General features: G+C 42.4%; 2 protein-coding genes across 2 annotated transcripts; one reads left to right on the top strand and one right to left on the bottom strand.

The window, feature by feature from the left end:
• Positions 1 to 262539: 262539 nt before the first annotated feature.
• LOC115129597 (protein diaphanous homolog 2-like) lies at positions 262540 to 868558 on the bottom strand. Its single transcript, XM_065018694.1, is given in 33 exon segments — positions 262540 to 263926; positions 326469 to 326519; positions 328095 to 328193; positions 349100 to 349235; positions 374061 to 374225; positions 429338 to 429462; positions 483442 to 483571; positions 516093 to 516332; positions 519496 to 519597; positions 540466 to 540560; positions 557489 to 557587; positions 651180 to 651294; positions 661315 to 661509; positions 661512 to 661606; positions 661609 to 661678; positions 666947 to 667009; positions 672379 to 672483; positions 673687 to 673751; positions 674816 to 674934; positions 682832 to 682948; positions 686449 to 686561; positions 688639 to 688749; positions 691762 to 691870; positions 695628 to 695764; positions 696711 to 696780; positions 696873 to 696947; positions 714627 to 714766; positions 827145 to 827165; positions 832240 to 832344; positions 844327 to 844503; positions 845948 to 845980; positions 867446 to 867833; positions 868495 to 868558. Coding segments are annotated over 32 exon segments (3426 nt in total). The 5' UTR covers positions 867530 to 867833; positions 868495 to 868558; the 3' UTR covers positions 262540 to 263861.
• Positions 868559 to 1045049: 176491 nt separating this feature from the next.
• On the top strand, positions 1045050 to 1151493 carry LOC115129167 (glycine receptor subunit alpha-4-like). The gene is given in 12 exon segments (XM_065018235.1): positions 1045050 to 1045117; positions 1123146 to 1123279; positions 1123840 to 1123907; positions 1127552 to 1127775; positions 1129075 to 1129157; positions 1143141 to 1143278; positions 1143672 to 1143886; positions 1144750 to 1144899; positions 1145001 to 1145054; positions 1145056 to 1145085; positions 1147748 to 1147876; positions 1151206 to 1151493. Coding segments are annotated over 12 exon segments (1581 nt in total).
• Positions 1151494 to 1153433: the final 1940 nt, after the last annotated feature.

Below are 1153433 nucleotides of genomic sequence, written 5' to 3'. Positions count from 1 at the left end.
TTCAAGTTCTGTCAAATTGGTTGATCATTGCTAGATAACCATTTCTAGGTCATGCCATACATTTCAGTCAAAGCTTTAACTCGGCCACTCAGGAACACTCACGGCCTTCTTTCTAAGCAACCCAAGTGTACACTTGGTCTCGTATTTTAGGTTATTGTCCTGCTGAAAGATGAATTAATCTCCAATGTCTGGTGGAATTTAGACTGAACAAGGTTTTCCTCTAGGATTTTGCCTGTATAGCTCACTTCCATACTTTTTTATCCTGGAAAACTCCCCAGTATTTTTAGCATACCCATAACGTGATGCATTCAAATATTTGATTGGATTTGCCCCAAATTAATTTTTATTTTTAGGAAGAAAAGTGATTTGCTTTGCCACATTTTTTGCAGTATTACTTTAGGATGCATGTTTTGGAATAATTGTATTCTGTTCTCATTTTCACTCTGTCATTTAGGTTGGTATTGTGGAGTAACAACTTTTTTGTTGATCCATCTACCAATAGGTACCCTTCTTTGTGAGGCATTGAAAAACATCCCTGGTCTTTGTGGTTGAATCTGTGTTTGAAATTCACTGCTCGACTGAGGGACTTTCTTACAAATGATTGTATGTGTGGGGTACAGAGTTGAGGTAGTCATCCTGAGTATTCTGACCTCACAACGGCAGTCAAGCACCCAAGCTAACTGGCTAACATTGGCTATATTGCTAGCTACTTTCAGACACAAATGAGAGAAGACTTCACTCTGACCATTTTACTCGTCCTAGCAGAGCTGGGTAGACTGTTCATGTTATCCAGAGTGTTTGTGACTGTAACTGTGTTTCTAGCAACAATTGAATTACGCTTTTTTTGCCAACATTTACTGACACCGGCCTTATTCAACAGGTATTGCGAGTTCCTAAATTCTTCAATTATTCTGTGCTCTGGCATACTCAGGGTGCATTCGTAAATTGTCTCCAGTGTGTCCGAGTGCACGCTGGGTTGTTTGTAAATTCAGAGCACTGTTAATTAAGTTGTCTGTTTTATTTTGAGAGCGTTTCATTCTGCTAACTGGCTAATGTTGGCTAGCTTGCTTGCTACTTCCAGACACAAATGAGAGAACACCTCACTTTGACCATTTTACTCGCCCTAGAAGAGTTGGTTAGCCTGTTTTCATGTTAACCAGAGTGTTGGTGACTAACTGTGCTTCTGGAAACAACTTCCTAATGCGTTTTTACAATGCCGACGTTTATTGACACCAGCCATATTCAACGGTTGTTCAGCATTCATAAATTCATCAGTTATTCGGTACTTTGGCACACTCAGACGAGAGTGCTCTGAAATCAGAGTAGATAGCCAGAGTGAATATACAAATGCACCCTACATTAAACAAATCTACTTTCAAACAACAGTATACACCTCACACGTTGTTATAGGCAAAAAAATAAGACACCAGTACCATGTCAGATATAGATTTGAAATGCATTACATTTTGTGTTTGCATCCAAATATTACAATTTATATACATCAAAGAAGACCGAAATATAACAAAACTGTTTGAAAATAATAATAATTGGCCTCCCCGAGTGTTGCAGAGGTCTAAGGTACTGCAGTGCTAGAGTCATCACTACAGACCCGGGTTCAATCCTGGGCCGTATCACAATTGGCCGTGATCGAGTGTCCCATAGGGCGGTGCACAATTAGACCAACGTTGTTGGGGGAGTGTTTGGCCGGGGGGGCTTTACTTGGCTCATCGTGCTCTAGCGACTCCTTGTTGTAAATTGGGCTCCTGCAGGCTGACCTGCAGGCTGACCTGAATTTAGTTGAACGTTGTTTCCTCTGATGCATTGGGGAGGCTAGCTTCCAGGTTAAGTGGGCATGTGTTAAGAAGCGTGGTTTGGCGGGTCATGTTTCAGAGGACGCATGACTTGATCTTCACCTCCCGAGCCCGTGCAGCAATGAGACAAGATTGAAATTGGGGAGAAAAAGGAGGTAGAAAAAATGTGTATGTATATGTATTTATGCATATATTTATGCATATATATGCATAATTGTTGATTAATTCTGAAAAATGTTAATAACTTTCCACCCATGAGGCCACTAGGTCATTTGACTGCAGGAAAAGGGTATACGGACTGGGTCTGTAGCAATATGACCAAAATAAATAACAAACATATCTTTGTCTTCTGGTGGAAGAATGAAATTGTATGACAATATGCACATCATTGTTATTTAAATTATTTTGGTAACAGTTTTGTAAAGGAACATTAAACACACATTCCAAATGTGCATCTATAAACTGTAGGATTTCGCTATTTTTACACTTTTTGTTAGAGTTATATCTAACTAGCACTCTTAATGACATGGAACAAAGACAACGATCATCTACAAATGATTGTGAGCATCCATGCATTCAAAATGCTGGCATCTGGTTAATGCATAAATATGAATATCGGTGCTTTGAAATATGACAGAGGGAGCGAGTGAGAGATTGCGGCAAAAAGAGACATGAGGCATCAACCCAAGCCGTGTCATTAGTCCCACATTTGCCCAGATTCCCCTTGCATGGGGTATCTCTGCTACAGTATCGCATCGGGCTGAATAAGGCTAGTGTGCCTTATTTAAGTGATAATGCCAGAGAAGCCAGTGTTTGGAGGATACTGTATATTGGCACAGGTGTTGTTAGGCCCAAGACGAAGTTGAGTACTGAGATGAGGTTGTCATTTAGAAATCATGTTAAAAAATATATTTGCACACAGTGAGTCCATGCAACTTATTATGTCCATGTTAACTCCTGAACTTATTTAGGATTTCCATAACAAAGGGGTTGAATGTTTATTGACTCGAGACAGCTTTTCATTTTCACTAATTTGAAAACATTTCAAAGATAATTCCACTTTGACATGATGGGTATTGTTTGTAGGCCACTGACAAATAAAATCTCAATTTAATCCATTTTAAATTCAGGGTGTAACACAACCAAATCTGGAAAAAGGAATACTTTCTGAATGCACTGTAAATTATTGTCACGAGTGCTCCCTCTCCTGCCCCTAGGTCACCAGGCTGCTCGTTATGGCGCACACCTGTCACCATCGTTACGCGCACCTGCGTGTCATCAGATTCACCTTCTTTATTACCTGCCCTATATATGCCACTCCCTTTGGTTCCTTCCCCAGGCATCATTGTTTCTGTTCCTCTGTTATGTCTGTGTTGTTTTGTTTTTCTTATTTTGTTTTATGGTGTGTATTTATTTATTAAAACACTCACTCCCTGAACTTGCTTGCTGACTCTCATCGCACATCGTTATAATTATAAGAAAATAATATGTACTTTTCTGTATATCAAAAAAACACAATTTTATACAGAAACTAAATATGCATCTCTGCATCACTGCTAAAATCTGGATAAAATATTGAAAGGAATGTGCATCTTAATCAGTACATTTAGTTCTAAAGTCTACCAACCTTATCAGCTGGCATGCCAACTATAGTTAGATAAGCAAGCTACACTAACTTGATTGATAGCCTGAAATGGCTTCTTGATTGCTAAGTATGATGTTGGGAGATGCCCCTGTGCCAACTATCGGCATGACACCTCTTCCCTGGCCCCACAGTCGGTGAGAAGGGCATTGTCTGATCTGATATCATGCTGCAAATTACCCTCCACCCTAACTATGGCGAGCCGGCTAAATAAAACTCAATGGAAAATACAGACACTTGCAGAAGGGAAGTATGGGGCACGCATCACATCTAACAAACTAAATTAGAGTAGGGGCAACATTATGTCTCTTAGAAAACAAGACAAAAAGTAAGCTCAGCACAGAACATCAGATATATTCTGAGAGTCACAGGCACTCAAAACAAGTGTTTAAATCATTCAAATTTCATCTGCTCCTTTAATTTATTGTATTTGATTGTTTTAGACTTCCTCAAGGATTTAGTAACCTACGGCTGCTAACCTGAGGTCATCTGGTGAAGCTAAACTCGAGGAGTACCGAAATTAGATATCCCTAGGATTATGGTTTCTGTGTGCACAGGCTGCAGGTTTAAACTTTGTCCCTCTTCATCTAATCACACCTCTTATCTGTATCCCTCCACTTTACTGGCCCTCCTGTATGAGCACTACACTGAATACAAATAGGTTAGGTCCTCAAGGTAACACCAGTCCGCTAAACTTGGCACAGACAGACTGTCAATTTGATACAGTAAATGTCTAAATATTTATCTTGTTGTAGACAGTGGATTATCTGGCCATCGTTTTTTTGCCATAACTCACATAACTCATTATTAGGTCTATTTCTATTTTGCCCTGTTTTTCAAAAGTGTTGGGAAAAAATTCAATAATTACCTGACTGGCTTTCTTGATGTCCATAGTATTCTCTCTGGTATGCAATCTGGTTTCCGCTCAGGTTATGGATGTGTCACTGCAACCTTAAAGGTCCTCAGTGATGTCACCATTGCCCTTGATTCTAAGCAATGTTGTGCTGCTATTTTTATTGACTTGGCCAAAGCTTTTGATACAGTAGACCATTCCATTCTTGTGGGCCGGCTAAGGAGTATTGGTGTCTCTGAGGGGTCTCTCTCAAAGAGTGCAGTGTATAAAGTCAGAATATCTGCTGTCTCAGCCATTGTCTGTCACCAAGGGAGTATCCCAAGGCTTGATCCTAGGCCCCACATTCTTCTCAATTTACATCAACAACATATGGCAAGATGGTTACGACAGAGATGGTCGCCTCGCTTCGAGTCCTTAGGAAAATATGCAGTATTTTTTAAATTTTATGTATTATTTCTTACATCGTTACCCCAGGAAATCTTAAGTCTTATTACATACAGCCGGGAAGAACTATTGTATATAAGAGCAACGTCAACTTACCAACATTACGACCAGGAATACGACTTTCCAGAAGTGGATCCTCTGTTTGGACCACCACCCAGGACAATGGATCTAATGCCAGAAGCCGACCCAAAACAACAGAGCCTGAGAAGGGGCAGATAGAGTTGCCTCCTTGTCAGACTCCGTAGACGTGCACATTGCCCACCGCTCCCGAGTATACTACTCGCCAATGTCCAGTCTCTTGACAACAAGGTAGACAAAATTCGAGCAAAAGGTTGCCTTCCAGAGAGATATCAGAGATTGTAACATTCTTTGTTTCACGGAAACATGGCTCTCTCGGGATATGTTGTCGGAATCGGTTGAGTCACCGGGCTTCTCCATGCATTGCGCAGACAGAGATTGACACCTCTCTGTGAAGAGCAGGGGAGGGGGTGTATGTTTCATGATTAACGACCTAGAATTCCTTACAATCAGATGCCGGCCATATTACCTCCCAAGAGAATTCTCGTCAGTTATCGTCACAGCTGTGTACATTCCCCCTCAAGCAGACACCAAGACGGCCCTCAAGGAACTTCACTGGACTCTATGTAAACTGTAAACCTTATATCCTGAGGCTGCATTTATTGTAGCTGGGTATTTTAACAAAGCACATGTTAGAACAAGGCTACCTAAATTATATCAGCATATTGATTGCTCTATGCATGGGGTTAATACACTCGATCACTGCTACTGTAACTTCCAAGACGCATACAAAGCCCCCCCTCCCTTCGGCAAATCCGCCCACGACGCCATCTTGCTCCTAACGTCTTTTAGGCAGAAACTCAAACAGGATGTGCCAGTATCTAAAACCATTCAACGCTGGTCTGAGCAATCGGAATCCACGCTTCAATATTTGTTTTGATCACTCGTACTGGGATATGTTAGAGTCAGCCCCAGAGAACAACATTGATCTATACACTGATTCGGTGAGTGAGTTTATAAGGAAGTGCATTGGAGATGTTGTACCCACTGTGACTATTAAAACCTACCCTAACTAGAAACCATGTATAGATGGCGTCATTGGCGCAAAACTGAAAGTGCAAACCACCGCATTTAACCATGGAAAGAAGTCTGGGAATATGACTGAATATAAGCAGTGTAGTTATTCCCTCAGCAAGGCAATCAAACAAGTGAAATGCCGGTACAGGGACAAAGTGGAGTCGCAATTCAATGGCTCAGACACAAGATGTATGTGTCAGGGTCTACAGGAAATCATGGACTACAAAAAGAAAACCAGCCACATCACGGACACAGACGTCACGCTTCCAGACAAACTAAACACCTTCTTTGCCCACTTTGAGAATAATACAGCCACTGTCATGGCCCGCTAACAAGGACTGTGCCCCCACCTTCTCCATGGCTGACATTAAAACGTAAAACATTCAAACGTTGTTAACCTTTTTGGGATAGGGGGCAGCATTTTCACTTTTGGATGAATAGCGTTCCCAGAGTGAACTGCCTTCTACTCTGTACCAGATGCTAATAAGTATTGGATAGGAAACACTCTGAAGTTTGAATGATGTCTGTGAGTATAACAGAACTCATATGGCAGGCGAAAACCTGAGAAAAATCCAACCAGGAAGTGGGATATCTGAGGTTTGTAGTTTTTCAAAGCTTGGCCTACCGAATATACAGTGTCTATGGAGTCAAGTTGCACTTCCTACGGCTTCCACCAGATGTCAACCGTCTTTAATAACTGGTTTGAGGATTCTACTATAAAGCAGGGGCTCATGAGACCTGTTTGAATCAGTGGTCTGGCAGAGTGTCTCAGGCTCGTGAAGTGCACTCCCGACAGAGTTAGCTCTCGTTCCATAGCTTTTCTTCAGACATAGGAATTCTCCGGTTGGAACGTTATTGATGTTTTATGTTAAAAACATCCTAAAGATTGATTCCATACATCGTTTGACTTGTTTCTACGACCTGTAATGGAACTTTTCGAGTTTTTGTCTGGATGAAGTGCTCGCGCCTCATGGAAATGGATTACTGGGCTGAAGTGGCTATTTGGACATAAATTATGAACTTTATGGAACAAATCAGTCATTTATTGTCGAACTGGGATTCTGGGAGTGCTTTCTGATGAAGATCATCAAAGGTAAGTGAATATTTATAGTGTTATTTTTAACTTAGTTAAATAAAACTGACTCCAGCATGTTCATCCCAGACTGTCATTGGTCGCAAAGATGGCGCAAATCTCACACTTTGTATTTCACATGTACTGAGAAATAGCGAAGTGAGTATGGAAAACTGTAAAACGAGTTATGTGAGTTGAGGGGACAACACCATACAGACACAACATGAGAAAGAAGAACTAGCACAACAATGTGTCCCAAATGGCACCCTATTCCCTATATAGTGCACAAAGTTTGAACAATGAGCCCTGGTCAAAAGGAACGCAATATAAAAGGTAATAGGGTGCCATTTGGAACGCAGGCCAAGGATGTTACAGAGGAAACTTTACCAGTGGACCACTAACCAACAGGACCAGAATGAAACGTTGCCGGAGCAAATAATAATAAACAAAGTGCATTATCAGGCGGGAGACAAAACGAGAAACAAAGAGGGGAAGCCAATGATATATTTTTTTTTAGTGAGGGAGGGCCATTTAAATTCCATTTGAAGCATAGCGGTCTGGAGTAAAAATAATATATAAAGTAGTAAAAAAATAAGGGTAACAAACGCAGGGCTGATGCTTGGGACTGGGTGGGTCGATCATTGCCTGAATTCCTAAGTGAAGCCTCCTTGTAATCAGCCAGCCCATGGCGAAACTGGCATGGCTCAGCCTGTGTGTGTGTGAGAGAGAGAGAGTGAAAGTGTGTGCGCGTGTACTTGTGAGAGAGTAACAGTGTGTGTGCGTGCATGCGTCCTTTGTGGTGTATCTGTGCCCATGTGTGTGTGCCCGAACTGTGCTGGCTGGGCCCTGTCCACCATGATACAAAACCTCCTTTTAACCAAGCAGCTGTGTGCTGCAGGACAGATATCATATTTAATGTATTAATGGCACAGAGTAGAAAATGCCACAGTTAAGGAGTGTACCTTTCATGTGAGGGTAATCTGGGAAAATATGGGACTAATAGACATGGCTTGGCTTGATGCCTCATGTCTCTTTTTGCCTCAATTGCTATCACTTGCTCCCTCACTCTCTTGCTGTCATTTCAAACCACGGATACTGTATTCATATTTATGCATCAACCAGATGCCAGCATGTTGAATGCATGTATTTCCACAATAATTTGTAGACAATACTTCTCTTTGTTCCATGGAATTGAGTGTTAATAGCAACATCATACAGTTTATTAATGCACCTACGGAATTGGTGGTTAATGTTCTTGTTTCTAGACTGGAGATGAGCTGTGAGAGGATTGGCTATTTGGGGTTCCATCATAACCGAAAAACTTTTGAAGTTGAAATGGATGCTCTGGCTCCTTGCATGCTTCTGTGTGATATATGCCTTCGATGTCACGATACTCATCACTTCTGCTTGCTCACTGCACCGTTTGCCAAGAAGTACATACGTATATCACGGGCCTCCAGAAAATATCTATCACCTATAGCTCATCTGTTAAACAAACTATCCCAAGCTATTCATTCTTACCTGTAGTTTCACAGCGGATTCATCTGTTCTGTCAGGGGATACTGACAGCCCATAAACTCCCCTTATCTAGCTGCACAACCTTGTACCTCGAGCTCTCCACACAACATCTCGACAGAACAATCAGGTAAAAACAATACAAAGCCTAAAGCACCCAAAGACTGAAGCAACAAAATTAAAAGTACATATTTATTTCACTGCCCTTACAAAAAAAAACATGTACATTTGCAGTTTCACATGTGAAAATCGCGTTTAATGGCAAGTTCACGTGAAAGTGAGATTTTCATGTCTAAAAGTTTTTGTTCACATGTTAACACCATCTTTTCATGTGAGGTTAATAAAATGTTTTCACATGTGAAGTTTCTGGTTTCAAATGTTTCAAAAATCTCACTTTCAAGTGTAGAATTGCAAGAATGCAGAGTTCATCTTAGCCTATGCTGCCCTTCAGGCCCTAGATTGTTTTGGCCCTTACGGAGACATGGATCATCCCAGAGAACATGCCAGCTGCTCTTTCTTCATCTGACTACATTTTCTCATAGTCAGAGAGCATCTGGTCGTTGCGGTTGTGGCACAGGTCTACTCATTTTGCCTAAGTGAAGATTCTCTTTTCTCTCTCTCTCAACTGTCCATCTCTTCATTTCAATTCCATGCTGTGACTTGTCAACTCAAGCTTAATTATCATTATCGCCAACCAGGTGCCCTTGCTGTTCCTCAAAGCTAATTTCCTGACTATGGCTTGCCGATTGTACTTGGCGACTTCAGCCTCCCGACACCTGCCTTCGATTAATTTCTCTCCAATTCTCTCTTTTCCCTCCTTGCCTCTTTTGACCTCACCATTTTCCCAATCCCCTCGAACTCAATACGCTTGGTATCATCTTTCGTAAAGGCTCCTCGACTACTAATCTCACTGCAGCCCACCCCCAGGTCTATGATCACTTTGTTTCCTTTTCTGTCTCCCTTTCCTCCAACCCTAACAACTCAGCCTCTACCCAGTTGGTCATGCGCTGTCGCAATCTTTGCTTTTTCTATCCTGTCACCTCTTCCTTCTGTTAAATCCTTCTCCCTCCTGTCTCCTGATTCTGCCTCTTCGACCATACTCTCCTTCCTCCCAAGCATCAAAGCAGAGACTCACTCTTGCAGGTTCATGCTTTGCAACATCCATAAAGTACAACCCTACCTCACTCAGGAAGCCATGTAGGTCCTAATCCAGGCACTTGTCCTCTCCCGTCTGGACTACTGCAACTTGCTGTTGGCTAGGCTCCCCGCCTGTGCCATCAAACCTCTGAAACTTATCCAGAATGCTTTCAACCTTCCCAAGTTCTTTCAGTTGAAGCTTGCATCCAGTACAAGACCATGGTGCTTACCTACAGAACAGCAAGAGGAACTGTTCCTCCCTACCTTCAAACCCTACAACCCAACCCGAGCACTCTGTTCTGCCAACTCAGGTCTCTTAGCCCTCCTACACCTACAGCAGGGCAGCACCCACTCAGCCCTGTCCAAACTCTTCTCTGTCCTGGAACCCAATGGTACAACCAGTCTTGCACTGAATCTAGGACAGCAGAGTCCCTGACCATCTTCCGAAAACATCTGAAACCAGCATTCAAACAGCATCTTAAATATTCTTCCTCCTCACCTCAACCCTGAATCAGAACTTGCACTAGACACAACTGTAAGTTGCTCTGGAAAAGAGTGTCTGCTGAATGATTCAAATGTAAAATGAAAGTCAATCACGTGATAATGTAATTTGCATGTTCACATGTAAACTAATCTGACTTTCACATATGGAATTGCCAGTTCCCATGTGAAACACAATCAACATGTGAAAATCTAATTTGGAGTTTTGCATGTAAGAAAACCAACTGGGAAAATCTCATCTTTGCAGAGTTACAGTTGAAGTCAGAAGTTTACATACACTTAGGTTGGAGTCATTAAAACTTGTTTTTCAACCACTATAAAACTATAGTTTTGGGAAGTCGGTTAGAACATCTACTTTGTGCATGACACATCATTTTTCCAACAATTGTTTACAGACAGATTATTTCACTTGTATCATAATTCCAGTGGATCAGAAGTTTACATACACTAAGTTGACTGTGCCTTTAAACTGCTTGGAAAATTCCAGAAAATGATGTCATGGCTTCTGATAGGCAAAAGAACACCATCCCAACCGTGAAGCATGGGGATGGCAGCATCATGTTGGGGGTGCTTTGCTGCAGGAGGGACTGGTGCACTTCAAAATAGATGGCATCATGAGGGAAAATAGGGCTACTTAATGTTAGATCGCTCACTTCAAAGGCAGTTATTGTCAATGAACTAATCACTGATCATAATCTTGATGTGATTGGCCTGACTGAAACATGGCTTAAGCCTGATAAATTTACTATGTTAAATGAGGCCTCACCTCCTGGTTACACTAGTGACCATATCCCCCTGTGCATCCCGCAAAGGCGGAGGTGTTGCTAACATTTACGATAGCAAATTTCAATTTACAAAAAAAAAAAAAAAAACGTCTTTTGAGCTTCTAGTCATGAAATCTATGCAGCCAACCCAATAATTTTTATAGCTATTGTTTACAGGCCTCCTGGGCCATATACAGCGTTCCTCACTGAGTTCCCTGAATTCCTATTGGACCTTGTAGTCATAGCAGATGATATTCTAATTTTTGGTGACTTTAATATTCACATGGAAAAGTCCACAGACCCACTCCAAAAGGCTTTCAGAGCCATAATCGACTCATTGGGTGTTGTCCAACATGTCTCTGGACCTACTCACTGCCACAGTCATACTCTGGACCTAGTTTTGTCCCATGGAATAAATGTTGTGGATCTTAATGTTTTTCCTCATAACCCTGGACTATCGGACCACCATTTCATTACTTTTGCAATCGCAACAAATAATCTGCTCAGACCCCAACCAAGGAGCATCAGAAGTCGTGCTATAAATTCTCAGACAACCCAAAGATTCCTTGATGCCATTCCAGATTCCCTCTGCCTACCAAAGAATGTCAGAGGACAAACATCAGTTAATTACCTAACTGAGAAAATGTTGCGCAATACCCTAGATGCAGTTGCACCCGTAAAAACTAAAAACATTTGTCAAAAGAAACTAGATCCCTGGTATACAGAAAAAAACCAAGCTCTGAAGCAAGCTTCCAGAACATTGGAACGGAAATGGTGCCACACCAAACTAGAAGTCTTCCGACTAGCTTGGAAAGACAGTACCGTACCATGCAGTATCTAAGAGCCCTCACTGCTGCTCGATCATCCTATTTTTCCGACTTAATTGAGGAAAATAAGAACAAAATAAGAACAAAATAAGACATTTATTTATGATACTCCTGCAAAGCTAATTAAAAAGAATCATTCCCCATGAGAGAATGGCTTTCACTTCAGCAGTAATAAATGCATGAACTTCTTTGAGGAAAAGATCATGATCATTAGAAAGCAAATTACAGACTCCTCTTAAAACTTATTCGGGATAAGGGGCAGCATTGTCACTTTTTGATGAACAGGATGCCCAAATTCAACTGCCTACTACTCATTCCCAGAATATAAGATATGCATATTATTAGTTGATGTGGGTAGAAAACACTCTGAAGTTTCTAAAACTGTTTGAATCATGTCTGTGAGTATAACAAAACGAATGTAGCAGGACAAACCATTCAGACTTTTTTTTGAGGTCACTGTCTTTAAGCTTTCATTGGGAAACCAGATTTCTAAGGGATTTGCTTGCTGTTCCTACCACTTCCACTGGATGTCACCGGTCTTTAGAAATTGGTTGAGGTTTTTCCTTTGTGTAATGAAGAGGTACGGCCATCTTGAATGAGAGTCACTTGAAGTGGACTGAATGAGAGAGGCTCGTGACTAGAAAAGTAGCGTCAGTTTGTTTTCTTTTTGTATTGAACACAGATCACCCCGTCTTCAATTTTATCGATTATTTACGTTTAAAAATACCTAAAGTTGTATTACAAAAGTAGTTTGAAATGTTTTGGCAAAATTTACAGGTAACTTTTGAGATATTTTGTAGTGACGTTGGTCATGTTGGAACCAGTGTTTTTCTGGATCAAACGCGCCAAATAAATGGATATTTTAGATATATATGGACGGAATTAATCGAACAAAAGGACCATTTGTGATGTTTATGGGACATATTGGAGTGCCAACAAAAGAAGCTTGTCAAAGGTAAGGCATGATTTGTATTTTATTTCTGCGTTTTTTGTCGCGCCTGCAGGGTTGAAATATGCTACTCTCTCATTGTTTACTGTTGTGCTATCATCAAATAATAGCATCTTATGCTTTCACCGAAAAGCCTTTTTGAAATCTGACATGTTGGCTGGATTCACAACGAGTGTAGCTTTAATTGTGGGTACAGGCTATTTATTAAATGTGATTTTATAGTAATTTATTTGAATTTGGCGCTCTGCATTTTGCCTGGCTTTTGGCAAGCATCCCGCCTATCCCAGAGAGGTTTTAATAGAGTAGTGTTATTATATGGTGCAATTCTCTAGTGAGTTACTTTTCTGTCATTAATATCTTCCCCAGCTTCTGAAGTCGATAACAAAAATCATAGTATTGGAAACAAAATAATGATATTGAAAGCAAAATAAAATATCGCAAGGAAATACTTTTGAAATGCGACAACGAATGAATTGTATATTGATTCATGTTTTTATGATAACACAATGAATTCAATTTTCCCTATTGCAAAGCTGGGTCGGTCCTGGTTAGTCCTTAGATAGGAAACCAGATTTAGCTGGAAGTGGTGAAAAATAAACTAACTGAAAGTCGCTCTGGATAAGAGGGTCTGCTAAATGACTAAAATGTAAACGTGAAAAGAAAGTGTCAAATAAAGAAAGTAACGTGTCTGAAAACCATGTGTTTTTTCACATGATTTTTTCCAGATTTTTTTTGCCAGGGTGACCTCAACCTCTTGAAATGATCAATTTCAGATATTCCTCCGGAAATGAATACGGTGTGATGTGCCGGCATCACACCTTATCTGAGGAGCACAGATTACCAGCGATTTATACATTTAATAAATAGCCCGTACCCACATCAAGTTTGCTTAATAACAGATAGATGGTGTTGCCTAGCAACTGCAGACCCCTGCCACAATCAACACTGGTACCTGCTCCTGAAGGCAGACTGCATCCTTCTGATTGGCCAGTTGAGTAAAGAGTGTGATCCTGTGCATATCCGCCTCCCCGGTTGCTGCATCCAAGGTCCTGAAGAATTGACATTAGCATTTTAGCATTGCGACAGTGTTGTGTAGCACACAAATTACAGTATGAAATGTGCATGACAATGTTTCTCCCAGAGCTGAGAAGGGATCATAAATTCACAGCCCAAAAGTATCACGGATCAACGATACATCAACATACTGTGGAGTGCTGTCCCTCAGTTAGCAATCAATTAAGAATTAGAAATTAGTCACAAGGTAAATAGCATGGAATGTCAGACGCTTGTGGCAACTTTGCGCCCCTGTCAAATTCCACAGGCTGTTAGGGTTGAAAATGAACAGATAACGGAATCTGAGGAGGGCACTAGTTCACAGCCCTGTTCTTCTTTTCAAAGATCTATGGCATAGGAGTGCTAATGTGGCAAACCATTTTTGATATTTTTTTTATATTGAGACAAATTGGAAACTATTTGGTACAATATTTGCTTTTAATAATCTCATTTCTGGAACAGTGCCGTGATTCATGCATTTGTATTATTTCTTGTCGATTACCCTGTGTTGAGAAAGTTGAAATATTTATAGTGGATGAGCCAGGCCTAATATGTCCACCCACCTCCCATATCTGTTGGCACTTTGTCTCCATCTTATTTACATTATTCAATACATCATTTATGTGACGTAACATGTGCACAACCTATGATTCAAACATATTAAATTGTCAACCTCCCCCTTCTGACAGATACCAAACTACTAAGTGCACGGTGTCCATATTAGGAAACCTCAATCTACAAGTGACAGTTTCAAGCCTAAAGATGTAATCTCACTTGTGTTCTCAATGTTTCTGAAGTCAATTTATTCCAATTTTGAAATCTCGTGAGGACTCTACGGAGCTATTGCACATGGGTGTTGTGATTCCTTCTGTGACCTCTTTGAAGGAGTGTGCCACCTTGGTACTCATCAATAGTCACATGCCAGGATAATGACACACAATTAGTCTCATACGAGCCACAAATAGAAGGGAAAAGAAGGGGTAGTTATCTTTCACTTCAACACGTTTTTAACGACTGAGGAAACACAATTAATTATCCGCCGCTAAAAATACCTCGATCAAGATGTTTTTGATGAAATAAGAACCAAAGTAATCTACTCGCTCATGAATTGTGGCTGTCCAGTGGCGTAGGGAACCGCGCGCGAGGCCATATTGACGCGAGCAGCCGCACATTCCTTTAATCTAACTGAACTCTGAAAGCTAATTCAAAGTAAATTTTTAATATGAAACTCTCCCATCATAATATTACCCTCTTGCTCCATACGCTTGTGTAATTAATAATTAATCGCCATGAGAACTAGAGTATGTTCATAGAGGAGTGACAGGTCCTCGTTGTGAGATGCCACTGGTTATTTGTGGAAATGAACAAGCCTAGAATTTGCCTGTGGTTTCACAGGTTTCCAGTCAAATCCCATATCAATTACATACTATGCGGTGCGACTGCTCCGATGATAGAAGTTCCCTCTACTAAATACCCACAGAGTATGGAGGTTGCATCTTGATTACCCTATACTGTCATGCCCTGACCTTAGAGAGCCTTTTTATTTCTCTAGTTAGTTAGGTCAGGGTGTGATTTGGGTGGGCATTCTATGTTTTCTATTTCTTAGTTAGTGAAAGCACCAATTTGTAAGTCGCTCTGGATAAGAGCGTCTGCTAAATGACTTAAATGTAAATGTAAATGTAGTTTTTTGCCGGGTATGGTTCCCAATCAGAGGCAGCTGTCTATTGTTGTCTCTGATTGGGAATCATACTTAGGTAGCCTTTTTCCCACCTGTGTTGGTGGGTAATTATTTATTTTCTGTGTGTGTTTGTGTGTGCCACGGTTGCGTCACGTTCGGTTTCTGTGTACCTGTTTTTTGTGAAAGTTTCACTTTATTAAAGATGTGGAATTACATGCACACTGCGCCTTGGCTCATCTATGACAGGGAGTTTGAAGACAGTGAACGTGATATATACTAGTTAAACAAAACAGGCTTAAAGGGAAGACTGCAGAATTAGATTGCTGTTTAAACATTCTGATTTGTTGTCATCCTTTCACCTAAAAGTCCCAATATGACATATTACTTTGCATTGGGTATTTTGGGAGAAATTGATATTTTATCAGAATTCCATGTTGACAAAGCATTCAGGAATGTGAACTAAAGAGGAGCAGTTTGTTATTATTTATTTATTCTATATCAGCAAAAAAAAATTGTATCACTCACAGCTTGCAGGCTTTTAGCATAGCCCATTTCACATCCCTGGTTTACCCCTACTAGTTCATCTCTAGCAGCCTTGAAAAACAACACTTATTAGTAGTTAAGCACATCAGCATTTCTCATAATGTTGCACAAAATCTAGATAAACCTTTATCATCATAGTAGACGTTGAATGTCTATAACCAAACTGGCTAAAACTCTAACTCTGCTACAACTATAGTTAGCCAGGTGCTATCAGCAGTAAATCCAGGTATAATGGTTAACACAAACATTGGCTGTCCTACAAGTTATATCGCCCAATAAAGATCAGGCAGTTCAGAAAAAGAAAGCTATATCAGGAAATAAACATAACCAATAGCGAAATAAACAATACCGATTGGTCTTTGACTCTTTCTGCTTAACATGCGGTATTCTGTTGGAGTTGTAACTTGCTTGCTACCTAGTTATCTTATTCCAACCCAAACACAATGATAGATCCGTGTGAGTGGGCAAGATCGTTTTGATTTGCTCGGTGTACTTAGATACACTACATAGCCAAAAGGCACCTGCTCGTCATGGGCATTAATATAGAGTTTGTCCCACCTTTGCTGCTATAACAGCCTCCACTAGATGTTGGAAATTTGCTGCTTTGCTGCTTGCTTCCATTCAGACTCAAGAATTTGTGAGGTGGGGCACTGATGTTGGGCGATTACGCCTGGCTCGCAGTTCCAATTCCTCCCAAAAGTGTTCAACGGAGTTGAGGTCAGGGCTCTGTGCCGGCCAGTCAAGTTCTTCCACAATGGTCTCGACAAACCATTTCTGTATGGACCTTGCATTGTGCAGAGTGGCATTTCCACAAAGTTGGAAGCACAGAATGTCATTGTATGCTATAGCATTAAGGTTTCCCTTCACTGGAACTAAGGGGCCAAGCCCGAACCATGAAAATCAACCACAGACCATTTTTCCTCATTCACCAAACTTTACAGTTGGCACCATGCATTCGGGCAGGTAGCATTTTGGTATTTGTTGGCATTTGTCCGATGGACTGCCAGATGGTGAAGCATGATTCAGCACTCCAGAGAATGCATTTCCACTGCCCAAACTCCAATGGTGGTGGGCTTTACTCCATTTCAGCCAATGCTTGACATTGTGCATAGTGATCTTCGACTTGTGTGCGACTGCTCAGCCATGAAACCCCATTTCATGAAGCTCCCAACAAACAATTATTGTACTGACGTTGCTTCCAGAGGCAGTTTGGAACTCAGTAGTGAGTGTTGCAACTTGTGTGGTCTACCACTTCACGGCTGAGCCGTTGCTGCTCCTAGACATTTCCACTTCACAATAACATCACTTACAGTTGTCAAAGGAATCTCTAGCAGGGCAGAAATTTTATGAACTGACTTGTTGAAAAGGTGCAGTAGCAACCCATTATTCAGGGCAGAGTGTATCGGTGCTCACCGGCCATCAACATTACACAAGTTGGAAATCGCTAATTCAACAATGAATGGTTTGGAATGAATTAGTGGCTAACTGAAAGCATTACAAATCAATCACTAGCCGGCTAGTGGAGTGGTTCCAAGTCTGGGTTTAAGGGTCTCTTTTCCAAGCTTAAAATAACAAACATTCAACATCGGACATGTCAATCCAGCATGTCTTCTAAACGAGCACAAAACAACTGTAAATTCAGAACAGGGAATGGAAAAAAACTAGCTCTGTTTTGAACGATCATCCGACATGAAATTGCCGTTGGGAACTCGGGCCTCATTCTACAACTCCGACCTGAAGATCTGACGTCTTCATTCTTCAACCTTGTTCCCAGTTGTCTTGAAAGCACCATAAATCCAGAGAATGCTAGATTTTGATGACAAAACTTGCCCACAACGGACCATCGCGCCACCTTCCTGTTCAAGTGAGCCCAGCACAAGAAGGTGAATCCAAAAATGCATTGTATGCTACTGAATAAGTTATGTAATATGCCAAATATACTGTAGCTGATAAAGTAATACTAAGTATATTGTTGTGTAGTAAGCTATTAGTAGCCCATGTGCCTCACCCTAATAATTTGGTCCCTTTTCCCCCTCTTAATTTCATCTACTGTTCTGACTTGGGCTACACATGTAGCCTATAGCCTGTTTTAGAGAAATGTTATCATCAAATATTGTAAGAGCTTTCATTGTCTGCTTATATGCCCCCTTTATTTATCCTATGTTTCTGACTTGGTTTACAGGGAGAATACACTAAGAACAGCCCATGTTCTGAATTATTTTTCTGTACATTTCAAAAGTGCTGAACAAATAGTTATATTGACTACGTCCGTCCTAGCTCGCTCATTGTCATAATCAAAATGACGGATCACATCTTATCCGCTCGTTTTCCCCTTATGCCATAGTTTGTAAACCACATTTGTTTAAGCAAGTCAGCCATGTTTGAGGATGCATTAACTGTTTCGCTGCCAGACAAGGCTCCACTGATAGCCAGGTGTAACAGTGGTAAGGGGTTGGTACTGCTGTTGGGACAGCTTTATGTAGGCCCTAACAGTTTGTGTGCACCGTTTGTCTCCATGATAGTGCAATTAATGTATTGTTTACTGTTGTGTTGTGTAGTGGCTTTGCTATGATCCAAAAAACTAAAAAGTTTGCCCCACCAAGGTTGACATGCTAAAATGGCATCCTATGACAGTGGCACGTTAAGTCACTGAGCGCTTCAGTACGGGCCATTCTGCTGTCTACTGGGATGTCTACTCGATTTTTACACCTGTCAGCAACGGGTGTGACTGAAAAAGCAGAATCCAATAATTTGAAGTCGTGTCCACATACCTTTGACCATGTAGTGTAGGTGGCTATCTTCATTTTTTATTATCTACTAGCAACATAACATGACAATACTCTTTAGGTGCTTTCATCGCCATGGGATGTCAAAACTTTCCTACTTACCCGATTCACCTCCATCACGCCGTTGTGCTGTAGTAACGCCACTAGGGTCAGTGAACTTGGAGCCTACATTGACTGTGCCCTTACAAAAAATAACTGTTTTAAAATGTTGACCTTACATTTCACGTGAAACCATATTTTCACGTGTATTAGATTTAGAGTTCAGATGTTAACACCACCTTTTTAAGAAGAAAAACATATTTTCACCTCACAGTTGAATATGTTACAAACTTTCAAGTGAAAATCGGAAATGCAGTTACATGTGAAACTTTCTATGTACTTTGCTCCGTTCATCATTCCCTCGATCCTGACTAGTCTCCAAGTCCCTGCCCCTGAAAAACATCCCAACATGATGCTGCCACCACCATGCTTCACCGTAGGGATGGTGCCAGGTTTCCTCCAGACGTGATGCTTGGCATTCAGGCCACAGAGTTCAATCTTGGTTTCATCAGACCAGAGAATCATGTTTCTCATGGTCTTAGAGTCCTTTAGGCACCTTTTGGCAAACTCCAAGCGGCTGTCATGTGCCCTTTTACTGAGGAGTGGTTTCTGTCTGGCGACTCTACCATAAAGGCCTGATTGGTGGAGTGCTGCAGAGATGGTTGTCCATCTGGAATGTTCTCCCATCTCCACAAAGGAATGCTGGAGCTCTGTCAGAAAGACCATCGGGTTCTTGGTCACCTCCCTGACCAAGGCCCTTCCCTGATTGCTCAGTTTGGCCGGGAGACTCCCAGCTCTAAGAAGACTCTTGGTGGTTTCAAACTTATTTAATTGAATAACTATGGAGGCCACTGTGTTCTTGAGGACCTTCAATGCTGCAGACATTTTTTGGTACCCTTCCCCAGATCTGTTTTTGGTACCCTTCCCCAGTAATCCAAATGATCTGCCAACTTCTGTCTGTAGTGTCCGAACATTTTGAGCTACACACTAATATGACCCTTCTGTGATAAGGTGAGACTCTCACAAACATGTACATGTTTTGCTCTAGGACCGCCACAGGCCTCACAAGAACCGTCCAAAGGTCCTGCGGTACCAATTGAAAAAATGTATTGAAGTATACAGTATACGTATGAAGTCTGTTTAATGCCAAAAACGTGTGGTTAAATAAGTGTCAGAAAAACTAAGAAATGTTTCCTGATCTTATATCACACAGATATAGGAGAGACACTAAATAACAAACTTCCTTTTGATAGTCCCCAAAAATTGTTCAATGTGTTTGTATCGGCTAATGGCAGTAAGGCCCCCTCAAAAAATTCATCAAATATATATATATTTCTTTATGCTTCAAGGGGTCTTAATTCATATCAAATTTCTAAATGATCCTTGGTATGACCTTTTAAAAGAAAAAAAGCCATATGGTTTGGTATAACCCCCATCCCCGGATTAGACAGGGCTTAGATTGCATTCATTTTACTGAAGAAAAGACAGATGACTGGTCGGGATGTGTGAATATCTCTAACAAGGCCTTGCTAACACATGTCATAGTGCATTTCTTTGCCCATCAACTACCCTTATGTAACACTGTACCTCAACACCAAGGATGGGTTTCAAGGCTGAGACTACCCTTGGCCAAGTCTCTTGTTACCATCTTACCCAAACACTTGAACGAGGATGTTAGACCGTTCTTCATTGGTGTATCAATCGCAGTATGGAAGGAAATGACAGACATACATGTCTATGTGGGAGTTGGCACCATCTCCAGAGACATGAGGTGTCGAAGGGGGGGTAAATTCATTTGGAAGTGTGTGCTACAATAGCAAGGGTCATCTGTAGCTCCATAGTGGCAGACAGTCCCTCCAGGGGAAAGGGGGGATGGGGAAGGAGGCATGGGGTGCATTCCCATTCATTCCCCTCTCACACACTGAGCCCTGGGGCAAGGGGGAAAAGGAGGGGGGAGGAGAGAAAAGGCAGTGGCCGCTGATTTAAAATAAAAACTCAGTTGACAACACTAAGGAGCCTAATCGCCAAAAACAGCCTAAAGATTGAGGCTGATCCTAGAGGACAAATAATGGGGAGGGGGGAATTTCTGTTCTGGACCCCCACGTTAATGGCTTTTTATTTATTTAGTACCCCCTTGACACATCTCAAAAGAGATTAGTATCCGATTCAATTAACTTTTAAAGTATATATTTTTTAAATAAGAGGAAGAAGAGGAGGAGAAGAAAATAGCCAGTGTCATGTGTACTTCCACTCCGACGCTCGACGTTGCCAGATTATTACGCACACCTACCACCATTGTTACGCGCACCTGTGACTCATGAGATTCACCTGGACTCCATCACCTTCCTGATTACCTCTCCTTTACCTGGCACTCCCCTTGGTTCTTTCCTGAGACGTTATTGTTTCTGTTTCATGTCTACGCTATTCATGTTTAGTTTTTGTTCCATATTTTATTTATTATTAAATTTGCACTCGCTTCCCGACTCCCAGGGTACACGTTACAGTCAGGCAATAACCTGAGCGAACAGGGACTTGGATCATGCTTGTGGTGGTTGAGAGGAATGTTGAGAGTTGCAACATGGCCGTGTTCCTGCTGTTGCAACAAAGTGAATTTACAACACAAATTGAATCCAGACGGATATGATTTCCTTCCCCATTTTGATGCATTCCTTCTGGAGTTGTTTGCCTCTGCTGACAAGTCTTGGCTGATCAGATTTGCCTTGAAATGATCAGCAACCTGATCTCCTTTTCGTGTCCACCAGTTGAAGATGAGACTGATTTAAAATGGAGAGTGTGCTATACATCACTGTAGTGAGTCCCTCTTGCAAATAAAAATAATTGCGATTGCAGAATCCTGGAGGAACTGTGTAGTGTAGTCATAGCTATACATTGAAAGTGTAGTGTGCGGGGGAAAAAACATGCATTTCCTGCTGACACAGTTAGAGATTCACTCTGTTAGAATTGTGTTTCCTAAAGTTGAGGGAAAATATCATAATGACAAGGATATGAACAAATAATATTAAAGTAAAATAAATTAGAATAAATGAATGGCTTATTTGGCTTGCTTAGGGCTCCAACTTGTATTATTTGTTAAAACAGTGGCTACAAAGTACACTTTGTAATCGTAGTCTTATTCCCTATTTATTGTGTTGTTACCTTCTCAAGGTTATGGTAAGTGCTTACATCAGTGATCAAGATTTATTTAGTGTTTTTATTTCTCTAGCAATTTAGTTACATAGCATTCAGATAATTCTGGGAGAATAAAACACGTGACAGACCACACCCCATGTTACTTTCCAAAACATGACAAATGGGAATTGTGTTAGTTCTAATTATAGCGGCACAACAACAGAGTGGCAACAAACTAAATACCACATCTGTTTAACCTCGAGAATATGACATAACTGTCACTTTCCATGGATGATGAGTTTATTGAACCAGTCAAGGTGAACGGAAGCAACACTGATCTTCCACGACACAAAGGAAATATGGAGAAAACAAAACCTGCATGAAATGAGAAAAATGCAAAAATAACATTGCCACCAAGAGCTATGTCAACTTCAATAATGTCTGAAGGCTACAAATGTCTCGAAGGGAGATAGAAGACTATAGAAATATGGAAGATACAACAGGTTTTATTGTCTATTCAAATGGAACAGTAGAAGAAGTAGGAATGTAGACTCCAATACATGCGTTGGGGCATGTAAGGTAATTATGCTTAAGGCATTGAACCGTAAGTGTGTTCATTCACTGCACACACACACATTTACTGTAGAAAACACTCCATATAGAGTCGTCAACCAAGGCAATCAGAAGATAATGCAATATTACTACGCCAAAGGAAGTCCCTCTGGGTATATGTTCTTGTGCACGGAATTGCAGACTCAAGTGTTTTTAATTAGATGCTCACTGTGGGCTGAATTTTCCCTCTCTGTGGGCTGAGGGTTGGAATAATGTTTAAATTCTTCAGACGTGAAACACAGTGTTAAGACAGTCTTGCAAGGTAGAATATCGCACTGTGCACGGTGAAGTTTTCAGTGTAGTAACTGCATGATGTGCCTTTAGGTTGTGCATCACTTTAGAGGAGTCTATTTGGGAGAATTTGGCTTGGTAATCGGTCAGCCTGACTCCAGGGGCACTGCATGCTCTCATATTGACACATTAGTAATTTTGTCAAGCAACAACAGTATCTCCAACACACTAGTCAAAAACAACTAGGAACTCTCTCAGATCTCTGGTCACTCTGGGCGTACACATTATATTGTCTTCCCTGACATTGCTGCACTACGACAGGTTGTCAATTAAAGTCAGGATCATCTCTCCCGTCATACGTGTGCCAGCTTCATTACATCTCCTGGCAGTGCTGTGGCACTTTTGTACATATTTAATCGCGTTGCTCTTTTTGAAAAGGATGGCATGCGGCATGACACAGAGATACATAGACACTTCTTTGTATGACGGCTGACGGGGCACTTTGAATGGCTCGTTTAGCAGTGGCTGTGGCATCCTGTTTTGACCAAGACGTTCATTACGGCCAGATGTGTCCATCCGATCATCAGAGGTGTCATGCCCTGATCTGTTTCACCTGTTCCTGTGATTGTCTCCACCCCCTCCAGGTGTCGCTTATTTTCCCCCAGTGTATTTATCCCTGTGTTTCCTGTCTCTCTGTGCCAGTTTTTCTTGTAGGTTAGTCACGTCAACCAGCGTGTTTTTCCCGTACTCCTTTTGCTATTCTCCTTTTTCTAGTTCTCCCGGTTTTGACCCTTGCCTGTTTCTGGACTCTCTACCCTGCTGCCCCACCACAAGCCTGTCTGACACTCTGTACCTCCTGGACTCTGATCTGGTTTTGACCTTTTTGCCTGTCCACGACCATTCTCTTGCCTACCCCTTTGGATTATTAAACATTGTAAGACTCCAACCATCTGCCTCCTGTGTCTGCATCTGGGTCTCGACTTGTGCCTTGATAAAATGCTTCTCCTCATTTTATGCCAGGGTCTCCTGAGGGGGAAGAGGCGCTGTTGTGCGAATGTGTGTGGACCATGTTAAGTCCTTAGTAACGTGGACGCTAAGGAACTTGATGCTCTTGACCCGCTTCAGTACAGCCCCGTCGATGTGGAAACGGGTGTGCTCTCCCCTCTTTCTACTGACATTAAAGGAGAGGATGTTGTCCTGGCACCACACCGCCAAGTCTCATCACCGTCGGTGTGAACACTCGTTTCTCATCACCGTCGGTGTGAACACACGTTTCTCATCACTGTCGGTGTGAACACACGTATCTCATCACTGTCGGTGTGAACACTCGTTTCTCATCACCGTCGGTGTGAACACACGTTTCTCATCACCGTCGGTGTGAACACACGTTTCTCATCACCGTCGGTGTGAACACTCGTTTCTCATCACCGTCGGTGTGAACACACGTTTCTCATCACTGTCGGTGTGAACACTCGTTTCTCATCACCGTCGGTGTGAACACACGTTTCTCATTACCTGCACGCAGAGGAAATGTTAGAATGAATCATACATCGGAAACATTGCCATATGGACATGAAATGGCATTAAGTCATAACTATTTTGACCATGTGAACATGAGGTAACTCACTGAAGTCTCAGTAATGTAAGGAGATGCAGTAGTTTATTTGATTGTACAGTGGACCCCAGGAAGCCTAGCGGTCGCTAAGGTGTCAGCTGATGTCGATCCAAATAACAAATCAATAATAGTGGCCTGAAAAGGTGTATTGGGTTTCTGTGTGGCATAAAACATGCTTGACCCGTTAAATTCCTAGTTTAGACACTGATTGAGTTCACTGACAAGGATAAATGGTGCCGACTGCAACCAGCCACTAACCGAAGAAGTAGGCAGCCAGAGATGTAACTTCCGAAGTGTCCCCATTTCGTAGCAAAATGATAGCCCGGAGTAGCGCGTGATTGGCACTTAATGAGTAAATGTCTGAGTGACAATGAGCTTTAGCCCAGGGGGGGCAACAACAGCACAGGCTGACACGAGGTCATGAATCTACAAAATAATTAACAGTAAATGGTCTCCCTCACCGTTATTGATTTGGCTATGCCTCACTCTGTTTTATGCCCTATGCTAATCAACGGATATTGTTCTCACTTTACACATAAAACAAGCGGGACAATGTGCTGCTATGCCTTGGTCAGTACAGTACTGCTTCGTCTGTAAAGGAGTATGGTGTCCATATTAGAACACAAGATGCACAAGCAAGACTGTCCTAGTATGGACACCATACCAGAATGTTTGTCATATTAGAACACATGTGGCACACTTGTGACTGTCCTAATATGGACACTGCACTAGAAGAATGGACACAGCGGGAAACCCACTTAATTAGCACCACTCATTACCCCTTAAAGCCCTGTCTCTAAAATGCCAACACGGCTTGTCTCAGCCAACCCCTACAAATCAGAATATCTGGTTACAATATGGGAAAGGCTGTCTCGTCCATTTCATAAACTGTAGGGCCCAGCACTTCCCAGGTCCTTGGCCTCTTCTTCTGTCATCAGAAAAAAAGGAAACTGCTTGGCAGAAATAGGCCAAGCGTGCATGGCACATGTGTCTCTCGCACTTGACTCCGGTTCTGCCCGCTCCGTCTTATCAAATCCTTAATTAGCATTCCGGCGCAGCAACTCTCTCCATAAATGCAGCCGGTAATTCATAGGGGGCCTCCTGCTGAGATTCTCTTCCTCCCCTGCCATTATCAGATTCCTCATGCTTGTGTAGACCTAGGGGGTGCCACGATTTGCAGCCTGCAGCTACACTGCCAGACTGAGTGCTCTGATGCCACCTCCATCCACTCCTCTGATCAATCAATCTGTCTTCATCAGTTACAACAACTGTGCATCAGAATGTATTGGGAGAACAAATGGGACCATGTTGGGATGTTCAGCTGGTGTAAAAGACCAAACTGTGTGCTGTGTGGTCTTCTGCAAGGCCTTCCCATGAGGTGACGTGATACTCTCAACAGTAATGTGTGAATCATTAGCAGGCTTTGAAGGGGTCACTAAATGACTAGAGAAAACAGACTTCCTGCTGATTACAGGAAGACATTAGATTGTTGAGTCCAGAATGGCACCCTAATCTCTGTATAGTGAACTACTTTTGACCTGAGCCCTATGGGCTACATAAGAATAAGACACCATTTGAGACTCAACCTATAAGAGCAATACATTTTCTTGGGTCTAATAGCGAGGTCTTTTTGAAACTACATAACATTCCTGAGAGGGGCAGAAAATAAACGCAATGACGACTGTGTGTAATTTAGCTTGTCTGTTGTGTTGGAGATTAGATCTGTTGGTATTTGTTATAAAGAAAGAGTAAGTTGATTTTGAGTCAAATAAATGAAAATCACAGTTGAACCATTGCTTTCTTTATACCCCCATATGTTACTGGAAGCCATGTAATTTCAGAATGCATACATTACTATCACATTTCAGGTAAGAACCAGATGCAGACAACGTTGAAGTAACAACAGTTTATTAATCCAACGGGCACGCAAAAGACAGGTCAAGGGCAGGCATGGGTCAGTGATTTTTTATTTTATCTTTATTTGTCTAGGCAAGTCAGTAAAGAACAAATTCTTATTTTCAATGACGGCCAAGGAACAGTGGGTTATGTGCCTTCATCAGGGGCAAAACAACAGATTTTTTACTTTGTCAGCTCGAGGATTCGATTTTGCAACCTTTCGGTTACTAGTCCAATGCTCTTACCACAAGGCTACCTGCCACCCCAGTAATCCAGACAGGTGGGGCAAAGGTAAAGGACGGCAGGCAGGATCAGGGTAGGCAGAGGTCGTAATCCAGACAGGTGGGGCAAAGGTAAAGGACGGCAGGCAGGATCAGGGTAGGCAGAGGTCGTAATCCAGACAGGTGGGGCAAAGGTATAGGACGGCAGGCAGGATCAGGGTAGGCAGAGGTCGTAATCCAGACAGGTGGGGCAAAGGTAAAGGACGGCAGGCAGGATCAGGGTAGGCAGAGGTCGTAATCCAGACAGGTGGGGCAAAGGTATAGGACGGCAGGCAGGATCAGGGTAGGCAGAGGTCGTAATCCAGACAGGTGGGGCAAAGGTAAAGGACGGCAGGCAGGCAGGATCAGGGTAGGCAGAGGTCATGATCCAGACAGGTGCGGCAAAGATAAACAAGACAACGGGATCAATCGACAGACAGGAACAGAGGGAAAAACACTGGTAGGCTTGACGAAACAAAATGAACGGGCAACAGACAGAGAACACATATATAAATACACAGGGGATAATGGAGCAAATGGGCGACACCTGGAGCAGGGTGGAGACAATCACAAAGATGGGTGAAACAGATCAGGGTGTGACAGTACCACCCGTCCTCTAGTGGTGCGACTTGGCATACTACCTGGGAGCATTCCTGGTTGACCGGGGTGTCGGTGTGTTGGAAATCCGCGATGTTGGAAATCCACGATGAGTCCTTGGTCTAGGATGTCCCTGGCGGGGACCCAGCACCTCTCCTCCGGGCTATAACTCTCCTAGTCAACCAGGTACTGGAACTCCCTGCCCGAGGTCGAACCTTCAGGAGACGCCTCACTGTGTATGCCAGTTGGCCTTCGATGATACGGGGGAGAGGGGTGGGCCTGGAAACAAGAGACAAAGGGCTGTGAGACATGGGTTTAACTCTGTACACATGAAAGTTGGGATGTATATGAAGGGTATAGGGCAGCAGAAGACGAACAGCGGAGGGGCTAATCATGTTGGAGATGGGAAATGGGCTGATTAACCGGGGGGGAGAGTTTGCGGGATTCCACCCGGAGGGGCAGATCCCGGGTAGATAGCCATACCTTCTGCCCAAGATGATACCTGGGAGCCGGAGTCCAATGTCAATCTGCCTGTCATCGATACCTGGAGGTGGCCTTGATGGCCAACCAGGCTCTCTCTGTTCAACCTTCCCAAGTTCTCTCACGTCACCCCGCTCCTCCGCTCTCTCCACTGGCTTCCAGTTGAAGCTCGCATCCGCTACAAGACCATAGTGCTTGCCTACGGAGCTGTGAGGGGAACGGCACCTCAGTACCTCCAGGCTCTGATCAGGCCCTACACCCAAACAAGGGCACTGCGTTCATCCACCTCTGGCCTGCTCGCCTCCCTACCACTGAGGAAGTACAGTTCCCGCGCAGCCCAGTCAAAACTGTTCGCTGCTCTGGCCCCCCAATGGTGGAACAAACTCCCTCACGACGCCAGGACAGCGGAGTCAATCACCACCTTCCGGAGACACCTGAAACCCCACCTCTTTCAGGAATACCTAGGATAGGATAAAGTAATCCTTCTCACCCCCCCCCTTAAAAGATTTAGATGCACTATTGTAAAGTGGCTGTTCCACTGGATGTCTTAAGGTGAACGCACCAATTTGTAAGTCGCTCTGGATAAGAGCGTCTGCTAAATGACTTAAATGTAAATGTAAATATACAGTGGGGCAAAAAAGTATTTAGTCAGCCACCAATTGTGCAAGTTCTCCCACTTAAAAAGATGAGAGAGGCCTGTAATTTTCATCATAGGTACACTTCAACTATGACAGACAAAATGAGAAAAAAATCCAGAAAATCACATTGTAGGAATTTTAATGAATTTATTTGCAAATTATGGTGGAAAATAAGTATTTGGTCACATTCAAACAAGCAAGATTTCTGGCTCTCACAGACCTGTAACTTCTTCTTTAAGAGGCTTCTCTGTCCTCCACTCGTTACCTGTATTAATGGCACCTGTTTGAACTTGTTATCAGTATAAAATACACCTGTCCACAACCTCAAACAGTCACACTCCAAACTCCACAATGGCCAAGACCAAAGAGCTGTCAAAGGACACCAGAAACAAAATTGTAGACCTGCACCAGGCTGGGAAGACTGAATCTGCAATAGGTAAGCAGCTTGGTTTGAAGAAATCAACTGTGGGAGCAATTATTAGGAAATGGAAGACATACAAGACCACTGATAATCTCCCTCGATCTGGGGCTCCATGCAAGATCTCACCCCGTGGGGTCAAAATGATCACAACAACGGTGTGCAAAAATCCCAGAAAAACACGGGGGGACCTAGTGAATGACCTGCAGAGAGCTGGGACCAAAGTAACAAAGCCTACCATCAGTAACACACTACGCCGCCAGGGACTCAAATCCTGCAGTGCTAGACGTGTCCCCCTGCTTAAGCCAGTACATGTCCAGGCCTGTCTGAAGTTTGCTAGAGAGCATTTGGATGATCCAGAAGAAGATTGGGAGAATGTCATATGGTCAGATGAAACCAAAATAGAACATTTTGGTAAAAACTCAACTCGTCGTGTTTGGAGGACAAAGAATGCTGAGTTGCATCCAAAGAACACCATACCTACTGTGAAGCATGGATGTGGAAACATCATCAAGTTTTCAGGGGTGTGGAGGTTTCGATATGCGGAGAGTGTCACCGTAAGAGACAGATGCCGGGGGATGGTTTTTGGGTGCTATTTTCCTTTAAGCGTGCAAAACTACATTATCATTATGAATGCAACTATAGTATGAACTACAATGTCTATTTGCTGTGTATATACTTGTTAACCAACAAGAGTCAGCAATAAAACATGTATGAAAATAATTATATTCACACGCACATACATTAAATCGTGCACATGCCCATCTAAATGCACTCACACACACACACACGCACATACAAATTACGTTGTTTTCCTGAGTGCCAGGAAGCGTGAATGAAGCATGGATGCAGTGGGCCATGAGGTCTGGGTAATGGAGGATAGACAGTGTGTGTCCTGGGATCATAGCGAATCCTCCATTGCGAGGGTGATGAAACCTGAAGGGCAACAGGGAGAAAGAAGGCATTGGGGGAGAGAGAGCAGCAGCTGGAGAGAGAGAAACTTAAGCGGTGGGCTGGGGTATTTCTGTGTCTGGAAATAAACTTTAATCCAAAAGGCAAAAAATAATTGTTTTAGATGTGCTCAAACTCTTAGAACCCCTGTTCAGAGCCAGTCAAAAATATTTGGCAATGATTCTGGCCTGTTCTGGCATTCAACAGCTCACTCCACAGCTCAAGAAGAATTCAGAAAATATTATCTTTTTTCAATTACACTTCCTCAGAAGTAAATCAAATGGGCTCTAGTATGGACTACTGTATGTACACTACGTGTTGCGCCCTGACCTTAGAGCTTTTTAGTGTCTATTTTGGTTTGGTCAGGGTGTGATTTGGGTGGGCATTCTATGTTTTTTTATTTCTTTGTTTTGGCCAGGTATGGTTCTCAATCAGGGACAGCTGTCTATCGTTGTCTCTGATTGGGAACCATACTTAGGTAGCTTTTTCCCATGGGGTTTTTGTGGGTAGTTCTTCAGACGACGAATATTGTTACACTACGGTTCAAAAGTTTGGGGTCACTTAGAAAAGTTTGTTTTTGAAAGAAAATCACTTTTTTGTGACATTGTTAATGTTGTAAATGACTATTGGAGTTGGAAACGACAGATTTTTTACGGAATATCTACACAGGTGTACAGAGGCCCATTATCAGCAACCATCCCTATTGTGTTCACTATTCCAAGTTTATAATTTTAAAAGGCTAATTGATCATTAGAAAACCCTTTTGCAATTATGTTAGCACAGCTGAAAAACAATTGTTCTGATTAAAGAAGCAATAAAACTGTCCTTCTTTAGACTAGTTGAGTATCTGGAGCATCAGCATTTGTGGGCCAAAAACAAAGACCTTTTTTCTGAAACTCGTCAGTCTATTCTTGTTCTGAGAAATGAAGGCTATTCAATGCAAGACATTGCCAAGAAACTGAAGAGCTCGTACAACGCTGTGTTCTACTCCCTTCACAGAACATCGCAAACGGGCTCAAACCAGAATAGAAAGAGGAGTGGAAGGCCCCAGTGCACAACTGAGCAAGAGGACAAATTCATTAGAGTGCCTAGTTTGAGAAACAGACGCCTAACAAGTTCTCAACTGATAGTACCCGCAAAACACCAGTCTCAACATCAACAGTGAAGATGCAACTCCGGGATACTGGCCTTCTAGGCAGAGTTCCTCTGTCCAGTGTCTGTGTTATTTTGCCCATCTTAATCTTTTCTTTTTATTGGACAGTCTGAGATATGTTTTTTTCTTTGCAACTCTGCCTAGAAGGCCAGCTTCCGGAATTGCCTCTTCACGTTAAGACTGGTGTTTTGCGGGGTACTATTTAATGACGCTGCCAGTTGAGGACTTGTGAGGTGTCTGTTTCTCAAACTAGGCACTCTAATGTATTTTTCCTCTTGCTCAGTTTTGCACCATTGGAACACAGTAGTGATGGTTGCTGATAATGGGCCTCTGTACGCCTATGTACATATTCCATAAAAAATTCTGCCGTTTCCAGCTACGATAGTCATTTACAACATTAAGAATGTTACTGTATTTCTGATCAATTTGATGTTATTTTAACGGACAAAAATGTGCTTCGCTTTCAAAAACAAGGACATTTCTAGTGACCCCAAAGCTTTGAACGGCAGTGTAGTTACAAACTGAAAATCTACATTGGAAGTTGTGCTGTATTTGCAGCTAGAATTTGGGTTCGTCTTAGTCAACTTTATATTCACTCGAGGTAAATTTATTTCATGGGAAAATATCCTTTGATCTTCAAGTCTAGGATAATTACAAAAGTGCTGAGATTCATGGTTTTCATTTACTTGCGTTTTGAGGGCAGAGAGTATTTCAAACTACGTACCTACATTATTGTGGTGATATTAGCATATCACAGACCTAATTGGATCAAAGTCTGCCATAGCAACACTACTTGAAATTATTCAACCAAGCTGGTGTAGATATTTTAATGAGCAACAACACCACCCCTCCCCGCCAAAATATTGTTGCCTGAATAACTATTTAAACAATGTTATTTCTGTCCCATGCGAAAAGCACAAAAACTATCTACAAACGGGGACCCCTATATTAATAAGAACATTTAGGTTACATGACTACTGAATTTGTGCATTATTTTGTTTTGTTTTTCACATTGCAGATGTAGTACATGTGTCTGAACCATGTTATTACAGCTGCATTTAATTAAATTCCATTTCATCTATTTGTGGTATGAAGGTAATTTTGATCAACATTTTTTCAGACAAAATTGTGTTACATCATTAATTATGAGTTTAATTGAGGACCAACCTCTGAATATGTTGGTATTTTGTTTTATAGATGTGAACTCATGAATATTTCAGGCCTCACTGACACCTAGTAGGCTACGGTAGAACATTTGACATGAAGGTAAAGGTAGTGTAGCTGAATTAATGAATTGGCAGAGTTTTTGCATTTTGGTTACGTAATGGCGGAACACATAGACAGGTATCAGGGATCAAGGTAAGACCCAGATGCAGATTGTCGAAGTAACACTATTTATTGTAGCAAACGGGCAGGCAAAGACAGGTCAAGGCAGGCAGGGGTCGAAAATCCAGGGTAAGGCAAAGGTGCAGGACGGCAGGCGGACTCAGGGACAGGCAGGGTTCAGTAATCCAGAGGTGGAGCAAAGGTACAGGATGGCAGGCAGGCACAGGGTCAGGACAGGCAAAGGTCAAAACCGGGAAGACTAGCAAAGAGAGGCTGGGAAGCGATAGATGCTGACAGGAAAACCGCTGGTAAGCTTGAACGAACAAGACAAGCTGGCAACAAACAAACTGTGAACACAGGTATAAACACATGGGATAATAGGGAAGACGGGCGACACCTGGAGGGGGGTGGAGACAAGCACAAGGGCAGGTGAAACAGAACAGGGCGTGACAGACAGAGGTGCATGACCTGTTCAAGTGTGAGCAATGAAGCAGAAGTACACCTTGTTTACAACGTGCAATATATTCCTGAATCATTTGGATCCCCTCCATTGTGCAAATCTGCGAATTGAAACATTTTCAGGTTAAAAAACAAAGGGTCTTTTTTAGCACTTTCATATTCCTTTTTTAGCACTTTCATTTTCCTCCTATTCACAACCACAGAGAAGACAAACATACAAGTACATACAATTCCTTAGAGAAACAAGACAATAAGAATAGTTTTGCATTGCTTTTAGCATCTGACATGTGTTCTCCATTGTACTAGTTAGTTTTGGCAGTGCACTAATGACTACACTTGCTTAAAAACGGCTCTACAAAAAGAAGACTGAGATCTGTGTTATGACTCCTTCTGCTCTAAAACACATGTTATATTTAGCTTATTATGACTACTAAAACCCCAACAATCCCCACCAGAACATCCACAACAATCGCTACCGGTTCCCAATTACTGCTATCTTTGTCAGACACATTTAATACTTTATAACTGCATGACATACTGTCCAAATCAAATAAAAACGGAGTCTGCTAAGGAAATAACTTGTAAGGCTTTGAACCCAAGTGACTGATAGCAATGGAACAAAAGTATTGTGCTCAACAAAGGAGAGACCATTTCCTGATTGATTGCAGGTTCTAACATTTTGCAGGATGAAAATTATTCTGAGCCAGAAGGGTGCGAACAGTTAATACAACCTTTACCAAAATCTGTATCAACAAAATCATAAAAAGCACACATCACCTATAACCAACCGTTAGTTAAAAATCTGCAGTGACCTTCCATATCAACTTCATTATAGACATTCTGTTTATCTGTATAAAAAAAACATCAAAAGCAATCAACTACAGGTATATAAATACGGAAACATACATCCATAGAATGTTGCCTTGAACTTCCCTATTGTCTCTCTCCCTGTTCGGGCGGCGCTCGGCGGTCGTCGTCGCCGGTCGTCGTCGCCGGTCTACTAGCTGCCACCGATCCTTTTTCCTTTTCTTTTGGTTATGTCTGTTTTGTGTTTCACCTGGTTTCATTTTGGTTAATTAGGGGGGGGGGGGTATTTACCTCAACATTTCCTTTGTGTTTTTGTGCGGGATTGTTTTCGTTTGACTGTCAGTTAGTTTTAGGTTGCGTTTTCTTTAGTTCATTTTTAACAGGTGGTTTTTCCCTGGACTGTGTCTGAGTGGGGTTTTGTGGCTACTGTTGTAGCCTGGTGTCCTGTTATTTTTGAGCTTGTTGAATAAAACAACCATTTTCCTTCGGAACTTGTGTCTCCTGCTCCTGACTCCCCACCCACATCTCCTTGCTTGGGGAGATCTGACACCTGTAGACTTCATTAAGAGAGTTTCTCATGCTCATATACACTGGTGGGACCTGGATTCATTGAGAGGAGACAAAGGGAAAGCATGTTAGGGAACAAGACAGAGCCCAATACGACACCAATGCACTTCATGCAATATAAAAGCCCTAAACTACTAAGGGAAACTTGGAGAGATAAGGCTGGAGAGAGCAGATGCATTTCAGCATGATATTAGGTTAGAGTTAGGAGTTTGCCTGACCAGTTCCGGCACAGTACACCTTTATTTTCAGGACAATTCCTGCCCTCTGTGCTCAGTGAAGGCAGTAGTGCATTGATGTGTGCAATTCAAATACACTCATTGTATTTCTGCAGATTCAATATATTTGAAGGTCACGGATAGTCACCTGTAATTGATTATTACAAGCATTCAGCACAAGCTTGATAAGCCCCTTTCACCACCTTAGTGCTGAGCCTATCTGACAAAGACTGTATTCATGTCTACTGTTGACAGTCGACAAAGGATTTTAACCCGTTTATAGCATTTGGTCTAGGAAAAGTATCTGTCACGCATGAATAATCTCAGTAAAAGTGCAACGGATGAGATGCTACGAAATTTTCCGATTTTATGTTATTGTAACAGCCTTACACTTCAAACAGTAACACTTTATTTTGAAGGGTACATATAACACAAATAATCCATACATAGAGCATTTATAAGCAGTTCACACATGCATTATGTTGATTATGTACTGCTTAAAAATGTTATACTCCCTTCAAATACAGGGTTACCATTCAAACAAGGTTAACAATGTGTGAAAAAGTCAGTCTAGCAACAATAAGACACAACACATTAGAAATTACATATGTGGAATAACTTTCAGCAAGTGGATGTGTAATTGCAGTCCTTGTTTCAATTGTGTAAAAACAGATACCTCTAAATCCAATTACCATGTAATTACATAGCAATGCCTTCATAGCTACTATGTTACTATAGTTATTACTATGTACTTACAGAACATAAGTATTAGGGGCAACTTCATGTAAAGTGTTACCATATTGGCTGTAGCAGAGGTGGGCGCAGGCAGCCAAGCTTTCCAACTCAGTGTATGAGAGCGAAAATCTAATACCCAATGAAGGCTGCAGAGGTTCTCCAGGTACTTTGTTTGAACTGTGTAATATTGCAGGGTAGCCTTGCGAGATGAGCCATCTTGAAATTCAAAGGGACGGCATTGAGTTAGGTGGTGGCAGTATAGGTGCTATACCGTCATCGAGCAGTGCAGTGAAAGATAATATATATTTTTTTCTGTGAGCTTTGATTAAAATTCTCTGTTTGTGTCTCGCACAGGGAAGTATATGGCTTGGCACCGGTGTTGAAGTCTCACTTGGACACATGGCCGAAGAAAGGGCTTGCAGGTGATTAGCCGTCAGGTTCACTTTGGGAGGTAAGATGACGTGTGAATTGGGGAATTCTTGGGTTTTCAAGGGCACAGTATGTGAATTTGATTGCCAATGCCAGTGGTTCCCCTCACAACTCCATTAAACTCTTGTCAGATCTGAATACATACCTGCTGAGTTCTCAGGGAACAGTAGATGATAAAAAATATGAAGGTGATTTCTTCGATTATTGCACTTCTATTAAAACATGGGTCTGTTGATTTAAGGGACAGATCACAATTTACTGGAGGGGAGGGGTGGTACAAAAAACCCCCCACATCTTTGGGGATAATTCTGTGTTTTTTTTTATTGGGGACGTTCTCTCTTTTGCAGGTTTTACTATATAATTTCTTCCATCCTAGCCACATTTCCTCATCTGCATGCATACACCTCCCCATATATCAAGCTGTTTTGGTATTTCCCTTATACACTTTGCTTTTCTGTATGCACTTGCCTTTGTTGGTAATTGCTACAATATAGCCTGTTCATAACTTTGGTGAAGGTTTTTAAGGAGAGAGGCCAGCTGAGCGCATGGTGAGTGTTGCGCAAGAGACAGGTAATGCAATTTGAACGGAATTGATGGAGAGAGAGAAAGGCTATGATAGAGTGTTCGGGTGCACAAAGTGTTAAACCTCTGGAGTTGAAGAAAAATCTTTACAATTCAAAAATAAGCTGACCCTCGAAAGACAGATGGAGATGTGGAAATGTGACCCACCTCCTTGATTCAGTCCTATCTAGCAACATTTGAAATTGTGTTTTTTACATTGGCTGAAAATGGTATTTCATCCTTTGAGAGTTGATGAACTTTTGAGAAAATGGCCTGTGACTGTTTTGGTACATACTGGAGAGCTGATCTTTGTCTACTGTCACATTCTGATCTGTTTCACCTGTCCTTGTGATTGTCTCAACCCCCTTCCAGGTGTTGCCCATCTTCCCCCTTATCCCCTGTGTATTTATACCTGTGTTCTCTGTTTGTCCGTTGCCAGTTCATCTTGTTTGTCAAGTGAACCAGCGTTTTTGTTCTCAGCTCCTGCTTTTTCCAGTCTCTCCTTTTCTTACCCTCCTGGTTTGGACCCTTGCCTGCCCTGACTCTGAGCCCACCTGCCTGACCACTCTACCTGCCCCTAACCCTGAGCCTGCCTGCCGACCTGTACCTTTGCCCCACCTCTGGATTTTTGACCTCTGCTGCCGTCCGGTTCCATTGTCCAACCTCTGGTTTACTGACCCCTGCCTGCCTTGACCTGTCTATTGCCTGCCCCTGTTGGAACCATGAAACCATTGTCAATTCGACGCGTCTGCATCTGGATCTTACCTTGATTCCTGATTTTCTACACCCATTCAACATCGTTCACACCCTCTTAAGCCTTAGCCCCACCCATCTCTTTAACTTCTTCGAGATAGGGGGCGCTCTTTTAATTTTTGGATAAAAAACGTTCCCGTTTTAAACAAGATATTTTGTCACGAAAAGATGCTCGACTATGCATGTAATTGACAGCTTTGGAAAGAAAAAACTCTGACGTTTCCAAAACTGCAAAGATATTATCTGTGAGTACCCCAGAACTAATGCTACAGGCAAAACCAAGATGAAATTTCATACAGGAAATGGTCCAGATTTTGAATGCCCTGTGTTCCAATGTCTCCTTATATGGCTATGAATGCGCCAGGAATGAGCCTGCACTTTCTGTCGTGTCACAAAGGTGTCTGCAGCATTGTGACGTATTTGTAGGCATATCATTGGAAGATTGACCATAAGAGACTACATTTACCAGGTGTCCGCCCGGTGTCCTCCGTCGAAATTATTGTGTAATCTCCAGGTCCATGCGCGTTCCATTTTCTTCAGAGGAGAAACCAAACTGCCACGAATGATTTATCATCGATAGGTATGTGAAAAACACCTTGAGGTTTGATTCTAAACAACGTTTGCCATGTTTCTGTCGATATTATGGAGTTAATTTGGAAAAAAGTTTGCGTTGTAATGACTTAATTTTCGGGTTTTTTCTTACCCAAACGTGATGAACAAAATGGAGCGATTTGTCCTACACAAATAATCTTTTTGGAAAAACTGAACATTTGCTATCTAACTGAGAGTCTCCTCATTGAAAACATCTGAAGTTCTTCAAAGGTAAATGATTTTATTTGAATGCTTTTCTTGTTTTTGTGAAAATGTTGCATGCTGAATGCTAGGCTTAATGCTATGCTAGGCTATCAATACTCTTACACAAATGCTTGTTTAGCTATGGTTCAAAAGCATATTTTGAAAATCTGAGATGACAGTGTTCTTAACAAAAGGCTAAGCTTGAGAGCAAATATATTTATTTCATTTCATTTGCGATTTTCATGAATAGTTAACGTTGCGTTATGGTAATGAGCTTGAGGCTATAAATAGAATCCCGGATACGGGATTGCTCGTCGCAACAGGTTAAGGATGCACATGTGCTGGACAGAGTGAGTAAGTACTGTAGTAAACAATCAAAGATTAAGACAAAAAATGGTGAAAGTAGTAGTAAAAATGAACTAGTCCTTGGCCTATATCCTAATCTAACTTTGGTGCAGCTAAAGTTGTCCTTCACATTAACGTCTCTGGCAATCACACACTATATCAAATACATTTTTATTTGGTACACGCATAGGATACCGCAGGTGTAAACAGTACAGTGAAATAGTTTTTTGTTTAGGCCCATAATCCTAACCCATACAACTATGCACCATGAATTAATCAATGTTAGCTAGCTAGCAAATTAAATTAAATCGCTAACATTAGCTAGCGAGCCAGCACGCTTTCATCGAATGAAAACAACTTTCTGACAAAATTAGAAATGTATAATATCTGAAATGTAGCAAGACTCTTACCAGTATACGTGGATGAACACTTCTCCCTCGTTGTCAAGGATGCCATGGTTGCCCTTAGCTAACCAACTAGGCTCAATGTTAGCTAGCTAGCTGACATTAGGCTATAACACAAATGGGTTTCTGAGATACCAATAATATTACTTCACAGCTGAAACACGTAATGTTAGCTAGTGAGCCAGAAAGCTACTGTCAGCTAACTAACGGTGCACTTTACCTTGCAATAAAAATGTCTTTGACAAAATTTCAAAAATATAATTTCTGCTAATGTAGCTACCCGTATACATGAATGAAAGCTTCTCCCTCTCTGTCATGGACTCCATTGTTGCCCTTAGTTTGAAGATGTAATCTGGAGACAGGTGTTTTATTCGACTCCCAGCGCATTTGCAATCATACTCTGCTTCCACCGGGCATTCAACTGCTTCCGTGAAAACAACATTGTTTATCTACGTTTCTTCATGATCACTGTCATCAGAAGACTACAATGTCTGGTTCAATGAAAATGTTTTCCTCATCATCTGAATCATTTTCAGAGTCAGAGAGAGTCAGCATAGCATGATCATCCTTCAAAAAGTATTCCATCACAACTTTTTATGACTGATCTTCGTTGATAGGGCTTCTTAAAATCAGAGCAGCAATGTTGGGAGCAGTAGCATCACTTTTTGCGGTTCTTCATGGCGTCTTTCAAAAAAGCCACAGTAGAGAGTATTATCAGCTCATGTTATAGACAGAAGCATGCTACATGCACACCAATCTGAACTCATCTCTCGGCATGTCCAGCCAATCATGGCTAGCGGGAAGGTTTCAGTGGCTAAACCAACTAGGCTCGTAATTTAACAAGTGTATTTACAAATGGCATACAAGTTTGTTATTAAGGAACATGAAAGTTCACATCATCCAGAAGAAATTTCGGCCCATGAACAAATGTACCTTCAAATGCCGCTTTTGTGAAGTAGTGATGTGCGACTAGCTTCCTGGAACGAGTCACAAATTAGACACCATTTAGTCCTTAGCATATGTTGCAGCAAGTGTCGGGACCACAATGGAAATAAGTCCCCATCTTTATTGTGCAGTACGCTCACGTTTAACATTTGTGCATATATGTATTTGTTTTTACCCGCAAATAAAATCAATCAATCCAAACTGTGCAATGGCGAATGGAAAGAGACATCTGTTACATGACATTCAGAGATTTTGGGTAAGCCTACAAGGTAGGGAGGGATGTGTTTTCTGTTTGTCCAGATTGACGTGGTCTATTTATTGTGGTGTCGAAAAAGTAAATCATGATATTGAAGTGCCTAAAGTCAGTATGTTTTGTTTATTGGTTGTGTGGTGCATTAGCACAGAAACCTGTTGGTGGAGAAATTGTTGCAAGTATTTTATGTCATTATAAATAAGACATCAAAATGTTGATAATCGGATTCCCCTAGCTGATCATCATCTGCAACCGGCTCTGATCGTGATGTACTGAAACACGCAGGGAGAGTGAGCTAGTCTGTGATGGTCGGCGAACCCTCAACCTTCTGTCCTGAGGCCTTGTGTGGCATCAACTGTGTCACAAAAGCATGCCGACGTGTGGAAGTCAATATCCACATGTATAAAAGCAGAGTGGCTACAGTTATTTGTGAGTATAAACATTATTTTGAGTTAATTTTATGAAGGGGGAAGGTGTTCAATTAATTTTACAGTACAAAGGGAGAGCCAAGTAAAAATATTTTGAACTTTGGGGACAGAAGTGCACTTTTTTATTACCCCCCGACTTCAGAAGTGGGAAAATGAGATATAATGTGGTGTACTACATCACACCTTGATTCTGCATTAACCTCCGGAACATACTGTCACGTTCTGACCATCGTTCGTGTGTTTTCCTCGTTTTAATGTTGGTCAGGACGTGAGCTGGGTGGGCATTCTATGTTGTGTGTCTGGTTTGTCTATTTCTATGTTTGGCCTGATATGGTTCTCAATCAGAGGCAGGTGTTAGTCATTGTCTCTGATTGGGAACCATATTTAGGTAGCCTGTTTTGTGTTGGGTTTTGTGGGTGATTGTTCCTGTCTTTGTGTTTGTGGCACCAGATAGGACTGTTTTGTTTTTTTCACGTTTCTTGTTTTGTAGATTGTTGTATTTTCATCTTTATTAAAGATGGACAAAACTAACCACGCTGCATTTTGGTCCGCCTCTCTTTCCCCAGAAGAAAACCGTTACAGAATCACCCACCAACCAAGGACCAAGCGGCGTGGTAAACAGAGGCAGCAGCAACAGCAGCAGCAGGAGAAGCAAAATCAGCAGCAGGAGAAGCAGCAGTGGGAGAGGCTGCACTATTTGGAGAAATGGACTTGGGAGGAGATCCTTGACGGGAAAGGACCCTGGGCAGAGCCAGGGGAATATTGCCGCCCCAAAGCCGAGCTGGAGGCAGCGAAAGAAGAGAGGCGGCATTATGAGGAGCTAGCACGGCAGAGCGGCTGGAAGCCCGAGAGGCACCCCCAAAAATGTATTGGGGGGGCACAGGGAGAGTGTGGCAGAGTCAGGAGCCAGACCTGAGCCAACTCCCCCTGTTTACCATAAGGAGCCATGGATGTTATCGGAGCTATCGGCGAAGCTGAGGGCTGAGGCTGAGAGGGTTATTGGACAGGATGGAGGAGAGTGAACGGATGGGAGATGAGGAGACACTCGAGGAGGTGTTAATAGAATTGGGGGAGTGTGAAGAAAGAGAGCAATTGATTTGGCGTAGTATGCAAGGCATTCGCCCTGAGGTGCGTGTCCCCAGCCCGGTACCACCAGTGCCGGCACCCCGCACAAGGCTGTCTCTCCGTCCCATCAACACAGGGGTTCGCGCCTGTCCGGCGCTACCAGAGTTTCCGCCCCTCAGTCCAGAGGCGCCAGCGCTCCTCAGTCCAGAGGCGCCAGCGCCAGTCAGCCAGGAGCCGCCAGTGCCGCCAGTCAGCCAGGAGCCGCCAGTGTCGCCAGTCTACCCAGCGCCGCCTGAGCTACCCGTCTGCCCAGTGCCACCAGTCTGCCCGGCACCGCCAGTGCCGCCAGTCTGCCCGGTGCCGCCAGTCTGCCCGGAGCCGCCAATCAGCCAGGAGCCGCCAGTCAGCCAGGAGCTGCCAGTGCCGCCAGTCAGCCAAGAGCCGCCAGTGCCGCCAGTCAATCAGGAGCCGCCTGTGCCGCCAGTCAGCCAGGAACCGCCAGTGCCGCCAGTCAGCCAGGAGCCGCCAGTCAGCCAGGATCCGCCAGAGACGCCAGTCTGCCAGAGCCGCCAGTCTGCCAGGATCAGTTAGATCCGCCATTCAGCCAGGATCCGCCAGAACTGCCAGTCTGCCAGGATCAGTTAGATCCGCCATTCAGCCAGGATCCGCCAGAACTGCCAGTCAGCCAGGATCTGCCAGAACTGCCAGTCAGCCAGGATCTGCCAGATCCGCCATTCAGCCAGGACCCGCCATTCAGCCAGGATCCGCCAGTCAACCATGATCTGCCAGAACTGCCAGTCAGCCAGGATCTGCCATAACTGCCAGTCAGCCAGGATCCGCCAGATCCGCCATTCAGCCAGGATCCGCCATTCAGCCAGGATCCGCCAGTCAGCCAGGATCTGCCAGAGCTGCCAGTCAGCCAGGATCTGCCGGAACCGCCAGTCAGCCAGGATCTGCCAGAACTGCCAGTCAGCCAGGATCTGCCAGAACTGCTAGTCAGCCAGGATCTGCCGGAACCGCCAGTCAGCCAGGATCTGTCAGAACCACCAGCCAGCCAGGATCTGCTAGATCCATCAACCTGCCTGAGCTTCCTCTCAGTCCCGAGCTTCCCCTCAGTCCCGAGCTTCCCCTCAGTCCCGAGCTTCCCCTCAGTCCCGAGCTGCCCCTCAGTCCGTAGCTGCCCCTCAGTCCGGAGCTGCCCCACAGTCCAGTGGGGCCCGTTGTTAGGGTTCCTAGGCCAAGGTTAGCGGCGAGGGTCTCCACTCAAGAGACGTTAAGGAGGTGGACTAAGACAATTATGGAGTGGGGTCCACGTCCAATGCCAGAGCCGCCACCGCGGACAGATGCCCACCCAGACCCTCCCCTATAGGTTTAGGTTGTGCGTTCGGAGTCCGCACCTTGGGGGGGTACTGTCACCTTCTGACCATCGTTCGTGTGTGTTTTCCTTGTTTTAGTGTTGGTCAGGACGTGAGCTGGGTGGGCATTCTATGTTGTGTGTCTGGTTTGTCTGGTTCTATGTTTGGCCTGATATGGTTCTCAATCAGAGGCAATTGTCTCTTATTGGGAACCATATTTAGGTAGCCTGTTTTGTGTTGGGTTTTGTGGGTGATTGTTCCTGTCTTTGTGTTTGTGGCACCAGATAGGACTGTTTCGTTTTTTTCACGTTTCTTGTTTTGTAGATTGTTGTATTTTCATCTTTGTTAAAGATGGACAAAACTAACCACGCTGCATTTTGGTCCGCCTCTCTTTCCCCAGAAGAAAACCGTTACACCTACGCCACACACTGGGATTTGGGGCCAATGTCATTGACTGTTAAAGTGATGCAAGTAGTTTTGGTATGGTTTCCGAGCAACACAAGCAACTTGGTTATTTATTGAATAAAATAAAGTGTGTGCGTGACAGAGTATGTACGTGTGTTTGTCGTTCAGAAAGTCTATTATTCATGCAAATTAGTATTTTGGCAGGGATTTCTCTCTTGAGGACATCTTAAAGGCCATTAAATAGGAGATATCTTGTCCTTATAAACCTGATGAGATGAGGGGCTCAAGGCCAGATTGAGGTACGTTATCAGGACACTAGCTACAGTGGTTTGCGAAAGTATTCACCCCCCTTGGCATTTTTCCTATTTTGTTGCCTTATAACCTGGAATTAAAATGGATTTTTTGGGGGTTGTATAATTTGATTTATACAACATGCCTACCACTTTGAAGATGCAAAATATTTTTATGTGAAATAAACAAGAAATTAGACCCCAAAAAAAGAACTTGCATAACTATTCACACCCCAACCCCCCCAAAAAATACTTTGCAGAGACACCTTTTGCAGCAATTACAGGTGCAGGTCTCTTTGGGTATGTCTTTGTAAGCTTGGCACATCTAGCCACTAGGATTTTTGCCCATTTTTCAAGGCAAAACTGCTCCAGCTCCTTCAAGTTGGATGGGTTCCCCTGGTGTACAGCAATCTTTAAGTCATACCACAGATTCTCAATTGGATTGAGGTCTTGGCTTTGACTAGGCCATTCCAAGACATTCAAATGTTTCCCCTTAAACCACTCGAGTGTTGCTTTAGCAGTATGCTTAGGGTTATTATCCTGCTGGAATGTGAATCTCCGTCCCAGCCGCAAATCTCTGGAAGACTGAAACAGGTTTCCCTCAAGAATTTCCCTGTATTTAGCGCCATCCATCATTCCTTCAATTCTGACCAGTTTCCCAGTCCCTGCCGATGAAAAACATCCCCACAGCATGATGCTGTCACCACCATGCTTCACTGTAGGGATGGTGTTCTCGTGGTGATGAGAGGTGTTGGGTTTGCCTCAGACATAACATTTTCCTTGATGGCCAAAAAGCTCAAGTTTAGTGTCATCTGACCAGAGTATCTTCTTCCATTTGTTTGGGGAGTCTTCCACACGAAACGTGTTTGCTTATTTCTTTAATGTGAGCTTTGCAGCTCCTTCAGGGTTACCTTTGCTCACTTTGTTGCCTCTCTGGGCGGCCGGTTGGCAGGTTTGTTGTGGTGCCGTGTTCTTTCCATTTTTTAATAATGAATTTAATGGTGCTCCGTGGGATGTTCAAAGTTTTTTTTTTATGACCCATCACTGATCTGTACTTCTCCACAAATTTGTCCCTGGCTGTTTGGAGAGCTCCTTGGTCTTCATGGTGCCACTTGCTTGGTGGTGCCCCTTGCTTAGTGGTGTTGCAGACTCTGGGGCCTTTCAGAACAGGTGCTGACATCATGTGACAGATCATGGTGACACTTTATTTAACTAATTATGTGACTTCTGAAGGTAATTGCTTGCACCAGATCCTATTTAGAAGCTTCATGGCACAAGGCGTGAATACATATGCACGCACCCCTTTCAGTTTTTGAATTTCAAATGTTTAGAACTTCATCAATTTGGACTATTTTGTGTATGTCCATTACATTGAATCCAAATAAAAATCATTTTAAATTACAGGTTGTAATGCAACAAAATAGGAAAAACACCAAGGGGGATGAATACATTTCCAAGGCACTGTAAATAAGGGCTGTAAATTACAGGCTTGTTTATGAACACCATTGAGACTTCATGTACAATGGGCATCCAAAGCCTTTCAGACAATAGCGAATATCGAACAGCTGAGCTCCAGTGTGTGGCAGAGTTTGTGTGTGTGTGTGTGTGTGTGTGTGTGTGTTAGTGTATTAAAAACAGAGGAGAGGAAGGATTAGTGTTTCCATCAAGGATGCTGGTCTCATAAATGTCTGTGTGTGTGTGCACGTATTTAACTATCTTTCTATTCCGGTGTCAGATCTGGAGAAAAAAGGCAGCTGTTAATACAATTTGGGAAATGAGCTGTTGCCTGTATGTCACTGTAGTGCATGGAAGGGACAAGGATAAAAATCCCTCTCCTATACCGTGACAAAAAAGTTGCACACTTTATATACAGTGTATGCTTCCATTAAATTGTTATGTCATTTTTCTTGGTGGTGACACATTCTAAATCGCATTCATCACATGTCCTAAGTACCCTGCACACACAGCGATCCGTTTAACTCAAATATAGGTAATCACATACAATCCTCCCCCCTTCTTCTCCCCCAGCTTCAATCCAACTGAGGTAAAGAACTCTCAGGCTCCTTGGCTAATCCCCAGTCATACCGAGTTTCAAATTCAATCTCATTTTTCTCATTACATGTTGGGGGGAGATACCGGGACCCCATATTGGTCCAGAAATAGTTGGCCCTGCTAATCTGATCGGTTGCCACGTTAAGACCAGGGACGGTTGATGATGATCCTGGTGGAGGGATTGATACCGACAGGGCAGAGCAGGATGGCTGAAAGAAAGAAGAACTTTCAAGGGAAAAAAACAGGAGGCTACTATATTGAGGCCAAGTGTAGTGGACCTCAGTGTTATGTACTGTATTTACTTGGATGCTTCGATAAGCAAAGGGCAACTCCCTTGTGGGTTGAGGTAAGCGACAGTATACAGGACATAAAATATGAAAAACCTGTCTGTAACTGGCATAATAATGTGGGTTTATTAACTCAGGGCTTTTGCCATGAAGCAAGGACAACTACTACCAGGATGAATTAATAAATAGCCCTCACTCACACGCAAACAACTCTGAACATAAACTTACAAACATACACTATGTATTATCACTGTACGGCAGTGGCACCAACCGGTCGATCTTCAAGGCATTCCTATTCGATCCCCAAACATTTCTGTAGAAAAGCCAACGATAAAAGCGTGCGCTCCTTCTTTTCCTTGTGTGTGTTGGCAGTTGGTGCATCAGAAGCCCTGCGTGCCGTGTAAGGGAATTCTTCCCATTTTGAACCATTTAATTTGCCTAAAAAGACAATCTCTGCCGACCCAGCGGACCGGAAGATCTCTGGGTGCACCTACTGCGCTGGCCAAACAGACGGCTGAAATCACTGTGTCTACAGAGCTTCCACGACCCATCAGATGCATGTACCATCAGTCTAATAAAATAAAACAGCTAATTATTTGCAAATTGTTTTAATTTATGCTCGGCTGATCTATTTCGTTTCAAAAGCTTGAGTTTTGAAATATATAGCCAATATGTCATGATAATGTTTTATGCTTACCCAACGTTCCTGCAGAACTGTTTTTATTAGGTTAATGTTAAATTTTTGAAGTCATGTTTAAAAACAAAAAATCTGAGCGGTAGATTTCGTCATTCTTTTTGAATGCAAAAGTGATCTTGACTCAGAAAAGGTTGGTGACCACTGCTGTAGGGTTTGCCGCTGTCTGGGTCATTCCACAAAATAAGTCGCTTTTGCATCACTTTGATATTTTAAGTAGAAATTGAGCACCAATATATCCTTTTAATAATATAGACCACATGGAAGATTCAATAAATATGATTTCTATATGAATAAAGACTTACTAAAGTACCAAAATGCAGCAGTTGACATGTCCCTCTGTGACTTCTAGGAAGGTATAAACACACTTAACTGCAACATTTCTACAAGCTTTCGCCATCATTGTAAAGTCCTAGGGCTCTATTCAATCAGCATCGCGGAAATTTACTTTACAGCGCGATTGAAATGTAGTAAAGACACTGTTGCCGCTTTAACAGAGACTGCATTCAAGTTAAACGCTGCTTATTGTTTTATTTCACCTTTATTTAACCAGGTAGGCTAGTTGAGAACAAGTTCTCATTTGCAACTGCGACCTGACCAAGATAAAGCAAAGAGTTACACATGGAGTAATGTCAGCATGTCAGCTATATCAGAAATGATCTTAATCAAATCAAATGTATTTGTCACATACACATACACAGCAGATGGTAATGTGAGTGTAGCGAAATGCTTGTACTTCTAGTTCCGACAATGCAGTAATAACCAATGAGTAATCTAACCTAACAATTCCAAAACTACTACATTATACACACAGTGTGAAGGGATAAAGAATATGTACATAAAGATATATGAATGAGTGATGGTACAGAACGGCATAGGCAAGATGCAGTAGATGGTATCGAGTACAGTATATACATATGAGATGAGTAATGTAGGGTATGTAAACAAAGTGGCATAGTTTAAAGTGGCTAGTGATACATGTATTACATAAAGATGATATAGAGTATGGTATATACATATACATATGAGATGAGTAATGTAGGGTGTGTAAACATTATATTAAGTAGCATTGTTTAAAGTGGCTAGTGATATATTTTCCATCAATTCCCATTTATTAAAGTGGCTGGCGTTGAGTCAGTGTGTTGGCAGCAGCCACTCAATGTTAGTGGAGGCTGTTTAACAGTCTGATGGCCTTGAGATGGAAGCTGTTTTTCAGTTTCTCGGTCCCTGCTTTGATGCACCTGTACATCTGCTTTTTTTTGTTGCAAACTATTACTAAAATCTCAACTGATATGCAATGTTTTTTATTGATGTCAGAGTGGCGTCAACATTTGTCCCGGGGAGATTTTTTCGCCTTGCTGACTCTGCGATTCGAACAAGCAACCTTTCGGTTACTGTCCCAAAGCTCTACTCGCTAGGCTACCTGCTGTCCTGTACATTATGCACATAACATTATTAAGTTATGTACGTTCCGCATAGCTATTACATTATTGGCAGTCATTACATTATCTGTTGCAACAAAGTAAAAAAACCTGTCACTCATTTAAAGGTCAACCCTGTTACGTGAACTGAACTATCGGTTTAATATGGTAAAACTATTGCTTTTTAAATATTATTTTTCTAAAGAAACAATCATAGTGTAAAATCAGGTAGGCTGGTTTTACTCTTTTTGGCCATTTTCAGGTGTTTGCGGTGGAAAACTGATGGGGTCGAAAATAACATCAAGCCAGAAATGTTTTAACAATGTCAATTGTTTTGTGAAGCTTACATTCAATTGGACCTATCACAAGAGTGATTTATGGCTGATTTAAGATGAATTTGTCATCCTGTTACAGTCAACCCTCTTACAAACAAGTTTTTAAGAAAGATATTCTCTGGTACTTGTGAATACTTTTTAGCCAGTAGTTCTGAAAGTACCACCGAAGAGCCAAAAATAGCACCCTATGTCACAAATGTGCAGATACAGTTGGAGTCATTAAAACTCGTTTTTCATCCACTCCACAAAATTCTTGTTAACAAAATATAGTTTTGGCAAGTCGGTTAGGACATCTACTTTGTGCATGTCACAAGTCATTTTACCAACCAATGTTTACAGACTGATTATTTCACTTATAATTCCAGTTCCAGTGGGTCATAAATTGACTGTGCCTTTAAACAGCTTGGAAAATTCCAGAAAATTATGTAATGGCTTTAGAAGCTTCTGATTGACACAATTTGAATCAATTGGAGGTGTACCTGTGGATGTATTTCAAGGCCTACCTTCAAATGCAGTGCCTCTTTGCTTGACATCATGGGAAAACCAAAAGAATTGTAAAAGAAAATGTAGACCTCCACAAGTCTGAATCATCCTTGGGAGCAATTTCCAAATGCCTAAAAGTACCACGTTCATCTGTACAAACAATAGTACGCAAGTATAAACACCATGGGACCACGCAGCCGTCATACTGCTCAGGAAGGAGACCCGTTCTGTCTCCTAGAGATGAGCGTACTTTGGTGTGAAAATTGCAAATCAATCCCTGAACAACAGCAAAGGACCTTGTGAAGATGCTGGAGGAAGCACGTACAAAAGTATATATATCCACATAACCTGAAAGGCCGCTCAGCAAGGAAGAAGCCACTGCTCCAAAGCCGCCATAAAAATCCAGATTATGGTTTGCAACTGCACATAGGGACAAAGATCGTACTTTTTGGAGAAATGTCCTCTGGTCTGGTGAAACACCAATAGAACTGTTTGGCCATAATGACCATCTTTATGTTTGGAGGAAAAATGGGGAGGCTTGCAAGCCGAAGAACACCATCCCAACCGTGAAGCACGGGGTGCTTTGCTGCAGGACGGACTGGTGCACATCACTAAATAGATGGCTTCATGAGGAAGGAAAATTATGTGGATATATTGAAGCAACATCTCAAGACATCAGTAAGGAAGTTAAAGCTTGGTCGCAAATGGGTCTTCCAAATGGACAATGACCCCAAGCATACTTCCAAAGTTGTGGCAAAATGGCTTAAGGACAACAAAGTCAAGGTATTGGAGTGGCCATCACAAAGCCCTGACCTCAATCCTATAGAAAATGTGTGGGCAGAACTGAAAAAGCGTGTGCAAGCAAGGAGGCCTACAAACCTGACTCAGTTACACCAGCTCTGTCAGGAGGAATGGGCCAAAATTCACCCAACTTATTGTGGGAAGCTTGTGGAAGGTTACCCAAAACGTTTGACCCAAGTTAACTTCTTGCCGGTATCCGGTATCGTGACTACAGCCTCAAGCTCATTGCCATAACGCAACGTTAACTATTCATGAAAATCGCAAATGAAATGAAATGAATCTATTTGCTCTCAAGCTTAGCCTTTTGTTAACAACACTGTCATCTCAGATTTTCAAAATATGCTTCTCAACCATTGCAAAACAAGCATTTGTGTAACAGTATTGATAGCTAGCATAGCATTTAGCGTTAGCATTCAGCAGGCAACATTTTCACAAAAACCAGAAAAGCATTCAAATAAAATAATTTAGCTTTGAAGAACTTCGGATGTTTTCAATGAGGAGACTCTCATTTAGATCGCAAATGTTCCGTTTTTACAAAAAATATTATTTGTGTCGACTAATCGCTCCGTTTTGTTCATCACGTTTGGGTAATAATTATTTATTTTTTTATAAAAAAATATTAAGTCATTAAAACGCAAACTTTTTTCAAAATTAACTCCATAATATCGACAGAAACATGGCAAACCGATGTTTAGAATCAATCCTCAAGGTGTTTTTCACATATCTATCGACGATAAATTCTTCGTGGCAGTTGACTTTCTCTCTCCTGAAGAAATGGAACGCGCATGGACCTACAGATTACGCAATAATTTCGACACAGGACACCGGGCGGGACACCAGGTAGATGTAGTCTCTTATGGTCAATCTTCCAATGATATGCCTACAAACACATCACAATGCTGCAGACATCTTGGACGAACGGCAGAGCGCATAAGCTCGTTCACAGCATATTCACAGCCTTATAAGGAGACGATAGTAAAACAGAGCGTCAAAAATCCTGCTCATTTCCTGTTTGAAGATTCATCTTGGTTTCGCCTGTAAGATCAGTTCTGGGGCACTCACATATAATATCTTTGCAGTTTTGAAAACGTCAGAGTGTTTTCTTTCCAAATCTGTCAATTATATGCATAGTCGAGCATCTTTTCGAGACAAAATATTGCGCTTAAAACGGGCACGTTTTTTATCCAATAATGACATAGCGCCCCCATAGGTTGAAGAGGTTAAACCATTTAAAGGCAAAGCTACCCAATACTAATTTAGTTTATGTAAAATTCTAACCAGCTGGGAATGTGATGAAATAAATCATTCTCTCTACTATTATTCTGACATTTCACATTCTTAAAATAAAGTGGTGATCCTAACCGACCTAAAACAAGGACATTTTACTAGGATTAAATGTCAGGAATTATGACAAACTGAGTTTAAATGTATTTGCACCACGTCATTGCTCTCTCTCTCGCTATATTGTGTGTTCTTCTTGCTCGCTGTCACTCAAATAGCGAGGGGCTGAAGCTCATTAAATGAACCTCGAATTGCCAGGTAGCTGGCCCACATGGCGGTAAATGTAGGGAAAGTGGCGCCGCACAGCTTCCAGAAAAGTCACTTTCAAACTAGGGATTTCGTGGCTGATTGAGGTAAAACGTTTTTTCTGTTTATAGATCATGCATGTTTGAACTTCACATTGACATATCCAGCCCAAAGCGAGAGGTTTAAAAAAATACTTAGTAGTCGCCAAAGTACCAGAGCATGTCTTTAAGTTGAACATGTGCTCTTCATGACAAAATGTTAAAATTAGGTGATTTTTTTTTTTATCACCAAAAAGGACTCATTTCGTGGAATGACCCGTTTCATGTCATTTTGATTAAGTCCACTCCTTTCTCCGTGCCTTCCCCTGACAATAATACTAATGTGCTGGATTCATTCTAACAAAACAACACTAAATGTTTGGGAAAAGTCAGAGCAAATGTCTGTTGTGACAAGAAACTCCTCAAGAAAAGCTCCTCATTGTGGTAAGCAGTTAATCAATACTGTTGACGCACTGGAAAATGAGTCAGGATGTGTGAGCCAAAACAGCAGCAATGGGGAATGGTGTGTTTCCCAAATTGCACCCCATTCCTATTTAGTGCACTACTTTTATGGGAACCCAGAAATTGAGTATCCAGCATACCACCAGCAGCATCTTATCATACTAAACAGCCCTCGCAACAGAACAGGAGTCAAAATAAAGCCTTGGCGTACCTCTGACAAGAGACAGTGACTAATGCAATTGTAATTCACCCTAAAGGGGGGCTGGAGTGAGACGGTTGAGACAAACACATTCCACAGCGAGTGCTATCTATCTGCAATATGTGTTAACTAAACCTCCATCCATCCTGTTTATTCCCTGAGTCAGGCCAGCTAAACAACCACGTCTGTGTTTCTAAGGCTGACAGTTGCGACACAAAAGTACTGAATGTTTCCCAAGGGTTACAGGAGTATTGGCCCCAGAACAACTCAACAGCTTTGACTTAGGTAACTATTTGACTACTTCATCACAACAAAATGTTACTCAGACATCCACTGTTGGATATAGGATGTTTGATGGGAGGCACATGCAGCATTTTAGGATGTTTAGAGAACTGTCCAAATGCACTCGTCTTATCCAGAGCTGTATTAAAATAGTGTTTTCTTTCAAATATTTTAGCGGTACGGAACACAAGTGCAGTATACTCCAGACAGGCTAAATCAATTGTTAAATGGATCTTTAATGTTTTTGTTCTGTGTTAAGACCAGTCTGTCTTATGTAATTGGCCTTCCACTGAGACTCTCCTCTCTTTTCCAGCTCAATATGAGGGCCCTCTCCTGCAGAGCCCTGAAACATATAGGCAATCTTTGAATAAGGTCAAATTAGGAGGAGTTATGATGCACATCAGTAGGACTTTCGGGCGCTGGCTGACAAGACACATTTTCAAAACAGAAAATAGAACAAAATGACGAGCAAAAGAAATCTAGTTCTCAACTGGGGGTGATTTGTGTTATGTCCTGGGTAAAGAAGACTGGGCAGGGAGGAGTGTGAAGAGGAGAGAAGAGTGGTTGCCCACTACTGTACCACATGGCTGGCGGGTACTATATTTTGCTGTGGTGAACCTTGGTAGGATATTGCTATAGGCTCTTAGTGGTGGTCTGGTCTGTTGGTGGAGGGAATAACATTGCAGAAGTCACCAAAGTCAAAGCAAGTGCACCAACTGCTCAATTTCTTTTTATCTACGTATGTAAAGCACGTATGTTTTGGGTATATTTGATGAGCAAACTTGTATTCACTCCTCAAATGGACTATACTCACTTTTACAATGTAATAAATGACACATAATACAGAAAAAGTCGCTTGTTCGTCTACTTTAAACAGGACCGTCTTCATTCTAACTCAAGTCAATCTCCTCATAAGATGCTTAAGTCTTCATACGCGGGCCCTGACCTATTTGGGATGGTGCCGAGTGACGTTAGCGTCACCAGAGTCCCTCCTTAATCCCCCCGAGAGGACGACTGGCTGATTTTAAAGACGGCTTTCCAAAACAATCCTTTGCTGACATTCACCTGTATTGGAGGGGCTAATACTGTGTCTATTATCTCCTGACGGCCAGGTGGTCCTGATTAGCAGAGCAAACATGTGAGCGTGCAAGCATGCATGCACACACAAACACAGGTAATTAGTCCATCAGTCCCCCATAACCATGCATGCAAACACACACACCCACACACACACACACACACACACACACACACACACACACACACACACACACACACACACACGATTAGTCCATCAAAGTTAAAGATCACTCCCCCATAACAAGACACACACACACGGCGGCAGCAGCAAATAGGATACAGTAAAAACATTTACTTCTGTAGTGAGCACATTAAGCAGAACTCTGCATAACGGGATTATGCCTGACACTAACTGAACAACTGCTATATTGTAGTGGTTACAACATAGCAGCCCAAATGGGCTGTGAGGATGGCAGAGTCACATTGGTAACACTTTTACATGAAGTTCATCTTACTCGTATGTGTTCGAGGAGTCATTATGGGAAAGGAAGACATTTCGAGCATAGTCTCTTTATAGGCATCTGGCCTCGGTGGATCTCAGTTGTTTTTCCTCAATGACTGTGTAAAAGGGAAAACCATACCAAGACTGTCACTGAAGCACCTTTTCTATTCTGAACTGAATCTCTGAATTGGGTGGTGGGGATAAAATAATCTTGACTAAGCATTGAATAACCCACCAGGCCAGTAAGCTAGGTACGCTCAAGTGCGCCGGCTATGGATTAGCGGTTAGTCCAGCACGTCCCTACACATGTTGATTATAGACCCTATGGGTGACAAAACTCTCATTATAATCGACCTCCTGTTAAAGGCAGGCAATTATGCATTTCACATAATGGCTCCCTCTGAATAAACCTTTAGCTTCTTTACCTGACGCATGACCAATTGGTTGTCCCAAATGGCACCCTATTCTCTACATAGTGCACTACTTTTGACCTGAATCCAGGGCTCATGTCAAACAGAGTGCACTATGTAGGGAAAATGGTGCCATTTGGGACGTTTAGCACCATTTTCCCTACATAGTGCACTACTTTTGAACTGAATCCAGGGCTCATGTCAAAAGTAGCGCACTATGTAGGGAAAATGGTGCCATTTGGGACGCTTGGCGAAGTAACATGACAACTGGTTGATGGGTTCACTATTTAATTAATTAGTGGACTGTGGCAGACCACTATTCCAACTCAAATGACCATAATAGTGAAATGTAAATTGTTAAATACTGAATAGATATAGGTTATAGTAGACCTTATTGATTATGTGATATGGTAGTTACATTGTAGTTACAGCACATGGCATTTACACAATATTCGTCATAATATTTATTTGCAGGGTTTTGAATCAACCTGTGTCAAACTAATTGTTTTGCAACATACAATTACTCTAAAAACATTGTCAGAAGAACTAAATCTTCCCAGAAACACTTCAAGCAGATAAACTTCTTTCCCATCATGCCAAACCAAATGCCCAAAGTGGATTCTTGGCCATCATACAGAAGCGTCCCACTCGTCCACAGTGCTCATCTGTATGATTGATGACGGGAGCCTGCTCTTTGTGCTCTACGACCCGGTCTCCGTGGACATATACCCAGAGTTGGCCCACTGAGGTGTGACAAGCATCCCAGTGAGGTGTGCAGGCACTGGCCAAGGTGAAAGCAGGACAGATGGGAAGCCCCTCTCCGTTGTATCAACCACAAAGCGGAACCAACAATCGGCTAAAAGATTCACTCTGAATCCCCCTCCTATCATTGGCAATAGATTTCTCGTATCTATCACTGCCGACTCTTTGGATGATTTCCCCTTTGCCGGTCCCTCTCACTTAAGCTTTGACATCGATGCTCTTCATGGTCACGCGCAACTCTGGGTCCCCAGGTCTCCCGCGTTAATCGGTCTGGTGGGTGTGTTCGAGGAGGTTATTCGCTTCCGTAATTCCAGGGAAATGACCATAGATCATTGGAGGGATGGGAGAGAAAGTAGGGCCTCGCTCCGATAATCCAGGTCATGGACTTATAATGCATTTCCAGCCCCGGACAACTCACTCCTGTGATTTGCTGTCAAACTTTCAATCAAGGTGGCTGCTGGCAGAACACATGTGAGGCATCTGACAGGTGGAAATTGGCATGTGGCACCATGCCTCCTCTTCTTCACCCCTGAGCAGCATCCTAAACATGGCCACACTCACCTTGTGCTATGCCATAAAACAGCTGTAGGAATTCTCACGCGTTTAATACAATTTCCTGTCATTCCTTTCTATAGAAAATAAGTCCTTTCTATAGAAAGTCCCATATCGTGACCACAAGACGTGGTTCCATTTGTTTTCAACAAGTGACTTGTGACAGGTTGAGTGAGTCTTTGATTTAGGTTATTCAGCTTTCCCATTGTAGAGCTTGTGTAAATTTTGTTTTCAATTATGTTTTTTCTCCAAATACATTATCAAATGGATGACGAGCAACGGACCAGGTCTCAAGCGATATCCGTAGTGCCTCATTGCAGCTTTGCTAGAATTGACTTGGAAGAGTAGTGAAGGAGGAAGGTGGGAGCTGTGTTTTGATATCGCTCAATGTTCACCCGCGACTGTTCCGAGCAATTACAATACTGTCATTGTTAAAATGAAGTGTCAGAATTCAAATCACTAAAGAGAATGCAATTACAGCCGAACCTGACAGGAATAAGAATACAGTCCATTGTTCAGAGGGAGTTTGACTTTTGCATTATACATCGTTCGTATCACAAATTGAGCAGAAAAAAAAACTGACAGGAGCTATGCCGAAGTAGAATAGCTGCTGTACTTTCAAAAACACCTTTGGCTAGTTAGCGAACACATTCTGCTCTTTTCAAATTGAAATGAGCAATTTCCCTAACGGAGCATTTTTTTGGTTTTAGAATATTGGTTGTTTTTAATAATTGTGTAACAGTTCATCTTAGACATGTTTTGTTAGAGATGCTCTTCTCTGCTCTGACGTTTCCGACAGCATCCTGTAAGGTGGTTACAAGAAAGATATGAGCAATCCACATGCAATTTGGAACCATTGTTTCTTCAGATGTTTGCCCCTCTCTCCTCGGTCCCACCGGATAACAGGGGATGAGGATGGATGTGGAAAAGCTCTCACCATTGGCTTATTCTTATCTCCATTGAAGGATCATCATCCTTTTTACCACTGGCCCCCAACCATTATAAATTATAATGAACCTTGACTGCTATTGACAACATTTCCAACATACAGATAGCAAGCAAAGCAGGACTGTGGTATATAATAAGGGTCTCTTTAAGAACATATGAGCTACTGTATAATATCATATTATTACTGTTATAATATTATAATAAGTGAGTGGGAAAGAAGTGAACGGCTTGCTCCTTCAGAATGAAATACAGCGGCTGCCTCCATGTAGGTTAACGCCACCTGCAAATCACACAGCTGGCACAGGAGGGGGATAATTAACTAATGAGATGCTAACGGTTTATATTCTTGACCCCCGACCTTTACACTGCTGGTGTATTCAGGTGTGGTAATGGCAACCAGCCAAAAGCACAGTAGAAAATGTTAAAATGGCCTCCCACTCACACACAGCTCTCCTCCCTGCTAGGCTGGACCCAATTGAAATGTGCTGCACGCAAGCTCGGTAGGTAATATTGCAGAGGATTTGACGTGATGGATGTGGCGTTGGTTCAATAAATAAGACATCAGAGGCTGAACTTTTACGGGTGCGAGACATCCCGAATCGGCAGGATTGAGATAGCCTGGCCTTGGATGGAGTCATGGAATCTTGTGTCCAGAGAAGGTGTTGTGTTTTTACTGAGGGCTTATTTTCTTGTATGTAGCTTGTGTGTCTGTTTGTATGTGTGCGTGCATGCATGCGTGTGAGTATGTATGTGTGAGAGAGTGTGTTTGTGTGTACGTGTGTGTGAGTGCATGTGGCTATCGATTTGTGTGTGTGCGTTTGTGTTTGAGAGAGAGAGGCTTATCACCCTTCCAGGTGCCATAAAATGGACCAATGGCTCTACACAATGGCATGGCACCAGTTTCATGATGCTCTCCAATGCTCATTGACTCTGCCTTCTCATTGTTCTCCACCATTGTGCCGCTTTTATGTGACCAGCTGCCACCTGTCCACCATAACATCCAGCATGTTCACACCATCCATGGGAATGGCATTTACTACCGAATTACAAAAGCTCTGTTTCTGGAAGGAAGACTGACAAACATTTGATGAGATAGAGCTAGTCTGGAATCCTAACAGATATGCTGTTGTTTCACTTCACAATATAAAAAACTATAGTGAAATGTAGCATAACAGTTTGGATTCCAGGCTAAAATTCAGCCTCCAGCAGGGAACCATTTAACACAACGAATTCCATGCAGAATCAAATCAGACATTTACAGTGAAGGCCTGGGACATTCTTATTAATGACTAATTGACTGCATTTTTTTTTTTACATTGAACACAACACCTTTCCGATCAATAGCCCTGGTTCAGCAAGATTAAAATCACTTATCTGTGATAAATTATAAAACACATGCATTTCTATTCTTTGCACAGCTCCAGGATCAATAAAGAGGTAAGTCCAGCACCATTGGATTCCGTATTGATATTAAGAGGAGGAAGGAGAGCTTTGCGGCACATCTTTTATTATTATTTATTGCTATTATTACATCTGGCTCCTGGGGGCTGATCGAATACAAAGTTGCTTAGACGTTGCATCGGCCCTATTTCCTCATGGTGGATGCTGAAAAGAGGAGCAGAAAAAGTCCTTGTAACGGTCGTCGGCGGAAGAAGGTGAATACCAAAGCGCAGTGTGGTACTTGTTCATGTTATTTATTTAAACTGAACAACATCAAACAAAAAAGCACAACAGAAACAGCTCCTTCAGGTGGAAAACACACCAAACAGAAAGTTTAATCACCCACAATTCAAGGGTGATAACAGGCTGCCTAAGTATGGTTCTCAATCAGGGACAACGATTGACAGTTGCCTCTGATTGAGAACCATACCAGGCCAAACACAGAAATACCAAATCATAGAAGAAAAGAACATAGACAACCCACCCAACTCACACCCTGACCATACTAAAACAAAAGAACTAAGGTCAGAACGTGACAGTAACCCCCCCCCCCCCCCAGGTGCGGACTCCGGCCGCAAAACTTGAACCTTTAGGGGAGGGTCTGGGTGGGTGTCTGTCCGCGGTGGCAGATCTGGCGCGGGACGTGGATCCCACTCCACCATAGTCTTTCTCTGCCCCTTAACCCGCCTCCGTGGCGCCTTTCGAGCGGCAATCCTTGCCGCCGACCTCGGACTGGGGACCCTAGCAACGGGTCCCGAATGGACGGGAGACTCCGGCAGCTCCGGAGTGAAAGGCGATTCCGGCAGAGCCGGAGTAACAGGCGGCTCTGGCAGCTCCTGACTGACAGGCGGCTCTGGCAGCTCCTGACTGACCGGTGGGCTCTGGCAGCTCCTGACTGACCGGTGGGCTCTGGCAGCTCCTGACTGACAGGCGGGAGACTCTGGCAGCGCTGTACAGGCGGGAGCACCTGTAGGGAGGAGACGGAGAGACAGCCTGGTGCGGGGGGCTGCCACCGGAGGCCTGGTGTATGGAGGAGGCACCAGATAGACCAGACCGTGGAGGCGCACTGGATGTCTCGAGCACTGAGCCTGCACAACCCTACCTGGCTGGATACTCCCAGTAGCCAGGCCAGTGTGGCGAGGTGGAATAGACCGCACTGGGCTGTGTTGGCGAACCGGGGACACCATGTGTAGGGCTGGTGCCATGTACCCCGGCCCGAGGAGATGCATTGGTGACCAGATGCGCTGAGCCGGCTTCATAGCACCTGGCTCGATGCCCACTCTAGCCCGGCCGATACGAGGCGCTGCAATGCACCGGGCTATGCCTGCGCACCGGGGACACCGTGCGCCTCACGGTAAGCACGGGGAGTTGGCTCATGTCTCCTACCTGACATAGCCACGCTCCCTGTGTGCCGCCCCCTCCCAAGACATTTTTGGGGCTGCCTCTTGTCCCAGCCGCGCTGCCGTGCTGCCTCCTCATGCTTTCGCTGCCTCCAGCTCTGCTTTGGGGTGGCGATATTTCCCAGCCTGTGCCCAGGGTCCCTTGCCGCCCAGAATCTCCTCCCATGTCCATGAGTCCCGAGATTGTTGCCGACACCGTGGTGGGTGATTCTGTAATGGTCGTCGGAGGAAGAAGGTGAGGACCAAAGCGCAGCGTGGTCCTTGTTCATGTTATTTATTTAAGCGGAACAACATCCAACATGGAAACAAAAAAGCACAACCGAAACAGCTCCTTCAGGTGCAAAACACACTAAACAGCAAGTATAATCACCCACAACTCAAGGGTGAAAACAGGCTGCCTAAGTATGGTTCTCAATCAGGGACAACGATTGACATCTGCCTCTGATTGAGAACCATACCAGGCCAAACACAGAAATACCAAATCATAGAAAAAATAACATAGACTACCCACCCAACTCACGCCCTGACCATACTAAAACAAAGACATAACAAAATAACTAAGGTCAGAACGTGACAGTCCTCCTGGATTCATGCACTTGCAATTAATGTTAACAAGAACTGTTTTTTAAACAATTTACCTAAGTATTCAGACCCTTTACTTAGTACTTTTTTGAAGCACCTTTGACAGAGATTACAGCCTCGAGTCCTCTTGGGTATGACCCTACAAGCTTGGTACACCTGTATTTAAGGAGTTTCTCCCACCTCTCTCTGCAGAACCTCTCAAGCTTTGTCAGGTTGGATGGGGAGCGTTGCTGCACAGCTATTTTCGGGTCTCTCCAGAGATATTCGATTGGGTTCAAGTCCGGGCTCTGGCTGGGCCACTCAAGGACTTTCAGAGATTTGTCCCCGAAGCAACTCCTGCGTTGTCTTGGCTGTGTGGTTAGGGTTGTTTGAAGGTGAACCTTCGCCCAGTCTGAGGTTTTGAGCGTTCTGGAGCAGGTTTTCATCAGGTATCTCTCTGTACTTTGCTCTGTTGATCTTTGCCTTATTCCTGACTAATCTACCAGTCTAATCTACCAGTCCCTGCTGCTGAAAAACTTCACCACAGCATGATGCTGCCACCCATGCTTCTCCATAAGGATGTTGCCAGCTTTCCTCCAGACTTGATGCTTGGCATTCAGGCCAAATAGTTCAATCTTGTTTTCATCAGACCAGAGAATATTGTTTCTCATGGTCTGAGAGTCTTTAAATGCATTTTAGCAAACTCCAAGCGGGCTGTCATGTGCCTTTTGCTGAGGAGTGGATTCCGTTTGGCCTCTCTACCATAAAATCCTAATTGGTGGATTGCTGCAAAGATGGCTGTCCTTCTGGAAGGTTCTCCTATTTCCACAAAGGAACTCTAGAGCTCTGTCAGAGTGGCTATCGGGTTATTGGTCACCTCCCTGACCAAGACCCTTCGCCCCTGATTGCTCAGTTTGGTTGGGCGGACAGCTCTAGGAAGAGTCTTGGTGGTTCCTAATTTCTTCCATTTAAGAATTGGCCAATGTGTTCTTGGGGACCTTCAATGCAGCAAAAAAAATGTTGGTACCATCCCCCAGATCTGTGCCTCGACACAATCCTGTCTTGGAGCTCTACGAACAATTCCTTCAACCTCAAGGCTTGGTTTTTGCTCTGACATGCACTGTCAATTGTGGGACCTTATATAGACGGGTATGTGCCTTTCCAAATCATGTCCAATAAATTGAATTTATCACAGATGGAACCCAATCAAGTTGTGGAAACATCTCAAGGATGATCAATGGAAACAGGATGCACCTGAGCTCAATTTATTTCTAGTCTCATAGCAAAGGGTCTAAATACTGATGTAAGTAAAGTATTTCTGTTTTACATTTTTACAAACATTTCTAAACTTGTTTTCATTTTGTCATTATGGGGTATTGTGTGTAGATTGCTTTTTATTTAATCTATTTTAGAATAAGGCTGTAACATAACATGTGGACCCAGCCGCTACTCTTCTTGGATCCACACAAAATAAGAATACACACTTTCATAATCTAAATTCTAACATTACACATAAGCCACACATATTGCAAATCTTGCAGAATAATGGTAATCTTGGTGGACGGCTCCAATCACACCAGATTCCCATACAGTATGTATGTCACCTCAGCAACCATGACAGCCTTGACTTTTCATTATATGTTAGTCAGCACCTGTCAGAGCGGGTTGTCTTACAGTGAAGTATAACTTCGGCCTCGATTCAATCAGATCAAGCAGCCGTCACCCACATAGCTGATGTTTTGGTGTTGTCGGAGGAGTAGCTGCATTGGAGCTGTCAAATCAGTGAGTCGCGGCTTCTTTTATTAAAATCAAATCATATTTTGTTGTTCACATACACATATTTAGCAGATGTTACTGTGGGTGTAGCGAAATGCTTGTAAATTCTTGATCATTGTCACAAAGCCACACGCGTCCCACTTGCGTTAGAAGTTCAGAACGAGAGCGTGTAGGCTATATAGAAATAATGACGCTCAAATTGAAAATCGTTCAACTAAGTAATGCAGATTTCCTTCAGCAAAATCAACGTGTAGAGTGCATCTCACATTCCAGTGTTCGAATTTGTAAACAGGGCTGCATGGGATTTATCGTAATGCGACTCAGTGTAGCCAATGGCAATGTCCACTTTAGGTATAATGCCAGGAGCCGACTGGGGATTTGACAGCTCTAACACAGTTCCACCTCTGACATCACCAAAACAACCGGTATGCGGATATTGGCTAAAGCGGATCTGATTGAATAGCGCACTTAGTGGAGCTGAACTATCACACCAGGGCGGAGCCAGTCATGAAATGAACAGGGACCAATAAATAAAATACTTGACTTTTGTTATAAAGTTGAAGTCGGGAGTTTACATACATTTAGGTTGGAGTCATTAAAACTCATTTTTCAACCACTCCACAAATGTCTTGTTAACAAACTATATTTTTGGCAAGTCTGTTAGGACATCTACTTTGTGCATGACACAATACATTTTTCCAACAGTTGTTTACAGACAGATTATTTCACTGTATCACAATTCCAGTGGGTTAGAAGTTTACATACACTAAATTGACTATGCCTTTAAACAGCTTGGAAAATTCCCAAAAATTGTCATGGCTTTAGAAGCTTCTGATAGACTTGACATCCATCATTTGAGTCAATTGGAGGTGTACTTGTGGATGTATTTCAAGGCCTACCTTCAAACTCAGTTCCTCTTTGCTTGACATCATGGGAAAATCAAAAGAAATCAGCCAAGACCTCAGCTAAGACCTCAGAAAAAAAAGACCTCCACAAGTCTGGTTCATCCTTGGGAGCAATTTCCAAACGCTTGAAGGTACCACGTTCATCTGTACAAACAATAGTACGCAGGTATAAACACCATGGGACCACGCAGTCGTCATACCGCTCAGGAAGAAGACCCATTCTGTCTCCTAGAGATGAACGTACTTTGGTGCGAAACGTGCAAATCAATCACTGAACAACAGCAAAGGACCTTGAAGATACTGGAGGAAATAGGTACAAAATGATCTATATCCATAGTAAAACGAGTCCTATATCGACATACTGTAAACTGAAAGGCCTCTCAATAAGGAAGAAGCCACTGCTCCAAAACGCCAAAACATCCAGACTATGTTTTGCAACTGCACATGGGGACAAAGTTCGTACTTTTTGGAGAAATGTCCTCTGGTATGATGAAACAAAAATAGAACTGTTTGGCCATAATGACTATCGTTATGTTTGGAGGAAAGATGGGGACGCTTGCAAGCCGAAGAACAGCATCCCAACAGTGAAGCACGGGCAGCATCATGTTGTGGGGGTGCTTTGCTGCAGGAGGGACTGTTGCACTTCACAAAATAGGTAGGAGGTAGGAATATTATGTAGATATATTGAAGCAACATCTCAAGACATCAGTCAGGAAGTTTGATCACAAATGGGTCTTCCAAATGGACAATGACCACAAGCATTACTTCCGAAGTTGTGACAAAATGGCTTAAGGACAACAAAGTCAAGGTATTGGAGTGGCAATCACAAGACCCTGAACTCAATCCTATAGAAAATGTGTGGGCAGAACTGAAAAAGCATGTGCGAGCAAGGAGGCCTTACAAATCTGACTCAGTTACACCAGCTCTGTCAGGAGGAATGGGCCAAAATTCACCCAACTTATTGTGGGAAGGTTGACCCAAGTTAAACAAGGCAATGCTACCAAATACTACTTGAGTGTATGTAAACTTCTGACCCACTGGGAATGTGAAATAAATCATTCTCTCTACTATTATTCTGACATTTCACATTCTTAAAATAAAGTGGTTATCCTAACTGACCTAAGACAGGTCATTTTTCCAAGGAGTGAATGTCAGGAATTGTGAAACTGAGTTTTCAATGTATTTGGCGTAAGGTGTAAGTAAACTTCCGACTTCAACTGTATGTTAGTCACCACCAGACATAATGAGTTCTCTTACGGTGAAGCGTAACTTGGTTGATCTGCATAAAAAATTAACAGTCACACTGGATTTTCAGATTGGAAATGATCTTCCAGTCTCACTTCACCTACTCTAATTTCACCCTGCTCACCCTTAAGGTATCTGCTTGCACACCTCCTCCGTGACATTTAATTTTCACTCAAAACTTAAACGTCTCTCACATCCATCTACTACGTTCTCTGTATAGCCATACAGCCAGTTTCTAATGTATTCACAGTTCAACACAAAACCTAAAGCAGATAAATAAGTGTGCCAACATCGAAAATTACAACGAAAACATCAACCGCAACATGAGATGTCTGAGAGAACAGATTGCCATGCCACAGATGTCCTGTTAGGACGGAAGTTTCTACCTCATGCAGTACCCCAAAGCTGTTCCACTCAGACCTCGGTAGGCCTGTTAGCTTGTTCAGATGACTGGTTCCGTGAAATGACCCGAATTAGGCCGTTAAAAAAATGCCTTTTTCGGTGCCAAAGTGCCTCCAACAGAGACGAATGGATGAATGCTAGGCACAGCTTTCAAGCTGGGCCCACTGCAAATATTCCAATATATCAGCTGGCCTATTAGCTGTGCCAAGGGCTCTGTGAGGTCTGCATGATGGCCTCTCGGTAGAAGGCAAAATGTGTCCAGACCAATATCACATAAAACCGCAATCAAGTTTGGCTTGGCAATGCCACCATGTCCAATGTATGCTATTTACTTTTGGAAACCAGGATTAGCTGTTCCCAATATCTGCTGATAAATCCCTTTTATTACTGAGATTCAAATAGTCTCCAGTACCCTGGTTTCGGTGCCATCATAAGAGTCAAATTCAAGGCACAAAACTTTTTTTTGTCTCCATTGTCTTTGTAATTACATTTTTGATAGTGGAAATCCCTTATGTTTCACCTTGGCCTGGCTCAAACCATTTAAAAAATGTTTAATTAATTGTGTCAATCCAACTACAATGATTGACTCCTATAATCTGTACCACAGCCTTCGGAGAACATCAAAGATCTGAACAATGTCAAATTAAAGCCGTATTGGAAAAAGAAGACAGACATTCTCCATTCGAACTGAAGTACAGTAATTATGCGAGGGTTCAAGATAGCATGTCCGGTATCAGTGTAATTGCATATGTTTCAAGGAAATAGGTTGAATATAGAGTGTAATCAATCTGCCAATTACATTTCCCTCTATCACATTACAACTAGTCATTTGTAAAGTAACTTGGTAGTGTATCGTGTTACTTTACACGGCTCACTCCTTTTGGTAGTAGATCAACAACTGCTGACAGTGCATCAGCAGCAAGCAGAAAAGAACCATGGTCCTTAAAGAGCCATCAAGCAGAACATTATAATTAATTAATCATGCAGTGCAAGGCAGGCTTCTTCTCCATTAGCCCTTTGCTAATTAATTCCCCCTGGTCGAGTGGCCCCGATGCTAACCATAGAGTAGGTGCCTCCTCACCCTCCTCCAATAGGACCCGGTTCAGCACCCCTGGTTACTGCAAAAACAGCTGGTGTCCGGGACGTACAAAACCCCCACATCATTAAAAGAACCCCCCCAGTGTAAGTGGCTGCCACTATTTCAACTTAATTCCTTTCCTAGGAGGAAATGCGTGTTTAGGTTCCACCTCCGAAGAATGACAAAGGCTGCTTATTCACGAATTGGGTGTGGGAATTTCCATGTGGAGTTGATGAACATCAACAAATAGGGCACTTGCTAGCTAACTCTATTTTTAATTACACTGTATTCAAAAAATTGCTGGATTTGTCATAAACATTCATTTAGGGAAAACTTTGCCACAGATGGAAACCACTGGCCAACAGTATCTTTGACATCTATTGGCATCTTCCATATATTATAGGCTACAATGACTTTGCTCATGATCATGCATGCTGCTAATGACAGGTTCCTTAGGTTTTATTTTGCGGGTGCCTTTTCATTATCTGGTTCAGAGATGGGCAACTCCAGTCCTCAGGGGCCAGAGTTGTGTCACACTTTATCCCCATCCCTAGCAAACACAGCGGACTAAAGTCATTCTAAACTGCAGATCATGATTAGTTGATTATTGGAGTCAGGTGTGTTAGCTGGGGCTGGGGCAAAAGTGTGAAACCAATCAGGCCCTCGAGGACAGGAGTTGCCCATCCCTGATCTGGATAGAGACTTGTGGTTTCAAATAAACGTTACACCAATCAAAGGAGTGGAGCACAACTATGGAAAGGGGAGACTTTCACAAACACAATGGTGTCACAGGACTCGTCTGAAGGTAACCCATACAAACGAATGGAAGTAGATTTGTGGCAACAAAAATAAGGGGTTAAATATGCTTGAAAATCATTCAGATAGTATTCAGACCCCTTGACTTTTTCCACATTTTGTTAGGTTACAGCCTTATTCTAAAATTGATTAAATGTATTTTTTTCCTCAGCAATCTACACACAATATCCCATAATGACAAAGTAATGAGATGCTTTTGCTAATCTAAAATGAAACTGAAATATAACATTTACATAAGTATTCAGACCCTTTACTCCATACTTTGTTGAAGCACCCGTGGCAGCGATTACAGCCTTGAGTCTTCTTGGGGATGACGCTACAAGCTTGGCACACCTGTATTTGGGGAGTTCTCCGATTTCCTCAAGCTCTGTCAGGTTGGATAGGGAGCATTGCTTCACAGCTATTTTCAGGTCTCTCCAGAAATGTTCGACCGGGTTCAAGTCAGGAATCTGGCTGGGCCACTCAAGGACATTGAGACTTTGTCCCGAAGCCACTAATGCATTGCCTTGGCTGTGTGCTTAGCTCCATTCATCTTTCCTTCGATCCTGACTAGTGTCCCAGTCCCTGCCACTGAAAACTTCCCCACAGCATGATGCTACCACCACTATGCTTCAACTTAGGGATGGTGCCAGGTTTCCTCCAGACATGACACATGGCATTCCGGCCAAAGAGTTCAATCTTAGTTTGATCAGACCAGAGAATCGTGTTTCTCATGTTCTAAGAGTCTTTAGCTAAACTCCAAGCGGGCTGTCATGTGCCTTTTACTGAGGGGTGGCTTTCGTCTGGACACTCCCATAAAGGCCTGATTGGTGGAGTGCTGCAGAGATGGTTGTACTTCTGGAATGGTTGTACTTCCCTGACCAAGGCCTTGCTCCACTGATTTCTCAGTTTGGCTCGGCGGCCAGCTCTAGGACGAGTCTTGGTGTTTCCAAATTCCTTCCATTTAAGGATGATTGAGACCACTGTGTTCGTGAGGACCTTAGATGCTGCAGAAATGTTTTGGTACCCTTCCCCAGATCTGTGCCTCAACACAATTCTGTCTCGGAGATCTACAGACAATTCCATCGACCTCATGGCTTGGTTTTTGCTCTAACGCAATGTCAACTGTGGGACCTTATATAGACAGGTGTGTGCCATTCCAAATCATGTCTAATTAATTGAATTTACTACAGGTGGACTCCAAGTTGTGGAAACAGGATGCACCAGAACTTAATTCCGAGTTCATAGCAATGGATACTTATGTAAATAAACTTTTTTTTAAACCTGGTTTCGCTTTTATCATTATAGGTTATTGTGTGTAGATTGCTGCGGAAATTGTTTTATTTAATCCATTTTAGAATAAGGCTGAAACTAACACGTGGAAAAAGTCAGGGGGCCTGAATAATTTCCGAAGGCACAGTGTGTGTGTATATATATACAGTATATACAGTACCAGTCAAAAGTTTGGACCTACTCATGCAAGGGTTTTTCTTTATTTTAACTATTTTCTACATTGTAGAATAATAGTGAAGACATCAAAACTAGATATTTGTTTCTGGCCATTTTGAGGCTGTAATTGAACCCACAAATGCTGATGCTCCAGATACTAGTCTAAAGAAGGCCAGTTTTATTTCTTCTCTAATCAGTACAGCAGTTTTCAGCTCATTGCTAACATAATTGCAAAAGGGTTTTCTAATGATCAATTAGCCTTTTAAAATGATCAACTTGGATTAGCTAACACAACGTGCCATTGGAACACAGAAGTGACGGTTGCTGATAATGGGCCTCTGTACGTCTAGGTAGATATTCCATACAAAATCTGCCGTTTCCAGCTACAATAGTCATTTACAACATTAACAATGTCTACAATGTATTTCTGATCCATTTGATGCTATTTTAATGGAAGTCGAAAGTTTACAGTCGTAGCAAAAGGTTTGGGCACCCCTCTGAGGCTGCATAATAATTTACTCTGTCGTCACAGAAAATGATCACAGTGGCATGCCATTCATTTTCTAATAAAAGCTTAGTACTGGGGTATTGTCCAGACAAAAATATTTTTAGTATAGCAATATTAAGTTGAATGAAATTAAATTAAATGTGAAAAATAGGCTATGCAAAAACTGTGGGCACCCTTGTCATTCTGTTGATTTGAATACCTGTAACTACTTAGCACTGATTAATTGGAACATACAATTGGTTTGGTGAGCTCATTAAGCCTTGAACTTCATAGACAAGTACATCCAATCATGAGAAAAGGTATTTAAGGTGGCCAAATGCAAGTTGTTGGTGTCTTTGACTCTCCTCTGAAGAGGGGCAACATGGGGGCCTCAAAACAACTCTCAAATGATCTGAAGACAAAGATGGTTCAACATTATGGTTTAGAGGAAGGCTACAAAAGGCTATCGCTGAGATTTAAGCTGTCAGTGTCCACTGTGAGGAACATAGTGAGGAGGTGGAAGACCACAGGCACAGTTCTTGTTAAGGCCTGAAGTGGCAGGCCAAGTAAAATATCGGAGAGGCAAAGGCGAAGGATGGTGACAACGGTCAAAAACAGCCCACAGACCACCTCCAAAGATCTACAACATCATCTTGCTGCAGATGGTGTCACTGTGCATCGTTCAACAATTCAGCGCACAAAATATGATCTTTGTCCCCATGATGCGGAAGAAGCCTTTTCTGCACACAAACCACAAACAGAGTCGCTTGATGTATGCAAACGCACAAAAACTATACAAAACAGCAAAACGAACATGCGGCTAATACAACGAGTGCTGACATGCAAATACACATAGACAATAACCCACAAAATACCCAAGTAATATGGCTACCTAAATATGGTCCCCAATCAGAGACAACGATAAACAGCTGCCTCTGATTGAGAACCAATCTAGGCAACCAAAGACATAAAAACACCTAGAATTAGAAAAAAACATAAACATACAAAACAAAAACCCTAGACAGGTCAAAACACATATATCACCTTCATCACACCCTGACCTAACCAAAATAACAAAGAATACTAAGGTCAGGGCGTGACAGTGAAATTGAAATTCAGCAAATCTTGATTTATTGTCCAGCACCCCTCTCCTGTCAACCCCCCTGCTTTAAACAAAAACGTTTAGTTTATCGATGTAGAGGAATATATCATAGTTTTTGCCACAAAAAAATTATTGTGGTCCATATCTTAAAATGTTACAGCCAGATTTAATGATCTCGGTTTCTAAAACCAAATTCAGGCACATTATCTACTGTAAGACTGAATAATACAATTACTTACAATATTATGACCCAAAAGGGATAAAGAGGATCAAGGAATTAAGCGAGAGCAATAAAAAGCATGGATTTCATGCTTTTATATGGCCAATACCCACAAGCATAACTAATTCCACCACCACCAAGTTCAGCACTTTCACAACAAACCCACTCTAAGTGCGGGTAAGGCTAGCTCAACTTCGATGTTCTCGAACAATCCTCAGATTAGTCGCGATCGTGTTTCTAACGTACATGATGAAAGCCCTCAAATAAATGATGAACAACTTCACAAAGTGTAATTATGGAGTCTAACCAAATAGTATCAAATATCGGCGGTTAAAAATACATAAGCAGCATGTTTTTATTATTAAGATGAGCCGATTTGGGGCTACAACAGTCACCGGTTTCAAGTCATCACAAGCCTGACACCACCCAGCCTCACCAGCCTGACACCAGCCTGACACCAGCCAGACTACGTAAACACTCAGAAATTGATTTCTAACCATGCGAAATAGACTGTATGGCATAGCGGCCACGGTGTACCGCACAAGCCATAACTCATTGTCGGAATTAGGTATGCAAAGGAATTCCTGCACAATTACAGAGCAGGTCCAGATAAATAAATCACTGAATGTGTGTTAAATCGTGAGTGAATGCATCAAGTACCATCCAGGCTCCGTTGCAGTGGATGCCTTGACTGTAAAAGGAACTGGAATATTGTAGTTGAGTGTGACAACAGATAATCATCTCCCCCTGTGGAAAAAAAAGGAAGACAATGCTTTAGTGGAGCAGAAGCAGTAGTACACTGATGCTGTGTGGTTGTACAGTACAGACAGTATCCTCTGACACTGCCTGTGTACCAGTGCACCAAGTCTGGAACAAACAGGACCCTTAACAGCTTCTACCCCCCAAGCCATAACACTGCTAAACAAGACTGCTAAATAGCTCATAAAATGGCTGTCTGGATTAACAGCATCGTCCTTTTTTTGCACTAACTCTATGCGCACACACTGGACTCTATCCACACACTCACACATACTTACACTGACAACCAAAAACACACACACACACACACACACACACACACACACACACACACACACACACACCAACACACACACTCCCACACACAACATACTCCCACACACACAAAAGATGTGCACATGAATACTGACGTCCCACACACTCATACACACACACTTGCACACTCACCACATACACTACTGCTACTGTCTGTTATCTATCCTGTTGCCTAGTCACTTTACCCATACCTATATGTACAAAGCTACCTCAATTACCTCGTACCCCTGCACATGGACTCGGTACTGGTAATCCCTCTATATAGCCATGTTACTTTTACTCGTTATTCCTGTATTTATTCCTCGTGTCACTATTTCTATTTTTCTTTTTTCATCTTTAACTGTGCGTTGTTGGAAAAATGCTGCAGTACATAGAGAAAGGATGGGAGCAAGTCAGCAGTCACTTGTTTGATTCCGGTACATTCTGTCACTTGCGATTTTCAATATTTTGTGCATGCTTTTCCCTGTGAAATCTGTTCTGTATCAACTGTGTTGAAGGCCAAAATGGGGAATTAAAAACACAGCTAAAAATGTAGTTACTTCTTCCCACCTACTTATGTTCACAGTTATGTAATCCATTTCCTGGGTGACTGTGTACACTTCTATAGAATATTCCATTCTTACAAATGTGGGCAGCCACACATTCTTAGTACTGGATGTTCTGAATGCTTGAGTATAATGATTGAGTGACAGTTACTGACTGTCATCTTGACTAATTTATTTATAGACACGTTTCAGGTGATGATAACCCTGCAGTGGATATCACATTTCTGTCTGAGAGAAAGAAGGAAAGAAAACAGGAGAAATCGTAGAGCAGAAATGAGATAGAGACTTGTGTCGAGCCTCCTGGGGGGACAGGGGAATGTGATTGGCACAATAAGGCATACAGAAAGGCACAGGTGGTGCCCAAGCAGAGCCAGGAGAGAGTCCCCAAAGACTAGATAAAAGCAGTGACAGGCAACTAGCCACTCGCCGTCTGATATGCGTTTGATTAAAATTTTAACATGGACATAACATCACGCGGACTGACGAAAATGTGCAGGAGATGCCAGTGCTCCCAGTACCTTTAACTTTCTCTGCCAGTTTTCTCTAATTCGTACGTCATTTCTCTTCTCTCCTCTCTTATCTTTATCTAGGTCAAGTGGAATTCATTGGATATTCACAATTAAAATAATGTGGACTTTAATATAGTGGAAAGACAAACACTTTTCATTGTAAAGTAACTTATGAAAGCATATGAAGAAGGGAAAACATGAGTGCAACATGTACAGTAACAGTTTATAATGTCAAGAAAACTCTTCAAGACCATGATTTTCTACTTTCAGTGAAGGAAAACAGATAGAGAAATATGATTTGCTCATATATAAGATACTGTTTTTCGGGCTGAGAATCCCTGGGGTTGTATAAATTCTGATGTGGAATATCTTGATATAGAGTGGATTTTAGCAGACGAGGGCTCAAATACTATTGCTGGGCTTGATTCAGCTTGCCTAGAGCAATGGAAGAGCCGTAAATCCTGGTACTCCAGGCAGGCTAAAGAAAATATTTAATGTATAAAAGATTTCAAATAGTATTTGAACCCAAGTATGGAATCTATATCGACTGGTGGTCTCGCAAGGACAGAACAATTAGCCTCATCCCTATTCGTTAAACTCATTCTTATTCTTCTGAGCAGCGTTGGTGGGAGAACTATATATCACCACAGCCCCAAAATTATGAATTGGTAATCAGTTAGGAGCTGTCAAGAAAACCCCAGGAATGTTTAATTTACACTTGTTTGCCCTTCCATGAACCATTTGTAATCAAATCACTTGGCTCGGTCCGACGTATTTTTTGACTCCTCGTTGCCATGTGCAGGCAGAGAGAGACAAGGAGATGGAGCCATTTCTTACTCGGATCAGAATCAAACTATGAGGAAAGACGACATGCTACTAGCCTTGGCTGTAATTTCAAATAACTAAGAGCCCAACTCAGCTTGCAAGGTGATTCATTTTTTATTACCCCTTTAAATCATTCATTATTTCCTTTCATATAAAAAATAAATAAAGACGTAACAAATCAATATGTTTAGCCACTCTAATAGAAATAAAAATAAGAGTAAGCTGCCATTGTCAGACTGGGTTCAAAACGCCTATATTTCAAAAGTACACTGACAAAGCATTTTTCCAATTATCTCAATGAACTCAACTCTTTGTGTGCACACCTTGTCCTTTATATGAGAAATGAGGATTGAAAATGGGTACAGTCTGGGTAGAGTTCTGGCACCCAATTTCACTGGCCCTGGAGGGTGAGACCTTGAAGCGAAGTAAAGTCGATACTGTGACAGCCATGCTCCCAAAAACCCAGCTTGTATCCTTCCTAATAAGAGATCAATGTGTACGAATGGTTGCTGTCCCTAATTGCACTTTAAACTTACTTCAGGAACGTGTTCCTCACTCAGAGATGCTCTGGCAAAAGCCAGCCAATGGGGTTGCCTCTACCAACCTACTGTTAATGACCCATGATTTTAAAGTTAATGAGAGAGCAAGATAGTTATAGGCAGTTAAAAGCAGCACTCGCCAAAGGCACAGTAAAAGCTAAGCTAGAAATGTGGATTAACTTTTCATTACCCCTTCATTAGGTGAGCCTGAGGGATTAAATTAAAAGACCCCTGTAAGAAACGTAGCATGAACATACCAGGATAGGGGGCTTCTTAAGCCAGAGCTAGAAGTGGAGGTAAGTATGAGGGAGTTAAGGAAAGTGATAAAGCTATTAGCCTTCATACTCTGTTTCTCAACATGCCCCACACTGCAGGGTTAAATGGAACCATTAGCCAACCATGAGGCGAGGTTGTACTGGTAGGGTAGGGGCTTGCAAGACTGGTAAGACTACCTTTCCTGAGGAATTTGACCTTGAGATCTCAATTGGGTCATTAAAAGTAGAATACGGAGGTCATTATAATTCTCTGCACCGAGTTTCTCTCCATTTATTTGCATTGTGGGGTCCCTTGGTGCTATAGTTAAATGTCACTCGCCTGCTTTAATGAGAGCGAAGTTAGATACTATGGCCAGAACTGATTAGACTGGTTGCTACAGCAACTTATCTCACTCTGTTCTGTCCCGAATGTATCAACACCTCACAGACAGAGACTAGGCAACCACGTCTGTGTTTTTACTTGCAAACTGTTACTGGTTCACTCTATTGTCCACACTCAATGAGGTACAGTACCAGTCAAAAGTTTGGACACTTCCTCATTCAAGGGTTTTTGTTTATTTTTTTTACTATTTCCTATATCGTTTAATAATAGTGAAGACCTCCAAACTATGAAATAACACACATGGAATCATGTAGTAAACAAAAAAGTGTTAAAACCTCGACAGGATCTGTGCCCCCCCACAGGACGGTTAAGATAACGTAGACTAGAGTGATTAGCATGAGGTTTTAAGTAAGAGTGCAAAATTATGAACTTGAAAATGTATTAATAAACCAGTTAGGCACATTTGGGCAGTCTTGATACAACATTTTGAGCAGATATGCAATGATTCATTGGATCAATCTAAAATGTTGCACATACTATGCTGCCATCTAGTAAATTGCGCCTGGGCTGGAATAATACCTTATGCCTTTCTCTTGCATTTCAAAGATGGTACAAATAAAAATATTTAAATGCATTTTTTACTTTGTATTACATTAATTTTATATTTCCCAAAAAAGTGTTTCCTTTCAAATGGTATAAAGAATATGCATATCCTTGCTCCAGGTTCTGAGCTACATGCAGTTAGATTTGGGTATATCATTTTAGGCAAAAATTGAGAAAAAGGGACAGATCCTTAAGAGGGTGGTCAGTAAAGGTCAGTCAATGTGTAAAATGTCAAGAACTTTGACCGTTTTTTCACGTGAATTTGCAAAAAAAACATGAAGCACTATGAATGAACTGGCTGTCATGAGGACCGCCACAGGAAAGGAAGACCCAGAGTTACTTCTGCTGCAAAGAATAAGATCATTACAGTTTCCAGCCTCAGAAATTGCAGCACAAATAAATGCTTCACAGACATGAACATTTCAAGAGTTCAAGTAGCAGACAAATCTCAACATCAACTGGTCAGAAGGAGACTGCGTGGATCAGGCCTTCATGGTTGAATTGCTGCAAAGAAACCACTACTAAAGGACATCAATAAGAAGAATAGACTTGCTTGAGCCAAGAAATTGACATTAGACCAGTGGAAATCTGTCATTTAGTCTGTTGAGTTCAAAATTGAGATTTTTGGTTCCTGTCTTTTTGTGAAACGCATGGTTGGTGAACGGATGATCTCCGCATGTGTGGTCCCCACAGTGAAGCATGGAGGAGGAGGGGTGATGGTGTGGGGATGTTTTGCTGGTGACACTGTCAGTGATTTTTTTTGAATTCAAGGCACACTTAACCACCATGGCTACCATAGCATTCTGCAGCTATACGACATCCCATCTAGTTTGTGCTTAGTGGGACCATCATTTGTTTTTCAACAGGACAAGGCTGTGTAAGGGCTATTTGACCAAGAAGGAGAGTGGTTGAGTGCTGCATCAGATGACCTGGCCTCCATAATCACCCAATCTCAAACCAATTGAGATTGTTGGGAAGAGTTGGACCACAGACTGAAGAAAAAGCAGCCAACAAGTGCTCAGCATACGTGGGAACTTCTTCAATACTGTTGGAAAAGCATTCCTTATGAAGCTAGTTGAGAGAATGCCAAGAGTGTGCAAAGCTGTCATCAAAGCAAAGGCTGGCTATTATGAAGAAACTAACATATAATTTGTGTTATTTAATAGCTTTGATGTCTTCACTATTATTCTGCAATGTAGAAAATAGTCTAAATAAACAAAAACCCTCGAATGAGTAGGTGTGTCCAAACTTTTGACTGGTACTGTGTATAATTGCTCTGTCTGTCGGTCGGTTGGTCTGTCATGTACAACTTGACTTACACTTTTCAGTTGATATCATCTCCCGTGTGGTTATGACATTTCTGCCACCTTACTCAAATTCTGCCCTAAACTCAAAGAAAGGAGAGATGCTTTTGTTGAGATGGCATAATGAAAGTTATCCTAACAAATTGTGGATCTGTCCATAGAGCTGAAAAGTGATCCTAACAGCAAAATTATGCAGTCAGTCCCAAGATGATATACTGTAGATCTACATAATAAGGTCTTACATTTAATAAAAACGTCTCTTCAGGTCATATCTCTCTAAGAATAGCATTTATAGGAAAACTATACCTAAATTAAGAATTTTGACTATTAGGCAGAGGATATTGAAAACAGAGACATGCGATTCATTGTTACTTGACAATTGTTTGCATTCACTTGGGTCATCCATTAGCTCATTTTAGTACATGCTATGTGTGAGTTCAGTAAAAACGTGTGAATGGTCCATAGCAACACATTATTGGCAATAAGTTCTTACTTATTCGTTTTTTGTCAAGACTTAACAACCAGCCAGTCAATCATCATTATCCGGCATGACCCCATGAATTATGGTAAAAAAAACAGTGTGTGTAGCAACCTCCACACAACAGATCATAGCCAACAGGAAATAACCTCAAGAACACAGTATTTTTTGTTATTTCTGAGAGCGTTCTCCGTTTGTCAGTTAAAAAAACTCAACATGATATAGTTAGCAACTTGAGCGATATTTTCATACCACCATGTAATCAATTCCTTATTGTTGCATCCCAAATGACACCTTATTTCCAATTAATGCACTACTTTTGACAGGCTCTGGCCAAAGATAGTGCACTACATAGGTAATTTGGTGTCATTTGGGACACAACTATGTGTTCGGTTTGTGTCTGTCCTGTCTGTTCATTAAATGATTAAATGAACAGCCAGGACAGACACAAACAGACCACATAGTTTGAGGAGACGGGAGGTCGAGGATGGCAGGGGAGGAGAAATGAACCTGTGAACAACACCCCTGAGAGGTGTGAATTTAATATGAATTAATGAGGTCACTTCATAGGAGAAGTCAAGTCTGAAGTGATCGGGGGTGAATTCACACCATTCGGATAATTAAAGCAGCTTATTTTGACATTCAACATTCATTATTCTGGCTATATAGTAATGATGTCTGATGCGGAGGCTTTAAGGCACCACTGGGAAATTACAATAAAACAAACTGTTTAGAAGTCACACCGACACCACACAATTATCCTTTGTATTCAGTCACCTCATGGGAGGTGTGCAAGGTCAGGTCGTCCTTGTAAATAAGAATTTGTTCTTAAACCGACTTGTCAGGTTAACTAAATAAGTGTGAAGGTTTGATGATAAGAGCTGACCTGAGAGCAGTGAGTTGTGTGACTAGTATTCAGCCTTCCCTGTCAGTACCATTTGCTTTACTGGGGCATCTCTCTCCTGTAAGAGACTATAGAGGTTGCTGCTGCTGCTTCTTCTGCATGTTGTTAATGTCGGCCCCCTGACAAGTTCCCCCAAACACTTTCTCATTCGGGATAGCTTCCCATTCTCTGTGACACCATTTCAATGGCTGATTTCCCTGGCTGGCCAATTAGACGAAACACAAAGGAAGGTAGTTATGGCCTCACTCCTTCCCCTCTCCTTCTCTCCAAGTAAAATGAGAGAATCACTCCAAGACCTGGGAGACCAAACCAAGAACTATATGAAATGCTACCACCTCCGAGATAGGCTTTTGCGTGACCCACTTTGAACTCATCGTGAAAATGAACATACAACATAAACACAACTACAATGGCAATTTGCATGCGTGTAAGTACACAGGGACGAGCCAACCGAGCCACCCGAGAAAAAACACGGCTCCACACACAACAGATTGATCCATAACGGAAGGTGGGTATTCACAATTAGGCAGAGAGAGATTAAAACCACTGTACAGCCAGCCGATGAGTACACAGAAGTCCCCAACAAAATAACCTTGAGTTAATATTCTAAGGCGAGAATGCCAATTATCAATCTTTATACATGCGGTCAGGAGGCAGTTATTCATCATGTGTTTTAAACCCCCTGGTCATCAAACACGAGTGCAATGCTTATGAAGGTAATTATCAGTTGATTTTGCCGGTGCAGTCAATCATTCTATTAGATGGGCTTCCAGGGAACTTTGCATATGAGGAGGAGGCCAGTGTTTGTGCACAGCCACGGGCTACCATAACTAATTAAAAAGTAAGCCCAGTCTAATACCACCATTCCTCCATCCCACCTTTCCTCCTCCAACCCCAACCCCATCCCATTTTGTAGCTGTTTTTTCCTCACCATTTTTCGGCATTATTCCTGCAACACCTGTATGTGTGTGTTTCTTTTAATTCCCCCACCTCCATCTCTCCAGGAATTCTATTTTCTACGGAGTCAATATGAAGATTGCAGTCTCCAACAGGGAGGAGAGACGAGTTTTGCAGAATTCTTACAGAATTCTCTCCTGGGTTAGAAATGAAAGGGTGAAACAAACCATTTATTTCCCAAACATTTCTGAAAAGTTCCACTGCTATTGAAAATGCTTTAAAGCTGCTTTTGAAACAAATAACACAATGCAGGAAGACATATCACTGTGATATATTGTAAAGTAGTTGCGTAAGGTACTTAAGGAAAAAAACTATAAAATACTACTTAAGTCGTTTTTTGGGATATCTGTACTTTACCATTTATATTTTTGTCAACTTTATCTTTTGCCACATTCCTAAAGAAAATAATGTACTTTTTACTAAAAACATTTTCCATTTTCTCATTACATTTTAAATGCAGGACAGGAAAATTATCAAATTCTGATTCCTACTGCCTCTGATCTGGAGGACTCACGAAACACAAATGCTTAGTTTGTAAATATGTCTACGTAGGTGTGTTCCCCTGGCTATCTGTAAAATAATAATAATAATTGAGCTTTTGATAATTACAGTACCAGTCAAAAGTTTGGACACACCTACTAATTCAAGGGTTTTTCTTTCTTTTTACTATTTTGTACATTGTAGAATAATAGTGAAGAAATCAAAACTATGAAATAACACGTGTAGTAACCCAAAAAGTTTTTTTTAAATCCCAATATATTTGAGATTCTTCAAAGTAGCCACCCTTTGCCTTGATTACAGCGTTGCACACACTTGGCATTCTCTCAACCAGCTTCATGAGCAATGCTTTTCGAACAGTTTTGAAGGAGTTCCCACATATGCTGAGCAACTCTTGGCTGCTTTCTCTTCACTCTGAATTCCAACTCATCCCAAACCATCTCAATTGGTTTGAGGTTGGGTGATTGTGGAGGCCAGGTCATCTGATGCAGCACTCAATCACTCTCCTTGATCAAATAGCCCTTACACAGCCTGGAGGTGTGTTGGGTCATTGTCCTGTTAAAAAACAAATGATAGTCCCACTGAATGCAAACCAGATGGGATGACATATCTCTGCAGAATGCTATGGTAGCCATGGTGATTAAGTGTGCCTTGAATTCTAAATAAATCACTAACCGTGCCACAAGCAAATAAAAACACACCATCACCCCTCCTCCTCCATGCTTCATGATGGGAACCACACATGCGGAGATCATCCGTTCACCGACTGTGAGTCTCACAAAAAGACAGCAGGTTGGAACCAAAAACCTCAAATTTGAACTCATCAGACCAAAGGACAGATTTCCACCTGTCTAATGTCAATTTCTTGGCCCAAGCAAGTCTCTTCTTATTATTGGTGTCCTTTAGTAGTGTTTTCTCTGCAGCAATTTGACCATGAAGGCCTGATTCACGCAGTCAGTTTAGGTTTGAGTCGAGACAGCAAAGCACCAATTTAGCACTGTCTTCCAATTAGCCGGTGAAACATTCAACCACTTACTTGATGCTCACTCGCTCAAACTGAATATCCAGTATAAAGGCTCTCTAGCTTTTCCATGGAAACACGTTCAATGATTTCAACATGCACAACTATAATAGAAGACAGGAGAATACATTCTCTCTCTTCCAAGATGGCGTAGTAGTCGGACGTGTGTTTGTCTTGTCCCGTGTTAGTTAGTCTGTAAACAGTAGGTTTTTCCATTTTTTCCTATATATTTTAATCTCACTTTCCATCTACGAACTAAACATACTTTCCTGCAACCCGATCTGCTATTTATTTATACCTTATATCTGGAACTTCCATCAGAAGCTAGACAGCAAACTAGTTACTAGTCATTGTTTGCCACTGCTAGCGGTCTTCACCTTTAGCTCGGACACTAGCCAGCTTAAGCACGGACAATTATCAGCCAGTTTGCACAGCGCGATATATACCCAGAGCATATCGGACTGATTTTCTCCACCACATCACCGGATTCCTGCCGCAAGCTCTGGACGATTACACCGGATCATCGCAGCTAGCTAGCTGCAACCAAGTGGCTACTGTTGGCTAATGCCTCTGTCCTGAAGCAAGCAGCAGTTAACCTTGAGCTTGCCTCGAGCTAGGCCCATCTCCCCTTTATCCGACAGAGTTTACCAGCTAATTCTTGGGCTACAACACATATTTTGTCAATTAGCCTGGACCCTTTATTGTCGACATGGAGCCCTGCCGATCCATCATGACTGGTCTGCCCACGTAATCGTCCAATGTGGTTTCAACAGGCTTTTCCGTTGTGATGTCGCCAAAGACCCATCTGCTTGCGCCGGCCCGCTAGCTTTTGGAACGCTGTGTCTCCCATTCGCCTAGCATAGTAGCAATTACCAAACGGCTCCCTGACTCACCTATTGCTGCTCATTGGACCCTGATGATCACCCGGCTACACAGCTGATGCCTGCTGGTCTGTTCATTAACACTGTACCTCATTTTGTTTATCTGTCGGCCCCAGCCTCAAACTCAGGTCCTGTGTATACCTAACTGACACTCTCTTCCCATTCATCGCCATTTACCCGTTTTTGTATTAGCTCTCCCGACCAACACCTGTGATTGCTTTATGCCTATCTCATGTCAATATGCCTTTTCTATTGCTGTTTCGGTTAGTTATTATTGTATTTCACTGTAGAGCCCCCAGTCCTTCTCAGCATGCCTTAGATAGCTCATTTGTCCCACCCCCCATTCACGCAGAGACCTCACCTGGCTTAACTGGTGCCTCCAGAGATGCAACCTCTCTCATTGTCACTCAATGCCTAGGTTTAACTCCACTGTACTCACATCTTACCCTTGTCTGTACATTATGCCCTGAATCTATTCTACCACGCCCAGAAATCTGCTCCTTTATTCTCTGTTCACAATGCACTAGACAACCAGTTCGTATAGCCTTTAGCTGTACCCTTATCCTACTCCTCCGTTCCTCTGGTTATGTAGAGGTTAACCCAGGCCCTGTAGCCCCCAGTACTACACCTATTCCCCAGGTGCTCTCATTTGTTAACTTCTGTAACCATAAAAGCCTTGGTTTCATGCATGTTAACATCATTAGCCTCCTCCCTAAATTTGTTTTATTCACTGCTTTAGCACACTCCCTCAAATCTGTGTCAAAGCTGTGTCTAAATCCTGGCTTAGGAAGGCCACCAAAAATTCAGAAATGTCCATCCCCAACTACAACATTTTCCGTCAAGATAGAACTGTCAAAGGGGGTGGAGTTGCAATCTACCGCAGAGATAGCCTGCAGAGTTCTGTCTTACTATCCAGGTCTATGCACAAACAGTTTGAGATTCTACTTTAAAAAATCCAAGTCTTTCACTGTTGCCGCTTGTTATATACCCCCCCCCAAGCTGTGCCCTAGACACCATGTGTGAATTGATTACCCCCATCAATCTTCAAAGTTTGTACTGTTAGGTGATCTAAACTGGGATATGTTTAGCACCCCAGCCGTCCTACAATTTAAGCTAGATGCCCTCAATCTCACACAAATTATCAAGGAACCTACCAGGTACAACCCTAAATCTGTAAACATGGGCAAGCTCAAAGTTATTATCCTGACCAACTTGCCCTCCAAATACACCTCTGCTGTCTTCAACCAGGATCTCAGCAATAACTGCCTCATTGCCTGTGTCCGTAATGGGCCCGCGGTCAAACGACCAACCCTCATCACTGTGAAATGCTCCCTAAAATACTCCAGCGAGCAGGCCAATATTTTTCCGGGTATCCTGGAAGGATATTGACCTCATCCCGTCAGTAGAGGATGCCTGGTTATTCTTTAAAAGTGCATCCTCACCATCTTAAATAAGCATGCCCCATTCAAAAAAATGTATCAAACCAGCACAAACACATCCTGTGGCGTACTGTATTAGCATCGAATAGTATTTAGTCAGCCACCAATGATGTACCTATGATGAAAATTACAGGCCTCTCTCATCTTTTTAAGTGGGAGAACTTGCACAATTGGTGGCTGACTAAATGCTTTTTTGCCCCACTGTATATTACAGGTTGTAAAGCAACAGAATAGGAAAAATGCCAAGGGGAATGAATACTTTTGCAAGGCACAGTAATTAAAACAAGGATTGCCCAGCAAACGTACAGTAGGTCTATAATAATAGACTGGGAACGGTTTTCAGAACTATTAAACACATTTTGCACTGTTTTCATCTGAAATGATTTAGAGTAAATCAACAAAATTCATATAATCAGCTATATTCATAAAAAGTGATATAAACTCAGAATGCAACAATTTCAGTTCACATAGTTCATATACGAAAATCAGTCAATTGAAATACAATACATACAAAGACTTATGAACCAGTTCATGATCGCTATGGCTTCTCCTACATGTGGCCAGTCTTTAGGCATTGTTTCAGGCTTATACTCTGAGTGGACAGTTGAAATTTCCAGACATGAGTCCAGCGCGTGACCGGGAGTGCGCATTTCTCACATATCTTTTTCTTTCTTTTCTATTGATGAAGCTTTTGTCCAGTTGAAATATGATCGATTACTTATGACAAAAACAACCTCAGGATAGATTATAAATATCGTTTGACATGTTTCTACAAACTTTTATGGTACTTTTTAGATTTTTCGTCAGTCTGTTGTGACCGTGCTTTGTTCCAATGGGTTACTGAACTAAACGCACCAACAAAACAAACATTTATTGTGTAACATGGAGTCTTGGGAGTGCAATCATAAGAAGATCATCAAAGGTAAGTGATACATTTTAACGCTATTTCTGACTTGTGTTACTCCTCTTCTTGGCTGTTAACTGTTTGCAATGTTTGTCTGCTGGGCGCTGTTCTCAGATAATCGCATGGTTTGCTTTCGCCGTAAAGCCTTTTTGAAATCTGACACAGCTGTTGGATTAGCAAGAAGTTTAATATTTGTATATTTTATGTATGTTTATTGTGAGAATTTCTGTTTTGTTGAGTTTCATGCTCTGCAATTTTACCGGATATTGTTTGAGACAGTTTTACTGAACAAAACTGTTTTTTTTTCGATATAAAGATGGACTTGATCGAACAAAACAAACATTTATTGGGTAACTGGGAGTTTTGTGAGTGTAACCATATGAAGATCATCAAAGGTAAGTTATTAATTTTATTGCTATTTCTGACTTTTGTTACTCATCTACTTGGCTGGTTACTGTTTGTAAAGATTTGTCTGTTGGGTGCTGTTCTCAGATTATCGCATGGTATGCTTTCGCCTTAAAGTATTTTCGAAATCTGACACCGTGGTTGGATTAACAAGAAGTTTATCTTTAAAAATATGTTTCATGAATGTTTTTATTGAGTATTTCTGGTTTTGAATTTGGCGCGCTGCAATTTCACTGGATGTTGGCCAGGTGGGATGGTAGTGTCCCACACCCCCTAGAGAGGTTAAAATAATGTCTGCGAGTATAACAGAACTGATATGGCCGGGGAAAACCAGAGGAAAATCCATCCGGAAAATTTGTTGTTGAGGTCACAGACCATTTCAGTGCTAGCCTATGGGAAAAAAAGATAGAAAAATAGATAGGACCCAGATTGCAGTTCCTATGTCCTCCACTAGATGTCAACAGTCTTTATAAAGTGTTTCAGGCTTGTTTTTTGAAAAATTACCAGGTAGTTGTAGTTTTTCCAAGGTGTCCCTCATTAGAAAAGTGAATGAGGTGCACGCTGTTCGTTATTTAACTTCCCTATTGAACATACTATTCTCCGTCTTAAATTTGATAATTTATTTAGATATTAGAGTACCTGAGGATTAATTAGAAATGTCGTTTGACTTGTTTGGACAAACTTTACCGTTAAGTTTTTGGATTCGTTTGTATGCATGTTGAACGAGTGGATTACTGAAATCAATGTTGCCAAATTTAACAAACTTTTTTGGATATAAAGAGGGACTTTATCGAACAAAACGACAATTCATTGTGTAGCTGGGACCCTTGGGATTGCAATCAGAGGAAGATCTTCAAAGGTAAGTAATTTATTTTATCGCTATTTGGGATTTTGTGACGCCTGTGCTGGTTTGAAAAATAATTTTTATGTGGGGCGCTGTCCTCAGATAATCGCATGGTATGCCTTTTTGAAATCTGACAACTCGGTTGGATTAACAAGAACAAGAAGTTGAGCTTTTAAATGATGTAAGACCTTTGTATTTTCATGAATGTTTAATATTACAATTTTTTGATTTGCACGCTCTGCAATTTCACCGGATGTTGTCGTAGTGGAATGCTAGCGGGACACCAATCCCAATTAATCAATTCTAGAATAAGACTGTAAAGTAACAAAATGTGGAAAAAGTAAAGGAGTCTGAATACTTTCCGTTGGCACTGTATGTCACCATTACACATGCATCCAGAGAATTCAGTGTTTCAATGTGCTTCATCTTTGGGTGTATTGTTTAGTTGGGGAGTAATCCCTAACTAAACAAATCATTTGATTGCTCCTGTCGGACTACAACTCATAATTGAAATAGGAAGTCAGACAGACATATCTACTCATTACTCTCCCCTCCTGTAATACTAGTTGGGAATAACGTCTTGTTTTGGAAGGAGGTAGAGGGAATCCTTCTAAACATCTGTCATCACAGCTGGTTTCTTCATTGGGGGCCTCGTGTGATGAGCAATTCATATGGGACCCCAGTCTAAGGAGATGCATTGTTAGGTAGAAAGGATGTTGATGTTGGCACAATATCCAGACAGACACGTTATATCTTGTGCCATCCCATCAGTCAAGTGGCCAGGACCATGAGCTCGACAATGATCTCTTTATTCAAATAATGTTTACTACATTACCCGAAAATGAGGAGGAGTTACAAATCATGCTGAGTTGAAATCATACAACTAAATCTATCTGAACACCAGCCATCTATCATAACATGATTTTGTTGCTGGAATCTGGTCTTGTAGTAGCACAGCCAACTCCAGACTAGATATGCACCTTGCGGCGGGGGCTCAAGCCCTGTCTCGGGCACTCTGTCTGTAACCACACTACCGAAGGGCCACAGCTGTCTATTCCCACTCTCCTATCATAAACAATAACATTCAAAATGATCCAGTCTCATATGTTGATTATACTAGGATTAAATCAACATCTTCAGGTTGGTGGTATATTCTGAGTTCAGTTCTCAATCCTGAGGGGACAGTACACGGCATAGTGTGTGACCTCAAGTTTATGGGGTTTGCTGTAAGTTTCCAAGATGTATTTTCCTCAAAGGCACTGAACTGTCATTAAAATGAGCCGTTCCCCATATAATTCAGGAACATTGTAGCAGTGAGTATATGATACATGGATTTTAGACACACACCATCTCGGTTGAACACCAATAAAATAATTCATGAAGTGAATTAACAGTTATTTCAATCTCTGATCCAGGTCAGAATTTATAACCGAAAGGCAAGGGAAAGATTAAAATTTAAACAATTCCAGATTCTTATATGCTTAAACCCAGTAAACTGATATGTTCAGGACTTACAATATGCCTGTTATTCAAGCTACTTTGTTTCTACTGCATTGAATTACACTTCTACATGTATTGCACGTTGTCCTGCGCCTTCATATGCATGAAAGGTACATTCTATTCTATTGTAGTGTGCAAGGCTGTGTATACAGGGCTGTGATTGAAGACATTGTTCTGCGTAGGGTGCTGTCTTTCAGATTGGACATTATAAATGGTTTCCTGACTCTGTGGTCACTAAAGATCCCATGGTACTTATTGTAAGAGTAAGGGTGTTAACCCCAGTGTCCTGGCTAAATTCCAAATCTGGCCACCTAATCATCCCCAGCTTCCAATTTGCTCATTCATCTCCACTGTAACTATTCCCCAGATCATTGCTGTAAATGAGAATGTGTTCTCAGTCAACTTACCTAATAAAATAAGTGTTAAATAAAAATCTACACAGCATTACAACCTCAGAGCCACCCATCCACCAGGGTCTAACCCTGAATGCTGATTGGTTAAAACCGCATTCCAGCCAGTGTCTATTGCACAAGTTACCACCGGCTAAGTCTGTGATGTTCTGTGATGTTCTGTAAATATATAAATATGCATCTTTAAAATCCCTCCTTAAAGCTTTAATTAGATGGATGAGGAAGGCAAGGAGGCAAAATAGTCACAGGTGGGGTTTGAACCCATAACCATCACAGTGGCAAATGTGTGCATACTGCTGTTAGTGTTACCACTGAATATTCCTTGAGCCTCAAAACAATGCAATACTTCAACTTGACTGAGTGAAGGGACATCATAGTGCCGAGGTAGTATTTCTAAATATCACCTACATCGTATAAATGGCTCATTGTTAGTCCAAATTATTTAATTGGTTCATAACAGGATAACTCATACATTTTGAAATAAATGGTCAGATGATTCATATCTCGCCACGTCTCACAAGTATTATAACTTGTCTTTGACCTGCTGGCCTATATTATGAGGCATTTCTGCTGTGAAAGGCAATAGAATAGCAACTGAGTCACATTTTTGTTTTCAATTACACAGTTGAAGTCAGAAGTTTACATACACTTAGGTTGGAGTCATTAAAACTTGTTTTTCAACCACTCCACAAATTTCTTTCAACAAACTATAGTTTTGGCAAGTCAGTTAGGATATCTACTTTGTGCATGACACAATACATTTTTCCAACAATTGTTTACAGACATATTATTTCACTTATAATTCACTGTGTCACAACTCCAGTGGGTCAGAAGTTTACACACATTAAGTTGACTGTGCCTATAAACAGTTTGGAAAATTCCAGAAAATGATGTCATGGCTTTAGAAGCTTCTGATAGGCTAATTGTTTTCTTGGCTGTGTGCTTAGGCTCGTTGTCCTGTTGGAAGGTTCGCCCCTGTCTGAGGCCCTGAGTGATCTGGAGCAGGTTTTCATCAAGGATCTCTCTGTACTGCTCCATTCATCTTTCCCTCAAGGATCTCTCTGTACTGCTCCATTCATCTTTCCCTCGATTCTGACTGGTCTACCTGTCCCTGACGCTGAAAAACATCCCCATGGCATGATGCTGCCACCACCATGCACCGTAGGGATGTTGCCAGGTTTCCTACAGACATGACGCTTGGTATTCAGGCCAAAGAGTTCAATCTTGGTTTAATCAGACCAGAGAATCTTCTTTCTCATGGTCTGAATCCTTTCAGTGCTTTTTGGCAAACTCCAAGTGGGCTGTCATATTCCTTTTCCTGAAGAGTGACTTCAGTCTGGCCACTCTACCATAAAAGCCTGATTAGTGGAGTGTTGCAGAGATCATTGTCCTTGTGGTGGAATTATTGTAATCAAAATGAGAGACTTAGATTTCTTCAAAACGATGAAACATTATTTAATTACTGCAGTAACGGAGCTGGTTGGTAACCACCCCTGGAGGTGATCACTGAGAACTCAATGAGCTGGTTTGAGCCACAGCATTTTATAGCAAAGTCCATCCTCCTTCAGTCTACATAACACAACATATGTATGGAATGGGTCACAAGGTTAAGATTTGTATGAAAGATACTTCTAATTCACATCAGACAGTATCTGCTGTTTCAACAGTTTTCATTGTGTAGAGACCGGTGTCTGGCCGCCCAACTCCATACTGGAGCCATGTCTCCCTGGTACCACATAGAACAGAAACATTAACTCATGCTCTGGACTGCGGTATCCCCAAAGACATCGTAAATCTCCTGTCAGTGTTATCTCCCAGAGACCCACTTTCATTTCACACAGGCACAATAGAGTTATAAGAACCATATATTATGTTGCATAAAACAAACATTTGATGCAAGAGAAGTATTATAACATAGGCTTGTAATTTCCACCATCCTCCCCCATTTTGAGAATTCTCTCAATTTAAGAACATTAACTCACGTTGAAAATGGATACGTTCTTCATAAAACAAGAAGCATAAAAGCAATAACTCATTGCATGGGTTCCTGCACGTAACCGGCTGCTATAGAACTGTCTCCCTTTTCTAAGCATTCTAGCAATTTGTCTCGGGAGGTCTTAATACACAGTCACCTGCACAAACCCATGAAGAAAAACAGAAGATGCATACAGTTTATGTTTATTCAAAGCTATATCTTCATTAGACAGTGAAAAGCACATATGTAATGCATAATGCAGTGCATGCAACAATGGAGTTTAATCAAATAAGCTTTAGTTATCTATCACACTCCAATGGATCAGCATGGTGGAAATAACTATTTCCATCCCAGAAACTAACATTAGCATATCTTGTTGGACAAATCCAGGTAGTGACTCCTGTTTTAAGTCAAATGTATTCCGTTGGTGCCTAATTAATATGGCCCAAGACAAACATCATGATTCCACTATTTATAAGGCAATGCCTATAGATCAAATAGGTTAGGATCAGTTTCACTCTCTGGATCAGAGTTCATCCTTTCCATTCAGCAGGGCATGCTGAGAATAGTGTCAACATCTTTAGATCATAACTACAATCAAAACAATCAATCCATAATACATGAATTACTTCACTCATATAGTTATTAATATACTAAACTCAAATCAATCCGTCAGTTTCCATAATCAAAAACCCAATTAAATATCCAACCAAAAGAATGAAGTTGCTCAGTGATTCAAATTTGTCCTATCACTCAAAGTAGAAACTAAATTTAACACACATCAACATTGGCAGAATGTACATTTATATTAACATCCATATAAATATCACCAAATTCTACTATTACCTTTCTTATCACGATTATACAGGTCAGTATCTTAAGGCATTCTCAATCTAAATTACTACAATTGTATATAGTGTGTAGACCTTTTACAATCAACCTGATACCCCAAAAGTCTATATCAATTTTGGACACAGTTGACCAACCCCACCTTCAGGCACTCAATATTCTAGTGTGTTCTTCATTGTCTTCTTCAGATAGCTTTACAGTTCAAAGTGGATGGCCCATGATAATGTCCCAATTTCAAAGTCTCACCTGAGCCGCCATCACCTTTTACCACCCATTATGTCTTGTCCATTCGTCAACCAGTATACCAGCAACATGAGAGAAGTTTGGAATAGATTTCTCCCCATGCTCACTCCACGTGGACTCCTGTTACACTTCTGAGAGAAAAGACACGATAGCGCCGATCAGGTGCTGTACACTGGTTGCTGGCTCAGGACTCATGTCTCTTGGTAGAAGTGATGCGGACTGGGGCGTATTGAACGCCTTTGTCACTCTTCTTCAACCAATTAGAGGGGGTGTTGAGGTACACACTGTTCGGTCCAATTATCTCTTCCATGCATTATGAAACCGACTGACGTCACCTTTCACGATAACCTTGAGAGGACAGATAAGAACAACAGTTCAGTTAAGTTCAATTTTGATTCAGGAAATCCAGACAAGCATTAACTATATGATTATTACTTTGACCAATTATTCTTAATACCAATGTCTAAACATCTGTCCAAGAGAATAACAATACATTCTATTGAAACAATTTTTTTCAAATTGGCTTATACTCCCCATTACACTGTCAACTTCCTCACAGAGCCACAGGGTCAGGAAGTTAGACCTATAACCCACCGGGAGAAATCCCAACAATCCAGCGAACCTAATCTGGTGAGATACAGTATGTATCAAAACAGAACAGAGCAAACACAAAAATACACTTCTTCACATATACAATACAGTCCTATATGTCAATCAAGGTGTGTAAACTTCAATCCAAAATCTCAGAGGACTGTTATCTCCCCCATTTGACAAATAACTCCCCGTGTGAGTAATGCTTAAAAAAAACAATAAAAATAAAACAAAATTGAATTAAAATCACTAACCTTAAGAACTCCATAAAGAAAAATAATTGTACCCATACTGTTATAGGAAAATAGACTTTGGCAAATAGACCGTTAGTCTCCTTCTTCACATTGGTCCAAATCACAAATATGGCTAAGAACTATAAACTGCATCATCATTATCAACATTACAAATGACCTTCAAATCAGTATAACAAATGACCTTAAATTCATTTTCCAAATGGCTTTCCAATGAGGGTGATCAAACCACACTGACAGAGGTCAGAGGTCATACATACCCTTCAAATAAGTTTTTCTTACTATATTAGACAAAGTAATGAAACACATTCAAACATTTCATACATGTTGTGTTCCTGGTTTCCAGGACATTTCTTTATAAAATAAATTCACGTGTTTAATTAAAACTTCCCAAAATTCAGTGTGTGTGTGCCCCTTTAAGATACCTGGGCTCTAAGACATATGGTAAAAACACACAAAAATGTCCAGGCCTTATTTCATTTGGTAGTTTACGGCCTCAATCTCACTCACTGCTCTCCCCAAGACCATAGCCCCAGGAAACATTTCAAAGAGAGATAATGAAACACAAAACTTTTCGTTAGCTTTCACTATACTACACCGATTCAGCAACCCAAAAGTTTTAACTACAAACAAAATCTGATGATAAGTCCACTGTACTCCCTCAAATCATTAGTTTGTTTTAACCTACCTCAATGTTTATGTGCGCTTAATATAGCATGTGCTACCCCTAGAAACAGCTAAATGTATTTCGCCCCCGAGTCTAACAATTCACTCCCATGTTATATTATATGACTGGTTTCTCTTTTCATAACCAGATAAAATTATCCTGGTATCGTTACTAGACCAGTGTGCAACAAATATGTGATAGCTGTTTCTCCTTAAATTATTCCTGTTACTAAATGTAATACTTTTTTCTGTCGCAAATATAGTACATTTCTCAGCGTTAGGAATCAGTGATATTTGATCCCAGGCATTTAATAAAAAGTTGTTTTAGACGAAATCTCCTACTTCTCCCTTAACATACATACATACATACTGTAGGGGACTTCCATCCCTCCCGGAAGGAAGAATCCTACTCAAAACACATCAGATAATACAGTGTTTATGTGAAATCGACACCTAAAATAAACAATAAACAAACCCATAACCCCTTTCCAGTAATGTAGTAATTTCAACCTGTTGCATTCATTTAGTCAAAATATAAACCTGTTGTAAACTTCTTCGGGGTAGGAGCAGTATTTGGAAGTTTGGATGACTGAGGTGCCCAAAGTAAACTGCCGGTTACTTATGCCCAGAAGCTAGGATATGCATGTAATTGGTAGTATTGGATAGAAAACACTCTGCTTACTCAGGCCAAACCCAGTTGACGCTGGGCCTTTGTGCGCCGTCCCCTATGGGATCCACAATCACGCCTGGATGCGATTCAGCCTTAATATTCAATACTCATTTCAATCTACTTCAAACATATTGTAATTTAAGAATACATTAACTTCCTGCTCACAAATTCACTGAACTATAAAACCAAGCAACAATAATCAGCAACTGTCAAAGAATGTTTCTCATACCTCTACTTCAATCTCCCACTGCCTGCTCGCTTTCAACCACAGCTAATCTTTTTTACAATCTCAAGGCTCAATCCCTCTACTCATCATTTAACCTTGTATTGAAACCTCAGCTTTTCATATTACTAAAATATCGCATCATTAGAGTGCTATAAAAAAAGCATGAATAACATATTACCATTCACAGACTGTCAAGACTCATTAAGTTCACATCAACCTTCTTAACAATATGACTCTATTTTTTATCACTAACCACTGCTTCACACTCATTAAACATCTGTTATTTTAAGATGAACCTGTAATGCACTAAATGTAGAAAATACGTCAGCCAATTCTTAATCAATCCAAACAATTCAAATTTGAAATTCTTACTTTCTAATTAACTTACTCTCCTTTGTCATCTTCACTTGTCTACATATTTTCCATTCCCTCTAGAATCTCTACTCTCTGTCTTTCCGTCTAATGTTATGTTAACAGGTGAATATTTAATTATAGTTGTAATGGTTTTCTGGGGAAAGAGAGGCGGACCAAAATGCAGCGTGGTTAGTTTTGTGCATCTTTAATAAAGATGAAAGTACAACAATCTACAAAACAAGAAACGTGAAAAAACCAACAGTCCTATCTGGTGCCACAAACACAGGAACAATCACCCACAAAACCAAACACAAAACAGGCTACCTAAATATGGTTCCCAATCAGAGATAATGACTAACACCTGCCTCTGATTGAGAACCATATCAGGCCAAACATAGAACCAGACAAACCAGACACACAACATAGAATGCCCACCCAGCTCACGTCCTGACCAACACTAAAACAAGGAAAACACACACGAACGATGATCAGAACGTGACAGTAAACACCCCCCCCCCCCCAAGGTGCGGACTCCCAACCTAAACCTATAGGGGAGGGTCTGGGTGGGCATCTGTCCACGGTGGCAGCTCTGGCGCTGGACGTGGACCCCACTCCATAATTGTCTTAGTCCACCTCCTTAGCGTCCCTTGAGTGGCGACCCTCACTGCTAACCTTGGCCTAGGAACCCTAACAACGGGCCCCACTGGACTGAGGGGCAGCTCGGGACTGAGGGGCAGCTCGGGACTGAGGGGCAGCTCGGGACTGAGGGGCAGCTCGGGACTGAGGGGCAGCTCGGGACTGAGAGGAAGCTAGCAGATCCTGGCTGCTGGTGGTTCCGGCAGATCCTGGCTGACTGGCGGTTCCGGCAGATTCTGGCTGACTGGCGGATCCTGGCAGACTGGCGGATCCTGGCAGACTGGCGGATCCTGGCAGATCCTGGCGGATCCTGGCAGATCCTGGCGGTTCTGGCAGATCCTGGCGGTTCTGGCCGTTCTGGCAGATTCTGGCTGACTGGCCGTTCTGGCAGATTCTGGCTGACTGGCCGTTCTGGCAGATTCTGGCTGACTGGCCGTTCTGGCAGATTCTGGCAGATCCTGGCTGACTGGCCGTTCTGGCAGATCCTGGCTGACTGGCGGTTCTGGCAGATCCTGGCTGACTGGCGAATCCTGGCTGACTGGCGGATCTGGAAGATCCTGGCTGACTGGCGGATCCTGGCTGACTGGCGGCTCTGGCGGCGCTGGGCAGACTGGCGGCACTGGCGGCGTTGGGCAGACTGGCGGCGCTGGGCAGACTGGCGGCGCTGGCGGCTCCTGGCAGACTGGCGGCGCTGGCGGCGCTGGGCAGACTGGCGGCGCTGGGCATACTGGCGGCACTGGCGGCGCTGGGCAGACGGGCGGCACTGGCGGCGCTGGGCGGCACTGGCGGCGCTGGGCAGACGGTTAGCTCAGACGGCGCTGGAGAGGAAGGCTCTGGCAGTGCTGGACTGAGGAGCTCTGGCGCCTCTGGAATGAGGGGCTCTGGCGCCTCTGGAATGAGGGGCGGGAGCTCTGGCAGCGCTGGACAGGCGGGAGACTCCGGCTGCGCTGGAGAGGAGGAAGGCTCTGGCCGCGCTGAACAGAGAAGCTCTGGCGCCTCTGGACTGAGGAGCGCTGGTGCCTCTGGACTGAGGAGCGGGAGCTCTGGCAGCGCCGGACAGAGAAGCTCTGGCGCCTCTGGACTGGGGGGCTCTGGCGCCTCTGGACTGGGGGGCTCTGGCGCCTCTGGACTGGGGGGCTCTGGCGCCTCTGGACTGGGGGGCGGAAACTCTGGTAGCGCCGGACAGGCGGGAGCACCTGTGTTGATGGGACGGAGAGACAGCCTGGTGCGGGGTGCCGGCACTGGTGGTACCGGGCTGGGGACACACACACCTCAGGGCGAATCAACTGCTCTCTCTCTTCACACTCCCCCAATTCTATTAACACCTCCTCGAGTGTCTCCTCATCTCCCATCCGTTCACTCTCCTCCATTCTGTCCAATAACTCCTCGACCCTCTCAGACTCAGCCCTCAGCTTCGCCGATAGCTCCGATAACATCCATGGCTCCTTACGGTAAACAGGGGGAGTTGGCTCAGGTCTGGCTCCTGACTCTGCCACACTCTCCCTGTGCCCCCCCAATACATTTTTGGGGGTGCCTCTCGGGCTTCCAGCCGCTCTGCCGTGCTAGCTCCTCATAATGCCGCCTCTCTGCCTCGGCTTAGGGGCGGCAATATTCCCCTGGCTCTGCCCAGGGTCCTTTCCCGTCAAGGATCTCCTCCCAAGTCCATTTCTCCAAATAGTGCAGCCTCTCCCACTGCTGCTGCTGCCTCTGTTGCTTCTCCTGCTGCTGCTGTTGCTGCTGCCTCTGTTTACCACGCCGCTTGGTCCTTGGTTGGTGGGTGATTCTGTAATGGTTTTCTTCTGGGGAAAGAGAGGCGGACCAAAATGCAGCGTGGTTAGTTTTGTGCATCTTTAATAAAGATGAAAGTACAACAATCTACAAAACAAGAAACGTGAAAAAACCAAAACAGTACTATCTGGTGCCACAAACACAAAGACGGGAACAATCACCCACAAAACCCAACACAAAACAGGCTACCTAAATATGGTTCCCAATCAGAGACAATGACTAACACCTGCCTCTGATTGAGAACCATATCAGGCCAAACATAGAACCAGACAAACCAGACACACAACATAGAATGCCCACCCAGCTCACGTCCTGACCAACACTAAAACAAGGAAAACACACACGAACGATGGTCAGAACGTGACAATAGTAAAAACAAACATAACTTCTACTATTTATAATGCCACTTTAACAATTCTGTTATCTCTTCCTCCCTTTCTTCAATTCAATAAATCTATTAAACAAAATAAAGTCCCACGAGTTTTAAGCTACTGGTTTTCCTGTGCCGAATTGTTTTCGAAACCCCAAAATATGTTCTCATGTTTCGCCAGTTGTACTTTATCAAAGCTATAATTCCTTGTGACCCTGCTCTATCACATAGTTTACTAATGTGGCAATGTTTGGTATTTGAGGTTCTTCGTCTTTTCACGCCAATATCAAATTCACTGACTTACATATTGTATCAACACAGAACCCCCAAATCTACACGCTCACCAGTGTGATACAATGTTTTAATATTTGTAAAAAATAATTTGTGAGTACTTTGTGTGCATTAATAGTGTTTAGCATGATTTTTGAATGACTACCTTGTCAGATTCAACCACAAAGACCAAGGAGGTTTTCGAATTCCACCCTCTGGAGAGCCCTGCAGTTGCGGGGGTATAAATTGCTGTACCAGGCGGTGATAGAGCCCAACAGGATGCATCTGTAGAAGTTTGTGAGGGTCATAGGGGCCAAGCCACATTTCTTCAGCCTCCTGAGGTTGAAGAGGCGCTGTTGCGAGGAACTTGAAGATTTTGAACCTCTCCACTGCGGCGCCTTTGATGTGGATGGGGGCGTGCTCTCCCTGCTGTCTTCTGTAATCCACGATCAGCTCTTTCATTTTGTTGACGTTGAGGGAGAGGTCATTTTCCTGGCATCACTCCACCAGATGTTTCACCTCCTCCCTGTAGGCCGTCTTATGGTTGTTGATAATCAGGCCTACCACTGTTGTGTCATAAGCAAACTTGATGATTGACTTGGATATGTGCATGGCCACAGAGTCAAGGGTGAACAGGGAGGACAGGAGGAGGCTGAGCACGTACCCCTGTGGTACCCCTGTGTTTAGAATCAGCATGGAGGAGTTATTGTTGCCCACCTTCCCCACTTGTGGTCAGCCCATCAGGAAGTCCAGGACCAAGTTGCACAGGGAGGGATTCAGACCCAGGGCCTTGGTGATGAGCTGTAGTCAACTGGAAGTCTGAGCTGTAGTCAATGAACAACATTCTTACATACATTTCTCTTGTCCAAGTAAAATTGGATGCAGCACACACTCTGAAACTGACAGAGGTAACTTTGCACTTTAACTTGCATTATTGGGTCCCATCCTCAATATTAAATCAATTTACCTATTTTTCTCACATTTACCAAATTCCCCCTGTTTGTTTTGTATTAGCGTAAATATGAAATCATATTTGAAAATGTCCATTTATAAATGTCCTATATCTCTATTTCAGGGCATCAAATACCGTTTTGGAATTGGGAAAAATCTTCACATGAAACTAACAAGACTAGGAATATGAATAAACTTCATGGTTAGTCTGAAAAAACTATCCAACGGTAATTGGGAAGTTGGACAATTATCTAGAATTCCTTGTGTCATTGGTCAGTAGTTAGGTTAGGCAATGCTGGATACATTTCGCCTTACACACACCAAGTGGGCACTAATGACTCCACAAAATGTCATCTAATTGAGCAGGGGAAACGAGGACAGTTTGAAGCAGCTTAGACGGATGGCGCTGATTCTCTAATATCTTCATTCATTAGTTCGTCAGGGACATTATTCACCCCTTTATAAGAGGTTACATAGTTATGAGAAATTTCTCATGTGATTAAACTTTCCATTATGCACGAGACAGAGTCTCTTTTCTTATAGAAATTCCCAAATATACCCTATCACCCGCCGGTTCATATGAAATTTCCAACAAAATGGCAGCAGCCTCCATTAAAACTTTGTTTGATTAGACAAGAGTGTAATCTTGGCGCAAGGTAAAGAGAAGATCCACTTCATTCCGTCTGAGCACACTGTAATTCTTCACAAAACCACGCCATTCTACAGGAGAATAAGGATGAGGGGTAGAAGAAGAGGATGAGAAGAAGAGGGAGAAGGATGAGAGGGAAAACACAGAGTGCAGACGAACCCGAAACATGGCAGCTTCCACTGATAAATCCTATGACATATTTCCCCAGCACATTTGAAAAAGTGTATGATATGATGTCTTGCCCACTACACATCTCAGAAGGGAAAGAGAGAGGGGGGGATTAAGAGAGAGAGGGAGAGAGATATTTTGAGAGAGGGAGATGAAGAAAAAGAGAGAGGGATAGAGAGAGAGAGAGAGATGGGGGGATGAAGAGAAGGCGGGAGAGGAGAAATACGAAGAAAGAGAGAGAGAAAGAAAAAGAGAGCGGGAGAGAGAGAGAGGGAGAGAAGAAGAGGGAGAGGAGAGAGAGAGATGGAGAGGGAGAGAGAAAGAAAAAGAGAGGGATATATAGAGAGAAAGAGATAGGGCGATGGAGAGAGAAAGGAAGAGGGATAGAGGGAAAGAGAGAGAGGGAGAGGAGAGAGTGATATGGAGAGAGTGAGAGAGAAAGAAAAAGATAGCGGGAGAGAGAGATACAGAGCGTAAGAGACTACACAGGTCAGCAAACCCTGCAGCAACATCCAGGCAGACCTAATGGAGATAGCATGTAGAGCACCAATCCATCCAAACAGCAACACTTGCATACTTGATTGGCCTAATCCAGTATCCGGTGAAATATTGCATGCCTTTTTATCTCCTTGGGCTTGGGCTGTTGAAAATCGATGTGAAAGGCACTACGCAGATAGACGCTTCCTGCCTGTAATCACTTCCAAATGCTTGAGAGCCTCTGTATTAATTCTCTGACCATTAGAACTGGGTTTAAATAGTATTCTTTCGAATACTTTGAACGTTGGATTGAGCATAATTGAAGTACCAGGTGGGCGGGGCTTGCACTTTTGGGACTATTCCATTGGTTCCATTGCACGAGGCAAGCTCAGTCAAGCACGGCTAAAGTATTTGAAAGGACACAGAAACACTCTTTTAACCCAGGTCTGGTGGCCATGTAGTATCCCTTTCCTCACCATCTAGTGGCCTCATGGGTGGAATGTTATTCATATTTTTCATAGTTTCATAATCAATAATATTATTATTTTTTTACTTCTGAAAATCTGCTGTTTCTACTGCTGTTTCAAGCAGTTTTGCTATATTTCAGTCTTCTGTGATGTATATAAAGTCTAATATTGGGGTGTAAATGCAAAATTGAATACATTTCAACTCTATATTTGAGCATGGTATAGGTCTCTTACTTGATTGAGCCCATGATCATGTGTGTGAGGTCTACACTTTTGTTTCAAAGCAGATTTGTTTAAGACTACCAAGAAACACTCTACTGTATGTGACACTGATTTAGCCCACTGCAATACAAGGTTGTTTAAGGCTACAAAGATCCCTCTAGAAAATGTTTTTTCCTTATTCAAGGTATCTTGGTGGTTTAAAATTGCTTCTCCTGGTGCAATGACTCAGATTTAAAGGAGAGTAAACCACAGTGTGCAGGATGGATTCAGGAAAAGGTTGTTAGTTTTCTGAGCAGTCGTCAGTGGCCTGGGGGGATAATGCAATTTCAGCTAAATGGGGAAAACAGAGTTTTACTCTGCCACTCTGACCTTCCCATACTCTCACTGACAAACAAACAAAGCATTTTGACAGCCTCCATCCAAATGACAAGCTCTCGCTCTTAATGTCGAGCGATGCACTTTGAAATTCTGGGCACAGCACATTAACGGATAAATACCTTTATAAAACAAGCCATCAACGACGTCAGCATCCCAATGCTCAATGAATGAGTCATTTTAGGAAAGGCTCCTTTTATATTTTTCTCAGCAAGTAGCAAGTCAAAGTGTGTAAATAGTATTTTTGTTGTCTCTTGGTGTCTTTCCTATAAACAGTATAACTCTTATTTTTATTTTGAATTTAATGTAATATTTTATGTTGTTACTGTCTATTATTGTTCTGTACTTTTGTCATATATTGTAAAAAAATATATAAAAAAATATGGATGAGGATGAGTAGTTGCTGCATGTGCAGTAGCTAATGGGGATCTTAATAAACTAAAATAAAGTTATTTCTTCTCAAATCTCCCTTTAACTTGTGTGATCATACATCAGACAATAGATGGACCCACCTTTCCAACAGTAAAGCTGATCAGAGTTGGCATCGTGAAGAGGGCAGCTGGTACGACTGGGTGTGACTGCCAACGATGCCCACTGAGCACAAGTGACACTGGCACAACCTGGGGAGCAGATGCGCGATGCCAACCGATGCCACCCCGATGCCAACCAATGCCACCCTGATGCCAACCAATGCCAAACTGACACGTGTCAAGAAATCTTTTCAAAACGCCTCTTTCTACAGTTTGCACTTCTTCAGCAAAACATAGCATAATATTGATTATTTAACTTGTTTTCTCAAGCTTTGCTTCAACCTAATCTAAAGCATGGCTAAATTGTGAATTATATAAGTAAATCCATATATTTCACTATGGCGTATGAAAAATATAAATCTTGCTGCTCTTCAGTCAACATATTTTGCAAGATAAGCAAGTCCGTGCCTTGAAGAATCTCTGAGTGTTTTGTCAGCGATATGGCAATTAATCTGCATGACTCTGGGCGCAGCAATTTTTCTACATCACATCACCACCAGAGTCATCAATTCTTTTTATATTTGATTATTCAACAGTGGAGAACATTTGATTGAGTAAATAAAGCAAATAAATATGTTGAATAGACAAACTGAATAGGGAAGGAAGAAAGTTGTCGAATATCAACTATTTGATGGTACATATTCAAAAACCATATCGTCTTTGATATTTACAGTATTTCCAAAACATGCATCACGCTATCTATATGCAATTTAACTCAATAATCAAGAGAATAAACACTTGTGTTGAAGAGATTATGAATATATGAATCGGAAATCCACTATGATTGCTCAATACAGTTAACAAATATATAAGCGGGGGTCATCACTGATCTATGGAGGAGTTGTAACACATTTAGCACAACATGTTTTATGCATCAATTACACACTAAATATCAGTGTCGCTCCCAAGACAAATGCCCTCAAGAACCGAAGAAATTACAGATAAATAAATGCTTGAAGCAAAACTGAGGTCAGAATAAAGCTGTCAGAATAAAGAAAACTATCATTATAAAAAGGCAGAAAGGTACAGGAAATGCCCATTAACCATGGAAAGGGACGAGGGACTACAAAACGTAGGTTATTTATTTGCTAGTACACCCAAATATTTGTCCTATTGTCTGTCAATTATTCTTCCAATGTTCTGTACTTCTGCATTAACAACTTTTAAAAAGTGTACTTCAAAGCGGGTTAAATGTCTTAGTTCCATTTATTATTCATTTTTTTCTTCAAATGTACTGTTAAGGAACACTACAGTTCATAAAAGCAAAGTATAACTTGGCTTTGAAATTCCACTTGTACTGTCCCTTTAAATATACAGTACCAGTCAATTGTTTGGACACACCTACTCATTCAAGGGTTTATTTTTTATATTTTCTACATTGTAGAATAATAGTGAAGACATCAAAACTATGAAATCATGAAGTAACCAAAAAAAGTGTTAAACAAATCAAAATATTTGTTATATTTTGGATTCTTCAAAGTAGCCACCCTCTACCTTGATGACAGCTTTACACACTCTTGGCATTCTTTCAAGGAGTTCCCACATATGCTGATCACTTGTTGGCTGCTTTCCCTTCATTTCCTGTTGACAAACAAATGAAAGTCCATCTAAGTACAAACCAGATGGGATGGCATATCGCTGCAGAATGCTGAGGTAGCCATGCTAGTTACAGTAAGTGTGCCTTGAATTCTAAAGAAATCACAGACGGTGTCATGAGCAAAGCACCTACACACCATCACACCTCCTCCTCCATGCTTCACGGTCGGAACCACACTTGTGGAGATCATCCGTTCACCTACTCTGCGTCTCACAAAGGCATGGCGGTTGAAACCAACATCTCAAATTTGGACTCATCACACCAAAGGACAGATTTCCACTGGTCTAATGTCCATTGCTCATGTTTCTTGGCCCAAGCAAGTATCTTCTTCGTATTGCTGTCCTTTAGTAGTATTTTCTTTGCAGCAATTTGACCATGAAGACCTGATTCACGCAGTCTCCTCTGAACAGTTGGGGTTGAAATGTGTCTGTTACTTGAACTATGTGAAGCATTTATTTGGGCTGCAATTTCTATGGCTCTAATGAACTTAACCTCTGCAGCAGAGGTAACTCTCCGTCTTCCTTTCCTGTGGCGGTCCTCATGAGAGCCAGTTTCAAGATAGCGCGTGATGGTTTTTGCAACTGCAATTGAAGAAACTTTCAAAGTTCTTGAAATTGTCCAGATTGACTGACTTTAATGCCTTAAAGTTACGATGGACTGTCGTTTCTCTTTGCTCATTTGATCTGTACATGCCATAATATGGAATTGGTATACCACCCCTACCTTGTCACAACACAAATGATTGGCTAAAAACGCATCAACACGGAACCCAAACCGGCTGCGTGCGTGCGCTATCGTGCATAAATGTATTTTGTCCCCCTACACCAAACGCGATCACAACAAGCAGATTAAAATATCAAAACATACTCTGAATCAATTACATTAATTTGGGGACAGGTCGAAAAGCATTAAATATGTATGGCAATTTAGTTAGCTTTTAGTTAGTTAATTTAGTTAGTTAGTTAGCTTGCACTTGCTAGTTAATTTGTCCTATTTAGCTAGCTTGCTGTTGCTAGGTAATTTGTCATGGGATATAAACATTGAGTTGTTATTTTACCTGAAATGCACAAGGACCTCTACTCCGACAATTAATCCACACATAAAACGGCCAAACGAATCGTTTCTAGTCATCTCTCCTCCTTCCAGGCTTTTTCATCTTTGAACTTATATGGTGATCGCATCTAAACCTTCATAGTATTACCATGACAACCTGCAACAAAGTTCATCTTTCAATCACACATGTGGGTATAACCAATGAGGAGATGGCACGTGGGTACCTGCTTCTATAAACCAATGAGGAGATGGGAGAGGCAGGACTTGCAGTGCGATCGAGGTCAGAAATAGGAATGACTTCTATTTTAGCCCCTGGCGTCGCAGACGCTCGTTGGCGCGCGCGAGCAGTGTGGGTGCAATAATTGAATAACATGGATTTCTACATTTATTTTGCGACGCTCGCGCACGCGATGTGTCCGGTCTGGTCAGCATGTAAGAAAGAAAGATATTCCACAAATTAACTTCTTACAAGTCACACCTGTTAATTAAAATGCATGAGGCTGGTTGAGAGAATTCCAAGAGTGTGCAAAGCTGTCATCAAGGCAAAGGGTGGCTACTTTGAAGAATCTCAAATATAAAATATATTTTTATATTCCATATGTGTTATTTCATAGTGTTGAAGTCTTGTCTATGTCAAAAATAGTACAAATAAAGAAAAACCCTTGAATAAGTAGGTGTGTCCAAACTTTTGACTGATACCGTACAGTAGGGTCCCATCACAGTGCCTATGGGACAAGTTAAATGCCCCGGTTTCATTCCTTTCCGGCCTTACTTCTCATTTGAACTGGCCATTATGGAAAAATGTCACAGACCCTCTGAAATTACTGAAATACATGGACGCTTTAATAAGTGTTTATATCCTTAAACCTACACTGAGTGTACCTGCTCTTTCCATGACATCAGGTTAATCCAGTTGAAAGCTACAGTATGATCCCTTATTTATGTCACTTGTTAAATCCACTTCAACCAGTGTAGATGAAGAGAAGGAGACAAGTTAAAGAATAATTTTTATGCCTTGAGACAATTGAGATATTGTGTATGTGTGCCATTCAGAGGGTGAATGGGCAAGACAAACGATTTAAGTGCCTTTGAATGGGGAATGGTAGTCGGTGCCAGGCGTACCAGTTTGATTGAGTCAAGAACTGCAACGTTGCTGGGTTTTTCTCATGTTCAACATTTCCTGTGTGTATCAAGAATGGTCCACCACCCAAAGGACATCCAGCCAAATTGACACAACTGGGGGACTCAACATTGACCAGCATCCCTGTGGAACGCTTTCAACACATTGTAGTCCATTACCCAACCAAATGAGCCTGTACTGAGGGAAAAAAAGGGGTCCCACTCAATATTAGGAAGGTGGTCCTAATGTTTTGTACAGTCAGTGTATTGCCATCCGAAACCTCTGAATATTTAATTTTATAAATATTGTATTTGGTGTTTTATCAATTATTAATGACCAGGAAAATGAATAAGTCTTACGGCCATGCGGACCATGTGATCGTATTAAATATAGGCAAATGTTCAATTAGGTACCTTATTATGCAAATAGTGTTGTATTAAGCCACATCAATTTTACTATCAAAGTTGAACAAGCTCCTTTAGTGAGCGTCTGTTTTCGCATGCAGGTATAACAAGATATTTTAATAAAATGTTAATGAGAAGAAAATGGCATAAGCAATTTCTGCCAATTTCCCACCAGTTTCGTAAAACATATTTGCCTGTCAGTAACCAGTTTTCTATCCAACCTTTTTATGCAAGTAAAGTATATGTCGGATAAAAAATGTCATGAGAGGCCTGATGGAAACAGAACATTTTTCAGTAAACTTTCAAAAGGTCGACAAAACTAATAAGCTAGACAAGTTGGGATCTTTTTATGTTGGAAATATATGTGTAAGAAATGTCGCTAGAAACCCTTTTATGCGCAATTATTGATATAATAACCATCATATCGAAGTAAACTTGCAGAATCTATCAAATTGACTTGTTGCAGGTAAAAGGTAGTGAGTGAGGAAATAGTGCACGTAAAAATCCTTACTGAATGAAAAATACAAATGAAATGGGTTTCCATCGCACCTTCACCACCCTGTGAAGTTCATCATAACTTACTTAACCAGAAAATGCTATGGAAACCCCTTTAACTTCAATTTTATATTCAGAATTTACATTTACATTTACATTTAAGTCATTTAGCAGACGCTCTTATCCAGAGCGACTTACAAATTGGTGCGTTCACCTTAAGACATCCAGTGGAACAGCCACTTTACAATAGTGCATCTAAATCTTTTAAGGGGGGTGAGAAGGATTACTTTATCCTATCCTAGGTATTCCTGAAAGAGGTGGGGTTTCAGGTGTCTCCGGAAGGTGGTGATTGACTCCGCTGTCCTGGCGTCGTGAGGGAGTTTGTTCCACCATTGGGGGGCCAGAGCAGCGTACAGTTTTGACTGGGCTGCGCGGGAACTGTACTTCCTCAGTGGTAGGGAGGCGAGCAGGCCAGAGGTGGATGAACGCAGTGCCCTTGTTTGGGTGTAGGGCCTGATCAGAGCCTGGAGGTACTGAGGTGCCGTTCCCCTCACAGCTCCGTAGGCAAGCACCATGGTCTTGTAGCGGATGCGAGCTTCAACTGGAAGCCAGTGGAGAGAGCGGAGGAGCGGGGTGACGTGAGAGAACTTGGGAAGGTTGAACACCAGACGGGCTGCGGCGTTCTGGATGAGTTGTAGGGGTTTAATGGCACAGGCAGGGAGCCCAGCCAACAGCGAGTTGCAGTAATCCAGACGGGAGATGACAAGTGCCTGGATTAGGACCTGCGCCGCTTCCTGTGTGAGGCAGGGTCGTACTCTGCGGATGTTGTAGAGCATGAACCTACAGGAACGGGCCACGCCTTGATGTTAGTTGAGAACGACAGGGTGTTGTCCAGGATCACGCCAAGGTTCTTAGCGCTCTGGGAGGAGGACACAGTGGAGTTGTCAACCGTGATGGCGAGATCATGGAACGGGCAGTCCTTCCCGGGAGGAAGAGCAGCTCCGTCTTGCCGAGGTTCAGCTGGAGGTGGTGATCCGTCATCCACACTGATATGTCTGCCAGACATGCAGAGATGCGATTCGCCACCTGGTCATCAGAAGGGGGAAAGGAGAAGATTAATTGTGTGTCGTCTGCATAGCAATGATAGGAGAGACCATGTGAGGTTATGACAGAGCCAAGTGACTTGGTGTATAGCGAGAATAGGAGAGGGCCTAGAACAGAGCCCTGGGGGACGCCAGTGGTGAGAGCGCGTGGTGAGGAGACAGATTCTCGCCACGCCACCTGGTAGGAGCGACCTGTCAGGTAGGACGCAATCCAAGCGTGGGCCGCGCCGGAGATGCCCAACTCGGAGAGGGTGGAGAGGAGGATCTGATGGTTCACAGTATCGAAGGCAGCCGATAGGTCTAGAAGGATGAGAGCAGAGGAGAGAGAGTTAGCTTTAGCAGTGCGGAGGGCCTCCGTGATACAGAGAAGAGCAGTCTCAGTTGAATGACTAGTCTTGAAACCTGACTGATTTGGATCAAGAAGGTCATTCTGAGAGAGATAGCGGGAGAGCTGGCCAAGGACGGCACGTTCAAGAGTTTTGGAGAGAAAAGAAAGAAGGGATACTGGTCTGTAGTTGTTGACATCGGAGGGATCGAGTGTAGGTTTTTTCAGAAGGGGTGCAACTCTCGCTCTCTTGAAGACAGAAGGGATGTAGCCAGCGGTCAGGGATGAGTTGATGAGCGAGGTGAGGTAAGGGAGAAGGTCTCCGGAAATGGTCTGGAGAAGAGAGGAGGGAATAGGGTCAAGCGGGCAGGTTGTTGGGCGGCCGGCCGTCACAAGACGCGAGATTTCATCTGGAGAGAGAGGGGAGAAAGAGGTCAGAGCACAGGGTAGGGCAGTGTGAGCAGAACCAGCGGTGCCGTTTGACTTAGCAAACGAGGATCGGATGTCGTCGACCTTCTTTTCAAAATGGTTGACGAAGTCATCTGCAGAGAGGGAGGAGGGGGGGGGAGGAAATTTAACCACAAATGTATTTTTAACGGCGCTAAGTCATCACGCACAGCCTTTTATCTGTAACAAGTCAATTTGGTGGGCAAATTGTTTTAATACGGATTTTTGAATATTCGCACGCAAATCTGTTGCCAATTGGATGGAAACCTAGCTACAGGTACATTCAAATGTCCCTGACATTAGTCTAGGAACTAATTTACACATCTATTGGAAAGCTGACAGGCCTCCCTTTCCTTCACTTCCAGGTGACTGCTCTGTGCCACTCCATACTCAATGTGCACGCACCCACACACACACAAGCACGCACCCACACACACACAGGCACACACACAATATACTTTTTTGTGAACACACACAACTCACTTATATAGCTCCACTATTTTCTCTGCTCTGTGTGATAACTGCTAATGCCTTGACATTGGCTGCCGCCTCCCAGGTTCATAGGCACTCTCTGGCTTTTCCGAGGAATCGCCAACAGCATATCAGAAAGTATACTGTACATTTTCATCAACTGAACCATCTCCCATTGCGTCCAATTCAACTGCTTTGTGTCAATGGCCTTTCAAGACCTATCGAGGTTGAACAATGGTCATTTGTTGTCAATACGTCTCTTAAGACTAGTAGCAAGGTCATGTCGTTATAAGTGTGCCACTGCTGCTCAAAGAACAGTGACACTGCTGAACCATTTGCCTTTATGTACTCCATGTTCTAGTATAAAACAAACCTTTACCCTAAGCATTATGGCAATGATGACATCACTTCCTCATCTCAGAGTTCAAATGTTTGCTATTGTTCAGTCACATCTACCATTGCTGCATTGAGTTGATAGCCAATAGGGTTATGCCAGGATGGGCCATGAGGCCTTATCTTTTATTTTCCCTTGCTGTACTTCATATCTATAAAGATTGAACAGCATGTTCTGACCAAGCATTTTATACTGACCGTGCAGTACAATTCACAGTGTTTGAGGTCTAGGTCGGATTAGTGTTAAACACTTAGTGGCCAATGTTCTTGGGTAGGAAACGAGCTACTCTACCATAGACACATTTGATTTGTTTGATCCATTACTGAAAATACGCATTTGTTTCCACCGTGGGTTTTGCTGTGACCATGCCAAGTGGCCCTGAAACCAGTTTGATTGTGAAGTCTGAGCTCCGATAACTAAGCACGAGAATGTAGGTGTCTTTCCATGTTTCTAATCAATCAGGTAGCTGCTCCAGAAAGCTGTGATCACATCAGCCATGGCACAACCCCTTTGGGATCTGCCGCTTTTCAAACATCTTCTCTGTTGATTTCAACTACAGTCGTTCTGATGGATTCAATCCAAATGTTTACAGATGTCGACCCGAATAACATCGAGCCTGGTCAACAAGTGGTCAACAAGAAGAGTAAATCTCAGTTCAACATACTGTGGAGGCTAGGACGAGGCTATTAAGGAGATTGCGTTTCTTTCACATTCAAAATCCGTCGCAAGATATTAGGAGATCACAAACAAAGCTAAAAGTGTTTGTATTACAGCAGCTGTACTAAATTGGCCACATAGCAAAGGGAGGTAGTGGGATTATTAAAGTCTATCACTGGCAGAAGGCTCTTTAGCTTTCGCCAAATTAGCGATCACCACGACAAGCAAGCTCGTCTCTCTCTCTCAACACAGGGCTCTAATGAGTAATCATCTCCAACGTTAAGACTTCACTCTCACGCACTGAAGGCGGAGGTTGAAAGGGGAGTGTTTTTTACTCCTTTTTCCCCTTTCACTGTGAGGCAAGGAACTTCATTGTACCATAACAGCAGGAACAAGTGCTCTGTGAAGTGCTATGCTTTGCTAGATGAAAATAAACTTCATCAGGCGAGAGAGGGACAGCGGCAATTAACCTTTTGAAAGAAGCCCGCATCGAGGCCATTCTAATAATAAAAAGCTGGGGTGGTTCTTGCTTTGCAGGGATAGCCATGTGGAAAAGGGTCTGTGTAAATGGAGGGGCCAGATGCAATGAGAGGGAAAATTGGGACAATATATATAGCCAGGTACTTAGTCCCTCTGACACACACAGTCTACTAGCCATCTCATTAGCAGCAATTAACATTGATACGAAGGCCAACAGAAACACACACACACAATTAGACACTATTGCAAACACACGTTCACACACAAACAAACACGTCAATAGATACAAGCAAACATATATTCACCAAGGCACACACACCAAACACACACACATTCAAGCTTTATAAAAAATTAAGTAGATCCCCTTACTAATTATGAATATTGTTTATTATGGGAGTGAATCAGGCTGCGATGACCCGGACTCTCTCTTTTGGCCTCCAATCATACTGCAAATGAGGCAGAAGGAACAGGGCCTGATCCCAGTAATGGAAGGAAAGTCTCTCAACTCATGAAACCTACAGCTCCACAGAACATCTATTACTGCCTCGGGTGTCATCACATTCGCAGAGCCGTCTGCCGGCTGCCCTTATGACACAAAAACTAGAGAATGGGATCGCAATATCTCATCAACTATGCTTAGGCAATTGGCATCATTTGTAATGATACTATGTTGAATGAATGTTGATGTCTTCAGATTTAAGTGGAGTTTTACAAATGCATATTTGAAACTGTTGAGGGGACAAAATGCATGATACTAAGATGAGGTATAATTACAGTGGAGAACATAACACACTGGAAGACACTACTGCAGCAGGGGGGTCAGCTAAAATTAGACTCCAGGTTGAGTTAGGTGGCTTGACATGTGAGAACATCTGAAAATCTAAATCTATTTTGCCTGGAGATCTTTTTATTTACCACTGTGGGGCTCTGGTGACATCGATAGGTCTGCCGAGTGTCGTAAGACGTGTTGTCTCTCTAAGACTTGTATACTGTCGTGGTAAAAAGTTTTGAGAATGACACAAATATTGATTTTCACTAAGTCTGCTGCCTCAGTCTGTATGATGGCAATATGCATATACTGCAGAATGTTATGAAGAGTGATCAGATGAATTGCAAAGTCCCCCCCCAAAAAAACATTTCCACTGGATTTCAGCCCTGCCACAAAAGAACCAGCTGACATCATGTCAGTGATTCTCTCGTTAACACGGACAAGGCTGGAGATCACTCTGTGATGCTGATTGAGTTCAAAAAACAGACTGGAAGCTTCAAAAGGAGGGTGGTGCTTGGAATCATTGTTCTTCCTCTGTCAGCCATGGTTACCTGCAAGGAAACATGTGCTGTCATAATTTCTTTGCACAAAAAGGGCGTCACAGGCAAGGATATTCCTGCCAGTAAGATTGCACCTAAATCAACCATTTATCTTATCATCAAGAACTTCAAGGAGAGCGGTTCAATTGTTGTGAAGAAGGCTTCAGGGCACCCAAGAAAGTCCAGCAAGCGCCAGGACCGTCTCCTAAAGTTGATTCAGCTGCGGGTTCGGGGTACCCCCAGTACAGAGCTTGCTCAGGAATGGCAGCAGGCAGAAGTGAGTGCATCTGCACGTACAGTGAGGTGAAGAATTTTGGAGGATGGTCTGGTGTCAAGAAGGGCAGCAAAGAAGCCACTTCTCTCCAGGAAAAACATCAGGGACAGACTGATATTCTGCCAAAGGTACAGGGTTTGGACTGCTGAGGACTGGGGTAATTTTCATTTTCTCTGATGAATCCCCTTTCCGATTGATTGGGGGATCCGGAAAAATGCTTGTCTGGAGAAGACAAAGTGAGCGCTACCATCAGTCCTGTGTCATGCCAACAGTAAAGCATCCTGAGACCATTCATGTGTGGGGTTGCTTCTCAGCCAAGGGAGTGGGCTCACTCACAATTTTGCCTAAGAACAGAGCCATGAATAAAGAATGGTACCAACACATCCTCCAAGAGCAACTTTTCCCAACCATCCAGGAACAGTTTGGTGACGAACAATGCCTTTTCCAGTATGATTGAGCATTTTCCCATAAGGCAAAAGTGATAACCTCTTTCAGGAATACCTAGGATAGGATAAAGTAATCCTTCTCACCCCCCCCCCTTAAAAGATTTAGATGCACTATTGTAAAGTGGCTGTTCCACTGGATGTCTTAAGGTGAACGCACCAATTTGTAAGTCGCTCTGGATAAGAGCGTCTGCTAAATGACTTAAATGTAAATGTAAATAACTAAGTGGCTCGGGGAACAAAACATCAATATTTTGGATCCATGGCCAGGAAACTCCCCAGATCTTAATCCCATTGTAAACCTGTGGTCAATCCTCAAGAGGCGGGTGGACAAACAAAAAGCCACAAAGTCTGACAAACTCAAGCATTGATTATGCAAGATTGGGCTGCCATCAGTCTGGATGTGGCCCAGAAGTTAATTGACAGCATGCCAGGGCGGATTGCATAGATCTTGAAAAAGAAGGGTCAACACTGCAAATATTAACTCTTTGCATCAACTTCAGGTAATTGTCAATAAAAGCCTTTGACACTTATGAAATGCTTTTACTTCAGTATTCCATAGTAACATCTGACAAAAACATCTAAAGACACTGAGGCAGCAAACTTTGTGAAAATTAATATTTGTACAATGGCGCCGACAGAGAGGGCTGCCTCGCTTCTAGTCCTTAGGAAACGTTGGAGTATTTTCTTTTTTATGTATTATTTATTACATTGTTAGCCCAGAAAATCGTAAGCGTTATTACATCCGGCCTTGGAAGAACAATAAGAGAGATGTGAACTTACCAGCACTACGACCTGGAATACAACTTTCCTGAAGCGGATGCTTTGTCCGCACCACCCAGGCCATTTGAACTGATTCCAGAGGCTGACGCAAAACAATGCCGCCGGAGTAGAGCGAGTCGGCTCGGTCTTCTAGTCAGACTTCGGGGAACTGCACACCACCCACCGCTTCTGAGTATTTTTATCGCTAATATCCAGTCCCTAGATAACAAAATTGACAAAATCAGGGCAAAGGTTGCTTTCCAGAGAGACATCAGGGATCGTAACATACTTTGTTTCACGGAAACATGGCTCTCTCGGGATATGCTATCGGAGTCGGAACAACCAGCTGGATTCTCAGTGCATCGCACCGGCAGGAAAAAACATCTCACCTGGAAGAAGAAGGGCGTTTCATGTATGTTTCATGATTAACGACATACAGGAACTTTTGTTCAGATGATCAAGAATTCCTCACAATCAAATGCCGACCGTATTATCTCCCAAGAGAATTCTCTTTGGTTATGTCACAGCTGTGTATATCCCCCCTCAAGCCGATACCATGACGGCCCTCAAGGAATTTCGCTGGACTTTATGCTAACTGGAAACCATATATCCTGAGACCGCAATTATTTTAACTGGGGATTTTAACAAAGTAATTTAAGTAGAAGGATGCATAAATTCTATCAGCATATCGACTGCAGCACTCGTGTTGGAAAAACACTGGACCATTGTTACTCTAACTTCCGCGATGCATACAAGGCCCTCCGCCACCCTCCTTTCGGAAAATCTGACCACAGCTTAATTTTGCTCTTTCCTTCCTATAGGCAAAACTCAAACAGAAAGTACCTATTAGTCAACGCTGGTCTGACCAATCAGAATCTACAATTCAAGAATTGTTTTATCATGCGGACTGAGATATGTTCCAGGTAGCCTCAGAGAATAATATTGACGTATACGCTGATTTGGTATGTAAGTTTATAAGGAAGTGTATAAGAGATGTTGTACCCACTATGACTATTAAAACCTACCCTAACCAGAAAGCGCGTACCACCGCATTTAACCATGGCAAGGCGATTGGGAATATGGCAGAATACAAACAGAGTAGTCATTCCCTCCAGAAGGCAATCAAATAAGGAAAATATCAGCACAGAGACAAAGTGGCGTCACATTTCAACGGCTCAGACACGAGATGTAAGTGGCAAGGTCTACAGACAATCATGGACTACAAAAGGAAAACCAGCCACGTCACGGACACTGACGTCTTGTTCCAGACAAATTAAACACCTTCTTTGCCCGCTTTGAGGATAAGACAGTGCCACCAATGCAGCCCGCTACACGGGACAGTAGGCTCTCCTTCTCTGTGGCATACGTAAGTAAGACATTTAAACGTGTTAACCCTCGCAAAGCTGCCGGCCCAGATGGCATCCCTAGCCGCATACTCAGAACATGCACAGACCAGCTGGCTGGTGTGTTTACGAACATATTCAACCTCTCCCTATCCCAGTCTGCTGTCCCCACATGCTTCAAGATGGCCACCATTGTTCCAGTACCCAAGAATGCAAAGGTAACTGAACTAAATGACTATTACCCCATAGCACTCACTTCTGTCATCATTGAAGTGCTATGATCAGACTAGTCAAGGATCATATCACCTCCACCTTACCTGTCAACCTAAACCCACTTCAATTTGCTTACCGCCCCAATAAATCCACACACGATGCAATCGCCATCACACTGCCCTATTTCATCTGGTCAAGAGGAATACCTATGTAAGAATGCTGTTCATTGTCTATAGCTCAGCATTCAACACCATAGTACCCTCCAAGTTCATCATTAAGCTTGAGGCCCTGGGTCTCAACCCCGCCCTGTGCAATTGGGTTCTGGACTTCCTGACGGGTTGCCCCCAGGTGGTGAAAGTAGGAAACAACATCTCCACTTTGCTAATCCTCAACACTGGGGCCCCACAAGGGTGCATGCTCAGTCCCCTCTTGTATTCCCTGTTCACCCATGACTGCATGGCCATGCATGCCTCCAGACATATCAACTGTAGTAGGCTTGATTACCAACAATGTCAAGACAGCCTACAGGGAGGAGTTGAGGGCTCGCGGAGTGTGGTGTCGGGAAAACCTCTCACTCAACTTCAACAAAACAAAGGAGATGATCCTCCGGAAACAACAGAGGGCGCTGCCCTATCCACATCGATGGGACAGCAGTGGAGAAGGTGGAAGGTTTTAAGTTCCTCGTTGCACATACAGTGGTTCCTCCATTAAAAGTTGCGGCAAAATAACATGCATTGCGGGCTGCCGCAGAATTCTATGGCACGTTTTTAATTGTCAGCCATTGTTACCATTAATGCTAGTTTGACCACCAGAGGGCATCTTTGAGAAGCATTTGATAGTGGCTATACTAGAGAATTTAATACCTTTTCTGTAAGAACATAATATATGGGATTGATTTTAAGAAATGTTGCTTAATTAATTAGATTAATATTATGATGTTTCTATCCCAAGAAAAATTTAATCCTCAGGGTTTCCGTTGGGATGGAATGGAAAATATGGCGCTTTACAACGTGACAGTTGGGAGTAGGCTACAATACTAAGAGCATAACATTTCCACACCCTAATTGTAGTCTAACTAATACCCAAATGGAGATTCAGTAATAAAATAAAAAATCTTATTGATTTATCAAGACCAGTCCCCATGCTTGTCTAAGAGCAGCGCGAAACGGTCCTGAAATAGTTTACCACAGTGGGTAGGCTATTGCTTCTAACTTCAATATGGTTTTTAAATAAATAAGACCTACACCACTTTTAACAGCACATTACTCAACAATAGTGAGACTCATTTCATATATGGTAGGCCTACAGTATATTGGAAAAATTGCTTTTCAAGAACTTGACTCTCTGCCAATAATTAGATTTAGTCATTAATATCTAAGGGTAATTTTTCATTAGGGCAAATCTGATCTGTGAGAATATCTAAGGGGATTTTATATAATTATAAAATGAATTGATAATAATAATAAAAATTGCTTTGTTTAAAAAATTATATTTTGGAGATGATTTCATGATGTTTTCATTTAACCTAGAGTGAGCGAGAAAAAGGCCATTCTTGAACATGTTGGCCAGTTTGTTATTTAGAATTATTTATTTCTGTTTTTAGAGGGAGCAGCATCTGTAGAAAAACTGTTTGCACTGCGCAACAGTGTCTACGACCGCTGCGCCATTCGGGAAGCCCATCCACAAATATTTTAATGCTGATTAATTGCCTTGTGCCAAGCATCAAACTTTAGAGAATTGGGTCTTACTACAGTAAGAGCAAAATAATCCTGACATTTCCACACCCTAATTGTAGTCTAAGTTTCTCTTAGTTTATAAACCTTACTGTAACAACAGTTTTAGCAAGTAATACTGAAGTCATGCACAATTATCAGTTCCTATTTGGTTTATGTCGCCTATTAATTGTCAGCTAGAGACACAGTAACGCCTTGGGACCCAAAAGCATAATCTGTGCTCTAAATCCCCCTTGCGCTGGTCTGGAGCAATGAAGTAGTGACGCAGGGTACCGTACTAAACCACAAATTACCACAGACAGTGTGGTGAAGAAGGCCCAACAGCTCCTCTTCAACCTCAGGAGGCTGAAGAAATTGGACTTGTCACCTAAAACTCTCACAAACTTTTACAGATGCACAATTGAGAGCATCCTGTCGGGCTGTATCACCGCCTGGTATGGCAACTGCACCACCCACAACCGCAGGGCTCTCTAGAGGATGATGTGGTCTTCACAACGCATCACCGGGGGCAAACAACCTGCTCTCCTGGACACCTACAGCACCCGATGTCACAGAAAAGCCAAAAAGATAATCATGGATAACCCTAGCCACTGCCTGTTCACCCCGGTACCATCCAGAAGGCGAGCTCAGTACAGGTGCATCAAATCTGGGACCTAGAGACTGAAAAACAGCTTCTATCTCAAGGTCATCAGACTGTTAAACAGCCATCACCAGCACAGAGAGGCTGCTGCCTACATACAGACTTGAAATCATTGGCCACTTTAATAAATGGAACACTAGTCACTTTAATAATTCCATTTAAAAAATGTTTACATATCTTGCATTACTCATCTCATATGTACTGTTTTCTATACTATTTATTGCATCTTAGCCTATGCCGATCTGACATTGCTCATCCATATATTTTATATTTGTATGTTCTTATTCCATTCCTTACTTCGATTCGTGTGTATTAGATATCTCTTGTGGAATTGTTAGATATTACTTGTTAGATATTGCTGAACTGTCAGGACTAGAAGCACAAGCATTTCTCTACACTCACAATAACATATGCTAACCATGTGTATGTGACAATACAATTTGATTTGATTTGATTTTTGACTGAGACAGCACTTTGGATTAGGATCACTGCTATACAACGCCCATGTCTGTTCGGGGTACATATGTGTGTGTCTGTTTCGTTGTGGCTATGTGTGTGTGTGTCACTATGTATGTCTGTCTGCTTGCCTGCCCGCCTGTCTGAGCATGGTAAAAGACCACTGATGACATGGGTCATGTGGTGCTCTCCCAGTCCAGACGTCTGACACCTGTGATACTGTACATGTCTTTTCAAATAAACTTTATCCTTTTTTCCCCCATTGTCATTTCCTTTGCTTTTGGAGAGAGGATGGAGACATACATCCCAGAAGGACATAGGTCTGGGCAGAGGAGGCTCCTACAAGGAGGAAGAGAAGAATATCCCACACAAAAATGTGTTTTACTATATAATAGCAATCCTCCCAATCCTTTTACATCACCAACCACCACATGCACCTGTAAAGCACTAGTAGAATGAACGCTACACAAACCATTGTTTCACATGAGCGCTGCATTCCGTCTGGTTTAACCATGCTAGTAATAGAAAGGAGCTGTCAAGGCTTCCACATATACAGTTACCATCGCTATCTGCTACTGCTGTACTGTGACAAGGGAACCATCTTTTATATATAAAATCCCTCTTGGCCATATTATGACAGCTAATTAAGTCCTTAATGAGAACGACATTGCTCTGTTGTGGCAAGGCCCCCCTCTTACGATGAAACATTAACGAATGAGGGAATATCGTTTCTATTAATATTTTGGAGTATTATCTCTGCTCACCTTACTCTACTTTAACAGTTAATTTTATAATGTAAGTGCACAAAGTAAACACGTACATGCTGGTATGCCTACAATATACTATAACTGCACATGCTTTTGATTATGTTTTGATCATATAGTGATGCTTAATTCCATTAAAGTACTTTTGAAAATAGTCTTTATGCAACAATATTATGCAATGGTTGTCACCAATGGCCACATTATTCTCTATTTTCATTAAAACTACTTTAAAAGCACATCAGCTGTCAGGAAGGAAGACGTAAAAATCGCTCTTCTGTCATTGTGTGAGAGCTCTCGGTCTCTGCGGAAGATTTTCAATCTGAATGCAATTCCTGACAGAAGCCATGTTAATTTTTCGGTGTTTTTAGCCTTTATCGCTTTTTGTTAGTCAAACTTACATACCAAATCGTGGGATGGACAGAGGGACGAATATACTTCAAGACTTGAGTGCCCACCACAGCTAAACCCCCTCTTTTTCTCCCTTTATTTCTAAATCTCTATCTCTTCAGTGCTTTACACTGACATTTCTTCTCTTTTTGTACTTTTTCCTTTTTTTGTTAAGTGCCGAGGTGGAACTTTCCTACTGCAGGAATTAATACCATTTACAGTATGTTTAAGTGGGTGTGCGTTTTGAGTTTGTGGTTTTTAATTCTCTTTTTTATTGTGTGACTATAGTTTTCTGGCCTAGGAGACGTTGGGACATTTTAAGGCTTTTTTTTGTTTTGTCTGTACACACACACATTCATTCACCCTACAGTGGAGGCTGGTGACTTGCAAAATTGAGCAGGATAGGAGACCCGCAGTATAGCCGCAGACTGCACGGAGATGACAAAGCGTATATTGTCAAAGACCAATTATTTTAAGCTAAAGCATTTAATCAAATATTATAGGGAATGGGAATGAGAAGGATACTTACACAGTGTTGGGTAGGGATCACAGCAGTGATTGAATGAGGGTATGAGGTATGAGTTGAGGTGTTCAGAAGATTGACTTCAGTGCAGGACAGAGGTTGAGGTGGTCATAGACTTCAGTGCAGGACAGGGGTTGAGGTGTTCATAGGCTTCAGTGCAGGACAGAGGTTGAGGTTTTCATAGGCTTCAGTGCAGGACAGAGGTTGAGTTCAGAAGATTGACTTGAGTGCAGGACAGAGGTTGAGGTGTTCAGAAGATTGACTTCAGTGCAGGACAGAGGTTGAGGTATCCATAGGCTTCAGTGCAGGACAGAGGTTGAGGTATTCATAGGCTTCAGTGCAGGACAGAGGTTGAGGTATTCATAGGCTTCAGTGCAGGACAGGCTCATCATTGATGGATAGTGTTGGAGAAGAGCTCAACTCTTCCACTGAGGGCAGGACAATAACACAACACACTACACAGTTATACAAAAGAGCTAAGAATGAGTTAGACCAAGCAAGGAGTTAATCATTGATGTGTAATAATGTGATTGTGTGTGATTGACTTTACATACAGTAATGAGAGAAAATGGACAGGTCTTCTCACAGTGCTTGGAGATGAAACATGCAATGTGCCAGTGGATGAGAGGGCACATGAGAAGTGGCTTCAGTTCATGTCAGGAGAGAGTTGACAATGGTAGTAGAGTGGTGCGAGCAGACTGGTAGAACCATAGATCACAGAGAGGTGGGGCAATTTTTTTCATCCCAGGGCCCATAGTTTTTATCTGGTAACCTAACCAGGAAATGTCTGGACCCTATAGGGTATGCCAGTGATTAATTAGTTGTAAAAAAAAAAGGTTATATATGGGCCATGATGGTACCAGTTTTTCCTAATCAGGTCACATGGTTTTAAAAAAACTTGTGGGGAGTATGAAAACCCTGTCAAACTGCAACAACCTTATACTTGTGAATATTAATTATATTTAGACTAGACTATGTGGGGGTGTTTCTCTACCCAGACACAGAGACAACAACTCCCAGGGCTGAGCTTGGTTTATGCATGTTTGCATCATGCACGCCTATGCAACTGTAGGCCTAATAAAACATTTACTCACAGTCTGTCATCACTATTAGGTTGATTGATTAATTCCAGTTAATAATTTGGGATTTAAAAAGGTAGGCAGTTTAGCCAGCCCAAGGTTGAATATAAAACAAATTTGATCACATTCACATTTCCTCCTGACAAACAAATGGACTATAAATACATAATGTTACCAAATCTTTTACCCTGCCCAAATAGACAGGGCGCATAGGAGGCACAGCGGTCAAAGGCACTGCATCTCAGTGCTAGAGGTGTCACTACAGACCCTGGTTCGATTCCAGGCTGTATTACGACTGGCCGTGATTGGGAGTCCCATAGGGCGGCGCACAATCAGCCAAGCATGGGTTGGCCCGGGTAGGCCGTCATTTTAAATAAGTATTTGTTCTTAACTGACTTTCCTAGTTAAATAGGCTGTATGCAGCTGCTTTTATAAGTAGCCTACAGTTGATCAGACTGAAAAATAGTCTTGTTTTCATCCCATACAGCATGTCAGATCTCTAATGTTTAGGTGTAGCCTTGGCTGCTATTCCATTTATGTAATACGTTTCTGCTTGTGTCTGTCCGGAGTGATTATGTGTTATCACCTTTGTTAAATAAATAATGTTGGAAAGTCAAAAGCCTACTTGAGCGCGAGTGAAAAAATTACCTGCATCAATTTCTCTTTTTAATCTCACTTGTAATGGATGATGCAATGGGAGCAATCAAATCATTCTGAAGTGATTTTTGACATCCCAGAGAAGACAACAGAAACTTCCATATGCTCAGCAAGTAAAGCATCATAACGTGCAATTACCTCTGCAAGCTCTTTGTAGTTTCCAATGTTAGCTGAACTTTCCCTCTCATCATGCCCCTAAGTAAAAGCAAACTCTTGCCACCTAGCTGCTTGTGACTCTGTTTCTTCTTACCATCTCGTGCTGTGCAGTTTGAATACGCAGACGTTCGTCCGTTATATAATAGATGCTGATTTTTCCAAAATGCTTGAATCAGTGAGCAATGAATGGGGTTCTTCAACAAAAAATCTACTACATTAGCTAGACATTCTGGTGGAGAAAACTGCACTCTGGTAGCTAGCTAACGTTAGCACTTGCGACTAAAGTTAGCAAGGCAAATTTAACTCCACACAAAAATAAAGTTCTAAAACCAAGAAAACAATATATAACCTACCGCCTCTATCTACTGAAGTTTGAAGAAACTACACTGGACAGAAATATAAATGCAACACATAAAGTGGTCCCATGTTTAATGAGCTCAAATAAAAGTTCCCAGAAGTTTTCCATGCGCACAAAAGCATATTTCTCTTTTAATTTTGCACACAAATTTCTTCACATCCCTGTTAGTGACCATTTCTCCTTTGCCAATATAATCCATCCACCTGACAAATGTGGCATATTAAGAAGCTGATGAAACAGCATGAGCATTACATAGGTGCACCTTGTACTGGGGACAACAAAAGGCCCCTCTAAAATGTGCAGTTTTGTCACACAACACAAAGCCACAGAAGTCTCAAGTTTTGAGGGAGCATGCGATTGGCATGCTGACTGCAGTAATTCCACCTGAGCTGTTGCCAGATAATTGAATGTTCATTTCTCTACCAAAAGCTGCCTCCAACGTTGTTTTAGAGTATTTGGCAGTACGTCCAACCGGCCTTACAACCACAGACCACCTGTATTGCGTATTGTGGGAGAGTGGTTTGCTGATGTCAACGTTGTGAACAAAGTGCCCCATGGTGGCGATGTGGTTATGGTATGGAAAGGCATAAGCTATGGACAACGAACACAACAGCATTATATTGATAGCAATTTGAATACACAGAGATACCGTGGCAAGATCCTGAGGCCCATTGTCATGCCATTCATCCGCCTCCATCACCTCAAGTTTCAGCATGATAATGCACGGCCCCATGTCATAAGGATCTGTACACAATTCCTGGAATCTAAAAATGTCCCAGTTCTTCCATGGCCTGCATACTCACCAGACATGTCACTCATTGAAGCATAGAAGGGATGCTCTGGGTCGACGTGTACGACAGCGTGTTCCAGTTCCCGCCAATATCCAGCAACTTCGTACAGCCATTGAAGAGGAGTGGTACAAGATTCCACAGGCCACAATCAACAAGCTGATCAACTCTTGGCGAAGGAGATGTGTCATGATGTATGATCCATACCCATACAACAAAAAAAAATATTGTGACCAACAGATGCATACCTGTATTCGCAGTCATGTGAAATCCAGATTAGGGCCTAATTAATGTATTACTTATATGAACTGTAACTCAGTAAAATCTTTGAATTTGTTGAATGTTGTGTTTATATTTTTGTTCAGTTTAATTTGAATAGAAATATCCTAAAAATGCTCAACTATCACTCTCAATCTCTATCCAATATGTCACCAACTCACCAAGCTGCTCAACACATAGAACCCCCATAATGCTCTGTGGCACAACCCCAAAACACCACACTAGGTTTGTTCTCTGATCCTAATCCTATGAAAGCTTTGATTGGTTGGAGGACGTCCTCTGGAAGTGGTCATAATTACCCTGTAGGTCTTTTGAAGGGGTTAAGGCCTATGAACCTCCTAGGTTTTGTATTGAAGTCAATGTAGCCAGAGGAGGACGGGAAATAGCTATCCTCTGGCTACACCATGGTGCTAGCCTAGAGCGTGTTGTTAAGACTACTGTATACCTTCATTGCAAATCTGTGTGTTTTAATCAGGTATTTGGTGGCGTGAATATATTTAGTAAAGTTTTATCTAAAAAGGATAACTTTTGAAATGTTTCAATCTTTTTAATTTGTCTGGAATTCACTGAGTAGAATGGTCATTCTCTTCAGAGGAGCCTCCACTGGTTGCCAATGAGTTGCTCTAATCCTTATTATTGTATGAGGTATTATTGGTTGGATTGCTGTGACTTGTGTTTATATGGTGTGTCTTATCCTTTCTCTCCATTAGCTATCTGGCAAACAGGCTACACTCTAGGCAGTCTCTTCTGCTGATGTGTGTGTATCTGGTAGTGGTACTCTCTCTATCCTACTCCTTTCCTATCAACAGGGTTAATACCTGGCTGGCTCCCCAACAAAAATCTTTATGTTTATCCCTCTATAACAATACCGCTACAACAGTTTGAGTCTTAACAGTAAAGACAGACGAATGGGACATGACATGTTATTCATGATACACATTTCTGATGACTGGAGGAAGGATGATAACTTTGTGGGTGTAAATCAAAAGTATTGACTGTCTGCAAAATATACAAGAAAAAGCATGATTGGTTGAGTTTACTACTATATCACTCCAAGACTCTCTCTGCAGACTTAATGAAAAAATAGATTGTTATTGTGCTTTTTGATGTGTACTTCCCTGTTTTTATTTACACTCGTATATAGCATGTTGGTATATCGACATTCAAATTATTTCAGTGCTATGGAGAGCGCACCATTGTATTTTGAAAAAGTTTATTACTCATAATGAAGTTGAATTCCTTTGCAATCAAATTTTTGCACCCCGCTATTGTGGTTTTAAAAAGCATTTTTGCTTTTGGAAATAAGCCTAGCACACCTGTGCAGACTGTGGCACAGAGCTATACAGTATATGATCAATGGACGACATAATACAATTCATACAGCAGATAAACAGATCAAAGAAAATAACAGTGGGTAACTTTGTAACGGATGCTACTGCATCATAATGATACATGTGACATTCTCCATTGAACAAATTCACCCCACACGCAGACTGGCACTTCAAAAAGGGAGGGGGAAATGAAATTCAGTTAAACCTCACATGGATAGTGGCTGATTGATGACTTTGTGGTAGTTCTCTGTCGCGTGCAATTACACTGGCAATCAGATAGGCAATAGCTCTCACCATGTTCTACAGGCCAAGCTTGCGAAAAAAACATGTCACTGCGGTAGACGCAACAGCAGGAATTTGCTCTCAAATTAGATGTAGTCGGGGTCACACGGCATCTGTGGAGCCGCAGATGGAGAGGCCATTATTGAGGAAATATTCATCTTGGAGTCACTTTCCCTCGCCAATAACACACAAAACCTACCCCAAATTGGCTTTATCTTAATCTGACAATCTTATTCAGAGTGAATATGATAGAACAGAGAGGAAGAGAATAAACACATCTGTGGCGCACCACTGAATTTAATTATTGTCTGCCATTTTGAACTACCTGGTCCCATAAGGCTCTTTCTAAGCTTGACATCTCCCCCCTCTTTCAAATGAAACCTGTTGACAGCTTGTCAATAGCTATGGGATATCACCATCAATTGCTTCAGAGTACTTTGGATCATATCAATAGTTGTGATAATCTTCCATGGTGCATTTAACCAATTCACATTTCCTTTGGATGAGATTCAATTTAAATACAAAGTTAAACAGTTGTAGTATACCATTGAGCACATTAATATGAATGTGTCATTTACAGAGGCTATTCATTTTGGTTAAAATAATGTTTGCTTCCATATCCCTGGGCTAACCTTTTGGTACACTAGACCTGTAAGCAGGGACTGTGCAATGACAATCCACCAACCCTCTGAGTGGAACTTTGAAAGTCACTTTCAGTCAATGCTACCTCCAAATGGCACTCTGGGTTGGCAGTGTTGTTTCTGACAGGTTGTGCCCCCTCTGCCCTCCTAGCCTGGCCTGCTCTCAGCAGCGAGAGCCCTGTTCAGCACTGGCATTTGTCTGGAGAGGTAGGGGGCTCTTGGCCCAACCCCATTAAACAGCAGCTGCTTCTTGTTCCCCCTCAAACAGTTCCCGTCTGCTTCTAACACCTTCGCCCCCCTTTCTTCTGTCATGATTGACAGGCAGGTGAGATTGTCATTGTAAGGTGTTAAGATCATGTTCCAATACAAAATGGTTACCTGCGTGATATCTACCTGAGGGATTTCACCAAGGGGACTTGTGAAAGACAAGTGACATCTATTATGCTGTGAGTAGGCTACCGCAAAGTTTAAAATAAAGTAAAATCCTTTATGATATTTATGCTGTGAGGTCGTGAGCAACTGTGCTCATTGCTTTCTCTGACATAAGACGAGGTGTTGATGCCAGGAAATTCCCATTCTATTTGAAGCACATTACGTTTAGATGAACATTGCACCACGTACTTAAGAAACCTTTAGCTACCAACATGAATTATTCATAACGTAGGTCTATAAAACCTGCTTTTGAGTGTTTAAAATGATGTGGCTTAATGACATGCTGTTTGAAATGCTAGAATAGCTAGAGAGAGGTAGAAAAAGCAAAAGGGGGGTGACAATTCCTTTTACGGGGATGACAATGTAGAAAGCTTTTGAAGCAAACAAAACCGAATACCTCAGCGGTGTATCATTGGTCTTAAGTAGTTGACAAGTCAAAACCTTCCTACCTGTTGCTATGGTAATGCTGGTTGCTTTAGAATATGCTCATGACTATCAAAACCAACTAAATGACATGGAAGCTCTTAAAGATACTCACCAATAAATCATATGAACTGCAGCTTGTTCACTTTTTTAGTAACAGTTTATATTAAGGGTTAATAATAAAACATTTATAAGGCATTTATATACAAAATATTTTAATTTGATTGAGTATTAAAACATGCAATTTACCGCTCAATATTTACATTACACATTCAGTCATCTAGCAGACACTCCCATCCAGAGCAACACACAGGAGGGTCAAAGGTCAAGCACCTCGCCAAGCGGCATGTCGAGCAGATCTCCCTCCAAGTCAAATCAGGGAGCCGGAACAGCAACCTTACGGCCGCTGGCCCAAGCTCCCAACCGCCAGGCCACCAACCATCCAAGATCCCCAACAGTTCCACAGTCCGTGTGTGTACAAATGTGTGCGTTTGAATCCGAGTTTGTGTGTATGCATGTGTACACGCGTACAGGCACATGCGTGGCATCAGCCTCAGGCAAACCAGTATTTGATGTAACAGCGTTCCCCCTCAGTGTCGTTCAAAACCAATTTTTTGGGGAGGTTTATTTAGACTTTTTACTCTTATCTTTGACCGTCATTCTATCCCCCGCCCAGCAACTCCTTATCCACTTGTCTCCAGTTCCACATCTCAGCCTTCAGTTTCCCTCAGTCCATCCCAACTATCTCTGCTCTCCACCCTCTTCGGATTTCTACGAGCCATATATCTTTCAACTATGCTGTGATGTTTAATATACAATTTGAACCTATATAATCAAAAATAATCCACAGATTACGAATTGAAGATAAATACTTTTACGAAGAGTATTAGTATATTAGTTATTGACTGACCATGTCCCTCCAGATCTCCCAACAATGATATTTCTATTGTCAATTTTAGATTGATGTTATGCTTTTTCCGCCATTCCTGAACCTGGGACCAGAAACGGGCTACCTGAGGGCAATATCAGAACATAATAGTCTTTGACAGTGCATCCTCACAAAATAATCTGAAGAGCTGAGATGGTTGTTTTACCTTTATTTAACCAGGTAGGTTAGTTGAGAAAAAGTTCTCATTTACAACTGCGACCTGGACAAGATAAAGCAAAGCAGTGCGACACAAACAACAGAGTTACACATGGAATCGTACAGTCACTAACACAATAGAAAAGTCTATATACAGTGTGTGCAAATTAAGTCAGATTAGGAAGGTAAGGCAGTAAATAGGCCATATTGGCAAAATAATTACAATTTAGCAATTAAACACTGAAGCGATAGAGGTGCAGATGATGAACGTGCAAGTAGAGATACTGGGGTGCAAAGGACCAAAAAAATAAATAACAATATGGGGATGTGGTGGTTGGGTAGGCTATTTACAGATGGGCTATGTACAGATGCAATGATCTGTAAGCTGCTCTGACAGCTGATGCTTAAAGTTAGTGAGGGCAATTCATTCCAATCATTGGCAGCAGAGAACTGGAAGGAAAGGCGGCCACCGTAGGAGTTGGCTTTGGGGGTGACCAGTGAAATATACCTGTTGGAGCGCTTGCTATGGGTGGGTGCTGCTATGGTGACCAGTGAGCTGAGATAAGGCGGGGCTTTACCTAGCAAAGACTTTTAGATAACCTGGAGCCAGTGGGTTTGGCGACAAATATGAAGCGAGGGCCAGCCGACGAGAGCATACAGGTCGCAGTGGTGGGTAGTATATGGGGCTTTGGTGAGAAAACGGATGGCACTGTGATAGACTGCATTCAATTTGCAGTAGAGACTATTTTGTAAATGACATCATGAAAGTCAATGATCGGTAGGATAGTCAGTTTTACGAGGGTATGTTTGGCAGCATGAGGGAAGGATGCTTTGTTTGCGAAATAGGAAACTGACTCTAGATTTAATTTTGGATTGGAAATGCTTAATGTGAGTCTGGAAGGAGAGTTTACAGTCTAACCAGGCACCTAGGTATACCCTAAATACTCAAAATGTTGTTGGTGACAAGAATTCTGTGCAATAATGTTAGCTGAAAGAGGAAAGTATTGAATCTCAATTTATATATATTTTTTTGTATTTAACCTTAATTTAACTAGGCAAGTCAGTTAAGATCAAATTCTTATTTACAATGGTGGCCTATCCCGGGCAAACCCTAACCCAGACAACACTGGGCCAATTGTACCAGGGTCTGCAGTGACGCCTCTAGCACTGAGATGCAGTGCCTTAGACCGCTGTGCCACTCGTACACCCTGTGCCATGGAATCGGTATATCAAAAATCTCTTCACAGCTATTTTGCAATTTGTATGGAACAGCTGTCAACATTCTGGTCCTCAAATTAAACTGGTATACTTTCCTATTTATGCTATTTTTATTCCTCCACCAGTCTTGATCCTTTATTTCGGGCAGGCAGACAAGTTCACCTGCTGCCACCTGCCTCCTCCATTTTTGGGGTAATGCGGTAAATCAATTGGTTGTAATCTTGGATTGAGCAGACATTCCCTTAAAATCCCAAAAGCTCCATGAAACACATAACTCTTCCATTCCAATGTACAATTTTCCGTTTCCATTAATACAGGTATTTTATCAACCAGCACATTTGAGTTCAACCATAATATTTGTTCTATCTTTTCTGGGGGATGAAATAAAAGAGAGATTCTTTGAACAAGGTTTCATGTTCAATGAATCAAAATGAGACCTGGCAATCTGCACAAAGGCCAATAGTCAATTTTTAAATGATGGATGAGCTTTTCTTAGTAATCATCTTGAGAAACATTTTGGGTTCAAGAAAAACTTTTGTATAAGTATATATAACTTTGACAGAGGTTTAGTGCTTTTATATTTAATAATCTCAACCCACACAGTTCATATTCATTATATAGATAGGCACACTTTATCTTGTCTGGTTTAGCATCCAAGATAAGGCAAAATATGTTTTGCTGATATGATTTGAAAAATGAATCATTAGGAGTAAACTGAGATATAACTAAGGAGTTAATCGGTGTAATTTTTCCATATATATACAGGTATATACCTTTCCATGGTTGCAGGATCTTGTCTATTTTTACTAGTTTTCTATTGTAATTCATTGCAGAGAGCTAATTAATACTGTATCTTTTGTGAAATGAATACCAAGTATGTCTACTTCACCGTCAGCCCATTTTATAGGTAAACTGCAGGGTAAAGATTAAAGATCCAATACGACATATGGTACACTTATCATAATTCGGCTTTAGTACATAAAAGTTATCTAGATCGTCAATAAGATATTACAGGGATCTAGCTTGCGGACTTAAAACTTTAATTGTCGACTTACATGGACACCTCTGTTTTTAAGCCTTGGATTTATAATCATTTTACTTATTTGATCAGACTTTAATAGCTAGTACTTTGATGGCCATAATGAATAGATATGGTGACAGCAGACATCCTTGGTTAACTCCTCTTCACAGTTCAAAACTCTCTGGGGTTGCTATACATTACGTCCTCCTCTCTTCTCCAGACCATTTCCGGAGACCTTCTCCCTTACCTCACCTCGCTCATCAACTCATCCCTGACCGCTGGCTACGTCCCTTCTGTCTTCAAGAGAGCGAGAGTTGCACCCCTTCTGAAAAAACCTACACTCGATCCCTCCGATGTCAACAACTACAGACCAGTATCCCTTCTTTCTTTTCTCTCCAAAACTCTCGAACGTGCCGTCCTTGGCCAGCTCTCCCGCTATCTCTCTCAGAATGACCTTCTTGATCCAAATCAGTCAGGTTTCAAGACTAGTCATTCAACTGAGACTGCTCTTCTCTGTATCACGGAGGCCCTCCGCACTGCTAAAGCTAACTCTCTCTCCTCTGCTCTCATCCTTCTAGACCTATCGGCTGCCTTCGATACTGTGAACCATCAGATCCTCCTCTCCACCCTCTCCGAGTTGGGCATCTCCGGCGCGGCCCACGCTTGGATTGCGTCCTACCTGACAGGTCGCTCCTACCAGGTGGCGTGGCGAGAATCTGTCTCCTCACCACGCGCTCACCACTGGCGTCCCCCAGGGCTCTGTTCTAGGCCCTCTCCTATTCTCGCTATACACCAAGTCACTTGGCTCTGTCATAACCTCACATGGTCTCTCCTATCATTGCTATGCAGACGACACACAATTAATCTTCTCCTTTCCCCCTTCTGATGACCAGGTGGCGAATCGCATCTCTGCATGTCTGGCAGACATATCAGTGTGGATGACGGATCACCACCTCAAGCTGAACCTCGGCAAGACGGAGCTGCTCTTCCTCCCGGGAAGGACTGCCCATTCCATGATCTCGCCATCACGGTTGACAACTCCATTGTGTCCTCCTCCCAGAGCGCTAAGAACCTTGGCGTGATCCTGGACAACACCCTGTCGTTCTCAACTAACATCAAGGCGGTGGCCCGTTCTTGTAGGTTCATGCTCTACAACATCCGCAGAGTACGACCCTGCCTCACACAGGAAGCAGCGCAGGTCCTAATCCAGGCACTTGTCATCTCCCGTCTGGATTACTGCAACTCGCTGTTGGCTGGGCTCCCTGCCTGTGCCATTAAACCCCTACAACTCATCCAGAACGCCGCAGCCCGTCTGGTGTTCAACCTTCCCAAGTTCTCTCACGTCACCCCGCTCCTCCGCTCTCTCCACTGGCTTCCAGTTGAAGCTCGCATCCGCTACAAGACCATGGTGCTTGCCTACGGAGCTGTGAGGGGAACGGCACCTCAGTACCTCCAGGCTCTGATCAGGCCCTACACCCAAACAAGGGCACTGCGTTCATCCACCTCTGGCCTGCTCGCCTCCCTACCACTGAGGAAGTACAGTTCCCGCGCAGCCCAGTCAAAACTGTTCGCTGCTCTGGCCCCCCAATGGTGGAACAAACTCCCTCACGACGCCAGGACAGCGGAGTCAATCACCACCTTCCGGAGACACCTGAAACCCCGCCTCTTTCAGGAATACCTAGGATAGGATAAAGTAATCCTTCTCACCCCCCTTAAAAGATTTAGATGCACTATTGTAAAGTGGCTGTTCCACTGGATGTCTTAAGGTGAACGCACCAATTTGTAAGTCGCTCTGGATAAGAGCGTCTGCTAAATGACTTAAATGTAAATGTAAATGTCTACCAATTGAATAAGCGTCTCACCGTAATTGAAATAATCCATATATTTATCAAATCCAGTCTTACTTTATCAAAGGCCTTTTCAAAATCCGGTATGAATACCAGGCCTGGCTTCTTAGATGTTTCAATTATTTCTAGTAGTTGTCATAAAATATCAGTTTGATCAGGATGAACAATACCTGGTAAAAAACCTATTTAATTTTGAGTACTATTAATTTCGCTAGTATTTATGCATCTCAACATCAAAGTGTAAAAGTCCTCCAGTTTTTTAGATAGACTGGTACTTTATATTTGCCATCTTGTTTTAATAATAGTGAAATCAGACATTCCACCACTTCTATGGGAGTTGTTAATAATGGAGATTTAAGTAAATAAAAAGGCTTGATATACCTCTACCTGTATGCAATGAAGCCCTGGCGGTTTTTCCAGACAAAGGATTTAATAGCCTCAACATTTTCTTCCTCTGTAATCTGGCCTTCACACTGATTTTGTTGTGCATTTGTTAATTGTCAATGTTTTTTATTACTTGGAAATAATTCCTTACAGCAATCGTCATTGAGAGTTAGGATGAGATGGAAAAGAAAACATCTGCTTAAATATTTAGCTTTGTCTTTAAAAAATGTATTCTGAGAATCATGGATGACTCCGTCTTAAGAAATGACTTTCTACAAATTCCTTTTGGTAGCGTTCCTGTGTGGGAGATTGAGTAAGAATTTGGTGCGTTTTTCGCCATGTTCCATCCAGTTTGCTTTATTTGTGTAATAGATTACATTAGATTTTTTTTGAATAAGTTCCTCCAGTCATTTTGTTTTTTTTCTCTAAGTTGTTTTGTATCTCTGTAGTATCGTTTCTATTGCTATACACCTGTATTTCCCTTGTAAGTCTTTTCTTTGCAATGAATATTGAATTGAATGACCTCTGAAGGTAAATTTAAAGGTATCCCAAACAATAAGGGGAATTGCTGAACCTATTTTGTACTGGGAAAAATGTCAGTTATAAATTGTCCTCCATTAGACTTTGATAAAATGTTCAATATCCCCATCCACTTGGAAATTCTGTAAGAGTCATGTGAAGGCCAATTAGATGATAGAAAGAAAGAAAGTAGTCAAAACAGCTAGCTTGTTTAAGTCTCCTCCAAGTCAGGGTTGTTTTGTCTTCAAATGTCCACTATTTATAATGTGTCCATAATATTTGTGATCTCTTTAAGGGCACAGTGATGATAGTTTGTAAAGCGATTTCCTTTACGGTCCATCGAGGTTCTTAACACTGTGTTAAAGTCTCCCAACATAATGATTTGAGCGGTTGTTGCTTGTAAGTTGGTATAAAATTGGTATAAATATTTTCCAAGAAGTACGGATGCTCCTGATTTGGACCCTATACCTGTAGATTAATGAGCCAAATCTGTTTTTCATCCACTGTCATAATCAAAATGGTCCAACTTCCTTCATCATTGCTGACCATTTGGAATATTTTTCGGTGTTGTCGTGACAGCAATTTCGGGCGATTTCTCAGCCAAACGTGAAGAACAAACGGAGCTATTTCGCCTACAAAAATAATATTTTGGGGAAAAATGAACTTGACTGTCTACCTGGGAGTCTCGTGAGTGAAAACATCCAAAGTTCATCAAAGGTAAACGATTTAATTTGATTGCTTTTCTGATTTCCGTGACAAGGTTGCCCGCTGCTAGCAAGGCATAATGCTATGCTAGGCTATGATAAACTTACACAAATGCTTGTCTAGCGTTGGCTGTAAAGAATATTTTGAAAATCTGAGATGACAGGGTGATTAGAAAAAGGCTAAGCTGTGTTCCAATATATTTCACTTGTGATTTTCATGAATAGGAATATTTTCTAGGAAGATATATGTCCGTTGCGTTATGCTCATTAGTGTCAGACGATGACAACGGTCCCGTTCACGGGATGGGGTGTCACTACAGGTTAAACAGCTTGGAAAATTACAGAAGATGATGTCATGGCTTTAGAAGCTTCTGATAGGCTAATTGACATAATTTGAGTCAATTGGAGGTGTACCTGTGGATGTATTTCAAGGCCTACTTTCAAACACAGTGCCTCTTTGCTTGACATCATGGAAAAATAAAAAATAAATCAGCCAAGACCTCAGAAAAATAATTGTAGACCTTCACAAGTCTGGTTCATCCTTGGGAGCAATTTCCAAATGCCTGAAGGTACCACAATCATCTGTACAAAGAATAGTTCGCAAATATAAACACCATGGGACCACGCAGCCGTCATACTGCTCAGGAAGGAGACGCGTTCTGTCTCCTAGAGATGAACCTACTTTGGTGCGAAAAGTGAAAATCAATCCCAGAACAACAGCAAAGGACCTTGTGAAGATGCTGGAGGAAACAGGTACAAAAGTATCTATATCCAAAGTAAAATGAGTCGTATATCGACAAAACCTGAAGGCCACTCAGCAAGGAAGAAGCCACTGCTCCGAGACCGCCATAAAAAAACAGACTATTGGTTTCAACTGCACATGGGGACAACGATCGTACTTTTTGGAGAAATTTCCATAGAATTGTTTGGCCATAATGACCATCGTTATGTTTGGAGGATAAAGGGGAGGCTTGCAAGCTGAAGACACCATCCCAAGCGTGAAGCACAGTGGTGGCAGCATCATGTTGTGGGGGTTGCTTTGCTGCAGGAGGGACTGGTGCACAACTCAAAATAGATGGCATCATGAGACGGGAAAATCATGTGGAAAAATTGAAGGAACATCTCAAGACATCAGACAGGAAGTTAAAGCTTGAACGCAAATGGGTCTTCAAAATGACAATGACCGCAAGCATACTTCCAAAGTTGTGGCAAAATGGCTTATGGACTACAAAGTCAGGGTATTGGAGTGGCCTTCACAAAGCCCTGATCACAATCCCATAGAAAATTTGTGGGCAGAACTGAAAAAGTGTGTGTGAGCAAGGAGGCCTACACCAGCTCTGTCAGGAGGAATGGGTCAAAATTCACCAAACTTATTGTGGGAAGCTTGTGGAAGGCTACCGGAAACGTTTGACCCAAGTTAAACAATTTAAAGGAAATGCTACCAAATACTAATTGAGTGTATGAAAACTGCTGACCCAATGGGAATGTGATGAAATAAATAAAAGCTGAAATAAATCATTCTCTCTACTATTATTCTATTATTTCACATTCTTAAAATAAAGTGGTAGATCCTTCAATTGTAGGTACCTACACTCCCAAAGTAGGTTATCCAACCTGATGGCCATTATGCTGATTTCGATCTCCTTGCACAGTCCTCTTCGGAATAGCTAACGGAGCGCTAGCTCATTCAATCTGCTGGATGCTGCTACTGTCCGGAAGGTGAGCGTGTACTAGGCAGCAGTCTGGTCATCCTGCCGTAGTTGGTGTAGGCCCTCATCCCCCTCTCTTCCCTCCGATGGATAATGAAAAATACCTCTGAACAGCGCCATGAACCCCTCATACCCCTTGTATACGGTCTTTCATTTGTTTTGGTGTGATGTATACCGTGATGATGTATGTAGTTAGTGTAGTTGAGGACTTATTAAGATTTTATATGCTTTATGGTTTTGTGGTAAAATAATTGTTATTTTGATTGTATGATTGACACTGGGTTTACGCTACACTTGTATGAACGGACAAACATTGCGTGACTAAGGTCACTTGAGTTCCCTGAACCCCTTTACTGGGCTGGACTCTTTTAGGCCCGAAGTACAGGACTTTTCTGGAGGAACCAGAACTCATTAGTTATATTATTATGTGTGTGTGATCTTTTCCGTGGGTTGTTTTGCCAACATAAATGAATACAGTTGTTTTTCCAATGTTTTAAGGGTTTATGAAGTGTATGTCCATCCTGACTTTTACATGAGTCCTTTGTATTGGTGAAAACTTGACGGACCAGATGGGACTTATTCCCTCCCAAACCGAAAGGAGAAATCAATACTTTCTCTGGTAGGTACAACCTACCTGGCACCCCTATAAACAATAACCTCAAGTCAAAACCATTACAATGTAGGCAAACAGGAAGGTTAATCAAAACTAGGACTGAAGGCTACAACTGGTTCTCACAAAGAAGCTAGGAAAAGGCTTAGTAGAGTAAAAATGAACAATACCTCACAAAGGCACAAACAGAACTAAATAAGGAGCTGATGAGACCAGGTGAGTAACTAACATAGGTGAAATCAATGAACAAAAATGAAGACAGGGCTACGTTCAAGAACACAACGAAACAGAAGGTTGACTAGGAAAATAAATACAGACGCTTAGACCGTGGAGGGGCATACGCCTTATTTTGTGCCTACTCAACATTCATAAATGAGGCCCCAGGTGAGCCTAGTCACGAGGAGCAGATGTGCATAATGATTGATTCCAGGTGAGCGTAATGATGGTTGCCAGGACCAGTGGTTAGTAAACCGGTGATGTCGAACACAGGAGGGAAGGAGCGGCAGTAGATGTGACAATATGTTATATTAGCCAGGTAAAGACTGATCATATTTTCTTATAATCTGCTGAAGCTTTAAAATTATAACTGGCTATACTTATTTCTTTTACCATAACTAGGTACTATTCTCAGTCTACATTTACCATAGTTAGTGCTTGTAAAGCTACTGCCATAAAATGTATAATGAAGGTCAAAAATAGAGATTACAAATGTCTAATGTTTAGAATTCAAGAAGCAGGTTTTAGCAATATGCAGGTGAAGAAGCCAGATGTGGAGGTCTTGGCTGGAATGGTTACACGTGGTGTGCGTTTATGAGGCCATTTGGAAGTAATACCAAATTCTCTAATATGATTTTGGAGGTAGCTTATGGTAGAGAAATGAACATGAAATTCTCTGGCAACAGCTCTGGTGGACATTCCAGCAGTCAGCATGCCAATTGAACACTCCCTCAACTTAAGACATCTGTGGCATTGTGCTGTGTGACAAAACTGCAAATTTTAAAGTGTCCTTTTATTTTCCCCAGCACAAGGTGCACCTGTGTAACGATCATACTGTTTAATCAGTTTCTTGATATGCCACACTTGTCAGGTGGATGGATTATCTTGGCTAAGGAGAAATGCTCACAAACAGGGATGTAAACAAGTTGTGTAAAACATTTGAAAGAAATAAGCTTTTTGTTGCGTACAATATGGAAAATTTCTGGGATTTTTTATTTCAGCTCATGAAACATGGAACCAACACTTTACATGTTGCGTTTATGTTTTTGTTCAGTGTGTTCATCATGTATTAATCATTACTCCCACATTTATGAACCTACTAATCATTAGTAAAGTATTTTTGCGGTCCCTAATCTAAAGTGAGTGCTATTAATCTTTTATACTTTAAGTGACCAATGTAATTTCTCACAAAAAGATAAGCATTCCATTGGTAGACATTCCAGTAGTGCCTGATGTTCCATAAATTCTGAAAATGTCTTATCAACATATCAATGGTGAAATAAACACACAACACAGGAAATCTCTGGAAAATGTGGTGTTTATAAAGACATAACTGATAATGTCATAATGATCTATTATGGGCAGCATCAACAGCACTATGAAATAGTTGAACTTGAGAAATAATGTCACTCAAGGATATGCCATTGAGTTCCAAAACACAGGTGTATCGAATACCTCAAGTAAACACTGAAAAGGACCCTGAAACCATCTTTCAGTGTTGACAATGCATGCGGTGAAAGATCTAATGCTAGTCCCCAGCTGCCTTCATAGTCTACGCAGAACAAAAATGCAACCACTGTCTGCACTATAAGTCAAATCAATAATAAAAGTAATGTTATAGCTTGTTGCAGTTTTTGTCATTGGAAAGAGTTTCACTTGAGAAATGTAATTGCATGTACTTGCATTTGAAGTCTACACCCAGATCTCCCGAAGTGTACTACTAACCAACCTACACCCTGCTCAGACTTCACCTTCACTGTATGTTGAGGGAGAGTGGGAAACAATTTCAATGATAAACACCTTAGCACATTGAAAGCTTTGCCTTTCACCTCCAAAGCTTCTCAACTAGCACTTTTCCAAGCCTCTAACGGAAACAAGTTCACATCCATGCAAGCACGTAATTATAAGTGCTTTACATTTTGAATAACCTTTTATTCTCTCCCTCGAGATGGCCATCTATAAGTCCAAGGAAGAGTGATCAATCATAATGTCTGTACAAGTCATATATGGGTAAATCCATTTGAATTCAATCACTTTTTGACAGCACCCCGTTTGATTTGACTGAAACGCTTCATACATATTTGTCCATTGTCGAAGTGTTCAGAAAGTGACTTTTTGGACCTGAAAAACAAAACATTCAAGAGAGAAAGGTGCTCAGTGTTTACCAAATTTGCATCATCATCAGACACCCATGTCCTCATCAATGGAAAAGATAAACGGTTGATTTATATAATTTTAAATTTTACAAACAGGGTTGTCAAACTAAATTCAGCAAAAAAAGAAACGTCCCTTTTTCAGAACCCCGTCTTTCAAAGATAATTCGTGAAAATCCAAATAACTTCACAGATCTTCATTGTAAAGGGTTTTAACACTGTTTCCCATGCTTGTTCAATGAACCATAAAGAATTAATGAACATTCACCTGTGGAACGATCATTAACACACTAACAGCTTACAGACGGAAGGCAATTAAGGTCACAGTTATGAAAACTTAGAACACTAAAGAAACCTTCTACTGACTCTGAAAAACATACAAAAAAAGATGCCCAGGGTCCCTGCTGATCTGCGTGAACGTGCCTTAGACATGCTGCAAGGAGGCATAAGGACTGCAGATGTGGCCAGGGCAATAAATTGCAATGTTCATACTGTGAGACGCCTAAGACAGGGAGACAGGACGGACAGGTGATCGTCCTCGCAGTGGTTAAACCACGTATAACAACACCTGCACAGGATCGGTACATCCAAACATCACACCCGCGGGACAGGTACAGGATGGCAACAATAACTGCCTGAGTTACACCAGGAATGCACTCTCTCTCCATCAGTGCTCAGACTGTCCGCAATAGTCTGAGAGAGGCTGGACTGAGGGCTTGTAGGCCTGTTGTGAAGCAGTTACTCACCAGACATCACTGGCAACAACGTCACCTATGGGCACAAACCTACAGTCGCTGAACCAGACAAAAAGTGCTTTTCACTGACAAATCACGGTTTTGTCTCAGCAGGGGTGATGGACGAATTCACGTCTATCGTCGAAGGAATGAGCGTTACACCGAGGCCTGTACTCTGGAGCGGGATTGATTTGGAGGTGGAGAGTCCGTCATGGTCTGGGGCGGTGTGTCACATCATCGGACTGAGCTTGCTGTCATTGCAGGCAATCTCAACACTGTACGTTACAGGGATGACATCCTCCTCCCTCATGTGGAACCCTTCCTGCAGGCTCATCCTGACGTGACCCTCCAGCATGTCAATGCCTCCAGCCATACTGCTTGTTCTGTGCGTGATTTCCTGCAAGACTGGAATGCCAGTGTTCTGCCATGGCCAGCGAAGAGCCCGGATCTCAATCCCATTGAGCACGTCTGGGACCTGTTGGATCGGAGGGTGAGGGCTAGGGCCATTCACCCCCAGAAATGTCCGGAAACTTGCAGGTGCCTTGGTGGAAGAGGGGGGTAACATATCACAGCTAATTATAAGTGCGGAGGAGATGCACTGCAGTACTTAACACAGCTGGTGGCCACACCAGATACGGACTGTTACACCCCCTTGTTCAGGGACACATTATTCCATTTCTGTTAGTCAACAGGTCTGTGGAACTTGTTCAGTTTATGTTTAAGTTATTAAATGTTCATAAAAATATTTACACAAAAACAAATCATATCAGCATATGCTGTAGCTTAGACCCTGTTATATATCATCTGAGTATTTTGTGTTGTGCCTGTCATCGGTTGAGACACAACATGCCCTTGAATACAGAGTGGTTATCATGTTTTGGTTGATACATTTACTAAAATGGCAATAGCATTTTTATTTCAACTTTCAAATGGTTGGAGGTCCACACACCAGAGAATTTCTGAATTGGAATACCTGTTATAAATTACACTGTCAATCTTCCACAGAAAATCTATTGAAATTATAGAATAATAGATTATAAAACAGACATGAACATTTAAGACGATATTTGATGGTGGGGAGACTGGGGCCATCTTTGTGGTACTAAAACAATTCAATTCAAATTCTTATAACATTTCATGATTAGGATCTTGTCTCATCGCTGCAACGGCTCGGGAGAGGCGAAGGTGGAGTCATGCTTCCTCCGGAACATGGCCCACCAAACTGTGCTTCTTTACACCCACTCACTTAACCCGGAAGCCTGCTGCACCAATGTGTCAGAGGAAACACCGGTCAACTGATGACTGAAGTCAGCCTGCAGGTGCCAGGCCCGCCACAAGGAGTTGCTAGAGTGCGAGGAGCTAAGTAAAGACCACCCCCCCCCAGCCAAACCCTCCCCTAACCCGGACGATGCAGGGCCAATTGTGTGCCGCCTCATGGGACTCCCGGTCACGGCCTCAATTAAAATGTCAGTGGTGTACCAGCTAAATTGCAGTGGTCTGAAGGGATAGGTCAATTCTATATATTGTTTTACATTTCCAAGAAATTAGTAAATATTTTGACATACAAATAAGGAACAACAATTGAACCCATGCTAAAAGATGGCAATGCATTATAATAGCTTCATGAATAGCTACCTTCTACAATCATATACTGACAAATTGTATCCACTAAGGCTTGATTTTCTATGATCTATGAGAAATCACTGTGCCTATTCACATAACTAAATAAGAACAATGAAATACAATTGTCATGTGTAGAAGGAATTTGGACACACACTCACTAACTCACACACAATGACACTTACAGTACACTCGTGTGCACACACACAGACACACACGGAACACCTGCTGAGAATATCTGTGGGTCGTGGATGTGACCCTGTAAGAAGGCTTCAGGAGATTAATTTCCCCAGTCTGTTTTCATAGATAACAATTCAGACGGAGCCGAGGAAATCTGAGCGGTAAGGAACCAATCTGGAATTGATATACCTATCTGGTGGGATTAAGTAAATCAGCACATTTTTTCCCTCCTTCCCTTCATTCGTCCTTTGTCTATATCCATAATTTCTTCAAGAAAAATATACATTTATTTTTTGGCATCATTTCCACAAAATGGGCCTTTATGGTACCTGGGCTGTGGTATCAGGGATTCTATTCCTTTGACATTACGCAAGCCACATGAACCCGGGCCTCATTCTAAAATAACCAGCCCGGAGAAAAAAATATATAAAATATAAAAAATGGCCTCCTGGGTAATTTATCCTCCTAAGTAATTTCGGTATTTATGGGATTCACCTTCAGAATGTAATGTGGCATGTAGGTCTGGGTAGAGAGGAAAGAAAAAAGAGAGAGGGAGGAAATGAGAAACCCAGAGAGAGGAAAGAGAGACAGAGAGAGGTCCAGAGGTGTGTCGTAAACCAAGTCATCTCTCCAGGTCGGTCGCCATGTCATCCAGACAGGTAGGCTGTAACCTCCTACGGGACAAGCCTATGAAACCTTCACATTTTCCAAAGTATGGAGGAAACTGTTGTTGTGACTTGACTTTTAACATTAATCTGAAGACTGTTATTTATCTAATTAACCAACTATATTTAATTGTTACCCGATTTAAATTACTCATGTAACAATTAACTCATTAGGATCTGGGGCACCACGAGAGCTCTTCTTGAAAGAGTTACCATCTCCCAAATGAAACTCTAAAAGGTATTTACCTATCACATCTATAAACAGTAAACTTATTAATCATAACCTCGTATCATATCACCATTCTGAAGTCGTAACCTCCTTGCATCTGCAAAAGCCCGAGCCTTACTTATGATTCAGTACTACACAAAGTGATTTATTTATTTACTAGCTAATTAAATGGGAATACACGATAAACACACACACTCTGCACCTGTTATTGACTGGAGGCGGAATACGCTGAAAACAGGTCCCTCGCGGAATGACAACAACATGGATGCTTGTTAAAGAAGAGATGGAGAGGGACAGAGACTTGACATTGCCACATTCAGAAAATACTCTCACCAACAATAACCATACACTGTGCACACTTTGAGCAACACATCCGGAATGTATGTACGTGAAATGCCTGGGTTCGCTAGGGATCTCTCATGAACAGGGCAGCATTGGAAAGGGGGTTGGGTCTTTTCACGACACACTTGTAAGGCTCTGATTGTCTGAAATGGTTCCAACTGTTGTCCTTCTTCGTAGTTGTCCGGTATCCTGTGACTTGTCGTGTAGTCCTGAACAGACCTACAAAGTTGATTTTCCTTCCATTCAATCTTGTAGATACTTATTGGAAGATGGGATAGCCAGTCGTATCTGGTGGTGGGGTAATGAGAGCAGCGTAATACGATGGTTTGAGCAGAGTAAAAAAAAATTGCTTTCGAAGATACTTTATTTAGGACAGCTAATCAGCCGTACCAGTGATTGTCCGGGAGGCGAGTTTATCGTCACCACCTCGTGTTAATATTCAAAGTTCAAACCAGTTGAAAGTGTAGCTGCCGATTCACGCTTTTTCTGGTTCAATGTGTTTTTTTCTTAACCCATCATTTAAACCTTTTGCTCTAAAGGGGCGGTTCTGGCAGGCTGGCACGCTCCCTGACCTCACTCTGGGGCAGTGATTATTCACTGCGCAAAGTTATGGAAAACAATTATCTCTGACAACCTCTCAAATCACATCCCTATCTTAACAAAAACACATCCATTTCCCATATTACATTATTAAGTTTCCATAGCATGGAAAATACGCACACCTGCCACCATCGTTATGCGCACCTGTGCCTTATGACGCTCACCTGTACTCCATCACCTTACTGATTACCTCCCCTATATCTGTCACTCCCCTTGGTTCTTTCCTCAGGCATTATTGACTCTGTTTCATGTCTGTACTCGTTACGTGATTCTTGTTTTGTACAATGTTCTATTTATTATTACATTTGCACTCCCTGTACTTGCTTCCCGACTCCCAGCGTACACGTTGTGGTACAGTAATGTAGCAGGCAAAGAAAGAGGCTTTGTCTGGGTTGCGAGCAGGCTGATATCTACCTGCAAGGTATCTTGGTCTGGCTTAGAACGCTTACAGAGTTACAATGAGCTTTGAAGTATTTCAAAAAGAGGGAAGGAGACAGCAGGGTACATAATCATGATATTTCATATAGACTTCTAGTTGGTATTTACCCCAACAAGCACCATTTTCCTACAACCTTTTGTAGTGCTGGCATACCTTTATGTGCATTGGGCATTCTAGAGAATGACTGAGGGGGTGTAATGCTTGTCAGGTAGAAGAGATGTGATTTTCCACATGTCAAAACAGTACATTGTGGTGAAGGTGTGGATTCCTGTCAGTTGGCAGATGATATGTCTCGCTCTAAATGAGACTGAGGCGGTCTTTAGGAATATTGGTTTGACTTATGGATTGAATGTTATACACGCTGCAAACCTCTGAAAAAGTAGGGGGGATCCAAAGCATCAAGGTTTGCCAAATAAACAGTAGGTGAAGTAGAATATAGTCTAGAGAAAGACAAGAGCAGAGAAAAAAATCACAATGGCCACCATAACAGGTACAACGGAATGGGAAATCTCCTGATGGTAGATTTCCCTACAGGTGAAAAATAGAAGAATCCACATGGAATCAGACGGTCAAAAATTTGACAACAAAATTGGATACACAACATTTTCAATCGGCAATACTTAATTGAAACATTGACAAAGTGTTTTCCCTGACACAGTTTCAGTAAAAAGCTGAGGGATGGGGCTAGAGAAATGCAACCACTCTCAGAATCCATAGACTAGGCAATGAATGAAAGTACTAACCATCCATGTTAACAACATTGTAGTTTTAACCATGTTTTAGTGTTTTTAGTGGTTGTTTACATTTACTTTGTTTACAAACATTGGAATTAAACAAGCTTATATTTTGGGTTCTGATATGGTACGACAATTGAACTGAGCTCATCAGTAAAAAATGTATATTCTTAATTAGTTAATGATATGTACCCATTGATTGTCGAAGTTCAAAAATAGATGTAACAAAGGATTGCCCCTTTAAAGTCAGAAAGTACATTTTCACAGACTTCACAATTGTGTGAAGCTATTACTTGAAAAGCACCAGGAGCTCTTTCTTCTCTCATCGCATTCACAGATGATCCGAATTCTTGGCTCGCTTCACTGTTGCTTAAAACCTTCTATTTAGGGATCTCACCCCCTCGGAGCTATTGTACCAATGTCACTGTGCTAATCAATCACAGAATACACAGTTTGTGTGAGAGGGTGTCTTTTTCAACCATTCGCCAAGCTTCATTCCACAGGCTTGTGGGGCATTAACATCAAGACCATTGCCAAATTGCCCTCAACAAGGAAATATGTTGTTAGCCGAGATAATGCACCACCATTATTATAGGCTATGGTACGATGCCAGTGCTGGATTTTTTGGATCTTGCAGGCCAGCACTAGCTGTATGTTTGTAGATATTCAGAGGGGAACACCAGACCTGTTCCACCATTTTGGTGCCAACCCACAAGACATGGAAGATAAATTGCAGGTTATACCAAAAAGCAAGACGGAATTATGTCTTACTGACCCATGCACCAATGGGTGTGTATCATAGCTTGCTTTTTTTGTGTTGATTAAGTGTTCACTCTAGGCTGGGATATATAGCGAAGAAAGTGCGTAGGAAGGAAATTCAAATAATAGATGATATACTTTAATTATATTACTAGAGCAAAAGGCATGATGATACTATATTTTATTGGCTACATTGTTTTGAATCTATGAATCAAATCTTTATTGATACATCTGACTGAGAAACAAAATGCAGAGAAAAAACATTCACCTTCTTATAAACTCTTAAGAGTCTAAGCCCTGTCTAATATGCGGGAGGAGGGTACTACTAAACTATATGGAATTGTTTTAAGGTCATACCAAGGATAATTATTCTATTTGATATATTCGTTTAAGACCGCTTGAAGAATATAAAAAATATATAAAAACAGCCTCCCGGGTGGCACAGTGGTTATGAGCGCTGTACTGCAGCGCCAGCTGTGCAATCAGAGTCCCTGGGTTCGCGCCCAGGCTCTGTCGTAATCGGCCGTGACCGGGAGGTCCGTGGGGCGACGCACAATTGGCCTAGCGTCGCCCGGGTTAGGGAGGGCCTGGTCCGTAGGGGTGTCCATGTCGCATCGCGCACCAGCGACTCCTGTGGCGGGCTGGGCGCAGTGTGCGCTAGCCAAGGTGGCCGGGTGCACGGTGTTTCCTCCGGCGCATTGGTGCGGCTGGCTTCCGGGTTGGATGCGCACTGTGTTAAGAAGCAGTGCGGCTTGGTTGGGTTGTGTATCGGAGGACGCATGACTTTCAACCTTCGTCTCTCCCGAGCCCGTACGGGAGTTGTAGCGATGAGACAAGATAGTAGTAGCTACTACAACAATTGGGGAGAAAAAGAGGTAAAATTAAAAAATAAAATATATATATTTAAAAACAATTTTATGAATAATAATTTTTGGCCTTACTGCTATTAGCCCACACAAACGCATTGAATAACAGATTCACTACATTATTTTTGCCACTAAACAGTCTCCACATATACTGTACTTACATATTTTTTCAACTGGTACTGGGACCAGACAAGTCTTGTAAGGCCTGTGGGCCTCCTAGAGCAAAACAACCGACATGTACAGTACCAGTCAAAAAGAGTTTGGACACACCTATTCATTCGTGGGTTTTTCTTTCTTTTTTATCTATTTTCTACATTGTAGAATAATAGTGAAGACATCAAACCTATGAAATAACACATATGGAATCATGTAGTAACCAAATAAGTGTTAAACAAATCAATATATGATCAATATATTTTATATTCTTCAAAGTAGCCACCCTTTGCCTTGATGACAACTTTGCACACTCTTGGAATTCTTGAATGAGAAGGTGTGTCCAAACATTTGACTGGTACTGTACGTGTTTGGAGAGTCTCACCTTTACATAGATGGGTCAAATTAGTGTCTAGCACAAACTGTTCGAACACTACAAACAGAAGTTGGCAGATTGGCTCTACCAACTTCAAACGAGTCCCAAGATGCTTGTGGGGCTTGTAGAAAAAAATGGAGAAGACAAACGTGTTTGTGAGAGTCTCATCTTACCATAGAGGGGTCAGGATTTTGTCAGAAGACCAATTTTCGGGATGTCTCATGGTCTGACAAACACCACTTTTCACTTGTCACCTTTCACCACAGATGCGGAAGTGTTGCGGATGCGGTGGATCGAGACACAGCCAATGCAAAAAAATGCTAAAATATCTCAAGCTTAAACTGACAGATTTTGATGGGGATTTCTTTTCTATGCTAATTAGATTCCAACTGGGGTTGTGTGGACATCGATCTTAGGAGGATAATGACTCTAACCCCCAACCTCTCTATATACACAGATATAGACAACAAGAGAAACCTTGTTCATTTATCAAGAGTATAGGCACGATCGATTACGTTTGCCTGGCTCAATGGGACCGATAGAATAGTCCCAAAACTTCACATACAAGCCCTGGCTGTCTGGCCCTCTGTGCTGGCTCAATCAGACATTCAAGAGTTTTTGAAGTTAATCATACTATTTGAACTCAGGTCTGGTACTGTAGATGCCACAATGAGAAGAATCATAACAGTAGCCCCTATTGTGCATCACGTGTATGATGCACGTATAACATACACTACCGTTCAAAAGTTTGGGGTCACTTAGAAATGTCCTTGTTTTTGAAAGAGAAGCACATTTATTAAAATAACATCAAATTGATCAGAAATACAGTGTAGACATTGTTAATGTTGTAAATGACTATTGCAGCTGGAAACGGCAGATTATTTTATGGAATATCTACATAGGCATACAGAGGCCCATGATCAGCAACCATCACTCCTGTGTTCCAATGGCACGTTGTGTTAGCTAATCCCCCCAAAAAAGCCATGTCTCAGACTGTCCAATAAAAAGAAAAGGTTAAGATGGGCAAAAGAACAGACACTGGAGAGAGATATGGGTTTTCTTTGCACCTCTGCTTAGAAGGCCAGCATCGCTGAGTCACCTCACTGTTGACGTTGATACTGGAGTTTTGTGGATACTATTGAACTTTTTGGGGATAGGGGGCAGTATTCGGAAGTTTGGATGACTGAGGTGCCCAAAGTTAACTGCCTGCTACTCAGGCCTAGAAGCTAGGATATGCATATAATTGGTAGATTTGAATAGAAAATACTTGAACGTTTCCAAAACTGTTAAAATAATGTCTGTGAGTATAACAGAACTGATATGGCAGGTGAAAACCTGAGGAAAATCCATCCAGGAAGTGCTATTATTTTGAAATGCCTGTTTTTCCATTGAAAGCCTATCCACCATACAAAGACTGACGCAGTTCACGATCCCTATGTCTTCCACTACATGTGTCCAGTCTTTAGGCATTGTTTCAGGCTTTTACTATGAAAAATGAGGGAGAAACACCACTTTCAATGAGAGGCCAGTGGAAATTTCCAGAGATGTGTCCTACGCGATCCTGAGAGTGCGCCTTTCTTGTTTTTCCTTATTTATTGATGAAGCTATTGTCCGGTTGAAATATGATTATTTATGACAAAAACAACCCGAGGATTGATTATAAACATCGTTTGACATGTTTCTATGAACCTTTGTGGTACTTTTTTATTTTTCGTCTGCCTGCTGTGACCGCGCTTTGTGCCAATGGATTATTGAACAAATCGCACCAACAAAAGGAGGTTTTCGGACATAAACAGGGACTTTATCAAACAAAACAAACAGTTATTGTGTAACATGGAGTCTTGTGAGTGCAACCATACGAAGATCATCAAAGGTAAGTGATAAATTCTATCGGTATTCTTACTTTTGTTACTCCTCTGCTTGGCTGGTTACTGTTTGTAATGATTTGTCTGCTGGGCGCTGTTCTCAGATAATCGCATGGTTTGCTTTCACCGTAAAGCCTTTTTGAAATCTGACACAGCGGTTCGATTAACAAGAAGTTTGTCTTTAAGCTGATGTATAACACTTGTATGTTTTAGGAATTTTTATTATGAACATTTCTGTTTTTGAATTTGGTGCTCTGCAATTTCACTCGCTGTTGTCGAGGTGGGATGCTACCGTCCCACCTATCCCAAAGAAGTTAATGAAGCTGTCAGTTGAGGACTTGTGAGGCGTCTGTTTCTCAAACTAGACACTCTAATTTACTTGTCCTCTTGCTCCGTTGTGCAGCTGGGCCTCCCACTCCTCGTTCTATTCTGGTTAGGGACAGTTTGCACTGTTCTGTGAAGGGAGTGGTCACAGTGTTGTACGAAATCTTCATTTTCTTGTCAATTTCTCACATGGAATAGCCTTCATTTCACAGAACAAGAATAGACTAGCAAGTAGTAACTTGGTGTCGACAGAGATTTCACCTTTATTGAACCAGGTAGGCTAGTTGAGAACAAGTTCTCATTTACAACTGCGACCTGGCCAAGATAAAGCATAGCAGTGTGAACAGACAACAACACAGGGTTATACATGGAGTAAACAATAAACAAGTAAATAACACAGTAAAAAAAGAGTCTATATACATTGTGTGCAAAAGGCATGAGGAGGTAGGCGAATAATTACTATTTTGCAGATTAACACTGGAGTGATAAATGATCAGATGGTCATGTGCAGGTAGAGATACTGGTGTAAATAAATAAAAACAGTATGGGGATGAGGTAGGTAAATTGGGTGGGCTATTTACCGATGGACTATGTACAGCAACGTCAACTTACCAACATTACGACCAGGAATATGACTTTCCCGAAACGGATCCTCTGGTTGGACCACCACCCAGGACAATGGATCGGATTCCAGTGGGTCACCCAAAACAATGGCACCGCAGAAGGGGCAGACAGAGCGGCCTTCTGGTCAGGCTCCGTAGACGGGCTCACCGCTCCCGAGTATACTACTCGCCAATGTCCAGTCTCTTGACAACAAAGTAGACTAAATTCGAGCAAGGGTTGCCTTCCAGAGAGACATCAGAGATTGTAACATTCTCTGTTTCACAGAAACATGGCTCACTCGGGATACGTTATCAGAGTCGATACAGCCACCCGGTTTCTTCATGCATCGCCCCGACAGAAACAAACATATCTCTGGTATGACGAAGGGCGGGGGTGTGTGCCTTTATGATTAACGAGTCGTGGTGTGATCATAACATACAGGAACTCAAGTCCTTTTGTTCACCTGACCTAGAATCCTTACAATCAAATGCCGACCGCATTATCTACCAAGAGAATTCTCTTCGATTATAATCACAGCCATGTTTAGCCTCCCCCAAGCAGACACCTCGACGGCCCTGAAAGAACTTCACTGGACTCTATGTAAACTGGAAACCATATATCCTGAGGCTGCATTTATTTATAGTAGCTGGGGATTTTAATAAAGCTAATCTGAAAAAGAGGTTCTCTAAATTTTATCAACATATCGAATGTGCAACCCCGACTCGATCTGGCAGCATTCTGGATCATTGCTACTCTAACTTCTGCGACGCATACAAAGCCCTCCCTCACCCTCCTTTTGGCAAATCTGACCACGACTCCATTTTGTTGCTCCCAGCCTATAGACAGAAACTAAAACAGGAAACGCCCGTGCTCAGGTCTGTTCAACATTGGTCCGACCAATCTGATTCCATGCTTCAAGATTGCATCGATCAAGTGGACTGGGATAAGTTCCGGATCTCCTCAGACAACAACATTGATGTATACGCTGCTTCGGTGAGAGAGTTTATGAGCAAGTGCATCAGTGATGTTGTACGGTGACTATTAAAACCTTCCCCAACCAGAAACCGTGTATTGATGGCATCATTCACGCAAAACTGAAAGCGCGATCCACTGCTTTTAATCATGGCAAGGCGACCGGAAACATGACCGAATACAAACAGTGTAGCTAGTCCCTTTGCAAGTCCATCAAACAAGCTAAGTGTCAGTATAGAGACAAAGTAGAGTCGCAATTCAACGGCTCAGACAAGAAACGTATGTGGCAGGGTCTACCGTCAATCACGGATTACAAAAAGAAAACCAGCCCTGTCGCGGACACCAATGTCTTGCCAGACAAACAAAACAACTTCTTTGCTCGCTTTGAGGACAATACAGTGCCACTGAAACGGCCCTCTACCAAAACCTGCGGGCTCTCCTTCACCACAGCCAACATGAGTAAAACATTTAAACGTGTTAACCCTCGCAAGGTTGCCAGCCCAGACTGCATCCCTAGCCAGGTCCTCAGAGCATGCACAGACCAGCTGGCTGGTGTGTTTACGGACATATTCAATCCCTATCCTAGTCTGCTGGGTTACATGCTTCAAGAGGGCCAACATTGTTCCTGTTCCCAAGAAAGCTAAGGTAACTGAGCTAAACGACTATCACCCCGTAGCACTAAATTCCGTCATCATGAAGTGCTTTGAGAGACCTCCACCCTACCGGACACCCGAGACCCACTCCAATTTGCTACCGCCCCAATAGATCCACAGACGATGCAATCACACGGCACACTGCCCTAACCCATCTCGACAAGTGGAGTACCTATGTAAGAATGCTGTTCATCAATTACAGCTCAGCATTTAACACCATAGTACTGTCCAAACTCGTCATTAATCTCGAGACCCTGGGTCTCAACCCCACCCTGTGCAACTGGGTCCTGGACATTTTGACGGGCCACTCCCAGGTGGTGAGGGTAGGAAACAACACCTCCATCCCGCTGATCCTCAACACTGGGGCCCCGTAAGGGTGCGTTCTCAGCCCTCTCCTGTACTCCCTTTTCACTCCAACTCAATCATCAAGTTTGCAGACGACACTACAGTGGTAGGCTTGATTACCAACAACGACGAGACGGCCTACAGTAGGGAGGTGAGGGCCCCAAGATGTCACAGGAAGGCCAAAAAGATCATCAAGGACAACAACCACCTGAGCCACCGCCTGTTCACCCTGCTATCATCCAGAAGGTGAGGTCGGTACAGGTGCATCAAAGCTGGGACCGAGAGACTGAAAAACAGCTTCTACCTCGAGGCCATCAGACTGTTAAACATCCATCACTAACATTGAGTGGTTGTTGCCAACATACTGACTCAAATCTCTAGCCACTTTAATAATAAAAAATTGGATCTAATAAATGTATCACTAGTCACTTTAAACAATGCCACTTTATATAATGTTTACATACCCTACATTACTCATCTCATATCTCAAATATGTGGGAAAAGATATGATTGTTACCAACGTCATTAAATGTTTTGATAACGATAACAGAGAAAGGGCATGTTCGGATGCAGTATAGGATTGTACAAAATGAGCTAGGCTTTACTTCACAGTACTTTACATACTATACACAAATCATCACTACTATGAGTTAATGACAGTTTATTCTATCTAATCTCACTTGTGGCAGCTGTGGAGGAAGTTGAACTACATAGACCAGGGGTTCACAAACATTTTCACTCAGGCCCCCCTTCCAGCATTGGGGAATATCATGTGCTCTTCCACGGGCCTATCACCTTTTGAGTGTTCCCTGGGGTATCAGTCACCGCTCTTCCCTGAGCAGGAAGAAGAGTTTGGCATATATTCTGCCCAGATGTTTGACCACGCTGTCATCGTACTTGAAGACCACCTACAGGTATCGATGACAAGTAGATCGCCACTGGACCCCGTATCAGCTAGGAGAGAAGGTATGGCTGTGCACGTGGGATCTGCCCCTCCGGATGGAATCCCGCAAACTCTCCACCCGGTTTATCAGCCCGTTTCCCATCTCCAAAGTCATTAGCCCCTCTGCTGTTTGTCTTCTGTTGCCCCATACGCTTCGTATACATCCTAACCTTCATGTGTCCAGAGTTAAACCCATGTCTCACAGCCCTTTGTCTCCTGTTTCCAGGCCCACCCCTCTCCCCCGTCTCATCGACGGCCAACTGGCGTACACTGTGAGGCATCTCCCTCGGGCAGGGGATTCCAGTACCTGGATGACTGGGAGCGTTATGGCCCGGAGGAGAGGTGCTGTGTCCCCGCCAGGGACATCCTGGCATCATTGTGGATTTCCAACGCCAGCACCCCGGTCAACCAGGTATGCACCCAGGTAAGACGCCAGGTGTGGGGGGAGGGGGGGTACTGTTACACCCTGATCTCTTTCACCTGTCTTTGTGATTGTCTCCACCCCCCTCCAGGTGTCGCCCATCTTCCCCTGTGTTCTCTGTTCTCAGTTTTGTTTCGTCAAGCCTACCATCATTTTCCCCTCTGCTCCTGTTTCCTAGTGTTCCCATTGTTGACCATTCTGCCTGCCCTGACCCTGCCTGCCTTGACCTGCCTTTCTGCCTGCCCCTGTTTGATTAATAAACTGTTGCTACTTCGACATTGTATACATCTGGGTCTTAACCGATAAAACGTGATAGACTTGACAAGAGGAAAACTAATAATGCACTACCCAATTTCAAAACTGCAGCTTGTCCATTCTACTATTAAAACTTTCAAGAGTAAGTTGATAGCCGGACTGAGTTCCTTTAAAAAAAGGAACCCATACAAACCCCTGCCGAACTCTCAGTTTGGGAACCACTGATATAGACGATCAGTGGTGGGAAAAGTATTCAATTGTCATACTTGAGTAAAAGTAAAGATACCTTAATAGAACGTGACTCAAGTAAAAGTCTGAGTATAAAAAGTAAATGGAATTGCTAAAATGCACTTGAGTATCAAAAGTATAAGTATAAACCAGTTAAAATTCCTTATATTAAGCAAACCAGACAGCACCATTTTATTTTTCATTGACCGATAGCCAGGGGCACACTCCAACACTCAGACATAATTTACAAACAAAGCATTTGTGTTTAGTGAGTCCGCAAGATTAAAGGCAGTAGGGATGACAAGGAATGTTCTCTTGTTAAGTGTGTGAATTGGACCATTTTCCTGTCAAAATGTAATAAGCATTTTTGGGTGTGAAACCTGATGTGAAACTGTTCCCCTAGCCAGATTGTGTATGTATAAATGTAGAGCCAGACTCTTAAATCTTGGACTACTGCCGGTGGAGAGAGGGGGCCGAGATGAAAAGAAGAAGAGGACAAGGATCCATCTTTTTCCCTTCTGTGTGTGGCTTTGATTCGTGACTGAGCTAAAGTAGTGGTGGAGTGCATTTAAAATGTGTGTAGGGAAGAATGTGTTTATATGTTTGTGTGGTGTGTGTGTATATGTGTGAGTGTGTGTTAAGCTGGAAGCCGGTAGATGTAGCAATTAAGGAAGTCTGTGTTTTCCTCGAGACTGTAACAGAAATCTCAGATAGATGACAATACATAAATGAAAACACAGCAGCTGAGACCAAGCAACGCACCAGTAGCTTTTCATAGGGAAGTCTCAGGGAGCATCTCCCAAGTAGTGCACTATAATAGGGAATAGGGTGACATTTGGGAAGCAGTATAAGGTCTCTGTGCCCGGAAGACTACCACAACAGATGCCAGAGCTAGTCCAACCCGCCCCACATATACAAAAAGGAACTGCATTTAATCAGTGACCCTCTGGCTTTAGAAAGATAAAACGAGAGCGAAAAATAACAAAAGAAAGAAAGATAAAGAATTGAAACACAACTGTTTTGCATCTGTGGAGCTTGCTAGCTTTTCCCATCTACTGTAGCTTTAATTTCATAATCCTTATGTATCAAAATGACCAAAGGGATTAAAGGCAGATGAAGCCCTAATCGCTTTAAATTAATCCTGAAAATGTCTATTTAATCTGCCTGAGAAAAGGACCACTGTGTGTCCATTAAATGCCTTTTATTTTGTTTTCTACTCATGGGCTGCGTCCCCGTCCCCACTTATTGCAGCCAATAACCAAGGTGGTGTGGGAGTGCATTCCAAATGACACCCTGTTCCTTACAAAGTGCACTTATTTTGACTAGAGCCGTGCACTTTGCAGGGAATAGGGTGTCATTTGGGACTCACACTGGTGTGGAGTGGAAGACTATCTCATCCATCATGATCAATGTCTCCATGTGACCATCATATCAGTGCAAAACAGAAGGCTATTCATGGCTACTCGCAACACCCAATGAAGCTTAAAAACGAGTCTAAACGTGATCGAATTTAGGGCAAAAACAATGGCTGTCAACAACATTGCAAGCAAATCTAATTGTATATAATTTCCATTTCTATTATTTGCTGGAGGGATGTTAGTGACTGGTGAGTGGCGTGTTTCTGTTCAGTAAAATGCAACTTAGAGATAATTTTTTAATCATTACATGGCTATCTAAAATGATTGATTGATTTATAGTCTTGTTCAATGTTTGTTTCGGAGAAGACCTTTTCCTGTTTTTAGTCAATATAAAATGGATTCCTCTGTCAAAAAGACCATCTGAAACCGATATGGTGATTTTAACATTTGTACAGTTATCCTGGTTTTAAATAGTATTTGTATTCTTTAGCTGCAATTGGGTGAGCTTGTCTAGCACAATGAAACCATTGGAATGGTCCCAAAAGTGAAAAATGTATAATAAAAACCATTACTCAAGGCATTTGAAATAAAACAAATACTGTACTTTTATAACTCAGGTCTACAGTAAGTGTCCCGAAGAAACAAATGCCTTAGATCTACGGGAAAAGCTCAAACAAGAATGAACAAAACACTTTCGCCAAAACATGAATGTACAGAATATTAAACACAGTCCCTTGAATGAGGTTGAGTATATTCATATGGAGATCAATCAGATCATAACATACAGAGAGGGTATTGAGGATTGTGTCATCAGAAGAGAGCATGAAGAAGCAACTCTCGCAAATAAGCCTATACAATAATCTCCAGCGAAGTTGCTCTTAAAAAGAATGCGACAGCATTAGTCACACAATCACTTTGTTCAGCTGTCGCAGAGAGAAACTTAAGCTTAGACAAATGTTCCAGTTGGACATTACGTGCCTGGGTAATAATTATGATATGAGCACCAGAACACTGCACAGTCCATCGCAGCTTTCTCGACACACACACAATGAATGCGCGTACACACATCTATACAGTACATTCGGAAAGTATTCAGACCCCTTCACTTTTTCAACATTTTTACCTTACAGCCTTATTCTAAAATAAATTTAATATTTTTTTCCCTCTTACTCCATGATGACAAAGTGAAAACTGTTTTTAGAAAATGTTGCTAATTTATAAAAAAAATATGAAACCGTATTTAGACCCTTTGCGAGACTCGAAATTGAGCACAGGTGCATCCTCTTTCCATTGATCATCCTTCAGATGTTTCTTCAACTTGATTGGAGTCCACCTGTGGCAAATTCAATTGATTGGACATGATTTGTAAAGGCACACATCTGTCTTTATAATGTCCCACAGTTGACAGTGCGTGTCAGAGCAAAAACCAAGTCATGAGGTCGAAGGAATTGTCCGTTGAGCTCAGAGACAGGATTGTGCCGAGGCACAGACCTGGGGAAGGGTACCAAAAAATGTCTGCAGCATTGAAGGTCCCAAGAAAACAGTGGCCTCCATCATTCTTAAATAGAAAAAGTTTGGAACCACCAAGACTCTTCCTAGAGCTGGCAGACCGGCCAAACTGAGCAATTGGGGAAGAAGAGCCTTGGACAGGGAGGTGACCAAAAACCAGGGTCACTTTGACAGAGCTCCAGAGTTCCTCCGTGGAGATGAGAGAACCTTCCAGAACGATACCAATCAGGCCTTTATGGTAGAGTGGCCAGACGGAAACCACTCCTCAGTAAAAGGTTCACCTTCCCAGACAGCCCGCTTGGAGTTTGTCAAAAGGCACCTAAAGACTCGCAGACCATAAGAAACAAGATTCTCTTGTCTGATGAAACCAAGATTGAACTCTTTGGCCTGAATTCCAAGCGTCACGTCTGGAGGAAACCTGGCACCATCCCTACAGTGAAGCATGGTGGTGGCAGCATCATGCTGTGGGGATGTTTTTCAGCGGCAAGGACTGGGAGACTAGTCAGGATCGAGGGAAAGATGAACGGAGCAAAGTACAGAGAGATCCTTGATGAAAACCTACTCCAGGGCTCTCAGGACCTCAGACTGGGGTGAAGGTTCATCTTCCCAGACTTTGAACCATCGAACATCTCTGGAGAGATCTGAAAATAGCTGTGCAGCGATGCTCCCCATCCAACCTTACAGAGCTTGAGAGGATCTGCAAGCTTGTAGCATCATACCCAAGAAGACTTGAGGCTGTAATTGCTGCCAAAGGTGCTTCAACAACGTACTGAGTAAAGGGTTTGAATACCATTTTTTCTATGACATTATAGGGTATAGTATGTAGATTGTTGAGGAAAAATATAAAATAATACATTTTAGAATAAGTCTGTAACGTAACATAAATTGTGGAAAAAGTCAAGGGTTCTGAATACTGAATGCACTGTATTTGACACGTGCACACACGCACATGTACTTCAACTCCACTCTTTTTTTGTTATGACAAAACTTTACGACCTAATGGTGTAAGTTAGATGCATTTGATACCTGTGTGTACATATCCATCCAACTGGCCATTTACTTAAAGTTTACAGCATATGGGAGTCATTCAACCTCAAGGAGAAATCCCCATTTAAAAAAACAACTCCCTCTTGAACTGTGGGAAGATCGAATTTCGAATTTGGGCTCATAATCTTACCACCCAATGGGAGTATGTACAACATTCTCCCTTTACATTTGTCTGTCTACTATTTTTATGTAGCACTTACTCAAACAGGGCTAGTAAAACCAGCCCTGACAGATTTAGAGCATACTCTATGTCCTCTGTGTCACAGGGTGCACCTGCCACTCAAAAAGTGATTGAGAAGGGATGGGATTGCAAAATGAAAGAGAAGATTTGGTCTTTTTAGCTTCTGAATGCCGTCAAGGCGTCAACTGGTCAGCTTAACACCCTGGGTTAAGCTGCACAATGTGTTTTCAATGTCAGGTATTGTAATTAATAAAAATCACTTGTCATATTTTGAATATGACAGGTAAAAGTGCCGTATGTTTTCAAAGTTGAAAGATTATGACAGGCACTGCATGTTGCGCTATGCTTGAAAGAAACAAAGTTAAGGGACTCCAACAAAACTTACACTCATATCCCTAATAACTGTTAATTTACTGTACTCGAGTAAAATAGTAAATACAGTACAATTAGCTTTTTTACTTACAAAACACAATACACATATCTATGAAACATCTAACCTACTGCAGGATCATTTAGTTCAGAGGGCCACATTCAGTCTTAAACAACGTCCGGAGGGCCACACCGAAAGTGTTATATTTTCTCACCAGTAAAATGTGCAAATAATAGTCCTCTAATTTCCAATGATTAGCGAGCTGTACAGTCAAGAAACTGTATGAATGTAGGTCCATTATCATCAGAACATGGTGCCGACAGACATGGCAGCTCTGCTTCTAGCTCCTAAGCAACTTTGCGCCATTACTAGCCGGCCTCCACCCAATACCCTACCCGTAACTTAGTCAATGTCACCAGCCGGCTACTCAACGCTGCACCTTAGAGGCTGCTGCCCTGTGTACATAGATGTGAAATCACGAGTCATTTTAATCATGTTTACTTACTGATTTACTCATTTCATATGCACTGTATATATGGAATTCTAGTCAATGCCACTCTAACATTGCTCGTCCTAATATTTATATATTTCTTAATTCCATTCTTTTACTTTTAGATTTGTGTGCATTGTTGTAAATTGTTACATACTAATGCACTGTTGGAGCATTTCACTACACCAGCAATAACCTCTGCTAAATATGTGTATGCGACCGATAAAATTGTATTTTATTTCTACAGTTTCAATTTGGTTTCATTCATTTTAAAATATTGAGTTTGTTTCCCCTGCAAAACATTATCACAAAATAAATATGTATATTTATTTATTTTACTGAAACCACCCATGGGCGGGTTTGGACCCCCTCTTGGCTGTATGTTTGACACCCCTGATTTAGTTGTAGTGGTAGACACACTTGGGAAATAACTGGTGTGCTGGAGTTCTGGGCTAGCTGACCAATTGGCCGTGGAAGGGAGCATGACACAGCCGTATTGATTCTGTTCCCTTAAAAAATATTAGCACCATTCTAAAACCTCAATGTTACCCCAATACATCAGACATGTAAGGCAACACAAGACATCCTGAATTGAAATTGTGGATATATACAGTATCCATATCTACTGGATTTCTATCCATACATTGGCGGTGTTCAGACAGGCAGCCCAATTCTGGTATTTTTTCCACTATTTTGTATTTAGTGGTATGGAATGCACCATATTTGCATACACACACACACACACACACACACACACACACACACACACACACACACACACCACTCCAGTGGGTCATGGATTGTTTGGCCAACCGTGGTCAAACAATCCATTTTACAATTGGCACTTTGCATTTGGGCCTGTAGCATTCTCCTGGCAGATTCGTCCATTGGACTGCCAGATGGAGAAGCATGATTTATCACTCCAGAGAACACGTTTCCACTGCTCTAGAGTCCTACGACGGCAAGCTTTATACCACTCCAGCCGACGCTTGGCATTGAGCATGGTGATCTTAGGCTTGTGTGCGGTTGCTCGGCCATGAAAACCCATTTCATGAAGCTCCCGTCAAACAGTTCATGTGCTGAAGTTGCTTCCAGAGGCAGTTTGGAAGTTAGTAGTGAGTGTTGCAACTGAGGACAGGCAATTATTACGCGCTACACGCTTCAGCTCTTGGCGGGCCCTTTCTGTGAGCTTTAGTGGACTACCACTTCGAGGCTGAGCCGTTGTTGCTCCTAGACATTTTCACTTCACAATACTGCACTTACAGTTGACCGGGGTAGCTCTAGCAGAGCAGACGAACTGACTTGTTGGAAAGGTGGCACCCAATAGCGGTGCCACATTAAAAGTCACTGAGCTATCAGTAAGGCCATGCTACTGCCAATATTTCTCTATGGAGATTACATGGCTGTGTGCTCGATTTGATACACCTGTCAGCAACAGGTGTGGCTGAAATAGCCGAATCTACAAATGTTTTCCTCCAACGCATCTGTGCAGTGCTTTCCTGCAAGCCATGGATCAAGCTGGAACCTAGTTTGCAGCAGAGTTATCTTCACTCGTGTGTGTGTGTGTGTGTGTGTGTGTGTGTGTGTGTGTGTGTGTGTGTGTGTGTGTGTGTGTGTGTGTGTGTGTGTGTGTGTGTGTGTGTGTGTGGGAGAGAGAGATTCATCCATGCAAATACACTCTACCTGTACTCTCAACATGAGACCAGAACAGACAGTACACCGGCGAAGTGTCTCAAAATCAAAACACTTCAAACAAAGCACGCGGCCGCAAACCCGATCTCTTGATCTGGGCGTAGGGAAATTAACCTACAGTGCATTCAAACACCTTCGTGATTAAATCCCCCCGTAATCCTCTATGCTTATCGGTGCGGAAGGCCAGGGTGAGCATAAGAGTGGCCTGCTGTTCCTTATCCCCTCCCAGCGTGGGCCTCGATGCTGATCAGAGGAGAGGGGGACACAGGTGGAGACCTGGAACAGTGTCATCATGGCTCCTCAGACAGAAGAAAAACAGTCTGGCTTTGACGACGGGGGCCGGATTTAGCAGGCCTTTGGAAATGCCAGCCAAATGCCTTTTTCTCTCGTCTCTCCGATGCATCCTCTCAAAACAATATCATTGTAGAACGAGGACATTAGTGGAGACTGGAGAGAGGGTTGAATATTGAACTGGGGTGAATCTGATCGGAGCTAAAATCCCTCAGGAACAAAAGAGAAGATTAAAACTGAAGAGAACTGAAGCAATGGTGGGACAGCAAAAGGCCTACTGCCTGAAAGAAATTGCACAGACCCTTTGTAAGCATTAATGGAATAAGGCATAGTAGAACTAGGTGTACAAATTGTGTGAATTTCTTTGACGGGACTAACTGAAATGTTTCCAACAGTTGAAATATAGAAAGCACGGTTGCAATTGAAAGAGAAAACTGGAGATTATCAGAACAAAAGGTGAGGACACATCAGTTCACCTGACAAAGATTAAATTGCAAATTTTATGTGTATTTTACATTTACTGTACTTTTCACAGCATTTGTCAATAATAACATTGGAAAATACTCTGGATACATTCAGTAACATAATAAGAATAGTCATTTCAATTTGGGGGTAGGTAAAACATAAGAAACAATTATTGCAAGGGTTTGAATGAGAGGCGTAACTGGTGTCTTCAAGTGAACACAAACACCTCTCCAAACTGTGCACAGTTCTCAAGGAAAGAGCCTTCAACAATAAGGTGCTTTTTTGAGCTCTCCTAGCTTTGCTGTTAAGGAACTAAAGCAAGCACACTTTTTTTGTTTGGAACACAGCCCTGCATCCACACCATCACACAATTGCGGTTATTGTTTATGCAATGAAAATAAGATATATTTGCAATTTGGGTCAGGTGGGCATCATTAGAATTTTTATTCCACTGCCAACATGACTACCTGAGGCACTTCAGACAAACATATTGTAACTGTGGTGCGTATAGAATGAAGTCATGAGTGCATTCAAGTGCATGTTCCACAGCTCATTTTCTTAACAAAATGACAAACATAGGCTCACCCTGTTCAGGACAACTCATGAGTTTTCAAATATGGAAGTCTGAAGTGCACATTTGTACTGGGTGTATGGTTTGCTTGTATGACATCAACGCAGTATTTTATCATAGTCCTCAAAGTCTCATCTGTCAGAACACATCGATTCCTCTCGATCGACAGCAACATTTGTTTGCGCGTAGTACACACGTTTAGAACGGCTGTCAGTTGAATCCCATACAACACTGTAAAAGTGAAGAGCTCTGACATCATATATATTACGTTACTGTACAGCCACTGAGTTCCAATTATGGTGCTTATCAGTGATCAAATCTGCCATTTTCAACCTTTATATGGGATGACAGGGGCTGTGATTGTAAAGGGATACAATGACTAGCTTTCCGATACGTTTATATTAAAAACCTGCTGTTAAAGGTCTTGATAGAACTGGAGACTGAGGAGAGGCTAACACTCAGATAAAGGATTGGAATCTGCAATAAGCCCGTATCAGGCCACAACAAATCTTGGCATCACCAGTCAACGTCATTAAATAACTAACCTCCCACTGGGCACACACTGGTTGAATCAACTTTGTTTCCACGTCATTTCAATGAAAGTATTTTGAACCAACATGGAATAGATATTGAATTGATGTCTTTTCCCAGTGGCCTATAGACAAAATGTTACTTTCCTCTACTCCTTTTTTTAAGACAAAAAAAAGTGAAGTCCAGTAAGAATACCGTATTCTACAGTAAATGTTGAATCTATAACTCTTCACTTCATTAAAAGGTGAACTAGCTTCCCTCCAAAAGCTTACAGTTCTGTCATCCTATCCCATTTCTTCCAGGACATATCCCCAACCTCTCAGTAGCTCATAATTCCTTTACACTGCCACAGTGTATAAAATTACGGGGCATGCATGCACAGACCTTCCTCACACAGCCCCTCTGCTCCATGTTAACACCCATCATTATTAATCTAATCAATTACAGAATCATTTGACGAGCTAAAGACTAAGCAAATGTTATAGAGAGTATGCCTGCACTACACATCACGCTTCCCAATTAGAAATTGACAAATTATCCTTCTGTCAGGACCATTTGAATTCTGGTGAGCACGATGATGTAAAATTATTGAGCATTCAATAGGACAAAACTATGTTCAGTAACTAGGCTTAATTATGGTTTTCTGATACAACAGGGTTCGGATCCCTCAGGAGCGAACTGCCCTGTCTTGACGTCTTCTACATGGAGAAAATGCTAAATCCTTCGCCATAATCGCTGAGCTTTGATTGCATTTCACCCCAGCCTGGTCTCATAGACTAGAAGTAACTTATGGCTTGGGGGTAGAGTCTGTCAAGAAGTCTTTTGGAACTTGACTTGGTGCTCTGGTACCGCTTGCCCTCCGGTAGCAGAGAGAAGAGTCTATAACTAGGGTGGCTGGAGTCTTCAACAATTTTTATGGCCTTCCTCTGGCACCGCCTGGTATAGAGGTCGGGGATGGCAGGAAGTTTGGCCCAAGGAAAACAGTCGATTGAAATAAATTAAATGACTGGGAACACAGATATGCATCTGTTGGTCTCAGATACCTTAGGGGAGTGGTTCAGAAAACTAGTCAGTATCTGGAATCACCATAATCTCCTTTGCATAGAGTTTATCAGGCTGTTGATTGTGACCTGTGGAATGTTGTCCCACTCCTCTTCAATGGCTGTGCGAAGTTGATGGATATTGGCTGGAATTGGAACACGTTCTCGTACACGTTGATCCATTGCATCCCAAACCATGCTCAATGGGTGACATGTCTGGTGAGTATGCAGGCCATGGAAGAACTGAGACATTTTCATCTTCCAGGAATTGTGTACAGATCCTTGGCATATGGGGTTGTGCAGTATCATGCTGAAGCATGAGCTGATGGCGATGAATGAATGGTATGACAATGGGGCTCAGGATCTCGTCACGGTGACTCTGTGCATTCAAATTGCTATTGATAAAATGCAATTCTGTTCTTTGTCCATAGCTTATTCCTACCCATACCATAACCGCACCGCCACCATGGGGCACTATGTTCACAATGTTGACATCAGCAAACTGCTCAACCACACAACGCTATCTGCCAGGTACAGTTGTAACCAGGATTAAATTCTTTGGTACTGGGGGGGCAGTATTGAGTGGCTTGTATAAAAAGGTGCCCAGAGTAAACTACCTGATCCTCAGTCCCAGTTGCTAATATATATATATTTTTTTGCGAATTGGATTGATCCCCCCTACCACACGGAACCCCACTAATCCTACCGACGGAAACGCACGAGGTGGCTAAAAACAGACCTCCATCCTATGCTAGCTTGCTAGCCGATGGCCCGGCTAGCTGTCTGAATCGCCGTGACCCTAACCAACCTCACTACTCACTGGACCCTTTTGATCACTCGACTAAGCATGCCTCTCCTTAAGCTATTTGAATTTTTGGGTGAAAAACGTTCCCGTTTTAAACAAGATATTTTGTCATGAAAAGATGCTCGACTATGCATATCATTGACAGCTTTGGAAAGAAGACACTCTGACGTTTCCAAAACTGCAAATATATTGTCTGTGAGTGCCACAGAACTGATGTTACAGGCGAAACTCAGATAAAAATCCAACCAGGAAGTGCCACATTTTTTGAACCCGCCTCATGCCAATGACTCTTTAAATGGCTGTGAATGAGCTACGAATGAGCTTACGTTTTCCACGTTTTCCCCGAGGTTTCTACAGCATTGTGACGTCTTTTTAGGCATTTCCCTTGAATAATGGCTGTAAGAGACCATATATGGCATGTGGTCACATGGTGTCTCCCGCAGAAAACCTTGCGTAAAATACTGACGTAGCCATTTTTCCAATCGCCTCGACGGATATATTATCGAATATATTTGTTAAAAACACCTTGATGATGGATCCTAAACAACGTTTGCCGTGTTTCTGTCGATATTATGGAGCAAATTTTGAAAAAAGTTTGGCGTTATAGTTGTAGCATTTTTTGGTCGATTTCTCAGCCAAGCATGGTGAAGAAACGGGAGCTTTTTCGCCTACAAAAATAATATTTTTGGAAAAAAGGAACATTTGCTATCTAACTGGGAGACTCCTGAGTGAAAGCATCCGAAGTTCTTAGAAGGTAAATGATTTAATTTGGTTGCTTTTCTTATTTTCTAGGAAAATGTTGCCAGCAGAGCCTAGCATAGCATTATGCCATGATAAACTTACACAAATGCTTGTCTAGCGTTGGCTGTAACGCATATTTTGAAAATCTGAGATGACAGTATTGTTAACAAAAGGCTAAGCTTGTGTTTGAATATATTTATTTCATTTCATTTGTGATTTTCATGAATAGGAAAAGTTTCTAGGGGTATTTATGTCCGTTGCGTTATGCTACTGCATTTGAGGCTATGATTACGCTCCCGGATACGGGTTTGCTCGTCGCAACTGGTTAATGTCAATATGCCTTGTCCATTGCTGTTCTGATTAGTGTTTATTGGCTTATTTCACTGTAGAGCCTCTAGTGCTGCTCACTTTACCTTATCCAACCTATTTGTTCCACCACCCACACATTACATTTACATTTAAGTCATTTAGCAGACGCTCTTATCCAGAGCGACTTACAAATTGGTGCATTCACCTTATGACCTCCAGTGGAACAGTAGTGCATCTAAATCTTTTCAGGGGGAGGGGGGGTGAGAGGGATTACTTTATCCTATCCTAGGTATTCCTTAAAGAGGTGGGGTTTCAGGTGTCTCCGGAAGGTGGTGATTGACTCCGCTGTCCTGGCGTCGTGAGGGAGTTTGTTCCACCATTGGGGGGCCAGAGCAGCGAACAGTTTTGACTGGGCTGAGCGGGAACTGTACTTCCTCAGTGGTAGGGAGGCGAGCAGGCCAGAGGTGGATGAACGCAGTGCCCTTGTTTGGGTGTAGGGCCTGATCAGAGCCTGGAGGTACTGAGGTGCCGTTCCCCTCACAGCTCCGTAGGCAAGCACCATGGTCTTGTAGCGGATGCGAGCTTCAACTGGAAGCCAGTGGAGGGAGCGGAGGAGCGGGTGACGTGAGAGAACTTGGGAAGGTTGAACACCAGACGGGCTGCATTCTGGATGAGTTGTAGGGGTTTAATGGCACAGGCAGGGAGCCCAGCCAACAGCGAGTTGCAGTAATCCAGACGGGAGATGACAAGTGCCTGGATTAGGACCTGCGCCGCTTCCTGTGTGAGGCAGGGTCTACTCTGCGGATGTTGTAGAGCATGAACCTACAGGAACGGGCCACCGCCTTGATGTTAGTTGAGAACGACAGGGTGTTGTCCAGGATCACGCCAAGGTTCTTAGTGCTCTGGGAGGAGGACACAATGGAGTTGTCAACCGTGATGGCGAGATCATGGAACGGGCAGTCCTTCCCGGGAGGAAGAGCAGCTCCGTCTTGCCGAGGTTCAGCTTGAGGTGGTGATCCGTCATCCACACGGATATGTCTGCCAGACATGCAGAGATGCGATTCGCCACCTGGTCATCAGAAGGGGAAAGGAGAAGATTAATTGTGTGTCGTCTGCATAGCAATGATAGGAGAGACCATGTGAGGTTATGACAGAGCCAAGTGACTTGGTGTATAGCGAGAATAGGAGAGGGCCTAGAACAGAGCCCTGGGGGACACCAGTGGTGAGAGCACGTGGTGTGGAGACGGATTCTCGCCACGCCACCTGGTAGGAGCGACCTGTCAGGTAGGACGCAATCAAGCGTGGGCCGCGCCGGAGATGCCCAACTCGGAGAGGGTGGAGAGGAGGATCTGATGGTTCACAGTATCGAAGGCAGCCGATAGGTCTAGAAGGATGAGAGCAGAGGAGAGAGAGTTAGCTTTAGCAGTGCGGAGCGCCTCCGTGATACAGAGAAGAGCAGTCTCAGTTGAATGACTAGTCTTGAAACCTGACTGATTTGGATCAAGAAGGTCATTCTGAGAGAGATAGCGGGAGAGCTGGCCAAGGACGGCACGTTCAAGAGTTTTGGAGAGAAAAGAAAGAAGGGATACTGGTCTGTAGTTGTTGACATCGGAGGGATCGAGTGTAGGTTTTTTCAGAAGGGGTGCAACTCTCGCTCTCTTGAAGACGGAAGGGACGTAGCCAGCGGTCAGGGATGAGTTGATGAGCGAGGTGAGGTAAGGGAGGAGGTCTCCGGAAATGGTCTGGAGAAGAGAGGAGGGGATAGGGTCAAGCGGGCAGGTTGTAGGGCGGCCGGCCGTCACAAGACGCGAGATTTCATCTGGAGAGAGGGGAGAAAGAGGTCAGAGCACAGGGTAGGGCAGTGTGAGCAGAACCAGCGGTGTCGTTTGACTTAGCAAACGAGGATCGGATGTCGTCGACCTTCTTTTCAAAATGGTTGACGAAGTCATCTGCAGAGAGGGGGAGGAGGGGGGGGAGGAGGATTCAGGAGGGAGGAGAAGGTTGCAAAGAGCTTCCTAGGGTTAGAGGCAGATGCTTGGAATTTAGAGTGGTAGAAAGTGGCTTTAGCAGCAGAGAGAGAAGAGGAAAATGTAGAGAGGAGGGAGTGAAAGGATGTCAGGTCCGCAGGGAGGCGAGTTTTCCTCCATTTCCGCTCGGCTGCCCGGAGCCCTGTTCTGTGAGCTCGCAATGAGTCGTCGAGCCACGGAGCGGGAGGGGAGGACCGAGCCGGCCTGGAGGATAGGGGACATAGAGAGTCAAAGGATGCAGAAAGGGAGGAGAGGAGGGTTGAGGAGGCAGAATCAGGAGATAGGTTGGAGAAGGTTTGAGCAGAGGGAAGAGATGATAGGATGGAAGAGGAGAGAGTAGCGGGGGAGAGAGAGCGAAGGTTGGGACGGCGCGATACCATCCGAGTAGGGGCAGTGTGGGAAGTGTTGGATGAGAGCGAGAGGGAAAAGGATACAAGGTAGTGGTCGGAGACTTGGAGGGGAGTTGCAACGAGGTTAGTGGAAGAACAGCATCTAGTAAAGATGAGGTCGAGCGTATTTCCTGCCTTGTGAGTAGGGGGGGAAGGTGAGAGGGTGAGGTCAAAAGAGGAGAGGAGTGGAAAGAAGGAGGCAGAGAGGAATGAGTCAAAGGTAGGCGTGGGGAGGTTAAAGTCGCCCAGAACTGTGAGAGGTGAGCCGTCCTCAGGAAAGGAGCTTATCAAGGCACACACATGCGATGACATCTCCTCGTTTCAATGATGTTTCTAGAGACAATATCTCTCTCATCATCACTCAATACCTAGGTTTACCTCCACTGTATTCACATCCTACCATACCTTTGTCTGTACATTATACCTTGATGGTATTTTATCGCCCCCAGAAACCTCCTTTTACTTTCTGTTCCAGACGTTCTAGACGACCAATTCTTATTGTTTTTAGCCGTACCCTTATCCTACTCCTCCTCTGTTCCTCTGGCGATGTAGAGGTGAATCCAGGCTCTCCTATTCCCCAGGCGCTCTCTTTTGATGACTTCTGTAACCGTAATAGCCTTGGTTTCATGCATGTTAACATTAGAAGCCTCCTCCCTAAGTTTGTTTTATTCACTGCTTTAGCACACTCTGCCAACCCGGATGTTCTAGCTGTGTCTGAATCCTGGCTTAGGAAGACCACCAAAAATTCTGAAATTTTCATCCCAAACTACAACATTTTCAGACAAGATAAAACTGCCAAAGGGGGCGGTGTTGCAATCTACTGCAAAGATAGCCTGCAGAGTTCTGTCCTACTATCCAGGTCTGTACCCAAACAATTTGAACTTCTACTTTTAAAAATCCACCTCTCTAAAAACAAGACTCTCACCGTTGCCGCCTGCTATAGACCACCCTCTGCCCCCAGCTGTGCTCTGGACACCATATGTGAACTGATTGCTCCCCATCTATCTTCAGAGCTCGTGCTGCTAGGCGAAATAAACTGGAACATGCTTAACACCCCAGTCATCCTACAATCTAAGCTTGATGCCCTCAATCTCACACAAATTATCAATGAACCTACCAGGTACCTCCCCAAAGCCTTTAACACGGGCACCCTCATAGATATCATCCTAACCAACTTGCCCTCTAAATACACCTCTGCTGTCTTCAACCAAGATCTCAGCGATCACTGCCTCATTGCCTGCATCCGTAATGGGTCAGCGGTCAAACGACCTCCACTAATCACTGTCAAACGCTCCCTGAAACACTTCAGCGAGCAGGCCTTTCTAATCGACCTGGCCGGGGTATCCTGGAAGGATATTGATCTCATCCCGTCAGTAGAGGATGCCTGGTTATTTTTTTCTTTTTCTTTTTTTTATTATATATATATATATATATATTTTTTTAATGCTTTCCTAACCATCTTAAATAAGCATGCCCCATTCAAGAAATTTAGAACCAGGAACAGATATAGCCCTTGGTTCTCCCTAGACCTGACTGCCCTTAACCAACACAAAAACATCCTATGGCGTTCTGCATTAGCATCGAACAGCCCCCGTGATATGCAGCTGTTCAGGGAAGCTAGAAACCATTATACACAGGCAGTGAGAAAAGCCAAGGCTAGCTTTTTCAAGCAGAAATTTGCTTCCTGCAACACTAACTCAAAAATGTTCTGGGACACTGTAAAGTCCATGGAGAATAAGAACACCTCCTCCCAGCTGCCCACTGCACTGAAGATAGGAAATACTGTCACCACTGATAAATCCACTATAATTGAGAATTTCAATAAGCATTTTTCTACGGCTGGCCATGCTTTCCAACGGGTTACTCCTACCCCGATCAACAGCACTGCACCCCCCACAGCAACTCGCCAAAGCCTTCCCCATTTCTCCTTCTCCCAAATCCAGTCAGCTGATGTTCTGAAAGAGCTGCAAAATCTGGACCCTACAAATCAACCGGGCTAGACAATCTGGACCCCTTCTTTCTAAAATGATCTGCCGAAATTTGTGCCACTCCTATTACTAGCCTGTTCAACCTCTTTCGTGTCGTCTGAGATTCCCAAAGATTGGAAAGCAGCTGTGGTCATCCCCCTCTTCAAAGGGGAGGACACTCTTGACCCAAACTGCTACAGACCTATTTCTAAGGTCTTCGAAAGCCAAGTCAACAAACAGATTACCGACCATTTCGAATCTCACCATACCTTCTCTGCTATGCAAACTGGTTTCAGAGCTGGTCATGGGTGCACCTCAGCCACGCTCAAGGTCCTAAACGATATCTTAACCACCATCGATAAAAAACATTACTGTGCAGCCGTATTCTTTGATCTGGCCAAGGCTTTCGACTCTGTCAATCACCACATCCTCATCAGCAGACTCGACAGCCTTGGTTTCTCAAATGATTGCCTCGCCTGGTTCATCAACTACTTCTCTGATAGAGTTCAGTGTGTCAAATCGGAGGGTCTGCTGTCCGGACCTCTGGCAGTCTCTATGGGGGTGCCACAGGGTTCAATTCTTGGACCGACTCTCTTCTCTGTATACATCAATGATGTCTCTGATCCACCTCTACGCAGACGACACCATTCTGTATACTTCTGGCCCTTCTTTGGACACTGTGTTAACAACCCTCCAGGCAAGCTTCAATGCCATACAACTCTCCTTCCATGGCCTCCAATTGCTCTTAACCTCTTCAACCTATGGGGGCGCTATGTCATTATTGGATAAAAAAACGTGCCCGTTTTAAGCGCAATATTTTGTCACGAAAAGATGCTCGACTATGCATATAATTGCCAGCTTTGGAAAGAAAACACTCTGACGTTTTCAAAACGGCAAAGATATTATCTGTGAGTGCCCCAGAACTGATTTTACAGGCGAAACCAAGATGAAACTTCAAACAGGAAATGAGCAGGATTTCTGACGCTCTGTTCTACTCTGGTCTCCTTATATGGCTGTGAATATGCTGTGAACAAGCTTATGCGCTCTGCCGTTCGTCCAAGACGTCTGCAGCATTGTGACGTATTTGTAGGCATATCATTGGAAGATTGGCCATAAGAGACTACATTTGCCAGGGGGCCGTCCGGTGTCCTTTGTCTAAATTGGTGCGTAATTCCCAGTGGCAATTATTTTACCATGCGATACAGAAGGAGACTCATACTTCCAGGAACGATACATCATTGAAGAGATATGTGAAAAACACCTTGAGGATTGGTTCTAAACAACGTTTGCCATGTTTCAGTTGATATTATGGAGTTAATTTGGAAAAAAGTTTGGCATTTGGATAACTGAATTTTCATTTTTTTTTGGTTAGCCAAACGTGACGCACCAAACGGACCGATTTCTCCTGCACAAAAAATCTTTCAGGAAAAACTGAACATTTGCTATCTAACTGAGAGTCTCCTCATTGAAAACATCCGAAGTTCTTCAAAGGTAAATGATTTATTGAATGTTTTTGCTGGTTTTTGTGAAAATGTTGCCTGGTGATGCTAATGCTAAATGCTAATGCTAGTTTTGCTATGGTAGAGAAGCATATTTTTGAAAATCTGAGATGACATTGTTGTTAACAAAAGGCTAAGCTTGAGAGCTAGCATATTAATTTCATTTCATTTGCGATTTTCATGAATAGTTAACGTTGCGTTATGTTATTGAGCTTGAGGCTATGATTACGCTACCGGATCCGGCATGGCTCGACGCAAGAAGTTAAATACAATTAAAACTAAATGCATGCTCTTCAACCGATCACTGCCTGCACCTGCCCGCCTGTCCAACATCACTACTCTGGACGGCTCTGACTTAGAATACGTGGACAACTACAAATACCTAAATACCCACATCAAACATTTCCAATCCAAAGTTAAATCTAGAATTGGCTTCCTATTTCGCAACAAAGCATCCTTCACTCATGCTGCCAAACATACCCTTGTAAAACTGACCATCCTACCAATCCTCGACTTCTGCGATGTCATTTACAAAATAGCCTCCAATACCCTACTCAACAAATTGGATGCAGTCTATCACAGTGCAATCCGTTTTGACACCAAAGCACCATATACTATCCACCATTGCGACCTGTATGCTCTTGTTGGCTGGCCCTCGCTTCATACTCGCCAAACCCACTGGCTCCATGTCATCTACAAGATCCTGCTAGATAAAGTCCCCCCTTATCTCAGCTCGCTGGTCACCATAGCATCACCCACCTGTAGCACGTGCTCCAGCAGGTATATCTCTCTGTCACCCCCAAAACCAATTCTTTCTTTGGCCGCCTCTCCTTCCAGTTCTCTGCTGCCAATGACTGGAACGAACTACAAAAATCTCTGAAACTTGAAACACTTATCTCCCTCACTAGCTTTAAGCACCAACTGTCAGAGCAGCTCACAGATTACTGCACCTGTACATAGCCCACCTATAATTTAGCCCAAACAACTACCTCTCCCTACTGTATTTATTTTATTTATTTATTTATTTTGCTCCTTTGCACCCCATTATTTCTTATTTCTACTTTGCACATTCTTCCACTGCAAATCTACCATTCCAGTGTTTTACTTGCTATATTGTATTTACTTTGCCACCATGGCCTTTTTTGCCTTTACCTCCCTTATCTCACCTCATTTTCTCACATCGTATATAGACTTGTTTATACTGTATTATTGACTGTATGTTTGTTTTACTCCATGTGTAACTATGTGTCGTTGTATGTGTGGAACTGCTTTGCTTTATCTTGGCCAGGTCGCAATTGTAAATGAGAACTTGTTCTCAACTTGCCTACCTGGTTAAATAAAGGTGAAATAAAACAAAAATAAAAACAAGCAGATTATTATTAGTATCTTATAGAAAACACTCTTACGTTTCTAAAACTGTTTGAATGATGTCTGTGAGTATAACAGAACTCATATGGCAGGCAAAACAGTTTTTTTTTGTAGGTTTTCAAGTCATTGCCTATCAAATATTCAGTGTCTATGGGGTCATATTGCACTTCCTAAGGCTTCCACTAGATGTCAACAGTCATTAGAACTTTGTTTGAGGCTTCTACTATGAAGGGGGAGAGAAAGAGAGCTATTTCAACCAGGTGTCTGGCATGAGCTGATCACGCGCTCTCCCGTGAGAGGTCCATTGCATTTCTAAAGACCAAGGATTTCTCCGGTTGGAACATTATTGAAGATTGATTCTATACATCGTTTGACATGTTTCTACGAACTGTAATGGAACTTTTTGACTTTTCATCTGGACCTAGTGCTCGCGCCTCATGAATTTGGATTACTGGACTAAACATGACAACAAAAAGAAGGTATTTGGACATAAATGATGGACTTTATCGAACAAAACAAACATTTATTGTGGAACTGGGATTCCTGGGAGTGCATTCTGATGAAGATCATCAAAGGTAAGTGAATATTTATAATGCTACTTCTGTTGACTCCACAACATGGCAGGTATCTGTATGGCTTGTTTTTGTGGCTTAGCTTGTGGCTTAGCTTACTCAGATTATTGCATGGTGTGCTTTTTCCATAAAGTTTTTTTGAAATCTGACACAGCGGTTGCATTAATGAGAAGTTGATCTAAAATCCCATGCATAACAGTTGTATCTTTTAGCAAGGTTTATTATGAGTATTTCTGTAAATTGATGTGGCTCTCTGCAAAATCACCAGATGTTTTGGAACTACTGAACATAACTCGCCAATGTAAACTGAGATTTTTGCATATAAATATGAACTTTATCGAACAAAACATACATGTATTGTGTAACATGAAGTCCTATGAGTTTCATCTGATGAAGATCATCAAAGGTTAGTGATTAACTTTATCTCTATTTTTAATTTTTGTTACTCCTCTCTTTGGCTGTAAAAATGGCTGTGTTTTTCTGTGACTAGGTGCTGACCTAACATAATCGTTTGGTGTGCTTTTGTCGTAAAGCCTTTTTGAAATCGGACACTGTGGCTGGATTTACAACAAGTTTATCTTTAAAATGGTGTGAAATACTTGTATGTTTGAGGAATTTTAATTATTGGATTTCTGTTGTTTTGAATTTGGCGCCCTGCAATTTCACTGGCTGTTGGCGAGGTAGGATGCTACTGTCCCACATATCCCAGAGAGGTTAATCCGTGAAGGGCACAATTCAAGAACTGAGTCAGGTCAAGATCCTGGTGAAGACAACGAGCATGCAGATGAGCTTCCCTGAGACAGTTTCTGACAGTTCATGCCGAAATTCTTCGGTTGTGCAAATCCACAGATTCATCAGCTATCCGAGTGACTGGTCTCAGACGATCCCGCAGGTGAAGAAGCCAGATGTGGAGGTCCTGGGCTGGCGTGGTTATACGTGGTCTGCGGTTAAGAGGCCGGTTAGATGTACTGCCAAATTCTATAAAACGCTTATGGTAGCGAAACAAACATTCAATTCTTTGACAACAGCTCTGGTGGAAATTCCTGCACATCTGCGGCATTGTGACAAAACTGCAGATTTTAGAGAGGCCTTTTATTGTTGTAATGATAATGCTGTTTAATCAGTTACTTGATATGACACACCTGTCAGGGGGATGGATTTTGACAAAAGAGAAATGCTCACTAACAGTGATATATATAAAAAATATATATATATATATTTCAGCTCATGAAACATGGGACCAAAACTTTACCCAGACTAAAACAGACCCAGACTATTTGCATTGCCTCCCTCCTCTTTTACACTGCTGCTACTCTCTGTTATTGTCTATGCATAATCACTTTAACTCTACCTACATGTACATATTACCTTAATTACCTTGACTAACCGGTGCCCCCGCACATTGACTCTGTACCGGTACCCCTTGTATATAGTCTCGCTATTGTTATTTTACTGCTGCTCTTTTATTATTTTTTTACTTAACACATATTTTTCTTTGCATAGTTGGTTAAGGGCTTGTAAGTAAGCATTACACCTGTTGAATTCGGCGCATGTGCCAAATAAAATTTGATATATGTTTTTGGTCAGTATACTTTTTTGCTACTTTGCAACTACTTAGCATGTTAGCTAACCCTTCCCCTGAACTTAACCCTCTCCCCCTAACATCATTTGTTTTGCTAATTTGTAACACATAATACAAATTGTATTCCATAACATAGTATACACGAATTAGTGACGGACATCCACAAATGAATACATACCATATGAGAAGTAACTTATCATATTAAAAAGAGTGTCTCGGATTTGCGTACAGAATAATACGAAATGCTCTGAGACGAGGTTGTTCACTAGACGTCCCCAGCTACTTCGTCTAATAGAAAGGACACCGTGCTCTATCTCCAACTCTATGCTAACCTAAGAGTAAAGATAATTAGCAATGATAATAACAAGGAGGGGAAGATGCAGATTCGATTTTCCATGGCATAGTTCAATTATATAATTTTATAATGAGGGATGCGTGGAGAAAATCAAATCTCTCTGAAATGAAAATGATTGGCCCTCCCTTCAGTAAAATATATTTTTACTGACCCTCCCTGAACTTTTGAAAAAAAACTATTAACCATCCTCTATACCCAAAATAATAATTAAAACATAAAGTGGATATGTTTTTGCCATGTAATGCTTGATTTTGCAAGAGTTACATGGAAAAGTAGCCAGACGGTTGTGGATTCACAGGCCACCGTGGACAAGGATGAAATATATCCATTATAATAAAAGCACTGCTGAATCTATCATGTTATTTAGCCTTTTATGAACCCATTTCATGCAATTCTATGTAATTTTACATGACTGGAGACAAGCAGAATATTTTTCATTACAACAGAGCATGACAACGAATGAGCACATGCTGTAGTACCAAAAACATTTTGATTTCTATACAGGCTATTGTTAAAAATGAGGATAGTCTAAATTTGGAACAGTGCTAAAGTTGTCTATCAACTGTAAAAAAAAATATTATAACAAAAATAAAAAAGAACCAGTTGCAACTGAAGTATCTGATCATCAATGAATTTGACAAAAAGCCATTCATTGGTTAACTTTGGGATCGGTAGGCTAACACAGGCTAATGCGATTAGCATGAGGTTGTAAGAAACAAGAACATTTCCCAGGACATACACATATCTGATATTGGCAGAAAGATGAACACGGATTAACTCGAAACTAACTGCACTATCCAATTTACAGCAGCTACTACAGTGAAATAATACCATGCTATTGTTTGAGGAGAGTGCACAATTTTGAATATGACAAGTTATTAATAAACAAATTAGGCACATTTGGGCAGTCTTGATACAACATTTTGAACAGAAATACAATGGTTCATTGGATCAGTCTGAAACTTTGCACATACACTGATGCCATCTAGTGGCCAAAATCTAAATTGCACCTGGGCTGGAATAATACATTATGGTCTTTCTCTTGCATTTCAAAGATGATGGTACAAAAAAATACAAACAACAGTAAGTTTTTTCTTTGTATTATATTTTACCAGATCTATTGTGTTATATTCTACTACATTCCTTTCACATTTCCACAAACTTAAAAGTGTTTCCTTTCAAATGGTAACAAGAATATGCATATCCTTGCTTCAGGGCCTGAGCAGTTAGATTTGGGTATGTCGTTTCAGGCGAAAGTTGAAAAAAATGTGCTAATCCCATTACATCAGGGATGTACTTGTAACTTTTTTTCATTTAGGAAACTGTCATTTTCAAATGTATTCTATATTATTCGATGATATTATTGTTAAAAAATAGATTTGTGTTGACTGTGATTAGGGCATGGGAATATAAGAGCATATGCTAGGCTAAATTAACAAACAAGACATGCACAGTTCACCACATGATCCTTAAACCAAAAACTGGCCAAATTTGTGTTTCTAAAAGTGAATTCAAAGGCACCGTATAGCCTAATAAGGCTTTTTCCCCCCCATTATTATTTAAGAAGTGCATGGTGACTGAAGGAATTGGCGGACAAAATCTATGGATAGGAGACTATAATTTTGTCTGTCACAAGGTAGGCCCACCTTTAATTTATTGAATAGGAAAAAATAGGCTCCAACACAAAGCCCTCTTGTTGTTAGTAGCCTAGAGTCAAATTAAAATGATACTTTAAATGAATTAGGTCTTCTCGAATTAGCCTAGCTAATAGCAATGTATGTAAAGTACTCAAATATGGTTATTGTGAGATCAATAACTTTCCCCAGCTGTCATTCTTGGCAGATCTGTGATGAGGAACATCTTGGTTCCCAGTGCAAAAACCCTGTGCATGATATTACAAGGTTGCTTCAGACCGTTCTGCGACAGATGCCAGGAGCTGAAGCTGTCTTAGTCCATGTGGGGTTAAACGTCATCAAAAGGGCTGGCTTGGAACCTCTGAAAATGTATTTTAAAGAACTGATTCTAGCACTGAAAGATTCCAAAAAGTGGCCAATCATTTCAGGTTGGTTACCATCGTTGGGCCGGGTGTGAAAGAGTCAGCAGGCTACTGGCATTACACACCTGGCTAAAAGACTACTGTAGCCCTGTTGGAATCACTTTTATAGATACGTTTGACACCTTCTGGAAACAGAAGATACTCTACAGGAATGACAGAGTTCATCCAAATCATTGTGGCTCCTGGATTTATCAATGACCCCAAGACCAACTCAGTTAATCCCTACCATTGTGACACTAAATTGTCATAACACTGCATAGAAAGTACATTATCCCAGGGGGGTTGGCAGACACAATGTAAGTAACTTAATTTATGTCCCCCTAACTGCTCTGAATACCTCTGTTGATCCTACAGCTATTGTATTCTGTAATCACGTGCCTATGAGTTACACTGTTAGCACTGAGGCGGTGTAGGAAGTCCACTGTGTGCAGCTCACTGTGCAGCTCCACTTTAAATAAGCTTCCCAGTAAATATTTCCCAGTCGTCCAGGTTTGTTCTTAACTGACTTGCCGAATTAAATACAGGTTAAATAAATAAATAATGCGTTAAAAATAATCAAGCAACCCAGAAAGAGGTAGGTTAATATAGTCAATAACGTGCTTGTAACAGATTACATTCATATTCTGATTATCTCTGAAACTCACTTGATGATACATTGGTAGTTGTACATAATGTAGCTATCACATCTACCAAAAATAAATACCAACGGAGGATCTCATGTTAAATCATGTTGAAGTAATATGGCTACAGGTTAAAACTGCCTCACCTAAAGCCCACCCATGAAGGAAAGCTACTATAGACAACTTGTTACATCTGCTCCTGCCACGCCCTCTACTGCTCATCCTGTGTCTCATTGACCTGCCGCCACTCCCCCAGTCTCTCCCTCTCTCTCTCTGTTTGTGATTGTGTGGGCGGATACATGTGTGCTGGAGTCAGTCGTAGTCTCTGCACAGATCATATTCAGTGTATGTTTCTAGCCATGTGTTACTATTTCGATCCTCTTGTGCCTGTTTTCTTGCCTGACACAGTTTTCCTCTCTGCTACAGTTCTGCCTGCTCTGACTCTGGTCTCTCCAGTCCCACGTCTCCCCATCCTGCTACTCTGCCCTGGATTCCCCACTTTACTGCTCCCTTGGATTCCCCTCCGGACCTGCTTACCCTGTCTCAACCCCTCTCGCTCCAGCCTCAGCCTCCTCACCTGGTTACCCTGTCTCAACCCCTCTCGCTCCAGCCTCAGCCTCCGCACCTGGTTTCCTGCAACCCGCCCAAGCTTCCTCTGGCCTGCACTCCATCTTCCCTGCGTTTCAACAAATACCTTGGTTACTTCCTCCCAGTCTCCTCGTCTGAGTCTGCTCTTGAATTTCCCTGTTCCACTCTGCGTAACACAACCAAGTGCTAACAGTCAGTATCTGGATGATATGTGTGAAATGCTTGTGATATCAACAGAGAAGTATATTTTCTGGGTGATTTAAATATTAACTGGGTTTCATCAAGCTGCCCACTCAAGAAACGTCAAACTGTAACCTAAATATTTCCAATATGCTGTAATAGAAATGAGGCCATGCTCATTTTAAACGGCATTGACCACCAATGGTTTAGTAGTGTGGTCAGGTGCCACAAAGAGGGACTTAGGAAAATTACAATTGGCTCAGAACAGGGCAGCACGGCTGGCACTTAAAAGTACACAGGGAACTAACATTAATGATATGCATGTCAACCTCTCATGGCTCAAAGTAGAAGAGAGATTGACCACATCACTACTTGTTTTTGTAAGAAGTGTTGACAAGCTGAATGTCCCGAGCTGTCTGTTTAAACTACTAGCACACAGCTTGGACACCCATGGATACCCCACATGACACGCCACAAGAGGTCGCTTCACAATCCCCAAGTCCAGAACAGACTATGGGAGGCGCACAGTACTACATAGAGCCATCAAATTGTATTTGTCACATGCGCCAAAAATAAGAGGTGTAGTAGACCTTACCATGAAATGCTTACTTACAAACCCTTAGCCAACAATGCAGTTCAAGAAAATATTTACTAAAAAATAAAGAAACACAAAATAACAATAGGGGGTACTGCTACCGAGTCAATGTGCGGGGGTACAGACTAGTCGAGGTATTGTGTACGTGTAGGTAAGGGTAAAGTGACTATGCATAGATAATAAACAGTGAGTAGCAGCAGTGTAAAAACAAAAAGGGGGAGAGTTTCTATTGGACAAGTTCAGGTCTTTATCCCCTTTTTTTCATCAGAATCAGGTATGATTACACCCCTGATCACAAGTAAACACAGTTCACTTTGATAGCAGCCACGTTGTATTCCTTCTCTCATCTATGCGCTCTACTCCTCTCACCTTGTCCCTTCTCTTGTGGACCTCAACAAAGGGGGGGAGGGGGGATTAATGTAAATAGTCCGGGTGGCCATTTGATTAATTGTTCAGCAGTCATATGGCTTGGGGATAAAAGCTGTTAAGGAGCCTTTTGGACCTAGACTTCAGTAACGCTTGCCATGCGGTAGCAGGGAGAGCAGTCTATAAATTGGGTGATTGGAGTCTTTGGCAATTTTTGAGGATCTGGGGACTCATGCCAAATCTTTTCAGTCTCCTGAGTGGGAAAAGGTGTTGTCATGCCCTCTTCACAACTGTCTTGGTGTGTTTGGACCATGATAGGTTTTGTTGGTGATGTGGACACCATGGAACTTGAAACTCTACCTGCTCCACCACAGCCCAGTTGATGTAAATGGGATCTCTGACCTCCTCCCTATAGGCTGTCCTATCATTGTCTGTGATCAGGCCTACCACTGTTGTGTTGTTACCAAGCTTAATGATGGTGTTGGAGTCGTGCTTGGCCACGCAGTCGTGGGTGAACAGGGAGTACAGGAGGGGACTAAGCACGCACCCCTTAGGGGCCCTCGTGTTGAGGATCAGCATGGCAGATGTGTTGTTGTGAGCCATGACCAGCCTTTCAAAGTACTTCATGGCTACACACTTGAGTGCTACGGGCAGCAGTCATTTAGGCAGGTTACCTTTGCTTTCTTAGGCACAGGGACAATGGTGGTCTGCTTGAAACACGTTGGTATAACAGACTCGGTCAAGGAGAGATTGAAAATGTCAGTGAAGACACGTGTGCATGCTCTGAGTACACATCCTGGTAATCCGTCTGAACCTGTGACCTTGTGAATGTTGACCTGTGTCATGACGTGGCCCTTTCTGGATGTAGCTTGTAGCTCTGCAACCCCCCACACCCACCCCCCCCTTTCACTCTCTCTCCTAAACAAGGTTTATTACCTCAGGTCATAAATACCATGCAATCTGGAGGTAGAGAGCCTAGAGAGAACAAAGAAAGACTTGGCCAAACTCCTAAATCCCAAAAATGTGAGAATTAAAACAATATTTCTACTTTTGAGAATGTGGGAATGGTCCATGGGAACTTAAGGGACAGTCATGTTGAGTGTTTCATTTGGTGATCTCATGAAGGACAGGAAACACACAACTGTTCCTCTTAAAGTGTACATTTTCCAGCTGTCAGGTTTACATTTAAATATTGTGAAACGTATGTTTCTGTACTACCTGTGAAAAGATGTAATGTGATGTTAACCTTCTCAATGAGAGTCTGGACATTCATATAAAGATTGACTGGTCAGTGGCCACACCCACGTGAGCCCAGACATCACATTAGGCATCATGGACCGGGCTTTTCTCTGAAATGTATAAAACCACCCGTGATGTCTCACATGGTTAAGACCACGCAAACCATCACATAATAATTAAACCTAGAGAACTGAATTGATATAAATAAGTCTTCACATGTAATGATAGTCCAGAAACGAAGGTCTTGCTTCAAAGGTCTTTAAAGGTCTTGCTCACATCGGCAACAGACTGCGTGATCACACAGTCAACCAGGAACAGCTGGTAGGCTTGTGTCACTGGGCAGTCCGCGGATGGGTTTCCCTTTGTAGTCCGAAATAGTTTGCAAACCCTGTCACATCCGAAGAGCGTCAGAGCCGGTGTAGTAGGACTCAATCTTCGTCCTGTGTTGACGCTTTGCCTGTTTGATGGTTCGTCTGAGGGCATAGCGGGATTTCTCATAAGCGTCCGGATTAGTGTTCCGTTCCTTGAAAGCGGCAGCTCTAGTCTTTAGCTCAGTGGGGATGTTGCCTGTAATCCATGGCTTCGGGTTGGAATATCTACTTACGGTCACTGTGGGGACAACGTCGTCGTCGATGCACTTATTGATGAAGCTGGCGACTGAGGTGGTATACTCCTCAATGCCATTGGCAGATACCCGGGAACATTCCAGTCTGTGCTAGCAAAACAGTCCTGTAGAGTAGCATTCGCGTCATCTGACCACTTTTGTATTGAGCAAGTCACTGGTACTTAGTTTTTGCTTGTAAACAGGAATCAGGAGGATAGATTTATGGTCAGATTTACCAAATGGACGGTGAGGGAGAGCTCTGTGAAGAGTAAATGTGGTCTAGATTTTTTCCCCCTCTGATTGCACATGTGACATGCTGGTAGAAATTAGTTCAAATTGATTTCAGTTTGACTGCATTAAAGTCCCCGGCCAATAGGAGCAACGCTTGTGGTGAGCATTTTGTTTGCTTATGGCTTTAAACAGCTTGTTGAGTACAGTCTTAGTGCCAGCATCAGTTTGTTGTGGTAAATAGAAGGCTACAAAATATATAGATGAAAACTATCTTGGTAGATAGTGTGGTCTACAGCTTATCATTAGGTACTCTACCTCAGGCGAGCAGTACCTCGAGACATTGCGCACCCGCTGTTTTTTTACCCTCTCCCCGACTAATTATCACCCTGAGGCACCCTGATCTCTGCCCCCTGTATTTCCGTCTTTTCTTCACACGTATTTGGGACTCGTCTCGGAGAGGCAGTATATCCTTTGCGTCGGACTCGTTAAAGAAAAAATCTTTGTCCAGTTTGAGGTGTTCTGCTGTCCAGAAGCTATTTTCGGTAATAAGAGACAGTAGCAGCAACATTATGTAAAAAATAAGTTACAAACAATGCGAAAAAAAGACACAAAATAGCACAATTGGTTAGGAGCCCTTAAAACAGCAGCCATCCCCTCCGGCACCATTCTCACACCTCTATTCCACATCAGGTAACTGATGCAAAGCTGTATAAAAAGCTTTACAAAATACTCCTTATGGAACAGCAGGGACTGTGAAGAGACATGCATACGTACACAAGCGCTAGCACACACACTCTAAACACATGCACATTGTAATATTGTTGTATGGTGGTATTATACATTGTGTTGTAGATATGTAGTGGTGTAATAATGATATATGATGTACAGTTTTATCTGCAATGTAAGTGCCTTAACGTGTATGGACCCAAGGAAGAGTACGTAGCTGCTGCCATGGAAGCAGCGAATGGGGATCCTTAATAAGTACAAAATACAATTACAAACTCTGATAAAAAGCTTCATTATGGGCAACTAAATATTTTGTTTTTTATTCAAATCAATTATAGCAATAGCAAGCATACATCCGGCCCTCCATCTCATCTTCGCACTCTCCCTCTCAAGCTGAACAGGACATCAGTAGGCATAGTCACACAGATACAGCATTTTTAGGACAAATTGACTCGCCTCCTGAAGTGCCACCATACACAGCACAGTCATTGGTTAGGCAGCACAAAAAATGTTTACATCAGCAAGAGCAGGCCAGGCCTCATGATTGGGAACACCTCTCCATTGCAGTGTGTAACGCGGTGTAGCCTAGTTTTATATACACCATCAAGGAAGTAAAATTGCTTTTCTAGTATGCTCTTTGTATAGCCTAGACCTATAGCCTATATTATAGGCCAGCCTTTGTCAAACTTGTTTTGTGCCAGGGACACTCCAGAGGTGTCAACAGCCAGTCTGTTGCAATATTGACATGTTGTTGCACCAAAGGAATGAGAAGCTGGTCTCAAAAAAATAGGTAAAATGAAAGGGAATTACCATATTCAAATCAAATGTTATTTGTCTGGTGCGCCAAATACAATGTGTAGACCTTACAGTGAAATGCTTACTTACAGGTTCTTACCAACCGTGCAAAAAAAGGTATTAGGTGAACAATAGGTAGGTAAAGAAATAAAACAACAGTAAAAAGACAGGCTATATACAGTAGTGAGGCTACATACAGACACCGGTTAGTCAGGCTGATTGAGGTAGTATGTACATGTAGATATGGTTAAAGTGACTATGCATATATGATGAACAGAGTAGCAGTAGCGTAAAAGAGGGGGTGGCAGGTGGTACACAATGCAGATAGCCCGGTTAGCCAATGTGCGGGAGCATTGGTTGGTCGGCCCAATGGAGGTAGATGTACATGAATGTATAGTTAAAGTGACTATGCATATATTATAAACAGAGAGAGGTTGGGGTGCCACACAATGCAAATAGTCCAGGTAGCCATTTGATGACCTGTTCAGGAGTCTTATGGCTTGGGGTTAAAAACTGTTGAGAAGGCTTTTTGTCCTAGACTTGGCACTCCGGTACCGCTTACAATGCGGTAGTAGAGAGAACAGTCTATGACTGGGGTGGCTGGGGTCTTTGACAATTGTTAGGGCCTTCCTCTGACACTGCCTGGTGTAGAGGTCCTGGATGGCAGGCAGCTTAGCCCCAGTGATGTACTGGGTCGTACGCACTACCCTCTGTCGTGCCTTGTGGTCAGAGGCCGAGCAATTGCCGTACCAGGCAGGGATGCAACCAGTCAGGATGTGCTCGATGTTGCAGCTGTAGAAAATTTAGAGGATCTCATGACCCATGCCAAATCTGTTGAGTCTCCTGAGGGGGAATAGGCTTTGTTGTGCCCTCTTCATGAATGTCTTGGTGTGTTTGGACCATTCTAGTTTGTTGTTGATGTGGACACCAAGGAACTTGAAGCTCTCAACCTGCTCCACTACAGCCCTGTCGATGAGAACGGGGGCGTGCTCAGTCCTCCTTTTCCTGTGGTCCACAATCATCTCCTTAGTCTTGGTTACGTTGAGGGATAGGTTGTTATTCTGGAACCTCCTGGCCAGGTCTCTGACCTCCTCCCTATAGGCTGTCTCGTCGTTGTCGGTGATCAGGCCCACCACTGTTGTGTCATCTGCAAACTTAATGATAGTGTTGGAGTCGTGCCTGGCTAGGGAGTACTGGAGGGGAATGAGCGTGCACCCCTGGGGAGCGCCAGTGTTGAGGATCAGCGTGGCGGATGTGTTGCTACCTACCCTCACCACCTGGGGGTGGCCCTTCAGGAAGTCCAGGATCCAGTTGCAGAAGGAGGTGTTAAATCCCAGGATCCTTGGCTTAGTGATGAGCTTTGAGGGTACTATGGTTTTGAACGCTGAGCTGTAGTCAATGAATAGCATTCTTACATAAGTGTCCCTTTTGTCCAGGTGGGAAAGGGCAGTTTGGAGTGCAATAGAGATTGCATCATCTGTGAATCTGTTTGGCGGTATGCAAATTGGAGTGGGTCTAGGGTTTCTGTGATACTGGTGTTGATGTGAGCCATTACCAACCTTTCAAAGCACTTCATGGCTACAAACGTGAGTACTACGGGTCTGTAGTCATTTAGGCAGGTTGCCTTTGTGTTCTTGGGCACAGGGACTATGGTGGTCTGCTTGAAACATGCTGGTATTACAGACTCAATAAGGGACATGTTGAAAATGTCAGTGAAGACACCTGCCAGTTGGTCAGCACAAGCCCGGAGAACACGTCCTGGTAATCCGCCTGGCCCCGCAGCCTTGTGTATCTTGACCTGTTTAAAGGTCTTACTCACGTCGGCTACAGAGAACGTGATCACACAGTCATCAGGACCAGCTGATGCTCTCATGCATGCCTCAGTGTTGCTTGCCTCGAAGCGAGCATAGAAGTGATTTAGCTCATCTGGTAGGCTCGTGTCACTGGGCAGCTCGCGGCTGTGCTTCCCTTTGCAGTCACTGCCATCTTGCAGTGTTTTGGGTCTTCTCATTAAAAAAAGTATTCAGGTCTTGGTCACAGGACAGCTCCAATAGTCTATCATCAAGAACTGGTGACAAACTGTGAGTCTCTTCAGCTCTGGTGAACAGATTACCCATCCACTGCTTTCCCGTGCGTGCAGCAGATGTGACCCCATCAATTTGTGAATGTGATCCATGTCTACATAACCTACGTCAGCCAGAGTTGAGAATAGGATGAACATAGCGAAAATGCCTCGATCCTCGGTCTCTCCAGACGCCTAGCTTATTCTTGAAATCGGCAATTTTATCGTTTGCTTGGAAAATGTCACTTACGTGACCCTGCATGGATAGGTTGAGCAGCAGTCTCGTCAGTAGGCCTACAGATCCCAATATAACGGTCCCATCATAATCCACGTCCAGTTATGTACTTGTTCATAACATGACATATTTCACCTGCAGTTGTATTCTGAGCCAATTCTTTGCAACAAATACATATTCATATGCTGTATTTAGTGAATATATACAAGAAGTGTTGATTCGAAATGTCAGTTGTCTAATCTAATTGGATAGCAAACCAATTTGATGTGCGGGCTGTCTAAAACCTGCATGTGATTGAATATCATCTGCCATATCCTGGATTCTGGGTGTGACAGTGTCATTGGAAAGTGGGATTTCATTCATCTTCAATTATTGCACCCACACTGCTCGTGTGTGTCAACAAGCATCTGCGTTGCCAAGGGCTAAAATAGAACTCCTTTCAACAACAGCAAGCTAGCTAAATAGGACAAATTAGCTAGCAAGTGCAAGCTAACTAGCTAAATTTCCATAAATATTTAATGCTTTTCGACCTGTCCCCAAATCAATGTAATTAATTCAGAGTTTGCTTTGATATTTTAACCTGCATGTCGTGATCGCGTTTAGTGTAAGGGACAACATAAATTTGTGCACGATGGCGCACACGCGTAGCAGGTTTGGGTTCCGTATGGCGGTTTTATTACATTTACATTTACATTTAAGTCATTTAGCAGACGCTCTTATCCAGAGCGACTTACAAATTATTAAACTCTCGTTGTCTGAGAAATTATTGTGCAGCATTTTTTGGTGGTTGGTGAAGTTGTCTGGTTTATCCTTGAGATGTGGATGCTTTGTTTCTAAAAGTCTGTGCAATTTGCGCAAGTAGGCCTACCACAAGTATCAACTATTTATTCAAGACAAATATGCAGCAGACCGGTAGGCATTCTTCCACTGACCGTTGCATTTTATTGAGACCACACTAGGTGTCACGCCCTGACCATACAGAGCATTATATGTCTCTATTTTGGTTTGGTCAGGGTGTGATTTGGGTGGGCAGTCTATGTTCTATGATTTTCTATTTTTCTGTTTGGCCGGGTATGGTTCTCAATCAGAGGCAGCTGTCTATCGTTGTCTCTGATTGAGAACCATTACTTAGGTACCCTTTTCCCCCACCTGTTTTGTGGGAAGTTAACTTTGTCTTTGTTCAGAGCACATAGGCCAACGCTTCACGGTGTGGTTTTTGTTCTTCGTTTTGTCTGCGTCATTTTTGAGTAAAGAGAAAATGTACGCTTACCATGCTGCCCTTTGGTCCAGTCCTTCAGCCAGGCGTGACACTAGGCACACTTGATATTGCTCAACCAGCAGAGAATCAGGAATGAAGAGCATCATCGAGCACACATGAAATACTATAGCAAGCAACTAATTCGCAAACCCTGAGCAATATGACATTTAATTGTTTAAAAAATACATGACCCTCCCCTGGACTACATTTAAAAAAATACTAAACCATCCCCCTGACTGAAATTGAAAAAGAATGTCCCTCCCCCATTTTCCTCCAGTTATTAACTATTGTGTACAACTCAAACTCTCCCTAAATGTAGCAGGCAGATATTGTGGGCTATGACCAGAGGCGTTGAGGTGACATTTCCACTGGCAAATTGAGGTGTAATCCTTTGAAAATAGAATGTCAATATATGCTATTCAAAAACTGGAATCCTTAATTTAGCTGCAGAAACTGAATGTATCACAGACACCACTAAACTGTACTTCTTCTAATAAGTGGGAAAAGTAACAGAGACTACAACAATGCCACTGTATAATGGATTAGCAGCAGAGCTGAATCCAGACTGAATTTAAAGCAGGTCTCTGTAACTCTTAGGCACACCTGAATTCTGTTACAACTGAGTTGTTGGGATGGGAATAAGATGCTAGTTAGAACGCCCACACTGACAGTACTGTTGACACGGAAGATATAGATAAATGAAGCATGCTAATGTGCTTTCCAGGGGCTCAATGCTCCAGATAATCCAAGGACCTGTCATTGCTCGGATTAACTCATAATATGAATATGAGGATTAGGCAGAGAATATTATAAAAGGTGAATATGGGCTACCAGTCTGAATAAAAATATTTATACAACTTAATACTACAGAAAGTTATTATTCAAAACAAGGTACTGTGTCAATGCTCATAGATCATAAATGAAACCTTGTGTGAAATATAGAACACACAGTGAAAATGTGGGTTACGACACATACAATATAAATATCTATATTAAAATGCAATATAATGTAGATTATATAATTTTTTTACACTCTAAAGCCCTACAAAGTTAAATTGGGAAGCTGATAAGGTGAAGTTGAGAAGTTTGGGGGGCATTCGTGATGACTGGTGCCCAAGATGTTTCGAAAGAATGAGCAGATGTTGAATGGGTGGAAGATGTCAGAGTGAAATGTAGCTGCAGCAGGTGCCAAGATACACCCTGCATCAGAAATAGAAACAGGTAGACACCAGGCGCCAGCCACAAGTTACTGGCACATGGTGAAGTGGACTTGGCACCGGCAGCTAGCGAACAGATGTTAGATCCAGGACAGATAATTACATCAGTGAGCGAGCAGACATTTTTCCACTTAATTTCAGTCTTTTAAAAGTGTGACTAGTCCCAGAGGCCCTCGGCTAGCGAGATGCCCCCGGACCCTTTCCTGGTAGGGTGCCCAAGGCATTGCACGGCGCCCAGTAGGGTTGCTGATCGGTGGGCCTTCAACATGGCCTAGGCCTCGTGGGGGGGGGGTCAGTCCTGGCGGTAGAAGAAAGTGGTAGGGAGTGGGGAGGGAGGGGAGTGTGTGGGGTGGGGGGGTGGCAGCAAAAGCAAAATTAATCTCTTTTGTTGGGTTGAATGAGGATACACCCGGGCTAATTAAATAGTGCTCAGATGACACATGCATTGTTGATTAAATAACAAATAGGCTTTTGATTGGCAATTTCACCCTTCATCAAGTGCCAACTTGACATCAACGGTAGAGTGGAACCTTCAAAAAACCTGAAAAGGTAAAGGAAAATGTATTTGATGTGTCAAAAAGCAAAGAAAAAGGTTGCCTAGATAAGCCAGGCTATTTTGTTAATGGAAGTAGCATTGGGTAATTCTGTATTGCATGTCCATCAAAAAAATGACCCCATCCTCCAGTCAGCCTTAAAAAAATAACGTTTCTACTTCATTTTCTGCCTAGTTTATGAGGGTACACTTATGACCAGATTTTCTCTTACAGGTGTATATCATGGCTCTTGCTCTGTTCTCTATCCGACATCTCGGTTACATTTGGTACCAGGAAAATAACTTTGGTGTGCTCCTCCCGCTCAGCGTCCAATGATTCTTCATTAATGTCTATCGGGGAAGATAGTTAATAGGTTAGTGGGAACGGGACAATTTCTAAGCAGATCTTAGTTGCAATTTAGCGACCCAGATCCACAATGCCATGCCGGGATTGAGCTCCAGGACAATGGTTCTCCCTGACCCAGGCCCACAAAAAATCTCACCTTAAAAGGTAGTTAACTTGTTCTACTACATTGCTTAATGAACTGAACTAGTAAACAGTGCGGTGTTACTTTCTCTGATTGATCGGTGACAGCGTCTTTATGGCCGTCAGGTGAAACTCGAAGGGACAGCACTGGGGGCCTCGTGGCAGCCACTTTCACCACATCCCTCCTCAGTAACAAATGTGTTGAGGAAACAAACACACCAACACTCAATAAAATAAAAGGGAGTAGGTAGTCCTCCAATGAGGTGACTTCACAGCTTTTATGATTGTGTGGGGGCTGGGTGGGTGGAGGGGAAGGCGGCTGAACTGCATTAGGGAAATTTACAGTCCAAAAGACATTAGATAATTCACGGCGTGAAACAGTGTAATAAATAATGGGCGCGGGCAAATAGGCTGCCGCATTGACTATCACCGAGCGACAAAGGCCTTTGTTGCCCTTCCCGGTGCAAGTGGGCACCAATAACCCCCCTCCTGACAGCAACCTGTCTGAAATACAAGTGCCCTTCACCCAACCTATGAGAGACGCTCTACGGGATAAATATGGAAGGTTGATATAGCACTTTATTATGAATAATGAGTACATTTGCATAATATTGAACAGCTTCTTGATATTGTATATAGAGACAGTACATCCTCTAAGATGAATTTCTTCATAAAGTGTATGACTCCAACTAATTTCTGAATGTAAAATATCAAAGTAATGGTTCTTGTTTGACATTAAATGAGAGACACTTCCACCCTTTATTAAACCTCCATTTCCATTGATTGACATTGGTTCTGATCTTCCTCCCCGGATCCCAATAGGCCTACACATCCACAGACTGTCATGGGAATAGACATTGCAGCTATGCACTTAAGTGCTCCCTCTGATTATAATCCACCACTCACACCCTTATTTAACCTACAAAGAAGTAGGAATTAGTTCGGAAACTCAAAAGGGGTGATGATATTAATTTAACAATACTTTTGATCCGAATGTGCAAATTGTTCAAATCAGATAAACAAGGTAGATGGATTCTTTTAAATATGTTATTGGAACATAAAGAGATTTGGCTCAATCTATATGGTCCAAATAATGATGATCCATGCTTCTTTGAAAATAGATATAGTAATTTATCAAGCCTACAAGAAATACAAGACTATTATTTTGGTGGGAGCTTTTAATTACCTCGATGGACCGTACACGAAATCACACTATAAACTAATCACCCTTATGCACTTCATGAAAACACAAATATCGTGGATATATGGAAACTTAAATATACTGAACTAGTGAGATCGGACCATCAAATAATTGGCATATACAGTGCATTTGGAATGTATTCAAACCCCTTGACTTTTCAACATTTTGTTACATTACATCTTTATTCTAAAATGGAATAAATTCCACACAATACCAATAATGTTTTTTAAAGATTTTAACAAAAATAAATAACTTATTTTCATAAGTATTCAGACCTTTTGCTATGAGACTCGAAATTGAGCTCAGGTGCATCCTGTTTCCATTGATCATCCTTGTTTCTACAACTTGATTAGAGTCCACCTGTGGTATATTAAATTGATTGGACATGATTTGGAAAGGCACACACCTGTCTATATAAGTTCCCACAGTTGACAGTGCATGTCAGAGCAAAAAACAAACCATGAGGTTGAAGGAATTGTCCGTTGAGCTCCGAAACAAGATTGTGTCGAGGCTCAGATCTCGGGAAGGGTACCAAAACATTTCTGCAGCATTGAAGGTCCCCAAGAACACAGTGGCGTACATCATTCTTAAATGGAAGATGCTTGGAACCACCAAGACTCTTCCTAGAGCTGGCTGCCCGGCCAAACTGAGCAATCTGGGGAGAAGGGCCTTTGTGAGGGAGAATACCAAGAACCCAATGGTCACTCTGACAGAGCTCCAGAGTTCCTCTGTGGAGATGGCTCTCCAGCACTCCACCAATCAGGCCTGAAGCCACTCCTCAGTAAAAAGGCACATGACAGCCCGCTTGTAGTTGTCAAAAGGCACCTAAAGACTCTCAGACGATGAGAAACAAGATTATCTGGTTTGAATAAACTAAGATTGAACTCTTTGGCCTGAATGCCAAACATCACGTCTGGTGGAAACCTGGCACCATCCCTACATTGAAGCATGGTGGTGGCAGCATCATGCTGTGGTGATGTTTTTCAGCGTCAGGGACTGGGAGACTAGTTAGGATCGAGGAAAAGATGAACAGAGCAAAGTACAGAGAGATCTTGATGAAAACCTTCTCCAGAGTGCTCAGGACCTCAGACTGGGGCGAACGTACAGCGTTCAACAGGACAACGACCCTAAGCACACAGCCAGGGCAAAGCACTAGTGGCTTCGGTCTCTGAATGTCCTTGAGTGGCCCAGCCAAAGCCCGGACATGAACCCGATCGAACATCTCTGCAGAGATCTTAAAATAGCTGTGCAGCGATGCTCCCCATCCAACCTGACAGAACTTGAGAGGAGCAGCAGAGAAGAATGGGAGAAACTCCCCAAATACAGATGTGCCAAGCTTGTAGGGTCATACCCAAGAAGACTTGAGGCTGTAATCGCTGCCAGACGTGCTTCAACAAAGTACTCAGTAAAGGTTCTGAATACTTATGGAAATGTGATATTTCGTTTTTTTTTTTTAAACCTGCTCTTGCTTTGTCATTATGGGGTATTGTGTGTAGATTGATGAAGGACGTTTGGAAAAAAAATATATATATGTTAGAGTAAGGATGTTATGTAACAAAATGTGGAAAAAGTCAAGGGTTCTAAATACTTTCTGAAGGCACTGTACATTACTCTTACATAATTTCCACTTGGGCGAGGATATTGGACAATTAATCAAAGCCTATTGGATGACAACTTGTTTAACCAGGACAGAATCATTTATAACGGACTTTTTCCGACATGACATACAGTGCCTTGCAAAAGTATTCATCCCACTTGGTGTTTTTTCTATTTTGTTGCATTACAACCTGTCATTTAAATATACTTTTATTTGGATTTCATGTAATGGACATACACAAAATAGTCCAAATTGGTGAAGTGAAATGTAAAAAAAATAATAATAATTAAAACGGAAAAGTGGTGCATGCATGTGTATTCACCCCTTTTGCTATGAAGACCCTAATACGATCTGGTGTAACCAATTACCTTCAGAAGTCACATAATTACTCCTGTTCTGAAAGGCCCCAGAATCTGCAACACCACTAAGAAAGGGGCACCACCAAGAAAGCGGCACCATGAAGACCAAGGAGCTCTACATACAGGTCAGGGATGAAGTTGAGGAGAAGTACAGATCAGGGTTGGGTTATAAAACAATATCTGAAACTTTGAACATCCCATGGAGCACCATTAAATCAAAAAAAAAATTAAATGGAAAGAATATGGCACCACAACAAACCTGCCAAGAGAGGGCCACCCACCAATACTCACGGACCAGGCAAGAAGGGCATTAATCAGAGAGGCAACAAAGAGACCAAAGATGACCCTGAAGCAGCTGCAAATCTCCACAGCGGAGATTGGAGTATCTGTCCATAGGACCACTTTAAGCCATACACTCCACAGACCTGGGCTTTATGGAAGAGTGGCCAATAAAAAGCCACTGCTTTAAAGAAAAACATGAGCAAACACGTTTGGTGTTGGCCAAAAGTTAGAGAATAGAAGAATAGAAATGTTTTAGAAATAATAGAATAGAAACGTTTTTGAAATCACAGCACAGTTGAAAAATATATGGCAAATAGACATCAATACTGGATGGTGTTCAGTGATAGATGGGAGTGGTTGAGTGGAGTTGAAGGTTGGGACTAAAAACCACAAAAGATAACTATTTAAAATATGCTGTGTCCGTAAAATGTATATAGTATGTATAAGCGGGAAGTAGAAGCCTAAGAGTTGTTGTCCATTAGTTTACTCCATTTAGGGGAGGGATGGTAGGATTAGAGGAAAATAATAAAGTAACATTTCTTAAACCATTTCTATATATATCTTATATATACATAATTACAAAAAAAACATGGGGGATTGGAAATGATGCAGACAATTACATTTATGGAAGCATGACAGGCGGACGTGTCATACAAGGAGCAGCATGATGCCTGACATTCCAGGCCCTCTGTGGTGTGATACTGTAAAAAAAAAGATAATGCCAAGAGTGTGCAAGCTGTCATCCAGGCAAAGGGTGGCTTTTGAAGAATCTCAAATCTCAAATCTATTTTAATTTGTTTAACACTATTTTGGTTACTACATGATTCCATATGTGTTATTTCATAGTTTATGTCTTCACTAACCTTTTTTAAATAGTAAAAATAAAGAAAAAACCCTTGAATGAGTAGGTGTTCTAAAACTTTTGACCGGTAGTGTACATTTTTTAAAATGGGGTGCAGATGTGGCCTGGGCGATTGAGAGCGCTCCCCCTGGCTGGCAAAATCTCATTGGAAATGGCAATAGGGTGGTCCAAATGTGTTTAATTACTGGGCTAGCCATAGACCTGGCACATTGCATAAAGGGTTAAACCGATCCAGGTCTAACACAGACAGGAGATAGTAACGTGGAGGAGTGAGTGAGTGAGTGAGTGAGTGAGGGGGGGGGGGGGGGGGTGCAAAAGATTGTGACTCTCTCTCCCCTGGGTCAGGTCTGTGTTTCTCTGTCCTCTCCTCTGTCTTTCCCAGGAGTCATCTCATCCACAATATGGCTAAATTATGACAGCCTGCTCCTCTCCTGTGGTGTGCTAGGCAAGAATTAGAAGGGTGTAATGTGGGAGGAATCAGAGACCCGGAAGCATTGACCTAATAGGGTGACTTTCTCAGCGTCTCTGGATTAGAACACTCTTCTGTTCTGGAAGAGTAGTCAGATAGGCGGCAAAGTTATTAGAAATTGTTTACTCAGCTCTATTGTAAAGTGCCTCAAAGGAAATTATACTAGTTTGTACAACAAGATCATGATATGATATATTTCTGTCTCTGAAAACTTAAAGAAACAGAGGTGGAGAAAATAGAGACAGATGCTGTTGTTGAAATAGATACAGTTTGAGGACACTTGCTCGTCGAATATCTCGTTCAGAAATCATGGGCATTAATATGGAGTTGGTTCCCCTTTTCCTCCTATAAAAGCCTCCACTCTTCTGGGAAGGCTTTCCACTAGATGTTGGAACATTGCTGAGGGGACTTGTTTCCATTCAGCCACAAGAGTGTTAGTGAAGTCAGGCACTGATGTTGGGCGATTAGGCATGGCTCACAGTCAGCGTTCCAAATCATCCCAAAGGTGTTTTATGGGGTTGAGGTCATGGCTCTGTGCAGGCCAGTTAAAATCTTCCACACCAATCTTGACAAACCATTTCTGTATGGACCTCACTTTGTGCACAGGGGCATTGTCATGCTGAAACAGGAAAGAGCCTTCCCCAAATTGTTCCCCAGATTTCACTTCACTGGAACTAACGGGCCAAGCTCGAACCATGAAAAACATCCCAGACTGTTATTCCTCATCCACCATACTTTACAGTTGGCACTATGCATTGGGGCAGGTAGTGTTCTCCTTGCATCCCACAAACCCAGATCCGTCTATCGGATTTCCAGATGGTTAATCGTGATTCATCACTCCGGAGAAAGTGTTTCCATTCCAGCCGACGCTTGGCATTGTGCATGGTGATCTTAGGCTGTTCTGCCGTGGAAATCTATTTCATGAAGTTCCCATTGAACAGTTATTGTGCTGACGTCAGTTTGGAACTCGGTAGTGAATGTAGTGAATATTTAGTCATGTTTATTGCTTGTTATCTGACATTATCTGTCGGAGCTATCATCATTTCTCCTGACATTTGAGTAGCATGTTTTTTTTTTAAATGTTGTCAACCGAGATTTATGGATATTATATAGCATATTATTGAAAAAAAATTAAATGTACTGTGTAACATGTAATATTACTGTCATCTGATGAAGATTTTCAAAAGGTTAGTGAATTATTTATTTTTTAATCCTACTTTTAAATTTGATTTTTTTCTGGGACAAAATGGCCGCCGCTTGCCTTTTATTTCGGTGGTGATCTAATATAAATATGTGCTATGTTTTCGCCGTAAAACATTTTAGAAATCTGACTTGCTGGGTAGATAAACAACTTGTTTATCTTTCATTTGAGCTATTTTACTTGTTAATGTGTGGAGGTTAAATATTTTTAGGAATATTTTTTCGCATTGTGCGTTATGCTAATGAGCTTGAGCCCTAGTCACGAACCCGCATACGGTATTGGTGGACTATGAGGTTAAAGAGATGGTTGAGGCTATGGGTGTGAACAATGCTTAAGGGGCGTAGACAAAGAGGAGCTTTCCAGTAGGTGTACCAAAATGTTCGAGGGCCATTTTCTCAAAAGTGGGGTAATCAACTTTTGCCCATTCTGTCAGGACCCAGTTACGAACCTGGGTCTCCGGTGTGAGAAACAGTCACTTAGCAAACTGAGCCACGAATAGTCGGCAGAACCCAGAAGATGAGGCGGAAAAATATAAATCCACAACGTCAAAAGTAATTCCAAGAGAACAAAGGTAATCCTCCAAGTCAAAAAGGTAAATCCACAAGGTGGTAGGTACAGCAGAAAAAAGCCTCAAAAGATAATCAAAAAATAAATAAACAAGAACAAAAACAGAGTACCACAAGAGAGTCCAACTGGAGCAACAAATGTTCACAGCATCACTGGGGCTGGGTGCTAACATTCAAACACAGAGCAATGAACTGAGGAAAACTAAGGGTTTAAATACAATCAAGGGAAACGAGGAACAGGTGCAAATAATAACTGGGAACAAGGGAAAACAAAAGGGTCAAAAAGCACAATGGGGGCATCTAGTGACCAAAACCGGAACAACCCTGGCACAATCCTAACACATTCTTCAAGGCAAAACTGTTCCAGCTCCTTTAAGTTGGATGGGTTCTGCTGGTGTACTGCAATCTTTAAGTCATACTACAGATTCTCAATTGGATTGAGGTCTGGGCTTTGACTAGGCCATTCCAAGACATTCAAATGTTTCCCCTTAAACCACTCGAGTGTTGATTTAGCAGTATGCTTCGGATCATTGTCCTGCTGGAATGTGAACCTCCATCCCAGTCTCAAATCTCTGGAAGACAGAAACTGGTTTCCGTCAATAATTTCCCTGTATTTGGCACCATCCATCATTCCTTCAATTCTGACCAGTTTCCCAATCCCTGCCAATGAAAAACATACCCACAGGGATGGTGGGCCAACACCAAACATTTTTCTTATTTTTTTCTTTAAGCAATGGATTTTGTCTGGCCACACTTCCATCAAGACCAGCTCTGTGGAGTGTACGACTTAAAGTGGTCCTATGGACAGATACTTCACTCTCCGCTGTGGAGATTTGCAGCTACTTCAGGGTTATCTTTGGTCTCTTTGTTGCCTCTCTGATTAATGCCCTCCTTGCCTGGTTCATGAGTTTTGGTGGGTGGCCCTCTCTTGGCAGGTTTGTTGTGGTGCCATATTCTTTCAATTTTTTATTATGGATATAATGGTGCTCCATGGGATGTTCAAAGTTTCTGATTTTTTTTATAACCCAACCCTGATCTGTACTTCTCCACAACTTTGTCCCTGACCTGTTCGGAGAGCTCCTTGATCGTCATGGTGCTGCTTGCTTGGTGGTGCCCTTTTCTTAGTGGTGTTGCAGACTCTGGGGCCTTTCAGAATGGGTGTATATATACTGAAATCATGTGACACATCGATTGCACACAGGGGAACTTTATTTAACTAATTATGTGACTTCTGAGTGTAATTGGTTGCACCAGATCTTAGGAACTTCATAGTAAAGGGGGTAAATACATATGCACGCACCACTTTTCAGTTTTTTTATTTTTTAGAATTTTTAAAATTCCACTTCACCAATTTGGACTATTTTGTGTAAGTCCATTACATGAAATCCAAATAAAAATCTATTTAAATTACAGGTTGTAATGCAACAAAATAGGAAAAACGCAAAGTGGGATGAATACTTTTGCAAGGCACTCTAGTGTACATAAGTACCGAGATAGGAATTCCATTAAGCCTTTCGCATACTTCTAGTTTTCATGCACATTTTTTTCGCTTGAGAAAAATACTGCACCCAACATCTTAGTTTGTAAAATTGTGCAACTAAGACCTCCTTGGTAAAAACTATATACAGATTTCTTGATCTGTCTGATAAATTCAGACTATTTTGAGGAAGTGTATACTGAATATGTTGTTGCTATGGCGTCTCAAGAGGAACAAACAGTAATTTGGACGCGTTTTTCTTGTTTTTCAAGCGAAAGGTAGTGTGCCAGGCACAGACTTTCATTTCACCTAGCTGAGCATGCAGGCGCCTTTACATTACACATCTGTGGCATTGACTCCATCTCTAAGCAACTGGAGGTGATATTTCATCGCAAACTCATAATTTCAGAGACCAGAGGCAGGTGTCCATTCCTTCACAATTCAATGTGACACTGACACTAATATCCAAAGCAACACCATTAGTCAGGTATGTAACATTGTGGGAAAATATTAATTGCTCATTGTTTGGTGGAATACATATACCCAAGTCAAATAACACATAAAGAGTGGGTCTGCATTCATAGAAAACACATGTAAAATGGCAAACACATATCACTGCATTAACAGTACATACATGTCAACTCTGAGTGTGGCATTCTCCCCCACTGTTTGCTCCCAAACAAATCAATATGGCCTCATTAATAATAACTACATAATGCAAATGAGCCAAGGGCACCATTGTTGTGGAAGGGGGCCTGTCATTCCCAACAGTTAAATGCAAATCAAATGCTATCGCCCCGCACACTCTAACAGTGAGGTCGGCCTGATGCCTTTTGTGCTCCCATTGCACCAGCAGGAGGTACATGGCCTTTGATGACATGGTAAAGCACTCCTGACTGAAAGGGACTTGTCAATCACATCAGAGAACCACACAATACCCACTCTGTCTGTAATTATGGGCTTCATTACACTGCTGTATACCTACTGTCACACACAAACACACACACACCCACACACACCCACACCCACACCCACACACACACACACACACACACAGCTAACAGAAATATGAAATCCCTCCTACTTTTCTGTAATCTTCTTAAGGAAATTTGCACATCATAATGTGCTAAATTCTCTGGCTTGGCTGTTTGAACACAACAGTTTGGAGATGGTGCTGCAGAGGGCACAAAGGCAGCGCAGTCGCTAAATGTCAAAGGAGATTTTACTCACAGATTGTAATGTAAAACATTTTCGGTTTTCTCTAATGAACAGAATGTTGCTGTGGTATTATAGAGTCTCATGGAGTGATAGTTTGGGATATGTTCTTTTTCAACCAAGCGGTTGATGGGAAAAGTCCCAGGCAGCAGCCTCTCTGTGCTAGTGATGGCTGTTTAACAGTCGGATGGCCTTGAGATAGAAGCTGTATTCAGTCCCAGCTATGATGCACTTGTACTGACCTCACCTTCTGGATCGTAGCGGGGTGGTTGTTGTCCTTGATGATTGCTTTGGCCTTCCTGTAACATCGGGTGCTGTAGGTGTCCTGGAGCGCAGTTTGTTTGCCCTCGGTGATGCATTGTGCAGATCGCACCACCATCTGGAGAGTCCTGCGGTTATGGGTGGAGCAGTTTCCGTGCCAGGCGTTGATACAGCCTGACAGGATGCTCTCAATTGTGCATCTGTAAAATATTGAGGTTTTTAGGTGACACATTTCTTCAGCCTCCTGAGGTTGAAGAGGTGCTGTTGAGCCTTCTTCACCACATTGTCTGTGTGGGTAGACCATTTCAGTTTGTCAGCTTTCCACCTTTTCATTTTACATTTACATTTAAGTCATTTAGCAGACGCTCTTATCCAGAGCGACTTACAAATTGGTGCGTTCACCTTAAGACATCCAGTGGAACAGCCACTTTACAATAGTGCATCTAAATCTTTTAAGGGGGGTGAGAAGGATTACTTTATCCTATCCTAGGTATTCCTGAAAGAGGTGGGGTTTCAGGTGTTTCCGGAAGGTGGTGATTGACTCCGCTGTCCTGGCGTCGTGAGGGAGTTTGTTCCACCATTGGGGGGCCAGAGCAGCGAACAGTTTTGACTGGGCTGCGCGGGAACTGTACTTCCTCAGTGGTAGGGAGGCGATCAGGCCAGAGGTGGATGAACGCAGTGCCCTTGTTTGGGTGTAGGGCCTGATCAGAGCCTGGAGGTACTGAGGTGCCGTTCCCCTCACAGCTCCGTAGGCAAGCACCATGGTCTTGTAGCGGATGCGAGCTTCAACTGGAAGCCAGTGGAGAGAGCGGAGGAGCGGGGTGACGTGAGAGAACTTGGGAAGGTTGAACACCAGACGGGCTGCGGCGTTCTGGATGAGTTGTAGGGGTTTAATGGCACAGGCAGGGAGCCCAGCCAACAGCGAGTTGCAGTAATCCAGACGGGAGATGACAAGTGCCTGGATTAGGACCTGCGCTGCTTCCTGTGTGAGGCAGGGTCGTACTCTGCGGATGTTGTAGAGCATGAACCTACAAGAACGGGCCACCGCCTTGATGTTAGTTGAGAACGACAGGGTGTTGTCCAGGATCACGCCAAGGTTCTTAGCGCTCTGGGAGGAGGACACAATGGAGTTGTCAACCGTGATGGCGAGATCATGGAACGGGCAGTCCTTCCCCGGGAGGAAGAGCAGCTCCGTCTTGCCGAGGTTCAGCTTGAGGTGGTGATCCGTCATCCACACTGATATGTTTGCCAGACATGCAGAGATGCGATTCGCCACCTGGTCATCAGAAGGGGGAAAGGAGAAGATTAATTGTGTGTCGTCTGCATAGCAATGATAGGAGAGACCATGTGAGGTTATGACAGAGCCAAGTGACTTGGTGTATAGCGAGAATAGGAGAGGGCCTAGAACAGAGCCCTGGGGGACGCCAGTGGTGAGAGCGCGTGGTGAGGAGACAGATTCTCGCCACGCCACCTGGTAGGAGCGACCTGTCAGGTAGGACGCAATCCAAGCGTGGGCCGCGCCGGAGATGCCCAACTCGGAGAGGGTGGAGAGGAGGATCTGATGGTTCACAGTATCGAAGGCAGCCGATAGGTCTAGAAGGATGAGAGCAGAGGAGAGAGAGTTAGCTTTAGCAGTGCGGAGGGCCTCCGTGATACAGAGAAGAGCAGTCTCAGTTGAATGACTAGTCTTGAAACCTGACTGATTTGGATCAAGAAGGTCATTCTGAGAGAGATAGCGGGAGAGCTGGCCAAGGACGGCACGTTCGAGAGTTTTGGAGAGAAAAGAAAGAAGGGATACTGGTCTGTAGTTGTTGACATCGGAGGGATCGAGTGTAGGTTTTTTCAGAAGGGGTGCAACTCTCGCTCTCTTGAAGACAGAAGGGACGTAGCCAGCGGTCAGGGATGAGTTGATGAGCGAGGTGAGGTAAGGGAGAAGGTCTCCGGAAATGGTCTGGAGAAGAGAGGAGGGAATAGGGTCAAGCGGGCAGGTTGTTGGGCGGCCGGCCGTCACAAGACGCGAGATTTCATCTGGAGAGAGAGGGGAGAAAGAGGTCAGAGCACAGGGTAGGGCAGTGTGAGCAGAACCAGCGGTGTCGTTTGACTTAGCAAACGAGGATCGGATGTCGTCGACCTTCTTTTCAAAATGGTTGACGAAGTCATCTGCAGAGAGGGAGGAGTACTGTCCCATCAATGTGGATAGGGGGGTGCTCCTTCTGCTGTTTCCTGAAGTCCACGATCATCTCCTTTATTTTGTTGACGTTTAGTAAGAGGTTATTTTCCTGACACCACACTCAGAGTGCCCTCAACTCCTCCTTGTAGGCTGTCTCGTCGTTGTTGCTAATCAAGCCCACTACTGTTGTGTCGTCTGCAAACTTGATGATCGAGTTGGAGGCATGCATGGCCACGCAGTCATGGGTGAACAGGGAGTACAGGAGGGGGCTGAGCACGCAGCCTTGTGGGTCCCAGTGTTGAGGATCAGCTAAGTGGAGATGTTGTTTCCTACCTTCATGAAGTCCAGGACCCAATTGCACAGGGTGGGGTTGAGACCCAGGTCCTCAAGCTTAATGATAAGCTTGGAGGGTACCATGGTGTTTAATGCCGAGCTGTTGTCAATGAAGTGCATTCTTACATACGTTTTCCTCTTGTCCAGATGGGATAGGGCTGTGTGCAGTGTAATGGCAGTTTGCATCGTCTGTGGACCTATTGGGGCGGTAAGCAAATTCAAGTGGGTCTAGGGTGACAGGTAATGTGGAGGTTATATGATCCTCTAGTCTCTCAAAGCACTTCATGATGACAGAAGTGAGTGCTATGGGGCATTAGTCATTTCGTTCAGTTACCTTTGCATTCTTGGGTACAAAAACAAGGGTGGCCATCTTGAAGCATGTGGGGACAGCAGACTGGGATAGGGAGAGATTTAATATGTTCGTAAACACACCAGCCAGCTGGTCTGTCCATGCTCTGAGGATGGATCTAGGGATGCCGTCTGGGCCGGCAGCCTTGCGAGGGTTAACAGGATTGCGAACTACTTTCCTAATGAGGCTCTCCTTGGATAAAATAACATTTACTTGCTTGTCTTTCAATAAACAAACCTGAAACCTTGTATAAAGACTGTTTACATCTAGTGGAAGCCATAGGTACTGGAATCTTGGAGTTATTTTTTTTTGTATAGCCCAGAGGCTTGCATTGGAAAGGCCTGTGACCTACAAAACATATAATTTTCTGGATGGATTTTTCTCAGATTTCCGCCTGCCATATCAGTTCTGTTATACTCACAGACATTATTTTAACAGTTTTAAAAGCTTCAGTGTTTTCTATCCAATGCTACCAATTATATACATATTCTAGCTTCTGGGCCTGAGTAACAGGCAGTTTACTTTGGGCACGTCAGACAGGAGGAAATTCAGGATACTGCCCCCTAGCCCTAAGTAGATGTCTTACTCACGTCGGCCACGGAGAAGGAGAGCCCACAGTCCTTGGTAGCGGGCCTCGTCGGTGGCACAGTATTATCCTCAAAGCGGGCAAAGAAGGTATTTAGTTTGTCTGGAAACAAGACGTGGGTGTCCGTGACGTGGCTGGTTTTCCTTTTGAAGACCGTGATTGTCTATAGACCCTGTCACATACTTCTCGTGTCTGAGCCCTTGAATTGTGACACCACTTTGTCTCTATACTGACATTTTGCTTGTGTGATTGCCTTATGGAGGGAACCTTCACTGATTCAACTGCACCCAACTCACCCATCCTGAAACCACAAATGGATCCAACAAAAGACAAGGGTCCACTTTCTCCATAAATGTCACTCCTACTGGATGAAATTCTTCTTTATCATGTCCATCGATACCAGGCTTGGGCTCTGAACTCTTCACCACACCTTCCACCTCACTTAACTCACCCTAATTACCTTCCATTTAACCTCCAGAACTCAGTCTGGCGCATGGTTCACTCTGTTTGCCCAATCTTCTTCAACACCCCATTTCCATTTTCATCACGATCTTCCTCAAATTCAATTTGTCCTAGTAGCATCCCGACTTAACTCCATCTTATAATCGTCCTGCTCACATAAGAAATGTGTCTTCTCCAGGCGCCGACATTTTGAATGCATGAGCAGTGGCACAACCGTTCTCCTTTCAAATCATTCTTGGCCTAATTCAAGATGGTTTGGCCTAATTCGAGATGGCTATGTTTTGGGCCACACCACCAACCACACCTACAGATTTAAAGGCCTATGCTTCAGGGGTGAATATAATCAATAAACCAGTCTTTTTTTTCAATGTAATTCAATGACTGAGTTAACATTAGCCTTGGCCAACAATACTGTGTATGCCATGTCAAAAACAATCCCACCACCTGTCAGAGGACCTTGTTATGGTCCCATTCATCCATCAGCTCACCACCCCATCAAATTGTATAATAATGATGAGACCCTTCAGTCTTTTAACCCCCCTCTATGCAGACAATAATGCTGGGGGCGAACATTGAGAGTTAATGAATTGGTGTAATGGGAAGTCTGAAGTAATAACACAAATGAAGTCTTTCAGGGGCTTTTTATGGATCTATGGCTAATTAATGAAAAATGGAGGGCACCTATTGTCTCCCAGAAAATCCAATCCCCTTTTATTTGCCAATCACCCTTATGCGCTTCAGCCTAACGTTTTAATCACTGCAACTCCAGTACACCAGGCCAGTCCCCTAGTTGATTATTGCAATTCAATTTAGCATATTAATTATAGCTGCAGCCGAAGGGGATGTACTTTCTACTCCGCCGTGAACCTGGACCTTTCTTCTATATTATTTTCTCCCCCAACCATGTTTACTTATCTTTCCCCTTTTTTAGGCCCGTGTTTGTATTGCATTGTACTATGGGATGGAGGTTATCTTCACAGTATGGTAATTTGCAGCCTACTGCCCCAGGACATTGGCTTTAATGAGCGGACATCTCTCTGTGGGGAGGTTTCCCCTGGTAATCCCTGTATAAAAAGGAAAATAAGATCACTGATGCCCCCATGGGCGGGGACATACTCCATCCTCTGGCTGAGAGGCTGTGGCAGGTGTGGTCAAACACTGCCTGTAGGACCCCTGTAGGACTGTGTGTGTGTGTGTGTGTGTGTGTGTGTGTGTGTGTGTGTGTGTGTGTGTCAGACAGGGCCACTACTCCTCTCCCTGTGTCTGGTCCTGTAATGTGTAAAAAGCAGTAGAATACTGGACAGGTGCAAAGGGCTGAGAGAATGGATTAACCTTTCATGGTTGTTGAAGAATGATGGAGTGAGAGAGACGGAGAATATGTAGCACATTAATATTAGCTTTTGGCTGGAGACAGGAAATTCCGAAGATAATTTGTGACCCAGCAGAATTTGAAATTGTGTTTTTACAATGGACAAAAATAGAAACTCAGAGCTAGAAAATGCTATATTATACACTGCAGTTGAGGAACAATGGAAAAGTAATTTCTCTTTGAAAGTTAATAAACTTGTAACCCCACTTTTGAGAAAATGGCCCCTGAATGTTTTGGTACACCCAGAGTAAGGTAGTGTAGGTAACAACCAAAGATTAAGACTAAAAGTGGTGAAAGTAGTAGCAAAAAGTAATAGTAAAAATACACTTTATCTAGTCCTTGAACTATATCCTAATCTGACTTTGATGCAGGTCATGTTGTTCTTCACATTAACGTCTCTGGTAAACACACACTATATCAATTACAATCTAAGTTCATTTGTCACCTGCACAGGATACAGAAGGTGGAAACGGTACAGTGAAATGGTTAATTGCATAGTGGAGTCTTTTGTTAGACTGATAATTCCAAACCATACTAGCATACATCATGCATGAATCTGCAGGTAGCTAAAGCTAACCAACTAGGTTCAATGTTAGCTAGCTAGCTAACATTAGGCTATAACTAGTGATGCAAATGGTTTTCTGTGATATGCGTAATATTACAACACAGCTCATACACGTAACATCAGCTAGCGAGCCAGCCAGCCAGCCAGCCAGCTAACATTAGCTAGCTAGGTAACAGTACGCTTGCAATGAAAATGACTTTCTGACTAAATTAAAAACATATAATATCTGAAAATGTAGCTAGACTCTTACCCGTATACATGCATGAATGGTTCTCCCTCTCTGTCATGGATGCCATGGTTGCCCTTAGCTAACCAACTAGGTTCAATGTTAGGTTGATAGCAATAAAAAATATTTTCTGAGATACAAATAATATTAGTACACAGCTCATACATGTAACGTTAGCTAGCGAGCAAGCCGCAAATGTGTGCTAGCTAGCTAGCTAACAATACACTTTACATGGATGAACGCTTCTCATTCTCTGTAATGGATGCCATGGTTGCCCTTAGTTTGAAGATGTAATCTTTTTTACAACAGCCTTCTGTGTTCAAATATTGATTCATTTGAGAGTGGTAGCATTTCTTCACCCGCAGAAATGGGTGACGGCTTTGTTGTTGTTTGAACTGCAGAATCAATGGGTAAAAGAACCAATTTGAGCCCCTTTACAAACCAATAAATATATATTAACATTAGGAACATTGAACAGATTCCCAGATGGCATGTGTCTTACATAAAAAAAAACATGTTTACATTATATAGTACATGAATGAGGTAAACCTACTCTAGGAGTATGTATTAGGCTGTTTGAGAGAAGGTTTGAAAATGTTTAAACCGATGTGAGTACATACACTACATGACCAAAAGTATGTGGATACCTGCTTGTCGAACATCTCATTCCAAAGCCATGGGCATTAATATAGAGTTGGTCCTTCCTTTGCCGCTATGACAACCTCCACTCACCTGGGAAGGCTTTCCACTAGATGTTGGAACATTGCAGAGGGGACTTGCTTCCATTAAGCCACAAGAGCATTAGTGAGGTCGAGCACTGATGTTGGGCGATTAGGCATGGCTCGCAGTCAGCGTTCCAATTCATCCCAAAGGCGTTCGGTGGGGTTGAGGTCAAGGCTCAGTGCAGGCCAGTCAAGTTCTTCCACACCGATCTGGAGAAATAATTACTGTATGGACATAGTTTTGTGGATGGGGGAATTGTCATGCTGGTCCACAAAGTTAGAAACACAGAATCTTCTAGAATGTCATTGTATGCAATAGTGTTATGATTTCCCTTCACCGGAACTAAGGGGCCTAGCCCGAACCATGATAAACAGCACCAGACCATTATTCCTTCTCCACCAAAACTTTACAGTTGGCATCAGGCATTGGGCAGGTACCGTTCTCCTGGCATCTGCCAAACCTAGATTAGTCTGTTGGACTGCCAGATGGTGAAGTGCGATTCATCACTCCAGAGAACGCGTTTCACTGCGCCAGAGTCCAATGACGGCGAGCTTTACACCACTCCAGCCGACGCTTGGCATTTTGCATGGTGATCTTAGGCTTGTGTGTGGCTGCTCGGCCATGGAAACCCATTTCATGAAACTCTCAACGAACAGTTATTGTGCTGACGTTGCTTCCACAGGCAGTTTGGAACTCAGTCATGAGTGTTTCAACCGAGTACAGATGATTTATAAGCGCTACTCGCTTCAGCAATCAGCGGTCCCGTTCTGTGGTCTTGTGTGGCCTACCACTTATCGGATGAGCCGTTGTTGCTCCTAGATGCTTTCACTTCACCATAACAGCACTTACAGTTGACTGGGGCAGCTCTTGCAGGGCAGAAATTTGATGAACTGACTTGTTGGAAAGGTGGCATACGATGACAGTGCCATGTTGAAGGTCACTGGGCTCTTCAGTAAGGCCATTCTACAGCCAATGTGTGTCTATGGAGATTGCATGGCTGTGTGCCATGGGTTTACACATACTTTTGTGTATATAATGTATGTTGTTAAAGTACAGTATAACAATAAAGCTACAGTACTCTAGCAGTAGTCAAGCTGCTTATGCTGAAAAGCTTTTTTAGTGCATATAATGTTTTTACCTTTATTTAACTAGGCAAGTCAGTTAAGAACAAATTCTTATTTTCAATGACGACCTAGGAACAGTGGGTTAACTGCCTTGTTCAGAGGCAGAACGAGACACGACAGATTTTTACCTTGTCAGCTCTGGGATTTGATCGAGCAATCTTTCGGTTACTGGCCCAACGCTCTAACTACTAGGCTACCTGCCACCCCAATATGTCAATTAGCTTATGGATTTCTTATAATTTTCGGCTTCAGCCTTATTTCACTTAAAAATTCGTTTTTTGTATTCATTTCCAGGTTTTTTCCCAGAGGGTCTGATCATAGCACTAGTCCTGCCATCAAACATTATTACTGTATTATTCCGTAACAACAACATGGGTGTCAATGACAGCCTAAAGTGTTTGGTTTTCAAAATGGTACAGCTCTGTAGCAGTTTAAGTTACAGAGACTACTAGACCAACAAACTGTAAAAAGATCTTACAATTACATAAATAGTTTATGAACTATGCAATGAAAATATGCTCACATTTGCATAAAAGGGATACATTTACCACAGTACATAACCACCCCCATTATGCTATTATTATTATTTTTAAGCAGTTAAACTGGCCACAGGACCATTCTTTACAAAACTTGATATACAGCATCCACCATGGACCAGAATTTCAATCTCCAATGGTCTATCAATTGTAGGAGTGTAGCTCAAACAAGATGGTCACTCTGAACCAATTAATTTTTATAAGGTTTGCGGCCTGTCAAATAAATCCTTATAAATTGTAAACGAATTGGTGGATCACCACATAACTTCGTATTTAATGTGTCAATCCCTAATAGCCTTACCAATATCCACCACATGATTGTACTGTTATTAGTATATGTCTGTCTCTTAACCTGTTCACTCAGGGTTAAGAAAGTTGGCACATAGTCAGTGTTCCAAGAAAAGGTACTAAAGGTAGCCTATAGAATATGGTTCTGTTTGTCAGAGGACGGGGAGCCAGGAAAATGTGTGGTTAATTAAAAGTTTGGTTAATAATGCAACACATCAATCTAATTCCTATTATGAACCAAAAATGATGTCTGAAAAATCTGAGGATGAACTGCTTGGTGTAGTTTCATTGTCAGAGAGAAGTCGCAAGGGAGCGAGTGATTTCTTTCTGTCTTTTGCTTAGAAAACGCTCTTAGAAAACCCTCTTTTTTTTGCCCTATCCAACAATCTCAAAGTTAAAGAATAGAATTAAGAAATGTATAGGACGAGCAATGTCGGAGTAGCGTTGACTAGAATACAGTAGAATACAGTATACATATGAAAAACAGTATGTAAACATTATTAAAGTGCCCAATGTTTCCATGTCTATGTACACAGGGCAACAGCCTCTAAAGTGCAGGGTTGAGTAACCGTGTGGTAGCCTGCTAGTGACAGTGATGAAGTTAAGGGAAGGGTACTGGGTGGAGGCCGGCTATTGATGGCTATTTAACAGTCTGATGGCTTTGAGATGGAAGCTGTTTTTCAGTCTCCCGGTCCCAGCTTTGATTCACCTGTACTGACCTCGCCTTCTGGATGATAGCGGAGTGAACAGGCGTCACTGCCACATACGCCTCGTGTCTGAGCCATTGAATTGCAACTCCACTTTGACTCTGTACTGACGTTTAGCCTGTTTGATTGCCTTACGGAGGGCATAACAACACTGTTTGTATTCAACCATATTCCCAGTCATCTTGCCGTGGTTAAATGCGGTGAACTCAGCTGGCTGTTGTAATATTTGTGTTGTGGAGAAATGACCAGGCAGGAGACGGGAGTACAGTTAGTTGTTGTTTAGTCAAAAAACCCTCGTGCTCTACAGTTCCCGGCATTCCAGTGCGCATGTGCATTTCCTATTAGGTGTAGTAACGTAACACTGCCGTAATGCATTACTGCTTAGTAACAGCACAGTAACTAATATAAACAGATGTAGATCCCAGATACTACAGCTGTATGGACGGGGACTGTATATCCACAGAGAGCTCTGATTCCGTGAAACAGAGTATGTTACAGTCCCTGATGTCTCTCTGGAAGGAGATCCTCGCCCTGAGCTCATCTACTTTATTGTCCAGGGACTGAACATTAGCAAGTAATATACTCAGAAGCGGCAGATGGTGTGCGCGCTTCCTGAGTCGGAATAGAAGTCCACTCCGAATACCTCTTCTCCGCTGTTGGCGTCTTGGAGCAGCCTCTGGGACAAGTTCAATTGCCTTGAGGGGTAAGAACAAAGGATCCAATTATGGAAAGTCGTATTTCTGGTTGTATGCTGGTGAGTTACCGCCACTCTGATATCCAAAAGTTATTTCCGACAGTATGTAATAACACAAAAAAACAGTAGTACAGGATAAGGTAGTAATTAGTTTTTCTTAATGTTTGTTTCTTTATTCATATAGTCCGTAATCCGAAAGCTGTGAATGACTATAAACTCCAGTAACATAGATGGCGACATCTACCTCTAATTGTTGTTTGCAGACTGCCATAATGTCACGTTCTGACCTTTATTTCCTTTGTTTTGTATTTATTTAGTATGGTCAGGGCGTGAGTTGGGTGGGCAGTCTATGTTTGATTTTCTATGATTTGGGATTTCTATGTTTCGACCTAGTATGGTTCTCAATCAGAGGCAGGTGTCATTAGTTGTCTCTGATTGAGAATCATACTTAGGTAGCCTGGGTTGCACTGTTTGTTTGTGGGTGATTGTCTATGTTAGTGGCTTGTGTCAGCACAGGTCTTATTTGTAGCTTCACGGTCGTCATTGGTTTATTGTTTTTTGTTACTCTTTTGTATAGTGTTGCAGTGTTCTCTTTATTAAAATTCACTATGAACACATACCACTCCGCATATTGGTCCTCTGAACCTTCTCCTTCAGATGAAGAGGAGGAAGACCGTGACACATAATACCATAAAAGAAGAACACTGGGAGTGGTTTTTGCATAGACAAGTGAATACCATACTGTAACATTAGGGCATTGTCGTAAGAGATTGGTTCCGTACCATTGTTGAATGTTTAAACTGAAATGGCTAACTATGTTAAGGTAATAATTATTTAAATGATAAAGTTGTTGCTTTGTTTTCTGAAACTGTCGTTGGGCAGTGATGGTTGTTAACATTAGCTAGCTTGCCAATGTTAGTTGAAACAGACCAAAGGGGGTTAGTTAGCTAATAAACCTTGGTTGCATTTTTCTGCATATCATTCTATGCATCGTTCTGTTTGTGTCTAGATAACAACGTTAGACGTTGAATATAGGAACTAGCTAGCGTTAGCTAGGTTTAGGTAACGTTTGAACATTGACCCCCCCCCCCCCCTCCTCAACAAGATACACAGTAAGCTAGATTGGTAGGGCCTTCGGTCATTGTAATTAAATAAGTCATCGTATTCCCTTTTAATCTACTTTAACATTGTAGCTAGCAATATAACGTTAGTCACGTTAGCGAACGGTGCCATTGTGCCGCCGATATAAGTGGATGCTATTTAGCTAACGTTAACTAGCTAGCAAAATATCTAGCTAGCTAAGTTATCTCTACCTGGCTAGCTACAGACTTGCGACCTTCGACAACAAGCTACAGCCTTGCTACATTCCTCCTGTGAGTAGTTTTGGTCATTCCTGCATGTGGACAAAAAAGCTAGGACTTAAGCTAGGACTCCAGTACAGTAGGTGGCGGTAATGCACCATTACGTTGTATGCCAACTACTGAAGAAGAGGCGGGGGAGACAACGCCTGTAGTTAACTAGCTAGAACAATAGTAGACAGTGTCCTTTGCTGTCTTTCCCACAATTCTGTTAACGGAGTTGGGGACAGGTGTTTCGGCAAGTGGGAGCGAAGGACACGGTGTTCTAGCTAGTTAGGCTGTAAACTCTCCTTCCAGACTCACATTAAGCATCTCCAATCCAAAATGAAATCTAGAATCGGCTTCATATTTCGCAACAAAGCATCCTTCACTCATGCTGCCAAACATACCCTCGTAAAACTGACTATCCTACCGATCCTTGACTTCGGAGATTTCAGTTACAAAATAGCCTCCAACATTCTACTCAGCAAATTGGATGCAGTGTATCACAGTGCCATCTGTTTTTTCACCAAAGCCCCATATACTACCCACCACTGCGACCTGTATGCTCTCATTGGCTGGCCCTCACTTCATATTCGTCGTATATAATCAATAGATGGCGCTTCCCATTCAAGTCAAGACTGGCAGCCATTGTTAGTGTACCCAACAGTGTGTGATTCCTTCACCATTACATCATCATTTAAAATAAAGTGAATAACCTCTATTATATCGTCTTGTTCGTTTTGCCAGGGAGGTCCAGAAGATTAATATGAATAGTACTGATTACTTTATTACAATCATGTTCGTAAGGTTGACTTCAGTGAAATATGGTTATGCTTTTAATGTTTTGGTATTGTAATACTTTCTGTAACTGGTCTCATCACCCGATGCTTGCATTTCAATAACTACGTTGTTTATGAATTACACAATTGCCAGAACGTGAGGATAAATCAGGCTAAGATGCTACAACATCGTTCAACAGCCATCTTATTGCAGAACAACATTGCCTGGACACTTATGTATGATTTTGTGATGAGACTCAAAATAATATTGGAGATGACCAAAGATTAGCTAATCCTGACGATCAAGGTAAGTATAACGTTCTACTTCTGTTTGATGAAACTGTTGCAGCATTATGCTATTGTGCAGTCTGTAATTTGAGCATTAGTTTGATTAGCTAACATAGCTAACTAGCTAGCTACGGTGAAGAGGTCAATTTGATGCAACAAAGTTTGTAGCCGAACTGAGCTGATGCCAATTAGATAGTTCATCTACCTTGGATTTAATTGTGAATATGGCTGAGATTGAACGCAAGTAGTACTGTATGTTGAGGGTCAATGTTGTCAAGGTACAACAATTTAGCTAGCCAGCTAGCCCACTTGTGCCATAGCTGGGCTGCTCGGATGAGTCGTGAACCTGGGAGCCTGGCTAGAAAGCTAGCTAGCAAATATCGTTTCAACGTCAACACATTTCAATGATGTAGGCTATCTGGCTTGAATTACAATTTAAATATGGCATTGATATGGCGGTGAACAAAAATGTTGAGCATCAGCTAGCTAGCTAAAAACTTGTGCAGCTAGCTATCTACTGTTGCAAAGATAGGAGTGGCTAGGTTTCAGTTTTGCATCACAGCTTGGTACATATACCATGTAGATCTCCAATGAGGATATGCTGCATTTCTCACTTCGAATTAAAATTACAGAGCATACAATCTCATTAAAAAAATGTTTGGTTTCTCCTTCAACAAAAATTAAATATGTGCCTGTTATCCCCCATGTAATTAGTTAGCTCTCCTTCATGATTTGCTGTAAAATATCTATCCATCCTTCTAGCAAGAAAACTAGCGAGCGGATCGCGGCGTCGTCTGCTGACCATATCGGGAATTGAGTTCTCAACCAGTGTGCCAATGTGTGTGCCGTCCCGTAATATGGAGTATTGACGAAGAAATTACAAAGGGAAAAAACACTAACCTGTATTGCTGGCTCAAAATGGATATAGATTAACCTGTGTAAATGTCATACAGAGTTCACATTGTTTTGAAATATTAGCGTATCACTCATAGAAAAGAAACATGGTATGCACAGGTAACCTCAGAGATCATGCGCTCCGCCTCCATTTCACTTGTTTCACTTGCTTCTACAGAGGACTTCCTCTGTCCCTTCCTCCCTCTTTTTCTACCACACTGCTTTCTCCTGGCACTCCTAGCATGGCCTGTCACTATCCCAGCACACACGGACAGATGGGGCCTGCTTTTTATGTACTAATCAAGGAGGAATTTGCTCCCTCACAGACACGTCACCCTCCTGACCCCTGCGTCTAGCCACATGAATTATTCATCCTCAGCGAGGTGAGAGCTGCTTCCGTGGATGGACGGGATGGGAGAAGACGGAGGGGGGTGGGGGGAGGATAGGGGCGGAGGGACGGATATAGTTCCGGCGCCAGCTCACCTCTTGGTGTTCACAATGCGTTCCCTCTCCACCCCACAGGAGGTTTGCTTGGAACATCTGGGTCAGACCCCTTGCGCTGTCCCCTTCGCTCTCATCCCTCCATTCTATCATCCTTCCTCCCTCCATCCCTCTCTCTAGAGATGCCTGAGGGACACTCCATCAGGCCATTGACATCAGGAGGAGAGCAGAGTGACTAAGTGAGCAATAGGGGGTACGGTGGAGGAGAAGGAACAAACATTCATGGATTGCTAAGGTCAGATGAAAGTCATATTTTAGTTTTGTTTGGTGGAACTGTTAAACTGTTCCTCTGAATTCATATAGCCACATTTTCAAACTTCAAACAATTGATTGATAATGACAAAATTAACAGGAGGATACTTTGTAAAAGCTACACAGAAAGGTGAGCAGCGACAAACATGCTTTCACCTACCATCTCATAAAACCTGGAGCACCTCAAGTTAAACACTCTCTAATTATGTCACTTCATATCTATTCACTCCAAAAAGGGGATACAATTGGAGAGAGTGAGACCTTTAATTTGGTGGTGGAACCGCTGATCTTGTGACCTCTTGGAGAGGAAGTTGTGTGCGTGACGGCCCGAATCAGTGACAACATTTACAGAGGTAATCACAGGAAAAAGCCATATGAGCTACCTGTATAGGTTGCTAAATGCTAGAAGCATGATTCGGTCAGGACGGGAAAATTACACATTACACAAGATCTTTAATATAGGCCTTTATCAACCATTTGCTAATTATTAGTTTAGTCTTTTTCCCTGGACTCATCGAAAGCGTGGGCTATTTATACTTTATAAATTCTTTATAAATGTGTCCAGTGTCATTTCTCACAAAAATATGGACATGCCATTGGTAAAAATTACAGCAGTACCTGATGCTCCTTAAGGTCTCAAAATGGCCAAGAACATATCGATGGTTTAACAATAAGCAAAACAGTCACACTGTGATGTAACTTAAGACAAACTCCATCCTGTGTAAAGGATGGAGTCTGAAAATGCTTTGGTGGAAAATGACTTTTCCACCAAAACCAAGGTGTGGATTGCAGCACCAAAACCAAGGTGTGGATTGCAGCAGTCACTCCTTAGACCAGTCTAGTCTTGGTTAACCCAGATCTAAAATCTTGCATACTGTGATTCAGTTCTGGGTCCATACATTTTAGAAATAGGGTGTTCTGGTTTGCAGACTCCAACCTCTAATAAGGAAACTCTCATGCCTTTTAGGGAATGATAATTGTATAATTGGCAAAAGCTAAATCGGATTTAGAAATTAAAATTAAAGAAAAATAAATCACTATTTTAGAAAAAGCCCAACAAATATTTTAACTTAAGCAGGAACAAGATATTTTACTTTTGAAGATAGCTACTGGCTAAACCAAATAAAGCATACTACTTAATGGCAAATAAACCTGCCTGCAGCTTTCACAAAATGAATACATGCTTAACCAGTTATAATTTTCAAAGATAAAGATGCAACAGCGGCGATGAGAAACAACAATGTGATTAATGACAATTAATGAGAGTGAAGGAGTGCTGCATCAGGTGACCTGGCCTCCACAATTGAGATGGTTTTGGATGAGTTGGTCCACTGAGTGAAGGAAAAGCAGCCAACAAGTGCTCAGCATATTTGGGAACTCCTTCAAGACTGTTGGAAAATCATTCCTCATGAAGCTGGTTGAGAGAATGCCAAGAGTGTGCAAAGCTGTCATCAAGGCAAAGGGTGACTACCTTGAATCTCAAATATAAAATATATTTTGATTTTAACACTTTTTGGGGTTACTACATGATTCCATATGTGTTATTTCATAGTTTTGATGTCTTCACTATTATTATACAATGTAGAAAATAATTCAAATAAAGCAAAACCCTGGAATGAGTAGGTGTGTCCAAACATTTGACTGGTACTGTATATATAGATTCCCCCCACCCCAGAATCTTTTAACGTGTATATTTTCAAAGGATAAAGCTAAGAACATTAACAACTTCATAGTTCAGAACATTTATCAATATGGACGAAAATGAAATGTATTCTACAAGAACCAATATCAATCCCTAAAAACACAATCTTATTGAACAATCCTTGGATAGCTTTTCACAATTCACAGATAAAATGGTCATCATGGAACACTAAAGGCATAGAAACCGTAAATGACTTGGTAACAGGAAATACATGTATTTCCATGACAGAATTAAAAAGTAATTTTGGACAGACCAATGTAAATAGTTTCAAATACATGCAATTTAAAAGTTACATCATGAAATTTCGAATTGAAATCTTTTGGAAATAAGAGCAACTTTGAGGAAATCTTATTTGAGTCAGAAAATAATGTTCATATAATAGATAAGATACTGTATATTTTTAAAAGTTGGAGCATAACTCATGAAATTACAGTTAACAAAAATGTATGTTTAATCGAATATCAATTTATGTATAGAATTTATTATGGAAGAGACACAATTCACAAATTCTACAGCACAACGGCAGAGGCATGTCTTAAGTGGAAAACTAACAATGATTCAACAACCCATGCTTTCTGGGAATGCTATGAAGTCCAAAGGTTATGGGCGTAGCTAGAAAGTTGGCTGTCAGAAAGCATTACAATGTAAACTTACTTTTAATCCGTCTGTCTGCATATTTCAAGACATGGCATATGGAGTTGTAGTGAGATACCCAATGGGCTGGAAGATTCTCTTCTCACTCATCTTGAAAAAACATATACTGTATTAAAACGTGGAAATCAATTAATCTGGCCTTCATTAACGCAATGGAAAAATTATTGAAATATGGATATAGCATGGGCGACCGGGATAGATACATTGGTACAGTTTAAGGCCATTGTGGCAAACAATAATGCAGGCACTAGGGATGAATGCGTGAGCATGCAGGTCTGAGCAGAGACCCAATTGTTATTTGTGTTTGTCTGGAAGTTGTTGTTCATATGTGTATTTTTGTATTTGGAGGACAAATACTATATATAAAAAAAGGAACGTCTACCAGTGGCATGTCCATCTTTTTTTATTACACTGGTCACTCAAAACATGTATCATTATATTTATAAAGTGTAAATAGCCGACACTTTAGTTGAGGTCACAAAAAAACGTAACTAATGATTATTAAATGGTTTAAAAGGACATACAGTGCATTTGGAAAATATTCGGACCCCTTGATTCCACATTTTGTTACGTTACAGCCTTATTCAAAAAATTCTCATCAATCTCCACACTATACTCCATAATAACAAAGGGGGAAAAAAATATTTTATTTTTTATTGAGCTCATCAGGTTTCCATTGATCATCTATGAGTTGTTTCTACAAGTTAATTGGAATACACCTGTGGTAAATTCAATTGATTGGACCTGATTCGGAAAGGCACACACCTGTCTATATAAGGTCCCACAGTTGACAGTGCATGTCAGAGCAAAAACCAAGCCACGAGGTCGAAGGAATTGTCCGTTGAGCTCCGAGACAGGATTGTGTTGAGGCAAAGATCTGGGGAAGGGTATCAAAATACATTTGCAGCATTGAAGGTCCCCAAGAACACAGTGGCCTCCATCATTCTTAAATGGAAGAAGTTTGAAACCACCAAGACTCTTCCTAGAGCTGTCTGTCCGGCCAAACCGAGCAATCGGGGAGAAGGGCCTTGGTCAGGGAGTTGACCAAGAACCCGATGGTCACTCCGACAGAGCTCCAGAGTTCCTCTGTGGAGATGGGAGAACCTTCCAGAAGGACAACCATCTCCGGAAAACTCCACCAGTCAGGCATTTATGGTAGAGTGGGCAGACGGAAGTAAAAGGCACGTGACCACACACTTGGTGTTTGCCAAAAGGCACCAAAAGGACTCAGACCATGAGAAACAAGATTCTCTGGTCTGATGAAACCAAGATTGAACACTTTGGCCTGAATGCCAAGCATACCATCTGGAGGAAACCTGGCACCATCCATACAGTGAAGCTTGGTGGTAGCCGCTTCATGCCATGGTAATGTTTTTCAACGGCAAGGACCGTTGAAAAACCGAGAGAAACTTCCCAAATACAGGTGTGCAGAGTTTGTAGTGCCATACCCAAGAAGACTTGAGGCTGTAATCGCTGCCAAATGTGCTTCAACAAAGTACAGAGTAAAGGGTCTGAATGCATTTGAATAGTTTTTTTTTTTTTACATAAATTTGCAAAAACATCTAAAAACCTGTTTTTGCTTTGTCATTATGTGTAGATTGATGAGCGGGGGAAAACTATTTAATACATTTAAAAATAAGGTTGTAACTTAACATATTGTGGAAAAAGTCAAGGGATCTGAGTACTCTCCGAATGCCCTGTATATTAAACATCTTGTGCTTAGAGTAATGATTCATAAATAATAAATAAACTATTTACTAATCCATTACAAATACTTTATTACATGGAGTTATTATATAAATTGATACCCATTATACTCATTTTAGCGAGGGTAAACCATTTACATTCACCCATCAAGCTCACTCAGATCATTAGAAGGCTATTTCCATATTGCCCATTAGTTGCTTGAGCAACATTTGACTCGAAATAGAGGCACAGATTGTCTCTAGGCAGAACAATAACAAGTGGATGGGAATGACATGCAAATGCATCCTTAGATCTAAAAAATACATTGTCTGTCAGATCCACCAATGACAGGGAGTTCCCAAAGGCATCAAGCAGATATAATGGCCTGCTTAGACACCCTCTCCAACTTTGTCAGAGTTTCGAAATCTGTCATATTTACTGCTCTTCAATGTTCCTTTGAATAAATCATACCCATTGATGCTGAAACATAGATTCAGTATTGTGGCTTTCATGTGTTTATCGGGGCCTTTCGGACGTCCATCTTAATAGATGGAAATAGGAGAGTACGGCACGCTCCGCCGAGAATCCATCCATGAAGCGATGACTTTCAGCTACCTTCCACAAGGTGGGCAAACCAGTGGGGAGCAAGCAGCCATTATGGGCAATGTTGTGGTTCATTTGGTTGCCGTGCACTGTGCAGGAAAACATGATCTTTCCCAGTGGCCAGAGGATTCAGCACAGCAGGGGCGCTGGAGAGGAGTCGCCTGTAAATTACAGACTAATTACAGCTTGTATTGAGCTGGAATCCAGCCTGAGCCCAACCCACCACTATTCTCCTCTGCGAAAAGACATGGGAGGACTTTACACTTCACTTAAGCACAGCGGTCATATGCAGCACAGTAGAGCATTAGAGATGCAGCTCAATGGATTTCGAGCTGTAGTGAAGCATCAGCCTTTAATGCTAAAAAAAGACATGCTCTACAGAGTACACATACAGTTGAAGTCAGAAGTTTATATACTCCTTTGTCAAATACATTTAAACTCAGTTTTTCACCATTTCTGACCTTTAATCCAACTAAAAAGTACCTGTCTTAGGTCAGTTAGGATCACCACTTTATTTTATGAATGTGATAATAATAGTAGAGAATGAGTGATTTTTTACTTCAGGTTTTATTTCTTTCATCACATTCCCAGTGGGTCAGAAGTTTACATACACTCAATTAGTATTTGGTTACATTGCCTTTAAATTATTTAACTTGGTTCAAATGCTTCGGGTAGCCTTCCAAAAGCTTCTCACAATAAGTTGGGTGAATTTTGGCCCATTCCTCCTGACAGAGCTGGTGTAACTGAGTCAGGTTGTTATGCCTCCATGCTCGCACAAGCTTTTTCAGTTCTGCCCACATTCTCTATAGGATTGAGCTCAGGGCTTTGTGATGGCCAATCCAATACCCTGACTTTGTTGTCCTAAAGCCATTTTTCCACAACTCTGGAAATATGCTTGGGGTCAATGTTCATTTGGAAGACCCATTTGCAACCAAGCTTTAACTTCATGACTGATGTCTTGAGATGTTGCATCAATATATCCACAATTTTCCTACCTCATGATGCCACCTATTTTGTGAAGTGCACCAGTCCCTCCCGCAGCAAAGCACCCCAACAACATGAGTTCTATTATTGTTTCATCAGACCAGAGGAAATTTCTCCAAAACGTACGATCTTTGTCCCCATGTGTAGTTGCAAACCGTAGTCTGGCTTTTTTATAGCGGTTTTGGAGCAGTGGCTTCTTCCTTGCTGAGCTCCCTTTCAGGTTATGTCGATATAGGACTCGTTTTACTGTGGATATAGATACTTTTGTACCTGTTCCCTCCAGCATCTTCACAAGCTCCTTTGCTGTTGTTCTGGGATTGATTTGCACTTTTCGCACCAAAGTATGTTCATGTCTAGGACACGGTGCTTCTCCTTCCTGAGTGGTATGACTGCTGCGTAGTCTCATGGTGTCTATCCTTTTGTACTATTGTTTGTATAGATGGACGTGGTACGTTCAGGCGTTTGGAAATTGCTCCCAAGGATGAACCAGAGTTGTGGAGGTCTACAATTTTTTTTCTGAGGTCTTGGCTGATTTATTTTTATTTTCCCATGATGTCAAGCAGAGGCACTGAGTTGGAAGGCAGGCCTTGAAATACATCCACAGGTACACCTCTAATTTACTCAAATTATGTCAATTAGCCTATCAGAAGCTTCTAAAGCCATGACATCATTTTCTGGAATTTTCCAACCTGTTTAAAGGCACAGTCAACTTAGTGTATGTAAACTTCTGACCCACTGGAATTGTGATAAAGTGAATTATAAGTGAAATAATCTGTCTGCAAACAATTGTTGGAAAAATTGCTTGTGTCATGCATTAAGTAGATGTCCTAACCAACTTGCCGAAACTATAGTTTGTTAACAAGAATTTGGTGGAGTGGTTGAAAAACAATTTTTAATGACTCCAGCCTAAGTGAATGTAAACTTCAGGCTTCAACTGTATCTAAGTACGTTTATCTCTAGGACACACGGGATAGACATAGGCATAGGATAGATGTACTACATATTTCCATGAATAATGAGTGACTCACTAACAAGACTTAAATAATACATTCCATTGGTCATAATCAAAAAGGGGTCCTATTATTGGGAACATAACTGTGAGGTAGTCTTTTAACTTCTTTGGGATAGGGGGCAGCATTTTCACTTTTGGATGAATAGCGTTCCCAGAGTAAACTGCCTCCTACTCAGTCCCAGATGCTAATATATGCATATTATTATTAGTATTCGATAGAAAAACTCTGAAGTTTCTAAAATTGTTTGAATGATGTCTGTGAGTATAACAGATCTCATATGGCAGGCAAAAACCTGAGAAAAAATCCAAACAGGAAGTGGGAAATCTGAGGTTTGTAGTTTTTGAACTCGGCCCCTATCAAATACACAGTGGGATATGGGTTATTTTGCACTTCCTAAGGCTTCCACTAGATGTCAACTGTCTTTAGAACGTTGTTTCAGGCTTCTACTGTGAAGGGGGGCCGGATGAGAGGTGATTGAGTCAGAGGTCTGGCAGCAGCCTCGATCTCAGTCATGCGCATTTCACATGAGAGGTAGCTCTCATTGCATTTCTTTTCTACAGACAATGGAATTCTCCGGTTGGAACATCATTGAACATTTATGATAAAAACATCCTAAATATTGATTCTATACTTAGTTGGCTGTTTTGGGCTCTGAGCGCCGTACTCAGATTATGCTTTTTCCCTAAATTTAAAAATAATTCAGACACAGCGGTTGCATTAAGGAGAAGTTTATCTATATTTCCATTTATAACACATGTATTTTCATCAACATTTATAATGAGTATTTCTGTAAATTGATGTTGCTCTCCGCATTTTATGGAACTACTTACTGAACATAACACGCCAACGTAAAATGAGATTTAAAATTAACTTTACCGAAAAAACGTACATGTAGTGTGTAACATGAAGTCCTATGAGTGTCATCTGACGAAGATGACACTCATAAGACACTCATAGGATGAATTTTATCTCTATTTGTGCTTTTTGTGACTCCTCTCTATGGCTGGAAAAATGCCTGGGTTTTTCTGTGACTTGGTGATGACCTAACATAATCGTTTGTGGAGCTTTCGATGTAAAGCATTTTTGAAATCAGACACTGTGGCTCGATTAACGAGAATTTTATCTTTAAAATGGTGCCTAATACTTGTATGTTTGAGAAATTTGATTCATGAAATTTCTGTTGATTTGTATTTGGCGCCCTCCAATTTCATTGGCTGTTGGCGAGGGGTTGCCTCTCCAACAGCCAATGAGGGGTTCCTAATGATCAATTAGCCTTTTAAAATGATAAACTTGGATTAGCTAACACAACGTGTTCATTGGAACACAGGAGTGATAGTTGCTGATAATGGGCCTCTGTTCCATTAAAAATCTGCCGTTTCCAGCAACAATGTCTACACTGTATTTCAGGTCAATTTTATGTTTGTTTTTTTTTTACAAAAAAAATGTGCTTTTCTTTCAAAAACAAGGACATTTCTAAGTGACCCCAAACTTTTGAAAGTTGTGTATATACTCACCAAAATATTATAAAGCATGCTCAACTTTGGATATTTGGGGGGGATAAGTGGTGAGGGTGAAGGAATAGTGGTGGGTGGATGGAGACGTTGGATGGGTGTGGTTGGGGGAATGGGATGGGAGGTTGCGATTGATTCAATATTTTGTGTTTATGTGCCTTTGTTCTATGTTGTTTTTGTGTTGTTCTTGAGGGCAGGCCACAGACTGTGTGTATTGTGCCTCCTCTTCCGGAAGGAGAAAATTACAAAATGAATAAAAATGTGGTCAGACGAAAAGAGAAACAGCAAGAAGAACCTGTACCTTATGTAATCTGTACCTTGTGTCACCTTGTGTGACTCTGGCATTGCTCCTTCTGATATTGCCCGTTCTGATATGTTTCTTTTTTGGGGGGTTGTATATTAGTATGGTACTCTTAAACATTTAGTGCACTCACTGCTGGAGCTAGAAACGTAAGCATTTTGCAGCACCTGCTTTAACATCTGCTAATCTGTGTATGCAACAAATACACTTTGATTTGATTTGGAAATCCCTGAGCAGAAGACCTTGTCTTTTATTTGTGCTTCTCATGCACAACACCCGGGTCTTTATCTTCCTCAAAAAATAATGTATAATACACACAAGGCAATCGAGGGCCCACGAGAGACAAACCCTCTCAATGGTGTTTACAAGCATCTCTCCACCAAGAGTGAGAAAGAAGCCCACAAGCAATCTGCACTGAGATAATAGAGAAATAAAAAGAGAAAGAGAGAGAAAGAGAAAAGAGGAGGAGTGGCAGAGAGAGAGGAATGCATTAAGAGAGAAAGGAGGGATGGAGAGGGAAAGGCAGAGATAGATAAATTAAGAAAGAGAGAGTGAAAGGGAGTTAGAGGGAGAAGAAAAAATATGGGCATGTATGTCCAGTCCAGTCCCGGGGATCTGTTATGGTTCTCTTGCTCTACAGGAAAATTGTTTGTGATGACTGGAGGGAGATGAGTCTGAGCTTCAAGATCTGAGACCCTGTATCAAAGCTAGCCACACCCCACCATGGGTATTCACCCTCTCTCCCTGCCATCCCCAGCCTGAGCAGCAGCTCTCTGTCAAATCATTCACAGCTTGGTTACCATGGGCACTGTGCCTAGCTTCACGAGTTCCTATTTCTTTGTGTTTTCTTGTCTATTCTTGTCTGTTCTTCTTCTTTCCTCTCTTCTCTACTCCCGTTCCTTCTTACTTTCTCTTACCATTCCATACAGTAGCTGCTAAAACCAGAAGCAGTATATTGACAGGCCCCATATTACTCTGGCCCCAGTAAAAACAACTCAGGCTCTCTCTCCACCCAGAATTTGTCTTTCAGGAGGGCCCAGGGGACATAGCTGCAGGAAGTAGGGGTGCTGAGAGTGCTGCACCCTCCCCCCACGCCTCCAGAGAATGGGGATGGAGGTATTGAAAGTAGTGAGGCCCGTGACCAATCTCCACAGTGAGAATGGTAGAGAGGGCAACCGATTAGCACCTGGGAGGCTGGTAGATTGCAGCTTTGGTAAAGCCTCTTAGCCCAGGTCCGTGCCACTATGGCATGGCGGTGTGGCACAGGTTCAAGTGATATTTACACACTGTTTGCCGCTGTATTACAGTGGGGGCCCACAGTAGATGCCACACCTGCAATGCCAAGGTGAGGCGGGCACAGTGCCCACCTGTGTCATTCCAGCCTGGGTAAGTGTTAGTTTGGGTAGAGGGAGAGGGTAATTATCTAATTTCCTACTGGTGTGTGTAACAAAGAAAGGAGGGAGTGGGGGGGACAAAGTCACAACACTGCATTTATTTAAGTGCAAATGACCTTATTGTGGCTTTGGAGCGGCTGTGATTTTGAAGAGTGCTTTTGAAGTAGGTATCATGGAATCTTCAGATATCATGAATAAATCTGTACCTGAATCATTCGCCGCCTGATTCAACGAGAAAGTGCTCGTGAAGGAAAATGGACAATGTTATTAAACACAAGTCATTCCAGGGAAATATAACAGGTCTCTGTGCTGACATTGATGACTCGCACCATTGTAATGTCACGATGGTCTTGTCAGACACAGCTGTGATGTAAATTAGCTCAACCTTTGGGTAAAGAAATGACAATGCTATTCCAACAACAACACACCACACATTCCCTCTTCCCTACATTTTGATTTCCTGGCCAACTCCTTGCACTGTTTTATGACAGCTGGATTGCCTTCAATGATCGAAAGAAGAAAAAAACGAATCGGAAAGCAACAGCTGGTAGATACGGCTAAGGATAACAGATAGCAGGATTTCATCACAATAAAAAGTATATCATATGTACAGGCGGATGCTGCTATGAGGCCTGACGAAGGGTTAAATGGTGGTGTCCCTGCAGTGTACTAACAGTCAACCAAATATAGGGGAGGATTGGTGGAAAGAGAGAGTGAGAGTAATAGGTTGTTGGAGGAGTGGAGGGCAGTTGTGGCGGACACATTTGTGCCTCTGAAGAAGTCAGAGCAGCTGCATAGAGCACACAAAGAAACAGCCGCTGTATTGAGGGGTTCAGAGGGAGGAAGACGCATCAGACCGAAGTGCAATTATTATTATTATTTTCGTAATTTAGCAGATGCTCTTATACAGAGCAACTTACAATTACTGCATTCATCTTAAGATAATATAACTAGGAGACAACAACACAATCGTATCAAGTACATTGTTAACTCCATTGTGTCCTCCTCCCAGAGCGCTAAGAACCTTGGCGTGATCCTGGACAACACCCTGTCGTTCTCAACTAACATCAAGGCGGTGGCCCGTTCTTGTAGGTTCATGCTCTACAACATCCGCAGAGTACGACCCTGCCTCACACAGGAAGCAGCGCAGGTCCTAATCCAGGCACTTGTCATCTCCCGTCTGGATTACTGCAACTCGCTGTTGGCTGGGCTCCCTGCCTGTGCCATTAAACCCCTACAACTCATCCAGAACGCCGCAGCCCGTCTGGTGTTCAACCTTCCCAAGTTCTCTCACGTCACCCCGCTCCTCCGCTCTCTCCACTGGCTTCCAGTTGAAGCTCGCATCCGCTACAAGACCATGGTGCTTGCCTACGGAGCTGTGAGGGGAACGGCACCTCAGTACCTCCAGGCTCTGATCAGGCCCTACACCCAAACAAGGGCACTGCGTTCATCCACCTCTGGCCTGCTTGCCTCCCTACCACTGAGGAAGTACAGTTCCCGCGCAGCCCAGTCAAAACTGTTCGCTGCTCTGGCCCCCCAATGGTGGAACAAACTCCCTCACGACGCCAGGACAGCGGAGTCAATCACCACCTTCCGGAGACACCTGAAACCCCACCTCTTTCAGGAATACCTAGGATAGGATAAAGTAATCCTTCTCACCCCCTCCCCCCTTAAAAGATTTAGATGCACTATTGTAAAGTGGCTGTTCCACTGGATGTCTTAAGGTGAACGCACCAATTTGTAAGTCGCTCTGGATAAGAGCGTCTGCTAAATGACTTAAATGTAAATGTAAATGTACATTTTCCCTCAACAAAGTATTTATCAGCAAAGGCAGTGCTAGTAGGAAAAGATAAGTGCCTTTTTTTCATTTTGTGGGATTTATTTAAGATACTCTTCAAGAAGTAGGGTTTCAGACATTTTTGGAAGATGGGCTGGGACTCCACTGTCCTGACTTTAGGGGGAGGCTTGTTCCACAATTGGAGTGCCAGGATAGAGAAGGGCTTTGACTAGTCTGAGTGGGAGCTGCCCTCTTGCAGGGGTGGGAGGGCCAGAAGACCAGAGGTGGCGGAACGGAGTACTCTGGTTGGGGTGTAGGGTTTGAGCATAGCCCGAAGCTAAGGAGGGGCAGTTGAAGATGATGCAAGCTTCGACTGGAATCCAGTGGACTGTTTAGAGGAGCGGAGTGATTCTGTAGTGGAGCAGGTTGAGAGCTTCAAGTTCCTTGGTGTCCACATCAACAACAAACTAGAATGGTCCAAACACACCAAGACAGTTGTGAAGAGGGCACGACAAAGCCTATTCTCCCTCAGGAAACTAAAAAGATTTGGCATTGGTCTTGAGATCCTCAAAAGGTTCTACAACTGCAACGTCGAGAGCATCCTGACTTGAATGCATCACTGCCTGGTACGGCAACTGCTCGGCCTCTGACCGCAATGCACTACAGAGGGTAGTGAGTATGGCCCAGTACATCACCGGGGCTAAGCTGCCTGCCATCCAGGACCTCTACACCAGGCGGGGTCAGAGGAAGGCCCTAAAAATTGTCAAAGACCCCAGCCACCCAGTCATAGACTGTTCTCTCTACTACTGCATGGCAAGCGGTACCAGAGTGCCAAGGCTAGGGCAAAAAGGCTTCTCAACAGTTTTTATCCCCAAGCCATAAGACTCCTGAACAGGTAATCAAATGGCTACCTGGACTATTTGCATTCTGTGCACCCCCAACCCCTCTTTGTACGCTGCTGCTACTCTCTGTTTATCATATATGCATAGTCACTTTAACTATACATTCATGTGAATACTACCTCATTTGGGCTGACCAGCCAGTGCTCCCGCACATTGGCTAACCGGGCTATCTGCATTGTGTACCACCCACCAACCGCCAACCCCTCTTTTATGCTACTGCTACTCTCTGTTCATCATATATGCATAGTCACTTTAACCATATCTACATGTACATACTACCTAAATCAGCCTGACTAACCTGTGTCTGTATGTAGCCTCGCTACTTTTAAAGCCTTGCTACTGTACTGTCATGGCCAAATGTTTTTGAGAATGACACAAATATTAATTCTCACAAAGTCTGCTGCCTCAGTTTGTATGATGGCAATTTGCATATACTCCAGAATGTTATGAAGAGAGATCAGATGAATTGCAATTAATTGCAAAGTCCCTCTTTGCCATGCAAATGAACTGAATCCCCCAAAACCATTTCCACTGCATTTTAGCCCTGCCACAAAAGGACCAGGTGACATCATGTCAGTGATTCTCTTGTTAACACAGGTGTGAGTGTTGACAAGGACAAGGCTGGAGATCACTCTGTCATGCTGATTGAGTTTGAATAACAGACTGGAAGCTTCAAAAGGAGGATGGTGATTGGAATCATTGTTCTTCCTCTGTCAACCATGGTTACCTGCTAGGAAACACGTGCTGTCATCATTGCTTTGCACAAAAAGGGCTTCACAGGCAAGGATATTGTTGACAGTAAGATTGCATCTAAATCAACCATATATCGGATCATCAAGAACTTCAAGGAGAGCGGTTCGATTGTTGTGAAGAAGGCTCCAGGGTGCCCAAGAAAGTCTTGCAAGCGCCAGGACCGTTACAGAGCTTGCTCAGTAATGGCAGCAGGCAGGTGTGAGTGCATCTGCACGCACAGTGAGGCGAAGACTTTTGGAGGATAGCCTGGTGTCAAGAAGGGCAGCAAAGAAGCCACTTCTCTCCAGGAAAAACATCAGGGACAGACTGGTATTCTGCAAATGGTACAGGGATTGGACTTCTGGGGACTGGGGTAAAGTCATTTTCTCTGATGATCCCCTTTCCGATTGTTTGGGGCATCCGGAAAAAAATCTTGTCCGGAGAAGACAAGGTGAGTGCTTCCATCAGTCCTGTGTCATGCCAACAGTAAGGCATCCTGAGACCATTCATGTGTGGGGTTGCCTCTCATCCAAGGGAGTGGGCTCACTCACAATTTTGCCTAAGAACACAGCCATAAGATGCCCAACCCTGAGAGGGTGGAGAGAAGAATCTGATGGTTCACTGTGTCAAAGGCAGGGGATCGATCTTGGACAGTGGTTCTCAATCCTGGTCCTGGGGACCCAAAGGGGTGCACATTTTGTGCACATTTTTGTTTTTGCCCTAGTACTACACACCTGATTCAAATCATCAAAGCCTGTTGATGAGTTGATCATTTGAATCAGCTACGGCAACAACAAAAAATGTGCACCCCTTTGGGTCCCCAGGACCAGGATTGAGAACCAGTGATCTAGGAGAGTGAGAACAGAGGAGAGAGAGTCAGCTTTGGAACAGTGGAGAGCCTCTCTGACACAGAGGAGAGCGGTCTCAGTTGAATGAGCCATCTTGAAGCCTGACTGGTTAGGGTCAAGAAGATCGCTCTGAGAGAGATAACGAGAAAGTTATTCAGAGACTGCATGCTCAAGTGTTTTGGAAAGAAAAGAAAGAAGGGATACCGGTCAGTAGTTTTTGACGTCAAAGAGGTCGAATAACCCCATTCTAGTAGCCCTGTCCTCTGCTTGTTCTTAGGTCTTCTCTCCTAGAGAGGAAATTATCATTACAATCATAACATTTTATTGACAGGCGGCCACGGCCAGGCACGTGCTGATATTCTGACCGATATCTGTGGGATTAAAGCAGGCCCAGAGTCCTTGTGGGTAATTCTTCAAGACAAATAGCAGGGCTCCCCAGACACAGCCCCCTGTGAGGCGGCAGGCAGCCGGTGCATATTAGCAAGGGAGGTGTGAAGGAGAAATCATTACTTTATATCCAAACTCCTGCAGGCCCTACATCCCCTTACACACACACACACGGCGTTCAACGACGACTCACAAACCCCTTCCTCCCTCCAGCACAGGAAGGGAAGTTCAGGAAGCGGGGGGTTGAGGTGTGGGTTGAGGTATGTGGGTGTGTGTGCGTACGTGTTTGTGTGTTGGGCATGCAAAATAATGATTTCTCTTTCAGGTGGAAGGAAAGAATGATAGAGATATCACATGAGTGTGAAGGAGGAGAACATTTGGTGGCAGGTATCCTAGTGGTTAAGAGCGTTGGGCCAGTAACCGAAAGGTCGTTGGTTCAAATCCACGAGCCGACAAGGTGAAAAATCGGTCTGTGCTCTTGAGCAAGGCACTTAACCTTAATTGCTCCTGTAAGTCACTCTGGATAAGAGCGTCTGCTAAATCAGTGGGTCCCAAACTTTTGTTCGGGACACACTTGAACTAGAAGGAGGAGCTTCCGATAACTCCAATAGCACGTGAATGTAGCACTAGTTACAATGTTTGAGCATAAGAACACACAATTGAGATGTTTTTAAGTACATTTCCTGCAATTATTATCTCAGCTCCATGACAAAATGTATAGAATTGCAGAAAATGTGGCTTTAAAACTGCAACATTTTATTTCAGCTCCATGGCAATATGTTTAGAATTACAGGAAATTAAAACTACAAAAATGTCTCTCCACTTCCAAGATTATATATTTTTCTTGAGAAGGGCATGACGAGACGATTGATGATGGAGGGAGTGAGAATGAGAGAGGAAAGACATCCCACTCTGGGAAATGGAGGGTGGAGGCAGACGGGAGGGGGTACATGCTATGAGCTTTGCACCCAGCAGAGGCCATCACTCCCTGGGTGTAATTGCGGCGGGATGGGCCCATGATTGATGACGGGGTAGCCCGCCGAACCTCTAACCCACCTCTGGTGCTATGCAGTAGGGGCCTGTATGGCTCAGGTGTTGGCACCCCTCCCATGGTCCCCTCCACCAGCTTGGGCCACATATTTCAGGCAGTCATGATTCATGAGCACCAGTGCTTTCCTCCGACCCCGGCAGGCCTGCAGCACATATCATCAGGTAAAACTCAAAACAGTCGTGCCCTTCCACGATTAATGAACCCCAGACTGGCAGAGCTCTCGCCCTCATTCCGTTAAGCTCCCTCCATGTTACAGCCACCATGTCCACCATGCCACCCACACAACCTCAACAGTGTTAGATCCCATGGTGGCCCAACACCTTATTAAGACCCTTTATGTTGGTGTTTCCTTTATTTTGGCAGTTACCTTTGTGTGCTTGTGTTAAAACTTAATCCACAGTTATTTTTTTGAAACTATTCACCCTCTGTGGCTAAATTATGCTATTTTATGTATTTTGAACATTGAGAGTGGGCTCCTGTAGTTTAAAAATGTGTCCCTGATTAACAGGAGGCACGGTTCAAGGAGTAAAAAACATATGGGCATATCATGATCCAAGTAAATGCGTCCCCCCGTTCATGTACGGACACAAATCGCCACAGGCATACATTGCATATTCTAACTAGTTATGGTTATCTGGTTTAGTGTAAACGCTGCAAGTAAATGATGCCTCGTTCCCCGCCGGGACTCGGGAAACATCCGACTGCCATTGCTCCGAGAGCATTGTGAATATTTCGACATCGCTCAGTTTTGCGTGCATGGTTTTAAAACGTATGTGATTTTTATTTCATGGGGACAGAATGTGTTAAGAGCCGAGAAGCTAGAGACCTGTTGCATTTCTCTCCCTTTCAGTGGTGCACTTATACCGAGTGGCACTTACCAACACAATGCACTTTAGCTGTTTGCTCTCTCCATACAGTTAACATGCCTTTTCGTGTCTGGAAATCTGGGGGACAATGAGTGGAAAAGGAAGAAACAGAGACATTGAAACTTTCGCTGTTAGTCAGTGAAAGGACACACCGACTGTAAACAGAGACATGTATGTACAACCGGCCTGGGTTCAAATAGTATTTGTCTTCTTTCAAATACTTTAACTATGCTTCTTTGAACAGGTCCGCCATAATTGAACCAATGGAATAGTCCCTACAGTGAAAACACCGCCGGTCTGGCACTCAAGGCTCAATCAAACACTATTTGAACCCAGGTCTGCTGTACAGTACAACCATCATACATTACCACCTTAAACTTGTAGTACAGGACCTGCAGAAGCAAATACTCTTACATTAGTGGAAGAAAACAAAAAGACTCTGAAAATACCCTTAAGTCAGACTTGAACCAGGTTGCAAAAACGAACGCCAGCGAGGGTGAAGGAGGGCATTTGAGGCAAGCTGGCGTATAATCTGTCCCCGAAAAAAAAGCACTTTCAGCACGTATTCATAAAGGTTCTCTAAGTGCCTCCAGTGGGACTCCGACGGGGCCCTCCCTGCAGACTGAGACATTTCACAGGCCCACAGGCAGAGCGAGCCGAGAGCAGAGTGGGCAGAGAGAGAATGTCTTCATCATGAGCAGAATAGGAATGACACCCCACTGGGGTCTATTAGGGATCCTTTACATACAATGGCAGCCTTTTCCGACGCAAGAAGCAAAGGAAAAACAACGTAAAGCCCCAGCCTACCACTGCAGGGGGATTGAGGTCAGTGCAGTGACAAAACAGAATGTGATAAAAAAATGTCATAAAAAGACATGCAGTGAAATGTGTTGTTGTACATGGTCAGCCACAGTAGTATGGCACCCCTCCAGAAAATTACATTTAAGTTCCATGTTCAAGGGCACATCGCCATATTTTCATCTTGTCGGCTCAGATTTTATTTTATTCGAACCAGCAACCTTTCTGTTACTGGCCCAACGCTCTGATCAATAGGCTACCTGCCACCCTCAATAATAACAATTATAATAATCATAATATATAAAGTGTATACAGGGCCTATTATATATTGTAAGGTGTTTCGTGTGGCCAAAGGGAGGGTAAACTGACCAAAACTGATCAAATATATCATCAAATTATCTGGAAATAAAAGTCTACGAAAGTAATATGGCAGAAAAAGTACTTGGTCCAGATTGGCACCAACTTGGACAATTAGGCTGGTGAGCAATAGCTGCACATTGGCCAGACGTTACAGAGTGGTCAGTTCTCATTTGAACTGCACTTAGTACTTTTACTACCCGTATCACCGATGAATAAGATGGCATCCATTATCAGCTCTCAGCTGAAGGAATTCTCAGCTCGACATGGCGCTCATTAAAATTGTATTGGCAGGGTGCCATTTTCACTTATTCGCTTAATTGCCTGGTTATGTAGATGGGAGAGATGACATTGAAGGTGTCTGTGCCAAAGGACGTGTACAATCGCTCTAGTCAGGCCTGCTGTTTGAAAGAACCCCATCACTTGCTAGACACAGAGCCCCCGAGTTAGGCCACAGACAAATTATGGCAGGAGGAGGTGATATATTAATGTCCTACTAGTCATCAATCACCCAGGAGTGGAACTCTTTGTGTTGCTCCGTGTACAGTAGCTACGTTACTAGCAGCGTGTGGCTCTCATGTTTGACTCCCTGCTCACCTCATTCATTTCCCCTCGAACTGCGGGACGAACGAGAGGTGTCACAACGGCGCTGGCTAGCTAGCACAGAACTAACTTAAGAGTTAACAGCCTCAGTGCTAACCTTAGTGGTAGCTCAATGCTAACATCAGTGCTAGCTCAGTGCAAACCTGTGTTAGCTCAATAATAATAATAATAATAATAATAACAATATTACCTTACATTTGTACTTTTATTTTAATCGAAAAACAATTTCAAAGTGCTACAGCTCATTGCTAACTGTTTCAGGGCAAATTTCAGCGCTATCTAAGTGCTAACACAGATTTAAAAAAAGGTTAGTTATCATAATCTTTGTTTGCTGAACAGTGCTAGTAGACTCAGTGCTAACCTCTGTGCTAGCTCAGTGCTAATGTTAACATCAGTGCTAACCTCAGTGCCATCTGTCTCAGTGCTAGCTAAGGGGTTACTGTCTCAGTACTAACCCCGGAGCTAGCTCAGTGCTAACTTCAGAGCTAACTGTCACAGTGTTAACCCAGTGCTCACCTCAGTTGTGTTTCCTCACTGTGGCTGATGACAGGCACATGAATGCAGCTCCCCTGGTGATAGGCACATCAAACGAGTTCGATGCCTGTGAGTCATCGATGGCAACCCATCAAACAGTTCTAGTTGACAGGTGTGCTTGAGTACATGTTTAAATATGTCCATGTGCGTGTGGGTGTTTGGGAATGTGTCACTGTGTGACAGTGTATGTGAATGTGTGTGACAGGATGTGTCTCTGTCTATGTCTGTGTACGTGCATGTCTGTAAATGTTTGTGAAACATTTATTGTCTACATCTTGAGTCAATTCTTACAGCATGACCATGTGTATTAATGTGTATCAATGTCTGTGCGCTTGTCCGAATACCCATACTTGCATCCTAAATAGTAAGCCGTTTGAGTATGTGGGAAAAAATAACGTTTTATAGTATGTGACATTTCGAAAATAGAGTATACTTTAAATGGCCAGATGTCATTGACAACTGCTAATAATCAGATTTGTGGATGTGCTACCGAAATTAACCAATAACGTGAAACAACTTAATCGGGCGTTCTCAGTATGTGAAAATAGAAAGATTTATAGTATGTGCATTCTCTAAATCGAGTGTGGTTTAAATGCCAGGATGTTGTACTAATATTGACTCTTCATCTAGTAGAATTCGATGAACACTTTTCCACAATGCAATTGTAACCGATGTGAAATGGCTAGCTAGTTAGTGGTGGTGCGCGCTAATAGCGCTTCAATGAGTGATGTCACTTGCTCTGAGACCTTGAAGTAGTGGTTCCCCTTGCAGAGTGAGGGTCGTGGCTTTTGTGGAGCAATGGGTAACGATGCTTCGTGGGTGTCAGTTGTTGATGTGTGCAGAGGGTCCCTGGTTCGAGCCCGGGTATGGGCGAGTGGACGGACTAAAGTTATACTGTTACATTGATGCTGTTGACCCGGATCACTGGTTGCTGCGGAAAAAGAGGAGGTCAAAAGGGGGGTGAGTGTAACCGATGTGAAATGGCTAGCTAGGTAGCAGTGGTGCACGCTAATAGTGTTTCAATCGGTGGCATCACTTGCTCTGAGATCTTGAAGTAGTGGTTCCCCTTGCTCTGCAAGGGCCCCGGCTTTTGTGGAGCAATGGGTAACGATGCTTTGTGGGTGTCAGTTACATTTACATTTACATTTAAGTCATTTAGCAGACGCTCTTATCCAGAGCGACTTACAAATTGGTGCGTTCACCTTAAGACATCCAGTGGAACAGCCACTTTACAATAGTGCATCTAAATCTTTTAAGGGGGGAGGGGGTGAGAAGGATTACTTTATCCTATCCTAGGTATTCCTGAAAGAGGTGGGGTTTCAGGTGTCTCCGGAAGGTGGTGATTGACTCCGCTGTCCTGGCGTCGTGAGGGAGTTTGTTCCACCATTGGGGGAATGGTGTTTTTCAGGTGCAGGAACTGGGAGACTAGTCAGTATTGAGGGAAAGATGAACGGAGCAAAGTACAGAGAGATCCTTGATGAAAACCTGCTCCAGAGCACTCAGGACCTCAGACTGGGGCAAAGGTTCACCTTCCAACAGGGCAACAACCCTAAGCACACAGCCAAGACAACACATGAGTGGCATTGGGACAAGTCTCTGAATGTCCTTGAGTGGCCCAGCCAGATCTCGGACTTGAACCCGTTCAAACATGTCTGAAGAAACCTGAAAATAGCTGTGCAGTCACACTCCGCATCCAAACTTACAGAACTTGAGAGGATCTGCAGAGAAGAATGGGAGAAACTCCCCAAATACAGGTGTACCAAGCTTTTAGCGTCATACCGAACAAGACTCGATTCTGTAATCGTTGCCAAAAGTACTGAGTAAAAATACTTTAAAGTACTACTTACAACTTTTTTTGTATCTATACTTTTCCATTTATTTATTTTTTGACACGTTTTACTTCACCACATTCCTAAAGAAAATAATATACTTTTTATTCCATATATTTTCCCTTAGCTGGACAGGAAAATGGTTAAATTTACACACTTATTAAGAGAACATCCCTGGTAATCTCTACTGCTTCTGATCTGTCGGACTCACTAAACACAAATGCTTCATTTGTAAATTATGTCTGAGTGTTGAAGTGTGCCCCTGGCTATCCATAAATAAAAAGAAAAAAAAAGAAAATTCCGCCGTCTGGTTTGCTTAATATAAGTAATTTGAAATTACTTATACTTTTGATACTTATGTATATTTAAAACCAAATACTTTTAGCCTTTTACTAAAGTAGTATTTTATTGGGTGACTCACTTTTACTTCAGTAATTTTCTATTAATGTATCTTTACTTTTACTCATTATGACAATTGGGTGCTTTTTCCAACACTGGATATTTGTAATTTTTTAAAACTTTTGCAAATATATATTTTTTTTGTTGTCATTATTGGCTATTGTGTGTAGATTGACGAGGGGGTAAAAAACGAAGTAACCAATTTTAGAATAACCTAAATCCAATGACGTGAGGTTTTTTGTTGATTTCACGTGAGTTGACTAGTAAATCAAAACTAGACGTCGAAATGATGTCTGTGCCCAGTGGGAGGGGTGAATACACAGAGCCTCATTAGTAATTTCCTCTCTCTCATCGGTGATCATCCCGGCTCTCCACCTTATCCTCAAGGTCTGTTTGATTGGTACATTACATGTGTGGGAGTCCCAGTGCATCTTACCCGCTCTCACTATAATGAGAAAAATGACACTTTCACTCATTTCAACATCTTACAAATGCTTTGCCAACACAAACCTCCTGGTGTAAGAGATATTACGGAGACATTTTTTTCCCCCTCTAAAAAAAAGGTAGGTCTAACCATGGCTCTCGGAAATGTTGTGATTGCCTCTCAACCACTGATACAATTTTGTTTTGTTCTCACTCAAGGTTTACGAATTGCAAAAGCTCCATTACTCACCAGCAGTATATGAGCAATGTATTTTCAAACATTACCCTCCTCCACCCCCATGATAAATAATAGTCATTCAATGTATGTTCAATTTATTTTCATTAATTGATGGATTCTGCAAGTGAATGTGTTCACTTTAATGTTGTAGCTACTCAATACTTAGTCAAGTCTCTTGATGGAACTATTTGGTTCACCCCACGTCAATTAAAAACACAAAACAGCTGTCAAAATAGAGGCCTATCCATCAGCTCAATTTCAAGTCTCTTTTAGCATTTAAGTATGTCTTATTCATCATATTGATTTGGATCATTAAAACCCATGTCTACTGTATGGTGCAGTAAAGCCTTCACAGACTATTAATCATACAGCAATCAACACCCACACTGACATGAACACAGGCAATCAATCATGAAAATTACCTTGATTCATCCAACATCTGAAACCGATGCAAAAATGATCAGAGGAACACAAATCAGTGTATTCTATTATGGCAATTCCATTAGAAGCAACAAGACCCTACTATAGTCTTCTATTGGCAATGATTGACATCCTCTTGGAATGCTTAGGTGCAGGTTAATCTTGTGAGATCATATTGCTGCTCTCAGCCAATCCTTTTAATGTGACCCTGTGAAGAACATCAAGGTGATACATGGCACGTTCGCACACACACATATTACATTTACATTGTACACTACCGTTCAAAAGTTTGGGGTCACTTAGAAATGTCCTTGTTTTTTAAAAGAAAAAAACATTAAAATAACATCAGATTGATCAGAAATACAGTGTAGACATTGTTAATGTTGTAAATGACTATTGTAGCTGGAAACGGCTGATGTTTTTATGGAATATCTACATAGGCGTACAGAGGCCCATTATCAGCAACCATCACTCTTGTGTTCCAATGGCATGTTGTGTTAGCTAATCCAAGTTTATCATTGTAAAAGGCTAATTGATCATTAGAAAACCCTTTTTCAATTATGTTAGCACAGCTGAAAACTGTTGTTCTGATTAAAGAAGCAATAAAACTGTCCTTCTTTAGACTAGTTGAGTATCTGGAGCATCAGCATTTGTGGGTTTGATTACAGGCTCAAAATGGCCAGAAACAAAGAACTAGGCTATTCCATGCAGGCAATTGCCAAGAAACTGAAGATCTCGTACAAAGCTGTGTACTACTCCCTTCACAGAACAGTGCAAACTGTCTCTAACCAGAATTGAAAGAGGAGTGGGAGACCCCGGTGCACAACTGAGCAAGAGGATAAGTACATTAGAGTGTATAGTTTGAGAAACAGATGCCCCACAAGTCCTCAACTGGCAGCTTCATTAAATAGTACCTGCAAAACACCAGTCTCAAAGTCAACAGTGAAGAGGCGACTCCGGAATGCTGGCCTTCTAGGCACTAGACAAAGTTTTTGATAGAGAAGTTTAATTAATCAAATATGTGTATCTGTTAGAGGACGGATGAGTGGATGCAGAAGAGGAACATCTTTCCAGAGTGGAATGTGTCATCGTTTACTGTGTCATTTCAATGAGAAACAACAGTTCTGGTAAAAAAATAGAGTAGCTTATCATTGAGACAACAAAATGTCCTATCACATGCTACAATGACCAATGATTAGTCAAACAATCCAAGACAATCCCCCAAAATAAAACAAAACAGGTTTCAGCTTGACATTTGGCATAATCCGCCAACCACTCCAACCACTCTCCATGCACTCTTAACACCACACAATTGGCTTGACAACAAAAAAATAGTTCTCAGGTGAACAGCAGGACAGTGGAATATTTGGCTGGGAGAGAAAAGAAAAGAAGGCACAGCTGGCTTTTAAGTGGAAGCACTCCCTGGGAGCCTGTGAGAGGTCACAGCTAGATAGGCCACGAAGCACTGCTCGGCAGAAGCCCTGTGTAAAGGCAGAAGGCCTGTGCCACTGTGTGCAGACGTTCCTGTGCTCCGATGGCTCTGGATCCACACAGACACAGACAGCACACACAACACACAGTACTGTACACACATACCATACATATGTGAGCAAACACACAAGACATACTATGAATTCAAACAAACATAGACACACATAATCGCATCTCTCCTCTCCATAGACACACCACTGACTCTTTCCCCTCCAGTCCATGGCAACAGGCTCCACATAATCCACAGGGCTGTTACAAGATGGTGGTGGGTTTAAATGACCTCTTCAAGGTCTAGGATACTTTAGTGAATGCAGGCAGGTGGGTGCCCCTCAAACAGCAACAACAAAAACAGAATTTTCTCTATTCTCCATCAGCCTCCATTCAATGCCCACGAGTACACCTTCAGTAACTACAAACACAAAGAAGTACAACATGAACACTCCGACCTTCACAAAGTGTGACTTATTATGCATGTATTGCACAGTTGGGCACATTTAAATAGCAGGGTTCTATACAAACAATCGATAGAACAAGAAACAATGTGCTCCTGTTAAGTCCTCGGCTATATGCATTTTTCAACCTCAGTGAACGCTTGAACTCCAGGTGCATTATGGAGGTGTGGGTTAAGGGGCATTCGAGCCAAAGGTACGCAGCCCACCTAACAAAGAAGATGCAGCGGACATGCCTAGTGAATGGCTATGCATTGTGAGAAAAGGTTATGTTGAAGTTGCGTAGGGGTAATGAACGCTGTGAGGCCCAGGCACCAGAAGACCAGGGGACCAGACCACTGCCGTCAAAATCCCAGTGTCAGCAGTCCGCCGACCGTGACGAATAGAAACAAAGACAGCTTTGAGTGGCAGACAGCAGAGTGGGACTGTGCCACGCAATCCGCACCGTCTGTCCACCAACGACCGGATCCCACCGCTGCCACCAGTGGACACATGCATCTGGTGACCGGGGCTCTCTGTGACCACACCAATCAGTTGCTTAATATTCTCACCGAGTTCCCTTCTCTATGTCCCACAGTGATTCAGATGTCAGTGGAGAGCAACCTTTCAACAGGAAATGAAATATTAATGGTCACTTATAACAGTGGCTTATAAAAGTAATGTCGCCGTAATGGCAGGCTGACATTGAGATCCAATCAGTCAAAAAGCACATATAAAAAGGATGAAATATGTCACTTATTGGATTGTGAATTGGGACAGAGCACACATGGATTCTGAATAGCCTATGTCTTCTTGAACCAGCATTTTGTGCAGTTTAGTTCCAAAAGAGTACTTTGTCTTGTAACGTCCTCATTGACAGTTGGTCAGTGAGCTACAAGATAAAATGAATAATGTTGTTTGTCATGTTAAATCCTGAGTAAATATGACAATAGAAGTTGTATTAATATCTATTTTTATTGTCACCTCTTCATTAATTATGTGACTGGCCAAAGCCTATACTGTTGACTACGGAGAGAAATGTTATATTGATAAATCTCCAGTTTTCACCCACAGATTGCATTGTGTTAACAAAATAATTTTGGGTTGCAAAACAATTTTGCATTTAATAAATGATCAAAAGGGGAGAGGCTATTATCATTCAATATCGGCATCCCACTTTTGAAATCAAAGATCATGTCCTTTTCACTGACAATACATTCAAAAACTGTGTCGTGTCTTTGGCTGTGCCGGATTAAGTGATATGACATGCTAGTCTATAAAATCCTTTCTCCGTAATTAATATTACCTGATTGAGCTCATCATGTAAATGTAATTAACTAGAAAGTCGGGGCACCACAAAATAATATTTATCTTCCGAATAAACTCTTAAAGACCTAGTAATATTTTACATCAATAGCAGTCAATATTAATCGTCACCTTAATTCAGTCTCATCTAAAAGTTGTAAATTCTTGGTTATCTTCACAAACTAACAAGTTGAATCAGCATTACCAAATTGGGTTTAATTATTTATTTACTAAATACCTAAGTAATCACACAGAATTACATATACACAGAATGAATTATACCTTGATTACAAATTACGTCACTTCTGTAGTGAATAAGAGTTCAAAGTTCATACCATTCGCAACCAAAGCTCACACTGAGATTGGCCTAGTTCTGTAGTTGACATGTTAGTCCTTTTAACAAAGAGTCTGCAGACCTCACGTACTTGGAACAGGGGGTTACATTTTCGTCAAGGCTTTATGTTGTGGAGCGAGAAGGGTGTGTCTGAAAAGTTTTATAACCCATGTCTCTTCACAGGGGCGGGCCACTAATTGAGCAGAGCCCAAACCCAAATCTCTCAATTTGGAAGCTAAAATTACATTTCATCTCTTCACCAATAATTTTATATTCAAACATTTCAATTGAGCAACAATTCCATGTGACTCCGATAACTACAATGTGCAGACTTTCCACTGTAGAGTTTATGTCATCCTGTCATTAAGTACCACCGCATATGTTCAATTGGTCAGATTACCAGAATATAGTTAATTTCCCCCCACCTTCTGATGTTCCCAGAATCTCTATGTTAGCCAAGGGATTTTCAAATGTCACATCAGTAGGGGGGAAGAGGTATTTATGACTGTCATAAACCTACCCCCAGGCCAACATCATGACAACTGTGTCCTCTTCAATACATTATTTAAACAAATATTCTGCAAGGTTGTTTTATATGTGGGCACAGGGACTGATTTCTAACATGTATGGAACTAACCTGAAGTCTGTCTCTTTGTAAAGTCATTTATATTCCATAATAATTCAGTAAGTGCCTGCCAGGTCTAATCATACTTCTAGATAGTCTGAATAGTCTGATACACAACATCACAATCTCAAAGGTACTGTCATTTTGATTTAAGGCCGGGTACCACAGGCTAAAATGACCTTTTTGCATGTACTAATCAAGTTTTAGATTTCGGGGGTATTTTGGTCCATTAGTATTACTATATTCAACAACAAAAAATGACAAAGTTGATTAATATGTATGTTTTCATTCGTTTATCATACTACCGTCATCAAAATATCATGACTTATAACCATTTTTAAAAGGACATACATCCATTTCAAAGCTCACTGTAAAGCTTACTTTGGATCACACAATTTAAAATCCCATTTCTTAGAGAATGTTACAAATTGGACTATATTTAGTAACTTACTTCGAAGAGATGCTGATTGGGTCTAAATAGGCGTTTGGCGTTTGGTAGTCGAAATTCAATGTCCTTCTCTAACTGCATTTCCCGAAAGTCACTCTTCCCACACGGCAACAAATTCTTCCTGTTTTCTCAGCGTCAGAAGCATCTGCAATCACCAAATGTTGTGTGGTTATCCTTTAGTATTTTACAGATAGAAAGATGAAAAAAGTATCTATCCACAATCGGCTATGTGTGAGTCCGGTCCGGGAGTGTCTTAAAATGACACAGAGATACTGTATGGCAACACCCTGTCATCTTTACATCTGTACCCTCACCATCCTGGGTGCCCTGCTTATATGCCAGCCTGCCATTGGCACACTTCCCACACGTGCCCACTCACCTGTCTGCAGGTTCATCACCATCACGGCATGGCATAATGTGTGCAGCCATTTTCTCTGTCCTTCTATGCAGGGACTGGCACAAGATGACCGTTGATATTAGGGGTAGCTTTTCCACGCTGGGGCGGCTTCCTCATTGGTATTTCATGTACAGCCTTGGCACATTCGTCACATTTCATAAACTTCCTTATTATTCACTGGCGGTGAGAGTAATGCAGCTCTGCCACTTGCAGTTGAGAGCAAGAGAGAGGGAGAGATCTTTCGCTCTCGTTAACCCTCTTACCAAACCCTAGCTGTGACTTCCGCCTCTCTGCTCCACTCGCAGGTCCCATTCACCAGAAGAGCAAGTGCTGGAGAGGGCATGCGGTGGTGGGCTCCCAAATTCAGTAACTCCTCCTTCCTATTCGGCCGGGTAGCCTAGTGGTTAGAGCGTTGGACTAGTAACCGGAAGGTTGCGAGTTCAAACCCCCGAGCTGACAAGGTACAAATCTGTCGTTCTGCCCCTGAACAGGCAGTTAACCCACTGTTCCCAGGCCGTCATTGAAAATAAGAATGTGTTCTTAACTGACTTGCCTGGTTAAATAAAGGTAAAATAAAAAATTCACATACACATACATTCCACAGCAATGTATCTCCCGTGGGGAGTGAAGTAATCACTGTGTGGTGTGTGCATCCCTAGTAGGTTAGGCAAACAGAGATATCTAGAAGTGAAAGACCCCATTATGGGAGGAAGTGAGGGGTATAGGAGCAGTTGCAGCAACAGAGAAAGATATCCATCAGCTGGGCTCTGAAACAAGCAAGGCCCGGTCCCCTGGTCCTTCTTAGTCGCCCTGGAGCCAAGAAGCTGTTAGAAGCCAGATGAATGTGACCCAGGATCGGTGCAAATGCAGCCAGTCAGGCATTTTGGATCTGTCGACTTCTGTCTGCACCGCCCTTGTATATCTTCGTTGGTCGCTGAGTGTGCCCATAAAGGCAGGCGGGCAGTGGGGGTTTATACACTGAGCAGGTGGCCATGTTTTAAGGGCCAGAAAGCATAAAAAACACAACCTGCCCCCAGCATCTGTGTGGCTATAAAACACATTTATGTCATGATGTCCATTGGTTGTCCCTGAAGTGTGATTCAGGCTATGGTGAATTTGGGGCAGAGAGGGAGAAACAGGACTGACTGTTTTTTTTGTGTTGTACTCTGAGTGGAGCTGTGTAAAGTCTGCGGCAATAACCTTTGACCCCCTTACAAAACCATTTCATTGTGTATGTCGGGCTGCGGTGAAGGTCGGAATAGTATGGGGGCTCCTTTCTCTCTTTAGAGGTATTTGAGTTCTAGGAAATGTGAAAACAACCAAAGTCAGATAAAAAGGGACATTTTTCCTTTCCTGCGCAGCCCGCATTTTCCTTTTGAGTTTGTTCTATGTGCTGTTTCCAGTCCTCCTCCTCTACCTTTACTTCCGTGGCTGTTCCAAAGAAGAGTGCCTGCCTGCGAAGTCGTCCCGATGGGCAGCGTCAGCGGTGGCAGTGCGCGCACTGGAGCGTAAAGTATGCCACAAGGTGGACCCGCGTATTAATGGGCTCCGATGAGAGCAGCTGACCTGTGAAGCAGCGTAGACAGCGGTGAGGTGAGCAGCTCTCCCTATCCATAAATCCAGCCAACAGCCGTCCCCTCGTTCACCTCCACATCAGCTCCCCCTTCCCCTAGGGCCCCATTAATGGAATGTCAAATCATGCTTCATTACCGATGGGTGACAGAGTAGTCAATAAGGGTTTGGATGTTCCATCTGGTTAAGGTCGTAACTGGCCCCTGTTTGTGCTCTTGATTCAACCCCCCATAACAAATAAAGAGTAATTTACAGTCTTCTGGGCCACAGTCATAGTCCCAAGTCGAGTAAAGGATGCAGCCTGCGTACATTTATGGCGGAAGCAAATGTGTAATGTTATAACACCATTCCGAAATGTTAGGATATTTTTGGTGTCCCTAATTTGTCCCAAATTAGCATATGCTCTAATTTGCTCTTCCGGTGAATCGGTACCTGCGAGTGGAGGTCAAAGCCAGTGTTTGGTAAGAGGGTTAACGAGAGCGAAAGATCTCTCCCTCTCTCTTGCTCTCAACTGCAAGTGGCAGAGCTGCATTACTCTCACCGCCAGTGAATAATAAGGAAGTTTATGAAATGTGACGAATGTGCCAAGGCTGTACATGAAATACCAATAAGGAAGCCGCCCCAGCGTGGAAAAGCTACCCCTAATATCAACAGTCACCTTCTGCCAGTCCCTGCACGGAAGGACAAAAAAAGAGAAAATGTCTACACACATTACGCCATGCCGTGATGGAGACTGTTGCCGTGATGAACCTACACTCTTATAAACAAGGGTTCCTAAAGGTTGCTGGTTGTCCCCTTGGTTGTCCCCATAGGATAACCCTTTTTGGTTCCAGGTAGAACTCTTTTGGGTTCCATGTAGAACGATTCCACCTTGAACCAAAAACGTTTTTTTTTCAAAGGGTTCTCCTATGGGGTCTGCCGAATAACCCTTTTTTTAGCTACTTTTTTTTCTTAGAGTGTCCATGGTAAGCTGGCACATTTGCAGGGAACACAGAAGGATGAAGGTACAGACGTGGAGACGACAGGATGTTGTGACACGGAGATCATTGCTGGCAGCCCAGCTAACAACAAACTTTCCAACAACGTTAGAGAACGTTCCCTTAAGAGTCTCCTTAGGTCATTTTCACAGGAATGTTCCAGTGATGTGCAAGGACTGGTTCCAAGAGACCACTCCCTTAATGTCAACTTAGAACATGGTTACCATGTTCTCAGAATATTAAATATAAATGTTTCATTGGAACGTTGCAAGAATATTCCAGTGTCCAGTTTTCTGAGGGTTAGGAGAATATTCCATCAATGTCCAACCAAACATACACAGAAAACAAGATATTAATGTTCTAGACACGTTTCATGATAACATTGCAAGAACATTTGTGTCCAAAGAAAAATGTATTACACATCACGTCTTGTTACTGTTGTCAAGCCAATCAAGGCCCTGATTGGCGAACCACTGATTCAATTATAGCTCTTTGTCTGTTGACAGAGTTAGGGACAGTGCTTTTAACATAGTGTTTTACAGTACATTGTGCATGTTAATTTATACAGTGAGTATTATTCAACTTTTGATCACAAAGGCACAAAGCTGGTAGCCAAAGTTCCATAAATGAGTGAAAGAGGAGTAATCCATACACATTATGATAATAAACAAAGATGTATAAATAATATTTCCACGTTTTCTCTAGTAATTTCCTAAAAAACAATCGAAATATCTGATAAATGCAATTCAAAACGGTAAGAATGACATTAACATACACTACACAACCAAAAGTATGTAGACAACTGCTCGTTGATTCCAAAATCATGGGTATTAATATGGAGTTGTTCCCCTCTTTTCTGCTATAACAGCCTCTACTCTTCTGGGAAGGCTTTCCACTAGATGTTGGAATATTTCTGCAGGGACTTGCTTCCATTCAGCCACAAGAGCATTAGTGAGGTCGGGCACTGATGTTGGGCACGCCTGGGTCGCAGTCGGCATTCCAATTCTTCCCAAAGGTGTTCGATGAGGTCAGGGCTCTGTGCAGGCCAGTCAAGTTATTCCACACTGATCTGGACAAACCATTTCTGTATGGACCTCGCTTTGTGCACGGTGGCATTGTTATGCTGAAACAGGAAAGGGCCTTCCACAAACTGTTGCCACAAAGTTGGAAGCACAGAATCTTCTAAAATGTCATTGTATACTATAGCGTTAAGATTTCCTAGCCCGAACCATGAAAAACAGCCCCAGACCATTATTCCTCCTCCACCAAACTGTACATTTGGCACTTTGCATTAGGGCAGGTAGCGTTCTCCTGCCATCCACCAAACCCAGATTCGTCCTTTGGACTGCCAGATGGTGAAGAGTGATTCTTCACTCCAGAGAACGCTTTTCCACTTCTCCAGAGTCCAATGGTGGCGAGCTTTACACCACTCCAGCCGACACTTGGCATTGCAAGTTTTTTTTTTTACGCCTTTTTCTCCCCAATTTCGTGGTATCCAATTGTTAGTAATTACTATCTTGTCCCATCGCTACAACTCCCGTACGGGCTCGGGAGAGACGAAGGTCGAAAGCCATGCATCCTCCGAAACACAACCCAACCAACATTTATTGTGCTGATGTTGCTTCCAGAGGCAGTTTAGAACTCGGTAGTGAGTGTTGCAATCGAGGATATACGATTTTTACGCACTACACGTTTCAGCACTCGGCAGTCTCGTTCTGTGAGCTTGTGTGGCCTACCACTTCACGCTTGAGCTGTTGTTGCTCCTAGACGTTTCCATTTCGCGATAACAGCACTTACAGTTGACAATTGCAGATCAAGCAGGGCAGAAATTTTCTGAACTGAATTGTTGTGAAGGTGGCATCTGATGACTGTGCCATGTTGAAAGTCACTGAGCTCTTCAGTAAGGCTGACAAATCAATTAAAATCAAATTTTATTGGTCACATACACATGGTTAGCAGATGTTATTGCGAGTGTAGCAAAAAGCTTGTGGTTCTAGTTCCGACTTAAAATTCCACAACAACTACTTAACACACATAAATCAAAGTAAATGGGTGGAATAAGAATATGTACATACACTGCTCAAAAAAATAAAGGGAACACTAAAATAACACATCCTAGATCTGAATGAATGAAATATTCTTATTAAATACTTTTTTCTTTACATAGTTGAATGTGCTGACAACAAAATCAAACAAAAATTATCAATGGAAATCAAATTTATCAACCCATGGAGGTCTGAATTTGGAGTCACACTCAAAATTAAAGTGGAAAACCACACTACAGGCTGATCCAACTTTGATGGAATGTCCTTAAAACAAGTCAAAATGAGGCTCAGTAGTGTGTGCCTGTATGACCTCCCTACAACGCCTGGGCATGCTCCTGATGAGGTGGCGGATGGTCTCCTGAGGGATCTCCTCCCAGACCTGGACTAAAGCATCCGCCAACTCCTGGACAATCTGTGGTGCAACGTGGTGTTGGTGGATGGAGCGAGACATGATGTCCCAGATGTGCTCAATTGGATTCAGGTCTGGGGAACGGGCGGGCCAGTCCATAGCATCAATGCCTTCCTCTTGCAGGAACTGCTGACACACTCCAACCCCATGAGGTCTAGCGTTGTCTTGCATTAGGAGGTACCCAGGGCCAACCGCACCAGCATATGGTCTCACAAGGGGTCTGGGGATCTCATCTCGGTACCTAATGGCAGTCAGGCTACCTCTGGCGAGCACATGGAGGGCTGTGCGGCCCCCCAAAGAAATGCCACCCCACACCATGACTGTCATGTCTGTCATATGTGCTCAGTGTGAACCTGCTTTCATCTGTGAAGAGCACAGGGCGCCAGTGGCGAATTTGCCAATCTTGGTGTTCTCTGGCAAATGCCAAACATCCTGCACGGTGTTGGGCTGTAAGCACAACCCCCACCTGTGGACGTCGGGCCCTCATACCACCCTCATGGAGTGTGTTTCTGACCGTTTGAGCAAACACATGCACATTTGTGGCCTGCTGGAGGTCATTTTTCAGTGCTCTGGCAGTGCTCCTCCTTGCACAAAGGCGGAGGTAGCGGTCCTGCTGCTGGGTTGTTGCCCTCCTACGGCCTCCTCCACGTCTCCTGATGTACTGGCCTGTCTCCTTGTAGCGCCTCCATGCTCTGGACACTACGCTGACAGACACAGCAAACCTTCTTGTCACAGCTCGCATTGATGTGTCATCCTGGATGAGCTGCACTACCTGAGCCACTTGTGTGGGTTGTAGACTCCGTCTCATGCTACCACTAGAGTGAAAGCACCGCCAGCATTCAAAAGTGACCAAAACATCAGTCAGGAAGCATAGGAACTGAGAAGTCGTCTGTGGTTATCACCTGCAGAACCAGTCCTTTATTGGGGAGGGGGTCTTGCTAATTGCCTATAATTTCCACCTGTTGTCTATTCCATTTGCACAACAGCATGTGAAATGTATTGTCAATCAGTGTTGCTTCCTAAGTGGACAGTTTGATTTCACAGAAGTGTGATTGACTTGGAGTTACATTGTGTTGTTTAAGTGTTCCCTTTATTCTTTTGAGCAGTGTATAAATATATGAATGAGCAATGACCGAGCGGCATAGGCGAGAGATGCAATAGATGGTATAAAATGCAGTATATACATATGGAATGAGTAATGCAAGATATGTAAACATCATTATTAAAGTGGCATTAATAAAGTGACTTTTGTTAGAGTGGCCAAGGATTTCTAGTCTGTATGTAGGCAGCAGCCTCTCTGTCTTAGTGATGGCTATCTAACAGTCTGATGGCCTTCAGATAGAACCTATTTTTCAGTCTCCTGGTCCCAGCGTTGATGCACCTGTACTGAACTCGCTTTCTGGATGGTAGCGGGGTGAACAGATAGTGGCTTGGGTGGTTGTTGTCCTTGTTGAACTTTTTGGCCTTCCTGTGACATCGAGTGCTGTAGGTGTCCTGGAAAGCAGGTAGTTTGCCCCCGGTGATGCGTTGTGCAGACAGCACCATCATCTAGAGATCCCTGTGGTTGTGGGCGGTGCAGCTGCCATATCAGGCGGTGATACAGCCCGACAGGATGCTCTCAATTATGCATCTGTAAAAGTTGCTGAGGGTTTTAGGTGCCAAGCCAAATTTCTTCAGCCTCCTGAGCTTGAAGAGGCGCTATTCTTCACCACACTGTCTGTGTGGATGGACCATTTCAGTTTGACAGTGATGTGTGTACGCCGAGGAACTGCAAATTGCAGCGGGTCTAGTGTGGAGGTGGAGGTGATATGATCCTTGACTAGTCTCTCAAAGCACTTCATGATGATAGTCGTTCAGTTCAGTTACCTTTGCCTTCTTGGGTACAGGAACAATGGTGGCTATCTTGAAGCATGTGGGATAGGGATTTGATTGCCTTGAAGAGGGAATAACTACACTGTTTGTATTCGGACATATTCCTGGTCATCTTTCCATGGTTAAATGCAGTGGTTCGCGCTTTCAGTTTTGCGTGAATGCCGCCATCTATCCACAGTTTCTGGTTAGTGTAGGTTTTAATAGTCACAGTTGGTACATCTCCTATGCACTTCCTTATAAATTCACTCACCGAATCAGCGTATAAATCTATATTATTCTCTGAGGCTACCCAGAACATGTCCCAGTCCGCATGATCAAAACAATCTTGAAGCGTGGATTCCGATTGGTCAGATCAGCGTTGAATGGTCCTTGTCACGGATACATCCTGTTTGAGTTTCTGCCTATAGGAGGAGATAAGCAAAAAGGAGTCATGGTCAGATTTGCCGAACGGAGTAAGGGGGAGGGCCTTGTCTGTATCAGTGATCCAGTGTTTTGCCAGCCCGGGTACTACAATCAATATGCTGATAGAATTTAGGCAGCCTTGTTCTCAAATTTGTTTTGTCAAAATCCCTAGCTACAATAAATGCAGCCTCCGGATATATGGTTTCCAGTTTGCATAGAGTCCAGTGGAGTTCCTTGAGGACCGTTGTCGTATCGGCTTTAGGGGGGATATACACTGCTGTGACAATAACCAACGAGAATTATCTTGGGAGATAATACGGATGGCAATGTTTGTCTATGGAGATAGTGTGGCTGTGTGCCTGATTTTATACACCTGTCAGCAATGGATGTGGCTGAAATAGCCAAATCCACTATATTGAAAGGGTGTCCGCATACCTTTGTATAAATAGTGTAGGTTGCTAAGAAGATTAGAGTAGGGTGACTCCTGTAGCGGGTCTCAAACCCAGGTCACCAGCAAAAATGACAAATACCCTAACCACTGACCCAATAAGGGATACCTCTAGGGCATGTGTTTATTGGGCTTGTATAGTTAGGCCCTGTCCAGAAGAAACCCTAACCCCTCTTCCTTAGGCACTTGTGTAGATCTGAAACAACTTGATAGGTGTAAGCAATAGGGTAAACGCACTTTGAAGTATACAGTGCATTCGGAAAATATTCAGACCACTTTAGTTTTTTCACATTTTCCTCATCAATCTACACACAATACCCCATAATGACAAAGTGAAAACAGGTTAAAAAAAATGTTGGTAAATTTAAAAATGAAAAAACAGAAATACCCTACTTACATAAGTATTCAGACCCTTTGCTATGAGACTCAAAAATTGAGCTCCGGTGCATCCTATTTCCATTGATCATCCTTGATGTTTCTTCAACTTGATTGGAGTCCACCTGTGATAAATTAAATTGATTGGACATGATTTGGAAAGGCACATACCTGTTTATATAACGTCCCACACTTGACAGTGCATGTCAGAGCAAAAACCAAGCCATGAGGTCGAAGGAATTGTTCGTAGACAGGCTTGTGTCGAGGCACAGATCTAGGAAAGGGTACCAAAAAATGTCTGCAGCATTGAAGGTCCCCAAGAACACAGTGGCGTACATCATTCTTAAATGGAAAAAGTTTGGAACCACCAAGACTCTTCCTAGAGCTTGCCACCCGGCCAAACTGAACAATCGGGTGAGAAGGGCCTTGGTCAGGGAGTTGACCAAGAACCCGATGGTCACTCTGACAGAGCTCCAGAGTTCCTCTGTGGAGATGGGATAACCTCCCAGATGGACAAACATCTCTGCAGCACTCCACCAATCGGGCCTGAAGCCACTCCTCAGTAAAAGGCACATGACAACACGCTTGGAGTTAGCCAAAAGGCACCTAAAGACTCTCAGAGCATGAGAAACACGATTCTCTGGTCTGATGAAACCAAGAACCTTTTGGCCTGAATGCCAAGCTTCATGTCTGATGGAAACCTGCCACCATTCCTACTGTGAAGCATGGTGGTGGCAGCATCATGCTGTGTGGAAGTTTTTCAGCGGCAGGGACTGGAAGACTAGTCAGGGTCAAGGGAAATATGAAAGGAGCAAAGTACAGAGAGATCCTTGATGAAAACCTGCTCCAGAGTACTCAGGAACTCAGACTGGGGTGAAGGTTCGCCTTCCAACGACCCTAACCACACAGCCAAGACAACGCAGGAGTGGCATTGAGACAAGTCTCTGAATGTCCTAGAGAGCCTGGACTTGAACCCAATCTAACATCTCTGGAGAGACCGGAAAATAGCTGTTTAGCGAAGCTCCCCATCTAACCTGCCAGAGCTTGAGAGGATCTGCAGAGGAGAATGGGAGAAACTCCCAAATACAGGTGTGCCAAGCTTGTAGCGTCATACCCAAGAAGACTCGAGGCTGTAACCGCTGCTAAAATGTACTTCAACAAAGTACTGTGAAATGGGTCTGAATACTTAGTAAATGTGATGTGTCAGTTTAAAATAAATTATCGATTTGCAAACATTTCTAAAAACCTATTTTTGTTTTGTCAATATGGGGTATTGTGTGTAGATTGATGAGGGGGAAGAAAAAGCTATTTAATCCATTTAAGAATAGGGCTGTTAACGTAACAAAATTTGGAAAAAGTGAAGTGGTCTGAATTCTTTCCGAATGCACTCTGTTAAAAGTACACTCAAGAAAACCTTGTATTGATCTTAGTGATTCAGGAGTATCAATAAAACAGGTTAATATGCCCCATTCAACATTAGAGAACTACACAGAAATAAGTAAATCAAAGATGAGAGAATAGTCAAATGAACTTATAACTGACACAGACATGATGACATTGCAGGATCTCAATGCCGTGAACCAAGAGCTTGTGAGTTCATATCCCAGGTGAGGACATGTTGAATAATAATTACTGTATAAAAATGAACATGCACAATGTAACCATGTATGTTAAAGTGAGTCAAATGTATAATTTGAAAACACTATGTTAAAAGCACTGTGTTTGTGAGTATCCCGAACCTTGCAAACAGTACAAAAAGAGCTGTGAATGGATCAATGGTTCACCAATCAGGGCCTTGATAACAGTAAAAGGGTGTGTGTGATGTGTAATGAAACATTTTTTGACAAAACTGTTTCTTTGGGACCATCAGGCGACGTCCTGACAACTGATACACTGAAATTTTCTTTCAACGTTCCCATGAAATGTGTCTAGAACATTAATACAGTATATTCTGAGAACATGGCAACCATGTTCTGTGTATTTTGGTAGAACGTTAATGGAATATTGTCATAACCCTCAGATAACTGCACACATAAATGTTCTTGGAGTGTCCCATAAAATGTGACTATAACATTAATGTTGTATATGTTGGTGTTAAAGTTAATGTTGTAACTTTAACACCAAAACATGCAATAAAAGGTTATTTGAAGGTTTTTGCTAACATAGATAGAATGTTACAATAACTAACGGAAAACTGGACACTCAAACACTAGGGAAACATTACGGGTAACATTACAAAAACGTTCTCTCTCTCCTTCTCTCTCTCTCCCTAGAAATGTTTGCTGGGATCGTGTTCTTTTATTGAAGTCCTGCAGTACGTGACCTTATTATTCTGACTACACTTGCGTTCTACGACTAAAAGAAACACTCAATGCCAAACAAGTCACTGGAAGAAAGTGAATCTAACAAAAGACATTCAGAAATGAGGGGCTCTTTTTGGTGTAATACCTTTTTTAATGTGATGTCAATCACATTCCATCAATATCTTAATGAAACAAACGTTTTTGTTGTGGTATTTCTTTCTATTAGGCTTAAACTATCGTAATCTCACTCATCTTTCTATGAGCTTATCCAGTCTCTCTATCCTTTGATAGCCAGACCTTGTAGTCTATTTACATAGCAGAGCTATGAAAGCCTCTTTTGACTGAAGTCGACTGTCTGCATCTCTTCCTCTTTATCTCTGCTGGCTATGCCACTGCAGGTCAGTCCTTGCTGCTAGGGAGAAGAGAAACAGGGAGAGATAAAAGCATACTTTGCGCGCATGTTTGTTTACTTGCTTGCACACTTTGAACCTTTCAGTGCAAACTAAGTCCTGTTCTGTTTAAACTGAGGCATTATTAATGAATCTGGGGTTAAGACGCTATGGCTCCAAAATGATAGCAGGCCTGAATAGAATGACCGCTTTATTTTTTCATGAATGTGTGTGTAAGTGTGTATGCATGTGTGTTTTCAGAGAGAGAGAGTGTGTGTGAGTGCTCTTGTCGTCTCTTGTCGTCAAGGCTTTTACCCCGGTAATTTGGAGTGTGTGTTTGCTTGCGTACATGCGGGTGAGCATGTTTTTGCACATTCTCCGCTGGGACTACTTCAGCTAAGAAGCAAAAACAAAGTAAAACTTTGGGAAGGGCTTTTATGTACTTCGGAGTGAACCTGATCTTCAGAAAGCCTTTTCATTAAAACATATTTTTTTCAGGATCCACTCTCAAACGGGCACTCAATTACCAAGCTCCCTCCCTCCATCCATCCACCCCTCCTTCCCTATTCTTGGTTCTGCATTATGGATGCTTGTTCATGCATCACCACTGCCTAAGAGCATGGGTCGCATAGTGGAGCAATGTGGGGCAGATCAGTGAGTATTCAGGGAGTCAGCCTTTTACAACTAATATTGTGTTGCTGGGACCAATGGCGAACCTGACCCCCTGCAGCCCCCGCAAGGTGCGGGGGGGGGGCACGAGCTCTGGGGGCCAATTCACCTGTCATCGATGTAATTGTTTTTACCAAAAGCCCTTCATAAGTCTTTTTTCATTTCCATATGTAGTAGGGAGCTATGTGTTTGTTTCTTGGGCTTCAGGAATGTGACTGAAAAAGTGCCTTAGGCCTTGAAAAAGTAAAAAAAATGTACTGAGTGAAAGTAAGGGGATATCACTGAACAAATGCCATGCTCAAGGTTACGACGGCGCCAGTGCAATGAGTGGAGCGTACTCTTAGATAGTTTGTTCGGAGTTCTAGTTCAGAAAATGATCTCTCTGCAGAAGTGACAGTTACAGGGATTGTAAAAACTGCTTGATTACTGTAGCAACATCAGGGAAACTGGACAGAAGGAAGTGATGCTTCAAATACAGCCGTGTGTAACATCGTTATTTGAGTCTCTCATTTTCCTTAGTTACTGGCTTCAACATGTTATGGAAAGAGATTAACTGTGTAGGAAGCTCTGGCAACAGGTCGCCTGGATACTAGACAGCAAATAATTTGGCAGATGCAAACAGATTATCATCTTTAGGAGACAACAGTTCTTGAGGGCTTGAACAAAACAAGCGGTTTATGATTTCGCTCATACTGGTGAACCGGCATTTGAGTTTTGTGGTTGCAATATCAACAGTCCCTTACCTCTGTTATATCTTGGCATGCATCATTCAAAACTAAGTTTAAATTATGTGCAGCGCAATGGACATATAATGCATAATGACTGTCTGGAGTGTCAATACTCAATATAGAAAAGAGTCGGGCCTGCAAACTGGACCTACAGGCTGTGGGGAAAACATTTGAAAACATTTGCACACGAAAATGCAAGGCAACGCAGGCGCATACTGTAGCAACTACAGGCCTCTATGTAGTAAACAAAAGAGAGAAGTACAGACACAGAGATACTTTTTTCTGAAAGAAAGAGAAAAAGAGACAGAGAGAGAATCAGCAAGGAGGACTTCAGGAGACCAGGGGAGTCTCTCAAGTTGGTTTTAATTTTATTTGATTTAATTTACTGTGAATATTGCAGCCTATTTGTGTTTGCTATTAGCCAGACAAAATCTGCAGAATTCAACAATAAATAGTAGCTGAATTTATCCTAAAGCCGACTACTTTTGTGTGTAATTTGAAGTGTAATTTATATGAACAGTTTATAAATAGCAGCTAAATCAGGTATATTATAGACATGACAATAGTCTCGTTTTGATTGGCCAGGGCATGTTAAAGTGAGTTTTTCCCTTCCTAAAAATAAAGAAACAGATACCAAACATCCCTTTGAGCATGGTGAAGATATCAATTACGCTTTGGATGGTGTATCAATACACCCGGTAACGACAAAGATACAGGCGTGCTTCCTAACTCAGTTGCTGGCAAGGAAGGAAGCCGCTCAGGGATTTCACCATTAGGCAAATTGGTGATTTTAATGGTTGTGATAGGTCAAAACTGAGGATAGATCAACAACATTGTACAACACACACACACACACAAAGAGAGGCAGAGGAGACTTAACACTAACACTTTCTACAAACAATTAACAACCAATTAGTAATTAGGAATTGATGATGCATCATAATGAGATGGTGAGTACTGAACGACTCAAACTACTTAAGGTCTTTGTAGACTGTACGACTATAGCCCTCTTATGCCACGATTTTGCCATCACAGACACCATTTTGAAGTTGGGCAAATTCTTGCTAGCAACAATGACAAGACGGGTCTTTTTTCAGCTAATTGTCTCTTGTTATTGATACAATGTCTTGTTTTGACTGATGTCATGTCTATGCTAATATGGCAAAAAAATTGCTAGCTTGCTAATCAACAACTGTAACAATGTATTTGAAAAACAACAAATGCTCATTGTACAAATGTATTTATGTTTTCAATAAACATTTGGAGACTAAATATAGTTTACATGTTGTCAACAGTCTAAGCCAACCCCGTCTGTTTTGCCTCATAGTGGCACACATAAAAATGTAAAAATGTTTGTGGCAGGACTTGTGCTGTTATCAGACCTTCCGGGAAATTTTTTTACAAAAAAATGTCATTTTAAGTGAAATATTAGCTTTTGTGTGAAGGAAATGTTAAAGCTAATTTGATCTATGCACTAACAAGGTTTGTCAGCATGAGCAGCTTGACTACTGCTAGAGTACTGTACCTTTATTGATCTACTGTACTTCAACAACAGATGTACTCACATTAGATGGGTTCATTAGGATTCACACCTTCTCTCAGACAGCCTATTATCTCGTCAAGCCTACCAGCATTTTTCCCGTAATCCTGTTTTTTTCTCTAGTCCCTGTTTTCTAGTTTTCACGGTTTTGACCATTCTGCCTACCCTGACCCTGCCTGCCGTTCTGTACCTTGTGACACTGACATCTGCCTGCCTTGACCCTGAGCCTGCCTGCGGTTCTGTACCTTGTGACACTGACCTCTGCCTGCCTTGACCCTGAGCCTGCCTGCCGTTCTGTACCTTGTGACACTGACCTCTGCCTGCCTTGACCCTGAGCCTGCCTGCCGTTCTGTACCTTGTGACACTGACCTCTGCCTACACTGACCCTGACTGCCGTTCTGTACCTTGTGACACTGACCTCTGCCTACCCTGACCCTGCCTGCCGTTCTGTACCTTGTGACACTGACCTCTGCCTACCCTGACCCTGCCTGCCGTTCTGTACCTTGTGACACTGACCTCTGCCTACCCTGACCCTGACTGCCGTTCTGTACCTTGTGACACTGACCTCTGCCTGCCCTGACCCTGCCTGCTGTTCTGTACCTTTCGGACTCTGCTCTGGATTACTGACCTGATGTTTGCCTGCCCTCTTTTATTTTGTAATAACCGTTTGTTACTTCGAACTGCCTGCATCTGGGTCTTCTCCTGAGCCGTGATATGTTCACAATGTGTATTTTTGACTGTTGTTTGTATGATATTGTGTAGCCCATTTGTGTGTTATACTTGATGTGCTTGCTCTGTGACAGGTCGTCATTGTAAATAAGAATTTGTTCTTAATTGACATACGTGTATAAATAAAGGTTAAAAAAATATATTTAACAACTGAACAATGATATTTTGGTGACTACCCTACTCCAGCAACAATCTATGCAAAATATACATAATATACTTACTTGCAACATGGTTTTTGGTACTTTGTATTTATTTAACCTTTATTTAACTAGACTAAGAACAGGTTGGGCGAATTGTGCGCCTCCCTATGGGACTCCCGATCACGGCCGGTTGTGATACAGCCCGGTATCGAACCCGGGTCTGTAGTAACGCCTCTAGCACTGCAATGTGCTTTAGACCGCTGCACAACTTGGTACTGTATAACTGAAGGCTGTTCTGAGGGCAAAAGGGTGTGAAACTCAATATTAGGAAGATGTTCCTAATGTTTTGTACACTCAGTGTACATCTATCTGGTTCTGTGAATACACTTCTGAAGGTGTGCCTCGTTTAGGTCTGGCCAGTGCATATGGTCTATTTCTGTGTTTGAATTAAATCCTTAAGATCACCCGTGCGTCAACAATAACTTTGGAAAGAGGAGATTCTCTCAAACACGACGGTGTTCTCCCTTTTCCACAATGACACACAAGTGTCACGTAGTCGTCTGAAGGTAACCGGTACTAGTTATTAAACAATTTATGGATGTATGGAGGTAGTTTGTGTCATAAAAAAAGGGATTAAATAGGAAATAGGGAAAACACTTCAAAACCTTATTGCTTATGATACATTTTTTTTTTTTAGCTTACCCCCCCCATACAGATAAAACAAGCAAGGTACATTCTAACTATCAAGTATTTTATAACTCACCAACCCTTCCTTCATTCCACTGACACTCAGCACTTTGACCAAAGACCTCACAAGTTTGACAGATAAAAGTGCTCGCACTTCAGTCCTGCTAGATGGTTATACATGTCCCCCAAAAATATTTCTCCCTCTTTCCTCTCTCACCTTAATCTCTATCTGAGCTGCTCTTGAAAGGGTCACTGTTTGTCCGTCCGCCAGACGGTCTGTCTGCCTAATGGAACTTCTGCCTCAGTGATTTACATTTACATTTTACATTTAAGTCATTTAGCAGACGCTCTTATCCAGAGCGACTTACAAATTGGTGCGTTCACCTTAAGATTTGAAGACGGCCAGGGATTTTTTTTTATTAGGATCCCCATTAGCCGACAGGTAGTCTTCCTGGGGTCCGATACATAATGGAAAAGACATTACAGACAGAAAAATACTTCACAATTGACATTTCTATTTGACATTTTTTTGTCATTTAGCAGATGCTCTTTTTCAGAGCAACTTACAGCAGTGGATGCATACATTTTCTTGTACTGGTCCCCCGTGGGAATCAAATTGTCACACAGTATAATGATAGGAGACAAGCGCAGGAATAAGTAATAGAGGGTTCTTATTTTCTCCACCCAAACAAAAGCGCGAGGTGTAAACCTATAAATAAAACACGGGTTAAGGCCCGTAAAGCAAGTGCACGACAACACGTAGCAAGGAAGCCGATACAACAGCACAGGTCCTCACAACACCAACGGACATGGTAACAATAACCGACAAGGACAATGGGGAACAGTGGGCACATATATACTAATCGGGGGGAGTGGGAACCAGGTGTGCGTAATGAGACAAGACAGTCCAGGGTTGGCGGTAATGAATCCAGTTCAGTGACGCCCAGAAGGCCGGTGACATAGACCTCCGGAACTGGTAAACGGAATGAGCAGCAGTACCGGGGGGATCCGTGACACAAATCCACAACGCTGGCATTGCATGCACCATTACTCTAGCAACTATGCCACACAGAACCCTACATACATTTAAAACATTAACATAGACATTACATACAGACTATTTAGAGATTTCAACACATTCACATTTCTCACAAAAACAAGAATTGATGGAGTCAATCTCTCCTCTACTTTGAGCCAAGAAAGACCAACATGCATACGGTTGACATTAGCCCTCTTTGTACATTGTAGGGCAAGATGTGCTGCTCTGTTCTGCTCCAGCTTTTCTAGTTCCTCCTTTGCAGCATTTGACCATATCAGCGAGAAATAGTCAACATTGGATAAAACTAGAGCCTGCAGGACCTCTTTGGGCGACTGTGGTGTTAAAAACGCTGAGCATCTCTTTATCACAGACAGACCTTTCCCCATCTTTACAACAATTGAATCAATATGCCTTGACCACTACAATTTGCAGTCTAAGGTGACACCAAGAAATGAAGTTTCCTCATCTTGCTCAACAGCCACATCATTCATTACCAGATATAGCTGAGGGGTAGAACTTAGGGAATGATTTGTACCAAATACAATGCTTTTAGTTTTAGATATGCTCTTATACACTACTTTAGGCCAAGCCTTTGGACCTTTGCCTCTTCTGGACATAGCCGCTGTTACGAATTGGCTCGTAGCCCGTAACAAAGAGGGAGACAACGTGGAGATAAAGGAATAACAAAAATATATTTATTCAATAAAGTAAACTATATTACAAGTAACAATAGTGTGTGTAGTCAGTTGTCAGTAGTGCAAGTGAGTGGATGTGTGTATAGATGGTGATAATGAGGGGTGCCAAAACAAACTAACAAAAAGAAGCCACAAAATGCCACAACAAAAAAACTGAGAGAGTCTCCTCGATGTACGGGGGAAATGTGTATTTATCTCCGGGACACACCCGGGCTCAGGTGTGTCCATTTTGCTGAAGACCCTCCCAGCTCCGCCCACCGCCATCCTATTAAGGAAAACAAGAGCAGAGAGAGAATATGGCCGACAGAGTGGGAGGGTCACTACATCCAATGGGTATGGATACAGCGTTAGAACAAAGTTCCGCAGCATTGGTAAAAATGTGATCAATACATGTGGATGATGTAGTTCCTGTACTATTTGCAAACACTTCTGTAGGTTGATCAATAACCTGAGCCAGATTACAGAAACTGGTTCCAGTATGAAGCTTCCTCTTGAGCAGACAGCTTGATGAAAACCAGTCTCTGATTCAGGTCACCCAGAAATTTGACCTCTCTGTTAGCATCACACACATTATCAAGCGTTGCGCAGATAGTATCCAGATGCTGGCTGTTAGCACTTGGGGACAAAAGCAACACCCCAAAAGAAGAGACTTTAGATGAGGCAGGTCAACTTCCAACCACAACAACATTAGACATAAGCGTAACAGGAATATGGCTCTGAACATATACAGCAACACCTCTAAAGGCATTCCTGTAGTACTGAGCGATAACTGTTTTTTGATGTGTTTCAATTTCGGTTCAATTGTTAAAAAATGTTTTCAAAAATTATTCCGGTTTTGCTAATTATTTTAATTAAATAAACGATGCATTATGTAGGTTGAATGCTGTAACAACCCAGTATAAAACAATTAATAAAAGTCCCATGATGGTAGTGACTGACCATTACCGCTCATCACTCATTAACCATCATTTATTCACATTTATATGTTATATTATTCACGTTTATATTTCAGTTGTTTTGTATATTATATTTGTTTTATTTGATTACTTTATTATTTCATTTCAAGTCATCATCTCATCTCTATAGCGCTGTTGCCTATGTTGTCTGACATAATCTGAATTTTTGTAGTTTCTTAAAGTAAATAAGGCATTAGTTTATAACTGTGGAATACCAACTATCAATCCCTTAGATCATGTACACTACCGGTAAAAAGTTGAAGAACAAATACTCAGTCAAGGGTTTTTATGAATTTTTTATATTTTCTGTGTTGTAGAATAATAGTGAAGACATCAAAACTATGAAATAGCACATATGGAATCATTGGAAAAGCATTCCAGGTGAAGCTGGTTGAGAGAATGCCAAGAGTGTGCAAAGCTGTCATCAAGGCAAAGGGTGGCTATTTATATTTTTTGTTTAACACTTTTTTGGTTACTACATGACTCCATAGTTTTTATGTCTTCATTATTATTCTACAATGTAGAAAATAGTAAAAATAAAGAAACCCATGAATGAGTAGGTGTTCTAAAAATCTTCGACCAGTAATGTATTTTCAAAGCAACGTCTCTCTATCCGTCTCCATCGCATGTTCTTATCTCTCCTCTCTCTCCATGTTTGGCCCACACTAGCCTAACATAGCAGGCAAAAAAACCCCACACAGACCAGACAAGTAACACGCAATGGATTGAGGTCACTGTAGTTAATTACCATGTTTTCTGTGCTCAACTATGTGGAATGTTGGCCTATTGGAAACTACAACACCCTACTCCATCGCACGGCTTGAACTTATTTTTCTCTAGAGAAGCTCACAGAAAGAAAAAAAAAAAAAAATGAAATGGAAACCAAATAATTTAACATTTTGGTTAATTGCGCAGCACTACATTCCTGTCTCTTCTGTAGATGTTATATCCTTGTATTTCTACTGAAATTGCTACTCCACATACAGGAAGGAGGGAGGATGGGAGAGAGGGGATGGATACGACTGGAAGGTGTGTGTGAATGGGAGATAGAAAGATGGGTGCCGTGGAGGGAGGCAGAAAGAGAGGGAGGGAGATGGAGAGGAGAGACAGGGGTATGTGGATAGGAGACATGAACATATTCTGACAGGTTGTAGCCTCTCCTATGACAACCCCTCCCGGCTGGCAAGTGACTACTCCTCCTGGATCGGGTTTCTGGTTGGATGCGGTTCGGGTGAGATAGAGATGGAGAAGGATGGGGGAGTTAGGGGATACAGGACCATGTTGGGAGCAGCAGTGAGCTCCACAGCCCCAGGGCAGACAGGAGAAAAGATGCCAACTCGCTGCCCGTCTGCTAGGGAGGGGAGAGGGAGTTGAGAGCTTATGACAGGCAGGCGGAGACTCACATCCAGGTTCCTGAGAGCCAGCCTCAGCAGACATTTTGGCTCTGCAGTGATCTAAAGAATGAAACGACCATGTATGGGGTAGTAGACACAAACAACACCTAGTCCCTAATCAGGCATTTGTTTAAATGGGGTGGCTGGGTAGCCTAGTGGTTAGAGCGTTGGACTAGTAATCGGAAGGTTGCAAGTTCAAATCCCTGAGCTCACAAGATACAAATCTGTTGTTCTGCCCCTGAACAGGCAGTTAACCCACTGTTCCTAGGCTGTCATTGGGGTGCCAGGACAGAGCAGAGCTTGGATTGTGCTGAGCGGGGGCTGCCCGCCCGTAGGGGTGGGGGGGCTGCCCGCCCGTAGGGGCGGGGGGGCTGCCCGCCCGTAGGGGTGGGAGGGCCAAGAGACCAGAGGTGGCAGAACTCAATGCTTGGGTTGGGGGTGTAGGATTTGAACATAGCTTGAAGGTAGGGAGGGGCAGTTCCTCTTGACGCTCCATAGGCAAGTACCATGGTCTTGTAATGGATGTGAGCTTCGACTGGAAGCCAGTGGGCTGCAGCGTTCTGGATAAGTCGCAGTGGTTTGATGGCACGAGCGGGGAGCCCAGCCAACATAGAGTTGCAGTAGTCCAGACAGTAAGATGACAAATGCCTGGATTAGGACCTGCGCCGCTTCCTGTGTGAAGTAGGTTCGGTACTCTATGGATGTTTTAGAGAATGAACCCGCAGGAGCGAGTCGCTGCTTTGATGTTTGCAGAGAATGACAGGGTGTTGTCCAGGTTCAGTTTTTTGCACTCTGTGAGGGGGACATCGGGAAGTTGTCAACTGTGATGGAAAGGTCTTGGACAGGGCAGGCCTTCACCGGGAGGAAGAGCAGCTCCGTCTTCCTGAGCTTGAGGTGGTGGGCCGACATCCAAGCTGAAATATCTGCCAGGCATCACTCCGGTGCTATCTCATTTTTATCTTGGCTGGATGTAATAATCTAAACGCCACACTGTTTCAAATGGGCACTCTTTTCTAACATCACATTGGGTTTAACGGGGCTGATCAAATTCACTGCAGGTTCCATTTCCGCATGTCTTTGTGATGATCATCCGGTGATCAGTGGGCTGTCGTTAGAGCTGTGTAACCCTGGAGAACGTCAGGAAACAATATATCATTGTGTCTCCCACAGACAGACACCTGATGACACGCGCGCGCGCACACACACACACACACACACACACACACACACACACACACACACGCTGCTCAACAAAAGGTTCCTCCAACTCTGAGACAGAATCAGCTCAGGTAAGTAGGGAGTCGTTACTTTCTCCCTACTTCGCCTCGCCTTGCAACACGCTTTTATATTCCTGGAAGTTTGGGAAACAAACACGCAACATGTTATGTTGTACTATTGTTGACAGCTGATCTGTCAGCGGAGAGCGTGTGGACTCTGCTCATCTTTCACACACTGAAAGGGCTAGTTTACCTGGGGTGTCAAAATAACAAAATCCCATTGCCGAATACCATATATACTGCTGCACTGCTAAGCTCATTACCTGTACAGGGCCACCCATGCCTCATCCCAGTTAGTAGCTCAACATTATCCCTCACCTTCGTAAGAAGTACAATTTCAACAGACCAGACAAATACGGCAAGAGGAGCATAATCTTTCTGAATCACCTCGAAAAGACAAAAGTGGAACACCTTCCCTGTAGCTATTGTTGTAATCATCAGTCAAAGCTGTAAACTTGTCGTGTTACATTCTAGGAGGAGCATAATCTTTCTGAATCACCCCAAAGACTTATGGAGGCAAAAACAGACCCACTTCGCTGTTGTTGTCATCATCAGACAAAGCTGTAGGCATTTGTATTACATTCTAAGGAAGAAGAGCAGAGTGAGGTTCTGTGCAAAAGCTAGTAGCCGTAGGTAGCAAGTGTGTAAAAACAAGCTAAGAGTAAAGTAAACCTCAAACTGGCTGATCTCGGTCTCCTGAGGCTGACGTAAGTAACAGTCATAAGGCCGCTGAGCCAGACGGAATACTATGGAGCTTCCTCAGAGCATACGCAGACCAGCTGGCAGGCGTCTTTACGGACATTTTCAACCTTTCTCTGTCCCATTCTGTAATCCCCACATGCCTCAAGCTAACCGTCATTGTTCCTGTTCCCAAGAACAGTAAGGTAACCTGCCAGAATGACTACTGCCCAATAACATTCACATCTGTAATAATGAAGTGCTAAGAAAGACTGGTCATGGCACACATCAACTCCATCCCCCCTGACACCCTAGACCCACGCAAGTTTGCTTACCGCCCCAAAAGATCCACAGAAAATACAAACTCGATAGCACTCCACACTGCTCTCTCCCACCTAGACAAGAGGGGAAGTACAGTGCATTCAGAAAGTATTCAGACCACTTGACTTTCTCCACATTTTGTTACGTTACAGCCTTATTCTAAAACTGATTAAATATGTTTTTTTCGTCCTCATCAACTACAGTACACAAATACCCCATAATGACAAAGAAATAATAGGTTATGTGAATTTTTTGCAAATGTATAAAAATACAAAACTGATTTAGATTAGTATTCAGACCCTTTATGTGTGAGACTCAACATTGAGCTCAGGTGCATCCTATTTCCATGGATAATCCCTGGGATCTTTGTACAACTTGATTGGAGTCCACCTGTGGTAAATTTAAATGATTGGACTAAAAAAGGTCCCATAGTTGACAGTGCATGTTAGAGCAAAAACCAATCCATGAGGTCGAATGAATTGTCCGTAGAGCTCTGAAACAGAATTTTGTCGAGGCACAGATCTGAGGAAGGGTACCAAAACATGTCTGCAGTCTTGAAGGTACCCAAAAACACAATGGCCTCCATCATTTTTAAATGGAAGACGTTTGGAACCACCAAGACTTCTTAGAATTATCTGCCCGGCCAAACTGAGCAATCAGGAGAGAAGGGCCTTGGTCAGGGGGGTGAACTCTGTGGAGATGGGAGAACTTTCCTAAGGACAATCATCTCTGCATCACTCCACTAATGAGGCCTTGATAGAGAGGACAGACGGAAGCCACTCCTCAGTAAAAGACCCATGACAGCCCACTTGGAGTTTGGTAAAAGGCACCTAAAGGACTCTCAAGCCATGAGAAAAAAGATTCTCTGGTCTGATGAAACCGAGATTAAAATCTTTGGCATGAATGCCAAGCATCACATCTGGAGGAAACCTGGCACCATCCCTACAGTGAAGCATGGTGGTGGCAGAATCACACTGTGGGGATTTTTCAGTGGCAGGGACTGAGAGACTTGTCAGGATTGAGGGAAAGAAAAACAGAGCAAAGTACAGAGAGATCCTTGATCAAAACCTTCTCCAGAACGCTCAGGACCTCAGACCGGGGCGAAGGTTCACCTTCCAACAGAACAATGACCCTAAGTTCACAGACAAGACAACACAGAAGTGGCTTCAGGACAGGTCTCTGAATGTCCTTGTGTGGCCCAGCAGAGCCCAGGCTTGAACCCAAGTCTCTCTCTGGAGAGACCCGAAAATAGCTGTGCAGCAGCGCTCCCCATCCAACCTGACAGAGCTTGAGAGGATCTGCAGAGAAGAATGGGAGAAACTCCCCAAATACAGGTGTGCCAAGCTTGTATCATCATACCCAAGAAGACTGTGTGCAGATTGATGAGGAAAGACATGTATTTAAGCCTTTTTAGAATAAGTCTGTAACTTAACAAAATGTGGAAAAAGACAAAGGGTCTGAATACTTTCCGATAGCACTGTACCTATGTGAGAATGCTGTTCATTGACTACACCGTATTCCCCTCCAAGCCTGTCACCAAGCTTGGGAATCAACACCTCCCTCTGCAACTGGATCCTGGCACACCTGTTAATTGAAATTAATTCCATGCCTCATGAAGCTGATTGAGAGAATAGCAAGAGTGTGCAAAGCTGTCATCAAGGGAAATGGTGGTTACTTTGAAGAATCTCAAATGTAAAATTTGTTTAACGCTTTTTTGGTTACTACATGATTCCATGTGTTATTTCATAGTTTTGATGTCTTCCTTATGATAAAATGTAGAAAATTATCAAAATAAAGAAAAACCCTTGAATGAGTAGGTGTGTTCAAACGTTTGACTGGTACTGTATATAACTATACTTTCACTATCCTTCTCTATCTAGTTTAAATACATTTCAGGTGTTTTGTCAAAGTACTACAAAATGTTACTTGCTAACAAAATCAGAAATATAGCACAACATTTTCTACATGTCAAATAGCCACTCTTCAAAATCGTCAGCACAAAATAAATAGCCTAAGCTGTGTACATTTGAGGACAAGGGGAGCAATATCGACAACCTGCCCAAAAATTCTCCAACTTACTTCAACGCAAGGAAATCTTGGATTTACGTCTGGAGTGGGAGAAATAAGTAAAACAATTACTTATTTATCACTCTCCAGACAAAAATGCCATGATTCCCCTGCATTGAAGTATGTGGGAGGATTTTTTTTTGCAAGTAGAAGAGATTGCTTCTGTTGTTTGTCTCAACTTCATGGGTTGATGGTCATTTCCGTAAGCTACAGTTAGTGCTGACAGTGTTATCTTCTTGCCTTTGACACAGCGCAAGATAAAGGGCTGGGGCGGTGAAGCTCCAAATATGTTGCCTTTCTAGGTATGACTGGAGCGGTCCCATTTATCATGCGCTTACACCACTAGCACTCAGTAGTCTCTGTCCATAAGTCAGCCAGGAACAGGCATCATCTGCTCGGTCATTGTAGGGAGACTGTAATGGAAGAAAGTGAGGGAAGCTGTACTCTACTTACAGGCTGTAGGTATAATGCATTATGATGAAGCTATAATGCATTGTAATAGCCTATTATCATCTGCTTTGCCATCAGGAGGAAATGATCCTAACCAAAAAAAACAACAAACATTTTAAGTCAGATAAAAATAGACAGCGACATAATAAATCATTATACCTGTCAGCTAAAGTGTTACTTACAAGAATAACAGGCGATACTCAGTGATTAGATCAGGAAAATAGACATTTAAACAGGGGTTGATAAAAAAACCACCGTTTCTACTTAGGAGACACAAGTCAATGGTAAAGATGACACTTCTTTCAGAAATCAATTTATATAACAAAGTGGTTATTATTTAGTATGATATTCCGTTACATACTTCACGCAGGAACAGTGTGCCTAACAATTGTCTTCCTTATGGATACAAATAAATGTAAAGATATTACAAATATAAATTGTTTTTACGAAAAAAAGATAGAAAAAAGTAAATGTGAACAAAGCCGAGGGCAGGCAGGGCTATGGTAGCATACATCATGTCAACATTGTTACTTTATCTTTTCTTTATTCATCATATCATAATGTTTCATTGACAAATTACAATATAAAGGACTAACAAATTGGGAACAATAAGGAAATGTGGCCCGCAATGAACTATTTGCTTAAAATAACATTTTCACCAAGTAGTTAACTTGGTATCTGTGGCAATGTAGCAATCATGAAGTTGAAGTGCACCGTCAATGAGTTTGAACGTCGATCCAAAATGTTGCTACTAATCAGAATACACCAAATGATGGCACCTAATAGTTTCACATACAACTGCCTCCTCATTGACACACATCACTCTTATGGTCAGTTTCTCAGTTAGGGCAGTATTCTGACTTGAGATCCACTTGCCCAATTCAGACTTTCATGTAAATCATTTATTGATGTCAATAAGAGACTTGGGTGAACATTTGAGTTAAGCGGGTCGTCCTTAGTATGGTCACCTCACAGCAGATCTCCAGTAAGAATAATGCCTTTAGTGGCAAACACGGGGTGAGCATGAAATGATTTGGCCCAATCAGAGGGACCATGTAACACTACTGTGGTGGTTCAGTCCATTGACAGGTACTGTTGCCACCTGCAACACTGCTACTAGTATCTGCGTATACACAGCACACATTTATCACTCCACAGCACAAGTTGAATAGCCTGGTCATAGATCTGTTTGTGCTGCATAGGCGACAGTTGGCTATACAGCACAAAACAGATATGGGACCAGCCTACAGGGGAAAATACAACAATCACAAATGGGGAAGGTAGCTTTCGTCTCTGATTTCATTGTACCAGGAAATCAAGAATGAGAGATCAATCTGGAATTTAAAAAAAAAAGTCAAATTCAGTCAAAATATTCTGTATTAAATTCCAAAAGATATTATTTGATGATATTTGCATGAATTGTGTTCCATTATGTGCGATCACATCACAATTTCATATTTTCAATGTATCACTGTTTAACTGCTTAAATGTGTACTATGGACTTGTTTAAAGAGTTGGCAACCAGGTTCAAAATCTAGATTTGATTCTGTACAAGCTAAACTATAATTTCACTTGACTAGGAGAGATATTTGATCCCTTTTGATAAATACAAAAACCAAACATTACAACTGAGGATCCAGTCACCCTTCTGTAACAGTTTTTCATGTTTTGAATACTTGGCACAAAAAAAAACACATTTGATGAAAGTAGAATAAAACAACAATTTGTCTGTCTAATTATTCAAAGAAATGAAATGAAATTTTAAAAAACGAACCAATTGAAGCTAGGAGCATTCTGAAGATCGCAGACTCACACGTAGAGTAACTTATGGAATTGGAATATGTTACAAATCAAACACCTTTGGGTGTGGGTTCACAACGTTCATAGTGTTGTATGATGGGTGGGAGTTCAAGAAATGGAGTGTTAAGAAAACAGTATGTACTGTTTGATGGTAAAATAGAACAAAAGGGTGCTTTTTAATGAGAAAAAGCAAATCAATGCCTTTGGCAGTGCTGGATCTTCCACAACGGGTCTCTCTAGTGTATATGACACATTGTGTGAAGCCAAAGCTATGGCAAATACACTCCTTCACTTCTTTCTCTGGCTGCATCCCAAATAGAACCAGATTCCCTATGTAGTGGAATAATTTTGACCAGGGCCCATAGGGCTCCAGTTAAAAACACTATGTGGGGAATGGTGTGCCATTTGGGATGAAGCTTCTCTGTAACTGTACACCCCCATCTCAACAGAACATGACTCATCGCCTTCCTGGACTATGCCACACTTCTCTCAGGTAACTCTCATGCACCTTGAACCTGAAGGAATAGAATATTATGGAGATCGAATTGATGAAACTTGGCCAGTGAGGCTTCTAAGACAAGGAGTGCAACAAACCGTCTCATCACACACCTCGCTGGCAGACTGTTTAAACAGCAACATTGCTTTTCTCCCAAGCTTCTGTTCCGATCACGGGGAAGGCTTGATTTTCTGCCAGCAGCTTTTCCAGCAGTGTTATGGTAATTACCTCACATTATGGCAAGCGGTTACTCACGCCATAAGCAGTAGGGCAAGGGAGGGTGTGTGGAGGCTTCCCTTACTGAGATAGCCACCATGTTGTCTGCATCAACCCTCAATGTATTCCTCTGGCTACGGTTGCCTTTTGGGGGAAAGCGACCGTTTCTCTAGCATCTGCTTACTGCTCAGACATGGAAGGGACAAGCGTGCTCGAGGCCCTCTTTGTGAATATGGTAATAAATATGTGTGAAAAAAGGGGTAAAAATCTCAAATGGCTCCTTACTGTTAGCACAATACTTCGAGATTTGAACTGAATTCTCAAACTAGTTTTTATGCATTTCATTATTTTTTTTATTTGGCAATTTTGTTACGTACGACATCTTGTCAAATGAATGTTAAGTCTGGGCAGGTTATGCTACGGTTAGAAGGAAATTGATAGTAACGGGAAAGCTCTTAGCACTGACATTAAGAAATGGGGAAATCCCTATCTGACAAGCTAATGGCTTAGCATGCTAATGCTAGTAAGCCATTTAGAAGCCTGACTGGAGCAGACAAGCTAATGCTTTAGCATGCTAACGCTAGTTAACAATTCAGAAGCTCGACTGGCTTGTGTGGTCGAGCGCTCAGTAAAAGCAGCCTTTCGCTGAGGCTTGTATGTTCATTTATATTTCAGATTTCTGCGTGAACAGCTAGCGTGCAAAACCTCTCAAGACCTAAGGCATTTGACATTTAAGGGAGAAAAAAACACAAAACAATAAATACAATCCACAATATATGGAGAATTCAGTCAAGGATCAGTGATGCACATTTACAGGGTGCAGTTCTGTGTCGTTGCTGTGAGATACGTTATTCATAATATGATCTGGTTTCATGCCAGAGAAAATAATATTTGACAGAAAAAGGGTTTCACCCCTGTGGCCACAGTCAATTGCTGGATGTGTTGAATACAAGCAGAAAAGAAAAGGAAAGCTTTGTTGGATGTGGTTAGTCAAATCTTCTTGCTGAAAAGCATACAATATAGTGCAGTCCTCACTGACTATTCTCTAGCTACTTCACTACTCACATTTCTCAAGCAATACTGCACCCAATCGGAATATTATGACCAGAGATGAGAGGACAAGTGGACCTATATGACAATTTGAGAGACCATGTATGATGTGTCCAGTCAAAAAAGCAAAAACAACAATGAAAAAAAAAGCTTTTTCAAAACATCCAAAGCTTTAAACAGTCATGTACAGGCAGAGCCATGAGAAAGTAGTGAATAAATATGTAAGGCGGTCAGACCAACAGTATGACTATTGAATGTTCTGTGAGTGAAAATGTACTGTTCTTGTTTTGTCAGTTCCTCAGTTCAGCATAGCCTCTCTATGGGTCTTTTTTTTCTTCAGGACCTGGCAGTATGTGTGTGTGTGTGTGTGTGTGTGTGTGTGTGTGTGTGTGTGTGTGTGTGTGTGTGTGTAATATATACAGTTGAAGTCGGAGGTTTACATACACCTTAGCCAAATACATTTACACTCAGTATTTCACAATTCCTGACATTTAATCCTAGTAAAAAGTCCCTGTCTAAGGTCAGTTAGGATCACCACTTTATTTTAAGAATGTGAAATGTCAGAATAAGTAGAGAGAATGATTTATTTCAGCTTTTATTTCTTTCATCACATTCCCAGTGGGTCAGAAGTTTTCGTACACTCAATCAGTATTTGGTAGCATTGCCTTTACATTGTTTAACTTGGGTCAAACATTTCAGGTAGACTTCCACAAACTTTCCACAATAAGTTGGGTTAATTTTGGCTCATTCCTCCTGACAGAGCTGGTGTAACTGAGTCAGGTTTGTAGGCCCCCATGCTCGCACAAGCTTTTTCTGTTCTGCCCACACATTTTCCATGGGATTGAGGTCAGGGCTTTGTGATGGCCACTCTCTAATACTTTGACTTTGTTGTCCTTAAGCCATTTTGCCACAACTTTGGAAGTATGGTCATTGTCCATTTGGAACCAAGCTTTATCTTCCTGACTGATGTCTTGAGATGTTGCTTCAATATATCCACATAATTTCCCAACCTCATGATGCCATCTATTTTGTGAAGTGCACCATTCCCTCCTGCAGCAAAGCACCCCCACAACATGATGCTGCCATCCCTGTGCTTCACAGTTGGGATGATGTTCTTTGGCTTGCAAGCATCCCCATTTTCCCTCCAAACATAACAATGGGCATTATAGCCAAACAATTATATTTTTGTTTCATCAGACCAGAGGACATTTCTCCAAAAAGTATGATCTTTGTTCCCATGTGCAGTTGCAAACCAGTCTGGCTTTTTTATGGTGGTTTTGGAGCAGTGGCTTCTTCCTTGCTGAGCGGCCTTTCAGGTTATGTCGACATAGGACTCATTTTACTGTGGATATAGATTCTTTTGTACCTGTTTCCTCCAGCATCTTCACAAGGTCCTTTGCTGTTGTTCTGGGATTGATTGGCACTTTTCGCACCAAAGTACGTTCATTGCTAGGAGACAGAATGCGTCTCCTTCCTGAGTGGTATGATGCCTGCCTGGTCCCATGGTGTTTATACTTGCGTACTATTGTTTGTACAGATGAACGTGGTACCTTCAGGAGTTTGGAAATTGTTCCCAAAGATGAACCAGACTTGTGGAGGTCCACAATTTCTTTTGATTTTCCAATGATATCAAGCAAAGAGGTACTGAGTTTGAAAGTAGGCCTTGAAATACATCCACAGGTACACCTCCAATTGACTCAAATTATGTCAATTAGCCTACCAGAAGCTTCTAAAGCCATGACATACTTTTCTGGCATTTTCCATGCTGTTTAATGGCACGGTCAACTTCGTGTATGTAAACTTCTGACCCACTGGAATTGTGGTACAGTGAATTATAAGTAAAATAATATGTCTGGAAACAATTGTTGGAAAAATTACTTGCGTCATGCACACAGAAGATGTCCTAACCGACTTGCCAAAACTATAGTTTGTAAACAAGACATTTGTGGAGTGGTTGAAAAACGAGTTTTAATGACTCCAACCTAAGTGGATGTAAGCTTCCGGCTTCAACTGTGTGTGTGTGTGTAAATATATATATATATATATATATATATATATATATATATATATAAATATAAATATATATATATATATAAATATATATATATATAAATATATATATATAAATACTATATGACCAAAAGTATGTGGACACTTGCTCGTCGAACATCTCATTCCAAAGTCATGGGTATTAGTATGGAGTTTGGTCCCGCATTTGCTGCTATAACAGCCTCCACTCTTCTGGGAAGGCGTTCCACAAGAATTTGGAACATTGCTGCGGGGACTTACTTCCATTCAGCCACAAGAGCATTCGTGAGGTTGGGCGATTAGGCCTGGCTCACAGTCGGCGTTCCAATTCATTCATACCAAAGGTGGTAGATGAGATTGAGGTCAGGGCTCTGTGCCGGCCAGTCAAGTTCTTCCACATCGATCTCTACAAACCATTTCTGTATAGACCGTGATTTGTGCACGGGGGCACTGTAATGCTGAAACAGGAAAGGGCCTTCCCCAAACTGCCACAAAGTTGGAAGCACATAATAGTCTAGAATGTCATTGTCACTGTAGCTTTAAGATTCTCTTCACTGGAACTAAGGGGCCTAGCCCGAACTATGAAAAACCGACCCAGACCATTATTTCTCCTCCACCAAACTTTACAGCTGGCACTATGCATTAGGGCAGGGAGCAATCTCCTGGCATCTACCAAACCCAGAGTCGTCCTTTGGACTGCCAGATGATGAAGCGTGATTCCACTGCCCCAGAGTCCAATGGTGGCTAGCTTTACACCACTCCAGCCGAAGCTTGGCATTGCGCACGGTGATATTAGGCTTGTGTGCGGCTGCTCGGCCATGGAAATCCATTTCATGAAGCTCCCAACGAACAGTTATTGTGCTGACGTTGCTTCCAGAGGCAGTTTGAAAGTCGGTAGTGAGTGTTGCGACATCAGCACTCAGAGGTCCTGTTCTGTGAGCTTGTGTGGCCTACCAGTTCACGGCTGAGCCGTCGTTGCTCCTAGATATTTCCATGTCACAATAACAGCACTTACAGTTGACCAGGCAGCTCTAGCAGGGCAGAAATTTGACTAACTGACTTGTTGGAAAGGTGGCATCCTATGACGGTGCCACGTTGAAAGTCACTAAGCTCTTTAGAATGGGCCATTCTACTGCCAATGTTTGTCTATGGAGACTGCATGACTGTGTGCTCGATTATATACACCTGTCAGCAACTGGTGTGGCTGAAATTACCAAATGCACAAATTTTAAGGGGTGTCCACATACTTTTGTATATATAGTGTATGTGTGTGTTCATGTGTTGGTGTGTTTTTTTTATGTGTCTGTGAGTGTTTAAGTGTGTGTGTGTGCCACATGGCTGGGGTCCATCTCTCCTACTATACGTCCTCAGATTCTCCTCGCAGGCCTCTTTGGCACTTGTCTAACGTCTTCTGGTAGGCGCGGGCCATCATCGAGCCTGGGGGTTTGCGTTGTGGCGTGATCGAGACCTTTCCAGGACCGCACGGCGGTTGTCTGAAGAGAGAGAGAGAGAGAAAAAAATAGAAAGAGAACAGGAAAGTGTTGTTAGAGTCATAGTAACACACAGATGGTACCTCAAATAAAAAAAGGGGTTGTGAGGGGAAGGAGAGAAGGAGGGAGGGAAAACATCAACAACATAACCCAAGCTGATTAATAAGAAAGCATCAGGGTTGAGAGGAAGAGACAAGAGGGGCTGGAGTGGTGGTGCTTGCGTCTGGTGTCATAGTAACTCCATTGAGCTCGGGATCTGGCCTCCCACTCAAGAGCCCTTCCACCTATTCTCACATCACAGGGAGCATGTCAACTTTATATTTCCTTATCAACTTTATATTCATCATATCCAACACCACCCCAATGTCAACATAATTGCGTGTTTCTGCGTTTTGTGGAAAACAATATATAGTGGGAGATATGACATCGGCGTGCCTCGTGTGATTTGAACCATTTATGAGTAGGCATTGTCTACTTCAGGCACAGTGCTACACCGGGGCTATGGGGGGCTATAGACACGTCGCAAATCGGCATAGCCCCAGTTAAGCCCCCTCAAGCATTTTAGTATTTTTTAAATTTTTACTATATTTTTAAAGTTAATAACCAGCCATTCTGTTCTCAATCCGATCCCTGGCTGCGTGCTCGTGCCGCGCGTGTACCATATGACGTGTGTGTGTGTCTGGTGTGTGTGCTCGCGCACCGTTAGGCTACGTTATGTGAGCTAACTTCTAGCTAGCTAGTCGCCCATCTCACCCCGTTGCGATGGACCGTTTTCTGATCAAGAGAAGAGTACGGGTAGAAAATACAAATCCAGACCCAGACCCTGTCTCTGAGGGGACCAAGGAAGAAAAAGGAGATAAGAAAGATGAGTCGGAGAGAGAAACTCGTGAGCCACGACCTGAGGGAGCACCAGAGCAGTTTGTCGCTGCTAGCTGCTCCACAGCCACCGTTAGCTGCACTGTTAGCACAGCCACCGCTCCCTCTGATTTAAGCCTGTCACCTGTTGAAGAACCAAGGCGCCCTCTTCTTCGGCGTTATCCAGCCACAAAAGTTGGACAGCAGGATCACTACTTCAATTGTAGATGGTGTGAGGATTGCAAATGGCTGGAATAATCTGTCAAAGACCGTGCTTTCTGCTTTGCATGCCGCCACTTTCAACGTCCAGGAAACCATGGTGGAGAGAAGGGGGCATTTACCCACAATGGCTACCAGAACTGGAAGAACAAGTTTGTTCAAGACACACAATGCTAGTGTGGAGCATAAATATGCAATGACAGCGTGGAATGAGTGGACTATTCAGAAAGAGTCTGGCTCAACAATATGCAATGCTCTAAGTGATGAACATTCAAAAATAGTCCGAGAGAACAGAGAGTATATGAGATCCGTCGTGGAGTCATTGCGTTACACTGCATACCAGGGACTTTCACAGAGAGGAGACATAGAAAACGACATGGCTGTCAAACCAGGGAAACTTCCTTGAACTTTTACAGGTCATAGGAAAATTCGGCAAAACAGTTGCACAGGAAAATCTCGAAGTACACGCGTCATGATATACAGAATGAAATACTGGGCAAACCCTCGACTCAGCAACCTTGCCTGCCTGTCCATGCACACAGAAAGAACCAGGGCCCTGGATGTCCAGAAGATTATAGACTTATTTGCACTGAACCACAACGGACGTATCGTCCTTCCATAAAACAATACTTGGTGAGTATCTGAAAGGCCTTTTATTTATTGACAGAGCGCGCCTTTCCGGTGGTGGGAACATGATTCAATCGCGCTGATCTCGACCTGGACGGAACAAGAAGACGCCAGTCGGCCTACAAGTATTTTTGCAATATAACCCCTAAGAAAAATGATAGCTCGTTTTTTCACCACGTGTACACAGTTGACAGGCATAGGGTAAATTCACTTCTTGTTGTGGCTGCACTGTGGATATAATCATTTCTGATGTTGTGATGGACATTTAATCCGTAACATTATTATCAATGCAGAGCAGGATGCATGTATATTGTCAGCCTACAAGTTATTTTGGTTTGCAATATAAATATAATCACTACGATTGTGATGATAGCCAGTTCGTTTTACAAGTGTGTGCACAGTTAACAGGCATAGGCTAAATGCATTGCACTTCTCATTGTTGTTGCACTTTGGATATTATTAATGTCATTTCTGACGTTGTGATAGCCATTTCATTTCAAACATGATCACCAATGCACAGTTGTCTGATTATACATATGGAATAAATGAACTTAAATGTCATGAAAATCAACTATTTTCTTAGCACCCCCACGTATTGGTCAAAAATCCTGGCGCCGTGCCTGGTCTACTAATCAGTTGATGATGTCATCGGAAACGCTTATCTTCCTCTATCTTTTTTGCTACAAAACATTGAAATGCACCGTTTTCACATATGTTGATGTTGGGGTGGTGCTGGAGATGAGCAATATGAAGTTGCACAATTTAGAAATGTCCCTTTAATGCAGGCCAAACTTAATGCAGAGACACACACCGCACAACGCTAAAGATCAAGGGTGCCAGGCAAGTACACAAACACAGCACACTACAAACACAGCACTCTCTCTCTCAGAGAGAGAGATAGAGAGAGAGAGTCTTGTCTTTGGTTAGTTTCAAAGGGGATTTGTTGTAAGGCAAGGTGTTCCGAATTTCTATTAGGACTTCCAATATTTATGCAACAGGTTTCACTCTGGCTGCTCCTGCGAGCTCACCTTTGGGTTGACTGCGTCGGCCCACGCCTCCCAAGTCCATAAGAGAATTACAAGCAATCCCTCCCTCCCTCTCCAACAAGCCAACCATGGCTGCCCATGGCTACCCATGGCACGGCCCCGCCATGCCAGGTGGCAGGAGGGTTGGGCGGCACTGGGCGGCCAGGAAGCAAGATATCAACGGAAACAAGGTAGCTAGCTAAGCCCATGCAGGCCTCCCCTGGCACTGCCATGGTGGAGCCCATTACTCAGTGCCAGCTGTGGAGTGCCAGGTGTCCCGGGCTGGGCGTTGTTTAATGCGACAGAGTGACTGTGACGGCAGTGGGGTGCACACATCTCCACTACCAAGACTACCAACACAGACGCCTCAGATTGAGAGAGAGCATGCAGATGGCGCACAGAAGGAGAGGGGGGGAGTAGGATGGAGGAGAGAAAGCCGGGGGGGGGTAACAGATAGGGAGGGAGATTGAAAAGAAGAGGGGGAGAAGGACAGACAGAAAGAAGAAATCAAGGCAGATATCAAAAAGGGAGTGAGGAATCTAGAGAGAGAGAGAGAGAGAGAGAGCCTGAGTGAGAAAAAGAAAGAGGCAGAGAAAGCCGGAGAGATATATATGCATAGAGAGAGACAGATGTGCTATATGCTTCCCGCTGACTTGAGTTGCTGAAAGTTACAGCCTGCGACCTTCTGAACTTCACATGCTCCATATTGCAGAGCACATCTGAGAGACTTTCCACGTTCACCCTCCCTTTCATCTTCAAAAACGCTTCCAAGGGTTTCTCGTGCCTACGGGGCAAGCTCGAACAACTTCGCGGGCGCCAAATGTTCCATGCAGACCACCACCAATGGTAAACAATAAACTTTAAAACAAGAGACCAAGGAACCAACTTTAAAACAAATCCAGTGCCAGAAAACGGCCATGTCCGATTCCTCGCCTTTTGCAATTCCAATCAAGGTGACCTCATTTCGGGACGAGCACTCGCCTCTGACCTTGAGCCCATTAGAACAGCATATAACGGAGGCACTTGGAGGATACAGTCCTCCTCTCTTTAATACCGGGTTTAGAACTGGCTGTATCTATTACCAGACGTGGGAGGGAGAAAAGAAGGAGGAGAGAGGACAGATGAAAGAGAGAAAGGAGAGGGACTGGGTATGGCCAAGAAATGAAGTGTAGGGATGGAGCGAGAAAACACAAACACTTCAACACTTCCAGGAAATAATTATCGCCGTCTGTTTGGAATCACTTTGAAGATTTGAAGTTGCACACATTATGCGCTAAGGTCGGCATGAAGACACTCGATCAACTTCTTGAACTTGTTCGGCGCAGTGAAGACCCAGCCATTGTGTGTAGAAGGTTGGAAATGGTTCACACCGTTCCCATCTCTACAAGTTCCCCAGCGAAGATTGCCTTTCCATTCAGGTGACCGGACAACAGTTTAAAAATGACATGGGTAATTGCATCAAGCCTACTGTTGAAGGTATGGGTAAGCTTTTACATAGACTTGGTGAGAGGAAGGAAGAGGGAAGGTGGCCGGTAAAATCAAATGCATCTCCCATTGGAGGATACTTCAGAGTGGAAACATTTGCTTCTAATAGTCCTTCCAGTTCGCATCGTCAGGTATAAAAGCCCATATTTCCTCCCCACATCAATCTAGCGCCAACAACTGCACAAACAGCGGCTCATTTCTATTGGTAAACTAAACGTTACATCCTCTACAGGGATGAAAACACTTAAACACCCATAGAAACACACACACACACGCATACTATACAAGGAAAACCACACACCAAACAACTTCAAGGGTATTTCTAGCACTGATCACAAATCTGTCTGCTGCCATCGGTTTTTGATGGCTCCCTTTACCTGCTTCTCCCCGAGGCGACATCTTTTAGTGTTAGCGAAGTCACAGAAGCACAAGAGAGGGAGAAAGGGGGAATTGACAAAATAATAAGAGCATTCCTGGTTACAGTGGGGACTAAGCTCTCACAGAGCTTAATTAAATGCAAACGACCAGCATTCTTTCTTGTTCCTCGAGTGGTAAAGCAGCGCACCAAGGGGGGGGGGGGGGAGTGGCAAATCACCACACAACACACTCTAAAGGGGTGTATAACAATGCATCCCAGTGATCCATGCCACAGGGAGACGCGGTCTGTATAGGCCAAAGGTAATATGAAGGGAGGATACCAAAATGTCAAAATGATAACCAACCATATGAAGGCAGGACGCCAAAATGATAACCAACCAGGAGGCCTCCTTCGCACTTGCACGAACACACACACACAGAGAGAGCTCTTGTCTGATTTACTGGAAAGCGTCCAGTAAAATGCCATTTCATGTTGTGATGGAGCGATGGGGAGCTCCAGCATCTCTGGTCCCTCCAAAGAGATGAAAACCCATAATGGGTTTTGTGTTACTTTCATCCTTTATTAATTACACAGTATTACATCATCAGCGGGGCCTGTGATCCGAACGCAAAGAGAAAGCCTGCTAGTAATCTATCAAAGCATTCCCAGTCAGATCTTCCAGGGGTTCCTGGAAAACCGGTAAACTGAGCAGGGATTAAATACAGTATGTTAAAGTTCATTAACATCTGGGTAAGCTGCTGGTTTAGCAACTGCATAAACACACTGTATCCATTAGGGTTAAGGTAACAGTGGTAAAGGTAAGCATAATCACCATCATCATCCTTCTCCTTTTAGGATAATTACACACACGGCCAAACACACACACATCACTTTATAATTCAATGAGACAAAATGCAATATGGGGTGATTCAATATTTTTCTGCGTCACACGACACACCGCCATTACTCCCAGTTCTCTGAGAGCTGTGCTATCCGCTGCAACTTCTATCTTTCCCTCACATCTTCTCCCTGTCCTCAGCCAGGGCTAGTGGCTGCAGAGTAATGGAGCTCCAGGAAGCACCAGAAGCAAGATATATAAATGGGATGCAGGGGGCAGAGCAGACATTTTTCCGGCTTTAATTTATAGGGTTGCAGAAGCAAAACTACAGTTTGCGCCATAACAGAGGCTTGTTCAAAGATGAGAGTAATTGCTTTGAATGGGGGAAACTGGAGTCCAACTGAAGGGTTCTGGAGAAGGGTAGGAGGGTGAGATGGAGAGAGAGAGAAAGATAAATAGCAGAGAGAGAGAGAGGGGGAGAGGAGAGGGGGAGAGCAAGACAAGTAAGGAGGGATTAGGGTCGAAGAACATGATAACCAACCATATGAAGGGAGGACGCCAAAATGAAGGTGGGGAGGACGCCAAACTGAAGGTAGGGAGGACGCCAAACTGATGGTAGGGAGGACGCCAAACTGAAGGTAGGGAGGACGCCAAAATGATAACCAACCAGGAGGCCTCCTTCGCACTTTTAGCCATAGACTGATCTCAGATCAGTCTATGGGTAATTTATCAGTTGGGGTTGAAATCTATAGTCAACAACACAGAATTAATTTAGGGGATTACTAGGAGCAACTGCCTGCTTTTCTTCACATTTGTCTGATCAGTTTCTGTGATAGGGATCTGTTATATGTGTTATAAGTCCACTGCACTGGCTGTGTGACAGTGTCGGAGAAAAGACAAAAGATTGATTGGCGTGAAGGGATAATCAACAACACAATAACACCATTTTGACAGTGTAAAGAATATTATAACACTGTCAGATTGTGTTTGACTTAAGTAGACCCCCTCTAAACATTGCTATATACTGTATTTCCTAACAGAATTTAACAAAAAAGACTGCAAGAGCTCACTGAAATCTTGGTTTATTTACTCAAACTTTTATAGCTATACAACTGCAAAGCAAGTCAATGGCTCGGCAATGTCTCGTGTCTGGTATCTTGTGAAGGCCTTAGGTCTTCAGTAATGTCAGCTAAATGAGTGTACGGGGTGTCAGGAAATTTTATGGGGTGTGTTCTTCACGGGGCCCGTATCAGATGGAAAAAGGGATCAGAGTGGTGTGACAGAGGAAACACAGAAGGCGGGCCTGGATATGCTGAGGCAAGATGCTGAAATTATCCTCCCTCTTTCTCTCGCCCGTTCTCTCTCTCTCTCTCTTGCCCGTTCTCTCTATCTTTCTCACTCACTTTCTCCCCCCTTCACTCCTCTCCCACTCTTTCCTGTCCACCTCTTTCACTCTCCCTACATCTCAGGATCCCATGCAAGCATGGCCGGATTTACAGATGTTTACATGAAATCAAGGGTTAGTTGTCAAATGCCCAAATCCCCAGGAACTACCAAAAAGCAACCCCAAACAACAAAATATTCCAATCTCCTGCTTGAAATTCAAGGAGAATGCAGATAAGCTTAAGGTATGGTGTGCATGGCGTGTATGTATACCCAGCTATAATCCTGTGGAGGGAAAAGTGAATCTGAAGTGAGCCTAGTTTGACAGTTTGTTGAGACAAAGGATAACAAAATGTTAATGGAATATAAAAGCGGCGTCAGTCCAAACACAACTGATGCGTATCTCTCTCATGTCCATATTTTGGATTTCAATCACGCATGGGGTCGCCTGTGATGTAGCACGCTGCTCACCAGTTACGCACACACTGGTGAATGACCCAGATACTCAATACAACCTATTCTCTCGACCAATAAAAATGCCTCTTTCTCGCAAATCTACCTTAAGGACTGCATTAAAGTTCTGACCAACCGGGCACTTTATAGCCCCCTATTTGAAAGGAAGCAGCATCTTAACTGATTTTGCTACAGGCCTTGCGTCTTCCTTTGCCCACTGCTGTGCCCCTCCACACCAGTCCCTCCTCCCCCCCACACTTCTCCATTGTCCGCTGCCCCCTCTCTTTCTCTCTCTCTCTCCCCTGCTCGCTGTTGCTGAAAGGGGAGTAGGGACTGAGAGTAATGTCTCTTGACAGCTCGGAACACAATACGGCGCAGGAGACCTGGAAATCACTACACATGTCCATAAACAAATATTTTTTGTTTAGAGGGGAGATAGAGTACTAGGTTACCTCCTCGGCGGGACGGCTTTGACAGGTTTGTACCAGTGACAAACAGTGTGACGGGAAGAGAGAGAAAAACTGTGTGTGTGTGTATGTGTCAATCTCACGATCAAAAATAGAAAAAGTCTTAACTTCTTCCTCTGCAGCCTAGCGTGTGCTCAGTCTTTTAGGCCTCTATCTTTGATTGAAAACAACAAGCTTGACAGGCCGCTAGTACTTGTGATTTCTCATTGGGCCCTCTTCCCTTCTGATATCTGGACTGGAGGTTTCTTTTGCTACGGAACAATACTTCCTAGCATTCTCCAGGCAGTCGAGGCAATGCACAAACGCACCAAACAGGCAAAAGATGAAAACCTTCTTGCAATCGATCAAGCGCCAGAGGCAAAACTCCCATTCATGATCATCAGCTCAGCAGTAGATTTCAGGAAGCAGGCTTCAGAAAAAAAAAAATCAATTTCAACTGTGCATTCACTCCTCAAATCGTTAGGGTGCCTGCTCAATGCCTGTTTGAGATTCATTGCTAGGCTAGCTGTCCATATTGGCAAAAGGCTAGCACTGGGGTATATAAGGCTGTGGGGAAAATAGCATTGACAGTAAGCCTCTGAGTGGGGGGTTCATTACTGACCTAAGCCTGTAGCCCGCGGGGCAGGCTGGAGCTGGAGTCAGCAATGAACACAGATGGGGTCTGTGGCATCTAGTGCAGCTAGGGCCCATGCTTTTCCTAGTCCTGAGCCAGGATAGCGGGTAATCCATCAGGTCCAGGCACAGGGCCGCCCGAGGGGGGGCAATCGCTGATCCTCCAAAACTGATAGGGGGCTCGGCGGGAGGCCAGGGTGGGCCTTGGGGCACTAGCAGCTCCAGAGGCCAGAGCTGGGGTGAGCTGGACCAAATGGAGTCAGTGCACTGGCCTGGTTCAGCACAGCTTGACTTGTCTCCGCAACCGCCAACCGCTTGTCCTCCGTACCAGTGTAGTAAAGTGGCTGCGGCCAAAAACACACACCGTGAACCATACCGTATCATTCAATGATACCATAGGCCAACATCAATCAAAGCACATACAAAACTGTCAGCATCATTCACCTTTGCAAAAAACACATCACTGTCTCTGTGTCACGTAGCACTTATGACGCCTACAACAACCTAGAATCACTCACCATCCAATTCAACCAAATGTCAACACAGAAAGAGCTGTGAATTGCCTGTAATTATATGTGGGACCCGTATGCATGTACTGTATAATCCGGCAGAGAGGACAGGGAGTCCGGAGGAGCCTAATTGTGCTGCAGCCGGAACCACTTAAACAAGGGTCTAATGGTGTGGCCTGCAGGAGAAGAAACACAGGAGGAAAGAGAGCAACTCCGCCCTGACACAGCACTGCTTTGATTGAGAGAGTTAGACAAATGGATGCTAAGATATAGTTTGACAGACAGATGGGAGCGTAAATGGATGATTTGGCAGCGTGATAAAGTAAATAGACTGACGGACCACCAAACAAATACAGGAAGAAAATGTGCCAGGTTGTGGACACAAAAGCCTCTGTGATGATGGGAACGCTAGATAGCCTGGTAAACACAGATGGACCATGTTGATACGAGGCAGGATAGACGGTTTCATTCTATTTGTTTGCCCAAACCGATATTTGATATTGGATGTAGTTCGCATCGAGAATCATTTCAAGGAAGAATGTCTTGATGTGAATGTTATGGAGGAGGCGTCAAGAGGAAGTGACAGACGCATCTCTACAGTATCTGTTCTGAGGTGCAAGGGTGCGTGTTGTCCCCACTCTGAATGGCATAGGGGAGGGGTTCTATGTATAAATCCAACCTTAGAAACCCCCCCGGTGAGGGAGGACTGACACATAGGCATACACATCCACAACATGACAGTGGGGGTGTGAGGAACCAACACTTAAGCCAGTGTACATCACCGGGGGAGGTGACAAAGCCATTACAATGCGTTAACCCTTGACCTTAGGAAAGGAGCTATGGGCTGGGGGGGTTGGTGGTAGGATGAGAGAGGGAGTGGAGTAAAATAATAAAACCAGGGATTTGTGTAGGAGTGTAAACACACGGAAATGCTGTTAGCGCACCTTTTTTATTTAGAGAATAGGCACCTTTCATGCAAAACTTTGGCATTAGCGTTCATATTACTGCATGTCAAGTCATTTTCCATCCATCTTTTTCTTTACCAAACATCCCTGAATAAAACCACACAACCTCATACAGTACTGAGCTAAGCTGATGGCCGCTCTGACAACTCAGTGCCTCATTACTGTCAGATGCTGTTGATGATGTCACAATTAGAGTTTGGAGGGTTTGAAAGGGGCCGTCTCCTACTCGGAGAAGCAGCCTCTCTCTACTGTTCCTTCAGGGACCTGAGGGGGCCCGAGGGGGCAACGCGAGACAGCCCTGAGAAGTGTTGCAGGGTTGTTAATAGACAGCGGGGCCCCAAAATCATGGCCTTTAGAGGTGCTTCATCTCTCACTGTCTGACAGCCTACAGTGGCTTTGGCTCCCGCAATGACCCTTTCAGAGTGCACTCCCAACACCAACACACTCACAGGTGCATATGCTCAAATACACAGAGGAGGCAGGCATGAAAACACACACAGGCAGGGACACAGGGCACACACACACACGTGATGAGACAAAGACACACACACACTAACCTATTCACAAACCAGAAATAACACAATAGGCTGCTGGAATTCCACTTGAGACTGCAATCACCTCAGGAGGGGTGAAATGAAAAGTAAGATGTGCTGTTGCCATAGTGAAATACAACAATTTACTCCTATAAAAGAACAACATGCTAAAATATCCAGGGTGAAAAACGGGCGAAGAAGGGCTAGTATGACCATTGTCCACTAATATAGGTCTAGATACAGTGGGGAGAATGAGTATTTGATACACTGCCAATTTTGCAGGTTTTCCTACTTACAAAGCATGTAGAGGTCTGTAATTTTTATTTAGGTACACTTCAACAGTGAGAGACGGAATCTAAAACAATCACATTGTATGATTTTTAAGTAATTCATTTGCATTTTATTGCATGACATGAGTATTTGATACATCAGAAAAGCAGAACTTAATATTTGGTACAGAAACCTTTGTTTGCAATTACAGAGATCATACGTTTCCTGTAGTTCTTGACCAGGTTTGCACACACTGCAGCAGGGATTTTGGCTCACTCCTCCATACAGACCTTCTCCAGATCCTTCGGGTTTTGGGGCTGTCGCTGGGCAATACGGACTTTCAGCTCCCTCCAAAGATTTTCTATTGGGTTCAGGTCTGGAGACTGGCTAGGCCACTCCAGGACCTTGAGATTCTTCTTACAGAGCCACTCCTTAGTTGCTCTGGCTGTGTGTTTCGGGTCCTTGTCATGCTGGAAGACCCATCTTCAATGCTCTTACTGAGGGAAGGAGGTTGTTGGCCAAGATCTAGCGATACATGGCCCCATCCATCCTCCCCTCAATACGGTGCAGTCGTCATGTCCCCTTTGCAGAAAAGCATCCCCAAAGAATGATGTTTCCACCTCCATGCTTCACGGTTGGGATGGTGTTCTTGGGGTTGTACTTCTTCTTCCTCCAAACACGGCGAGTGGAGTTTAGACCAAAAAGCTCTATTTTTGTCTCATCAGACCACATGACCTTCTCCCATTCCTCCTCTGGATCATCCAGATGGTCATTGGCAAATGTCAGACGGGCCTGGATATGCGCTGGCTTGAGCAGGGGGACCTTGCGTGCGCTGCAGGATTTTAATCCATGACGGCGTAGAGTGTTACTAATGGTTTTCTTTGAGACTGTGGTCCCAGCTCTCTTCAGGTCATTGACCAGGTCCTGCCGTGTAGTTCTGGGCTGATCCCTCACCTTCCTCATGATCATTGATGCCCCACGAGGTGAGATCTTGCATGGAGCCCCAGACCGAGGGTGATTGACCGTCATCTTGAACTTCTTCCATTTTCTAATAATTGAGCCAACAGTTGTTGCCTTCTCACCAAGCTGCTTGCCTATTGTCCTGTAGCCCATCTCAGCCTTGTGCAGGGCTACAAATTTATCCCTGATGTCCTTACACAGCTCTCTGGTCATGGCCATTGTGGAGAGGTTGGAGTCTGTTTGATTGAGTGTGTGGACAGGTGTCTTTTACACAGGTAACGAGTTCAAACAGGTGCAGTTAATACAGGTAATGAGTGGAGAACAGGAGGGCTTCTTAAAGAAAAACTAACAGGTCTGTGAGAGCCGGAATTCTTACTGGTTGGTAGGTGATCAAATACTTATGTCATGCAATATAATGCAAATTAATTACTTAAAAATCATTCAATGTGATTTTCTGGATTTTTGTTTTAGATTCCATCGTTGAAGTGTACCTATGATAAAAACTACAGACCTCTACATGCTTTGTAAGTGGGAAAACCTGCAAAATCGGCAGTGTATCAAATACTTGTTCTCCCCACTGTATATGGAAAAAAATGTGTGTACCCTAGATACTCCGCAGGTACTCTGCACACCGAAACAGGTGTTTCGTAGCTAACACTCAGAGGTCCCTTGTTTCTCCTCACAAACCCTCAAACTATTAGTTTGCAATGGTTCTACCCTTGGAAAGTTCTCCTCCACACCAAATATGCCCTGTGGCCTTTTCAAACCCGACTGCTTTCAGAACTCACCAGGACTCCTCTCCAATCCTCTCCTCGCCCTATAGAGATAAATAAAACATGCTGTTGTTGATTATTTATTTACCAATTGGTCTTTTGATGTGTTCCAGTGCACAAAAAGAGCTGAGAGAGATCATGGGAGTGCAGTGAGGGTTTAAAAGGGTCTCTTTCCTCAACAACATCAGGCCCATTTGGTGAAGATGATGCAGAAGATGCCGTGTTTCCTGTTGCTTGGCATTAAAGACAGAGTGAGTTCTAGTCTCCTCTCTCCACTCTGAATCATTCATCGGTCGGCTCTCCCGGATGTACAAAAATCACCCGCGATGGGCCGCACCTCGCTGCACTTCACATTCCCTGCATGTTTTGCACCGAGAAGTCTACACTTCGACATATCTGATGCCATCTCAGCTAAGGGAAGGGAGGCAAAGGAGGTGCCACGTTATTGCATCATAGTCATTCTAAAAGGACAAGGTGAGATGTGCAGTTCCCTCCTAAATACCATGCAGGAAATGGTTCTAGAACAGTTCATGCTCAAACCTTAATTTGACTCCCTGACTGAATAGACAGAGAAGGAGATACAAGAGCATATAACTAAATCACTGCAATCAACTGACAGTGAAACTCATTCAGTACGACTGGATGTCTAAGTAAAGGCCGTAGATGTCCCAGTGCAAACAGCTTGCTCTGTTGCCTTTCACTGTGGGAGGTAAAAGGTGTAGGGCTATGCATGCATCTTCCTTAACCAGGGCTGCCACTCACTCTGTGCAGCACAGCGAGGGGTACACCACAGACCTGGTACGTGTTTGTGTGTTAGGTTGTTTTCCACCACCCACACGCATCTTACCAACACGTCCCGGGCAACAATGGATCTTCGCAGGGATAAAAAATGTATCCGCACTCCCTTCACTTATTTATCGAAAAAAGGAAGAAGATGTTCTGCAGCGAAGCCCCCCGAGAGATGTTCACATGTCAGCTCCGGTGCCACTTTACCCGCAAGGTTTTCAATAAAACAAGCAAACAACAAGATTCCGACACCTTTAAATAAGTGATCGTTCCGGAATAAAGTGGTGTACACAGGTCCTCTCAACAAGGCTCCTCATCACTCTTTTATGGGGCCTTGCTCGGGACAAAGCCTCTTCGGAGGAGCGGGGGGAGCAAAGGAGAGAGGCGAATGGTAAACAAGGGAAACAGGGACGTGGTTGGAGGAGGTGGCTCCTGTTCAAGACGCCAATCTGGTGGCACAACATTGGTTAGGATCCCACAATGTTGTTTGAAGAATTTACGAGTGCAAACCGCAACACAGGAGGAGGCTGTCACCTGCCTCTCTAGCTTTTCTCTCTTCCCTCTGCTTTTCTCGCTGTACCTTTCTTTCCCCCTCTCTCCGTGACTCTTTCTCTCTGTACATCTGCATCGCGATAAAATGCTGTAAAAGCCCCACCCTCCAAGTTGTGTTTGTTTACTCTTTTACTTCCCTGTTTTTCTTTATCTCTCGTCCAATCGCAGCGACAGGGTGTGCAATAAGCGGTGTGAAAGTTCTGAGTGGCTGGCTTGCCAGATGCTCGGGCGTCTGTCATGGCGAGCTATTGTTAGCTCGTTTTTGATGAGGTTTACATGCGGAAAAGCCATCAACTATGAGATAAATGAAAATAGGAGACAGGATCAGTTGTAATCCCTACACCTGGCTGTTATAAGTGGTGAGAACCTCCAGGTAAAAACACAAATGTACAACCAGCTGTGAAAACTGATTTTGGTCAGTGAATTAGCAAATCTACAGTACTATTTTGGCACCGTTTTCCAGCAGATCTAAGTCAGCTTACAAAACAGACACACATGTGCACGCACACATCTACCCCCCCCCCCCCCCACACACACACCATATAACCCACATACACACACCACAACCAACCCCCACCTCCCCCTGTGCTAGCTTAAAAAAGGAAAATAGGTCATTCTCCATCCCTCCCTCTCCCTCCCAGCGGGCACTCTGTGCCATGCCACAGTCCTGTACCCCAACGGTCCACACTGTTACCCAGCCCTCCCCGCCTTTCCGTGGCAGGCCCTATGGCAACACACCTGTGTCAACATTCCTTCCCGGCCTTCCTTGGGATCAATTAGCATTAAAGTTTCAGGTCCCTGTCTGGTCTACCACTGTCTAGTCCTGATGGTACTATAGCAGTGTCCCAAATGGAACCCTGTTCCCTTTATAGTGCCCTTCATTTGAACAGGGCCCCGGTCAAAAGTACTGCACTATATAAAGAATATGGTGCAATTTGGGCATGGTGGCATAGGACTGTACATTGGAGGGGCCAGGGTGGGAAACCCGTCAGGGAACCACAGACAGCTACACGCACCAGCCTTGTCAACCTATCCATCAAAGCAGGTGCATACAGGAGGATGCAAAGAGGCACAGGCCTCAATGCCGTCCTGATTTTAACTGTTCAACCTTCTCTTCCTCAGTTCAACCAAATTAGTCCGAACACGACTTTGCTAATGCCTTTTTCTCTCCGGTGGTTAAAAGACTGTATCACAACCGGCCGTGATTGGGAGTCCCATATGGCGGCGCACAATTGGCCCAGCGTCGTCCGGGTATGGCCGGGGTAGGCCGTCATTGTAAATAGGAATTTGTTCTTAAATGACTTGCCTAGTTAAATAAAGGTTACATAAAATGTAAATAAAAAAAGAGCTGATTGAACTTCAGATTGTATCATTCACTCCTAGAAAGAGTTTCAGGAGATGGATGCAGAAACATGAGAGGGGAATAGTAAATAGGCAAATCAGCTGGAGTGAATGACAGTGAGGAGACAAAATTAAGTCTCCAAGTAGTTCAATCAATTTCCATGTATTCCTATGATGCATTCTTTGCATCCTGACCTAACATAAAAAATACGTCCTCTTCCGAAGGATAACTAAATAAAGAAATATAAGTCTTGAAAAACAAGCCTCACATAGGCTGCGACTGATGACATGGTAAGGACAAGAAGATCAACAAGACATGAATGCCCCTTGTGGGATTACATCAAGTATTTTTATTTGAATTGAAGAAGAGATCAACAGGTTTTGGGCAAGGCTGAGAAGGTATATTTTGAGGCCTACTCACCAGCAAATATGCCCACAGTCAGGACACAGGAAGTGGGTGTGCTGGGTCACAGAAAATGTGTATGTGATTGGTCACAGGAAGTGTGTGTATCATGCAGCCACTCTTTGGCAAAGGGAAAAGAGGGAGAGCACAGAGGGCAGCTGTACCTGCGGCCATCTCTTCTGACAGCGCCCTTCATGTCATAGCACGGGACCCGACATCAGATCTGACAGAAGTGCCCTCTACGCCACATCACCCCACACACACATCGGCTCAAACCCGCGCACATACACATTCATGAACACACACACACACACTGGCTCAAATGCATGTGCGCGCAGACTTGTTTAAACATGCACAGTCACACTCATGCACATACACGCTTGCAAACACAAACACACAGGCACACACACACAGACACAACACCACACACACATAGAACACACCCACTCGCTGCTGCCCAGCAACCCAGTGTGACAACTATCAATAGGGAGTCTCTGCCAGACAGCAAAGTAAACAAAGAGGGGACACAAAAAGAGCTGGAATCAAAGGCTGCGCAGGGACCCTATTATTCCCAAGAGCAGGAAATCATTTGTTAGCAATTTGTGACTCATTTTAGGACCTTTTTATGCAGGGCGGTAGTTGTGTGTATGTAGGCTGGGGGCTTGGAGGGGAGTGTGGGAGGAGTGGGTGCTTAACTTGGCCTCATATATTTATACTGTCAAATAGTTTGTTCTTTAAAATGTTGCAATCCCAAGAACTTGTTGGCTAATCAGCACATTTGTTTTTTTCTTTTATTTCTGGCTGTGCAAAATGAAAAGTCCTGAGCCAAGACGTGAATTGATGGATTTCAACCGTGGGCACAATTCAATTTGATTGATCGTGTGTGGAAGGAAGAAGTGGAGGCCTAGTTTCTATTCAACCCCTTTCAGAAAGTATTACACAATGTATTTCTGCAATCACACAGTAGTGTGTGTTCCACATTAATTTCTGATAGGGATTTTATATGGCCTCTTCGACTGTCTTAATCGTTGCCAATCAATAGCCAATTACAAATCACATGAACCATTAGACTCTGCTAATTAGCCATACGTTAACACAAGTTATTGCCTTCTACAGCTAGCTACCTTTCCTATACTCGCTAGGGGCCTATCGGGTTGCTTTAATACTGTAACGAGAAACACTGTACTGCAAAACAAGTTACCAAGCTGTTAGGCTGGACTTCTATGAAGAGGATAGAGTGGAATAGGAGGATATTTCAAAACATTGTATTTCATACAGTTATTCATCATGGTTCTCCATCGTATTTATTAGTCAATATTCATTAGGCATGGCTTGCGTGAGAGTGTGGTTGTCCTATGGTAATTTTGCATACAACCTTCCCACAACGTTCTGGGAATGGTGCAGATTACCCAGCTAGCATATAATGTTCTGGAACCATATGTTTCTCAGGAAAGAATTTCAGTACTTCAGCATAACGTTTCCTACAGGTTTCGTCATGGTTCTAAAGTAATGTTCGCAAATTGTTCAAGGGAAGTTTCAGTATTTCATGATAATGATTTCTACAGGTTTGAAATCGTGTCGTCGTTTCTACTGTAGCATGGAGTCATTAAAATTCGTTTTTTAACCACTCCACAAATTTCTTGTTAACAAACTTTAGTTTTGACAAGTCAGTTAGGACATCTATTTTGTGCATGACACGTGTCATTTTTGTTTACAATTGTTTACAGACAGATTATTTCACTTATAATTCACTGTATCACAATTTCAGTGGGTCAGAAGTTTACATACACTGAGTTGATTGTGCCTTTAAAGAGGTTAGAAAATTCCAGAAAATTATATCATGGCTTTAGAAGCTTCTGATAGGCTAATTGGCATTATTTGAGTCAATTGTAGGTGTACCTGTGGATGTACTTCAAGGCCTACCTTCAAACTCAGTGCCTCTATGCTTGACATCATGGGAAATCAAAAGAAATCAGGCAAGACCTTAGAAACCTTGGGAACAATTTCCAAACACCTGAAGGTACCACATTCATCTGTATAAACACCATGGGACTACGCAGCCCTAATACCGCTCAGGAAGGAGACATGTTCTTTGGTGCAAATCAATCCGAGAACAACAGCAAAGGACCTTGTGAAGATGCTGGAGGAAACACGTACAAAAGTATCTATATCCACAGTAAATCGAGTCCTATATCGACATAACCTGAAAGGCCGATCAGCAAGGAAGAAGCCACTGCTCCAAAACCACCATAAAAAAAGCCAGACTACGGTTTGCAACTGCACATGGGGATAAAGATCGTAGTTTTTGGAGAAATGTCTTCTGGTCTGATGAAACAAAAATAGAACTGTTTGGCCATAATGACTATCGTTATGTTTGGAGGAAAAAGGGTGACGCTTGCAAGCCGAAAAACACCATCCCATCCGTGAAGCACGGGGTTGGCAGCATCATGTTGTGGGGGCGCTTTGCTGCAGGAGGTACTGGTGCACAAAATAGATGGCATCATGAGGATTGGAAAATTATGTGGATACATTGAAGCAACATCTCAAGACATCAGTCAGGAAGTTAAAGCTTGGTCGCAAATGGGTCTTCCAAATGGACAATGACCCCAAGCATACTTCCAAAGTTGTGGCAAAATGGCTTAAGGACAACAAAGTTAAAGTATTGGAGTGGCCATCACAAAGCCCTGACCTCAATCCTATAGAAAAGTTGTGGGCAGAACTGAAAAAGTGTGTGCGAGCAAGGAGGCCTACAAACCCGACTCAGTTACACCAGCTCTGTCAGGAGGAATGGGCCAAAATTCACCCAACTTATTGTGGGAAGCTTGTGGAAGGCTACCAAACATTTGACCCAAGTTAAACAAATTAAAGGCAATGCTAACAAATGTTAATTGAGTGTATGTACACTTCTAAACCACTGGGAATGTGATGAAAGAAATTAAAGCTGAAATAAATAATTATCTCTACTATTTGTTTGTACATGTGAAAAGGTTAAGAAATATCAGAAGGAGGAACTTAATTCTGGAATTTAATTCTGGAACCCTCAAAAAGCAAGCAATGCAGGTTTAGGAAAAACTCCCTAGAAAGGCCGGAAACTAGGAAGAAACCTAGAGAGCTTGGCACACCTGTATTTGGGGAGTTTCTCCCATTCTTCTCTGCAGATCCTCTCACGCTCTGTCAGGCTGGATGGGAAAAGTCTCTGCACAGCTATTTTCAGGTTTTCACAGAGATGTTCAATTGGGTTCAAGTCCGGGCTTTGGTTGGGTAGCTCAAGCGTTGTGTGCTTAGGGTTGTTGTCCTGTTGGAAGGTGAACCTTCGCCCCTCTCTGAGTTTCTGAGCGCTCTTGAGCAAGTTTTCATCAAGGATCTCTATGTACATTGCTCCGTTCATCTTTGCCTCAATCCCGACTAGTCTCCCAGTCCCTGCACCTGAAAAACATCCCCACAGCATGATGCTGCCACCACCATGCTTCACAGTAGGGATGGTGCTGGTTTTCCTCCAGATGTGACCATTGGCATCCAGGCCAAAGAGTTTAATCTTGATTTCATCATATCAGAGAATCTTGTTTCTCATGGTCTGAGAGTCCTAAACTCCAAACGGGCTGTCATACAGAGGAGTGGCTTCCGTCTGGCCATTCTACCATAAAGGCCTGATTGGTAGAGTGCTGCAGAGATGGTTTTCCTTCTGGAAGGTTCTCCCATCTCCACAGAGGAACTGGAGCTCTGTCAGAGTGAACATAGGGTTCTTGATCACCTCCCCGACGAAGGCCCTACTCCCCCAATTGCTTAGCTCTAGGAATAGTTTTGGTGGTTCCAAACTTCCTCCATTTAAATATGATGTAGGCCATTGTGTTCTTGGGGACCTTCAACGCTGCAGATTTGTTTTGGTACCCTTCCCCAGATCTGAGCCTGGGCACAATCCTTTGACCTCATGGCTTGGTTTTTGACATGCACAGTGGGACCTTATATGGAGACGTGTGTGCCTTTCCAAATCATGTCCAATCAATTTAATTTACCACAGGTGGACTCCAATCAAGTCGTAGAAACATCTCATGGATGATCAATAGAAAAATAATGGACGTGAACTAAATTTAGAGTCTCATAGCAAAGGGTCTGAATACTTATGTAAATAAGGTATTTCTGGATTTTATTTTTAATAAATGTATGAGAAAAAAATGAACAACCTATTTTTGCTTGATCATTTTGGGTATTTGGTGTAGATTGATGAGGAAACTTTTTTTATTTAATCATTTTTAGAACAAGGCTGTAACGTAACAAAATGTGGAAAAAGTCAAGAGTTCTGAATCATTTACGAATGCATTGTATTGACAGTAGAGACAGTATATGAACAGAAAAGGTTTGTACAGCAGTAGTTATATAGGATGAGCCATGACTAGAATACAGTACATAAACAAAGTTGGTGAAAAAGTATTTTAACATTATTAAAGTGACCAGTGTTCAATGACTATATTGTATGTACATAGGGAAGGGTAGAGGGTAGAGTATCGCAGGGTAGAGTACCAGGTGGTAGCCAGCTAGTAACAGTGACTAAGGTTCAGGGCAGGGTACTGGGCGGAGGCTGGCTAGTGGTGACTGTTTACCTAGTCTGATGGCCTGGAAATATATGTTATTTATCAGTCTCTCAGTCCCAGCTTTGATGCACTTGTACTGTAGATGGTAGCAGGTTGAACAGGCCGTAGTTCAGGTGGCTGAGGTCCTTGATGATCTTCTTGGCCTTCCTGTGACAACGGGTGCTGTAAATGTCCTGGAGGGCAGGGAGTGGGCCCCTGATGATGCGTTGGGCTGACCTCACCACCCTCTGGATAGCCGTCTAATTGTGTGCTTGTGTGTGTGTGCGTAGTAGGTGTTTGCATTAGGTGAGTATGAGTCAAGGACAGGGCATTTGGAGTGTGTGTGTGTGTGTGTGTGTGTGTGTGTGTGTGTGTGTGTTGTGTGTGTGTGTGTGTGTGTGTGTGTGTGTGTGCGCTGCAGGATGAAGACTAAAGGTCCTCCTGTGACAAGTCTACAGGGACCAGAAACATCTGGTGGACCGGCTGCTCCTCTGGTTAACATGCTCTTCCAATCTGCACCAGATGCTCTTCTGTGAAAATGTAAACCTGTTTATTATTACTTGAAGAAAATGCAATGTTGTTGGCACCAGAGAGCCTCCATCCTCCTCGTCCACTCCAACAATCCCCTCCTTGTGTGTAGCTCTTTGCGGATTGAATGCTGGCTAATTCCCATACCCGTGCTGTCATCTAACTTCTGAGAGACAGGCGTGCTGTATTCCCACACACAGGCCCTAAACAAGTAAGAACGGGCAAATCGCAGCCACGCTCATCCTGTCAGAATAAGGAGATCTCAAGGAAGTAGTACTCGTCGGAGCGGGCGCTGTGTGGCACCTTCTCACCTTTTTATTTATTTCACCTTTATTTAACCAGGTAGGCAAGTTGAGAACAAGTTCTCATTTACAATTGCGACCTGGCCAAGATAAAGCAAAGCAGTTCGACACATACAACTACACAGAGTTACACATGGAGTAAAACAAACATACAGTCAATAATACAGTATAAACAAGTCTATATACGATGTGAGCAAATGAGGTGAGATAAGGGAGGTTAAAGGCAAAAAAAGGCCATGGTGGTGAAGTAAATACAATGTAGCAAGTAAAACACTGGAATGGTAGATTTGCAGTGGAAGAATGTGCAAAGTAGAGATAGAAATAATGGGGTGCAAAGGAGCAAAATAAATAAATAAATACAGTAGGGAAAGTTAGTTGTTTGGGCTAAATTATAGGTGGGCTATGTACAGGTGCAGTAATCTGTGAGCTGCTCTGACAGTTGGTTCTTAAAGCTAGTGAAGGAGATAAGTGTATCCAGTTTCAGAGATTTTTGTAGTTCGTTCCAGTCATTGGCAGCAGAGAACTGAAAGGAGAGGCGGTCAAAGAAAGAATTGGTTTTGGAGGTGACCAGAGAGATATACCTGCTGGAGCGCGTGCTACAGGTGGGTGATGCTATGGTGACCAGCGAGCTGAGATAAGGGGGGACTTTACCTAGCAGGGTCTTGTAGATGACATGGAGCCAGTGGATTTGGCGACGAGTATGAAGCGAGGGCCAGCCAACGAGAGCGTATAGGTCGCAATGGTGGCTAGTATATAAGGCTTTGGTGACAAAAAGGATTGCACTGTGATAGACTGCGTCCAATTTGTTGAGTAGGGTTACCTTGCGTAATTAATGTTTTATTTATTTAACTTGGCAAGTCAGTTAAGATCAAATTCTTATTTTCAATGATGGCCTAGGAACAGTGGGTTAACTGCCTTGTTCAGGGGCAGAACAACAGATTTGTACCTTGTCAGCTCAGGGACTCAATCTTGTAACCTTTCAGTTACTAGCCCAACGCTCTAACCACGAGGTAAGGAAACAGGGTGAGATGGGTATGTGGGATCCCTTGTGTCTGGTGTCTGGGTTAATGTAAACAGGTAATATGACAGGCATGGCAGGCCTTGGTGGGGTTTCTTTGCCAGAGCCCATCTTGTTCTCCATTGAAAGCTGGTTTTGTGCCAGTGAGGCATAAATGCAATGAGCTGAACAGAGATGCCAGTCTTACTTAAACAACCACTCTCCACCTGTCTAACCTCAACCCAACACAACCAACCACCATAGCCCTTTAGGACATCACAACCAGGCAGTTCAGTTCGCAACCAGGCAGCCTCTCTCTGGATAATGATGGTGCCACTGACGTCTGGGCTAGCGAGGGAATAGAGTAATCTCATCACTGGCCATGGAGGAGGAGATGTGGAGAGGTGGAGGAGGAGGGAAGAGCTAGCATGGCTAGCACTAGGGCTACTAGCAGTTACTAGTAGTAATAGCAGTGGCTCTGTGTAATGGCTTGATGGCCAGGCTATGAGCACTAGAAGAGCTAGCACAGCTAACATGGCTAGCGGTATCTGCTACTAGCTACTAGCAGTACTACCAGTGGCTCTGTGAAATCATGTGGCTGATGATGGCATGGATACAAGCGCTAAGAGAGCCAACAGGGCTAGTGCTAAGCTACCTGCTACTCCGGTCGATTAGGCCCAAACTTCTGTGTCAGCCACACCGATGCCTACCAGCTCCTTCAGTGACGTGACAAAGGTAGATCATTTGTTTTCTAGCACAAACACACGAAAACAAGGCCGGGTAGAGATCAGAACACAAATTCCTCTCTCAGTCAGCTCTCACCACTCTCTAGAGAGAAAAAAATATCTATAGATTTTTTTCTCAGATAAATAATACTTTAGAGAAGAGGAACATAAATAAAACCCAGAAAACAATAAGAGAGTCGGAGGGCGAGATGGTAGGGGGGTGTAACGGCTCTCGTCGAAAGGAGTGGACCAAAGCGCAGCATGGAAAGTGTTCATTAAAACACTCAAACAAAATAACAAACATGAAAACGAAAGCGCACAGTTCTGTCAGGTACAGACACTAAACAGAAAACAAGATCCCACAAAACCCAAAAGGAAAATGACAAGTTATATGTGATCCCCAATCAGAGACAACGATAGACAGCTGCCTCTGACTGGGAACCACACACACACACGGCCAAAAACAAAGAAATAGAAAACATAAGACTTTCCCACCCGAGTGACACCCTGACCTAACCAAACATAGAGAATAAAAAGGATCTCTAAGGTCAGGGCGTGACAGGGAGAGGAGAATGGACAACAAACATGAAAAAGCCTTTCTTGTGTTATTGGTAAGCACCAGTGAATGGAATACTGAGAAGAAGGAGGGCAGAGACCAGCTCTCTACAGTATGAGTTGTGCATGATTGAACCTGCTGGATATGCATAGATCTTTCCCTGATATTGAACCACATAACCAGCACCTAAGTACCTCCAGAGCGACCGGCCGTCTCTGACCATCACACACTCCAGCCCCAAATGTATGAATCTTACCGGGCTCTCCTGCACTTTATCCCTCTGTCATCAATCATTTCCGCCAAGGCATAGAACCTCTTTGTGTGTCATCATCAGGAATAGAACGCACATGAGAATGAGGGAGAGGCATAGAAGAGATAGACACGAGTGGTTAGAGAGAGAATACATGTGTAAGTGTTAGAGGGAGGGAGGGAGATATGAATGAATAGAAAGAGATGGATAAAAAGAGATACAGCGAGAAAACGTGAGAGGGATAGAAAGCATTTCTACGTTTTCAACGATTCACCGATACAGGGCCAGCTCTGCCTGATGAACAATAGAAATGCAGTCTGGAGTAAATATCTAAACTAAATAAGTGAAGGCGACCGGACGAACAAGTGGCCGAGGCTAATTTGATTTGGATCCACTCTGACAGAAAATGAACTTTTAATGAAGAGCCATGTGCCGGGAGAAATTAGCCATTACCCCTGCAAAGTTGATATAAAAAGTTGTATAAATTACAGTGGTGTTGGCGGTGATCGCGGAGAAAAGGTTGAGTCGGCGGAGCATCCGGGACCGTTTAACTGTACGCCGGGCAGACACTGAAGGCTGAAGGGAGCCTGGCCTCAGCCTGAATTCCTTCTCTTCCTTCCAGCAGTCAACAAGCCGAGGAGTTAAAAAGCCCCAGCGTCTGCTCTTTGCTTGCTGGACAGGAAGTGGGCGACTGACAGCGCTGAGCTGGCATGTGACAAGCGCGGCAGAACAAACCTGTTGTGACGCGGCGGCTCCCTCGTTCGCTGCCTGTGATCAGATACGGTGGGACAAGGGACCATATGGGGTGGCAGAGCTTGTTCATCCAATCACGAGGCTTGCATATGGGGCTAGCGGTGGAGGAGGTGGGGGGAGGCGGAGTAGGAGAAGGGGAGAAGACTCTTGAGGTTTCCAGGTTGTCATAGGTAATGACAGAGGAAGAGAGGAAGAAGGGAAGAGAACCAGTGAAGCCAACAGGAATGTGGCTAATCTACTGAAAGCTGGAGAATGTGCAAAGAATGGAGTGGGGGAGGGTGACATGTTCTGACATGCCCTTTGAACCATGACCTTTGACCCTAGCCCAGCCACAACACCAGTTCATTGGTAACTAACAGCTTTAGGTAATACAGAATAGCTACTTTTTTATTGGTTCTCCAGTTATTTGCTCATCCCATTGCAGAAAAAAGGTAACCACTGACTCTGTCGTCTTCCAAATGACACATTAAAAGGGAGTCAAGTAACACATGATTAAATAATCACGGCTGTCATTCCCGAGTCTCATTCAAATACAGAGTAAGGCAACTCCACCGCCCACAACCACAGGGCTCTCCAGAGGGTGGTGCGGTCTGCACAACGCATCACCGGCGGGAAACTACCTGCCCTCCAGGACATCTACAGCACCCGATGTCACAGGATGGCCAAAAAGATCATCAAGGACAACAACGACCAGAACAGGTGCATCAAAGATGGAACCGAGAGACTGAAAAACAGCGTCTATCTCAAGGCCATCAGACTGTTAAATAGCCATCACTAGCACAGAGAGGTTGCTGCCTTCATACAGACATGAAATCATTGGCCACTTTAATAAATGGAACACCAGTCACTTTAATAATGTTTACAGTCTTGCATTCTCATCTCATCTCATATGTATATACTGTATTTTATTCTGTACAAACAATAGTACGCAAGTATAAACACCAGGGGACCACGAAGCCGTCATACCGCTCAGGAAGAAGACGCGTTCTGTCTCCTAGAGATGAACGTACTTTGGTGCGAAAAATGCAAATCAATCCCAGAACAGCAGCAAAGGACCTTGTGAAGATGTTGAAAAAAACAACAACTTCAACTGTATTTTACACACATCATTACAATCTACGCAATAATCAAAATGCATTTATTTGTCAGCAACTCTTGAAAACGTGAATAAAATGGTAAAGGGCTTTGTGATGGCACCCCCACAAAGCACCCCCACAACATGATACTGCCACCCCTGTGCTTCACAGTTGGGATGCTGTTCTTCGGCTTGCAAGCTTCCCGCTTTCTCCTCCAAACATAACCATGGTCATTATGGCCAAACAGACTATTTTCGTTTCATCAGAGCAGAGGAATTTTCTCCAAAAAGTACGATTTTTGTCCCCATGCGCAGTTGCAAACCGTAGTCTGGCTTTTTTAAAGGCTTCTTCCTTGCTGAGCGGCCTTTCAGGTTATGTTGAGGATTGATTTGCACTTTTCGCACTTAAATATGTTTATCTCTAGGAGATAGAACGCGTCTCTTTCAAGAGCAGTATGATGGCTGCGTGGTCCCATGGTGTTTATACTTGTGTACTATTGTTTGTACAGATGAACATGGTACTTTCAGGCATTTGGAAATTGCTCCCAAGGATGAACCAGAATTGTGGAGGTCTACAGTTTGTTTTCTGAGGTCTTGGCTGATTTCTTTTGATTTTACCATGATGTCAAACAAAGAGGCACTGAGTTTGAAAGAAGGCCTTGAAATACATCCACAGGTACACCTCCAATTGACTCAAATTATGTCAATTAACCAGAAGCTTCTAAAGCCATGACATCATTTTCTGGAATTTTCCAAGCTGTATAAAGGCACAGTCAACTCAGTGTATGTAAACTTCTGACCCACTGGAATTGTGATACAGTGAATTCTAAGTGAAATAATCTGTCTGTAAACAATTGTTGGAAAAATTACTTGTGTCATGCACAAAGTAGATGTCCTACTTGCCAAAACTATAGTTTGTTAACAAGACATTTGTGGAGTGGTTGAAAAATGAGTTTTAATGACTCCAACCGAAGTGTATGTAAATTCCGACTTCAACTGTATTCTTATTCCCTTCCGTTAAAGTTGTGTTTATTAGGTATTTGTTGTGAAATTGTTAGATATTACTTGTTAGATATTGCTGTACTGTCGGAGCTAGAAGCACAAGCATTTCGCTACACTCACAATAACATCTGCAAACACGTGTATGTGACCATTACAATTTGATTTGATTTGATTATGGCTAAACTTTCAGAGGTGAAAGGGCTGAAAATGTAAGCCTATAGCACATGGCGCCCTGTAATGGAAATAAACATAATCTCACTAAAGACAGATTTTTTGGGATGAGAAAAAGAACATGTCGACTCGGCTGCCAAGAGGCTATATAAACCCTTTATAAGGTACCCGAATAACATTACACACCGCCACCCCGATAAAAGTGTTTGGCACTCGACGGCGGGAAAAGCAAATGTTATCCAGTTTGTTACTTGCCGCCACCTTGCCGGCTCATTCAATTTTTGCTCGTCAGATACTCATGAACATGGGTATAATTTAGGATTAGTTTGCGGCTGTTTTTGAATCAAGTGTACCCTGACAGAGTAAAGATGTTTGCCTGCACTGAATACTAAATAACACGTCTATCGTAGTCAGCAGATTTTCCCGGGATATCTGCTAATTTTGTTATTTGAAGGCTGTTAAAGAGAGCAATGCAGTAGATCGAAAGTATGGATTTCATGGATGTCAGTGTCCTTCAACTCAGTAAAACCAGAGAAACCTTGTTCATTCAAGCCTCAATATCATTGATAACTCCTTTCAAAATTGAGTTATAATACAATATCGGTGACTTTTTTATACTCAGTAAACTACTGCCCAGTGAAATAGGCCTATGTACTGTGACCTGGAAGGTATCCAAAATAGACTGTGATTTTGAGGTAAATACAGAGCGTACTTTGTGGTTAACATGCTAAAAAAAAAACAACGCAAAATGAGGACGAGATGAATCCAGCGGGAATACGGCAACTAGCATTAGCAACATAGACACACATCCTCCCAAGAGGTTACCTGGTCTCACTCGCACCCTTTCCTCCTGCTTTCCCTAGCCCCATTAGCAACATAGACACACATCCTCCCAAGAGGTTACCTGGTCTCACTCGCACCCTTTCCTCCTGCTTTCCCTAGCCCCATTAGCAACATAGACACACATCCTCCCAAGAGGTTACCTGGTCTCACTCGCACCCTTTCCTCCTGCTTTCCCTAGCCCCATTAGCAACATAGACACACATCCTCCCAAGAGGTTACCTGGTCTCACTCGCACCCTTTCCTCCTGCTTTCCCTAGCCCCATTAGCAACATAGACACACATCCTCCCAAGAGGTTACCTGGTCTCACTCGCACCCTTTCCTCCTGCTTTCCCTAGCCCCATTAGCAACATAGACACACATCCTCCCAAGAGGTTACCTGGTCTCACTCGCACCCTTTCCTCCTGCTTTCCCTAGCCCCATTAGCAACATAGACACACATCCTCCCAAGAGGTTACCTGGTCTCACTCGCACCCTTTCCTCCTGCCTTCCCTAGCCCCATTAGCAACATAGACACACATCCTCCCAAGAGGTTACCTGGTCTCACTCGCACCCTTTCCTCCTGCTTTCCCTAGCCCCATTAGCAACAAAGACACACATCCTCCCAAGAGGTTACCTGGTCTCACTCGCACCCTTTCCTCCTGCTTTCCCTAGCCCCATTAGCAACAAAGACACACATCCTCCCAAGAGGTTACCTGGTCTCACTCGCACCCTTTCCTCCTGCTTTCCCTAGCACCATTAGCAACAAAGACACACATCCTCCCAAGAGGTTACCTGGTCTCACTCGCACCCTTTCCTCCTGCTTTCCCTAGCACCATTAGCAACAAAGACACACATCCTCCCAAGAGGTTACCTGGTCTCACTCGCACCCTTTCCTCCTGCTTTCCCTAGCCCCATTTGCCCTCTGCCATGCGCTCTCCTCTATTCTTCGTTCCTTCCTCAAAACTGTACCACGTTTCCACTCGCCGCCGACAAAACACATTTCATCTCAAAAGAGAGAGGATCCCAATGACTTGTGGAGAATAAGCAAAAAGGCGGTCACGACGTGTACACGTAGAGTCAAGGTTTGAGGAGAGCTATATAAAGTTGTTCTTTCCGGGTATTACGAGGGAAATCCAAGACCTATGAGGTCAGGGAGACCACGAATAGGGCCTTGCTAATAGTGAGAGATGGGAGTGCCAAGGGAATGCAACGAGAAGAACATTGGCTACTGATGCTCCTAACCTCGTGGACACTTACACCACACAAGAGTGTGTACCATACTGCAACATTAAGGGCCTACGTGAGGTGTTTGATTGGGAAAACAAGGTTGTAATCATGGCATGCACTGTATCTGGTCTACACACAGTTTCAGAGGGGCCTTAGCTACCTCTGACTATCCAGCCACACATTTGGCTAAAAGTGGGGACACTCGCACTCCCTTTCACCAGAGTGATGCTTATTTGATGAGCTTGGGCATTCATAAAGGACTCGTCCTCGTCCAATAAAATGGTCATATTCTGACTACAGATAATAGATGTAGCCATTCTAAGCAAATAATAGTGTCTATAATGAAATCAGTGGAGCAGAAAAGAGGCGCTCTTTCATTTCCTCCTGGTGGGACGCGCGTTTTGTACATCCCATTATTCATGAGGTCCACTGCTGATAACAGGGACATTTGCATCTGATTCAAAAATGCTTTATGACCTCTCACCAATGCAAATTACTTGACCTAAAAAAGGGAAAGTCTTACATTCAATTAGTCAAGACAAACTTTGTTGTGTCTTTGGGGCCAGGAAAGTGTGTCCATGGGTAGCATCGTGAGGTGAGGTCGTTCGCTATCCTCAGGTAAGGTTGCTATCTGGCTATCAAGATCATTCTTCTCGACAATAACAATGGGAGTTCGTCTGTCATTTCAATAGTTAGCATTAAAAGCAAAAATCATGCTAGTATTGCTGTATTCCAGGCCAGGTAACTACAACAGGCATGCATATATGCTGTTGCTCATATTTTTTCCTGAACTGCCCTGGTTTAAAAAAGTAAAATAAAAACACAGAGGAAATGACGAATAAACTCTGCTTCTGTCTACAGAAAATATTTGACTTAACCATGTTCAAAACCGAAAACCTTTCCATATGAAATCTTTTCAGCAAAGTCAGGAACAGAACATCCTGTGTAATATTTGTGATAAATCATGGGTGCAGAGGGAGATTGTGCTGCCTCAAATAATAAAAAAAGATGCTATCGAGAGATAGGGATGGAGAGAGAGAAAGAGAGAGAGAGAAAAGCACAACGCTTTTGTAAAAATGTGCTGTGGCATTTCCACCCGGGCTTGCATGTGCTACAACACACACTTCACTGGCAGAGTGATAAGAGTATGGCATCACATGATCTTCTGACATCCAAGACAAGGCTGAATGTCATTTTCAGAACAGCTAACGGCAAGAGCATGGAACAGGTGTGTGTGTGTGTGTGTGTGTGTGTGTGTGTGTGTGTGTGTGTGTGTGTGTGTAGGCCTGGTTTCCTAACTGATCCTGTAAACCCAATTTCACATGCAAGACACACCCTGACTCTAATTCAGACCAGTTCAATTTGATCCATGACAGATGTAAGCTGATTGAAATGGTGGTGGTGAAATGGTGGTGCTGGACAGAGGGGTTGAATAAATATGTGGCTGGACATGTTATTGAGCAACGGGAGAGTCTGTGAGTGGCGAGGTGAGCTAGCCTCTACTGCTGCTTCTCTCTCGCTCTCCCTCCCTCTTTCACTACTGCAGCCATGACCTTTCTGCTTCACATGATGCATATACTCTTCTCCCTCCCTCCCTCTCTCTCCTTCCCGCCCTGAGGCTCTGAGGCATACTGTTGCTGATGACTGACTCGGATATGCTCTTATCACAGATGCTCGGCTCACTTCTACATCTAAAATATGCCACATAACCATGCTCTCATGGTACGACTCTAGCAGTGAGGCTAGCCCTGGCTCAACATTAGACAGCTGTGGCTTTTCAAGAGCCTGTACACAGAAAGAGAAACCATAATAACAAATGTTCTGAGTATGTTCTCTGAATGTTGCTGGGTTTTGCTGTGTCTTTTCCACTTGCGGTTGTAGAGATAGAAATGTGTCAGGGAAGTACACTGAGCTGGGCATATTGGGAGCATGGTGACCGTAAAATAATTTCATATCACTGAATGGTGGAAAGAACAACTGTATTATGAAAGAGGGAGATTAATTATGATTGGAGGGATTGGGGGAAACTAGGCCTCAGACAGTTACCTGAAACACACAGTTGGTTGTTTTCCATGGCTAAAGAGTCAGCTAGCGCACACAGCTAGCGCACCAATCTGACTCCTCATTACGCAACAAGCTGGAAAGCTAGTCCTAATTGGCTAGTCTGCATGACTAATGTTGCTTATGTGGTCTGTCTATGTTGAGTGCAAATCTTAACATATTCAATGTGATTTATCTGTATGTAAGCCATCACTGGTTTGATTGTGCTCTCCTTAACACGAGTTGACATGGAACTCTTGTGCGCTTGTCGACAATAAACCAGCAAAACTATTTGTAAAGAAGGGAAAAAACAATGATCACAACTCAACCCTTATGGGTAGATGTCGAATTTACAGGCAAGATGGGCATAAGAGGCATTCATAAAATGAGGAACTAGGGCCTTGATCTTGGGTTCTGTCGAAGCTTAGCTTTGAAAGGAAAATATCAGCATACAATTTCTCACTGCTTTTTTCTAAGTCTTTTTTACCAGTTAAACCTTGACGGGGAGTTCTCTTTCCTCAAACCTCAAAATGATTCATACAAATATATATCCTCCTCATCACTACCCGCAAAAGTCATATTTGTTATCGGCCTGACTTCAATAAATTGAGTTTTTTTGCATTTATCTGGCCCACTGATTCCATTTCCCCCTTTTCCAAAAAGGCCGAATGAACGGAGGCCTGCACCTGCACTTCCAAAGAAATGTAATGCCCTGTCAACCACGCACAAAAAAAATCACTCCCCAGAAAAGAGGCAAAAAGGCTAAGCCGTGATCTAAACTCTAGAGAACAGGGGCTAAGGGTTAGTAGGACATTGGGCCCAGGCCTGGAACTAAAGAGGGGCATGCCTCCCCTTTCATTCTATTGCCTGTGAAAAAATTGGGGTCTGTGGGAAAATAATGGTCTCTGGACTAGATGCCATCCATATTTTGGGGTCTGGGCCACTTCCAGGGCCCAGTGCTTTGTATGAGGGACAGGACAGCTACCTACTGTGGAGCAAGCAACTGTGATGAAGAGGTAATGTGCACAACTATTATAGAGTCCCTCTATTTTTCTCTCTACTCCAAACACCAGTCTCTTCCTTTCAAACTACCAAACCACCCATGCACCCAAACCTCCCACCAATATAAAGGTGGGTTTATAAGGGTTACCAATACAATCTGACCTCTGAAACAACAAGTGTATGGTACATTACGGAAAAAATGGGTTTCGTAGAGAAAGTCCATTTAAAAAACATAAAAGGGAGGACAATTGGATATGGAAGTGCTCTCTTTCTCTTTACCAGTTAAAGCATACTCTTATTCTCCAAGTCACCCTCAGATCTGTCTAGCACACAAGATCACAATGAAGACTCATGTGTTCATAGTTTTCACGAGCGGAGACGAGAAAATTGCCTTTGTTGAATGTTTTACAATGGTGGAATCATATAACGGTTGGCAATGAGGACCTCTTGAGATCATATTGCTCATATTGTTCACTAACTACAAAGTTCTATGTCTAACACCAACAGATTCTAGGGTAGTTGTTCTACGTCTAACATCAACAGATTCTAGGGTAGTTGTTCTGTCTAACATCAACATTTTGTAGAGTAGTTGTTCTATGTCTAATATCAACAGATTGTAGAGTAGTTGTTCTATGTCTAATATCAACATATTGTAGAGTAGTTGTTCTATGTCTAACATCAACAGATTGTAGAGTAGTTGTTCTACGTCTAACATCAACATATTGTAGAGTAGTTGTTCTATGTCTAACACCAACAGATTCTAGGGTAGTTGTTCTACGTCTAACATCAACAGATTCTAGGGTAGTTGTTCTGTCTAACATCAACATTTTGTAGAGTAGTTGTTCTATGTCTAATATCAACAGATTGTAGAGTAGTTGTTCTATGTCTAACATCAACAGATTGTAGAGTAGTTGTTCTATGTCTAACATCAACATATTGTAGAGTAGTTGTTCTATGTCTAACATCAACATATTGTAGAGTAGTTGTTCTATGTCTAACATCAACATATTGTAGAGTAGTTGTTCTATGTCTAACATCAACATATTGTAGAGTAGTTGTTCTATGTCTAACATCAACATATTGTAGAGTAGTTGTTCTATGTCTAACATCAACATATTGTAGAGTAGTTGTTCTATGTCTAACATCAACATATTTTAGAGTAGTTGTTCTACGTCTAACATCAACATATTGTAGAGTAGTTGTTCTATGTCTAACACCAACAGATTCTAGGGTAGTTGTTCTACGTCTAACATCAACATATTGTAGAGTAGTTGTTCTATGTCTAACATCAACATATTGTAGAGTAGTTGTTCTATGTCTAACACCAACAGATTCTAGGGTAGTTGTTCTACGTCTAACATCAACATATTGTAGAGTAGTTGTTCTATGTCTAACATCAACAGATTGTAGAGTAGTTGTTCTACGTCTAACATCAACATATTGTAGAGTAGTTGTTCTATGTCTAACACCAACAGATTCTAGGGTAGTTGTTCTACGTCTAACATCAACATATTGTAGAGTAGTTGTTCTATGTCTAATATCAACAGATTGTAGAGTAGTTGTTCTATGTCTAATATCAACATATTGTAGAGTAGTTGTTCTATGTCTAACACCAACAGATTCTAGGGTAGTTGTTCTACGTCTAAAATCAACAGATTGTAGAGTAGTTGTTCTATGTCTAACATCAACATATTGTAGAGTAGTTGTTCTATGTCTAATATCAACATATTGTAGAGTAGTTGTTCTATGTCTAACATCAACAGATTGTAGAGTAGTTGTTCTATGTCTAATATCAACATATTGTAGAGTAGTTGTTCTATGTCTAACATCAACATATTGTAGAGTAGTTGTTCTATGTCTAATATCAACATATTGTAGAGTAGTTGTTCTATGTCTAATATCAACATATTGTAGAGTAGTTGTTCTATGTCTAACATCAACATATTGTAGAGTAGTTGTTCTATGTCTAATATCAACATATTGTAGAGTAGTTGTTCTATGTCTAACATCAACATATTGTAGAGTAGTTGTTCTACGTCTAACATCAACAGATTGTAGAGTAGTTGTTCTATGTCTAATATCAACATATTGTAGAGTAGTTGTTCTATGTCTAATATCAACATATTGTAGAGTAGTTGTTCTATGTCTAATATCAACATATTGTAGAGTAGTTGTTCTATGTCTAACATCAACATATTGTAGAGTAGTTGTTCTATGTCTAACATCAACATATTGTAGAGTAGTTGTTCTATGTCTAACATCAACATATTGTAGAGTAGTTGTTCTATGTCTAACATCAACATATTGTAGAGTAGTTGTTCTATGTCTAACAGCAACATATTGTAGAGTAATTGTTCTATGTCTAACATCAACATATTTTAGAGTAGTTGTTCTACGTCTAACATCAACATATTGTAGAGTAGTTGTTCTATGTCTAACACCAACAGATTCTAGGGTAGTTGTTCTACGTCTAACATCAACATATTGTAGAGTAGTTGTTCTATGTCTAACATCAACATATTGTAGAGTAGTTGTTCTATGTCTAACACCAACAGATTCTAGGGTAGTTGTTCTACGTCTAACATCAACAGATTGTAGAGTAGTTGTTCTATGTCTAACACCAACAGATTCTAGGGTAGTTGTTCTACGTCTAACATCAACATATTGTAGAGTAGTTGTTCTATGTCTAACATCAACATATTGTAGAGTAGTTGTTCTATGTCTAACATCAACATATTGTAGAGTAGTTGTTCTATGTCTAACACCAACAGATTCTAGGGTAGTTGTTCTACGTCTAACATCAACATATTGTAGAGTAGTTGTTCTATGTCTAATATCAACAGATTGTAGAGTAGTTGTTCTATGTCTAATATCAACATATTGTAGAGTAGTTGTTCTATGTCTAACATCAACAGATTGTAGAGTAGTTGTTCTATGTCTAATATCAACATATTGTAGAGTAGTTGTTCTATGTCTAACATCAACATATTTTAGAGTAGTTGTCCTATGTCTAACACCAACAGATTCTAGGTAGTTGTTCTATGTCTAATATCAACATATTGTAGAGTAGTTGTTCTATGTCTAATATCAACAGAATGTAGAGTAGTTGTTCTATGTCTAATATCAACAGAATGTAGAGTAGTTGTTCTATGTCTAATATCAACATATTGTAGAGTAGTTGTTTTATGTCTAATATCAACATATTGTAGAGTAGTTGTTCTATGTCTAACACCAACAGATTCTAGGGTAGTTGTTCTATGTCTAATATCAACATATTGTAGAGTAGTTGTTCTATGTCTAACATCAACATATTGTAGAGTAGTTGTTCTATGTCTAATATCAACATATTGTAGAGTAGTTGTTCTATGTCTAACATCAACATATTGTAGAGTAGTTGTTCTATGTCTAACATCAACAGATTGTAGAGTAGTTGTTCTATGTCTAAACATATTGTAAGTTGTTCTATGTCTAATATCAACATATTGTAGAGTAGTTGTTCTATGTCTAATATCAACATATTGTAGAGTAGTTGTTCTATGTCTAACATCAACATATTGTAGAGTAGTTGTTCTATGTCTAACATCAACATATTGTAGAGTAGTTGTTCTATGTCTAACATCAACATATTGTAGAGTAGTTGTTCTATGTCTAACATCAACATATTGTAGAGTAGTTGTTCTATGTCTAACAGCAACATATTGTAGAGTTTGTTCTATGTCTAACATCAACATATTTTAGAGTAGTTGTTCTAAACATCAACATATTGTAGAGTAGTTGTTCTATGTCTAACACCAACAGATTCTAGGGTAGTTGTTCTACGTCTAACATCAACATATTGTAGAGTAGTTGTTCTATGTCTAACATCAACATATTGTAGAGTAGTTGTTCTATGTCTAACACCAACAGATTCTAGGGTAGTTGTTCTACGTCTAACATCAACAGATTGTAGAGTAGTTGTTCTATGTCTAACACCAACAGATTCTAGGGTAGTTGTTCTACGTCTAACATCAACATATTGTAGAGTAGTTGTTCTATGTCTAACATCAACATATTGTAGAGTAGTTGTTCTATGTCTAACATCAACATATTGTAGAGTAGTTGTTCTATGTCTAACACCAACAGATTCTAGGGTAGTTGTTCTACGTCTAACATCAACATATTGTAGAGTAGTTGTTCTATGTCTAATATCAACAGATTGTAGAGTAGTTGTTCTATGTCTAATATCAACATATTGTAGAGTAGTTGTTCTATGTCTAACATCAACAGATTGTAGAGTAGTTGTTCTATGTCTAATATCAACATATTGTAGAGTAGTTGTTCTATGTCTAACATCAACATATTTTAGAGTAGTTGTCCTATGTCTAACACCAACAGATTCTAGGGTAGTTGTTCTATGTCTAATATCAACATATTGTAGAGTAGTTGTTCTATGTCTAATATCAACAGAATGTAGAGTAGTTGTTCTATGTCTAATATCAACAGAATGTAGAGTAGTTGTTCTATGTCTAATATCAACATATTGTAGAGTAGTTGTTTTATGTCTAATATCAACATATTGTAGAGTAGTTGTTCTATGTCTAACACCAACAGATTCTAGGGTAGTTGTTCTATGTCTAATATCAACATATTGTAGAGTAGTTGTTCTATGTCTAACATCAACATATTTTAGAGTAGTTGTTCTATGTCTAACACCAACAGATTCTAGGGTAGTTGTTCTATGTCTAATATCAACATATTGTAGAGTAGTTGTTCTATGTCTAATATCAACAGAATGTAGAGTAGTTGTTCTATGTCTAATATCAACATATTTTAGAGTAGTTGTTCTATGTCTAACACCAACAGATTCTAGGGTAGTTGTTCTATGTCTAATATCAACATATTGTAGAGTAGTTGTTCTATGTCTAATATCAACAGAATGTAGAGTAGTTGTTCTATGTCTAATATCAACAGAATGTAGAGTAGTTGTTCTATGTCTAATATCAACATATTGTAGAGTAGTTGTTCTATGTCTAATATCAACATATTGTAGAGTAGTTGTTCTATGTCTAACACCAACAGATTCTAGGGTAGTTGTTCTATGTCTAATATCAACATATTGTAGAGTAGTTGTTCTATGTCTAACATCAACATATTTTAGAGTAGTTGTTCTATGTCTAACACCAACAGATTCTAGGGTAGTTGTTCTATGTCTAATATCAGCATATTGTAGAGTAGTTGTTCTATGTCTAATATCAACATATTGTAGAGTAGTTGTTCTATGTCTAATATCAACATATTGTAGAGTAGTTGTTCTATGTCTAACACCAACAGATTCTAGGGTAGTTGTTCTACGTCTAACATCAACAGATTCTAGGGTAGTTGTTCTACGTCTAACATCAACAGATTCTAGGGTAGTTGTTCTACGTCTAACATCAACAGATTCTAGGGTAGTTGTTCTACGTCTAACATCAACAGATTCTAGAGTAGTTACATTTTTTCTGCTGGAGTGACCCTATCTCCAGTCTCACCTTGAGAAACAGTGCATCTAGTTAGTGATTGGTCCTGGGTCTGAGGGCATGTGAGGGTAAGGGCGGCATTGTCACTCCCAGCAGTGGCTCAATAGAGTTGGGCTAATCCCAGGCCGAGGCCTGACTGACGGGCTCCTACTATAGCCAGAGTTGGCCCTGGGCTTTGCACTAGGCTCCATTCACAAGCCCTCTGAAACATTCAAAGCCTTTCCTTCTAAAGGGCCAAACTTTTGTTCCTTTCACAATGGGCCGACCAGAGGTACTGCCATAGATCGGAGGGCTGTTCAAAATCAGATTATTTCCACCGAAATCACCCTTTCTCCATCTGCCAGTTAACTATGTCCCCACCATTGTCTTCGACCTGAATAAGCCATTTTAGGCATGATGGAGACTGGATGTGTATTGCTGCATTTATTGCTACATTTATTCTAAAAGCAAAGAAAAGAGGGTTTTTTCCCCCGTCCTTTCCCTATATTTTTCTATGAAGAAGAAATCTGGGCCACATGCCCCCGAGGAACGCAAAGTGCATGAATTCTTTTCCACCTTTTCTCTCAGGCGGATTTTTTTCGGGCTGGACCATCAAAGCAATTATTATAACCAGCCTGCTTTTCTATTATGAGGGGAATATGACTGACAACAGCGTGATGAGGGGGTGGCACTTGGCTACAATTTATTCTATCTGAAAGCCTTTTTCTTTGCCCACCGCGTCACGTAAACAAACCGGTCACATTCAAATAAAAACGATTAAAATATAAGACCTCTGCAAATGTTTCAGAACGTGCTGCTGCCTGCCTCTGCCGTTCTACCTTGTGTGATCGAGAGCGATAATTCCGCCTAGAATGACAAACGATTAGTGCGAGGGATGGATTGATGGAGAGGAAGTGAGAAAAGGAAACAAAAGAAAAGCAGAGCACAGTGTCGGGAAGAGGAGGGTAAAATGGAAGGTTGATAAAGGACTGGGGAAGGAGGTACGGGGGGATGACAAGAAAGAGAGCGATAGCACGTCAGCTAATAAGTCTCCCGGCATTTTATTTCTCCGATGCCATATCTGTACAGTACCTGCGCCCCAAATGCCACCCTGTTCCCTTTATAGTGTACTACTTTTAACCAGGGCCCATAGCTCTGGTCAAAAGCAGTGCATTACAAAGTGGAATAGTGTGCAATTTGTGACACATCCAGTGCCGTTGAGGGCCCCTAGCCTCCCATCAAAGCTCCATCCTTCTGCCCTCTCTCCCATTGACTGATTCCCCTCGTCAATTATTCAGCCTTTATAAGCAGCCACCATCTATTCTGTTAGTAACAGATCTCTAAGCCTTATGTGCTGTCATAAAACTTTTGCAATAGGCAAAAGAAGATCCATCAATCACACGGTTACCGACCACTGTAAACAGATACATGAAAAGATACAGAGTGAGAGAAGACAGAAGAGTGATCTGCTGTGAAGCGGAGTATTTTACAACACTGTGATTTTTACATGCTTCTTCCGTTACGCGATGATATGTTAATCAAACTGAATATTGTCCTGGCATGGTGTATAGTGTGTATAATCACAGGACAGTATGGACCTGTACCCGTCTGTCGATCTGGTGCCGTATGCATCAAAAGTCTCAAAAGATGAGAGCTGATCCACGATCAGTTTTGACTTTCAGGTTTTAATTATTTGAATAATAAGGACAAGTAAGACCTGATCCTAGATCAGCACCCCTACTTTGAGAGGCTTTGTGAATACAGGCCCTGGATGAGGATGAGGCTTCTGAGCATTGATTAAGAGCATAGTCACCAACCCGACTTCTTCCGTGCTGTCCTCCAGTATAATCTACAACTCCTGAATCATAATCTACCGCCTGAATCATTCCCCGGACAGCCAGTGTAGCCCAGGCTCCAGCGCGCGCACACACACACACACACTCACTCCTAGTGACTCCCAGTGCCAAAACCCACCACAGCCCCATCCATATAACAGCAGTCTGCCGCAGGGCAACACTGACCTAACCCACTGGAAAGGAAGTCATCTGCAGGAGAGAGAGAGAGAGAGCAAAACAACTGCTCCCTAGTTGAGGTAACGCAGTGAGTCGCCAGCCTCATCCTTTACATAGCGCTCTCCCCCTCAGGGCGCCGAGGTCACTTGGCAAACTCCACTAGCCTCCTCGCTGATGAACACTTCCTGTCCTTTCTGCGCCACGCACTCCACCGGCCCATTGGTTTGTGTTTCAGCCCATCGAATTCAAACAGCCACAGATTAGCACCACACTGATGATCCTAGCTGAAAGTCCTAGAAAACAATAAAGAAAGTGCCACACTCCCAGTCTGTGCCACACACACTCAGTGTGCGTTGGGTGTGGGTCTCCAACTCGAGACCCTAATATAGCTGAACCCCCAAACATTCAGCCATTTTTTCTCTTGATGTTCTGCATATGAAAGGAAAATGTTTGTGAAGTTATGGAACACGGCCTATTTTTAAACAATTATATTAGTCATCTGTTAGAAGGTATTGCAAATGATGGAATTCATGAATACCAAGTAATTTTTGCTTCTCAGCACGGGAAGAATTTGGGATTATTTCAAATAAAGTCCTAAAGCTAGCTGGGTAGTTTGGTTGAACCCAGCTGGTTCTGAGATTCTGAACATCACGGGAGACGGATGCTAATGAACTACTAGTAATTTAGGATTTTTTAAAATGTATTTAACTAGAAAGGTCAGTTAAGAACAAATTCTTACTTACAATGACAGTCTACCGGGGAACAGTGGGTTAACTGCCTTGTTCAGGGGCTGAATGACAGATTTTCACCTTACCAGTTTAGGGATTCGATCCAGCAACCTTTCAGTTACTGGCCCAATGCTCTAACCACTAGGCCACCTGCCACTAGGCTACGTGGGGTAAATGAGTGGGAGATTCGAGAGGGGTGGGATTACCCCATCAGTGTAATGTCAAAATCTGCTCCACCATTTAGCATGTGGGTGCTAGCACAGACAATATCTGAGGCTTGCTATCCTATGGCAGAGATACTGTAGAGAAAAACTAAATAATTGTGGGAGATCAAGTAGTTACCCAACCTTTAGCATGTAGCCATCACACAGAATAGCTAGCATCTCCTTGGGCAGACCTTTGTCTAGAATATTGGCAAACAGGATAACGACCTCAATTGGTACACTGGTGGGTAATTAGGCATGGCCGTTCCCCAGTCTCTGGGAAGAGTAAATATGTCAATATGTAAATATGGGAGAATAAACAACCATTAAGGGTTACACAAGTTGCCCGCTAATTGCATCATCATCACCATAGAGAGCCATTGCAAAAAAAGCTAAGGGGACATTTCATGATCCACACAGTCACAGATGATATCAAAGGCGCTTTTAAATCACTGGTGGAAAAAGTACCCAATTTTCATACTTGAGTAAAAGTAAAGATACCTTAATAGTGAAAATCAACCAGTAAAATCCTACTTGAGTAAAAGTCTAAAAGTTTTGGTTTTAAACATACTTGAATATCAAATGTAATTGCTAAAATATATTTAAGTATCAAAAGTAAAAGTATAAATAATTTCAAATTCCTTACATTAAGCAAACCGGACGGCACCATTATCTTGTTTTTACTTTATTAACGGACAGCCTGGAGCACACTCCAACACTCAGACAGAATTTACAAACAATGCATGTTTAGTGTACAGATTAAAAAAATAAATTAAAAAAAGTACTTTACACCACTGCTTTTAATTTAAACATCAATGATTATAAGTTTAAAATCGATGTGGACAAACTCCCCCTGACAATGGACCAAAATATCATGCCTGCAGTTTTAAGAAGTCATGGCTGTATTGCAGCCATCTTGCACTGTTCACGAGTCTTGCTGCACACAGTCGATGTGGAAGTCTGTGTTTAAAAAAAGCCCTCTAAAAATAACCCAAACCTATGAGGAGGTCTCACGCTGCTCAAATCAATCCAGAAACCACCCAACTATAAGTCAGAAGAAAAAAATAGGAAAGAAAGAAAAAAGAGAGGAGAAAGAAAGAGAAAGCAAGAGAGAGAAAGGAGCCACTAAACCAGTGGGATTAGTGCTAAGTAACTAAATGGGTCATATCAGTTTTCCATTAACAGGAGAGAGGGATAGCCATTTGGACTGCTGGAATCTAAATGGTGAACCTGCTCTCCCTCCTCCGACAGACGGGGCCATTCATTCGAGTGTAAATGTTGCACACACTTAGGCACACTCTCTTTCTCCCACTTTCTCTCGTTCCTTCTTTCACTGCACAAATGGAAATTTGCCGTCACATCCTCGAGCCCCGTCCATAAATAACCTTGACACAAATAAACGGATAAATAAATAAATAAATAAATGCGTGCAGACTCGCAAATGGGCATCCGTCAGCATTAGTGACGGAGCGATATCAGGCACAATGACGCTTGGAGTGCCTGGGTGGGCACAGAGATTCTTGCCGATGGCTCTCTGCCGAACAAACCGACGCGAGGGCTCTCCACATTAAGGCAGACTTCACTGCTGACTTGTTTTTACTCTCCCCTCACTATCGCTGTTGCTCTCTCTCTCTCTTGCTTGGTTTAACTCTGTTTCTCTCTGTCCGTCTTTCTCTCCTCCTCTGCCAACCGATCTCCATCTCCATCTTGAACCCTAAGCACTCATTCCCTCTCTCTCTCTTTCCCTCTCACTCAATTCTCTCTTACCCTCTCCTCCCCTCCCCTCCTCTCTCTCTAGGTCACCCTCTCTCTTACTCTTTCCTCCCTTCCACCCATCCCTTCTCTAGCTCTCTCTCTTACCCTCTCCTCCCCTCCCCTCCTCTCTCTCTAGGTCACCCTCTCTCTTACCCTCTCCTTCCCTCCTCTCTATCTCTCTCTAGGTCACCCTCTCTCTTACTCTTTCCTCCCTTCCACCCATCCCTTCTCTAGCTCTCTCTCTTACCCTCTCCTCCCCTCCCCTCCTCTCTCTCTAGGTCACCCTCTCTCTTACCCTCTCCTCCCCTCCCCTCCTCTCTCTCTAGGTCACCCTCTCTCTTACTCTTTCCTCCCTTCCACCCATCCCTTCTCTAGCTCTCTCTCTTACCCTCTCCTCCCCTCCCCTCCTCTCTCTCTAGGTCACCCTCTCTCTTACCCTCTCCTCCCCTCCTCTCTCTCTCTAGGTCACCCTCTCTCTTACTCTTTCCTCCCTTCCACCCATCCCTTCTCTAGCTCTCTCTCTTACTCTCCTCACCCGCAAACCCTCAACTCCCACTAGCTCTCTCCCTTCTTTTTTCCTCCCTCCTCTCTCTCTCTCTTCATCTTTTCTCCCTGCCTGTCTAAACAGAAGTGCTACTGCACGCGGGAAGTGACGTTAATGTTCTTTCTCTGTGTCATTGGGTTTGTACAGTTGCCAGGCCGTTGAAAGCCAGTGGTCTGTCTCTTGTCGCACACAAACACATACACCAGACAGCTGACTGTATCCCAGTTGTGACCTTGAAACACCTCATGAATTTTTATCATTGCACAATTTCATTGAACTTTTAAAGACTCAATTAAAAGGCTACACTTGATAAATAGTGCAAACATCCCCCTAGTAGCTGAGACATATTTCACATCTGTTTGTAAATATGATACACTTAACAGCTCAACATCTGTTTTGTTACTTGTGATGTGAATTGAGGCAAAATAAATTAAGTAAATTAGGGGATCCTCTAGGGGAGATCTACTGCTCGGTGCTCAGTCTAATGTATCGCTACCCTTATCTACAACCAACAATGCTATTTTAATGCCACAGGTCAGATATAAAGTTGCCCCTATTAGAACATTAAAACTAAATTCCTAATACTCACTGATAGCATGGTCCCAGATCTCTTTTGTGCAGTATAGCCAATTTCTACAGCTGTATGGCAAGACAGAACAAACATATCTGGGACCAGGATAACTAACTGACTCTCCAGTGTAAACAATCTGTCCAGATTGCCTGTGCTTACTGCACTGTGGGGAGCAGACAGGAGTTGTGTTCACATTGTCAGGAGTTATTATACCTTTCAGACGTGAGCATTAAGAGGCCCAGGTGGTTCACTTAATTACATGTAATTAACAGCCATATTGCAGGGCATCATTCAAAGAACAACACGAGTCAAATAATAGGCTTGTAATCAATATGCTGATAGATGTTTCGTAACCAAAGAAAAATGGGAGATGGTATTTGGGGAGTTTCTCCCCTTTTTCTCCGCAGATCCTCTCAAGCTCTGTCTGTTTGGATGGGGATCGTCGCTGTACACCTATTTTCAGATCTCTCCAGAGTTGTTTGATCGGTATCAAGCAACAGACGCCTCAACTCACAGCTTCATCAAATAGTACCCGCAAAACACCAGCCTCAACGTCAACAGTGAAGAGGCAACTCCGAGATGCTGACCTTCTAGATAGATTTGCAAAGAAAAAGCCATATCTCAGACTGGCCAATAAAAAGAAAAGATTAAGATGGGCAAAAGAATACAGACACTGGACGTTGAGACTGGTGTTTTGCGGGTACTATTTAATGAAGCTGCCAGTTGAGGACTTGTGAGGCGTCTGTTTCTCAAACTAGACACTCTAATGTACTTATCCTCTTCCTCAGTTGTGCACCGGGGCCTCCCACCCTCTTTCTATTCTGGTTAGAGACAGTTTGTAAGTCGCTCTGGATAAGAGCGTCTGCTAAATGACTTAAATGTAAATGTAAATGTAGTTTGCACTGATTCTGTGAAGGGAGTAGTATACAGCGTTGTACCAGATCTTCAGTTTCTTGGCAATTTCTCGCATGGAATAGCCTTCATTTCTCAGAACAAGGATAGACAGACGAGTTTCAGAAGAAAGGTTTTTGTTTCTGGACATTTTGAGTCTGTAATCGAACCCACAAATGCTTCAATGGCGGTGTATTTCAGTTTTTTTTTATTTTAATACAATTGCAAAAATGTCTAAAATCTATTCTCATTTTTGTCATTTTTGGGTATTGTGTGTAGATTGATGAGGATACAAATGTTTTTTGAATAAAGCTGTAACGTAACAAAATGTGGAAAAAGTAAAGGGGTCTGAATTATTTTCGTATGCACTGTATATATGACATTAACCTATACCTTTTGACTTTACTATGGCTGTCGTCGGGTTTGTTGCTTAGGAATATCTACACAGATATGCCACAAAGTTCTTTAAAGAATGAATATGAATTCCGAGGGCAGAAATGCTATTAAAGCATTAGATAGATCTCTCACTAGAGGCTTCAGTTATGCAAAAGCTTTACTTAAGTCCGAATTGGTTCTCGAGCAGATTAGCAAGAATGGCCTTTTTCCCTTTATTCATATTGCAATCTTTCCCTTTCAGGTTATTTGAAAATGTAAAGATCAAGTTTAATCTACCAGAAAATACAGACAAATAATACAACAAATATTATGGTTAAACTCAATTATAATTGATGAAAAAAACATTGTTTTTTAATAAAGAAAAACAAGTGGTATAATCTTTGTAAATTATATCATAAGTAGGACTGGTAGTGTTATGTCACACATGCAGCTAACAAAAATATATGGACATTTCTGCTCTATCCAAAATTACAACTAACTTTGTAGCATTACCGCAAAAAAATGGAAGAGGCAATGGGAATGGTCTGTGGCCCTGCATTTAAAGACCAAAATTGGTAAAAATAAAAAAAATAGATAAATAAAAAGGGATACCGGTTTCATTTAACTATCTAAAAATGTACAGCTGTGCCACACAGATTGCAAAATAGTTGGGAAGAGATTTTTCGAAACGTAGAGTTTTTCAATAAATTGTTAGATAAAATTCTTGCAGCCAACAGAATGTTATAATGTAGGGTATATGGGGGATACAACCATCCCAGCTCTGCAGATATTGCTGCAAGAGACAGAATCATCAGATCATTTGTAGCTTGTTTTTGGTCGCAGGTTCAGGAATGGCTGAAGATTTGCAACATTTACATGGAACTAACTCCAAGAGTGTAAAGCTGTCATCAAGACAAAGGGTGGCTACTTTGAAAAATCTCAAATATAAAATCTATTTTGGTTTGTTTAATACTTTTTTGGCTACTACACGACTCCATATGTGTTATTACATCATTTTGATGTCTTCACTATTATTCTACAATGTAGAAAATAGTAAAAACTAAGAAAAACCATGGAATGAGTAGGTGTGTCCAGACTTTTGACCTTTACTGTATTTGGCAAATATAAATCAATGGTGTTCAGAGATACAGTGGGGAGAACAATTATTTGATACACTGCCGATTTTGCAGGTTTTCCTACTTACCAAGCATGTAGAGGTCTGTAATTTTTTATCATAGGTACACTTCAACAGTGAGAGACGGAATCTAAAACAAAAATCCAGAAAATCACATTGTATGATTTTTAAGTAATTAATTTGCATTTTATTGCATGACATAAGTATTTGACACATCAGAAAAGCAGAACGTAATATTTGGTACAGAAACCTTTGTTTGCAATTAGAGAGATCATACGTTTCCTGTAGTTCTTGACCAGGTTTGCACACATTGCAGCAGGGATTTTGGCCCACTCCTTCATACAGACCTCCAGATCCTTCAGGTTTCGGGGTTGTCGCTGGGCAATACGGACTTTCAGCTCCCTCCAAAGATTTTATATTGGGTTCAGGTCTGGAGACTGGCTAGGCCACTCCAGGACCTTGAGATGCTTCTTACGGAGCCACTCCTTAGTTGCCCTGGCTGTGTGTTTCGGGACGTTGTCATGCTGGAAGACCCAGCCACGACCCATCTTCAATGCTCTTACTGATGGAAGGAGGTTGTTGGCCAAGATCTCAGGATACACGGCCCCATCCATCCTCCCCTCAATACGGTACAGTCGTCCTGTCCCCTTTGCAGAAAAGCATCCCCAAAGAATGACGTTTCCACCTCCATGCTTCACGGTTGGGATGGTGTTCTTGGGGTTGTACTCATCCTTCTTCTTCCTCCAAACACAGCGAGTGGAGTTTAGACCAAAAAGCTCTATTTTTGTCTCATCAGACCACATGACATTATCCCATTCCTCCTCTGGATCATCCAGATGGTCATTGGCAAACTTCAGACGGGCCTGGACATGCGCTGGCTTGAGCAGGGGGACCTTGCATGCGCTGCAGGATTTTAATCCATGACGGCGTAGTGTGTTACTAATGGTTTTCTTTGAGACTGTGGTCCCAGCTCTCTTCAGGTCATTGACCAGGTCCTGCCGTGTAGTTCTGGGCTGATCCCTCACCTTCCTCATGATCATTGACGCCCCACGAGGTGAGATCTTGCATGGAGCCCCAGACCGAGGGTGATTGACCGTCATCTTGAACTTCTTCCATTTTCTAATAATTGCGCCAACAGTTGTTGCCTTCTCACCAAGCTGCTTGCCTATTGTCCTGTAGCCCATCCCAGGCTTGTGCAGGTCTACAATTTTATCACTGATGTCCTTACACAGCTATCTGGTCTTGGCCATTGTGGAGAGGTTGGAATCTGTCTGATTGAGTGTGTGGACAGGTGTCTTTTATACAGGTAACGCGTTCAAACAGGTGCAGTTAATACAGGTAATGAGTGGAGAACAGGAGGGTTTCTTAAGAAAAACGAACAGGTCTGCGAAAGCCGGAATTCTTACTGGTCGGTAGGTGATCAAATACTTATGTCATGCAATAAAATGCAAAATAATTACATAAAAGTCATACCAGGACTTTTTTTTAGACCTCTACATGCTTTGTAAGTAGGAAAACCTGCAAAATCGGCAGTGTATCAAATACTTGTTCTCCCCACTGTAGATGGGAAGGGTTGAGTGTAGCTGAAGGATGGGACAAAAAAAAGAAGATAAGTCATTTAAAATATACTGTGTAAGTAAAATGTATATAGTATGAATACGCTGGAAGTAGAAGCCTAATTGTTGCTTTCCATTAGTTTACTCCCATTAGGGGAGGGGTGATGGGGAAAGGAAAATATATAAAAAAAAAAAAACATATATATTTAAAATGATGGTCATTAATATGGAGTTGGTCCCACCTTTGCTGCTATAACAGCCTCCACTCTTCTGGGAAAGCTTTCCTCTAATGTTGGAACATTACTGCGGGGAATTGCTTCCATTCAGCCACAAGAGCATTAGTGAGGTCGAACACTGATGTTGGGCGACTAGGCCTGGCTCGCAGTCGACATTTCATTTCATCCCAAAGGGCTTTGATAGGGTTGAGTTCAGGGCTCTGTGCAGGCCAGTCAAGTTCTTCCACATTGATCTCAAAAAACATTTCTGTATGGACCTCGCTTTGTGCATGGGGGCATTGTCCTGCTGAAACAGGAAAAGGCCTTCCCCAAACTGTTGCCACAAAGTTGGAAGCACAGAATCATGTTGAATGCCATTGGATGCTGTAGCATTAAGATTTCCCTTCACTGGAACTAAGGGGCCTTGCCCGAACCATGAAAAACAGACCCAGATCATTACTCCTCTTTCACCAAACCTCACAGTTGGCACTATGCATTGGGGCAGGTAGCGTTCTCCTGGCATCCGCCAAACCCAGATTCGTCCGTCGGACTGCCAGATGGTGAAGCGTGATACATCACTCCAGAGAACGCGTTTCCAATGGCGGCGAGCTTCACACAACTCCAGCCGATGCTTGGCATTGCACATGTTGATCTTAGGCTTGTGTGAGGCTGCTTGAACATGGAAACCCATTTCATGAAGCTCCCGACGAACAGTACTTGTGCGGAGTTTGCTTCCAGAGACAGTTTGGAATTCGGTACTGAGTGTTGCAAACCAAGGATAGACGATTTTAACGCGTCACGCGCTTCAGCACTCGGTGGTCCAGATCTGTGAGCTTGTGTGTCCTACCACTTCAAGGCTGAGCCGTTGTTGCTCCCAGACATTTCCACTTCACAATAACAGCACTTACAGTTAACCAGGGCAGCTCTAGCAGGGCAGAAATTCAACGAACTGCCTTGTTGGAGAGGTAACATTCTATGAAGGTGCCACATTGAAAGTCAATGAGCTCATCAGTAAGGCCATTCTACTGCCAATGTTTGTCTATGGCGATTGCATGGCTTTGTGCTCGATTTTATACACCTGTCAGCAACGGGTGTGGCTGAAAGGCCCATATACTTTTGTATATATAATACAAAAATATACATGGGGGATTGGAAATGATGCAGACAATTACACAGCTAGAAGCCACAATCTATTTGCAATATTAAAGCTGACCCCCCCCACCTAAAAAAAAGTTAGTCAGAGAAAATAGATACAAAATTATAATTGATTGTTTTAGCTTGACCTTTCATTTACCTCATGTTGTCATTATAGCTTTGGTAAGTGTGACTTCTGCCAATTAGAGCTTTGGAACAAACTACATTTGAAAATCACCTAATATGTAACGGTACAATCCTATGAACTGCTAATCAAACGAATCTGCCGATCAAGACACAATTGCAAAACATAGCATTTTGCAGCTCGCGAACAACCTCAGATATGTAACAAAATGTCTGAATTTTCTACCCCCCCCCCCATGCTTCCTTATTACACGCCATCCAGCCCGCCAAATGGAAAACTAAAATATTAATTCTGCGCTATGGCGCCTGACAGATCATGGATAATGGCTGACACTCCAATGCAAACACCACCCAGATGCTATTTGTCTGTGGGTGAATGGCCACCTCGCCATTTGGAGATAAGAAAAAAATATATATTGGGGAAATGACCGTGGGAAATAGCATTAAAAGGGTGCAATCACCTCTCATCGTCACGGAACATAACTACATCTCATTGTGGAGAGCCTTTATTTATTCTACTGACAAATATTATTAGAACCTCTTCACTCTCTTTCGGCTTTAATAGGCGATGAGTAAGGTTTAATTTGTCCAAGGGAACTGTCCATCCTTCAAAAGGCTAAGTATGATAGCTGCGGAGATTCCATTGGAATATTATGAGGCCGATTTTTCAGCCCTGAGGACAGTCAGTCGGTTGGTTCATACGCCTCTCTATGCCGTCTCTGTTTTCTCTCTCTCTCCAAGTGATTCCCCCTTTGCTTTTAGCAGCTGAGAGTTATAGGTCTATTAGGAATTCATCACACATTGAGTGAAATCAATCCTATTGTGCGAATGTGCCAGCGTAAAAAATAAGATAAAACCTTCAATTATGGGGGCTCAGAAGAATATTTGCCCTCCCAAATTGATCCGATATTGACAATTTACACTTCAGATGACCTTTTCCAAGATCTGCCCACATATTTGAGGACCAGAGCTGTATTGGGAGTATTTGGAGAGTGGATAGAGAAGTGGGAAATGCTGTTGTATTGCAATGCTTTAGATAAAAAAAAAAAATAGGAGATGGGGTATAAACCGCATTTCACAGAAAACTGAAAGGGTATTCACGAAACACACAGGCGAGGAGTAAGGCCTGCCATTGTAAGTGTACACACAGATGGGTCTGCGTCATATGGACACAGTATGAGAGGAGGCGGGCACCTAGATGGGACCCTTAACGAAGGTCAAAAGCCTCTTGTAAGGAACCATATAATGCATGGCTGGAGATGTGGTCGTCTTCGGCTTGCCATTCAGAAAGTCCAACCTTTTATTGAAATTTGATTTATCCTCAAAAAATGGATCTTGTGTCACACTCGACTCATTTTAACTGTCCACTCCAGCTCGACTGGCGGAGTAAAACGGTAGATCAGTTATGCGGCGGGGGTACTCAAACGGCACATAAAATCCTCATCTATATTTCCATGATGGTATTCCGCTAGGCCTGTCAAACTGATTTTTTTCTGGGCGGAAGGTCCTTTGGGTCTGTGAGAAGAACAGAGGGGGACAATAGAAGTGAAGCACATCCACCCTCGGACATCAAACCGACGGTTTGTCGGGCCTCCGATTCTTCAGTCTCTCCTCTATCTAGCCTCTTCCTTTTGGCTGTTGATAAGTATCCTTTATCTATCACGAGCAGGTGATCGGGTTCAAGTGGCCGTCTTCACAGAGCCTTCTCTTCCCCTCTATTGATATCTAGGATCTACTAAGCCATACCCAGTCCATAGCCAAGCGCACATTCCAGGTCCCCTCGGCTCTAGCAAGTCACGTTAGCTCCACTACCTTTAGCAGTGGCCCCGGGGGCCACAACCGAATTAATAACTTCTATCAACATCCTGAAGTGGAGGGGCAGAGGCAGGGGCTTTAGTCTGACAACAGCGAGGTGCTAAATAGCCACAGCCCCAATATGATAGTGTGTGTATACATGTGTATGTGTGTGTGTGTGTGTGTGTGGGGGGGGGGTTATTCTATCCTTGTGTTGACCTAAAATCACCTAAATTCCCACAAGGATAGTAAAACAAGGAAAATTCTCCCTTGTGGGGACATTTCTCACATCCCCATCAGGACAAAGGCTATTTTAAGCTTAGGGATTAGGTTTAGGGTTACAACTAGGGTTCAAATCAAATCAAATGTATTTATATAGCCCTTCGTACATCAGCTGATATCTCAAAGTGCTGTACAGAAATCCAGCCTAAAACCCCAAACAGCAAGCAATGCAGGTGTAGAAGCACAGTATACACAGGCACAGGTTACAATTAGGGTTAGGGTAAGGGGTTAGTGGTTAGGGTTAGGAGTTAGGTTTATTGTTAGGGTTAAGGTAAGGGTAGGGGTAGGGGTTAGGGGAAATAGGATTTCGAATGGAAATACATTTTAGGTCCCCACGAGGATAGAAGAACATAACGTGTGTGTGTGAGCGTGTGTGCGTTTACAGTACATGCACCTGTGTACATGTCTATGCGTGTACATGTGTCTGAGACCGTGAGGGAGCACAAGCCAGAGAGTGGAAGACATAATGAAAGACAGGAAGAGCCATACACCAGAACATATATGTGAGAGGAAATGACTTGCTAAAGGAATTGCGAACACCATCACATCCACGTGATATAATAGCGTTTATTAATTTAAGTAACAAACTGTGTAATTCTCCCCAGATCACATGCAGGATGAAGAAATGGCTCACTAGCTCAAAAAAAAACATAGCCATCCAGTACACAGGCCCATTAGTAGGGACAACCGAAGGCATTTGGTATTGAGAGATCATTTACAACACGATGATGTGAATAATAAAAGAGGAGAGCGGTGTCAGGCTTTCTCTTCCCGCTGCTCTTTCTCTTTCATTTGCTTCATTGCAGATTCATCCCTTTCTCTCCTTAAAAATGTCATGACTGAAAATAGGTAATTTAATCTTCATTACATTTACAGGGGGCCAGCTCTCCCCTCTTGCCTGGGTGAATTAACGGCTAGACCAGTGAGATTAGGCAGTTGGGTCCTGAAATCCCATAACTGTGACAAGCGTTATATCACAGCATCTCTTCTGGTTTTTAATGGAGGAAAGATGATCTCTATCCATTCAATGTCAAAGAGGCCCTTATGAGGCTAGTGGAAGGACACACACACACACACACACACACACACACGCTCATATATGCACACACTCTCACACACACACACACACTTTTGATGGGCAACACAGTGAAGGTGAATCCAGAGAGTCAGAGAGGAGGGGATAGTACTGGTTAGGGACATCGTAATGACTTTGAAAATAGGCAGTAAATAAATACCGATTGGCTCCCATCCTCTTTTGAAATCTGATTGATGTGCCTTTTGGGAGATGCCCGTATAAAAGAGCTACTGAGTCTGTGGCTTTCATCACAGACCAATCGATGGTGAGAGGATGTATGAGCCGGCTCCATGCCTCTCTCTTACCAACCAATCTCTTGGGTTATATACAGGGTATCAACACACCAGAGTGGGGGGAAAGAGGGGGCTTTTGTGAACAAAACTCCCCATGCTCTTATTTGCCCATATTCGTGTGAACATCAGTGTTGAGATTTGATGAGCTCTTGTATGCAACAGGGTTTAATTCAGTCCATTCAGGAAGTGAACTGAAATTCGAATTGTTTAAGTGGAATTTCAGTTTACATCTTGAATTGACTGAATTTAACCTTTTGAAGCTAGGGGGCACTATTTTTACGTTTAGAAAAATAACGTTCCCAAAGTAAACGTCCTATTTCTCAGGACCAGATGCTAGAATATGCAAATAATTGACAGATTAGGATAGAAAACACTCTAAAGTTTACAAAACTGTCAAAATATTGTGAGTATAACAGAACTGATATTGCAGGCAAAACCATGAGAAAAATCAAACCAGGAATTGCCTCCCATTGCTCCATTTAAAGTGATATCAACCAGATTCCTTTTCCTATCATTTCCTCAAGGTGTCAACAGTCTTCAGACATAGTTTCATGCTTTTATTTAAAAAAATGAGCCAGAACGATAACATCGCGTCAAGTGGTCACATGAGTTTTACTCGCGCAACAGAATTTGGACAGCTATTGATTTTCCCTCTCCTACTGTGAAAGACATTTGCGGTTGATATATTATCGATTATATATTTTAAAAACAACCTGAGGATTGATTATTAAAAACGTTTGACATGTTTCTGTGGACATTACGGATATTATTTGGAATTTGTCTGCGTTGTCGTGACCGCTCTTTCCTGTGGATTTCTGAACATAATGCGCCAAACAAACGGAGGTATTTTGGATATAAAAAATAATCTTTATGGAACAAAAGGAACTGGGAGTCTCGTGAGTGAAAACATCCGAAGATCATCAAAGGTAAACGATTCATTTGATTGCTTTTCTGATTTTCGTGACCAAGCTACCTGATGCTAAGTGTACTTAATGTTTTGTCATGCGATCGATAAACTTACACAAACGCTTGGATTGCTTTTCGCTGTAAAGCATAATTGCAAAATCGGAGACGACAGGTGGATTAACAAAAGGCTAAATTGTGTTTTGCAATATTGCACTTGTAATTTCATGAATATGAATATTTTTTGTAATATTATTTGACTGAGGCGCTATGCTATTTAGCGGTTGCTGATGACAATTATCCCGTTTAAGGGATGGGTAGCGTCAAGAAGTTAACAATCTCTCCTGTTCTATATGTTGTTGTTGGTTATGTAGGTTATCTGTAGTTCATTCGGAAAGTATTCAGACCCCTTGGCTTTTTCCACATTTTGTTACAGCCTTATTTAAAACAGATAAAAAAAAAAAAATATTCCTCATCAATCTAAACCTCATAATGACAAAGCAAAAACAGGTTTTTAAAAAAATGTGCTAATTTATAAAAAATGTAAACGGAAAAAACTTATTTACGTAAGTATTCAGACCCTTTGCTATGAGACTCGAAATTGAGCTCAGGTGCATCGTGTTTACATTGCTCACCCTTGAAATGTTTCTACAACTTGATTGGAGTCCACCTGTGGTAATTTCAATTGATTGGACATTATTTGGAAAGATGAAATCAAGATTAAACTCTTTGGCCTGAATGCCAAGCGTCACATCTAGAGGAAACCTGGCACCATCCCTACGGTGAAGCATGGTGGCATGATCATGCTGTGGGGATGTTTTTCAGTGGCAGGGAAAGGGCGACTAGTCAGGATTGAGGGAAAGATGAATGGAGCAAAGGACAGAGATCCTTTATCAAAACCTGTTCCAGAGTTCTCAGGAACTCAAACTGGGGCTAAGGTACACCTTCCAATGGGACAACTACTCTAAGCACACGGCCAAGACAATGCAGACTTCGGGATAAATCTCTCTGAATGTCCTTGAGTGGCCCAGCCAGAGCCCAGAGTTGAACCCGATCGAACATCTCTTGAGAGACCTCAAAAACACTATGCAGCAACGCTCCCCATCCAACCTGACAGAGTTTGAGAGGATCTGCAGAGAAGAATGGGAGAAACTCCCCAAAAACAGGTGTTCCAAGCTTGTAGCATCATAACCAAGAAGACTCGAGGATGTAATCGCTGCCAAAGGTGCTTCAACAAAGTACTGAGTTAAGGGTCTGAATACTTATGTAAATGTCATATTTCAGTTCATTTTTTATAAATTTACAACATTTTACACATTGTTTTTACTTTGTCATTATGGGGTATTGTGTGTAGACTGATGAGGGGAAACAAACAATGTAATCCATTTTAGAATAAGGCTGTAATTTAACAAAATGTGCGCACTGTATGAGCACCGAATGCACTGTATATACCAATGTATGTTGTTGGTTATGTAAGCTATATACCATGAGTGCACAACACATTAGGAGCACCCTCAGAACAGCCTCAATTCATCAGGCTATGGACTCTACAAGGGATGCTGGCACACGTTAAGTCCAATGCTTCCCACAGTTGTGTCAATTGGCTGGATGTCCTTTGGGTGGAGGACCATTCTTGATACACATGGGGAACTGTTGAGCATGAAAAACCCAGCAGCGTTGCAGTCCTTGACACACTCAAACCGGTACGCATGGCACCTACTACCTTACCCCATTCAAAGGCACTTAAATCTTTTGTCTTACCCATTCGCCCTCTGAATTGCACACATACACAATCCATGTCTCAATTGTCTCAAAGCTTAGAAATCCTTCTTTAACCTGTCTCCTCCCCTTCATCGACACTGATTAAAGTGGATTTAATAAGAGAAATCATAGCTTTCACCTTAAGTCTAGTCAGGCAGACATGGAAAGAGCAATGTGTTCTATACTTAGTATATATACCGTTGTTTGTTGTTGGTTATGTTGCCTTTCTACAGTGGGGTCCGGAATTATTGACACCCTTGATAAAGTTGAGCAAAAATTACCGCATAAAATAAATCATTCAAATTCTGAGCTACAGTGTACGCTCAAAAAAATACTGATAAAATTGATTTACACCCATTTTCAATCTCCTTTAATACCCAACCTTGCTTGAATAAACGGCACTAAGACTTTTTCAACAACAAAACAAGATGAGTTGAGGAACACATTGGGAGGGATCTTAGACCATTCCTCTATAGAGAATCCTTCCAGCCACAAGTTTTCAAGTCGAGAGATTATTGTTGATTTTGTAAATAATTTCTTTGTGAAGCAACTTACAGTAGAGAGTGCATACATTTTTTATACTCTTTAATACAGGTCCGCCATGGAAATTGAACCCACATCCCTGGTGTTGCAGGTGCCATGCTCTACCAACGGAGCCACACGGGACTCAGTTGAGGTTATTATCTTGCTGGAAGATCCACTCACAGCCAAGTTTCTGGCAGACGCAATAAGGTTTTGGGCTAAAATGTCCTGGTACTGGGTAAAGTTCATGATGCAGTTGACCTTAACAAGGGCACCAGGATCAGTGGAAGCAAAATAGCCCCATAACATCAAGGATCCACCACCGTACTTCACAGTAGGTATGGGGTTATTTTCTGCTCATGCATTCTTATTTCGACACCAAACCCACCACTGGTGTGCGTGGCCAAAGAGCTCTATTTTCATGTCATCCAATAAATGTAAACGCCTGTAGTTTGCTAAACGACATTGGCACTTGGATTGAAACCGGTGCTTTGGTCAGATAACATGAAAATAGAGCTATTTGGCCACACACAGCAGTGTTGGCTTTAGTATCAAAAATAGAAAGCATAAGCGGTGCCTGCACTACCGTTTTCAGCCTAGTAATATTAAGCCCCTTGAGAATAAATAGAGTTTTCTGAATTGAATTGAGACGTGTGCAGCCTTTCTAATTTGAAGGAAAAAATACACTTCCTGGAAATCATGTATGCCCGAGTTGACCCAAATATCATGCCAATAACATGCATTGTCTGGTTGAGGAGAATGAGAACTCAAAAACCCACACAACAGAATGCCTGGTTCTAGCCTCTGTCAATTAGGACTGGCTTCTGTAATTGCATCAAGTAGGTTATGATGACTTCACAGGGTTTAGTTACGTTCCACACAACTGGAGAGGCGGAGATGTTGGAAATGTTCTGGAAATTGGCTTGAACCCTAAAAGTACCGATCAAAAATGTCAATTGTCAACGTTTTGTTCTGAAATTGTAAGACTTTGTCAAACAACCAGTTACTGACAAAAAAAAAACACATTTTACCATGGTTTCTGTGTTAATATGGAGGACTGAAAAAATAATATTTCTTTTGTATACTAGTGGTGGGTGGCTAAGCTGAAAATGTGGACACAATAGTAGACTTTGTGATAAAAGCACAACATTTGGCACAGAGGTAGATGTACGGTGTACAGAAAGTATTAGTACCCCTTGAGCTATTCCAAATTTTACAGCCTGAATTCAAAATTGATTAAATATATTATTATTTTTCTCACCCATTTACACAAAATACCCCATAGTGAAAACATGTTTTAATGTTTTATTTATTAAAAATGAAATACAGAAATATCTAATTGACAAGAGTATTCACACCCCTGAGTCAATAGAAGTTAGTACCACCTTTGGCAGTGATTACTGCTGTGAGTCTTTCAGTGAAAATCTCTAAGAGCTTTCCACACCTGGATTGTACAACATATTATTATTTTTCTAAGTTCTTCAAGCTCTGTCAAATTAGTTGTTGATCATTGCTAGACTACCAAGTCTTGCCATATATTTTCAAGCAGCTTTACGTAAAAACTGTTACTCAACCATTCAAGAATGTTCACTGTCGTCTTGGTAAACTCCAGTGTAGATTTTGCCTTGTGTTTTAGGTTATTGTCCTGCTGAAAGGTGAATGAATCTCCTAGTGTCTGGTGGAAAGCAGACTGAACCAGGTTTTACTCTAGGATTTTGCCTGTGCTTAAGTCCATTCCATTTATTTTTTATCCAGAAAATCACCTGAGTCCTTAATTATTACAAGCATACCCATACCATGATGCAGCCACCACTATGCTTGAAAATATGGAGAGCTCTACTCAGTAATGTGTTGTATTGTATTCAGAACAAAAACAAAACGTTTTTTTTTTGCAGTATTAATTTAGTGCCTTGTTGCAAACAGGATGCATGTTTTGAAAAATATTTATATGTACAGGTTTCCTTCGTTTCACTCTGTCAATTAGGATAGTAATTGTGGAGTAACTATAGTGCTGTAAACACTAACTGTTTCATGATGAAATCCCTGAGTGGTTTCCTTCCTCTCCTGCAACTGAGTTAGGAAGGACGCCTGTATCTTTGTATTGACTGGGTGTATCGATACACCCTCCAAAGTGTAATTAATAACTTCACCATGCTCAAAGGGATATTCAATATCAGTTTTTTACCTATCTACCAATAGGTCCCCTTCTTTGCGAGGCATTGGAAAACCTCCCTGTTCTTTGTGGTTAAATCTGTGTTTGAAATTCACTGCTTGACTGAGGGACCTTATAGATAATTGTATGTGTGGGGGTACAGAGATGTGGTAGTCATTCAAAAATCATGTTATTGCACGCAGAGTGAGTCCATGCAATTTTTTATGTGACTTATAAATATTTACTCCTGAACTTTTTAGGTTTGCCACAACAAAACATAATTCCACTTTGACATTATGGGGTACTGTGTGTAGGTCAGTGACCAAAAGTGTTATCCATTTTAAATTCAAGCTGTAACAACACAACAAAATGTGGAAAAAATAATGGGGTGTGAATACTTTCTGAAGGCACTGTATGTACCCTGAAAATATATAGATATGGATTCACCCATATATTTGGCCCCTGGTGGTGTGCCACTATAACTAAAAAATAACTTTAAAATTTGTAAATACATATTTAGCTTCCAGTCAATGTCTCTATACCAAACCGAGAGTCATCTTGAAGAGGCAATTGGAACTGAGTTGATAGCCCGTAGTGTTCCAAAGTTAGAGCTAAAAGTCTGATGGCACCGGCGCCCATATCACCCATATCACTGGACATCATATGTCCTACGGATATGCCAGATTAGCTCAATCGACAATTTCTCAGCCTCTGAGTATCACAGAATCATAGCAATGTGAATGAATAACAGACATACTGTTTTCATAACAAATGACTATGGATGAAATTGATACTGTTAATACCTGTTCAAAACATGAAAAACATAGTCATTTTTTAAATCAAATTTGACTATACCTTTTTTTATTTCAAAAGGGTCATAAAATAAAAAGTGTTACTAATTGAAAGACAGTGTCTCTGCAATCATTACCAATTTGGTGTAAAAATGACCCCTTTTTTAAGCAAAACATATTTTGGCACTTTTAGGGTTAATTGTGATTGGTGCCTCCTGGTAATGTACGAGTCTCTACGTAATGTACCTACAGACTTTTGAGGAAATGTGAGGGAGAGCAGTTCCATCTTGACAATATTAAGGAAAGACAAGCTGCTTTCAACTGAACTCCTCCAATGTAAACAAACTCCTCTTGTATATGATGCTCGTTTGTAGGATGACAAAAGGTTAATCACACTTTGAAACTGTAAGATTACAACAGACATGACTAAGCAGGAGTAGATTCTGTGGACTTCATGAAATTATCGCAAATGCTATTGTCTCTGAGAGGGATGGATTTCTGGGCTAAGTTCTTATCAAGTTCAGAGTCAGTTCTGTGTCGTAATGGGATGAATAAGAAAAGAAAACGATGAGAAAAGGAAAATCACAGACGAATATTACAGATGTTGTTCTGACCTAGAAATCATTTTCGAAAAGCTGACACTCAAATGTCGACAATTTTCCTCCTCTGTTGTCGCCAAAATAGCAACAACCTCCTCCAAAAGACAGCTAATCAGCGATTCGGGAGAAGGAGCCTTTAATCGTCTATTCAACCGTCGGTAGCAGGGGGAGCTTAATTGTTTATTTTCACAGCTGGTGCATTTCTGATTGCGTCCCAAATGGAGCCATATTCCCTATGTAGTGCATTAATGTTGACCAGGGCCCTAGTAGTATGCTATATAGGGAATATGGTTCCATTTGGGGATTTTCCTCAAAGTGCGCCTAAAGATTGGCGCTCTAACCGCTCGCAACATACACATTTGATCCAAATTTCCTTTAAAGCATGGTGCTTTGATTTCAGAACCTATTTGCCACACAATCCTTGGGAGCCTGCACATGTCAAGAGGATTCTCTGCTACACCATACCTCTCATAACCTAATGGGGTTACAATCCACACAGCTGCTTATCAAATCATATACAGGCCTCTATCTTGACAATAGAAAGACATGCACACAGATACACACTGCACACGTATCAGAATACAATAATGCATTGCCAATTCGAGGAGCAGTGGGGTTGTATATATCTCATATGATTTGTGAGGACCGTAGTGTGAGGACTCAGCAGTGCCATGCAGTGAGAAGCGAAGAGAATACGTACAGAAACTATTGGCCCATTGGGTTGTGTACGGCTTATCATAACTATGCAGGGTAGAAGGTCAAATGCATATACAAATCAGGAGTGCTACTAAGGACAATAACACAAACACAGAAATACATAGACCAGTGGTCACCAACCGGTCGATCGACTAGGCATTCCTAGTCGATCACCAAACATTTCTGCAGAAAAGCCGCAGGCCAATCGGATAGCTCAGATCACCGTGCCTATAGCTTCTAGGACCCCACAGCAAAGTTTGATACTAGCGTGACATTTCATAACTTTTAAAACCACGACCAGAGAGAGATGTTCAAAGAATACTGTAAAGAGCTGCTGTTTTTATGAGTGAGTTCATGTTCGACTTTCTATTCAGCATCTCTTTTTACAAAAGATGAAATGTGTTTTTTCCCCTACTTCCACTCACGCTGCAGCTGCAAAGAATGAGTAGCCAAGTGTTTCAACAGCCCTGCGTTTAAAAAATAAATAAATTAGCAGCTCGTCGCGTCTATTTTAATATCAAGAAATATTTCACTTTCTCTGGTCATAGGAACAGCATGAATTTGTGCACGAGGCAGAAATAATGCCGTTGCGACTCGAGTTCCTCCATCAGGTGGAAGACGGTGTCTCTGGTCAGCCTCACCGGAGGAAAGGAGAGAGCAGGGACCATGAGAGGCAGACCTTCCGCTGCTCTCTCTCTCCCTCCTCTGAGACTGACAGTCAGACGAATGAAGCAGTAAAATAAAGAGGCTAATGATTCGCTAATCATTTCAATTCATGCTCAGCCGTGCCTCGCGAGTGATACAACAACTGATCTATTTTGTTATCGAAGCTCGAATTTTGAAATATAATATGGTCTGAGAAGTGCAATATTTGCAGGGTGAACATTTGGCCAATACGCTGTGATAATGTATGAGGACTGCACAAACCTCACTCCTACATAACGTTTATTAGGTTACAGTTGCATAGAAGTACATTTTTATGTACTAAAAAAATGTCATAAAAAAAATTACTAGATTTCGGCTTGCTTTTTAACTGTGAAAGTGATAGACACACACAAACAAAGACAATACACACACACACACTTGAAGAGACACAGGCAGAGACAAAGGCAAAGACAGTCAACAGCGTAACATGCACCCCACAGAGATGTACCAGACTGGAGAGGTAGGTGGTGAGAGGTAGGTGGTGGGAGGAAGAAATCACAACATTCCACCACAGACATTTGTTTCAAAGTAGGCCAGGGCACACAAAGGCAAGAATACATTGAAGGGGAGTATTTGTTGGTGTTTGCTCATTGTGCAACGGTTTACATTTACCAGACGAAAGCCCTGGCTGGAAAAAAAGACCGAGGGATTGAGCATGCCGAAAAAAATCAGTTTGTGGCGAGTGACGAAAGCCAACTATTATTCCTTGTGTTGCTAACAAAGCGCTTCATAAAAAGTGCCACGAGACAGGATGTGAAGTCATGCTCTATCAGCATAGATCTACAATAAAAGTGCTGGTCTACTTAACAGAAACCAGAGTGACCTTGAGTCACTTAGTTAACAAAGGCGGTGCATCCAAAATTCAACCCTATCACCTAGAGCACTACATTTGGCCAGATCTCTACGAGGCCTACAGTTGAAGTCAGAAGTTTACATACACTTAGGTTGGAGTCATTAAAACTAGTTTTTCAACCACTCTACAAATTTCTTGTTAACAAACTATAGTTTTGGCAAGTCGGTTAGGACATCTACTTTGTGCATGACACAAGTAATTTTTCCAACAATTGTATACCGACAGATAATTTCACTTATAATCCACTGTATCACAATTCCAGCGGGTCAGACGTTTACATACACTGAGTTGACTGTGACTTTAAACAGCTTGGAAAATTCCAGGAAATTATGTCATGGCTTTAGAAGCTTCTGATTGGCTAATTGACATCATTTGAGTCAATTGGAGGTGTACCTGTGGATGTATTTCAAGGCCTACCTTCAAACTTTGCTTGACATCTTGGGAAAATCAAAAGAAATCAGCGAAGTCCTCAGAATGTTTTTTTGTAGACCTCCACAAGTCTGGTTCATCCTTGGGAACGATTTCCAAACGCCTAAATGTACCACGTTCATCTGTACAAACAATTGTACGCAAGTGTAAACACCATGGGGACAACGTAGTCGTCATACCTCTCAGGAAGGAGACACGTTTTGTCCCCTAGAGATGAACGTACTTTGGTGAGAAAAGTGCAAATCAATCCCAGAACAACAGCAAAGGACTTGTGAAGATGCTGGAGGAAACAGGTACAAAAGTATAAAAATCCACAGTAAAACGAGTCCTACATTGATGTAACTTGAAAGTCCACTCTGCAAGGAAGAAGACACTGCTCCAAAACCACCATAAAAAGCCAGACTACGGTTTGCAACTGCACATGGGGACAAAGATCGTACTTTTTGGAGAAATGTCCTCTGGTCTGATGAAACAAAAATAGAAGTGCTTGGCCCGTAATGACCATCGTTGTGTTTGGAGGGAAAAGGGGGAGGCTTGCAAGCCGAAGAACACCATCCCAACCATGAAGCACGGGTTGGCAGCATCATGTTGTGGGGTGCTTTGCTGCAGGAGGGACTGGTGCCCAAAATAGATGGCAACATGAGGAAGGACAATTATGTGGATATATTGAAGCAACATCTCAAGACATCAGTCAGGAAGTTAAAGCTTGGTCGCAAATGGGTCTTCCAAATGGGCAATCACCCCAAACATACTTTCAAAGTTGTGGCAAAATGGCTTAAGAACAACAAAGTCAAGGTATTGGAGTGGCCATCACAAAGCCCTACAAACCTTTCTCAGTTACACCAGCTCTGTCAGGAGGAATGGGCCAAAATTCACCGAAGCTTGTGGAAGGCTAATTAAACAATTTAAAGGCAATGCTACTAAATACTCATTGAGTGTATGTCAACTTCTGACCCACTGGGAATATGATGAAATAAAACAAATCTGAAATAAATCATTTTCTCTACTATTATTCTGACATTTCACAATCTTAAAATAAAGTTGTTAAACCTAACTGACCTAAAAACAGGGATTTTTTTGACTAGGATTAAATGCCAGGAATTGTGAAAAACTGAGTTTAAATCTTTTGGCGATGGTGTATGTAAACTTCTGACTTCAACTGTATATTCATTCCTGTTATTCAATCTTCTATATGTAACCTAATCAAACCATTCAAATCAATCTAATCAGTCTGTAACCATGTCAAGTTGATATCACCACTGATTTGAGGGTGTAGAACTAAGCCTATATCAGACCGAAACAAGATAATACTATGTAACCTAATTGACTGTCGCCACAGAAATAATCAGAGAAGTTATGGATCAGTGTAGGAGTGTGTCAGAGAGTGCACCACCTCTGGTTCAGTAGGAGAGAGAAGAAGCCATATGAGTTACACAGCCAGGAGTAGAGGTGGTGCAGTACAGTGCAGCATAGAAGCAGGTTCAGGGTTAAACTACAGACACACAGATTGGTTGTGTTACCATGGTTAGCACCTGGCCACCGAGAGGCAGGACTGGATGGACTTTGATCACCTGCAACATTGACGAAATAAACAGAAGAAAAAGAAAGGGAGGACAAGGAGAGGGGGAAGAGAAAGAGAGAAATATATCAGACACCAATTATCCACTCTGAAAAGTTTTGGTGTTGGCACAAACAGTACAAACTGCCTCATTCACACAGAAAAAAGACACTTGAGAAGGAAAATAGATTGGGTTGGTTTGGAATCATGTCATGTGTATCTCCCATGTTGTCAGTCTGGGTGAACCATGTTAGAGTAGGAGAGATATTGTAGATGAAGGGCAGGTGAATCAGAAGAGTGCGTGTGTGTGTGTGTGTGGGGCTATGCATACAGTAGTGTGTGTGCATGCCTTTGTGTTTGTGTATTGTGTGTGTGTGTGTGTGTTTTTCTCCATATGGCTGCCTGGCTGCCAGCAAGCTCAAAATGCAGGCCAAGCTACGAAGAGCAAGACTCAGGAGTGTGAGTTGTGTCACCCTGTTTCATTAACCTGGTCTTATTGGACAAACCTTGACATGGGACCTAGTAGGGAGATGTGATTGGCCAAGATAAGCAAGAGGAGAGACAAAGTGGGAAATGAACAGGTCATTTCACATAGTGACAGTTAATTTAGGACAATTATTTTGATCACAGTGTGCATATGCTGGTTTATTTGTTGTTGAGGTTGTTGGTATGACACTGAATGAGTGCTCCATAAGAGCTTTGACAACATATGCTTGTATGAAATAGGCTTTTTACTATAGGCCCTTCTATAATCAACTCCTAACTCCACACCACCAAGGCACTTGTATAGATTTGAGAGGACTGTATAGATGTGAGCAATGTGGTGAAAATTACACCCAGCCTATCGGAGGGAAAGGGGGAGCTACTACCATATTCAGTGCCAAGGTCCAGGGCCCTGAAACCTCTGTGCATACTCACTCGACTCTGTTCATACTAAGCTATGTTAACCGAAGCCTAATGACGCCCAATAAACACCCGATATAACAGTTAAGTGATTAGCATGGAGCAGGGAGTGCACCAGGAATATCGCAGCACCTGTGGATCCTCCAGCTCCTCCAATACAGACAGGGCTCTGTCTCTCCACCTGCATATCAATGTAACCTGGCACCTCTACCAGGTGGCACCTTACCTACCATCCCCCTGGATACAGGCTATTCATCATGGCAGGATGGAATATCTTAACATTAGGATTATGTTAACTCCGTTCTAGCCCATAGCCCCCACTCGCATCTCATTTCTATTGTGATCTGTACCTTACGAATGACAATGTGACGATGAATGTGTAATGAAGTGCACGGGGATAGCACACGTGTGTGTGTAGTGAGTGTGTGTGTTGGGGAAGGCCGCAACCCCGCACACACAGAGAAGCACATGAGCGTACAGACATGTGTCCGCCCTTGGTATATACCGACTTGGTCCCGCAAACACTCCTTTCATATTAAGGACAATGGACGAGACTGAGTGTGTTGATGGAATCAGGTTATACATAACGTTTAAAGAGGTAAGGCAGTTACTCTGTGACCGTGCAGGACACAGATGGTTGCCAGCGAGGTAGGAAGTAACCTCGCCAGAGGTGGGGGGTCCTTACCGTTGCGCGGGGTTCGTTTTCGGCGGTCGCGGAAGGCCGCTCCGGATTGCAGGGCTTCCATTAAGCTGTCCATCACACCTGTCTCATTCTCTCCTCCCTCTGTAGGACAGGACAGACAGAGAATATGGTTAGAGGATATATACCCACACTGAAGAAAAAAAATCACAGATACACTAAAATACACACACACATGTACGACTCGTCAAGCCAGACTTCTCTCTCCTATTGGTTTGGATATGTAATTGGGAGCCAGTATCCATGCACGTTTTGGATCCACAATGCATGTATTTGAATGTGTAAGTGTTTGTGTGTACCTGCAAGTGCATTTACATGCATACCGTATGAAATGTCAGAGGCCCGGAGCAGTCAAGTGTCTCAGAAGGAGTTTTACGACCCTGTGCCTTGCCCCGCTCCACTAGTCCTCTCAACGACCTACTCCTCCAGATGCCCTACAGCTATACACACAGGCCTACTTCACTGTGGTCTACCCTGTCCTCAACCCTCCCCTCTCCTCTCCTTCCTTTCCCTATGGTGACACTTTACTTGTATCTCTCCTCTCCTTCCATCTTCTCCCAGGGATATAGGACATACACGCACACACGCACACAGCCAGGTACTGTACATTGTTGGGGAGAGGGAAACTAATCATGATGTGTGAAGTTAGAAAATCCGTCAGAGAGCCGGGGCCTCGTTATCCCCTAATTAAAACATGTGATAGTGAACCCTAGTAAATACATCACAGAGACAGAGAGAGGGCTCACTGTTACATTTGGCAAGATCCCCAGGGCCCAGGTGGCACCTGATACCCAGGGACAGAGGAAGGGATGAGGTGAGGGAGGGAGGACAGGTACAATGGCTTGATGAGGTGCTACATTGCTGGGAAGAGTTTTGTCGATTTCTTCGGTTTTAGCCCATCTTAACCCATTTTGGAAAGAACATTTCCTGCGAGCGGGGTATCACTTATTCTCAAGACAGACCCTCCTGCATAAAGGTTAGCTTTCCTGTAATTCCCTGCCTCGCAATCGACGAGACTCGCTAATTCAGAAAACGGCAGAATATATTTGCCCTGGGTTTTAACAGCTCAAAATCAGAGAGGCGGCGCGAGAACAAGAACACGGTAAACAACAGTCGTATTCTAAGTGGGCTATGTGTCAGATCAAGAGAAGTTTGCTGTGGGGATTTAGACATCATTCTCAAATCATCCAAAATGCATGAGTTTTTTTACTTTAATTTCTGTTGAAGCATTTTATTTAGTGTGTCGAGGGGAAGCGTTTGGACACAGTTGGGGATGTTAAGAGATTCTCAGAAGCCAGGGCCTCATCTTTGAGCTATGAGCTTCCGGCATTAGAGCTGAGGTCTTGCCGGCTGTGGTGGAACGTCGGGTCCAATAGGACATTGTTAATGGAGCGCTGGAAGGTCACCGGGGAGCATGTTTCCCATTTTAGTCATTTTGCTTCTTTGTGTCTGTGATCCTCCGTCTTGAACTCAGTCTACCCAGCCTAGCTCCCAAGCCTTGGTCATTACAAATGATGAATTGGGCTACAGTTAAGCGAGAACTAGGACAAATTGATCAAAGTTGTCAGGGGCCCCGTGTGATGTCTAGTTCTCTGAGAAGAATGAAACTGAAGCAAGCGCTGTCTAAAAGTTTTCCAGGAGCCAAGGTGCAGTAGATAAATGTTTACCTGCCCGGACTTAACACGTTGCATTCATGTCGAGGTCCTGGTTCGCCTAGATACGGAAAAACATGAACAAAGTGGGAGCCGGTGCTGTTCTCAGTGTCATAGCTGTTAGATACAGATTGGCAAACTTGTTTATACAGGGCAAAGCAGGTGAAATGCATGTCCCGCTTTAAACCAATTAGCAAGGCTATCAAAGTGTAGCCGAGCCAATTTGAAGATAAGCACTAGCTACTTGGACTTTGCTTTGTTCTGTTTCAAGATGGTCTAATTAAGCTTGATTTAATCTAGGTGGCTTTTAAACAAAGCACATAGAAAGAGAGATCATACACTTTGGTTTTCAAAGTAGCCCTTGGGAAGGGCCTCAGGAAGAGGGAATGAGACGAGCAAATCAAGAAAATAAATTAGTGCAAATAACGCGTTTGTGGCTAATTAACATAAGATGAGTTTCTATTCTTTTCTTTTTTTTTTGATGCGTTTCTATTCTTGGGTACATCTTTTTTTCTGTAAATCATTTATCATTGGGAGGTTGGGTTGCTTGGATAATGCAACAAAAATAATACTGTGCGTCTAGCTTCTCTATGGTAATAGTGGAATATGTGGCATTTCCTCAAATTAATTATGTCCCAGTGTCAACTTCTTCGATTCCTAAATTAAATTCGCAATGGAAAAACAAAAGATTGATCAACGCTCACTGAAAGTGCTGCTGAAAGTCCATCCTCAGACTCTGGCTGGCACAAACGTTTCTTCTCTGCCATGATGCCCAGAAGCGAAATAAGAAGCCCCGGCCTTTCTCGCCGTAAACATTACCCACAAGTTAGTTCAGCCATGTATGCAAACGATGGATGGCATAGTAACCTTAATGATCCCAATTTAAAATAGTGTCTGTTCTGGACCACAATGATGAACAGAGGGCCCACTGACTCATTAGTATGGGGGTAAAGATAGATGACCCAGATATAGGACCAAATGCTTCGTCTTCTCTGAATCCTTCCATCTGAGCCATGTGGTGTACCATGCTGTACGCATGGCAATGCACTGCACACACTGTGCTAATACGTGTAGAGACAGAGACAGTGGCCTATCCCAAAACTCCCTCTCCTCTTCCCCTCCTGTGGTAGCACAGTGGGGCCATGGATGTACTAAGCCGTTTGGCGGTTGGAATGTTTTCCAAAGGCAGAGCCCGGTGTCATCGACGGAACAATGATGGAGCGGCCCAGTATTGACCGGCTCCACACTAAATCTTGGTAAAGAGCACTTAGCTCCCCTGCGTAAGCCACAGAAATAATATGTTTCAATGGTCATCAGTGGAGGCTTTCATCCACAGCCGTCCTCTGCCTGCATTAGCCGCTGAAGTGACTCTGGTTATGTCTTAAATGGCAACCTATTCCTTACATAGTGCACTACTTTTAGTACACTACTTAAAAAGGGCATATATGGCTATAATCAAAAGTAGTTAATTATATAGGCAATAGGGTGTCATTTGGGACTTACACTCTGTGCTTTGGGGATTCCCCCCACCCCGTCCGAAGCTGGAGACAGGGGAGACGTGACGTGACAGGCCCCGGGTCTAATGCACTGTTTAATAGTTCCATCTACCTTATGTGTCTTGATCAGGGGAGAGTCTCCCATTGGAGTGATGCAAGGCGGTTGTTAAAATGCTGCCTGTGTAGAGGGAGAGGGCGTTCTGGTGCTTACACAGTGGAAAATTCAATTCACACAACTGTGTGCGTGTGTTAGTGTGCATGTGTCTTTGTGCCTATGTTGGGTGTGTGTGTCCTTGCGTGGTGTGCATATGTGCGTGTTATGTGTGTGTGTGTGCTCCAGCACAGACTGGTGTCAGCCATGGAGTGCGACCTATAGCGGTGGCTGCTCTGGGCCAGTTCAGAGAGAGGATGAAGTAGAGAGCCAGACAGACCCCTCTAATAGCTACAGTGGCTTGCGAAATAATTCAATATTTTTTATTATGAGAAAAATATATATATTCAAACACCCCCAAAGTCAATACTTTGTAGAACCACCTTTTGCAGCAATTGCAGCTGCAAGTCTCTTGGGGTATGTCTCTATAAGCTTAGCACATCCAGCCACTGGGATTTTTTCCCATTCTTCAAGGCAAAGCTGTTCCAGCTCCTTCAAGTTGGATGGGTTCTGCTGGTGTACAGCAATCTTTAAGTCATACCACAGCTTCTCAATTGGATTGAGGTCTGGGCTTTGACTAGGCCACTGCAATACATTTAAATGTTTCCCCTTAAACCACTCGAGTGTAGCTTTAGCAGTATGCTTCGGGTCATTGTCCTGCTGGAAGGTGAACCTCCATCCCGGTCTCAAATCTCTGGAAGACTGAAACAGGTTTCCCTCAAGAATTTCCCTGTATCCTTCAGTTTCCAGTTTCCAGTCCCTGTCGATGAAACACACGGTGTTCTCAGGGTGATGTGAGGTGTTGGGTTTGCGCCAGACATAGCGTTTTCCTTGATGGCCAAAAAGCAACATTTTAGTCTTATCTGACCAGAGTACCTTTTTCCATATGTTTTGGGAGTCTCCCACATACCTTTTGGCGAACACCAAACGTGTTTGCTTATTTTGTTCTTTAAGCAATGGCTTTTTGCTGGCCACTCTTCTGTAAAAACTAGCTCTGTGGAGTGTACGGCTTAAAGTGGTCCTATGGACAGATACTCCAAACTCCGCTCTGGAGCTTTGCAGATTCTGCAGGGTTATCTTTTGTCTCTTTGTTGCCTCTCTGATTAATGCCCTCCTTGCCTGGTCTGTGAGTTTTGTTGGGCGGCACTCTCTTGGCAGGTTTGTTGTGGTCCCATAGTCTTTAAAAATTTTAATAACACATTTAATGGTGCTCTGTAGGATGTTCAAAGTTTCTTATGTTTTTTTATAACCCAACCCTGATCTGTACTTCTCCACAACTTTGTCCCTGACCTGTTTGGAGAGCCCCTTGGTCTTCATGGTGCCTCTTGCTTAGAGGTGTTGCAGACTCTGTGGCCTTTCAGGACAGGTGTAGATATACTGAGATCATGTGACAGATCATGTGACACTTATATTCCACACAGGTGGACTTTATTCAACTTATTATGTGACTTCTGAAGGTAATTGGTTGCACTAGATCTTATTTAGGGGCTTCATAGCAAAGGGGGTGAATACATATGCACGCACCACTTTTCATTATTTTTAATTTTTTAAAATTTCTCGAAAGAAGTTACTTTTTTTTCATTTCACTTCACCAATTTTGACTATTTTTTGTATGTCCATTACATGAAATCCAAATAAAAATCCATTTAAATTACAGGTTGTAATGCAACAAAATAGGAAAAGCGCCAAGGGGGATGAATACTTTTGCAAGGCACTGTAACACATCATCAAAAACCTCCACAGTGTAGCTCTATACTACTTCATTTACTGTCAGTATACTTCTATTAAATACAAATATAAGATTTTACTGTGTACCAATACACATCTTCAGGTAGCATAAATACAATGATTTGCATGTGGATGTAAGACAAAAATAAAATGCAGATATGTTAACTTCCTCTGAATCCCAAATGGCAACATATTCCCCACTTATGGAGGCTTTGGTAAAAAAAATAATAATAATAATTAAAACACCACTTAAGGAATATGGTGCCTATTGAGAAGCAGACTGTCATCCTCTTCCCATCCTCCGAAGAAAAACGGACGGACTTTGGTTTCAATCTGTATTCGTCGCCATGCTTTCCTTCTTAAGCACCAAAGGGATGGCATTCTTATCATTATGCAGCAGTGTCAACACAGGCTGTTCATAAATTCAATTTGCTATCTGTCATCTCCCTCCATGTTGGGGGGAAGAAATACAGAGGGATCGATGGAGAACTACATTTCTGATGGCTCGCATACAGTCGCCGACAGCTCTGGAGGGAAGGGACCAAAACTGACGAAAACAAGCAGAATTAAAGCAGAGAGTCGCGGTACATAATACAAATAGGGTGCGAAATGGCACCCTATTCCCTATTTAGTGCACTACTTTTGAACCAGAGCCCATATTCTGCAATAAATAACAAGATTTATATTGGTAGCCGTTGCAGCGGCAAACATCACTAATGCTAATTCAACATATATCAATAATAATTATATGTCGTACAATAATATGAAATAATAACATTAGGTTAGTGTTTATGAAATCATTACCAGCAACAGCATGGTGTTAGCGAACACACCGGTAATCTCCTAGTTAAACCGATAAGAGTGTGTAAAGACAAATAAGGGAACTACATCAGTAGGAAAACGTGCATTGTGTGTTTTTTTGCATCGTCTGTGTGTCTGTCTCTGTTTGCGTGTTTATGTATTGCTTGTGTGTCTCTGACAGTATTTGTGTGTGTGTGTGTGTGTTTATGATTTGCCTCTGTTCGTCTGTCTCTCTGTCGGTGTTTGTGTATCACCTGTGTGTGTATTGTGTGCGTGCGTGTCTGTATCTGTGTCGCTGCCGTCTCCAGCCTCCCCTGCTCCAGCTTTCCCAGTGACAGATCCCCTACTCTCATTTGCACTGTAATGAGCTCTAATAAGTGCTTGCAGCCCTGTGCTTGATGTGCTGAGACCACTCTGAAGGGAGAATGCTGCTGCTCCTACTGGAGATGCGCTCCCTATCACCCTTGCCATTCACTCTCTCATTCGCACTCTCCCTTGCTTTTCTCCCACTTTATTTTTCTCTCTCTCCCCTTTAACTCTCTTGATGGAAAACAAGAAGTAGAAGAAGTTTTCTTTTCTTCCCGGGAATTGTTTTTAAACACATTTTAGCTCATCTGAAGGGCTGCAGTCATCTGTGCAATTAACCTGGTGCATTAGCTGTGAACAAAGTTTTTGTGTGGAGGCCAGGTGTACAGGCGGTGCCTCCCCCCAGTCCCTGTGGCTCCAAAGGCACCAGACAGTCAGCCAGGCAGATAGAGCCAAAAAGTCAGACATCACTGCCATGGAGGGAGGGCTGGGAGGACAGACACAAGCCACACCCCTCTCTCTCCTCTCTACTCTCGCCTAGCTTTCAACCACACATACACAGATGACTGATTCACGCTATAGAGCCAAACCGAGCAACACCGAAACGTAAGCTGAAAGGTTTGTTTATCCCTCAAATAAGACATTGCAGACATCTGAGTGCTCCCTCTTCTATTTCTTTTCGTGGGATAGTCAGGTGAAGTATCCTGGGGTAAGATTACATTTTAGCTTCCTGTTCTGTGTCTTTTTGTACTACGTTTGAGCAGAAAATATAGGACCCTCTCCAGTGGAGGGGTGGTGGGTGGGCTCTTCTGCCTAATGAGGAAGATGGATCCACAAGCAGATTATTCTTGACTGTTTGACTGTAACAGCTTGATGTGCAAACCCACTCATGTCCTCCGTAATAGAATTATGGATGCTCCCACATCCCCCCTGGTCCGATGGGAATAGGAGAGCAAGGCTGGCAAGCCCCAGGATGGCGCCAAAGGGTCGGGCGCCCGGGGAGGAGGGTAGAGGAGGGTGGAGTGGGTCAGGACAAAGACCAGGGAGGCACAAAATGAGGATGAGGGCCCTAGTGAGGTCTCTACTGGTTTTGACACAAGATGAAGAGGGTGGTGTGCTACAAAGATTAAAGTAAGATCCCGGTCGCTCCCATCACTCTGTTTTGGCCCACAGAACCAGAGAGAGAAGGATGAGAAAGAGACAGTGGTAGCGAGAGAAAGAGATGAAAGTGGATTAGCCAGCGTGGCGATTTGAGTTTGTGGCGTGGAGACGAAAGCCCCAGTGATGCCCCGAATAGCTGGATGCATGAATAAGTGAATAAACAAAAACAAAAGTAAACTCTTTCCATCTGGATTAGTAGGCGGTAGCAGCAGCGAGGCCACATGTGAGGCTGGGGTGGGAGAGAAAGAGTAAAGCTACATGTAACAAAGGAGACAGACAGGCACCACTACTACTTCTACTACTACCGCCTCTAACTCTCTTTACAAGGAGTAATATTCTTTAGGGAAAAATATAGAAAAAGTTTTAAAACATTTTTGCATTTCCTTTTGGGCAAGGCCAGCTGGTGCCTGCCTGTTTCAGTCTGTTTTTTTCTGTTTGGTGCCTAATGAACATGACCCAGCATGCTAGTCCACAGGGGTAGCTCCAGCCTAGACAAGGCAGCCAGCCTGACTGGCTAATTGACAGAGGTAGAGTTGACACACTTTAGGAGGACCACATGGAGTCACCATGTCACTGAGCCAAGTAAGGCCGTACAGAGGCAAGGGCTACATACAGTAGTTGAGTAGTCCCAATGGATCAGTGGGTTAGAGTATTATGCTGGCCAAACCAGGGCTGTGGGTTATATTCCTGCATAGGCAACTTTAACTGGATATATGTGTCTCTGCCAATGTCAGCAGTTCTGTTCAGTAAGCTGCTTTGAATAAAGATGAATGCTATATGACCATATTATCAGCGCTGGCATAATCAAATTCATTTTTTTGGTAGTATAATTTTATTTTTTTAGGAACTCAGTCTTACACCAGGTGCAGTTTTGAAATTTGATTTTTCCTCAGCAGTTTTTCTCTTATGTAAGTCAATGACATTCATTCAATTAGCCATGTCAACATTTTTTTAAATGGATTGGTAGTTATTCTAGCCAGCTATCTAAACTTGTAGTAATCACGAATACCGACCAGGCACGCACGGCACGTGCCCAGGGGCCCTGACATCCAGGGGTCAACCATTGATTTTGTTAGTCATTCTCACTCGAATATGAGTGATGGCAAAATGTGTAGAATTGCAGAAAATTAGCTTTCAAACAGCAAAGATGTCGCTCCAACTTTCCCATGGCAAAATGGGTAGAATTGAGTGGCATTTGCTATAAAACTGCACATTTTTTCTCTTTGCCCCATTGCACAATGAGAATAATTGCATGAAATTGCCAATTTTTTGCTCCAGCCCATGGATTGTTTTGAATTGCAGAAAATGTATTTGATTTATTTTACCATAGTATAGTATGGTACTAGTTACAGAGGAGAGGAGACGAATGGGCCAATTGGAAGCCAATTAATGAATGAGCCAATTAAAACTTGTTTTAAAACCGCAACATTTTCTCTACACCTGTTTGCAAAATGTGTAGGATTGCAGGAAATTAACTTTAAAACCCCAAAAATGTCTCTTCGTCATTAAGAGTTGGCCAACCAAATCTCACTTAGGGTCCCCAAAAGGCTAGGGCATATTATACCATTATAGTTCCTGCATCCACTAGCTCACAGTAGACGAGGACGACAGTGTGAGCAGTGCGAAGAGGTCCAGTGGTCTAGGGAAGTTTGCGAGACAGGGGGACTCTCAAGCATACGAATTAAATCTGTACAACTTCCATACCAGTCTGCCATCCATCCAGATTACATCTCCCTGTCCTCAGTCTCTCTCAAAGTGGCACACTTAACATCCTCTGCCTTCCATTTCTCCCAGATGAGGTATCATCTTCTCCGACTCCCAATCCCGTTTTTTTGCAGCCGGCCGTCTTGGTAAACAGATTTGACAATGCAATTTGTATGGGCTTTGTAGTGAGTATAACTATGTTTGATTGACTGTAAAGTGACTCCAGACGTCCAGATCGTGAAGTCTCTTGAATTGATCTGGGAGACGTCGGGCAAGACCACCCATAACTGCATGAGGAAATGTAAGGATTGAATGAGATTCAACTTAATGAGATTGAACCTTTTTTTCTTCCTAAGGGAGGCGGCGTCATACGTTTAGGCAAGGAAGGAGGATTGGAGGGACAATGTCACCAATGAGGAATCATAGACACACACACACTGATGTATTGTATCTTCTCATTTAGATCTGCCTTCCTGACCTGAGGGGAAAGCAGACCAAATGATGTCAAACAGATTTAAAGTGGTTAGACACTTCAAGTACCACTCCTAGTTAGGCCTCTCTCTCCACACAGACCACATTTTTTTTTAAATGTAAAAATACTATTTGATACAACAGACGGCGACATAAAAACTCCCAGAGAGGAGAATAAGAGAGAGTTTCCTGGGGTAACAATAATTGGCGATGAAAAAATGATCGTTGGATAATTGAAGGGTTTCCAAGATCTTCACAACGTGGATGGCACATTGTCCGGAAAATGATTTTGATAAAAATGCATCGAAAACAATGTCTGGGTAGGAAATGGACAAACGCAGACTTTCCCAAACTCAGTCCTCGGGACCCTAAGGGCCCTAGCATTACTCAACTGATTTTACCTTTATTTAACCAGGCAAGTCAGTTAAGAACAAATTCTTATTTTCAATGACAGCCTAGCATTACTAGGGTTTAACTGCCTGTTCAGGGGCAGAATGACAGATTTGTACCTTGTCAGCTCAGGGACCTTTCGGTTACTAGTCCAACACCCTAACCACTAGGCTACCCTGCCGCCCCGGGTATGAACACAAAGCCCTGGGGTCCAGAGTTTGGGAAATGCTGGACAAGGGACTGGCTTATTGTATCACCTTAAAATACAGACAGACACATTCTCTATATAGAGAATAGGGTGCCATTTGGGACGCAACAGTCACACACACACACACACACACACACACACACACACACACACACACACACACACACACACACATCAGCGCCTTGGGGCACAGTCAGATCCTCCAAGATGATACGAACGCAATCTAATATGGCGTTATTTATTAGAGTTGATGGACTACAGCAGATAAAACCCGATGAAGCCCAATGCCCTTGTTGCACCTTCCAAGGTAATGACAGAAATCTCAAATTCACAATGGCTACACCCTAAATGGAACTCTACTCCCTATACAGCGCACTATTTTTTTTACCAGAGCCCTATGGGGGAAATTGGGGTGCCATTTGGGATGCAGGCAATGCCGTCCACCACGTGCAGGAGGAATTTTCCCGTGCGCTCATTTGGTTTGCTTCCTAGCAGCGCCTGTGCCCCGGATCCCTGCGGCATTGAAAGGTAACGTATCGTTATTTAAAAGAGGATGCTGCCATGCTGACAGCCGGCGTAAATAACACATGCAAAAGTGACAGGTCAGCAGTGGCCGTCGTATGCAGATGTGGTGGTCGAGGATCCTTTCTACACACGTCGCCAATGAGGAATAACACACGTACACACACCACCGAGACATACACACACACACACACACACACACAGACACACAAGCCATCAAGATAATCTGAAAAGAAAATGAGCTCATGGAATAAACATGCAGAAGCGGGAATGTCAGGGCCCGACACCAAACATCCTAATCATGTCGATGAATCTGTCCGTGTCTCACCAGTGTCTGTATCAAACATGAAGATCAATATTATCCCACAAATACTAGACTCATTTAAAAGCTAAGCTAAAGGAATACTATGATGTCTGTTCCAATATGCACACTAGCCTACTGCTTACAGTAGTGTGAGTCAATGCATTGGGTACGCAATTCTGAGTGGAATTTTATTGGAGCAAAACCAGTCTCTGCAAAAACACTCCTTTTCCCCATAGGTCTCATCTTCCAGCTGTAATATATACTATATCGCTAAGCTCATCCTGTGACAATGTTGTCCCCTGCCCTTTTATACAGAGAAGAACATTATGGGGACATTGTGCGACCACGAGGACACAACCTTTTCTCAGCGTCAGCCTCCTGTCATCGCCTCTCTATAATCACCTGCCTGACAAAGTCCCCACGCAGGTACACACACACACACACACACACCTCCCCCATACACACAGGCACGCTTTCTCCGGCCCATATGTGTGCTGGCTGTCACTGTCAAACACCACCATCAATCTCCGTCCCCTTCATACTGCCCCTGTCACCCCAGTTACCGTCGGCCCCAGGCAACGGCAAAAACATCTCAGGCTCCCCCGAGCATAGCATGCATTGCGCACACATTTCTGATGGAGATCGGCATATATGCACAATCTGCATTTAAGATGCCACAAGCCTGACCTTGTTAGCTAGGTATAGAGATTGAGAATGACATGGTTGAGGTATACTACTGTATTGTAAAATGTGGATAAACAGGATGTATACATTGATAAAAATGCCTACCAAAGCCACTGGTGGTTCTTTGCTGTCTTTTCCATACCCTTTTACTGTAAGACCCGCTTGCTGTAGCGTGTACTTTGTGTGAAAAGCGTGACACCCACTAGTTTTTTTCCCTTCGTTTTTCAAGGAGATATGTAGTCTCTTCAAGTTGCAAAGCCGCCAGCGAGAATGCATGAATAGTTGTTAGAGGCCATCATTGTCAACGTTGTTCTCTCTCTGAAAGCCATAAGGCATGCCAACTCTCCTTCCGTGGCCTCCAATTGCTCTTAAATACAAGTAAAACTAAATGCATGCTCTTCAACCGATCGCTACCTGCACCTACCCGCCTGTCCAACATCACTACTCTGGACGGCTCTGACTTAGAATACGTGGACAACTACAAATACTTAGGTGTCTGGTTAGACTGTAAACTCTCCTTCCAGACCCATATCAAACATCTCCAATCCAAAGTTAAATCTAGAATTGGCTTCCTATTTCGCAACAAAGCATCCTTCACTCATGCTGCCAAACATACCCTTGTAAAATTGACCATCCTACCAATCCTCGACTTTGGCGATGTCATTTACAAAATAGCCTCCAATACCCTACTCAACAAATTGGATGCAGTCTATCACAGTGCTATCCGTTTTGTCACCAAAGCCCCATATACTACCCACCATTGCGACCTGTACGCTCTCGTTGGCTGGCCCTCGCTTCATACTCGTCGCCAAACCCACTGGCTCCATGTCATCTACAAGACCCTGCTAGGTAAAGTCCCCCTTATCTCAGCTCGCTGGTCACCATAGCATCTCCCACCTGTAGCACACGCTCCAGCAGGTATATCTCTAGTCACCCCCAAAACCAATTCTTTCTTTGGCCGCCTCCCTTCCAGTTCTCTGCTGCCAATGACTGGAACGAACTACAAAAATCTCTTAAATTGGAAACACTTATCTCCCTCACTAGCTTTAAACACCAACTGTCAGAGCATCTTACAGATTACTGCACCTGTACATAGCCCACCTATAATTTAGCCCAAACAACTACCTCTTTCCTAACTGTATTTAATTTATTTATTTATTTTGCTCCTTTGCACCCCATTATTTTTATTTCTACTTTGCACATTCTTCCATTGCAATACTACCATTCCAGTGTTTTACTTGCTATATTGTATTTACTTTGCCACCATGGCCTTTTTTGCCTTTACCTCCCTTCTCACCTAATTTGCTCACATTGTATATAGACTTGTTTTTTTTTACTGTATTATTGACTGTATGTTTGTTTTACCCCATGTGTAACTCTGTGTCGTTGTATGTGTCGAACTGCTTTGCTTTATCTTGGCCAGGTCGCAATTGTAAATGAGAACTTGTTCTCAACTTGCTTACCTGGTTAAATAAAGGTGAAATAAAATAAAATGCCAACCTTATTCTAATAGGCCTGGTGAACTGGGCAAGAGTAGTAGATCTTCAGCCAAATGGATGCTTTTTAAACGGTTGCACTCAGTCACTCTTGAAGAGTGCCTTTTAATAATAAAAGGCGCAGGACAAATTAAAAGCTAATTATATAAATCGGCTTTATGGATAACCTGTGAAAAGACCTCCTTATTTTCACACTTATTTAGTCCATGACAATATGTTAAGGCTGTGTCCGCACCAGTTAGAGAGATTACGAAGATTGCTACCTTGTTTTTAGTAATAGTCTCAGAGCAATTTTAATTAAATGGTGTGCTTTTATTTCAAGGCGAGCAGACGTTCATCTTATTTTGAACTCTGAATCAGAGTGGTTTGATTCGACATAACTTGAGTTTTCACACAGTAAACATTGATGTCAGTGAATAGCCTACACCAACTTAGCTAAAGGCCAAAGCCTCCGTCTCGATTGTTGATAATATTCCCCCATAGCAGAGAATTGTATGAAACTGAATTCTGTCAGTGCCTGCAAGCTGCTGGAAAAATGGACTGGAGTGGATCTGCAGATTTGAATTCGCACTGTGAAGAATGATCACATGCAGGTAAAAGTGAATTAGGAAAAAAGCATCTGTGAGCCTCCAACTACATGAGTACTTTATAAGATTGCTGGAATAGTTTGGGAACTATTGGTTTTGTGATTTACAAATATTCCATAAAGAATACAACAATTAGGGTTAACAATTACTGTGTGTTAGGAAGCTAGGCACAAATGGGTCTATGTAATACAGGACACAATGCACAGCCATTGTTATCGTAGCAAGTCGCAACCAGACAGCTTTTCAGCTCAGAATCTTAAATTCAATAATTCACCTCATACGTCTTCAAAATGATGTACTGTTTATCTATTTACCAACAATAAAGCTATCAATGCCCCTTGTCATAATACTATATAGGCTCTAAAAAACAGACCAAACCAAACAGGTGAACGAAAACATCAAATTAACTTAGTAATTATTTGAATGAATCATTTTTAATGATCGAGTGTGTTGTGATTCATGTGAAATGCACTTTAAATACACTTGACTTTGTATTTACCGTGTTGTTCTAACTTACCTGGATTATTACTATAAGAAATGTTCAAAGGACTTTTTAACTTGTTGTTGAATTGTTCCAATGTGTCCCCTATGCCATGTCACATTGTGCTCAAATCAGCGTAATACTTGCTTTCAGGCCCCATTCAGACCTAAGTGGATTTGACTGTGGGGACGCTGTCCACGTGCGGGCAGCGACACTGACTGAGACCTGGGCACTGACCCTGTCTGATGCCAGCCGGGTATGGGTGGCACCAGTGCCCACTTGTCCACCCCCCTACTCCCTCTGATGGCTGAAACATCAATGACGTCAACTTGTAAACTAAGGATGTTTTCCCCCATTAGAATGTCAAGTCCAGTATTTCCTATAGTTATCCCTCCCTCCCTCTCCCGGCTGTCGACACACTCTCTGTGACATTGTTTCATATCTGCAAGCATAATAAATACCCTGTTGGGATGAAATATCTCATTAGAGACGGAAGGATTAGGGTGGATTTAGGCGGTATTTTACAGCAGCGTTGGCTCGCCTGTTCACTTGTAGCCGAGGTAAAGCAATTTGGGTTAATACTGAACATCTGGTCAGTCCAAGAGAATATGGTAATCCACTTAGGGGAAATTAAAACAAATGGAGAGAAGTACGTAATGATTTCATAAGCAATTTCCCATATTAGTATTTCCAATACTTCACAACGAAAACTGATTTAGCCCGACCCTGGTCAAGGGCATCAATGACAGGCGTTCAAGGAAGTACTCGCTGACTGAAAAGAGTACATTCTCAAGTTTCACTCCTGGGCAATGGAGGGGACTTTTTTGTGTGCCAATTCCTAAAAGCATTTGTCCATCAGCCCCACCCGACCACCACCACCCAACGCCATCCTCTTAAAGCTCAATGAATTAAATTCTCATTAAATATGCATTTCATTGTTAATCATTTGCATGTGAAGCGGATTAGTTATCAATTTGCTAAATGACTTAAAATCTATCTCTTTACCAAAATAGCCCCTTGAAATTGCATTAAACACCATAGTATGATCCATCAAACAGACCTCACACGTTGGAATGAATTAATGCATGAAACCGTAGAAAAGTCACATTTAAATGCACAGGTAACTAACAAAATAAAGGAAACACTTGAGTAAATGAGGAATACAACGTCTATTGAAAGCAGGTGCATGCACACATCTGTTGTTCCTGAGTTAATTAAGCCATGTATAAAAATGCCCAGTTTCCCAATATTCTGGCCACCATGGCTAGAATAAGATATCTCATTGTCTTTGAAAGAGGGGTCTCAAAGGAGCATAGGGTATGTGTGTGTGTGTCTCATTCACTAGATCTCAACCCAACTGAACACTTACGGGAGATTCTGGAGCAGAGCCTGAAACGGCGTTTTCCACCACCACCAACAAAACACTAAATTACCGAATTTCTCATGAAAAAATTTGTGCATCCCTCCAATTGCGTTCCAGACACTTGTCGAATCTAGGAGCATTGAAGCTGTTCTGGCGGCTCAGGTTAGCCCAACACCCTATTAAGACACTATATGTTGGTGTTTCCTTTATTTTGGTTGTTACCTGTATGTCATTCCAGGAAAATATTGGACATACGTTTTATCCCAGCTGGCTGTGAGAAGATATTTGGATACACCGAAGGTGATGATAGTGTACATTTGTTATACATGTATTATATTGAAGCAAGCATTGTAACCAGATATACATATATTCTGGGATAGGGGAGCCTAGTTTTGAAGGGGGGCTGAACTTCCAGATTCAGCCTCAGTTTCATTTCTCCTCATTAGGAAATGTGACTGTGAACAAGATGTGGGTCTTGAAGGCGTGCTTTGATATGGATGTCTCTTGTGTCTGGAAGTAGTCTAGACTAGCTGGCAAGCTAGCCAACTTCTTTCACCAATTAGCTTCAGCCGGCCAGTTTGCGACTGTGGCAAAGTTAGTTTAACTTTGGATAACCAGCCTCTAGGCTCTAGTTAGGGACCATCATTAAATTAGACGATGTAAATGGGACAGTGGTCTCATTAAAAGCTCATTCAATTTCTACAATTTATAGTTGGATAGAGGTTAAGTCATTGAAATTTGGAGCTACTAATATTTAAAAATATTGTCTCATGTACATTTACTGATGGTCCATAACTAGCCCTATAGGGATTTTGAATGTCAAACCAAATTGACCATGGGAATTCTGATTGGTTCACGTGCAGCTGCGCCCCGAATTGATTACTTGGGTGCTGCAGGTTATAGGCAACTCATGGAAAACTGTTACGTTACCCTTCATTCCACTCCATTTCCCCCCCCTAATTATCTCGACAAATGTCCTTTTTGGATGAGACTGACTTGATGACAAACATGATCCTATTTACACTTTGTAGTCAATTTAGACACTCAAATACATTTTTCTGACTAATATCGATGCCACATAGGCCGTTTTGTACCAGAGAAGTTGTTTATTGCCTTCAGTTGGTCTTTGCATTAATTTCCAAGAAAATGTATGTTACATCAAGCCAAGAGATCTATTTTTGACCGACCGCCTTGATTGGGTCTTATGTAGCAAAATTAGAAATTGTGTTTTTTACATTGGATAAAAACAGATACACAAGAGCTACAAAATTGTATATCATACACTGCATTTGAGGAACAATGGGAAAGTAATTATGCTTTGAAAGTTGATCAACTTGTAACCTCACATTTGAGAAAATTACCGTAGAACATTTTGGTACCTACTGGAGAGCTCTTCTTTGTCTGTACCCATTCAGAATCATTCACACCCTCTTAAGCTTTAGCCCCCACCCAAACTCGGACCATTTTACTCGCCCTAGCAGAGGTGGTTAGGCTGTTTTCATGTTATCCGGAGCGTTGGTGACTGTAACTGTGCTGCTGGCAACAATTTAATTACGCTTTTGTGCCGACGTTTACTGACACCGGCCATATTCAACGGGTGTTGAGCGTTCATAAATTCATCAGTTATTCTGCACTCTGGTACACTCAGACGAGAGTACCCCGAAATCGAAGTAGATGGACAGACTGAATTTACGAACACACCCAAAATGGTTACTTGCATAGTGGAGTCTTTTGTTAAGACATGTAGCTAGCAAGCTAAACAATGAACCATAATCCCAACTCATGACGTTACTACCCTGGCTTACTCAGTAAACTGTTGATGCCTAATGGTGATTAGTGTGTCTAGTGAGGCTCTCGAGGAGCCTCTCACACCCAAAGCTGTCATCTGTAGGAGAAGAAGGCTGATACTATTGAGCAGGGTAGAATAAAATAATAATGGATACAATGGAAAAAATACTAGATAGACTGACATCTGTGTTCTGAACAGAGCACTAAATAGAACACCTAACCTTGTACCCCCTTTTAAGTTGAATTACAGCAAGTTCACCATTCGCAGGCCCATTTAGACAGGATAAGAAAATAAAAAATCATCCAACTGTCATTCCCCTTCCAGTTCTTCACAAAAAGGACCTAGTTAGGGTACAGAATGTGCCGGAAAAAAACGATCTAAGTGGGACGAGTCGACTTTGATTTAATCGTATTGGCTTATTGGTTTCAGAACCACCAACCGCCTACGATATCAAGCTGCTAGGTATCGTCGTCCTTGAAACATGAAAGGCTCGGGATTCAGAATTACAACGTCTGGATGATCAGACACTAAGTCGAGAGAGACCAGGAGTCTGGGTAACGGGGATGGCAGAGTTTCCATGCTATCTCCTAGGCTCCAGGCTACCTGTCCGTGTCCTTGTCATGTTTTCTTAATTCCTCAACGTATTATGTCTTCCGACTGAAACAGATATCAAAATCTGCTCGGGCAGAAATCTTTAATATCACACCTGTTTCCCTCTATCTGCTTAGAAATAGAGGGGGAGGGATAGGGAGAGGGATGGTGGGAGGAAGACCAAGAGAAACCGAGAGGAACACAGAGAGAGAGAGAGAGAGAGAGAGAGAGAGAGAGAGAGGAGAGAGAATGAGAATGAAAGTGAGAGAGTAGAGAGAGAGAGAGACAGGCTTCCAAGGCATCTTCAGAAGACAGCGATTCTGGATTATTAAAAGTGAAGCTTTCAAAGAGGTCACCGTTTGAAATACTTGCATGCATCAATTATCTCACAGAGAGTAACAGCAGCAGTGTGTGATGGAGAGTGACTTGGAGCGGCTTGTCACATTGCTGAATGCGGCAGAGCTACAGAAAGGTCCTCGGCTAGCTGTGACATTTGAAACTGGTGGATTGTAAAAAATACCAGTGTGTTTGTCAGAAAATAACAAAAAGAGACCACACTGACTGGTTCCCAGCCCCCCAAAGGCCTCTAGGCACAACATTCTGCCTGTCTCAATGTCATCTCAGTAATAGGGAACTGAGATTCACGGATCTCTATTGCTATTTTGCCATGTCTGAATAACTGTGCTGTCTGAAATAATCAATAGCGTTTTCACCACCATTACTTTTTTTATGAGAAAGATAAAGGCAGTCGTTCAAAACGATAAACTACTGTATAAATGACCTGGCTGGGACAGAGTCAAAATGTCCAAATCAAAACCAGGAAGTTGGGAAAAATAATTTCCTACAAATCTCTCTAAAACTTACTGTTAACTGTAATAAATTAAGTTTTAATGTTGTGAACATTTTTACAATTATTTCCCACTCATTTCTCTTACACGTCTATGGTTAAAAAAAGTAATAATAAGAAGAAGGGCTATCTGTGCTATTTCCATGCTTAGCATTCTTAAGTTTAGTTTTTGCATCTTTGACTTTCAGTTTTGTACACCAGCTTCAAACAGCTAAAAAACTACATTTTTGGTTATTGTGAAGATACAGTATTTCACAGTGGTTAACATGGTGCAATGATTCTCTGCACTGCTTGTTTCATCACACACACTGAAATTAGACAACTATTTCTAATTTTAGAAACCAGGAAATGGCAGAGCGATTTCTACCTTTTGCACCTTGAAATGTTTTAATAGCAAAAAAAGGGCGGTGTTATTCTGTGTGATGTGCCAGCCTTATTAACTATCTGCTCTACAAAGCCAGCGGACCTGATATCCCATCTTTACATTTGACCTACATCCACCATGACACTGGAGGCCGACAGCCTGCTCTCTGCTTGTCACCCCGCAGAGCTGAGCTGGGCTACACCCAACAGCCAACACAGTGACGAACACAGGGACATAATAGGGATTCACAATGGAACTGCTAGGCTTTGTTGTCACTGTCACTATTTCTAATTGCTACTACTGCTACTATACTGACTACAACTACTATGTAGGACAACTATAAGTACTGTCTTCTAATACAGTACCTAGGTTCAAATATATGACTTTTAAGTAGCTATTTGAATATATACTCTTATGTACGACAAAGTCTAACACTGTAGTAATACTACTGTGACTATTAGCCTACCCCTATGACTAATATTAGATAATATTGATACATTGTTTGGAGTTTGGAGGATATTGGCACGGTTCGTCTCGAACAACACCCGTGCCAATATATCTTCAAAACACCGGCTTCTCGGCATTATCTATTTTACGGCATATTTTCATTGAAACAGTTATTTTGATTCATTTATTCATACTATTTCATCCTTCCACAAGATATAGTCCCCACACAAATCTAGGGTTCTATCGGTTCGGTTGCCAGAGACACGACCCAGTCGTTCAGTCTTTTCGTTCTGTATCTATGGATGCAACCCAGTCGTTCGTTCTAGCTAGCCAACTACGACTAACTTACAGTCGCGACAAATAGTGCAGCCAGAATAACAACAGTAGCTGCATTGGCATTTGTTTAAGCTGTTTTTCTAGAGACATTTGTTTGGACACATCCATAACAAAGAGCTAATGAGGCGCGATTTCACCTGGCATAGAAAATGTAATATCTCGTCAGGACACAATCACTTCAAATTGAAGTTGGAAATGACGGCAAACTAGCTGCACTTCGTTTCCTTTTACCTTTTACATTTCTTTGTATATATCCATTAAAATTATGCCAGCTGATTCATGTTTTCGACTGGCTGAGAAACGCTGCTTATTTTCTCATCCCAACTCAAGACACATCCATTACTATGGGACGGCCGGAGATCGAATTTGAATATTGAAATAATGTTGCAAATGTTATAGAGAGACAGCAAGGTTTATAAGAAACTCTGCTGTTGAAAACTAAATGTTAGTCTAAAAGAAATGTCAGATAATGTCTAGATGCTTTATATAGTGGAGATCAAGTTAATAAAATTGTCTGACTGAGCTGAGACAGTGGATTGCGCAGTCAGATGGAACAGAGTAAATAGGCATTTCAAAGTCAGAGCTTTAGCCGGTGGTAACTTGTGGAATAGACACCGGCTGGAATGCGGTTTTAACCAATCAGCATTCAGGATTAAAACCACCAGTTGTATCATTATTAGCAATCATCATCAGAACGATATCAATAATACATATATGAATATTGAACAAAACATATGAATATGGTAACTATACCAAACTGTTGTTCACTATTAAATAGAGACAGGATAAAACACATCCTAACATTAGGGTGTGTTTTTTGTAGATCTGAGTGTGCAAAGTGTGTGATTTCTTCTCAGTGATTAAGATGCCTCTCCTCCCCTCTGCAGAGTTCAGCTCAGTGTGAAGTACCATTCAGTGCTGCATCCCTTACTCAAGCTATGCACCCCTCAACACACCTCTCTCTCAGACACTCTCAAACACACACAAACACATAAATACACCAACACAGCCTCCCTCCCATACACACAGACCCCTCCCCCTCAACACACACACACACACACTCTCAAACTCTCTCTCTCTCTCTCTAGAAGTGACAGAAGAAGTGGCGTACCTTTGTTCATGTCAATCAGCTGCTTCTTCTTTTGCTGGCGCTCCTGCTTCTCGCGCTCTGCTTTCTCCTTGGCCAGTCTGGCTCTCTTGATCTTCTCCTCCATCTCCCTCTTCTTGTGGTTCTCTTTCACCGCCTCCTGGAGAGGGAAAGGGAAGACACACACAGGCATGAGGATCCAGGCACACACACGCAGGCACACAAACGCACGCACACACGCAGGCACACACACGCGCACACACACACACACACACACACACACACACACACACACACACACACACAGGCAGTTAAAATTCAGTTCCTGACGCCACTATACTTCTCCAAAAGCTCAGTACTGGAGGATCCCGTCATCAAATGTATAGTTTCATAGGAAATGGAATGAACAATGCAATTGAAAAGCACAAATATATTTATTTCTTATGTGGCCATCTTTGCATCAACACAAATATTGAAATGCGATGGCACATTTCAATAATACATCAATCAACATTATACATAATAAAGATAACACTGCATCACACACACAGTACAGTACAGTAACAGGATGGTGCATTCCACTGCAGTAAGACCAGACATTCTCTTTGGAAATATGTCAAAAACATCAATATTTATAGAATATCTTTGTTATTCCACATCAATTATTTGTGTTTTCATATAGAGGTTCACTGCATGTGTGTGTGTTGTGTTGAGACTCTCTATGTATTGCTTCAAGCTTGTCTTGTTTTTATGCCTGACTAAGGTCGATGACCTAAGAGTGTATTTTGCATCTAGAGTGTGCAGTGTATCGTCAGTCTTTCTAAGTCTTTACCTTACAAAGATGGCGGGGAACCATAACATAAGAGGGTGACACTATAGTGAACCAGTCTCCCAAGCAGGAGAGAGAGAGAGAGAGGAGAAAGACGACAGATATCACCCTCTGCCCTCTTCACTGGCTTAAATGTCACCGAGCTGTCAGGGAAGGAGCTTGAGGAGAAAACAGAGAAAACAGCAGGGGGCTCTCCGCTCGCACAAAATGTTCTGACGCCAGGTGAAAGAGAGGGGGGAAGGAGACACTACCACGCAACCTTTGGAGCCCACAAAGGTTCTCTCACCCCGGGCCTGTGGCGCATGCATGACAGACCTCATCTTAGAGTGTGTATGTGTGTGTGTTCATGCATCCATGTGTGTGTGACTGTGCGTGCATGTGCAACTGTGCATGTATCTGACTTTTCCGACATATGTGTATTTGAAAGTGTGTGTGCGTGTGTGTGTATATTTGTAAGTGTGCATACGTTTAACTATATTTGTTTATTTGTTTTACTATACTATAAGTCCAAACTAGAATAGTAAACAAAAACATATTTTACCAACGGACATTTTGTTAGTCCCCACAAGGTCAAATGCTATTTCTAGGGGTTTTAGGGTTAAGGTTAGAATTGGTGTTAAAGTTAGAATTAGGTTTAGGGTTAGGAACTAGGGTTCGTTTTAGGGTTAGGGTAAAGAGCTACGGTTAAGGTTCGGTTTTGGGGTTAGGGTAAGAGTCAGGATTAGAGGTTAGGGAAAATAGGACTTTGAATGGGACTGGATTGTGTTAGTTATACAAGACTGTGTGTGTGTTTGTGTGTGTGTATCTTGGCACGCCCTGCTCCTTCCTGCTCCCTCTTTCTCCTCCAAGGTCTGATATAATGAGTGTCGACAGTCAGACACCCCCCTCAAAATCCCCCCATGGTTTCCTGACGTGTGTCGTGTTGGCGGCTAAGACACAGGGATTACGGAGATCGTGTGGAAGGAGCAAGGAAACAAGCAGCTCATCATGCCAGTCAATAGTGAAGCCTCAGCTCCCAAGGACGAGAGCACTCATTGTCACTGTCTCCTTGTGAGATGACAAGGACAAAGGGAGAGAGAGAGAGAGAGGCCGAGAGAAAGCCACACACAGACAAAGATAGAGAGAGACATAGGGAGAAGGAATAACGCAGAGAGAGGGAGAGAGAGGGAGGGAGAGAGAGAGAGAGAGAGAGAGAGAGAGAGAGAGAGAGAGAGAGAAACAGAGAAACAGAGGAAAAGTGAAATAGATAAAGGAATATCATGCTCCACATGTCTAACGTTATTTAGACCTGGGAGCAGCATTCACATATTCACTCATTCCTTTGTGTGCCTGTGCATTGAATCGAGGATACTGGATTCACTGGTGATATAGATACCCATGGTGTGTTTAAAAACATGTTGACTGTGTGCACTTTACATAATTATCGAATAGAGGGTAAGTGATGATGCATTGCCTCCCCTCCCTATTCAGTAATGAATCCACTATTGTGTTTTAGCACATTGTTGTAGAGCCCTACAGGCTATATTGGTCTACATCTGCAGTTGATCAAATCCATTGTCATCCTAGTTCGATAAGACAATTCAATTCATTTGAGGAAGATATTATAAACCAGCTTCTAGTTGAGTGCTAGATTACATATAAAATGATTTGACAAAAAAAAAGACCCCAAAAATTACTCTAAATAAACAAGCAATTCTGACCGTAAACACAATTACACAGCGTAATTGCTAGAACTGATCAAACATGCTCTACCCGCTAATTGCCATAGCAATAAATATGTTTTTGTTTGTTTTTCCCCTTCTCTATATGCTGTTCCTTGCTTTGTGCCAATGGCAACGTATATGTATCCGTTTGATCTGTTTCCTTATTTGTCCTCTTGTAAGAAGACTTATGGGAGATAAACTGTACCCAAGGGAAGGTTTTTCCAGTGTAATCTTCAGAGCAGGATTCAAACTTTGACATGATTGAGAGTGTAGGGCAATGACACACATGTTGCTTTCAAGGATAAGGACAACATACAAGACCTCTGATAATAATACACAGTTGAAGTCGGAAGTATACGAACACATTGGCCAAATATATTTAAACTCAGTTTTTCGCAATTCCTGTAATTTAATCCCAGTAAAAATTCCCTGTTTTAGGTCAGTTAGGATCACCACTTTATTTTAAGAATGTGAAATGTCAGAATAATAGTAGAGACAATTATTTCTTTCAGCTTTTATTTCTTTCATCACATTTCCAGTGTGTCAATAGTTTACATACACTCAATTAGTATTTGGTAGCATTGCCTTTAAATTGTTCAACTTGGGTCAAACGTTTTGGGTCACCTTCCATAAGCTTCCCAGAATAAGTTGGGTGAATTTTGGTCCATTCCTCCTGACAGAGCTGGTGTAACAGAGTCAGGTTTGTAGGCCTCCTTGCTAGAACACACTTTTTATGTTCTACCCACACATTTTCTATAGGATTGAGGTCAGGGCTTTGTGATGGCCACTCCAATACCTTGACTTTGTTGTCCTTAAGCCATTTTGTCACAACTTTGGAAGTATGCTTGGGGTCATTGTCCATTTGGAAGACCCATTTGCGACCAAGCTTTATCTTCCTAACTGATGTCTTGAGATGTTGCTTCAATATATCCACATAATTGTCCTCCCTCATAATGCCATCTATTTTGTGAAGTGCATCAGTCCCTCCTGCAGCAAAGCACCCCCACAATGTGATGCTGCTACCCCCGTGCTTCAAAGTTGGGATGGTGTTCTTCGGCTTGCAAGCCGCCGCCCCCTTTTTCCTCCAAACATAATGATGGGCATTATGTTTCATCAGACCAGAGGACATATCTCCAAAAAGTACGATCTTTGTCCCCATGTGCAGTTGCAAACCGTAGTCTGGCTTTTTTATGGAGGTTTTGGGGCAGTGGCTTCTGCCTTGCAGAGTGGCCTTTCAGGTTATGTCAATATCGGACTCGTTTTACTGTGAATATAGATACTTTTGTACCTGTTTCCTCCAGCATCTTCACAAGGTCCTTTGCTGTTGTTCTGGGATTAATTTACACTTTTCGCACCATAGTACGTTCATCTCTAGGAGACAGAGCGCGTCTCCTTCCTGAGCGGTATGATGGCTGCGTGGTCCCATGGTGTTTATACTTGCATACTATTGCTTGTACAGATGAACGTGGTACCTTCAGGCGTTTGGAAATTGCAAGGATTGCAAGGATGAACCAGACTTGTGGAGGTTATTTTTCTGATGTCTTCCCTGATTTCTTTTGATTTTCCCATGATGTCAAGCAAAGAGGAGTTTGAAGGTATGATTTGAAATACATCCACATGTACACCTCCAATAGATTCAAATGATGTCAATTAGCTTATCAGAAGCTTCTAAAGCCATGGCATCATTTTCTGGAATTTTCCAAGATGTTTAAAGGCACAGTCAACTTAGTATGTAAACTTCTGACCCACTGGAATTGTGATACAGTGAATTATAAGTGAAATAATATATGTCTGTAAATAATTGTTGGAACAATTACTTGTGTCATGCACAAAGTAGAAGTCCTAACTGACTTGCCAAAACTATAGTTTGTTAACAAGAAATTTGGGGAGTGGTTGAAAAACTAGTTTTAATGACCCCAACCTAAGTGTACGTAAACTTCCGACTTCAACTGTACAACTCAGACATAACATGAATTCTAGATATTACCTTTGACATAAGACCTATTTGCTGTTGATAAGATGGGAGATTCAAAAGGTTAGTTTTGAACTAATGCATGATTTTTGAACGTACTTTTTCTCAGAATAATGGAGATTGTTATGTAAATGCTTTTCAGTTGAACATTCATAACAAACTACCTGTCTCCCTGCATCAAGCTTATCTCCATGGTTACACAGCATATCCTTAAACTTATCGATTATACCCACAGCGATGTTCACTGACATTTAAAACATTTTTTGACAGCTAATGGCAGAACTTAAACAAGAAAACTTTGTTTATTTTTTTTAATTTTTTGTGTTATTGTCTGTGTGTTGAATGTCATCGGAAAATGAATGGCGAGACAGGAAAAGAGATAGTAAAGACTGAACACAGTAGGAAGTCTTCAGGTATTCAGCGGTGGTCACCAATCGATACGTTAAGGTAAATTAGAAAGGGGGATTGGGTTTCCACATTAAATAATCCAAAAGTCATTACCAAAGCTGATTATGAGAGAGAAAAAAGCCTCACTTAAAACTATTTCGTTAATTGGAACAACTCTAGGTGGGGTATTTAAAAACCGAGCTGGAAGATGGAGGGATGGAGATAGAAAATGAAAGGAGATTAAAGGATGAATGAACTGCGGATGTTACACAAAATCACAGATGGGTGGTTTCTGCAGTTAAATAAAACAAACTAGCCATTACAGTACATAAACTACAGTGGCTATCACGTAAACCGTGATGTACAATATATTCTAAATTGTTGAAATTAGACTCTCACTATCCAAAAGATAATTACCAAGCTACAGGTAACTGTGAAAAATAAAGGAAAAACTTAAGTAAATAAGGGTTACCAATTGTATTGAAAGCAGGTCATTCCACACAGGTCTGGTTCCTGAGTTAATTAAGCAAAAAAAACATTCCTTCGTGCTTAGGGTCATGTATTAAAATGCCCAGTTGCCTATTATTTTGGCTACCATGTCTAGATACCTCAGTGACTTTGAAAGAGGGGTCTCAAAGGAGCATAGGGTGGTTTACAGTGCATTCAGAAAGTATTCAGACCCCTTCACTTTTTGCACATTTTGTTACAGCCTGATTCTAAAATTGATTAACATTTGAGTTTTTTTCACTCAACAATCTACACACAATACCCCATAATGACAAAGCAAAAACAGGTTTTTAGAAATGTTTGCAAATATATTAAAAATAAAAAACTGAACTATCACATTTACATAAGTATTCAGACCCTTTACGCAGTACTTTGTTGAAGTACATTTGGCATTGATTACAGCCTTGAATCTTCTTGGGTATGATGCTACAAGCTTGGCACAACAGTATTTGGAGAGTTTCTCCCATTCATCTCTGCAGATCCTCAAGCTGTCAGGTTGGATGGGGAGTGTTGCTGCACAGCTATTTTCAGGTCTCTCCATAGATGTTCGATCAGATTCAAGTCCGGGGTCTGGCTAGTGTCGTGACGTGTCTACCATTAATGTGATGACGGCTATTCATTGAATAATTACCTCAGACGTTTAAACATTATCCGATTACATTAATTATGTAACAATTAACTCATTAGGAATCTGGGGCACCATGGGAAAAGTTTGTTTAACTTCTTGGATATAGGGGGCGCTATTTAAATTTTTGGATGAAAAACGTTCCCGTTTTAAACAAGATATTTTGTCACGAAAAGATGCTCGACTATGCATATAATTGACAGCTTTGGAAAGAAAACACTGACGTTTCCAAAACTGCACAGATATTGTCTGTGAGTGCCACAGAACTGATGTTACAGAAAAAAACAAGATCAAAATCCAATCAGGAAGTGCCGCATTTTTTTAAACCGCCTCATGCCAATGACTCCTTATATGGCTGTGAATGGGCCACGAATGAGCTTAGGCTTTCTGTCGCTTCCCCAAGGTGTCGACAGCATTGTGACGTATTTGTAGGCATATCATTGGAAGATTGACCATAAGAGACTACATCTACCAGGTGGTCGCTTGGTGTCCTCCGTCGCAATTATTGCGTAATCTCCAGCTACAGTATTTTTCCGTTTGATTCTGATGAGAAGCCAACTGCCACCACTGATAGATTATCGAATAGATATGTGAAAAACACCTTGAGGATTTATTCTAAACAACGTTTGCCATGTTTCTGTCGATATTATGGAGCTAATTTGGAAAAAAGTTTGGCGTTGTAAGTGACTGCATTTTCCGGTCTTTTTCTTAGCCAAACGTGATGAACAAAACGGAGCTATTTCATCTACACAAATCATCTTTTTGGAAAAAATGAGTACTATTTGCTATCTAACTAAGAGTCTCGTCATTGAAAACATCCAAAGTTCTTCAAAGGTAAATGATTCTATTTGAATGCTTTTCTTGTTTTTGTGAAAATGTTGCCTGCTGAATGCTAGGCTTAATGCTATGCTAGGCTATCAATACTCTTACACAAATGCTTGTGTAGCTTTGGTTGAAAAGCATATTTTGAAAATCTGAGATGACAGTGTTGTTAACAAAAGGCTAAGCTTGTGTTTGAATATATTTATTTCATTTCATTTGCGATTTTCATGAATTGGAAACGTTGCGTTATGGTAATGAGCTTGAGGCTATGATTACGCTCCCGGATACGGGATTGCTCGTCGCTAGAGGTTAATGAGTTTCCTGAATTAACTCAATAATTTATCAGAATATATCGTTATCATCCCAGCCACCAATTTATAATTGTCTCATTATGAACATCGTTGACCTCGTAAATCTGCACGAACCCTAGCCTAAAAGTGATGATTCAGCGATACATAAATTGTCTTAATCATTTATTTACTAACTAAATAATCACACAGAAATACATAAAACACACACACGTTGTAGGTTATTGATTACTAACATATTGCAATGAAAAGTCCCTAGTGGACTAACCCGATATGATGGCTTGTTACACAATGGAAAGGGAGCGGCATGTAAGGAGAGGGAGACACAAAGAGAGTGGGCTGGTACATACATGTGGAAGCTATGCTCAAGAAAATGAATATTTTACACATGAACGACCGCTCATTCAGAAAAGAAATGCAACACATGTGTGTATGTCTTTGTCGTCTCTTTGTTGAAATCACCAGGTCCGTCTATGGGGAGTAGTTCGACAGAAGTCTCTGATTTGTCCACCAGAGGACACAATGTCCTTTGTAGTTGTAGTTTCTTTGTTCTAGAGTGTTTGTTAGAATGTATCCATCAGAGATGTATCACACAGTGGTGATAGGGAAATATGATTATTTTCTCGTCTTCGGTCGAGTTTCCTAAACTATTTAACATGTACAGCTGCAGACTGTTAATGTGTCGTTCTTCACTCATCGAGAGTTTCAGAGGGTCTTACAATTTTCTGGTTTTGTAGTTTTAATTCATTTGTCAGCCATGTAGCCACTGCTCCACACTGTCTGGTCAGTTTAATTTAAATTGCAACCATTTCAACGTGTGGACTGCGTCCTCATGTTTTCTGGTCTAGTATGTTAATTCTTCAGCGAGTCCTTTAAGTACTCGCCTTGGAGGATGGTTCCATCATGTTGACACAATGTCTGTGCTCACATGGGCGTGGTTACTGACTTGGCAAAATATTCTCTGAAAATGAATTATCTCATTTAGAATGCTAAAGTCACATTGCTATCTTTTCACAAATAGTTTCATATTTCATCATCTAAGTTTTACAACATTTAGATGCAAACCTAGCAACTCGGACGTGTCTACTTTCAGAGTGACATGTATTGTGTTATACCATCCGTAATGACGTCAAAAATTGCTAAATGATATGACATGATTATTGTTTGGATCCCCAAAAATAATTTCCCACATTCTTTATGTTAGAAATATTGTTTCATTATTCACTTTTGGAGTTCTGGCAAAGTCTCCCTTTGATTCCAACCAAGGAGAGACTCATGCCACAGGGCCACTCAAGGACATTCAGAGACTTGTCCCGAAGCCACTCCTGCATTGTCTTGGCTGTGTGATTAGGGTAGTTGTCCTGTTGGAAGGTGAACCTTCACCCCATTATGAGGTCCTGAGTGCTCTGAAACAGGTTTTCATCAAGGATCTCTATGTACTTTGCTCCGTTCATCCTTCCCTAGATCCTGACTAATCTCACAGTCCTTGCCGCTGAAAAACAGGCCAAAGAGTTCAATCTTGGTTTCATCTGACCAGAGAATCTTGTTTCTCATGGTCTGAGAGTCCTTTAGATGCCTTTTGGCAAACTCCAAGCGGGCTGTCATGTGCCTTTTACTGAGGAGTGGCTTCCGTCTGGCCACTCTACCATTAAGGCCTGATTGGTGGAGTACTGCAGAGATGGTTGTCCTTCTGGAAGGTTCTCCCATCTACACAGAGGAACTCTGGAGCTCTGTCAGAGTGACCATTCGGTTCTTGGTCACCTCCCTGACCTAGGACCTTCTCTTCCGACTGCTCAGTTTGGCCTGGACGGCCAGCTCTAAGTCTTGGTGGTTCCAAATTTATTCCATTTAAGAATGATGGAGGCCACAGACCTTCAATGCTGTAGACATTTTTTGGTACCCTTCCTCAGATATGTGCCTCGACACAATCCTGTTTCAATTTCGAGTCTCATAGCAAAGGGTCTGAATAGTTATGTAAGTAAAGTATTTATGTTTTTTTTATTTTTCTATTTTCATTATGGGGTATTGTGTGTAGATTGAGTACTTAAAAAAAATCTATTTTAGAAGAAAGCTGTAACGTAAAACACAATTCTGAAAAAGTGAAGGGGTCTCAATACTTTCTGAATGCACTGTATATGGTGTGTGAGTGTGTGTGTGTCAGTCACCAGATCTCAACCCAATTGAACATGGGAGATGAGAGATACTATAAATAGAAGTGCACTATACAGTATATGGAATAAGGTGCTATTTGGGATGCAAACCACAATATCTTCAATATGGAGCCATAGCAGGAGCAGAATACCTTTTACTAGGAATTTAGTAGTCAATATGAAGTCAATATATATAAAAGAATATTGAAAAAAATAAAAAGAGTTCTTAACAGGGCGTGTTTTGTTTTTACCCTCGCAGGTGTCGTCTCCTTCAGACATGAGCTCGTCGTCAGAGCAGATGTTGAGCACGTAACACTGAGGCCTCCACTCTGCCCTCTGTTGTGGAGAGCTTGAGCTTTTTGAGTCATTTCCTGAACATTCCAAATCTCATGCATACCCTATACTGAACATGGGGCACTACACTGCAAACTGTGAAATCGAAGCAAGCCTAAATATCTGATATTGAGTGACTTAAAATGTGAGTTTTATTTTGTGTGTTTGATTCTCCATGCTAGCATAGTAAATATAATGTCCAATAGATTGCTTCACACGTAGCGGTATAGAATAGAATGGAATAGAGCTATTTTAATTGCACTGTTCTGTTGCACCATTGATTTCACACACACACACACACACAAACACACACACACACACACACAGAAATATATATTGTAGATTTTGTATCTCATTTAAATGTTAACACTAACACTGTCACTGTAGCACAACAGAACTTTGGGCAGCCTATGTGTTAATCCACCATCTGTTTCAGTATGTGCCAGCTTCTAATGGAATGGTGTCAGGAACTTATGGGGTACAAGTACACTAACTTGTTAGTCTTTGAGGCGCATTGTTATTATTTTTTCCTTACTGAGGAAATTACAATTCAGATTCAATGAAATCTGGTGACTTGTTAAGACTGAGTAGTGCCTACAGTGTGAATATCAGTGACTTAATCATTGAGAGCCAGTATCCATAGCAATATGTTTGTGTGTCTGTGTACAGTACGTTTGTGTTAGAAGAGTGCAGCAGCTGCGGAGGATGATGCAGCAGTCACAGGGGCGTGGCAGGAGAAGCATCATATTACCGGCCCCATCATTATTATCATTATTAGCATACTTTTGAGATCGAGCCAATAGCCCTGAAAAGATGGGACACACACACCCACCCGGTCATGCACGCACGCACACGCACACACACACACATACACACACACACACACACACACACACCTACCAGCCAACATAATTTGATCTCTAAGCTTATGCGATGATGCTTGCAACCCCACACCCATTAGTCTTGCTTTATTGGTCTTATTAGTAAGTCACTCAATTAATGACTAAGACTGTTAGCTCGTCCTCCATCTGCCCGGGCTTTGATAACTCATTAATGTAGAGATCCTCATCCTCCTCTCTGCCCCTGGTCAGGATTACACACAGGGAGCCGACTGATTGCATTTCACTTCGACTCCATCCACTCCATATTCAAATATGGCCGTCTATATTAAAATAGCAAATTGTCAGGGCATTTCTATATATGTGGACTTTATGCACAAAATTTAAAGATTTGTATTAGTTTCGCTGTCAGTAGAAAAGAACCCATAGCTAATGGATTATGTTATCTGTTGTAGTCAGCTCTATGAGGTCTATGTACTTAAATGCCTCATGACAGTCGGTGTTGCATTAAGCCAAGTCTTTTTAGTCAAAGCAATTTAGAGGAAAGTAGTATTCCAATTGAGTTCTTCATCGTCTGGGATGGCCCTGTGTGTAATGAATGCATTACATAGGCCAAACAACACTGTGTGATGCCGGCATATAAATGTTTAGCCTCAAATTACTCAAAGCCCATATGATGAACTGTAAAGAACCATACATTTACTGTGCATGTTGAATGGGTGTCAGAGTGAAATCAATTGGAAAATTAAATGAGGTCTCCGTCGTGAATATGAATTTCTTTAATGACCCCAACTGCCGACCAGTCACAATATCCATTTGCTGTATCACTATAGCTGTATCAGCATTATATACAGTATACCCTAAGGGCCTGTAGTTTAAGTGATGGGTGATGCAAGGACGTACCGCTAGCATAGCCAAAGCATAAATACTCTCCCCAAGACAGATCCACAATAGCTGGCTAGGCTGCTACTGGCTAACCAAGCTTAGCATGGTGCAAAGGGGAAGGGCTGTTCAGCTAGCATCTATAGCTGCAAAGAAAACGGTTCAATTATTTCTGTTTTACATGGGGAAAAACAAACAACCAAAATGAAATATACATTGAACACCAAACATTCCTCGAAAGTTAGAAGCATCTGTCAACTGGGGCTCCCAACGAGTAAGGAAAACCAGATTAAATATTGGGAATATAGTTGCTATTCATCGAAGGATTGTTTACTTTATACACTAAGAACAACCCCACTCTCTATCCCAACCCTCACCTCAACCGCCCACTTCCCCAGGCCACTCCTACTCCTTGGCATTGAAGTCATAATCAGTAATAACTTATTCATAAAGACCTATTTGCTTGAGAGAAGAATGTACTTCTTAGCGGTCACCTCCTTTAGGAGGCCGTGCAACGGCAAATCCTTGGGGAGCGCCGTGTCGTACGCTGGTACACTTTGATCACCGGAATGAAAGTTTGTTTTAGATATGGGAAGGAGAGAGAGAAGAGAGAGAAGATTCTCAGACAAGGGGACCGTGCCATTCACATTAATAGGTTTGGAAAACGTTGCACTTTCTGGACATCGTGTGATCATCCTGACACATTCAAAACAAATTGGGCACCGGAAGGAGAGGGAGAGATGGAGGAGGGAGTTAAATAAATGTTTAAAAGACTTCTACCCGGGAGGTAGGGTCTCTGCTTTGTTCTCCACCGTTTGAGTTGGGACAAATATCCCTAGTTTAAGACCAAAATGTCCCTGCACCTAACAACCCCCTCTTGAGCATTCTGTATATTTTCATGAGCGTGTTTTTCCGACATTTTATTTTCAGACTCACCTCACGTTCAGTCCAATCAATGTTATATTTGTGTTTTTTAATCAACTGGAAATGTGTTGCTGTTTGTATAATTGGCCCTGTACTATTTTCCTGGATATTCAGAGGTTTGTGTTGAAATACTGACGTCAATTGATCATGGTGTAGTTTCACCACCTTGATAATCTAAATATATCCATAGCAATTTGTTTCTGTCAGTGGCGTGTATTCATGGACAAGGCACAACAAACAGGTGAAGAAAAACAGAGACAGTCTGAAGAAGCTGGTCATCGCAGTAATGTACTTGGGGCGGCAGGGGCAAAGCCTTCAGGGAGCACGACGAGTCAGCAACAATTTTGCGGTATCAGTGTTCGACACTGCCATGGTGTCATCCTCATAGCAGCCAGGAGGATGACACCACAGACATGTCCTGCAAATGTCACTTGACAATCGTAGCACGCTATTTAAATGACAAATAAGGGTGTAATATGCTAGAGACTCCTGGGGTTTTCAGTTGTGAGTGCAGAGAGAAATGCAGAGGCCATCACTGCTGTTGTAATGCAAACGCAACCAAGCAGCCAAACTCATTTGCCAGAATTACAACGGGGCAAGCTGCAAGAGAGGGCAGCAAGGTGGGGTTCAGGAGCGCGTGAAAAGCCACTGTCAATATTTTATTTACCTTTATTTAACTAGGCAAGTCAGTTATTCTTATTTTCAATGATGGCCTAGGAACAGTGGGTTAACTGCCTGTTCAGGGGCAGAACGACAGATTTTGTACCTTGTCAGCTCAGGGATTTGAACTTGCAACCTTTCGGTTACTAGTCCAATGCTCTAACCACTAGGCTACGCTGCCGCCCTGTTATGCCCACAAAGTACATTTAGTTTTATGACAGGGGACAAGCAATATATATATTTTTTTGCATCCATAACTTTTTTACCCGGTCATGCAAAAAGACAAGCATGCTTACTGAGGTTGACGATAACATTCAGGTACAGGGAGGTTGTGCCACTCCTTGGAACTTCAAAAGTAGAGCAGTGCATGCTGTGCACGAAGGCCAGAGATCATTGGACATGGTTTTTGATCAGATCAATATTGAGCCAGACTGGGATAAATATTAAATCTTCCAGAGCAGTGCTCTGAAACAGAAACTGAAGGAGTTCATGTTACAAGTACATCAGCTGAAAGGTCATTTTCCTGTCTGAAAATGATTAAAACCTACATACACAATCGTTGTGGACAAGAGAGACAAAAACATTTAAATGGAAGAGGGTGTACTGTATGAACTTAAGTCCAGCGGAGGAGGCTACTGTATTACAGAGTCATTGACCCTTTTTCAGCATGAAAGAGAAGAGGATGGTATTCTTCTGCAAGTAGGGTAAATCAACATGTTTTTTTTTCTCTTTTCTCTTGCGTGCACACGCACACACACACACTGATTGATTGGACTGAATTGCTTTTGGTGTTTTTAAATTGCTAATGTCCTAGACTAGGTATATTGTTGATGTTGTTGAAAAATGAAGTTGAAACGGTTTGTGTTGTCATCTTCGCCGTAAGATGATGAGTAGCTAGGATTCCATCCAATTGGCGACACATTTACATTTACGTCATTTAGCAGACGCTCTTATCCAGAGCGACTTACAAATTGGTGCATTCACCTTATGACATCCAGTGGAACAGTAGTGCATCTAAATCTTTTAAGGGGGGGGGTGAGAGGGATTACTTTATCCTATCCTAGGTATTCCTTAAAGAGGTGGGGTTTCAGGTGTCTCCGGAAGGTGGTGATTGACTCCGCTGTCCTGGCGTCGTGAGGGAGTTTGTTCCACCATTGGGGGGCCAGAGCAGCGAACAGTTTTGACTGGGCTGAGCGGGAACTGTACTTCCTCAGTGGTAGGGAGGCGAGCAGGCCAGAGGTGGATGAACGCAGTGCCCTTGTTTGGGTGTAGGGCCTGATCAGAGCCTGGAGGTACTGAGGTGCCGTTCCCCTCACAGCTCCGTAGGCAAGCACCATGGTCTTGTAGCGGATGCGAGCTTCAACTGGAAGCCAGTGGAGAGAGCGGAGGAGCGGGGTGACGTGAGAGAACTTGGGAAGGTTGAACACCAGACGGGCTGCGGCGTTCTGGATGAGTTGTAGGGGTTTAATGGCACAGGCAGGGAGCCCAGCCAACAGCGAGTTGCAGTAATCCAGACGGGAGATGACAAGTGCCTGGATTAGGACCTGCGCCGTTTCCTGTGTGAGGCAGGGTCGTACTCTGCGGATGTTGTAGAGCATGAACCTACAGGAACGGGCCACCGCATTGATGTTAGTTGAGAACGACAGGGTGTTGTCCAGGATCACGCCAAGGTTCTTAGCGCTCTGGGAGGAGGACACAATGGAGTTGTCAACCGTGATGGCGAGATCATGGAACGGGCAGTCCTTCCCCGGGAGGAAGAGCAGCTCCGTCTTGCCGAGGTTCAGCTTGAGGTGGTGATCCGTCATCCACACTGATATGTCTGCCAGACATGCAGAGATGCGATTCGCCACCTGGTCATCAGAAGGGGGAAAGGAGAAGATTAATTGTGTGTCGTCTGCATAGCAATGATAGGAGAGACCATGTGAGGTTATGACAGAGCCAAGTGACTTGGTGTATAGCGAGAATAGGAGAGGGCCTAGAACAGAGCCCTGGGGAACACCAGTGGTGAGAGCACGTGGTCTGGAGAAGAGAGGAGGGGATAGGGTCAAGCGGGCAGGTTGTTGGGCGGCCGACCGTCACAAGACGCGAGATTTCATCTGGAGAGAGAGGGGAGAAAGAGGTCAGAGCACAGGGTAGGGCAGTGTGAGCAGAACCAGCGGTGTCGTTTGACTTAGCAAACGAGGATCGGATGTCGTCGACCTTCTTTTCAAAATGGTTGACGAAGTCATCTGCAGAGAGGGAGGGGGAGGGGGAGGAGGATTCAGGAGGGAGGAGAAGGTTGCAAAGAGCTTCCTAGGGTTAGAGGCAGATGCTTGGAATTTAGAGTGGTAGAAAGTGGCTTTAGCAGCAGAGAGAGAAGAGGAAAATGTAGAGAGGAGGGAGTGAAAGGATGTCAGGTCCGCAGGGAGGCGAGTTTTCCTCCATTTCCGCTCGGCTGCCCGGAGCCCTGTTCTGTGAGCTCGCAATGAGTCGTCGAGCCACGGAGCGGGAGGGGAGGACCGAGCCGGCCTGGAGGATAGGGGACATAGAGAGTCAAAGGATGCAGAAAGGGAGGAGAGGAGGGTTGAGGAGGCAGAATCAGGAGATAGGTTGGAGAAGGTTTGAGCAGAGGGAAGAGATGATAGGATGGAAGAGGAGAGAGTAGCGGGGAGAGAGAGCAAAGGTTGGGACGGCGCGATACCATCCGAGTAGGGGCAGTGTGGGAAGTGTTGGATGAGAGCGAGAGGGAAAAGGATGCAAGGTAGTGGTCGGAGACTTGGAGGGGAGTTGCAATGAGGTTAGTGGAAGAACAGCATCTAGTAAAGATGAGGTCGAGCGTATTTCCTGCCTTGTGAGTAGGGGGAGGTGAGAGGGTGAGGTCAAAAGAGGAGAGGAGTGGAAAGAAGGAGGCAGAGAGGAATGAGTCAAAGGTAGACGTGGGGAGGTTAAAGTCGCCCAGAACTGTGAGAGGTGAGCCGTCCTCAGGAAAGGAGCTTATCAAGGCATCAAGCTCATTGATGAACTCTCCGAGGAACCTGGAGGGCGATAAATGATAAGGATGTTAAGCTTGAAAGGGCTGGTAACTGTGACAGCATGGAATTCAAAGGAGGCGATAGACAGATGGGTAAGGGGAGAAAGAGAGAATGACCACTTGGGAGAGATGAGGATCCCGGTGCCACCACCTCGCTGACCAGAAGCTCTCGGGGTGTGCGAGAACACGTGGGCAGACGAAGAGAGAGCAGTAGGAGTAGCAGTGTTGTCTGTGGTGATCCATGTTTCCGTCAGTGCCAAGAAGTCGAGGGACTGGAGGGAGGCATAGGCTGAGATGAACTCTGCCTTGTTGGCCGCAGATCGGCAGTTCCAGAGGCTACCGGAGACCTGGAACTCCACGTGGGTCGTGCGCGCTGGGACCACCAGATTAGGGTGGCCGCGGCCACGCGGTGTGGAGCGTTTGTATGGTCTGTGCAGAGAGGAGAGAACAGGGATAGACAGACACATAGTTGACAGGCTACACAAGAGGCTACGCTAATGCAAAGGAGATTGGAATGACAAGTGGACTACACGTCTCGAGTGTTCAGAAAGTTAAGCTTACGTAGCAAGAATCTTATTGACTAAAATGATTAAAATGATACAGTACTGCTGAAGTAGGCTAGCTGGCAGAGGCTGCGTTGTTGACTATGTAGGCTAGCTGGCATTGGCTGCGTTGAATGTAAATATTCTAAAACGCAAATTTTCCCACCAGTGGTGTGTTTCCACAAAACGGACTTGTTGCGGATAAAAGTCAGTGCACACAAAATATCATTTTTCAGGTACCTAATAAAAACCGAAAGTTTCCATCGTATTTTCTACTCTATTAATAGTTTTGTCACATGTGCTCTAGCCAAAGGCTCACGAATACAGGGCGGGTAGGCTGCGCGGGTAGGCTAGCCTACATGATAAGAATATTATGGATAAGAGTGAGAATATTTCTTCAAGCATTAATCGTCATGTCATAAGAATAAGACCTTGGATATTTATTGAAAAGGAGCATCAAGATCAATGTACATCTTCACAACTCTGTGAAGTGCAGGTGGATAGATGGCAGCATTCGCGCAAAACTAAAAGCACGAAGCACCGCATTTAACCACAGCAAGGTATGGCAGGATACAAACACGGTAGTCATTCCCTGCACAAGGCAATCAAACAGCCAAAACGTCAATATCGAGACAAAGTGAATTTGCAATTCAACGGCTCAGACACAAGACGTAGAGTGGTTGCTCCACTAACAGTTTTGTGATTATGCTGCGGTACTTAGAGGTAATTTGTGGGTCAGTACAGTACCCTGCGTCACCACTTCATTGCGCCAGACCAGCGCAACAAGGGGGAGTTAGAGCACTGATTATGCTTTTGGGTCCTACTGTGTCTCTAACTGACAATGAATGGGTGACATAAACCTAAATAGAGAAGGATAACTGTGTACAACTTCAGGGTTACATACTAAAACTGTTGTTACAATAAGATTTGTATTAATTTGTTTTGTTAGGATTATTTTGCTCTTACTGTAGTACTGTAGTCCACTCCAGACCGGTCATGTCGTACAGCGCCTGAGTGGTGCAAAGTATAAGACACTGCATAGCAGTGCAAGCTGTGTTGCTACAAATGCTGGTTCAATACTCATGCCATCCTTGACAGGGAGACCCATGAGATGACTGTAGGTTTTTGGTTTCTCTCCTACTAAAAAAATAAAAAAATAATTCTAATTAACAAACTGGCTTTATTTACAAATGAGTAACAATGTCTCACCCCATATTCAAGAATGGCCTTTTTCTCACTCATTTTATGTTATTTGAAAATAACAAAATCATCTCCAAAATATTGTTATTTTTTAAACAAAGCGATTATCATTATTATTAATTTAGAATTATACAAAAGCCCCTTGGATATTCTCAATGCTATATTATATCTGGAGGACAATATACATTGGTCATGGCTCTCGAGTGGCGCACAATGGGATTGCCTTGCAGTTCTCCAGCTGTATCCACTGCAACACTTTTAGGGGCATTGCATGGCGCTGACTAGGGAAACATTCCCGCTGTTCTAGCAGGTATCTGGACAAAATACTTGCCTAGATGGAGGTCAGGGGGAAAATTCTATCATCAAATGTATTTCTAAGTTAGGCTCTAAGTTAAGTATTATTATTATGTATCACATGCAACCGTGATTGGGAGTCCCATATGCAGGCACACAATTGGCCCAGTGTTTCTCTCCCTCTAAAAACAGAAATGTTTTTGCCTGTACAAATATTATTTTGGCCTTTATTCAGATTACAAACGCTCACCTAATTCTTTTTAAAAACCTCCAAAATAACTTCAAATATCGTTATACAGTATCAAGTTGATGGCATAGTCAAATAGCCGGCACCTACATAAAGCTGAGTGACTCACTCATTCATGGCTTTGGATCAAAATAAATCAGTACCAACATTCTTTCTGGTAGTCTTTAATAAATAAATGTTTTGGTCAACCTGACCTGAACACCATGTACAGTTTTATAATATGGGCTATTAGCAGGATAATATACCTATACCAACACATCTCAGTATTTTTGATACTTTGTGGATGGGGCCTCCCCTGTGGCGCAGCTGTCTAAGTCACCGTATCGCAATGCAAACTGTGTTGCTACAGATACCCGTGTTGGGAGACCCATGAGGCGGCTTTTGGTTTTAATTTAGAAACTTCCAATCCTCTATGTAATTATTGGTGGAGAGTCACGTCATATTTTTCGATATATACTGTAGGCCTATCGTAAGCGACATGAGTCTCACTATTGTTGAGTAATGTGCTATTAAAAGTGGTGTATGTCTTATTTATTTAAAGAGCATATTGAAGTTAGAAGCAATAGGATTTGAAGCATTAGCCTACAACTATTTTAGCACCGTTTCGTGCTGCTCTGAGACAAGCATGGGGACTGGTCTTGTTAAATCAATTAGATTTTGACTGAATCTCCGCTTGGGTATTGGTTAGACTAAAAATATGATATAGAAATGTTATGCTCTTAGTGTAACCTTTATTTAACTAGGCAAGTCAGTTAATTATTATTTACAAGGACAGCCTACTCCTTCCTCCCCGTCGAGGAATTGAACCCTGGTCTCCCACGTGCCAGCACATGACACAGGGATTCTTTAGCTAAATAGCCCAGTACTGTGTAGCCTACTCCCGACCGCCACAATGTACAGCGCAATTCCATCCAAACGGAAACCCAAAGGTTTTTCTGTTTTTCTTGGAATATAAACACAATAGTATTAATCAAATATGAAGCAAATTAACCAAACTCTAAAAGTAATTGGAAAGGTACAAAGATACAAATGATTTGTGACATTGTGGTTACAATAAAGAATGTAAACAAGATGCTGTGTTTTTATTTACAGTAGTTATGGAAAACAGGTTTTCAAACACTTGTAGCCTGATTATCAGGACAATAGACTCTTTATAGCCCAGCTACCGTAGGTGTGAACATCCCCTTACCTGCAATGTATTCAATGGTTCAGAGTACTCCCGAATATCGTGGTATCCAATTGTTAGTAGTTACTGTCTTGTCTCATCGCTACAACTCCCGTACGGACTCGGAAGAGACAAAGGTTGAGAGCCATCTGTCCTCCGAAACACAACCCAACCAAGCCGCACTGCTTCTTAAGCGGGCATTCAACCCGGAAGCCAGCCGCACCAATGTGTTGGAGGAAACACCGTACACCTAGCGACCTGGTCAGCGTGCACTGCACCCAGCCCGCCACAGGAGTCACTAAAGATTTTCTATTGGGTTCAGGTCTGGAGACTGGCTAGGCCACTCCAGGACCTTGAGATGCTTCTTACAGAGCCACTCCTTAGTTGCCCTGGCTGTGTGTTTTGGGTCATTGTCATGCTGGAAGACACAGCCATGACCCATCTTCAATGCTCTTACTGAGGGAAGGAGGTTGTTGGCCAAGATCTCGCAATACACGGCCCCATCCATCCTCCCCTCAATACGGTGCAGTCGTCATGTCCCCTTTGCAGAAAACCATCCCCAAAGAATGATGTTTCCACCTCCATGCTTCACGGTTGGGATGGTGTTCTTGGGGTTGTACTCATCCTTCTTCTTCCTCCAAACACGGCGAGTGGAGTTTAGACCAAAAAGCTCTATTTTTGTCTCATCAGACCACATGACCTTCTCCCATTACTCCTCTGGATCATCCAGATGGTCATTGGCAAACTTCAGATGGGCCTGGACATGCGCTGGCTTGAGCAGGGGGACCTTGCGTGCGCTGCAGGATTTTAATCTATGACGGCGTAGTGTGTTACTAATGGTTTTCTTTGAGACTGTGGTCCCAGCTCTCTTCAGGTCATTGACCAGGTCCTGTCGTGTAGTTTTGGACTGATCCCTCACCTTCCTCATGATCATTGATGCCCCACGAGGTGAGATCTTGCATGGAGCCCCAGATCTAGGGTGATTGACCATCATCTTGAACTTCTTCCTTTTTCCAATAATTGCGCCAACAGTTGTTGCCTTCTCACCAAGCTGCTTGCCTATTGTCCTGTAACCCATCCCAGCCTTGTGCAGGTCTACAATTTTATCCCTGATGTCCTTACACAGCTATCTGGTCTTGGACATTGTGGAGAATTTGGAGTCTTTTTGATTGAGTGTGTGGACAGGTGTCTTTTATACAGGTAACAAGTTCAAACAGGTGCAGTTAATACAGGTAATGAGTGGAGAACAGGTGGACTTCTTAAAGAAAAACAGGTCTATGAGAGCTGGATTTCTTACTGGTTGGTAGGTGATCAAATACTTATGTCATGCAAAAAAATGCAAATTAATTACTTACAAATCATACAATGTGATTTTTTGGAATTTGTTTTAGATTCCGTCTCTCACAGTTGAAGTGTACCTATGATAAAAATTACAGACCTCTACATGCTTTGTAAGTAGGAAAACCTGCAAAATCGGCAGTGTATCAAATACTTGTTCTCCCCACTGTTTATATATATATATATATATATATATATATATATATATATATATACATGTACACACTGCTCAAAACAATATAGGGAACACTAAAATAACACATCCTAGATCTGAATGAAAGAAATATTATTATTAAATATTTTTTTCTTTACATAGTTGAATGTGCTGACAACAAAATCACACAAAAATGATCAATGGAAATCAAATTTATCAACCCATGGAGGTCTGGATTTGGAGTGACACTCAAAATTAAAGTGGAAAACCACACTACAGGCTGATCCAACTTTGATGTAATGTCCTTAAAACAAGTCAAAATGAGGCTAAGTAGTGTGTGTGGCCTCCACGTTCCTGTATGACCTCCCTACAACGCCTGGGCATGCTCCTGATGAGGTGGCGGATGGTCTCCTGAGGGATCTCCTCCCAGACCTGGGCTAAAGCATCTGCCAACTCCTGGACAGTCTGTGGTGCAACCACGATATTCAGGAGTACTCTGTTGGTGGATGGAGCGAGACATGATGTCCCAGATGTGCTCAATTGGATTCAGGTCTGGGGAATGGGCGGGCCAGTCCATAGCATCAATGCCTTCCTCTTGCAGGAACTGCTGACACTCCAGCCACATGAGGTCTAGCATTGTCTTGCATTAGGAGCTACCCAGGGCCAACCGCACCAGCATATGGTCTCACAAGGGGTCTGAGGATCTCATCTTGGTAACTAATGGCTGTCAGGCTACCTCTGGCGAGCACATGGAGGGCTGTGCGGCCCCCCAAAGAAATGCCACCCCACACCATGACTGACCCACCGCCAAACTGGTCATGCTGGAGGATGTTGCAGGCAGCAGAACGTTCTCCACGGCGTCTCCAGACTCTGTCACGTCTGTCACGTGCTCAGTGTGAACCTGCTTTCAGCTGTGAAGAGCACAGGGCGCCAGTGGCGAATTTGCCAATCTTGGTGTTCTCTGGCAAATGCCAAACATCCTGCACAGTGTTGGGCTGTAAGCACAACCCCCACCTGTGGACGTCGTGCCCTCATACCACCCTCATGGAGTCTGTTTCTGACCGTTTGAGCAGACACATGCACATTTGTGGCCTGCTGGAGGTCATTTTGCAGGGCTCTGGCAGTGCTCCTCCTGCTCCTCCTTGCACAAAGGCGGCGGTAGCGGTCCTGCTGCTGGGTTGTTGCCCTCCTACGGCCTCCTCCATGTCTCCTGATGTACTGGCCTGTCTCCTGGTAGCGCCTCCATGCTCTGGACACTACGCTGACAGACACAGCAAACCTTCTTGCCACAGCTCGCATTGATGTTCCATCCTGGATGAGCTGCACTACCTGAGCCACTTGTGTGGGTTGTAGACTCCGTCTCATGCTACCACTAGAGTGAAAGCACCGCCAGCATTCAAAACTGACCAAAACATCAGGCAGGAAGCATAGGAACTGAGAAGTTGTCTGTGGTCCCCACCTGCAGAACCACTCCTTTATTGGGGGTGTCTTGCTAATTGCCTATAATTTCCACCTGTTGTCTATTCCATTTGCACAACAGCATGTGCAATGTATTGTCAATCAGTGTTGCTTCCTAAGTGGACAGTTTGATTTCACAGAAGTGTGATTGACTTGGAGTTACATTGTGTTGTTTAAGTGTTCCCTTTATTTTTTTGAGCAGTGTATATATGGTTTCCAGTTTACATATAGTCCAGTGAAGTACCTTGAGGGCCATCATGGTGTCTGCTTGAGGGGGTATATACACTGGTAAAAGCAAATTGCTATGAAATGATCCTTAGTCATTGTATTCAGTTCAATCCAAACACAACTAACTAGCTATTTTAAAATGGTGGGAGGTAATAGCTTAAAATACAGCGGACTTATGTCGAAATAATGTTTACAATAAAATACAATATATCAGAGTAATACAATACATCATATGCTACGATATCATTCTTAGTCATTGTATTCCTTGAAATGGTGGGAGGTAAGCTAATAAGTCTAATACATATTTATTTTTTTACAATGGAATACAATATACTAGAATAGAAAGAGTCACCCTCCACGGTTCCAAGCTCTTCAGAGTTTTAATAAGCGCAGGCCTCAACAGACTTACCACACCCCTCTACCTGTGTAAGACCTGCTTGACTGTTTGACGCACTGAAGGCGGAGGCACTTTCATTTTCTTTCTGACAAGTACACTGGCACGCTAATGAAAGTACATTTAAAGGGGATAAGAAGCTTCCAAAGTCTCTTTACTCAGTGTGGAACTTACACTCTTCCGTGATACATTATACATTCCGTTCTCAGGCTTAGGCTGTGTCCCAAATGGCACCCTATTCCCTACAAAGTTCTCCCTTTTTTGGTCAAAAGTAGTGCACTATGTAGGGACTAGGGTGCTATTTGGGAAGTACCTACAGTTTATGTACGGCTTAATCTGTCCTATAAACCCGCCCCTCCATCGCCAGGCTCCCAGGTCTGTAAAGGCAAATTTCTTTATCTGCTCTTAAGACGGTGCCAACTTTCTTAAATCTGAGACAGCTGCTCTTGCTCTTGGTTTAACACACCGAAAGTAAAATGGCATCAGCCATGGATTTCACTAATGGTTTGAGATAGATGTGTTCGTGAATTGAAAGTAGCTTTCCTTTCTAATTTTTTTTTTCAGTTATCGTGTTCCCACTGCTGTTGGAATGGTTCACATTTGTGTTCTCTCACGAGGAATGGAGAAACATGTGTTTTTGTTACCTCATGAGTTTTGAAGTACACTCTAAGAAAAAAAAAAGTGCTATCTAGAACCTAAAAGGGTTCTTCGGCTGTCCCCATAGAATTCCAGGTATAACCCTTTTGGGTGCCATGTATAACCCTTTCCACAGGGGATTCTATATGGGACCCAAAAGGGTTCTACCTGGAGCAAAAAATTGTTATCCTATGGGGACAGCCGACGAACCCATTTGGAACTATATTTTCTAAGTGTACAGTAGAACTACACTTTACTAAAGTCAATGGACACTAATGTACCTCAGCATTTCTCATCCATGATTTCTTCAACATAGCAATAATACAACTCAGGCAGAAATTACTTTTGGGTCGTTCCACGAAATGGATGCCTTTTGAATGTGCAAACTTCTAAGAAATTATCTTTAAAATATCTCTTCTTTCAACATTCAATTTCACGAAGGATATATTTAGCCTACAGAAGAAACATTTTTTCCCCTCCCATCTCAAGCATTAAAATCCTATGAACTAAGAGCATTTTATCTGCATTTTTAGCACACCATCTGTAACTGCCTAACTATTATTTAAAAGCATGTTTGAGATAAATCCCACATTTTCTCATTGATCAAGTATAAAAAAAAAGTCACCTATCAAACTGATAAAGTTACCATTGGGTCTTTAACAGGGTTGACAATAAAAGGGTTGAGGTTTTTAGGTGAAGATCGGCCATTACTCCTCATGTGGTGAAGAGCATGGGACGACATGGCAAGGTTGATGTGTTGAGTTCAACCACCTCAGTCAAAGATGATAAAACAATTATAAATAGACAAAAAAGTGTAATTTTTTTCTCTCACCATGCTGTTCGGAAGACCCAAACGATGTCACCTGCTGTGAATAATTTAACTTGGTGGAATGGTTGATTTTTTAAAATTGTTTTAAAATGAGGGACATACGTGAATGCATACCGAATCACACGAATATAAATAATCATCTTCAGCCATGACTTTGTCAAAGCAGCAAAATGACTAGGCCTTTACAATGCTGGTGAAACTTGGGATACATTTCAGGATTAAGTGTGTTGAAATCTTCCTAGCATTTTGGCACTTTAGCAAGCCTTTATTCATATAAAAACATATGATGTATTGAATTCTCCATGTGGTCTATATTAAAGTACACTCCATTTAATATAACAAGCTAATAACATTCAATATCGGTGCATCATTTCCACTTCAAACTTCAAAGGGAAGCAAACTACACCCATTTTCGTGGAACGATCCCCCCCCTTACTGATGACAAATTGAGTGTGTTTGTATGTGTGTGTGTGTATGTCATGGCCGTACAGGTAAGATATATTTTCCATCTTTTCCAAAGAGAACAACTTGTATATGTGCTGTACTCACCACAAAGAGGGTGCGGAAGGAGGCCAGGTCACCGAAGAAGTCTTCGACGCTGAGGACGTGGGGGTCGAAGGCGTAGTAGCTGCCCAGGCTCTCGTATAGCTTCTGCATGTTCTTGTGCATGGTGGAAAGCTTCTCGTATTGCTCCCGCGAATGCTTGGAGAAGCCGTGAAGGGAGGTACAGTCAAGGAAAGTAAACATGTTTTTTTGGTCAATAGTACTTGTCAAACCATTTGAAAAATCGATTCAAATACTTTAATTGTGCCTGATTGATCTTGCCTCGCTCAATAAACCAATAGAAAGGTCCCCAAACGTTAAACCCCACACATCTGGCACTCCAGGTGACTGGCACTCCAGACAGACTCATGGAAACGCTCAAAGTATGTGAACCCAGGTCTAGTACTGGGTACAACAACACAGAAATGGTACTTCATAACACTTTGTCACCATGATGTGTGATGTCACACAACAATAAACAGTCATCATTAAGCAAATGAAAGAAAACTATAACTTCGCATCATTCACTCGCTTGCAGGGGAAAGAATAGCGGCGCAAAAGCCAGTGCTTTCCAGACAGGAGAGGTCAGAGAACGTGTGTTGTCATACCAACAATAGAAAACCATCCCTGAGCTAGTTATCAAACCACCACCATTCACTCGTTTGTAAACCCACCCACACAAAAAAATGCTAAAAGAAAACATTGCATTTCACACAGGGAGAGGTCAGAGAAACTATTGTGTGTGTTTCAATAACCTCTCCATCTCACTTTGGAGTCTTTGGCACCATGGGCTAATAGCATGCGGGCCAGGAGTAATAGGAATGTATTTTGTAGTAGGCCGCAACACAAATGGCTGTTGGAATAGCTGATTTCAGTCATTGTTCCATTGTTTCTCCCTACAAGAGAGGGGTTGGGTCGTCTTGAACCGCGGCCCATGCCGCACTGTGTAATTTACAGGGCAGATGAAGCACTTTCTACCGGGTGAATGGCTATTAACAGCTGCTCCTGTCAGTGCGGCATTATCCCAGCGGCCTCCGAAGGAATGGAGACCAGACTCCATGGAAAAACACACAGTGTGACAGTGTGTGAGATGAGGTGAAAAGCACACCTCTATTGCACGCATTTTGCAAAACAACTTTCAGAAGGCAAGGTAGCAGGCATGGATACACACACAGCAGTGTGACTGGACACACACGCACACAACCACTACGGAGCTCTCACTGTCAGCAACACACAACAACACTGAGGATTGTTAGACACAACACGGCATCCAACACCGCCACTGTTCTATCAATCACTTACGTAATCCTTCATCTATCTACCTGTATCTCCTGATCTATGCATTAGTGCATCTGTCCCAGGCTGTCTAAAGCTGATCTACAGGCCTATTGGCTGGGCTGTGGATCTATGGATGGGGGATGGTGTGTATGGGATCTATCAGGGGTTCTATGGGGGATCCTATGGGGGTGTGATGGCTGATCGGGGGCCTTGCTGCAGCCGTGCCCTCGCCGACGTTGAATCAAGCTGAGCAGGGATGAAAGCAGGGACGGCGGGAGGCGAGACAAGCTGGATTAGCTCTCAGCGGGTCAGTGTTTACTGGACCTCAACAGCAGCACTGGCAATGACCAACGCTACAGCCCACACAGCCTGGCGATGATAGATTTATCTGGCTGATAGATGTGTCTATCTCTCTCTTCATCTCCCTTTCACTTTTTCTGTCACACTGTCTATCTCGCTTACGCTCCCTTTCTCTCGCTCTCTCTCTGTCACTTTCTCGATTTCTCTCTGTGTTCCTCTATCTTTCTTTTATATATATTGTTTCTCTCTCTTTCTCCCTCTCTCATCAGCTCCCTTTAAAGATCAAAAGAGCTGGATGGAAGAGTGTTTACATCAAACCTTGTTTCCACACATCCAATCTCTCAAAGATGCCAACTTTCAACAAAGTTGTACAGTAGTTCTAGCCCATTAAGTTCTGGCTAAACCACAATATGGTCCTGCTTAACCAATGTTCCTGACTATTTTTCTCTCCCCTTCACCAGCTGTAAGCAGCACTTTTAGTGTCATGTGATAATGAGCCCAAAAATGTCATCAAATCCACTAATGGTGCAAGGTTTGAGTGTTTGCTCCCACTCACTTTGTCATATGATTCTAGCTTAAACACTAGAACCAATAAAGCAGTCAATTTGACTGCTCACGAAGTCATTTACATTTACATTTAAGTCATTTAGCAGACGCTCTTATCCAGAGCGACTTACAAATTGGTGCGTTCACCTTAAGACATCCGGTGGAACAGCCACTTTACAATAGTGCATCTAAATCTTTTAAGGGGGGTGAGAAGGATTACTTTATCCTATCCTAGGTATTCCTGAAAGAGGTGGGGTTTCAGGTGTCTCCGGAAGGTGGTGATTGACTCCGCTGTCCTGGCGTCGTGAGGGAGTTTGTTCCACCATTGGGGGGCCAGAGCAGCGAACAGTTTTGACTGGGCTGCGCGGGAACTGTACTTCCTCAGTGGTAGGGAGGCGAGCAGGCCAGAGGTGGATGAACGCAGTGCCCTTGTTTGGGTGTAGGGCCTGATCAGAGCCTGGAGGTACTGAGGTGCCGTTCCCCTCACAGCTCCGTAGGCAAGCACCATGGTCTTGTAGCGGATGCGAGCTTCAACTGGAAGCCAGTGGAGAGAGCGGAGGAGCGGGGTGACGTGAGAGAACTTGGGAAGGTTGAACACCAGACGGGCAGCGGCGTTCTGGATGAGTTGTAGTCATGCTCCCTCCATTCTTGACTTTTCCTAAATAAGTCTATACAACAAACTGTCGGTGTTTGAATCTTAATATCACAAATAGAACTGGAGTTATAACCAGTTATAAGAGGACATGTCATTTTTTAATGGGTTTTCCCCCATTACTCCTTCTCCCAACAGTTGTAAATACCTAGCTGATAATTGCTTCGAAACTAAACCTAAAATACACCAAAACTAATTTCACAAAAATAACAACAGATTCTATAAATTAAGTAAAGTATGATGATGAGAAAGGGGGTGAATGGGTGAGTTGATGAGCTCCCGAGTGGCGCAGCGGTCTATGGCACTGTATCTCAGTGCATGAGGCGTCACTGCAGACACCCTGGTTTCGAATTCAGGCTGTATCACAACCGAAAGTGATTGGGAGTCCCATAGGGACAATTGGCCCAGTGTCCTCTAGGTTTGGCTGGTGTAGGCCATCATTGTAAATAAGAATTTGTTCTTAACTGACTTGCCAAGTTAATAAGGGTAAAAAAAGAATAATCTATGAGCGAGGGGAAGTGCATAATTCTGTAGAGGCATAATTCTGCAATTACCAATAGTGAATGAAGAACAGGGCAGGTTCATTTTATTGTATTGATCCATTCTAATTATAATCTTAAAATGGTATGTACCCTATATCAGTCCAATGAATCCAAGCAGTCTGATCAGTCTACTCTAGCCTTGTTTTTTGGTGCTTTTTACCCCTTTTCTCCACAATTTCGTGTTATCCAATTGGTAGATACAGTCTTGTCCCATCGCTGCAACTCACATACGGACTCGGGAGAGGCGAAGGTCGAGAGCCATGCGTCCTCCGAAACTCGACCCTACCATGCCACATTGCTTCTTGACACACTGCTCGCTTAACCCGGAAGTCAGCCGCACCAATGTATCGGAGGAAACACCATACAACTGGTGACCGTGTCACCATGCATGCGCCCGGATCACCACAGAAGTTGGAGGCCAAACCCTCCCCTAACCCGGATGATGCTGGGCCAATTGTGCATTGCCTCATCGGTCTCCCGGTCATGGCTGGCTGCTACACAGCCCGGGATCGAACCCGGATCTGTGGTAACGCCTCAAGCACTGAGTGTGCGTAATTGTACATGCTGAACGGCTTCCAATATCTGGGAAAAAAATACACATCGGGCAGCAGGAGAGAGTGTCGGCGAATGTGGTGATGAGGCTTGTGGAACCTTGCGTTGGCAAGCGGAAAAATGTATTTCTTCACTTCACTGTCATTGGCCGGCACCGCAAAATAAGGCACCTGCACAGCCGTTGCACAGTACTCCACAATGGTGCTGAAGAATGACAAGATAACGGGAGAGAACCGGAGACTATTACACACTACAAGCAAACAAAGGTATGTCAAAGTGTGTCAAGCAAGGGAAAGTTACGAAGATGTCTGTCAACTGTTAGGACAACGAATAACAGCTCAATTAAATTCAACCAATGCCATTGCGTGAAGACGCACAAAATGTAAACATGAGCTGACAGTAATTGACTATTTTTGATTGCTGCTATATCAACGCTTATATTAATTATAATGCCAGTATTGCTTTTGTGCTGATTTTTACTATTTATCAAGGCCACTTGGTGCTTAAAATGATGTTTAGGCTACTGATGTTTTCATCATTTGACCACGCGTATGGCTGACAATCAGTCTTGGTGGTTGGAGTATTTAGTTTATTTTGTCATTAGAAGAATAAGCTGTTACCGTGTTCCAACACATTATGCCTTCCGTTTCATAGTTGTAACAAAGGCACTTCAAAAATAAAATGCATAGAACACTTGAATTTGTGTTTTTGTAGCCAGCCTACAGTAACGTAAACTAATGAAAATGCTTTAGTGTTATTTTAAATATTATTTTTTTAAAGAATTCTAATGTTACCCAAGCCTTCATAAACACAACACAATTATTATTTTTACGCTAGCATATATGAAATGTATTAATTACACTGTTAGAATGTTGCAGTCAGAATGACTGCTCATTAGCTTGAAGGTGGTCCCTTTGAGGCCCACCGATTCAAGTGTTCATGTTCAACCTAATAGTGCGTATATAGAATTCAGGTTATGCAAGTTTGGTTCCAAATATAACTAAGGGATATTACTATTATTACAACATTATTATGATATATTTCAAGCAAACGGTGAGAATAGAGGACATAGTGTGATGGTGAGGAGTCGTCGATGGCCTATGCTCGCTAGGGAGAGGCAGGCTGAAGTAAGTAAACCGTGAGGATGAGAAGTGTTCATAACAGGTGAATGGATGAATCAAGCAGGTGAGAAAGTTCAGGTAACTGTGCTTGAGCTGTTCACGTGGCTGTGCTATGGTGTGGCATGCATTGATTGCTGGGCCACTTGTTGTTCAGCATGAGTGAGGTATCTACACCAGAGCAGTGAAGGGTTGCTGTCCGTCTATCTGGATGCCTGTCCATCTACCTGGCTGCTTGTCCCCCTGTCCCCCTGTCTGTCTGTCCCCCTGTCTGTCTGTCCGCCTGTCTGTCTGTCTGTCTGTCTGTCTGTCTGTCTGTCTGTCTGTCTGTCTGTCTGTCTGTCTGTCTGTCTGTCTGTGTCTGTCTGTCTGTGTCTGTCTGTCTGTCGCTGGGGACTGGTGTTAGGCTCAATGGGATTCAGCGACTGTTCTTTCCACATCAAAGACATGTCATACTGACAGTATCTGACACCTGACTGTCCTACAGCAGTGCCAGCATGCAGCCTTCTCAAACAAAATCTCTCAATTTCTCATACAGTCTCTCTCTGTTACTCTGCTATTCTCGTGCTTTCTCTCTGCTGGTCTCTCTCTCTCTCTTCCATTGTCCTGCTATCTTTTTCCTCTTTCTTATTTTCTTGCTTCCTTGCTATTTCCCCATTCTCTCCATCTCAAAATCACACACACTCACATACAGACACATTGTTTTCTCTCAGTATTTCTTCCCTCTCTCCCTCCTCATTCCTCCCTGTCCTCCCATATTCAGAGAGAGAGGAAACTTTCAGAAGTGCTCTCAGCACTCACTGTGCCTGTTTCCTGTGTCACCTGGGCTTCAAAAAGCTCTGAGCGGAGAGGGGTCTCAAGGTAAAGCATAACGCAGCCTCCTCTGGCAGCCAGGCTCTGCCTGTTTGTCAGTCTCCTCTCATCTCCCCGTCTCTCTCTCCACCAGCTGTCCTCAAAGGAGGAAAGGAAAGGCTGCATTACCTCTGCACTGCGCCTTACATCACTGACGCAGAGCAAGATTCATTGTTAGGGAGTTGTAGTGGGCTGATAAAAGGGATGTACTCGAGATATATATATGGATTAATGGACTGGCTACTAGACTGTCCAATACTCAGAATATTACATCACTTTCTTGATTCCTAGAACAATATACTAGTTCTTTATCAACTCTGCCTGCAATTTGCTATGTTGCTATGTTGTCCCTTACTTTTCCTTTTGCATATCATCTGGACAATCCTAGATGATCTTAACTGAGCTATCAAAATTCAAGAGGCTAGTCAGCTATTTAAAAAGAAAAATTGAATCATTATTGGATTCTTAAGGACATTTAGCCCAGTAGAGAACTGTGTTCTGTCATAGTCAGTCTGAGCCCACCATTCTTCCACTCTCAGCCCACTAATGCCTCTACGTCTGTCCCTGTCTAATGCCTCTCTCTCCCTCCTCCTCACTCCACCTCAGCACCACCAGGTCACATCCAATCCCATGAGTTGGCCGGGGAAATAAGGCCCTGTGAAACCCTCCGCGGTCTCTGCCACGGCCCGTCACAGGGGGTTGTCAATCTGCACCAGCTGACGTGTGGCCTCCAATTCTGTCCTGTACACAACACAATACAACAGGCTGGTACTGGTTGGCACCGGCGCCATCATGGCCATACCTGGCTCACCCCAATGTTGCTGTCCAAGGGACATGTCCTGAAATGTGGGGCCATGTCAATGGTGTTGGGCATGGCTTATGGTGCTGCCCACATGGTCTCCTCCCTCTCTCCCATCACTCTCTCTCACTCTGCTTCCTGGTTGGATAGACTGTGTCCAGTCTACTGGGCAGCCACAGTGTAATTTGGCTCAAAGGGACACAGGGGATAAAGAAGCCTGAGAGCCTGGGTAGGAAAAGCTCAGGTTTAGCGTCGGGCCTCCAGAGTACCAGGGTCCAAAAAACACATAGGAAAAAGCATTAAATAAACATTAATGGAACTGGGTTAGAGGAGATTTATTAAGAGAGCTTTTTGGCCGTGCACCATTTGAATAACTCTTACATGCACACAGGTAAACAAACAAGTCAATTTATGTGGCCATTTTGAAAATAAATGTTTCAGCTGTTTTTCCAGGGGAAGTGTGTGTGTGTTTTTATTTTGGAATGGTTTACGACAAAACCGAGAAGTTGAACAAGGTCGAATCCCCCAAAAAACACTTGGCTTTCAGGCTACAGTAAGTCTGACTTGGTGTCACGTTGCCGTGTGCTAAAAACAAGGCCTTAATCGTGGCTTAGTGATGATGAAAATACCCTTTGCCAATGGTAAATACACTGATAAAGAGTGACTGATTAAACAATACACACAGTAATGAGAACAACTTTGTTTCATAAGCTCAGAGTTTGTGACAGCATACCAGTAGATTAAAAGTGGAAGAAGAGTTAGGTCATATACAGATCGACTCCCAGAATTGTTTCCTCATTTTGAAAACTTTGTGGACCCAATGTTCTGACAGATATGTCTGACTGACTCTAGCACTGCAGAACTGTATCAAGAATGTGGTAGGTGAGAAAAATATGTGATAGTCAGTTTTAAAATATACTCTATAGGCTGGCTTTTGTCCCTAAAAACATTTCTCACAAACTGCTTTACATTACCCCTACCTACACCTCCAAAGAGGAAGCAGCAGCACAGTGGCAAAAAACCCCAGGAAAAGCTTATTAAGAAACCTAGAGCACAACCAGACTCAGGTGTGCCTACAACTGTCTGAACTCAGAATTCTAGTCAATAACAACCAGAATACTTCTCCAACTCCCTAGAACTCCATTTGAATGCAGGAAAAAGGTTTGTTGTGCCCATGAAAAGAACACAAAAGTTGGGTTCATTTCACACAGTGAAAATAATTAAAATTGTACCAAATTGAAATCCACAGCACTGTAAAACTCATTGAAAACTGCTGGGGGTTATCCAAAGTAATTAACAAAACACCTTGGACATGCCATAGACAACACCCCCCCCCCCCCCCCCATTCTCATTCATATTGCTGTCCGGTCTTCCTATCTCTTTCATTCTCGCCTTTTCTTTCTTCTCTCTCTCCCTCTCTCTTTCTCTCCCTCCCTCTCTAGCTCTCTCTCTCCCCCTCTGTCCTTCACTTCCAACAAGGTGAGAATTGTCTGATAGTGTCACTCCTGCCACTCCTCCATGTGTAATTACGTTTCATTGTACGGCTGCACGAGCAATCAGAGCACATCCTCATTTAGCGGTGACCCCCGGTGAAAAAGGATGGAAATGGAGCACAACCGAGGGAGTGGTCAGATGACTGAAGAGGTACTCGTTTACTCCAATGTATATTGACGAGGATAGTTTGGCTGAGGAGAAACCTTTTATCGGCATCCCAAATGGCACCCTATTCTCTTTAAAGTACATTACGTTTGACCGGGCCCATAGGCCTATGGTCAAAAGTAGTGCACTATGAAGGAAAGTGGGTGCTATTTGGGACAAAGCCTGGAGATTGTTGTTAGAAATCAGAGAAAAAGAGACAAAAACGCTCCTGGATCAATCATAATGCCAGTATGTTCATTCAGTGAATTAAATAAATGAAGACTATGATAGAATTGCTTATGAAATCATGCACATTTAGAACTTGACTGAGAGAGATGCAGGCTTAGCATCAATTAGCTACCCGGAGATGTTAAATAACAAGACGGTACAGAACACACAAAGGAGTATAAAAGGTGTATATCGCCGGAGCTGGATCTGTCAACTACAAGAGTAGTACACCCATGCACGTACACAAGCATAGAACTAATGGAAATGAGGCTTTTAACTTCTCCACGTACATTGGGTCTCTCCTTAATGTCCCTTATCTCTGAGTAAGGCTGGCAGCTGAGAGTCAAATCTGATTCCAGATCAGTGTCTCTGTCAATGTCCCAAGTGCATACACAGACTTACAAGTAAAGATACAGACACAGTCAGAAACACAATACCATTAAAAGTACACATGCACAGCCTTTCACACTTAAGATCAGAAACACACACACACACACACACACACAAACACATTTTATGATTTCAGATGTACTGCTAGGGTTGCAAAGCGTCGGAGCATTTCTGGTAAATTTCCAGAATTTTTCTGGAAATTTTCATGGGAAGGTAAGCCCATGAAATTGGGGAATTTTGCTTAAATTCATCAAAAAAGTTAGCTTACAACAGTGAACCTTTGTTGTGGGATACACATAAGGGAATTCTAGGTCCTGTGGCATATTTTGGTTAAACTATCCCCAATTCAGTGGAATTGCAACCCCCTGCATTCTTCCATCACATGTGCAGTGCACTATTCCATCACATGTACAGCTGTTCTCAAGATCTTGCACACTAATGAGATGCTATTGAGCCCACACTACTACACTGTCTGAGCCAAGGACTACATGCTTTCTGGTAAGTTTTGATTACAATACTGGGTGGGGTGAATATATTTGATATGACATACAGTAGTAGTAAAGAGTAGCCTACAACAAAGTGTGTTTAAATAATTTCTTCTAGTTAGTTTTTGCTACCATGTGGGTTTTAGCTTGCTTGAGCCTGCTAACCGAGCAATGTTAATTCATCTGTTTCCATACGTTTCATTCAAAAAATATATATCTTACAAAGGGGTTGTTTAATCTAACAGCATAACTATTTATGTATTCATGGAATTGTATTTGTTCTTTTACAAATTTTTCATAATCTTTACAGGAAAAGGCTGCGGGCTCTTACGATCGTTTAAAGATGGATTGGACCAAGGTGCAGCGTGGTAGGCGAACAACTTACTTCATTTAAAATGAACACCGAAAAACAACAAAATACAAAACGAACGTAATGTTCTGCAGGCTACACAGCACCTATACAAAATCAAGATCCCACAAACTAAGGTGGAAAACTGGCTGCCTATGTATGATCCCCAATCAGAGACAACGGTAGACAGCTGCCTCTGATTGGGAACCATACCCGGCCAACAAAGAAATAGAACACATAGATTTTCCCATTCAAGTCACACCCTGACCTAACCAAATAGAGAATAAAAAAGGCTCTCGAAGGGCACTATCTGATGTGTGGAGACATTTCACTGCTGCTAGTATAGAAGGAAAAGCTGTGTACATTTGCAAATACTGTGCCAAATCATATGTGAGGAATGCAACAAAGATGCAGAATCATCTGGCCAAGTGCATAAAGTTCCCTCAGCGCTCACAACAAGCAACCTCTGACAAAAGTCCCTATACTTCTATATTCCAGGTGAAAATTATGAATCAGAATCATCGATAGCAACAGCTCATGGTCCTCCTGGAATCAGGAACGTAGTCAGAGGAATGCTGATGAATGTCTTGTTCAAGCTGTGTATGCAACTGGTTCACCTCTGCTGCTCACAGTCAATGTGTATTGGAAGATATTTCTGAATGTTCTTCGCCCAGCATACACCCCTCCAACCAGACATGCTTTATCTACTAATTTGTTGGATGCAGAGTTCAACAGAGTTCAAGTGAAGGTCAAGCAAATCATAGAGAAAGCAGACTGTATTGCAATCACCTCTGATGGGTGGTCGGATGTTTGTGGGCAAGGAATAATTAACTACATCATCTCCACCCCTCAACTAGTATTCTACAAGAGAACAGACACAAGTGACAACAGGCACACTGGTCTCTACATTGCAGATGAGCTGAAGGTGGTCATTAATGACCTTGGACCACAGAAGGTATTTGCACTGGTGACAGACAATGCTGCGAACATGAAGGCTGCTTGGTCTAAAGTGGAGGAGTCCTTCCTTCACATCACAGCCATTGGCTGTGCTGCTCATACATTGAATCTGCTCCTCAAGGACATCATGGCAGTGAAAACAATGGACACACTCTACAAAAGAGCCAAGGAAATGGTTAGGTATGTGAAGGGTCATCAAGTTATAGCAGAAATCTACCAAGCAAAGTGAGAAGAATAAGAGCACAACTTTGAAGCTGCCCAGCAACACCCGTTGGGGTCTCTCCAAGAAATGGCCATATCACAGTCTGCCGAGACAAGAGGATCCTCCTGGATGATGTATTTTAGGCGAGAGTGGTGACCAGCCTGAAAATCCAGTAGTAGCCATTGCACGGATTGCGGTAGACAATGCCATCCTGTCTGATGTTCAGACTCTGCTTGCTGATGTAAGAGAATAAATCCGTACTGCCTTGTCCACTTCACTGTTCTGAAATACATCAAAAAGCGTGAAGACTTCTGCCTGAAGCCCATACACGCCACAGCGTACATGTTGGACCACAAGTATGCAGGCAAGAGCATCCTGTCTGGCGCAGAGATCAACAAGGCCTATGGTGTCATTCCTACCGTGTCTCGCCACCTTGGCCTGGATGAGGGCAAGGTTATTGGCAGTCTAGCGAACTACACTTGCAAGCAGGGGCTCTGAGATGGAGATACAATATGGCAGTCGTGCCACCATATCTCATCAGTCACCTGGTGGAAGGGACTTTGTGGATCTGAGGCTCTTTCCCCTGTTGTTTTCATCATCCTTCAAATCCCACCAACATCAGCCGCTTCAGAGCGCAACTGGTCCTTGTTTGGGAACACACACACTAAAGCACGCAACAGGCTGACCAATACAAGTGTTGAAAAAATGGTGTCCATCCGTGCAAATTTTAGGCTCTTTGAGCCTGACAACGAGCCATCCTCAACAAGGTTGGAAAGTGACAGTGAAGATGAGGCCTTAGCGTCTGATGTTCAAGAGGTGGACATTGAGGAGGTCCAGGGAGAAGACATGGAAGCCTAAGTGGGAGACAACCAAAGCTTTAGTTTCTACACTATCATTTTACAGATGTTTGTTGAAAACAATTTTGGGAGATGCGATGGATCATTGGGGATCATTCAATATTCCCTTTATTTTATTGTTCAGTGAAACCGTCCCATGTGCAGAGTCAACTCATTTAAATAAAGATTACTTTGTAACTAAATCATTTTTTTATTTCTATTTTAATGATTTAATCATTTGCAATTATGTCTACTTATGATACGGTTAAAGGTTTATGTTTCTGTCTCTAAATGATATGGTAAATATATCCAATGCAAAAAACATCTACATTTAAATGGTATTAATATGAAATTGCATATATTTCCGTTAATTCCCATATATTCCCGTTAATTCCAAAGAAAGTTTCCACCTCTGAATATTCCCCAAAATGTGTAACCCTAGGTACTGCTCATGACCATACAAGCACATCCTGCCGCGAAGAATGCGTATGCATGCATGCACACACGAACACACAGACACGTCAACGCACATACACACACTAATGAAAGGGTCGGGCTGTGAAGTGTTGTGTCAGTGGTTAGATGAATCTCTACTTCCCCATAGAGACCACTTTCCCTCTCCTCCCTCCCTCCTCAGCATTTGAAAAATTAAAAGGAAGATTCAGTGTCAATTTTACTGTCGATTTATTTTGCTATGCTCGCCGCTGAAATATTAATGTGCGTCGAGAGGAAGGGCAAGTTAGCCTCACTTGAGTATTCACAGCTCCGTGCTTGCACCCAGCTGCTGTTGCAACAACTCAATGAGTGGAGGGATCACAACGTGCAGATGGTGTAATGACCACCTCTGAAATGGATTGCAACTGGATAGTGAACAATCAGACATAAGGTGTTAGGTCAGTGTGGGTTAAGTATTGAATGATTGATTTGTAGAGTCAGCAGAAGAAATGGTGCCATTCACTGACATCCAAGATTCATCCTAGCGAGCTGTGTGTAGAGCATACACAGACAGGGACATTGGCTCATGCATATATATAAGACACACACAAGCATACAAACAAATATGTACAGTATATCACGTATCAAAAAACATGTCATCATCTCTACCTATTTCCAGTGTTAAATTCAGATACCAAAACATATATACATGTATATATATCATAAAGCACGTGTCATCTTGTTAACTACGTTTATTTCTAGTGCGGTTCCCAATGTCACCCTGCTCCTCCCACAGCGTGGTTTTTGTATAATTTAGCATCAGTGAAAACATGACAATGCAGATCTGCCATGTTTACCAGACTCTGGCTTCATCTTGTCAACTCGTAAAAGGTCAAACATCCCGCTTCCCCAAACGGTTGATCTAATCGGTAAACATCAATTCATACCTCTCCGCATTGCAACCGTAACTCAAAATAGCTCCGTGAAGTGTATCACGGATAGACATGAAGATGAAGTCTGGCACTAGAGTTAATGTATCGTCTCCTCGATGCTAATTGTTTATCACAGATATACACGAAGGTGGACTTCTCCTCAGAGCGCTAATGGTCCTGTATCATCTCCTCAATGATGCTAAGCTAATGTAATTAGGATAACAACTAGATTGTATCTGTAAACATCATCTTCTCCGTATTACAACTATGACTCAAAATAGCTCTATAGTGTATCATATACAGTGGGGCAAAAAAGTATTTAGTCAGCCACCAATTGTGCAAGTTCTCCCACTTAAAACAGGTGTCTTTTATACTGATAACAAGTTCAAACAGGTGCCATTAATACAGGTAACGAGTGGAGGACAGAGGAGCCTCTTAAAGAAGAAGTTACAGGTCTGTGAGAGCCAGAAATCTTGTTTGTTTGTAGGTGACCAAATACTTATTTTCCACCATAATTTGCAAATAAATTCATAAAAAATCCTACAATGTGATTTTCTGGATTTTTTTTCTCATTTTGTCTGTCATAGTTGAAGTGTACCTATGATGAAAATTACAGGCCTCTCATCTTTTTAAGTGGGAGAACTTGCACAATTGGTGGCTGACTAAATACTTTTTTTGCCCCACTATATAGGCTATACACAACTTCTCCTCAGAGCATTCCCGTATCATCTTGTCAATGATGCTAAAGTAATCTAGTTGAGATAACAATTGGGCGCAGTAGATAAGAACCAGATGTAATTGTATGGAAGGTGGATCTGTGGGGCTCTCTGCCTGGCATAGAGAGGGTCCTTGCTTATAATACAATTTTTGGGTTCTGCAGGGGGGCATATGAAGGAATCTCATGCTGGATATCTCTCCTTTCTCTATTTCTCCATCTCTTTATCTCACACACACACACACACACACACACACACACACACACACACACACACACACACACACACACACACACACACACACACACACACACACACACACACACACACACACTCGTTGCTCAGAATGCTTTCACCTGATGGTAATTAAGTTTATCGCGCTGTGATTACATCAATTACACAATTGGATCCACTGATTGTATCTCGGGTGCTGATGAAATGGGAACAATTGCAGGTTTGCCATTTTTAATTGAAAACTACTGCAGCATAGAGCCCAACATTCTGAGAAGATGGGAAAGATGTGGGGGAAATTAATCAAATAACCCCCAGATCTGGAGCAAACAAAGGGGGAAGGAACAAAGGTTAACAAAACAATGAACAAAGGTTAACAAAGCCACAATTTGAATTTTCCCAGCTTCAGTTTGAGGTTACTCCTAATAAGTCAGCCTCTTAGTCACAAGAAGTTGTCCTAATATGGACACCCTAGTTGCAAGGTAACAATATGCTGTGTTCTTCCTACCTGACCACAACAACTCACAAATCTGCTAAACGGTGGCTCTCAGGAGGCCAGTTAATATATGCATCATCAACCTGCACACGCCAGTAATCAAGACGAGTCTGTGTTTTTTCAAACGGGATGCCCTGCTGGGATAGGCTTTCATGTCCTCCTCCAGACGACAGCAGAGTGTTTTAAATGTCAATACAGTATCAAAATTCCACACGACGAGCCGCTCTAAGCACATAAATGCTTTTAGCTCCGTACAAATTGGATCGATCGTTGTCACTTTTGCAGCAAAATAAACAGTTGTATTTTTTACGGTGGGTGTGTGGGTGGCTATTATTCTAATAAGGACTCACTCACATGTTCAGAATCATTTCTCCAAATCAATTACACAAAAATATTATAATAATAATGAAGAGAGCTAATTTCATTCCGCTTGCCAACTTGTTTACGGGACATTCCAGCTAGTCAGGCGAATCTGGATAGAGTCCGATGAGGAAAGCAAAAGCAATCGACAGAAGGAGGGAGTGTAGGTTAAGTTATGGGCAAGAAAGTAGTATTAGTAGGAGTGGTGGTAGTAATAGTAGTGGACTTAAATAACTGTCTGATGAAGAATTCAACAGCAATCAACAAAAGTAGGGAGTGCAGGTTAAGTTATGGGCAAGAAAGTAGTAGTAGTAGTAGTGGTACTATTTGTAGTTGTTGTGGTAGTAGTGGTAGTAGTAATAGAATAAAATAAGTGTCTGGTGAGTAAAGCATAAGCAATCAACAAAAGGAGGTAGGTTAAGTTATGGGCAAGAAAGTAGTAGTAGTTTTAGTGGTGGTAGTAGTGGTAGAAAAGGAGTACTGGTAGATTTAGTAGTACATTTCCATTTTAGTCATTTAGCAGACACTCTAATCCAGAGCGATGTATAGGAGCAATTACGATTAACTGCATTGCTTAAGGGCATATCGACACATTTTTCACCTACTCGGCTCAGTGATTCGAACCAGTGAGCACTACTAGTGCAGTAGTTGTAGCCTTCGAAAAAAAGTTGCATTGCATTTTACATACCATGAAACTACTTTTTGCATTTGCATGCTGTATGGTTCTATGGTAAATGTACAGGTGTGGCTACGGTTGAGTAGGTTACTTTCTAAATGTAATCCATTATAGTTACTGATTACCTGTCCAAAATGTTATCAGTAACGTAACTTTTGAAATACCGAAACTCAGTAACATAATCTGATTCCTTTTCCATTAAAATAAAATTCCACCCCAAAAGTATATTGTGGTATTTGTTTCATTCGTCCATTGTTGATATAGTCCCAAAATGTTTTGTATGTCAACAATCAGGTTTTCATGATACAGAAATACAGCCAGTATGAAAATGAATATTACCAATTGATAAATCAATGTTAAAGTTTAGATAGGTGGCCATAAATTGTTGTAGCGTTTTACTTTATGGGTTGGTTACAGCGCATTCGTAAACAATTCAGAACCCTTACAGCTATTTTCAGGTCTCTCCAGAGATGTTCAATCTTCAAGTTCGGGGTCTGGCTGGGCCACTCAAGGACATCTGGTTTGAGTCGCGCTGTGCAGACTGGCGAGTGTTGTCCGTGCTGATGGTAGCTGATGACCGCTAGCAGTGGCTAGCTGGCTACTAGCTAGTGGCTAGCTTCTGTTGGGTTTCCGGTTCAGAAGTAAAGAAATAGCAGATTGATACCACATTGGGTGAGGCGGATTGCAGGAGAGTATGTTGAAGTTGAGGTTAAGAAAAATATAAACAATTATTTTTGTCAAACAAAAAATATATACAAATATATATACATAGGACACGACAAGGACGAGGACAAAAAGACGTTTGAGCTTGTGTCCGTTACGCCTAAGAGAAGAAAAAAAAACGACACCACCGCTGTCGTCCTTATCTCCAAGCATTTATTCAAACTGGATCCTCTTTGGGTGCCAACAGTAGTCACACCATTGGAAGACATAGCTTGGACTGTAGCCTAAAACAGACTATTCCTGCTCTTTTCCATCGATCCATCAAATGCATTTAGTGTGTCATCATAGTGGTCTCTGTCTTGTGGTCAGACTCGATCAGGTCGGAACGAACTTGTGCCTTTTTTCAATGCTGATTTGAATGTCATTGAGACAACAGAAAGGTGTAAAAGTAATCCTAGAAGTAATCATCTAGTTTTTCAAAAGTATCTGTAATCTCATTACAATATTTTTACCGGTAACATAGCGGATTACAGTTATTTTCTTTTGTAACCCGTTACTCTCCAACCCTGGGTATGGCATCATGTGCACTGGGGGTAATCTAATTGTTATGCAGAATGTACAACAGCTGCATTTTTCAATAATAGAAGACTAGCATAATGTGCTAGTGGGTACACAATAATTAGTACAATCCATTGAACATGAGACGATCTGAACAATCAATCAATGCTAAATGAGGTGTTTTGAATATTTAAGATTAAACCAGATACATAATATGTACAGGACATGCTCATAAATTTAGCAATGATTGGATGTCAAGGCTAGAGGGGGCGTGAGGTGGGTTGAAGGGGTAGTGGGTGGGTGGGCTCGAGTGGTAGAGTGGAAAAACGAATGGAGCCGTCTCCTTTGGCGAGAAGGAGGAGGCACGAGGAGAGAGACCTATTTTTAGCAAATTAATGTAAGGCTCTAAATAATTAACTGATAATGATCTGACAATCAGAAGTAAGATAAAATGATCTCCCCAAGATTTTTTCCCCCGTTAGCGCGGGGTGGCTAAGGAGCGTTATAGATATGATGTGGGTCCCCAGTTAATAAAGCCACTGGTACTATGCCTACTGCTATGCAGCAAAAAGGTCATTGATAGGGGGAATGAGATGCGTGTGCTGGAGGCGAGTGGATTTGACCATGATTAGTGTCTAATGACTGACAGAACACTGGCAACCACACTCTGTTTGTGACATAGTAGACCGGTGAATATAGTCTTTCCACATGCAGGGCCTGATTCTGATACACATCTCCCCAGTGCTGTACTAGCTGCTGCACTGCCGGCAGCAGACAATTGCATGCAAAATACTGTCTCTGTGTGTAAACAGCCCTGTGGCAAGGCAATCACAGATTCCAAAAAAAATCAATGACATGAAATTGCACCCACACACAGAAAGCTGGAAACGACGGGGTGGCTGGTGGTTGGAGATGCTTGGTGGAGACAAAAACAATGATGATGTCAACAATGATTCATATTCAAATTGTTCAATGTATATTTCTCACCTTTTTCTTCAAGACCAAGTCCTGAATTGCAGTCCTACTCTTCTGAAAAACACCACTGCATAGCATAGTTTTTTATAGAGAACGATTGTGACATAAGTAGGCTATATAGTTTGAAAACACTACCAGGGACACTGCATTCAAACCTTGCAAAGAACATAGAATGAACACAGTCAACACTGGACATATGATGAGATAGAAACTGTTTTCTTTACTTCTTCTCCAGAAATATTAACCTAGAGCCATTTTAAAGAGATGAACTCAGATAAACTTATCCAGCTAGGCCATCACTGTTCCATTCAACCGTATGTCTAAGAAATTGAGTGCTGTCTGAAAGCTAGTCTTTCCTGCCTGTTGGTTGTGTGTTTAGTGTGTGGATTCCTGCCCAAGATATCTCTCCTCCTGAGAGGGCACCTCCTGGAAAAAGAGAGAAGAAGAAAGAGAGGAAGAGGGGAGAGAGAACATTGACAGGGGAGTTGATGAATAGCCCCGAGCTGTGTGTTTGTGCTCCAACTACTGAAAATCAAGGTGCTAACGGTTTCTCTCCCCGCAGCTCTCCTACCTGCCTTGCTTCTTTCTCTTCTTCCCTCCATCTAGTTCTCCTTCTCTCCCCCTCCCTCTCCCCCCTCTATTTAAACATTGTTCCATCTGCATATTCATGTCGAACCATCTGTCAAGCTAAGTATATCAATCCGTCAATCCCTCTATCTCTCTGTCACTCTTTTTTTCCTTTCCCTCCATTCCACGGCTGTCACCGCCGCGGCTGATATCTCATTTTCAAACACTGTACCACCTCCCCGGCTAAGAGAGTGGGAGAGAAAAACAAGAACAAATGGAAATGCGGAATTGTAACTGAGCCTCATGCATCTGACAGGAGCTTTCGATATAAATAAAAAAAAGCTTTTCACGAGAACCAAAAATTGTTTACACACATGTAACAATTTAGTTTCTTAAATCGATGTGGGAAGAAAGCGGACCCTTTATTCTAACAAAATTACAAATCATAACACTCAAAGCACAAGGAGACAGTTTATTAGCTACACAACCCCATTCACAACAATTGATCGATTCTACAGACACTGAGTCACGTGGCTATGGCCTGCTATATAAGAGCAGGCAGACAGGCATCGAGCCATTCAGTTATTGTCGATTGAACTTTAGAATGGGAAAAACTAGTGGCCCAAGCGACTTTGACCGGGGTATGATCGTCGGAGCCAGTATCTCAGAAACGTCTGCCCTCCTGTGCTTTTCCCGCGCGACAGTGTCTAAGGTTTACCCGAGAATGGTACAACAAACTAAAAACATCAAGTCAGCAGCAGTCCTGTGGGCAAAAAACAGCTTGTTGATGAGGGAGGTCAATGGAGAATGGCAAGAATTGTGCAAGCTAACAGGCAGGCCACAAACAATTAACGCAGCACAACAGTGGTGTCCAGAACGGCATTTCGGGAACGCACAACTCAGCGATTCTTCTCACGGATGGGCTACTGCAGCAGAAGACCACACCATGTTCCATTCCTATCAGCTAAAAACAAAAAGAAGTGGTGGCTCCAGCGGGCATGTGATCACCAACACTGGGCAATTGAGGAGTGAAAAAACATCACCTGGTCTGACGAATCCAGGTCCCTGTTGTGTCATACCGATGGCAACCTTTTATAAAATCAATAGCACCGCTAAACACAGTTCTTCTCCAAACTGTCTGACCCCATCACAGCCCCATATCAATCCACCCAGGCAGAGGAAAACAACAGGCAAACAAATAAATTAGAGCCTCTCTGCCCTCCTCTCTTCCAAAAGGCAGTCTAACATTGCAACCAGACAACATAACGTTCACTATATGACCACATCCATAGTCCCCCCTGACAGTGACTGTCTCTAATATTAAATTATATCAAATAAAATAAAAATGGTCGCATACACATACTTAGCATATGTTATTGCGGGTGTAGCGATATGCTTGTTTTTGAAAGAAAAAAGCACATATTTTGTCCATTAAAATAACAAATTGATCAGAAATACAGTGTAGACCTTGTTACTATTGTAACCTGAAACAGACAATGTGTACAGAGGCCAATTATCAGCAACCATCACTCCTGTGTTACAATGACACATTGTGTTAGCTAATCCAAGTGTATCATTTTAAAAGGCTAATTGATCATTAGAAAAACATTTTGCAATTATGTTAGCACAAAAAACTGTTAGCTGAAAACTGTTGTCTGATTAAAGAAGCAATAAAACTGGCCTTCTTTAGAATAGTTGAGTATCTAGAGCATCAGCATTTGTGGGTTCGATTACAGGCAAAAAATGGCCAGAAACAAAAAAACTTTTTCTGAAACTCGTCAGTCTATTTTTGTTCTGAGAAATGAAGGCTATTCAATGTGAGAAATTGCCAAGAAACTGAAGATCTCGTACAACGCTGTGGAATACTTCCTTCACAGAACAGCGCAAACTGGCCCTAACCAGGATAGAAAGAGGAGTGGGAGGGCCCAGTGCACAAGTGAGCAAGAGGACAAGCACATTAGAGTGTCTAGTTTGAGAAACAGACGCATCACAAGTCCTCAACTGGCAGCCTTATTAAATAGTACCCGGAAAATACCAGTCTCAACATCAACAGTGAAGAGGCGACTCCGGGATGCTGGCCTTCTAGGCAGAGTTGTAAAGAAAAAGCCATATCTCAGACTGGCCAATTAAAATACAATATTAAGATGAGCAAAATAACACTGGACAGAGGAACTCTGCCTAGAAGGCCAGCATCCGGTATTCGCCTCTTCATTGTTGACTTTGAGACTGGTGTTTTGCGGGTACTATTTAATGAAGCTGCCAGTTGGGACTTGAGGCATCTGGTGCATCATTCTTACATATGTACTCCTCTTGTCCAGATGGGATAGGGCAGTGTCCAGTGCGATGGCGTCATCTGTGGATCTATTGGGGCGGTAGGCAAATTGCAGTGGGTCTAGGGTGTCGGGTGAGATGGAGGTGATATGATCCTTTAATAGCCTCTCAAAGCACTTCATGAGTGCCTCTCAAAGCACCACGGGGTGATAGTAATTTAGTTCAGTTACTGTCACTTTCTTGGGTACAGGAACAATGGTGGACATCTTGAAGCAAATGGTGCAACAGACTGGGATAGGGGGAGATTGACTATGTTCGTAAATACACCAGGGAGCTGGTCTGCGCATGCTCTGAGGACGCAGCTAGGGATGCCATCTGGGCCAGCAGCCTTGCGAGGGTTAACGTGCTTAAATGTCTTACTCACGTCGGCCACGGAGAACGAGTCCATAGTCCACGGGAGCGGTGGTGGCCCGCATCGCCGGCACTGTGTTTTCCTTGAAGCGGGAGAAGAAGATGTTTAGCTTGTCCGGGAGCAAGACGTTGGTGTTCAACGTGGTTGGTTTTCCCTTTATAATCCATGATTGTCTGAAATTGTGACTCCACTATCTCTGCACTGACGTTTTGCATGTTTGATTGCCTTACGAAGGGCATAACTGTACTATTTGTACAAAACCATATTCTCAGTCACCTTGCCGTGGTTATTAAAGTTCCCAGCTACAATAAATGCAGCCTAAGGATATGCGGTTTCCAGAATGACCACGTCTATAGAACCTCAGCTACCACCAACAGTCACCTTGACTGTGACTGTCACTAATATGACCACATCCATAGATTTATTTATTTATTTTTTATTGAACCTTTATTTAACTAGGCAAGTCAGTTAAAGAACAAATTCATATTTACAATGACGGCCTACCAAAAGCCAAAAGGCCTCCTGCGGGGAAGGGGGCTGGGATTAAAAATAAAATCTAAATATAGGACAAAACACACATCACGACAAGAGAGACAACACTACATAAAGAGAGACCTAAGACAACAACATATCATTTCACCAACACATGACAACACAGCACGGTAGCAACACAACATGACAACAACATGGTCGCAACACAACATGGCAGCAGCACAACATGGTACAAACATTATTGGGCACAGACAACAGTACAAAGGGCAAGAAGGTAGAGACAACAATACATCACATGAAAGCAGCCACAACTGTCAGTAAGAGTCTTTGTATGAAGAGTTTGAGATAAAAATGTCCAGTTTGAGTGTTTTTTGCAGCTCGCTGCAGCTAACTGAAAAGAGGAGCGACCCAGGGATGTGTGTGCTTTGGGGAACTTTAACATAATGTGACTGGCAGAACGGGTGTTGTATGTGGAGGATGAGGGCTGCAGTTGGTATCTCTGATAGGGGGGAGTGAAGCCTAAGAGAGTTTTATAAATAAGCCTCAACCACTGTGTCTTGCAACGGGTATATAGAGATGACCAGTTTACAGAGGAATATAGAGTGCAGTGACGTGTCCTATAAGGAGCATTGGTGGCAAATCTGAATTGGGCGAATGGTAAAGACCATCTAGCCGCTCGAGAGTACCCTTACCTGCTGATCTATAAATTATGTCTCTGTTACATAGCATGGGTAGGATGGTCATCTGAATCAGGGTTAGTTTGGAAGCTGGGGTGAAAGAGGAGCGATGACGATAGAGGAAATCAAGTCTAGATGTAACCTTAGTCTGCAGCTTTGATTTGTACTGAGAAAAGGACAGTGTATCGTTTAGCCATACTCCCAAGTACTAGTACTTCAGCTACTGCCAACAGTCACTCTATATTTAATCATCATTTTATTTGGCCATTTATTCTTGACTCGCTATGGTTCCATTTTAGAGGAACCGTGTTATTTTCTTGACTGGGGGCTCTTTTTTACAATCCTAACACAAAAATGTTAGCACTGGCGGTAGTTAGTGTTGGGGAGTAGTGAACTACATGTACAGTAGTTAACTGGTAATTCAACTACATTTTGCACTGGTAGTTGAACTAATTTCAAATCTTGGTAGTGTTTTTCAATAGTTAATAACTTTTTTTTTGCCATGAAGCGGTGTAGCTAACTACTGGAACTACAGACTACTTTTTTTGCAAAAAGAAATACAATATGGGTGAAGTAGGCAATCATATAATTTCTACTTCGGGCATCAGACCATCCTAATTGTTACTTGAAACATATTTGTTGTGTTTAATAGGTTAACTTACACATGATGTTAACATCTGACTACAGAGTGATCTGTTCCTGCAATTTGTGCTCTATAACATTTCAGATTTAGATATCATGTTTCACAACGTAGCTTGGTTGTAGTGAACTACTTTTCCAAAGGAGCTTTAGTTAAGAAAACTATATTTTTCTTAAGGTTAGCTTTAGTGTAGTTTACTTTCTTCCAGTGTAAAGTCATTTGTAATTTGGTAAACTATGATTTCAGAGTACCTTCCCCAACACTGCGGTAGCGCTATAGGCTCGGGGGTGTGTCAGAAATATTTGCTTTATTAATTAAACATGTTGAATGTGTTTGCAGTCCACATTGTAAGAAGCCTAACTGCATGGCTTCTATACGGAAATATATTGCTAAACAGCATTCACTGATATAGGGGCTAGGCCTACTGTAAATTGCATTACGTCTGCTATGTCTGAGCCATGGACATACATGCAAAACTTTGTCAATAAATAAGATTCAATACACTATTGATATTGGTTAAAAAGAGAGTGAATAATTTGAATCGAAATGAAACAACTTGTTTTAAATGTACTGTCTAAATACAGTTACAGGCAACATAATTGCTCCCCGTGGGCAATAAAATAATATGGTAGACTATGGAGGCTTTTAAGCACATCCAAAACAATAACAGGAGGAGGCTAAATAATGATAAAAAGGGGATGTCCGCTCCCTGTTCTGCTGCTCCCAAACTTGATCTTTTAATAAAGCCTTGGTGAAGAATATTTATTTCAAATCAGTATCACGAGCCAAACCCTTTATTGATAGGCTGCTATTTGGCGAACACATTGGGCAGGACAAAAAAACTGCCTTCATTGAGGGGAGAGGAAGCTATGCTTGGTTTTTAATCAAATGAAACTAAAAACAAGCTATCTGTTTTTTAAAAGAACAATAATATTTCTAGTTAGGATGGGGTTGCACAAAGACTTTAATGTCTCTACGCATCAAATGTGCACATCTATACAAAATTCTAGGATCCTGCCAATTGTGTCATTGCCTGTATGCGAGGGATAATCAACAACAACAAACATGACGTTGTTATGGCATTATAAGAGGAATGAATAGTCTAGAGGAGCGCATCTTTGGTAATTGGAAGAGGGGCACTTTTTGAAAATGGGGATGGATAGCCTCCCTGAACATCCAAAATTAAGTACGCAGTTATTTGAAAAAGGGGGTAAAAACCTCGTAAAAAAATGTTAAGGCAGTCTCAGTAGACCATTTCAAATCCTTTTATTCATAGGTTACTTGGCTAATGCATGGCCAGGAAAAAAAGACGCACCTTTGCGAAGCTGCTAAACCAGAGGTTTTGCTTGGTTTTATTAAAATGTAACTTTAATGGGGGAGAACCATCTTTTTTTAAATGTTTCTAAATACGAGATTCATCGTCACAAAAGGCACATCTCTCGTTCCACGGGCACTTCGTCACTGCAGTGTGCGCTTCCGCTCTCAAAATCCATGCTGTTACCAACTGCTTTACCGTTAAAGCCTGCTTTCGGTGGGTCTTAACACTTTCCTTTAGCGCTGCATGACATTGTCCCTTTTGCGCTTGTTTTTAAGGACACATCTCACATATTGGCACCCCTGTCACCTCAGTGTAAATTGCTGAACCTGGCATAAGGGGTGGGAAATGCCAGTGCCCCTGTTTTTACATGACGAAATGGCAAACTAACGTGCGTTTGATACTTGCGCCTCCTTATCACCAGCCGAAAATAGAGACCTGGGTGTCACATAAAGAATTTTGCCAAGGAGGCCTAATCAGACTGCTGAGGCTCCATAGTGAGTGGAGATGTCTGTACTCTATCATTACAGTCAAGCAGTCTTCTCTGAAAAGAGAAACCATCTCCCTCTCACCTGGAATCATCTCCACGGTGCTAAAATTCAACAATTCCATGACACGTTTTGAAGCCCCGTGTTTTGATTTGGGGTGGTGGAAAGTGAGAGAAATCCATACAAATATCAACACATCTCAAGGAGAGACTAAAGAAGAACTACGGGTATGCAGTGGGTGAAAAGCTGGGTAAACAGAGGTGACACGGCTTGTCTTACAACTCAAGAAAAGAGCTCTCACAGAGCTATTTGTCTGAGTTCACATTCTGAGAGCCGCGTCAAGCTCTCGTAAAAGATATATAGCTCAATGAGGGGAACTTGAACGCCAAACACCTATGCAAACAAAACATGCACTCAATAGTATGCGTCTGAGTCATTGAGAGCAGACGGAATATAGAGATAGTGAAAACAAGGTAGATATTCACCGTGATAAGGTCTTGTAAGAATTCTAGAAAAGCATAAATTATTGGTTACATTTACAGCCTAGAAGTACTCTATATGCTTGGCATGGAGTGTGGCAATTTGTCTGCCTCTCTTGGGTTAATTTGCATGGAGTTGGGTTTCATATCCACATAGGTATGCTAGCCTAAATGTGTGCCATCACCCTCGGCAGGTCGCAGGGCAGAACAATTTGATATGGGGGAATAAAACAAAATGTTTGTCTTTCAAAGAGCTTCCATTTCATCTGATCTTGATTGCTGCCTCTCTTGCTCTCTTCATGCCGCATCTCTTGCCATCAACAGCTCTCGTCATTAACATTAACTGCCACTGTTCGCTGGTGAGGCCACAGTAACTCACTTATTTTTTAAATTACCATTTCTTATTCTCCATCGACAACCCTGAGCCTAGGACAGCCCAAAGGACACCCTGCTTCTGCTTCCCAAATGAAGAGACTCATTGAATGACTAAATGCATTCTGGTTGTCAATTGCAATGCATGGGGTACAATAAAAACATTGGCCAGGTAATATAAGATGTGTTTTCTCCTTTTTTGTCTTCATTTTTTTCTTATATGTGGGCTAACGGCAGAATATCGAGCAGTGACACAATCTATATCAACCATTAAGATGCAAATGTATTTATCAAGTGTCACTTTGATGCTACAGTAATAACAAGCAGTGGAGAACAATTGTGCCTCAAATGTGCTGCACCGTGACTTGTTTAACAAAGCCTAGTCGCTGGTAATGAAACAAGCATAAATGAAAAGTGTGGTTTTGACTGTCAATGGAAAACAGCAAACATATCAGAAAAGCTATACAGTACGAAATGTTGTCCTGGGGCCCTCCCTTTTGTTTTTAGCCCTAGCACTACACAGCTGATTCAAATAACCAAATCATCATCCAGCTTTGATTATTTGAATCATCTGGACCGACTTTGAATCAGCTGGAACGTCTAGAATAGGCATATAAGTGCGATGTATCGCAAGGCCTGGAATACATGGTCGATTGCATTCATGCTCTTGTACTGTAATATTGATAGACTGTCTTCTAACTACTAGATAAATAAACATAGCTGAACATACTGCTTCCTGTTCGTTGGCGTATAACAGTCTCACACGGCTAGTTGTGTATCTGCAGGAAGTGTTGAGTAGGCTCCCTTTATTGCTTGCGTCTGATAAAAGCATATTATTAGCATATAATTTTTTACTTTTTTGTAAGATTTTATTTTATATTTTATAAACAACATCACACAAACATCAGCTACATCTCCTGCGCCCGCATCACTTGGCCACATGGCCCGAAAACACTATCAATATTGAAATAACACATCTTTAGATTTTTCCATTGTGTTAATGATGGCGGATCAATTGATTTCTACGTTTTTAATGTACATTTTTTAAAGATAGCAGACAAGATGGCACATATATATATATATATTTTTTCCTTCCTTCAAGGCAATTCCAAAGGTAGTGTTAGCACTGGGCTAGCCTAATCACGTGCTTCATCCCTGGGCGGGTTTCCAGAGTCGGGAGACGAAATAAGGCTCCTCGTGAGCCACTGCCCAGCGGTGTCTTCAGCTTGGTAGGAAGACAAGCCAAGACCCAGCTTTTGGAGTGCTATGTACCTTCCAAGCCTGGGTAGAATGCCAAAACACTCATTTACACTATCAATGGCATTTATGATAGGGAGGGGAAAGAGGAAAAGGCAGATTTGTTTGCCATCTCTCAATAGCCACTCAATTGATGGTGACATTTTTGTCTTCCTCTGTGATAGTGATCTGTGAACACGTGAGGGATCTATCGAGCAGCTTTCCTGGACATAAATAAATCAACACAGGGAACGCCATGGAAAAATAAATGGAATAATGGGATTCATTGAAAACCCACCTTCCACTGAGGACAATTAAAATAAACTCTGTTTCGATTGAAAAGCAGACATCAAAAGAACAATAGTAGTACAATATTACACACTGTAGGAATTATAGCTCTATCAAATATTCATAGGCTGAGTAACTCGTGAGTGTGATCATCACAGCGTGTAGTTTTCACACTGAGCATCACTGAGACGAAGCAACAAGCCGAGACCTCCCACCTCGTGTCTGTTGGTTTAACCTAAAATAACCTGTTTATGCAGCCATTGCTGAAGTGTAAACGTGCTCTACACTGAGCTGAGCCACACAGAGATAGTATAGAACCCTGCAGCTTCTGACAATATCAATAGTTTGTTCATTAGTGACCTGACATAACCGCCAGGCAATCTGACCCATCCAACGTACTTCCTCGACGTGATTGACTAGTCTCCATACAAATCGGTGTACTGCAAGGGCAAGAGGGAACAACCAACACGTCATTGAAGACCACACAAATGGCAGCTGAAATATTCAAGCACATGACATTTCATAGAATACAATTACCTATCATATTTGATGATAATCATAGAATACAATTACCTATCATATTTGATGATAATCATAGAATACAATTACCTATCATATTTGATGATATCATAGAATTTTCAATTAAGGAATTAACATGGATAACATAATTTAGTAATTTATTCATGGTGCATCCGACAATTAAATACCATATTGAAGGCAATAATTAAATAATACGGCCCAATCAAGCATCTTAAAGCCATAAATTCAAATTCTGGATACAATAATAAAAAGTGTTGCACAGAAATACCAGCATATATTAAGCAAGTAAATATATTTCTATTGGCCAATAAAAAATATATATTTCCCTATCATCAGCCAGAGGAGCAGAGAATAACTGAGGAGAATAACTGTGGTAATCTCCAGAGAGAATAGATTTGGGGAAGAAATGAAGTGTGCTGGAAACTCTTTGAACAGCAGAGTGAATTGGTGGGGTGGTACATCAACAGAAGGGTCAATGTATGGAGAATACCAACTCAGTCACTCACCAACTCAATTACTCACTTCCTGACTGAAATCAGAAAAAGAGTTAACAACCCCCTTCAGGGCTTAGCCAAATGGCGTGAGACAGAGACAGGGACAGAGAGAAAGATAGAGAGCGAGAGAGAGAATGGGGAGCCTTGCTCATCTTTGCAGATCGCTCCATCTCCGTGAAAGAGGACTGAGAGACAGAGAGGAGTATTAACGCTAATCTCACCGGCGCACCTTGAAAAGGAGTCTGACTTTCATTTTCCACCGACAAGCTTCCGCTTGTGATCTCCCTGAACGACAAATGCGCCCTGCGAATAGATTACATATCGCCTTTAGTTCGCTGCCTTTTATTGTCACATATGGTAAATCTACCTTCAAAGAACACAAATTGTTAACGGCAGAAACGGTTGTGTTCCCTCGTGCAGTTTAATTGAGCTCATTATAACCTACAATAAAGACAATAATGAAGTACAAATGTAATAATGAAGTACAAATGAATTGCATAAAGGTTCAAGGCCGCTGTATAGAAAAGTCAGAGTAAACCTTCATCTTAAAGCCATACTAATGAGTGTAATTAACTTGAGATATTGAGGGTTTTGACATTGTCTCTTGTGACCAATAACAACTGACAAGCTTACAAGTGTATATACATCCCCCATTTCTAAGAAAATAGTGTTGTAGATGCAGTTTACTTGTAATAGGATAAGCAGATATTGTTCAGGGATTAAGCGTATCTCTCTGGAGATCTATTAGGAGCTAAATCCTCCTGGCTCTCTTATTAATCACAATCTGTCCCGTGTTACAATCTTATCCGCAATGTTTTCACCAACCCTGAGCTCCCTCTAGCTTCCCACCTCCCATACATGCACACACACACGCTAGCCTCACCCCTTACCACCGCCCCCACCCACCACCACCACCACCACCACACGCACACCACTGACAAACACGCCACATAAAAGCCCAATACACATCAAGGACACCTTAACCCACCACTCTAAAAGCCATTAATAGCGAGTGTTGCAGGAGACCCAGCTGGTAACCACTGGATTGCAGACCTGTGTACCTGGCACAGCAGGCCATTCCTTCACCCAACGTGGGATAATAACAAACAAGGTAGGAACAGATGCTAAATATGTACTTCCGCGGGGGTAATTCACATATAATGGCTAAAGTGAAATTAAAGAACATGGAGGAGTGGGGGGGGGGGGGAGAAGAGAAAAATAAAAAAAACTTCCCAGTTAAATAGGCTCTGACAGAGGAGCATGTTGGGTGTTTAGTGAAGGATAGGTCCTAATGGGGTTGATTCTATAGCATGACACATGCTGTACAAAGACAGGTGCAATTGAATTCACTACTACCAAATATCCTAGACAACTACTACAGTATGTTTTACATTTACATTTAAGTCATTTAGCAGACGCTCTTATCCAGAGCGACTTACAAGTATGTTCTATATGTAATTGTATGTTCACTACTACAAAGTGCTTAGCATTGGACAATGATGTGTGATGGTATGAACCAATCTGTCCAAGACACATCATTAACTATTTAGTCCATATAGGATCATTTATAATAGATCATGGTCTTTAAACAGTCACCAGTGCCAGGATTTAAGAGAGACAAAAGGCGTGGAAATGCTGAAACAAACTAAATTAAGATGCTGAAACAATTATTTTTTATAATTATATATCAGTTTTTGAGGTTAATTCTGTCTGGCATGCGAGGGGATCAATGAAGATCCAAGATGGTGGTCCCAGAGGAAGTGGGATGAGTCTTTCTCTGGTTACAAGCACGTTTGGAATTTGGGAATTTAGTTCTGCTGATTGGCTAAAGGACAATGAGGAGGAATGGAACATGACCCGTCAGTCAAATCAACACGTTAGAAAATCGGCCGGCCACACATATCCATTTTAAACACGCACTCGCACACACATACACTCAATAATCTTAATGTGCTTTGTCAGTGGTTTCTGTGGACAAAAGATTAGAGGGTAACTTTATTAGATACATTCTATAGTAGGCCTATGGGATACGTATGTCACTACAGGAGGTGATGGGTCTGAAATCACAACACTATCTCCAACTGAGGCTTGATGTTGTGCTGTTGAAACTTTGAGCTAGACTCTTTGAGACAGAGTTACACTAAAAAGACACTTGCGGGAAGAAGGAAGAGGCTCTAAAACAAAAGTGTAATCGTATCCCCCCAAAACAAAGTCCACGTACGACGCTGTCTAATTTGATCGAAGCTGAACCCGCCTGAAAGTGGAGCAGCCATTTCTTATCAGAAGCGACACAGAAGATAACAAAAAAAGAGAGAGGGTAAAAAACGAATGGAGGAGCTCAGAAGCAAGACAACGCAGACACCCACGACACCTGTCAGCCCATGCATCATTCCACACACTGCCACCCACTCTCCTCTCCTCACAGAAGTGTAATTAAACATAACTCATTTAACAGATGAGACAATTAAAATGATTCAAGTCCAGACTTTTCACACGCTACGTTGCCAAAGAAACTCCCATAGACTATAGCGGTGGGGTAATGGTTCCCAGGTAAAAATAAATAAATAAAAAGGAGAAAATAGGGAAAAGAGAAAAACACACACAACTATTTACAGTTTCCCATTGTTGAAGAAGGTCAAATTAACATCTAGAAGGGAAAAGTTTTTTTTTGCTGACGGTTTAGAATCAACTCAAAAGACGAGTCCCATTTCACAGCCTGCTCCAGATCTGTTGCCCCCCACACACACACACACACACACACTCTCATCACCTTGCTCTGAAATGAATTAGATCGACACGGTCCTCAATCATTTTAATCACTCTATTGGAAAATGCCTTGTTACTGGCTATCATTCTACACGGACTCTAGGCTATTGTGCACACACGCACTAACACCCACCACCCGGTTCTCTGAAATGCCTGAGATATGGGAGAAACGGATAACAGATGGCTGATGATTTGCGGGAGCGTTCCTAATTTTCACTCCTGTGCTCTTTCTGAGAGTGAGCCTACTTTGGAATTTAGGTTTAGCATCTGCTTTCTAATGCAATGGGGAAACACACAGTTGTTTACCGCTCTCAGCTAGGTGCAGCATGACACAATCAGGGGCTAAAATCAGAACTACCTGCACTAGTGAAGGTATAGCCTTAATTAAGGATCGGACCCTTTTTTACCATTTTCGCCTAAAATGACATACCCAAATCTAACTGCCTGTAGCTCAGGACCTGAAGCAAGGATATGCATATTCTGGATACCATTTGAAAGGAAACACTTTGGAAATGTAAAATGAAGGTAGGAGATTGTAACACATTAGATCTGGTGAAAGATAATACAAAGAAAAAAACATTCATAATCTCTATATATTTTTGGGGAATAGGGTGACATTTGGAACACAGTCTAGGACATATGTCGCTCAATCCGGAGGCATCCTTTACCACCCCAAACCTGAATCCCAAAAATAATGACATAGCATGTGCCCACAGATGACAAAATATCACAACCACACACCATCTGCAGAGTCCCCGGGGACTGCACTAACAACAACCTGCATGGTGGTACGAATGCCCAGAATGTGGCTTTATTGAATGCTGCTGTGTGTAAAGGCACTTTGCTGGAGCATCAAGCACTGGAGTGACAGTGAGAGCCGCCACATCTCTTTGGTCACACACGTGTCCCTGCCTCGCAGTCGCAAGCCTGAATGTGATGCATTTCGCACCTGTGTCTGCTCTGTGGCATGTGACATCAGGCCGCAGCCGGCCGGCGTGCCCTCTCTGTCAACCTCCTTGTTGACTGCTAATTAAAGCGGAAGTGTGAGTAAGCGAACAATGTTTTGAAGGGAATCGGATTTGAACCCGGTCTTCTAAGATCGCTGCCGCTCGTTGACAGGCCTGTTGGAGGAACGTAGCACCGTAGATGTGTGAGAAATTAGGTGTGTGAGTTAAGAGAATGAAAGAGGGGAGGTAGAGATAGAGAGAGAGAAATAGAGAGAGAAAGAGAGAGAGAGAAAGAGAAAGAGAGAGAGATAATAAAAGGAAACACTAATCGTGTGGTAGAAGGTGGTAGACAAAAACAAACTAATTTAATTTCTCACACATCTGCTCTGTTAGTACATACTCCTCTCTTTCTCTCACAATACCCTGGACATAAACATTTCACCAAAAAACCTGAGGTTCTCAGCAATGCTCCTACACACCAGTTATAAGGAAGGAAGAGGGAAGCAGAAGCCAGGGGGATCAATTCTCCATCACCAGAAAGTCAATTCAATGTCAGTGTTTGCCAAGTCTCACACATTCCCTGTTCCTGTCAAATGACAGGGCTTACGTCCTGTCAGCTAAGGACAGGTGTGCTGTTGCTGCGAGCTGCAGCCGCCGCTCCTGGAGCTCGCGGCCATCTCAACACTGGCTCGGCGTTATAGACAGGCCTCAGGGGAACTGGCCTGCCCTAACGTACCTCCTTGCCCGTTCAAATAATGATAATTTATTTGACATAGATGCGCGCCGACAGAAAGATGAATCAATCTCAAATAAAGCATCCGAGTGATCGAAACAAAGCCTCTCTGTCTCAGTATGTGTAGACCATGTATCTGATGCTGTCTGGACAATAAGAGTATGGCATGTCATGCTATTTCTGTCCAGACAGCATCTTATACACTAAATATACTAAATGATGTGGACACCCCTTCAAATTAGTCAATTCGGATATTTCAGCCACATCCGTTGCCGACAGATGTATGAAACTGAGCACACAGCCATGCAATCTCCATAGACACACATTGGCAGCAGAATGGCATTACTGAAGAGCTCAGTGACTTTCAGCGTGGCACCGTCATAGGATGCCACGTTTCCAACAAGTTAGTTAGTCAAATTTCTGACCTGCTAGAGCTGCCAAGTGAACTGTAAGTCCTAGTATTGTGAAGTGGAAATGTCTAGGAGCAACAACAGCTCAGCCGGGAAGTGGTAGGCCGCACAAGCTCACAGAGCGGGCACGGCGATTGCTGAAGCATGTAATGCGTAAAAATTGCCTGTCCTCTGTTGCAACACTCACTATCGAGTTCCAAACTGCCTCTCAAAGCAACATCAGTACAATAACTGTTCGTCGGGAGCTTCATGAAATGGGTTTCCATGGCCGAGCAGCCTTAAGATCACCATGCGCAATGCCAAGCGTCGGCTGGAGGTTTGTGAAGCTCGCTGCCATTGGACTCTGGAGCAGTGAATACGTGTTCTCTAGAGTAATGAGTCACGCCTCACCATCTAGCAGTCTGATGGACAAATCTGGGTTTGACAAATGCCCAGGAGAACGCTGCCAGCCAAAATGCATAGTGCCACGTGTAAAGTTTGGTGGAGGAGGAATAATGGTCTGGGGCTGTTTTCATGGTTTGGGCTAGGCCCCTTAGTTCCAGTGAAGGGAAATCTTAATGATATAGCATACAATGACATTCTAGACGATTCTGTGGCAACAGTTTGGGGTGCGCTCCAGAATGCGCTCAGCTGTCTGCTGCCAATTCTTGCACATTCATTGTGTGAATTGTTTGCCCTTTGATTGTTTATTTTGATCAGTTCTCCATTACATAAACCTACTCATTCAAGGGTTTTTTCTTTATTTTTTACTATTTTCTACATTGTAGAACAAGAGTGAAGACATCAAAACTATTTCACCAGTAGGCCTAGTAAATGTATCATTAATCCCATGAATCATTCATTTCTAATAATGCAGTTATTAATTACAGTAATTTACTGTTCACGTTCTCTTTGCAGTGTACACAACCTAATACAATTGCGAAAACCAGGTTTTGGTTGATTTCTTAACCATAACTTACGAATTTTGTCAATTTCTTCATTGTCTATCCTTTGTAGTGCTCTTTGTGAGCAATGGACACTTGAATCGTTTCTCTGTCCTGATAATGTCGAGGGAGCGTGCGCGCCTTAGAATACATAGAAGTACCTAGCCTGCTGCACGCAAATGTAGGAAAATACCCATTCAATTGTCATACTTGAGTAAAAGTAAAGATACCTTAAAAGTGAAAGTCACCCAGTAAATATACTTAAGGACCAAAAGTAAATGGAATCAAAAAGTGAACGTACAAACATAAACCATTTCAAATTCCTTATATTAAGCAAACCAGACAGCACAATGTTTTTTAAATTATTATTGACGGATAGCCAGGGTCACACTCCAACACGCAGCTTATTAACGAAGCATTTGTGTTTAGTGAGTCCTTCAGATCAGAGGCAGTAGGGACGACCAGAGATGTTCTCTTGGTAAGTGAGTTGGACCATTTTCCTGTCAAAATGTAACGAGTACTTTTGGGTGTCAGGGAAAATGTACGGAGTAAAATTTATATTATTTTCTTTAGGAATGTAGTGAAGTAAAAGTAAAAGTTGGCAAAAATATAAATAGTAAAGAAGAGTACAGGTACCCCAAAAAACTACTTAGGCAGTACTTTAAAGTATTTTTTACTAAAGTACTTTACACCACTGGATTTCTATTGTCTTAACTCACCACGTCCACCATTAACCAGCTGAGCGTCTCAATCATTTTTCTTCTTGAAACAGTAAGTCAACAAAGTCAAGTTTTTTTTAACATCAATTGTGAACGATAATAGTTCTTCACAGTAGTCTATTTGAAAAATATTTCCAACACTCTCCCGGCCTTGATAGCCTCGGTGTGAAAAATATCATAATCTGATGATCCCATATGTGATTCGTTTCAGGAAACTAGGCGTGTGTCATGGGTCACTACTTCACAGGAGAACCATTTGAACCGCGCAAACTGTCTCTAACCAGAATAGAAAGAGGACTGGGAGGCCCAAGTGCACAACTGAGCAAGAGGATAAGTACATTAGTGTCAGACACCTTAAAAATCCTCATGTCCTCAGTTTCCCGGAGTCACCTCTTCATTGTTGATGTTGAGACGTTTTGTTTTGCGGGTACTATTTAATGAAACTGCCAGTTGAGGACTTGTGAGGCATCTGTTTCTCAAACTAGACACTCTAATGTACTTGACCTCTTGCTCAGTTGTGTTCCCGGGCCTCCAACTCCTCTTTCTATTCTGGTTAGAGCCAGTTTGCGCTGTTCTATGAAGGGAGTAGTACACAGCATTGTACGAGATCTTCAGTTTCTTGGCAATTTCTCAGATGGAATAGCCTTAATTTCTCAGAACAAAAATAGACTGACGAGTTTCAGAAGAAAGGTCTTTGTTTCTGGCCATTTTGGGCCTGTAATGGAACCCACAAATGCAGATGCTCCAGATAAACAACTAGTCTAAAGAAGGACAGTTTTATTGCTTCTTAAATCAGAACAACAGTTTTCAGCTGTGCTAACATAATTGCAAAAGGTTTTTTCGGATGATCAGTTAGCCTTTTAAAATTATCAACTTGGATTAGCTAACAGAATGTGCCATTGGAACACAGGAGTGATGGTAGCTGATTATGGGCCTCTGTAAGGCTATGTAGATATTCCATAAAGAAATCTGTTGTTTCCAGCTACAATAGTGATTTACAACATTAACAATGTCTACACTGTATTTCTGATCAATTTTAAAAATGTGCTTTTCTTTCTATAACAAGGACATTTATAAGTGACCCCAAACTTTTGAACGGTAGTGTATATAGTGTTGTAGAACTGCATAAGTGTTGCTTAAAAAAATAAGAAAATGGTTCTGTCTGGTTTGCTTAATATAAAGAATTGTAAATGATTTACACTTTTAAAATCCAAGTAGGATTTTATTGTAGGACTTTCACTTTTACTCATGAATGACAATTGAGTACTTTTTCCAACGCTACTAGCAAGCTAGCCAACGTTAGCCAGAGTGCTTGGATCAAATTTTAAAGAAATGGGTGGGGCTAAAGCTTAAGAGGGTGTGAACAATGTTTAATGGGTGTAGACAAAGAAGAGCTCTCCAGTAGGTACCAAAACATTCCATGTCCATTTTCTCAAAAGTTGATCGACTTTCAAAGGAGAATTACTTTCCCATTGCTCCTCAAATGCAGTGTAAGACATACCATTTGTAGCCCTGTGTCTCTGCTTTTATCCAAAGTAAAAAAAAATAACCGATTTCAAACTTTAATACAGAAGACTGGATCAAGACAGTCGTCACATATATCCAGTGGAAACGTCATAAAAAACAGCTCTCCCCGGGAATACAATGTTGATACAATGTTGCAAGTTCGCTAGCAACAGCTTCCAGCAGACCCAAGTTGATTGATTTGATACAATGTTTCTCTTCACTAGCTATAGCTCAAGTCAATACAGATAGAAAATAAGTCAGACAAGCGGAGTAGAGAGATGACTGTGATTGAAATAACATTCATTTTCATCAGAATATTTTCAAGTTTTAATTTGACGGCTTTTGGCCTATGTATTTTACTGAGGTGACGATGGAAGTTATAGGCCTATTGCTGCATTGGCCTATAGGCTCTCTGTGTTCCATGTGCTCATTTCTTTAGCCACCAATGGATCACGGCTTATCAATTTCTCTACAGTATATGCCAAAGGCTGGTGCTCTCGCATACATTTTATTTTAACTGACAGATTTTTATTCAGATTTTTACGAGTAACCACGTGACAATGATTGTAAAAGAAATGAAAATGTTTTTATTGAAATTAAACTGTTCCACAAAAAAGCACAAAATAAGCATAGCTGGCACTTAGATCAGTAGAAATAGATAGGATAAATTGTAAGCTTCCCCAAATTTTAAACTTCACATGCCACCTATGGTCTTTACTATAACAACCATTCCAAAAATATGTGCAGGCTCAAGCGTGTGCACGTGAGGTCCCGTGATTGTTTTACCTTCCCCTCTATGGAAATCAAATGCACGTCCAACTGATTCGTTCTGGCGCCAGCTCCGTCTCCGTCTCCACAGCCGAAGCCAAACTCTACTCATCTCTTATAATCATGTTTATGGATGATCCTGAATCAACACAGCACCACGAGCCCATCTGGAGGTCACGATGCTTCACCACTGCCTTTAATTGAGGGTTAATCATCAATTAAATTCAGCCCGGAAGACTATAGCTTTGACTTGTAGATCACTATTATACTGTATTTCAATGCTGTGAATCTGACACCAGGTTTCTGTTATAACAGAGGTTTCATTCTCAAAGCATTACCTGGATGAATAAAGGCTAGCTAAAACAACACAACATGAGAAGACAACCACTTTTACAGTCAATGTTGATCTGATTGTAGCTGTGATTACACTGTTGAAGGAGAGAATGACCACCACCCATGCAAGTCAGTCTTGCCCGCTTGAGACTGTGCAAGAAGTAACTACAAGAACAGCCGTGTTGACGCCTGTGTAGAATGCAATATAAAGCAATAACTCATTTGAGGCGAGCAGTTACTGTGATTGAAGTAAACCAATCGAGCGACATGGGGGAACAGGATCAGTTGCAATGATCGCAGACTATTGATGAAGCAGTCAATTATTTTTTTATTTAACTAGGCAAGTCAGTTAAGAACAAATTCTTATTTTCAATGACGGCCTAGGAACAGTGGGTTAAGTGCCTGTTCAGAATGACAGATTTGAACCTTGTCAGCTCGGGGATATGAAGTTGCAACCTTTCGGTTACAAGTCCAACATTCTAACCACTAGGCTACCCTGCCGCAGCTTATTTATAGACCCGGGAAGCGGTTCAGAGCGACACACCATAAGGTGCCCTCCTGCTCCTGTTTGTTTGGCCAGTTCATTTCAATCACCATACTTAAAGTCAAAGTGTTCACAAGAGAAAGGCCTCCGAACCAAAGGGGTAGGGAAATGTCACAATGCAGGGCCAATGAGTCAACTAGCTAACCTTCCTAAGTTTTCTAAAATAACTTTGTATTACACAGTTCATGATGAACAATAGTTTTGAAATGGGCACGGTGCAACTGACTCAATACTCCTCATTTTTAATATTCAAGTTTAACTTTTGTAATCAATCAGGCAATCAAGAGCAAGGCCTATTAGCGGAGTATTTATTAAAGTTATCTTGCTAACTGATTGATTCCGATATGTGATGAATCCCTCTGGAACGGTGAGCTGAAAGTTAAGATGTGTCTCTCTACTCTGGGGTGATCATATACAACGCTGTGCCAGGTGTTTGCGGTTTGTGACAACAAATAAGACAACAGACCGTACAGAGATTTAAATGATGTTGTGATGTTATAAGCAATTCCTATTAACATGTATAACATCCAATCAACACTGTCTAGACATCACAAATGAGGCCAAGGGTACCTCTGCACAACACGTGTCACTGTGTAAAATTATCATATTTTTTCCCATCACATGATATACCGCGTCGGTACTGACAACCTATACCATTTGAAATGAGCAGGCAAGAAAACAAAGGCTGTCAGAGTGAGTCAGAGAGAGCACTATTGAGAGCAGGAGGGGGGCTGGAGGAGAGGGGGAGGAAAAGGTTTTCCCTCTCTCCATGTCTCTGTCCTCGAGACGCACCATCACGCTGCCTCCCCCCGCGGCGGCCCACTCTGACAGGATATGGTGGCGGGGACCGTCTCCTGCCGCCACCTTCCCCCCTCTGCGTGATTTATGAGCCTCATTTTGTCAATTAATGGAAGAAACCCCTGTTGATTACCATCAGATTGCCATTTGTAACTGTTAGTGTTCCTGGCTGTCAAGGATTGATTTGAATTAGAAGCTACATTTTGATCCTACTTCTTTTTTTTTTTGTCATCTCTTGCATCCAAGCCGGAGCTCTGAACGTATTGTAACCTGGGTGGCGTTCAGCAGGGTTCAACGATGTGAAAGATGCTGTTAGAAAAGTCATGAATAGAGAGAGAGCTCTTGTGATTCCTTGACTCTAAATGTCAGAGAGCGGTGTCTGTTGTAGCTAGTTATATCTGATAGTTCCACAACATGCGCTAATGAACACAGGAGTGGCTTGACTTGGCTTGGCTTGGGCTCTGTTGTCTCTCTGCTCTTTCATAACTGCATCCAAAGGCACACTAAGACGGTTGAAGGCCAAATCCAGTCTTAGTAGTCAAGTCTGATGTTGACAACATCATACACAATCAATTAGTAACACGGTAGCAATTAGTATACTTTTTTCATACTGAATATATTCATAGGTTTAAAGCGTGCAAATAGAGTCAATGGATCCGGCTAATAGTATCTCAGTGCATGTGAATTCACATGACGGGAGATGACAGCCCTGGAGCCATATGTGGATGGTGGAAAAACTGATACCACAGCGTTGTCAGGATACGAGGACGGATAGCCACAGATAGTGGAGGAGCACTAGGCTAAAACGGAGCCAAGGCAGAAAGCAGAAAACGCTAGTATTCCCTAGGCGATGTCAGCTGTAAAATAATAGCATATATATATATATATAAGTATGTGGACATCCCTTCAAATTAGTGGACTTGGCAATTTCAGCCACAACCCGTTGCTGACAGGTGAATAAATTGAGCACACAGCCATGCAATCTCCATAGACAAACATTGGCAGTAGAACGGCTTTACTGAAGAGCTCAGTGACTTTCATATCAGCACCGTCATAGAATACCACCTTTCCAACAAGCCAGTTCGTCAAATTTCTTCCCTGCTAGAGCTTCCCCGGTCAACTGTAAGTGATGTTATTGCGAAGTGGAAACGTCTAGGAGCAATAACGGCTTAGCCGCAAAGTGGTAGGCAGCACAAGCTCACAGAACGGGTCCGCAGAGTGCTGAAGCGTGTAGCGAGTATCGTCTGTCCTCTGGAAGCAACTGCCTCTGGATGCAACGTCAGCAGAAGAACTGTTAGTCGGGAGCTCATGAAATGGTTTTCCATGGCCGAGCAGCCATACACAAGCCTAAAATCACCATGCACCAAGCGTTGGCTAGAGTGATGAAAAGCTCTCTACCATTGGACTCTGGAGCAGTGGAAATGCGTTCACTGGAGTGATGAATTACGCTTCACCATCTGGCAATCCAAAAGACAAATCTGGGTTTGGCGGATGCCAGTAGAACCCTACCTGCCCCAATTTCATGGTGCCAACTGTAAAGTTTTGTGGAGGAGAAATAACGGTCTGGAGCTATTTTCATGGTTCAGACTAGGTCCTTTGGTTTCAGTGAAGGGAAATCTTATCGCTACAGCATACATTCTAGACGGTTCTGTGGCAACAGTTTGGGGAAGGCCATTTCCTGTTTCCTGTTGCCCCAGGCACAAAGCAAGGTCCATAAAGACATGGTTTGTCGAGATCGGTGTGGAAGAACTTGACTGGCCTGCACAGAGCCCTGACCTCAACCACATCCAATACCTTTGGGGATGAATTAGAATGCTTTCTGCGAGCCATGCCTAATTGCCCCACATTAGTGCCCGACCTCATTAATACTCTTATGGATGAACGAAGTCCCGCAGCAATGTTCCAACATCTAGTGGAAAGCCTTCCCAGAAGAGTGGGCTGTTATAGCAGCAAATGGGGGACGAACTCCATATTAATGCCCATGATTTTGGAATGAGACGTTAGATGAGCAGGTGTCCACATACTTTTGGCCATGTAGTGTATGTGAGGAAATGTTTGGGAATTCATTTGATCTACATTTTACAGCAGTCTTTCATCTCGGCAGCTACAGCTAATGATACACATGGCTTTTTCATCAAGGAGCTCATCCCAGTGGTTTAGGGCCTGCCCAGTGGTTCTTATTTGCAATAAAGCACAATAAATGGTGAATATATTGCTGTCTGCAGTGGAATAAATGTCCAGCCATTCCCTCTCACCCACCAGCATTAATTACACTTCCACTTCCACTTCCCATTTTACAAAAAACCTGTGCATCAGCAGAGGTAATAGCTTATCGTCATTTCCGGGACCGAGTTGTAACAATGCATAATGACATGTTACAATTACACTGCAATTCAACGTGCCATTTATTTATAGTCGGTTTCCTGAGACGCAATCCCAACCGTTAAACCAAACATATGTCTCCAATTCTCAACTGATGAGGTGTCGTGCTGAAACAAACAGTAAACCACAACATCTCACTTCAAGAAGACAAACCCTCCAATCGCGGTTTTCCCTCACCATTTTGCATTTGATAGAATAAATTGCAGACAATGGTTCCAATTCAACAGAGAGGGGGGTACGGGATTTCATTAAAACATCAAATGAAAGTGAAATCATGAGGCATGACGGTGAGAGAGTAGGAAGGCTGAGAGCTAAAGAGAGAGAGAGTTAGAGAGAGAGAGAGCGAGACAAGTCTGTGTCTCTACAGCAGGATTAGAGCTGCAGCAACAAGTGCTGAGGGGCTTTGCATCAAACCCATGAGCCCATGACAAATGAGTCTGACTGTGTTCTGTCTATTACCCAGCACTAAACCCGAGCCTATTGGGGGATTGGGGGGGTGCATATTGGAGCTGCCTGGCTCCGAAAGGGAGTCACAAGTTACTTTAGAAGTAGGGAGTGAGTAGGAGGAATCATCTGTATGGAGGCAGGCCCAACTCTATTCATGGGTTGCATGTTACGCACAATATTGTTTTGAGCGTTTGTTTTGGACTGATGCATTCTACTCAATAGATCCACATTGGGCACTGATGAAGATTTGGTCTAAAGTGCATTACAGTGGCTTGGAAATACAATGACATTCAAAAGGAGGCAAATAATTAGTAGGAAAACCTTTAGTCATCAGATTGACTTCAGATTCAGTATAAAGTTAGCTAGCTACCTAAGATTGAGGGGAGGCCATCGGATTTAAGCTAGTTTATTTTTGACAAACTTTGCTAGCTAATGACAACATTGCCATCTGTCTAAAGTCAATTTGACGACATGATCATGTGAGAAAAGTTGTTTCCTACTAAATATTTTTCTACTTTAGCAATGTCATCCTATTTACAGGTAGTACAGTCTAACAGTTGTTAGCCTTCATCCAGAATGACTTGGCTTATCACCCCTTTAGGGCACCACTATGATGCCACCGATAGAGGGCTGCTTGAGAACCTTCATAACAATGGCATGGCACAACCGAGTGACGGATGTGCAACCTACATGAATAGGCGCTATATAGAGTAGCCAATCTCACTAAGATAACTTTGTATATCCATGCAGTCCATCACCAAAAGCTACTTGGTATCAGTGTACTTGGTATCAGGTAATCTGCAAATACAACTCTCGACCCTGTAGGCCAGCCATGCCTTTCTAATCACTCTCTCCAGAGAGGTGCAAGGGCATCCAGTTGTTAATGTAAGGGCATCCTAGGACACAGTAGGGTCATTGGGGATGGGATACCTCTGGAGAAGCGCCAGGCTTGGAGGTCTATCCCTCTGAGGCCCCTGACTGGCAGGCAAGGCACTGAGGCTTGATAATGGGAACATGACAGGGGAGTCACCCAGGATGAAGTAGAGGTTAGGCCTGGGCCAGTCTACTGGAGCCTTACACCCCCTCCCCTGCCCCTTTTCCCTGGCTCTCCATCCACCCCCTGGGAGCCAGAAGGCCAGGCAGCCTGTCAGCTAACTCTACTGGCTAATGGACCTGCCACATCAGGCCTGGTGTCGCAGCCTAACAAGAGACTGATTGGAGAATTTCTGGGGAATTCACTCGCATAATGACACAGCACATTGAGACATTGAGACGTCCTAGCATCTTCGGCCGTATAGGCAGACAGCAGCACTAACACAGAGACTCAACTAAGGAGTGACAAAATAGTTTTGGCTGTTGACAACAAACGAAACATGTGTTCTCTCAGTGAGTCAGTTCGGTTGGAGTGGAATACACTGTGGAAGTGTGTGTCTTAGCTTGCGGGGGTTCAAAAGTGTATGGCAGAAATGACTGGCTAGTTGACAACTTCACCCATCTACATATGGAACCTAAGAAAATAACTTATTAGAAAAACAATTCTTAGAAAAGCATAGGAAGTATCAGTTTGATATCTTGCTCTTACATATATCTGAGTAGAACTTTCTGTAACGCTGAGATTAATTGCATTGATCATGACAATGAAACAGTGACATTGTTTTAGGGGTCTGGGCAGTATGATAGCTACAAGTGCATTTGTGATTCGTGTAGAATTCATGTCCAGGTGTCAATTAAACTCAATGTTTGGTTGAGTTCAGCTCCCACTAAACCCCTCCCACCACTTAAACAATCAATACGCCATTACCTTCATCATCAATGGGTATTGAAGTTGTGTTGAATACCACCCTAATCACTACAATACAAATACAGCAGTCGTCTCACCAAAGCATGGGCGTTTGTTGTTGGGTGGCATTATCAGTCAAATTTGAAGAGGCAGTCATCGAGCTTCCCTCCCCTCATTCAGATACGCATCCTCCATCAGGCCACATATCAAGGCAATCAAAGATAATTCGAATATTAGCTCTACGCAAAATGCTATCACACAAAACACACGGCTTTGAATGCCATTTCCCATTAAACACGGATCTGGTGGAAGACAGCAACATAATTACACACGCAAGCTTTTCCCTTTTGTGTTTTCCTGCCCCCGCCCTCTTTATGACTATCATCATTAGAATGGCAATTATTATTGTCATTTTTGGCAGATGTTGTTAATTCCGGATCGACACCTATTAAAATTGGTTAATTAAAATCTTATGGTCTCCTGTGACAACAGTGAATGAAACGTGTCTATTGTTTTGGCAAGCTGACTGTTTCTATAGCTTCTACCTTTTATAGACATCCATGTTGAGACAATACGAAGATAGGACAGTACCAGAAACTGGGATAGCCACCAAGGGGTACCGAGATACGGTCACAAATGCACCACTCAGGGAAATAAACAGTTATTTTTTATTCCTCTCCTATATTTATTTACCAGGTTTACGTTTGTGAATGTCTGCTTAATTAAAAAGCTCCTGGGCTTATCTGTGCTGCCAATATGAATTATTTAGCCACAAAATGTACAATGAATTTCATTAAAAAAGGAGGGCGCTTACAAAAAGAGCGTGTTGACGAGGTAAACATTGTACTGTTGACCTGGTTTACTACTACGAGTAAGTACAAACGTAAACAAATTAGACGAATTATAACGGGCATACATTTGAAGTAATGAAACATGTCAGATCTACAGTAATTATCATTCATAATGGCGAAGGTATATTTGTCGAGTTTTCATCTCGACAGTGTAGCTAAATCTTTACAGGTGGTTTACCTATGCATGTGGTAATTAAATACCAGTCATCCTTTGTTAAGGAATTAGTAAGAATCTTTCAGTTTTCTTATCCTGTTCTCAGTTAAGCAAAAGCACCTTTAGTTATAAAGGGGGATGTCGCTAGCAGAGGTACATTAGTTAAACTGTAAGTGTCAAACGTCAACACAGGAAACACAGAATGAGCGCTCATACTGGCTATTCTGAAATACACACAAGACTAGTCATTTGGCATGACCTCCAAAATACAAACACATAACTTCCTTTGAAGTATCAAACTGATGGATCGGTTTACAACAGAAGGTGCTACCTGCATAAATGTCATACGGGTGGTATTACAGTGTAGTGTGTGTGTGTGTGCATGTGTGTGAGGGATGAGTCTGTCTGGGTGTACCGAGTTACCGTTACACAGTCACACAGTGAGGTGTGTGTGTGTGTGTGTGGGCCTTGCAGTAGCGCAGGCCTGGAAGCTACAGTATACCACGTTCTGAAGTAGGAATGTTTTATTCACTACTTACATTTGGGTCCATAATTATTGACACCCTTGATAAAGATGAGCAAAAATGGCTGTATAATATAAATCATTAAAATACTGACCTTTATTGTATGCCCCCCCCAACACCACCAATATTGTGAAATTATACTGTTAATACTTAAAACATTTTGTTTAAATGCACACAACGGCAAAAATCAACTTTTGTTGTTGAAAGACCATGCCCAGAGCTTACCCATGATGTCGCACAACGATTTACAAACAATACCCCATAATTAAAAAGTGAAAATATATTTTTATACATTTTGCAAATGTGTTGAAAATGAAATATAGACATATACAATACCCCTGAATCAATATTTTGCAGAAGCACCTTTGTGTAGGTCTCTAATAGCTTTGCATACTTGGATTGTGTAACATTTGCCCATTATTATTTTCAAACATTCTTCAAGCTCTGTCAAATTGGTTGTTGATCATTGCTAGACAACCATTTACAGGTCTTGCAATATATTTTTCAAGTAGATTTAAGTAAAAATTGTAACTAGGCCACTCAGGCACATTCACAGTCTTCTTGGTAAGCAACTCCAGAGTATATTTTGCACTGAGTTTTAGGTTATTGTCCTGCTGAAAGGTGAATTAATCTCCAAGTGTATGGTTGAAAGCAGACTGAACCAGGTTTTGCTCTATGATTTTGCCTGTGCTTAGCTCGATTTCTTTAAGTTTTCATCCTGAAAAACTCCCCAGTCCTTAACGATTACAAGCATACCCATAACATGATGCAGCCAACACTATGCTTGAAAATATAGAGTGGAATTCAGTAAGGTGTTGTACTGGATTTGCCCCAAACATAACACTTTGTATTCAGGACAAAAAGTCAATTGCTTTGCCACATTTCTTGCAATGAATTTCTTTCGTAGTGGCAGTTAGTGCCTTTTTCTATTACAGCATATTGAATGACAATCATTCATATTCCATTCACCCAGTTCAATGTAACATCAATAGGTTTAGGCTACTACAAGATACTTCAATATTCCCTGTACCCATCATAAGGTTCTTACACACTTGCCTATAAATTAGACTTTACAAAGTAGGTGCACAGGTCAAGAACATTTTGAGTGATCAAGGTGATATACAGTGACACACTTAATACCATGTTGCACACTCTGGTCTGTATCTAGCTGATATAGGGTGTAATCACTAGTCCAACAGTTTCAGAAAAATAGCGTCCATTGGACAAATTCAGGTACACCATAGCCAAGCACATTTAAACTCTGTTTTTCACAATTCTTGACATTTATTCCAAGTAAAGATTCCTTGTAATAGGTCAGTTAGGATCACCAAATTATTTTAAGAATGTGAAATGCAAGAATAATACTAGAGAGAATGATTTATTTCAGATTTTATTTCTTTCATCACATCCCCAGTGGATCAGAAGTTTACATACACTCAATTAGTATTTGGTTGCATTGCCTTTAAATTGTTTAACTTGGGTCAAATGTTTCGGGTAGCCTTCCACAAGCTTCCCACAATAGGTTGGGTGAATTTTGGCGCATTCCTCCTGACAGAGCTGGTGTAACTGAGTCAGGTTTGTAGGCCTCCTTGCTCGCACAAGCTTTTTCAGTTCTGACCACAAATTGTCTGTAGGATTAAGGTCAGGGCTTTGTGATGGCCACTCCAATACCTTGACTTTGTTGTCCTTAAGCCATTTTGCAACAACTTTGGAAGTATGCTTGGGGTCATTGTCCATTTGGAAGACCCATTTGGGACAAAGCTTTAACTTCTTGACTGATGTCTTGAGATGTTGCTTCAATATATCCACATAATTTTCCACCCTCATGATGCCATCTATTTTGTGAAGTGCACCAATCCCTCCTGCAGCAAAGCACCCCACAACATGATGCTGCCACCCCCGTGCCTCACGGTTGGGATGTTGTTCTTCGGCTTGCAAGCCCCCCCCCCCCTTTTCCTCAAAACATAACGATGTTATGGCCAAACAGTTCTATTTTTGTTTTATCATACCAGAGGTCATTTCAACAAAAAGTACGATCTTTGTCCCCATTTTTTATTGCGGTTTAGGAGCAGTGTCTTCTTCCTTGCTGAGTGGCCTTTCAGGTTATGTCGATATATAGGACTTGTTTTACTGTGGATATACAATGGGGCAACATTTTTTATTTAGTCAGCCACCAATTGTGCAAGTTCTCCCACTTAAAAAGATGAGAGAGGCCTGTCATTTTCATCATAGGTACACTTCAACTATGACAGACAAAATGAGAGAGAAAAAATCCAGAAAATCACATTGTAGGATTTTTTATGAATTTATTTGCAAATTATTGTGGAAAATAAGTATTTGGTCACCTAAAAACATGCAAGATTTCTGGCTCTCACAGACCTGTAACTTCTTCTTTAAGAGGCTCCTCTGTCTTCCACTCGTTACCTGTATTAATGGCACCTGTTTGAACTTGTTATCAGTATAAAAGAGACCTGTCCACAACCTCAAACAGTCACACTCCAAACTCCACTATGGCCAAGACCAAAGAGCTGTCAAAGGACACAATAAACAACATTGTAGACCTGCACCAGGCTGGGAAGACTGAATCTGCAATAGGTAAGCAGCTTGGTTTGAAGAAATCAACTGTGGGAGCAATTATTAGGAAATGGAAGATCTCACCCCGTGGGGTCGAAATGATCACAAGAACGGTGAGCAAAAATCCCAGAACCAAACGGGGGGACCTAGTGAATGACCTGCAGAGAGCTGGGACCAAAGTAACAAAGCCTACCATCAGTAACACACTACGCCGCCAGTGACTCAAATCCTGCAGTGCCAAACATGTCCCCCTGCTTAAGCCAGTACATGTCCAGGTCCATCTGAAGTTTGCTAGAGAGCATTTGGATGATCCAGAAGAAGATTGGGAGAATGTCATATGGTCAGATGAAACCAAAATATAACGTTTTGGTAAAAACTCAACTCGTCGTGTTTGGAGGACAAAGAATGCTGAGTTGCATCCAAAGAACACCATACCTACTGTGAAGCATGGGGGTGGAAACATCATGCTTTGGGGCTGTTTTTCTGCAAAGGGACCAGGACGACTGATCCGTGTAAAGGAAAGAATGAATGGGGCCATGTATCGTGAGATTTTGAGTGAAAATCTCCTTCCAGCAAGGGCATTGAAGATGAAACGTGGCTGGGTCTTTCAGCATGACAATGATCCCAAACACACTGCCTGGGCAACGAAGGAGTGGCTTTGTTGAAGCATTTCAAGGTCCTGGAGTGGCCTAGCCAGTCTCCAGATCTCAACTCCATAGAAAATCTTTGGAGGGAGTTGAAAGTCTGTGTTGCCCAGCAACAGCCCTAAAACATCACTGCTCTAGAGGAGATCTGCATGGAGGAATGGGCCAAAATACCAGCAACAGTGTGTGAAAACCTTGTGAAGACTTACAGAAAACGTTTGACCTCTGTCATTGCCAACAAAGGGTATATAACAAAGTATTGAGATAAACTTTTGTTATTGACCAAATACTTTTTCCACCATAAGTCGCAAATAAATTCATTCATCCTACAATGTGATTTTCTGGATTGTTTTCTCATTTTGTCTGTCATTTATGATGAAAATTACAGGCCTCTCTCATCTTTTTAAGTGGGAGAACTTTCACAATTGGTGGCTGACTAAATACTTTTTCCCCCCACTGTAGATACTTTTGTACCTGTTTCCTCCAGCATCTTCACAAGGTCCTTTACTGTTGTTCTGGGATTGATTGGCACTTTTCACACCAAAGTACATTCATCTCTAGGAGACAGAATGTGTCTCCTTCCAGAGTGGTATGACAGCTGTGTGGTCCCATGGTGTTTATACATGTGTGCTATTGTTTGTACAGATGAATGTGGTACCTTCAGGCGTTTGGAAATTGCTCCCAAGGACGAACCAGACTTGAGGAGGTCTTGGCTGACTTCTTTTGATTTTCCCATGATGTCAAGCAAAGAGGCACTGAGTTTGAAGTTAGACCTTTAAATACATCCACGGTTACACCTCAAATTGACCCAAATTATGTCAATTATGACACAATTTTCTGGAATTTTCCAAGCATTTTAAAGGCACAGTCAACTTAGTGTATGTAAACTTCTGACCCACTGGAATTGTGATACAGTGAATTATAAGTGAAATAATATGTCTGTAAACAATTGTTGGAAAGGTTACTTGTGTCATGCACAAAGTAGATGTCTTAACCGACTTGCCAAAACTACAGTTTGTTAACAATACATTTGTGGAGTGATTGAAAGCAAGATTTAATGACTCCACCCTAAGTGTATGTAAGCTTCTGATTTCAACTGTATGTTTATCCCTGTTTCGTTCCATTTGCTTCCATTTAAAAAACATTTTTAAACAGAATCAGCACAATGAATACACCCCTGATCACACCCAAACACTTATTGTATGTATAATTATTTCTTGCATCTATCTACGTGCTCTCCTCCTCTCACCTTTTACCTTAGCTTGTGGACTTCAGTGCAGAACACATCTGCTGTCTGATGAGGCAAAAAAACATTTCCATACCAAACCTCTAACCGCTACACACCACCTACATCATTGTGACGTCACAGTCAACATAGCTACTAGAACTAACGCGTTAGTAGACCCGCTACAATCATGCAATCGAGTGTACAGTCGCCAGCAAGCAGTTTAGCAGTTACACCGGTGACCACGATGGGAATAAATTAATAAAACCAAAAGCTTACCTTCACTTAGAAGAGTTCCAGTATTGGATAGCCATAGTCAGCTAACTAACATAGCATCCCTCTCTGTTTGAGCCAAGTGTTTGATTAGGCTAAACTAGCTAGATGCATTCGATGCTAGCTAAATAAGTGAAAGTGAAAAATATATATACTATGACATATCTCTCTCTTTTCTCCTTAATTTAAACATATTCGCTTCTCCAAAACTGTTCAACTATTGTCTCTCTTTGAGTCAACTACATGTTATGCACTGCAATGATAGCTAACTGTAGCTAGCTATGGATGGGGAGGGAGAACAATGAGCCTCCTAAGTTTTGTATTGAAGTCAATGTACCCAGAAGAGGACAGAAGCTACACTGAATCTCTGTTTGGTTATTGGTTAGACTACAATTACACAATTAGGGTGTAGAAATGTTATGCTCTTGTAACATTTATTTAACTAGGCCAGTCAGTTAAGAACAAATTCTTATTCAGAAGGACAGCCTACTCCTTTCCCATCGGTAATTGAACCCCGGTCTCCAGCGTCCCCACACGACAAGGTAATTATTTATCTAAATATCCAAGTACTGTAGCCTACTCCCAACCATCACGTTGTACAGAGCCATATTTTCAGTTCCATCCTAACGGAAACCCAGAGGTTTTTCATTTTTCTTGGAATAGAAACACCATAATATTAATAAAAATGTATTAACTTCATTGGGATAGGGGGCAGCATTTTCACTTTTGGATGAAAAGCGTGCCCAGAGTAAACTGCCTGCTACTCAGTATTAGTAGAATTGGATAGAAAATACTCTGACGTTTCTAGAACTGTTTGAATGATGTCTGTGAGTATAACATAACTCATATGGCAGGCAAAAACCTGAGAAAAAATCCAACCAGGAAGTGGGAAATCTGAGGTTTGTAGTTTTTCAACTCAGTCCCTATTGAAGATACAGTGGGATATTGGTCATCTTGCACTTCCTAGGACGTCCACTAGATGTCAACAGTCTTTAGAACATTGTCTCAGGCTTCTACTGTGAAGGGGGGCCGAATGAGAGGGGAATGAGTCAGAGGTCTGGCAGAGAGGCACGAGCTCGTGATGCGCGGACATGTGAGAGTTACCTCGCGTTCCATTGCTTTTCTACAGACAAAGGAATTCTCCAGTTGGGACATTATTGAAGATCTATGTTAAAAACATCCTAAAGATTGATTCTATACTTCGTTTGATATGTTTCTACGACCAGTAATATAACTTTTTGGACATTTCGTCCAACCTTTCCACTGGACTTGCACGCGCGTTTGGAATTGTTTACTAAACGCCTTAACAAAAGGAGGTATATGGACATTATTGTGGAACTGCAATTCCTGGGAGTGCATTCTGATTAAGATCAAATGCAAGTGAATATTTCTAATGCTATTTCTGACTTCTGTTGACTACACAACATGGCAGATATTTCTTTGGCTGGTTTGGGATCTGAGCGCCGTACTCATAATATTGCATGGTATGCTTTTTCCCTAAAGTTAAAAAAAAATCTGACACAGCGGTTGCATTAAGGAGAGGTTTATCTAAAGTTCCATGTCTAATAGTTGTATCTATTATCAATGTTTATTATGAGTATTTCTGTAAATTGATGTGGCTCTCTCCAAAATCACTGCATGTTTTGGAACTACTGAACATTACACGCCAATGTAAAATGAGATTTTTGGATATAAATGTGCACTTTATCGAACAAAACATACATGTATTGTGTAACATGAAGTCCTATGAGTGTCATCTGATGAAGATCAAAGGTTAGTGATGAATTTAATCTATATTTCTGCTTTTTGTGACTCCTCTCTTTGGCTGGAAAAGTTGCTCTTTTTCTGTGACTTGGTGGTGACCTAACATAATGGTTTGTGGAGCTTTCGCTGTAATTCCTTTTTGAAACCAGACACTGGCTGGATTAACAAGAATGTTATCTTTAAAATGGTGCCTAATAGTTGTATGTTTGATCAATTTGATTTATGAGATTTCTGTGTTTTGAATTTGGTGCCCTGCAATTTCACTGGCTGTTGGCGAGGGGTTCCGCTAGTGGAACAAGGTTCTGCCCAGACAGGTTAAGAAACATTTCTTAAAATCAGTCCCATATACTATGTTCTTATAAAAACAGGTTTTACATGTTCTAATACAGCCACTATTGAAGGCTATCAAATGCTTCTCAAAGATGCCCTCTTATGGTCAAACTAGCACTAATTAGCATTAATGGTACCAGTGGTTGAAGAATTCTGCGGCACCATGCAAGCTGTGCTGCAGTACGCTGCAACTTTAAAAGGACAAATCACTGTACAATAAGGGGGAACTTGGGGTGAGTGGCAATCCATTCATTAATTTCCTGTCCTTTTGTCTTTATACTGTTCCAAGATAACAAGTATGTATGGGAAGACAATGCAAATCATCTGTTTGTATGTTCTTCTATTTTAATCAATTTTATTAAACACATTATAGAATGCATTGTACCTGGGAGGAGTTACCTCAGATAAGAAGTGATGCTTTTAGCTGTATACTTATTTCAATACGCCACACAGCGAATGCAGTGAGCTATAGCCCCACATGACCAAAGCACAGCTACAGGTCTTAATGTGTCAGGGGAGGGGTTCACAATTACACAAGCTGAATTCGACTTCTCAGGTCCCTTAGGGGCTGAAAGGTTAAGCTAAATAACAGCGGGCTGAACTATGGCATTGAGTACCGCAGGGGCCAACCATCCATCAATGCTCAGTCCTGCTTCTCATTGCCACGGCGACCCACGACACTCCCATTAGCAACCCAGCATGTTATCCACAGTCCCTATAGTCTGTCCCTCCCTCAGAGTCCTACTCCTTCATATCCACTAGTTATAGATCTGTAAAAGGGGGGGGGGGGGGCTGGGATCAACCAAGCCACTCAAGCCTCTCCAGTGAATTAGTAGCCCCCAGGGGCCAATGCCTCAATTCCCAGCCTTTGTGGGCTACCATTAAATCTGATAGATAGATATCACTAAACTGCTGAACAAACACCCCATTCAGTACTTTGCATACATTACGGTAGTGGAGGGAGGAAAAAAAATCCGGAAAGCTAAATGAAATACCTCCGCTTGGCTGTGTGTGAGGACAGAAAGTACTAGGAGTTGGGTTCAGGCTGTCTTGTTCAGTAGATAACAACTGCAGATATGAACTGGTAAATGCAGCCATTTGAAAGTATATGAGTTATTCACCATTTTCTGGTGTGGATATTCTAATTGAACTCAAGCTGAGTTCTAACTCATAATCTCTAAGCCAGTTGAATCAATTAGAAACATTTAACAGATTCATATTCATTATAAAAACAATAATAACCTCAAGAGGTGAATTAAAGTTGTGCTGCTTTGATACATTCATTGTTACCTTTCAAAACCTCAATTGGCAACTGCTGCAAGTCTTAGAAAAAAGGCCAAAAGGGACTCTGTCAAACACAAGCACACACACACACACACACACACACACACACACACACACATACGCAGACAAACTCTACCATACACACTTCCTCATTTATCACTGCTCTACAGTCAAGATGATATAAGCAACTTTTTCAGGGTTGCTCAACCATCAAATGAATGACCTTTTCTGTTGTTGTTGTTGTTTCATCGGTCATGTTTCAAGGCATCAGCGGCCTTCTTTAATCCCAGTAAGAAGTTTAAAAAAGGTATGTTGGCGTTTGACTTGGCTGGTTTATCTTTACAAAAACCGCAAACAATGTGGCTAGGAATTTCAAACTGTCAGTTTCACACACCCTACACAATGTGTTAAATGGATTATGGTTATCTAAGCCAAAGTCAAAATAAAATATAGCACATCAAATCTGGGAAAAATCAAGCATTGTCTTTCCATCTCTTTATCTCACACATATGGTTTCACTTCCCTCTCTTACCTAGGGGCACAACTGTAGATCTGATATCTTAGCAAGCATTTTTTTTTTTTAAACACACAATGTTCTGCATGTGAAAACCTTTCACAACACTATTGTTTATGTTCACTTCAATGTTCAAGGAGAAAATAAGAAGAGAGTAGGATGATTCAAAGCAAAGCCGATTGTCATCCTTTTTGACAGTTCCAACATCATGAATTGTAAGGAAAAAACTGAAGGGGCGTGAAACATTCAACACACCTGGAGAAGTGTGTTCAGGATCCTACAGTACAAAGAAATGCACCTTCGATCACACATCTATTATTTAGAAACCTTGCGAATTACCCTTGATGCCTAATCATGTGAACTGATTTGTTTAGTTGCGGTTGAGCAATGTTATTTTGACTAGCATATTAACTTTATCACTTCATTACCTGAAAAAAAAGGTCACATCCATGTCAAACTCTAGAGGTGAAAGAGTGAGGTGTTTGCTAACAGGGAGAGACAGAGAGCAGAACGGAGGACTGATACACACCGATATGCTCTCCTCCTTGCCATTTGAGTCACCTCGACTCCCAACGTCGATTGTGGATGACACAAAGGAAAAAGCAAAACAGCTTTCTGGCTTTCTTTATCAAGGATAACAATGCCTACTCTGTCATGCGCAAAGGCGTGAGCGTAGCTTGGTTACAATCCCCTGTCATTCACCCTCAATCTGGCTGAACACAGAGAAAGAGGGTAGGTGGGAACGCTACAAAATGGAGCTAAGAAAACAACACATTTCAATATTTCCTCTATAGCTATTTTCACAATGAGGCAGTCACTAAAATGTGTTCGGCAAATGCAACTGAGGCTCCATGTTGGTTCTAATGCCAGATCAGGTGAGGGAGGAGGTGGGAGGAAGTGGGGCGTTTCCAGGCAGCTTCTCTCCCTCTCTCTGGGGACACGATCCAGACAGTGAGGGAAAGCACTGCTGCAGTATATCTGCAGTTCTCCATTTCATCTCACTCATGCTCACATTCTACAAGAAGCCCCGGAATCGATACTGACATCAGGGGCCTTGAGCTGCCTTTTCTGCCTGTTTGGTACAGAGCTGCAAGGGAGGTCTTAGCCGGAGCCTCTGTTTTTTAATTACACAGATTTTTTTTGACTGGGAACAGATTGCTAATGCATGAGTTGGCTATTACTTTTATGCCAGCCAAAGTGCAAAGCAAGCTTGAATAAATCTCCACTTTGACTACACTAAGAAATAACTCAAATTAAGGTTAAACACCATCTTAAGTGTGAGCATTGAACATATGGAATGCCTCCTGAATTGATGAATTACCCTTGAATTGATGATTCTTGCACTCCCTTAATAAATGTGGTAACTCATATCGAGAGACAGAGGATACAGGAATTCCGTCTGTTTTACTGCAGACAGCGATAGGAGGTATCATAGCCCCAATGAGACCCTATATTGTGTGTATAAGTGCCATATATCTAGACAAACCTATTCTGCCGAGGCGCCGTCCTCCTTAAAATGGACACTGAGAAGTGCTCAGGCATCACTAATTTGATTTGAGAGCCGAACCGCTTGAGTTTAAGTGAAAGCACTCTGTTATCGAAAATAGAGAAGGGCCATGAGAGGTGATAGCCCACAGAAGGTCTGTGTGGAGAGGGCTGTGGCCGGTCGGGAGATGAAATCAGGAGGTGGCAATAAGTCAGCGTGGGGGAACGATCCCCCATTAGAGTCCCGGAGGGTAGGCAGTGGTGGAGTGGTGGTAAAAATAGCTCCAGGCCTGAACTCTCTCTGGGGAGAGGAGGAGGAGATTTGATAAACATCTCACTAGTGGCAAGGCAGCCATATCCATTCCTTTAAGCCCCTGGGTACCACTAGTCACACGTATGGCCCTTAACTACTCTTTCCTGCCAGGGAGAACACAAGCACAGAACAGTCTCTCTGGTGGCGAATCCACAGGCGCCCAATGGCCAAACCATGTCTAGCATGGCTTTCTACTTCAGCAACAGTTGCAGATAAGACAAGGGGAGGAATTAATGAAATACATGAAAAGGATATGGACAATTTTTCCACAAACTTATCTTTTTTGTCGTCTGTCTTGGGGAAATTCTCAATGTCGTTTTCTAGCCTCTGGATGTGTCGCTCCATGGTGCTGAGACTGCTTTTCAGGATCTCGGCAGAAACTGGAGAAAGATGGAGAAAATACTTATATCATTAATATACTGTATTATAAAAGTTCAATACATGGCAGACGAACTGCATATCTATAAATATGAATGTCTTTGATGTAGATTGTTCCAATCAGCGTTGTTTGCTGAGGTTAGGCTGAGTTGGTTCACTCCAGAATCTGCCTCAGCACAACATTCTGCGTGGCCTGAAAAGCGAGTGTGCGTGCGTCAGTGTGTGCCCGGTAGAGTGGCTCGAGCTCATTAATCAGTCTGTAATCACTGTTTACAGAGTTCCTTTGGACTGCTCACTCTCACTATTCAGATCAACCCTTTCAAGTGAGGACTTCAAAGACTTGTGAATGTCTTAGGGGATCAGACAGGACAGGAGTGTAGTTACTGGTGCCATGTATAGGCTTTAGTGTTAGTAATTAGGGATGCACATTTCCGTCAATTTTGCTCCCGACTAACTGACCCTCATTAATCGGTCAACCAGCGGTTTGATTGTTTTCAAACAGTAACATGACATGACCAACAGAAAATAGTATGCAAGCTTTCAAGGAAAGGACATTTTTCGTTAAGAGCTTAATGGCAACATGCAACAATAGCAAGCCTATCGTCTTACAGTCAAAAGGTTATAGACTATTATTGAACATGCAACTCCTGTAATGAAGCTGCTGATAAAATATAATTTTCAAACTTTTGCCAAAATGGAATTTGTGGGAAAACACAGTTCTAAACAGTACACCTAATGTGAGAGGTTCCATACAGGGGGGCAAACAAGTATTTAGTCAGTCACCAATTGTGCAAGTTCTCCCACTTAAAAAGATGAGAGGCCTGTAATTTTCATCATAGGTACACTTCAACTATGACAGACAAAATGAGAAAAAAAAATCCAGAAAATCACATTGTAATGATTTTTTATGAATTTATTTGCAAATTATGGTGGAAAATAAGTATTTGGTCAATAACAAAAGTTTATCTCAATAGTTTGTTATATACCCTTTGTTGGCAATGACAAAGGTCAAACGTTTTCTGTAAGTCTTCACAAGATTTTCACACACTGTTGCTGGTATTTTGGCCCATTCCTCCATGCAGATCTCCTCTAGAGCAGTGATGTTTTGGGGCTGTTGCTGGGCAACACAGACTTTCAACTCCCTCCAAATATTTTCTATGGGGTTGAGATCTGGAGACTGGCTAGGCCACTCCAGGACCTTGAAGTGCTTATTACAAAGCCACTCCTTCGTTGCCCGGGCGGTGTGTTTGGGATCATTGTCATGCTGAAAGACCCAGCCACGTTTCATCTTCAATGCCCTTGCTGATGGAAGGAGGTTTTCACTCAAAATCTCACGATACATGGCCCCATTCATTCTTTCCTTTACACGGATCAGTCGTCCTGGTCCCTCTTGCGTGGAGCCCCAGATCGAGGGAGATTATCAGTGGTCTTGTATGTCTTCCATTTCCTAATAATTGCTCCCATAGTTGATTTCTTCAAACCAAGATGCTTATCTATTGCAGATTCAGTCTTCCCAGCCTGGTGCAGGTCTACAATTTTGTTTCTGGTGTCCTTTGACAGCTCTTTGGTCTTGGCCATAGTGGAGTTTGGAGTGTGACTGTTTGAGGTTGTGGACAGGTGTCTTTTATACTGATAACAAGTTCAAACAGATGCCATTAATACAGGTAACGAGTGGAGGACAGAGGAGCCTCTTAAAGAAGAAGTTACAGGTCTGTGAGAGCCAGAAATCTTGCTTGTTTGTAGGTGACCAAATACTTATTTTCCACAATAATTTGCAAATAAATTCATTAACAATCTTACAATGTGATTTTCTGGATTTGTTTTTCTGATTTTGTCTGTCATAAGTGTACCTATGATGAAAATTACAGGCCTCTCTCATCTTTTTAAGTGGGAGAACTTGCACAATTGGTGACTGACTAAATACTATTTTGCCCCACTGTATATGACAGAGATAAAACTTGGATGGAAAACTAATAACAACAACTAGGATGGGTTGCTGATATTAATAGGATTGTGCCTTTGGCTTCTGGACAATAAATAAAGTTAATATGATAATCAATAGAACAGGAGCAAAAAAAAGCTGGTTAATAATGGCTTGAGGAAGTCTTTATAAAACAACTGTGGCTGACAGCGCCAGGCTATCAATTACGAGTTGAGATCGAGAAATAAAAATATTAGCTTGTTTTAATCGTGGCCATCAATACAGTTTCTAGCATGCATTTGCTTTTAGAATTGTTATTTGTTGCGCAATGACTGGACACATATTTCACTCTAGTAACAGCTTTTTTAAGAACCTGCTCTCGCGCTGCCTGACAGGAAATAGGCTATCCCACTCCTCAAACTGGGCTCTGTATGCCAATTTAATTACCCCAAATTATGGAAATGAACCTACAGACTGATAAGCATGACCGGTCAAATGTATTTTCGGTGGCTTCAACTGGCTTCCAGTTGAAGCTCGCATCCGCTACAAGACCATGGTGCTTGCCTACGGAGCTGTGAGGGGAACGGCACCTCAGTACCTCCAGTACCACCTCTGATCAGGCCCTACACCCAAACAAGGGCACTGCGTTCATCCACCTCTGGCCTGCTCGCCTCCCTACCACTGAGGAAGTACAGTTCCCGCGCAGCCCAGTCAAAACTGTTCGCTGCTCTGGCCCCCCAATGGTGGAACAAACTCCCTCACGACGCCAGGACAGCGGAGTCAATCACCACCTTCCGGAGACACCTGAAACCCCACCTCTTTCAGGAATACCTAGGATAGGATAAAGTAATCCTTCTCACCCCCCCTTAAAAGATTTAGATGCACTATTGTAAAGTGGCTGTTCCACTGGATGTCTTAAGGTGAACGCACCAATTTGTAAGTCGCTCTGGATAAGAGCGTCTGCTAAATGACTTAAATGTAAATGTAAATGTAAACGATTTACGGTTCACATCCCTATTACTAATACACAGACACTTCCGACTATGACTACACGGTGTGTGAAGTGGTCACAGGCAAATATATGGGTCAATGATGTTTTGCCTGGGTCTGCGTCACAGAGTGGACACCAAGAGGTTACAGCGCAAACGTTTACAGACTTTTTAAGATACATATTTTTGACTTGTACTTGTCTTTATCAAGAGTCCTCCACTAGACTGAACATATTCATTCAATAATAGTGACATATAGTTAAACAATAAGACTTCTATGGAGTTACAGTGGACTGTGGGCAGTGGCTGTGGTAAGCCTCAGCATGCAAATGGAAAATAATATCAAAGTATAGGATGTTAAAAGTATCCTCCTTAATAAAAGTGCTCCCATCTTGACTAGTTCAAAGCCATCCCATGCTATTTAGATAAACCTTCACATGGAAATGTCAAATCAACCCTCAGTGTTTAATTGAACTTGCCTATCTTTACTCAAATATTCAGTAATAAAAACCTACTTCAAAGCATGTCTCCACAATGCACCTGTCTTGCAATGTTCGCGCGCCACATGTGGTATTCAATTGCTTTTTGAGCCTACCATGTCTAGCCTATATGATGCCCTTGTATCGTGTGAAATAAAAATCTTGTCTCTCATTGCATCTTCTACATTTATTGCAGCGAGTCATACATGATGGGAGGGCAGGCAAACAACATGTCAGGACTCACCACTATGCTTGCCACCAGGCCCAGCGTCCTTTATGTTTCCCAACCCATCCAACGAGCTGTGTGGAAGCTATTAAGAAAGGGGTATTCTCCTTGACACCAGGGAAGCCTATTATTTCTTTACAGCCATCATACAGCTCCCATCTGGTTTTATTTTGTATTTTCTAACAATCCCACTGCCCAGTGAGTGCGTGGACGAAACACTTACAGTACACAGAGACATACACAGTTACACCGGGGCCACAAATCAATCTAGCGACGGTAGCAACGATGCAGAGGATGAGCGAGGGTGAGGTCATTAGTGGGATGCTTGGAGGGATCTGGTGACTGGGGATATAGTGTCCCCCCCACCATTCAAGGCCCACAAAACCGAGGGCTATGTCTTACTCCTGGGGACACTAGGGGATGGGGCGGGGCGGCATGCCCGCAGTCAACACAGCACCACAGCCCAACTCCAGCACTGATAGGGCCATAGAGAGCACCCAAACTGTTATTAGTGTGATCTGAGCCAGCACTGATAGCAGGGGGAAATGAAGAGCTAGAGAGGTGGGCACACAGACAGGCAGAGATGGATAGATTAGATACACACAGATGCATCATACCTGGGAACCGTTCATCATTTGCCAACGAAACTCAGGGAACTCAGGTAAACTCAAAGGGGTCTGTGTCTGAATGACAGCAGTACAGGCTGGGCTAATAACAAAGTTGAGGTAGCTGATCTTTATTGGCTTCAGTAGCCATCACACTGAGACACAGGGGGTTAGCTAACAGATTCTCCAGAAGACTCATTTACAGCACTATGATGAAGCCTAACTGCAAAATGTCAACGAACTGGAGAGAGCATACCCTGCAAACAATAATGAGTCGTTAGCACGTCCCTGGGACTTCACAAAATGGTTGCCTAAAGTCGTCAGGATGTTGTGTCATGGTCCCCTGGACATTTTATCAAGTTCCTGGTTGGTCCTGGGGATGTCCCGAAGGACATTTTTTTAGGACGTTGTCTCATTGTCACCTGGAGGTCTTGTCAAGTTCCAAGTTTGTCCTGAGGACGTCAACTGATGGTCGCACAGAAACATCCCACCCACAAATGATTTTTATATTTCACCCAGGGTACGTACACCTCAGTTTCATTACACATCATCCTTTTTTAATGTTGCCAAAGCTATCAAGGCCATAAATGGTGAACCACTGATCCAGTCATAACTCTTCATGTTTTGGAAATGCTAGGGACAACCAGACACATGAACAATTCATACAGTCATTATTATTATGTCCTCCCCTGGGATTTGAACTCACAATCTCTTGGTTCACGACATTTTGATCTTATTGCCACGCCACCATGTCTGTGCCAATGACACATTTCACCTGTAGGCCTATTCCTACACTTTGCACAAAGTAAATCTCAGCTCTGTTAAAAATACACTGAAGAAAAACAAATATATTTATCATAGTGATTCAGGGGTAACATTAAACAGAATAATATGCCCCACCAACATAAAACAACTATTCTGAAAACCGAAACCAAATTTCTGAAATAAGTTCATGAAATCAATGAGAAAATAGTCTGATTAACTGATGACTAAAATACCAGTGCGGATGGCATTATTTTGCTAAGTGCAGAAATGTGTCATAGATAATGAATATGTAGACAGCCTATAGGGAGGAGGTCAGAGACTTGTCGGTGTGGTGCCAGGACAACAACCTCTCCCTCAATGTGAGCAAGATAAAGGAGCTAATCATGGACAATAGGAAAAGGAAGACCGGACAGGCATTAACATCGACAGGGCGTGGGCCAAGATTTTTAAGTTCCTTGGTGTCTACCAACGAAGTGTCATGGTCCAAACACACCAAGACACTTGTGAAGAGGGCACAGCAACACCTTTTCCCCCTCAGGTGACTGAAAAAATGTGGCATGGGTCCCCACATCCTCATAAAGTTCTGGAGGCACCATCGAGAGCATCCAGACTGGTTGCATCACCACCTGGTTTGGGAACTGCTTGACATCTGACCATAAGGCGCTACAGAGGGTAGTGCGTACGGCCCAGTACATCATTGGGGCCAAGCTTCCTGACATGCAGGACCTCTATACCAGGCTGTGTTAGAAGAAGGCCCAAAAAATGGTCAAAGACTCCAGTCACCCAGGTCATAGACTGTTCTCTCTGCTACCGCACGGCAAGCGGTACCAGAGCGCCAAGTCTAGGACCAAAAGGCTCCTTAACAGCTTCTACCCCCAAGCCATAAGACTGCTGAACAATTAATCAAATGGACACCCAGACTATTTTTACACTGCTGCTACTCGCTGTTTAGTATCTATGCATAGTCACTTTACAAATTAACTCGACCAACCTGTACCCCCACACAGAGACTCATTCGGGACTTCTCCTTAGATGGGGGACTGGTTTTGTGGCTGTTGGTCTTCCTGAGCCAACACTCACAGCGAGTCAAAATAAGTCCCTATATGTCGGATATACGCAATACCAACACAGGCTCTCCTCAGGGATGTGTTTTGTCCCCACTCCTATACATCTTGTACACAAATAGTTCAACTAGTTCCCATACTGACAGACACCTCATTAAGTTTGCTGATGACACTGCCTTGATCTGCATGTTGTATGATGACGAGGACCATTATGGCCAAGTCCTAGATTACTTTGATTGGTGTGAAGAATCACACTTGGTCCTCAATACCAACAAGACCAAAGAGATGTGCATAGACTTCAGGAAGCGTACAACACCTACCTCTGCAACATCCATCAGAGGTCAGAATATAGAAATTGTAGAGGAATACAAATATCTGGGTGTCCTTTTGGACAAACAGCTTTAGTGGAGTAAAAGCTGGGATCTTCTAATATAGACTACTATACTGACTCTGTTTTACAAATATTTTATTGAGAGTATTTTAACTTTTTGTATTGTGTGTTGGTTTGACAATGCCACTGTCAGTCAGAGAAATATGTTGAGAAGGATTATTACCACAGCAAGCACAGTGCTTGGAGTCAAACAGTCAGGCCTGGATGAGATCTTTAAGGTCAGGGCCCTCCGTAAGGCTCACAAAATAATTTTAGACCCAAGCCACCCCCTCTACCTGGACTTTGAACTACTCCCCTCTGGGCGCAGGTATAGGGCACCCCTCAGCAGGAAAAACAGAACTAGACAATCATTTGTGCCAGGTGTGATATCCCTCCTAAATAGCTCGGGCTAATGTACATATTGACTCTGTAAGGCCAGCGGGCTAGTCTTGATTTTGTTTATTTATTAAAATTATGATAATTTATTTGATTTTATTGTTATCTAACTGTTATGAAAGTTGTGTTGTCAATTTTGTTTTGTATTTAAACACCACTTTAAATGTGTACATGACACTGCAACAACATTTCCCCATGGGGACAATAAAGTCAGTAAGTACCGGTACCTCCTGTATATAGCCCAATTATTGTGATGTTATTTTCTTCTGTTACATTTTGATTATTATATATATTTTTTCACTATATTTTATTCAGTAAATATATTCTTAACTCTATTTCTCCAATGGCATTGAGCTAAGGGCTTGTAATCATTTCATGGTAAAGTCTACACCTGTTGTATTCGGCGCATGTGACAAATAACATTTGATTTGATCATGTCAAATATAATCATATTGTCATTGATGAAAGACTCTTGCACTATTTTAACTGAACAACTTACCTACAAAAGAAATTCCATTATATGACTCTACTTATAATGGTTTGGGACACTTGTGCCCATCATCTGACAAAAACCTCCAGGGGACCATGACACAACGTCCCAAGAAAGATCAGGGGACCATGACACGATGTCCCAAGAACATCCTAAAAACGTCCCCGGTCAAACCAGGAACTATAAAAATGTATCCCAGAGAACAATCCCTTGGGACCATCATGCGCAGTCTTAAGAACTAGTAAAATGAACGGGAACTAAACAAAACCTGCAGGGAACAATGACACAACGTCCCAAGAACATTCAGGGGACCATGACACAACATCCCAAGAGCGCAATCCTAAGGACTAGTAAAATGTCCTAAAAAGTTCCTGAAATGGTCCTCTGTGATGTCCCAGGAGCATACAGGAAACTAGACAAAGGTCATACCGAGAACGGCAGTGAGATAATGTCGCGCCAAAACCCTTAAGGGACCTAATTGGCACATCGCCAAATGTCCTCAGGACGTCCCGTTTGTTGGGATATTAGATGTTTTTTTATGTAGTGAGAACGCTTGGAAGCATGCAGTGTTGGAAGGTAATCTTTCTACATGTTGTATCTTTCGTAAATTTAGTTTTATAACTGACAAAAAACAAGCAGACAAACTAAAGAATTGCATTTTAAAACATTTTGCTGTTAGCCAATTGGGTAACTAATGTAACAACGATTGCTTTCCCCACGAGTGGGCGGGCCGCAACGTTCTATTAAATACCGACTGGGACTTACTGTGCAATATAATAATAATGATAATAATAACAAGAAGGAAATAATGCACACTCTAGAATGCCCTCCAAGCCAATCAGAAACCAGTATTCAACAATGCCATGGTTAAAAGTAATGTATTGTGTCTACTAAAACCAACATTTATAATTCAGCACATTCAAATGATGCACTGGGAGCCTATAATTTAACATTTTGGATGAGAGTTAGGGAATGGGCCAAGAAAGTAACATTTTGGATGAGAGTTAGGGAATGGGCCAAGAAAGTAACATTTTGGATGAGAGTTAGGGAATGGGCCAAGAAAGTAACATTTTGGATGAGAGTTAGGGAATGGGCCAAGAAAGTAACATTTTGGATGAGAGTTAGGGAATGGGCCAAGAAAGTAACATTTTGGATGAGAGTTAGGGAATGGGCCAAGAAAGTAACATTTTCTAATTAAGCGGTGTTAATGAGTGTTTTCAGGGTAAACTTTATCGCAGCTTCAGAAGCAAAATCATATTGCTTGTCGCTATGCAAAGTGCAATATAAACAACAAAGGCCTCCCAAAAAATATATGGAAATTTCTCTTTTGAAGTCACTTTAAAAAGGAAGGGCCTGTTATGGGTCAGTTCGTGCTTTTTAGAAAATAAATCTACATAAGACTACCATTCCTCTCTGTCTAATATAAGGCGCTGCAGGAAGCATGTTCAGCACGAAGTAGGGATCCTTTTGGGATATCATTAGTAAAATGAACACCAAAATAATACTGTTTTCAGGGACAACTTTCAACAAACCACTGGTATCTACAGAATGCACATTTCCTATGGACAAGGAGAGGGAGAAAAACCACAAGCACTATGCCTATGTACACTTCTTCACGTAGAAAATTATTTCTGGCTGGTGAATTATCCTAATGACCACTGTCAGCAAGACCTGCTAGTGGTCTTTACAAAAAACGTGCATTGAATATATCCGTCTCTGTGTTTCTAAGCTGTATGAGCGCGCACATTTTTACCCCCAGGTAACCCCTTACACATGCAAAACCATGTCAATCATTTTTACCCCCAGGTAACCCCTTACACATGCAAAACCATGTCAATCATTTTTACCCCCAGGTAACCCCTTACACATGCAAAACCATGTCAATCATTTTTACCCCCAGGTAACCCCGTACACATGCAAAACCATGTCAATCATTTTTACCCCCAGGTAACCCCTTACACATGCAAAACCATGTCAATCATTTTTACCCCCAGGTAACCCCTTACACATGCAAAACCATGTCAATCATTTTTACCCCCAGGTAACCCCTTACACATGCAAAACCATGTCAATCATTTTACCCCCAGGTAACCCCTTACACATGCAAAACCATGTCAATAATTTTACCCCCAGGTAACCCCTTACACATGCAAAACCATGTCAATCATTTTTACCCCCAGGTAACCCCTTAAACATGCAAAACCATGTAAATTCTTTCAATAATCTACACTTTAGTCTGCAGCCATGCTTCAGCCATTGCTGTCAAGACATTTCTGGGTGTAAGAAATGCTATTTGTACATGCTTAACGAGAAGAAAGTGAGAGTGTGACTGGGAGGGAGAGAGAGAGAGAGAGAGAAAGAGAGAGAGAGAGAGAGAAAGAGAGAGAGAGAGAGAGAGAGAGAGAGAGATAACATGAAAGGGAGGAATAAAATCAGAGAGTAGGAGACAGAGAAATAGAGAACAGGATTTGAGAAGCAAGAGGTAGATGAGAGAGAGCGAGAACAATAAATAACAACCAAGAGAGAGAAAGAGAGAGAGGAAGCCCCTTTCTGTACTGACAGAGTTACACAATAAGACAAACTCCTCTGTGGTGAACACCTTTCAGATTTACAGCATCGTTACCGTGCTATTGCCCTATGCTATCGGCCCTCTGTGGACTAGTCACTTCCATATGGAAAGGACAGACAATAAAGGTAACATAAAACCAAATGAGGTCATGCACAAATTAATTCCACTTAACACAAAAGTACAGTATGTGTGTGGGATTGTGTATGGTTTTGATTTGTGTGTGTGTGTGTGTGCGCGTGCGTGCGTGCGTGTGCGTGTTTGTGTGTTTGTGTGTGTGTTTGGTTGACAAATTAGGATTCAGATGTATGGTTCTAACATTCACACGTCTAAACCACATTCATTTCAGATGACATAATTAAGATGTGTTTTTATGATTCAGAGCCCCAGCTATCCACTTGACAAATTAAGACTTACACCGTGGTGAAGAGAGAGGAGCAAAAAATATTAACCGACATTACAAGGCGCACCCACTGCCATTAGTAAAGGTTCATTAGCTCGCCCATAGAACGAAGTTCACTATATTCTTCCCCTGATAAATGAAGGCGGTTTGGGGTGTGAGAGGGAGAGTGTATGGGGCCACAGCAGCAGTATCAGCCCTTCAATCAGATGTAAAATGAGTTTCAAGCTCCAGAGACCCTAAAAGTGAAGACCTTTCAGCGTGCCACACAATTCACCCTGGCCCCAGCTTATTAACTCGACACTTCAAAATCTTAATGATTCCAATTCACCTCCCCTGCATGTAGAAATATGAAGTGGAAATAGAGAACAACCTTGAAACGACCCCTTTTCAACACATGACCAAAACAGACACATGACCTAAACAGACACATGACCTAAACAGTTCATTCAACAATTGCGAGTCTTCTTCATTTTATGCTGAAATTGACGACTGATCAGTGACTTTACGAGAAGAAGAAACCCAATGAATTGTTATGCTGTAAAACCGTTGGTGAGATTATTATTTTAAGGCATTGCCATTTTGTTATTGTGCTCCCATTTTGTACCTGTGTTCATTGCTCACACAACCGCCTTGACTGACATGGTACCTATTTGCAGTTACACAGAAAACGTGCTTTGAGTTTTACATTTACCTGGTGGCAACCTGAAAGTGAATATGACATGAAGTGGGAGAGACGCAGACAAGAGATGCAGCAGCATACTGTTGTTTGAGTGCGAGACAAAAGGATCAACACAACTCAGCGTGTTCCCCTTTCAGCGGGAATCAAAGTGGTTCCAGTTGCAGGAGCGAAAGTGATACTGTTGCAGTGACAAAGCAGTCAAATTGTTCCTTGTGATTACCCGAGGTTCTTGTGACGTTGAAACACGAGTCGGCAAGAGAAGGGGATATTTAAGTCGGCACGGAGCGATGAACAAATGAGGCAATTTACATGTACAGTAAAACAGAGGATTAGGGAAGTTCAGAGCATGTTATTAACTCTGGCCAGATATACTTTTGTTTTGAGTGATCGACTTGCAATTCAAAGAGCTTTATATGGGATGACTTTCAATGGTGCTACTCAAGGAGAAAATTCACAAGTTTATCAATGTACAGAGAGATGATGAATAGTTTCGAAATTATACTCAGTTATAAATAAGTCAATAAATCGGCTATTGCATACAGTACAACTGTGGAAATTGTATTATCAACTGAGTACCAGAAAACAAACAGAACAGTTTGCACACAATTCAATTAATTTCACTTGGGGGGATGGTGTGTAAATCCATACTGTACACAGCCGCGCAGAATTACAAATCCCCATCAATGGTGTGGAAATAATTCCTTTTTACTTTCACTCCACTTACTTTAATTTGTATTTTCTCTCAAATCCCCAACTTAACAAAGTGTTCTCATAATTCAGTATTTATTTATCGATTTTAATGAAGAAAATATTTTGTGTGGAACAAAACCATAATATGCTGCCGAAATTAACTTCGGGTAAGGGTAAGCCATTGACATTTGTTAAATCCTCACTGATGGAATGAAAACACACTCCAATCATTTTAAGGTAGGCTAGAAAACAGTCTTGGTCATTGTAATCAGACAAAGAATACATGGATTAACATCTGAAATATTAATGAGCAGATGGGAAATAGTCTGCACCTAGTTTGAAGCGGTTTATTCAATTGATTGAGTGACAAAGTGACATTTTAGAATATTACGAAGACATCCATTGCAACTCCCACCTTACACAGTGTATTGACTATATCCTTACTCCTTATCTAAGATGACTCATTGAGAGAAGAACATATGGTGCCTTCGGAAAGTATTCACACCTCTTTATTTTTTCCAAATTTTCTCGTGTTACAGCGTGCATTTCAAATGGATTCAAGTGAGATTTTGTTTCACTGGCCTACACATAATAACCCATAATGTCAAAGTACAATTGTGTTTTTAGACATTTTTGCAAATCAATTAAAAAAGTCAAAGCAGAAATGTCTTGAGTCAATAAGTATTCAACATCTTTGTTATGGCAAGCCTAAATAAGTTCAGGAGTAAAAACAAGTCATATAATAATAAGTTGCATGGACTCGCTCTGTGAGCGATAATAGTGTTTAGCATGATTTTTTTCATCTCTGTACCCCACTCATACAAGTCTATGTAAGGTCCCTCAGTTGCACAGTGAACTTCAAACACAGGCTAAACTACAAAGACCGGGGACGTTTTCCAATGCCTCGCAAAGGGCGGCACCTTTTGGTAGGTGGGTAAAAAGCACGGTGCATGGTGAAGTTATTAATGAGTTATTAATTACACTTTGAATGGTGCATCAATACACCCAGTCACTACAAAGAGACATGCATCCTTCCTAACTCAGTTGCCGGAGAGGAAGTCAACCTATCAGGGATTCAACATGAGGCCAATGGTGACTTTAAAACAGTTAAAGAGTTTAATGGCTATGATAGGACAAAACTGAGGATGGATCAACAACATTGTAGTTACTTCACAACACTAACCTAAATGATAGAGTGGATAGAGGAAGCCTGTAAAAAACAAAACATACTCCAAAACATGCATCCTGTTTGCAATAAGGCACTAAAAGTAAAACTGCAAACAATCAGGTTTTCCTCTAAGGTTTTGCCAGTGCTTAGCTCTATTCTGTTCTCTTTTATCCCCCCCAAAAATCTCTAGTTCTTGCTGACAGCAAGCATACCCATAACATGATGCAGCCACCAACATGCTTGAAAATATGAAGAGTGGTACTCAGTGATGTGTTGTGTTAGATTTTCCACTAACATAACACTTTGTATTCAGGAGATAAAGGTAATTTCTTTGTCAAATTCTTAATGCAACCATGTTTTGGAATATTTTTTATTCTGTATAGGCTTCCTTCTTTTTACTTAAGTTAGTATTGTGAAGTAACTACAATGTTGTTGATCCATCCTCAGCTTTGTCCTATCACAGCCATTCAACTCTGTAACTGTTTTTAAGTCACCATTGCCCTCATGGTGAAATCCCTGAGCGCTGTCATTCCTCTGCGGCAACTGAGTTAGGAAGGACACCTGTATCTTTGTAGTGACTGGGTCTGTTGATGCACCCTCTAAAGTGTAATTAATAACTTCACCATGCTCAGAGGGATGCCTGCTTTTTTACAATTTCTACCCATCTACCAATAGGTGCCCTTCTTTGCGAGACATTGGAAATCCTCCCTGTTCTTTGTGGTTGAATCTGTGTTTGAAAATCCCTGCTCGACTGAGGGACCTTACAGATAATTGTATGTGTGGGGTACAGAGGTAAGGTAGTCATTCAATATGGTTAAACACTATTATTGCACACAGAGTGAGTCCATACAATTGAAGACATTTCAGCTTTTCATTTTTATACATTTGTACAAATGTATAAAAACATAATTCCACTTTGACATCATGGGCCATTGTGTGTATGCTAGTCACACAAAATCTCAATTTAATACATGTTAAATTCAGGCTGTAACACAATAAAATGTGAAAAAAGTCAAGGGGTGTGAATACTTTCTGAAGGCACCGTATCTGAGGAGAAATAACTTCTCGTTTGGAAGGAGAGTCATGCCTCTGAAATGTTATTGCTTTTGGCAGCCATCAGAGCTGCAGCCAGTGCCAGATCTCAAGAGGAATCACAAATGGAGTCAATTACAATATATTTTGATGCATGGGAAAGTTGTCCCGGAGTGACGACAATTGGGAAGTTGTGTGGAAATCAGTCGGGGAGAGATGCAGAGACGCTATGTACATAAGCTGTATAGATCTCTGCCCCCTGGAACAAGGAATAAACAAATATATTTAAAAAAAAACAGCCACACAAAATGAATGACCTCCCTTCCAGGCGATAAATGTGCCAATATACAAACTGAGTCACCTTTCAAGGAGTAGCTCATAGCAGATGGTCACTTCACTTTGTGGAAACAGGTTTTTAATTTGATACATCATTGGAAGGCCTCAAAATCTGTCTCTCGATTAGGTACAATTCGATTCTGGGGATAATGAAGACAGCAGGAAAGCGACGTGACAAGACGTGTCTTTACAAAGAAGCACGATGTGGAAGTGCTTGGATAGGCGGGATGCTGACCATAGCCTGAGGTGGCTACTGTGTATGTGTGTCTGTGTGCGTGTGCAGGTGGTGGGTGGGCCATTGGAACGAGTGAGGCCTACCACCGAAACAGATGGCTAAAGCCGTGGGATATTTACAGGTTAACACACACCTTTTGTCCTCGGCATAGAATCTCTTCCACTGCCCCGGGGCAAGGGGTTTAGTGTCCAAGTGTCTCCACCAATACCAATAACATTCCAGATCACTAAAAAACATCCCTCCCCCTTTCTGAAAACTGTACTTTGGTTCAATGCACTACATTATCAATAATCCCCTGTACTGACCATTAAGTGCCCATACAGTATATTTCCTTATCCGCCATTTGCCAGTATTAAATCATTGTGCTCTGTCATTTATCATAGCATATAATGACAAAAAAAGACTCCTTCATTCAGTCATTTAATATTTTATTTCTGCTCATTATTAGTTAAAAAAAATAAAAAATCAAACAAAAACATGATAGTCTATGTGAGACACATTGGTGACACCTTTCCCACGAGCGGAGAAGACGAGAGTAAACACAGGCAGCTCAAGGGGCAAGCTGAGATGGAGGGGCAGGCGAAAGCAGCCTGGAGAGGTTGACTCATGTCTTTACACTCATTCACCATTGCCGTTTCACCTCACACCCCCATGGAACAGACACACTTCACTGATGGCCTGACATTTCCGGAGTGAAGAGACACCCGGCGAAAAGTTAGTTGAACGCTTCACTCTATTTGGGTAAGAAGTCAACAGACAGGAAGAGCACATGCAAATTTAAATGACAATCGGAGAGTGAAGTGACAGACGAGAGAGAAGATATGTTCCACTGTCATTGAAAAAGTACAGACACATTTGTGTTTTGTACCCTAAGGCATCCTTCACCTTGTGGTGACTCTGGGTGTGACTGTATCCCCCCTGCAAACACTGAATTACATTTCTTTACAGATAAATCAACTTTCCACAGTCTCAGTTGAAACCGGGTGGCAGTTATCCCTCAACAATACTCCAAGGTCAGGTGGCTAGTCAGTGAGCAAGGAGTCTCATTTAAATGAGCCTCTCTATCACTCTTTCTCACTCACTCACTTTCTCTCATTCTCTCTCACTCCTTTACTCAATCTCTCTCTCCCCCTCCTACTCTTTTCCTCTCTCTGTCCCTGTCTCTCTCGTCTATTGGCATTCACTCAATGTCCCCATTCGTAGCTCAACAGCTCCCTCTGTGAGAGAGAGACAACTGCTAGAGTCAGGAACTCTCCTTATATGGGCATGTTTACACAAAACCTTCCAAAGTTAATTGACTAACCTTTTACACTGAGACAGTGGAGTTTGACTAGTCTCCGAGAAGTTCTAAAAGACAGTTACCCCAAACTCCTCATGTCGAAAGTAGAATAATGGCCACTCTAATTTGAGTCAAAATATACTGTACATTTGAGGTTCAATGTGTTCTCTTTTTCCAATTTCTTTGGGAGCATTGCAGGGGAAGCTGAGGAATTGTTGCAGGGGAAACTAATGCTTAACAAACAGCAAAGCTACATTTGATTAGAATATAATGAAACTCGAATATAATTGCACAAATCATCCAAGACAGCAACGTGTGACACAAACTGTGAACATAAGGTCATGTCTTGTTTTTGTCTTCTACTCAAGTTCTGGTGTGCCATCTTCTTCCGGATGCCTGGTTTTTCATCCAGGGTCAGGAAGTTTGTTTAATCGAATATAGAGGATCTGTTTTCTTTCGTAAAGTGAGAAGTTATCCCATGACTCAACGAGAGAGAATACTTCTTCTAATTACTGTAGCTGGTCAAGAGATGAGGGGAGACCTCACCATCTATAGTTCATACAGGTGACTCTAATAAATTGGGGCGTCAGTGAAGCCCTGCTGACTAGTGTCACATTCCGTGCTCTGTCCGCATAAAACACTCCTCATAGATCATCAATGAGCCTTCGTAATGAAGACTTTTGTTTGTGGAAGATTGGCCTTTTAATGCAAGCGGTCACACCACTTTTGTTTCTTGGCTGTGCACTTGGGCCAAACCCAGAGTCTGATGTTAGGAAGAGCTTTGGAGCTTTGTCATTGGTGCAATGAGTCCAAATGATTCCATTGGTCAGAAAACACACACCATCTCAATGCTCTTCTTTTAGTGTCTGGTGGTCTTACTTCTTTAGTTCTGGTGTGTGTTATATGACTGTAGTGCAACATCTTATCAAATTGCTTCCATCGTCATCTTCATTATTTGGAATCGCTGGACACAGAATAACAAGTAGCACCCCGGAAGGCAGAAATGTAATAAGAATTATCAACAGGATTTTTCCCTGCAGGTATTGTAAATGCTAAATTAAAATTCAGCCAAACAGCTATACACTACATTGCGGAGCGTCACAGAATAGATGACTAGATCCCTCCACTGTATTAAAAATCAATATAATTCCAGCCTCATCCATCCGTCCATGAATCTACAGTGCCGGCCCATGAGCAACCTAGCTAGCCCCATGGAGCCCAGAGATGAGGAATTGCAACATTCCTCCACTTTTGTGTGTTTGATATCCCCATCCATTCCTTGTACTGTAATCCAGTAGCATTTTGAAAATGTTGCAAAGTGAACCCGGGTTCAATCTCGTGCGATTACCGCAGCCACTTGTCCCTGATTAATGGCAGCTTGGAGATGAAAATTATGTATTAATTGGAGAATGACGGCAGCCGTCTGTCATTAATAGCTGTTAGTACAAGGTGAGCAAAGGGTGAGGGAGTCTGTCATTTAGCTGGGTCGTGGCCCAATCTCTGTGGCAAAGCTTTAGAGTATCTCCCAGTGCATGTTGACAAGGTAGAATGGATGGTGAACAAAGGTGGCGAGGCCGGAATGGGAATGTCGTGTAATTGAAGGCACTTGGGGAGCTTCAAGAACAAGAGTTGTGGAGTTCGCTGCTGGGGCTCCTGTGGGGGTCGACGGCGGGCCCAGAGAGGGAAAAAGACAAATGAGGACCACAGACATCTGCCAGGCGCTCCCTGCCTGGTAACCGCCACAGGAGTCTCCTTTATGCCGTGGTGAATGCAGATAATTATCTACATAGAGCTGCTTTACAGATTCAAAGCCCCCCTACCACCACCTCTCCCTACAAACACTTACTGTTACTCAATAACCAAAATGGAATCATTCATCTTCTTAGCATCTTCACTCAAAATATGGGAGTGATTTTAAATAAACACCAAATGAATATTCAAGGAATCGATTCAGGTGTAAAAGAATTGGAGGCATAGAGGTGGAGAGATTGATAGTGAGGGAGATATCTAATGGTGAGACGGGGCCGAATGAAGAAACAAGAGTGGTGTGTTTCTAATTAGTGGAGCTGTGTGCAACATGTTCCTGACTAATTGAGTTCAGTGGCTCAGCGTAGGGGCCTCGTTTTAGAATAGAAGCACAATAACCTGCTGATTTAATCTGTGGACGACGTAGTGTTATTACGGATCCTCGACAGGCAAATGTTCGGGTGAAGGAAATTTAACAACAATTAATGAACAATGAGCTCACAAATGGGTTTAGTTTTGCAGCCTTACACAGTGTGAAATACCTGGGACATGTTCATTAGGGCGCACAGACAAAAGTGTTTAAAAAAGTTGTTCAACTGAAATTCCTTTCCTATTGGACAAGTCCAGGAATTCCCTACCTGTTTCCGTCTGTTTTCTTCAGTTTGGTGGCTAATGAATACAGCCCTGTTGGATCAATTCCCCTCATTGTCAGGTATTTGTGTTTAAATCTGCACTGGGGGTGGAAACAGTATCAGAATGTACACTCTACCGGCGCCAACTCCAATGTCTATTAAAACTGATTGTTCTCAGGGGCGCATGACCTTCTGCTTGTATTGGTGCCGAGGCCCCGGTGGGATACCCCATGTCCCCGATATCTGGCTAATAAACTCCATCTGAAGTGATTTATATCCCCTTACGGGATAAAAAAGGTCAGATCAATTCTCACACCCACCACCTTTGTCTTAATTTAAACCGCCTGCCATCGAGAGACGTCATAAAACATAACAACGCTGCCCGAGAAAGCACATGTAGAAAGAAGTGTGCATTCACAATGTGTTTGAGGCGGGAATGCGCTCGGTATTGATTGCATTGAATTGCCTTTTTACTATTACATCCAGAGGAGACACAGGGAGAAGACTCAGGCATTACATTGCAGAAAGCTATAAACCTGGCCTCCTATCCACCTCAGGCAATCCTTAAACTCATCAACACTTTAATGAGACTTCTGGAGCTGGGAGATGAATTAATGGCCAGATTTTCTCTCTCTTTTTTTTTCTTTCCCCCCCTTCTCTCTCTTCTTTCTCTCATGCAGAATGGTGGGGAAGACCGCGTGGGGAGGAAAAGGCATGGCCCTCTGATCTATAAGGCATTTTCAAGACACAGAGGGACATTGATGTGTGTGAAGAACGTAAAACAAATTTTAAAAAAGGAAAAACAATAAAATAAGGGTTTTACTGGTATTGGAGTCATCTGCTTCAATCTTTACTAAACCTAAAACACAATCCATGTAACTAGCTCGTCATTTCAGCAGGTCAAATAAAAGTGATCATTTGAAAATAACATGATAAATGTCTTTTTCATGAGCATTGATTATTATGGGGAAGATCAATGTTGGGTCTATGCTTCTTTAGTGGTGCAGTGAGCCATGTGCCTCTCACTCAAGACAATTCTCTTCAATACCCCAACACATACTCTTAGAAGGCATTGTACCCACTCATGCTTCAGCCAAAATGGAAATGTCAAGCATCCATTAGTACGTTGTAGAGAGGCTTGACTCATGTCATCCAAACCCTGTCGAAGCCCATCACCCTCAAAAGATGAAAGGAAGACATCACAACGATGATTTCAGAAATGATTATTTTTGGGCTAATCAATTTTTATGCTCATTAAAACGTTGGCATGATGTGCACACCAACATTTGAACACATACCTGGTCCTGTGTGGCTCAGCTGATAGAGCATGATGTTTGCAAGGTCTGTATTGTGGGTTTGATTCCTGCTGGGGCCACCCATACCAAATAATGCAAGGATACACGACTGTATGTCACTTTGGATAAAAGGGGGAAGGACTTTACCCTCTGCTTGGTTCATCATCTTTGCTCCATCTACTTTTACAGTTTTGGTGCTCTCACACTTCACATTACTCAGATTATGACTACCCACCCCCTTGCACTCCATTGGCTATTCTACAACAGGACAAGCACTTTGTTGTCTTCTCTTCCGGGGAGGGCTTGCATGTGTTTGATTATACATATCTCCTGTATGTACTGTTAAGGACTTGTGTTATGTTAGAGTAGAAATATCACATTAATCAAATCTATTATGTCCCAGGAATCCAAAGGGAAAACAAAGCTAGACATCAATTCCTATAGTGACAGAGAAAAATGAAAAATATATGGATTTGAGTGTCCTGACATAACCCCTCCACAGACAGTTTTTTACATTTTTTATCAGTGGTTGATGAGGTGCTCTTTCGTATCTGCTGTGTTGTACGGCATGCGTGAATCTGCTATCAGACTATTTGTCTCGCTGGTTAAAAGCAAACTACAATATTTCCAAATGCATTGTCAATGACTGGCACACATATTAGCAACATATACTGTACTTGTGTGGCTACTGCAGACATAATACTGAATAGGAAAGATCTACAATGCAATTCATATGAGAAACAAATATGCCACAGGAAAAACTAAAATGGGGCTTATTCTGTATAACAAGTTCAGATCAATATCAAAGGCAGTATCTTATCGCTCATGTTTTGTTATTATATATATTTCGGCCACAACATTCGATATGTGATATGCTCAACACAATACCACAAGTTATTGTGAAATAGACACACATTACTTACTAAAAATTCATGACAGGCACACAAAAAACTCCACAAGTTCACAACACATTTAATTTGCATTGTACAATTTTCTTTCTTTATAATGCATTTATGTACATTACACAAATTCCAATTTGCTGTGGATAACGTTAGATAGCCGAGCTAACGTTAACAACCTATCTAGCCTAAGGGTTAGGGGTTAAGGGATAGGTTTAGGTGTTAGGGGTTATGGTTAGGTAACATACTATTAGCTAAAGAGTTAAGGTTAGGGTTATGAGTTATGTTAAAGCATTAAGGTTAGGGTTAGGGGAAGGATTAGCTTACATGCTAAGTAGTTGCAAAGTACAGTTGAAGTTGGACGTTTACATACAATTAGTCAAGTACATTTAAACTCAGTAATTTACAATTCCTGACATTTAATCCAATAAAAATTCCCTGTCTGAGGTCAGTTAGGATCCCCACTTTATTTTAAGAATGTGAAATGTCAGAATAATAGTAGAGATAATGATTTCTTTCAGCTTTTATTTCTTTCATCACATTTGGCCCATTCCTCCTGACAGAGCTGTTTAACTGAGTCAGGATTGTAAGGCCTCCTTGCTCGAACTCACTTTTTCAGTTCTGACCACACATTTTCTATAGGATTGAGGTCAGGGCTTTGTGATGGCCACTCCAATACCTTGACTTTGTTGTCCGTAAGCCATTTTGCAACAACTTTGAAAGTATGCGTGAGGTCATTGTCCATTTGGAAGACCCATTTGTGACCAAGCCCCCCTCCCCCCTTTTCCTCCAAACATAACGATGGTCATTATGGCCAAACAGTTCTATTTTTGTTTCATCAGACCAGTGGACATTTATCCAAAACGTACGATCTTTGTCCCCATGTGCAGTTGCAAACAGTAGTCTGGCTATTTTTATGGTGGTTTTGGAGCAGTGGCTTCTTCCTTGCTGAGCGGCCTTTCAGGTTATGTCGATATAGGACTCGTTTTACTGTGGATATAAAGACTTTTGTACCTGTTTCCTCCAGCATCTTCACAAGGTCCTTTGCTGTTGTTCTGTGATTGATTTGCACTTCATCTCTAGGAGACAGAACGCGTCTCCTTCCTGAGCGGTATGACGGCTGTGTGGTCCAATGGTGTTTATTATTGGGTACTATTGTTTGTACAGATGAACCTGGTACCTTCAGGCGTTTGGAAATTGCTCCCAAGGATGAACAAGACTTGTGGAGGTGTACACTTTTGGGCTGATTTCTTTTGATTTTCCCATGATTTCAGGCAAAGAGGCACTGAGTTTGAAGGTAGGCCTTGAAATACATCCACAGGTACACCTCCAATTCATTCAAATGATGTCAATTAGCCTATCAGAAGCTTCTAAAGTCATGACATTATTTTCAGGAATTTTCCAAGCTGTTTAAAGGCACAGTCAATTTAGTGTATGTAAACTTCTGACCCACTGGAATTATGATACAGTGAAATAAGTGAAATAATCTGTCTGTAAACAAGTGTTGGAAAAGTTACTTGTGTCATGCACAAAGTAGATGTCCTAACCGACTTGCCAACATTTTAGTTTGATAACAAGACATTTGTGGAGTGGTTGAAAAACAAGTTTTAATGACTCCAACCTAAGTGTATGTACACTTCTGACTTCAACTGTAGTTAAACATAGTAATTACTTGCAAAGTTGCTAATTAGCTAAAATGCTAAAGTTGTCCACGATGAGAGTCAAACACGCAACCTTTGTGTAGCTATTCTTCGCATCATTCCATCAACCACCCACCCCCCCTGACCTCCCTCCCTCCCTCCTATCATTTATGTCTTAAGTAACATACTGTCCTTCTCTGTGATTGAAATGCACTGTATACAAACTTGTTTACTGCACACCAATATGTCCACTTAAGAGAAGTGAGAAGTGAGAGAGAAACGTCTTAAACACTGCACTCCTTCAAAGTTCTAGTACAAAGTTCTATAATAGGTAGATATGAAGAGTTGAGGCCTGTGGGGGGGGGGGGGGGGGTCAGATAACTCACTTCCTGTTGTGAACAGACAAAAGGGCTCATTATGGCTAATATAAACACACAATAAAATGATTACACCACATATGAACCATACGCTGATACACAGATTTACGGCAGAGGAGAGTCGCATGACAGTGGGATAATGTTTTGTTTTTTTAAATCGCAGGGCCCCCGGGCAGCTTCAGTGTCTGCTCGAATTTCATTACCTTTTACTTGAGGAGATTTGTAGCTCCGAGCGAACTAGCCCCATTGTAATAACCAACAGCCAAGGGCCTCTCAGGCATTAGGCTGCTTTCCCTCTGCTCGCCCTGAACGTTATGTTATGTGAGCGAGAACAGAGACATACTAAATAAGCTGGCATGTTTTCAAGAGGCAAACCTTGAGGGGTGAATGAAGTGCCATTCATTCCAAAACAATCAGGACAATTAGCTCGCAAGAAGACTCAATCAAAAATGTACATGATTTCAAATGAATTCATTGTGTTGAAATATCAAACTGGCTTGCACATGCCAAACTAAATGAGGAGGCCGGAAACACCAGAGACATGTGGCTCTCGAACGGCCCAGGAGTTTATAGGCAGGGGGGAAAAAATTAAATTGAGATAAGGCTTCATGGGGAGAGGGAGCTGGTGGGGTGTGTTGAGGCATAATAATGGTTGCCTGAGCCGTAATCCCCTCTGTTTGCGATTTTATTGGCAGTCCCTCTGAAGAATGGTGGCTCCCTATTATGACTTAACACGTCAAAATGGCAGGGTGGCACACGCCGAAAAGGCCATCTGAAGATAAACACAGCAAATGCAGCGAGTGGCTCTGTCTGCTGGGAGCCGGTATACTCCAGACTAACGTAGGTTCAAATTTGGCCGGCAACAATATATTCTGTCCCTCCCTGTACCTCGGGCAGACATCAAAACAGAGCTTTCAGTGAGGAGTTGGGAGCAGCTGGCTATGCCTACTCACCACAGCAAGGGAGAGGAGAGGGAGAGAGGGCCTTTTTCTAGATGCTCTTATAGTGGCTGATCATGAAGATGTTCATTTCTCTCCACTTTTTAAAAGCATTACTGCATTGTAAGTGTGAAAGCTTAAAAACGGTATCTTATGTAACTGCTGATTTTAGAAATGTTTTCCACTCTATGGCTTATGACTTATCGAAAGGACACAATCAATACAAGAAACAGCTTATTGTATTTACATTAGGAAATCAGAAACATTTTTGGACCTTCTCGGGCAGTATCATTATACAGGAAAAAGCGCCAGATCTGGCAGCGGGTAATATGGAGTATCCCTTTCATGACCATTTTAATACCCCTTTCCCAATTATGCAATTATTTTTGCAAAATCAAATTCATTATTTATCGCACCACGCTCCCGTAGGCCCGGCCCTGTTCCCTCTGATCAGCATGCAGTCGACCTGGCTTCCTTGTCCCAATTCTGGTCTGCAATTTTACATGCAAATATGCTGCGGTTGATTTGAAAAATATTTGAATATAGATCACACAGCGCAACTTCGTATCACAGGGCCAAACAGGGGGTGAAAAATGGAAATCGTCAACATGTAAGAAAAATGTCAAACTCGAGCCCTATAATAATTATTTTGAAAACACAACTGCTGGAAGTTAAATGTAATTTAAATGCCTAAAGAAAAACATTTGCATTGATGAGGATTAATTACATTAGGAAATAAAACAAACAGACATGGCTCTGTGAACAGGGGGGTATCATGCTAAGTTGGTTTTGGCAGTGTTTCCCACGTCCGGTCCTCGAGTACTCCCCACAGTACATATTTTTGTTGGGGGTACTCGAGGACCGGAGTTGGGATATACTGGTCTATGGGAGGTCATATTCTGGTGAAACAGTCACATCAAAGTACATGAACTTGAACAGTCATTGTTTCACATAAATTCTAGCACCAAACTGTTGCATTCTATTACCCTACTTCTATGAAGAAAAAAAGAGGAAGCTGCTATTTGCTGTATAGCATATACCATAACTATCATGCCATTGGGCTTGGGCCTTGTTCTTTTTCCACACAGCTGTGGCTGCACTGATAACCAACAGTCCAATGATGTGACAGAGAATGCAGCAATATTATCAGGTGACATAAATAAAAAAAAACATGGATAAAGTGGATTCATGATGACACACCAAGAGAACTTTAGCATAGGCTTAAGTTGTAATTGTAAGTGTGCAGGCAGTCCTAGTGAAAGCAATAAGCCCTGTTTTCAAGTTATAGAGAGGACTGTGATCACCCATGTTCTGGCCACATCAGTGATCCGCTAGGGAGAATACATCTGTGGAAGTGGAATCTTTACCGGCAGGTGTGTATTCATGGATGCCAAGGGAAGCCACGCTTCCCCTCAAAAATTGCCCTATATATATATTATTTTTGCTTTCGTCTCTCTGTATCATTATGTTCCTTCAATTCACAAGAGGCTGAATGTATCTCACAGGAGAAAGCATCCAAGTGAGCGAAATAGCGCCCCTCTGTCGCTCTACGTGAAGGCCATCTATCGAATGCTGTTTAGTCCAAGTGAGCATTTGGCCTCCTTCTCTAAAAAAATATTTAAAAAATGTGCCAATCAGCGTTGAGCTAAACTGAGCGAGTTCAACTGTGAATGGTCCTGGCCCACAGCAAAGGGAAGCCAGCTTGGATTTTGGCATCACTCCTATCAAATCACATTGAGAGCATACGTCATTGATAGAAACAACTTGAATTGTTTGCATCTTCTTGTGTTATTGTCCTCCGGTAGCTAGCTAGCTAAAATTGGCCCTTTCCTAAATTAGCCATGGATGGACAACAAAAAAATAATAGCGAGTACTGTATGACAGAGTGATAGACAGTTCCGTCAACATGAAAGATAGGAGGGTTGAATTGCGAGTCAACATGTTTTTCTACTTGCACTAAAGCGCACACACGCACACATAAATCAGAACCATGGACTTATTTAGCTTACGTTGATTGAACTAAATTGTCTTTGGTATCTTTTAGTTGCCACTGTATCAGACTAAGCAGAGGTGATTTGATGATGTTGAAATGTTGAAGTTGAAATGGTGCTGGAATAGTGGAGGCAGCTCCTGCTTTCTTTGCGACTTGTGGTAACTCTCTGTGGCTCTAAATCAATAGTTGTTTAGTGGTCCAACAATGTCAGAAACATTAACTTGCTTCACCATGCTGTAGGCCATGCAACTGTCTGTTACGTGCAATATGCTTGTGGTCTTCACCGGACAGAGGTTGCCATCCGGTTTTGTGACAAAACAAAGGTCTGGTTGAATTTATTCTGCCACGGTGTCTTCTTATTGTCTCGGCCTATATATCACGGTCGCAAGGCATACGAATGAACATATTATATATTGCAAACAATGCAATTATCAAAACACATAGGTTGTAAGATGGCTTCCCCAGTGATTTTACCCACGCACCACTGCACCCATGGCGGCATGCATTAACTCAAGAGAGAGATATAGGGGGAATCCACTCCCTGGGGTCCACTAAAACCCAATGAGGAGTGGTGCAATGTCTTGCACCAGCCCATTCTTTTAAGTAATATATTGATGACGGCCGATGATAAAAATGACCCTATTTGGTTTCGTAATCAATGGACTGCTGCCATTGACACGCGGGGCCTGGCGAAAAGCTGCGGCGGTCAATAAGAGAGAGAATGAGGGGAGGAGAGGAAAGGGGGAGAGGAGAGAGAAAAAAACACAGCCGGTTGAGCGCAATGGGCTTCCACTGGTCAGAAAACAATCCATTGATTACTGGATAAATAGCATGCCTGTGTGTGTTGTGTTTTTTCTCTACGGGCTGGGATGTGATTTGTGTGTACAGAGCAAGGGGGAACGGGTGGGGCAGAGATTGACAGCCCCCGATAAGCACCCCGCCCCTCCCTTTCCGCTGATGTGAAAAATGTCACTACCCTGATCAACATTTTTCACATGACAGTTACCGCCACCGATAAAGGTCGGAGTAGGTTTGGGGACCGTTCCCTTATGGATATCTGTCAGAAAACATGAGAAATGGGATTTGAAATGATCTGCCATCTGTTTTAATGAGCGCAAGTTGCTGCTTACATCACAAGACAATTACGCTGTCTGGGAGGTTTAGTCCCTAGAAGAGGCCCTCCCCTAAGATAGCTGTGGGATGCCCATATGAGGATGAGTGTGCAGGCTCCCCTGTTAGGTGACAGTGGTATGGTCATTGCAATACCAGAATGCTAACAGGCATCTTTGTGGTCAGCTCAGGGTGTCAATTTCCCAGCCCCCCAGTCCACCTTCCTGTCTCAAACCACCTCATGCATTTTAATTAGCCACCATTGGTGAATACTAATTCTGCCGCTATTAAATTATGAAAGACATCTCAATATCTGCAAATGAAGTGGTTTCAAGCACAGGGTCTGAGCTCAACATGGCTCCGGGGAGGATACGTTTTAGGAGTGCAGCTTTGGCTTTTATATGCAATCTCTTTTCAAAACACCAGTCACCATGGAAGCCACACGTCCAGAACACACGTCAAAAGGATGCACATGTGTCTGCTCTTCAACTACCTTAATTTCAGCCCATATTACAATCACCTGCACTCATCACTGTAACACCCACAATAGCATCATGTCTGGCGGGTGCAGGGATCAGGGTGGAAAAAACAACATTTCCTGCACGTGTGTACAACAATATTCCTCATTATCTTGCCTATCAGGTTCCCAAGGACTGTCATGTTATCACAAGTTTCTCCCTGACAACACATTATGCAAAGTTGCTTCACGTTCAGAAGATCAACCACCGCGTTCAGCTTCTCAGGGTTTCTCTGTGTTTGTCAATCAGTTGAACCGCGGTTCCTTTTGCGCAGCAATTATGTGAAAGGTCAACACCATTACCTCTTAGCCCCCACTTCCGTGTTATACAGAAAACTAAACGTGTAATACACACGTCGGGCCTATTGATAATGCACTGACCCAATCCCAGTTCATGTCGTCTTTATTCCAAGGCCGCCGAGATGGGAGAGATCTCATCCAATTAAGAGGACTATTAAGCTACAATAGGTAACCTTTAGAATGTCTGTCTTATCATGAAGCCAATAGACATTACACTATAATATTTACCCACACAGGAACACGTAGCTACTGAGTCACACCGTGAAATGCAATGATCATGGCGTAGCCTCATCCTAAACTGTTAATTCTAAATGTTCAATCTAACTAACCTTGCTCTGTATGCCAATGTCATGACTCGTGCTCAGAGAGTTGGTATTTTGTTTTCCAAAGATAATAATGTTTCTGAAACCTTATTATTTACTCATTTCTAAAGGTTGAACATGAATTCTGTGTTATTTTCAATCGTCAAAATAACCCCTCTGGTCAAAAAAAAAGCCTGTGTCCCCACAATATTCACCAAGACAACAAGCAAATGATATGGGTTGCTTTCTAAAGTATACCTCAAAAATAGGAGATATATTTGCATTTATTTATCTGTTATTTTACCAGGTAAGTTGACTGAGAACACATTCTCATTTGCAGCAAATGACCTGGGGAATAGTTACAGGGGAGAAATGAGCCAATTGTAAACTGGGGATTATTAGGTGACTGTGATGGTTTGATGGCCAGATAAGGAATTTAGCCAGGACACCAGGGTTAACACCCATAGTCTTACGATAAGTGACATGGGATCATTAATGGCCTCAGAGAGTCAGGAGACCCGTTTAATGTCCCATCCGAAAGACAGCACCCTACACAGGGCAGTGTCCCCAATCACTGCCCTGGGGGATTGGGATATTTTTAGACCAGAGGAAAGAGTGCCTCCTACTGGCCCTCCAACACCACTTCCAGCAGCATCTGGTATCCCATCCAGGACCAACCCTGCTTAGCTTCAGAAGCAAGCCAGCAGTGGTATGCAGGGTGGCATGTATATATATATATATATATATATATATATATATATATATATATATATATATATATATATATATATATATATATATATAATCTTCTATGGCTGTCTGTTCTAAACCCCTTATAGGTCCACTTTTTCATTATTTCTGTATATATATACAGTGGGGCAAAAAAGTATTTAGTCAGCCACCAATTGTGCAAGTTCTCCCACTTAAAATGATGAGAGAGGCCTGCAATTTTCATCATTTACATTTACATTTAAGTCATTTAGCAGACGCTCTTATCCAGAGCGACTTACAAATTGGTGCTTTCACCTTATGACATCCAGTGGAACAGCCACTTTACAATAGTGCATCTAGGTCTTTTAAGGGGGGAGGGGAGAAGGATTACTTTATCCTATCCTAGGTATTCCTTAAAGAGGTGGGGTTTCAGGTGTCTCCGGAAGGTGGTGATTGACTCCGCTGTCCTGGCGTCGTGAGGGAGTTTGTTCCACCATTGGGGGGCCAGAGCAGCGAACAGTTTTGACTGGGCTGAGCGGGAACCGTACTTCCTCAGTGGTAGGGAGGCGAGCAGGCCAGAGGTGGATGAACGCAGTGCCCTTGTTTGGGTGTAGGGCCTGATCAGAGCCTGGAGCCTGGAGGTAGTGAGGTGCCGTTCCCCTCACAGCTCATAGTCATCATTTTCAAAAAAAATCCAGAAAATCACATTTTTAATAAATTTATTTGCAAATTATGGTGGAAAATAAGTATTTGGTCAATAACAAAGGTTTATCTCAATACTTTGTTATATACACTTTGTTGGCAATGACAGAGGTCAAACGTTTTCAGTAAGTCTTCACAAGGTTTTCACACACTGTTTCTGGTATTTTGGCCCATTCCTCCATGCAGATCTCCTCTAGAGCAGTGATGTTTTGGGGCTGTTGCTGGGCAACACAGACTGTCATCTCCCTCCAAAGATTTTCTATCGGGTTGAGATCTGGAGACTGGCTAGGCCACTCCAGGACCTTGAAATGCTTCTCACGAAGCCACTCCTTCGTTGCCCAGGCGGTGTGTTTGGGATCATTGTCATGCTGAAAGACCCAGCCACGTTTCATCCTCAATGCCCTTGCTGATGGGAGGAGGTTTTCACTCAAAATCTCACGATACATAGCCCCATTCATTCTTTCCTTTACACAGATCAGTCATTCTGGTCCCTTTGCAGAAAAACAGCCCCAAAGCAAGATGTTTCCACCCCCATGTGTCACAGTAGGTATGGTGTTCTTTGGATGGAACTCAGCATTCATTGTCCTCCAAACACGACAAGTTGAGTTTTTACCAAAAAGTTATATTTTGGATTCATCTGACCATATGGCATTCTCCCAATCTTCTTCTGGATCATCCAAATGCTCTCTAGCAAACTTCAGACGGGCCTGGACATGTACTGGCTTAAGCAGGGGGACACGTCTGGCACTGTAGGATTTGAGTGCTTGGCGGCGTAGTGTGTTACTGGTGGTAGGCTTTGTTACTTTGGTCCCAGCTCTCTGCAGATCATTCACTAGGTCCCCCCGTGTGGTTCTGGGATTTTTGCTCACCGTTCTTGTGATCATTTTGACCCCACGGGGTGAGATCTTGCGTGGAGCCCCAGATCGAGGGAGATTATCAGTGGTCTTGTATGTCTTCCATTTCCTAATAATTGCTCCCACAGTTGATTTCTTCAAACCAAGCTGCTTACCTATTGCAGATTCAGTCTTCCCAGCCTGGTGCAGGTCTACAATTGTGTTTCTGGTGTCCTTTGACAGCTCTTTGGTCTTGGCCATAGTGGAGTTTGGAGTGTGACTGTTTGAGGTTGTGGACAGGTGTCTTTTATACTGATAACAAGTTCAACAGGTGCCATTAATACAGGTAACGAGTGGAGGACAGAGGAGCCTCTTAAAGAAGAAGTTACAGGTCTGTGAGAGCCAGAAATCTTGCTTGTTTGTAGGTGACCAAATACTTATTTTCCACCATAATTTGCTAATAAATTCATAAAAAAATCCTACAATGTGATTGTCTGGATTTTTTGAAATATTTTTTTCAGTCATAGTTGAAGTGTACCTATGATGAAAATTACAGGCCTCTCTCATCTTTTTAAGTGGGAGAACTTGCACAATTGGTGGCTGACTAAATACTGTATATAAATAATGAAAAAGTGGACCTATAAGGGGTTTAAAACAGACAGCCATAGAAGATAGTTGCATAAGCTGTAGGAATAACATTTAGGACAACTGTGCCTCACAAATATAACCCATTTTAAAAGTATATTCAAAGCCTTCCTGTGAAATCAATTCACTGGAAATAGTTAACTGCATGACAAATTGGAACAACAGCTTTTCTGTTCCAGATCTAGGATAGCAGGTGGTCGGACGTCATGATAACCATGTTCATCACATGTACTTCAACAACTTCCATCAAACGTAGACAGAACGGAGGATTCAACGTGTATCGACAAATATGTTTTGTAGATGAAACTATCAATTTTAGTGTGGGGTGTGGGGTAAAAACAATTGAAAATCGAGAGATCGAGAGAGAGAGAGACAGAGAGAGACCGAAAAAAAGGCAATTGACAAAATTTGATGAAATTGTGCCAGTAAACGCTTTTGTTACCCGTCAATATAGAGCACTCAAGCACAGACAAGCTGCAATTCCCTTTCCTTTCACAGCTCAGACCCAAATCCAGGTCATCTCCTGAACACGGCGTGCGCTCAGCGCCATACACAGCCTGTCTCCCACCTCTCCCAGTCTATCCAGAAATAACAGGCAGCCTTGCAAATTGCCAAAGCCCACACTTATCTTGATGTTCTCATGCAAATCTGCATTTGCAAGTAAAACGGAAAGCAGATTAACAAAGGTCAAGACATCTGTAACGGGTTTAGATCCAAAACATCTTTGCCAGGACCACACTCTCACTTCCACTGCGACAGCGCTTTCATCTTTATCATTTTGCAAAGCCTCACTCGTCAATCCGGGGTAATTGCCTTTTAAAAACAAATTTGCACACAATGTCCTGATTAAAGACAGTTTCATTTAAAAACAGGCTTTTCAATATTTTCAGCACCACTGATGCCAGATACATTCAGGTGCCAGAGAGAGGAGAAAAAAAAGCCAGGGTTTGTGTCGCCCATGCAAATGCACTGGTAATACATTTCCGGATTGGAAACAAGGACATATTGAAAAGATGTCATGGAAAATGTACGTATGTTCCACCACAAACACGGGTTGACTTCATTGTCCAAGAGAAGAGCCACAAAGTACGCTTGGCTTTTGTAGAATACAAATGAACATGTTTGGCTCTACACAAACTTAATGAATGTGATAAAAGGAAATCTTCGATAAACATTATCACTGCATAGGTGATTCCAGGTTTGCAATGACAATCATTTCAACATCATTTACTGTAAAGGACAGTTCTTTGGTAAGAATGATGCTACATGTAGAAAATAAAGTCTTCTTGATATACAGATTCCACAATTGTCCATCAAAAACTGTCTCGAAGGACAAAATGACAAGTTAAGAAGGCATATATAGCATCTAGAGATGACAGCCGTCCTGACTGTGATGCACCTCTGCCTGTCTCAGCATCCCCTACTGGTAAGGTGAGTGTACTCCTCCAGCAAAGCCCCACAGCTTTCTGTTCCATAATTAAACTCAGTCTCCGCAAACTTCCAATAGAGGAAACTGTTGCCCAGTTGACGCTCCAACCTGAATTCACAAGGCTCTCGAGGTTACCTCAACTGCCGAAGATGACATCCAAAGCAAATGTGTTTGTGCCACGTTTCTCACAGTTGATAACGCCAACAGACTCGATAGATCGACGTTCCTGTTCTTATTGTCCTCAGTAGAGTGTGAGCACGCCACCGTTTTGAAAGAGAATATAAAAGACAAAGTGGTTGCCCCCCCCCCCCCCCGATGTGCTACTCAGCTTGTGTTCTCAGTTCATGTGTTATACATGTCATACAGCTACTTCCCACGCAGTGTGACAATCAATATGGTTGTTAAAACAGGGATACTACTACCCTATAAACTGTACACCAACACTACAGCTGTAAGCAGAGCTTTGTCTTTCATGCACACTCACCTGCCTTGCAAACGTCCTCTAGCCAGTTCAACGTGGGGATGATTCAGTCATGTGCACCATTTCCCAGATGCATTAACAGTGCATTCTTTCCTCTTATCGTCAAGACTCCAGATGGCCCCCAGACGGCGCTTCCTCGAAATTTGTCACATCAAGTAAACACTCCAATTCAAACACCACTTTGTTTGTTCACTGCACATATTCAAGAGATTCTGAGAAGGACCACAAGAAGCAGTTGCAACTGTAATTCAGCTTGGAGTCCCAACCTGACATCATTTGACAGCTTTTGACTTGTTCCTGACTCGAACACACCCGTCAAGAGTGTAGTGGGTTATCTAGTCTCAGAGAAATTGTAGGGCAAACAATTACTCTTGAACAAATGTACTGCAGCATAGAGGTCAGTTAAGCCACCACTCCAAACCCCATTAAATCAGGTAGGTAATCATTACCTGAGAAGTTGCTGAAATCCTTTAGCCTGTAGGGATCACTGTACATCAGTGGGTAGTAAGGGAAGAGAGACACATAAATACATTTTAAATAGAGCTTCCCTGTCCACTTCAGCCGTTCGAACACTCCTGGCATGGCAAGTGGTCGACTGTGACAGGTCGTATTTCTAGCCTGGCAAACAGCATTATTCTCATTCCCAGGCCCATTGTCAACTCTCATCGAAATCTGCTGTCAGAGACTGGGGCCCCATGCTAACCAGGGCAGCCGGATTCTCTGCATGTGTCCATCTCTGTCTACATCCATATAGGAAACAGTGATGGGAGGAGAAGGGTTGAGAGCTAAAAAAAAAAGGAAGGAGGGGTGACAACAGGAAGAGAGGTCTCTCTGTCTCCCAATGTTGCATGCTGCCCATCCACCATGAGGTAAAAGAAGAAGAAAAAAAGCACTCTCAAGAGAGGCCATCACTCATTCATGGCTGGTGATGTTGAACAGGTCTGCTTCCTGCTTCTGATATACTTCATGACAGACTGTCCATTCTCACCGCCCAGGTCTTGTGCTCCCGACAGAACACCCTGCTCTGGAGAATCAGGCTCAGGCTGAGTGCACCTCCCAACACAGGTGAGGGAAGTGCACCTCCCAATCTTTGCCCACTATCACTTAATGCTGAGGTGACTGGTGAGATGACTCATGACTGAAGCCATGGAATGCAATATTGATAGTAAATTGAAATATTTTATTGCAAAGCATGTAAACATTTTTACATTTGAGTAATTTAGCTGACACTGTTATCCAGAGCGGCTTACAAAAGTGAGTGGATACAATTTTGTTTACTCTTTCCTGTACTGGACCCCCGTGGGACCATTATATATATATATATTAGATATTATTATATTAATCTTGCTACCCACAATAATAATATTATTGTGTGCATGTAACTGTGCTCAATGTGACATACTTAATCAAAGTATACTGTAAATAGACAGTCATACAAGACAAAATAATAATTTTAAGTTGTAAGAAACAACAAGCACCTGTTTATATGTACACAGAGTGAACAAAAAGTTAGGAACACCTTCCTAATATTGAGTTGCACTCCCTTTTGCCCTCAAAACAGCCTCACTTCGTCGAGGCATGTACTCTACAAGGTGTCGAAAGCGTCCACAGAGATGCTGGCCCATGTTGACTCGAATGCTTATCACAGTTGTGTCAAACTGGCTGGGTGTCCTTTGGGTGGTGGACCATTCTTGATACACACGGGAAACAGTTGAGCATGACAAACCTAGCAGTGTTGCAGTTATTGATACACTCAAACCGGTGTGCCTGGCAAATACTACCATACCCCGTTCAAAAGCACTTCAATCTTGTGTCATGCCCATTCACACTTTGAAAGGAACAGATACACAATCCATGTCTCCATTGTCTCAAGGCTTAAAAATCCTTCTTTAACCTGCCTCCCCCTCTTCGTCTACACTGACTGAAGTGGATTTAACAAGTGACATCAAAAAGGGATCATAGCTTTTACCTGGTCAGTCTATGTGTTGCTACCATGTTGTAGACACAACAACAGTGATAATCAGGGTCCGGGAGAGGTTATCCTTCACACCTGGCCATTCTAATATAGCTCAATGAGAAAGCTCATTGTCATTGGAAGGTAGTTAGATTAGGGTTTAAGAGCTTTGGGCCAGTAACTGACAGGTCGCTGGTTCAAATCTCCAGGCCAACTAGGTGAAAAATCTGTCAAATTGGATTTGTCACATGCTCCGAATACAACACCGTGAAAGGGTTACTTTACAAGCCCTTTAACCAACAACTCTTCTACATTTGCGCACACTACATAGATTTTTATATTGTGTTATTGACTGTACGTTTGTTTATGTTTAACTCTGTGTCGTTGTTTTTGTCGCACTGCTTTGCTTCATCTTGGCCAGGTCGCAGTTGTAAATGAGAATTTGTTCTCAACTGGCCTACCTGGATGAATAAAGGTGAAATAAAATTTAAAAAACAATGCAGTTCAAGAAATAGAGTGGTAAATGTAAATATGGGGGTGGCAAATGTATTACTTGTTCAGCTGTCTCAAAGTCAATTTAGTCTGAGACATGATTAACAAAGGTGTGATCCAAATCAGTCACTTTTTATCACGAGCATACAGCATACAGCATACGCCCTCTCCGGAGACATGCAGCTGTAGTAGGGTAGTCAATTCAACAGTGGTAGTCATACAAACATTGCGCGACTGCTGGATTGTCAATCATCATCTGAATTGGATTTCATGGAGTCAAAGTCAAAATGCATATCCAAACATGAAATCTACTGAAAAGTAGTAACTGCTCCTTTACTTTGCATTTGATTCCCAATATTATTGTATGGATAGGTTTGTCTGGGATAGTTATTTTGCATGAAGCATAGGAATACATGGCAATGGATAGTCTTCTAAACAGCCAGCAATGAACAACAAAGGATTGTGTTCTATATTCCACATGTATTCAGACAGACTCTCACTCCAACTTAGAATTTTAAAACTCACTCCACTTATTCTGTCCTTTGTGACCTTTCATTATTTCAAAGGAACAATCAGACCAAAAGGTACTTGACAATGTTTTTTGCTACAATAACACACAGGCACTTCTCTCCAATATTATTAGGACAAGAGAAGCCCATTACCTTTGTAATGTTTTTAGAATTTTAGTTAAGCCATTCAAAAGACACATTTAAAGATGTTCCATCTCATTAAACAGTTCAACATCAGGGCGTTGCTACTTGTACATTATTTTTCTTCTCAGTATTTTTAATTTTTAAATTCAATATATTTCCGGTAAAAGGTACAGTTGGTACTGAACAGAGTGTGTGTGTGTGTGTGTGTGTGTGTGTGTGTGTGTGTGTTGACCCACTCTAAAAAAGAGGGATAAACTAAAATACCCACCACATCCCGGAGAACCTATTTGCCCATGAACCATTCTAATGGAGTGTAGCGACAGGACTTATTAACAGGTCACTGGAAGCTACATTCAAAGTCTCTGCTCTGCTGTATTTCTAAGGCAACTACTTTGAAACTGACATCAAGCAACAACAACAAAATAGCCACAAGGCACCATTTACTTGAATAAGTAAAGTGAGAGATGGGTCAGCACTCCAAAATATGTTGCGTAAAGCTTAATTATTCATTTTTAGATTTGTTTCACCTTCTTCAGTGTGCAGGTTCAAATCTTACAATCAGAAACAACATTTTTAGGAAATATAGGTGCTTCTAATCAGGGTAATTGGTCCTCCGCCATTTACTTGAATGACACTGGATCAAGAGGGCTACTGCAGGGGTCTCCAACCCTGTTCCTGGAGAGCTACCCTCCTGTATGTTTTCACTCCAACCCCAGTTGTAACTAACCTTATTCAGCTTTTCAACCAGTAAATTAACAGAATTAGGTTTGGAGGTATGGAGCATAAACCTACAGGACAGTAGGTCTCCAGGAACAGGGTTCGAGAGCCCTAGTTTACTGGTTCTTAAAATCGACAAGCATGTATTCCCCTTAACAACCTTATTATCAGGATAATATACACTAATAGTATAGTAAATACAATTGTGCTTTCCATATTTAATTTACAACACAGTGGTATTTAACTCTGTTGCATAGTGTTGAACAGACAGGGGAGCATATGCTCAATATGAAGCAGATGTAGTTCTGAATGCTCTGTTATTATTTGAATGGTATTATATCTTTATTGAAGTATTTGTGTCTATCTTTATTAAAAAGGGAAGGCTAAATACAAGGCCAAGTGGATTATTGAGTTTCGACTACACCACATGAGATGTCAGCTAGAGTCCACGAGCTTATAGCCTTCTCACGAACACTCTTGTGGAGCCAAAATAATTATACATAATGTCAAACAATCTATTCTCTCGGACCCATCTGAAGAGGTCCAGAAAGAATACAACAGCGTAGTGTGAATATACTGAACAAAAATATAAATGCAACATGCAACAATTTCAATGTTACTGAGTTCAAAGAAGGACATCAGTCAATTGAAATAAAGTCATTAGGCCACAGCCATGGGTGGGCCTGGGACGGCAAAGGCCCACCCACTTGGGAGCCAGGCACAGCCAATCAGAATGAGTTTTCTCCACAGAATGGCTTTATTACAGACAGAAAAACTCCTAAGAACCCACAACTCCCTCCCCCTCCTCAGACGATCCCGCAGGTGAAGAAGCAAGATGTGGAACTCCTGGGCTGGCGTGGTTATACGTGGTCAGTGGATGTGAGACCAGTTAGATATACTGCCAAATTCTATAAATACGACATTGAAGGCGGCTTATGGATGATAAATGAACATTACATTCTCTGGCAACAGCTCTGTTGGATATTCCTGCAGTCAGCATGCCAACTGCATGCTCTATTACAACTTGAGACAACTGTGGCATTGTGTTCTGTGACAAAACCACACATTTTAGAGTGACCTTTAATTGACCCAAGCACAAGGTGCACCTGTGTAATGGGCATGTGGTTAAATGAGCTTTTTGACATGCCACATCTGTCAGGTGGGTGGATTATCTTGGCAAGGGATAAATGCTCACTAACAGGGATGTAAACACATTTGTGCACACCATTTGAGAGAAACTAACTTTGTGTGTGTATGGAACATTTTGGGGATATTTTATTTCAACTCATGAAAAATGAGCTTTGCATGTTCTGTTTATATTTTTGCCAGTATATATACAGTAAATATAAACTCAGCAACAAAAAAAACATCCCTTTTTTCAGGACCCTGTCTTTCAAAGATAATTCATAAAAACCTAAATAACTTAACAGATCTTCATCGTAAAGGGTTTAAACACTGTTTCCCATGCTTATTCAATGAACCATAAACGATTTGGAGGTGGAGGGTCTGTCATGGTCTGGGGTGGTGTGTAACAGCATCATCGGACTGAGCTTGTTGTCATTGCAGGCAATCTCAACGCTGTGCATTACAGGGAAGACATATTCCTCCCTCATGTGGTACCCTTCCTGCAGGCTCATCCTGACATGACCCTGCTGCATGACAATGATACCAGCCATACCGATCATTCTGTGAGTGATTTCCTGTAAGATAGGAATGTCAGTGTTCTGCAAGGGCCAGCGAAGAGCATGTCTGGGACCTGTTGGATCTGGGGGTGAGGGCTAGGGCCATTCCCCCCAGAAATGTCTGGGAACTTGCTGGTGCCTTGGTGGAAGATTGGGGTAACATCTCACAAGAACTGGAAAATCTGGTCCAGTCGATGAGGAGGAGATGCACTGCAGTACTTAATGCAGGGGGAGGTTTTCAAGCCGAAGAACACCATCCCAACCGTGAAGCACGGGGATGGCAGCATCATGTTGTGGGAGTGCTTTGCTGCAGGAGGGATTGGTGTACTTCACAAAATAGATGGCATCATGAGGCAGGAAAATGTTGTGGATATATTGAAGCAACATCTCAAGACACCAGTCAGGAAGTTAAAGCTTGGGCGCAAATCGGTCTTCCAAATGGACAATGACCCCAAGCATACTTCCAAAGCTGTGGCAAAATGGCTTAAGGAAAACAAAGTCAAGGTATTGGAGTGGCCATCACAAAGCCCTGACCTCAATCCTACAGAATATTTGTGGGCAGAACTGAAAAAGTGTGTGCGAGCAAGGATCCTACAAACCTGACTCAGTTACAAAATGGGCCAAAATTCACCCAAGTTATTGTGGGAAGGGTACCCAAAACGTTTGACCGAAGTTAAATGATTTAAAGGCAATGCTACCAAATGCTAATTGAGTGTATGTAAACTGCTGACCCACTGGGAATGTGATGAAAGAAATAAAAGCTCGCTACTACTATTCTGACATTTCACATTCTTAAAATAAAGTGGTGATCCTAACAGACCAAAGACAGGGAATTTTTACTCAGATTAAATTTCAGGAATTGTGAAAATTGAGTTTAAATGTATTTGGCTAAGGTGTATGTAAACCTTCGACTTCAGCTGTATATTCTGTATATATTTCCTCCACCAAAAAGCTTTTGCTCGTTTTCAGCCTGCTCCGTGACTAGTTAATATGTCATTGTGATGTTAGTGGTCGTGTATCTCCTTTTTTATGGTGCCGGGCAAGGGTACACAATGTTCTCTATTTCTATTATTTGCTTTATTTGCTTTAATTTAAACAGTGAAAATATCCCTATGTTGCAGAGACCTCGGGATGTGGTGCCCAGAATCTCTTAATGTGAGGGTATTCTGCAAGCATGTAGGTGAAGCAGAGATAAGATCTTTTTTTTTAGGAGGAAAAATAGAGTAGAATGTAGGGCACATCTCCATGGATTGATCTGAAAGGAAAATGTACTCCTCAGGTGTGACAGCCAAAACATTTCACAGCAAAAGTAGAACACACCACAGAAAGATGGAGATGGAAAGGGAAGAGAAGCAGTGTTTAAGTAAACACAGTTGGTATGAAAAATCTATGTTTTGTCAAAATCTTTCCAATGCTCAAATGTGTCTGCAAGACATGTTTGCTGACATGCAGAGGTACACTACATATACAAAAGTATGTGGACATCACTTCAAATTAATCAATTCCGCTATTTCATCCACACCTGTTGCTGACAGGTGTATAAAATCGAGCACACAGCCATGCAATCTCCATCGACAAAACATTGGCAGTAAAATGGCCTTCCTGAAGAGCTCAGTGACATTCAAAGTCGCAATGTCATGGGATGCCACCTTTGCAACAAGTCAGTTCGCCAAATGTATACCCTGCTAGAGCTGCCCCGGTCAACTGTAAGTTCTGTTATTGTGAAGTGGAAATGTCTATGAGCAACAACGGCTTAGCCACACAGTGGTAGGCCACACAAGCTCACAGAACGGGATTGCCGAGTGCTGGTGCACGTAGCGCTTAACAATTGTCTGTCCTTGGTTGCAACACTCACCACCAAGTTCCAAACGGCCTCTGGAAGCAACGTCAGCACAATAACTGTTCATCGGGAGCTTCATGAAATGAGTTTCCATGGCTGAGCAGCCATGCGCAATGCCTAGTGTCGGCTGGAGTGGTGTAAAGCTCGACGCCATTGGAATCTGGAGCAGTGGAGACACGTTCTCTAGACTGATTAAACATCCTTTACCATCTGGCAGTCCAGCGGACAAATCTAGGTTTGGCAGATGCCAGGAGAATGCTACCTGCCCAAATGCATAGTGTCAACTGTAAAGTTTGGTGGAGGAGGATTAATGGTCTGGGGATTTTTCTCATGGTCGGGCTAGGCCCTTAAGTTCTAGTGAAGGGAAATCTTAACGTTACAGCATACAATTACATTCTAGACAATTCTGTGCTTCCAACTTTGGTGCAACAGTTTTGGAAAGGCCCCTTTCTCTTTCAGCGTGCACAAAGTGAGGTCCATACAGACATGGTTTGTCAGGATCAGTATGGAAGAACTTGATTGGCCTGCACAGAGCCCTGACCGCAACCCCATCGAAAACCTTCAGGATTAATTGGAAGGCTGACTGCGAGCCAGTGCCCGACCTCACTAATGCTCTTGTGGCTGAATGGAAGCAAGTCCCTGCAGCAATGTTCCAACAAAAAAGCCTTCCCAAAAGAATGGAGGCTATTATAGCAGCAAAGCGGGTACGAACTCCATATCAACGCTCGTGATTTTGCAATGAGATGTTCAACAAGCAGGTGTCCACATACTTTTGGTAATGTAGTGTACGATGAAGGAGATTTATTTTGCAGTGTCAGTCTAATTTCAAGAACTTGCTGATTTGGTACAGTGCTCATTGGACACATCTGGAATATAACTGGAATAAGGAGAAAATGTTTTGTTCGAGTAATAGTCAAAAACAATGAAGTTGTGCCACATCATTTTTATGAGAAATGAAAATGTTCTTCTTAATAACAGACACTCTCTGAGACATCCAGGCGAACACATTTATTTGTCGCACAGAAGGATCCTTTGTATAACTCAGATTTGAGTTACGTCCATCTTTTCAACAGTTCTATTGAGCCGACTACATACAGAGTCCTTGGGTTGGAGTGTGAGAGTATCTTCCTAACGCCATGATTCCCTTCAAATTCCATTCAGAACCAAAGACAAATGTTCCTCTTTGTGTTTCATCCCATGCAGAATGGTATTTTGTCAACGTAATACAGCCCAGAGCCAAGTAGTGCTGGGAGTTTAAATGGGAAATGGGCAGTGCTTTATTATGCCGCAATGCCTTGGAAATGAATGTGGATAATAGATATATTCACGACGGTATTAATATCTTCAAAGTTCAACTTTTTTTTTCTCCCACTCTCTCACTCAATTTTCCCTCTCCCAGGCTCCAAACTATTTGCCATAGGCTATGCCTTATACTAAATAGATTTATGAGAACATTTGTGTCATATTTCCTATTTTTCACAGTTTGTCAAGACAAATCGTCAGGGTGGCCTCTGAGTGGAATCTCCACACAAGCTTGGCCCTCATTGTCAGGGGCCTACAGATTCATCTCCGGAGGAGAATAAAACAAGTCAAATTGGCCAATGACGCTACTCTCAAGGCTTTGGGCAGGACAATTAGCACAAGTTCAGGGGTAGGAAAAAAACTATATTAAAATACTACCATTTTCAACAACTCTACAATCACTATCCGATTATACACTTTGAAAAAGAGCAGGAAATGCATCTGTCCACAATAATAGCCCATGTTCATAAAAATATATACTTTATTGACAGACGCGCATTCAAGGCGAATGCTCCGTGAGGCGGTTATAATAAATCAAAGTGATGAGTGGAGGAGCCATCGGTATATACAGTATGTCAGAGAGGTAATGAAAGCAAATCGCAGCAGAGAAGTGAGAGGTGAATCTCCCTTGGAATGTGATTCAGACGGCCCACATTAGACACGGCACAGAGAATGCCGGTAGCAATGTTCAACCTGACCCCATTTAAAGCTTAACTAACAACGTATATATTTTTGGTGTGTGTGTGCCTTTGGCCCAGGCACAGGGATGAACTCCTGATCTCCTTTCCCACACTGGCTCTACCCTGGGGAAATCTTCTATCTTTAATTATCATCTCCGTGCACTAAGTAGCTGTGTGTGGCGAACAGAAACGTGGCGGCGGTGGACTCTATTCCCACGGCGGTCCACTCAGCACGGGCTGGCAGGCCCAACGTTGGGCAGAGTAAAACGGGGGCATGGAGCCGGATATGGCACATTTTGGGCCCACACCTTCTGTCAGAGACAGGGAAAAAAGTGTGTCCTTTCCTGTCAGAAGGAATATCTTGGGTCTCTGGAGAAATGTTGTCAAACATTTCCTTGTGTGATGTTCTGATTGCCAAAGTGAGATTCCCAAGTAATGCGTAAAAATTGGTTGAAGGAACCATTTTTGTGTTTCATACATCGAAGGCTAGATTTGCACCTGTTTTTCTCCTGAGGGAATGTATTTGAAATGATCCTCTCTGGAAAAAAGAGAAGCAAGTTTTGCACTAGTTAAATCTCTTAGTAAACTAGATGGTAAATTGACATGAAGTAAAATTGTGGGGCTTACTCTAGCTCTTTAAAATATTTTTGTTGGGTAGTGGAAGTTAATAAAGTTTTACTTTACCATTTAACGCAAATCAGTTCCATTTTGTCAAAGTTAAATTGAGTAAACTAGTTGGTCTGACTACATTGATAGACTACTATATCAACTTTCTTACTTGATTGTGGGGCAGTTAGATCACACATTTAATCATAAATAACTACACTCGGACTACTTAATTTTTAAACACTCTCTCACTAGAATACCACAGTATAAAATACCACAGTATATGCAACGTGTAATGTAATGCATTGTTAAAAGTTTTAAATAAATAAACTATTTCATGTTCATAAAGCCCTCTCTGGGCTGGAGTGGGATCAGTGGGAAAATGGACCTACTGGCCAAAAAGGGGGAACCCCTTTCCAGACCAACTCTGCCCCCAGGGGACACACACAAGTTAATTGAGCATAGCATATATAGGGCCCTATACAATCCATTGTATTTTTTCCCAATTTCCAATTTTCTCCGTTTTGTTTTTCCAGGTTTCCTATTTTTCAAGTTTTTGGGGGTTGTTGCACACCTTTTAAATAGAAAAACAACTAAATTGGATGTTTTAAGTCCACAACAATAATACGTTTAGATTTACCCTTTAATACAAGTGCACACCATGCAAGAGACAGTTGTTTGTTTATTGATGTTTCTGTTGCGTTCATGTGATTGCAGAGTTTGCAACAAAAAAAAACACATTACATTGATGCAAATTATCACAATATAATTCTGCCAGGTAGGCATATTGTAAACATACGCAAGCAACGCACACACACACACAAACGTCACCGACATCGATGTCTTGCACCCAGACAAGCTAAACACCTCCTTCGCCTGCTTTGAGGATAACACAGTGCCACCTACGCGGCCCGCTCCCAAGGACTGTCGGCTCTCCTTCTCCGTGATCAATGTGAGTAAGGCATTTAAGAGTGTTAACCCTCACAAGGCTGCTGGCCCAGACAGCATCCCTAGCCACGTCTCAGAGAATGCACATACCAGCTGGCTGGAGTGTTTACGGCCATCTCCCTATCCCAGTCTGATGTCCCCACTTGCTTCAAGATGTCCACCACCGTTCCTGTGCCCAATAAAGCAAAGGTAACTGAACTAAATGACTTCTCACTTCTTTCATCATGAAGTACCTTGAGAGGCTAGTTAAGGATCAATTCACCTCTACCTTACCTGACACACTAGACCCACATCAATTTGCTTACCGCCCCAATAGATCCACAGACAATGCAATCATCATTGCACTGCACACTCCCCTATCTCACCTCGACAAGAAGAATACTTATGTAAGAATGATGTTCAACACCATAGTACCCTCCAAGCTCACCATCAAGCATGGGGCCCTGGGTCTGAACTCCACCCTGTGCAACTGGGTCCTGGACTTCCTTACGGGCCCAGCCCAGGTGGTGAAGGTAGGAAACAACACCTCCTCGTCACTGATCCTCAAAACAGGGGCTCTACAAGGGTGCGTACTCACCCCCCTGCTGTACTCCCTGTTCACCCATGATTGCATGGCCACACATGTCTCCAACTCAATCATCAAGTTTGCATACGACACAACCAGAGTAGTAGGCCTGATTACCAACAATGACGAGACATCCTCCAGGGAGGAGTTGAGGGCCCTGGCGGAGTGGTGCCAGGAAAACAACCTCTCCTATTAGCCAACGTACCATCAGTAGATAACAAAATAGACAAGCTACGATCATGAATATCCTACCAATGGGACATTAAAAACTGTAATATCTTATGTTTCACCGAGTTTTTGCTGAACGCCGACATGAATAACATACAGCTGGCAGGTTTTAAGCTGTATCGGCAGTATAGAACAGTTGCCTCCGGTAAGACAAGGGGTGGTGGTCTGTGCATTTTTGTAAACAACAGCTGGTGCACAAAATCTAATATTAAGGAAGTCTCAAGGTTTTGCTCGCCTGAGGCAGAGCATCTCATGATAAGTTGAAGACCACACTATTTACCAAGGACGTTTCCATCTATATTCCTTGTAGCTGTCAATTTACCACCACACACCGATGCTGGCACTAAGTCCGCACTCAATGAGCTGTATACGGCCATAAGAAAATAGGAAAACGCTCATCCTGAGGCGGAGCTCCTAGTGGCCGGGGACTTTAATGCAGGGAAACTTAAATCTGGTTTACCTCATTTCTACCAGCATGTTAAATGTGCACCCAGAGGGAAAAAAACATCTCAAGACCACGCACACAGAGACGTGTACAAGCTCTCCCTCACCCTCTATTTGGCAAATCTGACCATAATTATATCCTTTTGATTCCTGCTTACAAGCAAAAACAAAAGCAAGACACACCAATGACTCGGTCAATAAAGAAGTGGTCAGATGACGCAGATGCTAAGCTACAGGACTACTATGCTAGCACACACTGGAATATGTTCCGGGATTTTCCGATGGCATTGAGGAGTACACCACATCAGTCACTGGCTTCATAAATAAGTGCATAAATGACGTCGCCCCCACAGGTCCCGTACGTACATACTCCAACCAGAGGCCATGGATTACATGTAACATTTGCTCTGAGCTAAAGGGTAGAGCTGCCGCATTCAAGGAGCGAGAGTAGAACCCGGGCGCATATAACACATCCCGATATGCCCTCAGACAAACCATCAAACAGGCAAAGCATCAATACAGGACTAAGATTGAATCATACTACACCTGCTCTGATGCTTGTCGGACATGGCGGGGCTTGCAAACTATTACAGACTACAAAGGGTAGTACAGACGCGAGCTGCCCAGTGACACGACCTAACCAGATGAGCTAAATTACTTCATGCTCGCTTCGAGGCTAGCAACACTGAAGCACTCATGAGAGCATCAGCTGTTCCGGACGACTGTGTGATCACGCTCTCTGTAGCCGATGTGAGTAAGACATTTAAACAGGTCAATATTCACAAAGCCGCGGGGCTAGACGGATTACCAGGACGTGTACTCTGAGCATGCGCTGACCAACTGGCAAGTGTCTTCCCTGACATTTTCAACCTGTCCGAGTCTGTAATACCAACAAGCAGACCAACATAGTTTCAAGCAGACCAACATAGTCCCTGTGCCAAAGAACACTAAGATAACATGCCTAAATGACTACAGACACGTAGCACTCATGTCTGTAGCCATGAAGTGCTTTGAAAGGCTAGTCATGGCTCACACCAGCACCATTATTCTAGAAACCCTAGACCCACTCCAATTTGTATACCGCCCCAACAGATCCACATTTAATGCGATCTCTATTGCCTTCCACACTGCCCTTTCCCACCTGGACAAAACCATCGACAGAATCCTGACTGGGTGCATCACCGCCTGGTATGGCAACTGCTCGGCCTCTGACCGCAAGGCATTACGGAGTGTAGTGAGTACAACCAGGCAGTGTCAGGCCGTAAAAATTAAACTATCTGCAATGTTGTTGTTGCCCCCCCCCCCCCTACGATGCTGCTACTCTCTGGTTAATATCCATGCAGTCACTTTAACTCTACCTACATGTACATATTACCTCGACTAACCTGTGCCCCCACACATTGACTCATTGTACTGGTGCCCACTGTATATAGTCTCACTACTGTTATTTTACTGCTGCTATTTAACTATTTGTTATTTTTATTAAAATGTTTTACTTAACACTTATTTTTCTTAAAACTGCATTGCTGGTCTAGGGCTTGTAAGTAAGCATTTCGCTGTAAGGTCTGCACCTGTTGCATTAGGCGCATGTGACAAATACAATTTGATTTGATTGGTCAAAGTAGCTGATTTGTGATGAATGGAATGTTGGGAGTTGATAATGTCATAACGGGACCTTTAGAATGTTGAACAAATACCATGAAAGTGCATGAATATGGACAAAATAAATGGACAAAATAAATATAATAAATATTAAGAGTAACAAATATTTCTTTGTAAGACCCATTAACCAGGCCTGAAGAGATTTTGTAGAGGTCGATCACCACTCTGAGGTGGGATTTGAGTAGTATTTTTCCTCATTCAAAGTATTTGCGTCCACATTTCACCTGCATAAGCTCTAGGATTTAGCCAGCGGATCTAGCAGGTGCTTATATGAGCAGAGAGATCATAGCACATGCAAGGCAGCCCTCACTTAAGATTTCCCTCCACAGTCTAAAAGCCACAGGCAGCACATGGATCTGAGAACACTAAGTTATTGAATAAAGCCAAGATATCAGGATAAATCCACATGAAAAGAGAGATGGTCCTTAAAACTAAACATTAAGAATGTAGATAAAGGGTAGCGAGAAAGAAGCAATGCTCTGGTTTCCATTAAGCATGGCCTCCGAGATCCAAAATCACTTGTGAGAAGTGTTCCCCTGTATTCCAGCGAAGTAATCGACTGAACCTTTGGTCGGTACATAGTTCTGAAGATGTGTCAGAAAGTGCTTTAAGTCACCACTGGCAGTCCCAGACTCCAAGAAATGAGTTGAAGGAGAGCTTCGTCGATAACAATTGTCCAGCAGACAAGGTCAACATTAAAGCCTTCGGCGCCGGCACTGTTCACAGTGCAACAAAAACGCTAGCTGAATATATGCTAATCAATGTCTATTGTGACAGTGTGAGGTAAGGAGCACTCAGACAATGAAGAACACAACACATGAGGAAATGGCTACTCATTAAATCATGTCAGAATTTTGTTTTTTATCATTCAATGTTCAAACACAGAAACGGTGTCTAATACTGGGTCTTACTACTCACCGTTGAGAGAAGGTCAAAGGACCATGTACTAAGCTTCATGGACATAAAGCTCCACAACATAACGTTTATGACCTAACCCCAATGTCTTACATTAGAGGGGCTAATCAATGCAAAACAGCACCTGATTCATATTGCTGCCAGACGTTACAAGGGCATCAGGCCTCAATATTTACTGTCCTAGGAAGTTACAAAACAATATCTAACCACAACAAATAGAGCCAGTGGCCTTGCAGAGAGTATGTATAACAATTACGCTGATTCATTTCCTGTGTTTGGAATGTGCACTCAACTTGATTGATTTGAATCTTGTGCCTCCGATGAGGACCGACATGAAAACAATTCAAGAGCACATCCTTTGCCTACTGATAGGTATGCTGACGTGGAGGGCACATTGTAAGAATGGGATACATATGTTGGAGAAGCTCAAAAGAGTAGCCATTTGTTTTATTGGGTAGGAATCTGAATCAGATGACAGCTTCTATGAAAGTCGTTCACAACCCACTCCATCTAACCAATATTTGAGGGTGCGCCTGGAATACAAGGAATGTGCACTACAGTGCCATTTTGTCATCTCAAAACTACTGGCATGCCAACTCAACCTCAATGATTAGAATATAACAATACGTTATTGGTCCAGCTGAGATGGTGCTTCATTTAGCTCTGTTCCCCAAGACAACACAAACACACGCCATACATTAGGCACATATGAACGAGCACAGGGTGAGCCACAGTTCAGCACCCCTGGAAGTCAAGTCGGGGTTAAGTGCCTTGATCAGCAGCCTTTTGGTCGCTAGTTCATCTCACATATTGTCTAGCCTCTGTTTCAAACCAGCAACCTTCTGGTTAATGGTCTGGTTTTTTGTGGGGTGTTTTTTTTACTTCTGGGCTGAAACGAGCACGTAGTCTAAACAAAACATACTCTTGCATAAGAATGTGCGATTCGTGTATAAACAGCACAACAACCCCACAATGTCAGTCCTTATTGTCATCGGTCCACTTGTCCCAGGCCCTCGTTGAGACTCAGCACATTCCCTGGCCCCTGTGTGTCTCTCTGGTTGAACCGGATGATTCAAAGGACGTTGAGGCAGGTGAGCCTTTGATAATGGGTGTGTCCATAGAGAAAGGAGTCTCCCGTGGGGACAACTGTGTGTGCTGAGCCGGGCTCCAGTTAGCCATGATCTCTACCTGCACGCGGAGGAGTCTAGCCTCCATCCTCCCTATACAGCTGCTCTCTATAGTCAAGACAGCTTCCAAGATAATAAGAGATGCAATCATGTGTGTCAAGGAAGGGGAGAGTGGTCGACCTGCTAGGAGTCCAAATGCAGATCTATCACCTCGTTAGCATGTAGCATGTATAATTCACAAGCATGGAGAGTTGCAGTTTAATTAAGTTCTGCATCTACACAACTCTATGAAAATGCTATGACTCAGAAAACAAGATGGCTTATACATAACTCTACAGGAATGGCTATTGAGATTTCAGTGAGGCCTGTTCTGAAGTTCTGAAGGCCAGTGGATTTATTCGAGACAGGAAGTTTTGTCAAATCAAATGTTGTTAATACATCAATTATAGATTAACATAACATTGATTCCCCTAATGTTTTTGGAGGGATGAATCAGAATACGGATAATAGACTGCAAATGGAAGTAATACAATCAAACCAAAAAAGGGCATTTACTGAATCACATTAATGATTGCCAGCAAATGCCAAATTACGCCACTCGACCCAGAGTGGATTGTACAATGATCCAGTTACCATTGATTAGCAATTATCTTTTTATTTCTTTATTTGGACTTGTCATGACAGAGGCAGAACATTAACATTACATGGAAACAATATAAGTCCATTAACATGGGTGGGGAAGCAGTGGGCAAAACACAGAATAATGTGATTAAGGGAGACTGCCTGCAATAGAGCAGACAAAGGCGGGCCTACCGGTCTCCTGTCTCTGCCTGACTCACATTCTTTCTTCTCTCTATCTCACTCTTTCACTTTCCTCCTTTATTTCTCTATCTCTGAGGAGCAGTAGAGGTTAGGGACTTGGAGAGAGAGAGGCACTTTGGAGTGGGCAATCAAGGGAAAGGAACTGAAGAAAAACCTTTCTCAGGGAAATCAGCCGGAACTGATTGCTCTTTTCAATCAGGTAAATTAAGTGTGCATGCTCCAGCCCTTTGTAGATGGACTTGTGATTATTCTATCGTTTGAACCCCCTCTCCCTCCTCCTCAACCCCCACACCCTTCCCCCTTCCGACCAGCCAACCCCCGTTTTCCCCCACGGGACTTGACGCAACAAGCAGAAATTCGCCGGCTCAGGGCCTCTAGCTGTACACAGGTTTGCAAGGTCACGTGGCCTCACCTCAGCTACAGATCACAACAGACGGTGGTGGTACTAAACACGGAGGCACGCTGTTCTGCTCCCTAAATTACTCGATGCATTACTCCGCCGTGCTGAACTGATGCTTTGATGGAGGAGACAGGGCTAAAGAGAGAGAAGTTGTTTACATATATATTATTTCATTTATAATTCACTGTATCACAATTCCAGTCGGTCAGAAGTTTACATACACTAAGTTGACTGTGCCTTTTTAAAAAGCTTAGAAAATTCCAGAATATGATGTCATAGTTTTAGAAGCTTCTTATAGGCTAATTGACATAATTTGCGTCAATTGGAAGTGTACCTGTGGATGTATTTCAAGGCTTACCTTCAAACTCAGTGCCTCATTGGTTGACATCTTGGGAAAATCAAAAGAAATCCAAGATCTCAGTAAAAACATGATAGACCTCCACAAGTCTGGTTCATCCTTGTGAGCAATGTGAGCAATGTCCAAACGCCTGAAGGTACCATGTTCATCTGTACAAACAATAGTATGCAAGTATAAACACCATGGGACCACGCAGCCGTCATACTGCTCAGGAAGGAGACGCGTTCCGTCTCCTAAAGATGAACGTACTTTGGTGCTAAAAGTGTAAATCAATCCCAGAACAACAGCAAAGGACCTTGTGAAGATGCCTGAGGAAACTGGTACAAAAGTATCTATATCCAAAGTAAAACGAGTCCTATATCGACAAAACCTGAAAGGCTGATCAGCAAGGAAGAAGCCACTGCTCCAAAATCAACATAAAAAAGCCAGACCATGGTATGCAACTGCATATGGAGAAATGTCCTCTGGTCTGATGAAACAAAAATAGAACTGTTTGGCTATCGTTATGTTTGGAGGAAAATGGGGAGGCTTGCAAACTGAATAATACCATCCCAACCGTGAAACGCGGGGTTTGCATCATCATGCTGTGGAGGTGCTTTGCTGCAGGAGGGACTGGCAGACTTCACAAAATAGATTTCATCATGAGGCAGGACAATTATGTGGATATATTGAAGCAACATCTCAAGACACCAGTCAGGAAGTTAAAGCATGGTCGCAAATGGGTCTTCCAAATGGACAATGACCCCAAGCATACGTCCAAAGTTGTGGAAAAAATCAAGCACACTTCCAAAATTGTGGCAAAAGGGCCATCACAAAGGCCTGACCTCAACCCTATAGAAAATATGTGGGCAGAACTGAAAAAGCATGTGCGAGCAAGGAGGCCTACACATCTGACTCAGTTACACCAGCTCTGTCAGGAAGGAATGGGCCAAAATTCACCCAACTTATTGTGGGGAGCTTGTGGAAGGCTACCTGAAACGTTTGACCCAAGTTAAACAATTTAAAGGCAATGCAACCAAATACTAATTGAGTGTTTGACCCACTCGGAATGTGATGAAAGAAATAAGAAAGCTGAAATAAATCATTCACTCTACTATTATTCTGACATTTCACATTCTTAAAATAAAGTGGTGATCCTAACTGACCAAGGACAGGGCATTTTTACTAGGATTAAATGTCAGGAATTGTGAACAACTGAGTTTAAATATATTTGGCGAAGGTGTATGTAAACTTCCGACTTCAACTGTAATTCCATTCCAGCATGCCGCCGGCCACGGGCCAAGTAGAAGAGTAGGAATAAAACAAAGAGGAGAAACTAAAAAGTTATTTTAGTGGAGACATGGAAACAAAATTAATCTAATGCGCTGTAGTGATTAAAGCGAGTGAGAAAGAGAGATGCAAAAAAGAGAGGAGAATGAGCGATGACTAGATATACTGTAGCTCGGGTTAGGGCAAACTGAACAGCGTTTTACCATGTTATAATACCAATTTACCTGACAGGAGACCAAAAAGCCTTGTAAAGGATCTGGAAGATAGTCAGTAAATTATTCAGCTGGGCCTCGTTCTACACAAGTGTAAAAGCTCCTCCAGACTGGTATCAAGCCAACACGTGGCCCAGCCATCGCCAAGCTCCCTTTGTGTTCCAGCCTCAAAGTGTTCTCTGATTAAATTAGTTTTAGTGAGGCTAGGCAGCTGAGATTTTAGCTTCTTTGTTTCTCTCCTCTCCGGGAAGCTCAAACTACCCTTAAAATCACAGAAAACAACATGAGCGCTGACGCTCCCCCTTGTGTCATTTAAAACATATATCACAGAGTTCTGTTTCTTGTTGGAGTGGGAAACTCAATCATCAAATTCCTTTTGCACCTGTGAAAGGGCACTTCTGTCAAGGCTAGTGCTATCAGGGATCCTTGGGATGTCCCTACCCTAATCCTAACTCTTACCTTAACCATTTTAAATTTAAACTTTAATGGGGTGGTGTCAGAGTTGGACGTCCCAAGGATCCCAAAACTGAGAAAAAAAGCATAACTTCAGGATTCAAACCAATGCTGTCTGCTGACAAATAGGCATGAGATAAAAACAAAATATCTTTCCCAATCTCATTACTTCTGTCTCTCTCCCTAAGGAATCATATGCTCTTAAAGGGCTAGTTTTCCGGGTTTTACCCCAATTATTTTCTAGCCTCAAGAGAAAATGAAAATGTCCATGGACAATAAAGTTATTGTATTGTATATGAGTTCTGTGTTAATGAATATATACATAAAATACAGGCACCAATGAAAGCACTGTGAAGTAAACAGCTTTATATCCCCTACAGCCTTCTCCTTAGTGTCATGTCTGTGGTTTCCAATGGTGTTTGCCATAATGAATTGAGTCAGCTTATTAGTCTCACCCAATTGAACTAACAAGCATGTACACGAATTGATTGTCCCTGAAATGACTTGAGTGAGTTGATACACGTTCACAGTTTGAGCCGTACACTCATCCATCTATATCCATAATAAAGACTGTGTCTGGTCCACTTTAACAATGGCTGCCTCGCTGCCTCAGTCGAGCACATAATTAATGGGAATTAGATTAAATAACCAATTAGGTAACTAACAAAGTAAATAGGCATCTGGGGATTCCCCATTGAATACTTGAGAACGGAATTAGAACATCATTTGTTTATTGACAGGTGCAATGACAGCATGGTCAGAGAAACAAGTCTATTCCCAGACACAATGAGGCAGCAAACACTTAAGTGACAGGAGGGGAACACACAGGTTAGAGCGTCGGGACTAGCAATCGGAAGGCTGCAAGATCGAATCCCCGAGCTGACAGGGTACAAATCTGTCGTTCTGCCCCTGAACGGCAGTTAACCCACTGTTCCTAGGCCGTCATTGAAAATACTAATTTATTCTTCACTGACTTGCCTCGTTAAATAAAGGTACAATAAATAAAAATACATGTCGGGTAAACAACATAATTCAAATGTGTGAACAACGTAGCATGTTTACTCTCGGGGTAATTACACCACTTGAGCTGTAAAGACGCCACTTCCACACCACAAATGACAGCCATGTCCTCTTATTCCCAAAGCCAATCCACAATGGCAGATAAAGACAATAACGTGTGGTGCTTTAAAGCCACTCCTTCTGTCCTGTCACCACGCCATGCCTCCCATCCGGTGTGTTAACCTTTCTTGGTGGTCATCTCAAAATGTATACGAGTCAATTGTGCTCCATTGAAGTCCTCCCATCGACCACTGAAACTGCTGATATCCAGATCTCATCCATATTGAATCTACAGGGGGGCGCTCTTCCTGAGTGGAGGAAGACTGTTCCAGATGTACACATAACACAAGGATTAAGAGCGGCTCTCTGGCCATTAGGCATTGTTATTCCATCTGATCCAACAGGCCTAATTAAAGTATCTTAACCTTGTTGGGCCTAATCTCTTGGGTCACTCTATAAAATATGGGAGGGTCTAAATCAAGTTGTAAAATGCATCGGAGCCTCTTGGTTTAAGCCATGGGAGAAAAGCAATAAAGGATTTGAACACCCCCCTTGTAAACCATGTAGTGTGGGATCTGGGAGCTGCTGGTGAAGAAAAGGCAGCAGCAAGGTAAATAATCCTAAGGTCACGCAATGAAACTAGCTTCCCGAAACAAGCAGTCTAAAAACAAGTCGTAACGTTGTGTCATTGTGATAATGCAACGAAAAAGACAATCCCATTGGCCATTTACAATTGGATTTAACTGGGTTTATATTGTTTAAAGAGTGAGGATACCGGTGGGGGAAGAAGGTGAAGAAAATACTTTGATGAAAACAAACAAAGAACATCATCATTGTCATCAACATCTTTCTTAATTGAAATGGAGCCAAGGAAGACACATAATTATACTATGTGGGCCTGGTTGAGGGATTTATATTGGCTACCGACAAAACACAATGCAGAGGGGTCAAAACAAGAAGATCAGGAAATGAAACATGGCAGTAAATTGGTAAAGGTGACTGCTAACACCTAGAATGATTGCAGCTGTGGAGTAAATTGCATTTTGTCTGAATTATGTTGTGCTCTCCTGTGAGATGGTATAATTTCAAGAGGCAGAAATTGCCGGGTGGAATATATCTTGTTTGTTGAAAGTATAGCTTACTGTCTTGCCAGGTCCAATTAGAGCATTTTGCTATTGTGATATGCTAGTATGACAACACGTGTTTATTACTCTCTGACTTTGCAGTATATAGTACTGTACATCTATCTCTCACAAAATAATAGAAGCTACTGTCTAAGGTTGTCTGCGTAGTATTATGGTTCAACCAGTGATGCAGTGTCCATTATTTAAAGAGGACGGACTGGCTTACCTTTGCTAGCACTCTCCACATGTTCCAGCTCTTCAGGGAACCTCAGGATCTCCGGGTACTTCTCTTCACACTTTTCGGCCAGGAAGTGAAGCAGAGTTGTGTTTTGGTCGGACGACTTAGTGTCTCGAAGCTGAGAGAGAGGTGAAGTCATAGGTGAGTCACAACATTAGTTGTTCTTATAATATTTGCATATAGCAAAAGCTTTTATCCCAACGTGACTGACAACAGTGAGTGCATACATTGTAGTACATTTGACCTCCAACTCACGACCCTGGCGTTGCTATTGCCATGCTCTTACCAACTGAGCCACACAGGACCATAGAATGTTCTTAGAACGTTACAGATGTTGAATCTTAATTTGAGCCAGTTTGCTACAGCAGGAAAGTAATCCTGCAGCAACAGGAAATGTGAATAATTATGTGTATTTTAGTTCATGTACATTTTTCTAGGGGTTGATAAATCAAGTCTGACATTTCAAAGTGGCAATTACAAACTTCAGAAGCCTTTTTAAACCTCAAATACACTACACGTTTGACATGCTTTCCTTCAAACAAGGTGATCAAAATAAGAACCCACATCTGTAGAAAATGCCACGACAACAAAGGATCTGCATGAAACAACCAACATAAACATACAGAGAGTTGTCGGGGCAGGAGGGCATATGCATGTATGCTTTCAGCTCGCTTCATTTCAGTCTTTCAGGAACCACCTTTGGCCTACTGTGCTTTTACCATATGACAGAGGCATATAAGGAGGGCCTATCTAGTACAGTTTGTTATTGAAGGTCACATACATTTCTAGAGATAAGATGGGCTGAGAGGCATTCTGAGAACTATGCATCTGCAAGAGAGCACAAGGGCAGATATGCCAATGCATTAAGTAGACTTGAATACAAACACAACTTATTAATACACACAGTAAAACACACAACATATCAAACAGCACATCTGAATAAAAAAAATATGAAAGGTTGGAGAAAGGAAAAGAGAATAGAATATGCTAGACTAGATAAATACAATTGAAGAGAAAAAGGCCAGTACAGCGACTGCCAGGAGCATATTTTCCATTGTGGACAACTGCACACGCCTTTCAGAGATTCTGCATGACCTTTCAATGATATGTTTGTGCTGGAGAGCAGGGACAAGCCAAATCCCTTTCCTCCCCTCTTCCTCTCTTAAAACCCTGTCCAATTTTAGAGCAATTGACTCATTGATGCATTCATCCCTATATGCATTTTCTCGCTTGGTTTAATTTTTTCACATAGGCTTTATTTCAGTGCCATCAAAAAGTATTCACACCCCTTGACTTGTTCCACATTCCGTTGTGTTACAGCCTGAATTTGAAATGTTTTTAAAAATGTTGTATCACTGGCTTACTACACACAATACCCCATAACGTCAAAGTGCAAATATGTTTTAAGAAATTTCTACAACTGAAGAAAAATGAATTAGTTTAAATGGCTTGAGTCAATAAGTGTTCAACCCCTTTGTTATGGCAAGCTTAAATATATTCACAATACTAGCCTAATTTACATAGTTAAAAGAAGGAAGCCCGTAGAGAATAAAAATACTCCAAAACATGCATCCTGTTTGCAACATAGCACTAAAGAAGAAGATGGCGTCGACGTACATGGCGACTCTGCTTCTAGCTCCTAAGCAACTTTGCAGTATTTTTTTGTGTGTGTGTGTTATTTCTTACATTATTAGCTTATAAAGTTTTTTTGTGTTATTACATACAGCCGAAATATTGTGGACTTCAGGAAACAGCAGAGGGAGCACCCCCCTATCCACACCGACGGGACAGTAGTGGAGAAGATAGAACATTTTTAGTTCCCCGGCGTACACATCACGGACAAACTGAAATGGTCCACCCACACAGACATCATGGTGAAGAAGGCGCAACAGCGTCCTAATGTTTATATACAGTACCAGTCAAAAGTCTGGACACATCTACTCATTCAAGGGTTTTTGTTTATTTTTTAACTATTTCCTACAGTGAACACATCGAAACTATGAAATAACACATGGAATCATGTATTAATCAAAAAATAATCTCACACATAAACATATATTTGGATTCGTTTAACACTTTTTTGGTTACTACATGATTCCATATGTGATATTTCATAATTGTGATGTCTTTACTATTATTCTATTATGTAGAAATTAATATAATTAAAGAAAAACCCTGGAATGAGTAGGTGTGTTCAATCTTTTAACTGGCACTGTATTTCTTCATTTCATTATTTTACTTTTAGATATGTGTTTGTATTGTTGTGAATGGTTAGATACGACTGCACTGTAGGAGCAAGGAACACAAGCATTTAGTTAGATACGACTGCACTGCAGGAGCAAGGAACACAAGCATTTAGTTAGATACGACTGCACTGTAGGAACAAGGAACACAAGCATTTAGTTAGATACTACTGCACTGTAGGAACAAGGAACACAAGCATTTAGTTAGATACTACTGCACTGTAGGAACAAGGAACACAAGCATTTAGTTAGATACTACTGCACTGTAGGAACAAGGAACACAAGCATTTAGTTAGATACTACTGCACTGTAGGAACAAGGAACACAAGCATTTAGTTAGATACTACTGCACTGTAGGAACAAGGAACACAAGCATTTAGTTAGATACTACTGCACTGTAGGAGCAAGGAACACAAGCATTTAGTTAGATACGACTGCACTGTAGGAGCAAGGAACACAAGCATTTAGTTAGATACGACTGCACTGTAGGAGCAAGGAACACAAGCATTTAGTTAGATACTACTGCACTGTAGGAGCTAGGAACACAAGCATTTAGTTAGATACTACTGCACTGTAGGAGCAAGGAACACAAGCATTTAGTTAGATACGACTGCACTGTAGGAGCTAGGAACACAAGCATTTAGTTAGATACTACTGCACTGTAGGAGCTAGGAACACAAGCATTTAGTTAGATACGACTGCACTGTAGGAGCTAGGAACACAAGCATTTAGTTAGATACTACTGCACTGTAGGAGCAAGGAACACAAGCATTTAGTTAGATACTACTGCACTGTAGAAGCAAGGAACACAAGCATTTAGTTAGATACGACTGCACTGTAGGAGCAAGGAACACAAGCATTTAGTTAGATACGACTGCACTGTAGGAGCAAGGAACACAAGCATTTAGTTAGATACTACTGCACTGTAGAAGCAAGGAACACAAGCATTTAGTTAGATACGACTGCACTGTAGGAGCTAGGAACACAAGCATTTAGTTAGATACTACTGCACTGTAGGAGCAAGGAACACAAGCATTTAGTTAGATACTACTGCACTGTAGGAGCTAGGAACACAAGCATTTAGTTAGATACTACTGCACTGTAGGAGCAAGGAACACAAGCATTTAGTTAGATACTACTGCACTGTAGGAGCAAGGAACACAAGCATTTAGTTAGATACTACTGCACTGTATGAGCTAGGAACACAAGCATTTAGTTAGATACTACTGCACTGTAGGAGCAAGGAACACAAGCATTTAGTTAGATACTACTGCACTGTAGGAGCAAGGAACACAAGCATTTAGTTAGATACGACTGCACTGTAGGAGCAAGGAACACAAGCATTTAGTTAGATACGACTGCACTGTAGGAGCAAGGAACACAAGCATTTAGTTAGATACTACTGCACTGTAGAAGCAAGGAACACAAGCATTTAGTTAGATACGACTGCACTGTAGGAGCTAGGAACACAAGCATTTAGTTAGATACTACTGCACTGTAGGAGCAAGGAACACAAGCATTTAGTTAGATACTACTGCACTGTAGGAGCTAGGAACACAAGCATTTAGTTAGATACTACTGCACTGTAGGAGCAAGGAACACAATCATTTAGTTAGATACTACTGCACTGTAGGAGCAAGGAACACAAGCATTTAGTTAGATACTACTGCACTGTATGAGCTAGGAACACAAGCATTTAGTTAGATACTACTGCACTGTAGGAGCAAGGAACACAAGCATTTAGTTAGATACTACTGCACTGTATGAGCTAGGAACACAAGCATTTAGTTAGATACTACTGCACTGTAGGAGCTAGGAACACAAGCATAAGTTAGATACTACTGCACTGTAGGAGCTAGGAGCTAGGAACACAAGCATTTAGTTAGATACTACTGCACTGTAGGAGCTAGGAACACAAGCATTTAGTTAGATACTACTGCACTGTAGGAGCTAGGAACACAATCATTTAGTTAGATACTACTGCACTGTAGGAGCTAGGAACACAAGCATTTAGTTAGATACTACTGCACTGTAGGAGCTAGGAACACAAGCATTTAGTTAGATACAACTGCACTGTAGGAGCAAGGAACACAAGCATTTAGTTAGATACTACTGCACTGTAGGAGCTAGGAACACAAGCATTTAGTTAGATACTACTGCACTGTAGGAGCTAGGAACACAAGCATTTAGATAGATACTACTGCACTGTAGGAGCTAGGAACACAAGCATAAGTTAGATACTGCTGCACTGTAGGAGCTAGGAGCTAGGAACACAAGCATTTAGTTAGATACTACTGCACTGTAGGAGCTAGGAGCTAGGAACACAAGCATTTAGTTAGATACTACTGCACTGTAGGAGCTAGGAACACAAGCATTTAGTTAGATACTACTGCACTGTAGGAGCTAGGAACACAAGCATAAGTTAGATACTGCTGCACTGTAGGAGCTAGGAGCTAGGAACACAAGCATTTAGTTAGATACTACTGCACTGTAGGAGCTAGGAACACAAGCATTTAGTTAGATACTACTGCACTGTAGGAGCTAGGAACACAAGCATTTAGTTAGATACTACTGCACTGTAGGAGCTAGGAACACAAGCATTTAGTTAGATACTACTGCACTGTAGGAGCTAGGAGCTAGGAACACAAGCATTTAGTTAGATACTACTGCACTGTAGGAGCTAGGAACACAAGCATTTAGTTAGATACTACTGCACTGTAGGAGCTAGGAACACAATCATTTAGTTAGATACTACTGCACTGTAGGAGCTAGGAACACAAGCATTTAGTTAGATACTACTGCACTGTAGGAGCTAGGAACACAAGCATTTAGTTAGATACTACTGCACTGTAGGAGCTAGGAACACAAGCATTTCGCTACACCCGCACAACCATCTGCTAAATATGTGTATGTCACCAATAAAATTGGATTTGAAAGTAATACTGCAAAGATTTGGCAAAGCAATTCACTTTTTTTCATTAATACAAAGTGTTACGTTTGGGGAAAATCCAATGCAACACATTACTAAGTACCACTCTCCATATTTTCAAGCATAGTGGTGGCTGCATCATGTATACTTGTAATATTTAGCGACTGGGGAGTTTTTCAGGATAAACATGAAATAGAATAGAACAAAGGACAGGCAAATTCCTAGAGGACCTAGTTCAGTCTGCTTTCCACCAGACAAGGGACAATAACCTAAAACACAAGACCAAATCTACACTGGAGCTGCTTACCAAGAAGCCAGTGGATATTCCGGAGTGGCAGAGTTACAGCTTTGACTAAAATCTGCTTGAACATCTATGGCAAGACTGAAAAATGGTTGTCTAGCAATGTTCAACAACCAATTTGACAGAGCGTAAATCATTTAAAAAATAATCTGAAAATGTTGTACAATCAAGGCAGGCAAATCTCTTAGGAAGACTCACAGCTGTAATCGCTGCCAGAGGTGATTTGAAAATCTATTGACTCGGGGTGTGAATACTTAAGTCAATTGTATAGTTTTGTATGTCATTTTCACGACATTTGCAAAAATGTCTAAAAACGTGTTTTCACTTTGACATTAGAGGGGTATTGTGTGTATATGGGTGAGAAAAAAATGATGATTTAATACATGTTTTATTCAGGCTGAAACACAACAAAATGTGGAATAAGTCAAGGGGTATGAATACTTTCTGAAGTGTGGGTCGGCACTTCAAAATAAAGAATGTCCCTCATGACAGGCTAGCTCAGACGCACTGCACTGCTGTTTACCTAGATGTCAGTTCCTTTGGCCATTCACAAATATAAATGGTAGAGAAATTGGTGAATAAAGCTATTACTATGTAACTACCTACAAACACAGTGTTGGATCTACAGTTATTTTTGTGTAGTTACATTAGGGGAACAAAAGTACAATTGTTAAGGTAAATTACGTATGGTTTGTAAAAGTCTTACCGAATCTTACAACTACTGGATCATACCACAGTATTTACCCATGAATATACTATAATGTATGTGTACTGTAAATATAAATATTCCAGCAGGACTGGGGAGGAGGTGTTGGGGAGTTACCCACTGAGCAAGATCTGTCAGGCTGCATCTGAGCAGTATTGAATCATACATCCACGTCAGCACAGCACTGCAAGGTGTGTGTATTAACAACCCCTCCCCACCAAATGTTTTATTTTGCTGCTGGAAAACAGGTTATATATTTGACCCTTTTTACTTATTTACTTAAGGTAATGCAAAGGCAAGTTTTACTTTAATTACAGCTGTTCATTACATTGGACCCATGTCTCAACCACTCCTAAAAAAATACTTAGTTGCTCCACAACGCTTCCCAGCACAAAGGTGTCAAAAATGCAAAAAGTGCAATCATAGATGACCCTTTCACGAATCTCGGGCACAAAACTTTGAAAATGAATTGAAAATAGATATACGCTGCGGTATAGTACAACAGGAAACATCTATTCAACTCTAAATGTGTAACAACCCAGAGAGGTAGTCGAGCAGACTGCATAACTCCCTAACTCCTTTTTTCCCTGCATCCCTCCCTCCCTCCCTCATGGAAATAGGAGGGAGAAAGTACGGTCTGGAGGGCTGCTTTAGGTAGGGGCACCGGGGATGGCTTACCCCCCCTCGCCATCGACGGCTCAAACAGATTGTTTTCTGTCAAGACTTGACTTCAGGATGGCTGGTTTGAGGGGGGAGAAGAGAGAGGGAGATATCCTTTTTTTAAACTTAAAAAAAAGATGGTTTCCACATCCCCAAGGTCAGCCCAGAAAGGCACAGCAAATTCAAACCACCAGTGCAGCGGCAACTGCAGCAGCTGTGATACAGTATTAACCTTCTTACGAAGAGCCATGCCAAACTCTCAAGATTCTGGCAGACCTCCCTGGGAACAAATGTTTTATGATCGAGATTTTATTGCTACAAAAGGGTTACATTACATTGATGTGTGGGGTAGCCAGTGGTTGACTAAGACAACAGGAAACCACATGATCATATGAGAGAGTAAATCCATTCCCATTCCAATTTATGTTCTCTTCTGCGTTGTCTTAAAATGTATAACGTTTTGGACATCAGAGAAATGGAGTCTTATTTGAGTCAGAAGACGATCGGCGGTATACAAATTGAAGTGGTTCTAGGGTGTCAGGTAAGGTGGAGGTGATATTATCCCACACTAGCCTCTCAAATCACTTCATGAAGACAGAAGTGAGTGCTACGGGGCAATAGTCATTTAGATCAGTAACCATTTATTTCTTAGATACAGGAACAATGGTGGACAGCAGAACGGGATAGGGAGAGATTGAATATGTCCATAAACACTCCAGCCAGCTGGTCTGCGCATGCTCTGAGGACGTGGCTAGGGATGCCGTCTGGGCCGGCAGCCTTGCGAGGGTTAACATGCTTAAACGTCTTACTCACTTCGGCAATGGAGGACGAGAGCCCACAGTCCTTGGTAGAGGGCTAGTCGGTGGCACTGTTATCAGCAAAGCGGGCAAAGAAGGTGTTTAGCTTGTCTGGAAGCAAGATGTCTGTAGTCTGTGTTTGTCTGTAGACCCTGCTACATACATCTCGTGTCTGAGCCGTTGAATTCTGACTCCATTTTGTCTCTGCACTGACATTTTTCCTGTTTGATTCCCTTATGGGGGCATACCTGCACTGTTTGTATTCCATCATATTCCCAGTCACCTTGCCGTGGTTAAAAGTGGTGGTTCACACTTTCAGTTTTGCACTAATGCTACCATCTCTTTCCACAGTTTTTGGTTTGGGTAGGTTTTAAAAGTCACAGTGGGAACAACATCCACTAAACACTTCCAGATGAACCTAGTCACCATATCAGTTTATACATCAATGTTATTCTTAGAGGCACCCGGAAGATATCCCAGTCTGTATGGATGGGGACAATATATCTGGAGAGCCATGATTCCGTGAAAAAGAGTATGTTACAGTCCCTGATGTCTCTCTGAAATGAGATCCTCGCCCTGAGCTTGTCTACTTTATTGTCCGGGGACTGAGCATTAGCGAGTAATATACTTGGAAGCGGTGGATGGTGTGCACGACACCTGAGTCAGACTTGAAGTCCACTCCGAATACATTTTTTTCCACTGGAGGCGTCTTGGAGCAGCCTCTGAGGTATGTTAAATTGTTCTGGGAGGTACGAACAAAGGATTCAAATCAGGAAAGTCGTCTGGTCAGAATGCTAGTGAGTTACTGCCACTCTGAAATCCAAAAGTTATTTATTGGCTGTATGTAATAACACAAAAAACTTTCTAGGCTAATAATGTAAGAAAAATATATATAAAATAACTTTAAAAAATATATTTAAAAAAACACCAATCTTAATGTCAACAGTGAAGAGGTGACTCCGGAATGCTGGCATTCTAGGGAGAGTTCCTCTATCCAGTGTCTGTGTTATTTTGCCCATCTTAATCTTTTATTATTATTGGCCAGTCTGAGATATGGCTTTTTCTTTGCAACTCTGCCAGAAGGCACGCATCCCGGAATCGCCTCTTCACTGTTGACATTGAGACTGGTGATTTGTGGGTACTATGTAATGAAGCTGCCAGTTGAGGACTTGTGAGGTGTATTTTTCTCAAACTAGACACTCTAATGTACTTGTCCTCTTGCTCAGTTGTGCACTGGGGCCTCCCACTCCTCTTTATATTCTGGTTAGCCAGTTTGCACTGATCTGTGAAGGGAGTAGTACACAGCATTGTATGAGATCTTCAGTTTCTTGGCAATTTATCAGATGTAATAGCCTTCATTTCTCAGAACAAGTATAGACTGACGAGTTTCAGAAGAAAGGTTTTTGTTTCTGGCCATTTTGAGCCTGTAATCGAACCCACAAATGTTGATGCTCCAGATACTCAACTAGTCTAAAGAAGGCCAGTTTTGTAGTTTTCAGCTCAATTCACATAATTGCAAAAGGGTTTTCTAATGATCAATTAGCTTTTTAAAATTATAAACTTGTATTAGCTAACACAACGTGCCATTGGAACACAGGAGTGATGGTTGCTGATAATGGGCAGCTGTACGCCTATGCAGATATTCCATAAAAAATCTGCCATTTCCAGCTACACTAGTCATTTACAACATTAACAATGTCTACACTGTATTTCTGATCAATTTAATGTTATTTTAATGGACCAAAAATGTGCTTTTCTTTCAAAAATCAACAAAAAACTTTCTAAGTGACCCCAACATTTTGAACGGTAGTGTATGCATGTATATATATATATATATACACACAGTATATCACAAAAGTGAGTACACCCCTCACATTTTTGTAAATATTTTAATGTGACAACACTGAAGAAATTACACTTTGCTACAATGTAAAGTAGTGAGTGCACATCTTGTATAACAGTGTCAATTTGCTGTCCCCTTAAAATAACTCAACACACAGCCATTAATGTCTAAACCTCTGGCAACAAAAGTGAGTACACCCCTAAGTGAAAATGTCCAATTAGGGCCCAAAGTGTCAATATTTGGTGTGGCCACCATCATCTTCCAGCACTGCCTTAACCCTCTTGGGCATGGAGTTTACCAGAGCTTCACAACTTGCCACTGGAGTCCTCTTCCACGCCTCCATGACGACATCACGGAGCTGGTGGATGTTAGAGACCTTGCACTTATCCACCTTCCATTTGAGGATGCCCCACAGATGCTCAATAGGGTTTAGGTCTGGAGACATGCTTGGCCAGTCCATCACCTTTACCCTCAGCTTCTTTAGCAAGGCAGTGGTCGTCTTGGAGGTGTGTTTGGGGTCGTTATCATGTTGGAATACAGCCCTGCGGCCCAGTTTCTGAAGGGAGGGGATCATGCTCTTCTTCAGTATGTCACAGTACACTTTGGCATTCATGGTTCCCTCAATGAACTGTAGCTCCCCAGTGCCGACAGCACTCATGCAGCCCCAGACCATGACACTCCCACCACCATGCTTGACTGTAGGCAAGACACACTTGTCTTTGTACTCCTCACCTGGTTGCCGCCACACACGCTTGACACCATCTGAACCAAATAAGTTTATCTTGGTCTCATCAGACCACAGGACATGGTTCCAGTAATCCATGTCCTTAGTCTGCAAGTCTCCAGCAAACTGTTTGCAGGCTTTCTTGTGCATCATCTTTAGAAGAGGCTTCCTTCATTAATACAGGTAACGAGTGGAGGACAGAGGAGCCTCTTAAAGAAGAAGTTCCAGGTCTGTGAGAGACAGAAATCTTGCTTGTTTGTAGGTGACCAAATACTTATTTTCCACCATAATTTGCAAATAAATTCATTACAAATCCTACAATGTGATTTTCTGGATTTTTTCTCTCTCATTTTGTCTGTCATAGTGGAAGTGTACCTATGATGAAAATTACAGGCCTCACTCATCTTTTTAAGTGGGAGAACTTGCACAATTGGTGGCTGACTAAATGCTTTTTTGCCCCACTGTATGTAAGTTGTTGTTCATATGTGTATGTTTGTATTTTGTATAAAAAAAATAACATTATCAATTGGACTCATCATTGACAATGCACTTTCTTGATTCCTCATAATCACATCAAAATGGAATATGGTGCCCATTTTAAACAGCAGCATATGTAGAATAGGGCTGTTGGAAGACCAATCAAAGTCATTGGCAACATTCCCACCCCCTGCCACTGTCAGGGGCAAGATGGCAAAGGGAGTGTGAGCCGAGTCGATTACACATAATACAATTGACCACGCTCCAGGACATAAACACTTACATGATTACAACAGAACCAACCATGTGGTTCAGTTCACATTCTGACGCATCGGGCCGTGATAAAAGGGCATACACATTGCCACTGATAGTCTAATGGTAATGAGTGTTAATGCAACAGGCCACTATGCTTCTGCTCCGATAGCCATAGAGGCACCACGATGAGCATCACCATCAGCACACTTCCTTTCATCACACATTGGCTTCTATTCTCTGTATAAAGCAGCACGTTAACCCCACCAGCCCCAATTTAACACTTGCTAAGGGTGAAAGATACTTATTATCCAGGCACATCCTTTTAAAGCACTCTTTTCTCTCTGTTACACCATCCCTCTCTTCTCTTCAGTTCTCTTTACTTCTTTTCTCTTGGTTTTTCTCTTTTTCCAATTTGCTTAGGTTGACAGACAGACGGTCCCCTCGTCTTGGTCCCTACTTTGTGCAGCCACAAATGTTGTCTTAGCTCTAATGATCAAGAATTACTTGAAACAATATGCACGGTGAGGGGAATCACCTACCACGGTGCTACGCAAACAATGGCCTCATATTAATCGTTGCACATCACAGGCAGATAATTAGCTATTCAAAGGGCTCTGATCAATAAAGTATTTAGTGTGGATGAGGCCTTCGTATCCTTTTGAAAGTGAAAGGAGTGTTCCGCAGAATTATAATGCAATTGTTACCAGGGAAAAATGAATTGCGGTGAAAACCCAAACTCGAAAAGCCGGGAGGGGGTGGATTGATGTAATATTTAAATAATTCTCTATATTATGGAAGGCATCAGGAACGCACCAGTACAGACATGAAAACAATACCAACCACTTGGTGGTGGGGGAATGTAGTATTACCCGAATCCTAATGGTGTTCTCTTTATTTAAACATAATTATGTTCTGCTGCACCCCACACTCAGCCACTGGGTTGTTTACCATTCACATGCGCACACACACACATGCGCACACACATGCGCACACACACACACATGCGCACACACACACACACACATGCGCACACACATGCGCACACACACACACACGCGCACACACATGCGCACACACACACAAACGCACACACACACACACACACACACACACACACACACACACACACACACACACACACACACACACACACACACACAGAGAGAGAGAGAGAGTAAGCAACAATACAGGTGTAAAGATAACACACTTTAAAGGCTTTCACTATTTCCATAAAAAGTTAGGTCTACACTGACGACCTTGGCAGGTTTAGTGCAAGTCTGTTTTCTCTGGTTTCCACAGATATCACCACCAGAACAACTTATGGCTTTGTATCAGCTAGGTTACAGCTATCACCACCAGAACAACTTATGGCTTTGAATCAGCTAGGTCACAGCTATCACCACCAGAACAACGTAGGGCTTGAATTATCATGAACACTCCAGCAGATCTGTTGTCTACAGAAGAGTAGACAAGTCTTGACATTACTCTCAGTAAGAGATATCTAATTTCATTCAGAATTACACAGATTAACCCCTTTAGATAACAGCATTTCATTACATTATATACCATTCATTATACAACTATGAGAAAATGTAGTGGTGGACAGAAGAGGTAAGACATACATGTTGATTGACCTTTGTTTCCATTGCGTTGGATATAGATCCTTCTGTAGATGCATAAGACAATTATATATGACAATAACTCATACAAAATAATGGTTATACTACTATATATTTTAGGGACTGTCATGGTTTGTCGGTGTCTTGGGTCAGTTATTCACTGTCAAACTCAATAGAAATAATCAACAATACAGGGCTATGCCATTAGGTCCTGGGGGGCCTAAACATTTATGCTGTTTGTTTCTGGTAGTTAATTGCACTCACCTGGTGTCCCAGGTCTAAATCTGTTCCTGAAAATGATGAACTAGCCTCGAGGGACATATTTGAATAGCTTGGCCAGTATAGTATGTCCATCAAAACCGGCAGGTAGACTGGCAGATATGAGCATTGGGCCAGTAACCAAAAGGTTGCTGGATCGAATCCCCAGGCTGACAAGGTAAAAAAAAAAATGTGTTGTTCTACCCCTGAGCAAGGCAGTTAACCCACTGTTCCCCGACCCTCGATGACATGGATGTCGATTAAGGCAGAAGACACATTTCAGTTGAATGTATTCAGTTGTACAACTGACTAGGTATCCCCCTTTCCCCTTATACCCTATATTGTAGCTGTCATCTCAAGACACCCACAAACACTGTTTGTAGAGGCCTTGTTGTTGCGTATTGCTGCACATGTATCCCCTACATAATTACAAGATATTTAAATGGCAGTTATTATGGCCTGCCTGACTCTCTGGGTTGCTAATGACAATGGGGCTAGTGGTCATAGAAGTGAATGTGAAATGAGCAAGGGAAGGAGAAAAAAAAGAGTGTTGAGCTGGTGGTAATTTCACATCGTATAGGCTAATTCTACATGGATGTAGGTAATAAAATACTCCTGATGCATTAGTGAAATGCTGTACTTCTACCTATTTATGTCTCTGGAATGACTGCCACCCCAACTCGATGCTGATTCTCCTCTGGCTTATCCACAGTTGTCCCACACAAACGAGATGCCCTGGCTTGGCACAGTGGGTGGTAATTGGCAAAGCAGATGCCTATTGCCCAATGATAAATCATGTGGCCATATTACTGTACCATCACAGAGCCTGGGCACACAGTGGTTTGTGAGAATGACATACTGTACACACACACTGGATCATGTTAAAGGAGCATCATGTAGTCCTATATTAAAACACAGCTGTCTATAAAATGTAACAAAAACCTGAGACCCGCCTGCTAAACCGTGGACATACCAGTCTTTAGAAAATAAAAGAAACGAGGATGCTGGCACTGTCTCATGTACAAGGAGTCTGGAAAGAAACACTGCGCCGATCGATAGAGAGAGAGAGAGAGAGAGAGAGAAGAGAGAGTGTGTGTGTGTGCTAACGTCTCCACTTCAGTGCATAAGAAACTCCATATTCATTCCACACTGTGATTGCCATGCTACTGGAACTGCATGCTGGGAGAGCTAATTAGCACAATCCACCTCTGTGTGCACATTCCGACAATATCCTCACCGTACAGACGCTGCAGTCAGCCATGCCTACATAACACACACACACTCTCACGCAAAAATGTGATCACAAACACTGACACAAACAATCACACAAACCCACACAAGCATATTCAAACAAGTATACACACGCACACACACACACGTGCACACCAATGTGAGCACAAACACTCAGACGTACACACACAGCAATCACACACACACAGCAATCACACACACACACACACACACACACACACACGCGCACAGACAAAACACTTTTTTCATTAGATGAGGATCAATCATCTGCTCACATAGATATGATAATCACAATTTAATGTCATGCATTTCACATTTTAATTGGTTTATTGTTATACCCCAAACTGTCATTACCACATGCAAGCGCGCTTCTGTGCTCTTCTCATCTGCTACCTCAGATCAGCAGTATGTGGTGAACAAATACAACTTACTTAACTAGGAGCCAGAGAGTTGTACATTTCCTAGAAAATGTTCAATCTAACAGCACTCTACATAATCAAACATCTGCCCCAACAAATAATACAGTGAATTCACACATATATTGGTTATTGTTCACAGATACGTATGGTTATGCATCTGCTTGTGATTTACTGAAATAACAATGGCAGTGCAAGTACAAACTAAAGCACAAACTGGTACCCAAACTATGCTGGCTCAGATATTTTTTTCATATTGTTCTTTCCAGCACGGTTCCAGCAAATATGATAAGTAGGCTAGCCCCGTACAGCTTCGTTTTGCTCAGTAGTGTGAAAAGGGCACAATAATCAACAACTTCCCAGATAGCTAGCGGATTCGAGCTCCCATCACAGTGCTGTGTTGTGAATATCTGCCATCTTGTTGATTTTTCTAAATGTATGTTAACAATATATAGAGCTGTCCTGACTAAACGTGGGCCAACACAGGGCTGCAGGGCTAGGGTGGAGTAGGCAAGAGAGTCACTGACATCTATTGAGGACAGTGCAGTTCACTAACTTTAAGTGGTGAAACCCTGTGGTTTATATCAAGGTATTTACAAAAATGTAATAATTGACGGTATGACGCTATTTGATAGTATTTTACGTTTTTTTATAATAACATTTGTCTTTATGAGTAGTGAGTGAACCTAGGGACGCAAAACATATATCCTAAGTGATTTTAATGGGTCTTTCTGCATTCTGATTGTTTTAATACTGTTCAATCCCACTGCACTCATTTGATTTCATTTCCACACTGCCACGTAGGGCTGCATGATATGGGCAAACAATCTATGCCTTATTTTTAACCCAATGTTTCAATTGCAATAGGACTTGTGATTTAGAGCAAAACACTTGGGTGAACTGCTGGAATCATGGAAATAGAATGATTATACAAATTCAATAGTTAACATATAACAGTGGGCACTTTGAATACATTATTGTTTGACATGACAACGGATGAAAATGTTAGGGAGGAGTTATTGTGACAGGGTAGGAACCTAGGGGACCTACAAGTGGTTCCTAGGGGACCTATACTCTTTGGCTACACTGAACGTTTTCTCTGAGCTACTTCATGTAGCTAACATATTCATCCTTCACACATTCCTCTTTGATTTAGAAGATACTGTTGCACAAACCACAAACTGATTTGGTCAACACCATCACTGGTATTATCAGGCTGTATAGCTAATTACATTTGCCCTGACTAGCAATTAGCATTAGTGGCTAAAAATATTTAGGCACAACTTGCTAATAAAATACAAACTAGCTGTTCGTAGATGAAAGAAACACAAACGTATACTGTGATCATACAACACCAGTGGATTTACATTAAGAACCAAAGTGAAAACAGCATTGTTTACATTTACATTTACATTTAAGTCATTTAGCAGACGCTCTTATCCAGAGCGACTTACAAATTGGTGCTTTCACCTTATGACATCCAGTGGAACAGCCACTTTACAATAGTGCATCTAGGTCTTTTATGAGAAGGATTACTTTATCCTATCCTAGGTGACATTATGACCTTACAGTGTGGCAGTAGCTTTATATAATAAATTATGTGTATGGTGGTTATATGTTTGGTATTTAGTTCCACAGTATACCATGGATATGGGTTGAGAGATCTGATATAGAAATCTCTCTCATTGTAATTAGCAAGGGGATTGTACAAGACACTGGGAGAGTGGCATGGAATCATTTATCACAGAATCAGATAAGCTTGTCAGATCGAGAATGGATACTAGGATCCGAAATAGCTAGGACACATGCTTAAATAGTATCTCAAACCACAGGATCATAGAACTCCATCATGAAATTAATGGGCGCGTCACTCTCCCATAACTACGTCATACAGTCAAGGATCATTCATACTGAAGAGGGGAGAACAAAGCACCAACATGCCACATTGAAGAATCCAGACTGAAAACAAGTGTCTCGTGGTCGAGGAACAACAAATGTACTCCTTGAGTGACTGGGGTGGGAGGGAGGGAGGGAGGGATGACTCAAGTAGCGAAGTAAACTCTAAAAATGGAAGCTACACACGTCACATTCCATTTAACAAATCAACAATTCAAAAACTGCTATAGAATACCGGTATATCGTAAAATACAGTACGAGCCCTAATTACCAGCTGATTAGCATAGGGAGGTGAGGAACAGAGACATAACTTCCTCAATTCATCTGCAGGAGACAAGAAAATGAATAAGTTCTTCTAATGAATAAGTCCTCTTGACTGCCCTTGACCAGTACAAAAACATCCTGTGGCGTTCTGCATTAGCATCGAATAGCCCCCGTGATATGCAACTTTCCAGGAAAAAGGAAAGTTAGGAAAGCTAAGGCTAGCCTTTTCAAAGTTTTGGGACACTGTAAAGTCCATGGAGAATAAGAGCACCTCCTCCCAGCTGCCCACTGCACTGAGGCTAAGAAACACTGTAGCAACCGATACATTTACGATAATCGATCCCCCCCGCATCTCCTTCACCCAAATCCAGACAGCGGATGTTCTGAAAGAGCTGCAAAATCTGGATCCCTACGAATCAGCTGGGCTAGACAAACTGGACACTCTCATTGATCAAATTTGTCTGCCGCAATTATTGCAACTACTAGCCTGCTCAACCTTTCTTTTGTATCGTCTGAGATCCCTAAAGACTGGAAAGCTGCCGCAGTCATCCCTCTCTTCAAAGGTGGAGACACTCTAGACCCAAACTGTTATAGACCTATCATCAAATCAAATCAAATGTATTTATATAGCCCATCTTACATCAGCTGATATCTCAAAGTGCTGTACAGAAACCCAGCCTAAAATCCCAAACAGCAAGCAATGCAGGTGTATAAGCACGGTGGCTAGGCAAAACTCCCTAGAAAGGCCAAAACCATGGAAGAAACCTAGAGAGGAACCAGGCTATGAGGGGTGGCCAGTCCACTTCTCTTCCTTTTCTCTGTATACATCAATGATGTTGCTCTTGCTGCTGGTGATTCTCTGATTCACCTCTACGCAGACGACGCCATTTTATACTTCTGGCCCTTCTTTGGACACTGTGTTAACAAACCTCCAAATGAGCTTCAATGCCAAAGAACACTATTCCGTGGTCTCCAACTGCTTTTAAATGCTTGTAAAACTAAATGAATGCTCTTCAACCGCATGCTGCCCTCACCCACCCACCCGCCCGACTAGCATCACTACTCTGGAAAGTTCTGACTTAGAATATGTGGACAACTCTCCTTCCATACTCATATTAAGCATCTCCAATCCAAAATAAAATCTAGAATTGGTTTCCTATTTCGCAACAAAGCCTCCTTCATTCATGCTGCCAAACATATCCTCGTAAAACTGACAATCCTACCGATCCTTGACTTTGCTGATGTCATTTACAAAATAGCCTCCAACACTCTACTCAGCAAACTGGATGTAGTCTATCACAGTGCCATCCGTTTTGTCACCAAAGCCCCATTTACTACCCACCACTGCGACCTGTATGCTCTCGTTGGCTGGCCCTCGCTAAATAGTTGTCGCTAAACCCACTGGCTCCAGGTCAACCATACGTCTTTGCTAGGTAAAGCCCCACCTTATCACAGCTCACTGGTCACCATAGCAACACCAACCCGTAGCACGAGCTCCAGCAGGTATATTTCACTGGTCAAAGCCAACACCTGCTTTGGCCGCCTTTCCTTCCAGTTCTCTGCTGCCAATGAATGGAGTGAATTGCAAAAATCACTGAAGCTGGAGACATATCTCCCTCTCTAGCTTTAAGCAACAGCTGTCAGAGCAGCTTACAAAGCCTCCCTTGTAAGCTGCTCTGACACTGTACCCAGGCAATCTGTAAATACCACACCCAACTACCTAATCCCCATATTGTTATTTATCGTTTTGCTCCTTTGCACCCCAGTATCTCTACTTGCACATTATCATCTGCACATCTAAAAAAATGAAAACAATGTGACACATATGTACAACAACACACATATAATGTAAATCAATATACCAGTTTGCTTACTACGAGGGTGATATTAGATTAGAGGGTTTAATAGTCACATGTACAGGGTTGCAGATGTAATTGTAGGGTACAGTGAAATTATTGAGATCTGAGCTCGAACAATGTAGGACAAAGTGAAAAAAAAGAGAGAATAATAGAAATGTAAATAATAATAACATATACATATGTGACCCGATTCAGGAAACTAGGCGTATGTCACAAGTCATGACTTCACAGGAGACCCATTTGAACTTGTTAAAAAAAATAATCTGCATTGCTGGTTATAGCCTAATGTTAGCTAGCTAATTAGCCATCATTGAACCTATTTGGTTACCTTTAGCTAGCTATGACAATCGGTTTGTATTGCTAGTGTTATACAAATATTCATACACATAGCTTATATATTATACAGCGCTAAGCTAATCCGCCTGACTCAAGTCATTTCACGTACCCCTGCTAAAACAGGAACCAGGTCACTCTCCCTGCAATAAAACTACCCCCCCTAACACTATCTCCTCAGTTTTGCTGTCTTACGACTCCAGGAAACAAAGACATTCCATCGCATGAACACATACACCCAGCCATAGTAAACTGCCCTCTACCTCACGAACCCCTGACAAACATCATCCTAGAATAAACAACTCTTCTCTCCTGCTACTGGTCGGGTGACCAGAACAGAAGACTGCTGTGCACCAATGGGGGCTTCTACTCTGGCTAGAGCGGGTCCGCCTCCAACCCTACGGGACCATTCAGAAGACGTCACGACAAGACTATACCTACTTTATTCTATGTATAAAAATGAATGTAACCTCTATATAAGTTCTCTTTTTCACCTGACCCCTCATCGGGTTATATGAACTAGATCCGTGCACGATGTAAAACAAGATATCTTTGACCAATAAATGGCCTTTTTTGAAACACCTGATTCCACTCTGTCCAGCGTCGTTGATCTGCATTCCCTCTCCAGTAAGAAACACTAACACTAGTTAAAGCTTGCGGTTAGCTAGCCAGCTGAAGTTCGATGGCTGGCTTGCTAGCTAGCATTGAATTTGCTTAATTTTAGCTAGTTATGGCAATCAGTTTGTATTGCTAGTAACTTTACTTTATGGATTAGGATTTTAGTTCATTTTTTAGCTAGCTGGAGCGTTCAGACTCAGTTGGGACCAGGTTTCAGCTGCTTCGCAACGCTGACATCCTTCCTCCCATAGATGGTCTGCCTGTACAAGCACCACCTGGACTGAACACAGCTGGACAAACATATATGTTTGAGAAGATCAAGGAGTTTTGTGATGAAGGGGCAATGACCATCACATGTCCTGAACCAAAGTCAAGGGCAGGACAGAAACAAGCTCCATGAATATAGGTTCCCTTGTTCATGTGTGGTTTGGACGGACAAGTCATCAGCACTATCTGCAGTGCCTCTATTAAAATGAATCTTTACGAACACACACAGTATGTTGCTGCAACTAATTCATTTTTTTATCCTGCTGCTCAACCACTTTACCCCTGATTGTTATAAATATTGTTAGAGTATTATTTTATTTATATTTACACTATCTATTTCTGATATTGCTACTATGCAAGTAACCATTTGGCTGTACCATTTACACCTTAAAAAGAGAACAAACAAAATATTGATGTAGAAAATGGAAATTGTGTGGTCGTAAAATTATTTTATGACATACCACAACAATATCATGTGACCGTATCAAGTGTGCACCACATACAGTTGAAGTCAGATGTTTACATACACAGGTTGGAGTCATTAAAACTCGTTTTTCAACTACTCCACAAATTTCTAGTTAACAAATTATAGTTTTGGCAAGTCGGTTAGGACATCTACTTTGTGCATGACACAAGTAATTTTTCCAACAATTGTTTCCAAACAGATTATTTCACTTATAATTCACTGTATCACAATTTCAGCGGATCAGAAGTTTACATACACTAAGTTGATTGTGCCATTAAACAGCTTGGAAAATTCCAGAAAATTACGTCATGACTTTAGAAGCTTCTGATAGGCTAATTGACATAATTTGAATGAATTGGAGGTGTACCTGTGGATGTATTTCAAGGCCTACCTTCAAACTCAGTGCCTCTTTGCTTGACATCATGGGAAAATCAAAAGAAATCAGCTAAGACCTCAGTAAAATAATTGTAGAACTCCACAAGTCTGGTTCATCATTGGGAGCAATTTCCAAACGCCTGAAGGTACCATGTTCATCTGTGCAAACAATAGTATGCAAGTATAAACACCATGGGACCACACAGCCGTCATACTGCTCAGGTAGGAGACGCATTCTGTCTCCTAGAGATGAACGTACTTTGGTGCGAAAAGTGCAAATCAATCCCAGAAAAAGAGCAAAGGACCTTGTGAAGATGCTGGAGGAAACAGGTACAAACATATCTATATCCACAGTAAAACAAGTCCTATATCGACATAACCTGAAAGGCGGCTCAGCAAGGAAGAAGCCACTGCTCCAAAACCACCATAAAAAAGCCAGACTATGGACTGCAGAGATCGTACGATTTGCCAAGATCGTACCTTTTGCAGAAATGTCCTCTGGTCTGATGAAGCAAAAATATAACTGTTTGGCCATAATGACCATCATTATGTTTGGAGGAAAAAGGGGGAGGCTTGCAACCTGAAGAACACCATCCCAACCGTGAGACATGGGGGTGGAAGCATTCATGTTGTCAGGGTGCTTTGCTGCACTTCACACTTTGACTGGAGCACTTCACAAAATAGATGGCATCATGATGTAGGAAAATTATGTGGATATATTGAAGCAACATCTCAAGACATCAGTCAGGAAGTTAAAGCTTGGTCGCAAATGGGTCTTCCAAATGGACAATGACCCCAAGCATACGTCCAAAGTTGTGGAAAAAAGTCAAGGTATTGTAGCGGCCATCACAAAGCCCTGACCTCAATCCCATAAACAATGTGTGGGCAGAACTGAAAAAGCATGTGCAAGGCCTACAAACTTGACTCAGTTACACCAACTCTGTCAGGAGGAATGGGCCAACATTCACCCAACTTATTGTGGGAAGCTTGTGGAAGGCCACCTGAAACGTTTGACCCAAGTTAAACAATTTAAAGGCAATGCTACCAAATACCACATTTCCTTATTGTAGTCTACTACCACTTTTAGTATTCATCATCTTTACTACACTGTTTAGCACATGACCTCATGAATCATTAAAGAGATGGGTGGGCTGGATTAAGAGGGTGTGACCAACGCTGAATGGGTGTAGACAAAGAGCTCTCCAGTAGATATCGAAACATTCAAAGTCCCTTTTCTCAAAAGTGATTTTACAAGTTGATCAACTTTCAAAGCAAAATTATTTTCCCATTGTTCCTCAAAAATGCTGTATATGATACATCATTTTGTAGATCTGAGTCTACTTTTTACCAATGTAGAAAAAAACAATTACCAATTTGAGCCGGTCAGTCACATATTAACAAATGATAAATGTCCATTGGGGTGGGGGAAGGATAAATGTCAATTTATCCTATGCTGCCCATGTCTGAGTTAGGAAAACGGGGAGAACAGGCCATGGCTTGGGTGGCTGGGGTCCCTGATTAACTTCTTGGCCTTCCTGCGACACCTGGTGTTGTTGGTGTCCTGGAGGGGAGGCAGTGTGCACCCAATGGTGCATTCCGCTGAACATACCCCCTTCTGTAGCGCATTGTGGTCAGCGGCAGTGGCATTACCGTACAAGGCTGTGATGCAGCCCGACAGTATGCTCTTGATGGTGCTCCTGTAAAGCATTGTGAGGGCCCTCGGGGACAGGCCACATTTCTTTAGAATCCTGAGGTTGAAGAGTCACTGTCATGCCTTCTTCACCAAAGTGTCTGTGTGGTTTGACCATTTCAGCTCCTCGGAGATGTGTACTAAGAGGAACTTGAAGTTCTCCACGATGATCCCGTTGATGAGGATGGGGTTGTGCCCAGACTAGTTCCTCCTGAAGTTCACAATCAGCTCATTTGTTTTGCTGATGTTGAGGGAGAGGTTATTTACCTGGCCCCACGTCGTCAGAGTGCCTACCTCCTACCTGTAGGCAGTCTCGTCGTTGTTGATGTTGTTGATGTTCAGGACTACTACTATTGTGCCGTCAGCGAACTTGATGATGGAGTTGGAACTGTGTGAGGGTAAACATGGAGTACAGGAGGGGACTGGGGATGCGTGTTGAGAATTAGTATTGAGGAGGTATTGTTGCCGACCTTCATCACCTGGAGGCAGCCCGTCGGGAAGTTCAGGATCCAGTTGGATAGGAAGGAGTTCTGACCCAGGGCCGTGAGCTTTGTGGTGAGCTTAGAGGGCACTATGGTATTGAAGGCTGAGCTGAACAGCATCCTGACGTATGCATTCCTTTTGTCCAGGTGGGTGAGAGCAGTGTGCAGTCAGGGCGCTAGGCGAATTGGTCACTTTCCCTTTCTTGGGCACAGGGATGATAGTGAACATCTTTGAAGCAGGTGGTGTTAGCGGCTAGAGCAAGATTGAAAATGCCCGAAAACACAACAGCCAGCCGGTCTGCGCATGGTGTGGCTAGGGATGCCATCTGGGCCAGCTGCCTTGTGAGGGTTAACAAATGTGAAGGACTTACGATCGTCCTCCGTGGAGACGGTAAGTACGTAGTCCTTGTTGTCCTCAGGGGCTCTACTCGGGCCGATCAGATTCGTCATGGTGCATGAAGCGTGAGAAAAATATATTTTGCTTTTCCGATAGGACGATGTTTGTGTCCACAACGTGGCTGACTTTCTTTTAGTGATCTGTGATCTGCATAGGTCTTATTTGTACTGCTTAACCATAATATTGTCCCCGGTCACCTTGTCATGTTTACAAGCAGCATCTCTCCTTCAGTTTCCCTACAAGGCTGCCATCAATCCACAATTTTTGATTTGGGTAGGTTTTATACGTTGTGTCATGTATAACAGTGTCTTATAGATGAATCATTGCTTATTTCATTGTGATGATCCAACACAGCAATTTGAGATAATTAATCTATCATAATTCATTTTCTGTATCAGTATCTAAACAAATCTCTCAAATACTCACTATAATGCATTGGGTATATCCACATTTTAGAAAGGGTTGTCACAGTCTAGGACATACTCTCTTTCCAATTCGGCCACCATACCTCATGGTTCCACCCTCCAGATAATCATATAGATCTGGTTCAAATTACTGAGGCATACTTCTCAGCAGCTATGTAAGCTCTGTGAGTAATCATATTCTACAATTGACTGATCTAATTTGCCTGATGTTATGAGGTTCCATTGCGTGTCAAGGCACCTTTTCAGGAATAACTACCGCACACACAAACTAAAACACACACACGCGGACGCAAGCACACACTCACGCACTCACACACACACACACACACACACACACACACACACACACACACACACAGACAGACACACACAAACACATACACCCTTCCGACAACCCAAACCCGTGTTCTCCTCTGCAAGCTTCAGGGGGTTCGTACAGGGATAACTTACACGGAGCAGTTACTTTTAAATGAGACATTGAGACAATAACTTCACACCGTGTGGTGAAATGACACAGTGCCCTGCAAAAGAAATCATCCGCCTTAGCTTTTTTTCTATTTTGTTGCATTACAAGCTGTAATTTAAAATTATTTTTATTTGGATTTCATATAATGGACATACACAAAATAGTCCAAATTGATGAAGTGAAATAAATAAAACAAGTACTTGTTTAAAAAAATATTTATATATTTTGAAATGGTGCTTGCATATGTATTCACCCCCTTTGCTATGAAGCCCCTAAATAAGATCTAGTGCAACCAATTACCTTCTAAGTGTCACATGATCTGTCAAATGATCTCAGTATATATACACGTGTTCTGAAAGGCCACAGAGTCTGTAACACCACCAAGCAAGCGGGACCATGAAGACCAAGGAGCTCTCCAAATAGGTCAGGGACAAAGTTGTGGAGAAGTAAAGATCAGGGTTGGGTTATAAAAAAATATCCAAAACTTTGAACATCCCACGGAGCACCATTAAATCAATTAATAAAAAATTGAAAGAATATGGCAACACAACAAACCTGCCAAGAGAGGGCCACCCACCAAAACTCACGGGTCAGGCAAGGAGGGCATTAATCAGAGAGGCAAAAAAGAGACCAAAGATAACCCTGAAGGAGCTGCAAAGCTCCACAGCGGAGATTGGAGCCATACACTCCACAGAGCTGGGCTTGACGGAAGAGTGGCCAGAAAAAAAATGTATTAAAGAAAAAAATAAGCCATCAAGGAAAACACTGGTCAGAATGGAAGGAATGATGGATGGTGCTAAATATAGGGAAATTATTGAGGGAAACCTGTTTCAGTCTTCCAGAGATGTGAGACTGGGACAGAGGTTCACCTTCCAGCAGGACAATGACCCTAAGCATTCTGCAAAAGCAAAACTTTAGTGGTTTAAGAGGGAACATTTACATGTATTCGAATGGCCTAGTCAAAGCCCAGACCTCAATCCAATTGAGAATATGTGATATGACTTAAAGATTACTGTACACCAGCATAACCCTGGAGCAGTTTTGCCTTGAAGAATGGACACAAATTCCAGTGGCTAGATGTGCCAAGCTTACAGAGACATACCCAAAGAGACTTGCAGCTGTAATTTCTGTAGAAGGTGGCTCTACAAAGTATTGACTTAGGGGGGGGGGGGGGATAGTTATGCACGCTCAAGTTTTCAGTTTTTTGTCTAATTTCTTGTTTGTGTCACAATAAAACATATTTTGCATCTTCAAAGTGGTAGGTATGTTGAGTAAATCAAATGATACAAACCCACAAAAGAATATATTTTAAGTCCAGGTTGTAAGGCAACAAAATAGGAAACATGCCAAGGGGGGTGAATACTTTCACAAGCCACTGTATGTTAAAACAGAGTAAAGTCTAGAGACACGGCTTCGATGACCATGAAATGTCTGCTGGCAACATGAAGACCTAATGAAGCCAAAGTTCTAAAGTTGATTTTAACTTCCAACTACTTCCAGGTACGCAGGTTCTGGAGAGTAATTTTCATTAGACTAGTAGACTAGACACCATGGTGAAATTAGTCCTGCAATTAGGAATAGAAGAGGCAGCATCACAATTAGTTAAATTCCTTCTGATTCATGACAATGTACTGTATTTACGAGAATTGCATCATACAAACCAGATGGGCCAAATTTGAGTCTTCATTATATTACCCACATTCTATGTGAGGAGAGTTTGTTTAACATGGGATATGGGATATCACTTTGAGTTAACATTACACCAAGTCCCTAACTAGTTAGTACACTCCCATGTACTCACTCTATCACACTTAACATTCCAAGTCGTGAGCCAAGATATTGGCTGCCTGTATGATAATGACTATCCGTTGAGATGTTAAAGGGAAATATATAAATAAAGGAACAATTAAGTAATACAATACAAAACGTGGCAATGGGAATATAGATCCCTCACGCCAACAGAAGGATTGTCAAACCCTGATTACTCAATTTAACTTTCACCAAGGGAGTCCTACAACCTGGCTCTCTTCAATAAATGATTATTGTAAAGATCTTTGCTCACATGTAATCTGTGAATTTCAGTTTGAGCAGCTAAGTTAAGTGTGTAAGTGCGCATATGATCTCATGTATGCAAGTGTGTGTGTGTGTGTGTGTCAGTGGCGGCGATTGGGTGAAGGCTCGGGGAATCATGGCAGTGGGGCTGAGTGGCCTTTGTTAATTGTTGGAGTGTGGACTCCAGCTACAGACGGTGGTAGTAATCTCAGACATCAACACACTGCCTAAGCCAGGTTTTTGGGGGGAGAGTGACAAGAGATAATCACTGAGCCCCCAGGCTACACCCCTGGCTATGGCCATGTTATTAGAGGGGGAGATGGGATCGTGGATATTGAACAGTGGATGTTGTCCAATAACAATATATTTTTAAATTAACAATATATTTTCTCCAAAAACTAAATTGGAAAGATGTTTAAAACAGCTTTTGCCGTGAGAAACATCTGTCCATTAAAACTATTGTTGTAAATTATAGGGACATCTTCTGTCAGTGCTCTGTCAAAGTATGTGAATTGTAAAAGGAACACAATGATAGGTAAAATAAGAGGAATTACTTTTGTTTTTCAAAAGTAACATAATTTGGTATAAGGAGAGAGGGCAGATTGTAATGAATGCATATCATTCTTCAATCCTTAACAATTCTGAGATGAGAATGTATAAAACATCACAGGAGGAAGCACTAGTTGGATCTCAACACATTATTGTTGTCATTGTACTGGTAAGCAACAGAAGGCAAAATATGAGTTTTTGAATCAACACTTTTCTACAATGAAAACAAAATCAGCATTTTTATTTCCATTCAGTGCCCTTAATAAACCCTTGATGATAAAATACAGAGGACTCTCCTCATAATTAAACCATAGTGATACAACAGCCGTGGTTGTTCAGAGAGCAGCCTCCCACTAACTCCTCTCCACACAGAGTCTGCAGCCCATATATTAAGATGAATGATGTATATGCTGGGTCCCCAAAGGGTGAGAGAACAACCCAGCTTTAATGAACTTAATGTCTAATTTAAAGCCCTTTTCTTGCGTATGGCTTTGAAAGCTGCTCCGACCGAGCGGTAAGGCTTCTCCCCGCGCGGTTTCACTTTATTTGAAGTTGCTGTAATCTGTGTGTGCATTCCTCCGAGTCTACCTTTCCTGAGAGATGTCAAATCTCTTCCACAGAACTTATTTTTTTGTGAGAAGTCGATGACAAGAAGCCAAGGAGCCAAGAATCCAAAGCAGTTCAGGCTAAAGTTTTATGCTTTTTTCCCTCTATTATATTCTACTTATTATTTATCTCAATAAGATTAAAGTTAACTGAAGCTTTAAACAGCCTGGATGCCTTTAGTGTCCCAAGCAAGAAGATGACCAGGGTCAGGAGGCAACATAACTTCAATAGATAAAAATGCCAACCCTTCACTTCAAGGACTGAAGATAGAACTCTGCTTACATTCCTCCACCGATCAAACACACATGAAGAAAGGTCCTCTCCATTCATATGACTTCTATGAAAACACAAATAACTGGGTGATCATTTCGTTGTGAATGGCAGGTTATGATAATAGCCGTGGCCATTAATGTTACTCATGGTATTACCTTAGGAAGCTTCCAGATGTTTTACAAGATGTAATTTTAGATGTTCCTTTTTTTCAAGTGCACATGTAAGATGTAGGACTGGGGATGTGACCTTTCAGTTGAAAGTCAAACATTCAAATGACTTCTCAAAGCGATAGCCTGTTCTGTTTAACTTAAGCTGTGGTCAAACATTTAAAGTAATGATATGCCTGGATAATTTTCTTTAACCTCAGTAAGTCAGTGATAAAACAGAAACACTGTTCAATGATTATGAGTAATTACACCAGCTGTTCCTAACTTCACCGTTAACTTGTTTCAATAACAAAACAAAATGAGTGTGTCCATTGTCTCACAACTTCCTTTTGAAGACTAGGTGGATTCTCCATCTTCTGATTATGAAACCCCTGTTGCGTGTAACTGATTCCCTGCTATCTGAAAAATGAGAGGAATAGATGCAATCCCTCCATTCATCAAGCAAATAATGAATGTTGTGAGGAAGAAAAAAGTGCCTAGTAAAGTGCAATCACGGCACAATAATGCCTTGCATTAACCTTCTCCTCACCCTATACTCAGCTGACTCATATAACCAACTTTCATCACTGCCCCTTGTAAAGACTGAAGCCAATATCGAGGCATTGGCTCCAGCATAGGCCCCTGGGGGACTCAGTGTCTGTGTCTCTCCGGCCTTGGCAGGGACAGAAGGGATGGTCTGGGGGGGGTCAGCTCTTGCACTTCACCTGAACAACCTCCCTGATGAGCCCATTAGATAGCTGGGAGGCCATTTAGTTGATTGACCCTAGTTGAGAATGTGGACATTTTCTTCCCTGGCCATCAATAATATGCCAGTCAGCCTCCTGGGGATAGTCCGATCTCTAAAACACCAGACACTTCACTCTGATTCAGCCCCGGGCTGCAGGGAGACCAAAGTGAGGTTGGAGCTGGGTACCAATTGGGACCATATTACCTATTTAGTGCACTATGTTTGACCAGGGCCCATAAGGCTTTGGTCAAAAGTAGTGCACTATGTAGGAAATAGTATTTCATTTGAGACGTATAATGAGTTTTCAACGCTAACATATGTATTGAATCATGCCACTCTTTATGAGTTAATGACTCCGCTAGTTGTATTATTAGTACATGCTATAATTTATATTACATTTTATTTTGGGGGTGATTTAGAAGCATCTTACTGTCCTCCAAAAATCAATCAAATTAAACAAGTATTACGTTTTGTCAGAAGAATGTGACTGAATAAAAATGGTTATGAAACTTGTTTTGTCATTATGGATATGGACCATTTAAAATTGAATTAATGTTATATAAAATGTATTTCAGAAACAAATAGTTTATAATACATTACATTTAACTTGGTTCTATGATTATGATGCTCGTCTATACTGGATGTCATTAATTAAAACAAACATTGATTAAATATCACATCTGATAATATATAGAGGGGATCACTTCATAGTGTGTCAAATTGTGTTTCTCTACTTAGGGGCAATTTGGGTAACTTCTGTCTTGCAAAGACACACCATGAAACACATCAACTGGTGGAGGGTGAAGTTGTCCCTCGACAAATTAAATCAAATCAAAGCGTATTGGTTGCGTACAAATATTTGCAGATGTTATCGCTGGTGCAGTAAAATGCTTGTGTTTCTAGCTCCAACAGTGCATTAGTATTAACTAGCAATACACAACAACAGGCACATAATCCCCCCCCCCCCAAAGTTTTTAAATAAGCCGGTAGCCTAGTGGTTTGAGCGTTGGGCCAGTAACAGAAAGGTTACTAGATCGAATCCCTGAGCTGACGAGGTAAAAAATATGTTGTTCTGCCCCTGAACAAGGCAGTTAAACCACTGTTCCTAGGCAGTCATTGTAAATAAGAATTTGTTCTTAAATAAAGGTAACAAAAAAAATAAATCAGCTAAGACCTCAGTAAAATAATTGTAGAACTCCACAAGTCTGGTTCATCATTGGGAGCAATTTCCAAACGCCTGAAGGTACCATGTTCATCTGTGCAAACAATAGTATGCAAGTACTAACCGTCATATCGCTCAGGAAGGAGACGTGTTCTGTCTCCTAGAGAGAAACGTACTTCGGTGGGAAAAGTACAAATCAATCCCAGAACAACAGCGAAGGAGCTTTTTTATTTCACCTTTATTTAACCAGGTAGGCAAGTTGAGAACATGTTCTCATGAGAACACGCCAATTGCGACGTGGCCAAGATAAAGCAAAGCAGTTCGACACATATAACAACACAGAGTTACACATGGAGTAAAACAAACATACAGTCAATAATACAGTAGAAAAATAAGTATATATACAATGTGAGCAAGTGAGGTGAGATAAGGGAGGTAAAGGCAAAAAAGGCCATGGTGGCAAAGTAAATACAATATAGCAAGTAAAACACTGGAATGGTAGATTTGCAGTGGAAGAATGTGTAAAGTAGATAAATAAATAATTGGGTGCAAAGGAGCAAAATAAATAAATAAATACAGTAGGGAAAAAGGTAGTTGTTTGGGCTAAATTATAGATGGGCTATGTACAGTAATATGTGAGCTGCTCTGACAGCTGGTGCTTAAAGCTAGTGAGGGAGATAAGTGTTTCCAGTTTCAGAGATTTTTGTAGTTCGTTACAGTCATTGGCAGCAGAGAACTGGAAGGAGAGGTGGCCAAAGGAATAATTGGTTTTGGGGGTGACCAGAGAGATATACCTGCTGGAGTGCGTGCTACAGGTGGGCCCTGTTCGACACATTCCTTCATAGGTCATCGGAGAAGGTGAATGATGAGATCGCATTCTGGAATTGCCCATCAATCTCTACTTTCTCATTGCTTTGACCATCCAGATTAATGGGCGTCTACACGAACGTAGGAGGGAGAGGTCTGTTCCCCCCCCTCGCTCATCCACAGATCCAACCTAGCCTCCGAGGAATTGTCTACATTGCCGAGAGAATCCGAGGTTAACCGAATTCCACCAGGAATCATAGAGGGCTGCCGTCTCGCCTTCTCCGAAGCCAATGCAACTTGGCAAAGCTAGATTGTCTCCTGCCGAATGGTAACATAGACTGAAAACCAAGAGCTGTCTGTATTGTGGGACTACAGGTCATTACATTTCTACCTGTCTTGTAAAAATATCCGGCTCATCGGGAGGTATGAGTATGCAGGTGGGCATTACGGAGAATGTCGAGTCTCCCCTTACTCGTACTCCTCTCCACGCCATCCTGCTGTGAGGTGTCATGTCCACATCTCTACGGGTACTCATTGACTCTCAGAACGACAATAATTTTATGGACACTACCCTGGTGTCTGAGCTGGGAATCCCCACTCGACCCCTCTCCATTCCCATGGATGTCAGAGCGCTGGATGGGCGTTCAATTGGCAGAGTAAACAACAACATGGTTGCTATCAACCTGCGAGTGTCATGCAACCACAGCGAATCGATCCAGTTTCTACTTATCAAATCCCCTCAGATACCCGTTGCGTTGGGGCTCCAGAGACACAATCCCCTTGTTGACTGGACTGTGCGTTCGATCAAGGGATTGGAGCCTGCCACGGGACATCTTCCTGCAGGCATGAGAAAAAGCCCCAGACATCTCCACCGTTCCCGCTGTGTACCAGTACCTCCGGGAGGTTTTCAGCAAGCCCGTGCCTCCTCGCTACCTCCACATCGGCCATATGACTGTGCCATCGACCTTCTCCCAGGCTACACTGCATCGGGGGATGGCTTTATTCCCTGTCGGGTCCGGAGACCAAGGCGATGGAGACGTACAGTACCAAGAGTGTGCAAAGCTGTAATCAAGGCAAAGGGTGGCTACTTTGAAGAATCTCAAATATAAAATATATTTCGATTGTTTAACAACTTTTTGGTTACTACATGATTCCATGTGTGTAATTTCATAGTTTTGACGTCTTCACTATTATTCTACAAATGGTGAAGATAGTAAAAATTAAGAAATACCCTTGAGTAGGTGTGTCCAGTCTGGGACTGTGCATTGAGGACTCCCTGGCTCCAGGGGGTATCCATACCACTGCCTACCCCGCCGGCACAGGGTTCTTCTTGTGGAGAAGAGGCACAAAACCCTGCGCCTGTGTTTTGACTACCGGGGCCTGAATGACAATCCGTTACCCACTTCCACTCATCGCCTCGGCTTTCGAGTCTCTCCAGCGGTCTACCATCTTCTCCAAGTTTACCATCCAACGCTTACCATCTGGTTCGAATACGGGAAGGGGATGAGTGGAAGACCGCCTTTAGCGGGCACTACAAATAACGGGTGATGCAATTCAGACTGACCAGCACTGCTGTGTTCCAGGCCCTGGTTAACGACGTTCTCCGTGACATGTTGAACCGGTTCGTGTTCGTCTACCTTGATGACATCCTCATTTCCCCCCCGCTCAGCTCAATAACATGTAATCCATGTCCAACAAGTCCTCCAGCGTCCTCTGGAGAACCAGCTGTTCATCCAAAAAAAAGAGAATTCCATCGCTCCACCATCTCCTTACTTGGATACATCATAGCTGCAGGCAACATACAGATGGATCCTGGAAAGGTGAGAGCGGTGGTGGATTTGGAGCAATCCACATCCAGAGTGCAGCTGCAATGCTTCCTTGGGTTCACCAATTTCTATCACCGGTTCATCTGGGGTTACAGCCCCCATCCTAATTCATCTGGTCCCGGCAGTTCGTGGTGGAGGTCGATGCCTCGGACACTGGAGTGGGGTCTGGGGACAGGACACTGATAGCACATCAACTCCAAGACAGTTGCCAAGAGTCAATGGATCTCAGGGTGCAACCAAATCCTTTCTGTAAATAGTTTCTCCCATTACTCCACTCAAATAAAACAAAACAAACCCCTGCTATGGCACCAAATCCACTGACAAGAAAGTGTCTGATGCTTGTATGATCTCTACTATATAATTAAACTGGGGACAGTTGAAGTGAGCAAGAGAGAGACACAAGTAAGCCTGAAAGGGGAGAGGTCTAAATCATGCAGTCCTTGCAGTACCAACCTTGCAGAGGAAGCTGATGTTGAAGCCGAAGGTCTGGGCGTTCCGGGAGCCGGCGTTCATGTAGTTGCCCACCAGCAGCACCATCTCCAGCAGATTGCTGAAGCTGTCACTCTTCTTCAGCTCCTCACAGGCGAACGTCACGTTCATGATGTCCGGTCGGATGTTGTTCACCTGCTCCTCGAAGGTCAGCTTGAAGAGGATGCCGTTGAGGCGCGAACGCAGCAGCTTTACAGAGCTCATCTAGAGGAAAACATAACAATATTTTGTTAGGAACAGTTTAGGAAGCCTCCGTATGGTTTATAAAAGCTCTACACTGTCTTGCTTAAGTCTCTATAAGTTATATGCTGTTTAAAGTGTGGCCAACGTGACCATGTAGAGCTCTACAGCAAATGTATGTAGAGCTCTACAGCAAATGTATGGAAAATATACTTACTGTGAAATATTACATTGTCTCCGGGTAAGTATACTGCGTTGAGCTTTTTGTCAAGATTCACTAATTGAAATGTATCTTGTCTGGCTTTCTAGCCTCTTAAGTCTACACCTGATTACTGCCCCTTCTGGAGGAATTCGGTACCCATATAAAACATGATGATGATTTTTTTTCAAAAGTTGCTAATATATGCACATAAAAAATATTACCGAATAGAAAACACTCTAAAGCTTCTAAAACCGTTTAAATTTTGTCTCTATGTAAAGCAGAAGTGTCAGGGCATGCATTCTCCCAAAGTCTCTCTTGTAATGAAAAAAGTTGCCACCACTTTGACGTCATCGTATACGCACTTACCAAGCAGTTACAACCCTGGGAAGACTCTGTATGTGTTCAGCGCGAAGCCTGCTTTCGATGAGGCGTGTAACTGTGAGAATCGCCGCTCACGAGACTTTGAGCGTGCCGAAAGGTCTCGGTCACGCCAAAAAAAAGTGCACCCCTTTGCGCGCTCTGGACTTTTTCTCTCTTTCCCTCAGGATCGATTAAAAGACGTGTGTGTGTCTGTTCGCCCTCACGATTGCTGTAGACCTTTATAACATGTTAAAGCTTAATTATGAACATAGTTTGACAAGTTTACTCGACATATTATATATACTTTCGACGTTTTGGTGCGCATCCACTAGAAATTTGCCTACATTTCGACCGAAATGTGGCTAGTTTGAGAACCGAAAGACACAGACTTGAAAACTGAACGCTAATTTGGTGAGTATTAACCCTTCCAGGTCTTCTGATGGAAGAACAGCAACGGTAAGGGAATATTTATGTGTTAATTTTGGGTTTCTGTCGACTCCAAGATAGAGGAGTCATTATGCTAATGTGGGAGCGCCGACTCCCTATTATAGCCTAGTGAACGCAAAATGTAACGTTAAAAATAAATGTAACACAGCGATTGCATTTAGAAGAAGTGTATCTTGCTATACATATGTAAAACATGCATATTTAGTCAAAGTTTATGATGTGTATTCCTTGTTAGCTGACGTTATCTGCCGGAGCTATTTCATTTCTCCTGACATTGCAGTAGCATTTTTGAACGATGCATAATTGTAAACAGAGATTTATGGATATATATTGCAGATTATTGAAAAAAATGAATGTACTGTGTAACATGTTATATTACTGTCATCTGATGAAGATTTCAAAAGGTTAGTGAAATGATTTTTCTTTTAATCCTGCGTTTGTTGATTGCATATTTTTTCCTACTTGGCTATGCTAATGAGGTATGTCTGCGGTGGTGGTTGGACATAAATATGTGCTATGTTTTCGCCGTAAAACATTTTAGAAATCTGACTTGCTGGGTAGATAAGCAACTTGTTTATCTTTCATTTGAGCTATTTTTCTTGTTAATGTGTGGAGGTTAAATATTTTTAGGAATATTTTTTCGCATTGTGCGTTATGCTAATGAGCTTGAGCCCTAGTCACAAACCCGCATACGGTATTGGTGGACTATGAGGCTAGACTAGACAGAAGTCCCTTCATCAACTATGGCATGAATCACACCTGATAACATTAATAAGTAGTGATGGGCCACTGAACAATATCTAGGCCCAAGCAAGACTAGATAGCTGCACTCTGGAAAAATATAAATAATCAGTCCCCCATCCACTTCCCCCACCCTTGATTTGATTTCTCGGTATAAGAGGGAAATCACAATAAAAGATGGGTGACAGCTCTTGCAGGAGTGGAGGCTGAAAGTGACTTATTTCCCTCATGAGCTCCTGTGTGTCGTGGCGGTGTTGATGAGGTAGCTTCACCAGCGGGAGCGGTATATTACCACGGCATCTCTATGCTAGATCACACAGGGGAATTGTCACACCTTGCATCATAACGTCCTCAAAGAGTCACACACCACCCCAAAAAGTCAATTGTACTGAATGAGTGCAAATTGAGTTGCATGGCTACCACAATGCAACGTTATCATGTTATTCTTAACACATCAGGTTGACTGAGAACACTCTCTTTCACATCAACGACCTAAAAGAGTATAAAGGACCTGCAGATACAGGTAACTGCTAAAATAAAGGAAACACCAACATAAAGTGTCTTAGAATAATGGACAAAATAATGGCATGCCCAGAATTTTTATTCATGACCCTAAGCATGATGGATTGTTAATTGCTTAATTAACTCAGGAACCACACCTGTGTGGAAGCAACGACTATCATAATTTGTATCCCTCATTTACTCAAGTGTTTCCACTATGTTGGCAGTTACCTGTATAAAGATATAGCTGAACATACAAAGTCCTCTGTAACCTACTTTGATACTGAGCTCTGGATAAATCAATGTGGTATAAAAATGTCAATGTTAACTTTATAGACGTATGACTGTAGAAAGTGTAAAAAAACAAACATTAAGCTAAAGTATAACCTCAAAATCAGCTGCACCTAGCACTTGAGGCAACTATACTAAATTAACTATAGTGGCTTGGAATGCATCATTGAGATGTCCTGACTTCACAACGAAGTAGAGTGCACTAACTTTATTAAAGAGAACCCAAAGCCTGAGGCTATGATTATATGATTGGGAAATATTGAAAGTTTCAGACATGTTATGGAATTTGTTGACACCTGGAATGACAGTGTAATTTTAACAGCTACTATATTTCACACTTTATTATTGATCAAAATCACAGCTTCTCTCAGTCAAAGAGCAGACTGCCATATTTGACCTGTCATAAAAAAATATCTTTATATTTCCACTATTTTAATTTTACATTACAGTAAATATTGAATAGGTCTGAGCCTGAAGAAAGCCTCAAGGCTGTATGGCTGTATTTTCTATATCCCCAAATGTTTTTCTTAAAAAGGGGTGTGTGTGTTTGTGTGTGTACATGTCAGTGTCGGTGTGTGTGAAGCAGCATCTTCTCCCTGAGGGGCTTTAGCTAGGTGCTATGGTGTAATACGTAAGCCTACTCACCACAATGCCAAACTGCTCTGGCTCGCACAGTTCCTCATACTCGCCCTTAAGTTCTGCCAATGCGCTCAGCTCCTTCTGTTCCGGTAGGTTCTTTATCAGGTTCTGCAAACACACACAGATACATGTATATACTGGCTATATCTGAAACTCTCTTAGATAATTCATTTGATGATGCAGTGGTAGCAATACATGCTTACAACATATACAGAAGAGTTAGGAATGCCAATTGGGGATGTGTTCGTCCCACCTGGACAAAAGGAACACCAATTTTAGAATGCAACTCAATGACTACAGCTCAGTGTTCAACATGGTCCAAGCACACCAAGACAGTCGTGAAGAGGCCACGACAAAACCTATTCCCCCTCAGGAGACTGAACATATTTGGCATGGGTCCTCAGATCCTCAAAAGGTTCTACAGCTGCACCATCGAGAGCATTGTTGCATCACTTCCTGGAATGGCAAATGCTCGGCCTTCGCGCTGCAAGTCCTGCCTCTCCCATCTCTTCATTGGTTTATAGAAGCAGCTCCTCATTTGTTTTACCCACGTGGGTGATTGAAAGACGAACTGTGTTGCCGGTTGTCGTAGTAGTACTATTATTGTTTAGATGCCAATCACCATATAAGTTCAAAGATGAAAAAGCCTGGAAGGAGGACTATGACTAGAAATGTATCTCACTGATCATCCCTAAAGCCAGCACCTCATTCGGCCGCCTTTCGTTCCAGTTCTCTGCTGCCTGTGACTGGAACGAATTGCAAAAATCGCTGAAGTTGGAGACTTTTATCTCCCTCACCAACTTCAAACATCTGCTATCTGAGCAGCTAACCGATCGCTGCAGCTGTACATAGTCTATCAGTAAATAGCCCACCCAATTTTACCTACCTCTTCCCCATACTGTTTATATTTATTTACTTTTCTGCTCTTTTCTACCTGTACATGACCATCTTATCATTTATCACTCCAGTGTTAATCTGCAAAATTGTAATTATTCGCCTACCTCCTCATGCCTTTTGCACACAATGTATATAGCCTCTCTCTTTTTTTTCCTACTGTGTTATTGACTTGTTAATTGTTTACTCCATGTGTAACTCTGTGTTGTTGTCTGTTCACACTGCTATGCTTTATCTTGGCCAGGTCGCAGTTGCAAATGAGAACTTGTTCTCAACTAGCCTACCTGGTTAAATAAAGGTGAAATAAAATAAATACATTTAAAAATGATTTGGTTGACCATTTTATGTGTGGATTAATTGTCAGAGTAGACGACCTTGTGCATTTAAGGTAAAATAACAACCTAATGTTTATTTCCCAGGCCAAATTAGCTAGCAACATCAAGCTAGCTAAATAGGACAAATTAGTTAGCAAGTGCAAGCTAACTAGTTAAATTGCCATAAATGTTTAATGCTTTTTGACCTGTCCCCAAAATAATGTCATTGGTTCAGAGTTTGTTTTGATATTTTAACCTGTGTGTCGTGATTGCGTTTGGTGTAGGGGAACAAAATAAATGTATGCACGATGTCGCACGCGCACAGCCGGTTTGGGTTCCGGGTTAGACTACAATGATCAACCAACAGGTAGGATGTTGTTGAATTTGAACGGAGTTGTAGACAAGGATGTAGGGAGTGCAGAAAAATAGCCTCAATTAGCCTTGCTCATCAACAAAAATAAATGTCCCTTTTTCAGGACACTGTCTTTCAAAGATAATTCATCAAATTAAATCAAATCGAATTTATTTATATAGCCCTTCGTACATCAGCTGATATCTCAAAGTGCTGTACAGAAACCCAGCCTAAAACCCCAAACAGCAAGCAATGCGGGTGTAGAAGCACGGTGGCTAGGAAAAACTCCCTAGAAAGGCCAAAACCTAGGAAGAAACCTAGAGAGGAACCAGGCTATGTGGGGTGGCCAGTCCTCTTCTGGCTGTGCCAGGTGGAGATTATAACAGAACATGGCCAAGAAGTTCAAATGTTCATAAATGACCAGCATTGTCGAATAATAATAAGGCAGAACAGTTGAAACTGTTCCTAAATAACTTCACAGATCTTCATTGTAAAGGGTTTGAACACTGTTTCCCATGCTTGTTCAATGAACCATAAACAAATAATGAACATGCACCTGTGGAACGGTCGTTAAGACACTAACAGATAACAGACGTTAGGCAATTAACATCACAATTATGAAAACTTAGGACACTAAGGAGGTGATTTTACTAACTCTGAAAAACACCAAAAGAAAGATGCCCAGGGTCCCAGCTCATCTGCGTGAACGTGCATTAGGCATGCTGCAAGGAGGAGGCATGAGGACTGCAGATGTGGCCAGGGCAATAAATTGCAATGTCCATACTGGGAGACGCCTAAGACAGCGCTACAGGGAGACAGGACGGACAGCTGATCGTCCTCACAGTGGCAGACCATGTGTAACAGCACCTGCACATGATCAGTACATCCGGAATTCACACCTGCGGGACAGGTACAGGATGGCAACAACAACAGCCCGAGTTACACCAGGAACGCACAATCCCTCCATCAATGCTGACTGTACACAGTAAGCTGGGAGAGGCTGGACTGAGGTCTTGAAGGTCCTCACCAGACATCACCGGCAACAGCATCGCCTATGGGCACAAACCCACCGTCGCTGGAACAGGACGGGACTGGCTAAAAGTACTGTTCACTGACGAGTCACGGTTTTGTGTCACCAGGGGTGATGGTCGGATTCGCGTTTATCGTCAAAGGAATGAGCGTTACACCGAGGCCTGTACTCTGGAGCGGGATTGATTTGGAGGTGGAGGGTCCGTCATGGTCTGGGGCGTTGTGTAACATCAGCATCGGACTGAGCTTGTTGTCATTGCAGGCAATCTCGCTGTGCGTTACAGGGAATATGTCCTCCTCCCTCATGTGGTTCCTGCAGGCTCGTCCTGACATGACCCTCCAGCATTTTTACAAATATTTTTTAGTATGTTGGCTATTTAGAATTGTATAATAGTAGCCAAGTCAGTTGAATTAGAGTGCGTCAACTGAAAACTATATTGAAGAGAGAATCACCAGATATCCTAGTTTAAATCTATAAGCTTTTTGACTCCCTTCACTCTTCTCAACTTACCCTAGGTTTAAGAGGGTACACTACACTACTAGACCACGTGTGTTGTGCTTTTCACTGCGAGCTAAAGGGGTGTAAGAGGCTACTAGGCAAAACACTTTGCCATTGCAGAGCGAAGAGTCAATTATGTATTATTTGAGTACCATAAATTACTATGTTTTTTGTCACTTCACACGAAAAACGGTGGTACACCTTCATAATACATTGTAAACAACTACCATGTTTTCATGATTCACTACACGCTGCTCGTACAAAACCATTGTTTCATTGTACAACCATGGCTAATTTTTGTAAAATGGTAACTATATATATAAAACTATAAAAATGTAATGTATTTTTTGTCAATACCATGGTATTTTCCTGCCATGGTAGTGCAATTAAAAAAAAACATAGTACTATCATGTTTTCTGGTCATTACTATGGCAGGAAAATAGCATGGTATTGCAACAGTACCATGATATTTTCTGCCATGGTAGTGACCAAAAAAACATGACTGTACCACAGAATTTCTTTCATTGTACTACCATGGTATATTTTTGTAAGGGTCTCTCTCTCCTTCCTGTCAGGCACAACAGACCCTGCTCATCTAATACCCCTCCCCCACGTGTCTGTACTGAAACAACAAGCAGCACACTGCCTCTTGTGAGTCTCCCATTTAAGTTGAAATCCCTTTTTTCATTCTTTAAAACATGTATTTTGACTTTCCAAATATCCAGAAGAAGAAACATTGAGATATTATTTGAACAGTGAAATCATTTCAAATGCCCATCCCTAGTGGAGAGGTAGAAGGATGGATAGGAAAAGGTCAGGTTATCTTTCTGGTACTCTCAATGCTGGATGCATCTACCTCAGTGAGAAGGACTTAAGTAAGAGCTCCGGTGAAACAAAGTTCAAACACTTAAGTGTTTACTTGGAATGCATTCCTATTTACCATTCATAAATAAGATGAAATAAGATTAACCTGGTATCAGTAGTTTTGAAATTGAATTTGACTTTCAGAAAGCGAAAGTCGAACTTTACAATTATCATACAGGTCCAAAAAGTGAGGAAGATGAGTAGGAGGAGGAGGGAGAAAACCTTAATTTTCCTTAAATGTTAATTGTGCATGGAAAGGTCAGTTCAGTAAATTAAATGAAGCACAGCGGGAAAAAAAAAACGTTATTATTCTCGGAAAGAGGAGGATGAGAAAGAGGAGGAGGAGAGGTGCCCTTTCCCTGATCTTCTGGTGTCTTCCTCCCTCATTAGTTCCCCTAATTTAGAAAGCAGGAGCAGGCTGGACCTTGGTCACATGATCAGGCTAGACCAGGACAGACAGAGACATGCACGCGCACACATGCACACACACATAGGTACACACACACACATACAAAAAGACGCACACACAGACACATAGGCACACCCACCCACACACAGACACACATTGACCACTGTCCTGGACTGGAGGAGCCATGAGCCATCACACAGTACATGGGCCAGAGTCTACTGTCCACTAATGATGACAGCTCTCCCCTTCCCCTGGGGAGTCACCAGTCGAGAAACCAACAAGTTGGAAAGAAATACTGTGGGGATTGTCAGTTCCAGTGTGGGCTGCAACAGTTCTATGAAACGTGTGTTCCTTCTATATTAGCCACGGAATGTTTTCCCAATTAGAGCTAACAAGTGTGTGCCAGTTATGTAGCCTCATTATATTTCAATAATGAACGCTATTAATCATAGTGAACACCAATTAAGAACCATCGCATAGAATGGGATGTGGGAGATGACGTTCCATAATATCTGAGTACAGTGTACTAACGGCTACGGTGTATAAATGATGGGGCTTCCAAATGGATCTATGGACCCTGGCCAAAAGTAGTGCACTCCATAGGGAATAGGTTGCCATTTGGGACTCCGCCTTAATTTCCACCCCAAAAAGAGACAGCTATTCACTCTTGACCTTTCAGGCAGGAAACCCAGATTGATTGATTGATTACTCACTCCACTAAGTTCTACTGTTCTCCATGGAGAAGCTGCTGATAATTGCTTATTAGCCATTATGGAAGTAAATGATTGTCTTTTACAAAAATGACATATTTGAAAGAAAATCATTATAAAAACATAAATACCTTATATAAACATAAACACCTTGCAGTGAAAAATTAAGTAAATGTACGCTCAGTCGGTCACAGTTTATGACACACTTCTTATTGTGTGCAAAACACATTTGAATACTAATAACCCTGTTAGTTTGAAAGTGCAAACCAGGAAAGAACCTCCAAAAATATCGCAACCCAATTCAAAATAATATTACTGTAACTTTTCTTGGCTTCTGTAGCAGAAACATTATTATTTATTTTCTTGTAGATTCAAACTGCCACTCAACTATTTTCTTCCCATGGCAAATTAAATAACTGGTTTGGAGCGCTTTGCCGGTTTTGAGGGCACACGTCCACAATCCCCCGTGAACTACATGAAAAGGCGGGCAGAACAGGCCCCCATTAACATTGATGGGGCTGTAGTGGAGTGGGTCGAGAGTTTCAAGATCCTTGGTGTCCACATCACTCAACAACCTATCATGGTCCAAACACACCAAGGCAGTTGTGAAGAGGGCACGACAAAACCTTTTCCCTCTCAGGAATATTTGGCATGGGTATCCAGATCCTCAAAAAGTTATACAGCTGCACCATCGAGAGCATCCTCACCGATTGGATCACCTTCTGGTATGTTAACTGCTCAGCATCTGACCATAAGGCGCTACAGAGGGTAGTGTGTACGGCCCAGTACATAACTGGGGACAAGCTTCCTCACATCCAGGACCTATATAATAGGCGGGGTCATAGGAAAGCCCATAAAATAGCCAGAGACTCCAGTCACCCTGGATGCTACCGCACTGCAAGCAGTACCGGAGCACCAAATCTATGGCCAAAAGGCTCCTAAACAGCTTCTACCCCCAAGCCATAAGACTGCAGAACAATTAATGAAATGGACACCGGACTAATTACCCCCCCCGCAATTGTTTGTACACTGCTGCTACTCACTGTTTATTATCTATGCATAGTTACATCAACCCTACCTACATGTACAAATTGCCTCAACTAAATTGTACCCCCGCACACTGATTCGGTACCGGTACCCCTTGTATATAGCCTCATTATTGTTATTTTATTGTGTTACTTTTTTATTACTTTTTACTTTTGTTTATTTGGTCAATATTTTCTTAAGTCTTCTTGAACTGCACTGTTGGTTAAGGGCTTGTCAGTAAGCATTTCACGGTAAGGTCCACACTTGTTGTATTTGGCGCATGTGACAAATAAAGTTTGATTTGAATTGTGCAACACAGATCCATCTGTAAGGAGGGATTACGCCAGTGGAAGTTTCTTTCTATGTCCTCTTCATATCTCTTCCGAGTGTGAGGAATACGACCCTGGCAGTTGTGTTGAACAACAAAGACCTCCTGAATAACATATATTTGATTCAGGAGTAAATGCAACTACACAACAGCGAACCCATTCAGCCTTGGCAATCATCATCACTAATGCTCCCAGAATCCGATTATTGGGGTTGTTTTCCTCTGCGGCAGCAAGTTGAGAAGAGACAATTAGAGTGTGTTGTGGCCTCGTCTGCGGCCGCTTCCACTGGTGTCTCCAAGACTTCAGTCTGTGCTGCTCGGTTTGCTAAAGAGTTTGAGATGGAGATGGAATTTCTCAGTGTGATTATTATTTAATTTGTCTGTTATCTAGTTAATTATCAGCAGTCCCCATATGATTAGGCCAGACTCCTCATGTCAGACCTCCAGACAGACACATTCAGCATCTGGGGGAGATTATTGGAGGGCTGCTACAGTTACCACATGTTCATTTGGGGTCCTGGAGACTAAGGACGTCCAGATAGACCAACAGATAGTGTAATTATTTGTATTGACCAATGGCCACTGATTGTGCAGGGAAATTGTACTAATGGTTCATTCTGTTGATTAGGAATACTATACAATATTGTATGAGACAGGAACAACTATCAAGAAACTGGTTCCCTGCATTGATACTCCAATTAAGGAACATATATAAGTGATATTGCGGAATACAATTGTAATATGATGACGTCTTGTTTCAGTCATCTATCAGGTATTTCATGAGACTGTATAAAGCGTACAGTTGGACTTTGACACAGTGCTCATTCTAATAGCAGGTTGTTTTCTGATTGGAAGAGTATGTACACACACAGGTTACGTGGACCAATTTCTCTCCCGTTTCCTTTACATGGCAGAAATCTACTTTTCCTGTGATTCTCTCTTCAGGCAGGGAATATTCCCAACAGTGAAGTCGGGGAGAAGGGAAGATCAACAAATCTCAAATTACAGTCACAGCAATATCAACAAACATGTTATCCAAGCATTAAACTATTTATTAAAGTCAAAGGACTCAAACAACAGGACGAATCAGGGGGAAACTCTTTGTTTTCCTCTCTAAACACCTCGCGGGAAGCCGACACAGAAACATTTGAGATTTTTCACATCCCATTCAAAGACAGCAAGTTGCGGTTTTCGATGTGTTTGACAGATGCGATTTTATCGTTTTAATTTATTTGTGTCAGACAGAGCATGGTGTTTATTTCCCTGTGATGAAGTGTAACGTCGGACTGACATATTCCCGCTGTGGCACCGCAGCAGGTCTCCAAAGGCCTCTGTTTGTGTTCGATACCGAAGAGCAGTCAAACAAGTGCCCTTCTAAAGAGGTCTCCACATCCATTTTCATTTCAATCATGACAGTTTCATCAAGGATATTTATTTTTTCAAACTGAGTTTCTGAGTTCCAACTCTTGAAAGGTGGAAACGTGATAGTTTGAAGCAGTTTCAGGGGATTGAATTGCAGGTAACTCTCAAAACAGATAATGGAAGAAGATGAGGCTCCTTGCTTAGCGAGTACCACCATACCTGGTGCGAACTTGGGACCTCTGCCTCATGAACACACGTGACCATCCTCCCTCAGGCGTCTTAGACGATCATGCCACCTCAAAAGCTAGCTAATGAGGCGACGTAAGCGGGAAACAATGCTGAGAAGTAAGTTTCACACATCCCCATGTGCTGCATCTACACAGTATGCAAATGAGTGAATGCCAAAACGTGTAAAGAATGACTAAGACCTGTTTGCTTGGTATGCTTGAATACACCGGAAATTGACAACAACAAAAAAGTATATAACTTATATATATATTTACATTTTTAAACCAGGAGGCACGTCATGACATATTTAGTATGCCTGTTTCAAACAGAGTAACTTCAGATGCCTTTCATGTCAAATCCCAATAAACAATTTTAATGACAGCATCTATGCAGACTCTTTATCCCCTTAGTGAGGAATTAACTGAGTGTGTAGAAATATGTCCTCATTCCGCTTCTTCGGGTCTGTCTCCTGACTAAATAATAAAACACTTAATATTAATCAGGGTGCGCTTTCTCCTCAATCAACACTAATAAAGTACAAAAATGAGTGGAAACAGGTGGCAGAAAGCCCAGGGACATGGATTCAGATAAAAATATATTTCAGCAATCAGCTATTTCTAGAGTTGATTTTGTCAGTCTGCCAAATTGTCAATCCAAAGTTTACATAAAAACCAACAGAAGGCATACATTTCTTTAATTCTGAAGTGTTATTATTTCCTTTACAGGCAGAGATTTTGACAAGTTTGTAGACTAAACTGTTTGGATGTGGCTAATCTAGATCACTCAGACATAACCCAAACAGGATATTTACTCCAAACCAAACTAACACCTCAGAATCTCACGGAGGGTCGCTATACAGCGACAGACTGACAAACCAAGGGTGACAGATTCCAAAATCGCATTAAATCTCACATTAAATGTGAAAATTATTAAATAAATTGATATATTGTGGGGCGTTGAGGGATGTAGTTGGCAAAGCTGAAATGACTTGGTGTGACATTAAATGTGTATTTCAAAAAATGTGGAGCATTTTGAAATGTGTGCACACCTGAACAGTTCCATTTCCCACGGAGTATGTAAAGAGGGATTATGGGAATGGAAGGATCTCATAGACATCTGAACAAGTGGATATACAACTCTATAGGATATTGTGTGTGTGTGTGCGTGTGCATTCCACATTTTGTTGTGTTACAGCCTGAATTTAAAATGTATTAAATATAGATTTTGTGTCACTGGCCTACACACACACAACACACCATAATGTCAAAGATATTTTACAAATGAATTACAAATGAAAAGCTGAAATGTCTTGAGTCAATAAGTATTATTATGGCAAGTCTAAATGGGTTTGGGAGTAAATATGTGCTTATAATTAAGTTGCATGGATTCACTCGGTGTGCAATAATATTGTTTAACATGACTTTTTGAATGACTACCTCATCTCTTTACCCCACACATGTCTGTAAGGGTGAGCAGTGAATTTCAAAAACAGATTCAACCACAAAGAACAGGGAGGTTTACCAATGCCTCGCAAAGAAGGACACCTATTGGTAGATGGGTAAAAATAAAAAAACATACACTGAATATCCCTTTGAGCATGGTGATGTTATTAATTACACGTTGGATGGTGTATCAATACACCCAGTCACAGAGATGCAGTCGTTTTTCATAACTCAGTTGCTGGAGAGGAATGAAACTGCTCAGAGATTTCCCCATGAGGCCAGTGGGGACATTAAAACAGTTACAATTTATTGGCAGTGATAGGAGAAAACTGATGATGAATCAACAACATTGTAGTTACTCCACAATAAAAAGCTAAATGACAGACTGAAAAGAAGAAAGCTGTACAGAATAAAAAATATTCCAAAATACTAAAGTAAAAACTGCAAAAAATGTGGATACAAAGTGTTATGTTGGAGCAAATCCAACACAACGCGTCACTGACTACCCTTCTTCATATGTTTAAGCATGGTGGTGGCTGCATCATGTTATGGGTATGCCAAATAGAGCTAAGCACAGGCAAAATCATAAAGGAAAACCTGGTTCAGTCTGCTTTCCAACAGATACTAGGAGAAAATTCACCTTTCAGCAGAACAATTACCTAAAACACAAGGCCAAATATACACTAGAGTTGCTTACCAAGATGACATTGAATGTCCCTGAGCAGCCTAGTTAAACATTTTACTTTAATAGGCTTTCAAAGACTTGAACATTTCTGTCTAGCAATGTACAGCAACCAACTTGACAGACCTTGAAGAATTGTTTAAATGCACTTATTGTACAATCCATGTCTGCAAAGCTCTTAGACAAATACCCCAAAAAGACTCATAGCTGTAATCACTACCAATGGTAATTCTTTACACGTCGTAACTCAGGTGTGTGAATACTTACAGTTGAAGTCGGAAGTTTACATACACACTTATTGGAGTCATTAAAACTAGTTTTTCAACCAATCCACAAATTTCTTGTTAACAAACTATAGCTTTGGCAAGTCGGTTAGGGCATCTACTTTGTGCATGACAAGTAATTTTTCCAACAATTGTTTCCAAACAGATTATTTTGTTATTATTCACAATTCCAGCAGGTCAGAAGTTGACTGTGCCTTTAATTAAACAGCTTGGAAAATTCCAGAACATGATTATGATAGGCTAATTTACATAATTTGAGTGAATTGGAGGTGTACCTGTGGATGTATTTCAAGGCCTACCTTCAAACTCAGTGCCTCTGCTAGAAATTATGGGAAAATAAAAATAAATCAGCTAAGACCTCAGTAAAATAATTGTAGAACTCCACAAGTCTGGTTCATCCTTGGGAGCAATTTCCAAACGCCTGACGGTACCATGTTCATCTGTGCAAACAATAGTATGCAAGTATAAACACCATGGGACCACGCAGCCGTCATACTGCTCAGGAAGGAGACACATTCTGTCTCCTAGAGATGAACGTACGTTGGTGTGAAAAGTGCAAATCAATCCCAGAACAAGAGGAAAGGACCTTGTGAAGATGCTGGAGGAAACAGGTACAAACATATCTATATCCACAGTAAAACAAGTCCTATATCGACATAACCTGACAGGCGGCTCAGCAAGGAAGAAGCCTCTGCTCCATAACCACCATAAAAAAATATCATACTTTCTGGAGAAATGTCCTCTGGTCCGATGAAACAAAAATATAACTGTTTGGCCATAATGACTATTGTTATGTTGAGGAAAAAGGGTGACCTCAATCCTATTGAAAATGTGTGGGCTGAACTGAAAAAGCATGTGCGAGCAAGGAGGACTACAAACCTGACTCAGTTACACCAGCTCTGTCAGGAGGAATGGGCCAAAATTCACCCAACTTATTGTGGGAAGCTTGTGGAAGGCTACCCGAAACATTTGACACAAGTAAACAATTTAAAGGCAATGCTACCAAATACTAATTGAGTGTATGTAAACTTCTGACCCACTGGGAATGTGATGAAATAAATACAAGTTTAAATAAATCATTATCTCCACTATTATTCTCACATTTCACATTCTTAAAATAAAGTGGTGATCCTAACTGACCTAAGACAGGGAATTCGTACTCGGATTAAATGTCAGGATTGTGAAAAACTGATTTTAAATGTAGTTGGCTACGGTGTATGTAAACTTCCGAATTCAACTGTATGTAAATATGATATTTTTGTATTTAATTTTCAATAAATGTGCAAATTTTTTTTTAGACATGTTTTCACTTTGTAATTATGGTATATTGTGTGAAACACATTACAACGTATACAATGTCAAGTGGTGTGAATACTTTCTGAAGGTGCATGCGTACACCTGAATGTTTGTGTGCATCTATGTGTGCATACGTGTACATGTGTGCATATGTGCATTATCCAAGATCCACTTGCGGCCAAGGTTCAGCATCCTCTCAGAGGAAACCATGTTTGGCGCTAAAATGTCCTTGTTCTGTGTTAAGTTCAAGATGCCATTGACCTTATCAAGGGCCCCAGGACCATTGGAAGCAAAATAGCCCCATAACATCAAATGGTGGATCCACCATATTTAACAGTAGGTATGGGGTTCTTTTTTACTCATCCATTATTTCAAAACAAAAAGTTTTGATTTCAACTGCTACATCTTGCCATAATTTACATGAATACGCTTGATCTACAAAGTGTTTATCCTGCAACATGCAATAAGGCATGCAGTAGACCTGCTCACACTTTGAAATTGTGACTAATAGTTGCCATGGGCCTTTTTGCCTTGTGAGCGACATTCACTTAAAAATGTTATTCTAATTACCATAGAAACATTCACACCATGCAGTTTGTACGCTCTACACCATTTCCCAAAAGTTGAAAGTGATGTACCCAGCTGATAGTCATACGATATTACACATAAAACAACGGATTAAATACATTATGTAAAGTATGATGGAGAGAAAGGAGGATAATGGGTGAGTTGATGAGCGAGGGGAAGGAACGACGCATAATTCTGTAATTACCATTTGTGAATGAAGAAAAGGGTGGGTTCATTGTATTGTATTGATCCATTCTAATTATAATCTCTAAATGGTATGTACCCTATATCAGTCCACTGAATCAAAGCTGTCTTATCAGTCTACTCTAGCGTACTTGGAGTAAGCTACACAGTTCCATGTGACTACCTCATGAAGCTGGTTGAGAGAATACCAAGAGTGTGCAAAGCTGTCATCAAGGCAAAGGGTGGCTACTTGATATATTTTGAATTATTTAATTTTGGGGGATATGGCATGATTCCATGTGTGTTATTGCATAGTTTTGATGTCTTTACTATTATTCTACAATGTAGAAAATACTGAAAATAAAGAAAAACCCTGGAATGAGTAGGTGTGTCCAAACTTTTGACTGGTACTGTACATGATGGTTGTTTTGCTCTAGGATGCCCACAGGCTTCGCAAAGACTCGGTAGCTTGGTCCCAGTTTATTAGGTACACCAATATAGTAGTGGGTAGGATCCCCTTTGCCTCCATGGAAATGTTGCTCAATTGGTACCAAGGGACCTAACGTGTGCCAAGAAAACATTTCCAACACCAACATTTGACAACAGGCAGGATTGTGCCATGGACTCTGCTGCTTATGCCAAATACTGACTCTGCCATTAGCATGACGAAACAGGAACTGGGATTCGTCGGACCAGGCAATGTTTTTCCACTCCTCAATTGTCCAGTGTTGGTGATAGTGTACCCACTGGAGCCGCTTCTTATTGTTTAAAGCTGTACGAAATGGAACCTGGTGTGGTCGTCTGCTGCAATAGCCCATCCATAAAAAGTTGTGCATTCCAAGATGCCGTTGTACACACCACTGTTGTACTGCACAGTTATTTGCCTGATTGTGCCCCGTCTGTTAGCTTGCACAACTCTTGCCTAGCACTGACGATCATAAAGCTTAAAGTCGCTTAGGTCACTAGTTTTTCCTATTCTAACATTCAGTCGAACAGTAACTGAATGTCTCGGTGCATGTCTGCTTTAAATAGCAAGCCACCACCGAGTGAATCACTGGCTGTAGGAGCAAACCATTTTGCACCTAATAAACTGGCCTCTGGGTGTGCTGTATACGGAAAGACTTTAGTGCCAAAGAAAAAGGGAAAAAAATTAACAGAATTTTCTGATCGTTCATATACAGTTGAAGTCGGAAGTTTACATGCACTTAGGTTGGAGTCATTAAAACCCTAGTGTGACAGGTTCCTCACTATTCTGTCAACACTGAATAGATTGGGGTGTGGCGTCAGTTTTAACGACTGGCACATTCAGTGCCCTTGGACTTATCAACTAAGGGCATTGATATTTTATTTTACCTTTATTTAACTAGGCAAGTCAGTTAAGAACAAATGCTTATTTTCAATGACGGCCTAGGAACAGTGGGTTAACTGCCTGTTCATGGGCAGAATGACAGATTTGTACCATGTCAGCTCGGGGGTTTGAACTTGAACTTGCAACCTTCCGGTTACTAGTCCAACGCTCTAACCACTAGATGGTGGTTATTAATGGTTATCCATGGTTATTAATGTAACCCTACATGGTTACACAGTATCTCCCACTTCTATTATGTCATGATGTTGGCCTGATGGGAGAGGTGTATGAGCCCCATAAATACCTTCCACCCATTTCTCTCTCTCCACTCTATAGAGTTGACTCTTGGAAAGCCCTTTGTTAACATAGAGCTTCTGGGAACATCAAAAGGTGGGAAACGGAACCATATTTCAGTAATCGAACCAGAAAATATGCATTGGTACTTAATTAATATGTTGTCAGATCAGTTGGCGTCTGAGACATGATAGGATGACAAACTGTATCTTCGAAAATCTACACATTCTAGTTATCAGATTCACATGGAATTGTTGTACAATTTAAATGTTTAAACATGAAACTATTTGGGAAAATATTCAATTGGGGGAACTCACTCAGAGGCCCCGCCCAAGTGAACAGACATGGGATGTAAACTTTGAAACACGCCTTTCTTTCACAACTTATTAAACCCGTTGACGAAAATTACAACCTCCTGTTCCAAGGACGTGAGGACTTGTGGTCCCTGTGATAAAAAGGACAAGGTCACCTACAGAACTAAGCCAACCTCAGCGTGAGCTCTGGTTGAACGACAAGAACCTAACGAAATTAGCATCGAATTTCAAGGTGAAGATGACGATCCACATGCCGAAGGGATGAATTTCAACTATACCAGCCAGAATATAGCATGGGCTTAAAGTATGGCAACTTGGTATGAACTTTGAACTCTTATTCACTGAATAAGTGATACCTCCTAGCTGTTGCGTTAGAGCAGCAACTGTAGACGTGGGCTAGGAGAGGACGTACAGAGTATCTGACCCTACCACAGGAAAACGGTCTACCAAGTATACGTCCCACCACAGACATTCTTCAAAGGACAACCCGGCCTTCCATCTACGACCAACCGATCGAAGTGCAGCAGAGAGTAAATATGTATTGCATTTTCCTATTCCAAATGGCCGGTTATTTAGAATGCATAAGATTCTGTATTTACAATAGATTAGCTGCCTACGGCCCGACAGACACATATAATAGTTTTGTTCCTCAGTCTTCCCGCTCTTTCATTCAAAACCCAACCCCCTTTCTTTGTGTAACCAGCCGTCATATCTGTTCCGTCCGCTAGGGACGTTTTCCTTTATGAAACCATTTGTAATCAATGTATGATCCATTCTGTGTAGATGTAATTATGTGTGATTATTTAGAGATTCAGTAAATAAATAATTAAGTCACATTTTGTATTGCTGATTCAACTTCTTAGCCAGGGCTCGTGAAGATAATCAAGAATGTACTACTTTCAGATGAGACAAAATAAGGCGACGATTAAATATTGACTGCTATTGTGGTAAAAGATTACCAGGTCTTTAAGAGTTTATTCGGAAGATAACAGCTCAATAAACATTATTTCGTGGTGCCCCGACTTTCATGTTAATTACATTTACATGATTAGCTTAATCAGGTAATATTAATTACAGAGAAATTATTTTATAGAATAGCATGTCGTATAACTTAATCCGGCATAGCCAAAGACACGACAGCTATTTACCATGACTTACTTCAAACAATGTGCCCATATTTATCCATTATGACATGCTGGGCACCACTGTTAAAACTACCCTTTGTATTTTCCTTTATATCTGAAAGTAATGTTCTTCTCTTAATACTCCCTCTCGACAGCGCATTTGCACACAACATGTATTGATTACAAATGAATAAGCAGAGTCGAGCCGTGTAGTCATTAGCCTTTCCTTTTGAAAAGGATGTGGGGTAATATTAAACACATCGGCCAACATAAAACATTAAGGAACCGCTCAGATATTCTGCAAAACAAGCCCCCAGGGCAAAATCCACCAATGAGCCTGAGCTTTACCACTCACGGTGCATGTGCACACAAACAAGGACACACACACACACACACACACACACACACACACACACACACACACACACACACACACAGTCCGGTGTCCACAAACACACACCAAAAAGTTAGTGCACCTAAAGATTTAGTATTTACCCATCTCATCTCGCCACAGCCTGAGTGAGTGACAGCTAAAGCCTTGGTGGAAGAGAGAGTAGAGCACCTGGAGTTCAAGCAGCAAAGTCCGCAGAAGTTTCTTAAGCTAACTGAGTTAGTTTTTCATGTCGAATGAGGGGTCAAGGAGAGAGCCTTAGCTCCACACAGTTGTCACGGTACATCAAAACATCCATGGGATCGACATTTTTTTTTTTTACAATTGTGGCAATGGACACTCTTCGCTATTGACACCAAAGTCTTCCCTGAGAAATCTAGAAGTTATATGTTCCCCTCCCCTCTGTCAAGTGTCCTCTGACTAAAGCAATTTGAAGATCTCATAAAACCAATATAATACCTGAGTCATTTTTATGAGCTATTATGGCCTTGGTTGGGCATAAGTACCTTTAAAATAACTCGTTGCCACAGAAAAATGATCACAATGACCAACAATGTATCCTTCAAACATCATACATATGCCATTGTGTACTCACATTTCTTTGTGTGCATGCATTAGCTTTGAAGTGACATGGCTAATTTGGAAATGGAGGCTCCCTCTCTCGGCCTGATTGACCACACGGGATATAGTGTAGCCGGGGCCGATTAGAACCTCAGAGTACAACAAGTGCTGTGGGGCATTACGGGACTGCATGCATGTTAGATCTCCAATCAGATTCTTAAACAGTCATCGGTGGAAACATTGTGTGCCCAGTCGGGAAGAACATGAAGGTTTACAAGCGTGATGTTTTAAATCAGAGAATAAGGCTGACCAGTACATTCCCTAAAAGAACCTTCAGACATATTTGAAGCCTTTAAAATGATATTATCTAACAGGACCTTGAAATACCTTCCAAATCTTGGAAAACTACATCTGCTAACAAATCCCTTCAAATGGGCAGCATGAAAAAGCAGTCTTGGGAGTGTCTTTTTTTTGTAGCCGTTTGGTGCTGCTTTCATGGCTCTAGGTCTCTGCCCACTGCGTTGTAGCTACCAATGCATTATCTCAGTAGATTACCCAGCCTGTGAGGAGCTCATTAATGATCTGTGCATTGTTTGGCCTTCTTGTGCTCAATTGGCACCAACCGCACAAAGGCACCGAACCAAATACCACCATTATGTCAGTTAAGCCTTCCCGACAGGGCAGAGAAGGCCACGAAGGGGTTCTTGGAATGATTAAGGAGCCAACAGAAAAGCTAACTTAAGACATTGGCAATGGAATGATCCTGCCTCGTCGTTCTTGAGTTTGTTTTGTCAATTATAGCCGGGGGCCAGATTCAAATGAAAAAGGGCACTCCAGAGTAAGAACTGTAATGTATGTTAGTGTGGTGGTTGGAGCCCATCCCACGGTCCACGACCCCCTGCTCCCATTGGTGCGGTGATTAACTTGAAAATACTTCATGGGTGTGAACCAGTCTGAACAGAGCACCAGTGTTTTAAAGTGTGGCTGAACAGTTATTATGTGATCTGAATAAAGAGCGAAGCAGGGAGCGCGAGCCGAGGCCCTCAGGTTGTGGCCTTGTCACACTGCAGACAATGGGAGTCGAGGCTGGGAGGGGGTAGGGGGGGTCACACGTGCCTGCCCCCGTCCCCAGACAATGCACTTCCACACGTCTCTTTCACTGCCACCTCTCCGAGTGGCTTTGTCAGCCCGGCGGCCTTTTCAAGAAGACCTTTGCCCCGGTTTTGCCGTGAAACATTCAGACGTTTTAATGGGCGAACATTCGTAAAAAAAAAGAAATACTGTTTTTGCAACCTTTTCATCTAATTGTTACAGCGGGTCTTTTATACTGACACACAGAGGCCATCTGACATCTTCTGGGTATGTGGCGATGAAGAAATGGAGCTAACATCCAAAACGGACCTCTCTGCAAACGTGAATAAAGCTATAATCAGATGGAGCTCATAAAGAAGCACCTGAATGGAAAGGGCCATTGTTCAGAGCATGGCATCTTACAGAAAGACTGGAGATGTGTGGGTGGAAGGGAATTTGTACTGAGCGAGGATGTAGGTAAAGCTTTTAGTACATTGGAAGAGAGAGAATCCTATGGATGTATGTGCTGGATGGATGGCTGTGACTGTTTGGTGGTGTCTGCCGGAGTTCGGGGATCTGTACATCATAGGGTGGGGCGCTGATGGCTTCTAATGTAGCATATGGAGAGCCAATCAACTCCAATATGTATTCCCCTCGGACAGGGTGACACTTCACATGGATGGACGTGTCAAGGCCGGCGCGCCACGACGTTTCACAGACAAATCATTGCATTAGACATTTATTTTTTATATTTTACCTTTATTTAACTAGGCAAGTCAGTTAAGAACAAATTGTTATTTTCAATGACGGCCTAGGAACAGTGGGTTAACTGCCTTGTTCAGGGGCAGAACGACAGATTTTTACCTTGTCAGCATGGAGATTCTATCTTGCAACCTTTCGGTTACTATTCCAATGCTCTAACCACTAGGCTACCTGCCGCTCCCGGCGTGTCGACATGGGGCCAGGAAGATGATGAGATTTAATATGGTATTATATACATTAAGAGCCCTACTTTCTTTCCCTCCCTATCTATCTGTCTATCTATTCATCCATCTTTTTTCTTCCCTTCATTCACTTCCCACATTCTTCTTTGAAAGAGCTGTAGCAGAGGTGCCCTTTTGAACTGAAGTGAATTTTCAATAAATACTCTGCCTCCTGGGAATGGCGCCGTGGGATCCCTGGTTCATATTGAGCAAGGATAGTATCGGTTTCGCCGTGGGCATGAGTGGACTACCGAGGCCCTTGCTTTGCGTACACAATTTTCTAGATGTTTCACATTGCGGTCAATTTGGCGGAGGGGGTGACAGCGAGGCTGCTCACGCCCCTCCCTAGCTCTCCTCTCCTGGGGGCCGACATCTCCTTGACTGCAGTGTGAAGGAGGGCTGGACTGAACTCTTCTCACTCTACCCTTTGACCTTTGCTGGAAGTGAAGCGAGAGGCAGAGAGAAATCCCCCTCCACAGAAAACCACTCTGTACCTAACACATCTCTTAAACCCTTTCTCCCATCTATATGAGAGGGCTCATTAGGATCTCACCATCACGTTCCCTTTCCTCTTATAGCAACCTCATAGCATCATCCACATCATCATCCTACACTGGCTCTAAAGGTGCATCATGGTGGTGTGTTTGTGTGCAGCCATGTGTGTGTAAATGGCCAATGTGTGCGGCGGAGAGTTGAGTGGAGAAGGAGACCACACCCAGGCTGTGTCGTCCGAGCGGTAAGCTCGCTCTTCCCACTCTGAATCAACCTGCATCCATGCCTCCCCCGGCACCTCTCCTCTCACGGCTTACCAACTTCTTAGATTAGTCATTCCATTAGAAGTCTGTTATATTACTGTTTCCCACGTTTGTACTTAGGCCTTGGTGAGTCGTCGAGTGTTCAAGTGAGGGAACAGTACAGAGTGGCTGTTTGACCCAGCCATATATCTGTATGTGGAACAGGGATCGGGAACGAGAATGGGATAGGATGGGATATGGCCGGGGTTCTGTTGACAGATGAATCTCCCCTCGACGGAAAGGCTGAATGTGAAAAAAGGTCATCACGTTAGCTTCCCTTACGCCTCTGCAAAGCGGCGGTGGGGTTTGAGCCGTTGTGCTTTAACGCAGGCCCTGTGCTCTGCCAGATTGCGAGCCAATTAAAGGTTATCGGAGCTCAAAATAACAGTATTGCAGGGGGCGGCTGACGGTCAGAGTGAGAACATCTAAATAAAAATATTTGTAACGAGTGCGCTGAGAGTCGGGAAGCAAGTTCAGGGAGTGAGTGTTTTAATAAATACAAGAAACAACGAACATGAAACACAAACAATGCACCGACATGAAAACGGAGTCAATAACACCTGTGGAAAGAACCAAGGGGAGTGACACATATAGGGAAGATAATCAAGGAGGCGATGGAGACCAGGTGAGTGTCAGGAGGCGCAGGTGCGCGAGACGATGGTGACAGGTGTGCGGGATAATCAGCAGCCTGATGATATAGAGGCCGGAGAGGGGGTATACGTGACAATATTTCAACGCCGCCACACTTTCCTACTGTCTTTGAAGAGCCTCAGAGCAAAGAAGAGACCTTCTGTGGTGCTGTGTGTGTTTACTACTAAACCATAAGGACAAAGGACAAATAAAATACATATCTACAGGGTAATCTATCTATTTTTCTAAGTGAGAAAGGCCTACGTACTGGTTGCGTTCCAGTCAAGACTGAGAGAACGCACAGTTCACTGCACAGGAACAATAGGAATGATACCCCCTAGTGGTCTAGCTCACAGAGACACAGACACTGCCAAGCTTACATGGAAATGTGCTCCTTTTTAATTCACTTCCCATCCCCCACTTTCTATACGCCTACTACTTAACATTAGACAGAAACACAAAAAAGGAAACGGGGCTGCAGGAGAGAAGTAATAAAAGGATAGGGCGGGCGATGTCAATGCAGATTGCACCTCTTGTGCCAAGCCAACGCAGCTCTACCTCAAACGAGCCGCCCCATTCATAATTATTCCGTTCTCCCTGACAAGGAATACAGAAGCAATGTGTAAATAGGGTACCTCTAGCTAGATCATCAATCATGGCATAAGAGAAAGGGCAGGGGAAAGGAGGGTGGAGTTGGAGGGAGTTTTGCCAAGCCCTGTCCCAAACCATCTATTATGAGTGGATGAATAGGAGGTCCCTATGGTGTGGAAGAATGGGGTGATGCTGACTTGTTCCAAAAAAATGTGATGGGGTCACCAGGCTACCTATCACACATTAAAACACAAAGGTGCATCTTGAAGGACTACAATTGCCGAGCACACACACATACATACAGACACACACACAAACACACATGTGCCCGCAGTTCACACACATCCACATGCATACGCACGCACATGCGCACACCCAAGGGGGTCAGACGGTGGGTTGGACTGACCTGGATCAGTGATTCGCTCAGCCTCTCCTCGTCCACCTCCAGCACAATGTCCCGGATCTCTTCATAAGGCAGCCGGAATGAGCCCAGAAAAATTGCTGTTGTGATATAGAAAGGGAAGACAAGTCATTTTCCTCTTATTTTTTGTATTAGACCGGCAGGGTCAAAAGAGTGCTTTCACCACACATTGGCCCCTCAGAAAAAACAAGCCCAGAGCAAACTTGTCTCTTAGAAAAGTAATACACTTTCAGCTCTTTGACCGGATTGTTAGTGAAAACAAACATTTGTGCACCAATTACCAGATGATGACTTGATGTGTCAATCTCCTAACCTTTGGTTAAACCACATATTCAACATTCAACATAAGGACAGAATCTCAGGTAAGTAATGCCAAGTGGGTCTGGTGTGGTCAAGAGCATCGGCCCGGCTACATCTTAGCTAGGTTTCCAGTGAGAACGAGAGTTCTGAGAGTTAGATGGATGCGAAGACAATGATTATTTCTAAGCAGGCATTCTCAGTGGACACCCCAGGCTCCAGGTGGGCCTGGGGGATGCTCTCAAGGGGAATTTGGACATTTTGGCTGGTAGGCTGGTATGGGTGGGAGTCACCAGCGGGAGGTCTGGTAATGAGTGTCTTCACAGCACTGCTACAGCAGGCCCACTCTATGGCAGTCCACTCCCTCTGTACGTTCACATCTGGTATACAGGTAGCATACCTCTTCTCTAGGGTTGCAGAATTATGGTTACGTTACCAAATTCCTAGGATTTTCAGAACCAGGATTCCTGGAAAACCTGGGAATTTGGAGAGTTATTATACATTTGCAAGTCTACTCTGATCCATAATTATTTGAAAACAAATATAATAACTTAACTTAAGATCTCTCATATTATGCTCCCAAGTAAATGTCAGCCCAAAAATGAATCTAAAACAGAACAGACATGTTTCCAAAGATACATATCCAAAGAGAATGTTTTGGCAGTAAGATTGTGTGATGAGTGAAAATGAAACACATATTATGAATTAAACACCTACTATGACTAAAGCTAACAATGAACACAACACACTTAATATCTGCTGCTAATAAAAAAAGTAGGGTGTTTTGTGGCATGAGGAGCAATGCACAATAAATTCCATAACTCAAGAGGCCGGATAATGAGTCAAAGGTGTAACATCTGCTTCCAGCTCACACCCTCAAATAGGCACAGTTGAAGTCTGAAGTTTACATACACTTAGGTTGGAGTCATTAAAACTCGTTTTTCAACCACTCCACAAATGTCTTGTAAACAAACTATAGGTTTTGGCAAGACGGATAGGATATCTACTTTGTGCATGACACGAGTCATTTTTCCAACAATTGTTTACAGACAGATTATTTCACTTATAATTCAGTGTATCACAATTCCATTGGGTCAGACGTTTACATACACTAAGTTCACTGTGCCTTTAAATAGCTTGGAAAACTCCAGAAAATTATGTCATGGCTTTAGAAGCTTCTGATAGGCTAATTGACATCATTTGAGTCAATTGGAGGTGTACCTGTGGATGTATTTCAAGGCCTACCTTCAAACTCAGTGCCTCTTTGCTTGACATCATGGGAAAATCTAAAGAAATCAACCAAGATCTCAGAAAAGAAATTGAAAACCTCCACAAGTCTGGTTTATCCTTGGGAGCAATTTCCAAACGCCTGAAGGTACCAAGTTCATCTGTACAAACAATTGTACGCAAGCATAAACACCATGGGACCACGCTGCCGTCATACAGCTCAGGAAGGAGACGCGTTCTGTCTCCTAGAGACGAACATACGTTGGTGCGAAAAATCTATCCCCGAACAACAGCAAAGGACCTTGTGAAGATGCTGGAGGAAACAGGTACAAAAGTATCTATATCCACAGTAAAACTAGTTCTGTATCGATATAACCTGAAAGGCCGCTCAGCTCCAAAACCGGCATAAAGAAACCAGACTACGGTTTGCAACTGCACATGGGGACAAAGATTGTACTTTGTGGAGAAATGTACTCTGGTCTGATGAAACAAAAATATAACTGTTTGGCCATAATGACCATCGTTATGTTTGGAGGAAAAATGGGGAGGCTTGCAAGCCGAAAACATCATCCCAACCGTGAAGCACGGGGGTGGCAGCATCATATGTTGTGGGGGTGCTTCACAAAATACAGTCGTCTCCAAAAGTTTTGAGAATGACACAAATATTAATTTCCACAAAGTTTGTTGCTTCAGTGTCTTTAGATATTTTTGTCAGATGTTACTAGGGAATACTGAAGTATAATCACTAAATGTTAACAAGTGTCAAAGGATTTTATTGACAATTACATGAAGTTGATACAAAGAGTCAATATGTGCAGTGTTGACCCTTCTTTTTCAAGACCTCTGCAAACTGCCCTGGCATGCTGTCAATTAACTTCTGAGCCACATCCTGACTGATGGCAGCCCATTATTGCATAATACATGCTTGGAGTTTGTCAGAATTTGTGGGTTTTTGTTTGTCCACCCGCCTTTTGAGGATTGACCACAAGTTCTCAATGGAATTAAGGTCTGGGGTGTTTCCTGGCCATGGACCCAAAATATTGATGTTTTGTTCCCTGAGTCACTTTTGCCTTATGGCAAGGTGCTCCATCATGCTGGAAAAGGCATTGTTCGTCACCAAACTGTTCCTTTGATGGTTGGGAGAAGTTGCTCTCAGAGAATGTGTTGGTACCATTCTTTATTCATGGCTGTGTTCTTAGGCAAAATTGTGAGTGAGCACACTCCTTTGGCTGATAAGCAACCCCACACATGAATGGTCTCAGGATGCTTTACTATTGGCATGACACAGGACTGATGGTAGTGCTCACCTTGTCTACTCCGGACAAGTTTTTTTCCGGATGCCCCAAACAATCAGATTCAGCTCATTTGTGTGGCAAAGAGGGACTTTGCAATTAATTTCAATTCATCTGATCACTCTTCATACAATCTGGAGTATATGCATATTACCATCACACAAACTGAGGCAGCAGACATGTGAAAATTAATATTTGTGTCATTCTCAAAACTGTAGATGGCATCATGAGGGGGGAAATAATGTGGATATATTGAAGCAACATCTCAAGACATCAGTCAGGAAGTTAAAGCTTGGTCGCAAATGGGTCTTCCAAATGGACAATGACCCCAAACATACTTCCAAAGTTGTGGAAAAATGGCTTAAAGACAAGGTATTGGAGTGGCCATCACAAAGCCCTTACCTCAATCCCATAGAAGATTTGTGGGCAGAACTGAAAAAGCATGTGCGAACGAGCAAGGAGGCCTACAAACCTGACTCAGTTACACCAACTCTGTCTGAAGGAATGGGCTAAAATTCACCCAACTTATTGTGGGAAGCTTGTGGAAGGCTAACCGAAACGTTTGACCCAAGTTAATCAATTTAAGGAAATGCTGCCAAATACTAATTTAGTGAATGTAAACTTCTGACACACTGGGAATGTGATGAAAGAAATACATCTGAAATAAATCACTCATCTAATATTATTCTCACATTTCACATTCTTCAAATAAAGTGGTGATCCTAACTGACCTAAAACAGGGACTTTTTACTAGGATTAAATGTCAGGAATTTGGCTACGGTGTATGTAAACTTCCAACTTCAACTGTCGATCCCTTGAACGCAGCTCACTTTCCAGCTCAAACTCTCAAACACCTAGGTCCCCTGAACGCAGCTCACTCTCCAGATACCAAACACCTGAATTATAATCACCTGTTCACACACCTGTATGTCATTATCACACACTATTTAGTTCAGCTCTTTGCACCCAATCAATGTGAGGTTTTGTAACACACGTCATTCAGAGCGCTGGGTTTCCCGCGAGTTACTCCTCCCGTGTATGATAGGTGTTGCCTGCCTCACTAATGATGCCTTTTGCCTGTTCCCTGTTAACTAACTATTGCCTGATCTCCCGGATTACATTACTAGTCTTCTCCCTGCCCTTTTTGGTCCCCCTATGTATTACCTTCTGCCTGCCTCTGGACCCAGTTGCGTGCCTCCTCTTGTGGTCCTCTTCAATAAACACCTGCTGAACTTGAAACCAGCTCTCTGTCTCGCCTTGTGTTCATGAGAAAAAGTTCTCAAAGTATGTTTTGAATTGTCAACTGTGGGAAGTTTAACAACTTGCATGAGAGTATTAAACACATTTGCTGTTACATTTTAATTGGAGGAAGATAAAGTTTCAACTCATCTGTTGCATCATTAGCATAATTTACACTCTTGCTATGAGTGAGCTATTTGACTTGCTTTTCAACAAGTCTCGCCATGACAGATGCACACAGTAATTTAGCTCCAGTCTAACTCCAGTCTCACCATTGGATTCCTACTATATCCCAAAAACTTTAAATGGCTCTGAAAAACAATGAAGACATTATATAAAGGTTGTCAAAGAGATCAGATGTTGATGATGAGTGGAGGGAGGGAATATGAAGAACAATTGAAGAACCACAACAAATATGATGTTACTGTACAAACACGACATCCATTAATACAATAATTTAGCCTGATCATTATCCTCCTTTGTCAAAGTGTACAATGTTAAAGCACAGGCTAAATAAACAGTTCCCTGTGGACAGCCGCTGAAGAGAAAAGCAAAGCAGAAGTCAGTAGTTCCATGTGTGTATGTTATGCTGCCAGATCACTATGTATTGTATGGGGTGAAGGCTGATTCCATTTCCAGCATAGCATGCCTGACCCGATTCCCATCCAGTGCTTTTCTCATCTCACTTTATGGATGCTTCCAAAATGGCACCCTATTCTCCCTATTCTCGTTAGCACACTACTTTTGAGTCCTTTTCACCCTGGTCAAAGGAAGTGCACTTTATAGACAATAGGGTGCCACTTGGGAGATATCAGCACAGATGGGGTGACACAGTAAGAACCCCCACTCATGTCTATTGTTACAGCTGGACTGCCTCCCACTGCTCCACACCCAGTCCCCAGGTTACAGTTAGACATAAATAGTATTGTTTCACAGCACAAATCTTGCTTAAGCAGTCATTGAGGACAGAGGAGATCATTATATTTGGACTCGGAGGATATTGAGAAACATGGAGGGGGATGTAGGTGGTTAGTGTTAGTCAGAGACTGCTCACAGGACTTAGTGGGCTTGAGAATAATTCCACATCCCAGTCATCATTTCACAACTTCCATTTGCAACATCAATGTCCAGTCAGTGTCCAGCTAGCTACGAGAGGGAAAACCACCACCGCTGTTAGTTGAGTACATAGAACAGAGCCATATTCCTGAGGGGATGAGTGGGCGTGTGAGTGTGTAAGTATGCAATCAGCCACTCGAAAATCATCATGGTTCCATTGTCACATAGCCAATAAGAAGTACATACTGTAACCCTCTCTCACATACACTTAGGCAGACAAGCACATTTGTATTTGTATTTATTATGGATCCTCATTAGTATCATTAGCTTCCATGGGTCCAGCAAAATGAAGGCAGTTTATACAATTTTAAAACATTACATTACCTCCACAGACTTCACAGCAGTGTGTCCTCAGGCCCCACCACTACCACAAATCTACAGTACTAAATCCATGTGTATGTATAGTGTGTATGTTATCGTCTGTGTGTGTGTATATGTGTATGCATGCATGTGTCTGTGCCAATGTTTGTGTTGCTTCACAGTCCCCACTGTACCATAAGGTGTTTTTTTAATCTGTTTTGTACATCTATTTGTACTGCTTGCGTCAGTTACTTGATGTGAAATAGAGTTACACGTAGTCATGGCTCTATGTAGTACTGTGTGCCTCCCATAGTCTGTTCTGGGACCTCTTGTGGCATGTCTTGTGGGGTATGCATGGGTGTCCGAGCTGTGTGCCAGTAGTTTAGACGGACAGCTCGGTGCATTCAACCTGTCAATACCTATCCTAACTAAAAGTAGTGATGAAGTCAATATCTCCTCCACTTTCAGCCAGGAGAGATTGACATGCACATTATTAATATTAGCTCTCTGTGTATATCCAAGGGTTAGCTGTGCTGCCCTGTTCTGAGCCAATTGCAATTTTCCTAGGTCCTTTTTTGTGGCACCTGACCACATGACTGAACAGTAGTCAAGGTGCGACAAAACTAGAGCCTGTAAGACATGCCTTGTTGATAGTGTTGTTAAGAAGGCAGAGCATCGCTTTATTATAGACAGACTTCTCCCCATCTTAGCTACTACTGCATCAATATGTTTTGACCATGACAGTTTAAAATCTAGTGTTACTCCAAGCAGTTTAGTCATCTCAACTTGCTCAATTTCCATATTATTTAGTACAATATTTGGTTGAGGGTTAGGGTTTAGTGTGTTTTGTTCCAAATACAAATACTTGTAGTTTAAGAAATATTTAGGGCTAACTTATTCTTTGCCACCCACTCTGAAACTAACTGCAGCTCTTTGTTGAGTGTTGCATAATTTCAGTCGCTGTAGTATGTCACGTCTATAGTGTTGAGTCATCTGCATACATAGAAACTCTGGCTTTACTTAAAGTCAGTGGCATATTGTTAGTAAAAATTTGAAAAAGTAAGGGGCCTAAACAGCTACCCTGGGGAATTCCAGATTCAAACTGGATTATATTTGATAGGCTTCCATTAAAGAACACCCTCTGTGTTCTGTTAGGCAAGTAACTCTTTATCCACATTATAGCAGGGGGTGTAAAGCCCTAACACACATTTTTCCAGCAGCAGACTATGATCAATAATGGCAAAAGCTGCACTAAAGTCTAACAAGACAGCCCCCACAATCATTTTATCATCAATTTCTCTCAGAAAATCATCAGTCATTTGTGTAAGTGATGTGCTTGTTGAGTGTCCTTCCCTATAGAGCATGCTGAAATTCTGTTGTCAATTTGTTTACTGTAAAATAGCTTTGTATCTCGTCAAACACAATTTAAAAAAAATGCCTGGTAACAGTACATGGGTCGGCTATTTGAGACAGTAAAGGGGGCTTTACTATTCTTGTGTAGCGGAATGACTTAAGCTTCCCTCCAGACCTGAGGGCACACACTCTCTAATAGGCTTAAATTGAAGATGTGGCAAATAGGAGTGGCAATATTGTCTGCTATTGTCCTCAGTAATTTTAAAACTAGATTGTCAGTCACCGGTGGCTTGTCAGTGTTGATAGACAGCAATGACCTTTTCACCTCTTCCACACTGACTTTATGGAATTCAAAAGTACAATTATTGTCTTTCATAATTTGGTACGATATACTTTGATGTGTCGTGTCAGCGTTTGATCTGATTCAATGAATGGAGCCGAGTTGGCTTTTTTTCACAAAATTTCATTTACGGTGCCCCAAAGCTTTTTACTATCATTATTTATCTTTGTTTCATAGTGTAGTTTATTTATATTTAGTATAGTCACATTATTTCTTCATTTGCAGTAAAAATATATGAATGAGCGAAGGCCGAACGGCATAGGCAAGATGAGATGGTATAGAATACCGTATATGCATATGAGATAAGTAATGTAGGGTATGTAAACATTATATAAAGTGGCATTGTTTAAAGTGGCTAGTGATACATTTATTACATACATTATTAAAGTGGCTAGAGATGAGTCAGTATGTTGGCAGCAGCCACTCAATGTTAGTGATGGCTGTTTAACATTCTGATGGCCTTGAGATAGAAGCTGTTTTTCAGTCTCTCGGTCCCCACTTTGATGCACCTGAACTGACCTCGCCTTCTGGATGATAGCAGGGTGAACAGGCAGTGGCTCAGGTGGTTGTTGTCCTTGATGATCACTTTGGCCTTCCTGTGACATCAGGTGATGTAGGTGTCCTGGAAGGAAGGTAGTTTGCCCCTGGTGATGCGTTGTACAGACCTCCCTACCCTCTGGAGAGCCTTACGGTTGTGGGCGTAGCAGTTGACGTACCAGGCGGTGATACAGCCCGACAGGATGCTCTCGATTGTGCGTCTGTAAAAGTGTGTTTTTGGTGACAAGCCAAATTTCTCCAGCCTCCTGAGGTTGAAGAGGCACTGCTGCGCTTTCTTCACCACGCTGTCTGTGTGTGGAACATTTCAGTTTGTCCGTGATGTGTACGCCGAGGAACTTAAAACTTTCCACCTTCTCCACTACTGGGCGGGGTCGAGACCCAGGGTCTCGAGTTTGGATGGTACTATTGTGTTAAATGCTGAGCCGTAGTCAATGAATAGCATTCTTACATAGGTATTCCTCTTGTCAAGATGGGTTAGTGCAGTCTGCAGTGTGATTGCGTCGTCTGTGGATCTATTGGGACAGTAAACAAATTGGAGTGGGTCTAGGGTGTCAGGTAGGGTGGAGGTGATATGGTCCTTGACTAGTCTCTCAAAGCACTTCATGATGACGGAAGTGAGTGCTACGGGGCGGTAGTCATTTAGCTCAGTTACCTTAGCTTTCCTGGGAACAGGAACAATGGTGGCCCTCTTGAAGCATGTGGGAACAGCAGACTTGAATAAGGGTTGATTGAATATGTCCGTAAACACACCAGCCAGCTGGTCTGCGCATGCTATGAGGACGCGGCTGGGGATGCCGTCTGGTTCGGCAGCCTTGCGAGGGTTAACGCATTTAAATGTTTTACTCACGTTGGCTGCAGTGAAGGACAGCCCACAGGTTTTAGTAGCGGGCCGTGTCAGTGGCACTGTGTTGTCTTCAAAGCGAGCAAAGAAATTGTTTAGTTGTCTGGGAGCAAGACATAGTGGTCCACGACGGGGCTGGTTTTCCTTTGTAGTCGGTGATTGACTGTAGACTATGCAACATACCTCTAGTGTCTGAGTCGTTGAATTGCGACTCTACTTTGTCTCTATACTGATGCTTAGCTTGTTTGATTGCCTTGCGGAGGGAATAGCTACACTGTTTGTAGTCGGTCATGTTTCCAGTCACCTTGCCCTGATTAAAAGTCGTGGTTCGCGCTTTCAGTTAATGTGCAAATGCTGCCATCAATCCAAGGTTTCTGGTTGGGGAATGTTTTAATAGTTGCTGTGGGTACAACATCACCAATGCACTTGCTAATAAACTCGCTCACCGAATCAGTGTATTCATCAATGGTATTGTCCGACGCTATGCGGAACATATCTCAGTCCATGTGAATGAAGCAATCTTGAAGCGGGGAATCCGATTGTTCGGACCATCATTGAACAGAACTGAGCTTCCTGTTTTAGTTTCTGTCTATAGGCTGGGAGCAACAAAATGGAGTCATGGTCAGATTTTCCGAAAGGAGTGTGGGCGAGGGCTTTATATGTGTCGCGGAAGTTATAAGAACAATGATCCATGGTTTTGCCAGCCCGGGTCGGACATTCCATATGCTGATAAAATTTAGGGAGCCTTGTTTTCAGATTAGCCTTGTTAAAATGCCCAGCTACAATAAATGCAGCCTCAGGATATGTGGTTTCCAGTTTACATAAGAGTCAAATTAAGTTCTTTCAGGGCCGTCGAAGTGTCTGATTGGGGCGGGATATACATGACTGTGATTATAATCGAAGAGAATTCTCTTGGTAGATAATGTGGTCGGCATTTTATTGTAAGGAATTCTAGGTCAGGTGAACAAAAGGACTTGAGTTCCTGTATGTTGTTATGATCACACAACGTCTCGCTAATCATAAGGCATACACCCCGCCCTTCTTCTTACCAGAGAGATGTTTGTTTCTGTCTGCGGGATGCGTGAAGAAGCCGGTGGCTGTACCGACTCTGATGACGTATCCCGAGTGAGCCATGTTTCCATGAAACAAATAACGTTACAATCTCGGATTGGGAGACTTATCAGAGGTAGACTTACTCATGTTATTTACATTGTAGCTGATGGTGCAGGGTGAGCTGCATAAAGTGGTCTTCCTATTATTGCACACTACCTCAGTGCTAACAGTGTACCTCTGGTTTATAGGCTCATGATTACTGATTACAATAGCTGTAGGATAAACATATGTATTCGGAGCAATTAGGAGTACATAAATTAAATTACTTACATTGTGTTTGCCAATGCCCCTAAAATAATTTACATTTGATGCAGCATTATGATGACTCATTGTCACAATGGTAGGGATTAACTGAGCTGGTCTTGGATCATTTACCAGTCATTGTTTGAACGCAGCCTTGAAATGTGTGGACAGGGTCCAGGAGCCAAGATGATTTGGACGGACTCAGTCAATCCTGTAGAGCAGGGGTGTCAAAGTCAAATGGACGGAGGGCCAAATAAAAAAATCAGCTACAAGACGAGGGCCGGACTGTTCGAATGTTCATTGAAAAATTTTTAAATGACGCATATAGTCTAGTGAACCTAATTGAACCTACTGAAAACCTAACAAATATATTACAATATGATCAGATAAATAAAGCAATATTTTCTTATGGCTCTGTCAGTAATCTTTAATTTTCAACAGACACAAAAGACAAATTTCCTTTATATAAATATCCCCATAACATGAACATTAAATGAAAGAAACCGGTATTCAAGGCACCATCAGTAGACTATATTTTCTATTTTAGCAAAAGTGGGCTAAATTTACTTCAAAGAAAAAACTATAATAGCAATTTTCTATCATCCACTCAACTGAAATATTTTTAAAATATAATTGGATTGAAATACAAAAAAATAAAGTGCAAAAATCTATTAATCAAAAACAACACTTTGTTTAAGGAGAAGTAACATGCAGTGAAAACAAATATTAAATTTTAACTTTTAAACTTGAACTGAGTAAAAACTCTAAATATGTGATTGCACAGTAATGTTCACTTGTTTGAGGTTGAGGGTGATACTTGGTGGTGTCCCATCTTTTCCACAAGTTCATCAATGTTCGGGGTAAGGCTCTGAGCTGAAGAAATCCTCAGAATTGAGTGGAGGTGTTCAGCAGTAAGTCGACTTCTGTGTGATGTTTTGTTCAGGTTCATCAAAGAAAACAGTTGTTCACACAGGTATGTGCTGCCAAACATAGACAACGTTTGAGCAGCCTGGATGCGCAGCTGGGGCATTGTGCCGGGAGGAAACGGGCGAACTCCGCAGCACCCACTGCCGCATATTTTGCCCTCAGTGCATCATTGCATTGGAGGTCAATCAACTCCATTTGGAGGTTTGGTGGTGAGCTTTCCACGTCAACAGCAAATGGGTTACCGAGCAGTTCCAACCTGCTTTTTGTGCTTCAAAGTCAGCAAATCGGCGTCGAAAGTCAGCGGCAAGCATACCTATTTTATCAGCCAACTGTGTGCTCGGGAACGCACTGGTAGAGAGCTTCTCTTTCATGGTCTGGCAGCTGGGAAAGTGGCTCAAATTTTCTTTCCGCATCTGCGTCTCCCACAGAGTCAGTTTGGTTTTAAATGCCTTCACTGTACTGTACATATCAGAGATGACACGATCCCGACCCTGCAGCTGCAAGTTTATTGCATTCAGATGACTCGTAATGTCACACAGAAAAGCCATTTCACACAGAAACATTTCGTCTCGGAGTTGTGTTGTGTCTTTCCCTTTGCTGTCCAAGAACAGACAAATCTCCTCACGAAGCTCGAAACATCTTTGAAGCACCTTTCCCTGGCTTAGCCATCGCACCTCTGTGTGATAAGGCAAATCACCATGCTCCGTTTCTAACTCCGTCAGAAATGCCTTGAACTGGCGGTGATTCAAACCTTTGGTTCTGATAAAGTTAACTGTGCGCGTGATGATGCTCATTACATGCTCCATTTTCAAGGCTTTACCGCACAACGCTTCCTGGTGTATGATACAATGATAAGCTGTCAGCTCACCTGTCGCGTTTTCCTCTTGCATCTTTTCCCGTATCTTCGCCACCAGTCCGCTCCTGTGTCCACACATCGCAGGTGCTCCGTCGGTTGTCAAACCCACGAGTTTTTCCCAAGGCAGCTCCATCTCATTTACACATCTTGACACCTCTTCATACAAATCATGCCCCGTAGTTGTGCCATGCATAGGACGTAAAGCCAAAAACTCCTCTGTCACGCTTAGGTTGGAGTCCACTCCGCGGATGAAAATTGACAACTGGGCAATGTCAGAAATGTCGGTGCTCTCATCCACAGCCAAGGAATATGCAATAAAATCTTTTCCCTTTTACACAAGCTGCTCTTTTAGATTGATGGACAACTGGTCTACTCTCTCGGCAATGGTGTTTCTGCTCAGACTCACATTTAAAAAGAGTTGCCTTTTTTCTGGGCAAACTTCGTCACAAACTTTAATCATGCAGTTTTTGATGAAATCCCCTCCGTAAATGGCCGGGCTGATTTAGCGATCTCTTCTGCCAAAATAAAACTGGCCTTGACAGCAGCCTGGCCTTGTGATTTGGCTTTTTTGAACAGAGCCTGTCGAGATTTGAGGCCTCATTTTAATTCCTCTGCCTTTTGTAGCCTTTGTTCCATGTCCATATTCTTGTTTTTGTCCGCGTGTTTCGTTTCATAATGTCGTCTCAGATTATACTCTTTCAGTACCGCCACACTTTCTCCACACAGAAGACACACAGGTTTTCCAGCTACCTTCGTGAACATATACTCCGACTCCCACCTTGTTTGAAACCCCCGGTTCTCAGTATCCACCTTCCGTTTTGCCATTTTTGATGGGTATCTGAAAGTTAATTTTACTGTGATGCTGACGACTGCTGTGCCAATAAATATTGAAATGAAGCAGCCTACTGCTCGGTGCGTCACCTTTGCATTGTGGGAAATGTAGTATTGGTGCGTGTAAAAGATCTGCGGGCTGCCGGCTTGCTGCGGGCCGGTTCTAATAATAAATCAAGATCATCCCAGGGGCCGTAAAAAACCTTCTTGCGGGCCGGATGTGGCCCGCGGGCCTTGACTCTGACATATGTGCTGTAGAGTATCTTCTGTTTCCAGAAGGTGTCAAAGTTATCAATAAAAGTGACTCCAGCAGAGCTACAGTAGTATTTTAGCCAGATGTGTAATGCCAGCAGTCTGCTGAATCTTTCACACCCGCGGCCCAACAATGGTCCTGGACATCAAAATGATAGTTTAATACTAATATCAGTTCTTTAAAATAAATGTTCAGATGTTCCAAGCTAGCCCTCCTGATGTAGTTTGACCCCACATGACAGTGTCAGCTCCAGGCATCTGTGGTAGAACAGTTGGAAGCAGCCTTGTTATGTCATGTCCTCATGTTCCTGGGTAGCACATGGTTTTTGCCTTGGGGACCGAGATGTTTCTCACCATAGAGCTGCCTATGATGAAAGCTGGTGATGTTAAATTGGCCAGTCTCTCAGGCAGCCTTACGGTCTGGTGAGGCTGGGAGCTCCGAGGATCTGAACCCAAGGTAGAAGTCACCGGAGAGGGAGACAGAGCCGAGGATGAAGATGCAGGTACCTCCGGATCCGTTCTTGATTGGGAAGCCACCATGAACGAAGGCGCCGGAACCTCTGGATACAGGGCGGCAAAGATGTTTCTGGTCTGTGTCAGTTCCAGGATCAACATCTCCATGGAGATCCCCGTTGCCAGAGGACGCCTTCTTCGACTTCCATGGCGAGTGACATACCTACATGGCTGGTTGGTTGGGTCGAGATCAGCTCCATTCTCCAGGGAAGGGGAAGACACCTTCGAGGATGGAACCCTGCCTAGCACCGGCGAGTCTGGCTGTGGAGAGCCGACACGGTGGCAAAACTCCCACAAGACAAGAGTGGTGTCCGGCTACTGGGGCGTGGGTTCCCCAGTAGCTTATGTAGGTTTGCCACGTCCTTGCTAAAAGTAGCTAACAGTAGCTGTAGTCCTCTGCAAGCAAGCAAGGTCCACATTGTCCCGGTACAAAGCAAAGTAAACGCAGCTCCTGCAACGTTGAAAACGTTCAAGAGCGGCCTTCATTTGAGACCGCCGAGCCAGCTAGGCTAGCTGGGGTTTTGTATCTCTCCCCCTATACTGAATCTGGCAGGATAGCAGGTTTCAGTTTTGGCAGGTTGAGGTTTCAGTTTTGATGTTCGACAGCGTTCAACGACAACAAACACTCTGACGTTTGATGACGTCAGAGTACATTAATCTTAGTACACACAAGCCAAAACATACACAGATATGCATAAGAAAACACACACAACTGTAGTGTGCGCACTACTTTATATATTCTGTACCAATTGAGAACTTTGGGCTAATTCCCTGAGATCTGGATCTTCTCTGGAAAATAATTATTTTAGTATTTTTGGGGTTTACTGCCAGGGCCCAGGTCTGTCAATACTGCTCTAGCAGGTCCACGCTCTGCTGTAGGCCATGTGCTGTGGGTGACAGCAGGCATAGGTCATCTGCGAAGAGTAGGCATTTAACTTCTGAATTGTGGAGACTAACACCAGGGGCTGAGGATTTTTCTAGAATAGTGGCCAATTTGTTGATGCAAATATTGAAGAGTGCAGGGCTCAGATTTACAACCCTGATGAAGGCCCTGCCCCTGGTTAAATAATTATGTTATTTTCTTGCCAATTTTAATGCTGCACGTATTGCCAGTACACATTTTTTATTTAATTATGCCATATGTTTTACCCCCTACACGCTTTTTCAAATTTGAGAGCCTGAAGTTTCTTATAGAGCTCCTGGTCAATAATTGGGGAGTCCTATGGATTTTGATTGTCCTTTAAAGCTTTTTCTAATCTATTCAACTTCTCATGAATTTGGCGTTGTTCTGTTCTCTCTCTCTCTCTCTCTCTCTCTCTCATATTCAAGGGGCATTAGAGGTTGAAGGGTAGTGGCTGAGTGACTGGAGGCGAATGGAGGAGCTGTGTAATGGCACATGTTCCCCCAAGTCGTCACTGTGTCATACCGGAGGTGAGATCCCCTACCCTTGTCGTCATCGCTTCCTGCCAAATATGAGACCCATCTGCCGTGGTGATAATCAAACATGGCAGGAACACTAGTTGTCGTCGTCACCCTCCCACTCACACACTCCCACATACAAACACACACACACACACACACACACACACATGCACCCAGAAACAGGCAGGCACACACACCCCTTACACCCACACAAGTGAGGTTCTCGGCCCCATACCCAACACCAAAACCTGCTTTATTGCCTCCTGACGAAATCATTGATATGTTCATCACATAATGGAACAGTGACAATATGAATCAATACTTAATACTGTATCTCATTGTCAACACAACTGCTATCAGTCAGAGAGAGTAGGAGGAAATGAGAGGGGGGTTGGGGATAAGTTGCTATTTCTGGGATTTCATCTCCCCGGTTTTGACATACAAGTTTAGCCCCCACTTGTGTCCCCACCCCCCCAACAGCTCCCTGTAGATTTAAAGTATCTCCCCCCATAAATATATTCATCTTGTGTTGATGTATTCTGTTTCAGATCTGGTAAAAAAACAAACAGGGATAGACAAGGGAAGAAGTAGAGTTTAGGTGACCTGATATTTTAGCATTTAAAGCATGCATATTGCATGAGGTGTTATCAGAGGTATTGCATATCTAAGGTAGGGGATATCTAGGGTAAACGCCATAAAAAATTGCATTCTCATGCTCCCCTCATCAATCTCAGAGAAACTTGTCATGGCCACCCCTCTCCGTGGATAATGAATTCATCCGCACACTTAGTGAAGGCAGGGATGGAGGATTCACAAAGATGGAAAATGGGGGGACTGGGAGCTGTCAAAGTGACAGAGGGTTCCCCTGGGGAGGGTATAAGCCACCTATCGATAACCGATATCTGGCAAGAGCTGATAAGCAAGTTTGGGAAAAGCCAGCCTATAGCCTTTCATCTCATATAGCCTGGAATCCAAACGGAATATCCTCATGTCACAACCTGATCTGTTTCACCTTGTGAGTGTCTCCACCCCCCTCCAGGTGTCACCTATTTTCCCCATTATCCCCTGTGTATTTATACCTGTGTTCTCTGTTTGTCCGTTGCCAGTTTGTCTTGTTTGCTTTTCCCAGTTTCTCTTTTTCTCGCCCTCCTGGTTTTGACCTTTGGCTGCCTGCCTGCCTGACCACTCTGCCTGCCCCTGACCCTGAGCTTTGCCCCACCTCTGGATTGTTGACTGCCTACCCTGAGCCTGCCTGCCGTTCGGTACCGTTGCCCCACCTCTGGTTTACTGACCCCTGCCTGCCTTGACCTGTCAATTGCCTGCCCCTGTTGGAATATTAAACCATTGCCAATTCGATGTGTCTGCATCTGGGTTTTACCTTCATTCCTGAAACATCCAATTTCACTGCAGAAGTGAAGTCAACAGAACAACTACAATATATTCAGCATGGATTCCAGGCATTGAGAATTTGGGCTATGCTACCATGACAAAGTTAAACTGGAATCCAAACTGAATATTGCTCCATTGCACTGATTAAGTTTGGTCAAACAATAGAAAAAAATAGCTGGTATTTATCATGTGATACAGGAAGAAGTCTAAATGTTCACAGGTCAGAGGTGGAGAGAGATACGGTGATGGCGTTGCTCGCAGCATATGGTCCACACCTGCTGCTAGGGATGATGACAACATAAACGCCCAGCTTTGTCTTTGGTCCTATTATGTGTTGATTTTACAAATGGTATCAGAGGGGGCTGGGACTTAATCCATTTGTAGCAGCGATGACCCCCAGCCTATTGCCAAGAAAACACTTACCCATGGCTAAGGTAAAACAATATACATGTTAAATGCATTAGAAATGTTTGTAGGGTATGCAAATGTGTGTAATCATGACACTAAGAACATTTGTCATCATAAGCATGTAAATTGGTTGACAGTCCTAAAGCGCAATAGCCCAATGTGCTATAGGAGTTGCATGACACGTGTACTCTTAATGTAATATGTGTTTATAAAACACACTGTGCCCCATAGGGGGCTGAATGCAAACATGTTAGTAGGTATTGACCGTCCAAAAGCGCAATAGCCCTATGTGCTGAGTTATATGACACAGGTACTCTGAATGTAACATGTATTTGTAAAACGCACTTTGCCCAATTGAGCCCAAATTCTAGTAGCTAATAGCCTCAAATTATGTTTTGATGACCAGTTTTAACAATTCGATTATACCGTTCCTGGCACATAGGGAGAACGGGTTCTCAGATGGACAAGACTTGTATAAAGGGGCAACTTACACAAATTCTGTGCCGTCTTGCCGTCCAAGATTCGCAGCTCCTTCGCCTTTTTCTTGAATTGGGTCATCCTGGCGTCTGTCTCATCCACCTCCTTTTTCACTGTAGAAGGAATAGAAGGGATGCATATTCAATTGTGATGAACAGAACTGGTGTATGGAAAGTGCAAGCATGTCTGGGACCCATAAGCAATGAGGAAATGTTTTCTTTAGTTTATTTCTCTAACTCACATTTTTTTTCTTCATAATGACCATTATTCAGAGTTTCTTTACAAAACATATGTTAACTGTATATTAAGAGCACCCAAAGTGACAATACATATCAGACCTGTAAACATATGGAGAAACATCAATAGACAAAGGGGTGTTTAACGGAGTAAATAAGTGATGAAAGGACCTTTAACCCAACACAGGAACACACCCATCCGACCAATCGAAACCAAGTGAAGAGACTAGACGTCAGCATGGCCGATTAATAAGGGATGATTTCAAGTTTTCAAAACAATCGGTAATCTGCATTTTTGGATGCCGATTATGGCTGATTACATTGCACTCTACGAGGAGACTGCGTGGCAGGCTGACCACCTGTTACGCGAGTGCAGCAAGGAGCCAAGGTAAGTTGCTAGCTAGCATTAAACGTATCTTGTAAAAAACAATCAATCTTAACATAATCACTAGTTAACTACACATGGTTGATGATATTACTAGAACTACTACTAGTGCTACTAAATTGTGTCACTTCTCTTGCATTCTGTGCAAGCTAAGTCAGGGTATATGCAGCCGTTTGGGCCGTCTGGCTCGTTGCGAACTGTGTGAAGACCATTTATTCATAACAAAGACCGTAATTAATTTGCCAGAATTTTACATAATGACATAACATTGAAGGTTGTACAATATAACAGCAATATTGTCACGCCCTGGTCTTAGTATTTTGTGTTTTCTTGATTATTTTGGTCAGGCCAGGGTGTGACATGGGTTAATTATGTGGTGTGTTTTGTGTTGGGGTTTTAGTAGGTATTGGGATTGTGGCTTAGTAGGGTTATCTAGTAAAGTCTATGGTTGCCTGGAGTGGTTCTCAATCAGAGGCAGGTGATTATCGTTGTCTCTGATTGGGAACCATATTTAGGCAGCCATATTCTTTGAGTGTTTCGTGGGTGATTGTTCCTGTCATTAAACATGTATCAAGAATACCACGCTGCATTTTGGTCCGACTCTCCTTCACCGCAAGAAAACCGTAACAAATATTTAGACTTATGGATGCCATCTGTTTGATAAAATATGGAACGGTTCCATATTTCACTGAAATAATAAATGTTTTGTTTTCAAAATGATAGTTTCTGGATTTGATCATACTAATGACCTAAGGTTCATATTTATGTGTCATTATTATATTATAATTAAGTCTATGATTTGATAGAGGAGTCTGACTAAACGGTGGTAGGTAGCAGCAGGCTCGTAAGCATTCATTCAAACAGCACTTTCCTGTGTTTGCCAGCAGTTCTTCGCAATGCTGCAGCGCTGTTTATGACTTCAAGCCTATTAACTCCCGAGATTAGGCTGGCAATAATATAGTGCCTATAATAACATCCAATAGTCAAAGGTATATGAAATACAAATGGTATGGAGAGAAATAGTTCTATAATTCCTATAATAACTACAACCTAAATCTTCTTAAATGGGAATATTGAAGACTCATTTTAAAAGGAACCACCAGCTTTCATATGTTCTCCTGTTCTGAGCAAGGAACTTAAACGTTAGTTTTTTTACATGGCACATATTGCACTTTTACTTTCTTCTCCAACACCGTTTTTTCCTTATTTAAACCAAATTGAACACGTTCACTATTTATTTGAGACTAAATAGATTTTTAATGTTGTATTATATTAAGTTAAAATAAAAGTGTTCATTCAGTATTGTTGTAATTGTCATATATACAAATTGGTTGATTAATCGGTATCTGCATTTTTTGGTCCTCCAATAATCGGTATCAGAGTTGAAAAATCCTGATCGGTCGACCTCTAAAAGAGACACTGCAAAGGCTGTCAGTTTCTCGCACATTAATACATAATACTAATGTAAACCCTGGTCTGCTGAAGTAAGCTTGCAGTGTGTGTGTGTGTGTGTGTGTGTGTGTGGTTGCATGATTGTGCATGTGTCTGCATATGTGTGTGTGTGTGTGTACATGTGTGTAGATAGTTGACAAACATCCCCTTCCCCAAGGCTCGCTCTGTCAGCCTCCCAAAGCCATGGAGATAATTGTGTTCCCAGTGTAATCCTGGAGAGCGCCACACACTGCTGCTCGACTTAGCACACAGGCAGGCAGGCAGCACACAGGCAACCCACAGAATTAATATCATACGTGTCGGACTCAGAAGACCGGCCCCAATCTGAACGACTGTGAGTCAGGGAGATTCCACACGGTATAGGTGACGCCATGTGTCAGCGAATCATCCGTCTTAAGTCGACTTAATCATATACGCAAAGTCGCAAAAGCACAGACAGACAGACACACGGAAAGACACAGACAAATGTGTACAAGCATGCACACACCAGGTTTGGGGTCAATTCAAATTAAAGTAAACCAATTCAGGAAATAAACTGAAATTCCAATCCAATGTCTCAATAGACTGAAAAGGACAAGCTATTTATTTCAAACCTTTTTATATTTAGAATTTTTATTTCAAATTACTTCCTGAATTTAGTCATTTTAATTGAAATTGACCCCAGCAAGCACACACATACAAATTAACTACAATCACAGAGCCTCTTTGCTTGGGAGCCACCACTCAGGAATGAGAAACTTCTCTTTAAACAGGAAGGAGGGAGACAGGGGGAAGAAGAAGGGGGGGTGGTAGTGGTAACATCAGGAGAAGAAGACTCCTCCATTTCAGCCCCCCCCAACCACCCCACCCTTCCATCCCCTCAAGATGCCTTGTGGGAGCAGAAGCACGCCTAGCCACTAATCATCACAACTCCTCTATTTATTTAAGCCCAAGGTGGGACTCTCCCAGGAAATACCCAGAACAAACAACCAGCTCCCCAGAAAGTATATGCATATTTGAAGAAACAATCAAAGAGGCAAAAACAGCCGGTAGAGAGGAGAAGATGTTGCTAGAGGCGCCAGGCACAACCAGCCTCAGCCTCTTTCCCAGGCAGCCTGTCAACATAACACTTCAGGGAAGATATTGTTTATACTATATACTGTGCTGCTGGAATAGGGAGGTGGAATAGGGAGGGTGATACTATGATCTAACCTCTCAAAACTGGTCTAGAGACAGACCTCAGTTATATTCCATTCTGACACAACGCTCCTCGCTACTAACAGCCTTTATATAGATAGATAGGAAGACACATTCTCAAGTGTCTTGTGGATAGACACAAAGCGTAGGAGTGAAACAATGTATGAACTTTTGAAGACCTACAGAAGTATTCAATAATGACCAACCTATAATGTTCTCCATGGAAAATATGGGCCCAAAAAATGATTGCGTGGCTGTTTAAGGAAAGAATAATAGGTAAAGGGTTGTAGAATACAGTGTAGAAATATACACTCCATCTGGAGGCATTGTATTTCTTCCTGGAAAACAACTGTGTTACAGGAAAGCCTCCACTAAAAAAAAACACTGTGAAACTGTAATCCGAGGATATGACTTTAAGAGGCCCTTGATTTCGCAGGGCTGTGAAAAGATACTGTGTCACAGCATTTCACAGTGAATTTATACAGAACATAAATATAAAACGCAACATGCAACATTTTTCAATGATTTTACTGAGTTACAATTCATATAAGGAAATCAGTCAATTGAAATGAATTCAATAGGCCCTAATCTGTGGATTTGACATGACTGGGCAGGGGCACAGCCATGGGTGGGCCTGGGAGAGCATAGGCCCAACCACTTATTTTCTGCACTCACTTTTTTTCAAGCAGTATCTGGATACAGCCACTTGGTGCACGTTATTCAAAATGCATTAGGTGAAAAGCCTCATGACAAGTCCCTTGGTGATGACATCGCGGACCCATAATGCCCCAGGTCAAGTGCAGTGGGCCGGTTGGCCAAGCCTCATTCATGGGCCAAGTGTGTTTTTACTCAGCTTGGTGGGAGGGAATCAGGAACCTTGCTGTGCTTCTCACAGAGACTGAGTCTCAGACAAAGAAACTAGAGGCCCAGAGAAAATAAAACATCAGGAATCACTGATCTCCGCACGGGGATGCCTATATATATATATATATATTTTTTTTTTTTTTGTTGCAGGCAGTAACTGGGACAACGATGGGCCATATTGGGGCCCTGGATCCCCCTTCAAATCCCATTCCTCCCTCTCCCCTTTCTGCCAGCTGGATCTCCCACCTGGGTACCTCATGCTCTCGGCGGGACGCTCTCGGCACATTCGGCTGTGCCTCAGCTGTCCTCAGCCCCTCCCCCATGCCTGTGGGGCTTGAGGCACCAGCTCAAACGGAAAGCAAAGCAGCACCTCTAATAATCAAAAACAGACACATTCCAAACTTATACTGTCTCATCGTGCTTCTCATGTCTTGCTGGGCTCAGGGTAGAAGCAGCAGTGGTCTAGGTTAGAGGATGGGATGGTGATCGCTTCTACCTGGCTGCTTCCTGCTAGGCTACATGTTGACTGATTCAATAATGCTGCATGCCGCATGTTTCCTTATCACTCCGTGTGGGGACCGTTGGGGCATGGAGGGGGATGTCACAAATTGCCTGCCGGTGTCCGGGAAGTGTGGACATGATAACTATAGGCTGCTTACTACAAGAACAGAAAACTTTCTCTAGATCATGTTTTAAAGATACCAATTATAAATGGGAAAATTTACCAGAAAAATACTCCTTTCACTAGTCAGCAGTATTGTTTCCTTCCCAACATAAAGTTTGCATGTAAATAGAGTGTGGGAATGGAACAGTCCAAGTTTTACATCTGCTAAGTAAAGACGTAAAAAGTTCAACCTGCCCTCAAGGGTATGGCTTGGCAGTGTATAAATCCACTTGCCAGCACCAAACGTGTTTTTACTGACTGCCCAGTGTCTAAGATGTAAGACTCCAACAATAAGCGCCATCCCTCTCTAGAGCCTCTTATTTGTTAACGCAATCTTCCATGCATCCATTTCTTAAAGAGCTTTGTGGTGGGTGGAACAAGGGGGTGAAATTGGCAGCCAGCAGGTTTGCTGAAGCTGTCGGGCACAATGAAAGCATGGAGCCCATTTCTCATCAAGATGTATCATTCATATGACAGGGGCTGTCAGGCCCGGCACATGATGATAATGCAATCTTAATCACAAATGAATAACAGCGAGAGGCACTGGGCTTTCATTAATTAATTGTTTTCCTTGGTGAACAAAAGTAGCACTTAGCATCTATGCTAGAGCTATTGACAAGATCAGGTGGTAGGTTCATTTGAACGGGAATGAGCAGGGCGGGGACCATGTTGCTTTCCTCCGGTTACGTGGTTAACCAAGCTAGACAGCAAGCTGGGCATTGCATCCGGAAAAATAATAAAACTAATGCAGATGGCTCGTTATGTTTTCTTTTCACGGAATTCTCCGATCAGACACAGAAATCAAAGTTCAGTAAGACATGCTGAGCACTTATAACAGCATAACACACAGTAAATATTTGTTAATATTCACATCAAAACACGTGCATTGAGCAAGGCCAGATGGACCACTCAGGAAAAGGGAGGTTTCTGGTTGATCTTGACCAAGAATGTGTCAGTGTAACATGAAGAACGAGAGTTTCCCAATGCTTTCCTGGAACTCCATATCTTACAAGGGAGGGAAATGCATACGAGACTGATATCGAAAAGAGAAAACTATTTCCAAATCACCGTTAAATGATAACACTGAAGATAATATGCCAAGATAACCACATGCATGTTAGCCACGGCCCAGTATAATAGTTACATTTCATTATCAGTGGAAGGGGAGTATAGCAGCTTGTTAAGGCCAGTTGAGCCTACCACAGGAGGAAAGATTGAAAAAGAAATACATAAACGACACAAGCAATAGAAAATGATTTGGCCAGTTTAAGATGGCTTGGCGTCTATGTGAGCCTTGTCTGTGAGTTTTGGACCGGGGTTAGCCCTGGGGAACTCCTAATAACCAGAGTTCTTCCACACTTGGGTGTTCGCTGTGTTTACTGGCCCACAGTCTTTCTGCTGGTAGCGTTCCATGAGATATAATCTCCCTAAAGAACGGCCAGAAGGGCCCGGGGCATTAGAAAGCTAAACACTACCACATGTTCACTTCTGGAGACTGAGACTTGTCCGAGGGAGCGCAGCCACCACCAGACGACAACCCACCAGATGACAAAGCCCGAGCGATGGGAGGCCTTTGGAAAGTAGAAACTGAAGAAAGCGTTGATGACAGGTGTATGTAAGGGCAGGCTGACGTAGAGTGGACCCGACAATGTGGAGTCTGGCTGTCCAGGAGGCAATTTATTCCCCGCGCGAATGTGCAATATGCCTGCAAACATGTGCTCTGTCCTCCATCTATCTGACTCACGCTGGGGATTGAGCTACTAGAGCTGCCTGCCCCTCTAAAGGAGATGGATTCTGAGAAGAGGAGAGCAATAGGGCTCGGCCGATGCCTGCTTTAGCTGCAGCTCACACATCTCGATGTGTAAAACTTAAACATTTCAACGTAATAGAAAAAAAATACAGATTTATTTGAAAGGATATTGGTTGTTTGGGATGCAGCTGGTTTCTCTAAAGGAATGCTTTGGATATAGGACTATTGTTTTATTGTGCATCTGGCACAGCCAAAAAGGCTGATATGGGGAATAGAAAGGGATGTGTTTTGGCAGTGTAAGTGTAATAGTAGACCGTGCAATTGTCTGTGTCAAAGAGTTGACATCTGCTTTTAAATGTACATTCTCTGTTAGACGTTTAATGTAATACAGTAACAGCTAACAAGTGGTGGTGGTAAGCTTTTACATGGCCTATTTTTATGCTGTCTCTTAACAAGAGATCATGTGGCCAAATTGCCTGCGAGTCATTGAGAAGAGTTCTTTCAAATGTCCTTTTAAGTACCCAGAGTGCATATCAAGCATATTAGTGAGTCGTGTTCCAGGGGCTGTTGCCTTTGAAGCGCTCACAATTTCACCCCCGAAAACAGAAAACAGATGTGAAATCTTACACTGAAGACCATGGTCAATGAACAGCAGTGTTTTGTGGATGAGTAAAAATCTATTAAGGGAAAAAAAGAGAGAAGGGTGAGTGGACAAAGAGTTTGCAAAATGTCCGTTGGCGAGGTATAGGGTATAGCGAAAAAAGAGCTTGGACAATCACACCTTGAGTAATGAGCGCGAGACCTCCCAAAATAGGGAGCACAACTTGAGGTTTGAAAACACCATTTGACCAGCGTATTCCAGCTGTGTCCAATTTCTCCCATTGACTAGGGCTAAACAGGTCTATCTATCAAACCCGAAGACAATTTACCATTGGGATATAAACCTTCTCTCTCCACTCCTCCCTCAATCTAGGATCTCAAAAGCATGCTGGCAAACCCTCATTGATTCGAAAAAGACCAGTCAATATAATTTTTGGGCCACAAATTGAATCTGAGCGCAACATAACAAAGACTCCGAGAGCAAGATAAAAGCTTAATGTACATTCCAATTTTGTCAGATCTTTTTTTCTGTTGCTGATCGGTCTTGCACGATTTCTGATTATGTGGTCTGGAAATGTGTGTCGGTAGTAGCCGTCCATCGGACAATCCATTATCAGAGAAGCAATTTGGGCATATCATCAGCGCCTCCTGAGAGAAGCCTCTCATTTGTTGATGTTAAGAGATGTTGGTAATAAATACCCGTCTGGTGGACTGAATAGGTATAATCAATCCTCGCTCTGAGAGCCGAGTTAGTTAAGCCATTTGTATAACAGCTTCCTTGTTGCCCAGGCTTGACCTTCATAGTGGGAACATTTCGGACCGACTGTCTCACCACTCCCAAACCCAAGGTGAGGAGCTGCAGCTGGGGGAGAGGTTGTACTCTCATCCATGCAATCATCATCATGCTTAATGACAACAAGGAGTGAGGGACGTGGCTACTAATGATAATGATGGTAATGGAAATCATGGTGTGTGTGTGTGTGCGTGCACGTGCCTGCCTGTTGGTGTGCGTGCCTCTGCACGCGCAATCCTACGTCTGCACATGCCTGACTGTCCACATGAACGAATGTGAGTGTTCAATTCAACCGTCACTCTCTCTGAAGGTCACCTGTGTTTTCCCCTCAGCAGCTGGTTCTCGTCGGTCCAGGTCTCACAGACGAGGGAGATAAGAGGGAGGAGGCGGCGTTGAAAGGAAAGAGGAATCTCCCAGTGTGACACACTGACCCATGGCCCAGTAATGGCTTCAGTATGAGGGGAAGAGGAGAGGAGGGGAGAGGCCCAGCCTGGAGACGCAGCTGGGCCTGAAGCGGAGCCCTGTGGGATAACTGAGTGGGATAACCTCCTACTCCATCTCGTGTGTGAGAGAGAGAAACTAATTCATACAGATCTCTGGTTTATGTCCTCCAAATGTTGTTATGTCATTACTCCGACCTGAATGTTTGACCGGAGAGATGAGAGGGAATGGGCGGGATCGCTAACCACTAACATAGAGGTAGACGTTCAGGATTCATAAATGAGGTTCCTTTACCATACATCAGAAATAGAAATTCAGTCCTGTAACCTCCCATGTTATCATGAAATAATATGAACATGGGATGTGCATGTTGAAGAATCCAGCAACTATTGTTCGAGATTTAACACTGTGATGTCTCAGAATCATCCATCCGTGATTGCTTTCATGGATCGCACTCTTCCAGAGGTTTCATATACGAGTTGCCGAGGCATTACTAATCACATATTCCACCTGGAGGGGATCTGCTGACTCCTACTGCTAAACGCTTATCTCATAGAGTGGGGAATCCGATTAATGGGAAATGAAAACAGTCTTCCACAAAGGAAAGATGGAATATTGCATTACCCACAGTGCTGTTTCAGTCAATTAAAAGATATTACACCGAAAATAATTAGATGGCTTTTGACACAAGAATGAAACAGGTCTAATCTTGGGGAAACTAAATGAAATTAGTATATGAAAAGAAAAAAAGTTGTCTCTCAGTATAAACAAGATTATCATTGACCCCAGCTTCGACCTCTAATAACTCTGTTATTTCATTTAAGATTGTTGAGACTTTGATAACTTTGTTGTTCTCTTCCTTCTCTGTCTGGGGGAGCAAGAGAGTGTGGGAAGACTCTGAGAGTGTGAGAAGGCTCTGACCTGACTTGTTAGTTGGCCGTGGAGAAAGCTCTTGAGGGCAGCTGCGGATTGGGCATGACAGGAGTTGAGCTCCAGGAACCTGTTCTCCGGCTGTTCTGGGGTAGCCCGTCGTGACCCAATGCACTTGAGCGCCTGGAGAGGCAGTTGCTGATGCTACAAACGGCTGCCCCCAGCGTCCATTAAGCCCAGGCCTTGCCTAGCTGGGTTTAAGCATCCAGCAGGCGAAACGCTGCAGCCTACAGTCGGCTCATGTCACAGCTACAGGATGGAAAGCAGAAAGCTGGGCCACTTCAAATAGCTGGTAGGATAACTGAGGTCCCAGTAGTCTCTATTACCTCTCCCAGCTCCACGGTACTCAGGCCCAGACCCAGCCTGAGTGCTGAAGTATAGAGAGCAGGGAGAGAGAATGGATATGTAACAGCTAGCAGAAGCAGGACCAGGCTCACCTTAACCATCTCTGTTTTTCCAACTATGCCTTCAGGATGCAATGACCACACACACACACACACACACACAAATATGCAGTGATGCATGCATACAGCTCTTATTGCAAGCTCATTGTCTCAAACTCTCATTGTCTCTTTCTTGCTCTAACAAAGACCAAAGACCTTTTGCTACTGTTAAGTTGAAGTATAAAAGAACAATCCTAACAATGGTCAACAATATTTGTGTTGATACCACTATGAGCATGACGGATTCTATGTTTGACTGATGATACTGGGACTAATGCAAAGCAGTAGGCAACAAGTCGTTCACGAATGCCCTACTTTGGAATTTACTTGACAGGTCTGCGTTCTGCACATTTGTCAGCTGACAGAACCTAATCTTACCCTTTCTATCATGGAGTGTTTTTCTCTCTCTCGCTCTAACATTTTGGGGGATGATGAAAAATGGCGAGTGAACCAAGTGTGAGTGGTCCATTTGTAGTCTGCGCGTTTGGAGTTTCCTATATATTTTTCCTCCTTCTACCATCACCATCTGATCATGCCTTCTCCTCCAGTGATCCTGAAGCCAAACCACCCTGTGCTCACATAACCCAGCCTAACTACTAAATAAATAATTACTTCTGGGATACCGGCCTCTGCAGCTGGTGTATTGTGTGTCCTTTCTGCACCGAGAGCCTTAATAGGCTCTTAAAACATCACTTCCTGTGGCCGTACGATGTGCTGACACACCGGTTGTGTGACTACCTCCCTGCCCACTTGTTCTACCTCTGTGATATTGAGAGGAGTAGACTTGAGTGTCTACCTGCCGTCATTCCCTTTTAGTTCATATTTAGCCACTGGTGTTTTGGCTTAGGAAATACCGCTTTGGCTCTTCAGAATTTTTCTCTATTCAAACATAAAGTATTGTCAACCAAAGGCAAAAAACCCGGTGGGGTGCAGCTCGGATTTACAAGGTTTATGTTTTAGAAACGTGGTTGAGTATTATCCCCTTCACTTGAAGGTTAACCGATAAGTTGATCCAATTTGTCTACGAAGGTGTGAAAGGACTTAAGAAATACTTCACATGTCTGCACGGGGAAATGTCAAGGTTTGCTGAAGGATAAGGAGGAAGAAAATGACTTCCTTTCTGGCGGAGAGGCTCCACGGTTGTTAGCAGCAATTGGTTTATCCCGGAGAATCAACACCGTCTGAGGCAGATAAGACAGTATAATTGTAAGTCTCCAATCCTATAAAAATAGCAGCTCCAGCTAAAATGCAAGTCTTGCCACACGGCACAAACACATTCGGATCTCCCTGGCTGACAATAAAAAAATGTTGACAACCGTTGAGTGCTGAGTATATTGTTAACCAGCCAGGCTGCAGTGCAAGATTGAGGCTTTAAAGGCTTTGTCTGTGTCAAATCCTGATGACTATTCTTCAGACAGCCTCTCGTCCTACATGCTCTGGTGACATGTAGGTGTCAAAGCAGACATGCCCTGATTAAAGATGTACTATTCAGCATCTGGGGGGAGAAGAGAGAGGTGTTCAGTCGTGAACTGCATTTGAATCCGATGCGTCTGTCAATGTATACCTGCCTTGACTTACTATAAGCAAACTCTTGGGCTCTCGCGCTTGTTTCTCTCCTCTATTGCTATGCATAACAGATCAAAGAGACATGGCAGTTATGCTCAATCAGTGGACCAACCCAAGAGAGGGGAATGTAAGATGAGGACAAAAATAAATCAGAGCTCGTAAGAACACATGGGGAGAGTGTACTAGGGCCAGAAGTCGCAGTAGGAATGCATGCAGCAGGGAGGCTTATTGTTGTTAGAGAGGGTGCCCTGTTGTGGTGCTGTTGGGTGTGTTCTCCATGTGGGCCATGTGATCGGCTCTAGGTCCTGCTGGTAAAGGGAAAGACATGGAAGGACAGACCGAGAAAAAAAGAGGGGGAGCGAGAGAGAACGCCAGGGCTGATAGACTTCTCATTTGGCTCTCATGGTTTATGTTACTCAGGTCATCCCCCCTGAGGACTTGCATCACAAACCCACATGCTAACAACTCCCCAGCCCTTCTACTCTGCATTAACCACTTCCTGTGAGGCTCCCATAACCAGGCCTGCTGACAGCCAGCCAAGGCCAAAATAACACCTGAAAAAACAGGGACATGATTTTGTGGAAATCACTAAAGAGGAGTCCCAGAAATGAAAAAAGGGAGAGGATGGTGGATGACACCTTGAGAAAAGAGTAGAAAACATTGGAAAAGTAAGAGAGCTCATGCGTCGTTTAACACTAGAACTGCCAAAACTATCAATCTGACAGTTTTACATTTTTTTATTTGATTAACTTGATTTGAATAACCTTGAATCCACATGTCCCTCTTTTTGTAAATATCAATATTTTACACTATCAGTACTTTGTGATAAATATCATAAACAAAAACTGAGCATTTCATCTTCAAAGCGCCATGATGTATGCATTTACTGGTAGAATTGTCGTCGGAGCTCGTCGTCGGATGATAAATGACCGGACCAAGGTACAGCGTGGTAAGCGTACATTCTCTCTTTATTTGAAAAGTTAACACCGGGAAAAAACAATGAACACAAACCGAACGTAAAGCTAGTCGTACAGAAAGCAACAAACAAAAGACAAGATCCCACAAAACCCAAAAGGAAACTGACAACTAATATCTGATTCCCAATCAGAGACAATGATAGACAGCTGCCGCCGATTTGGGAATCCTAACCCTAACCAAATAGAGAAATAAAAAAGGCTCTCTAAGGTCAAGGCATGAAAATAATAGCCTACCAAAGCCACCAATCTAATAAACATATTTTATATACACAAAGACATTCATTAATATTTTGTTTCTGAAGGTCAAAAAAAAAAACATGATACTCAGACAATTTATTTCAAAATAACTAACGATATACGCTGAGAGTCGGGAAGCAAGTTCAGGGAGAGTGTTAATAAAATAAACATAATTCAAAATAAGAAACTAACAGCATACAGACATGAAACAGAAACAATAACACCTGGGGAAGGAACCAAAGGGAGTGATGGACTCGAGGTGAGTCTGACGATACACAGGTGCGCGTAACGATGGTGACAAGTGTGCGCCATAACGAGCAGCCTGGTGACCTAGAGGCCGGAGAGGGAGCCCACGTGACAATAACATAATAGCATGTTTTGAGTTGTATTTATCTGTGCTTAATAGCCGAGGCTATATGGATGCGCCATTCCAATGAAATCAACTTGTTCATTTAGCAGACATCACACGCTCATATTCCCCTACCCTACCAAAGTCAACACACATATATTTTACACTAAGAATATAACGGAATATAACAGAATAAAATAGAAAGGGTAGGTTCATTAGAATCTGCTCTTTCTGAAAGTTTATAGCAATCAAAATGCCCTCCCTGCATGGACCTCTGTAGGCTGATCTCGAAGAAGTGATTTGGTAGGCTGCATTCTCCTTCTGTCTCAATGCACAGTGTGCTGGTCATCAAGTCTCTTTATTCTCAATTTGAACCTTAATAATAGTGTTACCCATCAGACGATTGTCAATTTATTATTGTCTTTAGGCCATTATTATTCTTATTATATGTGTGAAATGAATTCCAATATAGTTTAGGTGTAGATTGGATGAGCCAGATGGCCACGCAACTGTTGTCTTACAGTCAGAAAATACACTATCATCTTATTTTTGTATTTACAGTCTATGGGCTTCTGGATCAATTAATACACTGATGTCCTGAGGTTTGTTATCACTTATTTTAACTAAATGAATGCATTCATTTTGCAATATATTATTTATGGGATATTTATTATACTGAAATATCAATGGTCAGAATGACAGTCAGGGCCATTCTAATAGTTCTGAAATTCATGTGCTCCAAGTGATAAAACATCCTTCATTACGGCTTTGTGTAACGACTCTCGTGGGTTGAAGAAGGAGACCAAGGTGTACCGTGGTGGACGTTCATGATATTTAATAAACTGAACACCGCAACAAAATAAAAAAGTAGAAAAAATGAATGCACACAGTTCTGTATGGCAACAAAACAGCTAAACAGAAAATAACTCCCCAAAAAAACCAAACGGAAAATCACAACTTATATTTGATCCCCAATCGGAGACAACGATAGACAGCTGCCTCTGATTGGGAACCACACTAGGCAAAAACAACAAAGAAATAGAAAACATAAATTATCCCAACCGAGTCACACCCTGACCTAACCAATCATAGAGAATAAATAAGGATCTCTAAGGTCAGGGCGTGACACTTTGTAACATCGCTGGCTGCTAAATGCCATATATTTCTGATTTGGCTTCCACCGACGTCGGAGTCTGTCGTTAGATGATGTTAGAAGTGCAACATTGATTATGGTCTCCCTTGTTTGGTTCACTGACGAGACTTTTAGTGAAGCTTAAGGAGCTTAATGAGTTAAAATGACAGACTTGCACTTCCCGAGCAGCCATTAGGGTGCAGCAACCACTGCTACTGTCGTGCCGGGTGGGGCTTTTGATTCCCGCTCACGCTGAAGCCTTGATTGCTGTGCTGGTGGGATTGTAAATACAGGTTTGACCTCCACTGCATTGGAATGAGGGGTATCGATGTTCCAACCCCAATCTCAGCGGGCTGGGTTATGAAGTCTTTGCAAGACCTGCTGCTATTACCTCAGTCTAGATTACTCTTGGATTTCTGTGTTAACCCATGGCAGTAAAAGGGGCGATGACGGTTCAGAGACTGCCACTTAGTGCTTTGTTTTGCCTTGTAAAGTGCAGCCTCCGCAAAAAAAATATCACAGAGCCAACGTGGGCTTTTACCCGTTTCTGTGTTACTGCTCCACACGCCCATCATCATCAGAAATCATTGGGTTACCGCTGGCTATCTCAATCACGATATTAAAGGACATGTTTATTTCACCTCTCCAACTCTCTTGTTCACTCCCTCTTTCTCTTTATTGCCTAGGGGAAAGGGTTGACTAACTCTGACTCCAGGTACAGAGTATTTTGTAGCGGCTGTCCCAGTGGCTTTGGAGAAAGAGTGGCTTCCCAGAAAAAACCGAATCCATAAACATCATCAGGTTACAACCAGACCTTTACGAGCAGGCCTCGGGTCACTGCTGGACCAAACACAACATATTGACAGAAACTCCACTCAGGAAATGAACCAACCCAAACAGAGTCACTGTTTTAGCCCTCCCACCAGCATTCCAGTAAGAGAGGAAAACAAATACTTGGGGTGGCTCGGGAATATGATAATGAAGGACAATGGCAAAGCTTTGGATCCTTTCGAGGCACGTGGATGATCAATGGGCCAATTGAAAGGGGGCCTGTGTGGCGAGAGTGGCAGCGTGAGTGGTATCTCTCTCTCTGATCTCTCTACAGAGAGCATTGTGTTCAAAGCCCCGCTTAATTACAGGTGGATTTGCGAGAAGTGAACCACCTGAACAAAGGCAGCTGCAATTTAACGTGAAACAGATACATCTACTTTGGCGTGTTCCTCACCCTTAGCCTCCTGTTCTCTGTGCGATGGCACCGGAATACTAAGCATTTGCATCCACCCAAAATGATAATGGGACGCATCTCAAATGGCACCCTATTGCCTTTATAGTGCCCTATGTGCATTGGTTAAACATAGTGCACTATATATGGAATATTAGGACTTCATTTAGGACTTAACCATGAACAAGTGGTTGACCACGTGTTTGAATCTCCACTTGGTTCTTGTGTTTGAATGTCCTAATGAGTAGTGAAGGGCAGAGAAACTCACTCTCTACAGAACTTACAGTGGGGCTGATCAAAACAGGGTGTTGGCTGCTCCAGGCCTTTTACAAGGTGCTGCTGGATGAAGGGAGTCTGCATGAGAGCAAACACACATCTAAATGGACACCGTGATCACTGGAATGTGTGTTATCTCTGTTTTATTTACCAGGCTCAGCAGCTACATACCAGGCTCAACCTTAAACACACACACAATGCAGACACACACACACACATAACCCTTGCAGTGCTACTGGCTGGCCTTGATCTCGTCAGGAGTCTTTGGAATTTCTGACCCCCTGGTATGGGTCTCTCTGCTGGATTGAATCAACCTCTGCACAGACAGGCACGTACCAATGCACGGACACACACACACACACACACACACACACACACACACACACACACACACACACACACACACACACACACACCCTTTGCAAGCATGCAATGATATACAACAGATAAATGGAGCACCATTCCATGTCCATTCCTCTCCTTTACATCCCATCTGCTCATCTCAAATGGCCATAAACAAGAGGTAAACATGGGTTTATCTGAAAACCATGTGCTTAGCTGCTGCCAAGTGTCAAATGTCAGGCACATTTCATGGATGCTCACATTTGCTTGTGATATATAGCACAATGTAAGTGCATGCATGTTTAAGATAAATAGATGGCACCAAACCAGTGAAAAGGAATTCATCATGGCAAATCCCTAGCTTGAGAGAATTTATAAATACGGTGAAACGTAATAACTTAAAAAGGAATGTCCCATTCATACTTTTGAAGACTAATACATTCTAACCCACTCCTCTATCTATCACACCATCTATCCATTTGTCATATGACAGACAAACAGACATACACGGTTGCACGTACAGAGAGGTATGTCACAATAGGTAAAAATATCAGCAAAACATCCCGGACTAAAGACTTAAATAAATGTGGTGTATATGATCTGCTATTAATGCCCAACGTTTGTGAACACACTGCAGCTAGAACACTACCATTACAAATCAGAAAAAGCAGTGGAATATGGAGATTTAGATGCTTCAACGTGGATGTACAGAACTGTAGCATTTAACTGCTTAAATGGTTACTGATGCCTTTACTTTGAGTTGCCATCTCAGTGCCACTCTTGTATCTCTGTTTTAATGTGTAGATGATTTGGTGTGAGGCAACTATGCCAAAATATGCATCCCAGTAGCACACTTATCAGTGCTGTTTACTAAAGCTCACGGCAACGAAGCTAAGGGTTTTCACCTGATGCACTTCCATTTGCTTATATAGTTCCTTGTACGCATTACGAGACAGATAGAGGGTGAGAAAAGCTCTGATCTTGTCTCTCAAGTTTTTCAATGTGAAAAGTTACACATTCCTAACCTCACGGCAGTGACAAGCTACAAATGTGTATTCTAACACTTTCTCACCTGATGCATATATCAACTTGTTCATACAGTACCTTCAGAAAGTGTTTATACCCCTTAACTTATTCCAAATATTGTTTGGATTTTGTCTAGGATTTTGCCTGTGCTTGTCACGTGTGCTCCCTCTCCGGCCTCTAGGTCACCAGGCTGCTCGTTCATGGCACACACCGGTCACCAGCGATACACGCATTTGTGCATATTGACACTCAACTGGACTCTCATCACCTCCTTGATCACCTGCCCTATAAGTCACTCCATTTGGTTCCTTCCCCAGGCGCCATTGTTTATGTTTCAGTTTCAAGTCTGTGTGCTGTTATAGTGTTTCTTGTTTTGGTTAATGATCCGTTTATACTATTAAAACACTCACTCCCTGAACTTGCTTCCCGACTCTCAGTGCACAGCGTTACAGTGCTTAGCTCAATTACGTTTATTTTTATCCTGAAAAGTGCCCATTCGAGTCTACCCATAACATGATGCACACTATACTTGAAAATATGCTTGGTACTCAGTAAGTGTTGGATTTCCCCCAAACATAATACTTTGTATTCAGGACAAAAAGTTAATCGCCTTGCCACATTTGTATTACTTTAGTACCTTGCTGCAAATAGGACGCATGTTTTGGTATAGTTATATTCTGTACAGGCTTCTTTATTGTCACTCTGTCAATTAGGCTAGTATTGTAAATTAACTACAATGTTGTTGATTCATCCTTAGCGTTCTCCTATCACAGCCATTAAATTATGTGACTGTTTTAAAGTTTCCTTCCTCTGCGGCAACTGAGTTAGGAAGGATGCCTGTGTCTTTGTAGTGGCTGGGTGTATTCATACACCATCCAAAGTGTAATTAACAACTGTGCCACGCTCCAAGATATATTCAATGTCTGACCTTCTTTGTAAGATATTGGAAAACCTCCCTGTTCTTTGTGGTTGAATCTGTGTTTGAAATTCACTGCTTGACTGAGGGTCTGAATACTTAGTGACTCAAGACATTTCAAAATAAATAAATTACAAATAATAAAGAAATATTTTACGAAATATATTTTAAAAAAACATTCCAATTTGACATTATGGGTTATTGTGTGTCAGTGACAAAACATCTGAATTTAATCCATTTTAAATTTGGGCTGTAGCAAGAACATTTGGAAAAAGTCAAGGGGTGTGAATACTTTATGAAGGCAATGTATAATTTTCAGAAACTTCAGAAATAATAAGATAAGAAAAAGGTGAGAAAAAGGTGAACCAAGATTTAGTTAAGACTTTTGCACTCACGATCACAGCAGTCAACTCTCAGTTTCATCATCATGTGAAAAAGAAAATGTGTGTCGTGCCTTTTTCCTCAGACTAAGTCTTTACCTGATTTAGATTGATCTGTTTAGGTGTGACAGGACTGGTGCTGGGGAAAGTTCAGAAATCCCACGGTGCAGGCAACAGACACAGCGATTGAATCTAAGTCTTCAGAGTGCCAGGCAGGGAAAAAGCCGGGGTTCATCTTGAAAGGGAGATGGACTGCTTATGGTCGTCCATAATTGATGACGTCGGAGGACAAGTTGGCTGGGAGTTGAGTCGGGGTAATAGAAAGCACCAGGCCTGCCACATGCCTCAACCCTCCTACCCAGCCCAGGAACTCTTATCTCGGGCTGCAGCTCGGCCTGTCGAGGCGGGGTTGCTTGTGAGATGTGTGGGGAACAGCGGGAGCGAGCCTGTTGTGATGTTTGTCAAAAAAATGTAAGTTGCTACAGAAAAAGACAGAAAGAGGGAGAGTGAAAGCAAGAGAGACAGTCAGCCAACATCAAAACAACAGCCCCCCACCAAAAAACAGTAGGGGTCTTTAATCCCCCTGCCCCCCACTGACTCACCCAGCTGAAAGTGAGTTTGTGTTACTGGAAACGGAATTGGAAATGGAATATAGTTTAAATTCTTATATCTTCTTATTTTTATTTTCAAAAAAGATTTGACATCCTTTAGAGGGTTTGTGTGTTTTTGTGGGTAATATTAGTTGCTTTCCTTCAGAGGAAAGTCAGATTGTATATTTAACTGTAGAATAAAAAAATATTCAACTGCTTAGATCAACAAAAGAAACAATGGTATGGACCTAGTGCTGGAATATTGTGGAACTGTCCATTGCGCTGCTCAATCGTCAATCAACTAACAGGCGATGATTTTGGCAAGTACTCAGACATGCAAGATACAAAGTGTTTTCAAGCATAAGCAACATGCAAACTGCTTGGCAGCATTTTCAAGGATTACAACTTCAACCAAACACATAAGAGAAACATAGATGAACATGGATTTTTAGGGATTCAGTTCAGCAAAAACATTTCAATTCCACAACACAAATTCTCCCCCACTCTAAAAAGTCTATAAACGTTCAAGTATTCTCCAACAGCCAAACCACATCAGTAGAAATGGGAATATCAGAAACATAGCAAAATAAAGTCATGAAACTTCCAAGAGAGTCTATCCAGGGCCCTGTTTGCCGATTGCGATGGAACTTAGGCTTAAAGTGTTTTAACTATGCATCTTAAAAAGAACGACTGAAGATGTCACACCCGAAGTGCACTCATGACAAAGTGAAACTAAACTGTGTAGTTACATGAACTGTCCTGTGCTGAACATGATTCCATAATATATAGACAGGCAAAAAATCTCACTTCTAACTCTTAAATGTTTTCAAAGTCATGTTATTTTTTTTAGATACAGTTTTCCCATCAAGAGATACATATTCTGTAGGCTATTATGAATGTAATTGTTTGTATTATAGGTTTGCCATGTGTTATGGATTGTCATACTATTTTGTATGCAATGTTTGATTATGTAAATAAAGCCAAAGTCGCTCGTTCGCTATTTATAAAATATCAACTTGACATAAGCACAGGATGTTATAATAATGTTTTTCATCATTGCTGTACAAATCATCGTTTATAGCATAATGGCAGGCAGGATTTGAGCTTCAAGTAGGTCTACATATATTTTACAATTCAATAATTAAACATCAAGTAGCTTAGCCTGTAGACCTTTAGGATATTGGTTAGGCTTCAGTACAATGTGTGAGCTTTATGATAGTAGTAGCCTATAAGCCAAATAGATAAGAATATTGAAGCGACTCAGGTGTAGCCTATGGCTAATTTCTAGGTAAATCTATCGATTGCACATGTGAAAGTCAATATGTAGCCTAATTATTACATATTCTCTGTTTTGATTATTTTATTTTTTGGAATACTTGATTTGTTTGTTCATAACATTGCAAACTGTTTAGGTCATTTATAATCAACTATGACATTTCCGTCAGTCACATAGTGACAGATAAACATATACACTGTATGTTCAGCAGAGATCTTCTGGGTGTTTTGGGGAACGGCTCATCACCGGGGGCACACTGCCTGCCCTCCAGGATATCTAAAACACCCGGAGTCACAAGAATGTCAAAAATGATCGTCAAGGACCTAAGCCTCCCGAGCCACGGCCTGTTCAGCATGTGACCATCTAGCAAGGTGAACAGGGAGAAAGTACAGGTGGATCAAAGCTGGGACCGAGAGACTGAAAACTTTTGTCACTTTAGTCACTATCCACCCAGTACCTACCCCCCCATTACTCTACCCTGCACCTTAAAGACTGCTGACCCATCTTTTCACTTTTATCTAGAAGAAAAAGAACACACCTATTCAGGCGAGGTGCTGACTAGCGGAGTAGAAAACTTGAAAATTAAAGAGAGCTGCACACACTTGGAGCACAGATGCAAAAATGGAATTACCAACGTTGACAGCCAAGCTGTCTTCATCAGGGTATAATCACAAACACTGCGGGATGACTCGTTTATGTAGTGTCAAAAGACACAGGTGTCTGTAATCATGGCCAAGAGTGGCCTAATATCATTGGTTAATTATCAAATATTAAAATGGCATACAAAGGACAGCATACAAACAACAAATGGATAGCATACGATCATAAATTCATTTGACTACAAAAGCTTACAAACAATTACAATGGCAAAGTCACAATAATCACAAGAATGGCTTCAGATCAAAGTCTACGTTGACGCCGAAGGGAGCAAGGGTCCTTAAGTTAAAGATCCAGGCAGCCTCTCGTTTTAACAATAAATTATCAAGGTCACCCCCTCTCCTAGGGAGGGTGACATGTTCGATGCCAATATAACGCAGAGACGAAATAGAGTGGCCTGCCTCCAAGAAGTGGGCCGCAACTGGGTAAGTAAAGTTTTTACACCTAATGGTGCTACGATGCTCTAAGATACGTACTTTTAATTCGCTCTTTGTTTTACCCACATCATTTTTACCACAAGGACAAGTTATAAGATAAATAACTGCCTTAGTGGAGCACGTAATAACACCTTTGATTGGGATCGATTTCCCTGTTTGTGGGTGTTTGAAGGATCTACATTTATAAGTGCCAATGCATTGAGCACAGCCATTACATTTGTAATTTCCATCCAGTAGGGACGCAAATAGACGTTGTTCAGGAATATCTTGGGGTGGTAAATCAGAGTGTACCAATTGGTCTCTGAGATTTCTGCCCCGCGAGAATACAACCAAGATAAGGTCCAAAAACACATTACCGAGACTATCATCGGATTTTTGAATATGCCAATGTTTGTGAACAATTCCCTTAATTTGTTCAGAACGCTTTGAATAGCGGGTAGTTAGAACACAATAATGCGTCTTTTTGCGAGACTGACCTTGAAAAAGGTCATGTCTCGTTTTCTTTTGAATTTTCTCAATGGCAATATTAATCTGATCATTTTTGTAGCCCCTCTCCTTGAACTTTCTTTGCGTCTCAGCCATATTTCTGTCGAAATCATTTTTTTTTTGGCAAATTCTTTTGATTCGACAGGATTGGCTGTAGGGCAAACTATTTTTCAAGGGAAGTGGGTGACAACTATCAGTCCTCAACAAACTGTCACGATCAGTAGGCTTCCTGTAAAGATCAGTGTATAGAACATTATCTTCACACAATATCAGAAGATCAAGAAAACGGATTTGACGTGTATCAGATTGCATAGTAAATATCAAATGATCAGAACAGGAGTTAAGAAAAGCATGTAATGCCTGGAGCTGTTTTGCATCACCCCTACATAGAACAAAAATATCATCAATATACCGTTTCCAAATAATGATGTTAGGCAAGAAAACATTTTTGAGTGGATTGAAAATAGACTGTTTCTCCATGTAACCCACATACAAATTAGCATAGTTAGGAGCCATGGGGGATCCCATAGCAGTACCTTTCGTCTGAATGAAGAAATCATTTAGAAACATGAAATAGTTACTTTTACCGCCATCAACAAAAGACAGTACTGTGCAGCTGTCTTCATCAACCTGGCCAAGGCCATCGACTCTGTCAATCACCAAATGTTTATAGGCAGACTCAATAGCATTGGCTTCTCAAATGACTGCCTTGCCTGGTTCACCAACTACTTCTCAGATAGAGTTCAGTGTGTCAAATCGGAGGGCCTGTTGTCCGGACCTCTGGCAGTCTCTATGGGGGCCACAGGGTTCAATTCTCTGTATATAACAAAGTCGCTCTTGCTGCTGGTGATTCTCTGATCCACCTCTACGCAGATGACACCATTCTGTATACATCTGGCCCTTCTTAGGACACTGTCCTAACAAACCTCCAAACGAGCTACAACACTCCTTCCGTGGCCTCCAACTGCTTTTAAATGCTAGTAAAACTAAGTGCATGCTCTTCAACGGAATGCTTCCCGCACCCTCCCGCCCGACTAGCATCACTACTCTGGACGGTTCTGACCAAGAATATGTGGACACCTACAAATACCTAGATGTCTGATTAGACTGTAAACTCTCCTTCCAGACTCATAAAGCATCTCCAATCCAAAATTAAATCTAGAATTGCAACAAAGCCTCCTTCATTCATGCTGCCAAACATACCTCATAAAACTGACTATCCTATCGATCATTGACTTCGGCAATGTCATTTACAAAATTGCCTCCAACACTCTACTCAGCAAACTGGATGTAGTCTACCACAGTGCCATCCGTTTTGTTACCAAAGCCCCATATACTACCCACCAATGCGACCTGTATGCTCTCGTTGGCTGGCCCTCACTACATATCCGTCGCCAAACCCACTGGTTCCAGGTCATCTATAAGTATTTGCTAGGTAAAGCTCCACCTTATCTCAGCTCACTGGTCACCATAGCAACACCCACCCGTAGCACGACATCCAGCAGGTATATTGCACTGGTCATCCCCAAAGCTAAAATTTCACTTGTCCGCCTTTCCTTCCAGTTCTCTGCTGACAACGACTGGAACGATTTGCAAAAATCTCTGAAGCTGGAGTCTTATATCTCCCTCTCTAACTTTAAGCATCAGCTGTCAGAACAGCTTACCGATCACTGTACCTGTACACAGCCCATCTGTAAAAAGCACACCCAACTACGTCATCCCCATATTATTACAAACCCTCTTGCTCTTTTGCATCCCAGTATTTCTACTTGCACATCATCATCTGCACATCTATCACTCCAGTGTTAATGCTAAATTCTAAATATTCTGCCACTATGGCCTATTTATTGCCTTACCTCCCTAATCTTCTACATTTGCAAACCCTGTACATATATTATTCTACTTTTCTTTTCTATTGTGTTATTGACTATGTTTATTTGTGTAGCTCTGTGTTGTTTTTTTGTCGCACTGCTTTGCTTTATCTTGGCCAGGTCGTAGTTGTAAATGAGAACTTGTTCTGAACTGACCTACCTGGTTAAATAAAGGTGAAATATATATATATATTTTTTTAAATAACAAATTCTTACTTGCAATGACATCCTACCCCAGCCAAACCTGGACGACGCTGGGTCAATTGTGTGCCGCCCTATGGGTCTCCAAATCACAGCCTGATTGGGATTCAGCCTGGATTCAAACCAGGGACTACCGTGATGCCTCTTGCATGGAGACGCAGTACCTTAGACCGCTGCGCCACTCAGGAGACCAAACATAGAGTCATTGAACACTGGTCACTTTGATCATGTTAATTGTTCTGAAATGGTTTCTGTAGTTATAAACAGATAAGATTAGCATTCCTGCAACATTATTTTGTTATTTAATTTACATGACCAAAAGTATGTGGACATCAGAGATGCTCGTCAAACATCTCCTTTCAAAATCATGGGTATTATTATGGAGTTGGTCCCACCTTTGCCGCTATAACAGCATCCACTCTTCTGGGAAGGCTTCCCACAAGACGTTGGAACATTGCTGCGGGGACTCACAGTTGGCGTTCCAAGTCATCCCAAAGCTGTCCGATGTGTTTGAGGTCACAGCTCTGTGCAGGCCAGTCAAATTCGACCACCAAGATCTTGACAAACCATCTATGTATGGACCTCGCATTGTGCACGGGGGCATTGTCAAGCTGAAACAGGAAAGGGCCTTCCCCAAACTGTTGCAAGAAAGTTGGAAGCACAGAATTGTCTAGAATGCAATAATGTTAAGATTTCCCTTCACTGGAACTGAGGGGGCAAACCCGAACCATGAAAAACAGCCCCAGACCATAATTCCTCCTCCACCAAACTGTCAAGTTGGCACTATGCATTCCGCCAAACCCATATGGGTCCATCAGACTGCCAGATGGTGAAGTGTGATCCATCACTCCAGACAACGGGTTTCCACTGCTCCAGAGTCCAATGGCGGCAAGCTTTACACCACTCCAGCCAAAGTTTGGCATTGTGCATGGTGATCTTAGGCTTGTGTGTGGCTGCTCGGCCATGGAAACCCATTTTCGGGTGCTGATGTTGCTTTCAGAGGCAGCTTGGAACTCGGTAGTGAGTGTTGCAACCGTGGACAGATCTTAAATTTTTTATACGCGCTACACACTTCAGCGGTCCAGTTCTGTGAGCTTGTGTGGTCTACCACATTGCGGCTGAGCCGTTGTTACTCCTCTTCACAATAACATCACTTACAGTTGACCGGGGAAGCTCCAGCAGGGCAGAAACTTTACGAACTGACTTGTTGGAAAGGTGGCATTCTATGACGGTGCAACGTTGAAAGTCACTGAGCTCTCCAGTAAGGCCATTCTACTGCCAATGTTTGTCTATGGAGATTGCTTGGCTGACTGCTCGATTTGACACACCTGTCAGCAATGGGTGTGGCTGCAATAGCCAAACCCACTAATTTTGTATATATATTGCAATTTGATCTTTGAAAACCTAAGCTATGTGTTTACTCGGTTTATATGTAAAAACTGCATTATCGACATTAACAGATGATCCCTGCATACACATAAATACACATCAAAATACACATCAATATTCACATCAGTACAGGCCAATACAGAGAGAGAATTATATCCCCCCAGGCTCTCGGGAATGAAGCACATGGACGTCTATTTCACATTCCACTCAGGTTGGGTGGGCCCTACCACCTGGAGCTCACCAGATATGCACGCATAGTAACTACTGTATTGGCATTCTATTTTTCCAATAGTTGGTATTTCACTTTCAAAGTAGGCCATCACTGAAGCACAGAGCACTTTCACTGCCTACCAATTTCATCAGAGTGAAGATAAGTGGTCTCCATCGCTTGCTTGTTCTAACCACCTTGCATTCTCTGTCTCTCTCCCTCTCTCTGAGACATTAAAAAGACATCACACTCCGGTTTGTGTGTGTGTTTATGTCATCATCACCATCCAAGTCTTATCTCACTGTGGTAAGTCCACACTACAGTATTAATATCAGTCATACCCAAACTGTATGGTTCAGAATATAAGATTCTGAGAATCTCCCTCTCTCCCCCTCTCAATCCCCCTGTCTCTCTCTCATCCTCCCTCTCTCTTAGGCAAGATGCCTCCCATGTAGTTTATCTTATCTGATATGAAGCTCACGAAAAACATTCCCCAAGGCCGGCTCGGGCCTTATGTGACTCCAGGGATTTGGGAGCAGCAAGGAAGCCCACACTCACTTCTCACCTCCCCCACTGAAGCACACAGTTTATGACTGTAGAATACAATATGTGGAACTCCCTGTTGTCAGTTCCATTGCTTCTATTGGGTTCCATTATTTTACATTTATTGCATCAAATAAATCCACATCAATATATGATTTGTATTCATTCTAATTCTCTGAACTCCGCTGGTTTTATGATCCCAGAAAGAGTAGATTGACACTAACTCAAAAACCTGTGGCGCTATATCATCACATACAGTGCAATGTTATGTAAAAAAAAAAAAAAAAAAAGATGAATTATCGTCTGTGTGTAACCGATTATTTTCACAGAATCCAATTCCACAACCATTAATTGACTAGATTTGAATCATTTGGAAAGCTCGGGCTTTATTATTGGGTTCAGTCTGGCATTTTAAATCTCACTTGGGGGATACTGTATGCAGGGTGCAAAAAGGGAAATGAATGAGCTACAGAGAAATGCTTCTACAGCTGATTCTCAAGATCTTGCACACTAATAATGTGCTATTGAGCTCAAGCTACTATACTGTCTGAGTCAAGGACTACATGCTTTCTGGAAAGTTTTGATTACAATACTGGGTGGGGTGAATACATTTTATAAGGCATACATGTTTTTTTGTTAACTACGGTAGTAAATGGTATCCTACAACAAAGTGTGTTTAAATAATTTCTAACTTTTAACCATTTCTGCTAGTTGGTTTTGGGGTTCTAGCTTGCTTGAGCATGCTAACTGAGGAGTGTTAATTCACCTGTTTCCATACATTTTTCATTTTAAAACATTTATCTTACAAAGGAGTTGTTTAATATAACTGCTTAACTATTTATCTGTACATGAAATTGTATTTGGGTTTAAAAAACGTTTTTTTAATCATCTTTACAGGAAAATGCCACGGGCACTATCTGATGTGTGGAGACAATTCACTGCAGCTAATGTAGAAGGAAATGCTGTGTATATTTGAAAATACTGTGCCAAATCAAATGTGAAGAATGCAACACAGATGCAGAATAATCTGACCAAGCGCATAAAGTTCCCTCAGCACTCACAACATCTTGACAAAAGTCCCTCTACTTCCATTCAAGGTGAAAATGATGAATCAGACACCTCATCGATAGCAACAGCTCATGGTCCACCTGGAATCAGAAGTTTTTTTTTACTCAATGGAGGAACGTAGTCAGATAAATGCTGATGAATGTCTTGACAACGAGACACCCTCAAGAAGGTTGGAAAGTGACAGTGAAGATGAGGCCTTAGCGTCTGATGTTCAAGAGGTGGACATTGAGGAGGTCCAGGGAGAAGACATGGAAGCCTGAGAGGAAGACAACCAAAGCTTAAGTTTCTAGACTATTATTTTACAGATATATGTCAAACATATTTGGGGGAGATACGATAGATCATTGGGGATCATTCAATATTACCTTTATTTTGTTCATCCCATGTGAAGAGTCAACTCATTTAATTAAAGTTCAATTCTTAACTAAATTGTTTTTTAAATTTATATTGGAAGGATTTAATTATTTACAATTATGTCTACTTACGATAAGGTAAAATGTTTATGTTTCTGTCTCCATATGATATGGTAAATATATCCAATGCAAAAAATATCTACATTTAAATGGTATTAATATAATTTGCATATATTTCTATTAATTCCCATACATTCCCGCTAATTCCTACGGAAAGTTTCCACCTCAGAATTTTCCCGAAAATGTGCAACCCTATCCAGAACAGATACAAGCCATATTGAAAGAATTGTAAACATTACACCGAGCATGCAATGCATACTGTGTAACGATTTTCGTCCTCCTCTTCTGAGGAGGAGTAGGAAGGATCGGACCAATACGCAGCGTGGTAAGTGTTCATCATATTTTTTATTAAAACTGAACACTACACAAAATGAAACAGTTCCATGTGGAAAACACAGACACAGAAAATAATCACCCACAACCAAAATGGGGAAAACAGGCTACCTAAGTATGATTCTCAATCAGAGACAACGATCGACAGCTGCCTCTGATTGAGAACCATACCAGGCCAAACACAGAAATACAACATAGAAAAAAGAACAGACTACCCACCCCAACTCACACCCTGACCAAACTAACACAAAGACATAATAAAGGAACTAAGGTCAGAACGTGACATACTGTTTCAAATGAGCTTTTTATCATTATGATGTTGTTAGCAATATGACAAAATTATAACAATTGTCATATTGCATACCAACTATGACATGTGTCTATCTATATATTACTACGGTACACACCACCAACACCACAGACACAGACAAAGACCATACCCCACCATGGGGAGCTAGGTTAAGTAGGCCCATTGGCAACCGCAATCAACCTCCACCATCATCCAATGAGGCCACTTGCCTCCCTGCGTTTGGGTAAACATACTAACACGGCTGATGGGTCTCCCCCGAACAATAGGGGGCCATTACATGAGACAATATGTTCTAAAACAGCCAAGAGGCTTCCTCCAATAGCCAGTAAAAAAAACAGCTGTTCCATTTCAAGCTAGCTGAGCCTCACCGGTAGAACCCCCCCCACCCACAATGCTTATTTGGGCCATATTTATTGATGCAGCAATAAACACAAAGGATCAATTTAGGCGGGAGCCTCGCAATCTATGTCATGTCAATCCTGTTTGCGATGTTCTAGGGAGCAGTAGGGCGAGTGGAGACTGCATTATCACTGCAGTGCCAAACCCCACAGCGAAGATGATTGTACATTTCCTTTTCAACCCCCCCCCTCTACTCTAGTCTCCTTGGCGGCACCCCTTTTCATCACCTCCCCATCACTTAGAATGTCTGCTTTCCATTTAGAATGTCAGGGAGGATGGTGGAGGTGGTAAGGTTCAGTGGGCTAGTCCAGGCCCTGGTTGATGCCTCTCAGGATATGGGGAGTGAAAATACCACCTCCTGATGGGGAGGAAATAAGACACCTAATGATTATGGACGGTCAGAACACATATTTTCGTTTTTTATCGGCCCCCGGAAGATATGGATGGAAATGGGTTCTCCTAGACGCTCCTATATGGCAGCTTCACATGTCTCACGTTTTCAAAGTAAACTATATGATAGTCCATATATTGTGAGAGGCATACGTGCTAGGGAGGCATGGGGATGACAAAGAGGTTGCATGCCGTAAGCCATACTACTGAACAATTATTCCAGCAAGAATTTATACTATATAAGGGCTGTTTTTCACTGTGATAGAATCAAGCTTAATTTCCTGCATATCTGGATTTGATAATCTTGAAATAATAGAGAATACAGTCTGGGACATTTACTCAGTGCCTTTCCTTTTAGTCGATTTGGATTATTTTACTCATTGACCTGCTGCAAGGATGCATCTCTTCATCACTGACAGAATCACTCAAGGGAGAGATATACAAGAGAAAAAGAGAAGTCTTCTATAACGGAAAGTACAGTACCCTACTACACAACAACGAAATCCTGTCTCACCCAGATATAGCCTTCCACAAATGGACATCTGGTACCCTCCCAATACTGCCCCTCCAATTTGTATTCCTAATTATGAGCTATTTAGCTGATAATGGTGTAAACGGCTTTCTTTTGCCCTCCAGCTACGGAAACAATTTGTGAAAGCCAAAAAAAAATGTCTCACTCGAAATCTTCAATTAGGGAAGGGAAAAGACTCGGCAGGGGGAAGAAAGAAAGGGTCAAGTTGGCCGCCTTATATTGGAAGATATGATGCAAGGCTGGGCTAGTAGAATCCACTCTCTCCATCAGAGCAAGGCACCTGCTTGCAGCATTGAAATGCCCAGATTTGCAATGCAAGACAATAAACTGCAGTATGCATGAGCTCCATTGTACATGTTATCCTTGAAATCCAGGGGGGGGGGGGGACTACTGTGTACCTCTCATTATGTGTGGTGGGAAAAGACGGAGCCTTCTATCGTCCCCCAAGGCTAATGGACCGGTGAAAGGAACCTAGTGGAGTTTCATCCCTTTCATTGCACATGTAATCTGACAACCGATCGTCAGTGCTGCATGCGCACTATCGTCGCGGTGGCACACGCGCGCACATTCCCTGCATGTTTCGGTCATCAACGACTTGATGTGGGCCGCCGTGACAGCTCTCAGGGTGCGACGTGCGGGTTAGCAGGGTGGGTGTCTCAGGTCTCTGACGGAGACTCGCAGGCGGGCCCTGTCAGTAGCAAGCCTAGAGCAGATGCCAACTCTCAAACCTGAATGAGGAACAGTGAGAGAGGGCCATGAGGATGTACCGCAGTGGTTTTCATGACAATATCTCAGCGGCAGGTCCACAGAAACATACACCGCCCTGAAAACAACACAAACAGATAATTCAATCCGTTTCAGTGTGGTTTACGGGGTGTTGTGTTAGGAATGATGCGGCAACTCCCACAAGGATGTCACGATGGCTTCATAAAGGTGTTATGAATGCCTATGTAGACCATACCCCTTTGCGTTAAGTTACTACACAGAAGAAGCACAAGGGTACCCACAACTCCCAATCGAACACAACACACGCAACGAACTCCCACAACAGAGTCAACAGGCACGGCTCCAGTATCTAAATTAAAAGAAAGCATTTTGCAAGACACAAAACCGAACATAGGTCTTACATCTTAGAGCCTGTTGCACAAACGCAACTGTTATTTTCTCTACGAGAGCATCTTTATTAGATGTGTGCTTTGGGTCCTCCCCCCTCTCTCCTTCAGGAGCCAAATAACACACTGATAAGTTCCACAGTCCCTCCCACCAGAGCTCCACAATGTGCAAACACAGCTCTCTCTCTCTCTCCTCTGGATTAAAAGCTCTTAATTGTCCCTAATTATACAAACTCATTGCTTTTTTCTCGATGTCTCTGCATTTCTCTGGGTTTTTCTTTCCCTTTCCACGGGGCCGTAAACCGTGTTTCGGGACCGGATTTAATAAGCACTGTTGCCTTGTGAGGGTTTCTGGCTTAATGGGTGCAAGGGCTTGCTTGATAAGTCTCCATTTCATCACACACACTTTATTAATTCATTATATAATAAAAACTTTGAGCAATTTGCTTTCCTTAATGGCTTCTTTTAGCAAGAGATTTGCGGCCAATTAATTCCGTCGCCAGGGTACTACCGCTCCTTTGTTAAGCGGAGTATGTCGAGAGTGACGTCAGGGTTCCACGTTTAGGGGGCACAGAGCATTGTGGATCATTTGGTTAATAACATTTATGATTTTACACGAATAATGCATGTGGTACAGTATACACACACACATCACAAATAGATACATTATCCACACAGCATTCAAATAATTACAAGGATATATTTAATGAATACTAAGGAAGGTACAGTAGGTCTTCATGAACACCCAAAGGCAGCTAAGGTTTGTTTCAATTACAAGCTATTTGGGGCAACAAAAAAACGACTGATGCTCTCCCTTTTGAAGCATCAATGAATCCCGCTGCCTTCTACTTAAGAGACCTGCTAACAACCCTCAGACAACCTAACCCACCCAGGTCGGCTACCTATACACATGTAGCGGGGGTTAATCTCTCTTTAACCCCTCGCACAGCCAGTCCAGCCTCTCCACCGGCGAGCCTTACAGGAATAATTCAGGATAATTAATAGACAAATTCCACCAGTGAGATGAATGGGCTTGACTTGACGTGGCTCTCGGAGCACCCCGTCACTGCACTGACCACCCTTCTTCCTCTCCTGATAAGGCGGCAGACTGGGCAATTTACTGTACAGTGTGGCTGGAGAATGAGACGAGTGTTGAACATATATTATGGATGAAGACAAATATGTCGACCTAGATTGTATGTTGTCCATAACCATATGTCAGGAAGAACTGCAAACACAAACAGACAAAAAACAACACAAAAATGATTGTAAGTAAACAGTAACAAGAGTGCATGACCTAACTGAAGTAAACAAATAGAAAATAGAAAAGGGAAAGGGGGATACCTAGTCAGTTGTACAACGGACTACCTTCAACTGAAATGTGTCTTCCACATTTAACCCAACCCCTCTGAATCAGAGAGATGCGGGGGGGGGGGGGTTTGCCATAATCGACATGGCACTTCTTCGGTGCACGGGGAACAGTGGATTAACTGTCTTGCGACATATTTTGTAACTTGTCAGCTCGGGGATTCGATCCCGAAACTTTTAGTTTACTGGCCCGACGCTCTAACCACTAGTACTCGAAAGACTATAACACAGGAAGTGAAGAAGTGAGAAGCCAGCTGAAATTGTGCCTCTGTTTCAGTCTAATGAATCCCCTGCACATACACAGGCGAGGGTCCCCAGAGCTCTGTGCACATATCTGTGTCCTTGATTACTCATTATAGCTGACTGGCAACTCACTTCGGCCAACAGAGACAGGAGTGAACCAGACCTCCATTACCCTCTATGCAAACAAACAAACACACCCCACACAGGTATTGTCCTCATACACCCGAACACATGCGGAAAGAGAATAAAAGAGAGAAAGAGAGAGAGAGACAGAGAGAGAGAGAGAGAGAGAGAGATGGAGAACGAGAGAGAACGAGACAGAGACACCAAGAAGAGTAAGGTGATGGGAGAATACCAATGTCAGTCAGTAAGCAGGCCGGTCCTCAGGATGCAGTGCGAATCCTGAGCATGCAGGTAATACACTGTGAGGGGTTGGCAAAGGTCTGGATTCATTTTAATAAGGGCCTGGGAGACCTGCGATGCTACTTGACGCTCAGAAACTCGGAACATCAATAGACTACGCCGTGTGTGAAACGATCTTCAAGTCTGTCGTAACAATTTAGAGCGGACATTTCCCAGAGTAAAAAGGATATGTGAACTTATTATTCCACCATCCACTGCTGTGAGAGTCTATCAAGCTCGATTGGTCAAGTTCATAAATATAATTACTATGAAAGGTGGTAATAGCATTTATATTTACCATTAAAATCCCAACTGAATTTGGGTATGAATACCATTTCAACAGAAATAAATAAAAGAAGAGGGATAGAAGTAGATAGAACCAGAGAGAGTGGAGCTATGGTGAGGGACGTCTAGCTACAGGAGGAGTCAAAAGGCATCCCACTAAAACACTGGGGTTGAATTTAATCAATGCCCTGCAACCCAGCTGCAGCAGGATGTGTGTGTATGTGTGTTTGTGTGTGAGAGATAGAGTGTGTGTGTGTCTGATCCTCCCGCCCATGATATTGAATGCATCTAGCAGGAATACATTTGGTGTCAAACAAGCGTCTCAATGAACAGGGGTTAGCAAGGTCTGACCCCGGCACAGTTGACTCTGCACCACCCCAGGGCCTAATCCTTTTTCACTTATCAATCATTTACACAGCTTTCAAGTGTAGCCCTCAACCCCCCAACTTCCACAGTATGAGTGCCAATATTAACCTTCACACTCAAACAAACCTGTGGAGAACTGGGGAGGATGGTGTAGAAGTGTCACAAGCAGATAGACTAATCCTTCGAAAACCTGAGTGAAAATAATGTCTATGAGTGCTACAGGGCAAGCGCATAGGGAAGTGAAAGGGAAGTTGAGTAAGTTGTCCAGTGAATGATCAAATGTAAGTCTTGTGGATGTTTCTGTCACACCCTGATCTGTTTCACCTGTCCTCGTTATTGTCTCCACCCCACTCCATGTGCCACTTGTCTTTCCCAGTGTATTTATCCCTGTGTTTCCTGTCTCTCTGTGTCAGTTTGTATTGTACGTCCAAGTCAACCAGCGTTTTTTTCCCCGGGTTTCCTGCTTGGCCTTTTCTCCTTTTTCTAGTCCTCCCAGTTTTGACCCTTGCCTGTTTCTGGTCTCTGTACCCGCCTGCCTGACCATTCTGCCTGCCCTGACCTCGAGCCTGTCTGCCACTCTTTACCTCCTGGACTCTGATCTGGTTATGACCTTTTGCCTGTCCACAACCATTCTCTTGCCTATTCCCTTTGGATTTATTAAACACCTTAAACTCCAACCATCTGCTTCCTGTGTCTGCATCTGGGTCTCGCATAGTGTCATGATAGTGTTAGTATCAAGAAGTCAAGCAAGCTGATCGCTTTGCGAAATATGACAGAAGAAAATGCAATGTAGACATTACAAGTTGGTTCAAAATCATTAGGCCCTAACAAGTACATGTACAATGTCCCATTTTCAAATTTGAATAATGCATCATATATCCTGACCTGATAGCACTTAATTTGTTAACCGTGAAACAAAGGCATTATTTTGCAAGTGTCTTCAGATATTGTCCTCACTCTCCTCATGTCTTCCTCCAGCTTAGCTCATATCCTGGAGTCATACATCATTCACCGGGAAAGAATAGCACATCTCAATGTAACTTTGTCACACTCTTTCAGTGTTTTTCACACTAACTCATTCAGAGAAGTGTTCAGTAAGTTGGTGGTTGAAGATATCCCTCTAGTGGTGTGGGGGCTGTGCTTTGGCAAAGTGGGTGGGGTTATATCCTTCCTGTTTGGCCCTGTCCACGGGTATCATCGGATGGGGCCACAGTGTCTCCTGACCCATCCTCAGCCTCCAGTATTTATGCTGCAGTAGTATATGTGTCAGGGGGCTAGGGTCAGTTTGTTATATCTGGAGTACTTCTCCTGTCTTATCCGGTGTCCTGTGTGAATTTAAGTATGCTCTCTCTAATTCTCTCTTTCTCTCTCTCGGGGGATCTGAGCCCTAGGACCATGCCTCAGGACTACCTGGCATGATGACTCCTTGCTGTCCCCAGTCTACCTGGCCGTGCTGCTGCTCCAGTTTCAACTGTTCTGCCTGCGGCTATGGAACCCTGACCTGTTCACCGGACGTGCTACCTGTCCCAGAGGTCTAGAGACAGCAAGATCGGAAGAGATACTCTTAATGATCGGCTATGAAAAGCCAACTGACATCTACTCCTGAGGTGCTGACTTGCTGCACCCTCGACAACTACTGTGATTATTATTATTTGACCATGCTGGTCATTTATGAACATTTGAACATGTTCTGTTATAATTTCCACCCGGCACAGCCAGAAGAGGACTGGCCACCCCTCATAGCCTGGTTCCTCTCTAGGTTTCGGCCTTTCTAGGGAGTTTTTCCAAGCCACCGTGCTTCTACACCTGCATTGCTTGCTGTTTGGGGTTTTAGGCTGGGTTTCAGCACTTTGAGATATCAGCTGATGTAAGAAGGGCTATGTAAATACATTTGATTTTATTTATCCGTTATTTTACCAGGTAAGTTGACTGAGCACACATTCTCATTTGCAGCCACGACCAGGGGAATAGTTACAGGGGAGAGGAGGGGGATGAATGAGCCAATTGTAAACTGGGGATTATTAAGTGACCGTAATGGTTTGAGGGCCAGATTGGGAATTTAACCAGGACACCGGGGTTAACAACCCTACTCTTACAATAAGTGCCATGGGATCTTTAATGACCTCAGAGAGGTCAGGACACCCGTTTAACGTCCCACCTGAAAGATGGCACGCTACACAGGGATTCTTTTACATTTATTTTTTAGACCAGAGGGAAGAGTTCCTCCAACACCACTTCCAGCAGCATCTGGTCTCCCATCCAGGAACTGACCAGGACCAACCTTGCTTAGCTTCAGAAGCAAGCCAGCAGTGGCATGCAGGGTGGTATGCTGCTGGCATTGACTTGATTCTGGTCTCTTCTTTGACAATGGACACACTGTTCATTACAGAGGCGCACACACTGTGTTTTGCAAGGCGATGGAGAAAAAAAACAAGTTCAAACAAAACTAGGGTAATCGGCTATGGGGTTACAAAAGACAGGATCTGCTTCTACAAGATCCACAATCAACACTTGATTGTGTCTGTCACTTTACGTCTCTTTTTAGTGAACACATAAAAACACTGAATTCAGGAAATGAAGCATTCTTGGAAAACTGAGAATAGACTGGAATTGTACAAGAGTTCCAGTCGTCGTGAGTAATGATAATTCACAGAACAACAACGAGCTAGACTTTGTAAACTCTACATGCATAATGGAAACAGAGCAGTAAGTGAATATATTACATTCCATGACTACAACAAGACTTTATGGATACGTCCCTCTTTCGCATATTTCAGGTGTGTTTGATTGATTTTTAGTCACTAGACTGACTAGAACATATCTAAATGTGTCCATTTACAGTATAAACCACTTGAATGTGACTGTCACAGAGAATTTAATTAGCCTAACCCACATATTCTCTCTGGGACTTATTCTAGGCTTTCCCATATGGACAAGAAGTTTTCTGAACAAAGTTGAAACATTAGCATTTGGACACTAGCCATCTGCATTAACAATCCATTCCTAATTCATTTACGTCTCTTTTTCACAATTGGATCAGGAGCATATGGCCTGTTTGTCTAGAGTAGTGGACTAAACCCTAGACAGCCTCTTCAAAACACGACTAAAGCTGCTGGGAAAATGGATATTGATAGAAAATAGGATCAATAATCAATCATATTTAAAGATGCCAAAGAGGGAAGATGAAACTGTGTATGATTGAGGTGAAAAGGACAAGGGGGTGAAAAGGACAAGGAGACTGAATCACCCCTTCACGGTGAAAAAAATTGGCCATAGTCCTGTCTTTAACAAACAATAAGTATGGAGATGAGCAGAGAGGTCAACCAAGAGAGGTCAGTTTATTTTCTAATTATGCGCCGTGGATGATGTCTGAATGACCCAATGACCCATAATCTTGTGCCCACCCTCAGCCCAGATGTAAGCAGTGCTGGGACAAACCCTGGAGGATTGGGAGCTCCCTCCCTCGATGTTTGTCCGGGTCAAGACACCAACGGCGGGCCAAGCGGTGCTGGAATGCCCCTACATTGTGAGTCTGTGCTCCTTTGTATGGCTGACAAATGGAGTGGCTACTGATGCAATGTGGGGAAGGAGGAGGGGAGATGGGGCCCCACAATGGCAGCAGGTGCTGAGGGGGACCTGACATTTGCACAGTGGCTTCCGTGACACACAAGCTAATGCCCATAGAAAGGGGGCGACTGTTTTGCCAAAAAGGCTCCAATATACAGACACATAAATCCTGGACTGACTTCTGTAGCCTTATTTTACAACTCCCTCCCCTTCTCTTTCTCATCAAATCCCTTTAGGGGAGACAATTGCCCAGATGCATGTCATTGTTGCAGAGGTCAAGCCAAGACAGACCTTCTCCAATGACAACAAGCATCCTCTCTTCTCTCTCTTCAACTCCCACAGTTCAGTGTGCCAGGCATATGGCTGACCACGCTCCAGCTTCGGTCACACTTTTGTGCCATGACGGCAGCTGTGCAAGAGTACTTTTATGTCCATTTGTTCTCCGGCCAGAACATAGATTCCCATTGCCTCAAAATAGTCGGTTCACTGTGCAATTCCTATTTGGGTTTAACACTATGCCTTCGCAACTCACATTAAGAGCCACAAATAAATATAGATTGCTCGGCTCACTTATATGAAAATATAATATGGGGTTGCACTTGAGCAATGGAATACGATTTTAATATGTATAGTTGGCAAGGGAATCCGATTGTAATATGTATAGTTGCAGTACTCGCTGCCTTTATAATGTGGAACACACAATAACAATAAGTCCCTCCAACCTGCCATTCTCGTCACTGTCATGGCTGTCATTAACAATTTGGCAAATATTGCTCTAAAGTGGGAGGTCTACTGTTCCCCGCTTTTTCCACTACTGAATAAAATCTGTTTGGAGCAATGTTTCCTTTTCTCTATATTTATCTCCTGAATAATGTGAAGAGTGAAAAGGAGATAAAATGTGGAACAAAGAAAAAAAGGGAGGTTCAGAATAAGTTGGTATGGATGGACTGACGGGGTGGCAGCACACTAAGCTGATTCTGAAAGAGTGGAAACGGGAGGTTCAGAATAAGTTGGTATGGATGGACTGACGGGGTGGCAGCACACTAAGCTGATTCTGAAAGAGTGGAAACGGGAGGTTCAGAATAAATTGGTATGGATGGACTGACGGGGTGGCAGCACACTAAGCTGATTCTGAAAGAGTGGAAACGGGAGGTTCAGAATAAATTGGTATGGATGGACTGACGGGGTGGCAGCACACTAAGCTGATTCTGAAAGAGTGGAAACGGGAGGTTCAGAATAAGTTGGTATGGTTGGACTGACGGGGTGGCAGCACACTAAGCTGATTCTGAAAGAGTGGAAACGGGAGGTTCAGAATAAATTGGTATGGATGGACTGACGGGGTGGCAGCACACTAAGCTGATTCTGAAAGAGTGGAAACGGGAGCGAGTGGGGGGGGGGGCGCGAGTAATGTGTAACTAATTGTGTGTATGAAAAGGCATTTATTTATATTTTTCTCTCTTTCCCGCCCTCTCTCTTGTCTGTGGCTGGACACAAATAATGAAAGCGTAATCCGCTTAGATGGGAAATCTATGGCGGGGGCTGTGCTGTATGAATTAATAAACTGACGATGCAGAATCATCAATGAGGTTAGGTGGGGTAGGGGGGGAGGTTGTTCCATCAATGCCTTAGGTCTGTGACAGTAATGAATATGGCCCCCAGTCGACACAAAGGCCCATTATTGTCTCGGACCACCATGAACATTAATAAAATATCATAGGGCATCTCATTAAATGAGAGGGAGCAGATATGGAAAAACATTCCAGCAGGGCCAACCGAGTCACGAGGGTTCAGGAGGGTTCAGCACAACAAGCTGTGGCAGGTGGAGAAGAAACGATATAAGAACAAGCAAGGCATGAGTGGACCAAAATACATATTTCCATTATCTTTCCACAATATACAGTATATAAATGTATACAGTTGAAGTCAAAATAGTACATACACCCTAGCCAAATACATTTAAACTTGTTTTTTTACAATTTAATCCTAGTAAAAATTCCCTGTTTTAGGTCAGTTAGGATCACCACTTTATTTTAAGAATGTGAAATGTCAGAATGATAGTAGAGAGAATGATTTATTGTAGGTTTTATTTCTTTCATCACATGCTCAGTGGCTCAGAAGTGTACATACACTCAATTAGTATTTGGTAGAATTGCCTATACATTGTTTAAATTGGGTCAAACATTTCAGGTAGCCTTCCACAAGCTTCCCACAATAAGTTGGGTAAATGTCGGCCCATTCCTCCCGACAGAGCTGGTGTAACTGAGTCAGGCCTCCTTGCTCACACATGCTTTTTCAGTTCTGCCCACAAATGTTCAATAGGATTGAGGTCAGGGCTTTGTGATGGCCACTCCAATACCTAGACATTGTTGTTCTTAAGCAATTTTGCCAAAAGTTTGGAAGTATGCTTGGGGTCTTTGTCCATTTAGAAGACCCATTTGCGACCAAGGTTTAACTTCCTGACTGGTGTCTTGAGATGTTGCTTCAATATATCCACATAATGTTCCTGCCTCATGATGTCATCTAGTTTGTCCCTCCTGCAGCAAAGCACACTCACAACATGATGTTGACACCCCGGTGCTTCACGGTTGGGACGGTGTTTTTCCGCTTGCAAGCCTCCCCCTTTTTCCTCCAAACATAACGATGGTCATTATGGCCAAACAGTTCGATTTTTGTTTCATCAGACCAGAGGACATTTCTCCAAAAAGAATGAGCTTTGTACCCATGTGCAGTTGCAAACCGTAGTCTGGCTTTTTAATGGCAGTTTTGGAGCAGTGGCTTCTTCCTTGCTGAGCGGCCTTTCAGGTTATAACCTCACATGGTCTCTCCTATCATTGCTATGCAGACGACACACAATTAATCTTCTCCTTTCCCCCTTCTGATGACCAGGTGGCGAATCGCATCTCTGCATGTCTGGCAGACATATCAGTGTGGATGACGGATCACCACCTCCAGCTGAACCTCGGCAAGACGGAGCTGCTCTTCCTCCCGGGGAAGGACTGCCCGTTCCATGATCTCGCCATCACGGTTGACAACTCCACTGTGTCCTCCTCCCAGAGCGCTAAGAACCTTGGCGTGATCCTGGACAACACCCTGTCGTTCTCAACTAACATCAAGGCGGTGGCCCGTTCCTGTAGGTTCATGCTCTACAACATCCGCAGAGTACGACCCTGCCTCACACAGGAAGCGGCGCAGGTCCTAATCCAGGCACTTGTCATCTCCCGTCTGGATTACTGCAACTCGCTGTTGGCTGGGCTCCCTGCCTGTGCCATTAAACCCCTACAACTCATCCAGAACGCCGCAGCCCGTCTGGTGTTCAACCTTCCCAAGTTCTCTCACGTCACCCCGCTCCTCCGCTCTCTCCACTGGCTTCCAGTTGAAGCTCGCATCCGCTACAAGACCATGGTGCTTGCCTACGGAGCTGTGAGGGGAACGGCACCTCAGTACCTCTAGGCTCTGATCAGGCCCTACACCCAAACAAGGGCACTGCGTTCATCCACCTCTGGCCTGCTCGCCTCCCTACCACTGAGGAAGTACAGTTCCCGCTCAGCCCAGTCAAAACTGTTCGCTGCTCTGGCCCCCCAATGGTGGAACAAACTCCCTCACGACGCCAGGACAGCGGAGTCAATCACTACCTTCCGGAGACACCTGAAACCCCACCTCTTTAAGGAATACCTAGGATAGGATAAAGTAATCCTTCTCACCCCCCTTAAAAGATTTAGATGCACTATTGTAAAGTGGCTGTTCCACTGGATGTCATAAGGTGAATGCACCAATTTGTAAGTCGCTCTGGATAAGAGCGTCTGCTAAATGACTTAAATGTAAATGTTATGTTGATATAGGACTCGTTTTACTGTGGATATAGATACTTTGTACCGGTTTCCTCCAGCATCTTCACATGGTCCTTTGCTCTTGTTCTGGGATTGATTTGCACTTTTCGCACAAAAGTACGTTCATCTCTAGGAGACAGAACATGTCTCCTTCCGGAGCGGTATGATGGCTGCGTGGTCCCATGGTGTTTATACTTCCGTACTACTGTTTGTACAGATGAATTTGGAACCTTCAGGCGTTTGGAAATTACTCCCAAGGATGAACCAGACTTGTGGAGGTCTACAATTTATTTTATGAGGTATTGGCTGATTTCTTTTGATTTTCCCATGATGTCAAGCACTGAGTTTGAAGGTAGGCCTTGAAATACATCCACAGGTACACCTCCAATCGACTCAAATGATGTAAATTAGAAGCTCAGAAGCTTCTAAAGCCACGACATCCTTTTCTGGAATTTTCCAAGCTGTTTTAAAGGCACAGTCAACTTAGTGTTTGCAAACTTCTGACCCACTGGAATTGTGATACAGTGAATTATAAGTGAAATAATCTGTCTGTAAACAATTGTTGGAAAAGTAGATATCCTAACCGACTTGCCAAAATGATAGTTTGTTAACAAGAAATTTGTGGAGTGGTTGAAAAACTACTTTTAATGACTCCAACCTAAGTGTATGTAAACTTCCCGACTTCAACTGTATATACACTAAATATACAACATGATGTGGACACCACTTCAAATTTGAGGATTTGGCTATTTCAGCCTCACCCGTTGCTGACAGGTTTATAAAACCGAGCACACAGCCAAGCAATCTCCATAGACAATCATTGGCAGAAGAATGGTCTTACTGAAGAGATCAGTGACTTTCAACGTGGCACCGTCATAGGATGCCACCTTTCCAACAAGTCAGTTCGTCAAATGGTATGGCCTGATAAAACTGCCCCGCTCAACTGTAAGTGATTTAATTGTGAAGTGGAAACGTCTAGGAGCAACAACGGCTTAGCCACAAAGTGGTAGGCCACACAAGCTCACAGAACGGGACTGCCAAGTGCTGAAGCGGGTAGCTCATAAAAATAGTATGTCCTCGGTTGTAACACTCAATACAGAGTTTCAAACTGACTCTGGAAGAACTGTTCGTCGGGACCTTCATGAAATGGGTTTCCATGGCCGAGCAGCCGCACACAAGCCTAAAATCACCATGTGCAATGCAAAGCATCGGCTGGAGTGGTCTAAAGCGTGTCACCATTGGACTCTGGAGCAGTGGAAACGTGTTGTTTGGAATGATGAATCACGCTTCACCATCTAGCAGTCCGATGGACTAATTTGGTTTTGGTGAACACTACCTGTCCGAATGCATAGTGCCAAGAGTAAAGTTTGGCCGAGGAGGAATAATAGTCTGGGGCTGTTTTTCATGGTTTGGGCAAGGTCCCTTACTTCCAGTGAAGGGACATCTTAATGATGCAGCATACAATGACATTCTAGACGATTCTGTGCTTCCAACTTTGGTGCAACAGTTTGGGGAAGGCCCTTTCCTGTTTCAGCATGACAGCGCACAAAACGAGGTCCATACATAAATGTTTTGTCGAGATCAGGGTGGACAACTTGACTGGAATGCACAGAGCCCTGACCTCAACCCCATCACACTCCTTTGGGATGAATTGGAACACGGACTGCGAGCCAGGCATAATTGCCCAACAGCAGTGCCCAACCTCACTAATGCTCTTGTGGCTAAATGGAATAAAGTCCCCTCAGCAACGTTCCAACATCTAGTGGAAAGCCTTCACAGAAGAGTGGAGGCTGTTATAGCAGTAAAGGGGGCACCAACTCCATATTAATACCCATGATTTTGGAACGAGATGTTTGAAAAGCAGGTGTCCACATACTTTTGGTCGTGTGGTGTATATATGTGACTGGTCACAGGATCGAAGAGGTTTGACGTCAGTTCGTACTTCACAGTCCAGCCATGTACATTTTTTATGTATATATACTGTATAGTTTTTTTGGGGGGGGGGGGCTTTCATGTGCCTTAATTCCAAAGGTATTTGTGTGATCTGTAAATATGAATAAAATATTGAATTATGAGCCTAGTTTAGACAAGGAGAAAGCATTGAGCTATATAGTGAGAAAGAAATCATGTCATGGCTGGCTGAGATAATGGAGTGGTTGGACATTTTATTTTATGCAACCTTAATTTAACTAGGCAAATCAGTTAAGAACAAATGCGTATATTTACAATAACAGCCTACCCAGGCCAAACCCTAACCCGGACGACGCTGTGCGCCACCCTATGGGTCTCCCAATCACGGCAGGTTGTGACACAGCCTGGGATCGAACCAGGGTCTGTAAGTGACGCCTCTGGCACTGAGATGCAGTGCCTTAGATCTCTTCCGCTACTCAGATGAGTCCTGAATGGCATGTCATGTCACAGGCTTGTGTATAACGGAATGGTGGCTTCCCTGGTCAGTATATAGATCATCTTTGCTAACTCAGATTAGTTTTTTTGAAAGATATAGAGAAATCAAGAGAGAAATCCGGACACATTTTTTTTTAATATACTGTCATTGTATATAATACAATACATATTTACAATATAGCTGGAACATATTTACATATTTAATCCTGAGTGGTGCAGCGGTCTAAGGCACTGCATCTCAGTGCTAGAGGCATCACTACAGACCCTGGTTCGATTCCAGGCTGTATCACAACGGGCCGTGATTGGGAATGCCATAGTGCGGCACACAATTGGCCCAGCGTCGTCCGGGTTTGGCCGGGGTAGGTCATCATTGTAAATAAGAATGTGTTCTTAACTGACTTGTCTAGTTAAATAAATAAAAACATATATATATATGTATATATAACAACTGCAAATGTCACAGCAGATAAATGGAAATAGTTTTATTTATGTGAAATAAAACAGTTCAACCTAGCTTGAGAAAATAATTTGATTAAGTATGCATTTTTTGCACAGGCAAATTAAAGGGCTACTGCACAGTTGGTTTTTTATTTGGAGCCTGCTGGACATTGCACTGCTCTGCTAGATTGTACTCATATAACACTTGCCCTGGTATGCAGAAAATCCATTTAGCACTTTTCTATTAATGGGGCATGCTGAGAAACGATGTTGGCACAGGTACAGAACCTGACTAATAATATCATCGCTCATCACTATCAGTGTGGCGTCCTCCTGCACATCTCCTGTTGAATCAGCTCTCTGCCAGCACTCATCAGCGGTTATACACATCTCCCAGTCACAACTGGTCCTGCTAGCCATTTAGCACCGCCACCACTAAATGTAAATATAGATTTACTCAATATTTCTGCCGTGCCTGAGCTCACACTGTTTTGGCCTCGGGACCCACGGCTGGTTAATGAACCGTTGGTGGGGGACCGGGCTAAAGGCCAGCTGATTTTTCAGTGCCTGCCATTAGCGTGAGGGGACAGCCACAGACCGGCGATGGATGTGTTTGTAGACTAAGGAAAATGATGATGTCATGGCGGGCGATGACATACGAGCGGCCAGCATGTCAGCATCTCCAGATGGGCTGTGAAAGCCCCATGACATTTCAACTGTCAGGAGCTCAATTGGAGATTACCTTTTTCCTGGCTGGTGCAGGGATTGATGTGGCTCCTAGCAAGACTAATAGAGGGCCAATGATAGCTGGGTTGGTTGGATGTCCCTATGCGCTATATGGCTACTGAAAGAGACTGGAGCCTTCTGTTGTATTCAGCATTGGAAAGAGAGAGTGAAAGAAGTTGGACTACAGTAGTACACTGCATTCTGGGAATTGGAGAGTGCAAAAAACCTAGGAGGGTAAACAAAGCAGAACATGGCTGCTCAATGACACGTGGACGTGTTGCGTCTGGGTCAGGATCAGGCCTGGCTGGGCCCAGGGAATGCCTGTGTGGAGCAGGCCGGTAGTAGGCAGCAGGCTGGGGGAGGGAGTTGACCTCTGGCTGTGGTTTAGTGAGTACAGTAAGGTACCGCTGTGGTTGATTAGCTGGGTCCGTGCTGCCCCGCGGCTATACGCTGCTCCTGCTGCAAAAACAGAACTGTGGGCCTCCATTCTAACTTCCCCCTGTCAGTCAATTGTTGGCCCACCGCTCAATCACTACTCTCTCACTGTGCCCTCGTTTCAACACCAAATAGAGGAATCAGCACGGCCTTCACCTTGTTCAGCCCCTGTGGTGCTAAGTCAATCAATGAGCTGGACAGGTCTGTGCCGTAGCCTCAGGCTACAGCGAACAGGCAACTGTCAAGCGTGGTCAGTTTGCAATGCTGCTAGAGACAAATAGGAATGGCCTCACTCACTTTCGTAAAATGTGAAAGTCTGAATGTTGAGTAGGTGGTTTGGGTTAACCTTGAAGGTCTGAGTTTACCTGTGTTATATACAGTTGGTTTGCAGGAAACTAATTATGAAATGGTGCAGGTGCCGCGCCATTTAGCCAACCATACAATATGCACAAATCAAATTAAAGTTTATTTGTCACGTGCGCCGAATACAACAGGTGTAGACCTTACAGTGAAATACTTACTTACAGGCTCTAACCAAAAAATGTATTAGGTGAACAATAGGTAAGTAAAGAAATAAAACAGTAAAAAGATAGTGAAAAATAACAGTAGTGAGGCTATATACAGTAGCGAGTCTACATGCAGGCACCAGTTGGTTGGGCTGATTGAGGTAGTATGTATATGTAGATATGGTTAAAGTGACTATGCATATATGATAAACAGAGAGTAGCAGTAGCGTAAAAGAGGGGTTGGCGGGTGGTGGGTGGTGGGACACAATGCAGATAGCCCGGTTAGCCAATGTGCAAGGACACTGGATAGTTGGGCCAATTGAGGTATTATGTACATGAATTTATAGTTAAAGTGACTATGCATATATGATAAACAGAGAGTAGCAGCAGCGTAAAAGAGGGGTTGGGGGGGCACACATGCAAATAGTTGGGTAGCCATTTGATTACCTGTTCAGGAGTCTTATGGCTTGGGGGTAAAAACTGTTGAGAAGCCTTTTTGTCCTAAACTTGGCACTCCGGTAGTGCTTAAAATGCGGTAGTACAGAGAACAGTCTATGACTGGTGTGGCTGGGGACTTTGAGAATTTTTAGGGCCTTCCTCTGACACCGCCTGGTGTAGAGGTCCTGGAGCGCAGGCAGCTTAGCCCCAGTGATGTACTGGGCCGTACGCACTACCCTTGCGGTCGGAGGCTGAGCAATTGCCGTACCAGGCAGTGATGCAACCAGCAGGATGCTCTCGATGTTGCAGCTGTAGAACCTTTTGAGGATCTCAGGACCCATGACAAATCTTTTTAGCTTCCTGAGGGGGAATAGGCTTTGTTGTGCCCTCTTCACGACTGTGTTGGTGTGTTTGGACCATTCTAGTTTGTTGGTGATGTGGACACCAAGGAACCTGAAGCTCTCAACCTGCTCCACCACAGCCCGGTCGATGAGAATGGAGGAGTGCTCGGTCGGTCCTCCCTTTCCTGTAGTCCACAATCATCTCCTTGGTCTTGGTTACGTTGAGGGATAGGTTGTTATTCTGGCACCGCCAAGTCTCTGACCTCCTCCCTATAGGCTGTCTCGTCATTGTCGGTGATCTGTTGAACTGTTGAATGTTGACCTGTTTAAAGGTCTTACTCACGTCAGCTATGGTCTTACTCACGTCGGCTACAATATAGATCTACAGAGTTGAGAAGAAAAAAATAAGTGGCTATGAAAGTGGTGCATGATCAGAAAGTTGAGGAGCAGCGAGGAGACGTGAGACTTGTATCCTGGCCTGGGGCTGCAGGGGGAGATGAGAGTGAATCATACATGTGCCTTACAGTGACACAAGACAAATCTGCAGCTGCTGAAAATTAACCAACTTATTATGAATGAGGAATAAAGCCCTGCAGTCTTAATTGATGATATGCTGGATGAAATTTGCCGTCAATGATGGATGGCTTGAAAATAGGAGCGAGAGCCTCAGCAAAGTCCTATTTCATATTCAGTCATCCCTTCTTATGAGTTCTACTATTTTGCGTTATTGATTGGTATCTGATGAGTTATTATTTTGTAACATACATGAATATTGGTTGACTAGCTCTTATAGGATTCTGTGGTATTTTGGCTTAGAACAGACGTGTAATTTGATGAGTACTTTGATGATTCATCTGAATGTAAGGAAAGCAATAAGCTACAGTATTTTTTTTGAGAAGCTTTGGCATTGCATGCTGTGTTATATTACATAGTCATGAATGTGTCATACACAAAACATAACATTTAAAATCAGTTTGACCTTTAAGACTTACTCAAGTGTGTAACGATAAAGCTTACTGTCATCCATAAACCCATAACTACAACTTAAAGTACTTCCGATTTGAGAACTCTCCTGTCTGTCTGACCCTGTTCAACACAGACAATGACCTTAGCCCAGACATTCCAAACAAACAGATAAGCACTCCCTAGGCTCTTCCTGACCAGCAGTTCAAAGAAGAAGAAGAACACTCTGTGAGAGAAAAATATCAAAAAACAGCCCTTGGAAGCACCTTTATAATTGTCTGTGTGAGTTTATGGACACGGAACAGTTACAAGTTCACTCTGGTCAGGGCTAAAGCGCTTGCTCTGGGATTTTGTACTCAGGGAAAACAGTCTCACTGAGTACTGAGCTCTTACACTGTTCTGACTCCCGCACAGTGTAAACTGAAGTCTTTTCAAACTCTTCTATCACCATCTAAATAAACCTACAGTGTACGTAAGGTCTGTGGCCTTGTCAAAGAGCACCTGGGAGGCAATTTCCTGTTATTTGTGCTAATATTTAAGAGTTACTCGACTAGGAGTGTTTCTAACGCCATAGCCATAAATATCTTTAGAGCTGTAGCTAGGGCTGTTGCGGTGACCGTATTATCCACACACACCGGCAGTCATGATTCATGATCGCAGTCAAATTCCACGTGACAGTTGAGTCACAGTAATCTCTTATGCACTCTGGACATTCTTTGGTAGTACCGAAATCACTAACGACCATCTGGACCTAATGGCCTAGTACTCAGCTCTCTATTGTCCCTGTAACCACTTTGACGTCAATTCAAATGCAAAAATACCCCCACATCAAACACTTAATCATCAAAACAGTATCATGCTTTTAAAACTCACCTTTAGGCTATATCACCTAACTGTGATGATCCTTTTGAAGAAATCAATTCAACAACAGGTTCAAACTGAGTGGAAATCATTGTTGAATGTTGTTTCAAAGCCAAACAACAAAAGGGACAGAGCTTTCTAAGGTGATAATTAATTCAAAGCATTTGCATGTAGAACACCCATACACATATTAGAGCTTGCATTCAAATAATGTATGCCTATACTGCATATGAGCCCCACTCCCAAAACATGTATTAAAATATTGATTGTGCCTCTATACAACACAAAGCCTAATTGCCTAGCTCATTTTACACACAGCAGAAAAACACAAACATAGATTTAAGATGTCTTTGGTACATAATTGGTCAAGCCTTGTACTTAAAATTAAACAAATTCTAGTAATCACATTTGAGTGTGGACTGCGTTATTATGCATACTAGATGGTTACCTAATGCTTCGCTCCAAACCTAATATCCAATAGTCTGCGAGAGAACATATAGGCCTAGGCGATGCTGTTGGTTCCTTGATTGTGCAGGGTGGCTTACAGAGTTAGCCTACAATTATAGTGACTTTGTATTTGAATATGTTTTCATATTTTCATAATTAGTAGGCTGATATTGCCTTTAGCTACAGAATATCTCACCACTGTGTGTTCCATCTCTTCCTCTCTCTCCTTCAGTCCTTTCTCGAGCACACAGAAATAGGGTCTGTCAACAGTTTACAGATATACGTTTAGTTGTGAAAACATTGTTACTATCGATGTTTGCAAATAGATTTCACTTTGTTTCCCAAATTCAGCACTGGGTAGCTGCTGGAACATGGTTGGAGAGCCCATGGGCGGAATATTACCTGTCCCCAGTGGTGGGCCGTCAGGGCCAGCAAGGCCTTCTCTGCTGGCCTAAACATCATCAGAATATATATTTTTTTTAATATATTTTCCCACAAATATATATAAAATTATTCCCTAGAGTAAGAGTTATACTCTTCATTTCATAGCTTTCCTCTTGGTTGCACTGCTTCCAGCCCCAGGTTGAGATTTGGAGGGCTGGTCTTTATGTTAGATCTTTTATCCAATCATATTCAGCCATCATGTGTTGCCAGGGGTCTAAAATCTGCCCTCAGGCCTTCAGAATCAACAGTGCGGGTGCTTGTAGCTTAAAGTGAATGGAAATTAAAATTTAGTGTCAACCAATCAGCTTTAGAGTTGGCTATTGTACGCCTGCTGGCTGGCTCCAGTGTTACACAGGAGCCAGCTAGCAGGCGTAGTGCGTGCACGTCTTTTGATTGGATTACCAATATTGAGAGGCAGGTCCTATATGGGCAGGTCTATGCAAACCTCAGAACTAGGAAACTGAATTTGATAAACTAATTAATTTGCGTACTACTAAGCTGTTTTTTTAACCCACAATGGCGGAAGGAGGAGAAGATATCGATTTGGTCGAGGATATAATTATAACGCCATTCTCAAGACAAACTTTTCAATAAAAGTTAGACATTGTCAGGAGAGGACGCCGATGCTACAAAGCCTGTCACAGGCGGGAAAGGGGTTCGTTCGCCACTTTCAAAGTTCCAACTAGGAGCGCTATCAATGGCTCACAGGCTCCGAGAAGCACTGCAAACTGTACTGCTGGGAATGCCTATTATTTGCAAGTGATAGATTTGGTGTTTGGAGCCACACTGGCTTTGCAAACTTGAGTTGTCTAACCAAGGCAGCAATGAGACACGGCTGGGCACTTACAAGCAATGGTGCTTTTGAAAACTTTTGGGGACACCCGAGTGGATCTACAGCTCAACGGACAAGCGCGCAGGGCAACGGGAGCTGCACAATGAAAAGGTATTGTACTCTTCCCCTGCAATTCTATGAATAAAAATGTACATTTCAAGGTGACGCAACACCTGGTTTTATACTGCGTTTCTGTCTAAATGTATAGTGTCTAGAGCCATCATAATGATGGTAATAAGAGGTGGATTAATTCGGGTGGGACTGTGTAGAACCTGTGTAGGACCTCACTGAAGGCCCAGCCTCCAGGCCCACGGCACGCCACTGCCTGTCCCGCAGCGAGAAGCTACATGCTCCTCAAACAGTGGTTGATGTGTGAAGTGAAATAAGTGCTATTATACTGTCAGCGCATACATTTCTATATGCAATCTGGTGTGAAAGCAGAGTTTGGAAGATTGTCACTTAAAAGAGGAGGATCCCAGCTGCTACCATATTCAGGCCTATTTCTCAGCTGCTCTGCTATAAGCCGGAGAAGCCTACCAGGCATGATTTAAACTGTTGGAAAGTGGCCTCTGTTTGCAATTTGAGTACATAAGGATGTATTTTTTCCCCTGCCCCTGTTACTACCCATTTGATAATGGGCTATTCTAAATCTAAACCAATTTTACATACTAGTAAAGACAAGATTAAATTGAGAACAGTCTGATGGGTGAAAATATGATAACTTGATGATAATTCAGGGTGGGCTGCATAAGGCAACGGACAGAGTACAAGTTATTTTGTGTGACCTTTTCATAGTCAATAGCCTATAGTTGCATCATGTAGCCCATATATTTTTTGATTTAGAATAGATTCTAAGGTTTGTATCATTCACAACTAAATTTGACAAATAACTCTCTAAATTGAGCATATAGGACATGTTTCAAATGATGACTTTTACGTTCAACATAGCCACTTCATACACAGCATCACGCCCTAACCTTAGAGAGCCTTTTTTATTCTCTATTTGGTCAGGTCAGGGTGTGATTTGGGTGGGCAAATCTATGTTTCTATTTCTTTGTTGGCCTAGTATGGTTCCCAATCAGAGGCAGTTGTTTATCGTGGTCTCTGAATGGGGATCATACTTAGGCAGTCCTTTTTCCCACCTTCAGTTGTGGGATCTTGATTTTGTACAGTTTGTTGATCTTTTTTTTTTTTTTTTTTTGGTGTTCATCAAAATAAAGAAATATATACGCCTACCACGCTGCACCTTGGTCTCATTCCAACAACGGACGTAACACACGGCCTCCTTCCGGAATGTGGGGGTGCATATGAAGTGGCTATGTTAAGCGTAAATTTAACTAAGTTCAACCATACTATTCTTACAATAAAATCATATAATATAAAATAATGTCACAGCATTAGCATATAGTATCTGCTAAATGAACTAGCCTTTGGAATGGCGCATAGCCAGATAACCTACAGTAGGCCAGCTCCAATTCAGTTCTTCTAAAATAAATTGTATTCATATCAAAATGTTTCTTTAGACCAGCCTAAAATAAATAATGGATTTATTGTGATGGTATATATTACATTTATTTATTATACTTTTTTTTTTTTTTATGTAGATGTTACAATGGCGCACTGATGCTGCTGATGCTAAACATGTTTATGTTAATTCACAATCAATTACCGTGACACCGGCAGTCCTTTGCATGACAATAACTTGCTGACAAAATGTAATGACCTCCACAGCCCTAGCTGTAGCATTTGTCCTTTCTTTTCCATGACACATCTGCTCCGTGACAGTGGGCACAACTTTGAAAAACATGACATGTTGCTTCATGCTTTTTCAAATAACTTAAGTGCCTGGGCAGGGACCTTGAGCAACACTAAGCACGTTATTATGTGTACGAGTAAGACAATTCTGATGGGGGAAGTCACTCAAGGAAATAAGTCAGATTGCCTTCCCCAAAGGGATTTAAGGACTTGTTGGAGATGTACAATGTAGAGCGGATCACAGGTTATGGCACAGGAGATCTCTTTAAATGATGTGGTGACAGTGGTAGACCCATGGCATCCCTATTCATATAATTAAGAGGAGCAAGTGAGAGGTAGTCCTTGACTGCGCTGCGACTTTAGACCAAGTTATTACCCTTACACTATACTACTAAGTGGGTCACACGTCATTAGGTAACTGCCAAAATAAAGGAAACTCTTGAGTAAATGAAGGATAAAAAGTATATTGAAAGCAGATGCTTCCACACAGATGTGGTTCCTGAGGTAATTAAGCATTTAACATCCCATCATGCTTAGGGTCATGTATAAAAATGCCCAGTGTCTCAGTCACCTGATCTCAAACCAATTGAACACTTATGGGAGATTCTGGAGCAGCACCTGAGACAGTGTTTTCCAGCACCATCAACAAAACACAAAATGATGGAATGTATCAGGACGGGACTTTGGTCCTTGAGACAAATTTTACAGCATGAGGAAAAACCTACTGTAACGTCACATCTAAAGTTTCCATTCGGTGCCATTATTTTTGACCAAATTACTCATGTCCATTAGTTTCTGTGTGGCAAATTAGAAAAATGTTACCAATATATGCTTGAGTTATTAGATGTTTTAATCCAATAATAACAATAGGTTTCACAGCTTCACAGACCACCATAGAGGCTAAATGCATTGGCCCTCTCTTTCTTGTTACATTATGGATCACTTGCACAGGATCACAGTATGTAGACATCAATTATACTAGATTGTCTTCACACATCATTCTATAGTTAACATGGATGCTATAGGCCCTACCGCACTACAACAGGAGTATGACCGATATAGTGAGATAGGTAAAACACACGTGTCAGCATGACTTTCCTTTAAAATGAAAAGATTGAACAAAAATACTAATCCACTGTCTGAGAAAGAAAAAGGTGTTTGACCACATAATTGACGCCCATACACTCGTGTCATGTGATAAGAATCTCCACTTCCCCCACCGTTTCATCTTGGAGGCAGTCAATGAACCACGGGCCGAAGTGACAGGGGCGGATAAAAGACAACCTAATTAACACATCCCAGTGAAATAATAAAAACGGACTATGAATACATATTGTCCCAGATGATTAAACGGAAGGTGTCGGTACTAGTGAGTGTGTGTGCGTGTGAAGCGGGTGGAGGATGCGTGTGTGTGTGTGTGTGTGTGTGTGTGTTTCGATAAGGGGTGAGGATAAGACTGCAGCTGTCTAAGGCGTGTAATACGCTAGAAGGTTCTTTTAAAACAGAAGAGCCAGCCGGGCCCTCCCGCCCCTTCCAACCCAGTGAATGAAGGCAAAGCACGTCTACCGTGTGTACCCACCCCCCAATACCCTAGCCTACCCTACCCCAGCATCCACCCATTTCTGCTACAGACAACACTAGCTAACGAACACAAAGCCATCCTCACCAAAGGGAGAAAATAATAACAAAGCTATTCAGAGAGACAGTGATGAACCTCAGAGCCCCCCACTGTTTGGAGCAGCGGTAGTCATTGTTGGTCTAGGAGTCCTATGCTGGGGAGTGTGCATAAGCTTGTTATCAATAAAAATGCTTCCTACCTACTACAGCTTCCAGTAAATCTACACAAGACAAGTCTGTTAGGAAAACCATCAAACGGATCACTAATACCTTTGACCTTACACAGCTGGTTAAAGGGCCAGCCAGGGTGACTTGTTGCTCTAAAACACAGATTGAGTTGGTGTTCAGTAATAAACCAGAGAGAGTGACTAAATCATTCAATATGGTTACTGGGCTATCTGATCATAATCTGACACTTATAGCCAGAAAGCTGTCTAAGAGCAGGTTTAACCTCTCTACTGTTAGAAAGCCGGATCAACTAAGAATACCTAAACGTGAATTAAACTATTTTGAAAATGCAATTAAGGGAATTAACTGGAATGATCTCTTGTCCTATACAGACGTGGAAGCTGATAGTCAGGTTTTTCTATCCACAATCCAGACTACAATAAATGGTTTCCTAAAGAAAATCAAATCCAAACCTGTCCAAAAGAGCACTCTTCCTTGGCTAAATGGAGAAATCTGGAAATTGATGAAAGAACGAGATTATGCTCTAAAAATAGCCCTAAGATCCAAATTGGAGCATGACAGGCGTAGGTTTACCATGTTGAGAAATAAGGTGATGAAGGAAATCAGACAGGCCAAGGCAAACTTTTTTATTAACATAATTGGTGAAGCAAAGGGAAATTCTAAATTGATCTGGGAGAATCTAAAAAAGTTAACAGGGAAAGACCATAGTAACACTGCAAAAACACTAGAAATCATGGTGAATAACAATCTAACACAGGATGCAGTCGAAATAGCAATAGCCTTCAATTCCTACTTTAATAACTCTGTCAGGGTACTGACACAGAACCCCTCCACTGGTTTCTTGGGTTCAGTGCTAGTGAATGACACTCAACCGGTCTTCATCATAAGGGAGGTTTCTGAGTCAAAGGTGAACAAGGTGTTTAGCTCACTAAAGAACTCTAAAGCCAAAGATGTGTTTGGGCTGAACTCTACCTTTCTTAAAAACTACAAAGAGTCACTCATTGGCCCCATTACTAAGGTCACCAACACATCTATTGGTCTCGGGGTGTTTCCAAGGGTATGGAAGTCGGCCATAATAACGGCCATCGTTAAATTGGGCGACTCTGCTGACGTGAGTAACTACAGGCCCATTAGTATACTACCTGTGGTGTCAAAGGTTGTTTGTGTAGCAGAACAACTGATTGCCGACCTCAACAACAGCCCCTTCACATTACACTCCATGCAGTTTGGCTTCAGCGTGAAACACTCCACAGAAACGGCCAACTGCTTTCTTTGGTAAAATGGGAGTCCAAGGTGGACTGTGTTTCTGGACCTAAGGAAGGCTTTTGATACTGTTAACCATGAGATTCTCATCACAAAATTGTCCAAGTTCAACTTTTCCCCCGATGCCTTGAGATGGATGAAATCATACCTTGAAGGCAGAACTCAGAACTCAGTGTGTCAGAGTGAGCAATGAGCTGTCGCCCACTCTTAGCTCTGATGTGGGCGTGCCCCAAGGGTCAATACTGGGGCCCCTCCTGTTCAGCCTGTACATTAATGATCTGCCTTCTGTCTGTACTGGGTCTGAAGTTCCAATGTATGCAGATAATACAGTGATATATGTGCATGCAAAGAGCAAACAATAAGCTGCACAAGAACTCACTACTGTAATGGTCCAGGTTACATAGTGGCTCAGTGACTTGTGTTTGCATCTCACTGTGAAAAAAACTGTTTGCATGTTCTTCACAAAGAAGGCAACAGATGCTACTGAGCCAGATGTCTGTGTCAGGGGAGAAGCTCCAGGTGGTATCTGATTTTAAGTACCTTGGCATCATACTTGATTCCAACCTCTCTTTTAAAAAGCATGTGAAAAAGGTAATTCAAATAACCAAATTCAACCTAGCTAATTTACGATTTATATGACATTGTTTGACAACAGAGGTAGCAAAGCTGTACTTCAAATCTGTAATACTCCCCCACTTAACATACTGCTTGACTAGTTGGGCCCAAGCTTGCTGTACAACATTAAAACCTATTCAGTCTGTCTACAAACAGGCTTTCAAAGTGCTTGATAGGAAGTGCAATAGCCATCATCACTGTTACATCCTCAGAAAGCATGAGCTCCTGAGTAGGGAAAATATTGTGCAATACACCGACGCGTGTCTTGTCTTCAAGATCCTAAACAGCCTGGCTCCCCCTCCACTCAGTATTTCTGTTAAACAGAAAACCCAAATATATGGCAGCAGATCCACAAGGTCTGCCATGAGAGGTGACTGTATAGTTCCCTTAGGTAAAGCACCTTTAGTAAATCCGCTTTCTCTGTGAGAGCTTCCTATGTCTGGAATACACTGCCATCAGACACACATAACTGAACCACATATCACACTTTCACAAAATGCATGAAGACATGGCTAAAGGTCAATCAGATTTGTGAACATAATCCCTAGCTGTGTATTGCTGCTTTCCATGTTGTCTGTTGTCTGTAGCTTGTGAGGTGTGGAAACACTTTGTTGCTTTGTCTGTATGCTACGTCTTGCTTGTCCTTATGTTGCTCTGCGTGTGCTCACTGCTCAATGATAGTCTATATTGTAATTGTTTTCAATAACCTGCCCAGGGACTGCGGTTTAAAATTAGCCGGCTGGCTAAAACCGTCACTTTTACTGAAACGTTGATTAATGTGCACTGTCCCTGTAAAAATTAAATAAATAAACTAAACAAAGGAATTTGCGTTTGAAATATTGGCAGAAGTTTAATTGTACATTTACTTTTGATGTGAAATCAAAATGATAATGTGTGTGTGTGTGTGTGCGTGCGTGCGTGCGTGCGTGCGTGCGTGCGTGCGTGTGAATATGTACGAGCAGGCATGTATGTTCGTAAACAAACTGCATCTGTGCAGTAATCTTTGATTGATCAAGCGAGCACAAAGTGGAGAAGTACTGTAATTTAGTTTTTGCGTCATCCGTTGCGTCTTGCAAATTGGACTCCTTTCTTTCATGTGTGAATTGCCTACAAATCAGTTTGGGGGGAAGTTTTTACGGACTCGGAGATTAACATATTCTCCCATTGGCCCAGAAATAAAGGCATATTTAGCTGAGCAAATACAGCACACCTGGAACGAATGGCTGTACCTCTGTTCTTGATCATGTGCGATAGTGCTTAACAGGCAATAAAATAAAAAACGTAAAGGACATTACTTTCCAACCAACTTCAATAAAGGGGGAGATTAATGGACTTGCATGCAGACCACTGAAGTGAACCGGAGGCTCGGGGGATTGGTAGGTGAGATAGAGTTGCAGAGTTTGAACCTATTCTTTTTTTATTGCTACTAATATGGAATTGACCATGAAGTGTCAACTCTTAAGGCACCCTCAGAAGACCCCACCAACAGAGTGTACAGGGTTTACGTAGGGGTCTGGCCATATCGTATACTGTACTCAGCCAGATGGTCAAACTGGGCCTAGAAGGGTGGGAGGTTAGGGAGCAGAACTCAGCAGCCACCTTAGTTCACTGGAGCACCAGACCTCTGCTTCATTGGTGACACTTAGTATCCTGCCCCATCCATTTCAAATCACATTTAATGAAATCTATGATACAACACAATAGAATATTATTTGATTTAATATGATTATAACATGGACTAAGGTGAGGTTTCCCCCATAGGCTGGTCAATTTCAAACTCTTCCCATCTGCTGGGCTAGGATAGGTTACCAGAGGATGGGGTAAGCTGATCCAGATCTGTTCCTGTAGAAAACTTCAGATCTGTTGACTGAGGACATCTCCTAATTGGAGGTCCATCTGGCTGACCAGCCTGGACTGTCATCAGACACTTCCCGGGGGGTGAGAAGATGGGAGTACAGGGAGTTCAGTTCAGTATCAATGCCTGCTCTCTCTGGTACAGTATGGGAACACATGCCGTTTCCTCCTACACACATGTATCGCCACACATATCATAAGCATCCACACTTAGTAATACGTGTTTCTAGTCCAACACTGAATGTTAATGTCAATCAGTCCCTCGCAACAGTGATGCTAAGCCAAAACAATGTATTCTAAAAGGAGTTCAGATTCCTTGTCTGGACTGGGTATAAATGGTAATTGGACAGTCATTGCTTTCATGGCTTTCAGTGGACAGATGGAATTTTGGTAATCGTGGTTGTAAGTGCCTGTTATACAGATGGATTGGAGCAGATAAGCCATAGCCGGGGCAGGCAGACACATTTCCAAGTCTCGAACGAAGATGTCAAGATGGTATCTGCGGGATCATTGAAGTGTTGTTAGTTCCATTTCCATATACAGGTGATAAGGGTTGGATTCAAACCTTTGTGATTAAAGATTATTATCACCGACATGGCATACTGGCATACGTCTGAAGCTAGGCCTTATCTGCTAGGAAGACCAGTATCAAGCTTCATGTTTTAACAGTGATTGGTGTGAGAAGGAAGGTATTTCTGACATCAGTGATATAATAGCTACAGTTGAAGTCAGAAGTTTACATACACCTTAGCCAAATACATTTAAACTCAGTTTTTCACAATTCCTGACATTTAATCTGAGTAAGAAATCCCTGTTTTAGGTCAGTTAGGATCACCACTTTATTTTAAGAAAATGAAATGTCAGAATAATAGTAGAGCGAATTATATATTTCAGAATTAATTTCATTCATCACATTCCGAGTGGGTCAGAAGTTTACATACACATAATTCGTATTTGGTAGCAATGCCTTTACATTGTTTAACTTGGGTCAAACATTTCGGGTAGCCTTCCACAAGCTTCCCACAATAAGTTGGGTGAATTTTGGCCCATTCCTCCTGACAGAGCTGATTTGAAGGCATCCTTGCTCGTACACGCCTTTTCAGTTCTGCCCGCAAATGTTCTACAGGATTGAGGTCAGGGCTTGGTGATGGCCACTCCAATACCTTGACATTGTTGTCCTTAAGCCATTTTGCCACAACTTTGGAAGTATGCTTGTGGTCATTGTGCATTTGGACGACCCATTTGCGACCAAACTAACTTCCTGACTGATGTCTTGAGATGTTGCTTCAATATATCAACATACTTTTCCTACCTCATGATGCAATCTATTTTGTGGAGTGCAACAGTCCCTCTTGCAGCAAAGCACCCCCACAACATGATGCTGCCACCCCGGTGCTTCACGGTTGGAATGGTGTTCTTAGGCTTGCGAGCCTCCCCCTTTTTCCTCCAAACATAACGATGGCCATTACGGCCAAACAGTTATATTTTTGTTTCATCAGACCAGAGGACATTTCTCCAAAAAGTACGATCTTTGTCCACATGTGCAGTTGCAAACTATAGTCTGGCTTTTTAATGGCAGTTTTGGAGCAGTGGCTTCTTCCTTGCAGAGCGGCCTTTCAGGTTATGTCGATATAGCCAACTCGCTGTTGGCTGGGCTCCCTGCCTGTGCCATTAAACCCCTACAACTCATCCAGAACGCCGCTGCCCGTCTGGTGTTCAACCTTCCCAAGTTCTCTCACGTCACCCCGCTCCTCCTCTCTCCACTGGCTTCCAGTTGAAGCTCGCATCCGCTACAAGACCATGGTGCTTGCCTACGGAGCTGTGAGGGGAACGGCACCTCAGTACCTCCAGGCTCTGATCAGGCCCTACACCCAAACAAGGGCACTGCGTTCATCCACCTCTGGCCTGCTCGCCTCCCTACCACTGAGGAAGTACAGTTCCCGCGCAGCCCAGTCAAAACTGTTCGCTGCTCTGGCCCCCCAATGGTGGAACAAACTCCCTCACGACGCCAGGACAGCGGAGTCAATCACCACCTTCCGGAGACACCTGAAACCCCACCTCTTTCAGGAATACCTAGGATAGGATAAAGTAATCCTTCTCACCCCCCTTAAAAGATTTAGATGCACTATTGTAAAGTGGCTGTTCCACTGGATGTCTTAAGGTGAACGCACCAATTTGTAAGTCGCTCTGGATAAGAGCGTCTGCTAAATGACTTAAATGTAATGTAAATGTAAATATAGGACTCGTTTTTACTTGGGATATAGATATTTTTGTACCTGCTTCCTCCAGCATCTTCACAAGGTCATTTGCTGTTGTTCAGGGATTGATAATGCACTTCTCACACCAAAGTGAGTTCATCTCTAGGAGACAGAACGTGTCTCATTCCCGAGCGATATGATGGCTGTGTGGTCCCATGGTGTTTATACTTGCGTACTATTGTTTGTACAGATGCATGTGATACCTTCAGGCATTTGGAAATTGCTCCCAAGGATGAACCAGACTTGTGGAGGTCTACAATTATTTTCCTGAGGTCTTGGCTGATTTCCTTTGATTTTCCCATGATGTCAAGCAAAGAGGCACTGAGTTTGAAGGTAGGCCTTGAAATACATCCACAGATACAACGCCAATTGATTGAAATTATGTCAATTAGCCTATAAGAAGCTTCTAAAGCCATGACATAATTTTATGTAATTTTCCAAGCTGTTTAAAGGCATAGTCAACTTAGTGTATGTAAACGTCTGACCCACTGGAATTGTGATACGGTGAATTATAAGTGAAATAATCTGTCTGTAAACAATTGTTGGAAAAATTACCTGTGTCATGTACAAAGTAGATGTCCTAACCGACTTGCCAAAACTATAATTTGTAAACAAGAAATGTGTGGAGTGGTTGAAAAACGAGTTTTAATGACTCCAACCTAAGTGCATGTAAACTCCCGAATTAAACTGTACATCTTAGGCCTACTTTTTTAAACTTCCTCAATGCGTATGAAAGTGGGACTTCATGCATGCAACGATGGAAATACGCACACATACACACAACCACAGAATCAGAAAGCAAGCAGCCAATGACTGAAAACCTGCACACTAGCTGCAGAGAATGTGCCAATACTGCTATTAGTGACACATTACCAACATATAGGTACGGAAGCTGTTACAGAAAGAGAGCTAGCAGTCACTCCCTCAAGAGAGCTGGGGTGGCACATAGTCACGCTTTGGGAGAAAGAAGAAATTCAAACAATGTGCCAACGACACATTAAACAGGGATATTCATTGCCAAGTAGGCTCAGAATGACAAGCGGAGAGGAGGTAGAACAACTAGAAACATCTTACGTTTCATCAGGAAAAGGGTCTCTGTAATTCACACACAGATAGTTTAAAACACAAACAGCTGGGCTCTGTCAATGTAGATCAGATCTACGTTGCTCTTCTTCTTGTTATGTTTCATTGTTGCAAATCATCCCCCGCTGATGAACTGTACACAGCCACAGTAAAGGACGAAGACAGAATATTCTATTAGGTTGTCATGAAAAGGTCCTTTCTCGCTCACCTTTTCCTGGAGCCTAATTGGCGCAGACTGGCTGGGTGTGTGTGGAGTGTGTGTATTTGTGGAGCTGGTGTGTGGCTGTACACTCGTCTGTCTGGGGAAACACCGTTCCCAAATACACCTGCAGAGCAGTCGGTCTTATCAACGCATAAGAAACAAAAACAGACAAAAAGATATGTTGTATTGTCACATACACTGGATAGATGCAGTGAAATGTGTTGTTTCACATGGTCAACCATAGTAGTACAGTGCCCCTGGAGCAATTTAAACAAGTTAGGGGAAAAATGGCTAGTCTCAGAGGGTTTTCAGCGAGATAAAGTGCTCCCTGGAAACCAGTCCTACCTAACCCTGGGAGAAAGTATGGGTAGATACAAGGCTCCCGCTGGTATAAGTCTCTCTGACTGTTCCCACTGCTCCCAGACCTGGAATTAGGCCCACAGAGCTCCAGCGGAGCAGTCCTGTCCAGGGCTAGCAGGCATTAGAGGACTGGGAAGGATGGAGCTGTATAGGGGTCAACCTGGCAGCATGAGGTCCTAGTTCTTCAAGAGAACACAGTTTGTTTGTGCTCAGGCACCCGGTAAGAGCTGTTCGCTGTTTTCAGACCAGGCCCCATTAAGGAGAACCAACATCTTCTGGCAGCCCCCTTTCTTATCCTAACTGTTCTCTGTTCAGGTGGAGCTGGACTGTTTGTTGGCTAACAATCGCTTATGAGTCTAAATCATAGGGGCCTGTGCCTGCCTGCTGACCACACTAGAACCGCCACCAGCCAGGCAGGCCTGTAAGTGCCACAGCCCATGATCATTTTTGGGGATGGTGTAATTGCCTTGAAAACATTCTAGCATCATTAGACCTGCAGTCTGTAAATGGCATTTGCAGGGGGAATGAAAGGGCACAGCTAACAGCTTCTCTGTAGGATAGTAAAGGTTATTTTTAATCACTGACAAGGAATCCTTCCATATACTTCACTACTCCCAATGTTCCTTGGACATCACTTCGCCTAGACTCGCTACTCCACTGCCAGCATCAACCGTAGGCTACGCTAGCTAGGCTACTACACTGGGGAGCGTAGAGAGATGGTGGAAGCGCAAATAGGAGTCGGCAACTCTGTTATTAAAGTGGTTGGTTGCAGACAAAAATATTTGACCGTTGACCAGGCATGTGTCGGTACAAGGGAAGGGCCTAATTAGGGAGCCGGAGAGTGGACTTAGGTTACAGAAACAGTGGGGTGAGTTTGACCACCCACCACTAAACAATGTCAAGGTCAGGGATGATAGTGCCTCACAATGATAGTGCCTCCCTAAGCTATACACTAGACATTGGTTAATTCGTTTTTGACTGTAAGGTCTGGCTATCACAACATTTGAAATAAAAGAGAGTTAAAGGGTAACTCGGGGTCTGAGAGGACCAACTATAGATGGAACCAGATTCATCCCTAGTCATTTTAACCTTGACATTAAGCCATCAACTCCATTCATCTTTTCAGTGAATCGTCTAAATTCAAACAATTGAAAGCAAGTTCTGGCCACCTTTCAGAAATTGAAATACAGCTCTATAACATAAATCGCCAAAGTGTTAGACTAAAACACTTGTATTCAGGTGAATACATATCAGTCAAACCTCTCTTAGTTCAACAGTTGAACACAAAAAAACAGGTATTTCGTTTTCAGAAATCACAATACAGCTCTCTGCAAATTAACCGCAAGAAGCCAAAACAGTTATAACATTTGACTAAAACATAATCATTTCAAGCCTTGCTTGCATTTGATACAATCACATGTTTGTCTCTGTTATGAGTGTGAATACTTGGAAACAGATTTACAAAATTACAATCACTTGGAGCTGATTTCCTGGTGTTTTTACAGTAGTTTATGTCCAACAATAACAATTCTACTCACATTTATTTTAAACATGTTTCTCCGGGCCAAATGTGTTCCGCGGGCCACCAGTTGGGGAACTCTGCAGTTAGCAATGACATGACTGTCTAGGAGAAGGCTTCCCTTGCCTTTTGGATTATATTTTCAGTGCCGTTGTATGCTCGGCTTTTCACAGAAAATACAGACTTTTAAAAGCCTAAAAACTGGTACCTCTCAACCTCCAGGGCAATATTTAATAAATGGAACGCAAATTGCTATGCATGAAAACTAACTTTCGAAAGTGCACAGCAACACAAGGCCTTCATCAATCGTTTTTTTCTTCTTCAATTTTCCCTTTACAAAAAAAAAGGAAAGACAACATGCAGACAAGATACAAGTTATTGTTCACCAGCCTTCCCCTCCTCCACTCCTCCTCTCTACCTCCCCTCCATCAACAGCAAGTCTGTTTCTTCAGCTGACAGCATGAAGACTGACACACATCACACACACACACACACACACACACACACACACTCCACATCGTGATGCAGAATCTAGGTCAAAGATGCATTAAAATTGCAACAAAGTCCTGGGCTCTGCCATGGAGTTGCTGCGGAAACAATTCAAATTGATGTGGAAACCCTGGAGGGGCCCGGTGTACCTCACGTGGCGGGGACAACATTTCAAAAGTTTGCTGTGTAGTGTCAGGGACTTTGACACACACATTCACAAAAAAAGAGACACACAAACACACCAGGGCCACCACCAACAAAATGTGTTCCTACCATCTCAGCAGTACCTAAGAGTACACCCTTGGGCCTTGTACAGCTAACATAAGGAAGAGATGGATGTAGAGGGAAATAAACTTCACCAGCAGTTAAGAGCAGTGGCACTGACCTTATACAGTCTGTGTCATCCCTTCGATCTTATAACCACAGGAGATGAGAAGAGAACTGGATAGAAGGAAAGAGAAGGAAAGAGAAAGAAGGAGAGAGGGACAGCTCCCTCAAGAGCTCCTTTTTTTTGTGTGTAACGTCATTTAGTATCACTTTTTCACTCTTCCTTCTGTCATTTATTTAAATGAACAGTCTTTTTATTTCCCCCAAAAGCCGCCTTGCTCCGGAGACTTGTGTCCTCAGGTGGAGAGCAACATAACATTTTATGAAATATCCTCAACGAGAAGGCTCCAATCGATCACCTCAGAGGTGAGGAACTAGGCATGAAAAGCATTAGAATGTATCCCAAATGGCACTCTATCCCATTGATAGTGCACTACGTTTGACCAAAGAGATGTGTGCCCTGCTCAAAAGTAGTGCAATAGATAGGTAATTGGGTGCCATTTGGGACACACTGTTGTTTGTATGCGGAGCAGAGGGTCGAGGGCACAGACAGATTGCTCTCGGATTGATACAAGTGTCCAAAGTCATTGCATGTCAGGGATTTGGCACAGCACAGAACAGAGAGTCATATAAAAGGGAATAAACACACAGACAGGCAAGCATGACTTGTACACACACAGGCATGTATGCACGCAGGGTTGGGGAGTAACGGATAACAAAACAACTGTAATCCATTATGTTACCAGCTAAATTATTGTAAAACTAGATGATTGCCTCTAGGATTACTTTTAAATTCAGAAAGATTATTTTCTCAATGACATTCAAGACCACTGTAATGGCACACCAAATGTGTTTGATGGATTGTGGGAAAAGAGCAGGAACAGTTTATTGTAGGCTACAGTCCAAGCTATGTCTTCCAATGGTGCAACTGCTGTCGGCATTCCAGAGATTATCCAACTTGAATAAACACTTGAGGTAAGGACGGCACTAGTGGTGTAGCCTACGGACGGTACGGACATCCCTTACAGTACATACCCTTTTCATTGATAACAGCTTTGCACACTCTTGGCATTCTCCAAACTTTTGAATTGTACTGTATATTGGAGAGCCGAGTATATAACAGCCTACTTCTCCATCAGGTGATAATAAAGCCAAATGGATAATAAAGTGATACTTCTGGATGTATCTACTTCCCCTCAGATGGATTCTTAGATACTATTGATATGTCACTGTGTCCAGTATGAAGGAAGTTTGAGGTATTTTTGTGAGTCAATGCTAACTAGCTTTAGTGCTAAGTAGCATGCAGATAACATGCAGGTACCATAGACTTCCAGTCATTGTGCTAACGCTACTTAGCAATTACGCTAGTGCTAGTTAGCAATTTCCTTCAAACTGCACGGAGAGACATAAAAATGGTATCCACGAGTGCATCTGACTCTGGGGAAGTATCCCTTTAAGACTATACATAATTACTAGCATATAATGCCCCCCCCCCCCTCCCCCCCAAAAAGGTACAACATTTCAATAATTAATTGTGTTCAATTCCAATTCCTGCACTTGCTGGTAACATTTCAAAAATGGTGTCAAATTATAGGAGTGATTTTCAAAGGGGGACTCTGATGGGGCCTAATTAAGTGAATCCTCATTATTCCGAGCTACAGTCACCTTTCTTGTGACCTGAAACAAAAATCCTCGCGGCATACCAGCTGGGATCTCACACAGAGAATGCATACACACACACACGCATTCTACACACTGCCATATACCTTGAGGTCCAGCCTGCTTGTGTCTCTTTATCTCCCTGGGCCTGCATGTATGTGCCCCTATCAAGCTGGAACAGCACTGGAAGACCCCAACATCTCCCCATTCACAGCCAGAAATCTCACCTGTGCACAGGTCGCACGCACACACACACATATGCACACACGCACCCTTCAGAACATGTAAGACTATATAGCTAAGTCTTTTTTTAAAGCAATTTGCATTGAAAACTGCTCTCTGTAATGACATTTCAAACACACACACACACACACACACACACACACACACCAATGCATGCGGCAATATCCCACTATACTCAGCCATTCTCTTTACATTTAACACACTCAGAAAACACACATTATCCATTCCAGACCCTTAAGGTTATGGTGGTTTTACACTACCAGGGGGCTTCTAAAATAAGTATTTCAAACACACACAACCCTCAATGGCAAATGAATACATGAAAAGAGGAAGAAAAGTTATCACACTCTCTCTCCTTTTTCTCTCTCCTTTTTATATTGTAATTGTCTTTATCTGGTAATGAATGTCATATCTGCTATGCTTCCACCAGCAGCATGTGTTCCTGCACGAGTGAAGGGAGGGCACAGTGGCACACCAAATTCCTAATTATCAGAGAGGAACACACTGCGAGTGACCTACACTCTCACACACACACACACACACACACACACACACACACACACACACACACACACACACACACAGCAACTCAACGTCACATAAAAAGGTAAAGGGACACAAACAATGTGAGGCACCCCGTCCACATAACTGGATGACTTCTTGCCCACTGTGTGTCACCACCGCAGGGGTGGCAGTAATATATTCCTTATTAACGGAGAACACAAACCTGCCTGGGTGTTTTAATGGTTGGTGAAAAAAGAGAAAACAAGCAAGTGTTGGCAATACATCAGACTGGCAATACATCAGACGGGTTGGGGGATGGTTATTTGGAGTGAACTGATATGGATTCCGGGGGGTCCCGACGGCAGCTATGTTGTGGTTATTAGTCATCTGAGCAGATAACAGGTTGTTTCTTAATTGGAAATCCCAGCAGAAGCCATTCGTATCCACACTGTAAAAATTATCAACAACTTCGGAGGGCCGGTACGGGATTCACTGTTCCTGTGGTACTTTACCATCCTACCGGATGAGAGATTGGAGGAGGTGAGAGGGGGGTCCAAGTAATGAGGGAGCGTTGGAGTAATGAGGCCAAATCAGTTTTGCCGACAGAGTTCCACTTTCTGAAAGCAACATGCTGTCGAAAGAGAGCTTGTAATTATGGGCTCCATAAAAGGAGGTGAACATTATTAAAAGATACTTCACTTAATTAATTCAGCCACATCTAGATAAAGTGGTGCTAACAAACATTCACTCTTTTGGTATAGGTAGAATATGGTGCTGCTTTGTGCTAGTAATAAACTCAGCAAAAAAAGAAATATCCCCTTTTCAGGACCCTGTCTTTCAAAGATAATTAGCGAAAATCTAAATAACTTCACAGATCGACATTGTAAAGGGTTTAAACACTGTTTGCCGTGCTTGTTCAATGAACCATAAACAATTAATGAACATGCACCTATGGAACGGTCGTTAAGACACTAACAGCTTCCAGACAGTAGGAAATTAAGGCCACAGTAATGACAACTTAGGACACTAAAGAGGCCTTTCTACTGACTCTGAAAAACACCAAAAGAAAGATGCCCAGGGTGCCTGCTCATCTGCGTGAATGTACCTTAGGCATGCTGCAAGGAGGCATGAGGATGGCAGATGTGGCCAGGGCAATACATTGCAATGTCCGTACTGTGAGATGCCTAAGACAGCGCTACAGGGAAACAGGACGGACAGCTGATCGTCCTCGAAGTGGCGGACCACATGTAACAACACCTGCACAGGACCGGTACATCCGAACATCACACCTGCGGGACAGGTACAGGGTGGCAACAACAACTGCCCGAGTTACACAAGGAACGTACAATCCCTCCATCAGTGTGCAGACTGTCCACAATAGACTGAGAGGCTGGACTGAGGGCTTGTAGTAAGGCAGGTCCTCAACTAACATCACCGGCAACAACGTCGCTTATGTGCACAAACCCACCGTCGCTGGACCAGACAGGACTGGCAAAAAGTGCTCTTCACTGATGAGTCGTGATTTTGTCTCACCAGGGGTGATGGTCGGATTTGCTTTTATCGTTGAAGGAATGCGCGATACACCGAGGTCTGTACTCTGGAGCGGGATTGATTTGGAGGTGGAAGGTCCGTCATGGTCTGGGGAGGTGTGTCACAGCATCATCGGACTGAGCTTGTTGTCATTGCAGGCAATCTCAACGCTGTGCATTACAGGGAAGACATCCTCCTCCCTCATGTGGTACCCTTCCTGCAGGCTCATCTTGACATGACCCTCCAGCATGACAATGCCACCAGCCATACTGCTCATTCTGTGCGTGGTTTCCTACAAGACAGGAATGTCAGTGTTCTGCCATGGCCAGTGAAGGGCCCGGATCTCAATCCCATTGAGCATGTCTGGGACCGGTTGGATCGGAGGGTGAGGGCTAGGGACATTCCCCCCAGAAATGTCTGGGAACTTGCAGGTGCCTTGGTGGAAGAGTGGGGTAGCATCTCACTGGCAAAGAACTGGCAAATCTGGTGCAGTCCATGAGGAGGAGATGCACTGCAGTACTAAATGCAGTTGATTGCCACACCAGGTACTGACTGTTACTTTTGACACATTATTCCACTTCTGTTAGTCACAGTCTTATGTTCATACAAATATTTACACATGTTAAGTTTGTTGAAAATAAACGCAGTTGACAGTGAGAGGACGTTTCTTTTTTTGCTGAGTTCATGAACCCAATGATGTTGTAGGTCTGCATATGCCCATCTCCTATTGCCTATCCTGCGCTGAGCGAACCATCAAAAAAACTTGCGAAGGGCAAAGAGATGATATGCCAAGCTCAATATTTGCAAATATCTGTTCTGTGTATTTACCTTCGAGAACGCTGGGAAATTTTGTGTGTGAGAGTGAGGTCCATATTTACCTTCTCTGGTCATTTACTTCCCATGAGCACTTGGGTTCTGCTGAAGGGGAGGAGGAAGGAAGCAGAGAGTGAGAGAGTGTGAGATAGAAAGAGAGCGAGAGAGAAGCAAAAATATATATATTTTCTTGGAATGCGTTTGCTTCCCAGGCTACAGAATGATCTGTCTTCCAGTGTGAAGCTATCTCTTCCTCTACCTTGAGCTGTGCCATGAGGTGCAGCACTAGGAGGGCACACTGGCAAAAGGAGTGTGAGAGAGAGAGAGTAAGAAAGAGACAGAGAAAGAAAGAAACAGAAAATGAGAAAGTGAGAAAGATGAGGGAGAGAGGATAGAGAGAGAGGGACAGAGAAAAAGGGAGCATTGAAAATGAGCAGAGGGAGGATGGTTATTTCTCCTTCAGCGCTACATGCACTTCATCCCTTCCTCCATCTCTCCGCTGGGCTATCATTAAGAGGCTTTAGGAGTCTGGCGAGAGGAGAGCCAATCTGCCAGGTATCTCTTCCTCCTTCCCCCTGAAATAAAATTCTCTCACCTCATGGAAAATTCATCAGACACCTTGTCTCTTAAATTGCCGGCGCGGGCTAGTTCGATGTGAGGCGTATTCCCAGGGAGGAATGTGCTGTTTTTTACTATGAGGCCAGGTAGGGGCCTAGGAGTGGAAGCTTGTCAATTGCCTGCCTTCCCCTCATTATACAGACAATTTCAGAGGACACATAGGTGGATACAGGTCCCTTGCAGGGAAATGATAGAGTACACAGCAGGAGTTATAGAGGGGGAGATCCATATGAACTTGTATGAACCCACAGGAACCTTCAAGAGTGTCTTTCTGAGATGACAATATCCCCGCTTCGCTTGATATCATCATCACCGGTATGCATTACATTTGAAATGGAAAAGGCCAAACATGTTATAACAGCAGCATGGATATCATACTTTAGACAATAAATATGGTTGGATTTAAATTAATTGAATATGTTTTGGGTTGAAATACCATTTCACTAATCTCTAGTTGGGTTACACAATGTATTCATTTCCCTGCACTCCCCTACACTAGGATATGTACAGTAGGATGTTTTTGGGGGGGAAAGGGGTATCAAATGTTAATGCATTCCCATCTTGCAGTTGGAATATATATTTGCAGTGGGTTGATATAAAATATTTAAGGAATACTTGCCCATAAGACTTGTTCACTTGCACATACAGCACCAGGTAGACAACCACAAATGGAATAGCATAATAGCATTCTATCGGTCCGTATGGTGATTTTCCATCTAAACATCTATGTTTGGCTCCAGTGAACCAGACAAATCAATGGTTAATGAGGTCAAACAGGTCCCCCATGCCAAATCACTTATTTGGTGTGTGCTGGATTGCCTGCAAGTGATTGTATTTGTTGTAGAGTATGTATGTGTAGGTGTTTGAGTGAGTGTATAATGAAACCAGCTAAATAATTAACATTGGTGCACGCATGTGTGCAATTCATCATGAACAGAAATCCATATTCTTTACATTGTTGCAGATATCAAAAGTGAAAGACAAAAAATTAGGTGTGTCTTTCTTTTTTTTCTCCACTCACTAATTTCCTAATTGTATTGTTATGTATTATGTCCAACTTAATTACAGTAAGTGAGCAAAAAATACATAAAAATCCAAGTAACCTGAGATTGAGGAACATAGCTGACCTTCTATTCAACTGCCTGCTTGTTAGCACTGAGGAGTCTCTACATAAAAAGACATGTGGGCCCATCCGTTGCCAAACACATTTCATCTTCCCTATGTCATCTAACACTGAACCGCGCCTCGTAGACAGAGACATGATATCCCGGGATAAAGGTTCAACTGGTTATGACAGAAACCAGAAGAGGAAAAAGACCAGATTGCTAGTGGCATTGAAATCTACTTGCTCCCTGTTCGTCCCCCGGGGACATCAAATGTGTGAAAATGTATATTTTCTGTGTTAGTTCAAAAAAAGCCCAATTTATTCTTACTACATCCCTAGCCCAAACAGTGCAAACATCTAACTTCAACATTTGTGGGCTGTCACTAGGGGTACATTTCCTCAATCGCTCTATGTAGTATTTACATTATGATATAATGAAATATGGCATTATTTTCTGCTAGTTATGTATATGGTTTACATAGAACGGGGTTGAAGCTCAGAGGGGAAGGACAACTCTTATGAGACATAGATACCAAAGATACCAAACCTCTAGTAGAATTCCAGTCATTGGCCTGTATCACAGTGCCCCCTACTGGTAGAGACAATACCTGGGGTTAGAATACAAATATATATATATAATGTAGGAAAAAAATATGACTGTCTGCCTTGTAGAATGGAGAATCATGTCAGCTCTATTCTTTACATTTATATATGCAACAAACCATATGCCAATGGCGGACTACCTGAGGTTTGTTCAGAAGGGCTCAATATTATAGAATGTTCAGATAGAAATATGTCATGTAGTAGAAATATGGTTGTATGTCTTGTAGGATAGTGAATCGTGTCAGCTCTCATTACATTTATATATGCAATGTTCAGACCATCTCTCTGAACACTCCACTGTTTAAAAAAAATACAGATAAGTAAATACATGACCATAGTATATATTTTTACATACTCACATGTAGAAGAAATGTACTGTTATATCATCATGGCAACTGCTTTTCCTGATTTAGTTTTGGAGACTGCTCATTAAGAAATGATATTGGCCATGATTGTAGCCAAATGAGAGATGTCTTGGAGGTGTGGTTTGATGTAGGTGTGTTATGCTCGCATATTATACAGTACAACGGGTGGGTCTAATCCTGAATGCTGTTTGGTTAAAACCGCAATCCAGCAGGTGTTTACTCCACAAGTTGATGTACCACCGGCGAGATCTTTGATATTAAAATGCCTATTTACTTAGTTCCATCTGACTGTCTAATCAGCCCAGCTATATATCCTCCAAACACCGGCTTCAAGGGCATTGTCACTTTTTTTACAACGGGTTGCCAAACATATTCATATAATGATTTTCACTTAATTATAAACCTGGTAACTTTGCTCCTGGATGCTGATTGGCTGACAAGAAAAATTATTTTTACTGTTGGTACGTTGTTAACCAGTTGATAATAGCAATAATGCACGAGGAGGTGTGGTATATTGTCAATATACCACAGCTAAGGGCTGTATCCAGGCACTCCTGCCTAAACACAGCCCTTAGTCGTGGTTAGAGTGTTGGACTAGTAACCGAAAGGTTGCAAGATCAAATTCCCGAGCTGTCATTCTGCCCCTGAACAAGGCAGTTAACCCAGCGTTCCTAGGCCGTCATTGAAAATAAGAATTTGTTCTTAACTGACTTGCCTAGTTAAATAAAGGCTAAATGAAAAAATTATATCTATCCAGACAAGGGAGCGATTTGGGACCTGCATATCAAGTTGCTCCACCATTATCCATCAATAAATGTTTTATTTATATACAAGAAACATATATACACGTACATTTTCTTACATGGGATACTACTACACATTTTACACTGATGGATGATGATGCACCCACACAACATCACACCTCCTCCTCCATGCTTCACGGTGAGAAACACACATGCAGAGATCATCTGTTCACCTACACCTACCGAAAAGGACAGATTTCCACCTGTATAATGTACATTGCTCGTTTTTCTTGGCCCAGGCAAGTATTTTCTTCGTATTGGTATCATTTAGTAGTGCTTTCTTTGCAGCAATCCAACCGTGAAGGCCTGATTCACCCAGTCTCCTCTGAACAGTTGATGTTGAGATGTGTCTGTAACTCTGTGAAGCATTTATTTGTGCTGCAATTTCTGAGGCTGGTAACTCTAATGAACTTATCCTCTGCAGCAGAGGTATAACACTTGTTTGGTTATTACATGATTCCATATGTGTTATTTCATAGTGAGTGATGTCTTCACTATTATTCTACAATGTAGAAAATAGTCAAAATAAAGAAAAACCCTGGAATGAGTGGGTGTGTCCAAACTTTTGACTGGCACTGTAAATGTGGGCCCATTTCAGTGACATAATCCACTACGGAGGCCTAGACTAAAACCCAATGTATGCTTGATCCAAAAATGTGGTCGTAGGCACCATATGGAGGGTGTGACACAATTGCAGAGCCACCAGAGGCATGCAAAGACCACATCAAGCTCCGTACCGCATCCCCATGTACCTCCGAAATTTGAATTAAGTGATCTCTGTATACCTACGAATTGACATGATTGATTGGCGGTAGGTGTGGGCGAAACATCCTGTAGAAAACACAAACACACTTCCTTGACAACAACTCTGCACTGCGCAAGAAGCATGACTGCCTTGACTTCTAGATGAGGCCATATCACTGTAAATGCAGCATGGCCAATCCAGACATCGAATTGACCATGCAACCAGATACACAATGCACTTCTCTCTCCAGAATGCGCTCTCTCCCGCCAATTTGTGCACATTTATATTTCCATAACTTCATTGTGTGAATTCTTTGTGTTTGGTTGTTAGTGTACATCAATTCCCCATTAAATATATCACCAGTAGTACATTTACCATTATTTCCTATAAATCATAATCTACAATGTGTGTTACAGTGTGGTGCCAAGATAACAACATCTACCTCATCGTGATCAACACAAAGGAGATGATTGTGGACTACAGGAAAATGAGGACCGAGCACACCCCCATTCTCATTGATGGGGCTGTAGTGGAGGAAGATTAAAGCTTCAAGACAGTCGTGAAGAGGGCACTACAATGCCTATTGCCCCTCAGGAGACTGAAACGATTTGGCATGGATTGGATCCTTAGATCCTCAAAATGTTTTACAGCTGCACCATCGAGAGCATAATGACCTGTTGCATCAACGCCTGGTATGGCAACTGCTCGGCCTCTGACCGCAAGGCACTACAGAGGGTAGTGCGTACCGCCCAGTACATCACTGGGGTCAAGCTACCTGCCAGGAACTCTATAGCAGGCAGTATCAGAGGAAGGTCCTAAAAATTGCCAAAGACTCCATCCACCATAGCCATAGACTGTTCTCTCTGCTACCACACGGCAGGGCTTCTTAACAGCTTCTAACCCCAAGCCATAAGACTCCTGAACAACTAATCAAAAACCCAGACTATTTGCATTGTCCCCCCAACCCCAATTTTGACATGGTTGCTACTCTCTGTTTATTATCTATAGTCACTTTACCTCTACATGTAAATATTACCTCAATTACCTCACCTAACCTGTGCCCCCGAACATTGACTCTGTACCGGTACCCCCTGTATATAACCTTGGAACTGTTATGTTATTGTTGCTCTTCAATTAGTTGTTATTTTTCAGTTTTTTTATGTATTTATTTTTTACTTAAGTTTATTTTAGTAAATACTTTCTTGACACTTATTTTTCTTAAAACTGCATTGTTGGTTAAGGGCTTGTAAGTAAGCATTTCACTGTAATACAATTTGATTTGATTTTGACTTTGGTTACAGTAATTTATGTTAATGCCTTCAATATTACTGTTCCAGTATTCCCATTTTCATTGTCGGAGTGGACAGATTGTCTGGAGATTGCACAACCTCTGCTACACTCGTGGAAAACACGTTTTGGTTTATTTCATTCCATTTATGAGTTCTGTCAATTTAGTCATTGTCTTTTGTTCGGAGTGCTCTTGTCAATGTTGAGTAAGGATGTGCACGCATAGAAGTAGGCTTATAGGCTACCTGGCCTGCACGCAAATGTAGGCATATAAATGTGCCCATTTGTGGATCTGAAAGTATTTCTGATTGGCTTAATGACCTGTGGAGCATCTCAAAGTAATGTTTTCTTCACCTCAAACATCAAGCAAACAAAGTCTGTTTTTACATCCATTGAGAATTACAATGGTTTCTCAATGCATTTGAAAAATATTTCCAGCTCTCTCCCTTTCGATAACCACTCAGTGTGAAAGGAAAAATGTAATGCTCTGATCCAGTGGAAACATCATAAAATAGGCCTACCTGACTACTTCCTATTAGTGCTTGACTTGGACTGAAATAGGTTCCGGTACTAATTGTGGGTGCTGATACTGTTTATATTTATGTGCAGGAGCTCCACAATACTTTTGAGCTAATATTCTATAAGAGGAACAAGAACATTTGAAGTGCCGGTACTCAGCTCCGGTGAGCTCCTGCCCAAGTCAAGCACTGCTTCTTATCCCTTGCACAAATAGCCTACAGCTGTGTTTGTCCTGAGCTTATTGGTGTGGGAAACTCTGAGGGCCCAGAATATTTTATACAGTGTTGCAAGTTCACTAGTGTAAACTCCGGGATGGACCTAAGATACAATGTTTCAAGTTCATTGAAGACACGCCATGTGTAGCCAATGTGATTTATAGGATATTTTTTTTTATCAGGATATTTTCAAACTGGAGGCAAAAATGTATTTTTTTCACAGCTTTATGTAGGCTATTACATAGTTGGCAATGGAAGTTACTTCATAGGTTTGTATAATTTTCATTTAGATTTGGATAGAATTTTGATTAACCACATAACAATGATTTTGAGATGTGAAAACATTATTATAAATTAAATTAAACTGTTTCACAAAAAGTTGCATGTAAAAACCATAACTGGCATGCAGATTTATAGAAATAGTAAGAACACTTGGCATTCCACATGAAAGGTTGCCGACTCCTCGTGTAGCCTATTACCAGCAACTTCAGGAGAGTGATGGCAGAATCTGAAAGTAAAGGGGCTGAATAATTTAGCACGCCCAATTTTTCAGTTTTTGATTTGTTAAAAAAGTTTGAAATATCCAATAAATGTCGTTCCACTTCAAGATTGTGTCCCACTTGTTGTTGATTCTTCACAAAAAAATACAGTTTTATATCTTTATGTTTGAAGCCTGAAATGTGGCAAAAGGTCGCAAAGTTCAAGGGGGCCGAATACTTTCGCAAGGCACTGTAAAACAATTGAAACACGCCATGAAAAGATACACGTCAGAACAAGTCAGATTAATATGTAAGCGTCAAGTCCAATAGCTTAGCTATGTCCATGACTGCAGCCAGGGAAAAGGAGGAACTGTGAGGAAGAGTAAGGGCTTTCAGAAAGACCAGACATTTAGTTACAGAAAACAGTGATGATATTCAAAATAAGAGATAAAAGTATCGTGCGCAAATTCAATTAATTCAATCCTCGAGTACCCCCAACCGCACACATGTTATGGTAACCCTGGAAAAGCACACCTGACACTGATTCAACTTGTCAACTAATCATCAAGCACACAATGAGTTGAATGAGGTGTGTTTGTCATGGGCTACAACGGAACTGTGTACTGTTGGGGGGATACTCGAGGACCAGGGTTGGGAAACACTGACTTAAGTGATATTTATTAATCAAACATGAATAGACAAATGTATCCATGTCTGAGTCCGCCCGCAAAATCAAGGGGCAGGCGTCTCTGGTCTCCATGTGATACTGGCATGACCCTGACGTTAATATTTAAAGAGTGCACCCGACAAGTGTCCTCTGTGAAGCTGTAAATCAAATGGTAGTGCAGGGATCAGAGAGACAGATGGACAGACAGACAGAGACAGATGCAGACAGATGCACAGACACACACACACACACCAAACAAACAGTATCTAACATAAATATACTATGAAACAAAGATACATTTTATAAAGAATGGTAGTAAAAAAGCTTTGGAGCACCTTAAATTAAATGTTGGGCAAAAAGGCAAACTCAGCTCCATCATTCATTGAATCAGAGGGCTCATTCATCACAAAACCCACTGATATTGCCAAGTAGTTGAAATATTTTTTAATTGGTAAGATTAGCAAACGTAGGCGTGACATGCCAGCAACAAACGCTGACACTACACATACAAGTATATCTGACAAAATTACGAAAGACAAGCATTGTAATTTTGAATTCCATAAAGTAAATGTGGTAGAGGTGAAAAAGAATTGGTGTCTATCAACAATGACAAGCCACCTGGGTGTGACAACTTGGACAGAAAATTACTGGGGATCATAGTGGACGATATTGCCAATCCTATTTGCCATATATTTAATTTAAGCCTACTAGAAAATGTGGAACAGTGGGGACTGTGAAGAGACACACCCACAGGCGCAGACATATGCATACACACACACACGCAGTAACATAAGCACCATATTAGAGGTCGACCAATTAATCGGAATGGCCGATTAATTAAGGCCGATTTCACGTTTTCATAACAATCGGAAATCTGTATTTTTGGACAACGAAAGTTTTTTTTTTACAGCTTTATTTAATCTTTATTTAACCAGGCAAGTCAGTTAAGAACACATTCTTATTTTCAATGATGGCCTAGGAACGGTGGGTTAACTGCCTCGTTCAGGTGCAGAACGACAGATTTTCACCTTGCAACCTTACAGTTAACTAGTCCAACGGAATAACGACCATTGCACTCCACAAGGAGACTCACTGCCTGTTACGCGAATGCAGTAAACCAAGGTAAGTTGCTAGCTAGCATTAAACGTATCTTATAAAAAACAATCAATCAATCATAATCACTAGTTAACTACACATGGTTGATGATATTATCTAGCGTGTCCAGCGTTGCGTATAATCTGACTGAGCATACAAGTATTTTAAGTATCTGACTGAGCGGTGGTAGGCAGAAGCAGAGGTGTAAACATTAATTCAAACAGCACTTTCGTGCGTTTTGCCAGCAGCTCTTCGTTGTGCGTCAAGCATTGCGCTGTTTATGACTTCAAGCCTATCAACTCCCGAGATGAGGCTGGTGTAACCGATGTGAAATGGCTGGCTAGTTAGGGCGCGATAATAGCGTTTCAAACGTCACTCGCTCTGAGCCTTGGGGTGGTTGTTTCCCTTGCTCTGCATGGGTAACGCTGCTTCGAGGGTGGCTGTTGTCGTTGTGTTCCTGGTTCGAGCCCATGAAGGAGCGAGGAGAGGGATGGAAGCTATACTGTTACACTGGCAATACTAAAGTGCCTATAAGAACATCCAATAGTCAAAGGTTAATGAAATACAAATGGTATAGAGGGAAATAGTCCTATAATTCATATAATAACTACAACCTAAAACTTCTTACCTGGGAATATTGAAGACTCATTTTAAAGGGAACCACCAGCTTTCATATGTTCTCATGTTCTGAGCAAGGAACTTAAACGTTAGCTTTCTTACATTGCACATATTGCACTTTGTTTTGCACTTTGCAAGCACTTTGTTTTGCACTTTGCAAACACTTTGTTTTTGCATTATTTAAATCAAATGGAACATGTTTCATTATTTATTGGAGGCTAAATTGATTTTATTGATGTAATATATTCATTCAGTATTGTTGTAATTGTCATTATTACAAATACAAATAAAATAAAAATTGGCCGATTAATCGGCATCGGCTTTTTTTGGGTCCTCCAATAATCGGTATCGGCGTTGAAAAATCATAGTCGGTCGATATACACTCGTACACATGGGTTTTGTATTGTAGATATGTGGTAGTAATATAATGGCCTGAGGGAACACACTTAATGTGTCGTGAAATCTGTTGTGAATGTATTGTATTGCTTTTAAAATTGTATAAATTGCCTTAAATTTGCTGGACCCCAGGAAGTGTAGCTGCTGCCTCGGGGATCCATAATAAGTACAAATACAAATAACAGTGAAGGTATGCAGGAGCTACGGTGTCACCTGTCAAGAGGGATTACTTTCTGGGTCTCTGTAAATTATAAAGGGAAAAGGTTGCCCCCCCGATCTGGTATTGATTTATCCGCTGAGGCAAGGATAGTATATTACTGTATATTGACGAGATAGTCAAGTTACATCTGTAACAATGGAAATACATGTCTTCAAAAGGTGGAAAGCAGATAGGATGAGGCGAGAACAGGTGAGACCATTCTAGCCAATGTGAGGGCAGATACACACATAAACAAGAGGCCATAAAGATAGATAGATGGCTCATCTTTGTATCTGTGCCATTATAGTTTATGTGACAGCAAGGGCAGCGGCATTTAGGCAATATCCATTTTAAAGTTGTATATTGGCTGATTGCTCTGAACTCTTAGGAATCCCCACCAGTTGACCTCTTTAAAATGGTGGAAGCCTCCAATGGCAATGTCCATGCTAAAACGGATTATATCCATGATGAGTCCTTTATCTCTATGACAACAGGCACAATTCCCATATTTAAAAAACGACAACATTTTTTTAATGTAACCTTTATTTAACTAGGCAAGTCTATTAAGAACAAATTCTTACTTACAATGACAGCCTACCGGGGAAGGGGCAGAACGACCGATTTTTACCTTGTCAGCTCGGGGATTTGATCCGGCAACCTTTCGGTTACTGGCCCAACACTCTAACCCCTAGGCTACCTGCCACCCCAAAGTTGTTGCCAAAATGCCCCGCTTTGCCAGTTCCTCTCTGGCTGAGGTCGGACACTCATGGGTGCAGTGGGATACAGACTTGACTGACCTATACCGTATCTCAGTGAAATGAGCACACACACAAAGGAAAGCAAACACACTGACACACACACTGTAAAAGCTGTCCTGCAATGTTATATAGTAATTATATCACACTATGTGACCAGGCCTTTGAAACACACCCATTTGCATCACTTCCATCATCCCCATCACATACAGCAATTAACAGGAACGTCTCAAACGGTAGCAATGGCAAAACACATAGTTATTCCGCTTCAAGTCTTTAAAGTCTTACCAAAAAGTAGTCTCTCTTCAAGAGCCCTGCCAAGCAAAAATAACTAGAACCAAATCCTTGGCAATGATCAATTGTCTTAGTTCTACAGGGCTCAAACCCTTCCCTGGTGGTCCAACTCAGCATAACCATTTTCCAACACTATCACTATCAACACGTATGGACTAGCCTAATCAGCCAAAACTGCAGATACATTTCAACCCAATTGTTGGAAGGTGGATGTGTTGTTCCCAAGTGGCCATGTTAAGAGCATTGAAGCATGTCTGTGCTGACTAGTACCCTTTTCACATTATAATACCAACCCAAACTGTACTAGTATGTAAAGGCTTAAGTTGGCACAGCTCCGCTCAGTCTTGTGAAAAGGGCATAGGACTACTAGACTAGGGTTGGAGAGTATGACTATCGGTCCTGGAGGGTATAGAAACTAAATATGGCATTCAGAGCCACTCCTAGTGAAGTACCCAGTGGGATCTCCCACCATGCACTTCACCTGCCAGCTCCAATCTGCTCAACACCACTAACTGCTGCTGGATTGTGTAATTGCTGGCAAGAAGCTATTCATATTTTATCATGTGTTAAATTAATTTGGCCCAATTTTGTAGGGAGCAGATTTGCTGAGGCTGGGTCTGTGAGAATTCGATATCAATAAGTGTTCTCGTATTAAATAATGGCTAGACCTTGGCGAACCCCTTTAGGGTGTTTATTTGACCACATGTTTTTTTTTTTTTTAATTAGAATGGACAGAACAATGGGGCGAATGCTGGCGCACTGCCAGTGAGAACAATTATGTGTACACACACAGACCGATACATACACAATATTTCTCACACACACACACACACACACACACACACACACACACACACACACACACACACACACACACACACACACACACACACACACACACACACACACAGTGTGTGAGGCCCCATAGTATACTGACTCATGCCCGAGTGCAAGAGCCCCCTCCAAATGCTGCTGGTCATTTCAATCTAAAAACTGCACATTTCAGTACAGCTGAACTTCACTCATGCATCCCAGTGGCACTGGGTTATGAGGTATGAAATCACAGTAATAACTTGCAAAGTGGCATGTTGCCACCGAGGCGAGCTAATTTAGAAATCTTACTGCTCCTCACTTTCCAATAACTTGATGGAAGTGTGGCACTGTATGTACAAATCCTATCTGCCTGGGAACATGTTAATTTCCATAAGCAGCCATAACTGTCTCGGCTGGTGTAGTTATCACATCACATTTGTATCTATGCCTTCATCTCCAATAACACTGCTCTTCAAAAGTGTTCTCTCCCCATCTCTGCTTCTTGATCTCTTTTGCTGTCTCTCTCTCTCTTTTGCTCTCTTTCTTTTGCTCTCTCTCTTTCATTTGCTCTCCCTCTCTCCTTCCCTCCCTCCATCCATCCTTCTCGTCATCGCCCTCCAAACACATACCCACACCTCAAAATGCCATCAAATGGCAACACAGTAGACAGACTGCCACTTCCCCTCAATTGCCTCCTACACCCCACAGCAATGGCAAACACTTTTGGTAGCCCGAGCATGCGTTGTGGACTATAGCAAGCTCTGGTTACCATGGGGACCGCTGCATCACCACATGCCTGTACGGTGGGGGTGGTTATGGGAGAAAGAGAGAGAGGGAGACTTGTGTCCATGGGGCTTAGTGGAGGAAGACTGCAGTCGACAAACTCACAGCGATCTTTGGCCCCCTATCTAATGCTGAACTACATATCTGAGGAGGGGGGGGTGGGGTCACTAACACCCACTTCTTCAAAAACGCAGTGGAATTCATGCTATAGCCTCTTTATAACTGGAAAGTCTGCATAGCTATATGGCGGAGTATATTGTGAATAAATATTGTCATTTTAATTAATTCTGCCATAAGAAACTGATGTATGGTAGGTATGCTTTTAAATTAAGCTATTTCTCTTACCTTCGTCCTTTTTGTTCTACCTGAAATGTTATGTCAGTATCTTAGCATACCTGTCTCCAGCCATGTATCAGAATGCCCAGGGGGCCACAACATTGGATTTGACAGGAAGCTAACATTTCACACACAATGCTCCAGTCTGTTCATCACTAGGGGCATTAATAATCTCCCCAGCATGTGTTTATCAGTATTGGACCTGTAGTCAGTTGTGTGTCTACGTGTGTGTGTGTGTGTGTGTGTGTGTGTGTGTGTGTGTGTGTGTGTGTGTGTGTGTGTGTGTGTGTGTGTGTAGGCAGACTGAAACCTGCCAGCCTGTTGGGGTGCCGACCGATCCGAGGGGACGGGCAGTGGACGGCGGCGGGTGACCACACACACGCAAACACACACACACTCTCTTGGGCACCGCTGTGTCTAATGCGTTCAGCATAATGTCAACCTTTGGGGATGTTTGCCTTTGTGTTAATTACACATCACCAGGAGCCCTCATGAACACACACACACTAAGATATACACACATACACACACCAGTGACCGAGTGCCAATGACCAGTCTGGTGTAGCGAAGAGTAGAGGAGGAGGGTGGATAAATATGGCAGCACCAGTATAAGACAACAGTGGGTAATGAAGCGTTGAGGGAGAGGGTTCATTACAGATTTGCCTCAGCCTCGGCTTAAGGTTAGCCCCAGCCTCGGCTCTTATGTCTTTAATGAACATACCGAGCCCTCCGACGCGGTGGGGTGGCATAATATGCTCTGCATAATCATCCACTACGGCGTTAGCTCATCATCGCTTGGCACATCCCCATGCCCCCGTTCTAGTGCCTAGCTACTGCCAATACTGTAAGACGAGCTGAAACCCTGAAAGCACAAACAATTAACCTCGGAGCATTAAAACGGCCCTCTCTTCTGCTTCCGGCCAATCAGCTCTCATGACCGCCTGCTATCCACCCAGGCCATTACAACTCTGGGAGAAAGCAGCTGGAAGCTTCTGTTTCTTTCAGTTTCCTCTAACCGCAGCAAGAAAACTGGTGTTGTGGAGAACCACAAGGGTGTGTTGTTGGCCAGTTATTGTTTGGCCCTGGGTGTCCAGTCCACTCCTCCTGGGCAGCATGTCAGGGGCAGAGTAATGGTCTGCTAGGTGAGCCACGGGAGTTTTAATTGCATCGCTGGGGAGCCGGGCACTTCCAATCGTCAATTATGGATACGGCCGTAGCATGTGTAAAAGATGTATGGCGTTTCCCTGGGATAAATTGTTCTCAATCGATCACATTGTTAGGTAAGGGAGGGGATATGCCCGCTGTTGATGGTGTGTGTGTGTGTGCATTTGTGTATGTGCTTGTTTGCAAGTGTGTGTACATTCTCCCTCTAATTGAGTCTGCCGTGATCTGTGGATTGACTTCACCTTGGTGACCTTTGCACAGAGGGGTCAACAGCTGCAGAGAGTGGATGAGAGGCCTGGGTAATGATATGCCACTGTTGCAGCACTGCTCTCCAAGAATCAAGCACTAATACAGCCCTGTGCAATGGCAAACAACACAGTAAACACAACATATAGCATTGATTCCTCCATCCCAAACTCAACACAAGCCCTAGCGACTAAAGACATATAGTGTACCGCCGTGTAAGTCAGACTCAATAACAGTTCAGGTTGAGGTGGATGATACTCAATTCAAGCCAGGAGAATAGTGCTCCTCTACGGCTTTATTTCCACTGCAAAACAGTGACAACTATATGATATATACTGAAAAGAAATAAGAAAAAGTGAGCTTCAATTTGACATATTTTGACGAGGTAAAAGTGGGATGCTGAGTGGGCAGCTGCTATTCAGCCAGTAACGTGTATTTCAATACCCCTGAAAAATAAATTAAGCAATACGTCTCTATCTTGGTTTGGAGATAAAATATGAATTCAGTGGTGTGGTTTTCTGAGAAGTGTGATTCAAATGAAATCAAGGCATATCAGTGGTGGGCGATTCATTTATCTTAAAGTGTGGCGTCAGAGGTGTGTGTTTTATCTCAGAGATGCCTGTGGCCTCCGAAAGGTTAATAAATGGATTCACCTTAAAAGGATGTTTTGGGATTTTGGCAATGAAGCCTTTTATCTACTTTCCCAGAGTCAGATGAATTCATGGACACCATGAGTCTGTCTGAATCCCGATCTATCCCTTTAAACCAGAGAATAACTATATGGAAGAGAGGAAGGAAGAGAGGGAGAGTGTGCAAGAGTGCAGCCATTACCTTTAATGCAAATTCACTTAGCAGTCAAACCGACATGCCACAGATGGAGTGGAGTGTCTGGACTCCGGTCTTCAAAAAAAGCATGCTGCAGCTTACCTACTAAGCAGTCTCCGACCATAGGATGAGCAGGGCTCACATCCAGCGGAACATTACCACACGTAGGGGGGTATGTCACCGGTGATTCGACTAAGGCTGCAGCTAGCGATTAGCTGAGGGTCAGAGTGTTAGACTCACTCAGGAGAAATGATGAAACGCTTCCTTGAATTGCAACCCCCTCACCCCCACGGTGGGAGGGATTTAGCGACACCCACTGCGGCAGACGAGCTGGGAAAAAGTTGGGCAGTGGTTGCATCTGTGAGGAAACGGCTTCACATCAGCTCCACGCTGCCCCGAGGGGCCCCACTCGCCATGATCTCTTAGTGTTTGTTTACAGCTCTAAAGAAAGGGACAACGTTTTTTTTTTTTAAATGTCCCGAAACATCCCGAAACGGCTCCCGTTTACAGGAGACTCACTTGGGGCCGCTGTGCCTTCATTCATCACTTGTCGGTTTACGGGATTCTATAACCAGCCATCCCTGTTATACTGTTATATGCAAAGACATATAACCCAACTTATTTTAATCTCTTCACCTTGCACCATTAAAATGCGTCACCATCTACACATGGCTGAAAATCAAGGAAGGTGTGAAGTTAAAAAAAACTGTTTTTAAAATCGGCAGTCAAAAAGAAAGGGGAGATTCTGGGCTGTCAGAATGCTTTGGGGAGCTATTGAGGATATGTGGCATATTAAAAGAAAAGTTGAAAAAAGAAAATGTCACCGGTTTTAAAAACAGCTCTCTTTTCTGTAAGTGAGTCCATCCTTCCATCACCAGCAAGGAGGGAATTCAGAGGAGACATATCAGGTCGAATGAAAGAGAACTCTCCCAAGCATTCAGACTGAGTGATTGAAACAGCTGTGGTATGTGAAGGGAGACAGAGAGAGAAAGAAAGAGAGATGAGGGAGGGATCACAGCAATCAGTGTAGCGGCCTGTGCGCCCCGAAGGGAATCTGTTAAAAGTGCAGTGGAGAGAGCATGCACGTTCTGTGCCGAGCTGCCCAGTCTTCTGGACAGTGAGGGTACAGGTTAAAATGGCTCTCTCTGTCATACACCTCTCCATCTCTCTCCATCTCGCACTCAGTCTTTTCTTCCCATTTCTTTCTCTTCAATTCTCACAAATTTCTTTCCTTCTCTGTCCTCTGAGGTCGGTTGTCTTTTGGAAACATCATCTCTGATTAAAGAGACAGCGGCCATCTCTTACAAGTCCCTCCTCCTCTTCCCCCTCTCTTGTCTCTCTTCTGTTCTCATTGGCTCTGGAGAAGAAGCATTTTCCGACTATTAAGTCATTCGCCAGGTTTGTTGGCTAGGAGAAGTCAGCATTGTTTATATTCAGAGAGGCACCATCTTGAACACGGTGCGCTCTGATTGTTTACCCAGGGCTCACCGACCGACACTTAGGCTGGAGACACTTTTCCCCCATTGTCACCTCGCTCCTTCCTCCCTGGCCTCTCTCCCCATACCTATCCAGGCAGTTTGGCTTGTTGTGGGCACTTGTGGACCCAAACCAATTCCACCCGAGAGCCCTAAAGACAAATTTAACATGATAACATGTCACAAACCTTGGGCCTGGATTGTGCAGAGGGGATGACGGGGGGAGCCGTGGCCTCTATGCACATTTTTAATTTGGAAATGAGAGGAGTCAACCTGCAATTGGATCCAATATGATTTGTGTTCGTGAAAAAAAGTGTCCAATTGAGATTAAACAATAGCCAGGCAAATTACTGGCTGTCATTTCAGTAACAACGTTGATATGCTGAAATCGGTGTACATTTAAGTACAGATTATGAAATACAAAAGGTGGCTGAGTTGTTTTTAACTAGGCAAGTCAGTTAAGAACAAATTCTTATTTACAATGATGGCCTACCCCAACCAAACCCTAACCCGGACGACGCTGGGCCAATTGAGCGCCGCCCTATGGGACTCCCAATCACGGCCGGTTGTGTAACAGCCTGGAATCGAACCAGGGTCTGTAGTGACTCCTCTAGTACTGAGATGCAATGCCTTTGACCGCTACACCACTCGCCACAATGGGTCCAAAAACAAACCATGTTAGAGGCCTAGCTGAGAATATACAACATGCATTGGTTTAGTAAAACAAAAGATATCAGTGCCTGAATACCCATCAGTGTTTCCCCTATATTCAAATAGCAGTGGCACTGCTAAATTGATGCCACCACTCCAAATTGATTTATTTTAATGAATTAGTGAATTTAATGAATTTAATGAATTATTAACAGTGACAAGTTACAACCACTTACCTGTATCATATACCCCACATTTTGGAGTCTGATCTTTATTCATAATGTTATAAATGACCAAAGAACTGGTAATGATCACGGTGAGGAGGTACTCCAGAGTTTAAGTGACTCAGCTAGCCTCGAATTGATCTAAATACACTCACTGAGATAAACTGTAATTTGACCACTGGTAGAGTTCCTTTGCAGTCTTTTGTGGATTTCAGAAATAATTCAGCTAAAGTTGCTAAATTAAGACTTTTCTTACAAATAATGTGTACTTGTTTGAAACCAATCAGTTCATCATTTGCTCTAAAATGCTCTAGAATATTCATCCAAGTATGCAAGAGGTTAAGTAGGCCAAGTCCATGGCACAAGTACACTCCTTCAAGTGAACGTATTAAGAAAATGGGAGCGATTGTTGCCAAGTAGAGACTTGTCTTGTGCAACATTAGACAGGACAAAGCCCATATACCTGGATAATATAGACAGACCTCTTGAGGAAAGCTTTGAATGCAGACCGGCAATTTGAGGTATATTGTAACACACTAAAGGAGGCAGAAGACCCGGTCTGATGGACTGGCTTCATTTACCAAATGCACACATACAATACATACACACACACACACACACACACACACACACACACACACACACACAGGCACACCCACGCACCGTAAACGTTATTAAAGTCAGCACTTCTCGTTGGATGAATGTTGCAACGCAAAGTACACCTGAAGGCAAATAAAGCTAGCAGGAAGTAGGTTGGAGTCTCTTAGCAGGGCAGCTATTAAACAGGCCAATATTTGGAGTTGAGGGAAGGCTTAAAAGTTAAAGTATACAGTAGTTACCCAGAACAGTCTTAAACAGCCCTCATCTGAGCAGAGAAGATTAAAGTCAGTGGGACATTGCGGGGAGGCGATATGAAGTGGAAAACGGTCAGGAACGAGCTGGGAATAACAGCCGCCTTGACTCGCCTCTCGATCCAGGTCACCCCCTGCGGCCTAGCTAATGTACAATAAACCAATTACAAGCCATTAATATTTAAGGAGCTCATTTCACTCATATGCGATTTATAAAAACTGTGGAAGGATGAGTAAGGAAAATGGCTGCCCCCAAACAGAGGGAAATTAGCATAGGGTTGCATTTTGCTTTATTAAGACAAATTGTCCTGGCGCTCGAGAGCAATTAGACAAATGGCTCCCATTCTGAAACGTGCCATCAGGCGGCAATGAAGGCCCTGGAAGTCAGATTTTTCATATTAACACCACATTTGATTATCTGCAAGGCACTTCTGCAGAATATAATTATGTGCATCTCCAAATTCAATGGAGCATGCATGGGGTCTTGGTTTAGCCACACATTTTGGCAGGGGAAGAAGCAAACCTCTCCTTTTGCACAAAGTGTGGTGGTTTATCAAAGAAGTGTACGCCAAACTCACTTGTGATCTTGTTTGGGCAAGAGCACTGCCGTGAGAGAGTGTGCGTGCGTGTCTATGAGACTGGGCAACCTCAACTCCAGATGGTAAATGAGAGGTCCAAGGATGAGCGGGTTTCTGGAGCGGTGCAAGGGGGGACAGGATGGTGATTTCGAGAGAGAGAAGGGAAGGGAGGAGAAACAACGACTTGGGCAGCTCTGGCAATAAACAACCTCATCCTCAAGGAGGCACCGTGAACCATCACAATCAAACCCCTGTGCCCAACATCTTCAACACAGCGGTTAGCAAACGATTCCTTTATCATCGTACTCCCATGCTTTGCTGTTAATATGATCTAGACTGGGCACAAGCATATTGTCTATGGAACAGAGCATCTGACTCATTGGCCAGCAGCTTTTATTACATTATCGGTGTCTAAGGAGACACACATTCTCATGACGGTCAAGGGATGTGTCGCTTCGCTCAGTAACCGTCTTCTCAAAGGGTTACAATTATCACCTAGTCGTCTGGAGTCGATGGGATGAAAAGTGGAACTTCCTTCACAATTATAAGTCTAATATTTTGTCTGAGAGGGTAATATATAGCTCAACTACAATAGATGCATTGTATGATTCCCAATGTGGCTGGGTGACCCAGAAGCAAAAGTCCAATAGTGAACCAGAGGTACTACCCATTTTGGCCATTCTCCCCAGGGGATGGGGAGTTTGTGTGTGCGTGCGGCTACTGGACAGGGACCTTTGTGACTCGGCGAAGCCCCCTTTCCTGGTTTGAAGCAACAGCCCAATAGATAACAGCACTGGCATTGCCTATTATAGCTCGCCAGGGGAGTCTGACTGTGTGTGCGGCTACTGGACATGGGCCTCACAGTTGACGGAAGCCGCCCTTCCTGTTTAGAAATACTGCAGCAAAGTTTGAAGGGAGGCTTGATATCCTCGGAGGAGCCTTTGCCACGCGTGAGCACCTTTGATCAGGGTACTGGGTCAGCCTGGGTGTAACAAAGTTATTAGGGAACTTATTAGGGCAGTCAGGGAGCCGCCTAAACCCCCGCTGATTCCATCATTACCAGCGCTGCAGCAAGGTTATTACCATCCCGCTGCGAGGGCTTTGTAGTAGGGTTTGTGGCTCGGCTTGTGTTTGTGTGCATCGGCAATGGCGGGAGCGACACAACGTTCTAATGGGAGATGAATCTGGTTGGGAGGAGAGCTGAGGGATATGATCAAATCCTGGATGATAAATGGTGGAGCTCAGGCCAGAGTTGTCTTCAGGACTCTGGGGTTTGGTCGTGGTCTTTTAGAGCTGACCTTTAGAAGCATTAATGCAGGCTTGCTTTCTGGAAATGGGAATTGGGCATTATTTGTAAAGCTAAGAGAGAGCAGGACACCAGAGCAGAGGTGGATAATAGAAGAGGGAGAGGGTTAGCAGGACAAACTCTGCACAAAATTGGTAATATATCCACACACGCAGAGATATTACACAAAACAATAACCTTCTGTGATTTTGGCTGGAGCATGGGTTTCACAGTTTGGAGTGTGTTGGGTTGGCAGGCATATTCATTGTCAACGTCGCTTTTCTTTCTCCCTGCAATTGTAAATGAATGTTTATCAAATTGGAAACACCATTGCACATGTGATCTGTGATGATGTTAAGACAGTTCTACTGCAGCAAATGTCCATCAGAGAAGAAATTCACAGCGAGCCTCCATCAACGACAGTTTCCTTGTGAACACACTTAAAAAAAAAATCTAAGACCTTAGTTTAATTAAGTTCAGAGGGGATTTTAATAGCTTGGCTGATCCAAAACAGTCATTTCTCGACCTGTAGACCATGACACTCTCTCTCCCTGGCCTCCGCGGGTGGGCACTGGATGGAGTGCCGGGCTCATTAGCAGCCTCGCCATCATTAACATAGAGGCATGCTGGGAGAGGGAGGGGCCGGTGAACTTGATCAGAGGGGTTGAGCGCAGCCGCCAGGCTCCTCCCCGATAAATATGGCTGGGCCAGCTAACAACCCAATTATTTACATACATCTTCATTAGGTTTATCAGTAGAACTGCTAGTGTAGCGCAATAAGGAGGGACCCCTACTCACAGACCACTTAGTGTACACAGCCATCGATCCACTCTATGCTACACTACACTAGAGATTAAGAAGTGCAGTAGGATTGGGGGAAAATGATGCAAGAGACAAGTAGCGAGGCCAAGCCTTTTCTCCATCAACCTTCTTAAATAAGTTGAATATTTATAGTCATATTTCTGTTTTGTACAAATAAGGTGTTTTTACACGGAATAATGCTTATGCTGAAAAATATGTATCAATATTGACAAACTTTGTAATACAGTTGACCAGTGGTGTCAAAATCATTCCATGGAGGGCCTAGTGTCTGCAAGTTTTTGTTTTTTCCTTTCAATTATGACCTAGACAATCAGGTGAGGGGAGTTCTTTACTAATTAATAACCTTAATTCAGGAATCAAGTACAAGGGAGGAGCGGAAAACCCGCAGACACTCAGCCCTCTGTGGAATGAGTTTGACACGTGTGCAGTAGACCAGGGTTGCCATTAAGTGTTATGCTACTTTAGTTGTTTTGTTCAGGATGGTTTCACTCTCTTAGTTTTGTTGCTGCCACACACTGATTAAAAGCTTCTCAGGACAGTCGGAAGCCTCAAACACATGTCATCATTACATCAAGGCATATGCCCTCTGTGTGTGTAGCAGGCGCTGTTGGCAATGGAGAAACGCTATTAGGAGAGCGCAGGTTGAAGAAGTTTGCCAACATCAATCTTATTTCAAACAGAACTGAAAAGCCTGGCCGACAGAATTGCTTTTCAAATGCAGCAGGCCATGCTAGGCGCTCAAACCACAAGTACATCTGATTTGATCCCAGGAGCTGAACACAGGCAGAACCGCTGATTGATACCACCAAGTGAAGGGACTCGGGGGTAAAGAAAAGAGAGAATGATAGAGGGAAGGGAAGAATGAGTGAGGGAGGAGGGAAAAGCCAAACTACCAGTTCTACAAGGGAAACCAAATAGCAATACAATGACGTGAGGAGTTGCTCTGCTCTCCGGAGACGATTTAAATAAGTCAGAACAAATAGACCCTAGTGGACACATTTCCCCCAGTGTTGCAGCAAGGTCTGGCTTGGCAGAGAGAAGGGGTTGTTTGGGGGCAGCAGCTTTGATTGGGATGGACAATTATTGACCTCCACTCTCTCATTCTTGGTAGGAGATGATGGGCGATAAGGGTCTACTTAGCAGGTTATGAGGGCACAGGTACAGTGGGTGACCTGGCTGTACCACTGTACAAAGTATAACTTCCCTTCCTCTTCCTTGGGAGATCAGGTCGATCCACAGCGGTGAAGATGGGCCTTAGAATCCAAAGGATAATCGGCCAACGCATTACCATCTCCGCAGTCAGGCAAACATCTACAGTTTCGGTGAGTAAATGAAATTTAAAGCAATGTGAACAGGCTAGACCTTATATTCAGCAACTCTGCTTCCAGCAGACCCCTCTGACAACACTGCTGGCTTCAAGCATTGTCGCTGGGATGTTGGCTGTTACTGCAGAAAGGTAGCCATAATTGGAAATACAGTAGGATTCTGATCATCTTAAGAGGCTAGAAGCAAAGCTGTAAATCCCTGTTGATTATGGTTTCCCCTTTCTTGTTAAAACCAATTAAACGGCATGGCTCGTGTTGTTTTCAGACAATGTGAGTAACAAGTGTGACTCCCGAGGAACGGCGAGTTAAACAGAAGCCTTTTTGCACCATTTTCCCAGGGCAGTTCCAGGTTCTAGGGAACACATTTACACCTGTTTGCCTCATCTTTCATGATGACGCGTGCTTTAGTTATAAATAATCCAGTGTGGAGAGAAAAAAAAAGAGTACGAGAAAAACCAACAAAATTGAGGGCTGGCCAAACTTTTCACCAGATAAATATAAGGTTGCAATTTTCCAGATATATTAAGTTGGTTTCGAGTAGGAACTTGTTTGGTAGGTTTGCTGGGAGGATTTATAGTCTTTGGTAATATGGTTAGACGGTGAGGCCTTGTGAACTAATTTGCCTTCCCAGGCATCACCTCACCTCACATAATACGCTCCATCTGGTACAGGAAGCTCAACCAGCAAAAATGTGTGTTGCGTGTTATTGTCAAGGCTGTGCTTCTGGGAATACAAAGATGAATAGTCAGTATAGAAATGGGGTCAGGCTCTTTGACAAAGGCTGCAATAACAGTAAAACGCTAAAGCACATCTTACTCTAAGGCATTCTTAGATCTCATAAGTTTGAATGATTCCCATTGTAAAAGTGAAGGTTAAAAAAAATTTTTTTTTTTTTTTTTTTAAAGGATGGCTGCATCTCGTTTTTTGCAAAATACTATTGCTCCCCTCCGCGATACCATCGCACGTCAAAGGCGTTTTCACCCGCTTTTAACTTTGTCTTAAAAAGAAAAAAGAGAATGGTACTCAGGATATCAAACATTAAACAGCATTTTTTAATTCATGAGTGTATCATGTTCTGTTTCAACAATAGAGGGGAAAAGAGCTGAATCAGTGAACATGCTGCGTAATTGATAGGGATCCAGCTAAATCTTTCCAAGCTGCCTGAGGGAACACAGAGCTTACCTATAGAACCCATGTATGAGGAAGAATTTGAATTTGAAAAAGACACTGAAAAGAAATGTAAAGCAGAGTTACGCTTCTTAGGACCTATAGAACGCAAATAAAGGAAACAATAACAACTATAAGAATGTAGATTAAAGAGAAAATGCCAATTCAAATAAAATGGAATACAGTAATAAATATTGCTTAATCTTGTATCAATAAGTAGTGTTATATATTTTTTTACAGGATCTGTATCCCTTGTTTGTCCGAGGTGAAAATGGATAGGAATTACACTTCTGAAAGAACAGACAAGTACAGCACACAAAAGCTACTATTAATTATTGCTGGTGTTAATTAGTAAGCGTGTTTCTCCACCGGAACTCTATGGTTTCCTTGTCTGCGCGTTATGTTCTTGTGATCTCTTCCTCCCTTGCTGATGCCACGTTAAAAATAAAAGCAAATGGTAGAGACCAAAGCAAAAACACTCCCGAACTACACCCTCGCCCCTACCAACACGCTCTGAGGGCCCTCCGTTGTCATGTGTTGCTGACGAAACACAGAGGTTGAATTCCAAAGAGTGGTGATGGGATCAATAAACCCATCAACTTTAGGGACAGACTCCAGACTTGAATGACGCAATTCATGTTCCACTTTTAAATGTGAGCATGAAATTCAAATTAACAAATTGTTTTAAAAGATAGAAACCTCAGTCACAGTTAAACATTTAATTAAATGTGTCAAGTCTGGAAATCAGACAAACAAATGCACGATGCATATAATTAGGCACGCCTATCCATTCTTTTGTATGAAATTGCGCAAACATATTGCAGTGCGTGTCAGGGATAGCACTTGGCTCTGATGCCTGCAACCTTGTTGGCTCAGTCAAAGTGGCTATCTGAGGGTCTAATTAGCCCCTATGCCCTCGATAATTTTCACTCCCTCAGCTTTGGGACACTTGTGCAAATGGCGGTGGTACGGGTAAATGTATCAATGGAGGGGCAAGGGGAAGGGGGTGATTTGGGATCCAGCCTGTGTCTTGTCGTCTCTCCTGCAGAGAGAGCAGTGACATGGCTCTTGGCCTTTACCCTTTGCTTCATTAAGCCCAGCTAAATTTGCTCCCTCGTTCCCGCTATTATTCTCTCCATCTGCATTGTGCCAACCAATCACATCCCAGCTTCAGGGCTACATTGCTGTTTATTTCATAGAGCACCAGAGAGATTTGTTTTGTTATGTAGTCGTCAGGGGAGAGGAGAGGAAAGGAGGAGAGGAGGGGAGAGGAGTAGAGTAGGAGCGGAGAGTAGGAGCGGAGAAGAGAGGAGAGGAAAGATGCCAACAGTCTGGCTTGTGTCCTGACAAGACGGTGAGGAGACACGGACAGTCATCAGGATTGGGGTCAATTTCACAAATCAATTTCTAATTCAATTCTCTCTCCCTGTAAATTCCATTTAATTCAATTCAAATTATAGGTCAGTCTTAGAATTCAGAAATAATTAAATTCCTCTCAATTTCAATGTTAGGTCAATTCCAATAATTAAATTCCCAATTCAATATTTTACCCAACAATTCCACAAATACCCATTTTAATTCAATCCCCTCAGGGTTTCAGGCTGATCATGTCATTGTTCAGATTGCATAGCTATACTAGAAATATAGGAAAGAAGATTGAAATGATTAAAAACAAATCCTACAGTAATATTTTTGACTATGTGCATTCATTCCATTAACTGGGAAATGTACAAATATTGAACATTGAATTTTGAGTCCAAACAGTCTAATTAAATTCCAATTACATTACTTGAAAAACAACATTTGAATTTGACTCAACATAAATTTTCCACTTCAAGAGTAAATTGGAATTGATCTCAACCCTGGAAGTCATCACACCCACCAAATCAGAGAAGAGCTGTGATTCCAGTTCTGTATGACAGAGGTCCTTCAGGTTACCCCTACGCTCCCACTAGGGCAGGAATTACAAGAGTGTGTACACATTACATACACATGTCAAGAGAGCTGTAACACACTGGTATTGTCATGGGAGGACTACACCACCACACACCCTCTCCCTCAAAACACAAACTAGCTTTCCTTCGGCTTGTGTTATTCATCAGCAAGTTAGGTAGTCTGGATGTGTATCTCAGAAACAAACTGAGAAGATAAACTCCCAGAGCTTCCTTCACTGGGTCTCCCTTTGGAGGAGCATCTACTGGACTGGAAAAGGCTGTGCCAAGTCAAGCGTGACTGTCCTCAGTTCAGTCATACACATGCATATAAATACACATACACAGAGAAATGCAATAACATTTCACTTTTTTTGCAAGAATTGTGCGGGAGTCATTTTCATCACGTGCACACACACACACACACACACACACACACACACACACACACACACACACACACACACACACACACACACACACACACACACACACACACACACACACACACACACACACACACACTGAAAGTCACTCAACAAATACAAAGAATCCCTACTGTATCTCCAGCTTCGAAACCCTGACACACAAACACAGTGCAGCAGCAACAGCAGTGGAACCCTTAATTGGCTCAGAGATTTCAACACACAACCATCCACAGCCGGATTGTTCAAAGACACAAGAAAAGGAGGATGGTTTTAACGATAATCAACATTTCACGGAGACAAATTGTTTCCTAAAGTGTCTGGAGAAGAAAGCCACTTGGTTTCCCAGAGCCGGGTGGCCAAACAAAGTGTGTGTGTGTGTGTGTGTGTATTCATTAGTAAAAGAGGGGAGAGGCCTAATGGGGCCTGCTTACCTTTGGTCCTGGAGGAGAAGCTGAGGGAGAGCTGGGCAAAGAGGTCTTGGTTCTCAAACTTCTCCTCTTTGACTTTGATCCAGAAGCAATTCTCTGCCATTTCCTGAGGTACTACCTGCAACAACACAATGAGGATGAATTTATCACAAGGTGCAATCAGAGGCTGTCATTCCTTCCACAGCCGGTCTGGCTACCACTCCACTTAAATGTCATTTCTTCAAACCCCACTCATTTTTGTGTGTGCGCGCACGTGCGTATGCACATTGGTGATCACCCATCATGTTGCACATTGCACTCCATTGACATGCGTCAAACACAGCACAGAATAAAACATGTCCATGGATTTAAATGATTGGTATAAATACTCCAATGTATCAGTTTCGCTTAATAAGGTTGAGAGGTTTGGCAACTTCGCTGCATGAGAGTTGATGAAGAAGCTATTACATAAATACTGGAAGTCAAATGATAATCCAACATGAATAAAAATGGAAGAATCAAATGCAGAAATCTGGCTAAAGACAGAAACAACATTCAAGGACCGTGTAACACATCACGGTAAAATAGAAGGATATATTGCAAAATGACATAGTAAAATTGTAGTGTACTGGGAAAGATGGGCTAGTTTGGACATCTGAGGGTAGGAATTAAGATTAGAGTGTACTGTATATGTTAGTGAAAATAGCTGTAAGTAGCAATCAACAGCCCTAGATTAACACTGAGGTATGTGTTAAACTATGTGTTAAACTAAAGGAACGATCTACCATACCAAGGGCTATTGCAACAGAGGCTACGGCCGAGGACATGAACACTTATAAGACGTCCAGCTATGATTCTCCACAGAACCATCAACAGGCAAAAGGACAATATACGGACAAAGTGGAATCCTATTACACCGGCACCGACGTTCGGCGCATGTGGCAGGGGCTACAGTCTATTAAGGATTACAAAGGTAGACCTAGCCGTGATCTATCCAATGACGTGTCTGTACCATGCACGAGGGCCCCCGCCATCCCAGAGGACAGGGTGATCTCGCTCGCCGAGGCCGACGTGAGTAAGGTTTTTAATCTGGTCAACACATACTGATGGTATTCCAGGGTGCGTTCTCAGAGCCTGCACAGACCAGCTGGCAGGCATCTTCACAGTCATTTTTCAACCTCTCCTTGTCCCAGTCTTTAATCCCCACATGTCTCAAGCTGACCATCATCATTTCTGTTCCCAAGAACTCTAAGGCTACCTGCAACAATGACTACCACCCTGTAGCACTAATATTTGTAATCATGAAATGCTTTGAAAGCATGGAACATCACCTCACTCAAATGTGCATACCGCCCCAACAGATCTACACACTATGCAATCTCAATTGCACTCAACACTGCCCTCTACCATGAAAATTATGTTTGTTGACTACAGCTAGACTACAGTTGTGTCATCAAAGTTCGTCACCGATCGTGGTACCCTGACACTGAACACCTCCCTCTGCAACTGGATCCTGGACTTTCTGATGGGCCGACCCCAGGTGGTGAGAGTAGGCAACACCTCCACCATGCGGACTCTCAACACAGGAGCTTCGCGGGGGTGTGTGCTTAGCCCCCTCATGTACTCGTTGTTGACCCACAAATGTGTGGCCACGCACGTCTCCAAATTCTATTTTGCTGACGACACTGTGGGAGTAGGCCTGAACCAACAGGGAGGAGGTCAGAGAACTGGCTGTGTGGTGCCCCGAACAACAACCTCTCCCTTAGCATCAGCAAGACCAAGGAGCTGATTGTGGACTACAGGAAACATGAGGGTGGGAGTGCACACCCCCACCAAATTGACAGAGCCACAGTGGAGAAGAGCTTCAAGTTCCTCGGTGTCCACATCACTGAAGACTTTACATGGTCCTCTCACACCAGAACAGTCATGAAAAAGGCACGGCAACACCTCTTCTCCCGCAGGAGGCTAAAAAAATGTGGCTTGGCCCCCAGCTGCAACATTGAGAGCATCCTGACTGGTTGTATCACCATCTGGTATGGCAACTGGCCCCACACATCATTGGTGGCGAGTTCCCAGCCATTCAGGACGTACATGCCAGGTGGTGTCTGAGAAAGGCCTGAAAAATTGCCAGATTCTATCCCCCCGAGAAATGGACAGTTCTCCACGCTCCCATCCGGCAGGCAGTACCGGTGCATCAAGGCTCAGACAAACAGAACCCTAAACAGCGTATTCCCCTGGACTGCTATAAGACTGCTATATGGCTAACATCTACTGCTCTCCCTCTCCCACAGACTATCCACACTGACTCTATGCCCATCCACGTCCATACCCACTCAGACACAACCTACGTTGCAGTTAAAATGATTTTTGATTAGATGTATTATTCCATTAAGCTGCTGTCCATTGATTATTGATTGCCGTTACCATTAGTATTTATCCTGCTAAAGATCATTATAATATAATATATAATGTTTACATGTATATATTACCATTGCGATATTACCAAGTATTTATATATTCCTAATACCAGTAACTGTTTAGCCCTATTTATATGTACAGTATATCCTACTACCAGTCACATATGCTACTGATTTCAAACTACTTCCTACTGTCAATGTCTCACAGTAGTTATAAAAGGTTAAGCACGAGAGGAGAGAAGAAATTGTAACATTGTTTAGGCCTATTAAAGAATTGAAGTTATATGTTATCGCCAACCCGTAGGCATACTCACTGCCAATGAATGAATTGTGTTGGATAAACTAATGCAAAAATGATAATAGTTAATAATACAACTACCAATAATAATAATCCTACAATATTGTGCTGAGATATTGTGAAAATGTATAATGTATTAGCCATTGATATGAAAACTATTGAGCAGTATTGATAGTGATATTGAGGAAATTTAAAGTTTAATTGATCAAATAACTGTTTAGATACATTTTGGATTTCATTGTTACAGCCCGGGCTCATAAACCTTTCAGGCCCTCATTCTCGAGACAGCTTAAGCTGGAGTGACGTACACCCAGAGCTCTGCAAAACTCAGCTGTGTGAGTTACAGTACTTAATGACAAGCTATAGGCTCTCTGCCTAGTTTGAAGGTAATTTGCCTTAGAAGCCAGCGTCGGTATATTGGAAATTTAGTGTGTATTTTTGTTAGTTTGAAAGTTCATATGCCAGTGTTTATCAACATACAGTGCATTCGGAAAGTATTGAGACCCCTTGACTTTTTCCACATTTTGTTATGTTACAGCCTTATTCTCAAATCCCCATAATTACAAAGCAAAAACCGTTTTTATTATTTTATTTTGCAAATGCATAAAAATAAAAAAATACCTTTATTACATAATTACTCAGACCCTTTGCTATGAGAATCGAAATTGAGCTCAGGTGCATCCTGTTTCCATCTATCATCCTTGAGATGTTTCTACAACTTCATTGGAGTCCACCTGTGGTAAATTCAATTGATTGGACATGATTTGTAAAGGCACACACTTTTCTATATAAGGTCCCACAGTTGACAATGCATGTCAGAGCAAAAACCAAGCCATGAGGTCGAATGAATTGTACGTAGACCTCCAAGACAGCATTGTGTCGAGGCACAGATCTGGGGAAGGGTAAAAAATGTCTGCAGCATTGAAGGTCCCCAAGAATACAGTGGCCTCTTGTCATTTTTAAATGGTTTGAGTTTGGAACCACCAAAGAATCTTTCTAGAGCTGGCGTGGTGGTGGCAGCATCATGTTGTGGGAATGTTTTTCAGCGGCAGGGACTGGTAGACTAGTCAGGTTTGAGGGAAAGAGGAACGGAGCAAAGTACAGAGAGACCCTTGATGAAAACCTGCTCCAGAGCACTCAGGACATCAGACTGGGTCGAAGGTTCACCTTCTTGGCACACAGCCAAGACAATGCAGGAGTGGCTTCACAACAAGTCTCTGAATGTCTTTGAGTGGCCCAGCCAGAGCCCGGACTTGAGGACACAACCGAACATCTCTGGAGAGACATGAAAATAGCTGTGCAGCAACACTCCACATCCAACGTGGCAGAGCTTGAGAGGATCTGCAGAGAAGAATGGGAGAAACCCCCAAAATACAGGTGTGCCAAGCTTTTAGTGTCATACCCAAAAAGACTCAACGCTTTAATCGCTGACGAAGGTGCTTCAACAAAGTACTAAGTAAAGGGTCTGAAAATGTATGTAAATGTCATATTTCAGTTTTAGTTTTTCTTTGCAAAAATGTAAAAATCGTTTTCTTTGTCATTATGGGGTTTTGTGTGTAGATTGATAAGGAAACAAATTAATTTAATCCATTTTAGAATAAGTCTAACGTAAGAAAATGTTAAAGAAGTTAATGGGTCTGAATACTCTCCGAATGCACTGAAGTGTACATATTTTGGATCTAGCTTTATTAATCTACCCTGCAATCTAAATAGCACTATTTTGTCTTTGTGTGGGGCACAAAACAATAAACAAACCAAAATCAAAGATTTGCAAGGGTTCACATATTTTGGTGTTAGTTTGTGGTTTACATATATTTTCCTTTCACATCAACATAAGTACTAGCTCTCAAAGTCCATTAAAACACTAGACAGAAAGCCTTACCATCAAGAGGGCCATCTCTTGATTACATAAATGTGACGGTGCTAAATAATTAGGTGCGCCTAGAAGACCCCAGCCAAAATTGAGACTCTTGTTGAATTCTCCCGAGGGAAATTGAGACGCCTTTCAAATCGGCACACACACAGAACAAAATGGCCCCTTTGTATACTGTGGCTCCGACTGTGGCTCGCCGTAACGTACAGTGGCCCCGATGGCGGGCTTCTGTACATACAGAATGACAATAACCACCTCTTGCTGTATTTGCGCTTGATAATTGGCTAGTAATGTGTGTTGCGAAGTCCTTCGGGAAGTCCATTACGGGTTGTGTTGAGTGCTGCAGACTGTGATGACACTCTGAGAGACGCACTGTTATGGCACTCAGTGTGGGCCAGCACAAGTGGTGTCTCATTGCAGCCTGTGTTATTAGACCCTCGACAAGACGGAGTGACGCGAGTTGCAAGGGCGGGGCGGCTCTAGAGAGACAGTCAGGGGACCCCACTTGACGGGAGGTGTTTGTTGTAAAAAAAAGAATGCGCAGGCGATAAAGAAACACAAGCAAACGACAGTGAGTGCAGCTCGGTGCAAAGTGCTGTAATGGTGGCCATGGGTGAGATGATGGAGAGTAGGGCCAATGAGAATAGGAAAGAGTGTGAGGGCTGTTGTGGTGATGGCCTGATAAAATACTGTAGTGCCTGTGGGCCGCTCTCCCCCTCATAGGCCCATTCAGGGCACTATGGAGTGGCCTACTCCAGCCCTGCTGTAACTAATTCACATCAGGTCCTGACACTGTGGATCTGCTCTGCAAAATATAGTGTACAGTATCATGTGCATGCTTACAAGAGAAGTTATATTCGAAGTGAGCCGATGTACAGCTGAACACTGCAAATGTCCATTGTGCTAAAGGAAGCACCGTGGATATCATGGAACAGCAGAGGGCGGAACATTACATGCTGCCGTGATGTAGGATTTGAGGCTGAGTTTCCACAGGCAGCCCAATTCTGATATTTTGGCACAAATTGGTCTTTTGACCAAACAGATAATAATTAGTGCGAAGATCATTATTGGGCTGCCTGTGAAAACGCAGCCTTAGATGAAGACACTGATTAATCCCTGAATTAATGGCCACATGCTGTCATTGAAGTAAAATACCATTAGCATACCATATGGAACAATGCCGTTTGAATATGAATGACTTGCGTATTTAACCTACACTGGTTGATTCATATGACAGGAGAAAATGTTAATTGGACACAACACTCCTACTCTTTGGAAGCTAGAGGTTACTCATGTCATGTAAGAGTGGTGACTTTAAAGTTCGATGGCCATTGGCAAGGCAACCTGCTGTGAATGCAGTTCTAATGGTCTGAGAATCTTTAGGTGTCATGGCTGTCATGCGCCTTTTACTGAGGCTTCCGTCTGGAGTTTCGCAGAGTGTTGCAGAGATGTTTGTCCTTCTGGAAGGTTCTCCCATCTCCACAGAGAAACTCTAGAGCTCTGACCAAGGCCCTTCTCCCCCGATTGCTCAGTTTGGCTGGGCGGCCAGCTGTAGGAAGAGTCTTGGTGGTTCAAAACGTATTCCATTTAAGAATGATGGAGGCCACTGTGTTCTCGGGGACCTTCAATGCTGCAGACATTTTTTGGTACTCTTCCCCAGATATGTGCCTCGACACAATCCTGTCTCGGAGCTCTACAGACAATTCCTTTGACCTCATGGCTTGCACTGTCAACTGTGGGACCTTATATAGACAGGTGGTGTGTCTTTCAAAATCATGTCCAATCAATTTAATTTACCACAGGTGGACTCCAATCAAGATGTAGAAACATCAAGAATGCTCAATGGAAACAGGATGCACCGGAGCTCAATTTCGTGTCTCATAGCATAAGATCTGAATACTTAAGTCAATAAGGTATTTCTGTATTTTGGTTTTAATAAATATGCAAAAACGTCCCAAAAACTTTTTTCACTTTGTCAATTTGTGGTATTGTGTGTAGATTGGTGAGATTTAAAAATAAATCCATTTTAGAATAAGGTTGTAACGTAACAAAATTTGAAAAAAGTCCAGGGGTCTGAATACTTTCTGAAGGCACTGTATATAAACCCTGGATAGCTGATGCAATGTATTGGCCATTGAGAGATTTTGAAGCCACTGGTCATCCATATTTGCACATTGAATGGAATTGTACAGCATTTCAATTAAATGTTTCAAGGACAAAATTACATGTGCTTAAGTATTGTTTTGTTGCCAGGACAGTAACATTAGTAAATTGAAAAGGAAGGAAAATGGAAAATGTTTTAATATATTATTTCATTTTTTATTTGTATGTTTAGATCGCATAATATAATTTAAAATGTATGCATTAAGGTATCTGTAATAGAATAAACGCATCAAAAATTAATGTAGACAATATAAATGCATTTCTATAGCTTGCAAAATATGTTTAATAATGAAAGAGTACCAAGATGGCTGTGTGGTTGCTTCAATACAGCGCCCCCTGTCAGTTACCCAGGGTTAATACACATTATTGGTAGAGTGGCATATAGGAGTTCATGAAGCACCATCCCAAAATGGATTAATTCCAAGATAGACTGGGAGGATGTTCCCATTAAGTGTAGTAAAGTGTTGTTAAGCGGCTCCAGGACAGTAGTTCACTAAAAGTGAGGGTATATGGTGGTGGAGGTTGGGGACTTCTCCACAGCATCCACACTGCTGCTGCAAACTGCCTGACTTTACAGTAAATGTGTTGCTGTTCCCCAGTGGTAAGGTGTTCTAACCATAGGAGATAAAACATTACTGTGTCGCTGCTTGAAAATGTTAAAAACCAAACTTTATTGATGTTGGCTGCTTTTACTATTCGGAGCTGGTGTTTTTTTTCCCCTGCTGTTTTAAGAGACATCTCCTTTGCATGAATTTAAAAAGCAAGAGACGGACACAAACACTCACTCTCCATCCTAAGCTCTCTGTTTCGTTCTACCTCTCTCTCCCCTCCCTACAATCTCTATACAATCTCCTTCAGTTCTTCTGCTCGTTCTCCAACATTTAATTACAGTGAGGTTGTACCTGCCTGCTATTCAACCAGTTGAAAGATAAGGCCTTCACCTACAGTTGAAGTAGGAAGTTTACATACATTTAGGTTGGAGTCATTAAAACTAGTTTTTCAACCACTCCACAAATTTCTTGTTAACAAACTGTAGTTTTGGCAAGTCGGTTAGGACATATACTTTTTCCATGACACAATTAATTTTTCCAACAATTGTTAACGTACAGATTTTTTCAATTATAATTCACTGTATCACAATTCCAGTGGGTCAGACGTTTACATACACTAAGTTGACTGTGCCTTTAAACAGCTCGGAAAATTCCAGAAAATTATGTCATGGCTTTAGAAGCTTCTGATAGGCTAATTGACATAATTTGAGTCAATTGAAGGTGTACCTGTGGATGTATTTCAAGGCCTATCTTCAATTTCAGTGCCTCTTTGCTTGACATCATGGGAAAAAACAAAAGAAATCAGCCAAGATGGCAGAAAGAAAATTGTTGACCTCCACAAGTCTGGTTCATCCTTGGGAGCAATACCCAAACGCCTGAAGGTACCACATTCGTCTGTACAAACAATAGTAAGCAAGTATAAACACCATGGGACCACGGTGGGGGGGGGCTTAAAAATAGAATCCGTAGCTGTGAAACTACAACGTCCGTTTGCAACATTACAACAAAGATGTTACTTCAAACACCATTTTTCCCTTTGGACATCACTGCACATCACGGCACATGTGATAAAACAGCAGAGTGTGTACAATAATTTACCTCGATGCAAGATCCTCCTCTGCCCCATTTCAAATAACAAATGCACCTGGGGCGACCAGTGGCGCTGTTTGAATGATGGCAAACTTTTCGGTCCTTCGCTTCTCCTATTTATTTTTAAAGCCTGTAAATGTGTGTATTCATATAGCTACAGTACACTAGTGGTTATGGGGTGGTTATAGGAAAGGGGGGCATGATGACAATATTCTAGGTCCCTCCTTCTGCTGTTTCTTTTTAAAGCTCAGGCCACAGTAGTGCTTGGCACCTCCATGGCTCCATCTGCTCCGAACAGAGAAGACAGATGACTCTGGTACCACTTAATAGACACAAGAGACACAGATTGCTTTTCCTCAGGTGGCTCTGAATGCCTTTGAGTGCTATCTAGCCATTTCATTTGCATCTCCAAACCCTAGCGCCTGCGGAGGCAAGGTTAATGCAGACGCACATTCAGTCGTTGCCGTGCCGGGACAGAGACGGATGTGCCAAGGTGGTGCACTCATGAATGAACACACACACACACACGCACACAAACACATAGGAATACACAAATAAAGACAAATACACAGACAATGACACACACACAAACACACACACACACACACAGTGATGATAATGAGATGCAAGTGGCTCACTTGTTGTCTCTCTAACTGTATCCACAAAGGAGTTCCCATCCCGGGCAGCTGAATAATGTTATAAATAATATGACCCATCACCAGGCCTGCATGGGTCTAGGCACGGCTGTGGAATTTGCATATGAGGTGTAGAAGTGGTGACATAAACCTGCGTCTTCAACACATTTCGGATGCTGCTGTAATCAATCTTTACCATTTCCATTGCGTGGTTTCCTGTTACATTGCAATCCTTGCTCTCACTCTATTCTGAGGCAAATTGTAAAAAAAAGTTATAAAATAGTTGCAGAAACTGGTTGAGGCTGTTGCTGGATAATTTACAGAATCTTGTTGTTTTTGTTTTTTTATATATGTTTTCTAAAAGTGAAATGACCATCAAATTTGAAAAACTTCATGTCTCTTATAAGATGTGCATCCTTGCTATACAACTATAATGCGATTCAGTGTGATTTCAACAGCAATCTGCAGTCCAAGGGAGAAAAAAAAAACGATTTCCTTTTGTCTGTTAAAAAGCATGGTCACACACCACTACATTAATGCTGGTGCAACTCCAAGATTCCTTAGAGCAATGGATAAATTGATCCCCATTGATCCCCATTGATATTGTATTCAAATTTGTCGGAATGTTACAAAACACATTGTCTTTATTCAATGCTAAGAGTGTGTGTGAATGCAAGGACACTCGAGCAGCAGAAATTGTTTGCGCGAGGATCTCTTCGAATGGGTGCCGAGTGCAGAGCAGCGTGCCCTGTGGCTGAACGCTTGCCTGAATAGACCGAGGGTAGTGTTGAATAGAGTGCACTCTCTCGATTTGTACCTACAGCTACATCTGAAAGGCCTGTTTTCTGTGCACCATGCTTCTATTCAGAACTGTATACAGTGATTTAACAAACACAAATCCAACAAGTTCATGATTTACACATAAGACGGGACTCGATGTCTCTGTGGAAAATCGGGTACATGTCTATTATGGTACAATACTAAAGAGTGGATTTGTTTTATTCATTTCCGGCCTCAATGTACACTTAATGGAAGAGAGTAGATGATGATAGTCAGGATCAATTAGACAGAGCTTATTGTGTGTGTGTGTGTGCGCGTACAAGCGTGCGCATGTTGGGGAGGCGTTACTATACCTTGGACCAGTTCACCCTCTTCATGACGGCCTCAGGCTTGTAGGTCTTCTTGGCCTCCAGTCCATAAGGCAGCTTGATGACAGGCATGGCCATCATAGGAGGCGGAGGGATGCCCGGCGCCCCGGGGATGGGCGGAGGAGGTGGGGGTCCACATCCAGGGGAGGGGGGTGGCCCTCCTCCTGGAGGTGGCGGGGTGGGGGTGGAGGGGGCATGCTGGCCATGCCAGGAGGAGGCGGAGGTGGGGGAGGAGGGGGAGGGCAGCCGCCTGGTGGGGGCGGAGGCGGGGGAGGGGTGGAGGTGCCAACCCCCCCGGCAGAGGTGAAGGTGGGACTCCTGTCCCAGCCGCCGTTGGTCCGGCCGTGATCTGAAAAGACGGGAAAGCAATGTTAGAGACGGGACACAACATTCCCGTCATCCCAGCACTCATAGGCCGGGGACCTGGAGGCCAGAGCTTTTACCACTATTACATGGATTACACTAGTCCGGCTAATGCACCTGGGTGATGGGTGAGGATGGAGGTAGGAGTATTTAGGGGGTAAAGGGATGGGCATTATCGTACTCACTTCAATTACAGATGATTGCCTTGATCCTGTGTGTGTTTGTGCTTCTTTGCACTTGCACACGTGTGTGTGTGTATATTTGTGAAGAGAGTTTATAAAAGCATGACTGAGGACTATCGTCCAAGTGCTATCGTCCCTTGGGCTTGAGCCTCATTGCAATTGTAGCAGTCATTTTCTGCGATGAGCACTATCAGCCAGCCAGAGGCCTGCACCTCACACTGGAGAAAGTGGGTCGCTCAGCTCCCTAAGACTACCAGACACATTAAATACAGTGGGGCAAAAAAGTATTATTCAGCCACCCATTGTGCAAGTTCTCCCACTTAAAAAGATGAGAGGCCTGTAATTTTCATCATAGGTACACTTCAACTATGACAAACACCATAATTTGCAAATAAATGCATAAAGAATCCTACAATGTGATTTTCTGGATTTTTTCCCCTCATTTTGTCTGTCATAGTTGAAGTGTACCTATGATGAAAATTATAGGCCTCTCATCTTTTTAAGTGGGAGAACTTGCACAATTGGTGGCTGACTAAATACTTTTTTGCCCCACTGTATGTAGATACATAAACAAGAACCTAATGAGCTGTAGGTAAATATTGCAGGGTTGTATGCCACCTTTCCCATTACATGTTGAGTACGCTGGTGGCGACATGCACGTGGATGGAGCACAGTGAGTGTGCAATATCTGTACAGTACAGAGTGTGGGAGTGTGAGAGGTTCAGTGTGTGTGTGTGTTGTGTGTTTAAAGCACCCATAGCCCACAGAGGATGCCCTTACATGGGCAGGATACAGACAATAAAGGGCAGATGTGTGAAAAGGCTGAACTTTGGGTGACACATGTTCTACAGGGGACGCTGCCAGTAATTAGTAGTGGGCCGCAAAAAGCCATTATAAACGAGCCCTGAATGCTGATTGGCTGAAAGCAATGGTATACGGTCTGACAAAACATTTATTTTTACTGTCTAATTACGGTTGTAAACAGTTTATAATAGCAATAAGGCACCTCAGGGGTTTGTGGTATATGGCCAATATAACACGGCTAAGGGCTGTATCCAGTGGCCATCGAGGCTGTATCCTCGTGCCTAAGAACAGCCCTTAGCCATGGTACAGTATATTGGACATATACCGCATGCCTTATTTATTAAATATACACCCTTCAGAGGTCACCCACAGTGCATTCGGGAAGAATTCAGACCACTTGACTTTTGTTACATTACAGCCTTATTCTAAAGTGGATAATTACATTTCAATTTTTTTGTCAATCTACACACAATACCCCACAATGACACATTTTTAGAAATGTATGACAAAATATATATATGGAAATATCACATTTACATAAGTATTCAGACTCTTTACTCAGTACTTTGTTGAAGAACCTTTGGCAGTTACAGCCTCAAGTATTCTTGGGTATGACGCTATAAGCTTGACTCTTTAGGGCATTATGACTCTTTATGTCATTAAGGCTTAATGAATGCTACATTTCACCACTCAATAAGTTAAGTGTTACACAAATCAAAAAAGGAAAAAGGAATGCCCATATTTATGGTGACCTCTGTGATTACTGTGTACTTAAGGAAAGATTATACACCCTTTTCTCACTCATTTCTTCACATGAGAGGAGCTCCGTGTCTGTGTTCATGATCTTTTTAATTGAATCAGACGCCGTTATATCTGCATTTTGCTAATAGATTAAGTGTATTTAGAGAAATATAGCCACCTGAAATGGAGTTGTTAATGAAGATGCTAATGCTATGCTAACGGCATCTATTGCAGTGGGGTTCTGCGGCTAGACAATGTATTGTATCGAATCCTCACATACTTGAGCACTCCGTTCCCTATTGACGCGTGTGTGTACACAGTGTATATGCAGCCGACATCTAACCATTGGGGGAGAACCCAGGGGATTGTCTGGCCACGGTTTAACTCCTAGAAAAGAAACGCTGCCCCTGCCATCTTGAAGTCGACAAGATGGGTCTCACAAAGGAAGGCTATTAGGCGGTAGACAGGGGCAAAATTAAACCCATTACTGATAAGACAGAGACCAGCCAGCCCCTTGACAAGTCTGCCCGATCATAGTGCTTTACAGCATAAACATAATCATTGATAAAGGCGGTGGGGAGGGGGGCAATTAGACAGCCTATAGCGTAGATAGGATTTGACCTTTGGGATTTATTAGAAGACAACTGTCTTTCTTTCCAAAAGTTTGCCCCACAGCTTTTCCACAACGTCATTTCCAAAAACCAATTTTGCTTACCCACCCCACTCGGTCGATTATGTGGGTAATGTGGGACCAGTCTCATTTTTAAAGGTATTACAATTACAGAGTGTTTGATTACACAATGCCAGCAGTGGGTAGTTTATTAGGTAGGAAATTAAAAAGGTGTAGAGTGGTGAGGAGCGTTTGAAGCAGGCTGCCCCAACACCCATCGACACCCATATAGGTCTGTCAATCTCTGAGCCCGTCGTGGCCCATTTTCTCTTTCAAGATTAATACGAAAGAATGAAAGCAAATTAGCTGCTAAATGAGAGCACCGTCTTTTCTGCATTCAGGAGCCCTCTGAGCCTCCTAGCTCTGGCTGCTCCCGCTCACTTGTTTTCCCTCTCTCTCTCGTCCCACCGTGCTCTGGGCCCTCCAGCTTCGTCTACGGAATGCTAATCAACCCAGCGTTTGACAGCACCCGAGGGATCCGCCGCCATCATCTCTCCGCTCTCCTCCGCCTTCTCCCACAGGTAAATCACTGGTGTACCATTCCTTTCCTACACCATAAAATCATATAATCAAGCATATTCCAGAACCTTCTACCTAGCAACATAGCTTTGTTTGGGTTTTATTGGTTTCTCTGGTTGAAACAACAACACTGAATAAAAATATAAAAGCAACATGCAACAAATTCAAAGTTACAGTTCATATAAGGAAACCAGTAAATTTAAATAAAATCATTAGGCTCTAATATATGGATTTCACATGACTGGGAATACAGATATGCATATGTTGGTCACAGATACTTAAAAAAAAAGGTAGGGCGTGGATCAGAAAACCAGTCAGTGTCTGGTGTGACCACCATTTGCCTCATGCAGTGCAACACATCTCCTTTGCATAGAGTTGATCAGGCTGTTGATTGTGCCCTGTGGAATGTTATCCCTCCTCTTCAATGGCTGTGTGAAGTTGCTGGATGTGGTCGGGAACTTGAACACACGTCTATCCAGAGCACCCAAAACATGCTCAATGGTTGACGTCTGGTGGGTATGCAGGCCATGGAAGAACTGGGACATTTTTAGCTTCCAGGAATTGTGTACAGATTGTGACATGGGTACATTATCATGCTAAAACATGAGATGATGGTGGCGGATGAATGGCATGACAATGGGCCTCAGGATCTCATCACGGTATCTCTGTGCATTCAAATTGTGATTGATAAATTGCAATTAGGTTCGTTTTCCGTAGCTTATGCATGCCCATACCATAACCCCAATGCCACCATGGGGCACTCTGTCTGCCATCTGCCCGGTAGTGTTGAAACCTGGGATTCATCTGTGAAGAGCACACTTCTCCAGCGTGCCAGTGGCCATCGAAAGTGAGCATTTGCCCACCGAAGTTAGTAACGACGCCAAACTGCAGTCAGGTCAAGACACTGGTCAGGATGACTAGAATGCATATAAGCTTCCCTGAAACGGTTACTGACAGATTGTGCAGAAATTATTCAGTTGTGCAAACCCACAGTTTCATCAGCTGTCAGGGTGGCTAGTCTCCGACGATCCCGCAGGTGAACAAGCCGGATGTGGAGGTCCTGGGCTTGCATGGTTACACGTGGTCTGCGGTTGTGAGCCGGTTGGATGTACTACCAAATTCTCTAAAACAATGTTGGAGGTGACTTATGGTAGAGAAATGAACATTCAATTATCCGGCAACAGCTCTGGTGGCCATTCCTGAAGTCAGCATGCCAATTGTGCACTCCCTCAAAACTTGAGACATCTGTAGCATACTGTTATGTGACAAAACTGCATATTTTAGAGTTGCCTTTTATTGTCCCCAGCACAAGGGGCACTTGTGTAATGATCATGCTGGTTAATCAGATTATTGATATGCCACACTTGTCAGGTTGATGGATTATCTTGGCAAAAGAGAAATGCTCACTAACAGGGACGTAAACAAATTTGTACACAACATTTCCGACAATTAAGCTTTTTGTGAGTATGGAAAATGTATGGGATCTTTTATTTCACCTCATGAAACATGGGACCAACACTTTGCATGTTGCATTTATATTTTGTTCAGCATAAGAGGCTGTTTATAGACCAATGGTGCTGTTTTAAGGCTGGGTCTTGGCAGCTCCAGCCTGGTCACTGATCATGGCTAGATGTGAGTCAGAGAGAGCTGAGGCGGGGTGAGCAATGCCTCCTAATTGCTTCCTGGCGGCTATCCGTCTTGCTAGGCTCATCTGGGGCTCCGACTATTGTAGGAGAGTGGAGTGATATGAAACCTAATCCGTTCATTGAGGGATCCAAAGCTTCTGGAACTCGACGGGGGGGACGAGGTCGGACGGGTGGGTAATTAACTTGGACTATTATGCAATTAAACCTTCCCCCAATTTTGGCACTAATGAGCAAAGCATATATTCAATTATAAAGTGTTTACTGGGGAGAATTACATCACAACAGTCAAATGTCCACATTTGATTATCTTTTATGGAACACCTCAGTTGAGAGGTTTCAAGTGCATCTCCCAGATTCATATAATACAATTTTCTTGTTAAGTATGATGAAAGAAAATTAAACCTCAGTGCAATCTCCAAACTTCCTTCTCCAATTACAGACCAAGAGTGTGGCCCTATTATCAGATTCTGTGTTTTCAAAGGAATATAATGTAGATCACTGCATAATTATCAAACAGCAATCATATGTAAAGTTCAGAGCAAACATCATACTTGACTTGGAGGGTGAGTTGATTGAGTTTCTGGTTGAAGATTAGGTTTCTCAATGTCCAGGCAATACCGGTCAATCATGTTAATAACAGAAAGAAAAAGGGAAGGGAGGGACCCGGATGCAAAGGGATCACCCACCTGCACCTTGCTCACAGCTTCACTGATGAGTTTCTGAGCCTCTTTAAGCTTGTTTGTCTCGCTAGTTAACTGGACAGATGGCAAACACAGACACAAAGGACACACAGACACAGGCACAGACACAGAGAGCAACAGAGAGGGACACAGAGAGGGTGGTTAGCTAGACAGATAAAAGGAACAACAGTACTTTTGTTAACAGAGAACAGAGGCTCACATCAAACACAGAAAAAGGTCAAGCAGAGGGGTTATAGAGAAATTCCCTGGTACAGTTAAAACATGGTTATGATGAAATTAGTACGGTCTGTCTGTCTGTCTGTCTGTCTGTCTGTCTGTCTGTCTGTCTGTCTGTCTGTTGCATCTGTACTACCTGTCAGATGGTATACCAAGTTCACATTTATTTAATATCCTCAAACAAGCAAATAGTTAACAGCATTAAAATGTCACCATCCCATTAAGTTGTACTGGATATTAGATGAAAAAACCTAGTCATCTACAAAGCATAGATGAAACAGCCATTTATATGATAACACAGTGGTTGACAAGTATTTGTATCCTCAAAATCCATTCAATCCCTTTGGAACGCTATGTTGAAATATGTTCTAGCAAATCACATTCACCACTTTTCCATCTCATACAGTCGAAGACGTAAGTTTACGTACAGTTAGGTTGGAGTCATTAAAACTCGTTTTTCAACCACTCCATAAAAGCATTGTTAAGAGACCTATTATTTCACTTAATCACCATTCCAGTGGGTCAGAATAAAAATAAATCAGTCAAGACCTCAGATTCAAACATGTTGGACCTCCACAAATCTGGTTCATCCTTGGGAGCAATATCCAAATGCCTGAAGGTACCACGTTCATCTGTACAAACAATAGTATGCAAGAATAAACACCATGGGACCACGCAGCCGTCATACCGCGTTCTGTCTCCTAGAGATGACAGTACTTTGGTGCTAAAACTGCAAATCAATCCCAGAGAACAACAACAAAGGACCTTGTGAAGATATTGGAGGAAACAGGTACAAATGTACTGTATCTACATCCACAGAAAAATGGGTTCTATATCGATATAACATGAAAGGCCACTCAGCAAGGAAGAAGCCACTGCTCCAAAACCGCCATAAAAAAGCCACTCTACGGTTTGCAACTGCACATGGGGACAAAGATCGTACTTTTTGGAGAAATGTACACTGGTTTGATGAAACAAAAATAGAACTGTTTGGCCATAATGACCATAGTTATGTTTGGAGGAAAAAGGGGGAAGCCTAAGAACACCATCCCAACCGTGAAGCATGGGGGTGGCAGCATCATGTTGTGGGGATGCTTTGCTGCAGGAGGGACTGGTGTACCTCACAAAATAGATGGCCTCATGAGGAATGGAAAATTATGTGTATATATTGAAGCAACATCTCAAGACATCAGTCAGGAAGTTAAGCTTGGTCGCAAACGGGTCTTCCAAATGGACAATGACCCCAAGCATACTTCCAAAGTTGTGAGAAATAGCTTAAGGACAGCAAAGTCAAGCTATTGGAGTGGCCATCAATCACAAAGCCCTGACATCAATCCTATAGAACATTTGTGAAAAAGTGTGTGCGAGCAAGGATGCCTACAAACCTGACTCAGTTACACCAGCTCTGTCAGGAGGAATGGGACAAAATTCACCCAAGCTTGTGGAAGGCTACCCGAAACATTTGACCCAAGTTATTAGTTCATTTAAAGGCTATGCTACCAAATACTAATTGAATCTATGTAAACTTCTGACCCACTGGGAATGTGATGAAATAAATAAAAGCTGAAATAAGTCACTCTCTACAATTATTCTGACATTTCACGTTCTTCAAATAAAGTGGTTATCCTAACTGACCTAAGAAAGGGAATTTTTACTAGGATTAAATGTCAGGAATTGTGGAAAAACTGAGTTTAAATGTATGTGGCTATGGTGTATGTAAACTTCCAACTTCAACTGTGTGTGTGTGTGTATTTTATCCCGAAGACTCTGTGTTAGAAATGTGCCAAATGTGCCAAAAGTCACATTCTAACATCTTAACAACAGCCGTTGAGTAGATGGTACATACTCAACCGTGTAGTGAAACATATTTATATGGAGTTGTTCTTACAGAGTTCGCCTTTACTGTGGACTGAGGAGTATTAAATATTTAACATGTATAATGGAAAAGGAGATTCCATAAAGAGACTTCCATAAAGGAGACCGAATAAGGACTTCCATTTCTTGAACTTGGTCATAAAGTGCAGGTGAATAGGGAACTTTTCTTTTACACTCCATCCTTAACTATGGACCATGGAGAGTTCAAGGCCATAGACAATCTCTATTTTATAGACCATATCCCCTGAGGAATGTGGATGGCATACAGGGTCTTAACAAAACATGAACTTTAACAGTTCAAGCCTAGCTTAGACTTCAGCTGCGATGGATGGAATTTAAGTACATTACACTAGTACAGTACACAAAACACTCATGTACAGAGGAGCTATATTTTAAAGACCATATCCCAAAGGAAAGTGGATGGCATGTTGTGTCTTAACAAAAGTTTAACCTCACAAGCAGAGCTTAGACTCTTCAGCTATGATTGATGTAGCTTAAGTACATTACACGAGTACAATATAGAACACAATAAACATGTATTAAACATAAGGTATTGAAAGAATGTACAAAAACATATGTTTTAAGATGTAATAGCCAGAGAAACAGCAGGTAGACTGGCAGAGCCAGAGAGTAGTCTGCTACGCCTTCCAACCTTTTCCTAACCATGCTGGTTCAGCTACATGACCGCCAGGTTGTGTAAGCCCAATAATGGCACGACACAGGTAGGTCCAAGGTACCTACCACACCTCTAAATGATTTATCTCACCCTTATCCAATTCTACAAACACCTCCCCTGCTCTCTCTGAGCAGAGGTGGGTTCGTACGGGTTGGAAGGTGGATTAATTCTATTTGTTGTGTTTTCATTCCGTTTTGTCAATGTATACAGGCCATTCCTGTGCTCGATCGGATCACGGGGGATAATCAAACAGACATCAAAAGGGGTCTGCTTGTTGCGATGTGAAAGTTCGCTGAGACAGACTCTCATTAAATGTGTCGGTTCACAGACAAGGTGAAGTCGTAGGGGCTAGGAGACAGAGTGAGACGCGTGTGCTTTTATTTCCATGAAGAGCTCTGTCGACGAGATGTGAACAGAGTTCCAACTTCATTCATATTCAATAAAATGGCAGATGCACCACCACAGCAGCTTTGATGAAGAATCTGAGTGTAGTGTGTCTTTGCATGGATTTAGAGGTGCATCGCTCCGGAAGATAATGGCTTTGTACAACACCGTGTCAGAGGTGGATTAGGTTGCATAATACAAAGGCTTTAGTCCTTCGGCTGTTGCAGTTTCAACCCTTTTAAACAGTTTTCAAAGGAAGAAAAAGGCCTGTATGTCTAGTCTTTGTGTAGGCTACATCATCGAGAAGGACACACTTTCTAATTTAAATAATTGTCTTATTAAAATGGGAGTATCTTGCTAGCGCCTACATTTTCCCATTTCAATTGTGCTATATTGCAAGATTTCCACACCGCAACCAAAGTTTTGCTGTGATTACAAAATGTGTACCTCCTGATAACGTGTTGTGAGATAAACAAAATAATATGTGCCAGGAAGCCGTGGACATATTGAGAGCTATGACACATGTACTATGCCTGAAGAGATCAAATTGACGACGCGTGTCTGTTCTTAGCAAGAGCTTTCCTACTGAGCAACCTCCTACCTCCAACTCAAAAGGCACGGGTCTCTCTCTTTCTGTCCCTCTACGTGCCTCCAGTGCAATAGGAGAAACCCTTCGGGAAAACCACCTTATGAAACACATTTAATAAAGGAACCAATTTGACCATGAGCGCATTCCTGCCATATAGTGTGTGACAACATACATGTTAACATCGCCCTCCTTTTAGGCCGTGCCAACACACCCACGGGATGTTACTTGAAGAACTTGTAGCCATATTCATGGGAGCTCTCACTGAGCGCATTAGATGTTTCCCTGCTGAGGCAGATGTCTGTTGATGTGCGAAGCTCCAGCCGCACCGAGGCATTTGAAGGAGCGTTCACAGACGGCAGGAAGAGAAGGAGCTGACTCTCGGGGGCTTCACTCTGCTACACTACCTGTTAATGCACCACAAACAGACTGGCTTCAAAAGACTGGGGGCCTGTTAGGGGGTGGGGTTGGGGGGGAGGGGGGAAAGCCTAGAAAAAGAGTACATAAAAAGCAGCACTCAGAGAAAGCAGGTAAGCAGAGTCTGACGCTGCCTGATGCAGAGAGAGAGCAGGAGAAAGAGAAAGATAGAGAGGGAGATAGATAGAAAGGCAGTGATAGAGAGCAAAGAAAAAGAAGGGATGATAGAAAGTGATGAGGGGGGAGGAGGTGCGGTGGAGCCCCAGCCACCGTGGCGGCCTCATGAATATGTGCGGGAGGCGGGTGGGCAGTCGTTGGGGCGCTGAGCGAATGATGAACGAGTTTGGCCGAGAGAGCAGGTAACGAGTGTCGACATGGCACTCAGGCAGATGAAGTGGGGGAGTGAGGACTGCACACAAATGAAGTGCAATCGGGGAAGAAAGAAAAGGAACTTAGCCTTGGCCTGGCCAGGAAGAAGGCCAAGCCGCGCGCTGCACCTAAATGAGAATAAATGGTCGTTGAGGCTGCCAGGGATCTTAATGATAGCGACTTGTCTTTGGGAAAAGTCCCGGCGATGCGTGACAGGGCTAAATGTGCAGGTGCGGAAAAGGGATGGGATGGGGGAGCGTGGACATTTGCAACTGCAACAGAATTTAGTTTGGAGAAAAACAATCTCGGATACTGAATGCCATGCCATCTTTCAGCATTGGTTTATATTAAATTCGGTAAGCAGGGAAGCAAACTGCCCTTTCGTCTCAAGGCAGCACTGAAGTGTTTAAAATTGGGTTAAGGAGGAAATAGCAGTAATTTTCTGTGCTCAGGTTTGAGGGGTTTTGTTTGGAAGAGACAGGGATGCCAAGGCCAGAGAATAAATGCAATCCATCTCTTTGATGATACAATTGCATGGAACAGGCTCCCATGGAGCAATTCACCCAATATCGAATGCAAGATTTAAAAAAGAAGATTGACCCTTTATTGAATCAAACGCTCCCACATGGCTGAAAAATACCCACTTAGAAGGAGTCTCGCATCCGTGATTGGGGTAGAAAGGTTTCAATTTGACCAAATTAGTAAAAGTCATTTTCCTCACAACCGGATTAACTTGGACCATCATGCTTTGGAGAAACAACTAAATGCCTTCTTTCATATGATGTGATCAATGTTAGATGCTAGCCCCAATCTTCTACCTCTATGGAGAGCATGTGGCTTCAGACTGCAGTTTGGGGTTGTGGGTGTGCACGCCCCCCCCCTCTCCTCTGGTGTCATTACCTGGGTCTTCAGGTTGCAGATCTGCCCTTCCAGCTCTTTGATTTTCTCCTCCTTCTTCTGGGACTCGGCCTGGGCATCCTGCCGAGCGCTGAACTCCTCATCGAACTGCAACAATTCAACACAGCACAAACACACACAGACACACACACACACACTGGTTAGGGCCAGGGTGTCTCAAGAGAACGGCCTACTGCGGGGCATGTCAACATACACAAAAAAACACAGCCTCGCATGCACTTGTCCCCCATCTCTATTCATAGGCCTCTGGTGGCCCTCTACCCCGTCGTCTTCTGTCTGTGTTTTGGGTCTGGCTTTCATGTGTTGGTGATGGACCTAACCTTTGTGGGAAAGCAACCAGTGTCAGGACAATGTTTTCTCTGTCACCACAGGAGCGGTCACTGCTCGCATTCCAGGACGCCTCAGATGTACACAAATGTATGCACTCACTACTGTAAGTCACTCTGGATAAGAGCATCTGCTAAACAAATGAATTGTCCCCCACCACACAGAGGCAGGGATGATGTGGGGAGTGGAGGCATCTGCTGGCTGGTGATACTTGACCAAGCCTTTAGAGAGGAGTACCTTGAGTACCAAACTCTACCCTGCCTTTAATCAGACATAATGGTCTGAGTCACAACACTTCTGGAGGATTCTGTTGGATGGACCATTGACTCATACAGTATTACTGTTCTACTGAAAAATATACAGTGTCAACTGATTAAATGTACTGTCTATCATTACATTGGAATAAAGTACATTTGTCCTTCCTTTGAAGATGAGTGTGGACGCTTAATAAAGTACTGCAACCCAGTTCTAAAGTATATAAAAGCATCAGAAGGTATGCTATCACATTGGGCTGAGCGGATGAGAGGAGACTCCATTCTTCCCTAAACACTGTAGCTTTTATTCTAAAACGTAACTCATAAAACACATCTCAGAGAGTTTGCTGAACCGTTTCCTCTCCGGTGTGTCTTTGCTGCACAAAATGACCTAAAGTAATAAGTTAATACATGAGAAAGCTGGTTATTTGAAGGCCCCTATTGCAATGACATGTCCATAAAGGGTTCTGAACAGTATCTGTACATATCGTAACTCGCACCCCGTCGCGGACACAAACACGTTTATATGTTGGAGCATCGGCATTGATCCTTGCAAAACTGAGACAGATCATGTACTTCTGTTGCCAGCTATTGATCAGGGCCCAGAAATCAATAGCTTGTCTGGGAGCTCTAGGTGGAAAAACGTTTCTGATGGGAGTGTGGTGGTGGCATACCAATGGCATTGAGAGGTTGATGCATTATACTTCACCTTCTTGGAGAACTCAGCAGCCTTCAGATCGCTCTCATCCACTTTGGCTTTATCCACACACTGATCTGTAAGACAAAAGGGGCCGACAGCAGTGACGGCAGTAAGCAACCATGAAGTGACTCTGATTCTCTCAATTATACTGTACATTGTTAACATCCTATTTAAGACTCCAAATCAAACGTAAAGTGAATATTACAACGGAGAGAGAGAGAGAGAGAGAGAGAAAGAGAAAGGAAATAGAGGTAATGAGTGAAGAACCTGTCATCTCCTTCTTTTTCACATATCCCCCTGGGAATTTGTATTCTGTTCGGCAGGTTTGCTGACCTTCATTTAAAAAAACCAAGCCCTGAAACATTTGTTTTCAACTCATTAAAGCACAGCGATAGAAAAAAAGTTAGAAAATCTAACATTAATAGGTTTTTCATGGATGGGCTTGGAAACTTTTAATGAGCCTTTGTTGGCAAGTCACAGAACTGTTAGTGACAATAACAAAAAAAAAGAAAGGAGATCTCAGTTATTTCATGATATTATCTCTATTTGAAGACAATGAATGATTGCATATCTAATTTAGGGCAAACAGACACGGTTTCCTCTATGATTCCTGGAAAGCTGCTGATGAATGTCTTCAGCAGAGTGAAAGCCTTGTGAAATCTCCATGAGCTTATGATGAGACATGATGTGCCACAGTCACACCTAACAGATCATGTATTATGTATGCATAATCAGACTACCTTATCTTATATATGTCAAGCAGGTGCAGGTGTTTCTGGGTAGGCTCTCGGGGGGGGTAATAATAGAATGGCAACGGAATATAGCGACATCCCCCACTGTGTCCGCGGAAAAATATGTCAGAGGATGATTTAGACAGACTTGAAGACTAAATGTAATTCATACTGAATCAACAAGACTAGCATAAAAAAACAGATAGTGATTTAAACTCTAATTGTCTTATTTTCTTTCTGTCTGTAACAATATGTAGGTGAGGGCGACCTAGGAGGCAAAAGCAGAAACCAACAAAAAACTGTTTAAAATGTATTCATAATGACATCAGTGTATAATGGTTACCTACTTTGGGTGCAAATTCACCCTTCTTAATGTCAGAGGAAGCACAGAGATCTGGCAGACCTACCGATGAGGTGGGTGAAGTCTACATCCAATCTCTCCCTGTATCCAAAGTCTGGGTCCATCCCACTGCGATGGAGGACCACCTGTGAGACACATTCCTCTATCACCTTGTAGTACTGGGGCCTGAGAGAGCAGGGAGCCAAGCACAACACAGTTAGCATTAACACCAAGAACAGGAGAATGACAAACTTACACAGCCCTAATTCTCCACAAATTATCCCCTTAGTCAACCTAGAGGTCACAGAATGCCAGATCGAAAAGGTTTCACAGTTGAATTTTTTTTTTTAAATCAAATTTGATCACTTGCTTTTGCGCAGATCTTGAAATCACAAAATTCATCTTGGTGGTGTGGAACTCGGAGAGGTTTGGCTCGCGTCCATTCAAGGTGACAAACGGGGAGTGCGGCCAACCGTCACGATGCCCGCTCGCCTAATTTGCAATCATCTTTGCCAATTAAGGGCGCTCATAAACCAAAAATGCTAATCTAATCAGTGTAATCTGTCTAATTAAAAGCACAATGGCATGGAAAACATGTCTGCGTGTTTTGGGAGGGTGACATAGCGAGGGGGTATCGTCAGCCGGGGCTCATGTTCACACCACACAGGTTGGCGTGTGACCTTTCCCCAGTTATATTATCAACTTTAATTGCGAGTGACATTTAGCAAATACAATGTCAACTTAAGCTGAGCCCCGTAGTGGCAAATAATTAGGTTCCAAGCATGACCTTGAATGGTGCCAGCAGAAATGCAATTTTCCCACCAGAAATGTCTCATCTCCTCTCCCCCCGAGCACACGGAGACTGCATTTTAATGATTAGGGATCGTTTCCGAGGAACTATCGCCCGGCTCAAAAATCCACACTCGAGGTACATGGATAATTTATCACTTGCTCCCGGTCAATGCTAGTTAAATCCGGGATTCACAAAATGAATGTGGATCTTTCCAGGTTACGAGAAGTTGTTGCCAGTCATATCACACTTACTTTATGATGCCTCTGCCAACTTATTTGATTGGGATTACTTCCTCGGGGCAGTATGGAACTGCATGGAAAGCAATGATCGGTGTGAAACAAAAAATATGTGAATGTAGAAGTATAACCTACACTCCAAATAGTTGTAACTTCATTGGACAACTATCTGGAGTTTGCTTAATTAAAGTGATGTTGACTGAGTGACAGCCGGTGAACTACTGTACACGGTTTAAAAAAAATGTGCATAGACTATATGGGGCAGTTTCTCAGATAAATTAAGCCTAGTCCTGGACTAAAAAGCAGTGTCAATGGAGAACTGGAACCGCTCATATACACACACACAGAGACAGAGAGAGTCATTTTGTACTGTGGCTATGTGAGAAGCCTCATAATCACACTGTGGGTGAAGGAGGTTAGGCACAGCTGCCAGCCGGTCCTCATGTACCCTAATATGTTTTCCTCCCACACAGAAAGATCTGAGGGACGCCTATATTAGGAGTGCCAGCAATCTGTGGACGGCAGATTTGCTGTGCTCTAATTTCCTCTTGGCTTCTGTCGTCGGACGCAATGCTTCTCACTGATACTCAGGGTGAGTGGTGGGGAGGCTCAGAAGGCTGATATCATAACATGGCTATGATGCAGATAAGAAAATCAAAGCTTGTTTCAAAGTCCTGCTCTTTTTCTACTTCTTTTGGAGCATTGATGTGGCTCAAATAGACAAATTCCTCTGAGCGGCCTCTTTATGAACTAGATAGGCTGGATTTGTCGGGATGCATTTCATTTCAGAGAGATCACGTCAAAAAAACAAAAGTGCAGAGCTCTGAATATGAATGGGGAAACACGTGCGAGTGCATATTGACAAACAATTTACATGATCTAATTTCTGCTTATACCATGTGCATTATATGTGGGGCTTTATTTGTGATGACAAGGAGCAAATGGTGGTTCCCTCTAAAATGTGGGCAGTCCTTATCATATCAAACAGATATTAGAAGAACCAAAACAAGTCAAACCAGATTTCCATTAAGCACAACGTTTTTGTAAGCATGAAATGGCAAATGTTTTGTTCCAACGACTGGATTCGCCCACTCGTGATGATAACGAGCGAGCACACGTCGCCCCTGTGTGGCTTAGCGCTAACCCGGCTTACGACTGTCACCGATGTAGACCACATTATTATCTCAATAAGCTGCCCTATATTCCCGGCATCCCCCGCTCCTCCCTGCCACCACCACTGAGATAACTGGGGAAGGGAAGCAAGCGAGCGAGTGACCCAGAACTGTCAAGCCCTACCAGAGCCTGGACAGGGCAGGGCACCAGAAGTCGACATACAGTGCCTTCAGAAAGTATTCACACCCCACATTTTGTTGTGTTATGGCATGATTTTTAAAATGGATTAAATTGAGATTTTGTGTCACTGATCTACACACAGCACCCCGTAATGTCAAAGTAGAATTATGTTTTAGAAATGTTTACAAAATGAAAAGCTGAAATGTATTGAGTCAAAAAAGTATTCAACCCTTTTGTTATGGTAAGCCTAAATAAGTTGGGACTAAAAATGTCACATAATAAAAGTCACATACTAAGTTGCATGGACTCTGTGTGCAATAATAGTGTTTAACATGATTTTTGAATGACTACTTCATCTCTGTACCCCACACATACAATTATCAGTAAGGTCCCTCAGTCTGGCAGTGAAGTTCAAGCACAGATTCAACCACAAAGACCAGTGAGGTTTTACAATGGTTCGCAAAGAAGGACACCCATTGGTAGATTGGTAACACAATGAAGCATGGTGTAGTTATTAATTACACTTTGGATGGTGTATCAATACACCCAATCACTACAAAGATGCAGGCGCCAAGTGACAACATGGCTTACAGTTGCCAGAGGAAGGAAGTCGGAAGCAAACCTTTCAGGCATTTCACAATGAGGCCAATGGTTTTTAAACGACGGCTGTGATAGGAGCAATGTTCCCTCAAATTTCAGGCCTGCAGAGCGGAAACATTCAGGGCTTGAAATGAACCTATTTATCCACTTGTCCTTCAGACAAGGTGACTGAAAATGTTGTTGTGCTGTTTGATGCAAGAAACCACTTTACAGAATAAAATGCATTATTATTCCCATACCATTATTACAGAGAATCAGACAAATTATGCTACCGTCTGTCTGCCTGTTGGTTACTTAGCTTATTCAAGCCTGTCTCAAAATACAACACTCCCCCTTTAAATACAAAAAAAAGCACTTTACCTTACTAGCTTTTCAAATGCACACGTTTTCTGCTCTTGTAGGAAGCAATCACTCCCCTATTGCTGACTACAAATGATCTTTAACTGGGCTAATAACTTACTAACTAGAAAATGATGTGAACAAAATGTGCACACGTGCCTATATACAGCCCTCGCTTTGATCTCAAAACAAGGTACTCAAAACCGCTCATGCTGTAAACAGTCCAGTTCAAAGTAAATGGCACAGATCCATATATGGCAATGGTCTATGTGCCTATAGGGCTACTGCAGCTCAGATTTGTTACGACGCACCGGTCAGTCTGTGTAGAGTACGGGCTGGGTCATGTATGTCAATGCAATAGAATCCTATTCCGATGCGTTCTGCCTAAAATATCTTGCAAAGTTCGTTTTTCATACTAAGTCTTGTATACTTCGTTTTGTTTCGGTATGTTGCATTGAAAGTGGCTAATATTGCGTTGATTCTATCACAGTTGCCACGGGAAAGGGAAAAGTTGATAGTGTTAACTAACAGGGGAAAAACTCTAGAAAGTTGAGTGAAGTTCAATCTCATGCTTCTCTCTGTGGGCTGATATTTATTCTACAAGACAGTCTCGGGGAACTGCGCAGTAGTCTCGGGGATACTGTGCGCCCGTGCACGGGCGCAGTTTAGAGGGAACATTGGATAGGAGATAACTGAGGATGGATCAACAACATTGTAGTTACTCCACAATACTAACATAAATTACAGAGTGAAAAGAAGGAAGCCCCCCCAAAAATATTCCAAAACATGCAACCTGTTTTCAATAAGGCACGGTCCTGAATACAAAGCGTTATGTTTAGGGCTGTAATCACTGCCCTAAAGGGGGGTTGAATTCTTATATAATCAAGATACATTAGTATTTTACTTTCCATAAATTACATTTAAAAAAAAATACAAAATAAAGGCTTTCTTCCACTTTGACACAGTATTCTGTTTAGATCGTTGACAAAAACATTTTTTATATCCAACTTTGTAAAAACAACATGTGGAAAAAGTCAAGGGGTGTAAATACTTTATGAAAGCACTGTACGTCCCCAGCACCAGTCCTTCCATCTTTCACTCTGTCACCTTCCCCCTCTATTTGGCTTCTAGCACCAGCACAAGCTCCCCCTCCCAACCCCCTGCTCCACAAGACCAGTGTAATCCCCATATCGCTCCTCTCCAAAGGAGAAGATTGCTCTATATTTACCAGGGGTTTGAATTGCTCCCATTTGTTAAGCATGGCACTCGCAGATTAATTACTGAAAATAAAATAAGCCACAAATGTTGCCCATTATTATTTTCTAAATTCTTCATGCTCTGTCAAATTGGTTTTTGCTAGACAACCATTTGCTAGTCAACCATTTGTAGGTCTTGCCATAGATTTTCAAGTAGATTTAAGTCAAAACTGTAACTAGGCCACTCAGAAACATTCACTGTCTTCTTGATAAGGAACTTCCATGTAGATTTGGCCTTGTGTTTCAGGTTGTTGTCCTGCTGAAAGGTGAATTCATCTCCCAGTCTCTGCTGGAAAGCAGACTGAAGCAGGTTTTCCTCTAGGATGTTGCCAGTGCTTAGCTCCATTTAGTACATTTTTAATCTTGAAAAATTCCCCAGTCCTTAACAATTACAAGCATACCCATAACAACATGCAGCCCCCACTATGCTTGAAAATATGGAGAGTGGTACTCAGTAATGTGTTGTTTTGGATTTTCTCCAAACATAACTTTTCGTCCTGAATACAAATTTCTTTGCCACATTTTTTGCAGTATAACTTTAGTGCCTTGTTGCAAACAGGATACATGTTTTGGAATGTTTTTATTTAGGTTAGTATTGTGGAGAAACTACAATGTTGTTGACCCATCCTCAGTTTTCTCCCATCACAGCCAGCTAAACTCGGTAACTGGTTTAAACCTTTGAGTCACCATTGGCCTCTTGGTGAAATCCCTGAGCGGTTTCCCTCCTCTCTGGCAACTGAATTAGGAAGGACAACTGTATCTTTGTAGTGACTGGGTGTATTGATACACCATCCAAAGTGTAATTAATAACTTCACCATGCTCAAAGAGATATTCAATGTATGCATTTAAAATGTTTACCTATCTACCAATAGTTGTCTTCTTTGTGAGGTATTGGGAATCCTCCCTGGTCTTTGTGGTTGAATCTGAATTTGTAATTCATTGCTTGACTGAAGGATCTTATAGATAATTGTATGTGTGGGGTAAAGAGATGAGGTAACCACTCATGTTATTAAACAATATTATAGCACAGAGTGAGTCCATGTTTATTAGCAAATTTTTCCTCCTGAACTTATTTAGGCTTGCCATAACAAAGGGGTTGAATACTTATTGACAGACATTTAAACTTTCATTTTTAATTAATTTGTAAAAAAGATTGAAAAACATAATTCCACTTTGACATTATGAGGTATTGTGTGTAGGTGTCATGTGTGCTCCCTCTCCGGCCTCTAGGTCACCAGGCTGCTCGTTATGGCGCACACCTGTTACCATTGTTACGCGCACCTGCGCATCATCAGACTCAGCTGGATTCCATCACTTCCCTGATTACCTTCCCTATGTTTGTCACTCCCTTTGGCTCCTTCCCCGGGCATTATTGTTTCTGTTTCATGTCTGTGCATTGTTTGTGTTTTCTTGTTTTGTATTATGTTACGTTTATTTATTAAAACACTCACTCCCTGAACTTGCTTCCTGACTCTCAGCGCATTTGTTACAGTGGGCCAGTGACAGAAATCTCAATTTAATACATTTTAAATTCAGGCTATAACACAGCAAAAAGGGGGTTCTGAAGGCACTGTAACACCTTTGAAATCAAAGCCTCCATTCTGCTGGAATATTGGCATAGGCATGTCTCTGTTGCATGGCCCTTTGATCAGGAAGCCCTCCTATACACCTATGGACAAGTTTCGCTCCATCACCTGACTTGGCCTGAGTGCGAGTGACGACGGTGGCCAACTCATCAAAACCTGAAATGATTTTACGGGATCCCTTTAATCTAAAATTAAAGACATACCCTTTCCCAACCAGCCAATTTAATCTGGAACATAAAAAGATATGCAGGTTCAAAGTAGCCGAAAAAGGATATATTGATGATGAATTGAGGCCAAGCTGGATATAGAACCTTTAGTTAGACCGACCGACCGCACCTCGCAAAGCCCGATGATGTATGTGGAATTATATGTCTTCCTCATGAAGTAGGGGAGGAGAGAGAGCAGAGGGGAAAGTATTTTTAAAAGCTTATCTTTAATAAGCACATTCATTTTTTATGACCATTTGTAGTGATCCTTTTGGAGAGCTGTGGCGTCAGTAGTGGGGAGAAGACGCAGACAGGAAGTGCTGAGGTGGACTTGCTGTACTCGCTGCTTAATGTGTTTTCTATTTCTCACCTTCTCCAACAAGATGAGGAATGCATTATTCATACCGGCCGAGTGAGCAGCATCTTGTCTATGGTAAATTCTTCTTCTCTCTCGTCTATCCTCTTTCCTTCTCTCTTTTCTGTAAAATATGTTCATTCTGTGAAAAGTCTGACACAGCAGCAAATTGATCACTGTCATTGCCATCAAAGGAGCCGCCGCAGTCTCCATCCTTTTTCCTGTGATTGACACATTTACACTGCCGAGGCAGGCTGCCATTTGAATAATTACCTAATCGTTCAAAACTACAGAATATTAGATCTGTTCTGATATGACCCTGGCACTTTGCACACAGTGGTTAGAGTCAGACAGAGGCAGAGAGAGACAGAAGGAAAGAGAGAGAAACAGAGCGAGACAGATAGACACAGAGACTGAGATGCCTTGAGAGGACATGTGAATCTTTAATTAAAGGATTAGATTTCTTTTTATCATCAATTGCACATAAGGTCCAATCGAAACTTGACTTCCGCTTTTAACCCAACCCCTCTGGATTGGAGAGGTGTGGGGGCTGCCAATTTGGGCGCCCGGGGAGCTGTTGTTGTGGGGGGGGGGGTTAATAACTGCCTTGCTCAAGGGCGGAACAAGAGATTTTGGGGGATTTGAACTGGCAACCTTTCGGTTACTGGCCTAACGTTCTAACCGCTAGGTCATCTGCCAAGGTAATGTTTAATGCTTACATGCCTTCTGACCTCTCAGTGCTACACTTTCACCACTAAGCACTTCTGAGTAAGCTACCTTCTTATTTATCATCACTCATCAATATTAGAATTAGAATTCCTAAAACCAGGTCTCAAGCAAGGATAACACTTGAGGCCCATGCGATTTCCAGAGTTGGGAATGGCTGCCTTTTCCTGTTACGCTCCTTGCCTGTGGAATAGCCTGCAGACTAAACTTAAACATGAGACTCTTGTCCCCCTGTCGCCCATTTTAAATATTCATTGGAGCATTTTTATTTTTGTATTGCTTGTTACTGTTTCAGGTAATGCAAGTTGTTGTGCTGTTAGGGGAATAACCTGTTAGGGGAATAACCTGTGTGTAAATGTAATATGTTGCTGAATTTTTTTCTGTTATCTGTGATCGTTTTGTTTGTCTTGTGTAGTTTCTTAATCATTGTACCTAAACTGTAAGTGTAAACATGTAGACCAAGGGCCCAGCTGTAAAAGAGACCTTGGTCTCAGTCTGTGTTCCTTGTTGAAATAAAGGTATAATAATAAAGTACTAAGGATATAAAAGCATGTATGATAGATTGGTAGATGGTAGATTGCAGGAAGTAGCTTTACATCTGAAAGGCTCGTAGCACACTGTAATCTACAGGAGTCAGTGACGTGTTTTGTTATCTGGCCCGTGGGACGTGGGTGTTTGGGGGCAGAAGTCACCTGATGTAGTAGTCATTCCTGATGAGAAGGAGGTGCTGTAGGATGGACAGGAAGTAGGTCTCCGATCCAGTGTCTTTCACCATGTTGGACAGGAGATGGTACACCTCACCCATATCAGTGAGAAGGGGATTAAGGTATATAACAGCATGGCCTTTTTGCTTGTACAGTATGAGTGAAAATGTACTAGGCATAATGCAGAAAAAAACTAGAGATTTAATAAAGGAAAAATATACAGCAGTACAATCTATGTGCCCTTTCTAACCTATTCCATTATTAGCTTTCACTACCTCTCCTCATAGCAATCTAATAATATAGTGACAGTGCATTCTAAAATACATCAGAATCATTTCGATAGATCCTCGATTCACTGTGTTTTGTTTGCTTTACAATTTTTCCCCTCAATCAAGTACTCAGACAGGCGTCATTGTGTACAAGCAAACACTGCGACAAATCCTCACATCCGTTTTCCCATCGGGGAGCTGCAGAAGAGTAAACAGCTAACATGAGGAGGGGAATTGGCAATAAAGAATGGTCCCTGTGGTCTACCTGTCACTTGACACCTTTCAAGGAGGAGGAAATTAATCACATGAAAACTCCATTGGGTTTGAATATTTTAAGGGACAATCATGAAAAGGGGATCAGTCACTGTGGAAAATATTGCTGAAATTCAAGTCTTCACGATTGTGCCTTGTCATGTCCGTCGAAGAGAAAAGATGTGTTCTTAAACTTGCAAAAGGTATTGATTATGTGTCGGACAACTCGGCTCCCCAAGGAGCGTGAGCGATGGCTTTTGATGTCTAAAATAGTTGTTGAATCAGATAAGAAATCATTGTCTGTTGGGTTTTTTTCGTCAGAAAAGTGGTGTCTTAAAAATGTTTTTAAAAATATGATGTCCGTTTCTCTTAGTTGAATTGCTGGCTATTTGTTTTCCAAAAAGAACACGAACTGTCAGAGGCTGCGAAATCAAGCACTTGGCACATCTCACAGTTGATTTGTATGGAATTGAAACCATAGGAAGCAACGTTCAAATCAAGGCCAAAGTGACTTTACAAATAATATCCAAGTGGGATTTCAGAATAATATCATGATCAAATTACCATCTATTGTATGTCTGTGTTTATGAGAAATATTTACAAGGGATTTTAATCTATAGCCAGATTTAATTTCATCTTGTTTGAACTACAACAACAACAAAACAGTCCCAAAACTGTAAAGAAAAAGTGAGGGGGTTATGCATAACTGTTTGATTGAGAAAGGATCCTCCCGTGGATATTCATCTTTTGAAAAGCATGTAAAAAAAAAAAACTAAACAAATAGCCCGATTTGAAATATGTGCACACATGCAGAAAACAAGAAAATAGAGTAAGGTTGGAAAGTGCATTGTTAAACTGAGAAGGATGAAAAATCGATAGCCATCATAATATGTAATGTGCGTTTTAAACAATGTCTGCTGAAATATTTGCGTGCTGACTGTGGCGTGATACACTGTATGGTTCGAAACACTTTCACAGTCAGTGGCTCTGCGTTCATTCACATATGTCTGTGGTCAGCAAGCAGTAAACAAACCTATCTGATTAGTGTAATTTATTTGCCCAGAGGGCTTAAAAGGAGGGACCAATGGCTTGCCTTCCTCAGATTATGGGAGGGGAGAGAGGACATGGTTGGACTAGCTTCGTTTTGGGTTTTTTAGAAAAGGCCATGTCAAAGTTGGGTAAAGCAAATTACATCATTCCAATGGAAAAACTGTTAAACTCATTGTCTCAAAATATTTAAATGATAATCGAGCGTTGATCGCCTCTGAAAAGTTAACTTTAGCATGAATGAGCATCACCTGACAATCAGTACCGAGACATGACATGCAAAATGACAGAACACCGCATCATTCTCTCCAACTGTACTCACTATTTCATACACCACATGATCCGGCCACCGCAATCACTGCAAATCTATCCTTTTTAACACTGTTTGACATTTTCCTATTCACTTCTGCCACAATTGTAATTAAAACGGTTCTCCCATATCAAATTCGGCTAGCGCAGGAGATGGGAATACAGGCTTCTCTGAAGTATCGTTTCCCACTCCTGTATTAGCCTGGATGAAGTCGATGAGAATTACCAAGCCGGTGAGATGCAATTATAGGCTCACCACACTGGTATTTGAGGAGGGGGGGTACTGTAAGTATGGAAGAAGCCCGGTCTTGGAAAGTGTCCAAGCAGCTACATCTATCAGTAAGCAGCAGACATGAACAAAGCTCTACCTACAGAACAATGCAAATCCAAAAGCACACACTTCTCTTTTTCCCCCTCGCTCTCTTTCTCTTGCTACATTTGACTTCTACTCATGTTGTGGAGCTGGGGATCATGAATAAAAATGAGCAGCAGTGGAGGTGCGATGTGGACCAGTCAGTGGTAGGGTCAATCAATCACTATTCCACAGCATCATTAATATTCATTAGTGGCCCCAAGTCACCCCCTCAGCACCCGGACCTGGGCCGGACACAGAGGACACGCGTCTCTCTGTGTTAATATTCATGAGGCAGGCAGGGAAACAAGCTACAGAGGAGGCAGCCGGGAATGTGTGTTTGTGTGTGTGCATGTTTGTGTGTGTCAGAGAGTAGAGCTAGCATGCACATCATGAAGACTATTCACAGATCAATACCACATTGTCCTTGGAAACAAACATTGGGCCTGATCATTTGTGAACCTGCTCAAGCACATCATTAATCCAGGTGCAGTGTCCGTTTTTTGTGTCCCTTCCCTCGCTCTCTCTCTTTCTCTCCCTCTCGGAGCGTCAACAGTAACTGTCACTCAGCACAGCACTCAGTGGCGGATATTCGAGCACTGTGGGATTTGGGGAGACAAAGGTTGGCAGAGAGAACATCTGTATAACAGTATCTGGCCTTGCACCGTCTACCTATCATGTCAGTGTTTCACACATCCAAATGCCCTTAGAGACGCTCCTTGAATTATTAGGCACCTGGCCAAATATGCTTTAAAACAAGTCTCAAACTCGGGACCCAATTAGGGCTCACTTTTAACCACTCATAAAGTTTCCAGTTGAGCGGACCTAGCGGGACGACTTGGAGAAACCAACTTGTCATATCTAACTAAATGGAAAAGAAGAAAGGTAAGGTAATTGCTCAAATGGACACAGGTGTGATTAACCAGACAAAACAAAGAGGTGACTGAAGAGTGACCTCGTGTACCAGCCAAAGCAACGGCACTAAAACATTTATCCACTGTACCATAACAAGACTTAAAAGTGATATCCATTAAATAAACAGAGTTTGTTCTGAAGACAAAACAACTGGTAGTGATTGACAGCTGACTTCTGTGTCTTGCATCATCTAGGTAAGATCTAGACGTCCGAGAGATGAGGAATGGCGATGAGAGGGGGAGAAGAACCGAGGCAAGAAAGGGTGAGAAGAGATTGTTTACCTGGTTAAACAGGTAAGAGATAGGTGAGGGAGATTGCACTATACATCCTCAAATTCTTCTCTAATGAATCCGACCACGCCTGCTTTAGACCTGTAAGCCTGGTAAGGCCGACACAATACACTCATTCCCAGCAGCCCTTTTCCATGGCCGGTGCAGTGGCACAGGCGGACAAAAGGATATTCCATCTCAGCACGGATGTCATCAAGGCGATGGGAGAGCTCAATGGAGTCCTCCTCCTTGTTCTCGTTGAACACCTTCAGTTGGATGTCCAGCTCCTCTGTCTCTTTCATCTCCTGTAATTCAGAGACATGAATAGACTGTGGTATTAGACAGAAAAGGACTCGATACCTCATTATCGATTGGTCCAACGGAACGGAAAATATTGGCCTGTGTTGTATTGTCATGTGATTTAATGAGATAGACAACAGAGCATTGGACGCATATACAGTACCGTGCAAATGAATTAATGTATATACAGTGTTATCAGTACAACATAAACCTACACAACTCAACTAGATTGTACTAGCCTAAAATGGTTCTAGGGGTGTGTACGTTTAAACATTCAAATTATTAAGCAAAATGGGGATCCTTAACGTTTTTTACGTAACAGAAAGTAAACAGCATAGAGGGTATATTTCCGCAACCGCACAAGGCTCAACTTCTCCTCTGTTTTGGTGCCCTTACTACCATGCTGTGAACAGCGTGAAGAGAAACCGTGCACATGCGCAGAAACTGTGTGTGGCTGTGTAAGAGTGAAGTGTTGCATCTCGCTCATCTCATTATCCTAGCGTATTCATATCGTTGAGGATATGTCACAGCATGCCATTGCAAGATACAGCTTTTGATTGCCCGATAGATCAGCCGAGTGCACGGTTCTGCCTATACTGTGCCCCTCACTTCCCTCTCTGTCCCTCACTAGTTTGCTATTAAAGATACAAGTGTTTTCGGAAGTATTGCAGTTTAAACATTTGTCATATCCCTAACTGGTTCCATTAACGGAGACCATTGTTGATGGTTGCCATGTCACAGCTGTATGGGAACTAAGATCTAGGATTCAGGCTCCTGAGTGGCGCAGCGGTCTAACGCACTGCATCTCAGTGTTAGAGGCATCACTACAGACTCACTACAGGTTCGATTACACTCACTACAGGTTCGATTACAGGCTGTATCACAACCGGCCATGATTGGGCCTATAGAGCGGCGCACAATTGGCACAGCGTCGTCCGGGACAGGGTTTGGCCAGGGTAGGCCGTCATTGTAAATAATAATTTGTTTTTAACTGACTTGCCTAGTTAAATAAAGGTTAAACAAAATAAAAATGTATAAAATAAAATACTCATCACCCCCCTTCCCTGACAGCCTGGTATCCCCGAATCACCCAGCTCTCCACACCTGCTCATTCCACAAGGGGCTTTAACGGTGCACTTTACAACTTTCCTATGAATCATCAGAGTTGGAGTTTACCGATGACACCATGCCAAATGTAACCCAATTTCTGCATCTATCAATCACCTCGCTGCTCTTCGGCCATGCCATCTGTCTTCGGAAACGACAGTTCAGAGATGGAAGCAGCACGCAATGCCACAGATATAAGGGGACTCGAGGACTGTGGGCCAATAGCAATACCCCAGTACTTCATCATGGGTCTGGTTCATTTTTATTTTCCTCTTGGTAACTTGACTATTTATTGGCTCCACAACACAACAATTAGTGGGCCCTGCGTCAGTTTAAATGCTTGCATTAAAGCTTCAAATGCGGCATTAATGAATTATTGTAAAGGAAACTCCATCATATCGGGGGGCAGAGAGGAAGATAATTGAACTAATGACAGCAATAATCAAGCGGAGCAGTCAGGATGACTTATTAACAAGTGGCAAATTCCCCTCTGCAAATTAGGTCATGAGTGATGAGTGGATGCTTATTTGTCTTAACCGAGTACAAGGATCTGACTGCTGATTGATGATGCCCAGAGCGAGCTGTGATCAGTGAGGTGGTACCACGCGGTGAGGTGAGCTAGAACGCTCCAATATAATAATGGGAGCAATATACATGCAGTATACAAATGCATAAAGGGATGTGCATTTGCTAATTCCTGTAATGGCCCAGAAAAATTAGGAGTGTCAAACATAAGACATGCAAGGGAGTCCAATCCAGACCACAGGAGGTTAGAGCAAAAAAATGTATTTTTGGGGGGGGGGGCGGGGGGAGGGGGAACAAATTCAATATACTTTAAAATGACTAAAACCAAATCGAAACAGTGTATACATGATAATGCACCTACATTCATACAGTTTCTTCACTATGCCTAGCTCGCTATTTTTTGCTAATAGTGACGACAAGGAAATCTAACCAATTTTCAGGGTGGCTCACCGGTAGGATCTTTTTGAGGCCACAGCGGAGGAACTCATTGCGCAGATGTATCCTGAAGTCCAGATCGTCCGGAGAGGTGACCAGGGCGTTGATCAGCTGCATGCAGGCCACCTGTTGTTCAGCACACAAATGCCGGAGAGACCGTTAGAGAGAACACATTTATGGCATTCATTCTACTGAACGTTAAATGATATGGTGATATGGTGATTTATCATGCTTGACCTCTGTGTACGGTATCAATCTATGTTATGATGTAGCAGGCACTGTTGAGTAAACAAGAGCTATGTGTGAAAAAAACATATGTTTACACATTTTCCCAGAGATTAAAAGAAAGAGGAGAGCAAAGAGATGAGAGGAAAGAGGAGAGATAGGCCATAGTCTGAGTATGGTGTAGAGGGAGCAAAAAGGAAGTAGAGGGTAAGAGGAAGTCGAAAAGAGAAGAAATCCGGGGAGTCCGCTGACCAGTTATGCATTTGTAATTGATTTATTGGATTAGGGAAGAGACGAGGGATGGAGGGATGGGAGAAAGAGGGCAAAGGGAAAACGCTGATGGGCCTTAACGGACTATAAGGCAGCTCTGGGAGAAGACAGAGTGCTCGTCCGACAGGCCAATTTATCAGGAGCTGAAGGAAGGATCTCCGTGAACGACATGTGAAAAGTAGTCTTTAGAAAACCTCTATCGGCACGTTTGTGTTGGCCCGCATTTTTTTTATTAACGGTCCATTGTGAATGCTGTCCCCTGGGCTGTTTTTCACACCGATTCCTCCTGTAAGTGTTTTCCTGGAGAGACTCATACAGAGACTCATACACATGCGCACATGTACACACACGCATGCACACGCACACACCCACATACTCTAGCCCAATTAATGCCCTCGGAGAACATGGCTAGTGGGAATTCAGCTGGCGATGGGGAATAAGAGCCATCTGGAATGAACAGCATTGGTTTGTTTTTGGTGTGTTTTTCCCCCTTCTATAGCCGGAGGACAGAGGGATCCAACAGGTTTGTATTAATCCAGTGGAGTGAGGGCACACAGTGTTATGGTTTATGGGAATGTGTCGGTGCTAATGGAGACTCTTTATACAGACATATGCGCCAGGGCTGCCGCGCCCCGGGAAAGCAGTGTGCTTAAAGGGATACTTTGGGATACTAATTCTGGCAATGAGGCTCTTTGTCTATTTCCCCAAAGTCCCCAGAGTCCCCAGAGTCCGACTAACTCGTAGATACCATTTTTATGTCTCTGTGTCATTTTGCGAGTCAATGCTAACTAGCATTAGTGCACTGACTGGATATGGGTATACTATATTTAGCAGTGGCTCACAAAACTACCTACAACTTCCTTCATACTGGACACAGAGACATATCGTATCCACAAGTTAATCTGACTCCGGGGAAGTAGATAAAGAGCCTCATTGCCAAAACCCCAAAGTATCCCTTTAAGGAGAACTCCAAGGCTGTTCTGTGCTGCTGGTGGTGGTGTGGAAGGGGATGTGACAGTGGCTTTGAGAGCATGCCAATGGAGCCAAGCAGCAACATAGCAGACCTCTAAATGATCCAATAGGGTCTCCAGAGCCTTGGACCAAGAACTGGGCATCCAAGCCTGAAGAGTACACACCAGGGACGCTAGACTAGAAGCCTTGCTGAAACTATCTCCACTCTCATCACTTTACTTCCATCTTTAGCCTTTCAAAAGCAAGAGAGATATTTCAAGAGTTATTTTGTCTGGATGAGTAGCTAGGTCCATACTTCTCTTCCTCTACATGTAGATGTGTCCTCCTATCATACGAAGCAGACAAACCCCGACAATGTTTGTTGTGTGAAATTGGTTCAGGGAGGGTTATTGTGGTGCTTGTTTCCGGGGTTGGTGACAACGCGAGGGGGGAGCTCAGGCATCATGTGAACCTGAGCTTACAGTAGGAGATTTCTGTCAGTGTAATTAAAAGTGGGCCTGCTGGGATGGTTTAAAGTTGGGATGCAGGCTGGCTTTCGCTCTACAGTGGAGCGTGCAAAGCCCGAACCATCGGCAAAACCCATTTTAATCACATTAACAAAGTCAGGATCCACAGCACCATCGGAAGGTTTTTAAAAAGTATTCTAATTTCTTTTAACCTTCTGCATCAGCAAGGTAGTTTAATTAACTTCACAATTAGCGGTGGCTCTTTTCATTCGCAACAGTTTTAGGATTGAGGAAAACAATCATTCTACCCCCCCCCCCCCCCCCCCCCCCGCATTCCCTCCTTCCCATAGATCCACCACTCTGCACATTACAAATTATTTCACTAATTATTAAATACACGGTTTGCAGTGATTTGTTCCTCAAAATATTTGGAGTGCAACAAAGTGCCAGAGAAAGAAAAGTAAAATACAGAAGAAAAGACAGGTGTATTACTGTGTGGCAGCCCTTTTCCTCTGGGTCCTCAGAGACCCACCTCGACAACACTGAGAAAAAGCTGAAAAATATTTATTACGAGGATGAGAAGGGAAAAAAACATCTCAGAAAGTCAACATCTCTCTTCTGGTCTCGTGTTATTTTTAGTCCTTTTTCAGAGTAGGGCTTCTCTAGTGAAGCAGATTATGATTATTAGGGCAGGAGAGAGAACCTTCAACGCATTTTAATAGCCCACGGTCGACTCCGTGTCAAACACTGGCTCCAAGCCGAGAGGCCATTTTTGTGAATGACACTGACTAGAGCCGAGTTCTGTCCATTGCGCATACTTGGGTGATTTATTGTATTATGTGCATATATGTTAGTTTTAAAAAGGTGTTTCTTTCCACAACTTGCCTCAAAGGTCAACAAGTTAAGATCATGGATAAAACTTGGAAGAGTTGCTCAACTAGTTTGTGAATTGAATGCAGAATAATGATGTATGACTCGAATCCAAGCAGACTAGCACTAAAAGAATACGGGCATTACAACATGTGATACTCTGTAAGTGGCAGGTTGAAAGAGTGTTGTGAATTGAAGCGGATATTTATGAGATGGGTTCTAAGGGAAAGATGTGGAGAAAGGAGTGCATGAATCAATGTGTGCATGTGTGCGTGTGTGTGTGTGTGTGTGTGTGTGTGTGTGTGTTTATGTTATATGAGTGTGTCTATATCCAACAGGCTTTATATATACTGACCTGGAGCTGTTGGGCTTCGTGATTCTCCAGTCCCTCCACTATCGGCGCAAATCTCTCCTTGTTATTCCTCTCTGCTGCAATTGTCATGGCAGCCAGAATCTTATCCAGGCTGAGAGAAAGCAAATACACAAAAAAGTCAACAAGCGCCTTTATCACCCCACCGACAGGACATTTAAGATAAGATCATTTTCACCTCATCCCCATATATCATCTCGTCTCTTCCCATGTCATTGTCAGGGGCATTCTGTGGGGACCCAAGACAAATTGTTGTATTTGTTGGCAACACTGTGCATTGTATGTAACCAATTTAGCCGCCACAGTTCATTGCTCTGGTGATGCTCATACAAAGCCTGTGTAGCTGATATCATCCACAGTAAAAATCTATTCATAATAAAATGTAGTTGATGATGCAAGAGCAGGAGCAATTCATTACAGGGAAAAGAGTACAGATCTAACGTATACAAACACATATTGTTGTTAAAGCAAATTAAACTGTTTACAAGCGCTCACGGCACCTTTGCTGAATAAAGATTAGGCCCATTTCAGACGAAGGCATCACACTAAAGAAATATGTTGCTGTGCGCCTGCACACAAATGGGGGCTGCAACACAAGTAGGTGAAGTCAGTTTAAGTAGCCACTTCAGTAAACGGCAAACAAAAGTTATTTAGCTGGCGTCACTTTATCACACCATCAGATCAGACATGGGGGCCTCTCTCATCGGGGTTGTAAATGCTAGGTTCGCTGTCGTGCCTTTATCTCCTATACACAGGAGAAGCACAACAAAGACTAGGCGAGAGAGAGAGAGAGCTGCGTGGAAGCTTTTTTTTCTTCTTTTTTTCTCCTCAGCTCATTCTTTTTTTTCTTCTGTTTCTCGCCTCTTTGCCATCCAGGATGCGCTGAAGCGTTCGTGGGTCCCCAGGGAGGAATGATGTCTCATGACCCAGCCATGCCTGTGATCCTCCCCATTGCTCAAAAATAGTCTCGCAGAGGAGCAAGGAGAGGGAAGATGTGGGGAGAACCTACACAGGGTGCTCCCTGTCTACCCACCGAGTACCTCCCAACCCAGTGATGGCATGGGAGGAGGATGGAGGTCTGTTGACAAAAACGAGTCATTTATAGGTTATATTAGACTGATGTGTGTTACGTGAGTTTGCCTCCATCCAAATCGTTGCACTGGGAAGGGGAAACTCTGCCAGGGATAAAATATTAATCATAATTTTATATTTTACTGGAAATCCTAGGAAAAAAATGTGTGACCTATAACCATTATGTGAAGTATATGTGTGGAATAAATGTAACATATACAGTACCAGTCAAAAGTGTGGACACGCCTACTCATTCAAGGTTTTTTTCTTTCTTTTGACTATTTTCTACTTTGTAGAATAATAGTGAAGACATCAAAACTATGAAATAACACATATGGAATCATGTAGTAACCAAAAAGTGTTTAAACAAATCAAAACATCTGTTATATTTTAGATTCTTCAAAGTAGCCTCCCTTTTCCTTGATAACAGCATTGCACACTCTTGGCATTCTTTCAACCAGCTTCACCTGGAATGCTTTTCCAACAGTCTTGAAAGAGTTCCAACATGTGCTGAGCACTCGTTGGCTGCTTTTCCTTCAGTCTGCGGTCCAAGTCATCCCAAACCATTTCAATTGGGTTGAGGTCAGGTGATTGTGGAGGCCAGGTTATTTGATGCAACACTCGATTACTCTCCTTCTTGGTCAAATAGCCCTTACACAATAGCCCCCCTGTTGAAAAACAAATGATAGTCCCACTAAGCGCAAACCAGATGGGATGGTGTAACGCTGCAGAATGCTGTGATAGCCATGCTGGTTAAGTGTGCCTTGAATTCTAAATAAATCACAGACAGTGTCACCAGCAAAGCACACCCACACAATCACACCTCCTCCTCCATGCTCCATGTAGAGACCATCCGTTCACCTACTCTGCATCTCACAAAGACACGGTGGTTGGAACCAAAAATCTCTAAATTTGGACTCATCAGGCCAAAGGACAGAATTCCACTGGTCTAATGTACATTGCTCCTGTTTCTTGGCCCAAGCAAGTCTCTTATTCTTATTGGTGTCCTTTAGTAGTGGTTTCTTTGCAGCAATTCAACCATGAAAGCCTGATTCACGCAGTCTCCTCTGAACAGTTGATGTTGAGATGTGTGTGTTACTTGAACTCTGTGAAGCATTTATTTGGGCTGAAATTCCTGAGACTTTTAACTCTAATGAACTTATCCTCTGCAGCAGAGGTAACTTTGGGTCTTCCTTTCCTGTGGTGGTCCTCATGAGAGCCAGTTTCCTCATAACACTTGATGGTTTTTGTGACTGCACTTGAAGAAACTTTCAAAGTTCTTGAAATGTTCCAGATTGACTGACCTTCATATCTTACAGTAATGATGGACTGTCGGTTCTCATTGCTTATTTGAGCTGTTCTTGCCATAATATGGACTTGGTCTTTTACTAAATAGGGCTATCTTCTGTATACCCCCCCGTACCTTGTCACAACATAACTGATTGGCTCAAACGCATTAAGGAAGGAAATGTACTTTGAACAAGGCACACCTGTTAACTGAAATGCATTCCCGGTGTCTACCTCATGAAGCTGGTTGAGATAATACCAAGAGTGTGCAAAGCTGTCATCAAGGCAAAGGGTGGCTACTTTGAAGAATCTCAAATATAATAAAATAAATGTTGGTTACTACATGATTCCATATGTGTTATTTCATAGTTTTGATGTCTTTACAATTATTCTACAACGTAGAAATAGTAGAAATAAAGAAAAACCCTTGAATGAGTAGGTGTGTCCAAACTTTTGACTGGTACTGTAGAAAAATGGAGCAGCCTTTTTCTATGTGATAGGGGTGATAAAGCTGCAGACATGTGCAGGGGAAACAGACATAGTGGTTTTAATGCCTGTTCAAACTGTAACTTGAAAAAAGCGCTACATCTGCTTAACTCCTCGCGTTCGCCCTTTGATTCCGTCACTTGGTTTGTGGTGTTGACAATGAGCCAACGTCACAGCGTAGCTCTCTAGCAGACGAGGTTGTCGGAAAGTGAGGCCTCAGCTCTATTTTCTGTCAATCAGCTTAAACATGGCTGTGATCATTGGAAGGATTGACAGTCGTCTTCAACACACACATCTTTACATTCCTACATTGAACATAGCAGGGGCCAAAACTATGGTCCCGCAGACGCATTCAGAGGAGCCGATATGCGAAAAACAGTTTTAACTGGGTTCTCGTATTCGTCAGTTTGTTTATTTTCCTCTGCTGCATGCAGACCTACTTTGAAGTGCCATTGTTATTCTAGTCCAGCTCTGTGGCAGACACAATAAAAAAGAGCTCTGCTGGATTCAATTTATAATCTGTCAGCGAAGCTGTGTGTTCATGGCCAACAACACTGAGCACTTAAATACATTACACAGCCCAAACTGCTAAATCAGAACATGTTAACTGGCAGTGCACCGATACAGCTCAAAGCCCTTGCTGCAAATGCAATGAGTGCACAGAATGTATTGTGCTGGGGCCAATGACAGATTGTCTACAACACAGGAGGTTGGTGACACCATAATTGGGGAGGATGGGCTCATAGTAATGGCTGGAACGGAATAAATGGATCCATGTGTTTGATACCATTTCATTCACTCCATTCCAGCCATCATTATGAGCCGTCCTCCCCTCAGCAGCCTCCTGGGGCTTACAAATATATTTTGTTAATCTCGTAATGTACATGACGGTATTACGTTGCTAGAGGGAGAAGTGGGGAGGAAGACAATGCATGGGCACAGAGAGTGACATTGAGGATATAATAATGGTGGATGATGCTAATGAAGTATGTTTGCAGTGAACTTACATGTTTTCCTCTCCAATGATACAGATAGCAGAGAGGATCTTGACGATCTCAGTCATCATACTGGTCTGTTTGGGGTCAATGGCCCTGGCCAGGAGCAGCAAGCTCCGCTCATCTTCCAGAATCCTTTGTAGTCCATACTGTAGACATGTAAGAGGAAGAAAAGAAAGGTGTCCATAGGGTATAAATTAATGAGAGCATTTGCATTCATAGAGATCGCTCACTTACAGTTTTTTTTTTAAGAACTACTAACTTTACAAAGAACCTCTAGTATAAGTAATAGTTAGCCCTAATTCTCTTTTACGGAGGGACATAGAGGCCAAGGGAAAATTGAGATTATGATGAATTAAGCCAATTCAGGACAGGGCTGTGGGGACAAATACTTATAGTCCTCTACTATCTTTAAATCTATCTCAGATTCAAGCAATGGGCATACTTGACCACGTATGGGGATTTTATAAAGGGTAACAATATCAATAGCTCATCCATCCTTGAACAATGTGCTACTTTTGAGAGATGACAGATGAGACAGTGCTGCTTCCCAAAAAAGAATAATTAAATATTTGGTGACAATGGGCTCAACATGGCAAATTAGCTCCGCTTTACGTGCTCGTAATAGCACTTGTCACAGTCCAGCCATTCTAGATAGGAAAAACAGCCAACCTGGTCTCATCATACAGGATTTTGAGATGACTACATACGGGGTATAAAGTGATATCACTTTTTATTGATTTCCTTTCTACCGCTCTTGCTCCTTTTCAATGTGAATAAGACTTTATTCCAGGATTGCCATTGAAATTGAGGCATTGAAGCTGTAGAAATTCAGTCTATGTTTGGAGCACTTTAAAGTGAATACAGAACCACCTCTGCACTGTACTGTCCTTCTCTTCCCACCTCGGATTACTTTGAGTCGATGTAAAAAGCAGAATAAATTATTACATTGATTGTTCAAGTGGTTGAGGGCCAACTTTGGGTGCCAATTGAGTCCTGCTATATAGCTATCTAAAAACACTCAGGAATCAAGAAAAACTGCAGTAAGTAAAACTTTCGTAATGAAAGCCTAGGACCAACCCAACAAGTACAAACCTTATTGTTCATGAAGGCCTTGAGACATTGGATCAGCTTGTGCTGGTTTCTTTTGTCAATACTTTCTTGCCTGAAAAAGAGTGAGAAAGGACAGGAATGCTAGATTTAGATAGTATGTAGAGCATATTGAGAAGAAAAATAGTTGAAATGTAAGAAGCTTACTGTTTCTTATCCAGCAACTTATCCAATGCATCCAAGAGGAGGCCCAGTCCTTCATGGCCAAAGTTGTTCACCCAGCTAGGAACGTTTTAAATAAAAAAACAGACAAACTAAGTCAGACAACGTACATACTGTAGTTCGGAGCCAGACTAACAGCTGTTGAATCATACATAAAAAGTAATTGGTGGTATTGGTTTCATTGTCATTGAGGAGAATGATCATCTCCACACAAATTGTCTCTATTTTTCCTGGTTATTTCTGTGGAGAATCTATAGATGAGAGATAGAATCGCCAATCAACACAGCCCCCTTTTTTTATAACACTAAATGCTAGAATGTGTATCACATAATCATTTACAGGCAAATGAACAATCATCCATCATATGTCCTGCTCCTGTGGTCTAGCAGTGTGATTCTAGGCCCCCAGCAGCATGCTGTAGTGCCACCAAAAGATTAAGCAATGCAAGAAAGATAACACTGTAATCGATAATGGATCGCGGGAGATAATTGGCAATAAACCACAAGCGTATCTGGAGACAGCAAATGATCCAGTGCAGATGAGACTGTTTGTCAGCGATGGGATATGTGGAGGAGAGTGAGTGAGGCAGGGGCTGACCCCCCGATCACACCTAGATTATGTCATTAGCATCACTTGCTCTTGCCGCTCGATTGTCAATAACACAAAACGCATTGAGCAATTTGTAGCATTAAAGGGACGTAATTCAATGATTTATTTTGCCTTCTTGACAATGATTCAACGCAATAAGAACATGCATATTAAAATCATTTGTATTGACTCGGCAGTCAGAGAAGACCCTCGATTAGGAACGATGCTTACTGGCCCGAGGCTGTTTCTCCGAGGTGAAGTGAGGTATTTCTTTGATCTGCAGCAAAATTAATGGAGAATTATTAAGACTACTGAAGCCCTCCGAACCCATTCCTCAAAATGCATTACCGGGCCAAGCCCAACTCAATTTGTAACTTACTACCATTACGATGTACAGTACAGCATAATGATCTTCTTTGTTATAAAACCACTCAGCATAATGTCCAAAATGTATAACTCTGTTTACTGAGGTGAGCCTCGCGGTTCAATGTTTGCCACTTCCCTTCACGTGATCTGCTTTGCGGCAGGCAGCTTATTGCATGCAAACACAGTTAGCTAAACCCGATAGCAAAAATGTGATCTCGGGGAAACAATCGAGCCCCGCTCAATGTAATGCCCAATCATGTGCTGTTTATGACAGCCCGACATCAATACGGAGGTGGTAGGAGCAAGTGACTTTACGTGAGACATCAATACGGAGGTGGTAGGAGCAAGTGACTTCAGGTGAGACATCAATACGGAGGTGGTAGGAGCAAGTGACTTTACGTGAGACATCAATACGGAGGTGGTAGGAGCAAGTGACTTTACGTGAGACATCAATACGGAGGTGGTAGGAGCAAGTGACTTTACGTGAGACATCAAAAAGAGGGGAAAGACGCAACATGGTTGATGGTGACGCGAGCGCTAGGGGAAATTAAGCAGATATCTGTGAAGAGGTATTCTGATTATTACACAGTGCTCTGTGTGACCTGAGATGCAGCCGCCGATACCGGGTGGTCGTATACAATGTCTAGGAGTCTAAAACAAGTGGCCGCAAAAACTGCCATGACAACCAAATGAGATGCATCGGGTGATCACGTTCGTAGCTCAGGCAGATTACATTGAATCTAGCATGACCTGATACACTGGACAGTGATATCACACAATCCGTGTGGTTGAAATAACCTGTGCCTCAACATATCCACTTCCTCAACAAGCTGGGAAGTAAACAAATCAAAAGCGTTGCTACTTCACAGAAAAAACTGACAGCTGGTTATGTGAAGATGCCTCCTTTCCCCTGCATGTTGTCACAAGCTTTTATTGTTTTGAGGCAACTATCTCTTCACTGCAAGGAAATCAAGCAGCTTTCGTTTGGAGGTGACTAAAGTGGATGAATAGTGGAGCTAGGATTTAAAGTGTGGGTCCAGGGTGGGCAGTCTCATCCTGTCTGTATGTCTGTGTCATCTCTCTATGTTCTCCATCCGTCTGTCTGGCTGTCCATCGGTCTGTCCGTCTGTCAAAGCTGCAACAGCACAATAGGCAAATAGGATCCAATTCCCTTTCAGCTTCCTCCTTTAATCAATTTGTGGCATGAATTCAAGGATCTCATTAACTTGGGGTGGAACTTGTTCTTGAAATATTGATGGATATAATCTTGCAGTTAAGTGTCAACAAATTCCACAATCATGTACAGTACATTCCGCTGCCAAAATGAAAAAGTAGCCATTTTTTATGTATACTATTTCTGCTGGTAAAGACACAATTATGCTGTTTTTATGTTAGGTGCCACAAATCCCAGAACTATATGAGATGATTTCAGTCTGGACCCAGAGCACGGATGCAAACGTAAACAATGTGTTGATAATGCTTATTTGCGCACGGCATAGAGATATATAAGGAATTTCCTGTCTGTTCAGATAGCAACAAATCTTCTACATTTCGTTTCCTATGTCAGCTTCATATTTTGTGTTAATCTTCCCTGCCAACAAGAATAGTTATTGGGAGGCAATAATAACTAATACTTCATCTGTCTTCAAGTTCCCAAATGGAAACATTTATACATCTGACCTTTGCTGCCACCGTGTATGTAGCTCACGAACAAGGCAATGCAATTCCCTATAATGAAATAATAAGCTGCCGTGGTGTGTCACTATCAAGCATGCCATATGTGGTGTTGAATGGATTTACTGAGTGGTGTTAATCATATTGCTACAGACAGATTTGGCATGGGAAATGTAATTGATGCTGGAGAGAATGCTATGCTTTTGTGCAACAGCCAATGCAACCGACTCGACTGGAATTGTTCATTGCTGACTGTGGAATCTGAAACGCATTCAGTCTTTCTGTCTGACTGATCAGTTGGCCTGTGTTGTGATGCCTTAAGGAACATTGATTTCAGCCAGTAGCCCAACATTGTTCAGTCTTGTTGTGTTATTTAATTGGGACTGGCATCGGGGAGTATTGTGTCATTGAGAGCAATATATTTCATATTGTATTATGGGCTGAGCCATACCTCTGTCCCACTCTGCCACTCCTGACCCATTCAGCACTGTTGCATTCCACTTGAGGCCTTGAGCTCTTAGCAACAAATTGCTCTTGACATTAGAACCTGAAACCCGAGCACAGGGAGACTTCCAGCCTTATGATTCTGCATTCTGAAGGCTACAGCCATTTCCCACCAATCGACGCAATGGTTTACTGAAAGAATCAGAATAGCACGCCCAATGGGAATGATGTCAAATGCCCACACATATAAATCTGAAAGATCTAGAAAAGTTCCACTTATGACTAATTGAAAGGTGAAAGGTGAAATAAAAAAAAACAAATAAAAAATATCAAAGGTCAAGCACGGAGGTGGTAGTGTGATGGTTTGGGGATGCTTTGCTGACTCAGGACCTGGACAACTTGCAATCATTGAACGAACAATGCATTTTGATCTGTATCAGAGAATTCTAAAGGAGAATGTCTGGCCATCTTTCCGTGAGCTGAAGCACACTTTGGTCATGTATCAAGACAAATGTAATGTTTTGGAATGGCCAAGTTAAAGTCCAGACATAAACCCAATTGAGATGTTGTGGCAGGACCTAAAAGAGCAGTTCATGCTCGAAAAAAACACCAAATGTAGCTGAGTTAAAGTAGTTCTGCAATGGCCAAAATTCCTCCACAGCGATGTGAGAGACTGATCAACAACTACAAGATGTGCTTGGTTGCAGTCATTGCAGCTAAAGGTGGCACACCCAGTTATTGAGTGTAAGGGAGCAATTACTTTTTTACACAGGGGCATTGGGTGTTCACTTTTTGTATTACATAAATGAAATAAGTATTAAAATATTGTGTTATTTGTTCACTCGGGTTCCCTTTATCTAACATGACTTTTTATGCTAAAATAGAGAAAATCCGAAAAGGGGTAAATACATTTTCCCGGCATATGCTGTAAAGTTTATTAACTACAATGTAAATCAGTCATGGTGATAACAAGAAAATGCTGAATAGCAATGACTGCAGTTAGCACGCAACATCTCCATTTTGCTCTTTGGTCAGACAGAAGATGTTAAGTTCACATTCTCAAGAATGATACAATTTCAAATTTGTCCATATAAAACGTTCATCAGTATCCTCAAACAATTGCCTGTCTGAAAGGTTATGACCTTTGCAAAACCAAGAAAATAGTGTTGAGTAGCTAATTAATGAATAAAAAATACATACATCTTTGTGAATAAGACTTAATGAATGGCATAGCCTTTCCACACCCTGACCATGACCTCCTGGATATCTCCGCTGCCCTCTGGGCATCAGATGTAATACACAACACAAACCAGGAAGGAGAAAGGTCAAAATATGAAACACCTGGAAGAATGATTAATATAGAATGTTGTGTTCTCAATAGGCACTGATGGAAAGAAAGAAAGAAAGAAAGAAAGAAAGAAAGAAAGAAAGAAAGACAGAATGAAAGAAAGAAAGGGGAACACAGAGATGGCATTGTGTTAGGAAAAAAGGGTGTAATTGAGACGCAAACCCAATCATTTCACTTGGTTCTTTCTTCCTTCTTCCTAGAAGTGGATTGAAATGCTCAGATGTCCCGACCACACACAGCTCTCAAATGAAGTACACTTTTACTCCACTGCCTCCTCTGTCCTCTCTAGCAGATCCATTTTTGATGACGGAACATAAGTTGGTCCACCCTCCATCCACTCAGATACGGTACCAGTTAAAAGTTTGGACACACGTAGTCATTGAAGGGTTTTTTCTTTATTTTTACTATTTTCAACTTTGTAGAATAATGGTGAAGACATCGAAACTATGAAATAACACATAAGGAATTGTGTAGCTAACGAAACATTTTTAAATAAATAAAAATGTATTTTAGATTTTTCAAAGTAGCCACCCATGGCATTCTCTCAGCCAGCTTTTTTGAGGAATGCTTTTCCAACCGTCTTGAAGGAGTTCCCACATATGCTGAGCACTCGTTGGCTACTTTTCCTTCACTCTGCAGTCCAACTAGCACCATCTCAATTGGGTTGAGGTCAGGTGATTGTGGAGGCCAGGTCATCAGATGCAGCACTCCATCACTCTCCTTCTTGGTCAAATAGCCCTTACACAGCCTGGAGGTGTGTTTTGGGTCATTGTCCTGTTGAAAAACAAATGATAGTCCCACTAAGCGCAAACCAGATGGGATGGTGTATTGCTGCAGAATGCTGTGATAGCCATACTGGTTAAGTGTGCCTTGAATTCTAAATAAATCACAGACCGTGTCACCAGCAAAATACCCCCATACCATCACACCTCTTCCTCCATGCATCACGCTGGGAACCACACATGCGGAGATCATCCGTTCACCTACTTTGTGTCTCACAAAGACACGGTGGTTGGAAAAAAATATATTTGGACTCATCAGACCAAAGGTCAGATTTCCACGGTCTAATGTCCATTGCTCCTGTTTCTTGGCCCAAGCAAGTCTCTTCTTCTTATTGTTGTTGTCCTTTAGTAGTGGCTTCTTTGCAGCAATTCGACCATGAAGGCCTGATTCACGCAGTCTCTTCTGAAAAGTTGATATTGAACTCTGTGAATAAATGAACTGTAATGAACGTATCTTCTGCAGCAGAGGTAACTCTGGGTCTTCACTATTATTCTACAATGCAGAAAATAGTACAAATACAGAAAAAACCTGGAATGAGTAGGTGTGTCCAAACTTTTTTCCAAACTTTTGACTGGTACTGTAGGTACGGGGGAGGGGGGGTGAGAGCAGAGAATATAAGTAATTATCTTTGCTTTGAACACAGTGACAATGGGAGCGCTCGTACCCTGTAGAAACCAGTGTCGAAACCATGTAGAAAACACTGCAAACGTATGGCTAATTTCACACCGGGGAGAGTGGACAGCACCAGGCATCGGTGGAGTGGTCATGTGATTGACTACAAAGACACATTAACCTTCCTGGCTAGCAAGAGAGGGAGGCAACAGAGATATTGGATTTCAGAGAGTCGGACAGGGTGAAAGCCCAGCGGCGTACTCCGAGGGACAATATTCCCGGTGTCAGCACCCTGCGAATATGATTGCCTGGCATCGGAAGTGCCCGACGCCTCTACTGGCATTTGAGTCTCAGCAGGATACCCCCCCCATAAAAAGATGGTGGTCTCAAAATGACTGCACATCAAAACCCACAACATAAATTAATGTTCCAGGAATGTGGAGTTAAGGGAAGGAGGGTGGAGATGGAGGTGAAGGTGGGTGGTTGAGTGCAGACAAAGAAAGCGCTGAAGGCAGCAACATGTGTCAAGGGAAAGTGAAGAAGCAACATCATGATGAAATCAACTTAGTGACTGGGGACAGGGAGAAAGCTCTGCGCACTTCCCCAGACACTTCTAAATGACCCCCCGCGGAGCGCAAAACACTCCTGAAATGTGCAATTATCTCCTAAACAGCACAAGGCTCCTCCTGCGCAGATGATAGAGGGAAATGGAGGGAAAAACTACTGTGGAGTTACTAAAGCATTTGTGATTGATCAGGCCCATTAATTGAAATGGGGCTTGTATATAGCTATACCTGTGTGGAAGATCTGAGGATGAATGCCGCGGTTTGATGTGGTGAGCAGTATAGGACCTACACAACTCCAGATCCCTCACCCCCTAGTGGGTTGCTCTCTTTTTATCTTGACAGCCTGGAAAGGAATCATAGTGCCACCTCCCTCATCATAATGATAGAATATCTTTGCAAAGAGCTGCTATATACAGTGGGGCAAAAAAGTATTTAGTCAGCCACCAATTGTGCAAGTTCTCCCACTTAAAAAGATGAGCGAGGACTGTAATTTTCATCATAGGTACACTTCAACTATGACAGACAAAATGAGAGAGAAAAAAATCCAGAAAATCACATTGTAGCATTTTTTATGAATTTATTTGCAAATTATGGTGGAAAATAAGTATTTGGTCAATAACAAAAGTTTATCTCAATACTTTGTTATATACCCTTTGTTGGCAATGCCAGAGGTCAAACGTAAGTCTTCACAAGGTTTTCACACACTGTTGCTGGTATTTTGGCCCATTCCTCCATGCAGATCTCCTCTAGGGCAGTGATGTTTTGGGGCTGTTGCTGGACAACATGGACTTTCAACTCCCTCCAAAGATTTTCTATGGAGTTGAGATCTGGAGACTGGCGAGGCCACTCCAAGACCTTGAAATGCTTCTTACGAAGCCACTCCTTCGTTGCCCAGGCGGTGTGTTTGGGATCAGTCATGCTGAAAGACACAGCCATGTTTCATCTTCAATGCACTTGCTGATGGAAGGAGGTTTTCACTCAAAATCACACGATACACGGCCCCATTCATTCTTTCCTTTACACGGATCAGTCGTCCTGGTCCCTTTGCAGAAAAACAGCCCCAAAGCATGATGTTTCCACCCCCATGCTTCACAGTAGGTATGGTTTTCTTTGGATGCAACTCAGCATTCTTTGTCCTCCAAACACGACGAGTTGAGTTTTTACCAAAAATTTATATTTTGGTTTCATCTGACCATATGACATTCACCCAATCTTCTTCTGGATCATCCAAATGCTCTCTAGCAAACTTCAGACGGGCCTGTACTGGCTTAAGCAGTGGGACACGTCTGGCACTGCAGGATTTGAGTCCCTGGCGGCGTAGTGTGTTACTGATGGTAGGCTTTGTTACTTTGGTCCCAGCTCTCTGCAGGTCATTCACTAGGTCCCCCGTGTGATTCTGGGATTTTTGCTCACCGTTCTTGTTATCATTTTGACCCCACAGGGTGAGATCTTGCGTGGAGCCCCAGATCGAGGGAGATTATCAGTGGTGTTGTATGTCTTCCATTTCCTAATAATTGCTCCCACAGTTGATTTCTTCAAACCAAGCTGCTTACCTATTGCAGATTCAGTCTTCCCAGCCTGGTGCAGGTCTACAATTTTGTTTCTGGTGTCCTTTGACAGCTCTTTGGTCTTGGTCATAGTGGAGTTTGGAGTGTGACTGTTTGAGGTTGTGGACAGGTGTCTTTTATACTGATAACAAGTTCAAACAGGTGCCATTGATACAGGTAACGAGTGGAGGACAGAGGAGACTCTTAAAGAAGAAGTTACAGGTCTGTGAGAGCCAGAAATCTTGCTTGTTTGTAGGTGACCAAATACTTATTTTCCACAATAATTTGCAAATAAATTCATTAAAAATCCTATAATGTGATTTTCTGGATTTTTTTTCCCTCATTTTGTCTGTCATAGTTGAAGTGCACCGATGATGAAAATTACAGGCCTCTCTCATCTTTTTAAGTGGGAGAACTTGCACAATTGGTGGCTGACTAAATAATTTTTTGCCCCACTGTATATTGTAATAAAGTGTTTAGTTGTATTCTTGCTTTATGGTTATTTCCCTTTCTTTTTTGCTCTTTGTGGATTCCACCACACAACAGGAGTTCTTGAGGGAATCCTGAAAGTTAACTCAAAATATTTCTATCTATATACTTTTCCACTGCCCCTAAAAGACAGAGTAGTTTCTGACAGCAGACCACTGTGAACTGTCATTCCACAGAGAACCACATGCCTGGGCAACATGACAACGTCCACAAAAATTATATATTTACTATAGAAATAGAAGCTCTGCATTGACAAAACGATAAACAAGGAAACGGAAGTTGTAGAAATTGCAATGGCCATGGGGTAGTGGATGTAGAGCAATAGCATGACAATTATCCCCCTGTACCTGTGCCGTAATCCCATTTCTAACTAAATCAATATGGAATTCAAATCAGATACGTGCATTATGTATGCCTCGCTCCAGGGCTCCTGTAGATATGGCTACCGCTGAGGTTAACATATGGTGTCATAAAAATAAATGGGCATCTCTCTTAAAATGTGCTCAGTCACTGAGGACATTTGGATCTTTGGCTCCTTTACTGCCTCTGGGAAAAAAGGCTGCAATGAAGTCAGCGACGTGATAGTTTTAATCTAGCTAACCCACTCTTTTCTGAGTGTGTAGAAATTATAGTGGAATGTACAAGAAATGTTAACGTGAAAGATTGCCTCTTAATTAAGCATGGTTCATTATCAATTGTAAAGTTTAAAGCAGGCCTGTCTGTCACAACTTTTTGTGTGCTCTACTGTCCATGATAATCTGGTAAAAAAAAACAAATTTTAAAATCAGTTTAGACAATTTATTGCTGGAAATTATTAGAATGGGAACAGAAAACAAATGGGGAGAGTCAAATAAATAAATTGGGTTAACTACAAAAACAACACATTGCAATATCAAAATCCATGCCTCTTGGGCCCATGCAAAGATTATTTTCTCATTTCCAAAACCTATTTCTCCTTAACAAGTGCCAGTGCAAAAAATGGGCTTGTCTGTAGCCTAGGGGGGTGCAGGACAGTTTATAATAACATTTGGAGTCTGGAGAGTCAAGTCCCACAGCATAGACGACCCTGGCTGAGTTCTTCAAACCCTTTTTCACTCCATCACCATGGTAAAACAATTTATTTCACGGACCGAGAGGTGAAGTTTTGATAACTTTATTTCTTACTTCCTGGAATCAAAAGGCAAGTTTCCATTACGTCCCAGAGCGGAGCTGGGAAGGGAAGGGCAGCTTGACCCAAAAAGGCAGTGCTGTGACTATCTTGCCCTCTCTGTGCTTGTAGGAGAGCTTTTCAAAAACTCCATCATAGAACTCCAAGAACACGGACATTCTAAAGCTAGCCGACATGAATATTATGGCTTTCTGTCTTGGTTACAACAGATTTGGCCATAAGATTTAAGGCTTTGGGAACGTATTTCCTGACAAATATGCCACTGAAATATGAGAAAGCACAATATACTTTTGAACCCCTTTGAAGACATCGTGTTTTATAAAGCCATATATCAACTTTCTTGGACCGGCGTCGAACTTGATTTAGCTGTAGAAAACACATTCTCTCCCCTCGCTGTAATAAAGCATCTCTGGCAGACTGGGCTGGCCCCTACGTGTCTTCCCAAACTCACTCCAGAAACATCTGTCAACACAGTGTTGACTCTTTATTACATGAATACACTTCCCATAACCAGGCTTCAGCTCTCAGCTTGAGGAGACACTCTCTTTACATCCAAAAGACTAAGAGCTCTTCACTGACTGTCAACCTGGCTGTAATAAGCCATCATCCACTGAACATTGTGGTAGATCATGTTTTAGTGGATTTACATTTATTTTTCTGTTATTTTACCAGGTAAATTGACTGAGAACACATTCTCATTTGCAGCAACAACCTGGGGAATAGTTACAGGGGAGAGGAGGGGGATGAATGAGCCAATTGTAAACTGGGGATTATTAGGTGACCGTGATGGTTTGAGGGCCAGATTGGGAATTTAGCCAGGACACCAGGGTTAACACCCCTACTCTTACGATAAGTGCCATGGGATCTTCAATGACCTCAGAGAGTCAGGACACCCGTTTAACGCCCCATCCGAAAGACGGCACCCTACACAGGGCAGTGAGATATTTTTTTAGACCAGAGGAAAGAGTGCCTCCTACTGGCCCTCCAACACCACTTCCAGCAGCATGGTCTCCCATCCAGGAACTGACCAGGACCAACCTTGCTTAGCTTCAGAAGCAAGCCAGCAGTGGTATGCAGGGTGGTAAGTAATTTGTCATTGTAAATTACAAATAACTACTATGTCAGCTTTGGTGACATGTCACTAAAATGGCTCACTCTCAGTTGGTTATTCAGTAAAATACAATAACTAAGGCCTATTTTTATTTAAGGTTGGTCAATATGACTGACTATCGGGAATATAGCTGCTGTTTTCGAAAATGGAGTATATTTGTCATTTTAGACATGCCCTTTTTCCCCCAAACGTCAAGAAACCTCCTATGGTTTTTGGAAGCCAGCTTTTGGGATTCAGCAAAGACCTTCGACAAAGCTGTTATTCCAAAGACATTTACACCAAAGCTTCTCTAACAAACAAACTACAGACATGACAAAGTGTAATGGAGGTCATGTACGTTTCAAAAGTGTAACTTTTCTGAAAACCATCTTTCACATTCAGTCACTTGGTGGGTGTTTAATTGTTTCTCAGTCAATCATTTTGTTATCTTCGGTCAATCAAGGCTGATGAACTGCCTTGTGTAAAGAAGCATCCCCACTTCAAAGCTACTATTAAGCCCATTACCAGCGCTATGCGTTACCTTCTGTAGTGCATGGCTACAGGCATTAAGCCAGGGTAAAGCTGGTGAGACCGAGAGACACAGACACCCTGGCAGTAGCTGTGAGATCACTACAGTACAATGCTCCATCTTGACTCTCCAGCCCTGACCCAGAGAAGGAGAAAACTCCTAGCGTCAGCAGCAATTCACAGATGCCTGCACACAAAGGCCCACAAATTGCCACAGAGAAATTGTCACAGTTATGCTATGAAGATTTTACCACATAATGAAAAGTTGGTGCCAAGTTCAATTTTGGTCTGAATCTGTCTGGAGGATCTGAGAGTCGAGCACATTTTATATGGAACTCACTGCTGGGATTTGAAGGGAGTCAGACTAATACTAAAGGCTTAGCACAAGGAACTCCAAAGCTGGGCCCTTGAAAGTGTGAAGCAGTGTGTTCCCTGTGTAGGACCTAAGAACGCTCTTACTCCCTCTTTTAAGTTATTGGTGGAGTATCGGGACAGGTAGAGGTAGTAGCTCAGAGGGGGAGAGCTCCAACCATGTTTGTCACGTCCTGACTTTAGTTCCTTGTTTTAGTTTCTATTTTAGGTTGGTCAAGGCGTGAGTTGGGGTGGGCATTCTGTGTTGTTCTAGTTTTGGTTTTCTATGTGTTTGGCCTGGTATGGTTCTCAATCAGAGGCAGCTGTCAATCGTTGTCGCTGGTTGAGAACCATACTTAGGCAGCCTGTTTTTCCCACTTGAGTGGTGGGTGATTGTTTTCTGTGTCTGTGTTTCCTCCGTACAGAACTGTTTTGTTTTTCGTTTCTGTCTTTCACTTTGTTATTTTGTATTTTCGTGTTCAGTGACTTTTCATTAAAAATTACGAACACTTACCACGCTGCACATTGGTCCGATCTTTTATACTCCTCGTCAGAGGAGGACGAATCGCGTTACAATGTTGTTTGAGAGGAAAATGATCCCCACTAAGAAGTGAACTTAGTAGTGGGAAGCGGAGCCTGAAAAATATAAATGTACATGACAAAAGCTTGTCGAGTTTGTGCATGAGTGGGTGTGAAAAGAAGTTTAGAAATACTTATTTGCTTTTGTGATATTCAATTCCTGCACTTCTGCTGCCAGCCCTGTTGCACTTCTCTCACACTGTAACACCATAAAAAAATAACAATACGACACCACCACACTTTAACTCCCTATACATAACTGAGAAAATAAGAGGCTTTGATTATCTGTGAGTTGGCATCTCGCATCAAGTCAGTGGATTAGAAGTTAATGAATTACCACTCGTTGGAAAGTGGTGAGAGCCGGCTTCGTGACAGGTCTAAATTAAGAAGTGAATATCCAAATGAAAGAATTAAAAAGGGCTTAGAAAGAAGTGTGAGATGAATAATTGGTCAAGGAGTAATTGTTTTACAAAAGAGGGGAGTGGGGGGAGAGAAAATGGCAGCTTGAGGAAACTGGAAGCATAGAGACGGATGGGGCTTGCGGGTGCTTCGGGCGATGCCATCTGTGAGGGAATGTTGGAGGGCTGCTTGCCACACATCTGTTTTGGACTGACTGGGAGACGAGGGGGGATGAAGGAACTGCAGCACCAGCCCTGCAGCCACCTGGGCCGGCAAACAGGTGCACAGCCCAGCCAATTAAACTATTACACAAACACAGGCCACCGGGAGGACATTAACTGGCTGTGGCGCATTACAGAGCAACACAAGTCTCTCAGAGAAAAAGACTAACACTACTACAGAACTAGAAGCTTTCACTTTTTCTGCTGAGTTAAGGAGAGGTAATGGGGGAGGGAGGTGCCTGGCGATCCACAAACAGCACTGTTTTAATGAATTCCCACTTGGTCTTGGTCTTTCGTTTCTTGATTGAAAGGTATAGCAAGCATTCTTAAAACACACAGACGAAAGAAAACAAAGCATTCAAAGTAGTTTTGTATAGCCGAGTTTAGCGTTGATGGTCTATAACTGCTTATGGAAACGTGGTGGTTAGGGGGAATTTTGTATTGGTCAAATAGGTGTGCTGTATTGACCTTTCTCCCTGTGTTATCGCATGCCACAATATATATTTCTCACATGGTCTCTGAAAATACAGGTAACTTCCAAAATTAAGAAAAACACCTAAATAAAGTGTCTTAATAGGGCATTTGGCCACCACGTGCCAGAACAGTTTCAATACACCTTGGGATATATTCTACAAGTGTCTGGAACTTGTAGGTATGCAACAATATTCCACCACAGGAAATGCCATAATTTGGTGTCTTGTTGAAGGTGGTGGAAAACACACAAAAAATCTTCCAATTGGGTTGAGATCTGGTGACTGAGACGGTCATGGCTTATGGTTTACATCGTTTTCATGCTCATCAAACCATTCCGTGACCACGCGTGCCCTGTGTATGGGTGCATTGTACACCAATGGAGCATAGCCATGATAGCCAAAATAATGGCCAACAGGATTGAATGTTAATTGTTTAAATAACTCAGGAACCACACTTGTGTGGAAGCACCTGCTTTCAATATACTTTGTATTCTCATTTACTCAAGTGTTCCCATTATTTTGGCAGTTACCTACCTGTAGGTTACGCTGCGCTGAGTGATCAGCAAGGGTGGAGAGAGTTGAGCTGCATGTAATTCTACAGTTTATCAAAAATAGGTATACAGATAAAACACCATACTGCCCTGTGTTCATTTTTCACCCCAAACTACATTGCCAAAAGTAGATATCAGGTATTTGTATAGCAGTACCTTAATAACTATAGAATACCGCTACCACGGAATTACAATCTGATAGATACAGAATATATCCTTACTAAAACAACGCTAAAGGGATTTTAAATAAAATGTATAGGAACATATTTGATGCTCAAACATAGGCATACAGTTTGTCTTCTATGGTCAATGAGAGAAGGAGAACTGTGGCCCTTGGCAAAACTACAGGATGATTTGCATTTTCTCTGAATGCAAAGTTCCTCCTTATACCAAGGTAGTGCCAAAGGAGGAGCCAGAGTTGCTGCTCAGGTCACTTAGACAACCCCTTAGAGCAGCCACACAAGTCTTTGACAGTGTAGTACTGCAGGGTGATAACTTTGTGGCTGTCAACTATTTGTGTCATTTTACTCTGGCCAGGAAGTCCTTTTGACGTAGGATATTTCTTCAAAGATTATAGGCATCTACTTTTGTTTAAGTGAAATTAATTATTAAACTAACCATGAAAGAGCACTTGCAGTAAAGCTTGTCCTTATGTAGTCCACAGGTGGTAATTAAAAAATAAAGTGAATTAAGCAGCTGTGTTTTGCATGGCTGTTCCCAACACACAGACTATTGCAGAGAAAAGGTTACATTAACATGCAATCAGAACACAGGTCGGCAAGTTTGCATTTCCTGTGTGTTGTGATCCGTGACAATTAAGTGCATTCATATTAATTGTGAGTAACCTTAGCTATGCTCCAAGAACATCTCCTCCCACCCTCAATTCCCTTAGTGTAACACTGAAAGTTGTGAAGAGGAGCAGAGTAGCAAGAGCAGGCTTCCAACAGTACTGTGTTTCCCCCAGCTCTTCCCTGTCTCACCCCAGGGTGCCTAGACCTGTGTTTCTCCCAGCTCTTCCCCGTCTCACCCCAGGGTGCCTGGCTAGACCTAGCCTTCCTTGGGCACCCATGATTGCTGCCGCAGAGCGCCGCTCCCTCGCTCAGTGATCACAAGTTCAGTGGTTTGAAAACACCCAGAGGGCGGATTTGGCCTCCCTTGGTCCCCTTGGCACCAACTGGCCTGTCGCCGTGTGAGGAGTGATGTGATTTTCATAGCTAGCGGTGCAGAACTTTACAGTTCGGCAAGGCACACAGGGAGCGTTACGTGGGCTTTTCAAGCAAAAGTGATTTACGCTCATTTCCCATGATTAATGGGCAGGTAGACGTAGCTAGCGAAGTTGGTGGGTAAACAGCACAAAGGCAGGTCTGGGAACAGTTATTGTGTGATCAGGTAAAGCCGAACAATAAAAGCGTGTCTTTAGCTTAATGAAGGCAAGAACTTGGGAGGTTACCTTGAGGCTGTGTATATCCTTCCTTGGTGTTTTGTTCAAAGAAGCAGAAAAGCAACATTTTCGTTTTTTCTGTTTCAGCGGCCTCATTTATCAATCAAGCGTATGGACACATCTGTGCGTAAACCAACCATGTGTGGGATCATTTCCACGCAAAGTGTGAGATTTATCGATATGAACATTTGCTTGAGAGAGTGTGTGTAAATTCACAGCCATGATCATGCGTACCCATCAGTGCCAAGTGGTGGAATAAGAGAACTGCTTCTCAGGCGTAGAACGGGGAAAATTTTAATTTTATTGCATTTCCATTGTGAATTCATACGTTGACAGGCTATATCATATTATCTGACCACATCAGTACATTTGTTACAATAATAATCCATATAAAGTACAGTAATTTGTCAAAATTAGAGGCACGTGTGAAAGTGGGACTTTTTTTGCAGAAAGTACAGATTGGCTCATCAGATATCGTTTAAGACTTTAGAAAGGCAAACAGATGCCATTCCAGTGCGCATCCAAGTGCTATCCACCCTTGGGTTTTTGGCAACAGGAGTTTGCCGATTAGCCACTCACATCCCCAGATGAGCCAATGTTTTGGATGCAATCATCAGCAAAACGAACAATTTCTGTACACCATCGCACAACACGTTGAAGTCAACCTTTCTTTGCCATGATGCCATCAATGAGTTCCCAAATACAAACGGAGCAATAGACAGCACGCACATGGCCATAAAAGCACCATCTAAAAACTAGTACAACTATGTGAACAGAAAAGGCTTCCACTCTTAATGTGCAGGTGACAGGTAATGTGATGCGCAAAATATGCTGCTGAATGTTTTGATTTTCACTGGTCAAGCCAGAACTGAGTGAGCCAAATGAAACATTTCGGTTGTACTCAATCTCTGACACTAGCGCCTCTATTTCCGTCTCAGAAAAGTTTAGCTATGTTTGGTTGTGCCATTGTATGTCAAGGTACGGCGTTGTATATTCCCCAAAGACTTTAAAGGGATGATTTTGACAATATATTGTTAATTAGAGGCGTTTTGAAATACAAATAGCCAAGGACCTTGGCTATTTTTATTTCAATTGGTATTTAGCAATGTTATCTCCTACAGGTGTGCATATGACATTTGTTTTAGTTGTTTTTGATAAATAACACTTTTCTATGCGTACAAACATTCTAAATTCTGTTTATAAGTAGTATTTTAGAATAGTTTCAATGCATTATTGATAAATGAGGCCCCTGGTTTCTAGCAACACAATTAATCAGCCACAGTGAGAGAGCGAGATGGGCGGGATTTTTGGGGGTAAAAATCTATTAATTGCTTTGGAGTGCAGAGCACATCGTGTTGTTCTGTGAGTTAGCATGATCTTTCTAGTGAGACCACACCAAAGCCTATTCGTTTTTCAAGCTATTAGGATGCTAAGATAACGCCTCCGCTGTATCTACTGGATCAAATAAATGGCCCGCTGGGCCACTGCCGGGTCATCGCCAAGAACTGGGAGTCAGACATAAAAGAAGAGCTGCCACTCATCTGATGACCACTTTATATGCACTGTTCATTGATTCACATTAAGCAATCTCTCCAACAGTGGGGCTCGGTGAATAATTGAGAGTGTTCTGCTATCATTGAGGATTCCTCTGTGCTGTTGGGACCAAATTACATTTGAAGATCTACAAGAACGGAAGATGAGAACTTTGTGGTTGGAAAAAGGCTCCCCAAATGCAGTCGCCATGGCCTAATTATGGTTGAGTGAAGGGCCAATCAAAGCTTGCTAGAAACGGGAAAAGGACTGAGACAAACGGGGAATTATTTTAAAGTAGTGCATTACTATGATCAAAACAGATTTAAAAAAATAGGGGGGTGTGGGCAGCTAAACCCACTCTTGGTGATGGGAGAGAGGGATATTAAAATCAAACTGGTTGATCTTAGGGTGAGGGCCGCCTTGCAATTTAAGGTCTCAGATACAGAGAATGGCTGGCTTGGCTGATGTGGAAAAGTGGACTTCCTATAAGAGCCTAATGGATAGAGTGGTGATGGAATGGCAGACTATGGGCTTCCGCTCGTTTAGTGGGCTACACCATTGGCTATGCTCGTTTTAATGGGCTATGCTACGGGCTATGCTTGTTTAACCAAGCCCATTATTCCGTGTGGGCCTAAAAGATCTCCAGACATACATCCTATATGCGATGGAAGGAATCCAGCAGATGCCAATTTGGTCTGATTTCTTAGGCTGCATTCACACAGAGAACCCAATTCTGATCGTTTTTCCACTATCAGATCAGCATTGAAAAATATCTGATGGGTAAAGATCTGATTTTTTTTGACCAATCACAATTAGTCGAAAAAACGCAAATTCGTTTTTTGGGGAGAACCAAACTGAGAATTTAGTGAACATCAAGAACAGGTTGGCTAGAATGGAGGTTTATTTGGGGGCACTTTGCACTGCGGAAACCTTATGTTCCACCAAAGAATCAAGAGGATTAAGTAAGCAAGAGAGTAAGGACACTTACCTGACAGGGTTACTGGTGAGAGAGACGCGAAGGGACTCCAGGCAGATGAGCAGCTTGTCCTCAGTGATGCCGGAACGCAGCTCGTGGACATACTCCTGTGACGACAATGTACACTCATGCTTGCTGTTCCTCAGTCCTCCCTGGAGAGAAAACGCACAACAGAAGAATGTCATTATTATAGTCCTGAAACGGTAGTCATATTACTCTGTTAAAAAGTGACCACAAAATATTTGCCAATCCTGACACAGGAAAACCTACATGCACAAAGTAGATGTCCTAACCGACTTGGAAAAACTATAGTTTGTGAACAAGATATTTGTGGAGTGGTTGAAAAACGAGTTTATATATATATATAAAACTAGATAGAAAGTCGAAATTATAATGGACGTAAACGTTTTTTTAAAAACTGCCCTTTTTCTGGCCCGTAAATTGATTTTAATGAAGAAATTGTTCCCTCAAATCTCTGTGGCGCTCCATTGAATTTTGAAATCCTGACGTGGCCTTCAAGCAAAAAGATTTGCCCACCCCTGATCTAGCCACTGATATTGATAACTGCATAACACAAATCAAAGCCTTGAACTGCGAGCCTTCAGTTGGGGGGAATTGTAGGTGCAATTAAGCTAAAGCCCAGATGATCTCTTCTGACAGGAGGAAGGGGGTCATGGCCATGGGATCCCCAGGTATCACACCTCCTCACAGCACACATCAGGAGTAGTATGTCAAAGCACTGTGGACTCCAGTAGGTGAGAATGATTACCTGTACTAGATACTGCGTGTCTTCCTATCTTTACCCCTGCCCAACTCAGACATCAAAATAGCTCCAGCACCTCTGTCAAATACAGCAAAAAAATAAAAAATGAATTGCAACAACACAAGTTAGAAATGTTCTTTCTGGATCACAGTGATTTGATCGATAATTTAAATAGCAAATGAGGTCATGTCATTTACAATCTCCCAAGGGTGATACTGTCAAGAGGAGCCAAAACTCTGCCACCGTATTCAGAGAGTTCTATGGGGATGGGAATGGCTCCAGATATATTCTCTCACTTTGACTTCCATCAATCAGCTAAAGCTGAACTGACACGGAGGTCTATCCCACAGAGAGCTATTCAATGAGGATAGCTGCCAACCCTCCCGACTAACATACATGCTGAACACAAGCGGCCATGCTTCCTCTAAATGGATTCCAGTGTAGAACCTCCAAAAGAGAGGCTTTGTAACATGCTGCACACTGATGCCTTCACAAAGACCCTACCTGCTGCTGGCAGAGATAGACCGACAGTCTCATCTCCCATGAACATACCACTACCCAATACTGGGGGTTGGATTGGGCTACACTGTTGTAAAGCTATTGCAAAATACCTGATGAGTCGATGCCTCGTATCTAAAACAACATGGCTGTGGACAAAGATGGGGTCTCCCGAGTGGCACAGAGGTCTAAGGAACTGCATCTCAGTGCTAGAGGCGTCATTACAGACCCTGGTTCGTCTCCAGGCTATATCACGACCGGCTGTGATTGGGAGTCCCATAGGGCCGCGCACAATTGGCCCAACGTCGTCCGGGTTAGGGGAGTGTTTGGCCAGGGTAGTCCGTCATTGTAAATAAGACTTGCCTAGTTAAATCAAGGTTACAAAATAAATATATGTATTTTTTAATAAAGATGGATGTGGGAAGGGGGATAGCCAGGACTGGTGACGGAATTGTGTAGGGATAATTAAGAAACAAAATCACTGAGTCTATCAAGTATAGTACAGGGTCTGTACAGAAGGGTCTCCCTTCTCTTTCTGTTAAGACCAACTGTGTTATAAAAACTATTGGTTGTGTATACATGGTTTGTTTCCTCAGATCAATATCAGGTAATAGTTCAAGGACTCGCAGTTTCCAGAACCTTAAGATCATTAGATAATTGTATCTTACCTGAAAAAGTCACACCAAATTGTTGTTTTATTAAATGACAATTTTTTGGGGGTGAAAAGTCAAAGTTTATACTGACAGATGTAGCCAATTTAATAGCTTACTGTATCGTTATAGAACCTGCATGAAAAGCATCCTCCAATTGCAACGTCTGTCTATGCCCACACACATTCTCAAAGAAATTGCCACCCTAAAATCTCATTAGAAATGAAAAGGTGTTTTTGGTTTAACAGTAATGTTTTAGGTCTACGTTATGGTACATATATTTTGTTCTGTTATGTCAAATGCTAATGAATCATGATTTTATCTTGCAAGACAGTCATTCCGCTTTGATCTAACTTTACTGAACGAGCACCATGGTGAGAAGTGACGATCTTCTATTTGTAATAATAATAATAATAATAATAAGTGATGAGTATGACTAGTAGGCAATAGATCTTGATGAGATGTCCTTTTCAGCGATTGGAGAGCCCTTCGTGGTGCTGAAAGAGCAGCGGCCAGGATCGCACAATAATGTTAAAGAAGCTCATCCAAATTGTGGTGCGGAAGGATAGCGCTGTCATTCGGCCAGTTCAGGAACAAACAACAATTTGCAGTAGGCCTATAGCCTAACAGCCATACGACTATGTGGTATAGGTACTTGTAGGCTATAGCCTAATGTAAATACAAATAGCTTAATATTATTGTTCGCGAGGAGAGCTTTATTGCGAGTAGGCATTTCATTGTATTGTTTAGCTTATCATAAAAAAACTGTTTTGATTAGCTTGAACACATTACTACAGAATAAAAGAAAACGGAGAGGTGTACTATCAATTCATAGAATGTGTTTGCATATATTAAATATTCTATCAAATCAATTGACCAAGTAGTGAGTATACAGTGCCTTCAAAAAGTATTCATACCCTTTGACTTTTTCCACAGCCTGCATTTAAAATGGATTACTGGCCTAAACACAATACCCCATAATGTAAAATTTCTCCCATCTATTCCGATCAATATTTGTTTTACCTGCCAAGACGCCAGGAAAACATTGCGTGCATTCCCACTAGTATCTAAACCTAGTCAAGACAAAGACATTGTGAGTTCTCTCAATCCATTCTCTGTTCTACTATTCTTTCACATTTATCATGTGAAAAAAATCTGCAATGTAAAACAATATATACTACATTGAATGACTATTCTTGTGAATCACATTGTCAGATTACCTTACACAATGTGGTATTGTTGAGGGTGTTCTTTCAGATAAACGTGAGAACAAAGTTGGGACAAAAACATGGGATTTTCGCGAGATGGGTTATTAACCTAACCCAGTTACAGGTAGAACTGAATTAATGGAGGAGCAGGGGAAAAAGTGGGTGAAGAAACAGTATAAAAAAACAGTATAAAAAAATGTATCTTAAATGTATTCATTCCAGAACATATTTCGTTTCCCACCAAGCATGCTGCACCAACAGGGAGTTTGGGTGTAATAAGTGACTTATTTCATCTGGAGGGAAAATTGGTCTGGTAAACAGTCTTCCGCATGGCAGAGTCAAAGAGAAAGAGTCAGTCTGGTCGATGTGAAAGATGAGGGAAGGACAGCAAGCTAATGACATTGTTGAGAAGGGGGGAAAAAAGCTCAGAGTGGGATTCTTGTTATTGTGAAAGGATACGTTTGGTCAGTATTTCCCCCCAAAAACATCTAATCAAGTAAAAAGTGGCATTGCTATGAATAATTGGAAGGTTTTCCTTCTATGAATCCATGTACAGCATACAATATATTATAATATTGTCCAGATCGTCCAGATCCCACATCCAATATTGTCCATTCATTCGTTTTTTTAATTGGGAGAATAGATTTGGTTGCATCACTACCTCCACAGACATTCTACCTGACTTAAACACTATCAACCTTACCGGGAGGTGAGCAGAGCTGCTTCAATAAAAGTAAAGATTTTATGAGAGCTCAAATGATTTGCACTTAAACACATACACTGTACATTATTTCCCATGGCCCTTTCTAATCTTCTATTTCATCCTGTAAAATCTAAATTCTCTCTCTCTCTCATATTATGTCTATATACAGTGTTGTAATGATGTGCAGATACTTAAAATACAAAAGGGAAAATAAATAAACATAAATATAGGTTGTATTTGCAATGGTTTTTGTTCTTCACTGGTTGCCTTTTTCTTGTGGCAACAGGTCACAAATATTGCTGCTGTGATTGCACACTGTGGTATTTCACCCAATAGATATGGGAGTTTATCAAAATTGGATTTGTTTTCGAATTCTTTGTGAGTCTGTGTAATCTGAGGGAAAGATGTGTCTCTAATATGGTCATACATTTGGCAGGAGGTTAGGAAGTGCAGCTCAGTTTCCACCTCATGTTGTGGGCAGTGTGCATATAGCCTGTCTTCTCTTGAGAGCCATGTCTGCCTACGGTGGCCTTTCTCAATAGCAAGGCTATGCTCACTGAGTCTGTACATAGTCAAAGCTTTCCTTAAGTCTGGGTCAGTCATAGTGGTCAGGTATTCTGCCACTGTGTACTCTCTGTTTAGGGCCAAATAGCATTCTAATTTGCTCAGTTTTTTTGTAAATTCTTTCCAATGCGTCAAGTAATTATATTTTTGATTTCTCATGACTTGGTTGGGTTTAATTGTGTTGCTGTCCTGGGGGTCTGTGGGGTCTGTTTGTGTTTGTGAACAGAGCCCCAGGACCAGCTTGCTTAGGGGGCTCTTCTCCAGGTCCCTTTCTCTTTAGGTGATTGCTTTGTTATGGCAGGTTTGGAAATCGCTTCCTTTTAGGTGGTTGTAGAATTTAACGACTCGTCTGGATTTGGATAATTAGCCGGGTATCGACCTAATTCTTTTCTGCATGCATTATTTGGTGTTTGACGTTGTACAAGGATGACATTTTAGCAGAATTTGGTGTTTGTCCCATTTTGTTGGTGAGCAGACCCCAGACCTCGCAACCATAAAGGGCAATGGTTTCTATAACTGATTCAAGTATTTTTTTGCCAGATCCAAATTGGTATGTAGAATTTTATGTTCATTTTTATGGCATAGAAGGCCGTTAACCGCACACTTGTTGTTTGTGTACATGGATTCTATAATGTTGTATGTTTTTCCCCCCAACACCAGTTTACATCAATTTGTGTAGCAGACCCACATGCCAAATTAAGCTTTTTTAAATTAAAACTAAGCATGAGAAGACTTTGCCTTTGTTTTGGTTTGTTAATTTGTCAATTAGAGTGTGCAGGGTGAATACGTGGTCTCTCAAATGGCAGACGTGGTTTATCTATACATCTCCGTTTTGGATAGATAACTCTTCATGTTGTTTTTTTGTCTAGAGTTTTCCAATTCTCCCAGAAGGGGTTCAATTCTGTGGATTCTGTCTGTCCCATTGTGGTGTTGAGGTTGTGGTCCAGGTCTGAGGTGGGCTGTTTTAGCTGGCTTCTCTGGGGGAGTATCCTGCTCTCTGTCACACCTCAGCTTTCTCACCTTCTACTTCAGTGCCATGTGTCCCTCTTTATTAAGATCATCTCTTTCTGGGACCTCTTCCCAGGACTTATGTCACTCTTTCTCACCCATGCTAAGGTCTTTCTTAGTGCTTTCTTTTTTTTTGATCTCAAGATCCCATTTACAATTCAGTTAGTTTGCTACACATCTGTCGTCAACCCTCAATTTACAACACAACAGTTGTTTTTCTCTTCTTCTTTACCTGTAACCTCTATCCTTTCTCTAAAGTCCAATACACCTGGACCTCTGCACAAAGCAAACTCAAAAGCCTTTGTATGTTTCCCACCTTGTGATTCACAGAAAGCACGTGTAACACAACGTGCCAGTGGGTTGTTGTTTAATACTTATACAATCTCTCTGGATAAGTTATATTCAGTGTATTGAAAAGACTATGTCATGTTTTTTTCCGCAAGCTCTTTGGAACAAGCAGACTCACTCTATACAAATCCAATCAGAATAAAGGCTAGTACTGCACATATTTACATATTCCCCATTTTTAATGAGGCCACTGAGTCATGCTTTTGAATAGAACATGTGAAGTGTGTGTCTACAAATAATTATGATGCATGTATTGTAGTCAAGAATAATGACAAGTACTCTAATTGAGAATAATGACGTGTATTCTAGTTGAGAAAAATTAGGTGAGTATTCGCGTCGTACGTACAGTATGCATGCGTGACACCTACGTGATGTCAAACCCATGTTTTTCTTTAGAAGAGACTATATCTGCCAACATGTGTTTACATCACATCTTATGGAAATTTCTTGATATAATTTTTTCCACTCAGCAACTCCCATAAGGCTGACCACTCTGTACGGAAGGTTTATGACTCAGGTTTCACTCTCCGTTGACCTTAACCTCTTGGAAATGAAAGACACAGGCCATAATAGGCTGCTTAATGACCCTGGCCCAAATTAATCTGTTGGGATGATTTTAACATTACTGCCACCACATCACATCAATCATGAGGGCATCCAGCGAGACTAACCAGGCTACTGAGTAATTGAGTTTCCCCTTCAGGCCAGGGGAACATAGGCAAATTGACAAAAAGAGACCACCGAGAGGGAGGGAGGGTGGGAAAGAAGGGTTGAGAGAGGGAAAGGAGAGAGACACAACAAACACCATTGTAAATACAACCCAGATTTATGTTTATTTATTTCCACTTTTGTACTTTAACTATATTTGCACGTCGCTGCAACACTGTACAGAGCCATAACATGACATTGGAAATGTCTCTTTTCGTTTGGAACTTTTGTGAGTGTAATGTTTACTGTAAATTTTGTATTGTTTATTTCACTTTTGTTTATTGTCTATTTCACTTGCTTTGGCAATGTAAACATATGTTTTCCATGCCAATATAACTGTTTGAATTGAATTGAGATGGAGAAAAAAGAATTGATACAGAGAAAGTCAAGAAGAGAGAGTGAGAGAAAATGAGAGAGATGGAGAGGCGGAGAAAGATGACAACCTGATTTCTAGAGGACAGACACAGACCCTTTGACCACAGATGAGAGAGACTCATCTCCTGCTTTTATTGAATCCCATATTCATCGATACCAGTATTTCCTGTCAAAGAAAATAGTACTGGGGAGCAATTCAATGTCATTTTGGGGATAAAGGGGACATGGCTGGTCTCTCTCTCCTTCCCTCCATCCATCTCTACAGTATTGCTATTCCTCTCTCTTGTTCTCCTCACCCAGGGCGAGGTGCCTGAAACCGGGGCAAATGGAGAGGGAGAGCAGGCCACGGCAGGCTGCACCGCCACATGTCATCTTCACCTGTAATGAGACAATAACAAGCTGGCAGCCTCCACCACCGCCCGGTCCCCCCACTCAACAAGAGTGATAGATACATTATTCAAGCTCTTTGTCAGCTCAATGAGAAGCAACGTGCCAGGCATAGGGTCTGGAACTGTGCATCAGGAGATGCCTCTCTGTCTCTGTCCTTGGCTCTTTTACTGCCTGCCCTTCCTCTCGGTCTCCCCTTGCATCTATCTCTGCTTCTGTCCTTGGCTCTTTCACTGCCTGCCTCTCCCTCTGCCTGCCTCTCTCTCGCTCTCTGCCTGCCTCTCTCGCTCTCTGCCTGCCTCTCTCTCGCTCTCTGCCTGCCTCTCTCTCGCTCTCTGCCTGCCTCTCTCTCGCTCTCTGCCTGCCTCTCTCTCGCTCTCTGCCTGCCTCTCTCTCGCTCTCTGCCTGCCTCTCTCTCGCTCTCTGCCTGCCTCTCTCTCGCTCTCTGCCTACCTCTCTCTCGCTCTCTACCTGCCTGCCTCTCGCTCTCTACCTGCCTGCCTCTCGCTCTCTACCTGCCTGCCTCTCGCTCTCTACCTGCCTGCCTCTCGCTCTCTACCTGCCTGCCTCTCGCTCTCTACCTGCCTGCCTCTCGCTCTCTACCTGCCTGCCTCTCGCTCTCTACCTGCCTGCCTCTCGCTCTCTACCTGCCTGCCTCTCGCTCTCTACCTGCCTGCCTCTCGCTCTCTACCTGCCTGCCTCTCGCTCTCTATTCTGCCTGCCTCTCTCTCGCTCTCTGCCTGCCTGCCTCTCTCTCGCTCTCGGCCTGCCTGCCTCTCTCTCGCTCTCTGCCTGCCTGCCTCTCGCTCTCTGCCTGCCTGCCTCTCGCTCTCTGCCTGCCTGCCTCTCGCTCTCTGCCTGCCTGCCTCTCGCTCTCTACCTGCCTGCCTCTCGCTCTCTACCTGCCTGCCTCTCGCTCTCTATTCTGCCTGCCTCTCGCTCTCTATTCTGCCTGCCTCTCGCTCTCTATTCTGCCTGCCTCTCGCTCTCTATTCTGCCTGCCTCTCGCTCTCTATTCTGCCTGCCTCTCGCTCTCTATTTTGCCTGCCTCTCGCTCTCTATTCTGCCTGCCTCTCGCTCTCTATTCTGCCTGCCTCTCGCTCTCTATTCTGCCTGCCTCTCGTACTCTATTCTGCCTGCCTCTCGTACTCTATTCTGCCTGCCTCTCGCTCTCTCTATTCTCCCTGCCTCGCTCTCTCTCTATTCTGCCTGCCTCGCCCTCTCTATTCTGCCTGCCTTGCTCTCTCTATTCTGCCTGCCTCGCTCTCTGCCTTCCCTCTCTCTGCCCGCCCTCTCTCACTGCCTTTCTCCCTGACTCTCACTCCCTCTGCCTGCCTCTCGCTTTGTCTCTCTCCCTGCCTCTATCTTCATCTGTGCCTGACTGCCTCTCGTCCGTCTCTAAAGTGTACTAGAAGGGCATAATTAGGGACCGATGGGAGTATATGATAGTAGTGCAACGCATTGGCTTTGTAATTCATCTCAGTACGAGGTCACAATGTGTGTGTGCGCGTGCCACTTTTAACACCAAAAACCAAATAATTATCAGGAAAGAGGTGAATTAATTACTCGCTGTGTACTTTGTGTTTGAGAGGGACACTTTTCAAGAGCTAATATCTTAACACAAATACAATATTGTAACTTTATGACACAAAGGATGAACTGAAGGCACAGATGAACAGAGGGGAAACTAAACCAGGAATGGTACGAAGCCACAATGTAAGCCGAAAGAATAATAGCTACATTCGGTAGTGGTTGCGTAATAATACATTTAGTCATATAAACATCTGGCTCCTTAAATAAATGCCTGAAAAAGTGGGGGAATAACAAAAATTTAAATGCCTCACCTTTATGTGTGATTAATGAAAATTAGCAGAGCGCCCCACTGATCTTTTGAAATATAATACAGATACAATCTAACGCAATTAGTGCACATCAAGCAGTATCAAAGCCAAGTGGCTGGAATCATTTTCTTCCTTAATTTCCCGCTCATTAGGGGTTGACTGACAGGCTTTGGGGGGAGGAGGTTTAGAGCTATGAGAATGTGTGCACGCACGCACGGGCTCACGCACATGCAAACACACACACACACACACACTCATACCCTTACATAAACAAACATCTTGTGTAATAGAAAGTTTGGTGTATTGTGGCGGCTACGCAAAGAGAACCCAAAGGTCAGTGTGGAGAACGGATCAGTTGAGATGCTATAGCTGCCAGGACAATGACTTTCTCCAGCACAGCTTCCCTGCTTAAAAGGACAGCAGTGGCAGCCCCTGTTGTCTGCAGATAAGGACATTTCATCTGCCCGGGGAGGCTGCTCAGCGGGTGATTTCCCACCAGGACCCCATGGCCATGCTCTTTCTCCATCTCCTGCTCGCCACACATCTAAAAGAGTTGTGTCCCAGCGGATGGTGTGTTTTTTTCAAGCCCAGGAGAGGAGAGGGAAGGATGGATGGGGGAGGGAGGGAGGCCAGGCCGCGAGTGATGATGGAAATAATTCCCTGTTTCACAATGCACACAACCCGAGGTGTTGTTTTTCTTCCTCTGCTATTTTCTCTTCCTCCTCTTCCGTGCCTTTGCAGTAGAGACAAAAGTACATCTATCAATGACGGTCTACAAACCTACACTATCTAACCCACTCTATACAGTAGTTTTCACCCTGCCAACCACAACAACTGCACACAGCAGACTGTCTTAATCCAGGCATTCTGTTGACCAAAGAAACCGAAAGGAAGTCACTGCCACACAATTCTACACCAACAAGCTGATCACAATAGAGAAGGGTGGAAAAACTAACAAAACAACAGTTCAAGTAGAGGAGGGAACACTCAAATAAAATGTCAATTTTAAGAGGAAATGTGTTCTTGGATCGAGGCCAAAACATCCGGGAGAGGGGGAACAAACAAAGCAAAGGGCTTGTCTGTTGATTAAAGAGGTCCCACTGGTGACAGCAGGAGTTCCTAGCCCCGAGAAGATTACCACATTAACCCCCCCCACACACACACACACACACTCTCTCCAACGCAAGTACAGCCCTATAACACCTTGTAAAGTCAGTCTAACATTGTGGAGCGAGATGGGCTCGGAGATGGAGATGTTGTTTTGTTGGAGAGGATTGGAAGAGACTAAGTCAGAGTGCATGAGTGGCACTAACCAAAAGGGCAGCTGCACAGGGGACAGCACTATATTATTAGTGCTGTCCACTACAACAACAAAAAGCTGCAACATAAATACAGCCATTTCTGACTGAAAAGTTCTGTTACTGAAATCCCTCATTTGTTTAGGAAAAACATTCCCTATTCCCTCAACCCTTGCTCTCTTTACATGACATGTATGCATCAGATGCACATGACCAATAGGGTCTGACCTACAGTATAGCCAATCATAATCACATAAATAAATTGGTTATATGTGTGACAAATACATTTGAAACTGGAAAATGTTTACTGGTTGCTCTGGTTGCTCAGGAGGTAAAGGGGAAGTCAGATGTGGAATACATTTGACTAGCTGTGGAAAATACTGCAGACCAAGAAAAAGAAGCAAGGGAGCTAGCGCTGACTGCCAAACAGGTGTTGTTAGATTACAGTATAATTTTTCTAACTGTTTGGAACAATGTAAACAACACTAAATAAATGATAAGCGTACCAGAGAGTCTGTTGTAATGTTTTTGAAAAGCCTTTATGACAGCAAAGACTACAAACAGTCACATTAATTTGTGAATGCAATTTCCGAAATTGAACGATTGCTTTGTTATTATAAAACTAAAATGCTTGTTTGCATTTCAAATCATGAATGACTCGTATGCTGTGTGATGACATGAACAAATAAATGATTGATTATTTCAAGTTATATAGGCTACTGTATCAAAGTAAGTTACAGTAATAAGACGAAACAGGATTGCTCTTAGGCCTACAGCTTGATGGTGGTTATACAAGGCTGCTATACTAAGCCTACTAATGATAATGACATTACTTATTATAATGATGATCATAATAATAATAGTAATAATACGAATAAGAAGGAGATCAAGAAAAAGGAGGCTTATTATAATGTTAAATAAAACATTTTGGACAATTTGGAACAGTGTAAAAAACACTAAATACAATTTAATAATACCAGAGAGGCTGTTCTAATGAAAAAAAGTGTAAAGCACAGGAAATGTCAAAAACAGCGGAATTATGTGAATTTTTTTATCCAACATGTTGTGGTTGCGTGAGGCTTGGTGCTGACAGAATCAGTAGTCTATTTAAAACAAATACTGAAACAGGATCTGTCCTATTTCTGTAGATATACAGTATATGGATGATTTATAAAGCCAGCCACAATTAACAACAAGGGTATTGATAGACCTAATTAAGTTTCCTCTCTCCTCACTTTTCTTAAGACAATTAAGGCTGTTTTCCCATCTCCTAACTCCGCTTTCTGACTCCGCCGCATTGTTTTCAACACCAATATGCTGGTTAACTTTGCTATTAAGCACATACTATTGCAACATGGTCAATGAAAAGGTGCCAATTCAACAGCACACTGTTGTGTTTCAGACAGCGTGTTTCAGACAGCGACCACTATCCAACGCAAGAGAACACGTATTTGTTGTAAAATAATAATATTTTTATTAGTGTTGCACCACTGTTCTTATGTAATATAACCATATACAATTTTAGTAGCACGGACTGTGCCATCCCCACGGCCTTCACTATGACATTATATATATATTTTGCTACTGCTAGACAAAATATATCTCGGTCGACCAAACAACTGACCAGTCAACTAAATGGGGTCAGCCCTTGATATTAAATATTGTTATTTATAATAGTTTATTCATTCATAACTTGGATTTACAGAGATACCTTTGAATAAAAGGATACCACAGTGCCTTGCAAAAGTATTCACCTCCTCTTGGCGTTTTTCATATTTTGTTTTATTACAACCTGTAATTTAAATGGATTTTTATTTGGATTTCATGTAATAGACATGAACAAAATAGTCCAAATTGGTGAAGTGAAAAGAAAGAAAATTACTTGTTTAAAAAAAAAAAGTTTTATTTAAATGGAAAAGTGGTGCGCATATGTATTCATCCCCTTTGCTATCAAGCCCCTGAATAAGATCTGGTGCAACCAATTACCTTCAGAAGTTAAATAATTAGTTAAATAAAGTAAACCAGTGTGCAATCTAAGTGTCACATGATCTGAGTATATATATATACACACCTGTTCTGAAAGGCCCCAGAGTCTGCAACACCACCAAGCAAGTGGCACTATGAAGACTAAGGAGCTCTCCAAACAGGTCAGGGACAAAGTTGTGGAGAAGTACAGATCAGGGTTGGGTTATAAACAAATATCTGAAACTTTGAACATCCCATGGAGCAACATTAAATCCATTATTAAAAAATTAAAACAACAAACCTGCCAAGAGAGTGTCGCCCACCAAAACTCACGGACCAGGCAAGGAGGGCATTAATCAGAGAGGCAACAAAGAGACCAAAGATAACCCTGAAGGAGCTGCAAAGCTCCACAGCGGAGATTGGCGTATCTGTCCATAGGACCACTTTAAGCTGTACACTCCACAGAGCTGGTCTTGATGGAATAGTGGCCTGTAAAAATCCATTGCTTAAAGAAAAAAATAAGCAAACATGTTTAGTGTTCGTACAAAAGGTATGTGGGAGACTCCCCAAACATATGGAAGAAGGTACTCTGGTCAGATGAGACAATAATTGAGCTTTTTGGCCATCAAGGAAAACGTTATGCCTGGCGCAAACCCAACACCTCCCATCACTCCGAGAACACCATCCTTGTGGGGATGTTTTTCATCGGCAGGAACTGGGAAACTGGTCAGAATTGAAGGAATGATGGACGGCACTAAATACTGGGAAATTCTTGAGGGAAACCTGTTTCAGTCTTCCAGAGATTTAAGACTGGGGCAGAGGTTCACCTTCCAGCAGGATAATGACCCTAAGCATACTGCAAAAGCAACACTTGAGTGATTTAAGAGGAAACATTTTAATGTCTTGATATGTCCTAGTCAAATCCCAGACCTCAATCCAACTGAGAATCTGTGGTATGACTTAAAGATTGCTGTACACCAGTGGAACCCATCCAACTTGAAGGACCTGTGGCAGTTTTGCCTTGAAGAATGGGCAAAAATCCCAGTGGCTAGATGTGCCAAGCTTATAGAGACATACCCCAAGAGACTTGCAGCTGTAATTGCTGCAAGAGGTGGCTCTACAAAGTATTGACTTTGGGGGGGTGAATAGTTATGCATGCTCAAGTTTTCAGTTTTTTTATTTTATTTCTGGTTTGTTCCACAATAAATAAATAAAATTTTGCATCTTCAAAGTGGTAGGCATGTTGTTTAAATCAAATGATACAATACTTTCGCAAGCCACTGTATGTTGCTTTAAACTCACTCACACACATTTAAACTCCTTCAGCATCAAAACACCTTGCACACCTCAGAATTCAAATTATGTCTCGTGTATATGCAGTCAAACCTAGTTCAACGTGACCCCTCCCTGACTACCAACAAGAATGGTATGTGCGTGTGTTGTTTACCACTCAGAAGTAACTTGCTTCCTCTCCTTTTAGATACCTTAACCCTGTGTGTGATCACCTGCCAGTGGGTCCACTACATTTGGGAGATGCAGAGACAGACAACACCAGACACACAGCGAATACACCAATCAGGCTGACTCATGCTCACAGCCCCCCCCCCCCGACCACACACACACACCTCGATCCCCTGCTGGCTCTGGCCCAGTAATACACAGGGGCTACAGCAGACGATGGGTCTGCATCAGCATATCTCAGTGTCTTAAACCAGTCCATGGAGACCTGACCCGCAGTAAGGCATCATCAATGATGTTTCTAATAGTATCTGAAAAACATCTGAAACGATATTGAATGCTGCAGTGAGAATTGTGGAGCAGAGCTTGAATGGTATTATCACTCATGGCATGAGCATATCAGGAAAAGTCCATCCTATAGGGCCTTCAGGAAATGTTGGGAAGTTCAAGCCTATTGCTAAGAGTTTTGCAAATACTTTTGTGAAGATACAACTTTTGCAAAGTCATCCAAAGTCAGTTGAGCAGTTTTGCTGGAAAGAGGATATCAACCGGAAACTAAGCAAGTCTGATAAATGGGATTTGAAGATAGACTCTAAATGTTGGTGTTCCAGATATATGAAAATATCAATAAAACATGTGATTCTGAGAATCAGAAACAACCTCGGAGAGCAACTCTGAAATGCATCTCTGAGAGATGACAGGACAAAACCAACCGGTTCCAAAGCCAACCGCAGGCTGTTGACTGATAAATAAAATAAAATCCTGGAGATAGGGGGCCGCCAGCGTTCTATGCATGGCAAATGAATATAGAAATAAAATATTTAAAACATCAAAGACTTTATTTTTAAAGAAAGTATGTAATGTATACAGTACATACTGACAGGATGGGAGACAACTTGTTAGGGTAAATAGTCAATTACACACTGAAAAACTAAGAAAACATTGTCAGTTTCTAACTTAGTAAAACAAAAGATTGATTTCACCAAATGTTTTTATTCTGTCATAAAAAGCAGATGTTCAACTTCATAAAACAAATAGCTTTCCCATCTCAAGTGGTAAAATAAAAAAATTTACAAAATCAGTTCAAACCTGCAAGTTCCCTGACATTTCTAGGGGGAATGGCCCTAGCCCTCACCCTCCGATCCAACAGGTCCCAGACATGCTTGATGGGATTGAGATTTGGGCTCTTCGCTGGCCATGGCAGAGCAGTATGGCTGGAGGCAGTGTCATGCTGGAGGGTCATGTCAGGATGAGCCTGCAGGAAGGGTACCACATGAGGGAGGAGGATGTCTTCCCTGTAATGCACAGCAAGATTTCCTGCAATGACAACAAGATTAGTCCGATGATGCGGTGACACACCGCCCCAGACCACGAGGGACCCTCCACCTCCAAATCGATCCCGCGCCAGAGTACAGACCTTTCTGTAACGCTCATTCCTTTGACAAAAAACTCAAATCCAACCATCACCCCTGGTAAGACAAAACCATGACTCGTCAGTGAAGAGCACTTTTTGCCAGTCCTATCTGGTCCAGCGAAGGTGGGTTTGTGTCCATAGGCGACGTTGTTGCCGGTGATGTCTGGTGAGGACCTGCCTTACAACAGGCCTACAAGCCCTCAGTCTAACCTCTCTCAGCCTATTGCAGACATTGCAGACAGTCTGAGCACTGATGGAGGGATTGTACGTTCCTGGTGTAACTCGGGCTGTTGTTGTTGCCATCGTGTACCTGTCCCGCAGGTGTGATGTTCGGATGTACCGATCCTGTGCAGGTGATGTTACACGATGTCTGTCACTGTGAGGATGATCAGCTGTCCGTCCTGTATCCCTGTAGCGCTGTTGTAGGCATCTCACAGTACGGACATTGCAATTTATTGCCCTGGATACATCTGCAGTCCTCATGCCTCCTTGTAGCATGCCTAAGGCACGTTCACGCAGATGAGCAGGGACCCTGGGCATCTATCTTTTGGTGTTTTTCAGAGTCAGTAGAAAGGCCTCTTTAGTGTCCTAAGTTTTCATAACTGTGACCTTAATTGCCTACAGTATGTAAGCTGTTAGTGTCTTAACGACCGTTACACAGGTGCATGTTCATTAATTGTTTATAGTTCACTTAACAAGCATGGGAAACAGCGTTTAAACCCTTTACAACGATTCATCTTTGAAAGACAGGCATTTGAAAAAGGGATGTTTCTATTTTTGCTAAGTTTATACACATATATATATATATATATATATATATATACACACAGTGTATATACAGTTGAAGTCCGAAGTTTACGTACACTTAGGTTGAAGTCATTAAAACTTGTTTTTCAACCACTCCACAAATGTTCATGTTAACAAACTGTAGTTTTGGCAAGTGGGTTAGGACATCTACTTTGTGCATTATACAAGTGATTTTTTCAACAATTGTTTACAGACAGATTATTTCACTTATAATTCACTGTATGACAATTCCAGTGGGTATGACGTTTACATGCACTAAGTTGACTGTGTCTTTAAACGGCTTGGCAAATTCCAGAAAATGATGGCATGGCATTAGAAGCTTCTGATAGGCTAATTGACATATTTTCAGTCATTTGGAGGTGTACCTGTGGATGTATTTCAAGGCCTACCTTCAAACTCAGTGCCTCTTTGCTTGACATCATGGGAAAACCAAAGGAAATCAGCCAAGACCTCGGAATAAAAATTGTAGACTTCCACAAGTCTGGGTTCATCCTTGGGAGCAACACCTGAATGTACAACGTTCATCTGTACAAACAATAGTATGCAAGTATAAACACCATGGGACAACGCAGCTGTCATACTGCTCAGGAAGGAGACGCGTTCTGTCTCCTAGAGATGAACATACTTTGGTGCGAAAATTATAAATCAATCCCAGAACAACAGCAAAGGACCTTGTGAAGATGCTGGAGGAAACAGGTATAAAAGTATCTATATCAACAGTAAACAGTTCCCATATGTCGACATAACTTGAAAGGCCGCTCAGCAATGAAGAAGCCACTGCTCCAAAACCACCATAAAAAAAGCCAGACTACGGTTTGCAACTGCACATGGGGACAAAGATCGTACTTTCTGGAGAAATGTCCTCTGGTCTGATGAAACAAAAATAGAACTGTTTGGCCATAATGACCATCGTTATGTTTGGAGGAAAAGGGGGAGGCTTGCAAGCCGAATAACACCATCCCAACCGTGAAGCACGGGGGTGGCAGCATCATGTTGTGGGGGTGCTTTACTGCAGGATGGTGCACAATGCAAAATAGATGGCTTCGTGAGGAATGGAAAAGTATGTGGATATATTGAAGCAACATCTCAAGACACCAGTCAGGAAGTTAAAGCTTGGTCGCAAATGGGTCTTCCAAATGGACAATGACCCCAAGGATACTTCCAAAGTTGTGGCAAAATGGCTTAAGGACAACAAAGTCAAGGTATTGGAGTGGCCATCACAAAGCCCTGACCTCAATCCTATAGAACATTTGTGGGCAGAACTGAAAAAGTGTGTGCGAACAAGGAGGCCTACAAACCTGACTCAGTTACACCAGCTCTGTCAGGAGGAATGGGCAAAATTTACCCAACTTATTGTGGGAAGCTTGTGGAAAGCTACCCGAAACGTTTGATCCAAGTTAAACCATTTAAAGGCAATGCTACCAAATTCTAAATGAGTGTATGTAAATGTCTGACCCACTGGGAATGTGATGAAATAAATAAAAGCTGAAAAAAATAATTATCTCTACTATTATTCTGACATTTCACACTCTTAAAATGAAGTGGTCTTCCAAAATTACCTAAGACAGGGAATTTGTACTAGTATTAAATGTCAGGAATCGTGAAACTGAGTTTAAATGTATTTTGCTAAGGTGTATGTAAACTTCCAACTTCAACTGTATACACACACTGTATACACATAAAAAATGTAGAACATTACTCATTCAAGGGTTTTTCTTTATTTTTACTATTTTCTACATTGTAGAAAATATTAACTATTCACTTTTAAATAACACATACAGAAAGAATCATGTAGTAACCAAAAAAGTATCAAAATACATTTTAGATTCTTCAAAGTAGCCACCCTTTGCATTGATGACAGCTTTGCACACTCTTGGCATTCTCTCAACCAGCTTCACCTGGAATGCTTTTCCAACAGTCTTGAAGGAGTTCCCACAATTACATTTACATTTACATTTAAGTCATTTAGCAGACGCTCTTATCCAGAGCGACTTACAAATTGGTGCATTCACCTTATGACATCCAGTGGAACAGTAGTGCATCTAAATCTTTTAAGGGGGAGGGGGGGTGAGAGGGATTACTTTATCCTATCCTAGGTATTCCTTAAAGAGGTGGGGTTTCAGGTGTCTCCGGAAGGTGGTGATTGACTCCGCTGTCCTGGCGTCGTGAGGGAGTTTGTTCCACCATTGGGGGCCAGAGCAGCGAACAGTTTTGACTGGGCTGAGCGGGAACTGTACTTCCTCAGTGGTAGGGAGGCGAGCAGGCCAGAGGTGGATGAACGCAGTGCCCTTGTTTGGGTGTAGGGCCTGATCAGAGCCTGGAGGTACTGAGGTGCCGTTCCCCTCACAGCTCCGTAGGCAAGCACCATGGTCTTGTAGCGGATGCGAGCTTCAACTGGAAGCCAGTGGAGGGAGCGGAGGAGCGGGGTGACGTGAGAGAACTTGGGAAGGTTGAACACCAGACGGGCTGCGGCGTTCTGGATGAGTTGTAGGGGTTTAATGGCACAGGCAGGGAGCCCAGCCAACAGCGAGTTGCAGTTATATCATCATGAGAGCCACAATGCTGAGCACATGTTGGCTGCTTTTCCTTCACTCTGCGGTCCAACCTTTCCCAAACCATCTCAATTGGGATGAGATTGGGTGATTGTGGAGGCCAGATCATCTGATGCAGCACTCCATCACTCTCCTTCTTGGTCAAATAGCCCTTACACGGCCTGGAGGTGTTCGACCATGCAGCAGTTCGACCATGAAGGCCTGATTCACCCAGTCTCCTCTGTTGATGTTGAGATATGTCTGTTACTTGAACTCGGTGAAGCATTTATTTGGGCAGCAATTTCTGAGGTTGGTATCTCTAATGAACTGATACTCAGCAGAGGTAACTCTGGGTCTTCCTTTCTGGTGGCGATCATCATGAGAGCCAGTTTCATCATAGCTCTTGATGGTTGTTGCGACTGCACTTGAAGAAACTTTCAAAGTTCTTGACATTTTCTGGATTGACTGACCTTTAGGTCTTAAAGTAATGATGGACTGTCGTTTCTCTTTGCTTATCTGAGCTTTTCTTGCCATAATATGGACTTGGTCTTTTGTCAAATAGGGTTGTCTTCTGTTTACCACCCCTACATTGTCACAACACAACTGATTGGCTCAAAAGCATTAAGGAAAGAAATTCACAAATTAACTTCTAACAAGACACACCTTTTAATTGAAAGGCATTCCAGGTGACCACCTCATGAAGCTGGTTGAGAGAATGCCAAGAGTGTACAAAGCTGTCGTCAAGGAAAAGGGTGGCTACTTTGAAAAATCTCAAACATAAAGTATATTTTGATATGTTTACTACTTGTTTGGTTACTACATGATTCCATAAGTGTTCTTTCATAGTTTTGATGTCTTCACTATTTTTCTACAATGTAGATAATAGTAAAAATTATGAAAAACCCTGAAATGAGTAGGTGTGTCCAAACTTTTCACTGGTACTGTAAAAGCAGACACATAAACACATGTACAAGCATACACACACACAAAGAAATATGCATGCACGCACATACACATACACATACAAATCCCTGCAAGTACATAGTCACACAGCAAGCAAACTAACATCCCAAGCCATTACAATTGAGCTGTACTAGGAATGTTCCATCTTATAATAATCTCCTACTGTCTTGATAACATTTTCTATGCATTTTAGTCAACTCTTTCAATTAAGAGCCAATTAATGTAAGACAAAAGGGAATGCTGTCACTCTGAGGATGGGGACGGCGCTGCTAGTCGTCTCTGCATAGCATGACTTAGGAGTTTAGAAGAGTGTGTCTGTGCCTCTTTCCGTGTTTTTGTAAGCGTGTGTGTGTGTGTGTGTGTGTGTGTGTGTGTGTGTGTGTACGGGAATCCTCCTCCAAGCCTATCTCCCAGTGCTTTGCAGGTCTCCAGTCTGCACTGAATCTCAATGACACCTTAATAAAGACAGAAACAGATGCCAGCCAGAGCCAGCTAGTATACCTGCCTGAGACTCTGGAGAGAGAGAGAGAGAGTCATTTAAAGTCATACAACCTCTAACTGCAGATCCTTATGCTATAGCTACAGGCACTAGAAGCACAAACTGACAAGGGGAAACATGAGAGCACTGCTTATTATAAAGATAACATTGTGTGTGACTAGTGTAAAAAATGCTGATATGGTACCAAAATCTCACACAAGAAAATGCCAGATACCGCATTAACACTCATCAGCTTCATCATCCATGTCAGACAGACACAATTATATTTTATGGACAGGTGCCTTTTGTGCTTCAAAAGGCACAGCATAACAGGATCGTTGAGGACAGGTTATGGATTTTTCTACGGCCAACTCAGCCTAATAACGAGCCACAACACCCGCCCGGAGTAGAGCGTCTTGCTTTCAACGGAACTCCGCCGGTCTCCTCCTTCCGCCAATCAATTGGTGAAGGTCAGCCACCAGTGGCTCAATAAAGTCCTGAAAGGTCTATGCGACATACAACACACAATGTTCAATATGCAAATTGGCCAGAAATAAGAAAATAAAGGGAAAGGAAAAGACAATATTAGACAGCACCTCAAATGGAAGGATCCTACTGTATTATTTAGCATATTTATACTATGTCACGGAGGGGTAAACAAGCTGGTTGTTTAACGAAGGTACTGTAAGTCGCAGTGGATCTCATTTAAAGAGCTTGAAGGCAGACTCGCTTGCATTGTTTGGACTGCGAGGGCCTAATGAACTGGTCTCCACTCCTTACATTTTCTGTGTAGGGACCGCAGAAGTGGCAGTCAAGGGGGCAGTGTAACGCTCTAAAAGCAACAAAGTTTTGGCTTTTTTTATTTTGTTTTTATAAACGAGGGAGAAAACAGTAGAGATGTGCTCTTTGATGTTATGTACACCCATTTACTGCTTTCCCCTCCTTCTCTCACTTCTTTCTCTTCCCAAACCCTCTCTGCAGGGAGCTGACCCAAATCCAGCGTTTGGGCATGAGGTCTAACACACACACACACACACGGCCTGAGTAACTGTTGGTTCACGCTGTTTTTCTCCCTCCATCGTTGCCCAGAAACTTGACAGAAGAACATTTCAACAGGTAACCAAGATTTCAATCATATTTTGTTGACTTATTATATTATTAAATTATATCTGTTTCTCCAGGTCCTGTCCTGCTACAACCATCGGTCTGAATGAAAGGGATCCACACCATGGGTGAAAAGTAAGTATCCGCTCCGACTCTTGGTACTGTCTGTTTGTTTGTTTATCTATCCACATGGAGAATGCATAATTCAACTTATCTGACAAAAAACCTTGAGAGAGGGAGAAAGAAGGAGAGATATATTTTATATTTCTCCCAGAATGAGTTTAACACAAATGTACTGCTTTGTTTTTAAGAAACCAGTTACATAAGAGAGCCCTGTCTTTCTCTGGTCCAGAAGCTACAATGGGAAGCATTGTGATATTAATAAATTGACACTTTCATTTACTTAACGAACAAAGGAGATGTTTCAATGTGTTTTAAGTATTTGTACAATATGTGAAATACACAAAAGAGAGAGTCAGACTAATGGAGAATGATATTGTATGTTAGGGTCTGTATACATAGTACAGTATTAGTGTGTAGGAATGTACAAGTGTGTTAGAGGTTAATATGTGTTGGCTGGGACACTAATGATTTCCGATCGCCAAAAGTGTTAGCGGATAGATGGGCTGCCCGCTGACGGCTGTGATTAATGACAATGAGACTTCTAAACCTGGTGATGATAGGCGGAGGGAGGGAGTGTGTGTGTGGCGTGGATTCAGTATTGGCCACACACACACACGGAAACATATTCATGGGAGAATGGATTTTCCTAAATATCAAACCACTCTGTTGGGTAAACATTCAGTATGATAAGCTTATTCTCTAAATTCCAGTTGGCTTTGATCTTACTCTCATGTGTGTATTGGGGTTGTCTGTAATAATAACCAATTTATTCCCCCTTATTTTCTTCCTGCAAGGGAGTAAAATAAGATTTAAAATTGTCCACCAGTATCCGGTAGGAAAATAACACGTGAAACACATGATGAATATACCGTTGAAGTCGGAAGTTTACATACACCCTATCCAATTACATTTAAACCCAGTTTTTCACAATTCCTGACATTTAATCCTAGTAAAAATGCCGGGTCTTAGGTCAGATAGGATCACTACTTTATTTTAAGAATGTAAAATGTCAGAATAATAGTAGAGCGAATGATTTATTTCAGCTTTCATTTCTTTCATAACATTCCCAGTGGGTCAGAAGTGTACATACACTCAATTAGTATTTGGTAGCATTGCCTTTAAATTGTTTAACTTGGCTCAAACGTTTCAGGTTTTGCCATTTTGCCACAACATTGGAAGTATGGGGTCATTGTCCATTTGGAAGACCCATTTACGACCAAGCTTTAACTTCCTGACTGATGTCTTGAGATGTTGCTTCAATATAGCCACATAACTTTACTCACTCATGATGCCATCTATTTTGTGAAGTGCACCAGGCCCTCCTGCAGTAAAGCACCCCCACAATATGATGCTACCACCCCTGTGCTTTACGGTTGGGATGGTGTTCCTCGGCTTGCAAGCCTCCCCCTTTTTCCTCCAAACATAATGATGCTCATTACGGCCAGACAGTTCTATTTTTGTTTCATCAGACCAGAGGACATTTCTCCAGAAAGTACGATCTTTGTCCCCATGTGCAAACCTTAGTCTGGCTTTTCTATGGCGGGTTTGGAGCAGTGGCTTCTTCCTTGCAGAGCGGCCATTCAGGTTATGTCGATATAGGACTTGTTTTACTGTGGATATAGATACTTTTATACCTGTTTCCTCCAGCATGTTCACAGGGTCCTTCGCTATTGTTCTGGGATTGATTTGCACTTTTAGCACCAAAGTATGTTCATCTCTAGGAGACAGAACGCATCTCCTTCCTGAGCGGTATGATGGCTGCGTGGTCCCACAGTGTTTATACTTGCATACTATTTTTTGTACAGATGAACGTGGTACCTTCAGGCATTTGGAAATTGCTCCCAAGGATGAACCAGACTTGCAGAGGTCTACCATTTGTTTTTTTTAGGTCTTGGCTGATTTCTTTTGGTTTTCCCATGATGTCAAGCAAAGAGGCACTGAGTTTGAAGGTAGGCCTTGAAATACATTGTCACGCCCTGACCTTAGTTATCTTTGTTTTCTTTATTATTTTGGTTTGGTCAGGGTGTGACGAGGGTGTTTTTTTTTGTATGTCTAGGGTTTTTTGTAAGTCTAGGTGTTTATATGTCTGTGGTTGCCTAGATTGGTTCTCAATCAGAGGCAGCTGTTTATCGTTGTCTCTGATTGGGGACCATATTTTGGTAGCCATATTCCTTGGGTAGTTTGTGGGTTCTTAGTCAGTCTATGTTTAGTTGCCTGTCTGCACTAGCCATAATAGCTTCACGGTTTGTTTTGTTGTTTTGTATAGTTTTGTTCAGTGTTTGTTCTTTCATTAAAAAAGTATGTACACTTACCACGCTGCGCCGTGACATACATCCACAGGTACACCTCCAATTGACTCAATTAGCCTATAAGAAGATTCTAAAGCCATGACATAATTTTCCAAGAATGTTTAAAGGCACAGTCAACTTAGTGTATGTAAACTTCTGACCCACTGGAATTGTGATTCAGGGAATTATAAATTAAATAATCTGTCTGTAAACAATTGTTGGAAAAATCACTTGTGTCATGCACACAGTAGATGTCCTAATCGACTTGCCAAAACTCTAGTTTGTTAACAAGAAACTTGTGGAGTGGTTGAAAAACGAGTTTTAACTTCCGACTTCAACTGTATATGTTCGTATGGCAAAAAACGCATATAGATGATCCTCAAATCAAATCAAATGTATTTATATAGACCTTCTTACACCAGCTGATATATCAAAGTGCTGTACAGAAACCCAGCCTAAAACCCCAAACAGCAAGCAATGCAGGTGTAGAAGCACGGTGGCTAGGAAAAACTCCCTAGAAAGGCCAAAACCTTGAAAGAAACCAGGCTATGAGGGGTGGCCAGTCCTCTTCTGGCTGTGCCGGGTGGAGATTATAACAGAACATGGCCAAGATGTTCAAATGTTCATTAATGACCAGCATGGTAAAATAACAGATAAGGTGAGTGAGTATTCTGTGGGGGAATTCTGTGGCGTGTGTGTGTGTGTGTGTGTAAGTGTGCGTGCGTGCCTGTGTGGGTCACGCACATGAAAAGGCTCCTCTCCTAATCAACTCTTATTGGACTCATTCAGCCCGCGATGAGGGGGAAACAAAAGCTGTTTCATCTTATATCTGCACCATTACACCACCTCCATCTAGGGAGCCCACGTCCATTCAATAGCAGTAGAAATACCTATTCATCAAGTCTGCTGCCCGACACACACACACACGCACGCACACTCACCTTATAACAGATGGAGAGATCTTTAACTGCCCATAAATGAACGCTACAACTTGCAAATAAAAGTCCTTGCATCAGCAGAGAGCTGCTCTCTCTTCAGGTTTGGCTGGACTACGCCAACAAAACAAGATTAATTAGCCTGTTGAATGGGAAGGTTCAGTCATGGCAGGTTGCCTTACTGCGGCCCCAGTGAAGCTGAATTGTGAGTCGAGGCATCTTGTCTACTGGAGAACAATGACGGAAGAACCCTTGAGGAACGCTAGAATAACGATTTGGGAGTCATGGCAAGTTGCCTTGCTGCAGCCCAAAGTGATGCTGAAGCGAGAGGCCTCCTGTGGACCGGAAAATAATGCAAAAATATGGCAAAAATAATGCTAGAATAACACTAGAATAATGCTTGAATTACGCAATAATAATGCTACAATACTACCTAGAATAATGCTAGAATAACGCTAAAATAACGCTGGAATAATACTAGAATTAAACTGGAATAATGATAAATAACACTAGAATAATACTAGATTTTTTTATTTTACCTTTATTTACCTAGGCAAGTTAGTTAAGATGACATTCTTATTTTCAATGACGGCCTAGGAACAGTGGGTTAAACTGCCTTGTTCAGGGGCAGAACGACAGACTTTGTACTTTGTCAGCTCGATCATGCAACCTTTCGTTTACTAGTCCAACGCTCTAACCACTAGTCTACACTGCCGCCCAGAATAACGTTAGAATAACGCTAGAATAATTCTAGAATAACGTTAGAATAATACTAGAATAATGAGAATAACACTAGAATAACGCTAGCATAACGCTAGAATAATGCTTGAATAACGCTAGAATAACACTAGAATAACTCTAGAATAACCCTAGAATAACGCTAGAATAACGCTAGAATAACACTAGAATAAAACTAGAATAACTGTAGAATAACGCTAGAATACGAGAATAATGTTAGAATAACACGAGAATAACTCTACAATAACGCTAGAATAACCCTAGAATAACGCTATAATAATACTAGAATAATGCTAGAATAATACGAGAATAATACTAGAATAATACTAGAATAACTAAAATAACGCTAGAATAGTACGAGAATAACGCTAGAATAATAGAAGAATACCGCTAGAATAATACTAGAATAACGCTAGAATAATACTACAATAATTAATGCTAGAATAACACTAGAATAATGCTACAATAACGCTAGAATAACACTAGAATAATACTAGAATAATGCTAGAATAATACTACAATAATACTTGAATAACGCTAGAATAATGCTAGAATAATGCTAGAATAATGCTACAACAATACGAGAGTAATTTTTATAGGGAGCCAAGGAAAGCAACTATTGCCTGTATCAGTGATGGACACTACCTAGAATGTGGACCAATGTGGGGAGGCTGGAGGAGAGAGCTTGAGGACTCCACTGAGTTCTTCAAGTGCCTCAGGACTCGAAGCACATGGCGCCACCCACCCTTAAAGCTTCAATGAAGTACAAAGTGCATATTGAACAAGTGCAGGGCTAGATAATTGCTGTGTTTAGAGAAGAGTTGATGAGAGAGCGATAGAGAGAGACTCGTAAGAGGCAATGTTCCTACCGTTTGATCCAAAAGATCAGAGGCTGTAATGAATCATCATTGTGACTAATACTGGCTGCATGTATGTGTGTTTCCCCACTAATAATTTAGCAGAGGCGGATCGGTGCTAAATTAATATATTTGAATACATGTTTTTACAATTTCTGCAGAGACGTGCTTTTAAGATTGACAAGTTACATACAGGTAACTGCCAAAATAATATTAACATGTGTGGTTCCCTAAGTTAATTAAGCAATGCTTAGGGTCATGTTTAAAAATACTGGGCAGGCCATTATATTGTCACAGGACATCCCTGAATGGTTTGATGAGAACAAAAATGATGTAAACCATTTGCCATGGCTGTCTCAGTTACCAGATCTCAACCCAAGTGAACACTTATAGGTGATTCTGGAGTGGCACCCGAGACAGAGTTTTCCACCGCCATCAAAAAAACACCAAATTATGGAATGGTGTTGCATCCCTCCAAATGTAACGCTTGTCGAAATGGGTAGACCAAGGCACAGCGTGATTTGGGTCCATCATAATTTATTTGAATGTGAACCAGCAACAAAAATACTATGAGAAACAAACGTACAGCCTTGTAGGGCTCAAAAGCAACAACACAAAAACAAGATCCCACAAACAACAGGTGTCGAAAAGGCTACCTAAATATGATCCCCAATCAGAGACAACGATAGACAGCTGCCTCTGATTGGGAAACATACCAGGCCAACAAAGAAATACAAAAACTAGACTACACATAGAAATAATAAACTAGAACACCCCCCAGTCACACCCTGACCTACTCCACCATAGAAAATAAAGGCTTTCTATGGTCAGGACGTGACACCAACCGAGTTCCAAATACTTGCAGAATCTACAAGGTGGATTGAAGCTGTTCTGGCTCGTGGTGGCTCAACACCCTATTTAACACTTTATGTTGATGTTTCCTTTATTTTGGCAATTACCTGTATATTCCTCAGATTCTCATCAGATCATCAGAGAAAACTCCAAGTTATCCAGCTAGCAAGCTAATCCTGGAAGTATAGTCAACCCTTATTAATAGATGTACAGTACCAGTCAAAAATGTGGACACTCATTCAAGTTTTTATTTTTACTATTTTCAAAATTGCAGAATAATAATGAAGACATCAACAGTATGGAATAACACATATGGAATCATGTAGTAACCAAAGAAGTGTTCATATTTTATATTTGAGATTCTTCAAAGTAGCCAACCTTTGCCTTGATGACAGCTTTGCACAATCTTGGCATTCTCTCAACCAGCTTCATGAGGTAGTCACCTGGAATGCATTTAAATTGACAGGTGTGCCTTGTAAATTTGTGGAATTTATTTCCTTCTTAATGTGGTTGAGCCAATCAGTTGTGTTGTGACCATATTATGGCAAGAACAGCTCAAATAAGCAAAGAGAAACGACAGTCCATCATTACTTTAAGACATGAATGTCAGTCAATCCAGAAAATTTCAAGAACTTTCTTCAAGTGCAGTTGCAAAAACCATCAAGCGTTATGATGAAACTGGCTCTCATGAAGACCGCCACAGGAAAGGAAGACCCAGAGATGCCTCTGCTGCAGAGGATAAATTCATTAGAGTTAACTGCACATCATATTTCAGTCCAAATAAATGTTTCACAGAGTTCAAGTACCAGGCACATCTCAACAACAATTGTTCAGAGGAGACTGGGTGAATCAACCCTTCATGGTCGAATTGCTTCAAAGAAACCACTACTAAAGGACACCAATAAGAAGAAGAGACTTGCTTGGGCCAAGAAACATGAGAAATGGAAAAATAGACAGTTGAAATCTGTCCTTTGCTCTGATGAGTCCAAATTTGAGATTTTTGTTTCCAACCGCAGTGTCTTTGTGAGACGCAGAGAAGGTGAACGGATGTCTCCGCATATGTGGTTCCCACCGTGAAGCATGGAGGAGGAGATATGATGGTGCGGGGGTGCTCTACTGGTGAAACGGTCAATTATTTATTTAGATTTCAAGGCACACTTAACCAGCATGGTTTTTAACACTTTTTGGGTTACTACCTGATTCCATATGTGTTATTTTATAGTTCTGATGTCTTCCCAGTTACTCTACAATTTAGAAACATGTAAAAAATAAAGAATAACCTGTGTCCAAACTGTGTTCAAACTTTTGACTTGTACTGTAATAACTGTTAGCGAAGAAACAGTAACGTTACGCTAGAAAAATATTTTGGGGGGTTAAATTAAACTGAGATTCAAAGGAAGAGATCCTAATTTAGTTTTCATGCATTTTGGAGTAGAATTTCCTTTAAAAAAATCACAACAGAAGTAACCTTCTCACAGTCGTTCACAGTTCCCACCACCTCTGCCACTGCTGTTGAAAAAAATCCTAGGGGAAACACTGGTTGTGTGTGTGGCTGTACGGCATTACATTTACATTTAAGTCATTTAGCAGACGCTCTTATCCAGAGCGACTTACAAATTGGCATCTTTGTCTTGTGTATCTATGATGTGTATCTACAGTGAATGCAGAAAGTATTCAGACCCCGTCTGACCACTTTACCATAATGTCCTGATTGGTGGAAGGTTCTCTCATCTCTCCACAGAGGAACTCTAGAGCTCTGTTAGAGTGACCATTGAGTTCTTGGTCACCACCCTGACCAAGGCCCTTCTCTCCCGACTAGGCCGGGCTGCCAGCCCTAGGAAGAGTCTGGTGGTTCCAAACTTCTTCCATTTAAGAATGATGGAGGCCACTGTGTTCTTGGGGACCTACAATGCTGCAGAAATGTTTTAGTACCCTTCCCCAGATCTGTTCTTCGACACAATCCTGTCTCCAGTGTAGATTGCTGAGGATTTTTTTTTAAATGTAATCCATTTTAGAATAAAGCTGTAACGTAACAAAATGTGAAAAAAGTCAAGAGGTCTGAATCCTTTCCAAAGGCACTGTATATCTGTGTTTGTGTGTCCTAGGCTTGTTTGTACCGGTGTCTATTGGAGTCTCTTTGTGTGTGTCTGAGACAGTGAGACATCGTGGCTCTCCAGGCTTTAGCGGCCACTAGCGGAACCCCTCCCTCCTCCTCCTCCTCTGCCCCCTTTTCTTCGGCACCGCTGACAGGTGTGACCTTTCGGCTGGGTGAGCAGCGCATGTTCTTGCCGCTCTCGCCCCCAGACACAGGCCCGGGATTAGTCAGCCTCTCCAAGGATCATGGGGGCTGTGCGCGAGTGCGCAGTTCCTGTCGCTGAGGCCGATGGGGCCACGGTATGAAAAATAGAACACCTAATGCCTGCAGATAGAGACATTCATCAACCGATAGAAGCCCCAGTCTGCGCAGTGGGCCGCCATCCCAGTTCACATATTTCTCCATATCACTTTAAATGCAGAAACAACTTAATTATTTGTGGATGAGATCATAAAAGAGAGATGGGGAGTTTCGTTAGACCACTGTTGCGCTTTAATATAATTTACAGCATTTTTAAGGATGCCGGTAGGAGTTTCTTAGGCTTTAAGTGATTTATTATGTTGTGAGACATCACAGGCTAGACTGTAGTTTTGACTGTCTCATCTCAATCGTTGAGTGGGGGTGGAGCCTACGATGCAGTCGCTTTCCGTCATTAGGCGAGGTTCAGTCGGGCGCCGCCATTGACTGTCTTTTGAATGACAGTTGCTGGCGGTAACAAAGGGCTTGTGGGACACAAGGAGTAAGGCAAGGCATGTACCCTGGGAAACCGTAGCCATGCCAACTGGCGCCGAGCAACCCAACCAGTTAACCTCTGCGGTGAACCAATAGGCCCTGGGGTAGGGCTTGGTAATAATGTGTCTACCCTCCCTCCCTCCATCAGCTCCATCCCTCCTCCTCTCCATCTCTCCATCCATCTCTCTGTAGATCCTGGCATGTCAGATTAATTAGCTTGAGTGAGAAAAACCTGCCCAAGTTAGCGCCGGAATAGCATAATTCAATTTGGGATATCTCCTTGCTCCCTTCGTTTATTCAAATTCTGGCTACTCCGACGAGAGGGGTGAGACAAATCAGAAAAGGACGATCATTGGAAATATCAAAGCCTAAAGGTTTGGTACCTTGGGACCGCTGCATCGCCTGGTAAAATAGTAAGAGAGAAGTCCAACTTCAAAGAGAGAATGTACTAACAGAGAAGTGGTGATACTGTAGCAAGTCACACAAACAACTTTGAAAAATATGTCCCAAATGTTAAGCACAGACTCTTGACTTTATAATTGCCCCTTCAATTAGAAAATCGTACCTTTATCTACCGTTTTCTACAATTTATAAAAGTCTACAGGCTCCCTCACATGCTGACTACACCAGGCCCGCTCGTGGGTCTGCGTGCTCCATTGCGTGCATGTTGATTTTGTCCACCCACAATGGACGCGATTAGGACACGCAGGTTGACATATAAAAACAAACTCTGAACCAACTATATTAATTTGGGGACAGGTCGAATATAATTAAAAATGTATGGCAATTTAGTTAGCTAGCTTGCTGTTGCTAGCTAACTTGTCCTGGGATATAAACATTGGGTTGTTACTTTACCTGTTATGCACAAGGTCCTCTACTCCAACAATTAATCCACAGATAAAAGGGGAAAGGAGTTTGTTTCTAGTAATCTCTCCTCAATAAGGTTTCTTCTTCTTCTTTGGACATTATATGGCGGTTGGCAACCAACTTTAAGGTGCATTACCACCAACAAATGGACTGGAGTGTGGCCCTCATCTTTCAATCACCCATGTGGGTATATGCTCCTAAAAACCAATGAGGAGATGGGAGTTCTATTTTAGAGCCTGGCTACGCAGACGCTTGTTGACGCGCGTGCAGTATGGATCCAATTTTTGAATAACATGTATGTGTACATTTATTTTTGCAACGCTCGCCCACAAGCACGCGACACAGGCGGTGTGGTCAGCATGTTAGCATCTTTAAACATACAACACATCACATTGGACTGATGTTGTTATTTTCTGTCAGAGAACAGGTGAGGAGAGGGTTTTTAAATTGGGCCTGTACATAACAAATGCTACAGGATATGCAAAGGGCTAAAAGACAGCAAAAGACAGCAGGAATTCAAACACACGCCACACTGACTATCAAGATCTCAAGGTGCCTTTTGGAAATACTTCCCTCATCCATCCATCCATCCATCCATCCATCCATCATCCATCCATCCATCCATCCATCCATACACACATCTTCAACTTCTTCTCTATCAAACCTTCATTGCAGTGTTAATGCAGTGTTATTGCAGTCTTAATGCAGTGTTAATGCAGTGTTAGATCATATGTGAGTGTGTGTGTGTGTCTGCGTCCTGATGTGTGTGCTCCGTCTGTGTGTGTGAGTGTGTGAAATTGGTGTGTGGTAGTGTGTGTGTGTGGTAGTGTGTGTGTGTGTGTGTGTGTGTGTGTGTGTGTGTGTGTGTGTGTGTGCGCGCATATGTGTGTGTGATCATTCATGTATGCGGCTTATAGTGTAAACAGTTCATACATGTCTGAGCGTATGTGCTTTCACTCTTTCCCTCCGCTTGTGTGCCGGGGGGCTAGCTGTCAGACGTAGGGGGTTAAACGGTCTGTGAGAATAGGATTTAGTAAGGCATAGACAGCTTTGGCACTAGCTGCTTCAAAGAGGAGAAGGGTACGGCTTCCTCCTGCGTTTGCTTTTCATTCCTGTGGATAAATGCAGTGCTGCTTTAAGGAAGTTAATTTAAAAACAGAATCTTTCTGTGGCACACTGAGCAGTGTGTGTGGTGTGGTGTGTGTGTGTTGGAGAAAGGATAAAAGGGTCTTGGGTGCATTATAAACACACCACATGCTGGTCAGACACCAAATTACACACACCAAATTAAGACAGAGAGAGAGATAGAGTGTAGGGAAAGAGGAGAGTAAGGGGAGGGAATAGACCTGGTAGTGTGTATTCTAACTCAGTCCAAGTCGATGTGGTATTTTTTATTTTTTTATTTTACCTTTATTTAACCAGGCAAGTCAGTTAAGAACACATTCTTATTTTCAATGACGGCCTGGGAACAGTGGGTTAACTGCCTGTTCAAGGGCAGAACGACAGATTTGTCAGCCCGGGGGTTTGAACTCGCAACCTTCCGGGGTTGTTAAGTCCAATGCTCTAACCACTAGGCTACGCTGCCGCCCCGTATGTGATACCTCTGTATCATCAATAAATTCTATAAAGCTCCTTCTGTTGCTTCACATTAAATATACAGTACCAGTCAAAGGAACACACCTACATTACTCACTCAAGGGTTTTTCTTCATTTTAAGACAACGTGGCTTACCCAGCCACCCCCGCAAACACACATAGCCACACATAGGTGTCACATATAGGATCCTGATGCTCTTCAACACAGTGTTTCCCATACTTTTTTAAGGAAGGGACGGGCCTAGCTATCCAGCCTAAAAGAGTTGTTTTAATTATCCATTTTCTTTCCAGATGCCCTAGACGTTTCTTTGGGAGCCTTTTCACCTCGCCCGAAGAAGAAAAACATCTAGCAGAAAATTGCTTCATCATATCAACCTCTATCATGCAAGCGTGTCACTAGCAACTTACATCTGACGTAGAATCACAACACAGTCGACTAGAACATGAACATGTCCCTTTTAACCAAAACCACTCAGTATTTCACTTCATTCCACTTGGTTTAGTGGGCTGTAACTCTCGGTCTTGTTCCGCCGGCACAGCTTGCTCCGAGGGTGTGAAATGTGAAACGCTGATCCTGGGAGAGAATGATGAGCAGGCAAAGATCACTCAAAGTTCCACCCGCCAAGTTCAAATATGTCAACTTTGATTTTAAAATGTGGTCTCGAAATTTTCCCCGTGACAGGGACAGGATTTTATGGCTTTTCCATACAGGTGGTTTCAAGGCCGACCGAAAGAAGACTGACAAGGGTAAAAGTGAAATGAAGGAGCTTGTGCGGCACCCGATGCCAACTCTAAACTGCTATCAGCCAGAGGACTTTACTGCTTTGGGCCGCCACCCAAAGCCTGAGAGAGAGAGGAAGAGTATTTACAATGAACAGCGGTCACCTTTTACCCCCAATATTTGCAAAGAGGATGTTGAAATTACATTATGGTCCATGATCAATATTAAAACGGGCACCCGGCGACGATCTCCCTCCCTTTAGCGCGGCCCTGTCTGGGGTTCTGCCACTTAGCAGCTAGCGTTATCCTAGCGTTTGCCAAGGGTTAGCAGGGATGATAGGAATGAGTCCTGATGAAAGCCAATCAGAGGCGTAGGAACAATTGTGGTCACAATTGACCCAGAGTTCCTAGTCATTGGTCGCCTTCCAGGAGGTCTTTTTTGCAGTCAAGCTGCGCAAATGTTGCAAACTTCTCCAGGCATTGTGAAATTTGCGTCAGAGCTGACTCTGCGCTTCACAGCGCTGTATGGGTTTAAACGGACAGCCATTCTGAACTTTTTTTAAAATATATTTTTCTATATTTAACTAGGCAAGCCAGTTAAGGACAAACTACTATTTTACAATGACGGCCTACCCTGGCCAAACACTCCCCTAACCCGGACGATGCTGGGCCAAATGGGACTCCCGATCATGGCCAGTTGTGATACAGCCCAGGATCAAACCATGGCCTGTAGTGACACCTATTGCACTGAGATGCAGTGCCTTAGACCACTGTGCAACTTGAGAGCACATCATTTGACAAGAAGTTGCCCCATCCTTCCCGACAATTTTTGTTTTACTGTTTTGTTGTCTGATTGAGGGGAATTCAGTCAATTAAGAGGACTATGTATTTTGAAATATGATGTCATACAAGCAAGCCAAACATCTGAGTCCGAATGGGCTCTTCCCATTTCCATATCATAAAACTCATGTCATATACAGTGTCAACGTTTATGATCACTATGTTTGATGTACAGTGACATGACATGGCGTCATACCCTGGATTGTTCTGAACAGAATGAGCCTGTTTGTTTATTGTGAAGAAAACTTCGCACAGCACATGCACCTGAAGGCACTCATGACTCCTTTCTACCTGCACCAAAATAACTATTTCTTTCCCTGAATTGCATTGCATCTTATTTAATAACTTAGCTAGTCATGTTGAACAACAGAACAAGAGTTCAAATGACACCCACCTGACCCAGATTGCAATTTATAATGGACAGTTTTTGGATTGCTTTTAAAAAAAATCAGTAATTGTGTGATGGCGGGGTTGCACAGTTGTGTTCCAACCAAAACAAGTGGGCTTGCTTTAGTTCCTCAACGGCACAGCTAAGAGAGCTCAAAAAAAGTAAGAAAAGTGCACTGAAATTACTTGGGGACTGGGTACACTTTGGAGAGGTGTGGCCACATGGAGACACCAGTTAGTCCCCTCATACAAACAAAAATGTTTGTTGTCTTATGTTGCACCTAGCCCACATTTTCTAGGAATATTCTTATCATGTTATTGAACATTTCCAGAGTTTTTTCAGATTTCGTCATTACGAAATGCGGCAAAAAGTATAGTAAATGTAAAACTCACATAAAATCAACAGTGTAATGTTTGGATTCAGTCTTGTGTCAGGTGAACTGTTGTCCTCACCTTTGGTCTAATAATTTCCCCATAATCTCCACTCTGTTCCCTTTCAATTGCTTCTAGGGTTATGCATATGTGAGAAACATTTCAATTTAGCCCTATCCATATAGGCCAATTAGGGTAGCAGGTAGCCTAGTGGTTAGGGCGTTGGGCCAGTAACCGAAACGGTTGCTAGATCGAATCCCCGAGCTGATAAGAATCTGTCGTTCTGCTCCTGAACAAGTCAGTTAACCCACTGTTCCTAGTGGGTTAAAAAAAAAAAAATAATAATAATAATAATAATAATTCCCATGAGTGCAAAGGGTTAAATTAACTAGGCTACTTTCCAATTTGCTAGTCGGGAAAATGTCTGCAGAGCTCTCTCTCACCAGAATGAGCAATATGTATCTTCTAGCGATCTATTGATAGGACAGTCAGTCATAAAGTGAGTAATGACAGGGAGACACCGCTGTTTTGACAGTCTGCTGTCTGTCGTGCCTTCTGGTACCTGGGAGTGTGGGTGTGTGCGCTGTGGTTGCAGTCACATTTATTTACATGGAGGGAGAGAGCATGATACTTCATCATCTCTGTGAGTGAATTAGCACGCCTCATATAATGTGGCAATGTTGAGTCAAAATCCACTTAGCCTATTGTTTTCTGCCACATTAATTTATTTTCTTTCACGTGTTTCATATGCAGCCAAGGAGTAGTGGCACATAGGCTATTACTGTGGTTTGATTGACGAACAGCAAACTAGCAAACTAGTTTATAAAAGGTGTCGAACTGATTGAATAAAGTCGATCTCATATATCGTTGTCATTCATAAATCTTACAACGTAGTTATATGTGCATGGTATCGCATGGGTTAAAGTAAAGATATCGTTTGTATTTTCAATATGAAGTCCATCAGGACTTAACAGACAGTGACGTTAAAGTGAGTGACTTGTCAGTATTCTACTGAATCACATTGGTAAGAGAGCCATTCATTTCCATACTTTTTGGCACTTATCTGCAGATAAATTCTGAAACATTCAATAAAGATGGTGAATCCTCCACTCAGTGGTGTAGTGGAGGGAATACGCAGATATATGCTGTAGACACACTTTTTTCCCCCCCAGTGGGCATGGTGTACACATTTTTTATTCCTCATTATTTCTTCACATTTTAAGCACAGCAATATGCACATGGCGGTAGGTAATTAAGTGTGAATGTTACATAACGCAATTTGCAGAAAAACAATGTTCTAAAATGCACATGTGAGTGGTTTCATGAAAATATCAGTTAAAATGTAGAAAGCGGAGATCTAAAGATACCACAAGTATCATGGGTTTCTAATATGACTAGGATAATGCCTTTGGCTCTTTGACAATGAAATAACGTTATTTTTTGAAAACCAATAGAGGCCAGCAGACACATATTACATGATTGTTTAAGAAGAAATATATGGCTTCTGTTTTGTCTTTTTTTAAATAAATGACATACTGCAAACTTCAACTGATGTTAACACGTACGGACCTAGAACTTAATTGAGCATCTGTTCTGACTCATTTTGTCATTTGAAAAAGTGCCATCACACAGTTTGTTTGATTTTAAATGTAACCTTTAATTAATGTTTTCAAGATAATTTGGCCTAATTATTTCATTGTTCTGTTTTAATGAAATACATCATTTGAAGAACAGTTTGAACATAATTTTGACAATTTTTATATTGCAGTAAAATACTTACATCTGAAGAGAAAACAGGTTAAATGTTATTAAAAGGTTTTGTCACGGCTGTTAAAGGAAGAGGACCAAGGTGCAGCGTGGTGACTGGTTTAATATTCTCTTACTTAGAAAATAGTCCTGATCAAATAGGCCTAACAACTAACAATACACTGAGTTCATACATTTTCAGTCATTTAAATTGAAAACACAATACCACATACGTTTTCTGATCTGGGAGGTAAACACAGTATTCAATCATTTCACTGTTTATTTTGAATGGAATCAATGCATTAGAATGTACCTGAGGCCACCAAAATAGAGCTTGTTCCCAGGGGAGCCTGGCTGGCTACTTTTCTATTTGACTGGCTACACCATATGCTTGTGGAAAGCACTGAACCTCCATTCAAATACCTCCATTCAATTTGATCTAGAACTAGGCTTTGATTCATAAATAATGCTGATCATATTTTCTTTGTCTTTGGGCTACATCAAAGGTCATCAGACTCTTTCACCCTCCTATAAAATCCACAGCTTTACCACCTGCCATAAATCCAATACCAAATTGATCTGTCACCGCTCAACATGTGCCGAGCGCACGCATGCACACACACACACACACACACACACACACACACACACACACACACACACACACGGTTCAAGTAGCTGTTCTAACCTCTGATCTGTGTCTATTCTGACTTTGCCTAATCCATATTCAATCCGTGCTTGTATCGATCGCTTTTAATGACTTCATAACATCCGTAGAAATATGGATCAAAATGATTTTTCACCCATTCCATCCATATCCAGAAATAGCTGTGAAATTGTTATATTCCTTTTGCATGTCGTTATAAGCTCTGATCACCTTGCACTCTCTCTTTGTACTATACAGTACGTCCATTGGTTGGATCAAGGCTCAACGATTAGCATGCGAAAAGGTACGTCTGTCTGCCATGCACCAGTGACAGCACTGATATCACCCTGCGGACGCAAATTCCCTCTGGTTTAATCACTTGAATACAAAGGCACCCGGTCGAGGAATTCCTACCCATTCAGAAGGCATTGGAGTAACATTAAACTCAGTCAGGGTAAGACAAGCATCACATTCACCCATCCAACAATGGACTGATGCACTGCGGTTCAATTGGGCCGTATAATCCTGCCGTAAACCATTTCCAGATAATGCGAAACTGGTTAGTGGGCAGACATAATGAGGTTTATCACATTGTAAATGCAACCAATTTCCCCCCGTTCCCTGAATTACGCTTAAGGACACACAGGCACTGAGGTGTAAAACTCTTTAAGCCTGTTGGAAATCGTGCATTGGGAGGGAAAGTGAGTCAGAGAGCCTTTAATAAAACAAGATCCAAAACTCCAACAAAGTGGATAGAAAAAGGTGAAGTCACTTCACTGGTGTGTACATACACCTCCATTGCAACTCAAGCTGTCCCTGCTCTATCATGCCGATCCCCTCTCTCTGCTCCTTGGTTGCGTAGGATGGCATTAGGCATTAATAGCCATTTTAAATGAAGATCTCCTGCAAAATCCCCTGGATCGGACGGAGGGAGCGTTCCTCTAGATTTCCCAGGGTGAGGTGCCTCGGTGCCGACACAAGTGAAGGCAACCTCCCGAGTGGGTCTCCCTGAACGCACCCGGCTTGCCTAATGAAGACAACAACTGCATATGAAACAAGGAGGTAATTGACAACTATCCTATAGAGATTTTCCAGCAACAAGGTTTCATCTGAATACGAGATCCAAATAACAACCGGGCCATGAAAAAAAGTAGGGAATAAAAGAGAAAAGAAACAAACAACTAATACAGTGGCAGCAAAACAAGGTTGTGTGAATATTAATGGTGGGCTTAGCTTGATCTCTCACCATGGAAACATTACCAAAAAGCCTGAACGCAATTAATTAGAAATGGGTGCTTGACCTTCAAGGTGTATCCACTACAGTGTTTGTTGATGGGATCCGGGGACAGGTTTGTTCATGTGAGATTACAATCTTGGAGAGTTGAATTAATCATCGTTAGTTAATATTGTGTGACATTGGGATGCATGTGGAGGGATCTAGGAGAAGATTAGTGGATGGGAGACACAGAGGACTGAGCCAGGCTGTTAGTAGTGAGGAGGAGCCAGGAAGCATCTTTTAGCTTGGCCCCTAACCCGTCTGTCTCTGATGACTCGACATAGGAAAGGCTTTAGTAAAGTACTGTAAAGGGTCTGGCTGTAGCTAACAGACCTTTTCACACAAACTCACAGAGTAGCTATTAAAGCTAGATATGACTGCCTGCAAGTCATGTCGCTGCTATCGCAGCAGCAGTTCATCTAACTACATGTTCTCTTGAACACATTACGTTGCATGTATGAGCACGGGATGATAGGAGTAGCTGAGCTACACGGGACTATCAAATTATAGTTCATCACCTTCCTACCTGGCGAGTAATGACATTTAGCCAATCCTATAAAAATCCCAGGAAACCTGTGGGTATAAATCAATGGCTCTCCAGCTGCTTCTCACATCCATTATTTATCAAGCCCTGCTTCCACATCATATTTGATAGGCAGCCCGTTCCCGCAACAGCAAGAGTATACACACACACAAACACCTACACACCAAAACCCACATCTGAAGTATAAGAACCCCCATCATGCTTGCTAACTCCCCAAACCCCCTAGCCCCATGGAAAAGAGGATCAGTGTGTGTCTGTGCTGACAAGCCAGTTTACATCAAATCCCATTAGTTTGAATCCAGGCAAACCGTTAAATTTGTTGGCTCCAACCTGGTGCTCTCTCCTATGGGACACACGTGTCAAAGACCAGGCTTCCAGCACCATCACTGCGGTCTCTAAGCCTGTCCACATGTAACTCCTGTCATTACAACCACAGCCTTCTATCTACCTACCTAAGATATACTAGAGCATAGTTTATAAAGCATCACCAAAAGACATATCTGAGACTAAAAGAGGGAAGCAAGGGAGGGAGTGAAGGAGGTCGTGTGTGTACGCATAGGGCAAAAGGATGTGATGAGGGGGGGCTCTAGTTCCAACAGCAGTGAAAGAGTACCCTCTGCAGGTGGATTGGGAGAACTTCAGGTCCGGGATGGATTAGGGGGTGGAGAGAGTAGACACAGGCTGAATGACTGAGTCTATGCACTGTATGTATTGGGCGAGTCACAAGCGTGGTTCCTTGAAGTGCTATAGTGTTGTATATCTGTTGCCTTCTGGTTTGGCCATGAGAATGAACCGGCCTTGTAGCAAAGACGTTGACAATACGAAAGTCGCTAGTCTATCGAGCAACTTGTTCTATCTACTAGCCTTCTCAATAATATAGCCCAACGCTATATATTAAAAATGTATGTCTGTTTTATTTGATTGAATAATGAGCATACGCATGTAGGCCTGTTCACCCCGCTATCATCCAGAAGCCGAGGTCAGTACAGGTGCATCAAAGCTGGGACCGTGAGACTGAAAAACAGCTTCTATCTCAAGGCCATCAGACTAGAGGTCTTTTTGGACACCGATTTGGCCGATAAAAAAAAAATTAAAAACACGTTTATTTATCCTTTATTTAACTAGGCAAGTCAGTTAAGAACACATTCTTATTTTCAATGACGGCCTAGGAACGGTGGGTTAACTTCCTTGTTCAGGGGCAGAATGACAGATTTTTACCTTGTCAGCTCGGGGATTCAATCTTGCAACCTTACAGTTAACTAGTCCAACGCTCTGACCACCTGATTACATTGCACTCCACGAAGAGACTGCCTGTTACGCGAATGCAGTAAGAAGCCAAGGTAAGTTGCTAGCTAGCATTAAACTTATAAAAAACAATCAATCAATCATAATCACTAGTTAACTACACATGGTTGATGATATTACTAGTTTATCTAGCGTGTACTGCATTACATATAAACGATGCGGTGCATATTCGCGAAAAAGGAATTTCTTGCTCCAATGTGTACCTAACCATAAACATCAATGCCTTTCTTAAAATCAATACACAGAAGTATAGATTTTTAAACCTGCATATTTTGCTAAATGAAATCAAGGTTAGCAGGCAATATTAACCAGGTGAAATTGTGTCACTTCTCTTGCGTTCATTGCACGCAGAGTCAGTGTATATGCAACAGTTTGGGCCGCCTAATTTCCTAGAATTTTAGGTAATTATGACATAACATTGGAGGTTGTGCAATGTAACAGGAATATTTAGACGTATGGATGCCACCCGTTAGATAAAATAAGGAATTGTTCCGTATTTCACTGAAAGAATAAACGTCTTGTTTTCGAGATGATAGTTTCCGGATTCGACCATATTAATGACCTAAGGCTCTTATTTCTGTGTGTTATTATGTTATAATTAAGTCTATGATTTGATATTTGATAGAGCAGTCTGACTGAGCAATGTTAGGCACAAAAAGGCTCGTAAACATTCATTCGAACAGCACTTTCGTGCGTTTTGCCAGCAGCTCATCGCTGTGCTTCAAGCCTATCAACTCCCGAGATTAGGCTGGTGTAACTGATGTGAAATGGCTAGCTAGTTAGCGGGGTGACCGCTAATAGCGTTTCAAACGTCACTCGCTCTGAGACTTGGAGTAGTTGTTCCCCTTGCTCTGCATGGGTAACGCTGCTTCGAGGGTGGCTGTTGTCGATGTGTTCCTGGTTCGAGCCCAGGTAGGGGCGAGGAGAGGGACGTAAGCTATACTGTTACACTGGCAATACTAAAGTGCCTATAAGAACATCAAATAGTCAAAGGTATATGAAATACAAATCGTATAGAGAGAAATTGTCCTATAATTCCTATAATAACTACAACCTAAAACTTCTTACCTGGGAATATTGAAGACTCCTGTTAAAAGGAACCACCAGCGTTCATACACTGCTCAAAAAAATAAAGGGAACACTTAAACAACACAATGTAACTCCAAGTCAATCACACTTTTGTGAAATCAAACTGTCCACTTAGGAAGCAACACTGATTGACAAATTGCACATGCTGTTGTGCAAATCGAATAGAAAACAGGTGGAAATGATAGGCATTTAGCAAGACACCCCAAATAAAGGAGTGGTTCTGCAGGTGGTGACCACAGACAACTTCTCAGTTCCTATGCTTCCTGCCTGATGTTTTGGTCACTTTTGAATGCTGGCGGCGCTTTCACTCTAATGGTAGCATGAGATGGAGTCTACAACCCACACAAGTGGCTCAGGTAGTGCAGCTCATCCAGGATGGAACATCAATGAGAGCTGTGGCAAGAAGGTTTGCTGTGTCTGTCAGCGTAGTGTCCAGAGCATGGAGGCGCTACCAGGAGACAGGCCAATACATCAGGAGACGTGGAGGCCATAGGAGGGCAACAACCCAGTAGCAGGACCGCTACCTCCGCCTTTGTGCAAGGAGGAGCACTGCCAGAGCCCTGCAAAATGACCTCCAGCAGGCCACAAATGTGCATGTGTCTGCTCAAACGGTCAGAAACAGACTCCATGAGGGTGGTATGAGGGCCCGACGTCCACAGGTGGGGGTTGTGCTTACAGCCCAACACCGTGCAGGACGTTTTTCATTTGCCAGAGAACACCAAGATTGGCAAATTCGCCACTGGCGCCCTGTGCTCTTCACAGATGAAAGCAGGTTCACACTGAGCACATGTGACAGACATGACAGTCTAGAGACACCGTGGAGAACGTTCTGCTGCCTGCAACATCCTCCAGCATGACTGGTTTGGCGGTGGGTCAGTCATGGTGTGGGGTGGCATTTCTTTGGGGGGCCGCACAGCGGTAGCCTGACTGCCATTAGGTACCGAGATGAGATCCTCAGACCCCTTGTGAGACCATATGCTGGTGCGGTTGGCCCTGGGTTCCTCCTTATGCAAGACAATGCTAGACCTCATGTGGCTGGAGTGTGTCAGGAGTTCCTGCAAGAGGAAGGCATTGATGCTATGGACTGGCCCGCCCGTTCCCCAGACCTGAATCCAATTGAGCACATCTGGGACATCATGTCTCGCTCCATCCACCAACGCCACGTTGCACCACAGACTGTCCAGGAGTTGGCGGATGCTTTAGTCCAGGTCTGGGAAGAGATCCCTCAGGAGACCATCCACCACCTCATCAGGAGCATGCCCAGGCGTTGTAGGGAGGTCATACAGGCACGTGGAGGCCACACACACTACTTAGCCTCATTTTGACTTGTTTTAAGGACATTACATCAAAGTTGGATCCGCCTGTATTGTGGTTTTCCACTTTAATTTTGAGTGTGACTCCAAATCCAGACCTCCATGGGTTGATAAATTTGATTTCCATTTATTATTTTTGTGTGGTTTTGTTGTCAGCACATTCATAGAAGTAAAGAAAAAAGTATTTAATAAGAATATTTCATTCATTCAGATCTAGGATGTGTTATTTTAGTGTTCCTTTTATTTTTTTGAGCAGTGTATGTTCTCATGTTCTGAGCAAGGAACTTAAATGTTAGCTTTTTTACATAGCACATATTGCACTTTTGCTTTCTTCTCCAACACTTTGTTTTTGCATTATTTAAACCAAATTGAACATGTTTAATTTTATTTGAGGTTAAATAGATTTTATTGATCTATTATATTAAGATTGAACACTTATTTTTTCAGTATTGTTGTAATTGTCATTATTACACAATGTTTTTTTTAAATAAAACTGTCGATTAATCGGCATCTGCTTTTTTTGGTCCTCCAATAAATCGGTATCGGTATGGGCGTTGAAAAATTCATAATCGGTCGACCTCTACATCAGACTGTAGTACCCAGTACCCTGCCCTGAACTTTGTCACTGTGACTAGCCGGCTACCACCCGGTTACTCAACCCTGCACCTTAGAGGCTGCTGCCCTGTGTACATAGACATGGAATCACTGGTCACTTTAATAATGCAACACTAGTCCCTTTAATATAGTGTACATATTGTTTTACTCCTTTCATATGCATATACTGTATTCTACTGTATTTTAGTCAATACCAACATTCCTCGTACTTTTAGATTTGTATGTATTGTTGTGAATTGTTAGATACTACTGCACTGTTGCCGCTAGGAACACAAGCATTTCGTTAGACCTTGAAATAACATCTGAATGTGACAAATAATATCTGATTTATATGGCTCGCTGTTCAGACGTCAAACATTTGTTTCTGAGAACATTGTTAAGTGTTTCTGAAATGACAATGAGAAAATGGTGACTGACCATGACACCGGCCTAGTTGGAGAAAGCGTTGAAATAATTAAAACACCCAGGGACAGCGATTTCTGAACACCATGACAAATGTATTTTCCCTTCGTTGTGATCCTTGAAACAGGAACGTCTTGCAGCCTGATTGCGGCATTCCACCGGCTACCTATTCCACCGGCTACCTATTCTGGAGAAACAACATTGCAGCCCTTTAGCAACCATTATCAATAGAATGGCTACATTTTCAGAACAACCCGGAGTCATAGCAAGCTTCTTGAATATTGATGTCAATAGGTCGTCGCCTATCGATAGTATTGAAAGACATACTCAAGTCGATGGGAAGAATCAAGCCTATTGCCTAAAGGTCAAGCAACAAAACCAATTGAAGTGCTTTGGTTGTGCAGTTTGAAGATATGAAGCACAATAGGAAGTATTTTGTGATGTTGAAAAACAATGGTACAGAATTTCCAGGAATGATTAGCATTATTTACTGTTGCAGCATATTGAAGAGAAGCGAGGGAGGCGAGAAGGAACACCAAGTCTTTCTCTCAATTGCATTACAGAGACGTGATTGACAGTGTGATATTGCCTAGCGAAGTCTGGCGCTGCATCTTGATTTGCTCACGACTCAGTACATATTGGGGAAATCATTTTTGGGAGGGAAGAAACAGAGGGGGAAAAAACAAAGGCTGAATAAATGAACTCAATGCTGGCTGAATTATACAGAGTCGGTCTTGTTGTGTAAATTTCCCTAAGTGAGACACTCTTCTCATTTTATCAACCTATTTTCTGGTCCACTGCACCAACCAACTCTTAAAACAAGTTCAATGTGGAGGTCAAGCCGGTGTCAGGGTCTTGCTGCCCGGTTTAACAGAAGACTCTCCTTATTAGAAGTGAACTCGGATAAGGTCACTGATGACCACGCTCCAGCAGTCCCATACGACCACTTTATGAAGCTAATTAGTTAAGTTTGGCTCATGTCTGGGACCAAAACCGAAAACAGAATTAATCATGTTGTTTTCTCAGACAAAGTTTTTGAGTAGAAGGAAAGATGGGATCATTTGTATAGTATGTGATTGTATACTGTGTAGAGCTGACGCCTTCAAAGCTCTGATAATGCATGTAATGGCCTTTAATCAAATTAAGCCTACACTATAAGCAGTCCCACACCATTTCCTGTAGCGTTATGATGAACGTGGGGCGGCAGGGTAGCCTAGTGGCTAGAGAGTTGGACTAGTAACCGGAAGGTTGCAAGTTCAAATATGTCGTTCTGCCCCTGAAAAGGCAGCAACCCACTGTTCCTAGGCCGTCATTGAAAATAAGAATTTGTTCTTAACTGACTTGCCTAGTTAAATAAAATAAAAACGTTGATACCATTTCCTTAAATATATGCTTACGACCATAGACGAGCCGACACTGAAAGCATCATCTGATGCTCCCTGGATGACAACTCAAAGCTGATGAACGAGCCAATGCAACTTAAACGTTAGCTTGGCACATATTGCACTTTTACTTTCTTCTCCAACACTTTGTTTTTGCATTATTTAAACCATTTATTTGAGGCTAAATTGATTTAATTGATCTAAGTTAAAATAAGTGTTCATTCAGTATTGTTGTAATTGTCATTATTACAAATACATCAAATACATTTTTTTCAAGTATTTTTAAATTTAAATCGGCCGATTAATCGGTATTGGCGTTGAAAAATCAGTCGGTCGAACTCTAATACACATAGCAATTAACGGATCAAAACACACATAAACCAATCCAGTGCAGCTACACACTTCACAGTACGTTGTTGTCACTCCGCAATCACAATTATAGATCAAACTATTCAAAGTCAAAAGAGAGGACAGAGCGACGGCCCTCTGAAGGTTGTCAGAAAGTATTTTAAAACAAATGCTTGATTGCTTTGTAAACGAACTTCTAGCGCTAGCACCCGTTTGATAAGAAAATAAGTGTGTATGATTAGGTTATTAGGCTGAATTCTTTCACAATAGCATTCTACAATCAAGAAATTGGCAGAGACGATCGATACATCCTGACACCTCGTCTTCGGGGGGTGGGGAGGGATAGGAAGGTGGATGGGAGACCCAGAATCAATTAGTGTGTGCCAGGCGCACTCAGAACATTACTTTTAATCTTCTAATGCATCTGCGGTGGCGAAGGCAGTCCCGGAATGCCCCAGCTTCTAAAGAGGGAGGGATCGATCTCTCTCTGAAACGTCTAACAAGGGGGGCTGTCCTGGACATTTCAACAGCATCCAGACACAATGAAAAGGAAAGCCACTAAATCCTCTTATCTGAGTAGTGAGTGAATTTACTTGATGTCACATTTTAACTTGGGTCTGAAATACTACAGTAATCCCTGGAAATTGTTTCCTAATTCATTTGAAGAGCTGGTTAATCTCGGAGATGTACTTTAATGTGCGTTAATGTAATGTACTGTAATGTACGTTAAGTGGCTTGACTACAGAGTTGGCATCTGATTAGCCATAATTGTCCAGGGGCTGCAAGATCAATGAGTGAGAGATGTAGTTTTAAAAAAGTTCCATTGTCTGACATGAACCAAATAGGACAAATAAAAAGGACTTAAAAATACAACTGGGACTCCAGTCTTCTCAGAGTCCCTTGCTTTACTCTCAAAGTGATAGCCTAGTCCTAATAAACTGAAACACTGTTGCATTGTTGGTAAAAAAAAAAAAATTAAAAAAATTGGTTGTACACCAAACCACCAGTCCCAAATATAGGTCACAGCACTGATAGCATTGGGGGGAAAAGGCAAGTGAAGAATTGACTGTGTGGTTCTCGCACATTCCGAGGCAGGTTATACAGTATGGCTCATCCCATTGGACAGTCGTCACTTACACAGCGGCTCTGTGACAGGAGTCCGACTCAATGGTAGAAAAAAGCCATCCCGGCATACCCGCTTCCCATTCCCGGCACTAATGCACTGTGGCAACCTTCTAACTATCCAATTCCATCCTCAGAATCCCAGGGGTTTACCCTAGTCCCTCATCTGTTCACCATTTCCAACCGTATCACTCTTTCATTAGACCCCACACCTCCATCTGAGAGATGGGGGTAGGAAGGGAGGGAAAGAGAGAGAGAGAGAGAGAGAGAGAGGAAAGCCTCAGAGGGAAAACGACAAGGGAGAGCTACAGCGCCAACTCATGTCAAAGCAAGGCCCTGGAGGACAAAAGAGAGAGAGCGAGAGAACGAGTTGAGGGAAAAGGAAGAATCCTGTAATTCTACAGCTCAACCCTCCTCCCTGAGCTGTAGAATTACCATTCTGAGGATGTTTACCCAGCGCGGCAGAGCTGAAAATGACAAATCAGGGAGGGTGTGTGTCTATGGTGCCCCTGGAGGAGGGGGGATAAGGACCAATCTCCGCCACTGACTGATTCTACAGCTAACCTCCATGCTAACCTCACCAGCACCGGCCCGTGTAGTGGGAAGATGGACACGGCAGAACAATCTCTATCTCTCTCTCTCTGTCGAGGGTTGACAGGCATTAAAAGGTGCTGCTGAGACGCCGAGAGCAGTGTCTCTTTTTGTCACAGAGAGGGAATCAATTCCTCAGAACAGGTATAAATTAAGTAATAACAGAGTTATTTTTTATGATTGAAAGAGATGCGAACAATTGAAAACAAAGGGGGAGAGAAAGTTAAATAAAGAGTGCAAAAGATGTGTGTGTGAGGGTGTGTGTTTGTGGTATGTTTGTGTATGAGTGTGTGTGTCCTTGTTTGTGTGTGATGGAGAGAAATAAAACACTTCCAGGACAGAGAGAGAGAAATAAAAATACTTCCTGGAACTACATATTGACTCGGTACTGCGTGTATATGGCCAAGTTATCGTTACTCATTGTGTATTTATTCCTTGTGTTATTATTTTTATATTATATCAACAAACAAAAAAATCTCTGCATTGTTGGGAAGGGCCTGTAAGTAAGCATTTTACTGTTAGTCTACACCTGTTGTTTACGAAGCATGACAAATACAATTTAATTTGAACATACTCCTCAAATAAGTGGAATGTTCATATCTGACTTTGTCATCTTATCTCAGCCCACTCTAAAGCACTGCGATGGTACCCAACAAAAACCTCTCACAATAAATAATTCCCTCGCTGAAAAATGCGTACCAAGCGTACCAAGTAAAATTAGGGGGGGGGGGGGACCGTATGGCGACCACGAAGACAAAAATCTGTCAACTTTTTTTACGAGTCTTGCGTAAGAGTACAAAATATTCTAAACGACTGATGGCCAGGATCCCTGCTGTGTTGTAACTCCCTCCTATAGGCTCCTCAAAAAACTCTGAACCTGGACTATTCTGGAAGTGTGGCCCACTTCGGATCACGATCATCTCCTCAGAGAGCACGGGCGGTGAAATTACAAAAGGGGCTCCCAATTATGTGTGACAGCTCCCATAATTCCACACCACTGGGAGCACGGGGAGGGAATGCAGATATCTTCACACCACCACTCCTCTTGGCAGTTGGCGCCCTCAACAAAGATTACCATTTCTAAAGTTTTGCTTAGGGAGTTAAGGTTTTGTTGTAGGGGAAAGAAAAGGTGTTGAGGGAGAGACGTACTGTATGAGACAATATGAGTCGAACGAGCTGTTTGAATAATAACAGTTTGGCCGGTCTAGCGGTCATTAACTTGCGGTTGAAGAGTGTTCAGAGCTGTTGGATTCCAGAGATGGGATAGAAATAGTAAAAATCCCTGTGGTCCTCAGACACTTCCAAATTCAGTCATGTCACCTTAATTAAAAGTATAACAGAGCCTGCGAGGTGCTTCTTCCATCATCATCCACCCTACTGGGTTAAATAAATAAGTTGTATTTTAGGGGATAACACTCATTACTTTACAAAAAGGATTACATTTAACTAGGATTAATATAAAACTATGTTAGACGTTTTACGCCAACGTTATTAATTAAAGTTCATCCATGTTGGTGTAAACCCATCGTTTTTTTAAACGTAATTTTTTTAATGGAACTTGCAGAGTAAGTCCTAGTGATAACACGTGCATTACTGTTTGTGTTGAGTAGAACACTCATTTAGATCTTTATTTATATGAACATCCATTAAGATGTGGTAATTATATTGTTAGTGCTTGAGAACAAACAGCATAACCAGCCTCTATAATATCCCCTGGCCTGCTCCTTCTTTTGCATGACAACAGATACACTGAATATGTAAACTCAGCAAAAAAAGAAACGTCCTCTCACTGTCAACTGCGTTTATTTTCAGCAAACCTAACATGTGTAAATATTTGTATGAACATGATAAGATTCAACAACTGACATAAACTGAACAGGTTCCACAGACATGTGACTAACAGAAATTGAAAAATGTGTCTATGAACAGGGGGGGGGGTCAAAATAAAAAGTAACAGTCAATATCTGGTGTGGCTTTGAGTTTTTGCTGTGAGTTACCCCACTCTTCCACCAAGGCACCTGCAAGTTCCTAGCCCTCACCCTACGATCCAACAGGTCCCAGACGTGAGATCCGGGCTATTCGCTGACCATGGCAGAACACTGACATTCCTGTCTTGCAGGAAATCACTCACAGAACGAGCAGTATGGCTGGTGGCATTGTCAGGCTGGAGGGTCATGTCAGGATGAGCCTGCGGGAAGGGTACCACATGAGGGAGGAGGATGTCTTCCCTGTAATGAACAGCGTTGAGATTGCCTGCAATGACAAAAAGCGCAGTTCGATGATACTGTGACACACCGCCCCAGACCATGACTGACCCTCCACCTCCAAATCGATCCTGTTCCAGAGTACAGGCCTCGGTGTAACGCTCATTCCTTTGACGATAAACGCAAAGCCGACCATCACCCCTGGTGAGACAAAACCGCGACTTGTCAGTGAAGAGCACTTTTTGCCAGTCCTTTCTGATCCAGCGACAGTGGGTTTGTGCTCATAGGCGACGTTGTTGCCGGTGATGTCTGGTGAGGACCTGCCTTACAACAGGCCTACAAGCCCTCAGTCCAGCCTCTCTCAGGCTATTGCGGACAGTCTGAGCACTGATGGAGAGATTGTCGGTTCTTGGTGTAACTCCTGCAGTTGTTGTTGCCATCGTGTACCTGTCCCGCAGGTGTGATGTTTGGATGTACCGATCCTGTGCAGGTTGTTGTTACACATGTTCTGCCACTGCGAGGACGATCAGCTGTCCGTCCTGTATCCCTGTAGCGCAGTCTTAGGCATCTCACAATACTGACATTGCAATTTATTGCCCTGGCCACATCTGCAGTCCTCATGCCTCCTTGCAGCATGCCTAAGGCACGTTCACGCAGATGAGCAGGGACCCTGGGCATCTTTCTTTTGGTGCTTTTCAGAGTCAGTAGAAAGGCCTATTTACTGTCCTAAGTTTTCATAACTGTGACCTTAATTGCCTACCGTCTGTAAGCTGTTAGTGTCTTAACAACCGTTCCACAGGAAATAGTGTTTAAACCCTTAACAATGAAGATCTGTGAAGTTATTTGGATTTTTACAAATTACCTTTGAAAGAGAGGGACCTGAAAAAGGTATGTATATTTTTTTGTTGCGTTTACATGTATCCTGTGCCTGACTCTAGTCATGAATTAACTATTACAATAGAATAACCTTCATTTATACTTTTTGTACCTACTTTGTACTATTGTAGATGTGTACTTTTACACTGTTTCTGCCTCACATAGGTAATAAATAGCCACTCTTGCTGTCCACGGATGCGGAGAACATGTTCACATAGGTTATTAGCTCAAGGAACAGAATCGTTTGCAATTATTCCATTAAAACTCATTAACGCATTATGTGCTCCAATTAAACAAAAGGCTGTAGACCTGAAGACCTGGAGTGTGAAAAATAATAAAAGCTATTGATTGTGACCCCCAGTTCAGTTTGTTTTGACAGGTCGCAACCTCATAAAATGTATTTATTATTATTTTTTGCCTATTTGTCTATGCGTTGCAAGGAATATCTATTAGAGACTTGTTTTTTTTCCGTGACATGTTAGAGAATAGATCAAATGCTCTTTGGAAACTAAAAACCTGACCGGCGGATTACGGCTTTCTTTAGGAGGAATAATATTGTTTCTGCGCGCATGTTTTTTTAAATCATCTGCTAAACTCATCCTCATGATTCTGTTTCATCCTTGTCCATAGAAACTAATGAAACAGACAGACACAAATATGCTCCGTAGCCACTGGGCTTTACAGAGAGTAACAGCTTTGTTGAAGCCAATTGTTTTTTAAGTTGTTTGCACAGATCACTATAGGCTATTGAAAGATGAAGCCTGAAGTGGCTTTTCTTGGCTTTTCGGTGCCAGAGTCTAGAGTGTGTGTGGTAGAAACAAGATGTTTACACACCTTTAACGCATGAAGTTGTCTTTTATGAACAACGAAAGTCCAACTCATTAGAATCGCAAAAGACTGTTGATTAAACGATGGGAAAAGCGCTCATCTCTCTTTCCAGACTAGCCAAGGGCTGGGCAATGTTTTTCACATATACATTTGTGACCCATAGAGGTAATTTATTTAGCTTTTAGATGAGGTGCAGAGATGGACTGGTTGTCATTATGCTAATCATAAGCATCAAACTTTTTACATGAAGCCCACACCGTCAAAACCCACAAAAATCGTAGCATCCTTTATTTGCAAATGATATGAAAAGTTCTATATATTTTGACTCAATGCTACTAAACGTATGATGTGGCGATGACGCAACATGAAGTACAACCCCACCCCCTTTTGTACCTCCTGAGGATTCCTGGACAGCAGCCCAACCGACACAATCCCCTTTCTCCCACACACCTGTGCATTGGGGATACTTAACTGTGTGTCAGCTTGCATTAGGGCCGGGGAAAAAGCCTCCGTCTGGAGAGAGAAGTAGCCTGCGCCAGTGACAGGATGCCTGACTAGATTTCTTTCAACAGGGGGTTGTGGAGGGGGGTAGCAGTTGATGAGGTTGTTCCATTGTTCTATCAGTCCCCCTTCTAACACACACCTCTCCGGTCCTGTCTACTACTATGCCAAAGAACTTGGTCCAGCATTGTCGCAGGGGAAATAATGTGTGCGTCAGTGGTGAGCCGAGGGTACAGGACATATACATGGGCGGCGTGTGAGCGAGTAGTGAGTGTCCACTCCACTCTGGCTCAAGCTGGAGCGGGCAATGGGACCCTGACATACGAGGAGGTAACAAGGTGAACGAGGCAATGCAGTGTGTTAGGGGACTACCGTGTTCAGGCCTTGTGTGTGTTTACAGAACCTCGTGTCTGTCTGACTCAACACTTGCGCAGTCAGCCGGTGTGTGTGTATGTGCGAGTGTGTGTGTGACATAGAAGGAGAGGTAGAAATAGGGAAGTGGGTTGAATTAGAGGACCCTACACTTAGGTGACACACCCCCATGAAGATCTAAAGGTCTAAATGAGGACAGGGAAAGGGGGACAGAAGAAGGGGGACTCAGTCTATTGTAGGCAGGGCATGAGCCATATGCTATGATGACACTTTGTGTCACAAGACTGACTGAGGCTTGGAATGACAACAAAACAAATCCCATAACGTGATGTTAGTGCCTGCTCCACTTACTCATTATTAGCTCTAGCCTGTCCTGAGGAACCACTGAACTTACTGGGAGTCTTGGCTGCACCACCACCTATGCTGTACAGAAGTTAACACACTTCAATAATGCAACACAGCATGTAGAAATATTGAAACGGCTAATTACTATTCCCAAGACAATGTCCAGTACAGGCTAGAACACTAAAACGCAAGAAGGTACCAGTAGCTTTCAGCTTTGTAGGCTAGCTAACGTTCCTCGCTAGCTTACAGCTGAAGCCATTATCAATTCATAACCTAGTACCTCACAAAACTTTTGCTGATTACAAAGCTAAAACGTTATTAACGTTATTGCTGATTACAAAGCTAAAACGTTATTAACGTTATTTATTCACTCATGCCGCACCCAGTCAACGGAGTCTTTGCTCAAGCCTCAAACTGACTTTGTGTTTGAATGACATTGTGTCTTAAAGAGCACTTGAATAATATAAGATATTGCTTCTTCTATGCAAATGTTGTTGATAAGTACAATAAAATAAGTCTGTAGCCAGAACAAGCTAAATAACTCAATGCATGTAGACACTTCTATTGAATATACATTCACCTGTATTGTGAATAGGCCTAAGCTAGATCTTAATTTACCCAGTTTATCAATAGAGATTTACCATTCAAATAAATTATTACCATTATGTTGCAATGTGGTTAGATTGGTAAAATCAAGTGCCATTCTGTGACTTGGGCTAATTCGCCTTCTTTTATTTTGCCGTGGTTTCATTTTGGTATCAAGTATCGTTATGGTATCAATATCGAATTTTAAACTTGGTATCGAAGTCAGAATTTGGATATCTTGACAACACTAATGGTAAGTATCCAAAACATTTCAACCTTATATGTCTCATCTCCCCCCATGACATCGCTCAATTCATTCTGACCGGCAGGGAAGGAAATATACACCTTACCTTGCACACACAATTATAACCATAGTAATACAATCCGTAAATGATTAAGTTAGGAGTTACAATAGCCTAACCTCATCCAATCATGCTAGTGTGATCTATAATTCAACAAGGGCTGTCAAGGTCTTTTTATTATTACTGACAGACTGGAATATCATATTAGCCAGTGCTCTCTCTCTCTCTCTCTCTCTCCATCTCTCTTTCTCTTTCTCATTATCCCTCTGTCTTGTGCGCTCTCCATTCTACATTTCAATAATCAACTGGGGCCCAACACACCATTCCACCACGTAGACTTATTACTTAAGTTATTAACTGTGAAACGTGAACAAATAACACAAACGCGGTAGTTACGCTTCAATCAAAGAAGACTCCGTAAACAGAAAAATAAACTTGACTTTCAGTTTCAACTGAGGCGGGTTCTCTAACCCTCATTGGAACTTATATTATTGGAATAAAATGCAAGGTTAAGAATTCAAATCTAAATGGAAATGCCGAAATGGCACAAAAATGAACATTACGTGACTATGCGACAAAGAACGAGCAAAAAGAAAAGAAGGAAAAACAAGATATTTTTTATAATCTTTTCCTAATTATGATCTGTAACAATACCCAAGTTGTTTTGCACATAATTAGCTATATGATATGCAAGTAGACGTTATCAGATGTATGCTGAGCAAGAGAGAGCGCTCTAAGAATTCTCTTTATAACCTCAAGCATTAATTCTGCATATTACAATCTATTATAGAGATCTGAATAGCTGATTTCTTCTATGGGAAAACATCTGGAGAGAAAGAGAGTACTTCAATGAGACTATTGTATCAAAAAGGCACTCATCTGTTGGGGTGAAATGCAAATCTTTATGTTACAACACAACCAAAGGGCTAGGAGAGACAGTGTTACTAGTGCAGTTAGAATGGCTGAGCAGGAGTCTCAAATCCCTGATTGATGCTATTATATATACAGCAGTGGGAGAGGTACACACAATGCACACACAACTACAAAAATAAGCCCTACACACACACACACACACACACACACACACACACACACACACACACACACACACAGGTAAGGGTAACTTCTGAAACCCTACCTCTGAGTATATTAAATAACTCCTATGGCGCCCCCTCCCCCAAACAAGGCACTTATTTTTTCCAACTAGCACTGAGTGATGATAAATAGTTTGAGAGAAAATGTACTTGTTAAGATTGTGATATGTTGCTGTCTCACCTAGCTATTGTCAAGTCCTGACCTTAGTTTCTTTTTTTATGTCTCTATTTTAGGTTGGTCAGGGTGTGAGTTGGGGTGGGCATTCTGTTTTGTTCTATGTTTGTATTTCTATGTGTTTGGCCTGGTATGGTTCCCAATCAGAGGCAGCTGTCAATCGTTGTCTCTGAGAACCATACTTAGGCAGCCCGGTTTCGCCCTTGAATTGTGGGTAGTTGTTTTCTGTTGTGTGTCTGCACCATCCAGAACTGTTTCGGTCGTTCGCTTTGTTATTTTTGTTATTTCTGTGTTCATTTAATAAAAATGGACACATGCCACCCTGCACCTTGGTCCTCTCCTTCCAACAGCCGTTACAGCTATCTTAAGACAAATGCACTAAATTGTAAGTCGCTCTGGATAAAAGTGTCTGATAAAATGACTCAAATGTAAAATGTAAAGTAGGGACTCTCGTTGGCACACAGTTCCTGCTGTCTCACCCCTTAAGCCATTCCTGTCCTGTGCTTACTCCGAAGCCCTGAATGAACTGTATACGCTTCATCTGTTCCGCAGCGCTGCACTGTCTGTCTCCATCGTTATTTACCAAGAATGCCTCTACCCTCTAGTCTCTCTGCCTCCAGCCCACATACTCTAACACATCCTCTTACGCTATCACCTTTATCAATTCATCATGACCACGGCTCTACTCACCTACTCTTCCATCTCCCTGGTGGAATGATCATGCCCATCTATCTTATTGACATCATGAATGCCCTGGGACTCCTGTTTGTGTGTGTGTGTGTGTTCGTTTGTGGGCCTGTGTGTGCCAACCCCCTGGTCAGTCATGTCCCCTTCACGCTCCAGTGTTCAATAATGAAAGCGACAGGGCCGGGTGGTGACCAGCGCTGAGCCTGGCCCCTGTCCCCGTTTCTGTCTGGGTCCTCTGGGAGAACAGTGCATTAAGGAAAGCTTTTTACAGGCCTGGGCCGTGTGAGAACCAAGCCCTTCCCCCCAAAACAGAACACGGAGGCCCAGACGTATTCATAAAGTAGCAAACGGAAGAAAACGGACTGAAATAGGGGGACAATACATGGATTTTTCCAATAATTAAGGCTTGTTTTTGTGTTTTGCCTAAAAACGCTATTGCTAAGGTTTGTCCTAATGAACACAACCCTGGCAGTATCTACTATCTATCAATATATGCTGAACAAAAAATATAAACACAACATGCAGGAATTTGAAAGATTTGACTGAGTTACAGTTCATGTAAGGAAATCAGTCAATTAAAATAAATTAATTAGGCTCTAATCTATGGATTTCACATGACTGGGTAGGGGAGCATCAATGGGTGGCCGGGGAGGGCATAGGCCCACCCACTTGGGAGCCAGAGCCACCCACTGGGAAGCCAGGCCCAGCCAATCAGAATTTGATTTCACCCACAAAAGGGCTTTATTACAGACAGAAATACTCCTTAGCACGCCTCCCAGGTGGCGCAGTGGTTAAGGGCGCTGTACTGCAGCGCCAACTGTGCCATCCGAGGCTCTGTCGTAACCGGCCACGACTGGGAGGTCCGTGGGGCGACGCACAATTGGCCTAGCATCGTCCGGGTTAGGGAGGGCTTGGCCGGTAGGGATGTCTTTGTCTCATCGCGCACCAGCAACTCCTGTGGCGGGCCGGGCGCAGTGCGCGCTCACCACGGTTGCCAGGTGCACTGTGTTTCCTCCGACACATTGGTGCGGCTGGCTTCCGGGTTGGATGCGCGCTGTGTTAAGAAGCAGTGCGGCTAGGTTGGGTTGTGTGACTTTCAACCTTCGTCTCTCCCGAGCCCGTACGGGAGTTGTAGCGATGAGACAAGATAATAGCTACTAAAAACAATTGGATACCACAAAATTGGGGAGAAAAAGGGGTAAAATTCAACACACACAAAAAAATATATATATACTCCTTAGCACCTCCTCAGAAATTCTCTAAAATGATGTTGGAGGTGGATTGTGGTAGAGAAATTAACATTAAATTCCCTGGCAACAGCTCTGGTGGATTGCAAGCTCCCTCAGCTTGAGACATATGTGGTATTGCGTTGTGACTCAAAACTGCTCATTTTAGAATGGAGTTTTATTGTCCCCAGTACAAGGTGCAATGGTGTAATGATCATGCTGTTTAATCAGCTTCTTGATATGCCACACCTGTCAGGTGGATGGATTATCTTGGCAAAGCAGAAATGCTCACTAACAGGAACGTAAACAAATTGGTGGTCAAAATTATAGAGTGTGTATGGAAAATGTCTGGGGTCTTTTTACTCAGCTCATGAAACATGGGACCAACACTTTACATATTGCATTTATATTTTTGTTCAGTATATCTCTCCATCTAACGCCACTCATCTGGAGCCTAGCAGGGAACAGGGCTGTCAACACAGCCTAGGAAAGTTGTGCTTTCCCTCTCACAGGGCTCTCTAGGGAGTTCGGGCTGGAGGAACTTTAAGTCTGGTCGGATGTGATAGAGTATTTGTGAAACACAGGAACACAGGGAAAGAAATGAGAAGAAGGTCTCCCCACATAGGCATATGCACACACATGTGCACGCACAGGCACATACACCCTCCTCATCTCACTGTGGACAGGAGGAACACTCCCACCACATCATCTCAGAGTGCTTTTCATCATACTGTGACAGAGTGTCAGCTCCAGTCCCAATCACATTGATATTCAATACCCTGAGCTCTGGACTGTGAGAGATGTTACAATGCCAAAAAAAGATGACATTGGAATAACTTTCTCCTGCATCTGTTCACACTCACACACAAGTATGGTTACACAAATACTGTATATTGACAGAAGCACACTCACAGAAAGAAAACATGCAGTATTTCATTCCACACGATGTATGCACACACATACAAACACAGCATATCATTTCCATTAATGAGCAGATTTGATTCGTTATGCTTGATGAAGCTGTGTGAAGGTCTCTGTACTTCCAGAGATCACTCAATCCTCCCTATAGGCCACCTGCCAACCACACACATTCAGACTGACTGACTGATTGACAGTTCTGCATACATCAGTCTAAATGCCTGCTCCAGCAACAGTAAAAAATTACTATTCCACATTATACAGCACCCACTCACATTTACGCCCCTGAGCCAAATATGAGGAAGGTAGGGGATTTATGCATTGGAATGCCATGTTGTGATTTAACTGCAGTCATTTGTATCTGTCATTTGAAAAATAAAAAATGCATTAAGGGCTAAACAAAGACATAATGTTGCCTGGTAAACAGTTTTATTACTTTGCCCATAAAGTGTAGATATTAAAGATTTTTATGAAGAGATTTACATTGATATAAAATGTGAATTATTGATGACTTACATAGACGTTTGAGGGAATCAAAGTGACAGCAAATCAATCCAACTCTACGCCGTCTAGATACTTTTTCCAGTGTTGTCTGAAAGGGAATAAAGCTCTTAATTATGAATCATCATTCTCACAGCAACATTCTTTTGACTTGAGTCTAGTCTCGTGTGACTCTGTCTGTCTGTCTGTCTGTCTGTCTGTCTGTCTGTCTGTCTGTCTGTCTGTCTGTCTGTCTGTCTGTCTGTCTGTCTGTCTGTCTGTCTGTCTGTCTGTCTGTCTGTCTGTCTGTCTGTCTGTCTGTCGGTCTGTCTGTCTGTGTCGGTCTGTCTGTGTCGGTCTGTCTGTGTCGGTCTGTCTGTGTCGGTCTGTCTGTGTCGGTCTGTCTGTGTCGGTCTGTCTGTGTCGGTCTGTCTGTGTCGGTCTGTGTCTGTCTGTCTGTCTGTCTGAGACTGTTCCTGACAGTCATGGAACAGAGGAGCCAGCCCAAGTTAGCCTAGAATCCTACCCTAGCCGCAGGTTTTCTGTCCATTTAATAGCAACTGGTTTGTTCATAAGAATACTTGGTTACTGCAGAATTCAATATAATTCCAATGCATGAACTACATATTGATATGTTTAATCTTAGAAATAGATGCATTCTATTATGGTTTTCTTGGTAGCCTATTGGTTTTCGTGGTTGTAAGAGGAACTGTACATATTGGAAACGTGTTTATGGTAGGCTTGGCATTGCTTAATTGATTACGTGGGTCGAATTTGATCCACAGAAGTCCTATTGTGCCATATCACAACTCATGATTGTCCATGTTTGATTGGCCTACTTGTTTGTCAAGACATCTGTGTATGCCTGCATCTCACTGTAGTAGGCCGCAGGCTATGTTTTGGTTATTTGGATCTCCTTTCTCCTTTTAGTTTACAGAGTTTGTTTACTGTTAATGTAACTAGCCTAAATATAGATTGTGTCATGCCTTTACATTTACAATTATATAATTTAGCAGATGCTCTTATCCAGAGCGACTTACAGTAGTGAGTTCGTTCATTTTCATACTTTTTTCATACTAGTCCCCCGTGGGTATCGAACCCACAACCATGGCATTGCAAGTGCTTCAAAAGCACTCAATGGTCTCAGAGTCTCTGCATTTGAACTTTTTGTTTTTTGTGGTATAGCGTGATATAAGCCGAATTCAATATAATTCCAATACTAGAACTCCCCAAAAATGTGCCCCCTCATTGATTTCAACTGCCCCCATTGTCACTTTATCCTAGCGCCTGATGTACCTCTGATGCCTGTGTACCTGCAGTATGTGTGCGCGCCAGCAGGTCCACGTGTGTTAGCGACTAGTTAACCTCTCCACTCCTCTCCCAGATGTCTAATCAGGCAAATTGGAATCTACAGGTATCCTTCAAGGTATCCTCTATGTGTTTTAAACAAACCACTGTGACTACCATGACTAGAGCCACAGGCCAGGTAGTAGAATGGGCTTGTTAAATTTGGTTAATTAGTCCTCTGTGTAATCTGGCTTCCCAGGCAATGCAAAGTCAACAGTATTGGCCCACTGAATGTGAATAGAGTACATCTTCACCTCACCAGCACCCCCCCTCCCTAAACTCTGTTTCCCAGGATCCCACAGTAGCCCTGCCTCACCTGGAATCACTTCTAAATCAGTGTGGATTGAATGAGTGTGTGTGTGTGGGGGGGGGGGGGGGAGTCTGGCAGTTACCTCTTCCCCCAAGGGGGAAATCTTGCAGTCATTTGCAGATCGTGTTGTGGAGGGGACACACACACACACACAGAGAGACACACAGACACATAAACATACAGCGTGAGGGGTGTGTGTGTGGGGGTGAACTGCGGTAAAGACAGTTAAGCTCTATCCCTTTACCTCTCCCTGAGCCGAGAGGAGATAGAGAAACCGAGGCAGAGACAAAAGACTAACACGGTTCCTCCAGATCGAGCCTGACAGACAGATGCAGCCCAGTCTGCTGATCAAAGAACAATTCCTCCATGGAGACACATTTAAGGGAGAAAACCCCCTACCCAACCCCTACCCAACACTCCTGTAAAGTGGTGAATTACCTCCAAACATTTGCTTCTATCCCCAAAATGCACACGTACACAGACACACACGCACATCAAAATATTAAGACTAGAGTTTAACCGAGTCTTGTGGGACCAATTTTTGGAGAAAAAAACAATTTCCTTATTTTAGCTGCTATTTGTTTTTTTTCTCTCGTTCCAACTCAATCAGGGCTGCCTGTGTGATGGGTTGAACATAAAACAGCTATAACTCACTGAAAATAGAGATCACAGGAAAGATGCAGTGCTGGAAAATGTATCCCACTCCCATCTCGTTCCCCTCTCCACAATCCCCAATTCACCTCGCAATCTGCTTCGCAAACTAAACAACCCACAGACGGACAAATACAGCCGATTCCTTCAATCACAGGGGAGCTCTGCATAACGTCACACAAACACGTTTCACCGGTAACCACTCAAGCTTTGATCAACAAACGCTTTGTTTTTCATGTTCCACCATCCATCTCCTTGTGACGTCTCAAACGGCTGAGATGGGAGTTAGCGAATGAAGATGAGGGCTGGGGGAGAGATAGCAAAAAAATTGATATTTTGAGACCTTTCAACAATCCAAAAGCATGGGATATTGTAGAAAGAGATGATAAATATTTCATTGCCTAGCAGACTAGCGCCACATGGTCAATAAAGAAGAAAGACGAAGAGCGGAGGGAGAATATTCCAAAACAACAACAAACGTCCCAAAGGTTCTTCAGGCCTGTCACTTTCCGCATGTTTGCGTTCCATCACTTCTGGAATGGTATGTTTTTCTCTCCACACTTATGAATACTCAGAGATCGATAGAGTCTTCTTTTATCTCCATGTGAAACCCGTCAAGTCAGTTATCGCAATTGCATGAGGGTACCGACTGAAGACACAACCGACAGGCACTAACAGGCATGTACCCCCCCCCTCCACCACCACACACACACAGACCATAATACTACGGTAGCCCTGGGTAAGACAACCTTGTGCAGAGTCATCTCAAAGTCATGGATCTGCGAGGAGAGGAGGAATAATAAAGGACTAATAAAAATGCTCATTAAAACTGTCGTTGACTCTCATCTCCAGGTGCACTCTGCAGAAAGACATGGGCCTTCACATTACAATACATCCTAAAGTATTTCAATGGCCAGTACTGCAGTAAAGACTTCCTTTTTTAAAATTTAGCTTGACAGATTGCCAACGTTTTTCGTTGAAAGAATAGGGAGCATTACTTTTTCCACCATGACCGGAAAATCAGAATTTACTAACTATTTTTTTTTATCACTACATCACTGCCTGGGCCTATTTTTACTTTTTATTTAGATTTCACCTCTATTTAACCAGGTAGGCCAGTCGAGAACAAGTTCTCATTTACAACTGCGACCTGGCCAAGATAAAGCAAAGCAGTGCGACAAAAACAACACAGAGTTACACACGGGATAAACACACGTACAGTCAATAACACAATAGAAAAATCGATATACAGTGTGTGCAAATGTAGTAAGATTATGGAGGTAAGGCAATAAATAGGCCATAGTGGCGAAATAATTACAATTTAGCATTAACACTGGAGTGATAGATGTGCAGAAGATTAATGTGCAAGTAGAGATACTGGGGTGCAAAGGATTTTATTTTTAAGAACAATATGTGGATGAGATAGTTGGGTGGGCTATTTACAGATGTGCTGTGTATAGGTGCAATGATTGGTAAGCTGCTCTCACAGATGATACTTAAAGTTAGTGAGGGAGATATAAGTCTCTAGCTTCAGTGATTTTTGCAATTCGTTCCAGTCATTGGCAGCAGAGACCTGGAGGAAAGGTGGCCAAAGTAGGAGTTGGCTTTGGGGATGACCAGTGAAATATACCTGCTACGGGTGGGTGCTGCTATGGTGACCAGTGAGGTAGGGCTTTACCTAGCAAAAACTTATAGATGACCTGGAGCCAGTGGATTTGGAGACGAATATGAAGCGAGGGCAAGCCAACGAGCATATACAGGTCGCAGTGGTGGGTAGTATATGGGACTTTGGTGACAAAACGGGTGGCACTGTGATAGACTACATCCAATGCTAAATGTGAGAATGGAAGGAGAGTTTGCAGTTTAACCAGACACCTAGGAATTGGTAGTCCACAAGTCAGAACCGTCCAGGGTAGTGATGCTAGACGGGCGGGCGAGCAGGTGCGGGCAGCGATCGGTTGAAGAGCATGTATTTCGTTTTACTTGCATTTAAGAGCAGTTGGAGGCAACGGAATTAGTGTTGTATGGCATTGAAGCTCATCTGGAGGTTTGTTAACACAGTGTCCAAATAGAGGTGGATCAGAGAATCACCAGCAGCAAGAGCGACATCATTGATGTATACAGAGAAGAGAGTCGGCCCGAGAATTGAACCCTGTGGCACCCCCATAGAGACTGCCAGAGGTCAGGCCAGAGGTCAGGACAACAGGCCCTCTGATTTGACACACTGAATTCTGTCTGAGAAGTAGTTGGAGAACCAGGTGAGGCAGTCATTTGAGAAACCAAGGCGGTTGAGAATCGAAAGCCACAGTATTGTCTTTTATCGATGGTATCATTTAGGACCTTGAGCGTGGCTGAGATGCACCCATGACCAGCTTGGAAACTAGATTGCATAGCGGAGAAGGTACGGTGAGATTCGAAATGGTCGGTGATCTGTTTGATAACTTGGCTTTCGAAGACTTAAGAAAGGCAGGGTAGGATAGATATAGGTCTGTAGCAGTTTGGGTCTAGAGTGTCTCCCCCTTTGAAGAGGGGGATGCCCGCGGCAGCTTTCCAATCTTTAGGGATCTCAGACGATACAAAATAGAGGTTGAACAGGCTAGTAATCGGAGTTGCAACAATTGCGGCTGATAATTTTTGAAAAAGAAGGTCCAGATTGTCTAGTCCAGCTGATTTGTAGGGGTCCAGAGTTTGCAGCTCTTTCATAACATCAGCTATCTGGATTTGGAGGGGGGCAGCAAGGTGGAAAGCAGGGACAGCCATAGAAAAATGCTTATTGAAATTCTCGATTTTCGTAGATTTATCAGTGGTGACAGTGTTTCCTAGCCTCAGCGCAGTGGACAGCTGGGAGGAGGTGCTCTTATCCTCCATGGACTTTACAGTGTCCCATAACTGTTTGGAGCTTGTGCAACAGGATGCAAATTTCTGTTTGAAAAAGCTAGCCTTTGCTTTCCTAACTGCCTGTCTACTGACGGAATGAGGTCAATATCCTTCCAGGATACCCGGGCCAGGTCGATCAGATAGGCCTGCTCGCTGAAGTGTTTTAGGGAGCATTTGACAGTTATGGGTGGTGGTCGTTTGACCACAGACCCATTACGGATGCAGGCAATGAGGCAGTGATGGCTGAGATCCTGGTTGAAGACAGCGGAGGTGTATTTAGAGGGCAGGTTGTTCAGGATTATATCTATGAGGGTGCCCACGTTTACGGATTTATGGTTGTACCTGGTAGGTTCCCTGATAATTTATGTAAGATTGAGGCCATTCAGCTTGAATTTCAAAGCTAGGATTTAGACACAGCTAGGACATCAGGGTTGGCGGAGTGTGCTAAAGCAGTGAGTAAAACAAACTTAGGGAGGAGGCTTCTGATGTTAACATGCATGAAACCAAGGCTTTTACTGTTACAGAAGTCAACAAATGATAATGCATGGGGAATAGGAGGGGAACTGGGGCTACAGGGCCTGGGTTAACTTTTACATCACCAAAGGAACAGAGGAGGAGTAGGATAAGGGTACGGCTAAAGACTATGATAACTGGTCGTCTAGTGCTTTGAGAACAGAGAATAAAAGGAGCAGATTTCTAGGTGTGGTAGAATAGATTCAGGGCATAATGTACAGACAATGGTATGGAAGGATGTGAGTGTACAGTGGAGGTAAATCTAGGCGTTGAGTGACAATGAGAGAGGTTTCGTAGTAGCCACTCGTTTGCAGCTAGCTAGTTTCGACGATCTGGTGTAATGATCCAGAGCGGCAGGAAACCGGTGATGTGGTAGTAGAGAGAAACAGTCCGATATGCTCTGGGTTGATATCGTGCTGAACAGACTGGCAGGAACTGTCTGAGCTAAGGCTGGCTGGTGACTGAGAAAAAGGTGAAGACCACTAGCCGTGGCTAACAAAAACCAGTAGCTAGATAGCTGGCTAGCTCCTGATGGTAGTTTCAGTTATAAGGATTAAAAATAGCAGATCTGTACCACATTGGCTGAGGCGGGTTGCAGGAAAGTATATTTAGTTCATAGATAGAGAGTGAGATTAAGATACAGTTGAAGTCAGAATTTCACATACACTTAGGTTGGAGTCATTAAAACTCATTTTTCAACCACTCCAGAAATATCTTGTAAAACAAACTATAGTTTTGGCAAGTTGTTTGGAACATCTACTTTCTGCATGACACAAATGATTTCTCCAACAATTGTTGACAGACATATTATTTCAATTATAATTCACTGTATCACAATTCCACTGGGTCAGAAGTTGACATACACTGAGTTGACTGTGTCTTTAAACAGCTTGTAAAATTCCAGAAAATTATGTCATGGCTTTAGAAGCTTCTGAAAAGCTAATTGACATCATTTGAGTCAATTAGAGGTGTACCTGTGGATGTATTTCAAGGCCTACCTTCAAACTCCCCTAGAGATGAACGTACTTTGGTGTGCGAAAAGGGCAAATCAATCCCAGAACAGCAGCAAAGGACCTTGTGAAGATGCTGGAGGAAACAGGTACAAATGTATCTATATCCACAGTAACACAAGTCCTATATCGACATAACCTGAAAGGCCGCTCAGCAAGGAAGAAGCCACTGCTCCAAAACCGCCATAAAAAAGCCAGAATGCGGTTTGCAACTGCACATGGGGACAAAGATGGTGCTTTTTGGAGAAATGTCCTCTGGTCTGATGAAACAAAAATATAACTGTTTGGCCATAATGACCATCGTTATGTTGGAGGAAAAAGGGGGAGGCTTGCAAGCCGAAGAACACCACCCTAACCGTGAAGCACGGGAGTGGCAGCATCATGTTGTGGGGGTGCTTTGCTTCACAAAATAGATGGCACTTCACAAAATAGATGGCATCATGAGACAGGAAAATTACGTGGATATATTGAAGCAACATCTCAAGACATCAGTCAGGAAGTTAAAGCTTGGTTGCAAATGGGTCTTCCAAATGGACAATGACCCCAAGCATACTTTCAAAGTTGTGGCAAAATGGCTTAAGGACAACAAAGTCTAGGTATTCGAGTGGCCATCACAAAGCCCTGACCTCAATCCCGTAGAAAATTGGTGGGCAAAACTGAAAAAGCGTGTGAGAGCAAGGAGGACTACAAACCTGACTCAGTTACACCAGCTCTGTCAGGAGGAATGGGACAAAATTCGTATTGTGGGAAGCTTTTGGAAGGCTACCCAAAAAGTTTGACCCAAGTTAAACATTTTAAAGGCAATGCTACCAAATTCTAATTGAGTGAATGTAAACTTCTGACCCACTGGGAATGTGATGGAAGAAATCAAATCTGAAATTAATCATTCTCTCTACTATTATTCTGACATTTCACATTCTGAAACTGAAGTGGTGATCCTGACAGGGAATTTTTACTCAAATTAAATGTCAGGAATTGTGAAAAACTGAGTTTAAATGTATTTAGCTCAGGTGTATGTACATTTCAGACTTTTACGAAAAAGACCGGCTATTTACACAGGATAAGACAAAGACAAACACACACGTCTGACTGTTACGCCATCTTGGAATAAAATCATTAGACCACATCCAAAATAATCTCTATGGCCAGTACCATGGTACAGTCCAACTATATAACCAAGCATACAATAAACAGTTAGAACTTTTCACTTACAGGTTGTTCACAGAGCACACACTTTAGCATAGCTGGTTACACGTGAAGAATTAGGAGGTCGACCGATTAATCGGCATGGCTGATTAATTAGGGCCGATTTCAAGTTTTCATATAAGAATCGGTAATCAGCCTTTTTGGATGCTGATTATGGCCGATTACATTGCAATCCACGAGGAGACTGCATGGCAGGCTGACCACCTGTTACGTGAGTGCAGCATCAAAATGACCTTGTGGCTGCAAGTTGCTAGCTAGCATTAAACTTATCTTATAAAAAAACAATCAATCTTCACATAATCACTTCTTAACTAGTGTTCTGCGTTGCATATAATCAAGCGGTGCCTGTTAATTTATCATCGAATCACAGCCTATTACTTGATGATTTAACAAAAGTGCATTCGTGAAAAAAACACTATCATTGCAATAATGTACCTAACCATCAATGCCTTTCTTAAAATCAATACACAAGTATTGAGGGGGGCGGCAGGTAGCCTAGTGGTTAGAGCGTTGGACTAGTAACTGAAAGGTTGCAAGATTGAATCCCCGAGCTGACAAGGTAAAAATCTGTTGTTCTGCCCTTGAACAATGCAGTTTAACCCACTGTTCCTAGTCTGTCATTGAAAATAAGAATTTGTTCTTAACTGACTGACTGGTTATATATATAAGAAATGTGTTAGCAGGCAAAATTAACTGGTGCAAGCAGAGTCAGGGTATATGCAGCAGTTTGGGCCACCTGGCTAGTTGTGAACTGTTGAAAGGCCATTTATCCTTACAAAGACCAGAATTAATTTGCCAGAATTTTACATACATATTTGATAGAGCAGTCTGACTGAGCGGTGGTAGGTAGCAGCAGGCTCGTAAGCATTAATTCAAACAGCAGCTCTTAGCAATGCTGGGATGCACAGCGCTGTTTATGACTTCAAGCCTATCAACTCCCGAGATTAGGCTGGCAAATACTAAAGTGCCTCTAAGAACATCCAATAGTCAAAGGTATATGAAATACAAATGGTAAATAGAGAAATAGTCCTATAATTCCTATAATAACTACAACCTAAAACTTCTTACCTGGGAATATTGAAGACTCATTTTAAAAGGAACCACCAGCTTTCATATGTTCTCATGTTCTGAGCAAGGAACTTAAACATTAGCTTTCTTACATGGCACATATTGCACTTTTACTTTCTTCTCCAACACTGTTTTTGTATTATTTAAACCAAATTGAACATGTTTCATTATTTATTTGTGACTAAATTGATTTTATTTATGTATTATATTAAGTTAAAATAAAAGTGTTCATTGTTCATTCAGTACTGTTGTAATTGTCATTACAAATATATATAGAAATCGGCCTATTAATCGATATCGGATTTTTTTGGTCCTCCAATTATCGGTATCGGTGTTGAAAAATTATAATCGGTCGACCTCTAGAAAGAATACGGTGCATCACTCAACTAACACTTAACAGGGTGCTAATTGCGAGACACACATTGTAATCTAGATCAACACTGAACATAATTATAGAACAGCTAAAGAAGCTCAACGACCTTCTTTAGAATTTCAGACAAAAGATAACTGAACTTAGTAGGAAATCAACTAAATGTATGGAACTTAATAGAATAATACTTAATTTGGCCAAGATAATTATGACATGAACAAATTACATCAGTGATTCTTAATGTTCCTTCAACTTTCTAAAGCAATGGCACAGGAATGCCCCTGTCTGTTTTAGCACTTGTCTACCACTTTGTGTAGCCGTTAGCAATGATGCTACGAACCACGTCTTCTGGTAGATGGAAAGGCTTTCACAAAAACCTTCTCAATTAAATGTTAACTACAGAGTAGCCTATGTCTACCTGGCAGAACGATATCATGTTTACTTGCATCAATCCAGTGGCAATTTGTTCAGCAATCTCTGCAATCACATACAGAAACACTGCTAACCAAACAAGTCTTGCTGGTGCAAGATACCCTTGAATTATGTAGACACCCTTGAATTAAAGGGTATCTACATCCAAAAATACAGTGAATCCCTCAAAAAGGTATCTACGCCCAAGAATACAGTGTATCACTCAATTAACACTGAACAGAGCACTAATTGCAAGATATAGATGGACTATATCTGGTTCTTTCTTAAATTTAATATTCATACATTGCAATCTAAATTAACAAAGAACATCCTTAAAGAACATCTAAAGAAGCCCAACGACTTTCAACGAGAGTCTCTCCCCCCAGACTCCTACATATTCCATACAGTGTAGTGCTGCTGAGGCCCAAAGAACTATGCAACAGTCATTATCCCTCCACTGTGGTTGATAGTCAGAGGTTTAAATTACAGAGGGCATGGAGTTGAACAGAACTGCTATGGGTGGGGTAAGCATCAATTAACCCACCCAGGCTCCCTCCTTCCCTTTCTCTCTGCCAGACGGCACAGTAAAGCAGTTTACAAACAACCACCCCTTTTGGTTTCTATTCCAATGGCCACGAGCGTTGTAATACAATAAATAAAGAGAAAAAAGCAGTACCTCAGAAACCCTAACTGGGTTGATTAGCATAAATCTCAGCCCCTAATATGCTAAGTTTAATTTTAGGAAATGAACTCTCGCCTGCAGGGCTCCTCCGAGCCTAAATTAATTGTGAGTCAATGAACGCCGTTACCGCCAGTGCTCTAACTCACTTTGCGATGGCAAGCAGTGGGCGCAGCTATCGGGAAAAAAAGCCTCAATGTGTATGTAAATGTCCCCCTAATTGCAGTTGGCAAGCAAGTGTAACGATGCAATTTAAAAATATATATTTTCACTTTCTCCTGGTGGAACTTTCAACTTGAAAAGGGAAACCGTGTCAGAGTGCACACATAACATTAGAAATGTGGAAAACTGGGATCGGTTAATTACGAGGCGGGAGATTGGTGGAATTTGGCCTGACTGATAAACTGAGAGGCCGATGTGGCTTTTGGTTTTACATGGAAAGATAAGGGATCATGTGGCAAATTCCACCATTGGCTAGATAGCAAGTGAAGAACGACAGAAGGAGAAAAGACAAAAGACAATTCATTTATATTTGAAACCCTATATGGTCTCATTACAGTAAGTGGCAGAAAACACTATATGCCCTATTAATACAATCTCTCCGATTGGAGGAGAGGAGTGTGGACTGCAAAAATATACTTTGCATACAACACAGAGAAAGGGGCAAAAAGTGAAGCACAAACATTGTAAATACAGTACAACCCATATTTATGTACATTTTCCCCTTTGTACATAGCCATAATTTAACATTTGAAATGCCTCTATACTTTTGAAACCTTTGTGAGTGTAATGTTTACTGTTAATTTCTGATTGTTAATTTCACTTTTGTCTATTATTTATTTCACTTGCTTTGGCAATGTAAACATTTGTTTCAAAATGCTAATAAAGCCCATTGAATTGAGAGAGAAAGATGGTCAGAGTCAAAGAGAGAGACAGTGCCCCCATCATGAGAGAGACAGTGAGAAAGAGACAGTGCCCCCATCATGAGAGAGAGAGAGACATTGAGAGAGAGACAGTGCCCCCACCATGAGAGAGAGAGAGAGAGAGAGAGAGAGTGAGAGAGAGACAGTGCAGCCACCATGAGTTTACACCATGATGCAATTAATTAATAAACTCCTTCAGTGAAGTGGTTATTAACATGAGTTGCTGGGCTGTTTTTTTTCTCCCTGAGTATCAGCACTCACTGCGCTACAGCCACACCTAATTATCAAGTGCAAATGATTTTCTTCACAACTTCTCTACAAAACTTTTCAACTTTTCTCACGGTTTCCTCCCAGATTACACTAACTCACTGCAACGCGGTCTCTACACTCTCTCAATCCATTGTTCCACATGAATCAACCATCTTTTATTTATTCTTTCAGCAATTAATGTGAAGTGTATTTCACACAATGTTGATGTTTTTTTTGCGAGAATCACTTCACACGGCAACATCCTTCCAGTCATTAGTTCAGTTCGGGCTACCAATTCTTTGGAGAAAAACCTTTTAATGCACCATAAATGTGCCACTCAGTCTGTCATTGTGATGAAACCCTGTGATACGCCTAATCAAACGGAATACACTAACATAAAGCCTATGCAACCAAACTGAAAAATCCTTTAAAGTGGGGGAGGAGTATGTCACAGTATGTCAGGAGTCTGGAATTAAATCAAACCAGGGTCATTTCATTAGTGTTTACCGTAGGTAAACCTTTGTCCAAGTGTCTCATTGGACAAATTCAGGTAGGTCTCTCCCCATTTCAGCACGTTTACTTAATTTTGTTCCTAGTGAATACTACCCAGGACTTCAGGTTGACATCTTGACTCCTGCACTGTGAATATGACCATGTGAAGTACTATGATTAAATAGTTTGGGTGGTGAAGAAACACTGAATGACAGATTGAATCCAGTTCCGGTGAATCCGGCCCTTGGTTCTTCAAGCCTCCCTTCAGTGTACTTGTTACCAATTTGAACTCGACACTCGAGATGATTGCATTCCATTGGATTCCAGGAACAAGGTTATTTCTACAGATTGTGTTTGATGTTTGATAAAATTCAGTCCTCGAGCTAAACCCTTTAGAATCCTCTCTACCTAGCACTGATGTGAGATGGTACAGCAGATACTGTAGCATGGGTAGGGTGGGGTGGGGTAGTGGCTGCTGATGATACTCCATAGAAAATGATAATCTCTGGTCGGGGGTCAAGAGGGGTCATCCAACAGAGGAGAGTCCTTGATCAATTTAACAGCCACACAGTCTAATGAGAGAGGAGCATCCGCCCTCAAACACACACCCAGGTTCAAAGAGAAGAGGCTTCTATGCATGATTTAGTGATTGTCTGTCAGGGCGAAGTCCCCACCGTCTGCTCCCTCTACTGCCGGTCTCTCCCCTGGTTGTCATTCTGCAATCCACCGCCAAATAACTTTTGATACAGGGGGCCTTCAGCTGCAACAGTGGCATGCAGAAAGGGAGAGGAAGAGAGCGAGAGGGAGGGAGAGAGAGTGAGAGACAAAAGGTAGAGGAAGAAAGAGAGTTGGATAGAGAGGAATTGACCGGGAAAAAAGAGGGAACCAGTGGTGGAATGAAGAGAACGGGAGGAGAGAAAAGGCAATGGGGAAATAGAAGAGAGGTATGACAAAAAGAGAGAGATATGTACAGAGAAAACGAGGTGCCCTCCCCAACCAACATATCCCAGGTATACCTCTCGGCAGGAACAACTAGCATTGCCTGTGTAACTCGAGCAGACATTCTCGAGCAGGCATTCAGGGATCCTGAGTGGCACAGCCGTCTAAGCCACTGTATCGCAGTGCTAGCGGCGTCACAACGGACCCGGGTTTGATCCCGGGTTTGAATGTGGACACTTGCTCGTCAAACATCTCATTCCAAAATCATGGGCATTAAAAGGTAGTTGGTCCCACTTTTGCTGCCATTACAGCCTCCACTCTTCTGGAAAGGCTTTCCACAAGATGTTGGAACATTGCGGCGCGGATTTCCTTCCATTCAGCCACACGAGCATTAGTGAGGTTGGGCGATTAGGCCTGGCTGACCGTTTGTGTTCCAATTCATCCCAAAGGTGTTCGATGGGGTTGAGGTCAGGACTCTGTGCAGGCAAATCATGTTCTTCCACACAGATCTCGACAAACCATTTCTGCATGGACTTTGCTTTGTGCACGGGGGCATTGTCATGCTGAAACAGGAAAGGGCCTTCCCCAAACTTTGCCACAAAGTTGGAAGCACAGACTTGTCTAGAATGTCATTGTGTGGCGTAGCATTAATATTACCCTTCACTGGAACTAAGGGGCCTAGCCAGAACCATGAAAAACAGCCTCAGATCATTATTCCTCCTCCACCAAACTTTACAGTTGGTACTATGCAATCGGGAAGGAAGCGTTCTCTTGGCATCCACCAAACCCAGATTAGTCCGTCGGACTGTCAGATGGTGAAGCGTGATTCATCATTCCAGAGAACACTTTTCCACTGCTCCAGAGTCCAATGGCGGTGAACTTTACACAACTCCAGCCGACACTTGGCATTTCGCATGGTGATCTTAGGCTTGTGTGTGGCTGCTCGGCCATGGAAACCCATTTCATGAAGCTCCAGACGAAGAGTTATTGTGCTGAAGTTGCTTCCAGAGGCAGTTTGGAACTCAGCACTAACAGCACTCCGCACTAACAGCTGACCGAGGCAGCTCTAGCAGTGCAGAAATTTGACGAACTGACTAGTTGGAAAGGTGGCATCCTATGACGATGCCACGTTGAAAGTCACTGAGCTCTTCAGTAAGGACCATTCTATTGCCAATGTTTGTCTATGGAGATTGCATGGCTGTGTGCTCGATTGTATACACCTGTCAGCAACAGGTATGGCTGAAATAGCCGAAGAGGTGTCCACCAACACTATATGTACAAGAGTATCTTTGTTAATCAGCTTTCTACGCCAATGTGTTCAACACATTGTTCCACAGATGCCGAACATTCCATGGCACCAAAGGGACAAAGGGAGAGGCTGTTTAATTTTAGCTGCTGAGCCTTGATAACTTGGAGAGTAATGGATTTATCTCGGAGGAGTCGGCCTGCGATTGATACATGCTGGTTTTAATCTGCTTAGTTCCCTCTGACTAGAATCTAATAAAGATAGGTCAGGCATTTTTCATATTCCTTGTTCCCCCTTCATTCTCTGACACTGGGCTAATAGGATTGAGGAAGGAGGGGGGGTCGCTGTTAATTGTATTGGTGCACGTACCCGAGTATAGTTTTAATCCGCCTGCTTATAGCAGAGCGCTGCTCCCTCATGAACGACCCCCCTTTCTCTCTCCCCTCCCTTCTCCCTCCCTCACTCATTCCCTGCCTCTCTCACTTCTCCCTCACAACCTCCTAGCACTCACTCTCCACTCCCATCACCATTAACAAGAACAGGTCTTATCCTACGCACTGAATGATGGGATCTTCAGTTATATGAGTCATCCATTATATAAATGTACAAATGTGTCAATGCCATGTTATTCCACTCAAATCCCAAGGTTTTCTATATAATGGGTATGCACAAATCGGGACTGGAAAAGACAACAGCCAGCCAAATACAAAAAGGCACAGATGTATGAGAAATTAGTGGACTTGTCAAAAAGACAATCTACATGTGAAATCTAGGTATTTTCATTGAATCAATGTCAAAATTTGAGATTTGCAATTGAATTATGTAGTTTGATTGAATGATAAAATCATTTATCATGCTAGCTACAAGAGCGGCCTTGGGCAAAGTGCTCTCAAGTATGAAATAAAAGCTGGTTAGGAAAAAAAAGGTCCACACGTTGTTGCAAACAATTTCCAATGAGTGAGTGAGTGAGAAAGCCAGTGAACAAGTGAGCGAGAGAGTGCAGAACTGCAGATGGCATTTTTCGACCAATAATGAAACAATATAACTCTAATTCAATAAAGACAAGGGTGAGAACATAAACTGAGCGATATAACAGATTGAGGAAAGCCTTGTTGGAGATGAGACAAATCCCTTGTACAGATACAGTAGAGGAGAGCGGGGTAAATTGAGCAATTTTTTACATCAACATCACTCTGTCAAGGGAAATATAGTATTCTTTCTAACAAAGATATCCACATATACAGTTGAAGTTGGAAGTTTACATACAATTAGGTTGGAGTCATTAAAACTCTTTTCAACCACTCCACAAATTTCTTGTTAACAAACTATAGTTTTGGCAAGTCGGTTAGGACATCTACTTTGCGCATGACACAAGTCATTTTTCCAACAATTGTTCACAGATAGATTATTTCAGAACTTTACATACACTAAGTTGAATGTGCCTTTAAACAACTTGGAAAATTCCAGAAAATTATGTCATGGCTTTAGAAGCTTCTGATAGGCTAACTGACATCATTTGAGTCAACTGGTGGATATATTTCAAGGCCTACCTTCAAACTCAGTGCCTCTTTGCGTGACATCATGGAAAAATTTAAGAAAACAACCAAGACCTCAGAAAAAATTATAGACCTCCACAAGTCTGGTTCATCCTTGGGAGCAATTTCCAAACGCCTGAAGGTACCACGTTCATCTGTACAAACAATAGTACGCAAGTATAAACACCATGGGACCACGCAGCTGTCATATCGCTCAGGAAGGAGACGCGTTGTCTCCTAGAGATGAACGTACTTTGGTGTGCGAAAAGGGCAAATCAATCCCAGAACAACAGCAAAGGACCTTGTGAAGATGCTGGAGGAAACAGGTACAAATGTATCTATATCCACAGTAAAACGAGTCCTATATCAACATAACCTGGAAGGCTTATCAGCAAGGAAGAAGCCACTGCTCCAAAACCACCATAAAAAGCCAGACTATGGGTTGCAACTGCATATGGGAAGCTTGTGGAAGACTACCTGAAATGCTTGACCCAAGTTAAACCATTTAAAGGCAGTGCTACCAAATTCTAATTGAGTGTGTGTGTAAACTTCTGACCCACTGGGAATGTGATGAAAGAAAAAGATAAGTCATTCTCTCTACTATTATTCTGACATTTCACATTCTTAAAATAAAGTGGTGATCCTAACTGACCGAAGACAGGGACTTTTTACTCTGATTAAATGTCAGGAATTGTGAAAAACCGAGTTTAAATGAGTTTGGCTAAGATGTATGTAAACTTCCGACTTCAACTGTACACAACCTCATCAGAGGGTGGTAATATTATGCAGATCATGTTTGCATCTAAAGATGTTCTGTCATATTTTATGTTGTGTATCCCCAGCTGTGATATTGTATGCGTCCAAAATGGCACCCTATTACCTGTATAGTGCACTACTTTTGACCAGAGCCCTATGAATCCTAGTCTAAAGTAGCACACTACATAGGGTATGTGTGCCGAACACAACAAGCTCTCCCACTGTGTGTCGACTCCCACGTGCCCACTTAGGAGGCCGCTTGGCTGGGATTCAGAGTGAGTGTGCGCTACCTATGGTACATGCTTCTTGACTTTGTTTTTTTCTTTAGGCCTATTGATGTTTCTCGTGTGTGTTTGTGTGAGACATGTCATACCATATTAGGAGGTAGTTATCAAGAGATCTACATCTGGCTCTGTGTCAGTTTGGCTGCATGTTGTGGAACCTCTGTACTGTTGTCAGCGTGTTTTTTTGTGTTTTTTGTGTCTCTACACACTGAAACACACCCATACACACCCTGAATGTGTGTGTTTACCCTAGCCACCTTCACACCCTCAGTGGGTATGGCACAGGTGAGTGGGTATGGCACAGCAATCAGCTGGCCCTGGCATGCCACACATGGTCTAGTTTGGAGCGGTGTACTGTACACTGTAAACATCCTGCGTCAGCATGTAGCTTGCATGAACACAGCGCCCACTCTTACCTTGAGGCTACCTTATTGGGTCTTTTCCCTTTTGCCCTGTATCCTAACATCCAATTGGAGATGTTTCCCATTGGGTATACTAGCATTAGTACGCGTTGTTTGCTGTGAGGCGTATGGAAGTAAGCTGGTAGGAAATTTGGGACTCCTTAGAAGAGCAGCCTTTCAGGACTACCAGTACATCATATTATTGCATATTACAAGGAAAGCATGGCCGTTGGTACAAGTATGAGTAAGAAGATGTAGGGTCGAGTGACCGGTTAAGCTACATACAGGAAATAGTACGCAGATATCATTTTAACACCAGAACCGCTGGGCCTCGACAGACCACCCTTCAAGCTAATGAGCAGTCATTCTTACTGCAACATTCATAAATGCTATCTCAGAAATAATCATTTGGTTGTGTTTTTGAAGGCATTAGAATAATGATATTTTATGTCAAATTACACAACCTATGTGTTGAAACATGGTAACAGTGTCTTTTTATGACAATTTTTTTAAATACCCCAACCTGTCACGCCCTGACCTTTTAAAGAGCCGTTTAATTTCTCTATTTGGTTAGGTGAGGGTGTGATTTGGGGTGGGCATTCTATGTTGTCTATTTCTTTGTTTTGGCCGAGTGTGGTTACCAATCAGTCTGTCGTTGTCTCTGATTGGGAATCATACTTAGGCAGCCTTTTTCCCCACCTGTGTTTGTGGGTAGTTATTTTCTGTTTAGTCTCTGTTACCTGACAGAACTGGTCGCTTTTTAAAAAATCATGAACACTTTTCACGCTGCGCTTTGGTCCACTCCTTCCGACGACAGGCGTTACACAACCACCAAGATGCACGGTCAAGTTGTGCAGCAAAATGATGAAAACATCAGTATCCTAAACATCATTGTAAGCACCAAGTGGCCTTGATAAATGGTGAAACTAATAATGGCATTATAAAGAATGTGTCTATATGACAGCAATCAAAAAGAGTAAATTATTGTCAGCTCCTGCTTGTCAGTCTTCACGTAATGGTATCAGTTGGATTTCATGTAGCAGTTATCCCTTATCCTAACTGTTTTTGTAACTTTCACTTGCTTGACAATCTTTAACACATCTTTGTTTGGTTATAGTGCTTAATAGTCTCCGGTTTTCTCTTTATTGTGTCCCCATCATCTTGTCATTCTTCAGCACCGTTGAGAGAGGGAACTCCTGTCTCACTTTGTTCATGGTGCCAGCCAGAGTTGTTTTCTATGCAAGCAACATGTTCGCCAATGACCGTGAACTGAAGAAGTTGTCCATGGTGACATTTCTCCCCTTGCAAACGTAAGGTTCCACAAGCTTCATCGCCACATTCTCCGACACTCGCTCCCCTGCTGCCCGATGTGGTACATTTTCCCAGATATTGAAAGCCGTTCAAGCATGTACAATTATGCAAGTCCTCACTGTGTAGCCTACTCCAAGTACGCTAGAGTACACTGATAAGACTGCGTGGATTCAGTGGACTGATACAGGGTACATACCATTTTAAGAGTATAATTCAAATGGATCAAGACAATAGAATGGCCCTCCCTGTTCTTCATTCACTATTGGTGATTGCATAATTATGCATCGTCCGAGTCCCCTCGCTCATCAACTCACCCCTTTCTCCCCCATCAAACTTTACTTTATGTATTTAATCTGTTATCTGTGTGAAATTAGTTTCGGTATAGTTTAGGTTCCATTTCGAGGCAATTATCAAGTTATTATCAGCTGGGCATTGCACTTTCAACTGTTGGAAGATGGAGCAGAGCAGGCCCTACTGTTAAAAAAAAAAAGAATACAATCGCGAGCAGTCTACATGACTGTTTTAGCAGTTCTAGTGTTAAAAAGATGTCAGCCACTGTAGTGGCCTTTTTAACACTGTCTCTTCCCTCGCAGCCGATAGGGTTGTTGACTGAGCGGGTTCCATTTCCATGGTATTAGGCTCTCCCCTGTAAAACCATGGCTCCTGTAGGGCTCTAATAGCCAACAGGGGGAGAAAAAAGGGCAGGCATTTAGATTTGAGTTTTTACACACAAAGCTACAGGAAACCTTAGGTATGCAGCTCACACCACACTGTGTGATCAATGTGTGCATTGAGGCAAAATAGGATTCCGTCTGGTTAGGTAAGAGAAGAGAAAGGGAGGAACGCAAAGATGAATAAAAAATGTAGTATAGGACTTAAGAAATATTCCATTTGAGGAAGCTTTACTTCATTATCAAGAAACTGAATTTAATATTCCTTGCAGCAATGCAAACATTAAAATAGGCGTTTTTAATATGCTGGTCAGATGCGGTGCTGCTGCCGGCCAATTGAGCTCGGAAAGTAACAGACACAAGGGAGCGAGACTTAAAGAAGCGAGACTTAAAGAAGCAGCCAAACTTCTGTTGAGGATTTTCTGCCCCTCTGCCTCGATTTTGCTGGGCCTAAGTTTAGTAGTAGGAAGATGAGCGAGTTTGTCTCGTCTTTTTCTGGGGTTCTTTTGATTATCACCTATCACTTTTTGTTTTCTACAGTGAACAATAGCATAGTGGCTTTGTTCCTCAGCACTCAATAAACAGTTCGATAGACTGATATTATTCTTAGGGATGAGGAATCATGCCCTGGAGAAGCAGGGTTTTATTAGAAAATATTAATCTTGTCAGCCGGTCCTAAGGAATATAAACGACGTGCAGTCGCTAGGTCAGATTGAATTTGCAGATAAAGTGGAGCTTAATATTCAAAATTATCATAGTGATATCCACAACATCCCTCAAACCCGGTTGGCTCCCATGCTATAGATCGGGGACGCTGGTTCCAGGAAACGAACAAATTAATTAAAGCAGATCAATTTTTTAAATAACTTGTGTTTTTTTGCGCACGGTCCTTGTTATGCTACATTTGCTTAAGTTTGATGATGGATGTTAAGAGTATGGTGGTCAGAAAACCGGAAGCTTCTTGCATTTCTTCCGTTTGGGTGGGAAACTCAGTTCAGCAATTTCAAATCCTGTGTCTTGTAGAGCACATTGGTGATCCTAAGTAAAACTGGAACCATTCTGTATGTCTGCAGTGTTTTCTGTTTATGTGGCGTCATATGTGCACAATGTGTACGTTTCAAATATATGTTTTCGTGTTAACGCTGTGATCCAAATACAGGCTGTATTGAATCAACAGAGCGGAAGAAAATGTACTAATTACGTTCCTGCTCTTGTCATGGCTTGGTGACCACCTTGTCATTTTCCTCCAAGGAGGATAACTACTGAAAACAGACAGAGGGAAACATTTAAGATCAAATTTGTCACAGATTTGTGGTCTTGGCGATGTTTGGTTGGACATGTATCATATTTAGAGGGCCCCCTGTGCTGAAAGCAGTAAATATTGAACTCTCTCAAACAGAATGTGAATTCCGACTAAGAATTGGTACAGTGTGTCTGCCGTTGTGTCTGCCGTGAATCACACATGATATAGGCACTGTAAAGGAATACTGTAATCACTCACAGACCACAGTCAGATACAAAGGCCACACAACATATGAGTTAAAGCCCCCTTGAACCTATTCACATGCATGAGAGAGTGGGGTAAGTTGAGCCGCCCTTGTTTCTAGGAAACCGTACCCAAAATGTATAATTTGACCAAATATTTAGGAACAAGTTATCATTTCATGGAGTCTGTGAAGGAAGAACCCACATGGATAAAGTGGTAAGCAAATTAGGTAAAACAAATCAAGTCAAATTAATGTATTGTGTTAGAGGTTTCATGAAGCTTGTTGTTATATTATTAAAATAATCAAATCGAGTTAATGGCATTATTTAAATCGGGATTAATCACAGTTTTAGAATTTGCTCAAATTTGGCCCTAAATAAAAATATATATATATTTAGAAAGCAGTGCATCGTGTTACAGGCATACAATGTTTTAAACAACACAAAGGTCACTGTAACATACAGATATTAATACTCCCAGTGTTTAAGTAGGCCTACTCCCTATTATCAATGTTCTTGAAGTTTAACACTTGCACAGGCATTCTAAATTAGTGTTCTCCCAATTGCTGATTTGGAGGGTTGACTATAAGAAAAAAGAACTGGCTCTATGTATACAAAGAACAAATTGTGTTTTAACCTGTCCAACAATGTTAGGATTTCCACAGAAGACAATAACAACAGATCAACCAGGTATGTTCATGTAAGATAAATACATATATTAGATCTAGCAGGCTACTTATTCATGTTCTTCTTCCAACATGAACTAGTCGCAAGCTGCTACTACTCAATTTGGAATCATTTGACCTGAGAACTACAACAAAAAGTAACTCGATGGAATGGATGTCCTGTTCTGATTAAAATCATTGTGGGAAGTTAGTTATATCAAGAGGCATTCAGCCATGGCTTTGTAAACATTCTTTTGGTTAGCATAACTAGCTGGCTACTTCTGAACAAATTATATTTGGTTGTAGCTGTGTGGGCTATTATAGGCTAAATGTTTCCTTTTGGGTAAGTTGAGCAAATATACGTTTTTTTCTTCCCAGGCATAATGCAAGGCATTACCGCTGGGATATGAGGTAACAACAGTGCCTGGCTTACTTTAAGTGTTTAGAAAATGGCAAAACATCGTTTTTTTGCGGTTAAGCGTGTGTTAAAATATGCTTAAAATGATTCAGACAATTTGTGACTGTGTTGAATTGTGTTTGGGAAATAAAGATAGACATGGTTTTAAAATGGTAGTGGTAATATTTAATTCAGTTCAGAAATTTGTAGGCGGCTTAACTTACCCTGTCCTGCGGCCCAATTTACCCCATACCTGGGCAAATAGTGCCAAGAGAACACCTTTCTTGGACAAGCTATGTTTTCAAAACTATAATGTTAACATAAATTCAGATTATTTTCCAGAATACACATTATCCTCAAATACAGTTGAAGTCGGAAGTTTACATACACCTTAGCCAAATACATTTAAATTCCGTTTTTCACAATTCCTGACATTTAATCCTTGTAAAAAGTCACTGTCTTCGGTCAGTTAGGATCACCACTTTATTTTAAGAATGTGAAATGTCAGAATATTAGTAGAGTGATTTATTTCAGATTACCAGTGGGTCAGAAATTTACATTCACTCAATTAGTATTTGGTAGCATTGCCTTTAAATTGTTTTACTAGGGTCAAACACATAATTTTCCATTCCTCATGAAGCCATCTATTTTGTGAAGTGCACCAATCCCTCCTGCAGCAAAGCACCCCACAACATGATGTTGCCACCCCGGTGCTTCACGGTTGGGATGGTGTTCTTCGGCTTGCAAGCCTCCCCCTTTTTCCTCCAAACATAACGATGGTCATTATGGCCAAACAGTTCTATTTTTGTTTCATCAGACCAGATGACATTTCTCCAAAAAGTACCTTTGTGTCATGCAGATGTCCTAACCGACTTCCCAAAACTGGAGTGGAGTGGTTGAAAAAATAGTTTTAATGACTACAACCTAAGAGCATGTAAACTTCGACTTCAACTGCATGTAAGCCATCTTTATCAAGCAAATTGAAAACCTCTTCATTTTATGGAAGGTGTGTTTCAACAGGAAACACTTAGTATCACATGTTCTAAAACACATAATAGAGATATATTGCAGCGAGGTAAACACTGAGGATACCAAATATTAGGATAATTTTCCTAATATTGAGTTGCACCACAGAACATGGTCTCTACAAGGTGTCGAAAGCGTTCCACAGGGATGCTGGCCCATGTTGACTCCAGTGCTTCCCACAGTTGTGTCAAGTTGGTTGGATGTCCTTTGGGTGGTGGACCATTGGTGGACCACAGGAAACCCAGCAGTGTTGCAGTTGTTGACACAAACCGGTGCGCCTGGCACCTACTACAATACCCTGTACAAAGGCACTTAAATTAACCCTCTGAATGGCACACATTCACAATCCATGTCCCAATTGTCTCAAGGCTTAAAAATCCTTCTTTAACCTGTCTTCTCCCCTTCATCTACACAGATTAAAGTGCATTTAACAAGTGACATCAATACGGGAACCCAGCTGTCATGATGTTGCCCTCTTTGAGTACATCGAGCACCATCCCCCACTCTCTGCTTCTACAACCAGACTGCTGTGGGCAGAGTGAGGTCGTAAATTCCTAAGGAAGACCCTGCCTCATGGACACGCAGTTATAGAGAGTCGTTTTCATGGAGACAAAGGAAATCCTTCCACCTCACAGAACGTGAGGTACGAACAAATTTCATGTTCCAGAGAAAGTGTAAAAGATCCAGCTACGAACTGGTGCGTTTGGAACAACTTGGGAAGCTCAAGAGAGACGGTGTGGCCACATTACCATAACGCTGTTTATATGATAGCCTCAGATATGAGGTTTACATCAAAATGTTATATAAGATGAATGAGTGAGGATGATACTATTTGAATAATGGTGTAAGATTATTGTGGAATGTTTAATGAAGAAAATACAATTCCCTTTTGATTTGAACTAAATCAGACATCCTGGCACAGCCCTCTTCTTCCATTCTGGATAAAACCCCACTTTGAGAAACTTTCAGCAGACCATGTTTTTCTCCAGTAGGAGAGGGACTGAAGGTTGTAGACCATTGCTGAATCTGTTAACCATACCACGTGGTTAAAACTCTTAGACTATCGAATCCAACAGAATAAGAATAAGTCTTTGAAAATAATTAATAGTCTGCAGCTAGGAATTCGGCATCATTGAACGAGAAGAACTACAACCGCCGAAACATCCATCCTATAACGAATGTGACTCTGAACAATCCCCTCTAACCACAACCGAGAGAGGGAGAGAAACGGACAATTCTGCAAAAGAAATGAACTTTTCACCAGCGATCAAGACGACACACTGAGAGTAAATATATATATTGATTGCAATTGTTCCCGAATGAGTGAGCGTTCATGTGTAAGGGATTATCATTTTAATTGTTTAATTGTTATTAACTCTGTAGGGACTTCTTAATCGGCCCACCATTGCCCCTCAGTCTAACAAGCTGCCATGCCGGTTCAGCCCACTAGGGCACATTCTATCATTTCCTGTAACCATATTTACTGTTTGTTTATGCATTTCTGTGAATTACTTAGTTAGTAATAAATAAATGATTTAAGACAATTGATGTATGGATGACTCATAGTCAAGACTGGGTTCATGCAGATAGCCAACCATTTACAACGTTTGGAATGAGACTAACGTGAGGTCAAATAAATAAATCATTAATCAGAAGACTATTGATCAGATATGAAAATATCTGAAAGGTTATATTGGGAAATTATAACTTTGTAATCTGAATATTTTCCTTGGTGCCCCCTATTTCCTAGTTAATTACAGTTACACGATTAATTACTTTGATCGCGTTATACTAATTACAGGGAATCTTTGATAAAACTATGTCTTCAATTTAATGATAGTAAAGAAACAACACAGCTTTCACCTGGATTGGTTAAGGGCTTGTAAGTAAGCATTTCAGGTAGTATTCGGCACATGTGACAAATACAATTTGATTTTGATTTGATTTGATTTACCTGGTCAGTCTATGTCATAGAAAGAGCAGGTGTTTTTAGTGTTTTGTACACCTGTTGAAAGAGCACAGAAGGAGTTATGCACTAAAAGCACCCCCCCCCCCCCTATTTTTGGTGTGACACCTGCTTCATACCTGCAATAAGAGACAGAGCCATTCAGAGTCTCCCTCGCTTAGTTCCACTTATCAACTTCAAGGCGATGGAACTGGAGATGTGTTAACTCTACAAAGTACATAAGTCTCGGGCTGGTGTGTTGGCGCCAGGCAGAGTGTAGGAAAGAAAGTGATAGAAGAAGGGCAGAGGGAGGGAGGGGTGGATGACAGGCATGTGAAGAAGCGCACCTCTGAAGTGTCAGAAGATTCAGACGATGGGCTCGGCTGATGAGGAAGAAGAGGAAAAGAAAGGGGTGGACTGACGGCAAATCCGAGATATCGAAGATGGTGGCAAGGCTTTAATGTCATAAACGTCACATTATTACATCAGTACGAGGTAACCTTGTTGGGGGATTGTGAAGTTGAAGGCGTGTGAGAACAGCATGGTTAGAGGGTAAGACATTAAACGTACGTGTGTACACAGGTGTGTTTCTGTGAGCGGGTGTTTGTGTGGGGGTTGGTCAGATGGGTATGGCATGATGGGGGTGGGAGAATTGTAAAAACAAACATAAGCCATGTGCTAGCCTACGCCTGAGAAATTAATCAATTATGTACCAGCACTCTTAATCACTGTGACACTCTTGATAAAACACCAGCCAGAGTAATGAGTAAAAGTAATATAAATGTAAGACCGCCATCCCTGAAAACTTGGCCCTGCAAAATCAATGTCCGGACTGGGCGTTGCAGCATTGAAAATTGCTGCAAAGCAATCAATCCCGCTTAAGTTTTATCAATCCACTCCGCTAGCTTAGCCCAGAGGAATCTAGCCAGGGGTTTCAACTGCAGGCACCTGAGGAGACGGCCCTGTAGACAAAGACAAAGCCTTGTCAATAGGAGTTAGTATTTCATCAACTTTGTTCCTTAATCACCAAGATCTTTCACGTGGCAGTACTATCTGACATCTCTCAGGAGGAGCCAAAGGAAAACATCTTGTCTTGTTTCAATTGGAATAACTGGTATGTGTGCGTGCAGTCCTCCCTCCCTGATGACATCACCCTTAGGATTCTCCCGCTATTTGATGGCAATTACTTGGAAGCAACCTTTGGTACACATGCCATAAAATGTACCTTTCAATTTAGTTAAGATAAGATGGAAAAAACTTCCTGGGAAAAGTGATCACTTCATTAGATGTGCAGAAATGAAGGATGTCTTAATGTGAGTAAAGAGAGATTTGGAGGACCTGTAATTCTCTTCCGTTGTTCGTGGGGGTGTAGGGGGGGGGGGAGAAGGCGTATCCAGTGCAAATCACTAGCCAAGTGAGACGCTTCATATAAATCTAGACATATTATAGCTGGAGGGTTCACCGTCTTCGAGAAACATTAACGCAAATGTTCTGATTTAAAGAAGTTGCGTTGATATTAATTTCGGACGGGGAAATGACAATGATGTGATTTGTTATCAGAGTAGTCAAAATAATGTCAAATCTGACCTGACAATAAAACTACGCCCTCTCAATACTGAAACTGTCAACTTCCCATTTCAATGACTTTCAATGTAGTCTCATTGTAGTTCATGTTTAACTAATATTTGTTTGGCTAAAAACTATCTGGTTGCTCCAGAGGATTTGGCAGCATCGTAAACACCACTTTAGCAGTTACTTAACAAGCCCAACATTGTAGCAATGTTGTAGTAATGTGTATGTATCACACTAACAACCTGCCTTGCCACATGCCTTCACCCTGTTGCCTCAAGCTGGTGAGACATCTCAGCCCTGAAACCTTGCAGATTGAGTTGACAAATGACTCACACTCTTCATGCTCACTGCCACAGCAGACATAGTTTCTGCATCTGATTTGGTTAGTTTTGACTTAATTCAAAAGGCAGACTTGACAACCTATCATTTACACTGAACCTGTCACCTTAGAGAAAAACTGTGGTTTGGGGGGGGGTCTCTCTAGTCGACGCTCCCTGACTCAAAATGACAGTTACAAGTCTAATAGTAGAGTTCTCTGCCACTCTCTCTTGCCTTTACAGCCTTGTAAACATGCAGCCAATGTGTCACCAGGTGAATTTGGGAGACTTTTTGACTCCTTGGAAAGGATTCTGAAAGGTAGTACACCATGTGACAATGTTTGCAATTTTATAGTTTTCAAAGTGAATAAATATAGCTCAACCTCAGTGAACTCAAAGACACCACTGCTACACATCCCAGAACAGTTGAAGATGGACATATTGAGTTGGTGATCGGCAAGCTTCATGTACACGAGGTCGAGTAATATTTTCCAATGGACACATAATGACTTCCTGGAATTCCAAACATATGAGTGGTGACTCAATGATGTATTCAATTGAGGAGAAGGTGTCACCATGCCGGGATAAATAAGACTTGAATAAGTATGACTAGACATACGACACGATTCATGGATGGACTGACAATTGACTGACAGCAGCCACAAACGAGATTGAAGAAGAGGAAGGGAGGATGAAGAGGAGGAGAGGAATAAGTATACAAAGGAGTACAAAGCACCCAAGGAGTGGCAGTGCTAAGATAGTTATTTATTTATAAAGAGCGGAACTTAAGCAGTACTCATGACAGGCATCTGCTCTGATGCTTCAGCGACTTTCAATACACACACACACACACACACACACACACATCATCCCCAGGATGGCAACATTCCCCACAGCACAGAGTGAGAGTGTGGGCCACATGTTCCACAATGATTCGAATGAGCTCAACAAAGATTATTTATTTGGACTATTTTCTACATTGTAGAATAATAGTGGAGACATCAAAACTATGAAATAGCACATATGGAATTATGTAGTAACCAAAGAAAGTGTTAAACCAATCAAAATATATTTTAGATTCTTCAAAGTAGCCACCTTTTGCCTTGATGACAACGTTGCATAGTCTTGGCATTCTCTCAACCAGCTTCAGTCTTGAAGTAGTTCCCACATATGCTGAGCACTTTTTGGCTGCTTTTCCTTCACTCTGCGGTCCGACTCATCCCAAACCATCTCAATTGGGTTGAGGTTGGGTGAATGTGGAGGCCAGGTCATCTGATGCAGCACTCCATCACTCTCCTTCTTGGTCAAATAGCCCTTACACAGCCTGGAGGAGTGTTGGATCATTGTCCTGTTGAAAAACAACTGATAGTCCCACTAAGCGCAAACCAGATGGGATGGTGTATCGCTGCAGAATGATGTGGTAGCCATGCTGGGTTTAGTGTGCCTTGAATTCTACATAAATCACCGACAGTGTCACCAACAAAGCACCATCACACCTCATCCTCCATGCTTCATGGTGGGAACCACACATGTGGAGATCATCCGTTTCCTCACAAAGACACAGCAATTGAAAACAAAAATTTAAAATGTGGACTCATCAGACCAAAGAACAGATTTCCACGGTCTAATGTACATTGCTCGTGTTTCTTGGCCCAATCAAGTCTCTTCTTCTTATTGGTGTCCTTTAGTAGTGGTTTCTTTGCAGCAATTCAACCATGAAGGACTGATTCACGCAGACTCCTCCAAACAGTTGATTTTGCGATGTGTCTGTTACTTGAACTTTGAATAATATATTTGGGCTGCAATTTCTGAGGCTGGCAACTCTAATGAACTTATCCTCTTTAGCAGAGGTAACACTGGGTCTTCCTTTCCTGTGGCGGTCCTCATGAGAGCCAGTTTCATCATAGCGCTTAATGGTTTTTGTGACTGCACTTGAAGAAACTTTCAGAGTTCTTGAAATTTTCCAGATTGACTGACCTTCATGTCTTAAAGTGATGATGGACTGTTGTTTCTCTTTGCTTATTTGAGCTGTTCTTGCCATAATATGGACTTGGTCTTTTACCAAATAGGACTATCTGTATACCACCCATACCTTGTCACAACACTTATTGGCTCAAACACATTAAGAAAATAAATTCCACAAATGAACTTTTAACAAGGCACACCTGTTAATTGAAATGGATTCCAGGTGACTACCTCATGAAGCTGGTTGAGAAAATGCCAAGAGTGTGCAAAGCTGTAAAGGCAAAGGGTGGCCACTTTCCAGAATCTCAAAAATAAAATATATTTTGAATTGTTTAACACTTTTTTGAATACTACATGATTCCATGTGTTATTGCATAGTTGGATGTCTTCACTGTTATTCTTACAATGTAGAAAATAGTACAAATAAAGAACAACTTTGGAATGAGTAGGTGTGTACAAACGTTTGACTGGTAGCGTACATCCACATACAGTCAGTTGGTGACTGCAAGAAAGCAACACTTGGAAGATGCCTTTACTGAGTCTAGAAAAAGCAGGGTAATCATTTGTAGCAGTGCTCAAGGAAGGAAAACAACCACTGATTGGAAGAGCTGACGGGATCTATTCAAGCTGAAGTATCACTCTTATATCACTCTTACCAGTGACACCTGTCAGATATCTCAACCTAGCATGCTAATCATGCCAACACAAACTGTCACAATGGGATGAAACATTAACAGAAAAAGTGCTTGCAATCTTAGGTCGTGTACACATGACACATCAATAACACACATGGAAGATTGTTCAATATAAGACAAGACCGCATTTTTAAGACTATGAACGTGGCTGCAGACACCTTCGTAACAAAGTCATCTCATCTAATTTAGCACCAGTTAACTTGTGGCCAAAAGCCAAGAAGTGAGCCGCGCCGGAACTGACAGTAGCCTCCAGTCCTAATTATGAAAAGTAAGAGAATGATTAAGTTGAGTGTTGTTTAATGACTTTTAACACATTAGTTTGGAAGCCGCTGTAGGCGCGTGAGGACGCACCAAATGACTAGCGATTTGGGGTTTAATTTACTCCCACATGGATGAGGTAATCAGGATGGTCCTAATATGTCTAATAGTCAAATAACACATGTGTGTATACAAACACACAGAAATAGACATTGGCACACATACACCACACACAACAAACACACAAACACTTAGACAAAGACATTATGCACAAAGAAAATCACAGACACCGTCATTTTTACTAGCCTTGACGACTTGATTACTTTTGGCCAGAGCCTACAAGGTTTTAACATTCGATCAGCCATCGCTACCTGTACGTCCAAATCTGAACCTACAGGCACCCACAGAATCATTAAAAACAATGATTTTTTTCCAAGGCTTTCCAAACATAATTAAGGTTCTCTATTCAAATTTTTCATCCCTTCCCTTTGCTGAAGCCCTCGGTGAATAGCCCAACTTCACATTCATCTCAGTGCAATGAGAAATTATCATAATGATCGTAATTGCTCCAGTCAAACAATGAGACAAGGACAGAATCACAGATGATAGAAATTAAGACAAATGAGTCTGGGCTGTCTTTATTGAGCAAGGAGCACAGCAAGTTGTTACAACACCTCAGCTGATTCTGTGTCTTGTGTGGTGTGTGTGTGTATGAGAGAGAGTGTGTCCTTGGAGCCAAACCACTAAGTATTACTCTGTTTCAGCCGTGGACTATCTTTAATGTTGTTTTAACAGGGAGCTGTCCACTCGCCCTGTGGTGTTAAAACCAGTCTGCTGTTGAGCACCGGGCAATATAGTGACATGCTAGTGGTTTAGGCTCGTACCAAAACACCCACATAGGATACAGGTTACCTACACGTTTGCTCAATATCCACATGTTTAGTGGGTAGTGTAATCATGGGTAGCTTAATTGGTGCTTCCTTGCAAGCAATTTAGCCAATAAGCCTAGTCAGCACTGAGCAAAACCGGGCTCCCTGGGGCTCTCACTCAATCAGCGAGGCCCGATGCCGCTTCCTGATTCCACGACAGCACCTGAATGTACAGGTGTCTATGAAAAAGCATGTATTGGATTACTCTCTTACAGTGATAGTGCAGGAGTAGGGGAGTTGTAGGGTTGGGGGCTAGAGTTTTGTGGGAGGGAAGAGTCTATTGGTTGCCAATTATACCCGAGGTGAGTTAAGAGGATTAGAGACTGTGGCTGAGTCCCAAATGGCACCCTATCACCTATATAGTGCACTACTTTTGACAAGGACCCTGGTAAAAAGTATTACACTATATAGGGAACAGGGTGCTATTTGAGATGCAAGCACAGACGGAAACGGATCCACCTGGGCAGCTCTCCCTTCAAGCCTCCGGGCCCCTCCTCTGCCCTCATTCCCCCCCAGCCCAGGGCCTAATCTACACACAGGTGTTAGAAGAAGAGAAGCCAGGTTGGGCCTTCAGTCTGGCTTCCGCTGGGAAGCCCACACCTGGCTGTGTGTCTGGCTACAGAGGGACTGTGGAAGTTAAGAGCTAGGAGTTTTCATTGAGATTGATAATTACTTGTGTGCTGCAGCTGTGGACATGTGGGCAGAATTGAAACAAACCCAACCTTCATTTACGTTGTGATGCAGTCAAAATTCCCCTTTTTACACTTGGTAGTAATTTTTGACAGTAGAATTACATGTTTCTGACTCATATCGATGCCACATAGGCTGTTTTCTAAACGAGAAGTAGTTTTTTTAGGCGCAGTTGCTCTTTAAAAGATTCCTCATTATCTTTCACAATTAGTGGGCTCAGCGATGTGCTGAACAACGTAAACTGTGAGGATTTGATTCTCTCCCTCCCTCCTTGTTTCTATGTCTCTCCCACTCTCCCCTTCCCTACAGGTGGAAATGTTACATTCCAGTGCTTATCAAACCATCAGACTGTTTACCCAGCTGTGTGTGGATTATATCCCCCTAACCCTGCATGTCCTCAGATATCATTCATATATGATCATACACACCAAATTCTATCTATTTCTCTTTCAGGAAAAGAAAAGGCTTCATTTTCCTATTTCCATTAATGGAATGCAAATAATAAGGTTGTGGGTGGAAAGAAAGAAAAACAGATTGTTGTCTTGTGCTGCTTTTTTGTCACTGCGTAAATGGCTTGCACGGTCTCCTGTGCCTGGGCTATTCCAGAGTGTATCAATCAGTGTGGCAGAGATTTGAAATGCATGAAATGAGCAGGGCCAATCAGCAGTTTTTTTTCTCCAAATAGAGAGGGTCAGCAGAAATGCTACTCGGCAACACGGCTTCTCTTTCCCCCCCAACCATGCAGAAAAGGACAAGGTCCAATTGATAGACTAGGGCCATCTGTTTGCTAGTTAAATCTTTCCATTTTCATTGCAATTATATTAATATCTACACCGAGATACTACATCCTGAATAAGATAAAGATGGCCACTAGTAATTATCTAAGGTTTTTTATTTATTATAATATAACGGGCTTGTCGGTTGTGTTTTAGAGGGTTAATCAACATTAGCATGTGTTAAATGAGTAAATACAAACGATGTGCTACACTTGTTTTGGCCAACGGATTCACAGTAAACTGGAAGTGGTAAAAAGGTAGAAACAACACTTACATTGTTATCCACTCATCTGAATTTTGAGGTTACACCGATAATAAATAGCATTAAAAAAAATCATATTTAATTAGGACTAATCAAGTGAGGCTCAAACCAACATTAGCAAGAATACACAACTTTGCAATTATCTGAGTTAATTGGTGTAAACAGTTACCTTGAGTGGATGTGTGTATCATATAAACAAGATAACGTAAAACAATGCATTAACTTCTATAGCCTGACGGATCACATAATATCGATAGATGATTAACAGACAAATACAAAACACTGTGATTAAAGAAACGTAGGAGGTTATTTGTTTTCATCGAGTCAATAAAAATAGGCAAACAATAAGAAAATATATAAATAAATATGAAACATAGAGGCCTTCCTCAATAGTGTATATTTCATCTGTGTGACATGTAGGATTGAGCGATATACTGTTTATACCGTATAGCAGGGTATAATGGGTTGGGGGCACCCCCGCCACTCAAGGAAACTGCTTATAACTATTAAGTATAACTATTAAGATTAAGTTAAGTATAACTATAAGAAATCTAAGATGTGTCAAATAAATGATATCAAGCTCAGGGATCCAGCTATGATTTTGGTTTGCTAACTTGCTAGTTAAGTGGCTAGATGTAAAGATCAAGCTTCTTGGGTTACAGCAGAGACATTCAATCCGCTCCTGGATTTCCATTGACCCGGGTTTACTCGACAGAAGCAATGTCGCAAAAAAATGCGTCTTGGAAAAGGCTGATAGGAGAGATTTTCTAAAGATCGAAAACATTTTCATCCATTAGACAGGGGTGGATTTAAACGTTTTCCAAATTTCCTTTATTGTGACAAATGATGGAAACAATGTTTTCCAAATAAATTATGATTACTGAATAATTGTGAAGGTACACGGGGCCTGTGATGTTAACACATAACTCTGAAGCTCCAATCCACATTTCATTTTAAATTCCAACTCCCTGCTAAATCTATTTTTCAACTATAAAAATAAAGTTTTTCTGCAGGATCATTGTCCTGACGTTCAAAAACGTCTGAAATGTTTGGCCTTGCTTTTCTGGTTGGCTGGATGCAAGTTTCACCAACCAATTATTTCAGATCCAGAGGAGAGCACATTTCACAATGGCACGGACCGTGACGATATGTGCAAGCACATAATATTTATTAGAATATGGCAAATATTAGTAAATTCTTGTATTCTATGCTGGCTTTTGTGGGCTACCTGAGACATGAAACTGATAGGTGGTAGGGCAAACAGACTGTCACCTATTTATTAGCGCACAATTTTCCTAAATGGATAATGGAAACACCTTTTAGTTGTGAAGTCATTACATCCACGTCCAGCTGTTTTTAATCGACACAAGATTGTTATATGAAAACATTGTAGGAGGCAATTGTCTAATTCATTTTCAATGTGAATGTTCTAAATGTCGACATTGGACAAGTTAATGGAAACATACAGTACTGTGCCTTCAGAAAGTATTCAGACTGTTTCCACATTTTGTTACGTTACAGCCTTATTCTAAAATGGATTAAATATATATATTTTCTCAGCAATTACCAGTGGTGTAATGTACTAAAGTAAAACTACTTTAAAGTACTACTTAAGGAGTTTTTGGGGTATCTGTACTTTACTATTTACATTTTTGACAAATTTTACATTTACTTCACTACATTCCTAAAGAAAAGAATGTACTTTTTACTCCATACATTTTTCCCTGACACCAAAAAGTACTCGTTAAATTTCGAATGCTTAGCTGGACAAGAAAATAGTCCAATTCACGCACTTCAATAGAACATCCCTGGTCATCCCTACTGCCTCTGATCTGACGGACTCACTAAACACAAATGCTTCGCTTGGAAATTATGTCTGAGTGTTGGAGTGTGCCCCTGGCTATCCCTAAAAAAATAATACAATTATCCAGTCTGGTTTGCTTAATTTAGGAATGTGAAGTGATTTATACTTTTACTTTTGATACTTAAGTATATTTAAAACCAAATACTTTAAGACTTTTACTCAAGTAGGATTTTACTCTGTGACTTTCATTTTCTATTAAGGTATCTTTACTTCTACTCAAGTATGACAATTGGGTACTTTTTCCACCACTGGCATTCTACACACAATAACTCAATGACCAAGCAAAAATATTGTTTTGCAAAATCAGAAATACCTTATTTACATAAGTATTCAAACGCTTTAATATGAGACTCGAAATTGAGCCAAATTGAGCCAGGTACATCCTGTTTCCATTGATTATCATTGAGATGTTTCTACAACTTGAATGGAGTCCACCTGTGGTAAATTCAATTGATTGGACATGATTTGGAAAAGGCACACACCTGTCTATATAAGGTCCCACAGTTGACAGTGCATGTCAGAGCAAAAACCAAACAATGATAAGGAAGGAATTGTCCGTAGAGCTCCAACACAGAATTGTGTTGAGGCACAGATCTGGGGAAGAGTACCAAAACATTTTTGCAGCATTATTGCAGCATTTAAGGTTCTTAAATTGAAGAAACTAAGCCACCAGGGGGAGAGAAGGGCCTTGGTTAGGGAGGTGACCAAGAACCCGATGGTCACTCTGACATAGCGCTACAGTTCCTCTGTGGATTTGGGAGAACCTTCTCTGCAGCATTCATACCAAGCAGGCCTTTATGGTAGAGTGACCAGACGAAAGCCACTCCTCAGTAAAAGGCACTGGACAGCCCGCTTGGAATTAGCCAAAAGGCACCTAAAGACTCTCAGACCATGATAAACAACATTCTCTGGTCTGATGAAACCAAGATTGAACCCTGTGGCCTGAATGCCAAGGAAACCTGGCACCATCCCTACGGTGAAGCATGGTGGTGGCAGCATCATCATGCTGTGGGGATGTTTTTCAGTGGCAGAGACTAGGAGGGACTGGGAGACTAGTCAGGATCAAGGCAAAGATGAGCGGAGCAAAGTACAAAGAGATCCCTGATGAAAACCTGCTCCAGAGCACTCAGGACCTCAGACTGGGGTGAAGGTTCACCTTCCAACAGGACAATGATGCTAAGCACACAGCCTAGACAACGCAGGAGTGATTTCAAGACAAGTCTCTGGATGACCTTGAGTGGCCCAGCCAGAACTCGGACTTGAACCCAATCAAACGTCTCTAGAGACCTGAAAATATCTGTGCAGCGACGCTCCCCATCCAACCAGACAGAGCTTGAGATGATCTGCAGAGAAGAATCTGAGAAATTCAGCAAATGCAGGTGTGCCAAACTTGTAGCGTCATACCCAAGAAGACTCTGTGCTTTAATCACTGTCAAAGGTGCTTCAACAAAGTGCTGAGTAAAGGTTGTGATACCGTTTTTCATTTTAATAAATTAACCAATTTAGAAAACAAAACAGTTTTTGCTTTGTCATTATGGGGTATTGAGGATTAAAAAAAAATTTTTGAATAAGGCTGTTACGTAACAAAATGTGGAAGAGTCAAGGGGTCTGAATACTTTCCGAAGGCACTGTACCTATTGAGAGAAGATGCCCACAAATTCTGCCAATAAAACAAAAAAAACTGATCTTGAGCACATGGACAAAGTCCTTCAGACGGGCAAGACAATAACACATGTTCATCAGCCCCATCTAAATGCACAGGCTGGTTTGTTTTCAATCAATTATTATGTCATTGTTAGGTCAGAAAACCCCTTGGCTGTCCTCTCTCACACTAGCTATTTATTTATTTTTACCTTTATTTAACTAGGCAAGTCAGTTAAGAACAAATTCTTATTTTCAATGACGGCCTAGGAACAGTGGATTACCTTGTTCAGGGGCAGAACGATAGATTTGTACCTTGTCAGCTCGGGGATTTGATCTTGCAACCTTTCAGTTACTATTCCAACGCTCTATCCACTAGGCTACAAGCCTACTGTACACATAACTATTTGTGCCGTATTCAAATGTCAGCCAAAGAAGTCCGCAGCAGTGGCGGATGGCAAATGGAAAAGGAATTACAATGATTTGACTAGTACACTTGAAAAGACTCGTGTTAACTACGCATGGAGAATGGTGCCCGGCACCCAAAGTGAGGGCATCATCTTTAATCGGTGGGTAATTTATTGACTCCCATTTACACCGCCCCGTAATATGAGTGATCAAGGCCCCCATCCGTAAAAATGCAATAAACCAGGGAAGTGTTTTGTGAACAAAAGCAAATAACAAAGTCCACACATCATTATGTTGCCTTCATAAACTATTAGAATGGCTCCAAATGGTGGGGTGGATGGGTGGGAGCAACAATGGATGCCAAATAGGGCCGTCGGTTCATAAGCCATTAGGATGAGTAAATGGTAGAGGGGGAAGGGGGTCACAATGCCTGCCAAATGGGGACTCGGGTTCAAGTTGTGGTTAAGCATGTCAAACATGGAGACACTAAAGTGGCTGACACTTCATCACATGGCTATTTTCAATGTTAAAAATTACTCCCTGCCTGTGTCGCAAATGGAACCTTATTCCCTATATAGAGCACTCATTTTTACCAGAGCCCTTAGGGAATAGGGTGTCATTTTGGACACACCATCCATCTCCCCCCCACAGAACAACAAACTAACTAAATAGATAGTGCCGAGTATATAAATAGCCCAGGAAAGCCATCCAAGGAGCAATAATGAATAATATGGCACACTGTTCTAGCTAATTCATTAATGCCACGTCTAGAATAATCCATCCGTGTACAGACACCACCAGCCCATGGTTTGATGCTCTTTGTATAGATTAAATAATTAGAGGTCTGCCCACTATCATGGTTTTCCAAAATAATTCATTAAGAGACTGATCCGACTGCTCCGGGGTGAAGTTGAAGTAGCCCCTAGATACAGATCTAGGATCAGCTTCCCCTACCCCAATCCTCACCTTAACCATAGGATCAGCATCTAAGGGTAACTTCACCGATGAGTCACGAAAAACACCACCTAGCTGCTATAAGTGTATCGATTTTCACATGAGATCACCAATCTCCCTGCTGTATAAAATTATTTGGCGTGGTGAAGGGGGGGGGGGGGGGGGGGGTTCAAACCGTCCTGAATTCATGCAAGATTGTCTCATATGCACAAGGAAACACTCGTCCGTCAAGGTGAATAAAGCTGTGTAATACCCAAACACTAGGCAAGTGCCTTATAAGCGGGTGGCTCTGTTTTCATTACGTTTTCAGAGAATACCGAATAAAATTAAGACGGAAAGACAAAGACTGATGCAATTAAGCGTCACGCTTGTTGTTTCACTCAATTGACTTTTGAAGTGCGAAGTCGGGTATTATCATACTGATACAGGGAACATGTGTGGAGATGTAGGGGAGTCAGAGACGTGGTATGTTCATTGTGTTACCACTCCTACCGTGTCACAACACAACTGATTGTCTGAAACGCATTAAGAAGGAAATCAATTCCACAAATTCCATTTTAACAAGGCACACCTGTTAACTGAAATGCATTCCAGGTGACTACCTCATGAAGCTAGTTGACAGAATGCCAAGAGTGTGCAAAGCTGTCATCGAGTCAAAGGGTGGCTACTTTGAAGAATCTCAAATATAAAAAATATTTTGGTTACTTCATGATTCCATATGTGTTACTTCATAGTGTTGATGTCTTCACTATTATTCTACAATGTAGAAAATAGTAGGTGTGGTCAAACTTTTGACTGGTACTGTACATCTAACTACAGTAGAGTGTATTGTGATGCAGCAGGTACCACTATACTGTACAGTGATGTAAGGAAATATCAGCCTTGTGAGGATTAGATGCACTACAGTGTGATGAGAGGGAGGACAATAGGAAAGCCCACCTCTCTCTTTTTTCTCTCTCCCGCTCAATCTGTTGTCTGTGCTCGCTCGTCTCTCCCTCTCTGCTTCTCTCTCCATCTGCCCCTCTGTCTCTTTCTCTCTCTCCCCCTCTGCCCTCTTTTCCCATCTCGGAGTGAATGGGCGCAGGGCGGCTTCACTGCACGCCGGCAGAAGTTCCACAAAATCCGGTGGAGGTCCAGGGGCCAGGCACAGAGAGAGAGGGAGAAAAGGGAGGAGTGAAACACAGCTTTCTCCTCTCCTCTCTCTACTGCAGAGGGGAGGGAAAGAGCAGCTCTGTCCACAGACTATAGAGCTGGCAAGGCAAAACTTTGAATTAGGGCTACAGTTATCAAAATCCAGAAAAGAGCTGTTAAATTCTACGACCACCTAAAACGGAATCAATGCCCATTCCACAAAATGGAGTGTAAACTGAGCTGCACTTCCTAACCTCCTGACAAATGTCTGACCACATTAGAGATACATATTTCCCACAGATCACACAGACCCACAAAGAATTTGAAAACAAATCAAACATTGATAAACTCTCATTTCTGTGAAATACTACAGTGTGCAATCACAGCAGCAAGACTTGTGGCCCGTTGCCATGAGAAAAGGGCCACCAAATTGTTGTGCTTTGACCCCTAAAACCATTAGGATGATCAATTCCATTCTAATAAGAAAACATCTGGAACAAAGGGCCCTAATAGCAGACAGATGCTGGGTTACGTGGGATAATTAGGGTTGGGCTGAGAGATGCTGACTAATGCAGGCAATTTTGGAAATGCACTGTCAATCCCTAAAACAAAACACACTGAATATTTGATATATATTTCATATCTCTCTTCTATTAATTATGACAAGAGTGATATCAGTAATGGCTGTGGGTGAGTGCGAGAGTGTGAGTATGCGGATGCCACACAGAGACAGAGAGAGAATACTACTGTGTCAAGGTTTGCTATGACAAATGCTGATTTGAGCAGCATCAAAATTGGTCAATTAATGGGGGAAAGCTGCTTTCAGGTAATATTTCATCTTATTAAATAAGGTATAAATCAATATTCAGGAATGTGAGGTGTTCATGGCTTTTAATGATTGTGTGTGCACATGGATGGTAGAGAAAGATAGGGATACACTTTCATTTATGGACATAGATACAGTACACTTACCATTCAGACATTCATGTGACATAGAGACCATTGTGTGTCCTTGTGCACTGCACGTCTTTCAAGCCTATACACCATTGATTAGAAAAGCTTAACAAAAGCAGTCCAGAGTCCACCTCCTAAAAGTCAATGCGAGAGGCAGACAATTAAGGCCCAAGCATACAAAAGGAAGAATAGTAGAGGATAGGCAGCAGGAAAACTTGGTAATTCACTGGCTATACAAGTCTTTGGTAATCATTAATACATATAATTTACCTGAAGTATGCGGTGTAGTATACCGTCAGCTTCTCAGAGAAACCCCATTTGTATTACCGCGAACCATTCATTATATTTAATGTCTTTGGTAATCATTAATACATATAATTTACCTGAAGTATGCGGTGTAGTATACCATCAGTTTCTCAGAGAAACCCCATTTGTATTACCGCGAACCATTCATTATATTTAATGTATTTGGTAATCATTAATACATATAATTTACCTGAAGTATGCGGTGTAGTATACCGTCAGTATACCGTCAGCTTCTCAGAGAAACCCCATTTGTATTACCGCGAACCATTCATTATATTTAATGTATTTGGTAATCATTAATACATATAATTTACCTGAAGTATGAGTATACCTTCTCAGAGTATTACCGCGAACCATTCATTATATTTAATGTGAATACCTCGAGGAAATCCTCTCTCCCTCAAAGACACCCTTTTCAATGTTGATACAAGTATGTCTTTTCTTCTCCCACATAACAGACGTAATGTTCTCTTGCTTTCGTGTTCTAGTATTTTATCGTGATTCAAGGTAACACAACATCTCAATTCACCTGTGAGAAATAGAAGAGAGAATAGCACGTCTATCCCTACTCAGACACTCAACAGCGAGGGTAGAGGTCATACTGACGAGACTTTACCACAACTATCTTCATTCAATATGATGTGTAACCTGTGCAGCTTTGCCTGTATTTTGCCATATTAAGCATTTTTGGATGGGTATACAAATATGGCAAACCGTTTCAGTCATTCATTAACTTTGCTCTAATTCCTGGAAATCAGGCTCCCTTGAGAGGTACTTCTGTTTAAAAGGGGAGGTATCTGAATACCAAAAGAGATGCATTAGCATAGAATAGACAGTTTGGGGAATAGGAGGAAATAGCAAGTTTGACAGCAGCAGCAGACAGCAACAGATATGACAGAACACTGTTCCACAGAGAACATGACAATGTTGGTAAAGAAGCCTCCCAACTAACAGTAATTGGTTTTAAAATAATAGAATTCATTATCGCTATGGAGGCTTGTTCAGAAATGCAAACAGAGGGGGGGGGGGGACATTTCCCTAGAGGCCTGGGCTGAACTGCTTAACCAAAAACCAGGAGATGAAAGGAGCAATTCAAAGGACAATTTTGGTTTGTTTTTATCAGAATAAGCCTTTGAGATGTTGCTGTTATGCTCGGCAACAAGATTTTTCGTCTTCATTTTTTTGTGTAAATGCTAGCCTATACCTGACACTGAGCCCCTAGAGGGGACTTACAAACAATTTGGCAAACACCATGATATAGCATGATTCATAGGTGAGGGGCTACAGATGAGAAAGATCTGAGGGGGGCAGACTAAAAGCTCAATGTGATTGATGTCCATTTACCTGCTAAGTCTATATCCCACATCAAGGGCATCGCCATTTCATGAAACACTTAAATAACCTTATGGGCAATATTCAGTAATTGGTTCCCATTCTAAAGAAATGCTTTTATACGTTTTTGACACCAACTGGTGAAGTATTATGACGGCCCTATTCTGTCTGTCAAGCTTCGACCGAAAAAGACAAGATGGATATTTTTAAGTTTTTTACTCATATTCCATTTGGCACAGACGGCTGAAGAAAACAGAATTGCCATATGGCTGTGTTTTAAAAATGTATGTGGCATGATGGTGGTGGGCACCTGAGCAGAGGGGGGCTTTGTCGGGTAGGCGGCATCTGCGCCGTTGTGTCCCCGTTTGAGGAGAAACACATGACATCCACAAACAAGCCTGCTGCCAGGCTACGCCAGCCTTACCTACCCCACCTATTGCACGGCTCTACTACACACTCATAGGTGGCTCTGAATCAGTCCTGTATTCATTTATTTTTACATTCATTTAGCCAGGCAAGTCAGTTAAGAACCAATTCTTATTTAAAATTACGGCCTTCCAAAAGGCAAAAGGCCTCCTGCGGGGATGGGATAAAAAATAATAATAATAATAAAACAAAATATATTAATATAGGACTAAACACACATCATGACAAGAGAGACATAAAGTCAGAAAACAACGTAGCAAGGCAGCAACACATGACAACACACCATGGTAGAAACACAACATGACAACATGGTAGCAGCAGAAAACATGTAACAAATATTATTGGCCAATATCAGGAGCCTCAAAACCCACAAACAGACAGATGAATGGAGGGATAGATAGATTTGATGAATTGATTAGATAGATAGATAGATAGATACTACAGATAGATATATATACACCACAGAGAGACAGATATAAATAGAGTAGTGCCCTCTGCCATGCTGTGCCAGCCACATCTCCACTACACTCGTGTGACACTGAATTAGTCCTGTATCAGGAACATTCAACACCCAAACACAGAGCGGAACAGATAGAGATGCATAGAGATGACAGAAGCTATGTGCCCAGAAAAACATAGCTTGATCAGGGGGCTCAATACCCAGATACAGGGATTCAATGGAATGGATTTTGAGGTGGATATAGAGACATGAGATTTTGAGTTGTGCAGCTATGAGAACACTAACATGTTTTTATAGTGAGGAGTGTGTTTTCTTCATTCGTCACACCGGCGCCACATTTAAATTATTCAGGTAACGATTATATAAATGTCTGGTCAATATGTGGGGCCTTGTCGATAACAGGCGAGGTTGTGTTACGTTGAGCTTTCTCACTGTCGTGCCATTGTGTTTGAGACTTGTGAGGCTTAAGAACAAAAGCAGAGCAGAACATATCGGTCTGCAATGTTAAGAGGCCATCTTGGTTGTGGAGTTTTCAGAGAAAAAATTAAGCGGTGAAGAATCTGTTTTCTTGTTGTTTTTTTCCAACTGCAAAGTGAGGCTGATCGGTGTATCGATCGGTGAAAGATGGATCCATTTGAATGCTGTTGAGGCGTTTCACACTTATTCTCCTCTTTAAAGATCAGACAACTTCTTACAAATGGCATAAGGGAGCCAGACATAGTGGTGCGGGGTGTGTGTGTGTGTGTGTGTGTGTGTAGGCTGCTAGGTAGAACAAAACCTACTTGGTCAATTCCATGGCAACATTGTGACTTTTCCCATACCCTTTTCCTCTCTTTTGCACCATGGAGAGTTCGATAGACTTCTATTGCCATCTTGCGGCAACCTCCAGTACTTCACCTCAGAGACAGAAAGCGGTTGATGCTGCTGACCACCATCAACACTCGAAAGGGGAATAAATATCTAAATACAGTATTTATAGCAAAGGCGAGCGATACAGACAATATGTCGTCGGCATGCGTACACAGACAGAGGCCAATGTGAAAGTATCTTTGTCATAATTCAAAATGGAGCTGACAGAGGGCTGCCGTGCTTCTAGATCTTAGGAAACCTTGCAAAATGTTATTTTAAAAGGATTTCGCTACACCCGCAATAACATCTGCTAAACACATGTGTATGTGACCAATACAATTTGATTTGAAAAATACCTCTAATGTCAAAACAGTGTACTGTTTTGTCTTGGTAAGTACGCCTGAAAGTTATGCAGAAGGGCGGACTCCCAGCTCTTCAGGCTCTCTTGCTAGGCGGACGACACAAAGGGAGAAGTCGTAAAACTTCAAAGCGGACATTTTAACCGTGCGACCCATCTCTCTCGGGTGCCCTTAAAAGGGAAAACTGCAAAGGAAGAAATTATAGCGCTGAGTCACCCAGCCTTGATCAGATCACCGATCATTACAGGCAACCGGGGAACTGCCTGGGAATCAGTGGAAGCAGTGCTGTTGATGAGGCGATTATGGGGCTTACTTACTTCCTCTGCGGATAGTATGACAGCAGTGGAGCATGTTGGAGGAGACTGGAAGGGAATAGGCAAGGTACACCTTGCTAGAGATGTGCCGGGTGGGCTTATTGACTACGGCGGGGGCAAATAAGGGGAGCTCCAAAAAGAGTTTGGAGGGGTTAAGAGGGGAGATTATGATATATCAGTCAGCATAGCTGTGGCTCTTTCCACCTCCACCTTTTTCCACCCCCGAGCTGGAGTGACTTTGGTTTATCCCAGAAATGTCCTTATAACTTATGAACTGATGCCCCTGCGTCAATGAGTCAAACAAACAACAACTAAGTCTCTCTAGGATGACGTAAAGTATATACTTCTGGTGGAAAGTAGCTACCTCCTCCTCCACGCAATTGGCTGGACCCACTGGTGAAATCAACAGATGTTTTGAACTGCTGCCCAGTGCACAAGCACACATGTGCACACACGCACTCCTGTGACCGCTGCCTGCGGTCGAAGGCAAAGCCAAATATGCACCGCCATGGTGGAGTTGTACTGAATTTGGCATGGGCAAGAGAGCATCACGGGAGGGGATGGAGTCAGACAAGGTTAGGGAAAGGACTACTCAGTTGTCACACACCGACAATACATACACACCGACACACACACAGGAGACGTGATATACTAAGAGAGACATCTCTAGTAATCACCCACCACCTTGCATAAAAAAGACATGGCCGTAAAACACAAAACAAATAACTTACTAAATATAAACATATGTGGCGGGGGAGGGAAGGAGCCAATCCTTCCCTTCACCGGGGGGCACCAACTGAATCAAGCCTGTCCAAACGACCATAAAAAGCAAAGGGGTACAGTGAATTTCACAGCTGTGTGAACAGTTAAAGCAGAGGAGGCCGGGGATGCTGTGGTGGAATCGCAGACAGAGACGAGTTGTAAAAATATGCCATAAAGTTTATGGAGCCTAATGCAGCCTGCAGGAGCACCCTGTGGAGCCGGCGTACCGTGTAGTGTGTTAGAGAGAGCCGTGGGGGAGATGAACCACTGAGCGCGTAGGCAGTGTTCACCCAGCCCCATTACTGACAGCCCCAATATCTCACACACACACACACACACACACACACACACACACACAGGCTTGCCAAACACACACAGAAAAAGCAGGCACAAGCAGGCATATACACACACACACTTATTTTTTTTCTGTGTTTCTGTCTCAATATAGTCTTGCTCTCTCCCTCTATCTTTGGCTCTTTCTCTCCATTCCGCTTCTCCTTAATATCCAAATCTAAGAGGAGAGGACATGTTCAAGTCATGATGTTGCTGCAGGGCCAATGACAGTGCTGCCTACAAACACAAGGACAAGGTCATCAAAACACACACACACTCCATATGCTTTCAATATCAGCATACCATGTCCACTCCAGACGCCCTTTCATGTTCCCTTCAAAATAATGAGATCCAGCTCTCTACCTTTGAAAGCACGAAGCCTGATTGTCTCTCTTCCTTTGAAATGTACTTTGCCTTCAGAAAGTATTCATACCCCTTCACTTATTCCACCTTCTGTTGTGTTACAGCCTGAATTGATTTTTAAAAAACAGGGAAACATGTTAGACATTTTTGCAAATGTACTGAAAGTGAAATACATAAATATCTCATTAACATAAGTATATACCCCTGAGTCAATACATGTTAGAATCAAATTTGGCAGTGATTACAGATGTGAGTCTTTCTGGGTTAGTCTCTAAGAGCTTTGCACACCTGGATTGTACAATATTTGCACAGTATTATTATTTTAATTCTTAAAGCTCTGTCAAGTTGGTTGTTGATCATTGCCGGACAGCCATTTTCAAGTCTTCAAGTCAGACTGAACCAGGTTTTCCTCTAGGATTTTGCCTGTGCTTAGCTCATTTCCGTTTCTTTTCATCCTAAAAAAAACTCCCTAGTTCTTGCCGATGACAAGCATACCCATAAAATTATGCTGCCACTACCATGCTTTAAAAGATGAGCACTCAGTGGTACTCTGTGATGTGTTGTTTTGGAATTGCCCCAAACATAACTCTTTGTATTCAGGACAAAAATAATAATTTATTTGACACAATTTTTTGCAGTTTTACTTTAGTGTCTTATTGCAAACAAGGTGCAAGTTTAAAAAATATATATATTCTGTACAGGCTTCCTTCTTTTCACTTAGTGGAGTAACTACAATGTTGTTGATCCTTCCTCAGTTTTGTCCTATAAACAGCCATTTAAAACAGTTAGAGTTTAAGTCACCATTGGACCCATGGTGAAATCCCTGAGGAGTTTCCTTCCTCTCCGGCAACTGTGATAGGAAAGACACCTGCATCTTTGTAGTGACTGGGTGTATTGCTACACCATCCAAAGTGTAATTAAGAACTTCACCATGCGCAAAGGGATATTCAATGTCTGCTTTTTTATTTGTACCCCACCAATAGGTGCCCTTCTGTGCGAGGCATTGGAAAACACCCCTGGTCTTTTGTGGTTGGATCTGTGTTTGAAATTCACTGTTTGATCTGAATCTGAAACGATTGAGGGACCTTACAGATAATTGTATGTGTGGGGTACAGAGCTCAGGTAATCATTAAACACATTTTTTGCACAGTGTGTCCATGCAACTTATTGTGACTTGTTAAGCACAGTTTTACTCCCAAATGTATTTAAGCTTGCCATAACAAAGGGGTTGAATTACTTATAAACTCAAGACATTTCAGCTTCTAATTTTTTATTAATTTGTAAAACATAATTCCACTTTGACATTATGGGTTATTACGTGTAGGCCAGTGACACCAAATCTCAATTTAATGGAAAAAAAGTCAAGGTGTGCGAATACTTTCTGAAGGCACTGTATTTAGTATAATGCAGTGGTGGGGAGAGGAGAGTATAGATGAGAGAACAGGGGTAAGGAGAGAAAAGAAGAGGCACTTAAAAGAAAAGGGACTTCTCCGCTTTTCCTCTGCAGTGGGAGTTAGGGAGTGTGTTCACTCAGAGGTTCCTCCCACGAGTTACGCTGCTACCTACCACAGCTCAGAAATCATGTTCTATATTTGTTGCACTTTACCTCTCCCACAGTTGCACTCATTTTACGACCAAGGTGGGCGTTTGAAGACAGGAACATTTCAGTTGAATCTAGTGAAAGGTTAGCCAAGCCAAGCATGGAAAATAATCTTGGAGAAATGCTGAAAATATGTTGCAACCAATAGTATTGTAATAGTGTAGCAGTAATACAGTATACAACACTAGAATATAGTGCATTCGGAACGTATTCAGCCCCCTTGCCTTTTTCCACATTATCTTATGTTACAGCCTTATTCTAAAATTGATTAAATACATTTTCTTCCTCATCAATATACACACAATAACCTAGAATGACAAATGTTTCAAATGTATTAAAAATAAAAAACAGAAATACCTTACTTATGTAAGTATTCAGACCCTTTGCCATGAGACTGTGAATAGAGCAACCTGTTTCCATTGATCGTCCTTGAGATGTTTCTATAACTTGATTGGAGTCCACCTGTGATAAATTCAATTGATTGGACATGATTTGGAAAGGCACATACTGTACCTGTCTATATAAGGTCTCACAGTTGACAGTGCATATTAGAGCAAAAACCAAGCCATGAGGTCGAACGAATTGTACATAGAGCTCAGGGACAGGATTGAACTAGCTGTGCAAATATGCTCCCCATCCAACCAGACAGAGAGGATCTGCAGAGAAGAATGGGAGAAACAACCCAAATACAGGTGTGCCAAGCTTGTAGCGTCATACCCAAAAAGACTCAAGTCTTTAATCGATGCCAAAAGTGCTTCAACAAAGTACTGAGTTAAGGGTCTTAGGTAAATGTTATATTTCAGTTTTTTTAAAGTTTTTTTTATACATTTGCAAACATTTCTAAAAACCTGTTTTTGCTTTGTCATTATGGGGTATTGTGTGTAGATTGATGAGGGAAAAAAGCTATTTAATCCATTTTAGAATAGAAAAGTCATGGGGTCTGAATAATTTCTGAATGTACTGTACATTGGAAGAATAAACAGGCACTGAATTATTTGTTTTTTTGTTTGGTTGAAACATCCAACTTGGAGTGACAGAACAGCTACAATGCCATGTATACAAGAGAGGAAGTTAATAAATAGCATGTCTCGTCAAGAGGCAGAAACGCAAACTCCTGCACAATGCTGTTTAATTCAATTCATGAGCACTATATTTAAATCCCTTTGCTCTCTCAAAACCAATATGCTGCCGAATTCCGACAGACTCAACAGACGTAGAAATAACCTAGAAAAGGTCTCTGAATTGTATAAAGCATGAATCAATCAGATCTACACTTGACATTTCTGAATTAGAGTTGGACTGAAAGACATTAAAATTGTATGCCAAAAGGTGTCTGCGTACCAAGTTTCTATATTGAAGTATTAATAAAGGGCTCGGGGGAAGAGCGAGGGGACAAATGAAAATTAATATTGTTTTACTGTCAATCCATGCTGAGCCCTGGGAAACTTGAATGTGATTGATGGCCTAGCGCACAACACAAACACCACTGATCTACAGACTCAATATAGGCCTAATGGCGCTGCATTGCTGATGTTATAGCAGGGAATCATAGGCGTATAGACAGTACAATATGGCTTGAAGAAGATAGATGTGTTGTTTGTAATGACTGAAATGATCCCAGTAGAGCAGGTATCGTCCCGTACCCCTTCAAACATTCAACCTCCAGCTGCGTACCCCCTCTAGCACCAGGGTTGTTGTTGTTTTTTGCCATCATTGTAAGCCTGCAGCACACACACATAATACGATGCATTTATTTAACTTAAGAATGAGTGTGAGTTGTCACTACCTGGCTCTTATAGGACCAGGGCACAAATAATAATATAATAAAAATCAAGAATTTTGCTCTTTATTTAACCATTTTACATATAAAACTGTATTTGTTAATGGAAAATTGGGAATAACTGAGAAGGCTGCGCTTGAAAGGATGCACATTCACTCAGTCTTAAATCGTTTTCCACACAGTGCCTATATTTAGTTTTCATGCAGTGAGGTCCGAGAATCCACTCTCACATAGGTACGTGGTTGCAAAGGGCATCAGTATCTTAACAGTGTGATTTTCCAAGGCCAAATAATCTGAGCGCTGCCCAATCCAGAAATCTGTCAGTGGCTTCTGATTTATTTTTTTATTTTTTTTAACATTTATTTAACTAGGCAAGTCAGTTAAGAACAAATTCTTATTTTCGATGACGGCCTAGGAACAGTGGATTAACTGCCTGTTCAGGGGCAGAACGACAGATTTGTACCTTGTCAGCTTGTCACCTCCCGGTTACTAGTCCAACGCTCTAACCACTAGGCTACCCTGCCGTCCAGATTAAATTCAATTGTCACAGAACCACTTGTTGCAATTCCGATGAGGCTCTCGTGATCAGATATCGGTAATTGGATTGGAGGCAGGGCATGAACGGGATAACGAATCCAGTTGTTTGTGTCATACGTTTCGGAAAAGTACCTGCGTAATTGCGTACCCAACTCACTCAGGTGCTTCGCTTTATCACAATTGACATTGTCCGTAAGATTGAGTTCATTTGCACACAAAAAAATCATACAATGATGGAAAGACCTGTGGGTTGTCCTTGTTAGAGCTCCAACTTCTTAATCATAGCCTCAATTTTGTCCCAAACATTGAATATAGTTGCGAAGATTCCCTGTAATCATAGATTCAGATCATTCAGCCGAGAAAAAACATCACCCAGATAGGCCAGTTGTGTGAAACACTCGTCATCATGCAAGCGGTCAGACAAGTGAAAATGATGGTCAGTAAAGAAAACCTTAAGCTCGTCTCTCAATTTAAAAAAAAGTTTCAATACTTTTCCCCTTGATAACCAGCGCACATCTGTATGTTGTAAAATAGTTACATGGTCGCTGCCATTGCATAGTGGAGGAAATACACAAGAGTTCAGAGGCCTTGCTTTAACAAAGTTAACCATTTTCACTGTAGTGTACAAAACGTCTTTCAAGCTGTCAAGCATTCCTTTGGCAGCAAGAGCCTCTCGGTTGATGCTGCAGCGTACCCAAGTGGCGTCAGGAGCAAATGCTTGCACGCGCGTTACCACTTCACGATGTCTCCCTGTCATGGCTTTTGCGTCATCAGTACAGATACCAACATGAGCAGCAGCTACGTTTGGCTACATACATTACATACATTAGTGGAATTCCCGCGAGAGAGTAACGGTTAATGTGATTGGATGTTAATTATTTGACTACACTACCTGTATTTTACATTGTATTGTTATTTCGCAGAACACGAGATGGTTTACTTTTATTTTTGGTAGTGAAACAAGGCTACTCAAGCAAGAAATAAACCTCACCCAAATGTTGGAAAATATAAATGGACTGTTTGAAAACATGAAGAAAAAAAAAATGTTTTAACGTGAATCACATTTCTATTTGGTGTACGGCATTGCGCGTACCCCCAGTTTGGGAATACCTGCAGTATGCGCATCCCCTGACTCTTCGTGAGTAGATAATCAAAATATCACCTCAACAGGTCAAATATAAAACATAAAAGTCATACACAATACATTTGGAAAAGCACATGACAGCCCCCTTGGAGTTTGCCAAAAGGCATTTAAAGGACCCTCAGACCACGAGAAACAAGATTCTCTGGTCTGATTAAACCAAGATTTAACTCTTTGGCCTGAATGTCAAGCATCACGTCTGGAGGAAACATGGCACCATCCCTACGGCGAAGCATGGTGGTGGCAGCATCATGCTGTGGGGATTTTCTTCACCGGCAGGGAATGGGGGAAAGATGAAAGATGAACAGAGCAAAGTACAGAGAGATCCTTGATCAAAACCAGCTCCAGAACTCTCAGGACTATGCATAGATATTAAGGGAGAGTAGCAGCAGCAGCTTTCCAGGGGGGGGTGGGATGGGGGCAGCAATGGAAATAGTCTGGGTATCCATTTGATTAGCTGTTCAGGAGTCTTAAGGCTTGGGGGTAGAAGCTATTTAGGAGCCTCTTGGACCTAGACATGGCGCTCTGGTACCGCTTGCCGTGCGGTACCAGAGACAACAGTCTATGATTAGGGTGGATGGAGTCTTTGACAATTTTTAGGGCCTTCCTCTGACACCGCCTACTATAGAGGTCCTGGATGGCAGGAAGCTTGGCCTGGTGATGTACTGGGCCGTACGCACTACCCTCTGTAGTGCCTTGGGGTCGGAGGCTGAGTATTTGCCATACCAGGCAGTGATGCAACCTGTCAGGATGCTCTCGATGGTGCAGCTGTAAAACCTTTTGAGGATCTGAGGACACATGCCAAATCTTTTCAGCCTCTTGAGGGGGAATAGGTTGTGTCGTGCCCTCTTCACAACTGTCTTGGTGTGCTTGGACCATGTTAGTTTGTTGGTGATGTGGACACCAAGGAACTTGCAGCTCTCAACCTGCTCCACCACAGCCCCGTCAAAGAGAATGGGGGCATGCGCGGTCCTCCTTTTCCTGTAGTAGAAAATCATCTCCTTTGTCCTGATCACGTTGAGGGAGAGGTTGTTGTCCTTGCACCACACGGTCAGGTCTCTGACCTCCTCCCTATAGCCTGTCTCATCGTTGTCGGTGATCATTGTTGTGTCATCAGCAAACTTAATGATGATGTTGGAGTCGTGCATGGCCGTGCAGTCATGAGTGAACAGGGAGTATAGGAGGGGACTGAGCACGCACCCCTGAGAGGCCCCCCATGTTGATGGTGAGCACGGCGGATGTTTTGTTACATACTCGTATCACCTTGGGGCGGCCCGTCAGGAAGTCCAGGATCCATTTGCAGAGGGAGGTGTTAAGTCCCAGGGTCCTTAGCTTAGTGATGAGCTTTGAGGGCACTATGGGTTTGAACGCTGAGCTGTAGTCAATGAATAGCATTCTCCCATAGGTGTTCCTTTTGTCCAGGTGTGAAAGAGCAGTTTGGTGTGCAATAAAGATTCCATCATCTGTGGATCTGTTGGTGCGGTATATGCAAATTGGAGTGGGTCTAGGGTTTCTGGGATAATTGTGTTGATGTGAAACAAAAATTAGTATTTTCAGACGTGTGGGGCTTGGAAGGAAGAGGGGATGAGGGAGGGTGGTATTGGTTTCATTCAGATTTTGTTTTTACAAAAGGCCCACCAAAAAACATTGCTGCTGGTAGCGAGTAAGGGTAGTGAGTGAAATAAGTGGCGGCAGTTGATGCTCCCTCTAACTCTGTCTTTGCAGCCATCCCTCCCTCTATCCATCGAGGCCTTAAACAGGCCTTAAACACAATGAGCAGGAGTACATCAGGTGACGAAAAGCCTTGGAGTGTGTGCCGCGCTAGATATGGCATTGGCCAATTAAATGAGCGGAACAGGCAAAACAAATGCCAAGGTTATCGATTTGCCTGGGAATACAGCCTTCCTCTGGAATACACAGAAACAAAGAGGCGGAATCGGGAGAGAAGCATAACATTTCAGCGTAAATGAGAATTGTTCTAAGTGCCTCTCCTCAAACATTGGAACAAAAGACGCTAGAAAGCATTGGCCATTCTCCGTGTTCAATGGTACCTACCTCAAAGTGTCTGAGCACTCTCAATAAATAGATACTGTGCGTTCTCAACTGCAGGATAATTAATTGAATACCATTTCATTAAAAGGTTACATGTTAAAAGATTCAAGTTCATGGAAGAATAATCTGTTAAATTGTATCATACACTCAATACACTCAAGCCAATGGCAATCATTAAATCTGCTGTCTGCAATATTTTTTATGTCCTGTTCTTCCTACATTCATTGAATGTCCTTCGCCTCTACTTTTGGGGGAAAACTAACTACTCTCTCCAATCACTTCAAAGCTCTATTCTGTCACTAAACTGTTCTAGCGCTCCATGGGGAGGTCTTGTCAGCCGATACATACAGCTCACTTTCACACCACTAAAAGAGGTCATCCTTAAAAACCGGCTTCGCCATTTTATACAAGTGAAGAGGTTAGGCTTGCGTCCCAAGTGTGAGCCAGATGTAATTCATTTTTTAAACAACAAGCTTTGTCCATTACTCTGGCAGACAAAAAAACATGATTCTCTGAAATAGACCCATTCAGCCATCACCAATCCAACAGACTCCTCCAGTCCCCAAGGTCTGAGGTGTTTTAGGCTCCCTCCTCCCCATCTGTCCCTCTTGACATATTGTAGGCTGACCAGTATGTTATCTTGGAAATGTGCTCAGTCTCAGGTACGGCCGGTCATATGGATATCGATCTCCTCCAATTGATCAGATCAGCTCCTAAAGGGCCGGGTGTGTAACCCCTTAAAATCCATCTCTCTGGAAACAGCGGTACTGGGGACTTCAAGAGCTGCATTCCGACTGGGGCTGCCTTGCCCCTGCTTGCGTGTAACTGGTGGTTCGCAGGCAGCTCGCACTAACGCACCACAGGACCAATTGAAACACTGTTGTTCCAAGCGTGGCAGTTGAGTTGTGATGTAAATCATCCTTGTTTTAAAAAGAGACGACCTATGAGGTCATCAAGCTGGTCGATAGATGCTAGAACTGCAACCAGCCTGTCTGTCCATCTGCCTGTCTATTTACCAGTCAAGTTTGCCTGCAGACAACTTGACAGTCAGCTACTTTGTGGTCCTCATCTTCCACCGCTAGCTCGATCAACAAGGTGTAAAGGCAGATGAGACACACTCAGCAGTGGCAGAGGTGAATATGGACACACTGGCCAGACTGAATTAGAGGCAATTCACACCACCCGCTCCTCCGCCTCCCATCGCGCCCCTACCTGGGGAAGGTGCCAGAGAGATTTCATGGCTGAGACAGAGGAATAAGTATTGCAGGCTCCCTACAGACCCCACAGTACATTCAGTTCCCCCAGCCCTCCCAACCACCCCGACTGCACAAGGATCCCTCAGAGGCGCCGCAATGACAGTGTGAAAATGGAATCTTCCAGCCCAATCCGAAGCTAACCGTAGCCACACCAGGCAAACTGAGCTAAACTCCTCTCTTGACTGGTTCTTTAGGTTCAGAGTGGAGCTTTTTAGTCTCTTCAGACTGACAGCTCCCTGCTTTCTCAGTGTTAGCTCTGTGTTAGCCCGCTCCATGAGGCACTGATGTGAGTCTGACTGAGGGAGAGGTTAAAGGTCAGAGACTTCAGGGGAAATGTTACTATCATCCTCAGATTTTGGAGAAACTTCTTCAAAGTGAGAGCTATCTGAGTGGCACACTGAGACAGTTCAAAACTTCAAACTAGGCCTTTGCTGCTCTCGGATAAACAGTCTTCGTACACCTCTATCCTCCGTACAATGAAGTCTGTTCCTGCTAATCAAGACAACATATTCCGGTTCATAACAATGTTTTAAATAATCTACTTTTGCAACAGAAATACCCTGGCAAAAAAATAACAGTTTGTCAAAGAATCAACACAAAAAACATCTGTCTGTAGAGCGAGTCAAAAAACAAGAATGTTTGTCTGGGCCATCAGTAAATCAAATCAAATCAAATCAAATGTATTTATATAGCCCTTCGTACATCAGCTGATATCTCAAAGTGCTGTACAGAAACCCAGCCTTAAACCCCAAACAGCAAACAATGCAGGTGTAAAAGCATCAGTAGACCACAGACCAGGTCTTCTTCATCCAAAATGGCACCCTAATCACTGGATAATGCACTAGATTTAACCAGGGCCCATAGGGGTCTCAGACGTATTGCACTACATAGGGAAAATGGTGTCATTTGGGACCCAGCCCAGGTCACAGTGTACTGGTTGGTTTACCTTGTCCTCATTCTCTCTAAGCCTCTGGGCCTCCTTAATCCTGAAGGAGGCTTATGAAAGCAATAAAACGCCATTAAAGGTGACAATTCACACTAGCAAAAAGCAATAAGAGAGCTTTTTTCCCAAAAGCCCTGCCCCCCAAAAACGGAATGCCTTCTCACAATAGGCAATAGGGCTTTACGTTGTGAGAAATTGCCAGAGCAGATCTGCAATTACCGTATTACAGTGGCAGAGAAATGAAGAAACTTCCGCAGCCCCTTGGACAGTGTATATTTATAAATATTATTAGGGTTGTTTGCGAGCTAGTGGGGGAGAAAAGTGACAGCAACAACACAAACAACGGTGTACATTTCTGAGACATAGGAGATATGCCTTAATGTTGTGGAATTGAGACGGGGGGGTGTTGACAACAAATTCAGATGTATTGCGGCGAATACCCAATCGCTAAATTAAACCAGGCTGACATTTCTGGAAGGTTGAGGAATAATGCACTCAATATATTTTCCACTGTTCAATCAGCAAACACATTGTGTGCATGTGTCTGTGTCTGTGTGTGTGTAATGCAATCTAATCAAGTGATCGTTTCTCCAGTGTGCTGTCTCAAGGAAAGAACACAATGAAAGCCATTTAGATGCAAAACGTTCAAAAAAAAAAGATTAGACTGCAGATTATTATTATTTGCCTAAAAACTATTGCTCATCCCTGGTATTACAATATTTAAATGCTAATATGGGTTAGTCTGCAATCCATTTCAAAAAGAGAAACAACTTAGACCAACAAAAGGGCCCCCAGTTCATTTGCGAGGCTGTATAATTTTGAAATCCTTCATTGGAAAAGTGTTCCAATTTGCATGCAAGAATTGTGTCAACAATTTATAGCCTTTCCAAATCACAGCCTATTAGCGAAGTCAATGCTGAAAAAAATATGTAAGCCATAAAAAAGATGACCTTACTTGTAGATTCGGGGACAAACTGACTAGACTAGAATCTTTTAAAAGGGAAAGGAGAAGAAAGGGGAGGGAGGAGAGGGAGAGATGCATGAGAGGAACACGACTCACAAAGCGTAATAATATAAAGGGCGTACTTACCGTGACTTTGCTCCCAGTGATCTGCATGCAGCGGTCAGCGGAGAGGAGTTAATGTGCAAAAAGACAACAAACGGCACAATCATTAGTAGGCCAAGAATGTCCTCTCAAATATAAGAGGTATCAAGCGCACCTTATTCTGACATTACATAGGCTACACACTGTGCTCACACGGCTACATACACTACTAAACACTTATAGGGTAACATAGCTGAACTAAAAGTTGAGGGTGCATCATGGTAAGACAGTGTCTGTTCGTTTGGCAGCCATTTTAAAAGAATATGGAGTCTCCTGTTCACTTGGCCTCTATGTGAGTCGGTTCCTATTTTAATATTTATTTACATTTTGGGACTGTTTTTATATTTGTGGACTTTAATTAGCCTGTACATGATCTCAATGTTAATGACAATATAATACAATATTAAAAGAGACAGTTCAAATTATCTGTATCATGATTTAACAAACATTTTCAGATCAGTTTATTCAGTTTGTTCACAGTCCAACAAACTGTCATTTTGAAAAACGTCAAAATTTGACACAAATCCAATTGTCTTTGCGCTTGATTGATTTCCCATGGAATTAACCCCTAAAATGGCAGTTTGTCCACAGCAAAACAAACAGGTTGCTCTCATCTCCCAAAGGCCAAAAATCAATCAGCTGCCATCTGTGCTTGACTTCAGGTGTCAGATTTAGCGACGCCGCGTAGCACCTTGGAGCTCATGCAGTCGGCATGATTTCTGGAGTTTAACCTTGTTATCTGCCAATAGTGGCGGGCAGTGGGGAGCGTTTTCTCTATTACGGCAGCGTGTCTCGCAGTGGGTGGGTGTCTGTCAGCCTAGTAAATGTATTCTAATCTGCAGCTGAGCACAACCCTCTCTCTCGCCCGCCAGCTGCACTCCGAGAAGCACCGTGCAGTGTACACTGATCACAGGAAGTTACAAAGTCACTGCACATCAAGACAGCGAAGAAATACTCTCTCTCTCCATCGCTTGATCTCTCTCTCTGCCTCTCATTCCATCTTTCTCTCTCTTTCTCTCAATCACTCGCTCTATCACACTTTCTGTCTTCTCTGCATTCCTTCACTCACTCACTCACTCTCTCGCTCCCTTCTTTCTCTTTCTTCCTCCCTGGCTCTCTGTAGTCGACTGTAATTCCCTCGCTCTCATTCTTTCTCTCGCTCTCTTTATCAATCTCTCTCTCCATCTCCCTCTCTCCCACTCTCCCATTTGACGCTCGGCTTCCCTCTCCTCTATCAGAGTTTATGGCGGCAATAAAGTCAGTTTTAACTGTGTTGCCGCTTGATCATGTGCACTGGGCTTTTCACCATAAATCCACATTTCCCCAGTCGTCCTCTGATGAATCTAGCGTATCATTGTCAAACTTTGAGGATATCTTCACACGGTCTGGTTATTATCGGGAGAATCAGGACCTTGAATCACATAGAGGTGAGTGACTACTGTCTCCAGCATTGTTCTGGTGTTGTTTTAGTGTTGATGAGAATACATGGTGAGAAAATTAAACATGTTTCTTTTCTGACTTATTGTTTTGGCGGCTTGACCAAAAAGATCAGACATTATCTTGAAAATCCCCAAGTAGCATCACTGTCAGGGAGGAGCTCAAGGGGGAATAGCGCTTTATGTGCTAACATCCATTTCCCCACGCAAGGTAACACCTCATTCTCGCTAAAACTATGACAGAATACCTGTAAATTCTAAGAGAAAAAACGACCTAAAGGTAGTCCTAATAATAATTGGACTAATGCTTGGTTATTGTTGGATGTGTGTATGCTAATGAGCATCTCTAGTGCTCCATTATAGAACAACTCCCTAGTAAACAAACTTCTGAAGGAAATGTCATCAGGAGCGGTGGCATTTATTTATATTCTCCCCTCACTATCATTAGCATTAGCATCATTTCTCATATGGTGTGGGGAAAATAAAGTTATTTATTCATTAGAGAAGATAACAGTGTGACAGGAGAAGAATAACAAGGCCTTCATTCTCTGACGAATTGTCAGGCTTCACTGCGAGAACGGGGTGGCACATTGGTGATTGGTCAAATCACTCTTTGAAATACCATGGTATTATTGATGGGGCACGTTGGTAATTGGTCAAATACCTTTTAAAATACCAGCATGTTCATTTCAAATTGTGCTAGTACAAAGGCAGCAAAATGGTTGCTCAATACATTTGACTAGTTGCCTCTCAAGACCCGGCCGTCACACTCGTCCTCATCGTGAACATTTTGAATTGGAACAGAGAAATCATTTGCAAGGTGAGAGAGAGGCAAAAGTTTTTCCTTCCCACTCGTAAGAAAAGATAAATGATTGCGTTAGTGTGAAAGGCATGCGTTTGGCACATTTAATGACACTGGCATACATTTGTCAGAAATAATTTAAGAGAGAACAAAAGAGAAAAGAGCGGGGGGAAAAGCACCTTGTGCAAAGTTAATGGCAAAGGACATGCAAACTTGCTGCAAGAGCCATGCTGTATTTCATTGTACAGAGCTCATATTCAAATAAACAGGGTCAATGGCAATATTACAAATCATCTCCTTTGAAAAGACATTGGCTGAATCCCAAATGGCACCCTATTTCCTACGTAGTACACCAGCCTCCTATGGGCCCTGGTCATAAGAGGTGCACTGCATAGGTATTAGGGTGTCTTTTGGGACACAGGCAGTACGGTATGTGTTTTGTGTTGGGGGATAACTTGAAAAACTCCCACAGATGCATACTGGTAGTAAATGGAAAGAGTTCTCAATCTTGCCCGGTGATAAACTAGAGAGGTGACAAGACATGAAAAATACAACTCTCAAGAGGAGCCATGTTTGGAGAGAATACACAAACTAATAATCAGCCCCACGCTCCCATTAGCTAGCTAGTATTTTTTGGCCTAATAGCCTCAGGGAAATATAATACAAGTTAATGGCCTTATTTTTCATAGTGGAATGATAATAACAATATATTGGATGAATAGATTTGCCTAGTTAAATAAAGGTTCAATTAAAAAAGATATAAAAATAAAAAGATTGGGGGAATAAATAATAATGACATTATCCAGAACAATAATGGATAATAACTCTAAATCTCTCTATATTGGAACACAAAAAGGATCTCAAAAAGGGTGCATTTGGTTTGGTAGTTAAATCTAAAATGGTGATCCCCTCCCTATACTGGTGCTCAGGTCTGTTGAGACTGAGAGTCAAGCAAAAAGGCCAAGGACGTTGGAGACATGTTTGTCGCTCCACTAATATTTGCACTTTATACCTCCATTCCTAATGTAATCATTCTGTGAATTAGCTTAAACTAAATTTTAGGTAGAGGGAGAGCTGATGGAACTCCCTAGCCTTACAATATAGATAATAAACAGACAGATCTCATTGCTTTGATGATATTCTCTTTTTGCCATTATACTTTAAACATTTCTATGATCTCTGTTAGTTGGTGGCAATGATCTAGTCGAGAACAGAAAGACACACAGGAAAGAGGTGACTTGGTGTGAGAGTGAGTGCACGTTATTAGTCAATTTTCCTGCAAAAGGAAAATTCCCTTGAAAGCATTCAGGCATACAAAGAAGACATTAAAACTGTTAGAGGAAGAGAACGCACAAAGATTTAATTAAGGCACAAGTTAGTTGGAAAAACACCCCACCACAAGATCCTAAAAATGAACACAAAAACTAAATGCAGATATTGTCAGACCATACCATGGTAATATCCAATCTAGTACCATGTCTCAATTTCCCTCTATCACGTGTCAATTGCCTGTCAATTACGGATTACTAGTAGCGAACAAGTACTTAAATCAACAAAAAATGTATTACATTTTTTTTGCCTTAGTCCTTCAAGTATGAACAAAAACCATCCTTGAAAAGGCACACAATCACACTGCGCTCACCGAAACATATTCATCCAAAACTCTATTCCCTATATAGTGCACTACTTTTGACCACGGCCCATAGGGCTCTGGTGAAGAGTAGAGCACAAGATAGGGAAAAGGGTGCCATGTGGGACATAGACTAACCCACAGCATACTCTTCACCTACAGGAGTCTAATTGGCCAGAGTAATGTTATGTCTATCATTATTTACAGAAACCAGTAGGGATGGATTGGGTTTCTAACAGGGGGTGAGGATTTGCTCTGCCATGTTGAAGAGAGGCACTTATCACACAGAAACACATCTGTCCCCTGGACGGCTAAGCTCGCCTAGTGTGTGTGTGTGTGTGTGTGTGTGTGTTTGTGTGTGTGTGCGCGCAAGTGTCTGTGTCTCTATATTCTATTCTGAAATCCATCCAACAGGCTCCCACCTACAGGGCCTATAGAATGTGAGGGGTAGGGAGGACGCTGAAAGACAGCCGAGCCCTACTCCCTTTCACCCAGACAGAGGGTACTGTTCATTTGAATAATACAGCAGTGCTCACAAAGCATAATGGGCCCAGTGAAGAATTCAATAATCTCTGATCATCATCATTATTAATAATGCCACTTAATTACCATATCAATGAGAGGGGTAATAAATGATAATGTCAAAGGCCGGCGAGTGACTCGATAGAGGAGTCTATGAGTAAATGTGAGCCTTAAACTTCATAAAGAGAATTCACCTTATATAACCCTGGGATTTACGCTCCTAAAAAGTGCTGGGTTATTGGTTTAGATTGTTGAATGTGTAAAGCGATGCGTTCCAAATTCGAATGAAAACTTGTTCCTTCCCCAATATTAAGCAACTGAGAGTTACGTTTGCGCTACAACAAAAGCGGTTTGATAAGCACTCGGGGTGGGGGTGGGGGGGGGGTTGAAAAAATGTAATGGAAGCAGTAATCAGAGATTAGGGGCTCAAGCAAGGATAGTGAGATGGAGTGAGAGTGTGAAAGAGTGGTAGAGAGAGAGGGGCACAGAAAGAAAGAAGATCAGGTTAAGCTCATTATTCCGTAGTGTCTTGGTAGTGTAGAATGTCATATTTTTCAGCCCACTCACTACTACTACACTGGGTGAGAGTAGCTAAGAAAGCCCATTGGTTACAATAAAATGCAGAAAGCCCATTAGTTTCATTACAGATATATAATACAGAAAGACCATTCGTTTACAACAACGACTTACAGATTTGGCGGTGGTGGAGATGTACTGGACAACCATCTCTCGCTTGGTGCTCAGGTCCTTCCCACGCAGGGGGGCTTTACGCTCCTCATTCAGGTTCATGTCCTCCTGAGGAAACAAACAAAGAAAGTGAGGATAAATGACTACTACACATCATGGGGCAATTATGGCCATTTTCAATCCATTAAGACTCTACCAACGGCACTTAAAGGATGTCAACACTCTTTACTCAAATGGAAACAGTCAATTATAATCCCACTGTTTCCTGCTGCCAAAGATTCAACCATATAACAAGGGTCTCAAGTGTATGTTACACTAGAAAAGGTCACGCTTGGGTCATAGCACTTTATGTCCAGCTTCTGTGTTTTAGTTGAGGGTACACAGTCCCTCTTTCTCTCTATAGGCAATGTGACAGACAGGCATCGCGACAGGGGGTAATGAAGACAATCCCACAGCTAGTGACATTAATAACTACCCCTGGAAACAGAAGTGAGGCCAAAGTATGATACATCACCCTCTGTTATACAGTAGAGTGAATATCATACAACACCGCAAAGTGTAAAGTGGAATGGTAAGGTAGATTACCACACAACAATATCATTAAGCAGTGCCTGGATAGACAGTGGCTTATGTCTCTTTTGCTATTATCTTCAGCATACATTCTACGTTTTATTCTGCACTGCAAAAAAAGGCCCTTTCTTGTCAAAGAGATGAGGGGATGGTGGGGGGGACGCAAGGAGTGAGGGAGGGATGGAAAGAAGAGCACTAAAAGCAGGGGAATGACATGATGAGGATAGCAGGAGGATGGGAGGATGTTTATTCGGAGCCTTCTCAGACAAAGGTATGGACTGAATGCCAGAAAAACACATGGCTGAAGTCATATGGCTGAGTGGAGCTGCTGTGAAACCATGCTGCCATCTAGTGGGAGAAAGAATGGTGCATTCTGTACAGTGATTTGGCTGAGCTTCTTTTGCTGTATGGTGAAGGTGTTGAATGTACTAGAATGTAAAATCGAGATAGGCCTCGTCCTAAATTTGAGTCCTATGGACCCTTGTCAAAAGTAGTGCACTATGAAGGAAATAGGGTGCCATTTTTGGACACAACCACAGATAAATCAACCATATGTTACCTATATGTTCACTGTATGATCTAACATTTGGTGAAAAGATTTATATTCCCGTTCCTTCATTTTCTTTAGTTCAGTTTGTAGACTGGTACAGTATAGTCTGTGGCTGTTGAAAGACAGTAGGTACAGCATCATGGATATTAACATTAATGGTATCATGACCCAATGTCCTCCTCCTCCACCTCCACCTCCTCCACTTGTCTCAGTAAATACACCAAGAGTTGGGGGCGCACTCGTGGAGGGAAACTTTACCAATTGGCCGTTTTCTAAATACCCGGGACCGGAATAGTTTTTAATTAACCTCTGAACTCTGCTAATTTGTCCGGTTAAATAGCATTCAATAAACGAGGCAAAACGCGGAGTGGAGAATAGAGGGGGGAATGTGGGGGAGAGGCAGCAGGGCCTGAGGGGTACTCGTCAGGGTCGACTAGAAGAGAGAGAGAAGCCTCTGTTCTGCCACCCAAAAATTATTAATTGTACTATTATTAATTATATCCTCGCAGGTCTACATGGAAGAATCCCAACATATCTCTGGCAGCAGACTCAGGTAATTGAAACGTTTACACAGGCTGTGTGTGGAGTTACTGTGTGTGTGTGTGTGTGTGTGTGTGTGTGTGTGTGTGTGTGTGTGTGTGTGTGTGTGTCTGTCTGCGTGTGGGTCTGTGTTCTTTCATGTTGCCTGACGGTTCTATCCACCTTTGCTTGGCTGGCCTAACAGTCAAACGGACTGGGTCTTAACTCTGTATCACCTGATTCAGCATTCAGAGCTACTACTGTAGGAAACAACGTGAGACAGACAAAATAACTGCTTTGGATACGTCAGAAATCACAAAGCAATGTGGAGAGATGTGCTGCCTGTGAACACAGCTTGGGGCTTCCAATGGCTTTCTTTGCCAGGGATAATGAATGGGGTGCCGCCATATCTGCCTGCTGTTGAAAAGGACATGGACAAGGGAAAAGGTTGAGTACGAGAGAAGTATGTTGAGAAGGAGAGAAAACATTGTTTTAATTTGCTTCGACTGTGACAAATCTGTGACAAAAGTATTTTCTCCGGTGCCCCCAAGTTTAATTCATGGAGTTTAAGGGCACATCTTGGCTCTCCTCCTCTGTGGTTTAAGTGCCCGTCTTGTTCAGACAGAGAAAGTGTAACTGCGATCGAGGTTCACAGCGGCTGTTATTACGGAGAATGCTGCTCCTGGCAATGAGGCATAGGCACATAAAGGCTCAAACTAGCCTCATCAGCACAGTAATGGTCACTTTCGCTCACTCAGTCTCTCTCTCTCTCAGTCTCTCTCTTTCTCTCTCTCTCTCTCTCTCTCACACACACACATACACCAATTCTATCTCTCTCTGAAGTTGTCAGTGACAACTAGGAGGGAGGATGATATTTTGGATGTATTCCCTGCAAAATCTGTAGATATGAATCATAAAGAGCTCATAAAACTAAAAACTACAACAGCAGGTGAAGGCATGTTGATGGCAAGAGTTCACAGATTGTAAGTCAATTTCAGGTATTCTCTCTCTAGAATACCTGGAATACGACAGAGAGGCAATATAACAGACAGCCACAGCAATAGGAGGTAATGTCGACAAGCCCACAGGTAGTGACAGTAATAACGACCGCTTGGAAACAGAAGAGTGAGGATGGAGTATGATGTATCAATTGGCCCTGGTCGAAAGTAGTGCACCATATACAATGCCATTTGGGATGCAGAAATGGAAATGATCATCCACAATACAGACAGGTTTGTATGATATGCACTCTGCTCTATAACAGAGCGTGATAGGGTGCCAATTGCGACACATCCCTTCGCATCCCATCACATCTGTGCCAACATGTAGGAGAGTGGATTGACAAATGTGCATGCATGTGTGATGCTGGGTAGTGATGGGTCAAAAAAAGAAAATAAAGACAATTCCATACAGTTACATATTGCAATATTATATCTATCGTTTTTGTTTAAAAAAAAAAAGAATTGCCACTGTAGGTAGCATTAGCTAGAGCTAGTCGGCTGTACCTGAGCCAAAACTCCAGTATTTTTCATCCTATAGCTTGTTCTCCAACTTTAAATAGTGTTTTCAGCACTTTTATTTCCCTGGCTGATCAAAATGTGTTTTCTCATGCGCTCATGTCTCGCTGCAGCAGACATATAGTAAGCTATTAGTTTGGAACATCAAATCTCAATACAATTGCAGCATTGAATTGCAATACAAAGAATCATAAGAATTGTGAGAATCGCAATCGTATCGGCACCTAAGTATAGTTATAATATTGTATCATGAGGTCCCTGGCAATTCACAGCCCTAATGCTGCTGCCTATGGCTCATTCCCCTCACTGTTTGTCCGCATCTAACGTGCTTCACAGCGGTCGGCCAGGCGAGAGACAATCGTTCCAATAACAACGTTCACACACAGAGATACGTGTGGTCTAAAGGGCATGGTCTGGACAAGACAAGGAGTGACCTGTCCGTCTATCCATTAAATCTGTCATGGCACGTCCTCGACGGTCGTTACAACCCCTTCCTTCTCCCTCCTAGTCCTACCCTTGTACAGGATAGATGTGTCTGAATATTAATGGTAAATGGGGCGATGGAGATGATGGGGAAGGGTACAGATTCATAAAGAGGGGAGTTTGCCGCTGGCTAAATGAGGATGTAAACGTGTGTGTCAAATCGCGGCTTGCTGTTTTCACAGCACCACGTCCCTCATTAAGAATTCTGCCACCGCGCCTCCTCGCCAAAGACTCTCCCTCCAATGGGAGATTTCAGAGGATTTACCACTGTGAATTTATATCAGGGGCTCCAACTCCGGGGTCCAGCTGTGCACATCTAAAGAACCCAAGGACACCGCACAAGACTACACACACTCTCCTTGTGGCAGAGTGGAAGCCACGGCAACCGTAATGTGGCTCTCAGGCAGGCAGCAGCTACTGGTTTAACATGACCAATACTGTAACACTAACAATAGCACTAGCACAAACACTACAGTGACACTAACACACACACACACGACACCCTACAGTACACACTACCACTACAAATACTAACACAAACACTACACTCTACAGTACACACTACCACTTCTAATACTAACACAAACACTACACCCCACAGTACACACTACCACTACTAATACTAACAAAAACACTACACCCCACAGTACACACTACCACTACTAACACAACACCCTACATGTACACACTACAACTACACGCCACAGTACACACTGCTACTACTAATACTAGCACAAACACTACACCCTACAGTACACACTACCACTGCTAATACTAACACAAACACTACACCCTACAGTAAACACTACACCCTACAGTACACACTACCACTACTAACACTAACACAAACACTACACCCTACTGTACACACTACCACAGTACACACTACCACTACTAATACTAACACAAAACTACACCCTACAGTACTAATACTAACACAAAAACTACACCTACCACTACAGTAACACAAACACTACACACAGTACCAACACTAACACAAACACTACACCCTACAGTACACACTACCACTACTAATACTAACACAAACACTACACCCTACAGTACACACTACCACTACTAATACTAACACAAACACTACACCCTACAGTACACACTACCACTACTAATACTAACACAAACACTACACCCTACAGTACACACTACCACTACTAACACTAACACAAACACTACACCCTACAGTACACACTACCACTACCACTACTAACACAAACACTACACCCTACAGTACACACTACCACTACCAACACTAACACTACACCCTACAGTACACTACCACTTCTAATACTAACATAAACACTACACCTTACAGTACACACTACCACTACTAATACTAACAAACACTACACCCTACAGTACACACTACCACTACTAACACTAACACAAACACTACACCCCACAGTACACACTACTACTACTACTACAAACACTACACCCTACAGTACACACTACCACTACAAACACTACACCCTACAGTACACACTACCACTACTAACACTAACACAAACACTACACCCTACAGTACACACTACCACTACCACTACTAACACAAACACTACACCCTAGAGTACATACTACCACTACTAACACTAACACTACACCCTACAGTACACACTACCACTTCTAATACTAACATAAACACTACACCTTACAGTACACACTACCACTACTAATACTAACACAAACACTACACCCTACAGTACACACTACCACTACTAATACTAACACAGAAACTACACCCTACAGTACACACTACCAACACTAACACAAACACTACACCCTACAGTACACACGTCCACTACTAACACTAACACAAACACTACACAGTACACACTACCACTACTAATACTAACACAAACACTACACCCTACAGTACACACTACCACTACTAACACAAACACTACACCCTACAGTACACACTACCACTACTAATACTAACACAAACACTACATCCTACAGTACACAATACCACTACTAATACTAACACAAACACTACACCCTACAGTACACGCTACCACTACTAACACAAACACTACAACCTACAGTACACACTACCACTACTAACACAAACACCACACCCTACAGTACACACTACCACAAACACTACACCCTACAGTACACACTACTACTACTAACACAAACACTACACCCTACAGTACACACTTCCACTACGAACACTAACACTAGACAGTACACACTACCACTACTAATACCAACACAAACACTACACTCTACAGTACACACTACCACTTATAATACTAACAAACACTACACCCCACAGTACACAATACCACTACTAATACTAACAAACACTACACCCCACAGTACACAATACCACTACTAATACTAACACAAACACTACACTCTACAGTACACACTTCCACTTCTAACACTAACACAAACCCTACAGTACACACTACCACTACTGTTACACTAACACTACACCCTACAGTACACACTACCACTACTAATACTAACACAAACACTACAAGCTACAGTACACACTACCACTACTAATACTAACACAAACACTAACACAAACACTACACACTACCACTACTAATACTAATGCTAACACAAACACTACACACTACCACTACTAATACTAATGCTAACACAAACACAAACACTACACGCTACAGTACACACTACCACTACTAATACTAACACAAACACTAACACAAACACTACACACTACCACTACCACTACTAATACTAATGCTAACACAAACACAAACACTACACGCTACAGTACACACTTCCACTACTAATACTAACACAACCACTACACCCTACAGTACACACGACCACTACTAACACTAACACAAACACTACACCTTACAGTACACACTACCACTACTGTTACACTAACAGTCCTCCAATGATTTGTTAACAGATCGGGAGGAGCTCATTTGTCTGTATCTACCAACCCAGTGCTGCTCTTCTTCCCAGAACCTTTTGATAACCTGGTAGCATTATGGGCTTCTCTAGTTTTTTTTTGGGGGGGGGGGGACATACTACAGACTACATGCTGTCAAGGCTGTCCTGTGAGGATTTGAATGGGTCAGATCAGCTTGGCAATGGATGACAGTAACCAGACCTTCCCTCACCCACAGGGGAGGAGGGAACTCGGCCGGTTTGACAGGTCACACCTTTTCGTAAATTAAAGGAGCGGAGATCCAGACAGTTCTCATTCTCCAAAATCCACCAAGGAATGTGCTTTGATAGCAGACATTTTCCTGACAAAACTCTAAGTTTTGTTCAAAAAGTTCAAAAAGTGAATACTGGAACAATATTTCTAACATAAGAACGTGGGGAATGGTCAGAGATGATCTTTTGAAAACTAATGTCATAATGTTTTGTATTCTGTGATGTCATTAAAAAGTGTTATAAAGGAAATACTGTAACTTGAAAAGTATACACTCCATGTATGAAGTCTGCATCCTTAACATTGTATATGAAAAATTATGAAAGTATCTTTGTTAAGATAGGAATGTGATTTTAGGAACCACAAGATAATTTGTCCCCTAAAATCTTTGCATAGTAAGTTTCCTCGCCCCGAGTGAAGTCAGAGAGCATGTCAGCCTGACGGAGCCATCCCCTTCGGCCAGAGTGCATAAAAGGATTGGTGGAGAAATTAACATTAGACCATAAAAGCGTGGAGCGGTATCTACACGTTTGAAATGGTTGGAACTTTGAACCTCAACATGAGGTGAAGAAAATAAACTCACCTCCCAGACCAGAGAGGTGTGTAGAGTTGCAGCTCATGTCCAGAGTAGTTTGAACCTTGAATATCACCACGAGGAAGAGGTGAGAAGCTCACCTTCCAGACAATCACTGGTACGGATGATTAGCTGTCCTAAGTCAAATATCTAGAAAAGCGAATTTAAGTGGGACCATCCTACTACTCTTTTCAAATCACTGTATCCTACTACTCTCACACCAATGGGAACCATCGACACGACTGTCTAGCCTATCTTCCAATGAGCATCTTCCAGAGTGAACAACAGTAGAAGACTGTTGGACAATCAGAGCCTTACAAGCGTGCAGCTGAAAGGCCAACCCATCACCCTTCCTAAGGAGGGCTAATTCCAATAGAGACAGATGCACACGTAAATACATTCATGATTTCTTACTCCAAATGGGCGGTGGTTCGTGTGTAAAGTATATGATTACTGTGAGAATAGTTTCTAAAATGTATCGACAAGAAGTGTCTATTTTTCTTTCTCACTCTCTCTCTCCTACTCCATGTCGATCTGTAAAAAGCCACCATATTGTGTCAGTCCGCTAGAGACCTTTTTCTCATGTATTAAGTTGGTATGTTTATTCTGTGTTATTATTTAGTTCGCTTGTAAATAAATAAATAAACCAATTTATGTAGTACTGATTCATAAGTAAGGCTGGGGTTATTACAGATCCAAGAAGGTTACGACTGTTCAGAATGATGATATGGGGGTTCTGTTTAATATGTTGACTGTTTTATGGATGTGATAGGTAAAAGACCTTTAGAGTTTCATTCGGGAGATGGTAACTCTTTAAACAACTGCTCTCGTGGTGCCCCAAATTCCTAATGAATTTACATGATTCATTTAAATCGGGTAGCAATTAAAGTTAGTTGATTCGATAAATAACATTGATCAGATTATTGAAAGTAAAGTCACGATAACACTGAAGGAAAATCACATTTGGATGTGTCTTAGTCATTAAAGCACAACACAGGGGGTTGACCAAGGAGCCCCCAACACCCTGACTTGAAACTAGAGCGTTATAGCAGCAGTGCATGCCATGTTATCAATCAATAAGAGCATGGGGATACGAGGAGATACACAGAAAACAACAAAATGCTACGTTTTTTTAAAGCAACGGCAAACCTTCTTTATTGAGTATCTCTGTATTGAGACTACGATTATGCAGTTTGAATATCATTTGATTTAGCTACTCCAATTCAAGCTAATATAAATAAAGTTCCATTTCTGCATTATAATTTCAACATAGGCTGCTGTTAGTACCTTAGCTATGAAAATGCTCTACAATCTATAGATAGGGGCATGTTGGTGCTGGCAGCTTCAAAAGCACGTAAAGGTAATGCAAACCCCTTTACTTCATTGTAATTAAGCTTTCAGTGAAGGTTCTCAGCGCAACACATTTTCAGCCGCTGAGAAACATGCCTTTCCTGTCATCGAAGCCTGAGTTTAATGTCACAGCGTGGTGAGCACAAACACAGTAATTGAGAGGTGAGCTGGATGAGACGAGGTGAGGCAAAAAAAAAATTGACTGATCGTGATAAAAAACAGGAGAGAATCTGCATCACTTTGGCTCCCGCAACAATAACCATTATATGAAAAACGGTATACAGAGTGACACACACACACACACACACACACACACACACACACACACACACCTATGCAATGAAGCCAGGGTATCGGCTGAAAGCTTCCTGTTCAATTTTCAATCCGGCGGCATACACAGAGAGCCAACCAGAGCCCATTTCTGTGGAATTAAAAAGCAGGGGTTGTAAAAGACGTTTGACCTTGGAGATGAGTACGATTTGAACTTAAAATTCAACAAAGTCCGTCATCAACAAGGGGAAATGTTTTCACCTGTAAATTCATTCATTTTTACATAACCTATGGGTTGTTATTAAAGGTCCACGGTAGCTATTACTTATGAGTCTGGCAAGCAAGACTAGTCAGACTACCTAGTACTTGGGGCTCGCCTTGAGTCTAAAAAGGCGAACAAGGCGAACAAAGCGTAAAGATGGGGGGGTTAGGTCATGCATTATTTTTCCCTCTCCTTTCATCAAGTCAAGCAAAACCCCACAAGGGGGCAATATTGAGCTTTGAACAGAGAGTTCCATGGGAATGCTCATTGATCAACCCATCATCTCCTACTAAAACCATGTCACATGTGTCTGTGGGACCACAACTACCCTTGCCTCACAACTAGCAAGGACAGGACACCATGTACGTTGCATGCCATGTATAATTACATGTAACGTCAAAGTGATCAGAAGCTACAATTATTTCAAATTCAAGTATCGTCTTATAATGTAGGCTGTTAGTTGTTATTAGTGGAGTAATCTTCTCTTCTCAATGATGAAGATTCACAGACTGCTGGGCTGGCAAGCTAAAGGCTCGACATCTTCTTACTTGGATATAAACTGCTACTCACACTCAACAGAGACGTGGAAGACACACGACAACAGGTTGAACTGATGCAAATTCACGGTTTATTATCACACTATGCTAGATACGCACACTCTTATAATTCATAACACAAAGGGAGGAGCTCGAACATCATGTTAAAGCCATATGAGTGTTACACCATTTTCTATTGAATATCACAGGGTAGAAGACAGGCATTTATAGTGAATCTTTACTGGTAACAGGAGAGAGCTATAGTAACACTGTAATTAAAGTAACCAAACTCTTTGTATCACCCTCGCTATTTTATGGTTGTCTAGTAGTTACCAGTGATGTATATAAACCTTGGATGACAGACATGGGATCGCTGTAATGAAGCCACCGTGCAGTCATCTTGGTACTCCTCTAATGTAAAAAATATTTTGGTAGCAATATCAATGCATTTACCCATAGGTTTATAGACCAATAAGACGGCCCCAAATGTGTTCAGATTCGGTGAAGGGTCGGAGAGGTACTCAGGTCCACACTCATTGAGGAAACTAAACTAAAATCTGTGGGTGTGGCGTAGCGTTTGGCCGGAGCAAGGAGTCTGGGTAGCCAGGCAAGCTCTCTGTAGCTCTAATGAGCTCTCTGTAGGAACTCTGTAGCTCTCTGATGGAGCTCTCTGTAGCTCTGTGATGGAGCTCTCTGTAGCTCTGATGGTGCTCTCTGTAGCTCTCTGATGGTGCTCTCTGTAGCTCTCTGATGGAGCTCTCTGTAGCTCTCTGTATCTCTCTGATAGAGCTCTCTGTAGCTCTGATATAGCACTCTGAAGCTCTCTGATGGAGCACTCTGAAGCTCTCTGATGGAGCACTCTGAAGCTCTCTGATGGAGCTCTCCATAGCTCTCTGATAGAGCTCTCTGTTGGAGCTCTGTAGCTCTCTGATGGATCACTCTGGAGCTCCCTGTTTGAACGAGGGCTGAGTCAAGTGAACTTGAGTTACCGAGTTAAGTGAGAAGTCACGACAGGGTTACGCTGATACACTCACTCCTGTCTCTCTCTTTGATCTATGTGCTCTCTATGCTGAGCGTCAGCGTGATTTTAGAGCTGTGACATGGCTCTGCGCAGCGAACCAGGTAAGTACTGTTCAGCAGAGGCTTAGCCTGAGCAGAGCTCCCTGCCTGCAGATTACGAAGAAGAGAAGAGTGGCGCATAGTATGAGACACAAAAGTACCCACATTAACATGCTGTAAATATAGAGGGCAATAGAAAAGAATGTGCCACTGGCAAGCTGTCAACACATCACATCTACTGATATCATTATTATGATAACCAGTGGAGACAGAGATCCACCTAAAGATCAGACTCTCTGGTGAACAGTAAAATAACAATGCGATTGGTAGCTCGTACTAAAAAGGACCCACGGTGAGTTTCAGACATAGAAGCAGTAACCATGTCCATTCTACCCATTACATCTCTATGGTTCAAGACAAGTAGTGGTTGAAGGTGTAATCCCATAGTACATATACATTGAGTGTACAAAACATTATGAACATGACATAGACAGACCAGATGAATCCAGGTGAAAGCCATGATCCCTTTTTTATGTCACTTGTTAAATCCACTTCAAATCAGTATAGATGAAGGGGAGGAGACCGATTTAAACAAGGATTTTTAATCCTCGAGACAATTGAGTCATGGATTGTGCATGTGTTCCATTCAGAGGGTGAATGGGGCAAGACAAAATATTTAAGTGCCTTTGAACTTGGTATGGCAGTAGGTGCCAGGCACACCGGTTCGTGTCAATAACTGCAACACTGCTAGGTTTTTGCTTAACAGTTTCCGGTGTGTATGAAGAATGATCCACCACCCAAAGGCTAATCCAGCCAACTTGACACAACTGTGGGAAGAATTGGAGTCAACCAGGGCCAGCGTCCCTGTGGAACGCTCTCGACACCTTGTAGAGTCCATGTTCTGATGTGCAACTCGATATTAGGAAGGTGTTCTTAATGTTTTGTAAACTCAGTGTACACTGCCAGGGACCTCACAATACCAATACGGATTGTAATATGGATTTTAATTCTCACGATTCTGTAGGTATTGCGATTAGATAGCGCAATTTTATTGCAATTTGACGTTCCAAACACATTGCTCACTATATGTCTGCTGCAGAAAGACAAGAGAGATCAGTCAGGGAAATACTGTACTGAAAACAGGGACTCTACATTCATTCTTAGAGGGGAGCACTGTGGATAATGGTGGCTATATACACTTGGTTCAAAAGGAGAGTTACAGTATCAGACTTACCATCATCTTCTCAAAGAGGGCGTTGATCTCCTTCTCGGAGAGGTTCATGGAGCGGTCGTCGAAGAGAGGCTGGGGCATGGGCATCTCTACCTGAATGGACATGGGGTCTGTGGAGTGCTGGATCAGGGGCTTGTCCTTCTTATTCCCAGTCTTCCGGAAACTGGTGATCCGGTCACGCTGAAGGGGAAAGAGAGGGTGGCATTACCAAAGTGTGTATGGTAAGTGTTACGACATATAGTATTTAACTAGGAATATTTAGCTAGGCTTCAGGCTTTCTGAATGCTTACATACTGTAGAGTTGAGTGATACTGTCATATGCCTGCCATGTCTTTCAAGCTCCTTCCCAACCTTTAAACAGGCATCTGCTGGTTGGGATGGTACCACAGGCCAGCTAAAGTAAAGCGTTTTGCCTGTGACAAGGGGCGGACTGATAATGTGTGCTCATCTTCTGTTGTGTCGTTAAAAAAAATGATGTTAGATTAAATGATAATGTGCTTTAACAAGGGGTGTAACATTGCTTGCTCTATTTCAAACTTTGATGTATTAATCTGTACAGTTCATGTGTATCTGAATGAATGAATGGTACATAATAAAATGGTACACTGTTAAATACAGCGACGTCATCGATTTTACTTACCTTCACACTTACCATTAACCCTGTAGATTAGGATTGTTCAAAATCACAGACTGGTATGGGAGTCTGTATAACTTAAGTACATATGCCTCAGAAAGATACTCTCCTCACAGACAGTACTCAGCTATTCTAGCTACACCGATGAATTAAGAACAAATGTCAATCGCATAAGTAGAAATACATTCACCTGAGCTGTGCTTGATTTAGTTTGCAGGGGGCAATGGGACAAATGGAATCGTCCCAAAAGTGCAAACTGCAAGCGTCAAATCAAGCGCACCTCATATGTATTCAGGGCCGACGACAGAAGACAGACCAAGCTCAAACGATATACCGCCAGCAGCACACACCTTTGTTACACAGTCAGAAGAGGGTAAGTCCATGCACCAGTCGCTGTTAGTTAGTCGTCAGTGGTATTAGCTATATGGGTTTAGGGGTCATGCTTGTGTGAAATGAATGAATGAACACGCATATGAAAAAGAGTAAGACAAATCAATTAATACATTTTATTAATGATAGCACACCTGAATCTACACTGAAATCATTGTGGACGGACCAGTGAAAGACAAACCAATGATGTTCAACATGATTGTAGAATCTACATGTAATACAATCCATTGAAACAGCACCAGTGTTTGACATAAATATAGTGTACTTGTTCTTTGTTAATGAATTATTAAGAGGAATAATAACAAATACAATATATAAGCCTGTTGGATACTGTTGGGCTGATATTTGACTGATTAGGCTAGGCATTCATAAAAATAAATCATATTAAATTACGTGATCGTTTGGCCACATTAAATAACCATAAAATACTGTAATGACAGTAATACAGGAACCATACTTGGTTAACAGAGGGCACCGTGTCACTCTTGTTTCATTGATCCATCCACAGATTTCAGTTCAACATCCTGTGCAGCCATGACACAAAGAGAAGATGATGACGCGAAACAAAATACACAAAGAAATGAAAACAGGACGCCTTACCATGTCGTCAGCCAATGTTTTTATGTGTATGTTCTGTTGAAGGGAAGGCACATTGTGAAAAATAAGATCCAACTGAAAATGACAGCCCCATGGTGTGCATGTGAAGGAGAATATCCAAAATGTCACAATACACAGTAACAGATGGACATGCATGCAAACGTGACAGAAATGTCATAAAGCCTCAGACGAACCCATATGAATGAACCCATGAATAACCACACCTATGAATAACACCAATGCCAAAAGTATGCAAAGCTGCCATCAAGGCAAAGGGTGGCTACTTTGAAGAAACTCAAATATGAAATAGATTTTGATTTGTTGAACACTTTTTTGGTTACTACATGATTCCATATGTTATTTCATAGTTTTGAAGTCTTTACTTCATTTTTAAATAGTAAAAATAAAGAAAAAACCTTGAATGAGTAGGTTTGTCGAAACTTTTGACTGGTACTGTATGTTTCACAAATTTGGACAGTACAGTACAGTAAAGTAAAGAAAAGTAGAGTGCAGTACAGTACACTAGAGTAGAGTACAATATAATGTACTGTATTGTACTGTACATATTTACTTTACTGTACTCTGATCTGCTCTGCTGTACGCTACTCTACTGTGCTCTCATGTCCAAATTTGGGAAACATAAACATTGGTTCAGCCTGGTCTGGTCCAGACCAACCAAATGTGGCCTTGTTTAGGGAAGGAGCTCATTAGTATAATAGCTATTGTGTAGAATTAACTAAATATGCTAAACAAAACACCATAAAGAGAATGATATGAATATTCATAATTAAGCATAGTACAGATCAGGGACTCATGATGTAATTCTGTTACCGTAATTCCATTACCGGTTATAAATCCACTTCACCTACTGTAGTTCAATAACTTTAAAAAATGTTCTCAAACTCAAGAGCTGTGTTCGAATACTCATACTAACTGCACTAACCGTATTACTTGTGATGTAAATTGAGTATGTAGTATGCTTATTGGACATGTATGGATATGGATATAGTTAGTATGCCAAAAGTTCCCGGATGTCGTACTACATTCGCCAAAATACGAAGTATACAAGGAGTGGACACTATTTCCGTGCTTTAGGGCCCATAATGAAATTTGTGTCCTAACCGATGTCCTCACCGACTTGCCAAAACTATAGTTTGTTAACAAGACATTTGTGGATTGGTTGAAAAACAAGTTTTAATGACTCCAACCTAAATGTATGTAAACGTCCGACTTCAACTGTAGGTCCCCGACAAAAAAACTCCCAAAACAGATGTTTGTTTCCTTTCCAGACACAAGGCATACATTGCCAATGGCCTGTGGCTTTGCTGCGGACGGCCGTTTGTAAAGATGCCTCAGTCACACACTGACACAGGAAGCAGGAAACAACACCATATGCTGTGGCGCTATGCTGTGGGGGCTGTGAAGCGCTAACGATTGGGGAACGTGGGGTGTTGTGGCCATAAAGCGGACCTCCTGCCGAGGGGGTTCTCTCCTCGGTTAATCTCAGGCTATCGCTCTCAACGGCTTTACACTGCAACTCCTCGAGCCGTTAGCCCCATAGCTCCCTGAGGCTAAAGACTGCAGCTAGCAGACGCTCAAACTGCCATATCTATTACTTCTACGAATCAACAGTTGGTAGGTGTTTTCTGTCAGGGATAGAGCCTCTATCTATGAATTTCCACATCTAGTTCTAGTCCCTATGGACTATGTGAAAGTGTTATTTAATTACTCCTTCGAGGCAGCCTTGTCAAGATGATACCTGCATACTATCACTGCTCCAAAAGGTTACGTGACAGAGAGCAATGTCTCGACTGTATTGCTCAGGTGATGCCAACAGGGTCATGCCAGCAAAAACGCTGACTTTACACATCCAAGTACATCTGACCAAATTATAAAAGACAAGCATTGTCATTTAGAATTCCAAAAAGTGAGTGTGGAAGATGTGAAAAGAATACTATTGTCTATCAACAATGACAAGCCACCGGGGTCTGTCTGACAACTTGGATGGAGATAATAGCGGACGATATTGCCACTCCAATTTGCCATATCTTCAATTGAAGCCTACTAGAATGTGTGAGCTCTCAGGCCTGGAGGGAAGCAAAAGTAACTCCGCTACCTAAGAATAGTAAAGCCGGCCTCCCGAGTGGTGCAGCGCTGTAAGTTTGATCCCAGGCTGTGTCACAACCGGCCGTGACTGGGAGTCCCATAGGGCAGCACACAATTGGCCCAGCATCACCCGGGTTAGGGGAGAGTATGTCTGGGGGGGATTTACTTGGCTCATCGCGCACTAGCGACTCCTTGTGGCCTGCTGGGTGTTTGCAGGCTGACTTTGGTCGTCAATTGAATGGTATTTCCTCTGACACATTGGTGCAGCTGGCTTCCGGGTTAAGCGGACGGGTGTTAAGAAGCGCAGTTTGGTGGGTCATGTTTCGGAGGACGCATGACTTAACCTTCCCTATATGCTATTTTACAGTAAACAAATAGACAACAGACTTTCAGCATGCTTATTGGGAAGGACATTCAACAAGCACAGCACTTACACAAATGACTGATGACAGGTTGAGAGAAATTGATAATAAAACGATTGTGGGGCTATTCTGTTAGACTTCAGTGCGGCTTTTGACATTATCGATCATAGTCTGCTGCTGGAAAAACTTGTGTTTTGGCTTTACACCCCCTGCTATATTGTGGATAAAGAGTTACCTGTCTAACAGAACATGGAGGGTGTTAATTAATGGAACCCTCTCCAACATAATCCGGATAGAATCAGGAATTTCTCAGGGTAGCTGTCTAGGACCCTTAATTTTTCAATGTTTACCAACAACATGCTACTGGCTTTGAGTAAAGCCAGTGTGTCTATGTATGCGGATGACTAAACACTATAAACGCCGGGTACTACAGCTACGGAAATGACTGCAACACTTAACAAAGTGCTACAGTTAGTTTCATAATGGGTGGCGAGAAATAAGTTAGTCCTAAATATTCACTAAACCCTAAACCTTAACTAAATATTGTAATGAATAGTGTGGAAATTGAGCAAGTTCAGGTGACTAAACTGCTTGGAGTAACCCTGGATTATAAACTGGTCAGAACATATTGATACAACAGTAGCTAAAGTGAGGAGAAGTCTGTCCATAAAAAGGTGCTACTCTCCTTAACAGCACTATCAACAAGGCCGGTCCTACAGGCCCTAGTTTTGTCGCACCTGGACTACTGTTTCAGTCGTATGGTCAGGTGTCACAAAGAAGAACTTAGGAAAATTGCAATTGGCTCAGAACCGGGCAGCACGGCTGGCCCTTGGATGCACACAGAGAGCTAACATTAATAATATGCATGTCAGTCTCTCCTGGATCAAAGTGGAGGAGAGATTGACTTCATCCCTACTTGTATTTGTGAGAGGAATTGACATGTTGAATGCACCGAGCTGTCTGTTTGAACTGGCACACAGCTAGGAAACCCATGTATACCCAACAAGACATGCCACCAGAGGTTTCTTCACAGTCCCCAAGTCCAGAACATGGGAGGAGCACAGTACTACATAGTGCTATAACAACATCAAACTCTATTCCATATTAAGTAAATCATGCAAGCAGGAAAATTGTATGTAAAAAAAATATAAAAATACACCTTATGGAACAGTGGGGACTGTGAAGCAACACAAACATAGGCACAGACATATGGATACACACACGATAAAATATGCAGTATATACACACACGTACACAAGGATTTTGTGTTGTAGATATGTGGTAGTAGAGTAGAGGCATGAGGACACAAACATAACATGTGGGGAAATCGGTTTCGAATGTATTGTAATATTTAAAAAATATATTAAAAATTGCATAACGGCATTCATTTTGCTGGACCCCAGGAAGAGTAGCTGCAGCCTTGAGCGAAGATAATGGTTTTCAATACAATAAAACAGGGCCAAAGCATTGTCAGAAGAACTGTTGTGCTGTTAACTACAATGGTTAGCTTTACTGACAGATAATGACCACTAAACATGTGACTGTGGATAATCACAAAGATACGTTGATTAGGCTAAACATTAGAAGCAATAGCTAATAAGGTTGTAGTCTCAATCTTAATGCTAACCTAACTCCTAGTTTATGGCTCACTAAATAGACAAGGATATGATATTATCCCGATACTTTGGTGCCGATACGAGATACAGTTGAAGTTGGAAGATTACATACACTTAGGTTGGAGTCATTAAAACTCGTTTTTCAACCACTCCACACATTTCTTGTTAACAAACTATCGTTTTGGCAAGTCAGTTAGGACATCTACTTTGTGCATGACACAAGTCATTTTTTCAACAATTGTTTACAAACAGATTATTTCACTTAAATTTCACTGTATCACAATTCCAGTGGGTCAGAAGTTTATATTAACTAAGTTGACTGTGCAGTTAAACATCTTGGAAAATTCCAGAAAATGATGTCATGGCTTTATATGCTTCTGATAGGCTAATTGACATCATTTGAGTCAATTGGAGGTGTACGTGTGGATGTATTTCAAGGCCTACCTTCAAACTCAGTGCCTCTTTACTTGACATCATGGGAAAATCTAAGGAAACCAGCCAAGACCTCCAAATGCCTGAAAGTACCACGTTCATCTGTACAGACAATAGTACGCAAGTATAAACACCATGGGACCACGCAGCTGTCATACCGCTCAGGAAGGAGACGTGTTGTATCTCATAGAGATGAACGTACTTCAGTGCAAATCAATCCCTGAACAACAGCAAATGACCTTGTGAAGATGCTGGAGGAAACAGGTACAAAAGTATCTATATCCACAGTACAACGAGTGGTATATCAACATAACCTGAAAGGCCGCTCAGCAAGGAACAAACCACTGGTCCAAAACCTCCATAATAAAGCCAGACTACGGTTTGCAACTGCACATGGGGACAAAGATCATACTTTTTGAAGAAATAGAACTGTTTGGCCATAATGACCATCATTATGTTTGGAGGGAAAAGGGGGAGGCCTGCAAGTCAAAGAACACCATCCCAACCGTGAAGCACGGGGGTGGCAGCATCATGTTGTGGGGGTGCATTGCTGCAGGAGGGACTGGTGCACTTCACAAAATAGATGGCATCATGAGGCATGGAAAATTATGTGGATGTATTGAAGCACCATCTCAAGACATCAGTCAGGAAGTTAAAGCTTGGTTGCAAATGGGTCTACCAAATGGACAATGACCCCAAGCAAAATTCCAAAGTTGTGGCAAAATGGCTTAAGGACAACAAAGTCAAGGTATTGGAGTGGCCATCACAAAGCCCTGACCTCAATCATATAGAAAATATGTGGGCAGAACTGAAAAAATGTGTGCGAGCAAGGAGGCCTACAAACCTGACTCAGTTATACCAGCTCTGTCAGGAGGAATGGGACAAAAGTCACCCAACTTATTGTGGGACGCTTGTGGAAGGCTACCCAAAATGTTTGACACAAGTTAAACAATTTAAAGGCAATGCTACCCAATACTAATTGAGTGTACGTAAACTTCTGACCCACTGGGAATGTGATGAAAGAAATAAAAGCTTAAATAAATCATTCTCTCTACTATTATTCTGACATTTCACATGCTTAAAATAAAGTGGTGATCCTAACTGACCTAAGACTGGGATTTTTTACTCGGATTAAATGTCAGGAATTGTGGAAAAACTGAGTTTAAATGTACTTGGCTAAGGTGTCCGTAAACTTCCGATTTCAACTGTGTATTGCGATTCTCACTATTTGATAAGTACTGCGATTGGTTACTGTGATTTTACTGCAATTCGATGTTCCAAACATATTGCTCACCACACAGTGCATTCGGAAAATATTCAGACCCCTTTTTTCATATTTTGTTACGTCAGAGCATTATTCTACAATCTATTAAATAAAACATTCTCATCAATCTACACACAATATCCAATAATGACAAAGTGAAATTCTTGGAAAGGTCCCGGCATACACCTATATATAGAGGCTTTTATATATATATAAAAGGTCCCACAGTTGACAGTGCATGTCAGAGCTAAAAACTAAGCAATGAGGTTAAAGGAATTTTCCGTAGAGCTCCGAGACAGGATTCTGTCGAGGGACAGGTCTGAGGAAGGGGTACCAAAAAATGTCTGCAGCATTGAAGGTCCCCAAGAACACATTGGCCTTCATTATTCTTAGATGGAAGATGACCGAGGGAAAGATGAACGGAGCAAAGTTCAGAGATCCTTGATGAAAACTTGCTCCAGAGCACTCAAGACCTCAGACTGGGGTGAAGGTTCACCTTCCAACAGGAAGGCCCTATCCACAAAGGCAAGACCAGGCAGGAGTAACTTCAGGACAAGTCTCTGAATGTCCTTGACTGGCCCAGCCAGAACCCGGACTTGAACCCAATCGAACATCTCTGGAGAGACTTGAAAATGGCTGTGAAGCAACGCTCCCCAACCAACCTGGCAGAGCTTGAGATGATCTGCAGAGAAGAATGGGAGAAACTCCCCAAAAACAGGTGTTCCAAGCTTGTAGCATCATAACCAAGAAGACTCGAGGCTGCTTAAACAAAGTACTGAGTAAAGGGTCTGAACACTTACGTAAATGTTATATTTCAATTTTAAATTAATTTCTTTATGCTTTGTCATTATGGGGTAGGTATTGTGTGCAAATTGGTGAGGAAAAGCAACAATTGAATCCATTTTAGAATAAGGCTATAACGTAACAAAATGTGGAAAAAGTCAAGGGGTCTGAATACTTTCCATATGCACTGTATGTTTGCTACAGAGGGACAAGAGAGAGCCATGAGAAAGCAAGTTTTGATCAGTCAAACAAATTGGAGTTTGGTGCAGCTACAACCAACTATTGCAAAAATAATATTGCGATATTGTCAAAACGATATATGGTCAGAAATAATATCCAGAAAATAGTTAACTGTATCTATATTTCCCCCCCATCATTACTTTCAAACATTGTCTCTACAAGTGTGTAAAACATTGCACATTTTTCAAATGGGGTAATTTAACATATTTTAATCAGTTTAACAACAAGGGAACCTCTGTTGAGCTAATCGTCTTTACTTTAGGGGAAACCATCAGTTTACTTCTGCACAGTCATTATCGCACGGCAACACATAGCAACAATGCAATTTGGTTTCCTTTAGGGGAAACCATCAATTCACTTCCGCACAGTCATTATCGTACAGCAACACTACAACAATGCAATTTACCACATAACAATTAACCATGCACGTCCTCTGGGCTTCTCGGGCTTATTAAAACCTCAACTCTTTCATTGTAATAAATGTTTATTGCCCAACATTAATTCCTCAAAATAACCCAAATCGAATTAGCCCTCAGCTCCTTCATTATCGAAATAGGATTTTGTTTAGATAAAGGTTAATAAAATTGAAAAGCCCACTGCAATTTTGCTGGATTCATGGGTCCATATGAGTATGGAGAATATCACGAGTATAACTCATCTGGCAAGAGTTTTTAAATACAAAGGACTACAGTCGTGGCCAAAGTTCTGAGAATGACACAAATATTAATTTTCACAAATTCTGCTGCCTCAGTGTCTTTAGATATTTTTGTCAGATGTTACTATGGAATACTGAAATAGAATTACAAGCATTCCATAAGTGTCAAAGGCTTTTGTTGACAATTACATGAAGTTGATGCAAAGAGTCAATATTTCCAGTGTTGACCCTTCATTTTCAAGACCTCTGCAATCCGCCCTGGCATGCTGTCAATTAACTTCTGGGCCACATCCTGACTAATGGCAGCCCATTCTTGCAAAATCAATGCTTGGAGTTTGTGGAGTTTGTGGGTTTTAATCTGTCCACCCACCTCTTGAGGATTGACCACAAGTTCTCAATGGGATTAAGGTCTGGGTAGTTTCCTGGATATTCCAAAATATTGATGTTTTGTTCCCCGAGCCAATTTTGCCTTATAGCAAGGTGCTCCATCATGCTGGAAAATACTTTGTTCATCACCAAACTGTTCCTGGATGGTTGTGAGAGGTTGCTCATGGAGGATGTGTTGGTACCATTCTTTATTTCTTTGCTGTGTACCTAGGTAAAATTGTGAGTGAGCTCACTCCCTTGGCTGAGAAGCAACCCCACACATGAATGGTCTCAGGATGCTTTACTGTTGGCATGACACAGGACTGATGGTAGCGCTCACCTTGTCTTCTCTGGACAAGTTTTTTTCCGAATGCCCCAAACAATCAGAAAGGGGATTCAGAGAAAATGACTTTACCCCAGTCCTCAGCAGTCCAATCCTGGTACCTTTTGCAGAATATCAGTCTGTCCCTGATGTTTTAGCTGGAGAGAAGTGGCTTCTTTGCTGCCCTTTTTGACACCAGGCCATCCTCCAAAAGTCTGCGCCCCACTGTGCGTTCAGAGGCACTTACACCTGCCTGCTGCCATTCCTTAGCAAGCTCTGTACTGGTGGTGCACCGATCCCGCAGCTGAATCAACTTTAGGAGACGGTCCTGGCGCTTGCTGGACTTTCTTGGGAGCCCTGAAGCATTCTTCACAACAATTGAACCGCTCTCCTTGAAGTTATTGATGATCCGATAAATGATTGATTTAGGTGCAATCTTACTGGCAGCAATATCCTTGCCTGTGAAGCCCTTTTTGTGCAAAGCAATGAGGGCACGTGTTTCCTTGCAGGTAACCATGGATGACAGAGGAAGAACAATAATTCCAAGCACCACCCTCCTTTTGAAGCTTCCAGTCTGTTATTCACACTCAATCAGCATGACAGAGTGATCTCCAGCCTTGTCCTCGTCAACAATCACACCTGTGTTAACGAGAGAATCACTGAGATGATGTCAGCTGGTCCTTTTGTGGCAGGGCTGAAATGCAGTGGAAATGTTTTGGGGGGATTCAGTTAATTTGCATGGCAAAGAGGGACTTTGCAATTAATTGCAATTCATCTGATCACTCTTCATAACATTCTGGAGTATATGCAAATTGCCATCATACAAACTGAGGCAGCAGACTTTGTGAAAATTAATATTTGTGTCGTTCTCAAAACTTTTGGCCACGACTGTACAATAACTACTCAGTTTGCTTTCTTCTGGGCTAAAGGATATAGGGCCTATTTTAATTCCAGATACCGTCCTGCATTAGCAAATCTAAATGTTTTAGTAATGTTGTATTCATAAAGTGTCTCAGAGTAGGAATGCTGATCTAGGATCAGTTTTGACTTTAAGATCATAATGAAAACAATTAGATGGACAGTAAGGGGGAGGGGGGGGGTTTCAATTGGCTTGCTCAAAGTGATACCACTAGGTGGTGTATGACATTTCCACAACTGCATTACATACTATTAATTCACATCTTTTCATGCCAAACATGTTGGCCTAGTTTCAAATATGTTTTTTCTACATATGTTATTTTTACATCATTACGCCATCTGCACATGAAGCACTTCCTGCTCACTCAATTGGGGAAAAAAATCCCCATTAAAAACGGATGGCATTTTCAGAGTTCATCTAAAAAGCAGCACAGAGACATGCTTACACGGAAATCAGGGTTTTGCTTTAATTACTTGTAATTCATAACAAACAATGACTGTATCGCCATGTGACGCTACTAACAATTCTTGACAACCTTGTGTCACTGCTCCCGCTCTCCCAGTCTCCTTCATAGCCTCTGTTGTTCACTTCCACTTCCACTCTGCAATCACAGTTCGTCTGCATTCCTCACTATTGGTATTCCATTCTGGGCGTGGAAAGTGACGAATCCTTCTACCCAGGGACATGTTCACAGAATTGGGTTGAGTGTGAATCCAAAAACCTGCTAGAATGTATGTAGCACTTTCTTCTTAGTTAAACCAAACAGCTTGAACATAGTGGTTCACAGTTTACACATTTAGTTTTGGCCTCACTGGTTTATATGGACACAGCTTATTCAGTAGTAAACAAAACCACAATGCATTGTATGTTGCTAAGGGACCGTCTCTGTGGACAGACTGAAGTACTGACCTAGAGTTCGCTTAACAGGGTGTGTGTGTGTGCATGCTGGCGTGAAACAGATACAGACTCATTACATGGAAAGGCAGCAGACACCCAAGTATATAAAAGTATATATACAGTAATATTGTGGACATATTCATTGAAAATAAGAATTTGTTATTAACTTACTTGCCTAGTTAGTTAAAGGTTAAATAATAAAAGGATCATGCCGAGATTAATCTGAGCACTCCACTGACATTTGCCCTGTTCATAAAATCCATCAGATAATGTTTAGACTGAGGGGCTCCCCCTTTCACTTGTCTCTGTGGTAGATGGGGAAAGAGCAGGGGAGGAATGACTGCCACCACCCTCTCATTGAACCATGGAAGTTCAAGGACGACCACGGAACTGCTTGCAGAAAACAGGATGCCCATTATAATGAATGGAAAAATGGCAATCTTCGTGGTCAATCTTTGTGTAAATAAAACATGTTTTAAAAGACAATCATAGTACCAATAATTGCTTATAAAACACCAGATGTATGTCCTTGAACCAATTATTTTAAAATCGCACACAAAACAAGTATTTTTAGCTTTATTTATAATTTAGCTCCTAATTGCAACCTGCAGTACCCCATTTGGCCGTCAACTTGAGTTAAGGCGTCCACATACTTCCCATCTGGAACAGTTTGTGCATCACAGAAAGTTGGTGGCATGTTAAATGGGGAGGACAGACTCGTGGTAATGAGTGGAATGATATCAAACACATAGTTTCCATTTTGAGGAAGTGGATGGCTATGGAGTTTCAAGATGGACAAACAGTACGATTGCAGCTTTTTTCTATTTTTTCGAACGAAGGTCTTTTACGGGAGTATGCGAGCACACTCATTCGGCTCGCCTAACCGAACTCAAGAATGTGGAAGGCGTTACTCAATGAGAGGGGACATCACTGAGCTCAAACTGTGCATGTTATATACCCTTGAGCCGCCATCTTAACAGACTTAATTTGGCTTCAATGCGCTATTGAGTCTTCACATAGGAATAATGGTGTTACGTGATTAGGGCCATCACCGACAAAAACAAACCTTGGTCGACTTAGAGTCATCCTGTTCTTTCGACCAATCAATTGGTCAAAATGTTGAAACATATTTTTCCATATATAAAACCAACGACATATGCACTGAGCTTGTCTGATGCTTTAAGCAAACTGTTTGATAAAATAATAAAGACACAGAAATTACTCAAGAAGGAGCCCGATGGTCACACTGTGTAAAAAAAAGAAAGACGGCGAGTGCCTGTGTGATTGACGCAGGATGTCTGACTCTCCTTCCTAATGCAGTGAAAAAGGCATCACAGCACAGCAAGTGTTTATTGCACTGTCCGTGCTGTTACTGTAACATAATTTCATCCATTTAGTTAGCAAAATCCCAAATTTGAAAAAACATTCTGTAATCCCTCAACCCTTGCTCTCTTTACGTGAAACATGTAAGCATCGCATGCATGTGAACAATAGGGACTGACCTATGACCTATCATAATCACATCACCAAAATGTTTTTTTTACAAACTCCGAAAACAGTAATGTCGAGAGCAAAAAGAAACAGATATTTGCAGGTCTCTCCAGAGATGTCCGAATGGTCTCTGGCTAGGCAATTCAAGGACATTCAGAGACTTGTCCCGAAGCCACTCCTGCATTGTCTTGGCTGTGTGCTTATGGTCGTTGTACTGTTGGAAGGTGAACCTTCGCCCCAGTCTGAGTGCCCTGGAGCAGATTTTCATCAATGAGAGCTCTGTACATTGCTCTGTTCATCTTTCCCTCGATCCTGACTAGTCTCCCAGTCCCTGCCGCTGAAAAACATCTCCACAGCATGATGGTGCCACCACCATGCTTCACTGTAGGGATGGTGTTCAGTTTTACCGGGCAGCCAGCTCTAGGAAGAGTCTTGGTGGTTTCAAACTTCTTCCACTTAAGATTGACAGAGTGGGCCTCCAGAGTAATGCAGCGGTCTAATGCACTGCATCACAGTGCTCGAGGCGTCACTACAGCCCCAGGTTTGATCCCAGGCTGTGTCACAGTCAGCCGTGACCAGGAGTACAAAATTATATTTTTTAAAGAGATTGATGGAAGCCACTGTGTTCTTGGGGACCTTCAATGCTGCAGAAATGTTTTGGTATCCTTCCCCTGATATGTGCCTCAACATGATCCTGTCTCAGAGCTCTACGGACAATTCCTTCGACCTCATGGCTTGGTTTTTGCTATGACATGCACCTTATCAAATCATGTCCAATCAATTGAATTTACCACAGGTGGACACCAATCAAGTTGTAAAAACATCTCAAGGATGATCAATGGAAAAAGGATGCACCTGAGCTCAATTTCGAGTCTCATTGGAAAGGTTCTGAATGCTTTGGAAATAAAGTATTTCAGTTTTAGAATAATTTCAAAATAAGTCTGTAATGTAACAAAATGTGGAAAAAGGGAAGGGGTCTGAATACTTTCTGAATGCACTGTATATACAGTACCAGTCAAACATTTGGACACACCTACTCATTCAAGGGTTTTTCTTTATTTGTACTATTTTCTACATTGTTGAATAATAGTGAAGACATCAAAACTAAATAATAGCTCAAATAAGCAAAGAGTAACGACAGTCCATTATTACTTTAAGACATGAAGGTCAGTCAAAACGGAAAATGTCAAGAACTTTGAAAGTTTCTTCAAGCGCAATCGTAAAAACTATCAAGGGCTATGACAAAACTGGCTCTAATGAGGACCGCCGCAGGAAAGGAAGACCCAGAGATGCCTCTGCTGCAGAGGATAAGTTCATTAGAGTTAACGGCACCGCAGGTTGCAGCTCAAATAAATGCTTCACAGAGTTCAAGTAACAGACACATCTCAACAACTGTTCAGAGGAGACTCAGGCCTTCATGGTCGAATTGATGCAAAGAAACCACTACTAAAGGACACCAATAATAAGAAGAGACTTGTTTGGGCCAAGAAACACAAGCAATGGACATTAGACTGGTGGAAGGTGGTCTTTTGGTCTGATGAGTCCAAATTTTAGATTTTTGGTTCTAACCGCCGTGTCTTTGTGAGACGTAGAGTAGGTGAATGGATGATCTCCGCATGTGTGGTTCTCACAGTGAAGCATGGAGTAGGTGGTGTGATGGTGTGGGGGTGCTTTGCTGGTGACACTTTATGTGATTTATTTAGAATTCAAGGCACACTTAACCAGCATGGCTACCACAGCATTCTGCAGCGATACGCCATCCCATCTGGTTTGCGACTATCATTTGTTTTTCAGAAGGACAACGGCCCAACACACCTCCAGGCTGTGTAAGGGCTATTTGAGATGGTTTGTGATGAGTTGGACCGCAGAGTGAAGGAAAAGTAGCCAACAAGTGCTCAGCATATATGGGAACTGCTTCAAGACTATTGGAAAATCATTCCAGGTGAAGCTGGTTGAGAGAATCCCAAGAGTGTGCAAAGCTGGCATCAAGGCAAAGGGTGGCTATTTTGAAGAATCGAAAATAAATATATTTTAATTTGTTTAACACTTTTTTTGGTTACTATATGATTTTGTATGTGTTATTTCATGATGTCTTAACTGTTATTCTACAATGCAGAAAGTAGTACAAATAAAGAAAAAAACCTTGAATGAGTAGGTGTTCTAAAACTTTTGACCGGTAGTGTATATTTGCCTTTAAAGTTGGAGCACATCGACTGGTATTTCCATCAATGAATAAAAAGCATTATTTATTTTTTTACCCAGACAAATTGGCCAGCAACCTATTTATTTATTTTTGGGGCCAAATACGGCAAACGGAAACCCTGGGCCACAGCTAGATAACTACTTAGCAAGATACCGAAGAAGAAATGTAATTCACCCTCCATAAACCCAATCCCGACAGTGCCTATTTCATATCCAAATGTTTAGCTAGCTAGCTAACGTTTACATATATTCGCTAGCAAGCACAACATAGCTACTTAGCTAGATAGTGCAGTGTCCTTAGCTAGCTAGATAACTTGGCAGCTAACACAGGCAGTTATTTCATGTAAACTAGCTAATCCATTGTGATATAATTATATCAATACTAACTAAAGTGGTTAACTAGCGTGAAGGAAGTATTTAGGGTTTTGTGCATTGTGTCTGTGCACTTAGCTAGCTACCATCCCATAGCCTACATTGCATACGAAGTCTGACTGGTTCATCCGTGGATGTACGGAGAAAATGCCTTTGCCATTTTAAAAGTAGAAATGGTTCGTTCGTCACTACCGGATCGTCATGCAGCAGGTGCCGCTTTTGTTGTAGAAAAATAAGGGACGGCCTCCCACTGTGATAAGTAACTATCAGCAGTTTCTCGGTGAGTTTCATGCTTTAGTGTCTTTTCGTATTTTTTTTAACCTTTAACTAGGCAAGTCAGTTAAGAACAAATTCTTATTTTCATTGACGGCCTAGGAACAGTGGGTTAACTGCCTTGTTCATGGGCTGAACGACCAATTTTCTACCTTGTCAGCTCAGGGATTTGATCTTGCAACCATTCATTTACTAGTCCAATGCTCTAACCACTAGGCTACCTGCCGCCCCGCCTCAACATCAAGACATTGAAGTCATGTGGAAAGAACTGACTATTTACCGACTCATTTGGGAGTTTACTAGAGTTGGGGTGGCCTTGCCAATGTACTGTATCGTGATAAAATGTAATCATGAGATCCCTGACAATACCCAGCCCTAGTAATTTACACCACGTCAAGGTTGAAGAATGAGATTTATACTTCTTTATTATTCTAATTGCCAAGAACAGGCCTGTATAAATATCTGACAGGGTGATGTCAGATCAGATGGAGCCATTTCTTCCACAGCCAGCGTGACTAAAGCATTCTTCACCACTTCCTCTCTCCCACTTCCTGAGTGGCATGAAAAACTCACATGGTCTATTTCCTGCTGTTCTCTTCTCACACAGACCCTCTATCTCCACAGTTGAGGACCAGGCCACCAGGGACACCATACAAAATCACAAAATGACATAGAAGAATTGATCTGATACTGCTATCTACCTCTATCACCAAATTAGTTTTACCACAACAGTAACACCACAGCACAACTGAGTCATTGAAATGTAGGCATCCACTACTATTGATACGGTAGGCTTCTGTATACAGTAGACCTTGTACTGTTGTGTTGTATCACTCTTTGGTGGCCATGGCATGTTAGCCGTGTTTGAACTAGGCCTATTCTTTCTTTCAGTATTTTTTAATGGAAGTATCACGCCCCACCTTCACACATGTAGCTGTGACCTGATGTGCACCCTAAAGCCCCTAAAAACGTGCCAAAATTTGAATCACTGAGGTATAACAATCCCTTCCTCTCTCTCTGTGTGTGTGTGTGTGTGTGTGTGTGTGTGTGTGTGTGTGTGTTGAACTCTGTGTGACCTTTGAGATACTGATCTACACTAATCCTTTTGCTATAGCTAAAAGAGAGCATTGGCGAAAAGGACTATGGCATTCTAGGAATTTGGCAGTCATACGCCTATGTCACCTGATCATATGAAAGTTCACAGGTACGCTAGTGTGGTTACAATGTAAGATGTCGTTTGCTTGATGTTGTTTACTTGGCAAGAAGACAAATTTTACACCTTCAGCCTGAGAAACGTTAGCTAGTAGTCCCAACAGAATTCCAGAACATGAACGGAAACCATGTAACCACAACAGTGAAAATAATATAGGATGTCTCCCCTGAGAAATGTAATCTCATCCAAAATATTTCATTTAGACAAAAAGATACACTATTTTGTTCTCCAATGCTATGAGCAAACATTAACATTGTGAATCAAGGGGTCCAGTAACCCTCCACAATGAGTCTATTATTCCACCCTACTGTATAATCTCTTATGTCACTTGTCTATTTATCATATAAACCTTGGCATGGAATCTAGCTAGGATATTTATGCAATAAGTTAGGACATACATTCATACACATTTTATTTGTGCAAGTCTAATCATTAATACAATCTATGACATATGGGCTAGGCCAGTGTTTCCAAATCCAATCCTCGCATACACCCAACAGCACACATTTTTTAAACATTTCTAATTCACATGCATATAAATTACACACTTGTAAATGTGAAATAGGATTAAGACTGGAAGACTGGTGTTGGCAAACACTGGGCTAGGCTACAGTATGAATTTGACAAATCAACCAAATCCAAATTTGGAGGAGATTACGTTTTTTTTTTTTTTTTTTCCTGTATTGTACAATCATGTCATCAGTCATACCACCTAAATTGCTTCACACATGAAGTCAGAGAGCAGTCACAAAACGTGTCAGTATGTCCATGTCAACATTATTATTATGCTGACATGCTTTGAGAGCAGCTCTATTCAAATATATTTATGACTACTACACACTGAAATGTAGAGTAAATAAGCTTTTCTGCCTCTCAGTTAATTAAATTGGCCTTAAATTGGTTTTCACGTATGTTAACTGAATCAAAATCTTTATTTGAGATTCACTTACATTAAACGAGTTGAAATACAGCTTAGCATTTACTCCGTTTCATTAATAAGACAGTATAACCCACATAATCCTCCAGTTGTCAAGGGATCTTGGGGTACATATGGTGGCACACTTCGCTCTCTCTCGCTCTCTCTCTCTCTCTCTCTCTCTCTGAGGTCACAATTTACTCTGGAATGCAGCGGAGGGGGCTCTAGGTCTGGATAACCGGATCTCCTGAATTCCTTCAAAATGACTTCACTCCTTCTGTTCAATCCGTTAGAAGTCAAAGGTGCTTGGCGGTTATACTTTGATAACTGCAAACATGGGGCAACCAAAAATGACTCATACATGACATTTGTGACAGACATAAAAGATAAAAGTGGCCTTAACCTTAAAATCATCTGAGGTGTTATCCTGGTGTCCTTGGCTGTTATTTTGTGTCCACATCACAAACCAGAGCCCAGATAGTGTTGTTGTGACGTTATCCTGCCGGTGACTCAATAAAACAAACACAGCTTTCAAATGTTTGTCTCCTCACCAGAGTCGCTTTCAACAGGTCAGACTGAGCCTTTCGCTGAAGTCTAAAGGATACCCACGCTTAAAGGGAATCATACTGCCCTGCCACCACAACTCTCAGTGGCGCTGCTTTGAAATGACAACCTCCACCTCTAATCCACCTTAAAACACAGACTCATCACTATCCCTAAATTCTGGCCTCGATCCACACACATTCCCACTGATCACAGACAATCTCTGAATCTCTTTCTCTGGAAGAAATCATGGGTCAGGGAAAGTGTTGGGAAATATTTTGTTGTGTATATAAGCCTGCGTGCATCTAGGCATGCATGTGCAAAGAGGGGAGAAAAAAAGGAGGGAAAAACTAAAAGTCAGATCAAGGCTCCACCCAGGGATGAATGATGACTTCCTCCCTCCACTCTCAGGCCATCTGGGTTAGCAAGAGCCAGAGCACCCAGAGCACGGGCCTGCATCTCTTTGCCTTGGCTGCACTGTTGAGGATTAGGCAACACTAGTGAACATGCCTGAGACCTCTTAAGGATTGTGTAGCGCGCAGTGAGCTCACCGAATGAGAGTGTCCTGGGATGACATCAGCATTCAGCAAGGCAGTAGTGAGGCAGCACCTAAGAACACTAAAGACCGGACTGTGGTGTCAACGAATGGAAGGCAGTGGCTGGGCGACTGGAGGACATTTAAGAGTTACATGGTGTTGTTGTAACACTCTACATTTCCGCAACATTTAAATACCACATGAACTGCACCCTCTCGGGAGACCATGGGGGTTCTAGTCCTACTATGTCATTACAGTCTACAAAACACAGGAGTTTTCTGCTGGCTAGAAATCACAGCCATTCTATTTACGTTAGTTAACCCTGCTGGAACACATACCAGAGATCCAACCCCTCCCCACTGCCTACAACCCAAGAGCTAGAGGAATTATTTATTTGTTTTGTTAGTACTTCTCGTCACAGTCATTCTTGGGCTGGGAATTGCTAGAGACCTCGCGATACAATATCACAATACTTAGGTGCCAATACGATATGTATTGCGATTTGATACTGTGATTTTATTGCGATTCGATAATTCGAACATATTGCTCACCAGCAGAGGGACAAGAGAGAGCCATGAGAAAACAAAAAAAGTGCTACCCTATTTTTTTTTTAAAGATGGAAAACTCGCTATGAAGAAAAAATATGGGAGTTTTGGTACAGGTACAGCCAACTAGCGCAAAAAGAATATTGCCAAAGCGATGCAATACAATAATATCCCGATATGTAACTAGCTATTTATTTATTTATTATACACAGAGCTCTGTGTGGCTGCTCATCTGGTCTAGAGTCTTAACTTGAGGCAACGAGAGGTTTGCAATTGCATAAGCCGAATGGAGCAGCTCACCAATGGGCAGATTCTCCCAGTCACAACAGCCCTACTGCTCAAGACAGAAGAGTCCTGCCCATCGCAGTCAGGACATAGTTGAGTAAAAATTGGAAGGACATATTTGGTAAACAAAGTCATAAAGTCGGCCAGATAGCCATCCTGCTCTTTAATTTTAGGCTAAACGGATAATCTTCTTTACCTTAGTGGTGGCCAAAGTTAGGGCATTGTCCTGGATAACTCATCATCTCTCTTGATCCACAGATTAACTGAATTAACTCGCTGTCATACTAGACTTAACTACTTAACATGCTGGCCTTGTACAGGAACCCTTCCCAGGTTACACTATAGTAAGTCAGTGACAGGAAATGGAGCAGTGTCAAGACATGTGATCAGCTCAACTGTATGCCTACATCCTGGTTGAGCAGAGGAGGCAACTTTGCCTTCTTTGACTTTTGCTCAAGGAGCTTACAAACAGCAGGGCAAGAACAGTCCACTGTACCGCAGTTGATTGACAACTCTGGTGGCACAGAAAGCCCTGTGGCGGCAAGTGGCAAAAGTTGAACTTTTTTCAATTCAAGCGGCAGAGGCAAATATGCGGCTGTGTTCCCATGTAGAATTTCCACTTTCCCTCCCCTTGCGTTTCTGCCGCTCTTTGTAACCTGCTTCTTTTACAGCCCATCTTTCCAACCAGTTTTAGTTTCCCACAGGGTGAGTGGAACGGTCATTATGATGACCACACTGAAGAGAGACCACATCCCTTCAGTGTTATAATTAAGACATGGGAGTCCACCTTTAAAAAATCCTGAGATTGTCCTACATACACTGGTGACTAATTATTACTCAACATGGTTTATTTTGGGGAAAATTTTGTTGAAGTTAATTCAGTCAAAGTAGTTTGTGAAATACGAAAAATGATGTATACCCCACTTAAATTTCAGGAAAGAGATGAGGTGCTGGGCCTCCCGGGCGGCACAGTGGTTAAGGGCGCTGTACTGCAGCGCCAGCTGTGCCATCAGAGACCCTGGGTTCGCGACCAGGCTCTGTCGTAACCGGCCGCGACCGGGAGGTCCGTTGGGCGACGCACAATTGGCCTAGCGTCGTCCGGGTTAGGGAGGGCTTGGTCGGTAGGGATGTCCTTGTCTCATCGCACACCAGCGTCTCCTGTGGCGGGCCGGGCGCAGTGCGCGCTAACCAAGGTTGCCAGGTGCACGCCGTTTCCTCCGACACATTGGTGCGGCTGGCTTCCGGGTTGGATGCGCGCTGTGTTAAGAAGCAGTGCGGCTAGGTTGGGTTGTGTATCGGAGGACACATGACTTTCAACCTTCGTCTCTCCCGAGCCCGTACGGGAGTTGTAGCGATGAGACAAGATAGTAGCTACTACAACAATTGGACACTACGAAATTGGGGAGAAAAAGGGGTACAATTTAAAAAAGAGATGAGGTGCTCTGGGCAGTAATAGCTCAATAGACCCTAGAGACACTACGATCACAACTATACACCTCCTATATCAACCAGTGTGTGGGTAACTAAACAACCCTAGACACTGTACTACACTTAGTGGACAATTTATTAGGTTCACGAAAATGGTTCGCTCCTACAGACAGTGAGTCAAGTGACCATGGCTTGCAAAATAAAGCAGGACAGACAGGCATCGAGGCATTCAGTTACTGTTAAATTGAATGTTACAATGGGCAAAACGAGTGCGAGCCGGTTCCAGTATGTCAGAAACGGACGGCATCCTGGGCTTTTCACACACAACAGTGTCTAGGATTTACAGAGAATGGTGCGACAAACAAAAAAACATCCAGTCAGCGGCAGTCCTGTGGCCAAAAACAGTTAGTTGATGAGAGGTTGAAGGAGAATGGCAAGAATCGTGCAAACTAACAGGCTGGCACAAACAGGTAAATAACGACGCAGTACAACAGTGGTGTGCAGAACGGCATCTCGGAATGCACAGACAACCACACCGGGTCCCACTCCTATCAGCTAAAAACAAAAAAGAAGCAGCTCCAGTGGGCCCCCGATCAACAACACTGGGAAATTGAGGAGTGGAAAAACATTGCCTGGTCCGATGAATCCTGGTTCCTGTAATGGTGTGGGGAATGTTTTCCTGGCACACGTTAGGTCCCTTGATACCAATTGAGCAATGTTTCCATGCCCCAAAGAATTCAGGCTGTTCTGGAGGCAAAGGGGTGTCCAATCCAGTACTAAATGGTGTACCTAATAAACTGGACACTGAGTGTATATCAATCCAGTGTGGGGGTAACTAAACAACGCTAGACACTGTATCAGACTAGGCCGATAGGGAGACTCCACAGCTGAATTGAAGAATGAAATAAAGTCTGTTAGATACAAGCTATCAGTTATTATCAACAAGTAACTTAGCTGCCTAGCCTATGCACTGTTGCTTGGTGGTTGTTCATGTCATAGTGCTGATAATACCGTTTAGTTTGGTTCAGGTTTTATCTATAATGCTGACACTCATGCACAGCACAAAAGACTGCTCTGCAAACGACAAGGACTTGTTCTGCCCTCATGGTCAGCAAGTTGCTGACCTTTCCACTTAAACCATCTCTGCAACATGAATGCTTTGACGTTCAAACTATCAACTGTAATGGAGACCATATCAAAGGCCTCACCTGGTACTTGTAGGAAAGACTTGGATCAAAAAGCATAGAGTTTTCAAAAGTAACTTAAGTGAAATACGAGCAGCCATCTAGGCTAAAATATGACTATTACATTAAATAGTAATACGATTCCCATTTGGGGCTGCCAGCCCATCAATAGATATTTCTAAGCGTGTCTTGCGCCACAGGGACGCAGTGCATGCATAGTCAACTCCCCAGGGTTACTAGCGTGAGCAGTGGGGTTGGTTCATAAACTGGTTCATAAACTGTTGTGATGGATTGACTAACACACGGGCATACAATTGAGGTGACAAATTCCTTTGCATGGCTTTCAACACCCAAACTTATGAGTTGTAAAACTGATTCACTCATAACTAGCATGCGAAAACTATGTAACAATTTACGTAACTTGGTCAAAATGACATTATATTGCAATGGGAAGTCTGTATATCAGGTAACCCTTGAATGTCAAATAACAGGACACAGTTCAGATTAACTTTTCAAAGGAAGTTGGCTCAGAAAACTCAGAAAATACCTACCAGTTTTTTGTTTTTACTTTCATCCTCTTTTTCTTTCTTTTTATTAGGTTTATTAGGATCCTCTCCACCACTTGCTTGATCCATTTTGAGATTTAGTTCCTGTACAGACTTCAGAAGACTCCTCAAAAGTAAACTCCACCACTCTTGTGAACACTTTCAAAAATACCAGAGTTAGGTTTCCTCAAAACCCATGCCATTCAAGTTGGCTTCAAATAAAAATGTTGGTAAAAGTATTCCAAAGTACGGTCCGTTTGTTCTTATAATTGTATCCAGCTGAGAAGTAAAACACTTTTGCTTGACGAAGAAAGGTGTGGCAGGGTAGCCCTGTATCCATCCAGATGTCCCTTTATCACAGTAGCAACGGTCTCAGTCCAAATCGCAGAGAAATCTGGCGCAAAAAGAACAAATTATATTTTAGAATATCAATCGTTCTCACTTGTGGTGCACAAATGTTTATCTAAAATCACTGTACCGCTCCATGTTGACACCTGCTTTCAGGAATAACCTACTTATTATGCAGGTACCTTTGCTGTGAATAGCGTACATCGTAATACCGTACAGCAATGTGTTAAAAACAGCCAGTCAACTGTTTGTTTTAAGAAGAAACAAGATGTTGCCATTTACTTGCGTGGAATACAGTTGAATAAATGCATTACTGTTACACAAAACAAACTTAGTAGCTGACTATGTAGCATGGATATTAACAATGTAACAACCTAATACAAATGTAGCAGTGTTACCATGATTATATGGAGAGTTTACACTGTCAAGACACATTGTAAACATGCAACATTTACTTCCAACAAATCCACAATATTAATGAAATGTATTTGAAATATCAAACATTTTATAGGATAGGAAAACCACCGTTGCTGCCTAAGCGCTTACTTTAGAAATGCCTTACAAAACGGGGAGCAGATACATTTTATTTGACCTGCATAGCTCCAATAAACTTAATTGACTTGCTGCAGTCGCTTAAAATATGTAAACAATGTAACAATTAAATAAATCTGTCAAAGACAACTCACAAAATATCATCCCAAGCTTACCATTTCAACCAAACATGAGAGCCAGGCCCACTGTAGTTCTGCTCACCGAACATTCCGATTCGCCCACGGGCCATGTGAGGAAGCAAGGATTCCGTCAGCCATTGGTCACATCAGCGCTCACTCGAGGGGTCGTGTTTCCTGGCGTCAACGAGGAGGAGACTATTGTTGAAATGAAGAGGTCAGACTGATTTCACAGTGACTGGATAGGGTTTAAATCATACAAGGCTCGCAGCGGACATAAGGAAATCCAGCAAGCGAGCGTGTACGTTTCTGTTCATCGTGGCATGTTTGTGAGAGACGGATAGCGCGAATGCGCGAACCGAACACAATAGGTTGCTTATATTTGATATAGCTAAACTACAAATGGAGGAAAACTATGAAATAATATTTTAGACTGATCCAATAGAAATCAAACTCTACTCCATTAACTCATTTTTTTTTACCTAATTTGGGATCACAACTATAGCTGGATTTGCATGTTTGAATACATAATCACATGAGATATTTCATATTTAAAAGTCTGATGACAGTCAGACTTATTTTGTCCCATGACAGGAAATTTTAAAGTATCGGCCATCATGCATGGTCTGCCTTACAGGAATACAGTTACTGGAGCAGAAAACTGTCCCCCACAGGCCACAGACTGCAGGTGCCATTTTCCCACAGACATCTATTGATGTGCCATCCTGAATCATCCAGTCATTGATTTACAACTGAGTACACACACGATGGAAGCAAATTGAATGGTTGTGTAGCCGTTACGTTGAGATGAGTTCAAATGTATTGGAAATGCATGTACATTTAAGTAGGGGCACAACTCAACTTGTTGTGTACTAAGTTTTGCAATTCAGAGCTGCAGCGAAATGCTTATGTTTCTATCACTGGGGCTCCAGAGTGGTGTAGCGGTCTAAGGCACTGCATCTCAGTGGTTGAAATCCAGGCTGCATCACATCCGGCTGTGATTGGGAGTCCCATAGGGCGGTGCACAATTGGCCCAGGGTCGTCCAGTTTTGTCGGGGGTAGGCCGTCATTGTAAATAAGAATTTGTTCTTAACTGGCGTGCCTAGTTAAATAATAATAATAATAATAATAAGCTCCAACAACACAGCAATACACAAAATTCAAAAGAAGACAAAAAATCGAACAAGAAATGAAGAGATATCAGAATGAGCAATGTCCAGAATATAAATATGTATGTGAATGGTGTGTACTGTACAGACATTGTGGGCAGAATATGAATAGAAAAGGTGTGTACAGTAGGATGAGCCATGACTAGAATACAGTACAGACACAGTGGTAAAACATTATGTAAACATTATGAAAGTGACCAGTGCTGAATGTCTATGTACAGTTGATGTCGTAAGTTTAAATGAACTTAGGTTGGAGTCATTAAAACTAGTTTTTCAACCACTCCACAAATTTCTTGTTAACAAACTATAGTTTTGGCAAGTCGGTTAGGACATCTACTTTGTGCATGACACATGTCATTTTTGTTAACAGTTGTTTACAGACAGATTATTTCACTTGTAATTCACTGTATCACAATTCCAGTGGGTCAGTAGTTTACATACACTAAGTTGACTGTGCCTTAAAACAGCATGGAAAATTCCAGGAAATTATGTCATGGCTTTAGAAGCTTCTGACAGGCTAATTGACATAATTTGAGTCAATTGGCGGTGTACCTGTGGATGTATTTCAAGGCCTACCTTCAAACTCAGTGCCTCTTTGCTTGACATCATGGGAAAATCTAAATAAATCAGCCAAGACCTCAGAAAAAAGATTGTAGACCTCCACAAGTCTGGTTCGTTGGGAGCAATTTCCAAATGCCTGAAGGTACCACGTTCATCTGTACAAACAATGGTCTCAATTATAAACACCATGGGACCACGCAGTCATACCGCTCAAGAAGGAGATGCATTCTGTCTCCTAGAGATGAACATACTTTGGTGTGAAAAGTGCAAATCAATATCAGAACAACAGCAAAGGACCTTGTGAAGATGCTGGAGGAAACAAGTACAAATGTATCTATATCCAAAGTAAAACAAGTCCTATTTCGACATAACCTGAAAAGCCGCTCAGCAAGGAAGATGCCACTGCTCCAAAACCGCCATAAAAAGACAGACTACGGTTTGCAACTGCACATGGGGACAAAGATCATAGTTTTTGGAGAATTGTTCTCTGGTCTGATTAAACAAAAATAGAGCTGTTTGGCCATAATGACTATCGTTATGTTTGGAGGAAAAGGGGGAGGCTTGCAAGCCGAAGAACAGCATCCCAACTGTGAAGCACGGGGGTGGCAGCATCATGTTGTGGGGGTGCTTTGCTGCAGGAGGGACTGGTGCACTTCACAAAATAGATGGCATCATGAGGAATGAAAAATTATGTGGATATATTGATGCAACATCTCAAGACATCAGTCAGGAAGTTAAAGCTTGTTCGCAAATGGGTCTTCCAAATGGACAATGACCCCAAGCATTCTTCAAAAGTTGTGGCAAAATGGCTTTAGGACAACAAAGTCAAGATATTGGAGTGGCCATCACAAAGCCCTGACCTCAATCCCATAGAACATTTGTGGGCAGAACTGAAAAAGTGTGTGTGAGCAAGGAGGCCTACAAGCCTGACTCAGTTACACCAGCTCTGTCAGGAGGAATGGGCCAAAATTCACCCAACTTATTGTGGGAGGCTTGTGGAAGGCTACCCGAAACGTTTGACCTAAGTTAAACAATTTGAAGGCAATGCTACCAAATACTAATTGAGTGTATGTAAACTTCTGACCCACTGGGAATGTGATGACATTTTTTAAAACTGAAATAACTTGTTCTCTCTACTATTATTCTGAAATGTCACAATCTTAAAATAAAGTGGTGATCCTAACTGACCTAAGGCAGGGAATTTTTACTCTGATTAAATGTCAGGAATTGTGGAAAAACTGAGTTTAAATGTATTTGGCTAAGGTGTATGTAAACTTCCGACTTCAACTGTACATAGGGCAGCAGTCTCGACGGTGCAGGGTAGGGGTACCAGATGGTAGCCGGCTAGTGACAATGTCTAAGGTTCAGGGCATGGTACTGGGTGGAGAGACTTGCTAGTGATGACTGTTTAAAAACATTTTTAAATGAATTATTTAACCTTTATTTAACTAGGCAAGTCAGTTAAGAACAAATTATTTTTTACAATGACGGCGCTGGGCCAATTGTTTGCCGCCATATTAACAGTCTGGTGGCCTGGAGATAAACAGATTCTATCAATCTCTGTCCCAGCTTTGACGCAGCTGTACTGTCTCCGCCTTCTAGATGGTAGCTGCTGTGGCTCGGGTGGCCTTGATGATCTTCTTGGCCTTCCTGTGACACCGGGTACTGTTGATGTCCTGGAGGACAGACATGTTGTAAGTTCGTCATTCAAAATACAACACAGGCAAATATAGACTCAAGTCGGCACTATGTGTTCTATTCATAAAATCTGTGGTGGTCCCCTTTTGAAGAACTGTGCAAGAGCCAAAGTAGGCCCACTGCTGTTTCTAGAATGAGTGCCCTTGTGTTCACCCACATTATTATTGTTTTGTTTTGTGTGTGTGTGTGTGGGGGGGGTATATGCACAGGGCACCATCTGGATGTTCTTGGTGTGATAAGCTTGCTCTGTTTGTACACCAGTGTCTTGTTCAGTGGGTGGAAACGTTTTGAAATAGAGTGACACAAGGAGGGAACCATCTGATCCTATCCAATAAGAAGAATGATTAAAGAAGACTGACTTATTGAACATTTCCTAGGGCTGACGGTCCAATTCTCTCGCCTGAATCCAGGGGCGGGACTTGGGCAGGAACCTACCAACGCTGCCTCTTCCGCCCTAACTGTTGCTGTCCCAGCTGTTAGCCTGTGTGGGAGGGGACGACACCATCACTAGCAGATAGGCAGACACTCTGGGGTGGGTGACAGATCAGACTCCCATTGTTTAGAAAGAGTGTGTGTACACTAAGCTCATTATCATATTTAATTGCTTACACTGTAAGCCTTTGTTGGTGTTGTCAGGGATTTTGGCCAACAGCTAGCTTAGACTGATCACATAGACAGATCTCTCTCAGTTTCAAGTTTCTTTAAAGTGGCACTCCAGTGGCAATCCTTTTCACCTCATTTGACACCCGATTTACTTAAAAAGGCACATTTCAATAGGTGGTCCAGTAAAAAATCAAATAAAAATATCACTGGAGGACGTCTTTAAGGATGTGTACTTGGTCTTAATTTCAATTAAATACACATTGTGTTTAAGTAGCAGGCCTAAATAGACCAGAAATGTAAAGCAGTGAGCTTTTCCAACAATTTCATCTGTGTGGTGGTGTGTAAGCACGAGGAAGATTAGACTGTGTACACAATCTTACTGAAGATGCATGGGTATTGCTAATTATTGGTTATTGAGTGTTTACCAATCAGAGTTTGAAAAAAAGGGATACACCAAGTGTATTTGCCATTGTATCTTAAGTAACTATGTTTATAATGAGATAAAAGGAATATAATTTTGAATTATTTAAAAAAAACTTTTTTCAATCGAAAGTAACTACCATTCACTGTGTGAGCAATGAGCAGCACTGTAGACGTGATCCAAGTACCACTTTTTAGAGGGTAATTTCTATGCGATCTTCGCTATATGAGCCACATTACAATTTCCACCATATGGGTTAACACTATTGGTGCAATGCGTAGAGTATCTGCCTTTCATGCCAAAAAGAAGTAGGATGGTGGTCATGAGGCCATTGAGAATGCACCTGGGCCATCGAGAATGCACTGCCGGGGCTGTGATAGGTCTACACATGGAGACCTGCCTTACTGTTCAGAGGGGGCAGTGTAGCGATCCTCACTAAATAAACCACGTTACAATTCCCATCAATTGGGTTAACCTTTCATGCCAGCAACCCAGGTTTACTTCCCTGGCGCTACAATAGAGAAACATTTCTTCTATTTGAATTTTAAATAAAGCTTAGTTGAAACCAGGATTTTGGCTAACTTCTAAACAACACTCACATACACTGTGTGAGCAGCCATATGGGCCTGCTCCAAGTAGGATTTCCAAGACTGACGGGATGGGACAGACGGTTTGGAATGAATGGAGCACAGGCACTCCTGTCACTCAAAGTCCTGACCGTGGAAGATGAATGACCCCGTGTCCAGTTGTCCACTTAACCTCCAGGCTTCTTTGAAGACACCTCTGTCTGTCCAGAGTTCAGCCAGGCTGCTAATCACACACTGGGGCATGGAATGGGTCAGTAGTCTAGTATGGTTATACTGTATGTTGTTCAATTATTTACTCTTCAGTACGTATGCAGATTAAGTGTACATTTGCATTTGCCTAGTATATTTAGTTTAGTAGTCTAAGTGTGTGTACTGTATACAGAACCAATAAATAGAGAGCCAGTGTTAATTAGCACTCTTGCACGGACTTTCCACATGTTGTTGTGTTACAACCTTTATCATGGTTCTACACAAAAATCCCGTTGTGTCAAAGTGAAGACTAAATTCTATAACATGCTACAAATGAATTCAAAATGAAAAACTGAAATTCCCTGGTAAGATTAATATGCAGCATTCACTTTGTCCAAATGTTTGTGTTACAACCTGGAATTAAAATGGATTTAATTGGGATTTTTTTGTGACTGTTCAACACAAATAATCTATAATAAATTCGAAGTGAAAAGAAAATGTTAGACATTTTTACAAATTAATATAATTTCCTGGTTAGATAAATATTAACCCCGAGTCAATAATTGTAACTATATCAAGCTATAATTTTTTGGGATTAGTGATTAATCCTGCAGTTTTAAAACTTCGATTTAGCCTGTGATCAAACAATGTACACTTTAATATGAAATACAAATTGGAAATGAAAGAAAGAGTGGACTAGACGCTCTGAAATTCAGAGACTTTCAAATAGGAACACAACATTTCTTTAGTGGCCATTCAATGGTTGTGTGTTTCTCTAGAAAACATAATATCCCATTCACAAGTAAAGACATTACCTGTAAATATCTACAGTACTATAATGGGGTTTTGGGCCGCTGCTGTACCAAAGCACTGAACTAGGTCATTTTATTTCACCATCTGTCTCAACTGTACTCATATCACACCAAGTTATTTCAATGGAAAGTTTAAATCAAAAACAAGTTGATAAATTTAACCGCTGAATCACAGATTTTGACATTCTAAGAGGTGCTGCAGCACTCTGTGGTCGGAGTGAAATACTGGTGTGAGAATGCTCTGCCCTTTGGTTTCCAGGCTTGAACAAACTATAGAAAGGAGCTACTGTATCTTTAACTCCAATTTGATTCAATAGACTACATGATACGCATGCAGAATCATATCAGAATCATGCAAAAGTAGTCAGACCCTTGGATTTCTTTACATTTTATTGTTTTACAAAGTGGGATTAAAATGTGTTTTTAATTATTTGGTCCACAATCTACACAAAATACTCTAATGTCAAAGTAAAAGAAACATTACATTTAAAGATAAATAACAATTCAAGAACTAAAATAGCCATTGCATAAGTTTTCAGCTTCCTGAGTCAATACATGTTAGAAACATCTTTGGCATCGATTTCAACTGTGAGTCTTCGAGGGTAAGTCTATAAGAGCTTTGCATACCTGGATTGTCCAATATTTGCCCATTATTCTTTTCAAAATTCTTAAAACTCTGTCAAGATGTTGGCGATCATGGCTAGACAGCCATTTTCAAGCCTTGCCATGTATTTTGAAGCAGATCATTCACAACTGTAACTTGTCAACTTGGCAAGATATTCAATGTTGGATTTTTTATTGATACACATCTACCTGTAGCTGTACCTCTTTTTGAGGCTTACGAAAAGCTCCCTGGTCTTTGTAGTTTAATCTGTGCATGAATTTCAATACTTTACCTGAAGGACCGTACAGGAGTGGAGGCTGCTGAGGGGAGAACGGCTCATAATAATGGCTGGAACGGAGCGAATGGAGTCAAACACATGGAAACCATGTTTGATGCATTTAATTCCATTACACTTATTCCGATCCAGCACTACCATGAGCCCATCCTCTCCAATTAAGGTGCCACCAACCTCCTGTGCCATACAGATGTATGTATGGGAGACAGAGGAAAGGTTAATCATTCAGTCCATGTAACTTCTTATGAGATTTGTTAAGCCAAATTACTTCTGAGCTAATATAGGCTTGCCTAAACAAAGGGTCTGAATACTTATGGAACGACTATTCTCGTTAAACATTTAAAAAAAAAATCTTAATTAAAAAATACATATTTTTCTTCCACTTTGACATGAGTATTTGTGTAGATTGTTGACAAAAAAATTACAATTAAATCCATTTTAATTCCACAAAAGGTCAAAGGAATCCAAGGGGTCTGAAAACTTTTTCAAGGCATTGTATATGTGGTATACATTACACAAAGAGTACACTGTTAACAGCTTGTTGAGCAGGAAGCCGTGCATTTAGAAAGTATTCACACCCCTTGACTTTTTCAAAATGTTGTGGTTTTACAGCCTGAATTAAAAATTGATAACAGTACGATTTTATGTCACTGGCCTACACACAATACCCCATAATGTCAAAGTTGAATTATGTTTTTAGAAATTAATTAAAAATGAAAATCTGAAATGTCTTAATTCAATATGTATTCAACCTCTTATGGCAAGCCTAATTAAGTTCAGTTGTTGAAATCTGCTTAAGAAGTCATATTATTTGCATGGGTTCACTGTGTGCAAGTGTGTTTAACATGATAATTTTATTACTACCGCATCTCTGTACCCCACACATCCAGATAATTGTAAGGTCCCTCAGGTGAGCAGTGAATTTCAAACACAGATTCAACCACAAAGACCAAGGAGGTTTTCCAATGCCTCGCAAAGAAGGGCACGTATTGGTAGATGGGGAAAAATAAAAAAAATAGCAGACATTTAATATACCTTTAAGCATGATGAAGTTAATAAGGTACAGGTGTCCTTAACTCAGTTGCCGGAGAGGAATAAAACCACTCAGGAATTTCACCATGAGGCCAATGGGGACTTCAAAACAGTTACAGTGTTTAATGGCTATCAAAGGAGAAAACTGAGGATGGGATCAACAACATTTAAGTTACTCCACAATACTAACCTACTTGACAGAATGAAAAGGAAGCCTATACAGAATAAAACTATTCCAAAACATGCATCCTATTTGCAATTAGGCACTAAAGTAAAACTGCAGAAAATGTGTAAAAGAAATTAACTTTACGTCCTGAATACAAAGCATCATGTTTGGGGCAAATCCAACATAACACATCACTGAGTACGACTTCATATTTTCAAGCATGGTGGTGGCTGCATCATGTTATGGGTATGCTGGTCATCAGCAAGGATGATAGAAGACCAGCATCCCGGAGTCGCCTCTTCACTGTTGATGTTGAGACGGGTGTTTTGCGGGTACTATTTAATGAAGCTGCTAGTTGAGGACTTGGGAGGCATCTGTTTCTCAAACTAGACACTCTCATGTACTTGTCCTCTTGCTCAATTGTGCACCGGGGCCTCCCACTCCTCTTTCTATTCCGGTTAGAGTTAGTTTGCGCTGTTCTGTGAAGGGAGTACTACACAGCGTTGTACATGATCTTCAGTTTCTTGGCAATTTCTCACATGGAATAGCCTTCATTTCTCAGAACAAGAACAGACTGACGAGTTTCAGAAGAAAGTTCTTTGTTTTTGGCCATTTTGAGCCTGTAATCGAACACAAAAATGGTGCTGCTCCAGATACTCAACTAGTCTGATTAAAGAAGCAATAAAGGCCAGTTTTATACCTTCTTTAATCAGCACACAGTTTTCAGCTGTGCTAACATAATTGCAAAATGGTTTTCTAATGATCAATTAGCCCTTTAAAATTATAAACTTGGATGAGCAAACACAATGTGCCATTGGAACACAGGAGTGATGGTTGCTGATTATTATAAAAAAAATTACCTTTATTTAACTAGGCAAGTCAGTTAAGAACATATTCTTATTTTCAATGATGGCCTAGGAACAGTGGGTTAACTGCCTGTTCAGGGGCAGAATGACAGATTTGTACCTTGTCAGCTTGAACTTGCAGCCTTCCGGTTGCTGGTCCAACGCTCTAACCACTAGGCTACCCTGCCGCCCCAGGGCCTCTGTAGATATTCCATTTAAAAAATCTGCTGTTTCCAGCTACAGTAGTCATTTACAACATTAACAATGTTTACACTGTATTTCTGATCAATTTGATGTTATTTTAATGGACAAAAAATTAGCTTTTCTTTCAAAAACAAGGACATTTCTAAGTGACCCCAAACTTTTGAATGGTAGTGTTGAGACAACATTGAATGTTCCTGAGTGGCTTAGTTACAGTTTTGACTTTTCTGCTTGAAAATCTATGACAAGACTTGGAAAAAAAATATTGTACAGTACAGCACAAGTATGCAAAGCTCCTAGAGACTTACCCAGAAAGACACACAGCAGTAATCTCTGCCAAAGCTGATTCTAACTTATTGATTCAAGGGTGTGAATACATATGTAAATGAGATTTCTGCATTTAATCTTCATTACATTTGCTAAAATGTCTAAAAACATGTTTTCACTGTCATTATGTTGTATTGTGTGTATACAACCCTCCCAAATTTCATTCCCCTTGGACACACACCCGGTTTGGAACATTACTTTGTCCTGTTTATTTTCATCCATCTCTTGGTAGCACTGGATGCATCAGAGTCAACATCCGCTTGCTATGTCTATAATTAAATAACTGGTGCTGCGCTGGATGCTAGCTCGATACTGGACATCACTCTCCCATGAGTCAGTGGGCCCGTTTTAACTACACTCCTGTGGGCCTGAAACTGATTTCAATGCTCTGTTTATCCAGCTTCACAGTGCCCTGTCGGATGATTTCCTGTGGCTGGCAATGAAAGGGCTTCCATTTTTTCAAGGATGACACTTTGGTTTACTCAAAACCATGACAAATCTTTCTGAATCGTTTAGATTCTGCAGCAGAGAGAGCACCATTCGGATCGTCCCATGTGTGTGACCATTGTTTCAGTAGAAGTGGACAGATGAAAGTTTACATTGGGCGTTAACTTATGAAGCTGGATTCTGTCAATCAATGCACCTTAAGTAGGTTTGACATCGCTATACACATATACTAGGTGTAGGTCAGAGTTGGACATTCAATCTTTATATTTGTTGTATGGCCAGAGCATGATAATGAGTCATTGATGTAAAAACGGACGCTAAAAAGTGCCTATTCAGAAACTATTATTCTGAATATAACTTGTTGTAATATTTTCAAATAATTTGCATTCATGCAATGAAAGTTCAATTTCGACTCATTGCACTCATTATGCACTGACATGCCTTCCCAGTTACCCGGCATCATAGGGGTTGTAGAGAGTAAGCACTGTGTTTATACCTGAGAGATGAAAGGGAAATGACTAGTCAATTATTCATTGCCCTCCCGTTGTACAGCAAGGCAGGTCCGGCTCTGACTCTTGGCTGGCAGCGTTAACACAGGGAGGATAGAGGGCAATTCAGGGTAAACGCTACTCCGTATTTTTACTATTGCACTGTATATCACTCCTCACCTCTCCACCTGATAGCTGATGTGTGGTGAGAGTTCTGGCACCAAAATGGTCACTGTGCATCACTGAGGTGGGTGCGACACATTGATGGTGGATAACGTGAGTTTCCCCCTACTAAGTAAAGCACTTGGACTACCGCAGTTCATAGATAAGTGCTATTTACAGTACAAGTCAAAAGTATGGACACACCTACTCATTCCAGGGTTTTTCATTTTTTAAACTATTTTCTACATTGTAGAAATAGTGAAGACATCAAAACTATGAAATAACACATGAAATCATGTAGTATTCCTTTAATATATGACAGGGTGTAATAAATAAATAATTTGGTAAAAGAACAAGTCCATATTATGGCAAGAACAGCTCAAATAAGCAAAGAGAAACAACAATCCATCATTACTTCAAGACACGAAGGTCAGTCAATACGGAACATTTCTTTGAAAGTTTCTTCAAGTGCAGTCGCAAAAACCATCAAGCACTATGATGAAACTGGCTCTCATGAGGACCGCTACAGGAAAGGAAGTCCCAGAGTTACTGCACCTCAGATTGCAGCCCAAATAAATGCTTCACAGAGTTCAAGTAAAGGACACATCAACTGTTCAGAGGAGGCTGCAAAGAAACCACTACTAAATGACACCAATAAGAAGATACTTGCTTGGGCTAAGAAACACGGGCAATGGACTGGTGTAAATCTGTCCTTTGGTCTGATGAGTCCAAATTGGAGACTTTTGGTTCCAACCGCCGTGTATTTGTGAGACGCAGAGTAGGTGAACGGAAAATCTCTGTATGTGTGGTTCTCACCTTGAAGCATGGAGGAGCAGGTGCGATGGTGTGGGGGTGCTTTGCTGGTGACACTGTCAGTGATTTATTTAGAATTCAAGGCACACTTAATCACCATTTCCTATTTTGTTGCATTACAACCTGCAATTTCATTTGATTTTTATTTGGATTTCTTGTAAAAAAAGAGTCCAAATTGGTGAAGTGAAATGAATTCAAAAAAATAAAAAACTGAAAAGTGTTATGGAGCCCCTAAATAAGAACAAGCAAGCGACACCATGAAGACCAAGGAGCTCTCCAAACAGGTCAGGGACAACATTGTGGAGAAGTACAGATCAGTTTTGGGTTAAAAAAAAAATCCAATATTTTTAACATCCCACAGAGCACCATTAAATCCATTATTAAAAAATGGAAAGAATATGGCACCACAACAAACCTGCCAAGAGAGTGTCGCCCACCAAAACTCACGGACCAGGCAAGGAGGGCATTAATCAGAGAGGCAACAAAGAGACCAAAGATAACCCTGAAGGAGCTGCAAAGCTCCACAGCGGAGATTGGAGTATCTGTCCATAGTACCACTTTAAGCCGTACACTCCACAGAGCTGGACTTTACGGAAGAGTGGCCAGAAAAAAAGCCATTGCTTAAAGAAGAAAATAAGCAAACACGTTTGGTGTTGGTCAAAAGGCATGTGGGAGACTCCCCAAACATATGGAAGAAGGTACTCTGGTCAGATGAGACTAAAATGGACCTTTTTGGCCATCAAGGAAAGCGCTATGTCTGTCGCAAACCCAACACCTCTCATCACCCCGAGAGCACCATCCCGAGAACACCACCCCGAGAACACCAATGTTTTTCATCTGCAGGGTCTGGGAAACTGGTCAGAATTGAAGGAATGATGAATGGCGCTAAATACAGGGAAATTCTTGAAGGAAACCTGTTTCAGTCTTCCAGAGATTTGAGACTGCGATGGAGGTTCACCTTCCAGCAGGACAATGACCCTACGCATACTGCTAAAGCTACACTCGAGTGGTTTAAGGGAAAACATTTATATATCTTGGAATAGGCCTAGTCAAAGCCCAGACCTCAATCCAGTCTGTGGTATGACTTAAAGATTGCTGTACACCAGCGGAACCCATCCAATTTGTCATACTTGAGTAACAGTAAAGATACCTTAGTAGAAAATGACTCAAGTAAAAGTGAGTCACTCAGTAAAATACTACTTGTGTAAAAGTCTATAAGTATTTGGTTTTAAATATACTTAAGTGCATTTTATCAATTCTATTTACTTTTGATACCTAAGTATCACGGCATAATTTTATGTTTTATTGACGGATAGCCAAGGGAATATTCCAACACTCAGACATACAGTACCAGTGAAAAGTTTGGACACAACTCATTTCAAGGGGTTTTCTTTAATTTGACAATTTTCTTCATTGTAGTATAATAGTGAATACATCAAAACTAACCCATATGGAACATGTCGTAACCAAAAATATGTTAAACAAATATATGTTTTATTTGAGGTTCTTCAAAGTAGCCATCCTTTAACTTGATGACAACTTTGCACACTCTTTGCATTCTATCAACCAGCTGTTGGTGAGTTGGTGAGGGAGATAAAAGTTGGTGAGGGAGATAAAAGTCTCAGACTTCAACGATCAATTTTTGCAATTCATTCCAGTCACAGGCAGCAGAGAACTGGAAGGAAAGGCGGCCAAATGAGGTGTTGGCTTTAGGGATGATCAGTGAGATACACCTGTTGGAGCGCGTGCTACGGGTGGGTTTTGCCATCGTGACCAGTGAACTGAGATAAGGCGGAGCTTTACCTAGCATGGACTTGTAGATGACCTGGAGCCAGTGGGTTTGGTGACAAATATGTAGCGATGGTCAGCCGACTAGAGCATACAGGTCGCAGTGGTGGGTGGTATCGATAGGATAGTCAGTTTTACTAGGGTAAGTTTGGCGGCGTGAGTGAAGGAGGCTTTGTTGCGAAATAGAAAGCCGATTCTAGATTTGATTTTGGATTGGAGATGTTTGATATGATTCGGGAAGGAGAGTTTACAGTCTAGTCAGACACCTAGGTACTTATAGACGTCCACATATTCTAGGTCGGAACCATCCAAGGTGGTGATGCTAGTCCGGCATGCGGGTGCAGGCAGCGAACGGTTGAAAAGCATGCCTTTGGTTTTACTAGCGTTTAAGAGCAGTTGGAGGCCACGGAAGGAGTGTTGTATGGCATTGAAGCTCGTTTGGAGGTTAGATAGAACAGTGTCCAAGGAAGGGTCAGAAGTATACAGAATGGTGTCGTCTGCGTAGAGGTGGATCAGGGAATCGCCCGCAGCAAGAGCAACATCATTGATATATACAGAGAAAAGAGTCGGCCCGAGAATTGAACCCTGTGGCACCCCCATAGAGACTGCCAGAGGACCGGACAACATGCCCTCCGATTTGACACACTGAACTCTGTCTGCAAAGTAGTTGGTGAACCAGGCAAGGCAGTCATTAGAAAAACCGAGGCTACTGAGTCTTCCGATAAGAATATGGTGATTGACAGAGTCGAAAGCCTTGGCCAGGTCGATGAAGACGGCTGCACAGTACTGTCTTTTATCGATGGTGGTTATGATATCGTTTAGAACCTTTAGCGTGGCTGAGGTGCACCCGTGACCGGCTCGGAAACCAGATTGCACAGCGGAGAAGGTACGGTGGGATTCGAGATGGTCAGTGATCTGTTTGTTGACTTGGCTTTCGAAGACCTTAGATAGGCAGGGCAGGATGGATATAGGTCTGTAACAGTTTTGGTCCAGGGTGTCTCCCCCTTTGAAGAGGGGGATGACCGCGGCAGCTTTCCAGTCCTTGGGGATCTCAGACGATATGAAAGAGAGGTTGAACAGGCTGGTAATAGGGTTGGGACAGTGGTGGCGGATAGTTTCAGAAATAGAGGGTCCAGATTGTCAAGCCCAACTGATTTGTACGGGTCCAGGTTTTGCAGCTCTTTCATAACATCTGCTATCTGGATTTGGGTAAAGGAGAAGCTGGGGAGGCCTGGGCGAGTAGCTGCGGGGGGGTAGCTGTTGGCCGAGGTTGGAGTAGCCAGGAGGAAGGCATGGCCAGCCGTTGAGAAATGCTTGTTGAAGTTTTAAATTGTCATGGATTTATCGGTGGTGACCGTGTTACCTAGCCTCAGTGCAGTGGGCAGCTGGGAGGAGGTGCTCTTGTTCTCCATGGACTTTACAGTGTCCCAGATTTTTTTGGAGTTAGAGCTACAGGATGCAAATTTCTGCTTGAAAAAGCTGGCCTTTGCTTTCCTGACTGACTGCGTGTATTGGTTCCTGATTTCCCTGAACAGTTGCAGATCGCGGGGACTATTCGATGCTATTGTAGTCCGCCACAGAATGTTTTTGTACTGGTCGAGGGCAGTCAGGTCTGGAGTGAACCAGGGGCTATATCTGTTCTTAGTTCTGCATTTTTTGAACAGAGTATGCTTATCTAAGATGGTGAGGAAGTTACTTTTAAAGTATGACCAGGCATCCTCAACTGACGGGATGAGGTCATTATCCTTCCAGGATACCCGGGCCAGGTCGATTAGAAAGGCCTGCTCACAGAAGTGTTTTAGGGAGCGTTTGACAGTGATTAGGGGTGGTCGTTTGACGGCGGACCCGTAGCGGATACAGGCAGTGATCGCTGAGATCCTGATTGAAGACAGCGGAGGTGTATTTGGAGGGCCAGTTGGTCAGGATAACATCTATGAGGGTGCCCTTGTTTACAGATTTAGGGATGTACCTGGTGGGTTCCTTGATGATTTGTGTGAGATTGAGGGTATCTAGCTTAGATTGTAGGACTGCCGGGGTGTTAAGCATATCCCAGTTTAGGTCACCTAACAGAACAAACTCTGAAGCTAGATGGGGGGGCGATCAATTCACAAATGGTGTCCAGGGCACAGCTGGGAGCTGAGGGGGGTCGGTAGCAGGCGGCAACAGTGAGAGACTTATTTCTGCAGAGATTCATTTTTAAAATTAGAAGTTCGAACTGTTTGGGTATGGACCTGGAGAGTATGACATTACTTTGCAGGCTATCTCTGCAGTAGACTGCAACTCCTCCCCCTTTGGCAGTTCTATCTTGACGGAAAATGTTGCAGTTGGTTATGGAAATCTTTTGGTGGCCTTCCTAAGCCAGGATTCAGACACAGCAAGGATATCCGGGTTGGCAGAGTGTGCTAAAGCAGTGAGTAAAACAAATTTATGGAGGAGGCTTCTGATGTTGACATGCATGAAACCAAGGCTTTTTCGATCACAGAAGTCAACAAATGAGGGTGCCTGGGGACATGCAGGGCCTGGGTTTACCTCCACATCACGCGCGGAACAGAGGAGGAGTAGAATGGGGGTGCGGCTAAAGGATATCAGAACTGGTCGCCTAGAGCGTTGAGGACAAAGAATAAAAGGAGCAGATTTCTGGGTCTGGTATAATATATTCAGGGCATAATGCGCAGACAGGGGTATGGTGGAGTGCGGGTACAGCGGAGGTAAGCCCAGGCACTGGGTGATGATAAGAGAGGTTGTATCTCTGACATGCTGGTTGTAATGGGTGAGGTCACCGCATGTGTGGGAGGTGGGACAAAGGAGGTATCAGAGGTATGAAGAGTGGAACTAGGGGGTCCGTTGTAAACTAAAACAATGATAACTAACCTGAACAACAGTATACAAGGCATATTGACATTTGAGAGAGACATACAGCGAGGCATAAAGTAATCACAGGTGTTGATTGGGAGAGCTAGCTAAAACAACAGGTGAGCCAACAACAGCTAATCAGCTAACACAACAACAGCAGGTGATGACTAGGCAGAGAGGGTCGGATTAACTACACACAGAGTTCACGGCTGGGGCTGACAGATAAAAAATAAATAAACAGAATGGAGTACCGTGATTAATGGACAGTCCAGTAGGCATCAGCTATGTAGCCAAGTGATCATAGTGTCCAGGGGGCAGCAGTAGATGGAACAGGGGAGCCCCACTACGCTAGCGACACGGCGTTTAAAGTTAGTAGTGTCTGCTCCGACGGAGGCCGTATGAAGGCACAGCGGAAAGAGTATTCGTCGGCAGACCAGACGTGGTGGTGCGGCGGGGCACCGTGTCAACAGAGAATCCAAGCCAGATGGCGAAAGAGGTATTGTGGAATTTAGTTTGCTAGCCGGGAGATGTGCCTGGCTCACGGCTAACTGGTGCTAGCTTCGTGGCAGTGGCGTTAGCCACTATATCCAATCGGTAGCAGCGGTGATCCGGTGCCAAGGTCCAGAGTTTACCCAGTTGAGTTTTGGGCTCTAGCCGTGTATGAGTGGGGATCGGGTTAACAGCTGAGTAGGCCGGGAGGTGGGCCTCAGGGAATAGCTTCGCTACTAGGTGCCACGGTGAGTGAAAGCTAGCTGCAAGCTAGCTGTGAAGATCAGAAGTAGTGGTCCAGGGATTACGGCAGGAATCCGCCGTTGTTGTGGAGAGACAGTCCGATATTGGTAGACAAGCGATATTGGTAGACAGGCAAGTATTATCCAGGCTAAAAACAGGGCTGGTATCTGTGCAGAAGGTAAAAGCCGCTAGCAGTGGCTAACAATGACTAAATAGCTTGTAGCTAATTAGCTGGTTTCTGACATGTTATAAATAGTTCTCTAAGGTATGCAATGATGTATACCCCACAGTTTGGTAACCACTGATCTAGCTGAGCACACATGCATCTTGTTTTGAAAACTGGAGCCATTTATTTGGTTCTGAGATTTAATTAGACTGCAGGCAAAAGGTGTTTGCGATATAAACACTGCCATGTCGGTTGGATATAGTTCAGCCACAATGCCTGTAATGTAAAAGGAAATGTATAGAATATCCAAAGATGCAGCATTACAACTTCTCAAGAAAAAAGGACACAAAACATAATTTCTTTCAAATTAAATGGTGTGAAATACAAATGAACAGGTACACTTAGGAAAATAAGGTGCCATCTAGAACCTAAAAGTGTTATGCGGCTGTCCCCATTCGAATAACCCTTATTGGTTTCAGGTAGAACCCTTTTGGTTCCACATGGGTTTGTACCTGGAACCAAAAAGAGTTCTACCGGGTTCTCCTATGGGGACAGCCGAAGAACGCTTTTTTCTAAGAGTGTTTAAAATGACCTGCAGTAGCCTAAGTAATGCATCTCAAGATGTCAGTTCATTGTTAAAGGGACTTGCCAGAAGTACTGTATATCATGTAACTGGAAGTATGTGACACTGTTCCTGAGAACAGACACACAGTAGATCGATGACCCAACTCGGGTCATCTCTGAGCTGATGTAACAAAAGAGATTGAAGGACAGACTGTCTACTTTCGAATGACTCGCCAACAGCAGCAGCAGTCGGGGAGAGAGAAGCCATTGGTTACCATGGCACTCAACTACTTGAGGATTCTGCTGCAAGGCCACTTTGTATTGAGTCAGTTGACTCATTGCGGATGGTGCTGATCTCAGAACGTAGGATTGAGCTAATAAAGACCCAAGACTACATGTATTAAAACACATGGTCCACAACATCAGCTAAGCAAGCCAGACAACTGGTGCCGGAGTTTACTTATGACATGTTACTTCATGCAACTTAAGTATTGCAACATGCTTAATTGATAGAATAAGTAGCTGGTTAAGTTGCATTGCTATTTGGAGCATGCTAACTGATAAGCTGTAGCTAAGTAAACACATATGCATCTTGGGCCAATAGACTACATTTTAAGTGTCCATAATATTAGGTGAACTGTTTCTTAAACAATCCAATATAGCCATTTAGCAATGGAAAAACACAGCATGACTTCCAAATATGGCATTGAAATTCTAGTATTGTAGCATAATTACTTGGCAAACTTAATTTTGATAAAAGTAACGGGCAATTCTGCAACACTAGGGGGGTGTAGGCAGATTTTAAAAGAAGTAATGTTGGGAATTGAGCTCCACCCATCATGGGGAATATAGCCCAAAACAGGCCTATAAAAAGTTATGTCAACCATGAGAGGGAAACACCTCTGATGACCCTGTTTTTTCCTGTGGTCAGGGTTCCTTGGTTTTGAACACCGCCATAAGTGGAGAGCAATCAAGCTACACAAAACAGCCTAGCTCTCCATCCGCAGGCTGCCTCACAGTAAGTGGTTCCTATTGTTCTGTCTAGGGCTGAGAGGGGATACAGGACATATGGAGGGGTTTCCATCAGAACAGAGCCCAGGTAGGCATGACACTGTACTCGCCTTAGACAGGAAACTCAGAAGGAGACCAGCTCAAGATCACCACTCAGATCAACCGAAAACAGACAATAGTCTGGGACAAATGCTTTGTGGTATGGGTGTGTCCCTGACCGGCTTCTGTAGCCTCTAAATAGAAGTCTAAATTTGACCTTATCAACATCCAGACCGACCAACAAATGTGGCAGTCTGCCTCTCACGAATACAGAAATTCACAGACCTGACATCAAAGGCACAAGAATACCATGGTCTCATGAGACTGATGTGGGCAATGATGAGTAAAGGACACATAGGGGTGCTATTGTTTTTAACCTCATATCCATGCCCTCATAGGGTGCAAAAGCTGTACTTGAACAGCTTTTAACTAGACCATGTTTCCATTGGTCTCATAAATAAGTGTCACACCCTGACCATAGTTTGCTTTGTATGTTTCTATGTTTTGTTTAGTCAGGGTGTGATCTGAGTGGGCATTCTATGTTGGATGTCTAGTTCGTCTGTTTCTGTGTTTGGGCCTGATATGGTTCTCAATCAGAGGCAGGTGTTAGTCATTGTCTCTGATTGGGAATCATATTTAGGTAGCCTGTTTTGTGTAGGCTTTTGTGGGTGGTTGTTTCCTGTCTTTGTGTTTGTTGCACCAGATAGGGCTGTTTCGGTTTTGCCACATTTATTGTTTTGTATTATGTTCATGTTGAGTTTACCTGAACATGAACTATAACCACGCTGCATTTTGGTCCGCCTCTCCTTCCCAGGAGGAAAGCCGTTACAGAACCACCCACCACAACAGGACCAAGCGGTGTGGTGACAGGCAGAGCCGCCAGAGCCGCCAGTCTGCAAGGAGCCGCCAGAGCCGCCAGTCTGCAAGGAGCCGCCAGAGCCGCCAGTCTGCAAGGAGCCGCCAGAGCCGCCAGTCTGCAAGGAGCCGCCAGAGCCGCCAGTCTGCAAGGAGCCGCCTGAGCCGCCAGTCTGCAAGGAGCCGCCAGAGCCGCCAGTCTGCAAGGAGCCGCCAGAGCCGCCAGTCTGCAAAGAGCCGCCAGAGCCGCCAGTCTGCAAGGAGCCGCCAGAGCCGCCAGTCTGCAAGGAGCCGCCAGAGCCGCCAGTTTGCAAGGAGCCGCCAGAGCCGCCAGTCTGCAAAGAGCCGCCAGAGCCGCCATTCAGCCAGGATCTGCCAGAGCCGCCATTCAGCCAGGATCTGCCAGAGCCGCCAGTCAGCCAGGATCTGCCAGAGCTGCCTGTCAGCCAGGATCTGCCAGTCATCAGCCAGTACGGAGCTACCCCTCTGTCCCAAGCTGCCCCTCTGTCCCGAGCTGCCCCTCAGTCCAGTGGGGTCATTTAGAAGGGTCGCCGTGGTTAGGAGGCCACGGAAGCGGACAATGAGGCGGACTAAGATTATGGTGAAGTGGGGGCCACGTCCACCACCAGAGCCGCCACCGCGGACAGATGCCCACCCAGACCCTCCCCAATAGGTTCAGGTTTTTGCGGCCGGAGTCCGCACCTTGGGGGTGATCTGAGTGGACAGTCAGAGGCAGGTGTTAGTCATTGTCTCTCATTGGGAACCATAATTAGGATAGCCTGTTTTGTGTAGGGTTTTGTGGGTGGTTGTTTCCGTGTCTGTGTTTGTTTCACCACACACGACTGTTTCGGTTTTCACATTTATTGTTTTGTATATTTGTAGTGTTTTTCCCGGTATTCGTCTTGATTAAAGATGTTTAACCCTAACCACGCTGCGTTTTGGTCCGCTTCTCCTTCCCAGGAAGAAAACCGTTTCCAATAAGAAAACTGCCATGAATGGGCTCATGCCATGCTCAAACTCATGGCCTTTTGGAATTCACATATTTTAATTCCTGACTTTTCAGGAGAAAATGCACCAATGGCCTCTGTAATTAGAAGTCACCTAATATTTGACACGATTGCAATCAACTACATACTTATAACTAAAATGCTTATTTGTGACAGATGCAATTGTTGCAAAGAAAGCTTGCATCCCACTGGTAAAGGGATTTAATTGGACATTCTCGAAGCATACCTCTTGGCACGTACACATTCCCATTGACTTGAGGGGAAGTGCCAGTCCATGTCTATACTGTATATTATAAAAAGGCTTGTTCAGTTGGACTGGGGATAAACACCATTTTGAAGTCATTAGCGCTCTTGACAATGAACACTGGTTGGGAAAATGTCTATTTTGAACTTAAGTAAACATTGTATTTATTTGTCAAGTGTCTTTCGCTTGATTTCCATTGATTATTTTTTTTTTTTCTGAATAATGGCAATCATACAAAGAGCATGGGCAATTGTTATTATTGTTACAGTATGCTAGCAGTAATGGAAACTATTATCCCCAAAGAGGAAAGCAAAGGGGGAAGTCGGCAGACTGTCCAGTTAGACGAACCCTTCAACAAAACATGAAGGATACTGAATAAAATTATAAATGCAACATGTAAAGTGTTGTTCTCATGTTTCATGAGCTGAAATTAAAGATCCCAGATATTTTCCATACACAAAAAGCTTATTTCTCTCAAATTTTGTGCAGAATATCTTTTACATCCCTGTTAGTGAGCATTTAACCTTTGCAAAGATAATCCATCCACCTGACCGGTGTGGCATATCAAGAAGCTGATTAAACAACATGATCATTACACAGGTAAACCTTATGCTGGGGACAATAAAAGGCCACTCTAAAATGTGCAGTTTTGTCAAACACCAAAATGCCAGAGATGTTTCAAGTTTTTGAGGGAACGTGCAATTGGCGTGTTGACTGCAGGAATGTCCACCAGAGCTGTTGCCAGATAATATAATTTTAATTTCTCTACCATAAGCCACCTCAAATGAAGTTTTAGAGAATTTGGTGATACTTCCAACTGGCCCCACAACCGCAGACCATGTGTAACCATGCCAGCGCAGGACCTCTGCACCCGGCTTTTTCACCTGCGGGATCGTCTGAGACCAGCCACCCGGACAGCTGACGAAACTGTGGGTTTGCACAACCGAAGGATTTCTGCACAATCGGTCAGAAATCATCTCAGGGAAGCTCATCTGCATGCTTGTCGTCTTCACCAGGGTCTTGACCTGACTGCAGTTCGGCATCGTAAATGACTTCAGTGTGCCAATGCTCAACTTTGGTTTCAACTGTACTGGGCAGATAGCAGACAGCGTGTATAGTGTCATGTGGTTCAGCAATTTGCTGATGTCAACATTGTGAACAGAGTGCCCCATGGTGGTGGTGGGTTTATTGTATGGGCAGGCATAAACCACAGACAACGAACACAATTGCATTTTATCAATGGCAATTTAATGCACATAGATACTGTAACGAGACAAATGGCGGACACTCCAGACACTGACTGGTTTTCGGATCCACAACCCTACATTTTTAAGCTACCTGTGACCAACAGATGCATATCTGTATTCTCAGTCATGTGAAATTTATTAGATTAGGGCCTAAGGAATTTATTATTTGTTGCATGTTGCATTTATATTTTTGTTCACTGTAAATTACAGTGTTGACATCATAAAGTCATAAATAACATTACTTTATTAATTAGTAATTACTTAATATTTATTTGTGTACAATTGAACATGTGCCAGCAATAACATTGACTGTACATTTTAGGTGCTCTGAACAGTATTTAATCCTCCCTGTTCTCTAGTGTCCAATCAAAGTATTCCATCATGCACTCAGGTGACAGGGTACCAAAAGATACAATCACTAAACTAGGAACAATTCTACCCCATCTCATTTGCATTTCTGTGACTTCCTTGATTCAGCTGATGGAACATTTTAGAGTTGTAGAAAGGTTGAATTCAGTACGTCAGGAACATCACATTTTCACAGATCTGAACTGTTTTTTTTCTATGATCAGTCAAAAGAGAACTACACACTGACATCAAACTAGATCAGAGACTGCCCGCTATAGCACACACCAAATGAAGTCACCACATGAAGCAGTAGCTCTTACAGTGGGACATGGAACAAATTCCACATGAAAAACATAGCCCTCTTTTCCTTTAGTTTCTCTGATCCTGTTCTTTTAAGAAACTACGCCACCATTTCAAGATGTGTGTAAAAATGATCATACAAAAAAGTAAAGCGCACAGTGGTAGACACATGGGGCTAAAGTATCAGTGTAAATGAACTCATGCAGGGAAGCGACAGGGTCTCTCAGAAAGCATTGCAGTGATCAGTGAACACTTACTGAATATGAATAAAAGCAGCATATGATTGATAAGCATCTTGCTTTTCCGGCTCATAAAAACAGTCATAACAGGCTGTCAGAGAGAAGTAGTTTCCTGAATTCCCTGTCCAAATGGATTTTGGGGTATTTGAAAAAATCTAGAGGATAGCCAAAGGTTCTTGAACTGTCCTTACAAGACATACAGTACATCCTATTCTCAACGTCTCCGTGTCAGCAATTGAAAGATTCAGATCTGGGTTCAAATGGTATTTGAAATCATTCATCAAGCATTTGCTTGAGTCGGACTGGAGAGCCAGGTGGGAGGGATTTGCACTTTTGGGACTATTCCATTGTGTGAGGCAAGCGCAATAAAGCACAGATAAAGTATCTGAAAGATTTAAAATACTATTTGAATCCAGGACTGGATTGACAATGGAGGCTTAAAATGGGGAGACAGGGTAAACTGAGCCTTCACTTGTCCAGATGGTGGAGATAAACTGAAAAGATAAGGCAGAGGAGATTAGTTGCCAGATCTTCATACTAAATTTAACCTCTATGATCTTCCATAAAACCATATATTTCATTGTTTCTTGGACATACTGTGGTAGCAGATGTTTGTTTGTCTAGTCATCCATCTTCATTTGTTTTCTAAAGTGTACCGGTCCTCCATTTTCATACTATGCAAATAAATGCTTTAATGGTCATCCTCCTCATGAGTCCTGTGTGTCTTGATGTCCTGGTTAGAAATGTCAGGCATTAAAGATGAATCACAATAGACAGCTGCAGTTTGGTCCGACATTATCCTCCATTTTCATACTATGCAAATAAATGCTTAATGGTCATCCTCCTCATGAGTAGAAATGTCAGGCACCAGACAGCAGCATTATCCTAGACGTAGCCCCTGGGAAAATACTTAACATGCATTCCTCCTTCCTCCCTTCATTGAGGGGATAAGTGTAAGCAATATTGTCACCTCATTGCTTTAAACCAATCCATTCCTCTTAGATATATGATGACAGACTTAAAGTAAAAAGAGAAGAAAGGATGCATTGAGGTATTCAAACAGAGCCTGTAGTGTGACTACAAATGGGTGTGGAAGAGCAGCCGGTGAGCTGATAGGGGGAGGAAGAGAGAAGGCAGCAGTCCTGTAAAGGAAATGGAATGGTTCCTCTGGGAGAGCCATGTTGGCCACAGCACTATAGGGGAAAACAGTGGAAAGTGCCCGCCCTCTGACCAACCCTTCCACAAGTGACATTCCTCCCTCAGATCCACATTGCCTACGCTACAAAAATAAACCTGCTCCAAGTTGCAGCGCCAAAGCAGGGGTTTACTTCTAGGAATTGCAGTCTCTCTATAGTGTGTGTGTCAATCTGTCTCTGTGCATTTATAATGTTTTGTTATGCTAAGTATTAATGGGCGACAAAGCAACATTTTAGAGCCATTACTGGGGAGAGTCCTGCAGCGTGATTACTGGTGTACTTTAAGAGCACCTGGTAAAATGACAATTATATTCCTCCCCGTCTCTTATGAGCCTCAAATGGCTCAAATGGTTTTTGATTGTCCCACAAAATATTCTAACTCTCCTCATGGCCTTGCTTTAATTGAAGCGGAGGTAAAGTAGGGTTAGCCCAGCTGCTGTTCTAGAGCCTAGTGATTCCATTCCCCTTTAAAGTGAGATGCCTAAAAGTGGGATGAGAAAACTAAAAACATCTGCAAAACAGGGAGACAAAAATAACTAGACTGATTCATGTTTTACGTCTGCCTTTAATGCATTCCCAGAAGGGTTCACATTTAAATGATCACAGATGAATATTTCCCACCTGTACGTATACTTTGTCTCAACATGAAGTCACTGAAGGGTCAAGCATCTCTAATTGAATACAGTATATGAAATATGTTTTTGAACACCCTACTGTTCAACACTCCTTTTTCACCCGACCACCAACGGTTTCCTCCCTACATTCATGGTACTTCCTGCATTTACAATGCTTTGTAAACCTATCCACACAGTCCAATAGAACTTGCCTGGACTGCACTGGAGTAGCACAAAGTGTGATGTCAACATCAATCATTGCAGGGGTGGATATCTGATGGAACAGTGGGTCTATAGAGCTCATATCTTCAGTCATTTACTGCTGCTCCATTTCAAATTGTACACTGGTGATTGGCTCTAGCAGCATGCTGTGGCCCCAGAGGTCACAGAGCTTAGTTACAGCTCTGACACAGACTTTCTGGGAACATTCCCATAGCGAATAATCCAACCATAAACGGTGCCAATAATAAGTATTCCTTGGATTTTTGACATTATTGATTTTGTTGATACAACCAGGGCTGTGGCGGTGACCGCATGGTTGCGAGTCATGAAGGCAGTCAAATTCCACGTGACCGTTTAGTAATTAAGCTTCTCCAAGCTCTAATGCTGCTTATGGTCATCAGTAGTCTACCAAACTTGCTAACTGCCTGGCACTTGGCACTCTATTGTCCCTCTAATCACTCTAACATCAATGCTAATGTCATCAAAAATCGCTATCAAACACTTCATGAGAGCCCAAGAGCTCATGTTTGTGTAACATTTCTATAGGCTATGCAATTGCTCATAGTGATGGCCTCTATTAAAAAGAGGAGGATCCCATCAAATTTCTATAGGCTAGGCCTACTATATTTGTTCATCAACTTTTCTAATATTATTAAGCACATTGCTTATCTTTACAACAGGAGTATAGCCTACCTGGCAGGCATGAAAATTAACCACTGGAAAAGCGTCCATCGTTTGCTCTTTAGGTGCATAGATGACATGTATTTTTTCCCCTGCCCCTGTTTGAGACCGGTGCATTCTAAATCAAAGCACATTTCACACATACAGTGCTTTCGGAAAGTACTCAGACCCCTTGACTTTTTCTACATTTTGTTACGTTTATAGCCTTATTCTAAAATTGATTACATATTTTTTCCCATCTCAATCTACACACAATATCTCATAATAACAAAGCAAAAACGTTTTTTTAGAAATGTTTGCTAATTTATTTTTTAAAAATCAACAACTGAAATATTTACATACAGTAGGTATTCAGACCCTTTACTCAGTGACAGCTCTGTCAGGTTGGATGGGGAGCGTTGCTGCACAGCTATTTTCAGGTCTCTCCAGAGATGTTTGATTGGGTTCAAGTCCGGGCTCTGGCCGGGCCACTCAAGGACATTCAGAGACTTGTCCTGAAGCCACTCCTGCATTGTCTTGTTTGTGTGCTTAGGGTCGTTGTCCTGTTGGGAGGTGAAACTTCACCCCAGTCTGAGGTCCTGAGCGCTCTGGAGCAGGTTTTCATGAAGGATCTCTGTACTTTGCCCCCCCCCCCCCCCCAGGTGGTGATTTTAGGAACACCACTTCACTGATCCGCAACACATGGGCCCCATAAGGGTGCGTGTTCAGCCCCCTCCTGTACTCCCTGTTCACAAATGACTCAATCATCAAATTTGCAGACGACACAACAGTAGTAGGCCTGATTACCAACAATGACGAGACAGCCTACAGGGAGTAGGTGAGGGCCCTGGGAGTATGGTGATCGTGGACCTCAGGAAACAGCAGAGGGAGCACCCGCCTATCCACATTGACGGGACTGCAGTGGAGAAGGTGTAAAGCTTCAAGTTCCTCGGTATAGACATCACTGACAAACTGAAATGGTCCAACAACACAGACAGTGTGGTGAAGAAGGCGCAACAGAGCTTCTTCAACCTCAGGAGGCTGAAGAAATTTTGCTTGGCACTTAAATCCCTCAAACTTTTACAGATGCACAATTGAGAGCATCCTGTCGGGCTGTATCACCGCCTGGTAAGGAAACTGCACTGCCCACAACAGCAAGGCTCTCCAGAGGGTGATGCGGTCTGCCCAATGCATGACCCGGGGCAAACTACCTGCCCTCCAGCACACCTACAGCACCCGATGTCACAGGAAGGCCAAAAAGATCACCAAGGACAACAACCACCCAAGCCACTGGCTGTTCATCAAGCCAAATGGTGGCTATTTGAATAAATATAAAATATGTTTGCTTACTATATGATTCCCTATGTGTTATTTCATAGTTTTGATCTCTTCACTATTATTCTACAATGTAGAAAATAGTAAAATAAAGAAAACCCTTGAATGAATAGGTGTTCTAAATCTTTTGACCAGTAGTGTATATTATTCTTAATTCCATTCCTTTACTTTAGATTTGAGTGTATTGTTGTGAAATTGTTAGATATTACTGCAATGTTGGAGCTAGAAACACAAGCATTTCGCTACACAATACAATTTGATTTGCTTGTGAAAATGTTTACAGCCTATGCAAAAAACTAAGCTCATGCCTTTCAAGCAACTTTTTTCAAATCATCATTATGCGCATCATGCAACCTTACAATGTATTAAAAATCAAAACATATAGCCCGACGTTTGTAGAACTGAAGTTACATTAATAATACTACATTAGGCATATAGGAGTATCTATTTCTTTGTTAACTGCTCAACACAGAATATCCGCATGTGCGCACTCCCTCAAATCGGTTGGAGAAAATATCCTTTCTATTTTATTTAGCTTTGTTCAATTGTATTCTTCATACTATACTGTTCATACTGTTTGTTCATACTGTCTGCTAAATGAACTAGTTTAGCCCACAGCCATTTGGCATAACCAGATCAGGACAACTCAGAGTACACTATTCTGTTCTTTTGAAATAGACTTCATTTTCTTCATATCATGTTTCTTTAGACCGGTCTAAAATAATGGATTTATTGTGAAGGTGTAGGCTACATTAGATTAATTTATTCGATTTTGTAAATGTAGATGTTCCAAAAGTTCTGCATCAGTGGCTTGTAGGAAGCCAGGAGATGCTAAATGTGTTTGTGTTAATTAACGGTCAATTACTGTGAGACCGCCAGTTATTAGCTTGACAATCACCGGCTGACAACATTGTGACCGCCACAGCCCTAGTTACAACATGGGATAAAAATGTCATTTTAAAATAAATCGTTTACGTTTATGGATTTTCTCTCTCATAATATTGAGTATTGTGTTGATCCGTATTGAAAAATCCAAATTAAATGTATTTTAATTCCAGATTGTAACACAAATCTTTTTCAAAAAGAAGGAAAATCCCTATAAATTTGAAGAATCAGACATGTTTGTGTAGCCACCCTGAGAGATACAGGGTCTCTCTACACTTTTAACCGTCCCTGGGTGATTCCACATAGAGTTGGTTGTGATAAGAGAATTTAATATTGGGCAGAAGAGAGAGAAACGACTTTCCAGAGAGACCCTAGGAACTGCCAAGAACTTTTATGAGAAATATTCTATGACAATGTGATTCTCTGACAAATGTTCTTTGAGTATAATCCTTATTAAACTGGTTGTTAAATGTTGGTTTTTGTTTTCCTCTTACAGAGAGTGATTCACATGACTCCACAAGTGAATTATTGGAACTTTATGGTTGTTTAACTAAGTTGGTAGTCAAAGCTGTCTGCCCAGTGTTTGTATATTTTGTCAGTTAGCAATAATTGAATTCCCCTACATTTTATATTTTATTTTACAATAAAAAACAAAGAAAGATGAATATGATGTGTGCCACAATGATCAGCACCATCTGCTGTTGTAAGGGTCTGGTTACCCATACAAAACAGACACAAACATGATGCTAGATTCATCACAGACGCTGTCTTACACTGACACCTAGAGGATCGAGACCAAACTAACTACAGAAACCAAAGACGCATCACCCACTCACACTGACATGCAAGTGTTTTCTAAATATTTCTGAACGCCCAACTTGATTACGAACACAACTTGATGTGAATGTGTTTAAAATGACTCCATTCCAATGAACCCATCCTCCCCATACCAGACTCTACTGTTCAAAGATCAACAGTCAATGCATTCCAGACGGAACCATTGAAAACCTGATAGTGAACACAGCATGATCCACTTCCATCACTTTTAACGGCTACTCCTACAATGTGCCATTGTTTACTGAAGCACAGGTGTGGTTGTAAACCTTTCAGGCAGTATACTGTGGGGGGAACATCATATCATCAATGGAACATAGGGCTATTGGAGCCACATTACGGCTGCAGCCTGGAGCCCATCCACAGCCCATCCACTTAGTCATGCTCCACTGCAATGTTGGCGATCAGCAACGGCAGCCTAGGAATATGTTGGAATAATGCCCCCAGATGGCTTCATGAGGCGTGGCCGGCCAAATGACAGTCATCCTCTGCCAAATGGCCTTGCTTAACTCTCAGCAAGGTCAGCGGTGGTTACATATGGGTGGGTTTGTGAGGGAAACATTTGATGCTCCATTCAGACAATAGCAGACATAATATTGTGACAATGGCAGAGAGAGTAAGTTCACCTACACTCTATGGAGTACAGAAAGAAACTAATTGTATGCACAGTACGTGCGGCGGCACAACATTCAACATTCTAGGGGTAGGGTTAGAACTATGTTTCTTGGTTTCATTATCACAAAAAAACTCTTCAAGTTTTGAGATTTTTTGTCTGAGACTTTCGTCACCCTTAACTTACACTGCTTCTCCAAAATATGGGGAGTTATACACCTTTCTCTTCTTGCATCAAGCACTTTAATCAAAAAAAGCTTTTAAAAAATGTATTTCGTCCAATATCCAGATATAGCAGGGTAGCAGGTGAGCTCTTTTCCATTTGTGCTGAGCTCCGGCGAGACAAGAATGTTATTAGAGCTCTGCCCCTAGTCAGCCGTGCCAGAGGGTTGCGTTGTGTGGTGGCCTGTTACAGGTTTACTCATTTCATCCATAAAGGGGGCACACGGTGCCCATGGCCGCCCATTTGGCTTAGACTTCCAATCGCACCTGTCAAAAGTTTCTACCAGCCCTTAACTAATCGCTGCCCCTGGAGGATGGAGTATGTGTGTGTGGGGAAAGAGGGGGCACTAAGTGCATTCAATGACTCCCAACAACATACAACCCACCCTCAGCAGCATCCTCTCCCATACAATCCTCAACAACACACAATCACCACCACCACCACACCATCGCTCCCATATCATTTAGTGCTATGGGGAGGAGGTTCAAGATAGGCAAGCGTTCTCCGTGTAAACTGGAAGCGCAATTACAGACCCTTTCTGAAGGCTATTACCCATACTCCCTTGGTGCTTTTTTCACAGCCCCGCTGAAACCGACGGGGGGAAATGACTATGGTCAGATTTGCCGAGTCAGACAGAGCATTAATGAGAGGAGCTGGGAAGAAATGGCTTTGACACTACAGGCACTTCGAACCCGGCACGCAAAGGAACACTAAACTCCAGGGCAATAAGGGAAAGAGACAGCTACGTATATCATCGCAGAAGGGTAGCTCGTATCTCAGAGGTGGACCACCATATCGCCACTGCTTGGGCAGGGCATTACAAAACACGGGAATGGGAAGTATAGCAAAGTATCCTCGAGTAAGGGCCCACAATGGCAGAGAGAGAGCTTTCATTAAGGCTTAAGACAGAGTAAATCGCCACGGCGCAGCGTGACGAGGGAGCCATTCGACCCAGATAATGGGTGAAAACAAAAAGAGCCAATTGAAAGCTCATTACAGTGCCAAAATATATGAGGCCACTTAAAGGAAATAACGATGAAACAAGGCCTAAATTGTAGTTGAGTAACAACCAAATCTAACTACCAACAGCTCATTCCCATGTCGCACTCACATCAGACAAGGAAAATGAATTAATCCAGGGTCTGAGCTAGCTAATCGAATTTTTGTTTTTACTAGAGGGCTGCGTCTACAGAACAATTATGCCTTGTTGATTGTCTCAGTGATACAGTAGCTAGAGAGGGGAAAGCTAGGCAATTGAGCATGAAGAGGGCCTAAGGCGCTGATCAGAGCAGCTAGGCAATATTTCAGGATACATTTACATAGCCCCTTCAGGATCCTGATGATTTCTACCAAGAGCTCTATACCTCTCCCCGTACATGAATTACATTTATTCCACAGTTAAGTCTGTCACAAAAGCCAAGGTAAGAGAGTTTTTTTGCAATGCCGCGAGTTATGCTTGTCGCAGTTCCATGAAGTCAAAAGCAAAATGGTGGTCATTACCAGGGTTGGGTAGGTTAATTTCTAAATGTAATCCGTTACAGTTACTAATTACCTGTCTAAAATTGTAATCATTAACGTAACTTTTAGATGATCCAAACTCAGTAACGTCATCTGATTACATTTAGTTACTTTTAGATTACTTTCCCCTTAAGAGGCCTTAGAAGAAGACAAAAATGTATGTTACCAATTGAACGAAGGGCATGGAAGGATAAATCAATGTTAAAGTTTACATAGCTGTCTATATATGGATGTTAAATTTTACTTTATGGGTTGGTTATGTAGGCTTCTACTAACCCATCGCTTTCTACTACATATAATAATATGATTAAATTATACATTTACATTTAAAACCAAAGTCTATCAGAATTCCAGTCATTACAATAAATGTTATCCCCCTGGATCTTCAAGAATAAGATTTGGAAATATAAAAGTATTTGTTTTACCTGAGCATAACCCCAAAACTAAAAGCCAGCCCTACTCTGTTGTTTATGATTTTGTTGTGATGGAGGACTGATTGGGCTCATTGATTCGAGTTGAAAAATACATTCTGTGCTCATGGAATGGCATGCTTTGAGAACTACTGAAAAGTGCTATTTACATGTGAAAATGAATGCCATATGCTGCATTTGCTATAGGCATATTGTTGACCTTTTTGTTGGTTACACTTTGATATCTTGATAATATGCAGCTGTTTAAAGAGCAAATCCACAGGCGGTCGCCCCGCCTCCGTTTTGGCAAAAAGCTGAGGGATGGGCCTGGAGAAATGTAACCACTGTCAGATTAATAGACATTGCTATGGAGGCAAGGACTATTGTTTGAACCATGTTATGAGGATATACAGTGTTTGTTTACATTGTTTATAAACATTGGAGAAAAACAAGTTTATATTTTGGGTTCTCATGGAGTGTGACAGCTGAATTTAGCTCATGAGGCATTTCTAAATTCTAATCTTCAAGAATCAATGGATATATAATTTACAAGTATAAAAATGTAACAACTACAGATTGCCCCTTTAAGTCTATCAAAAGTGCATGAGTTTGAGCATGAGTCCATTAGGCCTATAGATTGTTTTTTTTTACCAGCATTAATTATATTGAGCAATAGAAGCCTCACTTTTATTCCATAGGTTGGGATCCGCACTATGCATCTGTTGAAGGGGCGTATTTTTCACTGGCTGTCCACCGGTTTCAAAAACAATGATTGATAGGCAGTTTAAACTTCTTGAATTCAACCATTATTGGGTTCAAATACACATTTAGATGTGTGAACAGCCATCCACAACAACCACAATCTGTAAGGCGCAAATAGCTAAATGAGAGAGCAGCAGCGTGATTCACATCAATGCGCGATAGATATCAATAATAAGTGATGTCCGTATTGCCGCAGACTACACCACTGCTGTCATCCTTACCTCCAAGCATTTATTCAAGTTGGATAATCTTTGGATGCCGACAGCAGTCACACCATTGGAAGACATAGCCATGACTGTAGCCTTCAAAAGCTTATTCCTGCTCTTTTCCCGCGATCCATCAAACACATTTGGTGTGTCATCATAGTGGTCTCCGATTTATGGTCAGACTCGCTATCGTTGAACAAATGTGAACTTATGCCTTTTTTCAATTATGATTTTATAGTCATTGAGAGAACTGAAGTGTCAATTTTTTTTCACAAACACCCTTTCTGAATTAAAAGGTAATCCTCGAAGTAATCTAGTTTTTCAAATGTATCTGTAATCTGATTACAATATTTTTGCTGGTAACGTAAGGGACTAACATTCGTTTTTTGTAATCCCTTACATGTAGCGTTACTCCCCAACCCTGGTCGTTACTCATTGAAATGCTGAGAAAACTGACTCAACGTTGCACTTTGTACCAACATCAATAAAAGCTGTAGTCAAACATAGAAAGAACCAGAAACCTGAATGATGCATCGTCATTTCATTTTCCATTGAAGCATCAGTGTAACTGGTGGGTGGAACGTCAGTATCTGATGATATCACCCAGACATGCCCATGTTTATTTAAAGGGTTCTTCTATCAACACAAGGAGAACACCCACGTGTTTCTGAAATCTGTTGACTGAATCTGTTGAATAATTGATGATTGAGTGGGGATTTTAGTGGGGGAACCGTAAACACGCATAGGCAAAAGTAAAAGTCTAAGTTTTTGGATTAAGCAAACATGAGCATGCAGGCTTTTGCTCCTGCCCTACACAAACACATCCGATTCAGTCAAGCAAGGTCCTTGTAAGGGTTTTCTGGTGAATGAGAAGCGGACCAAAAAGCAGCATGGTGGTTATTCATGTTCTTTAATTTCTAAAGAAACTACACATGAGATAACTAACAAAACCAACAAACGTGGGAAAACCTAAAACAGTCCTATCTGATGCAAACACAGAGACAGGAACAATCACCCACAAACACACAGTGAAACCCAGGCTACCTAAGTATGATTCTCAATCAGAGACAACTAATGACACCTGCCTCTGATTGAGAACCATACTAGGCCCGAAAACATAGAAATACCCAAAACCTAGAAAAACAAACATAGACTGCCCACCCAACTCACGCCCTGACCATACTAACTAAATACAAAACACAGGAAATAAAGGTCAGAACGTGACAGTCCTGAGCAGCAGGTGATGATAGATTGAGGACGTTTTGATGAACAACTCTAAGTGAGATCTGTATTAGACAGATCTTTTTTCCCTCATTCAATTAGCTAAAACATTCTTGAAAGATGTAAGAAATATTCTACACGTGAAGAGGGATTGAGTGAACAAAGAGGTCCTTAGGGAAACAAATCGATTTGAGAGTGCTTCGGAGCGGTGACAGACAATATCCATTATTATAGAGCACCTGCCTGCCCAACAGTTCACTTGCGATGCTACCACAGCCTCAACTCAAACTACATTTGGCGAAAATATTAATTTGATCAAACATAATCCCAACAAATTAATGAAAATGAATTCACAGTTTTAATATCGCGCGTGTCATATCGTTGTGCCTGAAATATGTAATTACCCGGTTTCCACTGGTCACTTGACTGTGAAAGTGGCACTGACTGACTGCATCCTCAGGCAGATTATGTTTCACTGAGGCTGGCTGACGAAAGGTGACTAAGACCTTAGGCTGATTGCAAACCAATTACTCAAGTGGAGAATCTCAGTTACAGTATACTGTATGTAAAATAGAGAGAATATTTGACACTGTGGCACCATAATGGCTCAACAGTCAGGACAGACATGTTCTACGGCTCCTGCCACTCAATGATGTACACCGACTACACCAAACATTAGGAACATCTTCCTAACCCCCCAGGGCATGAACTCCACAAGGTGTCGAAAGCATTTGACAGGGATGCTGGCCCATGTTGATGCCAATGCTTCCCACAGTTGTCCCAAGTTGGCTGTATGTCCTTTGGGTGGTGGACCATTCTTGACCCAGCAGCGTTGCAGTTCTTGACACAAGCTGGTGCACCTGGCACATACCATACCCCGTTTAAAGGCACCTACATTTGTCTTGCCCACTCACCCTCTGAATGGCACACATACACAAGCCATGTAACAATTGTCTTGAGGCTTAAAAATCCTTCTTTAACCAGTCTCCTCCCCTTCATCTACACGGATTGAAGTGGATTTAACAAGTGACATCAATAAGGGATCATAGATTTCACCTGGATTCACCTGGTCAGTCTATGTCATGGACAGACAGGTGTTCTTAATGTTGGTTATACATTACAAACATTTATTGACTGACTGCTACAGTAGATGTAACAGGTAGAGGCTCCAGTAAATCCTCACAAACACATATTCCCTTTGGGTGTAACTACAGCATGTCTCTGACCTGAGGTCTAACACCAAAGTTATCCTCTAAACTCTGCTACACCTGTACTGAGATACCAACACTCAATGTTGATCAAATTCCTGTATTCTCTATGCAAAATCTGTCAAATGTGTTCCACTCACTAAAATGGATGCTGTTCTACCTTGCAGATAAAAATGACTTTGCAGCAAGTAGTCTTTCTGTTATTCAAAAGCTACCAAGAGACAGTGGACTACCAGCCTAAGACCAACCTGACAACGTCAATGGACTGTATCTCAGTCTCCAATGCCTTGAAAGGATAACACACAAATGGCTTTGAGTGCACAGAACCCAGCACATTTTGTCCTACTGCAGCACATCATTGTTGCTTCCAAACTCCTCTGCTAGGAGGGCTTAATGATTCAATCTATAAGTGACTGGTTTATCCTTTAAAATGTTCTCAGTTGAGCCTTGGTTAGTAATTGTTATAGTCTGGTATTAGCAAGAGCCACATTCCTGTGTATGATTTGCTCTCAAGTCAAGTGGACAACAGTTTGTCTCTATGGTGATACGGTCATGCAAGTGGCCTTCTCATTCTCCTTCTAAAACTAGAATATGGTATCCATACTAGGACAGCCTCAGTCTACCTTGGTGCACAAAGCCGCTACCTTCCTTGTGTTGCAGTGCCACCTAGTGGCCACTGACTACATGGCATCATGCATTGTAATCACAGGACATTTAGTCCAATGGAGCCTATTGAATACTTAAAAACTAAATGACTTTAGAGGACAGTTCTAAATGTACTAGGGTGGGGGGGCTGGTACAAAATAGAGGAGGGTTTACCAACTTTTTTTGCTGTGGGAAGAGTTGTATGTGTATATTACACTTGTACTTTTATTGGGCAAGGGGGAGGTTAGTGTGTTTTTTCCATGGTTTACATTTGCCATTTTGCAGGTTTTACCATATAGCCAAATTTCCACATCTGCTTGCATGTGCCTCCCCTATCAAGTTGTTTTGGTAAATCCCTTATGTGCTACGCTTTTCCGTGTGCTTACTATACCACATCAAAAATCTACCAGTCACCTGTTTATCCTTGTCACGTTCTGACCGTTATTTCCTGTGTTTTGTATTTAGTTAGTATGGTCAGGGCGTGAGTTGGGTGGGCAGTCTATGTTTGTTTTTTCTATGATTTGGGTATTTCTATGTTTCGGCCTAGTATGGTTCTGAATCAGAGGCAGGTGTCATTAGTTGTCTCTGATTGAGAATCATACTTAGGTAGCCTGGGTTTCACTGTGTTTGTGGGTCATTGTTCCTGTCTTTGTGTTTGCACCAGATGGGACTTTTAGGTTTTCTCACGTTTGTTGGTTTTGTTAGTTATCTCATGTGTAGTTTCTTTATAAATGAAAGAACATGAATAACCACCATGCTGCATTTTGGTCCGCTTCTCCTTCACCACAGGAAAACCCTTACAATCCTGCTCTCTATCCTTAGTGACAATAGTGGTAGTTGGATCGTTTGTCCAGATCTGCAATAGATTGCTAGTTATTCATACATTTTTAAATGATGCCTGGTTTTATAGCAGAGCTGTGCTTAATATGAGAAGCTGAGAAATAAATATAAGAACACATTTAACTCCACACATCAACCACTGTTTGAGGAGCATGCTCTCACTGCGCGACAGGTGATATTCCGCCCAAGCTCTGTATGCCATGGGCTCTTCAACCCTGTTCCTGCAGCTTCCCAGTGCTTCATTTGGGAAACGCAGTGAAATCAATTTGGGGAAAATCTATAGTAACATGCTTTCGCAAACAAGCCTATGCATAAGTTCTAATATGCGTATGTTCTCTAATTAATCGTCACCTTAGAGCACTGTCCATTTCGTTGTGTTAGGCTTTGAAACATCCACAAAGATCATGTTTTACACTCAGTTTCAACCTGCTGAACTTCTCAAATTGATCATCACAGTGAGGTGAGTTTTAAAAGCAGGCTACTGATTTGGTAAGTGTTTGATGTGATTTTGATTGCATTGATGTGAAAATGGTTAGATGGACAATAGAGCCCTGAGTACTAGGCCATTAGGACCTGATGGTCATCAGCAAGTTGGGTACTACTGGTGCATGTTTAGAGTGCATAAGACGAGAACTGTGACTCAACGGTCACATGGAATTTTTACTGTGGCCATGACCCATGACTGCCGGTGTGGTGCTAATACGGTCACTGCAATAGTCCTAATCATACCACTCATAAAATCATTCAAATCTTCACACATTTTCAATGTACACTACCGTTCAAAAGTTTGGGGTCACATAGACATTACCTTGTTTTTGAAAGACAAGCATTTTTTTTTGTCCATTATTAAAACATCAAAATTATCAGAAATACAGTGTAGACCTTGTTAATGTTGTAAATGACTAATGAAGAGGCGACTCCGGGATGCTGGCCTTCTAGTCAGAGTTGCAAGGAAAAAGCCATATTTCAGACTGGCCAATAAAAATAAAAGATTAAGATGGGCAAAATAACACAGACACTGGACAGAGAAACTCTGCTTAGAAGGCCAGCATCCAGGAGTTGTCTCCTCACTGTTGACGTTAAGAATGGTGTTTTGAGGGTACTATTTAATGAAGCTGCCAATTGAGGACTTGTGAGGCATCTGTTTCTCAAACTAGACACTTTCATGTACTTGTCCTCTTGCTCAGTTGTGCACCGGGGCCTCCCACTCGTCTTTCTATTCCGGTTAGGGCCAGTTTGTGCTGTTCTGTGAAGGGAGTAGGACACAGCGTTTTACGAGATCTTCAGTTTCTTGGCAATTTCTTGCATGGAATAGCCTTCATTTTTCAGAACAATAATAATCTGACGAGTTTCAGAAGAAAGTTCTTTGATTCTGGCCATTTTGAGCCTGTAATCAAACCCACAAATGCTGATGCTCCAGATACTCAATTAATGTAAAGAAGGCCAGTTTATATTGCTTTTTTAATCAGGACAACAGTTTTCAGCTGTGCAAACATAATTGAAAAAGAGATTTCTAATGATCAATTAGCCTTTTAAAATTATAAAGTTGGATTAGCTGACACCACGTGCCATTGGAACAAAGGAGTGTTGGTTGCTGATAATGGGCCCCTCTACGACTATGTAGATATTCCATTAAAAAACAGCCGTTTCCAGATATAATAGTCATTTACAACATTAACAATGTCTGTATTTCAGATCAATTTGATGTTATTTTATTGGACATTTTTTATATCCACAATCCACGCCAGGTGCGTTATTGGGCATGAAAGAACAGTAAATCAAATGAAATTGTATTTGTCACGTGTGGAATACAACAGGTGTAGACCTTACCGTGAAATGCTTACTTACAAGCCCTTAACCAACAATGAGGTTAAGAAAAACAAGTGCTATGAAAGTATTTACGAAAATAAACTGAAAAAAATACAAGGGTCAATGTGTCAATGAAGGTTAGTCGAGGTTATATGTACAGTGCCTTGCGAAAGTATTCGGCCTCCTTGAACTTTGCGACCTTTTGCCACATTTTAGGCTTCAAACATAAGGATATAAAACTGTATTTTCTTGTGAAGAATCAACAACAAGTGGGACACAATCATGAAGTGGAACGACATTTATTGGATCTTTCAAACTTTTTTAACAATCAAAAACTGAAAAGTTGGGCGTGCAAAATTATTAACCAGCCTTTCAAAGCACTTCATGGCTACATACGTGAGTGCTACGGGTCGGTAGTCATTTAGGCAGGTTACCTTGGTGTTCTTGGGCACAGGGACTTTGGTGGTCTGCTTGAAACGTGTTGGTATCGTAGACTCGGTCAGGGACAAGATGAAGATGTCAGTGAAAACACTTACTAGTTGGTCAGCGCATGCTCGCAGTACACATCCTGGTAATCTGTCTGGCCCTGCGGCCTTGTGACTGTTGACCTGTTTAAAAGTAATCCGGAACAGCGAGTGCGCTCATACATCCTTCAGTGTTGCCTCAAGGGCGCATAGAAGTCATTTAGATTGTCTGGTAGGCTCGTGTTACTGGGCAGCTCATGGCTGTGCTTCCGCTTGTAGTCTGTAATGGTTTGCAAGCCCTTCCACATCCGAAGAGCGTTGGTGCCGAAGTAGTAGGATTCAATCTTAGTCCTGTATTGACACTTTGCCTATTTGATGGTTCGTCAGAGGGCATAGCAGGATTTATTATAAGCGTTCCGCTCCTTGAAAGCGGCAGCTCTACCCTTTAGCTCAGTGAGGATGTTGCCTGTTATCCATGGCTTCTGGTTGGGGTTTGTACATACGGTTACTGTGGGGACATCGTCATCGATGCACTTATTGATGAAGCCAGTGACTGATGTAGTGTACTCCTCAATGCCATCGGAAGATTTCCGGAACATATTCCAGTCTGTGCTAACAAAACGGTCCTGTAGCTTAGCATCTGCGTCATCTGGCTACTTCCATATTGAGCGAGTCATTGGTACTTCCTGCTTTAGTTTTTGCTTGTTAGCAGGAATCAGGAGGATAGAGTTATGGTTAGATTTGCCAAATGGAGGCTAAAGGAGAGCTTTGTATGCGTCTGTGTGTGGAGGGAAGGTGGTCTAGTTTTTTCCCCTCTGGTTGCACATGTAACATGCTGGTAGAAAGTAGGTCTTAGGATTTAAGTTTCCCTGTAATAAAGTCCCCGGCCACTTGGAGTGCTGCCTCTGGATGAGCATTTTCTTGTTTGCTTATTGGCTTTATACAGTTTGTTGACTGCGGTTTTAGTGCCAGCATCGGTTTGTGGTGGTAAATAGACAGCTACAAAAAATATAGATAAAAACTCTACCTATTGGTAAATAATGTGGTCTACAGCTTATCATGAAATACTCTACCTCAGGCGAGCAAAACCTTGAGACTTCCTCAGCCAGCTGAATGTTATCCATGTCGTCGTTCAGCCATGACTCTGTGAAACATAAGATAGTACAGTTAATGTCCCGTTGGTAGGATAGTCTTGATCAGAGCTCATCCAGTTTTTTATCCAATGATTGCACGTTGGCTAATAGGACGGGTGGTGGAGGCGGATTACCCACTCGTCGTCAGATCCTTACAGGGCACCCCACCCTACGTCCCCTATATCTCTGTCTCTTCTTCATGCGAATGACGGGGATTTGGGCCTTGTCTGGCGTCTGAAGTAAATCCTTCACCTCCGACTCGTTAAAGAAAGAATTTTGTCCAGTACGAGGTGAGTAATTGCTGTTCTGATATCCAGAAGCAGAAACATTATGTACAAAATAAGTCACAAATAACGTGAAGAAATACACACAACAGCACAATTTGTTAGGAGCCTGTAAAAAGTAAGTTATCTCCTTCAGCGCCATTCTTATACAGGAAGTACCGGTACCGAGTCAATGTGCGGGGGTGCAGGTTAGTCGAGGTAATTTGTACATGTACTGTAGGTAGGGGTAAAGTGACTATGCATAGATAAGCAGCAAGAAACAGCAGTGTAGGGGGGGATGTCAATGCAATAGTCCGGGTGGCCATTTGATTAATTATTCAGCAGTCTTATGGCTTGGGGGTAGCTTTTAAGGAGACTTTTGGACCTAGATTTGGCGCGTCGGTACCGCTTGCCGTGCTGTAGCAGGGTGAACAGTCTATGACTTGGGTGATTGGAGTCTTTGACCATTTTTTGGGCCTTCCTCTGACTCCGTCTAGTATATACACAGTGCCTTCGCAAAGTATTCAGACCCCTGGACTTTGTCCACATTTTGTTACATTAGCCTTATTCTAAAATGGATAAAATAAAATAAAATCCTCAGCAATCTACACAAAATACCCCATAATGACAAAGCGAAAACAGGTTAATATACATTTTTGCAACTGTATTATGAATTAAAAAAGTTAAATACCTTATTTAAGTGTTCAGACCCTTTGCTATGAGACAAGAAATTGAGCTCAGGTGCATCCTGTTTCCATTGATCATCCTTGATATGTTTCTACAACTTGATTGCTGTCCGGTCCTCTGGCAGTCTCTATGGGGGTGCCACAGGGTTCAATCCTCGGGCCGACTCTTTTCTCTGTATATATCAATGATGTTGCTCTTGCTGCGGGCGATTCCCTGATCCACCTCTACGCAGACGACACCATTCTATATACTTCCGGCCCGTCCTTGGACACTGTGCTATCTAACCTCCAAACGAGCTTCAATGCCATACAACACTCCTTCCGTGGCCTCCAACTGCTCTTAAACGCTAGTAAACCAAATGCATGCTTTTCAACCGTTCGCTGCCTGCACCCGCACGCCTGACCAGCATCACCACCCTGGATGGTTCCGACCTTGAATATGTGGACATCTATAAGTACCTAGGTGTCTGGCTAGACTGTAAACTCTCCTTCCAGACTCATATCAAACATCTCCAATCGAAAATCAAATCTAGAGTCGGCTTTCTATTCCGCAACAAAGCCTCCTTCACTCACTCCGCCAAACTTACCCTTGTAAAACTGACTATCCTACCGATCCTCGACTTTGGCGATGTCATCTACAAAATTGCTTCCAACACTCTACTCAGCAAACTGGATGCAGTTTATCACAGTGCCATCCGTTTTGTCACTAAAGCACCTTATACCACCCACCACTGCGACCTGTATGCTCTAGTCGGCTGGCCCTCGCTACATATTCGTCGCCAGACCCACTGGCTCCAGGTCATCTACAAGTCCATGCTAGGTAAAGCTCCACCTTATCTCAGTTCACTGGTCACGATGGCAACACCCATCCGTAGCACGCGCTCCAGCAGGTGTATCTCACTGATCATCCCTAAAGCCAACACCTCATTTGGCCGCCTTTCGTTCCAGTTCTCTGCTGCCTGTGACTGGAACGAATTTGCAAAAATCGCTGAAGTTGGAGACTTTTATCTCCCTCACCAACTTCAAACATCTGCTATCTGAGCAGCTAACCATTCGCTGCAGCTGTACATAGTCTATCGGTAAATAGCCCACCCAATTTACCTACCTCATCCCCATACTGTTTTTATTTATTTACTTTTCTGCTCTTTTGCACACCAGTATCTCTACCTGCACATGACCATCTGATCATTTATCACTCCAGTGTTCATCTGCTAAATTGTAATTATTCGCCTACCTCCTCATGCCTTTTGCACACAATGTATATAGACTCTTTTTTATTTTTTATTTTTTTATACTGTGTTATTGACTTGTTTATTGTTTACTCCATGTGTAACTCTGTGTTGTTGTCTGTACACACTGCTTTGCTTTATCTTGGCCAGGTCGCATTTGTAAATGAGAACTTGTTCTCAATTAGCCTACTTGGTTAAATAAAGGTTAAATAAATAAAAAGGCATCAGATACATGAGACATACCTTCCCCTCTTCCAAATAGCTCCACCATCAGCATAGGAAAGCCCCAATACCCCACCTACACTACCGTTCAAAAGGTTGGGGTCACTTAGAAATGTTGTTTTTGAAAGAGAATGACATTTTCTGTCCATTAAAGTAACATCAACTTGATCAGAAATACAGTGTAGACATTGTTAATGTTGTAAATGACTATTGTAGCTGGAAACTATAGATTTTTTAATGAATATCTACATAAGCCCATTCTCAGCAGCCATCACTCCTGTGTTCCAATGGCGGATTGTGTTAGCTAATCCAAGTTTATAATTTGAAAGGGCTAATTAATCTTTAGAAAACCCTTTTGCAATTATGTTAGCACAGCTGAAAACTGTTGTCCAGAAAAAATAAGCAATAAAACTTTAGACTAGTTGAGTATCCGGAGCATCAGCATTTGTGGGTTCAATTACAGGCTCAAAATGGCAAGAAACAAAGGACCTTTCTTCTGAAACTCGTCAGTCTATTCTTGTTCTGAGAAATTAAGGTTAATCAATGCAAGAAATTGCCAAGAAACTGAAGATCTCGTACAATGCTGTGTACTACTCCCTTCACAGAACAGCGCAAACTGGCTCTAACCAGAATAGAAAGAGGAGTAGGAGGCCCCAGTGCACAACTGAGCAAGAAGATAAGTACATTAGAGTGTCTAGTTCGAGAAACAGACACCTCACAAGTCCTCAGCTGGCAGCTTCATTAAATAGTACCCTCAAAACATCATTCTCAACGTCAACTGTGAAGAGACGACTCCGGGATGCTGGCATTCTAGGCAGAGTTGCAAAGAAAAAGTCAGATCTCTCAGACTGGCCAATAAAAATAAAATACTACGATGGGCAAAAGAACAGACACTGGACAGAGGAACTATGCCAGGCGGTGATACAGCCAGACAGGATGCTCTCAATTGTGCATCTTTCTTCGGTAAAACCTTCTCAAACATTAATAATACTGACAGGCTTTCACTTCTCTGACACTCTTTCATTGTGAGCAGCCTTTTGGCTTCAATAACTATGCCCCCCTCTATATTTTATTTTATATTATCTACGGACATAGAAAATTCCAGAAATTCATTTTCAGAAGCTTCCCTTGCTGAACATGGTCAGCACAGAATATTAACAACCTACCATTATCAATGAGCTGGGCTAATGTGACTTTACCCAACTCTTTCTTAATTGCATTGGTTAATCAAATTAGGGTGTAGATGAGACTCTGTGGTCACAACAAACATGATTACAATTTTCCAAATCATTCCTTTTGTTTTTCACTACCTTCACCCTCTTGATGTTCTCGTCACTAGAAGTGCCACTGCTGTTAGCAGCACTTATAGCATGGCCATTAGTTTTCACCACAGACCATCCAGGTCCTTGACTTTCATCCTCCCCACCCATACCTTCAGAACTATCATTCATGTTGACCACAGTCCAGCACAGCTGTTGCTAAAACCGCCTACCACAATATAAAACTATGAATTCTATTTAGCTTCCTAGTTTGAAGTCGAAATCCTCAAATGCCTGTAACCAGAACTTGTCAATACAACATCACCTGCGTCCGGCCATTTCCTCACTGGGATTCTGACAGCCACAATCCGAGTCTCAATTGTCTCAAGGCTTAAAAATACTTCTTTGCTCCCCTTCATCTAGACGAAATGAAGTGGATTAACAGGTGACATCAATAAGGGATCATAGCCTTTACCGTTGTATCTCAAGGCTGCAGTTCAAAGTGTTAGCAGTTGATGTTACTCTTCAATAACATAAACCCCAAAGCAAATCAGGGGGAGGAAAATAGGTTTATTCAGAGGATAAATTGGATAAATCATAGATGTTATGCAGAGAGGTAGATTGTAGATGTTCATGCTCCCCTGTCCTCAGTGATTCTCCCCTGAACAAAGGGACAGGATGTAGTTTATAACCCAGCCCTAGCTTGTGGTTGACCAATTAGAATTCCTTGCAATAAAACTGGGCCAATGGCCAAATTACAAGTATCCTATTTCAGACTCAATATATAGGCAAGTTCCTCCCATGTCTCTACATTAATCCCTCATTACAGAAAAAACACTATTTCCCTTGATCGTTAGTACTGTTTTGACCTCTCGTGTCTCTGCGTTGTGTATTTATCTTTGAAATATTCTTATACAGTGCAGTGGTGGAGAGAGACTTAGCTGTATTTATAGTAGTGTTCATAGTAGTGTTCACTACCCTCATGAAGTCTTATTGAGTCAAATGGATGGAGCAATTATGGAGAATATTATATTACCTATAGAAGGGAAATTCCAAATAAGTAAAATGTCCATTTAGTCATGGAAGTGAAAATTTGTGAGTTACATATTTGACATCTTTTTTAACTTAATAGGAGGGTATGAAAGACCTGGCCGATACCACATTTTTACCTGCAAACAGCAGTCTCCTGGCTCATCCTCAGGTGAGGTCCCTTCATCATTAGTTGTTTCGGCGCTGATCAAGTTGATCAGGCCCCATCTGAGCCAGGTAGCATGTCCACTACTTCTCCCTCTGCAGCCACAGCCATTGCAATGGCTCACGTCCTAAAAGACTTTAAAACATCCTAAATAAATAGTGCAAAAATGCTTCATTTATTTAAAAGTTAATGCAGGATAAAACAAATAAAAACATACAAGACTGATGGCTACAAACTGTGGCTCACCTAAGACACACTCTAAAACAATGGCACAACACCTCCTGAGTGCATTACCTTCAGCCTTGCAAAAGTATTCATCCCCCTTGGCATTTTTCCTATTTTGTTGCATTACAACCTGTAATTTAAATGGATTTTTATTTGTATTTCATGTAATGGACATACACAAAATAGTCCAAATTGGTGAAGTGAAATGAAAAAATAACTTGTTTCATAAAATTCTAAAATAAATAAATAAACAGAAGTGGTGCATACATGTATTCTCCCCCTTTGCTATGAAGCCCCTAAATCAGATCTGGTGCAGCCAATTACATTCAGAAGTAACATAATTAGTTAAATAAAGTCCCACTGAGCACCTTTAAATCCATTATTAAAAAATGGAAAGAATATGGCACCACAAAAACCTGCCAAGAGTGTCACCCACCAAAACTCACGGACCAGGCAAGGAGGGCATTAATCAGAGAGGCAACAAAGAACCAAAGATAACACTGAAGGAGCTGCAAAGCTCCACAGCGGAGATTGGAGTATCTGTCCATAGTACCACTTTAACTCCACAGAGCTGGACTTTACGGAAGAGTGGCCAGGAAAAAGCCATTGCGTAAAGAAAAAAATAAGCAAACACGTTTGGTGTTGGTCGAAAGGCTTGTGGGAGACTCTCCAAACATATGGAAGAAGGTACTCTGGTCAGATGAGACTAAAATTGAGCGATGTGTCTGGCGCAAACCCAACACCTCTCATCACCCCGAGAACATCATCCTGGATGCTGCCACTACCATGCTGTGGGGATGTTTTTCATTGGCAGGGTCTGGAAAACTGGTCAGAATTTAAGGAATGATGGATGGAGCTAAATACAGGGAAATTCTTGAAGGAAAACTGTTTCAGTCTTCCAGAGATGGGATGGAGGTTCACCTTCCAGCAGGACAATGGCCCTAAACATACTGCTAAAGCTACACTCAAGTGGTTTAACCTCTCTGCCCATCGAACCGGTTAGCGGGATGAAATTTGACAACATACGGCGATCGCTACATAAATAGTCATATTAAACATTCATGAAAATACAAGTGTCTCACATGTTTCGAAAGCCTAGAATCTTGCTAATCCAACTGCGTTGTCAGATTTAAAAAAGGAGTTACTGCGAAATAATACGATGCGATTATTTGAGGATAGAGCCCCATAAAAAACAACTATTTCAACCAGCACAGGCGTAACAAAATCACAAACTGCAGTAAAATAAATTGTTTACCTTTGACAATCCTCCTCTGTTTGCAATCCCAATGCTCATTGTTATACAATGAAGGGTCTTTTGTTTGATAAAATCAATTTTTACAGCCTAACACGAAACATTTTGTGAACCGCTTGTGTCGTGAATTCCGTCTCATTCAATTTTCGACGATACATTCAATGTAAATACACACACTAAACGTGACTTTTCCAGTCATGTTTGGTTTCATTGCAATCAACTGGTTTGTTTGTAACACAACCAAACCTGATGGGTCATTTCACGGGACGTATTGACTGAAAGATACCGATTTGAAGACAACAAGTAATGACATCATTGTGCACCAATGATATGACCGCTGTTTCGTTGATTGACTGTATTTGAAACCAATGACCACTGATCGTCTTGAAATTTAGCTGGGTAGATAGCCAATGAGCTGAGGTAAACGGCAATATGTAATGTTTATGTGTTGGAAGACAAACCCATGTAGTAAACTCTGGTGTAAAGAGGTTCATTCGCCATTGAAGATTCATACCGGGAGGAGCCACGCATGTTACGCACAGTGTTTTGGTAAAGCGCATCTTCAGCTGTTTATGTATCAATCAGTATGGTGACTAAGTCAGGGAAAGCTAAATCTAAGTCTAGATATACAGATGCACACAGAATTGTAGAAGAAGGGCTCATATGTGAAACTATTCTAACTGAACATTTTCTTTCACAGTGACACTGACTCCGAATGGGAGCCTCCAGTGTGTCCATTCCCCACTGAAGCTGGTTCATCCAGCTCCTGCCACAAGTGGTGTTGATCTGCCCAAATGTATTTCTGCAGGCATGGATGTGCCTCAGGGCCAAAAGGGCACAGCATGGAGGCGTCGCTGTGTTCTTTGCAAAATGAAGTCCCCCATCACCTGCACCACATGCTTGGTGACCCTCTGCTTTACAGCAGAAAGAGACTGCTATGGCACCTGGCATCAGCAGCACAATATTGTGTAGAGGACTGAGGGTCTTCCAAATATTGAAAGTGTTATTTTGTAAATGTATATCTTTTTTTCATGTTTTTTCTCCATTTTTTGGGGGGGGTGTGTTAGAATACCATTTTGGTGTTTTGTATATAGTTATTCCATTCAAAATGTATAACTTCACCAATTTGGCCACTTGGGTACATTTGGGCTACTTGTGTGGGACACCTGGGTGACTTCATGATAATGTCATGTAGCACACTCATTTTGGAAGTTGTCATTCTGAAACAAGTACTGTTGCCCTCTTATGTTTTTCACTGAAATTGTCCCCATCATCCTATCTGAATGTTTGTTTTGTCTTGTTCATTTTAAAGATGATGATACAACAATAAAAATGAAATAAACGTATGGTTTTTCATTGTATTATCTAAGCCAGATCTATTGTGTTATATTATCCTACATTCAATTCACATTTACACAAACATCAGAGTGTTTTCTTTCAAATGAAATCAAGAATATGCATATCCCTGGTTCTGAGCCTGAGCTACAGGCAATTAGATTTGTGTCTTCAGGCGGAAATTGAAAAAAGTAGGGGGGTAGGTGTAAGAGGTTTTAAGGAGAAACATTTAAATATCTTGGAATGGCGTAGTCAAAGCCCAGACCTCAATCCAATTTAGAATCTGTGGTTTGACTTAAAGATTGCTGTACACCAGGGGAACCCATCCAACTTGAAGGAGCTGGAGCAGTTTTTCCTTGAAGAATGGGCAAAAATCCCAGTGGCTAGATGTGCCAAGCTTATAGACACATACCCCAAAATACTTGCAGCTGTAATTGCTGCAAAAGGTGCCTCTACAATGTATTGACTTTGGGGGGATGAATAGTTATGCACGCTCAAGTTTTCTGTTTTTTTGTCTTGTTTCTTGTTTGTTTCACAATAAAAATGATTTTGCATCTTCAAAGTGGTAGGCATGTTGTTTAAATCAAATGATACAAACCCCCCAAAAAATCAATTTTAATTCCAGGTTGTAAGGCAACAAAATCGGAAAAATGCCACGGGGGGTGAATACGTTCACAAAAGCCACTGTATTAGGTCAAAATGTCCACACTTGTGGTACTGAATTACACAGCCAATCAGCATACATTGGCAATTAGCAGTCAAGTGATGCAATTGATAAGGTAGCATTAGTATTACATGTAATGAGCAATGGTTATAATGAATGGCATTTTTTACACTTGGAATATCTGATAGTTAATAAATACAATGTGGTGAAGGCTTAATACTTTGCAGAGGGAAGGAGAAAGGCAGAGGGATTATCTTATTTTTGCCACTTGGTGGCAGAACATGCATATAAAAAGCTCAGTAGATGAACTGTGCAACCTAGGAATACAAGGAGTGGCAGCCTCAGGTCTTGTGATCAATAATAAATGAGCTTGTATTCTAGGTAACCTTGAGAAGAACAACCATACAAGAGTCCGCTTTGTACATTGTCAAATAGAGAAATCTCCATATTTGACTGGAGGCTTATTGAGGTCACACATACACCATTGAGCATGCCCATCAAATCGAATCAAATTGTATTTGTCACATACACGTGTTTAGCAGATGTTATTGCGGGTGTAGCGAATTTATTGTGTTTCTAGCTCTACAGTGCAGTAATATCTCACAATTTCACAACAATACAAACAAATAAAAAGTAAAGGAATGGAATGAAGAAAGTATACATATTTGGGCGAGCATTGTCAGAGCAGCATAGACTAAGATACATATACAAGTATATACATATGAGATGAGTAATGCAAAATATGTAAACATTATTAAAGTGACTAGTGTTCTATTATTAAAGTGGCCAGTGATTCCAATTCTATGTATATAGGGCAGCAGCCTCTAATGTGCTAATGATGGCTATTTAACAGTATTTAACAGTCTGATGGCCTTGAGATAGAAGCTGTTTATCAGTCTCTCGGTTCCAGCTTTGATGCACCTGTACTGCCTTCTGGATGATGAAGGGGTGAACAGACAGTTGTTGTCCATAATTATCTTTTTTGGCCTTCCTGTGGCATTGGGTGCTGTAGGTGTTCTGGAGGGCAGGTCATTTGCCCCCAGTGATGAATTGGGCAGACTGCACAACCCGCATCCGTAGGGCTCTCCAGGGCCCAATTCATCACCGGGGGCAAATGACCTGCCTTCCAGGTGCCTTACCAGGTGGTGATACAGCCCGACAGGATGCTCTCAATTGTGCATCTGTAAAGGTTTGTGAGGGTTTTAGGTGCCAAGCTGAAATTCTTCAGCCTCCTGAGGTTGAAGAGGTGGTGTTGCGCCTTCTTCAACACACTGTCTGTGTGGGTGGACCATTTCAGTTTGTCAGTGATGTGTACACAGAGGAACTTGAAGCTTTCCACCTTCTCTACTGCAGTCCCTTCGATGTGGATAGGGGTGCTCCCTCTGCTGTTTACTGAAGTCCACAATCAGCTCCTTTGTTTTATTGATTTATTGGTTATTTTCCTGACACCACACTCCCAGGGCCCTCACCTCCTCCCTGTAGGCTGTCTCGTCATTGTGGGTAAACAGGCCTACTACTGTTGCGTCTTCTGCAAACTTGATGATTGAGTTGGAGGCGTGCATGACGAACAGGGACTACAGTAGGGGGCTGAGCATGCATCCTTGTGGGGCTCCATTGTTGAGTATCAGCGAAGTGGAGGTGTTTTTTCCGACATTCACAACCTGGGGGCAGCCCATCAGGAAGTCCAGGACTCACTTGCACAGGGCGGGGTTCAGACCCAGGGCCTCAAGCTTATTATGACTTTGGAGGGTACTATGGTGTTGAATGCTGAGCTATAGTCAATAAACAAATCAAATCAAATTGTATTTGTCACATACGCCGTTTACAACAGGTGTAGACCTTACAGTGAAATGCTTACTTATGGCTGCAGGGGCAGTATTGAGTAGCTTGGATGAAAGGTGCCCAGAGTAGACGGCCTGCTCCTCAGTCCCAGTTGCTAATATATGCATATTATTATTAGTATTGGATAGAAAACACTCTGAAGTTTCTAAAACTGTTGGAATTATGTCTGTGAGTATAACAGAACTCATATGGCAGGCAAAAACCTGAGAAGAAATCCAAACAGGAAGTGGGAAATCTCAGGTTGGTCGATTTTCAACCCAGCCCCTATTGAATACACAGTGGGATATTGGTTATGTTCCTAAGGCTTCCACTAGATGTCAACCGTCTTTAGAAACTTGAATGAGGCTTCTACTGTGAAGTGGAGCCAGATGGGAGCTGTTTGACTCAGTGGTCTGGCAGAGAGCCAGGTCCTGGTCATGCGCATTTCACATGATAGCTACCTGGGTTCTATGGTCCATCTACAGACAATGGAATTCTCCGGTTGGAACGTTATTGAAGATTTATGATAACAACATCCTAAAGATTGATTTTATACTTAGTTTGACAAGTTTCTTCGACCTGCAATATAACTTTTTGAAGTTTTCGTCCGATGTTCGGCTGGACCTGCATGATCGTTTGGATTTGTGTACTAACAAAAGTTGCTACTTGGATATAAATAATGGACATTATTGAACAAAACAAACATTCTGCATTCTGATGAAGATCATCAAAAGGTAAGGGAATATTTATAATGTTATTTCTGATTTCTGTTGACTCCAACATTGCGGATACATTTTTTAAAATCTGAGCGCTGTCTCAGATTATTGCATGGTTTGCTTTTTCCGTAAAGTTTTTTTAAAATCTGACACAACGGTTACATTAAGGAGAGGTATATCTATATTTTCATGTCTAACAATTGTATTTATCAACATTTATAATGAGTATTTCTGTAAAATGTTGTGGCTCTCTGCAATATCACCGGATGTTTTTGTAACTAGTGGAACTAGCGCCAATGTATACTGAGATTTTTTTAATATAAATATGAACTTTATCAAACAAATCATACATGTATTGTGTAACATGAAGTCCTATGAGTATCATCTGATGAAGATTATCAAAGGTTAGTGATTAATTTTTATCTCTATTTGTGCTTTTTGTGACTCCTCTCTTTGGCTGGAAAAATGGCTGAATTTTTCTGTGAGTTGGTGGTGACCTAACATAATCGTTTGTGGTGCTTTTGCTGTAAAGCCTATTTGAAATCGGACACTGTGGTGGGATTAACAACAAGATTACCTTTAAAATGGTATAAAATACATGTATGTTTGAGGAATTTTAATTATGAGATTTCTGTTGTTTTGAATTAAGCGCCCTGCACTTTCACTGGCTGTTGTCATATCGATCCCTATAACGAGATTGCAGCCCTAAGACGTTTTAACCAAAGATGCAGTTTTAAGAAAGTATCTAGGACCTCAGCCACCCGAGCCACGGTCTGTTCACCCTCCTACCATCTTGCAGACAGAGACAATACGGGTGCGTCAAAGCTGTGACCGAGAGAATGAAAAAGATCATCTATCACCATGGCCATCAGACTGTTAAACAGCTATCACTAAGTTTGACACCCATGGCCCAGGGCATGCTTTTCCAGCATTTTGGAAGTACGATGATGGTGTTGGCCATCGAACACTGTGTAGTGTTGTATCGTCCCATCTGTCCCTGTTGTTAATTCATTTGTAGCCAAACGTGTGGCCTCCCTCCCGTGACAACATTTACTCACACAGAAAATTCATCACCTGTTATTTCCCTTGCTCCGTCCACCGGGTATGGCATTATACAGCAAACCTGGTGACCTTAATTAGCACCTGTAGGATGACTGACCGTCAGAGACGCATGCACTCTCTCTCTCTCTCTCTCTCTCTCTCACACACACACACACACACACACACACACACACACACACACACACACACACACACACACACACAACACACACACACACACACACACACACACACACACACACACACAAAGTGGAGCTTGGGGAAAGAATGACCATGAGAGTGACACACTCTCCTCATCTTGAAGCTGACTTGGCCCACGCTGTGCAGTGAGTGGGAGAGAAAGCAGTGTGTGACCTACGCAGGAGGCTCGACTGCTCCCGGCTGCCTGTGTGTGTATGTTAGTGCAGAAATGGGTAACAGAGCGCTCCAGTGGAGGCTGTCACATTCGAATTAGGAGTGGCCTACTTATTCACGAGGGAACCTCCAATGCCCTGCCTCTGGTACACAACACTCTGTGGCCTGCCCGCTTCCTTAAACTTCATGGCACACTTTGCCTTATCATTGTGAGATAGCGTTCAAGAGACTAACAGTCTATGAAGGAGCATCCAAGCTGTTGATGTACTGCAGCCACAGATGGAAAACAAAAAGGAATACACAGACATCTCACCATACATATTGTAGTGAGGCTGTGTAAAGGAGAAGGATTGGTAACCTCACTCCTCAAGTGTATGAAATTGCTAGCTTTTCAGTGGTACAGCTGGCTAAGGCGTTGTCAACAGGGCTGTCATGTGTGTTTGTAAGACAGAGGACGCAAGATCCAAGGACTAGTGAGGAAGATATACTGTAAAGCAAGCAGCGTGACGTCCGTTACACCTGCATCACATGTGAACCTCACAGGGCAATCATAATTCAATTGTTATAGCTGAAAGAAGGACACTGAGGGTGGGTTTAGGAACAGGGATGACAGTGGGAGTGGGGAAAGACTGGAAATGGACTGGAGGAGAGGGAACACATATGGCCAAGTTGCACAGTGACCTACCATCTTCTTGTTCTTCTGGGTAGCTAGTTAGGACATGAAGTGGAGCCACAAATGCAACAACATCTTATGAGTGAAGGTGGAATGGTGTAGCCTATCATACGAACAAAGTTAATCAACCTTCCATGATTATCATAAAGTTCCACTGTAAACCGTTATAATATTCTGGAAGTAATTTGGGTAGCCTCCACTCACCATTGAACAATTTGTCTGATTTGTAGTTCAATGCATAATAATGTATAATTAAATGTACATCTAGCCTACACTGGCAAAAAGCAATACACTATAATGTAATATGTTGTATATGTTTAACATGTTAAATTGACCCTGTATAGCTCCTGTATTGCTGTGAGTCCATTGACTGTAAATGTTTACATTTACATTTAAGTCATTTAGCAGACGCTCTTATCCAGAGCGACTTACAAATTGGTGCGTTCACCTTAAGACATCCAGTGGAACAGCCACTTTACAATAGTGCATCTAAATATTTTAAGGGGGGGTGAGAAGGATTACTTTATCCTATCCTAGGTATTCCTGAAAGAGGTGGGGTTTCAGGTGTCTCCGGAAGGTGGTGATTGACTCCGCTGTCCTGGCGTCGTGAGGGAGTTTGTTCCACCATTGGGGGGCCAGAGCAGCGAACAGTTTTGACTGGGCTGCGCAGGAACTGTACTTCCTCAGTGGTAGGGAGGCGAGCAGGCCAGAGGTGGATGAACGCAGTGCCCTTGTTTGGGTGTAGGGCCTGATCAGAGCCTGGAGGTACTGAGGTGCCGTTCCCCTCACAGCTCCGTAGGCAAGCACCATGGTCTTGTAGCGGATGCGAGCTTCAACTGGAAGCCAGTGGAGAGAGCGGAGGAGCGGGGTGACGTGAGAGAACTTGGGAAGGTTGAACACCAGACGGGCTGCGGCGTTCTGGATGAGTTGTAGGGGTTTAATGGCACAGGCAGGGAGCCCAGCCAACAGCGAGTTGCAGTAATCCAGACGGGAGATGACAAGTGCCTGGATTAGGACCTGCGCTGCTTCCTGTGTGAGGCAGGGTCGTACTCTGCGGATGTTGTAGAGCATGAACCTACAAGAACGGGCCACCGCCTTGATGTTAGTTGAGAACGACAGGGTGTTGTCCAGGATCACGCCAAGGTTCTTAGCGCTCTGGGAGGAGGACACAATGGAGTTGTCAACCGTGATGGCGAGATCATGGAATGGGCAGTCCTTCCCCGGGAGGAAGAGCAGCTCCGTCTTGCCGAGGTTCAGCTTGAGGTGGTGATCCGTCATCCACACTGATATGTCTGCCAGACATGCAGAGATGCGATTCGCCACCTGGTCATCAGAAGGGGAAAGGAGAAGATTAATTGTGTGTACGTCTGCATAGCAATGATAGGAGAGACCATGTGAGGTTATGACTGAGCCAAGTGACTTGGTGTATAGCGAGAATAGGAGAGGGCCTAGAACAGAGCCCTGGGGGACGCCAGTGGTGAGAGCGCGTGGTGAGGAGACAGATTCTCGCCACGCCACCTGGTAGGAGCGACCTGTCAGGTAGGACGCAATCCAAGCGTGGGCCGCGCCGGAGATGCCCAACTCGGAGAGGGTGGAGAGGAGGATCTGATGGTTCACAGTATCGAAGGCAGCCGATAGGTCTAGAAGGATGAGAGCAGAGGAGAGAGAGTTAGCTTTAGCAGTGCGGAATGTTCCTACCGTATTGATGGTGGAGGCAGTAAATGTTCTCAAACTGCATCAACAGTCTGGTAATTTCAGCCCACTAGATTATTTGTATATATTCTCCATGCTAATGGGGATGGTCAGTGTAGTGGCTAGTTATTCTACTATTAGCCACATGGAGGCTAGCAGCTAGCGAATCCTTTACACAGCTGATAAATGGCTCTAAGGCAGCTTACTCTGCACAATTCCATTTTCCTGCTCACCCTTCCACAGCTTTCGACTCAGCAATTCACAGTGACACCCAGCAGTCCTCCAGACGAAGGCGGGGTGTGACACAATCCATCAGCATTCAACACAATTGCATTGGGTTACATACAAAATAAGCTTCTGTTTTTTCCCCTCATCAATCTACACAAAATACCCCATAATGACAAAGCAAAAACATTTTTATTTATTTTAATTTTTGATCATTTACAATACAGAAAAACTGAAATATCACATTTACATAAGTATTCAGACTGTTTACTCAGTACTTTGTTGAAGCACCTTTGGCAGCGATTAAAGTCTAGAGTCTTCTTGGGTATGACGCTACAAGCTTGGCACATCTGTATTTGGGGAGTTTCTCCCATTCAGATCTTAAGCTCTGTCAGGTTGGATGGGGACAGTTGTTGCACAGCTATTTTCAGGTCTATCCAGAGATGTTAGTTTGGGTTGAAGTCCAGGCTCTGGCTGAGCCACTCAAGGACATTCGGAGACTTGTCCCGAAGTCACTGCTGCATTGTCCTGGCTGTGTGCTTAGGGTCGTGTTGGAAGGTGTACTTTGCTCCGTTCATCTTTCCCTCGATCCTGTCTAGTCTCCAAGTCCCTGCCGCTGACAAATTATCCCCACAGCATAATGCTACCACCACCATATTTCACCTTAGGGGTGGTGCCAATTTTCCTCCAGGTGTGACGCTTGGCATTCAGGTCAAAGAGTTCAATCTTGGTTTCATCAGACCAGATAATCTTGTTTCTCATGGTCTGAGAGTCTTAAGGTGCCTTTTGGCAAACTCCAAGTGGGCTGTCATGTGCCTTTTATTGATGAGTGGCTTCCGTCTGGCCACTCTACCATAAAGGCCTCATTGGTGGAGTGCTGCAGAGATGCTTGTCCTTCTGGAAGATTCTCCCATCTCCACAGAGAAACTCTAGACCTATGTTAGAGTGACCATCAGGTTCTTGGTCACATCCCTGACCAAGGCCCTTCTCCCCCAATTGCTCAGTTTGGCCGGGCGGCCAGCTCTAGGAAGAGTCTCGGTGGTTCCAAACATCTTCCATTTAAGAATGATGGAGGCCACTGTGTTCTTGGGGACCTTCAATGCTGCAGAAATGTTTTGGTACCGTTCCCCAGATCTGTGCCTCGACACAATCCTGTGTTGGAGCTCTGCGGACAATTCCTTCGACCTCACGGCTTGGTTTTTGAACTGTCAACCGTGGGACCTTATATAGACAGGTGTGTGCCTTTCCAAATCATGTCAATTGAATTTACCACAGGTGGATTCCAATCAAGTTGTAGAAAAACACCATAAAGATGATCAATGGAAACAGGATGCCCCTGAGTTGAATTTCGAATCTCATAGCAAAGTGTCTGAATATAAGTATGGTATTTCTGTTTTCTCTTTGTACTAAATTTAAAATAATGTCCAAAAACCTGGTTTCACTTTATCATTATGTGGTAATGCTGAGGATTTGTTATTTATTTAACCAATTTTATAATATGGCTGTAATGTAACAAAATGTGGAAAAAGTCAAGGGGTCTGAATACTTTACGAAAGCACTGTATATGCCGTTTTTCCAAATATTTTTACTCACATTTACATAATAGGGCACAATTGTGATGCTAGCAATTGCATATTTAGTGAGGGTTGTCAAATTGACAACAGGAGGCGAAGACTGCAGTTGCCTGGCTCAACCTGATCCGTTCCATGGCAGGGACCATCAAAGTAAAGCGAGGCAGCCAAATATGTTTACTCTACAAGTGTTTCTTACAGTAACCTTGGCCATAGTTTGAGACCTGTTATAGACCTGGCTTGGAAAGTAATTACTTTGCTCAATAATTAGATAAATATGTTGCCAATTCGATTCGTGGAACCCATGGGGAAGGCAGAAGCTGCAAAAAGACATTCATAAATGGAATTTGGTCCAATGATTTTGAAACTTAGAGGTGATACAGATTCCCAATCTCCCTCTCTACTCCAAGCTGCTCATGGGTATAAAGTGAAATTGTGTGTGTATGTGTGTGGGTGTGTGTGTGTGAGTGGGATAGAGAGAAAGAGAGAGAGAGATATCTTTGAAAAGAATTCTCCCCATTCTCTTATCGCCAAAACCTGTATTTTAATACCCTAGTGATTCCCTGACCTAGCAACGTTTAAGCAAAGCTCTTGCTTTATTGCAGTCTGGCTGAAGAAATGGGAGATGGAAAGGGGGGGAGGGAGAGAGAGAGAGAGAGAGATGGGGGGGGGTGCATCGGGAGTAAAATCTGCATTGTTGGAAAATGGACCCGTAGGTATTTCACTATTAGTTTACACCGGTTGTTAGAGAAGCATGTGGTTGACCTCAACACCAGAAAGGATGGTCTTCATAGAAGTTACAATCATCTTCCTTTCTTCCCCTTAAAAGCCCCTCGGCTAACTTCGATGGCACAATGTTATGTGTCAGGAAAGTGGATTTGAAACGGTACACTATTATTTTAGGATGGCTAAGGCCTTGGTCTCAATTCCCCTCGGTACCAATGAGGTTAAGCCATGGCTAATAATATGCCACATAAAATATTTTTCACATAATCAGAAGTTTCAAGGCTGAACATAAGGAAACTCAATTTTGGGGTTTGAAAATGTGTTTTTTTTGCTGACTATCAGGCATATTATTGAATATGTTTACAGTAAGACAAGTGCAAGCTTGGATTGGACAAAGACTAAAGCCAAAATGTTGTTTGTGTCAGATGATGCAGCATGAATAAATGAGGTCTATTTCTAGTACAGACATTTCTTAATCTACAATATATTTTTGCCCAGCACCTGTTTTCTTGAGTTTGGGATGGATGTGCATATCATCAACATATGCTTCACGGACTGGAAATATGACATACATTTTTAGAATTCACATAGACAAACAGTTACGGAGAAAATAGTCAAATGTATATTCCTGTGGTACATTTTTATTTGAGACACACACTTATGTGCTCAGGATCTTCTCTTCTCCTCTCGTCTGTTCTCCAGTGGAAATAGATCAATAGTTTCCTGGTTCCATGCTTCAATCCATGCCTCCCTCCTGTATCCCCCTTACCCCCCTGAGGCTGCTGTAAAATTCCCCATCACCGGTACCTTCCCTATTATGGAAGTTGTTTAATGAGAATATGTTTGCCACTAGGGGACGGTCAAGGGAAAGAGCTGAGCGGATGGTTCTAAGCCCCAGCTGACGTTGATGAGTCTCTAATGTATTCCAAGGGGATTGTTGACATGGCTGTTTTCTGTACACACACACACACACACACACACACACACACACACACACACACACACACACACACACACACACACACACACACACACACACACACACACACACACACACACACACACACACACACCCCTTACCTTGAAAGTATTGCTTCCTTCTGCAGGGAGTGAGGCAGGACAGAAAAGTCAGAGAGTGAAAGTGTTTTACTGACGCTCAAGTCTCAGTCTTATCTAAGGGCCTCCCTTTTGTACCTACATGTACAGATAAACCATTCGATACGAAAGTAGATCTGTTTAAATTCTTTCGCAAGATTATACTTAAGCATGTGTTTTCGCAAAACACTGATTCGGGCCTAGAAACAGATCAAAGAACTGGTACCCATTTTAAGCCCAAAAGCTAATTCGGTCCCATGGTTAACAACTCCTCGATTAATACCTATTGTAGGTTAGTCGAACAAGAAGCCATGTCAGTATATACGAGACAAACAAACCATATTCAGAAGAATCTCACGAGAACAGAAGAACTGGCACTCAATGAATTAATGAAAGATTCATCTTTGGTTATAAAACCTGCAGACAAGGGCGGTGCTGTGGTTGTTTTATACTATGAAAAGTATAAAGAAGAAATTCATGGACAACTCAGCAATGAACGTTTCTATAGAAAACTGAGTGTTGATCCCACACAGGTGTTCCAAAGGGATATATGCTCGGATCTGGAGCAAGCCCTATTAAAGAACCTCATCTCAAAACCTGAATATGAATATCTTTGCTGCAAATGTGCCATACGTCCATGCATATATATTTTACCGAAATTACACAAACCTAAAACACAACAAGGCAACTATCAAGGCAGACCAGTGGTTAAAGGAATAGGCTCAATGCTAGAGCCTTTGTCAAACTTGTAGACTATTTTATTAAATCTTATGTGCAATCATTGCCATCATATGTAAAAGACTCTATAGACTTTATAAACAAGATCTCACCAATAAAGGGTTTAAAAGAAGACTGTATTTTGGTCACATTAGATGTCGAGAGTCTATATACCAGCATTCCCCGTGTGAGGGGTTGGCAGCACTAGCACACTATTTGGGAGACAGAGATACTAATGAATATCCACCAACAAACTTCATTCTAGAATTGGCTGAATATGTTTTGACGTACAACTATTTGAGGTTTGATGATGAATACTACCTCTAAACGAATGGAACATCGGTGGGCTCTACATTCGCTCTGAGTTATGCTAACCTCTATATGGGTCTTTTTGAAGAAGTTCTGTTAATAATGTAAACGAGAATCCATTTTTGAATGAAGTCCTGAAGTGGTATCGATATATTGACAACAATTTTGGTATATGGGAAGGAACTGAAGAAGAATTGTCAGATTTGATGGCACTACTCAATGACACTGACCCTAATCTCAAATTCACTATTGAACGTGACACTCAACGTGTTCACTATCTCGATATGTGGATTGAGAAATCAAATGGAACCCTATTTGCAACTCTGTACAGAAAAGAAACGGACAGAAATACTCTATTACAGAGTGACAGCTTCCACCCTGAGCCATTAAAAAGAGGACTTCCAAGAAGCCAGTTTTTTAGACTGCACCGTATATGCCACTCCACAGAGGATTATCTAGACAAAGCAGCGGAGATGCACATGAGGATTCTAAGAAGAGGCTATCCCTCACAATGTGTGGATGAAGCTCATAATTTGGCATTGGAAAAAACACGAGATGATGTGCTACAAAAAAGACCCGCTAAAGCCAAAGAACACTCTGTAATGTTCACAACTACATATACTTTGAATTCGCGAAAGTGGGAGGTGTGGTCAAGAAACACTGGCATATTTGATCATCGGACCCAGCTCTGCCAGCTGAATTTAAATATCCACCACATATTGTGTATAGGAGAGGTCGTAATTTACGCGATAAATTGGTTCATGCCAACTGCCAGCCACAAAATAAAATTAACCAAGCTCTTTTACGCCCTCTACCAAATGGTAGCTATAAATGCAGAGGATGCGCACAGTGCAACAGCATGATAAAGTGTGAATATTTCTGCCACCCACACACAGGAAAATGGTTCCAAATAAATGACATTATTACGTGTTCCACCACCCATGTTATTTACATTATTAAATGTCCATGTGGCCTCTGTTATGTCGGTAAAACCACCCGCTCTCTCAAACAGAGAATTAGTAAACATAAATCATGAGAAATGACAGGGATTATCCAGTCGCTGTACATTTCAATGACCTGAAGCATGACATTTCTACCTTTAGATTTTGTGGCATAGAGAAAGTTAAGATATCAGACAGGGGAGGAGATATTAATAATACTCTGAGTAAAAGAGAATGTTTTGGGATTTTCCCCCTCCAGACATCATTTCCTAAAGGACTTAATGATCAAATGCCTATTTATGTTATGTTGTGAATTTGAACATGAAATATGTCTCTTGTAGATTATTCTGTCGTTTTTCGTATGATGTACCCTATGACTAATGAAAACTTGCTATGTCCTCATTGAGATTTTACAGACGTGTTTAATACGCCTTATTTATACACTTTTGTAATATTTATGAAATGCATATTGTTATATTTGGTAGCACTTATTTATTTTTCCTTTGCCTCCAACCCCCTTCGATGTGTAGAACGGATGTGGGTGGGGCCAGGTCCACATAATGGTGCAACTTTCAAAAAATCCCAAAAGCTCTGACGAAGGCAGTGTGGCCGATACGTAAACTTATTAAAGATCGGTGATACTATCAAGAGCAGTGTGTAGTTTCCTTTTTCCTTCAAGGCTTTCCATATTGGAATCATTGTCTGGTTTGATATGTAACGAATGTTGAATAGCCTATGTCAACAACAACATATGGTTTGACTCAGTGGTAGGTGCAATTTTCAGCACATCTGCCCCTGTGTTTTGTGCTTTGTGTGGGTAAATACTGTATGTATGTACTGGGGCGGCAGGGTAGCCTAGTGGTTAGAGCATTGGACTAGCAACTGGAAGGTTGCAAGTTCAAATCCCTGAGCTGACAAGGTACAAATCTGTCATTCTGCCACTGAACAGGCAGTTAACCCACTGTTCCTAGGCCCTCATTGTAAATAAGAAATTGTTCTTAACTGAAAAATGTAAAATAAATGCATGTAGATCTAATGTTGTATCTGAGAGAACACAATTATTATGTTCTCTCTCCTTGTCCTTCATGTCATCTTTGTATCGGAAGTCAGCAATCTAAAAAGGAAAAAATATAATTGCAAAAAATGAGTCCAAACTAAACAAGAATAGCACCACTCCCAGGCGTTTGTGTGTGAATAACAGCAGGGGTAAATTCCTCATTCTCTTCATGAAAACAAGTCTGAATGTGGCTACTCGGGCCTAGGGGCCTGTCATGGAGAGGCACCAAACCTGACTGTGCACTGGGATTCCAGTTTCCCTCAGTCAAACAGCTACAACACAAAGTGTTCCCCTCTCTCTCTCCATTTCTGCCGCTCGTGCTCGAAAGGAATGAATCATGTGTTCATTAAACATGCCACTTGGAAATAGGTTAGCTCACTTTCAAATGATTGGAGTAGAGTGTCATAATGAAGGAAAGGAAAGACAGAGCACAAGCAAGCAAAGAAACAGAACCATCAACGCAAACATCGTAAAATGGACAATAATGACAAGAAATGTTATTGTGGCAATCCTGTCTTTTGTCATTCACCACGAGGCAGAAACCTTTGCGTTATGGGAGCTTATATAGTCTGTGTTATCAGAACACCATAAATAAACTAAATTACTAATTTCAGACGCATAGTAGAGGAGAGCATTATACATTAGACCCAGTAACTGCCGTCTGCTAGAGACCATTCATTCCGGATACATGAATGCAACATCAACCACTATGGATCAACCAATGAGGCCGAAAGCACATAACATGAAAGAAAGATGGGGGAGAACGTCAGTGTGTGCAGTGTTGGAACATAGACGGGTTGGTTGACAATGTCAGGAAAATCATGCACAGCATCAATGTGGCCGGGAAGGCGTGCTTTGTTATGATTTTGAACAGTCAGATAGCGAAAACAATGACACGAATCTGGCATGTGGGGAGTTGTAGTTGGCTTGTTTAAGCTTGTTATTGTTACCATGTCTTGTTTTCAGGTGTTTTGACCGAAGTTAAGTCTATGCTAATATGGCAAACATTCGCTAGCTAGCTAACCAACAACTGTAACAATGTATTTGAGAGACAACAAGTGCTCATTGTGCAAATGTATTTATGTTTTCAATAAACATTTGGAGACAAAATATAGTGTACATGTTGTCAGTCTAAGCCAACCCCGTCTGTTTTGCCCCATAGTTGCGCACGCTTTAGTTTTGTTGCTAAACAACCAACCCTACATGGGGGTTGGGAGGAAGGAAATCCCTTTCCGATATTGTAGAGGGAGGCACACCATTTGCCAACTCCGGGAGGAAAGGGACTTTATGCAGAAGCTGGGGCAGCACAAAGAACATTAGCTATTAGCCCAACATGGGGTACAGTATTTAAACAACAAGTTGACAGTGAGCCTCAACATCCATTTGACCCTAGGGTACCCAGTGGGGAGTTCCGACCCTAACGACTACCATAGAGCCTATATCTTGCTGACTACCATTGAGCCTGTATCCTTTCGACTAATATAGAGACTATATCTTGCTCACTACCATAGATCTTATATACTGCTGACTAGTATATAACCGATATCCTGCTGACTACCATACAGCCTATATCCTTTCTGACTAACATAGAGCCTGCTGCAGCTCTAATTCACTTAGTTCCATGGCCCATATAGGAAACATATAGATTTCCTGACATCACAGACGTCATACGGACTGGCATTGACTAACTCCTGCGACAGTGAGTGATCCGGATAATACTAGTCCTATACCATTACTCCGCTGTTTGAGCTCGACTTCTTTAATGGATTTTCAAATAAAGGGGCCTCGGGTTTTAATTGGTTTCAAAGGCATAGTGAGATGTCCCATGCAGCCTGTGTGTCAGCTCGGATCAGTGAGTGGGGGGCTAACAGGCTGACAGCAGGAGGGAGCCGACACAAGCTCCAGCTTCATGCGTATAAGGGCCCCTGATTGCTTGGACACCCATGATGTTCCCCCGACCAGGGAAACGGTGACTGCAGGCTATTTTATTGATGTAGGAAGATGGAGTTGGATAAGGAAATAAGGAGGGGTTCTGATTGCTTCCCCTGGGAAATGCTGTAGCTGAGGCATATTTACTGTATCATTCCTTTCCAGCTTGATGGGTTCATTCATATGAAAGATCTATGTCAGATGATTGAAAGATAATGAGAACCAGTGGGAGGCCAACTCCACTGGAAAAGAAAAGCTCATCCCCAGTTAGAAACCCCTGTAGGCTCAACCCTAATTTATGTGCTCTCTGACACCTGGAGTTGCATGGCAAATGGTCCAGGAACAAATGACAATGCCCAAGGACTAGTCAGCCCTTCCCCCTCTGAGGGGCCAACATGTCTCTCTTTCTTAAGGCATCCGCATGCCTTCCAGCTGAAACAGTTTGGTAAAGTGTGTGCATATATTAAGATACTTTTTTGATGTTTTTGTTCGTTTTGGACCTCGGTGAGTTTTTTTTGGTTGCTCGGACACACAGCAAAGTTTGGAGCCGAAGTCTACGCCCTTTCGTCTGTGATTGGTCAACAGTGGGGATTCTTCAATAAAGTCTTTGTTGTCATTCAATGATAGACGACTCGTTTTCATGCACATTTTTTAATTGAAAAATACTGCACCAAACATCTTAATTAGATGCAAAATCGACTGATTTCTTGAATTATCTTAGATTAATTCGGACTATTTTGAGAAGTGTATACTGGTTACGGCGTCTCAGTACTATTGCTGCTCATTTTTCAAGTGAAGGTCTTTTAAGGGAGTATGCAAGCACACTTGTTCAGTTTGGCTAGCCGAGTTTGGCTAGGAGCCAGCTGAACTGAAGCATGCTGATTCCTTTACAGTATCCAGAGGACTGACTATTGAATGTGATAGATACCAGACATGGATATTATTATTTTTCTCCCCAATTTTGTGATTATGATCTTGTCTCATCGCTGCAACTCCCCAACTGGCTCGGGAGAAGCGAAGGTCGAGTCATGAATCCTCCGAAACATGACCTGCCAAGCCGCGCTTCTTAACACTTGCTTGCTTAACCCGGGAAGCCAGCTGCACCAATGTGTCGGAGGAAACACCGTTCTACTGACGACTGAGGTCAGCCTGCAGGCGTCCGGCCCACCACAAGGAGTCGCTAGAGCACGATGAGCCAAGTAAATGAGCCACCCCCCAGGCCAAACCCTGCCCTAACCCAGACAATGCTGGACCAATTTTGCACCACCCTATGGATCTCCCGGTCCGGCCGGTTGTGAAAAAAACCTAGGATCGAACCCCAGGCTGTAGTGACACCACAACACTGCGATGCAGTGGCTTACCGCTGCGCCACTCAGGATTCCCACTATAATATTATTCTATCTGAAACTTGTTCACTGAGGATAACTCTGATGCTATCTATATGGATGTATGATCTCTGTGGTTGGTGAACTCTGAGAATTGGTCAGGAATTCTATTTTATTTACATTGATCTCATCCCCCACACAAGCCTTTAAATGCTGGGACACTCTGTGGAGATTGTGCCTGGAAGTGTTTAGGTTACTGTACACTTGGTATCGTTTCATTGGTCAATTGTGGTTGGTTTTGGGTTGAAAGCTTACAGCTTCATGTCTTTGTTCTGTCTCATCCTGTATCCAGTCCATGGAGGAAGGTTGTATGATCAATTCTCATTTCCTAGGCCTCTGGCCTGATAGACATCTCTTTCTTCATGCTATGTCCTTTATCTATATGCCTAGAAATATGCTTTGTAATGCTTGTTAATGCTTTGTAACTTAAGCTTGAAGCTATGCCTTGAATCTGAATCCATTCATTGTACAATGTTAATTAAATATCTGCCTTTGATTCTCAGACCATTTATTTCTAGTCAACGTCAACTTATTGCCTAATCCTTGCTTGTATATTTTAATTATCTTTATGGAGTCAGATAAACATTTTAATAGGCTAACTGCTTAGTCTTATTACGAGTCGCATGTGATGTGTATATTTACAGTACCAGTCAAACATTTGGACACACTTAATCATTCTAGGGTTTTTCATTATTTTGACTATTTTCTACAATGTAGAATAATAGTGAAGACATCAAAACTATGAAATATGACATATGGAATATGTGTAGTAACCAAAAAAGTGTCAAACAAATCAAATTATATTTTATATTTATATTATTCAAAGTAGCCACCCTTTGCATTGATGACAGCTTTGCACACTCTTGGCATTCTCTCAACCAGCTTAATGAGGTAGTCACCTGGAAATCAGACTTTCCCTACATAAAAGACTCATAGACCTAACATCTTGTTTACTAGTAGGATGTCAGGGATGTCTATTATCCCCTTCATTTCACACAAACTCAGTTGCAAAAAACTCTTGACTAACGTGGATGTAATCAATGGTAGAACATCTGGCACTCCCTGGTGTAAGTGTAGGGTGCTGGACTCGGGCAGAGGGCACTGCTCGAGGGGAGAAAAAGAGAGTGCCAGCTGGTCTGACCCATTACACAGATGTAAAAAAGGGTGCAAAAACATGTGACACACACTTAAGGCAAGCCTGAGGAGAAGGCTGGCTAGGCTTACATGCACTAGGTGGCTAACACTTTGATGTGCATTAAACATTCATAAAGATCTTCACTCTGACTTATAGTAAGTAAGCAACCTTGTCCGTGCCAGAACGGCCCATAGGGCAGAAGGCCCTTAGGGTTTTATATGGAACCAATTTTGGTTAGGTGAAAGAAGAAGCAAATGTTGGAACCCTTTTTGGTTCTATGCAGACACTTTTTTTCTAAGAGTGCAGGCCATGATATCCTTCTGATTTGTAGTTAACAATCATCTAATTTCTAATCATGTTCATTAGAAATAATACTAAGTGCATTATTGTTGGTTTGGGTACATTCTTTCTGGGGGCTCTGATGGAAGGTACTGTACAGTTATGGAAAGCTAGTTTCCGATCATGCCTATATTGCCTACAGGTGTTCTGTCCCACTGTGGGAGTAGAACGTAGGTCTGTCATTCCCCTTTTCTGTGTTTTTATGTAACCCTTTTCTCTTCACCATCCCTGGCAACCTTCAGTACTTCATAAGTTATTGAAGGGATTTTCAGGGATTTCAATTCGCATTCTGGATAACACTGTGTAACTTCTAGCCTTTATTAATTTATTTTCAAGGATTTTCTGCTCATGGGATTTCTTGATAGACTTGAACAAGCCTTAGACATTCAAGCAGTAAACTGCAGTTTCGAATGTACTCAACCCAACAGAATGCATAAAATGCGGGTATCCTTTATATGTACAGTTGAAGTCGGAAGTTTACATACTTAGGTTTGAGTCATTAAAACACATTTTTCAACCACTCCACAAATTTCTTGTTAACAAACTATAGTTAGGACATCTACTTTGTACCTGACACAAGTCATTTTTCAGACAGAATATTTCACTTATAATTCACTGTATCACAATTCCAGCGGGTCAGAAGTTTACATACACTAAGTTGACTGTGCCGTTAAACAGCTTGGAAAATTCCAGAAAATGATGTCATTGCCTTAGGCTAATTGACATCATTTCAGTCAATTGGAGGTGTACATGTGGATGTATTTCAAGGCCTACCTTCAAACTCGGTGCCTCTTTGCTTGACATCATGGGAAAATCAAAAGAAATCAGCCAAGACCTCAGAGAAAAAATTGTAGACCTCCAAAAGTCTGGATCATCCTTGGGAGCAATTTCCAAATGCCTGAAGGTACCACATTCATAGGTACAAACAATAGTACACAAGTATAAACATCATGGGACGACGCAGCCGTCATACTGCGCAGGAAGGAGACGTGTTCTGTCTCCTAGAGATGGGCGTACTTTGTTGCGAAACGTGCAAATCAATCCCAGAACAACAGAAAAGCACAAAAGTATCTATATCCACAGTAAAATGAGTCCTACAGTATATCGACATAACCTGAAAGGCCTCTCAGTAAGGAAAAAGCCACTGCTTCAAAACCACCATAAAAAAGCCAGACTACGGTTTGCAACTGCACGTGGAGACAAAGATCGTACTTTTTGGAGAAATGTCCTCTGATCTTATGAAACAAACATAATGACCATCATTATGTTTGGAGGAAAAAGGGGATGCTTGCAAGCCGAAGAACACCATTCCAACGGTGAAGCACGGGGGTGGCAGCATCATGTTGTGGGGTTGCTTTGCTGCAGGAGGGACTGGTGCACTTCACAAAATAGATGGCATCATGAGGAGGAAAAACTATTTGGATATATTGAAGCAACATCTCAAGACATCAGTTAGTTAAAGCTTGGTTGCAAATGGGTCTTCCAAATGGACAATGACCCCAAGCATACTTCCAAAGCTGTGGTTAAATTGCTTAAGGGCAACAAAGTCAAGGTATTGGAGTGGCCATCACAAAGCCCTGACCTCAATCCTATAGAAAATGTGTGGGCAGAACTGAAAAAGCGTGTGCGAGCCAGGAGGCCTGGATGCCTGAAACAGTTACACCAGCTCTGTCAGGGGGAATGGGACTAAATTCATCCAACTTATTTTGGGAAGCTTGTGGAAGGCTACCCGAAACATTTGACCCAAGTTAAACCATTTAAAGGCAATGCTACCAAATGCTAATTGAGTGTATGTAAACTTCTGACCCACTGGGAATGTGATGAAAGAAAGAAATCATTTTCTCTACTATTTTTCTGACATTTCACATTCTTAAAGTAAGGTGGTGATCCTAACTGACCTATGAAAGATAATTTTTACAATAATTAAATGTCAGGAATTGTGAAAAACTGAGTTTAAATGTGTTTGGCTAAGGTGAATGTGATCTTCAGACTTCAACTTCAACTTTTTTGTATTTTGCATTATTGGATAATACCAATGTGAGTCAACCAAAGCATTCAACTTTTCCAGTTGGTGCAGCTAAATCCCCCAAAAAGCCAAACTAAGGCCAGGATAGCACCGATAATTTAGCCTTATTAACAAATGGTGTAAAAGCTATAACCTCAAGATCACGTATGTTGAACTGACTTACAAGTTTATTTTCCTTCCCATGGAAATGCTGGATGGTCTTATTTACATCTATGGACCAACCAGGAATATTTTTAAATTCAAACAAAGAGTTCATGGAAGTCTACTACAGCTATTCCAATGACTGACATATCACTAAGCTGGAAAGCTGGACCAAACCAGCCATGACTCTTAACCAACACCTTAAGCTATTGGATGCCCATGTAAATACTGGCTCACATTTTCTAGTAATTTGTCAAGTTCTTGTCAGGTCTTCCCAGGCTATGAAACCAGTCTATGAAATGCGCTTGAGATCTCAGGAAAAGCATAGAAAGAACTCCAACCAAGGGACAAATTGTGCGAAATAGTTCAAACTCTTAAAGCTGTTCGTTACCTAGCTGTGTGGCTGAGAATATGTACTTATTTGTGATCCTTTGTAGCTCAGTTGGTGCATGGTGCATGTAATGCCAGGGTAGTGGGTTTGATTCCAGGGACTACCTATATGTTAGATGTATGCACACATGACTGTAATATGAAAAAGACATAGTTAATATGTGGCTAAAGGTAACAAAAGGTGACAGGGAATCTAATTTAAGAGCTTATTATGGTTGGTGGGTAGTTAGTACACACTACTGTATCAGTATGACAATCAGGTATTTATGACACTGAATCTGACTGCAGTATTAGATCCCCTGGGGGATGCCCCTTCACTGTACATTTGAATTGACTTCTCAGCAATTAATACGCACAATAGGAATTAGCTCATTTAAGAGCCTTACCCTTCCATCATTTATTAAACAACTATCTGGCAAACAATTCTCTCCTGCTATTAATTATGGCATGCAGCATTATGACTTTATGTAGATTTAAGGCTGAGATAACTCCTCTCATCATAAAGTCAGAGAGAAATGTTGAACTGAATTAAACGTTTGTAATGTGCATTCAGGCTGTTTGGTAATGACTAAAATAATAATTTATAGTATAGTTGAAAGATTAGTGGAATCTGTGTGGGTAGCTGGACAGGTAGGATGACTGACAGTGAAGGTGAACAGGTGGTCACGTGTCAGGTGACAGAGGAATGGATGAGACTGAGGCAGGAATTCCTTTAACCATAAAGTGGTATATTTACTGAGTAGTGTGGATTCATGGACGCACAGAACTTCTGGATCAGATGGAGTTAAGAAAGAGAAAGCAGCGAGATCAGGCGATGGCAATTTTCTCCTTTTATGGAGTTGAGATCTGTCGGACATTTCCACCTGACCTAATTAAAGCGCCCCTGGCCCAGCTGAGTAAATGGCAATGAATTAAAGGATTATTCCACCAACTCCATGGGCCTTTTCTACAGCCACCCCGGAAATTTGTTAAATTCCACACTCCTCAAAAAAGGCTCATTGCTCCCCGTCCTCTGTCATCTCAGGGAGTGGAATTAGTCGGGCAACTGGCCGGATATATGTCCGGTTCTTCACCTGGATCTCCACTGATCTAACACGACCATCGATCCCAGGCATGGTCTTAGTTATACGGCTCACCGGCCAGGAGGCTCGAGGCAGCTGAGGGTCCACCATCATTACTACTTGGCCAGTTTGCAGGCTGGCCATTTCTCTCCACCATTTCCCTCTGTGCTGTAGACTTGGAAGGTAATCCCGAATGAATTGGTCAACTAAGATTTGGATGTGTCGCCACCGGCGTCTGCCTACGAGGTTGGTATCAGCATACATGGCTTGAGGAAGTGACGCATCTCGGCGTCCCATCAAGAGCATATTCGGTGTAACCGGATCGGGATCAGCGATGTCTGCAGATAGATATCCCAAGGGTTTGGAGTTCAGAATCCCTTCCACCTCTATCAGGACGGTCCTCAAGACAGTTTCAGTGACAGTTTGGTCCCCTAGTATGACTCGTAAGGCCGTCTTTACAGATTTGATCTCTCGCTCCTATGTTCCTCCAAAATGAGGAGCTCCTGGAGGGTTAAATTTGAATGAGATTTGTTGGTCCATCAGCTGATCCTGGAGGCTGGGTTCCATGGCTTGGAAGGCTTCCTCCAACCTGGCTTCTCCTGCCTTGAAGTTCGTACCTCTGTCAGCCAGGATCTCGTAGGGTTTCCCCCGTCGGGAGATAAACCGCCGTAGGGCCATGAGGAAGGCTTCAGTATCCAAACTCTCCAGTAGGTCCAGGTGGACACATCTGGTTGTCAAACACTTGAATAGAATGCCCCAGCGCTTTTCCACACGACGACCTAACTTGATCATCAAGGGGCCAAAGCAATCTACTCCTGTTGACCAGAAGGGTGGTTTAAGGAGGCGCAAGGGAGCAGGGGGTAAATCTGCCATTTTGGGCACCGTAGCTCTGGCCCGCCATCTCTGACATTCTACGCAGGCGTATTGGTGCTTACGAATGGCTCCTCGTCCTCCAATTATCCAGTACTTCCGCCTCATCTCCCCATAGACCCTCTCTGGCCCTGGGTGAAGAAGCCTCTCATCATAACTCTTGATGAGGAGCCTGGTAAGAGGGTGTCTGGAGTCAAGGATAATTGGGTGGATAGCATCTGGGTCCAAAACCTCTGCTTGGCGCAGCCTCCCTCCGACTCTGATCACTCCAAGGATCGGATCATATTCTGGGGCAAGAGAGAGAAGACGGCTGTCCTTAGCCACTTCCCTGCCGGCTTTCAGAGCTTTTAACTCCTCAGGGAAGCTAACCGCTTGTGCTTGCCTGAGGAGTAGTGTCTCTGCCGCGAGGGAGGTGGGTATAGAAGCCACCCCATCTGAGGTCTGATTTGTGGCGGCGATCAGATCCGGCAGTGTTTGAGATTGTGTTAGGTCAGGGAGAGCCATTGTTGGTTCCGTAGAGATGCTGCAGCATTGGGCAGACTTCCTTAACCCATGAGCTTCAGTTGGTTGCGGAGGGGCCGCACGCCTGGGGGCTGTCGGCCACTCGTTCTCTGGTTGGGACAAGAATGGTGGTCCCAAGCTCCAGCGATGGGGTTGAGCCAGTTCCTGAAGGGTTTTACCTCTAGTAATGTCATCAACAGGATTGTTTATGCTATCAACATACCTCCAGTCCTGGACTTCTGTTAGGTCTTGGATTTCCGCAATGCGAGTTCCGACAAACACCTCATACCTGCAGGACTCCGACTTGAGCCCGGTCAATACAGTGGTCGAATCACTCCAGTAGATGACCCTTTGGATTGGCAAGGTGAGCTCGGCTCGCAAGGTAGAGGCCAACTGGGCACCGGAAAGGGCAGCACTGAGTTCCAGCCTAGGCATTGACAACTGCTTCTTGGGTGCGACCCTGGACCTGGCCATGACAAAGTAGACATGGGTGTGGCCTGCCTTATCCTCCATTCTAATATAGGAAACAGCCCCATAAGCTCGCTCCGAAGTGTCACAGAACACATGCAGTTCCAGGCATGATCCCAGTTGGTCAGCACAGGATGGTACATAACATCTTGGCATTTGGACATCAGAGAGCTCCGTTAACTCCGTTTCCCAACAGATCCATCGTTCCACTAGGTCAGCCGGGTGGATTGGTTCATCCCAGTCCCTCTTGGTCTGCCACAGGTCCTGTGTTGTGTATGGCAGGATATGCCCAAGGGATCGTATTGACTGGCCAGGGTCCGATAGTTGGTGGGCAGAGTGGGGGTTTCGGTACTCGGCGATGAGCGGTGCTTATACCCCAGGGTATCCGGTATGCAGCTCCACCTCAGTCCTAGAGTGGGCTCTTCTAGGTTAGCACCAGACTGCGTTAGTCATAGTTCACTGCTACTGGACCTAGCTTGTGGCGGGAGGTGCTGGATAACCTCCGCTCTGTTACTAGCCCACTGTCGGACCTCAAATCCCCCTTTGGACAGGAGATTCCGTACATTATCAAGGAGTGCTTTCGCTTCAGCCATGGATGGGACGCTCTGTAAGCAGTTATCCACATAGAAGGCATTTTCCACTGAATCCAATACTTCTGGGTCACTGTCTGGATGCTCCCGTGCGTGTCTCTGCAGAGCGTATATGGCACAGCAAGGACTGCAGGTGGTACCAAAGGGAGTACCTGCCATTCATAGATTGTGGGCTCTGCATCTCGTTCCATATCTCGCCATATGAACCGGAGCAGTGTGCTGTCGGAAGGCAGTAAACGAATCTGAGGAAACATGGCTTTGATGTCTCCAATGATGGCTGTAGAGTGCTGCCGGAACCGGAGAAGGACACCGAGCAAGGAAGGACCTAAGGTTGGTCCGGGAAGTAGACAGTCATTCAGGCTTTGACCAGCAGCTTGGAATGAACAGTTGAAGACAAGTCTATACTTCCCACCATGTTGCTGGATAACATGGTGAGGGAGATACCAGGATTCACGGAGTGCGTTTCCCTCTTCATGAGCTGTCACTTCAGTGACGTAGCCTGTCTTCACAAGGTTATGAATCTCTCGGTTATGAACTTCTGCAAGCTCAGGATTCTTCACCTGGCGTCACTCCGTTACACGCAGTAGTGGGAGTACAGCCCGTGTCGTGGTTGCCAGAGGAGGATGGTTGGGCACCCGTAGCAGTGGGGTTGCATACCTGCGAACGCCATCCATTTCAGTGGTGGTGCTCTTCTCCAGGAGGTCTAATGCATAGGTGTCATGTTTCGAGCGAGTGACCTCCTGTAGCTTCCGGTTCGAGAAGGTGTCCATCTTCCAGAGCATCTCAACATTCCGAAGGAGGTCAGTGGCTGCACAGGGGAATGGATCTGGATTGCTTCTGGTGAAGAGGACTTGCTGTGACTGTACAGCTTGGGTGGAGAGAAGTAGATGGGATGGACCTTGCACAGCCCAACCCAAGGATGTATGGACAGCAATGGGCCCTCCTTCTGGTCCAGCTCGTATAGGCTCAGTCGGGGTGACGAGATGTGGGTGGTCTGACCCAATCAGGATAAGTGGCGCTACTCTGGCCAGGTTAGGAAGAGGCAATCCTCGTAGATGAGGATATTGTTTCTGTAGAACACTAACCGGGCAGGAGTGCTCTGTAAGATTCAAGCCATCTGCCGAGAAGGCATTGGTGATGTTATATGTTTCCTGAAGGTGAAATGCTAAAGGTTACAGCAGAGCCTTTCATTTGGATAACATCATGTCGCACCGTTCTGAGATTAAGGGTCTCGGGGGTCCCCTCCAGGTTAAGTTGACGGGTGGCCGCCGTGAGAATGATTGTTCTTTCTGACCCATCATCTAGAACGGCGAATGTATCAATGCTTCTCCCTTCACTTTTCAGAGTGACCTTGACCACCTTCAACATGACCCTTGGAGACCGGTTCTGCTGGTCGAGGTACAGCTCCTTTGCAGCTCCTACCATGAGCATACTCTGCTCCTTCTGTGCTTGGGGAATTACATCATGCAACACGGTGAGATGGATTTCTTTACAGCGGTTGCAGGGTTTCCTCAATGTGCATGAGCCAAGGAAGTGCCCCTTACTATTGCAATACGGGCAGTAGGCTGGAATTTGATGTTCTTGCTCTTGATGGGTCTTCTTCCCGGGTTCCTCCCCGGCCTCACTATTTAAGTACATGTTAGTGGGATTTGGCCTTTTATGTCCATCTTTGCGTTCAAACTCCTTCCTTCCCCCGGTGGCTATTGCTGAGATTGTGGCCTGGTGAGTGATGCTCTTCGCCTTTGCCTTCACCTCCAACCATGCGGCCAGGTCTCTGAGAGCATAGGTGCTTCTCGAGCCCTCTTTCAGGATGCCCTTATTCAAACAATGTTCAATGAAACTGTCTCTGAGGTACACTGGAAGTTTGCTAAGAAGCCTGTCCACGTGGGAGCCACATTTCAGCTCGTTCCCGTCTTCTCCTTCAATGGATTGGAGCATCGAGGTCAGGGATTGGACAGCCGGGGAGAATTCTTGGAAGGCAGCATGGTCTCCCATTTTAATTGGAGACGTGTTCAGGATGTTGTTTAGTTCATTCTGGACTAGCTGACGTGGCTCACCATATCTCGCCTTCAGGGCCTGGAGAGCTGCAGTGTATGGTGTTGCGGAGTGCATAAAGGATTGGGCCAGCCTGTATGTACTGGGGAACCGCAAATGATCCATTAGTACTTGGTATTTGTAGCTTTCTGACAGATGACTGTGAATACCCAGTAGGCTCTCCAATGCCATTTCCAAAAGGACAAATTCACTCTCTTTTCCGTTTTCAAAGTATGCCAGTTTGGGGCTGGGAATTCCATAGGCTGAGGCTACTCGAAGTTTCATAATGTTGGCACCCTCTTCTGGTTGCGTGAAGGATAAGCCCTTGACTTCTGATGAGCCCACTGTGGCCTCATTGGGCCGGTCCCCTCTACTGTTCCAGACCCTCCATTTGTGGCAGCCGGAATTGGGCGAGAGCCCTCCGACCTGTTGTTTGAGGACTGGCCTGGCCCTGGACGAAATGAACGATTTGCCGTGGTTGGTAATTGGCGGAAAGGCGAAGGAGTGATGCTTTGTCCAGATGGAGGAATGCTAACTTGTGTCACTGGCATAGAGGGCGTTGGCGGAGCGGCCTGTCTCCCGTGCTCCGTGTTGGCTGTTGACCCCGGAGCCTCCGGGGACTGTGTGCCATGCTGTACCAGAGGGGCAGGTTGGGAAAGAAAGGCAGACAGGTCAGGTCCATGTGGAGGGGTGGTCAGGTCAACTCCCTTTTCGTTCGTCTCCTGGAAGGATGAGACCATCCGTGCCTCCTCCAATTCCCTTCTGGCTTGACGGTGCCGTCGCTGCTGTGCCAGGTCCTTGGCAATGAATTATCTTTCCTGTAGAGCTCTACGTGCCTGCACATCCAATTGGTGACATCGTCCGTCAGCCTTTCGTTCCTCCTCTATCTGACGCTCAATTTCCTCCAAAGCTAATAGTTTCATCCTCTCTTGTAGGACAGCGGTTTGTGAATCGCTGAGGGCTAGTGAATGCTGGCTACCATTTCCAAAGGGGTATCCACTGGTCGAACTCCCACTCCGTCTAGAGTGCTTCGACGATTTCCCATTAGTTAAGGGGTGAGCGGAGCTTGCCTCTGGAAGTTGGTCGACCTGTGCGGTGGGAGTTACCTCCTCCATAGGTTCTTCATGTAGACCACTTTCCTGCTCCAAAGCAGTTTCCGGTCCTTGGCTCAGAGGGGATGGTTGATGGCTGAAACGTATAGTTGATCCATCAACACTTTGAGCTCTGGTGGGCTTGCCCTTTGATGTCGGAAACTTGACCACATAATCCTTAAGATAACCAGGTGCTTGCCTGGTTCTTCTGGTGCTGCTGGTGGTTGAGGATGAAGCCTTTGTTGCTTTAGGCTTAGCTCCTGGATATTTCCTTTGTTCCAAGACCTTTCCCTCAGCTGCTCTCTCCTCCTCTCTTCTTCCTTCCAGTGGAGACAATTCTTCCCTCTCCGCCTCCATTTCCTTTTCACCTGTCTTTGGTTCAGTCATCATCCCGCTCGAAGGACCATTGAAAGATTAGTGGAATCCGTGTGGGTAGCTGGACAGGTAGGATGACTGACAGTGAAGGTGAACAGGTGGTCACGTGTCAGGTGACAGAGGAATGGATGAGACTGAGGCAGGAATTCCTTTAACCATAAAGTGGTATATTTACTGAGTAGTGTGGATTCATGGATGCACAGAACTTCTGGATCAGATGGAGTTAAGGAAGAGAAAGCAGCGAGATCAGGCGATGGCAATTTCCTCCTGACCTAATTAAAGCACCTCTGGCCCAGCTGAGTAAATGGCAATGAATTAAAGGATTATTCCACCAACTCCATGGGCCTTTTCTACAATAGTTATTATTTAAAACTTTTACTTCATACAAATCACAGACTATTGCTATATTATAGATTCTTACAGTACAGTAGGCTTGTTTGAATGAAATCTGCTCACAGTGGAACAAAAAAAGTGTACACCCAATATACGTCTTGTACACTGAGTGTACAAAACAGTAGGAACGCCTGCTCTTTCCATGACAATTTAAATTATAGATGAACAGTGAAATGCTTACTTATAGGCCGTTCCTAAAAGTGCAGAACACAAAATTTAAAAATGATAATAATAGAAAAAAACGTAACACTAGGAATAAATACACAATGAGCAATGATAGCTTGGCTATCAAGTATCGAGTCGATGGGCAGGGGTACAAGGAAATGTAGGTAGATATGTACATATCGGTAGGGGTAAAGTGACTAGGCAACAGGATAGCTAATAGACAGGAGCAGCAGCGTACTGTATGTGACGAGTGTGGATGTGTGTAAGTGTGTGTGTGGCGAATGTGTGCCTGTGTGTACGTGTTTTGTGTGTGTATATGTGTTGGAGTGTCAGTGTGAGTGTGTGGTTAGAGTTCAGTGAGTGTGCATAGAGTCAAAAGAGTTATACTGCAAAAATGGCCAATGCAGATAGTCCAGGTAGCTAGTTGGTTATCTATCTCGCAGTCGTAGCAGTTGACATAGACTGACCAGGTGAATTCAGGTGAAACTTATGATGGCTTATTGATGTCACCTGTTAAATCCATTGTAAATGAAGGGGAGGATACAGGTTAAAGAAGGATAAGCCTTTTTAAGCCTTAAAACAATTGAGACATAGATTGTGTATGTGTGCCATTCAGAGGGTGAATGGGCAAGACAAAATATTGCAGTGCTTTTGAACGGGGTAGTAGGTGCCAGTTTGAGTGTGTCAAGAACTGCAGTGCTGCTGGGTTTTTCATGCTCAACAGTTTCCCTTGTGTATCAAGAATGGTCCACCACCCTAAGGACATTCAGCCAGCATCGATGTGGATGTCAAGATGGTTTGGACATATTGTAGAGCCTATGCCCTGACAAATTGAGGCTGTTCTGAAGGGAAAATGGGGTGCAACTCATTATTGAGAAGGTGTTCCTAATGTTGTATACACTCAGTGTACAGTACAGTATATGAGAACTGTCATGACTGTCCTGTGAGGATTTGAATGGGTCAGATCAGCTTGGCAATGGATGACAATAACCAGACCTTCCCTCACCCACATAAAAGGGGAGAAGGGAACTGGGCCGCTTTGACACTTCACACCCAGTTGTAAATTACAGGAGAAGAGAACTCTCTTTTCCTCTCCACTATTAACCAAAGTAATATCTTTGTTAGCAGAATTGTTCCCCTTGAAACTCTAACACATCCTAAAAGCGAATACTGGAACAATATTTCTAACTTAAGAACGCTAGGAATGGTCAGAGATGATCTGTAGAAAACTAATGTCATATTGGTTTTTATTTTGTGATGGCATTAACTTGTTAGGGCTAGGGTCCTTTTTTCGGAATTTCCGCCTAACTGACATGCCCAAAGTAAACTGCCTGTTACTCAGGCCCAGAAGCCAGGATATGCATATAATTTTCACCATTGGATAGAAAACACTTTGACGTTTGTAGAAATGTTAAAATAATGTATGAGACTAACACAATAGATATGGTTGGAGAAAATCCAAAGAAAAGACAACTGAAAATGATTTACAATGGAAAGTATAGGGGCATATCCAAATCCAGCTCCCAGATTGCAGTTCCTATGGCTCCACTAGATTTCAGGAAGAATTATGAGTTTTAGTTTTAGTACTGGGAGTTGGATATCAGTCTGTGAATGTGCGACGATGAGGACGCGCACCTGCTAATATCGTTTTCCTATTGAATATGCTCTTTCCGTATTAAATATTATAGTTTAATTACATTTTAGGGTACCTGAGGATTAAATAGAAACGTATTTTGACTTTTTGGAGTTTTTGGAGTTTTTGGATTCCTTTCTCTGCATGTTGAATGATTGAATTACACAAATCGATGGCGCCAACTAAACTGACTTTTTGGGATATAAAGAAGGATTTTATCTAACAAAGTTACACTACATGTTATAGCTGGGACCCTTTGGATTGCAAATCAGATGAAGATTTTCGAAAAGTAAGTGATTATTTAATCGCTATTTGTGATTTTATGAAGCCTGTGCCGGTGGAAAAATATGTTCATGTGGGGCGCCGTCCTCAAACAATCGCATGCCATGCTTTTGCTGGAAAGCTTATTGTAAATCGGACAGTGCAGTTAGATTAACAAGAATTTAAGCTTTTAACCGATATAACACACTTGTATGTACCTAAATGTTTAAAATCCATTACTTTTTTGAATTGAGCGCCCTCCAATTTCACCAGAAGTTGTCGACAGGTGTCCCGGGATGCTTAGCCCTAATTAAAAAGGTTATAAAGGAAATACTGTAACTTGGAAAGTATATCCCCTTTTTCTGTCACATTTCCATCCTTAACATTGTATATGAAAAGGTATGAAAGTATTTTTGTTAAGACAGGAATTTGATTTCAGGAGCCATAAGAGAATCTATCTCCTATAAACTGTGCATAGTAAGTAGCTACGCCCCGAGCGAGGTCAGAGAGCGTGTCAGACTGATGGCACTGCCCATTTCAGCCAAAATGGTTGGAACTTGGAATTTTAACACGAGGTGAAGAAAATCAACTCACCTCCAGACTAGACCAGAACATCGCCAGGCTGCAGCTACACGTGGAAAGTGGGTCAAACTCTGACTAACAACACGGTGTAGAGAGGAGAAAACTCCCCTCTTGGACAATCACTAGTACAGCTGATTAGCAGTCCTAAGTCAAATATCTAGAAAAGTGAATCTACAGTGCCTTGCAAAAGTATTCACCCTCTTGGCATTTTACCTATTTTGTTTCATTATTTGGATTTCATGTAATGGACATACACAAAATAGTCCAAATTGGTAAAGAGAAATTAACAAATGTACTTGTTTCAAAAAATTCTAGAAAATTAAAAACGGAAAAGTGGTGCATGCATATGTATTCACCCCTTTGCTATGAAGCCCCTAAATAAGATCTGGGGCAACCAATTACCTTCAGAAATCACATAATTAGTTAAATGAAGTCTACCTGTGTGCAATCTAAGTGTCACATGATCTGTCACATGATCTCAGTATATATACACTTGTTCTGAAAGGCCCCAGAGTCTGCAACACCCCAAAGCAAGGGGCACCACCAAGCAAGCGGCACTATGAAGACCAAGGCGCTCTCCAAACAGGTCAGGGACAAAGTTGTGGAGAAGTACAGGTCAGGGATGGGTTATAAAAAAATATCCGAAACATTGAAAATCCCACAGAGCACCATTCAATTAATTATTAAAAAATGGAAAGAATATGGCACCACAACAAACATGCCAAGAGAGGGTCGCCCATCAAAACTCACGGACCAGGCAAGGAGGGCATTAATTAATCAGAGAGGCAACAAAGAGACCAAAGATAACACTGAAGGAGCTGCAAATCTCCACAGCGGAGACTGGAGTATCTGTCCAGAGAACTACTTTAAGCCGTACACTCCACAGAGCTGGACTTTACGGAAGAGTGGCCAGAAAAAAAGCCGTTGCTTAAAGACAAAAATAAGCAAACACGTTTGGTGTTGGCCAAAAGGCATGTGGGAGACTCCCCAAACATATGGAAGAAGGTACTCTGGTCAGATGAGACTAAAATTGAGCTTTTTGGCCATCAAGGAAAGCGCTATAATTATGAATAATTATGCACGCTCAAGTTTTCAGTTTTTTTGTCTTATTTCTTGTTTGTTCCACAATAAAAATGATTTTGCATCTTCAAAGTGGTAGGCATGTTGTTTAAATCAAGTGATACAATGATACAAACCCCCCAATTTTAATTCCAGGTTGTAAGGCAACAAAATCGGAAAAGTGTCAAGGGGGTGAATACTTTCTATCCAACTACTCTTCAAATCATCCTACTGTACTACTCTTCTCAAATCACTGTAGTACGCTACTCTCATCACCCAATGGGAACCGTAAACACAGCTGGATAGCCTTTCCTAGGAGCATCTTCCAGAGTTAACAACAGTAGAAAACGGGAAAGGGGAGATCCCTCTCGGACATTCAGAGCCATTCAAGCTTGCAGCTGAAATGCCAACAACCTTCCTAATGAGGGCTGGTTCCGACAGAGACGGGCTGCAGTTTGTGTGCAAACAGGCTGCGGTTTGTGTGCAAAGTACATGATTACTGTGAGATTAGTAAAAAAATATTATCAACGATAAGTGTCTATTCCCCCCCCCCCCCCTTCATTTTCTGTGAATCAAGCCGCCGTATGTTGTGTTAGTCCGCTAGGGAACTTTTTCTGATGTATTACGTGTGTATGTTGATTCTGTGTTATTATTTAGTTAGCTAGTAAATAAATAATTAAACCAATTTGTGTAGTACTGAATCATAAGTAAGGCAGATCCAAGAAGGTTACGACTGTTCAGAATGATGATATAAGAGGTTATTATTTAATACATTGACTGTTTTATGGATGTGATAGGTCAAGACCTTAAGAGTTTAATTCGGGAGATTGTAACTCTTTAAACGAGTGCTCTCGTGGTGCCCCAAATACCTAATGAGTTAATTGTTGTATGATTTATTTAATCTCGTAACAATTAAACACAGTTAGTTGATTCGATAAATAGCAGTCATCAGATTAATTAGAGTAAAGTCATGACAGAACATTTGCATAGCACAGCTGCACTTTGAAGTCAATTGCAACATACTCTTACTGTCCTGTCTACTTCCTGTCTTCCGTTACCCACAGTTCCTCAAACTGTTCCCAGTGTGGTGTCTCCTGTGCCAATTTGCTCTACTCAAGCAAGCGGAAATGAAGAATGATCGGATGTAATAAAAGTCTGACCTCAAACCTGGCTCTTTTTAACTGGCGTCTTTACAAGTTGCGGCCAGTTTATTTATAGATGATGAGCAGGTGGGCATGGTGGATTAACAACTATCCTGGGACTCCGATTGGGAGAAATGACTTTGAAGCTTTTTTGGCAGGGTCCAGCAGTCTATTTCGCTTTCACAAAGCCCCAGCTGATCCTGTTGGCTGGGGTTAGAGACCTGGCACTGATTACTTTTAGATGGCACTTGAGTGACCGTGGTTCTTGGAAAGGGAGTATAAACGGAGTGACTAGCGCACAGACTGACAGGACAGTATTACTTTTTCTGTCTGAGGGCAGTGAGGAGGGACATTTTATACAAACTAACAAAGTGATTGTTACAATATAAGGCGTGGAACCTGGCAAGTGAAGCTTATATTTGAATCCTACTTTGATGCCATGGAGCCCTCCTAATTTCTAGGATAGAAATCCAAAAGTGTTATACCTTATTCAGAACTCTTAGAAAGAGTATAGCATTGTTCTTCCTCAGCAAAGCTGTAAACAAGCACTTAGGTGTCTCCATTTTCCTTTGTGGAATTGGGTGCCTTGGGAGTTGAAGCAATTTGTCTATGTAGAAATGTGTGTGGCCCTACGTTAGTCACAGAAAGTGCATCCTGAATAGTGTGAATAGGGTGAATAGGGAGGAAACTATACATGCCTGTTAACATTGTTACCCTGTTAGTGGGTAACAATGTTCCCTGGCTGGGGCTTAGTGTTTGAACAGCAGTAGCTGAGCCTTGTTTGCTGTGAGTTGCATCCCAAATGGCACCCTATTCCCTTTGTAGTGCACTACTTTTGACCAGGGTTTTGGGCCTGGTCAAAGGTGTGTGTGTGTGTGTGTGTGCATGCATGCTTGCTTGCGTGTACGTTTGTGTGTGTGTGTAGGCCATGTTGCCCTTGTTCGTAGCAGACACAATTTGTCCGTTAGTGAGGAGAGATACCGAGTGCAGTCATGCAAAGCGGCCCGGTCTCATCCAGGGACTCAGGTGATATTTTATATTTATCAGCTTTTCCACTGAAGGTGCTGGGTTTGCTATATACTGTACTTATGGCACTGTGAAAAATAAATAATCTTTACTGCGAGTCCCCACACACGTTTTTACTAGCAGCTAGTGCGTCTAAAGGTCAATCTGTATCTACATGAGGTATATTCTGCATATGCCTTGTTCTTTTAAAGGCCAAACTCACCTCTGGTGTGCATGGCCAAAGACCTCTATTTTCGTGTCATATGACCATAGCACTGGTTCCAATCCAAGTGCCAATGCCATTTAACAAACTCCAGGCGGTGCTATGGTCAGATTACATGAAAATAGAACTCTTTGGCCACGCACACCAATGGTGGGTTTGGCCTTTGAAAGAAGAATGCATACCAGAAAATATGGTATTTTGCTTGCACTGGTCCTGGGCATGATGTACCAGGACATTTTAGCTCAAAACCTGTTTGCCTCCTCTGTCAGGAGAATGAATCTTCCAGCAAGACAATACACCCGCCTCCCGAGTGGCTCAACGGTCTAAAGTGGAGTTACTACAGACCCGGGTTCATTCCTGGGCTGTGCCACAACCGGCCATGGCCGTGAGTCCCATAGGACGTCCCACAATTGGCCCAGCGTTGTCTAGGTTAGGGGAGGGTTTGGCCGGTGGGCCGCGCTCTAGTGACTCCTTGTGGCGGGCCGGGTGCCTGCGGGTTGACCAAGTCGCCAGTTGAATGGTGTTTCCTCCGACACATTGGTGCGGCTGGCTTCTGGATTAAGCTGGTGGGTGTTAAGGAACGCAGTTAGGCGGGTCATGTTTCGGAAGATCCATGCCTCTACTGAGCCTGTTTGGGTGTTGCAGCGATGAAACAAGTTTGAAAATTGGGGAGAAAAAGGGGGTAAAATACAATAAACCAAAGTACACATGAAAATCCATAATATACCAAAGAAAAGAATTCTAAATGAAGTTTTGCATTGGCCATCTCAGTCTCCGGACTTGAACCCCATTGAAAATGGGTTTGAACTGTGGTTTGAATTGAAGCGGGCAGTCCATACGCGCACATTAATTAAATCAAGGATCTGAAACGATTCTGGGGAGCATTCAGATTATTTCTGGGGGTTTGTACTCCAGAAATTGTCGACTGTTTTTGTGCTTGTCAGTTAGCTAGCATTTTTTTTACTTGCGATATAAAAAGATGATTGCTAGTCATTACTGACTTATTGAATGTAACTAATGAAACATTAAACCTCATAAAAACTCCTGGTAACCTTCATCTAGTGCGGGCATTTACTTGAAACAGGCCTTTATTTGCTGACATGTGTGCCTGGCTATTTTATTTATTTATTGAACCTTTATTTAACTAGGCAAGTCAGCTAAGAACAAATTCATAGTCATTCCAAAGTTTTAACAGAGCAAATGAATTAAATGTGATACTTTATCACTCATATATCATCAATGATGCTATTAATATGTAAGTTAAAATAATAGGATTAAATCAAATCAAACTTTAAATGCACATGAAATATTTAAAAAAAATAAAGTTCTATTCTTTTTACTAACATTTTTGTTTGAGATGGAGACGTGAAACCAACATATAAATTATACATTTGTAGTCAGTGGCACAGATGGAACTATCCAAGCAGAAGATACATCTCCTTCAAATGTTGATATTCTGTTGCATTGACAACCAAACACAATTCATTATCACTAAATATCATAACATTTAAAATTTCACCCTCAAAACAAATTGATGACTTTTTTCAAATCCAATACATTTTCCTCAAATATTCCACATCACAATATGTTGACAAATTGCTTTGCTTCAACCAGTATGTGCCCAGTGGCCCAACACTTAATTCTCTCTCTCTCTCTCTCTCTCTCTCTCTCTCTCTCTCTCTCTCTCTCTCTCTCTCTCTCTAAGATCTCTCCTTCCTTACTTTCTTACTAGCTTCTTAAATTTAGTCTTGACAATAAGCAAAGCATTGAGATAAAAACAACAAAACAGAGTTACACATAAACAAATGTACAGTCAAAAACATAATAGAAAAATCTATGTCCAGTGTGTGAAAATGTAGAAGATAAGGTTATCAGTGTCACGAACTGGTAACTCTAATGAACTTATTCTCTGCAGCAGGGGTAACTCTGGGTCTTCCTTTCCTGTGGCGGTCCTCATGAGAGCCAGTTTCATCATAGCGCTTGATGGTTTTTGCAACTACACTTAAAGAAATGTTCAAAGTTCTTGAAATGTTCCGCATTGACTGACCTTCGTGTCTTAAAGTAATGATGGACTGTCATTTCCCTTTGCTTATTTGAGTTGATCTTTACCAAATAGGGCTATCTTCTGTAAACCACCCCTACCCTGTCACAACACAACTGATTGGCTCAAATGCAATAAGAAGGAAAGAAATTCCACAAATTAAATGAACACTTTTTTGGTGACGACATGATTCCATATGTGCTATTTCATAGTTTTGATGTCTTCACTATTATTATTATTAAACCCTGGAATGAGTAGTTGTGTCCGAACCTTTGACTGGTACTGTATATACACATAGAATATATTATATTTCTTTATTATTGTATAATCTGGGGGTCGAGGGCCCTACGCGCATTGTGAAGTCTGCTTATAGGCAAAGGCTGCAGTATAAGTATGGCTCCTACTCCTAGAACTCTATATAAAGGCACTAATTGGCCTATCAGCCCAGCAAATAATGACAGTCAATATAACGATTATTCACCTCTCACACAGTCTTTATTGACTTTGCCTTCCACTATATCTGAAGAAGAGTAACACAGTCATGGTCTTTATACTTGAGTGGAGAAGCAAAGTAAATATTTGACATGGAAATCTATGAGAATCACTGGAACAGGAGTTGTCATCATCTCGAAAGACAGGAGGCACGTCCCTCTGAAGAACCGGACTGTACAGACCAAAATAAGTCTTGGCAAGGACACCGAAAGAAAATCCTGTGCTGCAAAAACACACAGCACACCTCTGGGCCTAATTTAGCTGTGTGTATTTAAATATCAGCGCTGACCTTGTTCCATAGGACAGAGGGACTGAGAGAGAAGGTCTTGGCCCATATTCAGCACACTGAACTGTAGAGTAGAGTACACGCAGGGTAAGCGAAAGCAAATTAGGCACTTCGGCAGCTATGTTTTCACTGAGTCCAATTCACTTTCCCCTGCAGCTATTCACTCCATGGCACCGTCTGGGTTCTCAATGCTGTGAAATGTAATTTCTCCAACCTCATCCTCCTCGCAGCCTGCAGCCTGCCATGGAGTACATTTCAATTTAGATTGCACTGAATGGGTTCATCAATTATAGAGCATTTCAGGTAACAGATTGCAAGTCAAGGACAACATAATGTGTTCCTGGTTGAACGCCTTCACCTGCCATTCACAGCATGGATTTTTATCAAATTTGTCTCACCACCTAGCCATTTTGCTGTCACAAATATCTTTCAAACTGCCGGTCTGTCGGTCTGTCACTTCATGGAGGCCATCAAAGAGTGATGTTTTTGATATGTCCCATGTGTATATGTGTGTGTATGTGTGTGATTCATAATACACAGAGTGCTTGTACTGTAATATCACTCTTTACACAGGGTGTTCATAGGTATTTATAGTTGTCCACACATTCTAAGTCAGAACCGTCTAGAGTAGTGATGCTAGATGAGCGGGCGTGTGCGGGCAGTGATCATTCAGTTTTACTTGCATTTAAGAGCAGTTGGAGGCCACGGAAGGAGTGTTGTATGGCATTGAAGCCTGCCTGGAGTTTTTTTTAAACAGAGAATCACCAGCAGCAAGAGAGAAATCATTGATGTATACAGAGAAGAGAGTCAGCCCGAGAATTGAACCCTGTGGTACTCCCATAGAGACTGACAACAGGCCCTCCGATTCGACACACTGAACTCTATCAGAGAAGTAGTTGGTGAACCAGGCGAGGCAGTCATTTGAGAAACCAGATGAGTCTGCCGATAAGAATGCAGTGATTGACAGAGTCGAAAGCCTTGGCCAGGTTGATGAAGACGGCTGCACTGTATTGTCTTTTATCAATGGCGTTTATGATATCATTTAGGACCTTGAGCATGGCTGAGGTGCACCCATGACCAGCTTGGAAACCAGATTGCATAGTGGAGAAGGTACGGTGGGATTCGAAATGGTCGGTGATCTGTTTGTTAACTTGGCTTTAGAAGACCTTAGAAAGGCAGGGTAGGATAGATATAGGTCTGTAACAGTTTGGGTCTAGAGTGTCTCCCCCTTTGAAGAGGGGGATGACCGTGGCAGCTGTCCAATCTTTAGGGATCTCAGACAATACGAAAAAGAGGTTGAACAGGCTAGTAAAAGGGGTTGCAACAATTGCAGCGGATAATTTTATAAAGAGAGGGTCCAGATTGTCTAGCCCAGCTGATTTGTAGGGGTCCAGAGTTTGCAGCTCTTTCAGAACATCAGCTATCTGGATTTGGGTGAAGGAGAAGTGGGGGAGGCTTTGGCAAGTTGCTGTGGGGGGGTGCAGAGCTGTTGACCGGGTTAGGGGTATCCAGGTGGAAAGCATGGCCAGCCGAGGAAAAATGCTTATTGAAATTCTCGATTGTCGTAGATTTATCGGTGGTGAGAGTGTATCCTAGCCTCAGTGCAGTGGGAAGCTGGGAGGAGGTGCTCTTATTCTCCATGGACTTTACAGTGTCCCAGAAATTTTTGGAGTTTCTGCTACATGATGCAAATTTCTGTTTGAAAAAGCTAGCCTTTGCTTTCCTAACTGCCTGTGTATATTGGTTCCTAACTTCCCTGGAAATGTGCATATCGCGGGGGCTATTTGATGCTAATGCAGTACGCCACAGGATGCTTTTGTGCCGGTCAAGAGCAGTCAAGTCTGGAGTGAACCAATATCAATATCTCCTGAACCAATATCTCTTCTTAGTTCTACAGTTCTTGATTGAGTTATGCTTATTTAAGATGGTGAGGAAAGCACTTTTAAAGAATAACCAGGCATCCTCTGCTGACGGAATGAGGTCAATATCCTTCCAGGATACCCGGGCCAGGACGATTAGAAAGGCCTTGCTCGCTGAAATGTTTTAGGGAGCGTTTGACAGTGATGAGGGCTGGTCGTTCAACCGCGGACTCATTACGGACGTAGGCAATGAGGCAGTGATCGCTGAGATCCTGGTTGAAGACAGCAAATGTGTATTTAGAGGGCAGGTTGGTCAGGATGATATCTACAAGGGTGCCCGTGTTTACGGATTTAGGGTTGTACCTGGTAGGTTCCTTGATAATTTGTGTGAGAGTGAGGGCATCTAGCTTAGATTTTAGGATGGCCGGGGGTGTTAAGCATATCCCACGTGTCTCAAGCACACTGCATTCTCATGCCTCATTCACTTCTACCTTATCAGTAAACAACACATATGCTGTCCATTGTTGTTTAGCCCCAATACATTTCTATTGCCATTTCATGCATAATGTTTATTTGTCGTAGTCTGTTTATTTATGGTTTTGATTCAACATGCCTAACATAGGGATTTATGTGCATACATTTGTGCCAGTGCATGAAATAGACTTACAAACATAGACATGTCTGTTGTCACAATTTACAAAATTGCAGGACTAGAAAGTGGAGACAGCTTAATGATAGCCACTTAAGGGGTTGTTATAAGGAGAAAGCTTGGGTAGAAAAAGTATATGTATGCTTATCAATGACAGACTTGACACTGAGTGATGAGGGAAATATCATGTTTGAGGATACTGCCACCAAATGTAGCGACGACTTAGCGACAAGCATGCTAACCTATCTTCATTAATGCTTCAATACTAGACGTCACCAATGATTTAATGCTACAAACAAGTATATCCGTTTATCTGGCCTTTAATTAGCGGTATCTGGATAGCTATGTTAATGTAAGCCTCCGTGCAGTCTTGACTTAAATGCAAATAAAGTACAGCTGCTGGACAAAATCTATGAAATCCCCTTTTTCTATTGAAACCAAACCTGGACTATTTCTATCCACATGAACACAGATAGTGCAGTCTAAAGGTTTCCCTAGTCATTCAGCTTTCAAGGCTTCTCCAAGGATAAATCGATAACCAAAGTGTTTGGCCCATTTTGAAGGCAACACAAATTAATTGAGCAACAGACTGGACATGATGTTTGCGCCATATTAATCTATCTACAACCCTATTGAATCAATGAAGACGCTCATATAAACAATGGCAGAACATTGGCCAATTTCACTATATGGGATTAACCTGAAACACTGACTGAACCCTCCATAAATAGACAATCAACAATTAATTTTTTTATTTTATTTTTTTATTTCACCTTTATTTAACCAGGTAAGCAAGTTGAGAACAAGTTCTCATTTACAATTGCGACCTGGCCAAGATAAAGCAAAGCAGTTCGACACATACAACGACACAGAGTTACACATGGAGTAAAACAAACATACAGTCAATAATACAGTAAAAAAAAAAAAAAAAAACAAGTCTATATACAATGTGAGCAAATTAGGTGAGAAGGGAGGTAAAGGCAAAAAAGGCCATGGTGGCAAAGTAAATACAATATAGCAAGTAAAACACTGGAATGGTAGTTTTGCAATGGAAGAATGTGCAAAGTAGAAATAAAAATAATGGGGTGCAAAGGAGCAAAATAAATAAATAAATTAAATACAGTTGGGAAAGAGGTAGTTGTTTGGGCTAAATTATAGGTGGGCTATGTACAGGTGCAGTAATCTGTAAGATGCTCTGACAGTTGGTGCTTAAAGCTAGTGAGGGAGATAAGTGTTTCCAATTTAAGAGATTTTGTAGTTCGTTCCAGTCATTGGCAGCAGAGAACTGGAAGGAGAGGCGGCCAAAGAAAGAATTGGTTTTGGGGGTGACTAGAGATATACCTGCTGGAGCGTGTGCTACAGGTGGGAGATGCTATGGTGACCAGCGAGCTGAGATAAGGGGGACTTTACCTAGCAGGGTCTTGTAGATGACATGGAGCCAGTGGGTTTGGCGACGAGTATGAAGCGAGGGCCAGCCAACGAGAGCGTACAGGTCGCAATGGTGGGTAGTATATGGGGCTTTGGTGACAAAACGGATAGCACTGTGATAGACTGCATCCAATTTGTTGAGTAGGGTATTGGAGGCTATTTTGTAAATGACATCGCCAAAGTCGAGGATTGGTAGGATGGTCAAATTTACAAGGGTATGTTTGGCAGCATGAGTGAAGGATGCTTTGTTGCGAAATAGGAAGCCAATTCTAGATTTAACTTTGGATTGGAGATGTTTGATATGGGTCTGGAAGGAGAGTTTACAGTCTAACCAGACACCTAAGTATTTGTAGTTGTCCACGTATTCTAAGTCAGAGCCGTCCAGAGTAGTGATGTTGGACAGGCGGGTAGGTACAGGTAGCGATCGGTTGAAGAGCATGCATTTAGTTTTACTTGTATTTAAGAGCAATTGGAGGCCACGGAAGGAGAGTTGTATGGCATTGAAGCTTGCCTGGAGGGTTGTTAACACAGTGTCCAAAGAAGGGCCGGAAGTATACAGAATGGTGTCGTCTGCGTAGAGGTGGATCAGAGACTCACCAGCAGCAAGAGCGACCTCATTGATGTATACAGAGAAGAGAGAATGAACAACAGATGGACTGATAGACCTTCTCTACTATTTACTATAACTATTACTCATGAAACCCCAATACTCTGTGGGAAAAATAGCCTATTCCATTAGTTATGTGAGTAAATTGACCATCACGTCGTACCAGTGTTTTGCGATGCATGGTGTGGTAAACCGATTAGACTAGAAACAGTGTTGTTGTGCACGATGACTCGGGTTAAAAGAGTAATGTGACGTAGCGTACTAGAGCCTGCGAGCACATTATGCAGAGCAGGGTGAGAGAAATCTGTATTTCATTTACTTCATAATAGTGGGTGTACATGAGAAACCACATTTAGGGCCAGAAGACGAACAGGGAGAAAAATGGTCACTTTACTTTTTGCGTTTAGACAAAGGAATGATCTTTTTTTAAACAAAGAAGTAATCCCTTGTACTGAGGATTACATGTTGTGAGCTTCTTTATGGTGCTTTGGATCCACTTTTGTCTCAAGTTCTCTTATAGAATATTATTGTTCAAAGTACTCTGGATAAAGGTCCTATCGAAGTGCCAAGGTGTTGCTTACACATCAGTCGTCCAGTGAAACATCCAGTGTTCTTTTTTTATTCATAATTTCTGTGTCCTCAATCTATAACTAATAATTTCCCATTTTTTTCCAAGCTCGTGTTTATAAAATAAAAAACCTCTACCTCTGGCTCTCTAAGGGGCCTATGAAAATGACATAGCTTCATGACCTACCTGTAAATTGACTTGTCAAGTGTGTTCACTAGTACATGATGGTCTGACATTGCAATAAACAGATACAGTTTACATGATGAGTTCACTAAATGAAAAGATCAAATATTCATAAAACAAGTCAACCATTTAAGGTTAAAGCAGCAGGGATTGGCTAGTACCTCCTGTGGACTCCTCCAATCACATATTAATATATCCTTTTAGGGACACCGATCCCGTATAGGTTAATATAGCCTTTGCACAAACTTGACACTGGCTGTCAGAGAAATTAATTTACATAGTTAATGAAAATTAAGCTTTAACAATCTGTACATTTGGCAGAAAGATGGCAGAGAGCGCAGCTACAGCAACTACATTTAATTGTATTAATCTATCTCACACTAGTAGGGGTAGCTTAAGCGGCAGAAAAGCAGACTTTCAAGGAGAGGTGAGAAATCTCAGAAGTGCAGCGCCGAAAATATAGAGTGATCATTTTAAAAGGGCTTAGTGGTGCGAAAACGATATCAGCCTAGGCAATCTATACAGGTTATGGCTGCAAATTTTTCAAAACAGGAGTCGGACTCAAATGTCATGTTTACCCATACAAACCCACTTTATTGTAAATAAAGGGGAAGTAAACGCAGTGGTATTTACAGTATGGTAAACACTCCGCACAGATGTTCACTCAAGCAGATCGGAGAAATTGGTCAGCCATCTGGTCAGCAAAGAGCCAGGGTTGGAGCAGTGAGGCGCCCACGAGGCTAGAGTAGCCTCGCTAATAGCTATTCTGGCCCTCATTGCTATGCTGCCCAGGTAGTCTGTTTTTGGAAGCCCTCCATTCACTGTCATGTTGAATGAAATTAGAAGTGTAATGGAAGATTATAACACTGAACAAAAATATAAACGCAACATGTAAAATGTTGGTCCCATGTTTCATGATCTAAAATACAAAATCCCCCAAATTTTCCAAAAAGTATGCACAAAATGCTTATTTTTCAAAAATGTTGTGCACAAATTTGTTTACATCCCTGTTAGTGAAGATTTCTCCTCCGCCAAGATGGTATATCAAGAAGCTGATTAAAAAGCATTATCATTACACAGGTGCACCTTGTGCTGCGGACAATAAAAGGCCACTTTAAAATGTGCACTTTTGACACAATACCAAAGATGTCTCTACTTTTGGGGGAGAGTGCAATTGGCATGCTGACTGCAGGAATGTCCAGCAGAGCTGTTGCCAGATAATGTAATGTTAATTTCTCTACCATAAGCTGCCTCCAATGTCGTTTTAGAGAATTTGTCAGTAAGTCCCACGGGCCTCACAACCGAAAATCATGTGAAAGCATGCCAACCCAGGTCCTCCACATCCGGCTTCTTCACCTACAGGAATCATCTGAGGGGAGTGCTGAGCAGTATTTCTGTCTGTTGTGAAAAAATCATTCTGATTGGCTGGACCTGGCTCCCCAGTGGGTGAGTCTGGCTGCCAAATGGGTGGACTTATGCCTTCCAAGGCCCACCCATGGCTGTACCCCTGCCCAGTCATGGGAAATCCATAAATTCATTAGGCACTACTCTTTTTCAATAGACTGCTTTCCTTATATGAACAGTAAAATCTTTGAAATTGTTGCATGTTGCGTTTAGATTTTTGGTCAGACCCTTGAATCAGGGGCCAAATAAAAACAAACTACTTGCCGTTAGTAGGAGAGGAAGCCTTGGCAGAGTGAAGCGTCCTGGTTGTAGTCTATACTGAGCAACACCCCTGTCATGACGTGGCCCTTTCTGGGTATAGATAGTGGCTTCCCCCTCTCTCACTCTCTCCTACATCCAGGTTCTGTTATCTCAGGTCATCAATTCCTGGCGGAGACTCTCTTCACCTGGCCATGCAGTATGGAGAGAGTTTCACAGTAGAACTGAACAATAGCCATATTTTGGAGAATGTGTAAACTGTCGGTGGAGAAGCCAGCTATGACCCGGTCCGTTTTGTTACTTGTTTGTGACTTCATGAAAGACAATACAGCTTCACCCGAACTCTGTTTATACAGGTGCCTCCATTATGAGGTTTACATCTAATTATTGTATAAAATGAATGAGTAAAGATGAAACTATTTGTGAAATTATGTAATGTGATGATAAACCTTTAATGTGAGAGAATTATATTCCGTTTAAAGTTGAACTAAGTCCTTGGCCCGCCCCCGTGAGCACAGACATGATCTAGCATGATGGAACAGCCCTTTCCTATTGTTACGAATAAAACCCCCTCCTCAGAAACTCCTCTTCTGACTGAGCAAACCCACAGCTTGAGCTGTGATTGCGAATAGTTTAGACCACAAAAACCTCAGTGTAAGCTAAGGTTGCAATGGTTATTGAATTCCTAACCATACCACGTGGAGCACTGGCTACACGGCTGGACATTGTTCAACTCTGAGACTATCCATCCCTACAGAATGAGAGCAAATCTTAGACACTAATTACTAGTCTGCAGCTAGACATTATGCAAAGAATACGAGAATACCGACACCCGCCGAAACATCCATCTATGAGAACATTTCTGAATGAGAATCTTCCCTATCCTTGCTATAACATATCTACTGTTTGTTTGTTTATGCATTTCTGTGATTATTTGGTTAGCTAATAAATACATGATCAAGCCAATTGGTGTATGGATGATTTATAGTAAAGGCTGGGTTCGTGCTGATAACCAACAATTTACGATGTTTGGACTGAGACTAACGTAGAAGACTAATTGATCAGATATTAAAATTTGAGTTTGATGAGTTTTTTCAGAAAATTATAACTTTGTAATCTCAAGATTTTCTGTGGTTCCCCAACTTCCTAGTTAATTACATTTACATGATTAGTTTAATTAGTTTTAATTAGTTTAATTACAGAGAATTAATTTGATCAAAGTCCAGGGGTTTATTCATTAGTGCAAAACGTTTTGCAACAATAATGAAAGTTTCTTATTGGGCAAATTTAGGTTACTCCCTCAGCGTTTTGGACATTTGCTTCCATTTGTTTCCTGTGAATACACTACAGGAGGTTGATGGCACGTTAATTGGGGAGGACGGGCTCATGGTAATGGCTGGAGCGGAATCAGTAGAATGGTATCAAATACATCAAACACATGGTTTCCATGTGTTTGATGTCATTCCATTCGCTCCGTTCTGGCCGTTATTATGAGCCATCTTCCATTGTGGAATTACACCCCTGTGTATTTGATCTGCCAGGGATCAGGCTCCAAGGAATACAGTCCATCATGCTTACAGCAGTTAGACAGCAGAGCTAGACAGATGTTAAACAGCAGAGCTGGCTAACGTGATGAACACACTCCCCTCTGGTAAATTAGATTAAAGGGAAACAAGTGGAGTACTAACAAGAGCCATCCTTTCTCATGTGGTGTAAAGACAACCCACACTTAATTTTTTGTCAATGCCTAAGTATGAAGAGTGGACGGTTAAATGGGCTTTACAAGTAAGGGATGACAATAGATGGGGGTGACACACTCAAGTGATGGAATGGATGAGTGGCAGGTTGATCAGGCACAGCTAACACCCTGACAGCCCCTTTAGTCTCACTCTCTCTCTCACACACACACACACACACACACACACACACACACACACACACACACACACACACACACACACACACACACACACACACACACACACATATATATGCAGGATTCAATTCCTATCAGATATCTCAGTGTGTTGCCAGCAAGACTTTAATATTTGCTGCCTTTCCTGAACCGCATATCTCTGGGATTTGAGTCACCATGTTAGAATTTCAGAATTTTTGCTGATCAAAACAGTTTTCCATACTTTTTGCTGACGTTCCCAAGCTGTCTATGAGAATGTGCTAAAAGATAGAATATCATCACACCGCTCATTTCATCACACTTTGATCAAACGCCGTTTATATTTATTACACTACACTCGCACACAAGCACACACACATGCACACAATCTTTAGATAGGGCTACAGCTCCTAGATAGAGCATAGATTTCTCACTTTAGCAAACTGCGTAGATATATGATTTCAGCTCTGCTATGAAGGGTCATGCTGTCTCAGTGGAATCAGGAAAGATCTATTTGTGTAAATTCTAAGGTCTGCGAAGCCCAGCATTCTCAATAAAGAACCTTCTCTACAAACAGTGATTTGCAGTGAATTTGCTTCTGGCAAATAGAAAGTCCTTGGTTTATAATGTATATTAACTAAATATGTCTATTTCTGTTATCAAAGTATGGCCGTTTCTCATCAATATTCTCAAGGCATGCACGAAACAATGACCAAGTGTCGTCTCTCCACATAGTAGCTCGGGAAGCACATCTCCATAGATACACATGTTGTCATAGAGATGAAGAAGACTGCCTTGAGTCCCAAATAGCACCTTATTCCCTTTATGGTGCCATGGGCCCTGGTCAAAAGGAGTGCACTACATAGGGAAAAGGGTGCTGAAGACTTCTTCATCCTACAGTCTTGTATGCAGTATGCATGTGAATGCCATTCCTCTCTTGACAATGGCTGCAGTTTGAATACTTCAGGCCAGGGACGTATATAGCCCTTTGAAAGTTGTGTTCCATTTGTAAGCTGAAAATATAGAAGGTATTTTTTTATTTTGTAAATAATGATTTCAAAGAAATCAAACAGGTGTATGGTGCCTCTGCTTCAGGCTGATTTTTAAATTTTGACAGTCCTCCCCACTCTCCTTTTAGAAATATTTGGTTATTCGTCACTTATGGACTGTACCTAAACACACTGTTCCAACAGAACAACAGGAGCCATATGGTTCGTTCTCGTCTGAATGCTGGCAGTATTTTCGTAGTAAACATAATTTCCCATGACATCATTATATAAAGAGGGAGAAGTCACCTTAAAAACTCTGGAACCCACCACAGACACAATCAACACCAAACCTACACTCTATAGTGTCAACAAATCTAATAGTATGGACAAGAGGATGTCTGATTTATTATTTGGCAAATGAAAAATCATGATACGATAGCATTTGTCAGATTAAGCTTAATTTCCCAGCCTGTGATTATGTGATTAAAGTAACAGTAACTATAAGTAACTATACGCTTCCAATGGTCATGATGGATACAGTATCTTATATCCTATCAAGGTTGTGTTCATTAGGCACCAAATGGAAGAAAATGGCCTGAAACTGCATGGGACTATCTGAAATGTTTGTTTTTTTTCCATTGTAAAAGGTTTTAAAACATTTTAGGTTGCGTTGCCTCAATGAACATGGCCCAGGTAGTGAGTGATCAGGAATACAGTGTTGGAGGCTGTGGCCTGGAGACCTTCTGTCATAATGTGTTAGATTGGTCAAATGCATCAGAAGATGAGGCTCAACATTTACATAATACAAATATATTGTTTATCCTCTGGATTTAATAAAAACAATATATTTTAAAATAGAGAGAAGAGAAACATGTTGTGCCTCAACTTCTGATGCATTTACGCTATAGTACCTCTACTCCAGGTGTTTGGTCACGAAACCCTCCCTGTTCCTTAGATTGGTAAAACCCTATATTCTTTCAAAGTTTGCAGATTTGCAGAAGTCCTGGTGGATCTTGTAAATCCTGTGTCCTGTGTCTGTACTTTATCTGTGGTTCAGAAGTCAGAAGATCCTGGTATATGTACGGTTTAGTACAATAGCTTCCTCTCCTCATCTCATTTCCTTCCTGATCACAGAGAAGAAAGGATTTGATAAGTAACAACAATTGTCAAAATCTAACCATTGGCTATAAGTTGGCATAGAAGAAAGGAAATGAGATGAATAGAGGAAAATAAAATGTAAAAGAAGTGAAAGCAAAGCCTAAGTAGCAATCTAAGTGTTGGAACCTACCCGTGCAGTTGACACCCTCACTATCACTTCTCTCCTCTCTCTCCTCTTGAGTTATCAGTCAGTGGAGAGAGAGATACAGACACCACTGCTGCTGCTACTTGTCCTCCACATCTTCCGGGACTCCTCCTCATTATGATTAATGACACAATTTACTTTGTAATTAACACTTGGTCATTGAGTTGCTAAAAAAAGCCTGACGAGACAAGGAGAGGCAGAACATTGATGTCCTCTCTCGTCCCCGAGTACACGGCCCCTCCTGAGCCACAGAGTTGATTCCGACCACGACACATGCAGCGGATTTAATGAATCAACTAATTTACATATTTACTGGAGTTACTTTGCATAAATGTGCAGTGTGTGTAATATGAAACGTTTGCGCCAGTATTTGCATACAGTAGTTAGTAAGAACTATTTTGTTTGCAGAGAGAGAGCTTGACTATGTGTGCTGAACTGTGTAGTGTTGATGTACAGTAGCTAATTGCCCCCCCCCCCCCCCCCCCCCATAGAGATCTGGCATTTAAAAACTGCATAATTTGCGGGAAACTACATATTTACTGTTACCTTGTTTACATGGGGGTGATTGTGTGAATGATTTATGACGGAACGTTAAGGCAACATTAGGAACAATATCTCCTGGTGCATGATGCGTGGTGCATGCTGCCTATCTTGATCCATTCAATCAAATCAAATCTTGACCAGAAGCTACTGTAAGCATGATTGAATGGGTGACTTTATCTGTTCAGAATCACCTGACCATAACACATGGAGCTTAACGCTATCTTAACTTTCTCTCCTTAGAAAACAACATAAAGGAAAACACATGCAACAATTTCACGAATGATACATTTTGGATGATCAGTGGAGAGAAAATATAAAACACCATAGGAGAAATGGCCAAATGACAATAAAAAAATGTATTCAGAAAAGTTGACAGTGTTGAATGTTGCCATTTATTCAAGTGCCCATGCCATATATTGTTCAAGGGGATGCTTCATTGAGATAAACAAGTATTTTTCTGGTTGCTAAAAAGATATCAAAACTTCCTTATAGACAGACCCAGTATACAACCTGACCAAGATGTCATAAAAGATTTCATTGTATCCAGTTTTGCCTACTGGGTATGTCCTCTGCTGCTAACACCATGCAAAGATGAAAGCACATAACAAAGCCAAACAGACCGCTACAGAGAGGGAGAAGAAAATGGTGCTTTGAGGAAGAAAAGATGCCAATTAGCCTATCATTTGTGTGTGCCTGTATTCATCATGTATGGATCAATGGGGTCAAAAGTCTCTCTCTCTCTCTCTGACCTCATCGCCACACTCTCAAGGGTAAAACACGGGGAAGGAACAGACTGATATATTGGGATTCTGCAAATTAAGTCCATTATGATTCTATGTTTTCCCAGGAATTGTACAGAAGTCTGATCTTAATTTGAGGAAAATAATTGTCCAGCAACAGGAAATGTGAATTATATGGATTATAATTAATGGACATTTTTGTAGGGTTTGATATGTTTTTCATTAGGGCAAATCAAGTCAAATGTCAAACTCAGAATTAAAAACTTTAGAAGCCTTTTAAAAACTACAATACACTACAAGTTCTGCTGTGCAAGAAAAATGATCAGCAACAAAAGAGTGATCAAAATGGGATCCTACATCTGTACTGTGAGAGTGATATAGAAGTGATAAGAGAGTGATATAGAAATGGTTTCGATACGTAAGGAATCTGGAGCAGACTGATATTCATAACTACTTGATTTCAAGACAACAACATACATACAGTGGGGCAAAAAAGTATTTAGTCAGCCACCAATTGTGCAAGTTCTCCCACTTAAAAAGATGAGAGAGGCCTGTAATTTTCATTACAGGTACACTTCAACTATGACAGACAAAATGAGAAAAAAAAATCCAGAAAATAACATTGTAGGATTTTTAATGAATTTATTTGCAAATTATGGTGGAAAATATTATCCCATTTCAAACAATTGCAAAATGGCATGTGGAGAAGCTTTTGATAATGAAGAAACGGGAACCCTTCTGGGTTATGGAAAAATTTGTACAAAAAAACAAATGATTAAAATATCCCAAAGCATATCCTAGTTTAACGTGTTCCCTCTGCTTTGCCAGGGGATTTCAGAGCCAAAGTACAGTGGTGACCCGTCATTCAGGGCAGGTGGGGCAGAAGAAAGAAAATACAGTGGGGAGAACAAGTATTTGATACACTGCCGATTTTGCAGGTTCTTACTTACAAAGCACTTAGAGGTCTGTCATTTTTATCATAGGTACACTTCAACTGAGAGACGGAATCTAAAACAAAAATCCAGAAAATCACATTGTATGATTTTTAAGTAATTCATTTGCATTTTATTGCATGACATAACTTTTTGATACATCAGAAAAGCAGAACTTAATATTTGATACAGAAATCTTTGTTTGCAATTACAGAGATCATACGTTTCCTGTAGTTCTTGACCAGGTTTGCACACATTGCAGCAAGGATTTTGGCCCACTCCTCCATACAGACCTTCTCCAGATCCTTCAGGTTTCGAGGCTGTCGCTGGGCAATACGGACTTTCAGCTCCCTCCAAAGATTTTCTATTGGGTTCAGGTCTGGAGACTGGCTAGGCCACTCCAGGACCTTGAGATACTTATTACGGAGCCACTCCTTAGTTGCCCTGGCTGTGTGTTTCGGGTCGCTGGAAGACCCAGCCACAACCCATCTTCAATGCTCTTACTGAGGGAAGGAGGTTGTTGGCCAAGATCTCGCGATACATGGCCCCATCCATCCTCCCCTCAATACGGTGCAGTCGTCCTGTCCCCTTTGCAGAAAAGCATCCCCAAAGAATGATGTTTCCACCTCCATGGGATGGTGTTCTTGAGGTTGTACTCATCCTTCTTCTTCCTCCAAACAGTGGAGTTTAGACCAAAAAGCTCTATTTTTGTCTCATCAGACCACATGACCTTCTCCCATTCCTCCTCTGGATCATCCAGATGGTCATTGGCAAACTTCAGACGGGCCTGGACATGCGCTGGCTTGAGCAGGGGGACCTTGCGTGCTCTGCAGGATTTTAATCCATGACGGCATAGTGTGTTACTAATGGTTTTCTTTGAGACTGTGGTCCCAGCTCTCTTCAGGTCATTGACCAGGTCCTGCCGTGTAGTTCTAGGCTGATCCCTCACCTTCCTCATGATCATTGATGCCCCACGAGGTGGGGCATCATGTAAAATATATCACTAGCCACTTTAAACAATGCTACCTAATATAATGTTTACATACCCTACATTATTCATCTCATATGTATATGTATATACTGTACTCTATATCATCTACTGCATCTTTATGTAATACATGTATCACTAGCCACTTTAACTATGCCACTTTGTTTACATACTCATCTACTGTATCTTATCCCCTTACACTCGTGTCTATAAGGTAGTAGTTTTGGATTTGTTAGCTAGATTACTTGTTGGTTATTACTGCATTGTCGGAACTAGAAGCACAAGCATTTCGCTACACTCGCATTAACATCTGCTATCCATGTGTATGTGACAAATACAATTTGATTTGATTTGATTTGAGGTGAGATCTTGCATGGAGCCCCAGACCGAGGGTGATTGACCGTCATCTTGAACTTCTTCCATTTTCTAATAATTGCGCCAACAGTTGTTGCCTTCTCACCAAGCTGCTTGCCTATTGGCCTGTAGCCCATCCCAGCCTTGTGCAGGTCTACACTTTTATCCCTGATGTCCATACACAGCTCCCTGCTCTTGGCCATTGTGGAGAGGTTGGAGTTTGATTGAGTGTGTGGACAGTTGTCTTTTATACAGGTAATGAGTTCAAACAGGTGCAGTTAATACAGGTAATGACTGGAGAACAGGAGGACTTCTTAAAGAAAAACGAACAGGTCTGTGAGAGCCGGAATTCTAACTGGTTGGTAGGTGATCAAACACTTATGTCATGCAATAAAATGCAAATTAATTACTTAAAAATCATACAATGTGATTTTCTGGATTTCTGTTTTAGATTCCGTCTCTCACAGTTGAAGTGTACCTATGATAAAAATGACAGACCTCTACATGTTTTGTAAGTAGGAAAACCTGCAAAATCGGCAGTGTTTCAAATACTTGTTCTCCCCACTGTATATACACTCCTCAAAAAAATAAAGGGAACACTTAAACAACACAATGTAACTCCAAGTCAATCACACTTCTGTGAAATCAAACTGTCCACTTAGGAAGCAACACTGATTGACAACAAATTTCACATGCTGTTGTGCAAATGGAATAGACAACAGGTGGAAATTATAGGCAATTAGCAAGACACCCCCAATAAAGGAGGGTTTCTGCAGGTGGTGACCACAGACCACTTCTCAGTTCCTATGCTTCTTGGCTGATGTTTTGGTCACTTTTGAATGCTGGCGGTGCTTTCACTCTAGTAGTAGCATGAGACGGAGTCTACAACCCACACAAGTGGCTCAGGTAGTGCAGCTCATCCAGGATGGCACATCTATGCGAGCTGTGGCAAGAAGGTTTGCTGTGTCTGTCAGCGTAGTGTCCAGAGCATGGAGGCGCTACCAGGAGACAGGCCAGTACATCAGGAGACGTGCAGGAGGCCGTAGGAGGGCAACAACCCAGCAGCAGGACCGCTACCGCCGCCTTTGCGCAAGGAGGAGCAGGCGGAGCACTGCCAGAGCCCTGCAAAATGACCTCCAGCAGGCCACAAATGTGCATGTGTCTGCTCAAACGGTCAGAAACAGACTCCATGAGGGTGGTATGAGGGCCCGACGTCCACAGGTGGGGGTTGTGCTTACAGCCCAACACCGTGCAGGACGTTTGGCATTTGCCAGAGAACACCAAGATTGGCAAATTCACCACTGGTGCCCTGTGCTCTTCACAGATGAAAGCAGGTTCACACTGAGCACATGTGACAGACGTGACAGAGTCTGGAGACGCCGTGGAGAACGTTCTGCTGCCTGCAACATCCTCCAGCATGACCGGTTTGGCGGTGGGTCAGTCATGGTGTGGGGTGGCATTTCTTTGGGGGGCCGCACAGCCCTCCATGTGCTCGCCAGAGGTAGCCTGAATGCCATTAGGTACCGAGATGAGATCATATGCTGGTGCGGTTGGCCCTGGGTTCCTCCTGATGCAAAACAATGCTCGACCTCATGTGGCTGGAGTGTGTCAGCAGTTCCTGCAAGAGGAAGGCATTGATGCTATGGACTGGCCCGCCCGTTCCCCAGACCTGAATCCAATTGAGCACATCTGGGACATCATGTCTCGCTCCATCCACCAACGCCACGTTGCACCACAGACTGTCCAGGAATTGGCAGATGCTTTAGTCCAGGTCTGGGAGGAGATCCCTCAGGAGACCATCCGCCACCTCATCAGGAGCATGCCCAGGCGTTGTAGGGAGGTCATACAGGCACGTAGAGGCCACACACACTACTGAGCCTCATTTGTTTTAAGGACATTACATCAAAGTTGGATCAGCCTGTAGTGTGGTTTTCCACTTTAATTTTGAGTGTGACTCCAAATCCAGACCTCCATGGGTTGATAAATTTCATTGATAATTTTTGTGTGATTTTGTTGTCAGCACATTCAACTATGTAAAGAAAAAAGTATTTAATAAGAATATTTAATTCATTCAGATCTAGGATGTGTTATTTCAGTGTTCCCTTTATTATTTTGAGCAGTGTATATACAGTACCAGTCAAAGTTTGGACACACCTACTCATTCTATGGTTCTTCTTTATTTTTAACTATTTTCTACATTGGAAAATACTAGTGAAGACATCAAAACCAAGGAATAACACTTATGGAATCATGTAGTAAAAAAAAAAAGTTTCTTCAAAGTACCCGCCCTTTGCCTTGATGACAGCTTTAAACACCCTAATAAAATATATTTGATTTAACACTTTTGTTTTACTACATGATTCCATATGTTATTTCATTGTTTTATGTCTTAACTATTTTTCTACAATGTAGAAAATAGTAAAAATAAAGAAAACCCTTGAATGAGTAGGTTTGTTCAAACTTTTGACCGGTACTGTATATATGTTTTGCATGTTATATTTTGGCATTAACACATGTCACATATTTGCAAACAATGTAAAAAATTCTGATAATAATTGAGTTAATAAAGGCGCATACAAACATGGTCTCTTTATTACCTTCTTGAGTAAGGCAGCTCCAAAATGGAGATGTTTCAGCCTAGCTCATTGCATTCTGTGGTAGTGGGGCAGCCAGAGGAAAATACAGAGCGTTGTGGTTGGTAATGCTCTCTAGTTGCGCTGTGATTGGCTCAATGTTCTGTCACTACGTCCGCAATATCTACAGGGAGAGCTAGAAAGTTCAAGCCCTTTGGGTGCTGCCATAGATTTACATTAGAAATGCCCATCCAAGAATGCTCAAGGTCATTGGCCACAGAAAAAATTACATCAAATCACATTTTATCTACCGTAGCTTTGATTAGACTGATCATTTCAACATCATGCTTTCTAAATCTAAGCTAGCCAGCTAGATAAGTAGTTATCATCAAGAATTAAGTTGACAATCTATGAAGAAACATATCGGTGCTCATCGGCCATTGGACATTAACAAACATTACACAACAAGTCGGACATCGCAAATTCAACAATGGGTAGTTTGGAAGGAATCAGTGGCTAACTGCAAGCATTGTAAAGCAATCACTAGCCTGCTATTCAGTGTAGACGGTGCGTGGTCCAAATGTGGGATTAAGGGTCTCTTTTCCAAGCTTAAAATGATAAACATTGACTTGCAACACCATGGGCCAGGAAAGGTCAAGTACATTGGTCATGCTGTCAATCCAGCATGACTTCTGCCACGTTCAAAACATCTGGAAACTCAGACCTGGGAAATCTCAGACTTCAGTGAATTCAAGACAACTGGGAACACAGAAAAAAACTAGCTCCGACTGGGAAAACACATTTTCAACGGTCATCCAAGTCAGAATTCCTAGTCGGGAACTCGGCCCTCTTTCTAGAGCTCCAACCATAAAAACACTGACGTCATGATTCAATCTTGTTTTTTTTCCCAGAGTTCCCAGTTGTCTTGAAAGAACCATACATCCAGAGAATGGCAAGCTTTGATGACAGTGTTTGATGACAAAATTGTGACGAAAAGTGAAGAAAAGATCATGATCATTAGAAAGCAAATTACGGACTCCTCTTTAACTCTGTGTATTTCTCCAAAGCTCCATTGTCCTGAGTCTGCACAACACTGCCAGGACTTAGGATCAAGGGAGACACTCGAGATTTGTAATACCATATCTCTTGACACATTGATGAAAATAGTCATGGCCTCTAAACCTTCAAGCTGCATACTGGACCTTATTCCAACTAAACTACTGAAAGAGCTGCTTCATGTGCTTGGCCCTCCTATATTGAACATAATAAATGCCTCCACCAGATGTGTACCAAACTCACTAAAAGTGGCAGTTCTAAAGCTTCCCTTGAAAAAGCCAAACCTTGACCCAGAAAATATTTTAAAAACGAATCGGCCTATATCGAGTATCCCATTCCTCTCTAAGTTTTTGGAAAAAGCTGTTGCGCTACAACTCACTGCCTTCATCAAGACAAACAATGTATACGAAATGCTTCGGTTTGGTTTTAGACCCCAACATAGCACTGAGGCTGCACTCGTGAAGGTGGTAAATTACCTTTTAATGGCGTCAGACCTAGGCTCTGCATCTGTCCTCGTGCTACTAGACCTTAGTACTGCTTTTGATACCATCGATCACCACATTCTTTTGGAGAGATTGGAAACCCAAATTAGTCTACACGGACATGTTCGGGCCTAGTTTAGATCTTATTTGTCGGAAAGATATCAGTTTGTCTTTGTGGATGGTTTGTCCTCTGACAAATCAACTGTAGATTTCGGTGTTCCTCAAGGTTCAGTATTAGGACCACTATTGTTTTCACTATATATTTTACCTCTTGGTGATATCATTCGGAAACATAATGTTAATTTTCACTGCTATGCAGATGATAGACAGCTGTACATGTCGATGAAACATGGTGAAGCCCCAAAATTGCCCTCCCTGGAAGCCTGTGTTTCAGACATAAGGAAGTGGATGGCGGCAAATGTTTTACTTTTAAACTCAAACAAAACAGAGATGCTAGTTCTAGGTTCCAACAAACAAAGTGATCTTCTGTTGGATCTGACAATTAATCTTGATGGTTGTACAGTTGTCTCAAATAAAACTGTGAAGGACCTCAGTGTTACTCTGGACCCCGATCTCTTTTTTGACGAACATATCAAGACTGTTTCAAGGACAGCTTTTTTCCATGTAGGTAATAATCTGAAACTTTCTGTCCAAAAATGATGCAGAAAAATCCAATCCAATCCATGCTTTTGTTAGATTAGACGACTGCAATGCTCTACTTTCCGGTTACCCGGATAAAGCACTAAGTAGCTTCAGTTAGTGCTAAAGACGGCTGCTAGAATGTTGACTAGAACCAAAAATGTTTATCATATTACTCCAGCAAACAGCTGGAGGCAGGGCTTTCTCCTATAGAGCTCATTTTTATGGAATGGTCAGCCTATCCATGTGACAGACTTAGACTCAGGCTTGACTTTTAAGTCTTTATTGAAGACTCATCTCTTCAGTATGTCCTATGATTGAGTGTAGTCTGGCCCAGGGGTGTGAAGGTGAAAGGAAAGGCACTGGAGCAACGAACTGCCCTTGCTGTCTCTGCCTGGCCGGTTCCCCTCTCTCCACTGGGATTCTCTGCCTCTTACCCTATTACTGGGGCTGAGTCACTGGCTTACTGGTGCTCGTCCATGCCATTCCTAGGAGGGGTGTGCCACTTGAGTGGGTTGAGTCACCGACGTGATCTTCCTTTCTGGGTGTCGGCAACCTTGGGTTTGTGCCGTGGGGGAGATCTTTGTGGGCTATACTCGGCCTTGTCTCAGGATAGTAAGTTGGTGGTTGAAGATATCCCTCTGGTGGTGTGGGGGCTGTGCTTTGGAAAAGTGGGTGGGGTTAGATCCTGCCTGTTTAGCCCTTTCCGGGGGTATCATCGGATGGGGCCACAATGTCTCATTGTATCGGATGGGGCCCTTCTGTCTCAGCCGCCAGTATTTATGCTGCAATAGTTTGTGTCGGGGGGCTAGGATCAGTCTGTTGTGTCTGGAGTATTTCTCCTGTCTTATCGTGTCTTATCCAATATCTAACTCTCTCTCTCTTTTCTCTCTTCACTCGGAGGACCTGGGCCCTAGAACCATGCCTCAGGACTACCTTGCCTGATGACTCCTTGCTGTCCCCAGTCCATCTGGTCGTGCTGCTGCTCAAGTTTCAACTGTCCTGTGACTCTCTCTACCGCACCTGCTGTCTCTAACTCTGAATGATCGGCTATGAAAAGCCAACTGACATTTATTCCTGTGGTGCTGATCTGTTGCACCCTCTACAACCACTGTGAATATTATTATTTGACCCTGCTGGTCATCTATGTACATTTGAACATCTTGGCCATATAATCTCCACCCGGCACAGCCAGAAGAGGACTGGCCACCCCTCAGAGCCTGGTTCCTCTCTAGATTTCTTCCTAGCTTACTTACTACACACTCTAGGGAGTTTTTCCTAGCCACAGTGCTTCTACATCTGCATTGCTTGCTGTTTGGGGTTTTAGGCTGGGTTTCTCTATAGCACTTTGTGACATCGGCTGATGTTAAAAAAGGGCTTAATAAATACATTTGATTGAAAATTTGATTAAGCACAGCACAACAAAGTGAGTCCAAAAATGGCTTGTATGCTGCTGCTTAAATTATGTAATAGCAAGGGAGATATGTATACTGTAGCTAAGAAATTAACAGTAAGTGTATGTTGTGTAGTAAGCTGTTAGTATCCCATTTGCCTCTCCCTAATAATTTGGTCCCTTTCCCCCTCATAGTGGTGGTGCACATGTAGCCTGTTTTAGAGAAATGTAATAATTTAATATTGTAAGAGCTTTCATTGTCTGCTTATATGCCCCCGTTATTTATCCTATGGTTCTGACTTGGTGTACAGGGAGAATACTGTAAGAACAGCTCATGTTCTGAAATCTGTCTCTGTACATTTCAAAAGTGGTTATATTGACTACATCCGTCTTAGCGCGCTCATTAATGTCTTAATCGATATGATGGATTACCTCTCATCCACTCATCGTTCCCTTATGCCAGAGTTTGTACTTCTCAATAGTCAGGAGAAACCACATTTGTTTAAGCAAGTCAGCCATGTCAGCTATGTGTTTTTTAAATGCAGTAAATGAGGCTGAATTAACTGTTTAGCTTCCAGACAATGCTCTGCTGATAGCCAGGTGTAGCGTTGATAAGGTGTTGTGACTGCTGTTGTGACTTTGCTGTTTGGACAGCTTTCTGTAGGCACTAACAGTTTGTGAGCACCATTTGTCACCGTAATAGTGCAATTAATGTATTGTTTAATATCACACCTCAGGAGAAGATACAGATGCAGACAGTTTCAAAGTAACAAAAGTTTTTTTACAAAAACTGGGGGCAGGCAAACGACAGGTCAAGGGCAGGTAGAGGTCAGTAATCTAGAGTGGTGTGACAACGTACAGAACGGCAGGTATGGTCAGGGCAGGCAGAATGATCAAAACCGGGAAAGCTAGAGAACAGGAACTAGAGAAATTCAAGAACACAGGAAAACCGTTGGTTTGCTTGACGAAAACAAAACTAACTGGCAACAGACAAACAGAGAACACAGGTATAAATACACTTGGGATAATGAGGAAGATGGGCGACACCTGTGGAGACAAGCACAAAGTGTCACGCCCTGATCTGTTTCACCTGTCCTTGTGATTGTCTCCACCCCCTCCAGGTGTCGCTTATTTTCCCCAGTGTATTTAACCCAGTGTTTCCTGTCTCTCTGTGCCAGTTCATCAGTTCATCTGCTTTTTGCATTCTCCTTTTTCTAGTCCTCCTACTTTTGACCCTTGCCTGTTTCTGGACTTTGTACCTGCCTGCCTTACCATTCTGCCTGCTGTTACCATGAGCCTGTCTGCCACTCTGTATCTCCTGGACTCTGATCTGGTTTTGACCTTTTTGCTTGTCCACGACCATTCTCTTGCCTACCCCTTTAGATTAATAAACATTGTAAGACTCCAACCATCTGCCTCCTGTGTCTGCATTTGGGTCTCGCCTTGTGCCTTGATACAAAGACAGGTGAAACAGATTAGGGTGTGGCAGTTACTGTAGTTTCATTGTGGTTTGGTTTCAGAATTGTTTGTAGATTATAGCCACACTTGGCATAATGACCATAGGAGTTGACAACTGCATAAACTGATCTGGGACCAGGCTAGTTTCATGATAGCCTCTTTTTTGCATATTCAATAAAAATGCAGCTACAGATTATCATAGATTTATGGCCACAAAACTTCATGTTACTGTCCTTGTTCAGCATTAATTTTGTGGATTGCTATCACGATCAATACATCTGACACATTTAATAGATTTAGCCCACGGTCCAATCAGAATAAGTGATGGCATTACAGATCTTCATATCATTACACCAATTAGCATGTTTTCTCACCCTTGGTAGTCATGCAATGACTTAAAGTCACAACGTGACATTTAAACAGCCTCACCCTGCCACTTGGTAAGATGAGAGGTAACCACTCTCAAATCCAAAGACCGCTATAGATGCAAGGAATTACATTCTACGAGCTTGGCATGATAGTGTCCTTGGAAACTGACAAGAACTGGTGTTATATACAGGTAACTGCCAAAAGGAAACACCAACATAAAGTGTCTTAATAGGGCGTTGGGCATCCACAAGCCACAAGAACAGCGTCAATGCATCTCAGTATAGATTCTACAAGTGTCTGGAACTCTATTGGAGGAATGTGACACCATACTTCTATCAGAAATTCCATAATTTGGTGTTTTGTTGATGGTGGTGTAAAATGCTGTCTCAGGCACTGCTCCAGTATCTCCCACAAGTGTTCAGTTTGGTTGAGATCAGAGATGTATTCCAGAAAGCCGGATTAGTGAGTTAGTGAGATCTGTCAAACCAGAATGGGAGCAACTTAGAATTTCCTACCCTCACAACTTGGGGGCAGCCCATCAGAAATTCCAGGATCCAGTTGCAGAGGGAGGTGTTTAATTCCAGGGTCCTTACTTTAGTGATGAGCTCGGAGGGCGTTATGGGGTTTGAACGCTGAGCTGTAGTCAATGAACAGCATTCTCACATAGGTGTTCCTTTTTGTCCAGGTGGGAAAGGTCAGTGTGGAGCGCAATCGAGATTGCGTCATCTGTGGATCTGTTGGGGCAGTAGGAGAATTGGAGTAGGTCCAGTGTCATCCGGCCCCACAGTGTTTTGGCTCATTGAGCGCCCCTGCCCATCTTGTTCCCCCAGTGTTTTGGCTCATTCTTCATTGGAGATCTTGGACACAGGCCTTCTGGTTAATCCGAAAGAGAGGCATTATGGCACCATCTGTGGCTGCGATCCCATGGGAAGAGGGTTGGGGGACATTTGGGACTGTGTTTGGGGTACATCTGGACATTGTGCTGTCTTTATAGTCTCTATAGTGTTGCAAGCTTAGGATGGATAGTCCAGCTGCCTGCTCTTCATTAAATATTGTCCTGTGTGGCTTAGTTGGTAAGAGGGCTGCGCTTTCAATTTTGTTAATTTTTTTTGTAGCTTTATTTAACTAGGCAAGTCAGTTAAGAACAAATTCTTATTTTCAATGATGGCCTAGGAACAGTGGGTTAACTGCCTGTTCAGGGGCAGATGCCAAAGTTGTGGGATCGATTCCCACAGGGATTGCTTGTTAATGTATGCACTCACTTTTACTGTAAGTTGTGGATAAACGTGTCTGCAAATTGGCATATATGACTATATTAAATACTCTTAAAACACTATAAAGCAGGAGACAATAGTGGATTGTTATCGGAATCATTTTTCAGTTGGATTACCCTATGTTGGGTCCCAGTAATGTATTATCGGACAAAGTCAAGGCTGGCCTAGCCATTAGCATTTGATAGATAGAGGAAGTAGTTCACCTCTTCCCCGGTGGCCTATTTTCACCCAGAATGCCTTGTTCTCTTGTCTGGGCTCTCCTTCTTAACGATTTATTTAGTGTCTTACTTGGGCAGTGTGTGGCAATTTTAGTATGTAAATGTTGGTGGGGCAAACAGATTTTTTTCCTGATGCATGCCAGCAAAACCACCACACAACACTAAACTGTCATACCCCGATCTGTTTCAACTGTCTTTGTGCTTGTTTCCACCCCCCTCCAGTTGGTGCCCATCTTCCTCATTATCCCCAGTGTATTTATACCTGTGTTCTCTGTTTGTCTGTTGCCAGTTAGTTTTGCTTTGTCAAGCCGACCACCATTTTTTACCGTGCTCCTGTCTTTCTCAAGTTACTGTTTTCTAGCTTTCCCAGTTGTTGACCATTCTGCCTGCCCTGACCCTGAGCCTGCCTTCCATTTTATACCTTGTCACACCACCCTGGATTACTGACCTCTGCCTGCCCTGACCCCGCTCTGTACCTTTCGGACTCTGCTCTAGACTACTGACTCTGCCTGCCCTTGACCTGTCGTTTGCTTGCCCCCTTGTTTTTGTAATAACCTTTTGTTACTTCGAACCTATCTGCATCTGGGTTTTCTCTTGTGCCTTGATAGCAACACTTTACTGTAGGTGTCCTTATGTATGCATTCATAAAGCCTTTATAACAACTATGTAACAAAATATTTGTCATAAGTAACGACATAAGATGTTATAGAACTAGTTAGAATGGGTGTTATAGATTACTGTTCATCCTGTTGTCATACTCTAATGTCAACTGTTAATAACAACTGCTATTACACAGTCTTCATGACAACTTACGTCATATGTTACGCTACATAAGAGTCTACAGACCAGAGTTTTTTTTTCTTTATTTTTTCAGACCAGAAGTACACCCACAGTAAAGTGTCACCGAAACTACTGCTGACAGAGCAGCAAACATTCCCCATTATACAGAAACTCAAACACCATTACAGATTACAAAGGGTGATATCAAATACACGCCATCGTCCATAGAACATTTGGTGGGCATGATTTCCTCTGGACTCAAGATCAATAAAGTTATTTTTCTCAGTAGGGAGTTAAAGGCTTTTGTAAATAACACTAGTTTGCGAACATTGTCAGACGAAGAGCTGAAGAGAATTTTATAAAAAGATTCTTCAGGTTGGTAAGAGACTATGGAGATAATTCCACAAGAAGAGGTTTCTCTGGTTACCCTATTCCCTTTATATGGGCCTTTGGGCTCTGGTCAAATGTAGTGGACTAGGGTGAAGGGTGCCATTTGTGCCACAATCTGTTGACTGCGGGCATTTGAGAGTGAATTTAAGAGCCTTTAAATGTCCCTACACTGACAGCTGGTCTGGATCATTCATCAAGTGACAGAGGAAAAAAGAGTTGGAATAATGTGGAGACCAGGGGGAAATGCAAAAGTGCTGAGGTAGTGAAATAGGGCACAAGTTGATAAAACATTTCATGGAAGTATAGCCTGCAGACAGTCAACAACCATCTAATGTTTTCTCAACTATTTTAATACAATTGTACTATTTTCTACATAAGAAAAAACGTTATTGTCCTTGACAGCAGTGAATGAATTACATAATTCAAGTTGTGTGAAAATGGGATAGTATGACATTGATCATTTGAAAATAATATAAATTGATGTCTCAGCTTCTCAGGTTTGGTACAGACATTATTTATAGGTTTCAAGAGAAGATATGGTTTATAAGAATCACTCCTCACAGAGAAACATGGTTATATGGCTACCCACCTTGGGAGACCCTGTCAGGGATCCCTCCGGAACTTTCATTACGCACAACTGGCACCTATTCCCAGAGATTAGTAACTGTATAAGTGTGCCCTTGGTTTACCAGTGTCCTGTCGATTGTTGTTACAATGTCCGTTGGTACGTGTGAGTACCTGTGCTGTGTGTTTTGGGCTTTCGTACCCTTGTGGATTGCGCAGATGATTACGGGTCTCGTGTTAATCATCATGCGCGTGTGTTATTCATTCAAGGTATTCCTCGCTCTTAGTTTGGATTTCAACCCATTGTTTTGCTACTTGTTTGTTTAGTGTTTGTTTAGTCTTCGTCCCCGTGTCTTTACACGGCACGCCGTAATTTGGGGCGTAATAAAAAAAACGATTACGCATTCCTGTGCCTGTTCCAAAACCCTTTATACCAGCATGACAGACCCCCATATAGCCTACACCAGGGTTCCCCAACTGGTGGCCCGAGGGCCGAGTTTGGCATGCATGTGATTTTATTTAGCCCCTAATTTGTCAGGGCAAAATCCTATATACAGTGCCATCAGAAAGTACTCACACCCCTTGACATTTTAAAAATGTTATTGTCTTAAAGCTTAAATTTAAAACATTTAAATTTAGATTTTGTGTCACTGACCTACACACAATACCCCATAAATGTAAAAGTGGATTTTTTTTTCAAAATTTTTACAAATTGTACTATTTCTGTATAAGAAATACCTTTATTTTCCTTCACAATAGTGAATGAATGACAAAACTCAAGTTGTGCAAAGTTGAAGACATTGCAGAGTCTTCTGATGACAGTGATGGGGAGGAAACGGCAATCCATGGTTTTCTTGTCATGGAAGAAGTTGGCCGAGTTTTCAAATCAGTGGAATGTCTGGTAGAAGCAGAGTATGATAAGTAGATGAATAGAATTCTGGCGTTTAATTGCAAATGTTGAGGGAGTCGAAAAGAGAACACAGAAGGCTGTTGTATAAAACACCTCTCTTTGGATTACATCTTCAAACTAAGGGAAACCATGGCATTCGTGACAAAGAGGGAGAAAGATATGATGATTCTTATGTCATTGCACACGGTCAGTGTGAACCAGAGTGACTTGACACAACGTGTCAAGCAAGCTGTACAAACAAACGGAAATGACACAGGACGTCTTATTTGATTAAAGGGGTTGCAGTTTGCCGTGAAGCGTTCATCCATGTATACGGGTAAGAGTCTAGCTACAGTTTCAGATATTATAAATGTCTAATTTTGTCATCTCAGAATGTTATCTCAGAATGCCAGTTCACATTGCTAGTTATAGCCTAATGTTAACTAGCTAACATTGAACCTATTTGGTTAACTTTAGCTATCTATGCCAATCGGTTTGTATTGCTAGTACTCTATGGATTGAGATTATGGTTCATTCTTTAGCTATCTACATGTCTATTGATGTTGTGCAAGGTTCTGATGTCTTAAAACATTTTTTTGCTAGAACTTGTTTTACAGCTTCGATGCTCTGGAGCCTGGTATTCGGGCTCAGTCGTTACCAGGTTTCAGCTGCTGCACAACGCTGACTTCCTTCCTCCCATTGATGGTCTGCATGTACAAACACCACCTGGACTGGACACAGCTAGACAAACTGATATTTTTGAGAAGATCAGGGAGTTTTGCTATGAAGAGGCTATGAACATGACCTGCACCAAAGTCAAGGGCAGGACAGAAACAGGCTCTCCGAATATACAGTACCAGTCAAAAGTTTGCACACACTGACTTATTCAAGGGTTTTTCTTTATTTTGACTATTTTCTACATTGTAGAATAATAGTGAAGACATCAAAACTATAAAATAACACATATGGAGTCATGTAGTAACCAAGAAAGGGTTTTATATTTTATATTCTTCAAAGTAGCCTGACTTTGCCTTTATGACAGCTTTGCACACTCTTGGCATTCTCTCAACCAGCTTCACCTGGAATGCTTTTCCAACAGTCTTGAAGGAGTTCCAGCATATGCTGAGCACTTGTTGGCCGATTTTCCTTCACTCTGCGGTCCAACTCATCCCAAACCATCTGAATTGGGTTGAGGTCAGGTGATTGTGGAGGCCAGGTCATCTGATGCAGCACTCCATCACTCTCCTTCTTGGTCAAATAGCCTTTGAAAAACAAATGATGGTCCCACTAAGCGCAAACCAGAATGCTGTGGTAGCCATGCTGGTTAAGTGTGCCTTGAATTCTAAATAAATGACCAACAGTGTCGCTGGAAAAGCACCCTCACATCATCACAGCTCTTCGTCCATGCTTCACTGTGGGAACCACACATGCAGAGATCATCCGTTCACCTACTCTGCGTCTCACAAAAAATTATATGGCAATAGCTTTGGTGGATATTCCTGCAGTCAGCATGCTAATTGCACAAGTTGTCACCTTCTGACCTTTATTTCCTTTGTCATTATTTAATATGGTCAGGGCGTGAGTTGGGGTGGGCAGTCTATGTTTGTTTTTCTATGATTTGGGTATTTCTATGTTTCGGCCTAGTATGGTTCTCAATCAGAGGCAGTTGTCATTAGTTGTCTCTGATTGAGAATCATACTTAGGTAGTCTGGGTTTCACTGTGTGTTTGTGGGTGATTGTTCCTGTCTCTGTGTTTGCACCAGATAGGGCTGTTTTAGGTTTGCACGTTTCTTGTTTTTGTTAGTCTGTTCATGTATAGTTTTCTTCATTAAAGAACCATGAATAGAAACCACACTGCGTTTTGGTCCGCCTCTCCTTCACCGCAAGAAAACCGTTACACAAGTCCTCAAAACTGTGTGACAAAACTGCACATTTTAGGGTGGCCTTTTATTGTCCCCATCACAAGATGCACCTGTGTAATGAGCATTCTGTTTAATTAGCTTCTTGATATGCCACACCTGTCAGGTGGATGAATTATCTTGGCAAAGGAGAAATGCTCACTAACAGGGATGTAAACACATTTTTACACAACACATTTTTTTTTGTGAGTATGGAAATTATCAGGGATATTTTATTTCAGCTCATGAAACATGGAACCAACACTTCACTTTTACATGTTTCTTTATATTTTTGATTAGTAAAATTGAAATACACACACACACACACACACACGCACGCACGCACACACACACACACACACACGCCCCCTCTCAGTGCCCTCTAAATTAAGATCACCTCCAGCTTTTTATCCTCCCTGCTCTTCTCCTCTCCTAAGCTCTCCTCATCTACTCCTCTCCTCTCAAAGACACCCCCAGCCTTTATCAGTTTTTACCAGCCCCTCCGCTCTGTCTGCCCGCGTCTCCAATCTGCCATTGTTTATGGAGCGGTCGCTTGTCTGCTCGCCTCCGGGTCAGATGCGCCTCAAAGGGCAGTGGGCCGTGGAGAAGGGGGACGAAGGGGGGCTGCGAGACACCTCGGTCTCTCGCCATCAGCCTCGATAGCTCCAGACACTCCCCATCCGTCACTGTCTAGCCGGGGTTACCGTCAACCTTTCCCAGACTGCTATTCACCCGGCGCCATGCCACAAGTCACTTGTTTATTTATTCATACACACATGCACCTCCTAAAAATGTGAGAACCACAAGCTCCTGGTGAAAGGGGGTGGCAGGTAGCCTATTGGTTAGAGCGTTGGGCCAGTAACCGAAAGGTTTCTAGATCAAATCCCCAAGCTGACAAGGTAAAAATCTGTTGTTCTGCCCCTGAACAAGGCAGTTAACCTACTGTTCCTAGGCTGTCATTGTAAATAAGAAATTGTTCTTAACTGACTTGCCTAGTTAAATAAAGGTAAAATAATTTAAGAAAAAAGGGCAGTGAGTAGTAGTTTGCAGGGTGTGCTTTACTAAATGGAGAGATCATTAGAATCATTACAATACAATTAATTATCAGATCCCCTCATAATACTAACACTATTAAGGGAATAAACATGTGCAAACAAGGTGTAATGAAAACCAAAACACTATTAGTGTATGAATTACACGTCTCTGCAATGGTATCTATTTCCTGTATTCATATTATGGAATGTAAATGACACCACTGCACCATCAAGGTTACAGGCACAGTTGGCAATAAGGAGAGTTTCTATTCGATTTGTGAATGTATGGTAGAATGATAAAACATATGGAATATTGTTAAATACAGGGGCATGCCAATCCCTATAATGTATGGAGGTAATGGAACGAGCTTCGGAGATGATTATCATTTTTAATAGGTAGCCCCACGTCTTTGTGATTATAGGCTACTGCGGGTTTTACTCTCAATCGAATTCTGTAATCAATGAGCGGGAGTCAGCGGGAGACAGTTAGGACCAAGATTCCAAATGAATCAGAATTAAGCAAAATACATCAATTAGTGGATATTTATTCACAGCTGCATATTGCTTGGGGAGCTGATTAACTCATGAAGGACCAGAGCGGCAAGAAGGAGCACAGGATAAATTAAAAAAGCTGGAAAAGGGAAGGTATCTGGCTCAGTGCAGGCAAAGTATGAGGCTAAAGTGTGAAAAGACACAAAGGATGGCGCAAAGTCCCCCAAAAAGCCTTATGTGCCCTGGCCAAAAGTATTGCACTAAATGAGGAATAGGGTGCCATTTGGGACGTACAATTTGTCTCTAATTAATTAAAGAGCACCATTAAATGTACCGAATAGGTCATCTTTGGGTGTTTCTTCCTTTTTTGGTAGGCTCAGATCTACAATGTGCTACAATGTACAAGCATCCCACTCCTATAAAAACCTTTGGTAGAGCCAGCATACCTGCATACACAATGACAATGCATCTTCAGGACTTTGCTACAAGTGGAGACCAAGAAAGAAAAAACTGCTACAGCCAGATACAGTGTTCCATTGTGTTGTTTAACAGGTTCCATTCATATTTGATGGACAGCCTCTGCAAGGTGAAAGATCCTCTCCCAACAACAGGATCATTTTGGCTCCAGTGAAAGACCTGTCTGTCATGCAATGTTGTATAGCTCAACCAGAACGAGCTGTTCTAAGCCTCAAACCTGGAGGGAATCCACTTTGTTGTTTCCAGCCTCAGTCTCTGAAGACCATGAAAAGACCATGAAAAGACCATGAAAATAATTGTACAGCAGCACCCAATTTTGAAGTGTTTGAGTGTGTGTGTGAGGGAATGGCCATCAACCTGTTTAAAAGGTTTTTAAAAATTATTATAAGAAATGCAACAATGGATGAAGATACTCCAAACTTTTTGAATGTTTAAATTCCATTTGATATTGGCTGAAGTTGCCTATTGTACATAAACCATTGTACTGGCAAGGACAAAAAATGGAGTTCAGGCAATTTGGTGGGAATTCAGGTAAGCCTATTGTAAAATGGCACTTTTTTTTTCTTACAATGCACTCATATATACATTTTCTTAGTATATTAGGCAGGGGTTGGAAATCCATTTTTTAAATTGTTTCGTTCTGAACAGAACCACTGTTCCGATCAGTAAAATAAAGTTGTGAACATATTCAAACCAAATAAAAGAGATCATGCAGTGCCGATAGAGCAGATTGCTATGGAGCAAGAAAGCTATAGTTCAGTGAGTTGTTTACATGCGTGATGGAAAGTGTAGGGAGCGAGATGCAATTTAAATTTTGCGGGCGGGGAGTGAGTGAGAGAGGATGGGGGAGGATGCTTGGCTTGAAGCGACGAGCATCTTGTGATGACATGCGTTATCTGAATTAGGCCCACAGAATTATACCTATGGAGGAGTGGCATCTATAGAGAAACTGCTGATGGAAAACTGACTTTATAAATACATTTGATTGATTGATTGATTCAACTTTGATTGATTCAACTTGTCACGTCTGCTCCCGCACTCCTGTCATCATTTACGCACACCTGGCTTCCCTCGTCACGCGCATCAGCGATATTGAACTCACCTGGACTCACTCACTCATCTGTTTATTTCCTCCCCTATATTTGTCAGTTCCCTGCGGATGCATTGATTGTTTTTTGTCCTTGTTTCTCGTTTGCTGACGCTGTTCCTGTCTTATTCAATGTCCGTTAAATGTTTAACTTCCCGTGCATGTTTTGTCTCTCCAGCGTCATCCCATGTGACAGAATGCATCAGCCCCCTCTCTGCAGCTAGATGACAGAATGCATCAGCCATCACAGGAATCTTCTGCAAGTACTGGCGTTCCGGTTGGTATGGTGGCATTGGCACTGAGTCGCCACTGATGGAACCAGGGTTGGCTAGCCAGCTCGTCTGATGGAACCAGGGGTGGCTAGCCAGCTAGGCTGATGGAACCAGGGGTGGCTAGCCATCTAGGCTTCCACGCCCCAGCTGGCTTGAGAGGTTTCCTTGCCCCGGTTGGCTCGGATGGCGCCCATCCTACGTCGGGTCTCAGCCAGTCAGTTCTTGTTGGTCCAGCTGTTGCAGGAGTTTTTTGTTGTTGTTGCTGACGTCGGGGTGGATTCCACCGCCGATGGAACCGTTCTTCCACACCCTTGCTGGCTCAGCGGCCTCCCATCCCACCTCACTGTCCACCGGATCATCGAGCTTCCTCTCTGCAGCGGGATCGACATTTGTCTTGCCTCAGCCAGCTCGCCAGGCTCTCACGCTCCTGCCGGTTCGTCGGGCTTCCACGCCCCAACTGGCTTGCCCAGCGCCCATGTCTCAGCCGGTTCGCCCAGGTGGGATGCCGGGTGGCGCCCCAAGAAGGCGGAGTGGTACTGTCACGTCTGCTCCCGCTCTACCCTCCGCCAGGCTGCCCTGCATCACGCACTCCTTTCATCAGTTACACACACCTGCCTTCCCTCGTCACGCGCATCAGCGATATTGGACTCACTCATCTGTTTATTTCCTCTCCTATATTTGTCAGTTCCCTGCTCTGTTTCCTGCGGATGCATTGATTGTTTTTTGTCTTTATTTTATTTTATGCTGACGCTGTTCCTGTCCTCATTCCATGTACGTTCCTTACTAAATGTTTGACTCCCCGTACCTGCTTCGTCTCTCCAGCGTCAACTTATGTGACACATCTCAGAGTTGACTTAACTTTGGACCAGAGAAGCCAGCTAGCTAACAAGCTTGTGTGTGCAGACCGGCACCAGATTTAAAAACACATCTTTTGGTACTGTCCGTATGTAGCTTGTTTTTGGACGCAGGTTCAGGAATGGCTGAAGAATTGCAACATTTACTTGGAGCAAACTCTGCAAATAGCACTGCTGGGTGATTTGAAAAGTCATAGTCAATCGATCAACAATATAATAATACTCTTAGCAAAAATGTTTATCTTTAATTTACAATCTGTAGAATCTGAGAAAAGAAAGGTTCAGAACTTTTGTGAAACATAACAGCACTGTTGAAAAATATATGTCAAAAACTGGATGGTGTTCAGAGATACTATAGATGGGTGGGGTTTAGTGGAGGTTGGGACTAAAAGCAAACAATATATATAACTATTGAAAAATATATTGTGTCCGTAAAATCCATATAGTATGTACAGTATAAGCTGGAAGTAGAAGAAAAGTTTTGTTGTCTATTAGTTTACTCTGATTGGGGTGGGTGTGGTAGGGTTAGGGGAAAATAACAAACAAAGGAAAATATATCTTTACCAAAATAAATATGGGGGATTGGAAATTATGCAAAAAAAAATTGTTGTTGGAAGCCACAATCTATCTGCAATATTAAATCTGATCTACCCCGCCCTCCCCCCAAAAAATCACATCTTACCTTTTTGTGAAATGTGGTAACTATAGTATCCCTAACTAGCATTGGCAAAGTTAATCCATTCTTCTTTAATTAAACATCTCTCTCCCCATCTTCTGAATAATGCTTGTAATGTCAGTAAGCTACAACTATGCTTTGGAGGGGTAGGGGCAGGTAGCCTACACACACTGGCAGATATGTTCTGCTGGCAGGCAGACAAAAAGAAGTTTCTGATTGAAAAAGGGAGGGCTTTGTATAGGCACTTTGTTGCATTTTTTTGTGGGACTGACAAAAATGTTATTTAACCAGGTTGTGGGAAATGTGGGGGGTTCTTCTATGACCAGCTTATTCAGAATTAGAAGCAGAGAGTGTGAGCTTGTCAGACAGGGAGAGAATAGTAACTGAGGCCGCACAGAAGAAAACCTTGAGCAACTTCAAACTCTAGGGGCCTCTTCTCATCCGTTGGCCTTTACAAGGGCTCATATGCTATATTTTGTCACCTTTAAACAGATATAGATGTTTTACGAGAAGCTGCCACGACTTATGTGTGGTGATATATGGACTACTGTACAGCACCTCTCATCCAGTCTAACTACAAGCAGTAACGCGGCCTCACTTCAAATAAACTCCTGACAGCTAAAACCTTGTGGCTTTACAACGCATTGAAGGGTTAGTAGCGGCTATCAAATCATTTTAAGGTTGTGTTAATCATCAGGGATTCACGGTAAGAGACTGAGGGAGGTAATAGGGAGGTAAAGAGGAAAAATACCGCTGCAAATCCATCCAAGGCTAAATAAATCTGGGTGTTGAACTTTTTACGTTTGTATTTTACATTTTTGTGACACCACCTGGATTTGGTCTTATGGAGCAACATTATTATTATTTTTTTTTACATTGGAAATAAGTAGAGACTCAGAACTACAAAATGGTATGATTTTTGAGGATCAACGGGAAATTAATTCTGGTTTGATGACCTTGTAACCTCACTTTTGAGAAAATGGCCTTTGAATGTTTTGGTATCTAGTGAAGAGCTCTTCTTTGTCTACAACTACAATCGTTCACACCCTCTTAAGATTTAGCCCCACCCATCTCGTTTTGCTCTCAGAGTGTTCAGAGTGCACCCTTGATACTCTAGCCGATGATTTGTTTACCTCTGGAAAACATGAAAACAACCTAAGCAGCAACAATTTCATTACACTTTTTTGCCGACATTTACTGTCACCGGCCATATTCAACGGGTGTTGTACACTTTAGCTTAAGACATGTAGGTAGCTAGGTAAACAATGAACCTAACTTGGTAAACAATGTGTAAGATCATCGGCTTCATCAATAGGTGCATCGACGACGTCGCCCCCAAAGTCCCCACGTACGTACATATCCTAACCAGTAACCATGGATTACAGGCAACATCTGCATCGAGCTAAAGGGTAGAGCTACCGCTTTCAAGGAGAGGGACACTAATCCGGACGCTTATAAGAAATCCCGCTATGCCCTCAGACAAAACATCAAACAAGCAAAGCGTCAATACAGGATTAAGATTGAATCCTACCACACCGGCTCTGACGCTTGTCGGATGTGGCAGGGCTTGAAAACTTTTACAGACCACAAAGGGAAACCCAGAAGCGAGCTGCCCAGTGATGCGAGCCTACCAGACAAACTAAATGACTTTTATGTTCGCTTCGAGGCAAGCAACACTGAAGCATGCACGAGAGCACCAGCTGTTCTGAATGACTGTGTGATAACGCTCTTGGTAGCAGATGTGAGCAAGACCTTTAAAACCTCTTAGAGCTACCCCCCCCTACTTTTTTCAATTTCCGCCTGAAGACATACCCACATCTAACTGCCTGTAGCTCTGGCCCAGAAGCAAGGATATTCATATTATTGGTACCATTTGAAAGAAAACACTCTGAAGTTTGTGTAAATGTGAATTGAATGTGGGAGAATATAACACAATAGATCTGGTTTAGATAATACAATGAAAAAAAACATATGTTTTTTCTTTTTATTGTTGTATCATCTTTAATCATCTTTTGTGCAAAGTTTCAGAATGATAACTTCCAAAATGAGTGTGCTACATGACATTTATCATGAAGTCACCCAGGTGTCCCGCACAAGTAGCCCAAATGTACCCAAGTGGCCAAATTGGTGACGGTATACATTTGGAAACAAATAACTATATACAAAATGGCCAAGTGGTATTCTAACACACCCCCCCAAAAATGGAGTTAAAATATGGATAATAAAAAAATACATTTACAAAATAACATGGGTAACTATTTAAACACTTTCAATATTTGGAAGACCCTCAGTCCTCTATCAAATCAAATTGATTTATATAGCCCTTCGTACATCAGCTAATATCTCAAAGTGCTGTACAGAAACCCAGCCTAAAACCCCAAACAGCAAGCAATGCAGGTGTAGAAGCACGGTGGCTAGGAAAAACTCCCTAGAAAGGCCCAAACATAGGAAGAAACCTAGAGAGGAACCAGGCTATGAGGGGTGGCCAGTCCTCTTCTGGCTGTGCCGGGTGGAAATTATAACAGAACATGGCCAAGACATTCAAACGTTCATAGATGACCAGCAGGGTCAAATAATAATAATCACAGTAGTTGTAGAGGATGCAACAGGACAGCACCTCAAGAGTAAATATGAACAGATCAGGGTTCCATAGCCGCAGGCAGAGCAGTTGAAACTGGAACAGCAGCAAGGCCAGGTGGACTGGGGACAGCAAGGAGTCATCATGCCAGGTAATTCTGACGCATGGACCTAGGGCTCAGGTCCTCCTTCTCCGAGAGAGAGAATTAGAGAGAGCATTCTTAAATTCACACAGGACACAGGATAAGACAGAAGAAGTACTCCAGATATAACAAACTGACCCTAGCCCCCCGACACATAAACTACTGCAGCATAAATACTGGCGGCTGAGTCAGGAGGGGCCAGGAGACACTGTGGCCCCATCCGATGAGACCCCCGGACAGGGCCAAACAGGAAGGATATAACATCACCCACTTTGCCAAAGCTCTACACAATATTTTGCTGCTGAGGTATAATAAACAGATATATATATAGAGTACAGGGAACATAAGGTTGAATATATTATTATAGATCTACTGTCTCTTTTATATTATGACATTTCAGCTAGATCTACTGTCTCTATTATATTATGACAGACCAGCTAGATCTACTGTCTTTATTATATTACAACAGACCAGCTGTATCTACTGTCTCCATTTCACTTTGGCCTGTGGGCCTGCCCTCCCCTCAACAGCCTCAAATAGGCTATTTCATGTAGGTTGGGGGTGGGGCGGCAGACACATTTCATCACTTTTCATTACATTTCATTACATCATTTCATCACATTACATTTTTATATATTGCTTCTAAAATTAAAAAATGATCACAAATCATATTTTATATTAGTCATTTCAAACAAGGGAATTAGCATGAGAAGAATTTACCAGTCCAAAACGGTGACATTGTTCCTCTTCTGCAGGCACATTACAGATTATACACAGTGGCTACAACGGGTGTCCTCTTCGTTCAAAAAATATTCCTCCACTTGGGAATCGCTAAATGAATCATCCTACAACAATCTCTATCTCACTTTTCCGATCAATTTCTTCTAAAATTGTTATGTACATCTGTATATCTAGACTTAGATTTAGCTTTCCCTGACTTAGTCGCCATACTGATTGACATATAAACAGCTGAATCTGCTCGTTTACCAAAACAGCGCTGTGCGTAAAATGCGTAGCTCCTTCCGGAATAAAACTTCAATAGCGAATGACTCTCTTTACCCCGGAGTTTACGACATGGGTTGGTCTTCCAACACACAACCATTGTATATTGCCATTTACCTCAGCTCATTGGCTATCTACCCAGCTAGATTTCAAGACGATCAGTGGTCATTGTGTTATGTCATTGTGATGTCATTACTTGTTGTCTTCATTACTTGTTGTCTTCAAATCGTTTTTTTTCAGTCAATACGTCCCGCGAAATGGCCCATCAGGTTTGGTTGTGTTACAAACAAACCAGTTGATTGCAATGAAATCAAACATGACTGGAAAAGTCACGTTTTGTGTGGGTTATTTACCTGGAATGTGTCGTCGAAAATGGAATGAGACAGAATTCACGACACTGGCCCCCCAATGGTGGAACAAACTCCCTCACGACGCCAGGACAGCGGAGTCAATCACCACCTTCCGGAGACACCTGAAACCCCACCTCTTTAAGGAATACCTAGGATAGGATAAAGTAATCCTTCTCACCCCCCTTAAAAGATTTAGATGCACTATTGTAAAGTGGCTGTTCCACTGGATGTCATAAGGTGAACGCACCAATTTGTAAGTCGCTCTGGATAAGAGCGTCTGCTAAATGACTTAAATGTAAATGTAAATGTTACACCTGTGCTGGTTGAAATTGTTTTTTTTTTATGGGGCTCTATGCTCAGATAATCGCATCGTATTCTTTCACTATACATCCTTTTTTAAATCTGACAACGCAGTTGGATTAGAAAGATTCTAGGCTTTCGATACATGTGAGACTCTTGTATTTTCATGAATGTTTAATATGACTATTTATGTAGGGTTCCGTGCTCAGAGAGGTTAAACAGGTCAACATTCACAAAGTCACGGGGTCAGACGGATTACCAGGATGTGTACCAACTGGCAAGTGTCTCCACTGACATTTTCACCTCCCTCCCTGACCGAGTCTGTAATCAAAGCACTTCATGTCAGTAGCCATGAAGTGCTTTGAAAGGCTGGTCATTGCTCACATCAACACCATCCTCCCGAATACCCTAGACCCACTCCAATTCGCATACTGCCCCAACAGATCCACAGATGACGCCATCTCAATCCACACTGCTCTTTCCCATCTGGACCAAAGGAACACCTATGTGAGAATGCTGTTCATTGTCTACAGCTCAGCGTTCAAAACCATAGTAGTGCCCATGAAGCTCATCACTAAGCTAAGGACCCTGGGACTAAACACCTCCCTCTGCAACTGTATCCTGGACTTCCTGACGGGCCGCCCCCAGGTGGTAAGGGTTGGCAAAAACACGTCTGCCACGCTGATCCCCAACACTGGGGCCCCTCCTGTACTCCCTGTTCACCCATGACTGCATGGCCAAACATGACTCCAACACCATCATTAAGTTTGCTGATGACACAACAGTGGTAGGCCTGATCATCAACAACGATGGGGAGGAGGTCAGAGAACTGGCAGTGTGGTGCCAGGACAAACAACCTCTCCCTCAATGTGAGCAAGACAAAGGAGCTGATCATGGACTACAGGAAAAGGCAGGTCGAAGAGTTGACTCGGTACCGGTACCTCCAGTATAGCCACGTTATAATAATTTTGTGTTGGTTAAGAGCTGGTAAGTAAGCATTTCACGGTAAGGTCTACACTTGTTGTATATAGCGCATGTGACAAATAAAGTTTGATTTTATTTTAGCTAACGAGCTAGCCAGCTAACGTTAGCTAGTTAAACAACAATGAACATAGTGCCAAATCATGTTGTTACTACCCTGGATGAATCTGCTGGGAGCTAACTAACCAGGTTCAATGTTAGCTAGCTAACATTAGGCTCTAACTATCAAAGCAAATGGCTCTGGGATATGAATAATAACGTCATACATGTAACATCAGCTAGGGAGCCAGCCAGCTAACATTAGCTAGCTAAATAACAGTACAATTTACATTTACATTACATTTAAGTCATTTAGCAGACGCTCTTATCCAGAGCGACTTACAAATTGGACCAACTGCCAGGACAGCGGATTGGACCAATTTAGCTTGAAATTAAACCACTTTCTGTCAAAATTAGAAACGTGTGATATCGGAAAATATAGATAGCTAGACAATCTTACCCGTGTTCATCATCATGCATGATGGATGCGTCTCCCTGTCACGGATATCATGCCACGGTTGCCTTTAGTTTGAAGATGTAATCTGGAGATAGGTGTTTTCTCCATCTCTTTAGCTATCACACTCTATTTCCACTGATTTCAAAATTTGATCCTTCCGAAAGTGGAGAGCAACACTTATGCAGCTCCACCACACGATACATTTAAAAAAAGATGCGTTTGACAGGATTACCAACACAGACTGACCAGCTCAAATAGACCTAAGCCTTCCATTTGGCAGACTAATCTGAACTCCTCTCTCGGCATGTCCAGCCCACTCATTATCTCAGCCAATCATGGCTAGTGGGAAGGTTGCTCACTTTTTCTGTGGCTTAACCAACAAGGCTCATAATTTAACAACTTTATTCATATTCACAGATGGCATACAAGTTTGGTATAAAGGGAAATTAAAGTTCACATGTTCCAGAAGACATTTCTGCATTTACATTTTTTTTAAATAAAAAAATGTTAAAATGTCTCTCTTGTAAATTCGTGACTTGCGACCTAAGTCATGGTTCCTGAAAAGGGGCACATTTAGTAAATTCTTTCAACCTGTCTAAAATTGAGAATTCAAAAGCAATCTTTTCTGAATCCAATTCACAACCATTTATATTGGCAGTTGAGAAATGTATTTATAATGGAGCAGATCAAACTGGAATTAGATGCCATAAAGCTATCATTGTGATGACTATTTCATTAGCTATCTGAACATGCATCTCAGAGGGAGCATAACATCTATGAGAAATGCTCATGATCATTTTCAATGTTTTTCACATTGTACGGAGGTTCATTTTAACCATGTGGGATAATTTTACACTCCATGGATGTTATTTCATAGTCTTATAGGTTCATAACGTACTATCAATGCTAACTGGCCATGTTCGTAGGGATGCAATCCCGTTAACTTCTTGGCGCACCCATCCCATTAGCGGGATCATTTTTGTCAACATCTGCTGAATTGCAGAGCGCCAAATTCAAATTAAATTACTCAAAATATTTAATTTTCATGAAATCCCAAGTGCAATATAGCAAAACACAGTTAAGCTTGTTGTTAATCCACCTGGCGTGTCAGATTTCAAAAAAGCTTTACAGCAAAAGCTATCCAAGCGTTTATGTTAGGACATCTCTCTCAGCAGACAAAACATTACAAACAGCTATCAGCAAAGTAGATTGGTCACGAAAGTCAGAAAAGCAATAAAATTAATCGCTTACCTTTGATGATCTTCGGATGTTTGCACTCACGAGACTCCCAGTTACACAATAAATGTTCCTTTTGTTCCATAAAGATTATTTTATATCCAAAATACTTCCATTTGGTTGGCGCGTTTTATTCAGAAATCCACAGGCTCGAGCGGGCACGACGAGGCAGACGAAAATTCCAAATAGTATCCGTAAAGTTCGTAGAAACATGTCAAACGTTTTTTATAATCAAACCTCAGGTTGTTTTTACAATAAATAATCGGAGAATTCCTTTGTGTCTAGAGGTGCAACGGAACGCAAGTCGATATCATGTGGAATGCGTGACCAGGAAATGGCTCTCTGCCAGTAACCTGAGCTCTTATTCAGTCCCTCAACACAGTAGAAGCCTCATTCAAGTTTCTAAAGACGATTAACATCTAGTGGAAGCCCTAGGAAGTGCAACTTCATTCATATCCCAATGTGAATTCAACAGGGCCTGGGTTGAAAATCAACCAACCTCAGATTTCTCACTTCCTGTTTGGATTGCTTCTCAGGTTTTTGCCTGCCATATGAGTTCTGTTATACTCACATACATCATTCAAACAGTTTTAGAAACTTCAGAGTGGTTTCTATCCAATACTAATAATAATATGCATATATTAGCAACTGAGACTGAGGAGCAGGCCTTTTATTCAGGGCACCTCTGGGCACCTTTCATCCAAGCTACTCAATGCTGCCCCTGCCGCCATAAGAAGTTAAATAATTTTATTCTACATGCGTATTAGTCTTATCAATGCTATGTACAATCAATGCTAACTTGAAATAAGGGGGCCCACGTGCGCAGTTACATGTTGAGCAACTTCAGCCAAATCATGGATACAAAGCTATAACAGTTCAGTGCATGTTGTCAAAAGGATCGTATTTATTTCATCTTATTGTATTTTTCTTATCTATATAGAATACATCATTTAAACATTCACAGTGTAGGTTGTAAAAAGTATGTGAACCCTTAGGCTAATGACTTATCCAAAAGCTAATTGGAGTCAGGAGTCAGCTAACTTGGAGTCCAATCAATGAGACGAGATTGGAGATTCTGTGGACAGATAAAAAACGAATGTTGAGTTGTTTGGAAGGAACACACAACACTATGTGTGGATAAAAAAAGTCAGAGCACACCAACATCAAAACCTCATCCCAACTGTAAAGTATGGTGGAGGGAGTATCATGGTTTGCTGTTCTGCTTTGCTGCCTGGATAGCTTGCTTTCATCGACGAAAAGATGAATTCCCAAGTTTATCAAGACATTTTGCAGGAGAATGTAAGGCCATCTGTCCGCCAGTTGAAGCTCAACAGAAGTTGGGTGATGCAAAAGGACAACGACACAAAACACAGAAGTAAATCAACAACAGAATTACTTCAACAGAAGAAAATACACCTTCTGGAGTGGCCCAGTCAGATTCCTGACCTCAACTCGATTGAGATGCTGTGGCATGACCTCAAGAGAGTGGTTCACACCAGAAATTAACTTGTGTGAACCAAACACTTTTGTAATTAGGTATGGTCCAAAATTTCTCCTGAATGTAGTGCAGGTCTGATCCGCAACTAGAGAAAATGTTTGGTTGAGGTTATTGCTGCCAATGGAGAGTCAACCAGTTATTCATATACTTTTTCCACCCTGTACTGTGATTGTTTACATGTTCAATAAAGACATGAAAATGTATAATTGTTTGTGTGTTATTAGTTTAAGGAGACTGTGTTTGTCTATTGTTGTGACTTAGATGAATATCAGATCAAATTGTATGACACATTTATGCAGGAAACCAGGTAATTCCAAAGGATTCACATACTTTTTCTTGCCACTGTAAATAAAATATGAGCATTTTCCAAACAGTGGTGTGTTTACACCAAACAGACTTCTGTCAGAGAAAAATCTGTGTATGATGACATAGAGCACACAAAATGTAATTTTTCACTTAAGTTTTCATGTTCCCAAATACAAATCTAAAGTTCAATGTGTTTCCATCACATTTTCAGCCTTACCGATAGTTTTCTCACAATTTTTTTTGCATTAAATAACAAATGTGCCTACTCTGGTCTTGGCACGTGCGCTCTAGCCAACAGCTCGCAGATGCGGGCGGGTATGCTGTGAGGGTAGGCTAGTCTACATGATGAGATTATTATGGATAAGAGTGAGAATATTTGATTTGTCAAGGATCGATCATCAAAGTAGTACACAACATAGGGAATAAGAGCCTTTAGGGATTCAGAGGTTTAAATCTCCTGTGTTTGTGACTCAACGTGTATTACTTAGAGGTTAACATGAATAATTAATGCAGGCCGGTTCAGTGCCTCAGACAATGATAATTTTTTTATCAAATTTTATTTATTTGAAGATTTGGTCCAACTTCACACATTTTGCTGCTACTCAGTTACACACATTTGTACAGGTGGCCATGTAAGTGTCATTTACAAATTCAGTGGAGGCTTTGGGGGCCTTTAAAAGCTGATGGTTGCCATAGAGACAAGAGTGTAGAGAATAGTTGGGTGGTTGAAACGGGCGCCGGGAGAGACATCACCGATGTTTGCCAAGTTATTGTTCCAATTGATTAATTTCTTCCCTCTCTGTTACACAATAACTAGGGCCCTGTATACACTCAAGTTGAAAAACTGAGGTACAACCCATTTGACACAACGGTTGGGTTACAACTGATCTTTTTGTGTTACAACGGTGTCTCAAACTACTGTGTAAACCTTTTTGTTCAGAAACTCTCAGTTGTATCAAAAATAGTTGTGTCAAAGTGTTGTACATCAGTTGTACAAGCTGAGTGTGCACAGGGCCATTTGAGCGAGCAACACGGTGACAGATAACCCCCATGAATCTGCTGTGTTATTTTAATCTCCTTAGTGATTAGACGTCTTGAACACCTCTTGTTATGCATCCTTTAGTTATCGAGGTTCTTTAACTTGGCCTTGCCTCGTTTTCCTATTAACCATATTTATTGATGCAATTTCACAAGACAAGAGGCCCATTATCATGGCTCCTGGTGGGCTTTGCAATCATGCCATTAGTCTCAATGTGTTTAGAGGTAATGTGAACTGACCACACACAAAAACAAATTATTCGCCAACCTTGCCTTGCAGACAATCACTGAGAGAATCATATCTTCTATTATTCACATTTCTACATTTTCTGTTGCTGAGGTGGGTAGGCACAGCTGTTCTACACTGTTTGATTTGGTTAGATTGTTATCATTGCCCTTCAAATGAATTTCTATTTCCCACAAAATTACAGAAATGGAAAAATAACTATATGCTTATTGTGGCGGTGATAAAACAATCAAAGGAGACAACCACATTAAGTCAAATCAAATCAAATCAAAAGAGTTGATTTGATTTGATTTGAACCACATTAAGTTAGTTATTATTTCCTTAAATGGGCAATCTGGCATTGGTACATCAATTTGGCTTTTAAATTAATGATATGTGGGTGATCCCAGATCGCTCCTTTAATTAGCTAAATTCCCCCCAAAAAGAGAGTGCATAATAAATGCATACTATTTTGCTCAAGACAGAATTAGACAGAGTTTTATGACTGCAGACAATCATTTTCTTTCTTATTTAATTCCAGTTGTTGTGCATTTAACTACATAGGGAATAGGGGTGCCATTTGGGATACATCCTGTGTCCAAATCAAGACTACCAGTATCATCTCGCCCCCAGTTCCCACACACAAAGCAGCTTTCAACAACAGACACACATTCAAAAACATTTGCAATCTGATTTGGACACAGAGCCATTTGGGTGGCCTACATTTCCCCAGACAGTTCGCAGAAATGAAAAGTATGTGGATATTTTTGTCTCATTAAGGGGATTAGATACACTCGCCTGGCCTCGTACAAAAGCTCAATTCATTCCCACTTATTGGATTGGAGTCTAAATTGCTACTGTTTTATTCAACTGTGCGCTGAAGTTTGTATTCGTTATGGGGACTATAGAAGCAATAGGCAAATCAATGGGCACCATAAATGATGCCATGCAGAGTATCCTGGACAAGGCATAGATCTAATAAAAAAATATTCCTGCTTTACCATTTCAGTGTGTGAAACCCTGTGGCTCAAAGAGTGGATGGACACAAGGACGAAATACCACGCAATAGCATTGTTCGGGATCCACCTTACCTGTTTATCTGCCTTCCATTCTAGAGATATGAATCAGGCTAGAATTCATTAAAGATGGTCGTTGCTTGCTATATTCCATCAGAAATGCCATGAGTAGAAGGCATGCTAGATTACTGACTGAGCTGGGGGAATAGAGACCTTTACAAAGTGTTTTTGTCTTTATTTCATTATTTCCCCCGACATCAGAGAGATAAAAGAATGACCTTTGAAGTCTCTCTTTCTCTTGTTTTTCTTTATTTCAGTGTACTCTAACAGTAGGCTTATCAGTTAATCTCTGTGGGGTGTCCAGGAGCGAGGCCCTAGCGAGGCTCCATGCTATGTTGTGTATCCATTCTCCCTCTCCCTCTCCCTGAGAGACCCAACATGGATCCTCAGAGATGACTGTTAATTCCAGTTCACTGAAAAATATAAGACATTCCCTATAGGCTCTTGGCAGGGGTAAGAAGTGGGGCTCAATGGCTGCCCTAAGCAGAGAGACAGACCCCTGCTTGTACTTTTACACACAGACTTTTCTTCAAGGCCTTTTGAAGTTCTAGGAGAGGGAAGGAGGGAGGAGGAAGGAAAGAGAGTTAGGTCTACCTATCTCTGAGTCACCCATCTCAAGGCGAGCAACGAGATGAAAACTAAAGATGGGTTTTTTATTAAGTCTATCTCTCCCAAGCCTCGACAACCATATCATTAAGTAAAAATATAGATTGCCGGTTGTTTAGGGTATTTGGTATTTTAATCATTTTGCCTTTAGACAGCAGTCGCAGGGGGGCGATGTGATCAAAACATAGCTGATAGTTTGAGGTATGAATTTGATTAGATATGAGAACAACAATTATGATGAGGGGGGATGGTGGTGAAGCAAAGGAAATCAATCTACTGTATAGGCAGGAGGCCGTCATTGTTCATTAAAAAACGATGTTGATGTCACAAGGCAAATGTGTTACTAAGAGCTGTTTGAATCTGTTTGTCATGAAAGTGTGTGTGTGTGTGTGTGTGTGTGTGTGTGTGTGTGTGTGTGTGTGTGTGTGTGTGTGTGTGTGTGTGTGTGTGTGTGTGTGTGTGTGTGTGCGTGTGTGTGTGCGTGTGCATGCGCGTGTGTGTGTACTGTAGCACAACAAGCATTTTCCATGTTTAGTGGTCCCTCCGGAGTGGGTGTTGTATCCCACAATAGAGAAGTTTGCTGCTGCAGGCCACCAAATCTGACAACCAAAGATGCGTCTGTGACCTAAATGCTCAGGCACCGACTTGAGATGTGTATGAATCATAGTTCATTTCTGTGGGACAAGAAATACATTTCCCCAATGACTACTATGCTGTCTCACATTGCATGGATGGACAACGGATGTATGCATTGAAAAGAAAAGAAAATATTCAGAATGTGTAGCGTGCATAATATTGTGCTCCCAATGACTAACAATGCGGCATCTCATATTTGCAAATCATGCTGTCGGTGAGTTGCACAATTATTACCTGTGCATTACTGCTGTATATCCTGACAATCAGTCAAGGGGTTACGGTGGAATTTACAACATTGTATTATTCACATTACTTTATATTAGAATGTATTTTTGTATTAGTACATCCACACTCTGTCTGTTCTTCTGAGGAGACTCTGACGCTTAACGCTGACAGTTGATTTACGATACCTTGGTGATAAAACCTAAAGACTGCGTTCCATTCCATGATTAGTGTCTGTGTGAAATGCTGGTCTGTCGGCTTGTGCCAGGCAAACTCTCCCTCCAGTTTATATCTCTGACATCGCAGATGAATACTGGACTTTATCATTTGAGGGAAGGACCTAGTGTCCCGTGTTGCATTAGTATTTCTGTATAAACAAGCAGTAAATGACTTAGAGACAGAAACCTGGCGCAATATAAATCTTGCTGTCTGTTGCTTGATAGCACAGTGTACCTTTGTATAATTCTACACATCTGTTGTTTGTCATGAACATTCAGGATATACTTTCCTATAAAATGCTGTGACTCAGTTCTGCTCGTTGGGCTCTCGGCGATCACATACATACGGGGGTCGTTGACCAGCTCCATTATTGCAGTAATTAATCGATATTAAAGTATGATTATTTGAAGAAATCCAAAAGTCTCACTCCTTTGAATATTCCAAGAGAGGGTAAACAAGCACATTGTATGTTTAGATATCCAAAGTGTGTCATAAATGACACTCTATTTCCTATATACTGTAGTGCAGTAGTTTTGACCAGGACCCATTGGGCTCTGGTCAAAAGTAGTGCATTATGTAGGGAAACGGGTGCCATTTGGGACATACTGTATGTCAAGTCTCTATCGGCAATGTATTTAACTACTGGACTGGTTCAGTCAGAGACACATGCCATTCCCAGAATCGAGCCATTTAATGAGAATCCTCTGCTCATTCTACCCACCCCCTCTGCTCTCATTCCAACCAACCTCTCCAGTTCGCCATTACATCTGGGATCATTCAAGCCAAACAAATAGTCAACATACTGTTGAAATAGTGACATTTTCCTCAGTGATGATTTTCCTCAGTGATGTATGAAGGTAACTAGCGTTGCAATTAGCAGTTCACTGTTTGACTTCATCTCCAATGAACCCTTAGAAAAACAGATTATACTCCTTGCCCCTTCACCAGGGGGGGGGGTCAAAATCAAAAGTAACAGTCAGTATCAGAATGGCCCTGGCCCTCACCCGCCGATCCAACAGGTCCCAGACGTGCTCAATGGGATTGAGATCCGGGCTCTTCACTGGCCATGGCAGAACACTGACATTCCTGTCTTGCAGGAAATCACACACAGAATGAGCAGTATGGCTGGTGACATTGTCATGCTGGAGGGTCATATCAGGATAAGCTTGCAGTAAGGGTACCACATGAGGGAGGAGGATGTCTTCCCTGTAACGCACAGCGTTGAGATTGCCTACAATAACAAAAAGCACAGTCTGACCCTCCACCTTAAAATCGATCCCGCTCCAGAGTACAGGCCTCGGTGTAACGCTCCTTCCTTCGACGATAAACACGAATTTGACCATCACCCCTGGTGAGACAAAACCACGACTCATCAGTGAAGAGAACTTTATGCCAGTCTTGTCTGGTCTAATGACGGTGGGTTTGTGCTCATAGGCGACGTTGTTGCCAGTGATGTCTGGTGAGGACCTGCCTTACAACAGGCCTACAAGCTCTCAGTCCAGCCTTTCTTGTGAGGATTATGCGTTCCTGGTGTAACTCAGGCAGTTGTTGTTGCTGTCCTGTACCTGTTCCGCAGGTGTGATGTTCGGATGTACTGATCCAGTTCAGGTGTTGTTACACGTGGTCTGTCACTGCGAGGATGATCAGCTGTCCGTCCTGTCTCCCTGTAGCGCTGTCTTAGGCATTTCACAGTGTGGACATTACAATTTATTACCATGGCCACAGCTGCAGTCCTCATGCCTCCTTGCAGTATGCCTAAGGCACATTAACGCAGATGAGCAGGGACTCTGGTCATCTTTCTTTTGATGTTTTTCAGTCAGTAGAAAGGCCTCTTTAGTGTCCTAAGTTTTCATAACTGTGACTTTCATTGCCTACCGTCTGTAAGCCGTTAATGTCTTAACAACCGTTCCACAGATACATGTTCATTAATTGTTTATGGTTCATTGAACAAGCATGGGAAACAGTGTTTAAACCCTTTACAATGAAGATCTGTGAAGTTATTTGGATTTTTAGGAATTATCTTTGAAAGACAATGTCTTGGAACACTCTTGGCATTTTCTCAACCAGCTTCATGAGGAATGCTTTTCCAACAGTCTGGAAGGAGTTCTCACATATGCTGAGTTCCCACGTAACAGACACATCTCAACATCAACTATTCTGAGGAGACTTCGTGAATCAGGCCTTCATGGTCGAATTGCTGCAAAGAAACCACTACTAAAGGGCACCAATAATAAGAAGAGACTTGATTGTGGAAAGAAACATGAGTAATGGACATTAGATGGGTGGAAATCTGCCCTTTGGTCTGATGAGGCCAAATTTCAGATATTTGGTTCCAACTGCTGTGTCTTTGTGAGATGCAGAGTAGGTGAACGGATGATCTCCGCATGTGTGGTTCCCACCGTGAAGCATGAAAGAGGAGGTGTGATGGTGTTTGGGGTCTTTGCTGGTGACACTGTCAGTGACTTATTCAGAATTCAAGGCACACTTAACCAGCATGGCCACCACACCATTCTCCAGCCATACGCCATCCCATCTGGTTTGCGCTTAGTGGGACTATCATTTGTTTTTCAACCAACTGTAGACTGTCTGATCATCGCCGGTGATGGAGTTGGAGTTGATGATGGAGTTGGAGTTGTGCGTGGCCACGCAGTCATGGTGAAAAAAAGAGTACAGGAAGAAACTTAGCCCTCGTGTTGAGGGTCAGTGTGGCAAAGGTAATGTTGCCTACCCTCACCACCTAGGGTCAGACCATCAGGAAGTCCAGGATCCAGTTGCAGAGGGAGGAGTTGCAGTCAATGAATAGCATTCCCACGTAGGTATTCCTCTTATCTAGGTGGGTGAGGGCAGTGTGGAGTGCAATTGAGATTGTATCGTCTATGGATCTGTTGGGGCGGTATGCAAATTGGAGGGAGTCTAGGGTATCTGGGATGATTGAGTAGATTAGCCTTCATGAATACAGATGTGAGATCTACAGGGTGGTAGTCATTGTGGCATGTAGCCTTAGAGTTCTTGGGAACAGATATGATGGTGGTCAGCTTGGGACTTGGGGATTGCAGACTGGGACAAATAGAGGTTGCAAATAACTGTGGATATGCCTGCCAGCATATAATGCTCTAATAACGCTCTCTTGAATACCGCTCTCTGGAATACCAATCTCTGGAATACCAATTTGCATACTGCGGATTTACGAGTGTTGATCTGATTAAAAACCTTACTCACGTCGGCTTCGGAGAGCGGGATCACCCAGTCCCCTGGGTCAGCGGGGTCCTCGTGCACAACACAGTTTTTTTGTCAAAGCATGAGTGAAAGCAGGGGCGTTAAGTGATCATGGAATGCTCATGACCAGGAGAAGCATCTCCAGCTCTTGCTTTGGGATTATAAATCTGGTTCTGCTTCGGATAATTCAACATTCATTAACAGGAAGACCAGTGATGGTCAATGAGGACACACAGCGTTCTCAATAACAAAAGAAAACACAGAGCAAACTGTGAACATTGACAGAATATTAGCTAAGATTCCCATTGTTCTAGTTCGGGTTTTAGCTAACATTAGGATGATAACACCCCAAGAACATTAAAAGAATGTAAAAAGATGGTTGTGTTTGTATGATTATGTCATATGAATGGGAAAAAAATGCTATTCAATCTGAAGAGAAAAAAAATGAAGATGTATTTCAATCTGCTTTCTTACGCTTTAAGGAGCTAGAAATGTGTATATTGAGAATGTTGAAGTAAAACTTTAATATCTTCTTGGGCTGAAATCCCGTTACACTCGTAAATCCGCAGTATGCAAATTGGTATTCCAGAGAGCGGTATTCAAGAGAGCGTTATTAGAGCATTATATGCTGGCAGGCATATCCACAGTAGCACTGTAGTAACTATCACACTCAACTGAACGACTTGATTAGTGTAGTGTTAGCTAGCTACATAGTTGTCTTTGCTGTCTTCGTATCCAAGATAATTGTGTAGTTTAGAGTGTGTAGTCTTAGAGTGATAATTGCGTAATTATCGTATTTCGTCGTCCTCCTATCTGCCCAGCAGCTAGCCAGCTAGCAAACGTTCACCGTCTACCGTAGCACTGTAGTAACTATCACACTCAACTGAACGACTTGATTAGTGTAGTGTTAGCTAGCTACATAGTTGTCTTTGCTGTCTTCGTATCCAAGATAATTGTGTAGTTTAGAGTGTGTAGTCTTAGAGTGATTATCTTAATTTACCGAGGTTAGCTAACCAGCTATTTGTCGTCCTTAACGTAGGAGTCACTCCTAGCTAGCCAACAGCTAGCCAACGTCTACTGAATAGAACTTTCGCATTCCGGTCGCATTCCGCTTCGCTCCACAGGTAGTATCACATTTTCATTTCATTTCATTACAGTCCCAACGGTGTGATTTGTTTGATCGTAGCTAGCTACATAGCTAGCTACATAGCCGTCTTTGTTTCAAAGATAATTGTGTAGTCTAGAGCGATTTTCTAGGTTAGCTAGCCAGCTATTGTCGTTCTTTTAACGCAACGTAACGTAATCAACACTGCTAGCTAGCCAGCTAGCCCCCGAATAGCAGCATTGTAGAAACTTTACACTCAACGGAACGACTTGATTAGTGTAGTGTCAACAACGCAGCCACTGCCAGCTAGCCTACAAAGTCAACAACGCAGCCACTGCCAGCTAGCCTACCTCAGCAGTACTGTATCATTTTAATCATTTTAGTCAATTAGATTCTTGCTACGTAAGCATAACTTTCTGAACATTCGAGATGTGTAGTCCACTTGTCATTCCAATCTCCTTTGCATTAGCGTAGCCTCTTCTCTAGCCTGTCAACTATGTGTCTGTCTATCCCTGTTCTCTCCTCTCTGCACAGACCATACAAACGCTCCACACCGCGTGGCCGCGGCCACCCTAATCTGGTGGTCCCAGCGTGCACGACCCACGTGGAGTTCCAGGTCTCCGGTAGCCTCTGGAACTGCCGATCTGCGGCCAACAAGGCAGAGTTCATCTCAGCCTATGCCTCCCTCCAGTCCCTCGACTTCTTGGCACTGACGGAAACATGGATCACCACAGACAACACCGCTACTCCTTCTGCTCTCTCTTCGTCCGCCCACGTGTTCTCGCACACCCCGAGAGCTTCTGGTCAGCGGGGTGGTGGCACCGGGATCCTCATCTCTCCCAAGTGGTCATTCTCTCTTTCTCCCCTTACCCATCTGTCTATCGCCTCCTTTGAATTCCATGCTGTCACAGTTACCAGCCCTTTCAAGCTTAACATCCTTATCATTTATCGCCCTCCAGGTTCCCTCGGAGAGTTCATCAATGAGCTTGATGCCTTGATAAGCTCCTTTCCTGAGGACGGCTCACCTCTCACAGTTCTGGGCGACTTTAACCTCCCCACGTCTACCTTTGACTCATTCCTCTCTGCCTCCTTCTTTCCACTCCTCTCCTCTTTTGACCTCACCCTCTCACCTTCCCCCCTACTCACAAGGCAGGCAATACGCTCGACCTCATCTTTACTAGATGCTGTTCTTCCACTAACCTCATTGCAACTCCCCTCCAAGTCTCCGACCACTACCTTGTATCCTTTTCCCTCTCGCTCTCATCCAACACTTCCCACACTGCCCCTACTCGGATGGTATCGCGCCGTCCCAACCTTCGCTCTCTCTCCCCCGCTACTCTCTCCTCTTCCATCCTATCATCTCTTCCCTCTGCTCAAACCTCCTCAACCCTCCTCTCCTCCCTTTCTGCATCCTTTGACTCTCTATGTCCCCTATCCTCCAGGCCGGCTCGGTCCTCCCCTCCCGCTCCGTGGCTCGACGACTCATTGCAAGCTCACAGAACAGGGCTCCGGGCAGCCGAGCGGAAATGGAGGAAAACTCGCCTCCCTGCGGACCTGGCATCCTTTCACTCCCTCCTCTCTACATTTTCCTCCTCTGTCTCTGCTGCTAAAGCCACTTTCTACCACTCTAAATTCCAAGCATCTGCCTCTAACCCTAGGAAGCTCTTTGCCACCTTCTCCTCCCTCCTGAATCCTCCTCCCACTCCCCCTCCCTCCCTCTCTGCAGATGACTTCGTCAACCATTTTGAAAAGAAGGTCGACGACATCCGATCCTCGTTTGCTAAGTCAAACGACACCGCTGGTTCTGCTCACACTGCCCTACCCTGTGCTCTGACCTCTTTCTCCCCTCTCTCTCCAGATGACATCTCGCGTCTTGTGACGGCCGGCCGCCCAACAACCTGCCCGCTTGACCCTATCCCCTCCTCTTTCTCCAGACCATTTCCGGTGACCTTCTCCCTTACCTCACCTCGCTCATCAACTCATCCCTGACCGCTGGCTACGTCCCTCCCATCTTCAAGAGAGCGAGAGTTGCACCCCTTCTGAAAAAACCTACACTCGATCCCTCCGATGTCAACAACTACAGACCAGTATCCCTTCTTTCTTTTCTCTCCAAAACTCTTGAACGTGCCGTCCTTGGCCAGCTCTCCCGCTATCTCTCTCAGAATGACCTTCTTGATCCAAATCAGTCAGGTTTCAAGACTAGTCATTCAACTGAGACTGCTCTTCTCTGTATCACGGAGGCACTCCGCACTGCTAAAGCTAACTCTCTCTCCTCTGCTCTCATCCTTCTAGACCTATCGGCTGCCTTCGATACTGTGAACCATCAGATCCTCCTCTCCACCCTCTCCGAGTTGGGCATCTCCGGCGCGGCCCATGCTTGGATTGCGTCCTACCTGACAGGTCGCTCCTACCAGGTGGCGTGGCGAGAATCTGTCTCCTCACCACGCGCTCTCACCACTGGTGTCCCCCAGGGCTCTGTTCTAGGCCCTCTCCTATTCTCGCTATACACCAAGTCACTTGGCTCTGTCATAACCTCACATGGTCTCTCCTATCATTGCTATGCAGACGACACACAATTAATCTTCTCCTTTCCCCCTCTGATGACCAGGTGGCGAATCGCATCTCTGCATGTCTGGCAGACATATCAGTGTGGATGACGGATCACCACCTCAAGCTGAACCTCGGCAAGACGGAGCTGCTCTTCCTCCCGGGGAAGGACTGCCCGTTCCATGATCTCGCCATCACGGTTGACAACTCCATCGTGTCCTCCTCCCAGAGCGCTAAGAACCTTGGCGTGATCCTGGACAACACCCTGTCGTTCTCAACTAACATCAAGGCGGTGGCCCGTTCCTGTAGGTTCATGCTCTACAACATCCGCAGAGTACGACCCTGCCTCACACAGGAAGCGGCGCAGGTCCTAATCCAGGCACTTGTCATCTCCCGTCTGGATTACTGCAACTCGCTGTTGGCTGGGCTCCCTGCCTGTGCCATTAAACCCCTACAACACATCCAGAACGCCGCAGCCCGTCTGGTGTTCAACCTTCCCAAGTTCTCTCACGTCACCCCGCTCCTCCGCTCTCTCCACTGGCTTCCAGTTGAAGCTCGCATCCGCTACAAGACCATGGTGCTTGCCTACGGAGCTGTGAGGGGAACGGCACCTCAGTACCTCCAGGCTCTGATCAGGCCCTACACCCAAACAAGGGCACTGCGTTCATCCACCTCTGGCCTGCTCGCCTCCCTACCACTGAGGAAGTACAGTTCCCGCTCAGCCCAGTCAAAACTGTTCGCTGCTCTGGCCCCCCAATGGTGGAACAAACTCCCTCACGACGCCAGGACAGCGGAGTCAATCACCACCTTCCGGAGACACCTGAAACCCCACCTCTTTAAGGAATACCTAGGATAGGATAAAGTAATCCTTCTCACCCCCCTTAAAAGACTTAGATGCACTATTGTAAAGTGGCTGTTCCACTGGATGTCATAAGGTGAAAGCACCAATTTGTAAATCGCTCTGGATAAGAGCGTCTGCTAAATGACTTAAATGTAAATGTAAATGTAAATATGACAACAGCCAGTGAAAGTGCAGGGCGCCAAATTCAAAACAACAGAAATCTCATAATTATAATTCCTCAAACATACAAGTATTTTATACCATTTAAAAGGTAATCTTGTTGTTAATCCCACCACAGTGTCCGATATCAAATAGGCTTTACAGCGAAAGCACCACAAACAATTTTGTTAGGTCAGAGCCAAGCCACAGAAAAACAGCCATTTTTTCCAGCCAAAGAGAGGAGTCACAAAAAGCAGAAATAGAGATAAAATTAATCACTAACCTTTGATGATCTTCATCAGACGACACCCATAGGACTTCATGTTACACATTACAAGTATGTTCTGTTTGATAAAGTTCATATTTATTTAAAAAAAATCTCAGTATACATTGGCGTGTTATGTTCAGTAGTTCCAAAAACATCCAGTGATCTTGCAGAGAGTCACAACAATTTACAGAAATACTCATTATAAATGTTGATGAAAATACAAGTGTTATGCATGGAACTTTAGATACACTTCTCCTTAATGCAACCGCTGTGTCAGATTTCAAAAAAGATTACGGAAAAAGCAAACCATGCAATAATCTGAGTACGGCTCTCAGGCAAACAAATACATATATCGGCCATGTTGGAATCAACAGAAGTCAGAAATAACATTATAAATATTCACTTACCTTTGATGATCTTCATTAGAATGCACTCCCAGGAATCACAAGTTCCACAATAAAGGTTTGATTTGTTCGATAATGTCCATCATTTATGAGCAAATAGCTTCTTTTGTTAGCGCGTTTGGTAAACAAGTCAAAACGCACGAAGAGCGTTCACAAGTTGCAGACGAAATGTCAAAAAGTTCCGTGACAGTCCGTAGAAACTTGTCAAATGATGTATGGAATCAATCTTTAGGATGTTTTTAACTTAAATCTTCAATAATATTCCGACCCGGACAATTCCTTTGTCTTCAGAAAAGCAAAGGAATGGGAGATACCTCTCATGTGAAATGTGTGTGACCGGCGCGTGACAGCTGGCAGAGCTCTGACTCATTCCCCTCTCATTCGGCCCCCCTTCATAGTAGAAGCATCAACCACGTTTCTAAAGATGGTAGACATCTAGTGGAAGCCATAGGAAGTGCAACATGACCAATATCCCACTGTATCTTCAATAGGAGCTGAGTTGAACATCGACCAACCTCAGATTTCCCACTTCCTAGTTGTATTTCCCTCAGATTTTTGCCTGCCATATGAGTGCTGTTATAGTCACAGACATCATTCAAACAGTTTTAGAAACTTCAGAGTGTTTTCTAACCAAATATAATAATAATATGCAACTGGGAATGAGGAGCAGGCAGTTTACTCTGGGCACCTTATTCATCCAAGCTACTCAATACTGCCCCCCAGCCATAAGAAGATATAACATCTTCTAAATGAACTTGACATTTTCTGAGTACATAAAATACATGGTCAAATGTATACTGTATGGAATATTATGTGAAGCCTAAAATAATGTTAGAAACGTCAGAGAAATTGACTTATTTGGAAATTACGGAACATTGTGCAACAATGTGAGAATGTGACAACTCCCATAACTTAATTAAATGTTCCGGAATCCGTTAAATAACTTATACCAGGTGTTCTGTCAACATTTTTGCAACATCAAAGACAAACATTAAATGAAAGTCAGCACAAGTTTTAGTGTTTTGGGAACCTGTCTTATGTCATATCCCACACATTATTATTATATATATTAGAAATGTGTTAGGAACTTTTGAAGAAGATAAAAAATGTGGTCCGGGAATGTTCTTGGAACATAAGGGTTTACGTTTTGTATGTTAATCTGCACAACTGGACAGTTTTTTATGTTTTGATAACATATATTTTGTGATGTCCCCAACAATGTTCCCACCAGACTGTTTCCACAGCCTAACAAAACATTCTGGGAAGCTTTAAACTACAGAGAAAATGTGTTCGTGCAACATCAGGCAAATGTTTTATACAAACGTTATATAATCATCAGCACGACTGGCTGGATAGGTTTTGCATTATGAGTACATTTTCCGCAACCTAATAAATGTTCTAGGAACTTTCACAGAACTAATTGTGGCTTTCTGGGTAGGCACCTTGCCTTGACAGAGGAACGTCATCTTCGTAGATAGTTTGAGGTTATTAGACAAATGTATTTCATAATTATTGATATAAGGCTACTAGATTATTTGTTTTATCTGGCCTCCAGCCAGTCAACAGACTTAATTCCCCAACATCACTTTGTTTTCAGTGCTATCTTTTATTTGTGTACATCACACAACCCTTTAAAAATAAATATTCACCTGGATATAATAAAATGAGTGATCACAAAAATAACATTCACGTAATAACCAGACGAGACAGCAAACTCAAACAAACCTGACTCTGGATGTCACTCAGACTTTAGAAGATTGTCACGCACGTGAGGAGAGATGGACCAACGGATGTGCAACGGATGTAGCGTTCCACATATTTAAGTGAAACTTAGCAAAAACTAAACAATAAATCAATAAACTAACAACGAAACGTGACTACGTGGTGTACATGCACATGCACATGCTCAAAACACAAAATAATATCCCACAAAGAGGTGGGAAAAATGCTACCTAAATATGATCCCCAATTAGAGACAACGATTACCAGCTGCCTCGAATTGGGAATCATACAAATCACCAACATAGAAAAATAAACTAGAACACCACATAGACATAATAAACTAGAATACCCTCAGTCACGCCCTGGCCTACTACACCATAGAGAAACAAGCTTTCCCCCCCAATGATGCGGACTCCGGACGCAAAACCTGAAACCAAATGGGGAGGGTAGGGGGGATGGTTAGTGTCGGTGGTGACTCCGGTGCGGGTCGTTGTCTCCCCCCCCAGACCCCGGAACCGACCATGGAGCCGGGCTGAACGACATGCCCGTACTGGGAATTGGCGCAGAGGAATGCTCCAGCCTTGGAGCTGGGCTGGTCACCATGCCTGGACTAGTCACCGGCGCTGAGGAAGGCTCCGGGCTAGGAGCGGGACTAGACACCGTGTCTGGACTGGACACAGGCGCAGAGGAAGATTCCGACCTTGGAGCGGGACTGGACACCGTGCCTGGACTGGACCGTGCCTGGACTGGAGACTCCTGCCCTGGAGCGGGACTGGAAGCCTTGCCTGGAAGCTCCGGACCGTCGACCGTCGCTGGAGGTTCTGGTCTGTCTAGCGTCGCTGGAGGTTCCGGACCGTCGACCGTCGCAGAAGGTTCCGGACCGTCGACCGTCGCAGAAGTTCCGGTCAGTCGACAGTCGCAGGAGGTTCCGGACTGTGGACTGTCGCAGGTCGTTCCGGACTGTGGACCGTCGCAGGTGGTTCTGGACTGTCGACCGTCATAGGAGGTTCCGGACTGGAAACCGTCCTCCGAGGTTCCGTACTGGAAACCGTCGCCGGAAGCTCTGGACTGGGAACCGTCGCCGAAAGCTCTGGACTGGAAACTGTCGCCGGAAGCTCTGGACTGGAAACTGTCGCCGGAAGATCTGGACTGGGAACCGTCGCCGGAAGCTCTGGACTGGAAACCATCGCCGGAAGCTCTGGACTGGATTCTGTCGCCGGAAGCTCTGGCCTGGGAACCGTCGCCGGAAGCTCTGGCCTGGGAACCGTCGCCGGAAGCTCTGGACTGCGAACCGTCGCCGGAAGCTCTGGACTGCAAACCGTCGCAGGAGGTTCCGGGCCGCCGACCGTCGCAGGAGGTTCCAGACTGTGGACCGTCGTAGGAGGTTCCGGACTGGAAACCGTCACCGGAGGTTCCGGACTGTGGACCATCGCAGGATGTTCCGGACATTGGTCTGTCATAGGAGGTTCCGGACTGTGGACCGTCGCAGGAGGTTCCGGACTGGAAACCGTCCTCGGTGGTTCCGGACTGGAAACCATTGCCGGACTGATCTGGACTGGGAACCGTCGCCGGAAGCTCTGGACTGGAAACCGTCGCCGGAAGCTCTGGACTGTGAACCGTCGCTGGAAGCTCTGGACTGCTTCCCTCACCGGCGGCTCTGGACTGCGAACCCTCTCTTGCGGCTCTGGACTGGGAAACCTCGCTGGCCGCTCTGAACTGTGAACCGTCGCTGGAGGCTCTGGACTGTGAACCCTCGCTGGCGGCTCTGGATTGTGAACGCTCGCTGGCGGCTCTGGACTGTGAACTGTCACTGGAGGCTTTGGACTGAGAATACTCACTGGAGGCCTAGTGTATGGAGCCAGTACAGGTGGCACCAGACTGGTGACACACACTTCAAGACGAGTGCGTGGAACTGGCACAGGACGTACCGGACTGGGGAGGGCACACTGGAGGCCTGATGCGTGGATCCGGCACAGGTGGTACCGGATTGGTGACAAGCATTTCAGGGAGAGTGCGGGGAGGAGACACAGGACCTACCGGACTGGGGAGGAGCACTGGAGGCCTGATGCGTGGAGTCGGCACAGGTGGCACTGGACTGGTGACACGCTCTTCAGGGCGAGTGCGAGGAGGAGACACAGGACGCACTGGAGACCAGAAAGGTGGAGCCAGCCCAATTTGCACCAGACTGCTAACCGGATCCCGAGCAGAACACACTTACACAACATCTCTCTCATCTCACTCTCTCCTAACCTCCCCAATGCCTCGCAGACCGTCTCTGGCACTTCAGGGCGAGTGCAGGAAGCAGGCACAGGACGTTCCGGGCTGGAGACATGCACTTCAGGGAGAGTGTGAGGAGGAGACACAGGACGTACCGGACTGGGGAGGCGCACTGGCGGCCAGATGCGTGGAGCCGGCCCATGTTTCACAGGGCTGATAACACGCTCCTACAAACGCCTGCATTGCCGCATACTCCTAGCCAACTCCATTCTCCGGTATCCCTCCTCACACTGTTCCATTGAATCCCAGGCGGGCTCTGGTATTCTCCTTGTGTCGACCGATCTATCTCCTCCCAGGTGGTCTCTGGCTCTTCCCTCTGCTCAGCCGCCAGCTCCATGTTACCCCCCCCAAACATTTTTTTATTGGGATTTCTGTGGCCGCGGTCCCCGGTGTCATCACCGTCCTTCTTGCATCCTCTGTGACTCCTGCCAAGGAAGGATCTCCTGTCCTTCCATTATTTCTTCCGAGGTCCAACTTATTTTCCCCATCGTAGCACGCTGCTTGGTCCTTGGTTGGTAGGATATTCTGTCACGCTCGTGAGGAGAGACGGACCAAGGCGCAGCGGATGTAGAGTTCCACATACAGTGCCTTGCGAAAGTATTCGGCCCCCTTGAACTTTGCGACCTTTTGCCACATTTCAGGCTTCAAACATAAAGATATAAAACTGTATTTTTTTGTGAAGAATCAACAACAAGTGGGACACAATCATGAAGTGGAACGACATTTATTGGATATTTCAAACTTTTTTAACAATTCAAAAACTGAAAAATTGGGTGTGCAAAATTATTCAGCCCCTTTACTTTCAGTGCAGCAAACTCTCTCCAGAAGTTCAGTGAGGATCTCTGAATGATCCAATGTTGACCTAAATGACTAATGATGATAAATACAATCCACCTGTGTGTAATCAAGTCTCCGTATAAATGCACCTGCACTGTGATAGTCTCAGAAGTCCGTTGAAAGCGCAGGGAGCATCATGAAGAACAAGGAACACACCAGGCAGGTCCGAGATACTGTTGTGAAGAAGTTTAAAGCCGGATTTGGATACAAAAAGATTTCCCAAGCTTTAAACATCCCAAGGAGCACTGTGCAAGCGATAATATTGAAATGGAAGGAGTATCAGACCACTGCAAATCTACCAAGACCTGGCCGCCCCTCTAAACTTTCAGCTCATACAAGGAGAAGACTGATCAGAGATGCAGCCAAGAGGCCCATGATCACTCTGGATGAACTGCAGAGATCTATAGCTGAGGTGGGAGACTCTGTCCATAGGACAACAATCAGTCGTATATTGCACAAATCTGACCTTTATGGAAGAGTGGCAAGAAGAAAGCCATTTCTTAAAGATATCCATAAAAAGTGTTGTTTAAAGTTTGCCACAAGCCACCAGGGAGACACACCAAACATGTGGAAGAAGGTGCTCTGGTCAGATGAAACCAAAATTGAACTTTTTGGCAACAATGCAAAACGTTATGTTTGGCGTAAAAGCAACACAGCTCATCACCCTGAACACACCATCCCCACTGTCAAACATGGTGGTGGCAGCATCATGGTTTGGGCCTGCTTTTCTTCAGCAGGGACAGGGAAGATGGTTCAAATTGATGGGAAGATGGATGGAGCCAAATACAGGACCATTCTGGAAGAAAACCTGATGGAGTCTGTAAAAGACCTGAGACTGGGACGGAGATTTGTCTTCCAACAAGACAATTGATCCAAAACATAAAGCAAAATCTGCAATGGAATGGTTCAAAAATAAACATATGCAGGTGTTAGAATGGCCAAGTCAAAGTCCAGACCTGAATCCAATCGAGAATCTGTGGAAAGAACTGAAATCTGCTGTTCACAAATGCTCTCCATCCAACCTCACTGAGCTCGAGCTGTTTTGCAAGGAGGAATGGGGAAAAAATTCAGTCTCTCGATGTGCAAAACTGATAGAGACATACCCCAAGCGACTTACAGCTGTAATCGCAGCAAAAGGTGGCGCTACAAAGTATTAACTTAAGGGGGCTGAATAATTTTGCACGCCCAATTTTTCAGTTTTTGATTTATTAAAAAAGTTTTAAATATGCAATAAATGTCGTTCCACTTCATGATTGTGTCCCACTTGTTGTTGATTCTTCACAAAAAAATACAGTTTTATATCTTCATGTTTGAAGCCTGAAATATGGCAAAAGGTCGCAAAGTTCAAGGGGGCCGAATACTTTCGCAAGGCACTGTATTTATTATAAAGTGAAACTTAGCAAAAACAAAACAATAAATCAATAAACTAACAACGAAACGTGACTACGTGGTGCACATGCACAAAACACAAAATAATTTCCCACAAACACAAGTGGGAAAAATGCTACCTAAATATGATCCCCAATTAGAGACAATGATTACCAGCTGCCTCTAATTGGGAATCATACAAAACACCAACATAGAAAAATAAACTAGAACACCACATACAAATAATAAACTAGAATATCCCCAGTCACGCCCTGACCTACTACACCATAGAGAAACAAGGGCTCTCTATGGTCAGTGCGTAACAAAGATTGACTTCTCTTCTCTTTCTAACTTTCTCTTCATTTCATTAAATCATCTTCGCTCTCATTAAATAGTAATTTCTGAGACTCCTGAAAGTTTTTGTCCATACTCATCTAAGAAAACAGCTTCCAGACCTTCCCTGCATTTAATTTGATATTGGCGGGAGAAAAATGCAATTTTGAGTCAGACTACCTCTCAACTAGGGCATCAATGGTGTGGTGGGTGGCCTCCTGAGAATAAAAGTGTACAGAGGAGACTAGAGAGTAGATAATGGGCCAACAGCACACAGCTAAACCAAAACATCTCTATGACCTTAATCACTGGACTATACTGTATAATAACCAAAAAGCTAAAAAAAAATATACATAAAAAAATATTCAACTTTTTTGCAGGTAAGGGGCCACAAGGTCAGGAAAAACTCCTGTCTCTAATCACCCCAATTTTGACACAGACTTTGAAGCCAGGCTTTGCCTTCAGCCAAGGCCTAGTTCACCCTTTGCCACAACATCGGCATGATACCACAGAACAACAATGAATCATCTAGGAAGGCTGCTTTATTTTCCAACAATCTACTGCCATGGATGACTACAGTTTCCACCTTTTGCAGTCAAAGATAAACAGTGCTTACTTCCGATTTCATCATGGGTAAAGAAAAAGCCCTTTCCATGTTGGACTCAGCAACCCCCTCTCATCTTCCTGATACAGTTGTAACGGATGAGGAAAGCTTTGTGTCTGGTTAGTGATGTGTAGCGAAAGTCAATTCCCACTTAGACCTATTAACTCTGGCTAGGAGAAACATTTCCATTCCACAGCAGCTCTGAAGCTCTGGCCATCAATAACAATCAGAGAAAAACAAATTAACTCATGCCAGCGAATAGGATTCTGACCAACCGGGGGGGGGGGGGGGGGGGTCAATAAACACAATGGTAATTGGAGCCAATTTCTCCACCACTAATTTCAGACCTGATTCATGTTGTGGCTTAGTGACGCCTGTTTATTTTCTATTAAAGTCATTCCATTCATTCTATATCCAAATGCTTTCAATTTGAACTATGGTGAATCTGTAAAGCAGACAATTCCATCATGAATACATATGCATTTCTAATAACTTCACAGATGCATGCATTTTAAATGCCCTGTTGATATGTGGTTTCAGTGGAGGCTCCTCGGAGGAGGAAGGGGAGAACCAGTGAATTTCCTAAAAATAAAAATAGTGAAACATTAAAAAGTTATCATTTTTAGATACAACTATACTAAATATATTCACGTCACCAAATAACTATTTTAACCAAATAATTTATTAAAATTCACTGTTTTGCAATGAATGTCTACAGTGGCCTCAACAGCACTCTGTAGGGTAGCACCAAGGTGTAGCCTGAGCTAGCATCTGTCCACTACTGGGGACATTGACTTCAATACAAACCTAGGAGGCTCATGGTTCTCACCCCCTGCAATAGACTAACACAGTAATTATGACATCTTCAGGAGGATGTTCAGTGCTATTGCAGCATGAACCGACATGTTGTCCACATAATCAAAGGATCAGAGAATGAATCTGGTACTGAAAGCATACACTACCGCTAGCTAGCACTGCAGTGCATAAAATGTGGTGAGTAGTTGACTCAAAGAGAGATAAAGACAATTGAACAGTTGAAGAGTTTTGAATAAGTTAATTTCTTCCAAAATTAAGGAGCAGCAAGAGAGAGCTATATTTTTTTTTGTAGTATATCTTTTTTCAATTTCACTTTCACTTACTTTGGTAGCATTGAATGCAGCTAGCTAGTTTAGCCTACTCAAACACCCAGCTCAAACAGAGAGGAAAGCTATGTTAGCTAGTTGACTATGACTATCCAACACTGGAACTCTTCCAATTCAAGGTAAGCTTTTGGTTTTTATAAATGTATTGCCACCGGGGCCCACCGTTGTAACTGCTAAACTCCTTGTTACTGACTGTACTGCATGATTATAGCGGGTTTACTAACACGTTAGTTCTAGTAGCTATGTTGTCTATGATGTTATAATGATGTATCCTGTGTGTAGCGGTTAGCGTCATGATATGAGTATTTGGCTTGGAAAAATGTTACCGCCTGTTCACAGACAGCTGTGTGTTGTGCACTGAAGTCCACAAGGGAAGCGAAAAGGTGAGAGGAGAGCATGTAGATAGATGCGAGAAGGAATTATATATATACAACAATTTGGTTGTATGTGGTTGCTATGAAAGTGAACTATGTTTGCATGTGATCAGGGGTGTATTCATTGCACTGATTCTGTTGAATCGGAAACAAACTGAAGGAAAAGGGGATAAACATACCTGAATTTGTCCAAATTCTTGTTTGCAACTGTTGGACTAATTACGCACTAGATCAGCTAGATGCAGGCAAGAGTGTGCAATGCAGTATTGATTGTGTCACTGTCTGTCACCTCGATTACTCAAAATTCTCTCGACCTGTTGTAGCAACCTCATGATGGGTACAGAGAACATTTTAGTATCATGTAGTAGACTTATCGATGTTCCATTGAGCTGGGTGAATGGAATATGAATGACAGTCATCCAATATGCTGTAATAGAAATAAGGCCATGTTCATAAAACAAATCATCCACCCTCATCTTAAAACGGCACCGACCGCCACTGTGTTGTTTGTCTCATACCAGTTCATAAGGCACTTCCCGCAGAGTAGACAAGGTTAAACCATTTTCATTTGCATTTTCTCAGATAGAAATCTGCTAGCCTATCAGAGGGCTTACCTGAGAAAGGTTTACATGGTGAAGAGGGAGTATCACTCATGTCCTAACATGACAGACTAGTCCCTGGTCGAGACAGCTACTCCATCAGCCCAGGCCCCAGACTACACAACTGATATATAACAACATAAAGGTAAACACTAAAAGTAATTCAAACAGTCACATGACTTGACATGGAGACCTTTTTTTTTACCCTTGAAATACTGTGCGCTTTGATACTTAAATTCTTAGACATCTTGAGGGCATCACATGTACAGTATGTGCCTTTTCTTTCTAATGAAGTTAACGTTTAAAAAAATGTTCACATAATGTATTTCTGCTCTCCACATGGGAATATATCATGTTTTAGAATGCACATTATGACAGAATCCAATAAAAAATGAAGGAGAAATGACAAATTCCAGGTGTGACAACACCAGGCAAGAGACAAGCAAAACATAAAAACAGCAGTGGAGGGGAATTCATGCAATACTCCAATGACCAAGTTTTGTATACAGAAAAGAAAAACTGCTTTTGGGAGAGCACATTCTTAATTAACTCTTCAGCAGCCACACTGTTGTTCGCTAACTAAACTTTAATACTTTAATGCCTGTGTTGCATTCATTTTTCCATATTATGTATTCAGCACTGCAGCTACATAGGGGCTACAGGACATTGTAATGCTGCCTTTTCACCGTCTTCCCATCTCCAGCCTTATAAGCGTTCCAGGAGTAGCTGAGGAAAATGGGACAGGCATTGAACACTCCTTCACATCCCATTGTTATGAATCTGACTCGTACCGATGCTGCTCAAAATGGCCACTTCTGCAATTTATGGTGAGATAGTCCTTTGGCTTTGTGAGCTATTAAAAAAATAAAATGATCAAATTGAGCATTTTATTTTGATTGAGAGGTCTGAAAGGGAAACAATTTACATTTTGCATCAGGTAGAAAGAGGACAAGGAGCAGGGTAGAATATTCAAGCAAGGGTTAGTCAGCACTTCATTTGATTTACTTCCACAATATGTTTCAGTCTCATAAAATTGTACACACCCAAGCCAACACAAATAGATCTGTATTTCATTGCTCCGTACAACCATTTGCCATGTCATAAAAAGGCTTTACAATTAAAATCCACTGCAACAAAGCTAACATGCCTGACATGTCTTGTCACATAATGACTTAAGATTAATGGACCAATGTGCTCAATGCACAAATCAGTATTGTTGATATATGGAGAATGGAAGGTGTGTGTGTGTGTGCGTGTGTCTGTGCGTATTTGCGTGCGTGTGCATATGTGTACACTAGCGTGTGTGTGCATGCACATGTACTGTTTAAGCATGTGTGTGTAATTAAAAACACAGACAGTATAAGGCAGCTTGACCAGGCTTGAACAGTGGCTTCTCTGAAGTCAACTAATGGACTGAGGCATTGGGAGGCACGAGCCCTGAGCCACTGAAGATGTTACACAAGGACACCTGAACAAGAGTCCCAGGTTATCTCTCTGTGCCACACAATCGTTCCTCCACTTCTTTAACTTCCAAACAAAGGTAGTGACCGCAGAAAGGCAAATGATTTAGGAAGAGGCAGACTAGGTCCGGAATTGTCATTTGGGCCTTCCATACATGTGGCTGAAAAGGAGCGTTATCTGAGTCAGAGACAGAGGCACTCTAGCTAAGCAGCTGGAAATAAGCCCGAGAGAAAGTTTGAAAAGGTGGCGAATAGACGTTTCCGATTGAAAGGCCAGCCACGGTTCCTCTTTGGATCTGTGGTGCTTATCTGAAAGTAGGGAGAGCAGTTGGTCTGGCTGTCAAGGTCTCTGTGAGGCAGCAAAGTGTCGATGTGGGCCCACTGTGATAGAATGTATAGCAAAAGGACCTTACTGTATATTTTTTGTCATCACGTGAATCTCCAACTTTTCTCCCCTTGAGACAAACCTCAGACATCACAGCCCCCAAGACCCAGTAACGTAATTGCAACCAGTTTTGTTTGCGGGGAAGAAGCAAAGAATTCCTATTTCACCCGTCTATAAGAGCACTCACTGTAATGTAAAGCAGAGGTATACCTTTGTTTTGAGATGAGGGACGACCAATTCAAGTGAGGTATCTTGGGATCCTCACCCAATAAATGTATGCAGTCAAAGTCTTCATGTAAGGACATACCATATGTATGTCAAAATGAAAGGAAACCATATGTAGAAAGGAACTGTACGGATGCCCTATAACCAGGCAGGAAGGCATCAGGCATCGCAATACTACGCAAACCTGCGTAGCCATAACAACGGTCTGACCCTTTCCTCTCATTTAGCCACTCTGGCTATTTATGTTAACACTCACTGCCCTCGATACAAGACGCTGCTCTCTCCTTAAGTCTCGCCACACCACAGCTGTTTGACACCATCCTAGTCTGCCTGCCCTATCCAAGAGAGGTCAGAGAAAAGGATGATGTGGTTCAAGAAAACGAGGCCAGCAAAACCACAGGGCATGTACAGTATATGACATTGTATAATTATCCATGACTGTTTTGCACTTCTTCCTCCTGGCATATTTCATGACTAATCTAAGAGGGGTTGATGTTGTTCTTGTGGAGATCGCCATCTCCCACTGAGTTCACAGATATTCCTTTGTAATGATGTGTCAATCAGGCTACTAAGCGACACCGTCAACTGCATTAATGTCCGAAGTGATCCGAGAGCTCGACTTGAAGCCGGCTGGGTGGATTCGATGGCAGATATCAGTTTTTTCTGTAATCATCTTGATGCAGGTGCATTTATGTGCTGCCATTTCCTTACTTCCGAGTTCTGACCCCTCACATAAATCTGAAGTTGTTGGCAATGTTGGCATTGATGATATAATGGATAGGCTGTAAAACCTTGAGTAACAGTATATCGAAAAGGACTCTGATATTACAGTACATTCTGTCCCACTTCTGAAACCAAACTCCTACATCCTTTAAATCCTTCTGACATACTCGCCGAGGGTGTCTCAGAGAGAGTTGGGATATGCAAAAAACTAATTTCCAATTCACACGTGTATCATAATGAAATAGGACAAACATAAGTACCCACCAAATTATTATTAAAATGATTACATCCTTTAAATTTGTGCTGCATGTCTGGAGGACAAGTCATGACCTACAGCCTGGGTCATCATATGTCCTCTTTCCTCAAAACTGGACATCAAAAACGTCCTGCAGATTTTCATTCTTCTTTCATCAGGAACTGATTCAGACTTGGAACACCACCCGGCAGGGAAAACTGGTAAGTCTATAAATATCATGGTCCATAGCTGTGGGAAGTATGGGTGCTGAGGGCTTTGCATCACCCTCTGATAAATCAAAGAATAACAATACTAAATAATAAAATAATTATAAGAATGCTTAAAATTTGTGAACTAGGCCTTTATTACTCCTGTATGAGCGGAGACCCATGCTGTGGGAAATATATAAAAACTGCTTTGAAAGTTGTGGGTGCAATTTGCTAAAATTGTTTAGGTGACTCGGGGTGCTAGGGGGCAAGATATCAAATCCTCAAAACATACTATTTTTGGCCTAAGCGACTTCTCACCCAAATCTTTTTGGGCATCTTTGTTACTCACATACTTTGAGACACAATATTTCTGACTGCTTAGAAAACACATTGGGAAGTGAGAGACTTGTGTGTCTTCCCTTTTTTGGAGAACAATAGAAAATGACCACTTACCACATCACCAACAGCTGAAGATGACATAGGGTTGCTTTTCCTAGCACCCTGGCTCAGATTTTGACTAAGCCTCTTGGTTAGACACATGGTAGACAAATAAAATTACATTTTAAAAAGGTAAATAACAAATCGTCAAATTTAAACTTCTTGGGGGGAATTCCCCCTTAACTCTCAATGAACTCTCCTTAATACAGCCAGGTCACCTGTGATACAAGTAAGCATTTGACATCCATCCATGTCTAAGGAAATGACATGGAAACCGGCCACGGCGGGCAACAGTGAGTGCTGTTGCCATCAAGTAGGTTTTGGTTTTGCTAGGGCATTGTGGACGGGGACGGTGGATGGGTGTAAGCAAATGTTGCAAATTTGAATCCAGTAATATAAAGAGTTTTGTGAGCATCTGCCTCTAATTCCAAAGGTTGCAAGTTCGAATCCAGCGATAGAAAACTTCTTTCTTTCTTTTTCTCGCCTATCCCATCATTTAACCCGTACCTTAACCATTCGAATTTAATGCCTAACCTTACAATTCCGGAGTTAATGGCTAAATTAAATAGTTAATGCCTAAACTTAACCTTAAACATTTGACATTTGAGAAACATGGATGAATGTCTGACGTGAGACTGTGAGAGCTGGTTGCCTTAATCACCTCTGGTGATGGGTAGTCATTTACTATATGTCAACCCTTTAATTTAGTCAGTGCTTGTTGACATTCATGTGGATTGGCGGTCTACATTGGCTGCCTTGGATATTGAATGAATGCTTTAGGTCTGCTATCTCATGCAAGAGTCTGTCCCATTGAATAAAGCCTTGCCGTCAACACGGAGTAAGAGCAAGCGATACAACATCTCCCTGAATTTATCATCTACTTTTGGGAAAATTCCTTTCTGGCTCTTCACGCACATGTAATCATATGATATAAACCTTCTCACTAGAAAGCATTTTGTGCTTTTGAAAGTTTGCCTAAAGCCAGACTTTTGGAGATCAAAATGTGAACAGGCAAATGGAGAAAGGCCATGAGAATTCGACTTAAAGGGAGGACTGCAATCTTTATGTATGAGGTGCTTAAATATGAGCAGACACGTTCTTCATTGCATATGGGATCATCTCTTTGAATAGGCTTATCTGCATACCTTTTAAATAACTCTCATAGACTTGGTTTTGTTTATGGTTTCTTCATACCGTGTCCTAAGTAGATTGTGTATTTCTATAGGCCAACAATTGGAAATTAAAAATATATCCTTTAATGTTGTGATTTAGATCATATGTTCATTACGCTATCATTCAAAGAGATATAAAGAGATATTTTGTGAATCTAACTTCACGCCCTCATCTTCATTATCTTAAACCTTTCATTGATTTTATGTCTCACCATCCACCATTTTGATTTGGAACAACTTTGTTGTGTAACCTCTGTTTTTTCCCTTAACATATGCTGCTCCTGATGCAAGAGGAGGGACCATTGAAAGATTTAACCGGATTCATTTCTACAAGACAAACCCTGTAAAGGAAGAGCCCTTTCCTTTCACTTCTTTCATGAAACCCATATATCTTTTGTATGATCGAAAAGAGGAGCGGGGGATACACTGCAGGCATGGGATAGAACAGCATTGCTCTTACAGTACATCCACACTGCCAAGGCAACCACCAAATAAAATGATACTTTGACCTCGCCTTCGTGTCGGTTTGTTAAGTAGTGTGAGGATAATAGCCTCTTTAGGCCATGAACAACATGGATCGCTGCACAAAACCTTTAGTAATTCCTCTGAACCAGCATGTGTGGCGTTAAGTCTGCTGTTCTGCTATGGAGGATCAGTGGAAGAGAGGTTAGCTTCAAACACAGAGCATTACAGCCACAGGTCAATCCCTCCTTTGGGGCTTTAGACTTGGGCGATTGTGTGCTTCAGGGATGTGAGTGTGTACCAATTTCAGAGGGAAGTGAAGGGTCGACACCTTGGAAGGTACACCTAAGCCTGCTTTATGGCCACTTTATCTTGGATTGTAAACACACAAAAACTACAGGGCTAACAGGCGGGTCCCAAAGAGGCAAATAATGGTGCAGCACAAAATTGGTGTGCAGAACTGCATTTTGGGAACACACAGCTTGTCGGACTTTGTCATAAATGGGCTATTGCAGCAGACGACCACACCAGGTTCCACTCCTATCAGCTAAAAATGAGAAGAATCAGCCCCAGTGGGCACACAATCACCAACCCTGGACAATTGAGGAGTGGAAAAACATTGCCTGGTCTGACGAATCCTGGTTTCTGTTGTGTCATGCAAGAGTCAGGATTTGGCGTAAGCAGCATGAGTAAATGTCCCCAACCTGCCTGGTGTCAATGGTAGTGTAATGTTTTCCTGGCACACATTAGGTCCCTTGATACCAATTGAGCAACGGTTCCATGCCCCAAAGAATTCTGTCTGTTCATGAGGCAAAGGGGAGTCTGACCTGGTATTCGATGGGTATACCTAATAAACGGTCCACTGAGTGTAGGTCCTTAAACTATTTACTAATAATTCGTTGTCTTTTTCTGAGAGCCTATTTATACTTTATGAATATATTCCTGCCATTGGTAGCCATTCCAGCAGTACCTGATGCTCGTTAAGGTCGCAAAATAGCCTAGAACATACCAATGATATTGAAGGTTTTATTTTTTTTAAATGTTCTGAAATAACTTTTGCAAGGAGTTGAAGAAGAGTTGTAATATGAATGTTTTTTTCCATTTTTTTCCATTTTTTTTTTATTAAACACACACAAGAATGGTGTATAGGTATACAAGACAGGTATACAATTCTTATCTAAACATAAAAGAGCATACAGGAACAACAAGACCCAGAGTTCTGGGTCCAAAACAAATAATACAAAACACGACATACAAAACAAGGACACGTAGAAAGAGGGAAGATGTCCCCACCACTTATCCCCCCCCCCCGACTCGTCCAAGTAGGAGAGGAAAGGCTGCCAGATTTGATCAAATGTTGATAATTTATTGTTCAGAATATATCTAATTCTTTCTAAGTGTACAGTGTTTGCCAATTCACTGAGCCATAATTTGGTAGAGGGCGCTTCCCTCCTTTTCCAAAACAACAGTTTTTTTGCCGAAATGAGACCGTACGAGATTAGTTGTTTTTGGGGGTTGGTTAATCCGTTTAGGGACTCAGATACTCCCAGGATTATCAGAAGCGGGTCTGGATCTATTGAAGTCTCCAAAACTTCAGAGAGGATCCCAAATATTCCACACCAATAACCATGCAAGCTAGAGCATAGGGCAAAGCAGTGGAGTAGTGTACCCTGCGCAGCCTGACATTTATCACATGTAGGGGATGTATCAGGAAATATCCTATGCAGTTTAGTTTTGGAATAGTGTAATCTGTGTAATACCTTGAATTGTATGAGACGATGTCTGGAATTAATTGACATGTGTGGATATACTCCAAGCTCTCTTCCCAGTCTGCCACAGAAATGTCAGTCCCTAGTTCTTCCTCCCATTTTGCCTTGATGGCATCTGTAGAAGGTGTGCTAACAGATTGAAAAGCATCATATAGACGCGATATCAGTTTATCTGAGGTGGGGCATATTTTTATGCATCCGTCAAACATGGAAGGTTTAGCATTCCCAAATGTTGGGAGGTGTTTTCTAACGTAGTCTCTAATTTGTAGGTATCTGAAAAAATTACTTCTGGGAAGATTATAAGTTTCCCTCAGCAACTCAAAGGAAGCAAAGGTCCCTTCTATGTATAAATCCCCTATGGTACTTATCCCCAGCTCTCCCCATCACTCAAAGGTGTTATCAAGGTTAGAAGGGGCAAAGGAGGGATTCCTGGCGACAGGGAGCATGAACGACATTGGTCTAAGCTCAAAGTGGACTTTAATTTGCTTCCAGATTCGGACTGTGCTATGTATAATAGGATTGTTACAATAAAGTGACATCTCAGATTGACAGGCGACAAAATCACAGCGCCAATAGAGAAGGGGTGACACTCCTTACGCTCCATAGTAAGCCAGCTGGATGCCGGAAGTGCGTCATCCAGCAGAAACGTAACAACGCAGAGGTTAGCGGCCCAGTAATAAAATATACAATTTGGGAGAGACAATCCTCCTTCCATCTTGGATTTACAGAGGTGTTTTTACCTATCCTGTGTGTTTTATAATCCCAGATGAAAGGATTGATAATTGAGTCCAGTTGTTTATGAAAGGATTTAGGTATGAATACTGGAATGTTCTGATATAGGTAGAGCAGTTGTGGGAGGAAGACCATTTTAATGGCATTAATTCTTCTGAGCAGAGAAATTGGGAGAGTTCTCCAAAATAGTATGTTTGCTTTGAGGTTTTGTATCAGAGAGGGGAAATTCTCTTGAAATAGTAAGGAGTATTGTTTGGTAACTACAATTCCTAGGTAGGTAAATTTTTCTGAAGATAACTTAAATGGGAGATGTTCTAGCCAGGAGGTGTTTTGCGACCGTATGGGCATTAATTCACTCTTGTTCCAATTTATTCTGTATCCCGGGAACGTACCAAACAAATTGATCACATCAAGAATAGCTGGAATACTAGCCTGGGGTTCTGTTACATAGAGGAGGATGTCATCTGCGTATAGGGAATTCTTATTTAGAGTAGCTTTAGTATTATAGCCGTGTATTGCTGCATGAGATCTAATCGTCTGAGCGAGCGGTTCAATAATTAGGGCGAAGAGCATAGGCGACAGCGCACAGCCCTGCCTTGTCCCCCTGTTAAGGTTAAATCGGGGCAACAATGATTGGATAGTGAGTATTCTGTAGGACCTTGAATAGATAGGGCCACTCAACTTGGTCAAAGGCCTTTTCGGCGTCAAGAGATATGATGGCAAGGTCCACGTTGGGTAACCTCTGAGAATCCATAATATTGAAGAGGCGCCTGAGATTGAAGAATGAGTTTCTGTTAGGGATAAAGCCGGTCTGATCCGAATGGACCAATTTGCCAATTAAAGTGCTAAGCCTGTTAGTCAGAGTTTTTGCTAAAATATTTTGGTCTGTATTAAGGAGAGATATTGGTCTGTATGACCCTACCTCTTCTGGATCTTTACCCTTCTTATGTATAACTGTAATGAACGCTTCGTCCAAAGTAGAAGGGAGAGCTCCATCCTCATTGGCCTGAACCAACATTTTGTGCAGGTAGGGAGAGAGCATGTTGCTGAATGTTTTATAGAATTCACCAGGGTATCCATCTGGGCCCGGGGTCTTGCCACTCTTTAGAGATTTAATTGTTTCTCGAATTTCATCAAGAGATATTTCCTTATTCAGGAAGTTAGAATCTTCCTGGTTCAGGGCAGGAAGATTACGGTCCTCCAAAAATGTTTGCATAATTAAGGGGTTAGGATCCGCTTTAGATGTATATAGAGTCTCATAAAACTGCCGGAATCTGTCATTGATGTCTTTGGGGGAAGAGAGTAATTCCCCAGATGCAGATCTGGGAATCGTTCGGTCACTCACATTTTTTCGAAGTTGTCCGGCGAGTAATTTGTGTGGTTTGTCACCAAACTCAAAATATTTTTGCTTGGCATAGAGAAAAGATTTAGCAATTTTAGCTGAGAGAATCTGATTATATTCAAATTTTAAAGAGGTAATTTTTTATGTTTCTCCATAGATGGGTGGCTAGCATTCTCCCTATCCAGTAAGTGAATTTGTCCCTCCAGTTCTTCCAGTTTTCCTCTGTTTTGCCTACTCCTGGCAGCCTGAAAGGAGATGATACAGCCTCTCAGATAAGCCTTCAGTGTTTCCCACAATAATGCTGGGGAGGTCTCTGTGTTGTCGTTGGTATCAAAGAAAATTGTAATTTGGTCTTTAAGATATTCACAGAATGTTGGTTCTGTGAGGAGCTGAGGATTCTACCTCCAGACCCTCTCGTTTGGTACAATGTCACCCAATCTCAGGGAGAAGGTGAGTGGACTGTGGTCCGAGATTATAATATAATGGTACCTCACATTACAGGTATAGGGGAGTAGTCTAGCATCCAACAAAAAGTAGTCAATCCGAGTGTAAACTTTGTGAACATGAGAGTAAAAGGAGTATTCCCTACCTGTAGGGTTAGCGATCCTCCATATATCAAATAAGTTTGAATTTTTTATGTAGGTATTCAAGAATTCGCTTGAATAGGAGGTAGGGGTTCGCCGGGTAGAGGATCTATCCAAATACTGGTTTAGCACACAGTTAAGGTCCCCTCCAATGACCAGGTTAGTATGGGAGATATCTGGAATCAGGGCAAGGACTCTTTTGAAAAAAGAGGGGTTATCAATGTTTGGCGCATAGATATTTAGTAGAGTTACTGAGGTCGAGTGGATTTCTCCTATTACGATCACATACCGACCCTCTTTATCCACAATAGTGGTTTTATGTAGAAAGGGAATTCCTTTCCGTACCAGAATCGCGGTGCCTCTCGTTTTGGCAGAGAAGTTAGAGTGATACACTTGCCCCACCCACCTACACTTAAGTCTGCTATGAGAGTTATTCTTCAGATAGGTTTCTTGCAAAAATATAATATCAGACGAGAGTGCTTTCAAGTGGGCTAGGACCTTGCCTCTCTTAATTGGTTCGTTTAAACCCTTGACATTCCAGGAAGTGAATGTAAGCCCCGCCCTCCTCTCGTTTGTAGTTCCTATGGTGGCCTGCATACCATGTAACTTGATAAAAAGGTAAGAAAGCGCACCAAACCATCACGATCAGCATATGTAGCACCTACACCCGAGCAGTATCCAACCCACCCCTCCCCCTGCAAGCACCTTTAATTCCCACCCTGTTCCCTAATTTCCCCAACACTTACCCCCCCATCAACCCATATTTAACAGGCATGCACAAACAGGAGATAAAAAAATAAAATAAAAAATAAAATAAACACATTGTCGACCTCGAACAAGAGGTAAAACAAAAATAAAATCCCAACTATACGTTCACAACTTCTACTAACATATGAACTGAGGAGGCTCCCGCGAATAAAGTGTTCAGTTGGCATCTAATAAACCTAAACAGAATAAGTTGCAATTTAAACATATTGCACATTTAAGCGTCATCCTGGGTCAATCCCAGAGATAAGCAAGATATAGGCTCAAGATTATATTGCTAAGCACTGCCGGTCAAAAAATAAACCATCCGCAACCGACATAGTCAGCCGTACCTTTACATACTGTGGGTCAGGAGATCGGAACAAGGATTTGCTAAATTAAACGTTCCCCCCATTAAACAATAATTTTTTTAAAAATATATATATACACATATATATATATATACATATACACATATGCATACACACATACACATACATACACATACATACACATACATACATACATAAGCGTGCGTATCTTGGCAATTACTTATCTACCAAAACTCAAGTGTGGATTGCAGTCACTCCTTAGAGCAGTCTAAACTCCATTAACCCAGAACTAAAATCTTACGTAATTTGGTCAGCTGCGTGATTAACGGGACAATCTGCAGTTGCTACATCAATATTCGGACTTACAGTTGAAGTCGGAAGCTTACATACACTTAGGATGTAGTCATTAAAATGTGTTTTGCAACCACTCCACAAATGTCTTGTTAACAAACTATAGTTTTGGCAAGTCGGTTAGGACACCTACCTTGTGCATGACAAGTAATTTTTCCAACAATTGTTTACAGACAGATTATTTCACTTATAATTCACTTATAAATCACATTTCCAGTGGGTCAGAAGTTTACATACACTAAGTTGACTGTGCACTGCAATGACGTGCACTAAAAACTCAGCATAGAGCTGCACATCAGACTATTACAACAGTGTGACTTTTTTGGAATAACATTTCCATAATATTTTCATAAACATCCTCTGTATTCTGTGATTATTGTTTAATCATTGATATGTTCTAGGGACCATTTTGAGAGCTTAAGGAGCATCAGGTACTGCTGGAATGTCTACAAATGGATTGTCCATTTTTTTGTGTGAAATTACAATGGTCACTCAAAACATTTATGAGGTATTTATAAAGTTCAAATAGCGCACACTTTAGTTGTTGAGGCCATGGAAAAAGATGTAACGAATTATTAGTAAATGGTTTATAAGGACCTATATTAAATATATGGTGAATGATCTTGTTAATCAGTCTTAAATACTTTAAAGGTTGTTTATACATTTGTGAATAACTATATCACTAACATATACAAATGTGGGAGTACTGATTATTAAATGAATACTATTTAGTAATCCACTATAAATGCTTTATTACGTGGAGTTAGTATAAAGTGCTACCAACAACCCTGATAACAGACAACCTTTGCTGCAAAAACATTCTGTGGTTGTTGTTGTTGACTTGAAAAGTGTGTCGCGTGTACATTCATGTTTCAAAGTGTCTGTGTTTAGAGGGGGATACAGGTATGCGACAGGGATGAAAGTAGCTCGGTACAGGACCTAAGTAGGTCTAAATGCGTGTTTGGTTATATAAACGCGGCAGACAGGACTTTCCATTAGGGCTGTATAGGCAGAAGGGACATGTTTAGTTATATTAAGGGTTCTGGGAGCTCCTTTACAGGACTTTCCATCAGAGGTACAGTAGTATGCAGTGCCTTCAGGATGTATTCATACCCCTTGACTTTTTCCACATTTTGTTGTGTTAGTGCCTGAATTCAATTTTGATTAAATAAATACAATTCTCACCCACCGACATACAATAACCTATAATGACATAGTGAAAACCTGTTTTTAGAAATGTTTGCAAATGTATTGAAAATGAAAATCAGAAATATCTCATTCACATAAGTATTCACATCCCTGAGTCAATACTTTGTATAAGCACATTTGGCAGTGATTACAGCAGTGAGTCTTTCTGGGTAAGTCTCTAGGAGCTTTCCACACCTGGATCGTGCAACATTTGCCAATTATTATTTTCAAAATTCTTCAAGCTCTGTCAAATTGGTTGTTGATCATTGCTAGACAATCAATCACAGGTCTTATCATAGATTTTCAAAACTCGGCCCTTCAGGAACATTCACTGTCTTCTTGGTAATCAACTCCAGTGTAGATTTGGCCTGGTGTTTCAGGTTATTGTCCTGTTGAAAGTTGAATTAATCTCCCAGTGTCTGGTTGAAAGCACCCTGAACCAGGTTTTTCTCTAGGATTTTTCCTGTGCTTAGCTGCATTCTATTTATTTTTTTTTATACTGAAAAAAGCATACCCATAACATGATGCAACCACCACTATGCTTGAAAATATGGAGAGTGGTACTCAGTAATGTGTTGTATTGGATTTACCCCAAACATAACACTTTGTATTTCCATCACCAGTTTTCTTTTATCACAGCCATTAAACTCTGTAACTGTTTTAAAATCACCATTTGCCTCATGGTGAAATCACTGAGCAGTTTCCTTCCTTTCAGCAACTGAGTTAGGAAGGATGACTGTATCGTTGTAGTGACTGGGTGTATTGATACACATTCCAAAGTGTAACGGCTAGGGGTCCTGCTAGCGGGACAACTTCCAATGAAATTGGAGGGCGCGCAATTCAAATAAATAATCATAAATAATATGGATTTTAAACATTTATGTACATATAAGTGTCTTATATCAGCTGAAATATTAAATTCTTGTTAATCTAACTGCACTGTCCGATTTACAGTAGCTATTACAGCGAAAACATGCCATGTGATTGTTTGAGGACAGTGCCCCACATCAAAATATTTTTCCACCGGCGCAGGTTTCACACATTCACAAATAACGATTAAATATTCACTTACTTTTTGAAAATCTTCCACTGATTTGTCATCTGTTTTGCCAGCAGCATACCACCCTGCATACCACTGCTGGCTTGCTTCTGAAGCTAAGCAGGGTTGGTCCTGGTCAGTTCCTGGATGGGAGACCAGCTGCTGCTGGAAGTGGTGTTGGAGGGCCAGTAGGAGGCACTCTTTCCTCTGGTCTAAAAAAATATCCCAATTCCCCAGGGTGGTGATTGGGGACACTGCCCTGTGTAGGGTGCTGTCTTTCGGATGGGATGTTAAATGCGTGTCCTGACTCTCTGAGGTCATTGAAGATCCCATGGCACTTATTGTAAGAGTAGGGGTGTTAACCCTGGTGTCCTGGCTAAATTCCTAATCTGGCCCTCAAACCATCATGGTCCCCTAATAATCCCCAGTTTACAATTGGCTCATTCATCCCCCTCCTCTCCCCTGTAACTATTCCCCAGGTTGTTGCTGCAAATGAGAACATGTTCTCAGTCAACTTACCTGGTGAAATAATGGATAATAAAATAAAAAATCCAAACTGATTTTAGCAGGTGTGTAATGTCTTAGTAGAGTCCGTCTGCTAAAACTGATATTTCTTGTTTGTTTTTGAAATTACAAGCCTGAAACCGTGAAAATAGACTGCTGACACCTAGTGGAAGCCATAGGAATGGCACCTAGTGGAAGCCATAGGAATTTCTAAGAGGAAATTGTCTCTCAAAACAATTAAATTCTGGTTGGTTTTTCTTTGGACTTCCTCCTTTCATATCTATTGTATTATATACTCCTACATTATTTTAACATTTTACAAACTTCAAGGTGTTTTCCTTTCAATGGTACCAGCTACAGGCAGTTTACTTTGGGCACGTCATTCAGACAGGACCCATCTACCAATATGTGCCCTTCTATGCGAAGCATTCGAAAACCCCCCTCCTCATTGTGTGGGGTACAGAGATGAGGTAGTCATTAGAAAATCAAGTTAAACACACTGCATCTTATTTTGTGACTTGTTAAGAACATTTATTTTAAATGGAGATTGCATGGCTGTGTTTTTGATTTCATACACCTGTCAGCAAAAGGTGTTTTGCCAAATCCATTCATTTGAAGGAGTGTCCACATACGTTTGTGTATATATACACTACCGTTCAAACGTTTGGGGTCACTTAGAAATGTCCTCGTTTTTAAAAGAAAAGCACATTTTTCGTCCGTTAAAATAACATAAAATTGATCATAAACATTGTTAATGTTTTAAATGACTATTGTAGCTGAAAACGGCAGATTTTTAATGGAATGTTTACATAGGCGTACTGAGGCCCATTTTCAGCAACCATCACTCCTGTGTTCCAATGGCAGGTTCTGTTAGTTAATCCAAGTTTATAATTTTAAACGGTTAATTGATCATTAGAAAACCGTTTTGCAATGATGCTAGCACAGCTGAAAACTGTTGTTCTGATTAAAGAAGCAATAAAACTGGCCTTCTTTAGACTAGTTGAGTATCTGGAGCATCAGCATTTGTGGGTTCGATTACAGGCTCAAAATGTCCAGAAACAAAGAACTTTCTTCTGAAACTCATCAGTCTATTCTTGTTCTGAGAAATGAAGGCTATTCCATGCGAGAAATAGTTAAGTAACTGAAGATCTCAAAACTATGAAATAACACATATGGAATCATCTAGTAACCCAAAAAATGTCAAACAAATCAAAATATATTTTATATTTGAGATTGTTTAAAGTAGCCACCCTTTGCCTTGATGACAGATTTGCACACTCTTGGCATTCTCTCAAATGTTTAGCAAGAGAAAACAAAAACAAGCATTTCTTATTGGAGAAGGTCAGGTAGTTCCTCCCTGTTTCAGTATATTTTCTTCCATTTGTTGCCTATTCATTGCAGCCCTGTTTTTAATGGGTATTGACATATTTTGGGAACTTCTTATGTAAAATATTGATGTCAGTGTTATTAGGCAGGAAAAATGCTCACCACTGCTTACGTGTAGACCCACCAGAGTACGCACACACAAAAACACTTAAAGGTACACAGCAGAAGTGACAGTGACAGCTCCCGAGCTCCAAATTCACAACTTGATTTGTGGCCGAGCGAGCCCTCCCCAAGCTAATGGGGCAGGGATGTCACGCGCCATTAATATTCGCCTATATTTGGACGGCGCTGCGCTCTCCACATCACCTTGTGTCTCTAGGTGGGTGATAGATGTATCCCTGGCCCCAGATGTCAGCACTCCTGTTTGGGGGGACGTAGCAGCCAAGCAAGCCTAGGTGTGCAGCTCTACGCTCAGGGAAAATTATGCTGTCAGCACAAGTGCTGCTGCCAACAAACACCATCCTTATTTCCCTCCCCCTCCTCCTTATTTTCCCTTCACTAATTTCATATTCTCCCCCTCCCCTTGATTGTGATTCCACCATCACCTCCTCTCAGCCCATTCCACGGCCTCATCTCAACCTGATCCACCTCCATCATCAGTGCTTCCACCCCCCGTCCTCCTCCTTTTCTCTTCCCTTGTTTCCTATCCTCATCCATTTTGCCTCCACTAGCATCTCTTCACACTCTGGTCTCAACACAGCTCCACTTCCCTTAACACGGGATTCCATCCATCCTCCATCACTCCTTTCCTCCATTGCAGGTTGTTACCATGGAGCTGTTGGCTACAAGGCATGATTGGAGGGGTGAGAGAGTGTGAGAGAGAGAGAAAGAGAGAGAGAGAGGTGGGTCAGTGGATGTGTCAAAACTCACGTAGCCACCATCCCCAGTTTCCAGGGGACTCAACAGTGGCAGGTGTAGCAACTCATTAGCCATTTTTACAGTCACAGTATTCCAACTATTTTCTGGCTTCTACTATGTCTGCTGAATAATAAAATAAGAACAGCTTTTCATTTCAATGTGAAAGGGAGAGAGAGAGAGAGAGAGAGAGAGAGAGAGAGAGGAAAACAAAGAAAAAGAGAGAGTATGCAAAAGCTTGTGATTGTCAGCTTCACATTTGCCTGTTGCCCAATCATAGCATCAGAATCTAATGCATCTTTATTAAGCTGGCTTCAGTGCAGAAAGAACAGGCAGATAATTGTCACACAAACACAAAAAAGGTTGAGAGTTTAATCAGGCATTTTCTCCCCACGAATAGATTAAAAATATTAGCAAGACATGTATCTCTTTAGGAGGCGTCAGGGGCACATGGCGGAATCCGCGGGGAAGATGAATGACTTGAACAGAGGCAATTTGATGGTCAGGCCCCGTGAGTTATTTGTCAGGTCGCGCTCCTACCCTTTGATCTCCCAATTTACAAACCCATTCATGGATTCCTTTATCACTCCTCGCTTTGTGTTCCTCCTCTTCAGAAAATAGTGCCTTACGAGGAGTCCCTATTCAGATTGGTGATTGAGGAGTCAGTGGTGGCATCAAAAGATCAACTAAAGTGGATAGACGAGAATGTACAGAAAATGACTTGCCTTACCAATGACAAAGCGCTTTGGTGTTCTTTGAAAGGCTATATCCCCAGTTGGAAGTATTGAGCATGAAATAGATTTCACCCCCAGGACCCCCTACTTTGGTGTCTCATTTTATACACCCTTTGCCGTTGCTTTACAACTCTGTAATATATGACAGATATGTGCTTGTCGGTTGTAAATTCCCCCACTCAAAAAGACGGCCAGAAGTTTGTTGAAATCCCAATGTCTTATCACTATGCATTCAACCATCTGAACGATGTCTGTTTTTTTTGTTTAGTTGTCATCCAGATGAGTTATCACTTCACTTTCAACCATTTAAAAGCACAACAAAGTTCAAATGGGAATACAGTGTTAGATATTTTGTATTTATACAACAACCTAATGTGTTATCACTGTTCTTCATCTAATAGCACAGCCAAATTACCTGGATTGTGGTTGAGATTGCATTAAAAGTACATAGTGCAAGTAATCATGGCTGTTTGAGATTCTGTGCAGATTATTGTAGCAATTGTGAAGATAGCCAAAGACCTGCAACATGCACGCTTCCTAGGATTACATAAGAAGACATTTATACAGTAGCCTCAAAATGTGGCCATGGAAGTGTTACTCATGTTAAAAGGCCACTTCAGGATTTTGGCAATGAGGCACTTTATCTACAATGAACAAAAATATAAACGCAACATGCAACTATTTCAAATATTTTATTGAGTTACAGTTCATAGTAACTCATAACACGTCTCCTTCGCATAGAGTTAATCAGGCTGTTGATTGTGGCCTGTGGAATGTTGTCCCACTCCTCTTCAATGTCTGTGAAAAGTTACTGGATATTGGCGGGAACTGGGACACCCCGTCGTACACGTCAATCCAGAGCATCCCAAACATGTGCAATGGGTGACATGTCTGGTTGAGTATGCAGGCCATGGAACAATTGGGACATTTTCAGCTTCCAGGAATTGTGTACAGATCCCTGCGACATGGGGCCATGGATTATCCTGCTGAAACATGAGGTGATGGCGGCGGATGAATGGGACGACAATGGGCCTCAGTATTTTGTGGTCTTTCTGCATTCAAATTGCCATCAATAAAATGCAATTGTGTTTGTTGTCTGTAGCTTGGCACCAGCATGCCAGTGGCTACTGAAGGTGAGCATTTTCTCACTAAAGTTTGTTACGAAGCCAAACTGCAGTCAGGTCAAGACCCTGGTTAGGACAATGAGCAAGTAGATGAGCTTCCCTGAGACGGTTTCTGATAGTTTGTGCAGAAACTTACATTTGGTTGGACGTACTGCCAACTTCTCTAAAGCGATGTTGGAGGCAGCTTATGTAGAGAAATACACTTTTTGTGCATATGGAACATTTCGGTGGTCTTTTATTTTAGCTCATGAAACATGGGACCAACACTTTACATGTTGCATTTATATTTTATTCAGTATATTCCCCAGAGTCAGGTGAACTCATGGATACCAGTTTGTCTACAAATTAATCATTGATTTGTTGTCTATGTCACATCTACTCCCGCTCCGGTGCTCTACTTCACCTGTCTACTAACCACCGGTCATGGCAACCCATCACTATGCACACCTGTGCCTCATTATTAGCCACACCTGGACCTTATCACTTCTCTGATTACTCCCACTATATATAGCCCTCGGTCATATCCCGTCAGGCGTTCTTGTCTCTGTACAACCTCACCTTCAGGACAGTGGCAGCTTCCAGCGGATGGAATGAGCCGGCGCTCAGCACCCTATTCCGAAGAGGGTTGTGCGATGATATCCAGACAGAGTTGGCGTGCCAAGATGACACCCTCTCCTTGGACGCACATATCGTGACGGCCATATTTCTGGATAACGTCGGCAGGAGTGTCGGTACCACCATCCCCACTCTCCCTTCTTCGTTGACCAATCTGAGTCAGAGCCTGAACTCATGGTTCAGGTGCTCCATGTGGCTGAGCGACACCGTCGGAGACATCTGGGGCTCTGTCCCTATTGCGGAGAGGAGGGGCACCAGCTTTAGCAGTGTCCGATATGTCCCAACCCGGTGTCCACAAGGGCAGAAGGACAGCCCCTTGATCATCCATCTCCTTTCTAATATCCATATCACTAGCTGGCTGTCCCACACATGTTGTATCTACTGTTCAAATCAAATCAAATTGTATTTGTTACATACACATGGTTAGCATGTGTCACATACACAAGGTTTTCAAGAGGACTCCTATGCCACAGGGAATTTCATTGACCAGGCCCTTGCCTCCTCAATGAAAATCCACTCCTCTCTCCATTTCCGGTTCAAGTATTGGATGGTGTACCACTGGGATCCGGGACTGTCGCATACATCACAGCACCACTCGACTTCACTGTGGGACCTATGCACCAGGAAATACTTCCCTTCCTCATCATCACTGCACCCACAAACAAAGTCGTCCTCGGCCTCCCGTGACGTCAACGTCGTAACCCCACCATCTCCTGGTCAAGGATAAGAATCATCACCTGGGCACCAGGATGCCGTAGGACCTGCTTTCCCTCACCTTGTGGTTCCACGTCTGTTGAGAGTCAGGTTAGTACCCCCCAGCCTCAAGCCTATCCCTCCCATGTCATTGTCCCTGTGTTTTGGGACGTGGACTTGGACATCCGCCAGGCTCTGGAGAGGGAATCCGAGCCCTCTACCTGCCCTCCTGAACGCATCTACGTATCCTCGGAGGTAAGGGATAGGCTGTTGACCTGGACGCACACATCACTCACCACTGGACACCCACGACTCCATTTTGTTGATCCCTGCCTACAGACAGAAACTAAAACAAGAGGCTCCCACGCTGAGGTCTGTCCAACGCTGGTCCGACCAAGCTGACTCCACACTCCAAGACTGCTTCCATCACGTGGACTGGGATATGTTTCGTATTGCGTCAGATAACAATATTGACGAATACGCTGATTCGGTGTGCGAGTTCATTAGAACGTGCATTGAAGATGTCGTTCCCATAGCAACGATTAAAACATTCCCTAACCAGAAACCGTGGATTGATGGCAGCATTCGCGTGGAACTGAATGCGCGAACCACTGCTTTTAATCAGGGCAAGGTGTCTGGTAACATGACCGAATACAAACAGTGCAGCTATTCCCTCCGCAAGGCTATCAAACAAGCTAAGCGTCAGTACAGAGACAAAGTAGAATCTTAATTCAACGGCTCAGACACAAGAGGCATGTGGCAGGGTCTACAGTCAATCACGGACTACAAGAAGAAATCCAGCCCAGTCACGGACCAGGATGTCTTGCTCCCAGGCAGACTAAATAACTTTTTTGCCCGCTTTGAGGACAATACAGTGCCACTGACACGGCCTGCAACGAAAACATGCGGTCTCTCCTTCATTGCAGCCGAGGTGAGTAAGACATTTAAACGTGTTAACCCTCGCAAGGCTGCAGGCCCAGACGGCATCCCCAGCCGCGCCCTCAGAGCATGCGCAGACCAGCTGGCCGGTGTGTTTACGGACATATTCAATCAATCCCTATACCAGTCTGCTGTTCCCACATGCTTCAAGAGGGCCACCATTGTTCCTGTTCGCAAGAAAGCTAAGGTAACTGAGCTAAACGACTACCGCCCCGTAGCACTCACTTCCGTCATCATGAAGTGCTTTGAGAGACTAGTCAAGGACCATATCCTCCAAGCTCGTCATCAAGCTCGAGACCTTGGGTCTCGACCCCGCCCTGTGCAACTGGGTACTGGACTTCCTGACGGGCCGCCCCCAGGTGGTGAGGGTAGGCAACAACATCTCCTCCCCGCTGATCCTCAACACTGGGGCCCCACAAGGGTGCGTTCTGAGCCCTCTCCTGTACTCCCTGTTCACCCACGACTGCGTGGCCACGCACGCCTCCAACTCAATCATCAAGTTTGCCGACGACACAACAGTGGTAGGCTTGATTACCAACAACGACGAGACGGCCTACAGGGAGGAGGTGAGGGCCCTCGGAGTGTGGTGTCAGGAAAATAACCTCACACTCAACGTCAACAAAACTAAGGAGATGATTGTGGACTTCAGGAAACAGCAGAGGGAACACCCCCCTATCCACATCGATGGAACAGTAGTGGAGAGGGTAGCAAGTTTTAAGTTCCTCGGCATACACATCACAGACAAACTAAATTGGTCCACTCACACAGACAGCATCGTGAAGAAGGCGCAGCAGCGCCTCTTCAACCTCAGGAGGCTGAAGAAATTCGGCTTGTCACCAAAAGCACTCACAAACTTCTACAGATGCACAATCGAGAGCATCCTGGCGGGCTGTATCACCGCCTGTTACGGCAACTGCTCCGCCCTCAACCGTAAGGCTATCCAGAGGGTAGTGAGGTCTGCACAACGCATCACCGGGGGCAAACTACCTGCCCTCCAGGACACCTATCCCACCCGATGTTACAGGAAGGCCATAAAGATCATCAAGGACATCAACCACCCGAGCCACTGCCTGTTCACCCCGCTATCATCCAGAAGGCGAGGTCAGTACAGGTGAATCAAAGCTGGGACCGAGAGACTGAAAAACAGCTTCTATCTCAAGGCCATCAGACTGTTAAACAGCCACCACTAACATTGAGTGGCTGCTGCCAACACACTGACACTGACTCAACTCCAGCCACTTTAATAATGGGAATTGATGGGAAATGATGTAAATATATCACTAGCCACTTTAAACAATGCTACCTTATATAATGTTACTTACCCTACATTATTCATCTCATATGCATACGTATATACTGTACTCTATATCATTGACTGCATCCTTATGTAATACATGTATCACTAGCCACTTTAACTATGCCACTTTGTTTACATACTCATCTCATATGTATATACTGTACTCGATACCATCTACTGTATCTTGCCTATGCTGCTCTGTACCATCACTCATTCATATATCCTTATGTACATATTCTTTATCCCCTTACACTGTGTATAAGACAGTAGTTTGGGAATTGTTAGTTAGATTACTTGTTGGTTATTACTGCATTGTCGGAACTAGAAGCACAAGCATTTCGCTACACTCGCATTAACATCTGCTTACCATGTGTATGTGACAAATAAAATTAGATTGGATTTGAAGTATCACTCGAACTATTCACTCCATTTCTGAGAAACACGGGTGGACCACCTTGGTGCAGGACGTGGCTCACAATATCAACTCATATTCAGTATGTGTCCAAACACAATACCCCTGTTACGCTCCAGCAGAGGAGCTCCTTCCCCTTCCCGTGCCTCAGCATCCCTGGTCTTATCTGTTCATTGACTTTGTTACCGATCTCCCCTCTGACGGTTTCACCACCATTCTGGTGGTTGTGGACAGATTTTCAAAATCATGACGGTTTATTCCTCTCTGGTCACTGTACCGCTCTCCAGGTCGCTGAGGCACTGTTCCAGCAGGTCTTTCTGGCACTAGGGCCTTCCAGAGGATTTTGTCTCCTACCATGGCCCCCAAATTACGTCACGGGTATGGAAGGCTTTCATGGAGAACCTGGGGGTCACGGTCAGCCTCACTTCCGGGTACTGGCCTCAGTCCAATGGGCAGGTGGAGAGGATGAACCAGGAGCTGGGGAGGTTTCTGAGGAGTCCCTGCCAGGACCTGGCAAGGGGAGTTCCCTGGGCGAAATACGGACAGAATTCATTACGTCACTCCTCCACCGGGCTTACTCTTGTGTCCTGTGTTATTCTCTGCACTCCGAGCCAGACCGAAGCCCCTGCAATGGACAAATGGTTCCGGCGTGCAGAGAAAGTTTGGAGTGATGCTTATGCTAGGCTTCAGAGTGCCGTACGTTGCCAGAAGGAGCAGGCGGATCGCCACCACAGTGCCTCTCCACCAGGAACCTCCCACTACACCTGCCCTGCAAGAAGCTGAGCCCCCGGTTTGTGGGGCTATTCAAGGTCCTCCGGAGGATCAACAAGGTGACTTATATCTTACAGCTCCCCACTAACTACCAGATATCATCTTCTTTTCATGTTTCTCTCCTGGTTCCTGGTCCCCTGGCTGAAGCCGCTCACCACCACACCCCTCTACCTCCTCTGAACATTGAGGGAGGTCCTGCCTATGATGCAGATCCCTTCTGGACTCCAGATGTCTTGGAGGTCGGCTTCAGTACCTGGTGGACTTGGAAGGTTAGGGTCCAGAGGAGTGGTGTTGAGTTCCGGTGGACGAAATTCTAGATCCCAACATCATCCGAGAATTCCACCTCCACCGTCCTCCTGGTCAGCGTCGTGCAGCGGCTAGAGCCGTGCGTCGGGAGGGGGATACCACCACGTCTACTCCCCCTGTCTGGCGCTCGACATCACGTCTACTAACCACTGGTCCTCGCAACCCATCACTATGCACACATGGAAACCCTTGATTACCCACACCTGCACCTCATTATTAAGCACACCTGGACCATATCACTTCCCTGATTAGTCCCACTGTATATATCACTCCGTTGTCACTCCGTTGTCATTTCCCATCAGGCGTTATTGTCTCTGTTTATGTTCTCATGTCAAGACACTTCTCTTGTTTTTGTATCATTATGTGTTCATTTACAATACATTCTCCAAATGCACCTGCTTCCTAACGCCCTGTGTCTACATTAGTCTCTCAACTAAAGATGGTCAAAGAATAGCACTAAATCAAAGCAAATCCAACATTAAATGCACTTTAAAAGTTTGACTTTATTTTGATCTAATAACTTAGATTTTTGGTGGAGATGGAGGCATAAATCCAATATATTAATAATTCACTTTAAGATTACATTTTAAAATCAACCAAACTTGATACCCTAGGCTATACATTGCCTTTAGAAATTATTCATACCCCTTGATTTATTTCACATTTTGATTTGTTACAGCTTGAATTCAAGATGGATTCAATGTTTTTTTGTCACTCATCTACACACTATAAAGACTCATTTCATAATGACCATATTTTTGGAAATGTTTGCAAATGCACTGAAAATGAAAATCAGAAATATCTAATTCACATAAGTATTCACATATCTGAGTCAATACTTTGTATAAGCACCTTTGGCAGTGATTACAGCTGTGAGTCTTTCTGGGTAAGTCTCTAGGAGCTTTCCACACCTGGATCGTGCAACATTTGCCAATTATTATTTTTTACATTTTTCGAGCTCTGTCAAATTGGTTTTTGATCATTGCGACAGAACTATTTTCAAGTCTTATCATAACATTTTCAAGTAGATTTAAGTCAAAACTGTAACTTGACCATTCAGGAACATTCACTGTCTTCTTGGTAAGTAACTCCAGTGTAGATTTGGCATTGTTTTAGGTTATTGTCCTGCTGAAAGGTGCATTCGTCTCCCAGTCTCTGGTGAAAGCAGACTGTACCAGGTTTTCCTCTAGGATTTTTCATGTGCCATAATGTTTAATATTTATCCTGAAAAATGTCAGAGTCCTTAACGATTACAAGCATACCCATAACATGATGCAGCTACCACTATGCTTGCAGATATGGAGAGTGATACTCAGTAATGTGATGGATTGAAACATAACAATTTGTATTCAGGACAAAAAGTTAGTTGCTTTGCCACACTACATGACCAAAAGTATGTGGATTCCAAAATCATGGGCATTAATATGGAGTTGGTCCCCCCTTTGCTGCTATAACATCTTCCACTTCTGGAAAGGCTTTCCACTAGATGTTGGAAAATTGCTGCGGGGACTTGCTTCCATTCAGCCACAAGTGCAATAGTGAGGTCGGGCATTGATGAGGCCTGGTTGGTAGTCGGCGTTCCAATTCACCTCAAAGGTGTTCGATGGGTTAAAGTCAGGGCTCTGTGCAGGCCAGTCAAGTTCGTCCCCACACCGATCTTGACAAACATGTTCTGCATGAACCTTGCTTTGTGCACATGGGCATTGTCATGCTGAAACAGGAAAGGGCCTTCTCCAAACTGTTGCCACAAATTTGGAAGCACAGAATCATCTAGAATGTCATTGTAGGCTATAGAATTAAGATTTCCCTTCAATGAAACTAAGGGACCTAGCCCGAACAATGAAAAACAGCCCCAGACCATTATTCCGCCTCCACCAAACTTCACAGTTGGCAGTTTGCATTTGGGCAGGTAGCTTTTTTCCTGGCATCCGCCAAACCCAGATTTGTCCATTGGACTGCCAGATGTGGAAGCGTGTTTCTTCACTGCAGAGAACGGATCCCCCCCCCCCCTCATCCCCCAGCTGACGCTTGGCATTTTTCAGGGTGACCTTTGGCTTGTGTGCAGCTGCTCGGCCTTGAAGCTCATGAAGCTCTTGACGGACAGTTCTCTTGATGATGCTTCATCTAGAGGCAGGTTGGAACTCGGTAATGAGTATTGCAACTGAGGACAGACAATTGTTAAGCGCTATGCACTTCAGCACTCGGTGATCCCATTCTGTGAGCTTGTGTGGCCTGCCACTTCACGGCTAAGCCACTGTGCTCCTAGAGGATTCCACTTCACAATAACAGCATTTACAGTTGTCCGGAGAAGCTGAGCAGAAATTTGACGAACTGACTTGTTGGAAAGATGGAATCCTTTGACGGTGCCACGTTGAAAGTCGCTGAGCTTTTCAGTAAGGCCATTCTGCTGCCAATGTTTGTCCTTGGAGATTTCATGGCTGTGTGCTTGATTTTACACCTGTCAGCAACGGGTGTGGCTGAAATAGCTGAATCCACTAATTTGAAGCTGTGTCCACATACGTTTGTATATACAGTATAGAGTATTCTTTCACACAGATTGAGTCCATGGAACTTATTATGCAACTAGTTAAGCAACTTGTTACTCATTTGGGCTTGCCATAACAAAGGGGTTGAATAGTTATTGACTTCAGACATTTCAGCTTTTCATTTTTTTATTAAATTTGTAAAACTTTCTAAGAACTAAATTCCACTTTGACATTATGGGGTATTGTGTGTAGGCCAGTGACACACAAGAAAATCTACATTTATGCCATTTTAAATTCAGGCTGTAACACAACAAAATGTGGAACAAGTCAAGGAGTGTGAATACTTTCAAGGCACTCTATGTATTGTCTATTTTTTGTTGAACCCTGGGTTGAACTGAAACAAGAGCTGTTGATGACTTCGCAACTGCTATATACTGTAGGCCTAAATAGTGCATTTGATGATATATTACATATAAATTATGGTTATATTTCATTTGCTCTGTTAAAACGTAGTGTACCTACACTTTTAATGACTTCGATTGCAATAGTGAATCTATAGTTATTAAAACAGCTTTCAATAATGATTCTCACCATAGCACATTGGTACTAGTCAGTGACAAAGCCAAGGGCTTGGGTTTGGATAAAGCCCTGGATGGGAGACCAAATGGATAGCTATAGATAGATCAACTCTCCAGTAGGAGGTGCTGCTCAGACTATAGTTTTTTTTCCTGATAGAGGATATAACATTGAAGATCTGCCGTTGTTTCAAAGGTATAAATTCAACATATTTTATACAAATCAAATCAAATCAAATTTATTTATATAGCCCTTCGTACATCAGCTGATATCTCAAAGTGCTGTACAGAAACCCAGCCTAAAACCCCAAACAGCAAGCAATGCAGGTGTAGAAGCACGGTGGCTAGGAAAAACTCCCTAGAAAGGCCAAAACCTAGGAAGAAACCTAGAGAGGAACAAGGCTATGTGGGGTGGCCAGTCCTCTTCTGGCTGTGCCGGGTGGAGATTATAACAGAACATGGCCAAGATGTTCAAATGTTCATAAATGACCAGCATGGTCCAATAATAATAAGGCAGAACAGTTGAAACTGGAGCAGCAGCACGGCCAGGTGGACTGGGGACAGCAAGAAGTCATCATGTCAGGTAGTCCTGAGGCATGGTCCTAGGGCTCAGGTCCTCCGAGAGAGAGAAAGAAAGAGAGAAAGAGATAATTAGAGAGAGCACACTTAAATTCACACAGGACACCGAATAGGACAGGAGAAGTACTCCAGATATAACAAACTGACCCTAGCCCCCCGACACATAAACTACTGCAGCATAAATACACTGTTTATCCATGTTGAAAATTGGTTACCATGATGACAATCCAGTGGTTGAAATTTCACTCTCAAAACAATAGTTTACATTAATGACTTTTTTCAAATGTAATGTATTTTCCATGTCACAATACTTTGTCAAATTACGCTGAAACAACATTGATTCAACCCAGTGGGGCATTCAGTCTCTCTAATTCTCTCTCTCTCTCCCGCCCCCTCTCTCTGTGTACCTCTCTATTCCTCTGTCACTCTTTCTCGCAGACACTCTTTCTCTCTCCCTCTTCCTCTCTCTCCCTCTTTCTGTCTGTCTGACTCTCTTCGTCTCTCTCTCCCTCTCTCTCTCTCCCTTCCTCTCTCTCCCTCTCTCTCTCTCCCTTCCTCTCTCCTCTCTCTTTGTTCTGCCAGTCTCCTCCCTCCTGATTAATAAAAAGGGAGAGAAACAACAGAACCTTTCCCTCTTCCACACTTCCTCTCAAATGATCAACCTGTGTGAGCTCACCCCATCCTCCTTAGCTCCCATTCACCTCCCCATCTCCAACACAGAGATCATTTCAATCTTTCTGGCAGGCATCAGAAAAGGGGCTACTGTCCCTTTAAATCCTCCCCATTATGATTCCTGGAGCAAGCAGCTGGCCATAAAAAAGGAGGGAGAAAGAAGGAGAATAGCACACACTCCCGCCAAAACACACTGACACACACACTCATGCCCCCACTGGCTCTGTCCAGTGACTCCAGTCCAGCTCTGACAAGTGAAAAAGAAGAGCCTATTGTGGATTTGGGATCTGTACTTAGTGGGATAAGTTTATTTTCCCAAAGCTAAGCTCTTGTCAGACTTGCAGAGACGATGCCTTCCTTTTGCCTAGTCTCAAAAACCGCTCAGTGGATTTGGTAGTTGCTCAGATAATTTTTTGCAAGTTATTCCAACGGGAGGGATAGAGAGACTGAGCCAGAGAATGCTCCCACAGCTCATAAGGATTCTATATGTCTTGTCTTTTAGCTTTTTTCATGGTGGCTTTATCAGGTAAGAAAGACATTGCATTGCTTGTGGATTATCTTTCACTGTTATTTGCAGCAAAGTGCATTTGAAGCAGAGTGCATTTTCAGCAGAGTGCATTTGAAGCAGAGTGCATTTGCAGCAGAGTGCATTTGCAGCAGTTATTTCTCTTTTTTTCTACTTTTTCTATTCACTTATCAAGATCATATTACGACATCAGTTATTGTGCTTACATTTTGCTGTGAGAAAGAAAAGGAATAAAATGTGAAGTTTGAATATATTGTTAATATAGATCTTGAGACTAACCATGCATTGCTACCTGACTTTTGTATCTTTGGACCTTGGGAATCACATTCTAATATGTGATATTTGAGCCCTACAGCCTTTGTTTAAAAACACCATCCTTCAAAAGGGACATCTTGACCGCCGAGGCGGAAATATAGAGAGAAGAAGTTGACCACTAACAATCGATTATTAATGATCATGTAAACCACGAGGGTAAAAATTACTGCAACAATAACTGGCAACAAAGAGACACACAAACAATGGAATATTCACAGCATTGTCTCCTTAAGTGCAAAGTAACAAGTGATTCTACCTGGCATGTTACCCTTGTATTTACACAATACAATGGACATCTATATCTCACCCACAGCGAAACAGATAAGATAAGATAGAACCTATTATGACCCAAACTACCTGTAGAGCATCCATAACTTCTGTTATATTTTTAACAATTTTTTTCAAGGAGGGAGTGTGGATACATGTACTGTATATTGTAACCATCATATAACAGTCACCATAACCTGGTAACCTAAGCCTACTGAACCATTTTTTAAAATGTTTAACAAATGCCTTATTTGGAAAAAGCGTCCGTCCTGAGGAGATTTCTGAAATGGCGAAATGAAATGAGTGTGCCAGCCTGACAAGTGTGCGAAGCTTGATTAATTATCATAGGCAAAAAGCGGCATGCTGCTGTCTCTGTTCTGTTTAGACGGAAGAGACGAGCCCGTCTCTTTTGCTCTTCCTCTCTTGCTCCATCATCGCTGCCTTCTGTATTTTTCTCTCTGTTGCGTTCTCTTTCGCTCACTATCTTCCTCTCTTTAACTCTCTCCCTCAGTCGCTCACCCCTCTTCCCCATCTCTGTCTCTCTCTCTCTCTCTCCTTCCCCTATCCCTCTTCCCCGCCTACTGCATCTCTCCTTGCGTAGCAGAAACTTTTGCAGTGAACGCTTTCCCTATTTCATGCCCTGTCAACCGCAGGTGTGGGAAAGGGATGGAATTAAGATCTGCATAATCCCACCGCCAGCCTCGACACTCGGTGAACCTCGGGTCTTGAGAGAGCAGCCCTTTAGCCTTGGCGGGCAGGTGACCTGACAGCACCTCCTCAGAGAAATCATCCCAGAAGCCCACCAACCAGGCAGGGAAATACGGAAGGGGGGGGGGGGGTAGAGAGGGTGAGGGTAGAAGGGCAGGGGGTGTAGGGGAGAGAGAGAAAAAGGAAAGAGGGGAGCAAGAGGTGTAGAAGGAAGCCAAGGAGGGCCGCGAAAGAGAGGAGGGAGAGAGAGAGTAGGACAGAGAGGTAGACTAAAGGGAGGGGACAGCCAGTGTGGGGGATGTGAGAAAGCAAAATATTGCGGGAAATAAGAGAGAGAGAGGGAAATTGTCAGAGACTGTAACACGTCCAGTCCCCTGTGGGGATGGGGGAAGGAGGAAGGGGTAAGGGGGACCTGTGGCTTCTGTGGCTGGGTAACATGGTTGGTTTCTTAGGGACTGACAAGCCAGGACATCAAGCAGGGCACCGTATATTACACGCTTTGTGATCAGTCATTGTAGGAGACTCACAGTAGATGTAGTGTGTGTGTGTTTGTGCGTGCGCACACGTCGCTGTGCAACCCAACGTGTGGAAAAAGACAGACACTGGCACCTATACCAGCATTTAGAAGCCGTAAAACTGCACAGATCCTGCTCCCAGTGCTATTTGGTCAGCGAAGGGAGCCAGACTGAGTCAGAGCTGAGCTGGTTTGTCTTCATTATGCACCAAATGGATAAGAACATACTGAAATAGGGAGAGGGACAACCTCTCCCTAATCATTTTAAAACATGCATGCCCAAAACGTGTCTAAAACATATGTGAACATGACCCTCCCCATCAATTACCGCTGTGGAGCCGGGCCTGCAGGTCTGAAATTAGCCTCTGTCCCACTCAGACTACAATATCCCAGTGTCTGTCGTCCCCTCTGAACTGACCCATCTCATCACATGCCCCAGTGAGGGACAACAATGAACACTCGCCAGGACATACTTTATTAAATATGTACTTAACATGCAAATCCGGTGCAAATAGATGATTCAACTGGATGGTCATTGGATAGTAGACTTCGAGATTCCAGTGTTTTCTTATGAAAATGGGTCAGTGGTCATAATTATGTAAATAAGTGAGGGATTCGGTTGAGTGTGGTCTAGTGGGTGGATCACTTAAGATATCGCACAAAGGGACATCTGAGAGAGCCCAGAGATCTTTGTTTGCTCATTAGGGGAGTCTTGGTTCCAGTTCAGATACTTTGCTCCCTTAATGGGGAGAAGAGATCCGGGCAGTTTAAAAACGGAAGGTACAGGTAACTGCCAAAATAATGGAAAGACTTGAGTAAATGCCGGGCGGCAGGTAGCCTAGTGAAAGGTTGCAAGATCATATCCCCAAGCTGACAAGGTAAAAAAAATCTGTCATTCTGCCCCTGAACAAGGCAGTTAACCCACTGTTCCTAGGCCGTCATTGACATCATTCCTGAGTTAATTAAGCAATTAACATCCCATCATGCTTTGGATCATGTATGACAATGGCCTACTATGGCTATGCCCCCCCCCCCCATAGGATGACAATGCCTCCACCCACAGGAGGCATGGTTACAATGGTTTGATTAGCCTGAAAATGAGGTATGCCATCTCAGTCACCAGATCTCAACCCAATTGAACAGTTATTGGAGATTCTGGATTTAACATTTCTACCACCATCAACAAAACACCAAATTATGGAATTTCTTGTGGGAGAATGGTGTTTTCTCCCTCAAATAGAGTTCCAGACTCTTATAAAATCTACGCCAAGGTGTATTGAAGCTGTTCTGGCTCGTGGTGGCCCAACCAATGATTTTACATATACACTAGATGATTGATGGGAGCGCTGTGTTGAACCCACCGTACCTCCATGAATCACAGTCCTGCTGCTAGGAGAATGTTTGGGTACAATGGTTCATACAGTGCCTTTGGAAAGTATTCAGACCCATTGACATTTTGTTTCAGAGATCAAGGATCTCTCTGTACTTTGCTCCAACCATCTTTGCCTCGATCCTGACTAGTCTCCCAGTACCTGCAGCTGGAAAACATCCCCACAGCATTATGCTGCCACCACCATGCTTCACAGTAGGGATGGTGCCAGGTTTCCTCCAGATGTGATGATGTCATTCAGGCCAAAGAGTTCAATCTTGGTTTTATCAGACCAGGGAATCTTGTTTCTCATGGTCTGAGAGTCTTTAGGTGCCTTTTGGCTAACTCCAAGTGGGCTGCCATGTGCCTTTTACTGAAGAGTCGCTTCCATCTGACCACTTTACCATAAAGGCCTGATTAGGGGAGTGCTGCAGAGATGGGAGAACCTTCCAGAAGGACAACCATCTCCACAGAAGAACTGGAGCTCTGTCAGAGTGACCATCGGGTTCTTGGTCACCTCCCCAACCAAAGACCTTCTCCCCCGATTGCTCAATTTGGCCGGGCGGCCAGCTCTAGGAAGAGCCTTGGTGGTTCCAAACTTCTTACATTTAAGAATGATGGAGGCCACTGTGTTCTTTGGGACCTTCAATGCTGCGGAAATGTTTTGGTACCCTTCCCCAGCTTTTTGCCACGACACAATCCTGTCTCAGAGCTCTACGGACAATTCCCTCGACCTCTTGGCTTGCTCTGACATGCACTGTCAACTGTGGGACCTTATATGGACAGGTGTGTGCCTTTCCAAATCATGTCCAATCAATTGAATTTACCACAGGTGGACTCCATTCAAGAGGTAGAAACATCTCAAGGATGATTAATGCAAGCAGGATGCACTTGAGCTCAAGTTCGAGTCTCGTAGCAAAGAGTCTGAATGCTTCTATAAATAAGGTTTTTACTTTTTATAAACATGCACAAATTTCTAAAAACCTGTTTTCACTTTGTCGATATGAGGTATTGTGTGTTGATTGCTGAGGATCTTTTTAATGTAATCCATTTTAAATGAAGGCTGTAACGTAACAAAATGTGGATAAAGTCAAGGGGTCCTAAAACACTGTATATACTGAAAATATATCAACTTAATTAACATTCAACAATTTTACTGAGTTACAGTTCATACAACGAATTCAGTCCATTTAAATACATTTATTAGGCCTTAATCTATGGATTTCACATGACTGGGCAAGGGTTGCAGCCATGGTTGGGCCTGGGAGGGCACATGCCCACCTACTGGGGAACCAGGCCCCGCCAATCAGAATACATTTTCCCCCACATAAATACTCCTCAGTTTCATCAGCTGTCAGGATGGCTGGTCTCAGACGATCCTGCAGGTGAAGAAGTTGGATGTGGACTTCTTGGGCTGTCATGGTTACAAGTGGTCTGCGGTTGTTAGGCCGGTTGAATGTACTCCCAAATTCTCTAAAATTACGTTGGAGGCGGCTTAAAATAAACATTTCATTATCTGGCAACAGCTCTGGTGGACATTCCTCCAGTCAGCATCCCAATTGCATGCTCCCTCAACTTGAGACATTTGTGGCATTGTTGTGTGACGAAACCACACGTTTTAGAATGGCCTTTTATTGTCCACTGCACAAGGTGCACCTGTTTAATGATCATGCTGTTTAATCAGCTTCTTGATATGCCACCTGTCAGGTGAATGGATTTTCTTGGCAGAGGAGAAATGCTCACCAACAGGGATGTAAACAAATTAGTGCGCAAGATTTTAGAGAAATGTGCTTTTTGTTTGTATGGAAAATTCGCTGGGATCTTTTAACAGCTCATGACAAATCTCTTGTTAATAATTATGGCCCCAATTCCCAATTCCAACCGGAGTTAAGTGCACTTAAATGGAACGTAATTCCCTTTTTTTATGCACTTTTCTCTCCATGCATATTCTGACCTGCTATTCATTTTGGGTGGAGATTGAATAAATTAAGATGTGTCTGAGGTGTGTCTACAGATACGCCTCATTCTGATCTTGACTTAATTTCCTAATAATTCCACCAACTTTATACGAGAGGACACCATGAATAAGGTCTATTAAACCTACTTGATTTTTTTGATAGAAATAACAACATTCTACATGCACTGTAATTTACAACTTGATAAGAGCTATTGATAAGAGCCAGGTAAATGAGAAGTCCGTTTGGATAAGGGAATTGTAAATATGAATAACAGTTGTTTTAGATAGGCTATAATTTACCTTATAATCGCTGGAGGCAATTGTGAAACCAGTCATATTGCAGAACATTGAAGCATATCAACAAATCAACTTTCCCACAGTAAAGTTTCTGAAATGCTGTGCCATTATGCAACATTGTACGACCTTTTAACTTGCAAGGATGGGCACTCGAAGGTCTTAATTATAGGCTACCCCTTTATGTTTACTGTTTCTATCATGTTAAATATTAGTCACTATGAGTATCGACCGCCAATAGGCCTTAATTATAACACATATTGAACTGTCAATTTACTGTTAGTTCGCTTCAGTTGATTAATTTACCTTAATTTGCTTTTCTCCATAAATGCCATCACAGATCATTAGTAACAGTTGACATTCATTTAAAAAAAATACAAATTCAATTGTTATGGAGCGAGCACAGACCAAGTCAATACAGTTTAAACCTGACGCATGGTGAAATGCTTGGCTGTGTCATCACACAGTTCAATGGTTAGTGCAGGCAGTGGATTGTACACCATTCTCCCTATTATAATTCTACGTACAGTTGAAGTCAAAAGTTTATATACACCTTAACCAAATACATTTAAACTCAGTTTTTCACAATTCATGACATTTAATCCTAGTAAACATTCCCTGTCTTAGGTTGTTTAGGATCACCATTTTATTAAGGAATGTGAAATGTCAGAATAACAGTAGAGAGAATGATTTATTTCAGCTTTTATTTATTTCATCACATTCCCGGTGGGTCAGAAGTTTACATACACTCAATTCGTATTTGGTAGCATTGCCTTTAAATTGTTTAACTTGGGTCAAACGATTCGGGTAGCCTGTCACAAGCTTCCCACATTAAGTTGGGTGAATTTTGGCTCATTCCTCCTGACAGAGCTGGTGTAACTGAGTCAGGCTTGTAGGCCTCCTTGCTCACACATGTTTTTCAGTTCTGCCCACACATTTTCTATAGGCTTGAGGTCAGGGCTTTGTGATGGCCACTCCAATACCTTGACTTTGTTGTCCTTAAGCCATTTTGCCACAACTTCGGAAGTATGCTTGGGGTCATTGTCCATTTGGAAGACACATTTGTGACCAAGCTTTAAATTCATGACTGATGTCTTGAGATGTTGCTTCAATATAAGCACATAATTTTCCTTCCTCATGTTGCCATTTATTTTGTGAAGTGCAACAGTCCCTCCTGCAGCAAAGCACCCCTACAACATGATACTGCCACCCCAGTGCTTCACGGATGGGATGGTTTTCTTCGGCTTGCAAGCATCCCCCTTTTTCCTCCAAACATAATGATGGTCATTATGGCTAAACAATTATATTTTGTTTCATCAGACCAGAGGACATTTCTCTAAAAAGTACGATATTTGTCCCCATGTCCAGTTGCAAACCGTAGTCTGGCTGTTGTATGGCAGTTTTGGAGCAGTGGCTTCATCCTTGTTGAGCGGCCTTTCAGGATCTGTCAATATGTGACTTGTTTTACTGTGGATATAGATACTTTTGTACCTGTTTCCACCAGCATCTTCACAAGGTGCTGTTGTTCTGGGATTGATTTGCATTTTTCGCACCAAAGTACGTTCGTCTCTCGGGGACAGAACGCGTCTCCTTCCTGAGCAGTATGACGGCTGCGTGGTCCCATGGTGTTTATACTTGCATACTGTTGTTTGTACAGATGAATGTGATACCTTCAGGCATTTGGAAAATGCTCCCAAGGATGAACCAGACTTGTGGAGGTCTACAATATTTTTTTGATTTTCCCATTATGTCAAGCAAAGAAGCACTGAGTTTGAAGCTAGGCCTGATATACATCCACAGGTACACCTTCAATTTACTTAAATGATGTCAATTAATCTATCAGAAGCTTCTAAACCCATGATATCATTTTCTGGAATTTTCCAAGCTGTTTAAAAGGCACAGTCAACTTGACTTTGTTGTAAGATTCAATCCCACTGGAATTGTGATACAGTGATTTATAAGTGAAATAATCTGTCTGGAAAAATTACTTGTGTCATGCACAAAGTAGATGTCCTTACCGACTTGCCAAAACTATAGTTTGTTAGCAAGAAATTTGTGGAGTGGTTGAAAAACGAGTTTTAATAACTCCAACCTAAGTGTCTGTAAACTTCCGACTTCTACTGTACGCTAATCGTCCAACACTACCACAGGTTAAAGAACAATGTGGCTATTTTCAGAATTCAATCACACCACAGTATTTTTTATTCATCAATATATTTTGTGCGTGAAGTCTCTTGAAACTTATTTTTTGTAATTATTCATACATACTTTCCTAACCCTAAAATGTGCCTAAATAATCTACAAGATCAGTCTTCTACCAGTTGTTGAAACGAAGATGAATATGCATATATTTATATGGCTTTCATTCATTGATACCTTTGTTCTGAACCTATTCTCTCTATATATTCTAGTCTGTTGACTAAATTCTAATGAAAAAAGATACACTGTATTTAAATGGAGGGTTTAAGATAAGATAAATATACTGAAAATCCTATTGAATGAAAATCCCATGAGAAAATCTGTTGGCCGCAAGTGGGTTTTCAGCAGTAGAATTACATTTATTCTGCATGCGCAAGTGAACCAGGCCTGCAATGCACCTTGATAAGGTAAGTCTGAATACCAACTACTAAGAAATGAAAAGGCGTGTGTAAGAAAGGCATAATTTCCTCAATCTGAATCAGGGTTTATGTGTACGAGGGGATAGATTTGAATCTTTAGGTTTATTGAGACCGAATCTGAGGAGCATTAAGATCAGAATTGTGATGGTGTCTTACTCTCTTACATTTCTCTGACTCAGCCATTTTTTTTCATTTTTCACTTCCTTTCCAAAAACATGTGAGAATAGAGTAATGAAGAGATGTTTTGGGTAAAAGGAGCAATGTCACATAGTAAAATAGGGGGTGTTTATATTTTCCCTGTTTCACACATGCACAAGTGTGCAACCTGTACAAGTGTGTGATGTGAAATGGAAATTCTTTTTTTTTTGCATCTCCCACTCCCCCTGAAACATCGTCTGAGCGGAGAATCACGGCCAGGGATAAGCCATTATTCACGGAAATCCTCGAGCAATTAGTGTTAAGTGCCTTGCTCAACGGCAGATCGAAAGATCTTTTTCCCTAGTTGGCTTGGGGATTGTAATTTTCGGGCTCTGACTACTAGCCCAACACTCTAACCCAGTGTTTCCCAAACTCGGTTCTGAGGACCCCAAGGTGTGTATGTTTAGGTTTTTGCCCTAGTCCTACACAGCCCATTCAAATAATCAAAGCTTGGTGATTAGTTGATTATTTGAGTCAGCCGTGTAGTGCTAGGACAAAAAACTAAAACGTGCACCCCTTGGGGTCCCGGAGGACCGAGTTTGGGAAACGCTGCTCTAACCGCTAGGCTACCTGCCGCGGGAGGAGAGAAAGGACAGATGTGATGTGAGTTAATGGTTAGAAAATGAGGGCCAATTTGGATGGTGGGAGGTGAAAAGGGGCTGTTCTCATCTGTCTGTTGTCTCTGCCTCGAAGGAGTGTGCTACAAGGATTGACTCAAACAAGATAAGGAGTACAAAAAGACAATGGATACCAAGTGCATGTGACTGAAAAATATGGTGGGGACAAAATAAATTAATATAATTCTTGGTAGAAAACCACCAAAAACTTTGAATATGGGCCCAGCCACACACATTTCACCTCTGTTGAAACCATATTGAGCCAATGTTTGTGTATGGGGCTCATCATTCGTTGACAGACAACAGAGATCTTGGACAGTCATTCATCATTATCTATCATTTTTAGTTAAATGTTCAAATGGATACATAACGCATTCTTCACACATTTCACCCATGAACAGGCAGGTACTTGATAACAGCTTCAAAATACAAACACTCAGACATACAAAATACAAATATTCCTTCTGATATACTGTTACCACTTTACCATTCATGCCCTGTGCACAGTTGTATGAAAGTGTTTATCAGCAGCTTACTTAAGCTCAATAGCCTACAGTCCAGCCAGACCTGCATTCATTTCGTACAGAACAAACCAAATTTTCCCTCTACTATCAATACTTGTTTCGTCGCATGGACGGCTTTAGGCAAACAGGGTGAATGAGCCCACAAACCCAAGGCATACATTCAATCGTACATTGCAGCTTCCTCTTTGCCAGGGCTCAAAACAGATTCCTATCTCAAATGGGACTTACCTAGTTAAATAAACAATTTAAAAAAATGCAAAACATGCTCATGGAAACCCAGAAATGTCTACTAGGACACAGACACAAAACCGTCTTGTGCTTCAGTGAGCATTAGATTTGAGTGTGGATATATGGCCCCGAGAGGTGACAACTTACTAATGGTCTCTCCAGAGAGAGCCAATGTGTTCGTGGCAGAGGCTGACACCTCGGGCTGGGAGACAAGAGACGGATGGTTCTCAGCCCATTTCACCCGGCACCTCGTCTGACCTTTTCCACGTCCTTACCATGAGATGGACTGTGCATAACAACCTCCTTTTGTCCACGACTGAAGGATAAGGGATTGGCAAAAGCAGATCACTGAGATCTGACTGTGAGAGTATGTGGGGCTGAGAGGTACAGTAGCCTGGGATCCTCACTGAATATCATTTTGTCGGTGTCTGGAATAAGCAGGGTTTTGCAAAAATCATGTGTGTGCAAAGAAGACTATTCTGACCTGCTATAATTTAGCCAATTCTAAGTGCTCTCTGTTGAAGCAGGCCCAGACAATGAATTAAGTGAAAATTAGTATTCAGTTTCCATTTGCAACGCAGGAACAGGGGCCAATTCTGTAATATCTTCTTGTCAAGCACATGACCTCACATGGACAGTAACTGTTTTTTGTTTTTTTTACACTCAACTTCTTCCCTGAGAGAATTGACACTATGGATTTTTATCTTGTAGTAAACCTTGCCTGCTGCTTGCCCGGGCTTGTGTGGCAAAGTTGACAATGTGCCATTTCTCCACTGTCAGGCCCCAAACCCTGAGCCAAACCCAGAGCCACTGAATAAAACATCCATCATGAAGTGTAACTGATGCAGATGATGGGAACCCAGTGTAAACCTTTAATCTTTCTTTCCTGACAGTCCCCCTAATGATTAAGGCTACATCCGAAATGCAACCCTATTCCACTACTTACCACCCATATGGCTCTGGTCAAAAGTAGTGTGTTATGTAGGGAATGGGTTACCATTTGGGATGCATCCTTACAGAGAGGTGGGCTGTTGCTGCTGCTCGGGTCTGGCTCACACAACCAGCAGAGCATCAAATCAAATATTGTTTGGGGTTGGCGCACACGACTTATCAGCTCTTCCAAATCTAAACCTAAGGGATCCCAGGGGTGCCAGAAAGCATTTAGGATGTTTTACCACTACATGCCTCGACAAAATGTGGCCCAAGCTACCAAGGCCAGCGTCCAACCAGCTGCTGCACTGATATGCAGAGTCCAGGATTAACAGAGAGGATTGAGAAAGGAATAGAAAAGGATACGCTGCTCCACGTTAATGCTACAGTAAGCAAAATAACGACTTGTATTTTTACGCAGTGCGAGAGAGGTATGCGATAATGAGGTGAGACAGTCTTATTGCAGTCACAAGACACATCTCAATGCTGACAGTGTTTCGAAAACCTCTATCTTTGATGACCACAAGCCGTTTCACGTATTTGCACGCCTGGGTTGTGTTCATTAGGGCACTTTACATTAACAGATACACCACAGTTCAAAAGTTTGGGGACTCTTAGAAATGTCCTTGATTTCCATGAAAACATACATGAAATGAGTTGCAAAATTAATAGGAAATACAGTCAATACGTTGACAAGGTTATAAATAATAATTGTGTCTTTCAAACTTTGCTTTTGTCAAAGAATCCTCCATTCACAGCAATTACAGCCTTGCAGACTTTTGGCATTCTAGTTGTAATTTTTTTAATGTAATCTGAAGAGATTTCGCCCCATGCTTCCTGAAACATTTCCCACAAATTGGATTGGCTTGATAGGCACTTCTTACGTACTCAATGGGTTTGAGATCCGGTGACTGTGTTGGCCACTCCATTATAGACAGAATACCAGCTGACTGCTTCTTCCCTAAATAGTTTTTGCATAGTTTGGAGCTGTGCTTTGGGTTGTTGTCCTGTTGTAGGAGGAAATTGGCTCCAATTTAAGCGCCGTCCACAGGGTATGGCATGGCTTTGCAAAATGGAGTGATAACCTTCCTTCTTCAAGATCCCTTTTACCCTGTACAAATCTCCCACTTTACCACCACCAAAGCACCCCAGACAGATGGCGTCAAGCACTCCTCCAGCATCTTTTCATTTTTTTCTGCGTCTCACAAATGTTCTTTGTTCACCTCAAACTTAGATTTGTCTGTCCTTAGCACTTGAGAGAGAATAAAGTAGACGGCGCGCGTCAAACGTCTGATTTATGACCCTATGTCCTGATGGCGCGTACATGCCCAAATTTGGGCATCCGACCAGGACATCCTTGAGGGAAGATGTCACGTGGTTATGGCCATATAATGCATCCTGTTCCTGTTGTCACGTGTTAGAGGGTGTGTTATTTTGTATCTATATTGCATCTATTCATTTGAAGTTGTCATGATGATTGATGTGTAGGGACCTGGTTAAACTGGGGGGAAGCGTTTGAACATTTCAAAGAGGATGACTCCACACCCACCCTATTTTATTTGCCTTTAGGGTTGTTGTCTATGAAGCAGGAATGTGCGGGGGGATTGGGTTTGGCAGCAGACGCATTACAAATTAAGCCCAGAACAACACATGCGGCCCCAGAAAAATAAACAACATTTTCAAAAAATAAAACCCAGAACATTAAACAGAAATGTATGTCTCCTAGGCCAATTCTTGGGGTGCTATGCGTCTCTTGTCATGAACCAAATTATAAAAGCATCGAGGATGTTTTGTGTGAGGCCCCTGAATGTTTTAAAAGGGTTTTGGATACGAGTGATGGATATATGGCTTACATATTCCAACCTGAGGATTATACAGTGAAAATTTTCACAGACAGCAGACCCAAACCCCTTTATCATGCAAAACATTATAGCTTGGAGTTCAGGCGGTATCTGGGATAACAGGGTATCAACTGTCTCAAATATGTCTGTTGGCTCAGCCATTTGGATAATTAATGATGTGTGGGCCTTTGAAAAGCAGAGACGTTGAAGTGGTTCAAGAAGTGCCACATGAGTGTTATATTCAGCCCTTGGCTGAAGATGAACATTCAGACAAATACGTGTTCTATGATTTTGAGACAAATCAGCAATCAGGGGTTCATTTGCCTATTTTTGTATCTACCATGACTTTCAAGGGTGATAAGTGGTCGGCAGAGGGGCCCAATTGTGCACTCCTCTTTCTAAAACACTTTAGAAAACCCCAGTACAGAAACTTCTTATAGCACACAATTATAGAGCCTATGACTGCTACCTTCTTCTGAACCCCTTGATACAGCAAGAAGTTGCACCCAGTGTCATAGCTCAAGGTAGTAAAATCTTGTGTTTTGTAGACCACGCCTTCAACCAGAGATACTGTACATTGACAGTTTAAGCGTCTTACTCATGAGATTGGCTCAAATGCCAGAGGCCTTTGGTTTTGACAACTCTGTGAAAGGTTGGTTTCCCCACTTCTTCACATCTGAGGAGAATCTACATTATATCGGATCTTATCCCAGCCCCTAAATGTACGGGTGTGATCAAATGTCTCCCAAAGAGCGAGAGAGATTTATGACTTGGTACGAAACAGTAAGACATAGCACCTAAAGAGATGGAATCATACTGGGACAATGATGTGGTTATACTTCGTGATGGATGCCTCAAATTCATAGAAGAGGTAACCAAAGATGCAGGCATTGACCCCTGGAGTACAACTATTGCATCGGCATGCATGAAAACCTATCGTACACACTTTCTACCTACAGCATCTATAGCTATCCCCTCGCCTGACAACTACCGATGCCAATTCAAGTCGTACTCTAGTGGGTCCATTCAATGGTTGGAGTACTTGTCCCAGGATAAAGACATTTTTATTCAACATGCTTTGTATAGGGATGAGAAGATGTTTGGGCCTTATCATGTAGATGGATGTTTGAGTACAACGGTTGTTTCTTCCATGGATGTAAATCTTGCTTTGTGCCCCAGGCCATGTGTGTCCTAACCCAAAATACTTTTGGGGAAATGTACCAAGAGTTTCAAGACAAATTGTAATCTTTACAGACTACTTACGGGTTAAAAGTGAATGCGATGTGGGAGCATGAGTGGACCGCACTCACTAAGTTTGATCCTCATGTTCGAGCTTTCCTTTCCAGCTTTGACACACCAGAACCCTTGGAACCACGACAGGCCTTGTATGGAGGCCGTACCAATGCTTTGACATTGAGGTATGTAGCGCAACCCGACGAGGCAATAGGATATGTAGATTTTACATCCCTTTATCCTCATGTAATGAGTTCCTCATGCTATACTATGGGGCATCCTGAAATTATTCACCACGACTTTGACTTACCCCAAAACCTTACAAGGGACCTCAAGGAAAACTTTTCTTTCCCCTTTGTCGCACCTGCAGTGAAAACAACAACCAGGAAAACCCTTGTGATTACTCAGATCAAGAAAGAGTCCTGACAGGTATATGGGTCACAGTTGAAATCTCTAACGCTCTAGAGATGGGGTATTGAGTGGCCAAAATATTTTAAGTGTTGAACTTTTCCAGGAAATCAGACACTCTTTTTAAAGAGTACATCAAGGCCTTCTTGAGATGCAAGCAAATGGCTTCAAGCTATCCTGCATCGGTCACAGGTCAAGAGAGCAAAGACAAGTATAGACAAGACTATCACGACAGAGAAGGCATACTTCTTGACCCTGACAGATTAGAGGTCAACAAAACCAAAAGAAATGTGTTGAAATTGTACTTAAACTCGCTTTGGGGCAAGCTTTCGCAGAGATGCAATATGCTAACAACGTCGATCATTAAAGACCCCTAAGAATTTCTGGAATTTGTTTTTTCGGACCAATACAAAATTTCACATTTTTCTTTCTTGAGTCAAGACATTGCCCTGGTGCAATCGATACATAACAAGAAGTGGGTTCTACCCCTGGGTAATGTAAATGTGTGTCTTGCAGCATTTACCACGGCCTATGGTCAACTTGAACTATACAACCTCATGGCGCAGCTGCAGAGGAGGGTTCTTTACCACAACACAGACTCTGTGGACTATGTAAGCAAACCTGATGATTGGAAACCCCCACTTAGCAACTATCTGGGTGGTTTAATGAGTGAACTCGAAGATGGTGGCCATATCACAGAATGGTCCTCCTGTAGTCCCAAAAGCTATGCTTTTAGGACTAAAGACAATCACGTGGTGTTGAAAGCCAAAGGCGTGACTCAAAACTATGAAAATGCCCCGCGTGTAAACTTGGAATCAATCACACGCTTGGTCGAGGGGTTCATAAACGACCGGAATAGTGACTTGGAGATTTTGAGCTACTACAAAAAAATGGTTAGGGATAAAAAGGGCTTCCATCTGAGGAATGCCCCACTTACTAAAAGATTCAGGGTAGTCTATGACAAGAGACTGCTTTTGACTGACGGGACCACATTGCCCTTTGGCTACTGACTTATGCTACAAGCCCCAGTGTGTCTTAAAGCTTAAGATATAATGACTGCTGTAGAAGGTTTTGACCCCCGGTTGCAACTACCATTTGCGGCCTTAATCGCAGGCCCCTCCAATAGTGGTAAAACCTGTTTTGTAAAAAGTATTTTACAGAATTCTGAACATGTGTTTTCTCAAAAGCCTGACAATATTGTGTGGTGTTATTCGTGTTATCAACCTTTGTATGATGATTTGTTGAAGAAATTAAAAATCAAGTTTGTTGAAGGAATACCTGAATCCCTGTCTGATGATGAACTTCTCCCTGCTGGTTTTGGATGATATGCTATTTTCAGGTAGCGAACATCCCGAAATTGCATGAGCTTTTACCCAAAATACTCATCATAGAAACCTGTCCGTGCTTTACTTGGTGCAGAATGTGTTTCACCAAGGTAAAAATAGCCATACCATTAGTTTGAACGCCAATTACCTGGTTTTGTTCAAAAACCCTAGAGACAAACTACAAATTAACACTCTAGCTCAGCAGATGTACCCGGGAAGGAAATCCTACTTTATGGAGAGCTATGAGGATGCTACCAAAGCGCCATTTTCTTATTTAATCATGGATTTAAAAGCAAATACTCCAGAACACCTGAGGCTACGAACCGGTCTGTTCCCATGGGAGTGGCCGACTGCACACATTCCTAAAAAGTAACCACTATGTCTCTGCGTTTAAAAAGAAACCCGCCCCTCTCGAGAAGCCTAGTTGGGGCTACAGCTAAAGAACGGGAGGCCATCTTGGGTCACTGTTCTTCAGATCTCATATTATCCCTATGTGAGATTGCTTTGAATCTTCTCAAAGGACACATTCCACTCACCCTGACAATAGACCGCGATCAAATTCTTTGCCAATAAACGGGCCAGTCTTCAAAAGAAAAGACATACCATACAATAGTCTGGGGGTTTTCTTTTACCTTTACTAAGTATAGCCGTGCCCTTCATCACCAGCCTTATTGCTGCCAGACGTGGGGGTTGAACACAGAGTGTGATGGCCAATAAAATGTACTGGGTGCCTCAACAAGAGTTGGATAGACTTAAAAAAAAACAAATGCAGGTCCTAAAAATATCAGACAAACAGCGGGAAATGATTTGGATACGGCCATGAAGGATATTTTGAACCGAAAAGGATTGAACCCCTATGATAAGGTAAAAAAATACACAGACCTCTTGCAAAGGTATTTGGCCTTGGTAAAACAAGGTGAGAGAGAGACCAAACATTTAACACTTTCCCTACCGGACCCTTTAAAAGATGACGTGCCTAGCGAGAGCCAAGCCCCTGTAATGCCTGTGCCTGCGATCTTACTTGGAATGACAAAGGAGAGTTTATCCTTCAGGGCGCTGTTCACATATGCTTGACTTGCTTAAAAGTACCACAGCAGCCCACATGGTTGCTGATGACAGAAGTGGCGTCACTTTCTTAAGGCCCTGGCAATCCTCAACATTCCCCTCTCGGGTGTACCCAAATATAAGCTTCGTCAACAGATTCGAGCTTTAAAACAAACACCTTCAATGAGCTACAGCACCCCTAAAGATGTCCCAACAACCCCGCCCGCCTATGAAAGGGATGATGATAACTCATTTATTCCTCGAATGTCTCTTGACCTTTTCCTAATCCCGATCTCTCAGGGTGGTTAGACTTTTGAATGACTATGATTAAATTCAATACATTTTATTTAAAAAATTCAGCAATTTAACATTTGTGGCATTCTTGAAACATTTTACGTGAGCATACGCCTTGATTACACGGTCTTAAAGGACACATATTTGAACACTTGATATTTTCTAACAAAACAAGCTACAACGTTATCATTACTTCTTAAATCACCATTATAAAGAGACGTAACATCTTAAAAAGAAACTCCCCGGGCTCTTTGGCATAGGTAGAATACACAGGGGTGACTGCATGTAATGGAAAGGTTTTCTTGCACTTGTTTGATGCTGTAGTATATCTTTGATCCGTTTTTGGTCAAAAACTCGTTAATGGATTTGTGGAAATGTGAAAAACCGGGGGGGAAAGCCGTGAATCAAAAAAAGTTAATATTTTTCTTCCTCCTTCGTCTTCTAATGTCACAGCTAGCCAATGTTCACCCGGTGTGTGTTTAGGATGGGTATCGACAATAAACATGGCCGGCCGCTCCGACCATTTCTCAATAGGTAATTCATCACAAGGCAACATTCCACAAAATTGTTTTCCAATCAATCAGCTCATGAGCCCTTCCAACTCTTGGGTATTCATGTCTTTGCTCAACGATCCTTAATAATAATCCACTAAGACCTGTCTTCGGGCATTCACTTCCAAGATTGAATCAGAGCATGTATAAACAATCATGCTAACTGTACAGGCTAAAGGTGTACAGAAACACATTTCCAGCCTGAGGTTACCTTGGGACACCACAGACAGATTTCCTGAGGTGTCATCATCAGGTGATAAATTGAAAGCATACAATGTGTAACCCTCTGCTAAATCATTTCTGTCAATAGGTAAAGAGAGATCTTTTAGATGTCTCCCGGTAGCCAGGAATAGATTGTAAAATTCTCGCAACAGATATGTTGTTATTAAATTGCGGTTGGAAAGCCTTAGCAGGGACCTGACGTCCGTCCTGACAGAGAGCTACATACTCTGCATTGAAGTGTTGAAAATGAAATAGGTTTTTATGTAAGCTGCCCGTATTAGAGGCGTGATCCACCAAACCTACAACAATGTATCGGGGTAAAGGGCCTAGAAAAAGGTTTTCTTGGCTGCAGATTCTACTGCCCACAGGTATGCTAAAGGTTTTCATGGTAATTAATTGGAGAGGGTAAAGGGCATTTCCTTTAATCAAAGCCTGTGAGTGACCCAGACGAATTGCCAGAGATACAGAGACATTTTAAATAAAAAGCATTGCCCCCAACACTTTTAAACTAAAGTCACCGTCCTGGGCAGACATCAGGCGAAACTCATCCTTGGCCCTGGTTAATTTTATTTTTAAATCAACCGAATTTAAGAGTAAACGTTCTTGAAAGAAAATGTCAGAGTGTATAGGCCCTAGCAGATGAAACTCTCGAGATTCGGCACAGTAGCGAGCACGTGCCTCCAGTCCTTTGTTTGCACCGATGGAAGGGTCTATCGATTTCATAGAGACGCCTGCAGTATCCTTGCTAAACAGCCCGGCGTTGAATTGTGTCTTGAGAGTGTCTTCGGAGTAGTTGAGTAAACACTCCATGATGGCCCTATGTGGCACTGCTTTGACTGATTAGGTGTTCACCCAAAGTCACATCCACTTGGGAGAAGATGGTGGCCAAGGGGTAATTAATGAGACTCACTTTGGCATCGTTTGCAATATTAGTACCATCTCTTTTGGTCACTTTTAGACAAATGCACCAAGGTGTTGTTGAGGTCCAGATAGTTGTCCCCGTGGCCGGGTATGAAGAATTCTATAGGACCGTTGTCTGTAATGGCAGAGAGTGGGGCTATCTTCACATAACTGGACCTCCCTATTGAATGTTGGGTTAAGGGGGCCGTGAAAAGATCGAGCTCTGTCTTTATAGCTTCAGAGGACATGCAGTGTAAAAGAGCTATGTTGCTTGTTCTTTTAGAAAATAAAAATATATTTTACGCCATCAGTCTGCACTTTCTTGGGGGCTCCTCCTTCCTTCAAGATAGAGTCAAAGGCCCGGGTCACCTCTGCCCCACTCTTATTTTTTAAGACCCTTACAAATTCTATTTTAGAGAAAAAAATCTATAACCGTTTGCATGTAGCGATTTCCATCATTTTTATCTGTAAGGGTCTGCATGTTTTTTATTTTACCTTTATTTAACTAGGCAAGTCAGTTAAGAACAAATTCTTATTTTCAATGACAGCCTAGGAACAGTAGGTTAACTGCCTGTTCAGGGGCAGAACGACATATTTGTACCTTGTCAGCTCGGGGGTTTGAACTTTTCTAGTCCAACGCTCTAACCACAAGGCTACCCTGCCGCCCCCGGCACATAGATCTGCCTGAAACTGGGACAAGGGATGAGTAGAAAAATATATATTTATTGGAAATTGTTTTCGTACAGGTTTATGTAGAGTATGAGCATCCTGCTCTGCTAACCACTCAGTCACTTGAGCATCGCTTAACCGGCTACCTGTTTCTTCGGCTATAGCTCTCTGTAAACGTTCCTTACCCCCATAAGACCCGGGTTTAGAGGGGGTAAAATAAATGTTTTTCAACGTCTGCTCCTCCATCCTTCTTGCCTCTCTGAGGTACAATAACGTTAATGAGCCACTTTCAAATAACGACAACATTTCATTTTCATTTTGAATTTTTATTTTTTGCAAACATCAAGTAGGACTTATTCAGGATTCGTTGCAGGATACTTGTCCCCGTTTTCTCAACGATCCCAGCATGCAACACCCTGTATATTTGGTTTAGATTTACAGGCTTGTGTCGCTGAATTTTTAAAACACACACATCCGCTATATAAGTATATAAACAAAAAATATGATACATGTTACAATTAAATGGTGTTTCAAACAAATAAAGTAAAATCTTAGACAAGGTTGTTTCTAGTTCTTCAGAATCATCCACAAGACGGGATACCAGTTGTGTCCATTGTAGACTCTCGCCCGTATGTCGTACATGATTCATGATTGGCTCCATTTTTAGCACACGCTCTGCATTAGCCCAGGCATTGTGTGTGGGGTAGAACGATACATTGTTCACTTTATTTTCAATAATTTGTTGCATAACATTTGTAAGTTCTCTCAAAAGAAAAAATGTATTTATTCTTTCTAACATCGTATGCATATAGTTACCCAACAAATGTATTGTCACTCGGTCTCTCTGGGTTTAGTGAGACAGAAAGTCATCACATCAGCCACCACAGCTTCCCTGTATTTGTTGTCGTCCACCAGGGTGTGTCGGATTTCTTTGAGCTTCTCGTGGATGTAGATCGTCTCCTTCAGTTCATGTAGGAAAGCCTCGGTTACCCCGTAAACTCTGGGAATAGACGGCACAAGACCCATAGACTCCAGGGCTCTGACCAGCGATGGTATAAACCTGCAGGGCCAAAGTCTTTTCACCAGCTCCTCAAAATGGTTGAAGAAGTAGTATCTTGGGGGCTTGTATAGGCATGGCGCTGGCTGGGGTGATTGATCTCACAACTGATGCATTTTTCTCTTATATACTCTCCAATCACCACGTCTAAAAGTGTGGCTACAGAGGCCTTGATGTTGTCCACAAAAATAGTACTGACCACCCCATCAAACACATTCTCAGGCTGTGTACATGTAAGAGGTGTCAGGGGTCTTGCCTGGGGGGAGTAGAATGGTGGGCTGCAGGTACAATTGTGTAGTAGGCTATTCACAGGGGGCAAAACACTGAACTTGTAAGAACATACAGTATGTCTAATGGTATAATTAACATAAGGCAGTATATTAGTACTTTAATAATCCCCCAGGGTAAAATCATATGATAGGGGTTAGAGTAACCAAAAGAGGGTGATAACCACTGAGCTAAGGGACTAGGGTTGGTCTGTCCTGTTAGTAGTTCTGTTGTTGGTCCAGGCACTTTGTTGCCCAAAGGGTGTTGGTGGAGTTGGGTGTCTGTGAGAAGAGGGAGAAAATCACAAAGAAAGAAAATATGTTATTAAACATAGTTTATTTGTTAATGGGACACACATCAACTCACCATAGCATCTGTGGAGATAATATAGTTGATTACTCAGAGGCGCAACTTTGGTTTTAGAAGTGGGGGGGTCTTTTATAATACATTTTTTATCCAGTAGGATAAACACTCCAAACAGCCTACCCGACCGCTCGGAGGCGTCTGCATGGTCCTAAAGCACACCATTGCAAGACTCATTGCAAGCAACTGTAACAGTTGTCCTCATTCCAAATCACTTTTGAACAATTCGCAAAGACCGATACACAACAGCTAGCTAAACAAATAAACATACTGTACCTCTGTACTTCTTTCTACGCGTAAACTGGTCTTTCATCCGGCTGAACCGATCCATTCCTCGCATGATAACGTATGTTGTGTATTTTATCCGTCTCTCTTTTCAGCTGTCTCCTTTCATTCAGTCCCCATTGCTGCTCAGAAACAAAAATGAAAAGAATAGGACAAAAATTGCCCGGCTAGCTCCAGCACGTCTCTCTCCTCCATACTTAAAAATGCCAGTCACAGTGGATAACAACAATGTCATTGCCGAAGTGTGTCATCGGTCGCTGTCTTAAAATCACAACCAGTTCCTCTTGTGGAATTGTGCCAATAAAATGTTACACCTCTGGCACCGTATGACCAATCTGCACTAAACTTGATATGTGGCGTCTATGGACATACGTCTCTCAAAGCAATACTTTCCAGACTAGTACCTAAAACAACGTGGTCGCTATTGACCAAAACAAATTCACATGGGCGTGTTCTGGCACATAACTCAGTCAAGGATATTTGTATTTTCACTAAATTTGGTACACATGTTGCAAACCTTGTCAAGACAACATATAACATTAATATCGACCACATGGTGACGCTATAACAGGCACATATTTATTTCTCTTGATCTGTTTGATGAAATTTGGCACACATGCTCAGGGATATGATTCTAGCTAACCCACGCGATATCTCAGACACCACTGGCCTGATTTTGACTAAACTTAGGTGAATCCTGCGTCTTGCTATATAGAGATCGCCATTTACAAAATTACACTGATTGGCCCAAGGGGGGTGCTGCATCATTCGTGGGGGACGACATGTGGAGGAAATGACATACTGGTGTAAAGGATGTGTCACGCCTTGGTCTTAGTATTTTGTGTTTTCTTTAATTATTTGTTCAGGCCAGGGTATGACATGGGTTTATTGTGTTGTCATATTGGGGGTTTTGTAGGCATTGGGATTGTGGCTGATTAGGGGTGTCTAGCATAGGCTTGGCTGCCTGAGGCGGTTCTCAGAGTCAGGTGATTCTCGTTGTCTCTGATTGGGAACCATATATAGGTAGCCTGGGTTTCACTGTGTGGTTGTGGGTGATTGTTCCTGTCTCTGTGTTTGTAGTCACCAGATAGGCTGTATAGGTTTTCACGGTCCGTTTGTTGTTTTGTATTGTTCGTGTTTTTGTCGTTCAATAAACATGTATGGAAATTACCACGCTGCATTTTGGTCCGACTCTCCTTCGACGGAAGAAAACCGTTACAGGATGTTACACTGCTTGCTTGGTGTGTACTGCTTCCTCATGATTCGCCTCACATGTGCTAGCTGGGCCCTGGGTTTGATCCTAGGTGTGAGCCGAATAATGAAGAAGCAGTACACAATAAGCAAGCAGCATGACATCCTTAATACCAGTGTCATTTCCTCCACTGTATATGGGAACAGAAGATAAAGTGCAAAAGCAAATGATTAAATTATACAGAACTAGGCTAAACTGACCAAATTCTTACAAATTAGCAGACTTATGTGTAGTTCCATAACATTTTAGCCATTGCAGCCATTTATTAAGACTACTGTGTAATGAGTTACAACATCAAGAAAAATACAATTCCACATTCTTTTGTGCGATGTGTGTATACTAAGTGTGACACTGATTTGCGATGGTGAATGTGATTTTGAAAGATGAAAGTTGGCCAAGGTCTGTTAGTATGGAAGTGTGTCAGTGCAGGTAGAATCGTTCAAAGGAGAGGAGAAGAGAAGGAGAAATCTTCAGCTAAGATGAAACACTGAGAGGGAAGGAACTGAGTTGACAGCTCTAGAAATTTGTACTGAAGTCTGAAGTCATTTCAGTTTAACCTTGTGTTGGTCTGTCAAAATAGACGAGAGAACTGTCTTGACTAGATGGTCCTATTATGCACTTCAAACTTGTACAGACAGAGGAGGAGGAGGATGAGAAAATCTAACTCGCACTCTGTCACTCAGCTCGTCAGATAACACAATGGTACGGTGGGCCCCATTCCTCTTGAGCAGCATGACATGAGGGAGCTGTTGCTGGTGCACGCGGAAGCCTGTGTAGTTCCTCGCAGCACAAGTTAGCAGCACTGGTTTCAGGGCAAATCTCCAAAACCCTCGACTCCATCCAGGCTACTATTTGCTAGAGCACATTAAATCCAATAGCACTAAATCACAACCGTGCCATCGTCAAGTAGCAAAGGCTGATTTGTGCACTGACCTCGCGACTGAAGCCAGCTACGACACTGGACGTCGAAACCGATTCATTTCATTTAGCGTTCTCTCTCTCTCTTTTTTATTTTGAACTATATTTCACAATCCTGTCCAATAAACTTTTATATGTTTTTTTATATACTGTATCAGCAAAAAATGGGAGTTCCCCATTCCTTAAAAAAGATATACTGATTCGGACATCCGACCCAACATATACAGCATTCATACTAACACAGTACCGACACTCTCTACAAATAATCTATCATTATGGAATCTTGATGGGAATTCAGTATTTGTGGGTTTAAGCATTGAGCGTGTGTCCAAACAAACTCACAAACAAGTACATGCACTTTGATCCATCACAACATTTCTTTACTTTAGTTTATTTAGCAATTATTTCCTTACTCTGCATTGTTGGTTAAGGGCTTGTAAAGTTAGCATTTCACAGTAAGGTCTACACCTGTTGTATTCATTCAGCTTTTTTCCGTTTGGTGCCTACTGAACACGACCCTGCACACCCTTCCCTGCACACCCTCCCCAGTCTCCTCTCCTGCTAGGTACCGTGATACCGTACTGTATTAGGCATGCGTGGCCATGCTGTCTTCATGTTTATCTGAGCACAACAGAGCGGGCCCACAGCCTCCTCCCCGGTGCAGTCTCTCTTTTAATCGGGCAAACAGGCACAGATTGGGCCCAGCTGTTTGTCCTTTGTTGCATCCAAAATGGCACCATATTCCCTATATAGTGCACTACTTTTGACCAGGGCCTATAGAGTACCCCATAGGGCTTTGGTATTGCACTATATAGGGAATAAGGTGCCATTTGGGACATAGCGTCTTGTTTTCAATTTCACTTTGATGCTTGACCACTGTCTGAGGCTCCCCCCATTCATCTGTCTGACCCCCGTTAGATGCCCAGCACATCGTTATGCTGTGGGTATGTGGCCAAATCGCTGACTGACGAGTGGCAACAACTGCCTATTGGCTGGAGGGTCGTTTGCCTTTCAATAAGGGGGCGTATCATTTGGTTGTTGGGTAAACCAGTCGTAGATATAAACTGATGGCACTGTGTGGTGGGTACTTTTTTACTATAACAACTTAAATCAAATCAAATTCTATTGGTCGCATACATGGTTAGCAGTAGTCAATGTGAGTGTAGCAAAATGCTTTATCTACGCAAAGTGATTTACTTTTCTTTTTTTTTGTCTTCAGGTCATGAGGAAAGCATACACGCATGCACACACTCACAATAGAATTAGCTATATGCCATTGTCCTGTACTTTAATGCACTTGTCGGTCCTTAAATGGCAGAAATAGAAAAGTGTGTCCACGTCTCTTTGTTCTCAGCATGTATCATGCCCAGAGCAAAAGAGGAATCAAGTGGACTGTGGCATGGCAATGCGGCAATGCGGCAGTGTGTGTGTGTGTGTGTGTGTGGTGCCAGTTTACAAACATAACGCACTCCACACAAAAGAGGACATGTCCTCTGGACAACTATACTAGTGGGCACAGGCTCTCTGCTGGAGTTTCACCATCCAGTGAGAGAGGATTAAACTGTTCAGGAGTGGAGCCAGTCTTTCTACTCGGTTGGCTGATCCACACTATAGGGCCAACCCATACCATACAGGCTCGGATACTTTTTTTATGTAGTCCTTCCCTGCATGGTTCCAGCAACTATGGTGGACCCGTAACCAGGCCAGCTCAGTACAGCACAGTTTGGCCCTTGTGTGTGAATCAGGCATCAACACATAATACACTATAGAGAATCAGGAACCATTGGGACAACATGAGAGAAAAAGCAAACCCAATAATATATATAGGGCACAATGGTTCCATTTCTAGCCATTTCCTTTGTAAATGTATTCCATCACCCCTCCCTGCTTTATCAGCAACTGGCAAACTAAAAAATATAGGAAAAAAAACAAAGACAATATACATTTGTCCTCAGACGGTGCTCCTATGCTTCCTAGTGTTTTCTGGATGTTGCATTGACGGGAATTTCAATTAGTCACCGAGTTGCAGGAAGCTGTTGACTGATGTGTGTGCGTGTGTTTGCGTGCATGCGCGCTCGGCTCCATATGTCTCCTCTATCAGGCTGAAAGGGATCTCAGAAGGCTGGCACAGATAGTGGAGCAGAGCTGGGAAGAGTTCAGTGGGTATGAAATGGTAGAAAACATTGAGATACCAGCCATCTGAAAGCTCATTTTTGGTTTCAATTTGGAAGACTTTTCTACCTGTACGTGCTTACTGAACGTGACCCAGCTGAGCTAATTTACTTTTGGTGCTGTTGTGTTCCATATTTAAAGAACATATTTGTGGCAAAGGCTCATGTGTGGATCATTTTAGATTGGCTATACTTCCATAGTGTTGAGGAGTTTGTGGGTTACTTTTGCTGGTTTAAACAACACACGTCTGGCTTTAGACTAAAATGTCGTTGACTTAATGATGAGTTGTTGTTAGTAATACAAGATTCTTCCTGAAAAAGAAGCTTGGTAGTTTCACAGATCAAAAAATCTTAAAATGTCAGGGAGTTTTTGATCATGGAATGAAGGTGAAGGTGAAGGCTATGAAGGTGTGAAAACATGTACCCGGCACAGCCAGAAGAGGACTGGCCACCCCTCATAGCCTGGTTCCTCTCTAGGTTTCTTCCTAGGTTTTGGAGTTTTTCCTAGCTAACGTGCTTCAACACCTGCATTGCTTGCTGTTTGGGGTTTTAGGCTGGGTTTCTGCACAGCACTTTGAGATATCAGCTGGTGTACGACGGGCTATATAAATACATTTGATTTGGTGTACCTCTGATAGCATCAATACAAATAAAATAATCTCTGAGGCTAACAGTGGCTAATTAGACATAGTATGCATCATCATTTGCAGATTTTCAAAGGTGCCAATACAGGATTGAGATAAACTTTCTTTCGAGGGAACAGTATGGCCTCCCTTGTGTGTAGTACAAACTCTCCCTCTCTCCTTTGGAGCAGTAGAGTCTCAGGTTTTGTTAAGACTTACAATGGTGAGCATTCACATCCAGTCTGTGTTATCTGTTACTGTGCATCTATCTGGTCTCAGAAGAGGAAAAACTCCTGCCAGGGTTTGTACAGTCAAATGCTACATTAAATGCATGGGTGATATAGAAAACGAGAAACACAGATATGTGTTAATATACTGTATCTGTGACTTTTTGGGGCCCAACAATTGATTCACATTCAAAATCCTATTTTCCCTAACCCCTAACCCTAACCCTAACCCTAAACCTAACCACTAACCCTAATTCTAACCCCTAAGACCAAAAATAGCCTTTTTACAAGTGAGAACAGACAAAATGTCCTCACCTATTTTGGTTGTTTTACGATTCTTGTGAGGACGTTTCGTACTCACAAGTATAGTTACCATGTGAACACACAATCTCTGGCAGGCTCAAGTCCAGCTTTGCCATGCCCCTTTCCACCACTGTCTGTCTGGCTCTGGTCATCCTGTTGAAACAGAGAAACCAGCGGCCATGCCTTTGGTGTTCCTTTCCCTCTCTCACTTTCTTGACCAAAATGTGGGTCATACCCAGTGCAGCCAGTGTATGTGTGTGTGTGTGTGTGTGTGTGTGTGTGTGTGTGTGTGTCTACTCGCTCTCGGTCTATGCGCCAGCGTGTCTCTGTCTGTCTGAGTTACCATGTATGCGGAACCTGTTGAGCTTCTGTTATCCAGAGCAGCAGACCCAGTAGAGCTGTGTCCACATTGGTTTAAGGGAGGGGGGGGCACCAGAGCCCCGCCTCTCTGCCGAGAAAGCATCTGAGGAGGGCTAAGCTTACTGTAACAACCCTGTGACTCAGCCGTGTAATGACTAAACAGGGGAGCCAAGGTTAACAGCAGCTAGTTCACAGCTAGTGCTCCTCAGATATCAGGCCAAGTGATGACCAATGAGACTGATCAGGGCTGACACCCCCCATTCATATTCATACTGGCTCAGGTGGTAGTGGAAGACATTGATAATTTCACTCATATATGGTGCATTTGCGTAAGAAATGGCACCCTATTCCGTGTTCTCTACATGTATAAAAGTGGTGCACTATGTAGGGTAAATGATGCCATTTGGGATGCAAACTGCAGGTTTTGATTATACAGTAGACTCCTCCCGTGGGATTGTGTGGGATTTCCGGGCAGGTGAGAGTTCCCAATGGGATTTGAAACCAAGGTGGCGTCTTGTCAGTGGTGGGAAGGTGCATACTGGGAGAGAATCTGTGCTGACACACATAGTAACTTCATTATCTAAACCAATTACCAATCCAGTTAGCTTGCATCAAAAATCCAATCTTACTCCTCTCTAATTGCTGCATTTCATTACCTTGAATAGATTAAGAACATTAAACACACTGCTTCTTTGATCAGTGAGATGATACTGACAACGTTTGATCACACCCGCTTTGCATAACGCAAGGTTAGTGAAAACACAGGCGGAAAGGACAACATCAACCCAAACATCTGCTGTAAATATTGCATGTGAAGAGCAAACACACACAATAAGCATGTCAGCCTAACGAGAAAAGATGTTGCCTACTTGCTTAATCAAATATCAGATCCGATCTAATGCACTATGGATGAGAAAATAGAACAATAGAGGAGATATTCCCGTAGTGTTCTAATGCAGATGGTAAACACCAGATGGAGTATACAGTCGTGGCTAAAAGTTTTGAGAATGACACAAATATTCATTTTCACAAAGTCTGCTGCCTCAGTTTGTATGATGGCAATTTGCATATACTCCAGAATGTTATGAAGAGTGATCAGATGAATTGCAATTAATTGCAAAGTTAATTGCAAAAACATTTCCACTGCATTTCAGCCCTGACACAAAAGGACCAGCTGACATCATGTCAGTGATTCTCTCGTTAAGAAAGGTGTGAGTGTTGACGAGGACAAGGTTGGAGGTCACTCTGTCATGCTGATTGAGTTTGAATAACAGACTGGAAGCTTCAGAAGGAGGGTGGTGCTTGGAATCATTGTTCTTCCTCTGTCAGCCATGGTTACCTGCAAGGAAACACGTGCCTTCATCATTGCTTTGCCCAAAAAGGGCTTCACATGCAAGGATATTGATTGCACCTAAATCAAACATTTATCGGATCATCAATAACTTCAAGGAGAGCGGTTCAATTGTTGTGAAGAAGGCTTCAGGTCTCCCAAAAAAGTGCAGCAAGCGCCAGGACCGCCTCCTAAAGTTGATTCAACTGCTGGATCGGGGCAACACCAGTACAGAGCTTGTTCAGGAATGGCAGCAGGCAGGTGTGAGTGCATCTGCACGCACAGTGAGAAGAAGACTTTTGGAGGATGGCCTGGTGTCAAGAAGGGCAGCAAAGAAGCCACTTCTCTCCAGGAAAAGCATCAGGGACAGACTGATATTCTGCAAAAGGTACAGGGATTGGACTGCTAAGGACTGGGGTAAAGTCATTTTCTCTGATGGCATCCGGAAAAAAGCTTGTCCGGAGAAGACAAGGTGAGCGCTACCATCAGTCCTGTGTCATGCCAACAGTAAAGCATCCTAAGACCATTCATGTGTGGGGTTGCTTCTCAGCCAAGGGAGTGGGCTCACTCACAATTTTGCCTAAGAACACATGAATAAAGAATGGTACCAACACATCCTCCAAGAGCAACTTTTCCAAACGATCCAGGAACAGTTTGGTGACGAACAATTCCTTTTCCAGCATGACGGAGCACCTTGCCATAAGGCAAATGTGATAACTAAGTGGCTCGGGGAACAAAACATCGATGTTTTGGGTCCATGACCAGGAAACTCCCCAGACCTTAATCCCATTGAGAACTTGTTGTCAATCCTCAAGAGGCGGGTGGACAAACAAAAATCCACAAATTCTGACAAACTCCAAGCATTGATTATGCAATAATGGGTTGCCATAAGGATGAGGCCCAGAAGTTCATTTAGAGCATACCGGCGCGGATTGCAGTTGTCTTAATAAAGAAGGGTCAACACTGCAAATATTGACTCTTTGCATTAACTTCATGTAATTGTCAATAAGAGCCTTTGACACTTATGAAATGCTTATAATTATACTTCAGTATTCCATAGTAACATATGACAAAAATATCTAAAGACACTGAAGCAGCAAACGTTGTAGAAATTAATATTTGTGTCATTCTCAAAACTTTTGGCCACGACTATACAAGCGGCAGGTAGTCTAGGGGGCAACAGGTAGCCTAGCATTGTGCTAGTAACTGAAAGGTTGCCATTTCAAAGAGTTGGCAAGGTGGAAGAAAAATCTGCCGTTCTGCCCTTGAGCAAGGCAGTTAATGTGCGTATAGGGCTGACCTATCATTGTGCTCCTGCCGTATATCCAGCCCTAAACAGACACATCAAAGCTATCTTTCACAGCCAGCAAAATCCCTCTCTATCAGAGATCCATGCTAGCAGTGCTTCAGCGAGACTGACAGAAGGCAAAACTTGCTGATATCAGATCTCTGAGACGTGTGGGAAGGTGTTTTGAATACGGAGAGGACAGGAAGACAAGCGAGACAGGAGATATCTCAAAAAACTGAGGGCTGAGCAGAGCTCACTGTATTTCAGGGCTGCGTCCTGCATGGCACCCTATTGCCTATATAGTGCACTTTAAAATAGTGCACGGTCGGTTATCGGCAATAGGGTGCCATTTGGGACGCAACCCTGCTAGAAGACTTCAAACCCCGCTGTCGTGATCCACAGGGTAGTTCAATCCAGTTGTAAACATTGAGTAATTTCCGTTTCAGACAAATCGGCTTGAAAGCCTTTTACAATGCATAAAACATGGCTGTTTAGCAATGACCAACAACCAACTTGACAGAGCTTGAAGAATTTAAAGAATAATGGGCAAATATTGTACAAAGGTCTTAGAGACTTACCCAGGAAGACTCACAGCTGTAAACACAGCCAGAGGTGATTCTAGCTTGTCTTGACTCAGGGGGTTGAATACTTATCTAACCTCTTAAATGTAATGGCAAAATGTAGATTTCCGCCTAAATAGACATAGCCAAAAGTAGCTGCTATTCATGTGTAATTACATGATTCTTACATGCCAAAACATGGTATACTTGGAAAGATGACATCTGGGAGATTGAGGAAATGATCAGAATATATGAGTTATAGTTCAGAATACACAAGATCAAGAATACACAAAAAATATTTTTTTGTTATTTTTTTGTTATTTTAAAAGTCATCTTTCATTGACAAGTTATAAGTGAATTATTCAAGTGTCCTTTCAACCTCTCCAAAGTGTTCAAATGTGGTAATTGCACTGTTTTTGCATACTGGATGTGCCTAAAAGTTATTGTTCACTATAAAACTACATTTCTACAACACCAACCTTTCTCCAACATTGTGGTGGTGTCAGGGGACATACAGGGGATAATCCAAGTGTTTTTTTCAACCTCTACAAAGTGCCTGAACACTGAGCCTAGGCATATCCAATGTATTGGTCCTACATACAAATGAACTGTTTACAAAAACAATATAAAAGCAACAGATATACACTCTGGATAAGAGCGTCTGCTAAATGACTTAAATGTAAATGTAAATGTAAAAAATAAACAAACTTGGTTACACACATGTCCTTCACTAAAAAAAGTGCAAAAATATAAATACACAAAATGATTTACAAATGGCATTCATCGTTCATTTCACGTCCCAGGTGTAGATGATTAGATTTCACTAGCACCATAACTTGTGCATGTCGTGATAGTCTTTGAAGCAGTCCCTCTCGGCCAGGAAGCAAAAAATGGAACTGGCATTTTGGACAGAAGATCTGGTATTTCCCCTTCTTTTTCCCCTCTGTGTTTTGTGCAATGCTTGCAGTTCTTCTTTTTGTCTTATGGCATCAAAATCAAATGTTACTTGTCACATGAGCCGAATACAACAACCTTACAGTGAAATGCTACTTTACAAGCCCTTAACCAACAATGCAGTTAAGTGACGTGAAAAATGAAACAAATAATTAAAGCACAGCAGTAAAATAACAATAGCAAGGCTATATATAGGGTGTATCGGTACAGAGTCAATGTGCGGGGGCACCGGTTAGTCGAGGTAATTGAGCTAATATGTACATGTAGGTAGAGTTCAATTGTGTGTTGGATAGTGGCGCTTACCTTGAGTGGGGGGGTCTTGTGATGGTTGTGAAGTTGCTTTGCGCTTCCAATTCAGCCATTTCCAACACCATCTGCTCTCGGAAGGCGGACTGGGAGAGCGGGGGTTTGACCTTCTGCTTTGGCCATCTGCTTGTAGAGAATGAAAGCATTTACTATAGCAATGTCCACAAAGTGGCAAAAAAAAGAATTGGAGGACCTGAGCATCAGATAGGTTGACTCCCCCCATGCTGATATTGTAGTCCTTCACAGAAACATTCTTCCTTTTTCACCCTCCTTCAGACATGGTTGTTATTGAATGCCTCATGCTGTGTGGTGAGCATGGTTACTTCCCTAGTGTCCTTCAATTTCACAAACAGCAGCTTGTTAGTCCTGATCCAACGCATGGTCCCCCTCTTCGCTGTCTTTGTCATGTTGCTAGCTTGGTCTTGGGGAAACCGATTCTGTTGGTACGAATAGTGCCATATGTTAAACGGAGCGACACAGGGGAACCCAAGAGCAGACTCAGATGAGGAAACATGGATGAATGAACCAACATATTTATTGTTACACAGGGAGATATGGAGTGCAGCTCCGGAGAAGCTTGGATGAGTTGCAGAAAAAACAGGTGTGGAGACTGAGGTTGGAGTTAGCTGAGTAGAACAGGGTAAGCAGGTCCTGAGGGGAATCCAAGGTAGTGGTGGGGAGTAAAATCCAGAGCAAGGTAGTTGGGTGGTGAGATGTGGAACAGGAGCCAGAGACAGAGCGGTAACTGCAATGAGAGGATAAACGGTGTCAGGCAGGGAAACAGGCGCAGCAGAGTAACAGGATCTTGAATAATCATAAATGGCTAGAATCATGCACTGACTGAGCAGAGATTACGATCTGGCAGAGTGGAAGTGGCAGGACTGAGTATTTGTAGAGGTCTTGATTATGGAATGAGTTGCAGCTGGTAGGGATCTGCTCTGACTTCAGCACACCTGTCTCCAAACAAACAATGACACAGAGAGGGAGAGGGAGAGAGAGAGAGAGTGTACAGGGGGAGTAACTGCAGGTCAAGAAGACACCGGATGAACACCAGAGGGTGTATCAGGAGCAGATGTGACACCATAAGCCACAAATGTTCTAATTCAAGAAGTCTATGAAAAGTGGATGTAGAACCATCAGACGGGGTGATTGACATAGCAGTGGGGGGTGAAGACCATGACCGGCGGGGGGCGCTTGCTGAAGAGGGGTGGCTCTCAAACGTCATCATCAAAATCCTATGCATCCTCCACTCTGTGGTGAATATAATAAGGGATATATTGTTGTAAGACATAGAATTACAGTTGACAAAATTTACAAAACGACATTGCTGTAAAGTAAAAACACCAAGCTTAAACTTTATCTGTACAGTGACTCACGTATAAGGTGTGAAGCACACACAGTGCAAGCAGTAACACTTTGGAGACAAAGGCAGAGGTGACAACCACAAATAAACAATGGCCATGAGAGTTTAGTGGCCTCTCCAAAGTTAAGGATAAAACTTAGAACAGCAAACAACTCATCCAGAACGCCGCAGCCCGTCTGGTGTTCAACCTTCCCAAGTTCTCTCACGTCACCCCGCTCCTCCGCTCTCTCCACTGGCTTCCAGTTGAAGCTCGCATCCGCTACAAGACCATGGTGCTTGCCTACGGAGCTGTGAGGGGAACGGCACCTCAGTACCTCCAGGCTCTGATCAGGCCCTACACCCAAACAAGGGCACTGCGTTCATCCACCTCTGGCCTGCTCGCCTCCCTACCACTGAGGAAGTACAGTTCCCGCGCAGCCCAGTCAAAACTGTTCGCTGCTCTGGCCCCCCAATGGTGGAACAAACTCCCTCACGACGCCAGGACAGCGGAGTCAATCACCACCTTCCGGAGACACCTGAAACCCCACCTCTTTCAGGAATACCTAGGATAGGATAAAGTAATCCTTCTCACCCCCCCTTAAAAGATTTAGATGCACTATTGTAAAGTGGCTGTTCCACTGGATGTCTTAAGGTGAACGCACCAATTTGTAAGTCGCTCTGGATAAGAGCGTCTGCTAAATGACTTAAATGTAAATGTAATATGAAACAGACAATAACTACTTTGGAATTATATAACATTGCAATTAGGCCTATGTAAACTAAATCCAAAGTACAAAAAGCAGACAACTTATAAGAAACTAAATACATATTAAAGTAGCTATATAAAGTCATTAAAAAATTACTTACAGATCTAAAAGTGAATCCAATCCTTCTAGAAAGTCATCTTTGGCGGCCGAGTTGAAATCCTCCTTGTCCAAATCGCTCCCCTGATCCGAGTCCGACCAGTATTTTATTAAAAAGCTTCTATGTCGGTATATAAATCTGTTTACAATGTAATGTAGCGTGATCCATGCGGCTCATCTGAGCCATGTAGCAACAGTTCACATTATGCAAAAAAGTTCTAGGCTTTGCTTTGTCCCACCCAGGTCAACTGCATATCCCTGGAAATCGTATCTCTTTGGCTACAAGACTGTCAAGTTGCCATAGTAGCCAATCCCCTGTGTAATGGATGACAACGGTGCGTAAGCAGGCGACGTCATATTTTTGATGCGCAAAGAATGTCACCTGGTGAACATTCGATGTTGCCATTAAGTCATACATCATCAGATAACATTGGCAATAGGCTAGATTTGTTCCTACCAATGGAATGATTCATTTCATACCCCCCAAACACAGACCAAATCGAAGCTTACCTTGTAATGTCTGGTGAAAATGTATAAAATAAACATTTTGACTCTTGGGGCTGGTGGTCAATAACGATAGGTCACAGGCAGACAAATAAGACATCCTCATGATCTGTGGAGTCCCAGCTTTCGGTGGGTATCGACGTATTCCATGTTTATTTCGTTTATGCTTCACAACGCCAACTGGAATGTAGGGAGCACCCAACTTGAAATAAAGTATTCTTCTTTGGTGGGGTTGGCATCCAATGTTATGGTGCATTACCGCCACATACTGTACTGGAGTGTGGGCCAGAGACAGGGACAAACTAAATCCTACCTGCCAGACCCGTTGCTCTTAAAAAATACAACAAAATATTTGAGACTATATCTAATGACGTTCTACTCAATATACTCTTTAAATACATGTCCTGTATCCCCTTCTCCCTCATACTAGATCTCAGCCTCTCTTTCCCTCTGATACTGCCCACACTATAGCGATACATGCTCCACGGTCTCTGTTTCCTGGCAATAATCACACTTTCCTGTTGGATGCTTTCCTATCACATTTAAAGTCTGATACACAGTATCCAGATGTCTCTTAAACAAATCAGATGGATCTCCCTCCCTATCTTTCTGTAGTCTCTCCAACACTTCTAGATTAACTACTGGAGGTGGGAGTAGCCATAGCTACCTATTCCTGTAAAATCCCTTCCATACAGTCCTATCTCATTCACCTGGGCTCCTGAGTGGTGCAGCGGTCTAAGGCACTGCATCTCAGGGCTCGAGGTGTCACTACAGACACCCTGGTTCGAATCCAGGCTGTATCACAACCGGCTGTGATTGGGAGTCCCATAGTGCAGCGCACAATTGTCCGGGTGGTGCAGGCAGTCATTGTAAATAAGAACTGACTTGCCTAGTTAACTAAAGGTTTAAAAATAAAATACATAATAATAATTAACAAAAATGTTTAATAAAATTCGAAACAAAACAAAAAATAACTACCCACCCAAAGCTTTTGTGTTCTGTCTTTGCTTATGTTCCCAGCATGCCTGTAAAATCCCTTTCACAGGATGAGACACCCCATGTCTCTGTAGGTTGACCCAATAATTAATTGCCAGCTGCTGTCTGTTAATCTGCAATGGTATATACCCCATCTCTACCTGTAGTGCAGCCCCGTCAGAGAGCGCATAACATTTAGCACCTTCTTACTTCTTTCCCACCACTCTCTCAATGTGTTCTTCCCTGGTCAGTCTAGTGTCAAGGAACCTGAAGGCCCCCGCCCTCTCCAATTTTCTTCCATATAACCTCAAGCATACCTCATCTCCCACCTTCCTCCTGGTAAAGAACACTGTCTGAGTTTTCTCTACAGAGAACTTGAATACCCACATTAATGCCCACCGCTCTAACTCATCAATTGCTTCCTGTACCTTCCTTACTATGTATGGCACATCTCTTCCTCTCTTCCATAAGGCCCCATCATCTGCAAATAACGACCTCCCAATATCCATCTTTACCTGAGAGTAAACATCATTGATCATGATTGCAGGTAGTAAGTTAGCCTCTCCGTAATCATACGTTCCATAATTTTACATACATGTGATGTTAAAGTTATTGGCCCATATCTTGGCCTCTTTGGTTAATTCCCTGGCTTACGGATTGGTACCACTAATGCCTCCTTCCAACTGCCTGGTAGTTTCCCCTTCTCCCACATTCAGTTGTACAACACCAATACCTTACCCAGGGCCTCATTACTGAGATGGGCCAACATAACATAGCACACTTCATCTTTCCCAGGTGAAGTTAACCCAGCCTTACCTATTGCCCATTTCACCTCTGTCATGGTAAATGGTGCATCTAACGCATCATTTACATCCTTCCTCCTATCCAGCACTCCAGGATGTTCCACTCTCGTTTTCTCTCTTTCCCCCTTTGCCACTCCTCTGACAAATTGTCAGAGCTATGCACTTGGACAAACTCTTTAGCGATCATCTCTGCCTTCTCCTCATCTCTTACTGCCACATCCTTCCCACCCGTCAACACTGGATAATCCCACTACCTTCTGACCCCACACATCCTCTTAATCATCCCCCACACTTCTCTCACAGATATCGCCCTTCCAATGGTGTCACAGAACCAACGCCAATATGAACTCTTTGCCTGATGGATAGTTCTCCTCAACAGGACCTGGGCCTGCTTATATTAAATCAGATGTTGGAAGTTATGCCCCCACCAATGCTGTTCTCGCCCAGTTATTCATACTATCCATATCCCCTCTCATATCCACCCGAGCCATCACCTGCTCACTCAGCTCCTGAAACTGATCCCACTTTGCCCTTCCAAACACCCACCTTCCTACCTCATCCACTGACACCTCCTCCTCCTCCTGGCCTACTGTGCATACTATGGGGTAATGATCACCCCCTACTGTCGACTCCTCCCATACCTACCACTCACAGATTCCTGCCATCGTACTAGATACCAGAGTGAGATCCAAGGCAGACTCTTTCCCTGTGGCTACATCAATCCTGGTCCCTCGGCCATCATTCAGGCACACCAGATCTTTCATTTCTATCAGATTTTTCATCACTTTGCAATTTCAATCTATTATAGTAGATCACACATCTATCACACATCCTCTCAACCACACCTCCACCACCACATATTCCTGTTCAATACCTTTGCCTAGCATCATGTAGGGAAGTCTTTGCTTTATGTCCCTATGAACCACCACATATCCCTGTATGATAAACTCCAAAATAGGTTTGAGCCATGTTTTCTGCACACAAATCATATCAGGCTTAGCTGGCATATCTACAATGAACTGCTTGAACTCCTGCCCATTAGCCAACAGGCTTCGAGCATTCCATTGTAGTACTACCACCATAACTACGATCCAGTAATACATGACTCCACTCTCGGCTGAGGTAATCTCAAACCTCTTCCCATGTCAACCCTGTCATACTCAGATGTCTCCCAGCAGCTTTCACTATTAGCTTAATGCTCTCTGTTTTAGACTCTATTTTAGCAGTGCTATTGATTGCTCCTGCTATGAACGTCACCAGCTTTCTGAAGAAAGTTATTTGTTTCTGGCCATTTTGAGCCTGTAATCGAACCCATAAATGCTGATGATCCAGATACTCAACTAGTCTAAAGAAGGCCAGTTTTATTTCTTCTGTAATCAAAATAAGTTTTCAGCTGTGCTAACATAATTGCAAAAGGGTTTTATAATGATCAATTATCCTTTTAAAATGATCAACTTGGAATAGCTAGCACAACGTGCCATTGGAACACAGGAGTGTTGATTGCTGATAATGGGCCTCTGTACGCCTATGTAGATATTCCATTCAAAATCAGCCGTTTCCAGCTACAATAGTCATTTACAACATTAACCCCATCTACACTATATGTCTGATCAATTTTATATTATTTTAAAGGACAAAAAAAAGCTTTTCTTTCAAAAACAAGGAAATTTAGGTATAGTGTAGTGATAGAAAGATAATAAACAGAGAGTAGCAGCAGAGTAAAATTGGGGGAGGGCAACGCAAATAGTCTGGGTTGCCATTTGATTAGCTGTTCAGGAGTCTTATTGCTTGGGGGTAGAAGCTTCTTAACCTCTTCAGTCGACCCTCTACTTTTTTGAACATTCTGTTAAAAATCGCGCAACATTTCAGCGCCCTGCTACTCATGCCAGGAATATAGTATATGCATTTGCTTAGTCTGTGTGGATAGAAAACACTCAGACGTTTAAAAAACTGGTTAAATCACTGCTGTGGCTTTACCAGAACGGCATTTACATCGAAAAGCACAGGAAAAACTGATCACTGAAAATGGGGAAAATATATCCATGCGCTACTTGAACCCATTGATAAACGTGAACCACAATTAATTGCCTGAGGTTGCAGTACCTACAGCTTCCACAGGGTGTCTAGAGTCTTGTCATTTCCCTTCGAGTTTTTTCTTGGTCAAACACATACAGGACACCGTATCTAATCCGGTCTGGGACCGGATATTTTCGTTGAGTTTCTAGCCGGACATTTTTCCAGACGGACAGCTAATGATATTTACATCGCCTCCTGATGAATTTTATCGCTTATTAACGTTTACTAATACCTAAAGTTGCATTACAAACGTATTTCGAAGTGTTTTGTGAAAGTTTATGCTGCGCTGACATTGCTAGTCCAAATATTGATATATTCTTAATTCCATTCCTTTACTTAGATTTGTGTGTATTGAGTGTATTGTTGGGAAAATGTTATATATTACTTGTTAGATATTACTGCATTGTTGGAGCTAGAAACACAAGCATTTCGCTACATGACATCTGCTAAATACGTGTATGTGACCAATACAATTTGACCTTATCGGACTCATCGCCCCCAACGCCGCTTTCCTCCCTAAACTTCAGAATCACTTAATGCTCCTCCTTGCCTCCATGCATCTTATCTTCCTCTTCCTCTGCACTTTCTACCTCCAAACTGCTGCTAGCACGGGACACTATGTGCTCTCCTCAAACGTCCTTTTCTGACTCCGTTGACCTCTCGCTCCCCTTCAAACCCCTACTTCCTTTCTCTCCCACGTTCTTTTTCTCTTTTTCTCTTTCTAACTACCTCCTTTATTTGTATGACTATGCCCCATACTTGCTTTACTTTCTTCTCCATCACTATCTCCTACCATCACCGACCAAGTCACTGCACAGCCGTGACGAATTGCCACCACACTGAGTAAAGTTTCATTGTTTGTTCATCAACGATTGATCGTTAGCCACAGCTTTGAGCCTCTCCTTCACCTCGCTCTGGTTTAAATGAGGTCGTCAGCTCGGCCTGCCCTTATACATTTTTATGCCGATATATGATAGAAAGATTTCAAAGCACAGATCAGTAGCTATGATACTCAGCTTTCGCCAGAAACCCTGCTTTTGCAGATAGGGCTACAGTTCTCATACCAAACTTAATTGGATAAAAAAATGGATTAGAGTCACCAAATATGGGGACTTCACATTTAAGAAGCTATTCAAGATATAGTTGTGCTTTATTTTACATGAATTTAAAAAATGTATGTTTACATTTTTCTTCCACTTTGACAGAGTATTTTCTGTAGATTGTTGACCAAAAAAATGACAATTAAATCCCTTTTAATCCCACTTTCTAACACAACAACATGTAGAAACAGTCAATGGATGTGAATACTTTCTAAAGGCATTGTATGTGAAGCCTTACATTTGGGCACAATTAGTAGTTGACATTTTGAGCATGTATGCGCATATTAAATTATATTCTACCTGTATTCTACCTAATCAGTTGTTCCTTAGACGAATGCTGTAAATGGGCAACAAAAACAACTGTAATGATGATTAATAACAGAATAATCAACTGCTGGGTTTTTGCGAGTCGGCAGACAGTGAGACAGTTGAAAGTGACATCAGATATGGTAATTAGTTTAATAAACCAAACTTGATGGAAAGCTTCTCACTTCTAATCGTGTAACATCCGGACACCCAGATGATAGCAGCATTGCATTAGAGAGGAGAACAGTAGATATGAAATAGTTTGAAGGTTAGTTTAAAGGTTTCAGTGTGAAGAGGTGTAGATCAGCTAAAACTGGACTGGGGTTACCGAGGTCTTGTTCATTGGGTGCCAAATGGAAGAAAAAGCATACATTTTTTGTTGTTGTTGTGTGTCCTAATGTACACGACACAGGTAACCCCAGTACAAAAGGGACAAGTCCTGTCGTTTACTTTTTTGTGGGTTAGCAACATGGATTAGTTTAAATCATTATTCCCTAGGGCTTCAGACAGCTAAACATACACAATGTTTCCATTAAGTTAATTTGCCATTTTGTTAGCTTGCGCAGTAAACAAATGATATGATTTTTTAAAAGACTTTATAATATTAATAGTTCAGTGATGAGGGGGAGATGGTAGAGACATTTTTATTTATATATCCTTTATTAACTAGGCAAGTCAGTTAAGAACAATTTCTAATTCACAATGACGGCCTAGGAACAGTGGGTTAACTGCCTTGTTCAAAGGCAGAAGGAAAGATGTTTACCTTGCCGCCCCCCTAAATAAGATCTGGTGCAACCAATTACCTTCAGAAGTCACATAATTAATTAAATAAAGTCTGCCCATTGGCTATCTAAGTGTCACATGATCTGTCACATGATCTCAGTATATATACACCTGTTCTGAAAGGCCTCAGAGTCTGCAACACCACTAAGGGGCACAACCAAGCAAGCGGCACCATGAAGACGAAGGAGCTCTCCAAACAGGTCAGGGACAAAGTTGTGGAGAAGTACAAATCAGGGGTGGGTTATAAAATATATCCGAAACTTTGAACATCCCAGGGAGCACCAATACATTTTAAAAAAAATAATTGAAAGAATATGGCACCACAACAAACCTGCCAAGAGAGGACCGCCCACCAAAACTCACGGACCAGGCAAGGAGTGCATTAATAAGAGAGGCCAAAGATAACCCCGAAGGAGCTGCAAAGCTCCACGGTGGAGATTAGAGTATCTGTCCATAGGACCACTTTAAGCCGTACACTCCACAGAGCTGGGCTTTACGGAAGAGTGGCCAGAAAAAAGCCATTGCTTAATAAAGAAAATAATAAGCAAACACATTTGGTGTTTGCCAAAAGGCATGTGGGAGACTCCCCAAACATTGTAAGGCAATAACATAGGAAAAATGCCAAGGGGGGTGAATACAGGGGTTCCTCCTTTAAAGTTGCGAGCTTTCACCGTGGGACTTAGAAGTACCCAGCGGCACGGCTTCATTGCTCCAGACCACCACGTGGGGGAGTTAGAGCACTCATTATGCATTTGGGTCCCACGGTTTTTATATGACCAATCATATCAAGTGGTTCCAATGACACATTTTGACGCGAGCCACCCTTGCCTTGTGGTGTTCTTCAACAAAATGGCTGAGTAAACATTACGGTGGAACCAGATGTAAGTTGTTATAATGTCATAACGAGTTAAGCAAAACATGAACAAATGAGAGGAATATGTTAGTTAATGTAGAGACAAATGTTTGTGCATTGTTTTTGTCATAAAGTTTACTTTACGAAAATCGCTATTTATCAAGTTACCTGACTAGCTAACATTAGCCAACTAGCTAGTGTTTGTAAGTCGTGTTGTTTAATGTTTTACATTTACCACACGGGGGGACCTTGTGAATGACCTGCAGAGAGCTGGGACCAAAGTAACAAAGCCTACCATCAGCAAGGGCATTGAAGATGAAACGTGGCTGGGTCTTTCAACATGACAATGATCCCAAACACACCGCGCGGGCAATGAAGGAGTGGCTTCGTAAGAAGCATTTCAAGGTCCTGGAGTAGCCTAGCCAGTCTCCAGATCTCAACCCCATAGAAAATCTTTGGAGGGAGTTGAAAGTCTGTGTTGCCCAGCAACAGCCCCAAAACATCACTGCTCTAGAGGAGATCTGCATGGAGGAATATATACCAGAAACAGTGTGTGAAAAGCTTGTGAAGACTTACAGAAAAAGTTTGACCTCTGTCATTGCCAACAAAGTGTATATAACATGGTATTGAGATACTTTTGTTATTGACCAAATACTTATTTTCCACCATAATTTGCAAATAAATTAATTAAAACATCAAGACATCAGTCAGGAAGTTAAAGCTTGGTCGCAAATGGATCTTCCAAATGGACAATGACCCAAGCATACTTCCAAAGTTGTGGCAAAATGACCTAAGGACATCAAAGTCAAGGTATTGGAGTGGCCATCACAAGCCCTGACCTCAATCCCATATAAAATTTGTGGGCAGAACTGAAAAAGTGTGTGCGAGCAAGGAGGCCTACAAATCTGAATCATTTACACCAGCTCTGTCAGGAGGAATGGGCAAAAAGTCACCCCACTCACTGTGGGAAGCTTGTGGAAGGCTACCCGAAGAATTCGACCCAAGTTCAATTTAAAGGTAATGCTTCCAAATACTAATTGAGTGTAAGTAAACTTCTGACCCACTGGGAATGTGATAAGTGTCACGATCGTCGTAGTGAGGAGACCAAAGCGCAGCGTGATGTGAATACATCTTTTTAATGAAAGACGAAAAACAAACACGAAGTACACTAAACAAACAAACAAAATAATTAGATGACCGTGACCGCTATCACAACTGCGTGCAAACATGCAACATCAGACAATAACCCACAAAATACCTAAAGAGGATGGCTGCCTAAATATGGTTCCCAATCAGAGACAACGATAAACAGCTGCCTCTAATTGAGAACCAATCTAGGCAACCATGGACATACAGAAACACCTAGATGGTAAACAACCCCATAAACCTACAAAACCCCTAGACTGTAGAAAAACACATACCCCCATGTCACACCCTGACCTAACCAAAATATATAAAGAAAACAAAGAATACTCAGGTCAGGGCGTGACAGAAATAAATAAAAGCTGAAATAAATCACTACTAATATTCTGACATTTCATATTCTTAAAATAAAGTGGTGATCCTAGCTGACCTAAAACTGGGATTTTTTACTAGGATTAAATGGAGTGAAAAACTGAGTTTAAACGTATTTGGCTAATGTGTATGCAAACTTTCGACTTTGTATACAGAAAAAAACGATGCATATCTAACTCCCTTCATCTGCATTAATCTGAGGACTCAGGATATTATTTCAATGAGATATTTCATTTCAACCAGTGGAGAATGTGAAACGCATTATTGAAAGAAGTTAAATATTCAGTTGTTATAAATACATTATAATAATTGTAATATTATAAATTCAAGTTCAATCTGTACTTCAAAGCACATATTGTGTGCATTATAAAACGAGGAGGAGAGAGAGGTGTAGAAGACAGAAAGGGAAAGAGGTAAGAACAGCGGCAGACAGCATTTAATTCATGAATTACAGTGCTACCCTAATATTTTTTCAGTTCATCACAATTTCTCCTAACATTTACATTTACATTTAAGTCATTTAGCAGACGCTCTTATCCAGAGCGACTTACAAATTGGTGCGTTCACCTTAAGACATCCAGTGGAACAGCCACTTTACAATAGTGCATCTAAATCTTTTAAGGGGGGTGAGAAGGATTACTTTATCCTATCCTAGGTATTCCTGAAAGAGGTGGGGTTTCAGGTGTCTCCGGAAGGTGGTGATTGACTCCGCTGTCCTGGCGCGTGAGGGAGTTTGTTCCACCATTGGGGGCCAGAGCAGCGAACAGTTTTGACTGGGCTGCGGGAACTGTACTTCCTCAGTGGTAGGGAGGCGAGCAGGCCAGAGGTGGATGAACGCAGTGCCCTTGTTTGGGTGTAGGGCCTGATCAGAGCCTGAGGTACTGAGGTGCCGCTCCCCTCACAGCCCGTAGGCAAGCACCATGGTCTTGTAGCGGATGCGAGCTTCAACTGGAAGCCAGTGGAGAGAGCGGAGGAACGGGGTGACGTGAGAGAACTTGGGAAGGTTGAACACCAGACGGGCTGCGGCGTTCTGGATGAGTTGTAGGGGTTTAATGGCACAGGCAGGGAGCCCAGCCAACAGCGAGTTGCAGTAATCCAGACGGGAGATGACAAGTGCCTGGATTAGGACCTGCGCTGCTTCCTGTGTGAGGCAGGGTCGTACTCTGCGGATGTTGTAGAGCATGAACCTACAAGAACGGGCCACCGCCATGATGTTAGTTGAGAACGACAGGGTGTTGTCCAGGATCACGCCAAGGTTCTTAGCGCTCTGGGAGGAGGACACAATGGAGTTGTCAACCGTGATGGCGAGATCATGGAACGGGCAGTCCTTCCCCGGGAGGAAGAGCAGCTCCTCTCACACGTCTGAGCTGCATACTTCCTGTATACCAGGGGTCTCCAACCACACACGTCTGAGCTGTATACTCCCTGTATACCAGGGGTCTCCAACCACACACGTCTGAGCTGTATACTCCCTGTATACCAGGGTCTCCAACCACACACACGTCTGAGCTGTATACTCCCTGTATACCAGGGGTCTCCAACCACACACTACCATCCTTGGGCCCCCAGTTGGCCCGAAGGTCATCTTAAGATCGGGTGAGGTGGCAATGACGGGACTGGCTTCCTCTCTCACATCAAAACATACCTGCAGATGAGTGAGATGGATAGATAGAGAGATGATTAAGCCTTGTTTTTTCTTCTAATTTATTCTTATTACAATGTAAAACATCTCTTTAATAATACTTCCTGTTGACCCGACCAAGTGCCATCTCACCTATGATCATGTTGTGCCCTCTGTGTCAGCCAATTTCAGATGCGGGAGGGGTTCACCTGTCACGTTCGTCATAGTGAGGAGACCAAGGCGCAGCGTGATGTGAATACATCTTCTTTAATAAACGAAGACGACTAAACAAAATAACGTGCGGCTAATACAACAAGTGCTGACATGCAACTACACATAGACAATAACTCACAAAACCAAATTGGAAAATGGCAACCTAAATAGGATCCCCAATCAGAGACAACGATAAACAGCTGTCTCTGATTGGGAACCAATTCAGGCCACCATAAACCTATAATAAACCTAGACTAAATACCCCTAGATATACAAAAAAAACTTAGACAGGACAAGCAAGCATACCCACCCTCGTCACACCCTGACCTGACCAAAATAATACATAAAACATAGAAAACTAAGGTCAGGGCGTGACATCACCAAAACAGTTGATATAACCTAGAGGATTTAGGGAGAAGGGGGAGAGGGATGAAGTGAAGAAGAGCGACTGTTATTGTGTGTGTGTGTGTGTGGTCTCACCTGGTGTCCACACTAAATGACTACAGAGTACTTTATGCTGAAAACAGACACATGAGGACAAACAATAGAAGATCATGTCAAAAGTAGATACTGTATGTGACGCAGACACCTATTGGAGTGTACCTGAAACATTTAAATATGGAGGGCTATGTGTCTCATACAGTATGTGTGTCTCATCTCACCATGACTTGGCAGCAACAGATAGTCCAGTGAAAATGGCTGTGTTCATGTGGTGTAAATCTGAAAATTAGCAGCTGATATATATATATATTTTTTAATGAATGCATGTGAGACAGGTTCCATGTACAACAAGATATGCAGAGATGGAGAAAATGAACACAGAACAGTTTAATTACCTCTGGTTATGAACACTTATGCCAGCAATAAAGCTTCCACGGCGTGTTCCTCGGACAGTGAACATCTGGCAATATCTACTGTACATTTTCGACCCCTTGGTCAGCTCGCTCTCTGAATGTAAAGAAAGCAACAACTAAAGTAGCAGATGTAATTTTTAGGATAAGTCAATACAGCCAAGTGCTGCTTACCTGAGATGCCATCTTCGTATGTGTCCGCTTTGACTTCCTTTGTGTTGGAAAAAAGTTGCTTTCAGAACAGTTTTGCTCTCAACAAAAAGACACAAATGTACCTCCAAGGCAATTTGCCTGTGAATAACCACACCTTCATACAAACGTGATACTGCATGCAGAATTCTTGACACACAACCGAAGATGCGGACACATCCTCATATTATGTTGGCTGACAATTTGTTAGCTACACTGTCCTTACGAACCACATAGCATATCATTAGAGCAGTATGTACCGGCATGTTAGCTAGCTACCTAACGTTAGTAGTTACACATCAAACTTGCCAGTATATTAACTATAGGCTATCTAACTACCCAACGTTTATTGACTTGATTATTCTCGTCATTCTTAGCTTAGCTAAATGGTATAGTCTTCACCCAAGGCTGAAAAACAGCTTAAGATTGTTCGTTAAACTTGAACACTGGCATGAGCCCATAACAAATGAATGGAATCGAACGTTCGCAGAGCCTGTTTTGACTGGAGTGATGTTTAGAATTCCATTAAAAAATGTATCCCATTTTATTTTACCATTACAATCTCTTCGTCAGACGAAACTGGAAAAAAACAACTTGTGTAGAAAGTAATCATCCGCACCTCGATGGTGTCAACTGCGCTTATGTCTGTGTAATGAAAAAGTAGGGAAAAATGTTAAACTTCTGACTATGTCTGGTCTAGCGATCGATGACAAACAAGCTCGCTGCCTAGACATAATTACAAAGAGGAGATTCTCCTGATTAAAATTGGTGTCCGTGTAACAGTTTTGCTTCCGTCCCTCTCCTCGCCCCTACCTGGGCTCGAACCAGGGACCCACTGCACACAGACAACAGCCACCCTCGAAGCATCGTTACCATTGCTCCACAAAAGCTGCGGTCCTTGCAGAGCAAGGGAAACTACTTCAAGGTCTCAGAGCGGGTGACGTCACTGATTGAAACACTATTTGAGCGCACCGTGCTAACTAGCTAGCCATTTCACACCACACACAAATCAAAATATACACATTGCGAGATATTTGGCGAAATAGACAGACATGTTTATATTTCCCCCATAGTTAACAATGGGAAGACCGCAGAGTTCCAAAATTATTATTGTTGTTTACATTTTAACTATAAAACAATGTGAACATGTCTCATTGCCAACAATAGCGACGCCAGCATTGTGACGTTGATCAATAAGCTGGGAATAGAACGTTCGGAAGGCGAGTGCCATGGTGCTCAATAGAACTAAAAGAAACTGGCAGGCCTGTTTTTTTGCAATTACTTCAAAACGACGGCAAGCAGCTGGGAAATGTGGTCAAATTATGAAACTGGACTCCACGGTGGATGCAATGAACTAGTTTTTATAAAAAAATTACATTAAAAATGTAATGTCTCCAGTCTACTATCTACACAGATTTCAGTGCACTCTCGTCTGAGTGTACCAGTGTACCATAGTTACTTTACAAGCGCTCAACACCCGTTGAATATGGCCAGTGTCAGTAAACATCGGGGAAAAAACGTAAATTGTTTCCAGCAGCACATTTACCGTCACCAAGGCTCTGGTTAACACGAAATCTGCCTTACCAGCTCGGCTAGGGCGAGTAAAATGATCAGAGTGGTCTCATTTGTGTCTGGAAGTAGCTAGCCAACGTTAGCTTGGGTGCTTGACTGCCGTTGCAAGGCCAGAACCCTCAAATCAACCCTACTTCTCGGCCCGAACGTCCAGTGTGCACTCCGAGAACGAAACGGTCTGAATTTACAAATGGACAATTTTTTGCTGAATGGAAATAATATTATTGTTAATAATATTGTTTCTTAAAATCAATCCCATATACTATGTTGTTACAAAAAACGTTTTAAATTCTCTGGTAATGCCAATATGAAATACTATCAAATGCTTCTCAAAGATGCCCTCTGGTGGTCAAACTAGCAATAACTTGCAGTAACAGAAGAAATGGATGAGAATTAAATGACGTGCCACAGAATGGGTGTACCACAGTATGACACAACTTTTAAAGGAGGAACCACTGTACTTTCTCAAGGAATATACCTTTATTATTCCCTGCAAGCCCTACCTCCCCTCCCCCAATTGGAGTAAACTAATAAACAACAACACTTAGGCTTCTACCTTCAGTTTATACATATTATACACATTTTACAGACACAATATATTTTGCAATAGTTATATTTTGTTTGTTTGTAGTCCGTCCTCTATTTCTGATGTCAATCCAGTATGATTTCTATTTGTAACTGTGCTATTTCACAAAATGTCTGAACCTATTTAAATTTTACAGACCCCGTACGTTTTACATTGGTTCTTGTTGTTATTTGTCCCACCCTTCAGCTCCATTCAACCTCTCCCATCTATCTTAACACCATCAATTTTGAATTTCTATTTGCTATATATTTTTCAACTGTGCTTGTGGTGCTTCACAAAAGTACTGAACCTTTCTATTCTCAAAGCTTCTACAGATTGTAAATTAAAGATAAAAAATGTTGCTAAAATAATTATTATATTATTGATTGATTGACTATGACTTTTCAAATCACCCAGTATTGCTATCTGCAGCATTAGTTCCAGGTAAATGTTGCAATTTTACAGCAATTCCTGGACCTGTGACCAAAAACAAGCTATGTATGGACAGTACCAAAATAAATGATCTAATGACTCTGCCTCCTCGCAGCAAAATCTTCAGAGCTGTGAAGATTGTATCACCCATATATACCCAAACATTCTATTGGTTGCATGAATTTATAATTTAAATAGAAAAATTTGAAGTTTTGAATCCGGCGTTGTTTTGCGTGTCAGTTCATTAACCATGTGCCATGGAATCGGTACATCGAAAATCTCTTCCCAACTATTTTGCAATTTATATGGCACAGCTGTCATTTATTTGGTCCTTAAATGAAATTGGTATATGTTTTTATTATCTAAATTGTATTTATCCATTTATGGTCTTTAATGCAGGGCCGACATACTCCCCCCCCTTCTTCTTGCCTCTTCCATTTTTGTGGTAATGCTACAGTTAGTTGTTTGTCATTTTGGGTAGAGTAGACATTTCCATATGTCTGTGTTAGCTCTATGTGTGACATAACCCCACCAGTCCTATTTATGATATCATTTTCAAAATTATACCTTTAAAAAAAAAAAAATTTATCAAAAAATATGTTTTTTTTTTCAATTAGTATATTTGAGTTTAACCACAATATTTGTGGTATTATTTGTTCTGTCTTTTCAGGTGGATTAAAAAGAAATTGCAACCAACTTTCTAAGGCTTGTTTAAAAAATAACGATATTTTGGAGAAGTTTTTGTTTTCAAATAACCGAAAGTGAGCAGTTGTAATCTGAAAAAAAGAAAAGGCCATTCTTGAACATGGGGTGAGACATTTTTACTCATTTACAAGAGAAGAATTTAGGATTTAAGTATAACTTCTGTATGACTGGTGCCTTTAGTGAGATGCCTAATGCTTAATTTTGTCTTGTTGGCCATCCCAAATAAAGTGGAATATTTTTTATAATTTAAAAATCAGGTCACTAGGTGTAGGCAAAACCATAAGCAAATAGGCAAACTGTGATATGACTAAATAGTTCATCAGCGTGATTTTTTTCACAAATAGACAGGTATTTTCCTTTCTATGGTAGCAATATCTTTTTTCTAACTTTCTATAAACATTTATTGGAGTGGAATCATTTCTTTCAATCGGGATTTGTTAACAGAGTATGTCCACATCCCAGTCAGAGCATTTTATTGGTAAACTACATGGTAATGTAAAAGTTGCATTTTTTGTGATCCAGTACGTACTATAGAACACTTATCATAATTTAGTTTTAATCCAGAGAGGTTAGCAAAAGTATCTAGATCCTCTATGAGGCTGTGGAGGGATTATAATTGTGGTTTTAAAAGAAAACATGAATCATCAACAATGACACCTTTGTTTTTAAGCCACGGATTTCTAATCCCTTAATATTATTGTTTGATCTAATTTTAACAGCTAACATTTCAATGGCAATAATAAATAGATATGCCAATAGTGGGCATCCTTGTTTTACTCCTCTTGACAATTTAAAACAGTCTGAGATGTAGCCATTATTTACTACTTTAAACCTAGGGTTACCATACATACTGTAACTTTAACCCATTTTATAAGAGATTCTCCAAAATTGAAATATTCTAGGTATTTTTATAGAAACTCCAGTTGTACTTTATCAAAAGCCTTTTCAAAATCACCGTTATGAAAACTAGGCCTGGTTTCCCCAATGTTTCACAGTGTCACGAACTTTGCCGAAGATGGTGCCTCTTCCTGTTCGGGCGGTGCTCAGCGGTCGTCGTCGCCGGCCTATTAGCTGCCATCGATTCCCTTTCCGTTTGTTTTGGGTTATTGGGTAATTGGGTACACCTGTTTTGTATTAGGGTTTGTTTGTAGGGTATTTAAGGGCACTAGGCCCGCTTGGTATTTGTGCGGGCTTGTTTGTGTTACTCTGTGTTTGATGGTGTGAGTTATTCGTGTATTTATTCTCCGGACTATTTTGTCCTGTTGTTTGGACTGGCAACTTATATACGCCCTGTGTGTTGGCGTGACTGTTTTGTTGCGCTGGGGAATAATTTTGAAAGAAAGACTGAACCCTGCTCTCTGCGCCTGATTCCACCCACCACTCCTAGTTGATCGTAACACACAGTATTCCAGTACTTGTCTTAAATTATCTCCAATGTATTCTCCATGTAAAAAAAATCTGTCTGTTTCGGTTGAGAAATATGTGACAATACCTTTTAAATTCTATGCGCCAATAATTTAGCAAGAATATTTGCATCACAACACTGAAGTGTAATAGGCCTCAAATGTTTTAAATTGATATTTATTTATATATACCAGTTGGATCCTGTTTCAGTAATAATGATATCAGACCTTGTTGCATGTCCGATAATCTACAGTTTATATCAAATTGGTTAAAACATGCTAATAATGGTACTCTGAGTATATCAAATAAAAGTTTTGTACCCATCCAGCCCTGGAGTTTTCCCAGCCTTTAACTCCATCAAGAAGATCCTCCTCTGTAATTTGGCCTTCACATGAGTCTTTCTGTACAGATGTTAATTCTACATTATTAATAGGATAAAATCCATACAATTAGCTTCGGTTAGTGGAGATGTAGGAGACTGAAATGAAAACAGATTCTTAAAATACTTTACTTCCTCTTTCAAAATATAATTTGGTGAATCATGTGTGACAAGTTTCAATAAAAAACATTTGGTAGCATTTCTATGTTGAAGATTGAAAAAAAGTTTATGCAATTTTCCCAATATCCCATCCAGTTCGCTTGATTTTTTATAATATATTACACTGGATCTTTCTTGAATAACTTCCTCCATTTCTTTTTGTTTTTCCTCTTAACTTATTCTGTGCCTCTATGGTACCGTTTTTATTACTATCTAACTGTACTGTTAGTCCTTCAATTTCCTTCGTTAATATGGACTCTCTTGATCTAAATTGCTTTTGTTTTATAGATAGGTACTGAATTGCATGGCCTCTAAAGGCACATTTAAAAGTGTCCCATACAATAAAGGGTTCTGTTGTACCTATGTTATGTCGGAAAATGTCAGTTATAAATTCTTCTGTCCTAGTCCATTAGGCTTTGATAAAATATATGTTTGTAAACGTACCATTAAAAAGTAACATGATGATTGAGTGTCCATAAAGCTATACCATGATATGTGCATTGCTACTAAGTAAACCTCCAATTGGTCCCCACTATTCCACCCACTAAAACCCCTCCTCATCCCGAGTTGGGTTGTCATCCCAATGCCCAGCAGACCACCCACGACCCCCCAGATCCCATAGCCCCGGAGAGACTGGGACCCAACCTTTGAAAAGAGCACACAGTGCTACCCACAAAACAGAAGCAGATCAACGGCAGATAAACAGCCAAATGTATTTCCATTGCACTCACCTCGATTATATATCAAAATATATATATTCATAAATACATATTTTTAAATCCTGTTTATCTTATTTTCCATAATTAGCTACAATATTTGTAGTAATGTAGGCAATTTAAGCAACGGATTTTTACCTCTCACCAGTTTCACCATTACCAAAATTACACTAGAGCAAGCAATTATTATATTAGCAAACAATTATTGTGATATATATCTATATATATTGTCCCTAACATATTTTAATCCCTCACAACAGTTGTGGGATACACACACACACACACACACACACACACACACACACACACACACACACACTCATACACACTCAACCCCTTTCCCCCACAACAACCATAGACTCAGAATCTCAACAGTTGCACCATCCCAGAGCCCAACTCAAGAAAGGTCTTGATTTACAAATGCATATACAGTTGCAGCTGTATGAGAAGGCCTGCAAAACTAAGAATAGAAATGGGGACATTTGATTAACCATTGTCACGTCCTAGATGATGGTGGTCAGATATATCTCCTTCCCCTGAAACACCCACAACGTGGTCCCCCGTAGTTACCATATTCCCAAGCATTTCCATGCAGTCAGACCTTTGATTTTGTGCCACCAGGGCTACATGGTCCCCATGGGTTCCTGCAGCTAGTGTTGCCAGCACTGTCACTGCCTGGGTGGAGGCACCCCACCGGAATCCCCACCAGCTAGGTACAAGTTCGTCAAGGTTCTCATTAGGAACTTTGAGAATTTCCCATCAGGGGGCTTTGGCTTTGCAGGACCAACCTTGGCAAGCAGGCTCAGAATCTTGAGTGGGCGGTGTTGCTCTAGAAGGTCTCTGACTGCATTTTGGCTGCATACAGGCCACTTACAGCAGGCTCATAAAACAGATAGGGACTTCTCCTTAGTATCTAGGTCGTTCAGGTGGGTGTCTAGGGCATAGGGTTGTGGACTGTTCCATAAATAAATCCATTAGATGTATAATTTATTTTTAAAACGCTGTTCCTCTATGATAGGACAATATATAAATAAGTGTATAATTCATTATAAAATGTATATCCCTCATCTGCACAACATTGAAAGCGCTCTCACATCCCTTGCTCGCTCACATAAATACATTGGTTATGTTTTAATTAGTTTTATTTGAAGATAGATAGAGAAGCTATATGTTTTGTTGTTGTGTTATTACAATCCATAACAGGGCTAGAATTGTGTGTTTCATTATTTGCCTCCTCTATGAGAACTTTGTAATTTTTAGAATAGCCATGGAGTAGTATGTGTCTCTGAACAACTGGTTATCAATATACAGTTTATCAACCACGAGAGCTACATGTTTCCCTTTCAATCTATTTTCCTTGAAAATTGGATACAGAACTTTGCGGCTTTCTGGAATTTCCTTCAGGAACTGGTCATTCATTCCTATTTTTGTGCCAACAAGTCTTTTACCCAGACTTTTTACCATGATTTCATCTTTAAAGAAAGCAAATTTGGCAACGATTGGGTGTTCATACCTCTGCCCTCTCTGTCAGAAGCGGTGTACACGTTCAAGTTGGATTTTGTCGATAGCTTCGCGTGGGTTCTGAAGCTCTGTAGAGGACCTCTCTAACTACAGATTCAGGAACTTCTCCTTCTTTCTCTTGGATACCTGTAAGTACCAGATTCGCTCTCATGGATCTAGTCTGTATGTCATGTAAAGGCTTCTCTCAGAACGATGTTCTCATTTTAAGTTCATTAACTTCCGTTTCAATCTTACTGACTGTCCCTTTTAGCTTGTTTGTGTCTTTCTCCAATGTCACAGCTTTTTCATCACTCATCTCGAGGCTTGCCTTCAACTCTTTTATATCCTTACTGACTAGTTCAAGTATACCCAGTTTGTCATTTATTGATTTTAACAGATCGGTTTCGACCTTTACCATTCCCGGTGGTGAAAATATTAAATTGTCTGTGTCTGTAGAAGAGTCACATTTCATTTTGAAATAGGTTCCCCTTCCCCTGTTATTACCCACCAGATTGTGTAGTGCTAATATTTAGTCTAACTTACCGATATTGAATATTACGTTTTTATCTTGAGGTGGTCTACATAGCTGTGTTCAGTCCTCCATCTTTCAGGCTTGGATCCACTCTTCCTTTTGCAGTCTGTTCACCCAGATAGTTACAGTCTTGTCTCATCACTGCAACTTCCATACGGACTCAGGAGAGGCGAAGGTCGAGAGCCGTGCGTCACCCGAAACACAACCCAACCAAGCCGACCGCATTGATTACACAACAGTTGAAGCTGAAATGTGTGCACAATTTTGAAGAAATTTAAATGACCTGATGTTGTACATTCTTTTTACATTAACAGCCCAGCAGTGAAACAAACCATTTAGAACACATTTAAATGACCTAAAGTTATGCATTTCTGACAGGTACATCCCAGCAGTGATTTTTTTTTGCCTCTGTAAATCTAATCAGTAACTCCCCTCTCACCATTTATGACTTAACTTCTCTTTCACAACTCAGTCACGACTCAACAATAAAACCTTTTTTCCTAGCAGGGATATTTCTGTATTTCTGGCCTCTACTTCAGTTTGCTCCTCGATTCATGCAGCAATCTCTTCCCCTTGCACTGTATTTCTATCTAGACTTTCCAGGATGCTGTGGTGTGTGGTTTCGCCCCATGCTCACAAAAGATAGATCTGCCCTTTACATCTGACCCATGCACATTTTTGACAATTCCTTGGGTAGAGCATTTTGTCCAGTATTTGATGCTATCACTTTGTTCTTGTGGGGGTGGACTGGGACTGGGAATTGGTGAAGCCTGCTACTGTATAGAGCTCCATCTCTGTCCGTGTCTTGTGTCGCCATAGGCATAGCCATCACTATAGTGGAGTGGCGGTGGGTCACATCACTGACAATGAATGTGCAGGGGTAAATTGCAATGTGTTCCAAATCCCAGGATCCAATAAGGATCAATAGCAAAGGGCTTCCGCTCCAGGCCACGACATGCATACAGTGCCATGGAAAGAGAAGGTCCACATTGGTCAATTGACAAAAGACAACATGTTGATTTATTACATTATTCGGTCCGTGGAGACGTAACATGAAATAGGGCTTTATCAACGGTCTGTTTATGACAAGGTTCTATTTGCATTTATTGTAGAAATAATGCACATTGTCGACATGTTGAGTGATTGTGTGACTATCAGATGAGCAGTCAGTTGTGCATCACATCTGTGTACTTTGCAATGTAACCAAATTGCCATGTAACCAAATTGTATTTTTTGCTTGTGAAACGCGCTGGTATGGACAGATGTACTAACTCAATCTGGTTGATAATAATAATAAATATTATATGCCATTTAGCAGATGATTTTATCCAAAGCGACTTACAGTCAATCGTGCATACAAAATTGCCATGAATATGGCCTTTGTCTGAGAGCAAAATCTAAAGCTTGAGTGGACCGAAAGGAGGATTTCCCGGCTATGGGAAATTACTAAGACCTATTCTAACAGGTGGAGAGACCTGTTTTGTTCAATCTCCCATGATGCTAATGACACTAAAAACCTGGGGTTCCACTGCATTGCTGTCTAAATGACTGACTTCCCATGATGCGTACCGAATCCAAGGAGTGGTGGGGCCACTTTTCCAAATTGATATGCTTTTTTATCACTGGGCTCGCTAATGAAAAGCAATTAGTAGCATATGTTTGCAATTCAGGCACTGAATAAGGGCTGGGTTTAATTGAAACTAATCTAGTTCAGTGAATTTTGCGCAGAGGCACTGCCAATCAAAGAGTATACAAAATAATAGCCAGCTCCGTTGGCACAAAGACTGCCTGTTGTCAGTGCTTGAGTAAAATGGTTTGAGACTTGCATTAAGGTTGGTCCAGAGACAAGGATGTATTATTTAAGACTGTCACGCTAATGGTGTCGGCTAGAGCTTTAATGTGAGGAAAGAGGGAGTAAAGAAGCGTGCGCAATAAACTCCTAGGAGTCCATTGATGCCTATGGAGGGAGAGTGGAGAGAAGAGTTGGCACTGACCCAGACACCCTTTTTCAAGTCAACATTTGAGTTGAGTTCATTTTATTTTTTTACAGGGACAGTGCACATTAATCAACGTTTCAGTAAAAGTGCCGGTTTTAGCCAGCCGGCTCATTTTCAACAGCAGTCCCTGGGCAGGTTATTAAAAACAATTACAATATAGACAATCATTGAGCAGTGAGCACACGCAGAGCAACGTAAGACAAGCAAGACATAGCATACAGACAGAGCAACATAGGACAAGCGAGACATAGCATACAGACAGAGCAACATAGGACAAGCAAGACATAGCATACAGACAGAGCAACATAGGACAAGCAAGACATAGCATACAGACAGAGCAACATAGGACAAGCGAGACATAGCATACAGACAGAGCAACATAGAACAAAAAGCAGCAAGACAATGTGCTGTTCAATGCAGTCAGACAGTTATTTTGTTCTACAACGCATTACTTTGTCGCACATTTGCTTCCTATGCCCATGAGCAAAATATTATATTGTAAGCCTAAAGATTTTTCTAATGACATAAGAAATTGATTAATATTTGTGTGTCAAAGAAGTGATGACTAACAGGAAAGAGAGACCTCCACAGACGTTACCAATAGTTACAGGACTGTCAAATGCTGTTGCTGTGCCGACAGTCCACTCACTGCTTCTGACAGGGCTGACAGAAGTCGACACTGCTTCCTTCTCAAACCACAGACTGTCAGCTTATTACATTGTCTCGACACAATATCAACACAGGATGAGCAACTGCCATACACCCTCACCTCCATTATTGAAATGTGAAATATTGGTCCTGTGGTTTTCTGCTAGTAATGAAATATAGCACTCCTTTTGAATTATTACCATGCAATTCCGTCTTTGAGGCTAAACAAAAACTGAGATTCAAGATAGGGAGTTGAATGCACTTTTCCACATTAATAATCATTAGTCACATGGCATGAGATGCCTAATTCTCGCTGTGTGTTCATCTGTCTGGGTAATTGCTCATAGAAAGAAGTACAAAATAGAAACGAAAACGATTTAGTTCTGCATGCAAAATTCGGTGACAACTATGTCTTACAGGGTTATTTTCCCACCAAAATGCATTCTGAACAGCTGTTGAGTTATGATGCAATTCTCCTGTTGTATTTGGCAAAAGCACCGTTCAAGGTTTACCCAATCCCACAGTTTTATGACATTCCCAATTGCATTTGAACTGTGGCAGAAATACTGACTTCAACATTTCTTCTTTGTCTGAAACTCAATAATAAACTAACTGCATTATAGGAGTCTGATACACAGAAAATATGTGTCATTGTTCTCTGAGGAAGGAGGAAGGGGAAGAGGGAAAGAGAGAGATTAGGAAGAGAGAGATTTGTTAGGTATTCTTGGCGACGCTCCGATATGGATGCAGAGTTCAGACAAGAGGTACGGGAGGCCTGAAAAGATCAGGCTCATTAAATGTCCCAAACTTGCATCTGAATGATTAGGAAGAGGCTATTGCTTTTTTCTAACAGTGTCCTGCTACTGACAGTCTCCTGCTGCTCTGTCAAGATCAATCACCACTGACATAAAGATACAAGCAATGCAGCTTTGACGGGTGCCACAACCAATAATGTCAGATAGAAGTGGCACAATTTACATTCAACGTCAGGTAATACAGTGTTCATCAGGATATTGTCAATTGTCTGAAGAAAAACCCAGTTGTCAGACCTCAGTGTTAGTGTTGTTATTTTGTCTGCTTAATTGTTGTAGTTGGCAGATTTAACAGGCTTAACAGGAATACTTTTTTTCTACGTTTGCCGGCGCAGGCCAATGTAGGCAAGAATTCTATTAGAAATCCACGAGGGTTGACGGAGAAGTGATGTAAGTCTGAGAGGATGCATAGGAATCCCACAGCCTTTTCAAGTGCACATGGGTAAAGATTAAACTATGGTCATCATTACAGCAGAGGGGGCTGCAGACCATTACAAACAGGACCTAGGAACTGCTGAACTGTTGTGGACGGAATGAAGCCGATATAATGTTGGGAAGGATCCAAATGTTTTTTTAAATTTCTTTGAAGGATAGCTTACTATAGTAGCAGTCGGTATGCTACGGGTGGGTTGAACGTCCCAAGTAAAGATATTCTCAGTCCTGTAAAAAGATACATTTAAGAAAAAACGGCTTCTTAAGTAACAGATTTGTTTATATATCCGATGAGGAACTCAGCTGTGTCCTCAGTGCCTGTTAGCATCAACAGGCACGGAATGAGCCACCCAAAGACTGCTCCATGATTGGAGCAGATGTAAGTCTTGTCTAATGGATTTGGCTCAAAAATATTGACTCGCTGATATATGAGAGGAAAGTGTGTTGGCTAATGTGCTCAGCTCACTCTGTCTTGTGTGAGAACTTTAATAATAGTTTATCCGACTCCAGTGAACCCTTTTGCTTAACTGACAGAGGAGTCATAAAACGTACACCCTCTGAAGAATTTCTGTTAGATTTTCTCGGGTCATCGTCAGTCACCTTCCCGCCCGTCACAGTCACCCAGAAATTCATGCAAACTCCTGCGCAATTGTTAACTATTTATGCTTCAAAATATTAATCTTCGACTTTTCTAATCCCGGACCGGGTTTGTCCACTGAGCGGTAATGTGATGTGTAATACTACTCAATGCTTTTTAAAACACTTATTTTTTCTTTAAATTTACCAGAACATCCCAATTAACCAGGACATCCCAATCAAGTCAAAAAATTCCATAATCATATCTATGTAGGTTTGCTATTCGGTTGCATCAGGATTGGGGGCTTATCCAGTATTTAATCAAGTTAGTGTTGTGGCTTTTCGAGGTATTTGCTTGCGTAGCTGGCCAATGCATGTTTGGTGTCATTATGTTTTCTCATACACGATACAGTACTGGTCAAAAGTTTGGACACACCTACTGATTTAAAGGATTTTCTTTATTTTTACTATTTTCTACATTTTAGAATAATAGTGAAGACATCAAAACTATGAAATAACACATATGGAACCATGTAGTAAGCAAAAAAGTGTTAAACAAATCTAAATATATTTTATATTTAAGATTCTTTGAAGTAGCCACCCTTTGCATTGATGATAGCTTTGCACACTCTTGGCATTCTCTCAACCAGCTTCATGAAGATTTCTTTTCCAATAGTCTTGAAGGAGTTCCCACATATGTTGAGCATTTGTTGGCTGCTTTTCCTTCACTCTGTGGTCCAACTCATCCCAAAACATCTCAATTGGGTTGAGGTTGGGTGATTGTGGAGGGTAGGTCATTTGATGCAGCACTCCATCACTCTCCTTCTTTCTCCTGTTGAAAAACAAATGATAGTCCCACTTAGCGCAAACCAGATGGGATGGGGTATCCCTGCAGAATGCTATGATAGCCATGTCAAGTGTGCCTTGAATTATAAATTAATCACCAACAGCGTCACCAGCAAAGCACCCCAATAACATCACACCTCCTCCTCCATGCTTCATGGTGGGAACCACACATGCAAAGACCATCTGTTCATCTACTCTGCATCTTACAAAGTCAGCGGTTGGGACCAAAAATCTCAAATTTGGGCTCATCAGACCAGAGGACAGAGTCCCACCGGTCTATTGTCCATTGCTTGTGTTTCTTGGCCCAAGCAAGTCTCTTTTCTCATTGGTGTCCTTTAGTAGTAGTTTCTTTGCAGCAATTCGACCATGAAGACCTGATTCACCCAGTCTCCTCTGAACAGTTGATGTTGAGATGTGTCTGTTACTGTGAAGTATTTATTTGGGCTGCAATCTGAGGTGCAGTTAACTCTAATGAACTTATCCTCTGCAGCAGAGGTAACTCTTTGTCTTCCTATCCTGTGGCGGTCCTCATGAGAGCCAGTTTCATCATACCGCTTGATGTTTTTTGCGACTGCACTTGAAGAAACGTTCAAATTTCTGGAAATGTTCTGTATTGACTGACCTTCTGGTCTTAAAGTAATGATGGGCTGTGTTTCTCTTTGCTTATTTGAGCTGTTCATGCAATAATATAGACGTGGTATTTTACCAAATAGGGCTATCTTCTGTATACACCCACTAGCTTCTCACAATTGAAATTAATACCAGGTGACTACCTCATGAAGCTGGTTGAGGGAATGCCAAGAGTGTGCAAAGCTGTCATCAAGGCAAATCAAATCAAATCAAATGTATTTACATAGCCCTTCTTACATCAGCTGATATCTCAAAGTGCTGTACAGAAACCCAGCCTAAAACCCCAAACAGCAAGCAATGCAGGTGTAGAAGCACGGTGGCTAGGATAAACTCCCTAGAAAGGCCAAAACCTAGGAAAAAACCTAGAGAGAAACCAGGCTTTGAGGGGTGGCCAGTCCTCTTCTGGCTGTGCCGGGTGGAGATTACAACAGAACATGGCCAAGATATTCAAATGTTCATAAATGACCCACATGGTCAAATAATAATAATCACAGTAGTTGTTGAGGGTGCAGCAAGTCAGCACCTCAGGAGTAAATGTCAATTGGCTTTTCATAGCCGATCATTAAGAGTATCTCTACCACTACTGCTGTCTCTAGAGAGTTGAAAACAGCAGGTCTGGGACAGGTAGCACGTCCGGTGAATAGGTCAGGGTTCCATAGCCGCAGGCAGAACAGTTGAAACTGGAGCAGCAGCACGGCCAGGTGGACTGGGGACAGCAAGGAGTCATCATGCCAGGTAGTCCTGAGGTATGGGCCTAGGGCTCAGGTCCTCCGAGAGAGAGAAAGAAAGAGAGAAAGAGAGAATTAGAGAGAACATACTTAAATTCACACAGGACACCGGATAAAACAGGAGAAGTACTCCAGATATAACAAACTGACCATAGCCCCCCGACACAAACTATTGCAGCATAAATACTGGAGGCTGAGACAGGAGGGGTAAGGAGATACTGTGGCCCCATCCGATTATACCCCCGGACAGGGCCAAACAGGAAGGATATAACCCCACCCACTTTGCCAAAGCACAGCCCCCACACCACTAGAGGGATATCTTCAACCACCAACTGACCATCCTGAGACAAGGCTGAGTATAGCCCACAAAGATCTCCGCCACGGCACAACCCAAAGGGGGGGCGCCAACCCAGACAGGAAGATCACGTCAGTGACTCAAAGTGACGCACCCCTCCTAGGGGCGACATGAAAGAGCACCAGTAAGCCAGTGACTCCCCCCCCCCCCCTGTAATAAGGTTAGAGGCAGAGAATCCCAGTGGAGAGAGGGGAACCGGCCAGGCGGAGACAGCAAGGGCGGTTTGTTGCTCCAGAGCCTTTCCGTTCACCTTCACACTCATGGGCCAGACTACACTCAATCATATGACCCACTGAAGAGATGAGTCTTCAGTAAAGACTTAAAGGTTGAGACCGAGTCTACGTCTCTCACATGTGTAGGCAGACCATTCCATAAAAATTGAGCTTTATAGGAGAAAGCCCTGCCTCCAGCTGTGTGCTTAGAAATTCTAGGGACAATTAGGAGGCCTGCGTCTTACCATAGCGTAGGTGTAGGTATGTACGGCCGGACCAAATCGGAAAGATAGGTAGGAGCAAGCCCATATCATGTTTTGTAGGTTAGCAGTAAAACCTTGAAATCAGCCCTTGCCTTAACAGGAAGACAGTGTAAGGAGGCTTGCGCTGGAGTAATATGATCACATTGTTTGGTTCTAGTCAGGATTCTAGCAGCCGTATTTAGCACTAACTGAAGTTTATTTAGTGCTTTATCCGGGTAGCCGGAAACTAGACCATTGCAGTAGTCTAACCTAGAAGTAACAAAAGCATGGATACATTTTTCTGCATCATTTTTTAAAAGAACATTTCTGATTTTTGCAATGTTATGCAGATGGAAAAAAGCTGTCCTTGAAACAGTCTTGATATGTTCCTCAAAAGAGAGATCAGGGTCCAGAGTAACCCTGAGGTCCTTCACAGTTTTATTTGAGACGACTGTACAACCATCAAGATTAATTGTCAGATTCAACAGAAGATCTCTTAGAACAAGCATCTCCGTTTTGTCTGAGTTTAAAAGTAGAAAGCTTGCAGCCATCCACTTCCTTATGTCTGAAACACAGGCTTCTAGCGAGGGCAATTTTGGGGCTTCACAATGTTTCATTCAATGTTTCATTCAAATGTACAGCTGTGTGTCTTCCGCTTACCAGTGAAAGTTAACATTATGTTTTCGAATGACATCCCCAAGAGGTAAAATATGTAGTGAAAACAATAGTGGTCCTAAGACGGAACCTTGAGGAACACCGAAATTTACAGTTGATTTGTCAGAGGACAAACCATTCACTGAGAAAAACTGATATCTTTCCGACAGATAAGATCTAAACCAGGCCAGAACGTGTCCTTGTAGACCACAAAAGAATGTGGTGATCGATGGTATCAAAAGCAGCACTAAGGTCTAGGAGCACGAGGACAGATGCAGAGCCTCGGTCTGATGCCATTAAAAGGTCATTTACCACCTTCACAAGTGCAGTGTCAGTGCTATGATGGGGTCTAAAACCAGACTGAAGCATTTCGTATACATTGTTTGTCTTCAGGAAGGCAGTGAGTTGCTGCGCAACAGCTTTTTCTAAAAAAAATTGAGAGGAATGGTGGATTCGTTATAGGCCGATTTAGTTTTTTAAGTATTTTCTGGGTCAAGGTTTGGCTTTTTCAAGAGAGGCTTTTTTACTGCAACTTTAAGTGAGTTTGGTACACCGGTGGATAGAGAGCCGTTTAGAGTAGCTCTTTGAAGAATCTAAAATCTAAATATATTTGGATTTGTTTAACACTTTTTTGGTTACTACATGATTCCATATGTGTTATTTCATAGTTTTGATGTCTTCACTATTATTCTACAATGTAGAAAATAGTAAAAATAACGAGAAACCCTTCAATGTGTCAATACTTTTGACTGGTACTGTATTTACAAAAGTATGTGGACACCCCTTCAAATTAGTGGATTTGGCGAAACGAGCACACAGCCATGCAGTCTCCATAGACAAACATTGGCAGTAGAATGGCCTTATAGAAGTGCTCAGTGACTTTCAATGTGGCACCGTCATAGGATGCCACCTTTCCAACAAGTCAGTTTGTCAAATATCTGCCCTGCTAGAGCTGCTTCTGTCAACTGTAAGTGCTGTTATTGTGACGTGGAAACATCTAGGAGCAGCAAAGGCTCACACAAGCTCACAGAACAGGACCGCCAACTGCTGAAGCATGTAAATATCGTCTGTCCTCGGTTGCAACACTTACTACCAAGTTACAAACTGCCTCTGCAAGCAACATCAGCACAAGAACTGTTCATCGGGAGCTTCATGAAATGGGTTTCCATGGCCGAGCAGCCGCACGCACACAAGCCTAAGATCACCATGCGCAATTCCAATTGTCGGCTGGAGTGGTGTAAAGCTTGCCGCCAATGGACTCTGGAGCAGTGGAAACATGTTCTCTGGGGTGATGAATCACACTTCAACATCTGGCAGTCCGACTGATGAATCTGGGTTTTGCCGAATGCCAGGAGAACGCAACCTTCCCCATTGCATAGTGTCAACTGTAAAGTTTGGTGAAGGAGGAATAATGGTCTGGCTCCTTAGTTCCAGAACAGGGAAATATTAACTTTACACCCTACATTTACATTCTAGATGATTCTGTGCTTCCAACTTTGTGGCAACAGTTTGGGGAAGGCCCTTTCCTGTTTCAGCATGACAATGTCCCTATGCACAAAGCGAGGTCCATACAAAAATGGTTTGTAGAGATCGGTTTGGAAGAACTTGACTGACGGGCACCCCTCAATCCCATCGAAACATCTTTGAAACGAAGACTGCGAGCCATGCCTAATCGCCCAATATCAGTGCTCGACCTCACTAATGCGCGTGGCTGAATGGAAGTCCCAGCAGCAATGTTCCAACATCTTGTGGAAAGCCTCCCCAAAAGAGTGGAGGCTGTAATAGCAGCAAAAGGGGGAACAACTCCATATTAATTACAGGGTTTGAACACTAGTCGGTCACAACCCTGTGTGCTTGAAAGCTTCAAAGAGTCTATGGGACTCAGCAGCAGCAGACAAGTACAGTTCAGAGACTTTGTGATCAGTCTGTTTGGATATTCACGACCCAGGTTACACAGGCCAGACAGCACACAGGGAGCCTCAGGGAGGGAATTGGGGTGGGATAGCCGTCCATACTTCACAGGAGGGATCCCGGGTCATGACCGATCCTCTAACAATTGCATCAAAAGCATGGGGAGAAATCAGCGGCACGCCAGCCAGGAGAGATCCATCACACAAGCCAGGGCCTGTGGGCTCCGAAACCGCTCTCTCCCCCTCTATTCTCTCTTTGGCCTGTCGTGCCTGTCAGTGGCAGACTGCAAGCCATGCTGGAGCCGGAATCAAAGCCTTCCTCCCCTGGTGTGACATTCACAGCATTTCAATTGAGCCATCAATCTGTCAGGCCCCACTTCTGCTAAACCAGGCAGGAGTACACAGTGAGAGAGGAGGTGGGGTTGGCTGTGGAGGTACATTGCAGCCTCACTGTAGTTACCCGCTGGGCACAACCTGGCTGAATCAACATTGTTTTAATGTAGTTTGTCAACGTATTGTGACATGGAATCTATATGTGAAATACATTGGATTTTAAAAAGTAATCAACCAGTACTGTTTTCCTCTCATTTCGGCCAGCGTTGTAAACATTGAAATTAGGGTCTGAAAACAAGACTCCCTAAATTTTATCAGCATAACGAATGTGCGACCCGGGCTGGGAAAATTCTAACTTCCGCGACGCATACAAAGCCATCCCTCGCCCTCCTTTCGGCAAATCTGACCATGGCTCCATTTTGTTGCTCCCAGCCTACAGACAGAAACTTAAACAGGAAACACCCGTGATCAAGTCTGATCAACGCTGGTCCGTTCAATCTGATTCCACGCTTCAAGATTGCTTCGATCACATGTACTGGGATATGTTCCGGATAGCGTCGAACAACAACATTGATGTATACACTGATTCGGTGAGTGAGTTTATTAGCTAGTGCTTTGGTGATGTTGTACCAACCGCGACTATTAAAACCTTCCCCAACCAGAAACCGTGGATTGATGGCAGCATTTGCGCAAAACTGAAAGCGCAAACCACTGCTTTATGGCAAGGTGACCGGGAAACATGACGTAATACGAACAATGTAGCTATCAAACAAGCTAAGCGTCAGTATAGAGACAAAGTAGAGTTGCAATTCAATGGCTCAGACACGAGAGAAATGTGGCAGGGTCTACAGTCAATCACGGACTACAAAAAGAAATCCAGCCCCGCCGCGGACCCCGATGTCTTGCTCCCAGGCAAATTAAACAACTTCTTTGCTCGCTTTTGAAGACAATACAGTGCCACCGACATGGCCCGCTACCAAAACCTGCGGGCTCTCCTTCACCACAGCCAACGTGAGTAAAACATTTAAACGTGTTAACCCTCACAATGCTGCAGGCCCAGACTGCATCCCTAGCCACGTCCTCAGAGCATGTGCAGACCAGCTAGCTGGTGTGGTTACAGACATATTAAAGACTCCAATTTATTTACTGCCCCAATAGGTCCACAGACGACGCAATCACACTGCACACTGCCCTAACCCATCTGGACAAGAGGAATACCTATGTAAGAATGCTGTTCATCGACTAAAGCTTAGCATTTAACACCATAGTACCCTCCAAACTTGTCATTAATTTCGAACCCTCACTGTGCAACTGGTCCTGGACAACTGGGTCCTACCGGGTCCTACCCAGCATTCTCAGCCCTCTCCTGTACTCCCTGTTCACCCGTGACTGCGCGGCCATGCAAGCCTCCAACTCAATCATCAAGTTTGCAGACGACACTACAGTGGTAGGCTTGATTACCAACAACGACGAGAGGGACTACAGGGCGGAGGTGACGGCCCTCGGAGTGTGGTGTCAGGAAAACAACCTCACACTCAACGTCAACAAAACAAAAGAGATGATCTTGAACTTCAGGAAACAGCAGAGGGAGCAAACTGAAATGGTCCACCCACACAGACAGCGTGGTGAAGAAGGCAGCGCCTCTTCAACCTCAGGAGGCTGAAGAAATTCAGCTTGTCACCAAAAACACTCACAGACTTTTACAGATGTACAATCGAGAGTATCCTGTCGGGCTGTATCACCGCCTGGTACGGCAACTGCTCTGCCCACAACCGCAAGGCTCTCCAGAGGGTAGTGAGGTCTGCATAACACATCACCGGGGGAAAACTATCTTCCCTCCAAGACACCTACACCACCCACCACCCATCACATGGAAGGCCAAAAATATCATCAAGGACAACAACCACCCGAGCCACTGCCTGTTCACCCCATTATCATCCAGAAGGCTAGGTCAGTACAGTTGCATCAAAGCTGGGACCGAGAGACTGAAAAGCAGCTTCTATCTCAAGGCCATCAGACTTTTAAACAGCCATCACTAACATTGAGTGGCTGCTGCCAACATACTGACTCAAATCTCTAGCAACTTTAAGTCAACGTATTTAAGTTGAAGTTTAAATCAAATCAAATCAAATTTGATTGGTCACATACACATGGTTAGCAGATGTTAATGTGAGTGTAGCAAAATGCTTGTGCTTCTAGTTCCGACCATGCAGTAATATCTAACAAGTAATCTAACAATTTCACAACAACTACCTCATACACACACGTGTAAAGGAATGAATAAGAATATGTACATGTAAATATATGGATGAGCGATGGCCAAACGGCATAGGCAAGATGCAGTAGATGGTATAGAGTGCAGTATATACATATGAGATGAGTAATGTTGGGTATGTAAACATTATATAAAGTGGCATTGTTTAAAGTGACTAGTGATACATTTATTACATCCCATTTTTTATTATTAACCCGACTAACAGGTTGAAGGTAAATGAAAGTAAATGCTGAGTGAGGTTGGGTTAATGTAGGCCTCATTGACATCTGATTTGCCAAAAGGAAACCATCATTTCAACGTGAAGCTAGTTATACATACCATTATTCATCCATGGTTGATTGGATATTTGGAAGTTTAAAAGTAGTTACCATTAGCCTTATAAATACCAAAATCATGTTTTTCATAATATACAGTGCCTTCAGAAAATATTCACACACCTTCACTTTTTCCACATTTTGTTGTGTTACAGGCTGAATTAAAAATTGATAACATTGTTGTCAAAGGGAATAATGTTCCTCAAATCTGAAACCCCTTTGTTAAGGCAAGCCTAAATAGGTTCAGGAGTTAAAATGTGCTTAGCAAGTCACATAATAAGTTGCATGGATTCCCTCTGTGTGCAATAGTGTTTAACATTATTTTTGAATGAATACCTCATCTCTGTTACTCACACGTACAAGTATCTGTAAGGTTTTTGAATGAATACCTCATCTCTGTTACTCACACATACAATGTCCTTCAGTCGAGCAGTGCACTTCAAATACAGATTCAACCACATAGACAAATGCCTCGCAAAGAAGGGCACCTATTGGTAGATCAGTAATAAAAAATAAAATAAAAAGCAGACAGTGAATAATTGTTTATTTTTATTTTTATTTAACCTTTATTTAATTAGGCAAGTCAGTTAAGAACAAATTCTTATTCACAATGACGGCCTACCAAAAGGCAAATGGCATCCTGCGGGGACGGGGGATTAAAAATAAAAAATGTAATAACAATATAAGACAAAACACACATCACGACTAGAGAGACACCACAACACTACATAAAGAGACCTAAGACAACAACATAGCATGGCAGCAACACATGAAAACACAGCATGGCAGCAACACAACATGGCAGCAGCACAACATGGTAGCAGCACAAAACACGGTACAACAATACGTCATGGGACGCAGCCACAACTGTCAGTATGAGTGTTTATGACCGAGTCTTTGAATGAAGATGGAGATAAAACGGTCCAGTTTGAGTGTTTTTTTGCACATCGTTCCAGTGAAACATGGTGAAGTTATTAATTACACTTTGGATGGTGTACACCCTACAAAGATACAGGCATCCTTACTAACTCAGTTTCCAGTAAGGAAGGAAACCACTCAGGGATTTCACCATGAGGCCAAAGGTGACTTTAAAGCAGTGACAGAGTTTAATGGCTGCGATAGGAGAGAACTGAAGACGGATCAACACATTGTAATTACTCCACAGTACTAACCTAATTGACAGAGTATAGCGGTGGCTGCATAATGGCGGCTGCATCATGTTATGGGTATGCTTGTAATCATTAAGGACTGGGAAGTTTTTCAGGATAAAAAATAAACGGAATGGAGCTAAGGACAGGAAAAATCCCAGAGGAAAACCTGGTTTAATTCACCTTTCAGCAGGACAATAACCTAAAATGCAAGGCAAAATCTACACAGAACAATGTTTCTGAGTAGTCGAGTTACAGTTTTGACTTAAATTTACTTCAAAATCTATGGCAAGACCTGAAAATTGTATAGCAATGATCAACAATTTGACAGAGCTTGAAGAATTTTGAAAAGAATAATGGGCATTTGTTGCACAATCCAGGTGTGGAATACTCTTACCCAGAAAGACTCACAGCTCTAATCGCTGCCTAAGGTGCTTCTACAGGGGTGTAAGTACTTATGTAAATGAGATATTTCCGTATTTCATGTTTATTTTTTTGATAAAACTGTTTTCACTTCGTGATTATGGGGTATTTTGTGTAGATGGGTGAGAGAACAATACATTTAATCAATTTAATCAATAAATTCAGGCTGTGGAAAATGTCAAGGGGTAAGAAAATATTCTGAAGGCACTGCAATAAAGCTTGATTTGATTTAGTCCTTCTCTTCAAATTAGATTTTTGGTTGAGATGGAGAAGTGAATACAACATAACTTGTAGATTAAATTTGAAATCAACCAACCATCCTTCATATGGGACTTTCTATGAATAATGAGGCCAATGTGTGAAATTGGGATCAACATTTCCAAATGGTTTGAAACTAAAATAAAAAGGATGTACATGCACTTAGAGGAATAAAAGTTAATATATGCAAATTGGCCAAAAACTCAATGTATTCAAGGACTTTCAGGGACTTTTTCAAGCACTTCATTGTAATTTTCAATAATATTGAGATAAAAAAGGTAGGCCATTCCCAATTTCAGAATAATACATTTTTTAGGCCATGCATTGATATCAAAATGATTATTAAAATATGTGGGTATAATGTGGACATTGCCTTACTAAACAGATTGGATGCATGCATGGCAATTGTTCTGTAGCCTAAGTGGCCCGAAGCAGAGACACATAATAAAGCCAACAACGTTAGCATTAATCTCACCAGTTTAATCTCGCCATCGCAGTTTTTATAATGATAAAGTAACCAAAAACCAGGTTCCTTTTTTATTGGAAAGATTTGAAAGCCAAGATGAAGCCAACAAATGTTGTCATCCTCATAATAACTGCACATAGTTTTACCGCAACAGAGTAGTGCAACACTCTTCAATTGAAGCGCAGGAAACAAACGAAAACAAAATTAAATCACAGAAAAATTATATAAGGAAGCAGGAAGACTTAGAAATGGTTAACAATAATTACAACGACGTTTCAAGCACCAAATTGAGGAAATGTCTGATTTTCAAGGTAGGCCTATTCCAGTCATTTAATTTCTGAGCTCCATATTCATGGAGGCTACTTCAAGCCCCTTGTATTGTTTAAAATTGTATATATCATGTTATTTCATTACCAGATAATTTTGTGAATAAGCCCACTAGGCTATGTAATCTGTTGTCATTATATCCAGAATAATTCATAGGAATAGCGTTGGGTGTTGCACAATAGTCTATCCTACACAATTGTGCACAGTAGACTAGGTGTCCAATCCGAGGTACAAAAACATATGGGAACGTGAACATATTACCTTAATACTTTCTCTGATAAAACGAATGAGACCCTGTTGTAAATCAAGCAGACAACAGATGATCAACATCAATTCTCTAGGGATACTAGATTGAATGTGGATACAGGCACAACCCAGCTAGCACAGTGGATCTGGGCCGATTCCGGCTGAGAGTCAGGGCACTCGGCTGAGAGTCAAACTCGGCTGACATCATGTGGCCCGAATCTTCGGCGGTATTACTTATGGCTAGGATGGGGGATTGAGCTCGGGCCGATTCCAGTGTGAGTTATCTGGCCCAAATGTATTACTTGGGGCTCGGGCCGATTGGGGCTACTCTCTGGCAGATGATTACACTGGCTGCTCTATGTAATTAACATTTCACAATTGATTTTTCCATATTTTCTCATTATTTTTGTGTTCAAAAAATACAATTAACATTTAAATGAAATTCTTTAAGAGTCCTGTGTAGTATTTTATTATTTTGATACTTTGTGCAATTCAATTGATAAGCATTAAAAACTTTGGATGGAGCCTGCCGAGTGGCGCAGCGGTCTAAGACACTGCATTGCTACAGATGTTGGTTTGAGAACCGTGCCGGCTGCGACCGGTAGACCCATGAGGCGAAGCACAATTGGCCCAGCGTCGTCCAAGTTAGGGGAGGGTTTGGCCGGCCGGGATGTCCTTTTCCCATCGCGTTGTAGCGACTCCTGTGGCGGGTAGCTCCTGATTTCTTTGCGACTTGCGGTAACTCTCTGTAGTAGTGAGAAAATGTTGGAAACATGAACTTGCTTGACAATGCTGTAGGTCATGTAACTGTTTGTTACATGTAATATGCTTTGGGCACTTTACTGGACAGAGGTTGATCTCTGGTTTTGTGATGAAACAAAGATGCGGTGGAATTTGCCACTGTGTCTTATTGTCTTGGCCTTAGGCCTACATTATTTATCATGGTCACAATTCATATGAACTAACAGGTTATGGAGCAAACTATGCAATTATCACAACACATACTGTTGTAATATGGCTTTTCTCTGGCTTGTCTTCCGCAGTGATTTTTCCCCACGCACCTCTATTGTGTAAGGAAAGTTAGAGTAGTGGTATTCTACCGTTTTCAGCTGTGACCTCTGTGTCCTAACAATGCAGCAAAATGTCAAACCAAAAAAATGCAAGAAAAAAACAAATACAAGAAATCAAGAACGGCGGAATGAACCTGCCAACCTATACACAATTTATATACAGTAAGATCAGCTAAGAATTATATGTATAGCAGTAGATTTATTAGAGTCAGCTATGTCAAGAATCCAGTGTAGAAATACATATGCAGTGTGTATAAACAGTTAACCACAGTGGCCGGTGGTTCATTGTCTCTATAGAATGGGACAGCAGCTTTTACTGTGTGTGTGTGTGTCTGTGTGTGTGCGTGTGTTTGTGAGTATGAGGTGTGTGTGATAACTTGTGCGTGTTTTGTGTGAGTGAGTGTGCATCACCTCGTAGACTGCTAGTGATGGCTATTCAATAGTCTGATGGCCTGGTAATAGAAGTTGTTTTTTAGTCTCTCGGTCTTAACACCTGTACTGTCTCCGTCCGTCACTCGCCGAGTGAACAGTCCATGGCTCAGGTGGCAGAGGTCTTTAATGTTCTTCTTGGCCTTCCGTTGACACCGGTTGCTGCAGGCAGCATGCCCCCAGTAATGTGTTGGGCACCACCCTCTGGAGAGTCATGCGGTTGAGGGCAGAGAAATATATTTACTTGTGTAATTTAACACAATTTCAGCACATACATAGTTCTGATAATTATGTAGAACTTTTACTGAACAAAAATATTTAAAGTGTTGGTCCCATGTTTCATGATCTGAAATAAAAGATCCCCCAAATTTTCCATAAGCAACAAAAACATTATTTCTCTAAACATTGAGCATTTCTCCTTTGCCAAGATAATCCATCCACCTAACAGGTGGCATAACAAATCAAAAATCAAATCAAATCTATTTATATAGCCCTTCGTACATCAGCTGATATCTCAAAGTGCTGTACAGAAACCCAGCCTAAAACCCCAAACAGCAAGCAATGCAGGTGTAGAAGCACGGTGGCTAGGAAAAACTCCCTAGGTTTTGGCCTTTCTAGGAAGAAACCTAGAGAGGAACCAGGCTATGTGGGGTGGCCAGTCCTCTTCTGGCTGTGCCGGGTGGAGATAACAGAACATGGCCAAGATTTTCAAATGTTCATAAATGACCAGCATGGTCGAATAATAATAAGACAGAACAGTTGAAACTGGAGCAGCAGCACGGCCAGGTGGACTGGGGACAGCAAGGAGTCATCATGTCAGGTAGTCCTGAGGCATGGTCCTAGGTCTCAGGTCCTCCGAGAGAGAGAAAGAGAGAATTAGAGAGCACACTTAAATTCACACAGGACACCGAATAGGACAGGAGAAGTACTCCAGATATAACTGACCTAAGCCCCCGACACAAACTACTGCAGCATAAATACTGGAGGCTGAGACAGGAGGGGTCAGGAGACACTGTGGCCCCATCAGAGGACACCCCCGGACAGGGCCAAACAGGAAGGATATAACCCCACCCACTTTGCCAAAGCACAGCCCCACACCACTAGAGGGATATCTTCAACCACCAACTTACCATCCTAAGACAAGGCCGAGTATAGCCCACAAAGATCTCTGCCACGGCACAACCCAATGGGGGGGGGGGGGGCGCCAACCCAGACAGGAAGATCACATCAGTGACTCAACCAACTCAAGTGATGTACCCCTCCCAGGGACGGTATGAAGGAGCCCCAGTAAGCCAGTGACTCAGCCCCTGTAATAGGGTTAGAGGCAGAGAATCCCAGTGGAGAGAGGGGAACCGGCCAGGCAGAGACAGCAAGGGCGGTTCCTTGCTCCAGAGCCTTTCCGTTCACCTTCCCACTCCTGGGCCAGACTACACTCAATCATATGACCCACTGAAGAGATGAGTCTTCAGTAATGACTTAAAGGTTGAGACTGAGTTTGCGTCTCTTACATGGTGTTACGAATCCCTTTAGGCCCGACAGTCTAGGGGGGGATGGTAATGAGACCCGTAACATAACTCGTGCAAATTTTAATAGTGACAAAGTAAAAGTGAGAACGAAATAACTACGACAACTGAGATCTACCGTCAAACTCAAGGTTTATTTGTAAACACACGGTAATGGGGGGAGCAGGAAAAGGGGCTGAGCTGGACACAAGGAAAGAAACAACAAGTATAAAATAAAAAAACTAAGCTAGACTAGCCAACTTTAACAGCTAACTAACCAAAAATACAGTGGGTAGTCCGCCCAGTTCTAACTAGTGTATTTAACAAAGTCTACCTACGGGTAGTGTAGGCCCATGGGCGACTTGTCTTGGTTTCCCACCAAACAAACAACATAACCAAAAACAATACTCACAGGTGATGAAAGTGCTATGGAGGTTCTCAAACAAAGGAGAAGTTAATACACAAAGAAAGAGTGAAACCAGACCTACAGACATGGCATTTACAGAGAGAGATTGCGCTCTAGAACTAACAACTGATGGGGTTTTTAAACCAAGGGAAAGGAACTGTGATTGGGTAGGAAACAGGAGGAGGTGTGTCTTCTGATTGATGATTGATTGGTGACTGATTGGGGAGTGATGATTTTCACCTGTGAGGGAAGAAGGAGAGAAAAGAAACACACACAGGATACTTGTATCCATAACACATGGGTAGGCAGACCATTCCATAAAAATGGAGCTCTATAGGAGAAAGCCCTGCCTCCAGCTGTTTGCTTGGAAATTCTAGGGACAATTAGGAGGCCTGCGTCTTGTGACCGTAGCGTACGTGTAGGTATGTACGGCAGGACCAAATCAGAGAGATAGGTAGGAGCAAGCCCATGTAATGCTTTGTAGGTTAGCAGTAAAACCTTGAAATCAGCCCTTGCCTTGACAGAAAGCCAGTGTAGGGAGGCTAGCACTGGAGTAACATGATCACATTTTTTGGTTCTAGTCAGGATTCTAGCAGCCGTATTTAGCACTAACTGAAGTTTATTTAGTGCTTTATCTGGGTAGCCGGAAAGTAGAGCATTGCAGTAGTCTAACCTAGAAGTGACAAAAGCATGGATTAATTCTTCTGCATCATTTTTGGACAGAAAGTTTCTGATTTTTTCAATGTTACGTAGATGGAAAAAAGCTGTCCTTGAAATGGTCTTGATATGTTCTTCAAAAGAGAGATCAGGGTCCAGAGTAATGCCGAGGTCCTTCACAGTTTTATTTGAGATGACTGTACAACCATTAAGATTAATTGTCAGATTCAACGGAAGATCTCTTTGTTTCTTGGGACCTAGCACAAGCATCTCTGTTTTGTCCGAGTTTAAAAGTAGAAAGTTTGCAGCCATCCACTTCCTTATGTCTGAAAAACATGCTTCTAGCGAGGGCAATTTTGGGGCTTCACCATGTTTCATTGAAATGTACAGCTGTGTGTCACCTGCATAGCAGTGAAAGTTAACATTATGTTTTCAAATGACATCCCCAAGTGGTAAAATATATAGTGAAAACAATAGTGGTCTTAAAACGGAACCTTGAGGAACACCGAAATTTACAGTTGATTTGTCAGAGGACAAACCATTCACAAACTGATATCTTTCTGACAGATAAGATCTAAACCAGGCCAGAACTTGTCCGTGTAGACCAATTTGGGTTTCCAATCTCTACAAAAGAATGTGGTGATCGATGGTATCAAAAGCAGCACTAAGGTCTAGGAGCACGAGGACAGATTCAGAGCCTCGGTCTGATGCCATTAAAAGGTCATTTACCACCTTCACAAGTGCAGTCTCAGTGCTATGATGGGGTCTAAAACCAGACTGAAGCATTTCATATACATTGTTTGTCTTCAGGAAGGCAGTGAGTTGCTGCGCAACAGCCTTTTCAAAAAGAATTGAGAGGAATGGTGGATTCGATATAGGCCGATAGTTTTTTATATTTTCTGGGTCAAGATATGGCTTTTTCAAGAGAGGCTTTATTACTGCCACTTTTAGTGAGTTTGGTACACATCCGGTGGATAGAGAGCCGTTTATTATGTTCAACATAGGAGGGCCAAGCACAGGAAGCAGCTCTTTCAGTAGTTTAGTTGGAATAGGGTCCAGTATGCAGCTTGAAGGTTTAGAGGCCATGATTATTTTCATCATTGTGTCAAGAGATATAGTACTAAAACACTTGAGCGTCTCTCTTGATCCTAGGTCCTGGCAGAGTTGTGCAGACTCAGGACAACTGAGCTTTGAAGGAATACGCAGATTTTTAAAGAGGAGTCCGTAATTTGCTTTCTAATAATCATGATCTTTTCCTCAAAGAAGTTTGTGAATTTATCACTGCTGAAGTGAAATCCATCCTCTCTTGGGGAATGCGGCTTTTTAGTTAACTTTGCGACAGTATCAAAAAGGAATTTCAGATTGTTCTTGTTTTCCTCAATTAAGTTAGAAAAATAGGATGATCGAGCAGCAGTAAGGGCTCTTCGGTACTGTCTTTCCAAGCTAGTCGGAAGACTTCCAGTTTGGTGAGGCGCATTTCCGTTCCAATTTTCTGGAAGCTTGCTTCAGAGCTCGGCTATTTTCTGTGTACCAGGGAGCTAGTTTCTTATGAAAAATGTTTTTAGTTTTTAGGGGTGCAACTGCATCTAGGGTATTGCACAAGGTTAAATTGAGTTCCTCAGTTAGGTGGTTAACTGATTTTTGTCCTCTGACATCCTTGGGAAGACAGAGGGAATCTGGAAGGACATCAAGGAATCTTTGTGTTGTCTGTGAATTTATAGCACGACTTTTGATGTTCCTTGGTTGGGGTCTGAGCAGATTATTTGTTGCAATTGCAAACGTAATAAAATGGTGGTCCGATAGTCCAGGATTATGAGGAAAAAAATTAAGATTAAGATTAACATTTATTCCATGGGACACAACTAGGGCCAGAGTATGACTGTGACAGTGAGTGGGTCCAGAGACATGTTGGACAAAACCCACTGAGTCGATGATGGCTCCGAAAACCTTTTGGAGTGGGTCTGTGAACTTTTCCATGTGAATATTAAAGTCACCAAAATTAGAATATTATCTGCTATGACTACAAGGTCCGATAGGAATTCAGGGAACTCAATAAGGAACGCTGTATATGGCCCAGGAGGCCTGTAAACAGTAGCCATAAAAAGTGATTGAGTAGGCTGCATAGATTTCATGACTAGAAGCTCAAAAGACAAAAACGCCATTTGTTGGGGGTTAAATTGAAATTTGTTATCGTAAATGTTAGCAACACCTCCGCCTTTGCGTGATGCCCGGGGATATGGTCACTAGTGTAGCCAGGAGGTGAGGCCTCATTTAACACAGTAAATTCATCAGGCTTGTTTCAGTCCGGCCAATCACATCAAGATTATGATCAGTGATTAGTTAATTGACTATAATTGCCTTTGAAGTAAGGGATCTAACATTAAGTAGCCCTATTTTGAGATGTGAGGTATCATGATCTCTTTCAATAATGACAGGAATGGAGGAGATCTTTATCCTAGTGAGATTGCTTTATCCTAGTGAGATTGCCCAACCTAGGTCGAGGCACAGACACGGTCTCAATGGGGATAGCTGAGCTGACTACACTGACTGTGCTAGTGGCAGACTCCACTATGCTGGCAGGCTGGCTAACAGCCTGCTGCCTGGCCTGCATCCTATTTCATTGTGGAGCTTAGAGCCCTGTCTATGTTGGTAGATAAGATGAGAGCACCCCTCCAGCTAGGATGGAGTCCGTCACTCCTCAGCAGGTCAGGCTTGGTCCTGTTTGTGGGTGAGTCCCAGAAAGAGGGCCAATTATCTACAAATGCTATCTTTTGGGAGGGGCAGAAAACAGTTTTCAACCAGCGATTGAGTTGTGAGACTCTGCTGTAGAGCTCATCACTCCCCCTAACTGGGAGGGGGCCAGAGACAATTACTCGATGCCGACACATCTTTCTAGCTGAATTACACGCTGAAGCTATGTTGCGCTTGGTGATCTCTGACTGTTTCATCCTAACATTGTTGGTGCCGACGTGGATAACAATATCTCTATACTCTCTACACTCGCCAGTTTTAGCTTTAGCCAGCACCATCTTCAGATTAGCCTTAATGTCGGTAGCCCTGCCCCCTGGTAAGATATGATATGATCGCTGGATGATTCGTTGATTCTGGATGATTCGTTTTAAGTCTAATACTGCGGGTAATGGAGTAGCCAATGATTAGAGTTTTCAATTTGTCAGAGCCAATCGTGGGAGGCTTCGGCATCTCAGACCCCGTAACGGGGGGAGTAGAGACCAGAGCAGGCTCGGCCTCTGACTCCGTCTCGCTGCTTAATGGGGAAAACCGGTTGAAAGTTTCTGTAGGCTGAATGAGCGACACCGGTTGAGCATTCCTACAGCATTTCCTTCCGGAAACCGTGAGAAAGTTGTCCGGCTGCGGGACCGTGCGTGGGGATTTATACTAACGTTACTATCTGTACTTACTGGTGGCACAGACGCTGTTTCATCCTTTCCTACACTGACATTACCCTTTCCTAACGATTGTGTCTGAAGCTGGGCTTGTAGCACAGCTATCCTTGCCGTAAGGCGATCGTTCTCCTGTATATTATGAGTACAGCAACTGCAATTAGAAGGCATCATGTTAATGTTACTACTTAGCTTCGGCTGTTGGAGGTCCTGACGAACCATGTCCAGATAAAGCGTCCGGAGTGAAAAAGTTGAGGGAAAAAACAAAAATATAAACGGTAAAAAACGTAAAGTTGTCAGGTAGCAAAATAGGTTGGCAACAAAATGCACAGCAACACGTAAACAAGTCTGCAAGTTGTATCAAGAAGCTGATTAAACAGCATGATCATTACACAGTTGCACATTGTGCTGGGGACAATAAAACGCCATTCTAAAATGTGTAATTCTGTCACACAAAACAATGCCACAGATGTAGCAAGTTTTAAAGGGAGCGTGCAATTGGCATGCTGACTGCAGGAATGTCTACCAGAGCTGTTGCCAGAGAATTTAATGTTGAATTTCTCTCCCAAAACGCATCCAACGTCATTTTAAGAACTTGCCCGAATGTTCAACCAGTCTCACAAACGCAGACCACGTGCATGGGGTTGTGTGGGTGTAACGGATGTGAAACGGCTAGCTAGTTAGCGGTGGTGTGCGCTAAATAGCGTTTCAATCGGTGACGTCACTTGCTCTGAGACCTTGAAGTAGTGGTTCCCCTTGCTCTGCAAGAGCTGCGGCTTTTGTGGAGCGATGGGTAACGATGCTTCGTGGGTGACTGTTGTTGATGTGTGCAGAGGGTCCCTGGTTCGCGCCCGGGTATGGGCGAGGGGACGGTCTAAAGTTATACTGTTACATGGGCATGCGGTTTGCGGCGGTGGGATTATGGTATGGGCAGGCATAAACTACGGACATCGAACACAATTGCATTCTATCGATGGCAATTATAATGGACAGAAATACCGTGATGATATCCTTGAGATCCATTTCTTTTAAGGTGTCTGTGACCAATTCTCAGACATGTGAAATCTATAGATTAGGGCCGAATAACTGTATTTTAATTGACTGATATGAACTGTAAATCAGTGAAATCTTAGAAATTGTTGCATCTTGCATCTTGAAACGTTGGTTGAAGTGAGATGACAACAGTACTGGTTGATTTATTTTTTCAAATCCAATGTATTTTCCATGTTGATTCGACGTCACAATATGTGTGTTCCCAGTGGGTAGGTTCTATTAAACACACTATGTCCCGAACATCATGTGAAATTAGATGGGTTTTCGGGGGTGGCTGTGCAAAAGTAATTTAAATCCTTGTTGTTCTCTCCCTATGTATCCCACTGATACCGGTCAAAGTTTCTTGTTTTCTAACTATTGCTTCTTCCTCCCTCGCTTTCTCTCCTCTCCTCTCCTCTCTTTCTTTGTCTTTGTTTTTGTTTTTCTTCAGACTGGGCTCCTGTAAAGAGGAGATAAAGTCCCCCAGTAGGACAGTCCCCTCCTCGCAGTCGCCGTCTGACTTCCTGGACAAGCTCATGGGGAAAAGGTCTGGCTATGACGCTCGCATCAGACCCAACTTCAAAGGTACGTCAAAAAGTATGTTCAGAAGTAGGCCACAGCTCCCATAAAAAATACTGAAACTTCACTAAATTAATGCAAGCAGACAGCCACCGGTAAAAAAAAAAGTAAGATAGGACTTACCTGTAGAAATGGATAGGAAGCTTGGAACTGCACATTCCATGTGGTTACCTAACTTAGAATTCCATATACCAATGTGATGCATTTTTTGTTAGCCTAGTTCTCTGTTGAAAAGTTAAACAAAGTGATTCATGCCTAGTTTTTCAACTTGTAAAGCGACAGGAGAGACACAGTATTCCGTACTAGAGAGCCACTGGAATCAGTACACACTATTACAGCAGTCGTTCCCCACCATAACCCATCTACAATAGTGTCGTACACATTTCATACTTGGTCAACATCATAGAGGTGACAACAAGACACTCTCCACTTCTTGCACATACAAAAACCAGTGTCATTCAAATATTTAAAAAATTATCTTTCTGAAACCTTTTTACAGCAGGTCAAAACAGTGAAAGGATTATTCCATATACGGAGTGATGGATTTTATTTTGGTTCTTTTTCAGGTCCGCCTGTGAATGTCACCTGCAATATCTTCATCAACAGCTTTGGGTCCATCACAGAAACAACTATGGTGAGAAAACACGTCTGAGAAAAGTCAAATGAGTTCATTGAATTTCCGTAGTCAATTAACGTCCTGGAATTGGAATCCATACATTTTCAAGCTTAATCATTGAATATGTTGCCGACTACTGCTGTCCGGAACAGGTCTCTATTGCAAAAGAGATTCATCTCAGACACAAACCTATAAAAAAAGGGTGAAATGAAATGTTGAAATGAATATGCACATTAAAAAAAATACCATAATTATCCAGGAATCATGATAACCCTAAGCCAGTCTCGTTTTTCAGTATAATCATGAATTACCTCGATAAGGATCATATTTGAGCAGGTTTACACTAGCTAAATCCCAGAATTTACAAAAGAGAAATCTGAACGCTCTCCTCCAGTTAATATAATACCTGTTCCTTCCTAACCTTTGGCCTGCTCAGTATTGGAGCAATTCCCTCACCTCTCTCCCTTTATTTCCTCGAGCCTATCAGAGCAATCTTCAGAGAACAGTGGGTCAGTGATGTTCTGATAATGAACAGTCCACTCTGTAATTAAAATGAAGAATTGGGGAAAGTGCTCTGTCAGTAGATTGTAGCAGTGAGCTGTTAAAATATATTTGGGCCCTGAGGACTTGACCCCAGGTTAGTTCAGCGTGGACAGAGAGGACACTAATGATGTCACTGGATGCTGTGGCCCAGTGTTTGTTGTGCTGTCCTTAGTGTATTTGTGATACCTCATGGGAACGGTTGAAAACTGCCAGGGAAGAACACAGCCAAAGAGTCTCTCATTACCATGAGCATTTACTAGAATGATTTACTTGAATAACTACCGTGACTAAATGAGGACATGTACTTTTTGTCGACCCAATTTCAAAATAGCTGTTAATTTTGCTTCCCACAAAGCTGATATTTGTCATTTCAACAGGCACTGAACAATACTTGGATTAAGCCAGAATCTGGTACCTCAGCCTGCACTACAGTCACCTAAAATAAAGGAAAAACTTGAGTAAATGAGGGGTACAACGTATATTGAAAGCAGGTGCTTCCACACAGGTGTGGTTCCTGAGATAATGAAGCAATTAACATCCCATGCTAACAAGTCTGCTACAGTACACACGTTGCCACCAGCATTGTGTCAATGTGACGTTTTACCTACTACACCAAAAACCTATTGAAATTTACATTTTTTTCCCTCATTATTTTCATTCACAAGGTAGAATGAACACGCGAATCAGCCCTCAAGAATTGAACCTCGGCGATTCTTGAGTTTGGATGCTGCCATTGGACGTGATGCAATGCGGGCAGTGTAGAGACTCTAATGTACTTGTCCTCTTGCTCAGTTGTGCACCAAGGCCTCTCTCTCCTCTTTATATTCTGGTTAGAGTCAGTTTGTGCTTTTCTGTGAAGGGAGTAGTACACAGCATTGTACGCGATCTTCAGTTTCTTGGCAATATTTCGCATGGAATAGCCTTCATTTCTCAGAACAAGAATAGACTGACGAGTTTCAGAAGCAATGTCTTTGTTTCTGGCCATTATAAGCCTGTAATCGAACCCACAAATGATGATGCTCCTACTAGTCTAAAGGCCAGTTTTATTGCTTCTTTAATCAGAACAACAGTTTTCAGCTGTGCTAACATAATTGCAAAAGGATTTTCTAATGATCAATTAGCCTTTCAAAATGATCAACTTGGATTAGCTAACACAACGTGTCGTTGGAACGCAGGAGTGATGGTTGCTGATAATGGGCCTCTGCTATGTAGATATTCCATAAACAATCAGCTGTTTCCAGCTACAATCGTCATTTACAACATTAACAATGTCTACACTGTATTTCAAATCAAATCAAATTTGATTGGTCACATACACATGGTTAGCAGATGTTAATGCGAGCGTAGCGAAATGCTTGTGCTTCTAGTTCTGTCCATGCAGTAATATCTAACAAGTAATCTAACAATTTCACAACAACTACCTTATACACACAAGTGTAAAGGAATGAATAAGAATATGTACATGTAAATATGTGGATGAGCAATGGCCGAATGGCATAGGCAAGATGCAGTAGATGGTATAGTACAGTATATACATATGAGATGAGATGAGTAATGTAGGGTATGTAAACATTATAAAAAGTGGCATTGTTTTAAGTGACTAGTGATACATTTATTACATCCAATTTTGAATTATTAAAGTGATGCCTGTTTAACAGTCTGATGGCCTTGAGATAGAAGCTGTTTTTCAGTCTCTCGGTCCCAGCTTTTATGCACCTGTACTGACCTCACCTTCTGGATGATAGCGGGGTGAACAGTCAGTGGCTCGGGTGGTTGTTGTCCTTGATGATCTTTTTGGCCTTCCTGTGACATCGGGTGGTGTAGGTGTCCTGGAGGGCAGGTAGTTTGCCCCCGGTGATGCGTTGTGCAGACCTCACTACCCTCTGGAGAGCCTTGCGGTTGTGGGCGGAGCAGTTGCCGTACTAGGCGGTTATACAGCCCGACAGGATGCTCTCGATTGTGCATCTGTAAAAGTTTACGGGTGTTTTTGGTGACAAGCCAAATTTCTTCAGTCTCCTGAGTTTGAAGAGGAGCTGTTGCGGCTTCTTCATCACGCTGTCTGTGTGGGTGAAACATTTCAGTTTGTCCGTGATGTGTAAGCCGAGGAACTTAAAAATATTTCTGATCAATTTGATGTTGTTTTAATGGACAAAAAAAAGTTGCTTTTCTTTCAAAAACAAGGACATTTCTAAGTGACCCCAGACTTTTGAATGGTTAAGACCTTTTTTGAAAGAGCACAGTTTGAAAGATATGGCATATAGAAATCAAACAGGATGGACATCAGAAATAGATTGGAGAGGTTGAGAGTAGAGGAAGGACAGGAGTAAAAACAAACAAAATGGAACTATTGTAAAATAGACTGAGTACATAAAATGTATATAGTATGAATAAGCTGGAAATAAAGGCCTACGGTTTGTTGTTCACTAGTTTGCTCCAATTGGGGGAGGGGTTTTAGGGTTGGAGGGTAATAAAGGAAATATATATTTTTGAAGATATTTATTTATATGTATTTATATGTGTATGTACGTGTAGGTATGTATATGTATGTTTATATATATATATATATATATATATATATTTGCAAAAAAATAAATGAGGGACTGGAAGTGATGCAGGCAATTTCATTGACAATCTATCTGCAATATTAAAGATAATCTAGCCCTAAAGGAAATACTAAAAATAAATAATTCAAATCAGTCTGATCAAGATACACATTATTTTCGAAGTATAAATACACCCTACATTTCAAAGAACTAATTGAAAATAAGCTTCCCTTTGTCGCATTGGCTTTTGTTTAATTAACAACAGTAAAGGTTATTCATTTAATCAGACTTCGCACTTCTTAGACAGACTATCATGAACAAAACATGCTAATTAAATAATTGAAACCTGGCAACAGTATCATGGGTCAACCTCGATGTATCTTCTGCAATTCCTCACATCCCATCACCTCGCCTCCTTCTCAACGGCATTCAAGGAGAAGGCCCAAAGTTCATCCCTTCAGACATCTTCTCCTATGCATTTTGAGGAGGAGGCAAGGAATGAGGATGCGATGCGAAGAATCGAGAAAAGATTAATTGAGAAAGAGCCAATGAGTCAATTTCTTGGTCAATCCACAGGACTACAGGCTCAATGTGTTCCTACGGCAAAAATGGAACGATCCCCGATTGGCTTACCAGGAGTACCCGGACAACTCCTTGGACCTGGATCCCTCCATGTTGGACTCCATCTGGAAGCCTGACCTGTTCTTCGCTAACGAGAAGGGGGCTAACTTTCATGAGGTCACCACTGACAACAAACTGCTGCGGATATTCCAAGATGGGAGCGTACTATATAGCATCAGGTGAGCAGAGGCAGTTCGGTCTGTGACCACAGAGGGAGCTATTGAGTTATTCAAGACAATTCTGCCTATGGCCGAAGGGGAAGCTAGTGAGTTATTCAATTCAATTCTGCCTATGGTCAAAGAGGGCGCCAGTGATTTATTCATTACGATAACTTTGATACCAATATACTGTATTAGCCCCTCAACCCATACACTGCTGTGAGTTGATATATCTCTCCTCCATCAACATGCCATATTGATTACAATGGCAGATGTATCCGCTAACAGTCATCATCACACACTAAGTCCAAATACATTTTCGTAGCTACCTCTCTGAGCTAAGGTTAAATTACACATGCAGAGAAGCTTCCAAGGCTCATTCGTCATTGTATTTCTGGGCCTAGTGTTGCACGTTATCGCAGCACAATAGCAATGGCGGCTCCTGCGAGTAGCATAGAGCTGGTGGCTCTCGTCGCTCCTCTGGGCAATGCATTACAGCAGGTAATTACACAGCTTCTCTTCAAAGCCAAACTCCCTAATAGTTCTGTCTCTTCCTCACGGCTCCTTGAAGACTCAATGCGTCAGCGCTGCAATAAATAAAGGGAAGGATGTGTCTACCAATTAGTTTGCTATTACAGCAAAGCCCTGTAACCAAATGGCACCATAACTCATGGCATCCTTTGCAATTTGCCTTTTTTGATCATCGGAGAAAACGCACACAAATCATGCCATAATGTATAGTAGAGTTTATCTAGGGGGTAGGCCATAAATATTGGTACCAACATAGCATTAGATATGTTTTCAATCACATTTCAAAGTCCCTTTGCATCTGTATTTGTATTTATTGAGGACCCCATTAGCTGCTGCCAAGGCAGTCACTTGCTAAATGTCCACATTATTTATTACATGATTCAGTTGAGGCTTAGGGTTTAGTGAATGATTAGTGAATAAAATGCTCTTAGTTTTTGAAATATTTAGGACAAATGTATTCCTTGCCACCCATTCTGAAACTGAAGCTCTTTGTTAAGTGTTGCAGTGATTTCACTCGCTGTAGTAGCTGACATGTAGAGTGTTGAGTCATCCACATACATAGCCGAACTGGCTTTACTTGAGGCCAATGGCATGTCATTAGTAAAGATTGAAAAAAGTAAGGGGCCTAGAAAGTTGCCCTGAGGAATTTCTGATTATACCTGTATTCCTTTGCCTCTTTGTCTTAATTTGTCCCTGTATGTTGTAATTCTCTTCTTTCACGCTCTCCTTTGCTCTTTACCTTCACCTAAAACTTCCCTTCTCTCTTTTCTCTCTCTCTTTCTATCTCAGGCTGACTCTCATCCTGTCCTGCCCTATGGACTTGAAGAATTTCCCCATGGATATTCAGACCTGTACCATGCAGCTTGAAAGCTGTGAGTCTCCTTCTTCCTGATTTTCCTTGTAATTCCCTCCCCTGCCATTTTCACACTGGCTTTTTGTTTATGAATGCAGCGTTTGTTTTTAAGTTGTGAAATTTCTTAAGAGATACAATGCATTACCAAAATGAAGTAAGACACCTGCTCATCGAACATCTCATGCCAAAATCATGGGCATCAACATGGAGTTGGTCCCCCCTTTGCTGCTATAACAGCCTTAACACTCTTCTGGGAAGACTTTCCACTAGATGTTGGAACATTGCCCACGGGGACTTGCTTCCATTCAGCCACAAGAGTATTAGTAAGGTCGGGCACTGATGTTGGGCGATTAGGCCTGGCTCGTAGTCAGCATTCCAACTCATCCCAAAGGCGTTCGATGGGGTTGAGGCCATGGATTTTGTCCGGCCAGTGAAGTTCTTCCGCACTGATCTTGACAAACCATTTATGTATGGCCCTTCGCTTTTTACACGGGGGCATTATCAAGCTGGAACAGGAAAGGGCCTTCGCTAAACTACACATAATTGTCTAGAATGTAATTTTATGCTGTAGCGTTAAGATTTCCCTTCACTGGAATTAAGGTGCCTGGCCTGAACCATGAAAAACAGCCTCAGCAAATTATTCCTCCTTCACCAAACTTTACAGTTGGCACTATGCATTGGGGCAGGTAGCGTTCTCTTGGCATCCACCAAATCCAGATTCATCCATCGGATTGACAAATAGTGAAGCGTGATTCATCACTCCAGAGAACGCGTTTCCACTGCTCCAGGGTCCAATGGCGGCAAGCTTTACACCACACCAGCCGACGCCTGGCATTGCGCATGGTGATCTTAGACTTGTGTGCGGCTGCTTGGCCATGGAAACCCATTTCATGAAGCTCCCAACGAATAGTTATTGTGATGACGTTGCTTGCAGAGGCAGTTTGGAACTCGGCAGTGAGTGTTGCAACCAAGGACGGACAATTTTTATGCACTACACGCTTCAGCACTTGGCAGTCCCATTCTGTGAGCTTGTGTGGCCTACCACGGTGCGGCTGAGCCGTTGTTGCTCCTAGACGTTTCCACTTCACAATAACAGTACTTACAGTTGACTAGGTCAGCTATACCAGGGCAGAAATTTGACAAACTGACTTGTTGGAAAGGTGGCATCCTATGACGGTGCAACATTGAAAGTCACTAAGCTTTTCAATACGGGCCATTCTATTACCAATTTTTGAGATTGCATGGCTGTGTGCTCGATTTTATACATCTGTCAGCAACGGGTGTGGCTGAAATAGCCAAATCCACTCATTTGAAGGGGTGTCCACATACTTTTGTAATATCACCACATATGAGTGACATTGATTGAGATTAAATTCAATGCCTAAATGTGACAGGCTATGTTTTGAGTTGCTGCTTTTATCAAACATACGCAGATGACGGACTTGTGCATACATAAAATGAAAGACGGACTTTCTGACACCGACTTGTGTGATTTAGCGACCCAGCAATACAAAATTACTGGTTAGCTTTGTCAGTGATGTTGTGTAAGGGTAATGCAATTCCTGTGCTGTGTATCAAATGTAGGAATCTATTCATGAAAAATAACAACAGAACAATGTCTAGTCTATAAAGTCTGTGTATAGCATGTCATTCCTTGTTACATAAATAAAATGTAAATGTGAAAAAAAGTATATTTGCTACCCCTTGCCCCAAGTACTGATAGCATCCACAAATCCAATTTTGAGGATATCAATAATGAAACTTTCATTTTGTGTCCCCTTTTATTATATGACCCACCTCTCACCCCCGTAGGTGGCTTAATTCCACCTCTGCCAGGCCAGACAAAATAACTAGCAAGAGGAGAACCAAATGGGAGCAAACCTGGCTCGGAAAACAAAATATTTCTTGCTGGGAGATCCAGCAGCAGGCTTTTGAAATGAATTATATGTCAAGTTGTGTGGTATACCCATATTTCAATGCCAAATATGGTAAAAGATTGATAAATATATTTGTTGTTTGCAATTAAACCTACCCTCCTAAAGTGTGGAGAGCAGCTGAGGAGAGAAATCTGGGCCAATATAGGAAAGCATGCCAGCCAGCAAGTTTACTACCTGACAGGACCATTACAGGAGTCCTAATAATTTTTGATTAAAAGAAGCCCTCCCCTTCGTGTCTCTGAAGGGAACAGCCAGCTCTGTTTTGACAAGTGTTAGTACACCGCCCAGGGTGTGATCACCTTGGCTGCATGGGGAGGACATGTCAGGTTTAACAGGAAGGTTTAACTATCACACGCTATGCCAACTGCCAATGCTGCACATTGAGGGCGAGAGCAAGGAGGGAAAAGAGAGAGGGATATCTTCGGGGTCTGCTAATTCAGAGAATGGAAGTCCAAACCAATGCTGTTTGACAGCCTTAGTCTTGATGCCTTGAGCTCTACTATATATAAATAGTATGTACTGTAGCAATATCCTACATCAAACAATCTTGAAAACCATCATGTGTTCTCGTGACCCAATTTGGTATCCTTAAGTCAGTAAGTAGATGTATAAAGTGTAAATCCACAGGACAGAGTTAGACAGTAAAGCTGAAGCTTGACCAATTCAGACCTCCATCGAAATGTGTTTTTTTTACAGGGACAAGACCCATAAAAACTTAGGTACCCTCAGCTAGGTCATCTCGTCAAATAAATCCAGACAGTGCATCTCATAAATTACACTTTGACCACATACTTTGAATATATTCATTTGATGTTTGACTCCTATTAGTGTGTAACTGGGAAGGAAAAGATAACATTTCGTCACTTTTGTGAAGACATTAATTAATATTCTCCTTGCTTGTTAGGGAAGGATATGTGAATGACACTGAAATCTTCTGGAGCAAGATAATTGTATTTTAGTGGTCATGTTGTTTTCAGGCTGCTGGTAAGGATCAGGGGATAATATCTTGAATAATTTCTGTCTTTGTTACACAGGCCCCAAGGGCCCAGAAAGACATCAGTAGTTTTATTCCAAAATATTAATGCATGCTACGTGCATTTTTAATGGTCTGGTAATCAGACCCCTGTGTGGGGAAATAGAGCTTTCAAAGGTGTGGGAGGATAGACAGGGTTGAGGTGTGTGTGTGCTCGTGTACGCATGCATATTATGTGTATGCATATTAGTGTATGCGCATATGTAGGGCCTTATAAAATCTGTTTAATTTTTTTGCCTGATTCTGTTTAGTTTTTTTCCCAAATCCCATTTCCTCCATTTTGTTTTTCAAATTTTATTCAGGTTTTCACTCTCAAAATCACACTGTTTTAAATAGAAAAACAACCAAATTGGATGTTCCAAGTCCACAACAATGTTTGAACCACATCAAGGAGACCATTTTTTAGGTCTTGGAAAAATTACAGTTTTGGGGTGTAGTTTCCCTTTAATGTTTCAAGTTTTAATGTCACATGCACAAGTACAGTGAAATGCCTTTCTTCCTATCTCTAACCCCAACACTGCAGTAATCAATAACAATGTTATATTAAAAATAATAAGGTAGAACAAAAACACACAAGATATAAAAAAAATTGTAAATAAGAAAAACATGATAAAGTAAGTAAGCAGGGTCAGTTCCAGTACCATATTTACAATGTGCATGGACACTGGATCGATAAAGGTAGATATGTATAAGGGTAAGGTGACTAGTCATCAGGATATATGATAAACAGAGAAGCAGCAGCTTATTTGATGATTGTATGTGAGTGGGTGTGTGGAGAGTCAGCCTAAATGTATGTGCATATTATGTGTATGAGAGCAAATGATTTAGTGAGTGTTTGTATGCGTGTTTGTCAGTGTGCGTAGCTTGTAGGGCCATGTGAGTGTGCATAGAAACAGTGCAAAAATAAGAATAAAATACAAAAGCTCATCTCCATGTAGCCATTTTGTTAGCTATTTAGTTAGCTATTTAGCAGTCTTTATTTGTAAATCGGCATGTGCCGGAACAAAAAGTGAGATTGAGAGGGGGGTCACCTAGGGAGTTTTGAGGTACAAAAACCCCCCACATTTATTATAAAGCATTGCATGCATATCATTGCGTTTGCGTCGTGACATAGAGCAGTAGAGTAGAGGAACTTAAAGAAGTTGCACACATGAGGAACATGGTCCGGAAAAATGTGGCTTTTTATAAACACATTCAATTCTACGTCATTTTAGCTGACTAAAGACTTCAGCAGAATATTTTTTAATACTGCACAAATGATCGAAATGGCAGGCTACTTTGACACTGAAAAAACTGAGAATCTGAGATCAATAAAAACAACCTTGTCTTGAATCCATCAATAGTGTGTCGACACATATTGTAGTCTACAATATGAAGAGGAAATGATAGTCCTAAAAAATGCTTTCCAGTTTCACTGACTCCCCCAATGATTAGCAGTTCACTTGCTGGTGATGACCAACAGGCTCGCGTCATAAGCCTCTCTCTCTCTTGCTTAACTTTGTAAAACAATATTTGGAAGTTGATCAAATATGTTGGTAGCCTACAGAATACAGTCTTCTCTTTTCAGCAGGATACATTTGCTTTCCATCCTGTGTTTTCCCTCAAATATCTTTTAAATGTTGCGAAAGGCATGTTTTGTCTGCATGCTGGTTTTTCACTGACAGATTTGTATTGCGTTCCCAACTGTAGGCTATTCCCTGGTTATTGGGCTACAATCCACAGCTAGGCAATTTGTTTTAAGTAGCTATTGATCCTCTGTGGCTAAAGTATAGGCCTTCTCATGGTGTAGTAGGCTATTCTGAATTATTGAATTTATTTCTGAACAGACAGCAGTAATTCTATAACTTTAGCTAATTTATTTCAATTTATCACGGGGTGCTGCATTTCCCTCAGAACCATTCACGCAATTCTATAAGGAAATAAATGATGAAGTGCAACGCTGGAGAGATGAGAGTTGCAGAATCATGTTTATCAGAGCAGAGAGGGAGAGAGATCGTGGGCCCGTGAAAGGTTCAACAAGTTGTGTGAGGAGTAGGATTGAGCAGATTTATCCATCCCCTTCTCCGGCCGTTGTATTGGGCAGTTCAATGGTGAGAAATGTCTCAGCTCAGAACAGCTGAAGATGGATTTCAAAGAACTGATTGGGTATCTGCTTGACACCAACAAATGCCCCATAATATCTAGCCTTGTCCCCCCCCCCAGTAGACTTTTAACACTCCATAAACGGCTACGAAACTAATGCAGCTCTGTGGGTGTAACATTTGATGGATATTTTGATACCTTCTGGAAACAAATCTTGTTTTATAATGAGGAGGGGGTACACGAAAATCATTTGGGTTCCTGGATCCTTTCACAGCCTTATAAGGCAGTGTTGAGATAATGACTTATCAATGACCCAAGCCCAGCTCAATTAACCCCTACCATTGTGTCGCTGAGTTGCCGTAATGCTTCAGCAAATGTACGTTATCCCAGTGGCTTTGGAAGCCACCATGTAAGTAACCTAAAGTATGTCCCTCTAACTGCCCTAAATGCCTCTGCTGATCCTACTGTTGTAACTTTAATGTGTTACAGAGTTAATGTTTAAGCTAATTCATTGAGAGGTATCTAAAGATATTTCCTTACAGTTATTTACATATGTAATTGTATTGGTTAATATTGAATTACGCTTTTGACTGCAAGTTCCAGAATGCCTTGCAACAGGAATGAGAGAGATAACGCTCCAGTTGTGTGCAGGTGCAAGGTGATTAACTGATTAAGCTGATTTTCCGCTAGCATCTTACCTGCATTGCTCTGTAGAATCTAAAGTTGTTAAATGTAACGTAAACAAGTATTATTACTAAAAGAAGCTTTCATATCAACCCAACGTCCCGAGTCATTACTTTGAAGACAGTTAATCTAAAATCTACAGCTATTGTATGCATTAATCATGTGCCTGATATCTCAAAGTGCTGTACAGATACCCAGCCTAAAACCCCAAACAGCAAGCAATGCAGGTGTAGAAGCACGGTGGCTAGGAAAAACTCCCTAGAAAGGCCAAAACCTAGGAAGAAACCTAGAGAGGAACCAGGCTATGAGGGGTGGCCAGTCCTCTTCTGGCTGTGCCGGGTGGAGATTATAACAGAACATGGCCAAGATGTTCAAATGTTCATAAATGACCAGCATGGTCAAATAATAATAAACACAGTAGTTGTTGAGGGTGCAACAGGTCAGCACCTCAGAAGTAAATGTCAGTTGGCTTTTCATAGCAAATCATTGAGAGTATCTCTACCGCTCCTGCTGCCTCTGGAGAGTTGAAAACAGCAGGTCTGGGACAGGTAGCACGTCCGGTGAACAGGTCATGGTTCCATAGCCGCAGGCAGAACAGTTGAAACTGGAGCAGCAGCATGGCCAGGTGGACTGGGGACAGCAAGGAGTCATCATGCCAGGTAGTCCTGAGGCATGGTCCTAGGGCTCAGGTCCTCCGAGAGAGAGAAAGAAAGAAAGAGAGAATTTAAGAGAATATACTTAAATTCACACGGGACACTGGATAAGACAGGAGAAATACTCCAGATATAACAGACAGACCCTAGCCCCCCGACACAAACTACTACAGCATAAATACTAGAGGCTGAGTCAGGAGGGGTCAGGAGACACTGTGGCCCCATCCGATGACACCCCCAGACAGGGCAAAACAGGCAGGATATAACCCCACACAGCCCCCACACCACTAGAGGGATATCTTCAACCACCAATTTACCATCCTGAGACAAGGCCGAGTATAGCCCGCAAACATCTCCGCCACGGCACAACCCAAGGGGGGGGGGGGGGGCGCCAATCCAGACAGAAAGACCACATCAGTGACTCAACCCACTCAAGTGACGCACCCCTCCTAGGGACGGCATGGAAGAGCACCCGTAAGCAGTGACTCCCAGTGGAGAGAGGGGAACCGGTCAGGCAGAGACAGCAAGTGCGGTACGCTGCTCCAGTGCCTTTCCTTTCACATTCACACTCCTGGGCCAGACTACACTCAATCATAGGACCTACCGAAGAGATGAATCTTCAATAGAGACTTAAAGGTTGAGACTCTCACATGGGTAGGCAGACCATTCCATGGTTTTGGGGCTTCACCATGTTTCATCAATGTACAGCTGTGTGTCATCCGCATAGCAGTGAATGTTAACATTATGTTCTCGAATGACATCCCCAAGAGGTCAAATATATATATATAGTGAAAACAATAGTGGTCCTAAAACGGAAACTTGACGAACAACAAAATTTACAGTTGATATGTCTGAGGACAAACCATCCACAGAGACAAACTGATATCTTTCCGACAGATAAGATCTAAACCAGGCCAGAACTTGTCCATGTAGACCAATTTGGGTTTCCAATCTCTTCAAAAGAATGTGGTGATCGATGGTATCAAAAGCAGCACTAAGGTCTAGGAGCACGAGGACAGATGCAGAGCCTCGGTCTGACGCCATTAAAAGGTCATTTACCACCTTCACAAGTGCAGTTTCAGTGCTATGATGGGGTCTAAAACTAGACTAAAGCCTTTCAAATACAAAAAAATTAGTTTGTCTTCAGGAAGGCAGTGAGTTGCTGCGCAACAGCTTTTTCTAAAAATTTTGAGAGGAATGGGAGATTCGATATAGTAATTAGGTTCCAGTATGCAGCTTGAAGGTTTAGCGGCCATGATTATTTTCATCATTGTGTCAAGAGATATAGTACTAAAACACTTGAGTGTCACCCTTGATCCTAGGTCTTGGCAGAGTTGTGCAGACTCGGGACAACTGAGCGTTGGAGGAATACGCAGATTTAAAGAGGAGTCCGTAATTTGCTTTCTAATGATCATGATCTTTTCCTCAAAGAAGTTCATGAATTTATCACTGCTGAAGTGAAAACCATCCTCTCTTGGGGAATGCTGCTTTTTAGTTAGCTTTGCGACAGTATCAAAAATACATTTTGGATTGTTCTTATTTTCCTCAATTAAGTTGGAAAAATAGGATGATCGAGCAGCAGTGAGGGCTCTTCGATACTGCACGGTACTGTCTTTCCAAGCTAGTCGGAATACTTCCAATATTCTGGAAGCTTTCTTCAGAGCTCGGGTATACCAGGGAGCTAGTTTCTTATGACAAATGTTTTAAGTTCTTAGGGGTGCTTCTGCATCTAAGGTTTTTCACAAGGTTAATGTTAGATCCCTCACTTCCAAGGCAGTTATAGTCAATGAACTAATCACTGATCATAATCTTGATGTGATTGGCTTGCCTGAAACATGGCTTAATTAAGCCTGATGAATTTACTGTGTTAAACGAGGCCTAACCTCCTGGTTACACTAGTGACCAAATCCCCGCTCATCCCGCAAAGGCGGAGGTGTTGCTAACATTTACGATAGCAAATTTAAATTTACAAAAAAATATATATGTTTTCGTCTTTTGAGCTTCTAGTCATGAAATCTTTGCAGCCTACTCACTTTTTATAGCTACTTTTTTACAGGCCTCCTGGGCCATATACAGCGTTCCTCACTGAGTTCCCTGAATTCCTATCAGACCTTGTCGTCATAGCAGATAATATTCAAATTTTTTTGTGACTTTAATATTCACATGAAAAGTCCACAGACCCACTCCAAAAGGCTTTCGGGGCCATCATTGACTCAGTGGGGTTTGTCCAACATGTCTCCGGATCTACTCACCGCCACATTCGCACTCTGGACCTAGTTTTGTCCCATTGAATAAATGTTGTGGATCTTAATGTTTTCCCTCATAATCCTGGACTATCGGACCACCATTTTATTATGTTTGCAGTCGCAACAAATAATCTGCTCAGACCCCAACCAAGGATCATCAAAAGTCATGCTATAAATTCTCAGACAACCCAAAGATTCCTTGATGCCCTTCCAGACTCCCTCTGCCTACCCAAGGATGTCAGAGGACAAAAATCAGCTAATCACCTAACTGAGGAACTTAATTTAAGTAGCCCTATTTTGAGATGTGAGGTATCACAATCTTTTTCAATAATGGCAGGAATGGAGGAGGTCTTTATTCCAGTGAGATTGCTAAGGGAAACACCGCCATGTTTAGTTTTGCCCAACCTAGGTCGAGGCACAGACACGGTCTCAATGGTGACTACACTGACTGTGCTAGTGTCAGGCTCCACTAAGCTGGCAGGCTGGCTAACAGCCTGCTGCCTGGCCTGCACCCTATCTCATTGTGGAGCTAGGGGAGTAAGATCCATATCTATATTCATAGATAAGATGAGAGCACCCCTCCAGCTAGGATGGAATCCGTCACTCCTCAACACTCCTTGGTCCCGTTTGTGGGTGAGTCCCAGAAAGAGGGCCAATTATCTACAAATTCTATCTTTTGGGAGGGGCAGAAAACAGTTTTCAACCAGCGATTGAGTTGTGAGACTCTGCTGTAGAGCTCATCACTCCCCCTAACTGGGAGGGGGCCAGAGACAATTACTCGATGCCGACACATCTTTCTAGCTGATATGCACGCAGAAGCTATGTTGCGCTTGGTGATCTCTGACTGTTTCATCCTAACATCGTTGGTGCCGACGTGGATAACAATATCTCTATACTCTCTACACTCGCCAGTTTTAGCTTTAGCCAGCACCATCTTCAGATTAGCCTTAAATTCGATAGCCCTGCCCCCTGGTAAACAGTGTATGATCACTGGATGATTCGTTTTAAGTCTAATACTGGTAATGGTAATGGAGTCGCCAATGACTAGGGTTTTCAATTTGTCAGAGCCAATCGTGGGAGGCTTCGGCATCTCAGACCCCGTAACGGGGGGAGTAGAGACCAGAGAAGGCTCGGCCTCAGAATCTGACTCGCTGCTTAATGGGGAGAACCTGTTAAAAGTTTCTGTCGGCTGAATGAACGACACCGGTTGAGCCACCGGTTGAGCATTCCTACAGAATTTCCCTCCGGAAGCCATGAGAAGGTTTAACGGCCGCGGGGACTGTGTGAGGGGGTTTATACTACTATCTGTACTTACTGGTGGCACAGACGCTGTTTCATCCTTTCCTACACTGAAATTACCCTTGCCTAATGATTGCATCTGAAGCTGGGCTTGTAGCACAGCTATCCTCGCCGTAAGGCAATTGTTCTCCTGTATATTATGAGTACAGCGACTGCAATTAGAAGGCATCATGTTAATGTTACTACTTAGCTTCGGATGGTGGAGGTCTTGACGAACCACGTCCAGATAAAGCGTCCGGAGTGAAAAAGTTGAATTTAAAAAAAGTTGAGTGAGGGAAAAACTAGAAATATAAACGATAATTAAAAAGTAAAACCGTAAAGTTGTCAGGTAGCAAAGTAAGGTTAGCAACAAAACGCACAGCATCACGTAAACAAGTCTGCAAGTTGTGATCTTCCCCATCATTTTGTCCTTCAAGCCTACCAGTGTTTTCCCCCTTGCTCCTGTCTTTTTCTATAGTTCCTGTTTTCTAGTTTTTCCGGTTTTGACCATTCTACCTTCCCTGACCCTGTGCCTACCTCCCTTGTCACACCACCCTGGATTATTGACCTCTGCCTGCCCTGAACCTGAGACTGCCTGCCGTTCTGTACATTTTGACTCTGATCTGGATTACTGACCTCAACCTGCTCTTGACCTATCGTTTTGCCTGCCGCTGTTCTAATAATAAACCTTTGTTACTTTGACACTGTCTGCATATCGGTCTTCCTTAAAATGTGAGAGTACAAACTGGCCATGACTGACCCAGCAGACTCGGACCAGCTCCGCGACGCCATCTCCTCCCAAGGAGCCACCATCGGAAGGCACAAGGAGTTGCTTCATGGTCTTATGGAAGAGTTCCAGACCTTGGCAGAACGCCCTGACCGAGTGCTGAACACATTGCTGGAGCAAATCCGCAGGCTGTTAGGCAGCCTACCACAATGGTAACCTCCCAGCTCCTCAGTAACCTGGCTGGTAGCAGCATCGGCTCCCCAGCCACCCCGGTTTCCTGGGAACCCCGCTTACCTCCCCTGGAATGCTTCGATGGAGAGTCCTCTCCCCTTACTCGCACCCCTTTTCATGTCATTTTGCTATGGGGAAACCAGTCAATCTCTCCAGGTGCTCATCGACTCTGGGGCCGATAAGAGCTTTATGGACGCTACCCTAGCATCCGAGCTAGGCATCCCCACTCAGCCCCCCTGTTAGGGGACTCTCGCCCTTTGAGTGTTCCCTGGGTTATAAGCCCCAGCTCTTCCCTGAGCAAGAGGAAGAGGTCGACATAACTTCTGTCCAGTTCTGTCCACTTCTGTTGTTCGCCCCTGTCATCATACATGAAAGAGAGCCCGGTCGGCCCTTTTCAAGACCACCTCCAGGTATCATCGACAAGCGGACCCTGGCACCCCGGTATCGTCTCGGGCAGAAGGTATGGCTGTCCACCCAGGATCTGCCACTCTGGCTTGGGTCCCGCAAACTTTCCCTATGGTTTATTGGCCCTTTCCCCATCTCCAAGGTCATTAGCCCCTCTGCTGTTCGTCTTCTGTTGCCCCATACCCTTCGTTTACATCCCACTGTCATGTGTCTAAAATCCAACCCATGTCTCACAGACCTTTGTCTCCTGTTTCCAGATCTGGTTTATTGACCTCTGCCTGCCCTTAACCTGTCATTGTGCCTGCCCCTGTTCTTGTAATAAACTTTTGTTACTTCGACACTGTCTGCATCTGTGTCTTCCTTAAAATGTGAGAGTTAGCACTGAGGCGTTGTGCCCTAGTGGGAAGTCCACTGTGTGCAGCTCACTCTGCACTAACATAAATAACATGAGCATGTCTACTTCTGCTACGCTTCCCAGTAGAGCAATGAAAGCATCCCAGAAAAGTGTTAAAATAACCCACGTTAACATACGTAGTTTAAGAGACAAGGTTCATGAAACAATAATTTGCTAGTAACAGATGACATTCTCACATTCTCTCAAACTCACCTTTGATGATACAGTGGTAGCAATACATGGTTATAACATCTACAGAATTGACGGAAATGCTAGAGGTGGGGGTGTTTCCGTTTATATTCAGAACCACATACAGTAAATACAGAAAATCACGTATGATTTTTAAGTAATTAATTAGCATTTATTGTGTGACATAAGCATTTGATACATCAGAAAAGCAGAACTTAATATTTGGTACAGAAACCTTTGCAATTACAGAGATCATACGTTTCCTGTAGTTCTTGACCAGGTTTGCACACACTGCAGCAGGGATTTTGACCCACTCCTCTATACAGACCTTCTCCAGATCCTTCAGGTTTCTGACAATACAAACTTTCAGCTTCCTCCAAAGATTTTCTACTGGGTTCAGGTCTGGAGACTGGCTAGGCCACTCCAGGACCTTGAGATGCTTCTTACGGAGCCACTCCTTAGTTGCCCTGGCTGTGTGTTTCGGGACGTTGTCATGCTGGAAGACCCAGCCACGACCCATCTTCAATGCTCTTACTGAGGAAAGGAGGTTGTTGGCCAAGATCTCGCGATACATGGCCCCATCCATCCTCCCCTCAATACGGTGCATTCGTCCTGTCCCCTTTGCAGAAAAGCATCCCCAAAGAGTGATGTTTCCACCTCCATGCTTCACGGTTGGGATGGTGTTCTTGGGGTTGTACTCATCCTTCTTATTCCTCCAAACAGTGGAGTTCAGACCAAAAAGCTCTATTTTTGTCTCATCAGACCACATGACCTTCTCCCATTCCTCCTCTGGATCATCCAGATGGTCATTGTCAGACTTCAGACGGGCCTGGACATGCGCTGGCTTGAGCAGGGGGGCCTTGCGTGCACTGCAGTATTTTAATCCATGGCGGCGTAGTGTTTTACTAATGGTTTTCTTTGAGACTGTGGTCCCAGCTCTCTTCAGTTCATTGACCAGGTCCTGCCGTGTAGTTCTGGGATGATCCCTCACCTTCCTCATGATCATTGATGCCCCACGAGGTGAGATCTTACATGGAGCCCCAGACAGAGGGTGATTGACCGTCATCTTGAACTTCTTCTATTTTCTAATAATTGCGGCAACAGTTGTTGCCTTCTCACCAAGCTGCTTGCCTATTTTCCTGTAGCCCATCCCAGCCTTGTGCAGGTCTACAATTTTATCCCTGATGTCCTTACACAGCTCTCTGGTCTTGGCCATTGTGAAGAGGTTGGAGTCTGTTTGATTGAGTGTGTAGACAGGTGTCTTTTATACAGGTAAAGAGTTCAAACAGGTGCAGTTAATACAGGTAATGAGTGGAGAACAGGAGGGCTTCTTAAAGAAAAACTAACAGGTCTGTGAGAGCCGGAATTCTTACTGGTTGGTAGGTGATCAAATACTTATGTCATGCAATAAAATGCAAATTAATTACTTAAAAATCATACAATGTGATTTTCTGGATTTTTGTTTTAGATTCCATCTCTCAGCGTTGAAGTGTACCTATGATAAAAATTACAGACCTCTACATGCTTTGTAAGTAGGGAAACCTGCAAAATTGGCAGTGTATCAAATAATTGTTCTCCCCACTGTATGTGTGTGCTCAAAGCAATTACAGTCTAGTCTTCAGTAGTCACATATGGCTGCTTGGTCTACTGTGATGTATGTTTGCTTACACAGCTGACAGGCTTTGCGGGTCTTTGGTGGCGCAAACACGTGTAAGTGAATGCAAGGGCAACCCTGCACCCATTAAGCCATCAGCTCCTGCTGCTGTTGAGGCATGCATCTCACATTCACCCTTCATGTTTGATCTTCAAGCCACTGGTCTGCCACTTTGGCTTACCTTTATCATGACAAACAGGCGGGGAGGGAGATGGGAATGGCAACTGGACTGAGGGATGTCACCCTGTTTACTCCCCATCACTCACTCTCTCCCTCGCCATCTCTCACCCTCTCTTCCTTTACACCTGTCTTTCTCTCTCCAGCACTCCCTGTCTCTCCCTTTCTCAACTCTATACCTTTCTCCATATGTTTCCCTTTGGACCTCTCTCTGTTTCTCATCTTCTCTCCCCCACTCTCTCGCTCGCTTTCTCTTTCACCCTCCCTCCCGTGTCTCTCCCACCCTAATCGTATCTCTTTCTCTCTCTGTAGTTGGGTATACCATGAATGATCTGATCTTCGAGTGGTTGGCAGAGAACCCGGTGCAAGTGGCTGATGATCTGACACTCCCTCAGTTCGTGCTGAAAGATGAGCAGGATCTGGGCTACTGTACCAAGCACTACAACACAGGTGGGACCTTGGTGGAACTTCAGTGGAAGAGCACATTGTTAAGATTGTTTTTCTGAAAGGAACATAAATGGCAGAATGGAGCTTTGGGGGTTGGGGATTGTGTTTAATTGATGTTTAAGAAAAGAGTTCAGAGCATAATTTGTTGAGAGAGCTGGTGCTTTCTGCAGAATGATTAAAAGTGCTAGATGCTGCAGAATCATTGATAAATGTACATGAGAAAAAAGCAAATTAAGTGCTCAATGGAGTAGCAGCAACTTCCTTCTCAACATATGATCTGAACTCCATCGACCAGTGGCAACTTTTCCAACCTACACACAAAAAACGCGTAAATTCTACAGAATTTGCCAAAAGACTGACTTAAGTATTTGCCAATTCTATCGGTTATGGTGGCAGGTAAATTCACCTGCATCGAGGTTAAGTTCCACCTGGAGAGACAGATGGGCTACTACCTGATCCAGATGTACATCCCCAGCCTGCTCATCGTCATCCTGTCCTGGGTCTCCTTCTGGATCAACATGGATGCTGCCCCGGCTAGAGTGGGCCTGGGCATCACCACCGTGCTCACCATGACCACCCAGAGCTCTGGGTCCCGGGCCTCTTTACCCAAGGTGAGCATAGATAACGCTCTACCAGGAGGATGATGGATAGCGAGTCTAGTAAGTGCTATCAGTGCTAATTTTGCAAGGCGTGGAAACACTATTCACATGAAGGGTCACTGTCAACGCAAAGCTTGTAGGAACTGGTAGCATATGTATCAGAATGTTTCAAATTGTTTCAATTTAATCATATGACTCCTCTCCCAATGCTGATTGGCTATTTCAGATGTCACTTTAATGGGCTGGCACCTGGTTATTGTCACCTGCCAGATCAACGGAATGCAATGTTAATGGTCCAGTTCATAACCAATTACTTCTAGCATCTGCAATGCTAGGCCTCTAGGTTTGTTGGACTGGAATATCCAATTTAGATACAGTAGTTAGGCCATGTCTAGACAGGTAGCTGGCAAAATATTACTATGGAGTGAACTCAACTGGAATTTCAAACCTGAGTTTGACATGTTTTGACGTTAACGTGTTCATGAACAGAGCAGAGTTGACATTCCCTGGCTGATGTATGAGTCTATGTGAATCTGATGCATCTGCCTGCATCTTATTTTCTCCTGTTACAATTTTGGGCCATTCTGAAGACAAGGCTCATTAGTCTCACTAGTCCTGTGTTGCTCAGTTGGTAGAGCAGCTCCAGGGTTGTGAGTTCGATTCCCACAGGGGACCAGTATGAAAAAAGTATTTAAAAAATGTATGCACTCACTGTTATAAGTCTCTCTGGATAAGAGCGTCTGTTAAATGACTAAAATGTAGTCTGCGTGTTTAGGGCAGTGTCAGTATGCCATTTCCCCTTTAATTACGCCCACCAACGCCTCCATTGATTCACTATTGATGACCCAGTTACCTTGTGTGCCTCTCCCCGCCAGGTGTCCTACGTGAAGGCCATTGACATCTGGATGGCCGTGTGCTTGCTGTTCGTGTTCGCTGCGCTGCTCGAGTATGCAGCAGTCAACTTTGTCTCGCGGCAACACAAGGAGTTTATCAGGCTGAGGAAGAAGCGGCGGCGGCAAAGAATAGTGAGTGTAAATCGCCAGACACACACACTGGACAAACACACCTGTCACTTTCTACCACACTGACTTACAGACCTTGTTATTGTGCGCTGCTGTATATTCAGAGACTGACAACAGCAACACACTACAGCTGGCCGTCACTTTACATGAGGAAGATACAGCTCATTTCAGGCTCAGCTCATTTCCACGGTGAGGACTGACCTGCACAGATGTCCATGTGCTCCCTGCTCCCCTCGTCACACCATTAACCTGGTCTGTAACACAGGCTAAACCTGTCCTCCAGCCTCGCATCACTGGAACTCTGGGAGTAAAATAAAATAGGGAGTTTTATGGCTGAATAAGAGCTTAGGAGGAGTAAAATATTGCTGATCTGAAGTATTACTATCCAGCCAAACGAACCGATCCACCATGTAGCCACTTGTAGAGAATGGAGAGCGGTAATGCTACTGAGCACAAATTACAAGAAGGGAGAACCTTTAGCGAAACAGAAAATTCACTCTCAAGAGCAGAGACAACAGAGTCTGAAAAAACGCATTAAACGGTGGTCCAAAATGGGTGGGCTGTTTTCCTAGATTATTAAAGCTCCCACTGTCCAGGGCAGACAAATCTCACAGATTTAGTGGGCTGTCTACTGGACTCGAATACAATAAAAGGAGCGAAAATGATTTTCCATGAGAGCAAGAAGTAACTCCACATCAGTAGGGCAATTACTCCCATCAAGACATTTGGCTTCTGAATTATCCATCTAGGGTGGTATTGAAGCATGGCCTTGGGCTGATGGAGCACACCTAGCTACCATCACTGACTGACCAGGGTTAATCAGTACCTACTGTACCTCCATGGTCTTCAGCTTGGCGTTGAAAAACAACAGAGGGCAGTCAGACCCTGACACCCAAGCTCCCATGTACGTGTACTGAATACACTACGGCTTACGTCATGAAGGAAATAAAAGTACTTTATATCTACTGTATAAGAAAATGAGTTGCAGTGTTTGCAAAGCCAACTTACTTTAGTTCCTCAAGGATATTTTCCTCAGCCTCCTGAGCTACAGTAATTCCCTTGGTTAAAGCCGTTTGTTGATGAATCATACTTTTAACGTTTTCCTTGAGTGCTTCACTGATTTTAAAGGCTAAATTGCATAGCTTGTTTTCCGTTTAGTTCCGTACCACCATGTTTGATATATTTTACAGTAGCAGCAAAAGGTTGGACACACCTACTCATTCAAGGATTTTTCCTTTATTTTTACTATTTTCTACATTGTAGAATAATAGTGAAGACATCAAAACTATGAAATAACACATATGGAATCATGTATGTCCAAAAAAGTGTTTTATATTTTATATTTGAGATTCTTCAAAGTTGATACCCTTTGCCTTGATGACAGCTTTGCACATTATTGGCATTCTCTCAACCAGCTTCATGAGGTAGTCATCTTGAATGCATTTCAATTAACAGGTGCGCCTTGTTAATTTGTGGAATTTCTTACCATCTTAATGTGTTTGAGCCAGTCAATTGTGTTGTGACAGGGTAGGGGTGGTATACAGAATATAGCTCTATTTGGTAAAAGACCAAGTCTATATTATGGCAAGAACAGCTCAAATAAGGAAAGAGAAACGTCCATCGTTACTTTAAGACATGAAGGTCAGTCAATGCGGAACATTTCAAGAACTTTCAAAGTTTCTTCAAGTGCAGTGGCAAAAACCATCAAGCGATATGATGGAACTGGCTCTCATGAGGACCGCCACAGGTTAGGAAGACAAAGAGTTACCTCTGCTGCAGAGGATAAATTCATTAGATTTAACTGCACCTCAGAGTGCAGCCCAAATAAATGCTTCACAGAGTTCAAGTAACAGACACATCTCAACATCAACTGTTCAGAGGAGACTGGGTGAATCAGGCCTTCATAGTTGAATTGCTGCAAAGAAACCACTGCTAATAGACACCAATAAGAAGAAGAGACTTGTTTCGGCCAAGAATTAGACCGGGTGAAATTTGTCCTTTGGTCTGATGAGTCCAAATTTAAGATTTTTGGTTCCAACCTCTGTGTCTTTGTGAGACGCAGAGTAGGTCAACGGATGATCTCCGCATGTGTGGTTCCAACCGTGAATCACGGAGGAGGAGGTGTGATGGTGTGGGTGTGCTTTGCTGGTGACACTGTCAGTGATTTATTTACAATTCAAGTCATACTTAACCAGCATGCCTACCACAGAATTCTGCAGTGATACGCCATCACATCTGGTTTGCGCTTAGTGGGACTATCATTTAACTTTCAACAGGACAGTGACCCAAAACACACCTCCAGGCTGTGTAAGGGCTATTTGACCAAGTATAGTTATGGAATGCTGCATCAGATGACCTGGCCTCCACAATCACCAAAGCTGTTATCAAGGGTGGCAAAGGGTGGCTACTTTGAAGAATCTCAAATACAAATATTCCATGTGTTATTTCAGCGTTTTAATGTCTTCGCTATTATTCTGCAATGTAGAAAATAGTACAAATAAAGAAAAACCCTTGAATGAGTAGGTGTGTCCAAACTTTTGACTGTTACTGTATGTTCACATCTTTTGTCTATTTTTGGCTCAAAGAAAGTAATGTACTTTTGCTTAATTTGGAATGAAGCAGATAGCATTTCCTGCACTCAGCAAAATTATTAGATTAGCATTTCTTAGGAATTAAATTTTGCAGCACCTGAGCACATCATTCTTTCAGGACCCTTGTATTATAGACAAAAGAGGAGAAAAAAGGTACACAATCCAATGTGCAGCTCATTTCTGATTGGTATTAAAATAGAGAATAGCATGGTTTCAAATGACATTTTTCCAATCTATGTATTGCTCCTTTCTCTGCGGAGGACATGGCCTTGTCCAATCAACCGCCGAGTGTAGAGTCAGAGAGGAAAGTGAACGACCTGCCTGGCAACAACACCATCAGCACCAGCTACCACGGAAACCTGAATCAGCACTGCAGGGCCTATGCCAGGGTAAAACTGACCCCTGTATCACCTCTGACCCCAAAGTGAATGTTCCATCACCTCTGTCCACTCAAACTGAATCTGTTGACCCCCAAAACCGAATGTCTTCCACCACATCTGATCCCCAAAGCGAATATGTTCTACCCCTTCCCCACCAAGTGCAAGTTTTGCACTGAAACAAGCCCCTTTTGACCTTTCTCACCCCCCCCCCCCCCCCCCCGGTCTGCTCCTGCCCTTTATGCCATCCTAATTCTAAACGTTAAATTAAAGCCTGATGTAATTCTGTGTCATCGGCTCCAGGTGGGTACTCTTCGGGGGGGGGGGGGGGGGGGGTGTTTCACCTTCGCTGTCTTCTCAAGAAAGCACAAAGACATGACACAGGACATCCTCTGCTCTGAGGGTGTTGGCATGTACAGATCGCTTGGTACTTGGAGATCTTTTTTATTGAGTAAAAAATGTGCCTTCAGAAAGTATCCATACCCCTTGACATATTCCACATATTGTTGTGTTACAGCCTGAATTCAAAATTGATTAAAAAAAATACGTTCTCACCCAATAACATAGTGAAAACAAATTTTATCAAATTCACTGAAAATAAAATACTGAAATATCTCATTTAAATAAGTATTCATACCCCTGTAGGAAAGAACGGTTGTTGATCATTGCTAGACAACCATTTTCAGGTCTTGCCATTGATTTCCAAGTAGATTTAAGTCAAAACTGTAACTTGGACAGTCAGGAACATTCACTTTCTTCTTGGTAAGCAACTCCAGTGTAGATTTGGCCTTGTGTTATTGTCCTGCTGATAGGTGAATTCATCTCCCAGTGTCTGGCGGAAAGCAGACTGAACCAGGTTTTCCTCTAGGATTTTCCCTGTGCTTCGCTCCACTCCATTTCTTTTTTACCCTGAAAAACTACCCAGTCCTTAACGATTACAAGCATACCCATGAAATGATGCAGCCACCACTGTGCTTGAAAATATGGAGAGTGGTATTCAGTAATGTGTTGTACTGGATTTTACTGGGTTTAATGATAAACCATCAAAAGTGTAATTAATAACTTCACCATAATCAAAAGGGATATTCAATGTCTGTTTATTTATTTTTTATCCATCTACTAATAGGTGCCCTTATTTGTGATGCATTGGAAAACCTCCCTGGTCTTTGTGGTTGAATCTGTGTTTGAAATACACTGCTCGCCTAAGGGATCTTATAGACAATTGTTTGTGAGGTAGTTATTAAAAATAATGTTAAATACTATTATGTGACTTGTTAAGCAAATGTTTACTCATGTAGGCGTGCCATAACAAATCAGTTGAATACTTTTTGACTAAAGACATTTCAGCTTTTAATTTTGAATTAATTTGCGAACATTTAGAAAAACATCATTCCATTTTGATATTATGAGGTATTGTGTATAGGCCAGTGACAAAACAAAATCCAAATTTAATAAATTTTCAATTCAGGCTGTAACACAAAAAAAATACCTGCCAAGGGTCAGGGAGAAAGACACCCGGGAGGGTCAATTCACTCACTGCCTTAACACTGACTACTAATAACCCAATTTAGATCCCACATCCCACCTTTCCCTGCCAAAGCGCATCTCTCAAGGTGTGAGAGGACTGTCAACATTAAGCTACATGTCTATTAATATTCTCCCCAAAGATAGGGAACATGGCATCTCACTCGGCATGGAAAGAATGCCCCGCCATCCATCATTGGTAATGCCCATTGTGAGTTTTTGTCGGGACCCTGACTTTTCACTCCGGCACCTTGATAGGTCTATTATTTCAGAAGTTTAGATGTTTTTAAAGTCTGTGTCCTTAGCCTACAAAGAGAAATGGAGGTACATTTTTTTTTACTTTGATAATTAAAATGGCCCTTTCGCGTTAATGATACTGTTCCTCTCCAATATCATTAAGTATCGTTAAGAAACGCTAGTGGCAATGATTTAATTGAAATAAGTGTTGGTTTCAGGGTATGGTTTGATGTGGATGTCTCTTGTGTTTTCGCAGGTGGGAAGAGTTAGACAAATTATTTTGCCAATCACCCGGCTGGCAAAATTGGTTGGACTTTGGATAGCCTATCTCCGGGGCTAGTTAGGAACCGTCAATAAATTACACAATGTAAATGAGACATATTGTACACCTTTTAGTTTTCTCATGAAATGGTTTCAATATTTGTATATTAATTTCTACTATTTATAGTTGGTTTGAGGTTTTTAAGTCATTGAGATGTGGAGCCAATTTTAACGTATTGTCCCATGTAGCTTAACCCTCAACAAGACAAAGCTGCACTTCCTTCCGGGTAAGGCCTGTCCACTCCAAGACCTCTCCATCAAGGTGGACAACTCAGGTTCATGATCTACAATATCCGTGGAGTACAACGTTTCCTCACACAAGAAACGGCACACCTCCTAATCCAGGCACTTGTCATCTCCCGTCTGGACTACTGCAGCTGGCTCTGTTGGCTGGACTCCCCGCTTGTGCCATCTTGTGCCCCATCTTGTGCCCTCCCCGCTTGTGCCCTGGAATTTATCCAGAACGCAGCAGCCAACCTGGTAGTCAACCTTCCCAAGTTCTCTCATGCCACCCCACTCCTCCGCACACTCCACTGACTTCCAGTCGAAGCTCGCATCCACTACAAGACCATGATGCTTGCCCAGGTGCTTGCGTCTGCCACCTCTGGTCTGTTGGGCATCCTAACCCTACGGGAGGTCAGCTCCCGCTCAGCCCAGTCAAAACTATTCTTTCTACGACTGTAATATGTGGTTGACTCACATAGCTTAAGATCTTAAGATAAATGCACTGGATAAGAGCATCTGCTAAAATATATCTTTTTTTTTACAAATTACATTGTGTAATTTAACAACGGCCCCTAACAAGCCCCACAGGGATATCCAAAGTCAATGCAAATTGACCACGGGCAATACGATTGGGTCGCATGCAGCTGCCAAGCTGTTGGCATGTGGGCAGGATTGAAAAAAAATCAAACTTCACTTAGGTTGTGATTTCTCACAAAACTCAGTTTTGGACGAGACTGACTTTATAACCAAAATTACACTTTGTAGTAAACTTTGACAGTAGAATACATGATTATGACTCATATCGATGCCACATAGGCTGTTTTCTGAATGAGAAGTTGTTTTTAGGGGCAGTTGCACTGTCTTGCACAAGTCCAGACATGCTTGGTGTTTTTCATTTTAAGTTGAGTAAGTAATGCCCTCACCCTGTTGCCCTTTTGCCTGCATCTGAGAATTACCCACTGGGAAGAAATATGAGTTAATGCCAGTTGACAGTGAAGAGCCAATTTGTGCTTTCTTTTTGCTTCATTCCCCAGGAAAAGGAACTGGTGAGAGACAGCCGTGGGTTTTACTTCCGCGGCTACGGACTGGGTCACTGCCTGCAGACCAAGGACGGAACGGTGGTGGAAGGGGCCACAATCTTCGCCCCACCGGTGTCCACCATGTATGATGGAGAGGCGGTCCGCAAGCGCTTTGTGGACCGGGCCAAGCGCATCGACACGATATCCCGCGCAGTCTTCCCTCTGAGCTTCCTCTTCTTCAACATTTTCTACTGGATTACCTACAAAGTGCTGCGACATGAGGACATCCACGCAAATTTGTAATATGCTCTCTGCTCTATTCCCAACGACCTCTAATTGTTACATGCTACTTTTTTTTCCTTTTTTTTTTTCAACCAAAACTGCCTATCAGATATACATTAAAAGTGTTTCAGGGGCATATGCTTCGCAACAGTTGCCATTGATGCTAAAAACTCTGTGCTCAGGTGCGTCTTCAGGATTTCAGAGAGAGAGAGAGAGAAAGTGTGTATGAAAAGAAAGTGAAGATGTGAATTTAAACTGGTGTTAGAGTGCTATTTGTTATTGCATTCTCTTTTATCTTAGTCATCTTGTTTTGACTGGATTACAGCAGAAACATAATAATGCTAGTTTTGAACTTCTGCCTGAACTCTGAACTATGGCTAAAGGCAGATACCACAAGGGAATATTAGTCATGGCTGGATGGATACTACTGACTTGAATTTTACCAATTAACGCATCTTTGAATGAATGTAAAAAAAAAAGAAGGAAAAAAGGCTTTTTTTACAACTTTACAATGCCAAACAAATGGATTTGAGGGAGGGATTTGATATTTCTGGATTTAAATGAGGTGATGATGATATGTTGTTTTAACTACATATGACAATAGATTATATACAGTGCATTCGGAAAGCATTCAGACCCCTTGAGTTTTTCCTCATTTTGTTACGTTACAGCCTTATTCTAAAATGTATTAAATCGTTTTCCCCCTAATCAATTTACACACAATACCATATAATGACAAACCAAAAACAGATTTTTACAAAAACTTTTTTTTTTAAATAAAAAACAAAACAATGGAAAAAAAATATTTACATAAGTATTCAGACCCTTTACTTTGTTGAAGCACCTATGGCAGCAATTACAGCCTCGAGTCTTCTTGGTATGACGCTACAAGCTTGACACCTGTTTTTGTGGAGTTTCTCCCATTCTTCTCTGCAGATCCTCTCAAGCTCTATCTGGTTGGATGGGGAGTGTCACTGCACAGCTATTTTCAGGACTCGCCAGAGATGTTCGATCGGGTTCAAGTCCAGGCTCTGGCTGAGCCACACAAGGACATTCAGAAACTTGTCCCGAAGCCACTCCTGCATTGTCTTGGCTGTGTGCTTAGGGTTGTTGTCCTGTTGGAGTGGGAACCTTTGCCCAGTCTGAGGTCCTGGTTTTCATCAAGGATCTCTCTGTACTTTGCTCAGTTCATCTTTGCCTCGATCCTGACTAGTCTCCCAATCCTTGCCGCTGAAAAACATCCTCACAGCATGATGCTGCCACCACCATGCTTCACTGTAGGAATGGTGCAAGGTTTCCTCCAGACGTGACGCTTGGCATTCAGGCCAAAGAGTTCAATCTTGGTTTCATCAGAATCTTGAGCACAACTGCATCCTGTTTCCGCTGATTCTACAACTTAATTGGAGTCCACCTGTGGTAAATTAAATTGATTGGACATGATTTGTGAAGGCACACACCTGTCTATATGCCTCTGTCATGTGGCTTCCGTCTGGCCACTACCCGATGGTTGTCCTTCTGGAAGATTCTCCCATCTCCACAGAGGAACTCTGGAGCTGTCAGAGTGACCATTGGGTTGTTGGTCACCTCCCTGACCAAGGCCCTTCTCACCTGATTGCTCAGTTTGCGCCGGGAGGCCAGCTCTATGAAGAGTCTTGGTGGTTCCAAACTTCTTCCATTTAAGAATGATGGAGGCTACTGTTCTTGGGAACCATTAATACTGCATAAATGTTTTGGTACCCGTCTTCAGATCTGTTTCTCGACACAATCCTGTCTCGGAGCTCTACAGACAATTCCTTCGACCTCATGGCTTGGTTTTGCTCTGACATGCACTGTCAACTTTGGGACCTTATGTAGAAAGGTGTGTGCCTTTCCAAATCATGTCTAATCAATTGATTTTACCACCGGTGGAAACAGGATGCAGCTGAGCTAAATTTCGAGTCTCATAGCAAATGGTCTGAATA

This window comes from Oncorhynchus nerka, linkage group LG5 (assembly GCF_034236695.1).
Source record: "Oncorhynchus nerka isolate Pitt River linkage group LG5, Oner_Uvic_2.0, whole genome shotgun sequence".
Taxonomy (NCBI): Eukaryota; Metazoa; Chordata; class Actinopteri; order Salmoniformes; family Salmonidae; genus Oncorhynchus; species Oncorhynchus nerka.
This window is presented reverse-complemented; position numbering and strand designations above follow the sequence as displayed.